General features: G+C 43.2%; 1 protein-coding gene across 4 annotated transcripts; it reads left to right on the top strand.

Moving 5' to 3' along the window:
• The first annotated feature begins 253,485 nt into the window (after positions 1-253,485).
• Positions 253,486-1,048,988, top strand: LOC126281458 (proline-rich protein 36). Of its 4 annotated transcripts, XM_049980443.1 has the most exons (17): positions 253,486-254,326; positions 257,676-257,807; positions 339,829-339,912; positions 414,407-414,487; positions 469,685-469,755; positions 680,699-680,817; positions 853,432-853,611; positions 870,264-870,580; positions 877,373-877,660; positions 887,585-888,126; positions 953,804-954,044; positions 962,190-962,489; positions 969,056-969,247; positions 1,030,834-1,031,153; positions 1,035,810-1,036,071; positions 1,037,867-1,038,232; positions 1,041,777-1,048,988. In XM_049980443.1, exons 6-17 carry the CDS (start codon positions 680,781-680,783, stop codon positions 1,042,017-1,042,019), a joined length of 3,288 nt encoding a protein of 1,095 aa, XP_049836400.1. In that variant the 5' UTR covers positions 253,486-254,326; positions 257,676-257,807; positions 339,829-339,912; positions 414,407-414,487; positions 469,685-469,755; positions 680,699-680,780; the 3' UTR covers positions 1,042,020-1,048,988. The 4 variants fall into 4 exon arrangements, with proteins under 4 accessions (XP_049836400.1, XP_049836403.1, XP_049836401.1 ...); XM_049980446.1 differs by lacking the exon at positions 962,190-962,489; XM_049980444.1 differs by lacking the exon at positions 253,486-254,326 and having other exon boundaries at positions 255,971-257,807.
• The last annotated feature ends 104,445 nt before the right edge of the window (positions 1,048,989-1,153,433 follow it).

The following is a 1,153,433-nucleotide window of genomic DNA, read 5'->3' as shown; positions in this document are numbered from 1 at the left end:
GACCAATCAGGGTCTCAATGTTAACCTTAAGCTCCGACTACAAAAATTCTGTCTATCCAATGAGAAACGTTATACTTTTCGTGGTGGGGCAATGTTTCTAAAGTTTGCAACGTAACAGAGACGCAAAAAAGTCTCACGCTGAAACGTGCTGGTGGTGTGGTCCTTTTAGCGTTATCTTGAGATCTATACTGTTCTTCTGGAGGGCTCTATCTTTTAACATGGGCTGGAGGATTGTCCTAATGTAACAGACACGCGAAAAAGTCTCACGCTAAAACCTGCGGGTGGTAGTGGCCCTTTTTGTGTTATCGTAAGATCTATACTGCTTTTCTGGAGGGCTCTAGCTTTTAACATGGGCTGGGGGTTGTCCTTGACGTATGTGAGACGCGAAACACTCTCACGCTAAAACGTGCGGGTTGTGTAGTCGTACAGGTAGGCTCGCGCCGTGGGTGCCCAGCCCCTCCCTTATCGTAGGGCCTTCTAGCTTAACACGGTTCTGCTCTCTTCTTCCTTCGCTTCTTTCCTCGTTTCTCCCCTCGGAACTGCGTCTGCCTCACGGTGGGAAGGTACGACATGCATTTAGGCATTTTTGTGTTAGTCTGTGGTATTCCATTTGCTCACTCGTTACTCGTATTACTTTCGTTAATTTAATGTCACGATTTATTCGGAGCTATGTGACATACTAGTAGATTAGCTTATTATGGCAGGGTTTTCATGTAAGGTGTTGGATTTACCTGACACCTTACAGTGTTAACTATACTTTTCACGGATAAGGTGCTGTGATTTTTACGCAGCCTTCTTGCGTTCATTTCCACAAATGGAGTGCGATATAATTGCAGCAAAATTGACAGTTTTTCATTAAAAGTTCTTTTTTATATCAGTGGCAATTGGGGACCATAATATTTTGCAAGAAGTAATTACGTTCGGTCTATGAACACTTTCAAGATCTGACTACGAAAAATGTTTCTCTGTTTTGCTTTTGTGCATACATCGATTGACTTATAAGCACAAAAAGTAAACAGTTGTTTCTGAGCAAAGTATATAACACCTTTGAGTGAAGATTTCTGTAATATCAATAAATTGTACAGTACATGCTGGATGATGTCAGATTTATGAAGACAGTCACTATTCATATCTACAAGTGAAAATGATTGATCAGTGACCAACAGACAGTTAAAACAGAAACTGTCAGGTGTATACCAAATACACTGCCCCTCCGTATTCTCGCAAGAAGTAAGAGAATTCTTTTTTCGGCACAGATCGCAATTTAGCTCTCGCTTATGGCAATACAGGACAGTTTCCTCATCTCGCCACACGGCCAGTACCTATCATCACGATACGGAAATAAAGACGTGCCCCATTTGGAGATGAGCCTGAAAAGAATCGAAAGCTAGTTTATGGAAAGATGCAAATATTTCAGAAAGTGACTGATCATAGTTTTCTGTAGTCCTGCCTAACATCAAGGTCTTAAAATACTGAGCAACGTGATGTCAAAGTAGCCAAAGTGGCAAATAAAAAGTCTGAAACTGAAGAAAACCATGAAACTGAGCATCTATTACAGGTAGATTCTCAATTTTACATTACTAGAGGTACATCGGTTTTGTCCTACATTTTGCCGGCCTCGGTGGCTGACCGGTTCTAAGCTTTCAGTCCGGAACCTCGCGACTACTACGGTCGCACGCACGAATCCTGCCTCGGGCATGGATGTATGTGATGTCCTTAGCTTAGATAGGTTTAAGTAGTTCTAGGTTGTAGGGGACTGATGACCACAGATGTTAAGTCCCATAGTGCTCAGAGCCATTTGAACCATTTGTCCTACCTTTTGCACAAATGTTGATAAAATGGTCGTTCCAAGACTGATACTGAAGCAAAGTCTGTCCTGACTCCATAGTTATGTGAACAACACAGTGCTTCCCTACATATGGGCCTAACTGGAAATGGTATGTGTAATTAAAACGTAATTTATGTAACGGAATAAATGCGGGACCAGTTGTAAATGACTAAGCTTACATAACTGTTCATTATTTCTGACTCTGTGAATTCAGTATGAAATTCAGGAATTCAGTATGAAATGCAGCTTTAATGTACCGCAATGACCGTTGCTGAACTATGTGATATGGAATTAAAATATAAGTTAGATGTATTCGTTGTAACTCTGTCCCCATGAGATTTGTGAGCGAGTGCACTGAGGATTCGTACTTGATGAAGGACCTTGACCAACAAATTGTTTGCTTTCCAATCACATCCCACTCACGCATAATGTGTGTATTGTCAATACCCCAGCTGCAGAAGCAATGATAACCTCACTTTTCGTCGAAGGCTCCAACATTCCTCCATAAATGTGGTCGGGCGTTGCCGAGCCGAAATGAAGTTAACTGGAAGAATGGTGGTACCTTGTGCTCTAAAATATCTCTGATGGAACTATTAGAACTCAAAATGCTCTCAGTAGTTGGGAATGCAGGTTTTTTATAGTATCCAGTGCCACAAATTCATCTCGGCTGACAGCAGTGGCATCTACACTGAAGTCATCCCATCAGGAATTTACAAGTACGCAGCCTTCACTGCAGTATGTATCGAAAACATTGCACCTATGTCTTCAACTGTTTTCCAGATCTATATCTACATACATACTCCGCAACCTATCATATGGTGTGCGGTGGAGGGAACCCTGTACCATCATTAGTCATTCCCTTTCCTTCACACTAGCCAATGGAGAAAGGGAAAAACGACTATTTAGATCAGCGGTCGTTAAACTGCGGCTCCTGCGGCCCGCAGTATTTTATAATAACAGGAGTATATGCTTGTGGCAGCTAGCAGCAGAACACAAAAACGTAAGCTAACATTAAGAGCTTCTTATGAGTGTGTTTTTCTTGCTCAGTGAAAGTAAAAATTCTTACAGAGAGTAATATTTCAAAGCGTGCTCAGTTTTAATTGACTTTGGCGAATACCTCCGTGAGCTAAGTAAAGTCTGCCGCCTACGTCATGGGCAGAGTGATATGTAGCGTGGGCACTGCTGCGTTAACAGAAGTGTGAGGGGAAACATTTTATTGTTTGTCCTCCAGTGTGTCAACTTACCAGTGAGCGCAACTAGCACCGATCAGCTGCTGCGGTATAAATGTCAAACGTAAGTAATATGGATTCGTGAGTGGGAGTTCTAGAGACGGTCATTTTCGAATGTGATACATGTTTGTAGCAAGTAACATGAAATCAAATTAATGCTGTCGTAATACAACGCAATGAGTAAAAGTAAAATGACATTCGAAGTATATAATACACATTTGTAATCGCGTCTCATTCAGCGGTTACTGATATTAACTAAATTAACATGCTAATTTAAATGGATTACGAATCTAGTGCACATTTTCTTGCCCTGAACAGCGCTGCCGCCTACCGAGAACAGGTCACACTAATTCTAATATGCGCTGAAGTGCAAAGAGACTGGTATAGGCATGGGTGTTCAAATACATAAATATGTAAACAGGCAGAATAACACTGATGGACCGTGCAAAAATGGTTGTCCGCTAACTTGTTGAGTATTCAACTCAGCATCATCTACAGCTTTATAAACTGTTAGACGAGAATGTCTTCTCCTCCAGTAGTAACGCGCCTATATAAAACAAAAAGTGTTTGCCGCAGTTGTTAGAACGGTTAATGCTGCTACAATGGCATGTCATCGAGATTGAAATGAGTTTGAACGTGATGTGTCGGTCCACGAACGATGGGACACAGCACCTCCGAGTAGCAATTAAGTGGAGATTTTCCCTTACGACCATTTTACGAGTGTACCGTGAATATCAGGAATCGGGTAAAAAATCAAGTCTCCTACATGGCCGCGGCCTTGATAGTGTCTGTTGTGTACCACTAATGTCCACGTGGCGTGTGATTGGGAAAAGTTGCCATACTACTCGCCGGGAAAAAGAGGCCGAGGTGTTCGCCCTAATAAGAGTTAGTTAATTCCAAAAAACAGACATAATATAACACGTAATACTGACTTCTAAATCCTTTTATTCACAAAGCTACCACCGGTCATTCCACCTCTTTGTCACAATTTTGAATTAATTAGGTTACATTATTTATATCTGTTCCATTTCTGTTATTACAAAAGGTCTGCTGCTGTCGCGTGGTATTCTTCCAGACGCTTGATGTGAAGATGCCTACAAAATGTGCCAGGAAATCAGAGAAACAAACAGGCGATCCTGCTGCCATGGCATGGGCCACATGACCTGCTTAGTTACGGAAAATTGCTCCTATGTAAGCCTTTTCTTTTTCACTTAAAATATTTTGGTGTGGTATAACATGTAGATTCAAAATGTGTAAGCCATAAGCTTCTACTAGTAATCATGGTTTAGTGAAAACTGCATGTCTCTTTGAGTGTTCACTTCCCTTTCCCTCTATCGTCCCGCCACCCGTTGTTATGAGACCCGAAGTGTCGCCCTACAAATCGCCTTGCCATTCTTGTCGAACGAGGAAGTGTAACAGGCAGTTACAAACTTCTTCACGTAGTAGGACAAGGTGTTGTACCAAACGGGTATCTTCAACCTGGTGCATCGGTGGGATGACTGCTTAAGTGTTCACGAGTAGTTTGCCTGAGTGGAATACCTATTCGGGGCTGTACGGCATTCGAAGAAACCTTTTGATCTCAATTATAGATTAGGGTGAGATAGGGCACCTGTCACAAAAGCAAGACGAGAAGTGGGAGGAGTTGATTGTTTCCAATTGATTCGAAAGAAAATCTTGCTGAATAGTCGAAGTAAACAAGAAACATAAACAGGTTAATCCTCTTTACAAGCCGGCGGCGTTGTGGTCTCGCGGTTCTAGGCGCGCAGTCCGGAACCGTGAGACTGCTACGGTCGCAGGTTCGAATCCTGCCTCGGGCATGGATGTGTGTGATGTCCTTAGGTTAGTTAGGTTTAAGTAGTTCTAAGTTCTAGGGGACTGATAACCACAGCAGTTGAGTACCATAGTGCTCAGAGCCATTTGAACCATTTTTGAACCTCTTTACAAGAATGTTATTCCTCTTTGCAAAAATATGAAATAAATAGACGTGCATAATTAATGTGTACCTGTTTCATGATAATACAACATACATTGAACTCTGAATTAGTAACATTCTCTATGAACTGTTCGTATCTACGAAGTATCCTACATGCTGATTCGCTGTTCCTGCTTTTCCCGCAAATTACAGTCTCAAAAGCAATACGCATATGGCGTATCCCGAATTTTTTATAGTCGTTTGACGGCGTATGAAATCACAATTGACAAAAAAGCTACGTTCATGCGAATCCATACAGACGGTATAGGAGTCACGGGACACAAAATATAATCGAGACGTCAAGCGTTTATCAGAAACAAATATGACTCCGGAGAAATCGCTACAAAATGTGACAGATCTTCTTGAAGTCGCACTGTATGTACGAATTCAGACAGTGTGTTCGGTATGATCAGTGGCGGCTGGAGTGTGTGAAAGAATTTGCATTAACAATAGCTACACGGAGGTTCAGAATGACTTAAACAAGGACGTGCTGAAAAGTAATGCCTCGGAATTCTTTATGTGAAAACTCTTTAAGCTCGTAAGGAATTCACCACCCTCCTGGAGCAAATGTAATTTCGATGTATTGCTCAGGCGCTGCCTGCGACAGAAAATATTTTTGCTCCAATAGAGTCGCAGGTCAGATCAGTCCCGGCATCAGTTGTAGACGCTCGCTGCTACATTGCACTTGTAGTCTGTCGCTGGTACAGCGCAGTTTGGTATCAACATTGTTCAGCTGAAAGCTAAACGTAACTGCTCTGCCAAATAAGGCTCGCAACTTTATTGTTATACGTCATTTAGCCCCGCCCCTCGGACTCCCAGGAGTAGGGACTGTTAGATCAGCAGTTTTTTGGCGTTTTCTCTCTCTCTTTCTAACGCTTGAGAGCCTAGTGACGTTGCTGTTCTCTGGGATGGTATCAAGCTGGCTTTATATGCTAATACGTGCCTGTTGATTCCAAAGTTCTACGGTGGCGACCTACCACAGCGTCTAGACGACATATGAATTTACATGTTAATTCCTTAAAGAGTAACTAGCGCCCTGGGACCGCGTCTGGGGGCGTCTGCATTTTCGCAAGTCTCTCCCCTTACGGTTGACTTCATGTCACAATATCTCTCCTAGTTTTGTCTGCCCTCAGCATCGTCTCTCCTTCCGCGCTTTGGAGCTCCTGTCCTCCTTTCTCACAGCTTCAAGATAACACTATAGTAGCAAGGAATAATCAATATATTACAGGTTATGCTCGTCTGTTTGGGAACCATCTGCATCCATTCATGGACTTCATGTCCCGAAACAACGTTGGAGTTTTTGTGGATGACAATGCGCCATGTCACCAGATCACAATTGTTTACGATCGGTTTGAAGAATATTCTGCACATTTCTAGCGGGTGATTTGGTCACTCAGATCTCCCGACATGAATCGCATCGAATGCTTATGCCACGTAATCGAGAGATCAGTTCGTGCACAAAATCCAGCACGAGCAACTATTTCGCAGTTATGGACGACTATAGGAGACAGCACGGCTCTATACTTCTGCAGGGGACTTCCGATGACTTTCTAAGTCGAGTTCCTGCACTACGCCGGATAAAAGAATGTGCGTCACAATATTTGGAGGTAGCCCATAACTTTTGTCAACTCGTTGTATAGCGTGTACATTATTTATTATGGAGGTAAACGTATACAGTTGAAAGTACACGACACTAAAAGCAAAAAGTCTCGTAATCATCGGCTTTAGAACGCATACATAAACAGCTGTGAGCTTTTCTTCGTCTTAGATACTGTAAAATAAATCTCTTCTGCTTTCTTTGCTTTCCATATTTTGTGAGGAAGCGCAGTATAGACCGAAAAAAATGCAGTTAATATGGGAACTAAAATACGTACTTTGAAATCTGTGAGCTTTAGTTCAGTAGCAGAAATAAGATTCACAGTAGTGACGATGAATAAGCGCTCATATCTCTCAAGGTACGCTCAAAAATCGTTCAAATGGCTCTGAGCACTATGGGACTTAACATATTAGGTCATCAGTGCCCTAGAACTTAGGGCTACTTAAACCTAACTAACCTAAGGACATCACAGACATCCATGCCCGAGGCAGATTCGAACTAGGTACGCTCATTAGAGCCCATATTTACTGGACTTTGTTTTGTTTTGATCCATTTCGTTTCACAGTATGAAACATCCCCTTAGAAAAATTATACAAGACTGTGCTTAAACTGACACACAATATTTTTTTGCGCAACGCAATCTGACTTTTAATAATCCCTACAAAAGAATGGCCCTGACTGACATTAACCTATACCTTTCACAAATCACTTACCTCACCAAAAATCTTCGTTACTCGAACTACTGCAATACAGCGAGCGCCACTTCTGCCAACTAAATAAAAGATTCAAACTACTGAAGGTACTAACTACTGATAGGCATAGTTACTAAATGAAAGATTTTGGTAGATAACAATGTATTTACCTTAATAGCCATAATATATATAGCAGTTCATGACATCCAGTCTTACAAATTTCAAAACTCCTCCATCTCTCTCCCCACGTCCACCACTACAGGCGGCTCACCTCCAACTGCGCAACGCTACGCGCTGTTAACAGCCAACAGCCCAACACTACAATGGCAGACCACAATGCAAACTAGCCACAGACTGCATACAGCACTGCCAGTGATTTTCAGACAGAGCGCTACGTGGTGTTACCATTAAAAAAACCTAAACAGCCTACTTACAAGTACTGAAGATGAATAAGTGCTAATAGCTCTAAGGGTATGGATTTTAGATCTAGCTTTTACTGTACTTCTGTGTTTCGGATGGTCGTTCCTATCATAACCCTGAACACCGACCATTCTTCCTCGGACGAGTGGGAATAACCATCAGCAGAAGTCTTCTCCTTCATATACTATCCGTGAACACTACTTTTTCTTATAGGACAAGACTGTTTATGTAGAATTTTTCTTATGGACAGGACTTTTGAACCACTGTGTACAGTTTTACACTGTAGCGCTAACGCAGCTGGTATAGGTACACATATTCAAATACAAATATACGGCTTCGCGAAGTGGCCGCGTGGAGGTTCGAGCCCTTGGGTGTGTGTGGTGTTGTTCTTAGCGTAAGTTAGTTAAAGTAGTGTGGAAGTTTTGGGACCGATGACCTCAGCAGTTTGGTCCCTTAGGAATTCACACACACAGACAGACACACACACACACACACACACACACACACACACACACACAGAGAGAGAGAGAGAGAGAGAGAGAGAGAGAGAGAGAGAGAGATATGCAAACAGGCAGAATACGGCGCTGCGGTAGGCAACGCCTATATAAGTTATCATGTGTCTGGCGCAGTTTTTAGATGGGTTATGGTGCTACAATGGCAGTTTCATACTACTGAAGATAAATAAGTGCTCATAGCTCTAAGGGTATGGAGTTTAGATCTCATTTTTACCAGGCTTCTCTGTTTCGAATGGTCGTTACTGTCATCACCCTGAACACTGACCATTCTTCCTCGGACGGGTACAGGAATAACCATTTACTAATAAAAATTTAAATGAGTTTGTACGTGGTACTATAGTCGGCGCACGAGCGATGGTACGCTCCGAGGTAGCGGTGAAGTGGGGATTTTGTCGTACGATCATTTCACGAGAGTAACGTGAATATCAGGAATCCGGTAAAACATCAAATCTCCGACATCGCTGCGGCCTGGAAAAGATCCTGCAAGAACGGGACCAATGGCGACGACTGAAGAGAATCGTTCAGCGTGAGACAGGAGCAACACTTCCGCAAATTGCTGCCGATATCAGTTCTGGGCCATCAACGTGTAGCAGTGCGCGAACAATTCAACGAAACGTCATCGATATAGGCTTTCGGAGCCGAAGACCGTCTCTTGTACCATTGATGACTGCACTACACAGTTTTACGCCTCACCTGGGCTAGTCAACACAGACATTGGAATGTTGATGATTGGAAACATATTGTCGGGTCGGGCGAGTCTCGTTTAAAATTGTATCAAGCAGGTGGACATGTACGGATATGGTGGAAACCTCGTGAATCCATGGACCCTGCATGTCAGCAGGACACTGTTCAAGCTGGCGGAGGTTCTGTAATGGTGTGGGGCATGTGCAGTTGGAGTAATATGGGACCCTTGATACGTCTAAATACAACTTTGACACGTGATGCGTACGTAATCATTCTGTCTGATGACGTGCATCCTCTCATGTCCATTGTACATTCCGACTGACTTGGACAATTCCAGCAGGACAATGCGACGCCCCACACGCCCATAACTGCTACAGAGTGGCTCCAGGGACACTCTTCTGAGTGTAAACAGTTCCACTTGCCACCGGACTCCTGAGAAATGAACTTTATTGAATTTATGTGGGATGCCTTACAACGTGCTGTTCAGAAAATATCGCCATCCCTTCGTGCTCTTACGGATTTATGGTCAGCCCTGGAGGATTCATGTTAGCAGTTCTCTCCAGCACTACTTCAGTTATCAGTCGAGTCAATGCCACATTGTGTTGCGGCAGGTGCACTGCCTTAAGTTCTGTGCCATTTTCTTCGAGAAGCAGTATAAAGTTAATGTACTGCTGTCAACGGAAGGAACGAGAAAGAAGACATCAGAACATTAGGGCTCTTACCAAACCATAAAGACAGCCATTTCACCTAACCTGCAGTTGCGAGTGATGTAGGAAAGAAAGCCATATAACGTTATGAAATGCTCTTTGTCACGGTCTGCGCAATAAAGTGGAATATAATGGGCTGCAATACTATCATTATGTTAGTACTCTAAAGTTATGTTCGTTACTGTAGTTCTTACGTTAAATCGGAATCGCTGCAGGTGTCTTTTATTAGTTTCATCTCACAGAGCAGGTCGTTGTAAAATCTTATTCAGAAAAAGAAAGGGGATTACGCTTTTATTTCGTCCGGGTCAGCGACTGGTTACGCCAGCTGCATGTTTATTTTGTGCAGCTGTGCATATGTTAAGGACACGCAGATGTAGGATCCGCAGCTGATGGCATGCGGAACACAGCTCGAGTTGCAGTGTAATTTGAATGATGTGCTGTTTAACTATGCTCTACATACCTATACCATCCATTTCCATTAATTTTTCACAGCGTACTTTCTCTCTGCAAGAAAACTTGATGCAAAACAACTTCACAACTGGAGGTTGTGCCTTGCAAGTACTGACAGAGATCTTGAATTTAAGTGTACGTTACTCAGGACGTGTTGTGCATCGTTATATCAAGACTTTCTAACTGGTCAGTGAGGGGGACTGATATAGATTGTAACATATTTACTTACCAAGCGATACGAATGTGTTTGTGGATGTGGATGTGGATGTGTGTGTGTATGTGTGTGTGTGTGTGTGTGTGTGTGTGAGTGAGAGAGAGAGAGAGAGAGAGAGAGAGAGAGAGTGCACCATCCGACAGGCTATCTTACAATACTGTGAACCTTCCAATATATTCTAAGCCTTCCAATCACTCCACACTCGCATCGTCATCAACAATGCAATATAAATCTACTAGTACATTTTGCTCAAACTCATCGCTGTGATCTATGCAACTCTCACATTTTACAATGGAAAGATGTTCATTGCATTTATTTTATCTCATTAGTCAACCCTGTACACTGCACGCAATTTGATAAGAAATTCGCATCTTCTTAAGGTAATGAACAACTAATTACGTTAACCAATTTGAGCACACCGATCAAGTTATAGCTCAAAGTTGCCAAAACCCACCGGAGGTAACAGTACTGAGGGCGACATGGCAAACAGCCCCCGGATTCGATGATCCCACACTATCGAAGAAAAGTTTCATCGACTCACCAAGAACATAGAAAGCACCGACTGAATTGTCACAGACTGACCCTCGTGAAAATTATTGGTAAGAGAGAGTGTTAAGTACCTTGGAATGCTGTTCACACACTCTGCTGTAGCCAGACCTGATACAGGAGTATTCTGATTCCATTTTTAAATGAGGGCGTTCGCTTTACGTGTCCGTCAGTCTTTCTCCGAAATTACGAAAATTACTCCAGAAAAGCAAAGTGTTTCCAAATGTGAAATACCGTTCCACATTACAACATTGTAATGTACTTAGGAATAAACAATTTATTCAAATTTAAAAGAACTGCAGTCGATAAAATTTTGTCAGTAATCCTGTATCTGTGACAGTACTAACCTACTACACACCGGTAATCTGTAAATGAAATCAAATTAAGAAGAAGTACACTGTCGCGTGTATGTGATCACCAGTTAAATACCTGAATAACTACGTTTCGCAAAGCGAACGGCTGCAAGACGGGCAGGAAGAGTGTGACTGGGGTCCTGAAATGTACCGACAGGGTTGTGGAGCCATACCGATTCCAGTCCCGTGGCCAGCTGCGGTATGATTCGCGGTTGGAGGATCAATAACGCGAAGAGTCCGACCGATGTCGTCACACAGATTCCCGATTGGGTTTTATTCCGGGGATTTTGATGTCCAGGACAGTACGATAAACTCATTCTGGCGCTCTTCGAACCATACACTTGCACTGTGAGCTGTGTGACAAGTTGCATTGTCCTGTTGGTTGATGGCATTGTGCTAAGGAAAAACACACTGCGTAGGGGGGTGGACGTTATCCCCAAGGACAGAAGCATACTGGTATTTATACATTGTACTTTCAGGAATGACGAGATCGCCCAGGAAATGCTACCAAATCATTCTCCAGACCATTGCGCTCCGTACTTGTTTGTTTTCAGACGTTTCGCGCCGTACCGCCAAAGGCAATTAGTCCGATGGAGCATAAAACGTTATCCACCTGAAAAAGCCACCTGTTGCCATTCAGTAGACGTCCAGATGCGGTACTGGCGTGCAAATTCCAGCCTCAGTCCTCGATGAACAGCAGACGGCATGTTTGTCTGAATCAGACGCCTGTCGATTAGCAGCAACGTTCACTGAACGTTCGTTGAGGAGACACTGTTGGTTGCCCCTTGGTTCAACTGGACGGTGAGTCGCTCAAATATTGCACCTCTATTCGTCTGTACACCCATACCCCCAGCTAGCGCTCACTCCTGCCATCTGTGGTTCTTGGTGCGCAACTATTGCATCGGCTTCGGGTTTGCATAGCGCCATTTTGGCATGCAGGGTATATTTTAATCACAGCAGCACGCGGACATTCTACAAACTTAGCCGTTTCGGGAGTGTTTTCACCCTTGGCACGAAAGCTAAAGATCGTGGTCTTTTGGACGTAAGGTAACCCGCTCCATTTCTGCATTACGATAACAACTGCACAGTTGTCCACACCGCCATCCCCCCCCCCCCCCTCCTTCCCCCTACACGTTTTGCATATCTAGTGCTGCCACCTGACGTTTGTTAGAGGTTTCAAGTTTACGTCGAACATAGACGCTGGTCACATTAATGTCACTGGGCTGCATATTATCAACCAATATATACAATTTAAAAATGTCTTGAAATAATGACTAATGAAAAATTGTAAATGAACTTCAGTTTTCAAGTAAAGGAAAATTGTTAAAACATTAAAGAAACTCAATTCATTTGCAAGTATCACATGTTCCATGGCAGACGACCTTCTTCCAGGTCAGACTACAAATTGGTGCTCGACCGGCGATGTATGCCTTAGCCGTCCACACGTTATGTAACTGTTGTTGTTGTTGTTGTTGTTGTTGTTGTTGTGGGCTTCAGTCCTGAGACTGGTTTGATGCAGCTCTCAATGCTACTCTATCCTGTACAAGCTTCTTCATCTCCCACTACCTACTGCAGCCTACATGCTTCTGTATCAGCTTAGAGTAGTCATCTCTTGGTCTCCCTCTATGATTTTTACCCTCCACGCTGCCCTCCAATACTAAATTGGTGATCCCTCGATGTCTCAGAAGACGTCCTCCCAAACGATCCCTTCTTCTAGTCAAGTTGTGCCACAAACTCCTCCCCAATTCTATTCAACAACTCCTCATTAGTTATGTGATCTACTCATCTACAGCATTCTTCTGTAGCACCACGTTTCTAAAGCATCTATTCTCTTCTTGTCCAAACTATTTATCGTCCATCTTTCACTTCCATACATGGGTACACTCCATACAAATACTTTCAGAAACGACTTCCTGACACTTAAACCTATACTCGAAGTTAACAAATTTCTCTTCTTCAGAAACGCTTTCCTTGCCATTGCCAGACTACATTTGATATCCTCTCTACCTCGACCATCATCAGTTATATTGCTCCCCAAGTAGCAAAACTCCTTTACTACTTTAAGTGTCTCATTGCACCCGATTTAATTCGACTACATTCCGTTATCCTCGTTTTGCTTTTGTTGATGTTCATCACTTACCCTCCTTTCAAGACACTGTCCATTCCGTTCAACAGCTCTTGCTACATGAAGGAGGATTATGTAACTATTTTTCAAAAATACAGAATTATACTGACCGTAAAACTCTGTAACTGAAGTATTAGCAATATCCTCCAAATAGGTTTGACATATTACAAAGCTCTTATGTGTGAAGAACTCGTAATATTTACAACAGCGCATTAAACCCAGTCACATTTCCCACAACGACAAAAACAGCAGAAAATTCTGAAAACTGCTTATGGGAACTTCCAGTGTCGATTCTCTCGTGTGACGCCAGACAGAATATTGGGACGTCGACCAGGAAACATCATGTGCTCATCCATGTGCAACACTCTCCCATACAGTTCGTTCATCTGCTTTCAGTATTCACCGAGTTCTACGCTCGACAGTACTGTCACGTTTGAAGTGACAATGCTGAGGGGAATGTCACCTCCTCTAATTATATGCACTCTGTTGGGTAGTAAATGAATAGTTGAAATTGCTAACATACTCTGATGGGAAAACATTGCTGTACCAAGAAGGATCTGTTGTTGATGTCTGTTCATATTTCGTGCCAGTCGTATAAGAATGGAGCTAATAACGCCACTATGAGTATACAAATCAGATTTGCTTTAAATAGACAATGCAACGGTCGTGATCATTCCTTACCTTTGGAGTTGAACGTGGTGAGTTGATGCTGCTCAAGAAAGCCTTTAAGGCGACAATGACATCATTACCGACACCTGGGATACTGCAAAAAGACTTGTCAGGAATGTAGCCACTGCTGGTACCGTCGGTCACGAGAATGTACGGTCGCAAGAAGACTGGACTCCGGACGGCTACGCGGCACTAATGAGAGGGAAGACCATCGGAATCGGTAGATGGCTCTAGCGCATCGTACTGCATCTGTAGCAGCAATTTGAGCAGCAGCTGGCTCCACAGTGATACAATGAACTGTAGCAAATCAGTTACTTCAAGGACAGCTCCGGGTCGGACGCCCTGTAGCGTGCATTTCACTGACCCCAAACCACCGCCATTTGGGACTTCAGTGGTGTCAGGCAGGAGCTCATTGGAGATAGGGTGGAGGTCTGTTGTGTTTCCTGATGAAATCTATGTCTACCTTGGTGCCAGTGATGGGCGTGTGTTGGTTAGAACGAGGCCAGTTGATGGCCTACAACCAACGTGTCTCCGTGCTAGATACAGTGAACCAACACCTGGAGCTACAACCTGGCGTAAGGCGTCGTACGACAACAGGAGCACTCCCGTGGTTATTCCACGCGCCGTGACTGCCAATCCGTAAGTCAGTATGGTGATTCGACTTGTTGTTCTGCCATTCGTGAACAGTATTCCAGGGAGCGTTTTTTAACAGGATAATGCTCGTCCACATACTGCAGCTGTAATGTAACATGCTCTACAGAGTGATGACATGTTTACCTTGGCCTGTACGATCACCAGATCTGTCTTGAATAGAGCACTTATGGGACATCTTCCGACGACTCCAGCGTTATCCACAAACAGCTTTAACGGTCTCTGTATTGACCGACCAAGTACAACAGGAATGGAATTTCATCCCACAAATTGATATCCGGCACTTGTACAACACAATACGTGCACGGTTGCATGCTTGCATTCAACGTTCTGTTGTTTTTTTTTTTTTCTTTCTTTATTGAATTTCGATTCCCCCACGAAGGGGCCGGGCTGGCCTCAGCTTAGTACGGTGCTCTCCAGCCAACAGAATTTTTAAAACATCAGACGAGAAAGAAACAATAAAAGCAGGCGATGAAAAAGGTGACTTAAATTGTAAAACGGCGGAAAGTTGTGGAAAGTTAAAACATAAAACTAAAGGCTGGCGATGCTAATAAAATGCACATGATGCAGACAGGTAAAATAGTAGACAGACAATTAAAAAACATGGCGACAGTCTGGTTTATGTTCACATCCAATGAAAGTATGATTTCCGTTCGCAACACTTCGGAAAACACGCACAACACTGAACACTCACTGGAAACACTGCACTAAACAGTCGGCACGAAGATGACATACCACAGCCAAGGGCAGATGACGAGGTGGGTGACATGGACAGATGAGGGGAAAAAAGGGGGAAGAGAGGAGAAACGAAGGGGGGGGGGCATCGGAGGGAGAGGACAGGGAAGACGCAAGAGGGAATGGGGAAAAGCAGAGAAGGAAAATGCAAAAGGACTCAGGGGAGAGAAGGGACTCAAAGAGAGGGTAGGTGGAGAAAAAACAGGATGGAAGAGAGGAGAGGGAGCCCAGGAAAAGGACGGAGGAAGGGTGGGGGAGGTGAGGATCATAGTTGATTGGAGTGATAAATGGAGGGAGAGAGGACATCATCTGGGAGGGGCAGTTGGCAGAAAGCACCTTGGGAAAGGAATTGAAGGGTGTAGAGATGGAGGGTAGGGGGGACACAATGGTGAAGGCGCGGCAGAGGGTGGGGTTGGAGAGGAGAGGAGCAACTAGGGGATGAGTGGGATCAATGCGGCGGTAGGTGTAGAGTATGTGGATATGTTCGAGGAATAGGAGCAGATAGGGGAGAGGAATCGGGTCGTAGAGAATCCATATGGGGGACGGGAGGCATATATGGAAGGCGAGATGGAGTGCATGGTGCTCGAGGATCTGGAGGGACTTATAGAATTGGGGGGGGGGGGGGGGCGGCAGATATCCAAGCGGGACAGGCATAACAGAGGATGGGATGGATTAATGATTTGTAGGTGTGGATGATGGCTGAGTGGTTAAACACCCATATCTGGCCACAGAGGAGTTTGAGGATTTGGTGGGGTTGTGGGCTTTGGATTGGAACGTTCTGACGGTTGTACCACTTATTAATGTGCCAGCATTTCACATTTGCAATAGTTTATCTCGCGCTTACATTAACCTGTGATCATAGCCTTCAGCTAACTATTTTCGTAGATGAAGCGACGGTGTTAAGTGATGGGACTATATCCCACATGAATATTACTTCGTAGATAAAAAAATGCTTTCGCATTTTAAAACTGACCATACAAACCACACCTTTTGAAATCACAGTGGGTATGGGTGCACCTCTAACACAATGGTTGAGCAACAGATGGCAGTAGTGTTGTGACTTGCCGATATCAGTGCACAATGTGAGGCCATGGCGCAAACGTGACTGACGTTTGAGCAGCAAAAAAGCGTTCTCAAATGGTATTGGAAGTTTGAAAACCTTAGTGAAGTACAAGAACATTGGAGGCAGGAATATGGATATGAACCTCCGACACGCGTATACATCGCTTCACTTTGCGATGAGTTCGAAACTGCTGTAACAGTTATGGATATATATGAGGGAAGATCGGGATGGCCCCGCCCTGAAACACGCGAAGGGTCTTCTGCTTAGATGTCACATGCAGGGATGGCCCCGCCCAGAAACAGGTGAAGCGTTTCTGCTTAGATGTCAGATGCATTCACACGCTCACCATAGATATCGGCACAACAACGCGCACGTAATACAGGTGGGAGGAGGGCAAGTGTAAGTCGTATTTTGGACAGAATAAGATGGGGAGTTTACATTCTGCAGTTGTTGCAAATGTTGAATGAGGCCGACAAAGACAGAAGAGGCCAGTTTAGTGTATGGATCCCCGCACAGGTTGAACATGATGCTTATTTTGTTTCTCTTACCACTGCAAGAGAAACAAAATAAGCATCATGGCTGATGAGGCACAGAGCAAATTAAATGACGCAGTACACAGGCATAAATGTGCATACTGAGCCCCGTGAAACCCACATACGAGTACTTACGTTGAGCGAGAGACCAGTGCTCTGTATCTTAAAGCCTGTTGCGGATTACCATCAGAGGAACTGTCTGCCCCCCCCCCCCCCCCCCCCGGTCACTGAGTGGTCAGCACGACAGAATGTCAATCCTCAGGGCCCGGGTTCGATTCCCGTCTGGGTCGGAGATTATCTCCGCTCAGGGACTGGGTGCTGTGTTGTCATCATCATCATCATTTCATCCTTATCGACGAGTAAGTCGCCGAAGTGGCGTCAAATCGAAAGACTTGCACCCGGCGAACCATCTCCCCGACGGGAGGCCCTAGTCACACGTCATATCGGAAGAACTGACAAGTCCTTTCTTTTTCGAGGGTACAGTTACTGGCAGGAGATATCTATAGATACCGGACTCATTAATTTTATCATCAATTCAGGATTTGTTTGCTGACGAACAGTTTTTTTGCCAACAATATGGCGCTCCGTCACTCTCTCCTAGGGATGTGAGCGCCTGTGTGAATAACATTAAACCGGGTCCTTGGGTTGGACGAAGGGGTCCCATCGAGAACCCCGCACGTTCTTCTGATCAGACCCAACTTCATTTTTATTTGTTAGGTATTCTCAAGAACGTAGTGCGCTGCAGGAAGCCACGCACACTAGCAGAACTGTGTCATCAAAATGAAACTGCTAATCAAGTAATCTCTGTAATTATCTTGGAAGATGTTACGGCATCGTGCGCAGAAGTGTTCGGAGAATAGAGGTTTTCCTTCTGAACACTTGCAGCAGTTGTTATACTTCGAGTCACAGTAATACTTATGATAACCTTTTATACGAAATGTATGTACAGGGTGGTAAGAAAATGTGTGAAATGCTTGTAGGGATGTTACAGGGCAGGTTGTACTGAGACATAGATGTTAAGAAATAAATTCGATACGTTGCTCCGTTTCCGAGATATTTCCCATTGAAGTTAGCGAATCGGGGTATCGCGCGCTCACATTCAAGCGGCCTGCCAGGGGCGGTGTTGCCCAACGAGTGCTTTGTGTCGTTAGCTGAAACTTGAATTTACGTGCGCGACGCCCCTATTGGTCAACGACAACGCTAAATAACTCGGAAACGGAGCAACTTATCGAATTTCTTTCTCAACATTTATGTCTCAGTACAACCTGCCCTGTAACATCCCTACAAGCATTTCACACATTTTCTGACCACCCTGTATAAATGTTCTCCTTATCGGAAAATCGATTCATATATCTTCTTATAAACAGTAGGATCTTTTAGTCTTCCTAGTCGATATGCGACTGCTTCTAAGACTTCAAGTACATTATCCCCGTAGTCCTGCGCTCGCTTCTTCACATAACAATGACACATCGCGCCTCAGAATTCGATCAGATATTATTTGAATGTGCTGCACCGTAATATTTAAGTATATCGCTTCAAACTGTTTTTTTCGAATTTTAATTAATGCTTTCGTGAGAACTGAGGCTCTGTTATTCTTCAAAGCTAATTTATTTACTTAAACGTGGAACCCATACGGATTCTTAAACCATTATTACCAGATTACAGCAGGTTCTTTGACTTAAGGCAGGGTTTTGACGTTTTGATGTTAACCCTTGAGTTACTACAGTAATCAAATATTGACTCACGAAATTATCTGAAGCTATTCAGTGGATTGTCCAAAATTAATCACGTTTAAGGAATTAACGTTCCCTGTTCCTATTTTTTCAGGATGATAATTAGAACGTTTTTTCCTAGCGTTAGTTAATTTTGATTTATTTTCTGAAGATAAAGCTTCCAGTTCCGTCATGGTTAGTATTTTCCAAAATAGACTCCACCCTGGTAACTTCCAAAAGAGTAATAACTGGTCAACAAAAGTAAAAATTAGAGCCCTTTCTTTAAATATGTATCACTCATAGGGTTTTCACTGTTTCTCAAAAAATCTGTAAAACTGAAAAATATCTTGCTTCCCTGTTGGTAGGATCACTGCGATATTCAGCATTCGACATACATGTAAATTAACACACTTTTTAGGGTTCCATACCGCAAACGGTACAAACGGGACCTTTGCAGAAGCACTTTGTAGTCCTTCCGTCTATGTGTCTGCCTGTCTGTCGGTCTCTCTCCTGTTGAGAACGCTTTTCCTCAGGAATCGTTAGGCGTATCAAGTAGACATGTATGACATATTGTGAAATCTATGACGCCTTGGCGCTGAAAACATTAAAGCTTCTAAGTCCACGAAATGAAAAGATAACCGCTATTTATGTCACATATCATAAATTCGAAAACATACTCATTAAAACCTACGGTATACTTCCCTTTAACCTAGATTTATGAAATTTGGTAAAAAGAAATTTTTCATAATACAAACAATGAAAAAGTCTAGGAAATGTAAGTTTGTAGTTATATCATAAATTTTTTTTCGTCATTTCGTGGCTGTCTGTCTGTTTGTTTGTCTATTAAGACCGCTTTTTCTAAGAAACGGGTTCACGTATCACGTTGACATTTATGTCACAGATTAAGATTTATGATCCCTTGTGATCTAATGCAGTTAAAAGATATGACCTTTCATGTCACATATTTTAATAGTCGTAAATTCACTCATCAAAATCTGTAGGATACATCCAGTTGGCCTAGAATCATGAAATTTGCCAAGAAAGGAAGATTGCACAATAAAACCAAAGGAAAAAAATCTGAAACCTCTAAATCCGTCATTGTATAAGACGAAAACAAGTTTTTTGTCAATTGTTATCAGACTACTTATCTGACTGTCCGTCTCTTAGGACCTCCCCCCCACCGTCGTCACCGTTTTTCTGTGGAACTCGTAGACGCGCCATTTCAAAATTTATGTCACATGTCACATACTAAGCCTTGTGGTCCTTGATGGTACATAGTTAGGACTATTTATGTCACACCTTCTGATACTCGCAAATTCACTTATCAGAACCTATAGGATACTTCCCGGTGCCCTAGAATCATGAAATACGGCAAGAAGCAAAGTTTAACAATGCAAGTAAAGGGAAAAAATCTGGAAAATTGCTAATTTGTAATTATATCAGATGAAAACAATATTTCTTTTGTTATTTGTTATCCGAAGTCAAACTTGAAATCAAAAGAATCAGTTGTTCTGCAGTCAGGCTGTCAGGGTCGGTATGATAAAACCAAACATCAGGCAAGGAATGGCTTTATTGCTCATATGATGCGTTTCGTAATGTGTACATCATTAGATATCCAGGAGCGATTAATGCACGTAGATATAGAGTTGGACGACGTTCTCACTGTCGCAATACGTTAGCGTCCTTTTGTTTAGTGACCGTAGAGCAAACTGCTGTTGCGTTAGAATACCGTTGGATCCCTTTAGCAGCATCTTTCCAGTGCGACGTGAAGCAAACATAAAAAATAACACATGCAAATTACGTAATTAAATCATATACTTCCCTAACCTACCAAGTGTCGCTCATGCAGAAACTAAGGATGCAGCTGGTCACTAAAATCTGCAGTACGGCACTCTGTCCACTTAATTTAGCTCAATAAAAAAAATATCGTTCTTCGTTTTGCGTCCTGGTGATTCTTTTTTAATGGTCAGCTGTGTACATATTCGTATACCTATCGCTCGTCGGTTGCAATTTCTAAAGAAATGTTACAGTTGTATACGACGAAGGACTGTATGTGCACTCTATGTAAAAGCTGCCGAAAGAAACCATATTTTAATAGGCAACAATGATAACAATGAATTTAAGAAGGAAATGTGTCCAAATGTGAGAGCGTCCAAGAGAGAAAACAAAAACGAAATGGATCGAGGGAGTAGGAACAAATTGATCATATAATGGCTCATGTGAAGCGTGAAAAATTCGATACGTAAATTTGACATATCTTTTGTCAGTACTCAGCAAGAGTGTAACTGACGTCCGCCGTGTTATGGAACTGGAGATAGCTTTGCTGTAACAGTGCAGCGATATGCAGCTTTCGCTTCACCCATAGGACATGACGCCGCCATTCTTAACTGACCGTTCGCTATCTCCGGCTGTCGAAGTGATTCATTGTTTCATCATCTTTTATCTGACGGACTCGGCACAACCGCAGTCATAAAACTCTGTGAGTTACCGCCTTTCTTTTTTTTCCGGTTCCGGTATAAATCTCTTTCTGGGCTGACCAACAAACTTTAGCGCGTCGGGTGCAGGGCTTATGCTGCTGGCTGTTTTTTCAGTTCCCATTCAAAGTCGGCGCTGGAGATGCGTTTCTGCTTTCCTGTCTAGGAGGAAATATCAATAATTCAGACGGGAACCAAACGTGCCTCGAGTACATCGCAGGCTGAGCACGTCTGTCCCTCCCTGTCAGACAGAATGTTTTTATTTTTGAGGGAAGAAACAGAGAGGGCATCCATTACTCTGCCACGCAAAATATCTACTTTAAAATCACGATTCTTTATGGCCCTGTCACTGTGACTGGTAAAAGTAAACTTGTTGTTTCATTGAATGGCAATAACCGTCACGGTAAAGCCTAACCTAAAATGTTCGCATTGAAAGCCCTATGAGCTAGTCTCCATGTCTGAAATGATCATTCAAAAGCTTTGTAAAGTTAGTTTCGAGAGTGGGCGGAGAAGACTACTAAATTTATCCGAAATATAATGACAATTTTCACCGAAACCGCTTTTATCAAAACGATTATTGTAATATTTCTGCTTAGTGTTGTGATGTTGTAGCTGAACATGACTTTCAGTTTAGCCCAAACAGCCACAAACATACACTGAAGTAACAAAAGTCATGGGACAGCGATTTGAACGTATAGAGATGGCGGTAGTACGGCGTACACAACTTATAAAAGGGCAGAGCACTGGTGGAGCTGTCATTTGTTCTAAGATTCATGTGAAAAGGTGAGTTCAAAATGGTTCAAATTGCTCTGAGCATTATGGGACTTAACTTCTGAGGTCATCAGTCCCCGAGAACTTAGAACTACTTAAACCTAACTAACCTAAGGACATCACACACATCCATGCCCGAGGCAGGATTCGAACCTACGATCATAGCGGTCGCGCGGTTCCAGACTGTAGCGCCTAGAACCGCTCGGTCACTCCCGCCGGCTGCAAAGGTGGCCATCATGATTATCGCCACAAGATGGGAATTATCGAACATTAAGTCGCAGCTAGGCTCATGGGACATTTCATTTCGGAAATCTTTAGAGAATTCAATATTCCGTGATTCACATGTCAAGAGCGTGCCGAGGCATTATCTCTCACCACGGACGACGGAGTGCCTGCCGGTTTTGACTTAACGACAGAGAACAACGGCGTTTGCGAACAGTTGTCAGTGCTAAAAGACAAGCTACGCGGCGTGAAATAACCGCAGAAATCAATGTGAGACGTACGACCAACATATATGTTAGAACAGAGTAGCGAAATTTGGAGCTAATGGGCTATGACAGCAGATGATCGATGCACGGCGTTTGCTAACAGCACGACATCGCCTGCAACGCCTCTCCTGGGCTCACTGGACCTAAAAGCGCCAGCTGGCCAGCCGCCTCTGCTAGCCAGCGTGGGAACCTACCGTTCGCTCTGTGTTTCTCCATACGTACTGCAGCGCTGATACATTCACTTCACGTATGAGAAATACCAAAAATATCACTAAAGTGAAATGCGCTGTAATCTGCAAATAAGGATACCTCGCAGGCCCCAAAAGCATGCCGTCTCAGATCACATTCGAATTTTGTCGAATGGTTTTGAACTGTAACTAGTTGTTCCACCCAGAGAGAGAGAGCTGCAGTCACAGTACACTCCAAAGGAGTGCGATTACATTCATTAGAATTGCTGGCCCACTGTGTGCTTAGAGAACGGTTGAATAGTCGGGGGAGGAGGGGGGTGTCAACAACGTCAAGGGCTGTTAAGATCGTCATCCTGTTTGCTCACTGCAGTGCTAACTGTCGTTTTCGACAGCGAAACGCGTGGAAATCAACGGCTTAAGGAATGGGTCTTCTTTCCCATATGTCGTTACATCATTTTTTCAAGCGCTGCCAAGCCCGAGGTTGACGCCGCACGGTCCCACGATTACAGAGGAAGGAAAGTTGCAGGCAACTTGAAGAAAAATTTCTAATATCTACGTCGCAACCGGAGACAATCAAAGCGTTTGAAGAAAGTGACCCTTCAATTGTGTCGTATAGTGTACTTTCAACCTGTTGCCCAGCGCTCAGGCACAGACACGTCGCCACCGAAACCTTACATCCTAATCGTCCTTCCTTTCACCGTTTCACGGGCATCTTTAACAGTTCTTTCCAGCTGCTTTGTGTACAGTAAACGAAGTATATAATCGAAGTGCTATTCTATAAATTGAAACTTACTTTCCTCTTTCTACATTTTTTGAAATGATACACGAGGGGCCTTCCGTCGTCATCATGAATTCTTCACCGGCCGCCTCTGGAATGTGTCAAATTCTTTTTCTGCTTTTCCATGTGCCTTATGCTGCATCAGCGCAGTGTCGGCTTGCTTACTGATAGATTTAGCACTGTTAGCTTAAGGAATGGCCTAATGCCATTCCTGTTGCCACCCTGTTACCCCGTGGGAAAGAATATATACACCGGTAAGCCAGAACAATATGACCATTGCCCACCGCGACGTTCGATGACACGGCGTTGCGGTCTTGTGACGCGGTAGCAAAAGTATTTAACCTGAGGAGACACGGACGGGGGATCACCCTAGCAAAGATATGGGCTGCGAATGGGGAAATCCATTAAGATGAGCGACTTTGACAAAGGTCATATCATTATTATGCAGTTACCATGAACGAGTCCGGCCAACCTGATTTAGGTTTTCCGTGATTTCCCTAAATCGCTTCAGGCAAATGGCGGGTGGTTCCTTAGAAAGGGCACGGCCGATTTCCTTCCCCATCCTTCCCCAATCCGAGCTTGTGCTGTCTCTAATGACCTCGTTGTCGACGGGACGTTAAACAGTAATCTCCTCCAATCTCCTCCTCCTCCTCCTCCTCCTCCTCCTCCTCCTCCTCCTCCTCGAAAACGGCGAAGCTGGTCGAATGTTCACGTGCTACTGTCGTGAGCATCTACAGAAAGAGATAGAAAGACAGTGAAACTACCACTAGATGCTAAATGGTTGTACGTCCACGACCCATCACATACATTGGGATTCGGAGGCTTATCTGCTCTGTAAAGTAGGATAAATGGCGATCTGTAGCATTTTTGTCGAACGAGCACAACGCTGGTGTACGCACCAGTGTTTCGGAGCATTCCATTAATCGTACATTGCTGAACATGGAGCTCCGCAGCAGACAAACCCTACGTGTGGACTGAAATGTCCCTGATGGCTTCGTTAGTCGGGTGACATCCAGTGACTCGTCCACGTTCAGAGTCGCTGTGCTGTCTTGACCGACCCATTGTGCTGTTACTGTTTGTCTGCTGACAACACGGAGATCGCCGCCTTGTCTTGTATTGCTGTGTGAGATCTAGTGATCAGTTCCGCGTCACATAAATTTCTTCTGATAACTATATCGGCAGTTACGATTTCAGTGGGCACGGGACTATTGGGATTCGTCCATCAATCAATGGAAACGTGTCGGCTCTTCGGGTGAATCACATTTTTGCTATACTAGGTCGCTGGTCGTCTCCACAAACGCCGTCATCGAGGTGAACGGCGGCTCGAAAGTGCAGCGCGCAGCTGAGGCAGGCTCGTGGGAGTAGTATTATGCCATGGGGGACACTCTCCTGCGCTTGTATGGAACCTATGGTAGTCATCGAAAACATCCTGACAGCTGCGAAACGCTTGCGTCCCTTCTTGCTTGATGTCTTCCCCAATGGCGATGCCTTCTTTCAGGAGTAAATTGTCCGTGTCCCGGCGCCAGAACCGTGATACATTACATTACAGTGAATTCATGTTGAAGTCTCGGCAACGAAATTCGCCTGGTGTAAATCCTAAGGAACCCATAGGCTATTGGATGTCATCACCGCGTACCCAGATCAGCGGCCCGTTATATACGTGAAATACTTGACCTGCGCTAGACATCTAACGCCACATACCTCCACAAACGTACCATCGAACAGTCAGATCACTGATACGCAAGATCAGTGATATATTTCGTTAGAAAGAAGGACAAACAAGCTGTTAGAAAGAAGGACAAACAAGCTGTTAAGCTGCTGGTCATAACGCTTTGGCTCATAAGTGTGTACCTCAACTGCCTGCGTGTAGTGTTACTCACATGAAAGTTAGCGGAAAGTTTCTAAACGTTTGCGTATCGTGTAACGGGAGCGCAGCGAGAGTACCAGTCCGGTATTCACCTATTGGGCTGTGGGAAACCGCCTAAAAACACATCCAGCTAGCTGGCACACCGACCCTCACCTTTAATCGGCCAGCGGCTGGCGCCGGCGTAACTCCTCGTCCCTTCATCGGCGTTAAAAATGCAGGGATATCCGCTGGGGTTGTCTAGAATGTTCCATATTTAAACTGTAGTGATGACACTAGAAAGTGAGAGATGATTGATGTTCTGGTTATTAGCAATGGTTTTACAGATTATTGATTGTTAAATTGTACGGTATCATTTGCATCGGGAGTATGGAGAACAGACTACGTGTACTATTGCCGGATATGCCCTGTCTGTTTGTAAAACATAACTGCCCATTGATTTAACTGAGTCTTTGTCGCGTGTTGTGTTCTGAAATGTAAAATGACGACTCTGAGTACTAGCGTTACTGAATCTGGACAGTGTCAACATTTACGTACATCATCACATTATTGTCGTTTTCTGACCACGTGTTTCTCCTACTTCAGTGTCGGAGCTGCGATGGATTTGATTCTTAAAGCATTCCATGTGTTGTAGGAATAGCCTGAGGCTACCACCGAATAATATTTCTCTTTAGCTAGGTTTCAAATGCCTGTTTGTCATAATGATCAGTGGGCACCTGTTCCTTCTTTCGTGCTGGAAGCCTAAGAACCACCATCTGTGTTTTATTTGGGCTATTCCATAACATATATGTCTTCATCTACTTCTCTGACTTGCTTCCGAGCTGAAATTTATTTTCAGGCAGTTACAATTCGGTTTATCAGCTTGAAAATGCTTTTAGATTTGAAATAGGAGTAAATGAAAACGGAAACACCTGTTGATTTTGTAATAATGTCTTATAGGATGAATTTAGTGTAAAATCAGATGTGCATAATACTTTATGATGCTGACCTTTCTTTGCAGTTGAATAATCGCTTCTGTGGTCTCCATTTGACTCATCATATTCTGGAAATGTAATCTCAAATACGTAGAGATGAACGATACTAACATTCAACGGTAACAGGAAGGTGAACTTTATAAAATAGGATTCATAATTATGCTTGCTTTAAATCTTTACCCCAAACCTAGGTTCCGTAATATAAACTCATCGAAAATTGTTAAGCGTGCCCATTTTTTCGTTGGGAATAATAAGCAAAAAACTGACCTCCATGAGGTAATAAACGCTTACATATTCGTGTATACTTAATTAGAACAACGGGAAAGGAAATAAAATTTTTAACAATAACAGCAAACTGAAGTTCGCCACAGTTTTCTTTTTTATCTCAAAAGTTGGCGAAGTCCGAAATATGTACACGGCTAGCCTGAAGAGTTAAAACTGCAGTCTACTGTTGGTCGGGAACGGTGAGCTGAAAATAAAGTGAAGAAAATACACTAGCTCCTTGGGTATAGCTGTTACTACGTGAAAGTTTTTAAAATCGCTCTTTCTTAGGGACATGAACCTTTCTATGTTATATGTTAACAGCTCTGCGGTTCATAGAAAATTATCAGGCTATGTTCCACTCACTGCCAGAAAACTAAACCGATTGAAGACGTTTAGTCCAGAAAATACTGCGGACGGCCAGCAGAACAGCTTGCTACCAACTGTACTACACGTTCTCACTTTTATTAATCTCGTTCATGTCGGTTCACCATACTCCATTGTTTTCCAATCAACCATTATGAAAAATACCACATTCTCTGATATATCAACCGGGTGCTAATAATTGTACACTCGTTCGACTGTCCATTCGTGATAAAAAGTTATTAGACGTGGGGTTCAAATGGCTCTGAGCACTATGGGACTTAACATCTGTGGTCATCAGTCCCCTAGAACTTAGAACTACTTAAACCTAACTAACCTAAGGACATCACACACATTCATGTCCGAGGCAGACGTGGGGTATGTCGTTGTTGTGGTCTTCAGTCGTAAGGCTGGCACGATGCAGCTCTCCACGCTACTCAACCCTATACAAGACTCTTCGTCTCCGAATAACTAGTGCACCTACATCCTTTGGACCCTTCTTCTTCGTTTTTTGGCCGTGTTCCATAATTTTTACCACACTCATTTTCCTTCAGTGCTTAATTGACTGTTCCTCGATGTCTTAGAATGTATCTCGTCAATCGAGAACTTCTTGTAGTCAAGTTTGAAAACATTTATTTCCTCACCAATCCTAGAAAGTGCCTCCTAATTAGTTACATGGTCCAGCCACCAGATCTTCCAGTTTTCTTCTGCAGTGCCACATTCTGAAATCTATTCATAAGAAGTATAAAACCTACAAATTCGGCTAAATAATTCAGTCTTTTCCAGCATTAACTAAATCATTCTAATATTTTCTGACTTGCTACAAGGTAAGAACAGTATTAACGTTTCCCGCCAATCACTTTGCAATGCATGGTTAAAATAAAGGATGTGGTATCCAATCCAAAACGGCAGCGTCCTTATACCTGACTCACACTTTAGCACTCATGGTATAAAATAAGGTTATCATAAAATTCATACTTTTGAATAAATAGGAAAGGATGCCTTACATTGTGCATACTTGAAGGAAGATTAGAATTTAACGTCCTGTCGACAACGATGCCATTACTGATGAGCACAAGCTCATAATAGTGTGGGATGAGGGAGTAAATCGAACGTACTCTTTCAAAGGAATCATTGCGGCATTTATCTGAAGTCTCCGCCTTCTTCTTAGAGTCTTCCCTTAGAAGTGGGGTTAGCTTTTTGGATCAAATGGGTTCAAATGGTTCTGAGCACTAAGGGACTCAACTGCTGAGGTCATTAGTCCCCTAGAACTTAGAACTGCTTAAACCTAACTAACCTAAGGACACCACACACATCCATGCCCGGGGCAGGATTCGAACCTGCGACCGTAGCGGTCGCACGGTTCCAGACTGTAGCGTTTTGGACCAACGCACGTCATTTCTTAATCTAATGCCTCCTGTGTATTTCGACTTCTTGATCTTAAATCTGCGTTTATAATATCTAGCCATCGCAATTTAGGTCTCTGGCATCCGACACTGGGATGACAGGCTGAGCTGATGAGTGAATTAGATGGTGCCCGTGTGACTTGTCCACACCACTGAAGTCTCCACTCTTGCATCCTCTCATTGGTTGGAGTCACACATGCTGGTTGTCGCATGGTATTGTTGTCGTAGAAGAGCAAGGAATTGCTAAATGACCTCAGTGTCCACATTTTCGCGTTATGTAATGAGTGCTCAGCACTTTTAGGTATGGGCCAACACTCGGCACCGTAGTGCAGTAAGTCCTTTGATTTCAGGTGGACAGGCGTACTGTTATCGCAGACAACAACAGTAACGTCTCTAAATCGCATCAACGCTGTTTTGATCCATGCTTGCACATTGTTATTCACGTAGTCGTCACTCGGTATTCGAGAACTCAGGTGTCAGAATACTACCACCAGGTAAGAGGAACCCCATTAATTAATATTGCTTCAGAAGGTGGAATCGCTTCGAGATACTCAGTCTTGTGGTTATTTAAACGGAGGTCAAATCGTCGTAGACTATCATTCCTCCCTGGTATCCTCCGCAAGCATTACAACTTCAGTGTATAACATTGCACACGCTTCTGCAGGTCGTGCCTTCTGCATCTATTTCTATATGACTACTCTTAGATTCACAATTAAGTGCCTGGCAGAAGGTTCATTGAAGCACTTTCACAATATTTCTCTGCCGATCCACCCTTTAAAAGCGCGCGAAAAAAACGAACACTTATATCATTCCGTGCGAGTTTGATTGTTTATTATTTTGTTACAATGATCGTTTCCTCCTATGTACGTGGTTGTCAATGAAATAGTTTCGCATTCAGGACAGAAAGTTGGAGATCAAAATTTTGTGAAAAGATCACGGCGCAACGAATAAGCCATTTGAAACTTCCTTGCAGATTAATACTGTGTGCCCGACCGAGACTCGTACTCGGGACCTTTGCCTTTTGCGGGCAAGTGCTCTACCATCTTTTTTTATCTCTTTTTTTTCTTTTTACTCTTTGTGAATCCTCCACTACAGTCTACCGTCCGGTGCAGGCGACTTGTTCGGTGCTCCATGTGCCAAGGCCGATGTCAGCTCGTCGGGTGTAATGGGCTACAGCAGACTATCATCGCGTGCCACGTCCCGAGGGGCGCGAAAATCGTGCAACAGCTCGTCATAATCACGTACATTTCGCGGATCTTCCATGTACAAGGTCCCATAGTGTCTGGCGAACGTGTGCGCGATGACCGTTTGTCACTGCGCGGCCGCCCTCCTCCGTGTTTACCGCCATAATGAGCTGACGTTTGCGGTGGCGCCTCTCTCGCACAATGTGATACACTGACGCTGTTTCGTTGGGGATACAGTCTTGCACGGATGCGAACACCTTCTAGCTGCTCTGTCCTGATGCGAAATAGACGAGCTTTGATGCGTTGTACGGACATCTGACGTTCGGGAGACGGTGGTTGCGTCGCCATCTTACGTAACGCTGTATAGTAAAATTCCGATGTTGCCTTTTGCCAGGTCGATCTGTCACGCCCGTAGGCCTTCAAGGTCTTTCGGAGTGCAGGTTTGACAACTCCAGCCACCACAGCAACGTAGAAGCATACATGGGGAGGCGCCTGATACATCGACGCCACGTTTCAGTGACTGCTCGCCGACACGCTTCCTCGCGAAGGAGGGAGACGTTCAGTGTCCATGGGCCCCTGCTGCATCTTGTGAGTTGTCGGGGCGATCTACGCGAGATGGCCCGTGAAGGCCGTCGGCCAGAGTACTGCATCACAGGTTGCTGTGCGGAGGGCACGCGAGATGTATATCAGGTCCAGACGACTGGCAGAATGGCTGGTAAAGTGCGTATATCCACTCTGGGTCCCATGATGTAAGAGCCATGTGTCGTGGAGCGCGAGGTCACGTATCATTGCTTGTAGAGCCGGGCATGGGACGTAATGCGGTATCTGGTCCTCGGGTCGCAGAACACTGTTAAAATCGCCGGCCATTATGTAATGGTCCATATTTTCTTGCAAAAGTGGGGCTACCTCCTCCGAATAGAAGACAAGCCTGTCACCACGGTGCGAATTACCGGAGGGAGCGTTAACGTTAATGAGGCGGAATGCGCCAAGTGTGACTGCGATGCCTCGTCCGTTCGGCAAGTACGTCGCGTCCTTCGCGTCTCTGACATCTCGGAGAAGGATGGCCGTTCCTCCTGCGCCATCGCCTACGGGTAGGCTGTACGTGGTGTAGCCATATAGGTCTAAACGCAGCTCGGAACGGACCTCCTGCAGAAGGGCAATGTCCAAGTCTGCCGCTCTGATCATGTCGTGTAATATGCGGGTCTTGACAGTGGAGTGGACACCATTTACATTGACTGTTCCCACACGGTATGACTGAGACATATCAAGTGGCGGAGGCAGTGCGCCGGTGCAAGCCCACACTGATCTCACACACCACACAGCCACCCATCAGCACGCTGTGCATTACTGTGCCGTATGAGTCCCTTACTGGCAGAGCCCTCCGGGCTCAGTGTCAGCCATGGGCTCTGGTGGAGATATCGATGTGTGCAGTGCATCATCTGTCTCCATATCGTCTGCCCAATCACCAAGAGACGATTGTGATGTCATTGGGGGCTGGTCGCTTTCACAGGAGCCCACATTTTGGGAGTCGACGCAATGCGCCTCGTTTTCTGGGCCACCAGATTTAGGAGTGTGTTCCTTGTCTTCAGGCACCTGCTGGTGAATGATGCCACTGGAGTCCGTTGCAATTTTGGGCGAGTCAACGAAGTCGATGTCTTCCGCCGGCTTCACTTCCCTGTCCTGTTCTTCAGCTGACAATCGCCTCATCTTGTGTCGCTTGGGTGATTTTTGCTTTCGGGTCCCAGATTCGACATCCACTGGAGGACGGGGCTCGACACAGTCTCGGTCGCTAGGAACCCCTGTGTCCGATCCCGACAGTGACGATGGCTGGGCGCCCAGGACGCTGCGGTGGGCAGAGGCTGTAGGAACCTCTGCACCGTTGGGGTGCGTCGTCGTCGACGGCGCTGACTCTCCAACGGAGCTGGCAGCGGCTTTAGGAGGTAGCATGTGTTGATCATCCATCACATCATGTCGTGCCGCCTCCACATATGTTAGCGGTAGAGAGGTCATAGTGGATCGTTGGGGAAGTTCATTGCGGGGCACCTGAACGAGGCGCCGCTGCAGACACTCAATTCGAACATGGCCCTCGTGGCCGCAGCCCGAGCAGCTCCTCGGTTGTCCATCATATATAACAATTGCGCGGCAGCCGCCAACGAAAACATATGAATTGAACGTGCTTCTCAAGTGTTATGCGCACTTGTCGTACCCCGTTAAGGACAGGGTACGTTTCGAATGTGTTCCATTTATCCTCTGTGTGGTTCAGAACTGTGCCGTATGGCCGCAGCGCGTCAACGACTAGGTTGGCAGGAACTTCGAACGGTAGTTCAAAGATGCGCTCGGTACGCACCCCCAGACCAGCATGGTGAACTCCTACCACGCTCACGTTACCGTCTGCGTGACAGAAGCGAAAGCCGTTCGCAGATCGTTGGAGTAAACTGTCGCAGGCCGCTTCGTCAATCAGTCTGAGGTACACTGTGCTGGTTACAATAGACAGATGAATTCCTATCAGTTCTTGTGGTTCTATGTGCATGATGTCTCGTAGAAATCGTTCAATTTAATGGCCCTCCGGTCTCGTGTACGATGCGTTGAACGTTAGCTTGATTGTAGCTTTTCGATATGAGAACGCCATGTCGGGTCGGTACAGGTACTATACTGCAAGACAAGGACGCGACCGTGCGCTAGCGGGTAAACAACAACACCTGCGGAGCACTGCCCGGCGCGCCGAGCCCGTCCGCACGGTACCACGGCAGAAAGCCGACTGTTTGTCAATATGGCCAACTCTACGTTCTGCCATCTGAGCTACCGAAGCACGACTCACGCCCGGTACTCACAGATTTACTTCTGCCATTATCTCGTCTACTACCTTCCAAACTTTACAGAAGCTCTCCTGCGAACTTTGCAGAACTAGCACTCGTGAAAGAAAGGATATTGCAGAGACATGGCTTAGCCAAAGCCTGGGGGACGTTTCCAGAATTAGATTTTCACTCTGCAGCGGGATGTGCGCTGATATGAAACTTCATGGCAGATTAAAACTGTGTGCCCGAACGAGACTCGAACTCGGGACCTTTGCCTTTCGCGGGCAAGTGCTCTACCATATTTTTTTTTAATTTTGTAACAGTGCGGTACAAATTTGGAAAACTTCTCCAGATAAGATAAACATTGTTTCATCAGTCTCACATTTTAGTAAAACCCCCAGGTCAGTCTTACTGGATCACAGTTCCTATCCAGTAGCAGAATCTTTGCAACATGTGAGTTACAAAGTGTATAAGAAAAAGAAGGAAAATACACTCCTGGAAATTGAAATAAGAACACCGTGAATTCATTGTCCCAGGAAGGGGAAACTTTATTGACACATTCCTGGGGTCAGATACATCACATGATCACACTGACAGAACCACAGGCACATAGACACGGGCAACAGAGCATGCACAATGTCGGCACTAGTACAGTGTATATCCACCTTTCGCAGCAATGCAGGCTGCTATTCTCCCATGGAGACGATCGTAGAGATGCTGGATGTAGTCCTGTGGAACGGCTTGCCATGCCATTTCCACCTGGCGCCTCAGTTGGACCAGCGTTCGTGCTGGACGTGCAGACCGCGTGAGACGACGCTTCATCCAGTCCCAAACATGCTCAATGGGGGACAGATCCGGAGATCTTGCTGGCCAGGGTAGTTGACTTACACCTTCTAGAGCACGTTGGGTGGCACGGGATACATGCGGACGTGCATTGTCCTGTTGGAACAGCAAGTTCCCTTGCCGGTCTAGGAATGGTAGAACGATGGGTTCGATGACGGTTTGGATGTACCGTGTACTATTCAGTGTCCCCTCGACGATCACCAGAGGTGTACGGCCAGTGTAGGAGATCGCTCCCCACACCATGATGCCGGGTGTTGGCCCTGTGTGCCTCGGTCGTATGCAGTCCTGATTGTGGCGCTCACCTGCACGGCGCCAGACACGCATACGACCATCATTGGCACCAAGGCAGAAGCGACTCTCATCGCTGAAGACGACACGTCTCCATTCGTCCCTCCATTCACGCCTGTCGCGACACCACTGGAGGCGGGCTGCACGATGTTGGGGCGTGAGCGGAAGACGGCCTAACGGTGTGCGAGACCGTAGCCCAGCTTCATGGAGACGGTTGCGAATGGTCCTCGCCGATACCCCAGGAACAACAGTGTCCCTAATTTGCTGGGAAGTGGCGGTGCGGTCCCCTACGGCACTGCGTAGGATCCTACGGTCTTGGCGTGCATCCGTGCGTCGCTGCGGTCCGGTCCCAGGTCGACGGGCACGTGCACCTTCCGCCGACCACTGGCGACAACATCGATGTACTGTGGAGACCTCACGCCCCACGTGTTGAGCAATTCGGCGGTACGCCCACCCGGCCTCCCGCATGCCCAATATACGCCCTCGCTCAAAGTCCGTCAACTGCACATACGGTTCACGTCCACGCTGTCGCGGCATGCTATCAGTGTTAAAGACTGCGATGGAGCTCCGTATGCCACGGCAAACTGGCTGACACTGACGGCGGCGGTGCACAAATGCTGCGCAGCTAGCGCCATTCGACGGCCAACACCGCGGTTCCTGGTGTGTCCGCTGTGCTGTGCGTGTGATCATTGCTTGTACAGCCCTCTCGCAGTGTCCGGAGCAAGTGTGGTGGGTCTGACACACCGGTGTCAGTGTGTTCTTTTTTCCATTTCCAGGAGTGTATTTTTATACAAGCAGCGCAAGCACCCCTCTAAAAATGGGTGAACTTATATTTACATAACATTAAATATTATAGTATATACTTATATTAAACTAATAATAAAGTAGGAGAACCTAATAAAAACGTGAATGTTAGGAGAAAAATTTTGAAGGGTCAAAATGCGAACCGCCGCCCCAACAAACAACTCTATTGAGGACAGTGACGCTATTATTTTTTAACAGTGTTTAGTTATGAGTAGGTGGAGACAAGACGGGCCGGGGTTGGAACCCGAGGTTTGGCCGCGATGTCTCCCCCCTTCCGTCCCTGAATCACTCCCTCAAAGAAGCTTTTTTATTTATTTTTGTTTTATTTTATTAATTTTTATTATGTTTTTTTACCAGGAACGGGGTAAATGAACAAAAGATCTTTATTGGTACAAACTTAAAAACAACAAAAATGCCATCCTTCCGGCGAAAATAACACAAGACATGATACCCGTACAAGGCGAGCATTTTTTTTTTATGAACAAGGTGTAGGGAAAGAAAGACTAATAATACTGATGGAAGCGAACAGGTGTAAAGCAATATACAGTGGAGTGAGGGAAAAGACAGTGTTTTCTGGTGTAATACATAAAAGAAAGGAGGCGCGTGTCCATGCGCCTACTCCACTGTGGGTTATAATGTAGAAAGCAGCGCGGGGGGTCTCAGATGTCAGCAGGAGGGGCGGGAATGCTGTCGGCGTGTGGCACCTTCCAACTGAGCGGGGGTGACGTAGAGATCGCATGTAGGTAATTGGCGGTTTGTAAGTACTGCCAGAAATCAAGGCGTGATTTGTCGCCATAATTATCCCTTGATCCATACAATCGCATGATTTTTGGTGGTGGGGAAATAAGTATTCTCAGGATGAATAAAAATCCATGGGTCAATCGAGTCCGGCGGAACACGGAGGTAACAGGCAACGAACTGTCAGGCAAGTTTCCAGACGTCACTGGTGGCAGCACAAGTTAGTTGATGGACATCGTCATCCAAATGGAAGAGAGTGGAGAGTCCATTAGCCCGATGGCGTGAAGAAGGTGATTTGTGGCGAATTTTTCATTTGCGACTTGGTACCATGTTGCCCGGACGTTGGAGGGAAGAAAAGGCTGGTGGATGTGACGCCAATCCGTGGGCCACCGTGTGGACGGATGTCTCAGTTCGATATTATTGATGGATATGGAACGAAGGAGTGGGGTGTAAAAATCTTTAGGTCGAGGAGAACGCGTGGTCGGTAAGTGTGTGTGAGCATAACTGAAGTCGACGATGAAATCAGAAATGTGCGTCAGATGGTGCTTGATGTGTCCGACTGGTACCGGTGGTGTTATGGTCGCGGGCACAAGAATTTCCAGCAAGCTGCGCGTAAGGGAGGCGCCCCCGTGCCACTGCTTGTGCCTGGTGGACATGTACAAGGACGCCGCGCGGAGTCGCACATTGCAAGTCCGAGGCCCCACGCTCGCGGGGGAAGGGTGAGCGTGTCATAGCGGACCTTAAAGAGCGTAACGGCCGTAAGGAAGTATCCGAGGGCTGCCTGGAGGCTGCGGGAGGACCTGTGCAATGTGGACCATTCTGGACGCCACATGTTGATTGAGGTATTGGACACGTTATAAGGAATCGAGTCGTCTGAGAAGATTTTTACGCACCGTCGAGCGGATCGTTTGGAGTGCACGCTGAACATTGATGACAGCGGAGCGGCGCACGGTGGAGGTGAAATGATACCAAGGTTTCGTAGTTTTTGTACTCACGGGATAGATGATAAGTCTTCGTGTGAGAGGCCGCGTCCAATGGGCAACGCGACGGATTTAGCCACATTCATGTTACTGCCCGCTGCAGTGCCGTACGTTGATATCAAATTAAGTACCGTGTGTGTTTCACTCCGTGAGCGGATCAAGAGGAGGAGGTCGTCCGCATACGCACGACATCGAAAACTGTGCTGCCGCAAAGTGAGACCAAAAAGGTGGCTCGTCAGACTCCCGATGAGTGGCTCCAGGCTTATGGCATAGAGTAGGGTCGAAAGTGGGCAGCCTTGCCGTACGGAACGTCGGATCGCCACTGGTCCCGCCACACGGCCATTAACGTGAATCAGCGATTCGGCGGTGCCGTACAGGCGCCGGATCACGTCGATAAAGGCTGGGGGAAAACCCATGCGGATCATCACTGAGAACAGAAAAATACGCCGCACTTTGTCGAATGCGCTGTCAAAATCAATGGCAACCACTGCGGCGCGGAGTCTGCACGCCGCTGCCAGTGCAATTAAATCGCGACATTCTCCTGTGGCCGCTTGTATATTAACTGAGCCGCCCGGAGTTGTCTGTTCCGGGGATAGAATGCTAGGCAGGACCTTGCGGCATCGCGTTGCCAGGAGGCGTGTAAAAATTTTACAGTCTGCGTTAAGGGGACGGTAATGTGCTGGCGTCACACCTGGTGTCAGTTTGTGGATGGGTATAATAATTCCCGTGACGAAAGACGGCGGTACGGCGTTCCCCATCGTCAGCAGTTCATTAATCATCGTTGCCACCGTGACGCCATTAGTGTGAAGAAAGCGCGATAAAATTCTATCGGCAATCCGTCGACACCAGGTGACTTATTCAGAGCACCGTTTTTGATGGCATCGTGGATTTCGTCAAGCGTAATGGACTCCATCAGCTCGTCCGCTTCGTCGTTGGTGAGGGTGCGAGTTACGTGTGGTAACACAGGCTCCTCAGCGTAGTTGTTGGTAGTCTCCTCCCGGTACATTGTGCGGTAGTGGTCGACAAAGGCACTGACGATTTCGGCCTGGCAAGTGACGTGCTGGTCGCGACAGGTGGTGATCTCGGTGATGAGTTGTTGTCGTCGATGTTTCCTATCGGAGGCGATATGATGCATGGTCGGATGTTCCTGTTCCGCCGAATCTTGACATCAGGTTCGCACTATAGCCCCCTGCAGACGACGGCGTGTCCAAGTTACAATTTAAGCCTTAATCCCGCAGCGTTCCCTCTGGGTGTCGGGGGTGGGCGGTTGGGCGGTTGGGCGTACAGGTCGCGGAGAACAGCGTAGAAATAGTCGGCAGTGTGCCGGCGCCACATAGCAACTTCCTTTCCATACTGAATCAAAGTACGTCGAATGGCAGGTTTGCCGCATTCCAGCCACCAGGTCAAGGTCGTGCAGTATATAGGTAAGCGACGTTCACAGGTGGCCCATGTCTCGGTAACACGTTGAAGACATACGGGATCATGAAGATGGGAGGTGTTTAGCTTCCACAGTGCACAACTGCGCCAGACCACTTGCTTGGGGAAGAGAATGTTGCAGAGAGGTAGGCACAGTGGTCCGAAAAGGCCAGGGCCCAAAGTTCTGCACCTTGGACTGCAGGTGTGAGTTCCCGAGAGACGTAAATTCTGTCAAGGCGGCTCGCGGAGTGACTCGTCTGGTAAGTATGTCCAGGCGCGTCGCCATGCTGAACTTCCCAAGTGTCGCTGAGCAACAGATCTCGGACGACAAGACGCAGTTCTTGACAGGTGTAGTAGTGGGGCACTTGATCTTTAGGGTGCAAGACACAATTAAAATCACCCCCCAGCAAGTAATGGTCACAGCGTCCAATAAACAAAGGAGCGATTTCTTCTGGATAGAAGAGGGCCCTGTCGTGTCTGCGGGTGGAGCCTGACAGAGCGTAAATGTTGACGATAAGCGTCCCCATGACGGTGACGGCCATGCCTCTGGCAGATGGAAGGTGTATGATATCGGTCACTGGAATGCCTTCTCTGGCGTAGATGGCTACGCCGCGTCCCAGGTGGTCACCAGGAGAAGGATAAGTGTTATATCCCGCCACGCCTGGAAGTGTGGCCAAGTGTACTTCCTGTAGTAGTGCGATATCGACGTCCGACGCCCATATCATCTCTCGCAGCAGTCGAAGTTTCACGGGTGAGCTAATGGTGTTAGTGTTGATCGTAGCTATTCGGTAGGTTTGGAGCCGTACCCCGCCGTGGAGGGGAACTCCAACGGCGGAGGGTGAAGAGGGGCGTGGCAACGGCGAGTCGTGCCGTACGCCACCTGACGGCGTTATCAGCGGCGTAACGATGCTTCCGTCTGGGGTAACTCTGTCCCCAGCATGTGGTCCGAGTCCTCATCGACGTCCTCACTCCACACCATTGAGGGCGGTGTCGTTGTGATGGTCGTACGGTCCACTTCGGTCGTAGGAGCTGAGGACGTCTCGGCGGCACTCGCATCGGTGGAGTCTATTGGTTCAGGAGCACCTGAGCGAGCCAGTAGAGTTGGCATCGACACATCCACAGTCGGCGTCATGTTGTCGTCATTCGTATCGTCGTGTAGGTTCTCGCCGGGTCGGACGGCCTCTGGAGCATCAGGGGGAGATGATCCGTCTCGTTCCGAGACCGTACGGCGCCTCCACTTGCGTCTCTTAGGTAAGCGTTGTTTGCGGGTTCGTCCCTCCGCGTCGGAAGACGGAAGGGAGTCGCGTCGCTCTGAGAGGAACGCCGTCGCGGGAACGTCAAATGAAGGGGCGTCCATATGTTCAGTCGTGTGGGTGTCGGATGTCGTCGCTGTTGGTAGTCGCGCCGTAGTAGTGTCTGGCTTTGAGCGCGACGTGTCGGCCCCGGCGGTATCCGTAGCAGCTGGAAGGGTCACCGGTACGTGGTCCGATGGGCAGCGGCCGTTGGGAGCAGAAGACAGCGCCGATGCCTAGGTGATCGGTAAAACCGTCGTCGGAGCCGGAGGTGCCACGGTAGCGGCTGGCAATTGGGTGATCCGTCACTGAAGACACTCAGATCTGAGGTGGCCCTTTGCCGCACCCGGAACAGGTCTTGGGTTGGCCGTCGTGTATGACAACCGCGCGGCACCCGCTAATTTGCAGGTAAGATGGCACGTGGCGATGGAGGTCGATGGTTATCTGCCGTACACCGTTGAGAACGGGGTACGTTTGGAATTGCGCCCAGCGTTCCGTAGTGTGGCCATATACAATGCCACAGGGGTGGAAAGCCGCGATAACGTCTTCCGCCGGTAGGTCGAACGGGGGTTCGAAAACTCGTATGCTGCACATTCCTAAGCCGGCATGGTCGACAGTGACCGCTCCGACATTGCCGTCGGCGTGGCAAAAGCGTAATCCATGGTTGGTGTCACGAAGTATTCTTTCACATACCGCGTCATTGACGACTTTCACGTACACAGTACTGCTTAATATGGATAAATGGATGCCCAAGATGTCGGAAGCTGGGATCTTAGCAACATCGCGTAGGCATCGTTCCACTTCCAAGGCCTTCGGTCGCGCGTATTCGTTGCAGAAGTTGAATCGTAAAGTTGATTTTCGAAAACGGTTAGCCATGGTTCTAGTGCACGTAAGCGACACGTGAGTGACGGCCGCTGAAATGTAAACAACAGCGAGCATGCGCGCTCCGCAGGCAAACAACAACACGTCCGCACTGCACGGCGGCGAAAGCCGGACTGTCATCTGAGCTACCGAAGCACGACTCACGCCTGGTACTCACAGCTTTACTTCTGCCAGTACCTTGTCTCCTACCTTCCAAACTTTACAGAAGCTCTCCTGCGAACCTTGCAGTACTAGCACCCCTGAAAGGAAGGATATTGCGGAGACATGACTTAGCCACAGCCTGGGGGACGTTTCCAGAATGAGATTTTCACTCTGCAGTGGAGTGTGCTGTGGCTAAGCCATGTAGAGGTAGAAGTTTATCTTCCGTAAAGGAACGGTCAAGGGCAATTGGCTTGTTGGACCTTCGAGTGGAATCGAGAGTCGTTCCCGTTCGATTGTCATGCATAAAGAACGGGTATCCACCTTCGACATCCTATTTGGAACACTGTTAAACGATAAGAACCTCTCTCCCTTTCTTTTTTATTTGTTATGTATTTCACTTATGCATTATAAATGTTCAGTTTTATCAACATTATTAATTATCTCCTATAAAGTCATTGTACAACTGTCTCATGAATCACTACTGAGAATGTTGCGCACCGGCTGTGAAACGCGACATGTTTTGGGGCTACGTTATTTCATTATGAAATGCTATACAACTGAAAAAAATCTATACAGCGCAATACTACACATACTGACAACAATGTAAATATTTACATTGTCCTGTAGTATATCACACCTTGTAAGTAGTCAGGCAAATCCAACACCTTCCATCAAAACCCTGACATGTTAGCAAATCCGGCAGTATGTCACATAGCTCCAAATAAATCCTGACATTAAATTAACCGAAGTAATACGATCAACGAGTAAGCAAATGCAATACCACAGACTAACACAAGACCGCCTAAATGCATGTCATACCGTCCCACCGAGAAACAGACGCAGTTCCGAGGGGAGAAACGAGAACAGAAGCCGAGGGCAGAATCGTGTAGGCTAGGAGGCCCTACGATAAGGGACGGGCACCCACGTCGCCAGCTGACCGCCAAAACCACCCCCAACCCATGTTAAAAGATAGAGCCCTCCAGAAAAACAGCATAGATCTTACGATAACACAAAAAGGGGCACACCAGCTGCAAGTTTTAGCGTGAGACATTTTCGCGTCTCTGTTGCGTTGCAAACGTTAAAAACATTGCCCCACGACGAAAAGTATAACGTTTATGATTGAATAGACAGAATTTTGTAGTCGGAGCTTAAGGGTAACATTCAGACCCTGACTGGTCAGTTAAAAACTCAGCCAGATATCCTTTTTCAAACCAACTTCGGTAAATTGAAGTAAGGTGAAGTTAGAGAGAGTTGCTTCCGAAACAGCGAGGTGCGTGGAGCTGTGCTGCCCGCCGCCCCCTGACGCTGCCTAAACACCGACAAGGTAATGAACGCACGCGATGCCGCATTTTTGAGCACATAAGGCTTCACTCAGAACTACAGAAGTCTCATCTGTTACTCCCCCGTTTTGCATAATACTAGTGTCGATCGTCAATTAAAGCTCATGGTATTCACATTTGCTACGTAAGTTAAAATCTGAAACGCGATGATTTTTCTGTTATATAATTATTGAGAAGCCACATCAGCCACTGTAATTTACGACAAGTTAGATAAGTAATTAAAGATAATTGAGGGTCACTGTGGACCATTTTGATAGTTTTTCTCTTTTGTGAAACATAATTTAAACCTAGATTATAGATGTGATATGGCATAGGTCGTCCTTCGATCCATTATAGAACTTGGAAACCCATTCAGGGAATATTCGTTCACATTTTTGTTGAACTCAGTTGGTTTTTACCATCCTGTATTAAAACTCTTCCTTTTATTAAAAGTGCAATTTATAAACGATGTTTTGTGAGTAGAATAAAATTTCCAATGGTAAACTAAACTGCTTTTTCGACGTTATTTTACTAGCTAACTAAAAATAGGAAAGCCTTGAACCCCTTCCACTAAATTTAGTTAGTATTAAGATTCTTTTACAGGGAGTGCAGTGGAGCTGATGCTGAAATAATTAAGTACTTGATTATATCATCGCTAGTCTCACTGAACTCTTCTGAACTCTACATGTCATCTGTTGTCTGGCGTCTCCCTACCAGAAACAGGTCCCAGGTTCAAACCAGGCAATTCCCTAAAAAACACGGTCAGAGTGTCGTTGCGCGAAAGTGGTAGGGAGACACGACTTAAAACAAACAGACACCACACAGAATGTTAGAACCTCAAAGCATCTAGGCCATCAGTCTCCGTCAAAAGGTAAAAGCCAGTAGCAAACATGTGCTATCGAACATAAAACTCTTCCTTGAAGATCTCATTTTAGCACATCATACTCTCACAAACGTCAGCTGCAAACTAAAGGGATGTTTCTTATTTCTAATGTTCTTCGCCTCTGCCGATGAGCCATGGTCTTTATTATTATTATTCTCTTTGAAACGTCTCTTAAAGTTATCGTTTCTCCTCCGTACTGCATTTCACAATTCTGACACTTTATTTCATACTCTTCGGCGTTCCCCATCCAGCCTAATGCTTCAGCCTCTGTTCCGTGCCTTTGTGTTTTCATTTCTTCGTCCTTGTTCTCAGGACTTAGTGGGATGAAACTACTCTGTGCACAGCTTTCTTGAAGCATGCTACTTTATGTTTATGGGGGTGGCATGAGGGCTTCGAATACAGTACTTATAATAGAACATGAATGGCAAGGAGTTTTTAAATTATCTTCATAACAGCATAGAAGCTGTAAGACACGTTATACTAGAGGACATATAAATATTTACATAGTTGTCAGAATGTTTAGTGTATGTGTACTATTGCCATGCACTGATTTGAGTTATTGTTTTACAGCACTAGGTAATGGGATGACATAGTGCCATATGTGCTGTAATGTCTCTGGGTAGTTCTGATGGACACTCCTCCTAAGCCGGTCTCAAATTTTCTCAATAGGATTCAAATCAGGGCTCCTAGAAGGCCAACCCATAGCATGAATCCCTGTTTCATTCAAGAACTCTTGCACAATTCTCGCAACGTGTGGGCGTGCACTGTTGTGCATTAGTGTAAAGTCATCACCAATAGATGGAGGGAAAGGCACAACATGCTCCAGAAGGATTTTCTCCATATACAGATGTGCAGGAAGGCTCCCATGTTCCACGAAGACCAAATCCGTCCTTGCAACTGTATTGGTTCCTGCACACACCATCACAGAACCACCTTGAAAATGCGTCCTGGATAAGAATGTGGAAGGGGAATACCTTTTTCCTGGCGTTCTCCAGATCCTCTCTCTTCCATCAGGTGATGGGAGGTCAAATCGGGACTCATTGGTGAACAGCACTTGGTACCAGTGTTGTACTGTCCAGCGAAGACGTTCTCTTGTGAAATGTAGTCAAGCTGTACAATGCCCTCTGGTGAGCTCTGGACTGAACGTTGGCTTATTCCAGTCTTCTTTGAACGGTTCTCGCACTAAGATTTGAACAGTTCTCTCACTAACATTGGCCAATGGAACCTGGTGGAGTCAAATTTATGCTTCAATAGCGGTGGGGTGAAGGTTGCAGTTAACTTGAACTTTTAAGAAGCGGTCATCTCTCTGCGATGTTGCTGTTCTGAGGCCTGTTCCTGGCCTCCTTGCAAAGCCTCCAGTTTCTCTGAACCTTGGTATGGTTCTGGAAATCGTGGAAGGTGTAGTCCTCAACACCACTGCAACGTAATGCTTGCATCGGCCACCTTCCACCAAAACCACAGCATTCACAGCTTTTTTACGGTTTACGTGTTTACTCCGGAAAGCAGATAACGATAACGATAATCACAGAAAGATCCTACAAAAACGTTTTTCTACTTACGCCACAACGTACACCAGAGCAAAAATTGCGGTCACTGAAACTTACACAAATGGTTTTTCTTACGGGGTAAATTGAAGCGCCGGTACCCCAGTCGGGAACGATAGAGAAGAGATGGCTGTAAGAAGACGTCAGTCAATCGCACGCTGAACGACACCTCTCCAGGACGACAATGTGACAGCCGCGGCCCCTTTGTGAAGAGGACATAAACGCCGCGACACACTGGCGACACCTCAGTTCAATATCCGCTACAAAACTAGCGACTTGGATAGAAGCGTCAACGCTAGTTACTTCGCTTGTACTCTTTATGTAGCACAGACCTGGAATTGTGTATACTGAAGAAGATTTATTATTTTTTATGTCATTCTTTGCTTGCGACACATCTGTGTAATTGACGAGTTAAGAATTGTATCTTTTCATTTTGTAATAAACTCATTACTACGATTTGTTTGAATTGTTTGTCTAGCGAACCGAACACTTAGGATTCCTAAACTCCACATATTTGACGACGGACATAGAGCTATAGTAGTTTTCATATGGTGACACAGCAGACCAGTCTCAACACAGGAGTGAAACTAGACATTAGTAATCCTCAACGTGTCTTCGTGACGCAGATTTAATATCTTTCCTTTCTGTTCAGAAGCCTTTAGGGAGATTAGTTCCCCAGCATTCCTGGATTTTTTCAACAATTTATGAATGCTCTTTTTACGAGCCATATTCAAAACTCCTTCTTACCTTTCCCAATGGCTAGTATACTTAATGGCGACACGGGTCCTCCCTCCCTCCCTCGGGTGTTAGACCTCACACCTCAGCTGCCTTCTCCTCATTCTCCCCCGCAGGTACTTTTATTTTGTGCAATGTTAGTTGGAACCGAAGTCTTGGCTGTTCCTTTGGGACCGAAGGAAGCTGGATGTTCCCCCTTCCCACAGCCAAGGGCGAGAATGCCGAGTCGCGCATGAAATACGAGCAGCAAATGGTACTGCGGCTACGTGAATTATGCGACGCTAATTTACATACAAGCACCACGGCAAGTTTTTGTCAGAGACCGGGGGGCAGGCGACGGGGGGATAAATTTCAGCTCGTTTGTGAGAAAACATGGTATTTTATGCCGAACTGCACAAGCTCTGTGGCGGAGGGAGGGGGTGAGGGGAGGAGAAGCGTTCGATGTGATGGTTTCCGTCGACCTGTTTGCCAGTCAGTTACATTTAAGCGTCAGAAAACATGTAGAATTTAATATATTACGACATCTACAGCACTCTGTAACTTTTAAATCCATACAATCCTTGAACCTCACAGTTACACCGTGTCAGCTTCAGTCGAAGAAGAGAGAGATATTGTGGGGGACGAGGAATCCCCGAAAGTATAACCACAGGATGCTATCCATTCAAAAAGTGTCGCCAAACACAACAGTCTCACTACAATCTAGCACCTTCGTCAGGCGAAATGGTGAAACTGAACAACTAACGGCAGATTCTCTTAGAATGTGGGGACAGTCAAGTGTAACACCATCTACAACGCTAACAGCCGACTGCACGCAAAGTCATGAACACGAAAACAGCGACTCGAATTACGTGGGGCCGATTTTTTACTGAAATATCTGGTGCATTCCACTTAAGAAATCCTGTTTCAGCATTGGCTCGTATCTTGTTCAACTTTAATATTCCCCGAGAGATCCAAGGCATTGCAGTAACGTTCTCGACAAATAATAGCGTGTATTTGGGTTATTTTCCTGCATGCTATATATTCGCAACTCTTTATTTATCATGCTGTTATACGAATATTAACTAATTTTTAGATAGAATAACTCTCCTCTGCTGAACAGCTATTGAGAGGTCATAATGTTATCGATGTTGAACAAGTTGATGCATTTTATTCTAGTTCGTCCTAAAATGTAGCTAAAATTGTTTTTGTAAAAATACTGGAATCGCACTTCTCTCTAAGCAGTACCGATACTATGAAAGTATTTAATAATCGAAACATTATTTTCTGAGTAATCGTTGTAATTGTAAGTACTGGCTAAAGTAGCCAAAAAATGTCTCTTCGTTTTGAAGTTCTCCCTTGCATACTATCTGCAGGTGCCTTTGATTTGAGACCAAATTCCATTACGTATGAGCGGCGAAAACATATGGTGGATTCGAATTAAGATCAGGAGAGTCTCTAATTTTGTTCAGTTTTAATGTTCTGTATGTGATCCAGGGCACTGAAATATCTCACAACTCTCCTAATTATCAAGTTATTAGGGAAACAGTAACACGTTTTTAAAGTATGTAATGTACGTTTCTTGCACACCACTGTGGGGTAGTGAATCTTCATGTCTGCTAAAATTTTCAGTCCGTTATTATTAATATCGCTGCAGCATTCAATTCATCGCTGCAGATTTTAAACTCGACAGGAGTTAAATGAAGCATTTAAAAAAGCATTTTGAACTTTATAAAGTTGACGTGATTGTAAGGCTACTAGAATCAGTTCATTGTTACAGCCTCATTTAGCATTTTATAAATCTTCTAAAATGTTGGTTAATGAATGTGCATGTCGAGCATTGAGGCAGCCCGACTGAATACCTCTTTTATGTTGAGCGCGTGTGTAGAAATAAGCGCAACAGTCACCACATAAAACTTGAAGTTTTAGCACAACGCGTCACATACACTGTCGTTCTTCATACACTTGGGTCTTCATGAAACCTCAGGAAAAATGTCAGCTTTTATTTCATATAATTTGGTTTGAACAGGGAGATAAAAACAAGAGCGCTCCTCGTTCACTATCAACCTCACTCAACAGGCGTTTATTATATGGTTTAATTCCCTGTATTTCCATTAAAGCCAACTACTACCCTTAAATAGTAGTAAGAGACCCTTTACTATTTCATTATTACACACAATTTCTTCAGGACATGATTACCTGAATATTCTGTGTCTTTTGATCTCCAACTCTTAGCTTTGGAAGATTGAACGTGGTACAGTTTCATCACCCTCACCACACAGCTCACACATATGGCTTCTTTCTCTATACTCATCGAGTATATGTGTTTCTTCGTCATTAGCCCTACGACGAGTTTAGTTTGTCTTCTGTTAAGCCCAGGATTACAAAACTTTTCTGAAGCCATGGCTTTTGCATCATTACCGTACCATCTTTTTGATTTCTGATCATAGTCCAGTATGCAAATAAGGCATCTGATCCAGTTTCGTGTTTTCATTTAACCATCCCTCCAATAAGTGGAGTCGTTGCATCTATTGTGCTCAGCCTGTCAGCTTATCGATTGGCACTGATTTCCTGAGTGACCAGGGAGACACAACAGGTTTATGCTGTTGCTCTTCTCCGCTCTCACAAGGATCTCATGGCATTCTGCAACGAACTCTGATAGCGATTTCAGAGCTGCTTAGTTCTCAGAATAAATGTAGATGCTACGCTCTCTGTAGCGACTACTCCAAGTCTCCTCCGCGCACATCTTGAGAACGATATTTCTGGCTGGAATACCATTGCCAAGTTCCCTAGAGAGATTGCGTCCTCTAATCTAGGCCGGAGCCCAGGCCCAGCTCCTTCCAAATGGTTCAAATGGCTCTGAGCACTATGAGACTTAACTTACGAGGTCATTAGTCCCCTAGAACTTAGAATTACTAAACCCTAACTAACCTAAGGACATCACACACATCCACGCGCGAGGCAGGATTCAAACCTGCGACGTAGCGGTCGTGCGGTTTCAGACTGTAGTGCCTAGAACCGCTCGGCCACTCCGGCCGGCTGAGCTCTTCCAGTTCGGCTGCGCGATGTCTCCTTGGAGCACAATTGTCACGCCTGCTGACGTTGAAAGTTCCCCTTTCTCGAGGCCTTTAACTAATTGTGGTGAAAAGGCAAGCTACGGAGTCGAACGTTATGGACAACGATCTTGACGAAGGCGAAGAGCAGCTCTTTCACTACCGTGTCGGTATATTCTGCCAATTCTGCTCTAACACTCGGGTCGAGGCTCTAACCACGTCAGAGAGGTAGGATAGACATCAAAAGATATCTGCCGATCCGACGTAAGCGTCCACAATTATAACTATCCTGTTCCATACCCACCTAACAAACATGTCGCAAGGAAACGATACTCTTCCGTACATGGGTTCAAATTAAAAATATTACTCACTCACTCCCCTCTACAAGTCCCAAAAAATTTTGTAACTGGAATTTCCGAACAACCTGTACTGGTACGAGATTCAGGGTATCCTACATGCATCTACTTTTTTCCGATTTTTATTCTGTGCTCCTCACCCGGTGCTTCCGTTTTAACTCACAGGTATAGTGGTAGCATGTCCAGCATGTTCACCATACCAATGGATGTGCAGCTAATTCCACCTGTTGTAGTAAATCAGGCCAGTCTCTGCCTCTTGACAAGCTCTTTAGCTATTCTAGTCTGTTTCACCATACTGTAGCTCCATAATTTATCATTCTTGTTATAGCAGTGTATATTCAGTGTATACCCTAGGGTTTCAGAACCCAATTTTATGGACAGGCTCTTATAGTGCACGTAAGAGTACCTTTCGGCTTGGAACATACACTCTTTATGTGAGGTATCCACGATAGTTTCGCATTCACCCCTACCTACTTCGCTACCACCTCTGCAGGTAGAGGTTCATCGAGAGGTTTAAGAGTCCAGCACGTTTGCTCGATATGCTTCCAAGTAAATGGTGTTACAATAATTTTCTTGGGGCTGATCTGTAGATTCTGTGTCCTGCACCAGTTTTGCACAAACTTCAATGGACACTGTGCCATATTTCTAACGATACTAGTAAATTTATTCATTTATTACCATGAGCAAGTTACCTGCATATCCTTGCCCAAAATAGCCTCTAGTATTTAGCTCTTCAGTGAGTTCATTCACCACTAGGTTCCACAGTACTAGGAACAAAATTGTTCCTTTCACATACCTTCCGATGGTATAAGTTGGTAAACTTCCACGGCCAGTGTCACTTTGAATAAACTAATGTTGGGTATTAGGACGCGTCGTTATAAAATACCAAAACAACAAACTGGCAGCGTTTCGACCGATTTGCTGTGGCTCTCTTCAGGGCTGTAACAGCTCGTTTTTAACTGATACCAGAAGAGATATTTCCAGATTAAAGATGTGATTTGTGTCTTGATAGCTCTGTCGGTAGCAGCCTTGAGTGCACCAGGCTAGGTTATGTGTTCGAAATGTCGTCTGGCAAACAGTTACCAACACTTTGGAGAAAAGGATGGGTGATCGCTGTCAGCTTTCTTCATCGTTACCTCAACTTGCCAATATCCTGCTGGAAAACATTCCTTTCACAACTGAACGGGAATTGTATTTGTCCTTTACGAGACGAGTGGAAGCTATTTTGAACGCCCAACGTATCATGCATGATAGTGTGTTGTGTTTTTGGTGTTCCCATATTTTTGTCCACCTTCGGTCTGTCTGTCTGTCTGTCTATCTGTCTGTCTCTCTCTCTCTCTCTCTCTCTTCTCTCTCTCTCTCTCTCTCTCTCTCTCTCTCTCTCTCCCACCTCTGAGCACCAGACTCAGATCGTTTGGAATTACCGCGAAAAATATTAATCAGCCCCTTAGAAGATCACGTGTCATGATCTTTCTTTGACGTGGGCTTTGAAACCCGCACCGTCTACATGATATTTTCGACCATAAATAATTTTCCAACCACCAAAGGAAGCCAAACAGGGGGAAAAGCAACGCTGACCATTTTGCGATAAGAATATCTCTTCAAATTTTATCCAAGCTTAGAACTAGCTATGCATTTAGAAAATAGGCATGTTTAAATTTTTGTTTTTCATTTGTACCCTTTTATAATTCTAATTTTCCCCATCGTTGTTGTTGCAAATGATTTAACTTCCAGTTTTATTTTATGAATTTTAATTTTTCACTGATATTTTCCATGGATGCCGGAAGTTTTCAACACTTTCGTAAAACCCCCATGTCGTTATATTTTCTTATAACGTCTTTTAGCGTTTTGCCGAGATCTCTATATCTTTTACTTCATCTTTGACGAACAGATTTTATTTTTTTAATTTCAAAACTGCGTTTACTGCCTCCTCCTCCTGTTTTTTAATCAGAAAGTACAGTTCGGAACTTTTTGATTTATTAAGGAGTTTAATTTTCTATGCCAAGTTTCGACAGCATTTGTAGTCTTGTGCCGCCGGTTAAAAACTTTCCATATTTCTTTTGGTGTACTAGCATTTTCCGTCCATTGATTGACCACATAATCTGGTAGTTCCTTTGCTTTTTCTCTACTAGTCATTTCCTCCATTATTGCCATCGAGCTTCACCAGCAATTTTCGGTGGAAGATGTGACACCACTCCAGCGCACATGCGGCGAAACTATCGATCTGCTTTTGCATTCACGTGTTTCTCCGTTGGTGTCAGTTCTTGTATTTTCTTCCGCAGACATTACCTGAAGTGGAAAATGCCACCGGAGAGAGATCTATCGAGAGAGAGTGTTTCCATAGCTTTAATTGTAGCCATTCCAAAGTCTAGCACTGCAGTTTTCAGTGCCCACCCAGGCATCTTATTTTTCAACCCCAAAAAAGTCTGTCATATGAATTCAGCCTTTTGTCCAGGAGCGCTGGAAATAAGACAAGAGGTATCTCTAAATTACTGCAACCAGTCGCTTTTTGTTTTGTTCTTAAATTTTTATTAACCCATTATCGGTTTAGAGCCGCCTAGCGATTAGTCATCAGATCGTATACATTAATTGGTTGTTTGCGGCAGTGTGCGAGTAGTATCGCTGAGGCAAAATGTATAAACGAAACATGTAAGCCACATTCTCACCACATTCAGTGGTTACAGGATTCGTTATTACATCTTGCCACAGCTACATGACCCCCCCCCCTCCCACACACACACACACACACACACACACACACACACACACACACTGCTACAAACAATCTGTAAATATGTACGATCTGACGAAGAATCGCATGCAGTTCGAAACCGGTAATGGCGTAATAAAAATTGAAGAATAAAACAAAAGGCGACTGGCTGCAGTAATTAAAAGAAACCTTTATTTATCACAACCGAAGTGATCCTCATCCATAATGGATAATATCTTCGTCTCTTCCTTGTGCTTCCGATAGATTGGTTTGAATTGATTCGAACAACTCTAAACGTCCCGTCCATAGTAACAGATCCATTTTCACACAGGATTTTCTTCGTTTCTTCAAAATAGGACACCATGATTCTTTGATCAAAAGCAGACAGGGCGTCAATTAAAAAGAAGAAATGAAAAACAAAAACAAAAAACAACCTTCAGTTTATTTCAAAGTGTTTTGGCCTGTTGGATCTCCACACTAATGGACCCAATAGCTTCAGTCCCTCCTATCCGCATTTCAGTGATGAAGTTCTTATAATCTGCGTCGAAAACCAAAGCTTTATCTTTCATGTATTAATATTCCACTTTAACTATTGTGGAAAATTCGCTTGGTTCGTGGACACTTTTCCTGCAGTTACTGATACGTTTCTTACTCTGCACATCTGCCTCGCCAGTTGGGTAGGAATGTTGCTGTTCAGCCTTCATTCTGATATTTGTAGTCTCTAAACAGCCTCGGATCTGGCCATATATCACTGCATTTTCCGCGCACGTGGAAGCGATAACCATCCTTGAGAAGCCACGGCTTCCCTTTCGTTGTTCTAATTCTTTTCAATACTCTCAGTGTGTAAAACTCAAGTAGCTTAAGCCTAAGAAACTATGTGGAAACGTAGGCTGTCGGCGAGGGCACTGTCTGACTGACGGTGACAACACATACGTTCTGTTGATCAACTAACGTGAACCAGTGGTGGGGGAGGTTCTGGACGGAAAAACCTACAGTGCAAAACGTTTTTGTCGGAAGTCCCACGGTACTGCGACACCTGAAAAACGTTGGAAACACCACAGTCAGAAAGCCCATTCAGCGTAAGAGCACACCCAACGCTTTGGTGCGCTGCAGATACTGCAGAACAGAGACCAGGCTCTCATGTGGCTCAGGTGACCATCCGTCCACAACTGACACGATTCATTTCTGTGAAGAGCTGTGTGTGTGTGTGTGTGTGTGTGTGTGTGTGTGTGTGTGTGTGGAATAGTGTGTCACTTGGAGGCATCTATAACCCAATGGACACGTACTGCAGATATTTGTCACACTTTCTCAATAAACTGCCGTTTTAAACGGACAGGAATTGTTGCTGACGTTTAATGGAGATCCATCTCAACAAGTTTCCGAGCGAAAATTGCGAAAGGAACTGCATACAGTGGCACCAGGAGTTATGAATATTGCAAAAGGCCCTTGCTGGGAGCGGCACATAAAGCTGCAAGTCTTCATTTGCCCAAAAGATACAGTGCCTGGACAATATCTAACTGGGGGCTTCTTTTCTAATTATGCAAGACTCGAGTGTACTGACAACCACACGAGGCTCTCATTTTGCAACGTGCGAGTGGTGTAGTGAGGCCGGAGGCAGTTCTGTGATGATGTTTTGGTGGTGTTTTTGATACTACGTCTTGGGCGCACTCGTACAGGTTATCGTGAACAGGAACGAGGGTGTTTATCTTAACACAGTCTGTCCTAAGTATGGTTTTTGTTTCTGTATCTTCATGATGAAGGAAACTGCGGATACTCCCGTCTTGAAAGATGACAACAGCTGTAATCAAAGGGCTGTATCTCCTGGTTTGAGGCACACTCACACAACCTATATCAACTTCGTTGTCTCGCTAAATCACTCAGACTTAACGCCAAAATTTCAGGCTGTATTTGAATCAGTGACTGAAATGTGGCAACCAGTATCCTCACATTGTGGAAGCTGTAAAATTTTGAATTTTTTGTTCTCAATTTAGTTTGTAAACAGTTGGATTTTGGGGTGATGAATTTACTAGTAAAATCAGTTCTTCTCTACCACGTCTCGTTTCCTAGGCACAGAGCAGAATCAACAACAATGCTGGCGAACATCAACAGAATTAGAAAAAACAAGTAGTTTGTATTTTGAACTTAAGAACGTAATAATAATTAATATGTATATAACGACATGACGCAAATAGGAGGTACTAATTAGTTCACAACATAACTACAACTTTCATCTTCTTTGGAATTCGAAAAATGTGAGTGGTATATTCTTCCGGTTGCCATTTCTCGCTCTCCCTAATCAGACCCCAGCAATAGGCGGCAAACATGGAAGAGTTCCAGTGACCTAGATAACCATGCTCCATCGTACGGATGCCTTGCTGAAAACAGCCACCCTGTTCGTCACTTGTGTCTTCAAATTTTTCGAAAAGCAATAAAAGTGGGAATGTAAAAACCTAATTTTAAGCAATTTTCTGACCCCGCGTTCTTATAGCTGCCTAGCATAACATTCACAAGAAATATCATCTCTTCTGTTGTCCAAAAATCCGTTAACAACTGTTTCGAAAGATGACCAAGCAGATGTGCATATGCGTGTGAAATATTATGGGACTTAACTGCTAAGGTCATCAGTCCCTAAGCTTACACACTACTTAACCTAAATTATCCTAAGGACAAACACACACACCCATGCCCGAGGGAGGACTCGAACCTCCGCCGGGACCAGCCGCACAGTCCATGACTGCAGCGCCCTAGACCGCTCGGCTAATCCCGCGCGGCACCAAGCAGATAATTTTGGATCTGATGTCATGGGTTTCAAGTTACAAATAGCAACACTTCATCTCGAGGCACAGGCAAATGCACTGAAGGCACATTTGGATAGTTTATTTCATGACTAGTTTTGCTTGAATTCCCTGTAATAATGGAAGGTAGAAACAGCACTTTTAAAAGTGGTCTTTAGCCTCACGCCACGTCATTGAGCAGCCAATGATGTTTTCTTTTCAACCATTCGGCTACAGTAGTAGTACAGATAATGCAGGCAATATAAGGTGCAGAATTTTTATCTTGTTTACCAAAAGGAGAAACCAAATACACTTTATATCTCTTATTGACTAGAATGTGATTATGTGTCTTTCAGACTTTGGGGCGAATTTCCCACACGTGTGGCAAAAGTTGTTGTCGCAATTTGGACAACAACGACGCCTGCCAGATGGCATTTTTACTAAGTGCCAGTTTTAAATACCAAAACGTTGCACTGCCTATCACAAAGAACACTCACTCGCTGAGGTAACTTTCTTGGGCTGATGTCATTATGATTCTTTTGCAATATGGATTATCTTGCCAGAAGATGAGTATTGTTTAGACTCATTATATGTCAAATCAGAGGAGCAGTAAACAGTGAAACACAGGAAATAAGGAATAAAAAGCTTAAAATCCAAAATGTCTTAACGATTTCACACATCTAAATCCATACTAATTGATAGATCACATCAAGACGCAAAATGGCAGTTACATTATCTAATCAGTGAGTAGCTTCAATTGGACCTGGCTGCCTGAAGATACATAAGGACTCTCCTTTTCGTGAAACTTATTTGGAATCAGAGACGGGGTTACACGGTATAAAAATGCTGTTTCCTACGGGTCACTAAATTTCTGCCCAGCTTCCTTGTCTGATACTGGCACTAGAGGTGACATTTACTACTGTCCTAGTATGGCCGAGCGGTTCTAGGCGCTTCAGTCTAAAATCGCGCGACCGCTCCGATCGCAGGTTCGAATCCTGTCTCGGGCATGGATGTGTGTGATTTCGTTAGGTTAGTTAGGTTTAAGTAGTTCTTAGTTCTATGGCACTGATGACCTCAGCAGTTAAGTCCCATAGTGCTCAGAGCCATTATGAACCTACTTTCTTACTGTTTACTACAGAACGTCAGAGAACACACGAGAACAGTCGAAGAACTTTTCATAACTTTGTACGACGTGAAGTTCTGTGTGACTGGAAGACACAACTCGGAGGTGCCGTTGGTGAATAGCTTACGGGGGCGAGATTCTTCATATTAGCGTCTCTGGTGACCTCAATGTAGACGCGGCGTTAAACCATAATCTTCCTTCCTTTCTCCGCATTGGCTGGGCCACAGTGCGGCCAGATGTCGCTTTTACACGTTGATGTCTGCTTTTGTCAATAATTCTGCAATGTTTATGAGAGGCTGCCAGGAGAATAGCTGCTTTGCACACGGATCTCGCTCATGGTCAAGCCGCTGGCAGACGGTGAAGAGGCTTTACGGACGACACATGTCTGACAGAGCTCCAGCCACACGTTGAGCCAATTGTTTAAGAAGCTGCCTAACGCCCACCGGCTGTATAATTCGTGCCAGCTGTTCTACTGTACGACCGACATTCAGTGTTGCGATCATATACTGAAAGATATCTTTCGTGATCCAAGAAACTGCTAGTGCAACTCGGCTACAGTTTTATGCTTTGGTGAACCGTGATATTCTAACGCAGAAGTAGAAATATTATGGAATACTAGCTATACCCGACGAACTTCGTTCCGCCTCTTAAAATGTTTATATGTTATAGCTGACCCGGAAAACGTTGTTTTGCCGTATAAATTATCTCTAGTCTATAAGAATAATGTATATGTGGTACACAATCTATACATGTAAAACAAGAGCCGTTGTTGGTGGGAGTTCGTGACACAAACAATAATAATGGCTGAAAACTGTGTAGTGAGTGAGAAAAGGCTTAGGGGGAAGTCCTGCAGTGTTGATCTTTATTAGTTCTAGCGTTCCTACGGTAGATCGCACGGATTTAACAATTGCAGCCGATACACGGCTCGTCCATGAGCATACAAACCTAGCGGCAATTTCGTGTCGAAACGTGTTTGCCAGCATTATGAATAAGGTCAAGCGCACACGCATTGATTTTTATCGTACGTTAAAATATTGTACGATTAAACTCTTTTAGAGGAACAAAGGAGAGCATAGGAACTTCTTTGTTCCACTAAGAGAATTTAATCGTTCGATATATTTGCGTACGATAAATATCGATGCGTGTGCGCTAGGTCTAAATGTCGGTTTGGCGAATGACGCGTGTTACCTAGTTAAACTTCTCGGTCTAGTTACGTCGATTCAAAGAGGGATATTCAGGACGTTGCTTGTGGTACGTTTTCTTTAATTACCAATCTATAGAATAGTGAAAGACTATCACCGGTAGACACCTGGCGGGAATAGCTTATCAAGTGATAATTGATAAGTCATTGACCGGGGTTGAAAATTATTGAATTAAATAAATCGCTATTAAAAATAGGGGTTACTGCTAGAACGTTCAAAATTTAGGGTTGCGTGTATTTTGTAATGTCACATCATAAAAAAATAAAAATTAAAAGTTCTGTCGAAAAAAGAAGAAACATTTATTGGGGTGGACCACCCTTATCACTTACGGGTATGAAAAATAAATTACGACCGATTCTCAGAGGTACCGAATATACATGTAAAATTTCATAAGAATCGATCGAGCCGTTGATCAAAAGATAATTGATCAGTTATCGACCGGGGGGCTCGAGGACAAATGTAAGGATGTAGAGGCTTATCTCACTAGGGGTAAAGTAGATACTGCCTACAGGAAAATTAAAGAGACCTTCGGAGAGAAGAGAACCACGTGTATGAATATCAAGAGCTCAGATGGCAGCCCAGTTCTAAGCAAAGGAGGGAAGGCAGAAAGGTGGAAGGAGTATATAGAAGGTTTATACAAGGGCGATGTACTTGAGGACAATATTATGGAAATAGAAGAGGATGTAGATGAAGACGAAATGGGAGATACGATACTGCGTGAAGAGTTTGACAGAGCACTGAAAGACCTGAGTCGAAACAAGGCCCCCGGAGTAGACAACATTCCATTAGAACTACTGACGGCCTTGGGAGAGCCAGTCATGACAAAACTCTACCAGCTGGTGAGCAAGATGTATGAGACAGGTGAAATACCCTCAGACTTCAAGAAGAATATAATAATTCCAATCCCAAAGAAAGCAGGTGTTGACAGATGTGAAAATTACCGAACTATCAGTTTAATAAGTCACGGCTGCAAAATACTAACGCGAATTCTTTACAGACGAATGGAAAAACTGGTAGATGCAGACCTCGGGGAAGATCAGTTTGGATTCCGTCGAAATGTTGGAACACGTGAGGCAATACTGACCTTACGACTTATCTTAGAAGAAAGATTAAGAAAAGGCAAACCTACGTTTCTAGCATTTGTAGACTTAGAGAAAGCTTTTGACAATGTTGACTGGAATACTCTTTTTCAAATTCTAAAGGTGGCAGGGGTAAAATACAGGGAGCGAAAGGCTATTTATAATTTGTACAGAAACCAGATGGCAGTAATAAGAGTCGAGGGGCATGAAAGGGAAGCAGTGGTTGGGAAAGGAGTGAGACAGGGTTGTAGCCTCTCCCCGATGTTATTCAATCTGTATATTGAGCAAGCAGTAAAGGAAACAAAAGAAAAATTTGGAGTAGGTATTAAAATTCATGGAGACGAAGTAAAAACTTTGAGGTTCGCCGATGACATTGTAATTCTGTCAGAGACGGCAAAGGACTTGGAAGAGCAGTTGAACGGAATGGACAGTGTCTTGAAAGGAGGATATAAGATGAACATTAACAAAAGCAAAACGAGGATAATGGAATGTAGTCAAATTAAATCGGGTGATGCTGAGGGAATTAGATTAGGAAATGAGGCACTTAAAGTAGTAAAGGAGTTTTGCTATTTAGGAAGTAAAATAACTGATGATGGTCGAAGTAGAGAGGATATAAAATGTAGACTGGCAATGGCAAGGAAGGCGTTTCTGAAGAAGAGAAATTTGTTAACATCGAATATAGATTTATGTATCAGGAAGTCGTTTCTGAAAGTATTTGTTTGGAGTGTAGCCATGTATGGAAGTGAAACATGGACGATAACTAGTTTGGACAAGAAGAGAATAGAAGCTTTCGAAATGTGGTGCTACAGAAGAATACTGAAGATAAGGTGGATAGATCACGTAACTAATGAGGAGGTATTGAATAGGATTGGGGAGAAGAGAAGTTTGTGGCACAACTTGACTAGAAGAAGGGATCGGTTGGTAGGACATGTTTTGAGGCATCAAGGGATCACAAATTTAGCATTGGAGGCCAGCGTGGAGGGTAAAAATCGTAGAGGGAGACCGAGAGATGAGTACACTAAGCAGATTCAGAAGGATGTAGGTTGCAGTAGGTACTGGGAGATGAAGCAGCTTGCACAGGATAGAGTAGCATGGAGAGCTGCATCAAACCAGTCTCAGGACTGAAGACAACAACAACAACAACAACATCGACCGGGGCTGAAAATTATTAAATTACTAAAATCGCTATTAATAAATAGGGGTTGATGGTAGAAGAGTGAAAATTTAGGTTTGTGTGTATTTTTTAATGCCACATAATAAAAAAAACTGTCCAAAAAATAAGAAAATGTTTTTTGGTGTTGGACCACCATTATCGCTTAGGGGTATGAAAAATAGATTACGACCGATTCTCAGACTTATCGAATATAAATGTAAAATTTCACGAGAATCAATCGAGCCGTTTCTGAGGAGTATTGCAACTAACACTGTGACACCAGAATTTTAGATTTAAGGATAGGACACTCTGGGTTACGGGTGTTATGACAGAAGGATAAGAGCGTCAAGGAAGCTAATGCATTATTCGAAAACATCAACAGATGTTGCAAAGGTAAATGGTCTATCATTGATTTATAACCAGACTCATTACAAACAGTTCAGTATGTCTCACAGAACTCAATAAGCTATAAAAATACCTTTCTCAAACAATGGAAATATTACTAAAAACCGAGCGAGGTGGCGCAGTGGCTAGCACACTGGACTCGCATTCGGGAGGACGACGGTTCAATCCCGCGTCCGGCCATCCTGATTTAGGTTTTCCGTGATTTCCCTAAATCGCTCCAGTCAGCTGCCGCGATAGTTCCTTTGAAAGGGCACGGCCGACTTTCCGTCCTTCCTTAATCCTATGAGACCGATGACCTTGTTGTCTGGTCTCCTCTCCCAAACAACCAAACCCAACTACTAAAAGCAGAGGAGTTTATGTGAGTGCAGATAGATCTCAATCGTAACTGGGATTGCCTAGAACTAGTATAGCTATGTTTGCAGCACACGTGATTACAGCAATAGGTGATTTACGAATGAAGAAACTAGAATCAACTTCATTACACCGCTAATGAGCTATGGAACCATTTTATCGGGGAATCTAACGTACATGGACAGAATTTTAAGAATACAGTTGCGCAGTACAATAATTATCACTGGTGTTAAATTTAGAACCTCCAACAGAGATCTCCCACAGAGATCTTGCCAGCAAGTGGGTATTTTGAAAACTACTTCAGAGTATACACTCCTGGAAATTGAAATAAGAACACCGTGAATTCATTGTCCCAGGAAGGGGAAACTTTATTGACACATCACATGATCACACTGACAGAACCATAGGCACATAGACACAGGCAACAGAGCATGCACAATGTCGGCACTAGTACAGTGTATATCCACCTTTCGCAGCAATGCAGGCTGCTATTCTCCCATGGAGACGATCGTAGAGATGCTGGATGTAGTCCTGTGGAACGGCTTGCCATGCCATTTCCACCTGGCGCCTCAGTTGGACCAGCGTTCGTGCTGGACGTGCAGACCGCGTGAGACGACGCTTCATCCAGTCCCAGACATGCTCAATGGGGGACAGATCCGGAGATCTTGCTGGCCAGGGTAGTTGACTTAACCTTCTAGAGCTCGTTGGGTGGCACGGGATACATGCGGACGTGCATTGTCCTGTTGGAACAGCAAGTTCCCTTGCCGGAATGGTAGAACGATGGGTTCGATGACGGTTTGGATGTACCGTGCACTATTCAGTGTCCCCTCGACGATCACCAGAGCTGTACGGCCAGTGTAGGAGATCGCTCCCCACACCATGATGCCGGGTGTTGGCCCTGTGTGCCTCGGTCGTATGCTGTCCTGATTGTGGCGCTCACCTGCACGGCGCCAAACACGCATACGACCATCATTGGCACCAAGGCAGAAGCGACTCTCATCGCTGAAGACGACACGTCTCCATTCGTCCCTCCATTCACGCCTGTCGCGACACCACTGGAGGCGGGCTGCACGATGTTGGGGCGTGAGCGGAAGACGGCCTAACGGTGTGCGGGACCGTAGCCCAGCTTCATGGAGACGGTTGCGAATGGTCCTCGCCGATACCCCAGGAGCAACAGTGTCCCTAATTTGCTGGGAAGTGACGGTGCGGTCCCCTACGGCACTGCGTAGGATCCTACGGTCTTGGCGTCGACGGGCACGTGCACCTTCCGCCAACCACTGGCGACCACATCGATGTACTGTGGAGACCTCACGCCCCACGTGTTGAGCAATTCGGCGGTACGTCCACCCGGCCTCCCGCATGCCCACTATACGCCCTCGCTCAAAGTCCGTCAACTGCACATACGGTTCACGTCCACGCTGTCGCGGCAAGCTACCAGTGTTAAAGACTGCGATGGAGCTCCGTATGCCACGGCAAACTGGCTGACACAGACGGCGGCGGTGCACAAATGCTGCGCAGCTAGCGCCATTCGACGGGCAACACCGCGGTTCCTGGTGTGTCCGCTGTGCCGTGCGTGTGATCATTGCTTGTACAGCCCTCTCGCAGTGTCCGGAGCAAGTATGGTGGTCACACCGGTGTCAATGTGTTCTTTTTTCCATTTCCAGGAGTGTATATCTTCATTATTGTTTTTAGTCACTACCCGTTACCACGATTTCTCTTTCCTAAAAAATGAGAAGTGTGAACAACCTCCGCTAAGACTTTTTCAAGGGACTAACGTTAGTGCAGAGAGGAGAATTTAGTAACCAATCAGATGGTATTAAATTTTATTTAAATAATGAGGTCAAGTGTAAGACTGAATTAAAAGCCTTCCGTTGGGCAATTGTTGCCTCTCCATTGACGAGTGTCTTCACAGAAACTCTTAAATTTAATGTTTTAGTTTTAAGTTTATAATCAGATTTATCATTGTACTGCAATGTCATTTCTGTGTATTGCACTTACATTAAAGTAAACGTATGTCTGCAATTTATTTCTACATCCCACTGATCATTTTCTGTGAAACTCATAAAATACAATTAATACAATGTCGTAATGTCGCTGTCAGTTCCAAAACTAAAGAACATGGAACTTCACACGAACTCATCAGTATGTTATTACACGGAGTAAATTACAAAGATATTAATTCGACCTGTTATAGCTTTGGATTGCCTCCTTGAAAGCTACGCGGGTCATTGTTTTGGTGTGTTCATTGCTTCTTGTCCTGATGGTGCAACAATGCTACTCAAGTGTGTCCATACTATAGTTTGTATGGGGGAAAGCAGTATGGTTTATTTTTAACATTCTGGAAAACGAGTGGCGACTTTTAAGTAGCCATCAAAATATTCAGATCCGACCATGTTTAAAACCTGTGGAATACTGACTTTGAAATCGTTTTCTTGAAAGAATAGCATCTAAATTCACTATATCCTTTTCTTTTCCTTGAGACTTAATGGGGGTTGTGGGCAAGTGAGTTGTGCCCCTTTCCCCCCCCCCCCCCCCCTGCCCACAGGTGTAGGCATCCTTGATGCTACTAGATTTCCGCTGCTGTATCAACAAAGAGTTTCTTCGTCACAAATAGATTTATGACTGGCAACAGAAATTTTCTGACAGAAACGTAATATGCCTTGCCTGCCATTAATATTGCGTCACGAGGAAGACATAAGATAAATGTACTTCCCGTGTGTATACAGCAGTTGTTCCCAGACTGGGAATAAGTACCACCTGCGGGGTAAAATTAAATTTTCTGAGGTGTAAATAAAAATAATTAACTTTTACTTCCTCTCACTTAATTAAATTTAATTTTCAGAGTTGTACTATTACCACTATTTCTAGGTATTGTAATACTGATTACGTAAGTTACAATATTACTCTTCTTTCAGATACTAGCATTACTGTGTGACACAATGTGTGAACAGCACCTTTATCCCATATTGTACCCACTAAACACACAACTTTGTAATTTGTACCTTGCATGTATGGCAGTCAAGTCAAAGTATATATGTCACATATGCTTAAATATCTCGCGAAAATGCTTTTTCCGAATTGTCAGTAGTTCCCGCAGTGGTCCAGAGAATGATTAGTTATTTACTTCAGAAGAGATAAACGAACTCAGCACAAAGCTACAGTAGCTGTATAATGACTGCTGCATTGCTGGAGGGCTTAGACAGTATTATTAGTATTATTATTATTACGTGTCTGACACAAAGGACTAGCACCTGAAGGCTTCCGAATTCTGCCAATTCAGGACCCAGAAATCCAGCAATCGACTGATTTACAAAGAATAAGTATAGTGCGCAAATTATACTTTAGTTCATTTTCAACGGGTGGTGGAGAGTGTGGGAGAAGTAAGTGCTTTTAGGAAGAATGTTCCGTGGAAGTATGGTCTGTAACAAATGTCTCCACTCTGTGTAGACAGTTAGCTTTCCTTTCTGCGTGAGAAGTCGTGTGTAGGTGGCATTCACGATGCACTGAGAATAACTCCATCATCCTAGAAGTTTTTTTAGAGATAAGCTGTACCATGTGTCTAATTGACACATTAGTTCGTGGTTTTATTAAGAAAAACAAAAACTGTAGGTCATTTCTTTTCATCATATTGAAATTAAAAGTCCACAAATAAAATTCTTTTTCATTCTAAATATTAATTTGACACTAATGTTGCGGAAGGGGGTAACTAGCTAATATTTGCTTGCTCTCAGAAGCAGATATCCCGGGAAATTTGGGAACCGATGATTTACAGTACAGCAGGAACAAGACGTGATTAAATTTCCGATTGATAAGGGGTTATACAGCGTGCGAAATTTAGTGCACAGAGCTGCCAACCTCTGTAACAACAACGACCTTAATCCGTTTTATATTTAGCCTAACTGAGTTTGGGTGACAGGTACCGGAACGTCTTTCCATTTTGTTGCATCTTTATGTCATATTTCATCAACCGTACCGGCTGCTAAGTCGCCGCGTGTTAGAATCTCGGCAGTGCTCGTAAGACCTGGAGAACGTGTTGATCTTGCCAACAGTCAAATGCCCTCTCTGTCGAGATAGATCATAATAGCACAGAAACGTTATTTTTGCCTTATCTTGTTGAAAGCTAACATCACAAGGACCTCGACGATAGGGCATAGCCGTCACCTGAAAACCTCATAAGTGTAACAGCTACTGCGTAAGTCTCTGGTCATGTGAAACAGAGGTCACCATGCGGATGTTCCTACCTTGAATTTAAAAAGAAGAACAATTTAAAAATGTTCATTAAGCAATGTAACGAATAACTACACAACTAAGCTCGCAAGACAAATAGCGACTCCAAGAACATTCATTACAGGCGTCTTTTAACACCATGTACCTCCGCCCATTGTCTTGTTGATGGCATCGATTCGATTAGAAAGTGAGTCTACAAGGATGCACAAGTGCATCGCATCTACACAAGACCACTAGCTGAGGATTCGATTGCGCAATTCCACCAAATAGATGGGCTGCTGGTGTTGGGATTTTACCCGATGTTTCAACAGGCTCCGCAGACCTTTTTATGCGGTTCAAGTCAGGTGAATTAGCAGGCCACTGTGTATGTCATAGCGTGGCCGTTACATTTACTCATGTCCACGTACTATATCCGCTTGAAACATAAATGTCTCATTTATCGCTACTACCTTATGCTCACGTAGAGATGGTGCGCCACGCGTCTCGATTGCTGGACCATCTGTAAAGACTAATTTGTGCGTGCGCTCTATAGTCACTAATTTTTCGTCGGATGAGCTTATTTAATTTCTGTGTGTCATATGTGCCAAAGTTGTTTTCTTAAAATAACTATAAATATTAGTAAATAATTACGATACAGTGCTGATTTGTAATTACAGTCGTCAAGACATTTGAGAATTAACGTTCTATCAATACTGTGCTATCCTAAGATATCGTGCAGAATGTGTTAAATCGTAGGGCTAATCAGACTTAACTGAGTTATGAAAGATAAATTCTACCAAGTCCCCACCGAAGACATTGAACCATCGAATAATTATTCTAAGTCTCAACAAGTTTTAGCGTATGAAGCCTTGCATCGCTCCCACTGCTAAATACCCTCAAAAGTTAAAGTATCTCAAGTTGCTCATCTCACACCAGTCACTAAGTTCCTCAAAAAGTTCAGGTCCTGAATTTAGCATTCCGACACTACTACCTTATCAAAGCAGCTAAACTGTCGCCCAAAGCAACACAGATGCGTCGCACAAACCGGTCTCTTATAGTTGTCAGTTGTCCTCCACACATTTGTGTCTCGGAACTATGAGTCTCCATTCGACAGTGTCATGATCCTCCAGACTCAAAAACTTCATCTCTTTTGAATAACATGTGCAAGTTTCAATGTTGTCCTTACGCGAAACGTATGTTGGTGGCAGCAGAATAGTTCAGTAGTCAGCTTCAGATGCCGGTTATCTTAATTTTCTCAGTATTGGTCCTCGGAAAGAGCGTCACCTTCCTTCCTGGGATTCCCATTTGTGTTGACGAAGCATCTTCGCAATTCTCTCATGATATTGGAACCTACTGGTAACAAACCTAGCAGCCCGCCTCTGAATTGCTTCGATGTCTTCCAATAATCTGACCTACTGCGGATCCCAAACACTCGAGCAGTACTCAAAAATAGGTCGCACTAGCGTCGTACACGCGGTCTCCTTCACAAATAAAGCACACTTTCCCAAAATTTTCCCAGTAGTTCATGGTTTTTAGCATTTGACGATAATGATGTTATACTTCGCCTAACGTGAAGCTGTGAATACTTTTATGAAGCTGATGGTGGGCACTCGACCGAAACTGGTTGTGTAAATAAAGAATTTTACCAGTGGCTCAAGGCTTCAAATACATAGGGTAATTATAATTAAAGTAAAACTCTCTAACCATTGGAGGAATAACACCATTGGTCAGAATGACGTCAAATTGCAACGGGACGTTATCAGAGAAGGGGGAAAACTTGTGGGAGAAGAAAAATAAATAGTTACAAAATGTAGCAATAGATGGCGCTGTAAGCATCATAATTTAATAGTGGTTGACTACTAATGACAAATGAATCATACAACAATTCCTAAAGTGTACGTTTGACGCTAAACAAACTGTAGTACTCAGTGTGCATGAGTGTAAAGGTGTGATACTGTTAGTTACGTAAACCCATCCACCACGAAAAAGTCATATCACTTTGAATGGGAAAAATTGGTTTTCAATGGTCCTGGGGCCAAAAAACGCATAAAAAGAATCAGTCACATCGGTTTTTAATTGTCCTGAGGCAGAAAACTACGTAAAAAGCATCAATCAAAATCAAATTGGCTTATTAAAATCCGCGTGACTGACGCAAAACATGTTAAATATGACATCTTGGGTTGTCGGGTGTTCTGCCAGATATCAGCGTCGTTCTTGCACGATATTTCGGCAACGAGCTACGCTACCGAAATAATGTGCAAGTACCAAGCCGATATCTGGCAGAACACCCGACAACCCAAGATGTCATTAGATCGCCTGGAAAGCCTGAAGAATAACATGTTAAATATGCTTTTGATTCTACAGTCCGGAACCGGGCGACCGGTACGGTCGCAGGTTCGAATCCTGCCTCGAGCATGGATGTGTGTGATGTCCATAGGTTAGTTAGGTTTACGTAGTTCTAAGTTCTAGGCGACTGATGACCTCAGAAGTTAAGTCCCATAGTGCTCAGAGACATTTGCACCATTTACGCTGTAGATTGTTTTCTGCAACAAGTTGAAATCGAGAAACAGCACGTTCCACAACTGATCGAAGTGTTCCCGAGGTCACGTTTAGAATGTGTTGCGCAATACCTTCAATGCAGCTAAGTTTGCAGTTGAAACACAGAACACATCTTTCAGCAGGCCCCACAGCCAGAAGTCACTCGGATTAAAATTAGGTGATCGAAAGGTCCAGGCAGTAGGCAAATGCCGGCTGATAATTGTAGCATTTCCGAAATGACGCCTCAGCAGCTGCTTAACGGGATTTGCAATGTGCGTATGTGCGCCATCTTGCTAAAAATGATCCTATCCGCACATCCACGCTGTTGGGGAACTGGAATGACGTGGTTGCCCAAAGGCACTCATAGCGCTTACCAGTGACGGTAAAGGTAACAGGACGGGAAGCATCTGTCTCTTCGAAAAAATATGACACTATGATAAATGATGCCGTAAACCTGCGCCACACAGTGACATTTTCAGGATGAAGTGGTACTGATTGATTTGTATGTGGATTTTCCGTTGCCCAAATTCGACAATTTTGTGTATTGGCCTATCCTGTAAGATGGAAGTGTGCTTTGTCTGTCCACAAAATCTTCCACAGGCAATCATTGTCCACTTCCATGCGAGCAAGAAATTCTAAAGCAGAGGTCTATCTTGCTGGCAGGTCAACAGGACGCAACTCGTGGACATGGGTAATTTTGAACGGATAGCAAAGAAGAATGTTTCGTGGATTTTACGCACCGGGCTCACGTGTATGTCCAATGTTCGGGCAATTCTCCGGGCACTACACGTTTGCACACCACCACTCTTCTCCTCATTGCATTGTTGTGGCCACTGCTTCCACTAATGTCGAATCAATTCGTTTCCTCCCTTTACCAGAGTGCACACCAGAAGAACCCGTCTTTTGAAATTTCCGAATCATTTTCGCCAGAGGCACGGCAGTCATCGGACCAACGCCTTTTTTCAAACCCTCCAGTGTCCGTAACTTCTGAAGAGCGACTTGTGCACAGTCATCATTCTTATTATACAGCTTTACAAGCAGAGCGCGATCCTGCATTAACACAGTCACGGCGAACGCCGTAGACGCGAAAGGAGGAAAAGCCGTTTACACCGCTTGTTTTACCAACTTCAGTGGGTTGTGCGCGTGACAGCTATTTTCGCTTATGTATTCTGATACATTCATCTACTGATCAATTTTCACACTATTTTTCTTTCTTCTGCCATCCGTTTTCCCCCTTCTCCGCTAATATTCCGTAGCAATTTGACGTCATTCTGACCAATGGTGTTATTTCTACAGCGTTTTGAAAGTTTTACTTTAATTATAATCATCTTGTATAAGAGCTGTGGGCACCTCCTCATGAAGGAATTGCGAAATGTTGCTGCTGATGACAGCCAGCTTGCGTAAAGATTCTACTAAGTCAAAATTTATTTAAAAGCTTGTACTCAAAAAATTGTTCAAATGGCTCTGAGTACTATGGGACTTAACTGCTGAGGTCATCAATCGCCTAGAACTTAGAACTACTTAAACCTAACTAACCTAAGGACATCACACAAATCCATACCCGAGGCAGGATTCGAACCTGTGACCGTAGCGGTCGCACGGTTCTAGACTGTAGCGCCTAGAACCGCCCGGCCACTCCGGTCGGCGTTTGTGCTCACATCAACTGCAAATTGAAATATTGATATTAGAGGATTCGAGCAAAACCCATAAAACGTTTTGATATAGTGATATTAGAGCACACGCGCAAAACCCATAAAACGTTTTGAATTCGATAAATTGGTGTGGAATAAAAATGCATCAAGAGAATATTTGAATTACTATGTGTTATTATTCAATAATGCAATAAGATATTGCAGTGTCAAAGTTGAAGTCATCCTTCAACGGACCACGTGGAGCACAATGCCACATTAATATCAGCACCAAAGTAACTCCATACAATCAGAAATTCTAGTTATATTGTTAAGTAAGTGGGAATTTACATACGCCATGGCATGCACTCACGGATGAGTTAATGAAACACCCATATCGATCGTTGAACCTGAAACGAAACTTTCACCTTTGAACAACAAATCTTAATCTTGTATTTAAAAGAAAGTGTATTTGTGGCACTGAAATCTCTACAACGAAATGTTACGCTAAGGTGCACTTGCTATCAGTAGTCACACCATACATTCGAATGTGATGCAGAGTTGGAAACGGCCATAGGGATGGATCATCAGGCATATCATCTCTCAAGTACAGGCAGCGCCCTCGCAGTGCATGCAGCCCTGGACACTATGCACGAGCAGTGAGTGAGGAACATAAAACACTTTGGTCCTGGCATTCAACCTGGGAACTTTTTCGGAAAACTCTCATGCGCTGAGACAAGACTGGGCAATCAGCTATTCCTCTAAGATAAGCGTTTGTATATAGCTTCTCTAGGCAGCCAAAGTCTACAGCATGCTTTAGCAGACGAAAACGTGAACATAGAGTGTCATTAATACATGGCTTTTAGCTTGGGCATGGCGCCTTTGAAAAAGTCCTGACTATCTCTCCAACTTTACTTATATCGGTATCCTTGGTGTTGTCATGTCCATGTCCTGAGAACACGAATGTTTTGTCAGTTGCTATCCACGAACTGGGATTCATGTGACTTTAAATGATTGTTAAAGCCTTGCTTCGATGACAGAAGCTAATAGGCTCTTTGAGTTTCATAAACACTGTGTAAGTCACATGAACTGTTCTGCTCAGCCGCCTGTTGATCATCAGTCCTTAGATACCTCAGATACCTTTGTTCGTGCCGTGTCCCACGAATGCCCACGCATTCCCTGCTTCGTCATTGCTAAGTGCAGGTGGTGACGACTGTTGCAGTCAAACGCGTCTTCCAAGTCAAGGGATAAAAGTAGAGATTCGAGTTTGGTAGAGCTATAGACTCTGACATGTCTTTAAACCTTAGCTATGCTTCGTTACTGACCTTTATTTTTCTATTCTTCTCTTGTCGTCACCTCTTGGAATTATTGTTATCAATACCTCTTTCAGCACAGTAAGCATTGTTTGCAATGCATTATACATTTCGATGAGATACAGCTTCATTACGTCTCAGTACGCTTTATAAAACTTAATACGTATTCCTTCTTCCTCCCATGAACCATGGACCTTGCCGTTGGTGGGGAGGCTTGCGTGCCTCAGCGATTCAGATAGCCGGCCCGTAGGTGCAACCGCAACGGAGGGGTATCTGTTGAGAGGCCAGACAAACGTGTGGTTCCTGAAGAGGGGCAGCAGCCTTTTCAGTAGTTGCAAGGGCAACAGTCTGGATGACTGACTGATCTGGCCTTGTAACAATAACCAAAACGGCCGTGCAGTGTTGGTACTGCGAACGGCTGAAAGCAAGGGGAAACTACGGCCGTAATTTTTCCCGAGGGCATGCATCTTTACTCTATGATTAAATGATGATGGCGTCCTCTTGGGTAAAATATTCCGGAGGTAAAATAGTCCCCCATTCGGATCTCCGGGCGGGGACTACTCAAGAGGATGTCGCTATCAGGAGAAAGAAAACTGGCATTCTACGGATCGGAGCATGGAATGTCAGATCACTTAATCGGGCAGGTAGGTTACAAAATTTAAAAAGGGAAATGGATAAGTTAAAGTTAGATATAGTGGGAATTAGTGAAATTCGGTGGCAGGAGGAACAAGACTTCTGGTCAGGTGACTACAGGGTTATAAACACAAAATCAAATAAGGGTAATCCAGGAGTAGGTTTAATAATGAATAGGAAATTAGGAATGCGGGTAAGCTACTACAAACAGCATAGTGAACGTATTATTGTGGCCAAGATAGATACAAAGCCCACACGTACTACAGTAGTACAAGTTTATATGCCAACTAGCTCTGCAGATGACGAAGAAATTGAAGAAATGTGTGATGAAATAAAAGAAATTAGTCAGATAGTGAAGGGTGACGAAAATTTAATAGTTATGGGTGACTGGAATTCGGTAGTAGGAAAAGAAGAGAAGGAAACGTGGTAGGTGAATATGGATTGGGGCAAAGAAATGAAAGAGGAAGCCGCCTGATAGAATTTTGCACAGAACACAACTTAATCATAGCTAACACTTGGTTTAAGACTTATGAAAGAAGGTTGTATACATGGAAGAACCCTGGAGATACTGAAAGGTATCCGATAGATTATATAATGGTAAGACAGAGATTTAGGAAACAGGTTTTAAATTGTAAGACATTTCCAGGGGCAGATGTGCACTCTGACCACAATCTATTGGTTATGACCTGTAGATTAAAACTGAAGAAACTGCAAAAGGTGGGAATTTGAGATGGGACCTGGATAAACTGAAAGAATCAGAGGTTGTACAGAGTTTCAGGGAGAGCATAAGGGAACAACTGACAGGAATGGGGGAAAGAAATAAAGTAGAAGAAATATGGGTAGCTTTGAGGGATGAAGTAGTGAAGGCAGCAGAGGATCAAGTAGGTAAAAAGACGAGGGCTAGTGGAAATCCTTGGATAACCGAAGAAATATTGATTTTAACTGATGATAGAAGAAAACATAAAAATGCAGTAAATGAAGCAGGCAGAAAGGAATACAAACTTCTCAAAAATGAGATGGACAGGAAGCGCAAAATGGCTAAGCAGGGATGGATACAGGACATATGTTAAGATGTAGAGGCTTATCTCACTAGGGGTAAGATAGATACTACCTACAGGAAAATTAAAGATACCTTTGGAGATAAGAGAACCACTTGTATGAACATCAAGAGCTCAGATGGAAACCCAGTTATAGCCAAAGAATGGAAAGTAGAAAGGTGGAAGGAGTATATAGTGGGTCTATACAAGGGTGATGCACTTGACGACAATAGTATCGAAAAGGAAGAGGATGTAGATGAAGATGAAATGGGAGATACGATACTGCGTGAAGAGTTTGACAGAGCACTGAAAGACCTGAGACGAAACAAGGCCCCCGGAGTAGACAACATTCCATTGGATCTACTGACGCCCTTGGGAGAGCCAGTCCTGACAAAAATTTACCATCTGGTGAGCAAGATGTATGAAACAGGCGAAATACCCTCAGACTTCAAGAAGAATATAATAATTCCAATCCCAAATAAAGCAGGTGTTGACAGATGTGAAAATTACCGAACTATCAGTTTAATAAGCCACAGCTGCAAAATACTAACACGAATTCTTTACAGACGAATGGAAAAACTAGTAAAAGCCGACCTCTGGGAAGATCAGTTTGGATACCGTAGAGATACTGGAACACGTGAGGCAATACTGACCTTACGACTTATCTTACAAGAAAGATTAAGGAAAGGCAAACCTACGTTTCTAGCATTTGTAGACTTAGAGAAAGCTTTTGACAATGTTGGTTGGAATACTCTCTTTCAAATGCTAAAGGTGGCAGGGGTAAAATACAGGGAGCGAAAGGCTATTTACGATTTGTACAGAAACCAGACGGCAGTTATCAGAGTCGAGAGGCATGAAAGGGAAGCAGTGGTTAGGAAGGGAGTGAGACACGGTTGTAGCCTCTCCCCAATGTTATTCAATCTGTATATTGAGCAAGCAGTAAAGGAAACAAAAAGAATTGGAAGTAGGTATTAAAATCCATGGAGAAAAAATAAAAACTTTCAGGTTCGCCGATGACATTGTAATTCTGTCAGAGACAGCAAAGGACTTGGAAGAGCAGTTGAATGGGATGGATAGCGTCTTAAAAGGAGGATATAAGATGAACATCAACAAAAGGAAAACGAGGATAATGGAATGTAGTCGAATTAAGTCGGGTAATGCTGAGGGAATTAGATAAGGAAATGAGACACTTAAAGTAGTAAAGGAGTTTTGCTATTTGGGGAGCAAAATAACTGATGATTATCGAAGTAGAGAGGATATGAAATGTAGACTGGCAATGGGAAGAAAAGAGTTTCTGAGGAAGAGAAATTTGTTAACATCGAGTATAGATTTAAGTGTCAGGAAGTCATTTCTGAAAGTATTTGTATGGGGTGTAGCCATGTATGGAATTGAAACATGGACGATAAATAGTTTGGACAAGAAGAGAATAGAAGCTTTCGAAATGTGGTGCTACAGAAGAATGCTGAGGGTTAGATGGGTAGATCACATAACTAATGAGGAAGTATTGAATAGGATTGGGGAGAAGAGAAGTATGTGACACAACTTTACCAGAAGAAGGGATCGGTTGGTAGGACATGTTCTGAGGCATCAAGGGATCACCAATTTAGTATTGGAGGGCAGCGTGGAGGGTACAAATCGTAGAGGGAGACCAAGAAATGGAAACTCTAATCAGATTCAGAAGGATGTACGTTGCAGTAGGTACTGGGAGATGAAGAAGCTTGCACAGGATAGAGTAGTATGGAGAGCTGCATCAAACCAGTCTCAGGACTGAAGACCACAACAACAACAACAACGTATTCCTTCCGAATCTGGTAATTTTCTAGGGGAAGCTGGTTTTTTTGCTACGTCGGCTATTTCTTCCGTATATAGCGCTTCCACCATTGTAGTTTTTCATCTTCAATTCTGGTGATATTTTTCTAATTTAATAGGTTAGCTGCTCTCTCCTCATCTGTGTGTTCTGTGTACAGAGACCGAAGTGACATTCCAGTTTCAATAACTTTTTAGGATTCCGTACCCAGAATCGATAAAAATGTAATACTTGTAGGATCTCTTTGTTGTCCCTCTATTAGTCTCAGCGTCTTTCTGTCCGATGGTTAAGAACTCTTTTTCTTAGCGACGAGTGGAGGTATAAACTTGAAATTTATGTGGCATATTAAGGTCTACGGTTATGTGGCGGTGTGAAAAATTTAAACTTCAAAGTCAGTGCAATCAAGAGCTGCCATTTACGTAACGTATTTTGATAATCGCAAACTCACTCGTCAGAACCTAAAGACGGACTTTCCATTGAGCTCCAACCATGAAATTTGACAAGAAGCAAGGTTTCACAGTACAAGTAATACAACCCTGGAACAAGTAGAGATATCGACTTGAAATTCATGTCAAATACTAAGGTGCGCGTTTCTTTCGAGGTGTAAATAATTTAAGCTACTAAGTCAGTGCTATCAAAGATACTGCCACATATGTCATATACTTTGATACTAGAAAACTCACTCGTCAAAATCTATAATGATATATCTATACATACGTATAGTGCTGTACTGGTAAGGAACATGCATGAAAATCGACAGGACATGGTAGTGAATCTCGGTCTGACCACGAATTTTTCTGTCTTCGTTTTGATCTGGTTCTCACCTGTTATCAATGTGAGGAGGTTATAACACGTGCTTCAGACTCCACATTAAATTTCACGTCCCGTTTCTCCGGTTGGATAACTGAGGTAGGTTAGGGACAGTCAGGTCATCGAAGTGGCGCCTGATATGAAGACTTGCACCAGTTCATCGAGCCAGACGAAATTACACACAATTCAGAGTGTAGGAACCTCCGGAACGAGAATCCCACTCACACTCGTTCGGTTTCTTATTGCTTATAATTCATCTGTCTCTTTCATTAGTTTCTGTAGTGTTTTGTCGTGTTTTGTACTTCATTCTTTAGATAGTACGTTGATGTCTATTTTTCCTGTATTGCCTTGTATATTTTAACTGTTATTTTGTATCAGAAAGATTCGTAGTGACGTGCTGTTCAATATGTGTTCTTTCGTTTTACCGTACTTTTCTAAAGCGTTTATGTATCATTCTTTCCCTTGTATGTGTATGTAGATGGATAAAATAAGTTATCTTTAGTTACGCTTTTTCAGTTCATAGCCTTTTGGAATGCTTCATCCTGTTTCTCCTCAACTTTTATTTGTCATATGGAGAGGCTTTCAGTGCAGGTTGTATATTTGGACCCCCGTAGTTATTTTTGCACTAATCCCAAACGCATTTTATTTTACATCGTTGCTTCTTTGGTTTGTGTGTCTTTCCCAAGAGCTTCGCCCTGTGCAAAGTAAGTGGGGTCTAAAATAATTTTGCAGTGCTAGGCACTGTGGTCAGAAGAACTCACAGACAATTTCTCAGTTCGGACAAGTCGAAGCGCCGTGATGCTCAGTATGCAAACGTGGCCTAAAATGCTAGCTACTAATTATGCTGCAAACATTTATCCAGGACTGTTATCATTTATAAGCTCTCAAGTGTCTTGCAGCACTAAACGGTTGACAAGTTTCTTCTCATCTGCTGAAGTTAGGCATTTGAATTTACCATGAAATAATCTAAGCGTTTCTTCATGTATGTGTGCGCGTTCTTGTGTGTATGTGCGCATGTATATATATATATATATATATATATATATATATATATATATATATATGTGTGTGTGTGTGTGTGTGTGTGTGTGTGTGTGTGTGTGTGTGTGTGTGCGTGCTTGTGTGTTTGGAGGAAGTGGGATGTTATGGTTATTTACTTCGGCTAGTATTTACAATTTTCACGCTCTTCCTTCGGAATATGTTGAAGCGATGTCCTTTTTTGCCCTTTCCATTCTCATTTGGTCTGACGTGTATCGTGACAATAGAATGAAAAATTAAAGCTACGTGCTTCACGCGTAGCGTGAAAGCACTCGCGGTACCACGGAAAGTGAAATTACCAAGTCCTTGACATTCTTTTTCTATTAATGAACTCCTGTGTAGTTTAGGCAATATATATGGTGAATTCTGAAGTTTTGTAATATTGAAATTATGGAAGTTTCTCGACATACGTAAAATTTTAAGACTATTTTTTACTCATTAAGTACTGCATATAAAGTGAAAACTTACGGTCTTCTTATGTATCAAAGAGAAAATAAGTCTGTGCAATTTGGAGGCGGGTCGATACACTCTGATCTCGTTACGTCATGAGCAACACGTGGTAACCGCATAGCTGTGAACGTAGGCATTTAAAAACTGGGTGCGCTAGAAAACTTGTTACAAAACACAGCCTCATTAGCGCGGGCAGAAAACACCAACACGTGACGCTATGCTTCTGAGCTGCTTTCCCAAATTTCACCGAAACGGTGCTGCAAAAGAATCTACAAGCTGTCTCCGACAGTGTGGTCGAAGAAGACTTGTTTGTGACTTTGAAATATGTGGGAGGTAAGATGATTAACTATTGTCAATAAATCTCTTTTCTGATAATTTCAAGGCATATTGGGAGTAACGGCTTTGCAAAGCGCCCTCACTGGTATGTGGAGCAAATCTTATATCATGTAACGAAGGTTATCTTAATCAATTTGCTGGTTGTAGTGTTGTCTACTACCTGGGTTCTAAAACAAAAATGACATTAAAATATAATGTTAATGTGTTTTATTCAGGTTATCTTAATCAATTTGCTGGTTGTAGTGTTGTCTACTACCTGGGTTCTAAAACAAAAATGACATTAAAATATAATGTTAATGTGTTTTATTCAATACCTCAGAATTTGATACTGTGTGTACAGTCTATTAATTTGTGGCTTTTTTGAAATTTCGTAAATACTTTGTTGCAATATATTTGTATCGTTAATAATTTCTGGAATCGGATGTACATATGGTTACATATTTTTCCTCCACGCTGATGTCTCCATCTTTTTCTTCTCTCGTGATACTGCAGATGTTTGGATAGAGGTATGTTTGGTTTCTACGAAATTCATGAACTTACATTTGACAGTGAACAACTTGTGATACATCATTATTTAATGCTGGAGCATTAAACTACTCCATTCCCTTTCAAAGCGCTGGTTTATTTCTCTTTGTGATAGGACGCACATAGAAAACCTCAAAAATCTCTGATCTGTTTTCTACGAAAGTGTTCTGAAGGTCCCTTTTTAATAACGGTGTTCTAAAAAATTTGGTGAAAACTCTATCCGACTAAGAATTACTGATTCTCTTTCCTTGAATTTGGTAACAGATACAAATTCTAACTCATTCAAAACCTCTGCGCTACTATGTTAAAATGTTTCCTAAATATTGAATGGGTCAGCTGGTAACAGACGCAGCGGAACGCTGATTAGGTAAGTCTTTTTGTCCACTCTGTTGTCAAATTTGATAACTTAATCTAATCTGCTTACCCTTACTCCGTTGCTATGTATGAATTAGCAAGCTAACTGTTATCGCAATTTTTTGGGAGGAGCTATTCTCAATTCATTACTAATAGATTATTAAAATTGTCATAATTTCACAATTTGAGAAGCTTCCTTTCTTTCTTCGTTCCTTCTTCTAGTTACTTCCTCGTTAGCGGTTGGAATCGCAGTTACTCGGAAATAAGTATACGAAAAATAGTGTTTGTCCGAATGAAATTAAGAGATCTTCGAAGTGAATGTGGCAACACTGTCTGCTTGTGCGAACGGAGCAGTGAGTATGGAAAATCCTTTATGTGGGATCCTGAGAATATATAAAGGTTTTGAAAAGAAAGGCATTTAAAAGAAAAACTGAGTGGTTTTGGGCAAAAAATGAAGAGTTACTTGCTGAGAGTAGGTAAGGTGGTAAACGTAGCAACAGATGTACTGCAGTGAAAGTCGTGACTCAGACTGTAAGGTTACAATGAAAGTGAGGTGAACGGCACATATAGCCATGCGAATGAATGGTAGAGACAGTATTTATGTTCTTTGCAGATGTCATAATATTAGTGAGAAATTTAGAGTTAGAGGAGTCAGGCAGGCATGTTGCAAACCACTAAACCTATTTTTCGACATTCCTAGGGTAAGATTCTAGATGATTTACGTAAGAAAACAAGGAGTATTAGTTGTTAATAGAACACAACTTTATCACCATAGTTTAGCTGTGGCGTTTTGCTACTTGCCCATATCGAAAACTTCAACACCAAACGGTAGAACTTGACACAGGAAATCTGAGTGCTTCCTCAAAATGAATTGCGATAAGACTAAAGTAACTTGTAATCAGACGATCGAAGATGGACTGGTATAGAATAACGATGAAGTCATAGGATCACTTGAAGAGGTTTAGTTTTTAGGGTACCTGAGGACAAAAACTGCACGGTATATGGCACAATCAGGTCAAGACATTTAAAGGCTCTCACTTTCAAAACATACGATCCCAGCATAATTTTCGTGTGCATGTATTTGTGAATTTCAATTGGCAATACAGCTGGTAACTGTAGCAAGAACGCAATTTGTTAGGTGGGCAAGGATCTGTTTGCATACCTGTTACTATTTCTCTCTTGGGGAGCAATATAGTACTTGCAGATACAATTTTTGTGAGAAATACGTCCAGAACAACACAGGTCAGATGCATGTACACTACTGGCCATTAAAATTGCCACAGAACGAAGATGACGTGCTATAGACGGGATATTTAATCGACAGGAAGAAGATGCTGTGATATGCAAATGATTAGCTTTTTAGAGCATTCACACAAGGTTAGCGCCGGTAGCGACACCTACAACGTGCTGATATAAGGAAAGTTTCCAACCGATTTCTCTTACACAAACAGCAGTTGACCGGCGTTGCCTGGTGAAACGTTGTTGTGGTGCCTCGTGTAAGAAGGAGAAATACGTACCATCACGTTTCCGACTTTGATAAAGGTCGGATTGTAGCCTATCGCGACTGCGGTTTATCGCATCGCGACATTGCTGGCTCGCGTTGGTCGAGATCCAATGAGTTAGCAAAATATGGAATCGGTGGGTTCAGGAGGGTAATACGGAACGCCGTGCTGGATCCCAACGGCCTCGTATCACTAGTAGTCAAGATGACAGGCATCCTATCCGCATGGCTGTAACGCATCGTGCAGACACGACTCGATCCCTGAGTCAACAGACGGGGGCGTTTGCAAGACAACAACCAGCTGCACGAACAGTTCGACGACGTTTGCAGCAGCATGGACTATCAGCTCGGAAACCATGGCTGCGGTTACCCTTGACGGTGCATCACAGACAGGACCACCTGCGATGGCGTACTCAACGACAAACCTGGGTGCACCAATGGCAAAACGTTGTTTTTTCGGATGAATCCAGGTTATGTTTACAGCATCATGATGGTCGCATCCGTGTTTGGCGACATCGCGGTGAACGCACACTGGAAGCGTGTATTCGACATCGCCATACTGGCGTATCACCCGGTGGGATGGTATGGGGTGCCATTGGTTACACGCCTCGGTCACCTCTTGTTCGCAATGTTGGCATTTTGAACAGTGGACGTTACATTTCAGATGTGTTACGACCCGTGGCTCTACCCTTCATTCGATCCCTACGAAACCCTACATTTGAGCAGGATAACGCACGACCGCATGTTGCAGGTCTTGTACGGGCCTTTCTGGATACAGAAAATGTTCAACTGCAAACGTTGCCAGTACATTTCCTTGATCTCTCACCAATTGAAAACGTCTGGTCAATGGTGGCCGAGCAACTGGCTCGTCACAATACGCCACTCACTACTCTTGATGAACTGTGGTATCGTGTTGAAGCTTCATGGGCAGCTGTACCTGTGCTGTTTGACTCAATGCCCAGGCGTATAAAGGCCGTTATTACGGCCAGAGGTGGTTGTTCTGGGTACTGATTTCTCAGGATGTATCCACCGAAATTCCGTGAAAATGTAATCACATGTCAATTGTAATATAATATATAATTGTGCAATGAATACCCATTTATCATCTGAATTTCTTCTTGGTGTACCAATTTTAATTGCCAGTAGTTTATAATAAAAGGAAACGAAGTATATAAAAGTGCATTAGTTAGGCAGAAACTTCGTTCATCATAACACAGTCGATAGCACTAGACTGTGGCGCTCTGTTAGTCGTTGTTGTGTTTTCTCTGTACAGCAGAGTGCGTTTGTGATGATCGAGGAAAACCATGTGGAAAAATGCCTACAATGTGCCCATTTAGTCCTAGGAAGACGCTGGAAGAATAGGTTGGCAACTATTTCATAATCATCGTAACACTGCAACTGGAGGAATGATGGAGGATATAAAAATTGTTTATCGCACTGAGCCGTGAAGCATACAGCAACAATCCAGCTATGTCTTATTTGTCTGTAAAGTACAGTTTCTCGATATCTTTTTTCGTTCGAGTTCTGTGCGTTAAGTATGAAACACAGTGCAGACAACTTGCTTCTTTTATTGACTGTTTTTTTTTACAATCCATCATCACAAAATAATTTGATTATTAATCAAAGCTTGGCAGTGAGGTAAAAAGTTTCTTCACGAGCTACTGTTCCGCCGTTGCTGTAAATTAATAGATTTATTAACTGCATGGTATTATCTGTATAAATATTTATGTTGATTAATTGAAGAGTAGTAATATATCGTGTAAACTGAATGTGAAGAAGTGAGAAAGAAAAGGATAGGAAGGAATTAATGATGTCAGCTAAATGCGGAATCAGCGGCGATAAGTGAAAATATGTGCCGGCCGGGGACTGAGACCCAGGGTCTCCTGTTTACTAGGCAGTTACGTTAACCACTGGAGGACACAGTGTTTATCGCAAACGCGCTGACTGTCTCTGCACGCTGCCCAGCCGAGACACATTCCCACCTAGCGCTACCTCTGCGCAGTTTCTGTCCATGTCCTCTTTGCTCGCTAATTTTAGATTCCCGCTGGAGGTCGAACGTAAACGCGCATCCTCGCAGAAGGTTGTGGATTCATTGCACATCGAGGCGAATCGCTTATATGAATGCGTCGTGTTTGTTCTTTCGGATTTGGCCGAATGAACAGACACCACACATTCATTTATTAGTACTATAGTTTACATATATGATTTTTTGAATTATTATCGTATTTATTACGATCCTAAGTTATTACGTAACTCAGTGCTACAGTTTATCACATCTTTAACAAATCTTCGTCAACCTTCCAATAATCATCACCGTTTTCTGTCTTCCTAACTTCAAGTTATCATTTCGTGCGCATACAAGTGAAATATTTTCACATCACGTTCTTAAAATTTTGTAAAAATTCAGAGATAGGTAGGCCAATACACACGGTCGCATTTTTAATGAAGCAGATTAATTAAATTGTTAATACGTATTGCAGCGCTATGATGGATGCGCAAAGGAACAAACAGAAGAGTAAATGTGCCCTGAGTGCATTTGGTACTACAGAAATAGACACAATGTGAGACTGATGTTTATCGCGAAGGCATCCTTGTATGAAGCACTCTCGAGCATTTGGCGAGATCTCCCATCTCTATCGCCATAAACAACTGACTGTCGTTGGGGCTGTTGAAATAACCGTTTTTGTTTGATCAATGCGCCCATCGCTGACGCTGACGAAAAAAAAAATCACACTGGAAGAAGGAGTTGTGCGACACAAAAGAAAGCTGGTAGGCGCGTTTCTACGTCTGAAATATAACGTCTATTCAAATTTCGTCCCAGTCACGTAAGAGTAGCGCTAGCATCGGCACTACGAGGATGCAAATCTGGTATGCTTTAAAAGCACGCTGTAACGGTCGGGAGGGTTAGGTACCTTGAGACAGGACGTGGCGAAATGATGTTACTCAAGAATCCCTCTGAGGCTAAGAAGACGCCGTTATCAACACCTCACCGAGTTTGAACGAGGTCGTGTAATATGGCTTCGAGAAGCTGGATGTTCCTTTTCACAACGTTGCAGAAGAATTTGGTATGATGCAGCCACTGAACATGACTCCTGGTAGCGGTGGTCACGAGAATATAATCGCAAGAGGACCAGGCTCCGGGCATCGCTGTGGCACTACCGAGAGGGGAGACCATCGTGGTCGACGTATGGCTCTGGAGCATCTACACCAGCAATCTGAATAGCAGTTGGCACCACACTGACAAACAAACTCTTACAAATCGGTTACTTCAAGGACAGCTCCGGATCAGAAGCGCTGTGGCGTGCATTCCACTGACCCTAAACCATCACCATTTGCGACTTCAGTAGTGTCAGGCGGGGAGCTCATTGGAGGACAGAGTGAAAGTCTGTTGTGTGTCCTGAGAAAAGCTGCTTGTAATTGGTGCCAACGATGGCCATGTGTTGGTTACGAGGAGGCCAACTGGGGGCCGCAACCAACCTGTCTGCGTGCTTGACGTACTGGACCAACACTTGGAGTTCAGCTATGCGGTGCGCTGTACTGCGACAGCAGGTGTACTCCCGTTTTTCCATGCACCTTGACTGCAAATTTGTGCGTCAGTCTGGTGATTCAACCTGTTGTTCTGCATTCATGAACAGTATTCCAGGGCGTGTTTTGTAATAGAATAACGCTCGCCCATATGCTGTTGTTGTAACCCTAGATGCTCCGCAGAATGCCGATATGTTGCCTTGGTCTGCTCGAGCACCAGATTTGTCTCCAATCGAGTACACATCGGACATCGTCGGACAACAACTCAAGCGTCATCCACAAAGAGAGCTAACAGTGCATGTATTAACAGAGCAAGTGTACAGGGATTGTACCCCATCCCACAAACTGACATCCTGCATCTGTACAACACAATACATACACGTTAACATGCATGTATTCAACATTCTTGTGGTTGCATCTGCCATTAATGTACCAGCATTTCCATTTGCAATTGCTTATCTAGCACTTCTGTCTCCGAATTTCTAATGTAAAAACTCCTTGAGCTTTTAAAATAAAATTAAATTTATCAATATTCTGCATACTTATTCTTCAAGTTTTCACATTTAGTTCTCAGCATAGTCACTCTGGGGAAGAACTTATTTCCCCTAACGAGACACCAGTTTTTTCATACCGTCACTGTAGAATGTTTGACTTCGTTGACGAAGCCACTACCTCAACTCTGCTTCCACCATTTCATCACGATCAAAGTGAAATCGTAGAAGCTCTTCTTTAATTTTGGGAAACTGCAGAAAATTTGCCGGGGACAAGTGGGAATTGCATGTAGGATGCTCGAGAACTGTAAACCGAAGCCGATGAATTTTTGAAGATGTCGCCGCGCTAATGTGTCGTCGGGCATCATCACCGTATATAGTTTTAACTGTTCTATGGAGGTACGTTTTCTTCTGTAAAAATTCTATTAAAGTAAGCTGTTTCTCACGCCCCGACATCGTCACGTTACTCACCCCCACATTACACGCTGCAATTCAGGGTCTTGTAGAAGCAGAGGGTTCCATCTTGCGTCAGCAAAGCGGGAAATGTGATCCAGTAATATGGTTGGTTGGTTGGTTTTGAATAGGGGGAAAGAACCAGACTGCTAGGTCAGGGGAACCTCTGAGTAATATGCACCACATTTAATACCTAAACCGACACTGAGAATAGAATAAGAATTCGAAGGCGTCACTTTTCCTCACGACCTTGTACGTAACGTATTGTTTTACCTATAAAATACTGTTTAACTAGTTAACTACAGAGCGTTTAGTTTAATACCTCGTGTGATGTATTAAAAAAAACATATGAACAAATCAATTGGTTACTTGTGACAGGAATTTATAAAACCTACGCTGCAGTTAATAATGGGTATTCCGTAAACTATTCTAAATATGGAATTGAAAATCGTGTGGCAGTTAGCTACCGCAATTCTGAAAGGCTACTTAAGATTTAGCGGCGACTGTTGTAGAAGAATTAACTTTATTCATTCGTAGGTTGGTGTGTGACTTTTACTATCTACAAAGCGTGGGTAGGTGCACATAGATCTTCTACAAGCGAGCATAGAGACGACGGACGGAAACTTCTCGGCTTGGTACCGAGCTACTCAGAGTAACAAGAAGCATTTTACAACTTTATAAGGGTCAATACATCCAGGTAAGATACAATCAGGCTAAGGATTTTTCAGGTCAATGAATTTGATCTGGAGGTAATTTGAAGATCTGAGTCAGCCATTGAAGAGAAGTCTTATGGGTATATTGGTGGAATACTACATTCGAATATCGTCGGTTTAGGTTCAAGTTTCGTACGTGCATTCACACTTGTCACGCATCTACAGCGTAACGTATACTTTGCCAGGTAGCAAATGATTACGTCCAATAATAACTAAATTACCGAAGAGGAAGCCGAAACGAAGTGCCAGAAGGTGGCAAATACCTCCTTGAGACAAATATGTAGCATCTAACGGCGTCGTTACATTGCAGTCACACTTTCCAACTAGCTTTTATTCCGTGTCTGTAATGTCATATGTATAACTGTGTAGTAGATGTTGGTGCCTACAGTGAATGGATGTAAATGTAGTTTTTATGTTATTGATCTTGATGAGATAGAAAGGACCTAATGTGATGGCGAAACGTGATGCAGGTAAGTACCTACATGGGAACATATCTATCACCCCGATGGTCCAGCGGACTGATCGCCACCAACAGTAACACACGCCCTCGTTCCATGACACACAGAAAAGTGGAATGTAATTTAATCAAGCGCATTGGCCCAAATTCTGGTGGTCAGCAACTGTTTTCCATCATCTCCCCTCCCATCCCCAAGGAAGTAGTGGTGCGTACAATTCCGTCCACCACAACAGTTCAAATCAACTACATCTGCCTTGGGACCATCGCATAAGCTGGTGTTAGTGACTTGGTAAGGAAAGTGGATTAACGTTGACAGTGTTCTGCCGTTTTAAATTCCTGTACCCCGTCCGATACCCTACGCGCAATAGCACCTAAGTTGCCTAATCGCTCTACCCTTTTCGAGAGTCCACGATGTCCGTCATGGGCCGTCGGAGTCCATCTGCGGAGTTACGACACTTGGGTGCGGTCTAAAGCAGCGCCATTTACGACTGGTATATTGCGTCCCCTCCCCCCATGAACCATGGACCTTGCCGTTGGTGGGGAGGCTTGCGTGCCTCAGCGATACAGATAGCCGTACCGTAGGTGCAACCACAACGAAGGGGTATCTGTTGAGAGGCCAGACAAACGTGTGGTTCCTGAAGAGGGGCAGCAGCCTTTTCAGTAGTTGCAGGCGCAACAGTCTTGCTGATTGACTGATCTGGCCTTGTAACAATTACCAAAACGGCCTTGCTGTGCTGGTACTGCGAACGGCTGAAAGCAAGGGGAAACTACGGCCGTAATTTCTCCCGAGGGCATACAGCTTTACTGTATGATTAAATGATGATGGCGTCCTCTTGGGTAAAATATTCCGGAGGTAAAATAGTCCCCCATTCGGATCTCCGGGCGGGGACTACTCAAGAGGATGTCGTTATCAGGAGAAAGAAAACTGGCATTCTACGGATCGGAGAGTGGAATGTCAGATCACTTAATCGGGCAGGTAGGTTAGAAAATTTAAAAAGGGAAATGGATAGGTTAAAGTTAGATATAATGGGAATTAGTGAAATTCGGTGGCAGGAGGAATACGACTTCTGGTCAGGTGACTACAGGGCTATAAACACAAAATCAAATAGGGGTAATGCAGGAGTAGGTTTAATAATGAATAGGAAAAAAGGAATACGGTTAAGCTACTACAAACAGCATAGTGAACGCATTATTGTGGCCAAGATAGATACGAAGCCCACACCTACTACAGTAGTACAAGTTTATATGCCAACTAGCTCTGCAGATGACGAAGAAATTGAAGTAATGTATGATCAAATAAAAGAAATTATTCAGATAGTGAAGGGAGATGAAAATTTAATAGCCATCGGTGACTGGAATTCGGTAGTAGGAAAAGGGAGAGAAGGAAACGTAGTAGGTGAATATGGACTGGGACAAAGAAATGAAAGAGGAAGCCGCCTGATAGAATTTTGCACAGAGCACAACTTAAACGTAGGTAACACTTGGTTCAAGAATCATAAAAGAAGGCTGTATACATGGAAGAACCGTGGAGATACTAAATGGTATCAGATCGATTATATAAACGTAAGACAGAGATTTAGGAAATAGGTTTTAAATTGTAAGACATTTCCAGGGGCAGATGTGGACTCTGACCACAATCTATTGGTTATGACCTGTAGATTAAAACTGAAGAAACTGCAAAAAGGTGGGAATTTGAGATGGGACCTGGATAAATTGAAAGAACCAGAGATTGTACAGAGTTTCAGGGAGAGAATAAGGGAACAACTGACAGGAATGGGAGAAAGAAATACAGTAGAAGAAGTATGGGTAGCTTTGAGGGATGGAGTAGTGAAGGCAGCAGAGGATCAAGTAGGTAAAAAGACGAGGGCTAGTAGAAATCCTTGGGTAACAGAAGAAATATTGAATTTAATTGATGAAAGGAGAAAATATAAAAATGCAGTAAATGAAGCAGGCAAAAAGGAATACAGACGTCTCAAAAATGAGGTCGACAGGAAGTTCAAAATGGCTAAGCAGGGATGGCTAGAGGACAAATGTAAGGATGTAGAGGCTTATCTCACTAGGGGTAAGATAGATACTGCCTACAGGAAAATTAAAGAGACCTTTGGAGATAAGAGAACCACTTGTATGAACATCAAGAGCTCAGATGGAAACCCAGTTCTAAGCAAAGAAGAGATAGCAGAAAGGTGGAAGAAGTATATAGAGGGTCTATACAAGGGCGATGTACTTGAGGGCAATATTATGGAATTGGAAGAGGATGTAGATGAAGATGAAATAGGAGATACGAAACTGCGTGTAGAGTTTGACAGAGCACTGAAAGATCTGAGTCGAAACAAGGCCCCCGGAGTCGACAACATTCCATTGGAACTACTGACGGCCTCGGGAGAGCCAGTCCTTACAAAACTCTACCATCTGATGAGCAAGATGTATGAGACAGGCGAAATACCCTCAAACTTCAAGAAGAATATAATAATTCCAATCCCAAAGAAAGCAGGTGTTGACGGATGTGAAAATTACCGAACTATCAGTTTAATAAGTCACAGCTGCAAAATACTAACACGAATTCTTTACAGACGAATGGAAAAACTAGTAGAAGCCGACCTCGAATACTAACACGAATTCTTTACAGACGAATGGAAAAACTAGTAGAAGCCGACCTCGGGGAAGATCAGTTTAGCTTCCGTAGAAATGTTGGAACACGTGAGGCAATACTGACCCTACGACTTATCTTAGAAGAAAGATTAAGGAAAGGCAAACCTACGTTTCTAGCATTTGTAGACTTAAAGAAAGCTTTTGACAATGTTGACAGGAATACTCTCTTTCAAGTTCTGAAGGTAGCAGGGGTAAAATACAGGGAGCGAAAGGCTAGTTACAATTTGTACAGAAACCAGATGGCAGTTATAAGAGTCGAGGGGCATGAAAGGGAAGCAGCGATTGGGAAGAGAGGGAGACAGGGTTGTAGCCTCTCCCCGATGTTATTCAATCTGTATATTGAGCAAGCAGTAAAGGAAACAAAAGAAAAATTCGGAATAGGTATTAAAATTCATGGAGAAGAAGTAAAAACTTTGAGGTTCGCCGATGACATCGTAATTCTGTCAGAGACAGCAAAGGACTTGGAAGAGCAGTTGAACGGAATGGATAGTGTCTTGAAAGGAGGATATAAAATGAATATCAACAAAAGCAAAACGAGGATAATGGAATGTAGTCGAATTAAGTGGGATGATGCTGAAGGAATTAGATTAGGAAATGAGCCACTTAAAGTAATAAAGAGTTTTGCTATTTGGGAAGCAAAATAACTGATGGTCGAAGTAGAGAGGATATAAAATGTAGACTGGCAATGGCAAGGAAAGGGTTTCTGAAGAAGAGAAATTTGTTAACATCGAGTATAGATTTAAGTCTCAGGAAATCATTTCTGAAAGTATTTGTATGGAGTGTAGCCATGTGTGGAAGTTCCACGATAAATAGTTTGGACAAGAAGAGAATAGAAGCTTTCGAAATGTGGTGCTACAGAAGAATGCTGAAGATTAAATGGGTACACAGGATTGGGGAGAAGAGACGTTTGTGGCACAACTTGACCAGAAGAAGGGATCGGTTGGTAGGACATGTTCTGAGGCATCAAGGGATCACGAATTTCGTATTGGAGGGCAGCGTGGAGGGTAAAAATCGTAGAGGGAGAGCAAGAGATGAATACAGTAAGCAGATTCAGAAGGATGTAGTTTGCAGTACGTACTGGGAGATGAGAAGCTTGCACGGGATAGAGTAGCATGGAGAGCTGCATCAAACCAGTCTCAGGACTGAAGACCACAACAACAACATATTGCGTCCAAACGTACGCTTTGAATAGAGCTTGCTCACTACACTAGCGTGGGCTCCTTAGTTCCATTTCAGACCTACTTCTGTCGTGCTTCTCGGTCTAAGAAGAGGTAACGTAAGTTCTGAACCAACCTCATGAAAAAGTCTGAGTGACAGTGGATTCAAGTAAAAGGAGGAGGACGTTAGCCGACACACAATAATTAATGCTCACTGTACCAACTGACAACTGAGAGGAAGACAGCTAGGGGAATATCAAATAGGAATACATTTTCTACTTACATTCAAATTAGGCGTCAGCTTTTACTTCTCACCCTCATCTAGGTGTAAAAGACATGCTCCCGTGTTTAGTGCTTTAAATGCTGGACACGACAACGGTGCGAAAACGTACATCTGCATCTACATACATACTCCGCATGCTATCGTATGGTGCATGGCGAAGGGTACGTTGTACAGTATTGGTTATTTCCTTTCCTGTTACACTTGAAAATAGAGCGAGGGAAAAACGCTTATCTATATGTCTCCGTACAAGCCCTAATTTCTCTTGTGTCATGTTTGTGGCCCTTAGGTGAAATGTACATTGACGGCACTAGAATCATGCTGCAGATTAGCTTACGAAGCCAATTTTCTAAATTTTCTCGGCAAAGTTACTCGAAATGAACGTCACCATCATCCAACGATTCTCACCTGAGTTCCAGAGGCATCTCGGTAGGGGAAACGTGCGCAGCGGGTAAACATGCACATCGCTGTTTCTCTGATTTAAAAGCTTTGTTGAACTTTGTAAACAGTGCTACACCTAGCGGCAGGTTTCGTCTGATCGCTGGGCCGCCATTACAGTCTCGCGTTCGGTGAGTTTGCAAATGATGAAACGTGATGTTGTGATCTAATTTGCAGTCCTCGGGATTTAAGACAGTGAGTCTCTATTTATTACGTTGACTAAATTTACTTGTTATATAGTTAAAGCCTGTATGTTATGGCTGTGTTTTGACGTGAGTTGCCGGCCGGAGTGGCCGAGCAGTTCTAGGCGCTTCAGGTTCCAATCCTGCCTCGGGCAAGGATGTTTGTGATGTCCTTAGGTTAGTTAGGTTTAAGTAGTTCTAAGTGCTAGGGGACTGATGACCTGAGCTGTTAAGTCCCTTAGTGCCCAGAGCCATTTGAGCCATTTGACGCGAGTCCTGTTTGGTTGTAGGTAGTTTTAAGAAAATTGTGGCCAAAATTTATTTCCAAGACAATATGGGTAAAATGTGCGCACCGATGCGCACGTTTCCGCCGCATGTAGTTAAATACCAGCAGGCCACCAACATCTCGATTTTTTTCTTTGTTCTTAGATGCCGAGAAAGTACATCCGGAAAACAGAGCAGTACAGCTATACTGTAGGCACGCTTAAACAAGCAATACATCCAATAAGAACAGATGGGAGGAAAATCAGAGAAGTCGGTAGGAGCTTCAAAATACCAGAATCAACAATACGAAAATACCTCGCAAAGCCCAGTAACGAGATAACACAGCCAAGTTTGGGGCGTAACTCTGTTATTCCAGAAAGTGTTGAGTAAGAAATGGTTGATTTTATCATCCTTCTTTGCAACTTGTTCTACGGCCTAACACCTAAAGGCTTGAGGAAACTGGCATACGATTACATTGGGAAGAATGGTATAACCACAATTTCAACAAAGAGAGTGGCTTAGCCGGAGAAGATTGGATGTACAGTTTTCTTAAGCGCCTCCCGACCATCAGACTGCGGCAGCCGGAAAATAGTAGTGTGAATAGAGTCAATGCTTTAATCAAGGAAGAAGTTACTCGATTTTTTGACAATCTGCTAACTTTAAAAGAAATATTGAACATTGATCCCACAAGAATGTACAACCAAGATGCAACTAGCATAACCGTTGTACAAAAAAAATGTTCTAAGGTGTTTGGTATCAAAGGTTCAAACAGGGTAGGCGCTGCAACTTCCGCTGAAGGTCCTTTCGTACCTCCTATGATGATTTATCCAAGAAAACGAATGAGTGCAAATCTTAAGAAAAATGGACTGGATGGGACCATTTACTGTTGTTTCAACAATGGGTGGATCAACAGAGAACTATTGAATGAGTGGCTTCTTCATTTTAAAAAACATACTCGCCCAACAGCTGATGAACCACACTATTGGACAACCGCATTTGCATTGAGTCTTACAAGTTTTGTAAAGAAAACCACATCCACATGGTCTCTCTGACACTGCACATGTCCCACCACCTACAACTCTTGGACCTAACCTTTTTTCCCACTGAAGAATGCTCTTTCTAGAGAATATGACCTTTTCATGATACGAACAGGGCACCAGAGAATTACTGAGTACGAAGTTGCTGAAGTTGTGATGAATGCTTTTCTTAAAGTCGCTACTTTGTTAAATGCCTTATCTGGCTTCCGTTCAGCTGGTAGTCACCCACACAACCCCGACAAGTTTTCTGAACTTGATTTTGCCCCAGCTGGAAAACTAGACGACCTAAGAGTGGAAGCAGCCACAGATAGTGACACAACATCCGCAGCACATAAGACCCCATCGACTCCTACAAGTCCATCTTTGGGGCTATTGATGACCCTACGTCCTCAACGTCCACGGGAGGTTTTACTGAAAGCCATAAGAAGTTTATGACTTATCAACCAGCTTCTGACCTAAAGAAGAAAAACAAGAAAGCCCAGAGAAAAGCAGCACTCTGAAATACTAACTAGCACACCCATGAAAATAAAGCTTGAGTTGGATATAGGAAAGAAAAAGGAAAAAGAAGAGGTGAAACAGCAAAGAATTGCAAATAAAAATATAAAAGTTGCTAGAAAGCTTGATCTCGGCAAAGGCCTAAGCCTAATGCAAAAGAAAGTATGGATAAGAAAAGGCTTCAAAACAAGAAAAATTATTATCAGACTTTTGGCAAGAAACACTAACAAAAGAAGGTAAACAAAAAGAAGATGATTGAATAAGAATCAGACGATTCAGATGTTGACGAAGTTCCACTGTGAATGGCGATGAGTCCGATGATATCGACATGGAGCTGTTTGACCCTGGCCCACTTCAAGGATCCGACGACGAGATTTGCGGACTTCGTGGAGATCATGGTAAATACAGAGAACTGTGGTACACATGTACCTTATGAGGAAGATAGTACCATGCAGCTTGTACCACAAATAATTCTGCTAAAGATTTTATATGTGATATGTACAGTAAACGTGTTAAATCTGTAGGCCCCTAACATCAAAGAAAACTTTTATTTGGAAACCAATAGTCCTGAACTATGTCCAATTTTGCAAAATTTGATTGAAACTTGTGTTTAACCTAATCTAATATGTGCCTTATCAATATAGTCCTTGAAACATACCTTGTATTTTTTTCTCCTCTCCAGGTATTACTGCGTATCAATTCTTCTAACCAGCACCCAATTACTCCACCCGATGCGCACGTTTCCCTGACGTTCGGGAAACGGTGCGGTTAGTTAGTGTCTTGGAATTTTGTTTTTGGTGTGTGTATTTTTTAATATTTTGTGTTATCTTAATTTTTTATAGATACTAGAATAGTTGCTCTAAGTTTTGATATAAAATAAACTTTATTTAACGAAGTAAATTTTTTTTTAAAAAAAAGTTCCCCTTAGGTGCGCACGTTTCCCCTACTTTCCTCTAATACTTGCATGCTAACGGAACCTGCCGGTAACAAATCTAGCAACCCGCTCCTGAATTTGCTTCGATGTGTTCTCTTACGGGGTGAAGTTCATGACATTTAACAAAAATCTCAATTCCTTTTTTATTTGCTATTAGAATGCATGGACAATAAGGACTCAAATATTTAGTGATGAAATCGCATTCGAAGCGTCTGAAAAATACAGACCAACGTCCAGTTCATCACCTACGCCGCATCAAGTGATGTAAATGTGTACAGGCTAAGAGGGATACCAACCTCTACATTCACAATGAGAGGCTTCCAAATGGTATCCTGGATGTTGTCAAGCAAACTTACAGGTTTTTGACCCCTCCTGCACGTCTAAAAAAAAAGTGTGTTCGTGGTAAAACCCAGAATCCAAATGAGTGCTTGTCGGCACAGAATCATCGGAACTGGACCGTGGATCAAGGAAAACTTGTTTTCTGGTTAGAAGAACCACATTTCTTGTTACCTTTGGTCGCTGCGAGTCCAAATACTCCGTCGTCCAGGCGAATAGCTGCTGAAAACATGCACCGCGACATAGATGAAGGTTAACTGTGCAGTATTATGCTGTGTGGTACATTCAACAGAGCTTCCACGGGACCTCAGGTGTTAATCAAAAACACCATGGTCGCTGTGGATTACGTACAAAGGTTTGGCGAATCCATCCTATTTAGAATCGCTGCAGAATTGCTTACCAAACGTGAACCAACGTGCTACCAAGCAGACGGTCATATTGTATTGGCTGTCACGGAAGATGCGTTTGAGGCTGCCTTTCTTTGGATGTTTGGAAAGCAACGTTCTGAGGGAACTGTTCCTAGTGTACGAGATATCTGAGAAAAGTAGTGAGACACACAACACAGCGAAACATCTGGCAACACTGTGTTCTTCTTCTTCTGTAGACCAGTGTGTTCATTCCTTCTAGATGCTCAGTCTCTGTTTCAGCTCCGTATAGCCATCAGGTGATTTCTGAGAGAGCCATCACTGAATCTGTGTTTTTATTGTGTCTTATGAAAATGGAACAGCGGAATTTGGAGGAGCGTTAAGCCATCTAGTTTTGTGTTAAACTTGAGGAGTCAAACTGCCAAGATGCTTGACGAATTGACTTACGTGGTCTTGTGAGAAACGTTTGTCTGATGTCCACCACTGTCTCTTCTGAAACTCCGTAACGGACAACACCAGAATGTTTCAGAACACTTCCTGCTGCCAGAAACTTCCTATACCATTCCTTAATTGTTTTTACACGAGGTGGATCACATTCATACACATTACGATAATTTCTTTGCACAGTAATTGGCGATTTCGTTTCTGAAAACCACACTACTGCTTGCTCCAGCTGCTGTGGAGTAGCCATTTTCCTTCATGCGACCATTCTGCACTCAGGCAACGATACTTGGCACCTCTGACGCGGGAGTATAAATTCCTTGAGCTGCTCTACAATGTGGTGCATTTTTCATTGCAGTATCTACTGTGGTTTTTCTCTCCTGGGTCCTTGAAATCAGGGAGGTTGGACTGGGACACGATGTATTTGCGATCTTCTTTTCTAACATAATCCAATTTTTATTTATCCTTAGCATGTTTCTCCTCTACTTCGTCTGTGTTGTACCAAGGTCCACTGAGCTCTTTCCTAAAATGTTCCTTCTAGTGAGTCTTCATTGGAATCATTATCATTCGACTGAGTAGTTAACATTTTCCTGGTGCACCACACATCCATTGCCTTCTGGTTCTTCTTCCCTGGTCTCCTTATCGTTGACACAACGCTCTCTCTAGGGGTATACTTATTCATTTATCTCCTCTCTTTCGTTTATGGAGACATTCTTCACATGTGACCGTGATTGTGCCAGTATTACAAACACGCCATCCAAAGATATACTGTATTAAAGAGAATTCTTGAGCACATTATATTATTGAATATTTTAGAAAATAAACGTCAGTGAGGAAACTGGACGATAACTATTTAAACATTTGTTGCCACCTTTGTTGTGAAGAATTTTAACGGTGGTATCTTTTAATCTGTCTGGAAAAATCTCTGCGTGCAAGTGGGGCATTACATATACCATTAAGGACATCAGTTTCTAAATTGGAACAAATCTTCAGACATTCCATGAACTCTATTTCAGCTTTTGTTGTTGAGAAGTTTCACAGGTCTGTTAACTTCAGGGAAGAATGCTGGTGATACTTCTAGTGACTCGAAGTTTTGTGGAATGAAACTTTTAGTATATTCGCTAGCTTCTTCAACTGAACCACAGAAACTTGTTTCTGCTGCTACGGTTAGATTCTGATTGTTAAAAATACTTTCAGTTTTTGACTTACCAGTTACAACATCGTCATTTATTTTAATTGCTATGGTACTTTGTGCCCCGACCGCTCATCCCGTCTGCCTTTGCACAGTATTACACATAGTCTTAATCATACAGTCGTGCTGTTAATGTATGTCATGGTATGCGCATGTTTCGTCATTTAATGACTTTTCTTAAAATATTACAATGTTTTTGTACAATGCAAGTAACATTGAATCTTGACTTATTCCGGCCTTTATTTACTTTTACATTTTCTTCTGACACGATGTTTTAAACCCTTTCGTTATCCCAAGATCACTTTATTACAGATTTTCCACATGGATCTTTAAGAAAGATGCTTTCAAATATTGACACAAATTTGCGATGGTATATGTAGAATTTCAGATTAGCGTCTCTTTCGTTTCATGCCTCATGCCACACCACCTCTTTCATTTTATTCTTAAAACATGGTATCATGGTATTGTCAAAAGTCTCACTTTTTGCTTGAACATTAATTGTGTACCTTGACCCGGTAGACTATTAACACACTGATACACATTAACAGTTTCATTTATAATATAGAACAGTGACCGCTACAAGTATTGTTTAAAAAATTTAATTAAAACGAGCCATTACCAGTTTCGGAATTATTACAAATCCATCTTTGGATGGCTGTTGCAATTACTTTTTATTTTCTATCGGGGCCTTATTTTGTAGTCGAGTGTTTTTCAGAAACTATCCGACATTATTTTATTGTTGATTCCAAAATGTTATTGGAGCGCGCGCGCACCTTGTGTTTGTAGGGATACATAGTGCACAAATGAGATTTTTTTTTTCATTGCTGCGGAAACAGTAAGTCTCTTGCTAGGCGTTGACAGCTGAATATGTGTAAGTGGCAGCCGCCGTATTTTGTGTTGTGGACAAAATGACAGAAAAAGTTATTGAATAAAATTTTGTTTTAGCTTGGTGTCGATTCTGAAGTTGTTAGTATGAACGGGATTCGATTCCGCATCCGTGATTGTGGCTGTTATTCATCACGTAGGGACCTTATTCATGCAGATTGACGAATCACGATCAGATAGCTTGCAGACGAGGCTAAAAATAGTGCTGGATTTATTAATTCCATTTGAATGGAACGTTTGGATTTCAGAAGGGTCTCAGCAGAATTTGTGCCACTGTTGGTAACAGCTGAGCAGGAGCAACTTCGTTCGGAGATCGTACAGGACGTGCTGGATACTATGAACAGTAATTCAAAGGTATTAACACAGTGGTCACTGATAATGAGTCCTAAGTTTATGGGAACGATCCATGAACAACGGTCCACTCATCTTAATAGTAGCGTCTATCATCCCCGGGACCCAGAAAAGCTAGGCAGGTCCGTAACAATGTGCAATTGGTGCTGCCCGTCCTTTTCGAGTTCAGTGGAGTGGTCCATCGTGGTGTATCAAGTTTACGCTCCTGAAAGTAGTAATGTCAGATAGGAATATTGCAAAAAGCTTCTGCGTCGCCTTCGTGGGGCAGTTAGACACAACTGTTCGGACTTGTGAGCTCGGGCAGTGGCCTACTCGCACTGGTAGCGGAGTTGGGAGAGGTGTGTAGAAGATGAAGGGTACTGGTTAGAACGTGACTATTATCAAACAATTGCATCTGAATAGAGACTAGTTTTGTTAATAAAAGTCCGGTACTTCGCGAACGACCCCCTACACAATTGAACTAAGGCTAAAACTACGAGTATTACAAAACGAGGCCCCAACTCGACAGCCAGAATATGTGTAAGAGCCATCCGGAGATGGATTTGTAATAAATCCGAAACTAGTAATTATTCGATTTAAATAAACTTTCTTAAAAAATACTCCTTGCTGGTTTCTGTTTGAAATTGTAGACCTTACAGCTATACTACACCCAAAGGGCTCATAACGTATATTTGCAAGATAGGAGTATGGGACAAGGATCGAATCCACGCGGTGGATCAACGACCGTGGGTAACGCACTGACCAGCATGAACGTGGTTTGTAGGCGGTTCCCCACGCTCGTATATGCAAACGCTGGGTTAGACGCAACTTTCCCTTCCAGAAAATACGATACACTAACAATTAACATACAGTAATAAACAGAACAAATTTTACACAATTCACCAGACAGGGGTCGCCGACGACTTCCCACCCGTAGGTGACTGACGAGTGTGGCTTCAGGAATGCAATCCTTACACTTAGTTAAATACAAATATAACTGTCAAAACTTGATTACAGCGCAGCCAGTAACCAGATGGGGTAAACTGATAAATAAAAATGAAAATAAAGCCTTAATTTCTTAGCCTGAGCACTATGTGTGAAAATGTTATCAAACTGGATCCTGCTATCTTGCTACACAAAAGATGGAAGACCCACTTTAAAAACCAGATTGAAAAATCCAGATCATGATTCCAATTCATTTTTCCTGTCAGAATCTATTAACAAATCTACAGTGAAATATCTATAAAGTACTAAGTGTTTCATCTCATAAGACAGGTAGCTCAATAATGAATCTGCATTTCTCATAAAGAACTGAAACTCTCTACGAATGATATGTACACAGTTAGAAAGTGCAAAAGGAATATTCTGCAGTACCAGTTCACAAGCACATGCTTCTAGGTTATGATGTACGGAGAAACAGGTTGTTTCAATATTATTAACTTGCTATCCACCTTTCGCATATGTATAACTACTTCTGTTTCCATGTTAATTGTACACGATAATGTTGGTAATCCATAATCTCCGACATTTAACATCTCTACCTCTGTGGTTACATGGTGTTCGGTGACGCACACAGAATCACTTTATAATTTCTAAGATGTAGACGTACAAGTAGCTCATCTACCATGTTTTTTAATCCCCTTATGTTCTGATGACAGAAATTAATTTTTTTGTTTGTTTTTGGCTTCAGCACCTGTCAGATTTTAAAATGTATACATGTCATCTTCAAAAATAGGCCTCTTCCCAGTAACATCAAACGAAAGTGTGACACGTGCTAGAGCGAAATCTTTTGGTGTACTGATTCAAAGTGGCCCAAATGCCGAAATTGCAATTGTGAAATAAATAACTTTTGCAGCCAACGCGGAATATCATTACCTTCAAAACATTCTACATGACCGTGAACTCCAACTATGAGAAGTCAATTAAAATAATGTAGTCTTTTGGAACACAAGTACGGGTTGAGAAACTGTTGCATATACCAAGGTCTTGATTTGGTCTGATTTCTTTCAAAGGTTTAGGTAAAAAAGGGATTTTACCTTATTTGCTTGCGGTCCTGATTATACTTTTTACAATATGCTCAACAAGTCTGTCCTTCCCCCTCATATTCAGGTGCAACCGCAGTTGCAGGTACAGCATGGATATGAGGCATCGTGTCAGTCAAAAGCAATACACTGAGCTGTTACACGGTTGAAAGCTGTGTTAACTCAGGGTTTCTCATGGCGCTGCAAAACCTCAACAGACTACTCACGAGTGTTTGCTAATGCTCCTTCTATTTCAACGAGCTCACTTTTAAACTCTGCTTTACATATCAATAGTCGTTATTAATTTGTAAGAGAACTTAACAGATTTAAAACTCTTTGTGAAATACTCCCAGCTGCGTATCTCGTTCGGTCAGTGCTGTTATGATTAAAAACAGCACTCATAAAATGAATAGGCGATACTTGTTGCGTTGTTCCATGACTTTTCTCTACATTCAGTGTGCAAATGAGATAAAGGTCCCGATGGGTATAATCTAGAATAATGTTACTTTGATTGTCACTAATTCAATTTTGATTCACAGTGAAATTAAATTTTTTGTCGGAATACCCTTTCCATCTGTTCTATACGTATCAGGGAAGAAATATGAACAAATAGAGCTTGGCTCTCAACAGGACATGTACCTTGTGCCAAGTGGTACTCACATCGAACACTTATAGCATAACCAGTTTGAATCGTTTTTTAACTTTATAAATATTTATCGAAGTAACCAAAGGTAATAAATATTAGAGAGAATTTCCGTTACTATTTTTTGTTGTTGTGGGAATCAGTATAATAACTACTTGTTGCCTCGTGTATAGTAGTAGTTTAGGATTTAGTTATCCAAAGGTCTGGATAAAGTTCATAATGTACCTATGAGCTTTGCACATACGAATATATTTCCTTGCAGTAGACCACAAACGTCCTGCCACCGTTCATTTTATCTGATGGGTCATTTTCGTGCTGTCGCGTCCCCAGGCACGCAGCGGTTACCGAACCGCAGACCACACGTTTGTCTTCAGTTTCCCTCGCCTCTTCGGCGATATGTGTCCTTGACCTGACGGATCAGCACACGTTCCGGACTTATAACCAGAAACAGGCGGCAGAGAAACAAAGGCGAACGACCGCGGCAGCGTGGGTTGTGGTCTGTTCACCCGCCTTGACGGCAGGTAAAAATTATCCACGAGCCCCATTTGATACGCGACTCTGAACAACCAGTCGAGACCCAAGACGGAAAAAAATTTCCCAACGACAGTGCCGAAATTGCCCTTACGAAACTGCGTTGTTGCCTAATGCAGCGTAATCGCAGCTGCGGTCTTCGAGAAACGGCTTTATACACACGTATTAATGTGGAGAACGTGTGAGACATGACAGCGGTTTTTAACGTCCGTCCCAAGTGCGCAACGGTATTATTTAGGACCGATAAAATAACTTCTGTATTTCTAAAAGTAGGCCTTTCGTAGACGACTTAAGATGCAAACGGTGCAACGCGATCTGGGCCCGCTCACGTTGTGCCTGGGATAATTTAAATGGAGGTTTTCTGATATGTATGGGAGCGCATTGTTCAAGCTAATTGCCCAGCAACCAGCTGGGTCGACGTCGTAAAGCTGACTGCTGTCTGCTCGTAAGCCGCCCTGCTCTCTCGCTTGTCGCTGGAAGTTGAGCACATTGCAGTTTGATTGAGTGCTTTGCGGTAATTGTCCCTGACTCACTAAACGGTACTTTATTTTGTCTCGGATAAGAATAATAAAAGTCTCCTCTGTGATTTACGGCCTCTCTGACAAAGAGCAGTTCAATTTAAACGGCAGCCCTGGATGTTACTACAAGACGCGAGCTAGGTTTCCTCTTTTTTTTTTTTTTTTTTCTCGGAGAACAGAGATAATTTTGCGATGTATACGCGAAGGTGATGTAAACAGAATAACATTCCCTTAACTGATATCTGAAAACCTTTCTGCAGGCTACGTGACAGTCCAGTGCAAACTGTAGCTGGTAAGATAGCTCTATATGGTAATTTATAGTGTGATCTGCCCTCCTTTCTTCCACATCAGCATGCAGAAATTTAATTTTTATTCCGGTGCTATAATTACCTCGCTTCCACACTTTCCTTAAATATTGATGTATGTCTGCTATTTTTCTCACTCTCCTTCTGACAAACATCGAATAAATGGTATAATCTTAATTATAGAAGAAGTCGAACAAATGGAGTAATCTAAGTATAGCAAAAGTGAAGCATTATTCCTGTATTTCAATACCTGACCTTGAAGTAGGGGAATCCGAGCACATCTTACTGTATACATCAAAGCTCCATATTTTGAACTCAAAACTTAGGATATTGATTGATAACATTTTTGCAGACAATGCTCAGCGTGAAACAATAATTGTGTTCTCAATTGCTAATGGACTTTCTGATCGTGATACACAATTAATGGAAATAAACAGTATGGCACCTAACAACTCAGAGGCAGGTTCATACAAAGCAGAGAGGCTTTTTAATGAGAACAGGGTACAGCGTTTTAATTGTAAACTATGAGTGGTGCTATTGGTTGGTGTATATGTACAAAGAGATGCTAATGTCAAATTCAGTTTATTCCATAGTAATTTTGTGTCAATATTTGAAAGTTTCTTCGCAAAAAAATTATCCAAAAGATCCATACAAAAAACAAGCGATTTTCCATCCAACCCTTAGTTATTAAACCCTTGGTACTGGGAAGGTACTGCAGATGACGTCTTAATCGTAGAGTACTGCAACCTCTATGGATATTCACTGTAAAGCGATGTTCAGGGTGGTTTGAAAATTCCGAACAGTCTACAGATGCTTGTTGGACCGGACTTATTTAATTTCGAATAAAAAATTTGTACCACCTGAACAATTACTCGTCAGAGAGACGCATGCCACACTGCAACTACATTTGGGGGAATGTTGTAGAAAGGTCTCGGACAACTACTACATTCCTTTCGCACCCAGGCTAACAATTGCAGTATTATGTACAGAAGAGAAACTAGAAAACAATACTTCCGAAACAAAAGACGAAAGAGATCAAACTAATCCGGGAGGGTGGCACTGCCAGAAGAATTTGATAGAACACTTAAAGATCTAAGTCGAAACAAGACACAACGAGCAGAGTACATTCCGTCAGAATTCTTGAGCATTCTGAGAGAGCCAGCTTTAACAAAACTATTCCATGTGACATCCAAGGCAGGCGATATACTTTATTCTTCAAGACTGACTCCAGTTCCAAAGGGGGCATGTGTTGCGAAGTTTGGATATTACAGTGCCAGATTACTGACATCAATGATTTGCAGCCTCAGAATAATATAGTCCAAACTCTCAAGCAATAAAGGATTGCCGGCCGCTGTGACCTAATGGTTCTAGGCACTTCAGTCTGGAACCGCGTAACCGTTACGGTCGCAGGTTCGAATCCTGCCTCTGGCATGGATGTGTATGGTGTCCTTAGGTTAGTTAGGTTTAAGTAGTTCTAAGTTCTAGGGGACTGATGACCTCAGATGTTAAGTTCCATAGAGCTCAGAGCCATTTGAAACATTTTGATAATGGTTTTTAGAAGAATTTACTATGCTGTGAACAGGAATCCATTACTGATAGTTCGTCTTGCCAGAGGTCTGGACGCTGTAATATTGTAATTAGTGTAGAAAGCTGGAATAAATCACAACTGTTTGTGCCCGCATCCGAAGCTCATTGTAGGAAAGCTTTCAGATAATGACAGATGTTCACCGATTGTGGTAAACTTTATGCTGCGCCAAGTATTAACCTCTTCTCACCGCACATCAAAAGCCAAACAGATTAACGTGAAAGCTGTAACAACATTGAACGAACTAAGCATTGGAAAGATGTCCGCTCGGTATCAGCTAGAAAGGTTGGCGTACTTGGAAAACTGCTCGAGGCGGTGCATCCCACTTTACAAAAGGGTTACGTTTACGCAGGTGGTGGACATATTCCCGCTGGTCTATTTTGTAACACTCGAGAATTGCAGTGCTAATTGCGGTGATTTGCGGCTGTTGGCCATTAAAACTGCAACACCAACGAGGTCAGCAAATACAGAAATTTTACTCATTGTGAGTATACAGTGGGATATAGCAGGAAAAAATATATGATTTATTTGCAGGTGTGATATTTAAAACAGACAGCTACCGTCTCCTGCATCAATAACGGCTGTAGGCCGTTTGGGCATCGAGTCGAACTGGCAAGGGGACCAGACCTACTTGTCACCACCTATTTTGCCCAATATTTATGGTGTATGCAGAACTTGGCCAGATATGGAAGTGATAGAAGTGGAAGCTTCAGATGGCCAAGTGTTCAGAAAAAAATTGCCTTTTTGGTGGAGGTTGGGGAACACATGAGCCATTTATTGTAATATAGATTCCAAGCAGGAGATGGCTCAGCGGGAAGATTAAAGAACGGTAAGCAGAGGGTCATGGAGGCGAGTCATTATTTGGTAACCTTTTTTATTTTCAGTTTTTGCGTTGCTTACACTACAAATAAACGAAAATAATTCTCGGTATATGTATTACATTTATTAATATTTCAACATAAAGCAGGAAAAGAAAGGACAACGAAAATGTAAGATTGAACATAAATTTCGTGGGAGGGTTTTTAAGGCGTCGACGACAGCACCGCACATGAAATTAGATACCTTTATTATTTTACGACTGATGATCTACACGTGCGTGGGCCAAATTTGTCGTAAAAACTGGGGAAGCACTAATTTTCTCGGCATCTTGCACAAGTTACAAACGCTGTATTTTTACAGTTACGTGATAGTTTTGAAGGTTCTGTAGAAAAACAAATTTGGTTTAAATTCATTGAAGTTTCCCTGTTACCTCATAGTTTGGCAGCAAACCAAGAACATTCCATAGTTCCGGGAAATGTTGGCGTGAATAGCTGGTGATGGGCAGTGGAATGTTTTCAGATACAGCCTTCTTGGGGTGCGGTTGCTTCTCTCTCTCTCTCTCTCTCTCTCTCTCTCTCTCTTTCTCTATTTATTTCTCTCTCTTTCTCTCTTTATCTGTCTCTCTCTCTCTCTCTCTCTCTCTCGATGGGATAAGAGCAGTTCCAAGCAGTTTCAAGCTTTTGATCAAATACGATACCTGATGGCTGGGTTGCACTAGCGGTATGCCGCTGGGCGGGATCACTTTAAAACCGCACGATAGCGATCCTTCTTCATCTTGGAAAAGGGAAGTCACGGCTCTTGCCAACTGCGGTGCTGCGCTGTCATCGCGGTCGCAGCCGCAGGTGTTTCTGACGGTGGCATTTGAGTGACGCCACACTCAGCTACGCTCTTTGCGCTATCAGCAATGCCGGACGTCAATTGTTTGCATGAGAGGCACCTGGATACCTCCACCACGCTATTCCTCATCTACTTCGTCCAATGGCTGCAATAAAAAAGTTAACTCAATAAATCCACAGTCGTCCTATTGTCTCACTTCACTTTCCATGGATAACAACCCAAAGGACATCTAACAACGTCATTCGATGCTCTCGGTGTCAACCTATGCCTAGATATTTTCAGTGCATGAGAGATATGCAGAACATGCAACTCAGGGCAACAATTGAAAACTTTCTGCACAGTTCAAGACAGCACGGGAAACACTGGTCCTTTGATATCTTGTTGAAATATAATTTCATGGACACCTTCTAGATAGGGCATAGGCATCGACCTTAAAAAGGCTGCTGCCAAAATTCTGGTCCAGGCGAAACAGAGGTGATCATGCTTTGTACCCAATATCACCCACACCGTGTCTCTAGATGCATGGCCGATATGAGAATACCAAATGCTCTATTTCAGTCTCTTTGGTGGCTCTATACGGGGGTGTGTACATGATGATGCTCTTCGCAGAACCAAGACTCCTCTGAACAGACATCTCGGTGTGACCCCTCTGACTAGTGTTGTAGCTTGGTGCACCGCAGCCGCCATGCTATTCCTAGCTGCCGCGGATGGAAGTTACAACAACGGTCGCCGTGCTCACAGTTAGCGGTAGTCCAGGAAAGGTCGCCCTGTCCGTGTGGACACTTGTCACCCTCAAAAAAAGCTGCACTCGCGCTACATGACGTAGTTGATGACCCTGCACGACCGGCCGTACTCGTGCCTGGCCGCTTGGATGCCAGCGACGCGTAAGGTCTGAACCTATCGATTTCTCGCTACCGTAAGAGTCACAGGATCCTGACCAGCGCGAACAGTAATACCACGGAACAGTAAAACACTCTTGATACGCCATGATTCCGCAGCTGTAAAATTTCGACACGTACGGTAGCAATTTCTACTCCTTACACGAGGCGTAACACAGACAATTACCAATCAGTCATCATCTATAAGTCAGAAATTCTTTGCGTAATCTTTCACTGTATACACGAGGGTTGTAACTTAAATAGTGGCAACTATTTAATCACAACCGATACAAAACAGTTACATGTTTGCACCTGTTAGTGTCCTTCAAATAGTCACCGGCGTTGTGTAGAACCCGTTGCTAGCGACGTGGGAGGCGTACTATACTGTTAGCAGAGCCTTTTCTGTTGATGGTGCGAATGGAGCGGTCTACTGCCTGTCGAATCTCTGGAGTAGTTCTGAAGCGAATACTACGAAGTGGTTCCTTCATCTTCGGAATCAAATCAAAGTCACAAGGATTTAATCCCGGGGATTACGGTGGATGCTACAGTACTTCCTTGTCCAATCGAGTGAACAGAGCAGCCACAGCTTGCGCTGTATGCGCCCGCGCATTGCCGTGCAAAATGATGGGTGGGTTGCGCAGAAAGTGTCACCGCTTCCTTCGCAAAGCTGGTCGCAGGTGTTGCTCCAAAAACGAACGATAATACTGTGCACTGGCGGTCCGCCGTGGAGGAACGTAAAGCGTTAGGATAACACCATTACAGTGGTACACCAGAATCACCATTACTTTAGACCGCTCCATTAGCACCATCAACAGAACAGTCTCTGCTAACGGTATACTACGCCTTCCACATCGCTGGCAACGGGTTCTACACAATGCTGGTGACTACTCTGAAGGACAGTAACAGGTGCAAACATGTAACTCTTTTGTATCGGTTATGAATAAATAGTTGCCACTACTTAAGTTCCAACGCTCGTGTAATGTACATTACATTAGTCCTAACAGATTTTTTCGACTGCTCTGAAATAATTTCCACATCTTAAGCGTGTACGAAGGTCATTCCATAAGAAAGCCAAGATTCTTTTCTCAGCCAGTTTCAGTTGAAAATATGCAGTATTTGTTGTGGGACATGGTGGGATGCTCCCCCTTCGGCCTCTATAGTGTCACGTGATTCTGAAAGATGGCGGCGCTATGCGTAGCTTTCAAAAAGACGTCTGTAACCGATCTAGGTTCCGGTCAGGGACGTGTCACTGAGTTTCCTATGATGGGAGACCAGAGTATCGTAGATATTCACAGGTGTTTGCAGGAATGACTACGGAGACCTGGCAGTGAACAAAATCGCGGTGAGTCCCTGGTCGTGGTGTCTGTCATCATCACAAAAAGATCGCGCAGACGTCTCCTATCGCTGGGCTCCGCCCGTCGGAGGTTCGAGTCCTCGTGCATGAGAGTGTGTGTTGTCCTGAGTGTAAGTCAGTTTAAGTTACATTAAGTAGTGCGTTATCCTAGAGACCGATGACCTCAGCAGTTTGGTCCCAAAGGAAATTACTACTACCACCTCTCCTATCTCCCGGGTGCTCACTGGCCGCACACAACTATGACTCTTGAAATGGTGAAACGTGCTGACACTCTCGTTCGAGGTGATCCATGGATCATAAACACACACGTCGCAATACAACTGGACGTCTCTATTGGTAGTGTTGAACCACTCGTCCGCCAGTTGGGGCACTGAGAGGAGTGTGTCCGCTTGGTTCCTCTCCTGTTAGCAGAAAGGACTACCTGTGCGGAATCGCTTGCGCGTTACAAGGCTGATCGAGACAATTTTTTTTCTAACGTGGCCTCAGGCGATTAATTCTGGTTCATCACTAGGAACAGGAAACAAAATGGCAATTCATGGAGTTGTGCCACACCACCTCTCTTCCAAAGAAAAAGATCAAAGTCGTACTCTCAGCCGCTATAGCCTTGGCGACGCTCTTCTGGGACTTCGAAGGAGTTATTATGTTTGATATTCTCCCCCTCGGAGCAATGATTAACTCTGAAGTGTACTGTGCTAACCTCAGGAAAATGAAGAAACGACTTCAGCGTGTTCGTCACCACAAAAATGCAAACAAACTTCTTCTCCATGAAAATGCAAGTCCCACACAAGTCTGCCCACCCAACAGGAGCTCACAGAACTTCACTGGACTGTTCTTCCTCATCCACCCTACAACCCGGATCCCACCCCATCCGACTTTCATCTGATTCTCCTAATGAAGGATGAACTCTGCGGAAGGCAGTACGTGGATGATAGAGATGTTATTGACGCAGCAAGAAATAGCTCCGACGTCGACCAGTAGTGGGGATAGAGACTCTCCCAAATGGTTCCAATGGCTCTGAGCACTATGGTACTTAACCTCTGAGGTCATCAGTCCCATAGAATTTAAACTACTTAAACCTAACAAACCTAAGGACATCACACACATCCATGCCGGAGGCAGGATCCAAACCTGCGACCGTAGCAGTCGCGTGGTTCTGGGTTGAAGTGCTTAGAACCGCTCGTCCACCGCGGCCCGCAGAGGTCCTCCCAGTCAGGTGGCGTAGGGCCGTTGCACTGCATGGAGATTATGCTGAAAAAGATGATTTGTAGCCAAAATAGTGGGTAATAATATGCTGTAGTAGATTCATGAACACAACCAATCTGCTTTCAGACAAAATATGTATTACATTACTTGCTGATAGCCGCTCGTAGTACACTTCATGCCTATTTGGCCCTTGTTGCGTCCCGCCTTCATGGTGCTGCAACTTCAACAGTCTCCATCATATTTTCGGCAGCTGCAGGCCAGTATGACGCGGTAAACATGTCACTTCCGAAAATGCACTCGTGAGACAAAACATTATATAACTTTTGGGAGATTTTTTTGCGAATTGACATCAGCTGTTTGCAACAGATGAAATTTGTGCCTTAGAAGGAGTCGAACCACGATTTGCGGCATGCGCGCGTGAAAGTCGTTGTACTCTGAAGACACAGACACCATATAAGCCTCGACGGGCTAAACAGACTATAAAATATAGTATCTCCAGTGCAGGAATCACGAAATGTGCGGTTGTAGGGGTTGTGGATTTCATGACATGTGGACGTTGGGGTCAGTCATGTGGGCGTGCTCGTATAGCCGAAGTGGCAGTTTGTGTGTGCGCGTGTGTGTGTGTGTGTGTGTGTGTGTGTGTGTGTGTGTGTGCGTACATGTCGAAGATTAATCTGTGAAACAGTTGAAAACAGTAGGTTCCATGATAATCATAAAAAAAGTGGCAAGTATAGCTATCAAAACTAGACGCCGAAAAAATCATCAAAAAGGCCTGTCAAAAACCAAACTATACTGGTGGATCAACCAGTGCGCCTGACGCATTTTGAAGGGCAGGTGCTGCAGAGAGAATTTTGCTCATCTGCTTCTTGCAGAAAGCGTCTGGCGTTGACTTGAATAGTGCTCTTCCTAATTCGTTTTTGAAAAATAAACCTCAACCAAGCTTTTCAGATGAAGAAGATGAGCTGTTTTCTGATCTTATCAAACTCAAGAGTGTCTGTGCAGCGCGAAAGTCAGAGTATTGTGGATGGTAGTATCGTTGGAAAACACACTCTCCAAGATTGCCGCACAGTTTGAATTGCTAACTACATAGTTGTGCCTAAATGGCTCCAAGCACTACGGGACTTAAACATCTGAGGTCATCACTCCCCTATACTTAGAACTACGTAAACCTAACAAAAGGACATCACACACAGCCATGCCCGAGGCAAGATTCGAATCTGCGACCATAGCAGCAGAGTGGTTCCGGACTGAAGCGCCTAGAACGGCTCGGTCATAAAGTCCGGCGTTGTGGCTAAGGAAGAACTCCTTTTGTCATCAGTCGGTGTAAGGATTCAGGTGCCATCGTTAAGTGACGGCTCGAGAGTTGTTACACTGGCCATGAAGAAACCAGAGTTAAGAAAAGGTATGATAAATTTTCGAAGTGGACTGCCGGTATTATTCGACTATACAAATCGTGTAGCACCTTAGCGGCTAGCAGGCGGACTCTTGGCATGCAACCTAGCTGTGGACCTTATTATGATGCCAGCTGTCTAAATGACACTTAGAGAAAGATAATGTTCCTGCCAGAAGGAAATATCAGAAGACTGCAAAACGAATGACGCCTAATGGATTTGCGGGCACATGCCTTAGTAATGAGGTAAATAGTCGGGCAGAAACGAACACTGATTCTTTCTAGTAGCGACAGCGACCACGTTTGGTAATATCCATTGACGTAAGCGCCTTTGACAGAGGACAGAGTTACGGCCTGGTACCTACCCCCCAAGCAACACGGAAACGGCGAAAGTGGAAGGTGGTTCGCGAGCTACTGTCGTGAGCATCTGTGGAAAGAGGTTGAAGGACGGAGGAACGACGAGCAGGCGACAATATGTTGGACACCCACGCCTCATGACAGACTGCGGAGATCGGAGGCTTGCCCACTCTATGAAGGATGATAGGAGGCTGTCTGTGATAAACCTGCAGACAGAGTACAACGGTGGTGCAATCACGAGTCTTTCGGCTCAAAGCGTTCAGTCCAAATCGTTGAAAATAAGGCGCTGCAGCAGACGACCACTACGTGTTCCCATATTGTCCCAACGACATCGCCAATTACGGCCACATTTGGCATGGTATCATCGACTCTGGATGTGCCGTCTAGTCGGATTAGTTACATGTCTTGTTACACGAGGTTGGTGGTTGTGTCCGGACACGCCCCATCATCCAATCGAAGGGCTGCGCCACGAACGCACCTTTATTTGAGCAGTATTATGTTGTGGGTGATATTCACCTGGGCTTCCATGGGTCCTGTAGTGCCAGGATCACACTGAAAGTCGAGAGCAGTCCAGTCCAATTCCAACAACGTAGCAAAAACGACAGCAGGATCGGGATTCACAGACTTTCCATCACATGTTGCAGCATTGTGACTTCATTAGCGTTAGTCTCTGACCACAGGCAGTATTTCAAAACTGGTGGACATCGATGTTTCGTCCCGGTAGCGTGCTGCCACTGAATTCCTTGTTAAAAAGGGAAATTATTCTGCTTAAAGTCACCTCAGACTTCAACGTGCTTATGGAGATGTCTGCATGGACTCTAGCAGTTCAAGAAGATGCGTGGAACATTTAAATGATGGGTAAAGGAGGGTCCAAAGTGAGCCTCATAGCAGTCGCCCACGAACTGCCTCCACGGAACGCAACAAGGAAAGAGTTGGTAAGCTCATTAGAGAAGACAGGCATGTCACACTGAGTGAAACTGCTGATAAGCTTGCAGGTAACAGTGTAGTCTGAGAAATTACTCAAAGCTTAGTTTATAGAAAAACTATTGTGCCTGTTGGGTCCCAGGTTAATTGATCAGAAACCCTTCACTTCAGAGAAGTACCATAAGCCAAAGCCTTCTTCAGAGATTTAAAAATGAAGGCGGTATTTTTTTATGAGTATTGTGACAAGCGATGAAACCTGTAAAGGAACAGATGCGAGGCCAACGCTACGAGAAGTTGTAGAATATTCAGAAAGCAGGGTATCAGTGTATCTGTGCAACTGGAACCAAGTTCTGTCGAAGGGGTATTTTCAGGGCAGCAAAACGGTGGGAAAAATGTGTACAAAGCAATAGAGATTATGTTTAAAAGTGAAAAAAAATCCTACACTAGTATGTACTAGGTTGCTCTAAAAATGAATTCAAACAGATTTAAAAATTGTTGCGCACTTTGAACCTCGTAGTAATCGAAGACTCCATGACAGATTCTAAGTAAAAAAAGTAAGTGAAGTGAATTGCAATGCATTCGGGTCCGCCGAGAGCCTTCTTATTCTCTGCTAATGGCGTCATTGGATGTGCATACCAATCTGCTGATCGTTTTAGGGTTTCTGAACCTTGGAACCGCTACTCATCGGTCGAGGAGCTCCTCAGCTGGCCCCACGAGGCTGAATGCACCCATAGTAATCCTCCCACGAAGGGAAAACTCCCTGGCTGTACTGGGAATCGAACGCGGCTCCTCTTCATGGAAGTTAGCCACGCTGACCTCTCAGCTGCACAGGCTGATAGTAGTACGTGAATATTATTGCATGCCTTTGTAGCTGATGTCTTCCCAGATGACTATGGCGGTTTCCAATAGGATAACTGCCCATGATACAAAGCCAGAATCGTGTTAAAATACACTCCTGGAAATTGAAATAAGAACACCGTGAATTCATTGTCCCAGGAAGGGGAAACTTTATTGACACATTCCTGGGGTCAGACACATCACATGATCACACTGACAGAACCACAGGCTCATAGACACAGGCAACAGAGCATGCACAATGTCGGCACTAGTACAGTGTATATCCACCTTTCGCAGCAATGCAGGCTGCTATTCTCCCAAGGAGACGATCGTAGAGATGCTGGATGTAGTCCTGTGGAACGGCTTGCCATGCCATTTCCACCTGGCGCCTCAGATGGACCAGCGTTCATGCTGGACGTGCAGACCGCGTGAGACGACGCTTCATCCAGTCCCAAACATGCTCAATGGGGGACAGATCCGGAGATCTTGCTGGCCAGGGTAGTTGACTTACACCTTCTAGAGCACGTTGGGTGGCACGGGATACATGCGGACGTGCATTGTAGTGTTGGAACAGCAAGTTCCCTTGCCGGTCTAGGAATGGTAGAACGATGGGTTCGATGACGGTTTGGATGTACCGTGCACTATTCAGTGTCCCCTCGACGATGACCAGAGGTGTACGGCCAGTGTAGGTGATCGCTCCCCACACCATGATGCCGGGTGTTGGCCCTGTGTGCCTCGGTCGTATGCAGTCCTGATTGTGGCGCTCACCTGCACGGCGCCAAACACGCATACGACCATCATTGGCACCAAGCAGAAGCGACTCTCATCGCTGAAGACGACACGTCTCCATTCGTCCCTCCATTCACACCTGTCGCGACACCACTGGAGGAGGGCTGTACGATGTTGGGGCGTGAGCGGAAGACGGCCTAATGGTGTGCGGGACCGTAGCCCAGCTTCATGGAGACGGTTGCGAATGGTCCTCGCCGATACCCCAGGAGCAACAGTGTCCCTAATTTGCTGGGAAGTGGCGGTGCGGTCCCCTACGGCACTGCGTAGGATCCTACGGTCTTGGCGTGCATCCGTGCGTCGCTGCGGTCCGGTCCCAGGTCGATGGGCACGTGCACCTTCCGCCGACCACTGGCGACAACATCGATGTACTGTGGAGACCTCACGCCCCACGTGTTGAGCAATTCGGCGGTACGTCCACCCGGCCTCCCGCATGCCCACTATACGCCCTCGCTCAAAGTCCGTCAACTGCACATACGGTTCACGTCCACGCTGTCGCGGCATGCTACCAGTGTTAAAGACTGCGATGGAGCTCCGTATGACACGGCAAACTGGCTGACACTGAGGGCGGCGGTGCACAAATGCTGCGCAGCTAGCGCCATTCGACGGCCAACACCGCGGTTCCTGGTGTGTCCGCTGTGCCGTGCGTGTGATCATTGCTTGTACAGCCCTCTCGCAGTGTCCGGAGCAAGTATGGTGGGTCTGACACACCGGTGTCAATGTGTTCTTTTTTCCATTTCCATGAGTGTAGTTTGATGAGCAGCAATACGGTGAACACCCGTTTATGTCTTGGCCAGCAAATTAGCTTGTGCTGAACCAGATGTAACACATCTGGGACGCTGTCGGCACCAGCTCCACGCCCACAAACCTCTGACCCTTAATTCAGGCGAATTGCGTTACCTGTGCGCAGACGTGTTGTGCCACAAATCTGCGCAAACCTCTTAAGAACTTGTTTAATCGGTATCATTCAGAATCGCTGCTGAATTTCGCTGTTCGTTCCAAAGATGGACCAACGCTTTGTCAACCAGACGGTCCTAATTATTTTGGCTCTTGTGTTCGTGTCGGTGTTAGGGCGAAGGCTGAGTTTCTTTGAAGCGAGAGGTTACTTTTTGAATATTTCTTCGTATGCTTAGCTGTTATCATTATAATTACTCCTGCTATAATAGTATGTCAGTTTAGTTTTGGTTCTTACAGGTGACATTAAGAGAAGGTACACATTGTCGCCTCGGACCAGGCTGATTTAGAGGTTTTGAAAAATGTCGTAGAACGTTCCTTTTCTTAGAAATTATGTCATTCTCTTCTAATCTAGAACTCAGTCACGTGCAACCACTTTGCAAACACGGTCAAGAACAGCTTCACATTATCTTAAATGGGACAAAACACACACAGTGTCTTAGATTAGCCAGCATTGTGCGTTACCGTAAACTCAAAAGCGCTGACAGGTTCTTTAGGTTCTACGCCACGGTATTCACTGTAGAAGCTAATTTAGATTCCATATAAATGTGCTATTATCGTACAGACGAGAGATACATTGTCGAGTCAAAGCAATCTGTTGGAATAAGCTAGCCTTTCCGAGAGAATGTATCCTGTTCCGAAAGCTGTTTTCCTACGTCAGTATGTATGCGAAAGTCCCGGAAATAAATCAGCGTCAATAAAATCAGATAACATGTACAGAATGGCGTTAAAATTGGCTTTCACTGTCATTGAATGTATTTAATTTACGACTGATATGAACCTGCTCTGAATAATGCGACTATCGAATTACATACGAGGGCTCGAGAGGCCTTCACTTACATTTCAGTCAGACATACGCTAGTGCGCACAACTCGGCGTAAACTACACCCGCTTTCCGAAACGAATCTGCAAACTGCATCCGTCGTCGAATGTCAGTTACTACATTAGCAGTAAACCTGATTACGCAGATTCACTTCTCATCGTATCAACCGCACACGAGTGAAATTTTATCAGTAGTATTTCCGCAAGAGGCATACGTTGAAATAATCTTGACTACGTTAGGGTCTCGTATTCGAAAGTCCTCTAGGAATTACTTTCATATAATTGTGTGAATTAAAAATTGTTTAATGCAGCTTCACTAACAGAGAAACTGAGTTCATTTCTGCACGGAGAATGCTTATGCATTCGGCATAGCTTCTGCCTTGAGTTACGGTGCTGTATAATTCCATACTAAACTAACGCATTACATGCATTGTTAATTCTTAACGGGGAAACTGAGACATCAAAAGCAAAAGTAAACTCAGTATGTCGGCCTTATTTACACTCTAAGACAATAGTGTACATTACATTGCATTAATAATTGTTTCTGCTGTCGTACATGTAACTTCTTTAACTAAATAGTTACATTAGTGTTGGATAATTGTATATATTTCAGTTCACAAATAAATTTTCATACCATCTGTTACATTACATTAATAGTTGTTCGACAGATTATTAATACATTTCGTAATGACGTGGAACATGTCAGTTTAACATAAGTGTTCTTTACACGACATAATTCATTTTTTTTACCACTTCACACCTAGAAATTCATCTATTGAATAGAAAGAGCTGTCATTCAGAAATTCTTTTCGTTTGTTGTTAAATGCTAATCAGACTTTTAATGCCGTTTGGTAAATGACCAAAGACTTAAGACTTTTTTGGTAGCATAATTCACCCCTTTCTGAGCCAAAGTCAGAGTTAACTAAGTTGACCTAGTGTTGTAGCTATGCACTTTCCTGTTATTTTCTAATTTGGATGAGTTATTAATAACAAATTTTATTAATGAATATATGTATTGTGAAGGTACTGTATCTGCAGTTCCTTAAATAAATTTTTACAGGGTGATCTTGGATGGGCTGCAAGTATTATTCTGAATACACGTTTTTGAGCAATGAATATTTTTTTTCTTAGTAATGAATGACCCCAAAATATAATGCCATGTGAAAGCAGTGAATGAAAACAGCCATAGTAGGCTAATGTGATGATATGTTTATCGCCCAACTTTGCAATAATTATTCAACATCAGTGGCTGAACTCAAATGTTTCAGCACATTATCAATATGTTTCTTCCAATTCAATTGCTCGCCAGTGCACAGGCCCAGAAATGTTGAATATTTTGCATTAGCAACACTCTTTTGTTCAACGTTCCGTATTTATAAATCACGTTATTCCATTTACTGCACAGAACTGTATATATAATCTTATGTCCAAATTTAGTGAATGTCCATTTGCAAGAACCACTTCGTAATTTTCAGGAAGACAATATTTACACTTTCCTCAGCAAGTTCCTGTTTGCTGGTTCTGATTATTATACTTGTATCATCATCAAAAAGAACTAGATTTGTGTCTTCATGAATATAGAGTGGGAAGTCATTAATATATATTAAGAACAATAAGGGACTCTAGACTGAACCCTGTGGGACTGCCATTCTTGGTACCTCACTAGTTAGAGGTCTCTGTTGATTTTTGCAACTATCTGTACTGTTGGTTTCAAACTTCTGCCATCTTCCAGTTAATTATGAATTAAACCATTTGTGCTCTGTTGCACTCATACCAATATACTTAAGCTTATCTGGAAGAATTCCGTGATTCACACAATCAAAAACCTATGAGAGATCACAAAAAGCTCCAGTGGATGGTATTCGGTTATTCACAGCAATTAATATTTGATCAGTGAAAGCATAACTAGCATTTCTGTTACAAGACTTTCTGAAAACCAAATTGACATTTTCAAAGTAATTCATTTTTATATATGTATGAAGGAACTCTTGAATACAATACTTTTTCAAAAATTTTGAATACAGCTGTCGGTAGTGAGTTTAAATGGCAGCTGTTAGTATCAGGCATATCCCCCTTTTTAGCAGTTCTAGTGGCTTCAGTCCGTAACTGTGCCGCTGCTATGGTTGCAGTTTCGAATTCTGCCTTGGCCATGGATGTGTGTGGTGTCCTTAGGTTAGTTAGGTTTAAGTAGTTCTAAGTCTAGGGGACTGATGACCTCAGACGTTATGTCCCATAGTGCTTAGAGCCATTTGAACCATATCCCCCATTTATGCAATGGTTTGAAAACAACAAATTTCAGACAACCTGGAAAAATGAGATACTTCGTATGTGGCTGAGAACCTTACTTATCTGTTGATAACAAGCTTTTGGTAGTCTATTGGAAATTTCATTAATTCCATGCAAACATTTACTTCTGAGTGAACTTCCTATTCCCTAATTTTAGTATGGAGGTGATATGAATTTCAATTTTATCAAATTGCATAGACATTACCTACTCCATGTACAGCCTTGCATTTTAAATGGACAGCTGGATCCTTATTTTCTCTACAACACTGAAAAAATGACTATTAAAAATATTTTCTATTTCTGTCTTTCTGTTAACAATTTTTTATTGAGTTTGATAGAAATACAGTCTTCTTCTGCTCTCAGTTCCTGTGTTTCCCTTTTAACAATATTTCAAATTACTTTAATTAAAGCACCAGATTTGCTATCTCAGACTAGTGCACATAATTCTGGACTTTTTATCTTTTCTTAATACAGCGCAGTAGTTTTTATAATGTTTGACTGTTTTCGATCACTTCTCTTTTAACTATTAGATAAAACACGTTTTCTGTTTACAAGATAATTTTATCGCTTTAGTAAGCCACAGGCCTTTAGGTAGTTCCTTATGGTTATGTTTCACTGTTTCCTTAGTTAAACTATTTTCAATTATTCTCACAAAGTTATCATGATAAAGGTTACATTTTAAATTACTGTAAGGTTCCCTGTGCACCACATCACAGTCCGACTGTTGGAAACTTTCCCTAAATTATGCAAATGGTCAACTGGCAATCGAATGCGCTATTTTGGAGAACTGCATTGAATTACTGTATGGAACTATGTCATATACGTAGCTAGCTGTGCATCATAATCGGAGTGATCATTCTTAATACCAAAAGTTTTTTTTTAATTAAATTTATATCGGTCTATAAAAATATTATCTAACAGTATGCTGCTTTCCATTGCTACCTAACTAGGAAAATCAATAACTGATGTGAAACTGAAAGAGCCAAGTAATACTCCGAGGTACTTCTTTCAATTACATTCTTTCAGAAAATCTACACTGAAATCTCTACAAACAGTAATTAGGGCTTCCTTTCGTCTTACAGACCGCACAATCCAAGTTTCCAGAAATAGCTGAAAATTACTAGTGGACACCTATACATAACTAAAGTTATAAAAGTATCATTGTTAAGTTTAAGCTCCAGACACATGCTTCTATATGTTTCTCTATACTAAATTTTTTAGTTTCTAAATTATTCACACTGTGATTAATTTTAACTTACACTCCTGGAAATTGAAATAAGAACACCGTGAATTCATTGTCCCAGGAAGGGTAAACTTTATTGACACATCCTGGGGTCAGATACATCACATGATCACACTGACAGAACCACAGGCACATAGACATAGGCAACAGAGCATGCACAATGTCAGCACTAGTACAGTGTATATCCACCTTTCGCAGCAATGCATTCTGCTATTCTCCCAAGGAGACGATCGTAGAGATGCTGGATGTAGCCCTGTGGAACGGCTTGCCATGCCATTTCCACCTGGCGCCTCAGTTGGACCAGCGTTCGTGCTGGACGTGCAGACCGCGTGAGACGATTCTTCATCCAGTCCCAAACATGCTCAATGGGGGACAGATCCGGAGATCTTGCTCGCCAGGGTAGTTGACTTACACCTTCTAGAGCACGTTGGGTGGTACGGGATACATGCGGACGTGCATTTTAGTGTTGGAACAGCAAGTTCCCTTGCCGGTCTAGGAATGGTAGAACGATGGGTTCGATGACGGTTTGGATGTACCGTGAACTATTCAGTGTCCCCTCGACGATCACCAGAGGTGTACGGCCACTGTAGGAGATCGCTCCCCACACCATGATGCCGGGTGTTGGCCCTGTGTGCCTCGGTCGTATGCAGTCCTGATTGTGGCGCTCACCTGCACGGCGCCAAACACGCATACGACCATCATTGGCACTAAGGCAGAAGCGACTCTCATCGCTGAAGACGACAAATCTCCATTCGTCCCTCCATTCATGCCTGTCGCGACACCACTGGAGGCGGGCTGCACGATGTTGGGGCGTGAGCGGAAGACGGCCTAACGGTGTGCGGGACCGTAGCCCAGCTTCATGGAGACGGTAGCGAATGGTCCTCGCCGATACCCCAGGAGCAACAGTGTCCCTAATTTGCTGGGAAGTGGCGGTGCGGTCCCCTACGGCACTGCATAGGATCCTACGGTCTTGGCGTGCATCCGTGCGTCGCTGCGGTCCGGTCCCAGGTCGACGGGCACGTGCACCTTCCGCCGACCACTGGCGACAACATCGATGTACTGTGGAGACCACACGCCCCACGTGTTGAGCAATTCGGCGGTACGTCCACCCGGCCTCCCGCATGCCCACTATACGCCCTCGCTCAAAGTCCGTCAACTGCACATACGGTTCACGTCCACGCTGTCGCGGCAAGCTACCAGTGTTAAAGACTGCGATGGAGCTCCGTATGCCACGGCAAACTGGCTGACACTGAGGGCGGCGGTGCACAAATGCTGCGCAGCTAGCGCCATTCGACGGCCAACAGCGCGGTTCCTGGTGTGTCCGCTGTGCCGTGTGTGTGATCATTGCTTGTACAGCCCTCTCGCAGTGTCGGGAGCAAGTATGGTGGGTCTGACACACCGGTGTCAATGTGTTCTTTTTTCCATTTCCAGGAGTGTATATGGCAACTCCTTCTTTCTCTATAGACTCTCTATTTATCCTCTTACATTTACCTTTCCCATACCTGTGACTAAATGATGGCCAGATAGGCACAGTACATCTAATCCACCCCCCCAGTTTCTAAATCTTGTTGATACCAGTAGTACCAACAGGAACCAAATTCAAGCCTGACAAAATAGCTACGTGAAGCAGCTGATCTAACTCCATATTGACCCTTCTGACAGAGCTGTTCAGTTGAGGCTGATCATTCCATATGAAATTAGGAGCACAGTGAATACTTATATGGTTCGTTGCAGATCTATTTTTACCAGGTCGCTCTCAATACGGTATCTTTTATCTCTATCAGTATTGTTTACTGTCCCACTCACTATCACAACATGATCCTGCTTTGTGAAACCCTTGCACAACGCTCCTACATCCTCTATCACTTGGCTATTAGGTGCACAGGGATTGAAAAAACTTGTGACCTGGCACCTCAATTTTCCTGCAAGATCTGTCCCACTCCTCTTCCATGGCTATTACCTAACAACACAGCTTTCCTCCTACTTTCCACTTTTTTTGGAACAGTTGTTTTCCTCGTGGAAGCCTGTTAAATATTAACTATAATTATGTTTACTTGAGCCCCTTCCTTAGTTGGCTGAGGTAGCAAGGTAAATCTGTTGTTTGTGCCAATAACGAAACTGTCAATTACTGTTCTTTTTCTGTAGCTTCTGTTGTTTGCCACCACTTCCCATATCTTTACTCTTCTACCTCCTTAACCTCATCGGTTCTTACCTAGCACTATCCAATTCAGTCTTAAGGGCTCTAATGTTTCCTTCCTGTTCAAATTGTTTGCTATCTCTTGAACATACCCTGCAATACCATAGAAACACCCATGTACCTCCCCAGTTCCCATGCCACTATATTCACCCTGTGCGACCATGTACCACAGCAGCTGTGTAGAAACCCAGAATGATCTCTTCCACGGCAGATCAAACACTTCGCGATCATAGATGCTTACAATCTTTTTATAAAATATATCTAGAGAATATCAGCAATAGTCTATTAACAAAAGATCACAAGACTCATTAAAAGCTTATGTGGAACAATAATATATGTGTATACTATTAATATAGTAACTTAATGCCCTTAAAATAATGTGAAAACTCAAAACTTCTATTTTCTTTTTTTGTCTTCTGGGATACCAGTTTTCTCACTGGTTTGATGCGGATCGCCATGAATTCCTCTCTTGTGCCAACCTCTTCACCTCAGAGTAGCACTTGCATCTTACGTTCTCATTTATTTGCTGGATGCATTCCATTCTCTATCTTCCTCTATAGTTTCTGCCCCAGCAGCTCTCTCTAGTACGATGAACGTCACTCCCTCATGTCTTAAGAGATGTCCTATCGTCCTGTCCCTTCTCCTTATCAGCATTTTCCACATATTTCTTCCTCTCCAATTCTGTGCAGAACTTCTTATCAGTCTACCTAATTTTCAACGTTCTCCTGAAGCACCATATCTCAAATGCTTCGATTCTTGTCTGTTCCGGTTTTCCCACAGTCCATGTTTCACTGCCACACAATGCTGTACTCCAGACGTACATTATCAGAAAGTTCTTCCTCAAATTGAGGCCTACGTTTGATACTGGTAGACATCTCTTGGCTAGGCATTCCCTTTTTGCCAGTGCTAGTCTGCTTTTGATGTCCTCCTTGTTCTGTCCGTCATTGGTTATATTACTGCCTAGGTAGCAGAATTCCTTAACTTCATTTACTTCGTGACAATCACTCCTGATTTTAAGTTTCTCGCTGTTCTCATTTCTGCTACTTCTCATTACTTTCTCATTACGCTCTGTCCATATTCTGTACTCATTAGATTGTTCATTCCGTTTAGCAGATCATGTAATTCTTCTTCACTTTCACTTAGAACAGCAATGTCATCAGGGAACCATATCATTGATATTCTTTCACCTTGACTTTTTGATCCACTCCTGAATCCTTCTTTTAATCCCATCATTGCTTCTTCGATGCACAGAGTGAACAGTAGGGACGAAAGACTACATCCCTGTCTTGCACCCTTTTTAATCCGAGCACTTCGTTCTTGGTGGTCCACTCCTATTATTCCCTCTCGCCTCTAGTACATATTATATATTAATTGTCTCTCCCTACAACTTATCCCTTTTTACTCAGAATTTCGAACGTCTTGCACCATTTTACACTGTCGAAAGGTTTTTCCAAGTCGACAAATCCTATGAACATGTCTATATTTTTCTTTCATCCTGCTTCTAGTATCATCCGAAACGTCAGAATAGCCTCTCTCGTGCCTTTACCTTTTGTAAAGCCAAACGTATCGTCATCTATCATATCCTCAACTTTTTTCCATTCTTCTGTATATTGTTCTTGTCAGCAACTTGGATGCATGAGCTGTTAAGCTGTTTGCGCGATAATTCTAGGACTTGTCAGCTCTTGCAGTTTTCGGAATTGTGTGGATGTTATTTTTGCGAAAGTCAGATGGTATGTCAACTGACTAATACATTCTGCACCCCAACGTGTGTAGTCATTTTGTTGTCACTTGCCCCAAGATTTTAGAAATTCTGATGGAATGTTATCCATCCCTTCTGTCTTATAAACTTGTATACCTGACAAATTAGGCTTAAGATGGCATATCCACGAAATGGACGTTACGAGTTTTGAAAAGAAATTAAAGATAGAGCTTAAAACTTTTAATTCCCGAGCAGATGCGGCAGCACTATACATGTGTGTAACGATAACAGCCTAAATTCGTCACTTAGTATTTAGGCAGACATCTTAAGTTTGTATGAAAACCTACGTCTGAAGTACTCGGAAACCGGCCCTTAGGACTTTTCTTTTGAGAAATATGCTAAAACAAGTGAGACTTTCAATAGATGGTATTAAAAGGCTCTAATTCACTTCCTTACAGTGTAATATTAACTTAATTGAGAGTTGTTACAGAATTAATTACTTATCTTCACGAGCTCAATATTCAAATGTGCGCGGTCTACGCAGGACAATAAAAAAAGGAAGGTGTACCCGGAACGGTATCGTATAATGACAAGACTTGCCATTATTTCATTAATTCTATTATATCTTCAAGTGGGACAACGATCAAAAACAATATCGCGCCATCTTATTTAAGTGAAATCTCCACTCTAAGACATTCAATTAATAGGGTTCCCAGTTCCTCATTGTTTGCCATTTGCAGGAGGCGCAAGTCCAGTTTGATGCGTGCCAACAGCTCTCTATACGTGATCTATACCGTATAGGACTATATTCCAGCATATACAAAATGTTCTAAGGCAAGGAGGTCAAAATTAAACAGATGGTGCCCGATCATAAACTTAGTACTTTGTAATAAGAAACCAACGTCAGGTAATTAACATTTGCGGCAGTTGGAGGTGTTAGTGCATGTGAGGCACTTGGGTATAAACTGTGTATGTTTCAAAACAAATATCTGCGAATTCGAGTTGCTTGAAAGTAGACTTCCTTTAACAACCCAGCAACTAAAGTCACTTACCAAGCTAAGGCCTACGGATCCTAATTTCACAGCGTAGCTGTACATGCTGGCTCAAAAATACACGTAGTCTCACATTCTTTTTCTGCTTCCTCATACGGGGTGGAGCAAATAAAAGTGGCCCAAGAGTAAAATTCCAGGGTGCAATGAAACACAGTAGAGAAAAAGGAATACGGTAATAATGTGACCATAGCAGATGTTGAAAGTGACCACCACTCATCTCTTGGCAGTTATGGGCCGTGATCAGCAAGTAGCTGAAAGCGGATCAAAGCTGGACTGCTGCAACTGGTGAAGTCTCATCTGAGATGTTGTGCTGAAGTTTTAGACGACTAAAGGGCTGTTGCGGTACATCTAGTACTTGGGGGCTCCCCACACAAAGTAATCGCACGCTGATAGATCAGATCACCCGGTTGGCTACTAGGGCGGCAACGAGACAGACCTCTGCTGACAACTCTGTCAGGCGTGAAGATGGTACAAGTGTTTCCCAAGGTTCGGCCGGCTCTATGGGCAGTTGCTCCGTCTTGTTGGAAGTAACTTTATGTCTTTTCCTCCCCAGTCACTATTCCAACAACTCGTATCAACTCGTCTGGGCCCCTTTTGTTTTTCCCAACCCTGTAGTTTGTAATCAATAATAGCGATATGTGCCGTTTTGTGACATCAAGAGACGCTATAGACTGGTCAGTGACGAAGCTGTCGATCGGCAGCTTTGTTCATTTCATAGCTTTGGAACGTATTTTACTTCTTTCTTACTCTGACAAGTTCTTGAGATTAACTTCATATGAATTTAATTTTAAAACACGTATCTCTTAGATGGCAATCAATTTGGTTTTCAGGAAGGTAAAGTCATCAGTGAGGCAGTTTAGGCTGGCGAAGTGCTTGGTAATTGAAGCATACCTCGAGAAAAATCAAGACAACTTCACAATATTCGTCAACCTAGAATATGCGTTCCACGATGTGAAACGGTGAAATATGTAAGTAACGAAGGGGGACAGTAAGTATAGAAAACGAAGAAGTAAACGACCGGATAAGAAACTGTATAAGACAGGTATGTAGTCTTTCGCCCGTACTATTCTATCTATAGGAGCAGGTGGAAGAAATAATGCTGGAAACAAAAGAAAAATGCAGGTGTGTGATTAAAATATACAGGGTGAAAAGATATTAACGCTATGGATATTCACTTATGACATTGCTGCCTCATTGAAAATAACAAAATATTGCAGGACCCGCTGAATGGAATGAGTTAATGAACACGCACCGTTGGTTAGGAGAAAACTGAAGGAAGACGAAATTGATGAGCGGTAGCACAAAACGGGAATGAGATTAGCGTTAAACTTAACATCAAAATAGAGGGACCCTGTAGTAGACGACGCCATAGTTTTTTACTGCTTTTAACGGATACACATGACAGATGAAACAAGGACAACATAGAAAAACAAACTAGCATAGGAAAAGGAGGCGTTCCTGGAGAATAGATACTTTAGCCATAAGATAGTGTTGTCAAACATTGGACTCAATTCGCAGAAGAAATTTCGAATGATGTACTTTCGGAGTGCAGCATTGTGTGGAAGAGAACCATGGACTGTCGAAAATCCGTAAAAGACGAGAACCGAAGAGATTCCATGTGTTGCTATAAAAGGATGCGAAAAATTAACTGCATTGATAAATTATGAGAACATTACACGCAGAATCGGCGAGGCGAAGAACTCGTGGGTATCGAAGGTAAAGAAAAGAGACAGGAAGATAGAACATGCGTTAAGAGGTCAAGGAATGACTTCCGTGGTACTTAAGGGAGATGTAGAAAGTAAGAAATGTATGGTAAGTTAGAAACAAGAGTATATCAAAGAAATAAGTGAGTGCAAATGCTACTCTAAGAAGAAGAGGTTGGCGCAGGAAATGAATTCGTTGAGGACCGTGTTAAACCTCCTGTTAGCATCCAAAGACGCTATGCACCTGTACATGACGTAGCTTTTGATCAGCGTCATATCTTCCTTTTGGTCTCCAGCGAAGCTTTGTTAGTTGACAGTACTGTAAAGAATCTGTTATACTTCTTTTTCAACTGGGTAGCTCACTTCATGACGTACTTATACACTTAAGAGCAAAAGAAACTGGTACACCTGCCTAATATCGTGTAGAGCTCTGCGACCACGCAGAAATGCCGAAATGCACCATGGGATGGACTCGACTAGTTTCTGAAGTAGTACTGCACGAACTAACACCATACATCCTGTAGGGCTGTGCATAAATCCGTAAGAGTACGAGGGGATGGAGATTTCTCCTGAACAGCACGTTGCAAGGCATACCAGATATGCTCAATAATGCCCTTGTCTGCGGAATCTGATGCACAGCGAAAGTGTTTAATCTAAGAAGAGTGGTCCTGGAGCCACTCTGTAAAAATTCTGGACATGTGGAGTACCGCTTTGTCCTGCTGGAATTGTCCAAGTCCGCCGGAATGCACAATGGACATGAATGGATGCACGTGATCAGGCACGATGCTTACGTTCGTGCCACCTGTTACAGTCGTATCTAGAGGTATCAGGAGTCCCAACACACTCCAGCGGCATACGTCCCACACCATTACAGAGCCTCCAGCAGGCTAAACAGTCCCCTGCTGACATGCAGGGTCCATCGATTCATGAGGTTGTCTCCATACACGTACAGGTCCATCTGCTTGATACAATTTAAAACGAGCCTTTTCCGACCAGGCAAGATGTTTCCACTCATCAACAGTCCAATGTCGGTGTTGAAGGGGCCAGGCGAGGCGTGGAGTCATCAAGGTTACACGAGTGGATCTTCGGCTCCGAAGGCCCATATCGATGATGTTTCGTTGAATGGTTCGCACGCTGACACTTGTTGATGGCCCAGTACGATTATCTTCTCTCATTGTTGGTCCCGTCCTTGCAGGATCTTTTTCCGGCCGCAGAAATGTCGGGAATTTGATGTTTTACCGGATACCTGATACCCACAGTACAGTCGGGAAATGGCCGTACTGTAAAATCCCCACTTCATCAATATCTCGGAGATGCTGTGTCCCATCGTTCGTACGCCGACTATTAACACCACTTCCTAACTCACTTAAATCTTGATAACCTGCCATTGTAGTAGCAGTAACCGATCTAAAAACTGCGTCATCACTTGTTTTATGTAGGTGTTGCCGACGGCAGAGTCGTATTCGGTCTGTTTACATATATCTGTATTTGACTATGCCTATACCAGTTTCTTCGACGCTTCAGTGTAAATTTATTAAGCTGATTCTCTCTCCATCTTTCTATCTGTGCTACACAGAACTACATCAATACCAACTGCAGTTGTGAGAATGATTTCTGAGTAACTAGTTTCGTCACTGTGGCAAGATAACATCAGGACTGGTTTGCCTCGAATTTATGCTCACCTCACACAGGACGCGTTTCTCATCGTGAAGCATGCCAGACATGGTGTCCGTCGTGGTTCCTGCTCTGTCTGACACGACCTGCAGCATCTCACAGAACGTGCTGCTCATCGTTATTTGCTATTTCGATGCTCTCCATCGGCATCCGGCGCTTGAAGGACACAGTATCTTTACGGCAATTGACGCGCGTAAAATAGATGCGCTAATTGTCGAAAATCCCTAATAGGATTCTGGACTTGTCCCTGGATTGAACAGCGAATTTCATATGTGGTAGAGCAACACTAAGTAATACTGCACAACGATCTGAGACACACACTAGCGGAAGCTATTCATAAACTCAATTGAACCTTTGTCCTATTTTCAGTTTTAAACTGAATATAACGTATAGTAATGTCAGTTTGCACATGCACAACATCGATATTCCCGGTTTTGCATTGACTACCATCACTCGGAAGTAAATTAGTATACTTCATCACATTTATTTCAAGATCGAGATTCATTTCGTAATTTCATTTGAATGGAAGAGGAGACTTTTTCAAAGCTGTTCACCGTCGTCGAAAGATATATTTACTAGTGAGGAATAAACAAGAGGCAGTCCATAAAATCCAAGAGATGGGTACATTTATTTCATATAAAAGTTTCATAATAACACAAACTTCTAGTATCTAATCTGTGTACTTTCTGACGTAGACTGGCAGTCACTTTAAGATATCTGTTCACTGAGTAAACATTCCAGTCATTGGCGTCTGCAACAAGAACTGCGGAAAATACATCATTCATGATAAATAACATCATTATTGTAGATACTATTACTATTAAATTAATAAGAAATACACTGTATCTTTTAGGAAATAAAAAGTAAAAAATAATCTGGAAGGAGATGGACGTAAACTTGCTACCTGTCTCTTCACAGTTCACTACGCTATCAAGTACGCTACAGCTTTATCATGGCAGCGCGGCCTCCGTATATGATGTACACTCCCCAAAGACTGTATCTAAAGATGTCGTTATTTGATATTTAACTAAAACAAAATGTACGAATGCGGCGCGTTTGATGGATTGTCATTGTGCCGTAGCACTGAAATGGTGTACTTTCATAGTACACAATTTAGAACTCTAAAAACATCGAATACAGCAAGCCTTCAGCTACATATATTTCTGTACTTGTCATTTTACTATAACAAATCGTAGCTAAAGCGACAGGTTTTTGAAGATCTCCAATTTGGTGAAACTTTAAAACAGCTTACGTTAATAACACGTACTCTATGACAAAGAGAAACCCAGCAAATACGAAGTTTAATTCCATAAAGAATGGGGTCTCTTAAGTTCTGCTTGAGACCTAAAAAGATGTCACATCTCACTGACCACGTTCCTCTGTTCGAGGCAAAAATGTCACATGTCAGATCCTTCATTCCACGCTCCGCAGTGTAGTGGAACGTGGAATTCCGCTCTGTGGCTTCACCAGCTCCTCGTCCACGTGCGTTTACATGTCCCGTGAGAGGTTGGCTTACGGGAATGTCACGATGGCGAGTGCGTATCATAGTGTTTCCGCCATCTGTCTGCATCTGGCCTTGAACGAGCTGAAGTAGTATTTTGCGTTGATAGTTCTCTGCAGAATATCTACATAAACTGCCCAATTATCTACGTCTGATGCTTCTTGTTTTCTCGATCACGTACTTATCTTGGAAAATTATAAAAGGTACCGTTCGTGATTGGTAATTTCTCATTATACGACACGGAATCACGCGGAATGTTCTAAAAGGATTGTGGTCGGTTTGTGCTATTCTGGGCAGAAATGTATTTGCCACAGAGAACATGAACAGGACATTACACGATGGTATAACGGCAGGCACTTCCTACGGCCAGTTAAAAAACCTCTTCTTATTGTAAATAATGAAGAGATCACGCATTCGAAAATCCTCATCTGCACTTCAAGGTATTTTTTACGGTTTTTATGGTTCCGTACCTCAGCTGGTAAAAACGGAACCGTTTGCTGTCGTCTGTCTCCCTATCTGTCTGTGTGTTCTACTGTCAGTATCCCTTTCTCTCAGGAACAGGTTGAGGTATCACGCTGAAATTTATGTCAGGTACTATGATCTACGGTCCCTTGGCGGTGTATAAGATTTAAGGTTCTTAGCCAATGCAGTCAAAAGATACAGCGACTTTTGTCATATATTTGACACTTGCAAGCTCATTCTCCAAAACTTACAGGGTACTTCCCATTGAGACAGAGTTGTAAAATTTGGCAAGAAGCAATGTTTCACAGTAAAAGTAAAGGAAGAATTTCGAAAACTGTTAATTTGTAATTACATCACACAACGTTTTGGCCATTTATTGTCTCTCTGTCTTGCTGTCTGTAAAGATCCAATTTTTTTTTCAGGAACGCATGGAGGTATCAACTTGAAGTTCATGTAAACTACTAAAGTTTACTGGACCTTGGCTGTGCAAAAAAATTGGGCTTCTAAGTCAATGAAGAATCAAAAGATGCGGCCATCTGTAAATACCCCTTTTTTGTCAGGTGCAAGTAGAGGTATCAAGCTGAAATTTACGTCAAATACTCAGCTCTATGGCTCATTGAAGGTGTAAGTAATATACGTTTCAATCAATCAAAAGATATGATCAGGTAAGTCGCTTATTTTGATATTCGCAAACTCATTGTCGTTGGACTGCATGCCAGTAATCTGTTTCTCATTATTTCAAATTGTAGACACATCTCCTTTATTGCAAACAAGTCATAGCTGGTGTATATTGGATAATGGCGTAATGAGCTAACAATGCGGCCACCCCCAGGACAATCAGTCAGAGATAATCAACAGTAATCAACTAATGGCGTCGAAGCCGAGACACGATGCTACCGTTGTTACTGGGAAGGGTTGTGACGGCACATGCTGCGGATAGTCTGATTGCACGCTAAGTTATTAATAAGTCATAGTTAGATTCAACTGTCATGATAGAGTAAGATGCAGCACATGTATATACTGTATGTGTATATACTGTATGTGTTCGGTTTGTATAGAGTTTATCCTGGAGGTGGAAGAAAACCCGTGAATGAAACACAGTGTGCATAAATGTCGAACTTTCACGAGAATTCCTAGGTACTTGCGATGAGAGTCGCTGCGAAAGATACGTCAATGGCCGATGAGCCAAAACATTATGACTGCTTGTTTAACAGCATGTTGCTCCACTTGTAAAACACATTACAACAAAGATTCTGCTTGGCATGGATTCTACAAGTCCTTGACAGGGTTCCGGAAGCATGTGGCACCAGGGCACTGATCAAGTATTTCCCGTAAATTAATCGATAGTGGTTTACTGGCACGCAGCTGGCGCCCGATATGTGTTCCAACGGGTACAGATGAGGCATATTTGCTGGCCAAGACATCAATGTGAGATCACTACAATGCCCGTCAAACCACTGTAGCACAGTTTTGATCTTGTAGCACGGGTAGTTATCCCACTGGAAGATGTCATCGTCGTACGGGGAGACTTCAAGTATTAAGCGATGCAGGTGGTCGGCGACAATGTTCACATAGATCACTGTTGTCACGAAGCCTTCAGTTACCACCACAGATTCCATGAAAGCCCAACTCAGTGTACCTCATAGCATAATTCTGCCTACACCGATCTGCATTTGTGGCGTTTTACATATTTCGTGCTGGATGACGACATGTAAGGACCCAACCATCGACCTGGTGTAACATGAAATGCAATTCATTCGACACGCGACACTTTTCTGTCGACCCATGGTGAAAACTCAGCGACGCTGTGCCCAGTGCAATGATAACAGCCGATGTCGTTGGAACAACACAGGAAAACGACACGTAGGGGTCGTGTGATGTGGAGCTACATGTTCAACAAAACGGTGTGCTCTGAAACACGTATGCCTACACCAGCATTTTACTCTGTCGTCAGATCTGCTACAGGTCGCTGCCTTTAATTGATTATACATTGCGGGATCTTCCAACCTCTACCTTTTGGTTGAAATGGCTCTGAGCACTATGGGACTTAACAGTCCCCTGGAACTTAGAACTACTTAGACCTAACTAACCTAAAGACATCACACAACACCCAGTCATCAGGAGGCAGAGAAAATCCCTGATCCCGCCGGGAATCGAATCCGGGAACCCGGGCGCTGGAAGCGAGAACGCTACCGCACTACTCGAGCTGCGGACCTACCTTTTGTGATGAGACCTGGTCGTCCAATACCACCAGACCTACTCGTTATTTCACCATTCTTCAACCACTTTCCTCAAGTGCTCACGAGTGTATTATAGCAAGAAGCGACCAGCTTCATCGTTTCAGAGGTTCTCGATCCCAGTCGCAGAACCACAACAGTGCGCCTTTTGTTAAAACCGCTTACATCAGTGGATTTCAGCATTTGTGACCCGTATCTTCTCTATAATGGCTGACCATTCGTAGTTCATTCGTTTACATTCCTTCCTTACTGCGCCACGTGCCTACAACATCACCAGGAGGTATCCAACCTTGCGGTGGGCAGTATACACCTCTATCGCCTTGAATACACTGCTCAGCGCGCGAGGTAGGATCCGTCGTATCAATAGCAACAAATTGGATTCGTCCTATATCCTAGAACGAGAACAAATTTTTGTCTGTAGCCTTCATAGTCTATCGCCACATTTATATAATACCTACGCTACACATACAACGGAGTCAGTAGAGTTACTACACACACTACTTCTAATAATCGCTCACTGAGTACACTCCTACACATAATTCGTTTGAACGACGTCGCCTTGTCCCCATCGTTTACCATTTAAATTTCTAGAGCATGTCTGTTACACTTAAATCTGGATAACGTCTGGGTTACGATCTTATGAGCGCGTCTCAGAATTTCCTTCAACATCTGCAATCAGTCCAAGTTGATAAGGAACAGAAATATCGTAGTAGACACCATCCGCTGACAGAATTTATATTGGATTTTTCATCGAATTTGCTAGCTAATGTTGGTTGAGAATTTCTTGCACATTTCTATGTGACTGCAAAGGAGAGTGAACTGGTTTACAAAATGGTAAAAAAAAACGGATGCGTATAATTACAAACAACACACGTAACTGATGTACGCTGTAGGGCACCAAAGTATCTTCTAAACTCTTTTCGTGCTCTCGCGGTGCATACATGAGAAACAGAATGAATGAACTGACCAAGAGGGAGGGTGCTAGAAGAGTACGAACCATCAGCTAAGTAAACCACATGCAAAACGGTAATACATCCTATTTAACTGCCCTAGCCTTTTCAGGCTGCGTCAAATACTTATGACTGCAGACTTAGAGTTATTTCGGAGTCGCGCTACTAGCTCCGTGCAAGTCCTGCTTAACCCATTACGAAGTGTATTCGGAAAGTGGACTGTCAGACAGATGTCTAGTAATGCTCTAGGATTCGCTTCGCGGCTCTGTTTGTCCTTATTTCTTGGAACATGTGTGTTGTTTTCCCCATGGTCCCTGGGAAATTAAACTCGCTGCCTCTTACTTGCTTTCTGGGCTACTGAATTTAGATTATCGTTGAGTCTACAACTGACGTATCTGAATCTGGCGAAAAAGGGGTTATTAATATGAGTCCACTTTTGTCCTTTTCTCTTGCTTGTATGAGCTGGATAGTCGGAGTCACTTTGAAAATCTGTTAAAGTTGATGCTGTACTCACTCCTCCACCTGGACAGTATAACACAGGTCTCTCGTTCTGTTGCGTGTTCTACATGTTGAAAAATTCACTGATTATACTTCGTGTATCGACCAAGACTGAGATACAGCTGCTCCGTGACAGTTGCGACTTATTTATACTCCAATTTAAAACTGTTGTTACCTGACACGGAGTGGTCTGAAGTGCTCCCTCCTGTAATACACCAATGGTACGGTGGCATTATCGGCCCTCACTGTGTTGTTACATCCGCGGCGCGAAGCATTGTCCATGTAAGTTCTTCAAGAAAAGCGTTTATCCCACGAGATAATTTCACCTATTGCAAGAATAAATATATCTTTAGCAGTAATTAGTCATAACACTGAAGCGCATAAAAACTGTTATAGACTTGCGTATTCAAATACAAAGGTAAGTAAACAGCTAGAATACGGCGCTGCCGTCGGCAATGCCTATATAAGACAGCAAGTGTCTGGCGCGGTTGTTATATTTGTTACTACTGCTGCTAAAACAGCAGGTTATCAACATTTAAGTGAGTCTGAACGTGGTTTTATAGTCGGCGAATGAGCAATGGGACAAAGCATCTCCGTGGTATCGATGAAATGGGCATTTTCCCGTACGACCATTTCCCGAGTGTTCCAAGAATATCAGGAATCCAGTAAAACATTATCTCCGACATCTCTACGGCCGGAAAAAGATCCTTCAAGAACGGGTCCAACGATGACTGAAGAGGATCGTTCAACGTGACAGAAGTGTAACTCCTTTGCAAATTGCTGCAGACTTCAATGTTGTGCCATCGACAAGTGTCAGCGTGTGAACGATTCAACGGAACATCATCGATATAGGATTCGGAGCGGAAGGCCCACTCGTGAACCCTTGATGACTGCACGACACAAAGCTTTATGTCTCGCCTGGGCTCGTCAACACTGACATTGGACTGTTGATGACTGGACATATATTGTCTGGTCGAAAAAGGCTCGTTTCAAATTGTATCGAGTGGATGGAAGTGTACGAGTATGAAGAGAACCTCATGAATTCAAGGACCCTGCATATCAGCAGGAGACTGTTCAAGCTGGAGGATCTGTAATGGTGTGCTACGTGTGCAGTTGGAGAAATATGGGACCCCTAATACGTCTAGATACGACTCTGACAACTGACATGTACGTATGCATCCTGTCTGGTCACCTGCATCCATTCTTGTCAATTGTACATTCCATCGGACTTGGGCAATTCCAGCAGGACAATGCGACACCGCACAAATCCAGAATTACCACAGAGTGGCTCCAGGAACACTCTTCTGAACTTAAACATTCCGCTGGCCACCAAAAGTCCGCTGGCATGAGCATTATTGTGCATATCTGGCGCGCCTTGCAATGTGCTGTTCAGAAGAGATCTTCACCTCCAAGTACTCTTACGGATTTATGGACAGCCGTCCAGGATTCATTGTGTCAATTCCCTCCAGCAGTACTTCAGACATTTGTCGAATCCATGCCACCTCATGCTGCGGCACTGTTGCGTGCTCTCCGGGGCCCTACAGGATGTTAGGCAGGTGTACCAGTTTCTTTGGCTCTCCAGTGTACTTAAAAGAGCTATACAATGTGTATAACACCACAACCCTGTGGATCATCATACATTTTCTACTTGTTTGGTGAGGTTTCTTTTATTAGTTTCGGGGAATATTATTGTTGTAAATATAATGTCGAGTTACAGATGCTATTTATTATATGAGAAAGAGAATACGCATGGAATGTTAACATTTCTTAAGTAGACACGCTGGTCTGGTCAGGATAAAGATATTGCCGAAGAGTGTAATAAATTGTAAATACATTATCGCTGGCGTGCGAGCGCGCAAAAAAAAAAAAGAAAGAAAGTAGCAGTTTTACGTCGCGAAGAGACAGTTGGTGTCGTTGGTTGTGTGCATTAACTGGTGTGGCTATGAAAAACCGCGAAGATAAAAAGTCTGTTTCTGAAGTGCGGAACAGTGAAAAACTGAAATGGTTGGTTTGGCGGATGTTTAATACAGGCAAGCTATGGCATTTATTGGAAACAGTACAAATGCAGCAAGAGCCCTATTTTACCGCTAAATGAAGCCATTCGACAAACCAACGGCATCATAAAGTGAAGTAAGACCTAGATCTTTTATAACTAGAAGTGTAATAGGCTGACCAGTGTAGCTGGAATTTTATAGCCTAAAATACATTATTGTCGTGCATATTGTCACTTAAATAATTTTCCTAAGTCATCATCCAAGTAGTAGCCATCCTATCCCTTTGTATGAACCAAGATAATCAGAAAATTAACTGAAAACGAAGTGTACATTAATTTATTAGATTATCAAAACATTAAAAGAAATGGTTCAAATGGCTCTGAGCACTATGGGACTCAACTGCTGTGGTCATTAGTCCCCTAGAACTTAGAACTACTTAAACCTAACTAACCTAAGGACATCACACACATCCATGCCCGAGGCAGGATTCGAACCTGCGACCGTAGCAGTCGCACGGTTCCGGACTGTGCGCCTAGAACCGCGAGACCACCGCGGCCGGCAAAACATAATTTGTACAACTTTTGTACAATTACGTAGTAATGAAATCTTCGGCTGTATTATGAATAATGACAGAAATGGAATAATTCTAATTCATTTGCTAAAAATAGAGTAACTTTTATAATAAAAAAATGTAAGTAAAATTTTACTCAACTTGGACACAATTTAATTGTCAAAGCACAGTCCTAATGTGTAGCTTGTGGCATAGTTTATAACTTTTATTGCAAAGAAACATCTGAGTTACTGTTAGGTAAATGACAGTCCTTACCAGTGAGTAAATAAATTCAATCTTTCTGCTTGCTATAATTACGACAGTCAGTATCACGGTGAGTAACGTAACACAAATTTTCTGTCCACAGCCAATAAACAATCTTACTTTTATTGATCTTTGAAAATTAATATAATATAGTGTATGTGTTTGCTATCTGATTATTATTTGACTACTGCGACTTGTGTGGTGCGAGGTACTTGTAAGTGTGCGTTAGCTACTGTTCCTGCGTCATGACGCCAGTTACTATTCTTACGTAAGATTGCTTAAGAGTATACATTTCAGTTTCAATTTAATTATTCTTGTTCTGGTGAGGAACTGTCGACATTTGGATCTTTTCATTAATGAAAACCTTGAAACTGTTGAGATTATTTATTTTTTATTTGTTATTGTGGGGGTAGCAGATTTTGCAGTTTAGCATAACGGATAGTATTAAATACCTTACTGACGTCGTAATAAGGTAAACCATTTTCATTAAAAAAATAGAAAATTTATTACACATTTAAAACAACGGTGTGATGTTAGGACCTCACTCCTGTTTTAGTAAGTTCGGTAGGTTTTTAGTTATGACGTGGTAAGTTTTCTTTCCTGGATGGAAAAATTTCATCCGTTAAATAAATTAACATACTAATCACCAAAATAAATCCTTTCATACTGTTAGCAACACTACAGATATATATGCCACAAGTGGATTTCGGATTTTCTTACCTGTTTGTGTAGGAGATACAGAGTTTTTTTTCTATTGTCGTGGAGCTCTGTAAAGGCTGCTTGAGCACAGTAAATGAAATGTGCAGCTTTCGGCCTTCAACGCCAGATGCCATCTACTTTAAATCAGACTAAAGAGAGAGCAGAGTTCTAAAACTTCGTTGTGAAACATATCGAAGTAATGAATATGCGGTCACACAGTACATCTCGCAGTTACAGAACGACGATGAAGGTCACGTACACACAGCGAACTTACTTAAATCACAAGGCCATATCATTAGCATATTGCCGTCGTAAGGACATTGCTGTACGGAAGTTGAAAACACCGACAGTACGTGTTAGATACGGGCCTAATAAGTAGTTTGAACCCGAAGTTGTAACCTATTTTTTACAGGATTTATAGGGAGGTACTCAAATACTTATCTTATTTCGTCATCGAGATAATATCCGTAATAATTAAAGAGAGTAGCATTCTTCATGGTAGATCGGGGAAATAGAATTTTAATGTAGTAGAATATTAACTCAGAAACTCGGCATTGTCCGGTATGCATTTTGCCAATGGCAGCTGCTTCTAGTATCTATGGCGCAACTTTGTAAACTCCTTTGTGGAAACGCCTCTTTATATCTCTACGGACCGCTATTGTTTCCGCTTACAGCGGTTTGCACTTTTTAGTCAAAAGCTGTCAAAAGCGCTGGCAGGTGAAGGTTCAAGTGGTTCAAATGGCTCTGAGCACTATGCGACTTAAGAGCTGAGGTCATCAGTCCCATAGAACTTGTTGTTGTTGTTGTCTTCAGTCCTGAGACTGGTTTGATGCAGCTCTCCATGCTACTCTATGCTGTGCAAGTTGCTTCATCTCCCAGTACCTACTGCAACCTACATCCTTCTGAATCTGCTTAGTGTATTCATCTCTTGGTCTCCCTCTACGATTTTTACCCTCCACACTGCCCTCCAATGCTAAATTTGTGATCCCTTGATGCCTCAAAACATGTCCTACCAACCGATCCCTTCTTCTAGTCAAGTTGTGCCACAAACTTCTCTTCTCCCCAATCCTATTCAATACCTCCTCATTAGTTACGTGATCTACCCATCTAATCTTCAGCATTCTTCTGTAGCACCACATTTCGAAAGCTTCTATTCTCTTCTTGTCCAAACTAGTTATTGTCCATGTTTCACTTCCATACATGGCTACACTCCAAACAAATACTTTCATAAACGACTTCCTGATACATAACAAATTTCTCTTCTTGAGAAACGCTTTCCTTGCCATTGCCAGTCTACATTTTATATCCTCTCTACTTCGACCATCATCAGTTATTTTACTTCCTAAATAGCAAAACTCCTTTACTACTTTAAGTGTCTCATTTCCTAATCTAGTTCCCCCAGCATCACCCGATTTAATTTGACTACATTCCATTATCCTCGTTTTCCTTTTGTTGATGTTCATCTTATATCCTCTTTTCAAGACACTGTCCATTCCCTTCAACTGCTCTTGTAAGTCCTTTGCCGTCTCTGACAGAATTACAATGTCATCGGCGAATCTCAAAGTTTTTATTTGTTCTCCATGAATTTTAATACCTACTCCAAATTCTTCTATTGTTTCCTTTACTGCTTGCTCAAAATACAGATTGAATAACATCGGGCAGAGGCTACAACCCTGTCTCACTCCTTTCCCAACCACTGCTTCCCTTTCATGCCCCTCGACTCTTATGACTGCCCTCTGGTTTGTGTACAAATTGCAAATAGCCTTTCGCTCCCTGTATTTTACCCCTGCCACCTTCAGAATTTGAAAGAGAGTATACCAGTCAACATTGTCAAAAGCTTTCTCTAAGTCTACAAATGCTAGAAACGTAGGTTTGCCTTTTCTTAATCTTTCTTCTAAGATAAGTCGTAAGGTCAGTATTGCCTCACGTGTTCCAACATTTCGACGGAATCCAAACTGATCCTCCCCGAGGTCCGCATCTACCAGTTTTTCAATTCGTCTGTAAAGAATTCGCGTTAGTATTTTGCAGCTGTGACTTATTAAACTGATAGTTCGGTAATTTTCACATCTGTCAGCACCTGCTTTCTTTGGGATTGGAATTATTATATTCTTCTTGAAGTCTGAGGGTATTTCACCTGTCTCATACATCTTGCTCACCAGGTGGTAGAGTTTTGTCATGACTGGCTCTCCCAAGGCCGTCAGTAGTTCTAATGGAATGTTGTCTACTCCGGGGGCCTTGTTTCGACTCAGGTCTTTCAGTGCTCTGTCAAACTCTTCACGCAGTATCTTACCTCCCATTTCGTCTTCATCTACATCCTCTTCCATTTCCATAATATTGTCCTCAAGTACATCGCTCTTGTATAAACCTTCTATATACTCCTTCCACCTTTCTGCCTTCGCTTCTTTGCTTAGAACTGGATTGCCATCTGAGCTCTTGACATTCATACACGTGGTTTTCTTCTCTCCAAAGGTCTCTTTAATTTTCCTGTAGGCAGTATCTATCTTACCCCTAGTGAGATAAGCTTCTACATCCTTACATTTGTCCTCTAGCCATCCCTGCTTAGCCATTTTGCACTTCCTGTCAATCTCATTTTTGAGATGTTTGTATTCCTTTTTGCCTGCTTCATTTACTGCATGTTTATATTTTCTCCTTTCATCAATTAAATTCAACATATCTTCTGCTACCCAAGGGTTTCTACTAACCCTCGTCTTTTTACCTACTTTATCCTCTGCTGCCTTCACTACTTCATCCCTCAGAGCTACCCATTCTTCTTCAACTGTGTTTCTTTCCCCCATTGCTGCCAGTTGTTCCCTTATGCTCTCCTTGAAACTCTGTACAACCTCTGGTTCTTTCAGCTTATCCAGATCCCATGTCCTTAAATTCCCACCTTTTTGCAGCTTCTTCAGTTTTAACCTACATCTGCCCCTGGAAATGTCCTACAATTTAAAACCTGGTTCCTAAATCTCTGTCTTACCATTATATAATCTATCTGATACCTTTTAGTATCTCCAGGATTATGCCATGTATACAACCTTCTTTTATGATTCTTGACCCAAGTGTTAGCTATGATTAAGTTATGCTCTGTGCAAAATTCTACCAGGCGGCTTCCTCTTTCATTTCTTTGCCCCAGTCCATATTCACCTAATACGTTTCCTTCTCTCCCTTGTCCTACTGACGAATTCCAGTCACCCATGACTATTAAATTTTCGTCTCCCTTCGCTACCTGAATAATTTCTTTTATCTCATCATACATTTCACCAATTTCTTCATCATCTGCAGAGCTAGTTGGCAGATAAACTTGTACTACTGTCGTAGGCACGGGCTTTGTGTCTATCTTGGCCACAATAATGCGTTCACTATGCTGTTTGTAGTAGCTTACCCGCATTCCTATTTTCCTATTCATTATTAAACCTACTCCTGCATTACTGCTATTTGATTTTGTATTTATAACCCCGTATTCACCTGACCAAAAGTCTTGTTCCTCCTGCCACCGAACTTCACTAATTCCCACGATATCTAACTTTAACCTATCCATTTCCCTTTTTAAATTTTCTAACCTACCTGCCCTATTAAGGGATCTGACATTCCACGCTCCGATCCGTAGAACGCTAGTTTTCTTTCTCCTGATAACGACGTCCTCCTGAGTAGTCCCCGCCCGGAGATCCGAATGGAGGACTATTTTACCTCCGGAATATTTTACCCAAGAGGACGTCATCATCATTTAATCATACAGTAAAGCTGCATGTCCTCGGGATAAATTACGGCTGTAGTTTCCCCTTGCTTTCAGCCGTTCGCAGTACCAGCACAGCTAGGCCGTTTTGGTTAATGTTGCAAGGCCAGATCAGTCAATCATCCAGACTGTTGCCCCTGCAACTACTGAAAAGGCTGCTGCCCCTCTTCAGGAACCACATGTTTGTCTGGCCTCTCAACAGATACCCCTCCGTTGTGGTTGCACCTACGGTACGGCCATCTGTATCGCTGAGGCTCGCAAGCCTCCCCACCAACGGCAAGGCCATGGTTCATGGGGGGCCATAGAACTTAGAACTACTTAAACCTAAGGACATCTCACACATCCATGCCCGAAGCATGGTTCGAACCTGCGACCGTAGCGGCCCCGCGTTTCCAGACTGTAGCGCCTAGAACCGCTCGGCGACAACGGTCAGCGCAGGTGAAGGGATTCCTTCAGTTGACTCGACTGTAGAACTTCATTAGTAGCAGAGAATAAGTGTAATGAAAGTTAATGCACGGTGCGGCATTTTTTCACGCACTTCAATGTTTATGATGTAATATCTCTTGAACTATGTGTCGCTTGATGATATAAGCGGGTGGTTTGAAAAGTTCTTGGAATCACCACGAGAGGGTAGCGCTAGCGCATCGAGTTGTTCACGTGATATTCATTGGACTGTTCCCTGTAAACACGTGCCCCATCAATGCTCTTGGAAGCGAGCTGTGGCGGTGACGTGGCTCTGTTTTTGTTCCCTAGTAGTGATTTGCGAATATTGAAAACTCGAGATTCGAGCAGTGATTAAGTACTTCGTAAAGAAAAGTGTGAAACCATAGGACATTCATGCCAATTTCCAGGATACACTGGGAGACTCTGCTCCTTCATACTCAACTGTTGCTAAGTGGACAAATGAATTTAAATTTGGTCTGGAGAGCTTAGATGATGATCGAAGCACTGGTCGGCCAAGATGTGCCACTACTCCGGAAATCACTGCAGAAGCGCACAAAGTAGTCATGGAGGCTCGCCGATTGAAAGTGAGTGAAATTGCTCGCGCTTTCCAGATGTCATCTGAATGGCTCTGAAGATTATCTGCAAATTGCCTCCCGCGACTCTTGACGCTGGATCAAAACCGCAAAGTTAGGCGCGTTTTAGGTGAAACGAACAAGATTTATTGCGCCGGTTCTTGACCACAGATGAAACTTGGGTGCATTACTATACCCCAGAGACAAAACAACAGTCAAAAGTGTAAGAAACATGCTGATTCTCTTCCGCCAAAGAAAGCAAAGACAATTACTTCAGCGTGAAAGGTCTTGTCATCAATGTTCTTGGATGCGAAGGAGATTATGTTCGTAGATCATCTTCTCATTGGGTAAACTACTACTGGAGAATACTCTGCTGACCTCCTGGACAAAATGCCACAAAAGATATGCGAAAAAAGGCCAGGTTTAGCAAGGAAGAAAGTCATATTCCATCAAGACAATGAGCGCCCGCATACATGTGCCGTCGCCATTGCACAATTACAGGATCTAAGACATGAATTGTTGCCACACCCGCCTTATTTACCTGATATGGCTTCGTCAGACTTTCATCTCTTCCGTAAACTGAAAATTTTTCTTGGTGAATGAAGATTCATCATGGCACTGATAGCCGGAGTTGACAACTATTTAGCAGGCCCGGAGGAAACTCATTTTCGGGATGAGATCTAGGCACTGGAATATCGTTGGAACAAGTGCATTAATCAACAAGGAGACTACATTGGAAAATAAAGAAAAGACTTAGTGATATAAGTACTTTTTTTATTCCGTTCCCAGATCTTTTCAAACCATCCAAGTATTTTGGTAGTTAGATTCACCGATGTATGTGGATACCATCTGCGAAATATGTTGCAAATAGCGTTAGTAGCAAAGAAGTAAGACATTAAAGCGTCATGCACGATGCAGTAGTTTTGCACACATCTTACTGTTTATGAAGTCATACCTCATGAACTATGATAGGTAGGTGGTTCTACCCCCATAGCAATTGTTGCTTGATAGTTAGGAATGTGTGTACCAAGTTTGGTTGAAATCGGTCCAGTTGTTTAGGAGGAGATGTGTAACGTACATACATACCAACATCCATTTTTACAATGCTCGTATGAATGGATTAGTTGTCCGCCTCCACAAGTGAGGGGTCAGCGAGGCTGACAATAATGTGGAGCCTCGAGTTCGACCTGACCTTTGGTTAGTATTCAGTCCTTCTGACCCTGCACCTACCGATGTGGACAGGTTGTTTTTCATGACCATTACTTTTCACACTACATACTTAACGATCTGAAGAGACCAAACATCTAAGATAACCAGTCTCTTATTCACCTCCCATGACGGAATTTCTGTATCCTATCTGTCTGCACCTAGAGTACACATATCCCGTGTGGAAGCTTTGGTACATTTTCTTTTGCATAATGGGACGTGTATCTCAAGGGGAACATGGGCACTAATCCACCCACTGCGGTGTGTGAAACCACCATATCCAGAAAAGCAGGATTATCAGCTCTCGACGATAACTCTCGGTCATGCTCATCTGCCTGTATCCCAAAAGCAACGCGTTAACGCTCTCGGCTGTCCAAGTGAGTGACAATATATGTATAACTTGGGAAGTTCCATGAAAGTTTTCGTAGATGATGCTGTAGTCTACATAAAAATCACAACGTTAGAAAATTGTAGCGAAGTAGTGGAAGACCTTAACCCTCAACATAAACTAAAGCAACGTATTGCTCACAAATTGGCTGAAAGACCCATTATTGTATGGTTACACAATTGCAGGACAATCATTGGATGTAGTCACATCCATAAAATGTCTAGGAATGTGCGTATGGAGCAATTTAAAGTGCAACGGCCACGTAATACTAATCGCAAGCACAGCAAATGCCAGACAGATTCACTGGAAGAATCCTTAGGAAGTGCAGTTCACCCACAAGGTGGTAGGTTACAAAACCCTCGTCCGACCAGTACTAGAATATCGCCTGTGAGTCTGGGATCCCTACCAGACAGCAATGACAAAGAGAGAGAAATCCAAAGAAGAGGAGCGCGTCTCATTACAGATTCCTTTACTAAACGCGAAAGCGACACGGAGATGCTCAGCCAACTCCAGTGGCAGACACTGAAAGAGGGGCGTTCTGCGCTACATTGTTGTTTAGTTTTAAAGATCCAAGAGCGTACGTTCCTTGAAGAAACAAACAGTGTATTGCTTCCTGTTACGCGTATCTTTCGAAAAGTCGATGACGACAAAATTAGAGGGATATGAGTTCACTCTGAGACTAAGCAGACATTCACAACTGGAAATGCTCTACAACACACAACATAAGGTGCCTTTCGGCCTATATGGAGATGTATGAAGGACATGTCTGTGTCGTATAGATCACCGATACATCTTTTCAATGTTTTTCTAATACACTACTGACCATTAAAATTACTACACCAAGAAGAAATTTAGATGATTAACGGGTATTCATTGGACAAATATATTATACTAGAACGGACATGTGATTACATTTTCACGCAATTTTGGTACATTGATCCTGAGAAATCAGTACCCAGAACAACCACCTCAGGCCGTAATAACGGTCTTGATACGCCTGGGCATTGAGTCAAACAGAGCTTGGATGGCGTGTACAGATACAGATGCCCATACAGCTTCAACACGATATCACAGTTCATCAAGAGTAGTGACTGGCGTATTGTGACGAGCCAGTTGCTCGGCCACCATTGACCAGATGTTTTCAGTTGGTGAGAGATCTGGAGAATGTGCTGGCCGTGGCAGCCGTCGAACATTTTCAGTATCCAGAAAGGCCCGAACAGGACGTGAAACATGCGGTCGTGCATTATCCTGCTGAAATGTAGGGTTTCGCAGGGATCGAATGAAAGGTAGAGTCGTAACACATCTGAAATGTAACATCCACTGTTCAAAGTGCTGTCAGTGCGAACAAGAGGTGACGGAGACGGGTAACCAATGGCACCCCATATCAAAACGCCCGATGATACGCCAGAAAGGGTCATCTCGACTGCTAGTGGTACGAGGCCGTTGGGATCCAGCACGGCGTTCCGTATTACCCTCTTGAACCCACCGATTCGATATTCTGCTAACAGTCATTGGATCTCAACCAACGACGAGCAATGTCGCGATAAGATAAATGGTACGCATTTCTCCTCCTTATATGAGGCATCACAACAACGTTTCACCAGGCAACACCGGTCAACTGCTATTTGTGTATGAGTAATCGTTTGGAAACTCTCCTAATGTCAGCACGTTGTAAGTGTCGCCACCGGTGCCAACATTGAGTGATTGCTCTGAAAAGCTAATCATTTGCATATCACAGTATCGTCTTCCTGTCGGTTAAATTTCGCGTTTGTAGCACATCATCTCCGTGATGTAGAAATTTTAATGGCTAGTAGTGTATTTAACCAGGATGTCATAAAAATTTAGCGTCAAAGTATAACAAACCGTTTAAAATTCGAAAATAAGTATTTTGAGAAAAAGAATGGATGATCTAAAATCAATATTTTGAGGGTGATAGACGATGAGAGGTTTTGGAATCAGTGGGAGTGAGGCACTTGTTCATGAACTGACAATGTTTATAGTAAACAACTGATTGCCGCATCTCAATTGAGGGTGCTACCTTCAAAGTCAATACATAATCAGCTATGTATTGTCTAAAGACGACATTACTATTTCTTACAGTTCACAAACTGTTGTTGCAGATGGTGCAGTAGCCGTTACAGGATCTGTTATACATGTGACTAACGTTTGGTTCAGAAAATTGTGGTTCTCGGTAAGCCAAGAAAATGTGAAGAAAATAATTCCGCAATAGGCTTCATCTTAACTGGACGAATATTAACACAGTAGATGGAAACACAGGAGTGACTGGATCGTTCACGGAAATCTGAACTAAATTCTCGAGACAGAACTTGACGATGGTCATACTTCGTCACAGATGAACCATTATGATTATCAGTATAGTTACAGATCTTTTTTTAAAACAAAAATGATTCATTGTACCAATATAACTGTTCGATAAATGACGAGATTCGAACACAGCATATGGAGAGTCAAGTGTGATGCCTTAGGCGGTTGCACAGACAGTGCTACTCAAAACCCTACGTGAAGCGCATCGTACTGGAACAGCATTTGTTACACCTAACCACCTACTACAGCCGAGTTAAATATGGGCAAAATCGATACCTGTTGGATGCATGCTTCCGTTATAAGCGTGCTTGTCCAGTAATCTATGTAGAATTGAAGTTGTGGGGAAGGTCGTTCGTGTTTGGATAGTTAAGTCGGTAGGAGGATCGACAATGTAAGGCAAGGTCCGTCTCGAGTCCCGACCAACCACAGACTCATTATCTGTCAAGAAGTTTCAACCACGCACAACAAAACAAAATTTAGTCAACGTAATACCCTCTCGGAAAGAGGTGAGAACTTGTCACCTAGTCCTCAAAGTTTGCCAGACTGTTTGAACGGTTGTTACATTGTTGGAAGTGGCAGTTTTGATTGCCATATTGAGCACACTAAACGCTTTTCTTGAGAACGTGTGTAAAAGAGACTCTCTGGATTGCAAAGTTCGTTTAGTTGTCAAGTCGTTAGTCCGCGTGGACAAGTACTTCGGGATCGGGGGTTGGTAAAGCAAGTGCGTGTGCTGGTGTGTAGTCCCGATTTCGGAAACTGGCTGCAGCTTGGTGTACTGCAGAAACTGTTGTTTTCAGGGTACTTTTACCGTTCTGGTTCGTAAATATTCGTTACTCACATTGTTTGACTATTTGGTACTATTGTTCCAAGTAATCCAGATTATGAATGAATTTAGGAATGTACATCATTCTTAACGCCTTCCCTTTAAAAGTGATCATTGTAAAAGCAGGTTCCCTTCATATATTAATGATAGGGAATTTCTATTCAGTATTCAAAGTGATTGTAATTGTTCACAACCAAGATTAATATTGTCTGCTTGCTTATATTCTCCAGTTGTGGATGTTACAAAACTGAAGTTCGGTTATTTCTCAAATTATTCTCTACTGAGCCTCCACATCCCACTTGCTGTTTAAAAGTTTTTAAAATATAAATATTCGAACTTACGTTGTAGCTTGCGAGATCCGAGTGCTAACTTGTGAACTGTTGTCGCTTAGCACACTTGCTTTGCGCTCAGCAATTTGTAAATCAGTAATTGCAAAAGCAACGTGTTCCAGAGAAATGGAATTGCATTGCAACAACCTAATTCTCCGTCGTTGTACATGTAAACCAAGTGATATTCATGCACGTAATTACTTGAAACACAGACGCTTCAAACCCAGTACAATTAATGATTACGTGCACCTACTGTAAGCTTTCTATAAAAATTTATCTATAAATGAAAATAAGGCATATTGTCTTTTAAATACTTTATTCTCGTGTAATATGTGCTTTAGATATCGTATTCAGCTGTAGAGCAATAAGGACAGTTGGTTGGTCCTCTGTTGCGCATGTGAACATTTCTGTGAAGCAAATCGCTCAACTTAGTGAAATACTGAATTTGAAATAAAGAAAATTAATCCACTTCAATGCCAGAAGTACCTTTATTATGGATGCAGTGAAAACAATTTAACTGGAACTCATTGTTGAAGTACATTATTAACGTTGTGTTCATGATATGAAGTGCAATTTCTGACATGAAATGTACTCAGAAACAAAATACTAAGTTACTCATAAAAATAACTGTTTGAGATTTCCTACTCTGTTCACTGTAAATTAATGTGCTTGCTTAGCACAGCACATGAAAAATCTGACTACGAATTGTTTCCTTATCAGAAGGCAAAGTGAGATCTGCTGTGAGATATACGTAACTTACCTCATGCTCAGCGTGTTGTTTGGTGACTGGTGTATTGACATTCTCGAAAGCAAACAGAAATCAGCAGATGCAGAAGCTAGAGACAAAAATAAATGAACTACTCACCATAGTATTTAATTTTTCATTGTCAGGAACAATCCGTGCTTTCGTGTAGCGTAAGTTGCAATGCACACACGACAAAATATTCAAAACCACTATGAATGATGGTGAAGGGTTTTACTTTAAAGAAAATCGTTCTTGAATAAATTAAACTCTGATTATTCTCAAAAAGACTGTTCAACGTTAGAAGACCCTAACAATTACTAAATTCTTTCAGTAGAAAAGTTACAGACATTCCAAGATGCAGTTGCGTTTTTTGTGGCATAATGAAAACAAAGAGATCAATTTAACACTAATAATAAATGTTTTTAGTTATCTGAGGGATAAAGATTTCCGTCAGTTAATAGTTCCGACAAACAAACATTACGTTCTTGAGCTTCCCTCGGTTACCTTGAAAAATTCTCCAAAAAATCTTCTCCATCGATACATCTACATAGACATGAATACTCTGCAAATCACACTTGTTGTCTGGCACAGAGTTGATCAAACCACCTTCACAATAATTCTCTATTATTCCACTCTCGGACGTCGGGCGGAAAAAACGAGCACCTATATCCTTCAGTGCGAGTTCTGATTTCCATTATTTTATTGCGATGATCGTTTCTCCCTATGTAGGTCAAATTCTAGAAAATATTTTTTACATTCGGAGGAAAAGTGGGTGATTGAAACTTGGTGAGAAGGTCCCGCCGCAACGAGAAACACCTTTGTTTTAATGATGTCCGCCCCAAATACTGATTCAATGACATATGTTTACAAATTTTCGTCTCCATGACAAGATATTACATATAATTTCTCTCAGATTCACAAATACCAATTCTCCTTGTCTAAAAACTCAAATCCTCGCTACTCTGCCTGAAATAAGAATGCCACAGCGCTGCACAACTGACAGGCGAGAAAGTGAACAGCGGATAAACATACAGACACAGTCAAGAATCTTATTCGCTACTCGTGCAGCGCGCTCATTTATCTCTGTCTCAGTACAGAAGGGAAAATTATTTACAATGGCAGAAAACGTATGAGAACCTTACACTATTAATGACCATACCGTTACAGTACGTAGAGAGTCACACAGATAGGAAACATAAAGTATAAAGGTTGCACTACGTTGCACTGCCACAAATCTTAAGATAAGTTTGAGAAACGTAACAGTAACGAGCTCTCTGCCATATCTTAGTATATCGTGGGGCGCTGGAGCACCGAAGGTTACGTAGCGACTCGGAAAATAGCGCAGGACATTCGTGTTTTCACGAAAATGTCCTGATTATAGACCAATTTCACTGACGTTAATGTATTGTAGAATTATAGGACATGTTTTATGCTCTGGTACTGTGGCATTTGTAAACGAAAACTGCTCACAATGAAAAGGGACATAGATTCCACTAACAGTGATTTTGAAAAACTCAGCTCACCGTGATTCGCCCATGACGTCTAAAGCGCTGTAGAGAACGGTGATCAGATTCATGCCGTATTTCAAGGTTTCAGGAAGACATTCGATAGAGTACCGCATTGTCGCATACTAAACAAGATAAGAGTATCGGACCACACTTGTGACTGGATTCAGAACTTTATCGCTGACAGTGCTCAACACATCATTCTTAAGGTCGCAAAATCAAAAGACGTAAAAGTAATGACAGGTGTACTCCAAAGATGTGTGATACAGCCCATTATACTTTTACTATTACTGTGTACGTAAATTATCTAGTGGATAAACTACGAAGGTCTGTGACGCTGTTCGCAGACGATGTAATAGTCTACAAGAAGATAGCAACACTGTAGGACAGGCTGATAACACTGATGTAAATAAATGTAAACTATTGCGCACAAAAGGGCGAGAAGTCAAGTGTTGCTCTATTACACTTATTCTTCTTCTTCTTCTCAATCCACTGCTGGATACAGGCATCTTCCATATGTATCCATTGCCTTCGATTTTGAGTCATCTGGTTTCTCTTGCAGCCACCAGCTTCACATCATCAAAATATCTCGTCTTGGGTTTTCCAGTGCCTCGATTGTGGCCTCACTGTCTCCAGTTAACAATTGTAGGTATCCACCTGCTACGATCTTGTTGAGCTACGTGTTCCACCCATTATCGCTTCATTTCGTAATCGTCTCTTCAACGTCTGTTACTTTTGTTCTACTAATGTCCTCTGATCGAATTTTACCCCTGAGGTTGATTTCTAGCTTAAGTCGCTGTATGGCTCATTGTGTGCGCTTTAGTTTACTAGCACTTGCCTTAGTCAGAGTCATAATTTCCAGGGCGTAGGTAGTAACTGGTAGTTGGTCGTCAGTCTACTGACTGGTTTGATGCGGCCCGCCACGAATTCCATTCCTGTGCTAAACACTTCATCTCAGAGTAGCACTTGCAACCTACGTCCTCTATTACTTGTTTGACGTATTCCAATCTCTGTCTTACTCTACAGTTTTTGCTCTCTACTGCTCCCTCTAGTACCTTGGAAGTCATTCCCTCATGTCTTAGCAGATGTCCTATCATCCTGTCCCTTCTCCTTATCAGTGTTTTCCACATATTCCTTTCCTCTCCGATTCTGCGTAGAACCTCCTCATTCCTTACCTCATCAGTCCACCTAATTTTCAACATTCGTCTATAGCACCACATCTCAAATGCTTCGATTCTCTTCTGTTCCGGTTTTCCCATAGTCCATGTTTCACTACCATAGAATGCTGTACTCCAGACGTACATCCTCAGAAATTTCTTCCTCAAATTAAGGCCGCTATTTGATATTAGTAGACTTCTCTTGGCCAGAAATGCCTTTTTTGCCATAGCGAGTCTGCTTTTGATGTCCTCCTTGCTCCGTCCGTCGTTGGTTATTTTACTGCCTAGGTAGCAGAATTCCTTAACTTCATTGACTTCGACCATCAATCCTGATGTTAAGTTTCTTGCTGTTCTCATTTCTACTACTTCTCATTACCTTCGTCTTTCTCCGATTTACTCTCAAACCATACTGTGTACTCATTAGACTGTTCATTCCGTTCAGCAGATCATTTAATTCTTCTTCACTTCCACTCAGGATAGCAATGTCATCAGCGAATCGTATCATTTCATCCTTTCATCTTGTATTTTAATTCCACTCCTGAACGTTTCTTTTATTTCCATCATTGCTTCCTCGATGTACAGATTGAAGAGTAGGGGCGAAAGGCTACAGCCTTGTCTTGCTCCCTTCGTTCTTGATCGTCCACTCTTATTATTCCCTCTTGGTTGTTGTACATATTGTATATGACCCGTCTCTCCCTATAGCTTACCCCTACTTTTTTCAGAATCTCGAACAGCTTGCACCATTTTATATTGCCCAACGCTTTTTCCAGGTCGACAAATCCTATGAACGTGTCTTGATTTTTCTTTAGCCTTGCTTCCATTATTAGCGGTAACGTCAGAATTGCTTCTCTCGTGCCTTTACTTTTCCTAAAGCCAAACTGATTGTCACCTAGCGCATTATCAATTTTCTTTTCCATTCTTCTGTATATTATTCTTGTAAGCAGCTTCGATGCATGAGCTGTTAAGCTGTTTGTGCGATAATTCTCGCATTTGTCAGCTCTTGCCGTCTTCGGAATTGTGTGGATGATGCTTTTCCGAAAGTCAGATGGTATGTCGCCAGACTCATATATTCTACACACCAACGTGAATAGTCGTTTTATTGCCACTTCCCCTAATGATTTTAGAAATTCTGATGGAATGTTATCTATCCCTTCTGTCTTATTTGACCGTAAGTCCTCCAAAGCTCTTTTAAATTCCGATTCTAATACTGGATCCCCAATCTCTTCTAAATCGACTCCTGTTTCTTCTTCTATCACATCAGATAAATCTTAACCCTCATATAGGCTTTCAATGTATTCTTTCCACCTATCTGCTCTCTTCTCTGCATTTAACAGTGGAATTCCCGTTGCACTCTTAATGTTACCACCGTTGCTTTTAATGTCACCAAAGGTTGTTTTGACTTTCCTGTATGCTGAGTCTGTCCTTCCGACAATCATATCTTTTTCGATGTCTTCACATTTTTCCTGCAGCCATTTCGTCTTAGCTTCCCTGCACTTGCTATTTATTTCATTCCTCAGCGACTTGTATTTCTGTATTCCTGATTTTCCCGGAACATGTTTGTACTTCCTCCTTTCATCAATCAACTGAAGTATTTCTTCTGTTACCCATGGTTTCTTCGCAGCTACCTTCTTTGTACCTATGTTTTCCTTCCCAACTTCTGTGATGGCTCTTTTTAGAGATGTCCATTCCTCTTCAATTCTGCTGCCTACTGCGCTATTCCTTATTGCTGTATCTATAGCGTTAGAGAACTTCAAACGTATCTCGTCATTCCTTCGAACTTCCGTACCACACTTCTTTGCGTATTGATTCTTCCTGACTAATGTCTTGAACTTCAGCCTACTCTTCATCACTACTATGTTGTGATCTGAGTCTATATCTGCTCCTGGGTACGCCTTACAATCCAGTATCTGATTTCGGAATCTCTATCTGACCATGATGTAATCTAATTGAAATCTTCCCGTATGTCCCGGCCTTTTCCAAGTATACCTCCTCCTCTTGTGTTTCTTGAACAGGGTATTCGCTATTACTAGCTGAAACTTGTTACAGAACTCAATTAGTCTTTCTCCTCTTTCATTCCTTGTTCCAAGCCCATATTCTCCTGTAACATTTTCTTCTACTCCTTCCCCTACAACTGCATTCCAGTCGCCCATGACTATTAGATTTTCGTCCCCCTTTACATACTGCATTACTCTTTCAATATCCTCATACACTTTCTCTATCTGTTCATCTTCAGCTTGCGACGTCGTCATGTGTACCTGAACTATCGTTGTCGGTGCTGGTCTGCTGTCGATTCTGAATAGAACAACCCGGTCACTGAACTGTTCACAGTAACACACCCTCTGCCCTACCTTCCTATTCATAACGAAGGTAGGGCAGAGAGTGTGTTACTGTGAACCGTTCCTTATTGGTCATGATAAATATTAGTTTCGGGAGTGATGCCGAGCTCATTTCTATTCTGTAAGGAACTTCTGCATTTCCAATGTTTTCCCCTAGTTTAATTTTGTGGCCAAGATAGACGTATTCATCAAAAGCTCCTATAGACTAGTTTCCGACTGTAAGTTGCTCTTTGCCTGGTATTAGTATTTTTGTTTCATTGATGTTCGTTTCCATGATAATCTTTGTAGAGGCAGATTTTAGTTCTTGGATCATACTCTCCAGTTCTTCCAAATTTCCAGTTACGAGCACAACATCGTCGGCAAAGCGCAGATGGCTCACATCTGAGCCACAGATTTTTATTCCTCTGTTATTCCAGTCCACTATTTAGAATACATCTTCCAATAAAAGGATCAACAGTTTCAGAGAGATGGTGTCATCTTGGTGAACTCCTTTGCTGGTTAGTATCTTACTGATAATTATGCCTTCATCCATTCTGTCATTGTTGCTTGTTCAAAGACGTATTTCAGGAGCTTCAGGTAACTTGAAATTAGCTTGGCATTTTCAATCTTACCAGCAGATTCCTGGCAGTAGCAACTATCATCATATGCCAAGGAGTAACCATCCAAGGGGCTAAAAATGAAATGGCAACAACAAATAATTTTTAGGAAAGTAGATTTCAGGCTGAAACTGAGGAAATGTAATTAATCCACGAAATAAGTGTTCGACGTAATGTTTGTAAGCCCTACTCTTAAATGTTGTTCATCAGTTTGTGTGGCTTGCCAGGCTGAATTACTGCAAGGTATATAAAAGAATCAAATTTCTGCGAGAAAAGAAATGAAAACTTTGAGATTTGATTACGAGATTGTAATTCTTTCAGAGACGGCAAACGTCGACACCTTCGCAGTTGAACGGAGTGGATAGTGTCTTCAAAAGATGTTACAAGAAGAATATCAAGCAAAGGAAAACGCGAGTGCTCGAATATAGTCAAATTCAATCATATGGTGCTAGAGGAGCAAGATTAGGAAATTCGACCCTTAAAGCAGTACATGCGTTTGAAAGAATTCAGGATTTTATGATGAGGTGATTTAACGCAGCAGTCATATTAACAGCCTGCTGTTCCTAGTCTGAGCACTGATTTGTGCTCAAATATTGCGCTGTATTTCAGTCGTGTGTTGCAGTTTCTGTTGTGTAATCGTTATAGTCTAGGGTTTGGCCTATGTTGCTGAAGCGGCTGTTATAGTAAAACTGGAGAGAATCGTAATTTCATCCCCCGTGCAGTTCCTGTTTTCGTTCCGTGGACAAAATACGGAACTGTTATTAATTTTTTTCACTATTTATAAAAAAAAACTACTCTACGTGTTTCATGTTGGAAAACGCAGGTGCAAAGAAAGGAATTCGTTGCACGAAATGCTTCGTTTGTTATCACGAAACATGCTCTTCATCTACATAGGCATACTAGTTCTTATGTGATTCATGTTTATAAGGCTGAAAATAATTTGAAAACAGTGTTCATTGATGGCTTCGAAGTGATTTACAATAGTGAAAGCGTTCGGCAATTTTAGAGTGGAAAACTGGATCCAAATTAATTTACTTTGTACAGTTGTTAGGGGATAGAAATTACGAACACTTTTTTCCTATTACGTTTTTTGCAGTGTTTAAGTTTAGGTGAAATTTTGGCTTATACGTATTATATCACTTTAGTTGTAACTTGCCTATAACTGGATGACAAATTCCGGAATATTATACAAATTTGTAGCCGTATCACAGCACGGACGGGGCGGGGTTTATTCAGGTCTTAACCTAATAAGTTTACATGTTACGACGTCTTTCCTCAAGGTATTTAACAGAAGTATAGTCTTGTACGGAAGTGAAAAGTGTGCGATAAGCAGCTCAGAGAAGAAGAAAATAGAAACGTTTCAAATACGGTGCTAGTGAAGAATGACGAATATTAGATGGATAGATGAAATAACTAACAGGGAGGGTCTGAATTTACAGCACAGCTTGAATAAAAGAAGGTACTGTTTGACGGGATTTATCCTGAGACATCGAGTAATCGTCAGTTTGTTAACGGCGGGGTGTCTGGGTAGTAAAAAATGCAGAGTTCACTAAGCCTAAAATAAAATAATCAGATTGAAATGGAAGGAAGTTGCAGCAGTTATACAGAGATGCAGAGGCTTGCATAGGATAAACTAGCGATGAGAATTCTACCGAACCAATCTTCGAAATGAACACCACCACAACAACAAGAACGGAGGTTCGCCGGCAGTTATTCTTCTCAAGCACCATTCGCCAATGGAACAGGGAAGAGGGGAAAAAGGTACTACTCTCGTAAGATATACCATCCTTTTTATTTCGTGAACGGTTCTAAATACCGTAACAGCTTTTTCCGCAATTGGTAGTGTGCTGAGGACACGAAATTTAGTGTATGGATAATGCTCTTAACTCTGCTATCAACCGAGGTATCGAAACAAGTAAGGTATTTTGTAATGGAACCGTATACTTTTTATAACTGCATTTAACATCTCTTTGAAACACAGTTTAGTGATATGGCGCTTGTTAATATTACTGTTGGAACATTTCCCAAAAGAAGTCAAGATACTGACGAAAATTAGAAAGCAATGTTTATACGTTTCCAAGTTTTGTGGCAACAATTACAGTTTCGCCAAGCAGTTTTCCTTTTAAATTGCCCCCGTTGCTGATTACTTGTCAAAAGTGAGACCGCAGCATCGGCCTTCCTGACTTCATTATGATAAATAGTGCTATTCAAGGAAAAATTGAAACTAATGTGCTAATTTTCTAAAAATTAAACAAAAACCTGAGTTGTCTTCGCCTGAAGACACCTGAATGCTTATTTAACGTAAAACACCTGTAGTCAGATAAATGTTCTATTGATACTACTCGCAAACGAAATAAATAAACGAAACATTTTATTTAGAATGATTGACGATGTGCCAATCACGAAACAAATGCTCTTCTTAACGAAACGTAGTTTTATGCTTCACTTAATCATGTGTCCAATTGTTTAACGTCCATTGCAAGACACATTTGCAATTGTCATTCGAGAAGTAGATGAACAGAGAAAAGTACGTTGGATGATATGCCGCCGCAAGCTGTGGCGATTCGACGACGCATGTCGTCTGGCGTAGTTCTGGCTCCATGGTCGGTAGTATATTTCATTCCCTCCCATAGAAAGAAACCAAGAGGGGTCAAATCAGATAATCTAGTAGGTCATTGTACAGATTTACTCCGACCTATCAAAGAGTCGTGAAACTGGGCATTAAAGAGTATTTGTGTTGCAACAAAGGAAGAGCGAGCTGGGCAGACGTCTTGTTGGAACCACATACACTGTCGCTTATATAGATGTACCTCTTCTGGAAGAAGAGGTAGAACGTACGTAAGAAGGTGTGCATACGTATTTCCATTTAACACACTGGGATGATATAAGGTCCCACAATGGAAGTTCCTATGATACCGCATCATGCGTCTACGCTTCAAGGTCGCTGATGTTGTGCCTGACGAAGCCTCTGTGAATCTTCAGGCGCCAAGCTGTGCATGTTACGTAAATTTACATTGCCGGTAAAGATCTTACGATGGAAGATATGTAGTGCCGTTTCCGAGGCACTAAAGAACAAACACACAAAATTCTATACGAATTTTCGAAATCACGTCCTACTATTGCCTGATTTAGAGACAGATGATATTTATGTCGGTGCAAGATGCAAATGACTCTCGTCTGGCTCGTCCCACACTCCTTAGCAATACGTTTCGTGCCGCTATGCGGACTGATGAACGTCCTAGCCAGAAAAGCTTCTTACTGTGCAATTTCAACTGAAATCTTAGTCCTCGTCCTGCCTGTTCCCGCTAGTGGCCTAATAAGTCGGGCAATTGCCAGGGCCGACCGACAGCGACGATCAGGTAAGACATCCCTGCACCACTGCACCGTTTCGACAGCTTTTCTTTCACACTCGTCATATATTTCTAACTTCTCTTCCTATGTGTACATATCCACATGCATGGAATGTTGAAGCAGAAATAACTTGCCCGATAAACGACACAGTACCAGTCGAAAGTCTTGATGCAATGTTGTAGCTGGCATGGGCGTGTTTACAACGCAATAGCCGATTCCGGACGACTTGCTTTTCCGTTTTATAATATTTCTCGGACTCTTTAGTGAAAAGTTTCAATCTCAAAATTGAAAAGCGGTGTATGACTGTTCTCGTCTTCTTAAGCGCTGTCGGATGCCGTTCGAAACTATGTCATTCTGTTTAGAAAATCATACTGGCTTCAATATCTTTATCGATACAAAATTTAAAACACCGTTTCACGTAACAAAAGCTTGTGCCCCTTAGCGTATTATCATTTATGGAAAACCACGTTTCGATATCTGCAACCGTTCACGAAATGAAAGAGGTGTTTCGCTTACGTGACTCACCCCTTGTACAGGGTGTCTCGAAACTATTCATTCAAATTAATACAGCAGTCAGAAAACATCAAAACAAATATACTTCGATAAGCGATCTTCCGTCTTGGAAGGCAGCTTGTAATGTTAGGAAACATTTTGTTAGTGGAGCTGACGTAAGCTGTTGTGTCGGTGTCGCTGACTGATAATGTGTACTGGCATTGAAGGCTGCTCTGTGTACGAACAGCTTATTGGAAGGTCATCACTCCGGCAGTTTCAGCTCGCGCCTCCTTCGGTCCGTCAGCGAACTTGAGTGGCGCAGGCCTCCAACGTTATTGGCGGAGCGCCCTCTGTGGGAAGCCTAGAGTGTTCGGAGCAAGCAATTAACGGCAGTTGGCTCAGGGTATTACTTACCGTAACATCTCCTGTTAGTGAGCCGCCGACGCTGTGTACGGTAGTACGGCGTCGTAGCATGGAGTGTTAAATGTTTTTCTTCTGGGAACACAGCGTTGGCCGGTAATAGTGAACTGCGGATTTCACCTAATTGTTTCAGCTACTCGTCTAAAGGAATTGTTTTATTATGCCTCTATTACCGATAATGCAAAAGCGGACATTACGTGTTAAGAAGGTTGTTTCCCTTAAAAGTTATAGCTGACTATTGTTTTATATTGTTTGTCGGTGAGAGGTCTTAACGTCGTTTTAACAGTCGGTTGGATTTGTCAATCCACGCCTTCTAAGTTGATATTGGATGATGGATACAAATGCATTTACTGCACTGTGATCCGTTACTGAAGCCTTTAATTTCACTGTGTCTCCGAGTGTTCACTTTTGATGTAGAACCGTGATTGGTAGTGCCAGGTTGTCTGATTGTAGTGTAACGTTCTTTTAAATAATTTACTTTTGAATGATTGGATGTGCATAAAAATTCTCTGGTCCTGTTCGATGCTGATAACTTGGGTCCCTGTGCACATAACAAATATATTGAATTGTCTTACCTCTAAAGCAGCAATGGTGGAAAGCGATTGTTCTGGTCTCTCATAAAAAATATAAATATGCTAGCTACAGGATAATCAGTGTGCAGTGCTATCCGTAATTCAGTGAAGAGAACATGAAATTCTTTTCGCTGATAAAGGAAAACATTTAAGACAAATCCAACTTCTTGAAAAACATATGACCTTGCCAGGGAGGCAGTACTGATTGTGGTGAATTACTGAGTTTTGTAGCAGAATTATATTGCAACTTAAGTTTGTCTTTTCAAAAACGTCTAACAAGTGAAGTTGCGTTTGTCAAAAAAAATACATCATATTTACTTACTGATTCGCGGACAGTGAGATTTATATGGCAACCAGCATAAATGCAAAGCTCTGTAAACAAATTTTGGACACATTACAAAAGGGAAACATCTATCTAGCCTTCCCGTTCCCGTCAATCAGTTTACGTACCTTCTGGGGTTACTCGACGATTGACAGTTATCAGCCGTCTCGTCTATACTAACGCGCTGGCAGAACGAAAACCATAATTATTTAACGTCTTTACCTTGCTTGTTAGAATACTTCTGCTTCCATGTTCTCGTAGATCCTATATTAATCTAACACTTGGTGGTTTCACAGAGCACACCACAAAAACTTCCCACTCTATCTCCTTTCGCTCAAAGACAGCTAAGTACATCTGCTGTGCGCCAAGCGCTCTGTTACTCCAAAACTACCTCTCCGACCAGAAGCAGTATCTTTGGCTCTGCTCCGGTCTGGGTGGCCGAGCGATTCTAGGCCCTACAGTCTGGTACCGCGCGACCGCTACGGTCGCAGGTTCGAATCCTGCCTCAGGCATGGATGTGTGTGATGTCCTTAGGTTAGTTAGGTTTAAGTAGCTCTAAGTTCTAGGGGACTGATGATCTCAGATGTTAAGTCCCATAATGCTCAGAGCCACTTGAAACATTTGGCTCTGCGGTCGTGCGCAGTCAGCGATCCACGTTATAAAGCTATAAGAGACATACATCGGTAAGTATCATAGTTCCATTTTAGTTTACATTAATGATATTGTCATATTCGGGTGCGAAATACAAGTGTGCCCCAATAGACTCCTTTCGGTCACTGCGGAACAGCCCGCACTATGGAACAAATACTGTTGGGTGCTACGGGTTATTTACAGCACCGAGCGGTGCTGAACTAGGGTGTTGTTTTACTCTAATGCGAAGTGCTATCATGAAGTGCTGCCCTTCTAGCTGTTCCGTCGTTGTCGTGTCACTTGCTGCTACTGGTCTGGTTACCCGAAGTTATGGAAAGTTGTGGTTTATTCATTTTCTTTATAAATTGTTCACTGCTGTAAGGGCCGGCAGTTTTGCTTTTACACCCTCACATGGGATTGTGGTTACGCACAACTACACGATTCTTAAAGAGAGTGTTAGCTACGATTAAATTATGCTGTGTGCAAGATTATACCAGGCACCTTCCTCTTTCATTCCTTTCCCCCAGTCGATATTCACCTACGACTTTGCCTTCTCTTCCTTTTCCTACTAGCAAATTCCAGTCCTCCAAGAGTATTAAATTTTCGTCTCCCATAGATATCTGAATAATTTATTTTATCTCATGATACATTTCTTCAGTCTCTTTATAAGCTGCAGAGCTAGTTGTATATAAACTTGTATTATTGTGGTGGGCGTGGGCTTCGTGTCTATCTTGAGTACTATAATAGGTTCACTATGCTGTCCATAGTAACTTACCTACGTTCCTGTTTTTCTGTTCATTATTAAACCTACTCCAGATCATTATTCCTATTTGATTTTGTGTTTATAACCGTGTATTCTCCTGACCAGGAGTCCTCTTCCTCATGCCACCGAACTTCACTAATTCCAACTATATCTAACTTTAACCTTCCCATTTCCCTTTTTAAATTTTCTAGCTTACATGCTCTATTCAGTGATCTGACATTCCATGCTCATATTCGTAAGTGGCCGGTTTTGTTTCTCCTGAGAACGGCTTTCCATTGAGTAGTCCTTGCCCGGAGATCCGAATGGGGGACTATTATACCTCCCGAATATTTTACCTAGGAGGATGATGCCATCATCATTTAACCGTACAGTAGAGCTGCATGCCCTCGGGAAAAATTACGGCTGTTTTCCCTTGCTTTCAGCCGTTCACAGTGCCAGCACAGCAAAGCATTTTGGTTGATGTTTCAAGGCCAATTAAGTCAATCATCTAGACTTTTGCCCCTTCTAACAACCCTACCGCAACAAAGGTCAAAAATTAATTATGACTTTAGTGTTGCTCACGCTGCTAAATATTGCGTTTTCGGGCAACAACAAAGTTTTATTATGTGGCAGGTGCCGTTAGAGCACAGTTAATAAAGTCATTTCTTGAAATAATGGATAAACTAGGCACTCATCTTTTCGTGTTTCCCACGCTGGTCTCGTTGTGAACTCATGGCTCATTCGTCGAAAATCTAGGTAGTGATGATTCCAAGCTCGGATGCAAAGAGGTCTAGGTGTTATTCTGCGATATTCAAAAGTTTTATAGATGTGTTTAGTAAACCATTCTTGAAGATTAAACTTTTGCAAGTTAGGACAATGGTGATGAAAAAAAGTAATCAGCACTCCGAGTTTAAGTTACACTTCTTTTTTATTACTTTCGTTGCAATATCACGTAACTCGTTCCAAAACATCACTTCACAATATAAAACATACTTGAAAATACCTTCCTCACTATTAAAGTTCACATTTCATAAACTGACTACAATTTGCGTCTTTTTAACATGACGACCAAAACTTGACTCCCTAATAACCGCTTACGCGCCCCAAAATCAGAGTTACAACTACGTTAACGATCATGGTGACAAAAGAAGGAATACACATAAGAATGATATCATTGCAGTATATACATATCGACGTATCGAAGTACCTCTACATTAATGAAATCAAATCTGAATGTTGTCACAGAAATATGTTAACTATTTTACAGGAACACAGTAGAATATTGCAGGTATCGAGAGGTTGAGGTGAGGTGCCTTAATGGTTACGTAATTCAAGTACCATTACACCCTGCAGGTACTGAAAAAACTGCTGCCCCTGTTCAGAAACTACACGTTTGTCTGTCCGCTCAACAGATATCCATCCGTTGTCGTTGCGCCTGTGATACGGCTCTGTATCGCTGAAGCCTTCGCTGCAACGGCAAGGTGCATGGTTCATGTACACGTAGAGGTGTGAAGTAGCACATCGGGGCTATGCAGTGACGCCACAGTGTTAACAGACGTCACACACACAAAAAGGGGCTCTTCTGCTAGAAGCAAGTAAGTCGGTCCGCGCACAGCGGCGATACTTCCGCAAAGTACGGCGGCGCCGAGGCCGGGGCGCGCTGCCTCGGAGTCTGCGGAGGACGTGTCATGCGTAAGCGGCACCCTCTGGGGTCACCGGGAAGCTGCGAGCTGCGGCTGTACGCACGTCTCGGCTCGCCCCGAGCCGTCCCTTTCACCGACTCTGCCGCCGGCCTTCACACAGCGCCTGCCGACACGTCCGGTAGCCGCGCGGAATGTTCCAGCATTCCGGTGCAACGCGCCGCGGGTGAAACCCGACCAGCCTCCACGACTCGTCGCCCGGCAGCTGGGACAACTGTGTCGCGACGCGGGGGCCTCGGCGTCAGCGATGCATAATGCAACGCCTGCGGCTGGTACATCTGTATCGCAGGGTACAGGCCTGCGCCGACAGACCGAACCAGTTTCGTCTCAGATTCTGTTCTCAGCAGCGTGGCCACGTATACACAGAGGTGACAAAAGTCACGGTACAGCGATATTCACTTGCACAGGTAGCGGTAGTATAGGGTTGTAACATTATGGGATTTCAGATACTTTGTAAGTGAGATATTTGTCATAAAAGAAAGGAACAACCATCGGGCTGTAGTTCGTAAAGATATTAAGCATCACAGCGCAAGTGCAAAGAAACGAAATACTTTATAATGTGCGCCTACATCAAGACGCGCGTCCAGCGTTAAAATAGCTCAACTAAACACTATGATCCGTTGTGCGCAGATATTTAAATCATTGCCACGGCGCTTGATATCAATCAAGCCCCTACCACGCCCTAGCGGAGAAGCGAGGCAACTATCCCCCCAATGAAAGCATCTGATCGCCGCCATTTGCAGGGATGAATCCTAGTACTGGGGTTGTGATCTGAAGTATATGAGACGCAACAAGAGCAAATTGAAGCACAAATTAAACACATGTTTGTTTAAAGAAATACTGACTATTCGAGTCTATTTTAAAACTATACTTAAATGAATGAAGTTTCCTAATTTCAGAAATCCGTCTGCATTGAGACGCGAAATTTAAGAATGTCAGGCCCTTTCCTGACAAGGTGGAGCGAGTTTACATCGAGTTATTTGCATCAGATAATTACATGAAATTTTTAAAGTAGCGCAGAGTACGATTATATTTTCCCCTAACTCCTTTGCCGTTGTAATATTTGTGGAAAGTCCATCACAAGTAACAGCTAACACACTGACATTTAAATCATATAACATTGTAATGCCCATCTCCAATAACATGTCACTGTGAGTAGCGTTAATAAGCGAGATTACTGTATCGTTTACTAGGCTTTCAGCTTTCAGTTCTTCTAAAATATTTGATAATTTGCAAATCTTCTGCGTCTGTCTTTTGCTCTTTTTGTACACTAAGTTTAACTTAGTCTTACATTGCACAACTTTTGCTTCCTTCCTTTCTTCAATTTTTTCGAACTTTTCCTTCAGCTTACTTGGACTTGATGGAAATGAATAATTGTGGTCTCCAGTGTACCCAGAAATGTGCACATCGACACACACGTTTTCTACTGTCTCAACTTTTCTTGCCTTTGGCTTTGGAGGTTTCCTTGTCATGGTAACCTGGGAAAGGAACGTTCAAATTACACACACTGACAGTATTTCGACACTATTTAACCTAGGCCTATATTGCGCGATTTCCAGGACGCTATGGCTTGCGATGAAGGGCAACAAAACGGGGCGTAGAATATCGTCGACGTACCGCTGTGCTGTACGGATACCGCGGATGACGACAAAACTGGTCCTGCTGTGAAAAGAAATGGCACTCCAGACCATTTACAAATGAATTGGAAATCCAGATACTGTCGGTAGAGCATCGTCCTTCAGTTGACGTCTATTTACATAATTTTCCATGTAACGATTCTCTTCAAAATGAAGAAAGCACAGCAAATGATTTGCTGTCGGTTGGAAGTTCTCTCACCGAGTAGCAACTATCCATTTCCGATTTAGAAAATCATTCGTAAGGGGAAACCTAAACAAAAACAAACGCTCATGATGTATTATTTCTCCATGAAAATGCTATATACAAGTAATAGAAAGTAACAAACAACCAGAAATGAATGTCCTGTGAAATGTAACATTGTTTCCGTCTTCGTCTTTGCTTCCATTCTTATTGTTACAATTAAAAGCAGCACACGAACGAACCATGTTTACGCACTGTTTCCCCTACACGTTCAATGTGGGGACGCGACACTAGCGCTAATGCGCGGTCTAGTTTTTATTTAGTAAGTCCATGATAGCAATAAACTGCGAAACATTTGAAAAAACAATCCACCATTTGTTAAGAAATGTTATAGAGAGTTCATTACCTTTTTACGTTTGGTCGCTGACTTGTTAAGAAGTGTTGTGTAGTATCGCTACAAGTTATATTTTATTTAGTGTCATAACCATGTCATCACCAAGCAAAACGATTCGGTAAACCGTGTGACGCTAAAAAGTACTTACCCTCACGCCAGAACATTTAATTTTTAAGACATCTTGGACAGTCAAAAACAGCGATTGTTCAACTGCTCCATGTATGAGAGAAACATAAAAATGTAAGTTTTGCTGGCCGGAGTGGCCGAGCGGTTCTAGGCGCTACAATCAGGAACCGCGTGACCGCCACGGTCGCAGGTTCGAATCCTGCCTCGGGCATGGATGTGTGTGATGTCCTTAAGTTAGTTAGGTTTAAGTAGTACTAAGTTCTACGGGACTGATGACCTCAGATGTTAAGTCCCATAGTGCTCAGAGCCATTTGAACCATTTTTAAGTTTTGTACTCATTGTATATTTGTTAATGTAGGTTAGTTCAACGCCCTTTTCTTTGAGAATATATTGGTGCTTCACTTTACAGAAAATCTCTACTTATTCTTTTCTTTAAAATCACCATGATTTTTCAATGTATGTTAGCTTTGTTACAGCTTCGCTCTTCATCACGTTATCTCGATTGTATTCGGGAGGACATCTATGTGTTCAATTTCCAGTCTGACAACTTTTTACAAAATTTCACTGTTTTGCATTCATTTCCGTTAATTTTTATTATTCAAATAGGTCCCTTAGGCATTTTCTGATTGCACGAAGGCAGTCCGGGTCGAAGGTCAGTCACGAAACCACCTTCGCGTAATCAAACCTTACGTCTCCTGAACGCAATCGAGAACCGACGATCATTCATTAATTTTTCTCTCTTTCCAAGTCGTACCAAAAACGGCAAAGCAGAACTGCCGTGAGTACGCAGTCTAGTGTTATAGGTTACATTATTTATCTTGTCGGCCAACACTACGAGACATTATCATCATTAGTGTTATATTTGATTAAATATGTGTGAATAGCACAAGGCATTAACTCAGTTGGCCGCAGCTCGTGGTCGTGCGGTAGCGTTCTTCCTTCCGACACCCTGGTTCCCGGGTTCGATTCCCGGGGGGGGGTCAGGGATTTTCTCTGCCTCGTGATGACTGGGTGTTGTGTGCTGTCCTTAGGTTAGTTAAGTTTAAGTAGTTCTAAGATCTAGGGGACTGATGACCATAGATGTTAAGTCCCATAGTGCTCAGAGCCATTTGAACCATTAACTCTCACCACGGACAGCACACTGGCCGACATCCTTCACTTAGCGACCGAGAGCAGGGGCGTTTACGTAGAGTTGTCACTGCTAGCAGACAGCCGACACTGCCTGAAATTACTGCAGAAGTCAATGTGGGATGTCCGGCGAAGGTATCCGTTAGGACAGTGAGGTGAAATCTGGCGTTAATGGGCTATGGCAGCAGACGACCGACTTTAGTGCCTTTGCTAACAGCAAAGTCTCTCTTGGCTTAGTGATCATATCAGTTGTGACTGGAAACCGTGGTCTTGTGATGTCAGACTCGATTTCAGTTAATGAGAGCTGATGACAGGGTTGGAGATTGGCGCAGACCCCACGAAGCCATGGATCCAATTTGTCACCAAGGTACTGAGCATTCTGCTGATGGCTTCATAATGGTGCGGACTATGTTTATGTGGAACGTACTGGGTCCTCTGGACCAACTGAATCTATCATTGACTGGAAATGCTTATATTCGGCTACATGTAGTCCATTTGCAGCCATTCATGGACTTCATGTTCCCATACAACGATGGGTTCCTTATGGATGACAATGCGCCATGTCACCGGGCCAAATTTGTTTGCGATTCGTTTGAAGAACATTCTGGACATTTTATGCGGATGATCTGGCAACCCAGATCAGCCGAAACGAATTCCATCGAATATTTATAAGACATAACCGAGAGGTGAGTTCGCGTAGGCAACACTTCCGCAAGTATGGCGGCTATAGAGGCAGCAAGGTTCAGTAATTCTGCAGGGGATTTCCAACGACTTGTTGAGTCCATGCCATGCTGAGTTGATGTACTACGCTGGGCAAATGAAGCCCGACACCATATGAGGATGTATACCACCAGTTTTGCCACCTCAGTGTACTGCGCCCGTTCCAGTCAGATAAACGTACACGTACAATTTGGAACTTTGTAGTTGCTCTCTATGCGCAGAAGATACTTATTGAGAGAAGATACGCTTCTACTATTGAATGCTGCCAAAACTAAACTTAACACTTAGTTGAACCTACATAAAGCATAATGAACTCTCCATCATTCAATAACAAAATAAGAAACCTTTTCTCTTTGTAACTGAGAAATAAACTGGAATAGTAACGTTCATATGAATATTCTGGCTACAAATGGCTAAAATCGCGACACTAGAGATTTTTGCTTTATTGAATACAAATATAAACTACAGTTATCTGTCACTTACTAAATATAAGTACAGAGCAGTGCTACTAGTCACCTTTTTTAAATACTGGTTTATTCCATAAATCATTTTTAACCTTTCCAGGCTTATCTCCAGATGGTGCACATGGAATCATGGAAGTTACGTGGCTATTTATGTGCACCAGTTGAAGCTGGCCTGAAATGGGTCGAAAGCCGATTTATGGAATAAAAAATTATTAAAATAAGTTACTGAGTGCAGTTCTCTGTGTTTACAGGGCAGAGCACTAGTAGGTATTTTCATTATTGTATATTACAGAAAATAGATTGGAAGTAAAAAAGGTATCATAGAAAATTACAGAGAACAGGTGTATGAAATCACAGTAAGTGCAATTTCTTAAGTGATCAATGTCTTACAAAGCGCTCACATTTCCGGCCTTCAGCATTTACGTATTCCTGTAACGTAGTTTGTAAGCTCAAGCACTCCTACGAAAAGAGTTTTTTATTGTTATGAATGTCAGAGCGTGCTTTGCTTGTGAACTGACACGTATCATCAGCAGACGTTGTTTTCTTGCGAGCATTTTATCATTGGTAATACTCGAAAAGAAAAAAGTCAATGCTCTATGGGAATAAGGTCCGGTGATCGTGGTGGCCATTCAGTTCTGCCTCGTCGGCCTATCCACCTACTGGGTAATTCGTTGTCAATAAACCCACTCACTGTTAAAGTACAGTAGGGAGAAAGTCCATGTTTCTGGGAGTAGACCTCTTCATTACCGTGCTGTAGACATAGTTGCGGAACAACGGTATCCCACAACATTTTATGAAAGTTGTCGCGGGTAACGGTTATGATAAGTGTGGGTAGGACTCACACGCTGAGGGTTCCCTACTAACTTAAAACGTATATAGTCAGTTCACCCATTCCGGGAACCGAAGGTGTCGACGATTTTTGTCTGTTATCGATATTTACCCTGGCAAGATATCGGTCTCAGGGATTGCAATACTTTCGAGAATATTTAAATTCCAAGTTTGACTTCGGATAACAAATAATGAAAGAAATGTTTTTTCTATAATGTTACTCGAAACTGCTGACTTTCTAAATTTTTTCCTGTACTTGTACTGTGAAACCAAGCTTTTTGCCAAATTTTAGGATTCTACGCCAACGATATGTACCCTTTCTGGTTTAATGAGTGAATTTGCGGGTAGCAAAATATGCGACATGAATGGCCGAATTTTTTGACTGCATTGACTTATATACTTTAATTGTTTCAACCTCCAAGGGACCATACACCCTAAAATGTGACATATTTTCTACTTGAGATGTTTAACCGTTAGCAAGTAAAAGGTTTTTTAACAGTCGCACAGACAGACGAACAAGAAAATGAACCTTCAATGGTTCCGTTACCAATCGAGATATGGAACCCGAAAAAAAGTTCAATAATCCTTTGACATGAAATGCACTCCCAAACTCAAATCCCAGGTCAATCCATATGTTTTACAGTATGAGATTGACTGTGATGTAATACACACAGTTATGCCCATTAATAGCGCCTGAGAGCGAAGTACTCGCTTCGTCAGACCAATGTTTTCTTTCGAATCAAGCCATCGCCTTGCATTTCTTAATTCAAAAGCATATCTAAGAATTCTAAACGGCGATTTCTATCGTCCTTTAGTAATCAACGAATTAATATTGGCCGATACGCTTGCAAAACTAGACGTCGCAAAAAAGAGACCCGAAGATTACGGAAAATGTACAATTCAATATAGGCTCTCCCTTTGGATTTCTTCGGGCTATGGATAAACACCTGAGCAGCTACCATTTCGTTTTCATGGGTAATGAGACTGATGGTCGATCGATCTTTGACGCATTACAAATATACCAGTTCGATCAACTTTTTCCTGCGTCCTGTAAATTAAGAGCTTACTTGATGGAAGTGTATTGAATTTCCTGCTCATTTCTATTGAAACTATTCAGCAATCTCTGTCTTCCAGTGTTGTTTGATTATCCCCTTCCGTTCCTCTTTAATTAAATTACCAGCCATGATTATTGCAATATGTGACGAAATAGGAAAACGACCTTATAAGAGATAAAAACATGGTATTCATACTGTGCTGAAGATTAGATGGTTACATCATGTAACTAATGCGGAAGTACTGAACAGAACTGAAGAGGAAAGAAACTTGGGTCACCACCCGTCCAGGAAAAAGAGATCGGGCGATAGGCCACATTCTGAGACATCAAGCGATCATCATTTCTGTTCTGGTGGCGAATACTGTAAGCACATTCAGAAGGATGTAGGTTGCAGTAGTTATTTGGAAACGAAGGGGCTTGTACATAGTAGAGCTGCATAAAAGTAGACTACACACGGGAGACCACAACAACAACGACAACAAACCTACTGTATACTTACTTAAGGAGCCTCCTGCATATTGAATAAAAAGTCACGAGTTCTTGAACATCCGCTCTGGATAAGCTCAATCTATCTTAGGAAATATTTTTCTTTTATTTCCATCAACTTGTTTCCGAGTATTTACAGGCTCTTCTTCAGAATTGGTACTCGTAAGTTACCGATGTCTGGAGCGTGATACTGGGTATTGGACGTCGCGAGTTTGTGAAAAGAAACTAGGAAACACCGTAACATAGCGGCTTGTGCGTTAGTTTCATGATGAGTTCTGTCGTAAAGTGAATACATTTCTTAACTGCGCCAATATAGCTCGTCTTGGAGTTAATCTGCACTTGAAACCTTCCATTTTCATTGGTTATCGTCCACAAAATTAAACATTATTCACACTATAAACATTTTCATCCGGAATTTGCTGTATCCAAGACGTACATATGTATACAATCAGCTTCCGTCACATATTTGTGAGATATTTCGCTTGGAGGGGCTCGCTGGTTTCTCTGGACGTAATATAAGCATCACTTCATCACAACACAGTCTTCAGATTCCAGTAGAACATTCCTTAAATACAGGGTGTTACAAAAAGGTACGGCCAAACTTTCAGGAAACATTCCTCACACACAAATAAAGAAAAGATGTTATGAGGACATGTATCCGGAAACACTTAACTTCCATGTTAGAGTTCATTTTAGTTTCGTCAGTATGTACTGTACTTCCTCGATTCACCACCAGTTGGCCCAATTGAAGGAAGCTAATGTTGACTTCGGTGCTTGTGTTGACATGCGACTCATTGCTCTAGAGTACTAGCATCAAGCACATCAGTACGTAGCATCAACACATTAGTGTTCATCACGAACGTGGTTTTGCAGTCAGTGCAATGTTTACAAATGCGGAGTTGGCAGATGCCCATTTGATGTATGGATTAGCACGGGGCAATAGCCGTGGCGCGGTACGTTTGTAGCGAGACTGATTTCCAGAACGAACTTGTCCCGACAAGAAGACGATCGAAGCAATTGATCGGCGTCTTAGGGAGCACGGAACATTCATGCCTATGACTCGCGACTGGGGAAGACCTAGAACGACGAGGACACCTGCAATGGACGAGGCAATTCTTCGTGAAATTGACGATAACCCTAATGTCAGCGTCAGAGAAGTTGCTACTGTACAAGGTAACGTTGACCACGTCACTGTATGGAGAGTGCTACGGGAGAACCAGTTGTTTCCGTACCATGTACAGCGTCTGCAGGCATTATCAGCAGCTGATTGGCATCCACCGGTAAACTTCTGCGAATGGTTCATCCATCATTGTGTCAATCCTCATTTCAGTGCAAATTTTCACTTTACGGATGAGGCTTCATTCCAACGTGATCAAATTGTAAATTTTCACATTTAACATGTGTGGGCTGACGAGAATCCGCACGCAATTCTGCAATCACGTCATCAACACAGATTTTCTGTGAACGTTTGGGCAGGCATTGTGGGTGATGTCATGATTGGGCCCCATGTTCTTCCACCTACGCTCAATGGAGAATGTTATCATGATTTCATACGGGATACTCTGCCTGTGCTGCTAGAACATGTGCCACACAACATGTGGTTCGTGCACAATGGAGCACCTGCACATTTCAGTCGAAGTGTTCGTACGCTTGTCAACACCAGATTCGGTGACCAATGGATTGGTGGAGGCGGACCAATTCCATGGCCTCCACGCTCTCCTGACCTCAACCCTCTTGACTTTGATTAATGGGGGCATTTGAAATCTCTTGTCTACGCAACCCCGGTACCAAATGTAGAGGCTCTTCGTGCTCGTATTGTAGACGGCTGTGATACAATACGCCATTCTCCAGGGCTGCATCAGCGCATCAAGGACATTTCGAACATTTCCTGTAACAAAGTGTTTGAACTCACGCTGGTACGGTCTGTTGCTGTGTGTTTCCATTCCATGATTAATGTGATTTGAAGAGAAGTAAAAAAATGAGCTCTAACATGGAAAGTAAGCGTTTCCGGACACATGTCCACATAACATATTTTCTTTCTTTATGTGTGAGGAATGTTTCCTGAAAGTTTGGCCGTACCTTTTTGTAACACCCTGTATAATAGCTGAAACCGGTAGTGTTGTAAAATAAAGAAGCTTTTAGCAACTCGAGAGGTTATTCATAAATTCAACGTAATATAACCGTTGTGCAGGCACTAGTGTTAACATGAATGCTGAAAATATCTGGAAAACCAGTTACAGCAAATAGACATACATTGCACAAGTGACTGGCGGCAGTTTTCTCCATTTATGTTCCATTAATATACAGTCAATGTGTTCCGCAACACCCGCAGTGGATATGATCTATGCTCAATATTTTCTTCTTCGACTTGTAAATAGATGCCAGTTCCGCACGCTGAGCTTCCACCATAATAGCAAAACATTTCCTCGACCATTATGTATGTATTAGTTACGCCAGTAGCTACTGAAGCGAAGGAATAAAGCCACGAAAGAAATATTTTCTAAGCATGCCTCGCTTACCTCGTAATTAGGAGTCACATTCCAGTGTGGGACGATGCGGTCGTCTTCAGTCTCGCGTTGCAGAAGAAACTGGTGCGTCTCAGATAAGTGTGATATTGTGGATAAGGCTATCATGAGGAGGCCAATAGATGTCTCATCAAAAACGACAAGGCCTGAAGCAACAGGGGACCAAGATAGAGCCATTCTATACATTAGTCGCGGGAATCCCTTCATTCCAGCTACAGAACTACCTGTAAACTTCAATGTGCCAGTGTATGTGAATACTGCCTTGTACCGTCTTCACGCCCCCGGCCTCTTATCGCCGGAAAACTCATGCGGAGCTTTCTGTCGAGAGAACCTCCATGCTGCCGAAGACTTCTAGAACTTGGTGGCATTACTGGATGAAAAATCTTTTTCGGACGAAAATGACTGCCTGTATAAGCCGCAGTTAACACCAGATACTTCACAAATCAGTTATTTCAGGAGCACAAACTGGAAGGAAAACTATGAACGTTTGGAGAATCGCTGGAAGTTTCAGTTATAAACTCGTGACTTAGGAAAAAGTGTGGTTTGGTATCTAATCAGGTGTCAATGATCCCTATCGTCTTCTTGCTTTAGGGCAACGTCAGCGACCACACACTGAAAATAATAAAAACTTATCTGAAAAGACACCCAGAAGTACCAGCGTTCGAATACTCTTCAGTGATTTCGACCTTAAATCTAGGCGAGCAAATTTTTGCATTCATAGTTCAGGAATGGGACTGTCCTGGAGAGACTCTTCACAGTGATACCTACTGAGATGGTGCAGTGGTTACAACACTGGACTCGCATTCTGGAGGACAGCAGTTCAAACCTGCATTCGACCATTTAGATTTACGTTTCGCATCATTTCCCTGAATCACTCAGGAGAAATTCCGTTGCGGTTTCTTTGAAACGGCGTGGGCAATTTCCTTCCCCATCCTTGAGACAATCAGCACTTGTGCTCAATCTGATCTTCCTTTCTTTTTTCCTTTTCTTCGGAGTCATATGATCGCCGTGTGGGAGATCATTGTGCTTTGTCAGAATGTTAGCTCTTCGATCCCTCCAAGTCTCAATGAGGGATGAGAGACCTCGTATTAAAGAGAAAATAAGTATTCCTTAATTTCGGTATTCATTACTTATACTTTTATTCCATTGTTTTTTATTTTATTTCATTTACGTATTTCTTTGTTTTGGAGCTGACAAACCCAGCTTTTCTCGATATCCATATTGCCAGCTTTCTGCTAGAAACGAAAATAAAAGACCAACTCTGTTTATAATGTAATCTCGATAAAAAAACCATTTTCATGAAAACTCCTTTGATATTATGAAACAGTTGCAGCTGCTTCCCGTGTCTACAATGCGACTTTGTAAACGTCGCTATGGCAACACAGCTTCATACCTATTTAGACGGCTACTGTTTTCGCTCAGAGCCGTTTGCGCTTCTCAGTTGAAAGCTATCAAAAACATTACCAGGTTTCAGGGATTTCTTTAAGTAGACTCGACTGTAGGAGTGTCTCAGTATTAAAGAATAAATGTATTGAAATTTCACGCATCATGCGGTCTTCCACATATCATTGCTTAAGACGTCATATCTCCTCCCACAATAATTGTTGCCTGATAGCAAGGTATATGTGTACCAAGTTGAAATCGTTCCAATGGTCTAGGAGGAGATGTGGAACAAGCACAAACACACACACACACACACACACACACACACACACACACACACACACACACACACACACACACCTATTTTCCATAATATGTATGGATTTTGGCACCAGAATGCTCTGACATGCACTTCGATCGAGCTGCAGCAATTCGGGAAAATAAAGATACATGGTCCTTATTATTATCGTTCGACAATAGCATTTAATATTCATCATTTTGATGTGCAGCTCCTTGTATTGGCCGTGTTTGCAGTTAAAAATATTTTGGATTTGAGGTCCGCCAGTTATGCAAAACACCGTTTTTCTTTAACACCCAAACATGTTTCGGCACCACTGTGCCATCATCAGTGGGTTTCCTTTTTATTTTGCACTGTAATATGAACATTTGTTAGAAGTTTGTAAGGTTATGTTAATATTTAGTAGAAACAATCGATCGCTTTTTTGTATATACCTTTACATTTGATGAATGTGAAATTTACAGATCCCTTTTATGTTGTAGCTTGTCATCTGTAACCAAACAATGTTGTTTAGAACGTTTTTTGGTGGGAATTAACCTATCTTCTGGAATGTAATTTAGTTACTCGCGATGTTTTCGCGCCTATATTCGGTTATTACTTACAGTTTTCCGTGGCCCGCACTCTCATTTCCCGCATTATGTTGACGTGTAGTGATGCACACGCAAGTATAGCCGGTTTTATCACAAATATCTTGATGAAAACACTTTTCCACCTCGCCAAAACACAGTATGATCGCGGTTTGTTGTGTGTCCCAGCCCAGTCGATGTTCATTTGTTCACTAGAGAGTTCGGCGCTAAATTTGAATCTTGTTTGTGTTTTATATTTGTGTGTGCGTGTGTGTGTGTGTGTGTGTGTGTTTTCTGCACGCTTCTTTAGCTTTTTTGCGTTGTCATTTTTATGTGGTATTACTTTTGTGTGTGAATGGTGCGTCTTTGCGAATTTTAGTGTGTCTACTTTTCGTATGAGTGTGTGTGTGTGTGTGTGTGTGTGTGTGTGTGTGTGTGTGTGTGTGTGTGTGGACTTTATGTTTGTGCTGTCTTTATTTGTAAAGTTCCTTTAATGTGTTAAATAGTGTGCACTTGCAGAGTGTAGTGTATTCGTTTAAGACCTGTTTTCCCTCTGCTATTGCCTTTTGTATATGGAAGTTTTCTTCAATGGTCAGTTTGCTGTATAGGCTGTGGCTGGGTTTTAGTATTCTTAAGTCTGTTTCTATTGTGGTTGGGTGGTGATTGTGGGTTACAAGGTGGTCAGCGAATGTACTATGGGAGCTGTTGCTTTTTAAAGCTCTGAGATGTTCTGAATATCTAGTTTTGAAGTTTCTGCATGTTTGTCCTATGTACACTGACTGGCAAGTGTTGCATGTGAGTTCATATATTCCTGATCTGCTGAATTTATCCATGGGTGTTTCTTGTGTTCTGATCTTTTTCTGTGTTGTGTTCTCCGTCCGGTATCCTATTTGGAGCCCCTGTTTCTTTAATATGTTCCCTATTCTGTGAACAATCTTGTTATCGTAAGTGAGTATATGCCATTTTGTTTTGTGTGTTTGTTGTTGCTCTGTTGTGTCTCGTGTGTGGTCATTGTTTGTGTTTAGTGTTGTTCGGTGTTGGGTGAGGATTTGGTTGTGTGTGGTATGTTCCTTCCTGTACTGCTTGTATATTTTTTGATTTAACTTGTCTACCATATGTGTTGTATAACCATTCTGCACTGCTATTTGTTTTATTGTGTTTAGTTCCTGTGTGTAATTCTGTTTGTTCATGGGTGTTCTGTTTAATCTGTGGAGCATGAATCTGAAGTTTGCTTGCTTATGAGTTGATGGGTGGTTTGATAGGTTGTGAATGGTGGTGCTTGTGGTTGTTGGTTTCCTGAATATTGTGAAGTTGTGTGTGTTGTTTGATTTATGTATGGTGAGATCTAGAAAATGTAGTGTGTTGTTAGTTTGTGTTTCTAATGTGAACTTTATTTTTGGGTGTAAATTGTTTATCTCATTGTGTAGCTGTTCTATGTGTGTATGTGGTTCATCGATCAGGCATATAATGTCATCGACATATCGGTACCAGTATATAATTTTGTAGTTTTTTGGTTTTATTATGCATCTGAAGATCATGTTCTCCAGGTTGTTCATGAATATGTTAGCCAGGAGGCCACTGATTGGTGATCCCATTGGCAGTCCTTCTTGTTGAGAATAAAATTCTTTGTTGAATGTGAAATAATTTTGTGATGTTATGGTCTTGAGTATGGTTGTTATTTCATTGATGTGTGTGTCTGGTGTGTTTCCTTGTTGTTTCAGTCTTTGTGTGATGATGTTGATTGTTTCATTTATTGGAATACAAGTGTACATTGATGTGACATCGAATGATATGAGGGTTGCTGTGTCCGGTATGTATATGTTCTTGATTCTGTCGATTAACTCCATTGAGTTTTCCAGATTTCTGTTGTTGTCAAAAGTGTACAGTTTTTTCAGTAGTAAGTGCGTTTGTTGGGCTAGGTGGTAGGATGGAGCACTTCGGAAGTTAATGACAGGCCTTATTGGGATATTATCCTTGTGAACCTTTGGTAGGGAATTTAGGGTGGGTGCTTTTGGATTTTTCTGTATCATTCTCTTTATCTGGCCTTTTGAGAATGTATTATTGATGTTTTTCAGTGTCTGTTGAATGTTTCTCTGGTATCTTGCTGTTGGGTCACTGGTCAGCTTTGTGATGTTGTTGTCTTTGAGAAAGTCTAGTGTTTTCTCTTTGTATTCTTTTTCATCCATAATTACAGTAATATTCCCTTTGTCTGCTCTTGTTACTATGGCATTGTTCTGTTTTAGTTTTTGTTTTAGCTTGCTGGCTGTGGTTTCCTCTGATGTTTTATGATTAGAAATGATTGTGGATTTGTGTGTTCTGATTATCTGTGTTATTTCTGCTGCTACTAATTCTCTTGTCAAGTTTGCATTAAAATTTGGTGTGCTCAGTCTTTCTTGTTCCTTTATAATGTGTTCTGTTTCAGTTATGAGGTTTTCTATCGTTTTGTGTGATATGTTTGTGTTAATGTTGTGTTTTGGTCCTTTTTCTAGTAGGCTCTTTTCATGAGTGGTAAGCTTTATGTCAGTTAGGTTAATAATTCTGTCGTGGAACTTATATTGTTGGCTGAGGTTGTTTTTAGTTGGTGTGTATGTGCTGTTGATTATTCTGTTAAGTTTTCTGTTTTGTTTCTCCCGTTTTTCTTGCATCACTTTCTGTACATATGCCTTTTCTCTATCTGTTATTTCGTCAAAGTAAGCAGGTACTGTGAATTTGTTGGCCAAATCTAAATGTGTTTGGTAAAGTTCAGCGTTGAGCGACTGCTTTTTAGTATATAATTCCCTAATTTTCTGCTTTAGCCACAAAATCTCCACATTCTTTTTAACTTTCTTTGGTGCAGATGACATGCTATTCACAGAGTTTTTGATATAATCTGGAATTATCTTATTAGCTAGGCAATTTTTGTTAAACTGTATATTGAGAGTTGTCTTCTGAAGTTTCATTAAGGTGTTCCTGTATTTGTTGTAGAGCTTGCTGGGGAATGCCTGGCTGGGCGACGAAATATTCATCATTTTTATGTGCAGCTCCTTGTATTGGCCGTGTTTGCAGTTAAAAATATTTTGGATTTGAGGTCCGCCAGTTATGCAAAACACCGTTTTTCTTTAACACCCAAACATGTTTCGGCACCACTGTGCCATCATCAGTGGGTTTCCTTTTTATTTTGCACTGTGATATGAACATTTGTTAGAAGTTTGTAAGGTTATGTTAATATTTAGTAGAAACAATCGATCGCTTTTTTGTATATACCTTTACATTTGATGAATGTGAAATTTACAGATCCCTGCACATCAAAATGATGAATATTTCGTCGCCCAGCCAGGCATTCCCCAGCAAGCTCTACAACAAATACAGGAACACCTTAATGAAACTTCAGAAGACAACTCTCAATATACAGTTTAACAAAAATTGCCTAGCTAATAAGATAATTCCAGATTATATCAAAAACTCTGTGAATAGCATGTCATCTGCACCAAAGAAAGTTAAAAAGAATGTGGAGATTTTGTGGCTAAAGCAGAAAATTAGGGAATTATATACTAAAAAGCAGTCGCTCAACGCTGAACTTTACCAAACACATTTAGATTTGGCCAACAAATTCACAGTACCTGCTTACTTTGACGAAATAACAGATAGAGAAAAGGCATATGTACAGAAAGTGATGCAAGAAAAACGGGAGAAACAAAACAGAAAACTTAACAGAATAATCAACAGCACATACACACCAACTAGAAACAACCTCAGCCAACAATATAAGTTCCACGACAGAATTATTAACCTAACTGACATAAAGCTTACCACTCATGAAAAGAGCCTACTAGAAAAAGGACCAAAACACAACATTAACACAAACATATCACACAAAACGATAGAAAACCTCATAACTGAAACAGAACACATTATAAAGGAACAAGAAAGACTGAGCACACCAAATTTTAATGCAAACTTGACAAGAGAATTAGTAGCAGCAGAAATAACACAGATAATCAGAACACACAAATCCACAATCATTTCTAATCATAAAACATCAGAGGAAACCACAGCCAGCAAGCTAAAACAAAAACTAAAACAGAACAATGCCATAGTAACAAGAGCAGACAAAGGGAATATTACTGTAATTATGGATGAAAAAGAATACACAGAGAAAACACTAGACTTTCTCAAAGACAACAACATCACAAAGCTGACCAGTGACCCAACAGCAAGATACCAGAGAAACATTCAACAGACACTGAAAAACATCAATAATACATTCTCAAAAGGCCAGATAAAGAGAATGATACAGAAAAATCCAAAAGCACCCACCCTAAATTCCCTACCAAAGGTTCACAAGGATAATATCCCAATAAGGCCTGTCATTAACTTCCGAAGTGCTCCATCCTACCACCTAGCCCAACAAACGCACTTACTACTGAAAAAACTGTACACTTTTGACAACAACAGAAATCTGGAAAACTCAATGGAGTTAATCGACAGAATCAAGAACATATACATACCGGACACAGCAACCCTCATATCATTCGATGTCACATCAATGTACACTTGTATTCCAATAAATGAAACAATCAACATCATCACACAAAGACTGAAACAACAAGGAAACACACCAGACACACACATCAATGAAATAACAACCATACTCAAGACCATAACATCACAAAATTATTTCACATTCAACAAAGAATTTTATTCTCAACAAGAAGGACTGCCAATGGGATCACCAATCAGTGGCCTCCTGGCTAACATATTCATGAACAACCTGGAGAACATGATCTTCAGATGCATAATAAAACCAAAAAACTACAAAATTATATACTGGTACCGATATGTCGATGACATTATATGCCTGATCGATGAACCACATACACACATAGAACAGCTACACAATGAGATAAACAATTTACACCCAAAAATAAAGTTCACATTAGAAACACAAACTAACAACACACTACATTTTCTAGATCTCACCATACATAAATCAAACAACACACACAACTTCACAATATTCAGGAAACCAACAACCACAAGCACCACCATTCACAACCTATCAAACCACCCATCAACTCATAAGCAAGCAAACTTCAGATTCATGCTCCACAGATTAAACAGAACACCCATGAACAAACAGAATTACACACAGGAACTAAACACAATAAAACAAATAGCAGTGCAGAATGGTTATACAACACATATGGTAGACAAGTTAAATCAAAAAATATACAAGCAGTACAGGAAGGAACATACCACACACAACCAAATCCTCACCCAACACCGAACAACACTAAACACAAACAATGACCACACACGAGACACAACAGAGCAACAACAAACACACAAAACAAAATGGCATATACTCACTTACGATAACAAGATTGTTCACAGAATAGGGAACATATTAAAGAAACAGGGGCTCCAAATAGGATACCGGACGGAGAACACAACACAGAAAAAGATCAGAACACAAGAAACACCCATGGATAAATTCAGCAGATCAGGAATATATGAACTCACATGCAACACTTGCCAGTCAGTGTACATAGGACAAACATGCAGAAACTTCAAAACTAGATATTCAGAACATCTCAGAGCTTTAAAAAGCAACAGCTCCCATAGTACATTCGCTGACCACCTTGTAACCCACAATCACCACCCAACCACAATAGAAACAGACTTAAGAATACTAAAACCCAGCCACAGCCTATACAGCAAACTGACCATTGAAGAAAACTTCCATATACAAAAGGCAATAGCAGAGGGAAAACAGGTCTTAAACGAATACACTACACTCTGCAAGTGCACACTATTTAACACATTAAAGGAACTTTACAAATAAAGACAGCACAAACATAAAGTCCACACACACACACACACACACACACACACACACACACACACACACACACACACTCATACGAAAAGTAGACACACTAAAATTCGCAAAGACGCACCATTCACACACAAAAGTAATACCACATAAAAATGACAACGCAAAAAAGCTAAAGAAGCGTGCAGAAAACACACACACACACACACACACGCACACACAAATATAAAACACAAACAAGATTCAAATTTAGCGCCGAACTCTCTAGTGAACAAATGAACATCGACTGGGCTGGGACACACAACAAACCGCGATCATACTGTGTTTTGGCGAGGTGGAAAAGTGTTTTCATCAAGATATTTGTGATAAAACCGGCTATACTTGCGTGTGCATCACTACACGTCAACATAATGCGGGAAATGAGAGTGCGGGCCACGGAAAACTGTAAGTAATAACCGAATATAGGCGCGAAAACATCGCGAGTAACTAAATTACATTCCAGAAGATAGGTTAATTCCCACCAAAAAACGTTCTAAACAACATTGTTTGGTTACAGATGACAAGCTACAACATAAAAGGGATCTGTAAATTTCACATTCATCAAATGTAAAGGTATATACAAAAAAGCGATCGATTGTTTCTACTAAATATTAACATAACCTTACAAACTTCTAACAAATGTTCATATTACAGTGCAAAATAAAAAGGAAACCCACTGATGATGGCACAGTGGTGCCGAAACATGTTTGGGTGTTAAAGAAAAACGGTGTTTTGCATAACTGGCGGACTTCAAATCCAAAATATAGCATTTAATATGAGTCATCATCTAACAAACAAATAATTAAGTGCTCATTTGAACAAGACATATTTTCTGAAAAGAAAATCTAGGACCCAAAGAAAGTATGTTAATGGCGTTAACGTTCTTTCCTGTGTATTACATGTGAAGGCAGTGTCACTGGTGGCAATGAAAAGCTTGTAAGGACTGAAACTCAAATCGCGACATTTTCACTTTTGGCAAATTTTCAGGAAACAGAAAATGTATTAGCTGTGAACTGCTCGCTTTCTTCACTTGATCTCAATTCGTTCAGCATCGAAATTTCATATCCGATAGGCAAGAATACTACGCCGTATGCCTAATAAAAGAACTTAAATTTGTGAAATGCATAAGATTGCTGTTGAAACTGATAGACTTATGACAGTGTTGCAGTTATTAGACTTGACGCGTTGCTGAAATGTAATTATTTAGAGGCTTAATCCAAAATTTATAACTGAAGTATGTTTTAAATGCATTGGTTAAAATATATTTGTAAATATTGTGTAGATTACACAATGTTCAGTGGATCACTAAAACTGGATTTCTGACCGTTTTTAGATTTACATGTAAACTAAGTCACATTCCTTCTCAAAAGAATTAGTATTGTTCCTGTAATAAGCAGTTCCCAAATTCGCCACACATCTCATTCATACTGTGGTTCGAAGAAAGGCTCCCTAGCGTTGCGATTTGCAACTGATTCAAAGATTCTCACTAGGTTATTAAGATCTGTGCGCTCGCTACCATAATGTTTTGTTAAACAATGTCTCGAGATAAAAGACATTTGCGTTCTTCAGGGATATATCCAACGTCCGAACGCGCAGTTCGGAACCGTGCGACTGCTACGGTCGCAGGTTCGAATCCTGCCTCGGGCATGGATGTGTGTGATGTCCTTAGGTTAGTTAGGTTTAAGTAGTTCTACGTTCTAGGGGACTGATGACCACAGCAGTTGAGTCCGATAGTGCTCAGAGCTATTTGAACCAACCAACGTCCGAAAACTCGAATCGACAGAAAATCTTATTTCTTTCCCCTAAATAGCGACAAGCCTGAGTCAACTTCAGGTTTTTCTCGAGCGAGTGAAAAGCACTGCGTCGTTTCATGAATGTTCAGGCACTTAGCCTGTCTTTTCCAGTCGTTAACAATGAAATTCTTCCCACAGTTTGGTATTATCCAAAATTACTAGAAAAGCTGTAACTGCACGTTGGGTTGGTAAATGTAGTTTTCGTTACTTGCTGCCTTTTCAGCATTGACGTAAGCACGTCCTAATGTTAAATGGTCTTGTGGAGCAACAGGGGGAAAATCATTAACTCAAGGCTATTGAAACGCTGCGGAGCGTCTCTGAAATATTTAAAGCACGCAGTCACCATGCTGGCGTTTTGATTTCATCTTGCAGAAACGTCTGATCCCAGTGTGACTGTTTCTTTCTCTGGAAAATAATTAGTTGTTTCTCTTTAGATAATTCATAATCTGTGCATGTAAAAATAAAGTCCTTCAGCGATTCTACAGCTGTTACAGTACGGTTGTCATGAGTAATAACAAGTTTGTCGGTATTTTGAGGCACATTCTCATGTTTCTGAAAGCCTTAAGTTAACGAACGTTATGACTCTTACTTCATCGTCTTCAAAAATCTCAAACAAAGTTTTCATACGAACTGCGAGAAAACTTTTGTGGCTAATGAAACCCTTTTCAATTTCAGAGTAAGTCTCTTTCTATATTCTCTTACTTCCTTGAAGGCTGAAATAACAGACAACACTTCCTTAACTTCCCCAATTTTGTAATACGTGTTAGAAATATTCCCGAAAAAATCACCTTTCACTATTAACTGGAGCACTACAAATAACACCATAACTTGCTAATATTCAACTCCGAAGTCCGATAAAAGCATAAATCACTATTGGAACGATCATAATGGGCTTTCGCTGCAGAGCGGTGACTCGATAAGCAGCTTAACCTGCGTACGTTATGCTTCATTAATGTGAGACACCCAGTCTCAGCGTCTGTTCTCGTGAGCGACAGCGACTGCGAGAGTGAACATCGTAACTACTGGCGATTTGTGATCTTGCACTATGCAAACAGTGTCAATAAAAGTAACGCTGCAGACTGTGACAATGTTTCTTTTTTCAGTCGATCCTGTGAGGGTTTTTGAGCAGGTTCACATTTTTACCGTTTAGGAGAAGCAACACTGCAGAATTAAATAACGAAACCATCCCATTCTACTTTAATGATATTGCTGTACAACAAATAGTGAAAAGGGTATCTGTCTTTGATGGTAAAGAGCGATTCCGTATCAGGGTGTCTACATCTGAGGAATTAAGGACCGAATAGGCCCTGGCTGTATGTTACCTGTGTAAATGTGCAAGCAGTGGAAGTAACCAAACCTAGCGGACGTCAATTAACCTCTTCACTTTGACTCAGGTCTTCACATCTTTTTTTCAACTTTTTGGTCTAGCTTCACCTGCTGTTCCGATCCGTTTAAGATATTTTACACAATAACAAACACTAACGCAAACCAACAGATTGTGGAGACATAGTCTGAGAGCGTGACAACTAGTTGACACAGACTTGTCACGTAGCCTACTTGGCTAGATCGTAATGTGTGATTGGAACTTCTGCACAAAAGAAGCCCTGGCCCGTTGCAGGCTGTAATGTAAGCGTTCTTTATTTAAATTATGCGATTTACTAATTTTGAACATAAGTCATTTTCAAGCACCGGGGAAAAACTATCGTGAAAGAGCTTCGCATTGTCTGCATACATAGCCATGTTGTTTATAAATAACTCGTTATACAACACACATTAACGTACATTACAGCACAATAATTCTACATACATGTGTCATGTAATATTGTAATCATCACATTATTTTACTTTATACGTACAAAAACAGAGGTTATATTTCATAATTACATTATGACTGAATTCACATCAAGAAAGTGGCAGTATCACAATCTGTTGTTTCGTCAGTCTTAATATAATTTAAAACACGTATGAAATCTGTACTTTTATGTACTACTCTTCTGTATCAAGTGTCAATAGGCTGGTTCTGTGTGTCTATAAGTAGCTTTCAGGCGCTGGTGATCTATGATATAGTGCATTCGTTAAGTCTCGCACGCCAGCAATTAATAGACAGTTTATCTTTCAGTATTTCATTGCATTTGTACAGACTTGACATTACTTTTAAGGTTCCGTACAAGGTATTTTATTAAGTCTTACCTAATTGTTCTTACTGACATACCCTTCTTCAAGTCTGCATTAACGCTTATATAGTTACTTTTATTATTTTTGTTTCACTAATCGGCCAATTAGGGACAATGATAAGCGTCATTTAGCGTTCTGACATTTCTGCCCTTTGCTCTTAATTCAGTTTCATTAATTCTCTTGTGTCTTTGCGAAGGGCTTGTCTACCCACTTCGGCGCAGTTTTTGTCGATAGTAGTTATAGTTACTATCGTTAATCGAAATATAGCAAGTCAATGCACTGCCAATGTAAATATGATTTTTTCCCTGTTTTAGGTATAATTAAATCGGGGCATCTATTTCCTATTATTACTGTCATTTTTACACCCGGTACCGCTAGGGGTAGCCACCTAGTACTTCATTTTTGAAAGTAATGCCTTAAGTAACACACTGTTTGTTAAATAACATTTGTTCACTGTATTTATATAATGCATTTTTTACTTTGCATGTACCCATCTCTTCATTTTGTTTGAGATAAAGACATAAACGCACAAACAATATTTTATACCTGAACGCCACACATTTGATGCAGTCCTGAACCTTTGTTTAAGCAGCTGGTTTCACTGGACTGCTTAACAAGATTCGTTGCTGAAATTCTATTTAAGCTGAATACCACCATCCGTTCAGTGAACACAAGACAGAGGATTCAAATCAGTGCGGATCGCTCTGTCATATTTATTTGAATAATTTTCAACACGCTTTCAACGCTGATAAACGACAAATTTCTGATTTTCCAACCTACATTAAAGAATTTTTCACGGTACCTCTAAATTCGTCCATTTAGCACCCTTCATCATCATAAAAGTCCGCCCCGAAAGCTGAATGGTCAGCGTGATGGACTGTCGTCCTAAGGGCGATTCCCGGCTGGGTCGGGGATTTTCTCCGCTCAGGAATGGGTGTTGTGTTGTCCTCATCATCATTTCATCTCCATCCGGCGCGCAGGTCGCCCAATGTGGCGTCGAATGTAATAAGACCTGCACCAAGGCCGCCGGACCTACCCCGTAAGGCGCCTCCCGGTCAATGACCCTAAATGCTCATTTCATTTCCATATCATCATAAAAGGTGCAATGTTTGCCTTACAACAGACGATTATTCATTCGTCCATTTTACCTATTTACCTCACACAAATTAGCTAAAATGTAGAAAATACTTAATAAAGTCTTCAAACTTATGGAAAACCATTTGAGAGTGTATAACACGAAGGAACAGAAAAGTTTTCTTCCCTATGGAGTGAGCATTCTCTGCGCCCATCCCTTGTTCAGATTTATTATCTGTTTTTAATTTTTTTTAAACCGAGTTCTAAGACATATATTACGACAGAATAGCTCTAGTAAAACTGCTCAAAGAAGTTCATGCGAACATTTTAAGCAAGATAATCAGCTTTAAAAATATTACAGCTGGAAGGTTAAAAATTCAAAACCTATAATTTTGACACGATTTTTAACTTCAGTTTTCTTTCAGTTAAATCTGCCTTCTGCTTTCCCACAACTAGTTGCGTGTTATACATATAGGAAAATACGAGTAGAACATAAATGTTAGCATTATAATCTAAAGGGAAAACAACAGGACACACATTTATTGATTTAGAAAAATTCAGCTGTACACATTTTTGTTCATTAATAACTTAATATTTATACTTTAATTATAATGATTTGTCATGAGAATTAAGAAATATGTTAGAATTAATCAACAGTTACAATTGACTTTATAACACATTTATACTCATCAAAAGAAAAACAACCTACACAGATAATACACCACAATAACTGTTAAACAAATAAGCTGTTGCGTATAATTATACTATGTGATCAAAAGTATCCGGACACATGGGTGAAAATAACTTACAAGTTCGTGGTGCCCTCCATCGATAATGCTGGAATTCAATATGGTGTTGGCCCACCCTTGGCCTTGATGACACCTTGCACTCTCGCAGGCATACTTTAAATCAGGTGGTGGAAAGTTTCTTGGGGAGTGGCAACCCATTCTTCACGGAATGCTGCACTGAGGAGAGGTATCGATGTCGGTCGGTGAGGCCTAGCACGAAGTCGGCATTCCAAAACATCCCAAAGGTGTTCTGTATTATTCAGGTCAGGACACTGTGCAGACCAGTGACAGGGATGTTATGTCGTGTAACCACTCCGCCACAGGCCGTGCATTATGAACAGGTACTCGATCGTGTTGAAAGATGCACTCGCCATCCCCGAATTGCTCTTCAACAAAGGGAAGCAAGAAGGTGCTTAAAGCATCAATGTAGGCCTGCGCTGTGATAGTGGCGGCAAAACAACAAGGGGTGCAAGCCCCCTCCATGAAAAACACAATCATACCATAACTCCACCACTTCCGAGTTTTACTGTTGGCACTACACACGCTGGCCGATCACGTTCACGGGGTTTTCGCCATACCCACACCCTGACATCGGATCGCCCACATTGTGTACCGTGATTCATCACTCCACACAACATTTTTCCACTGTTCAATAGTCCAATTGAGCAGCCGCTCTACCATGAAATCCAAGTGTTCTCATCTCTCGCCTAACTGTCCTAGTACTTGCAGTGGATCCAGATGCAGTTTGGAATTCCTGTGTGAGGGTCGGGATAGATATCTTCCTAGATATGAAAAACGTATATTTTGGGGGGGGGGGGGGGGTGAGGATACATATAGTGCATTTACAGAAATCCATCATCAAAATTATATCAGATCACTGCGAGTCACGTTAGTGCTACTTTGTCCTCTACAGCTTCTGATCACTGCCACGAAGAGAAGCAAAGGGGAGATATTACGAAATTGTGGCAAACAGGATTCCATCACCGTAGTGTTAGGGCAGTTCGTTTTTCCAAGTTTTAACGGCCATTGTGTCTCCTTCTGGAAAGCATTCATTACATTTCCACAGTAAATCATGCAGAGGAAGGAATCTACCAAATTAGATAGTTCTTGAATGGTAGCAGCAAAGATGGTATAATGAAGGTGGCCTTTTATCGAACAGAGGAGTAGTTCGAAACTAATTTAATGTTTCAGACTTGATGGTAACGGGATTCTACAGCCGTTAAACACGAAACACGTTTGATTGACTCGACAAACCTTCTACCGATATCAACACTTTTCTCTGCTTCCTCAAGCATCGTGTACTTCAGACTTAAAGAACAAGCTTCCAACCTTCCACGACGTTTTTTAAGTGTTATTTTTTCCTTCAGCCCCTAAGTCACATTTCTTGGCAAATATGTAACAGAGTTTCTTTAAATAGAGTGGATAAAAATGAAGAGAATCTTGAACTTCTATGATATACTTGTACTGCTGTCTGGTTAGTTGGTTTCTCCTTATTAGCATTACGTGGATTAATATGTTCACCTTGAGATAACTTATGCACTTCAGTAGAAGAGTAAGACGCTCTTCCGTTCCTTGCTTAAACATGTCAAAGTGTCCAACCCCTTCCTCAGTTTTAGTGTGAAACAGATATATCGAAAATAAAACAGGCGGTAGGCTCTGGCATTATTCTTCTCTTAGGTTACCGAAAAGAAAAGAGAGTAAGAAGAAACGCAAAAAACTGAACTGTCCTACACGGTTTTAATAAGTTCACGACAGAAACTCAACTAAACCGGACTCGGATGGTAGGGAGAGACTGCTGCAATAGAGGGTGACTGGGAAACGGGACTTGCCGTTTTCATTGTCTAGCACATAATCTCGATCTCACCAATACTGAACGCACAAGAGGTCTCATTAAATTGAAAATGTGCAACATATTTCCATATACTTAATTATCCTTTTCATTTATAGAACTGTTTAAGCAACAAAGCTGCAAAAGTTATACATTAACAGAATCCTAGTACAGTTATTACATCTTCGCAACCTATTCGTTTGACATAAAAAATCCGCAGGACATGTTTTGTGCAGAATTTTGTAAAGAATATTGTTTTTATCACAGTTCTCTTCTCGAACCTAATCTTTTAGTGTAAATATTTAGGAAATTGACTTTTGGTGGGGGTGGAGGGGGGCATGCGCTACCTACAGCACCGGGGGAGGGGGTTCTCTAAAGTTGTAGAGTTTCCACACCCTCTGTCTCCACTACTGTCTTGACAACATATAATGTCCCTGGGTTCTCTCCTAGACCTTAACGCTTTTGTCTGAACCATATAATAGTAACAACCCTTCTATCAGAGCAAAAGCATTTCTGTTTCACTCCATCGTTCAACCGCGTTCTCAAAGTCCTTCTCAGTAACAGGTATCCGACTCTGAAATAGCCTACCGCATTTTATTAGAGAACTGAATAACATTTCCAGCTTCAGAAGGCAGTTAATGACATATCTCCTAAAGCAATAATAATGATTACCATACTCGTTATCGCTGGACGTCTTTCTTTCCAGCCAAGTCTTCCTCATTTTCAGTATCCTTAAATATACCTTCTCCAGAACTCGCTGTATCAGAAAACGTCCATTTTGTACACCTTTATGATTTCTTTATATCTGTAATTACCATTATTGCTAATGATATCGTTATTATTATTGTTAGTGGCAGCAGCAGACGCAGTAGAATTTCTGCCAATATTAACTTTATTAGCTCTCAGTATTATTTACTCACATTGTCTCTATAAACAGTGGTTCGATGTAAGAGAGGGTCTTGATGGCCCTAACCAAATTGAGTTAAATAATTATGTTCCCGAAGTTTCAAAATTTTAGAAATTATTTTTCCCATTTGAAATTTTTTAAATAATTTTCGTCGGTTATATACACCTATATTTATCACTCAGTATTCCTGAAATAGACTATCATGGATATGTAAATACCTTTTCACAGCTCTTGGCATCCTTGAAGGGAGGGTTGTTAACACCAAATGCTCAGGATAAATGGCGTTGCTTGGTGGGTGACATGATGTGACCTCACGCAACTACCGACCCGAGCAGAGTGCGGTGACATGCCTGGTGCAAGCCTTTTATGTCACGCCACTTCGATGGCTTTCGCGTCCATGAAGATGAGACGAAATGTTTAACACAGCACCAGAAGCTGTCCGAGTCGGCCGGAAATCAAATCTGGTACCCCGTGATATAGAAGCAACGACGCTAATCAATAGACCACTGCTGCAGACAGCAGAAGTTTGAAAACAACAAGCTCGATAATTTTACTTTGTAGCGAACTTTCATACGGTTTGGTCGCAAGGGCGCAGTACACAGTCAGTTCACGCGGATGCCACCTGGGTGCCGCATCATTAATATGCATTAATGAACTTATTTTATGCAGTTATTATGAGAAGGGTGCGGCTCATTTTGTACTTGAGTGAGAGTGAATATGTCATAATTCCATTATGATTCACTTATTTCAAATTCAAGTCAACACTTCCTTTGTATCAGTTCCTCTAACGCGCTTTAGGAAAAGATAAATTACGCCAGAGGAGTAAGCTCTGGTTTAAAATTGTCACTTGTCATCTGGCATAAGTTTTGTGACTGTTCCAGTTCCAGTACCCGTTGCCATTCCGCCCTTATGAGCTTCGTAAGCATGTTAACATTCTGACAATGTTTGCTCTGTAACGATCTTGCCTGCAACTCAAATGATGCTCGGCGCCTTACCTCTTATTATTATTATTGTCATCGAGAGCCCTAAAACTCAATCTATTTTCATGGCTTTTTTTTCGGTCGGTGCAGTCTGTCGCGTCTTCTGTGGCGATGTTTTGTTTCTTGACGTTCTCCACGACTTGCTTTTCCTAAATGGTTTTCGATCTGTTAGTCATCACTAGCTTAATAATCTTCATGGACCGTCTATATTCTTTAATCCAATGTAGATGTTGGTATAACTTTTCCCTTTTTTTCTTCATGTATTTGTAAGAATCCCTGTCTGTTCGGTACAGTTCTTTTGTCAGTCTCTTTACATGGCTCCTCTCTTTCTCAACTGGCTCGGTAAACCTTTCTCACTATTATTCTCTCTTGTTTTTCTATATCCTTGACTTTCATTCTTACTTCGATTGTAGTTTGTAATTGGGGTTGTTACTGAGTCCTGGTAAGATTACTGAGTTATAATGTGTTAATTCGGCACTGATGGAGATATTTTGTTTGTTCTAGAGGTTCCTTGTAAGTCTGTATTCTTTCTTTATGATCTTTTCTTCATTGACTGTCGATTTCATCCCTTTTTTCTCGTATCTGAAACTTTCTACTTCTGCTATCTTTCCATTCTTAGTTTCCAGTGGATGTCTGTCTGCGGATTTTGGGTTCATGTACTGGGTACTTTGATATGGGATTAGTAGCCCTTCTGGCTGAGATTTCGTATATTGTCTCTAGCACTTCTTTGGTTTCTTTTCTCTTTTTTGTGATGACTGCTATATCATTAAAAAATCCATACATTTTATGTTGACAGTTATTTCCTTGTGTCTCGACACCTTTGTGCTACTGACTCCTTTGTCCCATATCCCGAGGTAAACAGAATGGGTGAAAAGCCATCTCCCTGTCACATTCCTGTCCTGATTTAGAATGGTTCCGACATCTCCCACAAGTACTTCACTTTGGATGCTACGTTTGTTAATTATTGATGGAAAAAGATTCTAGTCTTGTTCTCCACCTCCGTTTCTTCCAGTATGTTGCAGAGTGTCTGCCTATCGATGAAGTCATAGGCCCTCTTAAAATCAGTATGGTGTTCATAGCTTTTCTCATTGTTAATATTCTTCTCAGGCACCAGCTCTGTTCACTGCAAGCTTATCCCTTCCTGAATCCTCATTGGAATTCCCCTACTTGTTGATCTATGTGACGCTCTAGTCCAATTAACAGGACTTTGGATACAATATTGTATGTGAAGGGCAGAAGAGCAGTACCTCTGTAGTTATTAATAACTTCTAGCTGTTTCGAAATGGATAAATGAAGGTCTTTTATGATTTTCATGGGAATCTCACACCATTCTTCCTGCAATAGCGATCACATAGCTTTCTGTCCAAAGTAGACCACAAAGGCTCAATAATATTGAAATCTACTGACTACGGTGGCTATGGGATACGCGGCAATTCATCCCCGTACTCGTAAAACAACTCCAGAACGATGCGAGATATGTGAGCAGGATTCTTGAAACACAGCATCACCACTGCGGAAAAAAATTTACCTTGTGATGGACCTGACCAGCCAAATGGTCACATAATCCTTGACAATAAAGCGACGTAGCAGACTAACCGTGGAGCCCATGGAACATGGAGATTTTTCCTGCCAACTCTTGGGACATAAGCTAGGGCAGAAGCTGGAAATAGTGTGAAACAGAATCATCGAACTAAATGACATTCTTCCATTTCTTTTTAGTCCAGGTTTCATGGCTTCTACTCCAAGTTTCCCTGTTACAGGCCTTTGCATCACTGACGAGTGGTTTTGGAATTCCAGCTTGCCCCGCAGTTCCCTGTTTACAGAGCTCGCTTCGTGGTATTTTGGTGCCGACAGGGTTCGCGAGAGCTACGTTCCGCTCGAATGCACTCAAATCCGATATAATGCACACACAACCCCAGAGAACGATGTTATGACCACGCCAACAGCTTGCAGCGTACTGAAGAGACTGCACAGGTGCCGCATACGACCAAATGCAATCTGCAGCCTTGGCTAACGTATTTATTAGTGTTCAAGCATGTGTTCATCGTTGTGTTTCCGTATTTTCGTTTACACCCTGTATGGACGCGTTAAATCATCGTAGTATTTTTACGGCAATTATTGATGTCTAAAACGGGTAGCCACGAGAATGTAACCTACTATTGGCCTAACAGCTCCTCTATGCTATACGATGAAGAGTCTGATGCCTCAGTCTAAAACAAATAATTAAATTTATAAATTAATGATGGCTGCTGCGATATGGACTGACATTTTTTGTAATAATGCATTTCTGTTACTCTTGGAGGAATGTCTACTGTGCAGTGTTGATCGTTTGAGACTGTAAGAGTGATGTAGTTGGATAGCTCACCTTACGCAAGACACAACTCTCTTGGTTCGAGTCTAGTCTAAACAATCGGTCTCTGGAGTTCTTTTTGTTCTGCTTTTCCTGGCAGAGTCTAAAATAAGCCAGTTTCTGTTTCACAATCTTGTCCTCCATGTGACAACTTTTCTTCCCTCCATTTAAGACTTGCACTGTCATCTGCGACTCTAACATACGCAGAATGTGTTCCTTACATTTCCTTTTCATCTGTGGTTACATATTTCACACCAAATTCTGCCCTTATGTAAATCCTCCAAATTTAGCCTCTTTTTCTACAATAATTTGCTCATTTCAGGAGCTTAGTTTGTTGCTTTTGGTATTCCGTATCTCAGAGGGAAAAAGACGTAACTCGTATGGGGACACTTTTTTGGTCGTCAGTTTGCTTGTCTGTTTGAAAATTCCTGTTAGATTAAAACTGTAGGCCTGAGCAAGACTCGAAATCGGGACTGTCTTTCTGTCTCACTGTTAAGAGGTGCTACAGTGGTTAGCGCACTGATTTCGCATTCGGGTGGGCGACGGTTCAAATCCGCGTCCGGCCATTCTGATTTAGGTTTTCCGTGACTTCCCTAATTGCTTAAGGCAAGTACCAGGATGAATCCCTCGAATGGGCACGGCCGCTTTCCTTCTCCATTCTTCCCTAATCCAAGCTTGTGCTCCGTCTTTAATGACCTCTTTGTCCACGGGACATTAAACACTAATCTCGTCCCCCTCCTCTTCCTGGCCACTACTAAAACCTCATTTGCTCAGGGACAGGTTGAAATTTATGTCAAGTACTAAGATCTAGGGTTCCTTGATGGTAAAAATAACCAAGCTTCAGAGTCAATACAATCACAAGATACGGGCAATATGACACATATTTAGATACAAACTCACTCATCAAAACCCATGGATGAGCTACCTTCATATGTACATGTCGGGCCTGGCGGTCTAGCGGTAAAGCACACACCTGGAAATCCCGGAATCGAATATCGGTCCGAACAAACATTTTTTAGTCTTCGTTTGAGCAAAGCCCTCACCTCTCAACTATGTGAGGATCTCTAGACACATCAGCTGGTTCGAATTACGCGTTAAACTGCATTTCCTTTTTCCCTGTTGGATAAATGGGGCAGATTAGGGATATGCAGGTCGCGGAAGTGGCGTCAAAAAGAAAGACTTGCGCCAGGCCACTGAGCCAGACGAGAATTTTATTATTATCAATTTTCGTTCATAATGAAGTTTGTAGGAAACTCTTAGAGCGAGGGTCCTGCTCGCAGTTGTCTGGTTCTTTTAATTGTCAGAGATACTTCTTCCTTACAACCTAATATTCTGCTGCGAAGAACACGGTGCAGCTGCCATACGATGCAAAACTGACTTTCCTTAATTTCTTCCGAGTGAGTTGACGCAGTGGTTAGACAGTTGACACGAATGCATAACGACGGCGGTTCATATCTCCGATTCGCCATACAAAGTTTGTTATTCCTCCGTTCTTCTAAAGAGCGCAAGGCAAATGCAGCGACGGGTTACTTGAAAGGGACCTGTCTATTGTCATTCTCCAAACTTCACTAAAACGAGCCGCCGTTCCCTCTCTAACGACCTCACCGTCAGCTTTGCGCTAAACCCTTGTCTTCCTTCTTTACTTCTTTCTTCATTTTTAATCTGAAAGTTGAAATGGTTCACAACACTGGTTATTTGAGCTGCTACGTGCTACCTTCATAAAACAGCGCGTCAGAAACCTTTTAGGTAAAAGAAAGGGAAGGAAAGAAAAATGCGGTTTAAAATCTCATCCCCAGTATAGCCAGGCCTGAATTTGAGTAGAGTGTTCAGAAAAACGGACACAAGCTCTTTGCATCATCCGTCCAGGAACCGGGCTGAAATCATTCAGTGAAACACTGAAAATGTGAACCAGCATAGCCTACTTAAACACACGCCACCCAAACAAAAATGGTTTTCCTTATCCACTTGTTGCATACGTCTCACTATCAGATTATAGCCGCTATTCTACTTCGAAATTTCCTCGTCAACACTCAGCCACGTGGATTAAAGTGTTGAGGATTTTCTACTAGCTAACGCACCAGATTTATTGACAGCCTCGATCACAGTAACCAATGTTTGAACGGGTGTTTTGGTCTTCAGTAAAAGCACTCGTTTGACGTAGCTCAGTGACCTGACCAGCCTCTTCACTTGTGAGTAACAACTAAAACATACCGGGTGGTTATGATCAAAATTCAGCTCCTCACGGGATACCAGTGCTGTAATTATCGTTTGGCAGCAAAACTTGGCAGATATGATAATGCGTTAATGCGGAACCGATTTATGCTCAAAAAATTTGTTCCACTTTTGGCCCCGAAATGGAAATTTAGCGCTGTGAATGACAGAAAGACGTATAAAAATCTTTCCATACGTAATGGATTAGGAACTGACTTGAGCAGAAAAGGTCAAATTAGTGAGAAAGGCAGAATATTGATCGTACTATTAACCGCCGCATGCACTGTTTGTTCAATACGAGCACCGGAGACATCGAAGACATGCTGCATCCGTAAAACGATGTGATTAACAGGTGCTTTCAACAGTTCCGGTGGAACCTGTTCCTGTATACTGAACTTCAGATCAGATGGAGAAATGCATTCTATAACGTAATTTCGAAGCTAAAAGTCACATGGTCCTGAAATAAACTTGCAGGCCGTGCATATGGAAAATCTCTAGAGATAACAGGTTCGTGGAACGTTCCATTAAGTCGATTTTTCACTGGGCGACCGACATAAGGTTTTCCGCATCTTGCGTGAAAACATGGTTTCCACACGGTCGCGTTCCTCCGAAGAAGGAATCACATGCTGTACGTGGAGGTCTCGATATAGTATAGACGTAAGGGTACACTTGACAGCCATTCTGTGAGTATTGTCTTCAAAGAAGAACGGACCGAGAATAAAGGTGCTTGTGAATCAACACAACGTAGTCACATACGGTAAGTGTAATGGTTCTTCGTGCACAACACGCGGTTTATCATGTCCCCAAATTAAGCACTTTGGGATGGACAATTCTCGTTAGACTGCACGAGCACTGGAACAACACGTGACACTTGAAGCATGATCAGTTACAGCAACAGAAAACCCGTCAATATCTCCTACCGGGATAGGGCGCCTTCCACTCCACAGTGCCACATTAAGTTCCTGTGTTTTAGAATTTCATTATCATCTTCTTCAAGCCATTTAATGAAATCAGGCGTCCCTTCAGACCTTTCAGTCTACAATACTCTCTCAGTGCAGCACAGTAACTGCTGCTATTCACATAAAACAATTTCACTGAAAGCGCGTGATCTCTCTCCGGGATAGCCATAGTGTTCACTCACGTTAAAGCTTGTCGAATGATAGCGTGGATGTCATACCGTGCAATAGCCAGTGTAGAGCACCAGATTGCACCTGGTAGCTGAAATTGCAACTAATTTTTCTCCAGTGTAAGTCGGTTCCGCATTTATACATTAACATATCTACTAGGTTCCGCTGCCATACGATTATTACAGCCCACTCTAGATCTCCATGAGCAGCTGGACTTCAGTTATAACCACCCAGTACATACTAATGAAAATGTTTGCTGTATTCAGTCCTTTGTCTCCCTCTGTCATTTTTAGCCGCAATACCAGGCTTACCAAAATGACGACTATTTGCTGGCCCAGCATAGCCCCTATGAGTCGACTAATTTTTTAGCCAAGCCGTGCCGTAAATCTCTCTTCTCCCTAATTCCATTCAGTACTTCCTTATTAGTTACTCTAGCCACCCATTTAATATTCAGCATTCTCATATAGCACCACATTCCAGAACCTCCTATTGTCTTCTTGTCTGAACATATTAGCGTCCATGTTTACATTCCGTACAAGGCTATACTGCAGACAAAGTTCTTCAGAAAGAAATTATTAACACTTAATTATATACCCGATTTTAATACATTGTCTCTGTTAGGAATGTTTCTCTTAGTGTTGTGAGTCTGCTCTTTAGATATTATTTACCTCTACCGTAGCCAGTTGTATTGCTGCTCCAAACAGCAAAATTCACTGCTACTTTTAGTGTTGTCTTATTTCCTAATCTAATTTCCGCAGCATAGCCTAATATCATTCGAATACATTGCATTATATTTGTTTTACTTTTGCTGAAGTTCATCTTATGACTTCTTTTTAAAACTGTGTCCATTCCGTTCAAATGCACTGCGAAGTACTTTCCGCCTCTGACAAAATTATAAAGTCGTTGGTAAACCTCACAGTTTTAATTTCTTCCAACTGAACTTTAATCTCTTTCCAAATTTATGTATTCTAAGATAGTCGTAGGGACTGTTTTAACATCTGTGTTCCTACTTTTCTCCAGGACTCAAACTGATCTTCCCCAAGGTAGGTTTCTTCCAGACTGTTCGATAAATAGTTCCTGGATGTATTTTGCAACCATCACCTGTTAAACTGGTGGTTCATTGATATTCGCATACTTCAACACTGGCCTTCTTTGGAATTGGGCTTATTACATTCGTCTTGTAGTCTGATGGTATTGTGTCAATCGCATAACCTTGAAAACCACGTGGAATCCTTTTTTCAGGGCTAGTTTTCTCATCAAGCTCACTAGTTCTGAGAGAAAGACTTCTAGATCGATAAGTGCTCTGAAAAAATTTTCATTTTTCCCATCGCTTCTTTTTCTTCTACTTTTAAATAATATTATATCAAGTTCGTTTTCTCGGTATAGTCCTATAATTTTTTTCCCGTCTATAAGCCTCTTGTTCTTCGTTTAGTTGTGGCTTGACGCCTGAGCTCCTAATATTTATACTGCTGTTTTTCTTTCATAGAAAGGTTATCTTAGCTCTGCCATAGGCGGCATCTATCTTTGCTAACGTCATGTACACTTCTGTCATAGGGTCAGGATTCCCACTAGTGTTCCTACATTTTTCCGGAACACTAACAGATATTCTTCGAGGTCGGCTTGCACCAGTTTCTCTGTTCTTGCTGTAAATTATTCGTTTCACCGTGACTTATTAAAGTGGCTGCTCTGATGATAAAGTAACACAAGCGAAGTTCCGTGCTGGTTACACGTGTAATTTGTCATTTCCGAATCTCTTACGCTTGATTATTGTGGTAAAGCTTGTCAGTACAAAAAGTCATCTTGTATTTACTAGGTAACGTAAAAAAATGGCTATGAGCACTATGGGACCTAACTATTGAGGTCATCGGTCCCCTAGAACTTAGAACTACTGTTGTGTACATAGTTCCGCGTAGTCAGTGCGTACACAACTTTCCCACTAGAGGGCGCCCCGCTTCGAGATGGCGCTGCCATAGGCATGGACCAAATTCTGCTCCCGCCGATCCGCGTATTAATATGTAACGTAGCCAACGAGATTGCTGCTAATGTAGAACATTTTCTTCTCGCAGATCACACTCGCGCAGTGATACATGAACTCGCGATGTATTATAATGAGTGTAGAGACCTCTGATTAGTCAGTCTGCATTTGTCTGTATCAGTCTGCATTCGTCTACATTTGTCTGTACCAGTCTATAGTCAAGTTTCAGTCTGCGCCTAATAAGATTACCATATTCCTGTACATAGCTATGAAGATAAATGTATAGACACTTTTGTCAAATATCAGAGATATATGTGAGAATAAGATTAATGTACCAATACCAAACGAACTTGAGATTGTCAATTGTAAATAGCATCCAGAACCAAGTTAAGTAATTTTTATGTTTGTTATTATTTTAATAAATGTGTGTGAAAATTAATCAAGTTCTATTTAAAGCTGGTCACCGTCAATCTGATACTCTAAGCGTGCAAGTGGCATTTCTATCGTCGGACCTAGCGGCAGAAGATAAACACGTCACGATACGACCACGAGACATGTTGCTGACACTCGCCTACTTCGTTAGAACGACAAGTCAAACAATCTGATGGTGTGTGTACTAAAGGTCTTACAGTACGCACACCACAACTACTTAAACCTAACTACATCACACACATCCATGCCCGAGGCAGGATTTGGACCTGCGACCGTAGCGGTCGCGCGGCTCCAAACTGCAGGGCCTAGAACCGCTCAGCCACCCCGGCCGGCCTATGTAGTGTAGTGATGCTCTCATGCAGCATGATTATTATTATCAAGTGACAAAGCTTCCTCCACCTAATATTAGACACAAAGCAAACACTTGTTTCTCACGAATATTCGCAATATTTAACGTAACTACATCGAGTACTCTAGCGACGTCGAGAACAAAATAACGGACGCGCCTGCTTGCACGTATAATGAGTGCTATGAGTTATTGCCGGCTAACAAATTGGCGCATGAGGATTAATCTAGATGAGAGAATTGTATGTGTTACGTGTGGGAATGAGTACGAGGTGAACAGGGTGCGTTAATGCTAGCCTGCGACACGACGAAGCTGTGGGGCGACGGTGAGCGGGAACGCCGGGGGGCCTTGGCATATAGCGCGTGGTGCGTGGCCAGTGTCTGCGTACTGACGCACTGCGCTGCACTGCCGACGTCCGCATAGCGCGGCGCGGGCCGCCTCCCACTAGGAAGTGTGAGACAAAAGACCCACACGGTCACTGCCCGCTGGCGGCGCGGAATGTTCCAGCTGGACCGGCCCGTTCGGCAGTTTGGGCGGGCACACTGGTTATGCGCGACCATTGTAAACGTGCGCTGCGCCGCTTCCTTGTTCCCTTGAACTATAAGTTACGACAGACGGAAGACTTTGCCGTCAGCGAATGCCAAGTGCAGTACGTACTGTGCTCCACAATGAATGGGGGGAGAGGGTAGGGTTGCCCTTCCACCTGCGTCACTGAATTTCACTGCCCCGTCAGTCCGCTAAATTCCTGCCGAATGAAGTGGCGCGGTATAGCTTCTCAGATATGAGAGTGACGTGAAAGCTTCTTAAATAATAGAACCCAGTATGTTGTCCTGGATGGTACGTATTCATCGGAGACAATGGATCCTCAGTAGTGGCACAGGGAGCAGGGAAGTGCGATAGCCCCATCCCATTTTCACTTCTTCGGGCATTGTCCACTCAGCCAACCTCCAGTACATAACATGTTACAATTTAAAAGGTTCACCCAAACATATACATCACAAAAACACACACAAACGCGCCCACGTGCAAGACTCACACGAAATACTGAAATCACCCTTTAGAAACATTTTTGAATGACTGTCCTGATAAACCTATTACATTATTTGATTTTCAAACAGCTGAGCAGAACTGAACGCACTCGGACCTTTCTCTCTTTACTTATTCTGATCAAACTAAACTGACACACAATATTTTTAGCGCAACGCAGTCTGACTTCCAATACTCTCTACAAAATAATTACCCTGTCTAACAATAAACTATACCTTTCATGAATCACCGAACTCACAAAAATCTTCGTTACTCGAACTACTGCAATGCAGCGAGCACCAATATTGCCAGCTAAATAAAAGATTCTAACTACTGAAGGCACTAACTACTGATAGGCATAGTTAGCAAATGAAAGATTTTGATAGAGAACAAACAATGTATTTACCTTAATAGTGTTCAAAAATACATAGAATGATATTACGTTTATATATATATCAGTTCATGACATCCAGTCTTACAAATTTACTCTATCTGGCGGACACACGTCCAGATTGTCGCTCTTAAAATTCTGCCATCTCTCTCCCCACATCCACCACTGCTGGCAGCTCACCTCCAACTGCGCAACGCTATGCACTGTTCACATCCAACTGCCCAACACTACAATAGAGAATATTTCAACAATGCCAAGCAGCCGCAGACTGCACACAGCACACTCAGTGATTTTCATACAGAGCGCTACGTGGCGTTACCAATATAATAACCTAAACAGCCTGAATTTCATTCAGAGCTCTACGTGGCGTTACCAATATAAAAAACCTAAACAGCCTACTTACAATACTCACAGGATGACAATTATTGAAATATATGAAATAAAATCGTTATTCCTTCTGAACGGTTTGCGTTAAGAAGTTCAAATGGCACGGTTGACCACAGCGCATGACGGGAATTAGTAAGCTCATTATGTTTTGCTTTAGCGACGAAGCCCACTTTCATTTGAATGGGTTCGTCAGTAAGCAAAATTGGCGCATTTGGGGGACTGAGAAACAGCATTTCGCTATCGAAAAGTCTCCTCACCCTCAACGGGTGACTGTTTGGTATACAATATCCAGTCACAGAATAATCGGTGCGATATTCCTTGATGGCACGGTGACTACCTAAGGGTACGTGAAGGCTTTGGAAGATAATTTCATCCCCATTATTCAAAGCGACCCTGAATTCGACAAGACGTTGTTCATGCGAGTCGGAGATCGACCCTATCGAAGCAGGAGAGTTTTTGATATCGTGGAGGAGCACTTTCGGGACCGCATTCTGGCTCTGGGGTACCCAGTGGCCGTTGGAATGGGCCACGATTTGCTGCCATATTTTCCGGACCCGAACACATGCGACTGGTTTTTGTGGGGCTGTATTAAAGACAAGGTGTACAACAATAAATTCAAAACCATTGCTGAGCTGAAAACAGCCAATCAGGAGGTCATCTGTAGCATCGCTGTTCCAAAACTTCAGTGGGTCATGCAGAATTTTGCAATTCGTCTGCGCCGCATCATCGCCAATGATGGTAGGCATATCGATCACGTCACAACAAAAATCCGAATATCTGTAGCGGCGTTTACATGTTGAATAAAGTGCATGCACGCCGTAGTTTGTAACTAATTTACCTTCTTTTCATGTAGTTCAACAGTTGTCACCTGTACATTGGTTTATGCAGAACAGTTCAGCTACCTAAAAGTGATAGATATGTCTATTCAGTGTATAAGCATTTTACAAAACTTATCTGTTAGTGAAAACACTGAATATTCTTTTTTCAGAAACTTGTTCTTTGTGCAACTTGTGCTTTAGATATCGTATTCATCTGCTAAGCAATACAACGGCCGTGTGTTGTGCATGTTAAATGTGTCGTGAAGAAAAAGTTTAAATTCAGTGAAATAATGTATACTAATATAATTAAATGCGAAAAATAACTAACTGTGTACTCAGTGAAAACTATTTAACAGCACTCACTACTGAATTACATTATGAAAGTGGCATTACAATAATGTAAATTCTGATTTGAAATGTCTACCAAAATAAAACACTGCTTTATTCAGAAGAAAAATAACTCTCTGAGATTACCTACAATGTTCAGTGTAAACTGATCGGCTTGCTTACCACAACACCTGAGAATTCTGACTACAAACTGTTTTTTCATAAAAATGTAAAATGAGATCTGCCCTGAAATAAAAGTATCTTACTCATTACCTGATGCTCAGCATGTTGGTTTGTGGCTGGTGTACTGACGTTCTCGAAGGCAAACAGAAATCAGCAGATGCTGCAACTAAAGAAAAAATTAATTTTTTTTGTTTATTAGAAACAATCTTCGTTTCTTGTGGCTTAAGGTGCAATGCCCATGCAACAGAATGTTCAAAAATGTTCTAAGGATGGTGGAGGACAGTTTTACTGTAATGAAAGTCGTTCTTGAAAAATTAAACACCGATTATTGTCAAAAGAGACTAACAATTATAAAATTCTCTCAATATAAAAACTAAAGACATTACAACCATATGTGTTATTTGTGACAAATGAAAACAAAAAAATCAAATTAACACTAATCATGAATGCTATTAGTTATCTGAGGGACAAAGATTGCCTGCAGTTAATAGTTCTGACAAAAAAAATTATTTTGTGCATGCACTTGTTAACTTGAAAAATTTCTGCAAATAATCATCTCCATCAGTTGCTTCATTAACACGTGTTACCCAAAAAGTTTTCATCTCCACAATAAAGTATTCCAGATAATGTCTCTCAGAATCACAAATATTCAAACTCCTTCCCTAAAAAAAATCAACTACCCGCTGCTACGCCTCAGATATGAATGCCATGGCGCAGCACAATTGACAGACGAACAAGCGAACTACAGATTAACTTAAACAGAGTCAGAGATCTTATTCACAATTGGTCCATCGTGCTTGTTGGTCTTTCCCCCAGTACAGTAATGGTGAATTATTTACAAGTGCAGAACACATTTGAAAACATTGCAAAGGATACATTATGCGCTTCGTAATAAGGTCTTCACGCTGACAGGAACACGATGTCGGTCAAGCACTACATTCATTCTGCTGTCGCGAGATATCGCAGTGGGCAGCCGAAAATGACGTGGTCTGTGTCCCCAAAAAATTGGCTCTGAGCACTATGGAAATTAACATCTGAGGTCTTCAGTCCCCTAGACTTAGAACTACTTAAACCTAACTAACCAAAGTATATCGCACACATCCATGCCCGAGGCAGGATTCGAATCTGCGACCATAGCAGCAACGCGGTTCCAGACTGAAGCACCTAGAACCACTCGGTCACACCGGCCGGCACAAAATAAGGCCTTCTTCGTTTTGGTACGAGAGGGATCTCTTGTTGTGCGACGAGGATATAACCTCCTTCCACACGTCCTGCAGTAGGTCTTCGTAAGGAATACGTTCGTACGCATTTTTACCGTGGTGGCTGGCCCTCTTACCGAGAGCGTCGACACTTTCACTTCTCCCGATGCCATGGTGACCGTTTACCCACATCATGGTGAGTATCTTTTATCAATCCAATTTATTGGCTATCTGCGGCAAACAATGCAGCCATTACAATAGCAAGCATTAATGACTACAGTTAAATTTCAAAGAGACAGTCATTTCCTACATACATAGGACCACCAGTTCAGTCTTTGATTTTTTAGATCTTTAAATCTGCTTGTTGTAGTAACGAACTATCTAACAGTTAATTCTGGGCTTGCGTTCATTCATCAATCTTTTAATATTTGTTTGCTGTCATGACGCCGAAGTACTGTAATGCAGTCAATGAACTGGTATACCAAGTAATAGTTTGTATTATTGGTGGTAAGGTTCCGTAAGAGCAGCAGTGCCGATCACGAGTCTGTCAGAATAATGACTATCTTGATCTGAGCTGTCAGCATATTTCAAAAAATGGCTCTGAGCACTATGGGACTTAATTTCTGTGGTCATCAGTCCCCTAGAACTTAGAACTACTTAAACATAACTAACCTAAAGACATCACACACATCCATGCCCGAGGCAGGATTCGAATCTGCGACCGTAGCAGTCCCGCGGTTCCGGACTGAGCGCCTAGAACCGCGAGATCACCGCGGCCGGCTGTCAGCATATTTTAGACCCTCTAGTATTGCCATATAGATTATATAATGGTAAGACAGAGAATTAGGAATCAGGTTTTAAATTGTAGAACATTTCCAGAGGCAGATGTGGACTCTGACCATAATCTATTGGTTATGAACAGTAGAGTAAAACTGAAGAAAATGCAAAAAGGTGGCAATTTAAGGAGATGGGATCTGGATAAATTGACTGAACCAGAGGTTGTACAGTGTTTCAGGGAGAGCATAAGGCAACATTTGACAAGAATGGGAGAAAGAAATACAGTAGAAGACGAATGGGTAGCTCTGAGGGATGAAGTAGTGAAGGCAGCAGAGGATCAAGTAGGTGAAACGACGAGGGCTAGTAGAAATCCTTGGGTAACAGAAGAAATAGAGAATTTAATTGATGAAAGGAGAAAATATAAAAATAGAGTAAATGAAGCAGGCAAAAAGGAATACAAACGTCTCAAAAATGAGATCGACAGGAACTGCAAAATGGCTAAGCAGGGATGGCTAGAGGACAAATGTAAGGATATAGAAGCTTATCTCACTACGGGTAAGATAGATACTGCCTACAGGAAAATTAAAGAGACCTTTGAGACCTTCGGAGAGAAGAGAACCACTTATATGAATATCAAGAGCTCAGATGGCAACCCAGTTCTAAGCAAAGAAGGGAAAGCAGAAAGTTGGAAGAAGTATATAGAGGGTTTATACAAGGGCGATGTACTTGAGGACAATATTATTGAAAGGTAAGAGGTTGTAGATGAAGATGAAATGGGAGATACGATACTGTGTGAAGAGTTTGACAGAGCAATGAAAGACCTGAGTCGAAACAAGGCTCCCGGAGTAGACAACATTCCATTGGAACTACTGACGGCCTTGGGTGAGCCAGTCATGACAAAACTCTACCATCTGGTGAGCAAGATGTATTAGACAGGCGAAATACCCTCAGACTTCAAGAAGAATATAATAATTCCAATCCCAGAGAAAGCAGGTGTTGACAGATGTGAAAATTACCGAACTATCAGTTTAATAAGTCACAGCTGCAAAATACTAACACGAATTATTTACAGACGAATGGAAAAACTGGTAGATGCGGACCTCGGGGAGGATCAGTTTGGATTCCGTAGAAATGTTGGAACACGTGAGGCAATACTGACCTTACGACTTATCTTACAAGAAAGATTAAGAAAAGGGAAACCTACGTTTATAGAATTTGTAGACTTGGAGAAAGCTTTTGACAATGTTGACTGGAATACTCTCTTTCAAATTCTGAAGGTGGCAGGGGTAAAATACAGGGAGCGAAAGGCTATTTACAATTTGTACAGAAACCAGATGGCAGTCATAAGAGTCGAGGGGCATGAAAGGGAAGCAGTGGTTGCGAAAGGAGTGAGACAGGGTTGTAGCCTCTCCCCGATGTTATTCAATCTGTATATTGAGCAAGCAGTAAAGGAAACAAAAGAAAAATTTGAAGTAGGTTTTAAAATCCATGGAGAAGAAATAAAAACTTTGAGGTTCGCCGATGACATTGTAATTCTGTCAGAGACAGCAAAGGACCTGAAAGAGCAGTTGAACGGAATGGACAGTGTCTTGAAAGGAGGATATAAGATGAACATCAACCAAATCAATATGAGGATAATGGAATGTAGTGAAATTAAATCGGGTGATGCTGAGGGAATTAGATTAGGAAATGAGACACTTAAAGTAGTAAAAGAGTTTTGCTATTTAGGAAGTAAAATAACTGATGATGGTCGAAGTAGAGAGGATATAAAATGTAGACTGGCAATGGCAAGGAAAGCGTTTCTGAAGAAGAGAAATTTGTTAACATCGAGTATAGATTTATCTATCAGGAAGTTGTTTCTGAAAGTATTTGTATGGAGTGTAGCCGTGTATGGAAGTGAAACATGGACGATAAATAGTTTGGACAAGAAGAGAATAGAAGCTTTCTAAATGTGGTGTTACAGAAAAATGCTGAAGATAAGGTGGATAGATCACGTAACTTATGAGGAGGTATTGAATAGGGTTGGGGAGAAGAGAAGTTTGTGGCACAGCTTGACTAGAAGAAGGGATCGGGTGGTAGGACATGTTATGAGGCATCAAGGGATCACAAATTTAGCATTGGAGGGCAGCGTGGAGGGTAAAAATCGTAGAGGGAGACCAAGACTTGACTATAGTAAGCAGATTCAGAAGGATGTATGTTGCAGTAGGTACTGGGAGATGAATAAGCTTGCACAGGACAGAGTAGAATGGAGAGCTGCATCAAACCAGTCTCAGGACTGAAGACCACAACAACAACAACAGTATTGCCGTGAGCGGCATTGTAAGTACCGAGGCCTTCAGGAGGGTGCTGAATTTGGGCTCTGCGGTGTCTGTGTTTCTCATAATATGTGCTTCCAATGCTATGTGCAGTACGGGATGAATCTGTGTAGAGACAGTGCGCATATTTCCAACAGCTTGAAAATCTTGTAACAGTTGCGAGCACAAGTTGGGTCTTATGTGTGGTGTATCCGTTCGCATATCAATATGTTTTATGGCATTCCTGTAATCTGTCGCGAAAAATTGATGGCGCCCGCTGTTATTCTGTGCATGCATAAACGATACGACGTATGGGGTGAGCAGCAAACTGCGACTGTTTGCTGACGACGCTGTAGTGTACGGGAAAAGCGTCACCTGTTGGAAAAGAGAAGGTGACTTGAACAGAATTTCTGTTTCGTATGATGAATGGCAGCTTGCTGTAAATGTGGAGTTACTGCAGGAGAATAGGGAAAAAGTCATGTAATATTCGAATATAGTATTAGCGGTGTGCTACTTCACACAATCACGTAAATTAAACAACTAAGCGTAATGTTGCTAAGTGAGGTGAAATGGAGCGAGCAGTAAAGTCGTCTGTAGGGAACGCGACTTGTCGACTTAGGTATACTGCGAAAATTTTGGAAAAGACGTACCTAATCTGTGAAGGTGACAGCGTGCAGAACACTTACTCAACACACTTTTGCCGAGTGGTTAGAGGCGCCATGTCGCGGATTGCGAGGCCTCTCCCGCTGATGGTTCGTGTCCTCCCTCGGGCATGGTTGTGTACGTTGTTCTTATCATAAGTTAGTTTAAGTAGTGTGTACGTCTAGGGACCGATGACCTCAGCAGTTTGGTCCCTTTGGAATTCACACGCATTTGAACAATTCAACAACCCATTCTTGAGTATTGCTTGACTGTTTGAGACCGGATGAATGAAGACGTCGACGCAATTCAAAGGCGTGCTGCTTCTTAAACGGGAGAACTTGTCGGGAAACACTGTTAAGAAACAATGTTAATGAGGCTATTGTACCAATTCGTCGACGTATTGCCTGAGGGCTTCGCTTCTCCGGCCAACTTTTGACGATTTCCCTGATGTTTCGCGAACACCAGGGCCTGACACTCTCAAAAATTTGCATTCCATTGCCGGTGGTGAACCAGAGTGGAGCCCGCAGCAAGAGATCATATGTACCTGCTGGTCCAAAGTCTGAGGGCTTTACGTGGTCATTACAGGATGGGTCTCCTACTTAGTACGGAATCAAGCACCCGTTCACGTCGAGGATTTCTTTCTTCTTGTTAAATTTCCGTCTTTCGACTCATTATTGCCATGGGTTAAAGGGCATCGACTGAAAGATTACATACGTAAAAATATACACTCTGTCTCAAAATATTTGAGGAATTTGACTTTGAAAGTCTGCCGTACTCCGCTGAGCAATAATTGAGGACTGGCATGAAAGCAAATTATAGCTCTCTCTTTCCAAAATTAAGTATACAAGAAACATTCCTGCATGCTCGATCGCTTACATAAAAGGAACTGAAATTTCCGACAGGTGTCGAACAGAAAGAATCATGCACCCTGTCATCTTTGATGCTTTTCGCTGGTTTTTGAGAGTTTCAGTAATGTGTATGCGCTCTGTGAGTCTTTATCCCTCCTTGAGAGCTACGTGGCATGCCCCCTATAAGTGTACAGGTGCCATCCCGTCGTATCTGTTCCAATTATTCATCGAGAGCCCATGACAGTTCTTGGAGTGCCTGTGCTGGAACAGGACGACCACGAAAAGATCTGCCAGAGATATACCACATATGTAAGACGAGTTTTAGGCCGGAACTCATGGCCAGCCATTTCATTACTTTGATGTACAATCTTCAAAAGACACCCCTACTGACGCCCTCCACATAGACCTTGCCGTTAGAAGGAATTCAGAGTCACCACCATATGCAGCAGCCACCACGTGGTCCAATAGGGTCTGTTCGCTGTACTGCCGGACGATAAGGCAACCATAGACAACGAGAAGATCCGTATGGCTGTCCACATTGAAGCTTCCACACGCAGAACCTTGCTGGACAACATCTGGCAAGTACTGCACGTGAACACAGCCATCACCATACATCAGAGGATATCTGAACTCGTCTGTATATAATACGTTTCGCCATTGACGAAGTTGCCAATCGACATGGAAACGGCAGAACTGAACGCGAGTTATGTTCGTGTTAAGCGATAGCGCCGAACAGAACATCTGGGATGTAAGGTCATTTCTCATTACCTGTTCATTACAATCTGATCGGATACAGTGGCCTGGGTTGTCCCTCTGAGATCGTCTTGTAGCTCTCTGGCGGTAACCAACGGTACGACGTCGCAACGCAGAGATTGTCAGATATCGGTCTTCACATGGGGTGGTAATAGTCGGCGACTTTGTCTAGCTCGCCATGTGTACTGACCCGCCTCGCTGCAGCGCGTGCAGACCCTATGGAGCACTCATGGACAGGCATTGGCATCTATGGCAACAATACCTATATTCCGTCCTTTCTGGGTCAATTAGACTGCCCGTGCAACTCGAACTGCATTAAGTTGTCGCACTGCATGTGCTTGGCTGAATACAACGCCCACATATGACAATTGACATTTGTGTACTTCACTATAAAATGCTGGGACACTGGTTCACTTACTTTTGAGGGATCACCTGACACTGTAATGCATAACACAGCCAATAGATAGCAAATGATTTTAGTTGTTGACTACACTGAAAGCAAAGAACTCAAGCCATGGAATAAGACCACAAGTGCGGCCTGTATCAAAATAGATTTAAAATACCTAATTGTTTTGAGAAATGAATTTAGTGATACTGTTACAATATGATGAGCTACATGTTCGTTCTGGTGGATAACCGGGAAGACACATCCTCCGCTAAGTGGTGAGTCTCCTCGGCATTCCCACGGCACTTGATCGGCTCCGTTTGATGTACGCCCCGCTTCAGGCTGAGATGAAAGCCGGCGGTTCTCGAGAGCAGACCTCACGCACAGCAGACGCCGCTACAGATTGCAGGCTCGTTCCGCTCCGCTGGGTGCCGGAATCCTCAGCTCTGCGGCGTCGTGCCTCGCCTGCGCTGTCTCCGGCAAGTAGAAAGTGGCCGACGGACGGTTCGGCCACGCGTAGCACGCAAGGGAAGGCACGACGTCCTTGCTAAAGCGATTGTGCTGCAAAGAAGCCAGACACGCTACTGTTATAATTGCAAGTAACACCTGATGCTGAGGTACAAAACGAGCTAAACCAATGATGATTGCTAACTTGTCAATTCTGGCATATCTATCTGATCAGAAATAGCCGGACACCACTATGTAATGAGGATTTCACCAATAGCAATAAAAGCAGAACGGATCGGTCAGTAGAGCTCAGTGAGTTTGAAAGTGAACTAGTAATTGGAAGAGACCTGAGTACGAAATGCATCATGGAGAGTTCACCACTTTTAAAGCTGTTCAGATTGACTGTTGGCGATGTGACTTTTAAGTGGAAATGCGAAGGAAGAATAAAATTTAAAATGGTTCAAATGGCTCTGAGCACTATGGGACTTAACATCTATGGTCATTAGTCCCCTAGAACTTAGAACTACTTAAACCTAACTAACCTAAGGACAACACACAACAGCCAGCCATCACGAGGCAGAGAAAATCCCTGACACCGCCGGGAATCGAACCCGGGAACCCGTGTGCGGGAAGCGAGAACGCTATCGCACGACCACGAGATGCAAGCAATAAAAGTTAAAACAAGACCAGGCTGACCTCATATACTGAAGTGACGGTCAGCGACCGTCGAGCATTGTTGATGGTAAAAAATTGCATGAAATCAGTAGAAGGAAACACTTGTAGGTTCTATTGTGCTAACAGCAGTTTATCTAGCGCCATGACCGTGCGTAGGGGGTTAAAAAGAATGGGGAACAGTGATCCAGCAGCTCCTCATAGGCCATACATTTCTAGAGCCAATGCTCAGTGACTCTTGAGGTGGTGTGAAGAGAGACGACAATGTACAGTGGATTAGTGGGAATGAGTATTTTGGAGTGATGAATCACGTCATACCTTGTGGGAGTCCAGCCCCAAGGATGGGGTAGGGCTTGGCATATTCCTGGAGAACGTTATTTGCCGTTATGTGTAGTGACTGCAGTGATGTACGGAGGAGGTGGTGTTATGGCATGGTCGTTGTTTTTCGTGCTTAGGGTGTGCTCCTCTTACTGCGCTTACGAAAACGATAAATGCACAACGATGGGAATACGGTTTATAGCATTGTGTACTACATACAGTAGAGGGACAGTTCGGAGGCCATGTCATAAATAAGCATCAGTAAGGCAATGGTTCGTGGAAAATAGTATTCTTGAAATGGGGGTGGCCTCCCCGGATTGCCGACATTATTATTATTCTCGTATCAAAAACATACGTAAAACACAGTTTTTATGACTGTTTATGACAGTTTATATTATCTTTGACCAAAATTTGGCCACTTCCTGTGTATTTACATTTGTGTGGTGAAGGTCTTCTTCTGTGCAGGTAGCTGGAAACTGTCGACACTGAAACATCTACATCTATATCTACATGACTACTCTGTAATTCACATTTAAGTACTTGGCAGAGGGTTCATCAAACCACAATCATACTATCTCTCTACCATTACACTTTCTAACAGCGCGCGGGAAAACGAACACCTAAACCTTTCTGTTCGAGCTCTGATTTCTCTTATTTTATTTTGATGATCATTCCTACCTATGTAGGTTGAGCTCAACAAAATATTTTCACATTCGGAAGAGAAAGTTGGTGACTGAAATTTTGTAAAAAGATCTCGCCGCGACGAAAAACGTCTTTGCTGTAATGACATCCATCCCAATTCGCGTATCATATCTGCCTCACTCTCTCCCCTATTACGTGATTATACAAAACTAGCTGCCTTTTTTGCACCCTTTCGATGTCCTCCGTCAATCCCACCTGGTAAGGATCCCATACTGCGCAGCAATGTTCTCACAGAGGACGAACGAGTGTAGTGTAAGCTGTCTCTTTAGTGGACTTGTTGCATCTTCTAAGTGTCCTGCCAATGAAACACAATCTTTGGCTTGCCTTCCCTACAATATTATCTATGTGGTCTTTTCAACTGAAGTTGTTCGTAATTTAACACCGAGGTACTTAGTTGAATTGACAGCCTTGAGAATTATACTATTTATCGAGTAATCGAATTCCAACGGATTTCGTTTGGAACTCATGTGGATCACCTCGCACTTTTCGTTATTTAGCGTCAACTGCCACCTGCCACATCATACAGCAATCTTTTCTAAATCGCTTTGCAACTGATACTGGTCTTCGGATGACCTTACTAGACGGTAAATTACACCATCATCTGCGAACAACCTAAGAGAACTGCGCAGACTGTCACCCAGGTCATATATATAGATCAGGAACAGCAGAGGTCCCAGGACGCTTACCTGATATCACTTCAGTTTTACTCGATGATTTGCCGTCTATTACTACGAACTGCGACCTTCCTGACAGGAAATCACGAATCCAGTCGCACAACTGAGACGATACCCCATAGGCCCGCAGCTTGATTACAAGTCGCTTGTGAGGAACGGCGTCAAAAGCTTTCCGGAACTCTTGAAATACGCAATCAACTTGAAATCCCCTGTCTATAAGCGGCCATTACTTCGTGCGAATAAAGAGCTAGCTGCATTTCACAAGAGCGATGTTTTCTGAAACCATGCTGATTACGTATCAATAGATCGTTCCCTTCGAGGTGATTCATAATGTTTGAATACAGTATATGCTCCAAAACCCTACTGCAAACCGACGTCAGTGATATAGGTCTGTAGTCAGATGGATTACTCCTACTACCCTTCTTAAACACTGGTGCGACCTGCGCATTTTTCCAATCTGTAGGTACAGATCTATCGGTGAGCGAGCGGTTGTATATGAGTGCTAAGTAGGGAGCTATTGTATCAGCGTAATCTGAAAGGAACCTAATCGGTATACAATCTGGACCTGAAGACTTGCACATATCAAGCGATTTGAGTTGCTTCGCAACCCCTAAGGTATCTACTTCTAAGAAACTCATGCTAGCAGCTGTTCGTGTTTCAAATTCTGGAATATTCCATTCGTCTTCCCTGGTAAAGGAATTTCCAAAAACTGCGTTTAACAACTCCGCTTTAGCGGCACAGTCGTCGGTAACAGAACCATCGGCACGGCGCAGCGAAGGTATTGACTGTGTCTTGCCGCTTGTGTACTTTATATACAACCAGAATTTCTTCGGATTTTCTACCAAATTTCGAGACAATATTTCGTTGTGGAACCTATTAAAGGCATCTGGCATTGAAGTCCGTGCCAAATTTCGCGCTTCTGTAAATTTTAGCCAGTCTTCGGGATTTCGCGTTCTTCTGAACTTCGAATGCTTTTTCCGTTGCCTCTGCAACAGCGTTCGGACCTGTTTTGTGTACCACGGGGGATCCGTTCCATCTCTTACCAATTTATGTGGTATGAATCTCTCTATTGCTGTTGCTACTATATCTTTGAATTTGAGCCACATCTCGTCTACATTTGCATAGTCAGTTCGGAAGGAATAGAGATTGTCTCTTAGGAAGGCTTCTAGTGACACTTTATCCGCTTTTTAAATACAATTATTTTGCGTTTGTTTCTGGTGGATTTGGAAGAAACGGTATTGAGCTTAGCTACAACGACCTTGTGATCACTAATCCCTGTATCAGTCATGATGCTCTCTACCAGCTCTGGATTGTTTGTGGCTAAGAGGTCAAGTGTGTTTTCGCATCCATTTACAATTCGCGTGGGTTCGTGGACTAGCTGGTCGAAATAATTTTCGGAGAAAGCATTTAGGACAATCTCGGAAGATGTTTTCTGCCTACCTCCGGTTTTGTACAAGTATTTTTGCCAAAATATCGAGGGAAGGTTGAAGTCCCGACCAACTATAACCGTATTAGTGGGGTATTTATTTGTTACGAGACTCAAATTTTCTCTGAACTGTTCCGCAACTATATCATCGGAGTCTGGGGGTCGGTAGAAGGAGCCAATTATTAACTTAGTTCGGCTATTAAGTATAACGTCCACCCATTCCAATTCGCACGGAGTATCTACTTCGACTTCACTACAAGATAAACCACTACTGACAGACACAAACACTCCACCACCAATTCTTCCTAATCTATCTTTCCTGAACACCGTCTGAGACTTCGTAAAAATTTCTGCAAAATTTATTTCAGGCTTTAGCCAGCTTTCTGTACCTATAACGATTTCAGCTTCTGTGCTTTCTATTAGCGCTTGAAGCTCGGGGACTTTCCCAGAACAACTACAACAATTTACAACTACACTTCTGACTGTTCCTTGATCCAAGCACGTCCTGTATTTGCCATGCACCATTTGAGATTGTAGCCCACCCCACACTTTCCCGAGGCCTTCTAACCTAAAAAAACCGCCCAGTCCACGCCACACAGCCTCCGCTACCAGTGTAGCCGCCACCTGAGTGTAGTGAACTCCTGACCTATTCAGCGGAACCCGAAACTCCACCACCCTATGGCGCAAGTCAAGGAATCTGCAGCCAACACGGTCGCAAACCCGTCTGAGCCTCTGATTCATATGTTGAACAGTCTGTTCATCCCCGCAGTCACGTTCTGGTTTTGTTTTCGTCAATGTATACTGATTCTGCCAGGTTAACCTGTGATCTGCTCAGCCCTTACCTCAGCCTGTTCGAGGACTTGCAGATTGGTCAATTCTTATCATGACAAGGGGGTACAGATTCTAAAATCCTTATCCAACCAAGAGGCTGGGATGTCTCAGCCCTTCACAGTTGCGCACTGGCTTCTTCGTCGCTGGTTGTTAGTTCCTCCGGTGTTCTGAGGAAACCTTTCCTTGATCTTAGTTGTTGTGGACAGGGTTGTTGCCAATGCATGGGATGCGTTTTTTCCTGCTCCAGTTTCGTTCTGTCCCTGTTTGCTGCTATTTCTCTTCGAACAGGAGGCGGTGCAATTCCTGCAACGTGGTAGAATCATTCGACTGGAGCTGACTTCAAGCAGCCCTTTGTAATTCTGCATCTGTTGTTTAGGGCAATATCCGCCTGTTTGGCTTGTGCTGAGTTATACCAAACCGGACAAGCATACCCTGCAGCTGAGTAGCATAAAGGCATTGCAAAATTCGAACTGTCCCACGTGATCCGGTCAGTTTTCTCAGCAAGTTTTCCCTGGTGGAGGCTTTTGATTTGAAATTCATACAGTGTCTTTTGAACGTTAGAGATCTGTAAAGTATTATTCCTAGGTATTTTGGAGCGTCACAGTGTTACAATTTAACCATTGACCATTATGCATTTAACTTACGGGCGGTTTCCCTATTTCTCAGATGGAAATCACACTTTGGATCTTAGATGGGTTTGGTTTAATCTGGTTTATTCTGTAATGTTCCCGACATGTACCCAGTGGAACATTTTCGGGATGCGTTAGGACGTCGACTTCGGTCCAGGCCAAGCGTCCAAAATCACTACATTCTCTGGTTTCGGTTGTTGAGCAACAGTGGGTTTCCATTCCTTCACAGACATTCAGACATCTCACTGATAGTGTCTCCAGCAGAGCTCAAGCCGTCATACAGGCAAAGAGTGGGCACTTCCCGTATTAATGCCCAGTGATAGGTGTCCGGCTGATGTGCAGAGAGAAAACTTCAGAAGTGAAAGTACCTTCAAGCGTACTTCAAGGGAGTGTTGTACGATCACTAGTATTCATTATACAGGGTGATTAAACTGACTCTACCCATGTTGTATTATGCAATACGCAATGTTCCTTCTAGCTTTCAAAAATTACGCGCCACATTGCCATATTCTCTCGGTCGCTACGGCCAAACTAATAGTCCTACAGAAGAAATTAATGGGGCCTTTGTGAAGTAAATTTAATGCAATTCTTTTTTGTACTGGGATACGTTTTCGTTAGAGGCCATAGTTTTCCAGTTATTCAAGAATAACATAAAAAAGGGCTTTCAGACGCACCCCCACTCACACAATCAGACCCAACAGATCAAGGTTTTTATTATGTTGTTCATGAAACTCTCTCCTACCAAAGTACAAAATTTTGCGACTGCACGTATTGTTTCACACATATAACCTTCTTTGGTCTTCATCGACGGGGCTTCATCCAGAACTTACAAAAGGCAAACCTGATGTTTGTGTGAATTTTATCAAACAATTATTTTTAAATTTGAACAGCATAAACCAAACAATTACATCGTTGAGGTTGTTTTTGTCAAGCCTTCTGATTACGAAATCACTGAGATTGTGACAATGAAGTTTGGATCGAATTGTCAACGTTATTAGTTGTAGCGTAACGTTTACAAAAGCAGTTTACCTTTTATTATTGTCATGCACAACTTTAAATTAACAGTGGTAAAGAAACAGATGACTATGGTGGTGGCTTGGCAGCCTAATCAATAGAGATCAAAACAGGGTGAATATCGTGAATAGTTCGTCTAGTCGGAATTTTTGTACAGTGATAGGAGGGGTGGCTACAAACAACGTACCAGATATACACTCCTGGAAATTGAAATAAGAACACCGTGAATTCATTGTCCCAGGAAGGGGAAACTTTATTGACACATTCCTGGGGTCAGATACATCACATGATCTCACTGACAGAACCACAGGCACATAGACACAGGCAACAGAGCATGCACAATGTCGGCACTAGTACAGTGTATATCCACCTTTCGCAGCAATGCAGGCTGCTATTCTCCCACGGAGACGATCGTAGAGATGCTGGATGTAGTCCTGTGGAACGGCTTGCCATGCCATTTCCACCTGGCGCCTCAGTTGGACCAACGTTCGTGCTGGACGTGCAGACCGCGTGAGACGACGCTTCATCCAGTCCCAAACATGCTCAATGGGGGACAGATCCGGAGATCTTGCTGGCCAGGGTAGTTGACTTACACCTTCTAGAGAACGTTTGGTGCCACAGGATACATGCGGACGTGCATTGTTCTGTTGGAACAGCAAGTTCCCTTGCCGGTCTAGGAATGGTAGAACGATGGGTTCGATGACGGTTGGGATGTACCGTGCACTATTCAGTGTCCCCTCGACGATCACCAGAGGTGTACGGCCAGTGTAGGAGATCGCTCCCCACACCATGATGCCGGGTGTTGACCCTGTGTGCCTCGGTCGTATGCAGTGCTGATTGTGGCGCTCACCTGCACGGCGCCAAACACGCGTACGACCATCATTGGCACCAAGGCAGAAGCGACTCTCATCGCTGAAGACGACACGTCTCCATTCGTCCCTCCATTCACGCCTGTCGCGACACCACTGGAGGCGGGCTGCACGATGTTGGGGCGTGAGCGGAAGACGGCGTAACGGTGTGCGGGACCGTAGCCCAGCTTCATGGAGACGGTTGCGAATGGTCCTCGCCGATACCCCAGGAGCAACAGTGTCCCTAATTTGCTGGGAAGTGGCGGTGCGGTCCCCTACGGCACTGCGTAGGATCCTACGGTCTTGGCGTGCATCCGTGCGTCGCTGCGGTCCGGTCCCAGGTCGACGGGCACGTGCACCTTCCGCCGACCACTGGCGACAACATCGATGTACTGTGGAGACCCCACGCCCCACGTGTTGAGCAATTCGGCTGTACGTCCACCCGGCCTCCAGCATACCCACTGTACACCCTCGCTCAAAGTCCGTCAACTGCACATACGGTTCACGTCCACGCTGTTGCGGTATGCTACCAGTGTTAAAGACTGCGATGGAGCTCCGTATGCCACGGCAAACTGGCTGACACTGACGGCGGCGGTGCACAAATGCTGCGCAGCTAGCGCCATTCGACGGCCAACACCGCGGTTCCTGGTGTGTCCGCTGTGCCGTGCGTGTGATCATTGCTTGTACAGCCCTCTCGCAGTGTCCGGAGCAAGTATGGTGGGTCTGACACACCGGTGTCAATGTGTTATTTTTTCCGTTTTCAGGAGTCTAGTTATAAGAGTAGAAGAAGAAGAACGTGAAGCAGTAGTTGAGAAGGAAGGGAGAGAGGGTTGTAGCCTATTCCATGAGTCGTACAATCTGTACATTAAGCAAGCAGTAGAGTAAACCAAGGCATGATTTGAAAAGGGAATTGTAGTTCATGTAAAAGAAACTGAAACAGATTTGTCGATGACACTGTAAGTCTGTCAGAGACAGCAACAGTTCTGCGAAGCGACTCGAAACAGGGAGATGCAAAGAAGAACAGCCTAATGTTCAGATCGTAGGCGCGGATATCAGAAGAGAGCACACACACTGGATGGGCAGCGAGGAAAGGACGCCTCAAATACTAAAGTTCGACAGCAGTCGGCGCAGGTCTCGGTAACGGTACACTGCGGCAGCAGCATACCACGGGAGGATGTGTGTAAAAATTCACTTGTTCGGCTCGAAGCGTCGGCCTGCAGTATGGTCGGAATGGTCGCTCTGCCTCAGTACTACCGTTATCTTCATTCACTGTCAGTTCCTCACTGTGCAGTCGTTGTTTACCTACGATACAGCTTCGTGTGTCTCTAAATACGGTAAGATCGCAGCATATCCTGCTTGAGATTCCTACCCGTCTCCAAACCTGCAAATATATAATGATAATTCTTAATGTGGACTGTGGTAATTTAACTAAAGTGATATGGTGAACCATATTTATTAATCCTTGCAAACTACAGCGTTAATTATGGAATAAATACTAAACATTGTGACTGATGACTTTAGGTGAATCAGAGTTATTAATTCTTGCAAACTCCAAAGTTATCTATGGAATAAATAAGTGATGACTTTAATTTCATCCATTGTCACAGTAAAGAGTTAGAGGAGATCTGCAGAGACCCCACTTAGATTACATTGCCCACAGCCCTTTACACCAGATCGCGTTACTCAAAATCCTCTGCGTAACTTCATTTATTGGTATTGTACCCTGGGGAGAAGTGAGGTCCGAGTGTTGAAAAAACAACTACAGTCGACGTTTACTAGAAACAGTGGACGTCTCGCAACGGAGACGGTCTTCGAACGGGATGAAGAGGTTGATACAGGATAAAACTTTTGGATGGGCGCGATCAAACCATGTGTCTTTTACTGATTAGGGATCTCTATCATAGAATTGTTTATTGCATCGAGTTCCCCTACACGATTGCTACAGCATCCATGGACAATTCTGTTTACAAGTAGACTAATTAAACTTGTTAGTAAGAATTGTCTCAGAAGCTGGCATACCACCCGCAGACCTCTCTGCACAAGTACGCCAAGGGGATCTGGCGGCCTTATTACTAGTATTCCCACCCATGCATTTCATCTTACGAGGGCACTCACCCTCTCCAACTTCCTCCATACTTACAGTATTTGAAGACATATTCCTGTACACCAATCTCGTAAAGCAGCACCATGCACTTTTCAAAACGGTTGAAAAAAAAAAACTTAAATAGTTTCTGAACGCTTTCGCATATGAAATACGAAATATTTAGAGTTTAACATAACCGCTCGATGATGGGTGAGTACCATTCTACTCCTCAAATGGTAACTTCGAGTATTCGATTCTCACTACATGAAAATTATTTATTATTTTGTCCGCCTCGATAGCTGAGTGGCATAAAAAATGAGGAAATGAATCGACGATAAACTTGAACGGATGTCTTGCGGCGTCCACCCAGAACAAAGGCAACGAACTATATTTTAAAAAAGCCGGCCAGAGTGGCCGAGCGATTCTAGGCGCTACAGTCTGGAACCGCGCAACCGCTACGGTCGCAGGTTTGAATTCTGCCTCGGGCATGGATGTGTGTGATGTCCTTAGGTTAGTTAGATTTAAGTAGTTTTAAGTTCTAGGGGACTGATGACCTCAGCAGTTAAGTCTCATAGTGCTCAGAGCCATTTGAACCATAGTTATTACTTCAAGTTCCTTTCTTCCAGGAGTGCTAGTTTTGCAATGTTTGTAGGGGACCTTATGTGAAGTGTGGAAGTTGGGGAAACAGATTCTGGTGGAAGTAAAGGTATGAGGAGTGGTAGTAAGTCCTGTTTGGGAAGCTCAGTTGGAAGAGCACTTACCCACAAAACGCAAAGGTCTCGAGTCTCGGTCCATTACACAGTTTTAATCTGCCAGGAAGTTTCATATCAGCACACTTCCGCTGCACAGAGAAAATTCATTCTTGTACTACAAATTTTGTTTGACAATCATAATTTTACTTGGTAAGCGACTTCTGATAGGATATGGGTATTCGACTTTCGATTTTGCTTTCTTTGGTTATAAGTAATGTGTTCCGTTTCAGCTTGAAAATTTTACTATTTGAGAATAACCCTCGAAGCTACATACTCGTGTATTTAGAAAACAAAGTCTCTGCCCCACAACAGCCAATTTACTTGTCTCATAATGATTGTAGTATGCAACTGGCTTTGACCCAAGCATGTTGTAAATCATACTTGTGGAATCTACGGAGAAGTTTTAACTAACATTGTTAGTATCTAACTTAATGCGTGAAAAGAAATCTAGGATTGAGACATACCTAGGTTCCAAAATTAAATGCAGAAGAAAGAGCGGATAGGTGAAAGGTGTTGTGTACGATTTCGTACACAATGGTAAGGAAAGGTGGGCTGGAGAGTGGTACGGCAACTGTCATCGTAAGAAAGCTGGACATGAGCTGGAATGATTAGCGAACAAGTTAAAACAGTGAACAGAAGATTTACTTGTATTTCTCCAAGCATACGACGAACCATTACAAGTAATGCCGCAAGAAACAGAGTCCAGATATCACACTGTCAACAAGAATGAGTAGTATAGGATTAAGAACGAACGACAGAGTCGGAGACGCGACTAGGCGGCGACGGCGTAGCATCCTGTAGCGAACTGGCTCCGTGCGCGAACGGGTGAAGTGCGTGCTGTCGGCCGTTCTATATCGCGGCACCAGAGAGCGCTCGTAGTCCAGAGCCGCTAAAGCTCTGTATAGGGAAAGTGCGGCCAATTTGCCAGTGGTCGCCGATTTGGGCCCAGTGCGCCTTTGGTGATACATTGACTTCTGCAGGACATTTAGCCGTGTATATTAAACAAGTGCACCCCGCCGTCTAATGCACTGCCAAAACTGACCAGTGGCTTCAAACGGAACATGTCGGATATTTAGCAACGAAAAATCTCAACAAATTTATGTTAAATGAGTCGAAAAGCATTTGTTGCGGCGAGCATGAAACACAGTTTTTTCTCTGCTATCCTTTATTAATAGTGAAAGCATATTTCACAGTTCTTGCTGCGGTATCGAGTTTGAACACCTGTTTTCGTAATTGGCGTTAAATTGGTCCTATCCAGTAGTCAACAGGGAAAAAGGGAACCAATATTAGTTCGCTAGTACAAGGAAAAAATCCATCTCAAATTTAAAGCCCTATATCGAATTACTTCTTGTTCCTGCTACTCGGTATTACGAAAATTCGCCCAAAGTCTCTTTTGTTATACGAAATAAAGCATTGCATTCAAATATATATGCGTAGTGCCTTAGTAAACAGAGTTGATAAACGTTTCTATATGATTGTGCATGCTTTATATTTTTGTGAGATTTATCCGATAAAATTTTGTCTGCAAATTGTTCTATGACATTTGGAGAATGATTACGAAAGTACAAGAGAATACAATATTTTTAAAATGTAATCGAATAAAAGTAGGCCTACGACCAAAATTAGGCAGTAGGAAACAGTAATAACTGTATTTCTAATAGTATAATGTAGATTAGCGGCCCGGTGGTAGTAGTAATGATAGTCTTCTGGTGACCTTAATGGTTGCTGAACTTCCGTAGTGCATTTTTTTTTTGTGTACATTATATTGTTTGGAATAAAGTAAAATTTATTATTGTGAGCATCGTGAATAAAAGTTTAAACCATACTGTACAGTCAATCAGGTCTAATTTTTTTCCCGTCGTGACGATTTTGTACGGTACCACTCACTGGTTTCCTTTTTATGTGCTAACAGTGCCATTTTTATCTATAACATTTCTATTTTGCAATTAAAATTACCATTAAACCATGCTGTTAGCTCTTCTGACTTTTTTTTTCTTTGCTGTCTTAAGCGATTGGAAACTAAGTAACAGAAATGTAAAAGGAGACAAAGACAGAAGGCTGTAAATGAATAAAATTAACTAAACGGTTAAGTGGAGCTCCTGCAACCTTCCCCATTGCAAGCAATATTCTCCTTCTTGTCACATTTCTCCCTTCGGAAGGAATGCTGTACAGTTCTCCTTCCTTTTCACCTCGAAACGAGGAGCCAAAACCACATCACTGAGGCATTATTCTACTTAAACTTCGAAGATACACAACACTTCCTACGTTTCACACGTAACGCTTGGACCCAGAATGGCTGCTAATGTCAAAACACACTTTTTCAGCCAATCCAGAACTGCGGACGGCGGGAAACACAAGGGAAAAGAATTGCCGACTTTCCTTTGTACAGAGCTTTAAGAGCCGCTGGAGGCGTGGCGCAACGGGGGCACAGCCACTGAATCCGCTAGATCCCGCACATCCGTTACCGGCGTCTATCGTTAACTTGCAATTCCGTTGCCATGACTCCCGTGAGGTGATATCGATATGTGATATCACAGAAGATATACACAGTAGGGTTCCTCCACCGATATTAAGGACTGTCCAATACAATTGAAAGAAAACAGCATTCGGTCACTAATTTTCAACGAATTAACCGGGTTTCATCACTGCTGTGAGTGTCTTCCTAAGAATTTAAATCAAAGAATGGTCTATAACATGGTCTCAGAATTATGATTAAAAACGTATAGTCATAATTCTGTGACCATGTTATAGGCCACTCTTTGATTTAAATTCTGAGGAAGACACTCCTAGCAGTGCTGAAACCCGGTAATTACTTAAAAATTAGTGACCGAGGGCTGTTTTCTTTCAATTGTAACTATTCACGGTCTCTGAACGTGCAGCCATGTACAAAATTTTACTGTCCAATACCATGATACAAGAAGAAATGGAAGTCGATATCGAAGACACAGAGAATCCAGTAACAGATCCAGCGTTCAACAGGACTCTCAAACACCTATGATCATATAAGATCGAATATCTAAGATAACTGGAGGAAGAGGCAACCAAACAGCTACTTTAGTTGTTTTGTTGAATTTATCAGTCTGAAGACATTCCGTCAGCTTTCGGAGAAGTATCATCCACACATTGTAGCGATGGTAGTTAAGTGCGAGAACTATGACCAAATAAAATTAACAGCTCATGTATCCAAACTGCTGACAAAATTAATGCATAGAAGAATGGAAAATGAATTAAAGATGTGATAGATGACGATAAGTTTTGCCTTAGGGTAGGGAAAGGCTCCACAGAAGGAGTTCATCCCTTGCGCTTGATAATGGAAGCAATACTTAACATTTGTCGATCCGGGAAAAGTGTTCGACAACGTAAAATTTAATGTCTGATAGTTTCATATCAGCACACACTCCTCTGATGAGTGAAAATTTCATTCTGGAACGTAAAATTGTGCAAAATTCTAAATTCTCATAAAAATATGTGTAAACTGTGGGGACAGACAGGTGACATAAAGCGGGGCTCTGAGCATTGTGGGACTTAACATCTGAGGTCAACAGTCCCCTAGAACTTAGAACTACATAAACCTAACTAACCTAAGGACGTCACACTCATCCGTGCCCGAGGCAGGATTCGAAAATGCGACCGTAGCGGTCGCGCGGTTCCAGATTGAAGCGCCTAGAATCGCTCGGCCACCACGGCCGGCACAGGTGACATACAATGTGGACAAGAACCGAGAGGGAAAATTAAGACTGGAAGACCAAGATCAAAGTGCTCGGATAACATATGATCTAAAAGAGGCATCTATTATTATGACCATAATATTAAACCTGTATAGAGTGGTCAAAAACTGTAAAAAGCGTATAAGGATATTACAGGGTAGGTTGTTCTGAGAAAGAATTGTTAAGAAAAAATCAATACCTTGCACCGTTTTAAGTTCACTGAAGTAGGCTAATCAGTCTGTCCAAGCGGCCTGCCAGGTACAATTACTGTCAGTTGTTCTCATAGCTTTGATGGCATCGCACGAGGCTGTTAAACCTTTCGGTCAGGTTGGATTCTTCCTACCGTGCCATGTCAAGTTTTTGTATCAGTCTCTTGTTCGGTGTTAGGAAAGCAACCGAAGAACACGTTTGGCGCCGCCGCGGTGGTCTAGCGGTTCTAGGCGCCCAGTCCGGAACCGTGCGACTGCTACGGTCGCAGGTTCGAATCCTGCCTCGGGCATCAATGTGTGTGATGTCCTTAGGTTAGTTAGGTTTAAGTAGTTGGAAGTTCTAGGGGACTGATGACCACAGATGTTAACTCCCATAGTGCTCAGAGCCATTTGAACACGTATGGCGACACCGACTCTAGCGGGCCGCTTGAATTTGGGTGCTTAATTGCCTGATTCTTTAACTTCAAAACTAATGAACTCCTTAACGGCGCAACGTATCGAATTTTTTTTCTTATCAGATATTTATGAACATAGAGTACCCCTCAACACCCTTACAAGTTTTCGTACTGTTTCTGATGACAGTGTATATCGAAGAAGTCATAGCGGAAAAAAGAGAAAGTTTCAGGACTGAGATTAAACTTAAGGGTGAAAAGATATTATGATAAATTTCCCTAATGTTATTGCTATCTTCATCAAACTGAGGAATAACTGAAGGACTTGTTGAATTAAATGAAGAATGTAAAGAGCACACTCTATGGATTAAGAGTAAGTCGAAGAAAGAGGAAACTAAGAACGAGCTGCTTAAATGAAATTAGCGATAAACATATCAAACTAGGGGATTAATAAGAAGACGAAATGAAAGTATTCTGTTACGTTGGATGCAAATTAATACATTACAGATAAAGCAAGAAGGATGTAAACAGCCGACCATGAGAGGAAAAACTGGCAATGCTAGTCAAAAATAGCATAACAGCATCAGAAATCGGTCTTAATTTGAGGCAAACTTTTGAGAATGCACGATGGGAGTACAGAATTGTGTTGTAGAACAAGAGAATTATAGCTCTTGGACTGTGATGATATATATAATGTTACTGAAAATTAAATGGATTGATAACAAATGAAGAGTTTCTCCACAGAATCGTCAAGGAACAGAATTTACGGTGAGCGTTGGAAAGAATAAGAGGCAGTATGACAGGGCACACGTTAAGGCATCTACGAATAACTTACCTGGTACTAGAGGGTTCTGTAGAGGGTAAAAACGGAAGAGGAAGACAGAGATTGAAGTAAGTTAATAAATAATTAAGGACGTTGGGTACAAATAGCTGCTACTCTGAGAGATAAGGAAGTTTCCACAGGAGCAGTCCAGTCAGAAGGCTAAAAGTGAAGCTAGAAAGGTGATGACTTGGAGAAACAATCGATAATATTAGTATCATATCCATAGCTTTCGAAGACGTTGATTGATGTGCTGACACTGCCGATGGCATCTCGCTCCTACTGTCTCGTATGTACGAAGTTAATCCCAAAAGAAAGGTCTCCTATTTTTTATAAGTACGTAGACCTGTTTATTTCTACAATGGTTTACATCAATTTACAGCTTGAACACTTAGCTACTTTTCGAAATAGTCACAATTTCTGTCGAAGCATTTTTGTAGACGCTGTGGCAGTTTTTGTATGCCCATGTCGTACCAGCTCGCCGCCATGCTGTTCAGAAAGTTATGAACCTCTTCATTTACCTCGTCGTCGGAACTGAATCGCTGGAACCACAATTAACGCTGACAGGTACTGTGAGACTCTGAAAAAATTTAAACGGGCAATTCAGAACCGGAGAAGAGGAATTTTGATCAATGGCGTACACATTCTCCATGACAACGTTCGCCCACACATCGCTCGGCGGACCGTTGCTCTCCTGCAACAATTTCAGTCGAACTTAACCACCCACCCGCCCTATAGCACTGACTTGGGCCCAGTGACTCTCACCTGTTCCCTAGGTTAAAAGAGCATTTGACAGGAAAGCGATTCAGCTCCGACGTCGAGGTGAAGAAAATGTTCGTAATTTTCAGAACAGCTGCTATGACTTCGGCACAGCGTCTTCAAAAATGTTTCGACAGAAATAGTGATTGTGACGAAATAGCTAAATGTTTAAGCTGTAAACTGATGTAAACCATTGTAGAAATAAACAGGTGTATGTACTTATAAAAAAATAGGAGACCTTACTTTTGGGATTACCCTCGTATACGGAAGAGCTGATACGTAAAAGAAATACAATTTTATAAGTTATATGCGACTTTGGAAGAGAGGCCTCAAACACAAGCAGATATGTCAGGTACATTTTCTGTGGAATTTCGGCAGATACACGCAAATTCTTTTTTGTAATGTGTAGCTGCAGTCAGTCCACAAAATTAATGATGATCACATCTCAATATGAAATGCCTGGTGTCAACGGGAAAAGTCGGCTTGTTTTTCGTTACAAATAAAAAGATATTTAGAGCGGAATTTTACCCACTTTTCGATATAGCACTCTCCTTTTAATCTAATGCGACGTTCATTCTATCCATACACATTAACAGGGACAGCAATTCACGGAGAATAACCAGGACTACGTCAGCGACTGTGTGGCACTGTTGCAGGCCGGTAGCAGTCATGGACCGGGGGGGGGGGGGGGAGGGAGTACTGATTATTCTTCTTATTTTGCTTTCACTGTTAAAACGTATCCACAAAAATAACATCGCGCTAGACTAACATGGGAGTGGTGTACCAAATGGCCACGTAAAATTCTCCTTTAAAAGTCATTTAGTTTGGAAAGGGAAACGGCCACCCCACTGGGCTTCGGATGAAATTCGCGATGAGCAGCATTTGTTGTTCAGGTTGATACCAGCAACATCTTGCAAAAACAAAAACACGAGAAAAAATGCGTCTGATGACTCTTAGGTGAGATATCCTGTGTAAGTAACTCGGATAATAATTAGCTCTCTGAATTGTTTACTGTGCACAAGTCACTTTCATGTCGGTGTTCTCGATCAAAGTCACCTCACCACTGAACAGCATTCACGCCTGATAGAACAGCCCACCAGAGTATATCGTTCCGCTATGCATCAGCGAGCGATATAACTTGTGCACCAGGAAAAATCTGAGCTCCTCACTGCACATCTTTTACTTGCGACCACAAGGATGAAGATCGTGACAAGGACAAGCTGAAATAGTGTCCGATTAAAGTTTGACTTAGAAACGTCGTGTAAAGTCACATTTGATTTCATGAGTATTACTCTGCTTAAAAATAGCCCTTGAACCCATTCAGAGCTAAAAACCGTATGGGACTTTGATAAGCTCTGAGTACCTAAACGATGGTAGAAATTACTCTGTAAATCGTCTAAGCGAAGTGCAAGAAATGCAAAGCGAGTATGGAACAGTCGAGGATCGTTTATCACCCCTTGAACATGTGGATCCCATCATTGGAGCTGCGGCTATTCCTCTGGTGAGGAATTACTGGTATAATTTGATTCACACAAGTTTCTGATGTATTTTGCATTACCGTAAGAAGCTGCCCAGAGAGATTATTTGAAGAGGTTTTGTTCACTAAGCAGTTCAAAGTGCGGCAACATGCGCATCTCTAGCGCGGCAGAATGTAAATAACCCGTCTCACGGTGGTCGATAGTGCTATGTGCACCCTGGATGTCTCTGTCACGGGCTGAATGGCAGCATACATTTACAGAGATAGGAGCGTGGTGTGCAAGGAGTATCTAGAGGTAAAAATCAGATGCAGTTATAGTAAACATGTCTTAAGAAGAACTCTGGCGGAAAATCGGAAACATCGAGAATTTGTATCACCTGGGACAGAAGCAAGTACATCACTGTACAGAAAATTTCTGGTAAGAGTTTCTGCAGAAAAAGCTAATTGGAGAGTGGATAAGTCAAATTTTCTAAGTGTTGGGACACACATTATTGTCGGAACACTCAAAAAACAGTGTACGTATCGTTGTGCATAGCTTATTTGCATCCAAAAAATTCAGAAGGTTGTCTGATAGCACAGAATTACCCTGTTCACCATATCAGCGAAAAAAAACAAGCGATGAGATAAATTAGAAAATCAATGATTTATTAAGAACATTCGAGGTACTGTGCCAGGGAACTTACTGATCCTATGCGCCAATACCAAAGCTGTTGTTTCAAATGCCATTAATGATAATGTACTACGCTTGATTTGCGACTGTAGAAGTACAAAAATACAGCTATAAAGTTTTAACTAGTAGAACTCTAATCAGCAGGAACCATTTCTCATAGCTTTTAAATTCTTTGTAGGACGCTAACAAAATTAAATTCAAGGAAATTTTTTTTTAGCATTGGCTTCTGTTTTTTGAGCATTCCGATTCTTGGGACCAGATATTACAAGTTAGTACAGAACTCCCTGTACAGTTGACGAAGGAATCGCTATATTGTCAACAGCTCTTTTTAATTTGCCACTGAAAAGTGTGGCTGGTTTTTCAGATGAAGTACGTCTCGGCATACACCACCCCTGGCCTTCCGTCTTCTGAATACACTAACATTTTTCCATCCTTCTGTTTCAGTCTAAGAGTTATTATTGGTTATTTGATGTGGATGAGACGCTTTGATAATATTGCATTGAGGATCTTACACGATTGCAATCCTAACTGTGTTTCGACAGCATTCTTAAAATTAAAGAAGTCAGTTGCACGCATTACAATTACAAAGAATGCGTTCATGGCTTTAGCTGCCTTAACAGGCTCGCTGAATCTTTCGGAACGAAGATTCTGACGAATGGCACTAAATTGGGTGTAGGACTTGGTTTACCGGTAATCAGTCCGAATATGGTTTCGATATCTAAACTCTATATGCTAAGTCCTCTCTACAGCCCCCAGAAGCCTGTAATAGTAGTGGTATTTACATACATATTATGCAAACCACTACGAAAGGTATGGCAGCGGGTATTCAGCACTGCGTCTTGCAAGAGGGTACATCGCGCTACAGCCGCTTAAGAAGCGCGGGAAGAATTACTGCTTAAATGCCTTTATGCTCGCTATAGTTGAGCATTCCACCACATTCCCCACTGAAGCGATATGAAGAGGTGTATGAAATATCTGTGGATTCTTCACTGAAGAAGATAGGGAAGACTGTGGAGCGAGTGTCACGAGGAGGAACCTGTATTATTCTAGGTGACGGTGAAGTAGCAGTTATTGGCAAACTGAGGATTATGTATTTACAAGCGGACAGCGCCTATTCATCATCGCCTATTCCAAGGCCAAGCGTTTAAGAAAAATGGTATATTTTGGGCGAGTTGGGGGTGGCAAGAGCCATTATGCTAGCATTGCTTCAAGACAGCGGTTGGCGCAGCAGAAAGAGCACAGCACGTTAATCCTAGTACCTTGGTGTCGAAACTATCTCAGCAATTTCTTTTTTATTTTCAGATACTTCCACTGATAATAAAACGAAATAACGCCCAGAACATTATATTCAATAATAGTTTCCTAAAAAACGTGAAAAGTAAAGGTCAACGGAAGATTGGGATTGCAAATAAATTTCCAGGAAGAGATTTTAAGGCACAGAAGGGAATTACGTATCTAAAATTAGATACTTTTATTATTTCAGAATTGATGATGCATACGTACTGGGGTGATATTCTCCGTAAAAACAGGAAGAAACAGGAAGTGGAAATATTCTTGGCATCTTGCACATCTTATTAAAACTTTTTTTTACAACTAAATAGTCACTGTAAAGTTTATGTAGAAAAACAAATCTGGTTCTCTCTCATCGCACAACAAACCCCGCGCAACGCATCATTTCATTTCACTAAATAATGACAGTATGTAACAACATAGCTCTAATGCTGTACTGATTTAGTTTACTTTTGTTTCATTTAATATTACATCTCTGAGCTTCTGTAAATGTGTTTGTTTGAATCGATAACACAAGACTGTATACTCCTTTCTTTGTAAGAACTTTGATGTCTTTGTTTGATTCTATCCAATGTAGTGTATCTGTCATTTAAATTCTTTGTCTCATTTGGAGGGAACAAAACTTACTATATATAATTGTAATTTCTGTGTGAATACTTTTTTGTAGAAATGTCAGTATGTGCAAATGTTCTGTGTTATTTAATGCATTTGGTTGCTGTTATGTAAACTGCTGATCCTCACTTAAGGTTCTTAGTTAGATTGTATGTAAAAGGTGTTGTGGTTCCCCTCGGGAACGGAACTGTGTAGCGCACGCAAATTGTGGTTGGCCTAGGTAGAAAAGGTGGAACAAGAGTCAGTCGGGGACGAGCTACGAGTCGGGGACGAGCTACCAAACTGTGCATTGCCATGTAAAAGATGCATATTGTGCTGGTTCCGAGAGAGGCTTTCTCTGCTACTTTCCAATGCCTCGGATGGATGGATAAATAGCTGGAACTACTCTGGAATTTGTTTCTATCATCGCCACCAAGAAATGACAGAGTCCAGCAATTCTACCTGCAAATCCACCTACCAACATGCAGTTGCCACTACATTGCGCAATCACTCTATCGGAATGCTATAGTAATGTACAGTGAAGGATCAGCTCATCGGGTGTTGTAGTGTGCACAAATATAAGGTAATTTATAACTGAATTTATGTACCTACCTTGATTTTTTCCTTATCATAAAACCTCTCACGTTCCTCTCCGTTTGAAATAAATTGATTACCGAGTGTCCTTACTGAAATAACATTAAAGACCAGTGTTTTTGCTAATTAATGCCTCTTGAACATAGTAAAAAGAAAGTTAAAGTTAATGTGGCAAGAGAGTGAGTTAAAGTTAATGATGCTTCCTGAAAATAATTTTCCTAGTAAAACTGCTTATTAATGTGTTGTTGCCAACTTCAAATTAAGACGTCGTAAGACTGAGGCTTATAAAGTTTTGCTTAGCAAATGATCGCATCACTGCCTGTTGTAAATCGCAGAAGGTGAGTCAGTATCTTACATATATGTTAATTTTGTCTCTCAATGTAGTAAAAGTGGAAAACTGCAGTGTGAAACGTTATATACTCGTGTTTGCTAAGTGTTTGTCTCTCTTGTGTATTGGAAGTGCATATTAATAATATAACAGGATGTACAGTTTGCCTATTGTGTTAATGCTAGGTAACAAGTAATGGGAAGACCACTAATTATGAAAAACATTATTTCTTTATTCAAATGATAGTAAGAAGGAACCTGTCAGTGGATTCCAATTAACTTTCATTTTAAATAGTAAAGTATTTAAGTGAGAGAGACTTAACCTATATTCAATTAATGATTCTGCAGTGAATAGTAATAATAACGTTATAAGGACCATTCAGTTTGTGTAAGCCCTGAAAGTAATAGTGTGTTTCGGCATCTGTTATAATTTTGCAAATAGTTTGTGGTGCTCTAACTGTTAGTTTCAATCTCACCGTAAACATATTTATGTGTCAGAGTTCACTGCACTCGCGGGTGAGAAAGTATAGGTTGTGTTTATCCATTAAAGTCATTAATAACTATTTTCTTGAACGAGAATGTTAATCATTCTCTTGCCTAGTTAGGCTGGCGACCGTTTTCTTTATCAGTTAAATAGTGCAGATAGGCAAAATTTTGTTTGTTACTGTTCAAATATTTGCGTAATTCTGACTTCCATTTCCGCAAGCCACCTCCGTTAGGTACAACACGGTCAGCATAACAAAATTCCTCTCAGAGGCTAACACTGCTCTGTTGCTTTATACCATAATTGCTTTAAAAAGATAGTTTTATTTCACGACCTGCCTACAACTTTAAGGTTATGGTATAGCAGTAGCGGACGGTAGTGTTATAAGTAGAACGTATTTTGATACAGTCTTCTCGGAATGCGATTTCTTTCTCTCTCTCTCTCTCTCTCTCTCTCTCTCTCTATGAGATAAAGAGGACTTATGAAACCTTTAGTGAAATTCCTTACACGACGAAAAAAATAGACATTGCAGGGTTGCAGGAGCATTTGTTTTTTGGGGTTTGGGGAGGGGGGGTGGGGCCTCCTTAACACTGGCCCGCATCGCGTGGTCGTGCGGTAGCTTTCTTGCTTCCCACGCTCGGGTTCCCGGGTTCGATTCCCTGCGGGATCGGGGATTTTCTCTGCCTCGTGATGGCTGAGTGTCGTGTGATGTCCTTATGTCAGTTAGGTTTAAGTAGTTCTAAGTTCTAGGGGACTGATGACCTTGAACCTTAACACTGCTTCAAGACACTCTTTCTTCGTCTTGAAAAACGTGAATTTGTACTCCTGCAGGACCGGCTTCATCACATCCGTCAAAACATTTCGTATAAGACTGTTGTACCCCAGATGTTGACGAAGTAATAACGACTTCCTATATTTTGTCTTTACCACGTGCTCTTCCATCAAATTATATATATTTCTGTTTATTTGTGAAGTAAGTTACGTAAAACCTGAAAATAAAATATGGTCCCGTATGGGTACTCGACCTGACTGCCCTCGTATTATCGTTCGGTATTCTTTCCGATAGGCCAACCTCTGGCACAAGGCTATGATAACATAAATGGGTCATACTTCACCCGACCTGCGCTAAAAATGTTATTTCTTCTAAACACTTGGCCGTCTGGAATTTTCACTTTCGCATCTGACCAACTTCCGCATAAGAAAAGATGAAGACGGAAATTGGATGAAATTGGTAATGACTACGTGGCACTGCCGCCTCGTTCGTAGCTGGTCAACGTAAAGGGCTGATTAAATTTGGCATGAATTACACTACGTTTTCGCCAGTGCACGGTTATAATGTACAGTAATTCAACTATTTTTGTGCTCCGAAGTTTTAAAATTTTCCATGGTCTTTTCAAAATGGTTCAAATGGCTCTGAGCACGTTGGGACTTAACATCTGAGGTCATCAGTCCCCTAGAACTTAGAACTACTTAAACCTAACTAACCTAAGGACATCACACACGTCCATGCCCGAGACAGGATTCGAACCTGCGACCGTAGCGGTCGCGCGGTTCCAGACTGAAGCGCCTAGAACCTCTCGGCTACACCGATCGGCCCATTGTCTCTTCGCCCATGATTTTGACTGATTATAGCTGCTGTGGCAACTGAATAAATCCACGAAATCATGTATGATATTGCTAGCGTGGTCGCAGATTTTATCGTACTGAACGTAAACTTGCAACATTTGAAGTGCTAAGCTGAGTTTAGCAGCTTCTACGAGGGGCGTTCAGTAAATAATCCAACACATTTCGTTTTGAAAGCAGGTTGGTTTTATTCCGGATTCCAGTACACAATATTATGCTACACTCTTTCGGCTACAAAATCGCAATTTTCAGCATAATCGCCGTACCGTGCGACAGTCTTACCCCACGTTGCTGGGAGGGCATGTATTCGCGCATGGTACCAATCTGCTGCTCACGTCGGGGTCAGCGTCTTACTGCATCAATCACCTCCCCATCATCCATGTGCTGCTTCCTTCATTGGACAAAACAGATGGAAGACGGAAGGTGCAAGATCCTGGCTGTAGGGTGAATGACAAAGAAGGTCCAATGAAGTTCTGTAAAGTGCTATTGGATATGAAGACGTGAGTGAAGCTTTGCGTCGTCTTGGAAAAGGACGAGTTGGTTCACATCTTTGTGTCGACGAACATGCTGAAGTCATTTCTTCAGTTTCCTAAGACAATATAATTCACAGTTGATCGTTGAACCTTGAGGGAAGGCCTCAAACAGTATACCCCTTCCCAGTCCCAGAATACCGTTGCCAAGGAATTATCTGCCGAGGGTGCGGCTTTGGACTTTTTCTTCGGAGGAGTGATAGTGTGACACCACTCGGAAGGTCGCACAAGTTTGCGCGACCTTATTTCGATGATTACAAAAGCCTTGCACAACGACCCATCGTGCTTTTGTTCACTACCAGGCCTCCGTAGACATTCTGCAAGCGTCTATGAATATCTTTCATGCTCTGTTTTTCCACAAAAAGAAACTCAATGACATTTTTCTGCTTGGTAAACAACTCCGTTACAGAAGCCTTTTTGAAGGCTACGTATGGCGCCGTCACCTATTGGAGCGTCATGAAACTCTAGGGGCTGAAGCGGGAATATTACACTACATAAACCGCATTTTTTGAACCGAAACTGGCCAAGAAAAAAAAATCTTTTGCATTACTTAATGAGCGGCCCTCATAATTATAATCTGTTGTGTCAATTAAGTATTCACCAGTACCACTTAGAAATGTTATTTTGTAAAAATGAACTGTGTTACTGGAGGTAAATGTGCAGTATATTGCCAAAAGTCAGTCTCTTTAATAATCTTAAACGACTTTAATTTTAATTACATTTTAGGGAGTTGCACGTAACTAAAGATTAAGAATATTTTGAGGGAATGTATTGTTCCCGATGGATGGCCGTTGAGCCACGGATAATCATAATGGCCACACCTTGACCCACAGACCTCTTGGCAAGAAGCCGGATAGTTCCTCATTTACAAGGTAACATATATTACCGCAGGTCGGTAAGCCACTAGGGAACCTCGTGCAGTTATTGCTTACTGCACCGAGCTTCAAAGCTGAAACTATACATGCAGCTCTGCCGCGCCTGCGTTATTGTTGGCCAGTTTGCTCTACAGTTACAATAAGAAGGAGCGAATTGTTACCACTTTCCCACTCTTTTATGGCCATAATTTCAGGCTAGGCACATTCTCATCGGTACTTTTACGCTCGTATCTTCTATGTTAGCTTCACTTTTCCGAAGGTATTTGTAAGATTCAGAAGAAAATCTACTGATAAAGTGCACACTTACTTATGATCCGCTTGTCTACAGCCTGTTTACCTTCATTTTTTTTTATTCAGTTTTCTCTGAAATTTAATATATGTCCCAGTACGCTACTTATAAAAAAATACACCTTTGTTGGGATTCCATATTAAACTGTTCCCGCTCACACCTTAGGGAGGAAACACGACCAGAGATTAACCTCACTTTGGTGTCATCGGAGGTAGCGCACACACCCTCAGTTGCAGTAGCATGTGGGTTGTAAACGTCAATTATCGAATATTTCGACTCTCAACTGATTCGTCTTACGACATTTTTGACACAAACTTGTTTTCTGAGCAATGAACTAGGAGGTGGCAATTCCATACACATAAAATAGTTCAAATGGCTCAGAGTGGTCTAAATGAAATTCTTCGATTAACATCAGAAGTAACAGAATAAAATGAAAAGAAAATTGAAACCAGGACTCACTCCTTTTTTTTTTATAAACAAGGTAATGTAAGCAGCTGGAATTTTAAGAGAAACGAAGACATCGGCCGCAACAAGGAACTGAAATATATTCAACTGTGTCATGTGAAAATTTGTGCTTTACCGTGACTCGAGCCGGGATTTCTCGCTTTCCGTAAGCGGACTCCTTTACTGCCTCAGCCACCCATATTCGATACCCATTCTACTCAGATTCTGAACTTGTTGCACTGCAGTTGTGTCCACCACCCAGTTGTGTCCACCGTCCATTAACCCCCTTCCTTGGAACTGTCGGTGAGTTCTGCAAGAGTTTGGACGTAGTGTGCAGATATTTTTACATGTAGTACCCTAACACACACACACATCAGTGTACTGGTTGTTATTTCTCTGTGTCGAACAGTCCACCCACCAACACATCAAAAATTTTCGACCAGATGTTTTCTGCACAGTCGTTCTGCACCAACGAGTATAATACGTTTGTCAGTGTAGACCAATCGTTTTGCGTACAGGCGTCCACAGTTCAACACTTGACGTGCTGCCCGGGGAAAAATAAGCTTCAATAGCTTGTTCTTCTCACATGTACTTCGAGGTACTAACCAAACTGAAGACGTACCACATGTGAAGGCTATAATTATTAATCTGCCGATGACGTAAATACTGATGCCACCAATATAAATATCTACACTTATACCCATTACACGCTGTAGGGTAATGATTGTAGTGTACACAGACGAACAATTACGTGGCCTCTGCTTATATGTACGAAAGTCGTTCGATATGGTACAAGTTTGTCAACCGGTAACGATCCCCTTCCGAATCACGGTTTGTTATCACACTTTTTATAGTAACGCTGTCGGAAAATGAGAGCGAAGTTTTTATGAACAGTTTTAAAGGTACTGAGGAAGGTACAACGAAGTAGCTGGTACCCCACGTTTTAGACAAAGTCTTAAATAAACATGAACATATTCGCATGTTTTGTCCACCGATACGAGCGTTTGACTGTTCGTTCCCTTCTTCCCCCACTGCAGCAGTGCACGTAACTTACATGAAAAGAAATGTATTGGTCAGTAAAATTTAGGTAGTTAACTTATGTGAAACTGAAATAACACAAAACCAATTTGACACCTGAGACCGAAATTTACTGGCAAAAGAAAAAGTTGCATGTTCTCCAGTACTATAACATCGGTTTTCCAGATGATAACGGAGACCCTTTACGATGTATTTATCCCGTGATACGTCACGTTGTAAACTACGTTCTTGTCTCACACCTTATTTTACGTGTACAAGTAGGGTAAATTTCAACCTCTATGAAGATAAGAAGAAGATTTTCAAAACTGCTCGAGATAGCTATATTAAGAACACACCAGAAGAATTACAGCCATTTACTGTGTATAGCCGTCTCGGAACCCTCAGGTGAGTTTTGGTCCGCTGGTAACGGCGAAAATATAGTAAAAACCACATTTTTTGGTTTAGCGAGTGCCTCCGTAAGTCCCACCAAGCCCACAGTAGACTACATCAAATGCAAAAAGAACCAACCGATCTGCTCCATTTGTCTAGACAGGAGAAAGTTTCTAATATCCGTACTTGACGCTGTACTGAAGGATCGTAACACTAGCACAATTCGTCTGTTGGCTATACAAATGGACAAGTGGTCCTTAGCGCAGGGCTATCCAAGACACTTGGTCCAACCTTTTTATCACAAACAGAGCCCGAGGTATGAGCAACGGAAAATCCCGGTTTTATGAGCGGCGTTTTGAAACATATTAGGTACACATCGTGTCGCATGTATAGGAACAGAATATTGTCTTGAATAACTGTTGACAGCATAAGTCACAATGCTTCCCTGGAAAATGAAATGAAGGTAATTTCGGATGTGCCTAAAACAAGCTAAAGAGAATCGCTAATATTGTGGAAGTACGTAAACAATTAACTACAGAGGCCCAGCAGCATTTTTCAGCATCTCACTCATGATTTGTTTTCCACAGGAAACTGACGTTGCTGGATGATTCTAAGATAATGCAGAATGACGTACACAATATATCTGCTTGATGGTGTGAATTGCAGCTCTCTTTGAACGTATATAAAATCAAGATATTGAATAAAAGCAATAAAAATAGCCCGCCGTTGTTAGTTTATAGCAAAAGTGGTAAGACTCAAGCATGTAGCGTCTTACGTTTACGTAGATGCAGCACAACAATGCAGTATGAAATGTATCTATGACAGTACTCTCCGCCAGCACGAGCGCGACCATTGGAAACCCCTGCTGCCGGTCGCAGAGCGGGAAGAGCGCGCCGTTAGAAGCGAACAGTTGGGCCGCCGTAACGACCAAGAACACGTCCGCGCCGGCTGGATTTCGTCTGTATGACAGGCGTTGGAAGTTGGTAGGCTTTTTGTTGGTTAGCGACTGACATGTTAACGTGATCTGGGAGAATGAAGCTCACGCGGGCAGCCTGGTTGTGTGGCGCGACCGCGCTGTTTGGATTTCACCGTGTGATGTGGGCGGCCGTCGAGCGTTTTTGGCTCTGTACCAATCTGAGTGAGTTGGTAGGACAGATGATCCAGAATAATCGGAGCACATCCATATATACTGTGGTCCTACGTCCTGATGTTTCGTGCGTGGTAAAAGTGGGTCAAACTCAAATGTTGATGTGTGGTAATAACAGCTTTTTTCCCTTTTCTTCCTGTCGCCAAATATTGGTGGCTTGACCTGTTGTGAAATTTGTTGTGCTGTGAAGCGTGCTTGTAACAAAGAATTTTGCAGCCGAGGAGCAGTTTGTATGAAAGCGTTCCTGTTGTGGTGGATAGCGAAATGTGGGATACCGAGCGAGGTGGCGCAGTTGTTAGCACACTGGACTCGCATCGGGAGAATGCGTTACTGTCCGTTGGTACTCCGATGGGAACAATTGTCTGTATGTTCCCTTTCTTCCTCACTGCAGCAGGGCATACAACTCATATGAAAATAAATGTATTGATCGGTAAAATTTAGGTCCAACCATCCTGATTAGGTGTTCCATGATTTTCCTAAATTGCTTCAGCCAAATGCCAGGACGGCATTCGGAAGGACGACGGTTCAAGCCTTCTTCCGACTACCTTGATTCAGGTTTTACATGATTTCCCTAGATCGCTTCAGGCAAATGCCGGGATGGTTCTTATGAAACAGCACGGCCGACTTCCTTCCCATCCTTTTCTAATCCAATGCGATTGATAACTTCACTGACTGGTCCTCTCCCTCAAATCAACCAACCAACCGAATACGAAACTTATGCTTTATGCTTGAACGGCCATCCACCAGCGGATATGAGTTCTGCCCTACTGCTTCTTAATGAGAGGGGAGTACATTCTGTGAGTAACTTATTGTCTTATGGAACAACGAGTTTACGTCAGTTACGTATCACTTACCTTGGTGCCCTCTCCTTTGGCAGTAATTTGCGTAATATGTTGTGGGCCGCTGGTATTTCGTATTGACTATTCATACACACGCATCATTCCCGCGAACTTGGCATTGTACTGTTTGTTGCCAAAACTGTGCTATTAAGAGTTAGCCGCGTTAAGCGTAGATTGGTTTTTGATGTGAATCTTGAAGGATACTGAAATCATAATTGAAGCTGGAGCTTTAACAGCACTTGTCTTATGGAATTTTAGCTGTTGTAGGTCGGGAAACTAGTTCGGATTGTTTGCTTAACCATTAATTTGAGAGCGCTTTCACTAAAGATTAACCGTCCTGAATCTGCCAGACCTGTGCTACGAAAGTTGTAAGTCTCTAAGGCTAATTTCATATTTGCGTACTTGGGCTTGTAACCTCGCAAAAGTTTATAATTCCGTCAATAATAACGTGACTAACCTCCCAATAAAAAATGTGACTCATATATAACCTTTCAATTGGTTAACTGACTGTGGATCTCAACTGGTAAAATTTGGACGTCAGCAGTGCTGCGTCATGGCCCTGAAAGATCATTCTGAATAAATTGAAAATTCTTACCTCAATGAAGTCGCCGGATAACGCGTATATATCTGCTCCTATTAGAAATTTTTCTGTCACAGCCCAGTGCAATGCTGGCCGCTAGAGTTCTCATATATTAAAAGAAACAACTGATTTTTCTTTACGATAATCGGGATGACCACGGATAGGAGAAATTAGGAAATTCTGTCAATTCAGATGAATGATTGTCAAAAGTTAATTTTTATAAGAAAGAATATTATTAAAAGATTTTTTGAAAACGTTTACATGGGGCTTGATATAACAATAGTACAAATGTAGTTGTAACAAATTAGACATGCGCGCGGCTGCTTTTACCTTATACTACATCGCTCAGGCGCGACCGGTGCAACCGCCCGACGACGAGCTACTACTACTACTACTACTACTACTACTCACAGTGTTCCTACTGCAGTCGACACTGCTCCTACTGAAGTCCGCACTGCTCTCTGGTCTGCGGTTCTATTGCAGCTTACATATCGCAGGCAGCGGGTGAGTAATCCATCGAAATCACATCTGCTCGAGTGCGCTAGCAATAAATTTCATAGTCATTGACCTCTTACAAGCTTTTACAAATTGTGCTAACGTTAATTTTCTTCAGGCGGTTTAAATATTTTGTAGAGTAATTGTTTGTTCATAACTGCGAACTGAATACACACTCTCTTGAAGTGAGAATTTCAGGTGTTTGAAGAAATAAATGGTTTCGTGTACACGCCTGTCAACCCACGCCACCTTTTCCAGATCCCACTTCTCGCTATAGTAACGAACACTTGAAGTCTGTTGTAGGTAAGGCCAGTGGCAAAGGTTTGTTGGAAGAACTGTAAGGGAGAGTAGTGAATTCTTTAGTACATCATCATAGTAAACAGAGAAAAGCCGTACTAGAATCGTAACAGTGCGGCATAACGCCTACAGGACTGAAGCGAGCTATGATCATCGAACGTTACTGGCATTTGATTCTAGAAGGTCGGCGTATTTATCTTGGTCTAATTTAAAGATTCAGAATTCGTGGAATTCTTCGCGAAGTATCCTGAGCCATGCATCTTAGAGTTGATTGCGGCTGTATGTAGATGTAAAAGTATCCGTTGTGCCCAATGACGATTTATATTTTTCTTTGACTATAATAACTTTGCCTCTAGAATCGCTATCACTGTTCACAGTGCTGGCCGCATTCGTACTGAAACTGCAGTCGGTGAGGCTGGGGTGGCCGCAGTTAGATGTTAACACGTCGTAAGAGATCGCCAACTCCTACAAATCTCACTGACCTCGCGTCTTCATCCCGAGTAGCTGTCACAGCACAGTAGTGAAACGTGAGTCGTCGGACTTTCATCAAGTATTATTGGCTGAAATGTATTGCTGCAGTACGAGACTCAGATTTTGAGGCTAAAGCTATTAAGTGCTGTAGTCGAAATTTCAAAATAAATGGCAGTTATTTTACTCACGACATGAGCTTTCGATAAAATTACAAGATCACATTCGTCAAAAAGTCGTGTGCTTACATCAAAAGGCGATCCACAATTCCCCACACGAAATGATCCACAAATGTAACTGCAAGGTAATCTCACCTCTGGTCACATCATATGACCCCTTGCACTTTCATTAATGTACATATAAGTAAGGTCTTTGTATGTAAATGAACATACAAATATGCTCCTAGAGTTTGTAACGCCTTTTGATGTGGATGTTAAATTATAAAAGTATCGTAAAGGAAAATAGTCCAAAAGAGTATTACGCTCATCTGACTATCATATTAAAGGCGATTGTTTTGTTGCTTTATTGCTGTCAACCCTTGTGGGTTGTCCATGCGACTACGTCGTGTGGCGCACCCAAATCAATCGACACCATCTCAGTGTAATTCGGTCGGTATCAGAAAACGGATCGCCGACGGATGATGTGGATGTATGTTATAGAATATCAATAAATTAACATTTGCGATAGGATCTCAAAGGTGATGCCCATAAACAAAGTGAAAATAATAATCTACAACTTAAAACGAAGTGGGCCTTTTCTTTCACTTAAATATTTTCGCACAAATCATCAATAAGAAAGGAGCTACAGGCTCAACGAGAGACCACTATATTGGAGGTAAAACAAAGCACATTATTCGCAAGCTCTGGAGGATACTTCTTCAAATGTTGAAGATAGATCACAACATTTTTTCAATATTAAAACTGCCGAATTCAAACTCAAAAATAAATATTGCATAGCACAGATCTTTTAAATAACTTTTCCTTTTGCAGTCAGATTGCACCACATGAATTAGAACCCTAGCACAAATTAAAAGTAAAGTTCACTGTAAAAAGACATGAATATGGAACATGAGTAGCGACTTTTACATTGTATGATTAATATACTGCTCATAGACAAAATCACACACACACACACACACACACACACATGTATGTATATATGTACGTTTTGTGTGTGTGTGTGTGTGTGTCCAGAGACTTCACCTAAACCACAAGATCAGTTGAACTATGTCTATGCACATGCTGATTGTTATGTAAGGAGTCAATCCTGTATAGGTTTCAACTCCTAGCTCCTACAGCTACAGCTCCATATATGAGCAAAAAAGTGTTTCTTCCTCTGCCCTTAATGATAAGCATGTTGCACAGGTGGTATTAGCATTCCTTGCAGGGGCTGCAAGTGTGGATGGGTGTGGCTGAGAAGAGAGAGGAGAGGGAAAGAGGGGAAGGGGAGATTTGGCGGATAAGTTGGACATAGAAAAGGGGGAGAGGGCGATAGATAAAAAGCGGATGGGAAGGATATGATAGACAGAGAGAGGGGTAAGGATGGAATGGTCAGAAATGAGGAGGATGAGATCGACAGAGAGAGAGGGAAGAAGGAGATGGACTGAGATTGTAGGTGAATGAGATGTACAGAAAGAGGGGAAGGAGAAGATATTCAGAGAGAGGGAGATGAGGAGTTAGTCAGAGGGACGGGGGAGGAGAGTGAGATTCAGGAAGCAGACGGATGGCGTAGAGGTTTGGTGGGCATGTGGAAAAGGAAGAGAGGGGTGCAGGAGATGGCCAGAGGGAGGGGGAGGAGGAGACGAAGAAACAGAGAGAGTGGGGAGGAGGAGAGGGATTGGGATAGTTGGGAGGAATGAGATGGACAGGGAAATGGGGGGAGGAACAGGTGGACACGGAGAGGAAGCTGGAGGAGATAAGTGACACATCTATGTCAGCACGTGCACTAGCGAAGCCACAGGAAAATGCCCAGTATACAAATAAACAGCGACTAAAACTTTCCTAATACTTAATGGGTCTGCGGTGCTTGGTGATTGATGGACGAACTACATCCTTACGCACTGTCAGAACACTTGAATTCTCATTGCTTAGCACTACAATACGCCCGTTCACCGGACACCAGCAAGAATAAAACACGAATGACGGCTAGCATGGAGCACTCTCGAGAGGAACCGTTCGTGACAAAACGACAGCACACGAAATCATTTGGGCGGTACATAACTTTTTTTATATTCAAATGTTATTTTCAGGTGGTTAAAGTGTAATGATTACACCAATGAAATACACTTTATACTTACGCTAATTCCTAATTCATATCTTAACTAAAATTTGATAGGTAATAGAATTTATATTTTTTGACATGCATGCAGCAAAGCAGTAACCAATAAAAGTGGAGGATAGCTTTGCAAGTTCGATGTCAATTAAAGGGGGCCCCACCAAACTATGCTGCCGTGTACAGAAAGGCTCACGTAGCGTTCCCTGGTCGCATGCAGCTATCAATACTTTATTATGATATCTACTGCCTGCTGTCATAAATAGGACGTTTTCATAGACAATACTGCTCTTGAGTTAGCAGACGTCTGCAATGCCGAGGCGACGTTATGGAAGGTCTCAACGACACTTTCCACTGTACAGGAGAGTAAAGACAACTACAACTGAAGTTTCTGGGGCTCCAAACAAACAACAGATTATTGGAGGTTGTAATCTTCTTAGAGGATACCAGTTTGAATCTTCCGTTCTCGTTAGTGCCGTTTCCGGAGATAGTAAGTGCGTGACTATAACTATAGTTGGCGGCAGTAATACAGATTTTGTTGTTCTTGGAACATTTACAGAATGAGATATTTTAGTATGGTAAACGTTTGGGATGTATGAAACTACAGGATTATTTCAGATGGATCAGCATAAACCAATATCAACAAACAAATCACTAACCATACACACAGTGATAAAAGTAAGATTAGTGGTGATGCGTACATTTGCATTTGATGTAAAATAGAAAATATTACCTGTAAAATAATGTGTCAGGTTGACTGCAAGAGCCATAAATGTTACAGTTTGCACATAAGTCGTTGAAATCATTCCCTATTTGATATCAAAGAATGAAAATACGTTGTTTAACCAACTTAGGATATCAGTTTTAATAGAATTCTTTTCGTAAAGGCAGCTGCATTCAAGTTCCGCCAGAGACGACATATACATTATGAGCCTGAATATTTCCTTGAGACAGAAAATGTTCGGTCCATAAATCAGCATAGATTCAGAAAGCATAGCTCCTGTGAAACTTAACTTGCTCTTCTCTCACTTATTATCTTTCAAACCATGAATGGAGCGCAACAGCCAGATTTCATGTTCCTAGATTTCCAAAGAGCATTTGACACGGTCCCCACACCGCACTGTTGACGAAGATTGGAAATATTGTTCACGTTGCCACAGATGTCAGTGGTTCGAAGACTTCTAAGTAACAAAATCCAGTACGCTACCTTCGACCGCGAGTGTGCGTAAAAGACAAGGGTATCGTCAGGAATACCCCGAAAAACGTGTGATGGGACCGCTCTTATTCTTTGTATACATAAATGATCTGACGGATAGGGTGAGCAATAATGTACGGCTGTTTACTGATACTGCCATGGTGTATGGGAAGGTGTCCTCGACGATTGACTGTGGAAGTATACAAGATGACTTATACAAAATTTCTAGTTGGTATGACGACTGGCAGTTCACTACATGTAGAGCAATGTATATTATTGAGTTGAGTAGGAAAAACAATACTATGGTGTTCATTAGTAGGGTGTTGTTTGACGCAGTCCCATCGGTTAGATATCTAGGCCTAAAGTCTTAAAGCGATATGATAAGGAACGAGTATGTCATGTTGGTGGTAGGGAAGGCGAATTCTCGACTTCGTTTTATTGGGAAAATTCTGGGATATAGCGTTTAGAAGGCTAATGTGACCCACTGAGGTCTGTTCGAGCGTTTGGGATCGCCACCAAGTTGGATTAGACAAGACATCTAAGCAGTTTCGAGGCGGGCTGATAGATTTGTTATCAATAGGTTTGATCAGAGCCGGCCGCTGTGGTCGAACCATTCTAGGCGGTACAGTTTCGAACCGCGTGACCGCTACGGTCGCAGGTTCGAATCCTGCCTCGGGCACGGATGTGTGTGATGTCCTAAGGTTAGTTAGGTTAAAGTAGTTCTAAGTCTAGGGGACTGATGACCTCAGAAGTTAAGTCCCATAGTGCTCAGAGCCATTTGAACCAATAAAAGACGCGAGGAATTACGGCCCGTGCATAGGGTTTTAGACACTCGTTTTTCCCTTGCCCTGTTTGTGAGTGAAACAGAACAGGAAGTAACTAGTGGTAGAACGTGGTACCGGTACCCTCAGTCTCACAACGTACGATGGCTTACAGGGCGTATAGATATACACTGGTGGAAAAAAACACCAAGAAGGAGTTGTGCGACATAAACGAAACTTGACACGCGTGTTTCTACATGTGGAAGATGATGTCTGCTCAGATTTCGTGTCAGTTGCGTAAGAATGGCGGTAATAGCTCCAATACGAGGATAAAGATCAAGTTTCCTTTAAATACACTCTGTAACGGTCGTGAGCGTTACTTATATTTGAGACTGGACGTGGTGAGCTGATGTTAGTGAAAAGTGCCATTAAGGCGACAAAGACACCATAATGAATACCTCACTGAATTTCAACCATGTCGTGTAATAGAGCTACGAGAAGCTGGACGTTCCTTCGGCCAAACTGCAGAAAGACTTGGCAGGAATGTAGTCGCTGTACGTGAATGCTGGCAGCGGTGGCCACGAGAATGTACGGTCGCAAGGAAACCGTACTCCGGCCTGCCACATCGCACTACCTAGTGGTAAGATATCGTTTTCGGCGTAGGGCTCTCGTGCACCGTACTGCATGTGCCACGCCTATTTGAACAGTAATAGGCACCACTGTGACACAACGAACTGTTGCAGATCGGTTATTAGTCAGATGCCATGTAGTGTTCAGTCCACTGACGCCAAACCACCGCCACTTTCGACTTCAGTTGTGTCAAGTGGAGGGCAGGGTGCTGATCTGTTGTGTTTTCTGACGAAAGCTGGTTCTGCCTCGGTGCCAGTGACGCCCGTGTCTTGCTTCGAAGGCGTCCAATCGAGGGCCTGCAACCAGCCTCTCTATATGCTAGACACACTGAACATACGCCTGGAGTTATGGTATGGGATGCGAATTAGCATGACAGGAGGAGATCTATCGTGGTTATCCCACGCACCCTGACTACAAAATCCTAAGTCAGTATGACTGTCCAATCTGTGGGGCTCCCATTCATCAACAGCATCCTGGGTGTGTTTTCCAACAGAATAACACTCGCTCTTATACTTCCGTTGTAACCTACCATGCTCTGCAAGTATCGACATGTTTCCTTGGCCTGCTCGATCACCAGATCCGTCTCCAGTCGAACACATATGGGCATGCATCATCGGATGACAACTCCAGCGCCATCCACAAACAGTAGTAACCGTCCCTGTACTGACAGGCATGGAACTCAGTCACACAAACTAACATCCGGCTCCTCTTCAACACAATGCATGCACGTCTGCGTGTTTGCATTCAACACACACATTATTAATCTACCAGCATTTGACATTTGCCGTTGCTTAGGAAATTCTAAATTTGTGGTAGGGTCTTGTGGGACCAAACAGCTGAGGTCATCGGTCCCTAAGCTTACGCACTGCATAATCTAAAACTAACTTTTGATAAGGACAACACACGTACAAACGCATGCCCGAAGGATGACTCGAACTTCCGACTGGGGAAGCCGCGCGGACCGTGACAAGACGTCTCAGAGCGCGCGGCTACCCTGCGCGGCGGGCAATTCATTATCTCGCGTTTATATTAACCTGTAATACTGCAATGTTGCTGACTTAAACATACACTCCTGGAAATTGAAATAAGAACACCGTGAATTCATTGTCCCAGGAAGGGGAAACTTTATTGACACATTCCTTGGGTCAGATACATCACATGATCACACTGACAGAACCACAGGCACATAGACACAGGCAACAGAGCATGCACAATGTCGGCACTAGTACAGTGTATATTCACATTTCGCAGCAATGCAGGCTGCTATTCTCCCATGGAGACGATCGTAGAGATGCTGGATGTAGTCCTGTGGAACGGCTTGACATGCCATTTCCACCTGGCGCCTCAGTTGGACCAGCGTTCGTGCTGGACGTGCAGACCGCGTGAGACGACTCTTCATCCAGTCCCAAACATGCTCAATGGGGGACAGATCCGGAGATCTTGCTGGCCAGGGTAGTTGACTTACACCTTCTAGAGCACGTTGGGTGGCACGTGATACATGCGGACGTGCATTGTCCTGTTGGAACAGCAAATTCCCTTGCCGGTCTAGGAATGGTAGAACGATGGGTTCGATGACGGTTTGGATGTACCGTGCACTATTCAGTGTCCCCTCGACGATCACCAGAGGTGTACGGCCAGCGTTGGAGATCGCTCCCCACACCATGATGGCGGGTGTTGGCCCTGTGTGCCTCGGTCGTATGCAGTCCTGATTGTGGTGCTCACCTGCACGACGCCAAATACGCATACGACCATCATTGGCACCAAGGCAGAAGCGACTCTCATCGCTGAAGACGACACGTCTCCATATGTCCCTCCATTCACGCCTGTCGCGACACAACTGGAGGCGGGCTGCACGATGTTGGGGCGTGAGCGGAAGACGGCCTAACGGTGTGCGGGACCGTAGCCCAGCTTCATGGAGACGGTTGCGAATGGTCCTCGCCAATACCCCAGGAGCAACAGTGTCCCTAATTTGCTGGAAAGTGGCGGTGCGGTCCCCTACGGCACTGCGTAGGATCCTACGGTCTTGGCGTGCATCCGTGCGTCGCTGCGGTCCGGTCCCAAGTCGACGGGCACGTGCACCTTCCGCCGACCACTGGCGACAACATCGATGTACTGTGGAGACCTCACGCCCCACGTGTTGAGCAATTCAGCGGTACGTCCACCCGGCCTCCCGCATGCCCACTATACGCCCTCGCTCAAAGTCCGTCAACTGCACATACGGTTCACGTCCACGCTGTCGCAGCATGCTACCAGTGTTAAAGACTGCGGTGGAGCTCCGTATGCCACGGCAAACTGGCTGACACTGACGGCGGCGGTGCACAAATGCTGCGCAGCTAGCGCCATTCGACGGTAACACCGCAGTTCCTGGTGTGTCCGCTGTGCCGTGCGTGTGATCATTGCTTGTACAGCCCTCTCGCCGCGTCCGGAGCAAGTATGGTGGGTCTGACACACCGGTGTCAATGTGTTCTTTTTTCCATTTCCAGGAGTGTATTATCTAGAAAACCGTATTCTCGAAATTCCATTGCTCTACATTAATTACTTTATGCTGTTGCGATTTTTTTCCGTCAGTGTAGAGGCAGATGCATAATCGCTCAGCATATATCCTCAGTCACAAAAATTGCTTTATTTGCGGTATCTCTACTTGAGAAGAACCAATCGCTGCGTTTGGCAGATGAAGACAGAGTTTCAAGGAGGTGAGGTTATTGCATGGGTACGGGATATGGAGGACAGGCCGGAATTAACATCCGAGTGTGTTGCGCAACGAGAGAGGAACGCGCAGGTCAGTCGGTCCTAGATCCACCCCGCCGGCAGCGTTCTGTCCCGGCCGCGTTTCTCAACAACGTCGGACGGGCCGGGCTGGACCGGGATTGGTTGAGCGCGCCACTGCGTTCCGAAAAGGTTGCAGCTCCGTTTTGTGCGGTGCCCGCCTGTATCGCAATAAGGGCATCGGCGAGCGGAGCCCAGGGGTCACAACCACGCGCCACCGCGCCGCCCCACCCCGCGCTGCAACGCGGCCAGCCATTGGCGGACGCGGGCCGTCGCTGGCCTTGAGCCGCCAATAGCTGGCCGCGTTTGCCGGCGCTGTCGTCACGTGCGCCCGCGCGCGCTCGCCCGCAGGGTTACCGTTTCCTGCAGTGCGCCGGCAAATGTCACGGCACGAGCACGCGACCGCTCCGCAGGTACACGTGCTCTGCCGGTGCTCGCTGTCCAAAGAAACCAAAGCTACAAGTCTTGTTTAAATTATCTTTGATCGGGTCGACACAATGCCTGTAGCTGCTGTCGGGTAGCGGCAATAAAAGTTTCTACCAAGGTCATATTCAAATACCAGAAAACGTCAAATACTACTGGACAATCCTAACTGCGCTCGCACAATTCTAGGTTTCCCTCTTACGATATGAATTCGGTAATACTCGTTACTAATAGCAGCTACACAATTTTTTTCAGTTTCACACTTTGCGTGACTTGTAATTGTCTGTTCCATAACGATAGTGGGTGATTACTGTGTTCCAGACATGCAAGTATACAGTTTTATTATACAGACCTCCACACAACAATAGCTGACTGAATGTCCAAAAATCCTCGAAACTTTTAGATATATGTACTGAGGTGATAAAAGTCATGGTATAGCGATATGCACGTATACATCTGGTGGTAGTACAGCGTACACAACCTATAAAACGACAGTGCATTGATGGAGTTACACTATGTAATCAAAAGTATCCGTAGTTCTGGCTGAAAATGACCTACAAGTTCGAGGCACCCTCCATCGGTGATGCTGGAATTCAATATGGTGTTGGCCCATCCTTAACCTTCATAAAGCTTCCACTCTCGCAGTCAGGTGCTGGAAGGTTCTTGGGGAATGGCAGCCCATTCTTCACGGAGTGCTGCACTGAGGAGGGGTATCGACGTCGGTCAGTGAGGCTTGGCATCAACCATCCCATAGGTGTTCTGTAGGATTCAGGTCAGGACTGTGTGCAGGACAGTCCATTACAAGAATGTTATGGTCGTGTAGCCACTCCGCCACAGGCTGTGGATTATGAACAGCTGCTCGATCGTGTTGAAAGATGCAATCGCCTTTCCCGAATTGTTCTTCAACAGTGGGAAGAAGGAAGGTGCTTAAGACATCAATGTAGGACTGTGCTGTGATAGTACCATTCATAAGAACAGGGAGTGGAAGCCACATCCATTAAAACACGACTACACCATAAAACCACCATTACCGAATTTTACTGTTGGCACTACGCACGCTGGCAGATGATGTTCGCCGGGCATTCACCTTACCCACACCCTGCCATCGGATCGCCGCATTTTGTACCGTGATTCGTCACTCCACACAACTTTTTCACACTGTTCAATTGTCCAATGTTTATGCTCCCTACACCAAGTGAGGCGTCTTTTGGGTTTTACCGGCGTAATTTGTGGCTTATGAGCAGCTACTCGATCACGAAATTCTAGTTTTCTTACCTCCTGTCTATCTGTAATAGTAATTGCAGTGAATTCTGATGCAGTTTGGAATCCCTGTGTGATGGTCTGGATAGATGTCGGCCTATTACACATTACGACCCTCTTCAACTGCCGGCGGTCTCTTTCATTCAACAGACGAGGGCGTCCTATACGCTTTTGTGCTGTACGTATCCCTTCAAGTTTCCAATTCATTATCACATCTGAAGCAGTGGATCCAGGGATGTTTAGGAGTGTGGAAATTTCGCTCACAGACGTATGACACAAGTGACACCCAATCACCTGACCACGTTCGAAGTCCGTGAGTTCCGCGGAGCGCCTAATTCTGACCTCTCACGATGTCTAATGACTACTGAGGTCACTGATATGGAGGTAGGTGGCAGCAAAATGCATCTAATATTAAAAAAAAACGTATGTTTTTGGGGGTGTCCGGATACTTTTGATCACATAGTGTATTGCTTGTGCTCAGGTGGTTCATGTGCATTTCCGTCGTGATTATGACTTTGTTGCGTGAATTATCAGACTTTTAACGCGGAATAGTTCTTGGAGGTAGATACATGGGATATTCCATTTCGTCAGTCGTTGGGAAATTCAATATTCCAAGATCCACATTTCAGGACTGTCCCGAGAACACTATATCTCAGGCATTACCTCTAACCGCGGACAACGCAGTGGCTGATGGCCTTCACTCAACGAGCGAGAGCAGTGACTTCTGCTTATAGTTGTCAGTGCTAACAGACAGGCAACACTGCGTGAAACACTCGCAGAAATCAATGTGGGACGTAAGGTGAACGTATCCGTTAGTGACGTTTGGTGTTAATGGGCTATGGCAGTAGACGGGTGACGATAGAGCCTCTGCTAACAGCACGATATCGCCTGCAGCTCGTCTCCTGATGTCGGGGCCACTTCGGTTGAACCCCAAACTACTGGAAAGCCATGGCCTGGTCAGATTAGTCCCGATTTCAGTTGTTAAGAGCTGATGGTACGGTTCAGGTGTGGCACAGACTCCACGAAGCCATGGACCCAAGTTATCAACAAGCCAGTGTTCCACTATGCAAGCTGGTGGTGGCTCCAGGATGGTGTGGCTGAGTTTGCGTAGGATGGACTCGGTCTTCTGGCCCAACTGAACCGATAATTGATTGGAAATTATTATGCTTGGCCATCTGAAGACCATTTGAAGCCGTTAATGCACTTGATGATCCCAAGTAACGATATGCCACTTCACCGGGCAACAACTGTTCACGACTGGTTTGAAGAACATTCTGTGCATTTCCAGTGAATGACTGATCGACCCAGATCATCCGACATGAATCCCATCGAACACTCATAGGACATATCTGAGATATCAGTTCGTGCACAATATCCTGCACCGGCAACGCTTTCGGAGTTACGGACGGCCGTAGAGGCAGCGTGGCTCACTGTTTCTGCAGGGGACTTCCAACGACTAGTGGAGTCTATGAGACGTCGAGTTGCTGCACTGCGCCAGATGGAAGGAGATTCGAAACGATGTTAGGAGGTATCCGATGACTTTTGTCACCTCAGTGTACTGTTGCTATGAAAATCGTAACATATTTCATTCTGTTGCATTATGAGGGGATGTTACTGTTACGTTTATGCAAAATGTTTATAGTTTTTTGGGCACGGACATGTACCACATTATTTCTTAGATGATGTGAAAGCGGAAATGTTTGTGATGAAATTGTTATAGAGCCTCCTTATTAACTGCCACGTCCCGACACGATTAGTGTGCCAATTTGAGGACATAATTGTCTCTGACTTTCCACTGCTCCATTTTTTCTGTTGGTATTACTAATTAAGATTCCGAACAAGAGTTCGATTTATTTCCTAGGCGTCATCTTCTAATACACTGCCATCTGCTAGTAAAGAGTTCGACCAAGCTAGTCCACGGATTTCATTATCGGGTTTTATGACCAGAATTTTCACGCAGAAAATATTTCAAGCGAATCGAACTCTTTAAGCATGACACGCACAGAGGTATTGGTTAATTATCGTTGACGTTTCACGTGGGGAAGAAATTCGGCAGTTACCAAAAATGTATTTGATTGAAACTTATGGCCTTTAACAATGGTAATCCTTACTCCTAATTATCTAAGAATTTTCATTTATAGCAGTAATTGTGTTAACGCTATAACAATTGGACCGTTCATAACTCTTCGTGTCACGTGTGTTAACTTTGATTCTTCAGTTACTAAGTGCTATGACAATAGTTCCACTTCTTTCAAAAACAAATTGAAAATGTTGACCAAGTTAGTTACAGTAATATCCGGAGTTCTTCAAATAAGAATAGGAATAACTATTGTTGAATAGATACGTTGAAGCGAAACGTCTCTCGAAAGGTATCTGTACTCGGAAATATAGGGCAAATCTAATGTTAATTTATAATGACACAGAATTCTAGGGTACAACATAAAAATATATATGCCACACGAAGATCAAATAATGAACAGACAATATTTCAGCATGCTTGTACAAACAATATACTGTGCGTGTATCTGACGCCTGGATTCCTAATTTTAAGTGCGTCATTATTCATAGAGGCTGCAAGAAGTATTACCTCAACACAGTACAACCGTATCCACTTTCGTTTCTAGCTGTCAACCAGTGCCGTACAGTGAACTTCTGAACTACAAGACTAGTACTTAAGACACTTACCAACTTTAGTTCGGTAAGATATCGAATTTTCTTGTATTCATGCAGTTCAGGAGAATTAACGTTTGAGAACCTGGAATCCAAAATAATCTTTGATCGCGGCTTTTTACTGTAGGTCTATTTAATGACTGGTTTCGTTGAGTTATATTGTCATCAGATTCGTCTCTCTCCTTAAACTTAGTAAACAAAACAAATAAAATTTGTAACCAAGACTGACACCGCCACAACATTTAAAAACGTGATAACACTTTGATAAACACATTACTGATAATGCGTGCTTATCACAGAATTATCATGTTTGTATGTCTTGTGATGGGACAAATCTTGGCTACATTATGAAAAAGCGTGGTTTTCCACACAGCGCTAAATCAAAGGACATTACACCAAATACATAAATGCGCCCTGGTTCTGTTCAGGGAATCCCTTCAAAGGACTGAAACCGGAGCAACGATAAATCTAAACTGACGCTTATATTTATGATCTGAGAAAGGTTGCCAGCTTAAGGTTTCTCGCTGCTGAATGACAAACGCATTGTAAACATGAGACCTTTAGCAGTGAGCACATTACACAACTACCAAATGGAGCAGAGAATTACGAAGCGTTTCAGGCGTAATCGGGAACGAGAAGAAGTTTCTACTGGGTCCTTGAGTCTCGCCAATAAACTGCGCAGTTAATTCTGATCCTCGGAAAATTTAATGTGCTCTGTTTCATCTTCAGGATCATAGTATCGACAACACATAAAGTCTGGTGCTAAATGTGTTGGATATGGTTGTACTAAAGTTAGTGATTTTGTAATACATATGATTCGATATTTCAAGAAATTAAACAGTGTTAGATAAGAAAGTACTTCCGGTCCTCAAAGTAGTTAGATGCAAATCTGAATAAGTATTCGGAAATAAAAAAATAAAGTCAACGAATCTTAGTGTGAATTAAAGTGCACCTCTAGACAGAAGCGATAACCAAAGCCTTCAGATGAGGCAAGTAGATAGAGATAGCTGTGCCGCTGCACTTCGTAATATAGTTTTAATATGGAGATGGTGAGGGATACATTGTCGACGATTATAATATTTTTGCGTTTAAAGAAAAAATCCCAAGGTGGAAATTTGCAGGATGGGTGTAATGTCACGAAAACAGGTGTGGTTATGCTGACAGCTACTTCTAGCTCCCCCTAAATCTTCCTTGGACCGAAGGGTGTTCGGTGGCAAAGAGGAAAGGTCTCTGCTGCAAAATCAAGTCCCGAATTTGAATCGTATGTCGATACTGGTATTTTTATCTTTCACTTGTTCATTATTTCATCTTTACTGTTATCTATTGACTCCCCTAAAAACACAAGTGACTCAATAACTCAGTGGGTCAACCATTTCAAAGGTCAGAGGATAAAAGGGTCATATCTTTTGCAGGAGGGTTATGTCTGTGGAGTACTGCTGTGTTCAAACCGACATTTGGGTTGACAACCTCACCTCTATCTTAAATATTCATTTATTACTACTTGCTTTATGTGTGTGTGTGTGTGTGTGTGTGTGTGTGTGTGTGTGTGAGTGAGAGAGAGAGAGAGAGAGAGAGAGAGAGAGAGAGAGAGAGAGAGTATACGCTTCTACGTGTACTACAGGTATGTCATTATGCTCGTTGCTGTCACAAGCTGATATCTGTACTCACGGTAATAGTTTTCCATTTCTATAACAAATATGTAAGCATCCTTGTACAAAAAGTGAAATCATTCTCACTGTCTTCGTTGTTACTCCACCCATCTGTCATACAATGTATGCAAACTTCAACTGCATTCACTTTAGGTGAGGTGAAATTTTCTCCTCTAGTCCCCGAGATTTGGGTTTTCCGTGATGAATGTCAGTGTGGTTTAAGTAGTAAGGATGCACACCTCTCAGCCCTCATCCTTGCCTTTTCCGAGTTGATGCGCCGCCCCTGATGACATCGACATCGACAGGATCCTATGCCCCAATTTTCCTTTCTCCTTACTTTCTTAGATCTTGATATCCTTCTTTCCAGAGGATGGGGTTGTTCAAGATACTGACTTTATACCCAAAATTTTGTTTTTTTACCTCTTTTTTTATTGTAGCTTAACGAGCACGCATTGCAACTGTTAGCACTGAACAGAAGTTTGGATCAGGACCAGTGCCGTACTTACGTATTTCGTGCAGTAGTCTTGGCAGAGCTTGATGTGAACGAAAGAAACATTGTCTCGATCTCACGTGAATACAGACACGGAATCCGCTATGTATACGGAAAGAAACAGCAATCGTGTTGGCAAGAATTAACAAAATATTTGTCATAGTAGACAAAGTAAGTGTAGCCTGTAATCGATGTGAAACACGCATAATTTGTGGTGACTGACTCTCGTGTGAATACTTACATGAACTCTTCGATAAGCGTACCTGAAATTCGTGTTGTAATATCACATTCGTTAGTGTCGCCAACTAGCAAAACTAAATTATCACCTTCCTTCCGAGCCTAGACCGCGTGCTAAGCAACAGATCAGTCTCTCACCATAAATTTCTTTCCGAGAAAATGTTTCTTTTTGCTTGACACATTGGTTGGCTCCTCCAACTCACTATCAAATCATTACCGTCCAGTGTAACCTAGACCTTGGGCTGATCAGCCTGTCTCCACAACTTTCAATCGAGTCGGCACTAGAAGTATTAGGTTGGTGTGCCACTTCCTAGTGTTTTGCATATTGGTATTCCGGTTGCTATAGATTTATTTATCGACTGTCATTTTTTATTTGTAGGTCACTGTTGCTATCTGAGTTTGCATATTGTCATTTGCAGACAGTGAGTGGAGCTGTGGACGCTAGAAAATGGAGTGCCAAGTGGTGAAATTGGAGCATTCCCAACGTATTCTTCTGTTTGAGTTCAGTACAGGGATAACAGCAGCAGAGGCAGAAACATTTGCGCCGTCTATTGAAGATACTGCCGTTGGACAGTGCAAAAAAAAAAAAAAAAAAAAAAAAAACTTTATCTCATTGTAAGGAGGATGTTTTCGACATTATTGACATTCCACTTTTAGGAAAACCTTCGAGGTTTGATGAAGACAGTTTAAACGCATTAATCCACTGTGATCCACGTCAGATTTCCCGAGAACTGGAACATGTAATGAACTGTGATCATTAGACCATCGTGTCACATTCGCATACAGTGAGAAAGCTTCAAAAAATCTGGTGTACGGATACCGCACGCTGTATGCCAAAATCACAAAAATCAGCGCATGGCCGTATGTGCATCTATGCTTGCTCCTCATCAATTGGCTCGTAATAACATCAACAATTCCTATCCTGCATCGTCACTGGTGACGAGAAATGGTGTTTTTACGCTAACATAAGGAAACGGAAGAGATAGCTGAGACCAAACAAAGCAGTAATTTCTCGTTCAATGACCCGTGCTTATCCACAAAGATAATGTTATGCATTTGATAGAACAGCGACAGTTTGTTTTACTACGCCTTCCAACTCCGAGGAGTAAACATCGCTGCTGACGGCTATTGCCAACAAGTGAGACATCCTGCAGACGCAATTAAAGAAGAACGATCAGGAACACTTCATCCCGCTCTCACTTTTTTCACCTCAGATTTGCACCTTTCCCGCTCCCTATCGAACAACCTACAAAGAACTTCCTTTCCGGATGAAAATGCACTCCGAACATGGCTCGACCAGTTCATTGGCTCATAATCAAATGATTTCTATAGTGGCGCAATCGAAAAGTTACCCGAGCGTTGCCAGACTCTTACAAATCGTGAAAGAGATTACTGATGACTAAAGACTCTTTAATATGTATCTGTTCTGTTTCTTAAACTCATGGAAAAACGCTACGAAGTTATACACCAACCAGCCACATTGTCTGTTTTCTCGCATTTCATTGGACAAGTGAAACTGACGTGTTGTTAATCACTGAACAGTAGCAGAACACCTTTGTGACTGGCGCTACCATCGACCTGGACTTGAAGGCTTACCGAAGACGAAAAATAAGCACATGTAGATCATTGGAATTATATTTCAGCGGCCATCTTTGCAAAACTGTTTAGCTAGGACCTCTTTTCCTTCGTACCACTATGAGAGTCATTAACTACAAACGTCCACCGCTACTCTTTGAGGGCTGAAACGTCTGTCGTAGTGGAAACGGCGGCCGGTGGCGCCCTCCCGCGGCTACTGCGCTGTTATGGCGGCAGATAGCGGTCTCAGCTCTCGCCAGCTTGCAGTGTGCGCTCGGACGCCGAGCTGAGCGGTACGGTCGATGCCGTGCTGTGCGTTCGTGCTGCTGACCGCAACAAAGCAAGTTACTTTGCCTTCTTAGGCAAGCTACTGTATTTCTCAGAGGTGAAAAGAAATAAAATCCGCCCTCGCCACTGGGAACTAAAGTGAAAAACGCACATTTATTGAAAGAGTGGATGGTCAAGGCTTAGCACCACAACTACCGAGTGGCTATAATTAAACTGCAGCTATTCACGGATGTCCATAGCGGCCTGTAATTATCGTAGGGCACCAAAACTTGGTAGGTATGCTAATGCATCAATGCGTAACCGATTGACGTTGGAAAACAAATTAGTTCCAATTTTCACCACCAGGTGCAAATCTGGGCCTCTACAACATTTCTTTGATGTGCCCAATGCTGGTACCGAACGAATCGTGAAAGCGGAGGTTAATAATATAACCACTGTTATGCGTTTCTCACTTGTCTGACCTTTTCTGCCCACATCCCTTTCCTAAAGCATTTCGTATGGCGACATTTCTTTACTTCTTTCTTGCAGTCACACCCGGTGCAAAGAGGTCACTAAACTCGAAGCGAAAACTCAAACTGTCCAACAAAGGGGAAGAAAATCAGCTCTGTTTCATTAAAAGAACCCGTTGCGGTATTCACTTGAAATTATTTCGAGAAACCATGGGATAATCAAATATTGATGGGTAGAGAAGAAATTGCACGCTGGCCCTGTCGAATTAAAATCCTGAGCCTTAACCAATGCGCCATCTTGATTGCCAATGAAATCATATAGTATCTACATTTGACTTCTAAAACTGCCATGACGTTAGCGTTTAGCGGTGTTGCTTATCACATGTTACCGAATAAGTATCATAACATATTATCACCATATCAAGTAATTGCCTACATAAAGTGATGTAAAACTGTGACGTCTCGTACAGATTCTGCGGGTCCACGCTGATGCAGAATACTCCCCTTGACTTAATCAGTCTAATCGAGCTGGTAACAGATCTCACTTTAGACTTTTGTACTCCTAAGCATCCATCCACTTTTCTTTTTGAAGGTAACTGAGGTTTCTCAATGGATTTCACTCTTCTAACAGTCTTTCAGCAATGATTGGAACTTCGGATATTTGTATTTCCCATCTGTCACCATTTTTGTCTTTGTACGAAAGAACAAACAGACAGTGAATACGATCTCATATTTTCATATTATTTTTTAGTCGTCTGCATGTCATCCTCTCTGTCTTTGTCTCTGTTTCTCTCTCTCTTCCTCTCTCTTCCTCTCTCTCTCTCTCTCTCTCTCTCTCCCTCTCTCTCTCTCTCTCTCTCTCTCTCACACACACACACACACACACACACACACACACACACATTATCTCTCACATACAGATACGGGGAGAGGGGTTCAATTAACACAGATGATAAATGCTGTGCCTGGTCAGAATCAGGTTAAAATTCATTAGTAACAGCATGTAAACAAAATCTGAGTCTTCCCCGAAGTTGAACGAGGTAAAGACGAGAATTGCCGCCTCCTTCTGACTTTCACTGTAGCCACTTTTTATGTCTGTCCACGTCTTTGTGGAGTTTCGCTGGAATATGCTTAAAATTCTTAGCACGCGTTCAAGACTAAGGCAAAACTGTGCGTTTTATGAAATTTTCTTTGCACCTCTCTCCGTTCCTTCAGATCTATGACTTTTCTGTATTGTTTATGGCACAGTGACTGAAAATTTGTAGTTTTAGGGTTTAATGCAGTGTACAAAATAATTCACCTCACTTATTTCTGTAATGTTGCAACTATACTAGAATTCATTAGTAAATTTAATATGGATGACTATAAATAAGAGAGTGCTTCATTTGATCTCGGAATTCTGTTGTATAATCTCAATGAGCTTGCCAGTTAATTTTCCATTGTATATTGGAGAAACCATGTTCAGTATTCAATTACAATTGGGTTAAAGTAAAACCAAATATAGAAAACGATAAAAAATAAAATATCACTCAACATACTCTAAAAGGTATGAAACTGGGAAATAGTGTACAACTCATGAACAGTGATTGTTTTATTCTCAGTGATCTACGTACTTAAATGAGTACCCACACTCAAACTTTAAAAGGTGGTCCAAGTTCGGTATCACAACTATTTTCTCTATTCCATATGCCGTAAATTATCTAAAATAACCACTCGCGTTGCCTCCTTTGATGAAAATCTGTGGTTTCAAACCATTCCTCCAGTTAAGAGCTGCACTCAGGCGACTGTTCTAATAATATCTGATAATATATGAAGTTATTTAAGTATTCTTTAAGGTAAACTAGCGATTGAAATCAAGTATACTTTTTATGTCAAACTAAATGTTCTTTATGCATGAAATTGAGTTATAATCTAACAATGAAATTGTGTATTTCCGCCGGCTGGATTGGCCGAGCGGTTCTAGGCGCTACAGTCTGGAACCGGGCGACCGCTACGGTCGCAGGTTCGAATCCTGCCTCGGGCATGGATGTGTGTGGTGTCGTTAGGTTAGTTAGGTTTAAGTAGTTCTAAGTTCTAGAAGTTAAATCCCATAGTGCTCAGAGCCATTTGAACCATTTTTTGTGTAGTTCCAAAGGCAGTTCAATATACCGACTGCGTATTAATGTCTCTCTCAGAGGATACTAACTATGAAATAAGAAAATCTGGCTTGTTAAGTGAGAGGACATGGGAGCAGCATGGTTTCCGGGATGAAAGATGAAAGTCAGAGGAGGGATAAATGGCACAGCGTAGAAGAATCTGTATCAAATTTTCATTGAGTAGCACTGATGACAACTGATTTTCTTATTTTCTGCTGATATGATGTGTTTAAAAACGTAACATTTTCGTAGGCAGGCTCACATTTTCGCAGTGATTTTCAGTAACTGCCTCTACGTGTCCTTCGGGAACAGCAACAAATTGGTATTAAAATCTAGGACGTTGATAAGACTGTGAATATGTTACAGTAATAGCTTCAAAATATTTGACGTTTAACGTTTCTGGAGTTTTATTAGCGTCTTGCTACGCGTGTACTCAAACCAGAGATCCCAGTCGTAAGTTGCACGATAAACAGTATGATACATTGGAATATTCTTGGAAGCCAGAGGTATCTCTGCTACGTGTGTGACCTTCAGTCTTCGAAGGCTAAGGCCGTACTTCAGACGTTTGAGAACGATCGACAAGAATCGTTGAGAACGAATGCTCTACAGCGTATGCGAAAGGCATGGAAATACAACGACTTGACCTTGGAGGGGAAATTCGTCTGGCATCCGTTGGTCAAAAAGCATACGACGCGAGCCGATGAGACCTACCAAAGTGGCATTTCCACCCTGTTTCCTAGTACTTCAGACCTCCAGCAACACACTAATTTTCCCTCCCTTAAATCCACCATAATTTCTCGCCTTGTAGATTGTCGGAGTGACATACTACGGACAGTGGTATTCATTTTCTGATGATGGCCAGTAGCCTGCACGCTGCACATGATACTCTTTCTTGTGCACAATAATTATGTATGTCTACCCATTAAAAAATTTCAAGTCATTTTAAGACGAAATTTGCAACTTTCAAATTACTCAGGTACTTGACATGAAATTATTTGTTGATTCGAAGTGGTGAAAGGTAATGGTAAATTGTTAACTGAACGCTCTTCGTTCACCTTGTGTATTATTAACCACACCACCACCCACTCAAAGTACGAAACATTGTGCTCTTATGTCCACCAGGTGATCTTCCTTGGCAGTGCTAACTAAATGAGTCTCAATATAATCGGATTTTTTACACACATTTTTAAAGAATACGAGTACCTTATCGCTGCAAATATAGTTTAAGAATGGTAAAAACTGTATTCAGAGTCTATGGATAATACGTTTTCCGTAATACTCAACTCCTCCTCATTTATATTAAGGTCTCGAGGAAGGTCTCTCTTAAACTGTAGCGCACTTTTTTGTTTTCCTCTCCTTTTTTATCTCAGCACTTTCATATACGTGTTTTTGGTAAGTGTCTTCATATGTAGATAAAGCTCCAAACGTAGGTGATTAGGTGAGGTACGTTACGTATAAGAGCTGTGGAATGTTGCACTGCCTTTTATTTCAAAATGCTTTTGTTGCTAATAACATTGCGGTCTGTATCAAACTCCACATGCAGAATTGTCATTAAAGTTAAGTCTTTCAGCTCAGTATGATGTGCGTAAATTAACTGGAATGTTTGAAAATTCCGATACTCGCTTTTGGGGTATGATCTCCTAGCTGGTGGTGGTGGTAGGAGCTCTGATTAGCTGACACAGAGTGATTGATGGAAGATACGGGTCTCACATCAGATCAGCTTAAAGTACATTATATTCTAAATCCTCAGGTTAAGACTTACACTAACGGTAGATGATAATGAACTGATTGGTCTGAGATGCGTGATTAGTGGGTGTAAGCAATTTTTTTTAAAATAGAGATAAAATGTACTTCTTAGTAACAAATTAAGGTCAAGGTTCCTGTTCTAAGTGACAATAAGTCTTCATTTATGAATTATGTATTAACTAATCGAAGCACTTTTTTAACGTGTTTCATAAAAATTTACCATTTTTACGCATTCTAGACTGAAATTGTAAACATTCATTTATGCATTACAAAGTCGCATCAAATTTTGCCACACAATAAACTATAAGCGTTGTCTGCTATACAGTGACACAGGCAGCTGGAACTATGCCAACCAATTCCTCTCCAGTATTTACTGTAATTTCAAAAGGGAAAAGTCTACAGGGGTGATGTATAGTGATCACGCTGGTCGTGACATAAAACCTTCAAATCCGGCGATAAAGGTATCCACTGCTCTGGTACTAATATCGAAGTGGGAAGGTGCACCTTCGAGTTCGCACCCCGTCAAGGACAAAACGAAAGCACAACCAACAACTACTACGCGAACACACCACCACTAAACCTCAAGTACCATGCACCATTCTAAGGGAGTGGCAGCAAGTAAAGCACTTTTAGCTGATCTTGCACAATTTCAGTCCACAAGTTGATTGAGAATCGAGGCTCGTGATCTGAGACACGCTTGGCGTACGGGTTTCATTATTCCGACCGAAGTTGACTGCTCAAGTTTCATAACAGGGAACTGTGTGCCTCATCCACGTAGATACCTCACACACATTGCTTATTCAGATTCAGGTTCAGTATTGGTTTATGATTTCAAAATACTCAGTGTGGAAGAATGTCCAGATAGCGTGATGCAGTAATCGTTTCGGATCTGAAAAATGGGCCAATGATTCCTTTGGAAGAAATGGCGGCCCAGAGAAACGTTCTAAACGCCAGATTAAAACACAATAGAAGCTACACTACGCTGTCAGAAGTGCATACATTCCTGCATTCAAATGGGGAGACCGAATTCTTGCTTTACCATCCACCGTCAAAGAGTTCACTCACTTATTTGACCAGAGGAAACATTGTCACTTTACATTCCAATTTACAGTTGTATCGACTTGAAAGAATCTGATACGTACACTAGCTGCAAAGTTACAAGCTTTGGTAAATCCTAGTGATCATTGTGCATCAATATCTTTGATATCGAAAGTGCTAACTGAATTGGTCTTTCACTACCAAACTCTTCAGCTCCTTTTAAATACCATCCTATTAAGTCATTTACGAGCTTTGTTTGTTTCCAGAGAGAGATCAAAGAATGAAGTACAAGAAAAAAACATTTCTTTAAAACGTTTCATATTCATCAAGTTAATAACAAACATAAGCATAACAGTTATCAGCCATTAAGGCAGATATTGGCTTTTACATTGGTGTGTAGAGATGTTACTGCACGTGAAAAAATAACATTAGATGGAGATGAGAGTACTTTTTGACCTTGGACGAAAGTCACTGTGTTTTGTTTGCCTTCGTTCCTCCTATACTCATTGTTCCGACACCCACAGTCGCCTCAGCATCCTACAACCTCGTTGTGTGCACATCACGTAAACAGAGCTGCAGTCTCGCATCCTGAACACAACAGTGGCAAGACGTCCAAGCGTTCCCTTTCACTCAAACGCAACACAAGCTGTCAGTACTCGCCGCGTCGATAACGCGATTGAGTAACACCCAACTCGCACTCCCCGGCGGCAAAAACGTGACAGGGATTGCAGCACACGAGGGCAGTGAGGCGGGTGCCAGCACACGAAAATACAGGTATCGTAGACAGCGGTGCCAGGCGAACTGATTCTTGCCCCCTCGGCACTCTTTGGGAGCAGCGGAGAACAAAGCCGGTACCTGTTCGTACGCGTGCGTGTCCGGCTGATTGTGTATTCAGTAAGCAGCGGTCTAAAAACTGCCTCTCGCCACCGACAATTAGGAACGGTTGCGCCGGCGGTAAGAGGAATGCGACCGGCGGGCAGTCGCAGTGAGCTACGCTATGACCTAGAGAGAGGCGGGCCGCAGCGGTAGAGAGTCAGCCGCGCGCCAGCCCAGCCGCTCAGTCGCTCGCAGCACGCCGCACCGAGCAGTCGCTGCCTCACTACCTGACCTGCCGCACCGCACGCACAGTGAGTAGCCACTGGAGACTTCGATGCAGGGCCCAGACACCAGCACCAATCGCATTTCCAATGCCTCGTATGGTATTCTGAAAGCGTAAGAATTATTTAGGCAGTCGAAAATTCCAATGCGACAATCGTTCACCTATTTCAATACATCACTACTCTTCAGATAAAGCTTAGTCTAAATACGTACACAGTTATGCACTATCATAATCTTTTTCAACGCATCTGTGGAGACTTCAATGCTGGGTCACGACACAAACACCAACCACATTCCGAAAGCATGTGAACTACTTAGACTTTCGGGAATTTCCGCGTGACAACGGACCATCTTTTTAATAGAATACTAATCCTTGGGTTAAAGTCTAAATTTCTTCACAGATAGTGCACCACTATAATCTTTTTACCACATTAAATGATCGTATGGTATTTTTGGTAGGGAGATCACATCTCATTCGTGTACATGGAAGTTTGGATGCTGGGGTCAGATGCGAACACAAGCGACATTATTGCCTTTGTAAAGTAACGGAAGTGCAACAATTATTGAGACACTCGCATGTTCCACTGTGATAACTTCCCATCACTTTCACATAAGATTTCAGCATAACTGATACGTGCCATTGCGCGAAAGTTAGTTCAACTGTTGAATAATAAAATTACTCGACGATGTTTTGCATGATTAAAAATAAATAAACTAAAATACATGAACTTTTTTATAACTTAGTGCTATTGCTTAATCGAATGCAACAATGTTCCTTTGAAGTGACACGCGTCAACAGGGAGTTAATTTTATGATCACCCCAGCAATGCTAAAAATTTTTGACAGTGAAATGCAAATTATAATGTGACAGCGACGTCTAATAACGAATTGTGACGTTTTTGTAATTAACTGGGAATATGGTAACCCAAGATTCATCAGGGGACGAAATGTAGGCAAAAACATAGCACTGATAAATACCTAGTGAAATGTATGCGTACTTTGTGTGTCTACATTCGAAGACTGTTTACGCTATGATGACCGTACTTTTCGAATGCTACCACAGAATCGATTTCACATTTAACGGCCTATAGCTGGCGCAATACAATAGTATTTTATTTTACTGAGACACTGAGTCGTGTGAGATTACATGTTTTACGTTGCACCAGTTACGAATCCAGTGCTTTGTTGGAAGCTGCATTTTGACCGTTTGGTGGATTCCTGTTCGGAATGTCGAAATTATCGTTGTCTCTTGTTCTCACCCCTTGGTTCCTTGACACTAATAATATCTACACAAGACCAATAACAATACTTAAACGTGTAGAAGAATTCTGACAGCTGAGATTAATCGTACCAACTGGAATAAAGCATATCCTCAGCATTTGGAGATACACATCGTCGTCCTTCTATTCTGTGGCGCTGTAGTGCATATGTGGAAGTAATAGTAACATTTTGCAAACACCACCTGCTGGATTTAGTGCTTTACGCATCCAAAATTACACACAAACACACACACACACACATATATATATATATATATATATATATATATATATATATATATATATATATATATATATATATATATATATATATAGGAGGAGGGACAGCTGCTTACGTACAAAGTGAAAACCTGAAACGCACATGCACATTAACAAATACCTGGAGTTTTTTTTATTTATTTACTTTTTAGAGCCCGCTAAAAGGCTAACATGGAAGCACTGCACACAATGAAATACCAAAGCCCCACCTGCTCACAACATCGAATGTGACCGCACAGCTTACCAGTGACAATCAAATTCGCTGATTGCAACACGAAGTGATAACGGTGGCGACCCAGTGAGACCGGCCCGAGCTGCGCGCTCGCCAGCTGGTGCCGGAGGCTACCGCCACAGCGCCGTAGCCTTCCCCTTGAGCCGGGCGGCCGGCGTCAGCCCGCTACACGCCGCTCGCTGCAGGTCGGCGACCCAGACCCTGGCCGTGGTGGCCGCAGCCGCATTCCGAGCGGAGCGCAGCGCCGTCTCAGCCACGCCGCACGCCCTGCACAGCCGCTGCAGCGGTGCCGCCGCACTACTCCACCAGCTCACGTCACACCTGTCAAATTCTCGTCCTGACCGCGCAGTAAATGTCCCCGACGAAAAGCTCAGAGCGAGGGAACCACTGGGAAACGCAAGTGGGGAATCTTCTAAAATCTAGAGGCAGCGAAAGAATGAGGTCCATCCCGTTTTGATTCTCCTTTACGGATATCCCCACATAAGCTTCTCTTCATCACCTGAGGCGAATGCTGGGTTGGTTCCCTCAGAAATGATTCACTTCTTCGCTCCCTAAAAAGAATAGGTGCACCCTGTAACTGGGCTACACCGACGTTGTAATGAACTCAGTTTCGTCAGTACATCCAAGACCCATAACAACAAGCTACCACACAAACTACATTTCATCAAAGCAAAAAGCTTAACTATGATTACATATACACACTTTTTTGTTGGTAAGCATTTTAAATAATTTTGCTATCAAGTAAGAGGAATTAGCCTTGCGTACGCTTTCAGTAAAATGTACGCTCTCGAGCATTCGCTCAAACCCTTATTGCAAACGTAAGAAGAAAATGCTCACAACTTTCATTAGTTGGTTCTATATTGCAACAGCACTAAAATCTCTCTTTATAACAACAGAATGAACTAACGACAATTGTTGGTACGTCTCCAAAATAATGTTATCGTCACGTTTAACGCGCTATGTATCTAAAGATGCTTATACTCTTGGGTTGAATGAAATTTTTTTTCACCTTATTGGCTTTTATGAGTTGCCCATTGAGCCAGTTCAATGGCGGATGTCATTTATGACAATACTATCGTAAGGACAATACAATACCCAGTCCCAGAACGGAGAAAATTTCCCGACCAGTAGGGAACAGAACCTAGGCCTCATCGCCTGGCAATCTGCCCCTCTGACCGTGCAGCTGCGGAGGTGGGTGAAATAACCACTAATACAATTATATCATAGTAAACAGCTCACATCTTCATGGGGTGGACACGTAATTCCAGACTTCATGGTTCAGACGACATAGCTTTACTTCGCTTCCTCGGAGTAACATATTCCAACTCACAGTTTGTTCAACGACACAAGTGGCTCACCGCCTTTGTGTGGGGATAAGCTGCTTCCGCTTCTTTCGTAATTGCCTTACCGCCCCTCTCTAAACGAAATATGTGTCAAATTCCTGCAGAAAAAGTCCTCGCTGTCTGAGGGTTGAACTATCACTGAAACTAAAATTATGAATAAAAGTGTTCTAGATCTACTCTGTAAGTAATAAATTTATATTTACCAGTCTTAACATAAGTATATGGAAATGTAGAAAAAAAATCAGAAACGTGACTTTTGTTACAGGTCAGATATTCACTACGTAGTCCAGAGCCTAAACAACACCAGCCAACGCAGAGGTCCCTCTAGCTGCCAATTTTTGCCGAAATACGCAGAGTACACCTCTGAGAAACGCGTACTTCGTGGCCAGTACTACTGGTAAGCCACTATTCTTCTCAGCTGCCTCAACAAATTCCAAATAGATAGCTTTAAAAATATGTCTATAAGCATAGAAGTAGTATCTCCTACGAAAGAGACACTTCTTTGGAAGTAACAACTATTTTTACCTTTCTCAGCAAAACAAATGCAATACTATAGCTATCACTGCAAATAACTCTCCTACAGAAGGCCAACGGACCCTAAAAGTTATAGCAAATTTCTGTTAACATAGATCTATAGGAAGTAACCATTATTTTTACCTTTCTTAGCAAAAAAGTTTGCAATTACTCTAGCTATCACTGCAGATAATTCTCTCTCACAAATCAAACAGACCCTAAAAATTATAGCAAATATGTAGTCCCACGCAAAACAGTATGTTATATCTCTTGAAAATGGCGGCTAACACGGAATTCACCAGTATGGTACTACACAGATGTCTTCCGGGCTGTACTCTAAAAGCAACTGGAACCTCTTCCATTCGCTTCCACCCTATTTAAAGGCTCGGGGGGTCACTAGGTTCCACTTTCCGATACGAAAAAAATTGCTTCCCACTTCTCGTGACATTCTTTTGTTCCTGCGTTGAATCGCCACCCCAGTATCACCCCTCCCCTCTACTTTCCCTACCCTATTTCTCCCCTTCCCCCTCCACTTTTCCCGGTACCAACCAATGGCACCGGTGATGATGATGACGAGATAGCGCGAACAATGGAGCGAAGGATTCCCCTCCCCAGTCGCGAAGAGACCGTGGTAGCGAGAGCTTCTGCGTGGACCTACTTACTGGGAACCAGCTGCTCCTCGTCCTCGATACCGAAAGTGCTGGCTCTTCTTCGTGCTTCCGCCTACACTAAACGGTAGGTACTCGCCTGTTGTGCACCAGCGACGGCTTCTGATTTTTACTCGCGGATCTTCATCGATGTTTTCCTCTTCTTTCACTTTCACGCATGGGCGCTCCAGTTCCAGCGAAGCGCACCCAACTGTGACCCTGCGATGCAGCTGATCAGTGTCTACTAGTCATTCAACAGAAGGACTTCGACTTCTGGTGATTAGTAGTGTCCATTTTTTTCATTCTTCGGAATTGATTCTCCAGTCTTTTTCCTCAGTATCGAATTGTGAACCATCCTCCGTTAACATCCCATTCGTGGCTCTCCTTAGGCAGCTGTCTTCGCGTTTCAGCTCGGGATCGCCCGCAGATATTTCCAGGCTCTGTAACGTGCACGCAAGAATGATTTTTCCGCGGTAACTTCGTGACTCCATAGTGCGAATATAACTCGAAATGAATTTTGTTATAGGCTTTTGGAGTTTTCTCTCAGCCTGATAATCGATTAAGGGTATGCGCATCCAACTATGTGCCATCTAATAGTGATTGTAGTAGATTTTGAAGATTCTAAAGTCAGTGATAACTTTTTTTCCGCCATACTAGCACCATTCTGATTCGTAGCTCTTCTTGGGCAGGCGTCGTGAGCTTTCAGCTCAGGTCAATTCATCCGCAAGAGGTATTTCTAGGCTCTGTAAAGGTGACGCAAAATGTGGGAAACCCATTAGAAACTTTCTTGTGACATGAACCTGGTATCGCTTGTCATCTACCCGGTACGTGAAACTTCCTGGCAGATGAAAACTATACGCCGGATAGAGACCCGAACTCAGGACCATCGCCTTTCGCGGCAAGTGTTCTACCGACTGAGCTAACCAAGAATAACTAAGGACCTGGCCTCATAACTTTACCTCCGTCAGTAGCTCATCTCCTACCTGCGGAACTTCACTTGGTAGAGCACTTGATGGAGTTCGCGTCTCGTTGCGGCCAACAGTTTAAATCTGCCAGGAAGTTTCATATCAGCGCACACTCCACAGCGGAGTGAAAATTTCATTCGGGTGCCAGGGAATTCTTTCTCCTTTCTGATGCCTCAATAACAGCGCTTTTCTTCATCGAGGCCTTCATCCATCTTTCCAGACCCGTATAAAGCTCGTTCATTGACAAGAACGCAGAGCTACCTAGCAGACACTAAGCCGTGTTAATTAACAGGCATTATTACCAAATGCTGAGGATAAGTTCTTAAAGGAACTGTTGCGGCAGTTATTTAATATATGATTCGTTAAGGACAAACATTCGAACATTATTTGCTTAGAAGGACAGTTCTTTAAAATCGGTTTGCCAAGCATCAAAGGAGAACCTTTTTTTTTACTAATTTCGTGCGTCAGAATGGTAGGCAGTCAGTCTATCTGCTGTACCTCGTAAAGTAAAGTTCAGAAAATTATTTTCTTCAGTGCTAAACTATCTTGCGTAGTAATGCGAGAAAAATGAACACTGAAAGACCACTCGTGTATGTTTAATACTCTCACTCTTCGAGAATAGCATATTTACAACAAAGTGGAACATGATGTTCTGTCTGCAGAAACTGCTGGCACAGACAAATACATTTTATCGCTTAATAGTTTTTCCATCATTGTATTTCACCTGTGCACAAGCCATTGAGCCTTGGATAAGTTAATGAACACATCACGTACGCCACTGTTTTTCCAACATACTCTCGAAAACATCCTGCATAGGAACGTAGTTAAGTATTTAATTAGTGCCTAAGCGAACCACCACCGCAGTCAGTTGGAGTTTGAAATCTACACCGAATATGTTGCATAAAAATTCGTTCCCCATAATTATGCTGCGAGGAAACCACCAATCTCATGCTACTAGTGTGTAACGTGCGTTAGAACAATAAAAGCCCTGACAAGGCTGTGCAGTTATTCGGCGGCACGCACAGTGCCGCATTCTCGTACCCGTTCTGCGAGGAAAAAACCAGGAAGGCGTCTCGATCTTGCAATGCCCTTCAAAGTGTTGCCTTCTGCTCAAAACCACCTCATAAGAATGGACAACGAAACAGAACATTTAGTCCGTGACGCACACAAGTAAAAACCTGTGCGTCTGACATTTGTAAGCTGGAGAAAACAAATTTTCGTTCAGTTTCCTCGTTACTCGTCGCTAAGGTATCCCCCCCCCCCTCCCCCACGGAATTCTTCAGACCAGAAAACAATTAGTATTCATTGCTTGTTTATCATCCTTGTTGCAATTGTTTCCGAATGAGACGTGTGGCCTTTCGTTTTACTAAACCGTAATATAACTATTTATTGGCGTCAATGAACACGGACGAACTCGAAATTTTCATGCTGAAAAACTTTTCATTACGTAGCTGAGACGTGAAAGCACCCAAAAAATATGCGAATTAAACACTTTCAAATAAGGACAGAACTATGTATCAGCTTATCGCTTAAAAACACAGCCAAATGTATTAATAAAATCAAGGAAAGCAAATGTTTCAGATATATTATGGCTTTCTAATGGCTCTTCACAAACGATCTCTGAACATTATGGAAATCAGGGTGCCTTAATTTGCAAAGTATATACGTTAGGTAATCCTGCGGCATAGTGACGTTTTCGGGGTAGTAAAACATGATCTTGGTGTTGCCCATTTGGTCTGCGTTTCAGGTTAGTAAAATAGAGGTGAAGTGACAGCTTCATCGTTATCTTCTGTTGAACAATGGTGTAATCAGAGCTCTGTTACCTTAACCAGTGAAGAGTACCTTAAAAATAGCTGTTTCTAACGTGAATAAACCAGTACACACGTACAGTAAAACGTCACGCAGCGTTTAACTGACCCACAGTTTCCTTAGATGCTTATAAAATGAACTGTGAAGTTTCCCGCTGTTTCACATTGAAAAGCAACTCCATTTAGTTTCCGTTGTCGTGATCTTCAGTACGAATACTGGTTTAAAGCGCTCTCCATGCTATACTACCCTGTGTGAGCCTCTTCATCTCCGAATAAGTATTGCAGCCTACATCCTTCTAATCTAACTGCATTCATCCCTTACTCTTCCTCTACGATTTTTACTCCTCACACTTCCTACCAGTACTAAATCGGTGATCTCTTGATGTCTCAGAATGTGTCCTATCAACCGATCCCTTCTTTTAGTCAACTTGTGCTACAAATTTCTTGTCTCCCGAATTCTATTCAGTATCTCTTCATTAGTTACCTGATCCTCCACATCCTTCTGTAGCGCCACATTTCGAAAGCTTCTATTCTCTTTTTGTCCAAACAGTTTATCGTCCAAGTTTCACTTCCACACATGACTACACTCCAGAGAAATACATTCCTAAAAGACTTCCTAGCACTTAAATCAATATTCGATGCCAACAAATTTCTCTTCTGCAGATATGCTTTCCTTGCCATTGCCAGTCTACATTTTACATTCTCTCTACTGGCCACAGTTAGTTATTTTGCTGCCCAAATGGCAAAACTCATTTACTACTTTTAGTGTCTCGTTTCCTAATAGGATTCCCTTAGCACCACAGAATTTAATTCGACTGCATTCCATTATACTTGTTTTGCATTTGTTGATGTTCATCTTATATCCTCCTTTCAAGACAGTGTCCATTCCGCTCTTCCAACATCTTTACTGTCTCTGACAGAATTACAATGTCATCGCCAAACCTTAATGTTTTCATTTCTTCTCCCTGAATTTTAATTCCTATTCCAAATTTTTCTTTGGTTTTCTTTACTGCTGGGTCAACCTACAGACTGAATAACATGGAGGGTAGGCTACAACTCTGCTTCACTCTCTTCTCAATAAGTGCTTTCCATTCGTGCCCTTCGACTTTTATCACTGCCATCTGCTTTTTGTACAGGTTGTGAATAGCCCTTCGTTCCCTGTGTTTTACATCTGCTTCCTTCAGAATTTCTAACAGAGTATTCCAGTCACCATTGTCAAAAGCTTTCTCAAAATCTAGAAATGTTATAAACGTAGGTTTGCCTTTCCTTGCCCAGTCTTCTAGCATAAGTCGCAGGGTCAGTAGGGACTCGGGGGTTCCTACATTTCTCCGAAATCCAAACTGATCTTCCCCGAGGTCGCCTTCTACCAGTTTTTCCATTCTTCTTAGTCTTAACATTTTGCAATCATGACTTATTAATTCGATAGTTCGGTAATTTTCGCACCTGTCTGCAATTGCTTTCTTTGGAATTGGAACTGCTACATTCTTCCTGAAGTCTGGAGGTATTTCGCCTGTCTCATACATCTTACATACCAGATGGAAGAGTTTTGGAGTTTTGTCATGGCTGGCTCTCCCAAGGCTATCAATAGCTCTGATGGCATATCGTCTATCCCTGTGGCCTTGTTTCGACTTAGTTACAGGACATAATTCGGTTCTTCTGTCGATAAAAAGGTATTGTTGTGATGAGCAGCCATTTCTACATCTACATCTACATTTAAGTAAGTTTTAGCGATTTAACTGTTTTCTTGCATCGCAGTCTGTCGTGGACGCGAAATATGCATAGGCGTGTATTTGCGACTCACGTCCGAGATTATATGGCTGGGTGATGGTACTTTTGCAGGCCTGTTTCTTTGCCACTGTGTTAACTTCTTGATTAACTGTTACCCGTCAAATCTACCACTGAATTTCCATCAGAGGGATTCTTTAATCTAGAAGGCGCTCGGGAGCGACAGCGGCAAACCTTCATTTCGTCCCGTCCCTCGTCCCTCTCCGAATCAGACACAGTCGCGGAACAATCACCGTGGAATGATTTCCGAAGCTTGGGAAAACTCCTGATGCGAAAGATGTTCCAGCTTTCTTCTTTGGCGTTAAACAAGAAATTTCCCCCCCTCATCGATTCGTGTAACGCTTTTTCGCGAGCAAATCGGGTACTTTCTTTCTGTCACAAACAGCTGGAAACGTACATTGGAAAAAAGAAATCGGCGTAAACGTTTCAGGGCTAAAGGCTGAGAACAGTTATTGTCGGGGAGAAATCTTTTGGAGATGGGAACAAAGCAAAATGGTCCTCCTTTACCAAACATTTTTAAGTATCGTACAATATCCAATGCCGTTTTTACAGCTTTCCTTTTTAATATATTAAGTGTTCTTCTATATCAGTTAATTCTGAAGAGACTGGCACAGTGAAAATCCCGATATATGATGTATAACTTATCTGAAATCTGAAAGTGAAAATTATTTCTTAGAGGAGTTATATTGAAGCAGTGTATATTAATTCTCAAAAGTGAAATCAAAACGAGAAGGATAAAGCGTCGGTTACATTTCATATCTCTATATTTCATATCTCTCATATTGTACCGTTTTCATTCTCATTTGGTGTTTTTGTGTAATTGACATATTCCACTCCGGTTGCTCTTGGTTCGTGTTTTTGTAGAGAGTGAGAGGATTGTTGTGGTAACGCCCAAATTTTGACTCCATGATCCTAGCAACTTCCACGTTTAATCTGTTATGATATCTCCGTAAATGGGATTGAAGAAATCAGCAGGAAAAAAGAAAAAAAAGAAAACAGTGGTGTAATACGAAATAGTTACATCTTTTAATTTGCATTTTACAGAATTACGTTCTGTGCACCTACATTAAACGTCGATCATTTTTATAGAATAGTGTACTGGTAGATCTGTGTTGACCGCGACATGATGTTAGTTCAAAATTTGTTTCTGTGGAGTTCACTGTCTACTGCGCACAAAGCAGATAATGCTAAGAACTGGTTCTTTTTAGTCGTGGGGTGACTGACCTCTGCTGAAGCAAACTGTTGCTGGTTTGCATCAGCGTAATGAGGGAAAAAGGAAATAATGAAATGGTTTTATAGAAAAACTTGAATGTCCTAGGACTGTCAGTTGCGCCCGGCAGTTTTGAGCAATTATTGTTTGTACAGCACTGCATTTATTGTTTACAAGCACTGTGGTGGTTCTACGGTCATTAGGTACTGAAGCTGAAAGTAGTAGAAAGAAGATTGCGTATTGAAACGAGACTATTTTACTCTTCAGCGGAGTATAGACTGCCATGAGCGCTCTTAAAAAGCTAGAACTGACGAAGAGTAAATCAACTATTCTGCCATGTAGTGATAATTACTTAGCTAAGTTCTTGAAAACAGCCACAAGCTTTTGAATTTTTAATTTTTTGTTTATTTGCCGGTTTCGCTCATCAGATATATAGTTGAAAGTTGGCTGATAGCGTTAAAGATTGTGTTTAAAGTTGGTTGACAGTGCTAAAGATTAAACTGGCTGTACTATAGTACTTAAACTTACGTTTAAAGTGCGGTAGTAAATGATAACATGAAAGGCCAGTTTAATCCTTAGACCCATTTGCCAACTATAAACGCAAACTTTAATGCTGTCAGCCAACTTTCAGCTGTATATTCTGATGATGCTCTTGTCCATTATAAGAGAAAAACAGGTATTTAAAAAATAAAAAAGTGAGACTTGTGGTTGTTTTCAAGAACATAGTTGTAACAGTTGCTCCCCCTGCATTCAATGCTTGCTCTTGCTAAATTACTTAACTTTCATATGTGCAATGTCATTCATAGTATTAAAACTGTTTAATACCAGTCACGCTCATAGTTTGTTACCTGTCACCGGTTTCATCCATGCTGGTCGCGCTCAGATAATCCTTCACGTCTTTTCTGTCGTTTGATCATTCTCGTCTGGTGCCGGCCGCGGTGGTCTCGCGCTTCTAGGCGCGCAGTCCGGAACCGTGAAACTGCTACGGTCGCAGGTTCGAATCCTGCCTCGGGCATGGATGTGTGTGATGTCCTTAGGTTAGTTAGGTTTAAGTAGTTCTAAGTTCTAGGGGACTAATGACTACAGCAGTTGAGTCCCATAGTGCTCAGAGCCATTTGAACCATTGTCGTCTGGTATCCTTCAAAGATGTCGATACTTTAAGGTGCAATTGTCAAATCACCCAAGTAACTCCAGTATCACTGGAGACAGTGATAATGGTTTGGATCGACGATGCATGGAGGTGAGTCAGCAAGAAAGATGTGGCAGATGGATCTAAAGAAGGGTAGAATTAGTCGAAGTCGGTCTGCATGAGCTTGAAAGTATACCGATTACACCTGTAGTAAAAGTAATTTTTTCAACACTGGTACTTCACTGTATTCTGTGCCAATTATCGCTACATAACCTGCATAGTCATTTCCACAAAATAAGTACTGATAATGTAAAGTCGGCCGTTTAAAAGGCAGGTACAAAAATATTTCAATAAATAAACAGCTCCAAAATTGTGAGGAACAGAAAGCAAGAACTTGCCTGGATCGTTTCAGACCGATTTCTCATCTTCAGGGCATTTACTTTACTGTAGTTGTACACCCATATCTTCCCATCGTAGGCCGAGACGCAGCGTAACGGTAGCGAAGCGGCTGGGAGCGCCCGGAGAGATGCGGGTGGGTACTATGTCGGTCAGCAGGAAAACCGGTTGCTCAGTATACGGGTCGCGTCGTCGGAGGCTGCGCGCCGCATTTGGAATGTTCCTGCTATGGTTTCACTCTCAGTGCGTCATCCGCCAGCTGGTCGCAGCTCTGGGTTTTTGCAAGTGCATTGAAGTCCACCGCATCAACTTGCGCGTTTGCAGGTGTTCGAAGCTATTTCGCAAGTCGATCCAGTTCACGGGTTGTGATCTAATTCCCTGGGAAATGTCTTTTCCTTTTTGTTCCATAAAACCTATCTTTACCGAGTGACACTGCCAAAACGTGCGAATACGGTTAGAAGTGGGTATGAGCAACGTCGTTAGAACTGTTGAGTGTGAGTACAGTTAGTGGTCCAAAGAATGAAAGCAACATAGGAAGTGAAACAGTGTCCAGTATGTGCCAGTAAGTTTTCTCTCTCACTATCCCGGCCCCACATCCTTGCGTCCTTTCGAATTTTTTTTCATAGGCCCAGGATCATGCTGACTGAGCTGAACTCGAAATAATTCAGCCGATAAAATAAGAAGTACTGAGTAGAAGCTTCCAACTTGTTCTTCTAATATCAAGAATATTCCCAGAATGAGATTTTCACTCTGCAGTGGAGTGTGCGCTAATATGAAACTTCCTGGCAGATTAAAACTGTGTGCCGGACCGAGACTCGAACTCGGGACCTTTGTCTTTCGCGGGCAAGTGCTCTACCAACTGTGCTACCCAAGCACGACTCACGCCCCGTCCTCACAGCTTTACTTCTGCCAGTATCCGTCTCCTACCTTCCAAACTTTACAGAAGCCCTCCTATGAACCTTGCAGAACCAGCACTCCTGAAAGAAAGGATATTGCGGAGACATGGCTTGGCCACGGCCTGAAGGATGTGTCCAGAATGAGATTTTCACTCTGTAGCGGAGTGGCTCAGATGGTAGACCACCTGCCCGCTACAGGCAAAGATCTCGAGTTCGAGTCTCGGTCGGGCACACAGTTTTAATCTGCCAGGAAGTTTCATCAAGAATATTAATGGTGAAAGCTCAATTAACTTTTATAACGACTTACTGACATGAGATCTTTAGTGCGATATTTCACCGTGGGGAACATAACTCCTGCGTAAAGTAGGAGAAAGCAACTGTCACTTTGTAATGATAATTTAAAATGAACTCTACGAGTATTATTTGTGTTGTAAAAGTTTGATGAACCCTCACTTTCTTGAAAGTAAAACTTCCGTTACAATAGTTACGGCAGAGCTAAAATTCCAAGTGTGGTAGTTGTGATTACCTACGGACATGAGATCTTTCGCGCGATATCTTGGCACGAGGTACGTGACTGCTGCGTAAAGTGAGGGAAAGCAAACTCAGCTCAGTCATGACAATTTAATGCGGATTCTAGGAGTATAATTCACGTTGTTAAGGTTTACTGAACCCACACTTTCACGAAACTAAGACGTTCCCTTACCCTAGTTATGGCAGTGATAAACTTTTAAGTATGGTAACTGTGCTTATTGTGCCCAGGCGAATACTGGATATTAAACGAACCACTACTGGCCTTTTGTTATTCCTTTATACACTATGTTGCGTAGAACCCACCATGAGGAAAGGCCGTTAGAAATTTAATATTAGACAAAATTGATACAAGTGATGTGTTGAAGCTGTGATTACCTACCTCCACAATATATTGTAATTATCGTTAAAGACAGGCAGCACTTTTGTTGTTGACAAAGGCCGTATCCAAACTGCACACCGAGCGAGGTGGCGCAGTGGTTAAACACTGGGCTCGTATTCGGGAGGACGACGGTTCAATCCCGCGTCCGGCCATCCTGATTAGGTTTTCCATGATTTCCCTAAATCGCTCCAGGAAAATGCCGGGGTGGTTCCTTTCAAAAGGGCACTGCCGACTTCCTTCCCCGTCCTTCCCTAATCCGATGAGACCGATGACCTCGCTGTCTGGTCTCCTTCCCCAAACCAACCAACCAACCAAACTGCTCATTTTACTTAATAAATAGGCAAAAAAGTGTCTTGCACAAGGAGCGGAAGTACCTCTACTACACAAAAAGCTATGCTATTCTTCTTATACTATTCACCTATTTTTAAAATGGTTTTACATAATTGACATTTATGTGATCGTATTCCTTAATATTTAAGAGTAACACAATGTACTCTTTGAGAGGCTTGTATATGATGAATATAGTGCTGTTATGTAATATAAATATGAAGATAGTTTCTAGGACTTGAAGATTTGCTAACTATTTATTTTTTAATTTCTTGAATCGTCTCATTTTTACCGCGTGGAAAATTTACTGCCGGCTTTTCACCAGATACAGAACACAGCTTTGTACGAAAGATTACTTTTTGTCTTACAGTGTGAACGTAACCAAAAACAGGTATTTATAAGATAAGATCTGTCGCTTGTCGCTATTCGTTCTCGCTTCCCGCGCCCGGGTTCCCGTTTTCGATTCCCAGCGGGGACTGGGATTTTCTCTGCTTCGTGATGACTGCCTGTTGTGTGATGTCCTTAAGTTAGTTAGGTTTAAGTAGATCTAAGTTCTAGGGGACTGATGACCATAGATGTTGGGTCCCATAGTGCTCAGAGCCATTTGAACCATTTGAACTTGTCGCTGGTAATTTACCGCCTCTTGCTTGATAAACCAACATTTTTTAAATGGACTGAATTATTTTTATTTATCAATATTGCAGTGAACCATAGTTCATATTACTCCTATCCCTCAACGTCTTACTCTAATTTTTGTACTGAAACTGGAATAATAAAGGATTAAAGAGAGCCGGCCGCGGTGGTCTCGCGGTTCTAGGCGATCAGTCCGGAACCGTGCGACTGCTACGGTCGCAGGTTCGAATCCTGCCTCGGGCATGGATGTGTGTGATGTCCTTAGGTTAGTTAGGTTTAAGTAGTTCTAAGTTCTAGGGGACTGATGACCACAGCAGTTGAGTCCCATAGTGCTCCGAGCCATTTTTTGATTTAAGAGAAGGTTTGAAAACTGGGAGAGGTTGATAAAACCTGCCAGCCACTTGCCAGCAAAGGTTTCTTCCTCGACACTAGGTTTTAACAGTTGTAAAGCAGCCTACTTGAGAATGTATACTGGATCTTGTTACATCACAAGCTAATGAAGTACATCGAATAACACAAGACCGCTCATTAGTTACAACTGGTTGGTGGATTTTTCAAACTCTCCAAGTTTATCGTATTACTACTGCTGAATTTACAACTTTGTTTAAGGTTCTTTGGAGAACGTTTGTATCCTAATGAGAATGCTTCAATTGGCTCTGAGCACTAAGGGACTTAACTTCTAAGGTCATCAGCCCTCTAGAGCTTAGAACTACTTAAACTTAACTAACCTAAGGACATCACACACACATCCATGCCCTAGGCAGGATTCGAACCTACGACCGTAGCGGTCGCGCAGTTCCAGACTGTAGCGCCTAGAACCGTTCGGCCACCCCAGCCGGCTGTATCCTAATCGATACGCGAATGTTCCATGATGTGAAATGTCCAATGTTTTGGCAACTACTGCAAGCTGACACGGCGAATGTGAAAATGTACAGTCAGTATGCATCGTTATAAGAACTATGTTCATTAAAAACAGTGACCAAGGCGTTGCAACGTTTTACTTCGGAGTAGTCTCACATATCTACTCTGGATTCAGTCCGGTGCGGTTGTGAAATAATTAGCTTTCGCTCGTCTCTGTCTCTACAATAGCCAGCAAAGTGGTCACTCGAGTAATACCCATTAGCTGCTTGAAGTTGTCAAGTCTGACAACGTGAAGTCAATGTCCTATTACTACTAGGTCACTATCTGTTCGTAATAAAAGTCCTTTATCTCCTCACAGAAGCTCCAGAAATGTCGCTGAATGGCTCTCAAACGAAAGCTACCCGCTTTTATGATTCTGTCGGTGATCTGATACGCAGAGCATGTCATTCTTTTGTCTACGTGATCGGAGACCACTACGGCTGCGCACCGGACCACTAGCACTGCGTTTTATCGATTCTTTTCACCACTGTTTGCATTGTTCAGCGAGGGGAATGTTTGCTTTCACATTTCGCAATGGATGACAAAATCTACGTGCAGTATCGCGGAGAAACTGACACCACACGCGCCGCCGGTTGAGAGACAGCTTACTTGTTTATTCGATTTTTCTTGCAACAGCTGCAGAAGAAAACTTGAAAAAGAACTCCGGCTACAGCTTTTGCTGTCTTACATTATCAGCTTACAGAAACGGTGACGCCATATTGTATGTAGTACGACAAAAGTATCGTCTGCAACCGACGGTGGTTGATATTACAGAATTAAGTACCCACACAGCCACAGTTATATTTTCAGATAAACGATTTCCACTGTCTTAAACGGCCATCCTGAGGCCCACAGACCCATGTGCTACGCAACGCTCCTCCAGTGCAACACACGGATCTGAGGTTAGCTATTTGCGACGCTCGTTAACCATTCAAGTGAAAACATAATTCTGACTGAGTCGGAAAATAAATCACTTTAAAGCTTTGGTCTAATTATTGTTTTGGAGGTGTCTGTACATCTTCCACTCTTAGCTTTTCTAAACCCTCTTTACACTCACGTGCTCGGCTGGATCTTACTGATCTTACCGTGTTCCCCTTGAAGGTGATAGTTTACCTGATTGTACAGTTATTGTGGCATAAAATAATCTTTTCGTTAAAATCACATTTCACATACCTTAAGATGTTAGTCAATACCGGACTTATGCACCGCAGAAAGGAACATTAAATTCCTTATCTTTTCGTTGTATATATGCGAGCCTCTGGGAGGCATCGGGTTACTGTTAGCTTGATTTACGGATAATATCAGTTTGTGTGTTCACTCCAAAAATGCATAGCAGAGTTAACGAAAATCCAGATATAGTTATATGGCAACACTCAAGAATTAATAAATGTCCCGCACTTTCTGTTACTGCATAAATACCACGAAACAGGAACTATTCGCAAGCGTTATACAACATTTAACTATAATGTAGTCCGCCTCCGTAGCTGAGACATCAGTGTGGCTGACTGCCATTAAGAAGCGCAAGTTCGACTCCCGACACTGCCGGGGATTTTTCTTTGCTGAGAGGACTGGAACGCGTTGCATTTAGCATCGTGGAGGCTACTGAGGAGCTAGTCGACCGATTAGTGATGATTGCGAGGTCAAGAAACTTGACAACGACCAGAAGAGCGGTTTGTTGACCCCTCCGTAACGCACTGACGCCATTGTCAGAGGATGACACGGAGATCGGTCGGTCAGGCTCGATTTGGCGAGAACATGGGACTTCTTAAACTTCGACTTGGGAGACTGTTAAGGGACGAAAACAAAAATAACCATGTTTCCTTTCTACATATTTGATTTGTTTTTTGGAGTTTGCTTAGATAACTTTATACGAAGTCATAAGGGAGGAAAAACACTTTTGTTTCGTAATGATCAAGCGAGGTGACACAATGGTTAAGACTTTGGTCTCACATTCGAGAATACATTCAAATCCTGATTTAGCAACCTGACTGAGTCTTCAATCAACAAGGAGTGTATGCTGTTGTGAAACTTTGTGACGCATTAAATTTATAAGTAGCAAGTTTCAAAACACTACACAGTCCGCTACTTAATGAAAGATAAGTTCAGGAAACTATCTCATGGTCTGTGGTTAAGCAATTTCCCAAAATATTCCTTTCTTCCAATAGTGCTACACCCGTAAGGTACATGGGAGAAATTATGTGAAGATTGGAAAGTAGGAGAGAGAGATACTGGCAGAAGTAAAGCTGCGAGAACGGGTCACAATTGACGCCTTGATAGTTCAGTCCTCCAAAAGACGTTTTACATAAAAAAACTAGTAGCTAGTATTCGAGGGGATATCCGAACTGCAAGTCCGTGCGGGGTAGCCGCACTGTCTTGGGCGCCTTGTCACGGTCCACGCGGCACCCCCCCCCCTCCCCCCGTTTCTTTAAATTAGATTACATTCTGTGTAAGCTTAGGGAGCGATGACCTCAAAAGTTTGGTCCCATAAGACCTTACTACAAATCTCCAAATAATTACCGAAGTGCAAGAGATGTGTTAGCTCTCAAGAAAATTCCAAAGGCTTCATCGAGAAGCAATTCATTTCGTTTTTAATTCCTTCATATGTGTGAACATATTCTCAGTAGTTGCTAAATAATTACAGAAGGTATTTTTAAATCCGACTATGCAACTACAAGAATTTGTGCATTATCACCAAGTCTTTTTAATTTTGTTGGTGTAATGTGTTATCAGTGGCGATATTTTATGTTCGATTGTCGGCCACATCAGAAGCGTCGTCCGGTTGAAGATTTTTCAGATATTCCCTCGTTTGGCACTGATATCTTGTGCCTAATTCCTCGTTCCTTTGCAACACTACACATTTCTTGATGTGGAACAAGACACAATGTAGCTCCACTACTGTTTGTACGCAAGAAGCGTGTTACCCTGTTAAGCAAGGTGTGATTTGGCACCAAACATCAGTACTAAATGGCGGAATATTACAAAACTACAAAAATTTCTGATGTGAACGTAATTCGGGCTATGATACCGCTATTGATTTTGTTTCACAAAAATAAAACGAAGGTGTTTGGTGATAAATGTACGCACTTTCTCATAGTTGCAAAGACGGATATAAAGTATCTTCAATTAATTTAAATTTTTTTAATGTTTTCCTTGCAGATAATAAAAAATCTTTTATTTAGTACAGTCTGTTGGCTCGCCTTGGGATTTTTCGCCACAGTTTGTTTAATGATTTTTCTGACTTTTCGCCGTCAGCAGTGAAGGGTGAATCTTTCACAGTGCTGACTATAGCTGGTGATACGTCGGAAAAATTGTTAAAGAAACTTCGGCCGCAGATTTCGAGAGGACGTCAACATCAAATTCATCAGTCGTTCACATAAGCCTCAAAAACTTTGTAGCTTTAATTTCATTACAGAAAAACAGAAGCCGGCAAAAGAGCAAGATTCCAGCTTCGAGTCCCGGGCCGCGACAAAGACTTATTTTCTTCGTGGTTTTCCTAAATCTAATAAGGCAAACGCTGGAAGTATCGAATGATCAAAAAGTCGGTATATATTTGAAAACTGAGTAAATCACGGATTAATGTAGATAGAGAGGTACAAATTGACACACGTGATTGGAATGACATGGGGTTTTACAAGAACAAAAAAAAAGTTCCACATATGTGCGACAGATGGCGCTTCATCTGATCAAAATAGCAATAATAAGCATAACAAATTAAGACAAAGCAAAGATGATGTTCTTTAGAGGAAATGCTCAATATGTCCACTATCATTCCTCAACAATAGCTGTAGTCGAGGAATAATGGTGTAAATGTTGCAAAGCAAGTCTGGAGTTATTGTAAGGTATTGGCGTCGGATGTTGTCTATCAGCATCCCTAGAGATGTCGGTCGATCACGATACACTTGCGACTTCAGGTAACCCCAAAGCCAATAATCGCACAGATTGAGGTCTGGGGACCTGGGAGGCCAAGCATGACGAAGGCGGCGGGTGAGCACACGATTATCACCAAACGACGCGCGCAAGAGATCTTTCACGCATCTAGCAATATGGGGTGGTTCTAATAAAACCCCATGCCATTCCAAGCGTTTGCGTCAATTTTACCTCTCTATCTACATTATCCCGTTGTTTATTACGTTTTCAAATTTAATGACTTTTTGATCACCCGGTATTACATATATCAATAGTCCTAATGGCAATACAATACAATAATGCCTAATTACTATTGGTCTGTATTGCGATCAAGACTGTTAAAATCAGTAATAAAAAATACATATCGCAATTTCTCTGTTATCTGACGATGTCAGCTTTCTTCAGTACCAAAATAGTGGCTTTGGGAAAGGCCACGAAGTTATTCCTTTCCTATCCTCCCATAAATCGAGCGTATGTTCCGTCTCCATTGCCTTAGTAGGCACAGGGATGTTAATCCCTTAGCTAACTGGTTCTGGTCTTCCTTTTTTTTTTCTTTTTTCTTTTTTTTTTAGAGGGTGGAATTTCGTAAACAAGTGTCCATATTTTCTTACGCGACAAAACATTCAGGCGGTGGCATCTGCCGTTTATTCTAATGCCAATGCAGTTTGCGGACGATAGCTTGTGGTCAGTCGGCTCTCTCAAGGTCAGCGAGTGGCGGGGCAGCGAGTAGAGTGCTCACACGCAGCCGGCGACGCGTCACCCAAGGTGAGTTGGTTCATCCGCGGCCGGATGCAGCAGCAGCAGCAGCACCGCAGGACTGCGACTGGTGACGCCACGCGCTGCGGCCTTGGCTGGTGACCAACCGCTGGCGACCGTTGCCAGACAACAACACCACGTCTTCCTCTCTGGCGCAGCATCGCAAAAGTAGCTGTATGTGGTATTCACTACAGTAATCCTCAACAAACGTCCAATGGTGGCGCACAATTGGATGTACTATTACCGGTCTCGTTTGTCAGTCGCGAGCATCGTCAAACACAGAGTCGCTGCCCTGGTGGAAGGGGTTAGGCAGTTAAAAGCATTGATCGGCACCACAGTCAGACAAGAAGTCTTCGCCTTCTTCGCTTTTAACTATTTTATCGACCAAAGTTTTTCACTGTCTTAACCGTTGCGACCAGTTCAACGATTATACAAAGGTGCTCGCGTCTAACAAGAGAAAACTGTAACAGTGCATAAAACCGCGTGCGATCTTGTGGCTGTTTTATCTAAACAGTTAACAAAAGTCAGACTAGGGTAAAGGAATGCAGTCGATTTAAATCAGGCGATGCTGGGGAATTAGATAATGAAATGAGGCAGTAATAGTAGTAGATGACCTTCGCTGTGTGAGGCAGCTTATGATGGCCGAAAGAGAGAGGATTCAAAATGCAGACTGGCTATAGTAAGAAAACCGATTCTAAAAAAGAGCAATTTCTTAACGACAACTCTAAGCGTTGGGAAGTCTTTTGTGAAGATTTTGTCCGATGTGTAGGCCTGCAAGGGAGAGAATTACGGACGATAAGAGGAGACAAGAAGAAGCTTTAGAAATTTTGTGGTAAAGAGGAGTGCCGAATATTAACTAGATGGATATAGTAACTATTTGATGTACACCGATTGAGGTGGCGAACGAACATTTGTACCAAAACCAGGAGTGGAACCCGGGTCTCCTGCTTACTAGGCAGGTGCGACAGGCAGTAAGCCACCCCGGCACGGCGGTTCACACATCTCCATGGATTACCCCGGCACACCTCCCTCCTCGATCCAAATTCTCACTGGAGGAAGGCATGCCACGATAATCCATGCAGTTTTGGTAACTACTTGCGGAAGATGGCTTAATGGCTAACGCACCTGCCTGCTAAAGAGGATATCTGGGTTCGGTTCCCGCCCTCGGTACAATTTTTCACTCGCTATTTCGGTCTATATATATAATCATATTTGCATGTGATCAGTAAAGTCTCTGAAATTGAGTCATTTCACATGTATAAATACGTGCGGCTGGGTTTCTGTTTGGATCCCCCATTTAAGAGAGATGCTGAGGTGATATTCCAAAACACAGAGCGGCTCAGCATTTTTGTTCGTGTTAAGGGGGAATGTGGATAGAAGAGGGAGGTATGCCAGGGTAATTCATGTAGTTATCTGAACTACTGTGCCAAAGTCGCTTAGGGCCTAACACACCTGCCTAGTAAGTAGGAGACCTGAGTTCGATTCCCGGCCTTGATACAAATTTTGACTCTCCACTTCAGGCTATATAATTATACATAAAATCATTGCTGTATGAGACCAGTAAAGTCTCTCAAATTCTCCCATTTCATTTGTACGAGTAACTGTTGACAAGATAGTCAGTCTAAACGGGGAAGAAAGAAAATTATGGGACGAGTTGACTAAAAAAACGAACTGGTGGATAGGACACATCCTGAAGCATCAAGAGATCTTCACTTCGGAGGCAAGTGTGTCGGTAAAAGCTGTAAATGGCAACCAAGAAATGAATACAGTAAGCATGTTTAACAAGATATAGCGTACACGGTCCAGTCAATAAGCATTAACATACGGCAGGTGGCAGCACTAACCGTGGAGGGTATATAAAGTCCGTCAGGGGAGGAGGGAGGGCGCATATAACAATGCAGCCATTGTCGTAATGCAGAAACGGAGCAATTTATCTGATTTCCAAAAGGGTATAGCCGTTGGCTTTCGGGTCGCAGGTGAAAACATTTCTGAAAGTACTGAACTTGTGAACTGTTTGCTTCCCGCAGTGGTTAAAATATACATGTAGCACTTGCGCAACTGTCCAGATGAACCAAGGTGCTACCAACCGTATCTCCTCAACCACCAATTGCTGCATATGGTCCTCTGCACGCCTTGTTCATGCATCTATGCTGAACGCTGTTCATCGTCGACGAAGGCTGGGAATTTGGACGCCATTACCGCCACTGGATGTGCACTGATTGGCGACAGGTGGCCTTTTCACACGAATCACGTTTTATGCTCCATCGGATAGATGGCTGTCGGCGCGTACTGCATGCAATGTCTAAAAGCAAACGCCCTCCACCAATCGTCGAAAGAGTCCAGACCGGAGAAGAGAGCGTTAATGGTCTGGGAAATTTTTTCCTGGCGTTCCCTAGGTGATCTCGTCGTTGTGGAAGGCACAGTGGATCAGCAAAAGAATGCAACTATCCTTGGTGACCATGTCCACCCATGTATGCAGTTACTTTTCCTGGGCACGATGGTATCTACTAGTATGAAATGCAACGTGTCACACGGCTCGAAGTGTACGTGCGTGGTTCCGAAAGGCACCAAGATGAGTTTACCGTAGCCCCCTGGCCACCCAACTCCCAAATTTAAACCCAATATAGAATCTCTACGACCACCTAAATCAGGCTATACGCGCTGTCTTCACATAGAAACCTAGCGAAGATTGCTATGGTAATTGAGTCGGCATGACTTCATATTGCTGTCGGTATCTTCCAGAACCTCATTGACACTCTTCCTGTACATCTCCCAACGCTTCGTGCTACAAAAGTGTTTATTCAGACTTTTGACAGGTGATCATGTTATTGTGACAGGACAGTGTATGTTGCTGTAGTTTACTCGAAGATGTAGAGACTTATACAATATAGATTACGCAAAGAACTGGATCAGTCCAGTCTTCCGACTAAAGATCACAACATGAATTTTGGCGGCCACTGTGTCCCCTGCAGGCGATTCCTGCGTATCTGCAAAACGTATCCACTCTGGTCTCCTTCATTAGTGCTTTTATCCGGTTTCTACTTCTGCACCTTTTACATAAAAGGCGAGTGAATTACTCTTGTGACTTCCTCGGCCGGCTTCACCACTCTAATTGCCACTCACTCACATAAATAGCTGAAGCCAATACATCGGTACACGCCAGTGCAATTAACAAAATCTGAATTGTTAACGCTCTCAACATCGCTAAGTCGTGAATTACCTACACTCTCAGCACCTAGAATTAATGAATTATTTGTCCTTAGGTCGGAGTTTATGGTGTTCCAGAGAAGCGAACAGCAGAAGCAACCGAGTAGAAAACACTCCTGTAACATTTACAGGTGAGTAGGTCAAAGTCTCAAGCTTCTCATAGTTCCATTAGTGCAGAGGAAAGGAAGGTTACAGACTATCACATGAACAGCGCGCTCTTGAGTAGCTGAACACTGGATCAATGCTGCAGAACGATTCAAAAAGAGACTGACACTGAATTAACGATTTCGGCATTGGCTCTAAGAAATTGTAGGACGCTCGATGACTTAGTAGGTAACGTGCAAACTGGACATCCAAGGGCCCACAGCACAATATTCAGTACCTTCAATGATTTTTTTTTTCACCCATGAATTTGTAATGTGAAAAAGGCGAAATTTCACCGTTATTCGGAGTCGAATGTAAGTGCATTTAAAACTGGCTGGTTAAATCCACTCAAAGGGGAGGACATGTTGTTTCCAGAGGGACTGTACGTAGGAAAGCAATGAAGTGTTCAATTCTGGCTTGGCGGTGAGAGCAGTTTATATTTTTGCTGTAATTTTCGCTTTCAGAAGCTCAGAATGCCTTTTATCCGCCGATCCGTCTAGTTGTCTGTCCTCAGAAAGGGCGTTGATTGTTGAAAAAAAGTTTGAATGTTACGAATACGTACACATATTATAATTTTATTGTAGATTTCATTCATACTTAGTTGAAGGTAGTCACGCCTAGTCAACAAAACTTCCATTTTGAATCGATAACCATGTTGTTGTTGTTGTTGTTGTTGTCGTCTTCAGTCCTGAGACTGGTTTGATGCAGCTCTCCATGCTACTCTATCCTGTGCAAGCTTCTTCATCTCCTAGTACCTACTGCAACCTACATCCTTCTGAATCTGCTTAGTGTATTCATCTCTTGGTTTCCCTCTACGATTTTTACCCTCCACGCTGCCCTCCAATGCCTTAGAACATGTCCTACCAACCGATCCCTTCTTCTAGTCAAGTTGTGCCACAAACTTCTCTGCTCCCCAATCCTATTCAATACCTCCTCATTAGTTATGTGATCTACCCATCTAATCTTCAGCATTCTTCTGTAGCACCACATGTCGAAAGCTTCTATTCTCTTCTTGTCCAAACTAGTAATCGTCCTTGTTTCACTTCCATACATGGCTACACTCCAAACAAATACTTTCAGAAACGACTTCCTGATACATAAATCTATATTCGATGTTAACAAATTTCTCTTCTTCAGAAAAGCTTTCCTTGCCATTGCCAGTCTACATTTTATATCCTCTCTACTTCGACCATCATCAGTTATTTTACTTCCTAAATAGGAAAACTCCTTTACTACTTTAAGTGTCTCACTTCCTAATCTAATTCCCTCAGCATCATCCGACTTAATTCTACTACATTCCATTATCCTCGTTTTGCTTTTGTTGATGTTCATCTTATACCCTCCTTTCCAGACACTGTCCATTCCGTTCAACTGCTCTTCCAAGTCCTTTGCCGTCTCTGACAGAATTACAATGTCATCGGCGAACCTCAAAGTTTTTACTTCTTCTCCATGAATTTTAATACCTACTTCGAATTTTGCTTTTGTTTCCTTTACTGCTTGTTCAATGTACAGATTGAATAACATCGGGGAGAGGCTACAACACTGTCTCACTTCTTTCCCATCCATTGCTTCCCTTTCATGCCCTTCGACTCTTATGACTGCCATCTGGTTTCTGTACAAATTGTAAACTGCCTTTCGCTCCCTGTATTTTACCCCTGCCACCTTTAGAATTTGAAAGAGAGTATTCCAGTCAACATTGTCAAAAGCTTTCTCTAAGTCTACAAATGGTAGAAACGTAGGTTTGCCTTTTCTTAATCTTTCTTCTAAGATAAGTCGTAAGGTCAGTATTGCCTCACATGTTCCAACATTTCTACGGAATCCAAACTGATCCTCCCCGAGGTCCGCATCTACCAGTTTTTCCATTCGTCTGTAAAGAATTCGCATTAGTATTTTGCGTACTTTTAATAATCTCCCTACAAATTCATGTATCACAAAGGCAAGTGCTGAAATTTTAATTGCTGTTTGAGCTTTTCTAATTTCCTCAACACTACCACTGAAGAATAATGCGATACTTTTAGGAAACATTAATGGCATGTGCGTACACAATTTAGAAACTTGAATCAGGAACGCTGTGCGGACATTTTATCGTCGCTACTACTTAGCGAGAGTCCGGTATCCAGCCGCTGCGGTATGTAGCCTGCTGAAAATTAATAAATCATTTCAAACAGCTGATACGTATGTCGATCAAACTACCTAACCAGGAGACTATTTTAAAATGCACTGTGGCCAGAAAGGTGTATCATAGGACATGAACCTTCTTAAACACTTCCATGGGTTGCTACGTCATTCGCCTGAAAATTTTGATGAAAACGGAGAAACTGAGGAATGTGTCCTGCACAGTTGTTAGCATCTTTGGGATAGAGGTTCTTTCGTGGGGGACAGAGACTCCACTTCACTAGAAGACACCAGGCAATGACTTCAGACTGTTGTTAAAAAGAACAAGGCGCATAGACAACGTAATCTCCAGAGACAACCAGCAATACGGGACATGGTGACGTTAGATTTACTGCTGAGCCGTCCTTCCGCGTCATCTCTATAATTGTACTTCACCGTTAAATGCAAATTCTCATGTGCACCTTCAGTGGTCAAGAATATGTCCTTGTAAACTTCGCGAAACTTGCATGAAGTCATTTTCACTGCCATTGTTTCGCTAAATTAGTGCTTTTCTTCTTCTTATTCTTTTTTTTCACCATTTGAGTATGGAGCGGACAGTCACCTGTGCTGCTATTAAACTAGTGTGAATATTTCAGTTCCTAATTTGAGTTGTGTTACTTTCTCCATAATTTCTTCAGTTTTTGGGGTGCCGTAATCAGGTCCGACTTTTTTTCCGATAAATGCATCCTTTCAGCAGGGTCATTCGTCAGTCTGAAAATTTTGATATTCTCCCGTACTGTTGACGCAAGGTGCTTGAGACGAAACAGTCTGAATGGTTGAAATGTAACACTGCCTCTTGTCAAGCATAAATTAATTACGTATTATAAAAAGAGTAACATATTTGGCAACTTCTTCGTAGTTTAAACGGGATTCAACAAATTTTACGTATTTACCGTCATTAGTAACAATAGTTGAGACGGATCTATATACTTTTCGGCATAACTTTAAATTTTTTTACCAACCTCATCCCACCAGTATCGACCTACAACGTTTTTTCTGTAGTACATGGACACACAAGAACAGATGCGCCAAAATGATTTGTGTGTAATGGCATATATATGAGATGATAAGTGATTTCTCCTCTTCTGACGGCTATGGTAGCCGATGTATTTGGCAACTTCTTGGGAACATACTCGTTCCTCGTAGTATGCATCTGACAAATTTAGAAATTTAATTCAAATTACCACACGATACTCTTGGACGAAAATTAGCTATACATTTACTAATGTATGTAATTTACCAAAATCTCGAAAATTTCTTGCCCAGTTTATTTAACACTTCTACACGATATTCTAATAAACATTCAGAAGGGCTTGGGCTGTATACCTTTTTAAACAACAGAGTATATATTTCTTTTAAAAGGGACTGCGAGGAAGAATGCTGTGTTGTGCTCTACTGCGAAAATCTCTGGTATTGTTGTCTTTCTCGCAATCTTAACTACGATAGCAGACCATTTCAATCATTACGCATATTGTTTTTCTCATGTGTGTGGATTCTAATAATAAATGCGTGTAACCGACGTTGACAACACAGCAATACGACATTTTACCTTTCGTGCCGGTATGGCAAAGTTGAATATATTGTCAGCAATTGGATACATTACTTTCGTGCTGGTACGGGGAAGTTGAATGTTTTGTCAATTATTCCCATACATATTTAGCAATTGCGAAGCATTGTTGGGTTCGTTAGTAGGATAATATAAATGATGTATCATTACTGAGAGTATTGGCTATGGTTGTTACATTTACAAAAGATTTGCGTACATCTACAGCAGCTTAATTGCACTGAAATCACTTGACCCTGAGGCTAGCGATTTGAAGTTAGATATAGATAAAACGGGATTCACACTCCACTGGGGCAATATGGGTGTGAGATTTCCGAGGTTTTTATACATTAAGAGGATCGTTCGAAGAGGATACGTCCGATGATCATCCCAATCCTTCCCAGTACAAATTTCTGTTCCATCTGCAACCGCCGTTGCGCAGATGTTAAATTCTAACATTTTTCTGTCTGTTCCCGCCGAATAAGCATTACACTTTAATATGCTTTATGTAATACATTTGGTAGATATCGTTTAACAAAGACAGGCGCTCGATAATGTAAAACGAAAATTTTAGTACGTAAGTAAAGTTAGAAGCAAATAAATTTAGATAAACGGAAAGTTAACATAAGGTCAGAACATTGATATACGTCACCAAGAGGCCACGGTGACATAACAATGTCATGGACGCTCTCCAACGGGTACAACGCAGTGGACACATTTCTGACATAGTTATGACATGGCTGGCATTCCTACAAAGCACAGCAATTCCAAGCTGCGCCTCTAGCAATTCAGTGCACGACTGGAATGATCTCATCTCTTTTTCCTTGCGTTTCACATCCCTCATATTTGTTATTAGAGAATGTATGGAATACGTAGAATACTCGATATTAAGTGATGAAGTATATCTAAATTATTGAATTAAATACTGAAATAACTAAATCCCATAACAATTTACCATCGCGAGAGCCTTTTTTGACTCATTAGCAATATCATAACTTACGTGTTAAGATTGTTGTATCAAAACAGACTGTTAACCGTCGATGGAGCTTTAACTGAAAAACCTCAGAGGATAATATTGTTTGTTAGGTTTCAGCATTCGTGAACAGCAGGGATAGAAACCTATGGAGCGTGACAGGTTGGGAAGATGTTTAGTATGTCTTAGAGGGGTAGTTAACTCTTTCGAGACGCTTGAGAATATCACTCGGACGATGGTCCATAGCTATAGTTATCATATCTCATGAAACGTGTATCGTATAATAATATTATTTTGCAGGTTTATTGGGTAGAGTGTGTGGATAGTCTGCAAAATTTACTGAGAACAGAGTTAGTTGTGAAGAAGTGACAAATTAAAATGCCATGCCTGTAAGGCTCGGCTGCTTCTCGAAAGAGTTTACTTGCTTGGGTAACGAACAATAGAAGAGTTAAGTACGAATACTGAAAACTGACGCATTTTTGAGGTTGTCAGCTTAATCGACTACTTGAAAGAATGATAGAAGCCTTCTACAAATGCCCGCGACCTTCTATTGTGAAATAATGAAAATGATTTCAGAAGTAAGAGTCGTATCAGGTGCGCTATAGAAGGCGAGTGAAACAGTCTGTTCATTGATTCAGCATGAACTGACATTTGAGTTGAGACTTGAAAGTACCGAACATAGTGAACATTGCAGACTTGCGCAAACTCTTCGGAGTTCTTCCAGGTTATTCAGTCGTTTTGTCTCTAAGATAATCAACACTGTAGCAGATTACTGGTCTAGAAATGCGAAGCACTACACTGGTTGCAGAGAGAAAACGCCCGCCCGAGTTATGGTTTCGCTAGCTCACGTTTCACAAACTTCCGCCGTGGGTTCATTAGCGTCTGATTACGTGTGGGTGTCTGCACACCACCTGCCACACTTGATCCATGGGGTGTTGCGTAAAGGCAGCAACGCTTGGTGTATTTCGGCATGCAGCCTGCAAGCACTGTGGCTTCCCGACAAAGTCATTCCTGCGCAGTGCGGTGATACAAGCAAGAAGGAAATATCTGCCAAAAGTACTGTTTTCGGTAGTCGTAGTACTCTACAAACGAGATCATTTTCTGTGATGAACACCATTGAGTTTGTTCTCTCATTGTTATATTTTTAGGACAGTTCTCTTGGTGCGTGTGCTACTGCGATATTTATTACAGAGACCATGAATACGATTTGTTACATTTGACCTTCCACTGAACTTACTTCTAGTATACATTAACGAATGATGATTGGTTCTAAGGATAAGACAGACAATTCAGTATCCTCCACAACAACATTCTAAATTAGAAATTAATGTATGTGCTCCTTTCTTGTTTTACTCTGTAAAAGCCACGAGAATTTACCTCTTAACAACTAGAACAATTCTGTGAAATGTTTGCATTTTACTCACTGTGGCCTAAAGTCCTATATGAGAATAAGAACCTTCAAATATCATATATACTATCATATATACTATCGAGGGTGACACACAAAGTTATGCAGTTTGCCATTATTTCACCCCACTCACGACGCAAAATCACAAGTACCCTGAAATGAGGCAGGCAGTTTGTCTATAATAGTTGTTCCGTACTACTAATGTTACACATGTTATCCAACCGCCTGGATGATACGCAAGGCCTAAAAATTTTCTCCGGTAGATCTTACTATCTTATTTACTCTATCAATTGTCATCCATGAAATAATATTTCTGCGAAATGAGGCACTGCTTCTCTCTGGCGTGTATGTTAGTATGCGGTAGGTTACTCCGTACATGTCTCCGGCCGAGGTGGCCAGCCGGTTCTAGGCGCTACAGTCTGGAACCGCGCGATCGCTACCGTCGCAGGTTCAAATCCTCCCTCGGACATGGGTGTATGTGATGTCCGTAGGTTAGTTAAGGTTAAGTAGTTCTGAGTTCTAGGGGATTGACGACCTCAGACGTTAAGTCCCATAGTGCTCGGAGCCATCTGAACCTTACATGTCACAGTAAAAACAATAACTGCATGTTCCAGTACTGGATTACAGTGAAAGAATTACGACTCGGTGCTAGATATTACGTTGATGCACAAGAATAATTTGTTCTCTCTCTGTTGTTGTAGACTGAAGAACACTAAAATGTGTGTTTTAAACTGAGTGGAAGTAATGGAGCATTGTGGCGGATTAAAATTGTATGCCGGTCCGGAAATTTACATCGGACCTTTGTTTTTCGCTGAAACAACACTACAAAATTGTTTGCCCTGTGCCCGAACTAGACATGAACAATAGTAGCTTAAAATCGGCAAAAGAATGGAGAGAGAATGAAAAGAGACCTCGTCAAATGTTTTCTTTTTAAGAGATGCTCTTTTCTGATTTCAGTAGCAACACTTACAGCTACTCGCAATCTCAGAATCAAGAAAGATTCTCTTTTCATTCGTTTTTCTGTTTATATTCTTTGGAAGATTACGGATTCATATTCATAGAGAGAGGTTGCGTCTTTCTTACCGAATGCTTCAGTGTTGACGGATCCATCAGAATAATGGTATAGCTACACAAAAAATAAAACCGTGAAGTCGCGTAAGGACTATTTTTTTTATAATTTTCTTTATAAAGGCCACACTACCCCTTGCCCACAATTCAACACCACCAAAAGAGCGAGACATAAATATTGTGCTAAAATGGGATCATCTTGGTTACATCGCCTCCGTCACGGATGTTTTAGACTGGGGGACAAAATGAAAGTACCACTGCAGATTAGGTAATAACGCGTGAAGACAAAATATAATTTTCAAAACGATGGTAGCAAATATAATTATTATGAAATAATAGTGTCTAGACAGAGCTGTATGTACATTGATACTATCGACTGAAAGAAACTGAATCAAACATAGTTGCTATTTAATAACGGAACTTAACTTTGAGTAAACTTAAGAAAATTATCACATCAGTACTTACTTCGAACAAGATTTTTTTTTACTTTACCAGCATGATGGTGTACTGTGTATCTGTGTTTATAGAGATTGCTCAGCGGCAAGGCACTGCGCTTATATTCGAGAGGAAGGCGATTCAAATCGCTCTGTGTCCTTCCAGATGTTAGTCTTTGTAAATCACTTAAGTGAAACTCCGAGATGATTCCTTCGAGAATTACTCCTACGCCTTTCCTACGTGTTTTCCCAATCCTAGCTTGTGCTTAGTCTCTAATGACCTCCTAGTCGGCGAAACGCTAAACCTTAATTTTCCTTAGTAAAAGTTCATGAAGCGGAGGAAAGCTACATAGTCCCGCTACTGAAATAGGACCTACCAGATTTTCACGGTATCTACTAACGTACGATATTCTGTCATATAGTTAAGTACTGAATACCAATTCAAGGTGATAGACATATTGCTTCTATATCTCCTTTTTCTTAATTTCTTCGTCACTCAAGCGGCCGAGATTTGATTGAATGACTCATTACACTAAAGACAAATGAATAATACAAAGAGCTCCATTTTTTTTTACTTACATTAACGGAATACATGAAGTAAAATCGTGTGATCATCGTTGTCTGGATGTGTAAATTGTTCACTGAAAGTCTCTCATTTAGGTAGTTAAGTTTTGACGTTAATAACTTCCTATTGGAAAGAACCCATAGAAAGCTGCTGCATCATCCGTGGTGGTGGTGGTGGTGGTGGTGGTTGAGGTACTTCTCGCGTGCAGTTCCTGTACGCAGCCGAGATGGGAGACGGGTAATTCATAACAGGACCCGGCGGTTCCAGTGGGGCGGAACACGGCGCCGTATTGAATGAATTCACTTTCACTTGGACGGAGTACGGTGTGTCAGCCGAAGCCGCCGTGCCGTTGATCATCAATTTCTAGCTCCAGCCACGGGAGCTCGTGTCGCCGTTCCCCTACTGCTTCTCACATTCAATTCAAAATCCCACAGATTTGTTAAATCCTAACACTTGCTGAAAGTCGTAACTCGACATCAGTGTAAATACTGCCCCATCCTGTCATGCACTAACCGTACAGAATACAACATAACTCCTACAATAGTTCCAATTGAACTTTCGCCCCCCTCGCACCCCGTTTCCCTCTCCATCCTCACTCTCAAGCAATTGCTGCGAGACTAGGTGCTTAGATTCAATCAGCAGTAATTAAACATTTCCCATTTCCATAGAGATCTACAGGAGTTGGACAAAAATATCGAAATACCGCGAGAAATTCTTGCTTGAACACAAATATAGATGCTAGCGAATCCTGCAGGTTGCACTGTTGTATTTGAAATCCGCGCAGTTTGTGAGTGCGTCTCGTCGGTGCTAAGTAATTTCGAACGTGGGTAGTATGTTGGTGCTTTTGGAGGCTGCTGCCGTAATGAAATTAGTCGAAGTGTTCGATGCTTCAAGAGGCACCATATCCAATTAAATAACCAATACAGGAAAAGCGGAAATACGTCATCTGCTAAGTCACAAAGCGTACGAAAGTTTGTGTTCAGTGTTCGTGATAAGGACACTGAATAAGGTTCTGACGGAAAATTAGAGGACGACAGCTGCAAAAGTCACTGCAGAACCGAATGTCGCACTCGCGAATCCTGTCAGCACCAAAACAACTGAAAGAACGCTCCGGAAACAAACAACTGTAGGGCGAAATGAAATTACGAAACCACTCATCGGTAATGCAAATGCCTACAACAGAAAAATGTGGTTCTGAAGCAATAAAACTTGGGCTGTGGAGCAATGGGAGGAAGTCGTTTGGTCGAATGAGCCTTGTTTAGCAATATTTGCAACTAATGGCGAAGTTCATGTCCGAACAGTGACTCGTGACCGGTGTTCGGTAGTCATTTTTGGCAGCCATATCGTGGTACTCCATGGGCCTCATGGATACTCTGCAAGGCTGTATTAATGCCAAAGATTATGTGACAATTTTGGCTCATGTCGTCCTTCCCTAGTATAATGCTTCTTTCCCCAATGGTGAAGCTGCTTTCCAAACGACAGGACCCATGTCCATACAGCTCGCATCGTCCAAGATCGGTTTTGTTCGCACAAGGATGAATTGTCAGTCTCGCCTGCCATCACAGTCATCAGACTTCAATACTATGGAGCCTTAGATTTGGGTGCGAGATTAGTATCCACCTGTATCGTTGTTACCTGAACTTGCCTCTGTTTTGCAGGAAGAATGCTGTAAGATTCCCCTGAAAACCATACAGAACCCATATTTACCAATTCCGAGACGCCTGGAAGCTGTTTTGAATATCAACGGTTTTCCTGCACCGTACCGAGCTTGATAATGTTTTGTGTTTTTGGTGTTGGCATGTTTTTGTCTACTCCCTATATTGATGCTGTCCTTCCTCATATTACTCAAACTGACGCTCGTATCACAAGAGGTTTGCCCATTTTCTGCATACTACACAGTAATGTGAGGGGAAAATCTTGCATAACGGAACTATTAGTAAAATACCAGGGTCTTCTGTTCCACAAATCATTGGAATGAGTAGAAATAAATACGTTTCTCGAAATTATTGTGTGTTACATTCCAGCATTTTCTTCTTCATAACGATGACTGTAGCTCTCCACACAATCCTATCACGTGCAAGTCTCCTCTTCACCGCTTAACTACTGCAGCCTACCTCACTGGTACCTGCTTTGGTCTCTGTCCGCAAATTTTACTCTGCACACTTTCCTGTTCTACTTTAATCAGGTCGAAAAGTTTCTTATTGACCTTACCTTCTCTTAATCAACTTACGTCATGAAGATTTTACCTCCCCGGTGAAATACTGTTCCTCTTCATTGGCTACCCGATCTACCCTTCTTTAGCAGTGATCTACAACTCGACATTCTTAAACTTCCTATTCGCTTAGGTTCTGTGCATTTTTATCTTCCACTTTTTGTTCTTGTATTCGCTTAAGTTCTGTACTTTTTTATCTTCCACTTTTTATTCTTGACGATGTTCAGGTACCAAATTTGCTGTTGCCAGCAGCGGCTTGGGCTAAACTCCTAATTCTAGATGAAGAAGCAATAAATAGGCAAACTGGTAAATATTCCGATGAAGATCCTGGTCTTCTGCCAGTAATGTCATTGGAGTAAATTTTTTTTTCTCTACGCTTCCCTGCCACATTAACACCCTCCAAGTTCTGCATACTTCGCTATTAGCCAACAGTATACTTCAGCACAAAATTCAGTAGCCAAGCCCTAGCGGCTGGAACGAACATCCGTCCTTCTCTAATGACGTCGATGTCTAAGGGACGTTGCCCCCCCCCCCCCCCCCCCCTAATCGTCCTTCCATCGTTCGAACCTCCGCTCCTGTCAGTTCGCAACGTTACTCTTTTCATATGTTTACAGCTCCAAGACGGGAGCTAGCACCCATTTGGTACAGCTGACGTCATCCTGGAGCATATTGCACAATATCGAACGGGTTTCTCACGTGGGTGGGGAGGAAGAAGGAAGCAAGCTGTAAATGTCTCTAATTAAACTGTGGTCGCCACCGGAGTGAGCGCGTAGCTGCGCCCCGTAATTACGTTCCCGGTCCGCGAGATACCTCTCGATTGTTATCGTAACCATTATTTACTTTCACCAGCCGCGAGCCTGCGCCAGTAGCTTCGGTGTCTGGTTTCGGAGGAAGCCGGCCTTACGCGTGGGCGCAGTTCGTGGTTGCTTGCAACATCCGCCACTAACACAATACCCGCAACTCTTCTACGTGTGCAGAATACAGCAGTCGGTCATGCTGGCCTCATCTGAAGGGCTGGACGGAGTTCTGTACATCCCACGAACTACTACGAGGGCGTGCTGAAAACTCATACCACCGAATTTTGTATGTGAAAACTTTGAAATTATATTGATTGTGATTTTAATGCAAAATTGTTGTTCAGATTTTCAACTTTAGATGTACTGTGTTGATTGCTGCATGTATTACACCTTACAGCTTAAACGAGTACTGATGAAGAAGAAATTCAAATGTGGGAATGAATAGAGCAATCTAGCTGCGAGAATTCTAAGAAAATGATGCCCAGTGTATCACTAAACCTGGTTATGAACTTACACGAAAAACTAATTATTTTGAAACTAAAGCTGTCCCTGTGACATTTAACTGAACTTTTCTTTACTCTATTAGGTTTACCTAGGAACCCCTGGATAACGCCGTGAAAGTCATTCTCATAGTTACAGTGCACCTCGTTAACAGAGCTGCAAAATCGGACTGCTTAAACAGGCAAAGGTGCAGTGCGTTCTCTATAAACATAGCTATCATTCTTGATTCTTAATTTTCGATAAGAGTTTTAAATAAATCGAAAATTATCTGACTCTTGGGATGTGGACAGTGACTCTGGATTAAATGAGCTCAATAACAATCTCACATAATTTGACTTAATAACATTTGATGTAAATTCAGTAATAGCTAAGGTTTCACTGAAATCACGAAACCATAATTCAAGAATTACAAAAATTAAACTTCACATGTATAATCTTTCCTTGACCAAAATTCGAAAATGTAATTCTTAAATCCTTTTCACTCACAATGATCGATAAATCCTAATTTTGAAAAGCAAAAATATTCCTTCTTGATCTGGATATCTGACGAGCCAAAAATGCTGCGTTATCAAATTGCTACCGGAAATAAAACAAACTTAATCATTACCTGCAATCCATTCTTCATAAAGAGAATAATCGTACCAATGTAAAAACCAATTCCTTCTCGCTCCAACCTAAGTTTTCCATTAATCCATAATATAATTTCCAAATATCTCCAATGTTTGCTGCCTACTATTACTAAGGAAAACTCGGCTGTTCACATCGGACATCAAAGATCAACCATCTGTCTCCTCTTCTGTTCTCGCGATCAACAGATAAATCTGGCGAGCATCTTCAGAGAGCAGAGATAACCACCAACTCATCTCTGTGTTTCGCACCTTCTCTGCCGAGGCTGCGCGCGCATGTCTAGGCAATTCAAACCTTACCACTGCGATTCCAGACATACAAAATACGAAAAATTCCTACGAAAATTTACACACACCTTTCAGCTCTGATAGCTTTTTCAGATAATAAATGTTATTAACATTCTACGTCTTCATTCTTCTTGTCCATATACATATTTCTCAACATAGCGGCCCAAACGATTAACGATTTCTCGCACCGAGACCAGTTTCTGATACCGCCACTGTAGATTGTTTCATTTTGTTGACGTTTCCATAACTTCACCTCAGCTTGCATCGCATCATCATTATCAAAGTGAAGTCCGCAAAGGTGCTCCTTAAGTTTTGGAAAAAGATGAAAATCGGATGGAGCCAAGTTGGCACTGTATGGTGAATGATCGACGACAATGAGCCCAGGTCCTCGTATTGTTGCAGACGTCTCAGAGCTCGTGGGAGGTCTGTCATGCTAAAGGAGAGGGTGCTCCATGCATGGACGTTTCCTACGGTTGTAAATTCCATTGCAACATATTGTTTCTCCCGCACCGACATAGTCACGTTTTACACCGCACTCTTACGCACTTCAGTTCCAAACAATCTAGCCCAAGAGGGCTGCAAGTATGTAGACTTGGAGAATAAAGATGTGGAATGAGAATAACATTTATTTTACTTAAAAAGCTTCAAGACTTTACACATAAAAAATTCAGAGGCATTACTTTACAGTCTGTCCTCGTAGAGTTTTAATTTTTCCACTACCTTTTTTTTAAATCGTCTGGGCCTTTAAGGAGCACATAGAGCTATTAGTTAGCATTAGGACTCTTTTTCTTCTAGGGTTACTGCAATTTCTTCACCCTGTCGTTATCAGTCTGTCGTCGTTCTAGTGTCAATGCATTTTTCAGTATCAGACTTTGATCAGTCAGTTTGTGTGGACGTGAACTTACGAGAGTCGATCTTCTGTCAAAAAAATGGTTCAAATGGCTCTGAGCACTATGGGACTTAACAGCTATGATCATCAGTCCCCTAGAACTTAGAACTACTTAAACGTAACTAACCTAAGAACATCACACAACACCCAGTCATTACGAGGCAGAGAAAGATCTTCTGTCAAAATGTCATCCTTTTACATGCGAGAGGATGAATGTGAATAGCTTGCTGAATAGCTAGATGTTCTTTAGTGCTGTATATCCATTATATTATATGCAACTTTTCCGTGCAATGAAACTAAATCGTTCCGTCACGAAATACCAGGTGATCAAAAAGTCAGTATAAATTTGAAAACTTAATAAATCAAGGAATAATGTAGACAGAAAGATAAAAATTGACACACATGCTTGGAATGACATGGGGTTTTATTAGAACCCAAAAATAAAAGTATTGCTAGACACGTGAAAGATCTCTTGCGCGCGTCGTTTGGTGATGATCGTGTGCTCAGCCGCCAGTTTCGACATGCTTGGCCCCCCAGGCCCCCAGACCTCAGCCCGTGCGATTGTTGTCTTTTGCGTTACCTGAAGTCACAAGTGTATCGTGATCGACCGACATCTCTAGGGATGCTGAAAGACAACATCCGACGCCAATGCCTCACCATGAATCCGAACATGATTTACAGTGCAGTTCACAACATTATTCCTCCACTACAGCTATTGTTGAGGAATGATGGTGAACATATTGAGCATTTCCTGTAAAGAACGTCATCTTTGCTTTGTCTTAATTTGCTATGTTAATTATTGCTATTCTGATCAGATGAAGCACCATCTGCAGGACATTTTTTGAACTTTTGTATTTTTTTGGTTCTAATAAAATCCCATGTCATTCCAAGCATGTGCGTCAATTTGTACCACTCTATCTACATTATTCCGTGATTTATTCTGTTTTCAAATTTATACTGACTTTTTGATCACCCTGTACATTCCTACTGAACTTTTGTGCATCCAGATACTTCCTATGTTAGGTCCAAATAGTTTCCGCAGTAACTGTCGTTAAGTTTTTTCATGATGCAGAAATCCATAATTAATTTTGTTGTCTCAGCTCCTAGAGTGTTTCTGTGAGAAGGACTGTTTGGTAGTGCGCAGTTTGTCTTTGGTGGGAAAGTAATCTTGTAAATATTCCATATTGTGTAGGTACTAACGAGGCAGATTACTTGGTGCTATTCGGGAGGGATAGCACGTGTTCCACCAAGTCGCGTGGGATTAGCCGAGCGGCCTAGGGCGCTGCAGTCATGGACTGTGCGGCTGGTCCCGGCGGAGGTTCGAGTCCTCCCTCGGGCATGGGTGTGTGTGTTTGTTCTTAGGATAATTTAGGTTAAGTAGTGTAGAAGCTTAGGGACTGATGACCTTAGCAGTTAAGTCCCACAAGATCTCACACACATCTGAGCATCTGTGCCACCAAAGGGTTACGCCGCTTCTTTTCATTTCCACGGTGGTCCAAAATAGCACGAAAGTAATGGTGTTGTAAAAGCATTAAACACTTCCACACGTCACAGAGTTTAATTGATACAGAACATTCATGGAATGAGAGATATTCTACAACGGTATTTTGGTTTGTCCTGCACAAAACCATAAAAATGCTGAAAACGTTAGTTAGTTAACTGAAATGATAAAGCATATTTAAAATTACTTATATGTTGAGCCGAATGAACCATCGCCTGCAAGTGAATGTCTCATTCATATATGTAGTCTAAAGTCAGATGGAAGGAAGGTTCGTCTCTAGTGAAAGGCAATGGGATCGGAAGTCACGAAAGCCGTGCTTGACGACAACAGCTCGCATTTACATACAGCGGTATTCATTCTTTATGATCATCAACGTCGTGGATTCAGTATCATCTCGGATGAAGACTCGTAATATTTCATTCCATAAGAATATGAAACGTGACATCTACGAGGCTGGTACATGCTCATAGCGTATTTCATGTGATGAAGGAACTATCACAGCTAATCATGGATGTTTCCTCTAGGTTGAGAGACAACTGCTATAGCATTACGAAAAGCCTTTACCGTGAGTAAAACTGCAAAATACATTTGTGACAAAACGTCTAACTTGAAAGATCGATGTAGACACTGCTACTTTGTACTAAGTGATATCAAAATGAAAATTTATTTTACTGACGCTAGTTGTCAATGTACAAATATTTGCTACCTTCGCTGATAAAGCATTCTTACAAGAAGATTACAGCGTAATTATAGATCACCTCTTACAGAACTCATAATGTCAGGTAATTGCACTATGTGTTAAATAATATAAAAGCTTTCTGCTACTCCCAGGGCATAGGGAATTCATAAATTATGCGAAAAGACCTGGTGAGATAGGAAATTTATTTCGTAAAAAGAAGAAAGAAGTAAAATCTTTTCGTCGATCTTTCACGTGCTTAAGACACAGCTAAGAGATCCGAGAATATACTGCTCATTTTGTGCTGGCGCGCAGATCGAACGAGAAAAGCTGCTTAAGACCATTAGCCGATTCTTTCCAAAGAATCTGTTCACTCATCAGAGCAAGCTGCATTTTCGTCGAATGTAAAAGGGAACCGAAGTGGATGTGGAACAATACGTTACTAGTCACCTGAACTGTATGGTCTCGTTAAAGAATTGCCAGAAGCAAATTAAAATCTGCCCTTTCATAATATTATTACGTGACGGAAAGAGCAACTTTTCGTAAAACATGGTTAGTTCCATTGTTTGGGTCAGACAACAAGACGATAAAATTCCTTATGTTAGGAAGTTGGAAGAAAGATAGGCAATAAGATCGCTGGCGAAGGACGAAAGCTGTGCCTGTGAAAGGTTGCGTAAGAAAAGTGGGCCTTCACGTAATAAATGTTCGGGAATCCAGATATCATCATTTGCATGTAGGAATTTCGCTTGCTAACGTAGGTTAGTTTGATATGGTTCTCGAAGTGCAGGTAATAAATCAAGCTTGCTGCATTTACCATTTGTTACAAAGAAACTGTCGAGGTTTTAAGAGACACAAAATGAGAATAACTAGCCTTTTACTGTGTCTCTAATGAATAGAACACCTCGATAATATTTAAATTAAAATACACGAGGGAACATTTTGTACTTTACGCCGAACCAAATTAAAACCATCTTCATAATTTCTAGCATTCTGTAATGGGCATTACCAAAAGGTGAATATCCAGACCATTACAGAACTTTCACTTTACACTTTGAGCAGTGCCTGCTGGGTTCAACGCTTGTTTAGCTTTTTCCATGCATAAGTCACTTTATGCTAGTGACTTGTAAAAGAAACTGCGTGGTTGGGACTCATTACACGTTCTCTTCTGTTGTTCATAAAGATTTTACCTTAGGTCTAGCATTAATGCTTCTGCGAGATCTCTCGTGTAATGTTTTGGCAGGAGCAATCTACCAAGAACGGTTAACCATACACAACTACTTCACACTGTTCTCGTAAGCACTCTGTTACTTATTGCAGTAGTACGATCAGCAAATAACTTTCGTGGCAGCGGCTGACATTTCAGCCATAAAACTTCTGCCATTTTTAAAAACATTAGTTTCCCTTCCTTGCTGTGACGCAACTCCGCTGACCACCACAATAACCAAATCTCAATGTTGTAGAGGCTTTGTGGACTATTGTGGAAAGAAGGGAGCGTGATCGCTGTCCACCGCCATCATCGTTGCCCTGAATTGCCACTATTTTGCCGGAAGAATGGTACAAAATACAGTATAACATACACTTGAAGACCATAAAGGACTCGTATTTACTCATTCCGAGACGACCATAAGCTGTTTCGAATGTTAACGCTTTTCTTACACCGTGTTAGACATCGTTTTTCCATATGTTTGTCCGCCCTCTGTATTTTCAGGGCTATAAAAATACTAAGATAAGAAATCAAACGAAATGTAATTTCTCTGTAGTGAACCACCAGACACCTTGGATCCCTCACGCCAAAATGCACACTTCTGTAACATGTATGAGGTGTTAGATACCAACACAACAATCTCATAAGTACTGGCTACTTCAAAACATTTTCTGGGATACACTGACGGATTAAAAAATCGCAACACTAAGACAGAGTTCTACGACATTTCTGTTCTTGAAAGATGACGTCTGTTCAGATTTCACGGCAGTCACAAAATGTGGTGCGAGTTAGTTGATGTTAGTCAAGAATACCTAAGGCTATAAAGGCGTCATTACCAACACCTCACTGAGTTTCAACGAGGTCATGTAACAGGGCTGCGAGAAGCTGGGTATTCCTTCAGCGATACTGTAGAAAGACTTGGCGGGGATGTAGCCGCAGTCCATGATTACTGACACCGATGGTCATGAGATTGCACAGTCGGAAGAAGACCGCGCTCCGGGTGGCCTCTGGCATTTTGTGCAGCAGTTGGCACCACACTGACAAAACTAACTACTACAAATCGGTTTCTTCTACAAAAACTCCGAACCAGACACCCCGTTGAGTGCATACCATTGACGCCAAACCACCACCATTTTCGACATCAGTGGACATTGAGAGCTCATTGTAGGGCTGGGTGGAGGTCTGTTGTTTTTTCTGATGAAAGCCGATTCCGCTCGATGCCTGTGATGGCCATGTGCTGGATAGGAGGAAGACAGTTGAGAGCCAGCAACCAAACTGTCTGCACTTGAAGTTGTGGTTTGGGGTGCGATTTCGTATGGCAGCAAGAGCACTCTCGTTGGCATTCTAGATCTCCTGAGCGAAAAAAATGTATGTCAGTCTGGTGAATCGACGTGTTGCGCTGCCATTCACGAACATCGTTCCAGGGGGTGTTTTGCAACAGGATAACGCTCGTCCACAAACTGCTGTTACAACCCAACATGCTCTGCAGAGTGTCAACATGTTTGTTTCGCCCCCTTGATCTCCAGATCTTTCTCCAGTGGAGCACTTAATGGACATCATCGGACGACAAACCCAGCGTCGTCCACAAACAGCATTTACCGTAAGTGTACTGACTAACATAGTGCAACAGGCGTGGAACTCCATGCCACATACTGACTACCAGTACCTGTACAAGGCAAATCATAAGTGTTTGCATACCTGCATTCAACATTCTGGTAGTTACACCGGTTATTAATGTACCAGCATTTCACATTTTCTTTTCTAGCACTTCCGTTAACTTATGATTTTACAGTGTTAATCACTTTTGCCTAGACAAATGTATTCACAGGCACACACACACACACACACACACACACACACACACACACACACACACACACTCACTGGTCATACCGGAATCGAGAGTCCATAACTGCAGCAACGTATTTTCGCCATCTGTCCCTGTCTTGGGATATTTCCTTCCATTCACCTTCAATACCTGGGCTCCTCAAATCAGCCTTCACATTGGCCTCCCATCTACGCCTCAGTCTCCCCACAGGACGTTTTCCATCTAAGTGCACTACCAGTACTCTGCGCGCTGACCTGCCCTCATCCATTCGAGCTACGTGACCCGCCCATCGCAACCCACGTGATTTAATAATACTGTTTACGTGCGGGTTTGAATAGAGTTTGTGAACCTCTTCATTATGCCGTTTTCGCCACTCTCCGCTAATGTCATCCCTTTCTACTCCGAAAATTTATCTCAAAATTTTGTTTTCAAATACTCGAAACGGCTTTTCATTTTGCACAGTGAGAGGCCAAGTCTCACACCCATACGGCATAACTGGTAGAATAATAGTTTTGTATATTCTAATCTTTAAATTCCTAGACAATATCCGTGATGAAAGTAATCTATTCAGTGAGAAGTAGCAGGTATTTCCCGACCGTAATCTCTTCTTCAGTTCTGATTCAATGTATTCACGAAATTTTATTACCCTACATTTATTATTTTTCGTGTTTTTTTTTTATTAGTGTATTGCAGTCCTGGGAAATGTGAGAAATAAGAAAGATGGCGTCAGTGAAAGACAAGTCGATTAGAAAACAGAGTGCACGAAAATAATCGTTGTTTTCCAGCAATAAAGCGTCGACTGTTTCGACCACCCTCTTAACTGCGTTTTCACTACGTAATTATTGGGTAATGAGGCTGCGTTCAATTATGAGGCCTGTACTTAACTTTCAGTGCGACTACAATAACCGATGTCGAACGGCGTTTGTCCCGTGAGGCCTTAATGGCGGATGATCGCTCTCGTGACAACACAACCGGAGCTCCAGGGTTCAAAGTCGACGCAACAACAATTGGCAATTAGCGCTCTGCGTTGATCGGCGTCTGGTGCAATTATCGGAATAATTGGGCTTACCGCGGGGTGCCGCGGATTGCCTCAGCCATCATCTGGCCCGCGTCTGCAGCCGCCCGCGTGCTCGTCGTGAATTCTCGAGCCTTGTCGACCCGACACGACCCGCGTGAGGAAACAGCGCAGCGCCAATCGGCGCCGGCAATTTCGGCATCGCGGCGTCTCTCTAGAGAATAAGGTCGTTGTGAAATATCGAGAGAGGAGATGGGTTTTCTGCTAATGTTAACTCTCTATTCGGTCCGCGGCGCACGTTTCTGGAGCATTGCGAATGTGGCGTTTTCCACTTCCTCGGCAGTGCACGCAGTGGAAGACCAGAATATTCCGCTCTCTAAACTGGATTTCTCAAGTTAACGGCATCTGATTGCGGGCTACAGATCGTTCTAGATTGATTGGCCCAATCTGAATCATAAATTAAATGAAAATCAATTTTCAAAGAATCGTCCGTGTAGAAACGACTGGCGCTTATTTTGCTGTGCATTCAATTTCTTCTGGCACGTCGCACAAAACGAATTTGGACGCTTCTCGGAATCCCCCAGCCCCAAGGGTATAACACCACATGAAGACATTTGGATATTTTCTTTGTTTTACCATCCATTTCTAGGTATATGGTGCTATTCGGAGAAAGGACATTTAATATCGAACCGAAGTTGTCCACAGCATCTGTTTATGCAACAAGGGATTTTAAGACCAACGAACGAAACTGTCTTGATTGTATTTCATACAGCAACTTGTTTTGTTCTTGTGGTATTCAGTCCGAAGACTAATTTGATGCAGCTCTCCATATTAATCCTGTGCAAGCCACTTCATCTCCGAATAACAGCTGCAACCTACATCCACTTGAAACTGCTTGCTGTTTTCTAGCTTTGGTCTCCGTCTACACCTTTCAACCTTCAGACTTTCTTCCACTACTAAATAAATGTAAATGTCGTGTGACTAGGGCCTCTATTCGGGTAGACCGTTCGCTGGATGCAAGTCTTTCGATCTGATGCCACGTTGGTGACTTTCGCGTCGATGGGGATGAAATGATGATGATTAGGACAACACAACACCCAGTCCCTGAGCGGAGAAAATCTCCGACCCGACAGGGAATCGAACCCGGGCCGTTAGGATCGACATTCTGTCGCGCTGTCCACTCAGCTACCGGGTCGGACACTGCTAAATTGATACTGTCCTGACGCTTGAGGATCTGTTCTTTCTGCCGATCCCTTCTTTTAGTTTCTTTGTGCCATAAATTTCTCTTCTCCCTAGTCGAATCATTTGTTGTTCAGTCTACGCTTCTAATCTTCAGCATCATTCTATGGAATCACATTTTAAAATCTTTTCTTCATGTCTGAAGTGCCCACCGTAGACGTTTAAATTTCAAATAACGCTGTACTTCAGACAAATACCTTCAAAAGATTCTTGCTACCACTTAAATATATTTTCAGCGTTAACAAGTACATTCCTTGAAAATACTTTGCCAGTGTGCATTTTATACACGGGAGGGTCAAAAAGTATCCGTTTGAGTGCGTTGCTGCAGAGTATGCGCAACGCAGAGCGACTCCAATGCGGGTATATCATCACTGACGGGTAAGTGATGGGTTAGTGTGGCATTCGTGTTTTTCAGTCGTGTGCGTAACAAACGTGGATACGTGAACAATGGCGACGACTTTACCAAATGCATCCAAGCAGGACCAACGTGCAGTTACTCTTTTCCTGAGTGACGAAGGCCAAACACTGCTACACCTCCACTGGAGTATGAAGAATGAGTAGGAGCAGCGTGTCCGTCAAAAGCAACCGTCGTGGAATGGTGCGCCAATTTCCATGCCGGTCGCGATTCAGCAAAAGACGCCATTCGATTTGGGAGGCCAACCTCCCAACTCAATTGGGAGACTCTCGAACTCCCACCATGTAGTCCTGATCTCTCCCCACCTGATTGACAAGCCTTCGGCCAAAAAGAAAAAAAAAGAAGAAAAAAAAACCTTGAAGAGTCGATGATTCCTATCGTAGAAAGATATGCAGCAGGCAGTTAAGGACTTCTTCACCCAACAGGACACAGTGTTTTACCGAACTGGTAAACTCAGCGTGGTGTGTCCTGGAATGATTACCTCAACGCTAATGGTGATTTTGTCCAATTGTCATTCCGATTCAGGACTGTGCGGCCTTCGAACGGAAACATTTTTATAACCTCTTACACATTCCCTCCTTTTGCCACCATCAGTAATTTTTCTATCCTAATAACAAAACTCATCTACTACTTGTAGTGTCTCATTTCCTAATCTAATTCGCTCTGCATCACCTGCTTCACTCCGACTACATTTCATTACTCTTCCTTTACGTTCATCTTGTAATACCTTTTCAAGGCACTATCCGTTCTGTTCTACTGCTCTTTAATGTCCTTAGCCGTCTTTGACACAATTACAATGTCATCAAGAAACCGCAATATACGAAATCGTTGTAGTCATAAAGAACCCCGTATCTGGACTGACATACGGGCTGGAAGCTGTGCCGTTTGCTGGGTTAAACAATGGGAATCTGCAGAAAACGGATGTTGGATTCCACCACGATTATAAAATAGAGAGAGACAGAAATAAACGGATAGAATATATATATCGGACAGCAGCTTAGATTGAGAAGATGCATGTGGAAATGACTGTGAAGCAGTCAGGGTTTTAGAGTATACTTTAAGAGAAACCCCGTCTCAAACGAATTAATGTAGACACTTAAAGAGCTACTAACCTGTAATATTTTGATCAGTTCCGGAATCGCATGATTTTATTCAAATGGTTCAAATGGCTCTGAGCACTATGGGACTCAACTGCTGTGGTCATCAGTCCCCTAGTACTTAGAACTACTTAAACCTAACTAACCTAAGGACATCACACATATCCGTACCCGAGGCAGGATTCGAACCTGTGACCGTAGCGGTGACGCGGTTTCAGATTGTAGCGCCTAGAACCGCTTGGCCACTCCGGCCAGCCATGATTTTGTGGATATTTATTATGCAATGTAAGGATCATAACAGATGATAACATATCTTAAAACATAATTTATTTAGTTTGTCTTATTTCTTCGTCATCGATAAGTTTCTGTATCGCTATAACGTCCTGCGTTTACAAAATAAAATGTAATATATTACGTGTTTCCTTAACTATTTTTTTCATTTAACGTCAGTATTTCGCGTTATTACTTCTTCCAAGAAACTGAAAGTCTATAGTCTACTACTAGAAAATTACAAACGAAAATTTGTGGAAGCTACAAATACTCGAGTTAAACTAATTTGTATAACCTAGTCTTTCCTTCGGCTGATCTTTATATTCGTTCTGATTACAGGAAAATTCTTACTTTTCCGAAAACTACTGCTTTTTTTTTCTCCCGGACGTAACTGCGAAGAGTGGTTTCAAATTACTTGACATCAAAAGACGCTGGGCGCGACAAATGTGTGTGCAGCGGCGTCTACTGCGTGCCCAGTCACTTCGCGGTCACGCAGTTTTATGCCTCCAGATTCAGGTCACGGTGTAGCGGATTCTTTTCACCCAGCCGTAAAATGAGCAGGTGGCGGCAGTGTCCGTGTTACGTGGAGAAAGCAGAATCTTAATGTCCTCTTCGCCATAAGCTGCGCTTTACTCCAGAATAAGACTCTGTTATGATCACAACGATTTCCCCTTGTCTGATGAGACCTACTGACTGAACACCAGTGCCTCACGTTACCGGACTGTGAGAGTTACTGAGGTAAGTCTCCTGCCATTGGACGAGCTGTGCTAACACCCCCAGGACGTGTCAACGCAATGACTCGCTGAAAGCTGACCTTTAAGGAAGTTCAGTGTCCTTGAGACCCACTTTCGTGGAACGCCTCACACATCAAAGTCACAAGTAAACATACCTGCCACAGCACATTTGTACACGTGTGAACGTACTTTTGGTACCTTTTGTGCCTTTGGTAGTTTCCCACAATTCATACGAAAGAGAGTCACATTTTATTAGAAATCTCGACTCAGAATATAACAGTCAGATTATGGTACCTAGCGTCTTTAAAATTCCCATACAATTAAGTTCAGTGTTTCATGCTAACCCAGTATACAAATCGGAAAAACAAAATATTTAAAGTGCAAGTAAGGCTTCTCTTTACTGTAAGTGAGAGTCGAAGCACCTGTTTCCAGTACCAGGACCTTTTCGTATTTTCTTCTTCATTTTACACTTACCTCCTATTTCCACATTTTTGTTTTTCCTGTAATCTTAATACGAGACGAAGCAGTCGAACTTTATACGTTACAAGTTTCAGTTCATAATTATTGCTTTAAATTTAGAAGGAAGTCGGTCCTCATAATATAGTTTGGCTTTCTAATGGCACCAAATGGAAACAGTATTTTCCCTGTAACACTCTTCGTGCCATTGTAGGTCTGAAATCGTATGAAGCAAATGCTATCCAAGGTCCAATGTTTGTTATACAGAGAATGCTATTAATTTGGTCTGCATTGTCAGTAGCTTATCGTAAAATTATAAATGTGTATTTACCAGTAGATTTATTGTGCTTCTGTATTACTACTAGTGAAACCATACAGACGTAACATATTTAATTACTTATGTAAAGATCACTCTTTTAAAAGTATAAAAAGTAATTGTGTTGGTCTCCGTTAGATATAGCATCCGTGTCTAACGAATATTTCTATACCGTTTTCTACGAATTTGCGTTCCTTGATACCGGAGTTCAGCAGTAGAAAGTTACTCTCTTGCAAGTTCATGTATCTCATACAGAAATGTTTGTTTAAGCTAATAAGGTTTCTTCAAAGAAAATTTAAATTTGACCGAATACGGCGAAAATATGCTTGAAAATCTGGGTACCGCGATTGTGGCAGATAAACGAATCTCTGAGATATTGCGATCACGCGCATTCTATTTATCAATAAAAGCGCAATTTCTTGAACGGTCTCTTCCTCGCGCTCCCGTAAAGAGTAATGGATCAATTCTGATGAAAAATCTTTCCAGAAAACTTCCCAGCCATTTGTCCGTCCGCCAACAATTCTCGAATATCGCAAGACATAAGAAGCAATATGAGTAGTAATTTTTCTCACGTCACCCGCAGAATTCGGGGAAAGAGACCAATCTCAAACATGACCCTCAGCTTAAGAGACATTGTTACTGCAGCCCATTTCTCAATACTTCGAACCAAGAGATTACGACGTCTCTTCACTCGACATGCTCCTGACAGGAAAGGATCGCCTTATTTGTCACAGGAGGGGATATCTGACAATAGCATCTTTCACAGATTTTCCTTAATCCAGGATAGATAAGAAAATTTTTCATGGTTGCTCTACAACGAAATTAAGTCAAATATCTGCTCAGAACTAGTATAACTGAGCTACTAATATGCTACGGAGAGGTCTTCCTATTTAGGAAAACTTCCCTAACCCTGAAAATCTATTTTAAAATAAGAGATACATTACTGCTGAAAGTTGAAAACGAAATTAGTACATTTCTTTCACTTACAGTATCAGTCGTATCTTATTACCTCAGACACGAAGTACTCCATAATTTTATTCTCTCCTTTTTATCTTCATTCAAAACCTGAAGTATGACAGAGAAGATAAACTACTTCCGTTATAAATCATCATTCCTGTGGATGTCCTGCCGATTTTTCTATAATGTCTGTGATTTCAGGAAGACAGAGTTTCGGCAGGTTCTCTGTAATAAATTACCCGTTTCAGGGAATAGACGCTACGTTAGTTACGACAGAGCTTTTTGACTTATTCCTTGCCTCAGTTCTCATCTGGATATCTAGATGGTAGAAATTCCAACCTGATGCACAGTTGTCCCTATTATTTTATTACCAACTCGTTGCTACATATCAGATTACTGTCTTAATTCTTCCTTGGTTCCAGTATATTGCTACGGCGACTTTTTGACTATGAATTTTTTCTTCTGTATAATTTACTAGCAGCAGATACGTATTAGACCTAATATTAGGATCAGGATATTTCAATGTAACTGATAAATTTTCGCTGTGTAATATGGTTGACTTCTAAACTATGAATCGAAGCTAATTTTGAATCTTATTTTCTGTAAAAAATAGAACTGTTTGTCACGCTGCTGTAAATTTATTATCTGCATCTTCCGATACACGGTATTCTAGTTAAAGTACCGTATAGTAATGTACTTTTAATGCGATTTTATTTTTCCTCATCTGTGCTTCACATATGATCGAATACCTAAAATTGTCTCTAATCTGTATACTTACTCTGTGTGGTTAAATTTTGTGATAAAGCTGCTTTACCGTCCGCTTTTATATAGTAACAGGACAGTCCATTTATTCTATTCTCCCTGCTTTCCAGTAAAATACTATCAAACGTAAGATGCAACTCTACAATTACGATATTCACATTGTAACTTATGCGGATTCCTTTGCAGAAGTATGTAGTAATATTCTGCCGATTTTCTAAACCTAGATATAACCTGACAATGGGAGACACAGAATTTTGTTTGAAGTAAGCAATGTAACTGAACTTGATGTGATGAACAACCAGTAAATGTAAAATAATGTGCCTCCTTTGAGCACACTATAAAGATCAGATACTTGTACAGAGATATGAAACAGAGGAATAAAAATAATTAAATAAAATAATACACGCATTCTTAATTGATGTGCTGCAACACGAGTTTGTTTGCTCAGCACCCGTAAGATAATCCTAGAACTCGTTCGATCCATCCAACCCACCAACTAATGATTTTGTGGCTCAAATCTAGCGAAAACTTCAGATGACCGTAAGCGATAGATACTCAGCTGAAAAAGCCCTATACTTTCCACTGGAGTAGATTTCGCGAAGCGTGCGTAACAAGCTGGTGATGGGTGTGGGCCAAATGTAGCGGTCCGTGCGAGCGTCCGTCGGGAATACCAGAACAGGTCCTCAACGTCCGCAAACTCCGAAAGTGCCTTATGTGACGAGAGGCACCACTAAGGGTCTGACACCAAGTGTTTCCACGCAACATTGGCCAGCATTTACTGTGGAAAGCCCCCCCCCCCCCCCCCCCCCCACACACACACACACACAAGCGTGCGCCCGCGAGCACGTAATGAAAGCACCAGCCTTTCGTGATGTAAGATGTCAAAGGAAAAGAAAGAATAAGCAAGTTCCAATGTTTGGAGTACTGCTACAATTGCAAACTCATTCATCTATTCTTGACCCTTATTGTAACTCTAAACCCAGCATTCACCGTACAGTACATTCATAATACGAAATACCATTCATTCTTAGTTTCTGCAACAGTACCATAATATTCTTACTTACTGTATCAAATACTTTCCAGCAATACTGACTTTTTTTTCCTTTTCATTTATCAGATTAGAAAAATGGGTACCTGATTGTGGTCACTAACTTCTAAATAAAAACTTCCAAACAAAAAGAGAAAAGTAGGAAAGTTTAATTCGGCGTGAAGCTCCGTATAATATCCCTGCTTATATAGCAGATGAGCAGAGCAGTCAAAATATGGAGAAGGCTTTCGGCAGTTTTCATTACATTGGTCATTTAAACTGTGCCGCTGCCACTGAATTGTTTGTTAATGTATGAATTGTAGCTGATTTGAAAGACAACTTTAATTAGTAAAATCAGATACTACTAGACTTTTTTGTACTACAAAGAGGAGAATCCTTACAAAAAGGGAAAAAATTAATTCAGCGCTCCCATTTTTAGGCCTACAAGTAACAGCTGAACGAAGATTACGAAAAATACCGTATTCTCCTGTAGCTACAGCCGAGTCGTGCGATCGTGCACTGAGACCAGCATAAATGTATCGGTTGTAATTGTGAGACGTGGTGTACTATTCCACATTTCCCTGTTGTTATAGTTGAGGAAAGGGGGCTGCAAGGTTGTGATGCTAACGGGCCAATACAGTGTCTCATGAGATCCCACATCTCCTTACTAAGGAAAAGATAGACTAATTGAGCTGAACAAAAGATGTGACCAAAGTTCTGAGAGAGAGAGTTGAACAAATCGAAAACTGTGCGCCGGATTTCTGCTGACAGAAGATCTTGATGTCTAGACTTTACAGAAATGGCAAAAGAAAAAGAATTACATCGCTCTAGAACTATACTCCACCGTTTAATATATCCACATTGAACAGCTTTGGCGTTTAAAGCACCAGGGTAGACGCCATATGTCACCACCTGATGTACTCTGATAGTTAAAGTGGTATTGGTCAGCACCTCAGCTGCAAAAGACCATTACTGTCGCCAAGGCGGAATTTAGTTCTACCACTAAATACCATCTTGTATCATCCACTCATCCGGTTCGGTCCACACTAAACTATCATGTAGGAGGAGCCTCCTAAGAGGTATGGGAGAAATTTTTTCAGTTTCCACCTTTCTCGTAATCTGAGTTTCAAGAAACAGTTCCTTGTGGTCCTAATTGACACTCTGGTCGGAAATCTGGTTTTAGTTCTGATTAGTGTGACTGCTTGTCCGTTGCGAGGCGATTCATCCATGGCATTCTATGTCGCTAATGTTAAGGACCAGGATGATTAGAAAGAATCATCCTACTTCCAAAAGGAGCGCAATACTACACATGTTACATCGCATTTCGAACGTGGGAGCCATCCAGCGCCAACTGCTTCCCGTGTCATCTTTTTCGAATGGCGTCATTTGCGTGTGTTATTGAGGGACGTGAGATTATGAAAGATCCCTAAAGGCCATTGTCAGCATTTGAGACGTTGGTGGCGCTACTTCTCATTCAAGTAGCTCCTCAACTGGGACCTCAAGGTTGAGCACACACCGTAGCGGCCGTCCCACTGAGGAAAAACCCTCGGCAGCTTTGGGAGATGATCCTGCGTCCTCCGGGTTGCAATCAAATGGCCTGGCGGTTCAGCTACAGAAGCAAAATTCTCCCAATTGCATCTCCCTAAAATACAAGCCGTCTACGCCTGCAGGCTAGTCCCGAGGGTGTGTGTGTTTGTCTTAGGATAATTTAGGTTAAGTAATGTGTAAGCTTAGAAACTGATGACCTTAGCGGTTAAGTACCATAAGAGTTCACACACATTTGAACATTTTTGTAGTCAAACATCAATGATACTCTTAACAGCACACCACTCTTTCTACAAGTAAAGTTCCGTCGTGATGGGCTTAGGATAGTTTGAATGTAAATAAGTTACATAGAACTGTAACAAGTCACTTTGTTTTCGAACCTTTTCAGGTTAATCTTGAGATGGTTTATGGAAGTTACATGTTTGTTTCTCGCATAATGCTAGTAGCTGGCTCTGTGACAAGAAGACGGAACACGCTTCAATGTATCAGCATGACTATTGTTTATCTGTCCATATGGAGGAGATCTAAATTTAATTTTTTACTTACTGCGACAGTGTGGGCTGCTTTTTTCCGTTAGAATCCATCTGTCTGCTTCCATTTTGATGGAAGTTCGTCTCTGTTCGCGGTTCCTACCCCGCCCGTGTCATGCTCTCTTTTCTTCTTTCCCTAGTGTCTTGTGCAAATTTTATGTTTCAACGTCATTTCGTAAGATTTGCTCATTTTTCATTATCAGCAAGTGCGATTACACTATCGGCAGAAGGATTTAAAAGGTTAGTTCCAACTTCCTGTAACTGAAAAGGAATTTCGCATTCTGAAGTGCAAGTGCACGAACTTGGTATGCAGATTCTCTTACGCTTCACTGATCGTTCAAGGATAGTGTTTGTTAATGGGGGCAGGCTGTTCCCACAGCGGTTCTGAGAGGTTTCACCGCAAAACGGACAGCTGCGATGAACTTTAGAGGAAACTGTAGGAAGGCTGGGGGTAGGGAAAAAGAATCGCCGGCCTTCCTGTCGGCGTCGTGACGCTGGCGTCGTGACGGCGGCGGCCGCGGGCGCACAGCCGTGACGTCGTGCATCCACGGTACCGGCGGCGCCGCGCCGTGATCCAGATCCCCGTCACGGCCTCCGGACGAGACGTCTTCCTCCGCCAGTCCACCGAGGAACAAGGCTGGTACCGAAGAGCTCGCTACTCTGAGGTCTAAGGTGCACCTTCAGTTTCACTGGCAAAAAGGAAGTGTTAGCTGCGCGAAGACAGCGTCTTTTATTCCTTAGAGTACCGTAGAGGTCAATTGGTACCCAGTAATTCCATTTTGGTGCGAATTATCCGTCTTTCTACAGATCTGATACCACCAACCACTCCCTATATTACGCACCAATTCTGCATTTACTTTTCTTTTCCCAGAAATATCTTGATTGTGTTCATTGGATTTATGACATCGTGTTTCAACCCTGACGATTTACCATCAGAAACACTACATTTTTACGAAAGTAAAACGTCAGATCGTCATATAGAGTTCATTGTAGCCCCTTAAGTTTATTTTTATGGGTCCTCGATAACATTTTGATGGCAACTTGGCTGATGGTTCAAATGGCTCTGAGCACCATGGGACTTAACTTCTGAGGTCATCAGTCCCCTAGAACTTAGAACTACTTAAGCCTAACTAACCTAAGGACATCACACACATCCATGCTCGAGGGATGGCAACTTGATGTGCTTGTTTCCTAACAAGATACTGATCCTGATGACGACTCATTAGAATCGAATCTGTTGACTAACTCAGTCTACATCAACATCTGCATACGTACACCGCAAGCCACCATACGGTGCATGGCTGAGGGTACCACATATAGCTTCTAGTCATTCCCTTTCCTATTTCACTTTCAAACTGAGAGAGGTAGAACCGACTGCATAAATGCTTCCGTACAAGTCTAATTTCTACTGCCTTATCATCAAGTTTCTTAAGCGAAATATACGTTGGCAAGATTAGAATCGTTTTGCAGACGGCCTCAAATGCAGGTTCTCTAAATTTTCACATTGGTGTCTCACGAAATGAGCGCGGTCTCCCTTCATGGATTTGTGTTCACGAAGCATCTCCATAATACTCGGGCGTTGATCGAAGCTACCGGTGACAAATCTAGCAGCATGCCTCTGAATGGCTTCCATGTCTTCGTTTAATACGACCGGGAGTACTCAAGAATGAGTCGCACTAGCGTTCTGAAAGCAACCTCCTTTGGGTCAGTGCTACAGTTTCCCAAAAGTCTCCCCATAAACAAAAGCTGAGCATTCGCCTTTTCTGCAAAGTACCAGCAAGGCAAGTGTGAGTAGAAAAGAATTCAATAAATAAATAGCGTTCTCCAATACGACAATGCAAAATTTCATCAGTTTAGCCTTTTTAATATATTCTGCACAAACTGTCCATCATCTGCCCTCAAAATTCCAATCGTCTTTCACATTTTATCATCGGTGGTTTTTACCACATGGTAGTGCAATTCTTCGTAACATCATGCCTTTCAATAGCGGAGGATATGAGAATATAAAACAGATTGTCCAAAAATTTTATCGTATTTGTATCCGTTTGCCGGATGTATTAATATTTCGAATAACGATGATGGATAGTAAAGATCACGATGTTCTCTCAATTTTCTTCGAGGCATCACTTCCTCAGTACCATCCAAGAAACGAAATATTTCTTGGTAAGCTGTCGTAGCTGTCAGATCTAATAACATCATTTGCTAAGTTACTCTGTAGAGCAGATTTTGTTTCGGCGTATACCTCGAGATCCCTGGATACTCTGATAGTATGTTGTGGATTCACATAAATCGTGTACTGTGGAAACATGTTTTATAGAGACAAGCGTGTGACCACCTTAAGAGAAAATTTGTGGATTCACTTAAATCATGTTCTGTGGAAAGATGTTTTATAGAGACAAGCGTGTGACCACCTTAAGAGAAAACCTCATGACTAAAATGGTCATCATAATGAATTTTTCACTTTGCAGAGCGTTTTGTGCTGTTTTGAAGCTTAAAGTTGTGTGTAAGAGCCAAATTCTAACCAGAAACTCTGCCTTTCGCACTAAATCCTCTAACCAACTGGTTTATGCAGACATAATCCACGAAATCATCATGTTTATTCTACTGCTGTTATAAAACTTTCAGAGAATTCTACAGCTTCCGTACTGCAGTTACTTTTCCTAACTGTGGAACGTATTCTTTCATACTATCGCTCGCTTGCCTTATAGGATATTATAGCTGCCGACCCTAACTCGCAGAGCTCGATGGCAGTTTTGTGACGCATAAATCTTCTACTATTGTTTTAGTTACATAAGCTGGCTTTCCTCAGCAGCTGTGTTGTGGGCAGTCGCCGTCACGTTTCACAGCGATTAAGCACAATGCACACAGTAGCCTGACCTCATTTGGACGCGGTGTCGCCTGACATATGTCGCACGCTCAATCACCTGCAACAGGTTCTCTTACTGAGCCTTAGTGGCCACCTTGCACAACAGGGGCGTACATTTACTTAAAGAGCAGGTGTAATGTGTGCTCAGTGGCACAAAAGGGCAGCAAACTAGCTTTCAAACCCGTGAATAAGGACTCATTAAAGACGCCAGGAGCTACTGTCTCATGGAGCTACCTTAAAGTAAACGCTTTACTAGTGCGTAATTTTCAGCGATTCCCTAAGTTAACTATTACTGTACAAGCAACCCTCATCGTACTCATAGTCACTGGGTTTATGTTAAGGGGAAATGAATGGGAAGTCCGCTGTTTCAGTAAGTCGAAAAATATATCCAATGCAATGTCGGCACTCTTGCTACACTGCTCAAAAGAATTAGGAGAACACGTGTATCAACGTCCGGTATGTTAAATCTATTGGCCGGCCGGTGTGGCCGTGCGGTTATAGGCCCTTCAGTCTGGAATCGCGTGACCGCTACGGTCGCAGGTTCTAATCCTGCCTCGGGCATGGATGTGTGTGATGTCCTTAGGTTAGTTAGGTTTAAGTAGTTCTAAGTTCTAGGGGACTGATGACCACAGATGTTAAGTCCAATAGTGCTCAGAGCCATTTGTTAAATCTGTTTTGATATCGCCTGTGGTCTTATACCGTTGATTGAGATCTTCGCTTGCAATGTACCCAAAAATTAAAATCTGTCGGCATCTGTTGGCTGTGTGGTGTATGGCAGAGTCGGATGACACTTCAGAATGGGTTGAGTACCGGTGTCGCAGTGTTTTCTGTTGGGGACTGTGTATTCAACCAAGCACATACAATGCGTCGTCTTAATGCAGTGCAAGTTGCAAGGGCAGTCCGTTTGTTCAAAAAATGATGGAATTGTGTCTTGTTACTGCAGCTGCAAATTCCTTTCCAAGTTTCACCCATAGATAGAACCGCTACAGGGAGACAACAGAGTACACAAGACGTGTTGGGCAAGGTCGTCGACGCTTTGCAACCCTAGATAGAAACCAAAATCTGGTAATCGCTGCGTTGCGGCGTCCTACGGATACCGGCAAAGGCCCGTATAACGACCTTAGAAGGGCCACTGGAGGCGCTGTGTTCAGTCAGACTGTGTGAAGAGGTTACGAGATAGCATCTCAAGCTCCTAGACGTCATGTTCGAGTACACAGCTTGACACGACAACTTCTTGCAGCTCGCCTACAGTTCTGCTGTTCCCATACCAATTGGCAACTTCGTCTATGACGAAATATGTTATTTACAGAGAAGTCCAGATGTCCTCTGACACAATATGACGGCCGTGTTCCTGCGCGGAGACCTGTGGTGAGTGGTACCTCCCAAAGGTTATCCAGGAAATCACACATTTCCAAGGTTCTGTCATATTGTGGGGCGGCTTCAGTGTGCATAACCGTACGGACAATCTTGTCCATGGTCGCCTTACCGCAGATCCTGTTGGACCATGTGCTGGTTGCTGCATTGGTGGTGGCGCCAGGGAGTATGTGGCGGGCGTCAGCAGGAGTATCTAGCGGAGCATGGACATAGGAGTATTGTAATGGTCAGCGGTGAGTCCCGACCTAAACCTATCATGCATATGCGGCATATGCTTGACAGAAGTCTTCGTTGTCGCCCTCTTCCAAGACAGACTTTCCAAGGAATCTCGTATGTTTTCATTGAAGAATGGGAATGGATATAAGAGGGTGACCTCTGTAGACTTATGTGGAGCATGCCACGCAATTTTCAGGCAGTGATAAACGGTCACTGATGGCATACATGTTACTGAATTCTCAAAGTCCATTGTCAAATACCCAAGTTGACGCGGTGAACCATGGTTTCCGCTTTGTTTTCGACACCTGTCGGAAACTTCAGTTCTTCTTATGTAAAAGATCGAGAATGTACTGCACTGAACTTAATTTATTACATACAAGATATAATTTGGCAACTAACGTACCCAGTCCTCATTTATTGCTCAATGGAGTACGGCAGACGCCTAAAGTCATATTTCCCTAATTCTTTTAAGAAAAAATGGTTCAAATGGCTCTGAGCACTATGGGACTTAACATCTGAGGTCATCAGTCCCCTAGAACTTAGAACTGCTTAACCCTAAGTAACCTAAGGACAACACACACATCCATGCCCGAGGCAGGATTTAAATCTGCGACCGTAGCGGTCGCGCGATTCCGGACTGAAGCGCCTAGAACCGCTCGGCCACGCTGGCCGGCATTCTTTTAAGATTAAGATATTGGAACGACATTGTGGCACCATTAATAACCGAATCTGTGCACGAATCCAAGCTAGAGGCGGTGCAACGTCATACTGGTAAGTGGGCTCTTACTGCAAATTTTAACTGAAGTAACGTCGCGCATCCACTCAACCCCCTGAATTTTTGCTTTTTTTCCCATCTCCCCTTCATCTTCCTTTGTTAGGAGAATTTACACAATACTTTTAAATTTGAATGGCGGTGTAGCTATTATTGTGACTACCTGCAGGTAAATTGGAAAATACCTGCTATAGCGCAGACATCTGTGAAACCGAAAAATCTTTCAGTATTCCGCTTCCGAGTAGACATCTATAAAAGCGAAAAAACTTTTAGTATTAATGGTCGTCAAGCTAATTAGCTTCTTCAGATTTGCAGCACCAACAGAGCAACAAATTGGCTTTCTACTATAAAGCTACAACATAATGAATGTATATCGAGAAAGAATGACGGCGATTGGAATAGGATGTAAAATCTCTAATGCTGATAATTCGTACCCTTCTCCTTATACAAAACAGTAGCTAACGATGTACACATGCAGATACAGATGTAATGCAACTGACTCTATTGTTTCCCCAATTCTAAGGCTTGGATATGATAGCTGAAACATGCTAAGAATAATACATCAAGAGATCTACACGGCGTAGTTAAAAAGCCTCAAATTCTTGCCCGACATTTGGCTCGAATCTTAAAATGGTCGCTCTATAAGATAACGATCCAAGCCAAGTGTGCCTGAGGCCAGGAGGGATATCCTCTTAGATTATCCGCGGCTATGGCCTGTTACATTGACGAGACATTATACGTCATACATTTCCTCTTCCCGTGTTTTAATATTACGTGGTGTGCCATTCGCTTTCCACGTGCTTCTTATACAAGCAGTACCGTCTGCAGCCAGCAGGTGGAGAGGGATCTACGGTCATTATTGTAATTATCTATTGAGCATTAAGGGTGCACGAGGAGAATTATTATCCGGCTTAATAAAGGGGCCAGTGACCTGCGTAGCGCGCTTGCTTGGAGGGTACGGTGCGATATGGTTGTTCCGCCACTTTCATGCGTGTTGGCTGCGAGCCTAATGAACCGCCCTGATCCCGATTGGCCAATCAGACGCCGGAGCGAAATAGTTTCTCCAGGAGCCGAGATAATCCTCCGCTGATACCGCGCTAAGTACTCGGGCACAAACACACACACACACACACACACACACACACACACACACACACACACAATCCAGGTCACCATTACAGCCAGTACATGATTATACACGAACATGCGTCACAATGATTTCACACTGATATCAAAGAATAAAGAATTGCCGCTCATGGCTCTAAGAGAAAGTGAATGGATAATAAGAAAAATTCCTTCATGTAGCGTATAATTACGCTAGCCAAAAAATACACACACTACAGTTGTCTGTCATCTTTTACAAATTTCGTAAAACATGCGCACGCATACAATAGTTCTTAGGTGTCATCAGATGATACAAGCGCGCTTTTTGTGTGTCTGTGTTTTCTGTGGACAAATGCTGATGCAGAGCCGGCTCGTCAAGTTCAATTTAAAATTGCGCAATCTTCCGCGCCTGGAGTCAGTTAACATAAAAGTGGTAAAACAGCTGCTACTAGATGGATGAAACCGACATTACGGTCACGGCTGCAGTGGCCACTGTCTGGATTTCTAGTCTGTCAGTTGAAGAAAACTGATGGTTAGTGTGTAAATTGATCCAGCTCTTCATCCAGCAGAGTGTAGAACAATTCTTTGAAAAGACCAGCTTCCCATAGTTCACGAAGTGACGCCTTCCCACAAATTATGGTCTTGCTGCCATATCAACGACGTTTGCTAACCCATCTCGATGCTTGTAACAACAGATATTCTTCCATTTCGGTAAATATAGTTTTTACGTTCTGGTGTGATCCATGTTCACTTATGGAACCTTAGGGGCTTTCAGCTGTGTTTCACTAATCTGCTTTTACCGGATAACCTGCTCAATGTTTTATTGACGTTATTTAATTCACATACTGTATTTAGTAATTATATAACTACTTCCTCTGAAGCACTTGGAGGCAGTCCGACACAACAGTAACAATTAAGTGCGTAAGGTTATTCAAAGTGCAACAGAATCGAAAACCAGAGGTGCTACTCTAATCATAATTTATGCCATCTCGTGTGCCTGCCTGCCCAACAATAACTAAGTCAGGGAAATAGTTCTCGTTTTTCCGGCTTTAAATTTTGGTTACTGTATCTTTACCCTTCATACTAGAGAGATGGAATGTTTTATGCTTACAGTATCACTTCTGATCTTCGATGTGCCTACGTTTTTGTATCACTGTAGGTACTTCAATATTGCTGCTAAGAAGGACTGACAAACGCGTTTTATAGTTTAGAAATCGTTCTTGTACGAGAAAACTCATCATCAGGATTCTGCTATTTTAGCAGGTCCGCACATCTCAGTTTCCTGCAATCCATTGCTTCCTTCACAATGTTCCTCTGTGTGCTGCCATCCATCACATCACTCAAGATCTGAAATCTCTTCCTCTCTCACCACCTCTTATGTTCCACATACTTCTCTACATACCCCTCTAAGACTGTTTTAAAAATCCCTCCTTATTTCTTAGTATATGCCCAATGCAATATCTTTTCTTCTTTTTATTACTTTCAGTAACTGTCTCTTATCTCCCACTCTTCAGTACCTCCTCACGTTGCGCTCTTACCTTCAGAATATTCTTTCCATCTTCCACCACGTCTATATTTCAAAAGCCTCCAGCCTTGCAGTATCTTTCTTCCTCTGTGTCCACAATCCATCACCATGCAACGCTTTTATTAATATTTTCCTCAAATTTTTGTCCGTGTTTCTGTAAAAAACTGTCCCTTTCTTTGAAATGTCTCTTTCGTCACTGTGATCTAATTTCAATATCTGTGCTGCTCTTCCAGTGAATTTCTATCCTGCTTCCTAGGTATTTAAAGTTTTGCACATACTCTATTACCTCTCAATTCGGTATTATCATTACCCTAGCAGTATTACTTTTGTTTTCTTTGTAGTGATTTTTATTTCATAAATCATTCATTTATCTTGAATAGTGCCCGTTATATGCTATAATTCTTCATTTGTTAAATATCTTCAACGTTTCGCGGCCGTGTCAGCAACCGTATAAATTTTAATTTTAATAACCAACAGCCTCAGTTGCACCATTTACCTACAATTTACCTAAGTTTCTGTCGCGATAACCCAACCTTCTCCAGAATAGCAGTAATTACCGTTTGTCCATAGTGGACATCGTCAAGCTAAAATTACAAATCAATAAATTATCGTCAGACTGTAACACTTATGTGGAACTGAGTTGCAGTACAGCACTCGTGGCTGCCGCATCGCGGTCGCGAAGTGGGGCCGAGGCAGTTCCAGATAAGTCGTTTTCTCTAATTGCAGTTTGAAAGTAGTCTTGTTACTTTTTCTGGTTCTATTCAGTTGGTAATTTTTCGTCTTTCACTGGCGATTTATGATTCATAATATAATGAGTTTCTACTTCGTCTGATTTTCCAGGGCAGCCTTTTCTCCCCTCATCATAATTGCAAGCTTATCTCAAAGCTACATTATCGAACGCCTTTCCTATGCCAACAATACACAAATATATACTAATGTGCAAACGTTGAGGACGAAAGTAACTTTTGCATGAAGTGACACTGCCAACTGACATTGCTGGATGAAACTTACACCATGCATGGAAGGAACAGTTACGGTATAGAGCAGAAGGTAACGGGCAGAAATACAGAATGAGGCGAACAGAAGCGACAATTTTATCCAAAGATAGTTATTACACTAAAGTCATTGCGATTTATGGTGGTTCCCTGATCACTACAGAAGGCGGGGGATCGTTTTTATAAGGCTGTGTGATCACCAGGGACTGGATTGTATACTTTGCAATGTGCTACCATGCTGCCCTCAAGGTAGGTAAAGAGTTCCTGGGGTAGGGCATTCCTCTGGTCCACCAGGGATGTTAGAAACTTGCAGATGGTAGTTGGTGCATTTGGGTGTGCTGCTGTACGTCTCCCCAACGCGTCCCATTCGTGCTCGACGCGATTTAAATCGGGGCTCGAGCAAGACAGTCCATTCGGCGAATATCGTCTGGTTCAAAGAGCTCCTCCACTTGGCGCAGTGTGATACAGTTGCACATTGTCATCCACAAAAAAGTGAGGGCTAAGTGCACCCCTGAAAAGGTGCACGTGGGTAAGCAGTACAGGGTCACAGTGACGATGACTGTAGGGTCTACCGAGTTCAGTGATTTGGAGATGTGCATTCCCATGCAACATTACGGCTCTTTACACTATAACACCTGAACCAGCGAAATCATCATGCTCGACTATGTTCCTGTGTGTTATCGTCATATAAGGGCACATCCGTGATAGTCCAACATGAACTTTGGTGGCCACCGTATTGCGGTGTGCGGAGGCCCAAAGTTGTATGGGCGGGCTGCCTCCAGACCTTTGTGCCGGCCGCTGTGGCCGTGCGGTTCTAGGCGCTCCAGTCCGGAGCCGCGCTGCTGCTACGGTCGCAGGTTCGAATCCTGCCTCGGGCATGGGTGTGTGTGATGTCCTTAGGTTAGTTAGGTTTAAGTAGTTCTAAGTTCTAGGGGACTGATGACCACAGCAGTTGAGTCCCATAGTGCTCAGAGCCATTTGAACCATTTGAACCTTTGTACACAGAGCACCCGCCGGTCATCGTGATTTTGACACTGTACTCCTTTCAAATTTACCTCTTCCCAGGAGTGCATTCGGCCTGACGTCATTTCTATCGATGACAGTGCACGACTACATAGAATTGAGCAGATAGAGGAGCTCTTGCAACGAGAGGATACCCGGCAAATGGACTGTTCCACCCGTTCCCCAACGTAAAGTCGTGTCGAGCACTTGAGGAATGCGTTGGGAAGACAGACTGCAGCACGTCCTCATGCAAAGACTGTCCAGCAGGTATCAGCCGCGCTGGTAGACTCTGGAACCTTCTACTGAAATAACTCCTCACCAACCTTGTGGCTAGCATGGGTGAAGAGCGCAAGGTATTCCTTGGTGATCACACACCCGAATAAGAATCATGTCACGCCTTCTATAATGCCCAGGGGACCACCATTAATCGCGGTGGCTATAGTGTAATTCTTGTCTTAGACTAAAAGTATCTCGATGAGTATATCTTTCAGTTACTGGCTGTAGTACACTGTAGCAGTTCTTTCCATGCACGGTCCAAGTTTCATTGATCTACGGTAGTTCCAGTGACACGTCATGCAAAAGTTACTTTCCTCCTCAAATTTTGTCCAGCAGAGTACGTACGTGAATAAAAACCATCAACAACGAAGCCGAATTTATTATCTGTTGCATTATAAAATTATGTGACAGAAGTCATGGGATGCCTAGTAATACCGTGTCGGACCTTCTGTTTGCCGACGTAGTGCAGCAGCTCGACAAGGAATGGAATCAACAAGTCGTTGGAAGTCCCCTGCCTCTAAAACTATCCATGTTTGCGAGAGGGCCGGCAGCTGTGGTGGAGCGGTTCTAGGAGCTTCAGTCTGGAGCCTCGCGACCGCCGCGGTCGCAGGTTCGAATCCTGCCTCGGGCATGGATGTGTGTGATGTCCTTAGATAAAGTTAGATTTAAGTAGTTCTAAGTTCTAGGGGACTGATGACCTCAGATGTTAAGTCCTATAGTGCTGAGAAACATTTGATCCATTTTGAATCCGTGTAGGGTTTTATGCACCAACTGACGTCTGGATTATGTCCCAAAAATATTGGATGGGATTCATATCAGGCTATCTCTATGGCAAATTCATTGGCTCGAATTGCCCAGAACGTTCCAAGAATGATATTTTCACTCTGCAGCGGAGTGTGCGCTGATATAAAACTTCCTGGCAGATTAAAACTGTGTGCTGGACCGAGACTCGAACTCGGGACCTTTGCCTTTCGCGGGCAAGTGCTCTACCAACTGAGCTACCCTAAGCACGTCCAAAATGTTCTTCAAACCATTGCAAAAAATTGTGGCCCGATGGCATAGCGCATTATCATCCATAAAAATTCTATAATTGTCTGGGAACATGAAGTTCATTAATGCCTGTAAATGCTCTCCAAGTAGTCGAACATAATCATTTCAATGATCACTTCAGTTGGACCACAGGACCCAATCCATTTCGTGTAAACACAGCCCACACCATTACGGAGCCACCATCATCTCCTATAATGCCTTGTCGAAAATTTGGTTCGATGGCTTATGGGGTCTGCGCCACGCTCGAACCCTACTATCAGTTTTTACCCAATGATGTCGGGACTCATCTGACCAGCACACGGTTATCCAGTCGTCTAATGTCCAACCGATATGGTCACGAGCCCAGGAGAGGAGCTGCAGACGATGTCGTGCTGTTAGCAAAGGCTCTTGCGTCGGAGTCTGCTGCCATAGCCCACTAACCACAAATTTCTCCGCGCTGTCCCAATGGATATGTCTGTCGTAAGTCCCACATTGATTTATGCGGTTATTTCACACAGTGTTGCTTGTCTGTGAGCTCTGACAACTCTACGCAGACGCCTTTGTTCCTGGTCGTAAAATGAAGGCCATCAGCCACTGCGTTGTCCGTGGTGACAGGTAATGCCTGAAATTTGATATTGTCAGCACATTCCTCATGCTGTGGATCTCGGAATATTGAAATCCCTAACGATTTCCGAAAATGAATACCCCTTTGGATGTTCCGTCATGCGGCGATTATCGTGTCGGAATCCTTTTTACATGAAACCACTTAACGGCCTTGCCGCAGTGGATGCACCGGTTCCCGTCAGATCAAGCGCTGTCGGGCGTGGCCGGCACTCGGATGGGTGACCATCTGGGCCATGCGCTTTTGCCATTTTTCGGGGTGCAGTCAGCCTCATGATGCCAATTGAGGAGCTACTCGACCGAACAGTAACGGGTCCGGTCAAAGAAAACCATCGTAACCACCGGGAGAGCGGTGTGTTGACCACACGCCCCTCCTATCCGCATCCTTATCTCAGGATGACACGGAGTTCGGATGGTCCCGATGGGCCACTTGTGGCCTGAAGATGGAGTGCTTTACCTGAGAATGTTACTGCACTCCCCTTTTATACCTTGTGTACGCAATACTACTTCAATCTCTATATACCCTTGTATCCCATGACTTATGTCAGCTCATTGTATTAATCACTGGGTTTGTGTGTTCAACGTTTGCCTGCACGGTACGTGGCTTGTATTCTGTCTACAGAGAACTACAGTTTTCATCACTGCCTTTCTATGTCGGTAGCTTATACAAATATAACATTGCCTCGTGCACTCTTCCTTATTTTTCAAGTTTTTCACTAGCGTTGATTCTGACGGTAAGGACGAAAACATAAAGTGCTGCCCAGCTGGCCAGCTTCGCTGCTGTTACGCGCATAAAGCGACGCAGCATACCTCGCCGACAGCGGTTATCGCCTTCACGGGCGACCGCGCCGCTCCGCACTGCCACCACAGTGCACCCCACGCGAGATGAGGCACGGCCGCACCCAAGGCGCGTGATTTGTCTGTTTCTTGCACCGGGCCACCCCCGCACCAGGGGTTGCACCGCAGTATGTAAACCGGCCGGGGCCGCCGTCTTAAATCCCATAAATATTTATTATCAGTTGTGGCCAGCCGCAGCGCGCCCCCGTTACCATGGAGACGGCCGCGGGTGAATTATTCAATACGCGGAGCCACAAGAGAGCGGGGGCGGCAGGGCTCCAGGGTGTGAGGCGGCCGCTGCGGCGGCGCCGGCGGAGGCGGCGGTTGTCGGGGGCGGGATTTCAATAACGGCGCCTCGCCGCTCCCTGCCACGCTACACTGTGTCCGCTGGAGACGCGACCGGCTTCCAGCTTCTAGATTCCAGCTTCCTGCTGAGAGCATTCCGAGGGTACTGGCAGACGGCACCCAGACAGCGAGCTGGCATGGTAAACTCGTGCTCTGGCCGGGTAACACTTTGATGTGGTCCCCGTTATTAGACAAACTTCTGCAACATATCTGTATACTAAACGGTTAACCAGAAGCACAGTGCACAGTCCCAGTAGCATGTCACTGGTCTGACGGCTTCCACTAGCAACAAAACTTCGTCTCTGTATTTCACACCGGGTGGCTATAATTAAAGTGTGACTACTCACAGTGGTCCTGTGGGGGCTGTAACTATTGTATGGCAGTGATACTTGGTAGATATGGCAATGCGTTAATGCAGAACCGGTCTGCGCCACAAAAAAGTTAATTCCAATTTTGGCCACCAGGTGCAAACCTGTCAACGTGAATGCAAGAGCCGGCCGATGTGCCCGAGCGGTTCTAAGCGCTTCAGTGTGGAACCACGCGACCGCTACGGTCGCAGGTTCGAATCCTGCCTCGGGCATGGATGTGTGTCTTGTTCTTAGGTTAGTTAAGTTTAAGTAGTTCCAAGTTCCAGGGGACTGATGACCTCAGAAGTTAAGTCCCATAGTGCTCAGAGCCATTTGACCCCTTTTTTTGAAGGCAAGAAATACGTATAGAAATGTCACCACATGTAAAGCATCAGGAATGGAATGTGGGCAGAAAATTTCAAACAAGTGAGAAAGGCATAATGTTGATATTATTAACCGACACTTGCACAATGAGTAACGGAGATGCGGACAAGTTGCTACACTCTCCACATTTGCACCTGGTGGCTAAAATTGGAAGCATTTTTTTAAAATAAATTGAAATTGGTTCCGCATTAACGCATTAGCCTGTATACCAAGTTTCGCTGCTATACAGTAATTACATCCTATATGAGGCCTTTTGAACAACCCCTTTAATTATAACCACCTGGCATGATTATCAAATAAACTTAAAAATCTATAATGCTGTCATAATCTACCCATTAAGAGACCTAATCTTGTGATAAAGGTTTAAAATGTAAGACAATTACTACAGTTAGAAGTTGCTTATACGTCTTGAGCAAGCATAATTAACAGCGCGCAAATTACTCACAGTATAGTCATCCAGTATTTGAAAATGAGACCATTTAGCGAGTTCATATGAGATCCACACATAATTTCAAACCTTTACGAAAAATTTTCTCGCTGATACCTCCCACAAAATGTTAAAAGGAGAGCAGTTCATCGCACAGTACTTTGTCAAAGTTCATGCAGTAAAACTTCAGGTTCAAGCAAGACAATTTAATTTATTATTTCTTTAGGGTGTCCTAAACATCGAGATGGGCGAATAAGAAACTTATGCTTAAAATGGAGCAAAATTAACCAGAAAATGCTCATTACGCAACCTATTTTATGATGTAATGCGCACATCACAATAGTCAGTATAGTCGATTCTTTGGCGCTGCATGAGAACTGCACACAGCATTCACTACGGCCAATGTTTGCACTACTTAATACTTCTTCTTCTCTTTTCCTTTTATTACCGTTGCTTTCTGCAACATCGGGAGCTTTCTTTACCTGACTCGCAATGAGAAAGTTAACTCAACAGCACTGGAGTGTCATCATTTTTTTTAAACGAAATTCGAAAATTGCGATGAGCCTTGACGTCATCTGTATTTCTTATTAGTGATACGTGAAAATTTGTGCCTTGTTGGGACGCGAACCCAGATTTGTGAATTTATTTCGTAATACTTACAACAGCTGTGAATCGTCAAACAGTGTGTGTTCCTTCCGATATGCATGTATTCATGTCTGAAGGACCTTGTAATGTAATATATAGACACTGTACAAACACATACATTGTGTAAATTAGTGTCATAAACTTGTTCGGGACTGAAAGCAATCCCCCCGAGGAGGTGTAGAATGGGAAATCGCAGTGTCCCCTGTTCGTGCATACATTTTCACCCTCATCACCGCCTCTTTGAGAGGTAGATAATTGTTATCCCCACGGCGCTTGTCTCCACATAGCAAATGACATGAACACAACATCTGACTGAACTCGATCCAGTGGTTTAGGAGGAAATGTGGAACACACATACATTTTTATAATATGAATGGATGGCGCATTCGAACCGTTTCACATCTTCTGTCAAACACAACAATGTATTGTTGTCATAAAGACTTGGTTGTAGACGGAACGATCAAACACAAAATATGTAAGAGCAAACTAGAGGACAGTGTTCTCCGACTAATGGCATTACATCAGACAAAGAAGCGTTCAGTAGAAAACTCTCTAAGAGGGACGAAGCGAGGATGAGGTGGGGATTAATATCTTCCGGTTTTCTACGAAAGCCGTTGCCGTATTGCAATACCAGTCACGTTCCCGCCGGGTCGTGCTAATTAGATCAGCTGGATACCGTCAGCGTGGCGCCTGTCGGTAGAGTTAGGTGATCTCCATTCGTCACGCAAACGTCTCGCTTTTGCAGAGATGCACTTCCACCGGACTGCAGAAACGATTAGTATTTGGTGACCCGACGCTTTCTCCGTTTTCACAGAACCCCAGTGAAAGCGAGCTATGACGGACATTTTCCGTTGCCGTATTCGATGCCTCTTCCTCATAATGCTAGGACAGACAGTTTTCATTCGTACCGTCGGAAAGGTTGGAACTACACCGCTGACTATTTTCTAGGTCTGCTTCAGCTCTCTCCTGTAATAGTTACTTCGGAATGCAGCTGAGTACGTATAATGACATGAATGGGCCGCATGACCCTCGGATGCAGAGAACAATGCGTCGTAGACGCTCAACGCATAAGTCACACGTCTGTAGAGCACCATTCGCTTTCACAACACTGCATCACAAGTGCACAAGACATGTCTCAACAACACAAATGAGCTAAGCGATAGAGAGGTACTTCATTATCTTCGTAAACACAGGGTTATCTGTAATTGCTTTAGTGGATTATTACTCGTATTTTGTGACACCACGAGAAAGTGCTGCTGACATTCTTGTCTCTATTTGGCTGTTTACCATTATTTTTCGCATGGATGTGGTACAGCTGAGTTTGATAGTTTCCTTCTAATGCGAAGAGAATCCTGAAAACCTCCATCGATTTGTACGTAATAAAACTGCCTCGTAATAAAGCGGAAGGGGTGAATTTCAAAAATGGTTACATAACAATCTACAGCCTTAGATTAAGAAAATAGTTTAAAAATAACCTTTAAATATGTTACCTATTTATTAAGATACACCTAGGTGTTCATTATGAGGAGCAATTTGGGAAGCAGATTAAGGATTCGTGTAAGAGTTGGTAAACTCATATAGAAACGTGAATGGAACACGTTAGACTCGGGTAATTTGAGGAAGTGATAAAAGTTTTCTGGAGAAAAAAGTAACATTATGCTGGTAAAGGAAAAGCGCAGAGGTAACGGGAGCTTGCAGTATTAGAATCGAGTATGCTTTTTGTTTATAACTTAGATATTTCTCAACAGTGTATGTCGAGATGAGAAAAAGGGATTGTTTTCTAATTAAAAGCTGTTATTTCTTGTCAATTTCGAGGCCCAGCTGACTGCGTGAGTATATGGTAACTTTTGCATTAGTCTGCAGAATATTTGTTTGAGTAATTCGCGTGCTAACTTTAGTACTGAGAGATGTGGCCTCGTCTGGTAGCGAAACAGGCACCCAACACAGGAAATCAGACCAGACCGCAGACTAGATGACGTACTGGAGAATTATTGGACTCTAATGTCCTGAAGACACTTGATCCAGTTTCCTGCATGGTGCTCCAGCTTCCATGCTTTCTCGATTCCATTTTGTATCTATGCCTAACAGCATCTACGAGACGAGAAATTAAGTTCCATCGTGTAATTCCTGACCTTTGAAGAGTTTACAAAATTCTTGAGATGAATGACTGTTGTATTCTATTTCACAACAATTGTGTCAAAAGTATAGGAATCACCATTTGACCACGAAGATATTTCCGCGATATGTAGAGGATGCATAAGATACGATCTCATAGGGCACCAGAACACAGTTTGGTTCAAACTTTTCTCGCGCTTCACCGTAAAATACTGCATAGTAAGTAACCACTGCGCCCTCAATGTGCTTACGATGCTGCTTCCTGTTTCGTGGAACACGGCTTACAGTTGCATATTTCACCTGACGGAATCTCCCAGCTATTTATGAAACATTCTTAGTGAATGGCCTTTGCAAGGGTGCATGACTTGCATACATAGTTGGAAACCGAATCCTGGCAGGAGCACCATCCTCATAGGAGGTCCCATCACTGGACAGACTTGCTGATGTGATAGTCGCAGGTGTATACGTTGCTGAAACCGGCGCTCCTCTGGTGATAAGCTATAGCAGAAATTGAAAACCTAACCTCCCTTCTTTGTTTCCTTCAGTGTTTTGTCGAGAACTAGCACGATATTGTTTCTTCTTTGTCTGCAAAGAAGATGGATGTATCCCATACCCAGAGTAAGGCGGACTGGGCTCGCTGTATCAGCTCCACTGACTTGCATCCTCCAATGAAATGGACAGCCCTTCTAGCGCGGCCCAAGCCGCCCGCTTTGTCTCAACGTATCTCTCCACACCAGGAGTCTCCTGGAAGAGAGGTAGAGATCCCGAGCGATAAAAAGTATGAGCGACGGGCCCTCGTAGCTCACTCAACATGTGCGCCGCCCGCTTTGTAGTGCCGGACCCGCCCCTCTTCCTCATCCTATTCAGCTCGCGTGGCCCGCTCTCAGCCGCCTCTAGTGCACTCATTGCGCCAGATCACAGCAGAGATTCCGCTCCACGCTTGACGGCTGCCCCTCCTGTTTGAGGATTACCGGGCTTTGCGCGAGCGCGGAGGGTCGTAAGCCCTGCGACTGCGACCCTCTTTGTGGAATTAATTTTTGTTCTGCTCTTCCTCGTCTCGGGGAGAGCCCCCGAGCTCTGTCGAGAATAATTGAGTGGGCTTCATAGAGACGAAGCACGAATTCCCGGATTATTTTTACAGCACACTATACTACCTCTGTTCATATAAAAACTACAGATCACAGTAATTTTACTAATAATGCGAAAAACTCTTTGAGAGTCGAGAGTTATGGCATGCTTGTGTCCGCGTACAGTACGTTAGTTTCTTTTACTGGGGTTCCGTATCTCAGTCGGTAAAATCGGAGCCTTTGTATAACCACCTTCTTATCCGTATCTCTACCGGTCTCTGCGCAGGTCTGTAAAGACCCATTTTCCTCGTGAACGGACGAAGGTATCAAGCTGAAAATCATGTCAAATACTGAACTCCACGGTCGCTTGGCGGAGTAAAGTATTTTTTAAGTTTCTAAATCAATACAGCCAAAAGATACAGCCATATATGACACATATTTTGATACTCTCAAATTCAGTCATCAAAACTTCTAGATGAGTTGTTAGTAAATATGTCGATCCTGGTTGTCTAGTGGTAAAGCGCGGGGGTGGAAACCAAGAGGTCACGGGAGCGAAAAAAAAGAAAAAAATGGGTGAAATGTTGAACTGCAGGGGTTTTATGTTATGTCTACCAAGACCTAACGACGAAAACAATGACGAAAGATTAGGAAAAAAATCGATAGAGTGCGGGCTTGGAGAAAAGAGCTTATTCAGTCTTCGTTTTAACCTAATCTCTACCTTTCAACGAGTTGAGACACCAGAAACAAAACATGGCTCGGATTTCACGTTAAACCGTAGATTCACTTACCAAGGTTGGATAACTGGGTTAGATTAGGGACATACAAGTCGCCTAACTGACGCCCACTAGAAATTTTTGCGCCATGCAATTAACCAACCAAAAAGTTATTATTATTAATAAATTTTTGTTGTTATTGTCATCAAATAAGTTTGTACCAAAACACCAGAGCGCGAGTTCAATTCGAACTTGTCCTGTTTTTTTACTTCTGACTTTGCTCAACTCTGAACGATATGCTAAGGTCTTATCGCCGCTGTTCTCGGAAAATATATTGGCCCAGCAACGAACTTGTGACGTCATACTGATTCCCTTGCCCGACAAACAACACGAACACTCCGTTACTTCCGGAACCAAGCTGGGAATCAACTTCTCAACGAACAGGCAACCTATAAAATCCGCAACTCTTTATCACATCGCGAATGTGAGTCTATTTAGTCGCCCAGCTACGGTGTATAAAAGTGGCCGCTCCCCGCTGTAGACGTTATTCGTAAGGCTTGTAGTGTCACGTGCTGTGACGTGCGAAACATGGCCCGTGTATCTCGCTGAGTGCGTATTGCGTGTTGTTAACGCAGAAAACAGCAAAGACAAAGAATAATATACAGCAAATTAAAAATGGTTCAAATGGCTCTGAGCACTAAGGGACTTAACTTCTGAGCTCATCAGTCCACTAGAACTTAGAACTACTTGAACCTAACTAATCTAAGGACATCACACACAGCCACGCCCGAGGCAGGATTCGAACCTGCAACCGTAGTGATCGCGCGGTTCCAGACTGTAGCGCCTAGAACCGCTCGGCCACTTTGCCCGGCAGCAAATTAAAATTGTCGTGGTCTGGTGCCCTGTCAGATAGAGATGTGAAGACCTGAACGCAGTCAGTCGTAGCTGTGAGGCGATCGTAGGTCATAACGCAGTGTTAACCAAAATTCAAGTAAGACTTATGTGGGCAAAGCGATGTAACGGACGTCCAGAATATAATAGAACTGTATTATTTGTCATTTCTGAATGGTTGAAATGGCTCTAAGCACTATAACATCTGAGGTCATCAGTCCCCTAGACTTAGAACTACTTAAACGTAACTAACATAAGGACATCACACACACCCATACCCGAGGCAGGATTCGAACCTACGAGCGTAGCAGCAGCGCGGTTCCGGACTGAAGCGCCTAGAACCACTCGGTTACAGCGGCCGGCTTGTCACTTATGACTACAATTTTACTCGAAAATCACACAGAAATGTTGTGAATCTCGCAACATTTCCACGTTCGGCAGATAACCAGCACCAATTTCTTCCTACAGTTTGTGGTGATGTGGCGGTCAGCCTGTCCGGAGCTGAATATTAACAAGACAACGAGTTTACGATTGTTGTAAATGTGCCTGGTCCCCCTAGAACATCGATTACTAACGGCAATGTAGAATAACTAAAGGAAATGTTTTAGTAAAATCACCGAATCACCATCATCGAGGTTGCTGATGGCGTCGGCATAGCGTTTGGCTCATCTCAAGCGATTTTTTCGGATGTTTTGGGCATGAAACGTGTAGCAGCAAAGTTTGTTCCGAAATTATTGAATTTCAACCAGAAAAGACATTACGTAGACATCGTTCGATCACATGTGAAACGTCTTTTCAATGTTTTACTCGGTTACAATGGAACAGTGCATAGTGAGTTCGTGCTTTACGGTCGTACAGTCAGTGAGAATTAATACGTGTACGTCATGCGCCGTTTTCGTGAAGTAATCCGAAGAAAACGATCAGAATTGTGGCAAAATCACTCATGTAAATTTCATCACGATAATCCTCCCGTTCAGACCTCAATGCTTGTTCGTGACTTTTTGGCATAAAACAGAACCGTAATGTTGTCTCAGCCACCGTATAAGCCGGATATAGTTCCCTGCGACTTCTGTGTCTTTACGAGGCTGAAGAGAACTATCAAAGGATATCGTTTTGCCGCCACTGATGAGACAGAAAGAGAATCGGTGAAGGAGCTGAAAATTACAAGGAAAAGTGAGTTCCAGGCTCCGAGCACTATGGGACTTAACGCATGAGGTCATCAGTCTCCTACAACGTAAAAGTATTTAAACCTAACTAACCTAAGGAAATCACACACGTCCATGCCGGAGGCAGGATTCGAACCTGCGACCGTAGCGGTCGCGAGGTTCCAGACTGAAGCACCTAGAACTGCTTGGCCTCAGCGGCCGGCGTGAGTTCCAGCGGTGCTTCCTAGATTGGAAGAAACACCAACGCATGTGTATGATATCTGTGAGGAACTACTTTGAAAGTGCGCCGAAATTTGGATGTTTCTATTCGCTTCTCACATACGGGCCTAAACATGACTCTAATGAAACGTCGAAGATGATTGCTTAAATAACAGAATTTTTAGGAAGAATTACAGCGGTTGGTAAGCTTTTTCTACGAGTTACTGGTAAGTCACCTGTCCAGCATCACCTGTATGATGGATCTACAAGAAACCTCGGATTTCGTCCCACATATAGGCAGTTACTCCCGAAAACGTTCTCAGGTGCTCTTCGAACACCTGCAGCGCTGCTCGCAATGATGTCAGCGTAACGTGGGAGCCTTGAGCCTGGGAACAGGTGGCCAGTGCGACGACAGCTGTTCTCCGCCCACTGGGCAGACGAGCGCAGTGGGCAGACGGGTCCCGACCCGCCGGACCCTGCGAGGCCGGCCTGTTCAGAAGGGAGCGTCTCCGCCGCGCGTTCCAGACTGCCTGGTACGGTCTGGTCTGGCTCCACTGGGCCGGTCCCCATCAGATAAGGCGCGGGCGGGTCGCAGACCGCCCTGACCTTAACGCCGTCCCATTGTTGTGGGCGCACGCCCCTTGCGTCAGCGCATTCCGCGGAGGCAAACCCTCTGACGACACACGACTCCCCCACCCCATCTTTCGACAGCGCAGTCCCAGTTTTGGATCGTCTTGTCGAAGTGTACTGGGTCACCATCTAACATCAGAGACAGGCAAACCACAGAGCACTCAGGGCCGAACGTTTCGTGTCACTGCGCAATTACGAATACACGACTATTCAATCTCCAGCTACGCAGCATACGAGGCGCGTTCAGCAAGTAAAGCAATACATTTGTTTTTCTCGGCTATTTTTCTTTGAAATAATGCGATTATTGTGGGAATCGTAGAGTTTTCCCGCTTCAGTCACTATAGTTTCATGAACTTCCGATACGTGTCCGCGCTACACACAGCCTTTGAAACGGCGTCTGTAATGGAGCTGCAATTCAAGCAGAGAGCTGTTGTTGAGTATCTTTTGAGGGATAATCAAAACATCGCAGATCTTCATAGGTGCTTGCAGAATGTGTGCTGAGACCTGGCAGTGAACAAAAGCACGGCGAGTCGTTGGGTGAAGCGCCTGTCAGCATCGCAATCATAGTGCAGCGATGAACCCTGAAGTGTGTTGTGCTACCCTCAAAAAATTGAAGAAGCAAGTTGAGCATGCTCATCGCCACGCAAATGCAAACGAACTTCTCCTTGACAACACAAGGCCTCACACAAGTCTGCGCGCCCAAGAGGAGCTAATAGAATTCCGTTACACCGTTCATCCCCATCCACTCTACAGCCCGGATCTCGCACCTTCCTGCTTCCATCTGTGTGTCTCAATGGAGACTGCACTGGACGGTTGGCAGTACGTGGATGATGAGGAGGTTATTGGTACAGCAGTACGTCGGCTCCGGCGTCGACCAGTAGAGTGGTACCATGCGGGCATACAGACATTCCTACTAAGGTGGTCTAAGGCCGTCTGAATGAACGGAGATTACGTTGAAAAAAAAAACTGTTTTTTAGCCAAATGGGAGGAGAATAATTTTGTGCATTGCAATCCTGGATTAAACCTACCTGCCTTTAGAAAAAAAGTACCTCGTACATGGCGTGCAAATTGAACACTATGCAGCAGACCATTTTAAAATTTTCCATTTTACTGTCCAGGTGTAAAACAGAACTGCAGTCCAGTCATGAGTTCCTATAACTTGTTCAGTGAGTAATTTTGGCCAATTGGACAGTGCAAGATCGGAGCGATGGGAGGAGCAAAAACGGCAAAATGGAAATTTCGTCTATCTCAAGGTCACACAGTTGGAAAATTTCCTTAGCTGGAGAAGTTCAAGCAGAGGAATAACGTAGCTTACTAACCCTTCGTTTGACAGACGCATCTGTACCAGCACAAGAAGGACCGATAAGAGGACATACAGAATATCCGTGGAAGACAAGCACGTTTCTTTAAACGATTGGTTAGGAATTGCGAAAGCCTCACAGAGATGTTAGTCGAACTCCAGTTCTAAACATTCATGGTGGTGTCTGTTTGTACTATATCGTGTCTCCCTACCACTTTCGCGCAACGACGCTCTGAGCGTGTTTCTTAGGAAATTGACTAGTTTGAACCTGGGCCTGTTGCTGGTAAGGAGACGTCAGACCACGCATGACATGTAGAATTCAGAAGAGTTCAGTGAGACTAGCAATGATATAACCAAATACTAAATGATCTCAGCATCAGCTCCACTGCACTCCCTGTAAAAGAATCTTAATACTAACTAAATTTAGTGGAAGGAGTTCAAGGCTTTCCTATTTTTAGTTAGCTGGTAAAATAACGTCGAAAAAGCTGTTAAGTTTACCATTGGATATTTTATTCTACTCACAAAACATTGTTTATAAATTGCACTATTGAAAAAGGAAGTGTTTTAATACAGGATGGTAAAAACCAACTGCGTTCAACAAAAATGTGAACGGATATTCCCTGAATGGGCTTCCAAGTTCTACAATGGATCGAAGGATGACCTATGCCATATCACATCTATAATCTAGGTTTAAATTAAGTTTCACAAAAGAGAAAACCATCAAAATGGTCTACAGTGACCCTCAATTATCTTTAATTACTTATCTAACTTGTCGTAAATTACAGTGGCTGATGTGGCTTCTCAATAACTATATAACAGAAAAATTATCGCGTTTCAGATTTTTACTTCAAGTGGCAAATGTTAACACCATGAGTTTTAATTAACGATCGACACTAGTGTTACGCAAAAAGGGGGTGTAACAGATGAGACTTCTGCAGTTCGGAGTGAAGCCTTATGCGCTCAAAAATGCGGCATCGCGTGCGTTCATTACCTTGTCGGTGTTTAGGCAGCGTCAGGGCAGCGGCGGGCAGCACAGCTCCGCTCACCTCGCCATCTCGGAAGCAACTCCTTCTAACATCTCCTTACTACAATTTACCGAAGTTGGTTTAAAAAAACTATCTGGCTGTGTTTTCATCTGACCAATCAGGGTCTCAATGTTAACCTTAAACTCCGCCTACAAAAATTCTGTCTATCCAATGAGAAACGTTATACTTTTCGTGGTGGGGCAATGTTTTTAAAGTTTGCAACGTAACAGAGACGCGAAAAACTCTCACGCTAAAACCTGCAGCTGGTGTGGTCCTTTTAGCGTTATCGTAAGATCTATACTGTTCTTCTGGACGGCTCTATCTTTTAACATGGGCTGGGGAGTGGTCCTAATGTAACAGAGAAGCGAAAAAGTCTCACGCTAAAACTTGCGGGTGGTAGTGGCTATTTTTGTGTTATCGTAAGATCTGTACTGTTTTTCTGGAGGGCTCTAGCTTTTAACATGGACTGGGGGGGGGGGGGGGGGGGTGGTCCTTGACGTAACAGAGACGCGAGACAGTCTCACGCTAAAACGTGCGGGTGGTACTCTTACGGTAGGCTGCCGACGTGGGTGTCCAGTCCGTCCCTTATCGTAGGGCCTTCTAGCTTAACACGGTTCTGCTCTCGGCTTCTGTTCTCGTTTCTCCCCTCGGAACTGCGTCGGTCTCACGGTGGGAAGGTACGCCATGCATTTAGGCATTCTTGTGTTAGTCTGTGTTATTCCATTTGCTCACTCGTTACTCGTATTACTTTGGTTAATTTAATGTCACGATTTATTCGGAGCTATATGACATACTACTGGATTTGCTTATCATGTCAGGGTTTTCATGGAAGGTGTTGGATTTGCCTGACGCCTTACACAGTGTCTGGCACTACAAAAGATGAGTTATGCGTCACGGTGTGGCACAAAAGTGTAACAGGGAAATTTGGAGGGATAGTGACACAAATCGTGATGCTTCGCTGCACACTATTAGCTGGCATGTGGAGTTTTCTTTTTCTTCTGCCTTTGTCCCCCGCATCGACAAGTTCGTTAACGGATTTGGCACCGTTATTTAGTGGGGTGGCGGGATGCCCTTCCTGTTGTCGCCACCCAGTACACCCCTTCCCCCTCTTTTTCGATAATTTTTCGTAAATTACGACATTCTCCTACGTATTGTATTGACGATCTAATGTTTATCCCAAAGTTTGTGTGTGAACAGTGAGTTTTATTTTGGTGTACGTCAATCGATAACGGCAATGTTAGCCGAAATGGGAGTGTAGTGGAAGCGATAAATAAATATTACTATGACGCAGCAGCGAGTCTGGACACTCCTTCTGAATATGTCACTTACCGAATTTCGAACAACTTAGGTTGGTACCATCACATAGATAATGTTGTGGGGGAAGGCGAACCAATGCTCGGGTTTTATTGGAGTAGAGGATTTAACAAATCTACTACAGAGACTGTATGCACTACACTTGTCCGTCTTGTGTTCCAATGTTTCAGTGCGGTATGGGATCTGTAGCTCATAGGATTGACAGAGCACATCGAAAAACTTCAAAGAAGGGCAGCTCTTTTTGTACTATCGTGTGGTAGGGAAGAGAGTATCAAGGGTCCGAAAAGCGTAATGGGATGGCAATCATTAAAACAAAGGTGTTTTTTTTTTATGAGAGATCGTTTAAGAATTCGAAAATATTTTCTTGATGCCCTCCGACATAGGGAGAAATGACCATAGTAATAAAATGAGAAACCGGATTTCGCACAAAAAGAAAATTTTTGTGTTTGTTTTTCCAGCGTGCTGTTCGACAGTGGAACGGTACAGAAATAGTGTGGAAGTGTAGATGTGGAATATGCAGAGAAGATCGTTTTGTCCCGTCGAAAAACTGTTAAGCCGGTAATGTAACAGACAATCGTTCGAGACTCTGATACGCAGTTCGAAATGGGTATTTTTCATGTCCCCCGCTCGGAAGCTAACAAGTTGCACTCTGAGGCATATGAGAAGGTATGACTCGTTTCTGCAACATCTACAATAATCTGTATCGCTTGGTCAGATGCAAGACAAACGTGAAATATAAATATTTTTCCCTTATACATTCGTTCTGCTATTTGGATTGCTTATCGGTGCCAGTAGAACAAGAACGATTTGTAAGCGGAGCAGCTCCATCCATCCATGAAAATAATGGATCGGCAGCTTTGCATTGTGTATCAGCTAGTATTTTCATGGTCAGTAACCATAAACGGCACACTAACAAGCAAAATTTCAGCATCTCGTCTCTTTACGTTTCGTGCCAGTAGTAGCGCCATGTATTTTCATATGTCTAGTGCTACTCCGGTTGCCGGTTAGCTAAATAACAACCACGTACTAATGGAACGACAAATCTCTTTAGCTCCAGGTGACACTTGAGTGAGATTAGTGAGATGGAGCACTACCATCCGTCCACCTTTCATGCTCTTTTTCATTCATACTTACATTATTCATTGATCACGACACGTCTTACGAAGTCGGAAATTAATATCTGAAACAGAAACTTTATAAGGAGTATGAAAACTGCAAGCTGTAACCCGTGTGTTCTACTGTCATCTGTCAGTTTCAATGAAATCTTGATAGCAGATTTACAATTTTTTCATATACTATTCCATAGCTTGTGACTACTATGGCACATTACGTCACAGTAGTGTTCCTTGGAAGTCGTACCCTTTCCTTTGACGTGTTACTGACTTCCATCCGCCACCAAGAACGATTATATTTTGAGTCACACATGTTTCTGTGTGCGACAGCGGCGTCCTTGTAAGTCTCACGACATTTCCTCCCCATAAGGTAACTTCCTCTGACAAGCGACTAGCTGCTGCTGAGGGAAATCGAGATTGTCCTTGGCAGATAGTCACGTGTGACGCAGTAAAGGAAGTGATATTTCCTGCATTGTCTCCGGGAAAAATTCCTGTAATATTACTTCTACTGTACACACACGGACACTGTCAGATGTTGATGTACTTTTACTTGAAGGCAGTTGTCAATTATGGTACATACTCAGTTTAACTGAAGATCAAATCGTATCAGATAGTCTCTAAGTTCTTTTGTTAGTATATCAGCGAAATTCTCAGTGAGTCGTTTGTGTGCAAGAACAAATGAAAAGTTCTAATTTTTTTATTTATGTTTATCACACGCTCAGGTTTAATGCCATAGAAGTTCAAGAACTGAGAAATATTACATTTAAACCTTGCTTCCGTATATCGGAATCATTACCGTTCTCCTATTACAAATATAAACACTGTGCACGCCCAAGCTTCAGGCTGACACTTTAAGGTAGAATCTCCGCATAAGGGAAACCTGAAAACGATAAAGGTATTATGTTTAGTTTAAGTGGAACATACAGAACACAATATAAGCTGATGTGCGAGGAATTGTATAAGTTCGATGTGAGAGCAGGGAAAGAAGTTTCAAGTTGTAGCAAAAGATATAATCCTAGATGAATCGAGGAGAAATTTTATGTATTTGATGTAGTTAACATAAACTTGGAGAATAAGAATTAAATAAGATATCTCATTAAGCAAGTGGAAAAACAGTAGCCGACAAGTAGTTAAAAATAAGTGGTGCTGCTTTTGAGTGTCCCTACAAGCTATTGAAAAGGTCCTGGTTAATTACTTTCTCTTTTTTAACGAGCGAATAATCTTGCTTGGCAAACTCATTACACGTAAAGCATTCATGTGATGGACAAGTTTCAGGAAAGTTAACAGCTGTGCCTCTGTTGACTGAAACTTGTGTCTCGTAATAGAAAGCTACTGACGTGATCTCTTTCCACATTAGGGCCTCGTTACCTCACAGTAAAGCGTCGTTTAACGGCTTAGTGAAAAGCTCTAGTCTACAACGCAAAAGCTTTATGGTTCCAGTCCTCATTCGTATAAAGTTTTTTCTCTAATTTAATGCGACTTTCAGCACTGGCGGAACTTTTAATATTTCAGAAAGGCCAAGGTGCAATGTAGTTACGATTCTACGTTAACTTGTACATCAGTACATAGCTAACTGTGTTTATCGTTTCATCGGTCGGAGGAAGACCGTAGCAACAGGTTAAGCACTGATGGGTCCACTCCTCGTGTCGTGCTGATAACAGTTTTATTTAATCTGGCAACATACAGAGTGTATAGAGAAGTCAACATAATTACCTGCTAGTGTTTAGGCATATCCGTAAGTAGTGTACACAACAGCTATACCAGCTGAAGCAATCTAGGACAAGTACTCATAGTCCTCTACGGGTGTTCGGAGTTAGTTGTCTTCCCTGCTGATTTACACACCCGTTTAGTGGAGGGTGACAGGGGAAGCGAGCGGCGTGTAAGATCCTTGAGTTGATTTTCTACCTAGGCATTTGGGAAGGGACAGGGGGGGGGGGAGGGAGGGGATTAGTCTCTATCGTGCTCAGGCCACCATTTGCTGACACTTCTATTTATTAGTAATTTATTCTGGGTTTTGGTTTCATGACATGCAAGCAGTCACAGTTTAAGCACATCAGTTTCGATTATTATCTATGAAAAAATTTCAATGCAGTTATAGCAAAAGAAGCATAGATTTTATGAAATTGGTATGTTTGTACTACGCTTAGCTATGTGCAAAATTTAATTTAAAGTCATTTACAACAAAAGGTGTAATATTATGACTCAATAACTCTCTACAAATGCATTTCACTTAGTGTGTCCTGTTAATCTTGCGATGTACTGGGAAACTGGGGTACGACCTCTAGGCCATGCAATTCTTCGTTTCTGCTCTCCCCCATCGGAGTGGCCATCCTCGCCTATTGTCTTGTGTTATTGGTCTCTTCCTCTTCCCTACTGTGCACGTAGAATCTACACTTAGACTTACACCTTAACGTCTGCTGGTGCCAGAAGAGTAGTAACGTACAGCACTCAGCTGATATAGTGTCACGTCTGCCTTCCTATCGTTTCATGACGTCCTAATATTATAGGATTCACGTCTTCTAACTCTCCACAACTACGCTTCTAGTAGTCTGGCGGTACACGTTGTCATTCTGAAGTACACCACTTTCTCCAGCAGTGTCAGTCATGGTGAGCTTTTGAAAGGGTGCTTGAGCAGTATGAGCGGAGCCTAAAATCTCTCTAGTGCCTTCCATGAGTACTAATGGTCTTAGCAATGTCGCATTAAAATCACCCAAACCGTAAGTTGGCCCTTCCGTCTCGCATTCTTGAAGAGATGGTTGTACACTGTTTATTCTCTGAAGTTTCCCATCGGACACGTCGGTGGAGACACGTCTGTTTCGTCAGATGTGAATTCAAATGTTTTCACTGCTTTCTCTGCCAGCACTAACCCGTGGTCGTCAGCTGGCTGAAGAGGTCATCTGGACTGGCCTGACACGGTAGCAACATTTACGCTGATGTGGCGGTTTTATCGGATGGGAGTAATCGGTGACGAAACCCAACGATCGAGGACCATTGCCATGTTCAAACTGTCGTGAAGGCTGTTGAAAAATGATCCAAAGCTGATTTTTCACTTTTTTTCAGTATTCCACGATTTTGATACACCAGTATTCGTACAGCAAGGCCTCCAATTCTCCTGCGACTCCTCATATTTCACAGAGATGTTGTCTGAAACATCTTGCGTTATTTAGACTTGGTTGACAACGAAGGAAAAGTCTGCACCGCCTAACCACTGTCTCATATGTTGGTGTGTTGTTACCATACACTTCCGCCGACTTAACATTGGTTGTTGTAGCACTGTTCCCATTTAAATCAGCAGGCTGTGCTATTTTCTTTATGCCGCTCTGGTGGTGTGCTACGGTACTGTGGCGCTCTGACTTCGGTGTATATTATGACGGAGGGCATGCTCCTGTCAACAACAACAAAAAATAAATAAATAAATAAATAAAATAAAATAAAATAAAATAAAATAAAATAAAAAATAAAAAAAATTAGAAGTCGAAATAGTTCGTGGGTGAACTTCTCAATCTAAGATGTCCAACGGGGACAATAATTCACCAAACGACCACGCTGACATCATCAAGTCTGCTGATGAACGCTGCGCTTTTATCTCCTTCTCATCACCCACTCCATCGACCATCCGCGCACAGTATGCCTACCCACACTCCTCCCACCTAAACGGTGTTCCGCTCTAGGTTCGCGGCCAGGTATGCGTGCTGGTGGCACCTGCGTTGTTCCTCCACCTGCCACATAAGTCAGTTCGGTGTGTCGGACCTCTTTTCTCTTCTTGATCATTCTAATATTGGGGTCCCATGCCTTACTATGGATGTGCCCACTTATCAGCGGCCGGCTGGTGTGGTCGAGCGGTTCTAGGCGCTTCAGTCTGGAACCGCGCGATTGCTACGGTCGCAGGTTCGAATCGTGTCTCGGGCATGGATGTGTGTGATGTCCTTAGGTTAGTTAGGTATAAGTAGTTCTAAGTTCTAAGGAACTGATGACCTCAGAAGTTAAGTCCCATAGTGCTCAGAGTCATTTGAACCATTTTGAACTTATCAGCGGTTCCCATATTCGAAAGTCAACAGAGTCCTTAATGACGCAGTCCCAGAAGTTGGACATCTACCTCAGAATCTGGGTGTGGTCATATTCCATTCCATGTAATTCCGTCAGGCAACGTTCTTCGACTGCCGACTTGTTAGGCTGCTGCTCTCTGGTGTGCCGTTGGTGTTATCGGCAACAATCTTCGACAGAACCCAGCGTGTGACCTGTGTGTGTCGTACCACACTGGCACGAGGTCTGGTAGACCCTTGATTGCCGTAGTTCAAGGTCGTCTTTCATACTACCAGGCAGTGCCCGTGTTTTGGCTGATGGGAGGAAGACCATCTTCACTTGGTGTTTCTGGAGAATCCGTCCTGTCTTTTCGGATAAAGCGGCACAAAAAGGAATAAAAACAATGGCTGCTTCCTCCTGATAATCCTTCCTTTATTCCGCCGGTTGTACGGAGAGTATACGACGTACGGTTCTCTGAGTTTGCCTCCCCTTCCGGAAAATCACTCTCAGAGATTCAAGTTCTTGCTTGACTCTGTCGTTGTCAGAGCCCTATGTACCAAAGTTTTGTGGCGCCATTGCTTTGACCTAGGCGGTGGCTGCCGCATGTAACTATAGGTAGGTGTGCGTGTTCTTACGGTACACGCTGTGGCCCAAAATGTCGTCTGTTCTTGTTTTACCCAGGACATCCAGAAAGGAGAGCACTCCATCCAATTCGACTTCCATGGTGAAACTGATGTTCTGGTGTATGGAAGTGAGGCGTACGAGGAAGTCATTCAGCTTGTTCTTTTGCATGTGGTCATGTGACGAATCTTTCATCTACGTGACGGAAGAAATAAGTAGGTTTCCATGGGGCTGATTGCGAACTGATATCTGGCAATTCATCCATGAATTATTTCGAAGTGAGTTACGCCTGGGGAAGCTGAAGAGTCAAAGAAAAAAATTATTTCGTGGCCCCATTTTTTGAGGTGATAAGTGAAATCTATCGTAGCCAGGGTTTATCATGTAGTAACGCCATTATCGCTTTAGAGATGTTGCGGTAAGAATTTGAATCTTCAGGAGAATAGGAGCAGGGTTGTAAGGTGACTCACTGTAGACCGAACCGTAATGGTCCCGACAATTGTAGCAGCCCAGTGGTCGGTGGAGTTCTTGCCTAGGTGGTGTCACGCGCAGCTCCGCAAAACTTAAAGCCGAGAGAGAGGAGACGGCAGAACCGGCCCGCTAATTGCCACAACAGAGCGGCCAGTTGCGCGCGCCGCAAATTTCGCAGGCCAGATGCGCGGCCCGCGACTGCGCGCCTGATGGAGCCACAGTGTGTTTTGTTGCTCGGCCAGCGGCTGCAATTAGCGCTGCCCGGGCAGTCACTTGCGTGGAAGGGGTAGCCAGCCAGCCAGCCCGTCTCCACAAACTGCCGCCAGCTGCCCGCGATGCGATTTACTGGCCCGTCTCTCCGCGCCTACTGCCGCGTTCGCCCAGCGTGGGCACAAACGCAAGTATTTCGAGTGTGCCGAAAAATTAGCATAATGCTATAACGCAATGAATGGACCCACTGTCTGAAATAAACGACGCGCTCACTTCGTTACAGCAAAGAGGTGTTCCCTAACGTTCAACAGCCTTGTGACAAAGATTTCGCAGCAAAATTCATTGCCTCTTGGGCTTGTTTCCCATTGCTGAATGCAATTCCAAGAAGCCCTTCGCCTCCATCTTCTTTTTGACAAAAACTTTGGTGAAGCGATAAAACTGCATTGCTTTGCAAACAATCTGTGTGTTGATGTATCGAACTGACGTCATTTCTTTCTCCCTCCACTATACACAATCCACGTCGTTGTGCTCAGTGTTAAATAATAACTGTTGAAGTACCTGGCTCCAAACATGGTAACCTCAGAAACAAAGACATGTGAGGAAAGCTATGCAGAGCAGGTCTTGTGATGTACCCACTCATCCCAAATTTTGTTACATTTTTGTGACGCTAAATTTGCTATTGTTTTGGTCATCAATCATAATGTCGGTGTGACGTCACATCAGTGCTATCCTCATGTTGTTTTTACTGCACTGTACGTCACCAGTGATCTTCGCAATACCACCCCTCAAGTTATCACTAACGACTGATCTGATGATGTGATAAGTGCCCAGCCAAGCTGATTTTACAAATCATTCTAGTCTTTATTGTGTATTTTTCGTGGGTGACTGGATGCCTTCATTCCGTACTCGGACAGTTAATAAGAGCTTCAACTTAGTCTTATGTGAAAGGACGAATCACTAGCCATTTACTTCCTTGTCTGTCCTTTCTAGGTACAAATTAAATGTCGCTAGCTACTGTGAGCAGCGCAGTATTAAACAATTTCTGATACTGTCCTCGGGCTCCATTCCGTCATAGCTGACTACTATAGTCTCCTCAGCAGAAAGAGAAAGTGTTATCCTGCTCACGGTGCATTTGAAACCACGCTGTGCTGAGAAGTGAAAAACCTTTTATTCTACAGCATCAAAACCCTCGTCCACATCTACGAATGTAATGTTCGTGCCAGCTTCGGACTGTGAGAAACCTGTTATGATTCCGTGCCATAACGGTTTGCATGTCGAATTTATGAAGTTCAAACAGAGAACCAACCACGCATTCATCTAAAAGATTTCAGGAGGGCGCATACAAACAAGTTCCACTGTAGTTTTTTTACGAGAATACAGTGCTCTTAACCATTCAACTGAAGAAGTGAAGATGCTTTCAGAAGCACTAATCAAGTGTCCAACGAAGTTTTTTACTTAAGTTATTTCTATATCTTTGCTGATAATGACATTCATAGTGTTGATACACCATACATGTCTTGCAGACTCAAAACCAGCAGTCTTTGCACCAACTCACATTGTGAGTCATTTTATAGTAGCCCTTAGTTAGAATTAAAACTTAATCATTTGCATTAAAAAGGCTGTTGTCTCTTGTTGCAGGTTCTGAGAGGAACGATTACGACGCAGGTGTTACAGTGTGCGTGGATAAAGAGCGGTTCCTGTCAAGCCGTCACCCACTGAGTGGTGAGTACTCGCTTTCATGATCTGTTTCCGGTATTTCTAAGAGCTGCTTAATTACGCTTCTTGCTGTAAACACCCATTCATAGTCATTTTCCCGATTTTGTTAGTAAGATGAAGAGGCGAAAGGAAACCACCCAGTTTTGCTCTAAAGTTTGTATCTTCCCAACCGTTCTGCCACAGTAAATATTGTTAAGATTGTTCTACAAATCACTCATAAGAGATCTCGCTGGTAACATGTTCAGTGGAGTGAGATACATATAAGGCTGCACCAACATGGGACATCGAATGTTTGCAACGGAATAGGCAGATGCGTTTTGACCAAGGAAGAGTAGGTAATACAAAAGCTGAGACATCTGAAATAACAGAGAATGATAAAAGTGGTCTTGCGACGAACTGTTTAGAAACTTCCAAGAACACAGCAGTGAATTTACAAGTTTACTTCACAACAGGTACACGCTAAAGATAAAATACAGCAAAAACTGCTTATAAAATGGCAGTATTTCTATGCTCAACCCACGAATGCTACGGGAAGAAACCTTCATTTAATATGTAGAGAAACGTTACCTCCAAAACTCACTCCCTACCGATGTGTGGAATGTGTAGGTGTAGAAGTAACTTTACTACTATCTGGTTACATTCGCTTATTTTTAACACGTTATGATGTCCCAATAGCTTTACAACCAAACTTGTGTTCCATGTTTTCTATATTAGGCATTAGTCATACAACTTACAAACAAAAAATGGAGACTGAGTTCGTAAACTAAGCTCGTCAGCGACCTTACACCCGACCTTGACAGCACAGCACATATAACAATTGAGACCATCATCAGTCGCTTTATTATGAATCTTGGAAAATATCTAGAATGTTTTGTAATATTATTTCTAGGAACGATAAAGGAAATGAAGTACCCGAGAAATCTATCTAAGGACGACGTACAGATTTGTACCGTTACACTACCATGCATATACTCGGAAACAGCCTCTTGAAATACTATTTTTAACGTCGAATTTCTTGCGAATTTGATTTGCAAAGTGTCAATAGACTGGCCGAAAGGAGACTTGTATGCACCTTTCAAGAACCCTCTGCGCAAATGTTTTCCATCGGGACGGTACTAGATTACATAAAAGAGAACAATGTTATACCATTTTTACAAAGCGAGCAACTCGTAGATAGTAGTAGATATCGTTGTACTTGTATTACCAGAAAGCAATTGCATGGCAACATTGCATCCTTTCCTTTTGTCTGGTACTTACGTACATTTCGATGCATATCGGATTGTGAAACGACAACTACGACGTGATCCACAGTTCTCCTGAAGTAAACTGTAGCTAGATCAGATTGGTTGCAAGACAAATGGGGTAGAAACTGAAGTGCAATTCTGCAAGAATATTCTGATGTCGATGGAACTCAACGTGAGAAGGCATGGGTAGTTTTACAATAGTAGAAGGTATACTTCAATAGCTAACAATGAAACCAAGAGGACGAAGAAAACATTCTGTTCATCGGACTGTGCAAGTAGCAGAATCACAAGATAGAGACTGCAAAAATTTTATCAAGAGAACAATTCCTAGGAATGTAACTTCCGTTGTTAGAAACATCTTGAGGGAAAGCGTCAATACCAGTTACACGATAAACTTACACGATTAGTTTATCGTGACTGGTTATAGTTTAGTGTTATTTCTGCTACGCATTTTGGAGGCTTAATTATTCACCACCAGGTCGATTCATGTCATTTAATAAAACTTGCATGTGTAGCGCTTTCGACTTTTGGGTAGCATGTGGCACTATCTGGAAGAAGACACTGCCACAGGTCACCCAAAAGTCATGCACCGAACAGATATACGTGTCATAAATTGACATGAATATGCCTGATGATGGAGGTTTAAACTCTCGAAACACGCAGTGGAAATAAAAATAAAAAGACATGATGATTGGTGACATTGAATCATTAATTTAATTAATATTAATAACAGTCACGATAAAACTTAATGTAAAATGCACACATCGGCATCAGCAGAATAAATTATGAAATCTAATCATTGACAAATATAATATGTGAGTACGAAGTCTTTCGCGACGGCACTGTTGAATAAAATATTCTCGGACTTCTTGCCGCGTCAAATCTTGGTAAAACCTCGAGCTTTCGACGATATTCACCACCATCGTCATCGTCAGGAAACTGAATGGCTAAACAGCAGCTGTGGTGGACCTTATGCAGCCCCAGGACGGCTTGTGATTGGACGGCTCCTGATTGGACGGCGAATACGTCACGGTGTCGCAGATGTTGTCGACGCCTGCACTGGTGGCGCCATCGCTCCCGGAGTATCGAAGAACCGAGGCGAATCTCTCTGACGCTTCTCCATATCGAGCGCTCGCTTCCATGCACCACTAAGATTGTAACCATTGTCACGAAATTAGAATGTGCGATAACAATTTTAATCGTGACAATGGTTATAATCTTAGTGGTGCATGGAAGCGAGTGCTCGATATGGAGAAGCGTCAGGGAGATTCGCCGCGGGTTTTCGATACTCCGGGAACGATGACGCCACCAGTGCAGGCGTCGACAACATCTGCGACACCGTGACGTATTCGCCGTCCAATCAGGAGCCGTCCAATCACAAGCTGTCCTGGGGCTACATAAGGTCCACCACAGCTGCTGTTTAGCCAGTCAGTTTCCTGACGATGACGATGGTGGTGAATATCGTCGAAAGCTCGAGGTTTTACCAATATTTGACGCGGCAAGAAGTCCGAGAATATTTTATTCAAATATACTATGTGTTGAAAAGCATCCTGACCTCTGTTAGCGGACGTTTTATATGGGGTTTGCCCAGGCTTTATCTTTGTAACAGCTTGAAATGTACCCGTGGTGTCCGAATGTCTGTGAAGAACTCTCAGCCCATTTCTCCTCAAGAACCGAGAACAGAGCAGGTAGTGATATGGGAGCGTGGGGTGTGGAAGCCAGCGATGTGAGCCGCTGGGGTCTGGACAGATGTCGACGTTCTATCTCATCCCAAAGGTGTTCCACTGCGTTCAGGTGGGGAACCTGGACACATTACTCAATTTCAGGAATTTATTGTTGGCAAACCATTGCCTCACAAACACAGCTTGATGACAGAGTGAATTGTCATGATCATACAGTCATCGTCTCCGAACCGTTCCTGTGCTATAAGCAGTACATACACAACGCTGTAAAGTGTGTTCTTGCGCAGTTGGTGTTTTCTTAAGCGAAATGAGAAGGGCACACAAATTCAAATGGCTCTAAGCACTGTGGGACTCAACATCTGAGGCCATCAGTCACCTAGACTACTTAAACCTAACTAACCTAAGGACAGCACACACATCCATGCCCGAGGCAGGATCAGAACCTGCGACCCGCGTGGTTCCGGACTGAAGCGCCTAGAACCGCTAGGCCACAGCGGCCGGCTAGGGCACACACTAAGCACGAAAAACGCCCCCGCACTGCAACACTTCCTCGTCCATGCTTTACTGTTAGCAATATACACGATGGCAGGTAAAGCTTTCCAGGTATTCGGCAAACCAGAACACTCCTGTCCGACTGCCACAGAGTAGGGCGTGATTCATCACTCCAAATCGCTCGTTTCCTGTTATCTACTGTTCAGTCGCATCACAATTTGCACCAAATCATGCGTCGCTACACATATAATTATGTAGCTTATGAGGGGCTTCTCGACCATTATACCCCATTCTATTTTACTCCCCATGCACAGTAATACTGCTAGTTGGACTGATGGTAGCACTTTGGAACTCACGTGTGATTCTTTCCGCCTATTCTATGCAGTTTCTTACATCCATCTGCGCAATTCACGGCGTTCCCTACGAGTCACTACATGAGATCTACTTGGTCTCGGTTTAGCTGCGGATGTGACTTCGCGCTTGCACTTCACAGCCGATTGGGAAGTGTTAAAATAACTCTGATGGGTTTGCTATTGACGTGGCACACAATGACTAATTCATGTTCAAAGTCACTGAGCTCTTCCGACAGACCCATTCTACTGTTAATGCTTCTCTACGGACAGTACTCCCCTCCTTTTATGCTGTGAGGTCCGTCTCACGCAACATCTTGTTGTCAATTCCACTATACATACTGACGTCTGAATAGCTTTGATCAGATAGTGTGGACAACTAAAAATTTAGCAGCAGACATTTATAAAACTATTTTGTCAGATTCATCAGTATCATTCAGTGGTGGATATAGGTATCTTCGTAACTGGTTCATGAGTTACCGTCTTCATCTTTTCGCAACCAACTTTATTCCTGTTTACTTATATCGTCAATTTATGTTCCAAAAGCTTCTCCTCAATTTCTTTTCCTGTAGTGAGCAAACCAACACAGGAACTACTCCGTCTAACTTTCAACATTTTGTTTCTCTGTATGGCCAGACCAGTTCTTTTCCATCTTCGTAACATTGTTCTGATTAGTTTCATGGAGTGTGGGCATGATCCTTTTGGGGTTGGTTTACCTATGTCTTCCCCGGACTGAGAATCTACCAGAAATAAATCCAAGGTACAGTCCGGCTAGAACACTGTATCTTGAGAGTAACATTCCGACAGTTACCCGTATCGACAGCTACTCACCTACAGTGTTATAGACAGCTCCCTTCGTGAGTTACAGAGTGCTCTACACAGTGTATACTTTCAGACAGAAGTCTTTGGAGCAATAGCTGTCCATTCACGGCATCATCACGGCCCAATAAACCGACAGTCGTCCTCAGCAGCTCGTGAATGCTTGGCCGCAAGCTGATCGTCTATGGACTGGGCCCGTAGGCACACGTTGCCCGTGGTCGGGCAGCTGCCTGCTGACAGCCAGTGGTAGGTACACGTTGTCCGTGGTGAGGTAGCAGCTCGAGTCGCCGCAGGAGGCTCCGTGCAGACAGGGGAACTGGGTCGATCAGATTCACCGCGGGCTCACGCTTAACGCCGTTACACTGAACGGATGCTGATGTCAACAGCGTGCAACAAGACACGTTACGTCACGGCGGCGCGTCTGTTCCGCAACCCACGCGGAGCCTGGACGCGGTCAGAACTACCGATGGCCGCTCCAGATAGCCGCTCCCTGCCCGTGACACAAATGCCGCTCTTCGGGCGTGTTCGGCGAGAAAGCTTTTTCTGCTTTCCTCGAGCGCAGTACGGGGGCTAGTGACGGACAAATTTACTGTCAGCGCCTCCCTAAGCCACAGACAACTCGTCCACACCTTCTACAAAAACTAAAAAAAGTCACTTGTTTGTTTTCGACTTTGGACGATTCTGGTTGTCGAACATTTTTTTAGTTGCCTTACATAATTAATAGTATTCTTATACGCCATCTAAGGTGGATGTTCAGTGAGTAGAACAGGTCCATGTAACGTTACCAGATGTGCTGCTGTGCATTTTGTTGTATGCTCTGTTTTTTTATGACGTAACAATCATGTGTGAGCGCTACATATACGGACATGCCCATCTTCTCAAGGTGCTTTTTGATTTGAAATGTTTCATTAATGGCAAACCTTTTTACTATGTGCTACATTCTACCTTCATGGCAAATTGGCGTGAGATGAAACTCAAACACGTTTTAAAATATAAATTTTTGACGGCCTGAAAATCACTGCAAAGTCTGTAGAAAGCGGTAGCTTGTAAATAAAGATATATTTATGCGGTCTTGGCTTTAGAAAGTTTTTCTCAGGTAAAATAATCGCTCCTTATCATTTCTCAGCATGAGGGTCTTAGTTAAATAGAGCTATCATGGACTCTACATTTGAAAGTTACATGTCGGCTTTCAGTTATCATTCTGCTTATCTGTTCAACCTGGCAAGATTAAGCCTATCAGGCACTCTCTTGCATTTAAGCAGGCATTTAATATATTTTAGACTGCATTTGTTATTTATTTATAAGTTAGATGTTTGACTAATGTTGTATCTAATTGGGCGGTCCTTCCGCATCTTAGGAATTCTTTGCAATATCACAATACCCCATGCAAAAATTTGCCTTACAAGTTAGAGCTTTGTCAGTTTACAGATTATGTGACAGACTAGATATGCGTAACGAATTGGACGCTGAACTTTAGCGGAAAGTACTCATCATCTAACAACGATATAGGTGGTCGGTGAAGTCTACAGGTTGCCAGTGTCAAGCTCGCAACCCTGATAGCATTTCTTCGTTGTCTGATCCTACGTCCTTCCTTCTGTCTGTCTGTCTCTCTGTCCGTACGGCTGTGAAGGTTCGTTTTTCTCTGCAACAGGGACGGTATCAAGTTGAAACTTTCGCTAAGCAATAAGGTCTACAGTCCCTTGGCGGTGTGAAAAATTTAATCCTGTAAGTAAATGCAGTCAAAGGATACGGCCATTTATGTCACATTTGCCGGGATGGGTCCTTTGAAAGGCCAAGGCCCACTTCCTTCCCTAATCCGATGGGACCGATGACCTCGCTGTTTGGTCCCATACCCCAACCAACCAACAAACCGTCTGTCTGTCTATCAAACTATTACGACACCTTTTTCTCAGGAATGGGTAGAGGTAGTAAGTAGAAATTTAAGTCAAATACTAAGGTATACGGTCCGTTAGCAGTGCAAATATTTTAACTTCCTGAATGAATAGAATTTTATGTGGTTTGACACTGGAAAAGTCATTCATCAAACCCTACGGATGATGTATGAATATATATGTCAGGCCTCCTGGTCTGGAAACCGGGAGACAGCGGGATCGAATCTCTGGCGGATCAGAGATTTTTCAGTCTTCGTTTTAACCAAGTCTTCACCTCTGTACAAAGTGAAGAATCGCCAGAAACCACAATTGGTTCGTATTCCACATTGCTCTGTAGAACCGCTTCTCCTTACTGGTTAACTAGGGTAGGTTAGAGACATACAAGTCACCGAATTGGCATTCAGCAGAAAGACTTGCTCAATGACATTCAGCCAAACGAAATTATTTTTATCCGTATACATAATTACGTTTGTACGGAACTCTTAGAACATGAGTAGTACCCACACATGTCTGGTTATTTAATATAGATCTTACAACAGCTGCTTCTCACATGATAGAGTGCCAATGTAATAGTGTTAAATTTCGAAAAATCTGATAACGACAATTTGTATGTCAGGAGAATTTGGAGACTGAAACGGGGAATGTTATCACTTATCCAGAGAATGGTGGGTTCTTCCGTTGTTCTTAGTTAACCTCTGTTAGTTTTCTTTCTACAGCTATGGAATTTCCATAAGAATACATTCCATGACATCTTTCGTTGCCACTTATAATGAAACAAGTATCAAAAGAGGTGGCACGGTGTCTATGGGGTGCGGGTTTCTAGCCCAGGCATCGAGACTTACATTTTCGCATTTTCCCGGAGACACTTGAAGCAAATATCAAGGTAAAAATCTTGAATGTGTGGAATTTCAAAGCCTGTATGTTTTAAGAGACTCTTATTGTACACTATGAGCTGCATGTAAAGTATTTTAATGCCACAACGGTATTCGGGCTCATTTGTTACAGAGGTACATAATAATGCTACTGACTATGTGTGCTGTAACCTAACACCAACAATAAAATATTTTACATGCGCTCATGGTGTTAACAAGATGTCGTTTAGCAAATACCGAAGTGATTCCCTTGAAAAGGACATGCGTATTTACGAGGCGTATTCGTAAAGTAAGGTCCGATTAGACACGAAGTGGAAACCACTGTAAAATTCCGATGAAACTTCGCACAGATGTGTTGGGTAGTGTCTTTAGTGTGCCTGCCGATGGCTTCACGTCAATCTTTTCAGTTCAGAGCGCAAAGTGATCATGTAGAAATACCTAAAACAACAGTGTCTCCCGGCAAGTGGATTTGGTGACGGATTTCGCCTAAAGCTGTGCAGCCCACACAACATAAATGTTATGCGTTTCTTTCTTCAATATAACTTTCAGCCGCATTCTGCAGGGCAATGAAGACTCTCCTGCAGCGTTTCCGATGGGAAGTGTTTGATCACCAACAATACAGTACTCAACGGGCTCCCACCCATGTTCATCTCTGCTCACGTGAGCCACTGCCTACGAAGGCAATTTTTCGGCGCAAACAACGAAAGGCAGATCAGCGTAGAGAATTGGCGGAAAGCACAGGTCGTTTCAAAAATGGTTCACATGGCTCTGAGCACTATGGGACTTAACATCTATGGTCATCAATCCCCTAGAACTACTTGAACCTAACTAACCTAAGGACATCACACAACACTCAGCCATCACGAGGCAGAGAAAATCCCTGACCTCGCCGGGAATCGAACCCGGGAACCCGTGCGTGGGAAGCGAGAACGCTACCGCACGACCACGAGATGCGGGCACAGGTGGCTCCTTTCTGTGGCTAGGGTACTGGCAAGTTTGTGCAACAAATGTCTAAGTAGGAGCGGCGGCTATTTAGAACCGTAACTGGAAGGTGTGGAATTTTTAATTTTCACCTTGGTTTTCATTTCTCGACCGATCGGACCTTACTTTCCCAACAGCCTTCGTATATTCCCTCCCTCGTCCAGTTAGATATTCTGCTTCACCTCTCCTTGTGGCGAACGAGGTGCTTAACTTCAACCTTCCTTTCGGTGGACAGGACCTCTCTAGGTAAATCACTAAGACAATCAGAAGCCCAAATGTATCCTGAAGACAGCAGTGAGACATTATTAAATTCGTAAGTAGAGAGGAACCAAAATCTTTCCTAGTCCCACCCAGCATCCAACATTCAAGTCCCAAGCTATTAGATCTTTCCCGTACACAAATTCACAATCCTTTTTCTACGACATTTTTTGCAATATTATTAACACGCTAAAACAATAGTAAGTAGCATTAACCACAATCATTCCCTACGTTATAGAATAATAATTATCTTTTGGACCATGACAGTTGTTTCATCTGCACCGTTTCATCATACACCTTTGTATTTTAAATTGCCTGATCAGCAGTAGCCAGATCGCTAAAAGCGTGTATCCACAAGAGTAATGTAACTGTTAGACAACGTAAAACAAGAGTCAACAGGAAGACGTTGATCGTACCGTGACGGGGTGGTAAATGCTTCGAGAACAGGTGTGTGACGAAGAGGACTGGGAAGCTGTGGGTTGCGGCTCTGAAGACCATCAGAGCGTGCGAGAGAGTTGGCTCAGCCTGCGGCAGCTGCCGCCTCCTGGAAAGGGCAAGGGAGTCCAGCAATTAGCACGGCCGTAAGCGGAATTCCGCTACATATGTCGCGCTGAAAGGACACCAACTGATGTTCTGCCACTGGCAGCGGGAACCTTTCTGTTGTCGTAACTGTCCGCAATTATTCACCCGCCTTTGCAGCACTACTGGGTCATTTGCAGCAATTACTGCGAGAGAGGTTTTTTTGGACCTAATATCTCCTTACAGAAGGCTTGCAGCTGTAGAAACTTGTGTTTTTGTACGAGACTTATTCTAAAAATAGGGGCCTATCGCTTGTAAGCGCACCGGAAAGAAAATTAGTCACGACGGAAAACAACAGGCTGTTACCGCACAACACCGTCTGCAGCCTTGATAATAGTTCCGACTCGGTGACGAACAGAGTTCACGCGTTCCCTCACGTAGCCATACACAGACCAAGCCACCCGTTGGTGACTAGATGCTGACTCCTATTTTTGACCCGCTGCTCACGTTTCAGCCGTTGCAGCCTAGTTAGCTACTGCTAATCACTCAATGTAAAGACAATTCGCAGACGTATATATGATGAAAAAGTTCGGCATTTGTGTCATAAGCCTCATTCTATAGCTAACGAAATAATAAGCAACCTGTTGCATTAATGAAATTTAATTTCTTTACCGGTTTCGGGAAATTAAGGCCCTTCTTCAGAAGTTTATACCTATCGCATTATTTACGAGTGTCAACAATATATTACCTACAATAAAATTTCGTGGTCATGTGTTTCAGAGCCTCTGTACAAAAATAGTGTACTAGAATACTTGGTACAGACAGTATGAACCATATGACCGGGGAATTTGGTGTATGCATCTCTTTATTGACACTCGCAAATAATGCTGTAGGTATAACCAACTGAAGAAGGGAACTAAGTGCCGAAACCGCTAAAGAAATTGGATTGCTTTTATGCAACTGGTTGTTTATTATTACGTTGTATGCAGCAACAGCTGCCTAGGATGAATAAAATACCTCATTCTGTAGCCTCTGTCGATTTTCTCGCACTGACAGCAGCATTCCTGTTTGTTTGGAGACCGACTGCTATTGACAAAGCGTATCGCTTGTGTCCGGTCTCTGTCGGTTAAGATCATTTTATGAGCTGTGCGTTTTACATGGCTGGGAGTGGTTCAGCGTTCCTTGTCGACACTTTGGAGAGTCCGCGTTGATACGCCAGCAAATCGGGCAACTTCATTCACTTTGTGTTCATAGGCATGACAAATAACTAAAGCTAATTCCGAGGATTCTATTGTTAGAGGGGTAAAAGAAACTAGAGTAAAGGTGCGAGAAATACTTAGAAGGCTAAATAGATTAATTACAGTGCTTTCGTCCGAAAGTTTGAAGACTAGTAAAATTTTTTTATGACGAACATACTTCTTAAAGAGCGATAGACCCATAACTTTCGAATATGCCTTGACATGTCACTTACGGGAACGTGTGTGTCTTTTGAACCGGGGACCTAGAAACGACGGAGAGGCTCCGTCCCGTCGTAGCCCTCAGTCGTTCACAACCCCAGAAAAGGCCACAGCAGTCCACCCACCCCAACGCCGCCTCCGGGAACGTGTTGATATCCACCGGAGTTCTTAGAGACGCAGAGTACGATCTGCAAAGCCTTACAGCAACATTGAATTGGAGCGAATAGAGCGATAGTGTATAACTAACAGGTCTCTCTATCCCATGATACAGTGTACATATACGAATGCAGCTTATAAAAATGGATGTACGTATGTATGTATGATACGCATCTGTGTATGTATAAACACTTATGTTGAAACGTCCCCTTTGAAGAATTTGTACATGACTCTGCTTAAACTGACACACAATATTTTTTTAGCGCAACACAATCTGACTTTTAATAATCCCTACAAAAATATGGCCCTGACTAACATTAACCTATACGTTTCACAAATCACTTACCTCACCAAAAATCTTCGTTACTCGAACTAGTGCAATACAGCAAGCGCCACTACTGCCAGCTAAATAAAAGATTCAAACTACGGAAGGCACTAACTACTGATAGGCATAGTTAGCAAATGAAAGATTTTAATAGAGAACAAACAATGTATTTACCTTAATAGTCATCAAAAGTTGTAATATGTCTCGGGCATGGATGTGTGTGATGTCCTTAGGTTACTTAGGTTTAAATAGTTCTAAGTTCCAGGGGACTGATGACCACAGCAGTTAAGTCCCATATATATATATATATATATATATATATATATATATATATATATATATATATATATATATATATATATATATATATATAGCAGATCATGACATCTAGTCTTACAAATTTCAAAACTCCGTCATCTCTCTTCCCACATCCACCACTGCTGGCGGCTCACCTCCAGCTGCGCAACACTACGTGCTGTTAACATCCATCTGTCCAACACTATAATGGCAGACAACAATGCAAACTAGCCACAGACTGCGCACAGCACAGCCAGTGATTTTTCATACAGAGCGCTCTGTGGCTTTACCAATGAGAAAACTTAAACAGCCTACTTACAATGTATTTCTGCGTATACGTATGTATGTATGTTCTACGTTTGCTAAACCATGGGCCGATTTCAACCAGACTTTGTAAAGTATCACTTACTTGTCTGGGGGAGTAAGAGCCACTCACCTATCAAAAGGTGGGGGTGAAAAAGCAGTGAACCGACGACGAGAGAATAGCTGTACTTCGTCATCCAGTATTTGAGAATGAGAGCACTTTGGAACTTGCAACCAACTTCACATATAATTTCGATTCTTTACGAAACGTTTTCTCCCTGATGACCCTAGAAAAGAGATGAAAGGAAAAAGTTTATCACTTTTTACGTGTTCGTTGTTCATGCTCTAAAGCTGCTACATGAAGCATGGCGTTTAATTTATTACTTCTTTACTACAGACTGTATTCGTGACACAGTTTGCTGACAGTATTCACATATTCCATGAATGTTCTTCAAAAATTACATCATTTTACGAAACTCAGTTCAGGAGATATAACGACAAAAACTCTGAGATGCGTAAAAAACTACCACATCAAGCTAGACGTTTAAATTTATTACTTTGTTGTTACTGAATGTATTCGCAAAACTTTGAGCAGGCAGAATCCACTTATGCTGCTGAACGTACCTATGATGATGCAACCTTGTACGAGACATAGTTCAGGAGATATGACGTCATAAGGAATGACCCGCTTGAAAATGAACCTGCTGGCGAAAATTGGCTAGACATATAGGTGAAATATGCAAACAAATACGCGTGAAATATGTTAAATATCCGTGAAATACAGCTTACACGTGCGTACGCGAGCAAAGACATCATAAACCCCTGGAATTATTTCAGCCAAATTTGCCACACATGTTAGTTAATATCTGTAAAGAAATGCTGCACGAGTAAGAACCACTAGCCTCATATTGGGATGAGTGTCGTAACGTGGGGAGAGAAGCGAGGACGAGAAGATGGACACACAACTAGAGGGAATGAGGACTAAGGCACAGTTAGGAGTAGGAGTAGGAGTAGGAGGAGAAGTAGGGCATGGGGAGAGATAGGGGAGGAGGAAATGGATTAGAGTGGGGGGAGAGGAGGAGATGGACAAAGAATTTAAAGAGGAAGTGGACAGAGACAGGGGGAGGAAGATATAGGCAGATAGATGTGGAAGTAGTAGATGAAGAGGCAGAAATGGAGAAGGAAATGGACAGAGAAAGGGAAGAGAAGGAGATGGACAGAGAGAGGTGAGAGGAGAAGATGGACACAAAAAGGAAGGGGAAGCAGATGAACATGGAGAGGGGAAACAGGACATGGACAGAGAGAGAGGAGGAAAACGAGATTGACAAAGAGAAGAAGGAGCAGATGGACAGGGGGGGGAGGGAGAAGTGGATTGACAGAGCGATGGGGGGAGGGGGGATGAGACTGGGGGGGCAGGATCATTTGGACACAGACTAGGTGTGTGGAAGAGTGGACAGATACAAGGGGAAGGCGGAGATGGGCTAATAGAAGAGTGGAATAAATACGAATACATAACGTGGAAACGCTGGGTACTCAACTAACATTTAATATAAACATGTTTCGCAGTTAGTTTAAAATGGTGTTCAGCAAGCGTTCTGAAATTCTAAGCGATGTTTGGTTCTACGAAACATTTGTTTCACGTTCAGAAAAGTTCACGTCTCGTTCTGTGAAGTATCGTTACTATTCAGATTACAGCTCGTCTGTTGACGTTTCTGTATCTTCTCATAAGAGCACAGTTTGAGAATGGCATTTAATTTGCCCTTTGGAACTTTTCCCGCATGCCATTTAGTTTTGTTTATATAAGACAGTATTTTGTGTAGACTTTTCACTTTGAAACTTTTATCAGCCGTCCAAGCTTCAGTTCACGCCCTGGCAGGCATTGTTAAGGTGACACATTTGATCAGAATATAGATTCATCGCATCAGTATTGACAAAAACTCTTTGGAATTTCACAGGTGGCATGGTTCGAATAAAAGGTTTTTTTTATTATTCTTTGTTAACTTGTTCTTCGGCCTTGCTGCTCAGCAGAGTCAGCTTCCCTTTTACGTCGTTTGAGTAGCTGGTGGGAAGCGCAGTAGCCTTGGCTTGAGCAAGGAGTTTCTCGGCACAGCAGTATTACCCGTCATCAGCGAAAGTTTATTTGCCGGAGTTTATTACATACTCGGAAAATCTAGTGGGACACTAATCATAAGCATGGCTCTAAAACGGCAGTAATTGTCCCCCACGTGTCTGCGGCTTCGGCGACAGCAGAGTCGCCGTGTACCCGTCAACGGGAAGCTTTTTAATGACGCCACATCTGACGCGCTTTCGAGCGCGGTTTCACTCCGACGTAACAGGTCGGGAAGAGCAAGACGGTGCGGACCCACAGTTTGTCGCACGTGGGAATACTTCGTTTTCCCCGTGACGAGGAAGGCAGTGTCGCCTGTCCCGAGAGGCACGTAGCCGGTAATAAATACGGCGCGTCTCGGAGAAGCGCCGGTAAAAGCAGCGGCGGGTCCGGCGAGGTGCACCGTGGGGCAGGGAAAGTGGCCGGACGCGCCGCTTGGCCAGTGACCAGCCGGCTGGAGTCCACCCACCTTCCCAGGGTAGCCATCGGGCACGCTGTCCACGTACGAGGTTTCCCCTGAGGCGCGAGTGGTGATGCCGATGAAAGGGAAACGGTTGGCACATGTCGCGGGCTGCGCGAGTGACGACACACCGGTGTGTAACTGGACTCGCCTCAGTCCTCGAGTCGATTTCACATATCGTTTGATTAGACGGTTATGTGCGTCAAGGACACGAGGGCCAGTTCATGCGAAAGGTATAGTTATGCTGTTTGGCATGATATGAATATCAGGTGCTTGGTTTTGGCCCTGTCATTAAATTTGTGACTATAGGTACAATTGGGGGTTTTAATGTGGGGTGAAGCCACAGCAAATTTACACTACTGACCATTAAAATTGAGACACCACGAAGATGACGCGAAACTTAACCGATAGGAGGAAGATGCTGTGATATGCAGTTGATTAGGTTTTCAGAGCATTCACCCAAGTTTGGCGACACCTACAACGTGCTGACAAGAGGAAAGTTTCCAACGATTTCTCGTACATAAACAGCAGTTGACCGGCGTTGCCTGGTGGAACGTTGTTGTGATGCCTCGTGTGAGGAGGAGAAATGCGTACCATCACGTTTCCGACTTTTATAAAGGTCCGATTGTAGCCTATCGCCACTGCGGTTTATCGTATCGCGAAATTGCTGCTCGCGTTGATCGAGATCGGATGACTGTTAGCATAATATGGAATGGTGGATTCAGGAGGGTAATACGGAACGCCATGCTGAATCCCAGCGGCCTCGTATCACTAGCAGCCGAGATGACAGGCATCTTATCCGCATGGCTGTAACGCATCGTGCGGCCACGTCTCGATCCCTGAGTCAGCAGATGCGGACGTTTGCAAGACAACAACCACCTGCACGAACAGTTCGACGACGTTGCAGCAGCGTGGACTATCAGCTCGAAGACCGTTGCTGCGGTTACCCTTGACGCTGCATCACAGACAGGAGCGCCTGCGATGGTGTACTCAACGACGAACCCGGGTGCACGAATAGCTTAAACGTCATTTTTTCGGATGAATTCAGGTTCTGTTTACAGCATGATGATGGACGTATCCTTGTTTGGCGACATCGCAGTGAACGCACTTAGGAAGCGTTTCTTCGTCATCGCCATACTGGCGTATCACCCGGCGTGATGGTATGGGGTGCCATTGGTTACGCGTCTCGGTCACCTCTTGTTCGCACTGACGGCACTTTGAACAGTTTCAGATGTGTTACGACCCGTGGCTCTACCCTTCACTCGATACCTGCGAAACCCTACATTTCAGCAGGATAATGGACGACCGCGTGTTGCAGGTCCTGTACGGGCCTTTCTGGATATAGAAAATGTTCGACTGCTGCCCTGTCCAGCATATTCTCCAGATCTCTTACCAATAGTCCGATAACTTTCACAGTTACCCAAGCGTGCCTTCTTTTGCAATATTATGGTAATGATGTTTCTCCAGTCTGATGGTCATTTATCTGTTGCTTACATTTGTAACCCCAACTTCCTACACTTTCTTCTCTGAACTGACATCATTCACTGCTCTTTCAAATTATTACAGCAATGCTGTCTCATCTAGGCCTTATACAATTAATCTACTAATGTTGAGACAGTTCTGTTGCATCGTACAGACCTTCGATTGTACAACTGAATTTGTCAGCCCATCTTCTAAGTTTATTATCGGTTTTCCATCTGTACGTTTACGTATTACTTCTCCGAAACTATTTTTGACTTTACTGTTGGTTGTAGCAATCTGAAAATTACATCCTTCTCAGTATCTTCAAAGGATTCTCTCATTCATTTACTCTGCTATCTGTGTTAATTTCGTTCGTAAACAGCCTATACTGCTGCATTGCTGCTTTTACTCTAAATGTTTTTATATTTTCCTTTTTCCATCCGTAAGTTAGTGAATTTCATGAATCATCTGTGGCTTCATAGCTTCTAGTGTCATTAGATCTCCAGTCTCCGGTCCTAATTGTCTTACTTTTCATTGTGTTCTACTCCTCTTCCATTCATTTACTCACAACGCTTTACTTAAACCCGTGGTCACTGCCTCAGTTAACTTACACTTGGTAATATTCTGTCACAAATTTTAATCGCATTTTCTTTTATCGTCTTGAGTATCAGCATGCTGTTTCTCGCTACTAGATTATTGCCGGAGTCTACGTGATCACTTGTGTATGTTACGTAGTCCAGTACATGATTTCTAAATCTTCGTGCAAATATGATGCATACCAGTTGATATATCCTTATCTTTTTCCAGGTTTATCTTCTTTTCTTGTGATTTTGAAAGAGAGAGTTGGCGATAATCAGGTGCGTGGAGCCGTAGCCGAGTTCAGCGTCGGGTTACCGCACCGCAGGCTAATGCCACAGGGAACGAGATCCAGACACGCAGTTAACGCAATTTGAGAAGGAGTGCAGTTCTGTGCTGGCCGCAACAAGGATTAGCACTCTGTAGATACGCACGTGTGGTCGGAGGAAGCGTGGACAGTGACGCGTCCCAGCTGTCGACGAACCCAATCCTGTACCTCCAGCTAGTCAGTCCAGCGACTTACCGAAAGATCAAGAATCACCCAATGAAAATGAATATACTGTCATCACTACCATCATCATGAACCTTAAGTAAATTCTGCATTCCTCCCTCGTAAACATATTTTTCACCGTTTAGCCAGGTATTTCGTCAGTGTCTTTCGTATTGTAGCTCAACCCTTTATTGATTACCAAGTGCTGCATCTATTTCTTTCTGTGTTTCACTGTTTCCTCATTAACACTAGATGTCTCCAGGAATCTCATAATCCAAAACGTGCCTTCTGCCAATTGTTTGTTATGGCCTACCATTAATACCCACACGGCAATGCTGTATCAGCTATCACTTTGAAGAAACTGTTCTCTTCCTACTTATTTCTAATTTCATCTGGACTGTCACGCAGATACTGAAATTCTTGTAGAGTGTTGGTGTAACTGTTGGCCACTTGCTACCTAGTCATAATGATTTGTGGACTTGGATGTTCTATTTGATGTTTAAGAACAATAGTAACCAATTTTGACTCCCTTGCTGTATTAGAACGAAACGTAGAAGAACGGAATGTTCCACGGTCGACCACAGTCTGATCACCATCGAATGCCATCAGGCCACAGTAATCAAAATTTTCTAGTTTCTGTAATGGCTGAGAGGCTAAGTGAATGGTTGGAATAGCACCTTCAGCCTTCTCTGGTTTTCATAAGACCACGCTGTTAATGTTCTTGTTCGTTTGCTCTGGGAGACATTAAAATAAGTTTTGCGCGAGCATTTTCTTTAGCTGTTCGTCACACTCTTGATCACTCGGATTTCTGAAATACAGTTCTCGATTACGAGTAATCATACATCTAATTTTAAGAATAGCCTCACGTATTTTTCATAAAGAATGAAAAACTGATTTTAATTTACATCTGAGTAAATGTATTTCTCAGATGGCTTTCGTAAGAAAAGAGCCTTGTATCTTCCGCTCTGTGAGCACCACTCCCTGAGCACAATGATTTAGATTTTAGACTACTGACCAAAGAGGTGATCTTGATCTCTTTATACATCTGTTCTCCTAATCTCAGAAGTGGTTGTTTTGATTAGTGACCAAAGAGCAGTAGAGTAGGTAATCTTTGTCTAGGTTTCAGCCTGTTTCCTGTGTGAGACGGAGTGAATAGCCGTTTCTTAATGTATAGACAGAGGGCATAACACTATCGCTCCATTGAAAGTTTTAATGATCAGAATTACGATTTTAGTTGACACTGAATTTGCTGCTAGGAGCAGGCATGTAATAACTAGCGAGAGCGAAGAGATAGTTACAACTTCTGTCACAACCAGGAAGTTAGCCGTTACTGAGAAACTGGAAAAACGCAAAAAACCATGGTGTGTGTTGGCCTCCTTAGAGCCTGCGCGCTAGTGGCTTCCGAAAGTACAGCAGCTATTCTTAGATCCGTTGGATCTTATCTTGCTTTCGGGAGGAAACGGAAAGAAGGAAGCGGATACGCGAGCAGGCCTCGCTAGAGTCACAGAGAAAGTAGTTTGATTTGTAAATGGGGTACGATGTTCTCATGCTTGATGGTATCCAGTACAACACGTTTTCAGATCTTCACGTTGAAATGCTCGGCAGCTGACCCCTCCGTTATAAGTCAAGGCCACGACTGTCGAATGCGTATCTTGGTCCGGGTGGCCGGCCGGAATGCTGCTCCAGATTGCATCGGCGTCACGGAGTGTCGGCTTCACGAAAAGGAACGAGCAGCTACCGTGGCGCTGGTGCGTTGTTCCACAGTGCCTCACCGTTGTTGGTTTCTGGAGCAGAATGCGAAGGCACCAGAGACAAGAGCGTCAAACATACAACAAGACACTTCTGTCCACAATGATTCTGCTGTAATTGATCACTGAAGAGACGAATATGCGACGAGTACAACGTTAAATGCACCTAAAAAAGGAAATAGTCGCATTTTGACTGAGACAGTCTCCAGCTGTCAAAGGAAACTCCCCAGAAATTATCAAACACTCAGGTTGAAAGGAGTAAGAAAAAAAATCATAGTCATAGACGTGACATAACAGCTAGCAGCAATTCTTAGAAAGTACGTGCATCTAAATCAGTACTGAATGTAAGGAAAGTTTCCATTTAACTTTCTATCCTCAGAGAGCATTTTGGACACGTATTTCTCTTTGGAATAATTGTGCAAGGTATTTTGCAATGCACTGTTTTGTTATCAGAGTGAAGGAAATTAAGTAAGTTACAGGAAACGAAAGTTAGGGTGATCAGGCGGGAAATTTCACCAGGCTTTTCCGGAATTCGATTCCAATATGCGCCTCACTTATTTAATCTAAGTGGAATGAAGACGGCCGCGCGGAATTAGCCGAGCGGTCTCAGGCGCTGCAGTCATGGACAGTCCGGCTGGTCCCGGCGGAGGTTCGAGTCCTCCCTCGGACAAGAGTGTGTGTGTTTGTCCTTAGGATAATTTAGGTTAAGTAGCGTGTAATCTTGGGCACTGATGACCTTAGCAGTTAAGTCCCATAAGATCTCATACACATTTGAACATTTTTTTTTTGAATGAAGACGAATCTTTTGTATAATAATCTCGGGTACTTTGTCTCTCTCTCTCTCTCTCTCTCTCTCTCTCTCTCTCTCTCTCTCTCTCTCTTCTTATATGCTAGAAAACCTACGTTATGTTTAATGCAGAAACGTTGTTGTAATAAACTGGATTGGGGCTTCCGAGTACTTGTTCATTACCACCAAAGTGTACGTACTTCCAAAGTAAAAATTGTATAGTCTCTCAGACTATGACATACAGTCAAAACTAGTTGCAGAACGATAAAGGTTTCTGCATGTTTGTGCTCGTTATGCATAGATAAGTTTCGAGTAAAAGTTGTGGTGCAAAAATTTAAATAAATTTTATCAGGGCAGCACATTAAGTGTAAGGACAAACTACGTAAAAAGTGAGAATTAAAGAGAAAGTGGAAGAAAATAAGTGACTTATTGTAGCCATTTAAGTTACTACGGAACCACCGTGGCCTACATGTGTAACACAGTCAGTCGTGAAATAAATGAAATGCAAAGGAACAAAGGGCATCAGAGTCTGTCACTAGGGTTCTGCTAATCTACAACAAATTTTAACAAGTTATTCATCTCATTAAGATAACTATTACATCTTCACTTTCTTACGATGTGCATTAAATTCTTTTTTAGGAAAAAAAGAAATATTCCGTGAAAATTGTTACAATTCTGCTGATTAGTTTCTCTAGTGTATATTCAAAAGTAGTTCTATTATGTTCTTGTTGGTAGAAGTAGATATTAACACTGACTCTTTCTTTCGTTGATTTTAATACAAAGTTTTAAAATTTAATTCCTTGTGAAATGTAATAATTTGAAGGATGTGTTGGTAGTGCTTAAGTTTGGCTTAACATTGACAGAACCTGGTAAGTTATTGGATTTCAGATCAGTAAAGGAATTACGAAAAAAATCTTAGGGATAAGGTACCACACTATGGATTCTGTCCGTGGTACCCCTAAGATTTGTAACTTCCCCTTTACACCTCTTGTTTTGTTAATGTGAGAAATACCGATCTGCATCGTGTTGCGAAATCCAAATTGAACTTTGTACCCCATATAAGACGCTGGGACAGCCAGTACGAAGGTCAGAGGAAGACAACGGCGTACCATCTTTAATAGGGTCACCATGCCTCACAATGCACTGAAACGTCGAATTAATCCAACGGGCTTGACAATAGGTTTGACTGAATAGTTCATAGAAAAACTTTCCACTGTACCTGTCAAGCCTACAGTAAGTTGCCTACATTCACCATTCTCCGTCTAGTCCTTCTATGGGAGGAAAGGATGCGCGCACGCACGCACACACACACACATACACACACACACACACACACACACACACACACACACACACACACACACACACACACACACACGGAGGAGGGATGGAGGGAGGGGAGGGAGAGAGAGAGAGAGAGAGAGAGAGAGAGAGAGAGAGTTAGGGAGACAAAGTTAAAACTTGTGAAGTTTACCGTTAGTTTGTACACAAATGAACATCTGTGGATTCTACACTTCTGGCCATTGAAATTGCTACACCAAGAAGAAATGCAGATGATAAACGGGTATTCATTGCACAAATATATTGTACTAGAACTGACATGTTATTACATTTTCATGCAATTTGGGTGCATAGATCCTGAGAAATCAGTACCGGTACCAAGAACATCCACCTCTGGCCGTAATAACGGCCTTGATACGCCTGGGCATTGAGTCAAACAGAGCTTGGATGGCGTGTACAGGTACAGCTGCCCATGCAGCTTCAACACGATACCAGTTCATCAAGAGTTATGACTGGCGTATTGTGACGAGCCAGTTGCTCAGCCACCACTGACCAGACGTTTTCAGTTGGTGAGAGATCAGAAGAATGTGCTGGCCAGGGCAGCAGACGAACATTTTCTGTATCCAGAAAGACCCGTACAAGACCTGCAACATGCGGTCGTGCATTATCCTGCTGATATGTAGGATTTCGCAGGGATCGAATGAGGGGTAGAACCACGGGTCGTAACACATCTGAAATGTAACGTTCACTGTTCAAAGCGCCGTCAAAGCGAACAAGAGGTTACCGAGACGTGTAACCAGTAGCATCCTATACCATCACGCCGGGTGATACGCCAGTATGGCGATGATGAATACGCGCTTCCAATGTGCGTTCACCGCGATGTCGCCAAACACGGACGCGACCATCATGATGCTGTACACAGAACCCTGATCCATCCGAAAAAATGACGTTTTGCTATTCGTGCACCCAGGTTCGTCGTTGAGTACACCATCGCAGGCGCTCCTGTCTGTGACGCAGCGTCAAGCGTAACTGCAGCCATGGTCGCCGGGTGATAGTCTATGCTGCTGCAAACGTCGTCGAACTGTTCGTGCAGACGTCCCCGTTTGTTGAGTCAGGGATCGAGACGTGGCTGCACGATCCGTTACAGTCATGCGGATAAGATGGCTGTCATCTCGACTGCTTGTGATACGAGGCAATTGGGATCCAGCACGGCGTTCCGTATTACCCCCCTGAACTAACCGGCTCCATACTATGCTAACAGTCATTGGATCTCGACCAACGCGAGTGGTAATTTCGCGATACGATAAACCGCAATCGCGATAGACTACAATCCGACCTTTATCAAATCGGAAACGTGATGGTACGCATTTCTCCTCCTTACACGAGGCATCACAACAACGTTTCAGCAGCAACGCCGGCCAACTGCTGTTTGTGTATGGGATATCGGTTGGATACTTTGCTCATGTCAGCAAGTTGTAGGTGTCGCCACCGGCGCAGCCTTGTGTGAATGCTCCGAAAACCTAATCATTTGCATATCACAGCATCTTCTTCCTGTCATTTAAATTTCGCGTCTTTAGCACGCCATCATCGCGGTGTAGCAATTTTAATGGCCAGTAGTGTAGCTGTCGAGTCACTAGCGTGTAAGGAATACGATCAGAACTTAGATACACAAGACGACTTCGATGTTCCGTGGGTCAACCTTGGTGGGAAGTAACTCGTGCCGCGACAATACCGGACGCCTGGAGCGGCGCGTGGGTTGTGTCTGGTCTGGCGCCTGTGTGCAAGGCCGGGCGGCGCCGGCTGCGTGCCGACACACGTGAGTGCCGCCCCCACCCCACCCCACGCGACGCCGCGCCGGCACGTGTGGGAGGCAGCCAGGGTGTGGCGCGCCACGCGAGTCTGCGGACAGCCGCGGCACGCGACCGCCGGCCGCCCGCGTGACCTCAGGAGCGCACCGCACCTCGCACTGCCGGTCGCTCCGGCGTTTCGTTTCCTCGCCGTCGCGGGCACTGTTTATGCGCACTGGAGCAGAAGAAGACGAGGTGCTGTATACACCTCGCCAAGTATTGAGTCGGTGCATACATTCTTAGCGTTTATCCACGAATTTAATAAACACAACTGACACACTTAACAGGGAATTAGGTCATCAGTAACGCAATCCCAAAGAAAGCAGGTGCTGACAGATGTGAAAATTACCGAACAATCAGTATAATAAGTGATGGCCGCAGAGGATCAAAAAGGTAAAAAGACGAGGGTTAGTAGAAACCCTTGGGTAGCAGAAGATACACTCCTGGAAATTGAAATAAGAACACCGTGAATTCATTGTCCCAGGAAGGGGAAACTTTATTGACACATTCCTGGGGTCAGATACATCACATGATCACACTGACAGAACCACAGGCACATAGACCCAGGCAACAGAGCATGCACAATGTCGGCATTAGTACAGTGTATATCCACCTTTCGCAGCAATGCAGGCTGCTATTCTCCTATGGAGACGATCATAGAGATGCTGGATGTAGTCCTGTGGAACGGCTTGCCATGCCATTTCCACCTGGCGCCTCAGTTGGACCAGCGTTCGTGCTGGACGTGCAGACCGCGTGAGACGACACTTCATCCAGTCCCAAACATGCTCAATGGGGGACAGATCCGGAGATCTTGGTGGCCAGGGTAGTTGACTTACACCTTCTAGAGCACGTTGGGTGGCACGGGATACATGCGGACGTGCGTTGTCCTGTTGGAACAGCAAGTTCCCTTGCCCGTCTAGGAATGGTAGAACGATGAGTTCGAAGACGGTTTGGATGTACCGTGCACTATTCAGTGTCCCCTCGACGATCACCAGAGGTGTACGGCCAGTGTAGGAGATCGCTCCCCACACCATGATGCCGGGTGTTGGCCCTGTGTGCCTCGGTCATATGCAGTCCTGATTGTGGCGCTCACCTGCACGGCGCCAAACACGCATACGACCATCATTGGCACCAAGGCAGAAGCGACTCTCATCGCTGAAGACAACACATCTCCATTCGTCCCTCCATTCACGCCTGTCGCGACACCACTGGAGGCGGGCTGCACGATGTTGGGGCGTGAGCGGAAGACGGCCTAACGGTGTGTGGGACCATAGCCCAGCTTCATGGAGACGGTTGCGAATGGTCCTCGCCGATGCCCCAGGAGCAACAGTGTCCCTAATTTGCTGGGAAGTGGCGGTGTGGTCCCCAACGGCACTGCGTAGGATCCTACGGTCTTGGCGTGCATCCGTCCGTCGCTGCGGTCAGGTCCCAGGTCGACGGGCACGTGCACCTTCCGCCGACCACTGGCGACAACATCGATGTACTGTGGAGACCTCACGCCCCACGTGTTGAGCAATTCGGCGGTACATCCACCCGGCATCCCGCATGCCCACTATACGACCTCGCTCAAAGTCCGTCATCTGCACATACGGTTCACGTCCACGCTGTCGCGGCATGCTACCAGTGTTAAGGACTGCGATGGAGCTCCGTATGCCACGGCAAACTGACTGACACTGACGGCGGCGGTGCACAAATGCTGCGCAGCTAGCGCCATTCGACGGCCAACACCGCGGTTCCTGGTGTGTCCGCTGTGCCCTGCGTGTGATCATTGGTTGTACAGCCCTCTTGCAGTGTCCGGAGCAAGTATGGTGGGTCTGACACACCGGTGTCAATGTGTTCTTTTTTCCATTTCCAGGAGTGTATATGGAATTTAATTGATGAAAGGAGAAAATATAAAAATGCAGTAAACGAAGCAGACAAAAAGTAATACAAACGTCTCAAAAATTAGATCGACAGGAAGTGCAAAATGGCTAAGCAGGCATGACTAGAGGACAAATCTATGGATGTAGAGGCTTATCTCACTAGAGGTAAAATAGATACTGCCTACAGGAAAAATAACGAGACTCTTGGAGAAAGGAGAACCACTTGCATGAATGTCAAGAGCTCAGATCGAAACCCTGTTCTAAGCATAAAAGGGAAAGCAGAAAGGTGGAAGGAGGATATAGACTGTCTATACAAGGGCGATGTACTTGAGGACAGTATTATGGAAATGAAGAGAATGTAGATGAAGATGAAATGGGAGATATGATACTGCGTGAAGAGTTTGACAGAGCACTGAAAGACCTGAGTCGAAACAAGGCCCCCAAAGTAGACAACATTCCATTGGAACTACTGACGGCCTTGGGAGAGCCAGTCCTGACAAAACTCTACCATCTGGTGAGCAAGATATATGAGACAGGTGAAATACCCTCAGACTTCAAGAAGAATATAATAATTCCAATCCCAAAGAAAGAAGGTGTTGACAGATGTGAAAATTACCGAACTGTCAGTTTAATAAGCCACAGCTGCAAAATACTAACGCGAATTCTTTACAGACAAATGGAAAAACTGGTAGAAGCCGACCTCGGGGAAGATCAGTATGGATTCCGTAGAAATGTTGGAACACGTGAGGCAATACTGACCTTACGATTTATCTTAGAAGCTAGATTAAGGAAGGGCAAACCTACGTTTCTAGCATTTGTAGACTTAGAGAAAGCTTTTGACAATGTTGACTGGAATACTCTCTTTCAAATTCTGAAGGTGGCAGGGGTAAAATACAGGGAGCGAAAGGCTATTTACAATTTGTACAGAAACCAGATGGTAGTTATAAGAGTCGAGGGACATGAAAGGGAATCAGTGGTTGGGAAGGGAGTGAGACAGGGTTTTAGCCTCTCTCCGATGTTGTTCAATCTGTATATTGAGCAAGCAGTGAAGCAAAGAAAAGAAAAATTCGGAGTAGGTATTAAAATTCATGGAGAAGAAATAAAAACTTTGAGGTTCGCCGATGACATTGTAATTCTGTCACAGACAGCAAAGGACTTACAAGAGCATTTGAACGGGATGGTTAGTGTCATGAAAGGAGGATATAAGATGAACATCAACAAAAGCAAAACGAGGATAATGGAATGTAGTCGAATTAAGTCGGGTGATGCTGAGGGAATTAGATAAGGAAATGAGACACTTAAAGTAGTAAAGGAGTTTTGCTATTTGGGGAAAAAAATAACTGATGATGGTCGAAATAGAGAGGATATAAAATGTAGACTGGCAATGGCAAGGAAAGCGTTTCTGAAGAAGAGAAATTTGTTAATATCGAGTATTGATTTAAGTGTCAGGAAGTCGTTTCTGAAAGTATTTGTATGGAGTGTAGCCATGTATGGAAGTGAAACATGGACGATAAATAGTTTGGACAAGAAGAGAATAGAAGCTTTTGAAATGTGGTGCTACAGGAGAATGCTGAAGATTAGATGGGTAGATCACATAACTAATGAGGAGGTATTGAATAGAATTTTGGGAGAAGAGGAGTTTGTGGCACAACTTGACAAGAAGAAGGGACCGGTTGGTAGGACATTTGAGGCATCAAGGGATCACAAATTTAGCATTGGGCAGCGTGAAGGGTAAAAGTCGTAGAGGGAGACCAAGAGATGAATACACTAAGCAGATTCAGAAGGATGTAGGTTGCAGTAAGTACTGGGAGATGAAGAAGCTTGTAGCAGAAGCAGAGTAGCATGGAGAGCTCCATCAAACCAGTCTCAGGACTGAAGACAACAACAACAATAACGCTGGGGATACTTTCAGACTCCGCCGCTGTAGAAATCGCGTGGTTTTATGGCGAAGAACTCGTCGAATCACGTTCGGAGAGCATTTTCATTCGGAAAGGAAGTTCCTTGAAGGTTGAAACTTCCTGGCAGATTAAAACTGTGTGCCGGACCGAGACTCGAACTCGGGGCATTTGCCTTTCGCGGGCAAGTGCTCGGACAGGCACACAGTTATAATCTGCCAGGAAGTTTCATATCAGCGTACAGTCCGCTGCAGAGTGAAAATCTCATTTTGGAAACATTCCCCAGAAGAAAACAGCATCATCCCCCAGAATGTGGCTAAGCCATGTCTCCGCAATAACCTTTCTTTCAGGAGTGCTAGTTCTGCAAGGTTCGCAGGAAAGCTTCTGTGAAATTTGGAAGATAGGAGACGAGGTACTGGCAGAAGTAAAGCTGGGAGGACGGGGCGTGAATCGTGCTTGGGTAGCTCAGTTTGTAGAGCACTTGCCCACTAAAGGAAAAGGTCCCGAGTTCGAGTCTCGGTCCGGCACACAGTTTTAATCTGCCAGGAAGTTTCATATCAGCGCACACTCCGCTGCAGAGTGAAAATCTCATTCCGTGAAGGTTGTTCGATAGAGAGCGGAAAAGGTGAAAATCTGAGGGTGTAAGATCAGGTGAATAAGATGGGTGCTGAATTACTCCCCAAACGATAGCGGTTTTTGTCAGTCAATGAGAATGCTGGGGAGCGCTATCATGGAGTAGCATCATTCAAATGGCTCTGAGCACTATGGGACTTAACATCTGAGGTCATCAGTCCCCTAGAATTTAGAACTACTTAAACCTTACTAGCCGAAGGACATCACACAACACCCAGTCATCACGAGGCAGAGAAAATCCCTGACCCCGCCGGGAATCGAACTCGGGAACCCGGGCGCGTGAAGCGAGAACGCTACCGCACGACCACGAGCTGCGGACGTAGTATCATTACACGAATTCTTATTGATCGTTGTTCTTAGAATGCGTCTACAACACGTCTCATTTGTTGACAATAAACGTCAGCAGTGTTGATTACACCTCGGCAAGCAATTCGTAGTACACACCGTCGCTGTCCTACCAGATGCATAACATAATCTTTTGTGGGTGCGAGCAGGTCTTTCTTTGTCTGTGCCAAACCATTAACTGATTATCCTTACGTTAGCATAAAGGCTCCATTTCTCGTCACTGGCAGCAATATAGGATAGAAATGGTTGGTGATGTTCAAGAGCTAGTCGATGACGAGCAAGCAAGCATGTATGAACACCTGCTGATATTTTTGATTTTGGCCTAGAGCATGCGGTAACCATACGCCTGACTTTTGAACCTTCCCCATTGAATACCGATGTCGCACAATGATGGAATGATTGCAGTTCCTATTGGTCAGTTCTCAAGTAAATTGACGTGGATCATACTGGAATAATGCGTTTAAAAGGTCTTCATCAAAACAGGAAGGCGTTCCTGACCGTGCAGAGTAACTAATGTCAAAACGATCCTCCTTAAAACGAGAAAAACATTTTCTTGCTGTGCTCTGCACAATGTCATTATTCGCACACACGACAGAAATGTTTCTGGTTGCCTCCACTGCTGTCGCCCCACTATTGAACAGAAACAGAAGAATATGTCCCAAAGTTCAGATTTCTCCACTTGGCATTCCATTTTCTAGCGTCCACAGCTCCACTTTGTATCTCCAGATGACAAAACGGGCAATCAATAAATAAATCCATACCAACATGCAAAATAGAAGCAGTACGAACTTATGCACCAACGTAATAGATTCCGAAAAGGTGTGCCATACGGCACCACAACGTCCACTACTAAGAAGAGGACCGTACGAACATCCGCTCACCGATTTGATTCATATGGACACAATGTGTAAGGCACGACTAGCACTTCAACATATGAAACCAAGAACTGTCTCTGCCCGAACAGGCCATGAAGGCTCAACGCTACCGACCAGCCGTCGTGTCGTCCTCAGCACACAAGCGTCACTTGGTGCGCTTACGGAGGGTCACGTATTCAGCCGTATGTCAGTATACGAGACCGGAGCCGCTACTTCTCACTCAAGTAGCTCCTCAGTTTGCCTCGCAAGGGCTAAGTGCATCCCACTTGCCAACAACGCTCGGCAGACCGGATGGTCATCCATCCAAGTGCTAGCCCAGCTTGAAAGCGCTTAACTTCGGTGATCTGACAGGGACCGGTGTTACCATTGCGACAAGGCCGTTGACCTGTAAACGAGTAGTTTAGAGATAACTGGCGAGGTGTGAGAATGACCTGCGCTCTGAGGGTTCTGTACAGACATAATTACGTATATGGACAGTTCACCCATCCCAGGAATCGAGAATATCGGCGATTTTTGCCTGTTATCGACTTTGATGCTAACAAGATATCGGTTCAGGAAATTCCAGAACTTTCGAGAATGTTTTAGTTTTAATTCTGAAGTCGGGTAACAAATGACAATTTTTTTCATGTGCTATAATTACAAATTAATGACTTTCCGACATTTTAATTTGCTTGTACTGTGAAATATTGCGTCTTGCCAAATTTCATGATTTTATGCAAACAAGGAATACCCTACAGGTTTTGATGAGTGAGCTTGCATTAAAATAGGTGACATAAATGGCAGTATCTTTTGACTGCGTTGACTTGGAATCTTCAGTTTCTTACACTGTCAGTGGACTGTAGCCCTAAGCATGTGGCAGCAGTTTCAAATTGGAACATATACCAGCTGCGAAGAAAATCGGTTTCTAGGATTCGGACAAACACACAGACAGACAAACGGAGATCTAAGTAATCCTTTAAGGGTTCCGTCTTCACCGAATGAGGTACATGTACGGATCCCTAATAAAGAAAGGTATGCAAAAGGAATTCCAATCAAATAAGTACTGTCATTTCATGTATTAATTGTGTCTACTGTTTTGATAAGTACAACGTGCTAGCTGTGAAGCACAGTGCAGAGGAGGATGATTCCGATCATAGAAACATGCAAACTATAATAATTGCGACACACAGCATTTACAATGAACGCCGAATTTTTGCATGTTCATAGTCTTTTCAACGTGACTATTGCAAAAGAAAGATGGTATACGTTCATACACCGTTCTCGATCCTCTCACAATTACGTGACGTACGTTGGAATAAGATAAAAGTACAGCCAGCAACATTCGATCTGCAGCCCTCACCCTTATGAAACTAAGCGCTTACTTGCTCGGCTGCGGAATCCCTGACTATTAGCGACCATACAGAGTATATAAAAAGGCCTAAAATTTTCAAACTCGATTTTCTCGGGAACGGTTGAGAGTTGCGCGTCTCAGTTTAGATATATTGAAGTCATGGTCGTATCCTACACACTTGATGAGCATGAATCATAGCGTTGGGGAAGTTATTACGGTCCCCTTGTAAACGAGATACGATCGTTCCAAACATCTTCGCAAATATAATACTGGTTCGAAGGATATTTGACCGGTAGATCCCAGTACGTTATAGTGAACGGCGGATGTTCTACCGAAATCAAAGAAAAGACATCGGCAGTGCTCTGAAGAACCACTAAGGTTTTTCTCTCATGAGGCTATCTTCCTTAAACGATCGTAATGAATTGCAGAGAGACTAGGGTAAGATTACCTCTTCGTACAATCAATAGGAGCTCTCTTAGTAAGCAGATGATGAAAGCAAATGCCGTATGGCTTGATTACCCCACGGGTCACGTTCAGTTGTCTGTAGGGAAACCTGTACGTGTAAACAAACAAACAAAATTTATTATGTCTCTTTTTTCTCGCCAGGTGCTACTTAAAACTTCGTGACTGTCTCGTGTACTCATTGTACGTCATTGCTTAACTGCACCATTTCCATTCTTTTCATATTAACATTAGGAAGGACATCTACCTTGAAGGGCAATTTTACACCGATTCGTTTGCGCGTGGACCAATTAATCATGACTTTTTCCCCAGTTTAATAAGTTAGCGAACAACTGTCATTATCTGTAATGGAAGGATTTGCGCCGTCTGAGCAAACTTGGAAATTGCGCCTACGGAGCGGCCAGCAACTCTGTGAGCACAGTAACTCATTTCCTCCGGACTCGGAGACGGTTTTATGAAAATGTTTGCGAAGAGGTGCAGCAGAAAGTTTGTGACGCGATTCCTTCCGCCGCTCCACCGCGGGCACTTGGCTGCCTCGCCTGGCTCGCTTCGGCTAGCGGCGGACCCCAGCTGCCGACGCACGGCGCGCCGGCACGGGACGGGACGGAACATCGACAAGTCCCGCTTTTAGGTAAGCCGATTACGGCCGGGGATTAAATCTTCCCCCCCCCCCCCCTAATTCCGCGCGAGACGTCGCCCGGCAACTTGGGGGAGATAATAGCCCCGCGACCTGTCCCCTGTTTCACACGGCCGTCGATGGAATCGGCCTCGCGTGCCTCCAGTTGAAATGTTCCAGCGACAATTAGAGTAATGACGCTTTCCTGGAATTAACTACACGCCTGAACTAAAACGCTTATGGATGTTTCGGGCTGCCTTCTAGGTACTGTACGCAGTTCGCAGCCCTAATTAGTACGCTTCTGGCTCAGCGGTTCACAATAAGTACGCTACTGAGAAATTACTAATGGACTTCTAATGATGTGACATGTTGTTGTTGTTGTGGGCTTCAGTCCGAAGCCTGATTTGATGCTGTTCTCCATGCTACTTTATTCTGTGCAAGCATCTTCATCTCCGAATAACTACTGCAACCTACATTCTACTAAGTCTGCTTACTGCATTCACCTCTCGGTCTTCCACTGCGATCCGTCCACAAATAATTCCCTCCAATGCTCGACTGGTGACCCTTTGATGATACATAATGTGTCCTATCAACAGATCCATTCTTCTTCCCTATCTGTATTCCGTACTCTTCACTGGTAATGCTACCTAAAACACCTAATTTTCAGAGTTCTTCTGTAAACCATATATCAAGAGACTCTCATCTCTTCTTGTCCGAACTGTTGATCCTCCATGCTTCACTTTCGCACATGGCTGCACTCCAGAGCCGGCCGGGTTGGCCGAGTGGTTCTAGGCGATAGAATCTGGAAGCATACGGCCGCTACGGTTGCTGGTTCGAATCCTACCTCGGGCGTGGATGTGTGTGATGTCTTTAGGTTAGTTAGGTTTAAGTAGTTTTGAGTTCTAGGGGACTGATGATCTGAGAAATCTCATAGTGCTCAGAGCCATTTGAACCCTTTTTTTTGTACTCCAGACAAATGCATTCAGAAAAGACTTCCTAAAATTAAGTCTATATTCGATATTAATAAATTTCTCTTCTTCAGAAACGCTTTTCTTGCCATTGCCACCCTACATTTTATATCCTCTCTACGTCAGCGATCATCATTCTGCTGCCCAAGTGGGGAAACACATCTACTACTTTAAGCGTCTCGTTTAACAATCTCAAATTTCCTCAGCATCATCTGATTTAGTTCGACTATATTCCATTATTCTTGTTTTGCCTCTGTTGTTCATATCATATCCTCCTTTCAAGACGCTGCCCATTCCGTTCAACTGCTCTTCCTAGTCCTTTTCTGTCTGACAGAATTGCAATATCATCGGCCATCCTAAAAATTATTATTTCTTCCTCCTGAACTTTATTATCTACTGCAAATTTTTCTTTGGTTTCTTCCCCTACATGCCAAATGTACAGATTGAATAACATCAGGGATAGGCTACTATCCTGCTTCCCACCCTTCTCAACAAGTGCTTCCCTCTCATGTCCTTAGACTCATATCACGACCGTCTGGTATCTGACCAAGTTCTGGAAAGCCTTTTTCTCCTTGCGTTATACCCCCTACTAACTTCACTATATCAAGGACTGTATTCCATGCAATAACGTCAGATGCTTTCTCTAAATCTAAAAATGCTATAGACGTAGCAATCTAGCTTCTAGAGAGAAGTTTATGGTCAGTGCTGCCTCGTGTGTTCCTACATATTTCCAGAATCAAAAGTTTTCCTTTCTTCCGTAGAGAATTCGTGATGTAAGATCAGCACATTTGCGTCGGATCGTGAATGATAGCAATAAAGGGAATTGGTGATGGGATCCAGTTTTGAACAAGCAATCTGAGCCTATAAAACTGACACCAGAACCTTTCAGTCTATGTGCCACCTCTGTTTTTCGATTCATGTGGCTCGCCAAGATACCCTAACATGTGCCAAATTCTTCGTCATTGATCAGCACCTACACCCAACGGCCGGCATTCTCTATTAGTCGTTGGATTTGATCCAATCTCAGCTATCACTTACCGCTTTTGCCCTCCGGGAATCTCTCTAGTACCGCAGAAATTATTGCCTGTCCTCCTGTTATCGTAACCCTTTTATCTTTCGTCGTTTCCTTAACTAGGGGCCGCGTCAATTCAACTGACTCATTTTTCGAAGCTTTGGCTGGCTCTGAGCACTATGGGACTTAACTTAACTTCTGAGGTCATCAGTCCCGTAGAACTTAGAACTACTTAAACTTAACTAACCTAAGGACATCATACACATCCATGCCCGAATGAGGATTCGAACCTGCGACCGCAGCAGTCGCGCGGCTCCAGACTGTAGCGCCTAGAACCGCTCGGCCACTCCGACCGACTTTCCAAGCTTTGGCTGCCGCTATATACCCATGTATTTGTTTCTGGTTTTGTCCCTTTCTTTATTGGGTCCACACCTTGCCGGTCTTCGGCTTCCATTTTGCCTCCGTATGCTAGTAGTTTTTTCTTAAGTGGGCCACACTCATGAATATCTTAAAGAGAAATTTCTGATTCTAATATATCTTTCTCAAATTCTATGATTTCCGCCCCTCTGGCTAGTATCCTTTTAGGTATTTTTCCTAGGCCCATTGGCGTCACGTGACCATAAAAGCCTGTCATACTTTTCCTAATATTGCCATTTAACTTCTCCACGTGCTTCCGTTCTCGCTGCTTGCCATGATGGGACCCAGGATTTTTCTCAAACTCTTTCACACTTTGGCCTTAAACTTCCCCATTAGCCTTTTGTTTTTCATAGTAGGAGTCTCTGCCGCCTATAGAGCCTGAAATCGGGTAGGTGTGAGGTAGCGTTTACGATATCGATCACTACATAACAGAGACTTTCAAAGTCAAAGTTACTTATGAGTAGAAGGCCGAAAATAACTTATAAAAGTTATTCATTCGTTATGTTCACGTAATTTTTGGTAGTGAAAGTGTTAGGTATGGAAAAAAGACAATCTTAAATTAGCTGCACTTTCGAGAATTTTTGTGGAGGACGGAATTACAAACACCTTGTTTGTATTTCTGTTTTCGCAATGGTATCGTTTATGTCAAATACTGACTGCAGCATGTTACAAAAATTTAACTGTAACTTGCCTGTAAATGGGGAATAAATTCAGTAATATGTACTAAGCTCACAAAAGTCATGGGATACCTACCAAGATCGTCTCGGAACTCCTATTGCCTGGCGTAGTGCAGCAGATTCTCCAAGTTCCTGGAAGTTCAAATGGTTCAAATGGCTCTAAGCACTATGGGACTTAAAATTTAAGGTCATCTGTCCCCTAGACATAAAACTACTTAAACCTAACTAACCTACAGACATCACACACATCCATGCCCGAATGAGGATTCGAACCTGCGACCGCAGGAGCAGCGCGGTTCCGGACTGCAGCGCCTAGGAACGCTCAGCCATCCCGGCCGGCTATGATCGGTTCGATTGAACCAGAAGACCTATTGCGTTCCATGTAAACACGGCCACCAACAGTTCGCTCACAGCCTTGTTGTCAGTCTGGGTCCATGGTTTCGTGGCGTCTGCTCCACATTCATCCTACCATCAACTCTAACAACCGAAATCGCGACTCATCTGATCAGGCCAAGGTTTTCCAGTCACCTAGGGTCCAGCAGATATGGTGACGAGCCCAGGAGGGGCGCTGCAGGCGATGACGTGCTGTTAGCATACGAGAGAGCACTCGCGTCCGTCGTTACTGCCACACCCATTAACACGAAATTGTGCCCCACTGTGCTAGCGGCTACGTTCGTCCCACATTGATTTCTGCGGTTATATCACGCAGTGTTCCTTGCCTGTTAGCACTGACCACTCTACACAAACGCCGCTACGCTCGGTCATTAAGTGAGAGCCGTCGGCCACTGCGTTGTATGTGGTCAGAGCTAATGCCTGAGATTTGATATTCTCAACACAATATTAACACTGTGGATATCGGAATATTGAATTCCCTGGTGATTGTCGACAGGGAATGCCCCATGCTTCTAGTTCCAACTACCATTTCGCGTTCAAAGTCTGTTAATTCCCGTCGTGCGGCCATAATGACGCCTGGAAGCTTTTCACATGAATCACCTTAGTACAAACGACAGCTCAGACAATGCACTGCCCTTTTACACTTCGCGTATGCGATACTACCGCTATTCGTATATGTACATATCGCTATCCCATAACTTTCGTTACCTCAGTGTATTTTATATATGTACTTATAAATTATGTAAATTAAAAGGAAATACAGAACGAGTCAAAAATCCTTGGACATCTTCATAAAGTTTGAAGATTATAGGGAAAATTTAAATGTGATGATGGGAACATAGGTTTGACGTGGGGCCGCAACTTGTGGAATGAAAGTCATTCATGGCCGCCACCTTGAAATCCGCCATTTTGAATTCAAGTTAAATTTTTAAATGGGAATGTGTATGACACATCAAATATCACTCGCTTCAGCTCTGGAATTTAGTGGTGTAATTTGTTTTTGTCTATGTTCTACAGTTTGGAAGTTATTAATGCTCAAAGTTAACTTGATTCCGACTCATGTCTTGGGATGGACATCACGTAGAACATGTGTTGTAGCAGTTGGTTTGAAAGTAATTTCTCAACTTTGAACATTAATAACCTCTAAACTGTACAAGATAGACAAAAACAAATTACACCACTAAGTTCCAGAGCTCAAGCGAGCTTATTTGATGTATCATACAGCCCCCCCCTTCCCATGTTTAAAAAAATTACTTGAAGCCAAAATGGCGGATTTAAAGATACCGGCCACGAATGACATTCACTCCAAAAGTTGCGGCCGCACATCAAACCAATGTTCCCATCATCACATTTCAATTTTCCCTTTAATCTTCAAACTTATGAAGGTTTCCAAGGACTTTTGACTTGCTCTGTATATAACCTATGTCTGCCCAAATGTTCATTATGCGATCCTTTAGGAATTTGAAGTAAATGGACCGAGTACTTTGAGAGGTTTTTCGCAGTTAGCTTACCTCTTTATATATTATATACACGTATGTTTCTGATCATGTTACGAAATTTTATGTAGACAGTGATCCGCTTCTTGTCTCGAAGGTAAAATATGGAGAGTTTCTACAAGAGCGGGATGAAACTGAGGACTTGAATAAATTATAAACTGACACTTACGTAGAGTATAAGCATTTACTCCGGAATATATGTTCATAAGAATTTATTCCGCAATATATATACCAATTCAGGACTTACAGTGGCCCTAAACTACTAAGGTAATGAAATTTGGGCCCCCTTTCATACGTCGGATTGTGGCTGGTGCCTGCTCACTAACCTGATGGCAAGTTTCTTAGAGCCCTGTAATATATTCATTTTTACATGTGCGACAGTGAGGATGGAACGACGAGACAGTAACTGGAGCTTACGACGGCAACAGTGAAAGGCCGACGGGACAGTGCTGGGAGGTAACACATTTCATCCAGTTATAGCAAGTAGGATGCTGTAGCAGATGCCCGTCCCTCCGCTAGAGATAAGGCGAGTCCCCCCTGCAGGTGGCGAGCAAAGAACGGATCGCAGGTGAGGTCTGAGCTGCGCGCGCTGGGCTCAGCTGGGCTTACGCGGCAGCCGCCCGCAGAAGTAATCCGCTCCGGCCACGCGCCACGCTCCGGCTGGCCTACCAAAGTGGACGCTGCCGGTTAGCGCCCGCGACTCGGGCAACGCGAGCACGGTTGGCCGGCCAAAGCGAAGCAGGTGGACGCGGACGTCCCAGTGCCCTTCGTGGCAATGAAAGGGCGAAGGGCGGCCGTACGGGCGCAAGCGGGAAGGGGCAGGGAGGCTACGTTGTAAATCTGCTCCCGCAACTGTCATTCGTGCTCCAGAGGTGGATTTGGCCCTCTTGTTGCTTGTAAATTTTTATTTTATTGACTGCTTCATTTTGTTGACGGACAGTGACGACAGCATTGTAATTGACATTTTTCCTTCCGTTGAATTCCTTAAAAAGTGGCTAACACCTGAAAGTGAATCATTACTTAGATTTACAAATTCAGACCAAGAGTGACGACAGGAAGGACATCAGGCCACTTCTAAAAATTAACCATGTGAAAACCGCCCATAACCATGCCGACCCTACGAAAATGCTGGACAAAGGCACTAGAAAAAAGACAGATTAAGACAAAGAAAAAAGGTCTACACTCTTCATAAATAGTCAATAGCTATGCCCCGGCGGATACTATCGTTCCCGTAATATGACCAAAGTTAAGCACCGTCGGGCGTGGCTAGCACTAGGATAGGTGACCACCCTGGCCGCCATGCGCTGTTGACCTACTGGGACGTACCCGGCCTCTTGATGCCAATTGAAGGGCTACTTGGCAGAGTAGCAGCGACTCCAGGTCGCGAAAATTGACAACGACCGGGACAGCGGTGAGCTGACTCTACACCCCTTCAAATCCTCCAGACGCCAGTGGCCTGAGGATGACATGGTGGTCGGTTACACTCTGAGACCTGTTCGGACGGTGAGTTCACAAAGAAGATGTGAAAGCAGCCTGTTTCATATCCTTCCATCATGTTTCACTTCTCTTCATCAATCACAGATAACATTCGATTTGGTTGTTTTCCGCTCTCTTGAATATGTCAAATGTCGACGGTAGTTGTGATAAGTTATTTGGTGCGACAAGATACCACGCTCTACCAAAGTAATCCTTCCCCAGGTTCACGCGCGAGTGATGATTTCTTTGATTCTACAAGATAATGCTTGACACAGTTTACCGTCTGTGTGGCATGTGGGTGGACATAAAAGATGGAACACCAAAAACACAACAATTGCCAAGCCTAAAACGGTGTAAATCCGTAGCTCGTGGTCTTTCGGTAGCGTTCTCGCTTCCCGCGCATGGGGTCCCGGGTTCGATTCCCGGCGGGGAAGACGACAGAACAACACCCAGTCATCTCTGCCTCGAGATGACTGGGTGTTGTTCTGTCGTATTCATCATCATCATTCATCCCCATTACTGTCGGAGGAAGACAAAGGCAAACCACCTCCGCTGGGACCTTGCCTAGTACAGTGTCCTAGTTTCCATCCTTCGCGTCAATATGGTTAATTTGAAACCTGTCTTTCTAACTTCACGTGAACTCCAAGATCACTTGTACCGTTCATAAATATTGCCGATTCAATCTATGATACATTTCGTCTCTTGCTATCTTTTCTCTCAGAAGATTTCGTGGGCACCGTTATTTGCAGACTCTGTTTTTCTCATCACCCTTTAATTTGCAGTTTCAAGGGCTACATAATGTGTGAAATTGTTTGTCGTATGGGCTCATTAAAAGGCCTCGGATGAACATTACACCATTACTAACGAGAATTGAACACTTAGAGCGCGAAAACTCGCCTTGTCCACTTCGCCCACTCCTTTTATTTGGGAGTCTGCCTATACGAATGTTTAACTTCGCTTGACATCGTTTCCATTTCGCCGTGCATTTAAGCGAACAGATTTGTGTTGCTCGGCTTTAATTACACTAATGCTGCACCAACTATGCGGGCGCAGTAGTCTGCACATTTTTGTTTTCGCAACAGTGCTGTTTAGCATTGGAATTACTAGCAAGTAATTTGCATCGAAAGATTATGCTTAATAAGAATGAATTAAGCTCCACAATGAGCCACTTTTGTTATCTGTTTATTGTCGGTGTGCTGTCCGTTGAACGTTTCATTGTTTCTAAAAGTGCCGCAGTGTTATGCGAGGTTAATTTGCTCCATATTAACTCCCAGAAACTAATGCCATACAAAATTTGTAGGAACTTTGATCATATTGTTATCATCAGCGATGTACAACGAAGGGCATTATCACCATTTTGTTTCAGCTTTTATTTGTGTCCATATTGCATTCATTCTATCAGAAGGGGCTCTTTTCCGCTGTCCTGACCATGGGGTTTTGTCTTCTTCTGCTTTTTCTGCATGCTCAATTGTCCATTCGCGAATTTTGTGCCTAAATTTTTTTTCTATCTGGAATATCTGAGTGTGTTTTTACTGGTTCCTTCATTTCTTCTGTTACTGCAGCGAACCATTTCAGCTTTATGCTAATTGCATATAAGGGGCTATAAAATGAAAACAACACACAAGGGGAAAAAAGTAATTTTTTTTATTCCAGAAGTAATCGCCATAATTGTTCATAAGTTTAGCGCACTGTAAGACAAGACAGTTACTGCCTCGACAGAAAAACGTTAGCGTCTGCCTACGGAATCATTATTGTACCCAGGCGTGCACCTTTTGGCCCGAAACAAATCGACGTCTACGAATGCTTTTCTTCAGGGCTAAAAAGTACGTAAATCGTATGGGCAGAGGTCGTGACAGCATGGAGGATGTGTAAGGGCTTCCCAGCGAAACTTCTGCAACGCACTCGAAACAACCCTGGTAACTGCAGGGTAAGGCGTCATTGCCCATTCGCTGTTAAACGCAGCTGGAAATAGGAAGGGGATGGAAAGAGAAATAGCAGCCGTGGTGGGGATGTGCACCCGCCGGAAACCGAGCGAAAGATTAGCTTGTTGCATCAGAGAACTTAGAGGGGTTGGATAAAAATGTGTAAACACTGCGAGAAATGCACGCTTGAACATAAATGCAGGTGGTAGCCAAGGCTGTAGGTTTCGCTGTTTATTTGGCCATGAACCGACCTTTGCAATGTCAGTCGTGGTCAGAACATTGTTCTGTTAGTTGTGAGAGCATTATGTTGCAGCTGAGTGATTCCCACGTGGGCAAACAGTTGGTGCTCATATTGTAGTTGCTTCCATAATCAAGATGAAGAATTTGGAGTTCAAGAGCCACCGTGATGAAGAGTGACACCGCATACAGGACAATCCGAAAAACATACCCGCTAAGTCAGAACGCAGACGAAAATGTGTGTTGAGCGATGTTAACAGAATGTCACTAAAGAGGATTGGGGAGAATAATAAGGAGACGGCAGCTGTAAATGTCACTGCAGATCTAAATGTCACATTCGGAAAGCCTTTCAGCACCAAAACAACACTACTGAACTCCATAATCAGAGAGTTTTAGGATTGCTGGGATTCCAAAATCACTCGTCAGTGATGCAAATACCGATAAACGTTGTGCCAAAGCCATGAAACCTTGACTATGCAGCAAGGAAAGAACGTCATTTGGTTCAAATGGCTCTGAGCACTATGGGACTTAACATTTGAGGTCATCAGTACCATAGACTTAGAACTACTTAAACCTAACTAACCTAAGGACATCATACACATTCATGCCCGAAGCAGGGTTCGAACCTGCGACCGTAGCAGCAGCGCGGTTTCGGACTGGAGCGCCTAATACCGCTCGGCGACAGCGCCCGGCCGTCATTCGGTCGGATGACTCTTCTTGCTCACTGTTTCCAACTTCTGGCCGAATTTTGCGTGCCAAGACTGAAACATGGCAGGAATTCGGTGATCATTTGGGCAAGGATTGTATGACTACTTAAGCTGATCAGGTCCATTCTATGATAAAATGCTTCTTCCCCAATGGCAATTCTGTTCTCTGAGACGACATGGCTCCTTTTCACCCACAGCTCGCATCGTCCTGGACTAGTTTTGTGACCACGATTATAAATTATTGCATCTCCATTGGCCAACAGAGTCACCAGATATCAATATTATTAAGCCTTTGTCGTCTTTTTTGGAGAGAAGGATGGTCGATCGCCACACACCTAAACTTGCCAGTATTTTGGAGGAAGAGTGGTATAAGGATCGCTCGAAAACTATACACGATCTGTATCTATCCATCTCGAGACGACTGGAAACTGTTTTTAAAAGCCAACAGTTTTCCTACACCGTTTTGATGATGTCCCATACTACGAGGAACGTAGGGGACTGTGATATAAGAGTGTTTTTTACATGGTTGTTAAATCTCATTAAATACGGGACTATTCGGAAAATATGTTCCGATGGGTCGCGAAATGGAAACCAATGAGAAAATCTGATGGAGTTTCACACTGATGTGTTGGGTAATGATCCTAGTATGCCCGCTGATCGCGACACGGTGCTACTTTTAATTCTGAGCGCACAGCGAACACGTAAAGTTGCCTAGAAAATAGCGCCTTCTGCCCCCAGGAGAGGCGCTGCAAGAGATGTGGCCCTGTTAGCAAAGGTACTCACGTCGGTCGTTTTCTGCCATTGTCCATTAATGCCAAATTATGCCGCACTGTCTTAACGAATATGTTCATCGAACGTTCCATACTGATTTCTTCGGTTATTTCACACAGTGTTGCTTGGCTGTTAGCACTCATGATTCTAATCAACGCCACTGCACTCGGTCGTTAAGTAAAGACCGCAGGTCACTGCGTTGCTGGTAGTGAGAGGTACAGCTTGAAATGTGGTATTCTCGGCAGACTCTTCCAACCGTGGATGTCAGAATATTGAATTCCCTAGCGATTTCCGAAACAGGATGTCCCATGCATCTTGCTTGAACTACCATACGGGGTTCAAAGTCTGTTAATTCCCATTGTACGGCCGTAATCAAGTCAGATACCTCTTCACATGGATCACCGGAGGGCAAACAACAGCAAAAATGGATTAGTTCCACGAAATGCTTAGTTTGTCACGAAACATCCTTTTCGTATAGACAGACATGCAAATTCATATGTGACGCATATTCAGAAGGCTGAAAATAATTTGAAAACGTTGTTCTTTCTTGGCAATGATATATATATATATATATATATATATATATATATATATATATATATATATATATATATATTACTTTCTCGAATTTTCATGTGATACGAAATTACGAGCACTTTTATTGTATTTATGCTGTTCCATTGTTAACGTTTATGACAAATACTGGCCTTAGTATGCTGCTACGATTTAATTGTAACTTCCCTACAAGTGAATGATAAATCCAGGAATATATAAGTGAATTATGATTTCAGGAATAGAGATAAAAATTCGCTAAAGTGAAATCAATTTCAATGTATTTTTCCATTCTAACATTGCCAAACGTTTTCGCTATTACAAATCACGAGAAAGCCATGAATGAACAATATTTACAAATTATTTTCAGCCTTCTGGATATGTGTCACATATGAATTTGCATGTCTGTCTACACGAAAAGAATGTTTCGTGAGAAACTTAGCATTTCGTAGAACTAATCTGTTTTTCTCCGCTTGCGTTTCCTCATACGAAGAAAATAAAGAAGTCTTTATACACGGCAAATAAAATCAGTTTCCAGTAACAGTTTCAAATTTCGACGGAATGGAAATAGAAGCGGTGCATGGGAAGAAATTACGAACATGCTCAAATTTATTATAATGGCTGCTACACCAGCATAGGCCAAACCCTCGACTCTAGCGATTACACACCAGGAACTGCAACACACGACTGAAATACAGTGGAATATTCGAACGCAAAACAATGCTCACATTACGAGTTACAGGCTGTTAATTTGACTTCTGTGCTAACTCACCTCGGCACCAAAAAGTGAATTCACTCGTACACGGAAGCCAAACGTGCTGAACACAACTGACTCTCTTAACAAAACAATGGTCTGAGGTCACGCATGCACGCGTAGTTAAAGTTTTGTTACGTACAGTGGAAACCGGAAATTCCTAGGGGAACGAATTAGGAGCAGTTCTACCACCAGGATATGAAGTGGTTACATTTGCGTCGAGAACCCAGTGGTTTGTTGTCACCTCGGCTACGGGTCCGGCATCTCTGAAGTTTACTAGCTGTTAAACAGGGCTTCCACAGCTATACTATATGGCCGACGAAACAGAGCAGTCGTACATTCCGCAAGAGACCAGTCACCCAAGAATTAATGTTCGGCATCATAGCAGACTCAAACGCGGCAGTGGTTCCCCTGGGTCGTTCATTCTGGAGGCAGTCTGGCCAGATACGATCGGTCCGTGTATCGACGAGCGATTGTCCGCGTGAAGAGAACACCGTGCAGTTAATGAATGTCGCGTGGGCTGGTGCGGTGCAGGGGAAAGCTCCGGAGAAAGCCAGGCAGTGGCGAGTAAATTTGAGAGCCACGGAACGCAGCGACTAAATTAGGCCCGCCTGCTGGGCACCCGGAGAGGGAGCGGGGGGGCACGTTGGGACCGATACTTTATGGTAATGGCATGGCCGCCACCTGGAAAAAGCGCCTGTATAAAAGTAAAGTTCCGATATACAAATGAAAGCGGGCGGCCCAGTATTGGGCAGAGCGCCTCGCCGGGACCACAGAACGCGCCATGGGCTCATATTTCTTGCATGCTGCAGCATGCCATGGTGAGAGGCGACGGAGGGGGGAAGAAGGTGGGGGGTGGGGGTGCAGGGTGGCGCGCTGTGTGTATCACAGGATCCCGCGAGAAACAGCCCCCCGAAACCCGAGCAACAGGGGGTGGGGGAATACTGGAAAATCTTATCGCCGAACCAGTAGATGTTCATATGCGTACAGTAGTCGTTACCAACCTTCATTTACTCGGATAACACGTTTCATTGTTACCTCGTTTTTCCCCGAAAGTACACACATACACAGCCCCTTTGACTTACAGAGACGTCACTAAACGCGCCCAAAGAGGTAAACAACCATGCGCGAACAGCGCCTGTTAGACGGAGGGGGTCCGACAGCCGATCAGTTCCAGTCATTCCACCAGGAAGGAGGTACACGGCTCATGTTGTCTGTAGTTCAATCATGCGTAGACGGTCACTACCGCGGTTTGATCGCATCCCAATTGTTACTTTGTGCCAGGAAGGGCTCTCAACAAGGGAAGTGTCCAGGCGTCTCGGAATAAACCAAAGCGATGTTGTTCGGACGTGGAGGAGGCAGGAACTGTCGATGACATGCCTCGCTCAGGCTGCCATAGGGCTACTACTGCAGTGGATGACCGCTGCCTACGGATTATGGCTCGTAGGTACCCTGACAGCAACTCCAACATTTTCAATAATGCTTTTCGTGCACCCACAAGGCGTCGTGTTACGGCTCAAACCGTGCGCAATAGGCTACATGATGTGCAACTTTACTCCCAACGTCCATGGCGAGATCCGTCTTTGCAACCACGTCACCATGCAGCGTGGTACAGATGGGTCCAAAAACATGCCAAATGGACCGCTCAGGACTGGCATCCCGTTCTCTTCATCGATGAGGCTCGCATCTGCCTTCAACCAGACCATCGTTGGAGACGAGTTTGGAGGCAACGCGGTCAGGATGAACGCCTTAGACACACTGTCCAGCGAGTGGCGCAAGAAGGAGGTCCTCTGCTGTTTTGGGGTGGACTTATGTGGGGCCGCAGTACCCCGCTGGTTGTCATGCAAGGCGCCGTAACGGCTGTACGTTATGTGAATGCCATCCTCCAACCGATAGTGCAACCATATCGGCAGCATATTGGCGAGATATTCGTCTTAATAGACGACAATTCGCGCCCCCAGTGTGAACATTTTGTGAATGACTTCTTTCAGGAAAACGACATTGTTAAACTAGAGGGTCTAGCATATTCTCCAGACCTGAACCGTGTCGAACATGACTGGGATAGATTGTAAAGGGCTGTTAATGGACGACGTGACCCACCAACCACTCTGAGGGATCTACCCCGAATCGCCGTTGAGGAGTGGGACATTCTGGACCAATAGTGCCTTGAACTTGTGGATAGTATACCACGACGAATAGAGGCATACATCAATGCAAGAGGACGTGCTACTGGGTATAAGAGGTATCGGCGTGTACAGCAGTCTGGACGACCACCTCTGAAGGTCTCGCTGTATGGTGATACAACATGTAGTGTGTGGTTTTCAAGAGCAATAAAAAGGGCCGACATGATGTTTATATTGATCTCTATTCCAGTTTTCTGTACAGGTTCCGGAACTCTCGGAACCGAAGTGATACAAAACATATTTTGATGTGTGTATAAAGACAACTTTTGCTCAATTTTGCCCATTGCTGTTAGTGTTGCTGCCGTGACAGCCGTAAAATGAAAGAACCTTCAGTCACAAATCGTGATTTTTATTTATATATACGAGGCATTCAGACTCTTGGGGCTAGTATTATAAGAAAAACCTTAAAATTTTCCTAGGTTTCTTCTTACGTTGACAGTTGCTATTGGTGGTCATTGACTTGTCTAAGAACGTTTTAGATACAACCAGCGACCTGCCCCGATTCCACACCGGTAATACCACTGTGACGTAGCAGTTAATACAGTAAATTGTGTGCACTGATCATCCCCGAGAATCCCAGCAGAAGTTACTGAGAATAATCTTCGCACACATCAGAATAAGATGGTGGGGGAGTTCAACTTAGTAATATATATAGATGCGCTACAGTCATGTGGCAAATGGAGCTGTAATTCGCTTGCGTGATTCAGTGATACACGTAGTTCTACACGGCATATCTCTCGTTTTTCTTTCAACTTACGGTTGTTCTTAAGTTTATATAATGAGGATTGCTGACGAGGAAACGTGTAACATCATTCCGAAGGCATAAGCCACAAGTACAGCAAGTCCGAGTTACACTGATTCGTGAATATTGACCATTAGACGGTAGTCAAGCAACATTAGCTGAGATGCAGTAATGGGTTTATGTGGTCTGCTCAGGCCTCTACTGGGTTGTTGTATCACATACAGTCGGTGACCACCACTGGCCTTCACAGATCTGCCAGATTAGAAAATCATAGAACATAGAGAATATCCTCGAGACCTTTCCCGTGCCACACACACTCTTCAGCTGCTGTATTTTACCGGAAAGCTTCATTAAGAGAAAGTGGTTATGAGACGCGCGCTCCGAGCGGGCCGGAAGGTCGCACTATGGTGATAAAGATACGAGCTCTCGCTTGTACCAGCTGTTCGCTTTCCCCTGCAGGCAGCACACAGGGCAGAGGTCGTTCCCCATTCCGCTCGTTTGGAGCCTCCTGACGATTATTCGTAGTACTCGGCTGGTCCCGTTCAGTTGTTTCCATTTCCCAGTCTCTCCACAACCAAATCTATACCCCGCAGCAAGTCAGCATAGGTGTGTGGTGGTGGATACCTCTAGTACCACTATCTGAGAGCCTGATTAACAGTGAATGTCACTACTTTATATTAACTCTAATTTCTCTGATTTTCTCCTTGTGGTCACTTCATGAGATTTATGTGGGAGGGACCAGTATGTTGTTTCATTCCTCCCAGAACGTATAGCCTCGGAAATTCAGAAGTAAACCTCTTTGTGATTTTTAGGAGGGCATGAGGTCACACATACACTAACAGCTAGGCTTGGGCTGTAAGAAACGCACTGGAATAAGAAAGGCGCCCGAGAGAACTTTCTCAGTCAGCCACCACATAAAATAACACTTTGTATTCGAGGTCTTGAGGTCATCATGTATTTGATGCTGGTAGTGATAGCATGTGTCCAATGACAGTCCGATAATATAAAAATATGTGGTACTTTAATATCTGAGTGCATCAGTTGCTTTTTCTATGTATTGAACAGTCTGCCCACAAACATATCAGAAAATTCATGACCTGATGGTTTCTCCATGGTTGTAACTGCGCCACTAAGTGGACTATGTCTGTCGGTACAGACTAACTGTTTGGCGTCAACGCTTTCACATGTCAACAACTGACCTGCTGCCCAGGGGAATATAATGGCTTCCTATTCCCACATGTGTTTGGAGGTAGTAACCAGCCTAAAATCTTATGACGTTATTAATCTGCAAATGACGTAATTACTGATGTAATGTTTTTCAGTACACAGTCCTCAGTCACCATCAGAAATATCTGCATTTATACCCAGTATACCCTGTATACGCAAATAAAAATGTCTTTCATGATTGGTTGGTTGGTTGATTTGGGGGATAGGACCAAACAGCGATGTCGTCGGTCCTAGCGGATTAGGGAAGGATGAGGAACGAAGTCGGCCATTTGCCTGAAGCCATTTAGGGAAATCACGGAAAACCTAAATCAGGATTCCGGACGAGGGTTCGAACCGTCGTCCTCCCGAATGCTAGTCCGGTGAGCCAACCACTGCGCCACCTTGCTCGGTGTATCTCTTGTGGACATGGAATAATGTGGCAATGTACTACGCCTAACCCTCACGACTGATAATGTCACAACTCACTCCAGCACACGACTGATCCGGCGAGATCGACTGATCCGCGTAAGTTACCACTGCGCCGGCTGCCTCGTGTGGGCGCGGGAGGAAAACCTATTCTCCCCAGTTAAGAAAAGATGTAATTATCGATTCCGTGCTTTCGGACGAGTCAGTCATGATATCTAGACCCGTAAACTGTCTACTTTCATCATCGGTATTTGGCCTAAATATAAAGGTGTGGATCTAGATAAACAATTGGTGGAGGTTGAATTGCCAAACAAAAAATATCTTTCACTTGTGAGCACTTCTGTTTTCAATAATCTGTTCGTATATGTTCGTACCTGAAATGTGTTTTAAGCTTTCTGAAATTTCTCAGCATTTCCATACGCCGTAATACTCTGAAATAGAATCTAGTCTCCGGGAAACGTGGTTTATCACTTTCGACCCAGGTAAGAGCGTGCCCCGAAAGCGACGCTGTTAATCGAATTGAGACCACAGTAGAAATTTCGCATGAGGGCGCCCAGATTTATCCGCTGGAGTCAACCGCTGTGTCCGCCGGCTGGCTCTTACCTTTGCGTCAAAATAAATTTAAAACAGTTTGCCTCGTTATAGCGATTCGGTAATGCGATTACCGGGCAATTATAAAATAAATTGGCGCCGGCACGGCAGGTGCGGAAGCGGTGTTGGGCTTGCGCGGAGCGGACCGGGCCGCAGTTAACGAGGTTGGAAGTCGCCGCCGGGTGTTTCTGCGGAAGGGGGGTTGCCCGGGGGCAGTGGCGGCGGCGGGGGTGGAGGCTCAGGCAATTACGGGCGGGCCGGGGCGAGCAGAAATGGCCGGAAGCCGGCGGCTTGCTGCTTCCTTCCGCCACGAGGGCGCTCGCCGATTGGTCGGCGCACAGGTGACGTCACCGCCGGAGCTCGCTCTGCCCTTCTCCAATTGCTATCCCATTTTCTCAAGACCGGGAGATACATTACCGCCTTCTGAGTCACGGGTCAGTGAAATACGAGGTGCGGTCAAGTTCCAAGGTCTCCAATTATATTTTTCACGGAATAGTCACACAAGAAACTTGCAACTTCCGGCGTTTCTCAACGTAATTTCCCTGCAAGGGTACATAATTTTCCCAAATTCATCCACATGTTTTCAGGGCCGCTGCTTTAGGAGCGCCATTAATAACTCTACATCATCTAAGTGAATTGTTAGAGTCACATAAAGGTGACCACCACCTATGTTCGGCATGAATGTGCGGTTGCCATTCTCGAGACAGCAGGTGTCAGCAGTAGTCTGAAACGGAGCGATTTATCTGACGTCCAAAAGGGCATGACCATTTTCTTTCGGGCCAAGTGTAGAAGCATTCAGGAAACGGCTAAGTTCGTGAACTATTTGCATGCTGCCGTTTTTTAAAGTATACCGTGGTTGGCAAAATGGCGCTATCCAAAACCCGCCGCTGAGACAAATGAGGTGCACCACGGACCATAGATAACAGCGGTGAACGATGGCTGCAGAAATGTGTACGGTCGAAAAGACGTGCAACTGTTTTACAATTGACCGCCCAGATGAGAACAGTCCTCAACGACTGTTCAGCGAACGTCGCTAAATACGGGTCCCCACAGCAGGTGTTTGGTTGATGCACCAATTCTGACTGCAGCGCATCAGCGACGAGGACTGGTATTTGCATGCCAGTACCACGACTGGACTTCCGATGAGTGGCAACAGGTGGTCTTTCCCTACGAATCATTTTTATGCCCCATCGGACAGATAGCACGGTACTTCAACAATTGATGGAAACGTATAGCCGGAGGAGGGAGCATTATGTTATGGGAAATGTTCCCTGGGCGATTTCGTCATTCTGGAAGGTAGAGTGAACCAACGTACGAAAGCATCTACCTTTTGAGACCATGTCCACCCACACATGGGTAGCTCACAGCGTAAGTGGTGGTTCAAATAGCACCAGCACGAGTTAACCGTACTCTCATGGTCACCAGGGTGCTCGGAGCTTAACCTAATCGAGAATCTGTGGGACCACTTCGACAGGGTTGTTCGCACCATGGATCCTCAGCCGGGCAACTTAGCTGGCTCTGTGCACTATGGGACTCAACTGCTGTGGTTATCAGTCCCCTAGAACTTAGAACTACTTAAACCTAACTAACCTAAGGACATCACACACATCCATGCCCGAGGCAGGATTCGAACCTGCGACCGTAATAGTCGCACGGTTCCGGACTGCGCGCCTAGAACCGCGAGACCACCGCGGCCGGCGGCAACTTAGCGCAGCTGGCCATGGTGTTGGACTCAACACGGCTCGACGTCGCCGTTGGTACCTTCCAGAAAGGCACTGACTGTCTTCCTGCACGTCCGCGCTGCAAAAGACGGGCGTCTACCAGGTAGTCATGTTGATGTGACTGGACCGTGTATAAGTTCAGTCCTTAATTCACGGTATTATCAACAGTGCTAGTTACAGTCTAGCTTCCCAGCCGCCTCACATGATTTTGCATGAATTGTTAATCAGTAATAACCATGCAAGGTTATGCCCTCAGGCTGATGATCATGACTAACCGTTGGAAAGTATAGTGAACGAAATGAAACTTCAGTACAATCGCAGAAATACGGAGGAGTTGTTGCTAAGCGCAATGGTGTTTTGCAAAACTAATGTGCGTAAACTACTAGACATGTAGATAAAGAGAAATAACCAGTGATTTCGAATTTATCCTAATTTAGATTCGTAATGCGTTCCATGGCGTGGTTCAACGAAGGGCAGGTGTTGCAGAACATGGAGGCAAGTCGTCTGCTCCGTTTCGTCGTGTAGAATTGGTTCGCGCCTGCAGAGAGGCAACCCAAAGATAATGTTACCGAAGCAGGCTGCGGTCGTGGTGTTTGCAACCTCACAAATGGTGCCCATATTGAGCGCTAGTAATGTCAGTCAAACACTGGGGTCTAGGAACACTGTGCATTCTAGAAACTCTTTCATCACAAACGTGACCCTACTGTTAATTGACAGACAAAGCATTCGAATATCTGCGATTTGATTCCCCGTCGATCCTAGTATTATTCTCCCTCACTTACCACATCTTTCACCCCTGGAAATTTACCTAACTGACTTAGTAATTGTAGTCCACGTTAGAGGGTAGGTCCCCCCGTAACTGAATAAGTAACTCAGTATAAAGCTCGGAATGAGGCATCGGGGAGCCACGTCAAGTAGTACCATGACCTCTGTGATATTCATCCCAGCCTTCGAGCGGAAGAAAGCTTTACTTTTGCTTTAAAGTAATGTACGAAATACCTTTCAGAGGCGATAGTGTCTGCCTCTATGGAATGGTTTCGTACTGCACCAAACGTTTCGAAAGCAACAGCAGTTGAAACGTTCTATACAAAGAATGAAAAGTGATAAACGTAAACTGAGAAAATTGTTGAGCGAAGTCTCGGACCTCATTTCATACCTCTGATATGTTCTTTATTATCTGCAACCACATCCACAGTCGTCAATGACTCATGGAAAACGGTACTTGGTACAGTATCACACATTAGGAATTCCTCTCTCCACAGTCACCTAAGTAGCAGGGCAAGTATGAATGATGAAATTCTGTTGCGTCAATGACCGTGATATGAAGTCATGAAACTTTGATTGATGAACATTTGCATTTAATCCAGTAAGTACTATTGGGTCCTCTTATTTCCTGTTACGACTCATTTGATTCTGAAAAAATTATGGTACGGTCTTATGCGACCTAACCGCTGAAGTCATCGGTCCCTAAGCTTACGCACCACTTAAGCTAACTTAAACTAACTTACGCTAATGACAACACACAACCTATCGGACTTCCGGTTGCCCGTGTAGCCCAGCAGTTCGACGTGACATGTACTCAACAAGTCGATGGAAGTCCCTTGCAGAAATACTGACCTACGGTGCCTCCAAAGCCGTCCTTAACTGCGAAAGTGTTACCGGTGCAAGATTTAAGGTACGAACTGATCTCTCGATTATGTCCCATAGATGTTCGATGGGAATCATTTTGGGCGATCTGGGTAGCCAAATCATTCGCTGGAAATGTTCCGGTGACACGCCACATTGTAATTCATAAAAACTGCATCGTTGTTTGGGAACATGAAGTCCATGAACGGCTGCAAGGGTTCACCTAGTAGCCGATTATCCAGAAGATCCAGTACATTTCATGTAAACGTAACCCACACCATATGGAGCCACCACGAACTTTCGAAGTGCCTTGTTCACAACTTGGCCCCTAGTTTTCATGGGGTCTGTACCACACCCTAACCCTACTGTCAGCTCTTACGCACTGAAATAACGACCAGGTCGCGGTTCTCCAGTCGTCTAGGGTCGAACAGATATGGTCAAGAGCCCATGAAAGTCGCTGCAAGTGACGTCGCGCTGTTAGCTAAGGCACTCGCGTCGTTCGTCTGCCGCTGTAGCCCGTTAAGCCAAATTTTGCCGCACTGTCTCAACGGATACATTCGTCGAACGTCCCAAATTGATTTCTGCGGTTATTTCGCGCAGTATTGCTTGGCTGTTAGCACTGCCAACACTTCGCAACCGCTGCTGCTCTCTCTCGTTAAGTATGGAGGCCGTCGGCCACTGTGATGTCAATGGTGAAAAGTAATGCTGAAATTCGGTATTATCGCCACACTCTTGACGTTGTGGATCTCGGAATATTGATTTCCCTAACGCTTTCTGATATGGAGTGTCCCATGCGTCTAGATTCAACTACCAGTCGGCGTTCAAAGTCTGTTAATTAACGTCGAGCGACCATGATCTCGTCGAAAACCTCTTCGCATGAACCGGCTGAGCACAAATGACAGTTCCGCCAATGCGCTATCCGTTTATATCTTGTGTAAGCGACGCTACTGCCATCTGTATATGTGCATAGTCCATGACTTCTGTCAGCCCAGTGTCTGTAATTTTCGATGTTCGCGAGGTATTACATATTTTGTTATTTTATTGTTTCCTTCACACAAATATGTGTTTCTTAGTACATTACTTACCAAAAAATGACAGTAAAGATACAGGGGGGGGGGGGGGGTAAACGGAGAAGTTCATCACCTGAACGAGAACCAGCGATTGCTGCGATACAGGTAGCAGACGACGGAGCAATAATAAAGGCACCGTAAACTTGTGCCGGAGAGACGACAATGGCCAGAAGATGGGCGTTTACGACTGAAGTCGAGCAGTAAATCGCCGGCAACATCGGCACACCGGCGCTGTGTGCACGGTGACGCAGGCAGCCGACAACGAGTCATCCGCGTGCGATGCAGGCGTCCCTGAACTTCGGCTGATGTCACGGGGCGAAAGGGCGCGACGGCGAGCGCATCGCGTCCAAGGTCTCCAGCTGACATCAGGCAACACGTGCCGACTATCGTCGCATGCTCTTTAGTTGCACACTCGTGAGCACACATCGAGCAGAGACATCCACTGTGTCGCAGGGAGACTGCTTTCTCACCACGGCGACCGGAATCTCGCCAGACTGTATGCTAGCCGTGGGCGTGGCAGTCGAGCACAGTGTAAGAGTAAAAGATCTTCCACATTAAACTCCTTAAAAACAAATTGTCTGGCAATTGTTAACAAGTAAGGATATAGCTAGAGGTCTGCGCGGATGCGGAAAACCGCGGATATCCGCGGTATTTGTTACTTGGCGGATAAAATCGCGACCGGCGCGGATATCCGCGGGTCATCTTGCGGATAATGAGCAAGGCATCTGCCCAGTACGTATGTTGCAATGTTACTTGAAAACTTCAAGTCTGTTGACATCTTGCAGGGCCCGGGTAGAGCGGATGTCTGTTGTCCTCAGCCCCTGGCTACGACCGACGTAGCTGTACCCAAAAGACATGCGCCTAATCCGTTTCCGCGACCGTGTCTTTTGTGTGGTCTGTGAAGTGCTCTCTGGGTGCCAAACCTGCCCACTGCCTGCCATCAGATGGATAGAGCGTCTGCCATGTAAGCAGGAGATCCCGGGTTCGAGTCCCGGTCGGGGCTCAATTTTCATCTGTCCCCGTTGGCGTATGTCAACGCCAGTAAGCAACTAAGGGTGTTCATTTCATTGTAATTTCATTCTAACGAGCTGCATGGTAACCGATGGTATCTGTTCTTTCGGACATGTCCGAATGAACAGATAACATCTTAGTATATATAAAAAGTAGTTAAGTTGTCGCAGAAATGGCACCCTAACAATAACTGTATCATTCCATACGATAATTCTAAGTACTGCTGTCTATTACTATTAATTACTCATTCAAAACTTAAATATATGCGGCTGCGGTGAGGATGCGGATCGCACTTTTCTTATCCGCGCGGACCTCTAGACATAGCTGTTCGTAGATGCGCCATGTACGACATTCTCTGTGTTCGTAAATGATCTGACGGATGGGGTGAGCAGTAGTATGAGACTGTTTCCTGGTGACGCTCTAGTGTATGGGAAAATGTCGTCGTTGATGTTGTGTACTACTTCGTACGTAACTATAAGGAGAGTTGGGCGACAGAGTGGTGCAGCAGCTGTCGTCTCAGGAAAGCTGGACAGGAGCAGAAATGACCAGCAAACAAATAAATACAGTACACTGACGCTTTACCTAACTTGTGGCTTTCTCCAGGCATATGTAGCCACGTTAGAAATGAACATGCAGAAATGAATTTCAGCTAACACAACAGCTACAAGAGCACTGTAGGGTGAACTTTCTGAACTAATGCATGAGCGATGGAGAGCGCCAAGACTGGGCTGCGTCTCGGAAACGACTCCATTACGACTGGGGTGAACCTCGTTGCGAATGAGCCAAGTGGCAGCCGCCGACTCTCCTATACTGCCGTGGCAGAGGGCGCTGGTGGTACAGAGCTGCTGGCGGCATGACTCAGCAGGCGTGCTCCATTGGGTCCGCCGAATCCTGCACGACAGCTGTCGGCCTCTGACGGAAACTCGCGTTGCTGTTACCAACTGTGGGATGCCCGTGAGGTGGTATCGCTCTATGATGCCACACTTGAGAGATTACAGGACGATACAGGATAACTCAGCATAAATTTCTATTTATTATGATGAATGGAAACTTCCTCTAAATGTACTTTAACGCAGGTGAATAGGAAAGACAGTCCTGTAATATTCTAATAGAGTATTAGTTTTGTGTTCCTTGATAAGTCACAAGGATTAAATGTCAACATGGAAAGATGAAAGGCCGAGATTAAACGATCAGGTACAGTCGGTGGTAGGGAAGGCGAGTGATCGGCTTTGGTTTATTCGGAACAACTCTAGTAAAACGTAGCTCGTCTGTAAAAGAGACCGCGTATAGAAAAGTAGTGCGACGCATTCTTGAGGATTGGTAGAGTGTTTGGGACCCCAACATGTCGGATTGAAGGACGGTATCGAAGAAATTTAAAAGCGTGTTTCTATATTTTTTTAGCAGTAGGTTCCATCAACACGTGAGTGTCACAGAGATATTTCGTGTACCGAAATGGGAGTCCCTGGAGGGAAAAGACGGTCTTCTCGCAAAAAAAATATTGAGAAAATTTAGAGAACTGACTTTTACAGCTGACTGTAGAACGATTCTACTGCCACCTACGTACATTTCGCGTAAGGACCGACCGCATGAACAAGATAAGAGGAATTAATGCTCGTGCGGGCGTGGACAGACAGTGGTTTTTCTCTCACCCATTTGAGAGTGAAACAAGGAGAGGAATTGTAACACAGAAACGTGTGTGTGTGTGTGTGTGTGTGTGTGTGTGTGTGTGTGTGTGTGTGTGTGTGTGTTCCACATCTCCTCATAAACCACTGTGCCGATTTCAACCAAACTTGGTACACACATCGCTTACTACCAATCGATAATTGCTGTGGGGGTAGGAACCACCTACCTGTCAGAGGTGTGGGGATGGGGCTGAAAAAGGAGCGTAACCCTCAGCGTATGAATCCCTACAATCTTTCCATTCAGTATTTACTAATGAGAGTACTTAACGACTTTCAAAAAACCTTACACATGATTTCAAACCATTACAATCTTTTTTCTCCCCGAAAAGTCCTATAAAACGATGAAGAGAAAAATATTAGACAGTATTAACATAGTCCACTAAATGTAAATCATCGTACGAGACATAGTTCAGGAGCTATGACGTCCTACACATTTAGATGTGTGAAAAATGCCCCATCATGCTTGACGTTCAAATTTATTTCTTCTTTGCTAGTAATTCCAATCGCAATAAATTTCGCAGACAGTATCCATATGAGCCGTAGAATATACCTACAATATTATATTACTGTATGCCACATAATTCAGTAGATATGACGTCGTAAACAGTGAGATGTATATAAAGCTGCGGCATCGTGCGTGAATTTTCAACTTATTACTTCGTTGCTGTTAACTCCATTCGCAATACATTTTACAAACAGTGTCCAAATATGCCGCTTAATGTAACTTCAGAATTACATAACGCCAGGCGGTGCGTGTTACTGGCATGGACACACGGCTATCAACCAAATCCTGGGTAATACCGGCTTTCTCCGCTATTTTACAATAAATGCTGAAACTGATGATCTAATGTTTCGATACATTTATTAATTCGTGAGTGGAGTGTATGTGCACGACTTAAGGGGGGTAGGCCGTCAAACGGGCCGACTTGGAGCAGGAGAGGCACCACACGACATTTTTATTTCCACTGTCTACACCTTTACAAATAAATTCATAAAACTTTGTCAACACGACCAGGAGGGATTCAGAATAGACACTCATAGCAATGTAAGTTTCAAAATATAACAAAATAAATTTTTTTACGTGTGAAATTTCGTCATTCTTTCACTTACTATTGGCTGCATTTGTTACTATAGGTACACTTTTCCTCATACGTAAGAGAGATTCTTCGATGAATTTTGCACAACATACAAACCATACATACAGGTGAATGAAACTCTAGAATTTATTTAATTAATGAAAAAATGAATGAGCTGCTACATTTTAAACTTCATGTTTAGAAAAAACTCAAATTTTATGGTTAATTTTCTCAATTTTTACCACAGTTTTTAATAGATTTGGAAAATTATAGAGTTTCACACACCTGTAGGTATGGTTTGTATGCTGTGCAAAATTCATCGAAGTATCTCTCTGACTTATAAAGAAAAGTGTACCTATAGCAACAAATGCAGCCAATAGTAAGTGAAAAAATGATGAAATATCACATCTAAAAAAATTATTTTGTTATGTTTTTGAACTTACATCGCTAAGAGTGTGAATTCTGAATCCCTCCTGGTCATGTTGACGAAGTTTTATGAATTTATTTGTAAAAGTATAGACAGTGGAAATTAAAATGTCGTGTGGTGCCTCTCCTGCTCCAAGTCGGCCCGTTTGACGTCCTACCCCCCTTAAAAGCATTGTGAATTACAATTATGATGAGAAGCGATGGGACGCATCGAAACCAAGAACTAAAATGGTGAGTGGCATGTCGTTGGGAACAGATAACTACTACATCCACGTCGTTGCTACTGGATCACAATGGAGATTGTTTCTAACCAGAAATTAAAACGGCTGACGATATTATACTGGACTATCAAATCTGCAACACTAAAAGAAATTTTCGAACAAAAATAACCGTTAGAACACAAATCTTAACATTTACATCGTGAACGAAATTTATAATAAAATTTTTGGTCCTTAAATGCAAAAAGAGGCACACTTGATATTTGTCTATTAGAGTGCCATGAGAAACAATGGTTTGAGTAAATTGCACTTTTTTTTTGGCGTAGAATTAGAAGATAAAGTATAAATGGGTGGTTGCCATTTGAAAATACGCAGCTAACCCTGCCCACGCACGAGGGATGGTTAGGAGGTGCCCAGTTGTAGCGCAGACAGGTGCCACCGCCCCCTCTCCCTCCACATTTACTAATATTAATTTTTCAGCTAGAACCTTTTTTCATGCGATGCGTTACTTTCGAGATATTTAGTTGTGTCATGTTAAGACACCCCATGCCAACCAGAATGTAACAGATTTATTCTGACATCGGTTAAATATGGCAAATCTGATGTGACTGGAATGTAGTTCTCCTGGTATAATCGGAATCCGATAGGAGTCATTAGTTGTTTATACATCAAAATTTGACAGGCACCCTCACTTATTTATTACGTGATAATGTGTTCAGATGATCTACTCCTCCAGAAATTATAGTGTTAAAGCGTAATACATGGATGTTGTATTGATAAGGGTCTCAGATGTCACTGAATACAAAACACTTTAGAATGGAGGGCAAAATACTACACGCAACACAATATGCTGGAGCTATGTTCGGTCTGTATAATCACCCATCACAGAAGCCCGCTGAGGTATCTCCGAAGTTCGCAGCCAGGTGGCTGTATCGGGGTCCATTACCTGTTATGCCGTTACGGGGCTGGCTCGCCTTGCCCCTGGGAGTGTTTATTGGCTTCTCAGTTGGCTGTCACAGCTGATACTGTGGTCGGGGCGCTAGCGGGCGAAGCTAACTCCGTTAACTGGCCAATCTCCCCAGTCCTGTACTCTCCGCGCTACCGATACAAGTTCCCGACAGTCCGGCAACCCTGCACTAGGGAGACCACCTACTGGTCCCATGAAATGCAGTGTATCCTAAGCAGTCCAGAGACGCACGCTGCAACAAGATCCTTCCGTAGGTGCTGAGTTCTAAAAGGTATTCTGTCACGCAGTTTTATTTTCAGAGGTTATTTCGTATGAACTTCTTCGCGCCGTAAAGAGGTGAACATTGTACGCTGTAGCTGTAGCAAGTAAGATCTTGAGAGTAAAGGGAAGCATGCGTCTTTCGGTGTCGGATAAAGAAACAATTTTACTGTTAGTATCACTGCCAGCCAACCTTGAACTTTACCTGAAGAAAAGAACATCATATGCTCAAATGCCTCCCCATCAGCAACGCACCTTGCCGAGGTCTTTCGAGAGAATAGAAGAAGATGTACGAATAACAAGTGGTCAGATGCAAATCCAGTACATCTACATCTGCAACTATACACTGCAAACCTCCTTACGGTGTGTGACAGAGCGTACTTTGTGTAGCAGTCTCAGTTCTCCCTTTCGCAGTTGCAGTCGCGTATGGTTCGCATGGAGAAAGATTGCTGGCAATCCTTGTGGCCTGGAATCTCTATAATCTTATCTTCAGGGTCTTTTCGCGAGATATGCGAACAAAACAGCAACGTATTGGTTGACTGTTCTATTAATGTTCACTTTCAGACCTTTAACAATAGACCACACCTTGATGCAGAACGCCTCTCCTGCAGGGACTGCCATTGGAAATGGCTGACAATTCTCCGCTTTCTAAAGTAACCTGTAAAGGAACGTGCTGCTCTTCTTTGAATGTTCCCTATTTCCTTTGCCAGCCTAATCTCGTACGGTCCGATACCGACGGTCCTCAGTCTGGCCTCTGCCCTAATCCCGATTACTTTTATTTTAGCAAAGAAGGAAAGCCGAGATATGGAAATTAAATTAAAGAGATATTGTAAAAGTTAAGAGGAAGCAGATGAAGATGAGATCGGAAATATGACATCGCGAGAAGAATTTGAGAGTGCACTGAAAGACCTAGGTCGAAACAAGGCCCCTGTATCAGACGACATTCCGTCAGGACTACCGATATCCTTGGGAGGTGTAGCCACGACAAAACTATTCCACTTGGTGTGCAAGTTGTGTGAGTTATGGGAAGTATCCATAGATGTCAATAGGAATGTAATCCAAGTTCCAAAGAAAGCAGATGGTGACAGGTATATTACTGAAGTATCTGTTTAATAAGTCATGATTGTAAAATATTGACACGAATTATTTATTAAGTGCTTAGACAGAAAATGAGCGAGGAAGGACACTTGAGGGAAACACGAAATATAAGATAGTATGGGATGGTAGGTCCTGCTTTAAGACATCATGGAATGAATCCCGTGGCAGTACCGGTAACCGTTAAGAGCAAAACTAGTAGTAGACAGAGATTATAATGTATAGACCTACAGAAAATAACTAAAAATTTTGGCTGTAGGTGCTGTTCTGCGACGAACAGGATACCACAGCACAGCAAATCGTGTGTGCCGCATCAGATTATTCATGAGGCTGTGAAGAAAACTTTCTACGGGATATTGATCACTGTGTGTCATTCTTAGAACTTCAGAATATGCTGTCTTTCTATAACAAAAATCAAATAACTATAAATTATTTTCAGGTTACGAACGATATAAGAATTTTCTATCTTGCCAACAATTTAAACACTTAAATGTAACAAATTTGAGTTTTAAGTGTTTAGTGATTTTAACCTTTTTCTCTAGGTATAAACGAGATTATTAAAATACATGCTAATTTTCTGTGTTATATTTGTTGCTATCAATATGAATGACATTTACCTATGATTTAACCGGGTCTGTCCTGCTTTGATGCACGTATTTTAGGTTAGAGCTGTCTCATCGAAGCATAAAGGCGCCAAGAAGTACTTCGTTTGAAACACAGCCCAGATCGCAAGTGTTACCACTTTCCACATTTGTTAACCAAGCGTTCTCGAGTTGTTTTTCTTATAACTATTGATACACGTTATGTACAACATCTGCCGTGCATTTGCCTATCATATGCGCAGTACTTCTTATTAGCCTGAAGTATTTGATAAGATACTGGAACCTGGAAAGTGTCAAAGCGAGTATTAGTATTTAGCTTCAGATAAAATGAATCCAGGAAATTACAGATGTAACGACTTTCACTTAATATAGCGCATCATTCCCCAGGCAGTAATATCAAAATTCTAGAATGAAATTTTCACTCTACAACAGAGCGTGCGCTGATATGAAACTTTCTGGCAGATTAAAACTGTGTGCCGAACCGAGACTCGAAGTCGGGACCTTTGTCTTTCGCGGGCAAGTGCTCTACCAATTGAGCTATCCAAGCATGACTCACGCCCCGTCCTCACAGGTTTTAGTCTACACTCTGCTGTGAAAATTTCATTCTATAAACATCCGCCAGGCTGTGGCTAAGTCATGTCTCCGCAAGATCCTTTCTTCCAGAAGTGCTAGTTCTGCAAGGTTCGCAGGAGAGCTTCTGTAAAGTTTGGAAGGTAGGAGACGAGGTACTGACGGAATTAAAGCTGTGAGGACGGGGCGTGAGTCGTGCTTGGGTAGCTCAGTTGATAGAGCACTTGCCCGCGAAAGGAAAATGTCCCAAGTTCGAGTCTCGGTCAGGCACACAGTTTTAATCTGCCAGGAGATTTCAATATAAAAATTGTCAGTAAACTCTGTCACACTTCCGAAATTTGTAGTGGACATCTCTTGAGTACAAAAATATCATTTTCTCGAGAAAACACCTCGAGGTTAATCTTCGCCACTTTCATGAACTTGGTTTCTACACTCAGCGTCTTATGCCTAACCGGGTTACGGAAATTCTTAAAAACGTAATTCAGGTAGCTATCAGGTGATTGGATCGCTATCACTCAAACCCATTTCGTGAATCTGTGCACCTCTCTCTGAGGAGAGGACCCACAAATGAGAGTGTCGACTTCGCGAATCGAAGATTCCCTAGCTTTAGGTAAGTGCTTCAGCTACAGCTAAATTCCAAAAATTCTCAAGAGGTAGATCGGAGACTGCAGTACGGGAGACAAACGCGCGGTCCATTATGAACAGAAGAGATTTGCAGCTGAGTATGTACACGGTATGAGTGGCAAAGAGGATCGCCTGAATAGGACGTGGAGTGGTGTCGAGATGAGTACACTCGCAGCGGTCAAAGCCCGGAAGAATGTTTGTTGAATGGGGATCGCGTAGGCGTCATCTGAATATTCATGGCGTCCGCGGCAGCAGCTGCAGCTCTAAACAGCCGACAGGGAGTGAGCCCGTGATCCGGTTAGCGAGCCGTGTCGCTGCCAACACGCCGTCCGAAAAGCCACAGCCCGCTGGCGGTGCTGGTTGCTGACAAACCTCTGCCGTTCCCGTCAGTCCAAACGACGGATTCGCATTTACATATTAAACTGAAGCTCTTTATTTGCTGCTAACTGGGTACCTGGCGTTGCCTGGGTATCTATTTATTCCAATCTATTACTTCATTTCCCCCTTCCCTCTCTTTCTATCCACCTCGACCACCACCACTCTCTGCTCATCTCCTCCTACTACTCTTTCTGTGTATCTCCTTCTGTTTCCTTTTTCTGTCCATTTCCTCCTCCCCCTCCCACCACCCATCACCTCTTCCATCGTCTCTCTATGTCTTTCTCACCCTCTTCGTCCATTTTGTCCTCTTTACACTCTCAGTCGTTCTCCTCCTCTCTGTTTATCTCCTCCTTTTCCCTCTGCCTATCTCCTCCTCATCTCTCTCTCTCTCTCTCTCTCTCTCTCTCTCTCTCTCTCTCTCTCTCTCTCTCTCTCTGCTCTTCTCCTCCCCCGATTTCTTACCGCTTTGTTATTCCCAGCCCAATAGGAAATTCTCGATTCTTGCCCCCTCCCCCCATAAGTATTTCTTTCCAGATAGTAAGTATCATTTGCGCCAAGTTTGTCCGAAATCGATCCAGAGCTGTAGAAGGAGCTTCTTACCCGTGACTTTGCCTGCATACGTCCATGGCACATATGTTTAACATGTATTTAACACATTCCACACATATTCCGATCTGTATTTTGTGAATTTCGCATTGCAGTTTCGTTTTCACGCCCCTCAGTGTTATGACGTATCTCATGTACTGAATGCCACATAATGATATAATTTTGCAGGTATATTCGTTCATAAAAGTGAATATTGTATGCAAAATGTGCTGAGAATAGAGTTAGTATTAAAGAAGTAATAAATTAAAATTTCATGCCTGATGTGGGAACTTTACTACATGAACAGCAAAACTATTTTAAGCTGTAAAGTTTTTCCCCTTCAGCGCTTGTGTGTCAGAGAAAGTTTAGTAAGAATTTGAAATTATGTTAATAACTCGTGGCCCTTTCCATATACTGGATGGATATAGTCTGGTTATTTGCATGCTGTGCGTTTCGCTCATTTTGCATCCCGTCATCGTCCCTTTGAGAGTTAGATAATTGTTACCCTCACAGAGCTTCTTTCCAGACAACAAATTTGGTTGAAATCGATCCGGTGTTTTAGGAGCAGATGTGGTATAATTTGTGTGGATGGATTTGAAACGTTGGGAATTGACAAAGATTTCATCAGCCGACCACGGCATAACAGCCCGGATAATTATAATGGACATGATATTTCCGGCCGTGAAAGTATACTTCTTATCATGTAGATCACAGCATGCCACAATATGACATAAGGCAGAAGAATAAATGAAAAACGATCAAGTTTCGTGTTAAAATTTAAACGTGATAGATTTAAGCTTGAGTTTTCGGTAACAAGCTTCAACATTAGAAAAAAGAACAGATAATTGTTTACAATGATATTAGATCCGTCTGCATACGCAAATAACTACGTTGTCCTAACATGTAGGGTACTGCATCGCAGCCTAGTTGTGCATTACTGATGTGGGGACAGTGCCAACTTTTATCGTTCACAATTGTGCTGAACACGTGTGTCATATGTGGATAATTTACGAGTTTTTGTGTTGACCGTGAAAGAAAGTTTTCCGTAAAAGCCTTCAAATAATAAGTACATTTCTTCTGAAACAGTTTTAATTTTTAAATCATTGTAAACTATAAAGTTTCAGCGACGACCCATGAAGCATTTCATATTACTCATAAATCTTTAATTTGAACAACCTTAGGTTTGTTGACATGTGTAGCTGCAGCATTTCGTCATTCGGGGCAAAGCACACAACATTATCGATCCAACAATAACGTCCACAGTACTTCTCGCCCTCCATCTTGCATTCAGTGCTGGTCTGCACTGCCAAAGTTTTTTTTCTGCAGTGTAGTCGTATGTTAAAAGTGATACACAGAAGTATGGAAAGATCTACTGATGAAGAGGTGCAAAACTTGTAGTTGAAAAAGTACTGTGATGTGGTTCCTGCCAACGCAGTCTCGTTGTACTGTTCCGCTCTTCCACTGCATTCAGTGAACCGATAGACGAGGTGCGTATCGGCCAACTGCTCAGCAGTAAAGTTAGTTCCGAGTCACAATGTCGGTGACCAGGTACGGTATTTCTGTGAAATACTGAATGCAACAAGGGGAGAATGTAATAAGGAATTTTTCCGTATTGCGTCTCTCAACCGACTTCATTTGCTAGAGACAAAAGACACGCTCGCCGTTGGACAGAGACAAAGCTAGAAACTGCCACGACATTTTTCAAGTAAGCTGTATAACAATAATCTGAAGTAAATTAAGAAAACTACAGAAAATTCAAGTAAGGTACTCGGGATAAGGATTTGAAACCAGGTAATTGATGATAACAGTTTTCGGATTTAAAGGTCATTATTTGGTTTTAGAATTTTTTGAGAGACCAAACGACTAGTTTATTGAGTAAATAAATAGTGAAACTGAAATAAATAGTAAAATGATGATGCGGTGAATCATTAGATGATTTTCTTTATGAAAGCTCACCATTAGTGTTCATATTTGCTTCAAAAATAAACAATGTCTGAAAATGTTGTGTTAAGCAAAATAAAATTTCTACTTTTTTCGCTCATTATCCATAAATGTTTCGGCCATGCTGTACCGTCGTCACTGGTTGTGGTGTGCGTACTGTAAGACCTTCGGTACACACACCATCAGATTATTTGACTTGTCGCTCTAACGAAGTAGGCGAGTGTCAGCAAAATGTCTCGTGGCCTTATCGTGGCGTGTTTATCTTCTGCCGTTAGGTCAAACGATAGAAATGCCACTTGAACGCTTAGAGTAGAAGATTGACGGTGACCAACTTTAAATAGAACTTAATTAATTTTCACACACATTTATTAAAACAATAAAAATCCTAGACATTACGTAACTTGATTCTAGATGCTGTTTACAATTGACAGTCTGAAGTTCCTTTGGTCTTGGTACGTTAATCTTATTCTCACATATCTCTGATACTTTACAAAGTGTCTATACATTTCTCTTCATGGCTATGTACAGGATTATGATAATCTTATTAGGCGCAGACTGAAACTTGACTATAGACTGGTACAGGTTAATGCAGACTGACTAATCGGAGGTCTGTACACTCGTTATAATATCTCGCGCGTTCAGGTATCACTGCGCGACTGTGATCCGCGAGAAGAAAAGGTTCTACGTTAGCAGCAATCTCATTGGCTGCGTTACATATTAATACGCTGATCGGCGGAAGCATAATTTGGTCCGTCTTTATGGCAGCGCAATTTCGTAGTGCGGAGACGGTCGAGCGCTGCGCCTGCGCTGTTGGGCTTGGCGGGGCGCGCTCTGGTGGGAAAGTTGTGTACGCGCTGACTACGCGGAACTATGTACACAACGCTGGTATTCAATTTACTTAAGAGCATATGTAATTCCGGCCGTTATCTTTCACTTTTTGAAATACCAGATGTACAGCTGGTCACAGACAGCGACATGGAGAAAAATATGTTCTGTTAGGTAAAATAAAGTGAAACCCACTGGTGATGGTACAACATTACCGAAACCTTCTCATCAGTGACATGAACCAAAACGGGTCCCAACAGAAGGCTTTCGCAAGGCTGCGGACCTCAAAATCGTCTTTTTCTAAATAGTCACAGTTACACATTTTCGAGGAAACGAGTGATGTCTAACACAGTGGTTACTTAGGTGATCAGTTTTCTTCGATACGAGAGAAGCAATAGGACGAGAGGACAGTGTGCAGTTATTTGGGGCACACAATTACTAGAATATAAGGAACAGTTTTTAGAGGGTCAGTAAGTAAAAGGAGAAGGTGGAGGACAGAGTATAATCAAGGAAACAGTAGATAGTTGAAATGAAACGAAAACAGAGGGAAAAAAGAATTAGGCAAGTACGAATTCTTAAAACTTAACACTCTTCCGGAACAGGACTTGAAGGCCAAATGGTACCGACCCGCCACCGTGTCATCCTCAGCCCACAGGCGTCACAGTATGCAGATATGTAAGGGAATGTGGTCAGCGCACGGCTCTACCCGCCGTATGCCAGTTTACGAAACCGAAGCCGCTACTTCTCAATGAAGTAGCTCCTCAGTTTGTCTCTCAAGGGCTGAGAACTACTAATTCTATCCAGAAGAACTTTGAGTAGCCTGTTACCTGAGAAAGATGAGGTGCTCGTGCTAGAGAAAAATTGACTCATTCCTTCAATGTCTCTGAGGTGTCTCAAAGGGCACAAGCCAGTGGCTTCTGTAATCCATCATTCCTTATTTTCACGGTGTTGGGATGCGCCTCGCAGTTTCCTTGCATAGAAATTACCGGGTTTCTTTGGAATAGTGTATCAGGCATATACGTGGGAGGGGGGGTGGAGCACCGCGCAGCGTGAAATTACCTGCCAAGAAGCGTGAGCGCCAACAGCTGCATGGCTGCCACCTTATCTCGCCCTGGCCAACTCCTCGTGACTCCACCTGGCGCTCAGACCCCCGCACGCGCGCTGCAAAACGAGACGGGAGTATCCGATAACCCGGCACCTGCAAACAAACGCTACCGATCGCTTGAGCATTCGACTGTGGCGGTATTGCTGCGTAGCACATCTGCGTTTGTTACCCAGCTCCTTAACTGCATATCTAAATTTACACCCCAGAAATCGCTATTATACACAATACATATTGTTGCGTACATTACATTATATACACTGTATATTGTATGTATAATATTATACGTATTTTCATATACACTATTAACTGAGTACCTGGCGTTGCCCGGGTAGGTATCTACTCCAACCTTGTATTAGTCCGTCTCTTCCTTTCCATTGTCTCTGCGCATCTCCTCCTACCCCTCTCTCTGTCCAACGCCTCATCCCCCTCGCTCTCTGTCCCCCTCTGCCCCCTTCTCTCTGTCCACCTACTCATTCACCCTCTCTCGTAAGGTACCACCCCCAATTCCAATAGGAGACTAGCAGTTCTTACCCCACTGCATCTCTTCCCTGATAGCAACTATCACGTGTGCCAGATTGGGCTCAAATCTTCCCAGGGGTTTAGGATGAGCTTCACCCACTTGGCTTTTCCCTGGTGGGCACGTTGTCACACATATTTCACTTACATTTAATGTATTTGTAACGTATTGGGATATATATTTCACCTGTATCTCTAGCGCATTTCGCCTTGAGATTTAATTTTCGGGCACTTCAGTGTTAATGGGATCGAGTCTCGGACCGGCACACAGTTTTAATCTGCCAGTAAGTTTCAGGACCAACGCGCTTAATTCTTTTCTTGGCTGCCGAAGGACAAACACAGGTAGACCTCCACCGGAGAATGAGGAATGTGTATGGAGCAGCATGAATGTAGAAAACCACCGTTCCGTGCTCGTCACGATTCTACGCAAGATGTCGCTCAGTCTCGAAGGCCAGCCTCATCCATTACGAACAACTACAATTGGGCGGTAGACGATGCAATTAGGACGGACAGCAAACCGGATGACTGTTTGCCTGAAGCACCTGCTGCGTGTTGAAAGCATCGTATTATTAGATGTGACGTGAGCCGGTGCCACCACCGGGAACTGGAGTCGAAAGCTTCGTCGGTGTAATGGCGTCATCCATCATTCCCTCGTCGCAAGAACTTGAAGAGCCAGTAATCTATTGGAAAGGTGATGCTCATCCTGTTCTATGATTCCTTGGGCCCACTGCCTATTGATTTAAAGGAATCTGGTATTTCAGTCACTATGGAATCGTACTGCGCAGCACTGGGGACATTTACGAGGCGCAATTAAGGCGAAACAACCGGAGACGCTGCGGCAGGGATACTGCTGCTTCGCTCCCATATCGCAAATGTCGTAACGTAGAAGTTACGCCGAGTCAAGTGAGAGACTTTCGTGTATCCATCCCTTAGTCCTTATTTCATCCGATGCGATTATCACGCCTTCGGTCCCTTGAAACAGCCCTTGAAGGATCAGTGATTTCAGTCGGACGATTCATGGACTTCTTCTCGCAGCAGGACACGGGGATTTAGTAAACGGGTACTTTGAAACTGGTGCGTCGGAGAGATGATTGCTCAATGGTCACAGCGATTTTGCCGTATTGGCATCTGCACTGTATGGCCTCCACACGGAAAATTTTTGGTTGCTCCTTTTATAAAGACTACTGAAAGAAGTCTTATTGAAATACTATACTATTATTTTAATGGTATTAAAACTAAAGAAAGCTATGGGTGGGAGTCTGGGATCATCTGGCTGAGGAGCAGCAATATGGCGGTGGGGGATGGGGGAGGGAGATAGTGTACGAAAGACAAATAAAGCAAAAAATGTAATCACATCCAGAGATTTGTGTTAAGAAGTATAATCTCAAAGTTCACTGAGAAAAATAGTTAACTTATGTAATTATTTTTTTGTTACTTTGTAGGTACGTGTCTTCGACTCAGAAATTCCCGTGCCGCAGTATGGTACTGCGTCGCTAGGAGAGCCAAAACAAAGTGTAGCAGCCCGCTGACAATGTGTGGATAGGGTGCACCCTCACTCCCCACCCCCACTCTCTCTCTGTCTCTCTCTCTGTCTCTCTCTCTCTCTCTCTCTCTCTCTCTCTCTCTCTCTCTCTCTCTCTATCATCATCAAACAGAGTGCTACGGTGCTATAACACGGCGATTTCAATTTACCTCCCTATGCCCGCGAACAACCAAAAAAACAATTAATTACGTAAACTGCTATTTACGAGGTAATAATAGAAACTTTATCACTACGCGTCGTGCTGGTAGTTCCGACTCCAGCGAACATAGTACGACCGCGCTACAGAATGTGGTTGCACGTGGCACCGGTTACTGCTGCGAGGCGACGTCATCAGGAGCAGTGCAGCTTTCGCCAGCGGGTCTGCGAACCGCAGACTGCCGCAGACGCGGCCGCCATCGACCGCAGCGGTGCAGGCGCGGGCGGCGGCTGTGCGCCGTGCGTCAGATGGAATTAGCCGCGGCGGGGCGCACTTTCTCCGACAGAGATTTCCCCCGCCGCTTATTCCGGCATCTGAATCCCGGCTAGCTGTTTCATCTCGCCGAGATCTGCCAGTGCGGCTGTTTTGCTCGCGAAACACGCGCCTGTGATTACACCCTTCCCTGTACGTGCAATGTCGGCGCAGCGAGGTGATCAGAATTTTATGCTCGCGCTTCTTTGTGAGTGAGGTATGTTGGTGTTCGAAATGTGCGTTAACTGCTTTTCCTTTCAATATATATGGGATGAAACGGATAGAAGTGCAGGTATTTCTATTTTTGACTGAGGACGGTATACTGAATAACATTACATCAGTATTTGCTGCATCTGCACACTAGTAATTGAAGCAATTGGAAGCCCAAGTACATCAGGCAAGAGCAAGGTAGTAATACCAGTTTCCCCTTGGAACCAGGTCAGGTGTCAAAAATTTGGACACAAAGACGCAAAACGGTTAGTCTATACTGCCAGGCCTCATTCACTTCGTGGCCCATGTACAGCCACGCAGAAAACATCAGGTCGTAAGGTTTGTTACGTGGTTGTGGAAAGACTCTTTGACGCAGATGAAAAACAGCTAACACGTTAAAAATGTGTATTCGTATTAAAATATCGCATAATAAATATCTGCACTTATACGGATTACACCCTGTGTAGCGAACTCTGCGGTAGGAGTTACATGCAGCCAAAGGAATTCTTCTTTTTCTTGTGCCTCTGTCTTCAGTCAGCGCATTGTGGGCATGGTTATTACTTAATAGGGCATGGTTAATTTAAGAGCTGGCCGGTAGTCCTTTTTCTCTGTCACCCAATGGGATGGAATGTATTTCCCCAGCCATCTGTATGTAGTCCTATACATGTGAAAGTAGGCAAAGGTTTTCCATATGTATGTGTATTGTGTAACTGAGGCGGCATTTCGGTACCAGCCCGGTATTCAACTAGTGGGATGTGGGAAACCCCCTAATAACCCACATACAGGCTGGCCGGCAAATCGACCTCTCCTCGTTAATGTGCCAGGAGGATTCGATCCGGGACGGGCGCACCTTCAGGTCCCGGAAGTGGCACTTTAACATGCACTAGTCGGGCTATTAATAGAATGAATTCTGTGAGATCATAAAGTGATTTAGCTTTTTCACAAAGTCGAAATCGTATGCGTGATGAACGATCTACTGATCCAGTCAAGTGTTAGTCCTCAGAATAACGCTTCTGTCATCTCAGGTTTGAATAATAACCTTGAGTCAATGTCAACATGAGTACAAAACCCCAGTTATCTTCACGGTGCTATTTTGGACCTCGCTCGTATGACTGTTTTTTTTTTTTGGTCCTCACAGATTATGGTGAAGTATGGGTATACCATCCCTTTCCCTTACTCAGTGTTCACAGTCGAGTCTGTGCTTTCGTGGATGACTGTAGGAAGAAACAGAGTAAAACAATACTCAGAAGAGAAAGAGGACACACAGAAGAATATTATTGACAAGATGATATCAGTTTGTGTGATATAAAGTAGCCATTTGCATGATACTAGAGCGATTGTCGAATTTAATGGTACCGTGTGGTAAACGGATTATCACCTGTCTTCACATTACGTAACATTTGCAGAGATGTTCAGTATTTAACCAGCGACTTTAGCGCAAAATATGCTAATCATAACTGCACATAATCATACCTTGAATGTCATATGTCGATGATGAAATTGTCCTCTCACTTCTGAATTCAGACCAGCTATCCTGCTGTCATCGGAAAGAATTCGGTTTTTCAAGAAGGTCTCCATTGTAATGGCAGTAGATGTACGATGTGGACAAGAAAGGCGGAACAGTTTTTTAATACTTTAGAAAGGATCTGACACGACGTTAAATACCAAGATAGGTAAGAGGTTGCTACAGGCAACATGATAACATTTTCTGTTACACTCTTGCTTACCAACCTTGCGACTGGCTCAGTGAGAATTAGAAAGCTTTTGTGAACAGGACTAAGGTACATCGTGTACCTAAAAGTAAAGGAAAAAAGGAAGAAGGTAGTGCCAAATGCAACAATTCTCAGGAGCTGCTGCTATTTTATGGTACTGTTTCCGAAAGAACCTAGATAATCGTGTAGCGAGATCGAAGCACGAACTGTTCCCCTTTACGACCCACATAACACCTATTGTCTGACGACACCTTGTCTACAGATTGCTGGAATGAGCCAAAAGCTTAAAAACTATGGGTATCTACCTAGTGATCATCTTATAACACAGTAGTAATGGAGGCAAATTCCAGACTGAGAGTGATTGTAAGAATCAAAAAGAAATGTAATTGAATATTTGTTTCGTAAATAAAACTGCGTTTTCTTGCTGCTAGTTACTTTAGTTATCCCATACGCGTTTCGAATTCTCCTGTTCTAAGGCATCATCAGTGGGATCTATAACGATACAGTTCTGTTAGTTATAGATTATCAAACAGTTCACTTCGCGATTTTTTGTAAAAAAATTATTGTAAATTATTGTATTTATTTGTAAAAATAATTATTTGTAAAAAAAATTATTTGTAAAAAAAAAAGTAATTACATACGATTTGCTGATCTGCGCTTCCTCACATCTGGTCTGGAGGTTAATTGAACTAACAATGCCTTCCATCAAGCGATCCTTTAATATTGTATTTTATTTTTAGGGCTAGCAAGAAGTATCAAGTGGGAATAAAGCAGAGGTCTGTGAGGAGAACTGTGCGATAAATTATTGCTTTGCTGCGGGCGATTTCAAAGGCATACGCGATAAAACAAACTTCGCGAGAAATGTGGCTGACGTCACTGTAAGGTATCCACACAGATTCTTTAATTTTTTAGTTGTCATTAAAATTCCCCATTTTGAGGGGCAGTCAGTCCCCACGATATTGTTCTTCAGCTTATGATTAATCAAAAATATAAATAAATAAAAATAAAAAAATAAAAAATATCAAAGGAATGAATTATATCGAAAGAAAGTAAGAAAATTCTGATGGGTGACTTCATTTTGTTAAAAAGGCTGGCTCTGAGCACTATGGGAATTAACATCTGTGGTCATTAGTTCCCTAGAACTTAGAACTATTTAAACTTAACTAACCTAAGGACATCCCACACATCCATGCCCGAGACAGGATTCGAACCTGCGACCGTAGCAGTCGCACGGTTCCGGACTGAGCGCCTAGAACCGCTTGACCACCGCGGCCGGCTTCATTTTGTTGATGTGACCTATTCCCTGCAGCAATGAATATGACGGTGGTGTGAGTTCCTACTAATAATTAACAGCGAAGGCATTTTGTTGCGGATTGGTGAGAATTCCTGGTGAAACATGACGTGAAGTGTGTGGATGGGGAAGCACCTGTGGTTGGGAACCATGTGACATTTAAAAATATAATGTTGGCTAAAGTTGCTAGCATCCAGAAAACTCGGGGATAACGTTAAGGCCTTGGAGCTGGCGGCGACTAAAATTTGCGCAGGAAACGGTGCGGAGACTATGGAGAAGTAAGGAAGGGAGACCAGTTGTCACTGGGGCAGCAGTAGTACATGATAGTCAAAAATGCGGAATGTAATGGACCAGTGTCGGTTCTTCTGCAATAGAGATGCAGAGCAGGACGAGGTGTGCCGCTATTAGGAGACGGGGAATGACTTAATGAACTAGTAGACAGTAACGATTGGAGACTGTAGGGAAAGCGAAGTGGAGAGCTTACTGTACGAGGATTTGAACGAATTGCTGCAATTTTAAGAGCCACTAAGGTATGAGAAACCTGGATCAGAGACGCAGTGGCTAAAGGAGTAGGCCCAGAAATGTGTTGCTGATTATTTCGGATATATATACCGATGTGGACCGCTACAGGAGAAAGTAGGCCATAATCGCCTCGTTTTCTACTTTCAACGTTTCACATTCCGGTCTTAGACGGACACACGAATGAGAATTCGCTGCTGGTCACTTGAGCCGACGTTGAACCGACAGCTCGGTAGGACTAGCGACTGAGACGTTTCCGCAAACACCTCCGCCTCAGCCCCGGCGAGATGTCAGTGGCCGCGCGGACCAGCCAGCAGCCTCCGAGCAGCCGTCGAGAACTGGTCCAGCAACCTTGACCGTGAGGCCTGGCTGCAGCCTCCAGCAGTTCCACCGCTTTCTCCAGCAGCTGGCCGCTTTCTCCGCTCCAGTCGACGACCCGGCCCGTCGCGCGCATGCAAGCTGCGAAACGCACAATCTTCTGCAAACGATGAGACACGGTTTTTGCAGCTGAATGTGCTCGCATGTTACAGACGCACGTTAAACTGAACACAATCTGTAAATAGGGTATTGTCTTTACGTAGCCGTGGTCTTTTGATTGGATGTTTACCAAGCAGTGGCGGTTAATGACGGCCAGTCCTCCGCATATGACACCTTAATTATTTCATTTTAATTCTGCTACCAAAGCTACTTTCTGTCGTCGCAATCGCCATATACCATAAGGAATTTTAAATCATGAACCGCCGGCCGCGGTGGTCTCGCGGTTCTAGGCGCGCAGACCGGAACCGTGCGACAGCTACGGTCGCAGGTTCGAATCCTGCCTCGGGCATGGATGTGTGTGATGTCCTTAGGTTTAAATAGTTCTAAGTTCTAGTGGACTGATGACCACAGCAGTTGAGTCCCATAGTGCTCAGAGCCATTTGAACCATTTTTTGAAATCATGAACCGTAATTCCGCTGGTCTCCTTTTTTTTTGGTTTTCAACTCTGGACATATTTTTCACTAAGGAGTTATTTGCGACTCTTATTGTCGACGTGTCGATCGCTGTTTTATTATCTTCTGATTAAGGGTGTCAGGCACTGCCTCCCATCAACATACAAGTTAAAAATACAAAAGTGAATCACAAATGGATCCTAGTCCTGTGAAATAAGGATTAGGAACCAACTGTCGCTTGCGTTTGTAATTTTAACAGATCTGAAGGTCTGTCACAATGCTCGAAACCGATGCTCAAGATATAACAAAACAGCAAAAGTTAGACTGAAAGTAAGTGTACTTTAATCTGTTTATTCATATTTTAATTGTTTGCGAATTGTGTTCCTGAGGTGGAGGTAGACGATTAGTTCAGCATTGGCAGTTCAAGGCAGCAAAACGAAAGCCAAAGTTTTCATTTTATGTTCAAGAAATCGCTCACGAAGCAGAACCGTACCGTCATTTGACCACCGGGCATACTCCCGCACGGACGACACAAAAATGAGCATATCTGGCGTAGAGAAACAACTGAAAGATTTCAAAAGAAATAAATCATCACGAAGATAAGAGACTACAAATTAGCGCTCATACGGAGGCGTACAGATAATCGTTCTTCCCTCGCTGAATTTGTAAGTGGAACAGTAGGGGAAATGACAGGTATGATACAGGATACACTCCGCCACGCACCGTACCGTAGCTTTCGAAGTATCTATGTAGAAGTGGATGTAGATGTAGAACCTAAGGAAGTGCTAAAAAAGCCTAAAAATTAATATGCGGTCTATTCAGCTTAGTCGGCACAGATTCCGAATCAGCTTGGTTCACTTCCCTGTGTCACGGCTATTAAGAGCCGCGTTGACTGCTTCACTCTCTGTTTAGGTTAAACTCAAGACAAAGTTCTTGAAATTTCTACTGCAATGAAAACTCTAGTTGTGCTCAGGACTGCGGACTGCGGATATAGATTACATTAGAAGTTAGAAACAAAACTGGTAGAACACAAGCTGGTACAACCGTTTTTTAACAGACACGCAGTTATTTACTATTAAAAACAGTCTTGATCACGATTTATTTGTCAAGGTGACCGGTTTCGACCACTACTGTGGTCATCTTCAGACCATTGAGTAGGAACCTCTTTCTGTTGGAGAGTAGTGATTCTCCAACAGAAAGAGATTCCTACTCAATGGTCTGAAGATGACCACAGTAGTGGTCGAAACCGGTCACCTTGACAAATAAATCGTGATCAAGACTGTTTTTAATAGTAAATATTTGTAAGATATTGATCACTGCCTCTCCCGTAATGTATTCAAAAGATACTCAGTTCTCTGAAAACTATCGAATGCGACGCGTAGTGTTCAGATATCCAATTTCTTTGCAAATTAAGGAGCTTTCAACCGATGAATGTATTTTTCTTGTTGAACATGTATTTCGACAAGGCGATAAATACACAGGTTAGTGCAGGAGGCATCTACTGAAAAAGTTACCGGAAACAGACGTAGCTCATCGTTATAAGGTTTGTCGACTTATGGAGAAATTTCTAGAGACAGGCTCAATATTAGATTCCCAACTAACTGGAAGACCAATTAAACTAAACGAAGAGAAGTTGTAGGAAATTTCTCACTCTATGCTACAGAGCCTGGTAAAATCATTGCCCTAATTGGCACAAGAAAAGGATATCGAGCTTCTCACCGCACACAAGGCGGTTAGAAAAATACTGAAACTGCTCCCATATAGAGAGACAGCAGTGCACGAATTGAAAGACACATATCGTGGAAAGTGAAACCGTTACTTCTAATGGTTTACATCTCTTTTAAAACGCAATGCTGCTTTTCTACTTGACGTTACCTTGTGTACGGACGAGGACTAGATCGAGCTCTCTCATCATGTCAACACACACAAAAAACAGAGAATCCTCGTACTGCTCTTGAAACGCGATAGAATGACTAGAAAATATGAGTACGGGTAGCCGTATCCAGTGCATTACTGAGACATTATCTTTGATGAAACTGTGAACAGTAAACGTTATTGTTTATTTGTTTGATAATTCACGATTTCATTGACCAGGTAGAAAAAGACTCACAGTTTCAACAAAATGTCGCTACTGTGGACACAGCTAACACAGCTTTTTGGGGGAACGTATATTCTCAGTAAATCTGTGGTCCCGCTCGTCCTCCGGTACTCACTCAACCAGACTTACTTCTTTGCGGTGCAGCAAAATCTATAGTACATCACAATCTCCCACGGCCGCTGTGTGACTTAAAACCTGAAATAGCTGCGTACCTGCGAAGATTATCGTCATCTGTTCTGCAGAACTTGTTTCCCAACAAAATTAAGCGGGGTCAGGCATGTATAGCCGTCCGCGAACGTCATTTCCAACATGTGTTTCCGGACACCCTGTATAACCAATCACATCGGGGAAGAGACTTCACACCTTCACAGCATAGTCATTTCGTATGGCACAGAATACTGAATTGGAGACGTTGCCTATGAAATAAATGTAATATTCGCGGAAGTTGTTTTCCTTCACCTCAGATAATAGCGTTTTACATCTGCTTTCTTTCTTGTTACAGGTTATCACTCAAGAAGAGGCAGCCGGGTATAGGGGATTCACTCACTCAACGAGCTGCAGAGGTGGAGAAACCTGGTTACTGGTAAGTGTTATTGTCTTTTGCATATGTAATAGAAACATCCTTTTTACTTGTAGCGATATGTGGACTTGTAAGTCAACAGGGTGAAAAGTATTTAAACCGACAAACTCTGGGAGGTTGTAGGAGACATCAATACAAATATATTTCCATAATGTCATTTTTTCCTAAGAGTAGTATTTAAACCGGTAGAGGAAGATTTCTCTGGCGACAAATTAATTAAACCAACAAACACTTTTCCATTTTCTTATGGCCAAGAGACAACACATTAAGACAACCCAATTTCAATTACAGTAAATTTTCAAAACTTCATACACTGACACGTAAATAAAGGTTACACCGTCGGATCATGTTCTGTCTGACACGGGTATCCTGAATTGCGGTTCTAGGCGCTACAGTCTGGAACCGGGCGACCGCTACTGTCGCAGGTTCCACTCCTGCCTCGGGCATGGATGTGTGTGATGTCCTTAGGTTAGTTAGGTTTAATTAGTTCTAAGTTATAGGCGGCTCATGACCTCAGACGTTGAGTCGCATAGTGCTCAGATCCATTTGAACCATATCCTGAATTGTTCCTGCTGCTGCTACTATCCGGACAACCAGATCCTCTTCTGATGCAACAGGAGCTGCGTAAACAAGGTTGCGCATATCTCCCCATACAAAAAAGTCCAGATCGGATATATATGGGGATCGAGCAGGCCATGGTACAGGATCACCTCTGCCAATCCAATGTTCTGGGAACCGTCGGTCCAGGAATCGAAGCACACGACGACTGAAATGTGCGGACGTCCTGCCATGTTGGAACCACATGCGTTGTCTTGTAGGGAGCGGGACGTCTTACAGCAATTCTGGCGAGAAAATTGTAATAGTGCCGGCCATTTAATGGCCTAGGTAGCAGATACGGCCCAATTAAAGAGTCCTCAACAACACCGACCCACACATTAACGAAGAACCGCACTTGATGAGCGCTAGTAAATGTGGCATGTGGGTTATCCTCACTCCAAACATGCGAATTGTGCATGATGAAGGCTCCATCACGCCCGAACGTTGCTTCAACGGTAAACAACACAGAGGATGGAAATGTAGGATGCATTTCACACTGTTCCAGGTACCACTGCGAAAATTGTGCTCTGGGTGGATAATCAACTGGTTCCAGGTTGTGGACACGCTGTATGTGAAATGGACGTAACAACTGCTCTCGAAGGACTGTTCTTACATTTGTCTGTTTCGTCCCCATGTTACGTGGAATTCTACGAGTGCTGATTGAAGAATCCCGCTCCACATGCTGCACGACAGCTTCCTCAAATTGCAGCATTCTTACCGTGCGCCGGCGTCCCTGTCCAGGTAATCTGCTAAATGCCAGGTCTCTGGCAGACGTTGGTACACAGCAGCAAATGTCGTATGATGCGGGATACGGTGATTAGGATATTGTTGATAAACCCGCTGTGAAGCTCGTCCGTTGTGATGCGCTATGTAGTAAGCACCAACCATATCAGTGTACTCACTTCAGGTGAATGGCTCCATTAGTAAACAGAGACAATGCACTAGTACACTGGTGGTCAGCAGTTGCCTACAACTGAAAAGCGTAATACGGCCTCCTCCGTTTTAAATAATCCTCATAGGAAAAATGACATTAGGGGAAAATATTTGTTGTGATGTCCCATACAACCTCCCAGAGTTTGTTGGTTTAAATACTTTGCACCCTATATATATTCAGTCGAGAGCAGCTTGATACGTCCCCACAGAAAAATTATAAATGAGTGTGCTTAAACTGACACACAATATTTTTAGCGCAACGCAATCTGAAAATCTGAAAATCTGAAAATCTGAAAATCTGAAAAATCCCTACAACAGAATGGCCCTGACTAACAATAACCTATACCTTTCATGAATCACTTACCTCACAAAAATCTTCGTTACTCGAACTAGTGCAATACAGCCAGCGCCACTACTGCCAGCTAAATGAAAGATTCTAACTACTGAAGGGACTAACTACTGATAGGTGTAGTTAGTAAAGTGAAAGATTTTGATAGAGAACAAACAATGTATTTACCTTAGTAGTGTTCAAAAGTCATAATATATATAGCAGTTCATGACATCCAGTCTTACAAATGTACTGTCTCTGATGGACACAAGTCCAGATCATCCGCTCTCAAAACTCCGCCATCTCTCTCCCCACATCCACCACTGCCGGCGGCTCTCCTCCAACTGCGCAACGCTACGCGCTGTTAACAGCCAACTGCCCAACACTACAATAGCAAATTCCAACAATGCCACCCAGCCACACACGGCACACAGCACAGCCAGTGATTTTCATATAGAGGGCTACGTGGCGGTGGCGTTACCAATATAAGAACCTAAACAGCCTACTTACAAGCTTTATGGTACCATCACAGATCTATTAATATTTTGATGGCGGTGTGTTTACAAATATCTAAGTTTTTTCGTGATATGACTTACACCTGGACCCCGACTTGCCGCTACTGCCATCTGTTGGAAAACGGCGGAGCAAAGTTATAGATTTAGTAAATACCATTCTTCTTGCATCCTTTGAAAAAGAAATGTGTGCCAAAAAATAGTTTTTCGTTCTGTAGTTACTTAGGCCAAATGTTGGTGCTGGAAACGGAGAAAGGGGGTGGGTGCAGGGTACCAGATAATATTGGCACTCAGGGGTAGCCGTCTCAGAAAAGTTGGGAGTCACTGGTCTAGAGGCCAGCGGATGCTCTCTGTTCTGCGGGTGTGTCCTCGCGCTGATTCTCTTTGGCGCGGGCGTTTAGCGGCGCCGCCTCAGAGTCGCGCACGAGCGGGATTTGCGCGCGTGGGCGCCCACGTGGCAGGTGGACGCGCTGTGCAAAGCGGCCGTGCTGTGGGCGCGCCACGGCCAGTGGACACGGCCGCTAATTACGAGTATTTCGCTGAGGAGGGCGCTGTCCGCCCCTCACACACACACAGCGCGGGACATCAAACGGCTTGCCGCCCGTCGCAGTGCGCTGCAACGCGAACCAGCAACGCGCCCTGTGTTTGGCCGTCGACAGACCCCGTCTCCGCTACCAGACCACTGATAGCGATGCGCAGCAGTTCTGTCTGGCGCAGCAAAGTTCGCCAACAGGTGTGACAAGCAATATTAGTACAGGAGAATGGAATAGGAAAGAAGTCGAGTGTAGTGTTACCAGACATACCCTCCACCACATACCTGATGTAACTTGTAGAGTGTAGATATACACAGTCAGGCCAGCTCCACAGGCAACATACATCTTGGATTTCCTGACAAAATATTATAGTCCCACTGTCATTCCTAATATGACAGGATGATTTTGCTGAATGTGTAAAAATTCTAAGAAACGTTACTTGAGATGATGTTGTTATTGTTGTTGTGGTCTTCAGTCCCGAGTCTGGTTTTATACAGCTCTCAATGCTAGTCTATCCTGTGCAAGCTTCTTCATATCACAGTACCTACTGCAACCTACATCCTTTTGAATCTGCTTGGTGTATTCATCTCTACGATTTTTACCCTCCACACTGCCCTCCAATACTAAATTGGTGATCCCTTGATACCTTAGAACATGTTCTACCAACCGATCCCTTCTTCTAGTCAAGTTGTGCCACAGACTTCTCTTCTCCCCAATCCTATTCAATACCTCCTCATTAGTTATATGATCTACGCATCTATCTTCAGTATTCTTCTGTAGCACCACATTTCGAAAGCTTCTATTCTCTTCTTGTCCAAACTATTTATCGTCCATGTTTCACTTGCATACATGGCTACACTCCATACAAATACTTTCAGAAACGACTTCCTGACAAGTAAACCTATACTCGATATTAAAAAATTTCTCTTCTCCAGAAACGCTTTCCTTGCCATTACCAGTCTACATTTTATATCCCCTCTACTTCGACCATCATCAATTATTTTGTTCCCCAAATAGCAAAACTCCTTTACTACTTTAAGTGTTTCATTTCCTAATCTAATTCCCTCAGCACCACCCGACTTAATTCAACTACATTCCATTATCCTCGTTTTGATTTTGTTGATGTTCATCTTATATCCTCCTTTCAAGACACTATCCATTCCATTCAACTGCTCTTCCAAGTCCTTTGCTGTCTCTGAAAAGGAGCCCAAAAGAATGCGTCTTTTGGCAGCGATGTTGACCTGTTTGCCCAGGTGATGATAACTACACTTAGATTTATGTCGCTTTAGTTAATAAAAATAATATAACTGTTCCTGATGTAAATGAGATTCAAATGTTGCTTGACTGAATGTAGGTGCCGCTATTTAAATAACATTTCCCAAGTACAATCCGTCAAAGCTTAATGTAACGTTTGTTATTCTTCATCACACATACTGAATAAAAACTGGTGATTAAACCGGATGACATCGTTAAGCGAAATGAATTTAGCACGGGCCGCCAAAATACAGGTTGGAAAACAAGTTATATAACAAAAAAGGAAGAAAAACAGCAAATTTTCTCCGCTTAAATTGTTCCAAGTCACTTCAATACTATTACAAAAAATTAAAGAGTAATAAAAAAGCGATGCAATGTACTTAATTGTTGATCGGCGCTCAAATCAATAGAGTCCCACTAGCTTACTGAGTTAAAGTTAGACTAACTGCAAATAATGCCATGTCCACTCCAGCTTAACCTACAATAAATACAAGTTCCGCTAAACTGCTGGGGGAATAAAATGAGAGTACTGACTATTAAAGATTTTTCTAACTCCCACTGAACTATCTCAGAATATCTACAAATATTGAGACCGTTGTCTCCAGGCGCGGCCAGTTATCATGTGCCAATGTGCTACAGCACACGGTAAAAATAGCTCTAAAATTATGCTAATTCTCTTCGAATGCCAGCCCAAATCACAGTAATATTATGGCATTTCCGTTAGAAATCGATCCAGAAAACTCACTTAAACGTCGCCATTTCTCTTCGAATGCCTGCTAGTATGCAAATAAAATGGCCGAAAACATGTTTTTTTGTAGCGCTCTCTCCGAGATAACTCGAAACCAGTGTAGGGTGCAGAAATCATTGTCAGCCCCACAACAATAAACTCGGAGAAGGGACGCAGATGTCTATATCAATTTCGCATGCTCCAATGCGATGTCATCTCTTCCGGCACTACGTGTGCTACGTTACTCACAGTACTAGCTCGGCCTTTTTCTTTGAAACTCCGTGCAACGTACTGTGCAAGCGCGTTAAGGAACAGCTGCCATAATCTCCTAAGTGGGTCAGTGTGGTCAGGCCCAAACCTACCATCTCGCGTTGGATTTCCATTGGTTCCATAAGTTTGTTCATTTAATTTAATTCCTTGTGATTTTAAATAATCGATTATAAAATTCAAGTATACTTCAGCAGTTCAATTTATTCAAACAAAAATTCAGACATTCAATTTACTTACAACCCTTATAGGTCTTAACTACATTGTAACACACACGTCAAATTTTGCACATACCCAGCTGTTCGTCTCGGAAGAACTTCAAAGTTCCAAAAGCGAACGGGTCTACCATACCTCAAACCGACGTAGTCTTACTTCTGCAACTTCATCCATAATGTTTCCAGAATGAAATTTTCACTGTGCAGCTGAGTGTGCGCTGTTATGAAACTTCCTGGCAGGTTAAAACTGTGTTCTGGACCGAGACTCGAACTCGGAACCTCCATAACATTGAGAAAGAGGCAATGTGCCGGCTGGCTTACGTAAGTTTGGCACCTCCTTACCTGAAAATTCGTAGCACCTGTGTGAGTTAACGATTTTGACCGGTCACCAGCGTTATTTTACAATTATTTATATCATAATGCAATTTTAAATTTCGATGCGCCATTCACCTCTTGGTGCCTGTGGCCGGGTGGACATAGCTCCACATCCTGGAAGCTGGGGTGCACGTTACACTAGTCATCTTGTCCACCACTCTTCGTGAACTTTCAGCTCTGTGCAGGACCCACGAGATATTAATGTTGTTGTTGTTGTGGTCTTCAGTCCTGAGACTGGTTTGATGCAGCTCTCCATGCTACTCTATCCTGTGCAAGCTTCTTCATATCACAGTACCTACTGCAACCTACATCCTTTTGAATCTGCTTGGTGTATTCATCTCTACGATTTTTACCCTCCACACTGCCCTCCAATACTAAATTGGTGATCCCTTGATACCTTAGAACATGTTCTACCAACCGATCCCTTCTTCTAGTCAAGTTGTGCCACAGACTTCTCTTCTCCCCAATCCTATTCAATACCTCCTCATTAGTTATATGATCTACGCATCTATCTTCAGTATTCTTCTGTAGCACCACATTTCGAAAGCTTCTATTCTCTTCTTGTCCAAACTATTTATCTTCCATGTTTCACTTCCATACATGGCTACACTCCATACAAATACTTTCAGAAATGACTTCCTGTCACTTAAATCTAGACTCGATGTTAACAAATTTCTCTTCTTCAGAAACGCTTTCCTTGCCATTGCCAGTCTACATTTTATATCCTCTCTACTTCGACCATCATCAGTTATTTTGCTCGCCAAATAGCAAAACTCCTTTACTACTTTAAGTGTCTCATTTCCTAATCTAATTCCCTCAGCATCACCAGACTTAATTCGACTACATTCCATTATCCTCGTTTTGCTTCTGTTGATGTTCGTCTTATATCCTCATTTCAAGACACTGTCCATTCCGTTCAACTGCTCCTCCAAGTCCTTTGCTGTCTCTGACAGAATTACGATGTCATCGGCGAACGTCAAAGTTTTTATTTCTTCTCCATGGATTTTAATACCTACTCCGAATTTCTCTTTTGTTTCCTTCACTGCTTGCTCAATATACAGATTGAATAACATCGGGGAGAGACTCACTCCCTTCCCAATCACTGCTTCCCTTTCATGTCCCTCGACTACTATAACTGCCACCTGGTTTCTGTACAAATTGTAAATAGCCTTTCACTCCCTATATTTTACCCCTGCCACCTTCAGAATTTGAAAGAGAGTATTCCAGTCAACATTGTCAAAAGCTCTCTCTAAGTCTACAAATGCTAGAAACGTAGGTTTGCCCTTCGTTAATCTAGCTTCTAAGATAAATCGTAAGGTCAGTATTGCCTCACGTGTTCCAACATTTCTACGGAATCCATACTGATCTTCCCCGATGTCGGCTTCTACTAGTTTTTCCATTCGTCTGTAAAGAATTCGCGTTAGCATTTTGCAGCTGTGGCTTATTAAACTGACAGTTCGGTAATTTTCACATCTGTCAACACCTGCTTTCTATGGGATTGGAATTATTATATTCTTCTTGAAGTCTGAGGGTATTTCGCCTGTCTCATACATCTCGCTCACCAGATGGTAGAGTTTTGTCAGGACTGGCTCTCCCAAGGCCGTCAGTAGTTCCAAATTAATATGTCAATGAAAAGCTACTCACTAAAGGTCTTAACTTCGTCGTGTGCTATCGAGAGCTTGCATCCTTTTAAACGAGCAGTTAAGAAACATTACGAACGCGCCGCGGCCTGTATTTCTAGTGGGTTTCTTTGGCACTACACAAATTTAGCAGTTCCACACGGTCCCAGCCATGCAGATCCACGACCATCAATCCCTCCAGCCACCTGCCAGCGCGTACAAGTGAGAAGCGACTCTCGACCAAAACAGTCACAGACTTCAACTCAGTTTACAGTGTCTCGTGATACAGCATATGGCCTGAAAAGCGTTCCAAGGGAGGTACACCTACGTCAATGGTGTCGCACTAACGCATGTTACACCAGCCAACAATGCAAATGTATACTGAACCATCTGTGGTGTCACTTATATATCGTTTCACCTTCGTTTACCTGCAAGTTTCACTATCATTCTGACATTAGAATGAGAAAATGTGTAAACGCTCGACCATCCGTGCAAATGAACAGATGGATTTCTTAAATTACTTCCAGTAACTACCACGGTAGTGCTCCTACTGTACACTCTTTATTTCTGCCTTCTGCAAGTGAGTTCTCCGTCTGCAATGACTTCGATATCGACGTTAAGTTTAATTTTCACACACAGGGTGGTCTCACGCGTCCTTTCCGCATTATGGATGGATTGAGACAGTTCGTGCCTATCAGCGTGTAATATATTTACTGCTCTTAATTGTAGCATGTCTCCGTAAATATAGCTCGTAGAGTCCTGCACGTGTCGTATACCGCTTACTTTGCGCTGAATGCTAACGTTGAATTATTGACGTATTTTATAGCGTATTTCAGCATTCATTCATACATTGGGAAAGCGAGTATGAGGATAATTTCTTGAGGTTTTCGTCAGTGTCAGAAAAATTGGCTCCAACGATCCTAACGTTAAGCTAAACAAGGAATACTGTGATACTACGCTATGAGATTTGGATTTTAATGACGCTATCGCATTTTACAGACCATTAGTTCACACGCTTGGTTACGTTTGCCTGTACTTCACAAAGAAATAAGGAATGATTCAACACATTTCTGCTTTGCATTTGCAGTTCAGCATTGTCTTCTGTATCAAGACACTAGAAACTAAAATACGTACTTTAGGTAAAATATCGACTTCTTGCTATGGCAAGGTTATTAACGTAAGTAGAAGAAAGAGTTCTTATGCTCACCTCATGTGTTATCTGTAGCTGCGACATAATTCTGTCGCGTCTATTTCCCATCTATTTAACGAAACTTGATCTGAATATAGACTCGATAAATGTCCCAAGAAACTACTGGTTCTAACAATGGAGACGCAAGTATAAGACTACAGGATTCACTGGGGGACGTTTCAGTCACCATGAGCTCATCTTCGCGGAAATTACCTTACGTAAGGCAGCATGTCTGCGTGGAGGATGGTCATCGCTGATGAAGTCATTCGTTCCGTTCTTCTATTGAATACGGCGAGTAGGAAAAGCGTTAACACGATTCGACGTGGTCGTTGTGGTGTCTGACCGTTCTTTACGGTTCACCGCAAGTTTAGATTTGCATGTCATACGCGATCTCTGCGAATGTGTGTGGGAGTTGCAAGTACGTTTTTTTTTCTTTTTTTGTGTCGCTAGTAATCAAGAGTGAAGCGGATCGTTCTTGTCCTGCTGATCTGAGATTATTTTCTTCTGCCGACAGTTTTGCGAACAATATCTATAATTTTTGTCGTCTTACATCAACGTCCACACTTTGCAAACCACTATGAAATGCATGACAGAGGGTGCTTCAGGCAATAACTGTTATTAGGTCTTCTTCCCATTCCACTGAGAAGCATGGCTATCATCAACACAAAGGCTGGTTTGAATACCACGGTGTTTTGCTAGGCATGGTATCTGAGGTATTATGCTGATGCTTTCCTCCGACCTTCGAACTGACTCATCCATCCACCTATAGGAGGACATACAGGTTAAGATTTGATTCCAAATCACGGTGATGATCGGCATTTCTCACATTCACGAAAATTACTAGTGGCGAAGCAAGTGATAGATGGAAATCCTAGCACTTACGAGGAATCGATGTCAGACCCTTCGATCCGCAGTCTTGCACTTTACTGCAGTGTAACCAGGAAACATACAGAATTAGATACCCTGTACCATACAAATAATAGTATTAACGCCGCACTATGTATTTACTTGCTTTATTTGGGAAATACGCATGTTTTAATCCTTCTATTCAGCGATAGTGGAAAATTTTGTCTCTGGAAACGCATTATGCTTAACTCAAGGCCAAGTTGCTTGAATAAATAATCTGCTATCATCCACCCTATGACTAATTTCAGTTAACTCTATCTAAAATGGTACTGGATTTAGCTTCAGGGGAGATCTTATCGCTGAATCTGTAGCATGGAGACAAATTGTGTACCGCGCGGAGTGGCTGCGCGGTTTAAGGCACCATGTCACGGATTGCGAGGCCCCTCCATCCGGAGGTTCGAGTCCTCCTCCGGGCATGATTGTGTGTGTTGTTCTTAGTATAACTTAGCTTCAGTTATTCAAGTAGTGTGTAAATCTAGGGACCGATAACATCCGCAGTTTGGTACGCCGGTCGGGGTGGCCGAGCGGTTCTAGGAGCTACAGTCTGGAATCGCGCGACCGCTGCGGTCGGAAGTTCGGATCCTGCCTCGGGCATGGATGTGTGTGATGTCCTTAGGTTAGTGAGGTTTAAGTCGTTCTCAGTTGTAGGGCACTGATGACCTCAGAAGTTATGTCCCATAGTGCTCAGAGCCATTTTTTCAGCAGTTTGGTTCCTTCGGAATTCACACACATTTCAACGTATTGACAAACTGTGGCAGGAATGAAACAACAAAGATTGTATTCCTATATTCTACTGTTATACTGAGGTATTAAATATATGAGAAACTCCAAAACCTACTAATTTAGAGATATCACTATTTTGACGTTCATCAGTTAATTCATGAACCTCTACCACTCTGCGTTAGAAATGGTATAAAAAGTATTATTGAATAAACTCTTCTCAGTTTGGGTGCCTCGTCATTTCGAATACAACTGTCGAGCTTTCGACAACTGAAAACGATTTTGTTCATGTATGGCACCGCGGATGACTCAGACCATAAATGTAATTTTGTTTTTCCCCATTCTACTCAGTTTCTTCCTCCTCTTTTAGTAGATGTTTGCTCACGACATTGTGTGTGTGTGTGTGTGTGTGTGTGTGTGTGTGAGAGAGAGAGAGAGAGAGAGAGAGAGAGAGAGACAGACAGACAGACAGACAGAGAGAGTGAGTGTGTGTGTGCGTGTGTGTGTGTGAGAGAGAGACAGAGAGAGAGAGAGAGAGAGAGAGAGAGAGAGAGAGAGAGAGACAGCACAGAAAGAGAGGGAGAGAGAGAGAGAAGGATAAAAGGATGAAGGATCGGTCATGGAGAAGTGCGAGCGAGGACAAGGAAAGCAATATGTATAATCATGGGTGGAAGTAAACTTTCAGAGACAGAAATAACGCTTGGAGACCTTATGAATTGTGAAGATACAGCTGAGTACCTGCATTAAGAGTGTAATGTAGCTTTTGCAACGGTGCGTGAGGTCCGTCCAAGTGTTTACGTGAGTGAGGCTTGCGAATGCGTCCCTATAGCTGGAGGCGCGAGAGAACTTTTGTCCCTGCAGTTTGCGTCGGTAGCTGCAGACACAAGGTCGGAGTGGGACGATTGCGGCTGCCTCTAAGAGATTCGCGTATTGCGCAAGCAGGGGTGCGCCTCGTGAGGGGACACACATGAGGATCGTGGCGTGACGAGAAACGAGGACGCGACATTCAGTACGATGCTGTGCGTCTACCCAATCGCACAAACACAAAACACACGAACACACGCAATCAGTATAGGATGTAAGTGCAGCATTTTTGCCTAATATTCCATGCGTCATTCGATTTTGACTCTAAACAGCATTGTGTCAGAATGTTAACTTATCCATCTTAAGCAGAAAAGAAGATGGTAGTTAAGTCTGTGATGCGACATAATTGCAGGGCAGGTGGTGAAGTACATCGAAAATAAATTATATAATAATATCAGATGTAGTAGAGTGTGTGCCTTATTTTGTAGCATGAGCATCACCATCGAAATAGCTGTCGAGGCTACCGCAAAAATCGAACATATTTCGTATTTCAATTGACAACGGTATTCCAAAGAGCCAAAGCTACAACTAAACATAACTCGCAGGATATATTCGCAATCATGTGATGCAGCGTTCAGAAGAATACATTGCCGTCCAAGGAAAAAATTTTAAAAGAATTGCAATTGTGATTTCAAATAAAATTTCTTTTTTCGAATTCTGGAACTGTTCGAGTTCGAACACGAAAGATATGGTAGTTTGAACTATAACGATACCGCTGAGGTACGACAGCAGGTATGCATTCCACTTGTATAAAATAATGTGAAACCACAATCTCCGTCATGTTTTGTTATCACACGGGTTTCTCGCAAACGATGCACCATAGTGAGCTAGAAATTTTTCGCCCTTCTTACGGACATTTCTAAAAGTTGCGTAAGACATCATAGCCCTGGGATGTCATACGTTATAGGATTTATGCGAGTTTTATAGCCTAAAGCTCCAATATTGCTATTTTGGATGTTTTCCGTTGGCTCGCACGGAAGCTGGACTTGCTTAAGCAGATAATCGGGTAATGTTTCTGATGGCAAGATCTCAGTAGAACCATGAAAAGGGTGCAACAAAAAAGGAAAATCTTGACTGGACTTCTTAGAATACTTAGGAATGGAACTGACAATCAAAACATGTTAAATTTCTTTGTCGTTGCAAGCCAGTTGTGTTGTCTTTTGTGTGGTGGAAAATCTTGTGGATTTCTAAAATGGTGTAATGGGCTACGGAACTCACACAGAAAGAGCCGCTCCCTAATTAATGTTTAGAAAAATCGGTTCTGACTCGCCGGTCAGAGTGGCCGAGCGGTTCTAGGCGCTACAGTCTGGAACCGCGCGACCGCTACGGTCGCAGGTTCGAATTCTGCCTCGGGCATGGATGTGTGTGATGTCCTTAGGTTAGTTAGGTTTAAGTGGTTCTAAGTTCTAGGGGAGTGATTACCTCAGAAGTTAGTCCCATAGTGCTCAGAGCGATTTGAACCATTTCATTCTGATTCACCAAGGTTTGATAGAAAATTTTTAGGTCTTTCTCCCGGTAAAGCTTGTTTCACTAATTGCGAAATACTTTCGCTCTTCAGAAACAATGGCTGGGAAACGTACATTTTGATGAAATATCAAAGAAGTATCGCTTGTTATGAAAAGTCCACAAAACTGAAAAGGAAGAGTGCCTTGTATTCCACAATATTCTTTGAGGTTTGTCTAAAGGGCTCAGTTCCCTTCTTTCCACTTATATTCGTTCACGTAACACCACATAAAGATTGAATGAACTATTGTTACGTGAATGATAACACGAACAACAAAGTTTTCTTATCCGACCACTCAACATGTATATGTCCCAATAAACATATACGTATTCCACCAAGTAATGAATTGATATTGATTCCGAGAGAACAGACCGTGCGATATTACGAAAGTGAATTCACATGTTACTACCTCGTTAAACACTGAAAACTAAGACTGGACTGTTGAGCAAACAGGTTTGGCTAATAAACATGATTCGTTAAGGATCCGCTCTTTACCTGAATAAATGGGCGCCCAAACTAAGCGTGGAAGACTCAATTACAGGTGTGGGGCACAATAATTTGCATCCCAGGTTAATCATCATTCGGATAAAAGTTCAAGATCATGCGTGCGAGACGGAAGCTGACACACCACCTGAAGAAGTACACGAAAATAGTTTTCAACGGAATTCTAATTTGATCGTTGCAACGACTGCTAATGCGTATATTGTAAATTACAAGGGAAAAAATGCAGGTGAACTTAAGGAGTACCGAAGTTGTAATCTGTCATCTAGTAAAAGCATGCCTGATACACTGAGTTGAGTACTGAAAACAATTCAGAATCATTTATTGTAATGCACAACTTCAGAATAACGATGGCAAGTATTTGACTGGAATTAAATGGAAGATCAGTCTAGTTTCGTAGTGAAATGAGCAAAGGACAGTTGCTCTCGTAGGAGAGTAATAAACATTTTTCTTTTTTCCTGAGGACAGTTAGAATAATTTCGCAATTCTTTTTGCCGTCTGGATCGGAACGCGTGCATCTTCTGTCTTTCATGATCTTGCCGCAGACCTGACTGTAAATACTAACCATTCTTCTCACCATTTCTTGAACTGATCCCAACGATGGGCAGTTGTTACATGGAAAACGAAAGGGTATTACTAGCTGTCCTTGGAGGCGTTACCGGTAACCTTCAGACTGCTGTTTACAGTGGAATCCAGGAAAATCTACTGCGCTTAGCATCACTAGAGTTAATAGATAAATGCTACAGCTACCTGTCTCTTTCATGCTGAAGGCCTGAGAAACCGTCAACGTGAAATAGAAGTTTCATTAACAGGACGTTATACATCAACGAGAGAAACACGTCGGGAAGAAACCGAAAGCTAAATCATTGGTCAGGAGAAAAACGTCTTCAGTGTACTTGTGATTTCGGAAAGCATATCTCGTGCGAAACTCAGCTTGCTCCTTTCTCACATGATATCGTACAAACTACGGATGGAAGGCAACAACATATTGCATGTTCCTAGATTTCCAGAAAGCGTTTGACACGGTGGCCCACTGCAGACTGTTGGCGGAGGCACGAACATACGGTTTTCGTTCCCAGATATGTGAGTGGCTCGAAGACTTTTTGAGTAACAAAAACCAATACGTTGCCGTCGAAGTCGAGTGTTCGTTACAGACAAGCGTATCGCAAGGAGTGCTCGAGAAAAGTCTGATAGGACCGCTCATGTTTTATACATACATGAAAGATGTGACGGACAAAATGAGCAGCAATTTACGGCTGTTTATTGATGACGCTGTGATTTACGGGGAGGAGCGACTGTAAGAGCATACAAGATGGCTGAGATGAAATATTCTAGCTTGTGTGATTAATAGCAACTTGGTATAATGTAGACAAATCTTAAGTTAATGCGGAGGAGTTGAAAGAAGAATCCTGCAACCTTCGAATACAGAATTATCAGGGTGCAGCTTGACACAAGTCACATCGATTAAATATCTAGGCTTAACGCTGCAAAGCGATATGAGGTGGACTGACGAGTTTGTTTGCGTGGCCATCCTCCGGAGCAAGCACAGAAATACGAGTACCTCAAGTTGGTAGAAGGGAAGGCGAATGTTGGTCTTCGTTTTGTTGGAAGATTTTTGGGAAAGAGTAGCTCGTCCATAAGGGAGACGACCTATAGAACGCTAATGCGACCCAGTCTTGTGTATTGTTTGAGAGTGTGGGATCCACGCCAGGTCATTTATAGCAAGACACCGACGCAGTTCAGGGGTGTGGAGCTACATTTGTTACCGGCAGGTTCGATCAGCATGCAAGTATTACGGAGATGTTTCGGGAACTCAAAACGGGAATCTGTAGAGAGAATCCGCCTGCTTAGCTGAGTGGTGACGTGTTTGCCTAGCATGCAGCGCTCCCGGATTCAATTCCCGGCCGCTTTGGAGTTCTTCTCTTGTGTAAAGGGTGTTGTGTCCTCGTCATCACTACGTCATCACCGACTTGCAAAGTCGCGTAATGTGGCGTCACCTGCAGTAAGAATTGCACACGGCGGTCGAACTTCCCGGATGGGACCTCCCGGCCAACAAAGCCACACGATCATTTCATTTGTTTTTCCCTAGAAGGAACACGACGCTATTTTGCAAGGCACTGTTGCATTTGAGGCCAAATGTAGATCAGTTCTACTGCCGCCAACATATATTTCGGGTAAGGATCACAAAGATAAGATGAGAGAGAAATTAGGGTTCGAAAGGAAACTTTTAGACGCCCGTTTCTCCCTCGCTCTGTTTGACAATGGATCAGGAAAGGACATGGCTAGTAGTGATACAAGTTACCCTCCACCATCCACCGTACGGTGATTTGCGGGGTACGTGTGTAAATGTAGATCATAATAAATCCATTAAAACATTGCTCTGCATTGCAACGCCTTTGTGGCAAGGATGCTGTGCCATCCTTAAAACACATGCCAAACGACACCGTCGTGTCAAAAACATTTTTTTAAAATATTGTAAAAGAATTTGTTGGTTTCGGCGCTAGTTTCTGTAAAGCAAAGAAAAAGCACGCATAGTTACCAATGTTATGTGTCAAATGTATTGAATATTAAGAAAATGTTTGAAATTATGACACAGCGTAAGTAAAACATGAAAACACCCTTCCGGGCTATGATTTTCTACTGAATATCACATTTTTATAAAGTTCTAAAATGTAATCCTCCTTTTTAACGCCAATGTAGGGCATAGTTCGCACGAGCAAGAATGCAGAACACGCCGCGCCGTACGGTGCAAGCTGTGAAAAGAATAAAGTCCACTCTCCTTGCATAGTTGCCCTCAGCGTAGCTAGGCTGTGGGGAGGGAGCTAGCGAAATTCCTGGACGTCTTCTTCAGGTCCAAGTTCAGAGATTAAGTTGCTCACATAACGTAAGGAATCTTTTTGTGTTAAATATGATCGCCCGAGAGATGAGCCGCTTGTAGCCGACCCAGGCTCCCCATTGTTGGACGAATAACCAGGTATTGCACTAATTGAAGGCCATCTTCATAGGTCTGTGCAGTGACGATGCGGCGTGGAGAGCTAAGAAGGTTGTTCAGTTTATCCGCTCACGCAGACACTGTCTCTTCTTAAGAGAATATCTTTCTTGAAAGTCCACTTTGAAAGACCTACAATGAAGTGCCCGCACTAAAAAGTGTGTGAGACATTGATGTAGCCTTGCTTGCCTACTGTTTAATCTATACATTGAAGGACATATGACAGATATAAAAGTAGTGATCTGGAGTGGACTTACAGTGAAAGAATATAAAATTCGTTGGTGACAATTCAATCCTCAGTGAGGGTAACGAAGAAGTGCAGCACTTGAATGAACAGTGTAATGGTGTTATGAGTAAGAATATGGACTGAAAATGAACCGAAGAAAGACGAAGGTGAATATTTTTAGCATGGTGCAGCATAGTCAGCAACTGTAAAATGTAATTCTATTAAATTTCAGCCTCCAGTTGCATAAGCAAAGAAACTTTACCTACCTATAGCCGAAGCCTAGGTAGGGTTTCTTTCCTTACGCAACTGGAGGTTGAAATTTTATACAAAGACGAAGCTAGCGAGGAATAGCAGAAACTGAATTTGCGATAAACATAACCTTACAATTGGGGGTCACGAAGTAGAGGGAGTGAAGGAACTCTGCTACCGTAGTAGTAAAATGCAAATGATGGACGTAACAAGGAGGACATCAAAAGCAGACCAGCACACAGTAAAAAGAGGGCATTCCTGGCTAAAACAGGACTGCTAATATCAAACGTCGACCTTAATTTGAGGAAGAAATTTCTGAGATTATGCGTTTAGAGCAAAGCATTCTAAGGAAGTCTGGTATCTTCGTAGTCTTGGAAAGCCTAGCCGTTTTTATCCATCGAATTGTATGGAAGTAGGTCGTGGAATATGGAAAAACTGGAAAATATCAGAGTCGAGGTATCTGAGACGTAGTATTATAGAAGGATGTTGAAAATTAGTTGGACCGATTATAAAAAAAGGTGAGGACAATCTTGGCAGAGCCGTTTGTGATGGAAATATGTGGAGAACATTGACAAAAAGACGGGACAGGATGACAGGACGTGTTAAGACATCAAGGAATAACTTCCATGGTACTAGAGGGAGCTGTAGAGGTTAAAAACTGCAGGGGAAGACAGAGATAAGATATATTCAAGATATAATTGGCTTATTGGGTGTAAGTGGTACCGTGAGACCTACAGGTTGGCACCCCAAGTGAAGGCTTCATTTCAAAGAAGTGTTCTAGCACGATGCTAGCTAACAATCTAGGAAGACCGGTCCTCCAGTGATAACCAGAATGTCGGTACATGCCGCCATGGCTACTGTCACTATCTCTGCTGTCGCAAACAGTGATCGATATACAGATACAAAAAATTACTGACCTTGTCCGTAGCAGCAACGGCAGTAATACGAGCGCTGCAGCATATAAGTCGATGTGCACCTCTTGATAGCTTGTCATTTATCCATAAGGAATATAGAGTACCGAGAGATGACACCGTGACACTAATCTCGGCCGGTCACTGACGCGAACCACGTAGCAAGATCAACGCTATACTGGTAGCCAAAAATGTGGCAGAGAGCGAACATGACGGCTATAAGTAACGTCAGACGGAACCAGTACCTTTGAACGAAATCCAGAAATGTCTTACGCTTCAGACACACATTCCAATTGAAATCCAAAGTCGCTGTCCATTTACAGATATGTGAAGATATGTACTTCGCGGTATTACAGCTTTTTCTTTTTTCTTCGATTTTTCTTCTTTTTCTTTTAAAAAAAAAGTACGAAATCCGACGTGGTGTATCTGCCCGCCGTGCAGGGTATTTTTTGCACTATTTATTAGCCGCGGAAGGCGGAATGAGAAGACTTACAAATATACCATTAGATCAAAATTACCCGGACACCCGGCTGAAAATTACTTGAAAGTCCGTGTGGCACCCTCCATTGGTAATGCTGAAATTCAGTATGGTGTTGGCCCACCCTTGGCCTAGATGACACCTTCCACTCTCGCAGGCATACTTTAAATCAGGTGGTGGAAGGTTTCTGGGGGAATTGCAGCCCATTCTTCACAGAGTGCTGCACTGAGGAGAGGTATCGATGTTGGTCGGTGAGTCCTGGCACGACATCGACGTTCCACAACATCCCAAACGAGTTTTATAGTATTCAGGTCAGGACTCGGTGCAGGCCAATCTGTTACAGGGATAATGCCGTGCATTATGAACACGTGCTCGATTGTGTTGATAGAAGCAATAGCCATCCCGGAACTGCTCTTCAACAGTGGGAAGCAAGAAGGTGCTTAAAACATCAATGTAGGTCTGTGTAGTGATAGTGCCACCCAAAACAAGAAGGGGTGCAAGCCTCCTTCATGAAAAACACAACCACACCATAACAGCACCGCCTGTTGGCACTACACACGCTGGAAGATGACGTTGATCGGGCATTCGCCATACTCACACCCTGCCACCGGATCGCCACATTATGTACTGTGATTCATCAGTCCACACAACGTTTTTCCACTATTCAATAGTCCAATGTTTACGCTCCTTACACAAAACGAGGCGTCGTTTGCCATTTATTGGCATGGTGTGTGGTTTATGAGGACCGCCCTACCGTAAAATCCAAGTTTTCTCACCTCCCGCCTAACTGTCATAGTACTTACCGTGGATGCTGATGCAGTTAGGAATTCCTGTGTGATAGTCTGGATAGATGTCTTTCTATTACACATTACGACCCTCTTCAAGTGCCGGCGGTCTCTGTCAGTCAACAGACGAGGTCGGCCTGTACGCTTTTATGCTGTACGTGTACCTTCACTTTTCCACTTCGTTATCACATCGGAAACAGTGAACCCAGGGATCTTTAGGATTGTGGAAATCTCGCGTACAGACGTATGACACAAGTGACACCCAATCACCTGATCGCGTTCGAATCCACGAGTTCCGCAGTACGCCCAATTCAGCTCTCTCAGGATGTCTAATGACTACTGAGGTCGCTGATACGGAGTACGTGGCCGTAGGTGGCAGCACAATGACCTAATATGAAAAACGTATGTTTTTGCGGGTGTCCGGATACTTTTGATGACACAGTGTAATACCGCCGCTGTTCTCGGATTCCGTCTCCATATCGCTGGATTGGTGGGACATTAGACCTCGCATTAGTCGACGGTATAACGCAACATAGACTGTAGTTTTGCAGAAAGTAATATGCACCATGATTGATTTTGGAACGGGACTCACGAAATTATGTAAGTACTCCTTACAGCCCTGCACTCGATAACGTAGACCGCCAACAGCCTCACATACTTAAATACATTAGCAGTCCACAATTTGATACTTCATACGCACACACACACACACACACACACACACACACACACACACACACACACAAACACACACTCATTGTGGACAATAGTGGTCCCATTACCGTGGCCCTACTACGCAGGACGCTACTTTTGCATTTCTAACCATTAACAAAAAAATTCCGAGTCATGTTTACTAAGAAGTGTATTCGGATATCCCATACTTAGATTTTTTTCTATGAGACGACAGCACAAAACCGTAATGAGGGAGTGCTGAAACAAAAGAAGAATTTTCCCCGCATCATGCAGACGTCACATAACTGGTTGCACCAGACGGGAGCTGTGAGAACAGCTTTGGTGGTGACGCAGAGTTTGCTCACATCGTTGGCATTGGACGGCTGCTCCAAGGTCCTGCTTTTTCCCGCTACAACTATTACACCACACAGCAACGCCACGTCTGCGTGTATCACGGATCCCTGAGAACGCACGCCGTACGGGTGAATCACGAGCTTCACGTATCTGATGTCCGCCACTTGTGAAGCTACCACAGGTCGTGAGCAGCTGTTCTCTGTTGTTGCTGTTTATACGACGCCCACGCTACTAATGCTGTCAGGACAAAATGAATGCTCTGCACACATTCATTTACATCTAATGCCACTTTCCGAGCGTCTATACGTGTTTTCTCTGTCACCTTCATAAAGATATCTACAGTTCGTTGAGACGGTTCGAGTGCCTGCTTCCTGGCGAAGTGACTAAGGAAAGTCAATTGCCTCATCTGAGCGATGCCGAGAGCGGGCAGTGATCGTATCCTTGCTAGGGAACCACACCTGCCTTCCGAAGAGGTTTCACGAAAGAAATCAAATCGTTTAAACAGGGTATGAGAGGCTGCAGTTATGGGTCCCATGTCTATTACTTTGTTGCCTCGTTAGCTTAGAGTAGCTGATGTTCAAATACTACAGCCGCATCCTTAAAATGTACACCCTAAGCTTGGCCAGGTTGATGTTAACTACGTCATTCCTAATGAAAAAGCATACAGGCATTGGAAACACACAATATAAGTCTTCAAGTGCCAGAAACAAGAAGTAAAAATGAAATTCCACTCTGTCATACACAAGAGATAGTGCATAAATCCAGAAATATGCACAAATCACTCCCCTCTCCTCCCCATGTATGTCAGCCGCACACAAGTAGGAAAGAAAAATCCCACGAAGCTACATCACACACCTCTACGGATATCTGTATCTATGCTGGGGCATAAGACAAGCTGTGATCTTCTGTGCGAATGCACAGTGCCCGAACTCTTACGGGAATCGGCGGTAAAGTCGCGAGTGATGAGTATGAGCCGGCAAAAGTGGCCGCGCGGTTATAGGCGCTACAGTTTGGAACCGTGCGACTGCTACGGTCGCAGGTTCGAATCCTGCCTCGAGCATGGATGTGTGTGATGTCCTTAGGTTAGTTAGGTTCAAGTAGTTGTAAGTTCTAGGGGACTGATGACCACAGCAGTTAAGTCCCATAGTGCTCAGAGCCATTTGATGAGTATGATGGGCAGGGCACTATGAATGTAGTCTCGCAGGAGGCATGCCAGAGATAAGTCCCTGCAGTCGCACTATCGTCTGTGGGTCAGATGGACTGCTGACACGGTAACTGAGGGTGTTCGCTCATAGGGCTGCTCGACCTCTGTAAAAAAATGAAAAAAAAACGGTGTAAAGAAATCAACGATCAACTTGAACGGATGTCTTGTGACGTCCGCACAGACCGAACGCAACGAACAAAATGAAAAAAAAGATGGATAGAGCGTCCGCCAAGCAGGAGATCCCGGATTCGAGTCCCGGTCGGGGCACACATTTTCAACGGTCCCTGTTGACTTACATCAACGCCTGTATGCAGCTAAGGGTATTCATTTCACTGTAAAGATAAGTTGTTGTTTAAATTCACTACCAAAAATCTCAAAGAGTACTACATTGATTAACTTATCCACACGGACACAAGCTACGCGTTTTTGAAGCATTGTAATTTCTTCATGCTAGTACAATGAACATTGCGATGGTCACTGATTATGAATAATTGTACTACACTTGCATTGTAATTTCTTGCTGGTACAATGAACATAGTGATGGTCATTGATTGTGGATAATTGTACTACACCTTCAACTTACATACTTTTGTACTGCAAGTTTGTAACCAACTAATCCAAAAATTTGCAAAATAATAGGCTTCAAACGTAGTGCTTCAATATCCATTACACAGAGATAAGAACAATAATGTACTGGTTTATCCTTAAAACCGACTGCGAGAAAGGAAATTCTGTGGGGTTCCCTGCTGCGAAATAGTGCTGATTTGTTTTCTTTATCGCAGTCTGCTTTTATTAAGGCAGCTGTTAAACCATTACACAAGCTGTTTTATTTTTAAACAGAAGTCATAAGAAAAATGGTACACGTAACAAAATCCACTTTTACTTACTACCTCACAGCCGAATGTCCACAGAAACAACGCAGTTGTATATATGGCTTGTAATTACAATGCTACTCTGAAATCCGAATTTGCAATAAAAATAAATAAGGCTGAAGGTCACAGAGGGCTGGAAGAGAAGGTGGACAAACGGGGTAGGGGGGAGGGGTAGTGGTAATGAATACAGAGGGAGCAGGTGGAGATGAACAGGAGGGGTGAGCAAGAGATTAGGACGTATATCTAGTGCTCATATCCTGATACATATTTGGCAATTTCGAAGCACCGACAGATTTGTTAGTGCAGTACACTAACACAGCTGATGCCATTACACCTCACTTATCACAAGCTACGTGTAAATGAAATATTTAAATTTCTTCATGCTAGTGTAATGAGCGTTACAATGGTCACTGATTATACATAATTATACCGCACCTGTGAATTTCGTATAACTGTATTGTAGACAGGGTTGTAGCCTCTCCCCGATGTTATTCAATCTGTTTATTGAGCAAGCAGTAAAGGAAACAAAAGAAAAATTCGGAGTAGGTATTAAAATCCACGGAGAAGAAATAAAAACTTTTAGGTTCGCCGATGACATTGTAATTCCGTCAGAGACAGCATAGGACTTGGAAGAGCAGCTGAATGGAATGGACAGTGCCTTGAAAGGAGTTTTAAGATGAACATCAACAAAAGGAAAACGAGGATAATGGAATGTAGTCGAATTAAGTCTGGTGATGCAGAGGGAATTAGATTAGGAAATGAGACATTTAAAGTAGTAAAGGAGTTTTGCTATTTGGGGAGCAAAATAACTGATGATGGCCGAAGTAGAGAGGATATAAAATGTAGACTGGCAATGGAAAGGAAAGCGTTTCTGAAGAAGAGAAATTTGTTAACATCGAGTATAGATTTAAGTGTCAGGAAGTCATTTCTGAAAGTATTTGTATGGAGTGTAGCCATGTATCGAAGTGAAACGTGGACGATAAATAGTTTGGACAAGAAGAGAAGCTTTCGAAATGTGGTGCTACAGAAAATGCTGAAGATTAGATGGGTAGTTCACATAACTAATGAGGAAGTATTGAACCGGATTGGGGAGAAGAGAAGTTTGTGGCACAACTTGACCAGAAGAAGGGATCGGTTGGTAGGACATGTTCTGAGGCATCAAGGGATCACCAATTTCGTATTGGAGGGCAGCGTGAAGGGTAAAAATCGTAGAGGGAGACCAAGAGATGAATACACTAAGCAGATTCTGAAGAATGTAGGTTGCAGTAGCTACTGGGAGATGAAGAAGCTTGCACAGGATAGAGTAGCATGGAGAGCTGCATCAAACCAGTCTCAAGACTGAATACCGCAACATAAACAAGCTTGTAATTCACATACCACAAGAATACACAATTTATCGATTTTGAATTTAGTACTTATATATCAACTACACAGAGATATGAACAATAATGTACTGGTTTATTCTTAAAACATGTAAGTCATAAGAAAAATGGTACACGTAACAAAATCCACTTTTACTTACTACCTCACAGTCGAATGTTCACAGAATCAACGAAGTTATAATTGTAGCTTGTAATTACAATGCTACTCTGATATCCGAATTTGCAATAAAAATAAACAATACACTAACACAGCTGATGTCATTACACCTCACCGATCGGAGTGACGCAATGGTTAACACTGTGCACTCGGATTCGGGAGGACAACGGTTCAACTCTCCGTTCTGATATCCAGATTTATGTTTTCCGTGATCTCCCGAAACCGCTCTGCGCAAATGTCGGGATGGTTCCTTTGAAAAAAGAAACATATTTAATTTCCTTCCTCGTCCTTTCGTAAGCAGAGCTCCGATTCTAGTGATCACGCTTTCGACAGGCGGGTTAAACTTCAGTCTTGCTCTTTTCCTTTCATTATGCCCCTCTTGAGCTCACAACACAAGCCATGTTCCTTCGGATGGTTTAACTCAAGCATCCTCCTAATCAAACTTCACAGACAGGCAATCTGTTACACAAGGTTCACATAAAACTAAGATTAAATAAGTACATGCAAACCATATAGACATATACATAACATTTCATAAGAGGGCAAGGAAGGCACCAGCGAACCCACTACTATTATCCCAATTACAGTAATGCAAGATTCCTGCATTGTTTTTGACGCTCATTGTCAGAGCAATTGGCTTACATTAAGTGTAATTGAGGATCCGCGTGAAGCACTATAACGAAGTGGTGGGACCCTGCCGAAAGTGGACGGAAGATTTATATTACAAGGTATACCTAACAGCATTTAACGCTCCTCTGCCGTGGGACTTGCCGGTGCTACTTAACACGCTGACGTAATTCCTGAATAAAGAAATCTCTGTGACTTGCGAGTTGCTTACAAGGTCACAAAACAAGAAGACCAAGGGCTCTGCAACGGGGGTCAGTGTTAAGTCAAGGCCGTCATGGAGAAGGTGTCAGCTTCCCTTCAGCACTACATGCCTGCTAGCAAACGCAGTGACGTTACCTGGCGCTTACAAAGCTAAAAACTGCTGCAGCACGCCAAAACTGAAAATTCATTGTGGTGTCAATGTCGTAGATGAAAAGTCTGTTTGGATAAGAAATGGAAATACATAAATATAAACTAAAAGGTGGAAAGGTTCACTATTGCTTTATTAAATCTGTTGTGATCAGTCACTGGAAACGGTTACAACTAAAAGTTGGCTGTTGGGTGTTATTAGAAGAACAATGCCCAGATAAAAATATTGTACGCATGGCAGAAGCTAGAAGGAAGTCTAAATCCTCTATCCTCATTATCACGTCGTCTCAGATGGACTTTGACTCAGATAGCAGCGAGTTGCCCGAAATCTCGTAATATTGGCATATTCTTGACACGGTAACACGTGGATAGAAAAACAGGTTCAAATGGCCCTGAGCACTGTGGGACTTAACATCTGTGGTCATCAGTCCCCTAGAACTTAGAACTACTTAAACCTAACTAACCTAAGGACATCACACACATCCATGCTCGAGGCAGGATTCGAACCTGCGACCGTAGCAGTCGCGTGGTTCCGGACTGAGCGTCTAGAACCGCAAGACCACCGCGGCCGGCCAACACGTGGATAGGTTAGTGTCTAATCGCTATCTGGGTAGCGATGGCGACTATCAGCGTTTTCTGTTATATCCCTTTTTTCCACGCCAGTTTAACCTGACTGTTACAACGGCTCACATGAAACGGATTCTGAAGCAGCCGATTATCCGTATTTATTGATATTTTCTGGAATAAACACAGAAATTGAACAAAAATTGAGTAACTTTTGTTCTTTCAGTTTCGAGATAAGTAAAATGAAAATATTAAATGAAATAACGGAATAATAGAAAACGTGCCGTGTGGGATTACCCGAGCGGTCTAGGGCGCTGCAGTCATGGACTGTACGGCTGGTCCCGGCTGAGGTTCGAGTCCTCCCTCGGGCATGGGTGTGTGTGTGTGTTTGTCCTTAGAGTAATTTAGGTGTTTGTCCTTAGAGTAATTTAGGTTAAGTAGAGTGTAAGCTTAGGGACTGATGACCTTAGCAGTTAAGTCCCATAAGATTTCACACACATTTGAACAACAGAAAACGTAGTTTGTCCACCGTTCGCTGCTTTTCTCGAAAAGTGGTAAGTTGAATACTACACAAAATCACTACTATTCACCTGTTGCCTCTAATTTTTTTCCAACTCTACTCACAAATGATGTTGTAATCGGAGATCATACAACTATTTGAGTATTACGAATAGTTAGTGTTGAAGGATGAAAACGGAGGATGAAGCACTGTGTTTTTCATGTTTGTTCATTTTCAAAGGGCTACAAGCAGATAAAGGAATATTATGTAGACACAGGGAGTAGCTTAGCCCCTTTCTGTTTTTGTTGTGTATTATGAATGAATTGTGAAGTTTTTAATGTATTACTCTTACCATAATTGCCTTCGTCTTTTAGTATTTCATGGAAATGTCAGATACATCGTTAATCCTATAGAGCTAATGAAGCATTGTACTTCATTCTTAGGTCACGTTGTCAAAATATTTCCAACTATGGTTGGTGCCGTTTAGCAATGAAATGGATGTCCGACGACTAAAGCGGGAAAATTCCGTATGGAGCAGGTAGAAAATAAATGTCGTGTGACTAGGGCCTCCCGTCGGGTAGACCATTCGCTGGGTGCAAGTCTTTCGATTTGACGCCACTTCGGCGAAATGATGATGATTAGGACAACACATCATCAAGTCCCTGAGCAGAGAAAATCTCCGACCCAGACGGGAATCGAACCCGGGCAGGTGGGGACAAGTGTGGCGCCCTGCACGCACACGCGCACCGCAAGTCAACGGCAACAGGGACGACATTGTCTCAGCAGTTCTGTGCCAATTTTTGTGACATTTGTTTGTTGGTCGTTTCCGTCGACATTGTTATTAAAGTGGCTCTGATCGCTTTATCCACTTTCTATAATAACCTAGTGTTTCAAACCGATACTGATTTTACGAAAAAGATACTCCTTTTTTTAAGAAAGGTTTACTTAAAATCGAAAAATTGTAGCGCTCCTACTATAGGTAATCGACATTTCGGTTTTTTTACTGGGTTATTGATAAAAATTAAGAAAAACACCTTTTATGACCGCTACGGAAAATATCGGTTATTCAGAAGTGATATGCCGGTATCGGTTTTAACCAGTCCATTTTTCCTATCCTTACGTCGATGAAGCGTCTGGCACCCACGATCTGGCCACGATCAAACTGTGCATCTTGCCCATACACCGACTGACTGTCGGCAGTACCATCTCTGCTTATATCCCAGTTTGGTATATGCCAGTTGCCATCGTGACATGAGCGTTCTCTCTCCAGAAGTGCACTTCAGTAGTTCACGAGTGTATTAGTTGCGACAGGAGAGACTCCGTTACGTCTGTAAAGAATGAGACCCACTGCCAGTTAATACTCTTTGGAACTAATCCTTCATTTCACTTAATTTACTCAAGCGATAAATGCCTCTTCCTAACTTGTACTAAAACACCGCAAAACACTTGAAGCTATTCCTCAGCATGTTTCATAGCAGTAAGTATTACCCTAACCCAGACATTGCTGTTAGTTAAAGACTCTGGGGAGGACTGTCAACGGTTTTGGAACTGTTGACACAGACAGATGTTTTTCGAAATGGTAGTAGCTGGCTATGTCTTTAAACGCAGGTTAACTTCCCGTAACAGAGGTCTGGACTTCTACGGAGTACAAATCCAGATAATTTCAATGGAACGATGTACATTAGCACGTTTAGCCACCGACAACACATTTCCCGACAATTTAGCACAATAAAACATACTACAAATGGAGGGATTTTTAAAGTGTTGCACCACTTAAACTGCATATTCGCAGGTACACATATGAAAACGAAGAAGTACCGCTGCATATACTTAAATCAACATGGGAATTGAGGGAGTTTCTTATATCAGCCAGTCACAGCACAGACCCGTGAAACTGAGCATCATGGTTTCGTCTGGCGAACTCATAAACGCCGCGAATTCAATACACACCAAAAACAATAAACAGCTCGAGTTCTGAAATGAAAACGCAAGAAACGTTGAACATTCTGGGAAGCTAAAATACGCGGCAATACGTATGTGTCCTAAACGCGTTATTATTAGTACTTCTGTTGTGATAAAGTGTCAGAAAATGAGATGTCCTTGGCTAAATATGACGCGTGCATTTCTTATATAGATATTAACTTTAATTTGATTTTGGTGTTACATATCAGCTAATTAAGAAAAGCAAACGAGAGACAACGTGTACACTTTTTGCAGAGCCCTGGGTCCGCGATTAAGATCTATAAATGTTGTACTGCTCCCCATAATGGAAATCATGAGCCGTACCATCTCTAACAATGGGACTTAACATCTGAGGTCATCAGTCCCCTCGACTTACAACTACTTAAGCCTAACAAACCTAAGAACATTTCACACATCCATGCCCGAGGCAGCATTCGAACCTGCGACCGTAGCAGCAGCTCGGTTCCGGACTGAAGCGCCTAGAACCGCTCGGCCACAGCGGTCGGCATTAATACCTTAAATTCCATTGTGAAGAGATCGTGAAGGATGTAGAGCACATCACAAACAGGACTATATAAGAGATAACTACAACAAAATAAGAGATGACTAATATCTATCCCACAGATCCTAAAAGATGGCTCTGAGCACTATAGGACTTAACTGCTGAGGTCACCAGTCTCCTAGAACTCAGAAATACTTAAACCTAATTAACCTAAGGACATCACACATATCCATGCCCGAGGCAGGATTCGAACCTGCGGCCATAGCGGTCGCGCGGTTCCAGAGTGTAGCGCCTATAAGCGCTCGGCCACTTCGGCCGGCTAAGTCAAAATATCTTAAATATATTTTCATTCAAAAGTTAATAACAAACTGGTCACAAAGCATATAATGTGCAGTACACTGAAGTGCGTATGATAGTTTTCAGGCTAAGGTAGCCACGTCTCGTCAAACAAAAACCAACATCAAACAGTTACTTACATTGATCACGTTGCAGCACTGAATATGTACAGAATTCTTATTTTATATAACACTCGAATTTTTTGTTGGTATTAATAATGCATAACATCAGTCGGTTCTACTAAGAAAAGCCGGCCGCGGTGGTCTCGCGGTTCTAGGCGCGCAGTCCGGAACCGTGCGACTGCTACGGTCGCAGGTTCGAATCCTGCCTCGAGCATGGATGTGTGTGATGTCCTTAGGTTAGTTAGGTTTAAGTAGTTCTAAATTCTAGGGGACTGATAACCACAGCAGTTGAGTCCCATAGTGCTCAGAGCCATTTGAACCATCTACTAAGAAATCTGTCGCTCGCGATGGTCTCCAAGAAAGCCTTTAGGCTCTGCTTAAACAGAACTTAATTAGTAGTTAAACTTTTTAGGCCTATAACATGTGACTGAAAATGTGAGATCCTGTACAATGGACACGTTTTTGTTTCAGAGTAAGTGACATTGTATTTCCATGTAGATGATTCAAGCAACTGAGCTGTTGCTATGAAAAAAAAAAAACTGTGTGTTATATTATTTATGATAAATTTCCTTAACAAATCTATACAAAGTGTTTGACAACTGCTATTAAGAGCTTTAATAGGTATGATGAAGCACCCCAAATACTGCGAAACAGAGGGGATCCCGAAAGATGTTCTCTAGTTCACACTACGTATAACTCGCATCACATAGATTTTCACTCGGAAAAAGCTTGGCCTGAAGAGTTACCTAAAAAAAAAAAAAAAAAAACATCCTGTTCGACAACTGAAGGTGTGAGGACGGATCCTGAGCACTATTTAAATGGTTCAAATGGTTCTGAGCACTATGTGACTTAACAGCGGAGGTCATTAGTCCCCTAGAACTTACAACTACTTAAACCTAACCTAAGGACATCACACACATCCATGCCCGAGGCAGGATTCGAACCTGTGACCATAGCGGTCGCACGGTTCCAGACTGAAGCGCCTACAGCCGCTCGGCCACTCCGGCCGGCTCTGAGCACTATTCAGGTAGCTAATTCCATAAGAACATTTTCCGTGAAAGCATAGCTACCGGGTCCGCATCTCGGTCTGACACAAAGTTTGACCTCCTTAGACGTTCCAGAAACTTCGATGCAGAGTGATTCATTCCGTAAACTCACGTCGTCTGCAGCTAAAAGAGGCAGTTTGTGGCAGCATCCGATGGACCACTATTTCATGCATGGAGTGCAGTCGCGGATTGAGGAAACAATGGGGTGATATTGCTCTGTCGTTACAAAGGAACCATCCCGGCATTTGTCGTAAACGATTTAGGAAAATCAAGAAAACCCTGAATCTGAACGAGTCGATGCCATCCTCCTGAATGTGAGTCCAGTGTTTTCCTACCTCTCGGTGTCTGCAACAAAGCGACTACTTCGTAGCCACAATATACTGGTGCTTCCGTAAACAAATACTGTATAAACCAGAAAGCATAAAAGCCCACCACTTTTTATGTACGGACGTGACAGCTCCCAACAGGCAATAAAAAGTTCGCAGCAAGCAGAGACGTTAGGAAATGTAAGTCTGGGAACACTTGTGAAGGCATTATGCTGTTACAGCACAGTTAACACTTTACTTCGAGTACCTACCGCTCTCTTAACAGAAATCTACAGACATCTCTCCAGGGGCTGTGTCGGACCAAACTTCTTCGCAACGAGTATAACATGTTTACAGTGAAAGAGACGCGCATTAAATTAGCAGGGGCAGAGGAGTAAAGTTAAGCAACTTAGGGAGTCGGGCCGCCGGCAGAGCAGCGGAAGAGCTCCTCGCGGGGTCGCGCTCTCCACGGCGCCCCGGGGAGAATGCGGGGACTCGGAAAATGAAGCAAAAAGAAAGTCAGGCGGGGGCAGAGGCGGAAACCGCCGAGGCCCGACAGGGGCGGGCGGCCCTAGCTCGTCTTCCAGCTCCGGGACGCTTAAAACAGCGCAGGCATTTGCGGCGCGGCGTCAGCAGTTCCCAGGCAGGGCCCGCAATCTGCGAGTCACGATTTTTTCGCTCCCTTGCACGCGGTAGCTGAGTTGCTGCGTTGCTTTCCCTTACTTTGTTTCCCATCTGAGCGGAATGCAGGATTCTACCCCCCCCCCCCCCTCATACCCCACTATTGGGGCTAAGACAATAGCGATACCTGCAACGAACGCAAAACAAAAGGCTTCACAACGAGTTAGTGGCCTCCTTTCAGCCGGGTTTCGCTTTCTGGGTCTTTTTTTATTAACACGTCGTTTTCAATACATCATTATCATCAGTGTTCTGCCTAAAGGCAGGTTTTCACATGGTAGTTCTCCAGGCTGTCCGGTCTTCTGCCACCCTCTTCAGGTCTGCATAATTTCCTCTTCCCTTTATGTCGTCTATCACCTGTATCTCCTTCTTCCTCTCAGTCCTCTCCCACAAACCTATCCTTCCAAAGCATCTACTAGCAAGCACTCGCTTCTCAATGAATGCCCCAACCAGCTCTTTTTCCTTTCTCTTACAACCTTCAGCAGACATCTTCTCTCACCAACCCTTTCCAATACTCTTTCATTACTCACTCTTTCCATCGAGCTTCTTCTCTCCATACTCCTCCACATCCACATCTCAAATGCTTCTAACCCTTTTTCATCCTCTCGTCTCAGTGACCATGTTTCTGCCCCATATAGTGCCACACTCGAGACAAAACATTTGCCAAGCCCTTTCCTTAGTCCTTTATCTAATTTGCCACATAAGAGTCTCCTCTTTCTGTTGAATGCCTCCTTCGCTATGGCAATTTGAGTTTTCACCTCCTGGTGACATCTCAAGTCTTCAGTTATTGTCCTTTCAATACAAAAAAATATTTTGTCACTTAAGTGCATCAAGTTTCAGAGCTGTAACACCAATCTCAAGGACGTCTTTAAGTTTTTTAGTTCTTACATTTGTTACATCTGTCGAACACCAGTAAATGAACGACATGCACTGACAGCAAAAACACCGGAGCACCAAGAAGCAGTTGTGTGGCTTAAACGGAAGCTGGTAGGAGTTTTTCTCTACGTCTGACAGATGACGCCCATTCAGATTTCGCACCAGTCGCATAAGAGCGGCGCTAGTCGCAACACAATAAGGATGCTAATCAGGTTTGTTTTAAATACTCGATGTAACATTCGTGTGCGTTAGTTACCTTTCATTGGACCTGGTGGGTTCGTGTTAGTGAACAATGCCTTTAAGGTGACAAAGACGCCATTATCAAAACATCACAGCTTCCGGACGCGGTCGTCTAATACGCTATGAGAAGCTGGATCTTCCTAGAGAGCCTGTATACAGAGAGAGTGGCCATAGGTGAAGCTGCCCGTGATTGGTTGATTAGCTTTGGCACCATTTTTCTGCCAAACGTCTCTCGCGCTTCCTATGTTCGCCGTGCTTTTGAGTTGAATTGAAGTTCAGAGGACTTTTGGAAACGATAAAAAGGTATTTGAATTATTGAGAGACTTGTTATGCGTTGTGCATGGATGTTCGATTTAGTTGTATATCGTTTTAGTACGTAATTAGCGTTTGCGTGCATACTGGTAGCACCACAAGCTTTTCTGAAGCCAATATCTGACAGCTCTTGCTGGAAACGGAAAGTTCCTATAATTGTTGTGGCGTGCTCACTCGAATTTATAGCGTCAAACGTTATTTCCTTCCGAATCAGAGCATTAGGCATTATTTTTGTTTGAGTACTATTGCCTGACTGTTGACGCAGGTAAGTTGTAAGCACGTTTTCCTCAGTTGTCGTGGTTGCTCAAACATTATTAGTAGTAAATAATTCTAGGTACTCTTGAAGACCGTTTTTGTTACGCCTACTTACCGTGGGGTAGAAGGGGTACGGTAGTTTTCTTGTTATGTTTGGTCGTTATTACAGTAGCCTACATTTAATATAACCTGATTTTTGTAATCTTTATCGTTTGTTATCTACGAGAGGTATTATATGTATATCAAAGAAAGTCGTAGGCAGTTGTTTACTTAAGACATGCAAAAAGTTTGAAGACGTGACAAGAAGTACTAATACGTGTCACACTTCTTGCATGTCACAAGTAAACAACTGCTTACGTCTTTCATTCACCTGACGTAATACAGGTACATTAAATCTTTAGCGTTATACTATACAAAAACAAATGCTATACACTATATTTTTTATTTACGTTGCTTTGAGTGCTAGATGTCTAGTAAACGAACTTCAAAGGAGATAAATGCAAGTAACCGAATAATTATTACAGCCACTGTATCAAATTTTCCTGCGCTGTACATAGTAGGCTACTATGAGTATATTATAGCTGTAAAGAAAGGATTGTAACGAATGATTTCGCCATATCGTCTTGTGCTTTTGATTCGGTGAGTGTGTACTTCACTACTCCACTACTGGCCATTCAAAAGTCGCGCCCGCAGTATGGCAGAAAAATGGCCGCCGTATCGTCCGGTTGGCCACTCTCGACCTATACAGGCTCTCTAGATTTTCCTAACGCGATTTTGCAGAAGGACTTGGCAAGAATGTAGAAACTGTACGTAACTGTTACCCCGGTGATCACAGTCGCAAGATACGGCCACGTGGACGTAGAGTGAAAGCCGTCATCTTCGACATATGGCTCTGACGCAACCTACTGCATGTGCAGCAGCGATGTGAGCAGAACTGCCACCACAGTGACACAACGAAATGCTACAAATCCGTTACTTCAAAGACAGCTCCAAGTCATTCCACTGACTCCAAACCACCGTCACTTACGAAATCACCCGTCTCAAGTCAGAGCTCATTGAAGGGGCAGGATGGAGGTCTCTTGTCTTTTCTCATGAAATCTGATTCTGCCTCGGTGCCATTTATGGCCATGTGATGCTTAGAAGTAGTCCAGTTTAGGGCCTACAATCAAACTGTCTATATTCTAGACTTTCAAACGTGATAGTTGTAATTCTTATTCTGATTACAAAGCACTGCTGACAATTTTCTATGTGCTTTCGATGCACTCTTCCATTTCATAGTGCCAGAACTATCACTAAACTGACGTCCAAGACTTTCGTGTTTGTAGTCCTTGGTGCGTTACTTGTGCCACCATTTCTTGACGAACTGCACATTAAGACGTCAGTTAGGTTGGCACGAAAAGACAGATTATGTGTGGGACTTTTCTGTCCGCCTGTTGGAGTTACACCATTTGCACAGAGAAAGTCACACGCTCTCAGCTTCATATTTATTCTATGACTGTCGTTAATTAGCATACCTTATGTATTCGAAGCAACATTACGCCAGCGATTTACATCAGCTGCACAAGATAACGAGCTAAAGTGATACATTGTACACGCCGACGTACTACTGAAGTACAACTGAACAACACTTTCTCATCGTGTCTATAAAGGAAACGGGGTATCAACTGACCGAATGTTAGTTTAAGGTGTCAGTTGTGTAATGTATACAGAAGTTTACATCAAAATGCAAGAAATAACTCACAGAGTATATGTCTGTTGTGGTGAAACACTTGCATGTGCAGAACCAACCACACCACCTTACAGGTACATCTCACAAACTGAACAACAGGCGATAAGAACGATAAAGTTCAATCTCGCATGATCAGCCAGTGCTGTTAGTTCACGTGTAGCACAGAAGGAGAAGTTGTCATAGGAACTGACCGGTATCCATCTGCAACGCTCTAGTGAAATCATGGAAAACATTTATTATCAACATGTCGCGGATATCAACCCGGTCTTTGTTATTACTGTTTAAATTTCTTTATTATTAGGACACCTCTCACATTTTCGAATCCAATAATAGTCCATTTCCGAAGTAAAAGATACGCCTCTTGCCAGAGTTTTCGTATTTTTTAAAATTTTTATCTGCTGTTTAACAAAATTATCCATTTGGCGATTAGTAAGTATTTGCAGGCACAGTATTGCTATCTCTGAGTTTGAATGATGTTGTAACATATGGGTACTTATTTCAACAGTAATTTAAATACGTGTGAGTATATTTGAGTAGGAAGTGTGCACAAAACAGTGAAAGGTACACACACAGTAGGTAAAAGAATGTTCTGCAGTACTTTAAGTGTCTAAGCATAGTTTATTTCTCACCGTTGTCCAGTTCGAATAAGATATTCAGATTTATAAAACAAAGTAAATCCCTTGAATAGCATCAATATTGTGGATTTGTCTTGGTTTGATTAGGTGAAATATCCTGTAGAGCCGGCCGAAGTAGCCGAGCGGTTCTCGACGCTACAGTCTGGAACCGCTCGACCGCTACGGTCGCAGGTTCAAATCGTGCCTCGAGCTTGGATGTGCCTGATGTCCTTAGGTTAGTTAGGTTCAAGTCGTTCTAAGTTCTAGGGGACTGATGACCTCAGAAGTTAAGTCCCATAGTGCTCAGAGCCATTTGAACAATTTTTTTTAAATCTTGTAGACACGCGAATGTCATTCGAGACAAAATGATATAAAGTAATTTTTTTAATTTATCGGAATGGGTTTAATTCGTGATATTCGTTAAGCTAAACTAGCTTAGTTCATTCAGAAAACCGAGAACCCAAGCTAAGAACTTAAGTGGGACTATTAGACCGAGGCACAACTTGAGGCCTTCATTACGTCACCTGTCAGTCATTCCAACACTCAAGAAAGACAAGTTTGAGCTTTACTAAGAGGCTTTTTTCCAACATGCGGAAGTAAATTACACGCAAGAATTTTCTCTTTTGTTCAAGTACATTTATATATTTTGTTTGCATTCCTTATTCTCATACAGTTATTGTAGAGTGGTAATTTTCAAATTATGATCTTACAATCAATTTCTGCAACTACTTTCGTGAAGCTAGAGTTTGCCATCGTTATAACCTCTATTTAGTGTGTAAGGTATGCTAGTGTTTTCAGAAGACAGTGTCCATCTGAAACACCTATTGGTAGGAGCAGGTAGCGTGCTTAGTATATTTTGTGGCCCCAGGTTAAAAAAAGAAGCAAAGAAGAATATGGTGAATGTTTGTAGAAAGGAGTAAAACAGTTAGTTTAACAAAGGAACTGGGCACTGAACGGAAAGGAAGAAGACAAAGAAATTTCCCTATCTAGGAATCGCGGCACAGTGCAGTGGTATGAAAGAATTTTGAAAAATATTAAGTGTACAGTTAAAGTACGAAAGGAAGAAAGAATAAGCAGAATAAGTGAGGAAATAAATTGATGCGAGACCATTACCAGAAGAAGGGGCAAGTTATCAGATCTACGGCAAACTGCTGCTTTCGCATAAGCTACGTATAGTCGTAGAGGTATCTCCACAGATCAAGAAGTCTTTTGATCTGTAATGTGACATCTTGCTTTAGATGGGCAGTTGGGAGAACTTACCAAACCGCTTTTAAAGGTCGAATTATTTTTTGACAAAGTGTATTCTTCTGTAAAGGTAACTTTGTCGAAAATAAGTGCATATCTATAAAGATGACTTTGTCAAAAATAAGTGCATACTTAACCTAATAAATGAAGTTTGTCATTGCCAAGCCGGCGACTGTTTCCTTTGCAGCCCGTTGTGTGCCAGAAGCCAGCCTCGATTATCAACGCTCTATCCTGTCTGCTGAAAGCGGCGCTGCTGCATTGCCTTGCGGTTAACCACACGCAAACCCTCGTTTGCTTAAACAGTTTCTGGGGAATTCTGCTTACTATTCAGGGCGCCTGCCGTCTGTGGCGCACTTCAGAACCGGAGCACAGGCCTCTGTCTCCCCAGTAGGTCTGCTAGCTCACAGGAAAATCCATAGGCCGCTGACGCATACGGGATAAAGTGTGCAGGCTGGAGTCCTGCCACGGTAGCCAGTTTAGTGTATGTCATGAAAAAAAGTGGAATGAATATTTAATAAATTGGTTGAATTTAACATCTTCCGAAAGCCTAATCATCCAGAAGTGGGATGCATCGAAGTGACCACAGCAGGAGCGCATTAAAGAATGTGAATAATTAGAATTTTGCCATTAAATACCATTACAGCTCCTACCTGGCCAATGACGCTTCCTTTACCGCAGGTTTTCTTTTTGGGTGGCCGAGGAGAGTTCTTTTAGTGCCAGGCACAGAGTCGTCATTGGGAAGCAGAAAAGTTTGTTGACAGCGGGTACTGTTATAATATGGAATACAATGCACCCGAATGACATGCATGAAAACAACAATTGGACTTCGTAATAAGAAAATTAGATTGCAAAGCTCGACATTTAGGAAACACAAATGCACATATGAGAGATAATGAGCACAATTTGATGTCTGACATATCGAGATAATTTAATTTATTACAGCGACCTGTCTGGGAGTAGCCTTTCGGAATACTGAGCCCACACGAAATTTTGTAGTTATTGTAGCGGAAAACGAATGAAATGCTGTGGTTCTCAGTTCCTAATTACCAGACTGTGCACTGTAACTTCAAAGACCTGCTCATTGCTTTCTACCGATGGTGACCTGTCCGTTGTATCAAGATATGAACCTCTGCGAGGCCTCCGATACTGTTCTTGAGTAGTAAGTTCTCGGTTGTTTCCATAACAGACACTCAACAGCAACGATCTTAGTAGTCAGCGAAAAATAGGTAACACAGCAGGCACATGGCACAGTACACTGAGAATTTAAGAAGGCGCACGTCAAGCTTTTGATAGCCCCCACAGTCATTCAACGGATTGTGTCACAGCTTTATGGTTCTGACCAGTGACCACTGGTTACTTCGCAGTCTATATGCCTATGGTAAGTGACTTTTCTGTCAGTAAGGAATTGTGCCGTCGGTTCACTCCTATGTTTTTATTTCGTGTTGAGCTCATTTCAAGTCGGTTTTGTCTCTCGCCATCGTTCTCTTAGAATATTGTGTGTTCTATGTATAAGTCCACAGTTCAAGGCCGGTCAGTTGATCATTGAACATGATGGCAGCGAATCGGAGGATGAAGCAGCGTGGGTTTGCCACATACAGGAACCTCAGACGTAGATATTCCGAGTCAGGTGGAATAATAATAGTTAAGGAAGGAGGATTCTGGTTAAACGTATCGTTGTTTATTGTAAGAGAGCGTGCTGAATTTTTTTTTATCTTTGTTGATTGAGGTATTACGAGAACGTGCTGAAAGGTAATGCCTCCCAAGTTTTTATTGTTTTCTTTATCGGTTGAGGTATTACACAACATGCATATTACTCGGTCGATTTTCCCGCTGCGCTGGCGCTAGATGTACTTCTCTATCCCCAGAGGTCTCCTAATTGTAGCCTGTATTAGGGAACTTCTATACAGAGAGAGTGGCCATAGGTGAAGTTGCCCATGATTGGTTGATTAGCTTTGGCGCCATCTTTATGCCAAACGTCTCTCGCGCTTCCTATGTTCTCCGTGGTTTTGAGTTGAATTGAAGTTCAGAGGACTTTTGGAAACAATTACAAGGTATTTGAATTATTCAAAAAATGGTTCAAATGGCTCTGTGCACTATGGGACTCAACTGCTGTGGTCATAAGTCCCCTAGAACTTAGAACTACTTAAACCTAACTAACCTAAGGACATCACACACATCCATGCCCGAGGCAGGATTCGAACCTGCGACCGTAGCAGTCGCACGGTTCCAGACTGCGCGCCTAGAAACTCGAGACCACCGCGGCCGGCATTTGAATTATTGAGAGACTTGTTATGCGTTGCGCATACATGTTCGATTAAGTTGTACATCGCTTTTAGTACGTAATTAGCGTTTGCGATCTTAAATACGGGTTGAAATAGTGAAGCGTTTTGTGATGAAGTCGGTAGGCCTACATGTTTGAAGTAAACACGTTAGTAATTGTTCAGTATTGTTTTTGACATCTGTAATTCGTTCTGCAGACACTAGGCATTACTTTGGTTTCAGTATTATTGTCTGATTGTTGACGCAGGCAAGTTGTAAGCACTTCTTCCGCAGTTGTCGTGGTTGCTGAAACATTATTCGTAGTAAATAATTGTAGGTACTCTTGAAGACAGCTTTTAATACTCCTACTTACTGTGGGGTAGAATTGATACAGTAGTTTTCTTGTTATATTTGGTCGTTATTACAGTAGCCTACATTTAACAATACCTGATTTTTGTTATTCTTTTCGTTTCCGCCTAATCGTCCGGTTGGCCACTCTCTCCCTTTACAGGCTCTCTAGACTGTATCATGGGGGTGTGCGTCGGAAACAGCGTGCTGTAGATGACTTTAGCATTAGAAGAGTTCGTCCACACAAGGAGCACCCTCTGCTTCACCATGACAACACCTTGAGGTCACAGACATCAGTCACCCTCTATACAGTTCCGGCTTGGCTCCATCCGGTTTTCATCTATTCCGAAATATTAAAGAACACTTTCGAAGACTTCACTTTGATAGTGATGAAGCGATGCAAGCAAAAGTGAGGTTCTGGTTCCGTCAACGAAGTCAAACATTCTACGGTGACGATATCAACAAACTGGCCTCACATTGGGGGAAATGTGCTGGTCGCCACGGTGACTATTTTGAGAGATCGATATTTAGACGTGAAGAATAAAGACGTAGAATGTTAATAAAGTTTGTTGTATTTAAAAAGCGTTACGATTTCAACATAAAAAACCTCATAAGATGTGTTGACTTAACACTGAAGGGGGAAGGAAACTAGCACCGATTTTTTTTTTAAAGAAAAATACCGGCTTCCGTCCAAAGAGATTTAGGGGCAACAAAATCATACTTAAATCGCCACTCGTTCTTAGTTCGAGGTCCATTGTGCTAATCATTAAACCATTCCTCTCGGTCTCATTATACACTACCGTGCCAAGGAGGTATTGCGTCTATTAAATGCCGTACAATACACAAGTCTTTGATTAACTGGATCTCATTTTAAATGTCGACATTAGACAACTCTTCCGCACTGTGCTAAGCAAGCGAGAAATGTCAAAGAATCGTTTACAGTTGTCAGTGCAGTTACTGAATGCAGAAGATAATACACTTTCAGACTAGTTACACAGTGGATATCGAAATGAAAGAGGTCCAGAAGCCTATCGAGACAGCGTTGATAAGGTACAACAGTACGCAGTACTTGACGTCTTCTGAACCAGAGCACAATAAGCCGTTTTTGTAAAACGTAATAATGTTAGAGGGCACATTCTGTTAGAGCTCTTACTAGTGTTGCAACCCCTCCAGTAACATATTATGATGTAATCCTAGCTGCAGAGATCTGGTGAGAAGCGACTGTAGTAAGTGGAACAAATTAGATGGCTGTTAATCGAGTGATCTGTTTTATGCTTTGAATTTCTAGTGATCAAGGCAAGATTAGTGATACAGTCACCGGCAAAATATGTGGTATGTACGGTGGGTGCACGGTAACAGGAGTAGCGGTAAGAGGGGCTATCGCTGCAGTTGTGTTAATTCCGCAGCACACACAGAATCCGATTAGGAGCTCTCCAAAACGGGGGTAAACGTCGAATTCGGGAGTTCCGCAACGGAATACGGAATGTGGTACTAATTAATGATGGCAGGTAATTCCGCTCTGCGTCTGTTTGAGTAGTTCGACAGCATTCCGACACGCTCAGAGAAATACGACTGGCACTTCACGAAGACGTGGTTGGTTATCACTAGTTACGCATGGATACATTAGAGTTCCCTCCAATATTTCCATACATTTCAAAAGTGGGCTGGACGAAATACTAGCATGCAGCTTATTTGGAATAACTTTAACCCTTCTGGAAGGTACTTTACTGAAAGAATTTTAAAAGACGAGAACGGTAGAGTCTGAGATAAATATCTGTATTTAATTAAAAGTAGAAAGGCTCACAAAAATTTATTTAGTTGATTGTCTTCTATAAATATTTGACGATTGTAAGTTCTTTTGTAAATCTTTATTTATCTACATATCTCGCGTTACAAGCAGTTCATATCAGTTCATATAATAATAATGGTAATTACTATATGAAATACGACCGTCTTTGTTTCTTAGCTTAAGAGACTACCCTCTGGTCAGATTCCAAAAGTTGAAATGGGATCATTGGAACTTCAGTACTTCTCGTATCGTGTCCACATATGCCAGGTTCAGGATAGTCATCTTCCCTCTCTCTCTCTCTCTGTCTCTCTCTCTCTCTCTCTCTCTCTCTCTCTCTCTCTCTCTCTCTCTCTCTCTCTCTATCTCTCTCTCGCACACACACACACACACACACACACACGCACACGCACAATAAGTTGCCGTCCGTTGGCTACACCAACACCTTCCCTACACGTCGGTACTTGCACATATCCGCATCGGAATCGCACCGGGTTGCATACACGCTGCAGCAATGCATTCATACTTAAACCGTTTGTTCGCCCCATAACGTATCGGAACAAAATTTGTAAATAATCTGACGGAGATGTGCCCATTAAATAAGTGTGCACTAAAATGTTTAACTCAGTTTGTGAAATTTAACGACAAAGTTTTTCATCCGACGAAATAAAAATGTTGAGTAGAAAATATCGATGTTTGTAAAGATCATAATTTGAAACTGCTAACAGCAACAAGTATGGTTGAAAATTTGTTTGCGTCCTGAGATGGCTCTTACAGATTATCTTGCGTCTCTGTTGAGACCTTCTTTTGTAGCTGTCATTTGTTTTGTCCACTAAGGGAGAAAATTTTTCTAGTTCACAAATCGGTGAATTTAGATTGCAAGAAATCCATACCGACAGTCTTTAAAAAAGACGGAAGTATCCAGGAGCGACTTGTTGAGTTCTGTCTGCAAGAAAGTCTTCAATCGTGTCGAATGTCTGCTCTGATACTCCGTAAGCTCGTATTTTTTTCATTAAACGTCAGTGTGGGACGGTGTCAAGTGCCTTACTGAAATCAAGTGACGCGGCACCAACCTGAGCGCCGTTGTCCACTGCGCTGTGGATCTCATGGAGCAACAGAGCGAGCTGAGTTTCGCAGGATCACTGTTTGCGGAACCCGTGTTGATTTTTATAGACGAGAAGTTCATTTACCAAAAAAGTCATAATTCTCATGTATAAAACATGTTCCATAATTCATTTTATACATCGATAGTATGGAGAGAATGTGATACAAATCCTATCTGCTAGGAGATCTATAATTGAGGAACTGGGATACTCATCAGGCTAGAATTTCACTGACTAGAAGACGGAAGGGTCGTGTTGCTCGATCTGCTTGTGCTACGCAATGGATGTTGCAGGGAAGAACACCCTGCTCCCCCCTTCCCCTTCTTCAACCTCCTCGGTCAGGTGGAGCAGATTGACCGCGCGCCGGCCGCGTGCCTGGGGCTATGCTTGCTGGCGCCAGCTATGCGGCCAGAGTTAGTTAATTACGGGGTGGGCGCTCCTGTCCGGTGCTGGCGCCAGCTCACACGCAAGTTTCGGCGCTCGCCACTCGCCAGTGCCTGCGAGCCCTATGAGCCTCGTCTACGGCCACAGCAAACGCCCTCCGCTTCAAAATATGCACAGCCTGTGTGGGCACTTTTAAACAACAAGAATTTTCACTACCAGCCGTTCTAATTCATTTAACTGGTTGGCAAACACCTCTCATTTGATGCATGAACAAAAAGGGGGAGCAAGCAGGAAGAAATTAGAAGTGAAGAAAATCACAAATGGACCAAGGCAGCTCCTAAAGAGAAAATGTTAGTTTGTCGCAAATAGCAATAGGATCATGATACAATGCTCTGATTTACAAAAAAAAAAAAAAAAAAAAAAAATGGACGTTAGATCGGCACCAGGCAGTGCAGTAACAAATAAATAGCACAGTAACTAACACCAGAGGGAAGACATTATCTATTGTATGACACGATCATATTAATTTCGAACGAAATGACTGATTTCGGCCGTCATCAGTCACCCTCGAATCGTAAAATACACGCTGCTGTTTGATGTCATCAATATGGAAACTACGTTCGCAATCTTGATGGAGAAACTGATTTCAGGAGCGGTGAAATAAAATTGCAGTATGTATGTTATTATCTGAAGACTGTGTCGGACAATACATTATTTGAAAAGCAATACTCACAGTAGTCTCCAGCTCGACTAAAGTGTCATTCTTTCCTAAAACAGAGATAGCCACACAAGTAAAAAACGATTTATAGAACTTATGTATCCTTTAGCAGTTAAATGAGAAAGAAAGATATTTAATAATGAAAGCAATGGAATACAGTAAGTGATATTATGTGTGTAAACCGATTTGAGTAATGAATAAAAGTCTTAGGAAGTGATGCTACTTTTTCATATTAATGAGCTAAGGAAAAACATGTAATTGAGCCACGGTCATTTAAGTCAACAACACACATCATGAATAAGATAAAAATGACTAAATTAGGGAGTAAAGCAATACACTAGGGCTCTTCGAAATTTTTAATAGAAAGTCCGCAGAGGAAGATAAATCCATGTAACTGGAACTATGCACTTTCTAGTTAATAAGAAGAGACAGGCAAACTATTTTGAGAAAAAAGCTAAAGAAGCTATAGATCTCTCACCTTGCTCTTCAGAAGATACAAGGTATTTACTAAAACAAATTTTAGTCGTAGAATAAAATTGTATTTTATTCAATAAAAAGTCCTATTCAGGATATTTATATCACAGTGAACCACTTTGTGGGGTCATCAATGCTCCATCCTGATCTTTACATGAAAAATAGAACCTCTGCTAGATGTGACAACGCGTAGCTTATCGTCTCTGGATTCGAAATGAGTTTTACGGTCGCTTGATTTCAAGCACGGCAGACATTAAACTGGCGTCTTCAGTTGTGGTCGGTCATGAGCGCTCAGTCAGAGGTATTCGCAAGGAGGGAACGTCGTCCAAGATTGAGGGATTCATGAAAAGTGAAGTTGTGCTCGAATCTCGTGGCATGACTTTTTTACTATAATTCAGTAATACCTTTCGACGAAGGATTTAATTAACTAATAGTAGTATCTCAATCCGTTGTGCTTAATCAACTCATCCTCATCAAATAACACGATGATGGAACAACTTATAATTTTCGAGGACAGGAATAGTCATCAACGAACTGAGCAAGCGGAGGGGAACTTCACAACTTGCAAATTTGCTCCATTTACCTTCGTATGAGCCGGGAGACGTTAGTACGTCCAGTCTAAATGAGAAAGTGGATATCCATCTGAAGGAGACAACACGGATAACCTTTGGAACACTCATATCCATCCATATGTCTGGCCCCTGTCCGTAGCAGACATAGAACAGCCTGAAATCAGGCGTTCACAGTTAACCACCAGAGCATTCAGAAAAATGTGAGACCTATAAACAGACTTATATCTAGATCTCCTTTATCGGAAATCGGTGGAGAACTGCGAAATATAAACTGAAAGACGGCTTGGAATGAATTATGCTGAAATGGAAAACGTACAAAGATTTTTCCTGCGAGCCATACACGATTGGAACAGGGAAAGGGCAAGTGAGACTGATACAGAAAGTACCCTCGCCGCACACCATAAGATTGCTTGCGCAGCACAGATGTAGATGTAGATTAACCACGAATTGCGGAAGCACAGTTTTAAATAATTTTGACTATTGACAGCTCGTGAAGAAGACGTTTTGAATGTGATCAATAAATGTAATAGAAATTGGTTATTAAGTGTGCCCGTTCGCAGCTGAGACTATTGCAACAAATAGTTAAAAACGAAAATAACATAAATAACAATTAATTCAATGAACCAGTTAATGACTTTTTGTATTTTGGGCAAATGAAGACAACAAAAATAACAAATATGGCCTGAAGAAGAAGAAACAAGTGTGGCCAGTAACGTTACCTGGCAGCAGACTTTCTGTCTTTCCTGGCACAGCGGAGAGTCAGTAAAAAGTAGGGGTCGAGCCGTCCGAAACTTTTCTCTTACAGCATCGCGTATGTCACAGGGACTGGTGGGGACAGGTGTTCGCTTTGTGCAATTAGTTGGTACCACGGCCCAATGCAGCCCGGACAGCGGGAGGAACTCTTCCGTGGCTCTGTTCGCCTGGTACCGAATGTGTGCCTGCTGCTGCCACTGTATGTACAGCATGTGGAGTTCACTGCACACCACACGCGACCCAGTGTATCGTGCTTTTCCCAGCTATGATTTCCTGATAGATGGGAGCACAACTTTTGTGTTCAGGGTGCAGTTGGTTTCTACCTGACTGTAAAATTTGAGCTGCAGCATAATTTTTCTTGCTTGGGAGACAGCTCTAGACAGCAAGTTTCCTTCATATCTCAACCTGTGACGATGAAATTTGGTCATAAAATGCCTAACAATTGAATAATCTGAAGGCTTCGCAGTAAAATTACGCACTGTGTCTCTGTACCCCCGTACTGCTGGCATATTCATGGAAACCATTAAAGAAATGGACAAAAGTAATACACGGGTATTAATGGCACGTATGGCAAGGTAATATCGATCGTGGGAGCTACTTCGTAACGAATACCAGATTAACCGCAACAGGAACGCACTTTTTTTCTGATGAGTAAGTTCCTCTTGAGTATCCCAACGTCAAGATTAAAATATTAAGTTAGGGATCGGAAACAGAGAAGCTTTGAGATTAGAAACGAATGGTCGTAAATTAGTATTTAGTTTCTTATTGATGTATGGCACTTACATCTCACACTAACAATATATGCTGACAGCAACCATCCATAGTAGCCACCGCTATTCTCACTGCATACTTCCGAATAAATCGTAAAGTTTGATCACACAGTTGTACAATGAGACTAGGACCAAGTATCACACCAGTCACATCCACTTCACTTTCTACTGTGGTTTCCAGCACCAACAGCGAAAGCCTCTATAGGTATGTGATTTAGAGAACGTATTGGCAAAGGGACAGGACGTTTCCTACATCTCCCACCATGACATCCATCTGTTGTTCAAGTACTCACGGCCAGTTATGTGAAGGTAAGATGCTGTTACGTCGTTTTGAAACCACATCCACCTGCGGACAAGAAGAGGTAAAAAAAAAAAAAAAAAACCTATCGCGACGCATCCAAAATTAACAACGAGCTGACAGGAAATAATATCACTGTTTGTCGATATTGCACAATACCAGTGCACATGTTTACAGAGAATCCTATGGATGGTCTAAAACAAGATTTTAGTCACTCTACACTTGGGTTTAAATGAGAAGCAAGCTTGAACAATAGAAGCTGCAGAACAGCGCTGGCTAATTCATTAACAGAACTGAAATGTAGATTCAAAATCTTTTGGTTGCACTGCTTGTACTCCTCCTTTACGACGGAGCTGTAATTTTTGCACCACCACAACTCACCACACTACCTTATTCTTAGTGTTCTTTCGTCTGCTACATTACCGGTGAATCGTCACCCCACACGATCCAACACCATTTTCTTAAATAATACTGTTGCAACAACTCTCTCTCTAGCACCTTCGCTCCTAAATGAACAAACATCTGTCACTCTCAATCGAAGCTTCGTATTAGCAAAGATATTCGTTTCGGACCAGGAACCTCTACAGTCTAATTTGGAGCCTAAAGGTTCGGAGACACTGTGCAAGCTTCAGACATATTTCTCCTGTTTTTTAAGAAAAAATGACCAGGAACAATAAAAAACGATTGGTGCTTTCTGAAAGATTTTGCTGATACGACTAGGTGCAAAAAGTTTTCATGGTCGGTGCTTACTTGGAATGACTGCACCGTAAAGCGTGTTGCAGTCTGTAGAAGCTTTTAGATGATGGTGCAGAATTTAGTTTCTTTTGTGTATGATCGTTAGTCAGCGGTGAGTCACTGAAATTAAAACTCTCCACACCTGAAAGTAACTTTGCTGATCAGTATGGATCACAACTTCATTTTAAGAAAATATGGAAGTTCAGGTTTGATCTCCACATTCCTTACGCCGAAGGACACCAAGACCCCCCAAGAAACCCCGACACAGAATCTTTCGTTGCTCCAGTTCGCAGCAACCCTACAAAGCTGTTAAACATTTAGGTATTTCGCGCCGTCAGCAGTATAGCTACACACTGACTGACTTTTAGGTAACTCAGGAACATTACTCTCGGTTGTGCACCTCTCCCACTAATTGCAGCCTTCTGTCGTAGTATCTGCACTATGTTATGCCGCGTAGTGTACATAGAAATTAATCGAAGTTACCAGGAAAACATCCAACACTCTCGCCTTCTAAGTAGACCCATCGAAGGTACTTAGAGTTACGAGAACATACCGATAGCCAATTACGTTCAGTTTAAGGAAATACGGCACACCAGCTAAGTATTGGCAATAAAGGGAGTATCGCTATAGGGCACCGTTTAGCCGAATCCATCGGCGCACCGCGCTCGTCATAGAATACAGTACATAAAACTATCTGTTTCTCCATACCCAGAATCTTCCGCAGGTTATTGTAGTTCTTAGACCCACTTCCCGAAACAAAAGTATGGTTGGATAGTTTATTGAAATCCTACTGTTGAACACTTAAATACGGTAAAATGTTTCCATTTGGGCAATAGTTGTATATTATGTTCTATACCTTAGGCAAGCGTTATTGATCCGTAATTATATGACGACACCTCAACATTTTAGAACTAAATGTACCATAGTTTTGGACGTATCCGATGAGTTGAAAGGAAAGAAGGAATGTTAAACGTTAACGTCGCATCCTAATGAAATGACTCTATACGAACTTTTCGCCGGGTGTGAATAAGTATTGTTTAATCAGCTGGCGCAGACGTTGTAGAAGGGACCGTTTTAGAAAAAGTGTACTACTGTCTTGGAGATTAGATGACTGACTTATGTCCCCTATTTTCTTTCTTTAGTATTTTTTAAGATACAGTCAAATGCTCATCTCAAAATATGGTAACCGTTTTCGACCACTCGGTGGTTCTTCAGACTCTCAGTAGATAGAAAAGAAAAAAGAGTAAACAATATACACTCTAAAACAAAGAATATCGTACCACGACGGAATTATGCAAACTGGACGAAATTGGTAAATGTGATGTACATCTAAAAACGAACGAATTATTACCGTTTCTCATAAAATTGGGTAATTTCTTGATTCGCAGATTGAGAAAGTCAGTAACGTGTTGGTCCACCTCGAGCCCCTATGCCAACAGTCTTTGGCTACACGTTAATAGATAGAGTTGTTGGATGTTCTCCTAGCCGACATCACGACAAATTATGTCCTACTGACGCGTTAGATCGTCAAAATATCGAACTAATTGGAATGGCTTTGCCCCTAGTACTCCAAACCATCTCAGTTGGAGAGAGTTCCGGAGACCATGATGGCTAAGGTTTAGTTTGGAAAGCATGAAAAGAAGGAGTAGGGCCGGCAATGGTGGCCGAGCGGTTCTAGGCGCTTCAGTCTGGAACCGCGCGACCGCTACGGTCGCAGATTCGAATCCTGCTTCGGGCATGGATGTGTGTGATTTCCTTAGGTTAGTCAGCTTTAAGTACTTCTAAGACTAGCGGACTGATGACCTCACATGTTAAATGCCATAGTGCTTAGAGCCATTTGAACCATGGAGGGCAACAAAACAAGGTACAGGATACCATCAACGTATAGCTGTAACTTAAGGATGCCGCGGATGACATCCATTGGGCTTCTGCTATGAAAAGAAGTGGGACCCTAGACCATCACTCCTGGTTGTCATGCCGTGTGGCGGGCGACAGTCATGTTGGGGTGCCATTTCACTTCATAGCAGGACGCCTTTGCTAGTCATCCGTGGCACCTTTACAGAACAACGAAATGTCGAAGATATTCTACTACCCGTTTCGTTACCTTCATGGCAAGCCGTTCTCGATTTACATTTCAGCACACGGCGCACACGGCGTCCCACACGGCGACAGTTTCTACCGTTTGTCTTCATATTTTCCAAACCATACCTTGGCCAGCAAGGTCGCTGGATCTCTCCTACACTGAGAAAGTTTAGAGGATTGTGCTCTCCAACCAGTTTAGGATTTTGAGGATCTAACGTGCCAGTTGGGCAGAATTTGCCACGACATCCAACAACCCTACCAATCAATGCCAAGCCGAAAAGCTGCTTGCATAAGCGCAAAATGTAGACCAATGAATTGTTGACCTGCTCAGTGTGTGAAGCTCTTTCTGCTTCTGAATTTGTAATCATTTCTTAGTCTGTACATGTACATCACAGCTACTAATTTCCGCCCCATTCGAATAATTCTTTGATGGTGCTTCTTCTTCTTTTTTATGTTTCTTTAGAGTGTATATGAAATTTGTCGTGGTTATATAATGATCCTCTGTTTCCTTTTTTACCTAATGGAAGTCTAAAGCTAACTGCTGGTTACTTGTATCCGGTTACATAATTGTGAAGTGCAAATGTGACTGTGTTGTAAATATTATAGAAAAATAAAAGAAGAAAGAACCAATCCGCCATTCATATTACGTAATTTAGGGCAACAATGGGGAATGTGTTGCATAGTTATTGGTTAATAATTTTAATTCTTCTCTGAACTATGTTACAACGCTGCAAAATGCACACACAGTATATAGCCACAGTTCAACATTGCCAGTCCTACGGCTTCCAGGGGCAACAAAAATTTCATTTTCATTATTTCATATAATTACTGACTGAATTAAAGACTTTAAAATGCTTTCATAAACTACTTATTAATACATTTTATCTTGCATTAAAGGTTTACCGCTCAAGTCAAGTATTGATGTTACAAAACCGTGCGAATGTCTTAAGACAGCACAGCTCACGGCGCGCAGATTATTCACATTAGATTCGCCTAGTATTTGACAATGACAGCACTTAGCGACTTTGCCGGCCGGAGTGGCCGAGCGGTTCTAGGCGATAATGTCTGGAGCCGCGCGACCGCTACGGTCGCAGTTCGAATCCTGCCTCGGGCGTGGATGCGTGTGATGTCCTTAGTTTAGTTAGGTTTAAGTTGTTCTAAGTTCTAGGGGATTGATGAACTCAGAAGTTAAGTCCCATAGTGTTCAGAGCCATTTTTGAACTTAGCGACTTTCAATCGATTTTACCCATAATGATAAACTATTTCAAAACTTTTCTCCCTGAGCTTCATATAAAGTAGTGAAAGGAGGCAAGTTTATGACTTACTACTTACTTGCTGTTCTTACAATCAAACTTATCAGGAATGACGTTTTAATTTATTACTTCTTTAGTAATAACTACGTTCGCAAAATTCACATATACTACTGACTTTACCTACGAAATTGTATCTGTACGACATATAGTTGTGCAGATATGATGTCATCAACATTGAGGAGCCTGAAACAGATGTTGTATACATGAGAGTCCGATTCTTCACAGAATCGAAGGTGGGAGGTTATTGGTAAGACTACTGTATCAGCGTCAACTCGTAATCGGCTAGAGGTGCGAAATTCCGTTCTTGCCATTCTAATCGAGGAGCTTTGAGACGGAAGAAAAATGTTTACGAATGCAGGAGGTACCCTTTCTCTTTCCAGTCAAAGCAGTTCACTGGGACGGTATCTGAATACAGTGCTGTTCGTGCAAGCGTGCGGTAATTTTTGTTTAAGACGTGTTTGCTCACGTGTGAAATGAAAGCGGCGGTTGGGTGGCGCGCCGCCGAATTTCTAAGCGATGGTCGGCCGCTGGCGCATTCAGACCACGAGCAGAGCAGCCACCCGCCGTCTCGCCCCATAAGAATAGCAAAGCAACAGAGCGCCCTCTCTAGCCGGGTGCGGCGACGCGGCCTGCCTCCGGCTACAAGCACGTAGGCCGATGAGGATCTGCCGGAAAACCGACCTGCAACGAGGGGTGGTGCGAATTTGTTCCGCGCTCCCTCGAAGTTCCTCTGCGACTTAAACTGGTCGGGAACTCTAAACCGTTACTGATAAAATAGTAAAGAATAAAATTGTATCGAATAACTGTAGCCTGTGCCAGCACCCACTTGTTTACTGTTTTGTCTCGTATATTCTTACAATTTTAATCTCTGTATATCTGCCTCCACACATATAAACTGCACGTCATTAGTGTCTGTACATAGGAAATATTAAAGAATGATTCATATGAGTTATGTTTATAACAGATATTAAAACTAAAATAATTATTTCTGGGTTTCTTCTTTTCCTGTGTGTCTGTCCATATGTTTTTACGATCATCACGCAAAAACTACTGCTTGATATTGGATGTGGGTTTCACGGTTGTATTGTTGGAGGTCTAACTTAAAATCTAGTGCAAGTTTCATCTAGATATGCCACCTGGAAGCCGAGTTATCTCTGCATGTGTAGTGTTTTCTTTAGCTGGATCAGTACGAGTAAATCGGAATCCATTGGAGATACAAGAGAAAGTGTCTTCGGAATTTCTTGTGAAAACAGTTTTGTCATAATAAAATTTTTGGTCGAGCGTGAATTGTCTATGAAAATGAGTGAAATTAGCAATAATTTTTGATGTGCATTGTTTTAGTTTCGTGTTAGGATAATTTCTTTATATTGGAAGAAGAACATTTGGACAGCAGACGTTTCACGAAATTAAACTAAATAAACCAGGATAACAATAATAAAATCTGTAAAATGCAGTTTTTTAAAAACATTTCACATAATAATAATAAAGTTAACATTTTAATCCCGTTATCCATAGACATTCTTGAATTCATTCTTGAATCTGTGTAAAAATTATCGTTGATAAGTTTGTCGAGTTGACGCTACTATTATCGTTGATAAGTGTTGCCGAGTTGACACTAAAATCACTTAATTACATATCTTCAGAGCTTTTAATTGTGTGTCATCGATATAAGTGAAGTGATACAATTGTTGTGATTTCGTATTATTGTCTTCGTTCGTTTAAATTATCTCATTCCAGGATTCTTTCTGCTAATGGTGTAACTATTATCGTTCACGGAGATGTTTTCAAAATAACATATCACGAGAATACGTGGCTTTTGAAAGGGAAATACTGACACCCAAAAATGATAAAGCGTCTGCTATAAACCAGAGCCTTCTGGGAAAAATAATGATTGGAACGAGATGATGGTGGTGATAAGTTCCTATGGGACCAAACTGCTGAGGTCATCGGTCCATAGGCTTACACACTACTTAATCTAACTTACGCAAAGAACAACGGACACATCTATGTCGGAGAGAGGACTCGAAGTGCCGATGGGAGCAGCCGCGCGAACCGCGGCAATGCGCCCCTGACCGCGCAGCAACCCCGCGCGGCTGCAAGGCGGTGTATCGGTCCATAAACACAGTTCTGGACCTGGTCGATGCTACCAACTACCAGGACTCCCCGTGAACAACATCGCTCTGAAAGTGGCCATTCCGATTTTGCTGCTTTGGAACTGAACCCCTCTGAAGCTGTGTAATGGAACTCGCCTTAAATTGGAGTTGCTTCGTAACAATATTATAGAGGCTGAAATTCTCACGGGCTGTGGAGCGGGTGATATAGTTTTTATATCACGCACACTCCTCGTTCCCAAGAATTTCCCTTTCCAATTCAAACATGTGCAGTTTCCCGTGAGCATATGCTTCGCCATGACCATCAACGTGTCGCAAGCAGAGGTGCTTCAAGACACCGGCGTCGACCTCAGGACCTACTGTTTCTCGCATAGACGAGTCTACATAGCTTGTTTGCGGGTCAATAGCTCAACTAACTGGTTTATAATGGCTCCAATGGCTGAAAATCAAATGTTTTATACGAAGAAATTCTTTAATTTTCATTATTTCTTTTAATGCCGCAATAAGCTGTTCCTCTAACCAGGTCTATTGGTACCTCAGGCTTCAAATATCTGTATCACAATACATACACATTTATTGCTTACAGTTGTGCCTTTTTGGCAGCCTGTTTTCTCACCGCTCATCTACATCTACATCTACATCACTACTCTGCAATTCACATTTAAGTGCTTGGCAGAGGGTTCATCGAACCACAATCATACTATTTCTCTACTATTCCACTCCCGAACAGCGATCGGGAAAAACGAACACCTAAACCTTTCTGTTCGAGCTCTGATTTCTCTTATTTTATTTTGATGATCATTCCTACCTATGTAGGTTGGGCTCAACAAAATATTTTCGCATTCGGAAGAGAAAGTTGGTGACTGAAATTTCGTAAAAAGGTCTCGCCGCGACGAAAAACGTCTATGCTGTAATGACTTCCATCCCAACTCGTGTATCATATCTGCCACACTCTCTCCCCTATAACGCGATAATACAAAACGAGCTGCCCTTTTTTGCACCCTTTCGATGTCCTCCGTCAATCCCACCTGGTAAGGATCCCACACCGCGCAGCAATATTCTAACAGAGGACGAACGAGTGTAGTGTAAGCTGTCTCTTTAGTGGACTTGTTGCATCTTCTAAGTGTCCTGCCAATGAAACGCAACCTTTGGCTCGCCTTCCCGACAATATTATCTATGTGGTCCTTCCAACTGAAGTTGTTCGTAATTTTAACACCCAAGTACCTAGTTGAATTGACAGCCTTGAGAATTGTACTATTTATCGAGTAATCGAATTCCAACGGATTTCTTTTGGAACTCATGTGGATCATCTCACACTTTTCGTTATTTAGCGTCAACTGCCACCTGACACACCATGCAGCAATCTTTTCTAAATCGCTTTGCAGCTGATACTGGTCTTCGGATGACCTTACTAGACGGTAAATTACAGCATCATCTGCGAACAGTCTAAGAGAACTGCTCAGATTGTCACCCAGGTCATTTATATAGATCAGGAACAGTAGAGGTCCCAGGACGCTTCCCTGGGGAACACCTGATATCACTTCAGTTTTACTCGATGATTTTCCGTCTATTACTACGAACTGCGACCTTCCTGACAGGAAATCACGAATCCAGTCGCACAACTGAGACGATACCCCATAGCTCCGCAGCTTGATTAGAAGTCGCTTGTGAGGAACGGTGTCAAAAGCTTTCCGGAAATCTAGAAATACGGAATCAACTTGAGATCCCCTGTCGATAGCGGCCATTACTTCGTGCGAATAAAGAGCTAGCTGCGTTGCACAAGAGCGATGTTTTCTGAAGCCATGCTGATTACGTGTCAATAGATCGTTCCCTTCGAGGTGATTCATAATGTTTGAATACAGTATATGCTCCAAAACCCTACTGCAAACCGACGTCAATGATATAGGTCTGTAGTTAAATGGATTACTCCTACTACCCTTCTTCAACACTGGTGCGACCTGCGCAATTTTCCAATCTGTAGGTACAGATCTATCGGTGAGCGAGCGGTTGTATATGAGTGCTAAGTAGGGAGCCATAGAATCAGCGTAATCTGAAAGGAACCTAATCGGTATACAATCTGGACCTGAAGACTTGCCCGTATCAAGCGATTTGAGTTGCTTCGCAACCCCTAAGGTATCTACTTCTAAGAAACTCATGGTGGCAGATGTTCGTGTTTCAAATTCTGGAATATTCCATTCGTCTTCCCTGGTGAAGGAATTTCGGAAAACTGCGTTCAATAACTCCGCTTTAGCGGCACAGTCGTCGATAACAGTACCATCGGCACTGCGCAGCGAAGGTATTGACTGCGTCTTGCCGCTTGTGTACTTTACATACGACCAGAATTTCTTCGGATTTTCTACCAAATTTCGAGACAATGTTTCGTTGTGGAACCTATTAAAGGCATCTCGCATCGAAGTACGTGCCAAATTTCGCGCGTCTGTAAATTTTAGCCCATCTTCGGGATTTCGCGTTCTTCTGAACTTCGCATCCTTTTTCCGTTGCCTCTGCAACAGCGTTCGGACCTTTTTTGTGTACCACGGGGGATCCGTTCCATCTCTTACCAATTTATGAGGTATGAATATCTCAATTGCTGTTGCTACTATATCTTTGAATTTGAGCCACATGTCGTCTACATTCGCATAGTCAGTTCGGAAGGAATGGAAATTGTCTTTTAGGAAGGCTTCTAGTGGCACTTTATCCGCTTTTTTAAATAAAATTATTTTGCGTTTGTTTCTGATGGATTTGGAAGAAATGGTATTGAGCCTAGCTGCAATGACCTTGTGATCACTAATCCCTGTATCAGTCATGATGCTTTCTATCAGCTCTGGATTGTTTGTGGCCAAGAGGTCAAGTGTGTTTTCGCAACCATTTACAATTCGCGTGGGTTCATGGACTAACTGCTCGAAATAATTTTCGGAGAATGCATTTAGGACAATCTCTGAAGACGTTTTCTGCCTACCACCGGTTTTGAACAAGTATTTTTGCCAACATACCGAGGGTAGATTGAAGTCCCCACCAACTATAACCGTATGAGTGGGGTATTTATTTGTTACGAGACTCAAACTTTCTCTGAACTGTTCCGCAACTGTATCATCGGAGTCTGGGGGTCGGTAGAAGGAGCCAATTATTAACTTAATTCGGCTGTTAAGTATAACCTCCACCCACACCAATTCGCACGGAGTATCTACTTCGACTTCACTACAAGATAAACCACTACTGACAGACACAAACACTCCACCACCAATTCTGCCTGATCTGTCTAACGAGCTTCAGAATTTTACAAATTTCATGTGGGCTCGAGATCCACGAGGACAAAGTCACTAGCAATAGCTAGCAACGTAATATAAAGTTTATTTTTTCATAGCTACTTTATTCCAGTACGCTCTTGTTTCTCGTATACATTTATAGCAACGGGAAGGTTAAGATCGGTAGATATGAAGAATCTGCAGGGAACCTACGTTGCACGCTGAATTGAAGAGGCATCATCACAAAGTGATCGAATTGGCTAATGACAAGGTGATGATGACGATGGTGATGATGATCATGATGATATAGGTGTAAAAGATCACACACATGTGGTAGACTGAAACATGAAATCACCAAAATACGACACATTGCCAGCTGAACGGTTCTAGGTGCTTCAGTCCGGAACCGTGCTGCTGCTGCGGTCGCAGGTTCGAATCCTGCCTCGGGCATGGATGTGTGTGATGTCCTTAGGTTAGTTAGGTTTAAGTAGGGGGACTTATGACGACAAATGTTAAGTCCCATAGTGCTCAGAGCCATTTGAACCATTTAAAAACTATTCGTATCAACGAGTGAACGAAATTTTTAAGATTTTAAAAATGCTTTCTGTTTTATGTCATCTCTTGATACAAACCTCATGTTTGAGATATATTTTTTTTCATTTTCAGGTAGACTGCGCAACCCGTGACATCTGTTGACCGCAAGAAAGATACCGGTCTACCTTGAAGGCAACTTACAGGTATGTAACTCTCTGTTCTTTTGTAGCTGCCAAATCCAAATCATTTACTGCTCTGAATCTAGCTGAAAGTTTCTACGTCAGATCTGCAAAGTACCTCGAAACAAACCTTTGCTTTCAGTGGTCACTTGAAAGGGAAGAAACATGAAAGAAATTCTACAGACAATAAAAAGTCCTACTGTTTATAGTACTTTGTCGTGGTGTCTTCGAATGATAGCGGTGCTCATACCGTTAAATACACCTGTAGCTGGTGTCCGTATTACGTAACGGTTCTCTAGCGGTATGTTTACTATAAGTGTGCAAATGTAAGGAAAAAAAAATACAAAACGGCCTTGCGTAGACTGTTTTATTGTCAAGGAGGAGTAACTCAGCACTTTTATTCCTTGATTTTTCTATTTGCTTCTTTTACTTTTGCATCTGTGTAGAGTTAACGGTTGTCAAACATAACCGTTCTCGATGAGATCGAAGTTCGTTGGTGTGTCTGCGATTTTCTGCTGCTTTGCCCTTTCTATAGGTGCAGTGCTACTCTGTAGTGTACACTACAATTTATAGGCTATTATTTGTCGCAAGTAAATTACACCTCACTATAAAAATTCTGACTACCATGCACTTGGAGTAGAAATGTTCCCACAGTAGCCTAAGAGCCGCGCGGATTTAACCGAGCGGGGTAAGGCGCTGCAGTCATGAACTGTGCGGCTGATCCCGGAGGAGGTTCGAGTTCTCCCTCGGGTGTGGGTGTGTGTGTTTGTCCTTAGGATAATTTAGGTTTGGTAGTGTGCAAGCTTAGGGACTGATGACCTTAGCAGTTAAGTCCCATAAGATTTCACACACATTTGAGTAGCCTACGATATTGATACGACCTGGCGGATTAAACCAGCTTTCAGCATCACGCCACTACCCATGGTTAAATCTGTCAGTGTGTGTGGTTACTTCTGTACCTCACGCCTCCACCCAGACTTCTTTCTCCAGTTTTTCGAGGCTACTGGTGCTTTCAACAGTAACAAGGTACCATATGAGAGTGAACATTGTATCTGTGTGAGTATGTCAGAGAGAAATGATGAGGGACAGTAAGAGCGAATGAAAGCGAGCGAGCGAACAAAAATTTGCCGTCCCGTTCGCCGTAAATGGAACGCAGTTTTCGATCTCTTGCACTGTCAGTGACATAGAGGCTGGGGACATACGGGTAGTTCCCATGACCGATGACGGCTGAGTTCACCAAGTGGTCGACTTGGCAAAACCGAAGTTTGTAGAGTAGTGAAAGTCTCCATAAGTGTGCGCGGACAGTCCAGAAAGCGATCCGATTCGTAAGACGCGGACACAGGTAAGATCGATTACTCTGCTGTCAGTGGTGTGTACCGATGGCTTCACGTAATGGCGAGAACTACCGGATAAGCGGTATTTGTGGACACTATCGAGTCAGCGGAAGCGCCCAAGTCAAGTGACATGCCCGAAACAGCGGCATGGCACTTCTCGGAAGCAAGCGGTAGCCCGGGTTTCTCTGACCTTTCCTTCATATCGATATTCGGGCTGGATGGGTAATCCAAAACACTGTCGGATACTGAAGAGAGAAAGAGAGAGAGAGAGAGAGTGTGTGTGTGTGTGTGTGTGTGTGAGAGAGAGAGAGAGAGAGAGAGAGAGAGAGAGAATGTTTCGTCCTGTCCTTAGGTGAGTAATGTCAAATTACCCAGTGTCACAACCGTATATTCTGTGTGTGAGTTGAAAGGGTCTCTGTTTCTTACGTCTGGTTTTATACACACTAGTGTCTCTGGTGGACGCGGGTCTGATGTTTCCTTACAATGGTTCAATAAATCGTAAACTCTTTCAAAATAAACAAGACGTAGTGGGACAAAAAATAGTTAGTTTCTCAACCGTAAATATGAAATTATTGTACCAAGACCTGACGGGAGAATGAGTAATTACTGAAGGAATGCTACATTTTTAACAGTTCTTAGAAACATGGAAGGAGGGGAATTTTAAACAAGAGAATTGCCATGTCCGTATTCGGATAGTGTCAAAGTTTTGGACTTATCGGCACGATTCACTTTCAAACATTATCCTTTGTCAACTACCGGAAACGAGCTAAGCATACAGTATCTGACCAAAGGTACCCTGGTACCCCTATATAATGTGAAATTGACCATCAGATGCCACGGCAGTTTGACATGACAGTATCAAAGCAGGCAAGGAGTGTTGTCAGGAGAAAAGCAATAAAAGCAGATTGGTTCTGTCAGGACTGTTCAGTGACTTGGAACGTGGAATAATCATTCGATGTCAGTAACGAATCCATCACAGACATTCAAACCCTTCTCAGGTTGCCCAAGTCGACTGTTGTTGATGTGACGAAAAGTGGAAATGCAAACGAACAACCGCAGGTAAACCGAAGACCTGGCAGGGATCATTTAAGAATTGCAGAGGACGAAACCAACGGAAGGAATCACTCGAGAGTTCCAGAGCGCTACCAGTAGTCTAAGTGGCACGATTGCTGTGCGTAGAGAATTTAAAGGAATGGGGTTCAGTGGTCGAGCAAGTCCTCATAAGCCGCACGTATCTCCTCTTTTCAATGCGAAGTGATGCTTGAGGTGGTCTATAAATGGAGGGCACAGAATGACGAACGACTAGATATGAGTGACTTCGGTGAATCACGCTACATCTGGTGGTAGTCCAATGGAAGGGATTGGGTTTTTGTCGAATGCCTGCCATCATGTGTAGTGCTAAAAGTGAAGTATGGAGGAGCTGCTGTTTTTCGTGGTTAGGATGTCGTCCGCTTACTGTAGATAAAGAAATGCTTAATGTGGGTTTGTGAACAGATTTAATAGCCCCGTGTACTGCGTATAGCTGAGGGACAGTGCAGAGATGGTGATAGTATCATCACCATAGTGCAGCCTATCATAAGGCAACATCTGTGAGGCTATGATATGCGGACAATAAAGTTTCTTAAACGGACTGGCCTACCCAGAGTGTCGGCCTCAACCTAATGTAACATCCTTGTCATAAACAAGAGCTTAGACCTCGCTACAGACTCCGGAGTCCAGGATCACTACCTTCGGCTGTTGAGCAAGAATGGGCTGTCATTCCTCTACAGACATTAAGATACTGTGCTGAAATTGTCGCCAGCAGAGATCAAACCTTCCTAAAGGTGAAGGGTGGACACAATCCATATTAATGTCCACTACGAGGTAACCGACTTTTGCTCAGATAGCGTATGTACTGCTGTCACACCGACCTCCTTGTATTTATTGCGCTAATTATGAACGACAAAATGTGTAGAGAACTGGAGAGTCTCCCGGCGGTCTCGTTTGTAACTCGGCTTCACACAGGCCAGCAAACAGGCACGGGCTACTGTCCCGACAAAAGCGACTGAAGCTGTCCCCAACGGCGACAAAGCGCGTATGCAAGCCAGGGGCGTAAAACTTTAAGCCCCACCCGTGCGGCTTGTAAATCTCCGCCACGCGCCCTGTCCGTAGTGTGGGGGGGGTTGGCTGCACTGGTACCTCAGAGACGTGCTACCTGCCAGGGGAATCCCCGACCGCACTCGCCCCGCCCTGAATACTGATGCAGCCGTTGCTCCTGCCCCCGCGGGAAGCGGCTCGCAACTCTGATAAAGCTGCCACGCCCCCACAGCCCCGGCTGGCCGGAACGCTGCGCGCCCGTGGGACCGCCTCCGGCTACAGCGTTGTAAACAACAGCGCTGCTACAGTTAGCAGACCTCCGATTAACGTTGGGCGGGTGGACCTAAATCGAGTAGCTGACTTACCTTACACACAGCACGGTAGTCTCCAGCACCGAAAGATGAGTAACCTCGGACGTTAACGTCTCGTGTTGTGATACACTGTCCACCTTGAATACGGTTTTGGGTTTTAGGCGTCTCTCCACACTACCTTAGGCAAATTACAGGCTGGGTCTACATTTCCATCTGAGATCCAACGCACGAAAATAATAAAATTAACTGAGGATATCGATTCATTGGTAGGTTACTGGGACATTCCAGTCAATCTGCAAAGGAAATTCATTGTGGAAGAAAAATCTCACAGGCTCTGGCTAAGCCATGTCTCCGCAATATCCATTCTTTCAGGGGTAAGTCGTGCTTGGATAGGTCAGTCGGTAGGGAAACCTCACGTGAAAGGCTGAGTTCCCAGGTTCGAGTCCCGGTCTAGCAAACAATTTAAATCTTCCACGAAGTTTCAAATCAATGCACACTCCGCTGCAACGTGAAAAATCATTCAGGTCTCTACGAAGGATTCCTTACGAAACACTTGCTACAGTATTTGGTATGCAAGTTGTTGAGGAGTTGGCGCATGAAGTACGGAATGGTTAAGAATCAGCTTCCCTCCTAGCGGTGCAGTGCAGCTTGCGATGATTGACGTATGTTCTGTTGTTGAGTGATTAATACGTTACTTACATTTTAGTTACTAACTTCTGTATTGGTAACATACTTAGTTGAAATAAACGCTCACAGGCATGTCTGATGGTTGTGATGCCGTTCATTTTAAAGGTGCCTTGTGGAAGGGCTGGTATATCAATGGCAAGCATCCAGTAGGTACTCCCGGTGACGTAGTTTGGTAGACACAGGAGGAAACGTCTGCTAGCTCTTCAGTTGACAGGTATGTGAAAACTGTTCCTAGTGAAATTTGCGCCCAAATAAAAAATGTGAAACTTCCTGGCAGATTAAAACTGTGTGCCCGACCGAGACTCGAAATCGGGACCTTTGCCTTTTGCGGGCAAGTTTTAATCTGCCAGGAAGTTTAATATCAGCGCACACTCCGCTGCGGAGTGAAAATCTCATTCTGGAAACCTCCCCAAGGCTGTGACTAAGCCATGTCTCCGCAATATCCTTTCTTTCAGGCGTGCTAGTTGTGCAAGGTTCGCAGGAGAGCTTCAGTAAAGTTTCGAAGGTAGGAGACGAGATACTGGCAGAAGTAAAGCTGTGAATAACGGGCGTGAGTCGTGCTTCGGTAGCTCAGATGGTAGAGCACTTGCTCGCGAAAGGCAAAGGTCGCGAGTTCGAGTCTCGGTCGGGCGCACAGTTTTAATCTGCCAGGAAGTTTCATATCAGCGCACACTAAGCTGCAGAGTGAAAATCTCATTCTAAAAAATGTGAAATTTGCTTCCGGTAGTCCCGGAGTCTACCTGCTCACTAAGTCACGGACTACCTGCACACCGAGAGTCCTCGGCCGTCCCCAGTGGATCGACGCTCGTTTAATCACCCATAAGACACCTCTAATTTTCGTTGAGTTGAGGGTTTCGTCACATGTTATAAGGGCCGAAGTATACAGGACTATGATGAGGCACTGTTCAGAACAGAAATCAATGTCTTGCCGATGTATGCTTAATAACAAACATTTTAAAGTCCATAGCTGAAACGAACGTTCCACTTCTGATACCAGTTTGAACAAGGGTAAAAAGTAGAGACTGGTCAGGCAGGATAGGACAGGACGGGCATCAGAAGGGAGTTTTGAAATGAAAGAGAGAAATACACCGAACTTCACGGTATATTGTAAAATTACAGATTAGCTCGCCTAGCACATTAACAGAGGGCGACTGCCAATACAAGTGGTGGAATAAAATAAAGGAAGTAGGAACTGTGAGAGGAAGCAGCTCGAATTTGAGTTAGATGGTGGCCAGTCCTGAAGAACAGAGACAAAGGTGGGTGATCTAAGCAATATGATCTGTATAAAAGTATGACTCAGGAGAGGCAGAGGTAGACAGCTTATAGCTGTCTGCTCTGTAGAAAGGCTTTAACACAAGAGAGTGTGTAGGCAGTGCTCCGTCCTCCAATATGCAGCCAGCAACCACTCAAGTGACTCATTTCCCACGTTTGCAACTGGCTACCCGGGTAGAGCGTTCAGAGGTGGTTTCCTCAGCAGTACACTGGAAACGGTGACGTCTGCTGCTCCCACCGTTGTGCCAAGCACGTAGGCCACAGTGAAGTTATTCTGGGAGAAAGCTCGAAACAAGCGACGTATAAACATCGGAAAGAAACTTCGTATAAGAATCCTAACCTATCCGCAGGCTGGTTACTCGTTGTAGAAAATTTGGAGCCCCATATGCCGTTCGCTTAGAGTAATGTATAAAACATGAATAATGTGTAATAGAACGCACGAGTGGGAGAGATTTCGGTTTCTAAAATATATAAATTATAGCTACTTCTAGTTGAAAAAAATGGCTTTACAGTTGTTATTGCTTTCCAGACCTGTCATCAGGACTTATTACAAAAGAAAATAGCGTAAAAGAGCCCCCGCCTCTTCTGCTAGCCATGCAAGTTGTGGAGTTTGGACAGGACCTTTTCTCTACCCTATCTTGCCCTAAGTTTCACACGTAGCAGTCAGCTTGAGACCTCAGTTTACATACAAGACTTGCAATAATATATTCTTGTCTTGGCTGCTAAATTCTTTATTTATTACTAACTATAACACGTTTCGTCTTACAGCATCTTCAGAACTTACGAGGTGTCTGAAGTTCAGTAAGCTGATTAAATTTAAACAGATACTACACTGCCGGCAAATAAATTCAGCACCCTCAAGGACTGTGATCACTGGCACGTGAGTATGATATGTGCATAATGAGGCCTAACTGTAACCCCTCTGTTTTGTGTCTGGAGGCAGCAGCTGTGCTAATTTTAGAGGTGAACATTGTTTGCAACATTCAACGTAGGGTACAAACATGTCCCACCGACGAGTACTTGCTCTTGGTGAAGAGCTTCGCCAGCCGTGGTGGTCGAGCTCTTCTGGGCACTACAGTCTGGAACCGCGCGACCGCTACGGACGCAGGTTCGAATCCTGCCTCGGGCATGGATGTGTGTGATGTCCTTAGGTTAGTTTGGTTTAAGTAGCTCTAAGTTCTGGAGGACTGATGAACTCAGAAGTTATGTCCCATAGTGGTTAGAGCCATTTGAACCATTTGAAGAGCTTCAGTTGTTTGAACGGGGTCGCTTTGCAGGCCTGAGCAAAGCTTGATACACGCATTTACGGACTGCTGCAGATGTGGGACACAGTGGAGAGGTGGTGTGTCGCTGCTTTCGACAGCAGTCTGTCACACATTCCCACACGTGTAGCTCATGTTCTGCACGCTTGCGTAACGGAGACGCACGCCAAGTTCGATACATTGTGCGAGCAGCGATGACCGATCGAACATCACCCAGGGACGCAATCCGGGTAAATGTTGCACCCTCTGTTTCACCAGGGACAGCTGCGAACCGTCTGCTTGCCGCACGACTAAAATCACATGTTACCACTGAAACTACGACATGTCCCAAGCATAGGTACTCTAAATGGTTCAAATGGCTCTAAGCACTGTGGGACTTAACATCTGAGGTCATCAGTCCCCTAGACTTAGAACTACGTAAACCTAATTAACCTAAGGACATGACACACATCCATGCCGGTGGCAGGATTCGAACCTGAGACCGAAGCAGCAGCGCGGTTCCGGACTGAAGCGCCTACAACGGCCACAACGGCCGGCCATAGCTACTCTGGTGTCCTGAATGAGTTGACTGGAAAGTGCAATGGCGCTCTTTCGTTTTTAGTCGTGGGGAATAGGTTCTGCCTGCATGCGACTAATGGACGTAAGCGTGTATGGCGTAGATTTGGTGAGCTGCTTTCTCCTACGGCAACAGGTCCCACACTAGGCTTCATTGTGTGAGTGACATGCTGTTGCATTAGGTGTTTCTGCGAGGTAGAGTAATGAGTGGCCGCTTAATTTATCAGATGATCCACTTTTTCAGCAGGACAAAGCTCAAACATATAGGTTGCTGCACTGCAAAGCGACCCCCGTGGTGGACAACAACTGCCCTCTGGCCAGCAAGATCACTGGGTCTCTCGGCAGGTGAAAACTTAGGGGATGTGATGACGCATTAACTTACACGCTCTCCAGGGCCAACGAGAACCTTCGCCGAAAGGCAACAAAAGGCGCATGTACTTGAAATAGGGTATCGCAGGATACTATTCTACACCTTTACGATCGTTTGCATGCGAGAATTAGCGCCCGTATTGCCATCAGTGGAGGGGGGGGGGGGGGCGGGAGAGGGAGTACACTGAGCACTGAGGGGACTGTTTGGGCATCCTTTACTGTGACATGGGTGAGCCATTTGGTCTGAAGTTCTTATCACATACTCCCACAATGATGGCACCTTACTTGTCAATAAAAATAGCCTTGCCTTTGAATGACCGAGCGAGGTGGCGCAGTGGCTAGCACACTCGACTCGCATTCGGGAGGACGACGGTTCAATCCCATGTCTGGCCATCCTGATTTAGGTTTACCGTGATTTCCCTAAATCGCTCCAGGCAAATGCCGGGATGGTTCCTTCGAAAGGGCAGGGTGGACCACCTTTCCTAATCCGATGAGACCGATGACCTCGCTGTCTGGTCTCCTCCCCCAAAACAACCCAACGAACCTGGATAGTGTATGTAGTATATACATAAGTTCGTATGATGCTGTGAAGCTAAACGCGTTATAAAGAATTCAATACAAAGAATTTAGCGACCAAAATAGAAGTATATTATTGAGCCAAACATGGTCGCAGATCAAACGCAGAACTCGGCTGAAAGGGGGAGAGGTAGACGGCGCACGGGTTAGCACTTTTTCTCCTTTTCAAGTGTATTTTTCCACATTACTGTACACCACTGTTAACATGAATGGGAGAAAGAGATGGCGCTGACATAATACACGGACGAATTGGCGTGCAACCTCGAGATAAATAATTGAGGACTGCCAGCGAGGGGTCAGGGTGATTGGCGTGGAGCAGATGGGCGGGGCTATTTCGGGCGCGGCTGTCAGAGCTGGCTTGGCCCGGCGTCCATTTAGCGGCACAGTGAGGAGGGCGGAGGAGAGGTTGCCGGGGTAACGCGCGCTGAAAGGCCGCCGTCCATCAGCCGCCAGCGGCCGGCGGAGGGTGCGCAGCGCCGCGTCACCGGGTTTTTCTCGGCCGCTGGCGGGCGACGCCAATAAACGTCGGCACTCATCAGAGACCGCGCCGGGCAAGGGCTAAACCATTCCAGGCCGGTCATGGCCTCGCAGGCGAAGTGCTGCTCTCACAGAAGAGTTAGGGCACGGCCCGAGATTCCTTCCTCTGCTCGCACTCGCTCGCTCACATACACACACACACACCCACACACGGGGACACGGACACGCTGCATCTTTGCTAGGCCGTACAGTAGTGTGAGTCAGATATCTCGAACCCAGTGCAGCGTGATTTACCACCTCTTCTTGTTGTTGTTCTTCCTGGCCTTATCCTGTATCCCAACGGCATCGGAATGTCATTTCGGATTTGACATTACACTGAGATGACAAAAGACATAGGACAGCGATATGTACATACAAAGATGGCTGTAGTACCGCGTAAACTTGGTATAAAAGTGCAGTGCATTAGCGAAGCTCTCATATTCAGGTCATTGATGTAAAATGATTTCCGACTTGATTATGGTCACACAAGACTTGAACTGACAGATTTTGAACGCGGAATGGTAGTTGGAGGTAGAAGAAATCGTAAGGGAATTCAGTATTCCGACATCTCCAGCGTCAAGAGTGGGCCGAGACTACTACATTTAAGGAGTTACGTCTCACTACGAACAACGCAGTGGCCGAGGGCCTTCACTTAACGACCGAGATCAGCGGCGTTTGCGTAGAGTTGTCAGTGCTAACAGAGTGTCAACACTACGTGAAATGGCCGCAGAAATGAATGTGGGACGTACGACGAACATATGTGTTAGGACAGTGAGGAGAAATTTAGCTTTAATGGGCTACGGCAGCAGACGACCGACGCGAGTGGTTTTGCTGACAGCGCGACATCGCCTTCACCGCCTTTCCTGGACTCGTGACCACATCGGTTGGACCCTAGACGACTCTAAAACCGTAGCCTGGTCAACTGAGTTCAGATTTCAGTTGTTAAAAGCTGATAGGAGGTTTCGAGTGTGGCGCGGACTACACCAAGTCATGGAACCAAGTTTTCGACAAGGCATTGTACGAGCTGGTGGTGGCTCAGTAATGGAATTGACTGGGTCCTCTAGTCCAGCTGTAGTGATCATTGACTGCAAATGGTTATGGTCGGCTACTTGGAGACAGTTTGCTGCCATTCGTTGGCTTCATGTTCCCAAACGACGATGTCGTGACACCGGGCTGCAATTGTTCGCGATTGGTTTGAACAGCATTCGGGACATTTGAAGCGAATGATCTGGCCACCCAGATTGCCCGAATGAATCATGTCGAACATTTATGAGACATATTCGAGAGATCAGTTCGTGCCCAAAATCTTGCACCGGCAACACTTCTGAGCAATGAAGGGCTATAGAGGCAGCATGTCTCATTATTTCTGCAGGGTACTTCCAGAGACTTGTTGAGTCGATTCCAAATCAAGTTGCTGCACTGCACTAGGCATAAGGCGATCCGACACTATATTAGGGGGTATCCCATGACTTTTGCTACCTCAGTGTAAAGCAAACACGGCAAATATTATTTTAAGAAGCGACACCGATAGTTTTCCGAGAATATAAACTCTGCTAGGTTTGGTCATAAGTAGAAACAGTGACGCTCACACTGGTGACGCCGCAAAGTATTCTCCGTTTTACTCTGTATAGAACACACTGCGCTGCCGCTTTCTTACGTGCACCCCATTGTAGTAACATTGGGTCGCCGCATGGGCTTCATGAATAATCCACATCCCCGCCTGGACGGAACTTCTGTACGACAACTAACTGCGTTTAGTGTCATCTCATGTGCCAGTGTGAAAAGACCTTCTGGCAAGAGGACCATTAGATCTATTGATCACTGATTTTTATAGTGCTTAGATATCTTGCAGAGGGATCTGTTCTAAGTGCCTGGGTAATGGCTTTTCATGAGACTGCCCCTAGTTCCCGAGAAAAGCGATGTTGAAGTTTTACGCGTACATTCTACACCTCTAATGTTACGCAAATTTCGGCCGACGAGTGAAGTACAGCAACTGAAGTTCACTGCCACAGCACTGGCGGTCCCGGCTTTGAACTTTTTTTTCAAAAATGCTTTCGACATAGTAATTTCATTAATAATCAGTCATTACAGCAAAATTTCTTCAGTTGTATAGTCCGTTGTAGGTAGTAATTAAAATTCCAAATATTTGGACAATATTCACTCCCTGCATTTCCTAGGTGTGACCTCGCCTGTTGTCCCCTCTCCCTCACGGACTCTACGGAATTCCCAGGCCCTGTGAACCGGAAGCATCGGCTATTTGCAACGTGTCGTCATTAAAGTCTGTGCCAAAAGAGTGCAGTGAAGTGGAATAAGAAAGTATATCTACAGAAGAACAGCCGAAACAAGTTCCTTTAGGAGTAGAGGAGTGTGATGAGCATCGGAGGGCGAAATGAGTAACGTCATTCCTACAATAGCACCTCCGAGCACGATTTCCGCCAGTTCTATTGCAACTGAAGATGCGATATACAGCGCAGTACAAGATCTGTTCGCCGAAAGACGAATCATCATTATGGATGCCCTCGTTGTCAATCCGCTCGAGCGAATTCGCTGCAGGGCTGGCGCGGCTCCCACTGTTTCGGAAGCAAACGCTTTAATGGTCTCGGCCATTCGGACGGGACAGCCATCTTTCAGGAACGCAGTGTTTGATTTTACTCAAGCGTCTCGCGCCGAGGATACTTCAGTTTGTTACTCATTTCTATATTTCTACCAAAAACAAACCCTTAAAGACGTCTGAATCTGAAATATGTTGCCACCAAATTTAGCGTTGATGGTTACATTATATTTCTGTCATTTGCATCTCACCGTACATTACCATTTCAATTACCTTTGGCTGTATGTTCATTTCAGCCACAGATGGCGTCTGAAGCACAAGCAGTTTTCTGCAGTTTTGTATCGGAGGTTTAGACTTACAACAAGACTCATAAAGAATGTCGCAGCTATAGAAGAAACAGCAAATAAAGTAATTAGCAAGAATATTGATGGTTCACACTAACAGTGCCTGGCATTCCAATACATGGTATTCGATTTAACATTAACCACGTTACTCGTAAGCACTGTGGATTTGTTAACTCGGCACTTGCTATGTTTCATTCCTTGATGTAGAAAGTTTTACAGGTGACTTACGTTCTTGTGCTAACTCTCTCATCTCTGATGCACGCCATGGGCGCCCGCAGAAATGCACCCAGACAGAACGAGACTCTAAAATTGCCATTTGTTATATAAATGAGTTGGTTACGAAATGTCTCACGTCACAGCTAAGTTGTATAGGTGACACGAAAATTGTGATGGTTTTCCACTCACTTCTAGAACTGCATGAGAATTCTGTAACGAATAACTGTGCTCTCCAGACTCCAGGATAGGGAGGGGGCGAGGAGGATGGCATGTGACCAAGAAGAAAATTTTCTGTCGATTTTCGTACCTTTACCTTAGATTATCTGTTCCTCATTACGAGAACACACTTCTCTTCCGCTGTGTACAAAGGCCTAAATTTTTAAAGTAAAGCACGCTATGCCGTATTATAACTGTGCAGACGATGTTCGGTATTGATTCTGTTTGTGGTCGTCTTCCCTAATACTGGTTGGGCGCTGTTCTCTTTGCCAGTTCATCCTATGCAAGCTTCTTCATCTTCGCATAACTCCTTTTGCTCATCTAATCTTCAGAATTCTTCTGTACTACCACATTTGAAACTGCATGTTTAATACCCACATATGTATTTTCTTTCTCACCCCCTCCCCCTCTAGCACCTCTAGCAGACCCCCCCCCCCCCCCCTCCCTCCCGGAGCAGTCTCTTTATTCACCCCAACCTCCGTCAATTCTGACATCACCACATCCTCTGCTGACACAACGATATATACTAGAAACCTCTACCCGACAAGAGTGCACCTTCGTGCAGCTGAAAGAGCATACCAGCACCAGAGAATATGAAGGTCATAAATTCCGTCATCAGCCAGTACTATCTGCTTGGAAGCTGGCGGCGTTCGCGTAGAAGAGCCGGCAAGCACTTCCCCGGCGCGTTCCATCTTCCTCCCCCGCTGATATTCGCCCCGTATCCTTCATCTCTTCCCTGCTCTTCATACTTGGGCCGATGCCCCTGTTGTCAGAGTGATGAATACGTTTTAATATCCAGCGTCTTCTCCAATCGATAGCCCTTCTCTGCCCGTTCCGGGTAAATAAATCCAGAGCGGCGGACGACGGGGAGAGCTAGGGAGCTCGCGATAAGGCTCGGATAATAAATATTTTAAAGTTACCGTCAACAAAATACTACGAGCAAACTTCGCCGTAGCAGGCGCTCTTGAGGCAGTCGAATTCGGGGATAGCGATCTGGAAATGCGATATGAATGCTTTCTGGTATAGCGAACGTGAACTGCAGATAACCCCGACTTTAAGCCCCTCTCGTGCTCTTCCAGAAAATAATCCAGATCATGGCTATCTCTGTTACACGCTTCTGTTATTTCTCTTGATACCACACTCTCCCAGTTCGATTCAGAGGTTATCATTACCAGTTCTGTAAAAGACTGCAACCATCGGGAGAGGCTGACCATAAACCGGCGTCCATACTATTTTGGTTTAATTTATTAGGCTATTTATTCTGTTTTTACCCTGAAGAAACGTCGAACTTCCGACCCTAATTTCATTTACGCAATTTAATACTTTTGAGCATCATTTAATGGCAATACAAGAGAGGACATCATACATTCGTAGTACATTAAATGTATTGTAAAATAATATTTCACGATAAAACAGGAAGTAAAAGGCAAGGGAAAGACGGGAAGAAAATATAACCAGAAGATTAAAAGAAATATGAGAAATCAATGCATAAAAGCTGCAGACTGTCATTTAAGTCTATGAGTTACTTTCGGATTCTGTCGTAATTATTACGTGACAATAATATTCAGATAGTTCTATATTTTTATATTTTATTGTAATGGCAATACCTGGGAGAAAATCGCTACCTTTATAATGTAATAAATACATTACAAAATAATGTTTCACGTCAAGAAGGGAAAAAAGACAATCTGAAAGAGAGGAGGGACATAGGAGTAGGAAGTTCAAACAAATATGAGACTTTAGGTAAAAACGTGTAAAGGCTGCAAACTATGGTGTATAGTGATTTGTTGAAAAGGAACAAGCAAATGTGTTGGCTTCCGAGACGTGGAAATACGCAGCTTCTCTTACCGTTTCTCTCGGTTTTAATTCCAAAGATGGACTCTACGATACACAGGATTTCCCATGGACCCTTGACATGTGAATGGGAACTGAAAGTAATTTGTAATGTAATCATGCGGTGTCTGGTAACTGTACTTCCGTTGGTGTATTACATTTGTGAAACTTAGATAAATGAGAGGAGGTAGCGGTCATTGTAAGAGTGTGGTAGCCGCGCATTTAGATAGAGACTCATAATGTCATGAGGCACTTATGCGTCAGTTATGTCTCGTAGAAGAAACTAGAATGAGTTCAGGTGATGACGTCTTTCCGTGAGTGAAGAAAAAAAAAGGGAGAGGGAAATGGTAGCAAACTTTCTGAAGCAGCCATCCAAGTATATGCCTTAATTGCTTTTTGGGAACTGTGGAAAACTTAAACCAGGATGACAGGTTGGGAAATTCGATCCCGCTTCACTTAGATAAGTCTTAATTGTCTTAACAAACATGCCGCGTTGTTACGCTTAACTTCCAAGTCCGTTCGTGAAGCGTGGTTGACAAGTTAAATTGAGAGGGTATTTCCCGCTGTAGACAAATATGCGCATTCGATCTCGCACCACACATACAGTTACAACTTTTCACGAATATTTCGTGCGTCTTTATTGGTGGGGCCGTATGAGAACAGAAAGGAAAAGGTTTACAACAGGAGGCAGCAGAAGCCGCTTCTGTCTTAATTTGGAAACGTGAAGTTGCACTCAGGCGAGGTAGATGCTACGTTCTAGTGTAAATACACACAAGCGTTGACGATGGTGAAGAAATGTATGAAAGTACCAGTAAACTCCTGATTCCTTAAAGAATCCATCTCCCATGTATAAAATATATTCAAACTTCCGATCACTTCACAAATACGTTAATGAGTTAACTAACTGACGTTAAGAACATAAGAAAGAAATAGTTTAGAAAAAAAATTGAAATTATGGTTGAAGGTTTCTGGAAGTCGTTAAGTCGTCTCATTATCAGACAAAAAATGTTCAAATATGTGTGAAATCGTATGGGACTTAACTGCTAAGGTCATAATTCCCTAAGCTTGCACACTACTTTACTTAAAGTATCCTAAAGACAAAGACACACACTCATGCCCGAGGGAGGACTCGAACCTCCCTCGGGACCAGCCGCACAGTCCATGACCGCTCGGCTTATCCCGCGCGGCATTATCAGACACTAGACGGGTTTATTATGGGGAATTTGAGTTCTGTTTGAAGCAAGCCGGCCGGTGTGGCCGAGCGGTTCTAGGCGCTTTGGTCCGGAACCGCGCGACTGCTACGGTCGCAGGTTCGAATCCTTCCTAGGGCATGGATTTCTGTGATGTCCTTAGGTTAGTAAGGCTTAAGTAGTTCTAAGTTCTAGGGGACTGGTGACCTCAGATGTTAAGTCCCATAGAGCTGAGAGCCATTTTTGTTTGAAGCAAAACCTAGTTTTTCATGTATCTCAATGTTTATCGCATTATATTACCTGATCCACGTGTTACATGTTTTTGTAGGTACGGTCAGTGCTATATTGTGGATATTGTCTTCAAAATGTGTTGCTAATACTGTTAGTAGTAAAGACGAAATAAATTAAAACGTCATGCCTGTTGCGGCAGTTCTACTGCGTAAACTGCGAAATGTAGTAAGTTGTATACTTTTCTTCCTTCTTCAATTTTTGTGAGTGGTGTCAACAAGGAAAATTTCATAAAGGTTTGAAAGTATGTGTAAAGTTTTATGCAAGTCAATAAGCGCTCTCGTTCTAAAATTATGTAGTGGTGTGTATTTTCCTCATGACATACGCACAGTTTTTAACTGGGAAAGCTAGTTTTTGGGCATCTCAGTATTTAGGACATTATATCTCCTAAAATTAGTGTCGGAGATTGGTATAATTGGACAGATACCCTCTCTGGTATATGTGATTACTGTCTTTAAAATAATTTACTAATACAGTAAGTAATAAAGAATTAAACCCACATTTGCGATTAGTCATTTCTACTGCATGAACATCGAAAATGTAGTGAGCGATAAACATTTTTCCTTTCGACATACTGTCAGGAATGTCAGCGAGAAGTTCCGCAAAAGCTTCTAATTATGTTTCAGATTTATTGTAAGTCACTAAGTGCTAGCATTCTCAAATACTTGGCGAATAAAGTCTGGGCGTTTGCATGCAGTGGGTAAAGCTGCCTCATCACATGTACAAAGTTTAGAACTTTAATATTTGCCACATTGTGTTGAATTTTTCATGTAAAATTACATCTCTTAATGAGTATATTTTGTCACTGTTTATATGAAATGCATAAAACCAAATTTTTGTTTTCTCTGAAAGCCTTCTATTGAGTTTGAATAGTCGCGTGGTACTGTATATTGTGAACTGTCTTAATTTCGTAGCGAATAGTAAGTACTTAAACCTGTGATTTAGGGAAATGCATAAAACACGCATTTCGTTCATTCGAAAAAAAATGTGTCAGTGTCATTTTGAGAGTTCTTTTTCCTGTATGAGAAAGGTCTTACCTTGAATAAAGAGGGTAACTTCTCATTAAAACTGAACCTTCCTTTTTTCTGTGTAATCCACAACTACTTGATGTTCAAGTGGAACGTGTGTTTAACCTACATGATTGGCATCATGGCAGGTGACACAGCGGTGACTTCAGTCTCAGCACGAAATGTCCACTCGCGAGGCTATTCGTGTACGCTTTCTGCGGATCTGGCAGTGCTGCGCCTTGGTCATCCTAACGGTGTAGCGGGTCAACGGCCCAAGCGGCGTCGGTGCAGCGTCTGTCGTAACCGCCACGAGGCGTGACCGGGCGTTCCCTGGAGCATTTTGTTTGCGAGCAACAGCCCGAAGAACAACAAAGCGCTGCCGGCTGCTGCACCAGCTTCAGTGCGGCATCCGCAGCGTTTCATTACAGGATGAATGAGGGAATTAATGTGTGGCAATATATTTTGCTACCCGCGTACTACGCCTTTTTACAGGGTGCTCTGGCTTCAAAGTCGGGAAAAAATTCAGTCCATTTGGGAACTTAATTTCACACCTACTGAGTCCCCGGGCAAAGCGACCGCTCAACAGGAATCCCAAAACGTCCTTTCGGGTGCTTCTAATTAGGTTTTATCTTCTGCTCGTAAGAGAAATTTCGAGAATTTTCTGCAGATGGCAGACGTTCGTGAAGCTTCATAATGACGTCTACGCAAGACACTCATTTCAAGCAACATGCCGTAATTGATTTCTTGTTGTACCGTGATGAACATTCATAAATATTTCTGTGCCGTGTATAGTAATGATGCAGTTGATAGGAACATTGTTACGGGGCCGGTGAAGAGATTTAAAACTTCAGGAACTGCAGAAACTGAGTTCCATCATCGACGACGTTCAGGACTTCCAATCACAGGCACTGCTGCCGACTTGGTGAACCGTGCAGATACCATTATTCGCGCAGCCTGGAACATTGAGACTCGTCAACTGGCTCTAAAGCTATGCCTAAGCATTGGAAGTACGTGGGCAATGACTGAGACACTAATATTCAAAAGAGAGCTCAAGATGGGTTTCACCAATGCTCACAGCACACCATAAGACTCGACGGAAAGGTGTTCATCTGAATTGTTGAACGCCAAAGAGGAAGATGAAGGTGTAAAGCATGAAGTGAAAACGTGAACTCCGTGCACAGTACAGGAGCTTTAGTCAACAGGGAATATGGGGTTTCGCAGGAGTAATGCTTATTATTTAGGGATATGTCAGGAACGATCATTCAAAGCAAAGAAGTCCAATAAACTTGTGCTCTAAGAGCACCTGTTCAGCAGAACAGATGTGTTTCGGAGTTGAAAAACTGAGCAAATGCTCACAGCTATGAAGGTACGCATATTAGAGCGTGTGTTTACCATGCTTCGAATGATTATTCCTGTCTGATCTCTACGTAGTGACCACTTTTCCTGGGACACCTGGTATGTGCTCATACACAAGGTTTAAGGCCATGTAAAGCTATAAGACTTAAAGGAAAATAGTACATGTTGAGTGATATTGTCACACAATTCCAACTCTTAAGAATGAATATGTTCAGATAAAAAAAGGGGAAATTACACTGATGAGCCAAAAGAATTATACCACCTGCTTAATAGCTTATTTGTTCGTCTTTGGAAAGAAATACTCGTACATCACTGATTCTGCACATCAGGGATCCGACAGTTTGTTGGTACATTTGTGGAGGTATATGGAATCAGATGTCTATGCACGGGTCATGTAATCACCTGATTTGCGTTCGAGGTGATGGTGCCCTGTGGCGCCCCAGATGGGTTACGTCGGATTTACGTCAGGTCAGTACGGCCGCCGAGACATCAACGTGGGTTTCAGTATAATGCTTCTCATATCGCTGTAGCACTGTTATGGCTGCGAGACGCGGACAATTATATTGCTGAAAGATGACGTCGTCGTCGGGGAAGACATCAAGCATGAAGGGATGCAGGTGGTCCGCAGCTGTCAGCGTCTCTTCGGTTACTACCACAAGTCTTGAAAACGGCGAAGCTGGCGGAATGTTCACGTGCTACTGTGTTAGCATCTACGGAAAGTGGCAGAAGGACAATGAAACTGTTACTAGACGCTAAAGGGTCTGACGTCCACAGATGGTTCAAATGGCTCTGAGCACAATGGGACTTAACATCTGAGGTCATCAGTCCCCTAGAACTTAGAACTACTTAAACCTAACTAACCTAAGGACATCACACACATCCATGCCCGAGACAGGATTCGAACCTGCGACCTTAGCGGTCTCGCGCTTCCAGAATGTAGTGCATAGAACCGCTCGGCCACTCCGGCCTGCCGCTTTTGGTGCAGTTTCAACAAAATATGTACCAATACCCATTTCAAAGCGTGACATTAATTCAGTCATCGTTAGTATACTGTCAAATGTATAGGTTACTTTTATTGGATAGCTTCAGGAAAGCTTTATTAGAATAGTAATAGCTGAAAAAGACCAGGAAAGTGATTACATAACATCGACACTATTTTACGCAGATCGTTAGATGGGAAGGTGAAGGAGTATGAGCTAATGTAGCGTTGTAGGTACGTAGACATGGGTGTAGATTCGATGGGTGGGACCGAGCTCCGTAGCACAATTTTTAGTACTTTGCACTGGAATTTGGAGGGCTGGCTTTTCAGATCCAAGTCGGGTGACCCAGATTTATGTTTTATTAAGTTTTTCCACATCACTTGTGACAAATTCTGGGATGGTTCATGCTTATAGGTCGCGGCCAATTTCTTCCGTATCCTTACAAAATCCGAGCCGGCTCACCATTTTTAATGATCGTCTTTGAGGCGTTTACCTACATCTACATGTACAAGCCTTCTCTTTGATTCACGCTTAAGGGCCTGGTAGAGTTCAGTGGAATCACCTTCACACTGTTTCTGTACCGTCTTGCTCCAGAGCGACGCATGGGAAAAACGAACATTTAAATTTTTCCGTGCGAGCTCTGATTTATCTCAGTTTATTACGATGATAATTTCTGTGTGTTTAGGTTGGCGTCAACAAAACGTTTCCTTATTTTGAGGAAAAAGCTGGTGATAGAAGTTTCGTAAAAAGATTACGAAATATGACTTTAATTTAATGATTGCCACACTAACTCGCGTACCATATCCATGACATACTCTCCTCTATTTCACTGTAATAAAATACAAGCTGTCCTTCTTTTAATTTTTTCAGGGTACTCCCTAAATCCTATGTGGTTCGGGACCCAAGCCATGCAGTATTACTCTCGAAAAGAACGGACGAGTTTAGTGTAGGCAGTCTCTTTAACAGATCTGTTGCATCTCTTAAGAGTTCTGCCAAAAACCATAGTCTTTGGTTCCCATTCCGCAGCACGTTATCTATGTGGTTGTTCCAATATAAGCTTTTCGTAGATGCAATCCCTAAGTATTCAGTTGATTTGTAAGGCTTTGGATTTGTCTGATTTATCCTGTACCCGAAATTTAACGATTTCTTTGTGGGACAGCATCTGAGGGGTCTTGTCAATGTCCGGGCAGCTCCCTCCATCGGAGTTCCGAGTCCTCCCTCAGACTGCGTAAGTTTAGAGATTGATGACCTCAGAAGTTTGGTCCCATAAGACCTTACCACAAATTTCAAAATTGCAAACAATCTAAGAACGCTGCTCAGATAGTCTGCTAAATCGTTTTTATATCAGCAGGGGGCCAAGAATACTTCCTTAGGGATATAACTTTGTCTAGATGGCGAGTTTTTAAAATGTTATAGCTGGTTTCGACTGTGCTAGCTATCGTCCCAAGATCATAAAATATCGTTAGACACATGTTTTACGCTGAAGTAGTGAGCCATTTAAATAGTAGCTTTAATGACTCAGTCCATAAAGGTGATTGCTAGTACAATCGAAGTGGTCATTATCATTTTATAAACTCCCGATCTAGACAAATAACTGTTGTACTGAAAATTAAAATCGCTTTTCCCTGTTCTTGAGTATGGCAAACATTATAAAAAGATATCACCTTTGTTTTACTCGATGACTTTCCGTCATTTACAACGAACTTTTACCTTGCTGACAGTAAATCATGAGTCCAGTGGCACATCTGAAACGATATTCCATAGGTAAGCAGTTTGGTTAGAAGCCACTTGTGAGGAACGGTGTTAAAGCCTTCTGGAAATCTAGAAAAATGGAATCAATTTTAGTTCCCCTGTAGATAGCACTGATTACTGAGACAATAACCTTCCTACGTCTCTTGTCCCCTGCGGATCTTGTGTTTCTGCGGCCGTCCGTTGGACTCTGTTGGCTAATAACGGGTCCGCCATATTGGGATAGGCTGGCTAGCTTATGACCGCCGAGCACGAGGAGCATGGCAGCGCCTCAAAGTATTCCCTGCGCGCCGGCGCAGAACTTTGTCAGTTTCAATCACGGCTCGGATATTGGAATTCCTAACTACTCCGAAACATCTCTGTTATTTTACGCTTATGAGTTTGCAAGCACTTTCCTCGCGATGGGCGTAATTGTGCCTTTTGTAGAAAGCGCGCAAAATCGGCCAGACGGAGCACAATTACGTTCCGACAAATAAGAAACGCGCCCGCCAGCTGCTTCTGGAGCTATTTTGCGATTAGTCTTCTTTCCGTGGAAAGTGAAACTACTCGAAAGCGATTTAGAAACACGGCTTCCCGAAGAAGACGCTGACTTCATTAGACAGAGAGGACCAGAAGTAGTTCACATTGTGCCTGTAAATTATTCCCTAGATCTCTAACTTCAGACGCAATCAACTGTTCAGAATGTCTTCAAATGTGCAGTTATATGACAAAAAACACTCTCATTTCGTTTTTTTAAACTCTTGAAACATCTACAAACAAGCGATTTTCGTTTATTGATCACAGTTCTCTTTTCGGAAGTAAAACGATTCTGTGTTCTAAGACTAGGCGTCATAAATGTTTGCAGCCCTCCTTAGCGGATTTAAAAAGTACGTACGAATACGGTCACCTGATTTTACAGGTAGTTTCCCCTTAGAAGTGCCGATTTACATTGGGGTGGGGGTCTTGTCACCTCTGTCTTTTAATCCAACGCTCAACACTGCTGTACACTAGATAAGCGGAAATCCACAATCTGTTTGCTGCTTCATATGAAATGAACCAATTATTAATATCCTGTAATCTATCATACCACATAGTCGTTAATTGCTATCTTGATACACCACATCCGTAATAAAGCATGATCACGTTTTCAGCTATTAACGCTTTATTTAATGTTGTTTAACTAGTGTTATCCCCGCTTAAACACTTTGTTGTTCCGTAGATTACAAACTGCATGTAGTAAATATAAAAAAAGTTCGAAGATGTTATATGCATAATTTTTTTTAGAAATATCCTTCCGTCACGTTGAAGAATGTTTTCCTTTTATATACCTCTGACGTACATGGACTTAAATGTCGGACAGGCACATCTAAGGGGGATAATGAGTAGCTCCCAGAAGACGAAACTTTCTATTGAAGAGTTATTATACACCGTGTATAAAAAACACTTCTATGAACTTCTGGGCGGATTCCTTGTATGAGAATAAACAGAAAAAAAACTGACGGTAACACATCTGACTATCGTTTTTAATTTATTAATGGTATAACAGTCTACAAAGTTTTCAAGTAAAGTCATGTGCTCATAGCACATGTACAAGATGTTCTCAGCACTCTTATGGGCGCGCGTACTTCTCGAAAACTGTTGACAGACAGGGGGGGAGGCTCTAGAGAGGGTCGTGTCTCCCACTCAGCAACAGTAGCGCCCTTACAATGACGTCAGTATTTTCTTGGCTTGCAAGAGTGCAGCTAGTTCGAGACTTCAATTGCCGCAGTCAACATTAGCGTCTATGAACGACGAGTAGTTAAAGTTGCAGATGAACTTGGTGTATTGTTAACGTCGAATCACTGTACCTCAAGACAACAGTTTGTTACTTAGCGCAGCAAGCGATGCCTTGCTAGTCCACGACCGTTGTAAAATGTCCAGTACCCTTTGGCAAAGAAGTGTGTCCAACTTGCGTAAGTATTTTATTCATTTATGTAATATAGTGAACTAATATGTCGTATGTTCTAGTTTGATGAGCCATTTCCGAGAGCAATATTCAAAGGACCCACAGTTGTAGAGGGGGAAATTAGTTTCGCTTGGTCTCAAGATAAATGATATCGGTCAGCAGAGCGCATTAGTGCTGTTCGCATTTAGTGTTGTTACCAGGCCTAGAAGGGTATATAAAGGGCATGGACAGCGCAAGATGTTGAGTGATCACTGTTAAGGAGACGTAGGTACCAAGTACTCGTTTGAGACATCATTATCAGCACCTGACAGTTTGGGTCTCACGTTAGTCAGCTGCTCGAAGCGCGCTATATCCAAATTAGTGGTGCATCCGGATGTCATAGTGGTTCCCTGTTGGTCTGCCTGCGAATCTGTGAGCAGGCAAACTAGTTGTCAAGATTACGGATCAAACCGGCTGACGTCCCAAGGGATGATCGTCGTAATGTGTACGAAGCACATAGTAACAGCTTTATGTCTGCACCTGCTACGCTAAAACAAGTAGTGGCGCCCCTGCAACATTGGTCGGACATTAGCAGCAGCAGAAAATTACCGTCACATGCGTAGACTGCCGTTAACTCCACAACTCAAACGGCTGCTTTTGGACTTACGGCGTGAGCGAGAAGTTTGAACTGCTGTTGAACGTCGTGGCAGTGTGTTCAGCGGTGAATTGCATTTCTGCACAACCCTGAATGACTACGGCAACAACCTGGGTTAAGAGGACCCTATCTTCAAATATAATGGAGAGGGACAATGATGTGGGGAGTCATCGGATGTGACTTCACGTCACGGGTGATACTGACTGATCGAAATCGGATGACACAACGGACGTCACGGACATCGTGTGTTCTCGTGTGTTACTTCCCATGCGACATTATCGTAGTGCCATCTTTCAGCAGGACAATGCTCATCCACATATGGATCGTATCTGTCTGAACTGTGTGGGTGACGATGAGGTTTTCCCGTGGCTAGCAGTATTCCTGTATCTGTCCCTGATTTAACGTATGTGGGACCACATCTGTCCCAGTGCCAAGATATCGAGGTCTAGTTACAACAGTTGTGTACTATCTTACTTCAGGAGAGGATACAACGTTTTTGTGACACGCTTCGCAAAGCGATGGCGATTATTGCTGAAATAGCCGGTATTCGGTTACACTGATTCTTTTCGTCTCCAGTTTAACCTGCGTGTTAAAACCGCTCAGAATAATCGGTTTCTGAAATAACCGGTTTTTATTACTATTACTTCCTGTAATAAACTTAGGCTTCGAACAAAGATTGAAAAACTCTGATGCATGTTAAGGAGTAGGAAATCAGTTTCGATATGTGAATGAGGTTTTGGCAGAAATCTGTCTCATTGTCTCCAGCGAAGGTGAAGAAGATGATGCCAACTACAGCGAGAGCGAAAGATCAGAATTTGATGATCGGCATCGTCACTTTTGGTTCAAAAGGCTCTGAGCACTATGGGACTTAACTTTTGAGGTCATCAGTCCCCTAGAACTTAGAACTACTTAAACCTAACTAACCTAAGGATATCACACACATCCATGCCTGAGGCAGTATTTCAACCTGCGACCATCGTCACTTTTGGATGGTATCAACTTTTCACCTGAAGCGATCACAAAAGGATTCAGTTATTATACCCACTTCATAGCATCTCAGCAAAATTGTAAGTATATCAATCAAATTTATCTTCTTTTCCAAGGGACATTGATGTTTTTTTCTCCTTACAAGATGGCTCTTTTAAACCAAATGGAGCACTGTACTTCATTGCTACCCCACTCTGTAAAAACCTTGCAAATTAGGGATGTCTGGCGACGAAAATGAGAAATTACCGTATAGACCACGTGGGGGCATCTCCTCCACACTGCACGTAGGTGCGTACCGTCTATATACCATGTCACACGCCGAGAGGTACATTACTGTCTGTTAAATGCTGTACCGATTCTCAGGTCATGAGTCTAGTAGGCGTTGTTATTAAACTAGCACTGATCCCTTTCCCCAGTTTGCCGGCCGGAGTGGCCAAGCGGTTCTAGGACCTACAGTCTGGATCCGCATGACCGCTACGGTCGCAGGTTCGAATCATGCCTCGGCCATGGATGTGTGTGATGTCCTTAGGTTAGTTAGGTTTAAGTAGCTCAAAGTTCTAGGGGGGTGATGACCTCAGAAGTTAAGTCCCATAGTGCTCAGAGCCATTTCAACCATTTTTGCTCCCAGTTTCTACCGAAGGGCCAAAATCAGTAGTTCAAAGAAATGAAAAGCGTACGAATAATATTACTCGTTTTTTAAAAAAAAAAAAATCCGTCACACCAATTTGGCATAGCAGCAGTGTTCAAATTATTGCTTTGGAAATAAACGCAGAAAATTTAACACTGTTGCTATAACAAATTGATATGCAGTTTTTTACGCGGTTATTGGTAAAAAAATAAAAAAAGAGGACCTTATATACGAAGCAGTAACTTGTTCTCGAAAGAACAGTTACTGTTGGTGATCGTGCAGCTTTTCCCTAGAATAAATGATAACTAACTGACAACCTGAGCTGCCGACAGGTGTTGTTGATATTCCTCGGTGTGGACAGCTGAAAACGAGTGCCCCAACCGGGACTCGAAGCCGGGATCTCCTGCTTACATGGCAGACGCTCTATCCATCTGAGCCACCGAGGACACAGATGAATAGCGCGACTGCAGGGACTTATCCCTTGCACGCTTCCCGTGGGACTCACATTCCCAACTGTCCACAATTCTACATATGTATTGTGCCTTATAGACATTTGCCCAAACTGTTACGGGAATCGCCAAAGCGTGCGCGAGCATTGAGTGGGTGAGCAGATGTCCATAAGGTACAATACATGTGTAGAATTGTGGACAGTTGGGAACGTGAGTGTCACGGGAAGCGTGCAAGGGATAAGTCCCTGCAGTCGCGCTATTCATCTGTGTCCTCGGTGGCTCAGAAGGATAGAGCGTCTGCCATGTAAGCAGGAGATCCCGGCTTCGAGTTCCGGTCGGGGCACACATTTTCAGCCATCCACATCGAGGTATATCAACTACATCTGTCAGCAGCTGAGGTTGTCAGTTAGTCATCATTTATAATAGAGGACCTGTTACAACAAAGACCAAACACACTGAAAAATACCGTTTATTCAGAACTAAAATACTGCTACCAGTTCTAACCAATCGGTTTTTTCGATACCTGCTTCCCAATCGAATCAGTACATTCAGGCCATGGGGGATGTGACATCGTATTGATAACTAGTCTCATACTTTCAAGTTCTTTATAAATTTGATTCACTTTTGTAAATATTGAAATAACATCACATACCCTCTCAAATCGCCACGTTATATTTTATTTCGTCCTCACCTTCTAAGAGCTTCAGTTATTTTGTCAGGCTGTGTACGTAAGCCTTGTCTACAAGGCTTACGTACACAGCCTGACAAAATAACTGAAGCTCTTAGAAAATAGCTGAAGCTCTTAGAGCCCCAACACCCTGTAACGTATGATTATTTCAACTAGATTTAGTTTTTTCGTTGCGCTTCTGCGGGCAATGGCACGCATATCGTGTGCCGCTTTCTCTACCTGACTAGTAGAGTTCTGTCAGCGACCAAAAGTGCGCAGCACAGGGGCAGCGTTCGGGGGGATTGATGCTCGCGGCTGACGTACTGACGAACCTGATGGCTCGCCTGAATTATTCATAAGGGCGCGTTGCTGGCTCTGAGCACGCCGCAGCGTCAGGTCTGCATTGGCGCATTATGCCCTGCAATTGCTGGCATTCAGGATCTCTAATAAGCGATTGTAACTCACGCTGGCGGATCCTCTGGCGCGCACCTGTGCTGCAGGGCAGCAGTCCTGCACACTCGATGTGGGACGGGACTCTCTGTACAGTAGCGTCCAGTAGGCTGAAATGCGGTGAAGACAGACGTTTTGTGCTCATAAGATCCAGGTGTATAATTTCTTACGACCTCATCGGTACGTTATTCAGGAGTAACGGAACAATTCGGAGCAAGGCGTGAAGTAAGAAGCAGTAGTACTTTGTGTCTCAGAAGCGACTCTTTCTTTTATATATCTCGTGGTAACGGGCGTTCACTGAACGAAAATTGCGTACGCAGTCAAACATGTAGCACTTCACCGCACTACAGAGATGAATTAAGACTTGTCAGAGTAAAGCAAAGATAGTAAAGGGAACAATGATAATGCTTTAAGGTGCTATCGATAACAGATGTCCGAAAGAACAGACCCCATATCCATATAAATATGTAATGACTTCTTATGTGATTTTCTTTTATCGGTTCCTTCTCTATGATGACGATGGCATACACTTTATAGCATCAGGCGAGCTTTTAGCTAATTCAAGTTGAAAGTTAATCTCCCTTGCCACTGGCTTCCGTTCTGCCTGCTTTTCCGATGTGGCCACACTCGGTTGAAGCTTCCATTTGCGTATCAGTCTTACAATCCAAAAGTCCAGGAATCATTCCTTAGTTATTTCCAGGATTGCCCTCCTGTAATATGGTATTCGCACCGAATATTTCTGTGCATATGCGAAAATACCAATCTGCGCCATGGTACGTATAGAATATTAAAGTCCTTTCTACGTATAGAGTATTAAAGTAATAGCCTCCCTGTAAGTGCCGGCCGCGGTGGCCGTGCGGTTCTCGGCACTTCAGTCCGGAACGGCGAGGCTGCTACTGTCGCAGGTTCGAATCCTGCATGGGGCATGGTTGTGTGTGATGTCCTTAGGTTAGTTAGGTTTAAGTAGTTCTAAGTTCTAGGGGACTGATGACCTCAGATGTTGAGTCCCATAGTGCTCAGAGCCATTTGAACCCTATAAGTGACTGGTTGACAGACATCGACATATTACTTCCAGAGGGGCCATATCAGAACAGACGCTGTGGTGTTCAACCAAAGCTAGTGTATATGACAGTTCTTTCGTATAGCAAGGAAGATACCAAGCTTTGCAGTAGCGATGCAGCATGTTGCTATAATGTTTTCAGCCCTTTCCCGAGGGTATACTCTAAAGTACGAGAAAAAAATGATGTTTGTTTTTGCGGCGAGATAACGTCTTTTCAAACGTTGATTTAAGTGCAAAAGACAGCGTGAAACAAGTTGTACGCGATAATGACGAACCACCCGCAGAAGGAATCAAACAGAGTTTTACCGCCCGCTTTTCGCGACAAGCGAGTTTTCTCTCCTGGAATGTTCCGCGCATTGCGTCAGTAGAAGAGAAATTTGCCTGAAGCTCAGCTAATTATGCACGGGCGAAGCTGTGCAGAGGCACCCACAAGAAACAAAAGAAGAGCGACTGCTCCCGCACCGCTTTTACCTGCCTGTGGTTGGTCAAACGTCAGTCTGCCACAATTGCGAAGCCGGGTTCGCAGCACCGCCTTATCCGCAGTGCTTCCGGACACAGAGGATTCCAAGAGAGCAAAAGAGCGATAGGAGCAAAGCGTAGCTTTTAAATACTTGCTTTACATTCCGTACCGATAATCGCTTTTCAGTCAGACACTATCTGGACGAAATTCTTTTACGTGTAAGTGCCCAGTGTTCGTGAGTGTGATAAGCGTGTGTGGAGTGTAGTGTCTGTTTCTGTTAATGGTTTCACAACAGGGGTCAGCCGCTTAATTTACTACCACTGACAAACATCATGGAAGCCGACGATAGTGTCACATGGCCTAAAAGCGTAGAACTCTGGGGATGGGGTTAAAATTTATCCGGGGGAATTAGTGACTAGGAAGTATGTGATTCCATATTCCTCTGATATCTCCAGGTTCCACAATGAAAACGTATATTATCGACCTGAGGTGAGCAATTGGCAGTTATCACTACTGATTCCATGTTGTTGTTGTTGTGGTCTTCAGTCCTGAGACTGGTTTGATGCAGCTCTCCATGCTACTCTATCCTGTGCAAGCTTCTTCATCTCCCAGTACCTACTGCAACCTACATCCTTCTGAATCTGCTTAGTGTACTCATCTCTCGGTCTCCCTCTACGATTTTTACCCTCCACACTGCCCTCCAATGCTAAATTTGTGATCCCTTGATGCCTCAAAACATGTCCTACCAACCGATCCCTTCTTCTAGTCAAGTTGTGCCACAAACTTCTCTTCTCCCCAATCCTATTCAATACCTCCTCATTAGTTACGTGATCTATCCACCTTATCTGATTCCATATTCCTCTGATATCTCCAGGTTCCACAATGAAAACGTATATTATCGACCTGAGGTGAGCAATTGGCAGTTATCATTACTGACTGGCTTGAAACAAAGTAAACGTGTAAACAATGTGGTGAGGATGTGTTGGAACAGGCGAGGTATGCGGAAAACATTTACGAGAATGGGGTAAGGGGTGTCAAGGTATGTCCTGTGGAGTCAAATTTGCGAAATGGAAATGAAGATATGAGTAGAAGAAAAGCCGAAGCTTCTGATTATCGATGTGATGTACAGGATGTTTGCGTGACCTCGGCTGTTCAGTATAAAATCAAAACCACTTTCAGCTGTCCGTATTTACAATTTTATTTTATTTTTGGTTTCAGTTTCGGCATCACATTACTCCATCTTCAGGCCCACTGAACGATATGTAGAAACAATCCCACCTCTTGTACAATGGAAATAGGGGTTAGTAGTATACAGTCACTGGTATCTGTACACTTCTTAACAACGCGATAACATAATCACTTCACTTGACGAACGTAGAGATGGCGTTGTTAAAAAGAAGTCTACGGATATCAGTGTCAGTGGGTGATTCCTATTTCGATTTTACAAGGCGCTGAATTCTTCCCACACGTCGGTCAAGAGACCTGAAGACGGCGTAACGCCGACATTGCTAGCAAAAATAAAGTAAAATTGGAAGTATAGACTGCTGAAGGCATATTTCATTTGATATTTTATTGAAACAAAGATTTATCCGCTCCTCTGCTTCAGTATTTTCTTACAAAAATGCTGGCATTAACTCGTTACGTCCTGGCAGATTAAAACTGTGTGCCCGACCGAGACTCAGTCTCGAGTCCCGAGTTCGAGTCTCGGTCGGGCACACAGTTTTATTCTGCCAGGAAGTTTCATATCAGCGCAGACTCCGCTGCAGAGTGAAAATCTAATTCTGGATACATCATTAATGTTCGTTGTACTCGACACATTATCCCATCATGCAACTGGTTTCTGAGAGTAAAAACGACGCTATCATGCCATTTTCTCGTAACTATCAAGTTTGATTAATTTCCATCCCACAAACCTAAAGTATTTGCGGCCTATATGTTTGTCACTGAACTGACGTACGAACTGCTCGCATTGGAATCCGACACATGACCTTCACTTTCTTTACACTCTTCATATTCAAATTCGTAGATTTGCAAAGTGATTCTCCAGTTGCATTTTAATTTATGATTAATATCTAGTGACCTATGCGACGGCGTTCCGGAAGCCAGTATTCCTCGGAGCTACCGTGGTCGCTGCTACCGCCAGCCGCTATTACATCAGACCCCCTCCTGGGGTGCTAACACGTAGTCGGTTCTGGCACGACGCCATGCGTCATCGTTTTTGCGCCTGTGCCTCTGGAAGTCGGCTCGTAGCCAATGTAACCGGAACGGCAGGCAAAGTACCATCTGTGCTTCCGAGTGTTCGTCACTTGTGTTTCTATACCAGCAGTCCCTGACCTTCCCAGTTTCCCTGCTCCACACTTGATTAGGTGAGGGACTAGCGGATCGGAACTATACATGTGCTTTCGTCAGATCTTTATGCGAAAAGCTATGTAGGTGGCAGACGTTCCTCCACTGAACACTTTGAGATAAAGACATTGTGGTTGAGTATCAACATTTAGGTTTTTGCAGAAAATTCTCGTGTGCTCTGTTGTCTATTGTACAACGAAGCACCAGGCAGCGTTCCTACTGTCGTCTTATAGTACGAGGACATGCAGAGAAGTAGTGTCTCCGAAATGTTTATTTGAAAACTCTTAAAACAAATGTTATTAATATTCTACAGCTGTATTCTTCATGTCTACACATTTGTAGCCCTATGCCGCGAGAGGGCTCCGAAATGTTGCCGTAACATGGCGGTGTGTAACGTAACTAGGTCGGTGCCTGAGAGACAGGTTACTGTAATCAGGTTTCGAATTCGAAGAGTTCGTCCACGCACGAACGCTACGACACCTGCAACAATGCGACGCGTGCGGTTCACGGTCATCGATCATCCTCCATACAGTCGCGACTCGCTCTAATCCGATTTTCTCCTGTTTCCGAGCCGGCCGCTGTGGCCGAGCGGTTCTAGGCGCTTCAGTCTGGAACCGCGCGACCGCTACGGTCGTAGGTTCGAATTCTGCCTCGGGCATGGATGTGTGTGATGTCCTTAGGTTAGATAGGTTTAAGTAGTTTTAAGTTGTAGGGGACTGATGACCTGAGATGTTAAGTCCCATAGTGCTCAGAGCCATTTGAACCAATCACCTTGTAAGAGGTCCATGATTAAGGAATTTGTTGTTAGCGCACTCGAGCAGATGTAATTTCGATGGATTGTTCACGCGCTGCCTGCGATATGTAAGTTATAAGAGAATCTCAAGCCAAAGAGCAGTGTTGTATGCACTAGGAACTGTGTGGTAGTTGGAGTAAGTAGTTGCTAGCGAGCAGTCGTGTGTATTGAGTTGGCTGGGCCGGTCGTGGGAGCGATGGCGGTGCCTGAGCGGTATAATATAAGGTAAAAGCACCCTCGCGCATATGCAGTATTGTTATATCAAGTCCCATGTAAATGTTTTAAAAAATCTCTTAATAATCTTTCTCATAAAAAGTAACTTTTGACATTCATCTCAATTTAAAGAATTCACTAATTTCTCCAATCCATGGTCATCTCGATTATTGTAAAGAAAAATCAGTTGTTACTTTTTGTACATGACAAATCTATCAGCCAGCATTGCACTGGGCTGTGCAGAAAAGTTTAGTTTCAGATAGGAGCAGATATATACGCGTTATCCGGCGACCTAACTGAGGTAAGATTTTTCAGTTTATTCAGAATGAATTTTCAGGGCCATGACGCAGCACTGCAGACGTCCAAAATTTACCAGTTTACATTCACAGTCAATTATTGAAGGTTTTAAGTGAGCCACATTTTTTATTATTGAGAGATTAGTCACATTTTATTTTTGATAGGTTACGCAATTTTCCTGTTGGTACGTTATACTGAATGTGAACGACATAATTGTATTTTTTACTGTTGAGAGGTTTAGGAATTTTTTTTGGGAGGTTACACTAAATGTGAATAATATTTATGTTATTTTATTGTGGGGAGGTTACAACCTGATTCCGAAACATGAAGAAAGCCTTCGCGGACTTTACTTTAGTAGTGACGAAGCAGTCCAAACAGAGGTGAGGTTTTGGCTTCGTCAACAAAGTCATACGCTCTAGAGTGACGGTATCAACCAAGTAGTCTCTCGTTGGGTGAAATGTGTTCGTCACCAGTTCATAGCCTCGAAGAATAAAAATGTAGAATGTTAGCTTTCAGATTTTTCGCATGAAATATTTGGAGGCATTACTTTTCAGCACGCCATCACACAACGACTTCATTTACACCCGTAGGAAAAAATCCACACGAGTGATACTCGGCTAACACGCTGAAATTCCAACCTAACAATGAGGCTGGCAGCGCTTGGACGCTAATATCAAAGTGAAATGCTGCGCTTTTCACACCAAATTATGTCTCCGAAAACAATACCTCGAGACTACATCAATGTAGCCGCAGATCTATAATTATCACCAGATAAGCTGCATCATTCAATAGGTTTTGTACCAAATAATGACCTATCAGTCTACCGAAACATTTCGATGCAACACGTTGGTAGGGAGTCGTTGCGAACTGACATAAATCATTCAAGACATGGATATGGCCGTAGTATAAAATCCCAGCACGGTTGAGGGAGGCAACATGAACGGGCTCCTCATCAGGCCGTGAAGTACCAGTGGACGTCTACCGGCCGCCACGTCATTCTCTGCCTTGTGAAATCATGCGAATGCGGTCATCAGCGTTCCGCTCTCCCCACCATTTTGCAGATTTTCCAGACCGTGGAGCCGTTACTATTCGGTTCAACAGCTCCTCAGTCGAAATCACAAGGCTTTATACATCCCGTACAAGCCCTTCCGCCAGGAAAGGGCTCTTGGCATTACCGTAAATCAAATCTGACTTCTTGGCATGGCAGCCATCTTCGTTGACCGCTCAGCTACGGAGAAAGATGTAAAATCTCGTGAACTGTTTTAGCTGCAACAACGTTTTAACAGCCATTCAGCGATGAATAATCCATTTGAAAAATTGAAACATGGTCTGAGAACCATTGACGTCAGGGAGATAAACGGCTATTCCACTAGTAATGCGCACACTGCACTTTTCCGAGCCTACATCCCACGGAAGGTGGATTGGTCATTGTTGATCATGATAAGTGTTCACCCATACAGTTCAGCACCACTTTTTCAAAATCTGCTGTGCTAATTCTCAGTTACGAACGTTAATCACATTTCTGTGGCATGAATGACACAGTTACTTCTAATTATCCATTTACTGCTACAAATTTTTTTCCATTTAGCTTCACGATTGTTCAGACACTGTATTCTGTACATCATTCGGCTTTGTCAGGACTGTACACTGCTCCTATTACCGTGGAAGTTTTTTCTTGGTTCTTAACACACTTAATACCATCATGCCCGTCCTTCTTGTCAATGTTTTGCTGATGTTCCTTTCCTCGCCGATTCTGCTGAGAACCTCATGATCACCATTCACACCGCCTATCAACATACTTCTGTAGCACCACTTTCTGATTTTTTGCGGTTTTCCTGCAGTCGCTGATATACATCCATACAGTACTTTGCAGCAAATGTGTAGTCTAGGAAATTTCTCTCACAAATGAAGTACGATGTTTGATACTAGCAGATTTCTTTTGGCCAGGAATGCGAACTTTTTCTGCGCTTTTTTAAAATTCCGTCCTTGTTTCGCTCGTTATCTTCTATTTTTTTCCAAGCTAGCGGAACTCCTTTACTTTGTCCGTCGGACCCAGTTGTGAAAATGGTTCAAATGGTTCTGAGCACTATGTGACTTAACATCTGAGATCATCAGTCCCCTACAACTTAGAACTACTTAAACTAACCAAAGGACATCTCACACATCCATGCCTGAGGCAGGATTCGAACCTGCGACCGGACCCAGTTGTGATTGTGAGATTAACGTCTTCTAATTTCTGCTTTCCCTCTTTACTTTGTTCTTTCTTAGGTTTATTTTCAATCTACAGAACGAGCTTATTATATTATTGACTCCATTCAAAAAGTCTTACAGTTCTTCTTCATTTTTACTGAAGAAAATAATGTCTTCGGCGGATCTTATGATTGCTATCCTTACAAAACAGATAACTCTCGTACTGGGGCCATTTTAACCGTCACTAGTGGTCTTGAAAAGATTGTTGTCGTCCGTGCAGTGAGGTCACAGGCTACAGATCACAGGATACCTCAATACGGCACCGCGAGTTGAAGAGATTCACTACCCGACGTGCCCCAAGAGGTTCCACACGCCACCACTACTGGATAGCATCATCAGTCAGATCGCAACAGCAGTTGCCCAGTTGGAGATTGAGACAGCAGCATCAGTACCGTTCGGATCCGCTAGTCAGAAGTGTGCACGAAAGTTTAACGTTAAACGTCCATTGAAATAATACTGTCCTTCAGTACTATTCAAGTAAAAAAATGTTGTTGCTCTCAGCGACGTAAGTATACACAACTTGGTCATTCAAGTCAACATGGAGTGCATTTAAATTAAGTATTCACATAAAAGGGCAACGGCCTTGCCGCAGTGGATACACTGGTTCCCGTGAGATCACCGAAGTTAAGCGCTGTTGGGCGTGGCCGGCACTTGGATGGGTGACCAACCAGCCGCCATGCCCTGTAGCCATTTTTCGGGGTGCACTCAGCCTCGCGATACCAATTGAGGAGCTACTAGACCGAATAGTAGCGGCTTCGTTCAAGAATACCAACATAACGACCGGGAGAGCGGTGAGCTGACCCCACGCCCCTCCTATCCGGATCCTCCGCTGAGGATGACACGGCTGTCGGATGGTTCCGGTAGGCCACTCGTGGCCTGAGGACAGAGTGCTTATTATTGCACATTAAGGAGTCATAGTAAAATGAAGTATGATTTTACGTAAGTTGTTGTACCCGCTCGACGTCCTCCTGAAATAAAATTGGCCCTGCTGCGACACACGGAAGAAAGTGTAATACGCACGATGACGCTCAGCGTACACGTTGCATTAAATGCCAGGTATCGTCCCTTTTGAGCTTTCACTTCAGGCTACTTACTGTCTTTGGTGGTGACCGTTCCAAGCCAGTGGATGCACTATTTATGGTACGCAATTTGTTTTCCATCAGTGCTGCAATTTGTGTGGAAACTGTTCACTTCCCAGTTGGGATCGACATAACTCATTTTCAACCATCCCTTGTGCAATGGGAAAGCGTCGTGCCGGCGATGACTCACAGCGTAGATGTTAACACTAAGATTTGTCAGGTATCGTCCCTGCCTAGCTCTTTCTGGAGGCAAGTGGTTTACTATACTATAGGGGCCGTGAGGAGCGGCGTTTCTTCTCCGGCCGTGCGGCGAATCGATCCGCGTAGAAAGCAGGCAGAGCGCTGCGTTTTTCGCGCCTTCCGGTCATATTGGCTGGTGGCGCCACCCCGTCTGGCAGACGATTTCTCCGGCCCTGCCGGCCTGCGGTCGCGTTTTTGAGCTCGGCGACAGCTGGCCAGCCCGAGGCGAGCCGTCTCGGCGCTGAAGAAACCGCCTGACTGATGCCGGACTTTCTACGCCGGGTCGATGCCTCCCGCTAGGTAACCGTTCGGGACGCACCGCCGTCCCCGGTTGGCGAGTCACACCGGGTCTTGCTAGCAGATACGAGAACAGGAAACTCGTAGGAAGAAGAGGAGGCATTGATAGTGGTGAATGCCTTCCATGGGCGCCCACAGACACCAAGGCGCGAGGTATGGGTGGGAGGGGAAGGGGTGAGTGAGGGTGCTAGTGGAAGATGTGAAGAGGGAGGCGGGGGGAACACGTGACATCTTCCAGCTGTTCGCTCGTACTGCTGCGACGTACGGGAAGGTGACCTCATCTATTGGCTGTAGCAAAAATGAATGTCAATGCAGATGAGTAGGAAAAAGAGTACCGCTAAGTTCAAACACAGCATCAGTAGTGCGTTGATGGACACAGTCAGGTCAATTACATATGTAGGAGTAACACTGCATAGTGATATGAATTGATTCGAGTTTGTAGTGATTCTGGTGGGAAGGGCGAATGGTGGACTTCGTTTTATTGGAGGAGTTATAGGAATGTATGGGTCGTCTGTAAAGGAGGACGCCAGCACAACCATTTCTTGAGTACGGTTCGAGAGTTTGGGATCCCCATCAGGTTGGATTAAGGGGGGTAGGACGTCAAAGAGGCCGACCTGGAGCAGGAGAGGCACCACAGGGCATTTTATTTTCTACTGTCTATACTTTTACGAATAAATTCATAAAACTTTGTCAGCATGACCAGGAAGGATTCAGGATTCACACTCATAGCAGCGGAAGTTTCACTGTACTGAAAGTCATTGTTGAGTTTGCGATACAGAGGCATAAAATTTTATGACAGTCCACGGTTACTCTCGACACAGATGAAACAAATTGATATAGTGACCATCACGCACCGTTCTGATGACGGGCTCGTGTCCCAACACTGTGATGCAACCAGCACTGCATTCCAGTAGTGGCCGGCGCGATTGACACGGACACTGCTGTAACTTCTATTCACATTCTATTCTTACAAATCTGCTTTACATTAACTTTTAATAGAAAATACACTGTTTCACCAATTAGTGTAATAACGGCTCTTTGCTTGCGGTCTCCCCATGGGGAAGCGACGTGCTCAACCGCTACTTCGACCACTACCACGGCTTCACGAATCCCAACTGAACAACATTGCTGAGCAGCGCTCTCGGGCCATTGAACTTGATACTTATCGCTATTGGCGCTGTTAAACTGTGAGAGTGCACAATTAAAACTGTGTAAGGGACAGTGGATTTCTTACAAACTCAACACATCAAGACTTATCTGAACAATTTCGGTTTAACAATCTTGTGCGTTACTGCCTTCCCACCGACGTATTTGCATAAATGCACTTCCTGCACATTTTGACATGTTTTACGCTGAGACAGTGTGTAGGGCTTCAAGCTAACGTGAAAGTAGGGTGAAAACAGCAGTGCTGCAAGAATATCCAAAACATTTTGTACTTTCAGATGTAAGTGCAAAACCACAACGAAATGCTCGACGTAATGATAACGTTCCTATATCTTTTGCAACTAACTGATTTTACATCTAGAAGTTAGTCAAAATTGTAAATATGTTCCGTATCAGACCCCTGACAATGTTTCAAGTGTATAAAACGCAACTACTCTGGGAATGTAAATACGCATTTTTAGTAGCTGCAAAGACGCATTTGACATATCTAATAAATTTATCATACATGTGTATTAAAATTACCACGTCAGTCACATTTATCTTAGCGTACAATTTCGTTTCATCTGTTGCCTTTAAGCAACTGTTTTATTCTATATTACTTTGATAAATGATTTAATACACACAAAAAATTATTTCTAGGGAACTATGCTAGATACGCTGTGCGGTTTATTGAAAATGGTGGCTTAGCTCGTCAAATTTTGATGTGTACTCTTCCAGTTGTGCTCCTATTGTAGCCCGTAAAATTACTACTAAATTTCTGTCCACTTTTTTGCCAACATCAGTTCCGTCACCACCTCTACAGCTTCTCGTATTCATGTCTTGGGGTGAACTGAAGACCACCAAAAGTGTAAAGTGGGGTTGTGTCTTGTGAACGTGATGGCCGTGATTCCGAATCGTCACTACAGTGCTATCTGCCTAGAAAAGTTTCATCCAAGAATTAATACTCATCTGAGAGGCGGTGCCCCATCTTGTTGACAAGCACAAGTGGAAAAAGAAATCAGTTACGGCCGTAGAAGTTGTGAAGTCCCTTAGAAATACTTTTTTGTTATGATTGGAAGACTTTAATGTCACCCTGTAATACGAGTTCATCCTGTCAGACATCAGAAAAAGTCTGCTTGATTGACTGCTCCGTCAGATCTTGTTAGAATACGTTGTATATTATGAACGAGAAAACATATGATAACTGTGCAGTGTCCTAGAATATTTATTATTTTAGCAAATCCGCCTTAGGCTGTTACGCCATCTTGAGATACTAAGTTAAATATCTGTGGCTCTCAAATGTTTTTGGGATCCGAGATTGTAGTTGCATTATTTTAAAATACTAGATATCACCAAAATTTCACATCCACAGATATTTATCTTCGTAAATGACGATGGCATAACAGCCAAAAATGGATTTGTAAAAGTAATAGACATTGTAGAATATTGCATCAGTGTCTTGTGTTTTTCATTCATAATTACTACTGATATGATTCACATCAAACAGTCATAATCAACATAATACTATATATTAGAAGAAGCAGTCTACAACAAGAGTAATACATGACAGTGACACAGAAGGTGCTAAATATAAATAAGAATGGGTAACTGATGACTTAATTTTTGACAATAACATCTAACAAAGAAAGAGGAAGATAAGCTTCCCAGCAGATGGTGAAAAACCAGAAGGAACTAGAGTTAAACAGTCCAGAAGGTCAAGTCCGTAATAATTGAGCTGTAACTGACTAAAAGATATATGAATTTCACGACAGCTGCTGAATGAATATAAATATCCAGACTAGGAATGTTAATAAACAAGTCTGAAACCAGCTTTCCTTTTCGGCGCCATTACACAGTAAAAGCCGAATATTTATTAGTTGACAAGCACGTTCTCCTGTTGAATTCAGCTTGATGCATCGCTCTCCTTAAACGGAAACTAGGCCGTACGAACTGGTCCGAATTCAGGTCAGTAAACCATACTTCCATTTCTGCCGACTCATGTATACGGAAGTTTTATTCACTTATTAGAAAGAGAAATTCTCACCGATTTGGTTCATCACCTATACTATCATTATACTGTATTTCTTTGTAGAAAATTAATTTAAAACACCGGAAATATTAAAGATAGCTTTAAGAAGTTAAGTTCTTCTCAAAGAGGACCCATAAAATGAAAAATTATATTAGTAATTATTTTTTTAGAAATGCACCTCCATTCTTAGATTCTGTCTTCTGGAACAGTTAAAATAAATTTTAACTGCTTTTAAGATAGAACAATGATGTTTGAAGCCGTCTTAGCATCAGAAATATTCTAGTTTTTTTCTTAGGCTATTTTCCGTCGGATTTTTCATCGATTAATAGACAGTTGTTACACAATCGCCCACTTCATCTCGAGCAAGATAACACTTTTTTCTGCAATACAAATATGTCACCTACCGCTGGAACGTACAGATGCGTCCATCTACTTCTACAACCAGAAAGTCAGAGCTTCCAGCAATGATGTCCATGATAATCTGGCGACCATGATACACAATAATTTCTGCAGAGGTATACAAAGACTGATGGAAGCGTACAGAAATTTATGTCAGACACACTCGTAATTTCGGACGTTATCAAATGTTCAAATGTGTGTGAAATCTTATGGGACCTAACTGCTATGGTCATCAGCCCCTAAGCTTACACACTACTTAACCTAAATTATCCTAAGGACAAACATACACACCCATGCCCGATGGAGGACTCGAACCTCTGCCGGGACCAGCCGCACAGCCCAGGAGTGCAGCGCCCTAGACTGCTCGGCTAATCCCGCGCGGCTCGGACGTTACCGGCCACCTTCAGAGCTTACCGGTTTAAGTTACAGTGCATCGCTGTATATGGCAGCTTCATCGGCCGAAACCAGTAGTCACTTATATAAAATATCAGTTGTAACTGAAACATTGGGTTGTTCAAGAAGTAGCGCACTCATCGAAGATGCTGTCAAAGGAGTCAAAATACGACGACTTTGGAACTTCTTTGTCTTGGAAGTAATCCTAAGCCACTGATCGGATCATACCTCTTGTCAACACGTTTGAGTCGAGTGAAATGTCTCCGTCGAACAATTTCTATAAGAACGGCAAAGGGCGATCAAAATGTTCCGTTTGAGGGCGTCGCTACAGCGTATAAGCGACGTAGCGCGACTGCAGTGCGGGTATATACGCACCGAGATGTAAGCCTGGAGTTAGTTTGGCATTCGTGTCTTTCCGACGCGTGTGTGGTAAATGCGAAAACATGAAATAGACGACCTCGTTACCAGATGCTACCAAACAGGAGCAAGGTACTGTTTTCTTTTCCTGGCTGCAGAAGGAGAAACGCCGGTAGAGATCCATTGGAGAATGAAGAATGCTTTTGGGACAGGTTGTCTATCGAAACACATAGTTGTGAAATGGTGCGCGAAGTTTCGTGCTGGTCACATTTCGGCAAAAGACGCTGGTCAGACCAGCCTCAACTGGGAATCTCAAGTGACAGACTCTTTAGTACATGTCCTACAGTCCTGATCACTCCCCAAGCGATCGTCACACTTTGTGGTCTCTGAAAACGACGTTGAAGGACCGACGACTCCTGACGCAAGGAGATGTGCAGCAGGCAATTACTTACTTCTTCACGCAGCAGGAAAGGTGTTTTATCAAACGGGAATCTTGAACTTGGCGCGTCGGTTGGATGATGCTCACGGCGATTTTGCCTGACTGGCATGCCGATTCTGGACTGTATGGATTTGAACGGAAAGTCTTTGAGCACTCCTGATACTCTAGGTTGTACCACTTAACATGGTTCGTCAAATAAGGATTAGGCTACACTGATGACCTGTACATTCTGCTGTGCAAGTACGTAACGTACTCACTGATGCGTACTCGAGACAGTGGATTGACGGGGAGCTCCAGTTGGATGATCGCCTCACTCCCTGATCTGACACCTGCAGATTTTTTTATCTCATTTTCATTTTTTAATTTTTTTTTGTGGGGTTGTATCAAATGTTTCGTGTGCGTGACACCAGGCACGGACGAAGCGACACTTCCCGCCATGGTACTTCCAACGTCTGATGAGGTTCGTGCGATGTCTTGTGTATTTGTTAGAGAGCACCAGGATTTTCTACGAAGATTTTGCACTGTGCTGAATGTGATGTTCGCCATTTTCACATCTTCTGTAACGTACCGTACTGCTGAATAAATAATACATTATCGTTGTTTAACTTCAGGCTCTCTTACACCATTCAAAAGCTACCAAGGCTCATGATTAGTTCCTATTCCAGAATTGCTGGATTTGACTGCTCTATCATATCTCAAAGTTCGTGCATAATGTTTCGAATCACCCTGTAGACATTCAGTATATGCAATTTTAGTACCCAACACTTTCCCTAAATAATTTCAAGCAAATTTTGAGGTACATACACTCCTGGAAATGGAAAAAAGAACACATTGACACCGGCGTGTCAGACCCACCATACTTGCTCCGAACACTGCGAGAGGGCTGTAAAAGCAATGATCACACGCACGGCACAGCGGACACACCAGGAACCGCGGTGTTGGCCGTCGAATGGCGCTAGCTGCGCAGCATTTGTGCACCGCCGCCGTCAGTGTCAGCCAGTTTGCCGTGGCATACGGAGCTCCATCGCACTCTTTAACACTGGTAGCATGCCGCGACAGCGTGGACGTGAACCGTATGTGCAGTTGACGGACTTTGAGCGAGGGCATATAGTGGGCATGCGGAAGGCCGGGTGGACGTACCGCCGGATTGCTCAACACGTGGGGCGTGAGGTCTCCACAGTACATCGATGTTGTCGCCAGTGGTCGGCGGAAGGTGCACGTGCCCGTCGACCTGGGACCGGACCGCAGCGACGCACGGATGCACGCCAAGACCGTAGGATCCTACGCAGTGCCGTAGGGGACCGCACCGCAACTTACCAACAAATTAGGGACACTGTTGCTCCTGGGGTATCGGCGAGGACCATTCGCAACCGTCTCCATGAAGCTGGGCTACGGTCCCGCACACCGTTAGGCCGTCTTCCGCTCACGCCCCAAAATCGTGCAGCCCGCCTCCAGTGGTGTCGCGACAGGCGTGAATGGAGGGACGAATGGAGACGTGTCGTCTTCAGCGATGAGAGTCGCTTCTGCCTTGGTGCCAATGATGGTCGTATGCGTGTTTGCTGCCGTGCAGGTGAGCGCCACAATCAGGACTGCATACGACCGAGGCACACAGGGCCAACACCCGGCATCATGGTGTGGGGAGCGATCTCCTACACTGGCCGTACACCTCTGGTGACACTGAATAGTGCACGGTACATCCAAACCGTCATTGAACCCATCGTTCTACCATTCCTAGACCGGCAAGGGAACCTGCTGTTCCAACAGGACAATGCACGTCCGCATGTATCCCGTGCCACCCAACGTGCTCTAGAAGGTGTAAGTCAACTACCCTGGCCAGCAAGATCTCCGGATCTGTCCCCCATTGAGCATGTTTGGGACTGGATGAAGCGTCGTCTCACGCGGTCTGCACGTCCAGCACGAACGCTGGTCCAACTGAGATGCCAGGTGGAAATGGCATGGCAAGCCGTTCCACAGGACTACATCCAGCATCTCTACGATCGTCTCCATGGAAGAACAGCAGCCTGCATTGCTGCGAAAGGTGGATATACACTGCACTAGTGGCGACATTGTGCATGCTCTGTTGCCTGTGTCTATGTGCCTGTGGTTCTGTTAGTGTGATCATGTGATGTATCTGACCGCAGGAATGTGTCAATAAAGTTTCCCCTTCCTGGGACAATGAATTCACGGTGTTCTTATTTCAATTTCCAGTAGTGTATATCATTGTAAAACGTCTGTTTTTTCATACATGCACGCATGTCTGAATAAACAATCATTGCGAAATAAACTATGTGATACGTTTGCAAACGAACCAAATGACGATAATAATAACACCGAACACGTTGTTGTCTCTTTTTCCCTACTGTGGGAATCCGAGTAATGTTCTGAGCATTAGGGGATGTAGACAATGAAGCATATAAAGGTTTGGATCTGTCCGGTAAGTGTGCACGGATAGTCGGCATTTGTAAGACGACCGCTCTCGATAAGCGGAAAATTACAGTTCGAGTCCCGGTCCGGCAAAAACTTCCCTGTGTCACTAATAGGTAGTATCTCAATACCTGACACAAGTGATTTCAAAGAATTAGCGATCAGAGCATAAATTTCCTATAATTTCCAGGTGGTTCCTTGACAGAGTACGTAGATTAATACCTTTTCCATCTATTTCCGATCCCAGCTAGTGCTCCACATTTAAGCCTTCGTCTCTAAGCCGACAGATCTTCCCTTTTCTTCTTCACCGATGTCTTCAGAATGTTACACCTTAATCTCCATTCGTTTATGCTACTGTAACACATAGTTGTAACTCTCTTAAGGCAGACAATTGCCCACTTGTGATCAACGCTTGAAATGTAAACGTTTGGCAGAGTGATTTTCCTATAACAGGTGCTTATTACTACTGCCCGACTATTTCCCACAGTTCCATGCACAGGACACTAACAACCTCTCGCATCCGTTGCACTGGGGAGTGCGTGAGCAGATGCTAACATTCACCGCCCGCCTCCCGCCCCCATCTCCTACACATTCCGTCCGACCCCTTTCCACTGCCCCTAGCGTCCGGAGCCGTCGGTGCGTGACGTGCAGTCGTGATTGATCGGGCGCGGAAGGCCCTGTCGGCAGCCGGCCGGGAGTCGAACACATGCGCCCCCATTAGCATAACAAAACCGTCGGCGGGCGCGTGGCACGCAGATACAACCCCGCCCCCCGTGCCCGCCCCCGCCGCCGCCACCGACGCCGCCCCCGCTGACGACTGACAGCACGCGCCAGCCTCGCTCCCGGCGCCGTCGATCACGCCGTCGACACCGCACGGTCCGCTGCATGGCTATCGCTCCTGCCATTCACAGTTCACTGCCACGTGTGAGATAGCGCCGCCATTGTGCGTCTGACTCCGCGATGCCAACATGGCGTGGCGCTCAATATTGCTCTGAAAAGAGGAGAAAGAATCGAAGGCGTGTGTGGGACAGAGGCCTATCGATTCAGTGGCCTCATTGGTAACTAAAGTTTTTTGTGGTCATTAGGCGTGACTGGATATGGATCAGTTAATGAATGTGGGATGTCCTCTTCAATTAGATAACATAGTCTTACAGCACAGTTATTTTACAAGCCCATGCAGACCGCTTCAGCAGTCTAGCAGTGAGTTCGAGAGGCTGCTAAGGCAGAGGATCAGAGCTTGATTTCCAGTGGGCACCTCAGACTCACCTGTAACAGGGTTCAAGTAGTATCCTGATAACAAATAGTGATCTCCTGAGGAAGTGAACAGCAATTTTAACACCGAAAGCGACGATATAATATCAAATCGGGAAGGTTGGCAGTATGCTGCAATCCACACCACCCTTACTTCAATTATTACCGAATGTATTAGTCTTATCAGCAGTCTGTTTTACTGAGCAGACAGCTGATTGCATTATCTGTAAAAAAAAACACCCTCTTTTATGACACGGATCATCTTTCTTTTATTTAAAATACTAGGATAAAGTCTTGTATCTAGGAAAACTTCTCAGGCTTTCGTTAAGAGGCCTTTATTGGAACTATAAAAATTACTCCGTAGAAGTGAGGTTTTTTCCAAATTTCAAGAACATGCTCCTTGTTGAACAATGGTCATGTACCCAGGAACAAGTATTCTTCCGAAATTTAAGTAAGTAGCAATCGGGAAAAATCTTGTAAGTACTGAATTTAAGATTTGACCTGTTACGTTATTGTTCTACTACATACCAATAGCCAGTAATTAAGATCAAATTAAGTAGATCTGTTATCAGACACAAGTTGCAAGTTAGGATGGGCGGTCAATAAATTATGCAACACATTTTTTTTCTCTGAAAGCAAATTGGTTTTATACAGGATTGCAGTACACCATATAATCCCCACTCATTTGGCTATCAAACCGCATTTTTAAACATAATTTGCGTTAAACGCGACGACCTTACGACACCTTACTGGCAAGGTGTGTGTGCCCACACAGTACCACTCTACTTATCGACGTTAGAGCCAATGTCGTGCTGCATCAATAACTTCCCCATCATCCACATACTGCTTCCCGCAGAGTGTATCCTTCATTGGAACAAACAGATGGAAGTCGGAAGGTGCGACACACAGGCAGTAGAATGGATGAGGAACCTATTAGGTATTCACTGTTGAGTAAAAAAAAAAAAAAAAATATGGTTCAAATGGCTCTGAGCACTATGGGACTTAACATCTATGGTCATCAGTCCCCTAGAACTTGGAACTACTTAAACCTAACTAACCTAAGGACATCACACAACACCCAGCCATCACGAGACAGAGAAAATCCCTGACTCCGCCGGGAATCGAACCCGGGAACCCGGGCGTGGGAAGCGAGAACGCTACCGCACGACCACGAGATGCGGGCTCACTGTTGAGTACCTCAACTAGTGGACGACTGTGTGAGCACTACCAACAGAGACTTCCAGTTATACAGCGGTACGATTGATTGTGATCCGTCGATCAAATCGAATGAGAGTGTCACTACGTTTCAACATTGCGGGAGTCACAGATATGTGCGGACGGCCGGCACGCGGGAAATCGGACAGCTTCGTGCGTTCTTGTTGTGATAGTGACAGACGCCTCACCCAACGACTCACTGTGCTTTTGTTCACTGCAAAGTATCCGTTGATCTTCTTCAAGCGTCAATAAATATCTGAAATATTCTGGTTCTCCGCCAAAAGAAACTGACCGATACTTCTCTGCTTGGAAAGCACCTCCGTTACTGACGCCATTTTGAAGGCCATGTACAGCTCCACCACCTATCGGAAGTTTTTGAAACTACAGGTACTGAAGTAGGAATTTTCCTCGATGCTACATTACAAATTCCGTAGTTTTGTTTTCCTTAACCGAAATTGACTTGCGTATTGAATGTCCCTCGTAAATGCATTTTGAAATAGAAGCTATTGAAAATCAACACAGATTTTCATTTTCAAGGTCCGTGAAGTTTCTAAAACATTAAATAGGCTCAGTTAGTTAGCAAATATCACGTGTCCGTTCCGTTTCAAGGTGCAGCTCGGTGCACGTCTCATCCTCCAATCGTTGTACAACTAGTTTCAAAATGAGTAGAACGTGACGCACCCCAAAATTCTGCAAGTGGCGAATTAACGATATCTTCCAAGTAGCTTTAATACAGTACACAGTACTTAAATTAGTTGAACTCAAAGTATACCGAGCGAGTTGGCGCAGTGGATAACACACATGACTCGCATTCTGCAGGACGACTGCTCAAATCCGCGTCCGGCCATTCGGATTTAGGTTTTCCGCGATTTTCCTAAATCACTTCAGGCAATTGTCGGGTTGGTTCCTTTGAAACGGCACAGCCGACTTCCTTCCCCATCCTTGCCTAATCCGATGGGATTGCTGTTTGGTCTCTTCCCCCAAATCAGCCAACCAACTCAAAGTAGCTACAAATGCTACACGAAACACTACCTCATGGCTCACATCAATGACAGTAGAAAATACGGCAACGGCTCGTCTCGATATCTAGTCCGCTTTCCTTTGTATGGTTCTAAGATGTGCGAAATTTCAGTGCCCTACTATTAGTACTTCCTGAAAAAAGGTACATTAAAGAACGGCCAATTTAACGTGGCGAAGGTAGAAGGTAGCTTCTTGCGTATGAGGGATTACTGGTATTGCCTAATGCATAAATTAGGGACTTTCTGCACTCAATAATTCTCATGAGCTTAATGCTTAACATAGCAGTAGAAATAAATTATCACGATTGGACCAATGTCCCGTAGATCATGATGCATGAAGATGGCCAGCTTTTGAACGAAAGAGGTATTTTTAGCGAAATGACGTATAGTTACCGAGCTAAACCATGATTTATCGAATGTATTTAAAAAATATATATCATTGCGTTCCTTTTTCCATTGAAACCAGCACTCCGTTGAACTATGACGTGGCAGTACCTCGTAGCAGTACCTGGTAGACCGTGGCCCAGTGCTGGCTTCGGCCGCCCCGCGCACCCTACCTAGGTCGCGGGTTGTTCGCGTGCCCGAGGCCGCTGCGGTTCGCCCCGGCCGCAGGCAGTGTCGCGTTGTCGAGCGCCATCTGCGCTATAAACCGGCGCCCCGCCTTCCAAGTTACCAGTGGGAGGGCTCTTTAAGGCTATCTTTATTTCATCGCGCCCCTCGTTGCACACTACATAAAAGGCGGCGCAGCCCGAATAAATTCTTACGACACTCAGACATGCAAATTGGGTATTCTCTCCCTAAAGAGGGTGATGGGTTCGCTCCACTCAAGTACCCTGTTTAGCCGAAGATCGTGGAAGGAATGACTTAACGTGTTGCTCACGAACAATGCTGCAATGGAAAGTGTTTGTGACGGCAATTACCCCCACGTGGCAGGTTATCGCATCTGGGAAGCTTCCCTCTATAGAATCTTCGCCTTCGTTACCCACTAGCCACTAAACATCGTATTGCTTGAGTAATGAAGACACTCTATACCGTGTGTGTGTGTGTGTGTGTGTGAGTGTGAGTGTGAGTGTGGTTCAAATGGCTCTGAGCATTATGGGACTTACCATCGATGGTCATCAGTCCCCTAGAACTTAGAACTAGTTAAACCTAACTAACCTAAGGACATCACACAACACCCAGCCATCACGAGGCAGAGAAAATCTCTGACCCCGCCCGGAATCGAACCCGGGAACCCGGGCGCGGGAAGCGAGAACACTACCGCACGACCACGAGATGCGGGCTATACCTGTTGATTCAGTTCCTGCTAGCGATGGGTTTCACGCAACCAACGTCGTCTTCAAATATTATGTGCAAGGTTTTGATATCCTTTCGCTAGACACACGCAAATATTCGTCCTAAAGAAAAAATGAAAGTTTCTTTTTGTAGAAAATATAATATAGTTAAATTTTGTTCTAGGATACGTTTTCGCAAAGGTTGTAGTTTTCAAATTATGCAAGGAAAAAGGTACAAAAGTGACCTTCAAATGCGATTTTCTTGAATAATTCGAAAACCGTGGCCTCCAGCTTAAACGTATACCAGTATATGTGTGTGTGTGGGAGTGTGAGTGCTCGCATTTTACAAGTATGTAGAGAATTTCAAAGGTGTGAAAGAATTTTATTCCGTAGAAAATAATAGGCCTATTGCAGTCACTGAATAAAAAGATGGTTCAAATGGCTCTGAGCATTATGGGACTTAACATCGATTGTCATCAGTCCCCTAGAACTTAGAACTACTTAAACCTAACTAACCTAAGGACATCACACAATACCCAGCCATCACGAGGCAGAGAAAATCCCTGACCCCGTCGGGAATCGAACCCGGGAACCCGGAATAAAAAGAACTAATGCTTGTAGACAAAAATCCTTTCTTTACACGCAGTCGCACACAAACATCAAATATTGGCATGCCAATCAAAGATTATACTAGAATGAGATTTTCACTCTGCAGCGGAGTGTGCACTTCCTGGCAAATTAAAACTGTGTGCCGGACTGGACGACTCTTTCCACCTGTCGTCCACCGGCTGGAAACTGAACGGACACCAAATGGTAAAGCATCTTTGGCAACCTGTAGGAACGCAATGCCGGAGGAATAATTATTCGATCCTAATTTTTGTCAGGAGATTAATGTCATGAGAATTACGTCACCGAGACCTGGGAAAGCATACCACAAGTTTGTCTAAAGATGTTTGTACCATTCGGGATCTTGGATGGTGTCTCTATCGGCTACCCCGTGGGGCTAGAGGTTTCTTTCCGACTCCGAACATGGCATGACAGCAGAACGCTGATAAGGTTTTCTCTGACATCACGAAAACTTTGCCACACAGATTCGGGAGTTGTTATTCGTTGTGGTGATAATGTTGGTGGCGTGTTCGGTCCATTTGGAAGGTCCATCAAGGTCATCATTCTCCAGTACTTCTCGGTTTTTCGCCGTCCTTTTGATATCTGCAGATGATGAATTTGTCTTGACATTGTCAATTAACTGTACCTTTTTCCACCTGTGGTCGTCTTCCCTGTCCCATTCCTTCCTGTGCATCCTTTGTTATCCAGTCTCTTCTCACTCAGTGTTCTAGATAATTTATTTCCCTATTCTTCATTGTCTCTAGTATTTGTTTCGTATCGTTCACCCTTTACAATGCATCTCACTCCTTATTTTATCTGTTGTTTCGCATTTAACGTTCTTCTCTCTATCCATATCTCACTGGAAATTTCTCCTCTCTCGATCACAATGTCAATATTTTGTCACCATAATGGATAACTCTCCACGAAAAACACTTCACTAAGTATTTTGCTTAATTTGAATGACTGTAGAAAGCTCCTCCTTCTGTAAAATACATGTTTTTCAATAGCTATCCTTGTTTTTATTGCTTGACTACACGTCATTTTACTGGTAATTCTGCATCCTACGTGTCTGAAGTTACAAAGCTGTTCCACTAACTCATTACAAACTTCCACTTTTATCTTCCTTGACTGCCTTGTAAAACTCATTATCGTTGTCTTATTCACATTTCTCTTTGTTCCACATTCTTCACTGCTGATGTTCACTTCTTTCACCAGGTTTTTAACTGTATTTTCATTCATTGCTATCAGCAAATCTTATAAACAAGTGGTTAGGGAAGCCGTGGAATCCATTTATCTGGGTGGAACGGTAGTCATCCTGAATGTTGGTCCAGCATCTCAATCGTGCCAATTTCGGCACATTTGCTACAGGCAATGCTTGTAAAACAATAAACTGGTAGCCAAGATCGCACGAATTCTTTTTATTCCATGATTACCGGTTTAGGCGAAACTAAAGTCGCCATCATCGGATCTACGGAGGACAGAAAACAATATAAAAGTGGGTTTGGATTCCACCTATATAATATGTATACACATAAATTTAGTTACATACCTTAGGACACATACAGGTTACAACATCAAGATAAACAATGATGATTTTACTAGTTGCCTAAGAAAAACAGGCCTTACAAAATTGTCGTAAGTAGCACGTAGGTGTCCAAGAGAGATGACATTATAAATGTTAATGCTTTCATTTAGAACATTTATACCATAGTGAACGGTAACAGTCCTATTAGACTTATCTTTTAATTAGTGTGTTAGTAGTTCCCCGTTTACTTTCTGTTCAGTTGCACCATTCCTTATAATACAACCACAGAAGCATGAGACTAATTGCGCAACTTTATCTCCGAACTTTTTGTTCTTTGCGTAACTTTACACTGACCGCATTCTCCGTTTTGTTGTAATCTCACTTAACTAAAAGAGGATCTAGCATTTAAAGGCATATTTTAAATTTTCTCCGGCGTCGCATCCGAAGATCACTGGCCGAATTAAAATAATTCATCAACGTTTAATGTGCAAGTAAGAGTCTAACATTGTGCAGAGGCCAGTAATAACAAAATGAAGTAAAAGTTTCTTTGTGGAATGGAATCATAATAATTACATCTCGTAGCAGATATGATGGCTTTGGTACGACGACGATATTAAATTGCTTTTACTTGTGCAACGAACTAATTTCTTCCATAAAGTAACTCGTTTTATTTGCGGGATAAATTAGAAACCTATTCTGAGACTACAGTGCTTTACTGACCAGAGAATACGTTGCTATGGAATTAAACTAAAATTAACAGTTCCTTTTTCACTGTAATCACATCACAAAAGACAAGATCTCCCCCATTTATCCTAATAGTCAGCATTAATATTCATAGGGAAAACTGCTCGGCCATTCTGTACACCAGGTCAAGAAGCACATTCTGATAATGTGGCTGAGACTGCAAGCAGATTCAGTACGACAGACGTTTGCGCGCACTTTGTTTGCCTTTGCAATCACATCTACTTTCGGAATTAAGAGCCGGTACGACATGCAAAGCAACAGGGTCGCTCTTGCCGCTGGCGGTGGCGGTGGCGATGGTGGGGGGAGCGGAGGCGGGGGAGGGGGTTGGCGAAAGACAGTAGCAGCACGGTGACCCGGAGAGATGGACACAGAGGCAGACCCGCAGTGCAAACAGCGGCAGAGGCGTCCAAACATCCGCGGCAAACAACGGCCGTCCGCTGCAGCTCACAGCAGTTCCACTGGACCAAGAGCTGCGAGCGTGATTCACTGTTGCGGAAACAGCGGTGTATCTGTGATGCAGCAGGTTTCCAGCGCTCCGTGAGCGCTGATGCTGTACCTCTGGCTGCAGGGGCGAGCCTAATAGCTCACTATTGGCTAGCTAGAGCAGTTATTGCTGAAACAATCGCTTTTCGTTTACATCGGCTTTTGTCCACGCCAGCTGAACCCGACTGTTGAAACCGCTCAAAATAAACTGTTTCTAAACCCCCACCCTTCAGTATTTCTAGCATGTTTTCGTAACACTCCCTACTACCACTGTACAAACTTTACAACTGCTCGTATTATTTTCCGAATTCGGCTTTTTTGGTCTTAATTGACTGGTTTTATTATGTGTGAGGCAGTCAGATGAAATGAAACCCGAACACCGCCACTCATGGGATTGTATTGTATGGAACTGGGGACCTAGAAACGACGGAGAGCCTTCGTCCTCGCCGTAGCTGTCAGTGGTTCACAACCCCACCATAAACTAAAACAGTTCACTCACCCCACCGCCGCCCCACACCGAACCCAGGGTTATTGTGCGGCGGTTCGGCCCTCACTGGACACCCTCCCCCCTTCCCCCACCCAAAATGTGTGTTGGTTGCAGAGGTTGTCAGAGATAATGACGTACCCCACTGAAGACTTTTAACGAAGCTGCGAGCATATGGAATAGATTCCCAGATATGTAAGTGGCTCGAGGAACCTAGTACGCTGTCCTCGACGGTGAGTGCCTATCTGAGAGAAGAGCATCGTCAGGAGTAACCCAGGGTGATAGGACCCCTATTATTTGCAATATATAAAGGGTGTTATAAAAAGGTACGGCCAAACTTTCAGGAAACATTCCTCACACACAAATAAAGAAAAGACGACATGTGGAAAGAGTCGTTCAGTCACATGACATCGACCTACGCAGCCGCTGATACCGTCACAGGTCTTTTGTGAGGCCGGTTTAGCTCTCTAAGCTTCCAGAGGTTGCGAAAGGCACGGCTCGTTAATTAGCGCGCGTAAGCGGTCTCAGCTGACTTTAATTGGGAACGTCGACGAGGGTGTGGGAATCTCTCCAGTTAACGCTTATGTTTTGCGGACGCACTGTTTGCCACACGCAGGCGTAAGCGCTGACGAGATGCTGCTGGCAAACTCAAAGGCTAGAAGCATATTCGCCTACAAAGCAAGCCGCAAGATGAGAAGCTGTCTACCACATCCACCCGCTGCTCTATGCCAGGAATGTGTTAGAGATGAAGAAGAACAGCCTCCATCTTCGGAAAATCGCTGTTGAAACTTTTCAAAGTCGCGTAACAGAGCCTAGTTACAAATCGGCATTTCATAATCCATCCTTCTAACAACCGGGAGTGTTTATGCGTTTAGAAGTGTTTCCCCTAAGTGGGCTAAGACTCCGTAATAGTCGTGTGTTTTTGAAGTCAGTATTCACTTCCATAGCCTGTATCTACTTTTGTCGCTCAGTTTCAACTACAGGGTGGCGCACGATATGTGTTACCAATTGTTTCTTTCACAATTTACGACTCACACTAGATATCCCACTGGGATCTCTACAGCAGTACCAGCAGAGCTTGAAAAAACAAATGAGATACGAAATGACGTGTAATTCACAGTACTGCCACTAGGAGACTAGTAAGCAGCAATGGCTGACAATGGAAGACTGACGACACAGCAACGATCGGCAATTCTGTTACTTTTTCCTGAAACGAAAACCCTTGTTGTAACTCAGAGGCGTTTTCGACAGTAGTTTAACACACGCTGGGTCCCTTGCAAGAAGACCATCCACAGGTTGTACGTTAAATTTGTACAGGAAGGAACGCTATAGGAAGCAAAGCGACTTCGGCCTAAGCCTGTTTGCTCGCCTGAGAATATTGAAGCGGTACGAGTTGCTGTACGGAGAAATCCCGGGAAATCGTGTAGAAAGGCAGCAGTGCAACTGGGAATATCCAGGCGCTCCGTTCAACGCATTCTTAAAAGTGACCTCCATATGAACCCATACATGATGACCTGTGCACAGAAGCTCACTGAAGAACACAAACAGCAGAGATTACTGTTTGCTCAGTGGGCTGAGGATAGGGAAGAAACTCCCAACAACGTTTGGTTTTCAGGCGAGGCGCATTTTAATTTAGACGGCGTGGTTAACAAACAAAAGGTACGCTTTTGGGGCACTGAAAACCCACAAGTGCTTCATGAACGACAACATTATGCTCCGAGGATTACAGCGTGGGCAGCAATTTCCAGTCACACACTTATTGGACCATTTTTCTTTGAAGAAACTTTGAACAGCGAGAGTTATTTGAGAATGCTTCGCAGTAACTTCATTCCACAGCTTCTTGCTACTGCCTTGTCCTTCAACAGGCAGTGGTTCATGCAAGATGGAGCAAGGCCACATACTACAAACACTGTGTTGGTGTTTTTACACGAGCATTTCGACATGCGGATCATTTCACTCAGGTTTCCAGGTCGCTTCAATGACGGACAAAATCCCCCCCCCCCCCCCCCCCCCAATAGTGCAGACCTCAATCCACGTGACTTTTTTCTTTGGGGGTATCTAAAGGAAAAAGTTTTCCCGAAAGGGCCACGTGATTTAATGGAGTTCAGAAGACTTATTCTTCAAGCTTGCAGTGAAATTACGGAAGACGTGTGCCGTAGGGTAACCACTAACTTCGGTGTTCGTTTGAAGGAAGTTGGGAAACAAAATTGTGGACATATTGAGCATGTGCTGAGTTAGAACAAATCTCCATGGACGGCTCTTCATTGTAGTATATGTTCCTTTCAGATTGTACTGACAATAAAGTTTATATTCAAAAACAAAGTGGTAACACATTTCGTGCGCCACCCTGTAGTTGCCTTTGAGCTATAGCAAATAAGCCGGCCGAAGTGGCCGTGCGGTTCTAGGCACTGCAGTCTGGAACCGCGAGACCGCTACGGTCGCAGGTTCGAATCCTGCCTCGGGCATGGATGTGTGATGTCCTTAGGTTAGTTAGGTTTAAGTAGTTCTAAGTTCTAGGGGATTGATGACCACAGCTATTAAGTCCCATAGTGCTCAGAGCCATTTCAGCCATTTGAACTAATGGCCTCAGAAGTTGAGTCCCATAGTGCTCAGAGCCATTTAAACCATTTCTAGCAAATAAACACACAGTTGTGCAAAACTTAATGATTAAAGTCACTATTGCGTGATATGTCAGTGCCAAATAACATCATTTGTTGAAACTTGGATCATACATGCAAAGAGCTGGTACAGATTACTAAAATAGGTAACTGAAAAAATACACAGTGAGACGAAAAGAAATGACATTTACATTCCAAGAGAACAGTTACACTGAAGTCACCGCGTTTCAAGGTAATATCTTGGACATTACAAAAGACGGAATATGATGCTTAGCAAGGTACGTGCGCAGTCTATAATCTGTAAGGGGCCTAGAGTATCGTCGACGTATCACTGTGCTGTAAGGGTGGTGTAGATGGCAACCAAAAGGTTCCTGCTAACAAGAAAAAAAATCCTGGTTGCCGGACCCTATTGCGGGCGACATTCAGGATGGTATCCGACCGTTGTCCAGTGCGTTTCCAGATGCGTCTTCGGCATGGAATCTCATTGACTGGAGTAGAATTGTCCTTTGTGATGAGTCCCTCTTCGAACTGGGAACTGATGATCAGTGAAGACTTGCCTGAGGACGGCCTGCACAGCGGTGCGATACCAAGCTGACGTCGCCCACCATAAGGACGGACAACCAGGAGTGATGATGGTCTGGGGTACTATTTGTCTACGTAGCAGGACCCCTTTGGTTGTCCTCCGCAGCAGCACTACAGCACAGAGTACGCCGACGATATTCTACGCCCCGTTTTGTTGCTCTTCATGCCAGGCTATTCTGGGCTTACATTTCAGCAAGGTAATACCCGCCCACGCATGGCGGTAGTTTCTAGTTCTAGTCTTCGTGTTTGCAAACTCTACCTGGGCCAACAAGGTCGCCGAATCTCTCCCCAATTGAGAAAGTATGGAGAATAATGGGCAGGGCCCTCCGATCAACTCGAGATTTTAACGATTCAAAGCGCCAACTGACCAGAATCTGGCATGATATCCCTCAGGACGACATCCAACAACTCAGTCAAGGCCACGCTGAGTAACTGCTTGCGTAAGTGGTAGTTCAGAAATGGACGAAAACGTTATTGCCATTTTAAGTCTTTGAAGCTCATTCTCTTGAGTAAATCATCCATTTGTTCTAAAATCTTGTTCATCTGCTTGTTTGTACATGTAAATCCCATCTCGCTTTTTGTCCCTTTCGGAGAATTCCTTCGTGGTGCCTTCTTTTACCCTTTTTTTCTCTCCGAGAGTGTATTTCATGTACCTTAAAAGGGGTAACCCAACGTCTTCCCCTCGGAGTCCAGAGGGTGTAAGTTTCGTTGCCCATCTTACAGCACACGAAATATTTTGCCGTTTATTTTTATTTTGTATGAATGTGCGGTGTCTGTTCTTTTGGACATGTCCGAAAGAACAGACACCACGCAGAATCCGCAGCTGTGAAACATTAAATAATAATTGAAAGGGATTACTGCTGTCAGCTGCCACGGAGTATTGCGCAGGGATCAGCGGCGACGAGTGAAAATGTGCACTGGTCCTGGATTCGAACACCGGATCTCCTGCATACTAGGCAGGTGCGTTAACCACTATACCATCCGCGACACAGTGTTATCACAACTGCGCGGACTATCTCGGCACCTCTCATGCCGACCCACAATCCCACCGAGCGCCACTTATCCGCCGTCCCTGTCCGTTGCACTCCCATTCACTACTCTGAGAGTCCCACAGGAGATCGGGCGTATTTGTGCATTCCCACAGACAAAGGTGGATCCATTGTTGAACTAGGTGCTTCAGTTACACGAATGTGTGGTATCTTTTCTACCTGGGCAATGGATCCACTTTCTTCAGTGCGGATGAACAAATACGTTCGACCTTCTGTGGGGATCTCAGAGTGGCGAACGGGAATGTAATAGACATGGGCTGCGGATAAGTGGCGTTCTGTGGAATTGTGGATTGGCCATGAGGCGTGCCGAGATAGTCTATGCAGTTGCGATAACGCTGTGCCCGGATGGCGCAGTGGTTAACGCACCAGCGAAATAAGCTGGACCGAGCGAGGTAGCGCAGTGGCCGGCACAATGGACTCGCATTCGGGAGGACGACGGTTCAATCCCGCGTCCGGCCATCCTGATTCAAGTTTTCCGCGATTTCCCTAAACCGCTCCTGGCAAATGCCGGGATGGATCCTTTGAAAGGGCACGGCCGACTTCCTTCCCCGTCCTTCCATAATCCGATGAGACCGATGACCTTGGTGTCTGGTCTCCTTCCCCAAAACAACCCAACCCAGTAAGCTGGAGTTTCTGGGTTCGAATCCCGGCACATTTTCACTCTTCTCCTCTGATTCCTCGTAATGTCCCACTGGAGCTGACAGCAGTAATCCCCTTCAGCTTAAATTCGGGTTTATTTTTGCCGCCCTGTAGAATGGAGGCATTCGTGTACATTATTTGAGTCTTTGGTGAATTTAGTTTTAAGAGGATGAGGTATTGGTCATATACAGGTGTTGTGAAGTCTCAGACACAGTTTCAAACCTAAGTAAGACAACAACTCTAGCTGTTTATAAGCAGCTCGGCTTGCTTAACTTGTTTAATTTTGAAGCTGCTGTCTCAGTTCTTATAGCCTCTGATGATATCTCCAGCATTAGGGCACGAAACATCAGACATATAAATATGGCTTGGACCATGTAATAATGCCCTTAAAGCAAAATTGTCCAATAAATTAATGAAACAACAATAAATTTAGAGATGATAGTTAAGAGTTTTGCATATTACTGATGGTGTTGCAATATGAATCTCAGAGTACCTGAATTTTACTTATCACTGTAGTTGTTGATGGAAGGGCAGAGGTCAGGACCACTCGTTGCACACAATTCATGTGGCAGTTTTTGTTCCGGTAGCTGCATATACATCTCGGTCGTCCTGGCGAGATTGCCTTTACCGGGGGGCTGTGAGCGTCGAGGCGTCTTCAGAGGAGACAAAGGATTCGGCTTGTGACCTGGTTGCTCTGCCGGGGAAACTCTGGTATTGGAAGGCCGGCAACAGGTGCCGCTACCCACAGGGCCGCGTCGCAATATCTATTCAAATGAGAGTCGGTGCGAACGCGGGCCTAAGCGTTAAGTTAGCGCGACCTGTCGCGACTAGACACCAGAGACACAGTGAGTGTGTGTGTGTGTGGGGGGGGGGGGGGGGGGGCGGTAAGGCGGCGTTGCATCAGGCGGGCCGGGCTGACAGCCAATCTGCGCGGGCGTTTGTTATACAGCTCATTACCACTGTGATTAACTTTGATGTTGGCCGCGGAAGGCCGCCGGTCGATATACCCTGAGGCGGTTGTCGCAGGGCGGAATCCCGTAACAGTACAGACTCCAGCAGAGTCGACTACACACCCCCCATTACTTACATATTTGTGGATCGGATCAACGAGTTACGTTGTCAAAGAGTCGTGGGGTGGTTATGAAATACCGTACCACGCCGCTGGACTAGCCTCAGGAAAATGTCACTGCCCTCTGATGTAAAGTGTAGTATCGTGCTCCAATTCATTTTTCACTTCTAAGAGGGAACAAAAAAGTTCAAATGTGTGTGATATTTTATGGGACTTAACTGCTAAGGTCATCAGTCCCTAAGCTTACACACTGCAGAACCTAAATTATCCTATGGACAAACACACACACGCATGCCCGATGGAGGACTCGAACCTCCGCCGGGACCAGGCGCACAGTCCATGACTGCAGTGCCCAGACCACTCGGCTAAGAGGGAACAATGCTGCATCAATTCATGCAACTAGGTAGGTGGAAGTACACAACAATGTATCATCGTATGTGCATCGTGTCAGAATATCACTGAGATAAAGAAACGTAAGGTGATTCTTTTGACTTTTGTCTGGCCATAGCTGCTGTTAGTTTGACTACTCATCAAAGTCTAACACACAAAATATTTGTTCATCTAATTACATAAATGAATAAAAGACTTACCTAACTTTGATACAGACCTTCGTCACAGGATTGCTTGACGATTTACAACTGTAATTGACTTTGAAAGCATCACTCGATGTACAATTTAACAGGCTGTTCACTTGTAGTGCAAAACTATTCCTCTGTCTTCTTCGGTTTACAGTGTCGCTTGTAGACGTATCTACATGGGACTTCATTTAAATGCACAGCTTCCCTTAAATATTAAATGATAGTGTGCTATAATCATCAGTGATACGTGTATGTCTTATGAGTTTATTTTATCATGCCAGTCCAGACAGGGAATAAAAAATTGAGAAATGTTAAAATGGTCGTTTTAATACTTCGTGTGTCCTATACCTGTTGGTTCAAATGGATCTGAGCACTATTGGACTTTAAATCTATGGTGATCAGTCCCCTAGAACTTAGAACTACTTAAACCTAACTAACCTAAGGACAACACACAACACCCAGCCATCACGAGGCAGAGAAAATCCCTGACCCCGCCCGGAATCGAAACCGGGAACCCGGGCGCGGGAAGCGAGAACGCTACCGCACGACCACGAGATGCGGGCTATACCTGTTGATTCAGTTCCTGCTAGCGATGGGTTTCACGCAACCAACATCGTCTTCTAGACACACGCAAATATTCGTCCTAAAGAAAAAATGAACGTTTCTTTTTGTAGAAAATATAATATAGTTAAATTTTGTTCTGGGATACGTTTTCGCAAAGGTTGTAGTTTTCAAATTATGTAAGGAAAAAGGTACAAAAGTGACCTTCAAATTCGTTTTTCTTGAATAATTCGAAAACCGAGGCCTTCAGCTTAAACGTATACCAGTATAAAATTTAACTAAATTAAATTTCCTACAAAAACGACTCGTTCACTTTTTCTGTAGGACTAATAGTCTGCTCATAGCGAATGAGAGAATATGAAAATCTTGTATGTGGTTTTTGAAGGCTTTGCTAGTTTAATGCAGCCGATCGGTAGAGGCACCTCATTAATCTTTTATATACCCCCCCCCCCCCCCCTCCTCCGCCCTTACTTGATTACAACCTACAGAACTTTCACAAAACCATTTTAAACTGTCAGAAAAATCTTTCTTTCGAATGTTGTTAAACTTGTGCACCACTTTACCTTGAATGTCAGCTATGGCGTCAAAGCGTTGACCCTTAATGTGAATTTCTGTATTTCGTCATTTTGTGGTAGGTTCGCATTGATAACAAAGTCTCCTCTCCCATGACGATTTCTTTTTCGGAAACAAAGTTGCACTTCAGTCAAGTTGCGGCAGGGGTCCATGCGTCGCTTTTGTTCGGGAGTCAAAGTGTGCTGGACAAACTTCGCACTCACTTTTCTCTTTCTCAAAACATTTTGGATATTCTCTATGAACAATGATTAAGAGCTGTTACTCCAGTGCGACGTATGACACGAGAAAGCTAATACACTATGGCGGCACGCCCATTTCTTAACACCGCCTGCTAACAACTGACTGGTCGAACGCACATCTGTTGTTCGCAGTTGTTAGTCCAAGCTGCCGCCTCAGTTATTGCGCTGACCTTGCTTGTACGCCAGTATTGGAATGAGACTCGGTACTTTTTGGACGGAAGGTGCAGAAATTAAGACTGGTCGTAGATCTCTCTTTAAAAAAGAGGATGATTCCTGTGGATTTACAAACACAGTCTTGGGTGGGATAACGACGTTATGCTATTGCTTGGTTCTGTTCTTCTAATATAGGAGAAACGAAATATGTTCAATCTGTGACTTTCTGTCGGCGTCACGGCCCGTGGTGAGAGGATACTAACTGCACAATACCGACGCCAGGAGAGGATTCGAACGCATCCTCATGAAGAACCACGCCTGCTTTTACCTAAGGCTAAATGGGCGTATTTTGAGAAACCTAAATCAAGATGGTTAAAAGTAGCTTTGTAACCAGCTCCTCCGTAATACGATTAGTCTCGCGCTGAATGTGGATACAGTTGCATCGATCGTTTTTCTGCCGATTAAGAATCACTCTCTGCACTAGTAATGCGACTTCTTTAGAAAATTGTAGCCACTCTTTCGACAGGGAGTTGTGTTCCTTCGATTGAAACGTATTATCACGTTATTACGTAAGGAATTAATGAATTCCTTCGTCATATTGGCCATTTTGGCGAAACTAATTGTAGGATGCTTCGAATAGTGTGGATAAAACACTACATCCTTTAGAAGTACGTTAAGAGGCACTAACAGCTTTACTTTAACGTATGACGCCTCACAAATTTCATTTGTAGGACCTTCATAATTATATCACTAATAACCTTATTCAGGCGTCCTTCATTTCATTACCGTTATGATTAAAAGGTTTTGAACAGCAGTAATGCAATGAAGGGGCGTTTTCGGTTCAAGTATGCCAAAGAGAGGAAATGCTTTGTGTGAAATGATCAATCTGCATATTTTTCCTCGACGGTCCTTTAGTCCATTTACGAAACGGGAATGTCTAAAGCTTCTCCCGTTATTCACTTACTGTGATGACATCCTTCATCATTTCAGGTAACCTCAAGTTTGAAGTGATGAGCCAGCCCCTGTGATCAGTTTAAGCTATTCCCTTCTCGAGAAATCCAGCAATCTTCGCGTAGCGGAGAGACTGTGAGAGTTAATGGAGAGGAAGGGCGGACGACGAGCTCACTCCAGTTCACCTTCCCTTATTAAAATTAGTCGGAAGCACATTTTTACTTAATATTCTATTGCAGAAGCGCCCCCCCCCTCCCCCCCACACACACACCAATTCATATTCTAAAGAACAAATTTTGTATTGACTTTCAATGCAAATGCACTCCCTAGCGAGTTGGAATTGAAAATTTTGAAATAACGCACGATTAACTCAATAAAATCAATTAGCCGCCGTCTACGACCATTTGTAATCAATCTCGTAAGTTACCTCTTGCAATGGACATCTGAAGATGTTATTTTCTGTTAGAACTATAAAGAAAAGAAAATGCAATATGTGGTGATTTACTTGTACAATGATTTGAACTTTTGCGTAACCTAAGTCAAATACTCATTAAAGGAAAGATGAAAGAGCGCTGACAAACGATGATCAGTTTGGTAAGTGAACGAGCTTGTGGTTCCTATTTAATATATGTTTCACAGTGGATATAGTACAATGTATTGTCTCGTGGCAAGCCATGGTACAATTTGTTGGTAAGGTTTTTTGTTAAATAACTGGGTGACTGTTTTTTTCACGTGACCGACGTTACGCTAATAGTGTCACGTAACAACCAGCACTTTGCACGGTATTGAACTCAAAAGTTTAAACTACTTAATACTATCGGCACACTGGGTTGTAGATATGCTGCAGCAACGCCTTCAAACGGAAAATTTTGGTCGTCCCTTATATTTTCAGTTATTTGGAACCAAACAAATAAATTGTCTTCCCTTTTGTCGATAAAAATTAGAGAGTTACTTAAATGAAAAGAAGCAATAACTTGTTAGAGAGAATACTTCAAAGTAGCAGGGAGATTCGAGGATGAAAAATCGGGAATAACCGAAGACTTTGCGTGACTTAATACCTGATGCGAGCAAGACGTAACAAAGATTGTCATGAATTTCAACAGCTGTATCAGGGATAGTAGTAATATTTTAACTATCACCTAGAACATTTCAGGCTGCGACCATGAGTTTTGGTTCTTCTCCTAGCCCTCGACTGTAAATTTAATGCTGAATTTTCAATTTTGGGCCTGCAGGAAATGAATGAATTCAACAACTCCGTTGGTTTCTTTCAATGTAAAAGGATGCAAGTACGACGTTCCACAATGCAAATGTGGCTACTAATGCAATAGTTGGTTAGTATTGTGTTAGATATCAAGCGCACATGTTCCTTTCCCAAGAATCCGATATTAAATTATGTAAAGATAATCCCCATAGCGGATAGTTCGTTCCACCCACGTATAAGGGGCGAACAGAAGTTTCCATTCAGTCCACAATTGGTACGCCTGTCAGGAAAAATCACTATCGCCGCTGAGAAAGTAGTGCTACCAACATACGAGGTTGAAGACACTGGTTTAATAAAACACCGTGTCGTAATGCACGAAGACGTTTGCAATTCCCATTCCTCGTCTAACAGGAATCTTCGATTTTTGAAGGCCCTTTTTATAAGTGACGAACGGAGTGATAATCCCTTGGCGAGAGATCAGGACTATAGGGTGCATGCTCCAGTGTCTCCCACTTGAGTTGGATGCGGCTGGCCTTCCAGAACGATTGGCGTCATTGCGTCGAATCGCGACCAGCACCGAATTTGGCGCAATATTCCAAAACGGTGGTTTCTAACAGACATGCCGGTCAACATACATTCCTTAAAAAAATTCAAATGTGTGTGAAATCTTATGGGACTTAACTGCTAAGGCCATCAGTCCCTAAGCGTACAGACCACTTAACCTAAATTATCCTAAGGACAAACACACACATCCATGCCCAAGGGACAACTCTAACCTCCGCCGGTACCATCCACACAGTCCACGACTGCAGCGCCTTAGACAGCTTTTTTTTTATAACCTCATTTTGATCGTTATATTTCGATGCAATTTTTCGTGGCGGACGTCCCCTGTCGTATGTTGTTGATCCATTCACTCAGGTTTTTTTTTTTTTTTTTTTTTTTTTTTTTTTTTTTTTTTTTTTTTTTTTTTTACATTGGGCAACTAACCCTCTGACTGAACACGCTGAGCTACCGTGCCGGCAACCGCTCGGCAATCCCGAGTGGCATACATTTCTCATTCCCCGTTGGATGTCTCCTGGTTTTTGTCCATTGGAAGTCAAGAGAGGAATAGCAGAACGTTCGTCTTGTTTGGACGCATCGGGTAATAACGTCACTATAGTTCACGTGTCGGCATTTACCGCAGGCACGTCGGAATGACACGAATGCCACATTGAAGCCTTGCCGACTTGTAGGTGTTTATATACCCGCACTGCATTAGCGCTAAGCTGCATTCTCGCTGCAGCAACGCCCTTAAACGGAAACTTTTTGATCGCCCCTTATACTTACACTGTATAGTGATACAAGCAGCTCAAAGCCATATTTAGTTCGTGAGTGGTAAGTCGATCCCGACTTCCGATCCAAACCTTCCTTCTCAAATGGATAACCAAAGTTCAAGCGGGAAGGTGATCGGGTAATCAAGGTAGATGTATTCGTGCTTCCGAGCAAGTTCACCCAAGAAGGGTGCGTATACGGTGTGGTTGGACAACGCGTTGGAACGACCTGCCACGGTCGCTCGTGGTGTTGCACACCAGCTTACAGTCCGGTGATTGGATCCGGCTGGCAGCTTTGCGGCGCCTCAAAGAGAGGGTGGCGAGCAGGCGTTAGGCCCATCGGCGGAGCTTTCGTCGTTGGTCGGCGGACCGGGCCAGAGGCCAGTGCCCGCGAGGGGCCAGAGGCCGGACGGCCGCCGACCGCTGTCCCATCAGCAGCGCTTTCATCTTTCACCCTCGCTGAAAGCGGCGCCGCGGTGGGGCGCTGCGCACAGCCTTATCGGACAGCTGCGTAGCGGAAGCGGTTACCGGGAGCCGGGAAAACGGGAGAAAGTGCTGAGTCGCGGTGACACTCTTGCATTACGTACGGTTATTCTGAACAGTTATGTCATTCTGAAATTCTATGCAACCTTTACTAGGGATTTAAAGGAACACATGAGGCAGACACTGAGAGTATTAGTTTTACGAGGGATAGGCGAAATAAAGAGAACTCCTGTGCCTACTTGGGAATGGTATATTAATAAGGGGTTGGACGCCCATTTGCACTTAAAACAGCTGCGATTCTTCTTAGAATATTGACATATAATGATCGTATAGTCTCCACTGACATGTTATGCCACTCTTGTATCACAACCTCTTCTAACTCCTTTAGTGACGAGGGAGGCGGCAATCTGTTTCGTAGTCTGCACTCCAATACCGCCCACAGGTGTTCGATAATGTTCAAGTCCAGGGACTGTGCTGGCCAAGGAGACCCTGCAGTTCAGTTGCATGTTCCTCGTACCTTGGTTGTACTGTCCTAGTTCTGTGAAAGGGTGCATTATCGTCTTGAAATACATCATAGTTGGGGAACAACATTTGAATCATGGAGTTCACTTGACCACCTAAAATATTCACACAATCGTTGGCTGTAACACGGCTTTTGAGATAATGATGGGACCAGCAGAATACCATGATTTGGCTGTTGATCGTCAAGCGCAACCATCTCGCCGGCCGGAGTGACAGAGCGGTTCTAGGCGCTTCAGCCTGAAACCGCGCGACCGCTACGGTTGCAGGTTCGAATCGTGCTTCGGACATGGATGTGTGTGATGTCCTTAGGTTAGTTACGTTTAAGTAGTTCTAAGTTCTAGGGGACTGATGGCCTCAGCTGTTAAGTCCCATAGTGCTCCGAGCCATTTGAACCATTTGTACAACCATCCCATTACTACCACTGTTCACATTATTTTGCCTATCCCTAGTATGTTCCACAGATCATTTTTACAGTTAATCATAATAATAACAGGGCGGGTCATTTTACATTCATATGCAGATATGCCTACATGATGACAATTTACAACAGATGTTTTGTATACAGCGCGAATTCCTACTGACATCTAGTATACACTGCTGTGAGTTCTTAAGGAAAAATGGCTGAATATGTTGTGTCCTTTTTAAATCGAGACAGGGTTCATTTGCGGAATACCACTGAATATAATTTTTAAGAACGTCATTTCCCATTACTTCTGTTGCTATGTCTGTCTGTATTGACTACAGTACCAATGCCATCTGCAAATAGAGCTTGAACTACTTCTGCTTGTATATTAGGCAGAAGGTCTTTTACGTGTATGAGAAACAACTGTAGACCTGAGACTGAGTTTTGTGGAACCCCATAAATGATCACTCCTCAGGCAGAAAGTCCCCCTTGATCCTGGATTATTAAGTACAACTATTTGCATTCTTTACATTATAAATGTCATTATCCATTATTGCCATCCCCGTCACTCTAGCAGGAAAACCACGGTAGCCCCCACATTTCCCCGATTATGCAGCATCAGTTATGAGGCGATGCGTCTGAGTTCTATTATACCTGAGCGCATTACACCCTTTCCCTTGCAAATTCATGGTTACAGAAGACAGTTCAAGATCAGATGGGACCGGTACGGAATGAAGACATCACACAACGAGAAATATTAGCAGCGTTGACGGTGCAACGTTAAGATCAGCAACGAACTCGAATAGATTCATGCTACACAGATGAACAATGATGAGAAACGTCGATTGGATTATATTATTTGCAATTCTAATGGTAACAGAAATAAAATTCGCGCTATCAAATATAGTGATACTCTGACTTCGGAGAAAATCGTGCTGAAGAACAATAAGAAGCTTAGAACAAATGTTAGAGCTGATGGAGAAGAAATATAAAAACTTTGTTTCCGTCCTCACTGTGATACATACTTTCAGGGACGGGAAAGACTCGGAAGGTCACTTGAACAGAATAGATAGTGCCTGTGAAAGAGATTATGACATCGAAATGAAGGAAATGTGACAAGGGTAATGAAGTGAGGTTGAATTGAATCAAATGGTGCTGAGGGAATTAGATGGTCACTTCTACAAATCGAGAAGTGTATGAATGATTATGTGCCTAAATATTAGAATGAGAATCAGTGTTCCCTAACTGATCCAGATGTTGAAAATTCGTTCAGATTTGTACAAATTTTGTTCGCTACTGTGACTAAACCATTTTCCGAACGTCCTCGCACTTAAACCTCAAGTCATAATGCATGTTTGATAATTTCAATTTGGTCATAGATAATGGAATAGTGAAGTAACCTTTATTTCTACACTCTAAAGAAATGCATGAAATATTAACTGATGAACAATGAGAAGCTCTTCTTAAAAACAATAAAGTGAAAATATATGGTTGGCAAAATGATGATTTCTCTTTTGTCAGTGAAGGTTGTCCTGCTAAGATTGCTGAAACTGACTGGTAAACAATAAGAACCTCAAGATTTCATACTAGTAGCAAGGAGAAGAAGAAATCCTCGTACAGTAGATTCCAAATAGAGTGAAGATGCAGATAAAGTATAGTGAAAAATAATTGTTTTCAACCTTATAATAAAACGTACTATTAAAGTTTGTTTACTTGCACAAGCAAATTATTATTCTTGCATTTTTGAAGTTGCGCAAGAGGATCAACAAAAACCTATATCAGAAATCAGATGATTCAAAAATAGTAACATTAAGAATCATATTTTCTGTATGCGTTAGCAAATACATTTCTCTGTTTCGAATGAAATGTATACTTAGCTGGATAAAATGTTCTCATCAAAGAAACGGCAATGACTAGTAAGTTTTCTCGATGACTGCGACCTGAGGTGCACATATGTGGACCTCCATTTTTGCCTTAGCTAGTCACCAAAAAATATTTCATTTGCGTTTGTTTCACGCCTGTTTATTAGTTTGCTAGGAAATATGAAAGGATAAATTTCCTGCAATTTGTTTTGTCTTCGGAGTGAAGAGGATAAAGACAACCCAAATGATGGGGTAAAATCAGCAATGTGGATTAAACCAGATCGGCTCACCGTCGCATTATAGGTAACGCAGAGGTAGCTTTATTAAACTGCGGTTTCAGATGCCATTCAGCTATTATTCTGAACGGCTACCTGCTAACCACGCTGACAGCTGGGACATCACACAGTGTGAGCCATGCCTGGATGATTTCATGCATGCAGATGAAATGACAACAGAGATTATGAGCCATAGATGAATATAAACTCGTTTCTTGACCAGTTAAATTTAAAAGACAAATATTTAAAAACGAAGGATCAAAACGATATCTAAGTCGTTCCCCAATGGCTGACTTCGATGCCCTAGGCTCTGGACGACCCTCTCTCTATCCCAATATAACCCGTGGCTGCTTAGCGATTAGCATCAGTTACAGTGACTGAGGCCTCTACAGCTGCTCAGGCGCCATCGCCGCCGTCCAGATGGGTAATGATGCATCGTTTTAGAGTACACGTTTACATCATTGACTTCTCTACGTAATATGGCTCTTTTACTTTTTTTTATTACAGTGCAAACTCTGATGATGGCCAGTAATTAAAAGGCCGAAACCGGCCGGAAGCTAACATCGGCTGCGATCGAGACTGTTTTTAAATAATTTTGTGACAGTAAAGATCGCCGTTCTCCAATAATGTTACATAAAATCACGACAAGGAAATGGTATTTACCAATCCATATTAGGAAAAGCAACCCCCCCCCACGCGACCCCCCCCCCCCCCCCCCCTGATTAAATCGCACGACCTCAGGAGCGTGCGCATTTCACACTACATACCCGCGCGGAAGCGAGCTTGTTAGCTCGAGGAGCAACAGCGATTGCTGCAGTCGGGACACGAAGCGTGTCGTACATGGTGTCCCAGCTGTTGCCGGCTCTCGTATATCTTGCAGGGGACGCCGCACGGAGGGCCGGGTAACAGTAGCAGCCTGTGCTGCGATACAGCGGCACTGCGCTGCTCAATCCGAGCCGCACCGTGGACTCGCCGTCCCGCACTGATGACGTAGCTCGATGCTCGCATCCACTTGCTGGCAGCACACACAGTGCGGTAGACACACCCGTCATTTGTCACAGCGGCGGGCGACAGCTGCGTTGTGCGGCTGCTCCGGGAGCAGATATCCACACTGTAATAGTGGGGGCTGTGTGGTTCTCCCCGTGACCTAACTCCGTTAATGGCTGATAAAGCAGCGGCAGAGGGGCAGCGATACAGCACACTGTAGGAATGCTTTTCTACTGTTCAAAATCTGCGTCTATGAGGATATGATAGAATTTGCCGTGCTTGCAGACTAATAATAATAAATTCATGAGGTCTACGTTCTTACAGTTTTGCTCTTTGCTCCAGACACGTTTCTCCATAGTTCACATCTTCAGTTTTCCCTTTTATTTATTCTCGCTCTTGTACACCTCCATAGTCAGAGGTTAGTGCCGCTGACTCCCATGCCGAGGACCCGGGTTCGATTACTCGTACTGCCACGGACTATTCCATGGTGAGAGGACTGGAACAGTGTGCACTCAGCCTCTTGATGCAAGCTGAGGAGCTACAGCGATGTGCTGCCCTCGCGCCTCTCCATGCCGCATCCAATGACCCCATATGCAGAGGATGACATGGCGGTCTGTCGTTCTCGATGCGCCCTCCAGGGCCTGTGGACGGAGTTTACATGTTCCCTCTTTCATATATCATTTTGTAAGATAATGAAAGCAAGACTACAGAAAAATCAAGAGACGTTCATACAATATGTCGACCTGGAGGAAGCATTCAACACTGGAAAATGGCGCAAGATGTTTGAAATTCAGAGAAATGCGAAGTACTGATAATAGTCAATATTCAAAAGAACCAAGAGGGAACAATAACAACGAGAGACTAAGAACGAAGTAGTCATGTTAAACAGGATGTGTTAAACAGGATGTAAAACACGGACGTAGTCTTCCGTCAATACTGTTAATCTGTAAACTGAAGAAGGAATTATGGAAATAAAAGAATGCTTCAGAAGTGGCATAAAAATTCAGGTGAAAAGACATCAGTGATGAAGTTCGCTCTTGGTCGTGCTGTCCTCATTAAAAGGGAGGAAGAATTTCAGGACGTGTTGAATAGAACGAAGGGTCTAATGAGTACAGAATATGGACTCAGAGTAAACGGAAGAATGACGAAAGTAATGAAGTGTAGAAGAGAAACTTAACATCGGAATTCGGGATTACGAAGCAGGCGAAATCAAGGCACTCCGCTACCTTGGAAAGAGGCCAAATAAAACATGATGGACAAAGGAAGACGAACGTAAAAGGCAGACCAGCTCAGATAAAGATGTCACTCTTGGCCAAGAGTAGTTTTCTAGTATCAAATATAGGCCTTAAATTGAGATAGAAATTTCTAAGGTGCATTTAGAAGTACGGCATTATATGGGAAAAGCGAAAAAGAAGAGATTCGATGCGTTTGAGACGTGGTTGTGTAGAAAGGTGTAGGTAGACTTATAAAGAATGACAAGGTTCGCCGCCGAATCGGCGAAGACATCAAAATATGGAACGCACTGATAAGAAGAAGTGACAAGATGGTAGGAAATCTATGGAGACATTAAGGAATAATTTCCATGGTACTAGGAGCTGTAGGGGTAAAAGCTGTAAGGGAAGACAAAAACAGGAATACGTCAACAAATAATTGAGTCAGATTAAGAGGTTAGCAGAAAAGAGAAACTCGTGACGGGCCGCATCAAATGACTTACGTGACAAAAAGAATTGTGTGTCCTGTCACAAGTCTGTATGAATGAAGCATGTCAACATTTCCGCAGAATTTTTCTGAGCCGTACATGACTAGAGGTTTGCTGTCATATAAGATGTTTCTAATTTTGTATTTCAAGCTACGTTTTCTCGCTCATACTCATTGTCGTATTCTTGTTGGTATTTCAATGCTGTCGCTTTCATGCACTATTCACTGTACATTCACGTTACAGATACGACTAACTTTTATAACTCTCGCGCTAATGCTACTCTTTCTTAAATACCTATTAAAAGAACTGTTCCGCAATTTACCTGTACGGTAATTACTGATACACATGGTTATTCTGTATAGGCCATCAGTAAGAACGAAGTTCAAGAGGCAACCCAGATATAGATGTTAAGCTATTCCGTTATTTCCTTACATCGTTTGAAACGAATGGCAGAATGACTTTTTTTATTACGACGCAGCCGAGATTTCCATAGACATCATCTCTGAGCTTGTGCTCTACTGATTTCATCGTCGTGAGGAAGTAAGTGCTGAATCTTCCTTTCTATTAGGACGGTAACTCATTCACGAACTGTACACCGCTACTGCTCCTGCCCTTGAATATCAAATACAAATGACGAAAATTTCTTCTCCCCCCCCCCTCAAAAAACCTTGGCAACCTCGTCTATGGAGAAGGATGCGAACACATGGGTTTCTGAAACAAAACATTAAAATATACACACATCAAAAAAAGTTTTGCATCAACTCGATTCCAAGAGTTCCGGAACCTGTGCAGAAAATTGGAATAGAGATCAACATAAATATAATTTCGGATCTTTTTATTGCTCATGAAAACCAATCATTGCATGTTGTACCACCATACAGCGAGACCTTCAGAGGGGGTGGTCTAATTGCTGTACACTCCAATACCTCTGATACCCAGTAGCACAACCTCTTGCACTGATGCATGCCTGTATTCATCGTGGCATACTATCCACAAGTTCATCAAGGCACTGTTGGTCTCGACTGTCTCGCGGCTCCACGGCGATTTGGCGTAGATCCCTCAGAGTTGTTGACGCGTCACGTCGTCCATAAAAAGCCCTTTTCAATCCATCCAAGTCATTTTCGATTGGGTTCATGTCTGGAGAACATGCTGGACACTCTAGTCGAGCGACGTCGTTATCCTGAAGGAAGTCATTCACAAGATGTGCACGAGGGGGGCACGAATTGTCGTCCATGAGGAAGAATGCCTCGCCAATATGCTGCCGATATGGTTGCACTATCGTTCGGAGGATGGCATTCACGTATCGTATAGCCGTTATGGTACCTTCCATGACCGCCAGCTGCGTACGTCGGCCCGACATAATGCCACCCCAAAACAGCAGGGAACCTCCACGTTGCTGCACTCGCTGGAAAATGTGTCTAAGGTGTTCAGCCTGACCGGGTTGCCTCCAAACACGTCTCCTACGATTGTCTGGTTGAAGGCGTATGCGACACTCATCGGTGAAGAGCACGTGATGCCAATCCTGAGTGGTCTATTCGGCATGTTGCTGGGCCCATCTCTACCGTGTTGCATGGTGTCGTGGTTGCAAAGATTGACCTCGCCATGGACGTGGAGTGAAGTTGCGCATAATGCTGCCTATTTCTCACAGTTTGAGTGGCAACATGACGTCCTGTGGCTGCACGAAAAGCATTATTCAACACGGTGGCGTTGCTGTCAGGGTTCCTCCAAGGCATAATCCATAGGTAGCGGTCATCCACTGCAGTAGTAGCCCTTGAGCGGCCTGAGTGAGGCATATCATCGACAGTTCCTGTCTCTCTGTATCTTCTCAATGTCCGAACAACGTCGCATTGGTTCACTCCTAGACAGAAATGTGCCTTTAAGAGTAATGTTTTCCAATTGAGGCGCAAGGAGCTGCGTCATTCTGTTATGATAACGTTCACCCTTTGTCTTTACTTCCTTACATATCCAGTTTTCGAAGAAAATTTGTCCAGTGATTCCTTCAGAAAATAGTGCGCACCAAACAGTGGCACGATGGGGCTGAAATTTTTTTCTCATTAATCTTTCAAAGATTTCCTGAACCCCAAATGCGCCAATTGTGACTGTCAGTGATGCCATAGAGGTGAAAATGTGGATCGTCGCTGAAGATGATTTTATCCACACTACTGGACTTACTTCTTATTGTTCACTGATCCAATTGTTTAAATCCCTTCACTGTGCACGGTCTGCTGGCAGACGTTTTTGAACCAACTGGATTTTGCAAATATGAAGATGCAAATATACACTGAGAATACAGTAGATAGTGGCAGTGAAATGTCCAGTTCCTGTGCACGGTGATGCGTAGACGTCCCTGGACTCTCGACAACACTCTTGCGTACTGCCCCAACTATTGTTTCTGAACGACCACTATGAGCTGTTGTCTTGTGTCTTACATCAACAAGTGAATCACTATGCTCGAAATTTTCATAATTCTTTTCGTAGTGGATGGCCTAGGAAAACTGTACATACTTTACGATTCGTAGCAACCAACATTTCAACGTTTTGACGGTAATATTTAACAACATCGGCTCTTTGTTTTATCGTGTAGCAAGCCATTTTACCAACTTCTGTCTGTCTATCTCTACTTGTCACAAATATCGACCTATCGAATCTTGACAGCCAAAATGGTACACTGTTCAAATCTTGCCCTCTGACGGCGTGACAGCACGTAACGCGACAGGTCCCTATTTCCTACCTCTGAGCACAGTTTAGCGGTGCGAACAGCTAGAGTCTGGGCGACGCGCAGCCGCGCGGCACAGGGAGCCGGGAGCAATTTCTCACCGCGCCAGGCCGCCGGCAGCGTCTCGCAGTACGAAGACAAATGAAGCGCGAGAGGCAGCGCGCCTCGCCAGCCGTCCAATCCCAGCAATCTGCCGCCAGTCCGCGGGGGTGTCCCGCGCGGGAATACGGCCGCTCTTTCAAGATTATTCCGCCGCGGGCGCTGTCGGCGCCCAGATTCCAAGTGCTAAATGGTTGCCTGGCTAGCGCTCTCCCTGCCGGGAACCTGTTCATCTCGGCAGGGGAAGACGAAGTTACTGTGCCACTCGGCAGGGGAAGACGAAGTTACCGTGCCGAAATCTACCTGTTATATGCCACTGAAACTGCCAAGAAAGCTAGCACCATCTATTGTTGCCAGCGGCATTCTGTTCAATGCACATACCGGGTGATCAAAAACTCAGTATACATTTGAAAACTTAATAAAAACTGACACACATGCATGGAATAACATGGGGTTTTATTAGAACAAAAAAAAAATCACAAAATGTCCGCGTGGAAGATCTCGTGCGCGCGTCGTTTGGTGATGATCGTGTACTCAGCCGCCACTTTCGTCATGCTTGGCCTCCCAGGTCCCCAGACCTCAGTCCGTGCGATTATTGGCTTTAGGGTTACCTGAAGTCGCCAGTGTATCGTGATCGACCGACATCTCTAGGGATGCTGAAAGACAACATCCGACGCCAACGCCTCACCATAACTCCGGTCATGCTTCACAGTGCTGTTCACAATATTATTCCTCGACTACTGCTATTGTTGAGGAATTATGTTGAACATATTGAGAATTTCCTGTAAAGAACATCATCTTTACTTTGTCTTACTTTGTTATGCTAATTATTGCTATTCTTATAAGATGAAGCGCCATCTGTCTGACATTTTTTGAACCTTAGTATTTTTTTTCTTTTGGTTCTATGAAAACTCCATGTCATTCTAAGCATGTGTGTCAATTTGTACCTCTCTATCTACATTATTCCGTAATTTATTCAGTTTTCAAATTTTTACTGACTTTTTGGTCACCCAGTACTCACTTAAGGTTTCGCTTAAAATCATACAACGTAGTAAGTAGTATGAAAGTTTTTCATAGTTTCCACCCTTAAGTTAAGCAAATATCCCCTCAAAATAATAGTAGAAGCGTTTATACTTTCAAGAAAATCAGTTTCCAAATTTAGCATTTTTCGGTAAATAAAGTAGCATGAAAACGGTCTCGGAAATGGAAAGAAATTTCATAAATTAATAGACACAGGATACTTTACAGTTGCATACATGTGGGCTGCCTATGTGGACTTGTTTGTGGTCCAACTGGTAACATTCCATACAGGTAGTAATCCACGTTCGTAAATTATTTGTAATTGCTGTCAACAACAAATTCGAAATGGTTCCTCAGTCCACAAGTACTAGGACAAATCACAGAAAGCTCTGAGTAAGGAAAGATGTAAGGGGGAAAACCTTCCCAAAACAGAAAAGTTCCTCATTTACACGTTCAAATAACAGTGTTCGGCAGACCTATATTTACTTTTTAGCTCCAAACGAAATACTGATAACAGTAATTGCAAACTTTGATTTTACATTGTATGAATTGTGATGTTGTCAAAGTTGTGCAAAGGCTCTGGCTGTGTCCTTTACAGTTGCAGGATGATGAGGCATGGACATAGTGGTCACGGTTGCCAATTGGCACTCTGAGTGACAATGAAATAGCATTACCAAAACATACAATCATTGCTTTACGCGTTACAAATGAGTCATCTTCTCTATGGCAGCATCGAGGAGGCCTGCAGACAGTACGCAGAATGGAACATGCTGACACGCTTGCTCAGCAATCTCTGGAGACCATTGTCTCCACTAAGGTCATTCACGTAATACCGCGGTGCAAAGCATTTTATTTATCATTTATTTATTTATTCATGCATTTATTTTACCTGGCAAGATTAGGGGCTTCAGGCCCTCTCTTACACCTAACCAGGCATACTCAGATTGAACGAGTTACAGTTTCTACAGAACATTAAGGACATATAATGTATTATGCAGTATTGATGTTAAAGAAGAAAAATAGAGATTATAACAGTAGTACAATGATAACTATAACAATAAAAAATAACTATAACAATCAAGAGTAATAATGATAATAAAAATTATAGTAATGACTATGTATATGAAAGTAAACATACTTTTCTTTTGTGAATGTCAGTCCTATTGTTAGTTGGGAATTTTCTCGTTATGTTCTTGCAGCTTGTGAGTTATTCTCATCGAGCAGAGACATAAGACGATAGAATGAGGTAAAAGAGATATGTAAGAGGTAGATAGGTTAGAGGAAGAGAAATAGAATGGGAAAATTCGAAGCTGTGATGGAGAGGAGAAAGAAAGAGATGAGAGGGGCACAACAATGGTGGCTATACCGTCCCTAATATATAAGTTTTGAGTTCCTTCTTGGATGTTGAGTAGTTCTGGATAAGACGCAGATCACAGGGGAGCGCGTTCCTAGTCGTATGGCTGAGATGGAGAATGACACGGAGAAAGATTTTGTGTTATGTAAAGGTACAGCCAAGACGCTAGACGTATCCGATTTGGTATTGCGATTGTGGAATGATGATAGGTGTTTAATGTGAGAAGATAAGTATTGTGAGCACCAGTGGTTAAGAAATCGATGAAGTAAGCACATCGCGTGGAGATCGCGTGCCTTATGTGGGCGTATCCAACCTAGCTGGGAGTATGAAGGACTGATATGATCATACAACCGAATATTGTACACATATCTAACGCAAGCATTCATCTCTAGCTCGAGGCATCTAGAATTTTTACTATTTGTGCCGTGTTGAACTACATCACAGTAGTAAAGATAGGCAAGACTAATGTCTTACTATGGCATTCTTGTGGACATCGAAGGGGTATGACCGAGTAAACTCTATCACTTTTGCATGGGATGTAGATGTTAGTGCAGATTTATGGCATACGTCTGAACTAGAGGTTGTCCGCGGATACCAGTGTCTGCCCACTGATGCAGATCTGGGGCGCCAGCCATTAGTGCACCTCTTTGATTCGGTGATAGGTTGACAGCCTATCAAAGATCATTAGTTACACCCCCAGCAACCCACAAGTAGAAGTCTCAAAGACCTCATATCAGTGGGTCAGATGTTGGCAGTTCACAGCGACCAGGTTTAGACCACATAGGCAGCAATTTCGAAGTTAGCGGTCATCGGGCGAATGGTATGAAGCACGTGGTAGGATCTGAATTTAGCTGACTCACTGGGTTGCTGAATAAAGTGTGTACACCAAAGCATGAATAATTATTACTGTCCACATGAGTTTATGCCTTGCTTACAATGACTGCAGATGCCCTCTGTTTGGCTCATCAGCATTCTTCGCTGCACCCTGGCGTCAAAACAGTGCTGGTGCTTTTCCGCCATCTCAGTGGGCTGTCGGTAAAAATGATCTAATCTATGTAACATAATGAACGAAAAACTTGAACGACTTACTGGTTTGACGCCTCTGGTTAGCGGTAAATGTAATTACAGCGAGATGAGCTTAAGAAAGAATATTTATCACAAATAGTGTATTGAAACTTCACATTTCTAGGTGACGTATAAAGATTCCATGAACTACTACGTAAAGGAAAGACGCCATGTTATCTCTATCGTATCTCTTGTCCTTTAGATTTTGTTGCTTAATTCTTGCTTGTCTTGCTCTCGTGGCTCTATGCCAGTCGATACATAGAGGCTTCCTTCCTGTTCGCCTATGCCAATCGGTATATAGATTCGTCTAAGTTGAAATATCATTAAATAATAATTATCAACTTTGAATTTTAAAATTTGTTCTTTGAAAAGGAAACCTTTTCCTCCCCTCACCACCTACGTAAATTTGGCTAATGCTCTATAGGGACGGAAGCTAATGTGGTATTTTAATTTAGATACAAAAACAGTTAAAACTAATTTTCTTTCATTTCTCGCGCTGTACATTCTGATACAACTCGCATTGTACAGTTATTTACGAAGTAGAGTTTTCATTTAACACAGCACGGAGGTAAGATCTTGTGGGAGTTACTCACTACTTAATTATAACTTTAACGAACTTACGCTGTGGACAACACACACACCCATGCCCGAGGGAGGACTTGAACTTCCGATAGGGAGAAAACAGCACGATTATCTTTAATTGTTGACAATTTATCGTTATCTAATACCACACTAGCAGAAGCTTTCATTAATTTTGCCTTCAGACTGACGAAGTAATATTTCAGAATCAAAAGAATTTTAAATTTATGTCGAGTCAGAAAGAAAAATATTTAATATCCATTCCAGAGATACATTTTCGTAGCAGTAAAATGTATCTATATCAGAATAGTAATTCCTAACATCATGATATTTTTGCTTTGTGTAAAGGATATATTCGAAGAGCAATTTACATTATTAAATGTAAGAGGAGAAGTTAATAATAAAAGAGTTATTTATTCGTGCTTTTCCAGTAGTTTATTAGACAGATATTTTCTCAGTGTCCCGTAATAAAATCACTCAGGTCATAGGAAATTACAGGTAGGCTCTAGTTACTGGAGAACAAGGACTCATTACCCCAAATCACAATTCGTAAGACACGTCAGAAAGGCTGTCAGTAGAAATGAAAATGGTTCAAATGGCTCTGAGCACTGTGGGACTTAACTGCTGAGGTCATCAGTCCCCTAGAACTTAGAACTACTTAAACCTAACTAACCTGAGGATATTACACACATCCATAACCGAGGCAGGAATCGAACCTGCCACCGTAGCGGTCGCGTGGCTCCAGACTTGAGCACCTAGAACCGCTCGGCCACTCCGGCCGGCTGTCAGTAGAAATAACACTGAAATTGAGTTCGTCAGGAGCAAGAACTGCATCTGCTTGACAGACCTAAGAAAAGGACCGCGTGCTGTATTTGATATGTACAGTGTGAGGCATCAGCACTAGGTAGAATCAGAATGAATCAGTCGTGGTGTTCAGTTACTGGAAGAGACGTTGTCAGTCTAGCCTGAATACAATAACAGCAAAGGTCGACAGGCAAATGGGCTCCAATTTAATGGTATTATGCTTCTCTATGCTGTGCCATTGCGAACAGGGAGTGCTGGTTCCTAATTCCCTCTGCGGCCCGACTGTCAATGAACGGACATTCCATTTACGCGGTACCATCACGGCGACTGTGGTCGCACATCAGCCTGTGCAGGCGGAGGCTGGTACACTGCTTCGCGGGACGATGGCCTGCAATTAGACAGAGAGCCACCGCAGACCGCCATACATTTCTGCTGCCTGAGGGTGGTCGCCGGCTGTTGCCTCCGGAACGTCACAGCTGTTCCAATGCGACCTCCACCTGAGAAGCATCTTCGTCATACAATTTCATTCACAGCGTGGTCAGTAGCTTGCACGTATGGAAATACGGTTGTGCCGTTATAAGGCAAACGTCAGCCGTAGCGAATGAGTTTGGAGGGTGAATGTGGGCAGGGACGAGTGAGCTTGCTCACTCACTGGAGGCACCAGAATTCTACACATAATTCAATGGAATACGTCGAAGTAGGTAGACTAGAAAATAGAATGAAATATTTCAGCAGAGAAAAAAAAACAGCGTGTGACGGCTTGTGGAAATACCTGTATGAGTCTACGGTGCGATCGAAAGTCTCAAACACGAAAATAAGAGTACCAAAAGCTTGTTCCCAACAAATATGTAGGTTTCTCTGCCACATGTGACTGAGACAGGGAATTTTTCCAGATACACCGAAATATGCTATTGTTAAACCATTTCATAAGAAAGGGGATAGATCTGATGCTAACAACTACCACCAAATCTCACTTCTGACAGCTTTACCCAAAATTCTTGAAAAGTTATGTATTCAAGAGTAGCATCACATATTTGTGAAACTGAAATACTAACAAAATGTCTGTTTGGTTTTCAGAAAGGCTTTTCAACAGATAATGCTTCTATATTTGTTTTCACTGATCAGATATTAAATGTAGTGAATAACCGAACATCAGCCATGGGGATATTTTGTGATCTCTCAAAGGCTTTTGACTGTGTGAATCATGAAATTCTTCTAGATAAGCTTAAGTATTGTGGTATGATTGGGACAGTGCACAAATGTTTTATTCATATTTACCTGGAAGAATGCAGAAGGTTGAAATTAACAGTACAGATAGTCTACAAAAACCAGCAGAGTCCTTTAACTGGGTAGGTATCAAGAATGGTGTCCCACAGGGTTCAGTATTGGCTGCCTTATTGTTCTTAATATGTATTAACGACTTTGCCACTCTATATTCATGAAGATGCAGAGTCCTTTTTGCTGGTGATACAAGTATAGTAATCACACCCAAGAAGCAAGAATCAGGTGAAGAAATTGCAAATAACGTCTTTCAGAAAATTATCAAGTGGTTCTCTGCAAATGGATTCTCACTAAATTTTGAGAAAACACAGTTTACACAATTCTGTACAGTAAATGGGATAACACCTTTGATAAATATAGACTATAAATCGCAAGTCTGTTGCTAAGATAGAATACTTAAAATGTCGGGGTGTGTGTATTGATTAGAAATTGAATTGGAAGAAATACATCGATGATCTGCTGAAACGGTTAGGTTCAGCTACTTGTGCTATTAGGGTTATCGCAAATTTTGGTGATAAACATATCAGTAAATTAGACTACTATGCCTGTTTTCATTCACTGGTTTCATATGGCATCATATTTTGGTGAATTTCGTCATTAATAGAGAAAGTATTCATTGCACAGCACAGAAGCGTGTAATCAGAATAAGAGCTGGAGCCAACCAAAGATCACCTTGCAGACATCCATTTAAGGAACTCGGAATATTCACAGTACCTTCGCAATACATACATAGACTTATGACATTTGTCATTGATAACCCATCCCAATTCAAAAATAACAGCGAAGTGCATAGCTACAACAATAGAAGAAAGGATGATATTCACTATTCTGGATTAAATCTCACTTTGGCACAGAAAGGGGCGAATTATGCTGCCACAAAAATCTTTGGTCATTTGCCAAATAGTATTAAAATTCTGACACATAGCCAACCATCATTTAAAAGCAAATTAAAAAAATTTCTGAATGATTACTACTCCTGCAAAGAAAACTTATGTTAAAGTGACACGTTCCACATAATTACGAAATATCGTATTCATGATCTATGGAACAAGGATTAATGTATGTATGTATGTAAATAAACAAGTATGTAAACAGGAGTTTCAATACGTTCATTCGATCAACCACTGTAAGATAGCACCACAGGTATTACACACAACAAACTCAGACGCCATTGTAATGGCGTAGTGGGTAAAATAGTGCAAACTACGTCCGTATCATGGCGGGCCACCGACTGACCACCGTGTCATCCTCTGCCAATGGCGTCATCGGATGTGGTATGGAGAGTCATTGAATCAGCAAGGGAAAATACTTGGCAGTACCGGAAATTGAAGCAGACTTCATCGCGTGGGAGTCAACCGTGTTGACCACTCACGACGAGGCCGCGGCAGGTTCCGTAATCTGATTTCCAGAAACCGCTCAGTGGAAGAGGAGCCAAAATGGGCTTATGCGTAGACTGGGCTTATTCGTAGATACTCGACCGTTTCAGAGGAAATGATGATCACGGTTTTCTACGTAATTTAGATGCCTTTTTAACGGGTGATATCTTCAGCCCAAGTAGCGGCGTATTGGGTAGCGTAGCGGCGTCTCACTTTCTTGTGCCGTGTTCGAAATCTGATTATTGTATTTGCTTATTTTGTTTAGTTCCATTTTTTCGTTTATCTATCCATGTCCGCTAGGGTTTCTCATCAAGTTAGGGAACACAAGGGCGTTATATTAATTGTAATGTTACATTAGGTTCCACAACAAATGTCATACATTTATCTTATGTTATACGTGTGTATGGTATTTTCGGGGGTTACAATCTCCTTAAATTCTCTTCATCTTATATTTCATTCTTATATCAGTTCTTAATTCTTATATTTTATGCTTATGTTTATTCTTAAGGAAGACTTGGTGCATTCGCTTGCATGATACCGATCGTACCATTCGATACACAGATATTCCGAACAGGAGGAGCATTGTGCGAAGACAAGTCCATCACAGTGACAGTTCACTCGGGAAAGAAACGTCATTAACGTTGCTGAAAATTTCACGCTGTGACAATAATTTCGTGACAAACCACGCATAACCGATGACTTTTCCGGAAACTGTTGCTTGAAACTGATTATAAATCAAGATGCACTACAGGAATTTCACCGAAAACAATCTCAAATAATTTTTCCACTCATTTATTTCTGTCTGATTCATTCACCAGACATACAATTAGTACTCGATTAACGACAACGTTATTGCAGTGTACACTGGGAAACATTCGTATAGTAATCTTCCACAGACATGGTTAGATAAATGAAAAACAAAAATGAAAGGAAATGAAAATTGTAATAGGGTATCCAACACTCGGCGCAAAATTGTGAAGCCACGCCGATAGTTACTATGTTACTACCTCGGCTTTGACTGTGTACCCACTAAAATGTCTATAAACTACCTAGAAAACTTTGACCATTGTTTTATCAGAAACGGGCGGATATCAAAGGTTAAGCTGAGACACTTGTATGCTTATTTTGATCCCTGTTACACTCAGCGAAGTCTGTTAAAAATCAGTTTATGTTTCTTGCTATAATCTCTTAGTCAGTTACGGAGAAGGAGAACGGATAACGTCTGAAGTTCCGAGCGTTTCATTGCTCGATTAATACGTAGATTTTACAAGAGCATCGAGGTTTCATTGCTAAACAGTTTTTACGAGTCGTTCGCATGTTCGTGAGTATTGTAGACGTATTTCGTGGAAAATACCCTATTGCCTCAGTGCCGAAAAATTCCGTAACGACCTTAATCTCGCGTTCCCGGGAATGCGGATTAGTTGCAGACAAGAAGAAAAACGGGAGACTCAACTCGTTGACGTGAGGTATGTATTGCTATGTTCACTATCAAAATGTTTGAGAAGACGATCTGTTCTCTCTCATATTTCGTATGGTGGCGCTCAGAAAAATATCCAGAACTTAAAATTTAAAGCCTATCATGCTCGTCCCGTCAGTAATAGAAGACACCGAATAGAGAAAAGTGTCTCACGTACAATAAACCGTTTCTGTCGTTTATTGACAGTTGCGGAATCGCATAAATGGATTGCGTTCTCTTGAATGATGAGGCGCAGTTTCACTTTAGTGGATAAACCAATAATCAAAAGACAAAGATTTCGTTGGCCGAAAACCCTCGTGTCTCTCATAAAAGCACGTTGCACTGTCTAAAACGTGGAGTGTGGTGTGCCATATCGGGTCGTCGAATAGTGGTCTTTTTTTTGTAGACTACATGGAACAGTGTTTTGTACCAAGACATCGTAGTACAGTTTCATTCCCTAGTGAGGCAAGTGAAAATTATTTTGGGCTGCAGTAGGAGAGTGACTCTTGTCACGTTTATAAGGTAACAGCTCATTTATAAAGCGATTTGTTTTGTGACTTAATCATTTCTAAGGGAATGTGGACTCGAATGGTATCCCTATGTCATGTCTCCAGACTCCTTCCTATCGGGCCGGCTTAAATGAAGTTTCTACAGTGTTTCCCACTCGAAAGAGACCCGACAAACAAACAATCACTTCAATTACTATTAAAGGTTTCGTATAAAAATGAAGCAATGAAATGAAATGAACATGTCGTACCTTGTTCATGGGGAAATGAAGGTTAATCACAAAAGGTGCTGGAAGTAACCGCCCTCGAGTTAATAACAGTTGAACACGACGATGCAGATTCTCGAATGTTGCTGCTAGAACGACTGGTGTCACGGCCTTGAGCAAAAGATAGAGGAGACAATGGAAAACCTAAGTAGAGATGTCTAAAGACGATACATAGAGGGCACTGATAACCTCGGCGTTGAGCGCCAGTAAGCCCCAAGGCACACACACACACACTCACACTTGGTGGTCTGGACGCGCCAAAATCGGGAACCTTTGCACGTACGTATAGGGTAGGGCGCATTTAGCTTCGAAACTTTAAACAAGCGGGTGTAGGGGTAAAAGTAAGCAGGACCCATCAGATTTTTTTAGCTGTCTAGGTACGGTGGACATAGTGTTAAAAGGAGACAGTGTACGTGAGAGAGTTGACAACTGAAGCAGGATATAATAGAGTACAACTCAGTCTGAGAGAAAGGGGACAGTTGGAGAGAGACATTATTATATAGGCAGTAGCTGAGAGAGGAAGATACTGACTGAAGTCTGAAATCCAATAAGAGGGTGTGTGAAATTATTTAGAAAGTCCTGCGTTAAAACGGCGCGAATATCTTCGCATGCCAAAATTATTGCTCTCCACCTTTTCTCTCAGAGTCTTTTAAAGACATAGTCATCTTCTACGTGAGCCGACAGGAGCATTTTTCCTCTGGCTGTATTTATTTTACTGCTTTTATATGTGCGCGATTTCTCGGTCACCCTGTTTATAGACCTTGTGAAAGAACTTGCTCCCCATCCAGTACCTGTTTATCGTTAGTCGAGGGAGCAAGGAAACGTTCGAAGTGATTCCAGAAAGGCAGGGGTCATTCTCGTTTCCACGAAGACCGTCGGGCTGTAGAACGAATCAGAAAAAAGCCAATATCGCTCAAGTCATTCCCTTGTAGCTGTTCTCTGCGCTGGAGCAGTCAATATCCATTCCAAGAAACGACGTTCAGAAAGTCCGACCAATATCGAAGGGCCAAAACTTTTGCAAACAGCCTTTCCCAGAATTTTCTTCTCCTGTTGATCGTGAATTAAGAATCTAAAGTCAGTACATATCTCTTTCAAGATGCACACTTTTACGTTCCTGATTTAGTATACATTTGCTTCTTCAAATTATGTTTTCTAAAATAAACAAAGAGATCATATTTGAAATAAACTGTACTGACGGAAAAGGAAATAATATGATGTAATTATACTTGCTACACTTTTAATAACATTTTTTATCGTACAGTGTAGACAATAGCTTTCATAGTGACGCTATATGACTCAAAAATGCCTTTATTTTAATTTTTCGCAAACGTGAGTAGCGGTCTAGCACAGTCTAATAATTTATGGGCTCTCTCTGTTTGGATATTGTACGGATTATCTGACTTATAACTGAGGTGTTTTCCAATGACAACACACTTCTCCATTATCTTCATGTTAGTTAGTAAACCGTCTGCAATCGTCATGACAAGTAATTTCGATGAACTTCATTCAACATTCCTTCGTGTCAAAGAAAGTGCTTGCAAACACCAACTGACACGTTTTTCCCAGTTGTTTGTAAGAGTAATCTCATGCGTGTCCTGATCAGTGAAGTACCTTATTCCTTCAGAATGCAGATCGTTGACTTTGCTTAAACTTTCGCCGTTTCTGAGCAGAGGTCCGAGAGCCATTGTTGTCCGTGAAGAGCTGTAATCGATTTTACTATTTACACCTATTTACTGATAATCAATACTGGTTCTCTGGTGTAGCTGCATCTTATATGTATATAAATTACTTGTATTTTTGTTACCATTTGCCAACTGTTCCTCAGTTAAAGTTGCTTGTACCAGTTTCTTAGGACAAGGATTAATAGTCGATCGCGCTCTTATTTCCAATTTCCGAATTGCGAATATCGAGTGAAGACAAGTAAGAGAAAGGGAAGGTGGAAGGTTAAAGAGTTCAAAAGTCCCGCCGACTACGAGGTTACTGAAGACGGATGGCCGGCCGTTGTGCCCGAGTGGTTCTGGGCGCTTCAGTCCGGAACCGCTCTGCTGCTACGGTCGCAGGTTCGAATCCTGCCTCGGGCATGGATGTGTGTGCTGTCCTTAGGTTAGTTCGGTTTACTTAGTTCTAAGTCTAGGGAACTGATGACCTCAGATGTTAAGTTCCATAGTGCTCAGAGCCATTTGAACCATTTTGAAGACGGATGTAAAGCTCTTTTTGGGGAATGGTAGGGGAAGAAATCGACTGAGTCATCAGAAAAGGAAACATTACGAGTCCCTTGTCAATTGTTTTAAACAGGTGAACGAATGCAGTTTCAAACGGAATTTATGTTTCTAGTTTTCTTACGTAATTTTTTGTAACATGAATTTCCTGTCGATAATTTAGGTCATGAGCTACATTAAATGATAAACATTTATTCTACAAGGAGGAAAATAAATAGAACATATTTATAAGGGTGTTTAAAAATCGTTACCAAGAAATCCTAATAATGCTAGAGAATCATCGCTTGACTTTGCAAACGTCGAGGCGTTTCATGATGAAACTACGTTTAGCACTATTTTTTACTTCCTTATTATAGTAATCAGTACAGGAAACGTGATTTCAAACAAAATCACAGATAGTCATATAAGAACATTACCGCGAACAATATAAACGCGCTCTCGCAAACTTCCTTCTCCACATTTGCTTCCATTAATTACCGCTGGCGCTTCCTATATGCAATTAAAATTTCTTGTGAGCAGCGGGACGTGAATACACGAAGCTGATTACATGGTTCCACTCCAATTTTCTCTACTTTTCTTCAGCATCGTAACAGTGCACAGGGGCGGTTTCTGTTCACAAAGTCCTCCTTTATTACATAATTAGTCTCTTATTTAATCTCTGCACAATTCATTTCCCACTACCAGGTATATTATGAGCGCAGAAATTATTCCTGTGAACCAATCCAAGACCTGAAGCGAGTTAGGGAGGAGAACGAATACCTTTCTTGCAAGAATTAAGTATGAAAGACGGCCACAGTCTTATAAGAGATACAATGTCCAGAAAAAAGCATATTACAGAAAAGTGAGAGGTTTCATCACAAGACAATAGACAATAGTGTAGCTTTTCTTGGTAACGCTTGAAAGAGACGGGCTTAAGTACGGCGCTGTACTATGTTGAAACTATTAAGGTCTTTTTTTCTTTTTTTTTACTGAACGCAGCTAAGTCTGTCCAACGAAACCGTGCTTGAAGGACTGTTGTAAGAAATCTCATCCGGACACGGTATTTGCATTATAATGCGTCCGTGAGAGGCTTGCTTTGGAAATGAAATTCTCTTGACATTATACGTTCACACATACTCTAAGGCCTCCAGGCTATCACTTTCAGAAAGTCACATTTGTTTTTGGCAGCACACGAGATTTGTTTCGCTTGCCCACAAAATCTGCATTTTTACTGCTTATTGCACGACAACGGCTGGTACGGAAATTTATTCATGCGATTTACACAAACGTTATTCTGCGTTAGTTACGCCCGTGGAGCTACGCAATGCACGTCTGTGGGAAACGTTCAGATCACACACGCACACACACACACACACACACACACACACACACACACACACACACACACACACACGCGCGCGCGCGCGCACGCGCGCGCGCGCGCGCACCCTTTCACGAACTTACACACACTCCTATTCATTCACTCCCATACATACACAAAAGTTTTAAGTGCAGCAGTTTTGTCATTACTCCTTCCTTCATACACCAGAAAAATACACACTCTTTGCTACAATTCCGAAGCTCAACATTCGCTTCATCTTCATTAGCACTTCGGTTGCTGTCTGAAATTCGCAGCTTACGTACGCGCAAGACAATTGTCTACATCTACATTTACAGGATTACTTGGTAATCCAAAATTGTTTCTCAGAGCTATAGAACCACTTTCAGATTAATTATCAATCGTTCCACTCTCGAATGGCACATGGGAATAAATCAACAATAAAATTTTTCCGTTAAAGCTCTGATTTCTCTTATTTTATTACGGTGGTCCTTTCTTTCCCATTCATGTTGGAGTCAAAATATTTTAACAGTAAAAGGAGAAAGCTGGCGATTAAAATTTTGCGAAAACATCTCGGTACATCAAAAATGACTTTGTTGTAATTACTGTCACCCTGACTCACTTATATACTGACACTCTCTTCCCTGTTTCTTGAATGTCACTAAAATCTTGTCGCCTTCAAGCAGTATTGTTGACTAATTCTCACCTCCACTTTTTCATAGGACTGTATAGCTTCTGGAAGACTTTCGGCAGTAATAGGCTATTATTTCTGCGGCTCAGATTTATCTAGCATATGCAGCACATCAGAAGTGTTGCTGTGAAAATGGTACATCACCAGTGCCGTTCGTATTTTTGTTTCAACTGTACTCCCGTAGTTTGTCGGGTTCATACTTCATCTTTCCTCTACATTAAATTAGCACCAGCGAACCCGCAAACGCTTCGCAATCGCTAAATGTGAATGGGAATTGGATATACGTCCTGCTCTCCTTCTCCCTTCCTCTCTCTGACCATTTCTTCCTGCACCTTCTATCCGTCCACACCATCCTCCCTCCCCTCTCTCACCACCTCCTCCTTCCCCCTCTCTATGTCCATTCCCTCTGCCCCTTCCCCACACCCATCCCGCCCTCTGTACAATTCCTCTTCCGCCTTTCGCTGACCTCGAACCTTGTTTATTGCTATTGCCGACGAAATCTTGGTTGGGAACTTAAGTTGATTAACGTAAGTGGGTAAAACGGTTAGGATCATTGGTATACCGGTGTGAAAGAAATCTGCTGCTGCTGAATCTGTGAGGAAGAATGGCAGTATTTCACAAAGATTTAATTTGCAAACGAGTAGGATTATAAAGTTTCGGACTATTCAGATCCCGTGGTCGTTCAAACGGCTCTAAGCACTATGGGACTCAACATCTGAGGTCATCAGTCCCCTAGACTTAGAATTACTTAAACTTGACTAACCCAAGGACATCACACACATCCGTGCCCTAGGCAGGATTCGAACCTGCGACCGTAGCAGCGGGCTTTTCCGGACTGAAGAGCGTAGAACCGCTCGGTCACAGCGGCCGGCCCGTGGTAGTATTCTAATCATAGGCCCATAATGCACAGATACAACTTCTCTGTTTTCTGTTCAATCTGAGTGCGAAGAAGAATACAGAACAGCACATAGTTGCATATACAATTCTTGTTTAAAATCTATTTATATTCATCGTCACCCAGCCCGAACTGATGAGGATAGAAACTTGAAATTTGCAGAAGATGTGGTTCTTATACGGCAGGCGTAGTTTAAGAAGAGATTTTACGAAATTCCAACCCTTAAACTGGTGAAATAGGGGTTAAGAATTTTTTTTTTTAAATTGTCGCTATTAAGGCCATTTTGAAGATAGATCCATTAAAATTGGTGTCTGGTTTTCGGTCAGAAATAAATAAATACATGATTCACCACTTTTGGTATTGAACCCTATGGTGGTGAAAGCTTTTTTTTGTTGGAAATATGTCATTGTTAAAGAACTACTAAGGCATCTTTAAAGCTATATCTATGAACATTGGTATTTGACTTCCCGGTTACAAACACATCAATGAAAGTTCCAGGATTTTTGGAAATTCAACCATTAAGAGGGTAACATAGTGGATGAATGATTTTTTTTAAGTAAACAGTTGCTAGGGAACTACTAAAGAATTTTGAAGCCTACATTTATGACAAGTGGTTTTCGACTTCCCGGTCAGAAATTGCGAAAAAATACGTATTTCAATCGTTTTGGAAAGTCAACCCCTGAGGTAGTGCAATAGAATTCGATACGTTGTACAGCTTCTGCATAACTTAGCATTGAAATTAGCCATCTAGGCCGTTGCCTGCACAAATCCAAGCTGCCCGCCAGAGACGGGATTCTTCGTTTGGTTACCTCAAACTAAACAAGAGAGCGATACAAAAATTGGACGTGGTACAGCAGTAATGATCGACCCCACGCCAAAGTCTTAGCAGTCTCGTGCGCTATCTTCTATGCTAGCGAAACAACCGACTCTAACTGAATCTGAGGGGCCACTGGAATTTGCAAGCGGAACAGCCCGATTGGTTATCTTCAGTGTTAATCAATTAGCAAAAGATGCATAATGTCGATTTTCTTTTTTCAAGTATTATTTCTCAGCACAGTCTGCCCTGCAACACACTTAACAAGCTTTTGAGATTCTTTGTTATCACCCTGAATACGGGAGAAACAACTTGTCTAACAATGTCACTGCCCCGCCATCGTAGTTGAAACTTCACGAAAGGAGCCTTTTGACATCATATATTTCTTTTCTTGATTGTTCGAAACTTGTAACATAAAGGAAATTACAATGAAGACTGCAAATGAGCCGACTTACGGGATCAAATGTCCACTGAAGACCAAAAAACGAGTGAGAATGCGTTCCTGACGTTGTCGTATACACGAAAGCGTTGTAATATTTACTATTTGAAACAACTCTTACGTGCACAGGACGGAAATTAAGAACACGAATCAACAGTGAAAAGCGGTCTGTTAATGTTTTGGGGATCCAGTATGGCGGCAACAGATTCAGAGCAACGTACAGCGATAAATCTGTTGTGCCATCTCACCTTAATATACACTCCTGGAAATGGACAAAAACACATTGACACCGGTGTGTCAGACCCACCATACTTGCTCCGGACACTGCGAGAGGGCTGTACAAGCAATGATCACACGCACGGCACAGCGGACACACCAGGAACCGTGGTGTTGGCCGTCGAATGGCGCTAGCTGCGCAGCATTTGTGCACCGCCGCCGTCAGTGTAAGCCAGTTTGCCGTGGCATACGGAGCTCCATCGCAGTCTTTAACACTGGTAGCATGCCGCGACAGCGTGGACGTGAACCGTATGTGCAGTTGACGGACTTTGAGCGAGGGCGTATAGTGGGCATGCGGGAGGCCGGGTAGACGTACCGCCGAATTGCTCAACTCGTGGGGCGTGAGGACTCCACAGTACATCGATGTTGTCGCCAGTGGTCGGCGGAAGGTGCACGTGCCCGTCGACCTGGGACCGGACCGCAGTGACGTACGGATGCACGCCAAGACCGTAGGATCCTACGCAGTGCCGTAGGGGACCGCACCGCCACTTCCCAGCAAATTAGGGACACTGTTGCTCCTGGGGTATCGGCGAGGACCATTCGCAACCGTCTCCATGAAGCTGGGCTACGGTCCCGCACACCGTTAGGCCGTCTTCCGTTCACGCCCCAACATCGTGCAGCCCGCCTCCAGTGGTGTCGCGACAGGCGTGAATGGAGGGACGAATGGAGACGTGTCGTCTTCAGCGATGAGAGTCGCTTCTGCCTTGGTGCCAATGATGGTCGTATGCGTGTTTGGCACCGAGCAGGTGAGCGCCACAATCAGGACTGCATACGACCGAGGCACACAGGGCCAACACCCGGCATCATGGTGTGGGGAGCGATCTCCTACACTGGCCGTACACCTTTGGTGATCGTCGAGGGGACACTGAATAGTGCACGGTACATCCAAACCGTCATCGAACCCATCGTTCTACCATTCCTAGACCGGAAAGGGAACTTGCTGTTCCAACAGGACAATGCACGTCCGCATGTATCCCGTGCCACCCAACGTGCTCTAGAAGGTGTAAGTCAACTAACCTGGCCAGCAAGATCTCCGGATCTGTCCCCTATTGAGCATGTTTGGGACTGGATGAAGCGTCGTCTCACGCGATCTGCACGTCCAGCACGAACGCTGGTCCAATTGAGGCGCTAGGTGGAAATGGCATGGCAAGCCGTTTCACAGGACTACATCCAGCATCTCTACGATCGTCTCCGTGGGAGAATAGCAGCCTACACTGCTGCGAAAAGTGGATATACACTGTACTAGTGCCGACATTGTGCATGCTCTGTTGCCTGTGTCTATGTGCCTGTGGTTCTGTCAGTGTGATCATATGATGTATCTGACCCCAGGAATGTGTCAATAAAGTTTCCCCTTCCTGGGACAATGAATTCACGGTGTTCTTATTTCAATTTCCAGAAGTGTATGTCCACCCACACGATGATTTGTAACAAGTGGCTCGCGTGGGATGAAACAGAGCAACCCGTTAATATGGGTATTACTGTACCTTTTGGCGTTAAATCTCTCTTAGTACCATGATGCACCGTGCTTTTTTACATTTTAGTAAACATAGTTGTTAGAGCAGCGATTAACGGAGAGGAATCTGGTTAATTCGACTAGTGTCGCACATTAGGTGCCAGGAGCCACAGACATTCATTTGCTTGGTATCATTGTTTTAGCGGTTTAGAACACCACCGTTGTCAACACATGACGTACTCTATATTTGTCAGAAACTTGAACACCGCTTCTCCATCTCTGCATGCTGGTTGAATTTCAGTTTTATCGTAGCGTATCTTGGACAAAACATTTCGCCTCTCTACGGTTTATTTGGAAGTACCTGACATAAAATTTGAGTGGATCTTCTTAGCTTGTGTACGGCCCTTTTAACGCTTTTCAGCAAACTGCGCTGGAACCCTATGCAGGGTGGCGTGCGTATCGCAGTTGGGTCCCGCCGTTCCAACGCCGCTCCATGGAGTTTTGAAACCCCCGAGCAGTGTGGTCAGTAACACGTAGCCTCCCAAACGCACGCACGTTCCTCTCCACACACCGAGACTGTCTTGTTATCCTTTTGTGATTCATTTGCAAGGGTGCTTGTGCCAGTCAGAAACTGAACGATGCCCGCATTAAAAAAAAAAAAAAAAGAATGTGAAAGAGAGAAGCTTCCCAAAAACCCTACAGAAAACAGAGCGTTAACCAAGCACACTGCTTGCGCCAGTGAGATAAAATTAAATTCAGCGTCAGTGGAAGGCTTTCTGAATTCCTGTCCTCTTTTTACATGAACCTGGTTATCACACACTGTACTCTGAGAATTTCATAAACTGGCGTCTGTTGTGCTTTTTGCTTTCCACTCGCTCCAAATATCTCAATCAAGCAGCGTTATTACTCTTTTTATAATGAGAAGTAAGAGCTATGAAATTTCGTAATTTATTCGTCAGCAAATACAGAAAAAGAGGTAAATCATATGAACTCCTAAATTATTTCTTATTAGAAAAATGAGGTGATACATAAAATTACATATCTCTCATTTTTCGACGTAGACCGCACGACGTGTGATATAGGCGTTTCAACGCTTCAGAAGTACGTGGATACCTCGCGAGAAGAATTCTCTTGGTAGTGAATGCAGTCATCGAGCACTGCAGTTCTGACATCTTCGTTCCTTTTGGAATACCTTGGCTCCCGGTGCATCTCTGAATCACCCTAATACACGAAAGTGACTTGGAGCAAGGACCGTGGAGGGTTCGAGACATTCACATTTTGTGTCCTGTGTTGTTGCCACAGTTAGGCGGACAACACAGGGACAAGCAGCGTTGTGCTGCAACAAAACATCTGAATTCAGAAGTAGTTTTTGTCGTTTATACGTGATTGTAGAGGGAAGGTGATTTTGCAGCAGATTTGAGTATTAATTTCTGGTAATTGCTAATCTTCTTTCCACGTAATGCTCCAGAAGTATTTCATCTCAAAAGAGAACAAGCATGTATGTCATGTCGATGGCTGAGTGCGAATATTTTTTGTGTTTTGATTTGGCAAAATGGTATAGCACGACTCCTTGCTCGACGTTTATGTTTCAGGTTGGTAATAGTGCACCCAGCTTTAATCTCCTGTAACAGTTCTGCCCAGAAATACATTGCATTCGATCTGAAAATGATGCAAAAGTTCGTCGTAGGCATCGACACCTGGGTATTTCTGTTCAGCACTGAGCTGACATGGCATCCATCTTGTGGACGTTGTAGTGGATCGCAGAACGTCTTGGATAATCTTTTATACTGAACAAACAGTAATGTCGAAAATATTGGTTATTTTGTTTACAGTAATACACCTGTTTTTCTTTACAAGCTCTTCCACAGCGACAATGTTTCGGTTAGTAACGACGATGCACTGGAACAGTTGAATTACCGTAGGTGCTTCCACAATGGGATGCATTTCAAAAGATTTAACAGCTTCACTACTCGAAGAAACGAATGACAAAACCATCTCTTCGAACGTCGACCATGGAATAGCCATCTTTGCACTGACGCAGCTTTCTTTTCTGTGATACAATAGCAGGGTATCAACTGCTGTTCATTTTTCGAAACACAAACTCCTGCCATTTGCCAAGCCAGTAGTACAACTTTTGGGAAGTGAATTACACTTTCAAAGTTTTCGTTTGAATCAGACTCGCATATCGCAATAGCTCCTCATAAATTTCCCGTACATAGTACTAAAGGCAGTATACGATTAACAAAAACGGAATGTTATTAAAATGAGATTTAGTTTATGTTTTGTCATTGTGGAGCTGATATGTATAGTCATGGGAAATCTGAGAACACAAACAAGGATTTTACTATATAAGCACACCAATACCTGCATCAGGCATTCTTATTGGCAAAGGCTTGGTAGCAGATACTGAAAGATTTTGGCTTATGAAGTGTAATTTTTTTGTACAGTCACGGAGCTTAATGGAGTTGTTGTAAACCAGTTTTCTTATTTCCTGGTACCAGTCTTAAAAAAAAAAAAACTTCTGTGATCCGCTTACTATCCATCTGGGTGGCCACCAAGTTCCATCAACAATTATTTCATTTTCATTACAGTCGTAATTGCGTTTCAATTATAGAGAGTCAGTTAATTAATTAGTTAACATTTTTCAGAGATTAATTACATTAAAATGGATCTGTGTTACACCCTGAGAATTTATGGAGTGAAGACTACCCATCGTAGCCATTTGACTCGTGTTATTCACGTAAGGAAGAAGCTTTTCTGTTCGGCCACACAGAGTTCGTTATTTAATATTTACCAGGACATACTAATTTTGATTGTAGGACGTCATAGGTGTCGCGCAAAACCAACTCATTATCTTCTATGAAATCAATATTAATTTCAGTGCTGTAGTAGTTTCATGGCTCCACTAGAATCTCTTACTTTTATTTCTAGGGTATAGGCAGAAGTGTAAGACTCCTCACCAGCAATGATCGGGACAATTCTTTCACACAATTTTGACCTGCAAAAAATTTACAATCACGTTCCTGCTCGTATCAATTTAGCTGACAGGAGATGTTTTCGTTGAGCCGAGATTTCTTATTTGTAAGCCCCTCCAGTCACTGTCATTACTCTCTTTTCCCGTTCCGGTCGCGTATTAATTGCGGGCAGAACGATTGTTCGGAAATTTCCACTAGACTTGCCTGAACATCTGCGTGATGGTTTCATGCTTAGTAAATGAACTTGTAACGAAAAGCGCAGCTACACCAAAAAACACAACGGGTTACCATACGATGTAGGAAAACCGTTGGCAATCGTCTAGGAATGGATAATTACAAGACCTGTATGGTTTTCAACAACTATACCTATATCATACTCCACAAACCACCTAACATTGGGTGGCGAAAGGCAGTCCTGGTACCACTAAATGAGCTCTCTTATCCTGTCCTCCACCCCTCCTTATATCACCCTTAGTTAGTGTTTTCTTCAAGGCCCCTGTTGATTCAGTTGCTCAGCCAACGAAATTGTACAACACTGATCTGGCATTCTGGAGGACCAGGGTTGAAATGCCCATCCAATGATTAATATTCTGATGATTATAGCGTGTTCGGAAATTCCCGTCACAAATTATTAGTTCTTGTAGAGGGGAATGAGTAGGCAATGTCTTGAATCAGAACCCTTGCCCAAAAACGAATCGTTTCCGTGTTACAGCCGTCTGAATTCATGTTGCTGGGAGGTACGTAACATGTGTTGGTGTGCTTATGTCGGATTGGCTAATGTGCTCTACCAAGTGAGCTAGCCAAGGACAACACACCGCAACTTCACTTCCGCGAGTAACTCGTCTTCTACCTTCCAAACTTCGCACCATCTCCCCTGTGAAACTTACGAGACTAGCACTCGAGGTAGAGAGCATATTGCGAAGACATGGCTCAGGCACAGCCTGGGGGGCCGGCCGCGGTGGTCTCGCGGTTCTAGGCGCGCAGTCCGGAACCGTGTGACCGTAGGGTCGCAGGTTCGAATCCTGCCTCGGGCATGGATGCGTGTGATGTCCTTAGGTTAGTTAGGTTTAAGAAGTTCTAAGTCCTAGGGGACTAATGACCACAGCTGTTAAGTCCCATAGTGCTCAGAGCCATTTCAACCATTTTTGAACAGCCTGGGGGACGTTTTCAGAATGAAATTTTCACTCTGCAGCGGAGTGTGATTCCTTTTTTTAAACATGGTTTCTAATGGTTGTAGCACGGACACGGTACGTTTCAGTACACTGGATCCTATTCAACATATCATGTACTCTTTCCCGTGTATAAGTCCTAGAAGTTTGTTACGGGAATTTCCTGTACGGTTTCACTAAGCTGATTACTTCATGTATCTTGGAGAGTTCCAGAGAAAGGATCTCAGTGGTTTTTTTTTTCAGAGGGACGGCTGGGAGGTTGGGGGGTGGGGGTGGGGGGAGGGAATCAGTCTTTCCTCCACCTCATTTCTTCCTAACAACCTGTACCTGGACGATAATTTCAACTCTTTCTTTCCTATCCCCGTCCCTCTTCTTTGCTTTCCACGGAACTCTAAATTTCCGAGAGAAAAGTAATAGTGGCGGATGGAGCATTAGCGCCAACAGGCGGTAGTTTGCCAGTCGTTTGAAACCTAGCCGGCGTCTACAAACGCAGTCGGCCGCAGGGCAAACTGTTGCCACGCAAGACCGGCTAGGAGCGCAGCGAGGAGACGGCTCTGGCATGCAGATGAGAGGCCGCCGCCAAACAGTGCGCCCGCACTGTCAACACTCTCCGGCCTTTTTGCGAACCACTCATTATGCAGATGGCGCGGCTTCCCACCGGCAAACGGTGCGGTCGTTAGCGCACAAGCCACGACAGCTGCGGGAAGCTCACCTGTCACCAGGCGTGGAAACAAGGCGGTGGCGAAAGGGGAGGGGGAGGGGTCATGGGGCTCGTAATCCTCTAGCCCCTCCCCCCAAAACACAACATTGCAGTAGAAGGGCTTTATTTTTAACTTACCGGGCCATACTTGACACAGGAGACTTTTCAGTTACATACTCACTTGGAAGAGCTTCGGTCTTAGCCGCCTATGCTGGGTAATCCATCCAGGTGAAGACGCCGATATGTAGGGTGATTCAGCAGCCCCTACCTACGGGTCTTGTGCAACCCGCAAGGCGTTCAAATACCACGTGAAAGACTTCTTTTTCCTCTCTACACACAAACTATGAACCCTACAAAAAAAATGAAATGGGGCTTTTAGTAGGAAAATTAACGTAGTTAAATTTTGTACTAGGATTCGTTTTCTCAAGAGGCCTTAGTTCTCGATTTATTCAAGAAATACATACAGAACTGACTCTCAAATTCGTTTTTGTTGAATACCTGTTAAACTGTGTACTCCAACGAAAACGTATCCCTCCACAGAATTCAGCTACATTACATATTTTTACAAAAATGTCCTCTCTAGTTTTTTTTCTGTGGGGCTAATAATTTGCATGTGGCGAGCAAGAGGTTATCAAAATCTATCGCTTGGTATTTGAAGACGTCACAGGTTGCTTGAATTTCATCTGTAGGGGCAGCTGAATCTCTCTGTATAGGGAGACTGTGCCACTGCCAACAACAGATCTAAAATGGTTCGAGTGTGTGCAGGTAGGATCGATAGGCCACAAGAAGTTAGGTAAAGCAGCACGGGAAAGACTCTTCACTACAAAAAGAGTAATGGAAAGGCCAACTCTCGCACCTTAGATGGAAATGCTTGTCCCTAACTGTCACCAGTTATTCATGTGGAGAAATGGGTCCCTACAGTTTAACATGGAACCTGAACCATGTTCATTTCTGAAGAATCTCCAAATCATTCAGAGGTGAATTATAGATGAACATGCAGACTCAATGATTCATGGTCTGACCAGAATTTTATCACGCGACCTCTTGGTTTCCAGGCTGTCAGGCCTCATGAAGATTATGGTTAAGTGTGGTTGCTCTCTGTACCTGCAGTAGCTGTTTAGATACCAAGCACTATGGGGCTTAACTTCTGAGGTCACCAGTCCTCTCAAACTTAGAACTACTTAAACCTAACTAACCCAACGCCGACATCACACACATCCATGCCCGAGGCAGCATTCGAACCTGCGACTGTAGCGGTCGTGGGGTTCCAGACTGGAGCGCCTAGAACCTCTCGGCCACTCCGTTGGCTATGAGGGGATGCAGTGAGAGAGGTGGAGGAAGATGTGATGGGTGGGAGGAATAGAGGAAAGGGACAAAAAGATATGGAAGGGTGGATGAAGAGCCAGAGAGAGTGGGGAGGAGGTTGACAGATAGAGGTGGGAGGATGAACTGGACAGACAGAAGTACAAGGAGGCGGACACAGAGAGGGGTAGGATGTGTTTTCAGTACGTGTGTCGAATACAATCATGCCCGAAACATATCAGTAAATAAATTTGAACCAATAAGTGGACTGTAGTTATTACCGGCGAAAAAGTAGTGGTAAAAATGTGCTCTGTATTCATATAAGGTCGCATGCCTCATGCATGGGATCATGTCGTCACTTCAGATAATGAGTAGAAAAGCGATTCTAAAAACCGTGTGCCAAACACTTGAGTGTGGCTTACAGAGTATATGCAGCTGAAAGTACTTTAGAAAAAAATATCGTCCTATAGACGGAAAGTTGCTCTTGAACTGTGTCGTTACTTGGCGTTGTAGGTAACAGTTGTAACGAACATGTGACAACACGGAAAGAAAATATGGCTGTTCGCGGATAAGGAGTGAACTGTCTTATACGAGGCGCCTAGGATGCGGAGCTCTGGGGTCGCAACGCTGCAGCGAGCGTTTTCAGCTGCGCCGTAGAGAGGCTCTCTTTTGCGGAGGCGGAAAATAATGGCCGCCCGTTAGGATCGTCGCTAGGGCCCAAGTGCTTTGTTAGCGGGCAGACGCTCCGCCCGGCCGCGCGCGCTCGGGTTACGTGGCAGTGGCAGTGGCAGTGGCGGTGGCTGGGCGCGGTGTCATCCAATTTGCGACACGACTAAGCGGGCGGCCGGGCGGCCGGATGCTCCTGAGCTGGCGCCAATTTGTCCGAGTGCGCGTACCGGCGCATGAATAATGCATAGGCTTATGAAGAAGGGCCGCGGCGGGTTTGCCGGGCGGCGCCTACGGTCCGGAAAGTGTTGTGGCGCCACGCAATTAGGGTGGACAGCGGTCGCAGTCGGCTCCGCTGTCTTGTCAGCCGTCCCCGACCCGTCCCGAACCGTTTGGGACCGCTGCCGCTGTCTCTTGGACGTGTCGGCCGGGCAGGGGCCTCAGGCACGTACAGCGCCTAACGACCGCGGTCGCACCCTGGCACCAGTAACGACGTCCACCGGTCTACTGGCGCCTAACGTGGGATAATTAGGACGCAGTTGTCTTGGTTCCTGCGGTTCATGACTTCGCGCCAGGAAGAGGTCGCTAAGGTACTTCGAAAGTGCAGATACGTCAGTGTCGTTACAATTACCCCCGTAAGACTAAGAAAACGGTGGGGGGACGTGCTGTAAAGTAGTACCTCCGAATTGAAAAGTAAAAAATCTGTAAAGCTTTTACATAAAACAAGCTTTATTAACAATCTCAATCTTTATTTTTCTTGTTTATGTATTTATTTCCTCAAATAATCACACTCGTGACTAACACAATTCTCCCAGAGACCAGTTTGTTTACACTTTCATTATAGTAGTTTGATTTGGTTAATGTAGCCACAAACTCATTGATTGCACTGCTTCATCCATATCAAAGCATATTCGTCAAAGATGTCCTCCTAGTTTTGGAAACAGATGAAAATCGAATGGGGCATCCGCCCCTTAACTGAGTGATCAGTGCGTCGAAGTGCCATGCACCGGATCCGGGTTCGATTCCCGCCCGGGTCGGAGAGTTTCTCCGCTCTTGTATTGGCTGTCGTGTTGTCCTCACCATCATTTCATAATCATCGGGAAGAAGTCGCCCAATGTGGGGTCACCTGAAAAGACTTGCAACTCGGCAGCCGTACTTTCCCAAGTGGGGACACCCGGCCATCCAGCCATCAATGCCATACGATCATTTCATTTCATTTCTTCGGATTGGACCCAGTCGAGGATGATCGAAAACAGTGAACCCAATGCACCGGATACTTGCAGATGTCGCAGTGCTCAGGTGTGGTCTGACATTGTCATGCTGAAGTTGAGGATGCTCCATGTATGGACGAACTCGTCGTATTCGTGCTCTCAATTTTCTGGTGTGTCTCAAGCATCGACATAGCTACGTTACACACTGTCGCGCTACACTCTGCAGTTTGGAGCTGTCTCCCGGCAGAGGGTTGCAACTTGCGTCAGCAATGCGGTGCATGCGTAACATGTAATACCTCTACCGATATTCGCACCAGAATCAAAAATTCGGAGGAGTTTGTTTCCAGTACGACCTCGTAGGTGTTTTGACGTTCATCTGAGGATTCCTTATTTACTGTGAGGCATTTAAGACGTAACACCTTTCATTTCGTGATCAACATACTTAAAGAACGACATCACGGAACCACCAACGGTCGCTGTAACGTGTTTTTACTTACAGACAACAGTGTCCAAATAACCTACATATTAAGAAAATGTACAGGAAATAATAAATGTTTAAATAATTAAGGCGAACCGTTGTGTATAGCCGATACGAATATCTTTATATCTGGTTAAAGCAAGACTTCTTGGCGTCTATTGTACAACGGTTCTCAGTTGTAACAATTAAATGAAAAAGTTGTCATTACAATGTGCATAAAGACTTTAAAGCAGTATCTAACACGATTACCTATCACTTACACATATAGTCATTAAATAATACACTTTTCTATTAGTCGGTAAGTGCGCAAATTGACAGTCCATTGCATTTTTAGCACACTATCTTACCTACGCCATATCATAAACTAAACAATGAATTTAGCTGCTGTTAGTTGTTATGCGAGTGCAGCGATATTGCTCACAAGTTAGGACAACCCATGGTAATTTCATCAGAGCTGCGTATTACAATATCTACGACCTAGGTTGTGGACGATGAATAAAACTAGTTTAGCACAGGAGTTTCAGGGACAGACTTACCTTAATATAAATATAGATAATAAGGCTTAAATTAGACTAGTGTAGTCTGTCGTCAGTTTGAAGAAACAACTTTGGAGAGACAGTATGTTAAAAAGTTCAATGAACTGGTTTATGTGAACATATTGATTAATATAAAAATGCATATGTTAGTAGCTGTACATGTAGGTGACAGATACTAATGTTAGATTTATGTATGTATATAATTTGTTTATTTAAGTATCGCCTAATATTTTTTAATTTCTGCACGCATATTGTAATTTTAACTATGTAGATTATGCTACTGGTAATTATTATATACTTGACGCCGAGAAACCTTCCTTTGTATCTATCGAGGAAGATTTCTTCTCAATATATATTTTTGTAAAACACTTATTTTCAGTTTTCAGTTATTTATTGTAAGGTATAATTTGCGAAACAGATAATTCACTACATTTGTTTCTCTTTACAGGTATGTGACTCTCAGTGCCATCGTAGCACGTTATAATTCAACTATTCGTAAGTAATAAGAAGTATATATATTTTGAATAACAGCTTTCTTAACCAGTTTCGGTGGTGTATGATATACTAAGGTTATTCATTTCCAGTAATACTTCACCATTGTAAGATACTGATATGAGAAACTTTGCTGTTCTTCCCTGAACGGGAATAAAGATTTAACTTCTTATAAACAGAATGATTCATGATCTAAATGATTCGTGTTGGAATAAAATCTCCGTGCCCACAAATTAGTCATCGTAACGACGTCAGTGAATAACTAATAGGGTATTTAAAATTATTCATCTACCCAGTGATTTATACATACCCCACAAATACATGCTATGGTACTGCATAACCTTCGGACTGACTCACCAAATCAGTTGAGGTGTAGCTTGACGTTGTTTACACAAACAAATAATTCTAAACTTGAAGTAGGTGATATATAAAAGGCAAAACCCTAGAATAAACCGAGTACTGAAGCCCAAACGTTTATGTAGCGTGACACTTGTTCACTTAGCTAGCGAACCGCAGCTGAACTTTGGATTTCATATCAGGCCTACTACAACATTTATCAATAAACATAAAGCTCAGCTGCATTCCTCTACACTGCTGATGTAATAATGATTATTCTTCCATTAAACGGACAAATAACATCGTGCGGATTCTTCAAATGGTGAACGCTAGATAGAGTTGATCGAACATCAGCTACAGTCGCAGCGCACAAGAATTCCCCAAACTACTGACACGTCGTACTGATACATGCTGTTTGCAAGACATCAGCTATATCAGCACTCGTTAATAAAGAAGAAAGACGATGGAATATAATTCATCCCTAAACAGTTCTCTTAGTCCAAAACAGGAGAAAGTTTTATACTAATACGTATAACATCGTGTGCAGTGTGAGCGACTAGTTGCTACCTGTTTGCGGACCTTTGTAACCTCCAGTCAAGTAGTCATATGATTGAACTCAGTGGGCCTCTGCAGTCAGATGATTAATCATTGAACTCAGTGGACTTCTGCAGTGAGTGGATTAATATAGTATCTTTACTTCAGATATTGTTAAGTCTGCGCATTGCCGTTAACTTCAACAGGTGTGACTAGAGTCATGGTTTTCCTGGTTTTTCGGAATATGACGTTACTACCACTGAACCGTGACGTTCTCGACTTAGAAGAAATCTCTTCACGGGAATTTTCATGTTAATGGTTTCCCGTACAAGTGCTCTTATACGCCCGTGTTTACGTTGACTCACTACGACAGCAAACCAAGTAAAATTCCGCAGATGCTTCTTCACGAAGTCACGTAGCCAACCAAACACGGCACACAACAACTTTGGCAGCCAGTTAGTGCCCTGTGAGATGTAGTTCTACGGAAAACACTAACGCTGGCACCGTCTGGGGAACTCCCCAAAATCTTGTGCACAGTACAGTCACTTGTCCGCCTCAAGCTTGTCTCATTCTCTCGCAGTGGATTTCGCAACATGATAATGCCAAGGCTAGTCCTATTCTCACGAGATTACCCCAAGTTCTTAACGTCTCAGATACAAAAGCTCCTTCATAGTGCAGGGCACAACTAGCGTAAACGATAAGCGACGCTTATTACGAGTATAGTGGTAAGGTTTCTGTAGTTCAGTTTACAATAAATATGATTCGGAAAGGAAAGAACACCACTAACCTTGTGGAGTATTGTATGATCTTATAGACAGGGTTTTAGGGGTATAAGCGCAGGTATTTTTATTGGTAACTGAGAACAATGTACTGAACAGCATTGCATCAATACATACTTAATTTTCAGACCAACAATTATTGCTATTATGAATAGTTAGTTTTTAGATTGGTTAGTTTTTAGATGGGCAGCAGGTCAGATACTGAAGTGTGGACACGTGGACTCAAAACGGATGGTCTGTTCTGAGGACTTAGTCCACACTGCAGCTCAGTTACGATAGTGCAGAAAACATCAGGTAGTAAATTATGTAATGTGTTCGTGGGAAGACTGATAGACACAGAGAAAAAACAACAAACACACAGAAATGGGTATATATTAATCTACCAATGATTGCAATATCTTTATCCATACAGACAACACCCTGTATTTCGAATATGAATATGTGTTGTCCATGTTTTCTCTCCTCGCACACTCTCGTAATTCAAGAGCTGGACGGTTTTAATCTCATGCTTTCCATACGGCTGACTGTTTTATATTATATTTTATGTTCTTGTCCTGCAGCTAGAATCAGTAGGACCTCGCGTTGATTAGTTTACCGTCATGCTCGTGTACCAAGCTACCTCGACAATTTTTTATGTGTTATTGGAGGAAAAACATAGTATATTTTACGATATCAGACACATTTTCTCTTTTCCGTAGTTTCTGCCTGTTGTCCTATTCATTATACCAATTAACCATCAACTGAACACCTGTTAGGAGGGTATTAGTTCAGTGCCAGCCACGGTCGGGGCAGCAGACGACAGACATGTGGAAGACAAACCTCACCACTTGCAGGGAAAGAGATAAACCGTCAGTACAAGCAATTATTGTGCGACATCTCCGCAAATTAACATTTATCATTTTTGACGCCATCAATAGGAGAATTTTGCTTTTTCCTATCGTTGCGTGTCATTAATCACTCCAATGTCTTACGAGAAAGTACCACTAAGAGGAAGTCCACTAACACGTATACTCTGCTCAATTAGAGAGGGTTCTGTAACATGAAGTAGTACGACCTGACAAAACTCACCGGTTGCGGCCTTTGAAGACGTAGCGTGTCTAGCAGAGAATTTCGGGTAGTTTCTTGCTGTTGTGCAAAGGGCTCTTCCTCGAGTTTTCCTGCTCGCTGTGGTCTTGGTCCAAAGGCGTCAGTTACTTGTCTGGGTGCGGCGTTTCCGGCAGGCAAAAGTGGCGCATCGCGTGACGGTTGCATGGTCTTGCTATGGTAATTACAGACAGCTTCCTCCTGGCGTCCCAAAACGCTCCAGTCATCTTGTATCGTACGTCAGTTTACTCCGCCACATCGGAAATTTCGCCCTTAGCGTGTTTTCTCGGAAGACGTGACTGAAGTATAATTTCTCGTGGAAAGCTTCTTTTGCTGTTCCAAAATTAATTTCTCTCTACATAGACTGGAATAAAATTAGCAGCCGGCAGCGGTGGTCTAGCGGCTCTAGGCGCTCAGTCCAGAGCCGCGCGACTGCTACGGTCACAGGTTCGAATCCTGCCTCGGGCATGGATGTGTGTGATTTCTTTAAGTTAGTTAGGTTTAAGTAGTTCTAAGTTCTAGGGGACTGATGACCACAGATGTTAAGTCCCATAGTGCTCAGAGCCATTTTAAAAAAATTAACATGTGGAATTCAGCACAGAAAAGAGTGTCCGGAATATAATTAATAATTGACAGGTATGAATGTTGCAAGTACATTTAACCGCCAAAGTTTCCTATTTACGGATTATGATAAGCTCTTCTCTCTCAGCTACCAAGATGATCAGTCAATTTAGTATTTCATACGCAATCTCAAACATTGCTCTAAACATTCTCTCGTCGTCTCATTTTTCCAAAATTTCGTGCATTTCTAAGGATTTTCAGAAAAAAATCATACCCCATTACATGCGCAGAAGAGTATAATAAATCATTTTCCACCTTGATGGCGGTTCACTTCGAGGATTAACCTCACGGTCTACATCAGTGATCTACAGTAAGAAAGCAGTTCTGGAGTAACAGCTAATCAGAAAGGACGTTTCTCTTTGGTTTTCCGTACCAAGCATTAGTATATGAGAGAGGGCTAAATTGACAGTAACAGGGAAAAATATCAGATCTACAGCAGCTGCAAGAACTCTACGTCACTCAGTTGAAGTTAATTAATGTAGTTGCGGAAAAAAAGATGGACAGCAGCATTACTTCTATCATTTTTCTTACGCCAGCCAATAGGCCGCGGAAATGATAACATTTTACTATTTTTTCAACAGCATGTAGGCGTTCCGAGAAACAGATCTTACTTATTAGCACTGCGACCCGTTTACCCAGATGTGTTCCGTCAGAGTGTAAAGAAGTATGTACAAGAAACATAGTGCATAATTATTTCGTCCTCTAGCGTTCAGGAGTTACGCTTCCTCCTCAGAAATGGGTGTTCCTCAGTTTATCGTTGCAAAGAAATATTAAATTTTTGCTAGCAGTAAAGGCGGTCTTTTAAGAGCGATATACTGAAAATCTAAGAACGTTAAGCTATAAAAAGTCCAGGTTTCAAAGAAAATCAAGTACAAGTAGATGAAATATATATGTGTTTTGCATTAATTTGAAGTGGTAACAAACAAGCCTGCTTCATCCATTAAGTACATGTACAACGCCTCTGCCGGCCGGAGTGGCTGAGCGGTTCTAGGCGCTACAGTCTGGAACCGCGCGACCACTGCGGTCGCAGGTTCGAATCCTGCCTCGGGCATGGATGTGTGTGATGTCCTTAGGTTAGTTAGGTTTAAGTAGTTCTAAGTTCTAGGGAATTGATGACCATAGCAGTTAAGTCCCATAGTGCACAGAACCATTTGAACCATTTTTTACAACGTCTCTCTTGTGCAATTTTAAGTATACCCATACACCATAGTAAAGAAAGAAACTGGTAAACAGTAGACGTGGTTCCAGCGCTGGAGGTAGCTTGATCGAAATGTACAGGCGAAGGAAAAACTAATCATTACTCTTTGACAGGCTAAGAGATGTGCCGTGATTACGTACTGTTCGTGATCACCTGCTCTAAGCCTGTGGGATAAATCCCTAACCTCAAGTGTTACGCAACACTGTTGATGCTAACCTCGAAGTCGTACGAGGACGTTGATTTCGCAAATCACGTTTGTTTTATTCACGATGAGAAGTCTATTTTTAGGCTCTAAGTTTCACCCTCTTTCCTCTCTCTTAGCATTATCCGCAAAACGAATGCGACCCTGTGCAGCATCCGCACTCATCTCAGTCAGCATCATTCAAACAGTTACGGTTGGAGAGCCCTGCCATGCTAGCCACAGAAGTGACAAGTCCAACGCCTGACACGTTGTCTTGCGACTCATGATGTCAATAATAATAACAAAATAATGATAATAATAATGTGAGTCAATTGGTGCTCTTAATCTTGGAATTTTAGAGCGTTTCACCTACAGTGCGAGCCGTAACTACAGTACTGCACGAGAACTATCATTCTAAGGTACCCGCATACGCTTCAGCCCGTTCCTCGAACTTTCGAAAGTGGTGCATTAGCGTTATCCAAAATAGAAGAACTAAAAGCAGCCTCGGTAAAGAAGTCCAGGAAATTCGTCACTTCATTAGCACTCAACGTTTGTGTATCCATAGCATCAACGCGAACAGAAACGTAAAAGTAAGCGGCAGTGAAAAAACTACCTATTCTGGCGATGCTACTGAACATCAGTACAGCAACTGTCTATTGAAGTCTATCTGTTATGGAGTGCTCTATCCTCATACGCTCTTTTTTGCTAATGACACATGGCTGCATTTATCAGGGTATGTTAACTAGCACATTAATCAGCGTTATAGTTTTGAAAATAGTCATCCGTTACGCCAATAACCTATTCATGATATGAAGAGAGGAGGATGGTGTACAATTAGTGGAACTCGTCCGCTCTTTTTCCACCAAATCACAGCTTCTGATAGGAATATGAGAGGAAAATAATGAGGTTTTTTTTCAGAGAATTAACAACTAACGAAAAGACTTATAGGGATTTCGAGCAGCACAATGCAGTAGGACACCATCAATGCTTCTGTGACAGTATGGGAAAGTATTTTTGGTAATAAGATGGTTCTTCTTACTAAGGTGGCTCTGAAGTCGATCAGTTAAGACATTTTTATTATGTCGATTTCTTGTCTGTCTGTCTGTTCGATAGAAAATTTAAAATTAATTTTAAACTAACTTCCCGATGAACTAGACACTTGAAACTTAAAACATACCTGCGAAGCTGATGGCCATACGATATTAACTCGCTTTCTTATCGGTCTGACAGCTAATAATGGAAAGTAGATTTTTAGTATAACAAGTTTTTAAACTGGGCTAAATAGTATAAAATAAAATCACTTAGCGCCATACAGAGTCCTAATACCAAACAGATAGTTCTGAAAATTTGTGCTTATGAATTTTTAATAGTGACGGCAATAGTTGTAAGATTTAAACGGAAAAGTGGAGCACGTGCAGTAAAAGAGGAGCTGCAGTATTCATGTATCTATTAGGGAGTCAAAATCGTAATGTCATTTTCACTCATGTCGTTATTTATTTGTGATTTATAAGCTCATCGTGTACTTCATAGCTGTACAACAGCAATTTTAAGGTTAGACTGACCTGTTTACTCGTAAATAACTAAATCTATAATTTTCTATTCTCTCGATTTATGGTGAAATGGACAGCCAAGTAATAGAAGAGGTACAGCCAAATAATAGAAGAGGAACCAGCATCGTATGGTTTATGGGATAGCAACAGTTAACGCAACAATTCCTATCAAAAACATTTCATATGTTTGTCCAAGTGCATTAAACGTTCGTAAACGCCAAAGGTGATTTGCTAAGTTCAAAACCGGCAACTTTAAAGTGGATGCAAACCCTTGTAAAACAATCGAAGAACTGTTAAACACTGTTAACCAACCTTGATCGACCATCCGAAAGATACTGGCAAAGACAAACAAAGCTAATAGATCCACCACACGCCACTTACTGCTTCATCGGCACAGCACAGAAGCGTTTTCTGATGGCTTGATCACCGGAGATGACACATGGGTCATCTATGATAACTCAAAACGCAAAAGGCAGTGGCTCTCACCGAATGAGCGCCAGGACTTAGCGCTAAGCCAAATTTGCACCCAAAAAAGGCACTTTTATATGTTTGGTGGAGTACTTGCGGGGTCGTCCGCTTTGAAGTTTTGAAACCTGGATAAGCTGTGAATAAAGTGCTTAACTGTGAACACTTGGATCGAGTAAATCAGTCTTCAATTCAATTTATTCCAACCGCTACATCATTTTCTAAGTGGCAAAAACTTTGAACAAAATTTCATCTCCAGATATTTTTTTCAAAAACCAATTGATTTTTATTAATACGGCATTGAAAATTTGCACACTAGGTGGCCAAAGGGTAGTTGATAAGGAGGGTGATTAGATCAGTGATTAAAATTAGAAACTTAATAACAAATTGTATGTTTGAATTTAATGCAATGAAACGGCATTATTTTCCGATCAACCTATTATTATGTTTTGCGTGTGCCCGACGTTTTTCGTTGTAAACCTTATGAATGCTGTCATAGCTATTAAAAATTTGCAAGCAGACGTTTTCAATATAACACGTTTTTAAATCGGACTAAAGAGTACAAAATAATTTGTCCTAATCTCGGACAGATTTCTAACCCCACTAGGAGGAATTATTCGATACTCCTTAGTCCGATTTGAAAACATGTTCTATTGAAAAGGTATTTTTATTTAAACAGTTACTTCCAGTTAAAGCTAGTACCTCAACTGTTACAATCGGAGCAACATATCAAAGCATCACTGGCTGTTGAGGCCTGCCTGTGGGGATAATGACGCCGCGTAATCTTGAGCACAGCAGTTCTGCTGTGTATGAGAAGTTCCACACATTGTTAGGTGGCTTTAGAAACTCTCTAGGCCTCAAGGAGAGACAGAACTGAAGAATAACATTACATTAACACAACTGTTTCTGCACTCTGCGCCTAATCTGTATCACGTAAATGAGTTGAAGAGCCAAATAACCTTGCACACCTGCCTAATACAGTGTAGCGTCCCCGTAAGCACGCAGAAGTGCTGCAGCACGACGTTGCATGGACTCGGCTAATGTCTGAAGTAGTGCTGGAGGGAACAGATACCATGAATTCTGCAGAGCTGTCCATAAATCCGCAAGAGTACGAGAGGGTGGAGAGCACGTTGCAAGGCACCCCTGATATGCTCAATAATGTTCACGTCTGGGGAGTTTGGTGTCCCGCGGAAGTGTTTAAATTCATAGGAATGTTCCTGGAGCCACTCTATAGCAATTTTGCACTCGTGGGATCTCGCATTGTCCTGCTGGAATTGCCCAAGTCCGGTGCAATGCGCAATGGACATGAATGGATGCAGGTGATCAGACACGATGCTTACGTACGTGTCACCTACTAGAGTCGTGTCTACACGGATCAGGGGTCCCACATCACAAGTCCCACATCATTATAGAGCCTCCACCAGCTTGAACAGCCCCTGCTGACATACAGAGTCCATTGATTCATGAGGTTGTCTCGATACCAGTACACGTCCATCCGCTCGATACAATTTAAAATGAGACTCATCCGACCAGGCAACATGTTTCCAATAATCAACAGTCCAATGTCGGTGTTAACCGGCCCAGGTGAGGCGTAAAGCTTTGTGTTTGTGCAGTCATCAAGGGTACACGAGTGGCCTTCGACTCGGGATGGTTCGCACGCTGACACTTGTTGATGGCCCAGCATTGAAATCTTCAGCAGTTTGCGAAAGGGTTGCGCTTCCGTCATGATGAACGATTCTCTTCAACCGTCGTTGTTCCTGTTCTTGCAGGATCTTTTCTCGGCCGCGGTGACGTCGGAGATTTGATGTTTTACCGGATTCGTGATACTCACGGTACACTAGTGAAATGGTCGTACTGGAAAATTCCCCATTTATTGCTACCTCTGAGCTGCTGTGTACCACCGCTCATACGCCGACTATAACACCACCCCCAGACTCACTTAAATCTTGATAACTTGCCTTTGTAGCAGCAGTAACCGATCTGTCTGCGCCAGACACTTGTCTTATAAGGGCTGTGCCGACCGTAGCGCCGTATTTTGCTTGTTTTCGTATCTCTGTATTTGAATATGCATGCCCATACCAGTTTCTTTGGCGCTTCAGTGTACCTAGAGAATGACACAATTTCTTATGCACAGGCGTTCTTGGCAAAGGATGTGTTCTCAATGCTCGTCGATGTCGCCACAGATTTAAATCGCTGTTCTGCCGTGCCTCGTCATCGGAGTGTAAGAACCTGCGGGAGGTCCCCCACTAATGTTCACTCCCTGGCACTCGCACGACTCCTCCCTCGTCTGTCTGCACCACTGACTCGTAAAATTGGGATCTGCCGACGCTAACGTGCGTCAAATTGCAGGCCATCTGCTGAGTGCTTTCTTGCAGCCGTGGCCTAAGAGCTCGCCACGGCGCGTCAGCCGAGGCGCTGCCGATTACGGCTCTCTTCACTACGAGGAAGTGCAGTTTCATCTCAGAATGAGGAGGTAGTCATTCGGACGCGAAGCCCACCCGAGAACTGTAGTAAACGAAGTTCGCTACGACCGTCCAATCCAACTCCGACTGCTAGGTTACTCTTATATCGTATATCTTGACTGTGGAATCTTAAATGTACAGCAGTGCTGTGGAACCCACAGTGTGTAGCAGTGGGTAGTTTCTATACACCTAGCATTTGCCCTCCCCCAAATTCAGTTTCCGTTCGTGAGTGGTGCGTAGAATGAATGTTTTGTAAACCCTCGTCGCTACTGCTGTGAAGGCCGATTTACCCTGTTACAGTAGGCCGAGTTTGTGAGTTCGTGATAGGGCTTCTGGAGTAGAACACCGCTAAGGCCATTTCTCCCTGCCACTAATACACAGATATGCCCTAGTGTCAGGTAACAGGACAGGAGAAGGGAGGTTCTACAACACTCCAACAAATTAGTAACAAAGTCACACAAATGAGTTAGAAAGGTTTACTTATGTTAGTGACTAATTGAATAATAAAGTCTCTAAATCTGCTTGTAATATTATACAAAAAGGTCCTCAGTGACTAAGTGCAAATAATCGTAGGTAAACTTCACAGTACATAGCAAATCCAATTTACAACTGCTTGTTCACTTCCAAGAGTTCACTAAACACCGTTCCCTGTCTAAGGCAGCCCTGGATGATGATCTATAACGGAGTGGGCGAGAGCTGCTCTTTTATCTTCTGTTCGTTGTTGTCCGGTCATTGGTGGATTGTATTCGGTTTGCAATCGGCTGAGACGAAGTCGATATCTTCATCCTCAGCGCCGTCTGTGGCGCTGGTGGAACTCGCGTAAGAGGCAAGTCTCTATGGCACCGGCACCACCTCGCATCTTTGCGCCTGAGGTGTTTTTTCCCTCGCTGTGCCTTGGTCGGACGACACAGCAGAATCACTGTCGCTAGGCCACCGAATGAATATAAACTCATCTGATTTTCCCAAAAGAGGTCATTCCGGGACATGCGCGTAGGAGGAAGTCGTCCGATCTTGTAAATTTTAACAATAACTCCCTCCCTTAAGAACTTCACCGGCCTTGTAAGGTCCGTCATAGGAGACTGATGAGGAAATGCTTAACGCTCTGGCGCTTGCTGAGCCAACACTCTCTTCTTCAAGTCTTCTTCGTTTTCTCTATTACTTCCACCTGTATGGTTCCGTCTGGCGACCAATACAAAAAGTTTGGTCGAACCAGTATTTCTTAAGCAACTACTTTCAGAGGTGAATCACATATCCAGCAATATGTATCGAACATGATCGTTTTGGTAATTTAGGTGCTATAGTGTGGGACGACATAATGTTGCATGCGTCTACTAACCTCTTTGAATAGGGTACACTCATCAGTCAGTCTTATCGTGACACTGTGCTCCATCCCTATGTGCGTCTTTTCAGCGGTTCATTCGGACCTGACTTCATTTCTTGACAATGAGTGACAGTATCGAACTGCGCAGGTAAAATGAATAAGTAAGTCATCTACTTTCCCAACAATTGGCGGGACGTAGTTCTTTAGGTCGTCCTGCATAGATGCTCAAAGATATATATTTCTCTTGGTATACCAAATTCACTCTTGTTATTTACTTCCATCAGTTCTTCTAGTTTCACAAAATAACTCTCTCTAGGTACCGGACGATGTGTCGTTATCTTACAATGTTTCTAAGTTATTAACTTTTGCCACAGAAGAACATCTTAGAAACAAGTCATTCAGAATCGTGGGCTGATTTCATTTCATAGATTGAAAAGGATGCCTGTAATTAAATATTATTTTGACTATCAATATACTTGCTTCCTTTAAATCCTTGTCTGTTTCTTGTTTGTAGCCTACAGTCTCTCCCTTTTTAACTTTTATTGCGGCAACCTGTAGTACGAAAAGCTGTCAGATGTCTTCACAGTCAGTGCTCAGGAGATCGGCAGGTAGGAATTGGTTTATCTGCTAACAAGGGAATGGTGCCACTCACAACGGCTTATCAGCCATCGTGGTAACATCTCTTCAGAATAATCACAGCGCGACATTGTACACTGCTTTCATTTGTTCTTCCATCCGAACCTCAAAACTCTTCCCCTTGCACTTTTCCTCCTCCTCCGGGATGTTCTTTTACTTCCTTCACTCCACCTTCGACGTACAAGTTGAACAACATTGATGGATAAGGCTCAATCCGAGCATTCAACGTTGCTAGCACAATCTTGCTTCATTTCCTACTTTCACTCCATCTTCGAAGTAAAATTGGAGTAACACTGATGGTGAGGCTCAGTCCCAGCTTTCATCGTTGGTAGCACAATCTTGCCTCATTTCCTACTTTGATTACCTTCATTGGGAGGTAGCCCTTGTCCCATTCATACTGACAGCCGTATACTTGATACTGACTTTTATCCCCAGGGAGTAACACGGAACATACGAAAGAGCCCTGAGAAACTGTTTCACCCCTCAGCGAAAGCCGGCTTTCGTCAGGTTGACCGATCACGTCATGGTGTGCTCGAAGTGATGGACTGGGCGCGCCTTCCCCTGCAACACTTGGTCCACTTTCTACTAGCGGTGCAGGTCGCGACTTGGGCCGTCTGCGGACGTGCCACGCCCAGTACATGTTTCTTGGTCATTAAACCGTCTTTGCTCATGGATCGATCTTTGTATAACAACAGGAAACAGTAAGAGTAAAATGAGACGTCTAAATAACGGGGCGCCCTGAGGTTCAGTACTCGCTCCGGCCCCGTTTAAGCTGTAAATTTCGGATATATCAAATACAATATCTAAAAATTTATATATGTCGACGACCTTCCCTTTGCTAGCCGTACTAGCTAGTACAGAAATGCCAGTTGTTGATGTTGTGGTCTTCAGTCCAGAGACTGGTTTGATGCACCTCTCCATGCTACTCTATCCTGTGCAACTTTCTTCATCTCCCAGTACTTACTGCAACCTACGTCCTTCTGAATCTGCTTTGTGTATTCATCTCTTGGTCTCCCTCTACGATTTTTACCTTCCACGCTGCCCTCCAATGCTAAATTTGTGATCCCTTGATGCCTCAGGACATGTCCTAGCAACCAATCCCTTCTTCTAGTCAAGTTGTGCCACAAACTTCTCTTCTCCCCAATCCTATTCAATACCTCCTCATTAGTTACGTGATCTATCCACCTAATCTTCAACATTCTTCTGTAGCACCACATTTCGAAAGCTTCTATTCTCTTCTTGTCCAGACTATTTGTTGTCTATGTTTCACTTCAATACGTGGCTACACTCCATACAAATACTTTCAGAAACGACTTCCTGACACTTAAATCTATACTCGATGTTAGCAAATTTCTCTTCTTCAGAAAAGCTTTTCTTGACATAGCCAGTCTACATTTTAAATCCTCTCAACTTCGACCATCATCAGTTATTTTGCTCCCCAAATAGCAAAACTCCTTTACTACTATAAGTGTCTCATTTCCTAATCTAATTCCCTCAGCATCACCCGATTTAATTCGACTACATTCCATTATCCTCGTTTTACTTTTCTTGATGTTCATCTTATATCCTCCTTTCAAGACACTGTCCATTCCGTTCAACTGCTCTTCCAGTCTCTGACAGAATTACAATGTCATCGGCGACCCTCGAAGTTTTTATTCCTTCTCCCTGGATTTTAATACCTACTCCAAATTTTACTTTTGTTTCCTTTACTGCTTGCTCAATATACAGATTGAATAACATCTGGGAGAGGCTACAACCCTGTCTCACTCCCTTCCCAACCAATGATTCCCTTTCATGTCCCTCGACTCTTATAACTGCCATCTGATTTCTGTACAAATTGTAAATAGCTTTTCGCTCCCTGTATTTTACCCCTGCCACCTTTAAAATTTGAAAGAGAGAATTCCAGTCAACATTGTCAAAAGCTTTCTCCAAGTCTACAAATGCTAGAAACGTGCGTTTGCCTTTCCTTAATCTTTCTTGTAAGATAAGTCGTAAGGTCAGTATTGCCTCACGTGTTCCAACATTTCTACTGAATCGAAACTGATCTTCCCCGAGGTCGGCTTCTACCAGTTTTTCCATTCGTCTGTAAATAATTCGCGTTAGTATTTTGCAGCTGTGGCTTATTAAATGCCAGAGCCAAGTGAAATATATTTATACCAAATAATTCAAGCGGCGTCCGCCACTTTCATCCAACATCAACTCCTGCTGCTTAATGGCTCTATGCTTTCCTCTGCGGCCTCTTTCTACCGAACAAGTCCATGCTTACTTATCCGCAAAATTCACAAGAAAAGTGGGAATGTACCTAAGCAGAATTCTACGCCTTCGCATGGGAACGCACTTTTGAAGACTCTGTAGCCTTTCGTACCGAAAAAGTAATGTGTTATCATGTTTGAAGACGAATGATCACCACGATTGATTACATCTATAAAACACGAACTCAGCGCCGTAGGGCCCTCGATGTGCCACCTCAACTATACGGTGACTGCAGGCCGACTTTCCGGCTTCGTGAGCTCCAAACCGCTCCACGAAATTATTTAACACTAATGCCTGCCAGCCAGTCAGCATCAGGAGCAGAATACAGGCTTCTTAATTGTTCATTTCTTGCTCTGGTTTCTATCGCTTTCGTAAGGCCCAGCATACAGTCAAGACTTTCAAAAAATTTTATGCACTGGGAGTTGGATAAACATTGGCCGTCATGGGAAAATTACTCGCCCACTAAGTAAGCATAGTCGGCTTCGCCGACTACCCATTGAGAGCACTTAGAAAAGACCCGACCATATCTTAGAAGCCGAACGAATACCTGCAACGGATCCCGAATACTGCAGCAGAAAAACGAGCTAGTTCATTCTTGGATCAGAAAAAGAATTTGTTACAAATGGTGTAGCAGGAACCATTGTTGGCCACACATTTTATGCTTAGTCTTTGAGTGGTGACATATATACAATGGAGTGCAACGTTTGCGTAATATAACTCGATGGAACTTGGACCGTAAGTAGAAAGGACTGCCACATTATAGTACAGTGTAGTGTAGTGTAATGTAGAAGGTAATTGAATCAAGTACGTAGTCAAACGAACAGAAACGACACTTTTAGTGAAAGACAATTATTACACTGAAGTGACGGCGACTTATGATGGTCCCCTGGACGTTGCAAAAGGTGGGACATGGTCTTCATAAATGTGTGTAAATGTTTACTAGTTATGTAGATCAATACGCTCATGAAATATAACGCCATCCCATACAGATCACACGTGGAGCACCAATGCGATCATGTTAGACAATTAGCTTCATATGGAGAGAGGTGGAAATAGGTAATGCACCCAGGACCATTATCAAACGTGATCGTGTTGGTGGTCGAGGTGTTATAGTGTGGGAAGACAATCTCGCATGGGTGTAATGACCTCCAAATCTTTGAATAGGTTGCACTCATCGGTCTTTTCCGCAGAACATTCGACCATGACTTCAGTTTTTGACAATGTGCGATAGTATCGAACTGCACAGATGGAAGAGCTCTAGGGCTGAATGGATATTCTGCAAAATGACCGCCCAGCCCATTCACCCGACTTAAATCCGTTCAAGCATTAGTGGGAAGACGTGTCGTAGCATGTCCGCATGAGCCAACAGCTATCCCTCAGGGACCATCCGCACTGATGGAGAAATGAAAAGTCCTATCACAAGCACACCTTACTAACCTTGTGGTTTGAATGGGAGGAGATAACACAGCCAATTAAGAACCATGTCCCGTCTTTTCTAATGTCCAGGGAACCATCATAAACCGCGTTGATTGAGTGTAATAATTGTCTTTGACGAAATGTGCCATTTCTGTTCGTCTCATTGCATATCTGTCCCGCTACGTTCTGTAACATACTATACTATACTGTAGCACTTATTTTGTGTGCAGAACAAGATCCGATGAGCTATATTATTTGCCAGTGATACATCATGCGAAAGATACCTTCGTTCTTAAGTTTTGCACATACAACATAGCCCATTTCGAATACGAGCCCTGTTAGTTAAACACGCTGTCAAATCGATTAGCAGCGAAATCCATAAAGAAGTGGAATCCTGGACTCAGTGAAAATTATATGGTGCGAAAACGTACTTCGGAAAGTTGTTGAACAGAAAACTTTATGGACTACATCTATAGTGCGTTTGCAGCTTAAAGAATAACTTTTAGTCTCAGTGCGAAATGAACATGTTTAAGTTCTGAAACATTCAGCCACATAGAGTTCATGTGATTTTGTTTTGTCACCATTAAATTGGCATAAATCCCCTTCGGGATATCAAGAAAGCTTGACGAGATCCATGCTTTCATTACATCGTCACAAATGACTGTTTTGCGTTTACACGTGATTAAAGTTCGGACTTAAATACGTGCAGATATATTTAGTTGGAGATACGTTTCAAAATTAGTACGCTGCCAATTACCACATAACATTTTGTGCGTAACGTAATACTTTGATCTCAACAGTTTTCATTCGTAGTTTCCGAAATTAGAGACAGGTGTTTCATTTTTTTTCTTACAGTTTATTTCTCAGTTAGTCTGAATCAGGTATGTGTATTCATGCGTTCTCTCTAACGATGCATATAATCACCCATAAAAAATTTCTGTATTGCGTTGTTGAATAAAATTTTGTGACTTTTTGCCGGATTTATGAAATAAATTACCGTCAAATAGCGCTAAACTCCTCCTTTTAAGTCTTTCAGCAAGCAAATTATTTTTTGCATATCTCTAAGCGATGTGGAATAATAACAAGCAAACACTTATGCATTATTCTACCTGTGGGGAAAAGCATACAGTTGTTTATTATTTTTTCTTCCTGATGTTTAGATTGTCTGAAACTCTAATTTTCGGCACTGTCACGTGCCCTAATTAGGTAGACGGTATGTAGAAGTGAAAGTGTGTGCAGAGGACTTAACTTCAAGTTGCTCTTTCATTTCATTGCAATTCTCTAAAAATGTCTGACGTAATACTCTTTCTCCCCGCTCCCCTCCCCTTCACCCTCGCTTTCGAATTATCAGGAGAACCGAAACGGCGAGCATAACGCGCTTCGCCATAAAATGACCACAATTACGTTTTACAACCTCGTGTTTAGTGCCTATGAAAGTTCACTGCTACTCTGTCCTATTCGTATAAAAACAAACAAGTGAGAACGGAAGCACGGTCTCACTTGGGCTATGAACCAACATTCAGCAGATGTCCTCATTGGAAGGATACAGCAGGAACTGAGGACATTTTGATTTCAACTTTGCCGTAATAACAGTTTCGGAAGCGTTACCAATCTTTCATTTGCAGGGTGCAGTTGGCCCTGCTCAGTCAGGAAACTTATCACTATTTACGTGCAACAATTATCACAACTATACGTGCGACTACCTTTGACGAGAAGTACTTTCAATATGGAACACATAGAAGGTATAGTATGTTACAGAACGTAGCGGGACAGATATGCAATGAGACGAACAGAAATGGCACATTTCGTCAAAGACAATTATTACACTCAATCAAGGCGGCCACCTTGTTATAAGGAAGCATAAAAAGAAGCTTACAGTTAACCATTACAGTAATATGCATTCTCTACAGTCTTCTCATTTTAGTTGCAGCGAAGCACGTGATTATACTTCACATCCTTTCACCACGGAAGACTTGAGCCGTTGAATGGATCGCGAAATTAGTCTCGTTCTGTCGAGCAGTACTTTCAATATGGAACACATAGAACGCCCAGGTCTACTTTTTATCGCTTTTTATCAGTAGACTGCCCGACATGCAAGACTGTCTGAGTAGTTATTTGGAAACAGTTCTTCACGCTCTCACTGTTTTTGAACTTTCATTTATCGTTCCGCAACGTATCTGCTGTCGCTGTTTCGGTCAATAACCTTTGGTTTGATTAAGTTCTCCTTTCTTGTTCCTACTCCTCGACTCAATGCGGGATGTCTTTCCTTCCCTGATCAATGTCCCTACTCTTCAGCTTTCGCTGGAAACATCACATTTCAAACTGCTTTTTATCTTTTCATTCCTGTCTTCCCCGACGCTCATTGCTCACACTCGGTTGATATTTTTTATTAATATCAGCTGTTTCTTTTTTAAAAATGCCCCTCATATTGCAACTATGACTATCTTAAATTTTCCTTTCTACTTATTCTATAGGTTGAGAAAAATAAGACTGACCCGGAAAATCTTTACGATTCTCCCGCGGAACCGGAGTCAGAGAACAAATTAATCAATTTACGTGTTTATGATAACTCAGAACAACGACTAGACGTACCTAAAAAAAAATAAACAGAAATCCTAAATGCTTTTTAGTAAACGACATAGAGAATGTTGAGTATATGTGCTACTTGGAGGTAAATGGGAGAAGAAATTGTGGTGGGATGCATAAAATTTTTCAAAAGACTCATGAAAGAAATAAGCCCAAACTGCTTCCATATTGTGTCAGAATCGTAGTAATTAACAGTTGTTAGTTGTTCTTAATTGAAATTTTTATTTGTATATCTGTTCAAAACCAAGAATTTTTCAACAGGTAACGGACAGATGCGAATTACTAAATGCACTGCAAATCTACACAGATAAGCCATAACATTATGACCATTGCCCACCGCGACGTTGGATACCGTCTGAAGTACGTAAGCGGGGCCGACACGGACGGGGGATCACCCTATTGGCTACAGATCCATTGAGATAAGCGACTTCGACATAGGGCAGATTATTATTTTGCATAATCTGTGAACGAGCATCTAAAATACGGCGAAGCTAGTAGAATGTTCACGTGCTACTGTTGTGATCATCTACGGAAAGAGGTAGAAGGCCAGTGAAACTACCACTCGGCGCTAAATGGTTAGACATCCACGACTGTTCACAGAGCGTGAGGTTAAGTGGCTGCTCTGCTCTGTAAAGTAGGATAGATGGCGATCTGAGGCATCTCTGCTAAAGGGCACAATGCAGGTGCACGCATAAGTTTTTCGGAGCGCACAGTTCATCGTACATTGTCGAACACGGAGCTTCGCAGCTGATCACTCCTACGTGTTCACTTGCTGACCCAACGACATCGTCTGTTACGATTGTAGTGGGCACGGGTCCGTAGGGATTCGACTATCGATCAATGGAAGCGTGTCGGGTGAATCACATTTTTGCTACACTACGTTGGTGGTCCTCTCCACAAACGCCGTCAACGAGGTGAACGGCGGCTCGAAACGTGCAGATCGCAGTGGACACAGACTGTGTTGGGAGCAGTATTATGCTACGGCAGAGATTCTCCTGCGCTTGCATGGGCCTGCGGTAGTAATAGAAGACACGCTGACAGCTGCGAACCGCCAGCATCCCTTCGTGCTTGATTTCTTCCCTGACGGAGATGTCATCTTTCGTCACTATAATGGTCCGTCTATCGGAGCCAGAGCCGTGCTACTGTAGTTTGAGGAGCATTATAGTGAACTCACGCTAATTTCTAGGTGACCAGATGCGCCTGAAGTAAATCCCATATGGAACCCATCTGTAGCGCTATCGAGCGCCATAACCGCATACGCATATCAGCCGGCCGTTGTTTACGCGTATAGTATGACCTGTGCTAAGGCATCTAATGCCTTATATCTCCACAAAACTACTAAGAAACTGTCGGATCCCTGATACGCAGAAACAGTTATGTATTTCGTTCCAAAGACGGGCAAACAAGCTATTAAGCAGGTGGTCATGACGTTTCAAATGGTTCAAATGGCTCTGAGCACTATGGGACTTAGGTCATCAGTCCCCTAGAACTTAGAACTGCTTAAAACTAACTAACCGAAGGACATCGGACACATCCAGGCCCGAGGCAGGATTCGAACGTGCGACCGTAGCGGTCGAGCGGTTCCAGACTGATGAGCCTGGAGCCGCTCAGCTACTCCGGCCGGTTTCATGACGTTTGGCCCCATCAGTGTACAGATACAGGAACCGCCTGGAGTGGAAAGTATGATAATGATTGTGATCAAAAATTAATTTAATATAACATGTAGCTATGTAAATGAACTGTACATGACGGAAAGAAGTTCTTATCTCCATTCCAATATGTGACAAGAATAGAGAGGATAGCTTGTTGAACAGCAGATAGATAACTGTAAAAGAAATATGTATACGATTTGCTAAAGATCGTGGAGAAATGTGATGGCAGCATTCGTCCAGCAGCGGTTGTCGGGTGGCCGATAATAACAAATATGCTAATGTTTCAGCTCTCCGTCACACTATTGTATATCTAAAACGAAACAAAGTAGGAAAGTCCACAAATATATGCAGATACGAAAATATCTGTGAAGGATAACTACAGTTTATTGACAAACATCACTGGCTTCTGTTGTGTATTCTGTATGAGAAGGAGATGTGAGAAGTTACGATGTGCATGGAGGCATACACACTTTGTTTCTTCGCGACAGGAAAGGAAGGTTAAGTATCAGTACAACCATGTGCCTGCTACCAAGCGATCTACAGCAGTAGCCTGCTGAAGATTTACATAGATGTAGATATGACATAAAAGAAAAGAAACTATTATGAAACGGCCTGACATACTTCCAGTCTTAGCTATTGATCGGATTCGGGACTCCTTGGGTTGGGTATGGTCGTGTTTCTGGTTAGGCTGGGCTACCGGATGTTGACGGGCCTTGCTGCCCATAAATCACGCGCTAGCGATTTCTCTTCCGTTTTAATTACAGCCTGTCATCGCAGATCGACTTTTAACTTGCGGCCGGTGATTACCACCCGTATCTACACCATCGGAGAGCCGGCAGTCGGTCATCGCTGCCGGGTTGCGTCGTGGTTAGACGGATTTCCGAGAATTGCCTGTGTGTGTGTGTGTGTGTGTGTGTGTGTGTGTGTGTGTGTGTGTGTGTGTGTGTGTGTGTGTGTTAGAGAGAGAGAGAGAGAGAGAGAGAGAGAGAGAGAGAGAGCACAGCAGCATGTGTTCCAACCTAACTGCAGGAAGGGCGTAAACGTGTGAGTTGCGTCATATTACAGGAAGCAAATGGAAATCACTCTTTGTCCCGGAGATCGTTCCCCTTAAAGACTGCGGAAACCGCACAGGAGGCGCAAGACCACATAATTTTATTCCCACTACCAGCCTACGTGCTATTTTTCCGCTGGACAATTTGTCTTGGTGTACCGGTAGTATAACTTATAGCATTGCGATTCCCCTTGGCAGTACGTTCGCTTTCTTCCCGCTTCCTTACCGCTCTGTCAGCAGACTCCCAAGTACAGCTTTCATTTTGCAGCAGACGATAATACCGTGGGACTACATACGCCACATAAATCACCATTGACACAGCGGACTCGCACTGTGCGATACAAGAAATATATTTCCGCTTGCTTTATGATTGAGATTCTAGACGCATTATATTTTTGTCGCCAGTTTTACAGTCTATCAGATATTTTCCAGTCCTCGCAGAAGACCACTGTGTATGGACTTACTTTCTGATTATCATCACTACCATCACCAGCATTTACTTAGATTTATACAGTTCATTGCCCAGTTTACTTTCACAGAACAGTATTTGTTGGGTAATCGGGCAGTTATTGTTTAGAAACGGATTTGTTTATGACGCGCGTATTCAGATCGTCCCAGGAACTGTGGAATGTATTATTTCCGATGAGAGAAACAAAAACCTTCTCATAGTTTATCGATATGAAATTCAATTATGGACTCAATCTCATACAAACGGAATCGAAATATCAACACATGTGGAGCTTTAGCCGTGGGATCGTTCGATGTATAGTTTTATTTTGGAATAGTGACTAACATTGTCCATTGTTGTCCCAGTATTCTTTGTTTTTACAAATATAATAACCACCGGAGCCTCACAGAGATAGTATCGCTCTCTTACCCTGCAAAAGCCGAATGCCAGACAATATTTCCTGTACGTCGAAAACTGTTTCCGGTCATAATTGTGGTTCAAGCTGATACTTAACTCAGTGGCAGCTGTAAATCCACGCTATTGAGCAGGGACCCAATCTTCGTTTGAGTACCCACATTTTTCTTCCCTGTAGTATTCTTAAAGGAATTATATCGAATACTGAGATTCTTTCTTTGAGAAGAACGTGACAATTTGCTTCCCTTTTCTAGTTCAATCTGAGCCTGTAACCTGTGACCATATCCTTGACGAGGCATTAAAACCTAATTTTCCACGCTTTAGAAGCCCACGGTGCGAATTTATAAGCATTAATCAAATAAAAACTTTAGAGAGGGACATAATAAGTAAACTGTCTGTTGAACCTTCCAAGCAGATTAAAACTGTGTGCCGGACCGAGACTCGAACTCGGGACCTTTGGTTTTATCGGACATGTGCTCTACCATCTGAGCTACCCAAGCACGACTCACGCCCCCTCCTCACAGCCTTACTTCTGCCTGTACCTCGCCTCCTACCTTCCAAACCTTACAGAAGCTCTCCTGTAAACCTTGCAGAACTAGCACTCCTGAAAGAAAGGATATTGCGGAGACATGGCTTAGCCACAGCCTGGGAGATGTTTCCAGAATGAGATTTTCACTCTGCAGTGGAGTAGCTCAGTTGGTAGAGCACTTGCCCGCGACAGGCAAAAGTCTCGAGTTCGAGTTTCGGTCCAGCACACAGTTTTAGTCTGCCAGGAAGTTTCATATCAGTGCACACTCCCCTGCAGAGTGAAAATCTCATTCAAGAAACTGTCAATTATTTCAAAGATAATCACCATAGTTGTTATTACTTGTTTCGTGCTCTGACACAATACAGTAATTGACTTCATGGAGAAAAGTTGCATACGAAACCATGATTATATATATGAAGACAGTAACTGTTCTCGAAAGAACAGATTACTGTTGTTGACCGTGCAGCTTTTCCCTGGAATAAATGATGACTAACTGAAACCCTCAGCTACCGACAGGCGTTGTTGATATACCTCGATGTAGACAGCTGAAAATGTGTGCCCCGACCGGGAAAAATGGTTCAAATGGCTCCGAGCTCTATGGGGCTCAACTGCTGTGCTCATTAGTCCCCTAGAACTTAGAACTACTTAAACCTAACTAGCCTAAGGACATCACACACATCCATGCCCGAGGCAGGATTCGAACCTGCGACCGTAGCAGTCGCACGGTTCCGGACTGCGCGCCTAGACCACCAAGGCCGGCGCCCCGACCGGGACTCGAACCCGGGATCTCCTCCTTAGATGGCAGACGCTCTATTCATCTGAGCCACCGAGGACACAGACGAAAGCGCGACTGCAGGGACTTATCCATAGCACGCTTCCCGTGAGACTCACATTCCCAGCTGTCCACAATTCTACATATGTGATTTACCTTATAGACATTTGCCCAGCTGGGAATGTGAGTCTCACGGGAAGCGTGAAAGGGATAAGTCCCTCAGTCGCGCTATTCATCTGTGTCCTCGGTGGCTCAGATGGATAGAGCATCTGCCATGTAAGCAGGAGATCCCGGGTTCGAGTCCCGATCGGGGCACACATTTTCAGCCGTTTACATCGAGGTATATCAACAACACCTGTCGGCAGCTGAGGGTTTCGGTTAGAAACTATGATTGTACCCAGGCCCGTCCATATATTGCCAAGGCTGTTTCGAGTACAGTGCAGAAATGTCGCTGGGAAGCCCTAACACATCCTCCACCCTGAAGTCCTTACATGCGCACAATGACTAGCCCTCGCTCTCTCTCTCTAAAGTCAGTATTGATAGCCTAATTTGAAGGGGCAGATCTGAGACTGGTGAATTGAGCCAGCCCACTTCGTTGCGGTCGAATTCTTCCAATGAAAGTGAACGAACAATCAAGCCGTAAAACGGCAGTAAAGATGTAGCGTTTATGACGTAGCCGGGTCATCGGGTGATGAGTTGTGCGCCGGTTCGCTTTCTCGGCGCGGCTGGTTTCACTGCTCGTCCGCGCCGCCCCGCTGGGTAACGAGATTACCGGGAAGAGCCGGCCGGGCGCCAGGTGCACGTGGTAGCCGCAGCTAGGAAGTCCGCGAGCTACCCGCCGTTTCTTCCGCGCTGGTACTCCCTTCACCCGCTTCGCCGCGAGCGGTGATGGTCTCAACCGATCCGGAGCGCTCAGACGCTACAGGTGGAGCCGCACAAGACTCTCTCTCCTCGCGATGATTTCCACAGAGCCGTGCTTAGAGTCCGTACTTAGCTGGTGCGATCGGAATGTCAGCAATGTAAAGCGACTCAGCTCCTGTTCCTAGAATCACTTGCCAATCGTTGAGTTTCGGCGCGTTAAGGCGATGCAATATGCTAACGATACCCAAATGCTTCACTGGTCAGGATTTGCTTGGCATGTACGGGAGGCAAGTTAGAGGCCACGAAGCGGCTGGCCTTGCTCACGGTTTGGACTGCTGGCCGTAACATCAAAGCGTTGGCTGTCGATTAGCGTTGGGACCCTCTCCTAGTGTGGACGCCGGATCGAATGTTCGTTGGTTTAGCACCGATTTGTTGTGTCTATAGAACGGATGCGTATTTGTGCTTTGAAGGCCAGCCACAAGTTGCACTTAGCGTGTTTTGCTGTTAGGTTTCGCTCTTTCATTTAACAAGAGCTTCATCGCAAACTATAGAATTTAGAGATTAATGTACAGCACTTGGCTGTTAAAGAGTGAAGCCAATCAATAAAACATATTGAATGCGACTTGTGGCTGTGCTGAGAAACTTAATTTCAACAGCCGCTCTTTCTCCTGCACGCACTGCCTGCTCTCGCTAAGGCTGTATGTATTTATTGTGCTTAAAAATAATAGAGCCTAGAGTGGGATATGGACAGAACACTAATGCTGAAAGTTTTATCGTGAATGGGAAAGTTTATAAGCCCCTTTGAAATGCGCTTTTAAAAACAAACTGAAAAGTCTGGACGCTTGGAGGGAAATAACTCGGCTATTAGAAAGTGGTACTCACGGTATGAAAAATAAAATGTCTTTATTGATGTCTTTTCGCTGTGAACGGCAAGGAGAAACGAACAAAACTGGGAATGAGTATTAAGTTTCTGCCGCTGGTACAGCTCTCCCAAAATAGGTCTTACATTCGAAAATTTAAGAGAATATTCAATTCAATAACAATTCGAAATTTGTCGCTTTTACTGGCGAAAAACTTATGAAATAGCCCGTATTGGCGAGATATCAGAGACAACTGCGATTCCACAAGGCCGAATCCCTTGGCTCCAAACCGTTAATTTGGTGTGGAAGAGAAACAGAACACCAGTGCACTGACCTAGAAGATAGTGTCTGAAGTTCCATGCGGCTTTTCGCGGATGAAGCTGTAGTATACAGAGAAGTTGCAGCGTTAGAAAATTGCAGCGAAATGCAGGAAGATCTGCGGCGTATAGGCACTTGGTGCAGGGAGTGGCAACTGACCCTTAACATAGACAGATGTAATGTACTGCGAATACATAGAAAGAAGGATCCTTTATTGTATGATTGTATGACAGCGGAACAAACACTGATAGCAGTTACTTCTGTAAAATATCTGGGAGTATGCGTGCGGAACGATTTGAAGTGTAACGATCATATTAAATTAATTGTTGGTAAGGCGGGTGCTAGGTTGAGATTCATTGGGAGAGTCGTTAGAAAATTTAGTACATCAACAAAGGAGGTGGCTTACAAAACACTCGTTCGACATATACTTGAGTATTGCTCATCAGTGTGGGATCCGTACCAGGTCGGGTTACCGGAGGAGATAGAGAAGATCCAGAGAAGCGCTGTGCATCGCCGTGTAGCTTGCTGTCCAGGTTTCGAGAGGGTGCGTTTCTGGATGAGATATCGAATATATTGCTTCCCCCTACTTATACCTCCCTAGGAGATCACGAATGTAAAATTAGAGAGATTCGAGCGCGCACGGATGCTTTCCGGCAGTCGTTCTTCCCGCGAACCACACGCATCTGAAACAGGAAACGGAGGTAATGACGGTGGTACGTAAAATGCCCTCCACCGAACGCCGTTGGGTGGCTTGCAGGGTATAAATGTAGATGTAGATGAAGATGTAGATGCACTAGTGGGCAACGTTCTGCCGAATCCAATCTCTGTCGTTCGTTGCACAGTGTGTACGCGCCTTTATCACAATAATCGAACTAACAGCCTCCACTCATTCCAGTGACGCTTTTTGTTAACAGATGCTAGGGAATGTGAATGGAAGACTTCCAAATAAAAATAAAAAAATTGCGAAAGAAATTGGTGTAGCTGTGAACTGGCCCCCCTACTACACTGAGATTAAGAGTTTGTCCCACGAGATGAAATCGAGTCGGCCCACGTAGATCCAGACATAAAACTGAATACCAAAAGGTTAAAAAAAAGTGTCGAAGATTTGTTTAAGCGATGGGGTAGTCGAGTGAGTAGCGGTCATAAGGGAGCAGCAGAGTCAGTAGCGGTCATAAGGGTCACCGCAACTGGCGGCGCCACTGTCGCGAAGGCTCGCCCCGTTCAGTAAGCCTGGCGCCAGCGAGGCCGGCCCGGTGCGGCTTTTTAATCAGAGCTATGGGCGGCGGCTCCCTGCGGCCTGAAAAATTGACCACTCTTGACCGCAGAGCGGCCCGTCACGCTGACAAGGGCGCTGCCCCTCTGCGGCCGGCCGGCCGGCTCATAGCCCGGCCGACGGCACTGACGTGTCATTCACAGAGAGCGGCTCAGCTCGTTCGCTAAACTTCCGTTCAATTATGGAGAGTGGTTCTCCACACATATCTGAGGGAGAAAGGGAGAGAGAGAGAGAGAAAGGATGCAGCAGAGCAGAACCGTGACGAAGATAGCGGCACAATGCACCTGTCATTATACGACATTTATTCTGTTGCGGAAATAAATTTACATTTACGTAACACGAGTACTTATTTAATTTAAAACGGTTCCAAAAAAAGTAAATGTATTTAATAGTGCTTAAAAAGGAGAAAAGAATTGATATCTACCGACACCTCCAAGATAGCATGGTGCATCTCTCTTTTTTCCTAACGATTTCTGTCGGCGCAGTCGTCAGTTAGCTTAATATAAGGGAGCGGGGGAAGTGATGTATGCCAACTCTCTATAAAAGACTTATCTTAACGCCGCCCGGAGAGGCCGTGAGGGCTCAACGGTACCGACCGGACACCGTGTCATCCTCAGCCTACAGGTGTCATTAGATACGGATTTGGAGGGGCATGCGGTCATCAGAACGCCTTCCCAGCTGTATGTCAGTTTACGAGACCAGAGCCGCTGCTTCTAAATGGTTCCAATGGCTCTGAGCACTATGGGAGTAAACTTCTGAGGTCATCAGTCCCCTAGAACTTAGAACTACTTAAACCTACCTAACCTAAGGACATCACACACAGCCATGCCCGAGGCAGGAGTCGAATCTGCGACCGCAGCTGTCGCGCGGTTCCAGACTGTAGCGCCTACAACCGCTGGGCCACTTCGGCCGGCGCCGCTGCTTCTCAGTCACGTAGCTGCTCAGTTTGCCACACAAGGGCTGATACGATTTGTTCGCCTCACGGACGAAGTCCGCTACATGCGGCCATTTTGTGCACTTGAAATTTCACGACACGTGTAAACACTGACGCTTTTGTTCTTACATTTTAACTGTTTGTGTATCGTATTTCATGAGGTAGATATTGGGAACCACTCGAGCTTTTCAATAAACAAGCGTGAGAAACCGCCTGAAAACCTCACTCAGGCTGGTCCATAAACCACCGCGATGATTTGCGCCGAGTCCGGCTCACATCGCTCTCTCGCAGGCTGGCATCATTAACAACTTTCATTTTATTTAAGAAGCTTTAAGAGTTTTCATATTAAACAGATAGCGGGCATTACTTTTCAGCACGCCCTGCATATTTTCCAAAACTTGGCAATGATTAGACAAGAAACTAAATTACACCAAGAATTCTGATGGAATTAGAGGAACGACTCTACCATCAGGCATAGAAGAGTGTATAAAATACCAAGAACGCTACGCTCGTAATACAGTATTCTAAGCATTCATTTCTATGTAGAATTGTGCTTACGACTCAGCGGTGTCGGGATATCTTTTGCGCGCAGAACAAGTATTTATTATATCATTACTGTATTACGCAAACAATTTTCTCGTGTGGGGGCTGTGTTTTCCAACTGAGTACTCGCAAGAGTTTATCACAAGTATCCATCGACAGATTGTGACTGGCGGGTCGTAGCTGCACGCCGACAATTACTCAGAGTATCAGCTGACGTGACGTGATGCTGTGCTGTGCAAATCAAATAGTGACATCGCGGCTACTTGCTAGACTGTCGCGTGTGGTCTTGCTCGTTCACTCGCCGCACAGCATGTTGTAGAGCTTCCCCTCCGCCACCCTCCCACACCCTCCCGCACCTCCCCGGGGAGCGAGTATCGAGCGCACCGGTTATTAACAGATCACGATAAGGGCCATCCATCAGGGCGCGAGGGCCCATCACCTGTTCTGCATCTTTATTAGCGCCCGCGGCGGGCAATTCGGCCACGCTAAGGGCTGTCACTGGATGTGCGGCTCTAGTATTGAAGAATACTAGTTTACCTTTACAATAAAGGAGCTTCACTGAACTTCAGAGATTCTACGTGTCGAGATGCTTAGTTTCTCGGAAGCAAAATTTCCGAATACTACGAAAAGTACTGTGTCAGTTGTCAAAGGTGGAGAGCACAATACTATAGACGAAATACTCGGCACAAGAAAATTCAGCAACTATGTTAATATTTAGAGGGTGATTTAGCAGCTTCTACCGATAGGTTTTACGCAACCCGCAACGCCTTCACAAACCGTACGTGGTATTTTCACAGTCTCTCGTTCTCTACTGAAGAGCCAAAGAAACTGTTACACCTGCTAATATCATGTGAGGCTCCTGCGAGTACATAGAAGTTCCCCAACACGACATCGCACTGACTCGACTAAGAAGGAAAACGACAGCATGAATCCTGCAGGGCTGTCCAAAATTCCGTAAGGGTACGACGAGGTGAAGATCTCTTCTGAACAGCACATTGCAAGGCATCCCTGATATCCTCAATATGATATGCTCAATAATGTTCATGTCTGGAGAGTTTGGTGGCCAGTGGAACTTTTTCAAAGTCAGAAGAATGTTCTTTGAGCCACACTGTAGTAATTCTGGACGTGAGGTCGCACTGTCCTGCTGGAATTTCCCTACTCCGCCGGTACAAACATGGACGCGGGTGATCAGACAGGGTGCTTACGTAAGTCTCACCTGTCATAATCGTATCTAGACGTATCAGGGGTCCCATATAACTCCAACTGCACGCGCCCCACACCATTACAGAGCCTCCACCAGCTTTAACAGTCCCCTAATCACATGCAGGGTCCATGGATTCATAAGGTTGTCTCCACACCCGTAGTCGTCCATCGACTTGATACAGTTTGGAACGAGATTCGTCCGACCAGGCAACATGTTTCCAGTCATCAACAGTCCAATGTCGGTGTTGAAGAGCCCACGCAAGGCGTAAAGCTTCGTGTCGTGCAGTCACCAAGGGTACACGAGTGGGCTTTCGGCTCCGAAAGCCCATATTGATGATGTTTCGTTGAGTGGTTCGCACGCTGACACTTGTTGAATGCCGAGCATTGAAATCTGCAGCAATTTGCGGAAGGGTTGCACTTCTCTCACGTTGAACGATTCTCTTCAGTCGTCGTTGGTCCCTTTCTTTCAGGATCTTTTTCCGGCCGCAGCGATATCGGAGATTTGATGTTTTACCGGATTACTGATATTCATGGTACACTCGTGGAGTGGAGGTACGGGAAAACGCCTTCTTCATCACTACCTTGGAGATGCTGTGTCCCATCGCTCGTGCTCGGACTACAGCACAAAGTTCAAACTCATGTAAATCCTGATAATCTGCTATTGTATCAGCAATAACCGGTCAGACAACTGTGCCACACACTTGGTGTCTTACACAGGCGTTGCCGATCGCAGCGCCGTGTTCTGCCTGTTTACATATCTCTGTATTTGAATAATCATGCCTATACTAGTTTCTTTGATGCTTCAGTGTAGTTTGCGCATAGCGAATGACAGAACATGAAATTAATGCGCGTAGTATTGCGATAAAACCCATATGTAGGGGCAGCCCGGACCCTGACTTGTGTGAGCGATTCCTTTTCGTTAGGTTCAAAAGTGAGAAAAGCATTACAATAGAAACTGCAGTTCGTCTAAGTACCATGTTACAAAAAGCTTGAAGTGAGAAAAGCATTACAATAGAAACGCACCATCTGGATGCTAAGAAACTGAGGAACGTCTCAGACTCTAGGGGAAAGTTGCAGCGCACTTAATGTGGCAGAAACGAACTGCCCGAAGATGCCTTTCCTCCCCTCGGCATCGAAATAATGAAGGATAAAAAATTTTCGCCACCAGGTTTCGAAGCCGCTACTTCCGGAAAGAACAGCTCCAGAATAACGTTTTTTGACAGTAAGGTTCCTCTCCACGAAGTGCCTCTGTCTATTAGTAGTCCACGCTGGCGGAGACAACTCACAAGTGCTGAAGAAATTTCGTAACACAGTGTCTAAGCTGAAAGCTAAGAATCAGTGCGTAACTGGGTCACACATTAAGCGGCCGAGTACTGGATAGGTTTTACGGCTAACAGGAGCGGTTGGCGTGGCGGTGACAGCTGGAACCAGGCGACGTGTGGTGGGGGTCGCGACACTAGACGCTGTGGGCGTCGCTCAGGTGAGGCGGCGCCGGCCTGGCTCATTAGGGGTGGGAGCTTCATTAGGGCCGCAGCCTGGCGCCACCCCCACCCCCGCCCATTCCCATGCTAATGCCCCCCCACCCCCTCCCCTTCTAGACACGTCTACCCCTCTGCCCGCACCGCCGCCCTCCTCGCACCGACAAACTTTTCCGCTTACGCCTCAAGTGATCGCCTCGGGCCCTCGGATCCTCGCGTTTGGTTACGAGGCGCCGGGTGGGTTGGCTCAAAAGACTCATTCAGTCCCGCGGCTTGAGACGGCTTCTCGTATAGAGGTATTTTGTAGCAGAAATGAAACCTGCGATGCATCACACTAATATCCCTCGTGCCATTTTCTTCACATACTTTTTTCTACACGAATTTGCTTAAATAATAATTACGAAAGATTTCGTCTTGAGCTAAACACAATTAATATTATTTTTTGTTCATGTTTCGATGGTGCTATACCATCGTCAATGGGATGGATAAAATTACATGCACGTTAGGATTAAGTAATGAGGTTCAGAACACTTTTTCTACAAAACATTTATCTTACAGCGCTTTGGGTAGTTCTCTGAACAGCCAAAACATTATGACCACTGTTAATGGCGAACTTGGAAGCCGCCTATGACGCGGTAAGGAAAGAATGTAAGCGGAGCTAGGACGGATGGGGGTTCACCTTAGCGAAGACTTGGTTAGCAAGTGGGGAGATCCGTTGACATTTGCGACTCTTTCAGATGGTAGATTAATATCACCTAGAGCCTGTGAACGAATATCTCTAAAACGGCAAAGGCGGTCGAATGTTCGTTTGCTACTTTCGCAAGCCTCTACGGAAAGTGGTAGAAGAACAGTGAAACTACCGCTAGACGCTAAGTGATTAGACGTCCAGGATGCTTCAGAGAACGTGGGATTTGGCAGCATGTCAGCTCTGTAAAGTAGGATAGATGGTGGTCTGCAGTATCTCTGCCGAAAGAGCAAAGTGCTGGGGCACCCACGAGCGTTTCGGAGCACGCTGTTAGTGGTTCATTGTTGAACACGGAACTCTGCAGCTCACAACCTCTACGTGTTCCCGTCATGACTCAACGACATCGACAATTACGACTGCAATGGTCACGGGGCCATCGTGATTCGACCGTTGATCATTGGAAACATGTCGGCTCTTCGGATGAATGAGGTTTTTTGGTACACCATGTCGACGGTCGTCTCCATGAACGCCGTCATGGAGACGAACGGCGGCTCGAAACATGCTCCTCGCCACGGGCGCTAGCTGGCGGGGGAATTATTGTGCTATGGAAAACATTCTCCTGCGCTTTGCATTGGACCTGTGGTAAAAATGGAAATGTCGTGTGACTAGGGCCTCACGTCGGGTACACCATTTGCCGGGTACAAGTCTTTCGATTTGACGCCGCTTCGGCGACATGCGCGTCGATGCGGATGAAATGACGATAATTAGGCAAACACAACATCGAGTCCCTGAGCGGTGAAAATCTCCGATGCAGCTGGGAATCGGAGCCGCGCCCTTAGGACTGACATTCTGTCGCGCTGACCACTCAGCTACCAGGGACGGACGGGCTTGTGGTAATCGATGACATCACTTCAGCTACGGACCATCTGTATTCCTTCATGCTTGATGTCTTCCCTAACGGCGATGTCATCTTTCAGCTGTCAATGTCTCCGAGCTACAATCGTGCTACAGTGGTTTGCTCAGCGTGATAGTGAAATCACGTTGACATCTTAGCCACCATATTCGCTCGATGTGAATCCGATGGACCATTTCCGGATCGCTGTCAGACGCTATCACCAAGTACACAAATCAGCGGCCCCCTGATTTACGGGAGTGATGTGACTTGTGTGCACACATCTGATGCCACATAGGTCCATAAACCTATAGACAAACTGTAGAATAGATGGTTCGCAGAATCGGGACTGTATTGTGTTCCAAAGATGAACCAACAAACTATTAAGCAGGCGGTCATAATATTTTGGCTCGGGGTTGTAGCTGTCTCTCTCTTGCACTGCAAGCGTTATTTTTGTTTGATTTGTCTCCTATAGTTAATAGGAATTCTTAACATTTCTATACTTTCTAAAAATAAATAAAAAAGAAAGCTCTAAAATGAAACCACTCTTATTTGAGCTAAATCTCACTTTGTTATAGTTATTTGCTTACTACTAAAATTTAAATTATACTACTTATGCCAACGAACATTATTATTGTTACTATAGCTTTCTTGCTCGTTCTAGAATGCATGAGACACTTTCCGAAAGATTTGGCCACTTATCACTTAAAAACACGTGATACTTGGGTTGAAATACGTAAAAATATGTGTCGGAAAACATTTTTGATTGTTGCTTTTATCGTTGTTTGCTGTACGTAGCACCTTAAATATTATCACACTCAATTCTTTCTAATCTAAAGACGTATTGTCCTGATGTACACTGTACAACCCTCCGTTACCCCCTCTTTTCTTTACTTCATTTCATAGCATGAGATATAGAATCATGGTGATTTTAATTGTGTTTTCTCCTATCTCCTGAAGGTTAATTCATATCGGGGACGACTGTCTCTTTTCGGTGAGCAGTGTAATCGTTTCGTCTTTCTTCTCTTCCTAATGTGCAGCCCAGAAGCTAAGTCAATGTCGGCCTACAATACGAAGTTATAAGGTTCATCCTTCGGTCGGTAAGAGGATTTTTATCAGTTATCACATTTTTACCTATGGTAACATTTTTTATGGCAAATATTTACAGTTGCACTTTTTTTGGTGTCCACTTTAAAGTGTGTGTGTCCTCACATAACTGATAGGACAAGGCTGTTCAGTGTTCCGATAAACGCAGCTGATTATCACACCCAATAGTGTTAAGCCTATTAGACTACTGCAGTTTTCAAATGAATGTTACAGTTGGTGATGCCTGCATCCTCCATCCTTCCTTGAATTATTGCTTTTGATAAATGACAATAACCATTTGCTTTTCCATTGATGCCTCCGGCCATATAAGAATACTGTACGTGTAATTCTAATTTCTACTTAAATAACCTTGCAAACTGTAGGGTGTCTGGCTCAAAGCAAGACAAAGTCCGAATAAACCAAAAAGTAATGAGATTAATCAGTGAAATACTAAGAGTACAAAAGGAAAATATGTACTTGTAAAGTTTTTGACAACGAGATATACAAATAGAGAGAGAGTGAGAGAGAGAGAGAGAGAGAGAGAGAGAGAGAGAGAGAAATACGTATGAAATTGATTCATCCATCTACCTTGCAATTTACATTATGGATTCCCATGGTGAAAACGAAAGTGATTAAGAGCGGTAGAAAGAAACCTTCTAAATATGAAATTGTTGAATATCCCACAGAAACAGAGACAGAAGTCGACCACTTCAATATCAGTACTACACAAGAAGGACGAAGATAGGCATATGTAGTAAGTAGAATAGTGCTGACCAGTGCAAGTATTTTTAAACAGAAGGTAACTCCCCTGGTTCGGTGGTATAGGGTACCCGTCGATATATACACTTATCATTCGTCGACGTGCCGGCCGGTATGGTGGAGCGGTTCCAGGCGCTTCAGTCTGGAACCGCGCGACCACTGCGGTCGCAGGTTCGAATCCTGCGTCGGGCACGGATGTGCGTGATGTTCTTAGGTTAGTTAGGTTTACGTAGTTCTAAGTTCTAGGGGATTAATGACCTCAGATGTTAAGTCCTATAGTGCTCAGAACCATTTGATGTAATAGTTTGAGAGGGCCACTTAGTAAATAAAAAACGGTCATTTTGCATAGTCTCTATAGGATAAAGCAGTTAGTGAGTTATTGATGTGTCATAGTCATGACTTGGCGTGGTGGTAAGTATACATGCAAACCGTTGCCACAAGCTGATATTAATCAGATAATTTTGTTTTCCTACACTTGCTATCCAGTATAACTGTCAATATTTTAACAGATTCCACCTGTGTGGTCACACGAAACATATTTACGAGTACTTATGTCCGGAAATAAAAGGTCATTCGGGTATAAACTAGCAAAACAAAGACGAAAAAGAACACACACACACACACACACACACACACACACACACACACACACACACACACACACACACACACACAGCCTGCCCTGTCTTCATAGATAGGTAATAAAAAAATAAAATATGTGACAATTGACACATCCATCTAGTGCAATAAATTACAACGGTGTGTTACGTCAACAAAGGAAATAACTTTTGATAACAAAACTGAATCTGGACATCATATTTTGTCGTTATTATGCCACATATGTTTGACCTGAAGATGGCTTAAGTAAATAATATCAGTAGAATACATGTTCTATAGCTCTGTACTGTGCTTTGTTTAGAAAATCGAAATATGACATCACCGTTTCGCCTTACGTCACAGTGCTGTAAAGGAAAGGTCGTTCCAGAGTTGTACATCATACAGACCTTGTCATTTTTCTGTTCATAATTAGTTCGTTACCTCCAGAATTCTGTTTTCTTGGTGTCTTAACATTTTGTAACATAAAATTCATCTAAAATATTTGGCGAATACATCTATGCACTAACAGTTTTGACAATTCATGCGCCACGCACGTTAATCTATAGTACACTTGTCTGTGTTGGTCATAGTGTATAAAACAGATACTGTGAGTCAGCTACAATTTTTTCAAAGTAAAAGAGAAGTGATGTGCTATGTTCGGTCGATCGTCAAATGTAAGATGAGACAGCAACACAGAATTGCGAAAGCGGCGGCATAGAAACTGCGACTGTCTCTGAAACTGACATCAGAGGAATTGACGATTACATTTAAGAAAGCTATCATAGTGAGTGACAAATATTTATGTAAAAGGAATGTTTTCTGCAAACCATCGTTATGAGGAGTGGAATAAGCAACCATCCCGATTGTAGTTCACTGCTGTGTGCATCATATTTCTATGTAAATAACGGAAGCAGCTTCGTTTCTTGAGAACAGTTCGAAAAGAAACCTTCGGTAACAGTTTTACATTTCACAGAACGTATGATGCTCAGTGAAGAGTACATTGAAGTCAAATTGAAATCATTTCTCCGGTTTCCACTGTTGTATCGTTCGATTCATATTCCTTTTTAACGACCTTGTAGTGTAGTTCAAATGAATGTAAGTTACTTCTTTCCTGCTCTCGAAAGGAAGATCCTAGGTAGCGTAGAGATATCAGATCAGTCTCATAGCTCAGGTAACTGGTCTGCTGCTGTTGTATCGTTCGATTCATATTCCTTTTTAACGACCTTGTAGTGTAGTTCAAATGAATGTAAGTTACTTCTTTCCTGCCCTCGAAAGGAAGATCCTAGGTAGCGTAGAGATATCAGATCAGTCTCATAGCTCAGGTAACTGGTCTGCTGCTCTGCAAAATATATTTATCTAGATGGGATGTCCACGACAACGTTGGGTTAAAATTCAGATCATTAAACCAAACTGCGTATCCTCATCTTTGCGTTTAGAACTTGTTTAGCGGCAACCTTTTTGAGACGCAGTTGTGTCACAGACTTTATTCAATAATATGTTTTGATACATTATTTGAGATTACACTCGTATGACAGATAAGATTTGTTGACATTAGGAAGTACGGTTTATATAACGGGAAAGTGTGAATTCCCTACCTGAAGCGAACATCTTTACCGACAGGTGCATACAGGACGTAGCACGAGATACCGGATACAGATCGACGTATAAGAATCTTTCAACTTTTTGCTAGCGCTCTCTCATTAGAACGCATGACTTCGCGAACATGTCAGACTAGTTGCACGCCGTAGAAAATAAGGCGCGCAAGAACGGAGAAACCGTCCGTCATTTTTTTTCTCACAAGTACTCGCAGCATTGCGAGCAACGAAAGAACCAACTATTCTCACAGCGCACATATAAAATATAGTAGATGTTTCCTTCCTTGAGAAACAGCTTGGCTGCATTCTGCCATTCACCGATTTCCTTCTACTTTCTCACAGCAGTACAAATGATTCACTGTGGGCGCAAGTCGAAGACACATTCTAAGAGTTTCTATAATCCGCAGCACAGTTCTCGTTGCTCGAGACACATCTGAACTCTAATGTTCCAATGATTTGCTGTCTAAATATTTAGGAACAACAAATACCGCATCTTGTGTTTATAAATCCTACAGTTGGTAGAAACGTAGCAAATCACCTCATCCCTATACATAGTCTGTAGGCCTATATATAAAAATTGTGTTGGCGTATCGGCCTGAGATTAATAGTCTTAAACTCCGTTTGACTGATCGCCATGGAAGTTGACGTATGTACCTATTTTTTCATGGAGAAAGTTTTTATTCTATTCAATTTGCTATAATTCACCACTAGATGCATATGCAGCACATGAACTTCTACACTCTCCAACATATAGCAACGAAATCCAATATACATAAGTATTTGAACACAAAAAATATTTTCGCGATATCCGCTTTGTTGTAGTTCGCCACTAGATGGAGCTGCAGGATACCAACTTCTGTACCGTTCAACTGATCGCAAAAATGATTTCGGCGCCTTAGCCGTCCGTAGTATCAAAAAGTGATTGTTTATTCACTAACGTTACGCGAAATGTTTGCATTATTTTAAATTGATTCAGTTATATAGCGAATGAAATAGTCAAACATATTTTTCATTCGCGTTATTTATTATTAAAAATGTATTCAAAAATGGTTCTGAGCACTATGGGACTTAACATCTATGGTCATCAGTCCCCTAGAACTTAGAACTACTTAAACCTAACTAACCTAAGGACATCACACAACACCCAGCTATCACGAGGCAGAGAAAATCCCTAACCCCGCCGGGAATCGAACCCGGGAACCCGGGCGTGGGAAGCGAGAAAGCTACCGCACGACCACGAGATGTGGGCTAAAAAGTATTCCGTTAATCAGTTTGCGCCATTAAAAGTAATGTAATTTTATCGCTATGAACTACCTTTAATTTTTCCACATTTTTCTGCAACTACACATAGATCATCCATTTTTCTGTGTGCGGAGGTAAATGATATTCGCTGGCAGGACAAAGTCTACCAGTCGGTGGGCGAATTCAGTTGCATTTTTTGCCTCGGACAATCAGACAAGAATGGTTAAGTGACTATAGGTTGGTGTTTTCATGCAATTTATGCACGATGATTAAAAATTTCATTCCATAGACAGAGATTTTGTCGAAAGAGTCTTACGACATGTAACAGTAATGTCGGAGATAATATAAAGAAATGATACACCAGATGATAGACCGCTTGAATGGTTGATATGAAGCGACAGATGGTGATCAAACTTCTGCTGTGGTGTCATTTCAGAAATATTGTTGGACAAATATTAGGAAGTAGCATGAACAAGTGTCGGCAAGATCTGTTAGATTTCGGGCGTGCCACCGCAGAAACCCTATTCCTTCACTTGACATCTGCTCCCCACTGAGTTGATAAACTGAAGCTACAGTACTGATCAGGTCATTGTAAAGAATGCTTTTTGTGCGCTAGCGAGTTATGTAGCTTCAGTCTGTTGGCTAACTAGGAAGGTGGCTGTTGGTTGAAATATATACGGCCTGAAATATAAGGAGAAGAAATAGGTTCCTTTGGTGGAACCTCAAAAATCGTTCACTGCGCCGAGAAAAGTCGAAGATGCACAGGAGACAATATGTTCCTTTCGCATTATTTTTAAGTTTTTAGCATCCCAAAATCTGCCTAATGAGAAATTAATGTTAGGTTCGTATTGAAAATGGCGCATTAGTTTTTGTTGCATGGTATCGTATAGTTATATTTACAAGTATTATGTCTGTGTGGTAAAGTGGAGCTTAACTCTTGATTAGAGATGCAGTTAAGTTCCTATTTAAGTTTGTAAGCAGTCTCATGATTCTTGAAAAGTTAGTCGTAAATGTAACAGTAAACTGTGTACTGCAGTGCTTGTTAAATTTAAGAAAACTGTCCCATTAGCAGTAATACAAGCAGTCGGAATGGGAGAAAAATATGATACATAAATAATAACCAAAAATGCCCTGCCTGAAAAGTATATCAGTGTTGAAATGTTAACTGAATCACACATAAATTATAAATGGCCTACCCATCTGCCCAATGAATAAACGCTGTGCTGCTGCTGTCTCCGAACTACTGCAGCTGCTATGCTTGTTAAAAAATAAAAATTCAAACTACTAGCAACGCGATCTGCAATCTGTGCTTTAGACTATAGAGACATCCACAAAATTTCTGTGTTAGTAAATCTCAGTACTGTAATGTTCATTGTCAATTAAAGTTCTGTTACTGACAAACTCGGATAAGCAAAATTATATACGTGAAACATGAAATAAAGAGACAGATGCTAATTGATGGAAAAACAATAAATTATGTGTATTAACAAACCCAAACATCACTAAGAGAAAACATTTTAATACTTGAAATATTAAAAATTCGTTTTACTTTAATGGTGGAGAAATCTACATAAATTCTCTTTATTTTCTTACAAACACGTATGTTATTCAGCTTTGAAGAACAATCAATAAATCATACATTGTTACGTTATCATCAAAATCTCCAATCTAAGCCCCTGACCAAATTAATTACTATGCTCGGATGTCTCGGCAAATCCTCTATTACAGTACCTATTTGAATCTTCTGGATGGATTTACGAAATATCTCTCCATAAATGAAAAATTGTATACGAAAGTTATTGCCTGAACACATCTTACTCCATCACACTATACAACTCGACTCCTGCTCTCTCTCTCTCTCTCTCTCTCTCTCTCTCTCTCTCTCTTTCTCTCTGCAAGCCTGCATTTCACTCACAAGCTAAGGTTGTACTAACAATGTCTAGCAGGGCAGCCTCTTTGGCAGAGATGTTGTCCGCTATTTCTCAAGTGCTATTGAAGCTTCATCTTTCCGTTCTACATCAACAAATATTACCAAAATTACAATTTTCTGTGAAAACGAAATCTTCACAATACGATGGTGATGTACCTATTGCTGGTACTGGAGGTGGCGATAAAGCGCCGTTGAGGACGGTGTTCAAGCCAGCGCCTTGTTTTCAGAGTAGAATGTTGCCATCAACGATCGATGTCTCCCCGTGGCTACGGAGTGCGGGAATTCTTTCACGGACTTGTCTAGGACTCTCGGTGATTTAAGTTATCTCGTTGCCGTACCGCTTCCCCGGAGCGTCAGACTTGAGCGCAAAGCGGATTCATAATTATGGAAATTAACTACGACAGCGAAGTGCTGACGGTAACACTTCTCTCGAGGCGCCGTAAAACCTTAGTTGTTGAAAGATGGAGGGAGGAGAGTGGGGGTGGCAACGGGAGCGACACGGTAGCAGGCCGAGTACCGGCAAGGACCGTTTAAGAACAGGCTTCCTTAATCTCCTCCCGGGGTAGTGAATGCCGGCAGGCGACTAATGAGCTGCCGCGGATTTCTTTTATCTCGCCGGCACTTTGTTAGCCTTAGCCTGGGAGAGCCGCGACTCGCTTTGAGCTGTAGGCGCGGACTGGCGCGTCGGCCGTGGCGTGACTGGGCCTGCTCGCGTGTCGCACAGCCGTCCTTCCACCTGCTGCTGTTTGACAGCGCGGTTTGTCAGACCTGTAGCCTCTATCAGCGATCAGCGCCGTTCGTCTCTGCGCTGACGCCCTTCCGATGTCCAGAGACCTGCCTTCCTCTGCAGCGTAAACGCTGCTCGTTTATTTTGCAAGTAGCGGAACGTGCTCCACGTCTACCACATTGATGTATTGGTTGATGCGTAAGTTGGTATGCTCTTTGTTCATTGAAACTGCAACAGCAGCATGTGTCTGCTTTATAAACGACATCTCATTGTACATCGTGAGCTGCAATCAAAAAATATTTGACATGCCGGTATTCTGGCGTACAGCCCTTCGTCAGTAGCATATGATATAAGGATTACATAGCAAATATATGCATGCCTACGTTGACAACACAAGAACGCGTCCTATACACCAAAACAGAAAAAGTTTACTTACATACTGTGATCGTCTACGTCAAAAGACTTGCCTTCAAGGTGTTACATCCTTATTGCGATTCTAAACGATGTCGATCTAGAACAGTGGTTCGGAAACGGCGGGGTAATTGCCCTCTGAGGGATAAAATGAAATTTTCTGAGGGGTAGAAACTAAACGATTGAATCCTGTTTCAGTCATGAAACTAAATTGTTCTCAGAAGATCATTACTATTACCATAATTTCGTAACACTCTAATGTTGATTATATAACTTGTCAATAATTACTTTTTCTCAGTTAGCAGCATTGATGCGGTGGACGTTACAGCTTCCTCACGTAGTCCACCCACTACGCACGTATGTTGTGCATTGTCCCGTACATCGTTGATGATAAAAATGAAACATACGCGTAACAAATACTAAATATTTCAATAAAATATCTTCTCCAAGTTGTAGATAGACCGGCAGTAGTCCAGAAATTGCTTCTTTACTCGTTCGAAATGGATAAATGAATTAATTGCCATTACGGAACAACGTAAGGGCTACTATAGTATTGTACACAGTATTATTGCTGCTATTACTATTATTACTGTTATTGGCTGTGATCAGACACAGAGCATTAACAGCCTGAAGTCTTCCGATTTCCGCCAGTTCAGACGTAGGGAGTGGTGCAATGAAGTTATTTGCGAATACAAAGTATAGTGCACACATCTGAACTTGTTTGTTTAAAACGGGATTGCAATGTGCATGTCAAGCAAGTGACGCAATGTAGAGGGTTAATGCAGGGGAAACATGTTTTGCAACAAGTGGCTACCCGCACTGTGGATATTTAGCTTTCTTATCTGAGAAGGAGTTGTGGGTAGCACTTCTGATGCACCACGAATTGCTTGATCATTCATTCTATTACACACACAAACAATATCATTTCTCTTTCATCAGTTTAAAAATAAAAATGCTCTAAGGAAAGTCTTTCATCCTACTGTTAAGTCAACTGCTGAAGCTGGTGGTAATGTGGAACGTGGGGGGGGGGGGGGGGGGGGGGGGGGTATGAGACGGCCGGGGGGAGAAGGGAGAGCGCATTGGTACTAGCTAATGTCTGATTGCACTTAGGGGTAATGTTCTAAGAAAGGTTGAGAACCACTGATCAAGAACATCAGAAAACGAGTGCCTACTTTTTTTTTTAAAAAAGGGAAAACCATTGTTATAACAATGTACGTAATCATACGTACATGACCAAGGTAGGATTACCTCGTAGTAAAAAATAAAGTGTCCACAATCTGCCGGACCCAGAACATTGCATGTATAACTGAAAAAACTATAAAAAAACATTGTTATAACAATGTACGAAATCATACGTACATGACCAAGGTAGGATTACCTCGTAGTAAAAAATAAAGTGTCCTCAATCTGCCGGACCCAGAACATTGCATGTATAACTTAAAAAACTGTAAATCGCTAACTTTAATGAGAGTGACCATCTCTTTCAAATACATGTAAACACGATCACCATATCGTCAAGTGCCATGTCTCGTATCTCAGTCACAATCGTGGACCGTATCGGACGTTAATGTCACAGTCAGAAATTATGGAACCGCTGGTCAGGGCAAAGAGCCTCACAGTATACATCTGTTGCTTCTCCTGAGACCACAACTAGAGAGATTTGTGGCGTGCTCAACGTACATTGAAGAATGAGCACCATTTCCATGCTTTTTAACTGCGATAATAGTGACCGATTCGAGGAATAATAGTGACTGGGACAAATGGCGTCGCACATCGCTCATAACTGACACAAAAATTGTTTATTCCGTTAAGTGGTTTACACTTTTACTACGTGTACACTTTACAATCTGTGTGCCACGCGGCAGTAGACCGTAACGTGGTCACGTGTGCATGATAACGTGAAGGACTATAATTATATTTTCAAACATTCAGCGTGGTTCTGTGATTCTGGATTGAAATAATTTGTAATTGTCACAACGATTTTACACCTCAAATGCGCGTCTTTTGATCTAGCTGTTCACAGTAAGTAAGTAAGCCTTTTTCTACTTCAGTGAATGCAAAGGGTCCTTGTCTTATCGGCACACGTATCAACATATTAGTTTCTTTATCCTCAGTATCTGATACCACGGATGATGCCACGAAGTACTACAACAAGATGTTTTTTATCAACTCCATTACTTGTAGGAAAAATTATCGACTACACATTTCGTCACAATCAAACCGATACAGACCCCGTATATGCATGGTACCATCTACGTTTAGGGACTCCGGATAACTGTAAGACATAAACCAACAGGAAGGGTCTGATGTCAAAGTTCTAAGGAACATCGTCAGTGAGGAACACTAATTACTGACCTCCGAACCCACAGTTAGCAACAACATGTTTAATAGACAGTAAGGCACTTTACTTCCTCGTAGTGGAAGCCAAAAGAGGTGAACGACCCCTCAGACGTAGACCAAGTATTTTGTAATGCTGATATGTTATTTTAGTCGCTCTTAATTTTTGAATTTTATATCATCACATGCCTGTTTTACCACATCGATGGCAGTCACATAACTTACAATGTAAAGCCATAAAATGAGGACAGTTTTACGTCATCATGGCTGTATTTCGTTTCCATACAAAACGCCCTACATAGATATTCTAGAGAGGAAAACAGAAGACAAGTGACCTAACACATCTAGTAAGAGTGAAAATAATGGGGTGTGGTGAATTTGCTGATTTCTATATTAGCTCTTCACATTTATAGCAGCCTAAACGTGAAATCGACTTTCTTTTTAATGGAACTTTTTGCGATATAATAAAGTCTTTAATGATGGCTTTATAAGCCGAATACCGATTAATTAAATAAATTTATTACGTATAAAGTACACAATATTGTTATTTCTGTTTTTAGCTACCAACAGACAGCGGAAGAATCAATTAAAATGATTAGTGATATAGCATACATTGAACGTGATATGATACTAAAGAGATAACATTGCCGTAAAAGCCACTGAACTGCTGTCATGACAAGAAATTCCACAAGCGCCTGCCCCATAATACCGAAAGAAAGCAAACACATGATTCAGGTGCCGTTCTTTGCGTACGTTATTATAATAATTGCTCAAAATGTTGATCTTGAGAACTGAAACATCTATTAAAGCGATTCCGAAGAGACAACACGATACACCGAATTTCGTATGGATTTGTCTCCTTGTCTTCGGGAGTCACTGGAATTTTCTTGTAGATCTCTTGTTTTGCTTTTCTCGACTGGTAAGGGTCCAGAGTTTTATGTCTAATAGGCATACATGATATTTTAGGTTTACGAATGAGTGATGCAACGACTTCCAAATTTTCTATGAAGAAGGCCTATAATAATAAATAATAAATATCTGTAAGCACAATGCATAAATTTGGTTGCTACATTTGAAGTATGTTCCTACCAGATTTTTGTCAACGTGCTCAGCGCTCGAGTTCTGTTTTGACTCATCACTAAATGGTATTTGGAGCATAGTTTGTTGCACAGTTTGGACGTGCTGTCTTCCTTGGGACCGTAATAAGGGACCTTCTGGAATATCTTCCCGGGGAAATCAAGGGTGGCCAAACGTGTGTACAGGTGGCGAAGTTAGACGTTCTTCCCTTTCCAGGTAGCAAAACTCATTGTTGCTGTTTCCATGGTTTTCCTTCGATACCTGCCTGGTTTTGTTCTGTCACTTCTCGATTATGGTTTTGTTTATTTGCAACTCTAGAAGATCGAGGAATTGTCTAATATCTTTTATGAATTAGGAGTACTTCGCTATTATGTTAGTGTAGCTAATTCATAAAAATTTTGAGGCTGAAATAGGTCTTCAACTTTCTATAACTAACTCTGTGGAATGGCTGAGACATACATTGTTTTGATACTACATACATCACTGCCTTATGACTTTTGAGATATTACCATATTTATTACGGACTGTGGTGGTTTATTGCTATTTAGAGTCCCATCAACCAAAACTGTCCCAGAGTGGTAACGTAATCCTTTCCGTTAACTTTCACTGTCTTTTTTTATAAGTCATACATCCGAAGTTCATAGTACTCAGCTACGTACGAACATACTAACCTTTACTTATTTCCTAAAGTTACTTTTCACATCAGTTAGAGTCTTTGATTTTCTTTGAAATCTGTAACTTTTATAAAGGGGTAATGGGCGTTTGGTACGCATCTGCAGCAAATCGGCAACTATTTTTCCGTCAGTAAAACAGCAAGAAAATTTGTAAGTATTGTTAGATGTACAGGCATGTCACAATGGAAATGATGAGTGTGTGTGTGTGTGTGTGTGTGTGTGTGTGTGTGTGTGTGTGTGTGTGTGTGTGGGAGGGTAGGGAGGGCGCAGGGGAAAGAGAGAGAGAGAGAAAGAGAGAGAGAGAGAGAGAGAGAGAGAGAGAGAGAGAGATATGAAGGAGTGTGGGATGATGATGGAGATAGGAGATAAAAGAAAAAATGGGAGGATTTAGAGAAAATAGAGCTTAGGGACGAAGGAAGAGAAATAGTATTGGAAAAGAGAGCGGATTATCAAGGAGTTAGTAGAGGGCACAAGCTGTTGCCAGTCTAGCGCTTTAGAGAAGCGGAAAAAAGAAATCAGCTCCCTTCAAATAGTGTATTCGATTAGGAGACAAATACGTGGCGAGCAGGTCGCCCTCCTGAATTACTCTGTAATAAGAAACGAAAGAGCGGGCCAGGCACACACGTGTACAGTTACAGGGGATGGGCGTTGTCCAAAGTTGAAACTAATTTCCGAAAGTCGCAACGTTGGAATTAGTCTGCTCTGTCAGCTTGTTTATGAGTATAGCGAGACTGTTACGAAAGTCGCTTTCCTATATACTCAACGTTTATCTTCCAGAGAACGCATTTCACTTGCTCGTATGATAATTTACTGTACTCACGTAATTTTTTGCCCTTTGGTCTGTTTTGTTTTGTTCACAGACAAATGTGTTCTCTCATTACTAAGTTTCCATTCTGGGTGGCATTCTGTTATTAGTGAAAGATCATTACACATGTAGCAATCATGCTAATAGTTTGCTAACTTTCTATGAATGTTTTTTCTAAGGTAGCTTCCTCATACACCTTACCCCCTCTCCCCCACCTTCCTCCAACCTCTCTCGCTCTCACATATTGTCTGTCTTACAATACAAGTCTTCACGCATTTATAAGTTTATTTGATTGGTACTGCCATACAAGAATCTCATTTGTAACAACGTTTGCAAATGTTACTGTGTACCTAACTGACATTTTTTTCTGTTTTCAGGTAGACTCATTTCCTTCTGGTGTAAGGGTAAGGGATAATAATACTTCAAATAATAAACGAATAGTATTAACTATAAAATAAGATAAAATGGTTGGTTGTAACAAAGACTACGATAACACGATAACTAACGAAACCACGAAGATAACGGTTAGGAGTACTGCCGTTTTTAACCTAACGGCAATTAAATTCATCTGTCATACTAATAACGTTTTCTACAGAATTAATGACCTAACTTACATATCTTTCCCGAACAATGCATATATATAAAAAAGCTAGTATGCATTCCAGTACTATTGTTGCTTATTGCTCTCCCAGTCTTAAACACGGAAATACCTAGGCATTTTCAATACAACGCACTAAAAGGAAAGGGGCGAGGGTATTTATGCTCAACATACAAAAATAATTAAAAAATTTGTCTTGCGTTAACAATATACATTTTGAAGAAGTACTGATGTGTTGTAATGGTCCAGAAAATGAAAATACCTTTCAGCACATTCTTACCAACATCAACGAACTTTCACCAACATGTACTGCCGAGTGGGTACCTCGTGCAAACGCAAAAAAAAAAAAAAAAAAATAAAAAATAAAATGTGCATTTCATTAATTGTTGTTGGCTTTTACTCACAGCATAATTTTTAAATAGATATTGACGTGTAAGTAAGCTTCTTAACCTGAATATATTAAATATGACATTGATTGGGGGAAGTGACACCTGCTACTGTATTAACACTTAAATTTTTAGGTTAAGTTTAACTCAATAATTTAAAACATTTATGTGGTCAGGTAGAAGAATTTATTTTCATAATTTTAAAATATATAGTAATTTACTAGAGTACAATATTTTTTAAAGGTGGACATAAAGTGTTCCCAGCCCCCTTCCCTTCCTTGATATTACTAGGGATCATTTTTAAAACGACACATCACAGTATGTACATTTCTATCAGTCGTATACAAATTCTGTTTTTTAACTTCCGTTTATTTCTTTACCGATTCACATGTATGTATCAAGATCGAGAAGATAACATTGAAATGACTAAAATTAATGGCATCATGAAACAAAACAGCATGACCAAGAACTGTTGTTTATTTTAAAAAGAAAACATCTGCTCTTCTGCTGTTTTTGGAGTGCTACTTCAGTTTCCAACAAACATTCAGCAGTAAATAATTATTGCATACATTATGTAAATATAGCTCGTTGGTTACGTAAATAATACGGAATTCTCTTCGTCACCAGAATTAACTTGTAATTTCTTACTTATACAACTTTTCCAGGATCGTATGAAAGTGATAATTTCATTTTCAAAGTACTCTATTTCTTGCTTGAAGAACCGCGTGGCAGACGCAATAACGGAAAGAGTTGAAATCAAAAGACTCTCGCGCCACATCACGCCTTCACGTGGCCACACCCGAACCAATTCACCTCAGTTCTGGAAAATTTCTGATCGTAATAAAGCGCTGATGCCGGCCCTTTGTCGCCCGACGGCAGCCCATATAATACGGGATCGGCCAGGACAAAGGCGTAAAGCAAATCGCGCTTCAAAGGACGACCGCCAACCAGCCCAGACAGCCTCTGCCGACTCCTCCTCGGCGTTACAAAGACTTCCAGAATTGCTACCCTTCTTTGACGACTGTCTTAACGAAGTTCATAAATTGTTACTACCGGTGAAATGTGCATCAAAAGAAAAGGCACGCTCTCACGCCTTCATTTGCGAAAGGATTGGTAAGAAAGTGGGAGAAGAGCCATTTCCTGGGATATATACTTCAACATTAATCGTAAAATTTATATGTTTCGTATTAGAAGTGTTAGAAGTTTCTACATCGTGATGCATATCTAATCTGACTGAGCGAAACAAACCTCCAGCAATGTCTTAGATCAAGGAATTACGAATTTTAAAATAGCTCATGTTTAGCACTTAAAAATGTGTACAACTAATGCTAGAAATAGCGAAATTATTGCAAGTGTCCGCTTGATTGAGCGTCATATTTTGCAGTAGCAGAACGAATATGATAATATGTGCAAAATAAAAAAAATGGTAGCCTACCAATGAATAACAACGGAATACCATTGATAGCGAAGGCAATTGTAATGAATTGTATGGACTGTAGAGTTTTGGAAAAGTGAGCACCCTTTGTAAAATAAATCACATACATGACGCTAGTGACCAATACTAGAATTATTAAAAAGATGGAACTGTGATCGTTGTATTTTGTGGTTATAACACTTTCTATGAATGAAGTAGCCCAGATCTCTTAACTTATAATGATGTTTCGGATACTCCCATCAGCAGATTGAAACATATAGCTTGTGAATCAAACTCGAATGTCAGTTTCAATAAAACATGCACATAACTGTAACGTATACTCCTGATGCGCCGCTTAGTCACAGGTTTTGTTGCAACTGAATCTGAACGTTTATTTATTATCTCTACATTTTCACCTGATGCGCTTTGTGGCTTACCATCACCATCAGCCGTGACATAAAAATTCCCAAAATAACTCGCTACGATCACGTTTAATGCTCGCGTTGGGTACAACATTCATAGCAGAGCCCACAGAACAATAGTGAAGGCTCCTTGGCTTCCGGAGAATGAGTGACGTAGTTGCGGAGAATAAGCCTAAACTCGACCGCCACCGTTTGTGACTCCAACTACAATGCCTCATAAGACGGTCGAATCGGCATCAACAGATTTACATATGCTCATATTGTTAGAAAGTGAAAAGAGATTTGTAACTTAAACCAGCATATTGGTGACAAATCTGTCGATCAGAGACATTACGCCACCACATCTCGTCCGCTTGCTGCCCAAAAATTGATGGTGAAAATCTATTCCACAACTAGGACCAACTCCCAATCGAGCGTTACCGTGAAGACGTGCGTTATGAACATCGGCTACGTAGACTGCTGCTCCATTTGCAAATGGAATAAATCAGAAAATCCCAAATGTTAGGATACCCACAGCCATGCATTGTACAGTGTGTTGAGGAATAGATGAGAACGTACAGAATTGTTAGGTCCTGTAATGCTATTATGTAGTCCAACTGTGTCTTTTTATACAGGGTGATTCCATGATTAAGTAGAAAACTCTCTGGGATGATGGAGAAAGGTAAATGCATCAATTTGAAGGAAGAGACCTTGGTCCAGAAAGGATCGAGTCGAAAGTAATAAGCGAAAATCGTACTGATACCTCTGATAGTGGACCTACTTTACTGCACACTCTTCGCTTTCCATATTTTCAGAAGAAGTCGGATGGAGTTTAAAAAAATTACCTGGTAAAGATTGCTCTAAAATTCATAGCTTCAGAGCTTTGAGCAGTCGTTCACTAGAAGAGATATGTTTCACTGTATCACAGACGAACAACTGGTCGTAGATCTTAAGGTATGCACTTGAGAGCCCATGTTTTCTCGATATTTTACTCTTGTTTTGGTCCATACTGCCTTCTTCAAAAATATGGAAATCAAAGAGCTTGCAGTAGAAGAAGTTTGCTGTGTGAGGTATCAGAGCAATTGTCGCTTATAACTTAAGTTTTGTAACATCATCACAGAATTGTGTGTGTGTTCCAAAGGAGTGGGTAATTGGCCATCCTAGCTGAGTATTCCGCACATATGAATCATCTCAACGACACAGGATTTATTATGCGAACTTTGCCCAAAAATATTTCCGGCGCAACTGGAAACCACCAACAACCTGTGACCGGCTTCGTGTAAATTTTTATAAAAATCTGTAACGGACGGATCACCTCGAAACTGTTAACACCTCTGGTATTTATAATTAAAATAATTAACATTGGCTTTCTCTTCGTTTTACTTTAATTTAGAATGCACCTACCAATAAAACGTTACGGAAGGGTTGGTGCTGAAAGCTTTTAATGGTAGTAAAGATCCCGTACGTTTCTATGGAGCCAAAACACCTGATCAGAGCCGTAAAGAGGACTGTCAGACGGCAGATACATTTTGAAAATTCAGCCGCGAAGACACACTGCCAAATAAAATTTAATTGTCGAAGGTAGTGGTCGCTTTAGAGTGACAGAGTTTTCATAGTTGAAAGGTCGTGATGTCCTGCGAAACGCTTCATTTTAAGAGCTCAAAATATATTGGTATCCGACTAAAGTAACTGAAGGGAGGGAACTGTCTGTCAGCACGAACACCAATTTGAGGACACAGTCGAGCGTAAACGTTATTAAAATCGAGCACAACAGCATTTCTCTTCGCTGTGGCAGCTGGGGTTGCAAAAGCGTAATTAATGGCGGCGATAACAAAACGCGGGCAAAGTTTCCAGTACGGGCTGACTGGCTGGTAGCGTTCAAGGACGCGCGGCTCGACATTCAAATCGTTTCGAGATCGCTCTCGTGGCATTTAGCGCCGGAATAATAATACCATTCTGGCGCCATTAGCCCTGCTTGCCGTATTCCACACACGTCGGCTTTTCGGTTATTAACAAGGGGAGCGGAATTTCAGGACTGGGGGGAATTGGGGGGAGGGGGGGGGGGAGGGAGGAGAAGCAGGGCCAATACGGCGCATGAAATGTCAGCGCCCGGTGCGTTGCGTTTCCCAATGGGCTGGGACACGCAGCGGACGAGTGCGTTCGCAATGGGGTCAGCCGGTATTGAATTCGCCCGGCCGGAGTCGGTGGAGGCAGTAAACGGGGGGAGAGAGAGAGAGAGGGATCGGTCGTCTCCACGCTGTGTGCCGAAATGAGTCACTGTTCTAGAATTTCGGAGCAGTGAACCGGTGACCCGGATATTGATTCACAGCCTTAGCAATATGCGAGGGCAGTATTTCATCAACACCCAAGTGTCTGGCTGCTGCTACCTAATTTCTACCCTCGCAATGTTGTTAGCAATTCAGTACTTTCATCCCGCAGTAATACCGGGACAATAACCTGTCCTATACAAGCTCTTCGACAAGTACAAGCAATAAAGGAGTAGGTCGATTCATATAACTAGATGTTCAGCTATGGGTAGAAAGGAGCTAATGTCGCAGAATGAGTGAGCTAGCAGGTAATGGATGGAGTGATTGCTGGCTATGCTACCGTGTTCTGCGCGACAATGCAACTGTACTGCCTAGCTAAAGGTTTCTGGACACTCACTGATGTGTCAGCAAACACAAATATGATAAGGACTGCGACGTTCTTTTGTTACCACATAGTGTTTGATCATCTGCGTCACTTGATTGCGCTGTCGGTGATCAGTCGCTGAAATTAGTCCAAATCTTCAAGTATCTTACAGCATCCGTCCGATGTTATTTGTGGTGGAACGGCCACACTAACCTAGCCCCGGGGAAGTAAGGTGTCAGTCTCAAATTATTGGAAGATAGCATACGAAAGGTAATTAACGCACGAAATAGGTGGGATCCAACGCCTCATTCGACCAAACCTTGCTCATTCTGAGATACTGGTGGAGGAAGGATTGATTCAAAGGTGAACTACACGAATCTTCAAGAAATTGTGTTGACAGCGTGTTGCCTGCCGTAGTGGCCGAGCGTTTCTAGGCGCTTCAGTCTGGAACCGCACGACCGCTATGGTCGCAGGTTCGAATCCTGTCTCGGGCATGGATGTGTGTGGTGTCTTTAGGTTAGTTAGGTTTAAGTAGTTCTAAGTTCTAGGGGACTGATGACCTCCGCTGCTAAGTCCCATAGTGCTCACAGGCATTTGAACCATTTGAACAGCGTATTACTGAGATACTCAATAAACTGCAAGACGTTACGAGAAAGACACTATGCGTGGAACCATGAAAACTGCGGACAAGCTCATACTGGTGCGCTCAGTGTAGGTTTATCTACCGCCACATATCGTACAAATATAGATGCTGAATGTAGTGCTGCTCGTAGCTTTGAGTAGGATGATCCTGGAAACCGGCTGTACTTCATGATTTACGTGGCACACGCAATAGCGCGTCCATATTATTTCACCCTGTTCCTAATCCAATTGCGAATGTGACATCACGGTTATACGTCACCGTGTACGCCAGAACTTCACTTTGAAATCCGTTTAAAATACAGCGGGGTGCGGGGCGTTAATCTCGTCTACACGAGCTACTAAGCCTAAGTTTACTTCAACAACCAGTAACTCGATTAAAAAATTGGTAGAGCAGCCATCGAGATCTCTTAATTTCATCCATCATTGTCGATGCTTTCAGGGAGCCTGCAGGTGTGTCGTTAAAGATTTAAATAATAAAACTCTGCAGCAGGTTAGTTTTCCCAGTTTGGAGCAACGAAACGGGTGCAATGTTTTATTATTTAAATGAATTTGATCACGTTTTGAAAAGGAAAGATAAAATATGAAGGTTTGAAAGTCTGTAACAATCCCAAAATTCTGAAGCGCATGTTGGCGTGCACCAGAAAGTTGCAGATTTTAGGCGTTACATACGTGTTCGTATAAGATATGATTTCTTAGAGGCTCGTTGTAGTGATCCAGCTGTTGCTTTGAGGAGTTCGAGAATTGTTCTCAACAACGAAATAATGATACGAGATTGTGAATTTAAAATGTTCAATAATGTTCTGTGGTTCTTGAAGTACGGCGATACATGAGAGGAAAGTGTAACGTGAACTACGAAATTCGCGTTCGTTGAGCAGGCCATGGAAATCTTAGAGAGTAGCGAACACGCAGTACTGCTGAGAATATAAATCGAAACAAGCGCGCTCGCCGGATTCTGGTGGTATCTGACGACATCGGTCAGCTATTAATTAGCACGAGACGTGCTATACATGAACGAAGTTCAAAACCAATATCGCTTAAGTTCAAAATCAAGTTCATCTCAGATGGAAAGACTCATTCTCGAAAAAACCTCAAGGGTGTGGCTTAGCCGTTTCAGTGCTTTATCCTTCATACTAGCAGCGGTTTCAAGCAAATTGTGCATTAGAAAAACTTACAAGCGTGAAAATATTATCGAGAGTTATGAACAGAAATACAACTGTGACGGCTGACCGATCGTGAGCTGTACCTGTATAGCTTAGTTAGTGATACACTGACCGATGGTGAGCTGTACCTGGATAGCTCAGTTAGTGGTACACTGACTTGAGGAAATAGCACTGGTATGTGCTGTTTACTAGTTATCCGATGTTTTGTTTCTTGCGAAATTGTTATTGTCCAAGCAACGTTGTATTTTGAGGTCCCTCCTTCTTACGTAACGTCTTTCTCAGAGTGGCTCCCCCAGGACTTTAGTAAGGGTTTGTAGCTGAGTGTAAATGTTGAGAACTTGGTAAAGGGTCACGCTGTTCATATTTATCTTTCCTGTTAAGCTAACTTGACAAACGATTGTCTTATATCCGATGGAGTGGGAACGACGCCCTCGCAGGTCTGTGCCGATTAGTGTTTCTCGTTGTCGATAATATGGTTCCTTCAGAGCAACTACAATGGATTTTCTAAACCATTTTTATCCACTTCGATCTTGTACTTCACCTCTAATGTCCTCGTCGTCGATGTTACGCCAAATTTTAATATCTAAAAACAAAGTCGGCCGTAAATTCTTTGCAGCTTTTTCTGGTGAATTACATCTTCGAAGCAATCTTCCGATGTATCTCAGTCTTGGCAGCTACCATCCATACGAATATATTTATTTAATCTTAAATTATCTCGTGACCTTTCAAGTATTCTACAGATGTGATTGACTCCAGTGAATCATCGGCGGTTGTGTATCGCACTGCACAGACTAGGAACAAATGTTTCACTACGGAACTTTCTGGCCGATTAACTCTCCGAGCCGCTCCGGGAATCGAAACCGGAGGTTTTGCTTTCGCAGTCGCTGTTGTCACTAACTGACCTATCCGGGCGCGACTCACGACCGATCAGGCCTCTCATAGTTCTATTTTTGTCGATGCCTCTCGATACCGTTTCCCACGCTTTTCTACTGCATAACTTCGCTGCTGGTACGAAGAATAATCGTAGAGGTTTTCTCGAGGGTAGTCTTACACTATAAGGCGGACTTTCTTTAGAATTTCTCGACACATGAAAACTGTGTTTCACATCAGGATTCTAGATGGAAGTATTCCCTTTCGCAGGCAATAATCTGAACTACCTAGGTGTTGTACACGCAGAGTGTCTTTCTTTATACTTGAGAAACAGGAAAACATACTGTCTTGTAGTATTTACATGGGTTCTGGCACTGAGTAATGCTGTGTACCACCGACACGACGTGTACGATTCTCGGCAAAGTCGGTGCGTTGGTGAGTAGTAAGAGGGTAAAAGTCGAGGCAGTTTAACTCTACACGAAACCGCAGCGAAGCTCGTCAAAGGGTTCACCAATAATGAGCCATCCCGACAGGCAAACTAGCAGCCTTCATCTCGACTCGCATCAGGGCTTTCTCGGGGCCTGGCGGCAAACAGCACCCGGTTGTGAACACAAAGATAGAAAATCGACGACCGTGTCACAGCGATTCATTAATTATTACACTACCTGCGTTCCCGGCTGTGACATTCAAAAACTGCAAGCTTCTAACGCCCCCCTCCCTCAGCTTTAGTAACTGTGGCTTCGCTTAGAGCCCAGTCAAGCGCTTTCCATCCGCTCTCAGTTGCCTATGTAAATGTCTAATTTCATCTGTACATCAAAGGATACAGTCTTGTTTACGATACAGCCGCTGGGACCAGAAAACTTACCGTTCTAACCCTGTAGTGTCACTAAACAATCCAGTTGTGCGTTTAGTTACTGTGGAGAAGTAATTACTACGAATACTGTCTATGAGCTATAGGTTAAGTAACGTCATTTCCTCCTGTTTCTACCGTCAAAAGAAAAACGACGTTCTATACTACACTAAGGTAATCCTTTAATTTCGAGGCCTACGCAGCACTTCTTCTGTACAGAGCGAGCGCTTTTTAAATTTTATCCATCAGTAAGTACACCAACCTGCCATTTCAGATTAATTGTGTGAACGACAGCCTGTGACGTTGGTAAGCCTCAGCGCTGTTCAGATGAACTTTCTCCAGGTAAATATGAAGAGTATTGTGGGGGCAGCCAGCATTCATATGTAGGCGTTCATCTTTGCAGAGATTTTTAAATAATCTATACTTCCAGTCCGTACAGTTTATCTTTTCCCCGAACCGTTAGTGTTGTTTCAAGTTATTTCGTGGGCAGGCGAATGCAACATTTACAGAAGTATACTCTCATTCATCTCTTACGGTTAACGTCGCCTCGCCCACCAAGGGCGTTGCGCATTGTTATTTAAATAAGTTGCGGTCTTTTCATATTAGGCTGCAGAAAAACTTCATGTTATGCAAGTTACAGCTATAAAGGGAGATAGTCGTTCTGACTCCTAACTGCATTCTTTGTAATACCAGTATTTAGCCGAAACAACATTATTTTTTGCCAAAATGCACTCCACAATGCCTTTATTTGATATTGCAAGTAAGCTGTTTAGGTTTTTGTGTTGGTAACGCCACGTAACGCTCTATATGAAATGCAGTGACAGTGCTGTGTGAAATCTGCGGCTGGGTTGCATTGTTGGAATATTTCCTATTGTAGTGTTGGGCAGTTGGATGTGAACAGAGCGTAGCGTTGCATAGTTGGAGGTGAGCCGCCAGCAGTGGTGGATTTGGGGAGAGAGGGAGAGAGATGGTAGAATTTTGAGAGCTGACAATCTGGACGTGTTTCAATCAGAAAGAGTAAATTTGTAATGCTGTATATCATGAACTGATATATATATATATATATATATATATATATATATATATATATATATATATATATATATATATATATATATGATGATTTTGAATATTGTTAAGATAAATACATTGTTTGTTCTCTATCAAAATACTTCATTTGCCAACTATGCCTATCAGTAGTTAATGCCTTCACTAGTTAGAATCTTTTATTTAGCTGGCAGTATTGGCGCTCGCTGTATTGTAGTAGTTCGAGTAACGAAGATTTTTGTGAGGTAAATGATTCATGAAAGGTATAGGTTATTGTTAGTTCAAATGGTTCAAATGGCTCTGAGCACTATTGGACTTAACTTCTGAGGTCATCAGTTCCCTAGAACGTAGAACTACTTAAAGCTAACTAACCTAAGGACAACACACATATCCATGCCCGAGGCACGATTCGAGCCTGCGACCGTAGCCGTCGCGCGGTTCCGGACTGTAGCGCCTAGAACCGCTCGGATACCCCGCCCGGCCCCTTGAGTATTAGTTTCACCTGTGAAACTTCTCTGTCTTCTGCTACGAATCTTTTGTCAAGAGAGCGTTTGTATTTGATTACTAAATACAGGGCTGCTGTATCAGCGTACTCTGAAAGGAACATGACTGGTGTTCTGTCTGCACTGGACGACTTGCCTTTATGAAGTGTTTTAAGCTGTTTCGCCACACAGAGGATACCTACATGCAAGTTACTCATGTTGGCGGTTGTTCTTACTTCGATTTCTGAAATACTTTCTTCCTCTTCCGTGATGAAATAATTTCGAAACAATGTGTAGTAACTTGGCTTTAGTTGCAGTGTTATCGGTAATATTACTACTGGTATCGCAGAGTGAATTATTGATTACGTGTTGCCGCTGGTGAACTTCACACACCCAGAATTACTTTGGATTTTGTGTCAGATTTCTTGCCAGATTTACAAATAAATGCATGTAACAAGAGATAAATATCTTCAGTTTCCGTGCGCCAAACGCGTTTGTGACGAACTCCCGTCAGTGTGTCTCATGCTCTGCAGTATGAGGGAACTGTGTCGACGACAACACCATCTGACTTGGCGATTTGACGCATTATCGAGACATTAGATCCGTTTTCTCGTTCAGTTGGATTCAATCCATTGTCCTGTCTCCTCAGTGCAGATATCCATTAGCCCTCTAAAAAATGAGGCGAAAAAAATTAGCGTAAGAATATTTGTTCACCAATATCTTATCAACTACATGAAGAATTTTCAGTTGTTTGTCAAAAATTTACCACGTGTTGAATCACACAATGTGATGAAGAGCGTAAACCTCTTGGGACGGAAGATAGCTTTTTAATGCCCCGTCGATGGTCGGGTCATTGGAGACGCAGGACCGACTAAGACTGCGAGGTATATCGGGCATATCCCATTCAGAGCGACCACCCCGGCATTTCTTGCAAACGATTTAGTGGAGCCAGGAAAAACTAAAATCTGGATTGCTGTATGAGGACTGTATGAGGACTAGAGTCTTCCCCAGTGCGAGTCCATTGTCTTAACCACTAAGCCACTTCTCTCGGTTAATCTTCTGGACTCCTACATTAAGCTAACAACCCAATTTCTGCCACTGCAGATAACGACTAGTTGTATCATACTTCACTCCTTCAAAACTATTTTTCCTTCAGCGAAGAAACTTTCAGAAACAATGCTCATCATTAGCAAACCCCTACAATGTGACTGGCCTGCCCGGCGTCGGATAAGGAAGTTGTCGTCGCAACGTTTGTATCTCGAAGCACTTAAGTTGTGCCTCTGGGGATCAGCGGTAAGCATTAATTCTGTGCTGCCCTCGTTGTCTAATGGCTTCGCACGAGACTCTACAGAGCCTGCAGCATCAGTTGACCTGAAAATGCAGCTCGCTTGCAGCCGGAACTTCTTGGACGTGCGCCACATGCAGGCAATATATCACCTCGCAGCGTTGGAATTTACGTCCATTCCTGGTCCCTGAAGAAAAATAATCCTTTTCTACGATGTCAGCGGAGAACAGTGGCTGCACAAAACGAAGGAGATGAATAGAGCGCGTTGCACGGAAAGAAAACCCTGACGAATGCGGAGATAAGGCCATTATAAATGTTGACAGAGCTTTCCGCTAAAATATGAACGCGCTGGCTGCGAATATTTGTGGCGGGTATAAAGAGATGATGAAACGAAATAAGATGCTCGAAATCTAGGCTTTGAGAGACGGGACACTAAGTCTATTGGCGAGGGGAAACGAAGTAAACATATTGTGGCTTAGCGGAAGCGGCTGCGCATGGTGTGTATTTTAGTTCAAGGACGCATCATAGCTGTCAATGTTGTTCTGGAGAACATTTACCACTTGTGTTGATTGCTGTAAAGAAACGCTAGGCTGATTTCACTGAGATGCATCACCAGTCGGAAGCGTAATGAAGCGGAATGGAAAGAAGGTTTCCCAGAACTTGAACAGTTATACATGAAGTGCTGCACATTTAAGCACCTATTCAATAAAAACAAGTTATGTAGCATTCCATGAACATTTGGTCACTGCACACAGCAGTACCGCCTTCACACTCAAATAACAGCTTAGGGTATGTCTCATTATATTTGTAAAAGAATGGTCGCCCAATTATGAGAGAAGTTGTAGGAAGAAGAATCATAAATAGAAGTCAACGTCAGAGTATTAAACATTTATTCAAAATCGAAACAATGAAACTCCGAACGACGGCGAAACTACGTATTTTTCACATTCACAAACGTTACTAAAAGTGAATGAGGTGATAAGTGACGAATTAAAATTCTAAGACTGAACCGGGATTGAAGGGAGACCTATAGATTTGTAATGTGGCACTGTACAAGGGAGCCACCGCTTTGCGGAACTTCATTGTTTCGAGGGGATAATTGTAAATTCACGACCGTTCGTTGTAAATACAGGAGGCGTGCCTTTTAATCCTCGCCCGACAATCAAGAATTCACAGTTCATCGGTTATTCTAAAGCAGTTCTGGGAAACGTCAGGATTGTTCATTTCACTGTATCATAGTCTATTATTCCACGGTTCTTGGCATTTTCAAACTAGTGCTGAGTATGTAATGATTCCGATATCTATGGGTCACGAAACTCTAACAAGCCTCTTCCTTTTCAAATGCCCGCTTGCTTAGATGGGCGGTAACGTGCTTGCCTCCCAATCGATTCCTGGCCGGGTTGGAGATTTTCTCCGCTCGGGGGCTGGGTGTTGTGTTGTCATCATCATCATCTCATCCTCATCATTGGCCGCAAGTCGCCCAACGTGGCGGCGGCTGAAATAAGACTTGCGCTTGGTGGCCGAACCCGAATGCGTCCTCCCTGCCAACAATGCCACATATCATTTCATTTTTTCCTTTTTAAATCTGTACGTACGGCTATAGCAGAAATTCGTTTCTGATAGAGTAACTCGTCTTTCTAGTGGCTTGCTTTTAAATTAACAATTTATTGCAGACTGAACGGTTCACTGGATCTTAAGCGGGTTACATGTACGCCATAGAGTTTAAAGAAATGTTGAAAAATGTTCGTTTCTCTTTGCTTTATTTGTTTGTATGACTCTTAATACTGCTCTTATTTAGTAAAAGAATAAACATATCTTGACAAAAATTTTCTACTTATGGGTTTGCGTCATGGTGTAGAATACTAGACTGGAGAAATAACTGTTTCGGTCGTGATTAAAGTAGCCTCCTTCTGGATTTTCTGAAATGTCCTTGGAGAAGGCTACTGCAATCGTGGCCGGAACGTTGGTTTCTGCTGTATAGTATTTTACATTAAGACGTGGTACCATGCTTAGAAAACTTTAATGTCAACTGATTGTAGCCGCGAAAGCCTACCCAGGTATAAGTAAAGATCTCGTTTCCTATCCGTAAACGTGTGACGATTAGGAAAGTTTATAAAATATCTGCTGTTACTATTGAAAACCAATCTACCATAGACGCACTTCATTTATGAGGTCATTGTAGAATTATGTTTTTCCTTTGTCTAAAGCTGTTGACACCAACATGATGTTTTCACTTTCTACTCTAAAATTTACACTGTAACAGACAATAACATGACAATCTCTGCAGGATAAAATAAAGAATATGGCATTGCTAATGGAAAACTACTAATTTAAAAAGCACAGTAATGTTGTGGGATCTATTATAAAAGAACCTGGTACTAGTTTTCACTGTGTAAATCGTAAAACTTTAATAATGTACTAATGATGAAGTGTATTTGTTAACTGCAGAACAGTTTGACAATTACACAAAAATTAATGAGCAACCATTATTGCCATTCAACAGCTTTAATTGTACTCAATACAACTCAACAACGTGTTAATATCAGATTGTTGACGTAGACTGAAGCGACGAATGAAAATTTGTACCAAAGTCTTGACTGGAACCTGGGCCTCCTGTTCGCTAGGCAGATGTGATAAACGCTACGACACGCTGGCACAGTGGATTTGCCCAAATGCATGAACTACCATAGCGTGCCTCCCTTCTCAGTCCAAGTTCCAGTTCACGTCTCAGCTAGCTTGGTATCCCTCTAACTCGAACAGCATTGCATCGATCTCTGGAACATACACACTGACGGAAAAAAATTGCAGCACCAAGGAGTTGTGCGACGTTAACTCAAGTTGGTAGACATGTTTATAGGTCTGAAACATTACGTATAATCATGTTTCGCGCATGTCACGTAAAAGTGAAGCTACCAGCGCCACTATGGCGATACACATCGTATTCGCTTTAAGTACACGCCTTAACTGTCGACAGCGTTAATTACCTTTGAGAAGAGACGTGGTGAATTGATTTATGTCAAGAATGCTTTTAAGGCGGAAATGACGCCATCGACACGTCACTGACTTTCAACTAGGTCGCGTAAAAGTGCCACGAGGAGCTGGATGTTCCATCAGCGTTATTGAGAACTTTTTGGCGGGAAAGTAGCCACTGTGCATGATTGCTGCCAGTGGTGGTCACGAGAATGTACGCTCGCAAGACGACCAGACTCTGGATGGCAATGGCAAGAAGGAAGACGATCATGTTCGGCGTTTGGTCGCGGCGCATCCTACTGCATCTGCGTATACAATTTCAGAAGCACTTGACAGCACAGCGACACAACGAACTCTTACAAATCGATTTCCAGCGCCTTTAGTGTGGATTACGATGACCACAAACCACCGAAATTTGCGACTTTAGTGGTGTCAAGCAAGAGGTCATTGATTAAAAGGATGCCAGTGGAGGGCTTGCCACCAAACTGTCTCTGCTGTAGACACACTGAACATGCACCTGGAGCTATGGTCTGTGGTGCGATTTCGTGTGACAGCACCCTTGTAGTTATTCACGTATCCTGAATGCAAGTTGGTACGTCAGTTTGGTGATTAGACCTGTTGCGATGTTATGCATGTATAACATTGCAGGGGGTGTTTTCCAACAGGGAAATGGTCGCCCGCATGCTCTAAAGGGTTTCGATGTTTTGCCTTGGCCTGCTCGATCACCAGATCTGTCGCCAGTCGAGTGTTACCTGTGGGCAATCGTTGTCCTGCTAGAAAACTCCCCCTTGAATGCTATTCATGAATGATGTCAAAACAGCTCGAATTACCAGGTCGACGTACAAATTTGCAGTCAAAATGCTTCGCATAACCCAGAGAGTTTCCCTGCTGTCATATGAAATCATACTTCAGACTATAACTCCAAATGTAGTTCCAGTGTGTCTAGCATGCAGACACTTGATTGCTGGCCCTCAACTGGCTTCCTCCTAATCCACTTACGGTCATCACTGGCTCTGAACCAGAACCAGTTTTCATCAGAAAATACAACCCTCTAGCGAGCGCACGCTTGACACCACTGTAGCTGACTGCGTGGCCGAGCGGTTCTAGGTGCTTCAGTCCGGAGCCGCGCTACGTCTACGGTCGCAGGTTTGAATCCTACCTCGGGCATGGATATGTGTGATGTCCTTAGGCTAGTTAGGTTTAAGTAGTTCTAAGTTCTAGGGGACTGATGATTCAAATGGCTCTGAGCAATATGGGACTGAACATCTTTGGTCATCAGTCCCCTAGAAATTAGAACTACTTAAACCTAAAAAACCTAAGGACATCACAAAACACCCAGTCATCACGAGGCACAGAAAATCCCTGACCCAGTCGGGAATCGAACCCGGGAACCCGGGCGCGGGACTAATGACCTCAGATGTTAAGTCCCATAGTGCTCAGAGCCATTTGAACCATTTGAACACCACTGTAGTCGCAAATGGGCGTGGCTTTGGGTCATGGAATGCACGCTAAAAGACGTCTGACTCGGAGCTGTCCTTGAAGTAATTGATTCGTATCAGTTCTTTGTGTCACTGAAATGTCAACTGCTTCTCAAATTCCTGCTGCAGATACAGCACGATGAGCAATAGCCATACGCTGAACACGATGGTCTTCTCTCGCAGTAGTGTCACGTCGCCGTCTCGAGCCCAGTCCGCCGGCCGCTGTGACCGAGGGGTTCCAAGTGCTTCAATCCGGAACCACGCGGCTGCTACGGTCCCAGTTTCGAATCCTGCCTCGGGCATGGATATGTGTCATGTCCTTAGGTTAGTTAGGTTTAAGTAGTTCTAACTCTAGGTTTAGGAACCAGGTTTTAAATTGTAAGACATTTCCAGGGGCTGATGTGGACTCTGATCACAATCTATTGGTTATGAACTGTAGATTAAAACTGAAGAGACTGCAAAAAGGTGGCAATTTAAGAAGATGGGACCTGGATAACTGATTAAACCAGAGGTTGTACAAAGTTTCAGGGAGAGCGTAAGGGAACAATTGACAGGAATGGGGGAAAGAAATACAGTAGAAGAAGAATGGGTAGCTTTGAAATAGTGAAGGCAGCAGAGGATCAAATTGGTAAAAAGACGAGGGCTAGTAGAAACCCTTGGGTGACAGAAGAAATATTGAATTTAATTGATGAAAGGAGAAAATAAAAAAATGCAGTAAATGAAGAAGGCAAAAAGGAATACCAACGTCTCAAAAATGAGATCGACAGGAAGTGCAAAATGGCTAAGCAGAGATGGCTAGAGGACAAATGTAAGGATGTCGAGACTTATCTCACTAGGGGTAAGATAGATACTGCCTACAGGAAAATTAAAGAGACCTTTGGAGAAAAGAGAACCACTACTATGAATATCAAGAGCTCAGATGGAAACCCAGTTCTAAGCAAAGAAGGGAGAGCAGAAACGTGGAACGAGTATATAGAGGGTCTATACAAGGGCGATGTACTTGACAATATTATGGAAATGGAAGACGATGTAGATGAAGATGAAATGGGAGATAGGATACTGCGTGAAGAGTTTGACGGAGCACTGAAAGACCTGAGTCGAAACAAGGCCCCGGGAGTAGACAACATTCCATTAGAACTACTGATGGCCTTGGGAGAGCCAGTCGTGACAAAAATCTACCATCTGGTGAGCAAGATGTATGCGACAGGCGAAATACCCTCAGACTTCAAGAAGAATATATTAATTCCAATTCCAAAGAAAGCAGGTGTTGACAGATGTGAAAATTACCGAACAATCAGTTTAATAAGAGACATCTGCAAAATACTAGCACGAATTCTTTACAGACGAATGGAAAAACTAGTAGAAGCCGACCTTGGGGAAGATCAGTTTGGATTCCGTAGAAATGTTGGAACACGTGAGACAATACTGACCCTACGGCTTATCTTAAAAGCTAGATTAAGGAAAGGCAAACCTACGTTTCTAGCATTTGTAGACTTAGAGAAAGCTTTTGACAATGTTGACTGGAATACTCTCTTTCAAATTCTGAAGGTGGCAGGGGTAAAATACAGGGAGCGAAAGGCTATTTACAATTTGTACAGAAACCAGATGGCAGTTATAAGAGTCGAGGGACATGAAACGGAAGCAGTGGTTGGGAAGGGAGTGAGGCACCGTTGTAGCCTCTCCCCAACGTTATTCAATCCGTGTATTGAGCAAGCAGTAAAGGAAACAAAACAAAATTCGGAGTAGGTATTAAAATCCATGGAGAAGAAAAAAAAAACTTTGAGGTTCGCCGATGACATTGTAATTCTGTCAGAGACAGCAAAGGACTTGGAAGAGCAGTTGAAAGGAATGGACAGTGTCTTGAAAGGAGGGTATAAGATGAACATCAACAAAAGCAAAACGAGGATAATGGAATGTAGTCGAATTAAGTCGGGTGATGCTGAGGGAATTAGATTAGGAAATGAGACACTTAAAGTAGTAAAGGAGTTTTGCTATTTGGGGAGCAAAATAACTGATGATTGTCGAAGTAGAGAGGATATAAAATGTAGACTGGCAATGTCAAGGAAAGCTTTTCTGAAGAAGAGAAATTTGTTAACATCGAGTATAGATTTATGTGTCAGGAAGTCTTTTCTGAATGTATTTTCTATGGAGTGTAGCCATGTATGGAAGTGAAACATGGACGATAAATAGTTTGGACAAGAAGAGAATAGAAGCTTTAGATATGTGGTGCTACAGAAGAATGCTGAAGATTAGATGAGTAGATCACATAACTAATGAGGAGGTATTGAATAGAATTGGGGAGAAGAGGAGCTTGTGGCACAACTTGACTAGAAGAAGGGATCGGTTGGTAGAACATGTTCTGAGGCATCGAGGGATCACCAATTTAGTATTGGAGGGCAGCGTGGAGGGTAAAAATCGTAGAGGGAAACCAAGAGATGAATACACTAAGCAGATTCAGAAGGTTGTAGGTTGCAGTATGTACTGGGAGACGAAGAAGCTTGCACAGAATAGAGTAGCATGCGGAGCTGCATCAAACCAGTCTCAGGACTGAAGATCACAACAACAACAACAACAACTCTAGGGGACTGATGACCTCAGATGCTAAGTCCAACAGTGCTTAGAGCCATTTTTGAGCCCAGCCCTCTCACGATCATGCATTCTCGTGGACACCGATGTCAGCAATCACGTGCACTGGCTCCAACCCCGCCAAGACTTCCTTTAGTATCGCCAAGGGAACATCCAGCTTTTCGTAGCCCTATAGCACGATCTCGTTAAAATTCAGTAAGGCGTGATAGTGGAGTCTTTGTCGGCTTAAAGGGATTATTGACTAATATCGACTCAATACGTCCAATCTCAATGCTCACGATCGCTAGAGCGTGTATTTAGAGAAAACCTGATTTGTATCCTCATAATGGCGTTTGGCTTGAGATTTGAAGAGACGTCATCTTTCAGATGTAGAAACACGCCTACCAACTTTCGTTTGTGTCGGACAACTCTTTCTTGGTGCTGCGATATTTTTCTGTCCAGTGTCTAAGGACCAGTATCTCACGTCCGAAAAATGGGTAACATTAAAGTAAATAAGTCGATGTTGAGTAGTTTGTCCAGAAAGTAATAAAATAACGAATGGCGAAAGCACTATTTTTTAGACAATCTGCTGAGGCGCTTGAAATGCTTTAGAGTTGCAGCGGTCGGTAAGACAAGGGGGAGACAGTGGTAGGAATTAACGGCGACAGGTGGGGCCCGCACGCCCCCTTCCAGCGAGTCGCTCGCCGTTCCGCGCGACGTCTTTTTCTGCTGCTGTGGCGGTAGCGGCCAGGGAGGCTCTCTGCGGATGGCCTCTTCCGCCGCAAGGTGCGCCCCGCGGCCGTAACTCAGGCTTATCTCGTTACCGCGAAAACTGCTCGCCACCAAACACGGGGATAAATCAGCGCACCGCCGCCGACAAACAACGCCCCCGCCGCCACCGCCGTCGCACCTGCCGCTGGGCTGGCGCCGTCTTAACGGCTGCTCTGAGAAGTGGGGGCGCTCACTGCCAGTATGCGGCCGTTTCGTCCTCCATATCGCAGAAAATCCGCCTCAGGTCTGCGTGGGGAACTGCAGTCAAACCGCGCCCAAAATGCCACGCCGAAGGCGTCTCCACGACGAAGAATTCCAGCCTGAGCCCTTTAGCCCCTTATTTGGCTATCAGAATTGCACACTGCTTCCTACCACTCGCTGCAAGTTAAGTCCTTGAATGGATAGTGGTGCCTGCATGCAGTATTTGATCTTTCATATACAGCAACACCAACCGTCTCTCGTGGAAGGTTTCTGAATAGTGTGCGTCTTCAGCAGACGTCTTGCGATGTTATGTGAGCATCAGTTGCCGGTGTAGTAGTTTCATTTGGTTTTGTGGTGTTGTTTTTCATTGTGCCACGAAAAATGCTCACAAACGGAAAGAAGTAGTCTTGGAGGTGAACTGTTATGCAAATTTGTTAATGAATCGTAAAAGGGGCATCGCAACCTGGGCTATAGCAAGTGTATTATCCTTTTCTGGAAAGAGAAAGCCTACGTTTGAATACTGGATGGACAACAACGCGAGAAGTAGAACTAAACAGCAGCTCCTGTGCCAGTGAATCGTGTACGATGGAAGAGTTTTGGTCACTGATCAGAGTATGGGTCAAAAGCGAAGATCCTGACGTTTCCCTCACAGACAGTCGTATTTCTACATCTACATCTACATCTACATCCATACTCCGCAAACCACCTGACGGTGTGTGGCGGAGGGTACCCTGAGTACCTCTATCGGTTCTCCCTTCTATTCCAGTCTCGTATTGTACGTGGAAAGAAGGATTGTCGGTATGCCTCTGTGTGGGCTCTAATCTCTCTGATTTTATCCTGGTCTCTTCGCGAGATATACGTAGGAGGGAGCAATATACTGCTTGACTCTTCAGTGAAGGTATGTTCTCGAAACTTTAACAAAAGCCCGTACCGAGCTACTGAGCGTCTCTCCTGCAGAGTCTTCCACTGGAGTTTATCTATCATCTCCGTAACGCTTTCGCAATTACTAAATGATCCTGTAACGAAGCGCGCTGCTCTCCGTTGGATCTTCTCTATCTCTTCTATCAACCCTACCTGGTGCGGATCCCACACTGCTGAGCAGTATTCAAGCATTGGGCGAACAAGCGTACTGTAACCTACTTCCTTTGTTGTCGGATTGCATTTCCTTAGGATTCTTCCAATGAATCTCAGTCTGGCATCTGCTTTCCCGACGATCATCTTTATATGATCATTCCATTTTAAATCACTCCTAATGAGTACTCCCAGATAATTTATGGAATTAACTGCTTCCAGTTGCTGACCTGCTATTTTGTAGCTAAATGATAAGGGACCTATCTTTCTATGTATTCGCATCACATTACACTTGTCTACATTGAGATTCAATTGCCATTCCGTGCACCATGCGTCAATTCGCTGCAGATCCTCCTGCATTTCAGTACAATTTTGCATTGTTGCAACCTCTCGATACACCACAGCATCATCTGCAAAAAGCCTCAATGAACTTCCGATGTCATCCACCAGGTCATTTATGTATATTGTGAATAGCAACGGTCCTATGACACTCCCCTGCGGCACACCTGAAATCACTCTTACTTCGGAAGACTTCTCTCCATTGAGAATGACATGCTGCGTTCTGTTATCTAGGAAGTTCTTAATCCAATCACACAATTGATCTGATAGTCCGTATGCTCTTACTTTGTTCATTAAACGACTGTGGGGAACTGTGTCAAACGCCTTGCGGAAGTCAAGAAACACGGCATCTACCTGTGAACCCGTGTCTAAGGCCCTCTGAGTCTCGTGGACGAATAGCGCGAGCTGGGTTTCACACGACCGTCTTTTTCGAAACCCATGCTGATTCCTACAGAGTAGATTTCTAGTCTCCAGAAAAGACATTATACTCGAACATAATACGTGTTCCAAAATTCTACAACTGATCGACGTTAGAGATATAGGTCTATAGTTCTGCACATCTGTTCGACGTCCCTTCTTGAAAACGGGGATGACCTGTGCCCTTTTCCAATCCTTTGGAACGCTTCGCTCTTCTAGAGACCTACGGTACACCGCTGCAAGAAGGGGGGCAAGTTCCTTCGCGTACTCTGTGTAAAATCGAACTGGTTTTCCATCAGGACCAGCGGCCTTTCCTCTTTTGAGCGATTTTAATTGTTTCTCTATCCCTCTGTCGTCTACTTCGATATCTACCATTTTGTCAACTGTGCGACAATCTAGAGAAGGAAGCACAGTGCAGTCTTCCTCTGTGAAACAGCTTTGGAAGAAGACATTTAGTAATTCGGCCTTTAGTCTGTCATCCTCTGTTTCAGTACCATTTTGGTCACAGAGTGTCTGGACATTTTGTTTTGATCCACCTACCGCTTTGACATAGGACCAAAATTTCTTAGGATTTTCTGCCAAGTCAGTACATAGAACTTTACTTTCGAATTCATTGAAAGCCTCTCGCATAGCCCACCTCACACTGCATTTCGCTTCGCTTAATTTTTGTTTGTCTGCATATCTATTTAATACATATGAAGACAGTAACTGTTATCGAAAGAACAGATACCATTGATGACCGTGCAGCTTCTCTTGATCAAATCTTTCAAATGGCTCTGAGCACTATGGCACTTAATATCTTAGGTCATCAGTCCCCTAGAACTTAGACCTACTTAAACCTAACTAACCTAAGGACGTCACACACATCCATGCCCAAGGCAGGATTCGAACCTGCGACCGTAGCAGTCCCGCGGTTCCGGACTGCAGCGCCTAGAACAGCACGGCCACCGCGACCGGCTCAGCTTCTCTAGAATAAATGATAATTAATTGAAACTCTCAGCTGCCGACAGGTATTGTTGATACACCTCGATAGGGACAGCTGAAAATGTGTAACCCGAGCGGGACTCGAACCCGGGATCTCTTGCTTACATGGCAGACGTTCTATCCATCAGAGCCACCGACTTTTCCCGTGCACACTTCCCGTGAGACCCACATTCCCAACTGTCCACAATCTACATACATGTAATGTACCTAATAGATCTTTGCCCATCCACGCATTACTCGCGTACACTGAGGTGACGATTCTCGTAAGAGTTAGGGCAACCTGTGTGCATTCGCACAGACGAAGGTCAATGGCCGGGTTCGAGTCCCTCTCGGAACACACATTTTCAGCTATCCCCATCGAGGTATATCAACTAACGGCAACTGAGGTTATCGTTTATTCTAGAGAAGCTGCACGGTCTTCAATGGTATGTGTTCTTGCGAGAACAGTTACTATCTTCATATATATAGTTAAAGGCTACCCAGCCATTGACCTTCGTCTGTGTGAATGCGCACAGTTTGACCTACATACAGGTTTACAAACTATAATAGAAAAACCCGACGGTTACTACGGAGCTGGTACATCCAGCTCGGAAGTCAAGATTGCAAATAGTTGTACGATTATCTAGGGGCGATAGACAGAAATCTCAAAACTAGGTACAAAAAACCACACAAGAACCAGGAAGTATAAAAGTAGCCATTCTACCTTCACTGATCACCTAGTGAATCATGTATATTGACCACCTAAAATGGAACTGGATATGAGAATTATTGTAATGAATAATTACAACAAAAACTCCTAACCTTACATTAAATCTGTCACACACAATGTGCCGTTGCAATGAACAAGACAATAATAAATTGACAAATCAATATAAGTAGAAACTCATTTCTCATGTTAGCCACTAAAACTATAAGAAAGAAGGATGTAGAACAGATTTACTTGATGTCGCCATTACAAATACACAAAAACTTTCATTTGCGGTTCCCACCACTCCAGATTTCCCTTTTTCCCAGAGCAGTCCTTACCACATACAACAACTTTATGTGTTAGGAAACGCCGAAAATAGGACATCTTGGTGTGCGGAGGCCAGTGAACTTAAACTCTACGACGGCAGTACTGAATAATAAGATTACAAAATCGTAAGTAGAAACAATAGTAAGCTAATCTTTCTGATCTTATGATCCAAAAGTTATTTCTCACTTAATATCAAGAGAATAAAAATAAAAAACTTTGACATAGTAATAAATCTGGAATCATTGTCTAACTTATTTATGAAACAGGCAAAACAAACACGTATTACAGGCCACTGATGATTCCTTACAAATGAAAAGAAGCAAAACGCGTTGAACATAAAAGAAACGGATTTTCATTTACTTCAAGAACTTGTATTTTGTAGGACTCGATTTTCATTTGTTCCAAGCACCCTTCACTTTTTCGCTGGTGTGCTTTCTCTCTCCTTATTTCCAGACCCATCCGTTTCTTTATAAAAATATGTTTGTTAGATTTTAGACCCTCCAAATTCCTAAATGTACTTCTACACACATCAAAAAAAAAGTTTTGCATCACCTCGGTTCCCAGAGTTCCAGAACCTATACAGAAAATTAGAATAGAGCTCAACATAAACATAATTTCCGAACTTTTTATTGCACACGAAAACTACACATTCATATTGCACCTCCATACAGCGAGACGTTCAGAGGTGGTGGTCCAGATTGCTTTACACACCAGTACCTCTAATACCCTTAGCACGTCCTCTTGCATTGATGCATGCCTGTATCCTCAAGTCATAAAGTCACTGTTGGTCCTGATTGTTCCACTCCTCAACGGCGATTCGGTGTAGGTTTCTCAGAGTGGCTAGTGGGTCACGTTGTCCATAAAAAGCCCTTTCCAAACCATCGCAGGCATATTCGATAGTTTTCAAGTCTCGTGCTGGCCACTCTAGTCGAGCGATGTCGTTATCCTGAAGAAAGTCATTCACAAGATGTGCACGATGGGGGCGGCAATTGTCGTCCATGAAGATGAATGCCTGGCGAATATGCTGCCGATATGTTTGCACTATCGTTCGGAGGATGGCATTCGTGCAGCGGCTATGGCGCCTTTCAAGACTACCAGCGGCGTACGTCGGCCCCCACATAATGCCACCCCAAAACAGTAGGGAACTTCCTCTTTGCTGCACTCGCTGGATAGTGTGTCTAAGGCGTTCAACCTGTTCGGGTTGGCTCCAAACACGTCTCCGACGATTGTATGGTTGAAGGCATATGCGACACTCATGGGTGAAGAGAACGTGACGCCAATCCTGAACGGTCCATTGGACATGTTTTTGGGACCATCTGTATCGTTTTGCACGGTGTCGTGGTTGCAAGGTTGGACGTCGCCATGAACGTCGAGTTTGAGGTTACGCATCATGCAGCCTATTGCGCGCAGTTAGTCGTAACACGACGTCCTGTGCCTGCACGAGAGACATTACTCAACATGGTGGCATTGCTGTCAAGATTCCTCCGGGCCATAATCTGTAGGTAGCAGTCATCAACTGCAGTAGTAGCCTTTGAAAGGCTTGAGCGAAACATGTCATCGACAGTTACTTTCTCTCTGTATCTCCTCGACGGCCGAACAACATCGCTTTGGTTCACTCCGAAACGCCGGGACACTTCCCTTGTTGAGAGCCCTTCCTGGCACAGAGTAACAATGCGGTCGCGATCGAACCTCTGTATTGACCGTCTAGGCCTGTTTCAACTACTGATAATGTACCTGGTGGAATGACTGGAACTGATCGGCTGACGGACCTCTTCCGTCTAATAGGCGAAGCTCATGCATGGTTATTTTCATCTTAGGGCGGTTTTAGTGGCATCTCTGGTCAAAGGGACTGTGTCTGTGATACAATATCCATAATCAACGTGTGTCTTCACGAGCTCTGGGAACCGGGGTGATGCAAAACTTTTTTTGATGTGTGTGTGTGACATTAGGACTATGAGAGTTTTAAACCTTTATAGCTCACTTCAAACTTCCTTTTTTTCTTGCGTTGGTGGCCTTCTCCTTGCGAAGGCAGTTCAGTATTTTTCTGATAAGACTAGTTTCATAAAGTCTATAGAGTTTTACCAAAAACTTAATTGTCCACCTTCTCCCCATGCGGTACGGTCACAAGTTCGAATCCTGCCTCGGTCATGGATGTGTGTGATGGCCTTAGGATAGTTAGGTTTAAATAGTTCGAAGTTCAAGGGGACTGATGACCACAGATGTTAAGACCCATAGTGCTCAGAGCCACTTGAACCATTCCGCACGGCTCCAAAAATTCGCTCTTTGTTCTGGTAAACTTTGCTGTTGCTCCGGAGGTCGGCACTTTCAGTATTCCTGGGTCCTCACAATGCGAAAAATACAGTATATCAACCAGCATTATTCTGGCACAGAATATTTACTTTCTTTATAATGTTTTTAAGTGAGTTATAAGGAAGATGGAAAATTCGAATTTCACTTCGTACGTCTAGTAGCAAAGTGCTCAAGTTTATAATCATTTTATGTACTTGTCACTGATTCAGTTAAGCGCTCATCGTTGTTCTGTAGTGTCTTCTCTCGTGTTGACACTGCAGACACAAAATCGCAACTGCGGTTATAAATGATCGGTGTCTGCCTATACGCCACTTGTATGTGAACAGTTTCAGTAGAATTGTGTTGCAGATGGGATTGTGTCTTCCAAGCCTTTACCCATTAACAACAGACGGAATGAAGCAACTTGGAAGACACCGGATCGCTCAGAAAATGGAACTAAATCACGTCTTATAGGAGGTGACTATGGGAACCTACAAATTTCTCCATACTTCAATTACTGCCGTTCTTTCCTGACCAATGTGCGGTGCAAGACTTGATTCAAGTCGATGAAGGTGGATCTGATGTCAGTAGTTTCTGGGTAGCCATTTGCTGAGGAATATTTTTGGGACGAAATGTTGATTTCACATTTCTATTCCTTCATATTTTCGAAAAAAAATTTCAGAACTAATTATATTATTAAACGTAATCAGGATAGTAACTGGAACCGTTTTGGGGGAAAGTCAGCATGGCTGTGGGAATATTAAGAAGCCCAGAGTAAGCAATCATACAAATATATCCCCTGGACAAGATAGTTACACAAACAATATCCTTGCAGAGAAAACCACACTCATGACAAACTACCAATGTACACTATAGTTCCATGAAAGCAGATAAGTTAATGTGTCTTGTTGGAACTATGCGGAAGACCATATTAGGAGAAGCCACTTTTGTAGATTCAATACTAAAAACGGAAAGTGCATACGGACTGTGAAAAAATAAATATTTGTAATAAAAATGACAAAATAAGGTACTGTAACACTTAGAAAAGGAGAAAATACCTTTCATCCAGTGATTGCCTCAGTTAAAAATGCATTCTTGAGGAGACAGAGGTCTCGAAACTTAAAGTCAAATAACTACTCTCGGTACGATGAGCTTACAGAATAATTGCAAAGGTGTTTGTCCGACTCGCTTTCACTTAACTTAAAAGACAGAACAAGAGATACAGTACAAAACCTGATTCCACATAAGGTCCAAGTATTCCAGGAATACCGCTTTTATGACGTCAACAAGTACTGCGAAAGTCCAGTGAGCTCACGCGGGCAGAGATCGCTCGCTTTCGGCTCAAAGCAAATGGACTGAGGCAGCTTTTGCAGCAGCATCGTTGCGTAAACAGGGGATGGATGAATAAAACAAAGCGGATATTGCTCGTAGTTAATTGCTCCTTTTCCAGATGTCGAGAGTAATGTGCATATGAAGGGGACTGATTCAGCTATTTGTAGCTTTTTTTCTTCTCGTATTTTACGGTTTACCTAACTCCTGGGAAAGCGAAAGCGAACTGAAAATTTTTAAACTATTTTCACTGCAATTTTAATTTTCGTATCACACTTTAATTATAATGCAAATCAATAAGAAGTACTGGCTGTAGAAGAAATACCTCTTGCCGGTATTACGGACATTACAAGCTCATTTAAGAGATCCGTCATTCTTTCTTTGAGGGAAACAAATGCGAACTAGTTTAGCCTCTGCACACATGAACTGTCACCTAGACTCTAAAATAGGTATAGTGACAAAGAACCTTAAAAAGGCAAGCTCTTACAAGACTGTTGAGATACTGCGAGAATGTTATGGAGATATTCAGGAACTTCCCATGAAATTCAGTAGTAAATGGACGACATTGAGATAAAACTCGTAAATAAATTCTACTTCGTCAGTCGCACACCGGGCGTAATGGCGATAGAAACAAGATGCGAGTGGCTAGAAATGTTACGGGCTGGCCGGAGTGGCCGTGCGGTTCTAGGCGCTACTGTCTGGAACCGAGCGACCGCTACTGGCGACTGATGACCTCAGAAGTTATGTCGCATAGTGCTCAGAGCCATTTGAACCAAACCTTACGGAAGTATGCAGACAAAACTTTCATCTGTGCAGTGTTTCCTAGTAGAACAGAGAAATAAGTGGAAAATGTTCGTAGACGGTATCCTGAAATAGAGGTACGTGGATTGAAAAGTGTTTATGTAGAAATAATGCTTTACTTCCATAGAGGTGCATCTACTGTATTGCTTTGAAGGAACGAATAACAATAGGTATAGTGTTTTACTGTTTGATGTGTGGTTAACTTTAGAGATGTTTCGTTCAACGTACATGTCAAGAGACAGGCAACATCAAAGTAGCGTGAAAAGTACAGCATCTTTAATCAAAAATTTAGTCTAAACACAGTAGTGCTTCACTAAGCACGGTCGTACTGAGGGTCGTGTGCCCTTGCCTTCCTCCGACCTGAGCAACTATTCGTTGAGCACCTACAGTTTAACATGGACTCCCAGCTACGGTGAAACTTGGCATTCTCACGTAACCAAACAGTCATGGACTGTTTGAGGCATCGTACCAGCACACGCAAACGAATAAATCAGAATCAGTTCACACCATGCGGGTTGCCTGGAGTATTAACTTGAAAGAGAAGGATGGTGTAAGGAAAAGGAGCACATAAAAGACAACATGACTTACTTTCTTAACAGGGCGATCTTCAGACAAATCGCCAGTTTGTTGGCTCGTCTATCAGAGTAAGTGTAAGGTGACAGTGATGAGTAATAGCAAAGTGGAGAGATGAGTTTTGTGTTACTGAAGACGATGAACTAGGAATTTGTTGATGACGGCCGATGCAGGCACACAGCGCCGGCCGTGGTGGCCGAACAGTTCTAGGCGCTTAAGTCCGGACCCGCGCGACTGCTACGGTCGCAGGTTCGAATCCTGCCTCGGGCATGGATGTGTGTGATGTGCTTAGGATAGGTTTAAGTAGTTCTAAGTCTAGGGGACTGATGACCTTAGATGTTAAGTCTCATAGCGCTCAGAGCCATTTGAACCATTTGAAGAAACTAATAAGACGTCTATGCTCTTTTACCATCGTTCTGGAAGCTTCCTCATTTGCGTGGCTTTGAGAGTATCTCGCCGCCACTGATGGATGGTTTGATACTAGTTGTAAACTTATTACCCCGCATGACCTATTTCATTGTGTCAAAAGGTGCATAATCGTTGGGAGCCTGATCCTCAAAACATGGAGGACGTGACAGCAGAGCAAACGCCATTTCACGCACGGTGACCATAGCCTGGCGACCAGCATGTGGCCACAAATTGACGCTTTGGAACAGAACACAGTTGGCCCATTGAATGATTCGGAGGAATTGGAACAGCGAAATGCATTACCGATTACTGTTCAGGGTCGTACTGAGCGGGACCAAATTCACCAGCAATATCCCTTCCTGATTCCAGGACAAGGTCGCCGTTAGCTGCTGCACGAATTATCCCTACGGTGATTTCTTTGGACGAGGGCTCCCAGTATGCTTCCACTAAGTAGCGTTTCTTTTCTGCAGTCTCGCTAAAGAATCTTGACCCTTCGACGGTGAGACGCTCAAAAATCTCCGCTGGACTGTCAATGTACTGTTGCAAATGGCTCTGAGCACTATTGGACTTAACAGCTGAGGTCATCAGTGCTCCAGAACGTAGAACTACTTAAACCTAACGACATCACACACATCCATGCCCGAGGCAGGATTAGAACCTGCGACAGCAGCGGTCGCGCGGTTCCAGACTGAAGCACCTAGAACCGCTCGGTCACACCGGCCGGCGTACTGTTGCACCAACTGTTGGAATATCTCTACACGCTTCTGTTACTGGTAGGGGTGAGGGGATGCGGATCCCATTGTGCACACACCTTCTTCATCTTCAAATCCTCGTGGATGTTCATCCAGACGGTTCCCTGTGATAGACCTGTTTCCATCTGAAGTTCATCAAACGTGACTCGCCTGTGCCCCTTTATCAATTCATTGACACGCTAGGAGTTTTCTGGTTTGGTTGGAATTGTTGGCCGCCCAGTCGTTTTGCGTTTTTCAGCACAATTCCTGCCGTCCTTAAACTCTGATACCCAACGAAATACGGATCAGCGAATAGGTGCTGTTTCCCCACATATGGCTACTATCCTATCAAGGATGTCTGAGGAAGTCACTCCTTCCGTCCCCCTCCCCTCCCTTTTCCCCGAAGAAACCACACTGTCCACCGCTGCCCATGCTTGTCTGCTTCCTCCTTGTCTTATCGATGTCCACCAACGTACTCGCAGGCCATAGCAAGTGCTGCTGCAGTGCTCCACCTCTGGGAAACAGCAACACCATCTGGTGGAGGTAGACAGTACTGTAGTCTCTTTTCAGACATACATCGACACACGCTTTGAAACGTCCCCTTTGAAACATTAATGAATTACTGTGCTTAAACTAACACACAATATTTTTAGCACAACGCAATCTGACTTTCAATAATCCCTACAAAAGAATGGCCCTGACTAACATTAACCTGTACCTTTCATGAATCACTTACCTCACAAAAATCTTCATTAGTTGAACTACTGGAATACAGCGAGCGCCAATAGTGCCAGCTAAATAAAAGATTCTAACTACTGAAGTCACTATCTACTGATAAACATAGTTAGCAAATGAAAGATTTTGATAGAGAACAAACAATGTATTTACCTTAATAGTGTTCAAAATTCATAATATATGTAGCAGTTCATGGCATCCAGTCTTACAAATTTACTGTCTCTGATGGACACACGTCCAGATCATCCATTCTCAAAACTCCGCCATCTCTCTCCCCACATGCACCACTGCTGGAGGCTCACCTCCAACTGCGCAACGCTACGCGCTGTTAACAGCCAACTGCCCAACGCTACAATAGCGACTATTACAACAATGCCCACCAGCGACAGACTGCACACAGCACAGCCAGTGATTTTCATACAGAGCGCTAGGTGACGTTGCAACATAAAAACTTAAACAGCCTACTTACAACTTCAAACTGCTACTATGTGAGAGATATTGGGGAGTTGGAGAGTGCCTATGAATACTGAACGTACTAAGAATTTTCGAACGAGTTCTGGATTACTTGCGGCATCACTACGTAGGTTCACGTGAGTGGAGGCTCCAAGAAGAACGAACGTTGCTAAAATACATTCGTCATCGTTATACGGACCAACACCTGACGTGATGGTATGGAGCGCCATACCGTGTACTATGCTATAATCTACCGAGCGAGGTGGCGCAGTGGTTAGCACACTGGACTCGCATTCGGGAGGACGATGGTCCAATCCCGTCTCCAGCCATCCTGATTTAGGTTTTCCGTGATTTCCCTAAATCGTTTCAGGCAAATGCCGGGATGGTTCCTTTGAAAGGGCACGGCCGATTTCCTTCCCAATCCTTCCCTACCATCAGCTTGCGCTCCGTCTCTAATGACCTCGTTGTCGACGGGACGTTAAACACCAACCACCACCACCACATATGCTATAATCTCTGATTTATGTAGCCGGTAATTTTGACGACAGCCGGTACATTTCTGACGAGTTAGAGTCGTTGGGTGTGCGCTTTCACCGTGGTCACTATGACTTTATATATCAAAATGATTAGAACAGACTTCCTACCACGCGTCTGCGACAGCGGCTATGGTTTCTGAAAAAAAATTTCCAGACAGTTTTGGTTGTGATATGCGCAACATACGTGAAATATTGGAAATGCCGTAAGCAAAGGACAGTGAGATTACGACGTCCGATCCTCGGTGCAGCAGCTGTTACTGTCTCGCCCGGGGCTGCCGCTGGTGGCGGGTCGCTTTCTACGGGCCTCCCCGCGGCAGGCCTGACACGCCCACCGCGCCCGCGGCGGCGCGACGACCCACATGCGGTCAGAGTCAACGGCCCAGCACTCGCCGCCCATTGCCCGCCACACTATCTGTGACACCGACCTTCACCAGTCGGCCGCCTTCGACCACCCGCAGCGGAGGCATTCCATTTCGTTCCTTTCACTGGCTGCTCTTGTAGGCACTATACGAACCAGTCACTGGAGTGGGTTCCTAAAGTAAGTTTTGTCATTGTCGTTGAAAGAGAGGGTGGTACACCAGGGGACACATACAAACGGTGTATGAATCCACACACGTTGCTTATTCAAAGACAAAAGTGGCATTAGCGGTGGAGGAATGACGTCCACACAGAGCGCCGAAGAAGAGAGAGTAGCAGCAAGGCGGCGTGCCGGAGATTGCATGACTGCACATCGCGATGGCAGACGGACATGGTCGCCAATAAAAATGGGTGCTGTTATTCGGCATCAATCGGCACTTAGGCCTAATGTATCCGTCAACCACGAATGCATACAGACCGTGCACGGTGAAGAGATCAAGCCTGGTCATATGGTTGGTCACTGGTACTGCATGTTCAGAAAAGGACTCTCACCTGTTCACTGCACTGAAAGGTACACTTTTGGGACGTCATCTCTGAGCCAAAGATGAGATGGAGCAGGCTGTGCAACAACTGCTTGCATGCAAGGGCACTCACCAGGTGGTTTCTCCAAACTGACTGAAATCTACGACAAATGTTTCAACGTTCGTGGCAACTACGTCGAAAAGCACTGAAATGGGGCCCTGGTGTATTTGTTCTGGGAATAAAATTTCCGTGATGAAAAACGCTGACGAAACTCGTTTTTGGAATGTACCTCGTATTTACACTGATGAGTCGAAACATTATGACAACATGAATAAATGCTTCACGGAGTTCTTGCAACGCTAGGTTTGTCAGTTTCGAGCTTTGGATGAGTGCATTTGTCATCCTCGTCAGGCGTTTAGATGACAGTGGGCCGTTAGGTACTTTAGTTGGCCGAATTATGTTTTGGAGACGCCACAAAGTCACCGAATTTCCATGTGGTATCGGAGACTATAATGATGTCTGTGGCTGGAGAACGCTGGTAGCGTTGCGGATTTCGTTCATTTCTCTTTTGCATTTGAGAATTAAGTACTCGTTTCAGTGCAATACAAAGAATTACCCACTGTCCCAGTTATTGTTACACATTCTGAGTTCAAGAACTCCTTTAACGACTTAATCGCAATAGATACATGCATGGGATAATATTTTCGTTTTGATGATAATGGTTATGTTAATGATTAGGATGATTTGTGGCTGAGGGTGCTGAACAGCAAGTTATCAGCGTCCTGGGATGAGATGTATATAGACGAGTGTGGTGAAAATCCATTAAAAATAACAAAAAATGGGAAAACAAAGTTGCGTTCACACACAAAAAAGCCTCTGATAAGGTGAGCAACACAAAAGCCATCAATAAAAGACAGATGAAACATACCAGAAACTAGATAAAATCAAGGATAAAATACCTTTACAGAACTCTTCCAATTCGAAATTCGATTACATCACGCTGTTCCTCATGCACCGATATAGTTACGTTACACATCGCCATGATACACGGTGCAGTTCGGAGCCTTCTAGAAACAGAGGTTGTGAGTATGAAGAACAAAAATGGAAGATGTTAAAATGTTTACTTTATGTAAAGAGGTTTAATACTTTTCACATAAAAAATCGGAAGCATTACTTTTCGGCACACGTATTTTATACTCTAATTTTTATGTAAAATCCGGTAGTCAATAAAAACACTAGCTTTAAGTCTAATTGTTTGGTAGGACTGCAAAAGCTATATTTTCATTAATATTAAATTAGGGCATTGGAAATTTCAAGTCGGAATCATGTAACCTTTCCCTGAAACTAATGATATATACATACCATGTAAACTGACTCTTCACAAATCATTTCTATAAAAGGAACCGTTCAGATGATCTATGTAAAATGTAACTAACGAATTATGCCAGAGATTGAAATCTACAGCAAAATGTTTCAATTTGGGGACTCTCAGGTTGCTGGGCTCTAGTACAAGAGCTCTGAGCGCTATAATGAGTCGATTTATCTGTTTTGCCTTAACTCATTTCTGCATTGTACAAAGTGACAAGACAGATGTGTAAGTATTGACGTCTAAATTGCTGTGGACACCAACTTAAATAGACTGGGGCATGGAAATGAGCGTACGGCGTTGTGGGCCGGGAGTTCCCCATTCAGGGAAGTTTGACCGCCGAGAGCAAGTACTTTTTGCATTCGACGCCCCATTGGGCGACTTTCGTGTCGGAAATGAGGATGAAATGATGATGAGGACAACACAACACCCAGTCCCTGAACGGAGAAAGTCTCCTATCGTAGCCGGGAATCGAACCCGGGCCTCTTGGCTTGGCATTCCATCGCCCTGACAACGCAGCTAACGGAGCGGACGGACTGGTGTACACTCTGCTGTACAAAATTTCCAGAAATACGCTATAGCTTGGACCAGATAAGTCTCGCCTGCGCAGAAAGGCCTCCTCGTTATGTGCTGGGCAAGTTCACCCCGTTGTTCCAAAGGGGCAGCCGTCCCTGTTTACCTTCGCAGATCAACCTGCGTACTTCGAATACTCTCACTGCAGTCTCTTTACTATATGAACAAGCACCACAAACTGCACACGCCGTAGCTACGAGGAGAGTTCTCCATAATTAGTAATATGTGACTTAATCCGATGCCAAACTTTTGTCGTTTGAGACAGCTGAGGAAGCAGAAGATCTCATTAACGACTGTGCTTGAGAGGATTACTGGAATCAGTAGCTATTCCAAGCGCTCAGTAAAGAGAACAAAGGAGGAGACGTGAAACAAAGATAAGATCATTTTATTTTTTCGTAATATTGCGAAACTGGTTATAAGTGGACCAAAAGAAAATTCCACACCTACATCATACTTCGCTGGCCACCTATCGGTGTGTGGCTGGGGGGTAATTCTGGTGCCACTAACCGGTGGCCAGTAACCAGGACTGACGATCTGGGGTGCCATTTCTTTTCATAGGCGGGCCCATTTGGTTGTCATCCGCGACACTCTTTCAACACAGCGGTATGTCGACGATATTGTACGCCCCGTTTTGTTGAAGCCATCCTGGACTTAAATTTCAGCAAGATAATGTCGATCTACAAACGACGAGAGTTTCTACAATGTCTTCGTGCTTGTCAAATTCCACCTTGGCCAGCAAAATCGACGGATCTTCCCCCAACTGAGAACGCTCGGAGCATTATGGGCAGGGCCCTGCAGCTAATTCGGAGTTTTGACCATCCAACGAACCAAATGAACAGAATACGACACGATATTCCTCTGAAAGATATCCAACAACTCTATCAATCACTACCAAGTCGAGTGTCGCTGTGTTGCAGGGCTGACAGTGGCCAACCTTCTGATGGACTGCCCCCTTTTAGCCCCCTTGCGGCAGTCCTTTAATTTACCAGCTGCACTTCCTTTAATTCTTGGTGACGATTTCTCTATAGCTGACTCAGTTTTACGTTTTATCCGTGCAGCTGAGTTTTATCACTCGCTTTAGTGTGGGCGCTCTGGCATGATTTCTCAGGCTACATCCACTCCAGCGACTTTTAATTGTGACGTGGATACCTAAATAGTGTCTCTTATGGTAACAAGTTGTGTTGGTACCTCTATCAACGCTTACCAGCTGGAGGTTCTTGGTTTGTAGGTGAGTGGTTGACCTTTTACCTGATCCATCAATCAATGCTGTCTGTTTTACTCTAGTCAACTATTTTCTCTGCTCCTTTTCAGTGTCCTCTATTGTGTGTTACTGCGATGTTCGTTTTAGCTCTGTACCCCATGGTGTTCCCTCCCTCTGGGTGCAGAGGCTACGCATTTACTGTCTGGGCCTTTTACAAGTATGTCTGTTTGGAACAGGGGACTAATGACCTCGATGTTTAGCCCCCATCAAACCCCAAATCAACCAACTACTAAGGAGAATAGCTACTTGCATAAGGGTCAGCGGTGGGACAACGCGTTATTAATTTCCTCAGTTTGTCAAACCCTTCGTTTTGAATAAATCTTCCATTTCTTCTGAATTTTTAATCATATGTTTCCTTCCGATAATTCCTTCGTGGTGCTTCGTTTTCTTCTTGTGTTAGAGGGTGATTATGTTGGTGGTCTGATTAAGTTCGCCAGCTTTGGCCTTTTCTCTTACTGGTGTGGAGCTTTGAGGAGGTTACGCAGCGGCAGCAGGAGCCGCTAGATACGTCACGCTCTGTGCCGCAGTCTGCGCCGCCGCCTCTGGTATAATCCCCCGGTGTCTACGGAGCGGCAGCTGCGACTTTAATCAAGAGACCCGCCCGAGACACGGAGCCCGCTGTCTCCGCGCGGAACGCTCTTTATTTTCTTCCTTCTGCGCTCCAGCCCCTTTTTTTTATTTTTATCGCGTCTTCCTTCATCGGCCTCGAGATCCGCACAGGCTGCTTGCTGAGCCTCGCGCCGCGTCAGCTGTGTTCTTCTCGTGTGGGGGCGGATTTGTTTGTTCCTCAGCTTCTGTGAGGGGAGACGCTGTCCGCCAAGAATTTACGACACTTACAGAGAGCTAAAGAACTTGAAGTGGGAACAATAGCTTCCGTTTCTCTTTGTCAGATTTTCGAAATGACAGCCTTATACAAGCTCCGGGATTCGTTTTCCTCGTGTTTCGCTTCGAACCTGTGCTTGGAAAGTAATGTTTTCCGTCGGTTAACTCAGAAGTCTCTGTGGATGAGAGTACACCTGAAGCAGGCCTCCGTAGAGAAGTCACAGATCACTTGTGCCAACCGTGAAAGCACTCTTGTTGAAAAAGTAGATGACAATATGAGCTACCGACTCCTACTGAAATGTAATAAGAAGTGAGATACAAGGTTATTAGATAGGACTGAAGCGATTTCTTATATTATCTGTTTGCAATATTATTTGATATTCTGTCACGGAGCTTTGCACACGCATAGAGAAACTCAAAGAGATTTTTTTTGCATATTATTGGGTTTGTTCACAAGTATAGAACCGATACACAGAACAAAGATTTTCGTCATCAATAATACAGGGTGTACATAAAGTCCACGAACACTTTCTATTATTTACTGCTCAAGAACTAAACATCGTACAGATGTCATACATATTTCATTTCGAAGAGAAACTGAGAAAGTTTTTTTACATACATTTGATATGCGAACCATGAGTGACCCGACATCCTTCAGTACGGTAATCGAGTTCTTGCCATACCAAGTCGACTGTGGCAGTCACTTCCCGTATTCTCTCCCGGAGCTCTGCTACATCACGTGGCAGAGGCGGTACATACACCAGATCTTTAATGTGTCCCCACAGAAAAAAGCCACACGGTGTGAGGTCTGGTGATGGGGAAGACCATTTCTTGAAACAGCTGTCGCCTTCTGTAGCACGATCGATCCATCGATGCGGCAGCTCCGTCCAGGTACCCACAAAGTTCACGATTGAAATTGGGTGGAGCCCCATCCTGCTGAAAGATGAACGGAGAGTCTGATTGCAATTGAGGCGCCAGATATTGCTACAACATCCGTTGAACAGCTGTAGCAGACTTGTTTTTTACGATCTCCAACACACAGAAAGCTCGCTCCGTATCTCAACTCGCCGTGTTTACGACTAGCTCTGACTATCGGCAAATTACCACACTACGCTGTGGCGGTATACATGACAAAATCTTTCAGGGTTTCTCTTCAAAATGACGCATGCATGTACATCCTGTACATTCATGTTCATTATTTACAATAATCTGCCAACACTGGGTTCTTTCGATTCCCCGTCTGTAGAAACCACGTGGTTTTGTGGCGAAGAACTCGTCGAGCAATATTCGAACAGCATTTTCATCAGTAAAAATGTTCCTTGAACGTTGTTCGATAGAGAGCGAGGAAGGTGAAAATGTGAGGGAGCAAGGTCAGGTGAATAAGTTGGGCACGGAATGACTTCATAACCCAGCTCCTGTATAGTGTTTTTTGTTACTAATTGCCGGCGGCCGTTATCCTGTGGCACCACTGTACACATTCTTCCTGGTCTCAATTGTTGACAACAGACGTCGGCAGTGGTGACTACATCTCGGCGAAGCAGTTCGTAGTACACCACACCGTCGCGGTTCCACCGGATACATAACAATATTTTTGTGAGTGTGCGCACGTTTTTGTGAGGGGAGTTGCCGCTTTCTCTGAGCTAAATCATTTGTTTCCTTATTCCTTATGTTATCATAAAGACATCACTTATGTCAACAGAATCGATACACGCTAGGAATTGTCGGTGTTGTGGTCGAGTGTGATGATGAGCAAGCAGAGATGAATGTGTGGCTCCCCGCTGAATTTTGTGATTTTGGCTTATACCATGCGACGCCCATACACGTGATATTTTAACGGTCTCTATCGGACGGAAATGTCGCACGATGGTGGAATGAACACAGTTCATCACAGTTGTCAGTTCTCGAGTATACTGACGTGGATCATTGTGGATCAATGCTTTTAAACGATCTTCATCACACCCCGGGAGTTTTCCTGAACGTGAAGAGTCACTAATGTTCAAAACGATCCTCCTTAAAGTGAGGAAACCATTTACTTGCCGTGCCCTATCCAGCGGTATTACCCCCATACACGTCCGGCCCGGGTAGGTGAGTGATAGGCGCGACAGAATGTCAATCCTATGGGACTGGGTTCGATTCCCGTCTGGTTCGGATATTTTCTTCGCTCAGGGACTGGGTATTGTGTTGTCCTAATTATCATCATTTCATCCCCACAGACGCGCAAGTCGCCGAAGTGGCGTCAAATCGAAAGACTTGCACCCGGCGAACTGGCTTCCCGACGGGAGGCCCTACCCACACGACATTTCATTTACCCTATACACGACGCAAAAGTTTGTGGTATTCTCCGCTGTTGCCGCCCTCTGCCAAACACAAGAATATGCCAGAAATGTTCCGATTTTGTGATGAGTTTCGCCACATGGGCAATCGAATGACTATGGACGAAAGAGAAAGGATATAAAATGTAGAGTGCCAATGGTAAGGAAAGTCTTCCTGAAAAAGAGAAATTTCTTAACATTGACTGTAGATTTATGTGTTGGGAATTCTCTTGTGAAGGCTTTGTCTGGAGTGTAGCCTTTTGATGAAGTGAAACTGGGGCGATGAGCACTTCACACAGGAAGGCAATAGAATCTTTCGAAATGTGGTGTTAGAGAAGTATGCTGAAGAATAGATTGGTTAGATCGCGCAGCTAGTGAAGAGGTACTGAATGTAGTTGGGGAGAAAAAAAAGAAGTGATAAACCTGACAAAATAAAGGGATTGGTCTACAGGACACTTTTGAGACGTCAAGGAATTGTGAGGGTAGCATTGGAGGGAAGTTTTGGAGGTAAAAATTCCATAGGAAGACCAAGAGATGAGCACGGTAAGCAGATTCAGAAGTATGTAAGCTGCAGTAGTTATTTGGAGATGAAGAGGCTTGCGCAGGATAGAGTAGCGTGCAGAGCTGCGTCAAACCACTCGTAAGACTGAAGATCAAGACAACAACGTATGTAAAAACACGAAAGATTATAACAGACCGCTCATTGGTGAGAGTCGAGGTGTCACATGGGTACATGTAAGCTATTGTAACGTATACTGTTTGAGAGGTAACTGAACTAAATTTTGCACATGTTGTCATTATTTTATTGCCTATAATCTGTTTTTTTTTCAATTTTCTTTCTCAATTAATATAATTAGGACGTTGCAGGATACTTTTAGAACACATACTATCACATGAGGAACATTTTCTCAAGAGTAACTGATCACTTTCAAACTATCGTAGTTTATTCTTGAACACAAATCTGGCTAACAATTTTTTGATATCAGTCTTAGAACTTTTTCAACATTTTTTTTTAAATTTGTGTGTATGACACACGACAGTTTTTAGTTCACATAAATTTAAATAAAGTTGACAATAAAGCGGTTTGAAACGTTTTGTACGGCACGAAGCTGTGTTACAGTATTTACAACATCGGTCACCTTTTTGTCAACAACGGTTCAACAGAAAATATTCCTTATACTCTGGAAAGTAGAAATTGCGAGATATGCCGAAAGAAGGTTTTATTAGCATTTACGCCAGAAAATGTATCTTAATTTGGCTATAATCATACATTCGGTGTTTTTGCTCTTCGTGTAACTATTTTCTTCTAGGCTCATTCTTCTGGAGCGTACTTCCCGCAATTTCCCTACTGACACTTAAGAACTGTCAATGCCAACATCGCCAGTCTTATTCAGTAGCGAAGCAACCTGCATCATATACTTTGTCCCATAAGAACCATGGTTATTGCCGTGATACCATAACTGAATCCTAGGCAAGTATCACAGGAAGAAATTTTAACAATAGTAGATGCGTAAAATGTTGTCTTTGAGCGTCTTTTCTCGATGAGGTTATTGAAACTTTCGTTGGTATTTGTGTTCCACCATGTATGCAGTTCCTTAATAAAGCGAAATTAGTCGCACCTTAATGAGATCACAGCCTCATATACTCTACAGATGTCTTCTCTGATGGCAGGAGGTAATATATCGAGAACATGGACAGAGTCTTGTAGGAAAGGGGGCGTGGCAATGAGCGTAGTTTGGAACAAAACAGCTTTCACATCATTTATAGTTCGAATTAAGTCCTGAGGGCTGAAGACGATATTTCTGACATGCTGTAGAACCACAGGATGGTAAAAAATTCAACGTATTTGATCAGTTTTACACACATCTTCCTTAAACGAGGGGAGAAGATGAGATTTAACATACCCCGATGCACAGCGTCTTAAAAGTGTAGCTCGGCCGAAAATGGCGTTCTCCGTGTTTTGTGAAATAAGACGAGTACTGGTAGGAGCGGACAAGGGTTCCGCGGCTGAGCAATCCTCTTACGAGTTATCGCTCTCACGCAGAGGACTACAAGGGGTATAAGAGGTGGGTTCGTAGATGTTGGGTTGGGGGGGGGGGGGGGGGGAAGGGGGCGGCAGCAGCCAGAAGGTGCAGACAGCGGCACTCGCGAGATTAAGTCAGCTGCAGCCAGGGCGGCGGGTCGAATAAACCAGGTGGCATTAATACAATTTATGACGGGCGCGCCGCTCGCTGGCTTGCATCTCTGCAAGCGGGCAGCGCGGCCACCCCTGCTCTCCATTTCCGGGGAATTTCTGGATTGCCGCAGGCTGCGGGGCAATGGATTGAGGATAATTTTTATAAAAAAGTTGCAGCGAGACTTCATTCGTCGAGACCATTCCAGCGCCTTTGAGCGCCCGCCGTCCATCTCCCGGCTGTACCCTCTTACGAAAAAGAGCGTGACCGGAGGTGGTTCGAAAAAACTTTGGGGCCGTGGTGAAACTTTGTGGCGCCGCAATTTCTTTTGTAACAAATTGTCAGCCGCGGCGGCGGCGGGGCGCACAGACTCGTGATTAGGGCGGCGACAAAAGCAGACCGAGTGGCTTTAAGGTCCATTACGGAATCTCTTTCTTTCTGGAGGGTAGAGAAGAAAGTGAGTTTCTCTGAGAATGCATTCGGTTCACGCGGTGAACGATGTCAACTGCAGAGAGCCGAAGACACGTGGAAAAACTGACGGGAGCGCTCTGGCAAAGACGGATGGGTGTCCAGTTTCCTATATAAAATATCAAATATCATAGCCTGAAATTACCACAGCGGCATTTGTTTCGACATGAAACTTCAGTAGTGATAATGGCATTCCGTAGCTGGTTGGATAAAAGGGTGAGACTTCTCTGTGCTGCTCCTCTTACATCGGTCACAAACTGGTAGTGCATTTCTGCGACAACAAATTGATCTGTTACCAAGGAAACGGACCTGACGGCAGGTGACAGGTAGATGAAGACTACAGTCTGTACCATACTACTCTTGCAGAGCGCACGAAAATCAATGCAGAGAACCTGTCAGTACGATGTTACCACCACCATCTCCATGAACTAGACCCTACATATGGGATATCACCGGATCCTGAGCTAAATTACAGCACTAATGATCACGCTGAAGACGTAGTCGGAGTATTTGGTGGCCGAAACCGGACGAGGTTTGAATCTGCTGCACTCAACTCGGTATTCTTAATGGGACGAATATACCTTCGGGATTGTCCCAACGGAGTGCATAGGCTCGTTACCGTATGCACTATATACTGGGTGAGTCTGTAATGATGTCAAAAACTTTCTGGGGCGAAGGAGAAGGGTAAATGTGTCAATTTGAGGTAAGCGATCTTGGTGCTGAAACACCGAGCAGAAAGTTATAAGCGAAAATCGCTCTGATACCTGTGGACCTCTTCGCCTGCAGGCTCTTTGCTTTCCTCGCCTTTCGAGGAGGTAGTGTGGACCAAAAGAAGACAATGGTCCAGTAAACATGTATGCTGAAGTGCAGACCTTAAGAACTATGAGCACTTGTTCATCATCGCTACTGTGAAACACATCTCTTCTACCGAACCATTGATATTCATGATGCAGAGCTGTGAAGATTGTATACAGATGTTTAATAGTAGGGCGCAGACTCAGCTGTATCTATGTTATTTCAGGTAATTAATGTTTCAAACTGATTCTTGCATTTTCAGTTCGCTTTCGAAACAAAAATTAAATTAAATGAAGCAACTGTTCGCAATTTTCGTGCAGTATCACAAAGTTATTGTGGTCTTGATTACAAAGAATGGTCTGAAGCAGCTCTTCAGGGTTGTCTGTCTCTTCGAAGACTCTTCATCTCTGCATAACTACTCCAATCTACTTACAGCAGTGAAGCCCTGGTCGTCTCCAACAATTCCTACTCAACCGAATTGATGATTTATTGATGCCTCATGATGTGTCCTTTGAACCGATTGCTTCTCTTAGTCATGTTGAATAATAATGCGGTACGGAACCGGAAAAATAAATTTATCAGTTACCAGAACAACCCATCGAATAATCATCATTGTGTAACACCACATTTCTAAATCTTCTATTGTCTTCTAGTCTGACCCGTTCAACGCCCATGATTCATTTCTGTACTAGGCTACATTACAGGCAAATACCTTTGTAAAAGATTGCCTAACACTTAAATATATATGTTACAAAATTTTTTGTTTCGTACATGCTTTTCTTGCTATTGGCAGTTTCCATTTTACACCCTGCCAACTTCAGCCATCGTCAATTACTCTGGTACCCAAATAACAAAGCTGATCTACTACTTTTGGTGTCCCATTTTTCAATCTAATTGGCCGCGCGGAGTGGCCACTCGGTTAGAGGCGCCATGTTATGGATTGTGCTGTCCCTTCTGCCTGAGGTCCGAGACGTCCCTCGGGCATGGGTGGGTATTGTTCTTAGCGTAAGTTAGTTTAAGTTAGTTTGCGTAGAGTGTAAGTTTAGGGACCGGCGACCTCAGCAGTTAGGTCTCTTTGGAATTCACACACACACACACACACACACACACACACACACACCAATCTAATTCTCTCAGCATCTCCTAGTTTAGTTCGTTTACACTCCATTACCTTCGTTTTGTTTAGCTGATATCTTTTTGTAATCTATCAATTGTATTTTTATTTCAAAATTTCCTTGTTGTGAGAATATGATTCATGTATTATATCTGCTCACTGAAACCAAATCAAAAAGATACTGCTACACGATCTTACGAAAAATTATCGCGACTAAAACAAAGTTCTTATAAGGTCACAGCTTCACACTCGATTATTTTAATTGAAAATGTAGTTCTTCGATAAACGAAAACGGTGTTCCGGAAAAAAAGTCTGCGAACACCACTTACTTTTCGCCTCTGCAGAGACAAATATTACTTTAGAGAGTGACACAGATGCTCGCGGAAGTCTTAACCACATTAGAATACGAGCCTCTCCTTTCTCGCTGCAGCGGATTTTCTGCCTAACGTAGTAACGCCTCATCGTGTGTCTAGGGATCAGCAGTTCACTCCTTATTACAGTTCTTTACGCACACTGTCCTCAGCAGTTCTTCGGTCACAGCACTGTAATTTACTTTGGATCCATTAACAGTAAAATTACGAGTAATGAGAGACGATTAGCTCGACTGCTGACAGTCCACCTGCACACGCGCACGCTGGAGCGAATTCTGTGCATTCCCCCGACAGCCCTTCTTGCGCAAGCTCCGTCATTGGGAGCGGCTTGAGCGACGGCTGCCACGTCAGAACGCTATCTCCGCTTTCGCCCTGGGGCCACACAACGGCCATTACAGCCGATTCGACGCGCCTTATCGCGTGAAAGAGGACATGGAGTCGTTCAAACACGAAAGCTTAGTTTCCTTTCACGTTTACCCTCGCTCCTATTTTCTGAAGAGCTTGTCAAAAGTAATTCCGGCTTCGGGGTCGGTATGAAGTCGTATATGGTCTTGTGAACTGTTAGGATAAAAATCCTCCCGTCCTACAATTGAAATACATTAAATAAATTAGTCACTTGGACTCTGTTGACTTTAGAGCACCGGGCTAGGAGGGTACAGCGAGCGGAGGCTAATGGCACCACTTGCAGATCAAAGAACAATCGACGGTCGAAAGTGACCATCCAGAAGGCGAGAACGTAGGAAAAGGAGGCTTTTCTCGAGCAACAATGGCACCCATCGGGGTCTCAGGGCGGTGGGTCGTCAAATCTCTCAAAAAATCACAGAACTGACATAATCCACAGTGGATTTTCTTGCAGAAACAAAAGTAGAGGGTTTTTACAGATTTAGATGCGCTGTACACGAATAACACGAACAAAATTGTCTCCTAGGTCAGGCTTACGTGTAAGCGGAACTTAACGTTGTACCTACCATAATGAATACGATATATACCTCAACTGGACTTACCTAGTTTAGTCAGGCCCTTACTTTGCCTTTCTCTTGTGAGCGGTATTTGAAGCACCTCTATGTAACATCCAGCAAAAATCAGCCAACGTGGTAGGAGTCCACTGTCTTGGGTAACGCTGTGCCGTGAGAGAAATGTCCCGGTGGAATCGCTCGCCGTGCTCATCACGGAATTCGCCAGTATTCTCTGGCAACGCACCGAAGTGGGAGTAGAGTAAGTGAAACTTCGAGGTCATGTGACAGTCAGTGACCTTATAAGCATTAAAGAATTCGTCCACAAGGTCCCCGATATTTTGGGCTGTCTTATTTTCCCAAGAACAATGTCGCCATGTTACAAAAACAGTCGCATACTTGCACCTGCTCATGAGTTAGAGTAGATTCAGATTGCATGTCCCCAGCAGCTGGCATACAGTAGACCAATGAATATATCCTTTATATCTTTTCTGCGCTGACTCGTGGAAACTCGTAACCCAACTACTGAAATTAAGCTTCATTCAGCCTGAACAAATGCTGTCATGATTTCCAACTCAATGTGCAGCGATGGGAGAACAATTTTTTTCGTATTCACTAGGGATTCTTCGGCAATGTTTTTTGACCCAGGCATCAGAACTGCTCGTGGAGGCCATTCCCTCTGTATGTGGCGTTCTTCCCTTGCACGACTGTCTCACTCGCAGAGATAGCAGCAATACTTAGTGTCTCACTCTTGCAAATCCAATAGCGTCGCAGTGACATTGAAATCTCCACATACCAGTCACTCAGTTAGAGCACTTCACCTCACATACATTCATAGTCAACCGGCGCGACACTCGATCCAGTAACAAGTGAACTAACGCTGCGCAAGAGTACGCATTCATGCTAAACAACAATTAGGATCACGTATTGTGTCTACATTCGACGGTGCTCACATGACGGGATGAAGATCAAAAGAGTCGTGGTGTAAAGCAGTGTGGCCAAAAATTATTGATAGCGTCCACTTCACTCATTCACGGCAGAGGATTTATTAAGCTTAAAATACCATTGCATGTAGCTCTTATAAAGTTCAACATCAGAGGCTGAAAGGTAAACAGCTTATATACTTGGTGCCCTGGCCAGGAGAAAATTTCATATTTGATATTCGCGTTCGGCGCGTTTAAATGCATAAAGCACCGCAACTTGCGTGTCTGTAAAAAATAGAAGCAGAAAATTTGTTGACCAGTGGTTACAGTAATATTATAATAAATGAACGCTCAGAAGATGGAGACACGTCAAATGTGTGTGTGAATTCCTAAGGGACCGAACTGCTGAGATCTTCGGGCCTTAGACTTACTTATGCTAATAACACACACACACACACACACACACACGCACACACACACACACACGCACACACACACGCACACACACACACACACACACTTATACACACCCACACACTCACACACCCATGCCCGAGGAAGGACTGGAAACTCCGGCGGGAGGGGCCGCACAATCCATGACATGGTGTCTCTAACCGCGCTGCCAGTCCGCGCGGCTGGAAACAAGTCGGAGACAAGGAAACCAGAATTTAATATAAGAAAATCTTAAATAGCAACAGGAAAAGTAGGGTGGTATAGATGCCGAGTGATCGCCTCGCCCTCCTTGAAATGTGCTGTCCTAGCAGGACGCGCCGTTCTCCGTCAGTTCCCAGGAAGACCTAGTGGAGTCTCGGTTGTTTTGATTTTTCTGTCAACTTTGTCGACTGAAAGAGGAGTGGAATGCCGTTTGGTGGTTGATTGCACAGCTCAAACTTATTTCCGTCCACAGAACTTAAGACACATTTATTTTCGCTTTACAGTTGTTAGATTTTTGCAGATAGATTTATCTTTAGTCATATGTCACCACACCTGCAGGTCATATGCTTCTCCCTGGCAGCATTTTGCAGAACCAGACGTCCATCCTTCACGCCATTGTGCCATGATATTTACTAAGGCGGCCTGGAAGTACGTGGCTGCTACATCTTAACGTGTAGCTTTTCTTCATATGACTCTGCATGAGCACGCGCAACTTTTTCTTTTTCTTGTTCTTTTTCACGTTACGCCATTTACACGTCGGTCGGCATATTAGAGGAGTATTAAGTCCCAGCTTGTACTGCATATCCCAGTGGCTAACCTACTTTGTTGAAAACTTACTTCATCGTCTGTTCTAAGCAGATCCTGCGGTAGTTAGGCTTTGCTTTTCCACACTCATCTTGGATGGTAAAAATGCAGCTCTCGCGTCGGGGTGGGGGGGGGGAGAGGAAATTTTTTAATAAAGTTCGGGGTGACTGCAGGTAGGTAGGTAGCCGTGTATAACGGTCGCACCGTCCGGAACTGGCGGAAGATTAATTAAAACCATCCTAGCGCAACCCCGCTGCGCTATAAAGCGCCCACCGGCTGGCTGCCACAAAGGGCGCGGCCACTAAAAACGCTATTACGGCTGCGGCAGCCGCTCTGCAGCGCGTTCCACGCGTTCCAGTAATGATTGTGTTCTCCCGGCCGGAGACGCCAGGCTCGGCCCCTGCTGAGCCGCTTCCCGCACAGCGCACAAGCCAGACTGGCTGCATACGGTGCGAGCTGCCGAGTTCCGCGACCGCTTCAGCGCCAGTCTACGGACACACGGGATGGTCCCGAACTCCAGCTGCAAACTGTCTGTGAAAGTAGCCTATAACCTAAGATTTGAATGAGCTCGTTTCTTTTCTCCTCTCGTCACTTGCGAATCTCACGCGGTTTCTACTGCCGTTGTAAGTCTTTCACTTTCGGATGTCACTTCATTTGAAGTATCGTTTGCTTCGATGTTGCTTGCACTTTCACTGTATTTGTAGCTTTCTCCTATTTATTAAGGTTAATTTTGGCTCTGCACACATGCATCTGAATTATTATCTGTGGTAATTAGTTCACCATTTGTACAGTACCTGATATCGAATCAATTGGATAACGTAGTCATTAGTCGCGGCATATCTTTGTGAACTGTTCGTGTAACTTCTATATGGTTGTAGATAACACCATCTTCAAAAATAATGAATCAACGTTGCGCCACTCTTGCAAAGAGCCGACACGTTCGAACAGTATTTTAAAACATACTAGGGCAACAATTCTGAATCATTACATGGATGCTGACTCTAGCCGAGAAAACTTTGAAATCTGAACGTCTATTCTTGAGCCAACTGCATCAGACTCACCGCCCTGTCGAGCAAATGTTGTGAGACAAAACAGTACGACCTCCTCATTAATAGCTTGTTGGCCCACCTGTGGAGTGGAATACAACAGCGATTCCCCCTAGCATTGATTAGAAAGTTCATGTGTAGGTTCCCACTGATACAAGATACCAGATGTCTACGCTCAGATCAACAAATTCCAGTAAATCTCGGGACGGCTGTTGGTGGACGCGCAGATGGCGCCTGGTAACGTCACATGTGTGTTCCCTCGGATGTAGGCGAGACGAATTTGGTGGCTAGGAGAGACTGTGAATTCACTTTCATGCTCCTGAAACGACTGTAGTACGATTCTGGCCCTGTGACGCGTACAGTTATCCTGCTGGGAGTTGACATCTCCATTGGGAAAGACACCTATCGTGAACAATAGAACAAAACGGATCGCATCGTTCTCATCCCTGGCCTGGTGCATGTATCAGGCAGCCGTTCTCTTGGCTGACGGCGTATGTGGACGCGTTCATCGGTACGGTATAACTAGAAATGTGATTCATTGCACGAGGCACTCTTTTCAATTGATCCACGGTGCATTGTCTAAGAAAGAATCCTCACTGCAGTCATTATTTACGATGTTATTAGGCTGATAGATGCAGATGCAGATGTCGTCCGCAGTGGAGTCCCGTGTTCATCAATGTGCATTGAATTGTGTGCTCTGTAATACTACTACCAGCACCAGCGTTGTATGCAGTCGTCAGATGATGATGATGACGACGATGATGTTTGGTATGTGGGGCGCTCAACTGCGCGGTTATCAGCACCCGTACAAATTCCCAACCTTTGCTCAATCCAAACTCGCCACTTTCATTAATGATGAGGAAATGATGAGGACAACACAAATACCCAGTCATCTCGAGGCAGGTGAAAATCCCTGACCCCGCCGGGAATCGAACCCGGGACCCCGTGCTCGGGAAGCGAGAACGCGACCGCGAGACCACGAGCTGTGGACGCTGTCTTCAGATCTGGCACATGATGTACCTACTCTGCTTCGCAGATAGGACAAGTCCTCTATGGATGTCCTACGCCTTATCGTCCTTCTGTCACATTCCATATACTCACACGACAGTACCACGCGACCAATCTACCGGCTTTGCCTTTTCCGAGATGCTCCCTCCCACGGCCGAGCCGTACTAATCAGTCCTTTGTCATAGTCGCTTATGCCAATGGATTTAATCATTTGTGTTGTCATTAGAATGATTCCACATTCGCTTCTACTCCACTTACACTGGAGGGTCAGGAGGAGTCTCAAAAGGTGGCAAGGAAGTTGCTTGGTAGTTTGAGTGGCGAAATAATTGTTAAGAAAAAAGTCGATATGTTTCGCCGTTTCCGAGTTCCTAGTAATTAGCATTGAAGTTAACCAGAAAGGACGTCGCGAGCGCTAATTCAAGGTGCCTGCCAGAGATGGTGTCACCAAACGTATTCTTAATTTGAAATTGCAGTTGAATAAATACCATTGGCTGCCGACGGGCGTTGATATACATCAACGGGGACAGTTGAAAATATGTGCCCCGACGGGGACTCGAACATGAAGTCTCCTGCGTACATGGCAGACGCTGTATTGATCTGAGCCATCGAGGGCACAGAAGATAGTGCGACTGCAGGGATTTATCGTCAGCATGCTCCCCGTGAAGCCCACATTCTCAGCTTATAGTCCACACACTACATTAGTAGTGCTTCTGTCATTATACCCATTACTCACGGCGGAAAATCCACCGAGTCCCGTAAGAGTTCAGGCCAATCGTGTGCATCCGCACTGAAGAAGTTCTTCAGCCGGTTAGCCTTAAACGATATGAAGATGGCATCTTTTCTTTCGGACATGTCAGTTATAACAGATGCCATTTTGATATTGCTCTTCATTTTGTTTTCTAAATCCCTAAATGCGAACGAGAGATGAGACCCTAGTTAGGACGGAATGCGAACCAAAGGCTGTCATCCACTCCATGAGACCAACTGACTCTAATCGTATCTGGGGACGTGGCTCTTAAATTTGCTCGCACAACAGCCTGCTAATTAACTAGAAAACTGCACAACACATCGATCTTTCTTCCTTAACAGTTATTGCTCAGCACAAACTACCCTCTAACACTCTTACAACCTTTTCAGACTGTTTCTGACCACCCTCAATACTCTCCTTACTACTTCACATGCATGCAACGCCACTAGATCCTGCAGTTTGCGGTAGTCATAATGTATTGCCTCATCGGCTTATATTAACCAAATTCTCTTAAACTGTACCAGAATTTCACACTTGTCACTTACAGTTCGCCATGAACAGCCGAGCACAAGCAAAATAATTTTCGTGGTGAAGACTTTAAGAGGTCGAGCCCTTCAAAAATGGTTGAAATGGCTCTGAGCACTATGGGACGTAACACTTGTGGTCATCAGTCCCCTAGAATTTAGAACTACTTAAACCTAACTAACCTAAGGACATCACACACATCCATGCCCGAGGCAGGATTCGAACCCGCGACCGTAGGTGTCACGCGGTTCCAGACTGAAGTGCCTAGAACCGCACGGCCACACCGGCCGGCGGTCGAGCCCTTGAAGGGATATGTTTTGAATAAATGAATAAAATTATAGTGCTAACAGCACCGAAGTAATACCTCACAATATTATTCAGACAATAACCTTCGTTGTTTTCCAGTGAAACACTGTCGATTTCGTTTCTTAACCTCACACGACTGTAATAGTTTGTCGTTGTCGCGAACCTGAAGCTAAGGCCTCTTGGCAACGTTTCCAACTAGCGGGCACGAGCAGCCCGCATCCTCACGTGCGAGCGTGTGCCACGGCAACCTCTGCGATCACGTCGTGCCCCGCACTTTGAGATCCTCAGAGGAAAATTGTTCACTGTCCTTGGCATTCTACCGTCACGAGTGTCTGAACCTTGCATATCTACTGAGGATCACTCTCACGACGAAGCACTCTGCCGGGAATACCGTCCGTCGTCGCTCCCACGTGAAGGACCTAGCGAAATTCACAGTAACAGCCAATTAATTCAAATATTCGACATCTCATAGTGAACTTAACTAAACTGTCACCTGTTAGCATAACGTAGACTTCGGGCTACTCTTCAGATCGTTGTGCCATTACATCTAAGATTTCATACTTTCATTTGTTGGCTTTGCAACTCATAATGGAACTGTCACCTTTCATACTGATTTAGACCTCGTGCTAGCAACAGAGGAGCATGTGACTACAACCTGTATTCGAAAAACTAGTATAAAGGATAAAGAATTACTGCCAGTTATCTGTTCTCTTTTTCTTTGAGCACGCATGTCGTCACTCTCCATTTCATCCGTAAGGTTCAGGTGACACGGAACAGCTACACTGTAAAGTGCCCAATCACCACATAAACAACGATGAAAAGTACGGAATACATGTGAAAGATCGAGAGATATTTTCCCAGGGAACGTTGGGGAAGACGGCACAGAAATAATAGAAGGAAGGCGGGTACTTAGAAAATTGCGTAGGGTATCAGCTCGGCAACCCAGCGTCCACAGATATATTTTTAGGTTATTTGAGGTGAAAGATAGTTAGAATGGTTTACGCATTGGTTGGATAATGATACAGGCTAAATGCTAGATGGGTTCCCAAAGCATTTAAACGGCGATTCTTCATCAAATAGAAACATACTGCTGTATGTAATTGTTACACCCGCCCCCTTGCCCTTCCATACAAACACACACACACACGCACACAATAGTATACATACCTGACAAATCTATAATCCGTTTTTATAGTCCATTGTCGTTCCCACAACACAACGTAGCCTTGCATGTGAAGAAATATTGTGTCTGCTGCCTGTTTAGTTTCTGTATCAGCTCCGATCTTTATTGTGTTTCTGTGGCGGAAACTAGGAACTAACCTCAAATTATCCTAAACGAAAGTGAAAAATCACAGAGAAATGGCAACCTGCCGGCGTGCTGTACGACACAAATAATGGTTAACACTACTCACAGTTAAAATGAGGGTGTACCTCACCTCTCTGTATCGCTAACCGTTGCATTGTGCGTTAATTTACGCTAACATGTACTACGTTAAGCTGTAACACTGATTCCAACAACAGGCGGCTGTTTTGGACGTACGACAGGAAGCAAATAGGAAATACCTAGCCTGAAAAAAAATTCTCACTCTCCAAGAGATACGGAATGTCTACATACGACATGTTCTAAGTAAAGGATGAATGACATGTGAAGAAGATGAGGGACTAGAACCTTTACGATGACTCCATACTGACACAATCCAAGTAGGAAACTTGCCATGAGTTGAAAAGTGAAGCGATACTAGTTATAAACATGGGAATATTAGAGTTGCAGTTTGTTTAACAACTGTAACTGCGAATATTCCATTTTCGGTATTATAGATATTTGAAGACGCACACTAATACTTCGCATATCTAACGGTCTTTGAGAGAGACACGGGAGCGGAAGGTGCAGAGGAGCTTCCAAAAGATCTGAACGCCTTACGCCTGTGGTAAGGACTTATAATGCAAATGGAATTGGAGCGGCACAGCAGTGAAAGGATTTGTCTATAACAAAGGACTTAAATTATGAGTATATAGTAGTTCAAAGTGAACGTAAACTAGTCGGCAGCAGCTGTTTCGACGATAACTCTACTCTTATAAGCATTGAAAATTTTGTGAATGTTATAGAATACTAACGGAGAAACACGAAGTTGCCCAGGTATTTATTTATAGCTGTGCGCCCACACCCATTCCGTGCAGCGTCTTGCGTTACTCTTAATTTTTATGATGTCATGTCTCACGAACTGGGTGTAGTACAATGATACAATATTGTAGGTACTTTCAGCGTCATATGTTGACACTGTCAGCGAAATGTGTTGCGAACGGAGCTGATAAAAAGGAAGTAATCAATTTAAACTTAATCGTCGTTGCGGCAGCGTTTCACGCATTTCATTGTTCATGAAGTCACATCATCAGAACTGTGTGTTGTACAGTGATGCAATTTCACATTTACATCTAGTGGTATATTTACATTCTGTTTACAACGTGTCTCACCAATGCAGTTAACAGTAAATAAGTAATAAACAATAGTGTGGTGCCGCATGCGGTACGTTTACTGCATAAACAGCGGGAAAGAAGTAAACAATAAACATTTTCCCTTTCATCATTTACAGATATTATCAGCCAGAAAAAAATTCTTAATGATTTGTTATTATGTGCGAAGTTTGTTGCAAGTCAGTCTCAAATACTGGATGAATAAAGACTGAGAGTTCAAGCATGGAAGGGCGCGCTTACCCGTTCGATGGGTGGGTGAGTCCTACTACCGTAGCGATCGTCGCTTGACAGTAACGTACGTGTGTACCAAGTTTGGTTGAAATCAGTCCAGTGAGTTAGGAGGACGTATGGAACCTCGTACAACATACACACACGCACACACACACACACACACACACACACACACACACACACACACACACACACATACACATACACACACACACACACACACACACACACACACACACACACACATTTTTTGTAACATGTATAGATAAAACTGTAATTCAGCCCACCATGCAACAATTCGAGTTTTAAAAGATGGTGGTCATATTCAGCAAATTTCACCAAAATTACTTTTGACTCTTTATGTCCGCGACGGAGTTTTTGATCAAATTCTCTTGATTGAAATTATTCAATATCAAAGAAGTTGTAAGGAGAAATTTTCAGAAGTTCCAAGGTGGATTTATGGAATTCAAACATGGATGTTATATAACAGCTGGAATTCAGAAGTATGAAATATTTTGCGAGATATAATACTGAGAATTAATTAAATATTATCTGGTACTTTACTGTTCCTACAACATTTTCATTGCAAATAAAGGTCTCACTATTCCATTAGTTACTCTACCTGTGGTGAGTTTTGTCTCGTTGCAGGTGCGCAGTTGAAAGTAACTAGTTTTTCGAGGCGGGTGCCTGCGAGCTTTGTATAACGGTAGATTTTGTTTCTCTCTGTGGTGAATCTCTTTTCGTATCAATCGCCTGTCAGGAATTCAGCAAACAATCGAGCTATTGGCATTTTCGCAATACTTTCGAGTTCTTTTCAATCAGAGCAAAATCGTGGACAACGGTAAAATACGCGTATTTCGAGTGCACCAATATCGCAAATGTCAACATTCTACGGAGCCGCAAAAACTCATTGTTTAGAGTACACCGAGTTATTCGATAAATACCGCAATGAGGACAGAACTTGATATTCCCCTGCATTCACCGTGCTTTATTTCACAACGCGCTACATTGCGTAATTTGTTTGTTAACTTAGTTAACAGCTACGTATTGAATAATGCGATGATGAGCCAAAACAGTGTGACTACTGCCCACCGCGAGATGAAATGCGCCTGACTGCGTTCCGAGCACGCGGCGAGGTAAGGAAAGTGTAGACTGAAGTGACAGAAGTCGTTGCATAGCGATATGTACATTTACAGGTGTCGGTAGTACCGCTTAGAAAAGTTATAAACGTGCAAGGCACTGGCTGTGCGGTTATTTGTACTCAGGTGATTTATGTGAAAAAAGTTTCGAACGTTATTGTGACTGCTCTACGAACGCGAATGGCAATTGGAGCTGGACGCTTGGGATGTTCCCTTCCAGAAATCGTAAGGGAATTCAATATTCCGAGGCGCACGGTGTCAACAATATGCCGAGAATGCCAAATTCAGGCATTTCCTCTCACCGCGAACAACTCAGTCATATGGCCCTCGCTTAAAGACTGAGAGGGGCGGCCCTTTCGGAGAGTCGTCAGTGCTAACAGACAAGCAACACTGCGTGAAAGAACCGCTGACTTTAATGTCGGACGAACGACGAACGTATCCGTTAGAAAAATACCTCGACATCTGACGTAGTAGGCTGTGGCAGCACGCGACCAACACGAGTGGCTATGGTAACTGTACGACATTGTATGCAGCGCCTCTACTGGGCTCGTGATCATACCAGTTGAATCGTAGACCGATGGAAAACCGTGACTTGGTCAGATGAGGACATTGTATGCAGCGCCTCTACTGGGCTCGTGAACATACCAGTTGAATCGTAGACCGATGGAAAACCGTGACTTGGTCAGATGAGTCCCAGTTTCAGTTGGTAGGAGCTGATAGATAGGTTCGATTGGGGTGCAGACCCACGAAGCCACGAACCCAAGTGGTCAACAGGGTACTGTGCAAGTAGTGGTGGTTCCATAATGGTGTGGGCTGTTTTTACATGGAATGGGCTAGGTCGTCTGGTCCAACTGAACATATCATTGACTAAAATGATTATGTTCGGCTACTTTGATAGCATTTGCAGCCATTCATTGACTTTATGATCTCAAACGCCTCTTTGGACCACAATGGTTCGCGTTTGGTTTGAAGAATATTCTAAACAATTCGAGCGAATGATTTGGCCACCCAGATCACCCGACATCAGTCCCATCCAACAGTTATGGAACGCAATCGAGAGGTCTGTTTGTGCACAAAATTCTTCAGTGATAGCATTTTCGCAATTATGTACGGCTGTAGAAGCAGCTTCGCTCAGTATTACTATAGGGAACTTCCACCGACTTGTTGGGTCCATGCCACGTCCAGTTGCCGCACTACACCGGGCAAAGGGAGGACCGCCACGATATTAGGAGGTATTTCATGGCTTTTGTCACCTCAGTGTATAAGCGGAATAGCGACTAATGGCGCATCATTCTAGTGACGATACGAGGCGCAGCCGGGAAATTCAACTGGCAAAGCGAATTTGTCAGAGGGCAGTTTCTTACTGGTCGGCTCCTGGGAACGTGCGTTTCGGAGACGACAGAGACGGTCGATTGATCACGTGCTACTGTCGTGAGCGTTGATAAGAAGTGGTTGAAGGACATTGAAACCACAAGGGGGCGAGAAATTGTTACATGTGTGCATCCATCATTACGGAACAGATATGACGACAGAGTACAGTGCTGGTGTAGGCATAAGTGTTTAGGAGCACACCGTTCAGCTCATATGGCTGAAAACGTGTTTCTGGAGCAGATGACCCTTAGTGTTCTCATGTTCACCCAATGACGTTGTTACTTGTTATTAGACAGGGAAATGAGATTTGGCCGTCGATCAGTGGAAACATGTCGTCTAGTCGGACGTATCTCGGTTCTTGTTACACTGAACCGATTATTGGGTCCGAGTATGTGGTCATCTTGGCGAACAGCTACTCGAAACCGCTACAGTCGCGTGGCAGTGTGCGCAATATTACGCTACAGGGAACAGTCACCTAGGCTTTCATGCGATCTGTGTAAGTAATCGAAGGCGCCTTTGGACGACGCGAACATCGTTGGAGGCCATTTGCATCCCTTATAGCTTAATATCTTTCCGGACGGTGACGACGTCATCCAGGAGGCCGCCTGTCCAAGTAACAAGGTCAGAAACGTGCTAATGCGGTTTTAGGGGCATGCTAGTGAAGCCACGACTATGTCTTGACCTGTTCAGAGCATGATCCGACACATCTTAATCAGATGCCAGCTCCTCGACGTCCGCAGTTTACGGGAACAAGATGACCTGTTCACATCAGGTGTATCCATCAGGTACTGTGGGCCTCCGGGTACCTACCAAGGACTTTCAAGGTCCATGCCACGCACAGTGACTGCTGTGTTGCTTCCCAAGACTGGTCCAAAACGCTATTATGCAGGTGGTTGCTGATATTTTGTGTCATCGGTGTATTTCAAATGATCGTCGTTTCTTATTCCCAAATCTCACCACGGTCCACATTTCACGCTGTTGTGCTATACTTACATCCATCACGACTCATATGACTATTTTGATACGATCCAAAAATTACTTCCGGTGAAAACTACGTTGTTCGCTCATAACAGACACTCTCACTTCATTCCTAGACGTGGTCGGATTATCATGGGTCCATATCATTCATACACACAAGTCATTACCGGAGACGATAAATGCCATCAGTAACAGAAAGACTCGAGGTCTTATTCGGTGAACAGTTTTAATCTGCCACGGAGTTTCATACCAGCGCAGACTCCGCTACAGAGTGGAAATATCATTCTGGAAACATCCCACAGGCTGTGTGCCTAACCCAGGTATCAGGAATAACCTGTCTTCCAGGAGGCCGGCCGAAGTGGCCGAGCGGTCCTAGGCGCTACAGCCTGGAACCGCGCGGCCTCTACGGTCGCAGGTTTGAATCCTGCCTCGGGCTTGGATGTGTGTGATGTCCTTAGGTTAGTTAGGTTTAAGTAGTTCTAAGTTATAGGGGACTGATGACCTTAGAAGTTAAGTCCCATAGTGCTCAAAGCCAACTTCCAGGAGTGTTGCTCTTGCAAGTGACGCAGGAGAACTTCTGTGAAATTTGGAAGGTATGAGATGAGGCACTGACGGAAGTAAAACTGTGAGGATCGTGCTTGCGTAGTTGAGTCGGTGGAGTAATTGTCCGCAAAAGGCAAAGATCTTAGGTTCGAACTCTGATCCGGCACATAGTTTTAATCTGCTAGGAAGTTTCAACAGGAAGTACCGCGTACTGCTCTACGACCTTCGAAATTGTAGTCTGACTCTATCCCACTTAGTTATGGGGCAACAATCCTTAGCCCATAACCTAAATAAATAAAAGGAAAAAGTTATCTTTGTGCAGAATGGAGGTTTGGTCTCTAGAGTTCTGCTTTGGTTCGCTCAGTAAGAACGTTGAGGTCGAACACAGTACCAGCAGAAGAAGTCGATGAGCTATCTGATGCCGTCCCGGAGATGTGAGTTCTCCGTTGCCGTGCAGAATAGCAACAGCTGCTTGCCGACGTACGACTGCTGCTCTGGTGTTGGCGGCCGTTGGGGCGTCAATGGATTCCGCCGGGGGACCAATCTCGCTGCCGATCGCTGGGTGGGAAGCTCGCTTCGTGCCAACACCCAGCATTCCTGCCCGCCTGCGGGCTTCGTCTCAACAACACCCGTTCCTCTGTTCGCTGCTTCACCGTGATCCGATGGGTACCCAACGACAGCGACTCCTATCACGACGTGAAAGGGAATTTCTGCATCCATCACTCATTTCGGCAAGGCTTTTGTACACAGAAAAGTGTTATGAAAGAACTGCTAATCAATTTAGGCGTTTCGAAAACAAATTCCCATCTTCATGTCTAAATCCTTTAAATATTAACCTGCCACAACAATTTTTTATACATGCGGTTATCTTTATTGATCATTTTTCAACCAGCTTTCTAAATTGTCCATTTCTTTACATATTACTTTTTGAAACAAGTGCAACAAAAGAAAAACACAATATTTATATTGCCATATCTTAGAACACCTGGTGTATACTCGTATAATGACCATGTTAGTTGCTGGCAGACGACCGCAATTCCTGTGAGTCTTCTTTTGCAACTGTATCTTTGTCACCTATTACTGTTTCACTTAACGTAAGAAAAAAGTGAAGTACTGGTAATAATAAGAGAGATCAAATGTAAGTCTCGTCTTCATACGATATCCTGCGAATCATGGATGAATAGTAACAGTCTGGTTTCACATTCCTTGATTTCCGTACAGCTTTTGACACACAGTGTCCAACTGAAGACTGTTAACAAGGGTGTAAGCATATGCAATCTTTTCTCAGGAAATTGAATAGCTTGAAAACTTTTTAAGCAAGACGGCAAGTGCCCACCAAAGATCAGGGTACCGTCAGAAGTGCCCTGGGCAAAGCAGATAGGACTGCTCTTTTTCTTTACATACGTAAGTGGTCTGGAACAGTTTGCTAATTACGCTGTAGTACACTGGAATGCATCATCGTTGAGTGATTGTAGGAGGATGCAAAATGATTTGGACAGTGCAAATGAGTAGGAAAAACAGTCCTGTAATGTTCGATAGAGTATTAGTGATCTGCAGCTTAACACAGTCACTTCAACTAAATGTCTAAGCGTTACGGTGCTAAGCAATATGAACTGGAAATAGCACATAAGATTAGTAGTGGCGACAGGTCGAGTTCGGTTTACTAGGAGAATAAAAGGAATGTGTAGTCTATTTATGAAGGAGACCGTGAATATAACACTTGTGCGAAAAGTTCTCAAGTCCTGTTAGAGTATTTGAGGTTCACGCCAGGTCAGGTTAAAGGAAGATATCGAAGAACTTCACAGGCATGGTGCCAGATATGATACCGGTAGGTTGGTTCACCACGCGCGAATCGCGAAAATGCTCCGTGAACTCAAATGGGAATCTATCGAAAGAAGACGACGTTTCTTTCGCGTAACACTGTTGGAAGAGCTAAGAGAACCAACATTTGTCACTGAATACAGAACGATTTCATGACTCCCAACTTAAATCTCGCTTAAGGATCACGAAGACAAAATAAGAGAAATTACTGCTCGTGCGAAAGCATACAGATAGTCCTTTTTCCCTCGTTACATCTGCAAGGAGAACAGGAAAGAGAATGACGAGTCGTGTTAAAGGGTACATTTACCATGCCCCAAATAGTGGTTTATGGAGTGTATCTAGACATAGACGAAGATATAAAAATTGAGAGAGAGGACGAATGGGAAGAGCAATAGAAGGAAGAAGAAGAGAAGATTGGTCATTATTAAATAGTTGTAACGGATGTGACTTGTTTTATGTTAAATCGTAGTGAATTTCTGCATACTCTCCGGTGGAAGTAGGGAGGGGGGAAGCGAGGGAGAAATATAACTCGGATTCCTTCACGTTTTTCGATAGGTAATTCACTTGTAGACATCATCAGGATCTTTTCTAATGAACCATTTATAGCTGAGTGATAGCACTTCATATTTCCAATCCATCTTTCAGCGAATATCGTACTATAATTTTAAAATGAATATAATATTGTTTGTAAGTCTGGTACTGACGGTGCAAGTAAAAGCTATGCACTGTTTGGATTGTTGATATGAACAGCAGCACAGTTTCACGCAGACTAGATTGACTATGTTATTGTGAGTCCTCTGGCGGTACACGGGAACTCACTACTATGTTGCATTTTTCATGACATAATTAAAATGCAACATTCAGGCTGGACTAACAGCTGATGTGTGTGTTGCAAGTGACAGATTAAATTATTTTCACGAACGTGTGAAGTGACGTTAATGTGGTGGTGCTAAAGCCAACATGTAGTCAGATTGCATCATCCAAGCGAGTGGAGCGAGTCATAAAATCTGCAAACAAAACACGGGGAGCTTCATCCTGTACTACTGTAAGCATTAAACCTGCTTGTGATCTGTCAAACTTAAGGCCTCGTATCCCCACACAACGCCAACCCCTACCGGGCGTAGTACGTGGTACTTATTTCATGTGTTACCAGGTAATATTTATAATGACCTGGGGTATTAAACTGCGTAGTTCTTTAACTATATTTTTCTTTGCGTATTTGTGTAAGAGAAGTTTAAAAAAATATTTCGCAGTTTACAAAAAGCTTTAAGGGTATCAAACATTATTCCTATACACATTTAGCTACATATATGTTTATAACACACAAATATTCTTTTTTTAACTCATTTAATAGATTTGACGCTACCGGCACCATTCTTTCACCATTCATCTGGGTTAGGTACACATTCCAAGTTACGAAGGAATACGTGTCTCTCGTTAAGGTTAGGAAGCAAAGGAAATGCTCCGTAAGACGCTCAGCACTAACAGAAGTAATTAAATGTTGTGAAGAGGCACCTAATGATTACCAGACGCACAACTTGTGTTGTTGATATGTCATAATGTAAAATCCGTGATGAAATGAAATGTGTTGTTTTCTTCTGGTTCTTCCCTTTCAAGGTATTATCGACAATGTGACCCACGCCAGCTCCCCTCATACCCATGTTTTTCTAAATCCTCCGTTACTTGACTGATCAACAAAAAGACAACGGAAAATATCGTCCAATCCACGGCCAGGACAGGAATGAGAAATTGTTCCTTTGTTACAAAGCGCGTGGCTCAGCTATTGCGATAACATTGAAATGCCATTCTACAACGTGTCAAATGGCCACAATCGCTGTGATACGATTAATTTATGTATGATTGTTCTAGCGATATTTGTATTTTATACATTGTGTTTTAAACAACCGTTACTGAGATAACTCCCGCCGAATATGTAAATAAAACAATCCATAAAAAATTAATTTTTAATCATGTATGATGACCTTGGGAATCCCACTTGGTTTGTGCTACTTTTTCCAGTGACTACACGAGTAATTTTTAATGATTTCTTGCGTCAAAGATAGGTAATTCTGTCTGGGAGGACTATACATGCAAACGCTATATCTGGACGAAGGGAAGGTTTCCCAGATACCTAATGACGAAGTTTTTAGTCACTTCACTTAATTTAATTGAACCATACACACATAGCGTCTGGAACAGGGGGAAAGGTTTTAGTACAAAACGAGTGAGTTTTAAATGCTGGTACATATTTTAAAGACGCTGGACGAAATTAATGTTGTATTGAAACTACATAATCAATGTACGGTACAGCACAATATTATTTCAGATCACGCTACTTAACATATGAAATCCACACGGTGTAAACACCACACTCGATATAAAGATGGTTTTAAATGAAGCTATATTAGGTAGCCTCTTGCAATAATGTTCACGATAGTAGTACGTGAACATTCGATCAGATTCGTTCACAGGCTCGGTATAATAATAATAATCTGCACTTCGTCAAAGTCGTTATCTCAATGGCTTTCCCAATTTTCTTCCCATATCTCCGCCAGGATAAACCGTGTCTGCTCCGCTTACATACTTTTGTTACCGTGTCACGTGCTCGCAACGCCACCAGATAGCATCCGACGTCTTGGTGGTCTCTGGTCATAATGTTTAGGCTGTTCAGTGGATATTCACATTAAGGTCGCACTACGTTGCATATATGCTGCAGCAATGTCCTCAAAAGGAAACTTTCTGATCGCATCTTATAGTAGTGAAGTACTTTGCAATGGTATCCCTGATGCTGACATCAGGTTGTTACACAACTGGCCATTAAAATTGCTACACGAAGAAGAAATGCAGATAATAAACGGGTATACATTGGATAAGTATATTATTCTAGAACTGACATGTGATTACATTTTCACACAATTTGGGTGCATAGATACCGAGAAATCAGTACCCAGAACAACCACATCTGGCCGTAATAACGGCCTTGATACGCCTGGGCATTGAGTCAAATAGAGCTTGGATGGCGTGTATAGGTACAGCTACCCATGCAGCTTCAAGCCGATACAACAGTTCATCAAGGGTAGTGACTGGCGTATTGTGACGAGCCTGTTGCTCGGCCACCATTGACCAGACGGTTTCAATTGGGGAGAGATCTGGAGAATGTGCTGGCCAGGGCAGCAGTCGAACATTTTCTGTACCCAGAAAGGCCCGTACAGGACCTGCAACATGCGGTCGTGTATTATCCTGCTGAAATGTAGGGTTTCGCAGGGTTCGAATGAAGGGGAGAGCCACGTGAAGTAACACATCTGAAATGTAACGTACACTCTTCGAAGTGCCATCAATGTGAACAAGAGCCGACCGAGACGAGCAACCAATGGCACCCCCTACCATCACGCCGGGTGATACGCCAGTATGGCGACGACGAATACACGCTTCCAATGTGCGTTCACCGCGATGTCGCCAAACACGGATGGGACCATCATAATGCTGTAAACAGAACCTTTATTCATCCTAAAAAATGACGTTTTGCCATTCGTGCGCCCACGTTCGTCGTTGAGTACACCATCGCAGGCGCTCCTGTTTGCGATGCAGCGTCAAGGGTAACCGCAGCCACGGTCTCCGAGGTGACAGTCCATGCTGCTGCAAACGTCGTCGAACTGTTCGTGCAGATGGTTGTCTTGCAAACGTCCCCATCTGTTGACTCAGGGATCGAGACGTGGCTGCACGATCCGTTACAGCCATGCGGATAAGATGCCTGTCATCTCGACTGCTAGTGGTACGAGGCCTTTGGGATTACCCTCCTGAATTCACCGATTCCATGTTCTGGTAACAGTCATTGGATCTCTACAAACGCGTGCAGCAATGTCGCGATACGATAAACCGCAATCGCGATAGGCTACAATCCGAACTTTGTTAAAGTTGGAAACGTGATGGTACGCATTTCTCCTCCTTACACGAGGCATCACAACAATGTTTCACCAGGCAACGCCGGTCAACTGCTGTTTGTGTGTGAGAAATCGGTTGGAAACTTTCCTCATGTCAGCTCGTTGTAGGTGTCGCCACCGGCGCCAACCTTGTGTGAATGCTCTGAAAAGGTAATCATTTGTATATCACAGCATCTTCTACCTGTCGGTTAAATTTCGCGTCTGCAGCACGTCATCTTCGTGGTTTAGCCATTCTAATGGCCAGTACTGTATATGCTGCAGCAATGTCCTCAAAATGAACCTTTCTGATCGCGTCTTATAGTAGTGAAGTACGTCGTAATGTTGTCCCTGATGTGAACAACAGGTTGGTACATGTATGCACCTGATGCCGTAAGGATTCCCAGTTTCTGAAATGTTTCTTTACAGTGATCCCCACTACTACTTTTAGTTATTATTATTACGCCTGTAGACAGTCCGAAAAAAGAGGCAATGTTTTGAAGCTTTGATTCGTAGAGAAGAATCTCCACTTTATGTTTTCGTAGTGATAAAACTTTGTGACGACCCGTCGTACTTTCCAGTAGTAAGCACCATTCTCGGAGCTAGCGATCTGATAGTGCAGAGGCTGCGAGTTGCCCTAACTGGGCGCCGTGCGCCGGTAATTGCTTGCGTTGTGCGACAACGCATCTGCTGCCGCCACCGCCATTGTCTGCCTCGACACAGTGGCCCTCCGGATGTCGCTCAAGGCTTCTGCGGCGTATCTCGCTGCCGCACAAGGCCCAACGCGTAGCGCGTAGTGTGTAGCTGTGGAAGCCCGGCTGGCTGCTCCCTGCGCCTTAGGCGGGGCCACGATGCTATCCGCGGCGCCCTCTGAGGCTGACGTTGCGACAGGCGCGGCCCGGAACACTGCGCCCTGGTGGGACCGCTCTCACGCAGCGCAGCGCAGGTAGTCGGAACGCTCTGCCCCTCCGCCGCTGTCGCCTCAGTGCCGCGGTCTCCTCCACTCGACGTGTGTTCCAGCGACGTCTCGCTGCCCGTAAGTAGCGCACTGCACGTACCCTGCACCTCACCTTCGCTCAGTGGGCCGTCGCCTTTATTTGCGCTATCCGCATTTCCTCGTCTGCATCAATCCCGCCAATCCAAAATGTTTCGACAATCAGTTAATAAAAAATCAGAGTTACGGTTTTGGTTCTAATGCTTCAGGTGTTCTACATATTCTCCCTCCATTTCGGTGTAATGCACTGAGTCATGTGTAAATATCTGAAAGTGCATCTTTGGGATGTTCGTCCACAGGTCACGTGGGCATGAATGTCGGTTATGTTTTCAAAACACTGAACTTTCATCTGAATTTCTGCACTTTCTCGTTTTGTGGTGGGGTCGTATTGGTAACATAAAGCCTCGTCACCCGTGTTTTGTTCTCAGAAAAGCATTTTCCGCAATTTCCGTTCTAGCCCAGTTTCAGCAGTAGTCCATACGTCATTGTTTTCGTTCAGAGTCAGGGTATGGGACAATCTTGGTGCACACTCTTATCTTCCTCAAGAAATGCTGGATAATGTTTGAAAACTTGATTTAGAGATAACGCCTCATTCCCATTTCTGGCATAGCTACTTTGGCACACTGTCACGGCGCCTCTACCAATTGACATTATCACTCTATCTATTAAAATTATAAATTAATTAATTGTTAAATTAAATATTAAACATTAACTATATTCGAAATTAACTAAAGTCACACGAATGAATTTCTTAATTAAATACATTCCAGACAAAAAAATGGCTCAGAGCAGTATGGGACTTAACTGCTGTGGTCATCAGCCCCTAGAACTTAGAGCTACTTAAACCTAACTAACCTAAGAACATCACACATATCCATGCCCGAGGCAGGATTCGAACCTGCGACCGTAGTGGTCACGCGGTTCCAGACTGTAGTGCCTAGAACCACTCGGTCACCCCGGCCGGCGATTCAAGTCACTGTCCTCACTGTTTATAGCCTCTACAGCTACCTCAGGTACTATACAAGTTCCTCCCTGATGCCCTACCATTCTGTCCCTTGCTCATGTCTGTGTTTTCCATAGGTAATTCATCAGTCCACCTAATTTTTGACATTCTTCTGCAGCCCTACCTCTCAAACACTTAATTCTCTGCTGCTCTGGTCCTCCCACTGTCCATGACTCAATTCTATGTACTACCGTGCTCCAGACGTAAATTCTCAGAAATTTCTTCCTCAGCTTAAGGCCTATGTTTGACACTAGTAGACTTATCTTGTCCAAGAATGGGCCCTTGGCCCGTGATGGTCTTCGGCTTATATTCTCCTTCTTTTGTCCGTTATGCGTAATTTTGCTACCACTGTACAGAATTCCTTTACTGTATCTATTTCGTGGTTCCCAGTTCTCTTACTCTTTTCGCCTTTCTTCGGTTGACTCTCAGTTGGTAGTAAGTCTTAATTAGACTGGGCAATTTAGGTGACCTGTTTTCGACGACGTCTGGTGATCATTATACTGAGAACTTCGCATGCCCCGTGTAGCAATCATATTAATTAGGTAAGAGAGATTAAGGCACACTCAGAGGAGTCATTTTTTGCGTGACATAGACAAATGGAATGAGATAAGAATTCTTTAATATTGGTGGGATTTACCCTGTACCATGAGCTGTACTGGCGGAGTATGTATGTAGATGTAGTTTAAATGCTTCAAATGCCTCTAAGCACTATGGGACTTAACATCTAAGGTCATCAGTCCCCTAGAGTGGGAACTACTTGAAGCTAACTAACATAAGGACATCACACTCATCCATGCTCGAGACAGGACTCGAATCTGCGACCGTAGCAGCAGCGAGGTTCCGTAGTGTATCGGCTACAACCGCTCGGTCACAAAGACGGCTAGATGTAGTATTCAACTTTACCGTTTTGTCCTTGAAAATGGAATGATTTTTCAGTTATAAAACCTTGCCAATTGTTTAAAAAACTCAAAGTACTATGAATTTGCACGTGAGTTGTGAGCTGTGCCGAAACACCACGATCACTCAAGTGGTGCCGAATGCTTATGATCTTGACGAGCGACACATTTTCGGTAACAAGTAATCGATCATTAGATTTCGCCTTCTAGAGAATATTTGGCATTCATATTTTACTTCATGTTCTTCTAAGGATGAGTAATATCTACTACTGATCAGGTATAACATAGTAAAATTGTCCTTCATTAGTCCTTGAAGAAATGTGGAGTTTCCATAAATTAATGAGTCATCAGTGATGCATTTCGCTGAGTAGTTCTTACGAGCTCGAAGTGATAAATATTTTATTTTCTCCACTCTCATAGTACTAGCAAGTCCGCTACTGTGGGATGATGGTTTTGGTAAAAACACCAGCAGTGGGGTTTTGAACAGGCTCGATGATCGTGTTATATGAGGGTATGGTTAAAGGTAATGCCTCCGAATATTTTGTACTCAAACTCTTAAACTTTTTAAATAAAACGACTATTGTTAACATTCTATACCTCTGTTCTTCATGTCCATACATTTCTCAACATAATCATCCCGGTGATGAGCACATTTCTCCCAACGAGAAACCAGTTTGTTTATACCGTCACTGTAGAGTGTTTGGCTTTTGTTCACGGAACCGTAACTTTACTTCTGCTTACACCGCTTGATCACTATCAAAGTGAAATTCTCGAATGAATTGTTCTGGAAACAGATGAAAATTGGACTGGGCATAGTCCGGACTGAATGGGGAATGATGGATGACAGTGAACTCAAGGCGGTAGATTGTTGCAGATGTCGCAGCGTTGATGTGTGGTTTGGAATTGTCATGCTGAAGGAGAGGGTGCTCCATGTGTGTATCAACACTCCGAACTACTGCACCCAGTTTTTCACCCACTGTCACAGTTACATTACAACCCATCGTGTTACACGAGACAATTCGGAGCCCTCTAGTAGCAGAGGGCTACAAATATGCAGGCATAGAGAATAAAGATATAGAATGGTAAAAACGTTTGTTTTATATGGAAAACCTCAGCAGTGGAGTACATAAAAAATTCGGAGGCATTGCTTTTCAACACGCCATTGTAAGTGTATCCTCCGCAAATTGGCTGCCTTCAACTGATGTCACTCATAATGGCCATGCGGAGTGTTAACACTGGCTGTGCAAGGAAAAAAAAAAAAAAACAGCTTGTGCAGAACTTCTGCTATCACCCCCAAACTGTTGCGAGCTGCGTGCTCCATCCTGTTTCTTGGCGTGTAGAGTTAATAGTGGAGACACCCGTTTAAAAATCTTCGAAAGCGATGGAAAGATTTTAAAAATTTTCTGTAGCTTAGGACACAGTAATAGAGAAAAATTCTAGAGTTGATGAATTCTACAAAAAAGACAAGTTTGCTGTATTTCGGACACTAGCACTTTGATTTCTGCAAGTGTTTCACTAAGAGAAGGGGATTAATTAGTATGTCCTTCTTCCAACAGGTTACCGGAGCCGTCGACCACACGCGGCTGCGTGCAGATAATGTGCTAAGTGTCTCATCCTTCAAGTGGAAAAGAATTAACAATGGATCCCCTCGTCTTCATCATCTGTCTTCTTCAAGGTAAGAACAGCAATACGACACTCTTCTCACAAGTATAATTAGTGGAACATCCTTCATATGTAATTTGAAAAAGATTCTGCTGATGGAATACTTTTCAAAATTATTATACAGTGGACATGCTACGTCGCACAGAGGCACAACAAAAAGACTGTCACACAACAATAGACCACACACACACACACACACACACACACACACACACACACACACACACACACACAAACGCGAGCGCGCGCGCAAACGCAGCTCGCATACACGTGACCACACTATCTGCTAGCTGAAGGCCCCTTGGATTTTCTATTGTTTGAATAATACTTCACAAGCAGGCTACACCGCGAATTTAATTAAGACAGTATGATTTCTTATGATTCCTTATATGTGGATGGCGACCGTAAACTGTCAGTACAATAAGAAATTTAAATGTAAAATTAGGTATTAAGGTACTGATGATATTGCATTGTATTCTAAATCGCTTTACTGCATATTCCTAGACAGTAAATTTCACTTTCTTGAAGTTTCTACTAGCTAGATGTGGCGCAGACACAGGTTACTGGATGCAGTGGAAATAGTGGGTAAAAATTTCGTTGCCCACATCAACGTATTTTCAAGAATCGTTCTTAGCACGCATAACGAAGTCCGTAGCAAGACTAATGGTGCACGACGTCCTGTCGACATTACGTGCACCAATTAGTGATGCAGTCCCCTGATCTGCACGGGAAAGAAGATTCTCTATTTGTTCCTGTAAATACCACAATTTCTGAAGTTTTATCATTTCTGCTTATGTCCCATCAGGAAGGAAAGTAAAAGTACCACATTCTTGGAAGCTTAAGAGACTCTTTTTCCCTTGAATACAGTTTTTCTCATAACGATAAGTGTTTGCTCGGTGAAAATAAAATCCCAACAACGAACGAAGGAATTTAATGGTTTTCTTGGAACAACATATCTAGGACCGGACAGACGTCTTCGTAATTTCGAAACATCATCATTTTTTTTCAATTCCTCCCTAGTAAATCGCATTAAATATGGACCCTGACATAGGGGAAGTAATCAAGTACACGTCATATCTTCTGAGAGAAGCCCCACTACTTGAAATCCTCCTTCACAGTAAACTACAGATGATCGTGCCTCAAGCCTGCTTTTTCTACATGTTTCTTCCTATCATTAGATTCGCTATTCCGCAAGACATTGCTCTTAACCTGCATGAGATAGTAGTTTAAAGGATATGCCTCTGTATACACAGGGTGTCTACTTTCGAATTGTTAACTGATAATTGTACTGCGTTATGCACAAATCTGTTTCTCAAGCAGAAGTGGTTGAGTTAATCATCCAGATGGAAACCATCGGACACGGGTTCCACTTCAAAATATTATCTACTAACTCCCCTCCACAGGCCCTATAAGTTTGTGAAAGAAATTTACGAACGCCTTGTATACAACATATCGCAACTGCTCTTATCGAATTAATTATGTATTAAAATGAAATATAGTATATTAAAATTATCTTTTTGCTCTCTCCGAGCACAATACTCTCTGGGATATTTCTATCGTTTACTCTTTCCTTTTGAAGGACTTCGAGCTTGACAGAGACCACTGTTTCCACAACCTAAAAGCAAGATATGTACACTCCTGGAAATGGAAAAAAGAACACATTGACACCGGTGTGTCAGACCCACCATACTTTCTCAGGACACTGCGAGAGGGCTGTACAGGCAATGATCACACGCACGGCACAGCGGACACACCAGGAACCGCGGTGTTGGCCGTCGAATGGCGCTAGCTGCGCAGCATTTGTGCACCGCCGCCGTCAGTGTCAGCCAGTTTGCCATGGCATAAGGAGCTCCATCGCAGTCCTTAACACTGGTAGCATGCCGCGACAGCGTGGACGTGAACCGTATGTGCAGTTGACGGACGTAGAGCGAGGGCGTATAGTGGGCATGTGGGAGGCCGGGTGGACGTACCGCCGAATTGCTCAACACGTGGGGCGTGAGGTCTCCACAGTACATCGATGTTGTCGCCAGTGGTCGGCGGAAGGTGCACGTGCCAGTCGACCTGGGACCGGACCGCAGCGACGCACGGATAAACGCCAAGACCGTAGGATCCTACGCAGTGCCGTAGGGGACCGCACCGCCACTTCCCAGCAAATTAGGGACACTGTTGCTCCTGGGGTATCGGCGAGGACCATTCGCAACCGTCTCCATGAAGCTGGGCTACGGTCCCGCACACCGTAAGGCCGTCTTCCGCTCACGCCCCAACACCGTGCAGCCCGCCTCCAGGGGTGTCGCGACAGGCGTGACTGGAGGGACGAATGGAAACGTGTCGTCTTCAGCGATTAGAGTCGCTTCTGCCTTGGTGCCAATGATGGTCGTATGCGTGTTTGGCGCCGTGCAGGTGAGCGCCACAATCAGGACTGCATATGACCGAGGCACACAGGGCCAACACCCGGCATCATGGTGTGGGGAGCGATCTCCTACACTGGCCGTACACCTCTGGTGATCGTCGAGGGGACACTGAATAGTGCACGGTACATCCAAACCGTCATCGAACCCATCGTTCTACCATTCCTAGACCGGCAAGGGAACTTGCTGTTCCAACAGGACAATGCACGTCCGCATGTATCCCGTGCCACCCAACGTCCTCTAGAAGGTGTAAGTCAACTACCCTGACCAGCAAGATCTCCGGATCTGTTCCCCATTGAGCATGTTTGGGACTGGATGAAGCGTCGTCTCACGCGGTCTGCACGTCCAGCACGAACGCTGGTCCAACTGAGGCGCCAGGTGTAAATGGCATGGCAAGCCATTCCACAGGACGACATCCAGCATCTCTACGATCGTCTCCATGGGAGAATAGCAGCCTGCATTGCTGCGAAAGGTGGATATACACTGTACTAGTGCCGACATTGTGCATGCTCTGTTGCCTGTGTCTATGTGCCTGTGGTTCTGTCAGTGTGATCATGTGATGTATCTGATTCCAGGAATGTGTCAATAAAGTTTCCCCTTCCTGGGACAATGAATTCACGGTGTTCTTATTTCAATTTCCAGGAGTGTATGTCGCTCAAAAGGCTGATGCTTTTGGCAGAAAGTTAAAAATCAGAGAGTCCAAAGACTTTCAAGATTCGGTTCGTGCAAAAAGAGTTAGGATTCAAAAACATTTCTTTTGTGTCAGGATACAAAGATCGGAAATTAAAGTGCGGTACAACGTCTATAATGATGATCACGTGGGAGTTACGTGTTTGCAATATTCTTATGATTTATGACAGACAGTTACCTGACACATCGATGTTGGTGGTGTAGACTACACTATTTATAGTTCAAAACTGGTTGTTGAAAGTGGAACACAACCTCTAACAGGTACGTGGACACATGCAATTAATGTATGATGCAATAGGAAATAGAGCCCAGCCATCAGATAAAACTTTCGCATCAGGAGTTATTCTAATTAGATAATTATGCGAACCTTATCGGCAAACGTTTCTGGCATGTGTTAAAAATCCAGGATACATGAGATGCAGGATGACGCTGATGGTAGGCGTGTGCAGCCAATACTATAATAACGGCAATAAATAAATTAAGAGTGTTCTTGTCTATATTTAGTAAATCGAATAAATTTAATGCCCTCGATAGTCTATACAAAATCGGATTGTTCGAAACATAGACCGTTGGCCTAGATTTTCGACAAAGAATTGTTAGCAAAATATAATTTGAGCCTACGGAATACTCACCAATCAGCGGCCATAAATTTGCCTCTGAGATGCATTAGAAGACTACAAGGTAGTGGAGGTGCAATAACAAAGCCGGTATCATAAAAAAAGTGTGCAAACAATGGCTTCAGATGTATTAGAACTCCTATTTCAGTTCTGTTGATGGGCTGTTCAACGCCATTGCAGAACATTAATTAAGACTGCATTCTTCTCTTTGAACAGCTGCTATAGGCATTAATTAATGTTGTGTTAGTAAAAATGTAAATATTTGCGATCATTAGTTCCACATGCCACATCACTCATTTTTAAACCTTGTGTCATAACAATAATTTGAACATTAAAATTCTGGGACACGCTGTATACGACACCATAGAAGAAATACTGCACGAAAAATGGCGAAATCCGTGAAGAGGCATTGCTAATTGCTTTAGTGAAAATTAAGTATCGAAAAAGAAATAAAAATTAAGAAATGAAGATAATTATTGAGAGCAATAAGATTTGGTGTATCGATGTGTGAAATATAAATTATAGCAACTCGAAATTACTTAACTGTTTAATCTCTTGCTGGTGTGACAGAGATTTAACAAATGGAATTATACCTGCTGGGACGGGTGCTGTCAGTTACTACTCGTTTCTCGTCTACCTCCGCTCTTTCTTCGCCACTCGGGCCGGCAACATTTTATCACCGGGAAGTTTTGTTTGTTAAGAAAGCGCGGAAGACAGCGGCGGGTATTAAAAGGACTAAAAATGCAATTACAACAGACCACAATTTAGAAAGTCGAGTTATGAACCCGTAATAAAAGATATGGAGCGCCATTAATTTCTTTTGCCAGGGGTAAGGAGATTATGAGGCTGCGAAGCAAAAACGTCCTTGGCTGCGGAACTACAGAGTGCGCGCTCTGAGGATAATAAATAGCAGTAAGGTGGCCAGGATAAATTAACCTGCTGAGAAATATCCGCGATGATTAATTTATATTAGAAGTGTTCGCTAAAGCGGGTACATGTTAATTCTGGGAAGGCGATTAAGCTTTTCTTAAGCTAGGAGACAGAGGCGTAAAAGTTTCGTCTTTCATTGTATTTACAGGCACACACCTGCATGAGGGTAATTCTTCTACCAGTTGAGTTGCTCTGGTTATTACGCTTGACTTTATAAGCAAGAGAAAATTAGTTATAATTTAGTCACTAACATCGTGTGAGGCGAAAGCTTTTTGTTAATCTAAACTTACGCACTACCGAAAAAGCTAATACAACCGGAAAGACGGCATATGTCACATGGGAGACAGTAGATGCAGTGATAATGGTTTCAACGTCATCCTCCAACAGCGGGCGTATTGGCGTGGGTACCAGAGCGCCATATGTGTCTACTCTTTAATAGGGAATGCTCACAACTAGAAGACGCAGTGTGTTACAACCTAGACAACCATTTCTTTAGAGTCAGTACCGCCATTAGACTGTCGTTTATTTACAGTGTTACATTTACACATACACAATCATGGTTTCGGATTCAAAATAGTATTATCAAGTGTTTTTTGAAGCACGTTAGATAATAACAGTTAAATACATAAGAAGTGAAATAACCGTGTGACAATCTATATTTGTAATGCTTACTTCCAAATGTTATAAATTGCCTAAGATGGTATACTGTCGTATTAAAGTATACTATTATACACATTGTCTAAGAGTCGTAATTTCTGGCAGAGCCTACTGCTTTGTTCCATTACTGAGTACACCATCTTGCCTGAATGACAGTTAGGTAAGTGTCAAATTGTCTTGGTCAAAGAAATTCCTGTTAGAAGCAGGTGACCTTTCTTGTTTTTTGTCTTTGGGCTTAGTATCCGGTAGGACAATTTATTTTCTTTGGTGGTTGTTACATCTTTGGAGTACCTGTTTACCTTAGTATACAATGAAGTTGCGTAAGATAAACAAGTACTGCAAAAATGTAACAACCACCAATGAAAATAAATTGTTCCTAACCTTTCCTATCCTACCGGACACTGAGTCGAAAGACTATAAAAAAAGCCGGCTGGTGTGGCCGAGCAGTTCCAGGCGCTTCATTCTGGAACCGTGCGGCCGCTACGCTCGCAGGTTGGAATCCTGCCTCGGTCATGAATGTGTGTAATGCCCTTAGGTTAGTTAGGTTTAAGTACTTCTAAGTTCTATGGCACTGATGACCTCAGATGTTAAGTTCCATATAGCTCAGAGCCATTTCAACCATTTTTGAACTAGAAAGAAAGGTCACCTGCTTGTAACATGAATTTCTTTGACTACGACAATTTGACTCTTCGGCAACTGTCACTCAATCAAGATGGTGTACTCAGTAATGAAGCAAAGCAGTAGGATCTGCAAGAAATATTGACTCTTAGACAATGTGTCTAATGGTGTATTTTAGTACGACAGTACTCCATCTTAGGCAATTTACAATATCTGGAAGTAAGCATTACAGATATGGATTATTATAGGGTTATGTCGCTGTTATGTATTTCACTGTTATTGTCTAACCTGCTTTCAGAAAACACTTTATAATGGTATTTTGAAGCCGAAATCATGACTGTGCAAGTGTAAATGTGACATTGTAAATAAACAACAGTCTAATGGCGGTACTGACTTTAAAGAAATATATTATGACTGTGGCGCCGCATTATGAAAAATTTACCAGACAACCAGGCCACGAAGACACACTCGTGTCTCCTACAGCGGGCTGAGCGAGTTAGAAAGATGTCAGAGTTTAGCCTCCAACAGGCAGAATGATCTTTTAGGAGAATGCCATCCAAGTTGGACGGGCTGCGTCAGTTGTGTAACGATGTTGGTGTTGGTGGTCAATAGGATATTCTCACACTCGGAGACAATGGTCTCGACGTCCACGTAGCACAGACGCCCGATACGATGGTCGTATTGTAAGGGCAGCAGTGGCAGACCGCAGTGCTCACTCAGAATAGGAAAGAGGACTTATGAGAGCACATGAACCGTTGATAACCGGTTGTTAGCAGTGTGACTAGGGACACGCTTACCTCTATCTATCTCCCACTGACGTCGCAGCGTCGAAGTGCACGAATCGACTGGTTCCGTCAGAGGATCAGTTGGAAGATGAAATGGCGCGCCGTGGTCTCCAGCGATGAAAGTGGATTCTGCGTGTGCGAAGTGATGGTCGTTTGCGCTTACGATGTAGACATGATGAGCGTCTAGAGTGAATTTCTCCATGGTACACTGTAGTCACCCCAGGCGTTGTTGTTGGGGTGCGATAAACTACTCTCCTTCACTTTTGGTGTTTCTGGAGAAGACTCTAACCAGAGGTCGGTACGTGCAGAATGTTTTTAGACTCGTTATTTTGCAGCAGGAGAATTATGTGTTGTTCCAACCGGATAAAGGTCGTCAACACACTGCCCATGAAATGCAACGTGTTCTACAAGACGTGCTACGACTTCCCTGGCCATCACCAACTTCTGACTTTTCTGCAGCCAACCACGCGTGGGATGTGATGGGACGAGAAGTGAGTCGTATGACTTGACAACCAACAATTCTTACAGAACTATGTGAACAGGTCGAGTAGGCTTGCAGTAACGAATCCCAAGAGAGTATTCGCCATCTGTAGGATCAACCGGGTGCCGGAGTGAGCACCTGCTTTGGGGCCCTTGGAGGCTACACCACATACTAATATGAGTGTTTCAGAGTGGGTCGATACCCAGTGCCTCTGAAACGCTTGCGCTATAAATCTGTAAATGTAACCATACTCAATAGGCAATGTCGCAACAATAAATCTTGAATGAACTGGAAACGTCATAAAGGATGTACTATTTTTTTCCGGCAGTGCAGTCTATGAACTTACGTAGGACATACAACACAAGTCAACAGATTACAATGATTCTTAGCGTTAAATTTTTTAATAATTCAGAAGTGACTTTGAGGAACATTAAGAGGGAAGAGAGGCGTGTTTCAAACAAAAGCTGTCATTACCTCCCGAATATCGTCTGTTACTGAAGAACAATGTTTTTAATAGTTTACTCTAGTAAGGAGAAACATCTACATTACGTGCGCTTCATAATTATTTTATGGATTAAATAATGATGAATCTTAAATGTACTGTTGTTTAACTACTGAAAAACAATAACCACAACATAGCTCTTTCTACAACTTTTCTCCTTGCGGACGGGAATCTATTTTCAGCGTCACTCGGCTAGATTCCTTGTATCACATATGACTCAAAGTGTTATACCCACACACACACAAACTTATTGGCTTAGAGCTTCAGCTCGTTAATTCTTTATATATGCTGTTCTAACAAATCAAACGCTATGTATCAAGAATTACTCGACAATAAACAAATTTTTTGCGCATAGACGATCATCTGCAAGCAAAGGGATTGAGTTACACAGTAGTTTAAGTATCTTATATAAGGTCTAATTACGAATTCATAAGAGAAAATATGACAAATGGCTCGAGTAAAATAAAGCAAGTGCTAAGCCATGCTACCTACAGTCGATCCGTATTAATGGTGGCAGGTACACAACGGCGACTACGTGGAGGATCTCTTTTGCTACATGAACGTATATAGACAGGAAAGATATTTTAATTACCATTTCTCTGCCAATAAGGATGTGAAGATAATTACCAAGCCAGATGGTCTATTATTTCTATACGACTTCGAATGTTGAAACCGCTCACCGTAGACGAAAATGCACCGTAAGTGCTGATACAGTATATGACGACCAGGCTTAGTTAGACATAAAGGAAGATCAAGAGACTAATATTACAAGAAGGAAACATGAAGAGCAAATATTCTTAATCCTGTTAAAGAGTGTCCTTAAAATCGTTCTCAACCGTAATTTTATTGGAGAAGGAAAGTCAAGAAGGTTATTAAGAAGCATTCTTACTGTGAAGGACTCGAAAGAGAAAATATCAGTACTATAGTTTTCTTTCGACAACAACCGTTGTATTTACCACGATCGCCTCCTCAGCAGGTTCATATCAAGAATCACAACTATGAAGAACGAATAAGAGAAAATTGCAAAAAATAGAGCGGCTGCCAAGAGAAATGACTGTTGACAACGACAAGGCATAGGTTTTTTTTCTTTTTTGTAAATGATGAATACGGTGATTCTGAACTGCTCGAGTTGTAACAATGGTCCCCTTAGCATGCCCGAACTTGTCTTCTTTCGCGAAATTCAGCTTGGGTCAATATAGCATAGCACGAAATTAAGTGCCCGGTAACGAAAGTTCTCACATCCTGAGTAGCTGGCCCATTTTGCTTCATGATTCCGAATCTTCATTGAAATGATGACATTCATTACGCTGTTATTCCACGGAAAAATTTCAATAGAGTAAAAATATGTGCGATTTCCTATCTCATCATAGGATCTTGATTGCCTTTTAATTCGAAGGCAACGCCGGATTCTCAGCTGAACCAGCTCCTCCTTGTGAAATCCTCAGACCTGCTTATCTCAGCTAGCTTTCGTGCCTCCTGGGATGGGGACCAGCGTTGCAGTGCGTAACTCATCCCAGGCGGCCGAATTTCAGCTCATTACGTATTCATGGGGACGTTAAAAAATAATTTGTGAGTGCAAGGGAGGACTCCGCAAATGAGAAAGATACGAGCGTGCACAGTTTAGAAATTCAAATATTCTGCATCTTTCGGAGCAAAGGGGCTCGGAGAAGCGGAAGATAATTTTCTCTCTCCGCGAGTCCTGAGTTATTGTTCGCAGTCGAGGACTAATACACTTAATTTTTCCCCCGGTGCAAGACTTGTTTTGTCAGGTGGAAAATCTTAAAGGACAGGAATGAAATAGCCAGCCGAATCTGAAAAGTTAAAAGCAGACCTCTTTTCCTCATTACCTGTATTATACGGAAGATAAAATCTCTTGTAACCGCCAACATAAATGCGTTGTAAGCAGGAAGTGCTAAATTCACTAGTGGAATTTCGAGAAGCCAGTAACAGGTACGGGAGTACCAGAAAATTTACTTTGGTTCCATATTATAAATGATACTCCAAGCATCATTTTTTAAGTTCTTTAAGCGAAAACATATTGTAAAAGTGTTAAGAAAGTCATAAATACCTCACTGAATTTATCAGAGCACTTATTATAGAACACAGAAATTCCTGTTGATTACTTGGAGATCTACAATGAGGTAACAGTAGTCAGGGGATACCTTCTAATATCGTATCGGATCTCCTATTGCCCGACGTAGTCCAGCAACGCGACATAGCACGGACTCAACAAGTCCTTGGACGCCGCTTCCAGAAATATAGTGCGATGCTGCCTGTATAGCCGCCCATACTTGGCGGAAGTGTTGCTCGTGCAGGATCCTCTTCACGAACTGACCTCTCTGTTATTTGGGTAAGTGTATTTTCTATCCAGTTCTATCCGAGCTCGGGCGCCGTCTCTAGTGACCTCATAAATACGTTAAAATTTTATATTCCTTCTTTCTGATGATCACAAATTCATCCTCATAAGAGGAGGAGGGGGACAAAGATGATCTTGTAGCAACGCGAAGCAAATGAACGTTCCGATGAACCTCTTATGCTACCAGCACTGCAGTGTCCGTTGTGATGCTGTTTCTTTTCGATCTTCTGATCTACTCTTCGTAACAAATGCTCTCATCCGGGACTCTCTGAGATCGACTGCCGAATCTCTGAAGTGACCCTTCTTTCCTTCATAGTTCCATGTTTTTCATAGCTTCTGGAAAAGTATGAAATAATGGGTTTAATATCCTCTCGACGATGTTTTCATTACGGACGGAGCACAATCGTGGATTGGGGAAGGAAATCGGCCTTACGTTTTCGAAGAAATCATCCCAGTCATCGCCTCAAATCACAGTGGGCAACCCAAGACTGAGGAATCAGCGGAGATTCGAATCACTGTATTCAAGGATACGAGTCTCAATCTCATTACTGTACCACCACGCTCGGTTATTGTTATTTCCAAAGACTTGATATTTTTCCAAGGCTGAAAGATTACAGACACTGAGAATCTACTTACATAGGTAAATGAAATTCATTACATTTGATCGCTCGTACAGCGGTATACTTCTCAGCCGTTGGTAATTCTGTGTTTATGTCTCTCTTATTGGCCTCGTCAACTTAACTGTCTTCAGACTTGTGGCTATCCAACAATTATCAGGATGAATTTCCGTTCTGTCTTGTGACAATCAGTTTTTCTACTCTGACTATATTGACGCGATTCTTTGTTTTAGGACACACCAGTTTCATTTGTGTCGTAATAACTTTATTCTGCTCTTCGTGAAAAAAATTGCACCCGTTTCATTCTAAAATAAATAAAATGGGACATACGTTGATGTAGAATGTTATTTTCTACAGACGGTTAATCCTAGAGGTGTTACATCCTCATAATTCAGCCACTGAACTGCACGCTTTCTGTGTTGGGAAATGATAAATGAGAGTTTTCGCCAGCTGTTGAATAGTTTGTTTGGGTTAAAAATTAGACAACCAACGAGAGAAACAAGTGGGAAAAAAACTGAATTATGCACTGGCATACAGTAGTAGCTATAGTTTCTACTAGCCACAAATGGATCGAAGTTACCCCATTGGAATTTTGAAAAAAAAAATGAAACTGGCAGAGGCAGGCATGAGAAAAATGTGCAAGGCTTTTCGTATCCCCGATAAGAAAATCACTGGCACGGAAATTAAAGCTGAGGTTAATAAACGTCTAGACAACGAAGTGTCTAAGAGAGCAGTGCGGAGGTAACTACTTGAAACAATAATCACTGTGAAACATCATGTAACACAACTAGCTGCAACGTAAAGGCTTCAGTGGCGCAACGAAATAAAAACATACACCACCAAAAGGTGGAGGACTGGGTTTGGTGTGTCGTATCGACGACGACGTCATTGGAGATTACTTGACAAATAAGAGGCTGAAAATCGGCCGTGTCCTTCTCAAAAGAAACGTCGCAGCATTTGCCTCAATCGATTCACTGAAACCACGGAAAACCTGAATGTGGATCATGAGTGTAAATTTTCACTCTGTTTCTTCTCAATGTGTGTCCTAAGAACCTACAGAAAAGAAAGACGATGCGTACACTGCAGTTACATTTAGTGGTCCAAACATCGGTTCCGGCAGTGGACTGTTTACATCACCCACGATGCTGATGCCCCCAAATCCTAACTACTGTAAATGACTTATGAAGGTTTTATGAGAATGGAGATGTAATAATACGTTGTCTCTGGTTTCCTTATTCACCGGGTTCGAATATTATAGTGTCAATGTAGCCGACGTTACATACCCAGAGATGGGTATTGTTTCTCTCACAGAATTGTCTCTTTACGAAGAATGCTCTAATGTAATGCAGATTACTGTTCGGAAACTGTATTTATACTTAGAAGAATCTACGCTGTTTTGGGATCAAGCGGCGCTCTTAAACAGTATTGGGTGACTTTTCAATTAATTTGTCTTATGTCATGTATAGATTCATAGGAAGAGTTGTCTCATAGGGTGAGATTGTGTAGAATGTTAGACCGCTTAATATCCCTATTGTTCAAAATCCTTAGCTGGTACTCTCTCTAACAACCTTAACTTCGACGAGCCGAGAAACTCTCAAACTGGAATCTTTAGATCTTCATCAAGTTTCAGGGTCACCTGTCGTGATGTGATCCTGTACAGTGCGGCGTCTGAGTATAAACGATGGATATTACGACCCTCCCAAATTGGAAAGCAAGTTTACCGAAATTGAAGTTGGGCCCCTACGAAGCCTGCTATTATCAAACGAGATTGCAACTGCTAATATCACATTGCGTAGCTGCTCAATCTCTGTAACTAGGCTTATTAGTCTATTAACCACGTTTGTTTTTCGTTTACTCATTTCTTCATTCTGTACGCAACCTAAATGGTGAACACGGTTGGTAAGACAGAGAGAAAGGGGAAAGTTCTTTATCATATACAGAACCTCGCTCCCCTTTTACAACACACACACACACACACACACACACACACACACACACACACACACGAGTGTCCGAGAGTGCAAGACAAATACGATTACGGTGACAGTTGGTTTTCCAAGAAAATGTCGGAAACGCTGTGGAAGTTGGATAATAAATTAAATAAACTTTGCTTCTGTCTCCGGAATCTTGTAACTATGGAAAGGTGGAATACTCTTTTTAAATTTAAGGAAGTTAAGGTGGCATCAAACACTAAAGTAATTGCAGGAGTTAATTAATAATGCATTTTTCTTTTTAATTAATAATCTCGTTAGACATGTAACAGGCATCGACACGCAGAAACACTTAAACGGATGTTTATTACGGTTTATTACTTTGTAAATTTCTCTTACGCATCTCCTGCCTGTTTAATTGTGTATGTGGCCCCTTAAAGTCAGTTCGTATGCTTATTGGTCATTACTTCAGTTTCCTTCTTTCTCTTCCTCTCGCCATCTGAAGCACTTCTACGAGCAGCCACACGTGTATAAATAATTCTATAAAAAATAGAAACTGGCACTGCGTAATAAAACATTCTGTGGAAGAATGAGTGTCGCTTTTGTCTGTGTGTTACGAGCGTTATGTGACAAGTCCTATTCAAGTATCGACAGTAAAAACCCTAGGTTCAATTCTATACGGATCACGTAGATATTATAACACAAATTTATGATTGTGGTTCCTCATTGATACGTGTATGTACCTCCTCGTCCTTATCTCCATACAATGTACTATTACGTCGTGGACCGCAATATCAATTGAATGTCAGACGTTTAATGTCAGATTAACGGATCGTTCCAAGCCACCAGCAACGTGAAATATGAGCTTTGTGTGCCATGTGTGCCTGTTGGCAGTATGAACGGATGATTTATTTATGATCACATAAGGCATGAAACTGGCATCGACAGACAAACCTAAGTAGGTATTTATTACGATGTATTATGAACTATTTCCCAACGCATCAAGTATTTTTACTGATTCATATCGGCCAATAGAACATGAAACAACGATTGTAGAGCCTAGGAGAGAAAATGGGGTTTGAATATTTGCATATTGTTTCATACTTTTGGTAAGGAGCTTTAAGGGAGCTGAGAGGACTTGAAGTAAACTGTCGACTTATACGAAGCTACCAATCTGAATCTCTGTAGTACTCGAATGTTCCGCTTTTACTTTCAAAAAGCCGTGAAGACAAGTACCGAATTGAGGGCACTGTGACTGCCTGTCACTTTGTCACAAAGATTGTCCGCCACTAACTGAAAGGAGAAATAACAGTAAAGAACGCTATAAGAAGGGCGTCTCATAAATACTTTGAACCAGAACACCAACGTCAAAAAATATAGAATAATTTTGAGATTCGTTTAATTTCAAGGGGTGTTCTATAAGCAGTGCAACAAATTTTTCTTTTTTTCTGAAAGGAAGTTGGTTTTATTCAGGATTAAAGTGCACCATATTATTCCCTACTCTTTTTACTACAAAACCCTACTGTTCAACATGATCTCCGATCAATCTGAAGGCCTTACACCACCCTACCGTGGGCCCTGTATGTCCTGCTGGTTGGTTAGTTGGTTTTGGGGAGAGGATTAAATTGCGAGTTCATCGGTCCCATCGGTTTAGGGAAGGATAGGGAAGGAAGTCGGCCGTGCCCTTTGAAAGAAATCATCCCGGCATTCGCCTGAAGCGTTTTAGGGAAATCATCGAAAACTGAAATCAGGAAAGCCGGAAGCGGGTTAGAACCGTCGTCCTCCCGAATGCGAGTCCAGTGTGCCAGCCACTGCGCCACCTCGCTCGGTTGTATACCATGGTGGTGTACTGCTCGAGACCGAATCCAGCGTCTTGTTGCGTTAATAATCTCCTCACATCCACGTACTACTTAGCACCGACTGCAGCCTTCATTTATCCAAGCACATGTAAATCAGGAGGTGCGAGATTCGGGCTGTAGGGTGGATGAGGATAAACAGTTCAATGAAGTTTTGAGTGTTCGTCTCGGCTGCGCAGACGTTTTTTTTTTTTTTTTTTTTTTGTCGCACATGATGAAGGTGATCGTCGCACCGTCGCACCATGAGGGAGCACTCAAACAGAAGAAACCCTTCAGATTCCCAGAAGACGGTCGCCGTGACTTTATCGGCTAAGGTTACAGCTTTCAAAATTTTCTGCGAGGGAGAGTTGGTGTGGCACAGTTCCATGGATTGCCGTTTGTTTCCGGTTCGATGTGATGAACCTAGGTTTCATCACCTGTGACGACATTCGACAAAAAATTCTCTCGATCAGCTTCGTAACGTGCAAGCAATTACGCACAGATGGTCCTTCGATGCTCTTTAAGGTCTTCTGTTAAGCGGCAGGGAACCCAATGGGCACACGCCTACACGCCTTTGAGCATCCCAACTAGTGAACGAGCGTGTCAGCACTACAAACACAGACTGGCAGTAGAGTATCGGGGTGCGTCATTGTGATCCGTCGTTCACATGGAATGTGAATGTCCGCACATTCCAACACTGCAAGGCACGCAGATGTGTGCGGCAGGCCGGCACGCATAAAATTGGACAGGTTTGCGCTACCTTGGTGTGATGATGAGACTGCCTCGCCTAACGATTCTCCGTAAATTTGTTCACTGCCAGGTCTCCCTATACCCACCGTGGTTCAACAACAAAGTTAGGAAACTACTGCGAAAGCAAAGACAGCTTCACTGCAAGTTTAAACGCAGCAAAAACCTCTCGGACAAACAGAAGCTAGACGACGTCAAAGTTAGCGTAAGGAGGGCTATGCGTGTAGCGTTCAGTGAATTCGAAAGTAAAATTCTGTGTACCGACTTGGCAGAAAATTCTAGGAAGTTCTGGTCTTACGTTAAATCAGTAAGTGGCTCGAAACAGCATATCCAGACACTCCGGGATAATGATGGCATTGAAACAGAGGATGTCACGTGTAAAGCTGAAATACTAAACACATTTTTCCAAAGCTGTTTCACAGAGGAAGACCGCACTGCAGTTCCTTCTCTAAATCCTCGCACAAACGAAAAAATGGCTGACATTGAAATAAGTCCCCAAGGAACAGAAAAGCAACTGGAATCACTCAACAGGGGATAGTGCACTGGACCTGACGGGATACCAATTCGATTCTACACAGAGTACGCGAAAGAACTTGCCCCCTTCTAACAGCCGTGTACCGCAAGTCTCTAGAGGAACGGAAGGTTCCAAACTGCAACTGGAAGCAGTTAATGCCATAAATTATCTGGGAGTAGGCATTAGGAGTGATTTAAAATGGAATGATCATATAAAGTTGATCGTCGGTAAAGTAGATGCCAGACTGAGATTCATTGGAAGAATCCTAAGGAAAGGCAATCCGAAAACAAAGGAAGTAGGTTACAGTATGCTTGTTCGCCCGCTGCTTCAATACTGCTCAGCAGTGTGGGATCCGTACCCGATAGGGTTGATACAAGAGATAGAGAAGACCCAACGGAGAGCAGCGCGCTTCGTAACAGGATCATTTAGTAATCGCGAGAGTGTTACGGAGATGATAGATAAACTTCCGTGGAAGACTCTGCAGGAGAGACGTTCAATAGCTCGGTACGGGCTTTTGTTGAAGTTTCGAGAACATACCTTCACCGAAGAGTCAAGCAGTATATTGCTCCCTCCTACGTATATCTCGCGAAGAGACCATGAGGATAAAATCAGAGAGATTAGAACCCACACAGAGGCATACCGACAATCCTTCTTTCCACGAACGATACGAGACTGGAATAGAAGGGAGAACCGATAGAGGTACTCAAGGTACCCTCCGCCACACACCGTCAGGTGGCTTGCGGAGTATGGATGCAGATGTAAATGCCAGTTCAGTGGCGATCGCTCAAGGATATAAGTGCATTTCCCTTATTGTGAGTGCTCGTGGTTTATCTCAGTTTTCGTTCTAAACGATACAGAGATCTCCACTAGCGCAGCCGTCCCTTCGCGATATCGTTGGCTGTATTTGCATTTTAATTTCGGCCGCCTCCCTTAATGAAGCCACGCCGCCCCTGAGTAACAGGCCCCGTCTTGGCTGCCGTCTCCCCCTCGGCGACAGCTGCGCGAAATAAAATGTTTACAAGAGGAGAAGGGGACCGGAGGTCTGAAGACGGCGCTGTGGGCGAAGGCAAGACGAACCGCCGTGGCTCAATTAGAGGACGCAGCAGACGCCACCCGCGCGGCGAGTACCGCTGCAGTGACCGACGGCGAGGAGGGGTGGAGATTTTGCAGATACGGGTAGCGGTCCCTCCCGATGGCTCCTGAAGTTTCATTACGTTGTAGCGATTTAATAAAGACGGATTGGTCGGCGCTGGCGGAACTCGCCTAATGAAGGCGACGTGGTGGGGCACAACCCGCTGCCAATAGGACGTCCGCCTGCGTCATTCAGGCGCCGTTTAATAACTCCCTCCCTCCCTCACTCCTGCCCACCCTCCCGGCACTCCACTTGAAAACTGCCGGCCACACTAATCCCAGCTTTATCGCTAATGCGCTTTCGGGCAACGCCCAGTGTGGCCCGTCCACAGTATGAACGGAGGATTCCGGTCCGCGGAATATAGAGATCGACCGGCAACGAAGTAGCTCACCATCCGCGAAGAGGTCATCAAAGAGATATTCGCTAATTAGATGCCGGGAAAAAGAGCAGAGCACCATACTGTACTAAAAAGGCGCAGGGCATACAGCAAACTGAATTTCTGCTGGCTTTGCTACTGAGCGCAGAACTCTCCCTATATTTGAATGTTTCGGAGAGACGGAATACAGAAATAAAATGCGCGGCTTCACGGTGTAAGTACGATCAGATATTGACATTACCAAATAATCCAAGTATGACAGATTAAAACTGTCACGAGCTAAATTACATTGAGAGACAAACCGCAGGGCAATCAATGAAAAACAAGACTCAGTATAAAAAAAAGGTTGAAAACAAAGCTAAACCCTGTCCATCAGCAGATTAACAGCTGGTGTAACCTAAATCAAACCACATGTGTCGTTCAAGAGAAAACCATTATAATTTACTGTTATACGAATGAAGTAATAAAGTATCATTTTTCAACACATGCATTCCACCGCTTCGAAAGCATATGGACAACTCGTGAGAACATTTCTTTTGCTTGTAATACAACCAGATGTGCACCGCTGTTTTCACATATTCATCGCTTCTGAAGCTACATGCTAGCCATCGTTTGAACCGTCCGAAAGCATGCAAGTCACTCTAGGCGAGGTCTGATGACTGAACTGGGTGTTCCAAACATTCAGATTTCACGCCCAGCGTTGCTAGTACTCAAAGGACAGTATCAGAATTCAGCACCCATGTACACACACACACACACACACACACACACACACACACACACACACACACACACACACGCACGCGCGCGCACGCACGCACAGCGTAGGGAGAAATATTGTACTACAACAAAACACCTCTAGTCAGAAGTCTTCGTAGCTGTCTCATGCTTGCAGGAGTAAAGTTAATACATATCTGATTTGAGTATGACTTACTTGACATTATTAAGCCAGTTTCCATGTCATGCTCCAAAATTACCCATTTTACAGCCCAAAAAAGGGTGAAAATGACTTTCACTACAGATAATTGAGAGCAGAATTTTTTTGGCCCTGTTGAAGAGCTATAGCGGCATTCCTTTCTCTACCTTTCTATTTCACGCTGGTTGGAGTAAATCCAGATTTCATCTCCTTTAACAATTTTGTCCATAAATCCAATACCTTCGACCTGCATCACAGGCATCGCTGCGACGACATCTCAATTCAGCAGCCAGCCATTTTACGTTCATGTTGGAGAATATGGTTTTCTGAACCAACACTAGTATCCACAAGTACTGACTATTTCGTTTACGATAACTAGAGAGTTTCCCTGTTCTAGCTCTTCCACAGCGGCAATGTTTTCGTTCGCCAGTATGTGATATGCTTGGCTCGGGCCCATCGCGTCTTCCACGGAATTTGCGTCCTTTTAAAACTTACCACTCGATCACCTGCTGCAGAGCCACGCACAGATCACTGTGCTTTGATTCTAGGATTCATTTCCATAAGGTTTAATTGCTTCACTGCTCAAAAAAACATTCCTTAGATTACTGTTCGAACACGATGCAAGTCAACAGTGGGGCGGCCATCTTCACATTGAAAGGGCTTCCTTTTCTGTGTTGGAACAACAGGCTGCCAACTGTTCGTCACTTGTCGAAACACAAACATAACTCTTGTAAACTGTCAAATTGATGCTACAGCTTCTAGGAATTATACTGCACTTTCAAAGCTTTCATTTCATTCAGCATTGCGTGTCAAAGAGGCTCCTGACTAGTTATCCACACGCTATATTAAAGGGTAGTGTACGAAGAATAACGAAGTAGTTATATTACTTCCGGGATTTTTGGCCAATTATTGTTGTTAATATGCTATGTATTTTATTTTTAATCAGTGTGGAGCTATTAACAGTGTTCGTGTGCAATGTGAAAACACTAACGAGTGTTACACTCCATCAACAAACCAGTTTTACTGAAAAATGTTTGGTAGTCAATCGCAGCTAAGACAAAAATATTTTTAACTCGTACAGCACAATTTTAAGTACAGTTACAGAGCAAAATGGGGTCATTATATTTGTTTTTCTTTTTCCTGGAATCCACCGTAACATTCCCTTGAACTCTCAACCACCCACATGTGTGGCTACAAATCCCACTCACCATCATTTCATTTGCATTACATGTCAATTTATCAGACAATTAATTAGCTACTTTTTTAGAAAGTAATTATGTTGAAATACATTTGCGTTCATGCGCAGGGAATCCGTAGACAATGCAAAATTGCACAAATTTTTTCCGTATGATGCGTAGTATTCGAACAAGCAGGCAAACTCATGCACCCTTCCTGACAGAATTCATTTTTTGATGAATGTAGGGCGCCAGTAGTGTCAAGTAACACGACTACTTTATCTTTTATGAATGCAATACTTTTTTCAGCGCTAGAGATGACCGTAGAAACCTTGAACAAGTAGCTTCTTTAGCACACAATTACTGGCATGTTTGGATGAACTTAATGGTATCTGCAGGTATAAATGAATTAATGAGCATGTGCGCATTGATAATTTACGTCCTTTGGCAGTTATGTCTGTAGACCAGGGGAAGAAACTTGTTCAGATGGCTACTCCCTTCTACTGTTTGTTCAACTTCCGAAGAGTCATAAGGATGTTCTTTCCTACAGTTACTTCCCACCTTCCTCTACAATACCTAAAGAGTAGGAATTCTGCAGTCACAATGTTCCTCGCTGTTTCCTTTGCATTTCATTTCACCGCCGTGAAGTTCGCAGCCTTCGTATCTTCCCTAATGAATGGAGGCCCATCTACACAATATTTCATCGGTTTTCAGGCTATGCATGGCAAACAGTATTTCAGTAGGCAACCTACCATCGCTGCACGGCGCTTTGGCCCGTTGCTTGGATAGAGTGACGTATTGGTTTTAGGCATGAAAAAGGCTTACGACTTTGGAGCAGCTTTGAAAATAAATGCGAGAGAATCATTGCGTCATTATTCGTTTCTGACTGTTATGTTTGTAGTATCTGTAAACAGATCTGCCTTCAAACTCATTCTGAAACCTTGTAAAGTAACATTAACGTATAAACTGAGCAATTCAGGGATGGTTACAGTCAGTAGTATTACATCTGACTATTGCATTCTGTACATGATGGTTAGGTTAATCCGGAAATGCTCTTTCTTCATTAAGCACGACTGCGTTTTAATGCCACCAGAAATCAGAAAACAATCGACATTGAAGTTCTGTAACTACTCATCAGTTGCAGCCTCTGCATGGTGTCGAAAAGAGAGGGCAATTAGTGCAACAAGAACAGGTGGAACATTTTTTCCAACAGTTTATGCCTTCTGTAGGAACGTTCTTGTAGAATTCAAATACTTTTGTCTTAAAGGAGACCACTCACCGAAAAGCAGAAGCGTTGAGTTGTCGATACGCAATCACAAAAGAGAGAAAACTTGCTGGCTTTCGCAGGTACCCTTTGATGAGCTAGAATAAAATACACACACACACACACGCACCCGCTTCACCTGGTACCATGTAGGGGCATAGGCGTGCGTATGCATGTGACTGTGTGTGTGTGAGTGTGTGACTGTGTGTGTGTGTGTTTTCCCGTAACTCGTTAAGGGATGGAAATGATAACTTCGAAAGCTGAAACACTTTCTTTCATTTGTGTATGTCTATAGACAACTCAGCGCTTCTGATTTTCGTTGAGTGTCCTCCTTTAAGCCAAAAGTACTTATAGCTTAACGTACTACAACCTTTATTCAGAGAAATAACAACTAGAAACAGTACCCACAGTCATTTAATGCAGGGAAATTCAAGAGTAAAAGCTGCCGACGATGAACTGGAAGCGTCGTACGTGACACAACATTCATCTACCACCGTAGAACCCTCTCGCGTATAGGTTGACTCTTACACAGAAGATTACAGCAATCAGCCAATTTTTACAATGCTATTTATGTATTTAAACAGCGCCGTTACCGGTTTGTAATCGACAGGTTGATCTTCAGACGGCTAGTTCACGCTTGATATTAGATTTCACGTTGTGTTTTCCCATCTGATGAAATTTCCTTGTGGTGTTACCGACGAATAATCCGCTCCATTGTGCTCCAGTACAGGCTGCTATCATCTTGCAGCAGCGAAAACTGTATAATGCACTTTTTTGTGTATAAATAAGCACGTGATGTAAAAGCACCACTCATACACTAAGACGTTTCATCACATGGAGGTATTATACAAAGACGGCAAAATAACATTATCTCACTCAGTTACAGAGGCCCTCCTATTGACGGCGCCCTTCTGGATGTACAGACGACTTGTTTCCATTTTTGGAAAACATTTCGACCAAATTCTGTTCTACTTCTGCGTCAAGTACGGAGAGTTTTCTATCATATGTATTCCCTTCCTTGATCCTAACCAGACTGAACTAATGTGGGTCCAACGCCGCTATTTGTAGATGAGTTCGGCTCACGACACCCACTGGGCGCTTTGAGCTTTTTTATGTTTCAGAGCCTGCCGGCCGCGGTGGTCTCGCGGTTCTAGGCGCGCAGTCCGGAAGCGTGCGACTGCTACGGTCGCAGGTTCGAATCCTGCCTCGGGCATGGATGTGTGTGATGTCCTTAGGTTAGTTATGTTTAAGTAGTTCTAAGTTCTAGGGGACTAATGACCACAGCAGTTGAGTCCCATAGTGCTCAGAACCATTTGAACCATCTTCAGAGCCTGCACTAATGTTCTCTGAAATGCACATGTTATAGCGTGTCCCATCTCTGGTGGAGTTGATGGTGAGCGAGATCTTAATAAATCAAGTGCCGGTCCCCACGGTGTCTGAGTAACAAAAGAGGGCGTAGGGGGTGTTTGGAGTCCAACTTTTCTACAAGTAGCGGCAGGGCACCTAGAATAATTTACAGCCCGGATGGTGTCCAGGCCGCAAGTACACATAACAGCAAGACACTGATCACTTAAAGTAATACTAGGTCGCCCAGTGTTGTGCAGAAATGGATGTGAAAGTTGGCTGTATACTAAGAAGCACACTATTAATCAATAACACCGAAAAAATCTGAAAGATTATAGGATCACCTGTACTTTAACGTAGGCTGGTTTGCAGTTTGGCATTTTCCACTCAAACAAATCTTTGCCAAGGATGAAAGAAACGTTAGCTCAAAGAAAGAAACGTACTTCTGCCACATTTCTGACACCATCTATGCTTTCCTTTTTCCGCTATATACTTACGTTTTCGCCCTTCCATCAAATCTGCCTCACGTTATTATATACCGTTCTTCTCCGTACAAAAAATGGTTCAAAAGGCTCTGAGCACTATGGGACTTAGCTGCTGTGGTCATCAGCTCCTAGAACTTAGAACTACTTAAACCTAACTAACCTAAGGACTTCACACACATCCATACCCGAAGCTGGATTCGAACCTGCGACCGTAGCGGTCGCGCAGGTCCAGACTGTAGCGCCTAGAACCGCTCGACCACTCAACGTACAAGTGAAGTAGTTCTTCCGAGTGCATTCCTGCTGTACTATTGCCACTTACACCGAGGTGAAAAAATTTGTGGGATACCTCCTAATATCGTGTCATACCTCTTTTTGCCGGTACAGTGCAGATATTCAACCTGGCGTGTACTCAAAAAGTCGTCGGAAGTCCCTTGCGGAAATATTGAGCCATGCTACATCAGTAGCCGTCCATAATTGCGAAGATGTTGCCGGTGCCGGACTTTGTGTACGAACTGACTTCTTGATTATGTTTCATTAATGTTTGATCGGATGCATGGCTGGCGATCTGGATGGACAAACCTTTGTCCAGAATGTTCTTCATACAAATCGCGAACAACTGTGAACCGGTGATGGCGCATTGTCATCCGTAAGGATTCCATCGTTTTTTGGTAACTGACATCCATGAATGGCTGAAAATGGTCTCCAAGTAGCCGAAAATCCAGAGGATCCAGTCAATTCCATGTAAACACATCTCACACCATAATACAGCCACTACCAGCTTGCACCGTGCTTTGTTGACAGTTAGTTTAAGTCGTTTTGTGGGGTTTGCGCCAGCCTCGAACCCTGACATCAGCTCTTACAAACTGAAATCTGTTCTGATCTCAATAGGCCACGGTTTTTCAGTCGTCTAGTGTCCAACCAATAAGGTCCATCTAAAACATTGGTATTTCTTTACGTACTACAAAGTACTACACGAATATGTATTAAAATTGGAGTTCCTATTAAAAAAACGCAGTTGATTCCGTTTGACCTGTGGCAGCGCCATCTGGTTTCCCCCTTCAAGCTAGACAAGGTTCGTTCAGTGTAGTTTTTTCGTTTGACGCTTATTTCGTGAAATAATTGGCCCGGTCACGATTAATGTACCACCCTGTATATCACCTTTTATCACCTCGGTATACTATACTGATTACAACACCTATTATCATTATTTTTGTCGGTGTTATTGACTACTCACTTTCTATGCCTATTGCAACGTTATTCATTAAGGCTGTCTGGGTATACATAAGAATGTGCTAGCCGGTCTACAACTTACTATGTGAAATAAATGCATAAATATACAATCCTAAGATCTCACACCAAACATGATCTTATTGTACTGAGACACAAGCATCTCCAATCCTCTTTAGTGCCAGGAGGTATGAAAACTGGTATTACTAATAAAGATAACACTATCTTGTCAGCTAAGCAGATACAAATTTGTTTGTTTGCTAGATGGAAGTACATCGAGACTCCAGTTGTATCAGACCGCTTTCGAGACGATCGACTTAATCCGCTAAGCTTGTGCATGGACTGAGCCGCGCCAGCTTAGCGCCGGCGTCCTTATTGTTCAGCGCCATCGCTGAGATCTGGGCGGGACAGAGAGGATGGAGTTCATTAGCGTACGGCGGGAAGAGGGGAGCCGACCGGCTACACAGCTTTTCTCGGCGATTCAATACAATCGCTGAGAGTAGCCGCTAATTAACTACGGAGAAAAGACTCGATAAGCGCCTGCTAATGGTTCCTTGAATCTGGGTTCAGTTATCTCAAAATATTGTGTACTTTTACGCCTGACTTTCCTTATTCAGTGAGAAAGTGAGACGGACGATGAGGACAGCTCTTTTTGGAGGTAATACAGTGTGATTCACAGCCTCGCAAAATACTTTAAATAACTATACGTTACACTCAACAGTTTCCACTGAGGAAAATACTCTCTTTAAGACCTACTTGTATAGCGCAACGCATCGCGCGGTCGGATCCGAGTCAGGAAGGCAAGCCACATTAGTGCCGAATTCGCGAAGTGGAATAACGACCGTGGTTTTCTACTGATTTCACACACTTGTTTAGGCAAATGAATCAGTACACCCGAAATACCTACTTGTATTCTTATACATGTGACAGCGTGCGAACATCTTTTAGATGTTTGCGAGTCATGTTACTGATATGGATCTTTGGTATCAACCTGAAATTTGTCTTCTCATATGTGAGAAACCGCCTAAAATCCATGTCCTCGCCGTTAAGCCGGCAGCAGGATTATTTCCGAGATCGACAGATCTTCCCGAAACTCGGATATGGCTTGGTAATACGTACGACCGTCCGGGCAGGGTTTACAAGAGAAACGAATAATGATCTGTAGTTCCTCGAAAATATTAAGATGGTTAATCTGATTCATAGGCAAATTTTATTTATAACTAAACAAAACTGACAATCGTTTTCTAAAAATCCTGTATGGGTGTTTGTATTAACAAGAAAGACCATAATTCTGAAGACAATGTGAGTGAAACTCGTAGACGCCAGTATGCTGTAGTATTTACAGAAATGAGCTGAGGAAAAGAAAGGAGGATAACCATAGAGTCAATTAGAAACACGTTTCAGTCATCGACGCATAGCCAGATCTATAATAGAAGCTTAATGCATTTTCGCATTCCACTTTTTAATTATAACGTTCTGTTTTTATGTACTGTAGTCATTTTCTGAAATCACAAAAACTGTTCAGGAACGTTAAGGTTTCTGCAAATGTAAAAACATATTCCAAGGTACAACATGGTCAAATACCTAGCAACAAATATTCTCCTGAAATTGAAGAGTGTTGCAGTGGAGATAATCTTGTCAGTATTGTATGCAGTCGTCTTTCTGTTACATTATTACCGTACTACACACCAACAATCACTAAATTAAATCAAAATACGCGGAAGCGTCATCAAAAGTCAGTTACAAGTTAAATAAGTTTTGAAATTGAAGCTATTGGAATCGAATCCCAATATCTATCTTCAAAACACGTAAAACTATTAAGATTTTAACGAAACACGGTTAATTTGCAAACATCCCATGTTCCAGGGTAAAAAGACTTCCTTCTATTTCCACCATACAAGTTGGTGGACTACCCACGAAGTATGTCGTATGCGTACACAATTTATGTAACTAGTTTTAAAAATTTATAGAATTCTACTTGCCATAAAATTCTGTAACAGAAGAATTAACAAAATACTCCAAATACCTTTAACGCATTATACAGCACCTAAATGTGAAGAATTCTAAATATTTCCAGATGATGCAGAAAACGAAACCTCATGTTCAGGAACAACAGAAGCAGATGAAAATGTGAGAAATTGCTGTTGATAGTCTCATGTCATTCTGACATCAGTCACTAGACTGAAGAACCTACTTAGAAACATCATGTGTCGATAGGCACATTATCCTCTAAATACAGTACTCTCCCCTATATTTTAACAAGAGTGCTGGTCAAGGTTTGCAGTTTATTATATCATTTGCTAAATTTGCGTGTCAAAGAAGTAATGAAAGAAACGGATCGATACCCCACTACACTAGTACATTGTGTGGCGAATGAATATAAATCGCTGGTCCACAGACGATGCAGGCCTTTCGTCGTACAGGGAGGAAGGCTTACAAGAACTTGAAATCGAAATGGCACTCAACGTTGTACAGTGTGCGAGAAACAAAACAGAGAGGAATCTGATGTAGCTTAGTGGAATGAAAACAATCAGCCGTTCAGATCTGCAGGAGACACACTAGAGAACTGAAGGATTTTCCTTGCTTAGAGCAACATTACGTAAGACGCTAGAAGCGAGGAAGGCGTCAGAAGGATACCTCCTGTGTCGAGTTGAGACCCAAACATTTAAACTGTGGAACAATATCTTGAAACTGACGTCTTGTGACCTGTAGACTGACCCTAGCCTCATTTTTCAACAGCAATCAAGATGGGAAATGAAGGAGGAAAGTAGCTAATCTAAAGTTACTCGCGGATAATGTTTGATTTTAATTATTCTGTACAAGTTACCGCCGAAAGATTATCTTTTGTAACGAACTCTAGATAAAGTCTTAAAATTGTTTCTAACGGTGGAGTAGTCTTCATCATCGGACGTCGTGTTTTATTACATCCATATATCTTACTTCTACTAACATTTATTCGGCATAATTGGCACTGAATTTTTACATAAATGTTCATTGCAAGTGATGCCTGCAAACGAGATGGTAATTATGTAGGAGAGGATCGCTCTTATTAAGCATCTGTAAGATTTACCTCACACGCAAAGAAAATCTGCTTTGCCCGAAAGTCATTTCCTGCCACGGAAGCTCTTTGCATGTTGGATAATTACAGAAGATTCCTAACATAAAACGCGAATGTGGGTTACAGTAGAGGGAGGCAATATGATGAAAAGAGCAGAAAATTTCAAAAGACTAATTATGCTTCCTTGTTGCTTAGGTACGACATGTCAAAGTTTTACACACGGTTAACTTATCTGTTGTTTAGTATTCCGGTCAGAAATATGAGACAAATGCACCCAGACTGGAGAAACAGAGTTGTAGCTCTGTTGGAAGTGTAGAATCCCGAATGTACTGGGCTGATATTCTTAGGGCAAGTTCATCGTTAGTTGCAGCAGTTCGTGTGATGTCAGTGTACCATTTCAATATCACATCGAAAGATCTAAACTTGGAATAATGGTATCCCACAGCATCAAAAAGTGTAAAACAACTGTGTGCAAATAAATTTATTACGATAAATACACAACTTTTTCATAGAGTCATTTTTATCAACCCTAGAGGTCAAAGAGACACAAAGCTATACCTCACTAGCTTTTATTTTATACATTTTTTTTTTCGAGTTGCGTTATATGCTTAGAGTGCAGACTCTGACCTCCAGGCGTCTTTACATTAAATCATATTTACACGACCGCTGTTTCTATTACTATGTGCCCTTTCGGTCGAGAAGGTTCTAACTGACGACAGAATCGTTCAGAGACTTACTGCACTCACAACTGCTTCCTGGCATAAATGCAATAGGAAAATTATTGTTCTTTTTGCCTGTAAACTGAAATGCGGCAATTGTCGCTTCGTTTCTTTCTCCATGTAGCTTCATCATCGGTGCGAGCTTCTCCATCGAAAAGTATCCGATAGCTACAGCATCAGAGCGAAAACACAAGTCAATTTAATGGCACCTGGGGAAGAGAGAGAGCATTCGAAGCGCATGATTGCGACCGGGGAAGTTGCAAAATAAAAGCAACGCTTGACAGAGACAAACGCTTTCCACTGTGGGATTTTACGGTCGTGGGCCTCAGAGTCACATGGTCATCAGGGTTAATTTCTTAGGAGCAAACATAAGAAATTGGTTTGTTACAACAACCATCAGTATTCAGTAATTATACATCGAAATTATGTAATGATACGTTCTGAATTATCCGTTTCCTTTTCTTTTTTCTTTTATTTTATTTTTCAATCTCGGAAGTAGTTCACTGGCATTAAATATTGAGAATGTTAACAATAAAATTTGTCAGTTTCGCTGATTTTCAAGGAATCATATATTAGTCGTCTCTTCACTGCGGAATCAATCACGAAACCATGCTTGCGCCATTTATTATTTAAGATGAAATGTTTTTTGCATTTAATTTTCGACCTGTTTTCCTTTGAAAACAGATCAGCTTCCTTTGTTAAGAGCCGTTGTAAAGCAGGCGATCTGTGAAGTGCACTACTCTCGTTTGTGAACACACATTCCGCAGTCCACTCGAGAGCTATCGCACGCGGGGCTTGAAAGGTTGAGCAGCCATAACAACGAACTTCGAACACAATTGCTGTGTAGCTGAATGCTGCGGCTGGCCATACGTAGAATGAAATGTCAAGTGATACATATGGATACCGGGCGTCAACCGGTATCATAGGCCACGATATTCACAGCAAAGCGGTGTGTCGTGACACGCAGATACGAGGCTGAATAAGCGCGTTTCATCTGTCATTGGTGTGACAGACTGTTCACTTGGATTTGTTCGACTCTTTCTGAATACGTTGGCTGCATTAAAATTGGTTGAGATAAGCCACAGAGATGCCGTCTTGTAGTGGTAAACGTGAATCACTGTGTTAACTTCCTTGTGGGTCATCAAACATTGTCCTCTTACATTCGGCTCATAAGTAGTCTTCCACATAGACCACAATTATTCTACGAACGCTGCCATTAACTTACAATAATTATGTAGTCTACTCTTTTTGCCGGCCGGAGTGGCCTTGCGGTTCTAGGCGCTACAGTCTGGAACCGAGAGACCGCTACGGTCGCAGGTTCGAATCCTGCCTCGGGCATGGATGTGTGTGATGTCCTTAGGTTAGTTAGGTTTAAGTAGTTCTAAGCTCTAGGCAACTGATTCCCTCAGAAGTTAAGTCGCATAGTGCTCAGAGCCATTTGAACCCTACTCTTTCTAGGAAAACTTCATATGGTATCACTTTATTTTAAACTCCCAACTTGAGAAAATTGACTGCAATAGACAGCAAGTGTGCTACAGTGAGTACATGCAGCAACTAAACGTATTTATACATGTGTGATACGAATGTATGGACGATCTTCTGAGTCTCCTCAGTATCTGTGCACAGCAGGCGCATGTTCTGTTAGTGTTCTTCAAAAAATTGCTCTGAGCACTATGGGACTTAACATCTGAGGTCATTAGTCCCCTAGAACTTAGAACTACTTAAACCTAGCTAAGCTAAGAACATCACGCGCGGTTCCGGATTAGAGCGCCTAGAACAGTTCGGCCACCGCGGCCGACTTTGTGTTTTTCGCCATAAACTTTAATCAGTAGATTACTACGGTAAACTGGTAAACTGAGAAGTTTTCAGCACGAATTTTAATTCTGCAGTGGGGTGTACGTTGATAGAAAATTTGATGGCAAATTAAAACGGTGTACCGAAACGGGAACCCGAACCTGTGGCCTTCGACTTTCGCGTGCGATTGCTCTACCGACAGAGCTACACAAGCACGACCCACGACCACCTCCCACACCTTTACTTAAGCCAGCACCTCATCTCCCAAGTACCAAATTTCGTAGAAGTACTGCTGCACATCTTGCGGGATTAACACTTCTGGAAGAAAGGATATTACAAAGACATAGCTCAGTCACAGACTGCGAAAATGTTTTCAGAGCGAAATTTCGCTGCCGTCCGTTGTGGGTGAGCGGTTCTAGGCGCTTCAGTCTGGTAATCTTCGTGCTGTTGGTCACCAGTTCCCAAGCAGCCTTCAGCACTTGTTAGCATCCAACGATGTAGCTACGTATAGGCTTCTGTTCGTCGACAATGCAAACATCAAGACATAGTCCCCTGCGCTGCTAATGTAATGTTCTTGGTACTTAGATCGTCAGGGGAGGACCAAAGCTCAATTAATTGACTATATCCCCTTGTGCTACTCTGCAGAATGTGAAACGCTCAGCCTTTAGCTGTACATCCCTATGCATCTCCTGTGTGGACGTGTCTGAATACTGATGTATCTGTAAGTGTGGTTGTAATTCACCACTGTCGTTCTTGTTAACTGTTATCTAGTTCTGCCTAGATGGTACTTATAGACCAGGACAAACATTCAGTTCTCTTCCCGCTGCTTTTGGAACAGTTCTCAATGGACAAATAACATTTTATTGTTAATTTAGATACAAAGCCATTAATGTGAACCGAATTGAGAATATCCAATAAGTGTACCAATGGCGATTTAAATATCTTCTTGTGTTACCAGTGGGATTATTACAGTATATTACCACTGTGTATTCTGTGCTCCACTTTCGTCTTGCTTTCACGTTTTAGTACATTCTGACTGTAAAGCGTTTTATGTCGAATCAGTGCTTTGTTAATCCTGTGCTATATTGTCCCTGAGTACGACTTAAAATCAATTTTAATATAACATTTCCTGCGTTTTAATGGTTGAAACGCACATTCCGAAAGACAATAAATAAATAAATAAAAGTAAAGCAGCAAGAGTGGGTCAGGGGTTTTGCGGGGACATCTCTGTCTATAGAACAATTGCCCATGAAAGGCAGATAATCCGGGTTTGAATCGTAGTCGAACACACAGTTTTAATCTGCCAGGCAGTTTCTGTTAAAGCTCAGCGCTTAAACTCCCTAATTTCCCGCCCGTACTGCCAATGGGTACACATTAAACTGCACCGCTTTCGATATCTGCGCCCATGACAGGTGAAGAGCGAGTCGTATCATACTTCGCCGTGCCGTCTCGCTTAACAAGTGGCTACAGTTCGACACAGTAGAGCCCTGTCGGCTAGCTATGCGATCCGCCGCAGTTATTCTGTCGAAGAAAAGCGGTCGGCAGTGAGCGGCCGCAGCGGGTGGTGTGATAGCCGGCAATAAAGCAGCGAAGCCCGGCGCGCGCGTGCTAAAGCGAGGTTATGGCGGCCTGGGCCCGCCGATAAGCGCCAGCCACCCTCCGCCACACACCGCCTCGCCTGACCGCCGCTCGTCCATCGTGCGCTGCCCCGCTGGCCCGCCGCAGACCGGCATTTAGTTTTAACAATGGAATTACTGCCACCCTCCCCCTCCCCCCTCTCCCCTTCACTCCATCCCCGCAACCACCACAGTCCCACCCCACGCCAAACAGACTTCCCACCCCACAACCTCATCGCAGCTTACCAATTACCGCTAAGTATAACTTTAACTGACTTAACGAGCCACCAAGTTGGCTGTGATTACGAACGATCCCCACCAACAAACGACTCTACATTCTACCAAGCACTCAAATGAGCTCCGTCATCTGTACGTCTTAAGACGATCTCCATCCCGTTAAGGAAACCTGTTTATATTTTTCATTCAGACTGAGCTGCGCCATATTTAACATCGGAAGGGAATGTGAAAAGAAAATGTTCGGCGTCATATTATAATGTTATATATCCCTTACAATCAAAAATTTGTAGATGTACAAGAAGTAAATATCCTACTTCGAACTAACTATTCTAGTGTTGTCAACGTTTATATAATTGCACGCAGTCAGACACATTTCTTTAGCAGATAAATTTCACTTGACTTGCTATGGCTGTCTCGTTCTATAGGGTGTTAGTTCCTGTTTATGCTACCCAATTGCTAGATCCAACGCTTTTGTTTCAGTAAAAGTCGCTGGAATATTGTTGCTTTTTGACATTATCAGTATTTATTCGTAAATTCTTGACATTCTCCACAAAACCACTTGTTACGTAAACACACTGATCAGCATTTCAATACAACACGAAAGCTTGATAGTTACATTGAGCAATCTCGACAACTGAAACTGTTACGACGCGTTTGGCGCCAAAAATTTCAATAAGTGTTTCGTACATAGCTTACAGACGTTCTAGAACAGGATGTAGTTCAAATTAATCTTGATACCACTGTCTTTATTGAAACTATTTTGCAAGTATAATTTACAAAATGTTTTCTGGAAAACATTATTTATATAAAGGTATGTGGGCCCAAGGTTTAGTAATGAAGGCTACGAATATTGACAATGTAAAATCTACTGGTTTCCTGTCTTTGTACTTTTGTTGACTGAATTATCGATACTAAAATTAGAAAAATTAAAAATGAAAGCTGAGATTTTGTTTGATTGTAAACTAAAGGATAACAATATTAGCTTCACTACAAAATGGCTTTTGACTAATTTAAATTAACAGTCGAGATTACTAGTTTTCATGGTTCAAGGTCGATGTTGCTAAATGCATCGATAAGCAAAATAAAATTATATTGTCATAAAAACAGTGTTTTGTTGATCAGTTATATACAAAAATTATCTTTAGATACGGAAATACAAAAAGTAACCCAAATCAGGCCGAAATCTATACGTAATCGAATATTTCAGTTAAAGTACCAAAGTTTTGAGGAGGTAAGATTCATTAAACTATCCATACCAAAGTCTAATAATATACATACACCCGATACTCTCTCTTGTAAAAGTTGTTACCGTCTGACAGATGGAGAGAAACTAACCCTCCAAGCTATGAGAAAGCAGACAGTCAAATGAGTCGTAACGGTAATGTTTGTTTTTAATTGTTTTCTACTTAATTAACGAAATATTTCTTATGTTTCTGATATTCATAAGTTAGTATATCACCAAGTGACATGATTTACCGTGAAATACTTTTAAGAACCACCGCATCACACTGATTCAGTGACATTAGCTACAAATTGTTCATGAAAAAATATTTTCGAAATGTGTATATCTGCAGCTTTTACAGCTGCAAGCAAGAGAATATGCACTTATACGTCGTGCATGAGAAGCATATATATCTGTTCTTGTCTGTTGTTATTATCATAGGCACTTTCTTTGACGCTTAAAAAAATGACTCCCCCATTCTTGCACTTTACTCGACTTTCTTATACACCAATATTTTTGGAAATGCAATTACTTTTGCTTCAGAAGTGAATGTTTTGAAGATTTTTACTGCTTGTGGATCAGATTTAGCGGAAATTGTGCAATTGCTTTCTTCTGTGATGGGAAACAACTTCATTGCTTAAATAATGTAGTTATTACAGTGCATATAGGTTTCCTGTGTTCCACATTCACTGATTTGGCTGAAAGTGTAGCGAACAAAGCTCTGCTGTGTTCGGTAGATGTACGACGTCTTTCCTCAAAATGTCAAGTCTTCTGGCGTTTACTAGAAATTTTTTGTTATTAAAAGACAACGACATTATTTAGTAAATGTCTGCCCGTTACAAAAGAATTGTAAATAAACTGGCCTCTAGTGAACCGTTTAGTACCTTCCAGGGTCCTTAGGAAACGGAATAATGACAAATATGGTGTCCCTTTTAGTTATTTCGATTTTTATGTCACTAGATAAACCCCTTATTGTAAAAAACTATGTTACAAATCAATATAAAAATTAGTATCCCCACTCATTTGTTATCGTATTTATAAGTGTTACTTGCTGACCACTTGGGGCGCTACTATCGCTGTGGATAACAAAAAGGAGACGGAATGTCACAACTGTTATGTTAGACGCGTGACGAAGGAAAAAAAAAAACCAATCACCCATGGACTTGAAGTGATCATATCCTTCCTAAAGTTGTTTAGCGACGCAATGAGATCGACATTGCTGAATTTTAATACTGACATCACTCCGAGGCTTCACGTCTTAGTCAAAAATTAAAATTTGTTTGTACATCATAACCAGCCCGTTTTGACTGTAGAGACCATAGGTCGAAAGTACCAGCCCCAGTTCTGCCTTTCTACAAAACTGTACAACCATGGATCTACCTTCGTGGATTTCATAAAGGCATTAAAATTTATTCTAGAAAAGTGGAAGTGGTACGTCAGTGTGAGGGGACAGGGTTACGAAAAAACTCTTTCCGTATACGACACCACAGCGCCACTTACCACGTTTTTTCATTACGCCTATTGTTCGTCTCGGATTCTACAAATTGCAATAGCAACTTTTTTATCTACAGCATGTCATAGAGTAATGACATATGACACTGTTGATGGTAATATATCTAATTGGGGACGTCAACTAATTACTTAAATTGAAAATCACTTTTATTAATGTGAAGTATTTGGACAATTGTATTATCTGCTCCCGTGGTTTATCAAGTCATCTATTACTTTCATTTAGAACATGAGCGTATTTTTGTATCATTGTAATGCTTTAAATGTTTCGTAATTGTTACAGTTTTTACATTTCACCTCTCTACATTTATTACGAGTTAAGACGTTTTGTGTCATCCTACTTCTGTTCGGGTATCGAAGGTGATTTACCAGCAGATTGTTTAACTCTCTCTCATTTATCAGCAGTAATAAGAGAGATGCATACCTCTTCCTGAACCCATTTCATGAGGCACCTACGTTGCATTTGAGACATATCATTCGTAATTTGCAACGATAGAGTCATTCGACAAAAACTAATGAAACCCTTTCGGAGGAAGCGCCTCAACAGGCCTTTTTGATGCCGTGGTCATAGAACATTGTTTGATCAGTATTTAATACATGTTTTTGGTGCACAACACAATGTTACCGCGAGGCAGGTACACTGCAGAACAAGGTGACTCAGTCATCCAGTTTGATCTCTTACACGCATAAACAGATAACCATGTTGTGTCTAGGTCAGAGTATTTTTGCCGGAGAAATATTGTTCAGGAATCTAAAAAAGAGTCCAGTCATCCAGTTTGGACTATGGTTTTCGAGAAGCTTCTGTTGGCTGGAAGGAAAAAGCCAGGGGTGGAAATCCCCACCCAATTTTTTACAGTTTGGAAGGCCTCTTCCAGGCTTTTGGTAAAAAAAAAAAAAAAAAAAAAAAACTCTACACTGAATTTGATTTCGAACAACCCGTCACACACTTCAGGTCAGGGAATGAAATATAATTTATTTCCGTATCCAATTCAACGGAATGGATAATATGAGCTGAATAGTATGAATCTTCTAGATTATTATGGATGTATACAGTAAAAAAAACTCTTCTCCAAATACAAATGTTCATCATTATAACATTACTGTATAGCTAGTTCTACTCTAGGTATCTCAATGCCTCGGTTTACCAGAAAATTGTTTATTTGCAGCGTTAGAACGAAAACAAGGGACATTAATGCAGTCTTCAAAAACTTGGTCTGCATAAGACAGTGTAAACAGAACACGTACTCAGGAATACAAAAAGTCATACACACAATGCAAATGAAATTATAGTCCTGCGGGCAGTGCCCCGTGGTTTAAAGAATCTTTTACATCTTTTACGTAAACTGAGAAACAACACAGCTAGCTAGTGCTTGGAAGTGAAGAAAGGTCTTAAACAAATGGCCATACGAGAAAAGTCTGCACACGGTCGAGATTTCTTGAGCAAGACTGTCGGGAATTTCTGTGATGGCCAACAGCGAACTCATGCGAAGTTGACTGACCAACTCCGTACTAATCAGAGTTCTTTTATGAGAGGAAACGAGATCAAGAGAAAAATGGGCGAGGTCAAAATTCTGATCATAATCCAGAGCTGGCCGGTGCACGAATATACAGGGTGTTTTAAAAATGACCGGTATATTTGAAACGGCAATACAAACTAAACGAGCAGCGATAGAAATACACCGTTTGATGCAATATGCTTGGGACATCAGTACATTTTCAGGCAGACAAACTTTCGAAATTACAGTAGTTACAATTGTCAACAACAGATGGCGCTGCGGTCTGGGAAACTCTATAGTACGATATTTTCCACATATCCACGATGCGTAGCAATAATATGGCGTAGTTTCTGAATGAAATTACCCGAAACCTTTGACAACGTGTCTGGCGAAATGGCTTCACATGTAGATGAGATGTACTGCTTCAGCTGTTCAATTGTTTCTGGATTCTGGCGGTACACCTGGTCTTTCAAGTGTCCCCACAGAAAGAAGTCACAGGGGTTCATGTCTGGCGAATAGGGAGGCCAATCCACGCCGCCTCCTGTATGTTTCGGATAGCCCAAAGCAATCACACGATCATCGAAATATTCATTCAGGAAATTAAAGACGTCGGCCGTGCGATGTGGCCGGACACCATCTTGCATAAACCACGAGGTGTTCGCAGTGTCGTCTAAGGCAGTTTGTACCGCCACAAATTCACGAAGAATGTCCAGATAGCGTGATGCAGTAATCGTTTCGGATCTGAAAAATGGGCCAATGGCGGCCCAGACCAGTACTTTTTGAGGATGCAGGGACGATGGGACTGCAACATGGGGCTTTTCGGTTCCCCATATGCGCCAGTTCTGTTTATTGACGAAGCCGTCCAGGTAAAAATAAGCTTCGTCAGTAAACCAAATGCTGCCCACGTGCATATCGCCGTCATCAATCCTGTGCACTATACAGTTAGCGAATGTCTCTCGTGCAGAAATTGTAGTGGCGTTGAGGGGTTGCCGCGTTTGAATTTTGTATGGATAGAGGTGTAAACTCTGGCGCATGAGACGATACGTGGACGTTGGCGTCATTTGGTCCGCAGCTGCAAAACGGCGAACGGAAACCCGAGGCCGCTGTTGGATCACCTGCTGCACTAGCTGCGCGTTGCCCTCTGTGCTTGCCGTACGCGGTCGCCCTACCTTTCCAGCACGTTCATCCGTCACTTTCCCAGTCCGTTGAAATTTTTCAAACAGATCCTTTATTGTATCGCTTTTCGGTCCTTTGGTTACATTAAACATCCGTTGAAAACTTCGTCTTGTTGCAACAACACTGTGTTCTAGGCGGTGGAATTCCAACACCAGAAAAATCCTCTGTTCTAAGGAATAAACCATGTTGTCCACAGCACACTTGCACGTTGTGAACAGCACACGCTTACAGCAGAAAGACGACGTACAGAATGGCGCACCCACAGACTGCGTTGTCTTCTATATCTTTCACATCACTTGCAGCGCCATCTGTTGTTGAAAATTGTAACTACTGTAATTTCGAAAGTTTGTCCGCCTGAAAATGTACTGTTGTCCCAAGCATATTGCAACAAACGGTGTATTTCTATCGCTGCTCGTTTAGTTTTTATTGCCGTTTCTAATATACCGGTCATTTTTGAAACACCCTGTATATATAACGCGGCCATGACAGATACTAGGTAGCTACTTAGTGTACAGTGACTAACGTACTACAGTTGCTGAACTACCTATTGCTGTCACAATAAAACTGATTCATTTAGCTCGTTCCAAATATCACAACGTGCAGTGGTTCTTTGCACACTTGCTATTAAATTGATCGCAATAAATAGCCTGATGTATTTTACTGTCCCTTAATGCCACATTAGTTGATAAATACTGTGTAAGTCTTTTCATTCGAGACGTTGGGTATAATAGTAGAACTATGAGCGACAGCAATATGGCGGAAACAGGATGTATGGCTAATTACAACAGATAGAATTTAATGATAAACTCTCTCAGTCTAATGTTATTGTGTTATTTAGCTAGCGTAGAGATTCGATTAACTGAACAGGAATCCTATTTTGGTAAAAGTCGAAGTTTTGGTTTACAATTGAAGTCGTTTGTTGAGAATTTTGATGTACGGTGAATACATAATACTGAGAATGCAATATACAAGTTTCTCACACACACGCATTATATATACGCAGGAAAATGCGAACATTCCGAAAAAGTTGGTTATATTATATAGAACTCATTCGCAGGTCCAGAAAAATGGTTTGGTACATTGGTACATCTTCTTCTTTCTCTTACTCTGACAATTTCACATTCAATATAGACATATCAGAGGATATTTCCGTTCCAATAAAGCGGAATGTCAGCAAGAAAACGAGTATGTAAAAGAATTCACTGGGGGTCATAAGAGACGCTCTTCACTAATGCGTTTATTATTTTCGTTGGAGTGGAGATTTGTATACACAATAATCATAATTCTGAAAAGTACGAAAGCAGTTGTTACCATTAAGTCTGTTGTAATATTGTTGTTTGTGGGATATCTGTCTTTAGTTATATCTGGACATACTTGCGTGTAAAGAAACATAGTTGGTATCTTCACCTCATAATTAGTTTTCTGTAAACACTAAAATATATCACCAAACGTTGGATTAATATTTCGATGACTAACTACCAATACAGTGCTTGCCGTTTTCCAATAGTTTTTTCTTTACTTTTACAGGTGAGTTGAGCAGACATTTCCGTAATAAATGGGCTGATTCACTGGTAAGTACCCGGCTACGTCGATTTTCACTATACTAAACGATAGACACGGACTACTATGATGCGTCTTTATTAACAGTTCTCAACTATGAAAAAATGAACTTCATCGATCAGTGACAACGGTTTATTAATGCAGTACTATGCATTTTAAGATTTTTAACTCCTGTCATTAGGTGTTGCATATTATTTTTGATCAACTGGTCGACGATGTCATTACAGTTATGACAGGGCGCTCAGTTTTGGAGCGTCCCGGGTTCCTAGACACATAGTAACACTACTTCACTCTTAAACTGTTTCCTTTGAACTGTTGTGTATCATACCACTCAAACTGATTTCAATGCAGATGCTGTAAATTAGAGCTTCGGAAAGGCGAGAGTAAAAAAACTCGAAAACGAATAGTGAGCTATTAATAAATCATAGTGACCGATACAAGATTGTATTCAACGATGTAGTTTTACTCATGCGCGGTATGTCTAAAAATCAAAACAGAAAGGAAAAAACGGTGCAAATGTAACAATATCGTTTTTGGCCTGTTTCGTATCTAGTAAACACCTCTGTTAATAAATAACTAACTTTGAAGTAACGCTAATAAAAAAGACAAATAAAATCGCTCTTGAAATGAACTATTAGTTATAACACTGTATTTTGGTAAATGAAGCCTTTTTTTCGGAATACTGGCTAAATGCGTCAGCGGGTGGGCGAAACGGCTCGCGGCTTATGGAGTTGTGTAGCAGCGCGGGGACCGAGCTAATACAAGGTTCGACAGTTAATGATGTATTATTTGCAAGCCGATGCGCTGTAATTATCTATGAAACAGGATTCATTCCAGAGCTACTCGAATTCCAAATGACCGTAATGAGACCCGACTCTACGCGTTTCTGGTCCGTCCGCCGTTGAATTGGGAAACACGTACGAAAACGAACATACGTAGCTCTTGATTACTTATAATTACAATTCATTTGCTCCGGCAGCCATGACTTCAATAATTTCGCGCAGAAATAATTGCCCTAGTGTACAGCATACGCGCGTAGGAGTGGGAAAAAGAGTCTACTGTTTTACAGTACAGAACTGCAATCAACAAGGCAAGTTATGGTGTACCATTTATTTTTTTTCGTATCCGTTTGATTGTATCTGTTGGCCGACACGTTCTGTCTGCTTGCTGTTTTGCGCCATTTAATTTTAATAAATTTAATTTTAGTATGAAATGCTCTTCGCTCAACCATTTATCAGACAGATGAAATACGTTCAGAGGTATCCAATACCGAAACAAGTTCTCAATGAAACATTGGCGCAGATGTATTTAATTTTAATCTCATTTAGCATTTGCCTGCAGCAGTAAGTGATTCTAGTGAGCTGTAGTTTGGTCTATGCTTTACGATTTTTGAAGGAAAAGACAGCGCTCGAGAAAATTTATGCTCTCGCGTGTTTGGCCTGTGCTAGATTCTTCGTAATCAGTATTGCTTATCAGCAGATATTTTTGAATACAGTAGCCTGTAATGTATTTTAAAATATACTGAGGTGACAACAATCATGGGATAGCGATATGCACATATAGAGATGACGGCAGTATCACGTAATTGACCGAGCTGTCATCTGTTCTCCGGTGATTCATGTGAAAAGGTTACCGCACACTCGGAATTAACAGATTTTAAAACCGGAATGATAGTTCGAGTTAGACGCATGTGACACTCCATTTCGGAAATCGTTAGGGTATGCAATACTCCGAGACCCATAGTATCAGGGGAATAACAGATTTCAGGCATTATCTCTCACCACGGACAACGCAGTGGCCGTCGGCCTTCAATTAATGAGCAAGAGCAGCGGCGTTTGCGTAGAGTTGTCACTGCTGACAGACTAGCAATATTGCGTGATACAACCGCAGATATCAGTGTGGATCGTACGACGAACGTGTCCGTTTGAACAGTGCGGCGAAATATGGCGTTAATGGGCCATGCCAGCAGACGACTGATGCGAGAGCCTTTGCCAACAGTACGATATCACCTACAGCGCCTCCCCTGGTCTGGTGACTGACGACTGGAAAACCGTGGCCTGGTGAGATGAGTCCAGACTTGAGTTGGTACGAGCTGATAGGATTCAAGTGAGGCGCAGACCGCACAAAGCCATGGACCCAAAGTTGTCAACAAGACACTGTGCTAGCTCGTGGTGGCTCCATAATGGCGGTGGCTTTGTTTGCTTCAAACGACTTGTTGAGTCCGTGCTACGTCTAGTTGTCCACTACGCCGTCAGTAGGAGGTCCAGTTCGATATTAGGATGTATCCCGTGACTTTTGTCACATCAGTGTGTTTTTCATTGTGTGGTGATTCACAGAAGCAACTAAAATATATGAAAATTGCGTGCACTTTTAATTTACTTATAACAATTTCTTACAGTACTCATATTGAACCGCAGCAGCTCTCGGATTATTACTTTTCATACAAACAAATTAAAGTGGAAATTTCATACTATTAAATGTGCACTTCCTAAGCCACTTATATCGTCTAATGTAATTTGAGGTCACTCTGGTTACGTTAAATATGGCCGTAGTAGAGTACATCCGACTTAAGAGGAAGGCAAGTAAGCATGTGCTCAAAGTAAACTGCTTTTATTATTTTCAAAACGTTTAGGAGGATAGAGCACACCGTAGCACCAGAAGTAGTTCGGGATGACTTCCTTTCATACAAATAATTGAAACTGGCCAAAGGCGGAGACCTGGATTCACTTTCTACCCTGAATTAGCATTAATCTCTTTTAGGTGCTTCAGTCCGTGCGGCTCTCAAACTATGGTGCTTCGTTGGTTACAACGTACTGTGGAAAGCGAGCCATTATCGAAAACACTGTTCTTGCTTTCCCAAGATGGTAGAAAGTTCCTACGGGCATTCTGATGTAGCTTTTCCATTGTGAGCTAAAATTGTTTCATGAAAATGCTGCAATGGCTTCTTTAACGAGGCAGTGCTAAATATCTTCCGAATTTATAGTTCTATGTGAGCTGTTGTTCTGTTTCTAATGACATCGACAGGTACTAGACGTTGAACTCCAAGGATATATCATTATTTTGCGTGAATAGCGTAGATTGCTGAAGTAGGATTATGTCCTCTCGGAAATACTCAGCTTGAATTGTTCTCTATTTTTTTTTCACGGGAATGGAAACGGAAGTTCCTAACTGCCCGATCTTTTTCATCCTCCAGGTTAAATCCAAACCTCTCCACGAGGTCCTTTTGAGTAAGTGGGCATAGCGTTGTTAAGTGTGATACATCCGACGGCGTTCGGTGTTAAGGCCACCTTTATAGTATTCGAGTGGAGTAGACCATATGCTAGCAACTGCGGTTCACCGTTTATTCTGACTATTGTCAGAAAACCCAACACTGCATCTCACACCATACTTATCAACAGTGTAAAGTTATACATTACACTGGTAGCTACTAAAAGGGCCTCGGTTTATCGGCCAGTGAGTCACATTGATTTCTGTCATAGTGTCGAACTAGGGAGTGGTAGAATTTCTCTTAAAAGTAATTTGTCGCCTAGTTTCATAAACAAACTGAACTCAGCTAGTAGTTTGCAGCGTTAATTAGGATTGATTTCTAAGTACATAGAAATCCTATGGCACTGTGAAGCCTCAGATACATGTTTAATCGTTGTCGGTACCATTAGGTACGAAATACCGACATGGAAACACAAGGGGAAAGCAATCGTCCTTAGGATAGTTAAATGGAGAGTTATCTAAAATCTCCCGAAATGTGTGAACAACGAGTGTGTTGTTTTTCACCTTCAAAGTTGCCTACTTCTGTTTCGATTGTAACTTTTTATTTTCAGGACTGTAGCTAAGACCCAACATACGGCACGAACAACGTCTTCCTGAAAAACAGCGAGGAAGATACTGAAGGGTGGTATTTCTTGTTCATGTGACGGAGCTGCGTGATAATGTAGTACCTTCCCTGGTGTGTTGTTAAGGAATTCGGGGGATAAGTGAAAGAATGACAGTACGAATTTAGGGTGTTTGGCATGAGGATGGAACGCTACCACTGGCATATGTAAGAAACGAAATGCCCTTAATTTTCCAAACTATAGAACCATGGCTGCAGTAAGCTATACTTCAAAAATTCTAGTGGTGTTACGGAAGATTAAAGTCTAAGATTGACCAAAATAAACAATTAACTGTTTTTTTTAAAAAAATAGTTATTAGAGCCTTCAAGTGCTGTTGTTACAGGGTAATGTTGTGAGCGAATTCCATAAAACTGCAATCAGCGGATAGTAATCAACCTTTTACTGCCCAAGCGCAACACACGCTACCCTAGATCTTCATTTCTGTGCGCTATCGCTCAACGGATACACTCGACATGCACTCCGCATACAGCCTTTGCAATATCAGCAGCAGGTAATAAAAATACCAAAATCGTACAGAGCTCCCAGTACGGACGGAACGAAGCTTAGTCAACAAGTTATGTATTTTCCTTTAGGAGGCGTTAGCTATATGTTACGCTAATTATTGACACTGACGGAAAAAACTAACGCCAGTAGAGCAAGGTCATCAACCCACAACACCTTAGCACTGTTTGCACTACTCTACTCAAATCATTTCATGTGCTCACGATTTTCGATGACGAAGGCTTCCGTTTTCGCTGCTCGGAATTGACCAGGAACAAGTATTCTTTTTCAATCGCTATTATCTCCAGACTGACTACCAGAACATACAGTGAGCTAGGGATATAAGTGTAGATACTTTTAATGTTTGACTGAGAATAGTGTGCTAGAAAAATATTACACCAGATTAAAGTCCATTTGCAGACTAATAATTATATCTAATAGATGTAGTATATTTTACGTTGTTTGGTACTTCAAAGTACATATGGCAGGAGTAATCCATTAATGCTTATTTTCCCCTGGGCAGCAGATCAAGTGTTGAAATGTGGGTGCGTGAATCTAAAGTGGTGGTGCAGTTACGACTATGCAGGAAACATCAGATAATAAATCAAGTTACGCGTTTGCGGTAACACTGTTAGGCGCAGAGGAACAACAACAAACACACTGCTGTTGGTACGTCTAAGGTACCAACCATCACAGTATCTGCAGTTAATACCCCTGATATCCTGTATTTTTGTGCCACGTAATTAGATGACTTCAATGTGAAAACTTATGGGGTGCTGACGGATCCAGTTTTCCTCTGTGCGCTGCTCTTACGTGTCGCAAGTGAACGTTTTACCTTTCAAAGGTTGTCTTAAGAGGCTGAAGATGTGCGAGTCACATTGGAGCTATCATGGCTGTAAGGTGAATGTTTCAGTACATCCAGTCGAAATTTTTGAGGGAGTTCGAAGGTCTTTTTTTAGCCACACATCCCAGCCCTAACGCTGAGTCCACCGGAATACTGTGCATCGAGCGAGACATTACTCTTTCGTGTTGGAGTAAATCTATGAAGCATGCTCCCTTTATACGCGAAGAAATTGCATAACCTCTCTTTGTGTTGATCGGAAGGAATCCATCATGCAAGGAACTGTGAGAACATCTTTCCAAAAATGATGAAATAGTTGCGAACCGTTAATTCCGCTTGTGCAATTGGGTGAATCTTCACACCATATCCCGGCAAACATATTCACACACGGGGATTGCATACGAGGACGGTGCAGCTGAGGTGTCCTTTGTAATTGGGCATACCTTATGGTAACAGCTGGTCCATTATGACTTGGTCGGAGATACGCATTCTTTGACTAAGCTTTGAAATATCAATTGTTCAAATTTATGTGAAGTCTTATGGAACTTAACTGCTAAGGTCATCAGTCCCTAAGCTTACACACTACTTAACCTAAAATATCCTAAGGACAAACACACACACACCGATGTCCGAGGGAGGACTCGAACCTTCGCTGGTACCAGCCACACAGTCCATGACTGCAGCACCAGACCGCTCGGCTAAACCCCGCGGCAAATATCAATTACTTGTTGTAGTAAATAGGACATACACGATTTATATGCAGGGCTGTGATTCGTGAAATCCATTTATTGGGGGATTCCATTACTTCTTAAATAGGCAAAACTGGATGAACCGTTTTCTTAGGGCCAAAGACGGTTAGTGGTTTTAACTTGGCGCCATTCAGTGGCCGGAATTTGACATGTCTCTTTGCTCCTATGCCTTTAAAAAGGCCAGTTGTGTGTCTCCAAGCGCCCGGCAGTCGTGGCTGGCCGCTTTCCACCCCGGCAACCACCTCACGCCAATTTTCAACGCATCCGCGGAACGTGACGCAAAACAGACTGCCTCCTTGTGTATTTGCTGCGTCAAAACACTGTTCCTACTCCGGAAGTAGCGTCTGTCGTAAAACTTTCTGCTGGCGCATAAGCAATCCACGCGCAAGTGAGTCCTGCACCACGTGCGTTTTCTGGCGACACGGACGCTTCGTCCTGTCTCATCCCAAACACAATTTGCTTCCAATACCAGCAATATTCCCGAGCACGTGACGAATACCAACCTTGTGCTGAATTGTAAGCAGCACTCTCTGGACACTTCTGACGATTCTGCTAGGGGTTCTGAAATCTGTGTCAGTGCGCCGCTCTGGACGAACGAGAGTTTCTCCCAAGACGGACGGCGGCCGGTCGGCCCGGAGCCACCCCTTACGCGGCCGCTGGTGATTTCCCTGGGGGCGTGGCGCGGCGCGGCGCACCCACATATTGTGTGCCGCTTCGGCCCCGAGTCTGCAAGCGGCCGGAGTTGGGCGCTGCCCGCCAGCGCGCTGCCGCTGAATACCAATGACGGCCAGGCCCGGCTGGTGGGGCGGCGTCGCTCACCACGGAAACACACCGGCCTCCCGGCGGATTTCTGCCAAGTATTTCCTGCAAGGCGTGAGCGGGCTGTCAATGGCGGGCCTCCCCCGAGGCGGCCTCTTCATTTTCACTTCCCGGAATCCCCAGGACGCCCGGTTTGTTTCAAAGAATTTACACCGCCTCGGAGCCGGCAAAGGAAGATTCTCCAAGGTGGAGATACAGGCTTTCCCTGGGGAACTGACAACTGTTGTCCACACACAATCAGACAAAGAGCCTTATATGAATCCAGACAACTGGGATCACAGTTTGTGACAGCTGACGAAAGTACTCATCAAATGGCCACTATCACGTATTATTTACGTGTACACTACTAGCTCATAGCTATCCAGACCCCTATTAGTAGACATTAGTATGGGATGTCCCCACCCCATCGCCTTTATGACGGCTTGATCTCTACTGGCGACACTTTTAATTAGATGTCAGGAAGTCTGTGGAGGAATTGCAGTGCACTCTTCCTCAACAGCCAAAACCAGAGAGGTTACTGACTTTGGATGCCGAGGTATGGAGCCAAATACACATTCTAACACATCCCAAAGACGTTCCTTCAGGTTCAGTTTGGGACTGTAGGCAGGTCAGTCCATATCACGAGAGTCCACAAACCACTGCTTCACAGGCACTGCTTTAAGAGGTGCATTGTCATGCTAATTGTGCTGGCATGCAGCACAGTGGTTGCGAGAGTATCGATAGAGGCCAACGGCAGCCTCGTTGGAAGCGCACCGCCAACGCCATCTAGGCCACCAGTATTTAGATAGCCGCCGCTGACCATAGGTTCCATTATTTCGAGTCTGTACGCCATGTGAGTACGAGCATGTCACTGAGACGGAGCCGCCGTCACAGTCTCTAGCTTAGAAGCAGGCAGTACATAATAGTGTTCATAGCGGACTTTGTACTTCAACAGCAGTGGATTATACAGTAGACCTTGTACCACAGCACATGGAAGCTTAAGTTAACTAGCTCTTTATTTATGAATAAATAACCCAGTTAATAACTGCGTGCAGTTTGTGGTATAGAACGAAGACAGAGGATTCAACACTAATACCATCACTCTTCGTCTTCAAATTGTTCTTCTACTGTACACAGTACACAATGCTGTAGAATGTGTTCGTATTTAGTGTTTTGTTGACAGCAATCAGGGACCACAACCCAAGCACGAAAAACACACCCACAGCGTAACACCACCTCCACTGTACATCCCTTTTGGCACTACACATGATGGCATGTAGTGTCCTCCAGGCGTTCGCCAAACTCAAATCCTGCCATCGGACTGGCACAGAATAAAGAGTGGTTTATCACTCCAAATCTTTCGTCTCTACTGATGCACTTCCCAGTGGCGCAGCTCTTTACGCCACCTCAAGCGTCGCTTAGCACCAACTACAGAAAGGAGTGGCGTAAGGTGATTACTCGACCATTGTACCACATTGTTTTTAACTCCCTACGCACAGCCACTGTACTGATTGGACTGCTGGTAACACTTTGTAGCTCACGATTGATTTCTTCCGCTGATACCATGCGATCTTGTTACAACCACCCTCTGCCGTGCTCGACGTTATGTGGTCTTGGTTTAGGTGTGGTTGTTCCTTTGCGTTCCCGCTGCGTAATCAGTTGAGCAGATTTAGAAGGATTGAAAGGCCCAGGATGGATTGTTTACTCAGATGGCGCCCAATGACTAGGCGACCTTCGAACTCGTTGAACTCTTCTCACCGACTCACTCTGCAGTCACTGCTTCTCTGCTTACAACACAATACTCCCTACCTACTCTTCTACTGACTGGCCCGCTTCTCATGAGATCTAATCGTTAATTCCACGTTACATAGGAGTATCCGGATACTTTGGTCATATATTTATAATTATGAAGTACGTCAACTTGATGTTGAAGTAGAAAAAGATACTCTCGTGGATAGAAAGTAGGGTTCTTTTGTTTCCCATGTTCGGAGACGGAGTGGATACTATAACAAATAAATTACTGGTTCGTTTTATTACAAAATAGGGAAGAAGGAGTAATTAAATTTGTACAATTCATTTCCACAAGAATGTCCTGAGCCATTACAGCTGTCTCTGAACATTAATGTATCACTCGACACGTACAAATTACACATTTCTCGCTCAGGGTATGTATGACAATAACTTTCACTTTGAGTTGTGGCCAATGCATTGATTAACAGTTGACCTACCTGAACACGATGCTGTCACCTTAGTCGATAATCGCAGACTGGTGTGTTTTGTCGCAAGTAACCCTATGTTCTCATTGCAATCTTAAAAAGAGGAAAAGAAAAAAAAAGACTAATTTTACGCGCGATGTGTGTATCTTCCGTACTGTTAACGAACTGATGCACATGATAAGACAATAACATCATTTCTGTCCAGAAGTGGCTTCTAGTAGCTTACATCATTGTCTGAATTTTTTTCATGCTTTGTATAAACGTTTCTGTCGCCTCTGGTATTGTTAATCTTTCCTCCACGTACCGAATGTGTCGCGACTTCTTGTTCTTGATAAGGTCTCCGGGACACCGGAAAGCCAAAATCGCTCACAGAAGAAACTGAGGACTGGAGCAAGTTAGTGAACAGTAGAATCGATTACTGTTTGGCAAGATCGAGATCATACCTTCATTGGGATTCCCCATATGGGTTTCTCTTCAATTTATGTAAATCAGTAATGGCTTCCTTTAACAAAGCCATGGTCACTTTCTTGCAACGTCCTAATCCCAGTTGAATTCTGTCCGTAATCGTTTCGATTTCATTGTAGAATTTTTATCTAACTTTTGGTATTTTTCTGCGTGAGCGATTATCTACCGACTATGAGCAGAAAAACACCTTTTCTGCGGAAGAATAGCTACGTAATTACACAAATTACACATTAGCAGAGAGTGAGACTTTTGAGCGCCGTGAATACTCCACATTTCTTTGTACGGCCACATGCACATGTATCGCGCGCAAGAAATGAACAGTAGACAGTGTTTTCTGGAACTGGAATCGGTTATGTCTACACGGTAGTGTTCTATTAAGCTTTAATATGTGCTCTGTATCTTGAGAACTTAACGTGCCCGGGCCGTGCTCGTTTACGGGTGTATGGTGCGCGTCTGTGTAGGAGATGAGAGAGCGGGCCAACAGTGAGAAAGAAATGGAGAGAGAGAGAGACAGAAAGAGAGAGATGAAAGGGCGAAAGAGAGGGATATGGGAAGGTAGAGTAAAGGTCAGAAAAAGCGGATGCAGCGAAAACCGAGCAACGTAGCGACCGTGGGAGCCTTAAAGATGCGTTTTATGCAGAGCAAACGGAAGAGGGGAGGGCCCCCTCACCAGACGGCCACCCCCTGAAATCTATATCCCTGGCTCGCCGCCAGCCCCTGGCGCCAGCTCACACGCTCCTTTGCCCGGCCGGATCAGCGTCGTCGTTCACCCGTCCACCCTACCCCCGCCGCCATCCAGGAAAGAAAAAAAGACCGCCCATTGATATGTATTCATAAATAGGACCTACAAGAAAGGAACTGTGTTCTCTCTGGCACACTAATAAAATACGAGGAAATTGCTTTTCGGGAGCTAAGAGAAAGGATTGTGTTTTCTTTTTTTTCCCCGCAGCTTTGAAGTCGTAAGCTTGCGATCGTACATAATGGCATAAATATTAAACCCCTGACATGCGGTAATAAGTTGTTCCGGCAGGAAACACCTTCTGTATGTTAATTTTAGTATGTTGTATTTACCGTTTCGTTGGAACAACAGTATTGATTCTATCGCTGATACCATACGAGGTGCATTCTAGTTCTAAGGCCTCCGATTTTTTTTCTAATTCACTACTCACCCGAAATCGATGATACTGCCGTTACTTCTCGACGTAATCGCCCTGCAGACGTACACATTTTTCACAACGCTGACGCCATGATTCCATAGCAGCGGCGAAGGCTTCTTTAGGAGTCTGTTTTGACCACTGGAAAATCGCTGAGGCAATAGCAGCATGGCTGGTGAATGCGTGGCCACGGAGAGTGTATTTCATTGTTGGAAAAAGCCAAAAGTCACTAGGACCCAGGTCAGGTGAGTAGGGAGCATGAGAAATCACTTCAAAGTTGTTATCACGAAGAAACTGTTGCTTAACGTTAGCTTGGTGTGCGGGTGCGTTGTCTTGGTGAAACAGCACACGCGCAGCCCTTCCCGGACGTTTCTGTAGCAGTGCAGGAAGGAATTTGTTCTTCAAAACATTTTCGTAGGATGCAGCTGTTACCGTAGTGACCTTTGGAACGCAATGGGTAAGGATTACGCCCTCGCGGTCCCAGAACATGGACACCATCATTTTTTCAGCACTGGCGGTTACCCGAAATTGTTTTGGTGGCGGTGAATCTGTGTGCTTCCATAGAACTGACTGGCGCTTTGTTTCTGGATTGAAAAATGGCATCCACGTCTCATCCATTGTCACAACCGACGAAAAGAAAGTTCCATTCATGCTGTCGTTGTGCGTCAACATTGCTTGGCAACATGCCACACGGGCAGCCAATGGTGGTTCGTCAGCATTCGTGGCACCCACCTGGATGACACTTTTCGCATTTTCAGGTCGTCATGCAGGATTGTGTGCACAGAACCAACAGAAATGCCAACTCTGGGGGCGATCTGTTCAACAGTCATTCGGCGATGCCCCAAAACAATTCTCTCCACTTTCTAGATCATGTCGTCAGACCGGCTTATGCGAGCCCGAGGTTTGTATCGGTCTGTTGTCACACGATGTTCTGCCTTCATTAAACTGTCGCACCCACGAACGCACTTTCGACACATCCATAACTTCATCACCACATGTCTCCTTCAACTGTCGATGAATTTCAGTTGGTTTCACACCACGCAAATTCAGAAAACGAATGATTGCACGCTTTTCAAGTAAGGAAAACGTCGCCATTTTAAGTATTTAAAACAGTTCTCATTCCCGCCGCTGGCGGTAAAATTCCATCTGCCGTACGGTGCTGCCATCTCTGGGACGTATTGACAATGAACGCGGCCTCATTTTAAAACAATGCACATGTTTCTATCTCTTTCCAGTCCGGAAAAAAAAATCGGAGGCCTTAGAATTTGAATGCACTTCGTACTGCGTAAGATCACGCGGAGTCTGTCTAACAGTATAACTTCCTTTCCTCAGAGCTGTGGTTTAGACACATCTTTTTCCGCACTGGGTTTTGTTCAGTAGAAATCAGTATACAGGGTATATCGTAATTAATAGCGGAAACTGACTCGGATGAAAGAATACGACATTCAAGAAAAACTTTTCACAGACACGTGTCCTGAAACGAGCCATCTGCAAAATCATTGTTTTAAGGTATTGTTATATTTAGTAAAAAATGTAAACTTCTTCATAATTCCTCATAAAATTTCACCCATTGCCTACATCAATAAGGAGTACAGTACTTCTTCAGCAAGTTACATGTCACAATTTCCTGTACGTTCAGAACTGTTAAAGAACGCGTTCAACATGGTGTCGTCGCACTTGGATGCAATATTGCGATAAGTTACGCATGCTTCCTGATACCAGCGGCTCTTATCTTAAATCTTGAGAATACTGTACAATTCGATGCAACAGTTCATCAGCCTCATCAGCGGGTGTGCTGTACACTCAACATTTAAGGTGACGCCATGCAGTGATTAAGGTCAGGTGATGTTGGAAGCCAAGTCACAAGACTTGTTCGACCTATGCATCAGTCTGTTGTATTAGTATGTTAGGTGTGATTATACATTACCAGCAAAATATGTGGTGCCCTGTCATGCATTTAACACACTCCGCAGCCATAGGTGGAATATGAGTCCAGTTAGATGAGTAGTTAATCGAAAACTTTACATTTCAGATACGGAGCGCTATGGGTATAAGTGCATGTATAGCTGTTGGTGGCTGATGACGGCGTACTCAACAATTTATTTACGTCTGTTGCACACTAATAATTATAGCCATTCCAAGTCATATGTTTTCAGGTTGGTTAAAATCTCCAAGTATTTGCGGCAAGAGCAAGTCATTAATGTTAATTTTTTCCTGGTAAGAACGTCAGGTGTTGAAGTGTGGACGCGGGGAAGCAAGAGGGTTGGTCTATACTGGCAGACGTAGTCCAGTTAGTGGAGCAGTACGTGTGTGCAGAAAACATTAGGTCGTAATGTTTGTGACCTGTTTGGGGCAGATTGTTCGACATAGAGAAAAGCGGCTAACACTGTTGTGTGCATATATTGATACCATATATAAAGATACCTGGACTTACACCCGTTGCATTCTGATGATGCTGTGCTTATAAGTGAAGATCTTGTAGAACTGAAGAATATGATAGAAGGACTGAAACTTGATTTCTACTAAGAAAAACAAAAGCGCACACACCGAGCCGAAGTACGACTTCTGCTAGCAGTCGGCCTCTGGGGTAGATTTCGATCAGAGGACTTTAGAAGGAGAAGAAAGGTAACAGACGTCCCTGATAGAACAGGTAAATCGGCAATATTACAGCAAGTAGAGCTCCAGAATTGATCACTAGAGACATATGGAAGAGGCCCATATCCAGCAGTGGACTGAGATAGGATGAAGAAAAAGAATGACAATAATGCAGATTGAAGCCAATGGTGACTTGTAACCACACATTCGCAATTATTCGCAACCGGATTGTCGGCCGAATAACTTCGCTAGTTCATTTTTGCTTTTGTTGTTGTAATACTCTCTCAGCCACTTCAGTTTTCGCTGTTAATTGTGATACAAGCGGTATTTAATTTTGCAGGAGCTTCTTAAAAAAGCACGGTCAGAAGTATGTTGCGTGGTGTGGCAAATGGTCACATTGCAAGTACCAGCCCCTATCTATAAATTCATAGTGTGGACAGTGTGGGGGTCAAAGTTTGAGAACATTACGACAAAACCCATTCGAACTGTATTTTGTTTCCAAATGAGCTATGGAAATTAGCCATGGGTGAAATGGGTGCACGAACTACCCCTTAATAAATAGCATTCGTGCATCTTTCCAGGCATGGTGTCCGTCTTGATAAATTATAAGATTACCGTCCTGTTCAACGTAAACCCATTCCTGCTGTCCTAGTCTGTGCGTCTAGTTAACAATAATGGCTGGCGAGCTGATTAAGTATGTACAACACGAAACAGAACTCGCTGGAGGTTAGACGACAATATTCTGAAACTGCGACAGTGTCAAATCTATGCGTTTCTGGACAAAAGTTAGCTCTAGAAATGTTATCAGTTTCTCATCCTGTACAGAATATTCATTGTCGTCGGTGTATTTCTGACAAGTAAATTATGTAAACCCTAATGAAAGTTCAATTTTTTGTATTTGTCATATCGGGTTAACTCCTTTAAGTTCGATGACCAATTTGTCACGTTCTCATCTATTAATGAAGCTAGATGATAGTACAGATACTCCAATAATTCTTAAATTTTGTAAAACTCAAGCTCTGCCCACCCAAAGGTTAGTCTGAACCGTACAGTGTTTTACGAGGGATCGCCTTATTGGATGTTACGTGCCCTTGTGTTTCTCAGAACGTTTTCAACAGACTTACGCGTTTACGTAGCCAGTTCCAAGGACATGAACAGTTTAAGGTGAACGCCGAAGCGAGATGAAACTGGGAATTTTTCACATTAAGAGAATAGATACATTGACGTACAGATAAGTTTCATAAACGACAAACGACATAAAGGGTAGAAATAATATTTCACTTGACTATCGGTGATTCAGGCCTTCGCTGTAATATCAGTGATTGAGACTACTGTAAACACACGCACTCACAATTTTATGTATACTATTGTCTTTTCCAATATCCTATTATTTTAGTATGTTCAGAAATATTGTGCGTCCATTTCGAGTGACGTCAGTGCAGATGGATTCCAAGTCGACATTCGACTAAAACAGTTACTCAGCGTCCCATGAGGCGACTAACATTGTCTTAATGGAGGACAATTTACTGTGGCGAATGACAAACTACGACCGCCAACAGTTAAGTATGGCCGATGTTCAAGGCTACAGCCCTGGCAGCGTCGGTGCGTGGTGTACGCCCCAATAAAGTGCAGGCCTCCGCTTGGTCTTTACCAATTCCAGGATTAGAAAGCGGAGAGCTCTCGGCCATGGCCGGTGGCTCTGGAACGCGCAGATGACCATTTCGGAGAGTTCCGTGAAAACTGTAAGAGGAACTGCAGCGTTCGTGAAGTACGTGAATATGCATGAGAACCAGTGCCCTCTGTCACCCAACAACTGACAACACCCTAACAAATGTTCCACCATACGTGTGGATGGCAACTAAGCAACTGAAATACGAGTAACAACTTGGATGTTTGCTAGAAGCTGATGCAGGGCCGTAATATATATATATATATATATATATATATATATATATATATATATATATATATATATATATATATATATATATATACTTTACAGCTTCTAGCAAATATCCAAACATCCAATATATATGGGACAGGTTCCATATACATAAATAAGTAAAAATGAAAAATGTCTGGTAAACATAGGCTTTGAAATATAATCTTTAGGAGTCACTAACATTTCTTTGCAGTCAGATAACATAACATGGACAGATGTCAATTACGTAGTGCAAATAAACAGCAAAATTTACATTTAACATGCAGAAAAAGTTTATTAATGCCTGATATTTTAAGGGAAGGAGAAAGAGATTTTATGTAATTTGTGAAAATATAATTTTTTTCCAGAAAACTGCCTATATCGCTATATATAAAAATTAAAATATGATTCGACTAATTTTAGTTGTCAATGCAACAATACTGACATCATGATCGTATTAGACTCAGGTTGAAGAAAAACTGTATAGATAAGTAGTAACCATATCATGCAATAACTTGCACGTGTCTTTGGGCAAGTTCAGTGAAACAAAAAAAATTTTTTTTCACTGAACTGGTCGCTTGTACAAGTGCAAGTAATTGCATATGTGGTTTTTACTAGTACGTCTAGCTTTATTCACCCTACGTCTTATACGATCATTGTGTAGAACCAGTCTCCTTTTTGTTTTTGCTGCAGCCACTAAATTTCTTATTTAATATAACTCTTATACAATTGCAAGTTATTGCATGACATGCTTAATTTTGCCCAACCTGCTACTAAGAGGAGCATGAATTGATGGTGATGTCATTGACACCTGAAATTTAATTTTTATGCATGTATGCGAACTAGGTGATTAGGAGGTTTCCGAAAATAAAAGATGTTTTACATTTTGATAGAAATGGCGAAACTATAATCGTATTCCAGTCTTCCTGTCATCTTAAAACTCCGTGTTTAACTGGAATTCTAACTCAAAACTTTGCTTTTCGCGGGCAGTTGTGTTAGCGACTCACGAACCACGTTCACAACTTTGTTTCCGCCATTATCTCTCTCTCTCCTACCTTCCATATTCCATAGAGGTTCTCCCGCGTACCTTGAGAGACCAGCATAATGACACAGGAAACCGTGTTTGCCACATTATATTTTCATTTAGTGACATCAGCTTTGGACATACAACTTGACAGCCATTTTCATTCACCATGATGGTTACAAACAAATACCGAAATATTTTTCTGAAGTTTTAATTTAATGTGTGTGAAATCTTATGGGACTTAACTGCTAAGGTCGTCAGTCCCTAAGCTTACACACTACTTAACCTTAATTATCCTAAGGACAAACACACACACCCATGTCCGAGGGAGGACTCGAACCTCCACCGGGACCAGCCGCACAGTCCATAACTGCAACGCCCCAGACTGGTCGGCTAATCCCGCGCGGCTTTCTGAAGTTTACTGAGGTTCCTAATAAGGCAACAGAACCTAATGTGGACTCTGAGAGGCATAAAATAGGGGTATTTCAGGTATATGAAACTGCCGTCTACAATACAGGTGGTTAAATATTTTCAATAAATTTTGGTGCATGTCATAGCGGGAATCCTCGGACCTCCGCAGCTCGTGGTCTCGTGGTCGCGTTCTTGCTTCCCGAGCATGTGGTCCCGGGTTCGATTCCCGGTGGGGTCAGGGATTTCCACCTGCCTCGAGATGACTGGGTGTTTGTGTTGTCCCCATCATCATTCATGAAAGTGGCGAGATTGTACTGAACAAAGGTTGGGGATATGTATGGACGCTGATAACGGTGCAGTTGAGCGCCCCACAAACCAAACATCATCATCGGTGAAACCTAGGACTGTGTGTTGGTATGTGGAGCATAGAACTACCGGCGCTAGGCGCGTCAACAGGTATCAATCGGTTCCGATACCAGTGCAGAGCGACCAGGCCATTAACTTAGTTTCGAGGCAGCGGTAGGCGAGAGAAGTTTCTCCAACAATACGACCCACGCTAGCAGGTGGGGATAGCTGACTACACGACAATGGGCGCCGGTCGTCCGGCAGTTCACTCATCCGGAATGCAGCCGCGTGCGGCCAAGTGCTGGAGTTGTTTTAATGGATTCTGGGGACAGCAGGTGCCAGGAATGCGCGATGCTGGCGAGCATTCCGCCGCAAGGCCGTTGCGCCATCGGCAGGCATTCCTCCGCCACTGCTTGCTCGCCGCGTACCGCCGCTCCTCGGTACACTGAATCTGCACGCTCGGAGTTCACGAAGGAGAGGAGATTTTTCCCGTTGCGTCGGAAAGGAAGAAACGAGGTAGGAAGTGGACAGTCTTTCACCGGAGAACTCATCTTTCACATTCTGTAGCGCCGGGCATCCCAACGTGTGGCCCGCGCACCCCTTAGGGGTCCGTCGGCTCTTTCTAGGAGGTCCGCGGCCACCCTTCACCAAATCGTGTAAAATAATGAGTAAAATTATTGAATAAAAATGTGAAAATCAAATTCATCACTTTTCGTGTGAAAAACATGTGTACATTTACATCAGGTCGTATTCCCAAGCAGCCTCTTCGGTTCCTAAGTGAGAACGCATACACTGTTTAGTGCCGGAGAATGCGGCCTCTCTGATTGTTTCGCAACAATACGGGGGTCGTTTGTGCGCCGACTCACTGCGCTAGATGCGCTGATTCCTTTTACGCATGCGCGGAGCGAGCTTTGTCGACCAACCACAGCGCTCGCTGGTACGTATGCGGCCCCAGGCATCATTAAATGTTAAACTTGCTTTGTCAGTGCGCTACCTATTTCATAAGTCGATTTTTGGCCTTCAAGTTGTTCTCATTCATCTCTAAACCAAAGGCTATTGATACTTCGGGGGGGGGGGGGGGGGGGGGGGGAATCGTTGGAAACATGGAACTTGCATTAAGAAGCTTTCAGTTCCCATGGGTTTCGCTCTGAAATTTAAAGTTACTGTGCTCTTGACTGACTAGGGTCCGCCATGGATTTTCAACTGAAGATGGGGCCTACCCGCTGAAAAGTTTGGGAAGCCCTGTTGTAGCGGATCGTGTGCTGTTAATACAAGCTTCCAGAAACGCTGGCCCAGTAGAGAATGCATGGTAGCTTGTGTGAAGTTTAGAAGGTCGAATAGAGCTTCTGGCAGAATGAAGTGTACCAGGGTGCGTCGGATTCGTAGCTCTGTCGCTAAGAACTTTTCCTGTGGAAGGAAAGATTCTGAGTTCCTATAAAAATATAAATAAAAACGAAACAAAAAGTAGCTCTTCCTGTATGAATACTTATCGCAAAAACCAATTTCGGCTTAAGAGTCCCGACTCGGCACCCAGTTTTAAACTGAAAGCGAAGTTTAGTCTTCTTTCTCATGTTCTGAAACAGTAGACTGATGGACAGCGGTTCTCGTTCTTCATGTTTTTCTTCTACGTCACTTCAGTTTATAGCGTGTTGTGTTTCTAACACCCCTACCACAACAAAGGTCAAAATTTAATAATGTATTGTGCTGTTGCTTACTCTGCTAAATACTGCATTTTCGGGCAACAACAATGTTATTATGTGGCAGATGTCATTAGAGCACAGTTAATAAAATCAATTTATGTAATAATGAATAAACTAGGCACTTTTTTGTGTTTCCCACGCTGGTCTCGTTGTAAAATCATGGCTCAATCGTTGTAAATCTAGGTGCTGATGGTTCCAAGCTCGGATGCAAAGAGGCCTAGGTTTCATTCTGCTATATTCAGAATTTTTGTACATGCTCTTCACAAACCATTCTTGAAGATTAAACCTTCCAAAGTTAGCACAATGGTGATGTAAAAGAATAATCAGCACTCCGAATTTAAGTGACACTTCCTCTTTATTGCTTTTGTGTCAATATCATATAACACACAAAACATCACTTCACAATACAAAACATACTTGAAAACATCTTCCTCACTGTTAAAGTTCACATTTTATAAGCTGACTACAATATGCGTCTTTCTAACATGACGTCCAAGACTTGATTTTTTCAAGGTCCGACTCTCTAACTAACTAATAACCGCTTACGCCCCCAAAAATCAGAGTTACAAGTATGTCAAAGATCATAGTGACAAAAGAAAGAAGACACATAAGAATAATATCATTGCAGTATAAACATATCGATGTATCAAAAAATGAAATCAAATCTGAATGTTGTCTCAGAAATGTGTTACGTAGTTCACAGAAACACAGTAGAATTTTGCTGGTATCGTGAGGTTGAGTTGAGGTGCCGTAATGGTTACGTAATTCAAGTACCATTACAAGTCTCAGATCTCGTTTCATCTGCTTAATCTACTGAAGTTTTGGTTTTGCTGTTGCACTGTCAGTCATTTTTCCCTCTATTAATTGGACAATGAATGCGCCAATCGATATATGCGTCCAAGCCAAACGGTTCCTCCGTTCTTCGATAATCCTCTGTCAAAAATTTGTAGTCTTCTCCGTTTTCTAGGCTCCTCTAGATGTCTCCGATCGATATAGGGCCTTCCACCAAACAAAAATTTTTACATACTCGTTTCTAGTATTTAACGTAAGATTTTTCGATGTCAGTTCCTTTTACTGCTTGTTGAATGCTGCTTCAGCTTGAGCAACTCTACTTTTAATCTCATGTAATAATTCTCTGTTATTCGACTACCCATGTGCTTAAAGCTGGTGACTACCTTCAGATTCTCTCTATCCAGACGGAAGACCATATAAGTTACATACAAAGCCTTTGGTTTTCTCAAGAGAGAAATAACCCAGCCAACCAGTTGCAAATAATTGTTTAATACATTTACCTATGTTTCGGCATCTCGAAGAATGTCTTAATCAGAATGAAAATTTAAAATTCGTGAAGTTACATTGCGAAAAGACAATAGTGAAAGTGAGGAGCAGACATGCTCAGGTCAGAAATAAAAACGTTCCAGCCTTTGGTTTGTAAACTTCGCAATTGTTTTCAGATTACGTGTTTCTGAAAACGCTTGTTCATGCCTTCTGTATCCTTTTGGAGGTCCGGCAAACAATACATTATCGTTTGCAAATCTAAGAATTTTTATATTCACTCCATTTTCCGTAAACAAATATGTACAAGGTCTTCAGAAACAGTCTAATAAGCTTGTAACGATGTTGCGTGGTAGATTCTGCTGAGAAAAAAATCGCTTAGAACGTGATTCGATATGTTCCTCCGTTTCCGAGTAATTTAGCAATGAAGTTAGCCAATCAGATCACAGCGAGCGGCAATTCAAACGGCCTGCCGGATATAATTTGTGTCAGTTTTTATAGCGTAGATGATAGCGCACGAGACTACTCAGCCTTTGGGTCTGGTTCGATCCTAACTTTCGTCCCATGTCAATTTTTTGTATCGTTTTCTTATTCGGTTTTAGGGGGCCACACGTAGAACACGTTTGGCGACACCATCTGTGCCAGCCTGCATGAATTTATTCTCGGAAAGACCTGCTAATAATGCTAAATAATTGCGCAACGTATCGAATTTTTTTCGTGACAATTATTTTCTGCATATTCTACCCAGCAACACTCTTAAAATCTATTCAGACTGTTTCTGACCATAATATGTTTTATTGCATCCTCACTGTATATGTTGAATGGGGTGAAAGCTGTCATTCACTTTATTTCACACGCCTTCTTATCTTCCTTTTTCCATTTTTGTCTTCTGGCTAGTACCTTAAATAGGACCAGCTCCGCTCCTTCTTGTATGAGCTTTCCCTAATGTCTTTCACTCTTTCACCTTGCAAGCTTCTTCGCTCTTCTGCCCATTATGTTTTTGTCCTGGCTTAAACTTTTATTCAGATTTAGTTCGCACTACAGTGTCAAACTTGTACATCTTGTGACAGAACAGCGAAGTGAGCTCTCAGGCGTCTGCCGTAGGCAGAAATCCCACATCTTTATTCGTAGTTCGCACGGTTCTGCGAAGTGCAAGTGCTTTGTGAAGCCGTCAGTAGCGCGACGAGGCAAACTTCTTCTAACGAGCAGGAAGTGACGTTATGTAAATAGAGGGTTCCTCCTCAGGGAATTACGTAAGAATACTGCACTCAAACAAGTAGTAGCGCCTCTCTCCATTTTGCCATTTGAGGAAACTGTGCTTCTAGCTAAGCAATTAATGTAATCATCGTGGATGAAGTTACATAATGTTTTGAGTCTCTTGATAGCATCGCATTTATGACAGAGAAAGTGGTATTCTCCTTGGGTTTTGATACGCACAATACATTTCACTGAGAGCCAACACATTCACGAAGTCGGTATTCTTCTTACGAGCTTTCTTCGCACGTTTCTTCTGACGATCATGTATGGTAAGATGAAAAGAAACCAATTGCAATATGAATCTTTGCTTCGTCTTTTGTTATTGGTTTAAAATTTCATGAAGAACAGCACAGCCAAATTAAGAAACAATTATTATTCCCTAGTAATATATAGTTTCAAATAAAGAGAAGCTAAACGGAATCTCTACGTATTGTTCTTCACTTTCGAGGAAGTGTTACGCTGTTTTTCCCTTCTTTACAAGTATCTTAGACCTGTCACTTATTTCGTAATTCTTTATTTAAATTGCTGTCTTATTGATTTTGATTTATACTAGTGACGAGTGTCGAACGTACCCGCCCATTTTCCAACCAGACCCGCACTGAAAGTGCTTATCGAACCAAAATTCCACTGACGTTCTTGGGTAACATCCATATGGATCGATCTTATTACACACGCGATACATTCAACAGGTAACACTACACTACATCTGTTGGATTTACCACGCATGTAACGAGATCACTTCATGTATGTTATATGATGACGTTACGCGAGGCTGTCACAGGAATTTTGCTTTGTTAAGTATATATAGCGTAGATTTTGTGTTAAAACGAACGGCTACGTTCGAAACCATTCACCAGTGTAAATTACGCTGAACTGTGGCGGAGATTTAAACGAAGAATTTTCAGATCCAAGATGCTAGTCCTTTCGCAACAAGATGTAGGAACTGCATAAATTTACAGCATCTATTTTGTAATCGAAGATCTGTAAATATGAAGCACATGTTCATGATGCGTTACCCGTTTTCATTGCATTATTCGTGTTTGTTTTGCTCTCCTGTTTCCAAAACCATAAAATAGAAAATTCAAGCTGTTTCTTTTTATTATTATTATCTTTCGTTAAGTATCCGGGCGTCAAGCCAACATATCGTCGTCAGGATCTTCGACACTAGCCGGCCTTTGTGGCCGAGCGGTTCTAGGCGCTTCAGACTGGAACTGCCTGACTGCTACGGTCGCAGGTTCGAATCCTGCCTCGGGCGTGGATGTGTGTGATGTCCTTAGGCTCGTTAGGTTTAAGTAGTTGTTACTTCTAGGGGACTGATGGCCTCAGTTCTTAAGTCCCATAGTGCTCAGAGCGATTTGAACCATTTTCTTCAACGCTTTTTGGATAAAATCGTCAGGCATTGCTTGCATATAATTTGCATCTTAAATCCACAACAGATTGATATATACTTCTCTGTCGCTGAATCACGTCTTTCTATAGGAAACAGTTAGCAACAGCACTTTCAGAATTCACTTCAGTTCCGGAGGAAGACACTGAAGGTTTTACCATTGCTTTACATGAAATCGATGTTACCCCGAGTGTAAAGGAGAAGATGGTGGGTAAAAATCACCGTCTGGGCGTCACGTTTAAGTTTTCGTTGCGTTCCTAAATCGTTTAAGACAAATTCCAGGGTGGTCTTTTCGAGTAAGGTCACCAAAGGTTTTTACCACGATCCAGGTTTCTGCTTAATTTCTAATGACCTACCGAGCGAAGTGGCTAAGTGGTTAGCACAATGGGCTCATATTCGCGACGACGACGGTTCAAACCCGCATCCGGCCATCCTGATTTAAGTTTTCCGTGACTTCTCTAAATCGCTTCAGGCGAATTCTGGGATGGTTCCTTTTAAAGGGCACGCCCGACTTCCTTCACCATCATTCCCTAATGCAATGGGACCGATGACCTCACTTTTTGGTCTCCTCTCCCAAATCAACCAATCAAATCCAATGACTTTGTCACCGAGGTGGCTAAGTTGTTAGCACACTGGACTCATATTCGCGAGGACGACGCTTCATGCCCGCATCCAGCCATCCTGATTTAGGTATCCCGTGGTTTCTCTAAATCGCTTCAGGTGAATGCCGGGATGGTTCCTCTGAAAGGGCACGACCGACTTCCTTCCCCATCATTCCCTAATGCAATGGGACCGATTACTTCACTGTTTGGTCTCCTCCCCCAAATCTACCAATCATCTAATGACCTAGTCACCGACAGGAACTAGACATCTTTTTTTCTCTTTTTTCCTTTCTCGGAATACGGAGGGCGGTACAGAGAGAACAACACTGAGCGAACCTTAGGTTAGTGAATATCCAATGATATGATGAATCACTGCCTGCCCTCTCGAGAGCTACTGCGGTACTCAGTAATGATGTGTGCACATGAAAGGTGAAGCTGTTTCAGTCTGACAGCACTTTATGAAACTCCGTGAGATGAAGGCGCATTACACAGAAAGCCTGCAGTACAAACTCGTTTCGAGAAAACATCACGAACGCGGGACCAATGACGGTGAATTATATAACCGCAGAACAAGGTGCTGTCAGAGAGCGGTGATGTATTGTTTCTTGCCATGCAGGGAATTCACTTGTAAGACTCTCGACGAGCGAGCGCGTAATGCCGGTAATTACGCCGGCTTTAGGGAAGCTGCGGTATACTTTGCGCCCGCGCCCAGCGACTCCGTGCGAGCGAGTCCCGTGATCAGCACCTGCGTGTTGCGTTGCGCCTTGACCCGAGGCGGCGCCGCGCGCTCACGCACGGACGGGCACGGCGTGCAGGTACGCAGGAGGCAATGGCCGTCTTCCATTGTCCATCCAAAGCAGGAGGTTCTCGCGCTCACCGGTCACCTCCCTGGAGTGACAGTTCAGTGACACAGGCGCTGCTGCCTCGTCTAATCACGACTCTGGTAGCTCTGCAACACTTGGAACACACATTGTGAGCAATGTTCAGCCCATCTCAGACACACGATGTCACAGAAAATGTTCACTTTTGCAGGCAATGCTATCAGCGCCTACGTTTCAGTTGCCCGATATTCACTGAAATTCCTCTTAGTCTACTCTTTCTATTCACTAGAACAATTTCTATCAGCAGCGGAAAAAAAGGCAAATGTGCTCTTAGAATGAGATTTTCACTCTGCAGCGGAGTTTTTGCTGATGTGAAACTTCCTGGCAGAATAAAACTGTGTTCCGGGCCGATACTCGAACTCGGGACCTTTGCCTTTCGCGGGCAAGTGGTCTACCAACTGAGCTACCCAACCACGACTCACGAGATTTTCACTCCGCATTCTGGAAATATCCCCCAGGCTGTGGTTAAGCCATGTCTCCGCAATATCCTTTCTTTCAGGAGTGCTAGTTCTGCAGGTTCGCAGGAGAGCTTCTGTAAAGTTTGGAAGGTAGGAGACGAAATACTGGCAGAAGTAAAGCTGTGAGGACGGGGCGTGAGTCGTGCTTGGGCAGATCAGTTGGTAGAGCACTTGTCCGCGAAAGGCAAAAGTCCCGAGTTCGAGTCTCCATCTGGCACACAGTTTTAATCTGCCAGGAAGTTTCATATGTGCTCTTGTTTATTATAACACTCTGACTAAAATGTAGGAAAAAAGGCAAAAGTCCCGAGTTCGAGTCTCCATCTGGCACACAGTTTTAATCTGCCAGGAAGTTTCATATGTGCTCTTGTTTACTATAACACTCTGACTAAAATGTAGGATACTAGCGACCTACGTTACTCAGCGGCGCGGGGTTAGCATAGCGGTCTAAGGCGCTGCAGTCATGCATTGTGCGGCTGGTCCCGCCGGAGGTTCGAGTATTCCCTCGGACATGGATGTGTGTGTTTGTCCTTAGGATAATTTAGGTTAAGTATTGTGTAAGCTTAGGGACTGATGACCTTAGCAGTTAAGTCCCATAAGATTTCACACACATTTCAACGTTTTTTTTTTCTACCTTCTCCACACCTTCAAAAATTTCTCAAAAAATTTGGCGTAGGGCGTCTGTTGTCACCCAGTGGCTGGGAACGTGTAACTCGGAAATGGCGAAGCTAACTAACTGTTCGCATGCTATTGTCGTAAGCATCTACAGAAACTGGTAGAAGGACCATGTGGTCATAGGAGGGAGATAAGGCGTTGGACGTGTCCATGGTTCAATTGGTTCAAATGGCTCTGAGCACTATGCGACTTAACTTCTGAGGTCATCAGTCGCCTAGAACTTAGAACTAATTAAACCTAACTAACATAAGGACATCACACACATCCATGCCCTAAGCAGGATTCGAACCTGCGACCGTAGCGGTCGCTTGGCTCCAGACGGTAGCGCCTAGAACCGCACGGCCACTCCGGCCGTCGGACGTGTCCATGCATCATCGCCAGAACATGGGCGATGGAAGCTTGTGCGCTAGATGAAGGAAGCTAGGTCTGGATCTGTGGCAGATCTGACGGCACAGTGTAGTGCTGGTACAGACACAAGTGTTCCGGAGCACATCATTCAGCGCCTACTGCCGAATACTGGGTTCCGCACCAGACGACCCTTGCGTATTCCCGTGTATACTTAAGGGCAGAGTTAATCAGACTACAGTGGGCAGAGGATCATCGAGCTAGGACCGTGGTTCAATAGAAATCAATAGAAACTGTCGCTTGGTCCTACTCGAACGGCTTCTCGAAACATGTATTTCGAATACATCTTTGTTCTCAGGCGTGGAAGATCTTTGTACTGTGGTGCTGGTAGGACACTGCCCCTTTGACGGTTCAGACGGATTGTGTGTGTGCGTGCGTGCGTGCGTGTGTGCGCTTTGACGTTGAGGGCATTTAACGATGAGGTTAGCAGCGCCCAGACGGATTGTAACCAGCCACGTACGAAGTGAAGCCAGCGATCGTTTCATTATTTATTTTCATTCCCTCAAAGCCGTGTTCCTTACCGGAAAGCGTCATACGGAAGGGATTCGACTATCCAATGGCAACGTATGATTATGCTGTGCAGTAATTCCTTCTACACAACGACACAAGCTCAGCACAATAGGCTGTGAGGTGGTAGGCCTGGACAAAGTGACACATCAGGCAATCACCATCGACAGTTTCACTGAACACTTATTTGGCACATTTAAACAAGACAAATAACATTAAAACTATCAACACATTTTTAAAGTTACCGCATTTCTTTGAAATTACCATTTAGATGAGAGCAAGTTACTTCAAAATTTAAACATTCATTAACCATGGCACTTACGGCCTAGTATACATTTAGTGAAATTAGTTAAAATTATTTACTCAAAAACTATCATCAACATGAAGAACGGGTTACTAAAATTTAACGATAAAATGTAGTCTTTCGTTATTGCAGTACGACTGGTATTACCAAAGTAATTCGTAGTACAGGCAACAACAAATCAGATAGCATGGCACACAACCACGTTACTTAAATGGCAGGCACCCTACAATGTAGGATATAAAATATAAAATTTTATGTGGCCAAGCAACCTCGTGGGATTCAACAAACTACGCTTACACCCGCTCACTCAGCTGTTTCCAATACAGGCTCGGCATGGTCCCCCAAACTGGAGCACCAACGGTCACGAATAGGCACGAAAAATCCCATAACTAGTGGGTATCTACAACAGACTGACATCTGCCTTAAGTAACTAGAAACACAATAATTCATTACAGCACATGATATATAGAAGTAGTCAACCTATTAATGAACATCAGCTAAGCAGTACAAATCTATTATCTAATGTGCGTATGGCCAATTATTCATTAAGCCGCGAGAGAACTAGATACACGGCCAGCCAGCACGCGCTGGCAAAGGGGGCGGAAAAACACAACAGTACAAGCAGAACGCAACCCAGCACCCCGCACCCGCTACCAAGACAAACAGCAGAAGTCCCGCTAAAACTAAATCAAATGCAAGTAACTAGAGTGCAGGCTAACGGTATATCGAGTTCACCCCCCCCCCCTCCCCCGCGCACACACTGAAACACACACACACACACACACACACACACACACACACACACACACACACACACACACCGACTCAAAATAGAAAGCATCTTACAGCAAATAACCTCACTCATAATTGCGATTAAATCTGAATTAATTACAATATCCACATACTGTCAGTAAAGGAGTTGTTGTACTTTCATTAATAGAACCAGTTTCAAACTATTTAAACACACAATAACAACTGGCCTTTCAGTAACTCGTAAGAATTTATGAGACTACTCATTTAGAATTAGACACGAGTCCCTCCAACACACTATTACCACAGATAGAAACGTAAGAGTAATGTTATTGCAGTTAACGACAAAATATATCCAGGGAAAATTTTCTCCAAGTATATCTATAGCAACTGGCCAGCTTAACTCCGTCGTGTGATATAAATACAGTAACCAGGCGGCACTTAGACAAGGTCCAGCCGAACTGTTTTGTGTGACGGTTAAACACTGACAGTAGCAATGTACAGAGACAATGTATCACCACTCCAGACCCTAGTAAAATGTTAATCATCACATTACATACAGCTCTCACTAGAACATTGCGTAATAAGCAAGCTGAAATTAAACACATTCGAGGACAGACTCAGTAGGAGTAGCAACGGCAGGCCAAGAAAATGAAGTCAACAGCACAGAACCCTCGATTCCGGCCACAATTTACAGCATAAGCAAGGCCCTTAACCTCTTGCTTTTTCGACGAAGCCAGCCGGTGTCCATAAATCCCTAAGAGTACGTGGAGCTGGAGAACTCTTCTGAACAGCACGTTGCAAGGAAGTTGCAAGGCTTCCCAGATAAGCTCAATGATGTTCATCTATGGGAGTGTTTAAACTCAGAAGACTATTCCTGGAGCCATCTGTAGCAATTACTGACGTGTGGGGTGTCGCAGTGTCCTGCTGTAATTGCCCAAGTCCGTTGGAATGCGCCATGGACATGAATGGATGCTGATCAGACTGGATGCTTATGCACGTGTCACCTGTCAGAGTCGTATCTACACGTATCAGAGGTCCCATCTCAATCCAATTGCACACAAACCACACTATTGCAGAGCCTCAGCGAGCTTGAACAGTCCCCTGCTGACATGCAGAGTCCGTTGATTCACGAGGTTGTCTCCATATCCGTACACGTCTATCCGAACGATACAATTTGAAACGTGACTTGTCCGAACAGGCACCATGTTTCCAGTCATCAAGAGTCTATAGTCGGAGTTGACGGGACCAGGCGACGCGTACAGCTTTGTGTCGTGCGCCGGCCGTTCTGGCCGTGCGGCTCTAGGCGCTTCAGTCTGGAACCGTGTGACCGCTACGGTCGCAGGTTCGAATCGTGCCTCGGGCATGGATGTGTGTGCTGTCCTTAGGTTAGTTAGGTTTAATACGTTCTAAGTTCTACGCGACTGATGACCTCAGAAGATAAGTCGCATAGTGCTCCGAGCCATTTGAGCCATTTTTTGTGTCGTGCAGTCATCAAGGGAACACAAGTGTGCCTTCGGCTCCGAAAGCCCATATCGATGATGTTTCGTTGAACGGTTCACACGCTGACACCTGCTGATGGCTCAGCACTGAAATCTGCAGCAATTTGCGGAAGGCTTGCTCTTCTGTCACGTTGAACGATTCTCTTCAGTCGTCGTTGTCCCATTCCTGCAGAATCTCTTTCCGGCCGCAGCGATGTCTGAAATTTGATATTTTATCGGATTTCTGATATTCATTATATACTCGTGAAGTGGTCGTACGAGAAAATCCCTACTTCATCGGTACATCGGAGATGCTGTGTCCCATCGCCCGTGCACTGACACCACATTCAAACTCATTTAAATTTTGATAATATTCTATTGTAGCAGCAGTAAGTGATCTAATAACTGCGCCAGACACTTGTCTTATGTAGGCGTTGCCAACCGCAGCGCCGTATTCTGCCTGTTTACATATCTCTGTATTTGAGAACGTAGACCTATATCAGTCCCTTTGGCGCTTCTTTGCAAATACGGTCTAAAAATTACGGGGCATTACTTTTCAGCACGCATTCGTATCTAGTGATCCTGGGGGGGGCTCTATATAAGACACAGGAGGACAAGTCTAGCAGTTACTTGTGCACAGTAGAAGTACGCCAGCGCGTCGCTGCTTGACGAAAGAAGTCTCGTGGCACGCCCTCGAGGCGGTGCGGTGTCGCAAAAGTCGGTGTGCGCTGCGCTCGGTCGAGTGCAGGGCCCCGGGGACGGCGCGCCTATCTCGCGGGTCATCTGCGGCCGCCATGTTAATGCAGCCTCCCGATGTCGCCCGCTGATAGCGGCTCTGCTTATTACACCCACAGAGACGTCCGCCGCCAAAAGTATTCTCCCCACTCTTCTCACAGTTTCCTTCTGAAGGAGAGCAAGGAGGAGGCCGCCGGCTTGAATACGAGCTCCCTGCCTGCTCCTGGGAAGGTTCATTCTGTGAAGAAATTTCCACCACCGGTCTCTGAGGGGATGATACAACGAAACAAAACCGGCTGACTGAGCAGAGACTCTTCGCGTCGGTCATCTCAGTGGTATGTTACACCGAGATGAGGGGAATCGCCGGCCGAAGTGGCCGAGCGGTTCTAGGCGCTACAGTCTGAAACCGCGAGACCGCTACGGTCGCAGGTTCGAATCCTGCCTCGGGCATGGATGTGTGTGATGTCCTTAGGTTAGTTAGGTTTAAGTAGTTCTAAGTTCTAGGGGACTGATGAACTCAGAAGTTAAACCCCATAGTGCTCAGAGCCATTTGAATCATTTTAAAAAGGAGCCCAAATTACACAGACTGCACTCGTGCAATGTTTGATAATGAGAGCAGTAAGCTATTTCCACAACTATTGGTTTTGACTTGTTCGTTTGTTTGTTAGTGAATAACATGAATCCCATTAAACCAACAAGATTAAAGTTTTGCCTCGTAAATCATAAAATTTTTGCGTAACGTCAAATATCCAAAACATCCACTGATTCGTAAAGTAATCAAACGAGTGAAGCTGTTTTGTGCATGGAAGTTCGATTCCTTAAGGAATCTGAGGTTGGAGCGAGGGGGTGGGGAGAGGACTAGGTTCTGACGATGGAAGAAATGGCAGAAACAAAATTGTCCAAATGGCCCTGAGCACTACGGGACTTAACTTCTGAGATCAGCAGTCCCCTAGAACTTAGATCTACTTAAACGTATCTAACCTAAGGACATGACACACATCCATGCTCGAGGCAGGATTCGAACCTGCGGCCGTAGCGGTCGTGCAGTTCCAGACTGTAGCGCCTATAACCGCTCGGCCACTCTGGCCGGCTGGCAGAAAAAGCGAAGTCTGCTAGCATCTAATAGTGGCTTTAGCTTGAGAAATAAATTTTTCAGAATAGGATTATTACGTCCGTAAAGGACGGCATTATGAGGGCTGCGACTCTTGATACATAAAAATAAAACGGTTCTCTACGTCAATCACTTGTTCATTTGGCCTCTACGCTTTTCAATGTTCACACCATCATCTTCAAGTGGAAAACTGTTTACGTAGCTGGGTTTGGTAAGGGTGCAAACGTGATTTCACAATAGCAGACTAAAGGCATATTGTGCAATGAAGAGAACAGACAACAGGCAGCCCCTACAGACGCAACAGCAGCTATGTAAATAAACATTTCTCTACCTGAATATGATGAATATGTGAACCATCGAAACGCGTTTTGGGATAAGAAAAGTGTCTATCGCATAAAACTGTTTTATTTGTATTTTGAGAAAGTACTTTTGGTGAAAAGCTCTAGACAGAAGTGAATCACGGACTTCTGCAAAACCGGAAAGGAGGAGAATCGAAGTGTACGACATGTGATGGTACAGAAGTATCCTGAAAATTGAGTTGCATGATGTAATGAATAAATGAGGAAGTTCTCCGCGGAAGGAGCGAGAAGAGACATGTGAGAGTGTAAGGCATCGGGAAATGTAGATAAGATGTGTATTAAGACTTCCTCATGTCAACGATATACAAGATCGCACAATATTGTCAAACAACACGAGAAAACGGTGTTCAGAGTACGGTGTCAGGAGTAGAAATTGCACAACAACGTGCAATGCAAGTTATGACCTGTATACTGTACTCTTTCATTCGCAGATTATGTTTTTTTTTTTCAATTCTTATGAATGTGCATTCGAAATATGATAATGGGACTACAAGTCGAGTCAATTAATATTACCCCAGAGCTTCCCTAGGTTAAGATGAATTTTCAGATTCCTTAATTTTACAAGTAGAGGTTGAGTAAAACTTCACATACAGGATAGCAATGGTCTGTCAATGTTATCACGACAGCTTAATTTGACAATAAAATCGGATCAAAGGCGTATACAACATACGGTTTATAAGACAGTGTCATACGAGCCACAAAAGAACCGGCTGCTGTATCGTTACGAAAAGAGTGCTGCTGCACGAAAAGTGACAGACGAGTCTAGTACGGAAGCGGTGCCTCGGGAAGGCTGGCGCGATAGCGGGAGAGGAGAGGAAAGGAGACTGTTGTCGAACAACTTGCCCCGCGCCTGACAGGGGGACGCTCGATAAAACGCCGTCGCACTCTGCTGCTTGTTCAGAACTTGCCCTCGTTACAGCAACTTGGTACGCGCTGACCATCTTTCATGTTCGCCGAACCAAAAGTTCATAGCTACAGGACGCCGCTAACACCCGAGTGGCAATGCGCTTGCGTAGGTACAGAAAGTTGCTCTTATAGTTCGTAACGAGACGACGTTTCTAGCGTGGAAGTTAGCCTTCCATGTACTGGGAATATATTCGAAATTTCGTAACTGATATACGTTCTGCAAGGATTGTAAAATCTCTGCACGGTGTTATATTAACAGCAAAATAAAAATGAATTTAGAATAAAGATAAGTAACTAGTGGCTGAAAGTGACTGTTTCAAGTCTGGAAAGAGCGGTGCGCTTTGGTAAAGAATTTTTTTTAACATCTACGTTTCTAAACGAAGGACTACTTTCTTCCAGGTCGCGATATGCTCGCGAATAAAGACAGTGATCCAGGAAGTACACATCTTCTTCTGTAATTCCAGTTAATTACCCTCAGCAAAACTTTTTCAGACTGTGGAGTTCGGTCCATCCTCAGATTTGTCAAGAAAGGGAAACCAAACACAACTGCTGGACAATTTAAGTCATGTAAGCAATAATTTAAATAATAAAAAAGGTACTAATTTTACTAGGTGTGTGTGTGTGTGTGTTTTAAAAATACCAACTTAATAGCGTGATGGCACGTACCTAACACCAATAAGGAAGAACATATGACCACCTACATAATAGCCGGTACGTCCACCTTTTGCACTGATAATAGCGGTGACGCGTCCTGGAATGGAAGGAATGAGGCCTTCGTAGGTCACTTGAGGGAGTTGCCACCGTATCTGCACACACAAGCCGTCTAATTCATGCAAATTAAGGGCAGGAAGGTGATTATCTCTGATGCGATGTTCAATCACATCCCAGATGTGTTCGATGGGGTTCAGATCTGGTTAGCTGGGGGTCCAGCACATCGATTGGAAGTCACCAATGTGTTCCTCTGACCACTGAACTACACTCTTGGCCTTGTGACATGGCGAATTATTTTGTTGAAAAACGTCACTGCCATCGGGGAACATGATCGTCATGAAGGGTTATACGTGGTCTGCAAACAGCGTACGGTACTCCTTGGCTGTCATGCTCCCCAGAGCATAATGGAGCCACGTCGACCTCTGTGGCAGAGCGGTTCTAGTTGCTGCAGTCCGGAACCGCGCTGCTGCTACGGTCGCAGGTGCGAATACTGCCTCGGGAATGGGTGTGTATGATCCCCTTAGGTTAGTTAGGTTTAAGTAGTTCTATGTACAGGGAACTGATGACCTCGTTGTTAAGTCCCATAGTGCTTAGAGCCATTTGAACCATAATGGAGCCGCCGTCAGCAAGTCTCCCTCCCGCAGTACAAGTGTCAAGGAACCGATTCCCTAGAAGACGATAAATTGGCGCCCGCCCATCGGCATGATGAAGAAGATATCGAGATTCATCAGACCATGCAAAGCCTTGCCGTTGTACCGATGTCCAATGCCGATGGCCACGTGCCCATATCAGTCGTAGTTTCCAATGTAGTGGTGATAACATTGGCACATGTATGAGTCATCTTCTGCGGAAACCCATTGTCTGGGGTGTTCGGTGCACTGTGTTCAGACACACTACAACTCTGCGCAGTGTTATAGTCTGATGTAGGCTCCTGCACAGTTCGCCTCCTGTCCTGTTTTACCAGTCTGCCCAGCCTACGACTTCCGACATCTGTCGTAATGAGTGGCCGTCCAACCCTACGACGTCTGGACATGGTTTCACCTTGGTTTCGCCACTTGTTGAAGACGTTCACCACAGCACTCTTCGAGCACCCGACAAGTCAGGTAACTTCCGAAATGCCCGTTCCGAGCCTCAGGGCTATCACAGTGTGCCCTCGGTCAAACTCAGATAGATCGCGCGTCTTCCCCACTCTAAATACGGACAGCACGCTCTGTGATACTACACGCACCCTGCGCATGTCTGACTGGCAGTCATTCCTCGCGGGGCGTCGCTGCTATTGCCTAGACGGGTTTATATCGGTAGTATGTCAGTGGTGTCAATGATCTGGCTGATCAGTGTATAACATCTTAATATGATGTGACAAAGTGGTACCATCATAAGATATGAACGGAGTTAGCTTGGCAACGTCAGTCAAACAGGTATAACAGTAGAATGTAGGCCAGGCAACAATGTTGAGAGAATTACTGTGTAACGTGAACGGTTTTATTGTTCACAGCAAACTGAGTGAAGTTGCGACGTGAATGGCATGTCTCTTGTGCAGGTATCGCTGCAACACACATAAAATATGTACATACAACTGAACGAAAATCGTAACTCCTGCAGTGTTTTAGTGTTTAAATCACAAAATTTCGGTACCTAAGCAGTGACTGACCTCTGTAAGCCCTACTAGAAAAGTAAGGAAAACCTGAAGTTTCACGGAAGTTCGGGGGTCTCTTCTATATTCTGAAGATATTACTGTGTACTGTCCATAATCCGCAATGCATTCAGAATTCCATAAAGTGGAAGTATGGCCATTTGTAATACGGTAGTCTATGAACGGCACGTTTACGCTGGATGGTAAATTTCAGTAAGAATGTAATTGTAAGGAAAGAATAGAAAGAAAAATTGTGATACGTTTCCGCGCTCCTCTTGGGTTTAAGCCGAAACGTGGGGTATCGTGCCACGTGTACCAAGTGTGCCAATGCCTGAGTGGGCAGCAGTGAATCATCGCTCTGGCGGCAGCTTCCGGCGAATCGTTCAGACCCTTGCGTCGGTCCGCATTTCGCGTTGTTCCCGTGACAGGCCGCAGCTGAGCGTTAATTCAGACCGGCCGGCAGTACAACCCATCCATCACGCAGCTCCACAAATTCTCGCTCACGTACAAATCACTTCGTTTGCGGTGGCACGGCCGAATGTGACGCTCTACTTTTTCCCGCAGCTGTTTCACAAGATTTTGCTTCAACGTTTTTGGCTGTACACGTGGCCCGTACCAAAAATTAAAGGCTCAGTACTGCGGCATAATTGTTAGTGTTTTGTGTGTAAAGTGGTAGCTAATTTCTAGGAGGAGGTAAGTTTCTTCATTTAATATTATACAATAAAATCTTTCACGAATTGCTGTCTTGGGTGCTGGTCAATCTTCCGGGTTGTAAGGTCGTGGTTCATGAAGGTTCTTAGTTCTGAACTGCGCTGGGCATCTTCAGTGGTGCATATGGTTCCACTGAGTCTTGCCAACTGACAGGTCGGGCGTGAAAGAGTGATATAAATACTTTCAAAATGGGGCGTGATAAAAGCTTATATGTGATCACCAGAGAAATCCTCTGTCATAGATAAAACTTAACTACCGATCACTCCTTGTCAATACATGGATAAAAACTCTACGGAATACATAAATAAATTTTATCTTTGACAAATCACAGATTCGGATTGATTGACAAAAATTGTCTGTGCTGAATAAGTATAAACTTCTATATCACCTCTTTTTACAGCATTTATATCGCTCCGCGACGCCCTAACCATCAGTCCGCAGAAATTAAGGGACCCAAAAGAAGCTCTGATGATGTCCAGCAGAGCTCTGGATGAAACGTCAGAAACGAAAAAGTTTCGTGTACCATGGCCATTCAACCCGTTAAATTCACCATCAGCAACCGAATTTCATAATTTAGCCATTAACTAAATTCATCCCCTTTGGCATTACCTAGCTACACACAGTAAAAATTGTTATTTATGCAGCATGATATACTCTCCACGTCCGTTTCGAGGAAGAAACTCTTGTTGGCGTCCGTACTAAGAGCCTTGCACAACCGCAGTAGCTACGGGGAAAACAAACTAAGTGCGAAGTCACGTAAACTCCAAACAAGCGAAACACTTATGAAAGTCTTGTCACTGTGTCAGAGTACGAGTACAAAACATTAAAATACGTTAAAGTGACTATTACATTGACATCATGCACGATTTATAGCACTGACCACCCTGTGTCTCGTTGCTAAATTAGAAAGTAAACAGTTTATTTCAAATTAAAACGACATCTTAACCATTGATATGAATTCCTTCAAGAAGTTGTGAACATTCACATGTTCCTATAATTCCCTTAACCACTGAATAACAGCCTACTTTTCTTGAGGAGAAAACTATTTGACCGCTATGTTTATAACTCTGGCGGTCGTGTGGTTTCAATCAGTATCTTCGAAGCAGTGGTAATGAAGGCTACAATATCTTTCATCGGAAATACCCCGAAATCAGCTTTCACCGTGCATGTGCAAAGGCATTAATCATGCTGTCGTCGTCAAATACAAAATCTTTATAATTGGCATTCAGTATATTGTCTTTGCGGTTGTAGCTTCCCTTGACTATGTAAGTACAGCAAGCAGCATATATTTTATAACGCAACTATGCAAAGCATGTTTTTTGCAATAGTTGCAGCACTGTGGCCTGTTCTTCAAGGATTCGCATGTTCATTTACTGATTACCTCTCAAGAGAGAAGCAGTAATGGCAAACTTTTAAGTAGTATTCTCCTCTCCTTCAAAGTTACAGAAAAGAATAAGGTCATAGGCGAGACAGCAATATAACACTTCAAGTATGGTAGCTGCAAAATACAGCCGGCCGCTGTGGCCGAGCGGTTCTAGGCGCTTTAGTCTGGAATGTGTGATGTCCTTAGGTTAGTGAAGTTTAAGTAGTTCTATGTCTAGGGGACTGATGACCTCAGATGTTAAGTCCAATAGTACTTCAAGCCATTTGAACCATTTGCAAAATACACCCATAACTTCCCAGCCATTTACACTTTGCTTGGTCGGCCTACACAGCAGGAAACTAACACTTCAGCTAGTATCGTATTACGTGATGTTGACTGAGGTCCTGTTAATATCCTCAGTACACAACTCTTTCAGTGCCAGGATTATAATGCGTTCTTTATAATGAAAACAAGACGACGTATAGAATGCTGAATGTTGCTCATGAGAAAGCAAATACTGCTTTCCTAATCCTGATATGCAGGGTGCAAAATGGCTCTGAGCAGTATGTGACTTAACAGCTGAGGTCATCAGTCCCCTAGAACTTAGAGCCATTTACACCTACCTAACCTAAGGACATCACACACATCCATGCCCGAGGCAGGATTCGAACCTGCGATCGTAGCAGTCAGGCGGTTCCAGACTGAAGCGCATAGAACAGCTTTGCCACCCCGGCCGGCGATATGCAGGGTGTCTCAAACCTTTTGGGTCAAACCGAAACAGTTGTCAGTGGGTCCACTACCGATTTTTATATTTATTACTGCATTACTATAACCGATTACATTGAGGTACGGAACCAATGGTCGGAAATGCGTCTTTATTGTGTTATGGACATACTCAGAGTACACCGCATAACAACAACATAGCTCATGGTAATGGTTCAAAATGACGACCGCCACTTTAAAAAAAAATGGTTCAAATGGCTCTGAGCACTATGGGACTTAACTTCTAACGTCATCAGTCTCCTAGAACTTAGAACTACTTAAACCTATCTAACCTAGGGACATCACACACATCCATGCCCGAGGCATGTTTCAGACTGTAGAGCCTAGAACCGCTCGGCCACACCGACCGGCCGCCACTTTCAGAGTACGTATTACAGGGGCTCATGCGGTTCCGCCGCACTCTCGCAAAGACTCTGGGTATCTTTTGCGCACTTGGACACGCAGCAATTAATAAACAGACTACACCCCTGCCCAGTTAGTATTGTTTACGGATCAGGCCATTCACATGGGATGTTGTTTTCAACGGCCACAGCAGCCATGCCTGAAGTGAAGACAATTCGTATGCCAAGCACAACGGTGGCCACCAACAACTATTCTCTGTCAAATTGTGTCCAAAATCACATAATATGGCCTTATTTGCTGCCTCCCCGTCTGATTGGTGCACGCTACTTCGTGTTCTGCGATACGTGTTGCTGAAGTTCTTCGAAACAGTACGCCTTGTTGTCCGAGAAAGGATGTTATTTCAACACGACGGTGCATCAGCCGACATCGATATTGATGTCCGCGAACGCCTGAACAACACATACCCTTATCGTTGGATACGAAGGGGATGTACGGCACCATGGCCAGCGCAGATTTCACACTCTGGACCTTTTCCTCTGGGGTTAAATCGAAATGATGGGGTTTGAAACCTTCGTAGAAAAGAATGAAGACATGCCGAGCTGTCCCTTGGTTCAATAGACACCAGGGATCTTTGAGAAAGTGCGGCAGAACTTTGTGCGCCGTTGCCATGTATGCATTGAGAATGGCGGTTGTTGCTTTGAACAATTACCACGAGCTACGTTGTTGTTACGAAGTATGTGTTGTATAGGTCCGTAACAAAATAAGTAAGAAATGCGCAACGAAGAAAGTAACAAGGTTAAACACTTCCTGGACATTTCTCAAAAGTAGAATACAAATTTTTTCCTCCTGTACTCAGTCAATACTTGATAAGATCCGAGCTCATGTTAATAGTGCAACGCGTTCTGCGCAGAGAAGTACAGCCGTTGCAGGAAACCTACCTTGTAGCATTGTGATGCCTACACATTGCATAAGGCGAAATGACCCCGCTTTGCAGAAGAAACGTCGTGAGTAATAATTCTTTACTTCCAAGACGGTGGAAAGAGGTGTAGAGGTCGCCGGCAAAGCAGAATGCAGGTTTGCTCTGAGTCTCGCTGTCGAGGCCGGCGCATTGGCGTCGACAGATTCCATTCTCCAGCACGAATCACAAGCTTACCTCTATGACTGCTGCGGAATCCTCAGAGGAAATTGAATGATCCTTGATCTCAATGTTTAAAAAAAGGTAGAAAACTTTTTGTCTCCTTAGATTATCGTATTTCATCTTCCTTTGGTATTTGTATGTGATAATTGTAATCAGTGAAGAATCTAGAGTCACGATGTACGAATAGTACCTGACAAGCAATGAAATAAGATACAGTCAGACGCTGATGTGTTCTATCGCCTAGAATAACGAGACGCTAACCGCCTGTCGAAATAAATCGCATAGATAAGTAAAAAATAGTACTGCTTACTGTATAATGAACTCCGTCCGAACGGGCCTCGGAAGGCCCACTGGTACCGACCGACCACCGTGTCATCCTCTGTCGACAGGCATCACCGGATGCTGCTGTAGAGGGATCATATGGTCAGCACACTGCTCTCCCAGTCGTTGCCAGCTTTCGGGACCAGAGCCGCCACTTCTCAATCCAGTATCTTCTCTATTCTATTGGCCTCACAAGAGCTGAGTGCAGTCCACTTGCCAACAGCGTTTGGCAGACCTGAACAATCGAAGTGCTAGCCCAGCTCGACAGCGCTTAACTTCGGTGGTTTGACAGGAACCGGTGTGTGGTACCACTGCGGCAAGGGAGTTGGCGCTCTTTTATGAGGGGCCTTCAAAAAATAGGGTACGCGTCATTATGGCAAACCAAGTAAATTTTATTGAATGCTGCAGTGGCACGGATACATGGCACTCTTTTTTGCTGCAAACTTCTGTCGGAACGTTCTGCCAATCGTTCGATTTCTCGGCAATACAACCGCTACTTGGTCACGGGGCCAATTAAGAACCGCTGTATTGAAGTCCTCATCTTTGGAATATCTTTTTCTCCCCAGATTCCCTTCCTCGATTGCCACGTAAGCCTCCGTTGTCGATGTCGACGGCCTTCCTTCGAAATTAGCATCACCCACGTATGTGCGGCCTTGGTCAAATTGTTGGCGCCGTTTCTCTAAGGCTGGACGAGAAAGTGCGTTTGGTCGACACACCGTCAGAATTTCAGTGCTATTCTGAGCGAAATTTAGACATTTTGCACACAAGAATCGTACTGTCCCACCCTTTAGAATAAGTTTCCAGGTGCTGCGATCTTCTCGTCACACACTGTGATGCACCCGTTATCCGTAACGCAATAGAACTGTGTCTGCAATAATTCCGGAACATGTGCTCTCTTTTGATGCAGTGCTTTTCTTGATACTACCTGGCAAATTAAAACTGTGTGCCTCACCGAGACTCGAACAGTCTTAATGAGCCAGGAAGTTTCATATCAGTGCACACTCCGCTGCAGAGTGAAAATTATTTCTGGCCAGTGCTTTCTTGTTGCGCAATAGCCTTAGTGTGGGAAGACATCTATAACTTATTTTCTGAAATCCCTACGTATAGCAGCATACTTCATTACTATCCATGACTGTGTGTTCCTCTGAAAATTATTTTTGTAGTTACCGTTTGTGAACATTTCAAGGATCTAACCATCTTCGAAATGTTAATCGTCAGTTGAAGTATTAGCCGCAACCGCAGCTGGACTTTTCCTTGCACAAAGTTGAAACGAATTCTCTTATATTGGGTGTTTCAACGTCCGCGCGGGGTGAACTCGTCGGTTCACGTTGACAGGACGCACAAACCTTAAAGAGTCACGAGCACAATTACAATGCAAAGAAGCTTGCGTACTGGTTCGTGAGCATAACGAAAGTGAACGCTGCTGGCAGCAGGAGAAACTGTAGCCGTGGTGAGCGGTGAATACACAAACAGCACCGTTGCATCGGCCACTGCTCGCGAAACGCACGTTCGGCCGTGGGACGCTGCCCCCTTCCCAATGTGAAGTGAGAATACTTCGCAGGAGAGGCCACTGGTGCCGACAAGGCATGCCCAAAAGCTGTCGTGATTTGTATCACTTCCCTCTTGCAAATGAAATGATGTATTCAGCGTGTTTCCATATCTACACAGTGTCATCCTGTTCCATAGAATGTGTGTGTGTGTGTGCGCGTGCGTGCGTGCGGTCGCGATTGTGAAGGGAGTGGGGAAATTTTTTCCCTATTTTATGATTCGATAAGGGATTTTATTATCCTCGTCAGACTTCGTCTCCTCGTGCCATCAATAGGTACCCGTAGTACAAGTGTTGTGTGTAAACTAAGTATACAGTTTCAATGTAAGTAGTACCCTGCTGTGCTTTCTACATCTGCATGGTTACTCTGCAATTCACACTTAAGTGCCTGGCAGAGGGTTCATCGAACCATTGTCATACTACTTCTCTACCATTCCACTCTCGAATGGCACGTGAGAAAAAGGAACACCTACTTAAATCTTTCCGTTCGAGCTCTGATTTCTCTTATTTTATTATGATGATCATTTCTCATTACGTGGGTGGGTATCAACTAACTATTTTCGCATTCGGAAGAGAAAGTTGGTGATTGAAATTTCGTAAATAGATCGCGCCGCAAAGAAAACTGCCTTTGTTTCAGTGACTGCCACCCCCACTTGTGTATCATATCAGTGATATTATCAGCCCTATTTCGCGATAACACGAAACCAGCTGCCCTTCTTTGCACTTTTTCGATGTCCTCCGTCAAACCTAACTGTTAAGGATCCCATACCGCGCAGCAGTATTCCAGACAAGTGTAATGTAGGCTGTCTTTGTTGTGAATTTGTCGCATCTTCTAAGTGTTCTGCCAACAAAGCGCAGTCTTTGTTTCGCCTTCTTCACAATATTATCTATGTGGTCTTTCCAATTTAAGTTGCTCGTAATTGTAATTCCTAGCCGGCCAGAGTAGCCGTGCGGTTCTAGGCGCTACAATCTGGAACCGCGAGGCCGCTACCGCCGCAGGTTCGAATCCTGTATCGGGCATGGATGTGTGTGATGTCCTTAGGTTAGTTAGGTTTTAGTGGTTCTAAGTTCTGGGGGACTGATGACCTCAGAAGTTAAGTCCCGTAGTGCTCAGGGCCATTTTTTTGTAATTCCTAGGTATTTGGTCGAATTGACAGATCTCAGATTTGCTCCATTTATCGTATACTCAAAATTTATCGGATTTCTTTTAATATCCATGAGGATGACCTCGCAGTTTTCTTTGTTTGGTGCCAGTTGCCACTTTTTGCACCATACAGAGATTCTCTCTTGATCATTTTGTATTTGGAATTGATGGTCTAATGATTTTACTAGACGGTAAATTACAGCGTTATCTGAAAAAATCTAAGGAGGCTGCTCAGATTATGACCTAGATCATTCACGTAAATCAGGAACAGCAGAATGACACTACCTTGAGGAACGCCAGATATCACTTTTGTTCTACGCGATGATTTACCGTTTATCACTACGAACTGTTGCATCTCTGAGAGGAAACCACGAATCCAGTCACACAAATGAGACGATACTCCATATACAAGCAATTTGATTAATAGTTGCTTGTGAGGAACGGTATAATAAGCCTTCTGGAAATCTACGAATATGGAATCGATCTGAGATGCCTTGTCGACAGCACTCATTACTTCATGGGAATGAAGAAAATGATTCAAATGGCTATGAACACTATGGGACTTAACATCGATGGTCATCAGTCCTCTAGAACTTAGAACTACTTAAACCTAACTAACATAAGGACATCACACAACACCCAGCCATCACGAGGCAGAGAAAATCCCTGAGCCCGCCGGGAATCGAACCCGGGAACCCGGGGGAATGAAAAGCTAGCTGTGTTGCACAAGAACGATATTTTCTGAATCCGTGTTGGTTCTGTATCAATAAGTCATTTTCTTTGTGACGTTCGAAGAAGTTTCGACAGTTCATCTCATACGTGAAGGAGAAGACTGTCACCCAACCGAACGTTGACTACGAAACCACTGTGGCTCTGCTGCAGCAGTTAGCTTCTTCCGACTTCTGACCTAGCTTGCCACGCAACTCATATGGAGATGTAGTTTAACGTGGAGTCCGAACCAGAGAATGTTTTTCTTAACCTTTCTCTTACAGCATCTGAAATTCTTTTTTAACTCACAATTATAGTCTTCCATGAATGGAAAAGAGTGTAAAATGGAAAATGGGTGGAAGCACATAATTACATTAGGTAATCCAGGCTAATGTTTGTTGCAAGGTAGTAGACAGTTTTCAGGCTCGGACTTAACGATATTCCCCAACGAAAAAACTCTTCTTTCAACAGTCAGAACCTATTGAGAAAAAAGCAGTGCTATGCAAAACCTTCTTTTTTTCTCGCGAATGATCGGCGGAAGTGAAGCGATTCCATCCTATTCCGCAGTGCCCACTGGTAACAGAGATACTGTAATAGAGACGAATCATACATGGAAAAAAAAATTACTGCTAGAGTCTAATATCAGAAATTGTAATGCGATCGTCGATATTCTCACTACCGGTACGTACTCGTATAAACTGTTAATAATATAGGTTCAGCAAAGTTATCAGAGAGTTTTCTGTCGATGCTTTTCTCTGCATAGCATAACCATCTCCAGGAGATTAAGCAAACTCAGGACGAGGCCGACATTGTTTCCAGTCGGTGTACTTATTGATAGCTATCATTAAATTTGATAAATTTTAAATAAAGTCTTCAAATAATAGAAATAACAAGAATTATGGGCAAACTGTATGGCGTCTAGCATATCGTATAACTATTAAAAGTCGTGCAGGGTTTAAAGAAAGGAAACGGAGTCGTGATATAATTAGTGGGGGAGGTAGGAATGGTCTCATTCACCTTCCTGTCTCGCAAACTAACGCGCTGCCTTACGGTATACGAGCAAGTAGAGAAATGTATCCACTGATGTGTCTATTTTATGTACGTCTTGCAATTTTCGCGCAGTCGTCTTCTGAAACCCTGGAGGTACTTGTGAATAACCGACTGTTGCGAAGTGAGAGATTTGGCGAAAATACAGCAGAAATTGGATGTAGGCGGCGAAAGCTTGGGAGGAAGGGATAGAGCCAGTGTAGAGAGCCGCGACTGGGTCTGATTTGTAACACCGCGGTGACATAATTACCGCTCGCCTAGCGGAGTCGTCCCGGCGGAAGGACTGGTGGCGGCGCGTCGCGGCGCTGCGTGGGAGGAACGCCCACAGCCTGCCGACTCGCTCGGATTTCGTGCGCGAGCGCCGGCGCGCCAAGACGCCCGCAATTTCACCGCCGGTTGTACGGACGGCCGTGAGTAATTCCCGCAGACAGTGGCAAGGCAAGCAGAAGGCGGCCGGGCCTCATTAGCGGGAGCCGAGGTGCAGCGGTTTCCTTAACGAACGCTCACACGGGCGCCTGGCTGCGACACTTTCTTCTGGGCGTTACGTCATTAGCGCCGGCACGCTGTGCGCTTCTGGGAAGCCTGCGGGGGGCGGCAAGGCGGCCTCACAACGGCGCCGTGTGTCCTCGCTCCAGCCGGCGCCTGCCTCTGCGCTGGTGGCTGTCTGAGTGCGAAGTGGTGCTTCCGTTGCCATACCCTTTGTTCCCTTACCTTACGCCCGTCCTGTCTAGAGCGGAGTCAGCTTTTCCAGGATTTGACAAATTTTATTTTGTAATCTAATTTTTTCCTGGATACCATTCCTGACGCGGAAGTCCTCAAGGGAACACAAGGAGGGAAGTCGTGTGAGCCATCTATCTTTGAAACGTGTGAACCTCTTTCTGTGCAATTCTGCTTTAACTGTTTGTATACCGTATTCTAAGAGCTGTAATTTGGGGGCCATGCCAGTATTGACGTAAAAGAGCGTGGGAAACAACCTAAAAAACCACACTCAGGCTGGCCGGTGTATCTGTCCACAGTCGATAATGCGCTTCGCGGATTCGATTCATGTCTCGTTAAGCTCCCAATCTCTGAAGGTAGAGCGCTGGGCATTACACTATACGAACAGTTCACGGATCTGCTTCACTAAAGAATTCATTGAGCTTATTGTAACACGTTTTTTATGTTGCTCTCCTGTTCGTCTAAAGCAGGGGTACCCAAACTGCGGCCCGCGGGCCGAAACCGGCCCGCGACGGCCGGCAAACCGGCCCGCGTTAGCTGGCCGTACATCCGCGGTATCCGGCCCGCCAAATATTTGAGGTGGTACCTATACTGCCAACAATTGAGTTTCGCGGCCTATCGCGACCAATACACCGCGACATTGGCTCTGTTGCTCGCTACAACACTACATAGCAAAACTTATTGTTGCACCGCTTGAAATAACAATGTGTTGACATACTCAACCCTTGTTACGTGTTGCAGTAATAGTGTTGCTAACAATGATTTTGAGATGTGCAGTGACATACTTTTTTGTCTGTGAAATTCGCCAGAATAAAAAACGCTAGAATTTCGGTCAACTACATCCACCAATCAAAATGATGTAATTAAATAAAAATCGTAGTTCGTTTCAGTGCTAGCTATTCCAATTTTTGCGATTTCATGTTTCCTTTAGCCGTCATGGAGTGCCAGGGTGCTTTAATCCCACTAAGTAGATCTTGGCCTTTATGACTTGGTGGAGGAGTCAATATGGCCCCTGGACCAAAAAGTTTGGAGACGCCTGGTTTAAAGTAAAGTACGTGAAGTTCTGCATGCAGGTCAGTTTCATGGCTGTACTATACTAAAAAGTTCCTTATGTTATTTGGACACGATTTTATTATGTCGATTTCCAGTCCGTCTACAGTATACACAGGTCCACGCTCTGGCCCTAGATGGGCCAGTCAGGTTCGACCGACCATCGTGTCATCCTCTGCGAACGGCGTCACTGGATAGGATGTGGAGGGGGATGTGGTCAGCACACCACTCTCCTAGTTGTTGTCGGGTTTCTTGACGGTGGAAGCAGTTCCTCAACTAGCCTCACCAGACTGAGTTCACCCTGTACCAGTCCTCTCGCCATGGAAAAAAGCTATCAGAACCGGGAATCGAGCTCGAGTCTTCTGTATAGCAATCAAACGTGGTGACCACGCGCTAAGGAGGTATAATTACTGTTTAACTGTTCAACAAAAATTTTGCAGCTAATTTTTAATTAATTTCCTGATGAGCCAGAGACTTGAAATTGTAAGTATAGTTCACAACTGGATGATACTGCAACACTGATTTGCTTTCTTGTAGGTCCCTTCGCTAAGGGCGGGAGTGGGGGGTGAAGAACTTTGGTAACGTCAGACATCTAGACTGCCCTGCATTACTGGAAATTCGTGTGGGTAGTGTCAGAATTCATTTTAGGAGGTATAATTGATGAACCAACGCGGTTCCGGACTGAAGCGCCTAGAACCGCACGGTCACAGAGGCCGGCCATTAGCAGCATTCTGCGCGATGTTTCGCAACAGGATAACGCTCGTCCACATACGTTGTAACCCAACATGCTCTACTGAGTGTCGACTTGTTGCCTTGGCCTACTCGAGCACCAGATCCGTCTCCAATGGAGCACATATGGGACATAATGGGATGACAGCTCCAATGCCGTCCACAAACAGTATTAACCGTCCTTTATTCACCGACCAAGTTCAACAGACATGGAACTGCATGGCACAAACTGACATACGGCACCTGTACAACACCATGTATTCACGTTTAAATGTTTTCATTCAATACTCTAGCGTTTACACTGGTTATGAATGTACGAGCATTCCACATTTGCAATGGCGTACCTCATGATTACATTAACCTGTGATCTTGCAAAGTTAATAACTGAAATATGTTGGCTACACAAACATGTTCCCAAAATTTCAGTTGTTGTGGTGGTCTTCAGTCCTGAGACTGGTTTGATGCAGCTCTCCATGTTACTCTTCATCTTCCAGTACTTACTGCAACCTACATCCTTCTGAATCTGCTTAGTGTATTCATCTCTTGGTCTGCCTCTACGATTTTTACCCTCTCGCTGCCCTCCAATGCCAAATTTGTGATCCCCTGATGCCTCAGAACATGTCCTACCAACCGATCCCTTCTTCTAGTCAAGTTGTGCCACAAACTTCTCTTCTCCCCAATCCTATTCAATACCTCCTCATTAGTTACGTGATCTATCCACCTTATCTTCAGTATTCTTCTGTAGCACCACATTTCGAAAGCTTCTATTCTCTTCTTGTTCAAACCATTTATCGTCCATGTTTCACTTCCATACATGGCCACATTCCATACAAATACTTTCAGAAACGACTTCCTGACACTTAAATCTATACCCGATGATAACAAATTTTTCGTCTTCAGAAATGCTTTCCTTGCCATTGCCAGTATACATTTTATATCCTCTCTACTTCGACCATCATCAGTTATTTTGCTCCCCAAAATAGCAAAACTCCTTTACCACTTTAAGTGTCTCATTTCCTAATCTAATTCCCTCAGCATCACCCGACTTAATTCGACTACATTCCATTATCCTCGTTTTGCTTTTTTTGGTGTTCATCTTATATCCTTCTCTCAAGACACTGCCCATTTCGATCAACTGCCCTTCCAAGTCCTTTGCTGTCTCTGACAGACTTACAATGTCATCGGCGAACCTCAAAGTTTTTAGTTCTTCTCCATGGATTTTAATACCTACTTCAGTACTCTACATTAATTATTTTTTTGGTGTTGTGACTTTTTCTCCGCTTGTGTAGAATATGAATGAATGGTTACATCAGTCTTCGGGGTTTCACTAATGATGCCGTGTCGTGCTCTGAATGAGTCTCTCTCTCTCTCTCTCTCTCTCTCTCTCACACACACACACACACACACACACACGCGCGCGCGCGCGCGCTGGTATCCACATCTTGTACATACGGGTAGCATAAAGTGGACCCTCAGCTGACGAGATAAATATTGGTAAGGGAGAGAGAGAGAGAGAGAGAGAGAGCAGCGCCTCTGAATCCCTCGCGCGGGCGAGATGCGAGCCGGACTCTGACCAGCCGGCGTATGCCTCTTTCAGCGGCTGCATAATTAATGCGGAGTGGTGGCTGCGAGAGCCCAGCGGCATCGAAAAGGCACACCTCGCGCCGGCTGGCCGACCGCGTGTGGCTTTCCGTATCCTAGGCCGCCTCTACCTGTAGGTCTTCCCAGGCAACAGCCAGCTGCCTCACTCTGTATATAACCCGTCCAGAATCACGGGCGAGTTATCTCCTGTCCATCAAGATAAGAGAAAGGGCAATATCGGTAGTATTTCTTTTACGTTTTCATTGCAGATCGATTTCAGCTACTGCGTAGCTATCGTCAGTGCTACAAGAATAAAAGAACATAACGAGAATTAGACACTAAAATATAATTTGAAAACAGATCGGAAATACACCTGGAAACTGTTGATTTTCAACCTGTCGGACACAATAGTGAACACTTATTAACATTTAGCGATAAATACACCGTCAGCATAGGTCGAATTTTACATGTTACCGTCTAATGTTTGCTATGAAAAGCTATCTCTAGTTTCACATCTCACTGGTTACATACGTAACTCTCTAGGTTTACGTCCCACGTATCTCGATGCAAGTTCTATTCAAGTGATATAGCATTCATAAACGCTACGCTAGTATATGGGTACTTCTTCCTTCCCTGCCTGCCTTCACACGGATTACACCCACGGAAGGAATGATGAGGAACTCCCGGTTCGAGAACTGGGTCGTGGGTCGCAGACGGTTAACATTGTCTTGTGACATCGTTGGCGCAGGCTTGTACGTTTCCAGCAGCTGCGAACGATCTTCGACACGAACATCTAGTCCACTACCACAGTGCCATCTGGATTAATGTGGTGCCCGCCAGAACCGTGATCTAATTATCGCGCTGCAGATGTGCTCGTCCGCAGGCCGTGCCGAATATACCGAGACAGGAGCAATTAATCAGGATGATTTAGAAGGCTGCGCTAGAGGCGCCGACAGCTGAATGTCGCTGCTGGGGTATGGTCGGTTCTTCTGCTCACAGCCGGGAGGAACACCTGTCCTAGTGCTCAGCGCCAAGACACTGTCGCCGCCTTTCCTGACTGATAGATGCACTTGCAAAAACCGTTTATATAGTTCTTTTCAAGATACTTCTGGTTGATTAATAACACAACAGTAGCTTTGGAGTGAGGTAACTTGAGTTCAGCTGATGTTTCCGAGAGCTAATCTCTTAACTGCAGGCGATGAAACTACCCGAGTGTGTTTACCCTTGAAATTCACAATCATATAGTCTCAAAACTGACAATATGGTAAATAAATGTAAGATCCTACATCTAGCATGGTTAACATAGAGAAAATGTGGTGATGAATTATGGGTCCTGTCATTTCACAAATCACTGTCTTCGTCACGCATATATCCACCTCTTCGATTCAAATGATTCTGTCGAGCTGGAAAACTAACGTATTGCACTCTCCTTCGACTTTTTTCATGTGAAAGGATGACTTACTCGAAATAATTGATTGATACATTTAAACGGTTTATGCTTGAACTAGAATCGTGAATTTAATTCATTGCCTGCACGTTTCATCGTAATCTGACTATTGGAGAAAACTTAACTTTAACATCAGCTTAGTAACTGAATTATGTCGTGTAACTGAGCCACACATACGCTTGTGCTGTAGTTACGCGCAGCGGATATTTTCTGTCCATCTGTCCCGCATCTAGTGAACTCGTATAGCGACAAAATTGAATTATGTGCAATGTACACAGCTGACTAAGTTACAAGAAGCGAAGATTTTGGCCAGGGTAACGACAGGGCGGGAATTACAAAAGAAATGCTCTAGCTGTAAAAAAGCATTACCCTTTAGTTCAGCTAAATCTCTATATTCCGCTGAAAAGGATAGTAAATCAACTGGGTTTCCTATTACAGACTTTAATTGAAGTAGATATGGTCAGCGGCTGAAGGCATACGACGTTTGAACACATTTTCCTAAGGCACAAACAACACAAAGCTATGCATTAACCGTTGTTACAATAAGCACCGAGATATCGCTTGGAAAGAATGTGTAAGCCATCCCAAAGAAAGATTGTGTAAGCCATCCGAAAGAAGGAAAGCGAGAAATGAGGACGTACAAATTGGAATGAAAATTTGTTGAATTAGCAATCGGCAGTTACACTAGTTATGATGCAACTGAAGGTCCCGCGATCACCAACTAAGTTCAAACCCGCAACTATAGCTTGGCTAAGTTGCTGGGTTTAGGGTCACTCGATCATAACCACACCACCCGTGAGGAACATAAAGTATTTCTGCACTATCGCTCCATTGTATGTTGTGAAACAGCTACAGTACAGATTGCACATTTGATCACAAGGTAAGGCAACATTTACACTCTCTTGTTGAACAATAGATAGGGTAAAGTAAGTCCTTTCACAGCACGCATAATAATGAAACTTTTCGTTATGAACTCCACTGTTCGTAGCCCAACTCTTCCACTGCGCTCGAGCTTTACTCGTGAAATTGTCAGCAGAACTGATGTCACATTCTTTGCTTACAAACAATGTGAAAAACTCGACGTTTCTCGTTTCAGTGCTCGATTGTAAAAGAAGCAAAGATGTTTTTCATCTGAAGAGATCCATAAGTTGGAGAGTGAGGCTATGCTTTGTTGACATACTGATAAATTCCTGTTGTATACAGTATTATTCTCTGCACATACCCATGTCTCTTCATGGTACACCGTAATTCTTTACAGTGATTTGCTGATTCGTAGATTCCAGCTATCTTTTCTAATTGTTTTCGGTCGCAGATTTTGTAAGGATTCTTCTCTCCTGTTTTCTTAATTTGCCCTATTTCTTCAACTTTGGGGGACGCAATGCATTCAGCTGCAAAGTACCTGATGTTTTACACCTTACAGACCTAACGTTTTGCAACTGATGACAGTTAAGCTTCATTATATGTGACTTTGATGTGTAAGAACAGAGTGTCAGAAACCGCAGTTGCACCAAGTTCAGTCCAACAATTTATATCATTCATATTACTGATGTATTTAATTTTTCAAATATCCTTGATTTTTCGAAAATCAAATTCTTACAACGAATGCATCCAAAATATTGGTTATTTGCTGCGTTTTTGTGTTTTGATATCTGAGGGGTGTTTTGTTCGGGATTTTTCGCAAAGTACTTACGAGTATGTATCTAATGGCTGAAGTTGCGTCTTTTGTAACAAAAAAAGGAAAAAAGAAAGAAAGAAATAGCTAGGTTATCTTCAAATGCGGTACTAAATATGGATTTAAGTTTTCCCCACTTCGATGATGTTATTTATACAAGCGCGTTATTGTGCCTTTTCCACTCTCGGCCGGCCGGAGTGGCCGAGCGGTTCCAGGCCCTTCAGTCTGGAACCGCGCTACCGCTACGGTCGCTGGTTCGAATTCTGCCTAGGGCATGGATGTGTGTGATGTCCTTAGGTAAGTTAGCTTTAAGTTGTTCTAAGTTCTAGGGGACTCATGACCTCAGAAGTTTAGTCAGATAGTGCTAAGAGCCATTGAAACCAACCCACTCTCGAATGATTTTTACCGGAAAAAATTTATGAAGTACGTCTCATTGTCAAACGTTTCTTTAAATTACTAAAAGCTGTGATACTTTGCCGAGAAATATGACTTCTGATTTAGTATTTGTTAAGGGCTGATTAAGATTGTCAGTTTATTAGGTGTTTTAAAACCAGGGAGTATCGAGAACATTTATCTGTCTGTTGAATCGTATCCAATTTAGGAAGGAAATACACGGTTAAACGTCCTGTCTTCTTATATAAGAAGTTTGTAATTGACAACATGGTCTTCTTAGTATTCGTGTAACGTATGATTAATGAGTTCTCGTTGAATTCATGAGAAATTTGTTGTATTATGTGGATTCGTTTACTTTCTCAGTCTCCTCTGTCAATACGTTCATCATAGGGAATGAAAACCGTGACTCTTTGCCCAAGAGTATTCATGTAATGTGTACTGATTTACGGACAATAAGAGCTCATTTTTTTGTTGAAGGAACTGAAGCATATGGGCTCTCCTACCGGACATATAGCCTTGACATCGCACGTGTCAGGTTCTGAAGTGCTACCCGGAACCGGAGGCGAACCTGGGACGTATGAGGCTACTCACCTATGCCCGAACTGAGTGACGACTTGCGACCGGTGATGACCTCCCAAGCGCTCACGTCGGGCATGACTGGCAGGTTTCGTCACGAGCGTGAACACGCAGCCCTGGCCCCCTCTTGCATCTGTCGACCCCCGTCGAACGCTGCCGAAATGTGACTGACGACATACACACACGACCGAATCTTCCGCGGCGTTCTGTTAACCACGATAATGGCGATAGCGCAGCACCGTGCCCGACATGTAAGTGCGACCGCTGGGGCGGCATTTTATGGTAGCACTATTTTTAGCAAAAATATTTGGGCTACATGAAAAGGCTGTACAGACTATGAATGAAATTCATTCGATCACTATTCGCCCTTTCGCTATCATTGGGCAGTACAGGGGTGGATAAAAATGTGGAAACATCACAAAAACACACACACACACACATTTCCATGCTTAATAAGATGAAGAAAACTAGCTGAAATTCAAAACAGCTTTCAGTCGTCTCGAAATGGATGAATATTGATCCTGTATACCATTTTTCTTGCAAAATGTGGCCAGTTCACGTAACATTATCGGTCTTGCACCCTTCTCTCCAAAGTAGACGCAAAATGCTCAGTAATATAAAGATCTGGTTACTCTGGTCATCAGGGGAGATGCAACAAAATCAGTCATGGATGATGTGATCTGTATGAACAGGAACTCTGTTGCCTTGGAACACAACTTAACTGCTGGGAAAATAACACCTTATCTGGATGGTCCTGATCAGCCAAAATGCTCACATAATCCAATGCGACCTTGCAAAGGAATTACGGTACCACGATACGGCTATCCAAATCATCGTCGAACCACCGCCACATTCACTCTTCAGATGTGAAACAAGACACAACCGACCAAAAGACTTCCTTTCATTGGTCCATAGTCCAGGTTTTATGGCGTCAGAACTACGTTATCAGCTTTGCGGTGTTTGCGTAACTGATGAGTGGTTTTGGAATTCCAGCTCCCAGTGAAATTCCCAGCTTACGGAGCTCCCCTCGTCACTGTCGGAATCGGCCAACTCATACAAAAACCTGGGCGTAAAACTTTGTAGAGATATGAAATGGAATGATCACATAGGTTCAGTTTGGATAAAGCAGGTGGTAGACTTTGGTTTATTGGTAGAATGCTGGGGAAGTGCTATCTGTCTACAAAGTAGACTGCTTACAAATCGCTCGTGTGAGAGCGAATGGTGCTGCAGTTTGTCAGACCCGTACCAAATAGGATTAACAGGGGATATTGAAGTATACAGCGAGGACAGCACGAATAGTCCCACGTTTGTTTAATTCATGGGAGAGCGTCACAGATATACTGAAGGAACTGAAATGGCAGATTCTTTAAAATCCGTTAACAAAGTTTCAAGAAGTGGCTTTAAATGATTCCTCTAGGGGTATACTACAACCGTCTATATATTGATCACACCGGGATCTCGAGGATGAGATTAGAATAATTACTGAACGTACAGAGGCATTCAAACAATCATTCTGCCCACGCTCCATACGCATGAAACAGCAAGAAACCCTTATAACTGACACAATGGGACGTACCCTATGCCATGCACCTCACGGTGGTTTGTATAGATGTAGGTAGATTTAGATGTCTTGTAGCTTCTGCGCAGTTGTCTTCTGAATCCCCTGAGGTACCTACGAATAAGTCCTGGACCCTACATCTCGCCACGTTGGAGAGCGAAATGGTGGCAAATATAAAGTCCACAATTTCACAGTGCCTCCTCACAACTGACTGGTCGAAAGCACATCTGTTGTGTAGAACTGGAGAGCGATCCGTGTCATAATTTCTCTCCGGAACCTCTTAGAAACGGCAAAGCTGTTTCAGTGGTCTCAGTAGCTATGGAAGAATCAGAAGAACCGCCACTTCTTGACAAGTTGATTATTGTTTATGCTTATGAGGTCCTTTGTCCGGTAAAATGCTGCGATTGCTCGTTTTAGCTCTTTCATAGCCTCATCGGTCGAGGTTTGTGAAGCCTGTGAGCGTGATGTTCGAGCCGCGTGAGAGTAAAGAACAAATTAGTGATTCTTTCGCAGTCTTTAGCTGGCAGAAACATGAGGAGCGCACTTAAAGAGTGAGTTTATATTGTGAAAACGTATTGGAACACAGACTCATTGGTTGCAACACAGCGGGCATTCCGGAGCGAATTTAATGTCCTCGAAGTTCAGATAAAGGCAACGGTTTTATCGATTGTAACTTATCTAGAGACAACTTATGTACTAAATAAGAACAGTGGTGAACATAGACCATTACTGAGTGCAGAGGTTATCGAAAATGTTCGAGGACGCTTGGAGAACTCTCCAAGGGAACCGTTGCTTCTGTTGTGCTGGCAGACGGGCATTTCGTATGGCTCACGTCAGAGAGCTGCGAAGAAATTCGCATTGTGACTATACAAGTGCATATGATGCAATCATTACTAGAAACAGACCATGAAAAAAGAATGCTTTACTGTCGATGGGTTCAGATGTTTCTTATTCAACTTCCAGGCATTCTCGCATTAACTTGATTTACTGTCACTTTTCATCAAAAAACACAAAACAGCAGATACTAGGCTAGTATAAACCCCATATCATCCGCGAAACAGAATTACATGATGAAAATATTTAAGACTTCTGCGCGGTGTCTGCTTCCATGATTGTTAGACCAACTGTCTTTCATACGGCCGTAGAAACTACAGCTTATACGGGCATCTTCAGTACATTTATGAATGACTTTGAACTTACAGAATGCTATTTCCAACAAGATGGAGCAGAGAGTCACACTTCTAACGCTTGCATGCGGCTTATCAGCAGTTTTTATCGTAACCGAGTAATCTAAAAAAAATTGTGGTCCCTCATATCAACTGAGCTAATCCCCCCCCCCCCCCCCTCCAGGAATTTTTTTCTTGAGGGGATCTCAAGAGCCGACTGTACAGGAACAGACCACGTGCAACACCATAATTAGCCGCGCGGGATTAGCCGATGGGTCTCAGGCGCTACAGTCATGGACTGTGAGGCTGGTCCCGGCGGAGGTTCGAGTACTGCCTCGGGCATGGGTGTATGTATTTGTCTCTAGGATAATTTAGGTTAAGTAGTGTCTAAGCTTAGGGACTGATGACCTTAGCCGTAAAGTCCCATAAGATTTCACCCTCATTTTTTTGGACAACAACATAATTCCGAGAGGCCACTGCACACGAAACAAGAAACATTGGCGAGGATGCAATTAACAGAACGTCGCACAATATGGCGGTTCGATAACAGTCGTGGATCGGTGCTGGTATTTTTCCAAAATTTCAAACGTGTCCCATTACGGGTTCAGTTGTTATGACATTTGTGTGGATCGCACTGTATTAGTTCAGGTGGCCACCCTAGTTACTGCGGAGAAAGGCCACTTACAAAAAATTAAATATTTGGACGAGTAGAGTACGCGTGTGCGCTCTCTCTCTCTCTCACTCTCTCTCTTACACACACACACACACACACACACACACACACACACACACACACACACACACACAATACACGAACTCGCACACACACACACACACACACACATACACACACACACAATACACGAACTCGCACACAGGATTTCAGGAACCACCAGGTGATTAATTCTTGCCGGTTGCAGTGGCCGAGCGGTTCTAGACGCTTCAGTCTGGAACCGCGCTGCTGCTACGGTCGCGGGTTCGAATCCTGCTCGGTATGGGTGTGTGTGACGTCCTTAGGTCAGTTAGGTTTAAGTAGTTTTCAGTTCTGGGGGACTGATGACCTCAGATGTTAAGTCCCATAGTGCTCAGAGCCATTTGATTAATTCTTTCTGTTAATTAATATCAGTAAAATCTATGTATTAACTAAACAGCACTCAATACTAAGATCCAGTGCACTTCAGTATGTTCCATTGTTCTGCAGACGTGCCAGAGTATTATCGACAGCAGGCAGCCCTGTGAACCTAGCGACGGGAGCCATTACCAATTCGCTGAGGCGCCGTACTGTTAGCGCAGACGGCTCGCTAATGCTCCCTGCGTCCTGTTATTTTCGTGTTTCCCTGCTGCGGCCGACAAAGGAGGGCCCCTTGGGCTTGCGGAGCGCGAGGCACGCGCGTGACGAATCGTAATGGGCGCGCGACTGATGGAGACGTCCGTAAACATGTGGGCGCTATCCTGCGGCCCCCACTCCGCCAGGACCCGGCCTATCACCTGCCCCCCCCCCCTATCCCGCTCCCCCTCTCCCCCCACCCGCCCCTACCGCTTGATCGATGCCCCGGCGTGCGTGCCGCTTGATTTACGCCCCTCGCCGGGCATGTGTCACCCTTGTCTCGCGGCACGCGGACAGCAAAGCCGGCGCGGCGCGGGACGGGGATGAACGTAAATTGAAAGGCCGAAGGAAGCAGGCCGTCGCTACTGGCGCGCGTTCCGTCACGAATAAATCAGACGCGTCGCGCCAGCCCAGTGAAAGAAATGGCTCGTTCGATCGCGGACGACGTCCGATAGGTTGAGAAGCGAATACCGTGGGTATGCACGGCGTACGTCGATTATCGCACGGCTCTAATGGGTTTACTTTTCAAACAACGCCCATAGCGTGGAGGCGTTTCCTCCCGCATGAAATTGGGCCATTACTTCGGTTCTTAAAGACAGAGTTGAACTTCCAGGCCGGCCGGAGTGGCCGTGCGGTTGTAGGCGTACAGTCTGGAACCGAGCGACCGCTACGGTCGCAGGTTCGAATCCTGCCTCGGGCATGAATGTGTGTGATGTACTTAGGTTAGCTAGGTTTAATTAGTTCTAAGTTCTAGGCGACTGATGACCTCAGAAGTTAAGTCGCATAGTGCTCAGAGCCATTTGAACCATTTTTGAGCTTCCAGAATTGTTATAAATCGTTTCTTGACTTGGCATAACATGACACGTCGTTTTTTTTGTTTTTTTGTTGTTTTTTTTGGAAATGTGTGTTGTAATATTATTTACATTGTGACATTTTGTTTCTACTATTTCTACTACAATCGAGGAAAATAATCCATCTGAAGCTTCGATCAGCACAGAAGAAACTTCGGGAAGAAGCATTTACTCTGTCTTGTAGTACTCAAAAGACGCCTATGCTCGGATTAGGAACAAAAATCTAATTTCTAAAATATAATTTCTGCTTGTGGCTTTCTGAGTATACGGGGGCGTGCTGAACACTAATGCATCCAAATATTATATGAAAATTGTTAAAGATTTTCAATTAAAAAGATGTTGCTAGCTGTCTACATCTTTATTCTTCACGTTTACTTACTTATGTCTCGACATAGTCACCGTGGCGAGGAACACATCTCACCCATGAGAGATCCATTTGTTGATACCGTCACTGTGGAAATGGTTCAAATGGTTCTGAGCACTATGGGACTTAACTTCTGAGGTCATCTGTCCCCTAGAACTTCGAACTACTTAAACCTAACTAACCTAAGGACATCACACACATCCATGCCCGAGGCAGGATTCTAACCTGCGACCGTAGCGGTCGCCCGTTTCCAGACCGTAGCGCCTAGAACAGCTCGGCCACTGTGGAAAGCTTTACTTTGCTTACGCAAACATCTCAAAACTGCTCGTACTGCATCATCAGTGTCAAAGTGAAGTCCTCGAAGGTGTTCTTTCAGTTTTTGAAACAGATGAAAATGGCCAATCTGGGAGTGTTTAGAGGATGATCATTAAGAGTGTACCCAAGGCGTCGGATAGCTGTAGATATCGCAGCCCTCGCGTATGGTTTGGCATTGTCAGGCTGAAGCAGAGGCTGCCCCATGTGCGAACGAAATTTTCGGGTTCTAAACTGGATTACAGCACGCTGTTTCTCTCGTGCCAGCATAGTTACGTTACACACCACCATTTTACGCGCTACATTTCAGAGACTTCTAGTGGCAGAGAGCCGCAAATATGTAGACATGAAGAATAATGTAATAGAATGTTAATGTTTGTTTTATTTAAACAGGTTTAACGTTTTTCACACATAAAAATTCAGAGGCATTGCTTTTCAGCTACTCTGTTCTTTGTAATATGTCTACTTCTGGCAGATATGATGACGCATCGCTCTGAAAAACATTCTTGGGTGAAGAATGACCGTGGATCTTAAATACTGATTAAGACATGTAGATGATGTAAACACGTATTAAAACACAGCTCGCTATATTTTTTCCGTAACTGGAACAGTCAGTATCAGACCATTCAAACCAGAATAGAGATTGGCAACAAATCCATTAATACCCTAAATTCAAACACTGATACAAAAAGTATTTCATTAACATTAATTTGCTGTTATTGTCTACAGTCTGAAGAGTTGTTCGATATCGCTATCCAACAAGTCTGAAGACTTGTTGGATATAGCTATCCAAGTTAGCCTGTACAAGTTTCATCTCCCTTGACTACCGCACCTAAAATCTATTTGATACGCTTGCTCTATTCGAGCTTTGTCTCCCACTACTATTTCTGTCGCTCGCCTTCACACTTCCTTCCAGTACCAAACTGGTAATTCCTTGATGCCTCAGGATAGGTCTGTCAATCTAGCTATTCTTTGGGTCAGATCGTGCCATAAATTTATTTTTTCCTCGATTCGGTTCAGAATTAGCTACGTTCTTTCGTAGCACCACAATTCAAAATCTTCTACAGTCTCAACTTTTAATGGACCACATTTCATTTCCGTACAACGCTACACCCCAGACAAACATCTGCAGATGAGACTTCCTAACATTTGAACTTTGCCTTTTTCTGAAACACCCTTAAGCCATTGACATATTGCGCACTATATCCTTTGTACTTTGCCCATCGTTAACTACTTTGCTCACCAAATACGATAAATTTACTACGTTTACTACGTCTGTTTGTGTTCATCCTATATCCTATTTTTAAGACCGTGTCCATTCAACGCATCCGCCAAGTTCTATGCCGTCACTCAGAGAGTTACAAACGAAGTCAATGATATACGTCAAACTTTTAATTTTTCTCCCTGACTTTCAAGGTTCACTACCAATTCTTCTTTGCTTCCGTTTAATGCATCCTGTATGTACGGTTTGAATAACATCAGGTACAAGCAGCAAATCAGTTTCCCTCTCTTTTCATCTATTTCTTCCCTTTCATCTCCTTCGGCCCTTATAACTCCAGTCTTGGCTCTTAATCTACCGTTTAGCTTAAATTATTTTAGTTATGTTACGACTGCACAGTAAAGGAGAACAGTTGTTGGTTTTACATATCGTGCTCCATGTGTAAAATCTTTTGCAATGATGTTCATTCTGTTGTTTACTGTATCCTCTTCGATTATGGTACTTATAGTCTGATGCTATCCTTTAAAGTCAAAAACCTGTTAATCGAAGGTATTAAACTGTAGTTCATCCAAAAGATCATGCCTTTCGTTTATAAGGCCTTGAAGAAACATTACGAGAATGTCTATAGCCTGCCGGCTATGCTACACGAGTAACAGCCGCTGCAGCTTGACAGCGGAGACGGGTCGCCTTTGCCGAGTGAAGTTGGGTGCAGCGCCACGCCGCCCTCGCAGCCGCTAATGCCAGTTTGATGCCGCGGGCGCCTCCAGCGCCACCTGCCCCCGCCGCCGCCGCCGCCGCCCCCACCGGCATGGCGAGTGCCTGGCCGGCTCGTTAGGCCAGCGCCACAGCGCCACTTGCTCACACCCCGCCGCCCCCATCTACCCTCTCAGCGAAAACTGCGTCCTTTACGCGTAACCCCTGGCTCCATTGCAAGGCGCGTGCACCAGCAGAGTCCTCTGAAACCGACACTCAAGGAAATGCATGTATCCATACCAAAACGAGATGTCTAGGAAGGTCAGTTATGCGACATCAGTGATTCCCTGTAATCATCGTGAGTCTACTATCTTCCGAATTCAGTTTCTGGATGTGGAAACTGACCATGGGAGAATGGGCAGAAGCTTTTCATCTTTCGGTCTACTAAAGGTCAAAAGCACGCCACGTAAATAAAGCTCCCGCTGGTTTTGAAAATTTCAAGTGAACACGAAACTGATAACTACCGTGATACGAATGCGTATCAACATTGGTTCAGCTCCTTCTGATTCTCATCAGGTAGGCGACAGGTATGACCCTTTCTGCAACTGTTAGAAGAAAAGGACATATAATCCATTTGCCATTTTCCTGCAGTTTCTTCGAATTACAGCAAAATCGCTTACTGTGTAAACTTGCAAAATTTAAGTTTGTGTTGTTTTGGGGAAGGAGACCGGACAGCGAGGTCCTCGATCTCATAGGATTAGGGAAGGACCGAGAAGGAAGTCGGCCGTGCCCTTTCAAAGGATTCATCCCGGCATTTGCCTGGAGCGATTTGGGGAAATTACGGAAAACTTAAATTAGGATGGCCGAGCGCGGGACTGAACCGTCGTCCTCCCGAAAATTTAAGGTGTCTCTTTCAGTACGTGCTGTTGTTTTACTGTGTCGTGAATAAACTCAAATGTAAATGGCTTTTTCTTATTTTATACCAGGCAGTAACCTGTGTTTATCAATGTGTGGTTGCACATACACTCTAATGACCAGGTCCGTACTGTCGGAGTTCTGCTGAGTTCTTTTTCATGTTCCATTCTGTGTAGAGTCAATATGCGAAGCTGTAAGTATTGAGCCAATATGGACACTGTAAAATAATCTGAAGTCACTGTTCAGACTCTTTATATTGTGAGTTACCTGTATGATATGATACTAGTAACTTTTATGTTAACTGTCTCTGACGGCAGGAACATAGGAACTTACGAATATTCTGATGCTGTCAGATTATTTACTATCTTGGAGAACGGTACTGCGGTAAAACTCCACGCTTCGGTAAATAAACACTGGATAACAGGTGCAGCCATTGATATTCCTGCGGTGCCCCTCCCATAGGGAAAAATATACGTTGAGAATGATAGACGTGATCGAGACGTGGCTGCACGATCCGTTACAGCCATGCGGAAAGATGCCTGTCATCTTGACTGCTAGTGATACGAGGCCGTTGGGATCCAGCTCGGCGTTCCGTAATACTCTCCTGAGCCCACCGATTCCATATTCTGCTAACAGTCATTGGATCTCGACCAACGCGAGCAACAATGTTCCGATACGATACACCGCAATCCCGATAGCCTACAATCCGACCTTTATCAAAGTCGGAAACGTGATGGTACGCATTTCTCCTCTGTACACGAGGTATCACAACAACGTTTCACCAGGCAACGCCGGTCAACTGCTGTTTGTGTATGAGAAATCGGTTGGGACCTTTCCTCATGTCAGCTCGTTGTAGGTGTCGCCACCGGCGCCTACCTTGTGTGAATGCTCTGAAAAGCAAATCATTTGCATATCACAGGTCTGCTTCCTGGCGGTTAAATTTCGCGTCTGTAGCACGTCATCTTCGTGATGTAGCAATTTTCATGGCCAGTAGTGTAATAATCAAATGAAAATGTACTGCTAGCCTTCAGCCACCTTGACGTTGTCGGGTACGGACACGTGTTTTAAGTGGTTGTCTGATATCGACCTTAACGTCTGCAGCACTACGGTGGAATTAATAACGTATTGTAAGGTATTAGCTGCTGCGAGTGTTCATGGAAACTGGAAAGGTATTTCAAGCTTGCGTTGTTGTATGAGTAGGCAGCGCGGTGGCGGTACCTGGAAGCGGTAAACCGCCGGCTGAGGCTCGTGCGTGTCGTTAGCCACAGCCGCTTCGTGTGCTGCCTGAACTAAGCTGCGCAAATACCTTCTGCGTGGCGAGTGTCGGCCGCGTTAAAGTTTGTTCCATTTAGAAGCGCCGGCGGCCCGGGGAGCGCTTCTGGGGATTCGGCCCCTGCCGGACATTTCGCCCGATCTCTCTTATCTCGCCCCGAGTCTAGAAGTTAGCTCCGGCTTCACAATACTGCGACTAAACCGTTGTCCAGTCCGAAAGCTCTCTGCCGGTGTGTCCCAGCAATTCTTCCCGCACGTTCCTGCAAACTGCTGGCGAGAACTGCTTTGATGGTTCAAATGGCTCTGAGCACTATGGAAGTAAACACCTGTGGTCATCGGTCGCCTAGAACGTAGAAATACTTGAACTTACCTAGCCTAAGGACATCACACACATCCACGCCCGAGGCAGGATTCGAACCTGCGACCGTAGCAGTAGCGCGGTTCCGGACTGAAGCGCCTAGAACCGCGAGACCACTGCGGCTGGCAACTGATTTGACTGTGATTGTAAAACTAACCAGTAAACAATCTGTTTCCTACAGCTATTCGCATTTCACTAATTTTTGTAAGCCTTCCAGGCGTTATCGCAGCGTTTAACTCCAGAAAACTGTTCTCGCAACGTCCAGCTAATGCACGCTACTTCTGGAATTTCTGTAACACTCGTGCGGGAGGAAGTACGTTTTTTTCGTGAAGTTGTAAGTTTCTTCCAAGATACTTTTTCTCCATTTCATCACTTTCTCCTCTTCTGATCGGTATGTTAGAGATGCTATGCATCTCAATTATTGTTCTAGATTCCATTTACTGGTCTGTTTCGCTGTAATCTGTCAATATTAGCCGCGCGGGATTAGCCGACCCGATTTCACACACATTTTTTGAAAATTCAGTTTATTGCCAGAATGATAGGCAAAAACAGACAATCTACAAAGGATATTGCTTACAAGATACGCGTGCCATCCATCCTAGAATATAGGTCAACCGACTACCATACTAGACAGGACCAACAGAAGTTACTGAACGTATACAGAAAAGGACAGCAGAAACGACCACACGTTTACTTAGTTGCATATGTTGTAGATCACAGTCTCATAACATTTTTTAAATGACTCGCTTTTCCACATTGACTGTATTGCTTATTACAATACCCACATCAACCGATTTTAAAGTGGTTACAGGTGCTGAAAATACAGCAGTAGCCAACATTTTTCTTCCATTTAACGTTAGATACTTCTGTGTTTTTAATAGCTGTACCCACTTCAAAAAGACCTAACGTCGAAATTTAAGTAGTGGATATAGTAATAACCAGTACCGTCAATGGCGAAACTCGCTTATTTTAAAGTATATTTGACGCATGGGAAGAAGTCGTGAAGATACTAAAGGAAATGAATTGGCAGCGCTTGAAGATAGATGCAAGTACCCGGAGAACGCTTGATTAAAAAGTGTAATGAACCAGCTTTCAATGACCTTTTTGGAATATGCTACAGATACATCTCCCTACATATTACTCCAGTATGAATCGCGACGACAAGATTAGGCTAACTATAGTAAGCACAGAGACGGGTTTAACCTGTCACCCTTCCCAAGCGACACACGTGAATAGAAAGGGATGAAGCCCTAATAACTGGTAAAAAGGCTGGTTCCTTCTGCCATGCATTTCACATTGGTTTGTAGAGTATGGCTGTAGAAATTTCGTCGTAGTTATAATATGCTACAATGAGGTGTCAAAAATCATGAGAAATCTCCTAATATCGTGTCAGACCTCCATTTGCTCGGCACTGTGGAGCAGATCTACGTGGCATGGATCAAAAAGTCGCTGGCTGTCCCCAGCAAAAATATTGAGGCATGCTGCCTCTACAGTCGTCCGTATTTGCGAAAGTGTTGACGCGTAGGATTTTGTGCCTGAACTGACTTCTCGATTATGACCCATAATTGTTCGATGGGGTTCATGTCAGGCAAACTGGCTGGCCAGATCATTCGCTCGAATTGTCTAGAACGTTCTCCAAACTAATTGCGAGCAATCGTGGCACGGTGACTTGAAGCACTGATATCCATAAAAATTAGTTCGTTGCTCGGGAACAAGAAGTCCATGAATGGCTGCAAATGGTGTCCAGGTAGCCGAACACAACAATTTCCGATCAATAATATGTTTAGATCGATCAGAGAACCCAGTCCATTCCATGTAAATACAGCCCACACCATTCTGGAGCCACCACCTGCACACGGATTCGTGGAGTCTGCGCCGCACTCGAACCGTACCATCAGCTCACACCAATGAAATCGGCATTCATCTGAGTAGGCCACGATTTTCCAGTCGCGCAGGGTACAACCGATATGGTCACGATCGCAGAAGAGACGCTGCAGGCGATGTCATGAAGTTGGCAAAGTAGCTTGACTCGTTCGTCTGCGGTCATAGCCCATTTACTCCAGATTTCGCCACCTTCTCTTAGCGGATACGATTTCGTACGTCCTAAATTGGTTTCTGCGGCTTTTCATACAGTGTCGCTTGTCCATTGGCACTGATAACTGTAATACTGGCAACTCTAAGCAAACGCCGCTGGTCTCGCCTGTTAAGTAAAGGCCGTTGGTCACTGAGTCCTCCATCGTGATAGGTAATGCCAGATACATATTCTCCGCACAGTCTTAACGCTGTGCATCTCAAAATACTGAACTTCATTTCCGAAATGAAATGTCCCGTGAACCTAGCTGCAACTAACATGCCGCGTTCGAAATTAATAATCACATAGGAAACTTGTTCGCGTGAATTACATGAATACAAATGACAGCTCCGCCAATGAACTGTCCGTTTATACCTTGTGGCCGCGATATTACCTTCATCTGTGTATGTGCATATTGCTACCCCACGATCTTCGTCACGTCAGCAAAATATTAATTATCTTGTAAGGAGCGAAAGAAAACGATGCTTTCATGTGTAGCCATTAAAATTGCTACAACACAAAGATGACGTGCTACAGACGCGAAATTCAACCGACAGGAAGAAGATGCTGTGATATGCAAATGATTAGCTCCTCAAAGCATTCACACAAGGTTGGCGCCGGTGGCGACACCTACAACGTGCTGGCATGATTTCTCGCACACAAACAGCACTTGACCGGCGTTGCGTGGTGAAACGTTGGTGTGACGCCTCGTGTAAGGAGGAGAAGTGCTTACCATGACGTTTCCGACTTTGATAAAGGTCGGATTGTAGCCTAAGGGGATTGCGGTTTATCGTATCGAGACATTGCTGCTCGCGTTGGTCGAGATCCAATGACTGTTAGCAGAATATGGAATCAGTGGGTTCGGGAGGGTAATACGGAACGCCGTGCTGGATCCCAACGGCTCCGTATCACTAGCAGTCGAGATGACAGACATCTTATCCACATGGCTGTAATGGATCGTGCAGCCACATTTCGATCCCTCAGTCAGCAGGTGGGGACGTTTGTAGGACAACAACCATCTGCACGAACAGTTCGACGACGTTTGCAGCAGCATGGACTATCAGCTCGGAGACCGTGGCTGCGGTTACCATTGACGCTACATCACAGACAGGAGCGCCTGCGATGGTGTACTCAACGACGAACCTGGCTGCACGAATGGCAAAACCTCATTTTTTTTCTTATGAATCCAGGTTCGGTTTACAGCATCATGATGGTTGCAACCGTGTTTGGCGACGTCACGGTGTACTCACATTGGAAGCGTGTATTCGTCATCGTCATACTGGCGTATCACCCGGCGTGATGGTATGGGGTGCCATTGGTTACACGTCTCGTTCACCTCTTGTCCGCATTGACGGCGTTTTGGACAGTGGACGTTACATTTGAGATGTGTTTCGACCCGTGGCTCTACCCTTAATTCGATCCCTGAGAACCCCTACATTTCAGCAGAATAATGCACGACCGCATGTTGCAGGTCCTGTACGGGCCTTTCTGGATACAGAAAAAGTTCGACTGCTGCCCTGGCCAGCACTTTCTCCAGATCTCTCACCAACTGAAAACGTCTGGTCAATGGTGACCGATCATCACAATACGCCAGTCACCACTCTTGATGAACTGTGGTATCGTGTTGAAGCTGCATAGGCAGCTGTACCGGTACACGCCATCGAAGCTCTTCTTTGGCTCAATACTCAGGCGTATCAAGGCCGTTATTACGGCCTGAGGTGGTTGTTCTGGGTACTGATTTCTCAGGATCAGTGCATCCAAATTACGTGAAAATAATACCACATGTGAGTTCTAGTATAATATATTTGTCGAAAGAATACCCGTTTATCATCTGCATTTCTTCTTGGTGTAGCAATTTTAATGGTCTGTAGTGTACTTGGATTATTTGCTGTAGAGGAGGAAAGTTGCATTGGAGCTTTTTCCTGGGAAGTCAGAATGTGGACATGACTCAGTTTTCGTTTTACTCGGGCATACATTTGGCCTGACGGCAGAGTAGTTCGGAATGTAGCCACGCTGGTGCAGTTTTCGACGCTGGTGAGTTGCGTGTTGACTGAAGTGGCTGGCGGCGCAGATCGCGGGCACACAGGTACCGTGCGAGACGCGATGTTAATCTCGGGTTTTACAGCAGCGCTCCGTCTGAACGAAGCCAGCCCTGGCAGCAAGTGCGCGCGCCGTCGTAAAACAAGTGTTTATCGCCCTCTCTAATATTCTCCATTATGGCTCTTTCCCTTGTCTCTCCTCTCTCCACGTCTCCTTCTCCTTTAGCGCGTATTAGCTCCGCTTCTAAGATTGTTCTCGTCAGCTTTGACGCAGCACCATGGTCTCCATTTAGGCAGCGCATTCTTAAATGACAACATATTTCACCAACGCATAAAGAAGAGAAATGAGCTCAAACGTTACAACAGTCACGCTTTTTTTAAAATAAACCATTGTATTGAGTGAACAGTGCATTCCTTTTTACATTGGTACGGACCGCGTGACTCCACCCCTCTCCTCTAAAAACGCCATCGAAGTGGCCGCTGTAACCAATTAATGCGATAAACCAGTCATGGAATTTCGATACTCGAAGGCATCTGGACTGTATATATTTCTATTCTGATACGTTGAATTTTTAGCATTTGTCTACAGTTTTCTGAAATTTGCTCGTCGTTTGTGTTGGTTTGTGACCCACAAACTTTGATACCTGTTTATTGTAAACAAGCAGATAAACAACTGTATTTGAATCATAGACAGTTAATCGCCCCCCACCCCTAAAAAAAGGTAGAGGTTACTGATTTATTTGCATGCCGCGAAACTCGCCTGTTTTGAGATTCACGAATGATACGAGAAGTTATATCCGCCGTGAAGCATCTTTCGAATGAACTTTTGATGTTTACAGCGAGTAGGAGCACCAGTATTAAGCTGGTTTCCTGGCTTGTTTCTGTACTGCACCGGATCACTTGTTGATCTAGGTAGCTTTAGTGCGCCGTTCGTGATATCAAATTTTCCGTAACAACGCTAAAATTATCCCGAGTTAACGCAGAGATTCTAGGTCCCCGCTTCTGTGCGGCGAAGTACGCTGTATAACAATAATGGGTCGCCGCGTAATTCCCTAACTTTAGCTGAAGATATTGGCAGTTAGCAAAAAAGGTTGCATACTTCATCTCATATTCCTTTTGATAATATACATAGACATATTTGATGTTTCTATTTAAGTAATTTTTCTCGAAATAAACAAACTGAACTTCTTCAATTTCAAACAAATGGTTCAATTGGCTCTGAGCACTATGGGACTTAACATCTATGGTCATCAGTCCCCTAGAACTTAGAACTACTTAAACCTAACCAACCTAAGGACATCACAGACATCCATGCCCGAGGCAGGATTCGAACCTGCGACCGTAGCGGCCTCGCGGTTCCAGACTGTAGCGCGTAGAAACGCTCGGCCACTCTGGCCGGTTCATTTATGTTTTTGCTCTATTCCGAGCAGTTAATATCGTCTTATTCCTTTAAGATTTAACGCTAAGGAAGTACTGTGGCATTGATATGCTTGTAATTATATCCCTTAAAATCATCATCATCGTTATCATTCAGTGAACAGCCAGTAGGATAGTTGGAAGATTGACAAGCGTCTTACATAATCGGTATTAGACGACGTAACTGTATAATACATAGTTCACGATTCATTCTCCACTATAAAATTAACAGGATCGACTAATTACTATAATTGTAGACACAGCGACTCTAACTGCAGTTGCCTTTAATCTACTGATTAGAAAACACTAATTTGCATTCTGTACCAGAACATAGTCCGAAATCTCCCAGAATTTTCCACACTGCGTTCAGCGTCTATATTGTTTATGAGGTACTAACCGATTACCTTCCTCAACACTAGTTGCGCTGTGTAGAGTCTTGACGTCAAATGAGTAGCCGAGGAGAAAGTGGGCTGTGATGTATGTCGCAGTGGCTACCTTCAAGGAGCCACGTTTATTTGCTTCAAACTTGCCGCTGAGAATGCTACGGAATAACGAAATGTACAGCCTGCAGAAAAAGTCGAAAATGTATCATTTATGGGTTAATCGTCTCGGCAACAAGTTGATGGTACCCTACAGGTAATGAAATAGACAGAAAAAACTTGGTAGTGGCTTATCAGAAGTCGACATAAACTGTAGCACAGCGCAGTTCGTCATCTCAAGTGTTGGAGTGATACTGTATAAGAGAAAATGAACATAGCAAAACCTCTGAGTTATTTGTGCTACAGCAGTAGAGACGAAACTGTACCACTGTGTCGCATGTTCCGGTGAGCGTGGGAGAACTGCCATATCTGCATTGTATTCGGGTGCGAAATGTAGCGCCAGCGCTAAGCTAATTAACAAGCAGTTTTCTGAACCGCCTGCGTCTAACTGGATGGTTCTTGCATAACAGTCGTACAAGCACCTCGTCCTATTCTCCATGACGCACTAGTAAACAGTAAACGGTATCTGTAGTAACCTGTAATATAATGGTCTAACGATGATGTATTAGTTTGTTTAACGAGTCCCTAATACGCCTCTGTGGAATAACCTGGAAAAGAAAAAAAGTGCTCTCTTACGATCGTAATAAGTGTCTGAACAAGGACGTGTTTCAGCGCAGTAAAAAAGAAAAAGAAAAGAAAATGAAATAAATGTCTAGTCGTCGCCCTTGGGCTGTACGTTTGCAGCTGACATGCGTGTAGGAGAACTCCGCATAGCCACAGCATTGAAGAGTTGCAGGGGAGGGGATAGGCAAGGAAGTTCTTTCTCAGGAAGCGCAGATGTATTGTGACATGTATTCCAACAGTTCATAAGATCACATGATCTCAGTCTTATTAACAAATCACTTTTGTCTACTACTTTTCGTAAGGATTTTCCCCGCCTAGTTCGAGGTCAAATGTACTCGCGTTTTGGCAAATTTATATTTTATGACACTGAGGGTGGAGGGGGAAAAAAGGAAAGTAAAGAAAAGGGAAGGAGATATTGATGTCAACTGTATCGGTACTTAATGCGGAATCAGCTGTCACGAGTGAAAATATGTGGCGGCCCTGGATTCGAAGCCGGGATCCCCTGTGTGCTAGGGAGTTGCTTTAACATGTCGGAAAGAACAGACAAACGCACTCATAAAAATTCATTGTTATTAAGCTTGGCGGCCGCATGTGCTTCCTGTCTCAGTAGGTGTCATTTACATAAATTGTGGGGGAGTCAATAGTGGCGTTGTGTCTGAACTGCACATACAGTGTTCTGTTAGTGTATCTTAGGTTCTGAGATGAAAAGTGAAGATCAACGCAGCATTTTCCTAATCTAGAGCGAGAAACTGCGTAAAATATTCAGGCTGGCCGGCCACCAGTCGCAGTCAATAACACGCCGCGGTGATTTCATCCAGGTCTCTCTCACCTCCCTGCCTCTTAAGCAAGCGCGCTACGCTATACGACCAGGTGGAGAACCGTTTCTCTGTAACAGATTTAAATTTAAAAATAGTATGTCTGAATGAAAGAGGGGTTTCGTTATTTGAGACGGTATGCATCACAGGGCGGTGAATACCGATTGAAGTCAGAGGATTGTTGAGAGCAGTCTCTTTCGATCTACACAGTTAATTACGTTCGTGAATTACGCAACAGCGTAAAGCTATGTGGCCTCATGGTTCATTATTAACACTGTTTGTCATAGCAGTAGTTCCAGTTTTACGCTGTCTAGGCAGTTGAACAACTGCCTAAAATAAATATTACTTTCTCTGCAATGAACATGGTCTTACAATGGGATCAAACGTCAACCGGATTTATGTAATTTTTTATGTTTATGATACGTGAAGTTCAGAACTCAAATATCAGTCAGTAAAAGTAGTTCGATGGAGCCTTCAAAAATTTTCAAGAAAATACCCTTTAACTTTTTGGATCATCTTTAATATGCTAAAGTAAGGTCGATATCTCTCGACAGATCGCGTGGCTGTGTGGCAGAATTCTTGGTGGCGCATCTTCGATTCCTAGAACTGGCAAAATTTTGAACACAGTTGTGGCTTTCAAAAGAAGCCTAAAATACATATTGAAGAAGAAGAATTTAATATCAATTTTTAAAAATTTAAATAATGTTTTGAATAAGACCAGTAATTCAGAACTTATGTTTGCAATGAAAACCGGATTTTGTGTGCCATATGTAATTGTAAATAAGAAGACGAGCTTATTTCATGAAACAACAATTAAATGCTTATTAAAATAGCATATGCTTGATGACTTTTATATTTAAATGACACGGGTATCCGAAATGGTCGTAAAAAACGAAATAAAAATGCCCGAAACGAGACTCGAACAAGCGACCACCCCTCTCGAACGCTACTGATTTTTCCCATCTTCTTGTCTTTCGAACTTCACGAAATAGTTAGTAAAATATATAAATTTGTTTAAAAATTTGTATCATCCGGAATCAAACTTTAAACATCTACGTGGCAGGCAACCATTCTACCATACAGCCACACGACATGTCGAAAAACTGGACTTCGCTTTAGCGTATTAAAGACGGTCGGGAAACATCAAAACCGATTTTCTCGAGAAATTTTGTGGGTAGCATCGAATTGTTTTGGCACATTAATACTTGGATTCTGAAGTTAACGTATCACAAATATAAAAATTGGCAAAAATGCGATTGACTTGCGGCACCCTTTTGAGTCAGCGTCGCTCGAATTGTGCTCCTGAAGCGGCATGACAAACGAAATTCCAATAATATCAGCATTAGCTAAATAACGATGGACATCTGGTAAACCCGTATAGACAAGTCTGTAATTACTGAAAGTGGTGTTTATTTATGAGGGGCTTCCGTTTGAGACCGTTGCTGCGGCTTATATTCAATGTAGTGAGATTACGATGCGGGTATATGAGCACGGTCTTGTAGGAAAGGGATTAGAGCTGCATTCGTGTCCTTCCGACGTGCGTGCGGTAAATGTGAAAACACTAAATATAGCGACATCATTAACAAATGCGTTCAAACAGGAGCAACATGCTCTTTTCTTTTCTTGGCTGCCAGAGGACAAGTTCCGGGGGATACCCATCGGAGAATGAAGAACGTGTATGGGGCAGTATGTACGTCAAAATTCATGTTTGTGGTATAGTGCGCCAAGTTCCGTGTTGGTTGCAATTCGACCTAAGATGCCCCTATATCACAGAAGTTACTTCAAGTCAAGAGGGAGACACTCGACCACGGTCTTATAGTCTTAATCTCTCCCCATGCCATTATCACTCCTTCGATCAAAAGAAAAGGCCTTGAAGGGTCGACAGTTTCTGTCAGACGGGGATTTGCAAAAGGCAGTTACGGACTTCTGTTCGCAGAAGGACGCCGTGTTTTACCAGCGGGAATTTCCAACCTAGTGCGCCGATGGCATGAATGCCTCAGTGCTCACGGCCATTTTACATGATTGGCACACGGAATTTGGAGTGTACTGTCTTTCAACAGAAACTTTTTGATCGCTCCTTACATCTCACACTATTGGTCAGTTTCACCTGAAGTGCCATTCTAGGTGTTAACTTGCTTAAACATCTTTAAATGTGCGTCTTACGGTATTTAGGACATCAGGAATCATTCTAAACAAGTTTCAGTATCGATTCTATGGATTCGATACATAAACGATCTGCTCTTGGATATCACTTCACTAATTATTTTACAAAAAGGTCTGTACTAATTTTCAAGCTATATTTTCAGTAAGTTTCAAGCAGAACGAAGAAATCCCAACAATTATAGTGCAAGTACAATTGTTATTCCTGGTAGTTAAGGATTTGTGTTGTATCGTGTAGCAAATTTCATCTATAAGTGTTCTACACATTTTGGAAATTGTGTGTACTGTACTCGTCTGCTTAAGTGTTACCTTCGCCACAGATAAGTAGGAAAAACTTGAGAAAGGAAGTAAGGATTTAAATGTTAATTATGTAGTCATATTGTGCTTGTCAGTGTCATGAAAATCTCAGGACTAGAGAATAACAGTCTCCGTAGCGGCAGTGCGAACCATCCGCCCGGGTCGCAGAGAAGGGAGCAGGCGGGTGACCTCGCCATTTCCGAGTCACAGGAAGCAAATCCTAAACCGTGAGACCGAGAGACGGCTCGCCGCTCGCTTTGTTCCGGCGACCCTTGGTCCGCGTCAGGCAGCGTGCTGGCGCATGCGCCGCCGCGGTCGCGATGCCATCTCGCACTCGCAGACCTTTCCGCCTCCTCCTCCCCCGCCGCACCAGTGGCCTTGCTCTACGACACCTAAATGTCGGGGCAATCGCCCGCCGATCGTGCTGTTCAAATTCCCAGCCAGCAACGCCGTCCTTTCGAAACCATAATTTGCATGATTATTACGCCCCGAGTGTTTCGTCGGAACTCAGGCTTTTCTCATGTCGACCCAGTTTCCTCTTCTTCGGCACTGGTGCTAGTCTACATCGTGATGTTCTCTCGTGCTGCTAGTCCGCTGGTCTCTAGTTGAACACTGAAAAGTGCTCTTTATCCACTGTTCCATCTGCCAGTTCTTTCTGCATTTCCCCTAATACCACCCTCCTCCGCCCCCCCCCCCCCCCATCCCTCCCCGGTCGCAGACCTATTGCCAGTTGTATTGAATTCCTTCCAGTGTGTTGTGGTGGCTAATCCATAGTCAATATTTTTCAAAGAAGATCAGTCTCTTCGTATATGTCTACTGAGGGTGGGACATTGTTTCACTGCCGACAGGGGGGGGGGGGGCGAACAGTTCTAGGCGCTACAGTCTGGAACTGCGCAATCGCTAAGGTCGCAGGTTCGAATCCTGCCTCGGGCATGGATGTGTGTGATGCCCTTAGGTTAGTTAGGTTTAAGTAGTTGTAAGTTCTAGGGGACTGATGACCTCAGAAGTTAAGTCCCATAGTGCTCATAGCCATTTGAACCATTGCTTCACTCTTGTGAACTACTTTTTCCTTATGCTTGAGCCCATAGCGGCATTAAATTTCTTGAAAGAAGCCTTCCTGTATCAGGCTATTTTCTGTTTCATAAGAGGACCATATTTCAGTGATCATTCTTTACTTTAGCGTTATTGCTCATTATCAAGCAATGTCACTCAAAAAATTCGTAATCTGTTCCATTTATGATTTCTTTATATTTTTTATTTTTATTTATGTTTATTTCTTTGTTTGCACTTGAACGAGAGCACAGATTTCGAATGGTTTGTGTTTCTCATGTTGTTAACAGTATGGTGATTATAGACGGAAGACAAGCTCACTTATATCTTGTAAGTTGTTGATGTGCCAATCCTCAGTCGTTATTTGCCATCATGCTAATGATTTTCAATGTAGGAGCGTCTGTGCTCAGTTTGTTAAAGGCGCCATTCTTGTATACATGTTGACCAAAAGGTGCGTTTGTCAAAACTTTTGTAATGTACATGTACATTAGCATAAATTTATGCTGAAAGTGCTGAACATAAATTAAAATGAACACAAGGCCACTGAAGATTCAGTAAGTTGTGGCTACAAAAATTCAGTTGTATACAGACGGTCATAAACTAAAAATCATTAATGTAAGAGGCCCAGTTTTACAATACTGGAAAGAAACATCTATAAAGACTGTTTCCTTTCTTTTTTTAATGAACCAGACACGTATTAACCTGTTGTGTGACCCAAATACAGTTTTTAGATTAATACCACGTTCTGATGCATGTCATTGTGCCTGATGTTCCGCCTCGTAGGATAGTACAGTACAGGAAGGTGATGTGATTATCAGAATCAGAGTACGGAACATGTCTTCATGTACACCAGTAAAAATATGTTAACATTCGCTATTGATAACCGCATTTTTTCATTCCTTTACAGGAAACTGTGTACATTCAAACCAATATCGAAAATGTTGTAAAATCCGACATACGCTTTCAGTCGGAGGCGTCCATCTTCACATCAAAATGGTTCAAATGGCTCTGAGCACTATGGGACTTAACATCTGTGGTCACCAGTCCTCTAGACTTAGAACTACTTAAACCTAAGGACATCACACACATCCATGTCCTAGGTAGGATTCGAACCTGCGACCGTTGTGCATCTTCACATCTCTGCACTTAAGTGTCCAAACGGTAAAGTACCAAAAATGTTACGTGAGCGATCTTGTAAAGAAGGTACACCCTAGTACTTCAGCGTTTAGGATTTCTACATTAATGTCACCGTTTTGTGAAGTTAAACCTAGTTAAAATGGCTAATAGTTTCAACCACAATAAGCTGAGTCCTCAGACGAAACAATAGTTAATAGTAGCAACTCGCTATAGTTGTCTAATAACTGAGTACGGAAAGTGATGTTTAGACAAGTGCAAATAGCTGTGCAAATAACTCAAGCTATAGTCTCACCCACCACATTTGATATACATGATTTCTTCAAATTCAGTGACTGGAAACGATGTCGTAACTTTTTTACTTTGAGAAAATTTACTCCATGTAATGTGAAAATAAAAGTTACGTTTGAATCATGATCGCTGGGTTGAAACTCGGTGCAGGCCCAAGAATATTAACGTTTCTCCAACTTTACACTTTGACACCACAAGAAAACTTATTGTTCTAGACAGCCTGATGATGCTAACAATTCACGCTGCCGAAGTATTGTGTGATGTAAAATATCCCCGTTGAATCCTCAGACATACGTTACTAAGTGTCATTAATACCGTTTCTATTGTAATACTAGTAGTTGTGATGGATTTCAGTGCGTTTGCCGAGGTGTGCTTCGCTGTATTTTGCCGGAGTTCTGATGATCTATCATCCTTACCTTCTAACAAATCCGGTAAGCAGTAAAAGTACATTGGTTTTGTCTCATATACACATTATAAAATTTGTTCCCATTGGTTCATTGTTACCTGTTCAGCTTCCTGTGGTGGTGCATGAGTTTCGCAGTCCGTGAAACTCGTAAAGTGAGTGAGAACAACATAAAAAACATAGCGTTTTAGCTAGCTATTCATTCAGGCTGCGCTGTCGCTTTCTACCTTTGACTTAGATTCTTGTCCATAGATCTCTCATGTAAGTCACTTGTCCACTGCGACAAAATGCTGAAAATACGACATACTACTCTCTGTCCTGAAAGTGGCACGTAAAGTTCATGTCAACCAAGGAGGCTTCAGACAGTCCACCCCTTGTTTTCGGCAATTCTAGGATAGTTAGAGAGAGAAATGGACCGTTGCTGCCCTAAGGGCTTTGAGGTTGGCGAAACTTACTGCGCTTGACTAACTCCGCTGGCGGACGCTCTCCGACCAGCAAATATCACAGGATGGCTGAGAGCATTCTAGAGACGCATCACTCAGTCTGGCGTTTGGCTCGTGTGATTACGGTTCGCCATCGTTCCGCACCCTATACAATCTCCGAAAAGTGGACACACACACACACACACACACACACAAACGAAATACAAAGGGGGAAAAGCACTAGCGAAACGATATTAGCACAATTTTCTCATCAGAGCTCCTCTAAGCTACGAAATCTTTGATAGAGATAAGTACATTTTTTGACAGTTGCTTGTTACAGGCAACGGACCAGCCTTGAGCAATTAAATTAAAAACTTGTAGCCAGTGGAGCACTGATATGTTGTCTTGCTGAAATACATCCTGATCGTGCTATTCCTGCTTTCTCCGTCTCTGCACACATAAAGCAGATGCTATAAGGAAAAGGAAACTCGAGTAATACAAAAAAAGCAATGAGATAGTTATAAAACGCTATTGTCATATCGGTAAGAGAAAGCTTGATATCAGTTATAAACTGCAGCTCATCAGGCAACAGAAAGAGAAAAGAACAAACTAAAGTCGAGATCTTTCAACGTGTGGTGCAGTCTTATACATAATAAACTTTTATGAGCTCATTGAGACTTACTGATGCGAACTTATACATAATAACAATGTTTAGAGCTAATTTGAAAGGTAGGTGTCCTAAATAGGACCTGGCGATTTCAAAGCACCTAAACAACCGTTCGGTAGATCGTTGCTTCGGTCTGTCCGGAAATAAATACTGACCACCACGACTTCTAAACCTAATTATAAAGATTATTGTTTGTGAAGAACATTAAAACATTTTGTGGACAATGATGTGCACTAATCGTAATCCAACTTGAAATTACGTTGCGATTAGTTCCTATGAAGTTCCACGTGGAATACCGTTGGTTGACAGCAGGTATCGCGTTCACAGATACTATTAGGAAAATATGGCGTAGATACAGTATGAGAAGTACGGAAATCTGATATCGAAGGCATTTTGAAACGCTTTATTAAAAACTACTTAATGAACTATACTAATTAATTCGAAACAATAAGTAGTCTATCGCATTTCGTTATTACTTTCATAAATTGTCAACACACCCATCAATCAGAACGAATTTTTCACTCTACAGTGGAGTGTGTTCTGCGGAGTCAAAAGTTCTCTCTAGAAACTATCGTCTAGGCGTTACGTAAACCATTTCTCCGCAATATCGTCTGTCCCAACCATTCCGCAAGGTAATCAATAACATTTCTGAGAAATTTGCAAGATAGGAGGGATGTACTGACGGTCGAAAAACTGTGAGCGTAACTCATCAGTCGTGCCTGTATGTCTCAACCGGTTATAATATTTCCGCCAAAAGATGAGGTTCTAGGTTCGAATCCTGGACCGGAACATAATTTTATTTCGCTAGAAAGTACATCGACGAACCTCTGTCTGCAGCTTGGTTTCACCACCACGACTTACTTACGTAACCTACATAACCTGTCTCATCAAATATAAGTATAAAAGTGCTTGATCTACCGAACTGGAGCTCGAGGTCTTTGTTTCAGAAACACAGTTGAAATTTCTGTGCAATTCATAACTTTATAGACACCATCTTTATTTAGAAAATGAGACAGTTTGTAAGTGATTTATTACGACACAGGATGCAGCCCATGACCACTGAAGGTATTTTATTTTAGTTGTTTATTTGCACATTCACTTTTTGTTCAGTTTCCAGTGAATGGACTCCATAGAGCAAAGTTCTGAAATAAAATTTTGTTTCTACAAGAACATGCTACAAGTAACCTGAAAGTTATCATACGACACACACACAAGTCATACTAATACAGGCAAGTCCATGTGATGATGCAGGTTTCAACCTTTGAAACACGTTGTGGAAATAAATGAGACACTGACTGGTAACAGCAAACTTGTTTCTCCATAAATATTGTTCTCATTGTACTTTTGCTGCCCAGACAACTGGAAGCGGGCGGAAAGTTTGAAACATAACTTGTACATTGGAACAAAGATGTTAAGATAGGTGATCTTGTCACATGTTATTTCAAAAGAAACTATATTTCGAATGACGTATAAACTTCACTAACTTTCAGTTTTTGTAACTCTGAAAGTAGTCATGCCCACTGTGATAAATATAAATCTGTTACTTATCTGGTACTGTGTTGGCTTCGTTGTCTTTCTCGGGGTAGACTGTTTTCTGAGTTTTTCCTGTAGAAAGAAACCTCGACCTTTCTAAAATCGTAATAGCTCGATGGATGGCTTTAACTACTAATTAATAAAAGTTCATTCATTTCAGTTTCAGTATATTTTAAACACACAAACAGTTATTATTCAACTTCCACCACCATTCAATTCCAGTTTGCTCACTTGAGCTACAAACTTCCAACTACACTCCTGGAAATTGAAATAAGAACACCGTGAATTCATTGTCCCAGGAAGGGGAAACTTTATTGACATATTCCTGGGGTCAGATACATCACATGATCACACTGACAGAACCACAGGCACATAGACACAGGCAACAGAGCATGCACAATGTCGGCACTAGTACAGTGTATATCCACCTTTCGCAGCAATGCAGGCTGCTATTCTGCCATGGAGACGATCGTAGAGATGCTGAATGTAGTCCTGTGGATACATACGGACGTGCATTGTCCTGTTGGAACAGCAAGTTCCCTTGCCGGTCTAGGAATGGTAGAACGATGGGTTCGATGACGGTTTGGATGTACCGTGCACTATTCAGTGTCCCCTCGACGATCACCAGAGGTGTACGGCCAGTGTAGGAGATCGCTCCCCACACCATGATGCCGGCTGTTGGCCCTGTGTGCCCCGGTCGTATGCAGTCCTGATTTTGGCGCTCACCTGCACGGCGCCAAACACGCATACGACCATCATTGGCACCAAGGCAGAAGCGACTCTCATCGCTGAAGACGACACGTCTCCATTCGTCCCTCCATTCACGCCTGTCGCGACACCACTGGAGGCGGGCTGCACGATGTTGGGGCGTGAGCGGAAGACGGCCTAACGGTATGCGAGACCGTAGCCCAGCTTCATGGAGACAGTTGCGAATGGTCCTCGCCTATACCCCAGGAGCAACAATGTCCCTAATTTGCTGGGAAGTGGCGGTGCGGTCCCCTACGGCACTGCGTAGGATCCTACGGTCTTGGCGTGCATCCGTGCGTCGCTGCGGTCCGGTCCCAGGTCGACGGGCACGTGCACCTTCCGCCGACCACTGGCGACAACATCGATGTACTGTGGAGACCTCACGCCCCACGTGTTGAGCAATTCGGCGTTACGTCCACCCGGCCTCCCGCATGCCCACTACACGCCCTCGCTCAAAGTCCGTCAACTGCACATACGGTTCACGTCCACGCTGTCGCGGCATGCTACCAGTGTTAAAGACTGCGATGGAGCTCCGTATGCCACGGCAAAGTGGCTGACACTGACGGCGGCGGTGCACAAATGCTGCGCAGCTAGCGCCATTCGACGGCCAACACTGCGGTTCCTGGTGTGTTCGCTGTGCCGTGCGTGTGATCATTGTTTGTACAGCCCTCTCGCAGTGTCCGGAGCAAGTATGGTGGTTCTGACACACCGGTGTCAATGTCTTCTTTTTTCCATTTCCAGGAGTGTATATGGTACGACTGCGCAAAACATGTTTGCATACTTCATCGTTTCTTTCCGCCATGCCAGAGTGGTCAGAGAGATTATAATTACAGTGAAAGAAACTAATCATTTGAATTGTTGGCAACGGACGTATTTAGACTGACTTTACGCTCATTAAAAAAAAGTTTGTAAAATCTCGTATTACCTACGCCTTGAGCTGCTGGCAAAATACTTTACTTATGTAACCAGTTTCAGTCGTCTTACCATCATCTGGCTCCTATATAGCAAATAAAATAATACATAAGTAACATTCCACGATTAAACAGTCACAAATCTGTTAACTGGCGTAAATGTTAACAACAACACACACATAACGGAATATATGTACTCATATAAACGTGTTCAAAGCACCTTTTGAGGTGAAATATAAAACCGTTATCGTTAGATAATAAAATAATTAATAACACACTGAAAATAAAAGTGTACCGTAACACAGTGATGTGACTCATTTCAAAAACCACGTATCATAAAGAAGTAGATGGGTCACATTTATATAGATTTACCTTTTGTTATGGAATGTATTTATCATGTTAAAACTGTAATCGACATTAACGCAGTGAACAAATTCATACCACACAAAAGCGACTTACCAGATGATCACTCTTTACTGGTACAATCAAAGGAGGTCATAGAGTTCAACATACGTCGATAGTGATTGGAATCTTGGTTTACTAAGCAGAGTGTCGTCTGCTACGATAAGTACATGTGACAGTCATAAAAGGGGCTCTACATATTGCATCTAAAAGCAGTACGTGTGTGTTACAATGACATTAGCCGTGACAGAAAACAAAATGCGTAGAAGTTGTGGCTTAAATGTACTCGTAGACACTAATTTCGAGGGAGTTATAATCACTTAAACACTTATATAAGTATAACAAAATTTAGTATTTTTTTTTTAAAAACTTCGTAAAACTTACATAGTCATGTATGTTATTAATTAACTTCAAAATTATTCTATTCACGTCGAATGGAAGCGGTAGTTCACAGAGTATGTCGTTTACATACATTTTGTGAATGGAGTATTCAATACTCACCGGTATCGAATATGCATTATGCTTGATTACATAATAATGTGCAATAAATATTTATCCACTGAAGGTATGAATCATACGAGACATTCGCAGTTAAAACGCATCTCCTTTGTCGCCTGCGTGCCACTCCGGAGGCATGTAAGGCACAGAGCACGACTAATTGGATGTTCAGTGGTGGGTGGGCTGCTGCGGTATGTCGCGCGGGCTAAAGGTCGCGACTCAGCAAACGGAATCCCCGTTGGGTAGGGAATCCCTGCCGGCTCGGCGACCACCACTTTGCTACCTGGGGCTCGGTTCCTTCACCTGGCCACGCAGACGGGACCGGGTTAAGCTCCTTACGGCGGGCGCCGCACGAGCGCCCAACAAATTATACTTAAGACCGCAACAAACCAAATTACACGGCGGGCGGGGTCTAAATCTTAATGCCAGCCCTCAGCGCTGTCACAGCGGGCTCGTCCTACGTAGCCCCTAAAAGCTAGGCCAGCCGGTGCGCAACTGGCTGCCTGAGGCAACTGCAGCTGGTGCAGGAGGGCAGCGCAGCTCAGGCGCCAAGGCGCGATGAGATGAGCCATTAGCGTTTTACGGCAGCCTCCCACGCCGGGGTCACCGAGTCGAGAGCCACGACGGGTCACGGATTTTATGGAGCAATAGCTGACGCTCAGCCCTTAGCGTACTGCTCGGTATCTGAACCTTCTTCAGCAGACGAGCCAGAATTTTTTCTTTTTTTTCGTCACCTGACTATTCATAGCAGAGAACTTAACCAAACATCGTCAGCTATTTGTTGTATGTATTTCAGTCTCTATCTTCACCTATAATTATTTCCTCTACTGCTCCATCTACTGCCACATCTGTTATTCCCTGAAGTCTCAACATGTGTCCCCCCACGCCTCCCTAGCGTTCCTTCTTCTTTCCAGTGCTTTCATGTATTTCTGTCGTTTACAGTTCTCTGGGGAACATCATTTCTGGTGTTCCCGGCTTCATTTGGTAAAAATGAAACTCTTTTGTGATCATATTGTTGTCTGTCTGTCTGTTCGACTGATCATAACTCTTTTTCCCAGTAACGTGTAGACGTATAAAGTTGTAATTTATGCCACATATAAAGTCTCCAGTCCCTTGACGCTGTAAAAAGATGAAGCTTTTAGGTCAAGTCAACGCAGTTTTTGTCACATATTTTGATACTTGTAAACGCACTCATGAAGTCTACAAGGTACTTCCCTTTGACGTAGAATCATGAAACTTCCCAAGAAGCAAGGTTTCACACTACAACCAAATGAAAAACTCCGAAAATTGTTTTGTAACTATATCAGACGAAAAAAAATTATTTGTCATTTGTTATCAATGTCTGTCGGTCGTCCACTTGTTTAGACCGCTCTTTCTCAGGAGCAGCTAGACGTTCAAGTTGAAGTGTGTCTCACATACTAAGACCTACGTTCCCGTGGCAGGATAATAAACGTTAGGTTTTAAGTTGATGCAGTCAAAAGAGAGGGCGATTTATGTCATATATTTTGATGCTCGGAAACCCACTCACCAGAGCGTTGTCCTAGAATCATGAAATTTCGCAAGGAGCAAAGTTTCACACTAAAACTTAAGAGAGAAAAGAAACGACAATTTTTTAAACTTATGATATCACACCAAAAGAGTCATTTGTTGTCAGACCGTCTGGCTGTTCATCCGTCTGTTAAGAACCTTTTTTTCTCACGAACGGTTAGATGTATGGAGTTGAAATTTATGTCATCTGCAAAGTTCGTAGTCCTTTGTTCACGTAAAAATATTAAGTTTCTAAGTCAATGCAATCAAAACATACGGCCATTTATGTTACATACTTTGATACTCGCAAAGTCACTCATTGAAACCTATAGAGAACTTCACCTTTACGTAAAAATATGAAATTGGCAAGAAGAAAGGTTACACAATACAAGAAAGGGGAAAAAAGTCATAAAATTGTTACTCTGTAATTTTATGAAAGCAAAAAAATTCTTTATTATTTTGTTACTTGACTTCAGATGTGAAATTAAGACATTCTAGAAAGTATAGGATCTCTTGGAGCCATATCTTGCCAGTATCAATGACGATAAGAGGCAACTCGATTCCAGAAACGTATGAATTGCTTGTACGAATCCCCCAGTGCGTGAATCCTGCTGGTACCACACTAATTTTTTTCCATATCACTCCACCTAATTTTTCAGCAGCCTTCTATAGCACCACATCTCAAAGGTTTTTATTCTTTTCTGTTCAGCTTCCTCCACAGTTGGTGATTCGCTTACAGAGAATGCTATTCTCCAGACGTAGATTCTCACAAGTTTGAACTAAGCATTGTTACTATTACTTGAGTTAATCTGGTATGTTGAGAAGTGTGATTTTTGCACAATTTTAAAAGCTACACTATAAATACACTAATTTTTGAAAATGTTATTTGTAAGACGCAGCTATTTAACCAGTCAGTTGACTCAAGGACAACGGCGGCCTTAATAGTAAACACTGCGTAGATTGATTGCGTCTGAATGCTAAGCCGACTTAAACGATTGCGTGTATAACGTAGTGTTTTCGTTTTTTATTGTTCACCATAGAAGTGACAGGGTGTAACAAACATTTGCATGTACCCTCCTTCGCTCCAGTAAGACTTTATTTTTTAATCAAGACGACAAATGTTTACAGGGCTTACATTTATCGGTTTATTTCATTACTTTCAGAACATTTTGTATGAAAGACTTTGAAAACAAAAGTTCCTCTTTGTTAATACTAAGATGTCTCACCACAAAATAAACTTTTCTACTTTCCAATCCAAAATTTCGCATAACCAGATAATTACATTCTTGTAACGCTGAGATTGGTGATCCAAGATAGATACGCTGAATGTGTTTACCAATGACACAATCTACTTTCCAAAAAGCTACTGAACTTCCCTATCCGAAGAGCCGATTGTCGGTTGTATTGACAAGCCCCTAACCTCTCCGTGAGAAGCTAGTGGATTGTACGAAGTTACTGGTTAACAGTCTCCTGTTCAACAATTTAATGCTTATCGTCTTTTCCTCTTATCGGTAAAATTCTGTCGATGAGATTTCTTTTCAGTACCAGAATCCGAGTCGGCTAAGGTGGAGTCGAATGCCCTTAAGGGAAAAAAAATGCATCAGTGACCTACGATAAGGCGACGACTAAAGTGCCTTGAAAGGCGACTGAGTTTTTTGGAAGGAAACAGCTTCGAGTTGAGTGGATGAAGATGTTTCGGCCTCCCGAAAATACTAAACAGCAGAGGACGAGCTGTTGAACAGAGGTGAACTGAAGTAGTTCAAAGAAACTTTGATTTCGGTACACCACCCTTTTCATAACTAATTGTGTCTAGAATGGCTCTTTCAGCATGGTGACGGCCGATTTCGTTCTCCATCCTAGTCCAAACTAGCTGACGCACCATGACCAGTAATCCATACGTCTACGGGACACAGAATTCTTCTAACAATCTTACTTGCATAAATCGCTTGAAACAGTGGTCCGAATACATCCTTGGAAACATTAATATAGGTAGTTCTTTTGCTTGTCGCTCATGTTTTGAAGTGCTGCCAGATTTCTGTGCCTATAGAACGTAGTACCATAACAGTATCAAGGGAGACGTGGTGGGAGAGATAAGGGGAAGGAATGTCATTGCAGTAGGGGGAATACGTAATAACGTATGTTTGAGACTTGACACAAGGAATATAAATTATCTAAGCACTACGAGTAATTGTGAAATTTTTAGTGAAAGGGAAGTAATATTAATACGGAGTAAATTTGGAAATGAATGTTTCTTGCAGCAGTTGGGAGTACTGGTTGCAATAGCACTAATCGTGGCGTAACATGTTTGTGAGAACTTAGTGCTAGGGTGAACGTCGAACCGTTTAACAAGTCTTTTTTTCCGTGAGGAGAACAGACTGAAAAAGAAATGACGTGGGGAAAGGGTAGAGCGCACAGTGTGACGCAGAAGTTCCGCCTGCAGCCGTGCTGTTCTTCCGGTGGCGAGGACGTGAGCGCTCAGCGGCCAGTCGTCCGTCAAAATGTCGAGGCCGTTCCCCCCTCCCTGCTCCTCACCCCTGCGTTCCTATTGTGTATTCAGATTTGACCTTCCATGCAAATAGCTCGCCGTTCCGTACCGCGACGCTGAGGTTTATACTCTTTCCCTTCGGCACCAGCCAAGCTGTTAGCTCTTCGCGGACCCGGCAAACGACAACGATGTCTGCACCTATTTCAGAAGAATGCTTGCCTTAATTTATGTACGCGCCGTGGTGTGTCGTAAAAGCTGTACTTACGTTACCATCCAAGCTTGATTCTGAGTGTGCAGTAAACAGTCACACCGAGAGAGAGTGGATTTTAAATATCCTCATCACGTTATCGTTCTTACATTAAGTCCTACATGCAAGCAATCAGAAAAATGGAAATCGAATTGCTCAGTGTCAATAGCATTTAGCTCAAATGTCTTCCATGGACTGTAGCTGTATTTGCCTTGCGTGAAGTTCCATTTCCTTTATGTTAAAAGACACTTGTAAATTCTAACGTAAACCTTTTATTTCAAATAGACTATGCGCTATTGACTGTATCACTGAAGAAGCGCGAGCTAGTTTTAACTGAAATTGTCATGACAAAGGTTTCGCATTATAACAGCTACAATCTTTCGTAATCTCCACTTTTGTATTTTAATTATTTATTTATTCGTTATTCCACCTACGATTTAAACGTTAGACATACCGCAAGTGTTAAATGAAACACTACACTAACCAGACGTGCCTTAGGAGAAGACAGTGGCATTCATGTAAACTAAAAGTACTTATGAACTAGGATTATTCGGAAAGAAAGGTGTCATCGGTCACCAAATGGAAAGCACTGAAAATGCAATGAAGTCGGCCCGTCGATTGTGTCACATCTCTCTTCCTAGTTCCGACCGCACAATGAGAATGTAAAGACGTTTAGAAAGTAAGAGTATCGACTGAGAGATTTCAACTGATTTCATAAAACCAGCAGGCCGGGTGTGGCCGAGCGGTTCTAGGCGCTTCAGCCTGGAACCGCGTGACCGCTTCGGTCGCAGGTTCGAATCCTGCCTCGGGCATGGATGTGTGTGATGTCCTTAGGTTAGTTAGTTTTAAGTAGTTCTAAGTTCTAGGGGACTGAAGACCTCAGATGTTAAGTCCTATAGTGCTCAGAGCCATTTGAACCATAAAACCACACTTAACTACCACGACCATTTTCAGCCGTACGCTACAGGAGCAAAGAAGACGCTCCTGCAGCGTTTTCGGTGTGAAGTATTTGATCACCCAACATAGACTTCTCTGCTACTGGTGTTAATCCCTGCTCACATGAACCACAGGCTATGAAGACAAAGTTTTCGGCACAGACAACGGCTTGCAGACTAGCGCAGAGAATTGGCGGAAAGCGCAGGCTGTTGCCTTCTATGACAAAGTTACTGGGACGTTGTTAAGACGCTACGAGAAATGTTGAAGTCGCAGACGTGGTTGTGTAAAGAAGTAGCTAGAAGGTCTAGCTAACTGATGAAAATAAAACGCTTTTGATTTTCACTGTGGTTTTCATTTTGTGACCCGTCGCACCTTGCTTTCCGAAAAACCTTCGTACTCTAGCCTCAGGCTTCGTTCAAAGGAAACAATCAAAGACGACAATATCTTTCATTGTAAATACAACGAAGTGGAAGCTTAGAAAGTTGAAAAGGTGAGAACTAAAGAAGAAGAAAATGCAGATAGTGTGTTTGGAAATTCCTGATATGATGGGTGTCGATATAGAGGCTGCAGATTGTGCTACACATTGATCTAGCTAGAAAGAAAGAGAGAAGCCGGTGAAACGAATATCTTCTGTGACGGTACTGAGCTACTAGTTCCGGAACTGACAACGTATGGCCGGCCGCGGTGGTCTAGCTGTTCTAGGCGCTCAGTCCGGAACCGCGCGACTGCTACGGTCGCACGTTCGAATCCTGCCTCTGGCATGGATGTGTGTGATGTCCTAAGGTTAGCTAGGTTTAAGTAGTTCTAAGTTCTAGGGGACTTATGACCACAGCAGTTGAGTCCCATAGTGCTCAGAGCCATTTGAACCATTTTGACACCGTATGATTTAGAAAAATTTGGCCTAGGCGGCTCTGATATTAGGAATGGTTTGTTGAGGACAGATACGGGGGGAGGCCATTAGGGAGAATTAATGGAAAGAAGTGAGTGGTAATCTTTCCTTGTGACTGTTCACAACAGTAATAGTAAGAAGTAATGTGATCATATGAGGTCGGAGAAAGAAGAAATTAGATAATCGCACAAAGGAGCATATTAGCACGCGATTTTTGGCGACCTTGAGCTCTTTGTCTGTAGTGCCAAGCGTCATCAATCTCTGCTTATTCTGTGGCAATAGATGAAAAATTTATTTCATACATCGTAAGGTGACCATATCTTCGGAATCCTTCGATGTAACCTCCATTTTATTTACTTGCAAACAATTAAAACTTTTCTATAGGTATATGACTTTTTGAATTCACCCTAAACTAAACCCCTGTAAGGCACCTCCCTCCTCTCCCCCCGCCCCACGTCCTGCACAAAATATGTTGTGTTATTACAGGATATGTCCTCTCTGTACGTTCTTCATAACATGTTTCACCTCGTCTCGTACAGTCTAGCAGCTTGTAGGGTTTCTGGTTCTTTCGTTTGTCTGTCTTGTTTTCATATGTCATCCCAAGAGACTAGCGCTTCCGACCACGATTTATGGGAGGTCCCCCTCTGTTGTACACAAATCCATGACGGACAGTCTGTTGTATTGAGTGAAACCAAAAACCAGAGATGCGTGTCCAGTTGCGTACAAATGGAGCGAAGGGGGTGTTCGCGTATCCGTAATCAGCCGACAAATGCGCAGAACACTTAAGTTCGTTCACTCTCGGCGAATTTATACCGATCAAATGGAGTGTACGGTATGAGCCAAGCCGCCAGAGGGACGAGGCAACACATTATCATCAGTCGTGGGGAGCGCGCTCCTCTGTAGCCCGCAGATGTTGATGTACCATAACGAGGGCCTGGTAGTGTTTGCGGTGGTGATTGCTGCAGGTGCGGGCCGCCTAGGGGCTCTTAAGCACAGGGGACTTGAGGAGGGGACGGCAGGGAGAGAGGGAAGCGTTGTCGTGACGAGCCGGCAGTAACGACGCCCGCGACCTGTGAACCGACCCGGGGAAGAGGGGCCCGCGGCAACTCGGGCCGTGCGAAAGCTCGCACTGTAACTGGCCGACGCTCGCACCGCGCAGACACTTGCTGCAACCTGTGCTCCACCTCCCTCCCCTCTCTGATGGCAACTGCTACGGTATGCTACAGAGACGGTACAGCTGCCGCAAAAGAAAATAAACCAGAACACACCGAGTTACATACGTATATAAAATTTTAATTTTTGGCTGGGACAGCAGCCAGCGTAGTCCTAAAAATACACTGTCCAGTCACATTAATGTGACCACCACTAAAAAGCATTTCTCTTGCAGTGGGGACCGCTATGGGAGATGTAGGAAGCGAGTGAGTGAAGTTTTGGAAGCTCCTGATAGTTATGTTGAGCCATGCCGACTCCACTGCCGTGGCCAGCTGCTCTAGATTTCCCGCTTGAAAAACCATGGCGTGTACAGCACGATAGAAGTGGTCTCCCATATTTTCTAAAAAAATGGTTCAACTGGCTCTGAGCACTATGGGACTTAACATCTGAGGTTATCAGTCCCCTAGAACTACTTAAACCTAACTACCCTAAGGACATCACGCACATCCATGCCCCAGGCAGGATTCGAATCTGCAACAGTAGCAGTCGCGCGGTTCCAGGCTGAAGCGCCTAGAATCGCTAGGCCACCGCGTCCGGCCCATATTTTCGATTTGGTTTAAATCCAGGATGTTTGGTGGCCAGGGTAGTAGGGTAAACTTACCCCGGTACACTTCAAACCACGCACTTACACTGTGAGGTGTGTGACATGTTGCGCTATCCTGGAAGATGCCACGGTGCCGAGGAAAATCAAACTGCATGTAGGAGTGGACATGATCCACCAGGATACTTGTATGCTTCTTTTTATCCATTGTGCCTTACAGAATGACGAGCTCACCCGGGGAATGCTACGAAAACATTGCCCAAACCATAACGCTCCCTCTTTCGGCCCGGATCCTCTCGACAATTGTTGAAGTGTGTTTGTCTTAAGATGTTTCATGCCATACTTGCCAACAGTCGTCTGTAATCTGAAAAAAGCCACTTGTCGCTCCTCAGTGGACGTCCGGTTGCGGAATTGGCATGCAAATTCCAGCCTTCGTGGCCGATGAACATCAGTTAGCGTGGTTGCATGCGTAAGGCACGTGCTGTAGAGGTACACAAGCAGGGACATTCGCTGAACGCTTGTTTAGGAGGCACTGTTGGTTGTGTGCACATTCGTGTGACCGGACTGTTCATATTAATATAGCTCCAGTTCACTGGTTTCGACCACGAGTTTTCGGTAGTTCTCTTTATAAAACGTACGATAAAACTGAAAATGTCCCTCTGTATGTTGCCAGTGTGGAGCCCTCTGCCCCACCCCAGCCACCTGAGGTATTTGACTGATAAAAAACCTGGCTTTAAAATGGGCCAGATCTCAAACAGCTCACTGTATTCATCGCAGTACAGAATGCAACGTACAACGTATATTATTTGTCAGTGAGACGCGCTTCATGTTCAGCACCCCCTGCGGTCGTAATTTTGTCTAGTTCGAATCATACCACATTCTGCATAAAACTCACTCCATTTCCGCATTTCCGACCAGTGAGTTTTCGAAGTTTCCCTTCTTTGTAACCCAAATGCCGGATTGGTAATCCTTTCCCTTGGGTTCCCAGCTGGAACTTTACTGCCCTGTTCACATTCCGCTAAGATTTAGCCCAAGAGAACTGAGCTCTGACGTGATTCGAATCTCATGCGGCCCACCCTGAAATTATATACGACTAAAATAAAACTTTTGTCATGAACGTATCTCTCGTTGAATCTGTCCAGAAATAAGCAATACCAATTCTCTCTTCAGTGGCTTGAATCAACACGTGTGTCTTTAACAGCTCAAACCTGAATCTCATCAGATTTCGGGTAGTTTGTACTCATAGATTCTCACTGTGACAGTTGACTGGACGTCATTACAAGTAACCCATTTTACAGAAGTTTCCATTTGTTTTACAAACATCTCCAGTACTGTTCATTATCTCCTAAAGGGCCTTTCTATTGATGAATTGGAGGGACCTATTTGGGAGGCATTATTCATTCTGCATGATGTTCTGTCTGGTGTACTCAGGGCACTAGCTTCGTGGAAGAGCCTTTTCCTTGAGTCCTGCAGGGTAAGGTTGTTGTCGGACGTTACTTGGGTCCTGCGTTATCTGCCTTAATATTTATGGATGAGATGCAAACAGAGCAGATATGGTTTTCACTGTGGAAAGTATCCATTGTAAATGACAGGAGAAGTATCGGTCAGCTGTTTGATGTCTAAGGCAATTTCAGACATCCTTTATAAAACAGGCTTTATATCAATCATTCCTGTTTACAAGAAAGCAAATACAATTGTATTCGGAGTTCGTCTTATTACACTGAGTGAACCCAGAAAGTCTAGTTCTTTTCAAGTGTACATGTTGCTTGGATGCAGTATATCTCCAGATATTTCATACATTGTACATCCTCTCATGTCTTTCTTGGAACAGGTATAGACGATTGCTACAGTTTGAGCCGTATCATAGCAATTCATGCGGTGCCAAACGAATGTGGCGTGTATTGTTAACGGTAGCTCCAGGACGATATTTTATTTTTGAAGATAAATGTTTATAATTGAGGGATTGGTTCACAGGTGTACTGGCAGATCTCGTTGCTAATGAACACAAAGTTTCGATGAATTGCCATTTTGTTAGTATTAAGCATTATCTGGTGAATCGTTAGCGTGCCTGAAGATGGAAATGTTGCCGTTTATCGAAATATTGTGCCCTTTGGTCACTAAGATACACCGATGGAGCTCTCATCATCGAGAAACTTTACCTCACTCGTAGCTATTTTGAGAGCCTGTTTCTGTGAGTGCCACACAGAAAGTATTGCTCCACATTTTCTCTTAAGCAAGTTATTTAATCCACACAGTAAAAGATACACGGATGAAACAATAATGTTTGATCTCTATACCCTACCTTACAAGTAATCTCCACCTATTTCTAAGGCCTTTCTCCAACGAGACACAAGGGCGCGTACGTCATGTCGATACTACTCCTTATTCTGTTCAGGAAACCATTTTCTCACTTGCGCGAAACATCTTCTCACCGTCCTCAAAGTGACGTCCACGAATGCTATCCTTTAATTGCCCAGACTAGTGGAAGTCCGAGGGAGCTAGGTCAGGGCTGTGTAGGATAGGCCAACTCTGTTTCGTGATGTGTTCAGAAGTCCACAAACTTGGGTGAGGCTGAACGTGTTTCCGTGTTGAATCAAAATATCCTTTGCCGATTTAATGTATCAACTGCAACTGCTGAGTAATAATGCTCTAATTTTCGCGAATCTCACATCAGTAAGTTGCACGTTTCAGCTATTATAACCGTGGAGGTCTCCTCGCTCGCTCGCCTTCTGATGGCATCACGCTCTGTACCCAGCGACCAGTTACACTCCAGTCGACTGCAGATGCTCTGTAGACTTCACACAAGCGCTTGTGAATATTACCCACAGTTTCCTTGTCTACAGTTAACAATTCTCTGATGACACGCTGCTTGTAAAGCACATCACTTACAGACGCCAGCCGGCAACTGTGGTCTAGCGGTTCAGGCGCACAGTCCGCAACCGCGCGACTTCTATGGTCGCAGGTTCGAATCCTGCCTCGGGCGTGGATGTGTGTGATGTCCTTAGATTAGTTAGGTTTAAGTAGTTCTAAGTCTAGGGGACTGATGACCACAGATGTTAAGTCCCACAGTGCTCAGAGCCATTTGCACAGACGCCATTCTGAAACACTGCCGTAGCTACGCCGTCCGTCGAAATGGAAATTTTGGGCATGTCCTCAGGAAACTTCAAGGAATTCGTACTTATTGTATTGAATTTGTAACATTATAGTTAGATGAGAGAAAAGAATGTGGGCTATTACTTTTTGGGCGAACCCTGTAAAATACAGGATCTAATGGGTGTGAGCGCAGATCTGGTTATATGTGGTACCTTCAATAGTTACAAACACCAGTGCGTTGGCTTTTCGTTCCTCTGCATCGCACAGTTTTTCCATAAACACTTCACAGACTTATCGAGCTCTTGTTTTTTGCATGGTCGTAAGTGCACCACTAATCCCGCTAGACCTGTCAGTTGGACTATCCACTGTGCGTCCATGCGTGCTCACTTCAGCACCTGACCAGCTGGCAAAGGGGAAAATAAGCGTTAATGGTTTGCTCTTGTCACACGTACTTGGAGGCACTCTCCAATTTAAAAACATAAGATCTGTAATAGTTATTAGCCTGCAGATGACATAAATACTAAAGTAATATTCACCTGTTACATCCTGTCTAGCTTTAAGTTGTTCATGGTGTTTAACATCTGAAAAGTTCAATATCGTATCCAGATCGCCTTCGTGCACCATAGGCCTATTTAAATGTTCAGTGCTCTCCGTTCAGTCCGTTGCCCAGCTAACGTACGAACAGTGGAAGTTTCCGAGATTGCTTGGCTGGTTGGGAGAGCGCCGCAGGTCTCCTGACTCCGAAGGCCGTTCGCTAATTGCCCCGGCGGCCAGCAGGAGCGTCCTTCGGCTCTTGGAGGAACGCGCTCACTCGCTGTCCCGGAGGGCCCACCTCCGGTACGCTCGAAGCCCAGCGTCGCGCGTCACGCGCCGGAAGCCTCTAATGGCCGGCGAGGCCTTGGCAGAAGGCGGTCCGGATCCCACACGCGAGCGCCACCGCCTATCTGGGCCACTGTGTCTGCCTCCAGAGGAAGGAACCGAGGAGCGTAATCTCTGTGCGAAAGTCATCAGTCCGGAACGGAGACCTCTGTCTCAGACGCGCGGGAGTTTGTGTGAGAGGCACTGGAGATGTGTGGCTGATACGAAGGGGGGGGGGGGGGGGGGGGAGGGGGTAGGCAGGGAAACCGTGACACTTGTCCGCGACGAATCCTCTGTCCTTGCGCCCTAATTACGAGAGAAATTCTGCAGCGTTAATTAAGCGCTAGCGTGAAAACGTCCCATTACATTCGCAATTATTCTCTTGCAGAATCCCATCTCTTCTCGCGTCAGAAGGGCTGCTATTCAAAGCCAAAATATTTTTATGCGAAATTATTGACAATTACCGTATATCACTTGCAAAAAATGGTTCAAATGGCTCTGATCACTATGGAACTTAACGTGTGAGGTCATCAGCCCCCCCTCCCCCTTAAACTAAGAACTACTTAAACGCCGGCCTCGGTGGCCGAGCGGTTCTAGGCGCTTCAGTCCGGAACCGCGCCACTGCTACGGTTTCAGGTTCGAATCCTGCCTCGGGATATGGGTGTGTATGATGTCCTTAGGTTAGTTAGATTTAAGTAGTTCGAAGTTCTAGGGGCCTGCTGACCTCCGATGTTAAGTTCCATAGTCCTCAGAGCTACGTAAACCTAACTAAGCTAAGGACATCACACATATCCATGCCCGAGGCAGGATTCGAACCGGCGAACGTAGCGGTCGCGCAGTTCCAGACTGAAGCGCCTACAACCGCTCGGCCACAACGGCCGGCTATCATTTGCAAATCTCTAGCCTCTGCGTCTAGGATCGCCAGTGGTGGCTCTAGATTCAGTGTGAAACCGAGTGCTACATCTTAATATCTTCGTCGTCCTGTGATCAGAATGGTACGATGTGTCAGGTGTATTACACCATCTCCAGACAGTGATGTTGCTGATGGTGATTCATTCGACATTACTTTCGGCATATAGGAAAGAGAAGGATATGGTTCGAACAGAGAATCAGGTCCTGTAGCGTCGATAACCATCAGGAACACTTTTAACATTTCTCAACATTGTGCAAGCATTTGCCAGTATAATCCGTGTCACACTTCATAGCGAGTTAATCCAAACTTGGACCGAATTTTCTGTGTTACATATTTAATTTCTCCTTGTTTGCAAGTACGTGTCTGGAGTTGTGGTACACATTGAAATCTTCGGACTCAACACAAGATCATGCAGCCAAGTTCCAGTTTATCGACCTGCCGAGACATCTTTTTCGCTCCCGTGACGGCTCCCTGCTATTCTCTGACGCGCGTGTTACTGTAAATACAAGGATGGCACGCATGAACCGGCAAAGGAAGAAACAGTTGCGTAGCTTTATACTTTTTCGAGATTAAAGTTAAAACTTCATGACTACCAACAATAGCTTGCCGGCATGAATGTAGCTTTTAGCCTGTTTATTAACTGCCTACGAAAATATCATAATAGTTCACCATCCACACATTGGAAAAGCAACTAGAAAAGCTACAGTTCGAAGTAAAAAAAGTAATTTAATGGCACTGCTAAAAGGTACTGCATACAGGCATAGACGATAAAAACTTATAATATTTTATCACTTTGTGTGGACCTGCAAGCAGTACAGAAATGGTGTTTGTGAGTGGCTCGAAGACTTCTTACGTAATAGACCCCAGTATTTTGTCCTCGACGGCGAGTCTTCATCAGAGACAAAGGTATCGTCAAGAGTGCCCTACTGAAGTGTGGTAGGACCGCTGTTTTTCTCTATACACACAAAAGATTTTGCGTACAGGGTGGGCAGCAATCTGCGGTTGTTTGCTGATGATGCTGTGGTGTACGGTAAGGTGTCGCAGTTTAGTGCCTGTAGGAAGATACAAAACGGCTTAGACAAAATTTCTGATTAGTGTGATGAATGTCAGCTAGCTCTAAATGCGGAAACATGCAAGTTAATGCGGATGAGTAGGAAGAACAAACCTGTATTATTCGGATACGTTATTAGCAGTATCCTGTTTGACGCAATCAAGTCTTTGGAATATGTGGGCGTAACGTTGTAAAGCGATATAAAATCGAACGAGCATGTGAGAACTGTGGTAGGGAATGATGGACTTCGGTTTATTAAAAGAATTTTAGAAAAGAGTGGTCCATCTCTAAAGGAGACCTCATATTTTACGCTGGTACGACCTCTTCTTGAATACTGCTTGACTGTTTGGGATCCGTACCTGGTCGGATTGAAAGGAGGACATAGAAGCAATTTAGAGGCGGGCTGCTACATTTGTTGCCGGTGAGTTCTAACAACATGAAAGTGTTACGGAGATGCCTCGGGAGATCAAATGGGAATCCCTGAAGGGAAAGTGACGTTCTTTCCGAGAAACACCATTGATAACATTTAGGATTTGGCATTTAAAGCTGACTACCGAAGGATTCTATTGTTACCAACATACATTGCCCGTAAGGACCAATAACGTAACATACGAGAAATTAGGGCTGAAGCGGAGGCATATAGGTATCTCTGTTTCCCAGCGCTGCTTGCTAGTGGAACAGGAACAATGTACCCTCCACCATGCACGGTACGGTGACTTGCGGAGCATCTATGTAGATGTAGATGAATGAGACAAACCTGTTCAACGCTAATGTTATCGCCGTTTTGCCACTGTAGGATATAGTACTTATTATTATAATGTCTGTTACTTCAGAGATGCATGCATGTAAATTAGTACACTAAAGTTACACAGTTACTAGTCGTTAGTCTGTGGTTGGTGACTTCGCACCCCCCGCATCACAATACTGTCCCCAGCGACCTGCGTCCTCTCTGTGGTGCATGTTTCAAGCAGCATTTCGCTTGGATGGTAGTGTAGCCGGACACGACCATCGAGATGGAGTTGCAAGAAATGTGACTGATTCCACCAGGCGACACGTTTTCGTTGATTCACGGCGCAGCCTCGACGATCCCGTACCCACTGCTGTCGTAGCAGACGATGTCGTAGGGATACCCTTGGGACACTTGGAGGTCGTCTGATCCGGAGCACCACGTTCAACACCGTACACTGAACGGTGTGCTGCGGAACCCTTGCACGTGCATGAGGTACGCCACAGATCACCATATACCCTGTGTATCATCCGATCACCTCTTTGTGTGCGGTGGGGACGTGCAACACTTTCTTACTTACTCGTGGTTTCTACGCCCTTCGATCAATTTTGGTTGCTCGTCACAGAAATGGCAGCTTCACCGTTTCCGAGATAACTCGTTCGTAGGAGCCGGCCATAACAATCTGCCCTTTTTCGAAGTCGCTTATGTCAGTGAATTTCCCCATTTGCGGCCCGCATCATCACTAGAATTATTTACCGCTGGTCGCAATGTTTTGTCCGATCAGTGTACTTTTGTGCCGTGCTTGTGGATGCGGCAAGTTCGTGTCCATTTGCTTCCGATGCTAACCGCGTCCACCAGAAACAATAAGACTTCAGCGTGTCTGAACCTCACGTGTACCTCTCGGAGTGGATATTGGTGAAAGGCCGTGACGCAACAAGCACGGATGAGTCAGTGGTGGGGGCTATTAGCAAGTGCCGAGAAGCCATCACGTGCGGGTGTCAGGAGGCTGTATCCGCTTCTGCCGACCACAATCGCTCGCTCGTGACGTGTTACAAGTGCAGTCTCCCCTCCAGGCAGAGAGCCGTGACTCAGCTATTACATCGGCTTTCGTTTCTGTATTTTTGTATGACGTGAAGACTAAAGCAAATTCTTCAAGATACAGAAACAGTTCCATGTTAGATGTACATACTAAAGTGTTCTGATCCGTCCTGAGTGGCCGTGAGGTTCTAGGCGCTACAGTCTGGAACCGCGAGACCACTACGGTCGCAGGTTCGAATCCTGCCTCGGGCATGGATGTGTGTGATGTCCTTAGGTTAGTCAGGTTTAAGTAGTTCTAAGTTCTAGGGGACTGATGACCTCAGATGTTGAGTCCCATAGTGTTCAGAGCCGAAGTGCTCTGAATTGTGAAACATTGCTTCCGGTACGGTGAACCAATTTTTGAGGTCCTTCGTTGTACGAATTTCACCCCCAACAAGTAGTACGTGTGATTAAGAAGTCAATATTTTTGCATTAAGATATGCATTTTACGGTCGCAGCACGCGCTTGTGAGAGGCTCTTTGGAACGCCAAGTAAAATCTAGAGCACTCCCTCTCCTAGTGTCTAAGCTATCGTATGTTGTCCACTGTTTTTTATATTCTATCAAATTTGTTGGGGCATTTGAAAGTCCTTGTGTACGGAACCCCTGTACAAGACGTGACGAATCTTCGACTGCGTATTGTGGAAGGCTGCGAAACAATACGAAATCCCCTTGGGAAACATCAGAGATTCAGTGCGACTGCGGGTTGATGTTTCTGTTTCCCGCAGTTAATGCGGTTATGAAGAAAACAGAAAATGAGCATTTACATGGATATGAAGCGTGTCTGGACCCACATCCATATAGCATACTTTCTTCTTCAGTATGTGAGGAATGTTCCTTAACAGTTTGGCCATTCGTTTTGTTACGCCCTGTGTATCTTGAAGCAGTGGAACTTAGGCTCGTAAAATACCAAGATTATATTCACCCAGTCTTGGAGAATTAAGGCACTTAGTGACTTCCAACAACATAGACAGTCGACAATGTGAACCAAAACATAGTATCAAAACAGTGTTCATTTCCTAGTGCTGTGAATTTTGGAAAACAAAAACTGGGGAAAAGAATAAACATGTAGAACATCATCCACGAAACCTGACACTGACGAGACCTTGCAAAACATAAATGCGAAACAAGTATGGCAACAAAATTGTGTTTCATTTACCTGTAATTAGAAGGTCTAAAAATAAAAATTATCAACAGACCGTAATAAACTTCTAGCAAACTTTACACATAGTTGCAGCCCTTTCCGAACCTTTTCTTGCTGAAACCCCATACAAAATCATGACAGGAAAAAAGTTTTTGGCTCACTACATTTTCGCAGTTATTGTACTGAAACTTCAGCATCAGTCGTGACTCTAGTAACAACAAATTTTGCACACTGTATATGTAGGTACCACTGAATCAATCTGCAAAATTACTATCGTTGTAAGAACTATAGTTCAGGAGATATGACGGCTAACACATTGACATGAGTGAAAAGCTGGTTTTTCTTTAAACGGAACTTAAGTTACCAAATTATCATCATTCGGTGCTCGATATTGGTGAATTTATATTATGTAAAATACCTATCATTTAAATTAAAAATAATTCATACCGCAATATTTGCTCAAAATTATATCGTTAAATTGCAGTTTAATGACACTGCTATCAAAACTCACGTTTTCTCCGATGAAACATGAATTTTGCAGTTGAAAACTCTGTACTATTTGCAAAAAAGCTCTTGCATGAACGTATAGAGGTGTTCTGTCACTTATTATTCTATAGGTGATCAGTCCGACATAATTACTGTTTCGCGTCTTCAGTCATAAGACTTATATGCTTGATGTTAAATGTTTGATACATCAACTTATTTGTAAAGTAATCCAACTTTTGGATGTGTATTTTATCCGAGAGTTCCATACTTTATAAGGAATCTGCAAGTGGTGCTTATCTACGAACGACTATCCTAGCAAGGTACCATCTCTCTTTTGCTGCCTGCCTAACTAACTCGCGGAGCCAACAAAAATTTGATTTTCAATATCTCGCGTAGTTATTGATCGAATTTAAAAATTTAGAGTGCATATATAATATAATCATTAGCGGGAATAATCTGATACTAAGAGTTTTACAGTTAGAAAATCTGTTTTTTCTCGGGCAGTGTAGTTGACAGCTCACAAATGCCCGGACTTTATTCATGCAGTATTTCAGAATGAGAACACTTTAGTACTTCCATCAAATTTCACACACAATTTCGAACTTATTGAAACTTTTACTCGCTGACACCCCCAACAAAATGATGAAAGAAAACATGTGTCTCGCTTGCTACCTTTCCGCTGTTCATACAGTAAAGCTGCCACATCGTGCATGACGTTTTAATTTATTACTTACTTACTACTAACTCCATTTGCAACACATTTCGCTGCAGTCATGAACTGTGCGGCTGGTCCCGGCGGAGGTTCCAGTCCTCCCTCGGGCATGGGTGTGTGTGTTTGTCCTTAGGATAATTTAGGTTAAGTAGGGTGTAAGCTTAGGGACTGATGACCTTAGCAGTTAAGTCCCATAAGATTTCACTCACATTTGAACATTTGCAACACATTTCTCCTACAGTATCTACATTATGTCACTGAATGTACCTGCAAATTATATGATACATAACTCAGGAGATATGACATCACTCATACTGAGGTGCGTGAAAAGCCAGTTTTTCTTAAAATGCGGCACAAATTTTCCAGTTCACATTCATGAAGTGTTTCGTAATGAGAGCACTTAGCGGCCTTTAACAAATTTCAAGCATAATTCCAAATTTTTCCTAATTTTTTGTCGCTTACTTGCTTCGAGTAAATATTTAATACATTAACTGATTTGCAATCAAACGTTCCAAGCCATTTTATGCATGGGAGATAGACTTTGTAAAGAACCTGCAGTTCACTGGTAACTCTACTACAGCCACGGTTCTGTTATAACAAAATACTCAGCATCTCTGAGTAAGAGAAATTATCATTATTTGAGCTCTGGTCCAAACGGTATAATGGTTAAACCAGATCGAGAAATACGCCAACTTCTTACTCTGTATTGCAACTCGTCGTGCTGACGGACGATGGGAGGTGAATTTTGGCGGGAGACGAACAGCCGGGGCGTCGTTATCTGTCGCCCGCCGTTACTTGGAGAGAGGTGCCTCCAGCGCGCGCTAGGCGTCGCCACGTGCAAGGCAAGGCAAGGCGTGCCGGCGCCAGCTGAGCGGGACAATAATACGGATTCCGTCCCCCCCGGCGCTCAGCCCTCAGCCCTCGCCCTTTCTGCATCCCTTTTCGATATTCCGCCGAGTGACTGCTCGCCGTGTTGTGTATATTGGAAAAGCTGCCGGGAGCCGCTGCATACTTCACACTCTATTGGAGCCGATCCGGCGGTGGCGTCGGCGGCGGCGCGGGCTTTTGTGAGGCGGCTCAGAGGATTTCCTTGCACCGCCGTCGCTGCCCGAGCGCTCGTGTGCATTCCGGCAGCGACGCCAGCCTGAGGAGACCTGCCACAGCCACAACACACCGTTTGCTACCCTTTCCAGCTCCGGTATTGTGAGGTCACGCAATCACGCGATATGAAAGTGTGTAAATGCTGTAAAATGTGTTCATGTTCTCTTTCGCTAAACATATTCCCATGTCGAGACACCACCTCCTCCGTACGTCACCGTTCGCAGTACACTTAATGTCAAGCAGCATTTTCTATGAATTGGCCGGATCCACTACTCTCATTGGATCTTCACACAGTATTACATGGTATATTTTCCCAAATCACTAGTTTCCTGTCACCCACTGTTCAGTGGAGACGAGGAAAAATGACCGGTTAAAACCGATACCGGTATTTTAGTTTTGAATAACTTTTATTTGTTGGTGTTTGTATGGTTTCGGTTACAATAGGTGTACTTTCATTTTTTACTAAGAATGAGTTAAAAATTGAAATATGAATTAGCCATAGCAACAGTGCTAATTTTCTTCGTTTTTGAATAAACCTTTTTTTAAAAAGGAATAATTTTTATTCGTAAAATTTGCGTGGTTTGATATACTGCATTATTATCGAAAATGGGAGAAGCAATCACTGCTATTTTAATACATATGCTGATAAACCAGCAAGAAAAACGTGTTATAAGAATTGGTACAGTATAGCTGAAAAAGTAATAAGCAAGTTGTCATGTGCCATGTCTTATTGTATACATTTACATGTAATGTGCAACACTAGCTCCCACCTGCTCCGTACAGTAGTTTCTCACTGTCGTCTCGTCACATCCGATGTATTTAGAGAACAGTATCAACTCTAAGCTGGAAATATTTTTACGAAGCGACGTAGCAATTAAATACTATCCTTTATTTGCTTTAAAAGATTAAAACGCTTGGCTGCCATTTCTATGAAATAAGAAAAAAGGAACGAAATTACGATAACAGTAACAAATTGAAAACTTAACAAAATCGATTCACAGTATACAATAAAAATAGAAACTAGCTATTGCGCTGGTGTGTCTACTTAACATGCCTTTAGCTGCTTGTACTCCTTGAAAAAGGACGAATTAACACGAAAGATTGACATATTCTTTCGCAGTCTTCACCATTTAGCGCTGACTACTCGTAATGTGGAAATAGACACGTGTTCTTCGATTACAACAAGAATTTTTAGAAGAGAATTAGAATCAATAGTGAATACTGCTGATTGTTTGTAGTATTCAGATACTTATCCGTTTTTTTCAACCAATTATCAGTTCTCGAAAAAAGAAGATCGCAATTTGAGGACAACTAAGTTTCCTTTTACTTGCCTGTCTAATCTATTATTTTGACTCTGTTTATCTCGAAAATGAGTGAGTCAATGTTTTTCAGTATTTGTTCGATTTCTACTTTTATTACAGGATATAATAGCAACAAAATCCGAAAATCAGTTGTTTCAGAAAGCGGTTATTTTGCTTGGGTTAAACTGGCGTGGGAAACAGCCGCTATAACGAACATCGGATTTTTCCAGATGTCTATGGGCGTCGCTCTTTGCATTACTTCAAGCGTCGCCTAGCATTGAAATGTAGAGCTTATGAGGAGCTGATTTACCATTCTACTCCGTTCATTGTCACTCCCGACGCACAGCCATTGTGCTGGCTGGTATCACTTTGGATCTTACGAGCGTTTATTTCCGCTGATTTCATGCGATTTTTGCAACCACACTAGGCGATTCTTGACACTCCCTGTCCATTAGTGCCGGACGCCTGACGGTTCTTAGGTTAGCTGTGGTTATTCTTTCGCGTTTCAACTTCAGTTATATCACCTACAGTCAAATTGGACTTCTTAATGAAAATTTAAATACCCTTGATGAACCTGCTACACAGGTGACATCCAATGACTCTTCCACGCTGAAGGTCGCTGGGTCCTCCTGATCGACCCATTGTGCTTTTACTGCCTCTCTGCTGACAACACGACGCTCCGCTTTTACTTCTTTACTGGGGGTCCACCTCTGGTGACATCTAGTGGTCAGTTTCGTGTTACATAGTGTAAGTAGGCTGTTTAGGTTTTTTTTTTTTTATTGGTAACGCAGCCGCCACGTAGCGCTCTGTATAAAAATCACTGGCTGTGCCGTGTGCAGTCTGTGGCTGGTTTGCATTGTTGTCTGCCATTGTAGTGTTGGGCAGCGGCAGTTGGATGCTAACAGCGCGTAGCGTTGTGCAGTTGGAGGTGAGCCGCCAGCAGTGGTGGACGTGGGGAGAGAGATGGCGGAGTTTTGAAATTTGTAAGAATTGGTGTCATGAAGTGATATATATATATATTATGACTACTAAGGTAAATACATTGTTTGTTCTCTATTTAAATCTTTCATTTGCTAACTACACCTATCAGTAGTTAGTGCCTTCCGTAGTTTGAATCTTTTATTTAGCTGGCAGTAGTGGCGCTCGCTGTATTGCAGTAGCTTGAGTAACGAAGATTTTTGTGAGGTAAGTGATTTGTGAAACGTATAGGTTAACGTTAGTCAGGGCCATTCTTTCGTAGGTATTTTTGGAAGTCAGATTGCGTTGCGCTAAAAATATTGTGTGTCAGTTTAAGCACAGTCTTGTATAATTTTTCTAAGGGGACGTTTCAATAGGAATGCTCGAATACTTTTGATCAGATGGTGTGTGTTTTAGTCAGAACATGCCCAAGTCCATCATATACCAGTCAGTGCACAATAGCCGCAAAAAAAAAAAAAAAAAAAAAAAAATTAAAAAAAGCTAGTCTCCATGGTGATTCTCATCACTAATTTCGTCACGTCGCTGTTCTTCAATCTTCATACATCTGAATGGTAATATCGATCAGTGATACTGCACGGGTAATGCATGCGCTCCGACGACTGTTTCGTCTGGAACTTCTCTGCGTAGTTCGGTCCGCCAACGATCTGCGTTGCGAAGTATCGGGAGCGCCACGGACCGACACCGCCGGGTCAGCTCTCAAAAAGACGCGATGGCTATCTATGCAAAGGCAAACGCCGTCATCTGCAGCCAGCGTACCGCACCCGCAACTTCGCTTCCCGCAGACACACCTGTCGCCGGCTGCAGCAGCGCCGCTCCCTGTTGCCCGGCGCCTGGCCGCAGCCGTCCTCCCCCGCATCTGCATGCAAATTGTTGGCCGCTCCGACAGCTGCCTGCCGCGTCTGCCCTCCGGCTGTGTCCGTCTCCCGGGGGAGCTCTCATGTTTGGTCTGCGTCACGGGGTTAACAGTCGCGAGGTCAGGCGACCGCTCGTCTGCTTCGCGCCCGTGGCGAATTCTTGCCAGAGACCTCCATTACGGGACCTTGTCTGCCTCTTCGCACAGCGGTTTGCAAAGTTCCTGACAACATTCGCAAACGAAGTATATTTTTGTGTATTCACTGCGTTCCTTCTCATTTCAGCACGTCGACAGTCCACAGTACGGCAGGAAGTAATTGTACAACACGTATATAGTTCACTAATGCATATATCGCGCAGCGCAGTCCCAAGCGACTGAAAGAAACCGCGTGTAACACAGTTATGTAAGAAGAGCAAAATAACGGACATGGAAAATTAAGTACAGGTACCCTTAACGTCGGCTTCTTGCAGAACCCTTGAACATTTTCAGAAGTAACACTACAAGAAGCATAGTGTAGGCGGGGGCAGAGGCGCGCAAGGAACAACGATCCGAATCCAATTTATCTCTACATGTCAGTGTACTGCGGAAGCCTTGCATCTTCAGTTGAGAGCTTTTGTAGTGGAAGAGTCGTGTGTGTTGTGTTGCTGATTGGGGCTTTGAAGTTTTTGAGATATGAGGTTAGTTATTTCTTGGAACTTTCTATCGCGCGGGATCAGTCGAGCGGTCTTGGACGCTGCAGTCATGGACTGTGCGGCTGGTCTCGGCGAAGGTTCTAGTCCTCGCTCGGGCATGGGTGTGTGTGTTTGTTCTTAGGATAATTTAGGTTAAGTAGTGTGTAAGTTTATGGACTGATGACCGTAGCGGTAAAGTTCCATAAGATTTCACACACATTTGAACATTTTTGAACTTTCGATCGAAGTATTTCCGATGTAATTGACAGCTATGTGTCTGCTATAACAAAATCCATAACAGTTAGTAACACTTAAGTAACACTTTAAGCTTAGTTGTTAGTCTTCCAAGCCGGCCGGAGTGGCCGAGTGGTTCTAGGCGCTACAGGCTGGAACCGCGCGACCGCTACGGTCTCAGGTTCGAATCCTGCCTCGGGCGTGGACGTGTGTGATGTCCTTAGGTTAGTAAGGTTTAAGTAGTTCTAAGTTCTAGGGGATTGATGACCTCAAAAGTTAAGTCCCATAGTGCTCAGAGCGATTTGAACCATTTTAGTCTTCCAAGTTACCATATATGGCAGCTGATACCAGAAGATCGGAAGTCAGTGCTACGGAACAAAGATGCTACGAACTAGAGGGGCCTAATGTCCGTATGCGTACCTTTGCCTCGAAATGTTTTTCTTCTCTTTCTTCTGTCTTAACACAGAATGCATTGGTTTATTTAACATATTTAATGGACCTCAATTTATAGTCCACTATTTAGAACCGTTCTGTCAGTATCAATAACACTAGTTGAACTTCATGTTGCTGAAACTAAAAGAGATAAACGTCCTCCATGCCATTGTCTTCTAAACCGATAGAGGAGGCTAAGAAGCTAACAGAGAATCAATCTTCCATTAGAAATGTTGCTAAGAGGCTTGGATGTAATGAATCAGCATTACATAAAAGAAAGAGCACTTTTTGAGACATGGAAACAGTTCGTGGAGCACTGTATAAATATGGATTGTGTCTTCTATGGCCTTCCCTTTAAACACATCCGACGTATTTTAGCATATCAGTTCGTTGAAATTAATGGCGTAAACCACCCATTTAATAAAGAAACCAAAGTGACAGAGGCAAGACTGGGATCGCTCATTCATCGCTCGCCATAATTTAAGTTTAGGCAGCTGGAGAAAATCGTTATCGGGAGGATAACGAAGTTCAGTGAAGCACAAATGGAACTTGTTCCGGCAACTTGGAAGCTTTCCAATCTAAATATGATTTTACGCCACATCGAGTCTATAATGAAGACGTACCATGAATATAGACTGTTGCAGAAAAACTGCAGAAAAGTGCAGCAAATAATAATAATAATGCAATGTATTTCCTTGTGTTAAAATGTCCTGTAATTAAGTTAGTGACATGTTAGTGTCATGTTTCGATGTTTAATACGATCACGATGATAGACACGATGATGATGATGATGATGTTGTTGTTGGTGGTGATGATGATGATGATGATAATGATTTTGATACAGTAAAATATTATCCAATTAGTAATTGCAGTACCTGACAAATACTGTCATTCTTCTTCAGTCTATTATATTTATAACAATTTCTTTTTACGTGGAATTTTACGCCATAAAAATAGAATTTTTACCACAGAACTGGGACAAAGATCCAGTTTCTTCATTTAAATATAACTTTAATACATCACACTAGCAATCTTAAACTTATAGTACCACGTAAGAAATCCTAGGTGTATTACGTAAAAATTTGATTGTCACGTTACCACAAAAACACAAGGGAAAAATAGAAAAGGTGTTAAGTGCGCACCTTTGCTCCAATTTACCCTAAAGACTTGCATGGAAGGTTCACATTAAATAAAGCATCTCGATCAATGACTAATTAAGACACTATAAAGCAGCAGTTTTTCAAAGAACCTATAAGTCACAGAAACAAAAGCAATGAAGGGATGAGCGAAAATTGATTGTGATATAGAATATCTGGCGGACAGAAAAGTAGAATTTGAATGGAAATTGAAAAACTTTCTCCTTGACAATTCCTTCTATTCAGTAGAAAAATTAATATTATTGTCGTATGTAAAAGTTGTTGGCTAAGAATTACTAACACTCATCTATATGTTAAAAAAATGCCAGCATAAAACCATGTTTACAAATAAAATTGCAGTGTGAATGTGATATGACTCGTTCAATATCATTGCCACTTATCGTGCAAAATGATCCACAGAGCATTAAACTAATTAACTCAATAACTTACACAGTTCAGTGTAAACCTAGAGGACTTCAGTGGCTGCCTGCCTGGACACACGGAATGTTATAGGTACTTCCACGGATACCCTTCTATTCCGAGCTCATGGTTCTGCTTAGGTGGAGTGCACAAACCGACAACTGACTACAGGTCTTCCTAGAACGCGTTGTGCAGATACTAAAGATCTATAATGTTCATTCTAAATCTTCAAGATTCTGCATCGGCCTTCACTGCTTGCATCTGTACTGGTGACGTTGTTAGCATCTGAAAGCGCATTGCACAGTAGACATTTCTTGGAATAACCGTCTGCTCCAAACCATTGTTCAGCTGATGTTCAAAACACCAGTGGGCTATAGGTCTTCAAAACAGACGTCGAAGAAATCCTTAAGATTGGTACCGGTCAGTCTAAACAATGAGTACTGTGTAGCGGCCTTCAGTGTCTGCACATTCACCGGTGGCGCAGTTACCGTCTGGACGCAGGGAGCACTCCGGGCATTTCCCGGGATACCCCTCCATTCCGAGCCACTTTGCAGCTGATGGCTCGGTCCGCCCTGGGCGTGGCCGGTCAGCTGCAGCCCCTGGGATGGCCTTGGCGGCTTTTCCTGCAGCCGCTGAGGTGAATAATACAGCAGATTGGCTCACAGCGCTAACGTGGCCCCGGGGAGATTTCAGCCCGAGATCACCCTTCACCTCACCTCAGCCTCGCCTCTCCACTGTGCACGCGGCAATCCTCAGGCCTGCGCCCTGGCGACGGGACAATTCCCAGAGCCGTCCGCCATCGCCTGCTTTTGTTTTTCGCCGTTTTCGGCTGTTAGATTCAGGGTCGGTGCCCGTGTCGACGGGGGCCACACTAAAAGTTAAGGTCGCTGCAAAAATTTTCCGGCCCATTGTTCGATTTCCTTTAGAGGCAACCTTCGTCATAACCGTTTGGATAGAAGCAAGCTCTTTTAATGCTTTTCGGCAGGAGCAAACAGATTTTCTTTCTCAAAACTGCACGTGATTTCTGCTTCAGACCCTGGTATTACAGATAATAGTACAGCACGACACGATTAAGACAATATACTTCCCTATATAGATCTCTATATTAGGTAATGCATTTCATCGTGTGGTGCGGGACATGCAGCCATGAAACGCGTTGTTTTTATTCGTTGTTGCAGTGTTGCTTATGTGGCTAAATATTTCCACCTGTCTTAGAAAAGTTGAACGTAACTTACCTTTCGCCATTTCAATGTTTGTGTGATTTATAAGAGGCCGTGCTGAAAATTTGAGAACTTTTAAGGGTTTTTAAATAAAACAAACCTTATTAACTTTCTATATCTTTACTCATCATGACTACATATTTATTCCACCAAACATATTCACCCTGGCGACGAACACATTTTTCCCATCGAGAGTCCAGTTTGTCGATAAGTTATTTTAGAATGTCTGACTCTGTTGTCGGAGCCACAAGTTCACCTCTCCTTGCAGCGCTTCATCACTAACAAAGGTGTTATTTAAGTTTTGGTCCGAATCCTGCCTCGGGCATGGACGTGTGTGTTGTCCTTAGGTTAGTTAGGTTTAAGTAGGGGACTGATGACCTTAGAAGTTAAGTCCCATAGTGCTCAGAGCCATTTGAACCATTTAATTTTTGGGAACAGGTAAAAATCGGAGTGTCCGAGTTGGGGCTGTATGTTAGATACTCGATGACAATGAATCCAAGGTTTCGGACTGTTGCTTAGGTCGTGTCACCCGTGTGTGGTTGGCATTGCCACGCTCAAGCAGAGGGTACTCAATGTGTGGACAAAGTATTCGAATGCGAAACTCGATTACAAGGCACGCTGTCTGTACTGCGCTGACATTGTTACGTTACACACCACCACTTTAAATATTGCAGTTCGGAGCCCACTAGCTGCCAAATGCTGCAAATATGTAGAAATGAAGAATAAAGATGTAGTATGTTAGTAACGTTTGTTTTATTTAAAAAGCTGTAAGGGTTTTCACATAAAGGATTCGGAGGCATTGCCTTTTATCAGACCCTTGTATATATTAAGAGAGACATTTTAATGTACGTGCATTGGGACTATCAACATATTTTGAACGTAAATAGCACACAAACGATGACAAGAGGAAAATATTAAAAAACATGTTTGTTTAGCGGCATAGGTATTACTGGAAAAATAATTCAGCTGAATAGAAACGTGTGAAGAGATTCGAAATATTACTTTTGCAATGCAGTGGCTTTTTCTCATGGTAAAATATCAAATTCTAAGTAATTGGCCAGCCATTCACTATTAAAACAGTATGCATCAGCAGAATACGAGCAAACGTCTCGTTCTACACAAGAGTGCACGAACACGGAAAATAAATTAAATGTGCTCAAAATAATGGAAAAATCTTACCAGAAGGAAAGATAGTTGAGAATTGATGATATGGAAGCACTTTGTATCTCTCTATTTAAATAAATAAATGTAGTCATTCATAACAGAAATAACGGAAATCACCGTTTAGTAGCCATTGTCCATGTGATACAGGGACAGCCACATAAAAGTAAAAAGAACATAGAGACGCGAGTATAAGAAACAAACTCCAAAAATATCAATTTACATATTGTTACCGACGAGTCTCTCGTAATAAAGGAAACCCTGAAGTGTAGTGTAAGTAATCCGTTAGCGATTGTGGGAACAAGTCGATTGAACACCTTGCAATGGACTCCTTGATTCTAACCTAACTTAATATTACATAAATTCTACTTCTTTTTTTTTTTACACAAAACATGTTTCTAACATGAATGCAACGTTGCTAACTGCTGATTCCGTTCATAGCAAACAAACTTCTGAAATTCACTTTTCTCAAATCTCTCTAAGAAATTCATATTTCGAATGTTGTAAGAAGATAAATTCTTTAAACCGTATTTTACTACCATAAATTGAAAATCTATAACAACTAAAGAATATGGAATAAGGAATCAATTTGGAGTATCAAAATCCAATTAATAGATGTTTTCAGTTATATAGCTCATTCAGCTAATGTTAAAGAACAAAACGTAATGTTTTACACCTACAAATGGATAGCAGATACATCAGGGAATTAATATTAACATAATATTTAGACATATTAATCTTAATATTTGGTTAACCAGAACTTTGGAAGTATGGCTCTCCCGTGAAATTTAAGAACACTTTCTGAATCAGTAAAAAATGCTTTAAGATGAGACACTTTACACAACACTATACAGGCATTTCAAATTTCATGAAAAATGTATTTATTTTATTTTGCTAAGATGGAATATTAATTAGTGGATGGAATAACTGACTCAGGTATTGTTGCTACAGCGTTCGTATACGTTTCAATGGATTTAATTTGGAAGTGATAATCTCCCCTGCGTTACAAGTACTATAAATAAAAGTACTTCTTGCCACCAAACATCTTATCTCTACTATTACGTACTTGGTTTTCGTGACGTCACATCCCTTAACCTTATGGGGAGAGGTATGGCTATATACATATTTCTGAGAGACGCCAGCAGCAGTTCAGAGTTCAAAAATGGTTCTAAAGGCTCTGAGCACTATGGGACTTAAAATCTATGGTCATCAGTCCCCTAGAACTTAGAACTACTTAAACCTAACTAACCTAAGGACATCACACACATCCATGCCCGAGGCAGGATTCGAACCTGCGACCGTAGCAGTCGCGCGGTTCCGGACTGAGCGCCTAGACCACCGCGGCCGGCCAGTTCAGTGTGAGATGTCACTGGGGTAGATCTATGACTTCCAATTCGCGTATTTCGTGATCAACTGCGAAAATTAATCTGGCAACTCTCAAACAGCATGGCCGACACTTTGCTGTTGTGCATCTTATGGTATTCGTGAACGGTGTTTACCAATAAACCAATTTGGAACGTAGCACCTTCAACATAAATGAACCCATGGGGCTATCTCGTGGAATCGACTACAGCCGTTTCAATACATCATTGTGATCTATTCGTTAGATGGTTTTGGGTCGTCGATTAAATAGTGGGGATCGGATTTTAAATTGTTTCAGACATCCACTTATAGTAAGCACCACAAACACTAGAGAAAAATTAAGCAGATAGTTTGTTTAAGTACAAAGTGACAGCAGAGTGTGTCTTCCCACAGCGGGAATCTTGCCCATTCTGCGAAAAATTGCAGAGACGATCAAACTTGCCTTTCGGATGAACGCGAGGAAGACGGAGGATTAACGTCAACCGACGACGAGCTATCATGCATACTGTATATCAACAACTGCGCCACTTTTGTCTTTTTTCTATCTGCTAACGACGTTAAGCGTTGCCGGCATCCATACCAGGAGCATCTGTGTTCTGCAGTAAACTGACAGGGTGTACATGAAGTACTACGCGAAATCCGTAACAATCTTATGACCTTCGCTGACTCCTGTAAACGGCGGCAGAATCGTTACTGGCGGTCTGCCTTCATTTGGAGGAAGGCGAGTCCGTACCGAGCGTCAGTTGACGATCACTAGCTTTTTATTTCTTTGGAAAGTCTTCTGTGATAGCTGCTTCCGAAGGAAACCACACGCCTTGTAATAAATTGGCATTGCGGTGCCAGTTGAAACGTTTTTTCTGCACATGGAGATCTGGCAGCTCCTCGGTGTTCTTCACCCGCTTGCTGACACTTTGATTGGTAGTGCTGGGCGATAAACGCCACTGCTTGTCTGTAATTTCGTATCACACTTTTTGTTCTGAGAGATGCCTGCCGTAACTACCATCACACAGATCAAAGAGGGGCAAGTAGAAAACTTTTTAAGAGATTATCCCTCATTATCTGCAACGGAACTAGTTAGAGCAACAAATTTCATTCGTGTCAAACGATTATACGCCCCGAGTTTAATTTCTCGTTCACGGGGTAGTAGTTTTGCAGTACTTAATGCAGCATAAATTAAGTTTTCCCTTAGCTAATACCTGCTATTGTATAAGTTGCGTTCATTTATCTTTATCATGCTATATTTTTAGTTATATCCTTACCCACACACGTTTTCACACTTTAGTGATTTAACGCAAAAGAAACCACAAATTTATGTCAAAATTGATGTTCTGCTGTAAAATACATTCAATACTATAGATAATTCGGAAGGAGAACGAAAACATCAATGGGTAAACATGCAAGCAGACACTAAAGTTAGGAGATCAGGTCGTTCCCTCTGCAGTCTTTATTTCTCAAAAAACATGATTTCAAGATGATAATTGAAATGATAGAACAATGCCTCTATTTTCTAATGTACGCATTTACAACGTTAGTAGCACTTCGTTACCTGATAATCGCTGAGAACACATTTCTTTTCCTTTGGAGTCTGAGAAACAGCAAATGATGCTTAAACGACCATCCCCGATTGGGCCATTATGTTAATTCTATTTTCGCCACTGGTCCTCTTTCTCTCACGAGAAATAACGGCTACTCGTTAGGGAAGGAATACGGATGTGTCAAATGGGTGCATGTTGCGTAATTATTGTTCGATGTGTTTGCGTGGTAACTATAAAGTTGTTCACAACTTACACTCTCTTATCTCTGTGTCTTTATTTATCTCGTTTGTTTTGACATTTATATCTCCCTAATGAGTGTACAATAGTGACCAGGAGTGAATAGGGAAGATGTAAGACGACAAGTTGGGGAAGAGAGAGATCAGTTTCATCAAAATGTGACTAGAGCGTTTTGTGGACAATGTTTCTATCAAATAAGTACTAATGGTACCGGAAAACAAAGAATGTCTGTCCATTATAACCACTAGCTAGAATGAAGTTTCCTTTAAAACCAAGATTTGTTGTCCAGAGGGACTAACTGATCTGGTGCACAACTGCGCAGGCAGTAATAAGTCACGGGTGTGACTCCTTTCAGAAAGTTAGTAAGGAAGAAAACTTGAGGTATCACGTTCCAACCAACATAGGGAAATCATTAGAATCGAAGCATAAGCTCGGATTCAATGAGATAACAGAAAAAATCTACGAATTTCTTAGATATGGAACGGTAATCGATTTATGGGAACTACAGACAAACTAAATCAAGAAGACTGGAGTGAGATTCCAGTCCTTCCTATCGCGAGTCCACTGTTGAACCACTGAACCACCAATCGCGATCACAAATCAGTGTGTCCTATTAATACAACGGGAAGAGCTATTAGGTTCTCTCCGTAAGACGGCTGAGAGAGATTTATTTTGGTACTGTTATTTGCTACTGACATTTCCCCTGGCGGTAGTACACTGTGATGTGTCTCTGCCACTGCTGTTCGGCATCTGATGTTTAATCGTAAACATAATTTTAGAAAAGACGAAGTAATTATGATGAAATATTTGTGCTTTCTAGTTCTATGCATACTGTTGTGCTAATACCAAATAGGAGGGCTTGGAAATAGTTTAAAATCAAAGAATATATTGTTGAGTTGGTTGGTTTGGAGAGAGAGGCACCGAACTACAGGAGCGTCAGTCCCTATATTGTTGGGAAAACATTGTATTTATGTATAGTACAGAACTAATGGTTGGGATGTAGTTACTTGAAGGTGGGAAGGGTAGTATATAGCAGGGAGAGGATGGGTTATTAGAATATTCATTTCAGGTGGAAGATGTGGGGAAGGTTGTGGACAGAATTTTGGAAATGGCGTGGGATATTCGGAGAATGTAGTAGCCGATTACGGAAAGGGAGCAGAACTATGAGTCTCTCTAGGATATGGAAGGAGCGGAAAAGCCTGGGTAAGACCGAAGGTTGTATATTTTCCTGTGTGGAAAAACATATTTCTCTTCTCCTAGTAACGAGAGCTTAAGATTATTCATAATATGAAGGACACAAATAACCTTAATACTATGTATGCTTAGGCTCTTTAGGTAACTAAATATTTCACAGCATTGCTCCCCTCACCCCCCCCTTGCCCCCCTCGCCCCCCCTTGCCCCCACTCGCCCCCCCCCCCCCCCCCGCCACACCCCTCATACACAAACGAAGTACAGAAGTACAAGAATTCGTGATCAGTGTAGCAGGACCAAGCTACGTATTTCTCTCGGAGTAGTGTTGAAACCGATGCAACTGTGTTTGGTCGGAGCGGAATTTATATCCTTGGAGTGGTATGATATCATTTCACTAAATTATTTCAGGTGGAACCCGGGATGGTTTCCCTCTCCCACCCATGCCAATTCGAACTCATGTTTCATCTGTAATGAACTCGCTGTCGACGGGACTTTCAGCGCTAATCTTGGTTTCTTCAGTATAATGTTGAACGGAATTCTAAATTTGCGAAAGGACACAAACGTCGACCTTGCTGGTGTGTCGGATTTGTGAACAGTTTGTCTTATAGAGAAACCATAGACATTTCGCTTTATCCAGAGTTGCGTCTTCATACGAGAACTAATTGATCACGAGACTTTCCAGGTTAGGGCTTTCCATACTTTCGAAAGTCACAAAACACCATTAAGTGCGGAGTTGTCTTTTTACTTTTACGTCAAAATACTAATAGACTTCTGCAAAGTGTTTTTTCGAGTGCATCCAAAATTGACCAATACTTGTGCTCCAGAGGCTAAAGAGATTTTGTTGAACAATGAGATAATTTGTGTTTTTTTCCGAATCGTCTGCGATCTACACTTCCCTGGCAGTTTGCCTGATACCGATACTATAAACGTTTCACTTTATCCGGCGTTGTCTCTCACTTTTTTTTTTTAGTAGTTTTGAGCTTTCCATAACTCCGAAAGTTGAAACTTTTTATGTCTTTTCACTTTCACGCCGAAATATAACAGAGTTTTGAAAAATATTTCTTCGACATTATTGAAAAGTAAGACTCTTTCTAGCCGCCTTGGCTAAATTACTTTGGCCTTACTCATATTTAGTACCAACCGGGAGCTTCATGGCCACCTCCTTCGTAAAAGGAGCTCTCCCCTGTGTGACGGCGAGGGCATATTGTGCGGCTGACAACACACCTCCACACGAAGCCCTCGCCGACATTTGAAAAGTCCCATTGTTATGGTGCTATAATACTGCGTGCTGCTCTGATTCACTGCCGTGACATACTAGCGACGTTAACTTCTGACATTAGCCGCTCATGAATTCTTTTACCACTGACGGAACGGTACAATATCCGGCTGCTATTCCGAGCGGAGCACAGTTACCAACATTATTCCACGCGGAATCAATGTCGAAAGGGGGAGTGGTGTTAATTGTGGCACAGCGCCGGTGACTTTGCTGTAATCGAGTGATACGGGGAGCGTAGGTGTACTTTCGGACTGCCTGCTGACGTGACGTGACCTTATCCTCTGGTCATGTCAGAACAGCAGCTCCGTCGCAGGGAGGCCGTTCGGCCGAAGGTGCTCCTTAGGTCGACTCGTATTTTTCTTTCCCCGTCAGACACTGCACAGAGTTAGACAGCGGTATCGTGCTGTCAACTTCAGTTCCTCGAAAGATCAAATCATATGTCTGACGAGGATTTAATTTCAGCATTAATAATAAGCAGCAACTTCGCTTCGTCTCGCACAAAAGGTAATCCATCATATTCTTGGTGACATACGACAATCATTCTTTTTCTTTGACTTACGTGTTGCCTTCCCTGTCTTATTTGTAGGAGTAGCATTCAGCAAGTAAACACTCTGCTAGATGCACGGTGCTCTGGTGCTGTAGCCATGACATACACACACACACGCACGCACACACACACACACACACACACACACACACACACACACACACACACACACGCACACACGCATGATCGTTCCCGTTTTCTTCGCAATGTAATTCCCCGACTGCACTTCAGATAATTTTGTCTTCTTAAATCCAGGGCGTACTTTTCAGTCGTTCCAAATACGATAAAGTTTTGTGGGCAAGTCTTGTTGCTGGGTGCCTATAGATAAGTCCCTTAAATTTTCATTCTGTTTTTCTGCTATCTGCCCAGAAATAGTACAGTTTTCCTGTCGTTCTTCGGGTTTTTAGCCTGCAGCCATCCTCCGTTGTAATTTTACTTTCTAAGGGGGATAAAACTCCGTCAAAAAAGGAAGGTGACTATTAATTCAGTTGAGATAAGGAAGGGAACTCGCCCTCTACCTTCCAGAGTCCTTAAGGATTTACGGTCATCAGACAAACGCTGAATTAAAGTGGCTCGATTGAGATTATCAACCGGTGAATATTGCATCTACAGCCCCAGGTTGATTAACAATTGTAAATTGATATACGATAGTGAAGGTGACAAAATCTTCTCGGGTGATCAGCTGCGTGGTGGCATCATCTTGTCGCGACGTTCCAGTGAGTTTCGTACCCATTATCTTCAGCGGAAGGAATGAATAATACAAGACAGGTAAGATAACGCTAATATATTAGTATCAAAGCATGAGGAAGAATATAAGAAGTATAGATTAGGATATCAGGCAGGAAGAAGAACGAACTAACACCCAGGTTTAGGTTTTCAACCCAAATTCGAATTGCAGAATTGAAAAACACCACAGCATATTTCATTCTTATATTTTCGGCGCGACCGAACGTGTTTCTCCAACTCCAATGACCTCAACGACGACAACTATAAAGTAATGAAATCACTCCTTTACCGCTGCCCTTGCTGCTCTCCTTACTTGTCTAACGTAATGTGGATGAGAGTTCAAGGATTAGTCCTGTACTCAGGGCACACAAAGGTTTTCATATCGACGGAAAACGGAAAAGCGTTGCTACTTTTGGAAGATACGTTCCTTTCAAATATCAACTCTTCTTACGACAGCTGCAGATAAAATACATTACGGTTCAGGCAGACTGAGGATGGCTGATGTGTTTCCTCTAATCACTGGAGCTATCGAAGTGAGGCAGTTACAAGACGCCAATACACCTCCTTTGGCTTTGGCCACCGTATCGGTACTTTATGTAGATTGCGGCAGACAACATAATAATTGTAGGCAATAATTTATGTCCACATGCAACATTCCACAATTTCTCGCAGTATGAAATACTAACCACGATGAAGTAACAAGCAACTTACCGGAAAATGGTGATAATTGGCTTAAGTAGCGTTGGCAGTAACAAGGAATAATTGTGTGAACGGTTCACGATTTCGCACCACTATAGACCAAGGTCAAGAAAGTGCAGCGGCAAAAGCCAAAAGTCAGCTTTAGATGAACGATAGGTATCGCAAAACACCCGGTCACTCATTATGCCAGAAAGTGAATGTCAAGGCTGCAGCAATTCGCACAAACTTCGATCCGCATCGATGATTTGCATCGATGATTTGCACCGATGATTTGCATCGATGATTAAATATGAAAAGTTAACCGCTCCTGGCGATGGGTTCCCTTCTGCTCGCTTCTCCAAGACCAAATAATCCCTGTATCGAATATATTAGTTGCTAGGGAACATACGCCATTGAGTTACGACATTCAGTCACGTGCATTTCGTGTATAGCAATCATCTAAAATAAACGAAAGCAGCTTTGTAAACCGTACACTTACAGAGCGTTACATCACGTAAACAAAGTGTCAAGCTCTAATCAAACACATTCCACACTCGCCGTTCGTAAATTCAGTTGAAAATAATTGCATTTACAATCATAAAAATATCTCAGACCTGTTTACGCAACAGTTTTAATCTACGTGGTTACCTTGATATACCGTCATTTATACATAGAACATGTGTAAGCGACGTTTAACACTACATCCAGAATGTTCTGTGGAATTTGTTACTTAAGAGGTTAGCTCTCTTTGAATATAAGAAAAATATGTGATTTTTCGTGATTTTTTCAAGATAATTAGCATATGGTTAATCTGATGATATAGTTTTATTCCTTGCACCTTTCTCTGTAAGAAACCCTTTTTGTGTCCACATCGCACGCTCCATGTAACCGTTGCGCAAAGTGAAAAGACACCCTTTGCAGCCGAAACCTTAGTCCTCGATGGGAATAACCGAAACCCTTTTACTGGATCTGTAACAAAATAATTTTCTGTCAGACATTATCAATATAATTTCCTGCGGCATTTAGAGGATAATTGAAAAATATTAGGTCGTAACGAAATGCTGAAGTTTTGAAACAAATGATATTTTCTTCGCACACAAAATCAGACCAAAAGCGAGTACGGAAAACTGGCTTCCGAAGAAATCACTAAACGACTGAAAAACTTTAAAGTTTTCATTTACATTTTTTTGTAGTTAAGCGTAGGAGCGATCCTTAGATCATACAAATATCCTTCCATATTCAAAAGAATATCCTCCTCCACTTTCTTCGTTACCATGGTGGTTATATGGGTCTCTTTGGTAGCTTCTGACCTCCCCTGCACTGCTCCCTTGATTCGGTTTTCGTGCAGAAGTGGCAACGGTGTGGTCCGATCTCAAGTTCGAGTAATGTCATAATTTCCATAATTCCTGTTAGGTTGACGTTGAAATCACATGCTGCCATAATAGCCACGATGCTGACTATGTTTTTCTCCTCTGTGAATGGTTTTGGGAGACACAGTTTCACGAATCGCCTTGTAACTCGATGACTTTGGATGAACACAACAATAATGAAGAGATCCCAAAGAACATTTTATGCAAAAAAATATAATTTTTTTTTAAATATCCAAGGCCGATTACCACGTTAAGATGTGTACTAGAAGCTAAGTGACTTTACATTTCATGAATGATCAATTGCTTTTTTGACAATGGAATACAGTGCAAGATGCAATGTCTCTTACTATATCTGAAATTTAAGAACAGAACTCATTCTACTAAGTGATCATCCATGTTTTATAATATACACAGTGCGTCTCATGTAACTTTTTATGGGTGGATGTAACAGATTAATAGATATCAGAATTACCTATTAAACCTTACAGAGAAATACACGAAGAATGCGCTAGATGTGAAACAGAGATCTCCCGGTGCTACATTGTTTGGTGTTCGCCACCATTAAAACGACAGTAAAGTGGCAAGAATAATGAAACTACACTCACGATTTCACGTTGCATAAGACGTGCAAGAAAGGCATTGTAGCATGTATTAGGCAAAGCAAAACTGCTTCTACAGAAAGTAACAGCCTCTAATGTCCAAAAATATAAACTTCGTTGTGGATGCGAAACAAAGGCAATAGGGAACAAAAAAATGAATTGATTGAATTTTGTGCTACAACATCATGCCGATTGATAAAGTAAAGAGGAAAATGTACTACAACTAGTAAGGGGAAAAATGCCTAGCAAAGAACAAAATGTAGAGATGTTGGGAATACAATAAGAGATAAGTAGTAGGCGGAAACTCTGATTGGTGGGATGGTAGAAGGAAATAATAGCAGAGAACAAATAAACATGAGTATATAAGTGAGACCTACAGGAATCCAAGATCAGCATGTATGCTGAAATGAAAAGGATAGCTGATGAACGTTAGGAACAGCAAACTCCTCAAGCAGTTTAACCGAAGCAATAATATACACATGAAATGTGATATTAAGGTCGTATTAAAACACCTGGTGAAAGACAGACACTCCTTCGTATGTTACTTCCGTATTCAAATGTCGTAGGTGTCGAGTATCTTGTCTATACGACCTCTATATCTAGTTTTGTAGGTAGCACCCACGCGTGCCACTTTCCTGTGGGAATAATACAGAGGTTTTCTTGTTTGTCACGTCGAACTGCTGAACCTTTTAAGGAGCTTCAGTTGACAATAGCAGTACAGCAGCCGTCTCCGTCACAATACCTCGTGTTCGCCTATCCTAGTTTCCTTTGTTAGACCTGTTCCCAGCTGACTTTTCTAGCAACCCGTTTTACCCGTTCCCTGTATTGTTATGATTGTGTATGACTTGTACGTGGCGGTTTTATTTGAAACGTAGAAGCGGGGTTCATTACAGTAACTATTACTACGTAGAAACTTGAGACCATTACTGGCGTATATGTTAGGACATGCGTCAGTCTGCAACCTTTCAGCCATGTAATGAAGCTGTCAGAAAGGAAATGTCACCTTCAAGGAAATAGAATATTCTTTTCAAAGTAGAATCATTTGTATACATATAACTGTGTAACATTATGCCCAGTTATACCTTCGATGTCTGCACAGTTCTGGTTAGTGTACAAAAAATTTATCTCACAATACCTGGTTGCAGAGAAACTACAACAGGTAGTGCAAATGTAATTAAGCAGTTATCACATTTTAATTTGGAAAAAAATGAAGCCTTACCGTTTTCAAAGGAACCATCCCGGAATATGCCTTGAGGGATTTAGGGAAATCAGTAGAATCCTGTGACCCGAAGGGCGGACGAGGATTTGGATCGCCGTCCTCTGGAATGCTAATCCAGTGACCTAACCGTTGCAGAACGGCTCGGGTTTGCCGTTCAGGTACTTGATAATATCGCCATGATGAAGTCCCATTGGGTACAGTGTCTGATGTTTCTTCGCAAACGATGGATCTCTTTTAGAATCCTACGCACATCACTTGGCGAATAGCTCTAACGTGAACTTCGGAACATATATTACAGTACGATTACACGTCGCGCTGGGGGTTGGCTGAGGCAGCTATTTCCATTTACGTTTCAGATATACGTCGATTTCCAATCGCTACCTTTTTTACAGTTTATCGCCTAGATGCTCGCATCTGTCTGTCATGACAGGGTGACAGGTTGTCTATAGACCATGGGGATAACCGCAGCTATAATTACTTTGCGGATAAGAGCTTTGGGGGATTGACAGTTACAATTACATCTACACCTTGTTACTGACATATCAAGTCCACCATGTGTTTTTACATAGGACATGGCATTTTTGCAAATCACTGTAAATCTAATGGCAGAGGGTACGTCTCACTGTACCAGTTATTATGGCTTTTCCCCGTTACAATCACGTGTGGAGCGCGGGAAGAATTATTGTCTAAATGTCTTTGTGTGCGCTGTAATCAGCATACTCTTCTCTTTGCGATCCTCATGGCCCATGGCAGCGATGTGTACCACATTGCAATATGTTTCTACATTCGTCAAGTATAGCTGGTTCTAGAAACTTTCTAAGTAGGTTTTTACGGTTTCGGTCTACCGTCAAGCGCCTGCCTGTTCAGTTCTTTCAGCATCTTAATGACGCTCTCCCACGTGTGGAACAAAACTGTGACCATTTGTGCTGCCCTTCCGTTTAACCGTTCAATACCTTCTATAAGTCCCATTTAGTACTGGTCACACTCACCTGAGCAATATTATAGGATGGGTCACACGAGCTTTTAAGCCATCTTGTTTCTGAACAGGTTGCATTTTCCTAGTACTCTACGAATGAACCGCAGACTGCTACCGTCTTTATCTACGACTGAGACTATCTGATCGTTCATTATCATATCCCTACTTGTTATACCCAGGTATGTGTGTGAGCTGACCGATATGGATGTTGATATTCATAATTGTAATTACTTTGGGGTTAAAAGTTAAATGGCGGTGTCAATATCATGTAGTTTTCCTGAAACAGTTTTACTTGCGATCGGTGAACAGGGTTGGATGTAGTAATGGTTGTTATTGTGAGAAGTGAATTAATGTAACTGAGCAACAATTAACAATATCCAATAAGTGACAACTTCTGCCACAACTACATTTGTCTTCCTAATGAAGCGCAACTGTTCCATAAAAAATTCTTAAAATCCTTTTCCAGTAATTATGACAGAGTTTTGAAACTTGAGGAAGGTGTAGAGAATATGGTACTGTTCTGTAAAAATGATCGGCCTCTTATTGCTTGAAAAGTAAATTATGGATTCTGCTGGAACAAAAATGTTTTGTGTCGTTTTTAGATGTTTAAAGAAATGAGTTAGTATCTCACGTCATGACACTGTAATATGTCGAACCGTTAAGTCGCAACAAAGAGCTTCAGAGTGAGTTCGGACTTCAATAAAAAAATATTAAAAACAGGGTCAAATGAAAGCTTACCGTCACGGCCGCGGCGTCCAGCATGGGTTAAACTGCTCTATAAAACTTTAATATCTGCAGATTCGGTAGCCGATTGAAGACTTGCGGATACGGTTATGGGTGAGGGACTCGCGGATGTAATTCAGATGCACGCAGCAGTTCTCGTAAGCGCGCAGGCCTGTATGTATCTGCCTCGCACAGCACAGGTGACACTGAGCAACGAGTTTACCGTCAGCTAATCGCCAAACAATAAAGACTTCACTGGACAATAATGGATCGCGCAGGCGGTGATGTCCGCCCGACGGCAGCGTACGTTTCCGCGTCACCAAATTACCCGCAAAGCTACTCCTCCGAATGGACGCTCACCGTCAGGCGATATTGATGAAATGTTCTTCGCCGGCAGGTTGCGTGCGTGAGACGATGCGAGCGCGTACACGTCGTTACCTCAGGCCGACCGCCATAAATCTTGCCTACGGACAAGCACCTAATTTGTTGGTTGCGCCGATCGTAAGGGCCCCACTGGCACTCTCCTAATTTCAAGGAGCCACTGCTCGCATCGTCGACAGCATCTACAGTTGGCCTTGATTCGCGATTTGACTCGCTCTGGAGAACGAGCGATTACAGAATGGTCGATGACGTGAGTCGTTGGGGCGATACTCACATTTCACGAAAAACGCCTTAGAGATACCAAACAACCCAGTTGATTACTCTAAGATACTGTGAACATCTTACAAGTTAATCTTGGGCAATGCAACATAAAAGTTACGTGATTTCGTAAACAACTCGTTAGGTATCTTTGACTGTTAATACTTCTCACTCTGACGTGAAGTCGTCTTTTGTGACCACATGTCTGTTTTTAAGTAGGCTAGCTGAGTGGATGGCGTGTCTAAAAACTGTGTAACACGGGAACTGCAGGTGATCTGTGTGAGAATACGGGATTGCGGAGAAAGCTGTCACACCCATTAAATATCTTAGATTACATGTAGGGGATGGTTTAAAGTGGAAGGATTGCATGAACCTAAGCTTAGGGAAGGCAAATGCCAGTATTTCATTTGAATAATCCGTGGGAAGATTGGACCAGCCACGAAAAAGATAGTTTACAAAATGCATCTTCGATCTACACTTGAATACTTCGAAATTACTTCGTTGACGGCTAATTACTTTACATCAGCTGGATTAGGTTGCTACCCAACTAGCACACATGAAAATTAGTGCCGCACCAAGATTCGAACCCGGCTTTCCCGCTCGCAGCTAGAGGTCGCCTTAGACCACTGCGTCTATCGGTTCACACTCCCCGAAATGACCCAACCTCCTCATGTCACTTTGATTACATATTTGTAACGAAATATACGAAATTCATCATCTAATGTGCGCAACAAAAAATTGTTTAAATGACTCTGAGCACTATGGGACTTAACTACTGAAGCCATCAGTCCCCTAGAACTTAGAACTACTTAAACCTAACTAACCTAAGGACATCACATACGTCCATGCCCGAGACAGGATTCGAACCTGCGACCGTATCGGTCGTGCGGTTCCACACTGTAGCGCCTAGAACCGCTCGGCCAACCCGGCCGGCTGTTCGCAACATTACCTTGGTTTTCGCAGCAGGTTTACCACCATCTCGGCTGGTCCCGACGGAGGTTCAAGTCCTCCCTCGTGCATGGGTGTGTGTGTTTGTCCTTAGGATAATTTAGGTTAAGTAGTGTGTAAGCTTAGGGACTGTGACCTTAGCAGTTGTCCCATAAGATTTCACACACATATATTACCACCATCAAATTGTCCAGAAATTTTCCGCCACAGCTAAAGGACTGGCAGCTGGCCTGTTTACCCTGTATCAGGTTTCTTTAAATATACTTTTAAATTTAAAGAAAATCTTTCAATTGATACGACAGCATAAGGCAAACTACCACATTGTACTGGTCCAATTATAGTTTTCAACATAGATTCGCATACGTTTTTCGATTCGCATGCTTCCTTCTCACAACCTTCAGTTTTGCGATGTATAGGGTGTATTACTTAAAGCTATTTTAAATACTTGTTCCTGCATCACTCTGACAAAATTCATATTTGATAAAGCAGGTATGCAATGAATCTCTTAATCTTTAATTACGTATTATGTTGTGAGGCCCATGTTGTTATCATTAGTAGCCTCCATAGTCTTTTGAAACTTCCTGGCAGATTAAAACTTTGTGCCGGACCGAGACTCGAACTCGGGACCTTTGCCTTTTGCCTGCGAAAGGCAAAGGTTCCGAGTTCGAGTCTCGGCTCGGCACACAGTTTTAATCTGCCAGGAAGTTTCATATCAGCGCACACTCCGATGCAGACTGAAAAGCTCATTCTGGAAAAAAGTCTTCTCTTCGCAATCCTTTCAGCTCACAAAACGAAACGAGCTTCATAAGGTGGGAATTTTAGGGCGAGCTGGAATTCCAAAACCACATCAATGTTGATGAAAACGACTGTAACACGATAACGTAGCGTCTAAGCCATAAAACCTGGACTGTAGAAAAGTGGAAGAAAGTCATTTGGTCGGATGAGTCTTGTTTATCACTCCTTCCTACTTCTGGCCGATTTTATGTCTCAAGGCATAGGTTCGACGATTCATATCGAATGGTAAACTTTGAATAATTATAGCTGCAAAACGTGTAAAACAACTGCGTGTAAGTATTAGGTTAGTGCATACGAGGGCTGTTCGGGAAACAAGTTCCGACCGGTTTTGAAATGGAAATAACTGTGAAAATCCGTTTAGGTTTTACACAGATGTATTGGGTAGTATCTCTACAATGCCCGTCGGTCGCTGCACATCGATTATTTCTGTTCTGGGCATACAGTGAGCACTAGAAGATTCCTAGAAAATAGTGTCTTCCGCCAAGAATGAAGGCATGGTGAGAGAATTCGCCTGCGGTCGTGCAGCCCACATAACTGTCACGCATTACGTTCTTCATGACAATTCTTGTCCAAACTCTGCAGGGACAATGAAGGTGCTCCTGCGATGGGAAGTGTTTGATGCCCACAACATAATTTTCTCGTCTTGAGTTTCGTCTCTGCTAGCATGAATCGCTGGCTATGAAGACAACATTTTGGCACAGACAACGACATGTAGACGAACGTAGAGAATTGGTGAAAAGCTCAGGTGGCTGCCTGCTATGACTAAGCTATTGTGAAGTTGGTACAGTGCTACGATAGGTGTTTAAGTCGAAGCGGCGACTAGTAGAGAAGTAGCTGTAAGGTGTAGCTAAACGTTTGCAAATACGACATTTTTGATTTTCAGTGTGGTTTCCATTTCGTGACCGATCGGAACTTTCTTTCCGAGTAGCACCTGTTAGCTCGTAGCGTTTCTTCACGAGTTCAATAAACACGACAGTCCACTCAACAGAGACTTTAGTCATCAATAATGTATTCTCCGTCACTACTTACAACAGTCTGCCAACGCTGGCATAATTTTCCGATCTCGTGGCTGTAGAAATTACTTCGTTTTGAGGCGAGCACGTCAAGCCGTGTTCGTAGCGCATTTTTATCCGGGAAGGAAGCTATTTTTTACCGTCTCTAAAATGACAGTTTTCTTATGACTGGTGCAGTTGATAAAGAAGTCTGTATTGCGGGTGTCAGAAAAGTAAGAAATTACGGCAAAATTGTTGATAGCACCATGGAAGATAATTAGCCAGAGTGGCAGGTAAATTACAAGAGTTCGTGTTAGGTTGTGGATAATGTTAAAGTATTCGTGACACGTTATTACTACAGTGCATGACTTGTCGATGTACAGTCAGACAGACATATCGTGAAAAGTAGTGAAGACGTAGATTAGCGTTTGTTTATACGGATCAGCAAATTACAGATCTTCGTGACGTCACAGAACGTGAACATACCTACCAACAGAATATTAGAAAATTGTATGCCTCATTTCCTACGCTGCCGGCACATAGTAAGAATAAGAAACCTGATAATTCGTATGCTACTTACAAGACTTTGGGCTTGCTGTTGCTGTGTACATATTTTGACGGTCGCGTTGTAACGCTGGGGATTCACTGTAATCTTAGAAAGTGTCCTGGGATTTCTATGCATGTTATATCGCATGATACACGAGGAATACTGACAACAATGTCAAAAGGTTTTCTTTTAGAAAATGTCACATCCGATTCGCGGTATAATACGCATGAAAATGGGGGGTATCTTTATTCCTTTTGTGTTATCTGTACGATGCAAATGAATTTTGGGAAAAGTTTTTCCATCGCTTGTCTATGCAAAATAAATAAAGCGTGATATTAAATTGTATTCGTCCCGCAGCTATAGACGAAATTTCTATTGAAATATTCCATTTCCTCGCCTCGGTGAGCCAGGTATAAGAAGTAAATTGGACACATTCGAAGTATGTGGCCGTTTTTAGCGTTTTGTGCCTCAGGAAGTACGAACAGTGATGACCTGAACGCAAGCGGTTTTTAATTCGCGTCCCAGGGTGGCAGAAATTTCCGGTACATCCTGGAGTGCTCGCCGCTTGCCCACCCACGGAGCCTTGCGCAGAATCTGCATGCGAAATTTCCAGCGATGTTTTAATTAAAACTTTTTCAGGCCGTTCTCATCGCGTTGCGTTAATTCCCAATAAAAATATTTGCACAGTTGCTCAGCCATCTGGGCCGGCGGTTCTATCCTTTAGCTAAGTGGATGCATGAGCTTTATTCTCAGTTGTTTTAATCGCTTTCGCCCTGTATATAGTTAACGTTGCAACAAGTTAAGGTAATGTTTTTGAATGTCGCGTACGGACGTTAGTGGATAAAAGCCACGGACGAATAGATGTAGCATGACGGGAGAAAAATTTGGGAAACCAGGCATTAGCCGCCCGCTGCAGTGACCGAGCGGTTCTCGGCGCTTCAGTCCGGAACCGCACTGCTGCTACGATTGCATGTTCGAATCCTGCCTGGGGCATGGATGTGTGTGCTGTCCTTAGGTTACTTAGGTTTGAGTCGTTCTAAGTCTAGGGGACTGATGACCTCCGATGTTAAGTCCCATAGTGCTTAGAGCCGTTCCAACCAGGCATTAGCAAGAGGTGGTATATGAAAGGCGTTCAGTAAGTAGTGTATCACAAATCAGTTTCTTAGAACGTGTTTGTTCTTAAGAGTTAGACTTTAGAGGCAGGGCCAGTCAACATTTATTTTTCCATTTAGGCTCCATCACGGACTATGGCCTTAAGCCAGCGTTATAGAAGAGCACGTGTTCCTTGTTTATGAAAGCTGTAAGCTATTGTTCTGTGTTCGTAGCCGTGTTTTCACTGAAAGAGTTACGCTCTTTTCTAAGTGTGTCAAAGAAGAATCCTTGTCACATGAACAGTAGGAAATCCGAAGTCGGCAGACCTGGGCTATAGCGTGGATGTGGCAGTGATGTTCAGTCCAGTTTGGTGATGTATTCTAGAGTATTGTGACTTGCTTGTGGGCATGCATTGTCGTGTTGGAGTAAGATTTTTTTATGGATTCATCTCAGACCGAACACATCGAAAATATTTCTTGGGTTTATTCAGTGTTCATATACACCCTTTGAAAACACATTCACGAGATTGACACCATGGCCACCCCAAAAAACTGTCATAATGACTATCAGCAAAAGGAACTGCCTCAAAATTTGTTCTTTTCTGGTGATTGCTCGAGGTACATATCCAGTCATTACCTTTTTATTTCCAGCTCAAAGGATTCGTCACGTGTAACGATCAAGGCCGGAAACGCTACTCTGTTGACCTCAAACTGCTTCAACAGTTCGTATGAAATGAATGTTCACTGAATACTGGAGCATTCATGGAAACCATCTTTAGCATAGCTTTGAATATCCTGGACTCTTCTTATCGCACCCGCACTTCCAGTGCTCGCGGACATTTGTAGATCAAATTTCGAGTTGTGATGCACCGGTCTGCACAAATAATGGCATGTATCCCGTTATTCGTGTCAGACAACACAGGCAGAGAGAAGATGACCCGAATACGGCCGCTCATAGATCTCAATTTCTGCCCTCGCTGATGCTTTAACTCTCTTTACCTAATGCCCAACAGTACTACCAACTGCGTTATCATTCACCGCACACAAAAGTATATAGCTGTTTACCACAATTTCTTTTTCTGCTACCTAGAACATACAGCATGTTGCTCGTAACAGCTGTTTTACTTGGAAGCCCTTATAATGGTCCACTACGGCTCTTTCATCATTCGGAATTGTTCGAAACTTCGCTCACGTGGAAAAGAAACATCAAATTTTAAGCTCTGAAATCGGCGTTTTCTTGTATTACTTACGTATAATCAGCTGTAAAAGAACTGACCACTCACTGAATGACTCTTACAAAATTATGAGATACTATTCCCTTCGCGACTGTGACAGCGAGAATCATAAAATTGGTTTTAAATAATGTGGTATCCACGCGTTCCTGAAAAAATTTCTGGAGAATCTTTTTGCACTATCATATAAAATCTTGGAAGAGACTCACCTGTGCAGTGCAACTGTAGCCTCATGGAGTTAATTATTTCATATTATGATGACAAATTTTGCAAAAAAATCGCGGCTCCATTTATTGAAGTACTCGTACATATCTGTGATGAAATAGGTGTTCAGGTTCAGTAACCGCTCTTCCGTGATCTTCAGTTAATAATTTACGTTCTAGACGAACAAAATTACACTATCTACATCGTGCGCGATCGACTTTGTTGCCTTGTGATAATCGTTGGTTGGATATGTCAGACGCTGAAACTTCTGTAGTTAGTATGGTCTTTTGTTTCATGCAGGTGGATGGCTATTGGTGATGTATGGCATTATTTTGGTTTTTAATGCTCTATGTGTTCTTGGAATCGAATTTCAAATAATCTATCTCTCTGGTCTATGTATAAACGGTCACATGTTGGCCTTTAAAATGACTTTAATGATCAAGAAAATGTGCTTCAGTAGTACGTTTCCAAGTAGCATGGTAAAACGTACCACACGACATTGAAAGCAGTACAAGGAGGGCCATCACTAAGATTACGTAACCACATCTACTGTTGCTGGCACGAATTGACCTTCAAAGAAGAGAATGGATTGCTGCAATCAGACGAGACTCAATAAGGATAGTTCAGTTCTCCAGGTACACTTAAACGGAAGTTATCTGGTCGGAGTTACAACTCGCAGCTCAGTTAATCATGGGACATTTTGGCTTGGATTTTGACCTTCGGCCGATCAAATGGAGTCGCTTTATCCTCTCTCCTACAGTTGAATGTTCCAGTCATGCGAGATCGTTACGGTATTACACCGATTATGTCATCAGCGGTACACTGCCAGTTAAAGGAATAGGAACTAACACTCCTAGAATGATCCGAAACTTCAAATGAGCCAGCATGCAACTGGTTGAAATTCCTGTTATTAAATTCAACCTTTTCCGTCGCTAAAAACGAGAGGCGTTCAACCGTGTTCTCTGTTGTATCTGGAAAACGTTCGTCAAGCAAATCAAAATTTCTAGAATATATTTTCAAAAAGAGTTATTTCAAACTCTGAGAACACTCGGACAGGAACTTGTTTACATTAATATATACAATTCTTCAGTCTTGTAATACAGTGAGCTTTCTGCAACCACACACATACTTTACGACTTCTGCAGATGTATGGTAATAACATTACCCTGTCACTCTATTACAAAAACATGCCATTAGAATGAACAATGGAGGTACTTTATAAAGATCTTTTACTTTTTCATTACGCTGAGGAAATCCCGCTGCGGTGACAGTGTGTTACGGATATTTATTAACAATGAATTTCTTCGTATGTTTCTTCTCATTACCTCTAATCTGCATAGTAAGTAAGAAGAATCAATGGATATAACAATATGTGTACAAAGTGACAAAACGTTTTTGTATTTTCTCCGTGATCATGTTTATTGGGATATTAAACTAACTAGTTAAAAATATGATGATCGTTTCGCACTCTGTGTAGTTTTAGAATATCGTCATGTTCTTGTGACTAAGATTATGGTATCTTATAAATGAAGTGTTTCGCGATTACAGGTTCAGCGATTTATTAGGAACTGCCTATATGGCCTTGAAATAGCTACGGTAAGCTTTACGAATGTACTTTCTTAGGATGGATATTTACTTACTCTTTACTTTACTCTTGTTTTTATCTACACCTTTTCCTTATGAAAGACATTGTGGTACAAAACGGTAATCTGCAGCTGGCGAAAAATTAAATCGAAGCAATTGACTGTGCAGTACCACACGTTTATCCCAAAATGTATGAGAAATCGAAACATTTATAGCTGAAAAGAAGGTGTCGATCAATTTCCTCATTACTGTGCTACACTGGCCAATATTACTCTTGAAAATTAGCATTCAAACAATTTTTGCCATGAAAGTGTTTGCTTCAGAGCTTAAATTGCACCACGCACTCTAGTAAGGACAGACGTTGTCAAATTATTTGGTACCTATCCTTGGTACAATAACAGCAAAAAAAGTCCCTTTCACAGTAAGCTGTTGAAAATCATCAGAAAATATTTTATATACAATTTTTGTTGTTTGTTAAAGCGAATAGTTTCTATTAAATTACAATAGACCATTATTGGCTACGTGTTCTGCTCCAGAATATACTTAAAACAAATAGTTTTTCTTTACGCAAAGGAATGTTTAAAAGCATTATACAACAAAATATTACTCGCACTGCTTCATAAAAATGATCCTGAAAATATTTTACCGAAGTATTTCATCGCTCTTTTCATTCTTCCAATTTCTTCTTAATCTAATCATAGTGCAACATTCTCCGTCTTTTGTCTTTTAATCCATATAGCACTTCATGTTACTGGCAAAATCAAATATTACACATTTGTTATTTGATGCTTAAGGAATACGTGCTTTGTCTTACCACTGTTCTGGGACGAGTAACTATTACCTGCAATTTTTCTACAACCGATGCAGTGTCACATGCCCGACGTGATACGTACGAGAACCGCTTTAGACATAAATGATTTTTCCGGTGGCGACATTGTCAGCTATAGCTGAAGTCTCCATAGCTGTATGTAGGCACCATAACCTTGACGCAGAGCGCTTTGCCGTATCATATTATGACGTGTAGCAACTGCTGTTTTGAATGTTCATTTTGTGAAACCTGAGGTATATCAAACGAACAACGTAGTTAAGCGGACAGGATGGCCGTAAAACTTGTTTGAAGCGACCGCACTAATTTAGATTGGTGAGTGTCGTCCATACGCCAAGGTCCTCTGCATCATTTAGTCTTTGAATTACAAGGTTCGCAGCTTTGACGACGTTAACGACGCACCTGGCAAATCTTCGCGTTAATTGCTTCACTATTTGCTCTGCGTCCTTAGTCGTCACAATTTAATGACGTTCTTGTCATGGCGAACGAAAATTATGTTTCCGCAGTAGGTGGTCTTTATGCACGGTCATTTTGAATAATGTAATCGGTAGCCCCAGTTAATTGGTAGTATATATCCTATTTTCATCAAGCTGTTTTCGCACTACGTTTAGTTTCAGTGCAACTGATTTTCGGCGATTTATGAAACAAATGAGTATAAGTATGACTTGTGGAGGCATCAAACGTACAAGATATGCAGTTCTCTAAGTACATTATACATGAGAGTGATTTGTTGATAATCTTAATGAGAAAAGATGCCCGAACTGATTTACTGTAGAGTCTCACTTGTGAAAAAAAAAAGTGTCAGCACTTCTGCACTTGTGACTACTGACACACACTTCCCGTACACAAAGATAACTTTAGTCTAGAGTAATCTGCAAGCTCTGCGACTGGTAACAGTACCCTTCTCCAGCGCAAGTGAGGAATAGTGCATTTCTGTCCAATGACGATGGGCCTCCAATGGTATCCACAGGAGATTAGCTAACAATGCCCCTTCTTCTGCATCAGAGCGGGAATATTAGCCTATGACTATGGCCCACCAGAAGTTTAACCAAAACTATGACTTCTCCAGCACGAACGCGTGAAAAGTCCCCCTTAACAAGAGGACGCTACACTCGTCTCTGACAGTGGCCTAGCCGTAGTGGATACCAGAAGACGCTGAGGAAGATTCCAGCAGAGGGGTCGAAACGTCGATCATTTTAGAAGTAACATGACGCGTTCTAATAAGCCAGAAGATTTTAACTTCAGTGACAACGGCCACAAAAGCCTACAGACTTAACAGGACATCGTCCTCGCATATTCGCTACAAATGGCTTTATTTCAGCGTGACTTTTCTTTAGGGTGTTGAGAGAAAGAAACTTATGCTTCAAACATAAAAATTTTATACTTGGCGATACAGTTCGTCTAACGTAACTAAAGGCTGTTCATTTTGTATTACTTTTGAATACGTTACGGGAAAGGCAGTGATCAATGTCTCACAAATATTTACTATTAAAAACAGTATTGATCACGATTTATTTATCAAGGTGCTCAGTTTCGACAACTACTGTGGTCATCTTCAGACCGTTGAGTAGGAACTTCTTTCTGTTGGAGAGTCACCAACAGAAAGAGGTTCCTAATCAATGGTCTGAAGATGACCACAGTAGTGGTCGAAACCGGTCACCTTGATAAATAAATCGTGATCAAGACTGTTTTTAATAGTAAATGTTCATTTTGTGCCCTACACGTTCCGTTTCTTATTATATCTGATCGTATTAGTGCATATGTGGAATACTGGAAGTGTTCTTAGTTGGTCTGAGTACCAAAGATGTAAACTTTTCGGCGTTTTCTAAACATACATTGATTTAACACCCTATTTTCACTGCCCATTGTTCTCTGGATTGGTGTTTTGGTCTATGTCATACACTATGTGCAGTGAGTTGACAGAAATACGGAAATACCAGAAACACAGCGCATTACCACACGGTTTAGGGAAACCGCTGGCATTCTAAACAGCTTCCATTCGTCTTGAAATGGATGAATTCTTTTGCTGTCTGATTTAAAGGAAATCTTATACTACTCTTATTACAAAACGGTTTCTATTTCAGTTTACGATAATGGTAGTGGGTAGCGATCACACACCCTCCTCTCGAAAGGAGTCCACAAAGGCTCAATGATATTGTGATAAGGTGATCGGAGGCTAGAGAGACGCGACATTTCATCCTCGTGCTATAAAACCAGGCCTCGGTGTGGATAGGGGCCCTTTTGTCTTGGAACACAGCTTCACCATTGGACAAGTAAAATAGTACCATGGGATGGAGATGATGAATGAAAACTGCCACATAGTCCTTCGCAGCAATATAACTCTACAGAGTAATCGTGATACCTATGGATTACCACGACATAGCTGCCTAAACCAACAGCATACCCCCGGCATGTTTCACCCTTCTACGTAAACCAAACCAGAAATTGGAAACAGTTTGAAACAAGACTCATCCATCCACACGGCTTTCTTCGATTGCGCCATAGTTCAGATTTTATGACCTCTGCACCACATTTTCCGGTTATGACAATTTTTATCACTGAAACTGGTTCCCCCGGCAATTCCCGGCTTATGGTGGTCCATTCGTGTTGCTGACAAGGTTCGCCAGTGTTACATTCAGTTGTGGAGTGACTTTTGCAGCCGGCCGCGGTGGTCTCGCGGTTAAGGCGCTCAGTCCGGAACCGCGACCCTGCTACGGTCGCAGGTTCGAATCCTGCCTCGGGCATGGATGTGTGTGATGTCCTTAGGTTAGTTAGGTTTAAGTAGTTCTAAGTTCTAGGGGACTGATGACCACAGATGTTAAGTCCCATAGTGCTCAGAGCCATTTGAAACATTTTTTGATTTTTGCAGCTGCTGTCCTCTTATGTTTCATCTCTGTCCTCTTCAGTAAACGTCAGCCACGGTTACTCAACACACACTTGCGTCAAAATTGTGGCTGAGTGTATGTTGTTTTTCAGCTTTCCATGAATGAGTTCTGTTGGGTCACGCCCACTCGTCTCGTATAGATGATGCATAAGAGGTGCTGCGTTCTCGGAATGCCACACAACAACTCAAGCACGTAACATTAGTAGTTTTATTTCCATAAAGCAAATTGACAATACTTAACTTGTATTTAGAACAAGTATCGCCAACGAAGGCTGACATACAACGTAAGTTAGAGTTCTTGCTACACACAATGTCCCTGCATGTTGACACACGTCACTGTTAATTGATCTGCGAGTTCTGGTCTACAACTGTGGTTATACTGTCCACTGATGTCAGTATACGGAGCCGATCTGAGCGGCCGATGGTCGCAGGGGCGGCGCTTATATTCACTTCTTGCAAGGGGCGTTCCTGTAGTGGTGCGGTCCTAATCAGAACACCATTGGCCGACGTTGTTTCACCGCCTTCTATGGTCTTCCGTTTTTCGTCTTCGTTCCGCCGGAACACGTTCGATACGGTGGCTCTTGAAATACCAAACCCTTCGACGACCCCAAGGTCATTAGAGGCTTTGAATAACCTCATCATGATAAAGCATAGGAGATTTCACCTGCCTGCAGAACTGATTAGACTATACAACACCATTCTCGCCTCCATCGTAGGTTACGGGTCTGGAGTCTGGGCACACAGGCTCACGAGGGTCATGCCTGCCATGGCAGTGAGGAGGGTGCAGCACAATTGTTTTTACCCTAGATCGGAGCTTACAGGACATCTCCTGGGGGACACTATTAATTCTCATGGGGTTATGTCCCTTAGATATTAAAATGAGGGAACAAACAACCTGGTACTTCGTTAAAAGAGGGGAAATTGAAAAAAGCTCATTCTGGGGGTGCGGGGGGGGGGGGGGGATGGGGAGACAAATTTGCAATTAGAAGAAGAGGGGATGAACTGTGGCAGGAACTGTGGGACACAGAAGAGACAGGAAGGAGGACATACCAGCTGTAGCCAAATATCAAGGAACGTCTCCAACTTTCGCACTTTAAACCAAGCAAGGGATTGCTGCACTTCCTTACAGGTTCGGGAAGAGGGCTACCCCCCTGTGTGACTGTGGTGCTGAAATTGGCACTCCGGAGCACGTGATCTACGAGTGTCCCAGTTTCGACGACGTAGCCACCGATCTAAGACGCCAGTTACCCAACAAAGACACATACCACCTGATTAGGAATCCAACCACATTCAACATCATCGATAGTCTTGCCAGTGAGGTGTCAGCAGAAGTCCTGCAAGAATATCGTAGGGACAATTTATAAATCGTGATCATAATATGACACACCCGCACCTATCCCATTCCTCCGGGGCGTGGACTGGCCGATCGCCGGGACGGTCGGAATACGCTACGTCTTGGAGTAGTGGGAAGGTGGAAAAATATCCCGGATTTGACATAATGCACACCCTTAATAACTTATAGTAGGAGCTGGTTCTTAAGTAGACTGTACATTTTTGCATATCCTCTAACAATACCTGTAGCGATTTCCAGGTTAAGGCCAGCCCAGTGCCAGGGGCACGCCCAATGGGGTAAGCTCGGTGGGCACGGCCAAAAAAGTTGTAGGTTTGTAGATCAACTGGCACATCTGTGAAGCTGCAGAAGTAGCTTGCTAGGACAGTAGGATAAAGTAAAGAAGACTGTAGTACTTACCGATTACATAATAAACAAATGGTTCAAATGGCTCTGAGCACTATGGGACTGAACTTCTGAGGTCATCAGTCTCCTGGAACTTGGAACTACTTAAACCTAACTAAGCTAAGGACATCACACACATCCATGCCCGAGGCAGGATTCGAACCTGCATCCGTAGCTGTTCCAGCGCCTAGAACCGTTCGGCCACAACTTCACATACTGTAGCAAGTAAGAAGATAGGAAATTTGTAATAGTAACACTGCTGGTAAAGTAAATAACTGTAATATAGACATTAAGAACCACTAATGTATAAGGTGGTGGGTTATTATGTATTAATATCATTGGTTTGAATAAAATATCTTTTTTTTTAAATCCCTTCGACCAGTGTGATTGCGAAAACTACACGGAACACTGTTCTGACCACAACTGACACTTGCAACGTACTGAGTACATTGCGCAGGTGCCGTTCGTGATGAAATACCACATCGATCTCTGCAGGCTTGGCTAGCACCTGCATATATGTTCAATCATGCAATTCTCTACGTGTTCCCATGTTGTTGTCCAACCCCTGTATGTCATACTGTGTGTATGTCGTCTAGCAAAAACACCAAAAAGCACAGTGAACAGTGAAAGTAAGGTACTCAGCCGAAATGCGTTAGAAAAACGTCGAAAAGCGGATATCCAGGGGACACAGCGAACTAAGTACACTTATAGGACGGCGCATACGCACAAGCAAATTCACAAGTTGCCACTGAAGATGCTTCACAGATGAGACTTAATGAGGCGCTTATTGCCCATTACACGAAACCTTTCATTTAGCTGCATTAGATTAATCGCGTCTCCAAAAATATGCTAGTAACGATAGAAAACATAAAATATATCGACAAATATTTTAATTAAATTAAGCTGCCGCTCTTACTAAAGGGATGATTCTAACGAATATTACTTCTATGTTTCTCTGAAGCACGCAGCACGCATTGTCTGTTCTGTTCTGTGGACCCTGTAACCTCTCGGCGTATATTAAGCTCAGCAATTACTTATCTACATCTACATCTACATTTATACTCCGAAAGCCACCCAACGGTGTGTGGCGGAGGGCACTTTACGTGCCGCTGTCATTACCTCCCTTTCCTGTTCCAGTCGCGTATGGTTCGCGGGAAGAACGACTGTCGGAAAGCCTCCGTGCGCACTCGAATCTCTCTAATTTTACATTTGTGATCTCCTAGGGAGGCATAAGTAGGGGAAAATAATATATTTGATACCTCATCCGGAAACACACCCTCTCGGAACCTGGACAGCAAGCTACTCCGCGATGCAGAGCGCCTCTCTTGCAGAGTCTGCCACTTGACTTTGCAAAACATCTTCGTAACTCTATCACGCTTACCATATAACCCTGTGACGAAACACGTCGTCCTCTTTGGATCTTCTCTATCTCCTCCGTCAACCCGACCTGGTACGGGTCCCACACTGATGAGCAATACTCAAGTATAGGTCGAACGAGTGTTTTGTAAGCCAACTCCTTGGTTGATGGACTACATTTTCTGTTGACTCCCCCAATGAATCTCAACCTGGTACCCGCCTTACCAACAATTAATTTTATATGATCATTCCACTTCAAATCGTTCCGCACGCATACTCCCAGATATTTTACAGAAGTAACAGCTATCAGTGTTTTTTTCCGCTATCGTATAATCATACAATAAAGAATCCTTCTTTCTATGTATTCGCAGTACATTACATATGTCTATGTTAAGGGTCAGTTGCAATTCCCTGCACCAAGTGCCTATCCGCTGCATTTCGCTGAAATTTTCTAATGCTGCAAATTCTCTCTATACTACAGCATCCTCCGCAAAAGCCGCATGGAACTTCCGACACTATCTAATAGGTCATTATGGGGCGGTGGCCACGTTATAGAGAAAGCAAACTGCTTTCACGGTTTTCTACTTATGGTCTTCAGTTTAGTCTTCGCAGCAATGCCACGTCTGTCTGCAGCGACAAGTGCCTGAGCGACCGCCTCCTGTTGTGTTGCAGCGTGCGCGGCGCAGGGCCCGGTCTACGTGAACCCCGGCTCCGGGGGCGGCCAGCCAGCTGCCGTGCAGAGCACGGGTTCGGCGCCACTGGTCACCCAGACGGTGTACGGCTTCCTCGACTTCACGACCACGATCGGCAACACCGTCATGATCTTCTCGCCGCAGAGCGCCCCGCCGGCAGGTACGTGCCAATTTGGACTGTTCTGCTGCCCCGACCGTCTGCCCCGCCCCTAGCCGCGGTCAGCACGACCCCAGCGAAGGTCCAGTTTATCGGTTATGCAAACTCCGCTTTCTCTCGGTCACCTTCGCGGATCGTTATTTTCCTGCCCTTTCGTTGCCGCACTATTACCCAATTTGCCGTGATCTTCGTGTCCCTTCTTTGTTTCTTCACAGGCCACGGCGGTAATTGCAAAATGTCTTATGTGGTAGATTCTTGAGCAGTAGTGAAAGACAATCGGTGCTGAGCTCTTACGCGCACGATTGTGCGAAACTTTTCAGTTCTTTCCATTTTGGCTCGCGCTATTGCCATATGGACACAAGCCGACTTGTTCTGGATGTGTTGGAGTCGTATGGGGACGCTCTTAGAATAGCTATCGTCTCTACTAACCCATGTGAATTGAAGTCACGCTCCATTCAATCACGTTCTACATGCCTGAAAGTTTCTCCTGTCCAATGCATAGCATATAGCCAAAATATCTTAAAAAGAAATGAAAAACGTATGACCCCTTCTATGAAAATGGACTGTAGAAGGATACCATTAGTCATCATTTTGTCAGAAGGCGCACTGGATGGGCCGTAGGCGGTGGGGAGCTCTTTAAAGGTTTGAAGCGCGTACGCAGTATTCTAATTTGTGTGATGCAGTCCGTCTCTTCATTTCAGTCTAGCCTATATACCCAACGCTTGCCCCAGTGGATACACCGGTTCCCGTGAGATCACCGAAGTTAAGCGCTATCGGGAGTGGTCGGCACTTGGATGGGTGACCATCCAGGCCGCCGTGCGCTGTTGCCATTTTTCGCGGTGCACTCAGCCTCGTGATGACAATTGAGGAGCTAATCGACCGAATAGTAGCGGCTTCGGTAAAGAATACCATCATAACGACCGGGAGAGTGGTGTGCTGACCCCAAGCCCCTCCTATCCGAATCCTCCTCTGAGGATGACACGGCGGTCGGATGGTACCGGTAGGCCACTCGTGCCCTGAAGACGGAGTACTATATACCCAACTTCCTCAGTTAACTGTTTTACATGTTGCGATCTCTGTCTTCCCCTACAACTTTTCCTCTATACAAACCCCTCTAGTACCACCTTTTCACTAATGCCTTACAAAATGTGACGGTCATTTTTAAAGTAAAAACCGATAGCGCATCGCGTCCACGTAGCCTGTCATGTGACGTCTGTTCACGAACGGCCACTCTTCGACAGTCTCTCACTGCGCCACCATTACGTGTCACGTCTCTGCTCTCTGCTGTCGGCAAGTAAATCAGTAATCCCGCCGACTGTGAAGTGCGCTTGGTTATTCGGTTCTTAAATACAAAACAAGTTCGTCCCACGGAAATTTACCGGCGGCTTGTTGAAGTTTATGGTGGAGGTGTAGTGAATGATGTAACTGTGCGTAACTGATGTAGATTGTCTAATGAAGGAAGGACAAATGTTCATGGTGAAGAACGATTTGGACGGCCAACCTTCATGAATGAAGACTTGACACATAAAGTTGATGAGGCATTTTATTAAAACAGGCACTTCATTATTGACGTGCTTGATCAGCGATTTCATCACGTTCCAATATCAATATTTTATCACACCATTACTGACAAACTTCACATATGAGGGCGAGATGAGTAACGAAAATGTTGACAGAACACAATGCAAACCGAATGACACATTCTTTGTCCGTTTTTGAGCGCTATCACAAAGATGGTAAGGGGTTACTGAGTCACTTTGTGTCTGGAGGTGAAAAGTGGATTGCACACTACACTCCAGAGGATAAAAGTCATCCAGTGAGTGGCATAATTCAAAGTCCTCGACAAAACCATTAACATTCGAACAAGAACCTTCGACACGGAAATTCGTGGCCACGGTTTTTTGCGAGCGGAAGAATATTCTTCTGTTATACTTTTTGTCAAGGGGAATGGCAATAAATGCTGAGAGGTATTGTGAAACATCGTTAAAGTTTAGGCACGCTACTCAAAATCGCCGGCGGGGACAGCTTCGTTTTGCTTCACGACATTGCTCTGCCTCGCGTTGCAGCAAGAACAAAGACGGAACTGGACAAATTTCATAGGTGGACAGCGCTTTGAAAATTATGACATGTTGAAAGAAACTGTAACTAACTGGTTTAACGGTCAGGTGGCAGTGTTTTTTGACGCTGGGATCCAAAAGCTGGTGACACAACTTAACAAATGCTTAAATAATCATGGTGACTGTGTCAAGAAGTGAAGAAATGTGCATACTAGTAGTTTGAGATACAATTTACGTTTATAAACAGTTTATCTTATTTTAAAAATGACCCTCCTGTGTCCTATCATCCTGCCCCTCTACTTCATTTTTAACATATACCTTTCCTCCCATATTCCACGGAAGAGTCCTCATTTCGTATCATATCGATCGACTGAAGTTCTGAAATTCTATAACACCTCGTATCAAAAAGAATCGACTCTTTTAGTTTCCATCTTTCCCATAATTCATCACTCACTTGCATGTGATATAATTAGCCCCGATGTTCTTCCATAGAAATTGCTTTCCCAAATAAAGCGTAATACTAATAAACTTATTTTAATGAGATATGCACTCTTTGCCTCCGATAGTCTCCTTCTGAATCCCTGTCCATGAATCAAGCATTATTATGCTACGAGTTCTCATCTTCTTATTATGACTAGTTTCTCTCAGAAAAAAATTCCCTAAATGCCTGCAACCACGATGCCTTCATATAGGTTGGAATACTGGATGTACAAACTTCAGCAGGTAGGATGGGGTAAGTTTCACTGACTGCCCAAGATGGTGCAGTTGAAGTAAAGTAAAGGCACAAATAGCTAAAGTTCCACAGAACAAATCAATCCTTTCTTGAACACGGTTCTGGAGAAGATTATTTTGACTTTGGCTCTCAATTTTCAATCACAATGATAGAAATTTCGTTCTCAGGCTCATTTTCTAGTGAACTATTACCTGCGTAAGCATGTGTAACAATAAATTATCGTTTTCTGACTTATATGAGAATTTTATCTTATGGTGAGTTTTCGAATTTGGGCGAAGTTTGGGACTCGTATTCCTACCCGGCAAGAGATTTTAATCTGTTAGGAAGTTGCAGGACAGGGCACATACTGCTGCACAGTGAAATGTTCAATCTACAACAAACAGTTGTCAGGTACATATAATCGGTACATCCCTGGGTAATGAAACTATTAGAGCTTCCTGTAGCCGAGACTTCTTAAGAAATTTATACCCTTAAAGATGTGATGATACCGGTACTGTCACAATATGAATGATTTGTAGGACTCGCCAACACACGTTCGGTGCACAATGCGCAAAAACCTTAAAAGACGCGAAAATTCATATCTAATGACATATATACTGAACAGGGAAGGAATACTTGACATATTAATTCTAATAACTTCTGTCCTTACACATAACCGTTTCGCCTGCGTTACTGATATCACTTACGCGTTACATTGGAGTGATAGTTACCCCACAAGGAACAGTACTAATCCTGAAGAAGATTTTCTTTTGTTATGGGGGCGGGGTGTTGAGTATCATCAACCATCAGTCTTCTGACTGGTTTGATGCAGCCTCCAGCGAATTCCTCTCCTGTGCCAACGTCTTCATCTCAGTCTAGGACTTGCACTCATCGTCAGCTATTATTGTTTGCTAGGTATATTACCCTTGAATTTGTACCCTCTACAATTCTGTCTAGTACCATGGAAGTTACTCCGTGATATCTTAAAACATGTCCTACATGCTGTCTCTTTTCCCTGTCAAAGTTTTCCAAACGTGATTTTCTTAGATGATTCTGTTTTAGAATCTAGCGATAAGGGTAGCAATTGGAATATCGGGTTATGTGTCAACGCTTCCCGCCAGATTTCAAGGTACTGTCAACTAAAAGAAAAGCGCTACCAATTCGATTGTGTATGTGCGTCCACAATTTAGCTACAGAATGATGTGGTAGAAACTAATTCTCTACAAACAGATGGCGAAAGTGTTGATACATATTGTTAGAACGAACGTGCCAACTTGTATGTGGAAGTTTCTTGTTTCAAAGAACTATGTAAGGCATCTCTGGCACTGTTAACTAAGGAATAACGAAATATAAAAGTCTCAACTAGATGAGATGCCAGTACTTCAGACTTTTCGGAATACTCTTAGAAAATAACTCTAAAATTTTTCAGCTGAAGAAGTAGAGACCCCTCATAAACCAAAAGAAGCTCGAGAACTTTTCAAAACGTCCTTTAGGAAACGCTTTTTCTCAACGGTTACTGCTACGCCAGCGATGATAGTTAAAACTGGTCTTTGTACATACTGAGCTTCTACGTTGATGTAATAGTTTGTTCGTTAAATGCGCAGTTAATAATAATTTTAGGCACACGTGTATAACAAAGGCATGTAATAGAGTAGGGGCACACGTACCGTTTCTGCATGCTGAATGGAACGTAAACACTAAGTAAAACACCCGGAAACTGCAGACGCTTTGCGAATGGTTTGCAGACCGTAATGAGCCTTTCTGTGGTATACGAAACAAGTGAATAGTACTTGAAGGACGCTACGAACATTCCTTCGCAGAGAATGTTGTCGAAACAATTACTGCCTGACAAGCAAGCAAAGAGAAGTGTGCTCATTAGCACACAGTTAGCTGGCAGATGAAGCGGCGCGTTCGTCTGGGAGCAAGTAGGGCGTAATGAGTGTGACGATTGCGCAAGGGTTTTAAGACACTCACGAGGCAGTGTGTCTCCAGCACGCCAACTAAAACATGCAGTAGCTGCTGCTCACTCGTCAAGATCCTATCTACATGAGGATACGTCCACTGCTTTTACTGCAGCTGTTTAATTTCCGACTTGTCAACGTTGTGTTCGTTCACTGACATGTGGGATTGGTAAATGGTGTGAATAGTATCACATATTTCAATCTATTTGGCTTACTTCTTTACGAAGCATCACAACAGGGGTTTATATCGCAGGGCTTTGTGTCCATTACAACTATAGCGGGCTCATTCACCCTATTTCCTCTAATGGTTTTCTTACCCTCGATATTTTTTCTCCAAAAATCCGTCTTTTGATTGCTGTGAAATAAAAATCGATGCGTGGATTACTACAACGCGATAAATATGGCGGAGCGGAATACGTAACGTAATGCACGATCCAGTCTCACTAATGTGACCGCTAGCAACGTTCGACGTGAACGTGCGGTAACCTCCCACAGAACGATACGTCTCAGCACTAGCTGTGAAGGATGTGGAAAAGAATGAAGTCGTTGTTTTAATGCAGAAACGGAGCGATTTACGTGACGTCCGAAGGGGCAGGCTCACTGTCTTTCGGGCCAAGGCGGATGAGTTTCAGAAATGGCAAATGTTTGATACTGTTGGCGTGCCGCCATCGTGCATGGTAAAATGGCGCTACCCAAAAAGGGCGCCAAGGCAACTCTGGTGTATCTCGAACCATAGAAAAAAGCGAAACGACGCCTATGTAGATGTGTACGGGCGAAAAGCAGTGCAACAATTGAGCAACTGACCTTCTAGATGAACCAAGGGGCTACGAACACCGTCTCCTCGACGATCGTTTAGCGAATGTTATTGAGTATGGACGTCTGCAGCTGGTGCCTGGTTCGTGCACCCATGTTGACAGCTGTTCATCGGCGACGAAGGCTGGAATTTGCACGCCAGTACGTTCAGTGCAGTGAGCGGCGACATCTACCTTTACAGATGAATCACGATTTATGCTCCGTCGGATAGATAGCCGTCGACGGCGTGAAACGTCTGAAAGCAAACACTCTGCACAGACAACGGATGGATCCAGGCTGCAGGCATTCCTAGGGTGATCTCGTCATTCCGGAATGCTTCTATCCTTGGGAACCCAATCCACCCCTACATTCAGTTTGTTTTTCCTCTGCAGGATGATATCTACCAGCAGGACAATGCAACACTGCTAGCAGTGTACGTACGTGGTTCGAAAAGCACCGGCAAGTGTTTACGGTTTTGCCCTAGTCACCGATATCCTCTGATGTACACCCAGTCCAGAATCTATGGGACCACATCGATCGGGCCGTACGCTCCACTGATCCTCAACCGAGAAAGCTATTGCAGCTGGTCGCGGTATGGCTCTATATCCCACTTGGTCCTTCCAGAACCTAAGGTGGCTATTCGGGCTTTTGACAGGTGGTCACATTAATGTCGCAGGACTGTGTGCAGATAGGTCTGTTTAGATTAGATTAGATTAATACTTGTTCCATAGATCATGAATACGACACTTCGTAATGATGTGAAACGTGTCATGTTCATAAAAGATGTCTGTGCAAGATATTACATTACACAAAATATTGCATGACTAATGTTTAGGTTGTTGTTTTTTCCCTTAATTTATATCTAAAAATTCAGCCAATGAGTAGAAGGAGTTGTCATCTAGAATTTCTTTTAATTTATTTTAAAATGTTAGTTGGCTATCTTTTAGGCTTTTGATGCTGATTGGTAGGTGACCAAAGACTTTTGTGGCAGCGTAATTTACCCCTTTCTGTGCCAAAGTCTGGTTTAACCCTGCATAGTGAAGATCAAGATCATCCTTTCTCCTGGTGTTATAGCTATGCACACTGCTATTACTTTTGAACTGGCTAGGATCATTAACAACAAATTTCATAAGTGAATATACACTCCTGGAAATTGAAATAAGAACACCGTGAATTCATTGTCCCAGGAAGGGGAAACTTTATTGACACATTCCTGGGGTCAGATACATCACATGATCACACTGACAGAACCACAGGCACATAGACACAGGCAACAGAGCATGCACAATGTCGGCACTAGTACAGTGTATATCCACCTTTCGCAGCAATGCAGGCTGCTATTCTCCCATGGAGACGATCGTAGAGATGCTGGATGTAGTCCTGTGGAACGGCTTGCCATGCCATTTCCACCTGGCGCCTCAGTTGGACCAGCGTTCGTGCTGAACGTGCAGACCTCGTGATACGACGCTTCATCCAGTCCCAAACATGCTCAATGGAGGACAGATCTGGAGATCTTGCTGGCCAGGGTAGTTGACTTACACCTTCTAGAGCACGTTGGGTGGCACGGGATACATGCGGACGTGCATTGTCCTGTTGGAACAGCAAGTTCCCTTGCCGGTCTAGGAATGGTAGAACGATGGGTTCGATGACGGTTTGGATGTACCGTGCACTATTCAGTGTCCCCTCGACGATCACCAGAGGTGTACGGCCAGTGTAGGAGATCGCTCCCTACACCATGATGCCGGGTGTTGGCCCTGTGTGCCTCGGTCGTATGCAGTCCTGATTGTGGCGCTCACCTGCACGGCGCCAAACACGCATACGACCATCATTGGCACCAAGGCAGAAGCGACTCTCATCGCTGAAGACGACACGTCTCCATTCGTCCCTCCATTCACGCCTGTCGCGACACCACTGGAGGCGGGCTGCACGATGTTGGGGCGTGAGCGGAAGACGGCCTAACGGTGTGCGGGACCGTAGTCCAGCTTCATGGAGACGGTTGCGAATGGTCCTCGCTGATACCCCTGGAGCAACAGTGTTCCTAATTTGCTGGGAAGTGGCGGTGCGGTCCCCTACGGCACTGCGTAGGATCCTACGGTCTTGGCGTGCATCCGTGCGTCGCTGCGGTCCGCTCCCAGGTCGACGGGCACGTGCACCTTCCGCCGACCACTGTCGACAACATCGATGTACCGTGGAGACCTCACGCCCCACGTGTTGAGCAATTCGGCGGTACGTCCACCACCCGGCCTCCCGCATGCCCACTATACGACCTCGCTCAAAGTCCGTCAACTGCACATACGGTTCCCGTCCACGCTGTCGCGGCATGCTACCAGTGTTAAAGACTGCGATGGAGCTCCGTATGCCACGGCAAACTGGCTGACACTGACGGCGGCGGTGCACAAATGCTGCGCAGCTAGCGCCATTCGACGGCCAACACCGCGGTTCCTGGTGTGTCCGCTGTGCCGTGCGCGTGATCATTGCTTGTACAGCCCTCTCGCAGTGTCCGGAGCAAGTATGGTGGGTCTGACACACCGGTGTCAATGTGTTCTTTTTTCCATTTCCAGGAGTGTATATACTGTAAGGTTACTGTGAGGATCCCTAGATCCTTAAATAGATGTCAGCAGGATGACCGTGGGTGCACTCCAGCAATTATTCTGATTACACATTTTTGAGCAATGAATACTTTTCTACTAAACGATGAATTACCCCAGAATATGATGCCATACGAAAGCAGTGAATGAAAGTAGGCATAGTAAGTTAATTTACTGGGATTCTTATCACCAAAATTTGCAATAACCCTAATAGCATACGTAGCTTAACTCAGACGTTTCAGCAGACCATCAATGTGTTGCTTCCACTTTAACCTCTCATCAATGGACACACCTAAAAATTATGAAACCTAAAAATTCTGTTAAGCCAGAAATTCAAAATTTCTCAGTGGTATCTTGTTAAGGCAGTCTTTGGAAATTTTTTCATTAAAAGTGGATCGTAGTTGTAACGTCGACTGACAGCTACAGTTACGTGGCTATTGGGTAGTCAGCGAGAATGTAGTATTGAGTGCTACAAGATAAGCATATTTGTTCGCTGTAGTAGTATCTGAGATACTAGTGCCGTCAGAGTAGTCATGGCTCCACAAACGCACTCATTTTTCTAAGCGCTGAGGACAATTTCGATGTGTTTGTATGTCAAAAGATGACTATTTGAATACATAGAGACACACGCAACAAATACTACTATAGTACATAACATGATCTTTGTCGTCTGTCTGAGAAGTTAGTACCTTTCTAACAGGTCGTTGTAATGTGAGGGTGCCTAACTAGCGAACTGATGTTGAGGCACTTCTCGTTCCTGCTTGGAAAACTGAAATACCAGGTCACAACAGGATAATGAGCTTAGTCTGTGCAGTGTTTCATTTATAGTAATAAGACAGGTACAGAATACTGCAGCGCTGTTTTTGGAAGGCTGCAGACCCCCCCCCCCCTCCACCACTCTTAAATTGATTATAACAGCCATCTGTCTTGCGGCCAGTCACGGAGACAGCGCAAAGGCTTAACAGCAGTTTCGGTAGTAGGACTGTCGTGTGTAAGCGTTGCGGGAAGAGAGATTAATCACCGCGTTCGGTGTGCTTGTCGGTGTCTCCTTCATCATTACGAAGCGGAAAGAGGCAGCGGCTCAAAGGCAAACGATCTCTTGTAACAAAGAAGGACATCATTGATACATAATGACGATTTGTCGCGGTGGTCAGAGCACACATGTCGCAGGATTTTGACTCAGGCTGAGTCATGAATGCACAGTGAATCTGATGACCTTGCCGGAAACACTCGTGATTGTTTCTGTAAGATTATAACAACCGTGTACGTTGAATGATGTGGGGTACTGAAACGGAAAATATGATTTACTCCTTACAATTTGTGTATAAATATTAAGTGAAATGAGAAACGGTTACAAAGTCAAAACCATAGAGGAAAGTGCACTAAAATGGTCTCCCTCTCCTAAAACGCCCCCCCCCCCTTATCTGGCTGTGCGTTATCCTGAACCACAGTGGGACAAGTAGTTCCGGCCTCCTCCACCATTCTCTAACGGAGCGCATGCTTCGCTCGCTTCACTTGCTGCGTATCAGCTCGCCATTTGATTTCTTGACAATGAAAATAGTTATTAAATTGCGATACAGTTTTCGTTCTTTCATCTACGTGGTGGCAGGTAACCCTTTCTACCTGTATGTGCTCTTCAATAGTAAGGTCCAAAGTTATTGTTTAAATGACAAATTCACATCATTTAAATGTTCCGTAAACAAATTATTGGGTTAACAAAATGTAGGCTACAACCACGTAAACTGGACCCAGTTACATTGCTTGAATCTGAATCCTCACTTTATCATGTTAAAAGTCTGTCTGTATTAGTGTACACTCTCATTTCCTTGGAATTCTATTGTAGATTCCAGTGATCGAAGAAAATGGAATGCACCTAAAACAACAGAAGCTACTGGTGCAGTTAGGGAAAGATGTGTTGTAAAAAGGCAAGTAAACAGTTAAACGTTCCAATAGAAACACCGAGTTTGTCAGACATGAAGAATGGTACACCTAAGGAAACAGCAGAACGAAAAGAGGCAAACACACACTTTTGGATATAGTTGTTGAAGAATGCCTGGTTTACTGTTGTTCTGCTATGTAAACATATTTATGCGGGCTTACTCGTAATGGAGTGTGAAGAGTACCCGTACACCTGAAAGAGATAAATGAAACTGAACACCGTTTCAAAGACGAAATTGCTGAGAAAAAAAAGGGAGTTAGTCTTTTTCAGTACCACAAAACCAAACTGCCAAAAAGAAAGTCGACCGGAACATCTTATAGCAGGACACTTCGGTTCAGAAAGATGTTACGTTAGACTTATACTTTGAAATTTGATTTAATTTTCTCTTGCTTAATACCTTTTTTTATTTTCGTTCTGCGTTATTTTGATCATTTTTAGAAGGGTCGCAAGTCGTGTGTGTATGTGTGTGTATGTGTGTGTGTGTGTGTGTGTGTGTGTGTGTGTGTGTGTGTGTGCGTGCGCGTCTTTTACTGACGAAGACTGTGGGCGAAAGCTATGTGTGAGTGTCTTTTAATTTTGCCTGTCTGCAACTTGACGTGTTTCCTTTACCGTAAGTAGCAATCTTTCTTTTCCTATATTGCTGACATTATGTAAGTAAATATTATATGTTTTTAAAACGGAAAACTTTGTTATTTCCTATGTTTTAAAACAAAAATGCAATGGGATCCGGGTTTGGATACTTCCCTCTCTGCATGGTGAGGAGGAAACCTTGTAGGTTGTTAGACCATGTCATGTCATCTTCCTCTTCCTACAGAGTCGACGTTTCGACCTCTATACTGAGACGTTTTTTAGTATTTTCAAGTGCCCCGGTTAGCTGGAGGTTCATGGTTGTTACTGTAACTTATTTTCTGTCGTTTACGACGGATCACGTGTTCTGCGGAAACGGAAAAATGGTTACTTCGCCCTTCGTTCAATTAACGAACTGCATTGGGACATCTTGAAGAAGATCCCAGCAGAAGGGACGAAACGTCGATTCCCTAAGACGAAATCAGAGACGAAAATGAAGTGGCTTAACAGTCTAGGAGATTTTACCTTCAATTACAACAGCCACGAAGATCTTGAGACTTACACAGTACACATGGTACCTATGATCAATGAAGACGTACGCTCTATGTACGGATTCTGACTAGTGGAATGGAAATAAATGTCTTAGCATAGAGTGCAACACGTCAACTAACAGTAACTTCTTTGAGTCATACCAAAAGAGATGTCGGCTGTAGAGTCTCGTTGTCACCTAGTGAGAAGGTACTTAAGACAAGTTCCGACTTCCGAAAGCGTAATTATTTCGTTCAGAGATATCGACACTTCGTGTAAAAGATCATGTTTTTGAAGAGATTTGCCCACTGACCCGATGCGAAGGTTTATAACTTCTAATGAAGGCGGTGAGGGAGAGGATATTCGAGGTCACCCTAATGGTTTTATTAGGGTGTGGACAATCCTTGGGTGGGTTCTTCGTGCTGGCTTCCTTTCTCGCGCCGAGGTCACGTCAACCGTCACACCTGCTGTTCAGCCACCGGCGTCTTAAGATCCGATTCGAAAGGATGCAAAGTTTTGTGTTACGTCTCTCATTTCTTAGCTGCTGTTTGCATCTCGGTTGTAAGTTACATGGACGAGGAAAAAATAAATATGCCTGTATTCTGTGAAGCGGTATATTACCCGAGATACTTTCCTCGAGACGTTTCCAGTAAGTCTGGACCATTCAGACAATCACAGTGCGGCAAGTTCTTCCGTTCTCCTAAATAGTTACGCTACACGTTGCACACATGATTGCATGTGCTCGTAAGCGATTTCTTTTTCTAAGGATATTCGGGCACTTTTTAAACGCTGGAAAACTTGCATTGGACGTAAGGTAGAGGAAATATGTCAAAAAATGGCATAGCTTTGTGTATTGTGGTTAAAATGTTTTTAAAATGTTTCCTACGTGCCTGTGACTCATTCTCATATCACGCAAACAAAAACAGCAAAACGAAAGAGGAAAATTTGCGTTACTTCTGACAAACGTAAGCAAGTATTTCCAAATAGAATCGTTTCTCGCAGCACCAAAGTAGATTAGACGCTTCTTATGTTCATAATCTTATCTGTTTTATAAACTTATACTTCATACAGAGTTTTTGTTGGTTTCCGGGTGAAGTATTACGTGTTCAGATGTGTGGAAACTCGTGGACCGGGTCTGGGGATGAGGGGAGGATTTTTTTTTTTTTTTGGGAGGGGGGCGGCGTGGGTTATCGTGGCACACTGGGGAAAACGACACAACGTTCTCTCGACAATAAATAAATCTATATACATACAATCTAGCGATTGTACTGGTCGTTACTTTCACTGATTAATAAGTAACTGATGGTAGTTTCATCGCTATGCTCGGTGGTAATGCAGTCACAGTGGGTAAAACAAAATAAAGCGTACAACAGGCTATATTTGTTATTACTCAGTCTCCTAACCACGGAGAAGCTGTGCGACCACTAGAGAACCTTGATATTTAAATTCAGTCTGCTTATAAGAGATTGTTATTTCTTTTAATTGAAGGGGCAGTTAAAAATAAGTTGAAAGAGGCCAAAATTCTTTAATTCTTAATTGAATTCACACAAAATGACGCTAATACTGTGGGGAGGTGCCAAGTCATAGGGAAGATTGCGTGAAGGAAACGCAGCAAGGAACCTCATCTGAACAGCTGACGAATGCAAAGTGAGTGAGACAGAATCACAAATTAAAAGTAAATTCGGCAACCTCAGTTGCGTACCAGAACAAGTAAGCTGCATGCCGCTCAGAATATGGATCATGGTACCGCAGACTGCGGCAGTTTCATTACCCCAAAAACAGCCAAGTGTGCAAAAATCAGCACCAGGTTGCAGCAGGGAGACATATAGCTACGAATCTTCATTGTCTATCCTCAACTCTCTAATTTCCTAAGAACTTTACATGGAGAGGACAACATAATGCTGCTGCCAATACGACTGAGGAGAATATCAGTCATTTGAGAAAAAGAAAAAACAAGGGAAACACCATAAACTTCCTACTCTTGGTGTGCAATATGCACATTAACAAACATGAGGTTGGTACCGGCCTGGACCAGTGTGTCCTTAATTGGTTGGCTTCGTTACGCCAAGCACAGTGGTGGGAAGGAGGGGGTGGGGGGGAGGCAACACATTCAATTGACCACACCGAAATTTTTGGATTGAAACCAATCGATTATCTTACACTAGGCGGGCAGAGCTACGCCTTATTGTCCTTTGCTGTTAATGCTAAAAACGCATAAGTGTATTCAGTTATTCTCTGCGACAGCGATGGTGGCACAGTATACTCTGTCCTCAGTGAAGACAGGCGTCAGCCAGCTCTGTCCACAAAGGTAGGGAGTAAGCTACTGCTCCACTTCCGCGAAAAATGCCCATCTCCATGCGGAAGCTCGCCTTTCCTAAACAGCTTCGCTGACGGGCTTCCGCTGACAAATTAGGAACGGGGGACTACACGGGAAGTGCACCATCCCAGGAAGAAAAATGCAAAGCTTTCCCTGCTTACAATCACTATAGAATAGCCACGAAACAGCTTCAGAAAAATTAAACAATATTGCTCTGCAATATGCCATAGCAAAGTCACAACCCGTTCCTCACTCCTGAAGATCTGTGTTAAAGTGATGTCAAGTTTCATCATTGCTGAAACAGGTTCGCTGATCATTTGTATTTATAAATCTTCCTGTCTTTTTTTTAGAATGTATCGCTGTACATTTCAGAATACATGCCTCTTCCGTACAGCCCATTCTGTCTCTATTCTTTAGTATAATTCTGCATGCGTCTGCTCGCAGTAGCATGCCATGAACCTAAGGAATGTTTCCACCAAAAGAAAATTCAGTTAGTTCAAGAACACAAGACCACATCAGTCAAAAGCATTATTAGACTGTAACAATACTTCATAGAATGCAAATTCTATACTTTTGGCAGATGATACAAGTAAAGGGATAAAAAAATAGTATCAGTCTACGAGTAGTTACTGAAGAGACAACTAATGAAATATTCGAAAAAAAAATTAAGAAAAGATAAAAAGTATAAATTTTTCCGTTTCTGGGACAACAAATACACTGCAACCTCAATTGGATTTAACGAAGTGCCTTGGTTCAGCTAAGTTATGCGTGATTACTGTTATAGGCGATGTAGAAATTCAGATAAACCTATTTTATTCTGCCTATTCCATACACTAATCAGTTATGGAAATATTTTTTCGGAAAATTCAATTTATAGAGAATGTATCTTCAGAATATAAAACCGTGTTGTTGCAGTTATACCTGATGTTAACCACAAAACATCCCGCAGAAATCTATTCAAAACAACGGAATATTTTGACAAATATTTCATAATACATAGATCTGTGAGTGATCTCTGTCATTAGCAATATATTTCTGTTTATAAAAAATTTTGAACAGCTTGAATACAACACCAGGACCAAAAACCCTCTACATTGACTTCATTTGTACAGAAAAGTGTCCAACCCTGGGACATGCATGCATTCAATAATCTCCCAGATCACATTTTCATGTGGGTAATATGGAAAGGCTCTGAATGAAAGAACTATATGTTGCGCAATATAATTAGAATTAGCACACAGTAATGCAAAGTCGTTTCACTACATCACATGTAAATAAATTTAATGTTCAACGTTGGCTTCTTTCCACATCTCAGAGACCAGTCTCTGTGGGATCCATGGAATGCGACTAATGTAATGCAACTTCATTTCTCGTACCCGGTAAGGAAAAGTGAACTAGGAATGCGTCCTTAGTTGTTTGCTCTTCATCGTGTTCTGCCCTAACATTAATTGCATCTCAAATATGCCTAAGATGCTCTCATAGAAAACTCAGACAGAAACACACACACACACACACACACACACACACACACACACACACACACACACACACACACACAACACTATACTATACTATTTAGCCAGTATGAGCAGCCGTGCCTTATGCTCGACGCTATTCATTCCACTCTACCACCACTTCCCGCCCAGATATTCCGTTTTACGAGATAATTTGCGCAATTAGATGAGATATGAATGGAAACGCCCTGACTCTTGTGCCGTTTCTCCGAACTCGGCTTGAATGATTTACGGTTGCGCGAGTTACATTAACCCAGACTCACCTCGGCTTTAAATTTATCCGGCAACCTCGGCGTCGCGCGGGAAAGTAGAATTTAATTGCCGTATAAAAGAAAGACTCGAGGGCCAATTTGTTATTCTGTACTGCGGCACAGAGATTGGGAAACTTTGGTAACCACACCAGTTGGAGCGCTTGCTACCCAGGTTAATAGTCGTCATCGTGTTCGAGAGAAATGACGGCGGGGCCGGAAAGGATGGTTTACGATGTCGGAAAATCGCCTCCTACGACCGATGTAGAATTACCTCGCAGTAAATTGCTGGTTCGGGCTTTATGATCCATGAAATTTTGAACGAGTTACGTGGAATCCCGCCGCGGAAAAATCAACCATTGTCGTATCCAGCTGTGATGTATGATATGTTGCGTGTTGGCTTTACAAACGTTACGTGCTGAAGTACTGAGACGGGTTTCTAGAAGTTTATATCGTTCACAACAAATGAAGTCAGCTGTCAGATCTGTGGCAGCAATACTACAAATTGTTCGGCATTACGTACCTTTGTAGGATTGGGTCGTAGTTTACCGCAGAGAAGGAAACAACTATTTTCATTGACAGATGTAACATAGTTCAAACATTTATGCTACTCGCATCCTTATTCAAATACGACTGTCGCTGTACACACTATTTTAACGTCAATTCCATAAAGTGAGACAGAAGCCTGCAGGGGTATTTACTTGCTGCTCATTATAGGTACGTGTCAGTGTCCTGCAGGTTAACGGAAGCTTGCTAATAGTTTTCACATATCTTATAATTCTAGGCTGCTCATGTAGGTTGCGCTGTCTCCGAGATTCATTGTTATCCATCTATCCTGCGCCTTCATATAGGCAACGCAATGAACAGATCCGTAAAATGGGCTGCTGTAGCACCGTGCTGAACAGTTCGCAAGAATGAACTTCACGCACGTGTCGACGTTTGCTGTGTCATAAACGTCGCCCCTACTCAAGACCTGTAAAGTAAGTTAAAGGTTGGAGAGATGTGCTATCGACGGACGTGTTTCTGTTTTCAGCAAGTGTGATAATACTGGCGCAGTCATCTTCTGAAACACCAGGGGTCCTTATAAATAAACCCGTATGTCTCACCATTACCCACATTGGAAAACTAAATGGATGTATATACTTGTTTCATACTGTTACTTATGACTGCGAACTGTACATTAATGTCTGTGATTCAGTAAGAAAACTGGTACTGAAAAGAAACTCGTTCATACAGATTTTCGTGCGCATATTACAAGCAGTTAATGAATATGATTTATAATGAAATGCTCTTGTCTTACTCATGAGGTACAGTTACAACGTGCTTGTAATTAAAAAGGACGTTATGTGTACTCTTAGTCTCGTCTAACGCTGAACACACTTTATAGTAGTCTCGTGCAGTGATTTATGTGGGTTTCACGTTTCACCCGCAGGAGCTGCGCCGAGCCCGAAATCGACCACGAAGACGACTGTGATCGAGACTCGACCGCCGACCACCAGCAGCGCAGCACCGCCAGCGGCTATCAAGCCCAGCAAGACTGTCTCCAGCGACCCCACGTCTGACAAGAAGGCCCGGCCCGCATCCAACGTGGAGGTGCGCGTCGGCGCTCCGGCCACTGTCGTCTTCTCCAGCGTGGTAGAAGTGCGCAAGCCGGCCGCCTCCAGCAAGGTGCAGGTGCTGACCGGGCCGGCCTCCAGCGAGGTCCACGTCCAGAACAGGCCGCCCTCCAGCGTCGTCCACATCGTCAAGGTTCGTCTGCCCTCCATGTTCACATTCTCAGATGGCACAGCGGCAGGCAAACGATTCGCCTCTGGTTAACTAGAAGCATAAAATCATTATCAGCCCTGTCCTATTTAAAGGCAACGGCCTTGCCGCAGTGGGTACACCGGTTCCCGTCAAATCACCGAAGTTAAGCGCTGTCGGGCGTGGCCAGCACGTGGATGGGTAACCATCCGGGCCGCCATGCGGGGTGCACTCAGCCTCGTGATGCCAATTGAGGGGCTACTCGACCGAATAGTAGCGGCTCCGGTCAAAGAAACCCATCATAACGACCGGGAGAGCGGTGTGCTGACCACACGCCCCTCCTATACGCATCCTGCGCTGAGGACGATACGGCGGTCGGATGGTCCTGGTGTGCCACGTGTGGCCTGATGACGGTGTGCTACTGTTTTATTAACGGATTGATTCCTTTTGTAACATAACTGTACTTGGGAAGCTATTTACATTACGTTTCAGAATTATTGTTATTATTTGCGTTTTCACATCAGATACACTAGCTACTACCTGCAGCTCTGCTCGCACACCAGCAGTTTTGCTGTGATGAGTGATGGTCACTAAATTAGCTACTGTACGTGCAGCGACATCAGCTACCCTCACATGTCTGCTGGTTGGGGTAAACGCAGCTTGTTATGAGAGCCTCACTGCCCCAGCGCACGATGCGTCGGCATGTTCAGAAGCACACACCTTTTCATCGTGCTATTGAAGCAGTCGTACAGTATGCAACAAATGGTGTGGAGGTATGGATCAAACACTCTGAAGTAAAACCGTTGTATTCATTACTTTGAATCATTTCAAATAGCACATATTAAACAGAAAAAATTCTTTTCACAAATATGGTAAATATTGAAATCGGAAATAGCTTTTTTGAAGAATAAGTATTTTTCCCTGATTCACGTAATATTCTTCAAATCAATTAGTAACCTATACTATACGGTTTCTAAAGCAGCTCATGTTCTTCCTCAGGGTTCAATATACCTTCATACCAAATTTCATCGGAATCAGTTCAGTGGGTTACTCGGGAAAACATACTTACAATGTTAATTTAGCATTTATTATATTAGCAAACATAAAACTGTCAATTACTGTACCTTGCTTTGTGGTCCGACTTTGATGGAATAAAGCCTGTTACAGGCCTCCATGCTATGCTCAATTTACCTGTGAATACTGCATTAAAGAGATTAGCATGGTCCAACAGACAAGAAAGTATTGTAGATTTATTGCTAATATGTATTAATGAAGGTAAAAAACTTATGGTTAATTTGAATCGCTCGTACAGAGCGAACTGAAGTGAGACGATCACTTACAGCTAATCCCAGACAAGACACTTCTCACACTCAGATTTATTAGAAGAATTCTTAGGAAGTGTGGTCCACCCGTAAAGGAGGGAGGTAACTTAACAGCTCTCTTTCGACTAATAACTGAATACTTCTTGTCAGTCTGGGGTCCATATTATATAGGGCTGATACAAAGTATACAGAAGATCCAAGGAAGAGTAGCGTGCTTCTTCTGACTTCCATTTAGTGATCGCGAAAGCTTCTTGTAGATACACAGCCACCTTCAGAGGCAGACGCTGAAACAGAGGTTTCCTGCATCACCTTATAATTTATTATTGAAATTCCGAGATCGTAGGTTCATAGAAGAGCCAGTTAATACATTCCCTCCTTTTACGTCCGTCTCGAGAAAAGACTACGAACGTAAAATTCGGTCTGAGCTCATATTGCGCGTCATCAACAGTCGTTCCTCCCCCAAACCATTCACGATTGGAGAAGGGAATGATGAATTGACAGTGACACACCATATTCCCGCCGCCACTCACCGTAAGGTAGCTTTCAGAGTACGGATTTCCATTCGGATGTACACGTAACTTCCACATCGAAACTGCAAACTGCCGTTTCGTGTGGTAGGGAGGGGTCCGTCTGATGCAACTACCTCGCTTGTTAATTAACCAGCTTCCGTCCAATCCAGTTGGCGTTTTGTATTCCCTTTTCAATTGGTACATTTCAATTACATCTAAACCTCTAAAATGTTTATGACGTCATCGCTGTATGAGGTGGAATGTCATATTCTCGACGAAAATCTTGCTGCGCAGCTGTAATTTAATTCACCTGCTGCAATCAAGAACCAAAAACGCCTTTTTTATGTGTTATCGCCACACCTAGTGAACGTCATCAGGCAGAACCCTAGCTGCACATAAGGCATCAACTTACAACTGATGCGACAGTAAACTTTCTCCCTCTAAGTTTATTATTTTCATTTACGGAGAAGAAGCAGTCTCGTGAAGCAGAGTGAACATGTTGTAACCCTTTGGTTGGCACGGTTGCTGTGAAACAACTTCAAAATGCATACTGATTCCTGCGACATGTTTCAAGTTTCGTGCTTTGGTAGGTAATGGTGCTTGCAAGCAACATTTAAGATCTCATATACTGCGATGTTCTGTACTCTGTAGTGAAAAGTTTCTGAATAGTGTGCACCTTTAACAGACATGTTGCACCGTTATGTGAGCATCAGTCACAAGTAAAGCAATTTCATACATGTTTTATGTCCGCCGTTTTTCATTGTGCAACGAAATTTGCTTATAAATGGCAAGAGAAAGTCTTGAAGGTGCGTTGTTATGGAGATGTGTTAGCGAGTTCTTACCTATGACACTGCAAATGGACTATTATTTTCTGGGAAGACGAAGCGTGGCTTTGAGTACACGACAGACAAAAAGGCCAAGAGAACAAGTAAACATGTGAACGTGAGCCGGTGAACGATATACGATATGACAGTTTTGGTCACTGGCCAGAATATAGAGCAAAAGTGAGGATGTAAACATTGACCTCAGGAACGGGCTAATGTAAAACGCTGAGAATGTGAAATTGTTCTGTGATTTGTGGAAAGACTTTTCACTTACAATAGTGCAAAATGCAACCGTTTTTCAGCTACTCGGACAACTATGTAGTACATTCATTGTAGCACCCATGGGCAATGATACTTACAGGTAACACACTTTATTTGGAAGTAATGTATGGAAAATGGTTCACATGACCGTATACTTCTAATTTAAGTTACTTAACGCTCCTTCATCGCAACAATTCTGTGTGTGACAAATAAAGGGTTAAGCACTTCGTACATTATTTTTCAGGTTAAGTTATATAGGGATTTGAATCAGTCCGATAATAGATTAATTTCAATAAATTCACATTTAATGACATTATTGTCAAAGCGCTGTTAAACTCTGACCACCTTCACCTCCTTTTCCAAACCCAATGCAGTCTTAGTACAAGGTTATCCAGATCTAGTTCTAGTCTTCTGTTCCCGAGAAGCTGTAGACTATTTATCCTGCGACAAAGCTGAGAGGTTGCGCTGCCAGATGGCACACTTCCTTTAATGCCGCCCCCACACCCTTGACTCGAGAGAATAACTCATACGTGAAATTCGGCAGTCCTCTTCTGGTGGCCTTGACGCTCTTAAATGTCAAGCCGCAAACTCGAACCTGGTGACCCGACTGACCATCTGCTCAACCACATGCCATCCGCAAGAGATGCTTCCGTCGATAGAGGTGTTGCTTCATCTCGTAAAATGCAAAGTACACGCCAATTTGTTCCGCCATCCTAAGGTCCGCTTACCACCTGGTGCTCTGTTAGGTGAGCAGGTGTAATATATAGATCAATAGCGTCTGGACGGAGGTGTCACGAATCCTGCTTGCATTCATCATTCCCTCTTTAACCCTTTCTCTTCTCCTAGCACAATTTTTTTGTAACAATTATTTACACCAAGGAAAAATAATACTGCGCGACACCATGTCTGTGTCTCTAAATTATAGTGCCACTGTGGTTGCTAATTTCGTTGTGGATGGTTGAATTGTGAACTGCGATAATGTTCGGTGGTTAGTCCTATATTGTGAAACGTTACTTAAATTTTGTTATCCTATCAAAAGAACAAGACTAGCACTCCATTTTTATAGCAGGCGTTGCTTTATTACAAAGTCCTCTAAAACCTCTAAATGACAGAGACACTTGGTGACAGGATTTGGGCCTCGGCGGTAATGGGTGTTTTTCACGCACAAAACGTGCCAGCGTAAGATGCCGATAAATAAGTGAACAGAGTGGTTACGTGGTTAAGACATTGGTGGAACAAACACCAAATTCCCTTCTAGTAACCCTGTATCAGATTCAGCTTGGTCTACCTAGTTGACGTTAGACTAATTCCTGTATGATTTATTAAAATGCAGTACTTTGTTCATGTTCTTTTAATTGTGCTAGTAATCCTCTTGTTCCTTTTTTTGTTGTCTAGGAAAGGGCCATTTTTGTGCATGTTTGGCAGTTTCTTAACAGAATACATTCCGTGCCATGATGAACTCAAGATTCTGCCACTTGAAAACAACTCACAGTACATAATAACAAAAGATGGCATTGTAGATGGCTTCGAAAATATTTATTTATCTTTGTCTCTGCTGCAGAACACGAAATACAGAATTTGTCCATTTCCACTTTGCACTCCAGCATGCTAAGAGAAATTCGGATTCCATGACAGTTGATAACAATAGCGTGGTATAGTACTTTCGAACACAAGAACAAGAGTAATTTTTCTCCCTATTTGCAAGTAGATATAACTTACATATTATTGAGTATTTATTGGATGTTTCACGGCACACCGCATACAGTTAAGTGCCTCTTTTGATCCTTATTGAATTCACATTTTCATTAGTTAATCGTGTCTATTTGTAACATATATCACGGATGGAAGCGAACTGAAGATGAACGGAAAGGTCAAAACTTGATCATTAAGATATTCGAAAATTGAAGTATTATGCACTCACGTATCTATAGAAGGTTATTGAACATTAGGTCGACTTTTATAACGAGTGACTAGGTTCTCCGCGGAATTGGAAAGTAAAAGTGCTTGAGGCGTATAATAACGGAATTGTAGAATTATTTGCGTTTTCCGAAAGCAGATCTTACCCGACGTATTTTCCTTTCAGATGTGATTGTGACACACAGTAAGACTTTTATTCACCACTTTCTTCATCGCATTTGATAAATTCACAATACTTGATTTGTTTCCACTGTAGTGATTCGTGATCAGAACCAGCATGTTGTTACGAAACTAACACATCAAGTCGTCATCTAGAGCCCATCGTTGTTCTTCAAGCCGACTTACTTTAAATAACCACTATGAACGACAGACGTCAACTTCTGTTACTTTCGCAAAATGATACTGGTTATGACGATGCGTTATTAAATCCGAAACAGATTAACTGTCTTTAAACCATCAGACGCGACCTAGAAATCGGTGAAAAAAACTGTTAGTATGAAATACGCTACACGATAAAAAAAAGTGAAGCACCCAGAAAGGGACACGGAAACGAACTGAAATATAATGGACCGGGGAATTAAGCTCTGTATTTCTGTAATTACAAAACAGAGTCACTTAATTGTGGTAACTGGTCCCAGATATCCCTGATACTGATACTAGGATGGGGTTGATGCCCGAGCTAGTTTGTCACTTGTCCTGTCGGGGACCGATAGGGATCTTGTTGACTACGGGAGTACCTCACCATCACACATATAGTTTATAGAGACACGTGCCATGTGTGGAGGAACGGTCGCGTGAGTCGTAACAAATGGCTCTGAGCAGTATGGGACTTAACTTCTGAGGTCATCCGTCCCCTAGAACTTAGAACTACTTAAACCTACCTAACCTAAGGACATCACACACATCCATGCCCTAGGCAGGTATCGAAGCTGCGACCATAGCGGTCGCGCGGTTCCAGACTGTAGCGTCTAGAACCGCTCGGCCACTGCGGCCGGCTGAGACGTAACACATGGACGTCGGATGTCTGCAGCATACTGTTCTGCCATCATAGTTCCCTGAATCCTACCAGTCCTGACCTGAAGTGAGGCCCGAAGAACCTCATATCATAACCCCAAAGAACTCTTCTGTAAATCTCCATAACACTGGCAAAGTGGGACACGGCACCTCTTTCTAGTTCACCGTCATACTCGACGGCATTGGTCAACCGGAGTCGACCAGAACCACGATTCGTCGCTCAACATAACGGGATGCCTTTCATCGACAATCCGTGCTTCCCGGTCAGACATCACCCAAAATAAAGCCGTTTGTTTTGTGGTGTTAACGGCAGCATTCACGTGGGACGATAATTCCCTAGAGGGAATGCTAGTCGCAGACCAATGGTGCGGCATAACTCAGAATGTTTCTCGATTGCTGGCACCGATGTGTAAGGGTTGCGGTATACTTGATGCATAATATGGCGATATTCCCTCGTAGTAGTTGAACGGAACCTTGGCGGCTAGTATTTCTGCCCACACATTTCCATACAGCCCAATACTCGAACGCTGTCACTTCTGAATGAAGAACAAAGCTGGATGTTGGAAAATTTCATAAGCCAGCCCTACGAGACCCACAATGAGGCTTCCACACTGTGTTACGTGCTGATAATGCTGCCTCAAACGATTACGTGACATCTCCATGTCCTTCACTGCGCTCGCCCAACATGTGACGCTCTTCACGCCCCTTCACCCTACCAGGCCTGATGAAGGCTCGAAATATAAACAACACGAAAGGACTCTGGTGGCCATCATACTTGTAACAGACAATTGCGACTCTAATAGTTTACACACCCGCCGATAGTGTGTACACGTACGAAGTGATACTAATAGGCGGTGTAGATGGCATACTCCAGTTTGTAAATGCCACATTTCGTTGACTGCAGGAAGCTCTCGGAATGAGCGGGCACGTGTGCTTGTGTGTGTGTGGCAGGCGCCGGTGAGCAAGGTGGAGGTCCGCGGCCCCGCGCCGAGCGCCAGCCCTGTGCCGAGGCCCAAATCGGCGCCCTCGAGCGTGGTAGAGGTGCGCGGCGGCGCCTCCAGCGTCGTCTTCTCGCCCGCGTCGCGGCCGCCCCCGCAGCTGCTGTCCTCCGTGGTCGAGGTGTTCTCCAGCTCCTCCAGCGACGACGAGCCGGCGCTGCTGCTCGGCGACAACGCCCTAGAGCCCGAGTACGACTTCCTTTCCAGGCAGCCCTCGGAGGTCGTCGACGAGACCTATAAGGTAAGAGCGTGCAGGCTCGTCATTTACGACAACGGGAAGTACCAGAGCGTGCTGGAAAGTCAACCCCCGAATTTTTATGCGAAAACTCTTAAATAATCGCAAATGAAATCTGCATCTTTTTTCACCTTGCCTGCATATCTGCAGCCCTCTGCAGTACTCAAGGTACTCTCCGCCACACACCGTCAGGTGGCTTGCAAAGTAAGGATGTAGATGTAGATGTATAGGGCTCCGAATTGTAGCGTGTAACGATGCGGTATGTAACGTAACTACACTGCCCAGTCCATTAATGTGGCAACTTGCCAAAAGCCTGAATAACAACCGTTTGCAGCGCGGATACGTACGAGACTTGGAGGAATGGAGTTCAAAAATGGCTCTGAGCACTATGCGACTTAACTGATGAGGTCATCAGTCCCCTAGAACGTAGGACTACCTAAACCTAACTAATCTAAGGACATCACACACATCCATGCCCGAGGCACGATTCCAACCTGCGACCGTAGCGGTCGCGCGGTTACTGACTGTAGCGCCTAGAACCGCTCGGCCACCCCGGCCTGCGTACTTAAAGCAAACCTGATTCGCATTCTCATAGTCGTACTACTAGCTCCTGTCTTATGCGTGCGAGTGGAGCGAAATATGAAGAGACTAATTTCTGAAACTTAGAAACACTCCTACCAACTTCCGTTTATGTCGCACAACTCCTTATTAGTTTATGATTTTTTTTCCTCGTCAGCGTATTAACAATCGGTTACGAACGACTTTCACTGTATCCTTCGTACATCGAGTACAGTTTTGGTTTTCATCCGTAAGTGGCAGATCTAGAGCTGTCTTAAAGGCGAGCTATCGTAAAGGCAAACTATCCGCATGACAAACATCTGGCGAGAAACATGGAGAAGAAGAGGACATATTTGCCGCTGCATCGTGATGAAGGCACTTGAGGAAGCCGAGCTCACAAACAAAGAGGCAGAGGATGGGAGGGAACGAGAAAGATACTGCCAGAAGGACCGTGAGGTGGCAACAGCCGAGGAGGAATGGGGTCGAGGCTTGCGCATTACAGATGGGTAGTTCGCGAACGAACGGGTGCAAAGGAATGGTTCACCAAGATGAACGACAGGACCGAGGAACGAATTCGATGGAACGATCGGCGAGGCATGGAGTCAACGAGGTTTTGGAACGCACCGACGGGGCTGTGTACGCATGCTCACTCCATAGCTACACTAGAGTTCTCGGTTGGGGATATGTGGTGTCACACCCCGCTCGAGGTGGTCGATTCGGATTACATTCAGGGAGCTTCGTGACCACACATCATAGATGCAATTGTCCAGGCCATGACGCTCACTTCTCCGGCCTGGACTATTCCGATGATTGTTGCAGGTGTTTGCTTCCTGATTGTTTGGTTCAAATGTCTCTGAGCATTATGGGACTTAACAGCTACGGTCATCAGTCCCCTAGAACTTAGAACTACTTAAACCTAACTAACCTAAGGACATCACACACATCCAAGCCCGAGGCAGGATTCGAACCTGCGACCGTAGCGGTAGCGCGGCTCCAGACTGAAGCGCCTAGAACCGCTCGGCCACAGCGGCCGGCGTGGCTCCATCAATAAAGTCAAAATTTCTACTGTGATGATGCCGCCGAATTGGTCTCTCGTTGGCATAAATATGTTCGTCGCCAGGGTGACTACTTTGAGAAGTAAATATCTAGACAGGAAGAATAAAGACGTAGTATATTAATAACGTTTGTTTTATTTTAAAATCTTTAGGAGCTTTCACGTAAAAAATTTTGAGGCATTCCTTTCCAGTACGCCGTCGTAGTAGGAAAACACGATTACACGGTTACGGAACAATCACTGGAAGTAATCACATCAATTAAATATCTAAAAATAGACATACACGGCGACGTAATGCAAAACTATCAAATAAAACTAATCCCAAGTTAGGCATATGCCAAACTGAGATTCACTGTAAAAATTCTCATAAAATGTAGTCCATCTACAAAGGAGGTCGCTTACAAGACCCTCGTTCGAGGAATACTTGACTGTTGCTCGTCAATATGGAATCCATACGAGACGGGATTGATAAAGAAAGTAGAGAAGATCCAAACAGGAGCGGCGCATTTTGTAACATGTTCATACGATAAGCGAGAAGGCTCAACCGATACTAGTGGGGTCGTGCGGTTCTAGGCGCTGCAGTCCGGAACCGCGGGACTGCTACTGTCGCAGGTTCGAATCCTGCCTGGGGCATGGATGTGTGTGATGTCCTTAGGTTAATTAGGTTTAAGTAGTTCCAAATTCTAGGGGACTGGTGACCTAAGATGTTAAGTCCCATAGTGTTCAGAGCCATTTGATACCAGTGGCAGAAGCTGCAAAAATGTCTTTTGCATGACGGTGTGGATTGCTTTTAAAGCACAGAGACGGTAAGCTCATGGGAGATTCAGTGACTGTCTTACTTCCTCCAGCGTATATCTCACGAAAAGTACTGTAACGTAAAATTCGAGATGAGACGCAGGCGTAACAGCAGTCATTCTTCCTTACGAACCATTCGGGGTTGGGACAGAAAAAGAGGGATGTAACAGTGGTACACAAAATGCTATGGTGGATCGAGGTGTATAGATTTAGGTTATTAAAATTTGGTTGAACCACTCAAGATTCGTGTTAAGGTGACAAGTCACAGCACACTTTTGGAAAGCGTGCTCTGGTCTTTATGTAACGTACACAAGAATCTTTGAAAAAGATTAATACGTTTGCGACGTAAAACACAGTAAAACTGTATGACTAAACGGCTTCCATCTTATTTTACATTCGGGTATCTTCATATTCTGCTACACCTGCTTCTTCGTGCACATAGTCTTCTTCCAGAGGTTGACACTATCACCACCTATCGCGTGGTTTTTTTTTTTCTGAGACAGGTTGATTCGCGCCGCAGCCCACCTGTGGCGCAGTATGAAACGTTGAATAGACAGGTAAGCAACATGCTGCCTCGGAATAAAGCTAAAAATCAGAAGGAGTACCTAGCTTTTTCACGTCTTAAGGAATATTTTTAGTCTCCACTGGGAGAAGCATTTTTGAAATTGCTGCTGACATGTGGACAGCGTGTACAACAGACCTAATGATACAAAAAGGCCAGCATTTCGTGGTCGTGCGGTAGCGTTCTCGCTTGCCACACCCGGGTTCCCGGATTCGATTCCCGGCGGGGTCACGGATGTTCTCTGCCTCGTGATCGCTGGGTGTTGTGTGATGTCCTTAGGTTAGTTAGGTTTAAGTATTTCTATGTTCTAGGGGACTGATGACCATAGATGTTAAGTCCCATAGTGCTCAGAGCCATTTGAACGATCTTACCTCACAGTCGGGTGAAAGTGTTTACAGTTATGGTGATTACTTTTGAAATAAACTGTTTTCCTAATGTTTTCCGTCTGTCTCGTTTTCGTCTGACTGCTACTTATATTTATGTAGCAAGGTCAGTAGGGACACTGTGCTTGCTCGCGAATGACACATTTAAGTTGATGTTTTACACTAAGTACAATAGCTGTAACAGAATAAATTATGAAACTGAAGGTGTATCGCTCACTATTAGTATTTTAGATGTTGTAATTAAGACGTTACCTACATGATGTACAAGGAAGATACACGAAAATTTGGGAAATTTGTGGTAAGTTTCTTTAGGATGAAACTGCTGAGGTCATCTATCCGTAGACTTACACACTACTTAATCTAACTTCAACTAACGTACGATGACGACAACACAACACCCATGCCAGACAGATGACTCGTACCTCCGACGCAAGGAGCTGCGCATTCCGTGACAAGACGCCTTGGACCGCGCAGCTAACACCCGCGCGGCGGAGGTACACAAAAAGAAAGTAATGTGGCCATCTATTAATTTTATTCGAACTAGTTTCTGATAGGTAGTGCTTCGAGAAGCGGTTATCACTCTGTTTCTTTCATTACGTCTACGTCATCAAGCACTTTCTACACCATTACTGATCGCCCACTACCATGTTGCGCACTATGGCGATGTTTACGTATGTGGTCGCATTTTTGCACCGTCCTTCAAGGGGGGAACATTTTAAAAAGAAGTATGGCAACGTTTACATTCTGTTAACTGAAGAATACTGTAGGATTACAGTACACTCCTTCAATATTATTTGAGACTAAAGGCAGAACGCTTCTGGATTATCGAAAATCCACCACACTAGTGCCTGAAAAAGCAGCAAAAATCTGTAATGGATTATATGACACCGCCAGTCACTTGCATTAATTTACGAAAAAAATGCCCGCAAAGTGTAGGGTATCGAGGTCGGATGCCCCAGAATCTGGGCTTGCACGAATACTCCTCCACCCTCGTCATCACTCTTTTTTTTTTTTTTTTCGCCTTTTATAAATGGCTGGCGGTGCAGGGAATACTCGCCTCTCGGCGCGCTCCGCCAACTCGGGGCCGCCCATGTTCCGCAGAGTGTTGTCAGTTTTTATGAAGGTAGCGAACAATGCACATATTAGCATAGACAATGGCTTGCGGCCTAGCTAACACAAACCCATCACCATAACGCCGACGCCACTGCCCTTCGCGCTCTAGCGCAACAGCTGCAAGTTTCGGGTGCAAACCACGCCGCGTCACAAAGGTCGGTGGCGCGGCTCGCACGGCGTAATTTCGCTGGCATTCACGAAATTAATAACACAGAGCTCCGCAGTGTGCGGCGTACATAAAGGGAATGGGAGCGCAGCAAGCGATGTGACACTAATTCCCGCATGTCGGTCTATTTATAAACTCCCTGACACTTCCTGCTCAACTTTCAGAGCACTTTTAGTTACACTTCCTGCATTTCATTACTAATGTTATTTCGCTGCATTTCAGCGCGAGAGTCGTATGCTACCTGGTACTTTATTGTGGACTTTCGTTTTGGTACACCAGACAATCGAACCTCTAGTGTACAAATCTTTTGTATGGTTGTAAACTCCTTGTTAATTTGACGATTTAAAACTGTTTTCAGCTCTGCGGTATAATGTCATTTTAAAAATATACGTGTTTATAAGTTCACTGCAGGTTAAACCGGTAAACACGTTTCACAGTAAAATTACACACCTCTTATATCCGAGGACACGGGAGGAAATTTCTCGGTCTGGAGCTGGACAGCCATGCTTGCTATTTTTCAGCGAGTAGATTCATCCTCAAGACTGATTTTGGGAATATCTGTGAAGCACCTATTTTTGCTTCGCCTGGAAAATTTTAAAGCGTCTATTTTTTTTAAGGTTTTGGAATAGATGAAACAGGGTGTCAAATCTGTGAAATAGGATGTATACTCCAATAATTCGTGCTACATGTTGTGAAGGACCGTGAGTGGTCAGGTGAAATTTTCTAAAAAAGATTTTAATTTTTTTTCCTTTGGAAATCCAGTTCAGTTCTCGAATGCTTTTAACGCAGTTGCTCTTGAAAACTAGGGTACTGTTCGTCATTTTTTGTTTTACACAGTGTGGAGTACTTCACAAGAAAAGCGGTTTTGGCATCCCTATAAACACTGGCCACGAAATGCGCGAAAATAAAATCACTTTACATGCTTCTCAGGAATTTTCACATAGTGTTGAGGAATTAGTATTCGCAGTTTATTTTGGTCAGTGGTCAACAAATGCGACACTCGCTTTAGGTAAATTTTACTCGCTCTTAATTCTTCTCGCTCTAAATTAATCATTTTATTACGTTACCGTGTGACGTCAAATATTTTATAGTCTTTTACGGCTCATATGATGTTGTGCAGTATTTACATATTTACACTGGTGGCTTCAGTTTTGAGAATTACTTCATACTGGTCATTTTGAAGGCAGTGGCCTCATTTGACTTCAGGCAGCCAATTAATAGTTGTTGGAAAGCACTGCCGCACCTTTTTCGTATCAAATGGTTCAAATGGCTCTGAGCACTATGGGACTTAACATCTATATTTATGGTCATCAGTCCCCTAGAACTTAGAACTACTTAAACCTAACTAACCTAAGGACATCATACAATACCCAGCCATCACGAGGCAGAGAAAATCCCTGACCCCGCCCGGAATCGAACCCGGGAACCCGGGCGTGGGAAACGAGAACGCTACCGCACGACCACGAGATGTGGGCTGAGGTAAGACTTTCAGTATCTTTACGTATAAAAGTTTTCGACTGGTTAAAAAATGGTTCAAATGGCTCTTAGCAGTATGGCACTTAACATCTGTGGTCACCAGTCCCCTAGAACTTAGAACTACTTAAACCTAACTAACCTAAGGACATCACACATATCCATGCCGGAGGCAGGATTCGAACCTGCGACCGTAGTGGTCACGCGCTTGCAGACTGAAGCGCCTAGAACCGCACGGCCACAACGGCCGGCGGAATCTGGTTACGGAACGAAGATCATGACCATCAGTGTTCAACTAGTCCGAAAGTCTTTCTCCAGGGCTCCAATGATACGGAAATCGTATAGGGAGAGATCGGGACTGTGTGGGGGAATGTATAGCGCAACCCAACGAAACTTCAACGTGTGAGCCCTCCTATATGAAGTATACGCCTGGGTGCAGTCATGGTTCCATAGATAACGGCATATATTTTATCATTAAGCCACTGACCGGCTTGTCTAAGTGTGGGATAAATGTATTAACAGTTATGGCTATTGCTTTTGATATAATGAACAGTTTACTCATCTTTTTCCCACATGTTTCGTTTTCATTTGATTGTTCCTACATTTGCGTGAAAGTGCGTGAAAAACCACCTTAATCTCATGATGTGGCTGGCTGGTGAATCAGATCAGCGGTGTTTTACTCTATGCGTTTATTCGATCCCGGACTCGTCCATCTCCCTAGTCGAAAGCCATCTCGCAGCACTTGGAAAATACAAATTTCATACAATTTTGGCACACGTCGTTAGACGCGTATTTACATCACTGTGTCTTCGGCCACGAATAGGTACTAGTGCCTGCCAGACACACGTCTGTTATTAAAATCATTTAGGTTTGGATTACTGGAGGAGAGGGATTTACGAAACATGGCGTCAGAATAGTATGCAGAAAATGTCGATCCGCACTTCTATGAACACGGTCTACGTCATTGTGTAACAGTCGGTCGATTAATTCTAGTCCTGACATGTCCACGATGAGCCGGCGAAGCCTGACCTATCACGCTACCAGCCGCGGCAACCAAGAAAGCACTGACGACACTTATATGCGATTTGTCGTTATCATACGACGTCATCAGCTGCTCATGTATAATGACGTGGTTCGTCAAGGCTGACTTCTGGCATAGAGTTCTTGACAGTAGGTCATCTTTCAAAGGTTGTAGTCATGCTGCGCATTTACACAGTTGCAAAATGCATTCGGCGCATCTCGGCCATCACCGATATGTCGTACAAGTTCGGCTGTGATGTAGCCAAAGTGTTAGTAACAGTTAAGGATAGACTCCACTCGATGTGAGTTGAGTACTGGATAAAATAACAAACATTTATTGTCAAGAAGTTGGCAAATGTAAGTAGTTGCTGTCATTACCACGATGAAACTGGAACAGATATGACCGAAATTAATTTTTACTTAATTCTGCCACTTAAAAAACTTAAATGAATGTCCTCTGACGACGGCTGAGATGTAATTTGAGCATTGTTCTAAATGGGGCAACGTAATGACTAAATAATTACTTCAGAAGTGTGTGGAGTTCATATTATATCTGTTTCACGTATCTGCTGATCACAGCGGGTAAGTTTTCTAAAATAGAATACTACAGCAGTTTGTATAAGCTAAAATTATTTCATCGCGAAAAATGAAAACGTTGTGGCAGTAACTCTCCTGAAAAAGTGGTCTCGTGAATCCTTTACAGAATAATAAATGGACAGAGCACGAATGTTTGGCTTTGCGCTTCTTTTACTGAACGAGCACAAGAGGGAACGCGCTTTGGTCTCGCCAGATTCAATTACATTGTATTTTTCGCCACAGTTTTTGTGCAAGAATGCATTATTATTCTTTTTCCGTGAAACGATATCGCTGTTCAGCATTTTGTTTAATCTTTCCATTACTCGTTCCACTGACTTGTCTGTCCATTACGGTATTTAACCAAAATGCTAAGGACACTAATATAGTGTACGATTAGAAAAATTACCGTGATTTCTCTGTATATCAAGGCAGGCAGAAATTAATTGTGCAAAACGACATTTAAAAAATTCAAATGCATGAGGGTCCTGTTTCCCCTTCTATTTTCCAGGGTCTACTGAAACGGAAATCTTTAGAACGGTTTAACGCACAGCAATAGACGGAGATTATGTACATGTCCTGCTAAACAGCTCAATAAATAGGCGTTCAACTATTAACGTTATCAGAATGATTGCTGGCGTTACCAAATCAACACCTAAAAGTGGCTGCCAGCACTAAGCCACATTCCATCCCCTCAACTACGTCGCATAAATTCTCTCACGAACGAGTACGAGGGTCATGGACAGTAAAAACCCACTAGTCCATCAAGATGTCCATGATGCTCACAGTAACTGATTCTACTCTATGGCCAACGACAGTAACAGTAAGGGTCGCTGTGGAAGATGAGTTCGACATTACTAATGCATGGATTCAAGACTGGACCGGATGAAAAAGAAATAATTATATGCCGCGTGTCACCCAAAGACCACCGGAATTTGACTTGCCACGCACAACATGGTCAGTGCTAAACAGAATTGGAACGCAACAGGGTAGGCATGTATATCCTTTACACAAAAGAGGTAAGCAACCATCTCCATTTTATGACTGCGGAGAACCGCAGACAGTCCGACCTTTATCAAAGTCGGAAACGTGGTGGTACGCATTTCTCCTCCTTACACGAGGCATCACAACAATGTTTCACCAGGCAACGGCGGTCAACTGCTGTTTGTGTATAAGAAATCAGTTGGAAACTTTCCTCGTGTCAGCACGTTGTAGGTGTTGTGTGAATGCTCTGAATAGCTAATCATTTGCATACCACAGCTTCTTCTTCCTGTCGATTAAATTTCACGTCTGTAGCACGTCATCTTCGTGGTGTAGCAATTTTAATGGCCAGTAGTGTATTAAGATGAGCGAAAACCAGAATGCAGGGCGTAATTCGCTAGACACGCAGGTGAAATATATATATATATATATGGAATGGGTAAAAATTTCATCCTAAATCCCAAGAACGATTTTAAAGAAATTTAGTACAGATATTGCTTACAGACTGGAAAAAAATACTGTGGGGTTAGATCCACCAGAGTACAGTTGGGGTGAGCGTCATATCATAGAGGACGGGAGAGGAAGATGATATGCAGAGACATAGAGGGAGAAGGAGGAGATGAATACAGATGGGGAGGAAGCAGTGATGAACAGAGAGGATAGGAAGAAATGGGCAAAGAAAGAAAAGAGGAGATAGACAGACGCAGTGAGGAAGAAGAGATGGGTAGAGAGATGGAGGAAATGGACCTAGAGGGAGGGAGGAGGGGATGGACAAAGAACGAGGAAGAGAAGATGGACAGTGAGTGCGCGAGGGTGGGGGCGGGGGAGAGAGAGTAGAAAGATGACCAGAGAGAGGGCGTGGGGGAGATGGAATGAGAGGGTGAAGGAGGAGATGGACAGAGAGGGGGATGGACTAATAGAAGATTGGGGGAGGAGGGGATGGACAAAGAACAATGAAGAGGAGATGGACAGTGAGTACAGTGAGGGTGGGGGCGGGAGTGGGAGAGTGTAGAGATGTACAGAGAGAGGGCATGGGGGAGATGGAATGAGAGAGGTTGATGGAGGAGGTGGACAGAGAGGGGGAAGGAGTGGATGGACTAATAGAAGATTGGAATAAATACATACACAGGCAACGCCAGGTACTCGGCTAGTTGACACGGTATTACTGTGCAGTACATATTGAGAGTGTGAAGGCGCGTTGATCTATTCACGGAGATCAGAAAGTAAGGCTTGTCTTCACTGTGTCCCGCAGGTGATCAACTTGAAGCCGAGCAGCAAGTTCCACCTGAAGGGACGCCAGTCGTCGAGCGTGCACCCGAACCACAAGTCGTCGAGCAAGCACGTGCTCGTCAGCTCGACGCGGCCTGGCTCGTCGCCCAAGGTGCGGCCGACGCCCGCTTCGTCCTCTGCGCGCATCCTCAAGACGGCGGCGCCGCGTCCGCGCCCTCAGGCGCAGCAGCTGGAGCCGACGCCTGTGGCCGGCACGCTGGCCGACGAGACGGCCGCCCTGCCCCTGGAGGCGCTCTTCAGCTCGGCGCCGGGCCTCACCCGCAACCAGCGCCGGCCGGCGGTGAGCGGCGGCAGCGGCAGCCGCAACGGCAACAGCAACAACCGCCAGCACCACCGGCCGGGCAAGCACGACGAGGCCGCCGACGAGGCGCACGTCGCCCCCAGCGCCGCCCACGGCAGCCACGGCAAGCACGCCAAGAAGCACTCCTCCGCGCGCCAGCAGGCCGCCAGCGCGGTCAGGCCCACATCCACCCAGAGGTCCGGCTTCCGCTCCACCAAGACAGGGTGAGCACTCCATTCCGCCTCTTTACATTCTTAGAACAGCTCCAGGGAATTGTTAGGTTGGTGCACAAGTTCGTAGAGCTTTTGTTTTATATGTAGGTATTCCAGTTGCTATTGATTCATTTCTCGATTTTCATTTTTTATTTGTACTGTGCTGTTGCTGTTTGAGTTCACATACAGTCTTTTCGTCATTTGGGGATTCTGAGTGAAGCCATAGACGCTACTGTATGTAGTGCCAGGTGGAGAAATCGGAACATTTACGATATATTCTTCTGTTAGAGTTTACTAGAGGGGTGACATTTGCGACCTACATTGGTGCAAAGCCACTGGATAGAGCACGACTAGCTGCGCTAGCTGCTAAGTGCTGCTTCCAGTTTGCGCTTCCAGAAATATGTTAGAAAGCATCGACATTCCTCCATAAATCTCTCCCATTTGAAAACAGTGTTGTCGACCCAGAACATCACCCACTTAGTTGGTTTAAAGGAAGACCTACCTACTATTCCAGCATGCAGATGAGCTTTCGTCTAAAGAAACCCGATAAGAGGAGGTGTCGTTTACAACAGCCAACAGTACTAGCTAGTAGCAGCGGCCCGGAAATGGTATGTTACAAAACGCTCCTCGATTGGTTGGTTGGTTGTTTTGTGGGAAGAGACCAGACAGCGAGGTCATGGGTCTCATCGGATTAGGGAAGGATGGGGAAGGAAGTCGGCCGTGCCCTTCCAAACGAACCATCCCGTCATTTGCCTGGAGCGATTTAGGGAAATCACGGAAATAGGATGGCCGGACGCGGGATTGACCCGTCGTCCTCCCGAATGCGAGTCCAGTGTCTGACCACTGCGCCACCTCGCTCGGTACGCTCTTCGATCTCGGAGGTTGTCGTGTTGCATGAAGTCTCACCTTCAGCATAATTTTCAAGACTGTAGTCTGTTCTGCACGCCACATACGTCCATGCCAATGAAGACGGAGGTGATAATTTTCTGCGGTTTACCAAATTATTAGTCACTATGAAAATAAAGGAGCCCACGTGCCTTTGTAGACGACTTAACCAATTCCATTGGGTAAAACACACACATATGCTTTAGTACCTCCCAGTACGTGCGGCGAAACCAATCCATTAATGTTCATTTTGTCCTGGGCAATAGTCCAAGTATTGACGGATGGACCCGTTGACGCAAAACTGTAGTCTATAATGACAGGTGTAATTCGGTTCACGGTACAGCTACGACCGTGCAGGAAACATCGGATAGTACATTATGCGATGCGTTTCTGAGAAGTATATATATATATATATATATCCCAATACCAATGGTCAGTATTCAGAGATATGAAAAGATCGATCATTCGAAGCAAAAAATGTACTAAAAATCTCGTCTGAAGTGCATACATTAGGAGCTATGAGCACATGTTCGATAGAAGACACGTATTTAACAGTAGCGAGTATTAATTATTCTCAAGATATGCACCTTACAGCTCATGTTTACTGGTGTTTTTTCTTGTTTTGGTCCATATTACCATCTCTAAAAATATGGAAAGCAAAGAGCTTGTAGTAGAAGAGATTTGTTTCACAGTATCGAAGATGAAAAAATGCTCATTGTTGTTGAGATATGCATTTTCGGGCAGTGTGTAATGAACATTTTTTGCTTGGAATTACCGTTCCTGTCAGATCCGTGAATAATGACCATTCCTCCTCAGTAACCCTGTAGACCGAGTTTGTTGCATCTGTCTGACACAAAATATTTGGTTAATAACATGTTGACTTTTGCGACAGTGTGACCAGTAGACAGCTCACACAACGATTCCCTTGGCACTAAAATCATGTGTGGCACATGAGTGATGGTTCAGATTTTCAGTTCTTATATCGTTGCAACGTTACGAATCTGTAACGGGTCGTATATTAACATGTATTCTACTGTGTGATACCATAATTTTTGTCTGTTACGGAAAAGTCGAAGATTCACGAGCTTTAAAGATCAGGCACACTAGGTATGCACCTTACTGTTTACTTCCCTAATGACTCGAGTGCGCAGAAATTTTAGGTGCGGACGCATATCTTTCACAAGAAGAAAGAACCAAAGACTGCATAACGAGAAAAAGAAAGTTGAAAAATGGACTAATTTAAATGGATGCGTTCAGCAGACCGGAAGGGAAAGGAGAATCTTGCAGGCTCGTTTCCAGTGCTGAATGTGTTAAGCCTTTAGCGTATAGCTTTCTTATCTTTAGAAAGCAGTCGTCCCGCCGAATGAACACTGCCGCCAGCGTTCTCTGTTTGCATTTCTTTCTTTCAACTCTTCTGACGCTAAAAGTAAGAGTGTCCGCTGAAAAATAGTGGGAGGCTGGGAATGTAAAGTGAAAGCAATATTTGTATGAAGTTCTCGCGAAACTGGGAAACGGCAAAAGCCACGATAATTTGTAGCAGAGAAAAAGAAAAGAAAACTTCTCACAATCTTTACAGCTGGTCGGTAAATGGAACTGCACTACAAATGTAGGAAACAACTTTCTTTCGACTGATATATCCTGTGCAGTTGATAATTTTTAGATTAGTGTGATCGTGACTGCAAAAGAAAGGTCCACCTACACTTCAAGATCCTGTTCGCAATCGAATGAAAACGACACTCACATATGGAAATTCGGCTCGATCTTAGGTGCGTGCACGGAGAGTCGAAGTTGATGAGGCGACCGCTCGCTGCAAGAGGGAAATCAGGGTCCGAGACCTAGTCCAGCACAAAATGATCATATGTCACGAATGGATGGTAGCTCTACAGCTGGTACAGCTGATGCAAAAAATCACAGCCAATGAATAAATTTCGAAGTACGAGTATTCCGTACAAATGCGGATCAGTGTCTGTCCAGCCACATTAATGTGAACATCCCTATATTTCCGAAACGGCTAATTCTGTAACTTTGCATGCTGCCCAAGTTAAAGCATACCAGTGCACGGCAAAATATCGAAAACTGTCTCCGAGGCTACTTTGTGCACCACAGACCATAGATGACAGTGATGATCGATGCCTGCGGAGATGTGTAGGATGAATAGACGGGCAACTTTTGAGCAGCTCACCACCCAGATGAACCAAGGGGCTAGCAAAAGTGTTTCCTGAACGACCGTTCAGCAAATGTTGCTGTGCACGGGTATCCGCAGCAAGCACCTACTTCATGCACGCTTTCTGACTGCTGTTCACGGGCGACTATTGATGGGATTGGCACAGCAGTACTGCTACTGAACGTCCAACGAATGGCGATAGGTGGCCTTTCGAGGTGAATCAGTTTTATGCTCCATTTGACAAATGGTCATTGGCGTTAACGGCGTGAAACGTCTGAAAGCAAACACCGTGTTGCAGTCGTCGGAGTCGTCCAGACCGGAGGGCACTCCCTGGACAATCTCGTCCTTCTGCAAGACACACTGGATCACCATAAGTATGCATCTATCCTTGGGGACCGTGTCCACCCCAAATGCAGTCTGTTTTTCCTTGGCACAATGGAATCTACACGCAGTACAGTGTAACGTGTCACACAGCTCGACGTGTCTTTGAATGGTTCGAAATGTAACAGGGCGAGTTTACCTACTCACTTGCCTTGCAGTCTCCTTGTGTTTAAACCCAGTGGATCCTCGGCAACTGAGTGGAATTGTCCACGGCACTGCAGTCGACCTGCCTCAACATCCCTGTCGGTGCAGTGTAGAACTTCACTGACTTTCATCCTACAAGTCTCGCAGCGGTCTGCAACGCAAAAGGTGGCTACTCGAGCATTTAATAGGTGAAACTTCCTGGCAGGTTAAAACTGTGTGCTGCACCGAGACCCGAACTCGGGACCTTTGCCTATCGCAGGCAAGTGCTCTACCATCTGAGCTACCGAAGCACGACTCAAGCCCCGTCCTCACAGCTTTACTTCTGCCAGTACCTCGTCTCCTACTTTCCAAACTTCACAGAAGCTCTCCTACGAACCTTGCAGGCTGTGCATAAGCCATGTCTCCGCAATATCCTTTCTTCCAGGACTGCTAGTTCTGCAAGGTTCGCTGAAGAGATTCTGTGAAGTTTGGAAAGTAGGAGACGAGGTGCTGGCGGAAGTAAAGCTGTGAGGAAGGGCCTTGAGGCGTGTTTGGGTAGCTCAGATGGTCTTAGAACTACTTAAACCTAAGTAAGTGCCGGCACGGTAGCTCAGCGTGTTCGGTCAGAGGGTTAGCTGCCCTTTGTAACAAAAAACTTAGTTATTCGAACAACAAAGAACTTAAACGGATGTCTTACGACGTCCGCCCCGAGCAGATTTAACGAATAATAGCGAACAAAATGAGATTACAAAAAAAAAAAAAAGATGGTTGAGCACTTGCCGTGAAAGGCATAGGTCTCGAGTTCGAGTCTCGGTCCGGCACACAATTTTAATCTGCCAGGAAGTTTCATATCAGCGCACCCTCTGCTGCAGAGTGAAAATCTCACTCTATTTAATAGGTGATCGCAATAATGTGACTGGATAGTGTAAGCAGAGAAAAGAATGTATTTTAAAAATGGTTCAAACGGCTCTGAGCACTGAGGTTGGTTTTGGGAAGGGGACCAAATGGCTAGTTCATCGTTCCCATCGGATTAGGAAGAATGGGGAAGGATATCGGCTGTGCCCTTTCAAAGGAACCATTCCGGCATTTGGCTGAAGTGATTTCAAATGGTTCAAATAGCTCTGAGCACTATCACACTTAACATCTGAGGTCATCAGTCCCCTAGACTTAGAACTACTTAAACCTAAGTAACCTAAAGACATCACACACATCCATGCCCGAGGCAGGATTCGAACCTGCGACCGTAACAGCCGCGCGGTTCCGGACTGAAGCGCCTAGAACCGCTCGGCCACATCGACCGGCTGAAAGTATTATAAATGAATGTAAACTGGAGTCCATTAATAACTGGCTCCATAAGAGAAAGTACGAACAGAACGGAAGATTGTGGAAGTTGTCGTCCAAGGGAAAGATGGAGTGACAACCTCGAGGTAGAGCGAGGTGCAGTGAAGGAAACAGGCTTTAGCCTAGAAAGAAGTAAGTGAAGAAGAAGAAGAAAAGTTTAAGCATGTTAAAAGTTTCTGATTAAATCCGTGGAGCAGTACGTGGCGTAATTTGTCTCGCGAAGAGTGCGTAGATTCTCCGCACTGCTGCGAGACACGGACGAAAGGAACCTTTCAAGATAAAGAATGACACCATCAACTATCTGTCACGTAATTCCGGCGTCCGACCTGTCTGTGCTATTAGTCGCTGAAATACGTGGCGAGGTGACTTGCAGAAAGTGCGCCAGCCATCGTCGTGAACGTATGGGGCCGCTCGCTGCCCGTCTTAATTAAATGCAGCTCCGGCGGCTGGCGCGACGTGACGCGGCTCTCTGCTGGGAGCCGCAGATGTTTATCTGGTCCTGCGGGGACCGCTCTCCCAGCCGCGGGTCCGCTAATGGGAGAATAAAGCGCGGCCGGGTGCTGTGCGTGAACCTGTGACCTCCCCGCCAAGGGCACGCGTTTGCGAGCGGTGAAGGCGGGACGAGGTTGCGATCGGAGTGCCCGCGTTAGTCCGCGCCTCATTTTGCTCAAGGTGCGATTGGAACGCCCCGAGTGGTCGCTGAATACAAAGTGGCTTTTCTGAGGCCCCTGGATGCTGAAGCCGCCTGAAACACCTCCTCGAAGAGGTGTAAATGCTTGGGGCGCCAGTAGTGGAGCACTGATAAGTGGTTCCTAAATCACTACTGCGAGCATCAAATCAGCACTTCCCGGTGTAGCCATTAGCTTAGCCATTAGCTCCAGTTGCCGATTAGATGTGTTGAAAAGCTGATTCTGGAGTGGAATCTAAATTGTTTCTCATTAGTTCTGCTGTTCGCCCGAGCAAAGGTAACACAGTCCTGAAAGCACTGGTTTCATTTTGGAAAGGACTGCAGTTCGAATTCCTATCAAGCGACGCTGTTACTTTCATATCCCTAATCATTTAAGGAGAAAACAGGTAACCATTTCAGGGAAAAAAACAGAATAATTCCTTGACCACTGACAAGGCGGTTTCGTTGTCCTTTCCTTATCTGATCATAGCTGGTGCTCAGTGTCATGCTATCTATGTTAATGGGTTGTTCTTCTTCTATGAAAGATTATTTTGCTGCGTGAGCTACTGTGTCTTTTCCTTTCATTGGAAACGTTATTTTATATTTAGCAGCTAGCCAGTTTCGTATCCTTGGTCATTATCTAGGTCTCTGTCAGAAAAACTAGATGTGTTGCGTGTTACCGAGATATTTTTGTATGTGGCACCTTAGTATGCACACACACCAGAGCGTTGATTGTTTTTTTTTTTTCTCACTGTTTCCAACAGTTTTCCCGCTAACGCTTTGCAAACTTTACTACCTGATGCTTTATACACGGTCGTATTGCACCACTAAGTGGACTAAACCTGTCAGTCTAGACTAATCGCTTTGCATCCACACGTCCACAATTCAACACTTGATCTGCTGCCCAGGGTACAGTAAGCGTTAATCGCTTGCTCTTGTCACACTTACTTGGATGTACTAGCCACCTAAAAAAAGCCGTACGACAGTATTAGTCTGCAAACACTGTTCTCAGACACCAGTAGAAATATCTGTACTTAGATGATTGGATGTAGCGCAGATATTGTGATCATTTGTACCTTAAGATGCACCACCTTCACTGTGCCACTTGCTTTTCCTCTGCATTTTACATTTACTAGCAGAATTTCACCATAAGAAAGGAAAAAATGTTTCTATTTAACTGATTGTCGAAGCTTGCTCCATTATGAAAGCCACCAACGGAAACGAAAATCTCAGGAAGAGAGTAAAATTTATGTGGATCAAGTATAATGAAATAATCGATGACAACGAAGACTCGCTCAAAATGGTACATTAGTAACATCGTAGTACCGCAGTCACACCGCAAGATTAAATCACATGGAAGAGCAGTTATCAATTTGCAGTGAAGGCAAGTATTACAGACAAATGCAGCCAAACATTCACTCGAATCCCTAGTTCCATACAACCAAGGCGAATAAAAAGTTAAGAAGTTCCATAATTCGCACGAGAACTATTTACGGGTCATTCCCCAGCCGGTTTCATCGATTACACGTTCAAGGTAATCCTTTCAGTGAATGTGACAGAGTAACAGATGGAAGTATCAGTCACGTTCTTTCCGAATGCAAACCTTAGGCAATCCGGTAAAATGAACTCATATAACAGTTAAACAACTCTAATCAACAACTGCTAACTAAAATAGCAGCGCTCTTTCGCCAAAAGAATGCATTACTTTTAAAACTAATCACGAAATTTTTGAACAAATGTAACCCAACTGCGTGAAATTCTAGAAAATTCCTACAACATGAAGAGATGGCTGTGTGGCCTTCAGGCAATGTTACGTGTAACAAATCAGGACAAGGCCAAGAAGAGGCCTAATGAGCAATTAAAAAAAGAAAATCAAACGTTTCAGAATGGGAGCTGGCAGTTGGAAGTTCTTTTTACTGCTTCACACTGTAAAAAGTGTTCACATACAGGTAATAATGCGGGAAAACTACGGTTAGACCTTCTTCGAAAAATGAAACAATGTTAGGGCTTTCCTAAAAAATATCTTGAGGATTTCGATAGTCAAGTTGTTTGCTTCATGGGATCTTACGCATTTCTTATGAACGGAAAGCGAATTAATAGTTGTATATACATGCGTAGTCCTAAAAAAAAACCGGCCACAATGCATTCATATAATTGATTCGACTCAATGGGCGCTGAATGCACGATCTTTAGTGCGGATGCCCATTTACGTTCGACCTCCGATGGGATTCTAAAATTGGCGAGCACAAAGAACAAGGATGGGGACTGTGTGATCGGAGTGTGAGTCGGCAGGGGAGCGCACCGTGATGGTTAGCGTATTTGCGAGGAACGCTGTGTCCGGATGGAGCAATCGTTAAAGAAACTACCTGAGAAGCAGGAGATCTGAGTCGCTGTCCGGCAGAAATTTTCACTCGTCTCCGCCGATTCCGCATTAAGTTCTGATGCAGCTGGTATCATTAGTTCCTCTCCTTTCCTTTCCTTTCTCGCCCTCCACCTTCAGGTGTTGCTGTTGTTGCCTTCAGTCCAAAGACTGGTTTGATGCAGTTTCCCATATTACTCTACTCTGTACAAGCCTTTTCATCTCCGAGTAACTACTACAATATACATCCTTCTGAGTCTGCTTTGTCTATTCATTTCTTGCTGGTCTTGGCGGAGGTTATAGTCCTCCTTCGGGCATGGATGTGTGTCTTTGTCCTTAGGATAGTTTAGGTTAAGTAGTGTGTAGGCGTAGGGACTGATAACCTTAGCAGTTGAGTCTCATAAGATTTCACACATATTTGAACATTTTTGTACAAATTTCTCTTCTTCAGAAACACTTTCCTTGCCATCTACAGTGAACATCTTATATCCTCTCTACTTCCACCATCATAAGTTATTTTGCTGCCCCAATAGCAAAACTCATCTACTAATTTAATTGTCTCATATCCTAATCTAATTCCCTCGGCATCACCTGATTTCATTCGACTACATTCCATTATACTCGTTTTGCTTTTGTTGATGTTTATCTCATATCTTCCTTTCAAGTCACTGTCCATTCCAACTTCAGAATAGACAGCCAACTAATCAAGTTTCTAGAACCAGTCATTTCTGCCCCTCCACCTTCAGTACACATGACCAGTTAATAATGTTTCTAGAACCAGTCTTAAAATGTGAAAACGCCCTCACGCACAGGCCTGAGAATGTCGAAGACTGGATTCATGTACATCACAATGAAATAAAAGGATTTCCACAGGCTCCACGAAAGCTTAAATTGACAACTGTCGACGTAGCGGGTACCAGTCTTGCTTCGACCATGGTTTCAGAAGTGCAGTAATTGCACCTACATTATATAGGTGTGGAATATGATGAAAGAAATGTGAACTTGTTTGATGAAATGAATCAGCTGTAAAACGTAAATATACTGTCGATTCCAGATGCATAAGTACAAGATGGCTGAAGATTCACATCTTATGGCGATGTGACCGTACAATCTATTTGGCAAATGCTAATTGTATTTTATGTTTCGACAAAAGTGTGTTGATATGTCCACTATGAGGAGCTCCGCTTCAACATAGCAGCAGTGCCGCCATATACACGTATCAAACACGGTCTGTAAGTGTAAGTGTGAAGCGACACTGTCAGCAGCTAACTGTCGGCTAAAGCAAGATAAGGGCTAACGGCCGCCCGCTGTGAATGCGTGGCTACTGCGCTCTTCCCTCCGGCGCTGCGCCGCGCAGACCGGGCCTCGAACCCGGCGCCGGCGCTGCGGACGCTGTAACTGCCGCGATAAAGCGGGCTGCGGTAGACACCTGCTCCTAACTCACGCCGACTCCGGCCGACTGTAACGCGCCGGCGCCGACCGCGATAAACGCGGCGCTTGCCACCTACAGCCGGCCGTCAGCTACCGGGGACGCGCCACCTGCCGGCCGTTTACCTCCGACACGCGAAATGACCGTTCGCGCCAGGCCTCGCGTACGCCCTCAGTCATTAAATTTGCAGCCAATCCCCAGAGCCCTTTCCACCATCACCACCTCCATTATCTTCTGAGAGTGAGCCAGTTCCTCTCCTTTCGTGCAGGCGTTATATGACCCATTTCATCACACGGTTCATTTCTGCCTATCTCCCTGCCGTCCCCCTCCGAACCTACTCTCTCTCTCTCTCTCTCTCTCTCTCTCTCTCTCTATCTACGTGTCTCTCTGTAGATTACCAGTCTGCATATTCTTAGCTAAATTTTGCACTTAGTTTCCTTCAACGACTTACAATTTTTATTTCTAATGGAATAGAGTCTACTTTCCTTTTATTTACAGAAAATGTGTTAAAGTTTCAACTTAGGTACACTAAATTTCTCTGCACGTCATACGGATGGGGTAACTGCACGTAACAAAAGCACTGGACTGTAAAAGTTTAGCAAAATCTGAGACTGCCGTGGCTGGCATTAACAAGATGTTGCATGGGCCATTTGTAGACCACTAAAACACATTGGTTCCATTATTACATATCGGAATTTCTGTAGCCAAGACTGGGGAGCATCTGACCATTTGTCCCAACGAGCGCGGAAAAAGTGTAAAACCACACACAGTGTTCCCAGTGTACCAGATAATCCGCCACGCGCTCATATCCCTGTCTTGCAAGCTAGCGTGCTGCGTGTCCACCTATACGAGAGGGTTAGTAGAGTGTTACGCAGTGAGGTGACACAAGTCGTGGGATACCTCTTAATACGGTGTCGGACTGCCACTATCCCGGTGTAGTGCAGCAAATCGACCTGGTTCAAATGGCTCTGAGCACTATGCGACTTAAATTCTGAGGTCATCAGTCGCCTAGAACTTAGAACTAATTAAACCTAACTGACCTAAGGGCATCACACACATCCATGCCCGAGGCAGGATTCGAACCTAGGGCCGTAGCGGTCGCTCGGCTCCAGACTGTAGCGCCTAGAACCGCACCGCCACTCCGGCCGGCTGAACTCGACGTGGCATGGACTCAGCAAGCCGTTGGAAGTCCACTGCAGAAACATTGAGCAATGGTGCCTCTGTAGCCATTCACAATTGACAAAGTGTTGCCGGTGCAGGAATTTGTGCAGGAACTGACCTCTCGATTATGACCCAAAAATGTTCGATGGGATTCATGACGAGGGATCTGTGTGGCCAAATCAATCGCTCAAATTGTATAGATTGTTCTTCACACTAACCGCGAACAATTGTGGGAGGGTGACATGGCGCATTGTTATCCAAATGAATTCCCTCCTTCAGTGGCTGCAAATGGTCTCCTAGTAGCATAATATAACCATTCAGAGTCCATGATCTGTTCAGTTGGACCAGAGGACCCCAGTCCATTTCATGTTTCACACAACACCATTACGAACCCACCACTAGCTGCCATAGTACCTTATTGACCAGTTGGGTCCATGGCTTTGTTTATCCAGCACACTCGAACCCTACCATCAGCTCTTATCAATAAAACTTGGGCGTCCAGGCAGCACGGTGGATTACTAAGTGAAGGGGCCCGTGTTCGTTTCTCGGCCGGGTCGGAGATTTTCTCCTCTCAGAGACTTGTTGTTTTGTAATACCTAATTGACATTACAATGTAGAGATGACTGGATTGGTACAGCCTGGAAACCAATACACTGATAAAATTAAGATTGGTACTTGTCTGAGCTGATTCTCCAGTTGTCTAGGTCCCAACTGATATAGACACGTGCTCAGGAGGCAGTGCAAGCGATTCGTGCTCTTAACAGAGGCATTCGCGTCTCTCGTTTGCTGATATGCCCCATTAACGCCCAGTTTCGCGCACTGCCCTAACGGTTGCGTTCATCACACGTCCCCCATTGATTTCTGTGCTTGCTTCACGCAGTCTTACTTGTCTGTTGGCACTGGCAGCTCTAGGGAAACGCCACTGCTCTCGGTTGTTAAGTGAAGGATATCGGCCACTGCGTCGTCTAGGGTGAGAGGTAATGCCTGGAATTTGGTATTCTCGGCACTCTTGACACTGTTTGTCTAAAAATATTGCATTCCCTAACGATTTCCGAAATAGAAAGTCCCCTGTGTCTAGTTATAATTATCATTCCTAGTTGAAAGTCTGTTAATCCATGTCGTGCTGATGTAATCACATAGGAATCCTACTCGTATGACTCTATCTGAGTACAAATGGCAACCCCACCAATGCACTACCCTTTTATACGTTGTCTAGGTGATACAATCGCCATCTGTATATGTGCGTGTCTCTATCCCATGACTTTAAGTGATCTCAGAGTATAGTGCTACAATTAATCCGTGCTGCTCTGATGATAAGAAGCCAGCTGGCTATAGTAATGATACATTTTGTAAGATCTCAGAAAACTTATGTAATTTTAAGGGAAGCTGACCTGAAGACCAATCTTTGAGCAAATACCCGTTCTGTAACACGATACTCCCTCTCAACAGGAATTATAACATCATGTACATAACCATTCATTCGTTTCTTTGCATCTGCGACTCTTTGCATGTGGGGTAACAAAGTGTACTCTCTATTACATTAGGGGAAAAATATATATATACTCCTCCAAGGCTTGGCCGGTCGGAGTGGCCGTGCGGTTCTAGGCGCTACAGTCTGGAGCCGAGCCACCGCTATGGTCGCAGGTTCGAATCCTGTCTCGGGCATGGATATGTGTGATGTCCTTAGGTTAGTTTGGTTTAATTTGTTCTAAGTTCTAGGCGACTGATGACCTCAGCACTTACGTCGCTTAGTGCTCAGAGCCATTTTCCAAGGCTTGGGTTTCTTTCGACTAATTGATGGTCAAGGAATTCGCTATGCTGGAGCTCGAAACTTCCACAAAATCGGAGCCCAATTTAGACAGAATATTAGACGGCTGTGTAGAATGACTCTCGTTTTTCCCCTTTTCCTCTCAATTAAATGTGCCACCCGTTCCTACTTTTGGTTCAATGTTTTCCCGTCACACATATGATGAATGATGTTGCATTTGTTGTCACAGATGTGACTAAACTTCGTTCAGAACAGAGGCATCGAAGAGCTATGTTTCCAGCGCCATCAGTACATACCTACACATACTTGTGCAAAGCACTTTTTATCGGGAGCAGACATCGATATTTCTCTTCCTTAATACGTACGCTGATGGAAGTACTTCAGATATAATCCCGGAGGGGCTATATTGACGCTTCAAAGTATTTTTTTTTAATTTCTCGTTCATGATACAGACCGAAGTAAATACACTTTAAGGAGTTTTGATTTCAGCGCATGTTTGAAAAGATGATAATCTGCGTAATGAAAGTCCTCCGCGATTAGTTACTGACCGGATAGTGAAAGTGAGATCCGAAAATTTCAGTTTACATCACCTGAAATGTGAAAACAGATAACATGAAGAAAATTAAGTGTCGTAGATGTGCTTCACAGAGCACTCAGAAATATTCAAGGGGTTTCAATAACGCCAAGGCTTGACTTCATTCTAAAGACGTATGTGTTTTAACGTTTTGTTAATAACTTCGCTCTCACATGGGCAAATACCAAGAAAGAGTCATCTGTTCATTATTTAACTGGAAACATAAGCCATTTTTGCCTCTCAGCGGTGTATTCAATATTGTTTGGTGGATGGCGTAAGAAACTGAAAAGTAAACATTCAAATCAGGATATTCTAGCGACAAATGGTACTTCGCTATAATATTGTCGAAACTTATGCCGTTACTGTACCATGTGGCTAATTTTAAGAGAGATTTACTGCTCCATTGGTATATTACGACTAGGCACTGTGACATACATTACACATTACACGAAGAATAAAATGATGCACTAATACTGTTACTATCACAGTTAGTGTGCTTATGGCATTATTCCTCCCATCTTTAGTATTTCAGCAAATCAAACGCACTTCGTTTTGTTCTGGTAATGAAATGAGAACAAGACCCGAGAGAGGGCCTCTCTAGTTCGAGTCAAGCCCGTTAGCTTTCGGCCATGCTATTATGCAAATCGTGACAACTGTAACATAGCAGGAAATGCTCGCGCCAACACCTGACGTCAGAAATGACTGTAATAAACAAAAGTAGCGTTGATTGTGGCCTCAAAGGTGGCCATTACAGTCCGAGCTTGTAACAGCCTCGGGAGGCTACTTAGAATCTTGGAGCCGAGAAGTAAACAAGGAAAGAAACCATCTCGTGACTTTCATGGGACAGTAATCCGCTTCGATATTGCCAAGTACTTACCTAGCAAAAAGTTGCTGTTAGCTAAATCACTGATTAACTCTCTCACCGTCATAAAATCAGTCGTTAAATGATTCTGTCGTTGTGCAGAATATGGATTGAGATTAAATCGGAAAAAAGGCGAAGGTAACGAGATGAGGCAAAATGAGAATAGTGAGTAACTTAATATCGTAGCTGGTGATTAGCAGAAGGAAGTTACGGAAGCAGAGTGACCCAAGACGGACGGAGCAAGGAGGACGCAAAAAGCAGATAAGCAGTGGCAAAAAAAGCGCATTCCTGCCCAAGAAGTCTATCGTATCAAACATAGGCCTTAATTTGAAGAAGAAGTTTCCGAGAATGTACGTTTGGAACACAGATTTTGCTTGTCAATGATTCATCGAAAGTGGGAAAACCGGAACAGAAGAGAAACGCAGCGTTTGAAATGCGGTGCCACAGAAGAATCTTAAAACTTGGGTGGACTGATAAAGCAAGGAATGAGGAGGTTCTCTGCAGAATCGGCTATGAAAGGACTACTTGTAAAACACTGACAAAAAGAAGGGAAAGGCTGCCAGGGCATGTGTTAAGACATCAGCGAGTAACTTCTGTGGTGTTACAGGGAGCTGTGGAGGGTAAAATCTCTAAGGGAAGACAGAGAATGGAATGCATCCTACATATAACTGAGGACTTAGTGTGTAAGTGGTACTATGAGATGAAGTGGTTGGCGCTAGAGACGAATACGTTGTGGACGAATGAAACACGACAATGACGACTCAAAACAAAAGCACTCTATGTGGCAATAAAAGTAGCTAAAAAACATACGCGAGAAGTGGAGGGGGAGTGGGTAGGGAGTCGTGAGAAGTGGGGGAGAGCGGTGTTCAAATGGCACCAACGATTTCATTTAAAGTAAAAATTATATAAAAAATATAGATATTCATCAGTACACATTCAAAAAAGTAATGTGGGTTTATGCTCTTTCACACTGGATGTGTTGTTTACAGCAGCTGTGCTACATGCATTTTCAGGGTGTTACAAAAAGATACGGCCTAACTTTCAGGAAACATTCCTCACACACAGGGAAATAAAATATGTTATGTGGACATGTGACCGGAAACGCTTACTTTCCAGGTTAGACTTCATTTTATTACTTCTCTTCAAATCACATTAATCATGGAATGGAAACACACAGCAACAGAACGTACCAGCGTGACTTCAAACACTTTGTTACAGGAAATGTTCAAAATGTCCTCTGTTAGCGAGGATAGATGCGTCCACCCTCCGTCGCATGGAACCCCGGATGCGCTGATGCAGCTCTGGAGAATGGCGTATTGTATCACAGCCGTCCACAATACGAGCACGAAGAGCCTCTACATTTGGTACCGGGGTTGCGCAGACAAGAGCTTTCAAATGCCCCCATAAATGAAAGTCAAGAACGTTGAGGTCAGGAGAGCGTGGAGGCCATGGAATTGGTCCGCCTCTACCAATCCATTGGTCACCGAATCTGTTGTTGAGAAGCGTACGAACACTTCGACTGAAATGTGCAGGAGCTCCATCGTGCATGAACCACATGTTGTGTCGTACTTGTAAAGGCACATATTCTAGCTAGCAGCACAGGTAGAGTATCCCGTATGAAATCATGATAACGTGCTCCATTGAGCGTATGTAGAACATACTGGAGAAACGAAAATGAGCTCTAACATGGAAATTAAGCATTTCCGGACACATGTCCACATAACATCTTTTCTTTATTTGTGTGTAAGGAATATTTCCTCAAAGTTTGGCCGTACCTTTTTGTAACACCCTGTATATTCTTTGTAACCGTATTTGCCTCTTTCCTGTGCAAACCGATCACGTATGTTTACACCGTCGTCAATCGTAGTCCTTACACAGCCAGAAATAAAAAGAACATGCTCCACATTGCTACATAAAATACACTGAGTTTCGCAATACGTGGACGGAGCAGTGGCGCAGAAATGCCGTGTTTGCATCTGCTGTGTACAGCTCTCGTAACTGACAGCTAAATCGCGCGGCGAGTTGCGAAACGACGGCGATCAGGGATTGCATCGCGGGCGTACGGTTAGTAACCATTCGTTGCTGTCATGTCGTACAGAAAGCGGGACGAGCCACGAGCTCTAGAATCGCCGCTACGACGGCGTCCTCGTAAAACAAGGGGCAGGCGTTTCCTGGCCCACAATTTGCCTACACTTTATGCGCGGCAGCCACGCCGTTGTGTTCAGTGCAACTACAACACGCTTACTGACTCGCTTATAGTGTCGAGCTACTTTTAGCGAGCGCGCCGTTCTGTTATTCATAAACAGAACGCAACCCCACCGTGTCTCATATTGTCAACATTTATCAAACTGACAAAAGATTGCTAGTCTTTCGGGAACACATTTGTGGGCCAGATCATCGACCCCCAACACACACACACACACACACACATACACACACACACACACACACACACACACACACACACATAAACACACTCTCCCGCCTCCACATTCCTCCCCTCCCTCTCTTTGTCTCTCTCTGCCGCACTCTTCCCTCCTCCCTTCCTCTACTTCCCTGTCACCTACACACACACACACACACACACACACACACACACATCACACACACACACACACACACGCATACACACATACAGAGAAACATAACACCAACGCAATCGATTCCGATCACTCATTCGACACTCTTGCTTCCTTCATTGTGATATGCCTGAAAGGTATACGATGTTAAAAGCATGATTTTTCCATGCAACAATGAAATGAAGAAGAAGAGAAAAAAAATTAGTGGCGGAGTGCGGCTGCAGCACTATATCAAATCATTTCGAACGTACATCTTGTACATATTCTTCCAACTGACGTACAACAGTGGTTCGTTTCGTCTACTTTTCACACATGTACAGTTTTCAATATGAACTTTCTCTTTCTCCTCGTCATGAGTTTGAAAATTCTCTTACGCAGATGCCCATTCCACTTTCCCGAAGAAACTGTTGCACTACCGCACTGCGTGCCAAACGTCCTCCATTATCTCGTAGCGTTGGCCTCCTACCTGTTCTGGAACAGAAGCGAAGAGATCGTAGACGAACGGTGCCGAATGGGGACCGTAGGAGCCGCCCGGAGTGGCCGAGCGGTTTGAGGTGCCATGTCACGGACTGAGCGGCCCCTCCCACCGGAGGTTCGAGTCCTCACTTGGGCATGGGTGTGTTGTTCTTATCATAAGTTAGTTTAAGTAGTGTGGAAGTCTAGGGACCGATGACCTTAACAGTTATGGCCCTTAGGAATTCACACACATTTGAACACTTGGAGACCGTAGGGAAGGCGTGGAAAGAGTTTCCCCACTTAAACGCCCTGATCTTCTCGGCAATGACACGAGCAGTATGAGGTTGCAGGAATATCTCATTTTCAGGGCGTTTGTCGCACAATGAATGACACAGCTACAAAGGTCAGTAGGCAGCTTTAATAGTTCACCTAGGTCGAAAAAATCTGTCTTTCCCTGTTGTCTACCGTGGAGGCTGCTCGAGGGCAACACCTACAAGTATCATCTTGCATAATCTTATCCCCGTCTTTTAAATGTTTTATTTGTCACCTACTATTGCTGGCGCCCATGCAGACATTTCCATGGGCACGGTGAAGTCTGAGGTGAATTTTAGCAGCATATTTTCCCGCTTTAACAAGGAATTCAGTGCCAACACTCTGTCGAAACGAAACATTGATATTGGCCAGTTTGGAAATACTGCCTCTCGTCATGTGAGACAGGCTAATGACGTCAGAATAAGGCTGCTTGTGGTATAAAGTATGTAGATTACCATCCAGCCATCCAGTAGCCATTTTTGTTACAATATGGGAGCTTAAATACACCAACGGAAAAAAATTGGAACACCAAAAATAATTAATGTAGAGCAATGAAATTTCGGGAATACACTTGTCTACAATAACACATGTAAGTGATTAACATCTCAATGTCTCAGGTTAATGTAAGCGCAAGATGTGCCATTGCAAATGTGAATTACTGGTACGTTAATAACCGATGTTGTCGTCAGAATATTGGATGCAAGCATACAGACGTGCATAAATTGTGTTGCACAGATACTAATGCCAGTTTGTGGGACGGAGTTCCATGCCTATTGCGATTGGTCGGCCTGTACATGACAGTTACCGCTGTTTGTGGATGACGCTGGAGTTGTCATGTTATGATGTCCTACATGTGCTCGATTTCGGACAGATCTGGTAATTGAATAGGCCAAAGCAACGTACCGACACTTTGTAGAGTATGTTGGGTTACAACAGCGGTACCTGGGCGAGCGTTATCCTGTTGGAAAACACCGATGGAATGCTGTTCACGAATGGCAGCATTACAGATCAAATCACCACATTGACGTACAAATTCGCAGTCATGGTCCGTGTGATAAGCATACGCTGTCCTACGGAAACGCATCCCAGACTATAATTCAAGGCCTAAGTCCTGTGTGTCTAGCACGCAGATAGGTTACTTGCAGGCCGTCAACAGGCCTCTTTCTAACCAACACACATCCAACACTGGCACCGACGCAGGACCAACTTTCATCAGAAAACACAATAGGCTTCCACTTTTCCCTCCAATGAGCTCTCGTTCACACCAGTGAAGTCGCAAATGGGGGTGCTTTGGGGTCAGTGGAATGCATGTTACATGGCGTCCGGCTCGGAGATGTCCTTCAAGTGACCGATTTGTAACAGTTCGTTGTGTTACTGTGGTGCCAGCTGCTGCTGAGATGGCTGCTGCAGATGCAGTACGATGCGCTACAGCCATCCGCCGAACACGAAGGGCTACGTAGCGCCACTTGGCAATCCGGAGCCTGGTCGTTGGTCGTCTTACGACGGTACATTCTCGTGGCCACCGATAGCAGCTCTCATATACAGTGGCTACATTCCTACCAAGTCTTTCTGCACTATCGCAGGAATAACAAACAGTTTCTCGTAGCTCTGTTACACGACCTCTTTCAAACTCAGTGAGGTGCTGGCAGTGACATCTTTGTCGCCTTCAAAGTATTCTAGATTAATATCAACTCACCACTTCCAATTTCAAATGTGACTTACGCTGACGATCGTTGCAGGGTGTACTTAAAGCAAAACCTGATTCGCATTCTCTTAGTGGTACTACTAGCTCCAGTCTTATGCATGCGACTTGAGCGAAATGTGAAGGGACTAATTTCTGAGATTTACAAACACGTCTACCAACTTTCGTTTATGTCGTACAACTCCTTATTAGTTAATGGTTTTTTTTCCCGTCAGTGTATTAACAATGGGTTCGTAAAGACTTTCAGTGTATGCTCCGTACATCGAGTACTCCTCGTACTTCAGAATATTTACAGTTTTGGTTTTCATCCGTAAGTGACAGATCAAGAGCTGTCTTAAAGGCGAGCTATCGTAAAGGCAAACTATCGGTAAGACAAACATCAGGCGAGAAACATGGAGAAGAAGAGGGCCTACTTTGTCGCTGCATCGTGATGAAGGCACTTGGGGAGGCCGCGACGTAGCTCATAAACAAAGTGACAGAGGAAGGGAGGGAACGAGAAAGATACGGCGAGAAGGACCGTGCGATGGCAACAACAGCCGAGCAGGCATAGGGACGAGGCTGGCGCATACTGGGACGGTCGGCTCTCCGAAACGGCCCCGCTCGTGCCACGGCGCCTTATCTCGCAGTCCCCCTGCCCGGGACGGAGGGGCGAGGCCTCCGGTAATTGGACGTCGTGACGCCGACAGGGCTGGCCGTAAATCCGACGCTTGAGGCAGACGCCCGCCGGACGTATCGATGACCTGTCGCGAGGGGCTTTCCTCTGGCGGCTGTGCTGAGAAACGTGCCACGGAGAGAGACGACTCACGTCAAATAGGCTGCCGCATCGTGCAGACACTAGCGCTGTGTCGCTGTATGTCGCAAGTTGTAGCGGAATACGCGGCGTTCGGTCCGTGGTGATTAGAGAATTCAATTGATTTATACCGTACCCCAACCCTAAATCCAACTTCTGAAAGTCCAAAAGTAACAAATATGCTTCCAGCCCATTCGTCATGGACACACAGGGGGAAAAACAAGAAAATACACAATCACTTTCGTTTAAAGTTTTACGTAAATCTCTATCGTTCTTGCAAACTCGTTATTCACAAAATACAGCAAATAAAAATGGAGAACAAAACAAAAGCTCTAAAATCCATCCTTCGATATGTCTTAAAAAACTATTTTCTGAACACGGTCTTAAAAATTTAAAAACTAAACTACGCCCCAACAGGCCTTGAAGACCCGACGGTACCGCCCGGCCGCCGTGTCATCCTCAGCCCACAGCCATCCCTGGATGAGGATATGAGGGGCATGTGGTCAGCACACCGGTCTCCCGGCCGTATGTTAGTTTACGAGACCGGAGCCGCTACTTCTCAATCAAGTGGCTGCTCAGTTTGCCTTACAAGTGCATCCCACTTGCCAACAGCGGTCGACAGACCGGATGGTCACCCATCCAAGTGCTAGCCCAGCACGACAGCGCTTAACTTGGGTCATCTGACGGGAACCGGTGTTACCACTGCTGCACGGCCGTTGGCGAGCACGCTCTTAAGGATTGGGAAACACACGCTGTGGTTTAATAGCCGTGCTAGAAAATTTCTACGTAAACCAAGAAAGCTCCATCACAGATTCATGAGAAGTCAAAACCTAGATGACCAATAAAATCTGAAGGAAACGAAAATGAGTGCAAGGGGAGCAGTGAGAGAAGCGTCCAATGACTTTGAAAATAAAATTTTGTCAAAGTATCTGACTAAAAACGCAGAGAGGTTTTGGTCTTACCTGAAATCGGTAAGCAGTTCGAAATCATCAAGGCAGTCACTCATTGACAACAATGGCACCAAAACGGAGAATAAGAGAGAAAAGGCCACAGTATTGAATTCTATCTCGCAGCAGAATATCGTAATGGGATCCCACCTTCCAATTTCCGTATGAACTTCGAAATGGTAGATACTGAGATAACTGATTGTGCAGCAGAAAATCAACTGCACTGGCTTTGTAGTGGAAAGGCATCAGGACCGAATGAGATACCTGTAAGATTCTACAGAGATTATGCCAAAGCACAGGCTCCCCTTCTAACAGCAGTTTAGAGTAGATCTCTGGAGCAACGAAGGGTACCTAGCGACTGGAAAACAGTCGCAGGTCAACTCCGGTTTCGAGAAAAGTCGTAGGACAGAAGCACATAATTATAAGCCTATACGATTGACATCAGTCTGTTTTGGAATTAAGGGACATATTTTGTACTCAAGTCTTATGATGTTTCCTGGGAAATAAATACTCTTCTGTAAAAATCAACATTGGTTCTGCAAGCAGAGTTCTCACGAAACTAAACTCGTTATTTTCTGCATGAGCTCCACAGCACATCTGCAACCAGGTTGATGCTGTGTTCCTTGACTTCATAAAGGCATTTAATAATTTCCCACAGCTGCAGATTAGTGAAAAACAATAAGAGTTTACCGCGTATCGGATCAGATTTTGCAAATGAATTCAAAACTTCCTTGCAGATAGAACTCAACACGTCGCTTTTAACGGAACAAAATCGACAGAGGTAAATGTAATTTCTGGAGTACCTCAAGATAGCGTTTTAGGACCGTTATTGCTTACATTCGATTTTCCATTACAAGTTCTAGCAGAATGCGTCGAAAGCTCTTTGAGATTGTTCGAAGATGATGCGGTACGATTTGTCCTTCATATGTATTCTGACTTTTGGCAGGGAGTAAAGGCAGTAATGGGTATCTAAGGAAGTGAGCCAATACTAAGCAAAGATTGTTACTAACGTACAACCATCGGGACACTTCAATAAATTATTAAAACAGGGCTTAGCAAAAGTTGCAGTGTTCGTGTGGCACCATCAATCATCCTTTTGAAATAGCTAATAGAGGACAACACTTAAATACTATAAAGTTATGACATTGAAGACAGCACTTTATGGATGTGAATGTGTGACAATAAAAAATCGGTGACATAGAAGACATTCAAATTTGTGGTAATTTCTTATGGTACCAAACTGCTGAGGTCATCGGTCCCTAGGTTTACACACTACTTAATCAGACTTAAACTAACTTACCCATGCCCAAGAGAGGACTCGAACCTTCGACGAGGGGAGCCGCGCGAACCGTGGAAAGGCGTCCTAGACAACGCGGCGGTGACTTAGAAGAACAGAGAAAGGTAAAAGTGAGGTAGATTTCATTCGCGATGGATGTGAGGTCGTGTTTGTATTTCACTTGAAAATTAAATTGTGGGTTCAACGACCTACCATATAAAACAAGTTAAAACAAAAACCTGCTTCCTATAGAAAGCGTTGACAAAAGTTCGCCCAAACCACACAAGAAAGCCCGCATTGCCATAATTTTCATAATTATTTAAAAGTACAACACATCCATATAGTGTAAAAGTCAATATAAATTTCATGATCCAGTAATAGATATAGCCAAAAAGAACAGTATGCTATAGCTGCAGAGTTCTCCAAAGAGCGGAAGATTTATGAACTTTTACTTACCAGCAAAGTATCTGTCGCCGGTTAGATGGACGTAATTGCCCGTTTCCTGTACAAAGGCAGTTTCTAGATTGTTCCGGCCGCAAGTGCTTCCATCAAACTGTTGGCTTCACACAGGGTTATGAAGTAGTTTAGACATACATCCTATACTTGAAAAAAAATCGCCGCTAACAAGGAAATGGCATTTAAATACTACCGACTCAATATGTCACGTTAAATGTTACCAGATTAGTTATTCATTTCACCGCAGAAGGGAAAGGGTGTGTCACAGACGCTTTTAAATCAAAGCGAGATCCGCAGTGACTAGTGACAGAAAAGTGATGAAAGGTGTCCATCTCAGTAAGTATTGCCTTACGAGACTATTACTCCCTCCGGACGGCTATTAACCCATCAGTCGTTATGAAACCCACTTAACCGACGATCTGGGAACTGTTTTGCGAGTGAGTGGACTTACATGTCTGTCTCCTTGAGTAAGACACGGAGTGGCCGAATGTTTCTAGGCGCTACAGACTGGAACCGCGCGACCGCAATGGTCGCAGGTTCGAATGATGCCTCGGGCATGGATGTGTGTGATCTCCTTAGGTTCGTTAGGTTTAAGTAGTTCTAAGTTCAAGGGGACTGATGACCTCAGCAGTTAAGTCCCTTAGTGCTCAGAGTCAACCAACAAACAATTACAAATATGCCTCCACAAAATGAAGAAACTTGATTCTATGTTGAATGAACCGACAGATTTCGTCGCTAGCCATAGTCACTTTAGTAGTTTTCAAGATATTTTTAAAATTTGCTGCTTGCAAATGTCAGCCTTATAAAACACACATCTCTGACACACTGTCACGTTAAACTATATCCGTGAAGTATCTTTACAATGTACAAACAAATGAGCGCCCTGAGAGAAGTGATGTGCGGTGACAGAATCAATGAACCATTGTATACTGATCTCAAAAGGTTAAAATATTCGTCCATGTCTGTTCGACAATTTTTTCACTATTTTTCTTGTTTCTCCTTATCTTTTTTCACTGTTTCTCGCAGATTTTCCGTTCTCCATTTACAGAGTACAGAACTCAACATCTAACTTTCCCATTACATGAAAACTCATTTCATCTCACTCAGAAACGGATGTAAATTACGTATTCAACACTTGGCACTTGAAAATGGTCCCAGAGAGTCCGAAATATACCCATAAAAACTTTTGCATCACCTCCGTTCCGAGTGTTCCGGAACCTGTACAGAAAATTGGAAGAGAGATCAACACAAACATCATTTCCGCCCTGTTTATTGCTCATGGAAACCACATATTGCATAATCTACCACAATGTGGTGGTCCACATTGCTATACACACCGGTACCTCTAATACCTAGTAGCGCGTCTTCTTGCATTGATGAAAAACTGTAATCATCGTGGCATACTACCCAGAAGTTCATCAACACACTGTTGGTCCAGATTGTCCCACTCCTCACTGGCGAGTCGGCGTAGATCCCTCAGAGTGGTTGGTGGGTCAGGTCGTCCATAAACACATATTTTTATTCCATCCCAGGCGTATTCAATAGCGTTTATGTCTGGAGAACATGCTGGACACTCTAGTCGAGCGATGCCGTTATCCTGAAGCAAGTCATTCACAAAATGTTCACGATGGGGGCGCGAATTGTCGTCTATTAAGACGAATTTCTCGTCAATATGCTGCCGATATGATTGCACTATCGGTCGGAGAATGGCATTCACGTATCGTACAGCCGTTACAATGCCTTCCATGACCACCAGCCGAGTACGTCTGCCCCATATAAAGCCATACCAAAACATAAGGAAACCTCCACCTTGCTGCACTCGCTGGACGGTGTGTCTAAGGCGTTCAGCCTGATCGAGTTGCCTCCAAACACGTCTGCGACGATTGTCTGGTTGAAGGCCTATGCGACTTTCATCGGTGAAGAGATCGTGATGCCAGTCGTGCATGGTCCATTCGGCATGTTGTTGGACCCATCTGTAGTGGTTGCAAAGATGGACCTCGCCATGCACGTCGGGAGTGAAGTTGCGCATCATCCAGCCTACTGCACACAATTGGAGTCGTAAAACGACGTCGTGTGGCTGCACGAAAAGCATTATTCAACATGGTGGCGTTGCTGTCAGGGTTCCCCTGAGCTATAATCCGAATGTAGCGGTCATCCACTGCAGTAGTGGCCCTTGGGCGGCCTGTGCCAGGCATGTCACCGACAGTTCCTGTCTCTCTGTATCTGCTCCATGTCCGAACAACATCGCGTTGGCTCCCTCCGAGACGCCTGGACACTTGCCTTGTTGAGAGCCCTTCGTGGCACAAAGTAAAGATGGGGACGTGATCGAACCGGTATTGACCGTCTAGGCATGTCAGAACTACAGACAAAACGAGCCTCTACCTCCTTGCTGGTGGAATGACTGGAACTGATCAGCTGTCGGACTCCCTCCGTCTAATTGTCGCTGCTCATGCACGGTTGTTTACATCTTTGGGCGGATTTAGTGACATCTCTGAAGAGTCAAAGGGACTGTGTCTGTGTTACAATACCACAGTCAACGTAAATTCTCAGGAATTGTGGGAACCGAGGGGATGCAGAACTATTTTGATGAGTGTATATAGTGCAACTTAATAATAAAAAATTGTGACTGAAGGCGTTTTTTAACCATTCTTCCTACATATGATATTCTATTTGGGAAATATTATTGAGAAAATTCAGAGAATCGGCGTTTGTAAGTGACTGCAGAACGATTGTACTGTCACCAAGACACATGTAGCGTAACGTCCGCAGAAACAAGATAAGAGAAATCAGGGCACGCGTCAAGGTAAACGTTAAACAGTGGTTCAATGTGCAGAATGCGGGGTATGTATTAGATGTAGATATGAAGACGTAGAGACGTTATTTCGTTGTACAGCGGCGGCTGAGATTCGAGTTACGGTAGCCAGTGGCTGTATCGTCACCGCAGTTTAGAATCATAGCAGGTATCTAATGCGTTATGCGTTAGAAGGCAACACGAAGCGGTTTCTGTTGCGGGAGTCTGCAGGCGGTAGTGTCACGTGTGGGAGTGGCGTTATAAATCTTTCCGGTACCCGAGCCTCAGCTCGAGTGGCTTGCTTCCGAATTTTTCATCACGTCAACCGCTGCCTCTTGTCCGTCACCGTGGCTGTAGGTCCCTCAGCGTCGACCACACGTGGCTGATCTCGGCACGCTACAAGGCCTAGCGCCCTGTCGCCACGTGACCATCGTGTCGGAAGAGAGATCGCTGGTGCTGACGTACAGCCGGCCGACCTGCAGTATTGAACATACTCGATAGAGACTCCGGGCTCATCCGCCATTCTGAACCGGCCTACAGCGGTACAAGTCAACAGTCTGTGGCGAGGTACCTGTAACGTGTCACGTGGTTGTCGATACCGAACGGGGAACCCCTAAATTCAAGTACTGTGTTGATTCTACTAACGAAAATAAGTGTTCTATTTTTTTATCGTTCCAGTTCACATATTTATCACTGCAATTCACAGCAGACTGCAGTATCTCTTTTAGTTAAAGTTGCACACCAAAAGCGGGATATGAAATCTATAACCTGCCAACGAGTATATTATTCTGGAGAACTTCTTAATAGTTTCACTCTTTGCACGCCATTAAAATAAAACCACTGTGTGCAGATCCGTTTCATATATGTTTCAGTGATTAAGGTGGTGTCTGACTTATATATAGAAATGTTTCGAATACTTCCTTAATAATCCAGGCAATTTTCTCAAAAATGTTCAAATGTGTGTGAATTTGCTAAAACACCAAACTGCTGAGGTCATCGGTCCCTAGACTTACACACTACTTAAACTAGCTTAAACTAACTTATGCTAAGAACAACACAGACACACACACACACACACACACACACACACACACACACACACACAAGTACCCGAGGGAGGACTCGAACCTCCGGCGGGAGGGACCGTCCGCGCGGCCAATTTTCTTCGTGTAAGACATTGTTTATCACTCACACACACACACACACACACACACACACACACACTCAAATAGGACTCTGAATGAAATCACGATGCTGTAAAATATATAAAACCCTGTGTATTTCGCGAAATTCCTTAAGCAATTAATCATTACCTTATCAATATGCATTGATGATCACAGTTGACCTTTCTAGAACTGACATTAGAGTTATATTTCGTGTCGTAAAAGAAAAATAATAATAATTTCGATACGTAAGTATTAAGATGTAATTATTTAGAAATTAAACCGTAGAAGAATGGCATTATTAAAAATAGGTATATTTTTTTGCAGTGCCAAAGCATAACATGGGTTTCAAGAAGTATGTGAAACATTTGTGTTACTTCGTTGCTTTCCATACGCACGTTCCGAGTCATGCAACTTCAGAGAGCAAATTGAATAGTCGTTGCATAAACGTTTGATTTATTACAATATCCGAAAAACTTTCAGATTCAAAACACTGGCGTCACGTCTCTGCCGCCAGGCTCGACAGTATCATTACGGTTATATGCTGCTCACGTACAGAATTAATTGTTAATGGTTAATCACAGAAGATGTCTGATTATTTGTTAGAGGGGGCATGAAGAGCCTTACCTTGGCAGGTGAAATAAATACGTAACTAACTCATGATTTTTTAATCTGGATAACGCCTGTTGCGAAAGGCATTTTTCCGTCGCTCAGTACGTGAATGGAATAGGAAAAGACACGGACAGCATCGGACTGTTTGCCATGCCGTGCGCAGTGGCTTGCGCAATGTGTATGAAGAAGATAATCTGTTTGTATGTGTGTAGCGGGAGAGGGGCGTAGCAGTACCGTTAAAGATCTTGCGGCAGTCATTTTCCTGTGTTGAAATAACAACTTTATTTCATGATTTTACACATCTGGTGGAATCCTTAATAACAGTTTCCAAGGACCACAATAGTCTAATTCGTCCACGGAAGAGAAGGAATTGTGCAGAAAAAAAAATTGGTATTACATTTAAAGTTTGCTTCACAACATATCAGACGTTTTATGTCACTAGGCAAATAATGAAAAACTTTTGTTGTCGCGTACTGAACTCATTTCCGATCCACTGACAGCTTCAATAATGGGGTAACAAAGATCTTTTTTGCTCTGGTGTTGTAGCTACGGAGATCACTGTTTTCTTCAAATTGTGATGAATTATTTATGACGAATTTCGTTAATGAAGGTATGTACTGTGAGGCTGCTGTTAAAATGCCTAACTCCTTCAAGAGAAGACTACACGACGACCAAGGGTGAACGTCGTATATTCTTACTGCTCACTTTTGTCAACTCAGTACTTTCCTTTTACATTCTGAGTTACCGCAAAAAATATTTTCCGTATTACATTATTGCACACTGGACATGCATCTGAGAGTCCGACGGTTCAAACAGGAATCCGGTAGACCTTATTTACTTTTTCTTTGATTTCCCTAAATCGCTTCATCCAAATGCCGGAATGGTTCCTTTCCTTCCACATTCTTCCCTAATCTGATGGGAGCGATGGCCTAGCTATTTGGTCCCCTCCCCAAAACCAATCAACCAACCAAGATATTACTGAGTGAAAATACGCACAGTATGCCTGCAGGTTGAATCGTGTATTTGGAGACAGGAAACCATACGAAGAGCAAAAGTACAAGCTAGGTAATATGCCCTTTCTTCTTCAAGTTTTCATCGGAGTGAACACCCAAAACTCTGGAACATTCTCCACTACTTACTCACCACCGTTCATATGGTACATCAATTGTTAGTATGACTACATTCGTTTTAGAGACTTGACCTCAAAATTTACTTAGACTCCATTCTAATGAGATTTGTCAGAGCGCCAGTGTCGTCTGCAAAAGTACAAGTTCTGGTGAATGTTGAGTGGAAAATCAGTTACATATATTAGAGATAGGAATGGTCCCAAAATTTAACCTTGTGGGACTCCTTTTGTGATTTCTCCCCGGTCACTAAAATTTTCTACCCTTCCAACATTGTTTGAATTGTTCAGCAAAAATTTGTACCTTATATTTGTTATTATTCAGAGCAATTGTATGTAAAATCTTCATTCCATTCTATTTTTCTAAGAGAGTAACAGAGAGGGGAATGTATTTGTTACTTCAGAATAAAAACTGTTTACACAAGAATATGAAAAAAATGGTTCAAATGGCTCTGAGCACTATGGGACTTAACTACTCTGGTCATCAGTCCCCTAGAACTGAGAACTACTTAACCCTTATTAACCTAAGGACATCACACACATCCATGCCCGAGGCACGATTCGAACCTGCGCGGTTCCGAACTACGCGCCTAGAACAGCTAGACCACCGCGGCCGGCCAAGTATATGAGTTCCCTGAAGAAATTCATAATGGCACCATGTATACAAAAGATCATCTTCTAAGCGCCGCGAGAGCCGTCTTTGTACTGTGTGGTGCGGCCAACCCTTCCTCGCCCGAAAGGCGAAGCTTCCGGCCGCCAGTCGCCGGCGACAGGTGTTCGACGAGCGGCCCGGCGATTGAGATAACCTGCGCTCGCTGCCGGCTGACGGGGGCTCTGGCGCAGAGATTAATGGCCAGTGTCCGCGGCCACAAAAGAAAAGGGCCGCCGCAGAGATCAAGAGGCGGCCAGGCCTGGCCCTTGCAGCCATTGTGCCCGCGGAAACAAAAGCGGCGTCCCAGAGGACGTCGCCGGCCCATCTGGCCGCCCGCACGGCCGGCTGCGCAAAGCCCGCGCCACGTCAAAGCGGGGACGTGTGTGCTCGAGCCGGCACGCTCAAACAGTGTCCGCGCCGCAGGTGCAGGAGCGCTGCCGGAGCCTGTTTTGTCTTAACAGGCCCTGCTGTCGCCGCGGCACAAAACCCTTCCGCTTCTCTTCCCTCGCGTTTAAAAACTCAGCGCCCCGGAAAGTAGTATTATTACTCCAGCCAAAGAGATCTCAAAATGAATCTGTAAGGCACTGAGACGATACGATATGCGGCACACACGTTGCTATAAAGGTGGCGCGCTGAGACGCTTTTCGGTGCGACACTCGTGGTCCCACTGGGATAATAAGCAATGCGACTCGTCCAACGACAAGCCCCAAGGCAGCACGAATAACGTTTCTGTTCCAGTTCCAGTTGTAATCACGAGCTCTACTGAATAGGACGCTATTGCGATTTATCATTATTTCTAGCTAAAAAAAGGAAAAAAAATCCTGGTTGCATCCTTACAAAGCTCTGACAAAGGAAACTCCGCATCGCTCCTCCTCAGATTTTGTGGTCAGCCCAGTGCACTGTCCGTCAAAAACTGATCACAGGTCAAGCATGATAAGAGGATGCAAGGTGTACTGAACTGTGAAAAAGAAAGCAAAGCAGAAGCAGTGAACGGTCCAAGGATAAGGAGTGCAATACATAGCAGCTTGCAAAGTAAAGACGTAGTGGTTAAGGGGCCACGGTATTGGACAACGACGCAAGGTGTTCAAACCTCTTTGGTGCAGTCTTTTTTTTTTTTTTGTCGCTGTTCGCTGTATTCAAATTTGTGTCTGTGGCGTGGTGTAACAGTGTAGGGCAGGGACCTATAATGGCAATTGACTCTGCACAACTACTCTATTAGCTGCCGAAAGGAAGTGGCTTTCGAATGGTAACTGCAAACGTTTGAGGACAAGGCGACAAGTCAGCTTAATCCTCCACCAGAAAACACGTCTGGTGTGTCATACACGGCATTAGAGTACGTGTGTCATGGGAAAGGAATTTCTTACTGACGCACCTAATTTTTACGCCTGGTAAATGAGTGAGATATGCCTCCCTGCCCGATTTAGGTGTTGGTGTGAATGTGATCACTCCCAAGGAAATGATGAAAACATAATAGTTTGCCAGATGAGACGCAAAAAAAAAGCAACAATTACATAGTCACGCAGTCTTTCGTTGCTCTGTCGGAACATATACTTTTAACGTTCTTGAAGCTGCGTTCCGTTTTGGAAGTTTAGGCTCTTTAAGTCGTTTGTTGTAACATAGTTCACACCCGTTTATTTGTTGTTTTCATTTCTGTGAGATCTCCATGCGGTATTAAGCCTGCTCTCACTATTCATCATATTTACTTGCGACGATAACGTATTCTTACCACATGACTTATATTCTACAACCAACGTTTAGTGCAACTGCCAAGATTACAGAAAGAGAACAAACATTTCAAAGACCGGATGGACAGCTCACAATGTCGCCAAAAATTATATATAAAAAGAATGGCGGGAGGGAGTTTTGAACACGCTTCTTCACGTTTACGGTTGAACAAATTGTTCAAATGGCTCTAAGCACTATGAGACTTAACATCTGAGTTCATCAATCCCCTAGACTTAGAACTAACTAAACCAATCTAACCTAAGGCCATCACACATAGCCACGCCCGGGGCAGGATTGAACCTGCGACCGTAGCAAAAAAATGGTTCAAATGGCTATGAGCACTATGGGACTTAACATCTTAGGTCATCAGTCCCCTAAAACTTAGAACTACTTAAACCTAACTAACCTAAAGACATCACACAACACCCAGCCATCACGAGGCAGAGAAAATCCCTGACCCCGCCGGGAATCGAACCCGTGAATCCGGGCGTGGAAATCGAGAACGCTACCGCACGACCACGAGATGCGGGCTCCTGCGACCGTAGCGGTCGCGCTCTTCTGGACTGAGGCGCCTACAACCGCTCGACCACAGCGGCCGGCACAGTTCAACACCGTGACCACTTAATCCCTACACCATGGTTGTTCTATTTCTGTCGATGTTGCACTTGTTAAGCCATATAATGTACCAAATAAAAATCTGACTAGATACAAAATTTTACATGCAAAATTTTCAAAATATGTATAATTTTTTATTTTGCTTCGGAGAATAACGGACAATAGCGAAAATAAACGTAATGTATTATCATGCTGTGATGCTGTGCTATAGGATGTGAAAAACAAATAGTTTTTACTAAATAGTTTCCTCAAAATCAGTTTAGAAAGACAAGGTAGCTGAGAACATGTGCGGATGCCAAAAGAGCTGTTTTTAATTTTTTTATGTGATAACGAAGTGTTTTACTGTGAAACTAAGTACAGTGACGGATGCAGTGTTGTTTCATCTAAATAAAACAACTTTTTAAGCAAATCGGACAACTTGAAATTTTCGTCCCCATGTTTTGTCTATTTATGACAAACTTGTCATTTGCAGTTGCTAAACAAATTGCGAAGATGTCTCAAAGTGGCGAAAGACGCCAATACAGCTTCTACTGTCATTAAAAACTAGACTTCTTTTCTCATTGAAAATTACACACATTTGATCTCTTTTTGTTACTCTTTTATTTCAGTTTCTCGTTCTGTGGAGCTCCTTGTCTGAAACGTATGAAAAGAATGAAATAATAAATATTTAATCTTTGGCTGTACTTAGGTTGCGAAGATCTGCCGTCAAACATAAACAGCAGGCGTTCGACAACGAACTTGGCATGTTTCGTGGGTGTAGCACTGTTTCTATTAACCTTTTTTTTCTACAGCTTTTCAGTGAAGATACCATAAAAGCTTACTACAAATGATTTTAAATAAAATACCAAAAATATGTTATAATTTTTATACCATTTGAAATTGTGTATTTCAGAAAAAAATATTAAACTTCATGAAAATTACATTTAAATAAGTTATAATACTACCACGTGAATACCACCTCTAGGTATACAATATTACTTTCATCTTAAATTTAATTGAGAGTTTATGGAAAAATGAGTTCAAAGTTCTAAGGTAAGCGTTTTAGAGTTCATGTTTACTTGATTTTTTTCTTGATTTGGTCCATACTACTTCATCCCAAAACACAGAGAGACAAAAGCTTGCAGTAAAACAGATTTGTTTCACAGTATCGAAGACTAATTAGTTCTCACATCTTTTAAGGTAGTATGTATTTTAAAGCCCATGTTAACTGGACTTTTTTTCTTCTTGTTATGTGGAAAATACATTACTGACATTTTTCTGTTGAATTTGGGACAGTGTCAGTAATCTTTCAGTAAGTACGATTCATAAAATGTCCTGGCAGCTAAACTACCTGTGTCCTCACGTGAGGAACCCATCCACACTTTTTTCTTTTAAATCTTGTGGTACTTAACTGCTAAGGTCATCAGTCCCTAAGCTTACACACTGCTTAACCTAAATTATCCTAAGGATAAACGCACACACCCATGCCCGAGGGAGGACTCGAACCTCCGCCGGGACCAGCCGCACAGTCCATGACATCCACACTTTCATTTACATTATTTTAAACAGTGCGATCGAAGTGTTCTAAACATATGTTACAGTGATCGGAAAATAGAAATACCAAACATCAGATCAAGATCACTCTTGTAAAACATTAGAGGTTTGTATTCGGTGAACTGAGCGTGCGAAAGATGAAAGAGAATACTACGCTTTTCCATGAAAATCACGTAGTTAATACACTGCATTACGCATATCTAGAGTCATGGTGGCGTAAGGGTACGTCACGTGACGCGAGGGCAATTCGCTGCTGTCATCAATCAACCCACCAGAACGTTTTAAAGCGGTAAAGCTCCCGCCGATCGGCTGGGAAGATAGCCGACACACGGCACGAATGTCGCCTCTTATCTCGACACGCGACCTCAAGTCGGCCAAGAGGAGTGCGGTAAAGTCTCGCAAAAATCGATACACATGTTTCTAGGCAAAGCTTAACATTTCTAACTGTTTTTGGGATGTAGAGTAGAATTATTCATTCCCGGAAACACAATACGAGATTTGTGAGGTGATGCTGTTACGACAAGACGTAGTGGTAGATAACTAATACACTAGTTATCGTGCTGTTGCTTATGAATAAATTGGTAAAGTGCAACAGTCTTTTATTTTTAGGTCTTCTGACTTATTTGATGCAGCCAGCCATCATTTCCGGCCCCTTACCAGCGTTTAAATCCAATGTCACCACCAGTTAGTTGAGTATGATCCTTTCTCTATCTTTCTCTACAGTTTCTACCCTCTACGCTTCCCTCTAGTAACTTGGGAGATATTTTCTAACGTGTTAACATATGTACCACCCTGTCCTTCCCCTCAGTGTAGAAGGCATATAGCTCTGTTAAGGATTTAACAAAATACGACGAATATCAACTTAGGAGTTCTTGAGGCGGCGTAACGCACAGTGTACAAATTATCCATATTATTTTCATCAAGTGTTTGAGAATGAGAGTACTTAGCGACCTCCAACGAAGTTTACATTTAATTTCAAACCTTTTATAAATTTTTTCTCGGCAATGGCCCCAAAAAATTACGAAACGAAAAAAGTTTACCATTTAGTGCATTTCAGCTGTTCATGCACTACAGCTTCAGCATCAGGTACTACGTTTTAATTTACCACTTATTACCATTAATTCTATTTGCTACAAATTTTTAGGCAATAGACATATATAACACTGAAAGTATCTGAAAAATTATATCATTGCAAGACACATAGTTCTGGAGGTGTGACCTTCTATACATGGGAGTTTGGTTCCTTGAAGAACCATAGTTTAGTGGGTGGGCGTGATTTACTGGTAAATTTAAACATTGATCATGTATGTTTTCCACTTTAACTGAATAGGAAAGTCCCTTAGACTTTTCGATGCAGTCTGGTGTCACACATATATGGACAATTTGAACGCTGGTTTGCCAATGATATAGCCTGTTTTCTGATATCTTCTAGTGTCGCTACAAATTCCAGTCCCATCAGACCCTTATTTGGTCACTTAATTCATTATTAGGCGGCTAACAAAATGAAAGCATTAAACCTATGTACACAGGGCTCAACAGGTATAGCTGCAGATGTTTCTTGCCGCAGTGGTAACACCGGTTCCCGTCAGATGACCCAAGTTAAGCGCTGTTGAGCTGGGCTAGCACTTGGATGGGTGACCATCCGGTCTGCCGACCTGTGTTGGCAAGCGGGGTGCCCTCAGCCCTTGTGAGCCGAAACTGAGGAGCTACTTGATTGAGAAGTAGTGGCGTCGGTCTCGGATATTGACATAAGGCCGGGAGAGCGGTGTGCTGACCACATGTCCCTCCATATCGGCATCCAATGGACTGAGGATGACACGGTGGCCGGTCGGTACCGTTCGGCCTTCACGGCCTGTTCGGGAGGAGTTCAGTTTAGTTTTTAGATAGTGGACGGTGTACTGAACAGTATTACCTCAGTATTTAAGTCATTTGCACACAAATAATTTTAGCCATTACAAGTCGTATGTTTTTCAGTTGATTAGTTCGTCCAAGTACATGTTGCAAGAGCAAGCCATTAAAGCTTATCTTTCCCTGCACAGTTGATCAGATGTTGAAGTGTGGACGTTTGGACGCAAAATGGTTAGTCTAAATGATCGGTTAAGTCCACTTAGTGGGGCAGTTAATACCGTACAGAGAACATCAGGTCATGAAGTTCGTGACGTGCTTGTTGGAACATTGCTCTACACAGAAGAAAAACGAGCAACGCACTGATATGTGCATATATTAAGGTACAACATATAAAACTATGTACATTTATATTCGTTACACATTGTGTATCAGAGATCATCGAGTAAATTAAGACACATGTATAGGATCTGATGACCCAAAACCATCGTTCGACAACGTGAAACTGTTTGGGACCTTTTAAATGCTCAGAAACATACGTATTTCCTTCAGGAATGATGGCTAACATAAGTCTGCACAGGCACCTACAGGCAACAGTAAACATGGAAGACCATGTGCGAAGTACTCGGATTAAATAGGTTTAATAAGGTAATCATACCTTCCCCCTACTGTTCAATCTGTGCATCTATGAAGCAATGACGGAAGTAAACGAAAGGTTGGGAGTAAGGCTAAAACTCAGGGCGAAGGGATTTCAATGATAAGATTCACAGATAGCGTTGCTATCCTCCGTCAAAAGGAGAAAGAACTATAGAAACTGTTGCGCACGATGAACCGTCTGCTGAGCACAGAATATGTACTGAGAGTAAAGCAAAGTAAAACAAAAGTGATGAGGAGTAGCTGAAACGAAATCAGCGATAACTTAACTTAAAAACTGAGCATCACAAACGAAGCGAAGGAATTCAGCTGGCTTGAGAGGAAAACTTCGCATGATTGATGAAGCAAGGAGAAAGTAAGAAATAGTCTAGCTCTGGCCAGGACGGCATTCCTCGTTAAAAGGACTCTACTAGCATCAGATATCGGCATTAATTTGAAGATGAAATTTCTGGGAATATACATTTCATGCACAGTATTGTGGGAAAGTGACTGATGCACAGTGTGAAAACTGGAGTAGAACAGAACTGAAGCATTTGAAATGTGGCTCTGTAAGTCCGGAACCACGCAGCTGCTACGGTCGCAGGTTCGAATCCTGCCTCGGGCATGGATGTGTGTGATGTTCTTAGACTAGTTAAGTTTAATTAGTTCTAAGTCTAGAGGACTGATGACCACAGATGTTAAGTCCCATAGTGCTTAGAACCATTTGGACCATTTTTGTGGCTCTATAGAAGAATGTTGAAAATTGGATGATCAGATAAGAAATAAAGCCGTTCTCCACAGAATTGACGAGGAAAGATATACAGTGTGTCTAAGAAATGTTGCGAGAAACTCTAAGGGGTTGCAGATGGTGTCTTGAGGAACAAATTAATGATAGGAACGCATATCCGGGAACGTCATCCAACGACGCTACAGAACGTCGAAATTTCAAGCTCTGGCGCCTGCCACTAAGCCACCCTTTCGTCAGCAAATGTGACTTTGTGCGCTGACAGACCGCAGGCGTAGCGTCTCGCTATGTTGTCTGTTATTCATTGATGGCGACTGATAGCCATGATGGCCAGTGGGCAAGATGGAGCTAACTGCAGCCTAGAAAGGCCATGTGATGCTCTGTTGCGTCGGTCGATAACTGTTTCGGATACGGGTTTCCATCTTCAGCTAATTTCTCTCCTGGAAACCCCTAAAACCTGCAGATATTTTCGATACACAGAATAAAAATAAAATGTAGATGAAAATTCCTGTCTGAAATAGTTATCAAGTGTGGCAGAAAACGTCAGAAGGCCATTCTACAGAGGAGTTAGCTCCATTCCCTCCATTGGCAATAATGGGAATCAGTCACGATCACTGAATCTCAAACAATACTACGAGACATTCCGACTATGGTCCGTTAGCTTACGAAATCCCGGTTAGTCATGCAATACTGGGTCTTTCTGTCTATGTATGCGCTATACGCTATATTTGTTTATGTCGACGGACAACTGCTATTCCCTGCACCAGGCTTCGACCCTCTGCAACTATTCCCGCATTTCGCTGTAATTTTCTAACGTTGCGACTTCTCTTCCGCGGATAGCCTCTTGGAGCTTCCGCGTTGTCTACAAAGACACGGTGAAAAAACCGTGATGTACACCCGAAGGTAAGAAAGAAATGCTGTGTTCTATTTGCCAGAAACCCTTCAGTACAATCAGAGAGCGGGTCAGATATTCCGTGCAATCGTACTTTGTCATTAGGCGGCAATGCGGAAAGCAGGGATAATCTAAATGAGTTTGGCCACATAGAACATTTAACCACTTTCCTCTCGATCCTTCAACTCCACGACAGTCGATCAGTTTTTGATCGAAAATTTCGCAAAGATTGCAGTTTCGCGGAGTACCAGGTGTCCCATGAGCTTTCTAGGTGATTTTAGATACCACGACAGTGACGTAATTATAGGCAACAATATGGAAACCACCTAACTTTCGCAGTATGTTGGATAGCACCTACAAAAATAAATATCTCTGGTTGGTGATGAGATTACGCAGAGAATGCAGCTCCACTCAGAAGCTGGGACGGGGCCGTCGGCTGTCAAAGCGTTTTCAGTCGGTGAGCCAATGACGGAAATCGATCCCCAGCATCCGGCCATGAAATGTGGACGACGTCCGCCGGCTCTGACATTTACGAGCACGCCTCGCCCTCTCCTCGCTATCCTGATCGACGCATGCGCAGCTGCGTGACTCCGCCAAGGCGGCCTTCTCGCCACTCGCCATTACTTCGCAGCGGGTCCACGCTGCTGACGTCACCGACGGCCTACACAAGCAAAATATCTCCCCCTGGAAGGAAGGAATTCAGATGCTCAGTTCCGCCTTCGACTGTCCTCATCTTTCGTGCCTTTCGTAATCTTGATCGTATTCAATCCTCGTCACTACTGCGTCTTCTTTGCGTATCCTTCACATTCTTCCTTCCTCGTTCTCCTCCACAGCAATCGGTACTTGTCATTCCTACTTCTGAGTAAGTGGAATTTGCAACGTACGCTACGTTTCCAACAGCATCCTAACTAACTTTTGTTTTCACTACACAGGATAAAATACTTACGAAGACGTCAGTGAGCACACATTTCATTTTATTACAGTTTTCCTAGACTGCATACATTCATTAATTACTCCATATGTATACAGGTTGTCCCACCTAACTTTACCATCTAATATATTCCTGAAATGAAACAAAATCTGAAAAATGCAATTGGCCACAGAGGCTCCTATATAAGGGGCTCACGCAATGCGCAGGAATGCACAGTCCCACAAGTAAAAAAACTTCGCTTTCAACAAAAAGATACTTTTTCCCAAATGACACATGTATGTTTTTATACCGAAATGGAAACTAGAGGTAGAATTAGTGATGACAGACTCTGTTTCACTGCTGTAAACCTTATATCTTCTGGAATACTCGGACTTTAAATAACGAAAATGGTGCCACAATTTCTGCCGTAACACTGGCTGCAGTGTCTAGAAGCTTGCTGTAGGCAACCAATTTTCTGTGGATTACGGCAGAAGCAGTAGTGCCGTTGCCATCCTTTAAAGTATGGGTATTTGAGAAGGTTTGAGATATAGAACGGTGAAAACAAGTCTTCCGTCAAAAAAATAGTGATGCGCCATTTAGAAAAACTTAACTTTGTGTTGAAAGTGATCTTTGTTGATATTTATGCATCGTTAATTCCTGTCTATTGTGTGAGCCCTGTCATAGGTGCATCCCTGGTCAATTCATTTTTTTACATTTTGTTTCGTTTCGGAAATCAATGAGGTGGGAAACCATGTATATGTGATCTAAAGTGTTCTGTGTATAATTTCTGGTTGCTACAAAAACAACAGCATTGACACTTGTAGCACGGAGGACCATCTTTCATCTACAGACATCATTCGCAAGCCACTAGAAGGAGCATAACGATGCGTGCCACGTGCCGCTGTTTTTTACTACCTTTCCTGGTCCAGTCAAAATTGAGCGAGGGAAATGACTGTCTGTATCCTTCCATACAGCAGTAGCATCGTTCTCCAATTTTTCGCCAGTTGTATGAACTTTATAGATGGTATTTCGCAAAAAGTACGTCATCATTCCACCGCCGATCGCATTTGACTTTGTGAACCATTTCCGTAATACTCGCTTGCTGATTGAAGCTAATAGTAATAAACCGAGCAACACATCTCTAAACTGTTTCGATGTCTCCCTTTAATCCGACCTCTTGGGGATCCTTAACATCCAAGCAGTACTCAGGAATGGATCGCATAAGCTTTCTGTACGCATTCTCTCTACGCAGTATCTTCTATAAATGAGCTACACTCTCCCAGATTTCTCCCAATAAACCGAATTCGGCCACTCGACTTCCCTACAACCAACCTTTGCGTCTTCTTTCGATATACTTTACGTCTAGATATTTAATCTATGTGACTGTGTCGTGCAGAACACCACTAATAATGCATTCAAGTATAACAGCATTGGTCTTCCTTCACAAACACATTAACTTACGTTTCCTACATTCAGGGTAAGCTAATATTCATCACACCAAATAAATTTCTATCCAAGTCATCTTATATCATCCTATAGTCACTCAACGGCGACACTTTCCCTTAAACTACAACGTCTTCATCAAACAGTCAGCCGTCCGCTGTGCCGAGCGGTTCTAGGCGCTTCAGTCCGGTACAGTACTGTTACCACGGCCGCAGATTCAAATCCTGCCTCGGGCATGGATGTGTGTTGTCCTTAGATTAGTTAGGTTTAAGTAGTTCTAAGTCTAGGGGACTGATGACGTCAGATGGTAAGTCCCATAGTGCTTAGAGACATTTGAGCCATCAAACAGTCGCAGACTGCTGCTCATCCAGTCAGTCAGATTGCTTTTGTATACAGAGAAACACAGGAGTCTTGTAAGACTTCACTGTGGCACTCTTGACGATATATATGTCTCTGGTACACTATTACCATCGTTAATCTTTCGAAATGATTTGTGCTAAGCCGGCATGTGTTTCCCTTGTTCCTGGATCGGAGTGATAAACTCCTGCCGCTGTTTTTCCTATTGTTGTGGAATGCTGCTAACGCTGGAACTCGTCACAAAGATGTTGTTTGAGAGCGCAAGGTTACCGCTTTGAGCAGAAGGATCTGGCATTTCCATCAGTTTTGGTGCAACTGACTTTGTCAGCTAAACAGAAACTTTATGATGCTGACACAGAAAATAGCTCTTTCAGAATTATTCTTAGTATAAGTCATGATCAAAAAGTTTCCGTTCGAAGGCCACAGAACCCCTTTGGCTCCATTTCGGTGCTACCCAGCAAAAACATTCCCAGTAACAACCTTTGCTCGACACCGATCTAAACCAGTAATTTTCAAACACAATAAACGGAGCTGGAGCGTCATTAAATTGAGAGGAGTTACAGCAAAAGTGTATTATCCAAAAACACTTCCATACTAATACATAACCTTAATTAATACCCGTTTCTCTGTGGCTTCAGGACACTCATACATCGTTATGCAAATTTTTGAACTACTTAGTTAATAAATGGTGAGCTACAGAGTTCCATCAATCTAAGTTTCACTTTACTGTGGCGCTGCAACTACACAACAATAGGAACTCCTCTAGAAGTCACACTACGTAGCCTGGTTTTCGATGGTCGAGGGATGTTCTCGTTCAAAATTGGAAGATACTGGAAAAAGAAATTAAATGTACGTGTTCAGTACACGTGGCAGTCAACACTCCTGTACTTCAGTCGCTCTATGGAGTCTAATCCTCAACCAGGGCTTCTTCGACTGAATACCTCATACCTGGAGAACCTTGTGTACTCTCTCCCTCATCAGACTGAGTCGGTGCTACACAAAATTTGTGTCATGTGTCTAGAGAGTGACTCATTTTATGCCGGGTGTTTTTTGGCAGATATTGTGAGCGAACTGTACAGTTAGAGGGGTGGGTGCGGACTGGCGCTGCCTCTGAAAAACGCCAACGTCGAATCATCCGGTGACCGTCTTTCACACTTTACGCGTGAGTTCGAAATAGACGGGTGAAGGATGATTCTTGATATTAGCAAGTCCAGTTGTGAACATCCAGCAATTCTGTCCATAAAACGACAAGAGTACAACAGCCAGCGCCGGTGTTCATGCAAATTTCCCTTTTATACTCTCCGAATGCTGTTGTCCAACCGAGCGACAAGCGTTTGCAACTGCAGTTGCAGATCTTCAGAAGTATTAATCTAAGTGCTTATTTCAGTTTTACGACGAGGGACATAAAAAACTGAGCGCAGCCCCAGAAAACTTTCCTGCACGTTTCCCGCTCTGCAATTTGTTGGTTCCACCGTAAATCCCGGGCGTCTCGATCTGAATACGCTCTGGTCGAGATTTAATGACCGCCGCCGTAAACGAGTTCCGTCGACGACGAAGGGGTGAGGGGGGGGGGGGGGGAGGCAAGAGAGCAGGGTCCCGCTACAGTTTGCACCGTGGGGAGTTCCTGGAACACTCTTCTCAGAGCTCTGAAATATGGAGGCCATTGCTGTCACGATATTTGCTGTGGAACACTTCAGCATGTGCCCCCTTCAACTCCACTAGGTTAGTGTTTCATGACAAGCACCGAGCTCTCATTTCCTGCTGTCCGTATTAGGCATTGAGTCGAACGTAATCCTATCTGGAAAGGTAATAATAGACGAGGTGCTTCAGTGAACAAAGAGTGGCGCATTTCCCGTCGTAACGGCAAAGTAAATTACTGTCAGTGCTTTGTATTACCGTTCATAGAGGACAGTCAACCCCAAATATGTCGTACTTCTGTTAGGGGAGGTTTATTATAACTACTACGGAACCATAACATCCACGGAAAACAGAGCGTTCTCATAAAGTGTCTAAGAGGCACGTCTCTCGGGAAGGGCCAGCTAGCGATGCAGTTATTAACTAGCGCCAGGAGCAGCCCTGACTCGTGTGCCAATGTAGCACAGCGATTTTTCAGACAAATATCCCGTTTTCCGACTTGCATAATACTTCGAGAATAGAGACTTTAATTGGGGACGTATGAGAAAATACGTGAGTACATATAAGCTAATGTGACTTTTTGAGAGATGTTGTTGTTGTTGTTGTTGTCTTCAGTCCTGAGACTGGTTTGATGCAGCTCTCCATGCTACTCTATCCTGTGCAAGCTGCTTCATCTCCCAGTACCTACTGCAACCTACATCCTTCTGAATCTGCTTAGTGTACTCATCTCTCGGTCTCCCTCTACGATTTTTACCCTCCACGCTGCCCTCCAATGCTAAATTTGTGATCCCTTGATGCCTCAAAACATGTCCTACCAACCGATCCCTTCTTCTAGTCAAGTTGTGCCACAAACTTCTCTTCTCCCCAATCCTATTCAATACCTCCTCATTAGTTACGTGATCTATCCACCTTATCTTCAGTATTCTTCTGTAGCACCACATTTCGAAAGCTTCTATTCTCTTCTTGTCCAAACTAGTTATCGTCCATGTTTCACTTCCATACATGGCTACACTCCAAACAAATACTTTCAGAAACGACTTCCTGATACATAGATCTATATTCGATGTTAACAAATTTCTCTTCTTCAGAAACGCTTTCCTTGCCATTGCCAGTCTACATTTTATATCCTCTCTACTTCGACCATCATCAGTTATTTTACTTCCTAAATAGCAAAACTCCTTTACTACTTTAAGTGTCTCATTTCCTAATCTAATTCCCTCAGCATCACCCGATTTAATTTGACTACATTCCATTATCCTCGTTTTGCTTTTGTTAATGTTCATCTTATATCCTCCTTTCAAGACACTGTCCATTCCGTTCAACTGCTCTTCCAAGTCCTTTGCCGTCTCTGACAGAATTACAATGTCATCGGCGAACCTCAAAGTTTTTACTTCGTCTCCATGAATTTTAATACCTACTCCAAATTTTTCTTTTGTTTCCTTTACTGCTTGCTCAATATACAGATTGAATAACATCGGGGAGAGGCTACAACCCTGTCTCACTCCTTTCCCAACCACTGCTTCCCTTTCATGCCCCTCGACTCTTATTACTGCCATCTGGTTTCTGTACAAATTATAAATAGCCTTTCGCTCCCTGTATTTTACCCCTGCCACCTTTAGAATTTGAAAAAGAGTATTCCAGTCAACATTGTCAAAAGCTTTCTCTAAGTCTACAAATGCTAGAAACGTAGGTTTGCCTTTTCTTAATCTTTCTTCTAAAATAAGTCGTAAGGTCAGTATTGCCTCACGTGTTCCAACATTTCGACGGAATCCAAACTGATCCTCCCCGAGGTCTGCATCTACCAGTTTTTCCATTCGTCTGTAAAGAATTCGCGTTAGTATTTTGCAGACGTGGCTTATTAAACTGATAGTTCGGTAATTTTCACATCTGTCAGCACCTGCTTTCTTTGGGATTGGAATTATTATATTCTTCTTGAAGTCTGAGGGTATTTCGCCTGTCTCATACATCTTGCTCACCAGCTGGTAGAGTTTTGTCATGACTGGCTCTCCCAAGGCCGTCAGTAGTTCTAATGGAATGTTGTCTACTCCGGGGGCCTTGTTTCGACTCAGGTCTTTCAGTGCTCTGTCAAACTCTTCACGCAGTATCGTATCTCCCATTTCGTCTTCATCTACATCCTCTTCTATTTCCATAATATTGTCCTCAAGTACATCGCCCTTGTATAAACCTTCTATATACTCCTTCCACCTTTCTACCTTCCCTTCTTTGCTTAGAACTGGGCTGCCATCTGAGCTCTTGATATTCATACACGTGGTTCTCTTCTCTCCAAAGGTCTCTTTAATTTTCCTGTAGGCAGTATCTATCTTACCCCTAGTGAGATAAGCTTCTACATCCTTACATTTGTCCTCTAGCCATCCCTGTTTAGCCATTTTGCACTTCCTGTCGATCTCATTTTTGAGACGTCTGTATTCCTTTTTTCCTGCTTCATTTACTGCATTTTTATATTTTCTCCTTTCATCAATTAAATTCAATATTTCTTCTGTTACCCAAGGATTTCTAGCAGCCCTCGTCTTTGTACCTACTTTATCCTCTGCTGCCTTCACTACTACATCCCTCAGAGCTACCCATTCTTCTTCTACTGTATTTCTTTCCCCTATTCCTGTCAATTGTTCCCTTATGCTCTCTCTGAAACTCTGTACAACCTCTGGTTCTTTCAGTTTATCCAGGTCCCATCTCCTTAATTTCCCACATTTTTGCAGTTTCTTCAGTTTTAATCTACAGGTCATAACCAATAGATTGTGGTCAGAGTCCACATCTGCCCCTGGAAATGTCTTACAGCTTAAAACCTGGTTCCTAAATCTCTGTCTTACCATTATATAATCTATCTGATACCTTTTAGTATCTCCAGGGTTCTTCCACGTATACAACCTTCTTTCATGATTCTTAAACCAAGTGTTAGCTATGATTAAGTTGTGCTCTGTGCAAAATTCTACTAGGCGGCTTCCTCTTTCATTTCTTAGCCCCAATCCATATTCACCTACTATATTTCCTTCTCTCCCTTTTCCTACACTCGAATTCCAGTCACCCATTACTATTAAATTTTCGTCTCCCTTCACTATCTGAATAATTTCTTTTATTTCATCGTACATTTCTTCAATTTCTTCATCATCTGCAGAGCTAGTTGGCATATAAACTTGTACTACTGTAGTAGGTGTGGGCTTCGTATCTATCTTGGCCACAATAATGCGTTCACTATGCTGTCTGTAGTAGCTTACCCGCATTCCTATTTTCCTATTCATTATTAAACCTACTCCTGCATTACCCCTATTTGATTTTGTGTTTATAACCCTGTAGTCACCTGACCAGAAGTCTTGTTCCTCCTGCCACCGAACTTCACTAATTCCCACTATATCTAACTTTAACCTATCCATTTCCCTTTTTAAATTTTCTAACCTACCTGCCCGATTAAGGGATCTGACATTCCACGCTCCGATCCGTAGAACGCCAGTTTTCTTTCTCCTGATAACGACGTCCTCCTGAGTAGTCCCCGCCCGGAGATCCGAATGGGGGACTATTTTACCTCCGGAATATTTTACCCAAGAGGATGCCATCATCATTTAATCATACAGTAAAGCTGCATGTCCTCGGGAAAAATTACGGCTGTAGTTTCCCCTTGCTTTCAGCCGTTCGCAGTACCAGCACAGCAAGGCCGTTTTGGTTAATGTTGCAAGGCCAGATCAGTCAATCATCCAGACTGTTGCCCCTGCAACTACTGAAAAGGCTGCTGCCCCTCTTCAGGAACCACACGTTTGTCTGGCCTCTCAACAGATACCCCTCCGTTATGGTTGCACCTACGGTACGGCCATCTGTATCGCTGAGGCACGCAAGCCTCCCCACCAACGGCAAGGTCCATGGTTCATGGGGGGAGGTTTTGAGAGATACCTGGACCAAATGTTGTACATGTTATCGTTATATCACTGGCTACAATCTGGATTTTTTCAATTTTTATAGTCAAATAATTTGATCAGCATATTGCAGGATACTTTTAGAATACATACAATCACATGAGGAATGTTTTCTCAAAAGTTACTTTATTCATCGCTTTCAGAATGTGGTAGGTTATTCTCAGTAATTAGAGTAACAACTCTGTATACCAGCTTTTTAATATGAGACGTAGGACTATCGCAACAAGTTTTTCAATTGATGTGTAGATACATAGCAATTTTATTACACAAAAATTTAAATAAATTTGACAGTAATGCACTCTAACGAATTTTTGGAATCACAGGAAGTTATTCTATAGGATGTAGAAACTCTGTAGAAAATTTCACTTTTCTATCTGCAGTGGTTCAGCAGAAAATGTTTCTTGTACACCGACAAATGAAAGTTACAGGAAATGCAGAAAAATTTATTCGCACTTTCGCTGTGAAAAGTACCTTTATTAAGGCCATAACCATGCATTTGGTCATTTTCGTCTTCATGTAGCTCCTTCCTTCTAGTCTAGTGTTTCTGACGCGCCCTGTTGGAAATACCCTTCATTGTCAGTTCAGACCTAGCAATAGGCACATCATCAGCCTTCTTCAAAACTTTTCAATGAAGCAGCTTGCATCAAATCCTAGTCTCGTAAGGATCCTGATTCTTAGCGTGTTACCGTCATTGACCTGCAGAAAATCATCATATTTGGAAGTTTAAAAATCGTAGATGAGCAAATGTTGTCTTCGTGTGTCTCTTCTAAATGAGGCTATTAAAGCTTTTATTCTTGTTTTGTGTACCACCACGAGTGTATTTCTTTAATAAATCATAATGAATCGCATATTAAAAGGGCTTACAGCTTTCTACAGGGTGATTCACTAACTGTTGCCACCTAGAATAACTACCGTGCCATTGACTTGTAAGCACCATTCGGCGGTTTCGCAATACAACACTAATAGGAACGGTAAGACTAATACCATCGAATCAAGCGAATGTGAATGATGTATTCCTTCGAAGAATAATTCGATATGCTTCTCATTTACGGAGAATGCCAACGAAATTCCGTAAGAGGTAGAGACTTATAGGCCGAAAGCTATCCTCAAAGTACTCACCCTGCATGTCTTACATTTAAATATGTGTATGATAAAATGAGAACATGTGGATTTTTAAAGCATGGGAAACATATCCAGCAAAGGAAAGTTACTAACGAGGAAACGGAAATTGGTATTCTTGCCACTGTAGTTCGAGGTCGTTGTGTTAGTTGGCGTCAAATCGCAAGGAAATCTGGGATAAGGCAGAGTAGTGTTGTTCGTGTTCTGCATCGCCACATATATCATCCTTACCATATCAGTCTCCACCACGAATTAACTGGTGCGGGTTGTAAGCGTTGCATTGAAATCTGCCGACGGGCTCATCTTCAGCGGGAAGACACATTTAAGAATTTGATTTTATTTACTAACGAGGCTACATTCACGAATGTTATTGGGCAACTGAAAATCCATGTTGGCTGCCGCAAGTCGCATACCAATAACCGTATCTCGTGAATGTATGGTGTGGGATTCTGGGAGACAGAATTATAGGCTCCTATTTCATCGAAAGATCTTAATGGTAGGAAGTACACCACATTCCTGCAAGAACCGTTATGTCTGTTATTGGAAGAAATACCTTTAGGAACAAGGAACAGAATGTGGTATCAACACGATGGGTGCCCGGCACATTTTTTGCTGATGGCTAGAAAGGAGTTGCAGAGACAATTCCCAAAGCGTTCGATTGGATGCGGAGGAGATGTGTCGTGGCCGGCTCGTTCTCCAGACTTGACGCCTCTACACCTCAAGATACGCGAGAGAGAATTGTCAGAGCATGTGCTTCAATAAGTGCCTATGTGACAAGGTTGCAGCACTGCATTGATACCAGTGGTCAGAAAGGTGGCATGGACGTCCATTTACAGAAGGTGTTCGAAGTGATGACCATTGGTATCAATGCAGTGCTGCAATCATCATGTAACCTAGAGATTCAAAGATCTTACTGCTATATATCATCGGTTTTTTCTCGATTGCCGCTATCAGAAAATAAGTACCCAACTATAGCATTCCATTAAAAAAAAAGAGGTTGGCCTTCATATCTCTGAAGCGACACCCCTAGCAATAAAAAACCGTCGCATTATGGCCACCGTTGTCCCATGCAACATTTGTCCCATAAACTTTTCAGTTCCTATCGTACTTTCATAGTTATTATTGGTGGAATTAGCTAGTGACTCATCCTGTGTGTTTTAGAGATGTCTCTCCTGACGACAGGAAACAATAAAATATCGCAAACATGGAGCAAAAAAGAAAAGAGGTTCAAATGGCTCTGAGCACTATGGGACCTAACAGCTGTGGGCATCACGCCCTAGAACTCAGAACTACTTAAACCTAACTAACCTAAGGAGAACACACGCATCCATGCCCGAGGCAGTCATGCGGTTCCAACTGAAGCGCCTAGAACCGCTCGGCCACCCCGGCCGGCAAACATGGAACAAACCGTGTAGAAATTGCTTAAAACAAGGTGGTTTTTATATCATTTTAGCACTGTTAAGCTCTCAGGACTGAAGACAATATTTCGAACGTGCTACAGAACCGTCCAGTGGCAAAAATTGATTTTTTTTAGTAATTTTAGCTACATCCTCCCCTTAGACCAATAGAAACATTAGCTTACGAAGAGAGTTGTTTACTGCCCGTAAATATGGTTAAAATTAGCTAGGAGATGATTGTATCATCAAATTATATTTTATTGAGGAGTGGGGGTGCGCACGGGGCCGGCCGTCAGTCTTCTGGCTGGTGTGGTGGGGCTCACCGCAATATCCTGTCTTCTGACCGTGTCTTCACCTTATAGTAGCCATAGTCGGCGTTGTACGATATACAGGGTTTGACGAAACATTATTATCACTGCCTAATGCGATACTGGACGCCAACGAGCACGTGATGCAGTACGGAAAATATATAAGCAGACTAGAGACGAATGGGAAGTCATTCTTGCGACGATAGGACCTCCATCGGGGAAATCCGCGACTTTGACAGGCGACAAGTGGTTACGCTTTGCGCATGCGAACGAGCATCTCTATAACGGCGAGGTTGGTTGCCTGTCTGGGTGCTACTGTCGTCAGAACCTACGTAAAATGGTTGAAGGGCAGCGAAACCGCGACTAGGTAACAAGGTGTCGAACGTCCACACCTTATCACGGAACAGGGAGGTTGAAGGGCTACCAGCGCTTGAAGAAGGGTAGACATTGTCGACTACGACTTCAGTGGCAACGGGATCATCGACATTGGGCAGTAGATGAACGGAGACGCATTTCCTGGTCGGATGACTCACGTTTCTTGGTACAGCGGATCGATGGTCGTGTCAAGATGCGCCGTCCTGAATTCGGACATCTGCTCGAAAATAAAGGGCTCCACGGAGTCTCTGAAGGGTAGTATGGTGCTATGGGGGCCGGGGGGGGGGGGGGGGAGGATCGAGGAGGACATAAACCTGGGCTAACATGGAATCTATGCTAGTAATCGAAGATATAACGGCTGATGACTATATCGACATTTCTACGGACTAGCTAAAACGCTTCATGTCTGAGGTGTTCTCTTACGGTTATGACATCTTCCAGTGGGATATCTGTCGGTGTCACAAAATCAGAGTGGTGCTACAGTGGTTTGAGGAACGTGATAGTGATTTCACGCTGGCGTGTTGGTCAACAAATCATCTGATCCAAACCCGATGGAACACATCTGGAGCGCTATCGAGCGCCAGCTCCGCGCCCGAAAAAGCATCGACCTGTAATTTATGGGAACGTCATCACCTGTACGTAGCTATTTTGTGCCACATACGTGTGGAAATCTGCCAGAAATGGTTTCAAACAATGCCACGCAGAACTGTTATGTTAAGTTGCAACTCTTTATTGAGCAAGTGATCACAGCGTTACGGGCATGTCTAAAAATCTCCAGTGGCAGACGTTACTAGCGAGGGGTTATGCACCACGGAGAGATATACTACTCAAATTCCAAGAGAGCACTTTCCGGGAAGAGTGGAACAACAAATTATTGCCCTCATCTCGTGGTCGTGCGGTAGCGTTCTCGCTTCCCACGCCCGGGTTCCCAGGTTCGATTCCCGGCGGGGTCAGGGATTTTCTCTGGCTCGTAATGGCTGGGTGTTGTGTGATGTCCTTAGGTTAGTTAGGTTTAAGTAGTTCTAAGTTCTAGGGGACTGATGATCATAGATGTTAAGTCCCATAGTGCTCAGAGCCATTTGAACCATGTTTTGAAAAAATTATTTGTTACTTCTTCCCACAAACACGTCGTGAAATGACCACGACGAGAGAACTAGAGGAATTAGAGCTGATACAGAGGCTCACCGAAAATCATTCTTCCCAGGTGCCATTCGCAAGTGAAAGAGGAAAGGGAGAACGAGTTACTTGTACCATAAATACCGTCAGCTACACACCGTAGGTGGCTTGTGAAGTATGATATAGATGTAGATGTTTTTACTCATCAATGGTCCAGGTAGAAAAATAATCGTGCACTGTCGTCGATGTTAAATTTGGCAGCCCTCATAGATGTTTTGTGCTTCTGAGGCAATGAGGGCCCAAAGAAGGGGACAGTTCGGACACTACAGAAGCAAGAAGTACCCACCGATTCTTTAAACAATCGAACTTGAATGCATAAAAAGCTTCACAGTTTCGATTACTTTACAAATGTGTTTACGTGTTAAATGATTGACGCCAAACATGTATGTGAGAGATACTTCACAGTAGATTTGAAATTATGTTCAAAGTTTGTTGGAAGTCGCTAAGTACTTTTCGTTATCGAACACTAGTGAGTATGTTCTTTGCTATTTCCTCGCCGTTTTAAGCACTAGCTACTTTTTCACTGTTTGACAAACTGCCTGTTGGCTTCTGTCTCGGTTTCTTCGGCCGCCGTTCGTCTGATAATTTTAATGACGTTTCACCAGCACGAGTAGCTTGCATTGTCAAAGCTTCACCATCCATTGCTGGTGGTTAAGGTACGAGGTGCGACAATCCCAGCCACTCATGCTGGCGAAATGTCAGTAAAATTATCAGGCAAACGGCGGCCGAAGAAACCGAGACAGAAGCCAATAGGCAGTTTGTCAACAAGTGGTCACGTAAGCCTTAACAATTCTGTAATTTCACTGTTTGTGACGTCATATCTCCTGAACCATGTGTCGAATAATGGTAACACTTCGTAGGTACGTTCAATGCTATAGGTGGACACTACCAGAAGCATGTGTTAGTATGTGTTGCCTGGTGCGGCAATTTTACTGCATGATTGGCGAAAATATAGTAAGCGATAAACTTTTTCATTTCATAAATTTACGCGAGAAAGGATTCGAGGAGATCTTCACCGACAAAAAGTTTCGCAAATATTTGAAATTACATATAAGGTTCTTATTAAGTCGTTAAGAACTTTCATTCTCAATTAAAGGATGAATATAATGTTGGTATTTGCGCGCGGAGAGTGACTCGACAGCTATTCGCAATTTTGTTTTTGCTGCGCGTAGCTTCAGTCAACCTGTTCATGACGTTTCTCACACGACGTCCAGCGTTGACAGAAAGTGTGGGTTTGTTTCCCATTACAAAGAAAACGATGTGTACGTCAGAGTTTTATGTGTCCTTTCGATAGAGCGCTGCCAGATTAGTGCTTTATTCCTTTTATAGGTATGTATTCACAGGAGCAGTAAAACAAGAAAAATAATCAGTACCGCAGCAGCGACTGAGAAGCGCTTCTGCAGGGCGTTAGCAGTTAGGGCGGGATAGGTGGTGCTGTAACTGCTAGAGTACTGGTTATTCTTCGTGTTTCACTGTTGCTGTTAATACACATCGATGAAACGAATATCACACAAGACTAATACCTGGGACCGCTCTGTCGTATGGGCAGATATAATTCCGACTTAAAATTCATTTTGATTGTAATGGGAAAGAAACCAGCGCTTCCCATCGAAAACAGGCGTCTGATGAAAACTGCGGTGAGCAGTATTTGTTTGGACTGACTTCGGCTACATGTTGCGAAAACTAAATCGCAAATATCTGCTGGAACATCAGAGAAAATTCGGCTAGCGAGTCTTCAGAAACACGCCCTGTATATACAGTTTATAGCTGTAATACCTCTAAAAATTGTTAAAATGGCACAAAGCACAATGGGACTTAACATCTGAGGTCATCAGTGCCCTTTAACTTAGCAACTAATTAAACCTAACTAACCTAAGGACATCACATACCTCCATGCTCGAGGCAGGATTGGAACCGACGACCGTAGCGGCCGAGCGGTTCCAGACTGAAGCGCCTAGAAACGCTCGGCCACCGCAGCCGGCCTAAAAATTCTGTTTAATCTTTCACGTTAGATTACACCTCTTAGTAAGTACGAGGGCTACTCAGAAAGAAGGAATGATCGGCGGTGAAATGGAAACCACTGTGAAAATCCGAGGAATTTTTGCATTGATGTGCTGGACAGTGTCTCCAGTGTGGCCGTAGATAGCGTCACATTGCTCTTTTCAGTTCTGAGCGCACATAGGGCGTATAAAGATGCCTAGAAATTTTGTCTAATGCCAAGTATGTGTGCCTCATTTCGTGCAACCCAATTTCATGTAAGTGTTATGCATTTTCTATTTCGTGACAGTTTTCGACCGCACACTGCAGGGTCAATGAGGATGCCCCTGCAGCATTTTCGATCGGAAGTGTTTGATTACCCACCGTACAGACCGGACTTGGTTCGTTCTGATTTTCATATCTGCTTAAGTGGACTGCTGGCTATGAAGACCCAGAGATTAGCTGCAGTTTAGCGTAGAAAATCGTCGGAGGATACGGAATGTTACCATTTATGACAAGAGTATTGGAGAGTTGTTACAACACTACGACAGATGTCTATGTGAAGTGGCGACTATACAGAGAAGTTACAATGAAATGAATACCCTTAGCTGCTTACAAGCGTTGGCAGACGTCAACGGGGACAGATGAAAATGTGTGCCCCTACCGGTACTCGAACGCGTGATCTCCTGCTTACATGGCAGACGCTCTATCCAACTGAGCCACCGAGGACACAGAGGATAGCGCTATCCTCTGTGTCCTCGGTGGCTCAGATGGGTAGAGCGTCTGACATGTAAGCAGGTGCTCCTGGTTTCGAGTACCGGTTGGCGGCACACATTTTCCTCTGTCCCCGTTGACGTATGTCAACCCCTGTAAGCAGCTAATGGTGTTCATTTCATTGCAATTTCATTCTAACGAGCTGAATGGTCACCGATGGTAACTGTTCTTACGGACATGTCCGAAAGAACAAATACCATATATACAGAGAAGTACCTGGAAGGTGTACTAACTATGGCAAATAAAACAGCTTTGATTTTCACGACCGATCGTTGCTTACTTTCAGAGTAGTTCTCGTAGATTATGTCAGCAATCTAAATTTTAAATCTGGTCACTGTTTATAATGAAGTCTTGAAAAGCGAACTGAAGTTGCCTCTGGAAGCCGTTAGATAGGCTACCTGCAATTGTGTTGTGGTTTCGGAATAGTTGTTTAGTAATATAGGTTACATCGTTGCAGGTCACATAGTGCGCCATGCAGAAGATGTCAACATGTTGCCTCTTACTGGCAGATATTGCATTTGGTGTAACTTGTCGGGCGAGCTGTGAGGGCCGCTAGGTGCTGGGCGTTGACGGTGCTGCGGGTCGCGCGTCGAGGCACGTGAAGACAAAAGCGTGCGCAACATTACTGTGAGGTCGGCAGACAAGCCCAAGGCCAGCGGCCGTTGTCGGAACGCCGCTTGGCAGCCACCCAGAGCCCGCACTCTCACGCTCCCCGTTACATTTTTCACTTTTTCGTCACGCATAACGGCGGGCAGTGAGGAAGGGGAGGACAGTGCGGCCGCAGCGAGAAAGAAGGTAAAAAAAGGGGGAAGGGGGAGGGAGAAGGAAACGGAAAGGGCAGGAGCGGCATTAGGAGCCTGGCAATTGCGAGCCGGACTGGTTTTCCGCTGTCCTGTCCAGGGGGCTGGCCTGCTGGCGCTGACCTTTCGCCGCCGCTCGGGAAGTCCGCGCCGCTCGTGCGTGCCCGGCGCTCCACCTGGAAGACTCGCGCGTGCCACAGGGCGGGATGCCTGGAGGGGTTTAAGGTATCCCCTCCGGAGCATCGGTTCCGGGCCAGATCTACGTACAGCTGGCCTCCGAACTGTATGACTGAAGGTACCGGGTGGTTGTAATTAAGGTGGAGCTACTCACGGAGATCCAGTGTGGGCTGTAATTATCGTATGGCAGCGAAACTTGTTGGGTATGCGGAACCGATTTACGCTGGAAATAAATTGGTTCCAATGTTCGCCACCAGGTGCAGATATGGCGCTGTAGAGCATCTTCTCTGGAGAGCTTGTATAGGGCGAGAGTGGCCAACCGGACGACACGGCGGCCAATCTTCTGCCAAACTGCGGGCGCGACTTTTGAATGGCCAGTAGTGGAGTACACGCTCACCGAATCAAAAGCACAAGACAATATGGCGAAATCCCATTTTAATTCTATGTTTATAAGAATAAAGTGTTATAATAATTTTCACACACAGCCAATTTACAGGTCTGTTTCCAAATTTAACTATTTATATTGCAGGTTGTTTTATATGTGGTAAAAAGCAAAAACGACTTACTTCGCGTAGATAAGAGTACTTGGTTGGTTTCCACAAGGCTCCTGTTTCATATATGTCAGCCATGTTGAGTGCGACTGCCCACTGCTTTCGTCTTTCTTCATTACGTGGAAATGCTAACATGATGATTGATTTCTGGGGAAGAGACCAAAGTGCGATGTCATCAGTCTCATCAGATTAGGGAAGGAGGGGGAAGGAAGTCGGCCGTGCTCTTTCAAAAGAACCATCCCGGCATTTGCATGAAGCGATTTAGGGAAATCACGGAAAACCTAAATCAGGATGGCCGGACGCGGGATGGAACCGTCGTCCTCCCGAATGCGAGTCCAGTGTGCTAACCACTGCGCCACCTCCCTCGGTAATGCTAACATGCGAAATCCACCTTCGCCTCTATTGGAACAACCAAATGCAGCACAACTTGGCATCGTTTACGAACGTCTGCAGAACGAATTACAGATGTCAAAAACAACACTGTACGATTACTAACGTGTTTACTTCAAACATGTAAGCCTACCGACTTCATCACAAAACGCTTTATTATTTCAACCAGTATGTAAGATCGCAAACGCTAATTACGTACTAAAAACGACATATAACTAAATCGAACATGCATGCACAGCGCTTAACAAATCTCACAATAATTCAAATACCTTTTAATCGTTTCCAAAAGTCATCTGAACTTCATTTCAAACGCACGACGAACATAGGAAGCGCAAGAGACGTTTGGCAGAAAAATGGCGCCAAAGCTAATCAACCAATCACGGGCCACTTCACCTATGGCCACTCTCTCTGTATACAGGCTCTCTATCTTCTCGACGTCTCCGGTACTCGTACTGAACAAATTGTGTAAGCGGCGATTGATAGTAAAATATTATGGCTTTTCCACTTTTTTTGAACTTTTCTGCCCACGTCCTGTTCGTCTAAATCTTCAGCGCTGTTCCGTAGCGTTACACTCCAAATCGTTTATTTCCAAGATTAACTTCTGTAGAAGGTTTTACTTCAGGTAAACAACCGCTGAAAAGATATTCGTACACTTAAACTTATATTGCATATTGATATTTACCTTTACTTCATTTCCATATTCCTCCTTTTTTTCGTTTACTGTTAGGTCAATGTACACATTGAATGACATGCGGGAAAGGCTACAACACTGTATCACATCGCTCACAACCACTGCTTTCTTCTTACGTCCATATAACTGCAAGCTTGTATCTGCTGAAGTTGTAAATAACCTTTAATTCCCCGTATTTTTGCATGGTATTTTCAAAACTTCCAGCCAACGGTGTTAAAACGTTTCTCAGAATCTACCAATGTTGTAAACTTAAGTTTCCAGATCTTTAACCTATCGTCTAGGGCAAGTCTTTGCGTCAGCATCGCTTCGCGTGTTCCTTTTCTCTCCAGAACCCAAATTCCTCTTCCCTGAGGGCGGCTTCTACAATTTTTCCATTCTTTCGTAAGGGAGCAACAGACATCGAGTTCATTAAAGACGGAGCACAAGCTCGGAATCGTTCAATGATTTGGAAGGAAATCGAAAGTACCCGCCAAAGAAACCATCCCAACATTTGCCTGGATCAATTTAAGGAAAGAACGGAAACTTAATTCTCCATAGTCGGTTGCGGATTTGAACCTTGTCCTCTCGCAAGCACGTCTAGTGCGGCAACCCGCCTCTCCAGCCCCACTCGCTTAAATGATTCGTGTTAATACTATGCAACCACGATTTATTAATCATCTCTCTTGAGGATGAAGCTCTTTTGTCAGCGTCTGCCTTTCAAATGATTTTGTTTTTTGGGAATTATCCACCTTTAGCAAAGCACAATTTTATCTTTTTTCTATTTCCCAGACATGTTTAGGTGGAGTTTCAGCATCATTAGTGAGCTTTTATTTTCATTCTACTAAGCAGGAAAAATGCTGCTTAGTACCTGTATGAACATCAGTTTGAGTTTTCAAGACAGAATTTAAATATTAGAAGAACAGACAAGGTTTTGTACATGTACCCTGTTACCAGATGTTTTCCTGTTCATCTTTTATATTTGTTTTCATTCTCTATTTGCCTTCTACAGCCAAATAGAACTTAATGAATAAAAATTACTTACTTCGAAATTTTACGACGGGGAAATTTTATGGTTAGGCCTAACGTTAAATAATTCTGTGTCGAAGTGTGTGTGTGTGTGTGTGTGTGTGTGTGTGAGAGAGAGAGAGAGAGAGAGAGAGAGAGAGAGAGAGAGAGAGAGAGAGTAGGCAGGTGGATGGTAGTTTTGTTTATTTAAATATTCGTTTTTTAATCTGTTTCATCTACTCCTTCACACACTCTCAGACACGCGCGCGCGCGCACAAACACACACACACACACACACACACACTTGCACACTTTCTCTCTCTCTCTCTCTCTCTCTCTCTCTCTCTCTCTCTCTCTCTCTCTCCCTTTCTTTCTCCTTCTTTGTCTCATTCACTCACACTAAATGGCAGTTAATCTCACAAAGATTGTAAACTGCCTCCCAGAACACAGTCAACTGCTCAACTATTATGTGCTCATAGTTTGTCAATAGCGATAGTGGAAGTTTTATGCGGACAGTACATCCTGGTAGTAAGACCGCGACAGTAAACAAAAGCTCCTCCTCCCAATCGATGGTCTGCCATCCTAAGTCGACGCCCTAAGCTTCCACGAAAAAGAACTGACATAACGGCAATACGGATCATTGATTGCTTTTATTGTGTTCACGGTCGCATTCAAATCCCTTTATGCACCAGGATTAGTCTCTTCATTCATTTCTATAAAAGAAAAATCCACAACGCGAAGCATTTATAGTGGCTACAGCGCGATTATTTGCTGTGGTAGGCAATGATAGTTGTGGTCCGATCTCCAGCGGTATGTTTACAACCACAGTTCAAAATACTCGGCATCTAACACTACCACGATATATTGCCCGCTTATTACCTAGTGCTTAGAATTGGAAGGAAAATCAGCCCTGGCCGTATATTATTGTTTTATTGTCAGCAAAATCGATTTTCGGTCACTTTGTGACCATGCTCAATGCTGTAATATACAATTAAAATTGGTAGGCCCTGGTATCAAGCTAAAACCATAAGCTTAGAGCGACCACATAAACTTCAGATATTTGAACGCTTTAAGCTTATGATTGTAGCTTGATACCAGTGCCTACCAATTTTAATTGTATATTACAGAACTGAGGATGGTCATTAAGTGACCTAAAATCGATTTTGCTGACAATAAAACAATAAAATATGGCCAGGGCTGATTTTACTTCAAATTCCGTCCACATTTGGTCGTGGTGCACATAACACTCCATGGAGTCGTCAATCAATTACCTAGTGCTGTTTTCCCAGAGACGATAATAGGGAAATAAGAAAAAGGAAATGAAGCAGTTGTGAAACACACATATACACATACAAAAAATCTTCGACACAGAATGATTAACGTTAGGCGTTCAGTTATCATTCGCAGTTGTAAATAACTTTTCTGCATTAAATTCTATATGCTTGCAGATGACAAACTGCGAAAGAAAACACGTCTAAAAACAGACATAGAAAACCAGGAAATCCACAGCGTTTGGTAACAAGATAAATGCCCAAAACTTTATTTGATCCTCAGATTTGAAAATACTGTCTTAAAAACTCAAATTTATATGTTTACATGTAGTAAACAGCATTTCTCCTGTAACTCTTCAGGCTTTCCCGGCAAGATCTTGAATGGAATGATAATTGGCTCTACTGCCGGATGTTTGTGTCGCTCTGGCACAGTCTCAGGTAGCACCTGAAGAAGGAAACGAGTTACGTGGCCGAAATATATATATTGCCAGAGCGACACAAACATCCGGCAGTAGACCCGATTATCAGCATTTCTCCTGTTTAATATAAAGAAAGTAAAATCTCACTGATGATGCTGAAACACGTCGGGAAGAGAAAAGCTAAAATTGTGTTTTGATGAAGGTGGATACCTGTAAGATAACATCTATGATCTTTTAACCGATGGATTTCGACGCCCAAGTCGCCGAAGTGGCGTCAAATCGAAAGACTTGCACCAGGCGAACGGTCTACCCGACGGAAGGCCCTCGTCACACGACATTTCATTTCATTATACCGATGATTTGACAATATTCGCGTCTGTCAGCACCAGCTGTCCTTGGAATTGGAATTGTAGCAAAAGAGCATGTGCTGACGGGTGTGCATGTTACCGAAACGGTGTCAGACGGAAATACTTGCATTAGCGAGCCAGGCGAATAACGCTACAGTTTTTGGTGATACACTGATATTCCGCACGTCCAGTCATTACACAGATGCAGATTAATGACTACGTGAGCCTACCAACGGTTAGAGGCAGCCAGGCAAATTACTCGCCACCCGACACTGAACGGACACCAAATACGTAGGGGGAACTGCGCGGCGTTTGAGACTCGGCTCCGGTATTTGAGGCGGCTTCGCACAATTACACGCGTGCGCGGTCCGTTTTGCGCGCCGGCAGCGTAACGTAATCCGATCGCTCACCGGAGCTGCCGCCCGGTGGCAAGTAGGCGCGCATATCCCCGCCCGCGCCCTTCGCGGAAGCTAAATAAACAAACTGGAGCCTCGCGTAGTAATTGATGACGGGGGCGGCAGGCACGCGCTGGACATTAATCAATCGGTGGGCGGCCGGCCGGGACCGGCGCCAGCTAGCGCCGGCCCAGCGTGGGTCGCGCCCGCGTGACGTCAGCGCACGAGCGCGCGCCGGCCGGGGCGCCACCTATTATTTCGTACCCGTCAGCGCCTCGGACGAGGTGGGCTTCCAGGCTTGTTCCGCCACTCGCAACAGCGATGAGGAGGCGTCACAGCTACTGTACAGTAAATCGTAGATTAATGTCTTTTCGCATGTAGGCGTTGCATAAAACATTGTGAACACACGGAAAGCCGGAAAGGTGTGACCGAGCGGTTCTAGGCGCTTCAGTCTGTAACCGCCCGACCGCTACGGTGGCAGGTTCGAATCCGGCCTCGGGCATGGATGTGTGTGATGTTCTTAGGTTAGTTAGGTTTTAGTAGTTCTAAGTTCTAGAAGACTGATGACCTCAGATGTTAAGTCCCATGGTGCTCAGAGCCATTTGAACAACCTGAAGGAGAAAGCCTACTTTTCGGAGCATGTTTGGTTCAAATGGCTCTGAGCACTATGGGACTTAACTTCTAAGGTAATCAGTCCCCTAGAGCTTAGAACTACTTAAACGTAACTAACCTAAGGAGATGACACACATCCACACCCGATGCAGGATTCGAACCTGCGACCGTAGCGGTCGCACGGTTCCAGACTGTAGCGTCTAGAACATCTGGGCCACCTCGGCCGGCTCGGAGCTTGTGTCTTGAAGACCTGAGACTGCTGACACTGTACGAGGAGATTGTCATAACATCTAAAAAATAAATTTACCTACTAATTACTATGGTTTTGTTCGTCTGCAAGTAAATACTGGAGTTCTGGCACACACTGACACTCCTGTAGCCTTAATACCGTAGCTCGCCGCTAGGAGAGCAAAAACGAAACGGTGTCCCGTCCCCATTTACCAACTGACAGTGCCATTTACGGGGAGCGTTCAGTAAGTAATGCAACACGTTTTTATTTCCTTGGTCAGTTACGGTTGAAAAATAAGCGGAAGATGCCTTTGAACATTGCAGAATTGTATCCCGTGAGGGAGGGCTACCACGTCTAAATAAATTTCATAACTATAATAATTCTACAGTTTTCTTCTTTTTATTTACTTATTTTCGTCTCAGCTGAGTGACACTCTGTGTCACTCCTTAAAATTGTAGTCCACTGTTCCGAAATTTCTACTCATTGTAATTTCTCGTTGCCTGCGTTCTGTTAAGTGAAGTATCACGTATAATACACTAACTGTGGTGTACGTACTTTAAGACCAGCGGTACACACACCATCAGATTATTTGACTTGTCACTCTAACGAAGTAGGCGAGTGTCAGCAGTATGTCTCGTGGTCTTATCGTGGCGTGTTTATCTTCTGCCGTTAGGTCAGACGATAGCAATGCCACTTTGCACGCTTAGAGTAGCAGATTGACGGTGTCCAACTTTAAACAGAATTTGATTAATTTTCACGTACTTTTATCAAAATAATAAAAAAACATAGACATTACGTAACTATATTCTGGATGCTGTTTACAATGGACAATCTGAAGTTCCTTTGCTCTTGGTACGTTAATCTTATTCTCACATATCTCTGATACGTAACAAAGTGTCTATACATTAATCTTCATAGTTATGTACAGGAATATGATAATCTTATTAGGTACAGATTGAAACTTGACTACAGACTAATGCAGACAAATGCAAACTAATGCAGAGTGCCTAATCGGAGGTCTGTACACTCGTTATAATACCTCGAGCGTTCAGGTATCACTACGCGAGTGTGATCCGCGAGAAGAAAAGGTTCTACGTTAGCAGCAATCTCATTGGCTGCGTTACATATTAATACGCGGATCGGCGGAAGGAGAATTTCTTCCGTCTTTAAGACAGTGCCATCTCGTAGTGCGGAGACGGACGAGCGCTGCGCCTGCGCTGACGCGCTTAGCGGGGCGAGCTCTAGTGGGAAAGTTGTGTACGTGTTGACTACTCGGAACTATGTACACAACAGTAACACAGATAAACTCAACGATTTCGTTGTGGTTAATATCATTTCTAAAGCCGATTTCATGCAGTTCATCTTCAAAGTGTACGGTGTACAAGTCTTTTTCAAATCTGCGTAATCAGTGTACTCAATGTCCATTTGAATTTGATTGCAACCTCCTCATCTCCATTTTTACCATCCCTAGTTGCCAGTTTAACTATCCCTTGATGCCTCAGAATCTACAATTCTATCCTTGCTTATGGTCATGTTGCCCCTTGAACATCTTACCCCCAATTCGATGTAACAGCTTGTAACAGCTCTTCATTCGTTACTATATCTACTCATCTAACATTAAACTTTCATCTGTAGCACCACATCGCAAAACCGCTATCCCTGTCTTGGCTGCACAGTTTACCTTGTATGACACTGCACCACATTCCCGCATTCCAAACACTTAATTTCTTTTTGGAGGTTAATGTAGGCCAACATCTCATTTTAAAATAAGCATTTATTAATATCGCCCGTCTCTATCTTGTATTTATTTTGCTTTAACGATTGTCAGTTATTTTTCTTTGTAGCAGCAAAGTCGCCTACTACTTTTGCATCACGTGATTTTAATCGACTGCACCTCATCTGTCTTGCTTTGTTTTCATTTACTTTCATTTTGTAATCCCTTCTATATGCATTCTCCCTTCTGTCAGGTGATCTTCGAAGCAAGTGCAGTCACTAAGAGGATTACAATGCCATCGTAAATGTAGAACGCTGATGGTTAGGGACAAACAGAAAGAAAAATGCACCAGTGCGCCAAAATGGCTTTGGCCTTGTACAGCACAAAAATATGACGACGCCTGTAACACAAGAACGTGGAACTAAATACGCTGAAAAATCAAAATAACGTGCAATGTTTCCGGTTGACATCAAGTAGCAAATGTGTTTCCAGATTTGGTTCACTCAAAAGCAGACGACCATGAAATTGGTGCGCGGTATCATTTCATGCGCTACTGCGCAAAATTAATGATCGTTAGCCATATTTCCTGGCACTTCGCTTGTGAAATATGTCATTATCCGTCAATAACCCTTTCTTTTTTTGCAGCTTGATATAAACGATGTTTTCGTTTACCCATTACGTGGTACAAGAATCGAAAAAGGATTGAAAAAGTGAAATGCTAAATGTTCCTTTCCCGGGTCTTTATGTAGCGCAACAGCAATGAGAATGAAATAGCTGACGTTCTGTAACAAAACCGGACAATAATGTTTAGAAAAAAGTCATGGAATTAAAATAACTCGCTCATACAGCTAATGAATCGTATTCTTGTATATTCAAACGAAGATCGGGGGAGAATCGAGATCTTCATTCTTTAGGGACTGATTGGCAGGACGAGATGCACTGAATGGTAATGGAACGTCAGGGCCATTTAAAATTAACACAGATGGAGAAGAATTGAGAAAGGAAGTCCCTATAACTAGAGAATAAATCGTGGCAGCATTCCAGAGTAGTGATTCAGGGAAACCATGGTATCCCAACATCAGAGTTGCCGTACGTGGATTTATATCCTCCATAATATTTAAGAAACTTCCATATTCAGCTAGGTGACTACCTGGCGTTGCCTTGGGTATGTATTTATTCCACTCGTCTCTTAGTCCAAGTCTTTCTTCCCAACTATATGTCGAGCTCCCCCTCACTCCCTTCTGGTCCATATACTCGACCCTCTCCCTCTGTAAATTTGCTCCTCCCCCTTTCTCTGTCGATCTCCTCTTCCTCCTCTATCCAGTTCCTCCTACCATCTACATGTATCTCCTCACTCTCTCTAAGTCCATCTCCTCCTCATCCCCTCAATGTCCGTCTCAAAGTCTCCCTCCCCCATCCCATCTGCTCTTCTCCCCTACCTTTATGAATCTCCATCTGTCTCTATCTATCTCCTCCTCTTTCTCGGTCCATCTCCTCCTCATTTTCTGTCAATCACCTCCTCTCCCCTCTCCCCTCTCCTCTCTCTCTGCCCTTGTCTTCGTCTTCCCTTTCTGTTTGTTTACCACTCCCCTTTTCACTGTCCGTCTCCTGCTCCTATCTACCTCTGTTCATCTTCTCCAGTCCCCCCTCTCTTTCGACCTTGTTACCTCCACACCAATAGGAGGTTGCTGGTTTTTATCCTCATAGTATTTCTTTCCAGATGTTAAATAACATGTGCACCAAGTTTTGTTGAAAAAGATCCTCGGGTACAAGAAGAGTTTTTTTACCTGTGGCTTTGCTCGAGGATGCAAATTTCACATATATTTAACATATTCACACTTATTTTTACACATATTTCACCAGCATCTCTAGCGAATTTCGCCCTGCAGTAGCGTTCGCAGCTAGTTATTTATGACATCATATCGCCTACAATGTGTGTCGTACAATGATAAGTTTTTGCAGATGGATTCAGTGGTATACGAGAACACTGTTTGCAAAATGTGTTGCACATAGATTCAATAACAGAGAAGTAATAAATTAAAATGTCATGTTTGATGCTTCAGTTTTACTGAACTAATAGCGAAAGTGTAGTAAGCGATAAACGTTTTTCCTTTCGTCATTTTGTGAGTGGTGTCGGAGAGAAAAAGTTTCGTAAAGGTTTTAAAATTATGTGTTAAGCTGGTTGCAGGTCACTGTGGGCTCTCATTCTCAGATACTGAACAGAGTGAACAAACAGTGTAGTCCTAGGTATAGCTTAGTTTGGAAAGTGAGAGTTTGATGTAGATGTTACTAGAATAAGAAAATTTTTCGTTACAGCTCGTATTTTATGCATTATGTATTCCCGCGAGTGGTTTGTGTCCGCCATTTTGATGCTTTCGTGGGACAAATCAGAGGTAGGGTTTCGAAAAACCTACCATTTAAGAGCAATACCGATATTTTGGTTCTGAATAAACAGTATTTTTCAGTATTTGTTTGGCCTCGGTTATTAAAGGCGTGTTTTTTATTTTTATTTTTTACTAATAAACGGGTAAAAAAACCGAAATATCAATTAACAATAGCAGCAGTGCTAAAATTTTAGATTTTCGTATAAACCTTTATTTTCAAAAAACAGGTTATTTTTATTCTTTTGATTTCCATGGCTTTGAAATAATGCGTTATTACAAAAAGTGAGCTATTTTAATAGAGATTCCAGCAGAAAGGATTGATAAACACATGGCATAAAAACTAGCGCAGAATTGCAAAGTGAAGAACATACCTGATAGCAATTGTCGTGAACCTGTAGGATGGTACGCGTATACATGCAGTGTGCGAGATTGCCTCAGTTTGTTCATATGCTGGTTTCTCGCTGTTGTCGTCGGACATGAGCTGCATAACAAAAGGGCACCATCCCTTGTCTGGAAGTATTTTACAAAGTGCGGTGTCAATGAAGTACACATCCGGCCATCCCTAACACTAAAACTGCCAAATCCGTTATAACTACGCCGACCCTGCGATCTCTGCGGGACTATGGCGTAAGCGAAAGAAAGGAAGAAAAAAAGAAAGGTGTCAGTGAAGTAAAATGTTCCATTTGCCTTAAAAGATTAGGAACGGAGAACCCAAACGAACTTTGGACATCGTAAAGGACAAAATTTAAAACTCAACAATTATTTCTGAGCCGGCCAAAGTTTACGGTAAAAACAGAAAGTACTTAATCTGTTGCTTTTGTCTAGATAATACGCAGTTATATGCTGGTAGCTTTTCAAAACGGGCAAATTAGTGAGGGAAATAGAGTTCTTCAGTCTCAGTTTTCACCATTTACCACTGTTTTTGTTGTTGTTGTGGTCTTCAGTCCTGAGAGTGGTTTGATGCAGCTCTCCATGCTACTCTATCCTGTGCAAGCTTCTTCATCTCCCAGTACCTACTCCAGCCTACATTATTCTAAATCTGCTTAGTGTATTCATCTCTTGGTCTTTCTCTACGATTTTTACCCTCCACGCTGCCCTACAATGCTAAACTTGTGATCCCTTGATGCCTCAGAACATATCCAACCATCCGGTCCCTTCTTCTCGTCAAGTTGTGCCACAAACTCCTCTTCTCCCCCATTCTATTCAATACCTCATCATTAGTTATGTGATCTACCCATCTAATCTTCAGCATTCTTCTGTAGTACCACATTTCGAAAGCTTCTATTGCCGGCCGCGGTTGCCGTGCGGTTCTGGCGCTGCAGTCCGGAACCGCGGGGCTGCTACGGTCGCAGGTTCGAATCCTGCCTCGGGCATGGGTGTGTGTGATGTCCTTAGGTTAGTTAGGTTTAAGTAGTTCTAAGTTCTAGGGGACTTATGACCTAAGATGTTGAGTCCCATAGTGCTCAGAGCTATTTTTTTTTTTTGAAAACTTCTATTCTCTTCTTGTCTAAACTATCTATCGTCCATGTTCCACTTATTTACCACTAACTGTTCGTAATGCCGAAATAGTGGTATTATCCTGAATTACAACATGATTTTTGAGCAGAAAAAAAGCTAGAATCAGTAGGAGAATGCTGGTGACTTTTTTTCTTTTTATATATATATTTTTGGTAGCATTCACGACTTAACATTCTTCGGGAGAAGCAGCGAAGGTGAACGGACTAAGATTTTTTTTTTTCATTTTTTTCCTATGCAGGGTGTCCCAGCTATCTTGTCCACCCAAAATATCTCTGGAACTATAACAGCTATTGGAAAACGACTTTCACCGGTATCAATGTAGGGCTGGGCCCGTGAATGTACATAGTTGGAAACATTCTAAAACGAAAGCATATGTGTTTTTAACACAAACTTATGTTTTTTTTAAATGGGCCTCCTATATTTTTTCTTCAGCAATCCATAGCATGACAAAGCACATACACAATGGCGTTGATTGCATCGCAATATTCCCATTACATCCCGAGATATTGAGACGCGAAGTTGACGCTTGAAACACCCGACATGCGCTGCTAGCGCACGTCCTGAGGCTCAGGCGTGAACCCCATGCTGCAGGATGGCAGCAGACCATATTATTCGTTTCGGACCTCTTGATAAGTATGGAAGTGTGATTACGCATGTCAATCACTTCGCAATTACGGGCAGCATGGGGTTCACGCCTCAGCCCCAGGGCGTGCGCCAGCAGCGCATGTCGGGTGTTTCAAGCGTCAACTTCGCGTCTCAATATCTCGGGATGTAATGGGAATATTGCGATGCAATCAACGCCATTGTGTATGTGCTTTGTCATGTTATGGATTGCTGAAGAAAAATATAGGAAGTCCATTTAAAAAAAAACTTAAGTTTGTGTTAAAAAACACATATGCTTTCGTTTTTAAATGTTTCCAAATATGTACGTTTTCCAATAGCTGTTATTGTTCCAGAGATATTTTGGGTGGACAAGATAGCTGGGATACCCTGTATAAATGAACATTTGATATATATAATACAAAACCGAAAACAGTTTTTTTCTGGAATAGGTTATTTTTAGTGGTTTTGACGCTCAGTTTGAACTGGCGTTGCAAAAACCGTATAGCCGAAAGCTGGTGTTTCAGTGATAACCGCCATCTCTAAGCAGAGGAGTGGTGCCGTCCTCACAAATTTTTGCTGTCCTGACGCTGGTGCACTGTGCCGCTAGTTGTGCCTCACTGAGCGTGCCGTGTCTGCTGCTGCTCCCCAGGTCGGGCAACAGCCGCTACTCCAGGCCCGAGGTGTCGACCGTGTCGGTGGTGCACGAGACCAGCACAGTGGCGGCGGGGCGCCGCGGGCAGAACCGCGACGCGGGGGCGGCAGCCGCCCCCAACACACGCCGCTTCCGGCCGTCGAGCGCCGCCGCGCAGCCGCAGCCCGCCCCCACCACCGCCCCCGAGCCGCCCACGCGCAGGACCTCCGGCGGCTCCGGCTACAAGGCCAGGATTCAGGTACGTTGCCAGCGTTCCCGTTGTTACGCATTCCGTCAGGTCACGCGACTGGTTTGCGACCAGGAGTCAACAGCCACACCTAACTCACCGTCGTGCAGAGACTATGACAGCCTCATGAAACATGCGGTAGTCAGCAGGTAATATCTGCTTGTAGGGCCAAATGACTTTTGGCAGCTCTGAGCATTGTAGCAAAAGGCCAGATATGACAATGTCGAATTAAACCTATCATTCCACTGACGACATTTAATACTTCGTTTCCTGTTAATAGTTATTGCTCCATAGACGTAATGTTTTCAGCCAGGCGCAGAGGGATGGACAAAAATATGGAAAAGCCGTCTGAAGTGTATTCCTGAACGTGTAGACACCAGGGCAGGTCTGCAGGGTGCACTGCCGTTACTCTGATCGAAAAAGCAACAACACCATAAAATAATTAGTGTATATTAATGAAATTTAGGGAATACATTTGTCTAGGTAACGTATCTAGGTGATTTACACTGTAAGATCACGGGTTAATGCAGGAGCGAGATAAACCGTTGCAAATAACCCGTGTAACCGCCAGGACGTTGAATGCAAATGTGGATGTATCTGTTGTGATGTACCGAATGTCAAGACCAAAGTAAGAATTCGTTTATATTCCATATTTCCTGTGAATTATATGTTTGTTTAAAATTACACTACTGGCCATTAAAATTGCTACACCACGAAGATGACATACTACAGGTGCGAAATTTAACTGACAGGAAGAAGATCCTATGATATGCAAATGATCAGCTTTTCAGAGCATTCACGCAAGGTTGACGCCGGTGGCGACATCTACAACGTGCCGGCATGATTTCTCGTACACAAACAGCACTTGACCGGCGTTGCCTGGTGAAACGTTGTTGTGACGCCTCGTGTAAGGAGGAGAAATGCGTACCATGACGTTTCCGACTTTGATAAAGGTCGGATTGTAGCCTATCGCGATTGCGGTTTATCGTATCGCGACATTGCTGCTCGCGATGGTCGACATCCAATGACTTTTGCACAGAATATGGAGTCGGTGGGTTCAGTAGGGTAATACGGAACGCCGTGCTGGATCCCAACGGCTTCGTATCACTAGCAGCCGAGATGATAGGCATCTTATCCGCATGGCTGTAACGGATCGTGCAGCTACGTCTCGATCCCTGAGTCAACAGATGGGGACGTTTGCAAGACAACAACCAGTTGCACGAACAGTTCGACGACGTTTGCAGCAGCACGGACTATCAGCTCGCAGACCATGCCTGCGGTTACCCTTGACGCTGCACCACAGACAGGAGCGCCTGTGATGGTGTACTCAACGACGAACCTGGGTGCACGAATCGCAAAACATCATTTTTCCGGATGAATCCAGGTTCTGTTTACAGCATCATGATGGTCGCATCCATGTTTGGCGACATCGCTGTGAACGCACATTGGAAAAGTGTATTCGTCATCGCCATACTGGCGTATCACCCGGCGTGATGCTAGGGGGTGCCATTGGTTGCTCGTCTCGGTCACCTCTTTTTCACATTGATGGCACTTCGAAGAGTGGACATTACATTTCAGATGTGTTACGACCCGTGGCTCTACCCTTCATTCGAACCCTGAGAAACCATACATTTCAGCAGGATAACGCACGACGGCATGTTGCAGGTCCTGTAAGGACCTTTCTGGATACAGAAAATGTTCGACTGCTGCCCTGGCCAGCACATTCTCCAGATCTCTCACCAATTGAAAACGTCTGGTAAAGGTGGCCGAGCAACAGGCTCGTCACAATACGCCAGTCACTACTCTCGATGAACTGTGGCATCGTTTTGAAGCTGCATGGGCAGCTGTAACTTTACACGCTATCCAAGCTCTGTTTGACTCAATGCCCAAGCGTATCAAGGCCGTTATTACGGCCAGAGGTGGTTGTTCTGGGTACTGATTTCTCAGGATCTATGCACTCAAATTGCGTGAAACTGTAATCACGTGTCAGTTCTAGTATAATATATTTGTCCACCGAATACCCGTTGGTCATCTGCATTTCTTCTTTGTGCAGCAATTTTAATGGCCAATAGTGTACAAGAGCGAGATAAACTATTGTAAATGTGAAATGCTGATACGTTAATAACCCGTGTAACCGCCAGAATGTTGAATGCAAATGTGGATGTATGTGTTGTAAAGGTACTGAATGCCAAGAGCAAAGTAAAAATTCGTTTTTATTCCGTATTTCCCGTGTATTATATGTTTGTTTAAATATTACTTAGCTGCACTTACTTTTGTTACGCAGCTATTATCTCCTTTTTCCGCCTTTATTAGGGTAGCACAAACCCTTTTAGGATCACAGAAGCAATGACGCAAATCAGTATTCATCATGTGGCTGAATTACTTGTATGTCTGTGTGTTTACATGTAATTTCCGGTAGGAACAGATTCGGCCACGTCGCCACTACAGCTCTGCATCATTGCTTCAGGGAATAAAAGTGTTTGCGCTGTGCGTATATAAAAGGGAGCTACAAGTTACAGAACAAAAGTAATTGAGCCGAACTATTAATTGAACGTAATTACATTACTCGGGAAATATTGGAGCTAAAAGAATTGTTATTTTTCACAGGGCAGTTGCAGTTAAAGCATATAAAAAGGGGCTGGTGGCTGTGTTACTTCCAGTAAGCAAATCTGTCGAGCTTCAGGCATACGAACGTTCTGTCACTGGTCTGCCTATATCGTGTATAATACGAGTTTCGAAACGTTTTGCCACACGACATAGAATACACATTGACAATATATCCAAAACGTTGGTAATTGTCATTTTATCTCTTAATATTTACAGAGCGATAAAATATACACAGTGTCTTAAAAACGGCATCTAGCGTTCAGGTTTAAGACGTGATGTTGTAGCCTATTCAGAAATGAAAGCATAAAAATATTCTTCGTTCGTCATGATTTCGCTCGCAGAGTCAGGCATTGAAACAATACAGATATCAGTAAATTCACAAAGCATTGAGAGTTCGGTTCCCTTTCCAGTTTCGTAGTAGAGCTAACGTTCAAAAATTTTTGTTCCTCGCGTAGAAAGATAATGTATGACTAAATGTATATGGTTCCTGTACCATTCATAAACATGCACAAGTTCATTTAATCAGTGAGAAATTCGTCCGTTGTCTCATATATTTGAGTGTAGACGTCTTGCTAGAAATGACCTCACAGACGAGATCCTAGTACAAGATCACTGGCCCCACAGATTCAAAGTCTAGTACGTGTTTCAAATGGGGTATTGTGTTACTGATTGTAAGGTACGTAGAGTGCCTCCGTCCTGGTACAAATGTATTCTCTGAATAACCTGGTAATGCATTCTGTGACGTGACCATTGAAAATCCATTATGTAAATTTCAAATAACTTTGTCTTGGAAACCGTTGCGAATAGACCAGACATTTGTAGGATTTTTAACTTCTTAACTGTGTATGCATATCCTCTTGAAACACTCCACGTACACGACACTAATAACATGCCCGATGAAATGTTTGTATTTCTTGTAGTAAACGTACAAAAACATTATTTCAGGGATGCATAAAATGTCTGATTTGATAGAGGAGAGTTGCAATATATATAATTTCAAAAAAAAAAGGTTTACTAAATTATCGATCTTATATTATGATGATGCATTACGATACGGCTGTAAACTAAGCGTTTTGTTAATTAACACATTTCGGTAAGACTGTTATCTGGTAAAATTAGTACTAAGTAACAAATTGCGAGTAATGGCTGCTGGTACATTAGCCAGTCTGATAATGGCACACACTAAAATTGTACTTTGGTTTAAATTAAGATGGATGATTATGCAATGCTGCAGCTACTGCCTTAGCATATATTAAGAAGTTATTTTAAAGTTTTAACGCTGATGAAACTTTAGCTGTTGACCTCAACGTAATTTAAAAAGTTTGGTGCTTCGACGCTGGACGTAAGCAGGTTTTAGAAGTAAACTATCTAGATATGCATGCCTGTGCTTGAATCATCGTTCAGCTCCCACCATCATGGTTTTTGTGAAGTAACAGCATGAGCAACAGTATGTAAATCGCCTTCCAGCGGACGGGACACCGCAGCTTGCAGACCGTAAGTAAGTGGCTGCCAGTAAATTGTGCAGAATGCGCAGCGCTTGGGAGAGGGCTATCGCATGTCATCACCATCGCGCCATCCAAGTAACAGTCACGAGAAATTTCCTGCATGCATTCAAAGACAAAGAAAAAATCCAGAAAACCGTGACTAAATGACGCCCTGAAGGTGAAACCCGAGTTTCAAACGCGAGAACGACTTGTGACTTTCTGCGAAAGCCGAGGTCCAACAAGAAGCGACAGCGAACGTCACGCAGCGCCGTACAATTACATTATCATTTTCATAGCTCTATTATTCTTAAAGCCCGTTACGCATTGTTCTGAAGTACTGTTGTGTAGTAACCAAAGCGTAAGCGCCTTGAATTTGGGATTTAATTCGCCTTAAGAGAGGAAAAGCGTAATATGTATTCCCAGAACTTACGTATACATAATGACTCTCCTTGAGAATGTAAATCGTTTCCCCATACATAATAAAATTCAGCAATGCGAAGAAAAGTATTATACAAGATGAATGCTTATCCTTAAATGTCGCTTAATTTGTATAGTTAAAAATGTTTCAGAATATGAAATATTTGCAAAGAAAAAAGTAACTAGAGGATAATATAATGAAGAAATGCAATTTATAAAGTACTATAAGGTGCTTGATATTTTTTCTTGCCATTTATCAATGGTCCTGAACAACATGGGAATAATTAATAAGTGCATGTGCAATGTAACATTAATCCTGCTCCTGTTACCATTGGAATTTTTAGTGCTGAAATGATCCTGAACATTTATATGTGGGCAATAAACTTGCAGACAGAGCAACTGACGGCAAGAATAGAAGATTATTTGTGAGAATGCTTAATCGATGCTGGGGTGATTATGTTCACTGTACAATGGAAATGAGGCTGCGAGAACGATCGTCAGTTCAAGGGTATACACGTAACAGATAAAAATTTGCAGGTAACTGCGAGCAAGAGTTCCCCGAAATCTTTGCTACAGCTGGATAAATGCGCGATACGTGTAGCAGGCCGCCAAAACACTGACGACCTCTGCAGTTCAGTAATGTAAAAATATGCCACAGAAATGAGAAAAAAATAAAATTTATGGAAAATGCTACTGCATAAATGATCATTTGCGCGTAACGATGCAACGAATGTATGAAGTAATCGAAATATGATAAGACGCATGTTGGACATCCTCAATGGGGCAAGTTGTGTGACGTGTAGCAAATATGTCGATGACGACACGGAAATGTAGTGCCCGAAAACGCTAACTAACTGTATCAAATATGTGGCTGAAACAACACTGTGAACGTATTGATGAAAGAAAATTAGGGAAAATGTTAAACATGTAATAACTGATAAACTGACAGTAAACAGGTGCAAAAGAAATTTAGTCAATTTGACTCTTTTAAAAGAAAGAAAAGTAGCAAACAGAAAAATATTGCTGAGCTCTGGCTATATTCGTAGCATTTTATAACGCAGAAGAGATAAACAAAATTAAGTCTTCGTTATTGTGAGCACGAAATTTCTTTGGCTACAATTGCTTTGAGGCACGATAAGACTGACAAAAATGATACATTGTTTGAGTACTCCCTCACTGCTAAGTTACGACTAGCTGAAACTCCAACAATAATATAGTTTACTATTGTGATAAATCATAATAATCCTGAAGTCTAAAATGGAAGAAGACACAATGAATAAGCTACAGTATATTCTGACGTTACGGCTAATAATGGAAGCAAGGCTAAAGAAAAATCAAGACACGTTCATGGGATTTGTCGACCTGGAAAAAGCGTTGGACAATATAAAATGGTGCAAGCTGTTCGAGATACTGAAAAAAGTAGGGGTAAGCTATAGGGAGAGACGGGTGATAGACAATATGTACAACAACCAAGAGGGAATAATAAGAGTGGACGATCAAGAACCAAGTGCTCGTATTAAGAAGGGTGTAAGACAAGGCTCTAGCCTTTCGCCCCTACTCTTCAATCTGTACATCGAGGAAGCAATGATGGAAATAAAAGAAAGGTTCAGGAGTGGAATTAAAATACAAGGTGAAAGGATATCAATGATACGATTCGCTGATGACATTGCTATCCTGAGTGAAAGTGAAGAAGAATTAAATGATCTGCTGAACGGAATGAACAGTCTAATGAGCACACAGTATGGTTTGAGAGTAAATCGGAGAAAGGCGAAGGTAATGAGAAGTAGTAGAACTGAGAAAAGAGAGAAACTTAACATGAGGATTGATGGTCACGAAGTCAATGAAGTTAAGAAATTCTGCTACCTAGGCAGTAAAATAACCAATGACGGACGGAGCACGGAGGACATCAAAAGCAGACTCGCTATGGCAAAAAAGGCATTTCTGGCCAAGAGAAGTCTACTAATATCAAATACCGGCCTTAATTTGAGGAAGAAATTTCTGAGGATGTACGTCTGGAATACAGCATTGTATGGTAGTGAAACATGGACTGTGGGAAAACCGGAACAGAAGAGAATAGAAGCATTTGAGATGTGGTGCTATAGACGAATGTTGAAAATTAGGTGGACTTATAAGGTAAGGAATGAGGAGGTTCTACGCAGAATCGGAGAGGAAAGGAATATGTGGAAAACACTGATAAGGAGAAGAGACAGGATGATAGGACATCCGCTAAGACATGAGGGAATGACTGCCATGGTACTAGAGGGAGCTGTAGAGGGCAAAAACTGTAGAGGAAGACAGAGATTGGAATACGTCAAGCAAATAATTGAGGACGTAGGTTGCAAGTGTTACTCTGAGATGAAGAGGTTGGCACAGGAAAGGAATTCGTGGCGGGCTGCATCAAACCAGTCAGTAGACTGATGACCAAAAAAAAAAAAAAATAAATAAATATGAAAAGCGAATACAAGTTCCAGCAGACATAGGCAGGGACATGAGAAATAATAAAGGAAAGTGTAAGAAATTAAATAGGGAATTGGTATGAAGGCCAATTGATGACTGATAAAAGAAAATTACATACACACTAGACACATTAGTAGTATGCACTGACAGGACAAATTTCATATGACAGGTAGCGCCTACTGTCTATTGAGGGTTAAGGTAATTTAAACGGTTATCAGTACGAGTGAAATAAATTTCCAGAAATGTTGACAAGCGAAAGTTAAATGCCCGCCCTGTCCTCAGTAATTCTGTAGACTGGTTGGTATCCCACCACTGACCGGGGAATTTTCAGATTCGGCTTCGATGGCCATCGGGGATCAGTTCGAAGCAGGACTCATCACTGTACTCCAGCCAATGAGATTACAGACAGAAAATGTGTCTGGAGACGCCTCGGACAGCAGCGGCATACCTACCTCAGTGTCACCAGCTATACGGCTTATCAGCTATGCGCGGTGGTCAGGGGTGCCGCTTCTTTTCATAGTAGGACCCCTTTGGTTGTAATCCGCGGCAGCTTTACACCACATCGATGAATCGACAGTATTCCACGCCTCCCTTTGTTGCCCTTCATGGAAAGCCATTCTGAGTTTACATTTTAGCAAGGTAATGCCCCCCCCCCCCCCCCCCCCCCCTGCACGCCGTAGAGTTTCTTCGTGCTTGACAAACCCTACCTGGGCCAGCAAGGTTGCTGGATCTCTTCCCAACTGAGAAAGTTTGGACCATCATGGCAAGTCTCTAAAATAAGCTCGGGATTCTGACGATCTAATGCACCAATTGGACAGAATTTGGCACGATATCGCTCAGGACGACATCCCACAACTCTGTGAATTAATGCCAAGCTGTATAAGTGCTTGCGCGAGGGTCAGTGGTAGACCAACCCGTTACTGACTTACTCTGTTTGTGAGGTCTTTCTCTTGAGTAAATCATCCCATTTTTCTGAAGTTGTAATCATGTGCCTGTCCTGCAGTCGTTTCGCCTACCTCGGCGTGCCAGTTACCATCAGCCGAGCCCATCCTGGTGTCGCCGTAGGTAACGACTTAGTAGCTGATGCACCTGTCGTACGGCACTTGTCCTGTCAGTGCACGTGGGGAAGGTCAGACAGGCAGGCAGGGAGGGATGGTTGGCGGAATTAGCGCACCGTCGGTTTCCCCCCCAGGCGTCCTCCGCGGCAGAGCACGCCTCCGCCGGCACCAGCGTGTACAAGTTCAAGCTGAACCGGCCGAGCGGCCGCTGGCAGTACAAGACGACGCCCAAGCCTCGCGTCACCATCCGGCGCGGCCAGCAGGAGGACGAGGAGAACGGCGTGGCCGCCACCACGCCACAGCCGCCCAGCGCCGCCTCCGCAGCGCAGCAGCAGCAACCACAGTTCGCCCCCGCCGCCACCCCGCAGCTGCCGCAGCTGCAGCCCGAGCCGCAGGCACTCTCGAGGGCCGACACCGACGCCGACCACGACCTGGTAATCCTCCGCGACCTCCGCATTCCACCCACCCTCGCAACTGCCCCAGCCACTCACTCAAACACAGCCTCGAAGGGATTTACACACCTAACCCCCACAAACGCAACACCCACCCTCCGGCTTCCACCAGCCGCGAATCCACACACCAACGGAAACCTCACACGGCTAGGTAACTGCTCAACTAAAGACCTCTGAAGGCCGCCAGTTTCTGTAGACGGCTTAGCGCGTGGACGCTTCATAACGTGAAGTATCCCCTGCGTCTCGGCTATAGCTGCAGGCGGCCCTTATCAGTGTCCCAGTGCCAGAATATCTCTCACGAATTTAGAATTTACACAGTCGATTGTAATACTTAAGTACGAAACTGACTTTAGCATGATGAGTCACTGCCTAGTAATACAGCTCGATGAAATTTGTACCGTACATGGAAAAAACTGCTACTGTATAGTACAGAAGATAGCGAAGAAGTATGCAATGACACGAATAGATATGACACGTTTATTCAAAGACAATGATTACACTACAATCATCACGACTTGTGATGCTCCCCTAGATATTACAAAATTCGGGGCATGGTTTTCAGTAGGGTGTGTGACCACCACAGACAGTAGTGCAATTCCCGTAACGACTTCCCATACTGGCGACAAGGCTGCTAAGGAGTTGTTGTTGCACGGCGTTCCATTCCTCCACCAGCGTGGTTGACAAATGCTGTATGGTCGTTGCTTGCATCTGAACGTGTTTTATTCACCCCCAACCCCCCAAACCCTCTCGTACAGTACGTGGTCCATGGAAACGGGCAGGGCTGTCCAAGCGCCGAATATCCTCTCATTTCGAGAGCTCCTCCACTTGCGCTATTTGATGGAGTCGTGCACTGTCATCCATAAAAATGAGCTCAATGTCGGATACGCACGTGGGGAACAGAGTATAGCTTTTCAGTACCGGTAATAATGATAATGAGCCTATGGCACTGGCGGCCGGAAGACCCCTCGCGGGGCGATTCGGCCACTACGGCGACTTTCGAGTCATCTCGAGGCAGAGAAAATCCCTGACCCCGCCGGGAATCGAATCCGGGGCCCCATGCGCGGGAAGCGAGAACGCTACCGCAAGACCACGAGCCGCGGACAGAATACCGGTCAGTTCGCCCATGCAACGGTATCCTTCCCTCGCTGTAGTACCTGGACCACCAAAATGATCATGTTCGACAATGTTCCAGAGGGCGTTATATACCCTCATATGGCCAGAGAGGGGAACACGTAATGTACGTGGAAAATTGTCGAACTTGCTCGTTCTGGTGGTCCAGGGACGCATAATGTTGCATGCATATATATTGAACCCCAGATTTCTGAACATCGCCCCAAACTTTTGAACGTGGTAGACTCACCATTCTGCATTATTTGGACACTGTACTTATTCTCCATATGCGTTTTTTAGCGCTCTGTTTTGCCCTAACTTGACAGTGCGCGACCGCATCCAACTGTAAGTAAGTGTGTACAAGGATATCCACCGAATGGACTAGCCTACCCGTCCCCCCCCCCCCTCCCCACAATTCTCATTCCCAACGAGTACGTGTGTAATGTGTTAAGAGACGTACTACAGTTGTCAATCGCGGTGTTGAAAGAATGGAACGCCCTACTACAAGAATTCCTTACCAACCGTTGCAGAGTGTACTGTGCCGTCCGTTGTGATACAAGGCGCTTTAAAGAACCATATCCGTGTTTTGTCAAGTCCATGGTAGCATCATAAATCGCTATCACTCTGCCGTAGTAATTGTCGTCGAATAAAAGTGTCATTTCTGTTCGTCGCATTGAGTATTTCTTGGACTAACCTTCTGTACTATACTGTATCATTTTCTTATATGTATGGTATAGGCTTCATCGACCTATGATACTTGACGGTGTCACATTACGCGAAACTTACTTTCTTCCTTAAGTTTTGCACAATAGTGTACATTCATCGCCAGACAGGTTGTACGCTTTTATTAAAATGTGTGACAGTGATCCTATTCGTAAGAAATTATTAAGACCTTAGGTCCCGCCCCCCGACCTCAGACTCGCTGTCAATTCTCCTGGTCACTCTCTCGAGATGTAAAATGGCTTCTATGATATGTTATTAAATAATTAAGGAGAAAAGTCTCAGATTTTTTGACAGAGCTGTAGCAGCAGTAATTCAGCAGCATTCATCGGCACTCTGATGAAGACCATTTCCAGTAATAGTCAAAATGTTCGAAAACTTAACACAGTGACGCCATTACACACCTAAAGACAAATATTGATACGTTTCTCATGACTGTTTCGTTCGAATGCGTTCAGAGAGGCTATAATATTTCCCTGGTATTTCCATCTTTCCACGTAAGTGCATCTTCATTCTTCATGGAATCGTGCCACGCAATCATACGATCCACCCATACAGCACTGAGCAGCAACACAATCCACTACTTGGCTTATGGCTCAGCTCAAAAGCATCACGCCTGCCGCGCTCAAAAGCTGCATGTCTAATCATTGTATGCTCTGCTGCAAACCAACTGAGAAACGTTGGCTTTATGCTATTTTGGATGGGAATGCATCTTCTAAGGCAAACCAGTGCAACATGTACCATTTAGAGACAATTTGGCTGACAACCACACTATGATTGGAATAAAGCAGTGCGCCAATATATTCTCCATTAGCAGCTTCAAGGTTTCGCTTGCTGTTGAAGTTAGTGTGAGTTCAAGTCTTCAAACCATGAAATCCACTGAAAGCACGTAGTATGTTTCGACGGAAAAATTTTCTGCTAAATTTCATTATGTTGTTGCGAGGAAGCTACTGCAAACAACACTTCCACATTAATAAAGACAAGATGCACAAGTGCGTTGAAACATAGATGGAGCTATAGGAATCAAATTTTGAAAAGAATAAATATTAGTTCTAATTTTGATGCCTTTACTTGGTCGTAAGTTGTAATTCTGTGCAAGGGGTAGGCAGAATTTGTTCTGCTGTCCATCATCAAGGGACTGCTAGGAGTGCATTTGTAGCAAGTCCGAATATTTCGACAGTTATGGGTATGGCAGTACGAATGTCAGTCATTTATTTGAATAAATTACTGTCGAATGCTGGCTGTGCTGTAGTTCAGCTGTCGGCCGAGTGTTTGTGTGGTGCTCATGTTCCGGAATGTGCCATTAGTGCTATGTAAGACGATTGTTCTTGAAACCGGTACAATTCTGTGATAATTCGTTACGAAGACTGTTGGCAAATTTTCTGTCTCACCGGATTGGTGTTCATTAGAACGAAAACCATTTTTGTGTAACAAAACGTACATTAAATCAGATGTGGCTGATATTCTTAGCAATAAAATAGAAATTTATCTGTTACCGTTCCTGAACGCGTCCTCAGGTGAAAGATGAATTTAAGAAAGGTTCGCTGAATGTATCAATATCGAAACAGAATGTGCTAATAAAAAGGCGCGCATGCGCGCTAAGAGACACGTCAAATAGTCTACCCACAGCCAAATTAGATTGGTGCGGACAAGGGAGCTTAGAAAGTGCTCAGAATTGTGTCTTAATAGAATGGAAAGACGGGCAACCTTAGATTTTTCTTACGAACTATCAACATAGCGATGGAAGCGAATACGACGCAGGTTCACGTTTCTCGAACTTCTGATCAAGGACTTTGTTTACAAATACTTAAAAAGCTTTCGTGACGCTTCAGGCACTAATTAGTGGTCAACAGGCAAAGCGACACCCTCTGTAATTCATTTCACAGTGGTTTGCAGTTGTTGGCCGATAACAACGGGAAATATGACGTATATTAGCACTGTTTCGCCAGCTATCCATGAGACTGATAGTCGAATAATCAAGTAATAGAAAGAATAATTCTAGCGCAATAATTTGCACCAATTCGGATGAGCATAATATCTTGTTCCTACTTGTGAGCAAATATTGAATCATGAACATAAGGCACCGACGGCGAAAGTCCAGATCGGTGACCGAGATGAAACTGTTCTGTAAACCATCATCAAAAGGCAAACGCTTTGTTACTACTCATTCATTGTGGAAGAGGGTACCCTACCAATACGTCTGCAGTGCACAAAAATATGCATCGTAATGTGGTGTTTGTCGAGAGACGTGTAGCAACTGATTACCAAAGAAATGGTCTTTGACAGTTTCCAGCAACTGTACAACTCTATAAGCGTTGATCATGAGTATTGTAACAAATGAACGCTACTCTTAGGGCAAATAAAGTTATTTACTTTTAATTTTCTCTTTTAGATTGTTTTATGATTCCATTTAGGCGGATACTCAGTTACAGATTTTATAATGTAGTTTCATGAATGCTACAACCTTCAGTAGCGTCTTTGATACTACCGGTTAGATACACATAACAACTTTCTTGTCACGTAAGAACAGAGCAAATAAAAATAGCTGGTTCGTGTCTTCGTAAAATTATACGAATTATTTTTAAAAATTTTCTCTTTCCCCGAAAGAGCGGCCATGATCTCGATGCATTGTGATGAAATTTAGCAGAATATTTCTTTCGCATGACGATAAATATCGCTTTTAAGGCCTGTGGTATTCCTCAAAAACATGATTGTGAACAGGAACGGTGACTATACACAGAACAAAGCACTAAATGTATTACATATGTCGCAGGTCGAGGAAAGGGCCATTTCCCTGCGTTGCTTCCAGGTTGCATATCATATTAGTCCTCGCTGCATGCTGCTCATCGGCTTTTGCTGGATCATCTGCTTTCAGTTTGAAAGGTATTGGTATGAATACAGATCATCTACTAAACTCCGAGTAAACTACTGCACACACACTAGCTCCAAGTGCTAGCAGTCGGCGACAAGTTCTGCCCGTAACTGCGACAAGTTCTATATCTTCGTGCAGTTTCTTGGACTGTGGCGTGACGTCGCCGAAACTGCTTTACTGTAAGTGTTTGATACAGGTGTATTATTAGCGACAAATTCTGTCAATGTTTGTAGACTGTTACATACAAAAATCAAATTCTAGATCGTCATGCAGTTTCTTGGACCGTGACGCGACGTCGCCGAAACTGCTTTACTGTAAGTGTTTAGTTCATGTGTAGTATAATATAGCTTTTCTGTTACAGAAGGACAACGTTGTCAATATAGGAGCAGAATGTTTTACTCCATTCCTTATTCTCATCGTTCTTCAGACTGTTAATATTTAATTTAGCTTCAACAAAACATTAGCATCACAGTCATGCTACTAAAGGCATCAGTTTCTTTTCATAATGTGTGCAAGTCTTTGCTGGTCATTTTATTTGTCACTGAATTTGAAAATAGGACGTATAGCCTTAGCCTAACATTTATAAAAAATTCATTACGTGTTGAACAAATCCGAACTCTCAGGGTATTGTTCATCTGGTTACACAACACTACAGACACATGCATAGTAGGTACAGCCTGTTGGGTATTTTAATTGAATAAACGATATTACCTTGAATTGAAAGTACCCTCAGGTGTTGCTGTCTGAGATACAGCGTGCTGAAAGCAGTATTTACTGCTATCAATAAATTTACTTTGACCTCATCATCGGGTATTTTGGAAAATTTCGGCTGTGCTCCAAGTGGCATCACTGTATTCGGTCATATGATTACATAAAGCATTTCCAAAAGAGGTAGAAAATTTGGTTTTTGTTGCAGCATTACACAGCCGCAAATCGAGAAGAGTTGCACTGAAATTTCCCTAAACGATTAAGCCAAGGCTTCAATAGTATTAACTAATTTCAGAGAAAACATCCCCATAAGTTCACCATAGTGTTGGCGGAACGTACAGCCGTTAAACTCTTCCTGACGCATTTACTGGTGAAAAATATTGTTTCGTCCACTGTAGCAACTATGTTGCTACACCCAATGCACATTTCTAAAACCTTTTTGCCTCTGGGGCCTCAGATTTGTCGCAGTACGTAGAGCATATGCATTATAGCTTGCCACCACACACAAGCGCATTCTCCTGTTTGGCAATGGGCGAATCCACCCGTTTCTTCCGACGGAGAGGCCGCTTTAGTGTGCTGTCGCCTGCTGCGCTGTACATTCGTTTGTTGGAAGTGGCCGTGTCAGTTGTATATGCGCTGATTTTGTTATTCAGTTCTCTAGTAAAAAAGTACTGACTTGCTGAGTTAATTGTCGAACTGGATTATCTTAAAAGTTCTTCTTGTGAGTAAAATTCAGCAGTCATTCTGCACCTCCTCTACCTTGCAGGGCCGCGTGTGTCGGAGCCTCCACCACCTCCAACCCTGTCGTTAATTTTCCTACGTGAATGGAAGTTGATTGACGCAAGCTTAAAAGAGGTGATAATTAAAGTTCAGATCACCACTCCAAGGGGCAGTCCTCACATTCCTCCACCCAACCAGAATCCTGTATAAAATACTTCAGTAAATAAAAGTAAATACAGATTTGGTAACTAGTATAACGTTCTTTGATTTCAAACTCATAAGACTACAATTACAACTGGGATATAAAACTTAAGTCACAGATCACCACGTAACTATCCAGAGATGCTAGTCTTTGGTGGGGCTGGCGGCTTGAGAGATTGCGTGTGTCTGAACGGTTTTCTGGTGTGTGCGTCATCAGGAAGGACCGTTGCCCCAGGGCGAGACGGAGCAGCAGCTGGCGTCTGAGGACAGGGCGACACTGGTCTCCAACCCAGACGGAGAGGCCTCCCCACCGGTCGCCGAGACCATCAAAGTCGAGATTTCCACTCCCGCCGACTTCAAGGACGTCTACTACGAGATAGCCACCATCAAATCGCCGTACACATTCCAGGTAAGTCTCACATTTCTTGAATGAATCTCGAGAGTCGCCTCACATGGTGTCGTGGAAACTGCCCAATGTTTCTGCGAGGCAGGTACTTATTATCTTCAGGTATGACCGGAGATGACGAGATGCAGTCTCGCAGAAATAGTGGAAATACATTGCATGAACGTCAAATGAGATGCAGCGGCGTAGCTATTCTTATATAGAGTGTTTCAAAATTACTTTCAGATACTTCGGGGACAGTTTTCTTGCACCAAAAGAAGAAAAGAAGTCCAGTAAACACGGGCCCAAAAATGCGTACCTTGTTCATTTTCGATAGTGTGAAACACGTATCTTCTACTGCAACCTCTGTACTTTTCATAATTTGGGATGGAGTATTAGGGACCAAAACAAGAAGACAAGTCCATCAACGTACGCTCTAAAATGAGTATCCTAAGAGCTAAGAGCATTTATACACAACAGGGAAGATGAACAGATGCTACTAGCTCGTAATATATGCCTTTTAGAGCCCATGTTTACTGAACGATTTTTTCTTGTTTTGCTGTACGAAACCTGTCTCCAAAGTCTGTAAAATTATTTTGTAAACACACTACATAATTTCATTATATGTTTGTCTAGAACAAATATTTTATTAATTTCCTTACATTTTAGGTTAAATACCGCTTCAAAAGTGCATACTTTGGATTAATATATTTCGTGTGCTTTTAAGATGGCTAGTGGCTTAAATGCGTCAGGAAATTTATATGCTTGTGTTCCATATAAACGTATGATTAAATTATAACGCAGAAATATTGTGAAGTTTCCATTATGCCATCAGATATAACACCCGGAAACCTTTCACACAGTTATTACGTCGGTGAAGCCTCAGACAACACATTTGGTCTGATACTGACTTATACCATCACCTCATACTACGTCAGTTAAGTGACTGGATTCAAGACATGCTACCAGACAGGCCATAGTCATAGTTACCAATTACAAGACATTGTCAGAATTGGACACATTGCAGAGTGTACTTCGAGGTGATACGGTAAGATTAGTAAATGCCTATAATCCATACAAACATCCTGATGGACAGCATTGGTAATTCACTAAGCCTCCTCGTGGACGACACACTCGTACGTAACAACGTAGTATCACTAGGTGCCGGTGCAATAGTTTGTAACTAATAGATTCTTGGTGCAAAGATTGGATGCTGAATCTCATGGAAGTAAGTAACACGAAAAGAATGAAAAGGAGGAAAAATACAGTGGGATGTGTGACTAGGTGGAACTCAGAACTTCAGAACTTTCAGAAGTCTCACGGTATCCATTCGGAGCCCGCAGAATCCTTAGTCGTTACAATCTTGATCATAGCCATAGTGAGACATCAATTTCTATGTTTATAAGGCGTTTGTTTAGTCAATGCGATAGTGTCACGAGAATGTTATCGCATATCTAATGATAAACTAAGTGAAAGCGGAGCAGTTGTTAAGGGCTTGAACTTTCGGAGGAATTGAGAACAGACATCAGCCCCATACTCATAATTTATATTCGATTAGTTTTCTAAACCGCTAAGGAAAAGGTACGGACGATTATATTTGAAATCCACGATCGATTTTCTAGCCTGTCTTTCAACAAACACGAGTGTGTATTCTGTCTCTAATCACCTGGACGTGGACCGTGCGTTAAATGCCATTATATCTTACTCCCTTTGCCGTGATCGCACCTTAGATGCAACATTAAATGTAGAGCATACTTCATTCTGTTGGGACGCGCATTTAGAAACACTCTCAGTATCATAGGAAAATTATTTTTAAAATTGTCTATGTAAATTTCTAAGACGAATATACCAACTGATTACTTCGTCACAGTGACGGTAATATCAAAGAAATAATGGTTCGTATGGAGATGGATTTACCGTTCGCTAAAGGAAAGAATCGGCAGAAAGGAAACTAATACTCTAAATTCATCGTGAATAAAATTTGAGGACGGGTATGTCTTTCTTCTTTATGGCGTCCGCTTACTAGCAAAATTTAATTTATGGCTCTGAGCACTTTGGGACTTTACATCTGAGGTCATCTGTCCCTTAGAACTTAGAACTACTTAAGCCAAACTAAGCTAAGGACATCACACACATCCATGCCCGAGGCAGGATTCGAACCTGCGACCGTAGCGGTCGCGCTTTAATTGATTCTCACTGTACATTGTCCATCGCCATTTTGTTGTTGATAAGGGTTATTTCCGTATCGTCGTTAACTATCGTATTTCCAATGATTTGTATATAACAAGCTGCTGTCAATCATAATTCTATCCCTACAAAATTTATGCAAATTTAGCGTGACATGTTTATGTATGCTTGCCATTCAGTATGCTTACATCGATATCGTAGTTCATATACTTTAAATAAGTGGTACATGCATATGTATGTATGAGAGCCTGGGAAATTCCATTATCATCATTTGCACACGTGTGAGTAACTAACATTTATGAATAGCTATTTTGCTCCTAATTTTACAGAACATAACGAATGTAGTAATAATCCATAAAATTGTTTATCTTCCACGTTGCTAGTGCGCATTTCGCTATTAATGCAGCCGTTCAAAAAATTTCGAGACTGGTCTATAATAAAATAGAGAAAGGCTAAGATGGTGGTTTTAATGCCTCAGATATTCTACATAGTCTCCATCCACCTGAGTACAAAGTGCAGTACGTTCTCCGACATTTTTATTTCGATAGACACCTTAATAACACTGTCGCAGAAGTTTGAAATTGCTCCAGCATACTAGCTATATTTCATTTCCCGATTATATTTCAGACAGTGCAAGGGGACATCAGATTTTCTTTGTGGCTTAAGCCGGGCAAGTCGCTTATGTTTTTTGCACCTCTCCTCGATTGTTCGAATACTCTGACCCACATAGGATTTGTGACATTTGCGTGGTACCCACTGACCCTTCGGAGACTTGGTTTGTATTTAATACTACAAAGAAGACTTATTATCCTTCTTGACGAGAGTGTAATATACTTGGTGTCATGTCTGCATAAAACTCTACCAGTCTGGCCGGATGTTGAGCCAGTGAAAGACAAATTGGCAATTCTTGGCTTCTTGTTTCTTTGTGTCTCAGTCTCTTCCTTAGACGTCGTTGATTTTGACTGTGGCATCCGATCATTTTGTTTTCACGATTTAAGAATGGAGCATTGTGGTCACTTCGGCACGGTAGGGTCTGCTTTTTCGATCAGTGGATTCGCAACCCCCCTATATATAACTTGAATGAAGTTTCTCATTGATGATATTTGGAAGCTTTCATGGAACTTCCACACAGAACCAATGACAAAAAAAGACAAAGGAAATAAATAGAAAAATGAGGCAATAGCGTGTGACGGGAAACGGAAAGTTCGTGGGATCGAAGCCCTGCAGGACGATGTAAGGAGTCACCAGGTACCTCTTGAGGTTCGGATTCCACGTTAAACTGTATTTATCCTTTTCTCAGATTCAATAATTGGGTTAGATAAGGGACACGCAAGTCACCGAAGTGGAGTCCTTTCGAAGGATTCGTGCTCAGCCACGGAGTCACAAGCAACGCGGTGACTTGGGAGGGGGGGGGGGGGTGTATCCGCAACTGTAATGGTCTTTTTTTTTTTTTTTACACCGGGTGGTTACAATTAAAGTGAAACTTGGTACATATTCTAATGCGCTGATGCTGAACCTCTTTACTCTTGAAAAAAACTTAGTTCCATTTTTGTGCACCAAGTGCAAATCTGGCGCTGTGAATGCAAGAAAGACGTATAGAAATGTTTCCATGTGTAATGGATTAGTAACGGGATGTGGACAGAATAAATTAAACAAATGAGGTGTTCAAAATGAGCAACGGATACGTCGACGTGAAGCTGCATCCGTAAAACGACGTGATCAACAGTTCTGGTGGAATCTGAGCAGCATGTTACTGTATACTGGCCTTCCAATCAGTCAGAGACTGAATGTGTCCGTCGTAAAGGTGATCTTTCAGATGACCTCACAGCAAAAAGGCACTTAGATTCAGATCAGGCGACCTCGCGGGTCTTTCAGATATCAACAGGGCCAAAAGTCGTATGGATTCAGATCAGGTGATCTTGCAGGACACGCTTTTCGAAAAACTCTGGAGATAACACGTTCGTGGAAGGTTGCATTAAGGTCTTTCACTGCGTGAGTGACACGAGGTGTTGCCCCACCTCGCATGAAAACAGTGGTTTCCACGCAATTGCCCTCTTCCAAAACAGGAATCGCATGGTGTACAATGAGGTTTCGATAACATGCGGACGTCATGGTACACCTGGCAGCCCCTCTAGAAATATTCTCATCAAAGAAGAACAGACCAAGCGTAAAAGTGCTTAGAAACTCACACCACACAGTCACATACAGCGCGGGCAATGGTTCTTCGTGCACAACATGCGGTTTAACAGATCACCAAATCCGCCAGTTAAGTGTATTCACTGCACCGTGTAGTAAAAAATGTGCCTCGCACTCCATAGAATCTTGTCCGGCCACATCTCGGCAACTTCGATCCGTGCCAGGGACCGAAGAGCAGATTCAGAACGTTGCTACACGTCGTACGGTTTCAGTTGCTCACTGTCTGGATCTTGTAGGAGTACCAACATAAAGCAGACCGCAAAACTTTCCGTACTGTTGGCCATGAGATGGACAATTCTCTTGACACAACACGAGCGCTGGCACTACCAGCGGCGAGGGTAGCTACAGCAGCAGCAACGTCGTCAATAACTTTTACTGGAACAGGACGCTTTCCTCTTCCTGGTATCACACCAGCTCACCAGTGTTTTAGAATTTCAGTAACATCTTCTTTAAACTATTTAATAACATGGGGCATCTTCTCAGACCTTCCAGTCGGTGATACTCTCTTAGTGCACCACTGTATTTACCGGCCGGCCGGCGTGACCGAGCGGTTCTAGGCGCTACAGTCTGGAACCGAGCGACCGCTACGGTCGCAGGTTCGAATCCTACCTCGGCCATGGATGTGTGTGATGTCCTTAGGTTAGTTAGGTTTAAGTAGTTCTAAGTTCTAGGGGACTGATGACCACAGATGTTAAGTCCCATAGTGCTCAGAGCCATTTTTGCAATTACCCGTATCAATATAAAATTTCATTAACAGCACACAGACACTCTTCTCGGTAGTCATACTGTTCACTCATATCATGGCTTGGGTGTCATGCAGTCATACTCCACCGGGCCGGAGTGGCCGTGCGGTTCTAGGCGCTACAGTCTGGAACCGAGCGACCGCTACGGTCGCAAGTTCGAATCCTGCCTCGGGCATGGATGTGTGTGATGTCCTTAGGTTAGTTAGGTTTAATTAGTTCTAAGTTGTAGGCGGCTGTTGACCTCAGAAGTTAAGTTGCTTAGTGCTCAGAGACATTTTTGTAATGTGACAGATTTGCACTTGGAGAAAAAAGTGGGAACTAACCTTTTTTCCAACGTAAATCGGTTGTGTGTTAAAGCATTAGCAAATCTGCCAAGTTTCGCTGCCAAAATGATAGTTACAGAACACACCGGATCCTGCGAGTGGCTGCACTTCAATTTTAATCGCCCAGTACTTTACTCACAATTGTCTGCAGCTTAGTGCTGTATACAGCGTACAGAAAAAGTCGCAGCACAGCTTCCTTACCTTTTGCGGTTTGTCAATGGCTGAATGCATGGTCAGAAGTAGTTGATTCCACGCAGTAAAAGAGAAAACTTCCCGCCCACCGTACCGGTCCACAGCGCAGTATTTACACTTCAGCAAAGCAGTCTGGACGTTAAATCTGCCGGTAAAGACGCTAATCCTGAGCTAGGAGTAGAGCAAACAATTTTGGCGACAGAAGAAAGAGGACAGTGGCGCGGACACACTCTGCAGCATCGCTTCCCAACCAGCCTGTCCGCCGGCGCCTGCGCCTGCGCCCCCATTTAACTTCGAGTTACCGCGAGTTTTCTATCCGATGGAAGCCTGGCCACCAGAAACTTGGCCGGCCCGGAGCGCAGAACAAATAAAACGCGCTCTCTGGTTTCCTCATCCCTCTCTCTCCCACTGCGCCCCCTCCCTCCCCAACCCCATAGCTCTGCATCCGGCGCGGCCGCTACTTCTTCCCCGGTGTTGGACGTCGTAAATCCTGCGTTTCGGCCCGCGCTGGTGGCGGCGTGACTTCAGATTAGTAGCGAGGTGGCCGCCAGAAGGGGTGTGACGCCTCAGCAGCTCCCGGCACAAAACTCTTCACGTGTGTAGCCTCCGAGGCGCGCGCGTTTCGACACGAGCACCCGGCGCCGACTTCGGGCACGCCGCTCACAGCGTTTCACAAGGGGGGCTTCACGCCTTTTCTCGCGGCTGAATTTCGAAAAACGCCCGATAGCATCCGCCGCTCGCTCGTCCGAGGTCACTCCACACTAGCGCGGTTACACTACTCAGCCAGAAGGCTGCTGGAAGCTGGGCCATTCGACGAGAAGTACGCATGAGCCAGAAGCAGCACGAGAAGTTTCAAACACCAATACCGTGAATTTCCTCTCAAATGAAATGAAATTATCCTGTAGCTTTGATGCCTAAGGGTCCTCACCTAGGAAATTCGGCAGCAGAGACGTGTCTTCAGTTGACGCCGCTTCGGGCGACTTGCGCGACGATGAAATGATGATGAACACAATAGAACATCCAATCCCCAAGCGGAGAAAATCCCCCACACGGCCGGAGATCGAAGCTGGGTCCGCTGTATGGTAGTCAAACGTTCTGAACACCCAGCCAATGGATCGGACTGAATTTCCTCTTATTTTTAATTCTTACATGATATATTTTGTTATGAGTTTTGTCTAAACTGATTTTAGAGTAATCCAATCTGATGTATTCAGTGATTCGGTGCCACGTGTAACCCTTGATTTTTAATGGGAAACAATCCCTGGATGCTAAATTGAAATCGTTGATGAAAGGAATACATCTATACAAACGTATCCGACCCCCCCCCCCCCCTTATACAGTTTTAGGGGTGTAAGTGCATGTATTGTGATCATTTGTAACTTAATATGTATCCACTTCGGTGTGTTACTTCTTTTGTGTCTGTGTCTAAAATCTTCCCGCCAAGACGTCATATAATTTATTACTCGATTTTTTTTTCTGCGCGGACGTTACTGCAGCACTAACGAGGAGAACACAAAACTGTCACAACCCGATTTTCCAGCAATTTAGCTCTGTTGAAGAGAGGTCAAAATAAGGGAACATTTGTCTCAGCTTATCCGTAGATATTCGACCGTTTCTGAGGAAGCTACGAACAAAGTTCTCGAGGTACTGTATGTGCCTTATAGCGAGAAAACCGTGCATCCGAAGCGGTGGCACGGAGGCTAGTGTCGCGGCTTTACACTTCAGTGCCCCGTGCTCGAATCCCGATTATTACTTTTATTTTTGTTCTTCATTAATTTACCCGTGACGATAGAAGGTTATTAAACATGTTTCCACTTTATATTTAAATAAAATTTATCTTAATAGCCTGCTAATTGCATATCTCGCCACTGAAATAACAAATGAAAGGAAAAAAGAAAATAAACGAAAAAATTATTTGATATTGTTTTCGATGAAGTTCCTACAATGTAGCTTGATTTACAATCAACTGCAAACGCCAATTTCCGAAAAAGAGATCCGTTAGGCGTGGTTTTCCCCTACATTACTGCCAACCCGTGTGATCCTCAGCAGTTTTAACGACATTTCGTTGTCGGCTGAGATTCATACAGTGAAACGTCGCTGTGACAAAGCTACCGTCCGACGATGCTTGTGGTGATTGGAATTTCTATGTTTAAAATGTTTCTGTGATCGGTATCATCGAAGGGAACTCACCAAATCTTCCTGAAGAATATACATAAGAACAAAATATAAGGATTGACATAAGAATGAAATATAAAAAGATAAGTGTTTCAGAAGGTTATAACCACTGAAAATACTATACAGACACACATTTTATAATAAATGTGACACCTGCTGCGAAATATAATATTGAAATTAATATAATGCCCTTTTATCCCCAGACTTGATAAGGAACATTTGTGTAGTAACCTGCTACGGACGTGGATAGATACATGAAAAGGGACGCAGATGTCACAGTCATTGGTTAGGCTGGGCCTATCATTCGCCAAAAGATATCTTAAGTATGTTGAAAATTTTCTCAAAAACGGTCCAGTATCTGCGGATAGATCAGCACACTTGTTCGTTTGTTTTGGTTCCTCTTCCAGTGAGCGAAGTTCCTTGGAAATCTGGCAATGGCACTTTCCGTATTCTCCTCGTAAATAATGTCTGTCAGTGTAGGCTAACCTCCACGCGTCCTCACTTCAAACAGCTGACCGGCTGTCCAGGGGTAAATAAGCATTAATGGCTTGCTTTTCCCACATGTGCTTGAAGGTACCAATCAACTTAAAAACATACTATTCCTAACAGCCACAATTATTAGTCTGCAAAATGGTTGAAATGGCTCTGAGCACTACGGAACTTAACATCTGAGGTCATCAGTCCCCTAGAACTTAGAACTACTTAAACCTAACTAACCTAAGGACATCACACACATCATACCCGAGGCAGGATTCGAACCTGCGACCGTAGCGGTCACGCTTTTCCAGACTGACGCGCCTAGAACCGCACGGCCACACCGGCCGGCATTAGTCTGCAAATGAATTAAGTACTGATATAATGCTCTTCAGTACACTGTCCTGAGTGGCAAATAAAAATATATACGTTTAAACTCCTAACTTCGTGCATAGTACGGAATCTACCATTTCGAGGGCTGTTCGGGAAGTAGAGTCCGATCGGTCGTGAAATGAAAGCAATTGTGAAAGTCAAAGATTTTTTATTTGCACCAGTTAGCTACACCTTCCTGCTACTTCATACACAGTCGACGCTCCAACTTGGACATTTGTCGTAGCATTACACCAACTCTCCAATACCCTTGTCATAGAAGGCAGCCGCCTGTGCTCCCCACCAATTATCTACGCCGGTCTTCAGCTCGTTGTCTTGATAGCTAATCGTTCATGTGAGCAGAGATGAAACTCAGGGGAACCAGTTATGGGCTGCATTGTAAGTGATCAAACACTTTCTGACGAAAACGCTGCAGGAGTGTCTTCATTGCCCCTGAAGAGTCGGACCGTGAACTGTCATGAAGAAGGAGACGCATTACAGTTATGTTATGTGGGCTGCATGGAGTCAGGAGAAATCTCTGAGGGGCCCTTGTACCTGGTGGGAGACTCTGTTGTTCTAGACGCCTTTACGCTCAGAACTGAAAAGAGGGACCTGACGCCGTCGACGGTCATACTACAGACACTGCCCAACACATATGTGCAAAGCCTCATTGCATATTCACTGTGGTTTCCATTTAGCGCCCTGACGGACCACACTTCCCGAATAGTGCTCGTAGATGTTAAAAGAGGTGAACTCGCCAGCATAACAAGAAGTGATAGCAGTATTCCACTGTCAGTGAAGAAAAAGCAACAGCAGAATTTGTTGATCAGGGGAACTCAGTGACTTCGATTGCGAACTAACCATAGAATGTCATCCGAATAACAAATCCATCAGACATTTTAAACCTTCAAAAGTTGACCATGTCAACTGTTGGTATGTGATTGACAACTGGAAATGTGAGGAAACAGCCACAGGGAAACCAAGACCAGGTAGACTTCACATACTGACGGGGCAGGACCGTCGAACATTGCAGAGGGTGGTAGTAAGAAATCGCATGACATTAGTGGAAGCTGTCACCAGTGCGTTCTAAAGTGCTACCAGCAGTCCAGTTAGCACAGTCACTGTGGCTGTGGAGATAAAAGAAGCCGGGTACAGTAGTGTTGAAAACAGTATCTTACGTAAAATACCCGGGAGTAGTTACCCAGAGTGACAATAAGTAGAATAGCCACGTAAAATAGAGTAGGAAAATTTGATGTTAGACTGAGACTCGTAGGAAGAATCTAAAGGAAATGTAACTCATCCCAGAAGAAAGTGGCTTTCAAGGCGGTTTTTCCAGCTGTTCTTCAGTGTCTTTCATCAATATGGAAGCCTTACCAGGTTGGACTGATAGAAGGGATAGCGAAGATCCAACGAAGAGCGGAGCGTTCCGTGACTGGATCTTTTAGGCGGCGCGTCAGCGTTACAGAAATTCTCAATAAACTACCGTGCCATACGTTACAAGGTAGGTGTTGTGCATCACGGTGAGCATAACTATTGAAATTTCGAGGGAACACTTTCTGGGAAGGGTTGTAAACCATATTTCTTTCTCCCTCACGTATCTCGCGAATGGCCACGTCGAAAAAATTCGAGAAATTAGAGCTAATACAGACGCATGAGCCTTAATTTGAGAAAGAAAGCTGGCCGTCGTGGCCGGTGGGTTCTAGGCGCTAGAGTCTGGAACCGCGCGACCGCTACGGTCGCAGGTTCGAATCCTGCCTCGGGCATTTATGTGCGTGATGTCCTTAGATTAGTTAGGTTTAAGTAGTTCTAGGAGACTGAAGACCACAGATGTTAAGTCCCACAGTGCTCAGAGCCATTGCAACCATTTTTTAAGAAAGAAATTTCTGTAAAAGTACGTCTGCAGTACAGCATTGTATGGCAGTGAAACATGAGTTGTGGGGAAACCGGGACAGCAGAGAATGGAAACATTTGAGATGTGGCGCTACAGACGAATGTTGAAAGTAAAAAAAAAAATGGTTCAAATGGCTCTGAGAACTATGTGACTCAACATCTGTGTTCATCAGTCCCCTAGCACTGATAACTACTTAAACCTAACTAACGCAAGGACATCACACACATCCATGCCCGAGGCAGAATTCGAACCTGCGTCCGTAGCGATCACGCCCGTCCAGACTGCCGCGCCTAGAACCGCATGGCCACACTGTTGAAGGTCAGATTGACTGGTAAGGTAAGGTAAGGGATGAGGAGCTTCTGCACAGAATCGGAGAGGAAAGGAATGTGTGGAAAACACTGATAAGGAGAACGGACAGGATGGTAGGACATCTTTCAAGGGCCGGCCGGTGTGGCCGTGCAGTTCTAGGCGCTTCAGTCTGGAACCCCATGATCGCTACGGTCGCAGGTTCGAATCCTGCCTCGGGTATGGATGTGTGTGATGTCCTTAGGTTAGTTAGGTTTAAGTAGTTCTAAGTTCTAGGGGACTGATGGCCACAGATGTTAAGTCCCATAGTGCTCAGAGCCATTTGAACTATTTGAACCATCTTTCAAGACATGAGGAAATGACTTCCGTGGTACTAGAGGGAGCTGAAGAGAAGACAGAGATTGGAATACATACAGCAAATAATTGAGGACATAGGCTGCCAGCGATAATCTAAGATGAAGTGGTTGGCACAGGAGAGTAATTCGAGGCGGATCGCATCGTACCAGTCGGAAGATTGATGACCCCCCTCCCAACAAAAAAAGCAGACGCTTACTGACAGTCATTCTTCTAAATCACCATTCGCGAATGTGGCAGGTTAGAGGACGTCAGTTTGTGGTACCAGAAACACCCTCCACCACACATCGTTAGGTGTCTTGTGGAATAATGTTTAGATGTAGACTGTCGAGATACGAGTCATATGCCACCCATTTGAAGTCTTGCTACGTCTCTAATGATCTCATTCTCCTTCTAACACTAAACCTACCATTCTTTCCTCCATTCTTGAATACTAATTGGCATCTCATAATGGAACTTTTGCCATTGGAGTGAGAATAACCGCTTCAGTATATTGTCAGTTACTGGATTCGTCTGGTAATCACCGTTTACGGACATGCAATTTAGAATAGGAGGCAAGACACTGCAATAAGTGGAGACAAATGTAGCTTCTTCTCAGTCACACATATCGACTAAGCTGCTGAAGGTAGAAGAGAAACAACAGCCAGACCCAGTCTGAGGTGCTGCGTGAAATGCTGTGGCGTGTAGCTGAACGGACGTGGCATCCCCTGCGACCACCGCGTGCTGGCGATAGTAATTCCGGGAAGAGCTGTTGCGTCAAGCGCTATTCCCCCGGCGCCAAGGCACACGTGTGTGCTAGTGTGTGTGTGTGTGTGTGTGTGTGTGTGTGTGTGCTCTGCGGGGCGTCGGGGCGCGGTCTGCCCTCAAAACGCAGAGGCTGGCATGCGGTACGGCACGGCCCAACCCACCGGACAGGTGAAGGACGCCTGGGAGCTGGCCGAGTACCGACTGTGTTAGATCGGTCTGTTGCCACGCACCGTGCACGGACATACGAGCTGCAAAGACTGAATCAACAATCATTCTCCATGCCCTTGTGTATAACGGCTTCGTCTATACTTCTCCACGTGTTACGAATCTCTGTTTTTCTCAACCAAGTAGGCTATTAGGGATCACCAAAAAGTTTCCGTTCGAGAGCCACACAGTCTAGAATCGGTATACCAGTCAGGCAATCACCGTACACTGAGGTACTTATCCCACCGACGCACCAGCTTGAAGATTCCCGTTTGGAAAAGCAGAGGAGGGAGCGAATAGGTAGAAACAATACAATGAAGGCCTGTAGCAGAGGGAAATATTGTCTGATGAGCTGATAGAAGATCAGACGTGATAAAAGAGAGAATCAGAATTTAAAAGAGCTGTAGAAGATCGTTCAAGGCAGAAAAGATAGACAACGTTCCATCAGAATGTCTAAAATCATTGGGGGAAGTGGTAACGAAATGCCGTTTCACGTTGGTGTGTAGAACGTGTGAATCTGGCGAGCTACCATCTGACTTTTAGGAAAACATCATCCACACAATTCCGAAGACAGCAAGAGTCGACTAGTGGGAGAGTAACCGCACAATCAGCTTAACAGCTCATGCATTCAAGTTGATACCAAGAATAATATACAGAAGACAGAAAAGTGAGGATGTGTTCGATGACGATCTCTTTGGTTTTAGGACAGTAAAAGACACCAGAGAGATAATTCTGATGTTACGGTTGATAACATAAGCAAAACTAAAGAAAAATCAAGGTACGCCCATAGGATGTATCGACCTGGAAATAGCGTTCGACAGTGTCAAATGGTGCAAGACGTTTGCAATTCTGAAAAAAAAGTCTGGTGGTATACAATATGTACGAGAGCCAAGAGGGAAAAATAGCATAGGAAGGCCAAGAAAGAAGTGCTCGGATTAAAAAGGGTGTAAGACATGGGTGTAGTTTTTGGCCCGCACTGTTCAATATATACATCACAGCAGCAATGACGAAAATAGAAGAAAGGTTTAAGAGTGGAATTAAAATCCAAGGTGAAAGAATATCACTGATGACATTCGATGATGAGATTGCTATCCTCAGTGAAAGTGAAGAAGAATCTCAGGATCTAGTGAATGAGATGCATAGCCTGACGAGTACAGAATATGGACTGAGAGTAAATCGAAGATAGAAGAAAGTAATGAGAAGCAGCAGAAATGAGCACAGCGAGAATCTCAACATCAGGTTTGATGATGACGAAGCAGATGAACTTAAGGAATTTTCCTGCCTGGGCAGCGAAATAGCCCACGATACACGGAACAAGGAAGGGATAAGTCTGTTAGTATCAAATATAGAATGTAATCTGAGGAAGAAATTTCTGAGAATATACATTTGGAGTACAGCATTGTATGATAGCGAAACATGGATGCTGGGAAAACCGAAAAAAAGAGAATCTATGCATTTGAGACATGGTGCGACAGAGAACTTTGAAAATTAGTTCCACTGGTAAACTAAGAAATGAGGAGGTCCTCCGGAGAATTGTTGGAGAAAGGAATATAGGGAAAACACTGACAAGAAGAAGGGACAGGGTATTAGGACATTGGTAAAGACGTCAGGGAATATCCTCGGTGCTACTAAAGGGAACTGAAGAGGGTAAAAACTGTAGCGGCAGACCGACGGAAATCGTCGTCGAACACTCATACCTCTTTTTTTTTCAGGACTAAATGCGTGATAATCATTAGGGAGAGATCAGGACTGTAGGAGAGCGGGTGCTGGAGTGTCTCCCACTTGTCTTCCAGTTGAGGCTTGCCTGTCAGATCTTGCGTCGAATCGCAACCAGCACGGAAAATGAAACATCATTCCACGACGGTGGTTTTCGAAAGATGTGCTGTTCCATACACAGGCTTCATTCTGTGATGAATGTCTTCTGGTGTTTGTCCTTCAGCAGCCAAGAAAAGAATAAAAATACGTTTATCCTATATGGATGCATTTGGTAATAACGTCTCCATAGTTCACGTTTCCGCATTTATCGCAAGCAAGTCGGGAAGGCACGAATGCCACACTAAACCCTTGCCTATACGTACTGGGTGCTCAAACACCGTAATCGCTACTTTAGAGCGCCGCCATGAAAAACTAGTGGTCGCAGGACAATGAAACTGTGTGGTAACATATGTAAGGATATGCGGAAGTGAAATAACAAATAAACCATAGAAAGACATAAATTTTAATTACCACATGAAAGAGTAATATTTGTTAATTTCATACCATGTTCACGCTCCAGTGTTGCTCAGAGTGACGAGCATCTGCGTCGACGACAGGCTGGAACTGCACTGGAGATACCATTTTACCAATTGATCACAGCACATTTGGAATGGTGTATAGTGGAATGTTCATCTTGTCGCGACATAGCTCGTGCACATTACGTCCAGCATCCTGGTTCGGCAACAGTAATTTCTTGAAAAATTTGTGGCGCAATTGGTGATCGACCTCTCCCAGGAGCAGTTCCCAAATTCGAACTTCCGAATCATATTCTTCAACTCCGATGCAGAAAGAGGACCTCTCCATATTTTTTTAATGGATTGATACTCGCAAAGACCAACAGCTCTATTGCTGTTGTTTTGGTAAGAGCTTGTCGAGTAAAACCTTGCACACTTTGTCCACGTCCTTGTCCATTTTGACTGTCTGCAAGTGTAATTCACAATGCTTGTGTTTCAACTGTACGTCACCACACCAATATCGACGCCAAACGGCAAGTCATAACACTAACTCTTCTAACAACACAAATCCTGCTGTGCTCAGGCTGAACATCTTTTCTATGAAGTTGGGGACATAAACGGTAAATAATTTTCCTTCTGCGCAAGTAGCGAAATTTTTACTATAGTGATCCCGTATATCCTGTAACTATGAAACAATTTTTATTTAAATCCTTCTTTAGCAACAGAAAAGTGAGCTGAAGTGAAAGTTTTCGAAAAGGCCACATGCAAACTAGGTTGGGAAAAGTGGCCACATACGGAGGAAAGGGAAAGTAGTGAAGTCAAATGGCGGATGAACCATGGAACCACTCACCGTTCTCTGCGAAACAGTTTAACCACAAACGTGACTGAATTAGTTCTAAAATTATCATGTCGGCTGCCCACCCTCATTCTGATGCCTTTTACGCTGACAGACAGAACATCGTACACAGGCCGAACTGTCTCGTTCACTATGGGAGTCACGGATTGCTCTATTGAACTGCTGTGTGAATGCGCGTTTGTTTTTATACCCATTAAAAAAATGGCTCTGAGCACTGTGGGACTCAACTGCTGTGGTCATCAGTCCCCTAGAACTTAGAACTACTTAAACCTAACTAACCTAAGGACATCAAGCACATCCATGCCCGAGGCAGGATTCGAACCTGCGACCGTAGCAGTCGCACGGTTCCGGATTGTGCGCCTAGAACCGCGAGACCACCGCGGCCGCCTACAGGTATATCCATTAGGCAGATGATTTACATAGCGATCTCCTGTGGCCAAAGCGGTAATGAGAAAGAGGTTTCCGATCAAAAACAAACACAGTCTATTCGGGCTCTTCAAACTGCTTCTGAACAATTCAGCAACGGCTGTACTGCAGTATAAAGAAGTGCCGAAAGCGTAATCTTGACTTGCGTAGAGGAAGATGCGTCACAAGCACATCACACCGCATGAAAGCCTCATTTGCTTCGACAGTTTGCTCTGTTTTCATTGACTTACATTCTGTATCTCTGGTAAAAGAGTATTTTAGAAACTGACACCAATTCCATCAAGCTGCCATGGGCCTTTAAACAGCTTTTTAAAGAAAATAAACCGGTATTCTTCTACGAGCCTCAGATTAAATCAAATAATTCCGCTTTTTTATTTTCAGATTTGGCTGATTTGTGAGAAGAAAATCTTTTGGATGAATATTTGCTATTGTCGATCTGTTCATCGTATTTCCTGAAAAACGATGTTCACGTTACGTTTAACTACATCTTACCTGTCTATTACTTTACAGTCTTCTGTGACTGTTTACATATTGTAGCAACATTTGAATAAATGGAGCATACCATTGGCAGTTCAAATATGCCCAGACGACGGCAGTGTCGGAAAGTAGGACAGAAATTGTGAAATCAGGAAACACATATTGCAGCAAGGAACATTAACTGTGCCAATACATATTGCTGATGTACTACTGGGCCTGTTCTGAGACTTGTGAAAACAGATTTTTTGGCTTTATTTGTCACGCTACACCTTTTCTTCAAATGGAAGTGAGCCCTATGGGAATTAAAATCTGAGGTCATCAGTACCCTAGAACGTAGAACTACTTAAACCTAACTAACCTAAAGACATCACAGACATCCATGCCCGAGGCAGGATTCGAACCTGCGACAGCAGCGGTCGCGTGGTTTCAGACGGCAGCGCTCGGCCACAGCGGCCACCTTTCCTTCATCTTCTATGTTCTTTTTCTGGTAAGGCGAAGATATTAGGACTTAAGACTGTAATTTTTTGTTTAAATTAGAATAGAATTTTGACTTGACTACCTCTTTTGCACCAGTAATTATTCAATTTTGTACAAAATATATCTTTCTGTTTTCCTCGGCAGAACCTAACTTCTATTTTCTCCTTATGACACTGACGTTCAACAACGTGTTGCATCAATCCATTTTATTTTATCTCGATTGAGAGCAGGTGATCAGGCATTTTATTTACGTGCAACCATACGTTTCTGTTGTGCGTCGCGCAAACAGATTTTCATTGTGCATTCCACCATCACAAAAACGGTACTGAAGCAATTCCGACGCGCGCATCCAGGTCGACAAATGCATGCATAAATACAGCTATGATGAAGCTACTGCGGCGGAAGCGACATGCATCACCGCCCAGTATTAGTGGTAACTCTATTTTTATAATGCATGGATGAATGGAGTCCGGCTGTGACAACGCCCGCAGATACGGGAAACTTGCATCCCGCACTGTTGCGGGTGCTACAGCAGAGCCCCACATTGCTTCTGAAAATCATTACTACCCTGACCGCAAAACGGTAGTTTACTTAATTTACAGTAGAAATTACCAATTCATAAAACAAACAATCTACGTCTACATCACTGCTCTGCATGTCACCTTATTGTGTGTAGCGCAACAGCCTAAATCACTTAATAAAGGCAAGATCTACGATCCAGATCGTATACCAGTTAGCTTCCTTTCATACTACGCTGATACAATAATCCCATACTTAGCAATCATAAGCAACCGCAATACGCACCTAAATACTAAAAAATTGCACAGCTCACAACAGTACTGAGGAAAGTCAATAGGGGTAATCTGCTGAAATACAGACCCACATCATTAACATCGATTTGCGCTAGTATTTTGGTACATACAATCCTAGTGTATTTAAATATAATGAATCGCCTCGAACAAAACTCTCTACTGACAAATTTTCAGCACGAAATCGGCCTTGGGAATCATAGCTCTTTATTCACACGAAGTGTCGAAGGATATCCACAGGGGATGTAAAACTGGAATCCATTTTTACAGACATCCAGAACGATTTCGACACCATTCCTCACAAGCGATTTTTAATCAAATTGCGTACCTATGTCGTATCGTTCCAATTGTGACACTGCAATCATGATTTCGCGTCAGTAAGTCTACAGTTCTCAGTAACTGACGAAAAGTCATCGAGTGAAACAGAAATACTTAACAACAGTCTAGATACTTATAACATCCTAGATCACAGGACACAGTTATTGAAAGGTGACTGCTGAATGATGATAATGAACAGCTTTCTGCTCCATACACAGCGATTGTCCATAAAAATGGTGTAGGTACGAAGACGACAATTTGATGATCGAAATTGGTCGCCTTTCAAAAATGTGCCGTGTGATCTAGCCTGTTCTAAATATTTTCAAATATTATATTTGGATCGCTGATATTTTCAGTAATGTTTTTAAAAATAATGAATATTACACACGTCAAAAAAGTTTTGCATCACCCCGGTTCCCAGAACTCCTGAAGATGACGTTGACTGTTGATACTGTATCACAGACACAGTCCCTTTGGCTGTTCAGAGATGTCACTAAACCCAAGCAAAGATGTAAACAACCTTGCACGAGCAGCTCCTATTAGACGTAGGTGCCCGACAGCCGATCAGTTCCAGTCATTCCACCAGGAAGGAGGTACACGGCTCGTGTTGTCTGTAGTTCAACCATGCCTAGGCGATCGATACCGCGGTTCGCTCACGTCCGCATTGTTACTTTGTACCAGGAAGGGCCCTCAACAAGGGACGTGTCAAGAAGTCTCGGAGTTTACAAACCCGCTATTGTTCGGACATGGAGGAGATACAGAAAAATAGCAACTGTCGATGACATGCCTCGCTCAGGCCGCCCAAAGACTACTACTGCAGTGGATGACCGCTACCAACGAATTATGGCTCGGAGGAACCCTGACAGCAGGCCAACATGTTGAATAATGTTTTTCATGCAGTCACGTCGTGATACGACTCAAGCTGTGCCCAAAAGGCTACATGATGCGCAACTTCACTCACGACGTTCATGGAGAGGTCCACCTTTGCTACCACTACACGATGCACCGCAGTACAGATGAGCCTAACAACATGCCGAATGGACTGCTCAGGATTGGCATCAGTTTATCTTCACCGATGATTGTCACATATGCCTTCAACCAGACGACCGTCGGACACGTCTTTGGAGGCAACCCTGTCAGGCTGAACGCCTTAGACACACTGTCCAGCGAGTGTAGCAAGGTGGATGTTCCCTGCCGTTTTGGTGTGGCATTATGTGCGGCCGACTTACGCCGCTGCTGGTTATGGAAGCCGCCGTAACGGCTGTACGATACGTGAATGCCATCCTCCGACCTATAATGCAACCATATCAGCAGCATATTGGCAAGGTATTCTTCTTCATGGACGACAATTCGCGCCACCATCGTGCACATATTGTGAATGACTTCCTTCACGATAACGACATTGCTCGACTAGAGTGGCCAGCATGTTCTCCAGACATGAAAGCTACCGAACTTGCCTGGGATAGATTGGAAAGGACTGTTTATGGACGGCGTGATCCACCCAACACTCTGAGGAATCTACGCCGAATCGCCGTTAAGGAGTAGGACAATCTGGACCAACAGTGTCTTGATGGGCTTTTGGATAGTATGCCACGACGAATACAGGCATGCATCAATGCAAGAAAATGGTTCAAAATGCTCTCAGCGCTAGGGGACTTAACATCTGAGGTCATCAGTCCCCTAGAACTTAATTAACCTAAGGACATCACACACTTCCATGCCCGAGGCAGGATTCGAACCTGGGGCCGTAGCGGTATCGCGGTTCCAATGCAAGATTGGTTCAAGTGGCTCTGAGCACTATGGGACTTAACATCTAAGGTCATCAGTCCCCTATGACTTAGAACTACTTAAACCTAACTAACCTAAGGACATCACACAACACCCAGTCATCACGAGGCAGAGAAAATTCCTGACCCCGCCGGGAATCGAACCCGGGAACCCAGGCGTGGGAAGCGAGAACGCTACCGCACGACCACCAATGCAAGAGGATGTTCTGTTGGGTATTATAGGTACCGGTGTAAACAACAGTCTGGACCACCAACTCTGAAGATCTCGCTGTATGGTGGTACAACATGCAATGTGTGGTTCTCATGAGCAATAAAAAAGGCGAAAATGATGTTTATGTTGATCTCTATTCTAAGTTTCTGTACAGGTTACGGAACTCTTGGAACCGAGTTGATGCAAAACTGTTTTTTATATGTGTATTTAGTGTATTGAATGAGCCCCTAGGTTTTTGTTCGTAATATTTCTCGTTCCGAGGTAGTCTCATACCTCAAATAACACCCAAGAAGCCTTTATTTGGATCATTATTAGGCGGTTTCACTCCTGATTGACTTTTTCTGAACATCTTTTTTCCTCCAGCTGATTCTCCTAGTCTTCAACCAAATCACATTTACATTGCATGCAAGAGCTTTCTCATTGTGTTCAGGAGTGTGGTGTCCCCTGGGCCTAATTTTTGTATAGTTAGTTTACACACAGACTGATTACAGTGCACTGCAGAGTAGGCGCGTCATTTTGGAGACTGCTCAATCCCCTGGGAGCATATCGCACTGAATCTGTGTGTCGTAAATACCGATACAATGCTGTACTGCATCCGTTCGTCCATTTCAGCTATTAAACATATTGTTGGTGGCTGTACGGCATACAGATTGTCAGCTCCCTATTACACACACACACACACACACACACACACACACACACACATAGATCGTCGCCCCTTTGACCGCCAGATGGCCGGTAACTTCGTCCGGGCTTTGGCAGGCTGCTATGAGGCATCTGGCAGCCGTATCAAGAACGTCGTTTTCCGTGTCCGCGGCGGGGCAGGTCTGGGAATCGCCAGCCTCAAGCGGCCACTGAGCTCTCTCCCTCGCTCCCTCTCTCTCTCCCTCTCTCTCTCTCTCTCTCTCTTTCTCTCTCTCTCTGTCTTCCATCCGGCCTGTGACCACTTTCCACTGCCCTACGGCGTCGCGAGCGTGTTGGTAATCTCTCCGCCCGACGGCGTGCAACAAACTGCCGACTGGCGAAGACGACGACGCCTATTTGACTTGCTTACGACGTGCTAACAAGGCAACACCACACACTCCGGGTGGTAATGACTCGTCGAGGTTAAGCTCAGATATGCTGCTTTTCAACAGCATGTCTGACCTTACTTACAAATGAGCCATTATACGAAGTAATTACAAGATACTGCACACTTTCCTAGGGATGCACTTTCATTAGCAGTAAACAAAAGTACATTAATTTCTCACCATCCACAATCGACGTTACATTCAGTAGTCTGATGTCACCAAGTCAGGTTCAAGTCACAGCTGGCCCAAATGTCAGTCCTGAAATCTCCTCAAGTGCAATGTATTGATGGAACCGAAAAACGTTATCGTCGTATGATAGTTAATGAAATTGTTTTTATTAAAAAGGAAAAAAAACAAGAAGGTTATTTAAGGCTTTATACCTGTTGGCGATGAGGTCATTTGAAGTGGGACTACCGAGCGAGGTGGCGTAGTGGTTAGCGCGCTGGACTTGCATTCGGGAGGACGGCAGTTCAAATCCACCTCCCGCCATCCTTATTTAGGTTTTCCGGCATTCCCTAAATCTTTTCAGGCAAACGCAGGGATGGTTTCTTTGAAAGGGCACGGCCGACTTCCTTCCCCATCCTTCGCTAATCCGATGTGACTGATTACCTCACTGTTAGGTCCTCTTCCCCAAATCAAACAACCAACCAAAGTGGGGCTGAGAAGACCTCTGTCTGAACGGCAGGACGGATATCTGAATGTTGTTCCACCTGATATCGAGTGAGCTGAATTACGATGAAATGGAGAACTTCTTTCTTTTGCACCCTAACAGACACGATCATTGGTAGCATGCTCACCATAAGCTCCCTGAGCAAAAAATTAATTACTCCTAGAGAAATCATTACAAGCATCATTGATATTGTAGCTTTTCCCCCGAAGTATAGGGTACCGTGCAAAGCAGCTTGATGCTGTTCACACAGAAGTCAGCCTACATGCCAGAGGCTGAAGAAACCTGCTTTTCCGCTTGCTGAGATTTTGATCGCGCAGTTCCATCGAATTGCGGATATGCTGATGTGAGCATTTTACCCACTGTTCCAACATGCTCCACGGATTATCTGCGCTTTCAAGTCAGGTGGTTTTGCAAGCCAATCGAGATTCAATAGTGGGTGGCAGTGTTCAGCAACTAGTGCCATATTCTTCCATCCCATTGAACTCTTGCGAGGTGATAGACTCCAAATTTTCAATGTATGCAATTTTCGTCGCCACGTTCCCTCGCTGACAGGTTGATATAGATTTACATTTACTGCATGTGGCAATACCTGTCGGGTGTGGATGTGACTTTGATTCACAAGCCGTGGAACGCATCTCCGGTCCCTCTCAGTCACGATTTTTTTCCGACCATAGTTCTGATGTTTCGGTTAGTGACCACGTGTGTTACACCACTGCCTGTACGCACGTTGAACATCATCAAATCCAGTGACTTCACACACCCGGTACGGCCATGGATAGGGACAAACACTAATGCTCCTTTCTACCACATTGTCACGTCCTTACATACACCCCTGTTCACGTACAAGGTCCGTTTGATGCTTGAATGTCTCACTGCCAACTACTGCCTAATACTAACACAGAGGTAATGTGTGCGGTTGAGCACGTGACTCGATCGTTGCGCCATCTTAAAAAAACTTAAGGACTCATTTGCTCATTCGTACTACAGTGACAAACGTTTTGTCGAGTGAGCTTATTCCTGAAATTTTTGTGTAAGTGGTGCTGGACAGCTTTGAGGAAGATCAAAAATTGCATTGCATAATACACAGCAGTCCTAATTCAATTTTGTTCAAGACAATAGATTTCGACCATAAATCACACCAATTTCGGGACACAGAAAGGTATTCAGCTACCGTTGACCAGTTGCAATTTGACGGTACCGTAGCTGAACACTTTTTATGGCCCCGAAGGTTGTCTAATTCAGGGCTGAAATAGATTGCCTTTAATAAAAATAAACTAGTATAGCTCTGTGTAATGCAATGAAATTTTAAACAGTCTTTAAATTACACGAAGGTATTTTCAGAACTGAAAGCAACGCACTGACCAAACTTCTACTTAAAAATCGAAATCAACAATAAAATAAAGGAAGATTAACAAGACATGAAAAACACATCTTAGGAATACTAGTAACGAGAAAGTCAAGAACAAAGGTGTAAAGGAACCTGTCATAACTTGTTAGAAGAGCGGATGGAAAAGCACAGTGAATTCTTGTAGAGATATTGGGAGCAGGAGCATGAAAGTTACTCCCTTTAAACTCGTTCTTTGAGTTGGAAGACCGAAGATGGAAGAATAAAGCAACAGAAAAATTTTATTTGCAGTCTGTCATTAGCAGTAACTCCAGCATTCACCTTTAATGATTTGAGAAAAGCCTATAAGACTGAAACTAGGACCGCTGAATCAGGTAAACAAAATGAATCTCCTTCATGGTAAATATTTTATTGCAATATGTACTTGCTGTATTAACATTTCGTTAAGAGAATACTATAAAATAGACCTCACTTATCCTTGTACGACAATTATTTTGTAATTGTACATTGCTTTTAATCATCTACATCCCCATTCTGTAATTGAGGAGACCGGGTATTACTGCGAGGAGTAGAAGAAGTAGATCGCCGTCTCATCTGATTTGAAAATCTGCTTCTTATCTTCGCTGCTCTCAGATATCAGGGAAGGTGTTTGTTACAAAAATGGTTCAAATGTCTCTGAGCACTATGCGACTTAACTGCTGAGGTCATCAGTCGCCTAGAACTTAGAACTACTTAAACCTAACTAACCTAGGGACATCACACACATCCATGCCCGAGGCAGGCCTGCGACCGTAGCGGTCGCTCGGTTCCAGACTGTAGTGCCTAGAACCGCTCGGCCACTCCGGCCGGCCGGTGTTTGTAACGTATGCAGTGGAGTAATGCGTACTTTCTTGGACAGAACTGACGGACATGCTGTTAATATCAGGATCGGTCCCTTGTCTTGCATTCCCCACAGAGTTCGTTGGCAGCAACCGACGCGCTGTCTGTTCACGGATGAAGTGTCAGTTTAGTTACAACCAGCCGCTCATACGATAATGTGTTAGGGAGTGATTTTGTTCAAAAATTAACCTCAGCTTCTTGTAATTCTCCGCATTCTGTGGCGTATATTAATATTTCGTAGTGTTAAAGAACATATCCCATGCGTAGTTCTGCCGAAGAAAAAATCTGGACCAAACTCATGTCTGCAGTGAAGCGTACAAGCACGTGTTGGTCCGTTCTAAAATGGAAGGACGTATCGATACGGTTGTTATTGGGGGGTTGGGGAGGGGGGGTGGAGGACAAGCTGGGTTTATTTCCCGAGATGACGATGCAGATTTAATTTCTGTGTGCACTCCGTAAGCCTTTCAAGCCAAACGCTGACATTTATTTGCCAAAGAAAAATCACCATATAGCCGTGTGTTTTCAGAATTTGTTTAAGGACTTCATCATCTAGGTGACCTTAAACCCCAAATCTCTTTTCCTTTCATCAATAAATAAAGCTACTTTTATGAATATCGCAGAAAAGTAGATTCTCTAGTAGACATACCTATGCTGATTTCGCAATATATCCTTGAACATTTGGAATATGTGGTACTTTTCTAAGGACCTCCTCATCCAGGGGACCTTACACCCCAAATCTCTCTCCTTTCGTCAATAAATAAAGCTACCTTCATGTATATAACAGATAAGTAGGTTCTCTAATACATACTTAAGATGAGCTCAAAAATTCTTTACAGTTGTTTAAGAATAAAGTCACTCTTCTTCTTTGGCGCTTAAGTACGCAGAACAAAATCGAAATGTTCCCTTTCGGACTCCATCAATTAAGTTTCAGTTCTTTAATACTGAGGTCAGACGCGCTGCTTTCAGCTGCAGTTTACATATACAGTATTCCGGTCAACAGACGTAAAGTTTGTAGAGAGGCGCTCAGAGAACTGTTCACGGACACCCTTGTTATTAGCACTACGGGCTATGTGCTTAACTGCTCGCTGTACTTCCGAGACATACACAAGTGAAAGGAGAATTATTACGTTCAAGACTGAATCGCGATACGATCTTCTGATCCCACGAGGCCTTCCTTAATATTACCTTGCTGTCATTTTACGGCGTATAATATATGTCCTGTTAGTAAAATTAATACGTTAGGCGGGTATATGAGCTGCCTGTCCTTGGACACGAGCATTATGCACAGCACTGGTGCCTGTAATTAGATGTCTAACGCCTTTCGAAGCTAGCTGTTCTAGCTCTAAAGGCCTTTTAATTCGACCGTTGCCCTAGTTTCTCTTCCTGCTAAGGATATTTCCACGTGAAACGATGAGTTTGTTTAAAAAAGATAGCTAACTCCAAACGGGAAGTGAAACCGTTTCTAGTTCGTTTTAATTATATGAGTATAAGTAAGCGTCGCTCCACGACATGTTGCTCCTCCATTGATGCCACTTCTTTCAAATGTATATATTAAACCGATGTGCATCCCCATTTATTGTGTTCCAAAAGTTGTTACTTCTGGTTTTGTGAGTAAAGTGAGTCATTTGCAGTTCGATTTGTGTTACAGATGTTGCTTCTGTCTTGTTGATCGTCCTCCCCCTTTAGGACGAATGTCTCTTCTACACATTCGAAAAATGTTTAGTTTGTTCAACAGTGTTACGTTTCTCAAGGTGTGAGAGTTCCTAGATAACAGAACGCAGCATGTCATTCTCAATGGAGAGAAGTCTTCCGAAGTGAGCGTGATTTCAGGTGTGCCGTAGGGGAGTGTCGTAGGACCGTTGCTATTCACAATATACATAAATGACCTTGTGTATGACATCGGAAGTTCACTGAGGCTTTTTGCGGATGATGCTGTGGTATATCGAGAGGTTGTAACAATGGAAAATTGTACTGAAATGCAGGAGGATCTGCAACGAATTGACGCTTGATGCTGTGGTATATCGAGAGATTGTAACATTGGAAAATTGTACTGAAATGCAGGAGGATCTGCAACGAATTAACGCATGGTGCAGGGAATGGCAATTGAATCTCAATGTAGACAAGTGGAATACATAGAAATATAGATCCCTGATCATTAGCTACAAAATAGCAGGTCAACAACTTGAAGCACTTAATTCCATAAATTAACTGGGAGCACGCATTAGGAGTAATTTAAAATGGAATGATCATATAAAGTTGATCGTTGGTAAAGCAGATGCCACTCTGAGATTCATTGGAAGAATCCTATGGAAATTCAATCCGAAAACAAAGGCCGGCCGCGGTGGTCTCGCCGTTCTAGGCGCGCAGTCCGGAACCGTGCGACTGCTACGATCGCAGGTTCGAATCCAGCCTATGGCATGGATGTGTGTGATGTCCTTAGGTTAGTTAGCGTTAAGTAGTTCTAAGTTCTAGGGGACTGATGACCACAGCAGTTGAGTCCCATAGTGCTCAGAGCCATTTGAACCGAAAACAAAGGAAGTAGGTTACAGTACGTTTGTTCGCCCACTGCTTGACTACTGCTCAGCAGTGTGGGATCCGGACCAGATAGGGTTGATAGAAGATAGAGAAGATCCAACGGAGAGCAGCGCGCTTCGCTACAGGATCATTTAGTAATCGCGAAAGAGTTACGGAGTTGATAGATAAACTCCAGTGGAAGACTCTGCAGGAGAGACGCTCAGTAGCTCGGTAAGGGCTTTTGTTGAAGTTTCGAGAAAGTACCTTCACCGAAGAGTCAAGCAGTATATTGCTCCCTCTTACGTATATCTCGATAAGAGACCATGAGGATAAAATCAGAGAGATTAGAGCCCACACAGAAGCATACCGACAATCCTTCTTTCGACGAACAATACGAGACTGGAATAGAACGGATAACCGATAGAGGTACTCAAGGTACCCTCCGCCACACACCGTCAGGTGGCTTGCGGAGTATGGATGTAGATGTAGATCACGGTATGCGAGGACTTACGGCGTTCTTAGCTATTTCCACAGAGGTCCATTTTTTTGTTTGTTGATATACCTGTAATCATTTTCACCAAGAGTGGAAGCGTAGTGGACGCTAACGCAGGAGCAGCGATCACGAATTAGTATTTACCACGTAGGCGCTGTTTTTAGAACGTGGTGTGATCGTCACGTTTCGAGTGACTCATCTGCAGGGTCAGCCGTGGTAGAAGACAAAGGCGCGAGCAAGCGTAGGTGCTCGCTCACTCCACAGTCGAGAACAAGCTAGTGGATTGTATCGAGTCAAAGGTCGCGGGTCGCAGTCGACCGCAGTCGCGAAGGCCTCGATACGCGCAGCGCTATCGACATCGATCTACGCCGACATTCCTGTCGTTCCCGCCACCCGCCGTCTCTTCCCGACCACCTTGGCAGGCTCCGCCGGCCGCAGGCGGCACCGTGTCCGCCGCGGAGTCGTAATTGGCTGCGCCTCGACAAAGGACACGCTCTTTCTGCACTGACGTCATTGGAGACGGCGCCCTCGAAGCCATAGCCGATCAGCTGGCAACAACGTCGCTTGTTACGCCATAAGGCGCGGGACCTTGGCTCCTGGCGGCAACTAAACCACGCATTTTCATGCTCTTATTCCTACTATCCTCTCCCTCTTATTTGTGGACAACTTTATGGGGTAAGGCGAGGAGTGGCGAGTCGTGTGGAGGGGGGTACTTGTGCTCCGTATGTTTCACATTTTGACTGGGAGTCCAGGACGATTCATTCACTGTTAGAATGCCTTGGCAGCCACTGCGCGTGAACCGGGGATGCAGTCTCCGGTTTCCGTATACGCGTCAGTCCGTTCCTCGGACTTTGCCAGGTAGCCTAACGTAATGGCCTCGGAAAGAACTACGAGCAAGCAGTTGATATCGTAAAACATAAACATAGATAGCATGTGGCACGAACTATACAACTAGCCGACAGACCTACATAATTCGACGAATATATATCATCTGCCAGTTCAACCATTAAATGATGTGGCTTCTTCGAGTCGTGGATTCAGGTAGGCTTTCAGCAGTCCTCTCCAAGTGGATCGGTCTTCGACAGACCTCTGTCACGTGCTACCAGCGATCATCGTGATATCTTTGTCCTATCTATTAGGTGGTCTTCCTCTAGGCCTCCGATGCTCTCTCTGACTCCACTCCAGTACTAGCTTCGTCCATCTGCCGTCTTTTCGACTAGTGACGTGGCCAGTCCACTGCCATTTCAAGGAGCCTACTGTGTGTAAGCCGGCCGGGGTGGCCGAGCGGTTCTAGGCGCTACAGTCTGAAACCGCGCGACCGTTACGGTCGCAGGTTCGAATTCTGCCTCACGCGTGGATGTGTGTGACGTCCTTAGGTTAGTTAGGTTCTAGTAGTTTTAAGATCTAGGGGACTGACGACCTTAGAAATTAATTCCCATGCTCAGAGCCATTTGAACCATTTTTTTTTTCTGTCTCTAAGGTGTTCTTAACCTTCGTTGTTGGGTTGTTTGCGTGGAGGAGACCAAACAGCGAGGTCATCGGTATCATCGGATTAGGGAAGGAGGTCGGTAGTGCCCTTCCAAAGGAGCCATCCTGGCATTTGCCCGTAGTGATTTAGGGAAATCACAGAAAACCTAAATCAGGATGGCCGGACGTGGGATTGAACCGTCGTCCTCCCGAACGCGAGTCCAGTGTGCTAATCATTGCGCAACCTATCTCGGTCCTTAACCTTCGTTATAGACAGGATGTCATCTGCCCTTTTTCTATCCTTTCTTTTATAGCCCAGCATTGATCTTTCCATTGATCTCTGTGCTGTCCTAAGCTTCCCTTTTTGTAAATGAGTTAAGTGTCCATGTCTCGCAAGCATACGTCAGCACAGGAAGAATGCACTGATCAAATACCGATTTCTTGATATTTACTGGCATTTTTGATCTGTATACTATTGAATTCCGGCCAAATGCTTGCCAGCCAAGCTTGATGCACCTGTAGGTTTCTGGCCTTACATCTCTCTTCATATTTATAACCTGGCCAAAGTGGGTATATTCACTGAACTCGTCTAATGGACTGTTCTTGACTTCCACATCTCCACCTGGGACTCATTTGTTAATTACTTTTCTTTTGGAAAGGTTCATGTTCAAGGTAATCAACTGACATTCCTATGCAAGATCTGTAATTAAGTTTTGGAGCTCTGCGAAGTCGTTGGCCAGTAAGTAAATATAAGCAAATCTTAAATTGGTAAGCCTTTTTCCATCAATTCTAATTCCCCTATCTTCCCAGCTCAGCTTTGAGATAGCCATTTCCAGTACAGCCGAGAGCAGTTTTGCGGAGATGGGTTCGCGTTGCTTGACACCCCTCATGATGCGGAATTCTTCAGTTGATTCGCCGATATTAACGTAAGTTGAAGGCAGTTAAATGTACGCAGCTCTCACTCCTTGCTCACTCAAAGCTTGGAGGACAGCTATATGGTTAATGGAGTGAAACGCCTTTTCAAAATCAACAAAGGCAGTGCAGAGAGGCAGTTGGTATTCATTTCCTCTGTTTATCGCTTCACTAACGGTCATAATTTCGTCAATAGTGCTAAAATTGCTTCGGAATCCTGCTTGTTCCATAGGGTGGGCTGCGTCTTTTACAATCTGTGGAGTATTTGACAGAATAAAGTGTATCACATTTGTAACACTGAAATTTGAGCTATTCCAAGTCCATTTTCGGTCAGGGTGCTTCTTAAAGAACATAAATGATGGACATATTGCTGTACTCAGCAAACTGGACTAATCTCTCACAACTGTAGTTTCGGTCATCAATCACATAGTTGCCCACCACTGTGTCAGCTTGTTTCTTGGTGCCAACTTTTGCATTAAAATCACCAATAACCAACTGGAAGTAAGAATCGCCACATTCTTACAGGTGCTATCCAGGCTTTCATAAAAAAGATTCTATATCTTCGTTAGGGTGGCTTGAGGTGGGAGAGTACACCTGAACGATTATTTTATACCTATTGAACACCTTAAGGACCATTCGAGCTATCCTGCTGGATGTTCCTTTTAAGACAGATTCTGTATCAGCGCTATTCTTGTTAATTAAGAGCCCAACTCCACTGAGTTTTCCTTCCGGGTCGCCACAAAACTAGGACAAGTTGCCAGAGTCCAAACGGAGACAGTCTTCCCCTTTTCGGTGCCCTTCGCTTAAACCAACAATACTCCATTTTTGTAAACTGTTTCTCGATCTCTTCTACTCTGTCGTTGCCTATTAGGGAGCGACAGTGATATGTACAGACTTGAAAAATCTGCATCTTCTTCTCACCACATCTCGGTGTTTGGGACATCAAAGTTGCTCCCACCCAGAGATCTGCGGGGCTATTACTCCTATAAATTTAACATCAGTGTCACACATCATGACTCAATGGTGAGAAGCATAATCGCTACGCCTGCTTCAGGACGGATTGGCGATATAATTTCCAGGCCGCCCCTGGAACTGGGTACAGACGCCTTTGGTAGGCCGCTACACTAGACTACAGACGCCACCACGTTGCTAGTATTGTTCCACCACGGGTATTTCATTTGGTTCAAATGGCTCTGAGCACTATGGGACTTAACTTCTAAGGTCATCAGTCCCGTAGAATTTAGAACTAATTAAACCTACATATAAGGACATCATACACATCCATGCCCGTAGCGGTCGCGCGGTTCCAAACTGTAGCGCCTAGAACCGCTCGGCCACTCCAGCCGGCGGTATTTCATTTCTGCGGTGCAATTTTTACTAGTGGAGACGTAAATGACGAAACCATCGAGAGTGATTAAGTAGCGATGCCTGTGACACAGTATTTGAGCAGCTAAGTGGCGTGAATATAGCGAATAAAGTGTGGTCAACACAGGAAGGAAGCGAAGATGAGACAACAGAGATACCAGCCGCAGCGCACACTGGGGCCGTGAAGTTCGTTCATCTGTTGTAAGATTATGTAAGGCCAAAATTCGATTGACTGTACCAATGTTTTGGCTGAGGAAATTTAAAATCGTTGTTTGAATAAAAGCGAATGAAAAAAAGATTCATAACAAATGGACGATTATATCCCAAAAGTCACCGATGAGTAAGTGACGTGAAATACAGCTTTTAGTAAGTGTAATTATGCAAATAAGTCGTCCGTTTCCGACGGAAGGCATTTAACTAATGCCCGAATTTTCGAACTTGACATGTAGCATAGTTTGTAAATGCAACAAATAACAGTTCCTGGTAGAAAACGTGTATTTTCCATTATACATGCTTTTGATTATCAGTGCAGACATGGGTCCGCATTAACCAGGATAAGCGTGAGACTACCGCTACACAGGGTGATTCGGCAGCACCTACGATCGATTTTATGCAACCAACAGCTCCTTGAAATAATACGTGCAAGATTTTCCTACTCTCGAGCTCGCTACAACCAAACTGTTACCATAACGTGTAGACTTTCACGGCCGGCGTCTTCATTAGTTAAAACTTCCGAGCTGAGAGGCCGTGGCCGTTAAAGGCTTAAAGTTAGACAAGATATGGCGGTCGACTTTGCACCAACGATTTGACAATAGATTACCTTCAATCGAGAATAATGCCGTTAGTCATAGACTTACAGTGGGCTCCACATGACGTACGGTGGTGCCCTCTATGCGCTCTACATAGTCGGGATCTCCACGGCCTGTCAGCCAGTCGTTGATTCACCTCGAAAGATGGTGCCAGCAGTTGGCAACGAAACATCATGAAGAAGAAGTTTTACAGATCGACCACAACCTCTCAGCCCGCAAGTTTTAATTAATGAACCAAACTGTTAGTTCTACAGAAAAAATGAACAGGACTTCCTTGTACGACATTCAGTGTAATTAAATTTTGTATTGGGATATGTTTTCATTAGAGCCAATACTTTCCCAGTTATGAAAGAAAAACAAAGAAAAGTGATCTCCAATCGCATTTTTCTTGATTAACTGGAAAACTGTGTCCTACAGCGAAAACGTATCCAAATATAAAATTGAAATCTACTAATTTTCCTACAATGGGGTCCCGTTCATGTTTTCTGTAGATCTAATTGTTCGCACATAGCGAGCGAGAGAATATGGAAATATCGCTGCTGGTTTTTGGAGGTGTTGAAGGTTGCATGAAAGCTGTAGGTAGATGCAGCAGACTCACTTTGTATATGTCATCGTATTTCACTAAAGAAGTAGTTTTATCAATGTTTTATGTTGTAATGAATCGATGTGAAACCACAGTATCAGCTCCATAAATATTATGAGAATTGGAGCGCGTCCACATTTCCGACAAAATATCACAATCAAAGTGAGAGAACGAGTAGTGTCGTTACTAGAGACCGATCATTATTTACCAGTGGCAATGCATTCATGAGGCTGACAACGCCTCGGATCTGAGCGTCTGTAGCAATTCCGTTGACAAAACCGTAGCTTAAGTAATGAATTCACTGTCTGATAGTCACTCGTGCCACATGAAAATGCAAGAGACAACCCCCACGTACAGTGGTACGTAAGCGAAACTAGAAGCTGCTTAACAGACTGAGCAGAGACACTGCAGAGCGATTTATGACAAACCCCACAGCCGTGACGTCAATGTTACGCCAGTCTTGTTAGAGTAATTGCAACGGCGTTGGTGGAAATTCCTGGGCTAGCAGACAGGACAAAGGCACGCGCCCGTCGCAGGAGAGTCCCGTTGCTAATTGGATGGCTGCGGATGTTCGTCCAGACTGCTGCCGGCCGACAGATGTGCTCGATTAGGCAACTGATCTGCCTGTTTGCACATAGTCCAACACAAGCTACAGGCTCCTAATGTGGACATCTCTGAGAATCGATCTCCGTGGGGCAGCCAAGTATGGCTGAAAGTGAAGCAGCTAACGAGCTATACAACCTGCTTGCTAACTGCTCTAGGCTAAAGCAATTACACACGGAAGAAAGGGAATCTGCTTCCGAAATAAACAGGTTGACTACGAGGCGCTGTGTTTAAATTCAAGTGCGCCATGCGTTGTACATCACGAAATGGCAAATAACACAACTTTCAATGTCGTAGTTATAGTATAAACTGAAGATAATACTGGAAGGAACACCAATAAGTTACTTACGTGACTTAAATATGAGGAGGATGCACTGAATTTTTTATTACTTGTAAATTAATTTATTTCGGCTATAGACAGTTTTTATAAAAGACGAACTTCCCCTGAAATTCCACTAACTAAAAAATTCAGATAGCTACGCCGCTTGTTGTACACACCATCTTGCAGTATTGATGTGTTAAAGAACAAGAATATGAAACTACATTGTTGGCATTTGGTAGTGTTGGTCTGATTTAAAATGGATTGTAAGAAGGTGCCACAAAATAGATATTTCTTTAATTAAACAACTATGAAAACTTATGATTATATTAGAAAAATCAGTTTATCCCAAGATGTGTAGGATATTTCCATGTCTTTACACGTCCGCCTTAGTAGCTGGAGGGTTGGAGCGCCGCTTATTACTAACCGAAGGGGTCCGGTTTCGATTACTAGCCGGGTCGGAGATTTTTCCCCCTGAGGGACTGGGTTTTGTGTAGTTCTTATCTTCGTACTGTCATGCCTGACACTACAATCGCCTGCCTGGCGTCACATAACAAGCTTAAAGTTGTTCGGAAATTCGCGTAAAAAACTTGTGGGACTCGTAGAGGGAAGTGAGTACATAATATTCTGAATAGGAACCAATGTCCGGAACCCTACCACTTCCGTTCTACGACGTCTTCAGTTAAGATGTTTAACGCATTCACTTCCACTCGAGGAATTGGATTAAGCGTGGCGCAGTACAATTATTAGGTCACTATTCAAAAGGAAACATAACGAAACATCAGTTAAGCACATTTATTTGCATTAATACTTAAACATTACATGTTTACAGTTCTACAAAACAAAAAAGAATCCTGCGTACTGTACTTGCAGGAAGTAATGTTTGAGTATTAATGCAAACAAATTTGCTTAAGTCATAAATGGATGTACCGTTACGTTTCCTTTCGAATTGTTACCTAATAATTATTGTACTGCGTCATGCCTAATTAAACTGCTAACGCAGAGGTGGAGGAGTTAAATTTCTATATTGAAACCTTAGAATGGAAACTATATGTTTCCGGACATGGATTCCCAATCAAAATGTTACGTTAATGACTCCCAACCACAAATTATAGAAGTTTGTGCCGGAAATTTCCAAACACACTGTAACTAAGTGCCAGGATACGGATTGCCCCTAATGAATGAGAGGAAATATCGTAATACACTGTTGAGTGGTTCGTCGAATGTTGAGATGGCTTCAAGGGCACGTCCCGAAAACCAATAAACTAAAAAAAAGGTTCATTGCACCAGTTATTATTATGTCCCTGAGAGTGTACGTAATTATCGGCCTGTGTTTGTCTTGTGTGATGCTGACCATCCAGTCGTCTACACTCTATGAAACAGAGTAGACTCACCAAAAGTAAAGTTGCTGATTCGTTTCTAAAATGTCCTACTTCGCTCAGAGAAACTCACTCTTAAAGTTTTCTTGCTGTAAATCGCTTTATCAGTTTCGTGGGATAGGAAGCATGGAGCAACTCGTTCAGCAGACCCTGCTGGATAGGTGAAATCTCGTCGTTCACGTGCCAACGAATATTAAAGAATGCCTAATGTTGCCAGGAAGCATCAGCAAAAATTTTGTTCAATTATTCCTCAAGACGTCATCCATCACTCTTAGTCGTTTGATGCAAAGGCCTTGAAACACTCTGTACTCTGTACTCAGGGTACTAAATTATGTACATCGAAAAGAAACTGATAAAGCTAGAGCAACAAGGCTACAACGGAAATGTGTCTAAATGTAGGATCTGTAGTAGAAGGGGAGTTACCACTTGATGTATGGGTCTTCTGAAAGACAAAGGAGAACATTATCGAATGATAAAAAAGATAACAGCAATGAAATTGCAGAAAAGCAAGAAGAGCTATTTAGAAGATATATATGTCGTAAAGGTGCTTTGATATGGAGAATGAAAAACAGTTATTTGAAGAGGACAAAGGATTTCCAATCATAAGGGAAGAAGTTGAGACGTCACTTACGGAAATGAAATGTGGAGTACCGACTGGTGGAGATGGGATTTCCAGTGAACTCGTTAAAGCTTTAAGCCAAGGAAAGACTAAAATACTGCATTTGTGGAATAACATTTATGAGAAAGGTGAGTGGGCAGATGTTTTCACAGGAACGCTGAGGGTGCCAGTACTGGGTAAAACTATTGCTACGACATATATGAAACTTAGGACAATACGTCCCATATTTCCTTCAGCAAAAATGTAGTAAGAATAATAAACAGACGAATCGTAAATATCTCCAAAAGAGTGGGCAACATCACAGTTTTTTTCTTGCTCCCTCCGGTCATACTACACTCCTGGAAATGGAAAAAAAGAACACATTGATACCGGTGTGTCAGACCCACCATACTTGCTCCGGACACTGCGAGAGGGCTGTACAAGCAATGATCACACGCACGACACAGCGGACACACCAGGAACCGCGGTGTTGGCCGTCGAATGGCGCTAGCTGCGCAGCATTTGTGCACCGCCGCCGTCAGTGTCAGCCAGTTTGCCGTGGCATACGGAGCTCCATCGCAGTCTTTAACACTGGTAGCATGCCGCGACAACGTGGACGTGAACCGTATGTGCAGTTGACGGACTTTGAGCGAGGGCGTATAGTGGGCATGCAGGAGGCCGGGTGGACGTACCGCCGAATTGCTCAACACGTGGGGCGTGAGGTCTCCACAGTACATCGATGCTGTCGCCAGTGGTCGGCGGAAGGTGCACGTGCCCGTCGACCTGGGACCGGACCGCAGCAACGCACGGATGTACGCCAAGACCGTAGGATCCTACGCAGTGCCGTAGGGGACCGCACCACCACTTCCCAGCAAATTAGGGACACTGTTGCTCCTGGGGTATCGGCGAGGACCATACGCAACCGTCTCCATGAAGCTGGGCTACGGTCCCGCACACCGTTAGGCCGTCTTCCGCTCACACCCCAACATCGTGCAGCCCGCCTCCAGTGGTGTCGCGGCAGGCGTGAATGGAGGGACGAATGGAGACGTGTCGTCTTCAGCGATGAGAGTCGCTTCTGCCTTGGTGCCAATGATTGTCGTATGCGTCGTGCAGGTGAGCGCCACCATCAGGACTGCATACGACCGAGGCACACAGGGCCAACACCCTGCATCATTGTGTGGGGAGCGATCTTCTACACTTGCCGTACACCTCTGGTATTCGTCGAGGGGACACTGAATAGTGCACGGTACATTCAAACCGTCATCGAACCCATCGTTCTACCATTCCTAGACCGGCAAGGGAACTTGCTGTTCCAACAGGACAATGCATGTCCGCATGTATCCCGTGCCACCCAACGTGCTCTAGAAGGTGTAAGTCAACTACCCTGGCCAGCAAGATCTCCGGATCTGCCCCCATTGAGCATGTTTGGGACTGGATGAAGCGTCGTCTCACGCGGTCTGCACGTCCAGCACGAACGCTGGTTCAACTGAGGCGCCAGGTGGAAATGGCATGGCACGCCGTTCCACAGGACTACATCCAGCATCTCTACGATCGTCTCCATGGGAGAATAGCAGCCTGCACTGCTGCGAAAGGTGGATATACACTGTACTAGTGCCGACATTGTGTCATGTGATGTATCTGACCCCAGGAATGTGTCAATAAAGTTTCCCCTTCTTGGGACAATGAATTCACGGTGTTCCTATTTCAATTACCAGGAGTGTACATTGGTGTTTGCGGTCTTCCGTCTCGCCGAGAATATTCAGAATGACAGCAGTGGATTCTCTGTCGACATTCCAATCGTTTTGATTTCTAATAAAGACGCTGTTGCATCCGCTAAAGACAAGTGTCAATTTTGTGGACTCGTTTTGAACATTATGCTGCGCCTTGGTACGGTGAGATATGGCCATGCACTTTACGTCACGAAGAAGCCCTCTAAATTCCCTGCGGATAGTTAAGATAATAGTACATGCAAATGCATCTACTGTTATCTGTTTGTTTCTTTAAACATTCCCATTCACCGTTCTTCTTATTTCGTAAATCAACTGTTACGTTATTCCTAATATTGTAGTGAGAAGGCACAAGTATTAACTTTCTCATTACTTTTTATTTGTAATATATTTTCCGTATACTTATCAACGTACCAGCCCACTCTTTTGGAGATATTTACGATTCGTCTGATCATTATTCTTACTGCATTTCTGTTGAAGGAAATATGGGACATATTGTCCTAAGTTCCATATATGTCGTAGCAACTTGTCAAACGTTGAAATGTCGTGTTATAATGTTTAGTTTTGATACGTGTTTGTCAGACAGACTCATTAAATATATCAGAAGGAAAATTGTACATACGTCGGTAGGTAGAACTTGCTTCCATCCTATTCATTATTTCGATCAGTTATTGCCTTGAATTTTAAATATGAAATACAAGTGGTGGCCAAATTCAAGTGATACAGGCTATAAAACGAGCAGCGTGTGGACGCTGATATAGCAGGTAAGTGTGTGCTCGTGTAAAGAAGTGCCCACTACTGGGAAAGCGTGAAAGTTCGCCGATGTGTCAACGTTCTGTTATACGTGCTCAGTGTGAGATCAGTGAGTCATTGTGCGTCCGACTTCACTTTGGAGGCCGGCAAAAAGGGACTGCGAGCGGTAGTTGCAGTTTTTGACTTTGGTATGGGGGTCAGGAAGTGAAATTCATGCCCGAAAGTCTCCAGTGTACGGCGAACACAGGACAGCATATGCACGTGTGTTTGCATGGAATAAACAAATTCAAGAAGATCGGGAGTCACTGAAAGACACCAGTGGATGCTGCCATCAGAAATGACCGTCGGCGGATGATGGAAAACATTCGGCTCATATTGGGCATCTGTCACGGAACCGCTCATGCCATCATGACCGAGCAACTGAAGTTCTGGAAAATCTGTGAGCAGTGAGTTTCCAACAGCCAGACGGAGTGGCAAAAGTTGAAAACGATTTCAGTATCACTGGAGCATCTGGGGCTTTATCACGATGAAGAATGCAGTTTCCTTTGCCGTAATGTCGCGGGAGTTGAAGCGTAGTGTCACCTTTTTGAGCCAGAAACAAGCGTCAGTACCAATAATGAAAACACATGGTTTAACACCCACCTAAGGCATTCATAGCCGTCCACGCTAGCTCTGGGAAAGACAAGATCACTTCTCTCTTTGACTGCGACGGCTGCCCATTGACTTTCTGGACCAAGGCGCCATAATTAACGCACAGCGCAGCGTGGACACTTTGCTAACATGGAAGCGCATCATCAGATCCAAACGCCCAGTAATGTTTACTGTTGGAACCATTCTGTTGCACCATGATGTCTGTCCACATTTTACCTAGGGTGCTTCCATATGCTGCAGAAGTTTCGCTGAGAAGCCCTTACACATCCCGATCTCTCCTCATGTGAATGTCATATCTTTGTAACCCTGACAAATGACAATCTTGACCGTCGATTTGCATCGGACGAAGAGGTGAACGCGTGAGTACAACCATGGTTCCGGAGGCTACCGCAATCGTTTCCCAATGAAGGCAGTGACCACCTAGTCTCACAGTGAGATACATGTATTAACAGTTATGGAGATTAGTTTTGAAATAACTAACAGTTTACTTACTTTTTTCCTATCTGTCTCATTTTCATTTGACTGCCCCCTTACGCTATTCGTCCTTAATGCTTAAGTTGTGTGCAGTATTAGTTAAAGCTGTTCTATTTACACCAGTAGGGAAAAGACCCATGGACTTTAGAGCAACGGGGATCGATAGCACGCATCGCTCACTGAATTAGGCAAAAACAGCGGAAGTACGGGAAAACTACTAAAACCGTAAATCATGATTGCTCAAGAGGGTATCCAAACCAGAACCATCCCGGATATGAGTTAAGGTACCATGGCACATGGCTTGTTTCCCTCGGTAGAAGGGAGGGCCGATTATATTGACAAGTAACCAAGCTAGATCGTTGTTATCTGGAGGGATTAAACGATAACTACATAATTTACTCACAATGGTCAGCGTCCTTCGTGAAAATAAGCTTTCCACACAATGTACTTTGCTATTTATCATTATCACAGTGAAGATCATGCCACATAATACTAAAGGACTTGTGAACTTCATTGGAACATGGAATGTGTGTGCCAGAGGTCAGTAATATAAGTGTTCAACTCAAACACACTATTAACTCTTGGCCTTTCCTTGAAGCACGTCGTCAATTGCTTACTCGAAACACCAGTCTCCTATTGGATATTGTGCGGAACAGTGTAATGGCTGCTTTGCTTCCGAAGTTTCGCTTTATGATGCAGTGTATTTATGTCTTCGTTTTGAGAAGCCATTAAGATACCGTCAGTGAGCGTAATCCATGTTTATGTCTAGAAGCAGCGCTTCAGTGATTGCTCTTGGTCTTTACAATGCTGAGAGCAGGTAGCAGTTACGAAACTGACATCATCCTGCAGTTAAAGCTTTCTAGCTGGCAGCAAACTATATAGAAACCATTAAAAAGTAATGCCGCCGAGCTTACTTCTTGTCTTAAAAAAGAAAGAAAAACAGCCTTGAAACCTAAAAGCAATTAAAGCGCTCTGGAATGTTACACACGTGGAAGAACTTCACCCGTCTCGTATAATTGTACGTCTGTGCAGTATAGCAGAAGTTGTCGAACAGAAAACCATTACCATTTCCCTTTCTGCTCTCCTTAACCGAAGCACTGATCTTTCTCTGTAGCAGGCTGGAGGCTTGTAGTCCTCCATTAAAAATTTATTTGCCTATTTGCTTTGCAATTCAATGTTTGTGATAAGACGTCTGGTAACGTGGTGGTTGATGAATTTTGTTGTTAGAGAGCGTTACAAAATACCTTCATATAACGAGACCCAGCTTTAGTAGTAGTCGGTGGTGAAATTCCTAAACATTGTTCAATTTTCATTGGACCTACATCGACAACACAGTGAAGTATGAAGACATTGAAAAAGAGATCCTATGACCAATGAATTCACTCAATAAAGTTCTGCTCTCTAGCAGACTAGTTTGGAGAAACAATATAGCTGTCGAACATTATAATTTTCTTAGAGGTATGAGTAATTGCAGAAATAAAAATTAAGTTGAGTAGAGAGTGTTTTTAGCGCTTTTTTCACGAGCTTATTTTAGAACATGGCTTTCGCGGTGAAATACGTATAGGAAATTAAAAACCCGAAATACAAGGAATTGACGAGCTTTCATGTCATAAATATCTATCTTTCACGGTCTGTGTATGTCACGTGAAACCATGACGACTTCTATGTAGCATTTAATTTTTCTGTTCCAACGCCATTATGTATTTCAAGTGTTGCCGTTCAGGCTTTCCACTTGTATTAAAATTTTACCCAACGCTTGCCTCTTGTTCTTAGAACTGAACGTTTTCTTGTGCCGTAATTATTGAGAACACAGACATACATTTTCGCATAGCACAGAACAAAATATTTTTGTTAGTACAGTCTCCAGGCGAATTTAATGTACGGACCTCTTTTACGACCTGCTGTACTTTAAATGTGCTGCATATTTGCAGAACCTTTTCCCACTCTGGTGAGCCGAGTACACTTGTGTACGAGTACCGTCTGAACTGTCGGCGGTGTTACCGAGAGCGGGCTAGACTAGAGGCTCCAGGAAGTGTGGAGACGTAGCCTGCCTGCAGACGAGTCACCAGGAGCTGTCGCGCCGGCAGTAATACTCGCGACCTCCGGCTGCTGTCGGCGCTGTGGGAGGGGAAGGAATTGGTATCAGCCAGTAAGTCTGCCAATCAATATGGCGGCGACGGCAATAATGTGGCATCCACCCCTAAGCTCCGCAGCCAAGCTCTGGGACTTATATTGGACCCGAGAGGCACGTGATTGCGCCTGCTGCTACGGGTACCCTTCCCGTTACCGATTTTTACCGCGTGCCAAGGCTAGAGGACAGGTTGCAGACTGTGTAAATATAATGTTCTGAGCCTTCCAACTTTCCTCATGACGAACGTTCGCAGCTACAAGCAACTTAGATAATCGACCTGCCCTCCACCTACCCCACCCCAGCCTTAGCAGATATGCATCTTATGATGGACCAGGCATTATCAGAACGAATGTTAATAAAATAAAAAAGAGATTAAAATAGCTAACGTAGCGGACGATGTCGCTTACTACCACTCTTCTTCTAGTGACTCTGTTCCGTATCGGCGAGGGGTTGATGTGGCTATTAACGGATTTGGCGTGGTTATTTTAAGGGGTGGCTGTTTTAAGGGGTGGCCGGGTGCTCTTTCTGTTGCTACCCCGCTACCTCCATGTAACGCAATAGTTACTGATGCAAAAAAAATTAGCAACACCAAAAATTATTTAAGATAAGGTATTGAAATTTCGGGAATACATTTGTCTAGATAACATCTTTAAGTGATTAACATTGCAAGACCACAAGTTACTGTAAACGCGAGGTGAGACATTGCAAATATGAAATGCTGTTACATTAACAAACCGTGCAAACTCCAAAACATTGGATGTAAGCATCCTAAATTGCAATCCCTGTGTTGTATAGGTGCTGGATATCAGTTTGTGGATGGAGTTCCATTCCTGTTGCACCTGGTCGATCAGCACAGGGAAGGTTAATGCTGTTTGTAGATGGCGCTGGACTTGTCCTCTGATGATATCCCATACGTGCTGGATTGGACACAGATGTGATAACAGAGCAGGCCGAAGTAACTTGTCGACACTCGGCAGACCATGTTCGCTTACAACTGCGATATGCGCGCGAGCGTTATCCTGTTGGAAAACACCCTCTGCAATGCTGTTCATGAATGGCAGCACAACAGGCCGAATCACCAGACTGATGAACAATTTGCAGTCACGGCGCATGCGGTAACCACAAGTGTGCTCCTGCTGTCATACGAAATCGTATCCCAAACCATAACTCCAGGTGTAGGTCTAGCGTGTCTAACATGCAGACAGGATGGGTACAGCCCTTCAATTGGTTTCCTCCTAACAAACGTACGGCCGTCACCGGCAACGAGGCAGAAAGCGCTTTCATCAGGAAATACAACAGACCCCCATTCTACCGTCCAATGAATTACCACTTGACACAACTGTAATCGCAAATGGCGGTGATGGTCAGTAGATTGCACGCTACAGGGCGTATGACCCGGAGCTGTCCTTAATGTACCCGATTTGCAACAGTTCATGGTGCCATTGTAGTGTCAACTGCTGCTCAAATTGATGCAGCAGATGCAATACAATGCGCTAAAGCCTTACTCCGAAGACGATGGACTTCCGTCTTGGAAGTGCCCATGTGGCACTCCGGAGCCTGGTCTTCTTGCTACCATACATCCTCGTGACCACCGTCATCAGAAGTCATGCACAGTGGCCACATTCCTGCCAACTATTTCTGCTCTAGTACACAACCTCGTTTGGACTCAGTGAGGTCTTGATAATGGCTTCTTTGTAAACTTAAAAGCATTCTTGACTAATATCATCTCAGCACGTCCAGTCTCAAAGGCAACTAATGCTCACGGCCGTTACTGCGTGTATTTAAAGCAAACATGATATGCGTTCTCATAATAGTGTTACTAGCGCCACTCTTATAGGACTAGCGAGAAATTTGACAAGACATCAACTTTCAGAGAAATGGCCTTGCTGCAGTGGTAACACCGGTTCCCATCAAATCAGCGAAGTTAAACGCTGTCGGTCTGGGCTAGCACTTGGATGGTTGACCATCCGGTCTGCCGGGCGCTGTTGGCAAGCGGGGTGCACTCAACCCTTGCGAGGCAAACTGAGGAGCTACTTGCTTGAGAAGTAGCGGCTCCGCTCTCGAAAACTGACATACGGCCGGGAGAGCCGTGTGCTGACCGTGTGCCCCTACATATCCGCATCCAGTGACGCCTATGGGCTGATGGTGACACGGCGGCCGGTCGGTACCGATGAACCTTCGTGCCCAGTTCGGGAGTTAGTTTCAATTTCTACACGAAACATTGAAAATCACGTTTTTGTTCCTTCTGGAAGCCGTTTGATAGGCTACCTAAAACTTGCATCGGGTTCCGGAACAGTCGCTTGTATTAGTAATACAGATGATCCCACTTGGGAGACATGCGACATCTTATTAAAGTTATATAACGTAAGGCACAAAACTCATTCTGTGGAGAAGGATACCAGCAGGAAGTAATATATCCCTGTCGCATTACGAGTGATTAAGTGGCAGACATTTTGTCAATAAGAGTCAATCTTGCAGCAGTATCTGCTCTTTTCTCAGAGCTCTTCCAGAAATAAGTAAGATCATAGCTGATACTGTCAGTTTCGCCGTCCGGTTGTCAAGAGTCTGACGTTTCCTATTAACCCACTTCCCGGCCAGCAAACGGCCTGAAGAACGGCAGGGGTGGGTAGCGGGCGAACATAGTTTCTCGTTACGTATCGCTGGCCGTGTCTGCTCGCGGAAGCATCACAAAGCGGTCATGGGGCTTGCAGTTCGCCGGCTCCCGTCCAAATTATGCTGTCAAGAGGAGCGCAGCTCTCCCGCCTGCAGTAAACGTTTTACGACGCTGGCGAACATCCAGCAGAGTCGCGGGGCAGCATGTTTCTCTTTAGTCCCGTGGTCGCTTCTTATAAGCGCATGCGCACCCTAGAAAATTCAGACACATTGGCGGAACGCAGCGGCTGCCCTCGGTGTTGTTAGGCCGCAAAACCCCGCGACCACGTAACAGTTTTGGGGGCGGAAGTATAAATTTGTTCCGTGGCAGTAAAAGCTGGAAGTATTTTCATTACGTGCCACCTACTTTTCCATTTGCATATAAGGCCACGGTATCATAATTGAAATTATTCCGAGCTTGACATCTTATGCGATGAAATAAGTAGAGTGGAGCCTCGTTTATCCAGCCCTCGGTAATTCGGACTTCCGATTTATCCGGATGGATTTTTTAAAAAAATTATTTTCATTTTGGTACAGTTATTATATGGTATTTGATACTCTGTACGTAATAGTAACAATCTACGCCGATGACTTTACGACGCCTTCCATGACCACCAGCGGCGTACGTCGGCCGCACATAATTACACCCGAAAACAGCAGGAAGCCTCAACCTGGCTGAACTCGCTGGACAGTGTGTCTACCGCGTTCAGCCTGACCAAATTGCCTCCAAACACGTCTCCGACGATTGTCTGGTTAAACGTGTATGAGACACTCACCAGTGACGAGAATGTGATGCCAATCCTGAGCGGTCCATTCGGCATGTTGTTTGGCCCATCTGTACTGCGTTTCATGGTGTAGTGGTTGCAAAGATGGACCTCGCCATGGACGTCGGGAGTGAAGTTGCGCATCATGCTGTCTATTTGCGCATAGTTTCAGTCGTAGCACGACGTCCTGTGGCTGCAGGAAAAGCATTACTGAACATGTTGGCATTGCTGTCAGGGTTCCTCCGAGCCATAAACCGTAGGTAGCGGTCATCCATTGCAGTAGTAGCGCTTGCGCGGCCTGAGCGAGGCATGTCATGGACGGTTCTTCTCTCTCTGTATCTCCCCCATGTCCGAACAACATCGCGTTCGTTCACTCCGAGATGCCTAGACACTTCCCTTGCTCAAACACCTTCCTGGCACAAAGTAACAATGCGGACGCGATCGAACTGTGGTATTGACCGTCTAGGCATGGTTGAACTACAAACAACACGAGGCTTCTACGTCCTTGATGGTGCAGTGACTAGAACTGACCTGTTGTTGGACCCCCTCCGTCTAATAGGCGCTGCTCATGCATGGTTGTTTACATCTTTGGGCGGGCTTAGTGACATCTCTGAACAGTGAAAGGGACTGTGTCTGTGATATAATATCCAAAGTCAACGTCTATCTTCAGGAGTTCTGGGAACCGGGGTGATGCAAAACTTTTATTGATGTGTGTGTGTCCGCAGCTCGGGGTCGTGCGGTAGCGTTCTCGCTTCCCGCGCCCGCCTTCCCGGGTTCGATTCCCGGCGGGGTCATAGATTTTCTCTGCTTCGTGATGGCTGGGTGTTGCGTCATGTCCTTAGGTTAGTTCGGTTTAAGTAGTTCTAAGTTCAAGGGGACTGATGAACATAGTGCTTAGAGCCATTTGAAAGATTGTTTTGATGTGTGTGTAAACAACACTTAAAGAAAAATGTGCAAATAGGATGTTACTTCCCATTCATTTATCTAAATTTCGGGTAGGACAAATATTTACTGCCTGAATCTACATCACGGCCCCGTTTGTTCAAAAGAAACACTAAATGATTAATACTGATTGGCATCGAATTTTAAGTTTCCACGCTGACTGTCCCTAATAGTAAAGAGCTCTGTGATCAAATAAGTGGAACTTAACACATTTATTGTTTAAGATTCTCTGTCTGTCGATCCGAGGTGCGCATATCACCGATTTCAGTGTTGGGAAGGGCAATTCTGCAGCACCGAACTGCTAATGGGCCCTTAGCACTATGGGACTTAATATCTAAGGTCATCAGTCACCTAGAACTTAGAACTACTTAAACCTAACTAACCTAAGGACATCACACACATCCATGCCCGAGGCAGGATTCGAACCTGCGACCCTAGCGGTCGCGCGGTTCCAGACTGAAGCGTCTAGAACCGCTCGGCCACACCGGCTGGCGAGCTGCTCATTGCTGCCGATAGCCGTCTAGACGAAGTGCGTTCCATAGCTGTAATTTATGATCACTCAGAGAACACCGAATGGCTTCAACAAACACCTTGTTTAGAAACTACTTCGGTAAAATGCCGGACACGAATCTAGAGCTTTGCTTGCTCGTAAGACAGGAGCAGAAACTTGACTCAAATGTGTGGTCGTAAAGAAGCACTTCGATAATGTCTTCGTCTTCACAAAGCACTGCAGATCCGTTTCCATCATTAAAGAGAAACGAAAAGCATTCTATAAAATCTAATAGTGAGACTGGTCACTGGGATCTTACCAATAACGTCTGGCAATGTTAGCCATTGATGTGTGTCCTCTCGACACCCGTCAGAGACTGAGTCCTTCGCCCTGGAGTGTCAAGTTTGAATCAAACCTCGCCTCGTTGGCATGCATTCTTTATGCAGCCACTCACCGCACCTGTTACGAAGAGAACACCCCCACTCTAAGATTTAGGAAGCTGTCACGCAGCTACCTTCAGCTCATACTCAGCCCGGTAGAAATTTCTAGAACAAATTGTAGCTCCATCTACAAATACAACCAAACCAGATTCATATGGCAGCCTTGTGGTGGGAATTCGCCTTCTCGTCTGGCGTGAGAACCTCTGCGACCATTAGCGCTCATCTGTCTCAGAGATTCCTCGCACTTACCTCCGTGCTAAAAAGGCTGCTGGCTCCGCTTGAAAGCTGCTGTGTCTACGATTTTACGCTTTTTTAAGCATCGCCTCGACCTCAACTCTTTCATAGGCGTTGTACGCTCACCACGAGGAGCCCGTTGCACCGGCTTCTAGGACCTCTTTCTTCTTGCTGTCAGAGTCAGCGTGAAATTATCCACTAGGCATGTAACTCCACAGACATGTTAGGATAAGGCCACCCCGTATCAACCGGAAAATAATTAAAAATTCGATAACCCCATTTAAAAATACACTAAATATGAAATATAAAACATCAAAATTATTCATATTTGGCGGAAAAATCATGCCACCCTACACATCCAAGAACGGAACCTGGCTATCTCTCTACAGCTCTACAGTAAATTTGATGTTTTGGTGACGCTTTTCACGTGGCCGTAGAATATCTGCAGTGCATTTTCATCATGAGGGCGTATCAGGGAGGTATCGTCATCTTACCGTAGGAAGCGAGATGGACGCAACCCAGCAGAATTCCTTGCTTCTCAAAGTGCTCCACGATGTAGTTTGCAACAGCAGGAGACACTGGGGATCCCAAGGCTGTGCCATCCGCCATCTCATAATATCGGTTGTGACACAGGAAATAGCTTGTCGTTAACACTGTATTTTAGCATCTGAAGAGCGTGTTCGGGGAAACTTGTGACAGCGAGGGATAAATTGCTAAAGTTTTAAGGCGCCACTGATGAAAGACGCCTCGTGAGTTGGCGGAAGAGGCTAAGCCGCCTGCGTTTCTACCATACAGTGGAGCAAAGACTAGCAAGACATGGTGCGCGCTGCAGAGACATAGACTGGCATCAGCGTTCTGGCTGACATCCAGAATAATAGCTATGTTATGCCCCATTAAAGACAATATAGGGCTTCGAGTTCCTGACGTGTGCAGTGTCTCCTGTGAAAGTGACAGTATTCTCTTAGGACAAACGGTTCGCGCTGTTGCTGCTCATTATGCAAAGCATTCACGAGTTAAAAGAAAAAGTGAAAAAAAGCGAACTTGACAAGTAGGCCATGGCTGAAAATTGCCTGACAAAAGTGGGTGAAATACTATTAGAAAAGATAAAAGTTTGGCTTAAATATCTTCGTATTGAAATTCTGTTCAAAGGCAGCGCCAGAAATTAGAATAAGTGGCAACAGTTTTAACAGAAACTTATCATGGAGTGGAGACGGTCTTTGGACATCGACCGCAAACAAAGACGGAGTCCTGACACTTGTAGGGAGGTGGGAGAGGCCATTTTGATCGTTGTGCCCCTCGACCCACGTGAAGTCATTCAGTCCCGCGCTGGCTCAAGAGGAATAAGGGCCCAGCAACGAACTTGTGACGTCACAGTAGTCTGCTTGTTCGCCCGACTTGGCAAACGTTAGCTTCTGTGCGGGGCCCACGGGGAATCAACATGTAACAGAAAAGGTACCCCACTAGAAATCTGAACTTTGTCGTGTGCGATCGAGAGCTTGCACTCATTTAAACGCGCAATTATTAAACTTGCCTGAAATATTTATTCACTCCCTGTGGAGTTACTGACACTCCTAAGACCAAGAAGTGGCACGTGATGTGATGTACCCGCCACGGCCTGTCTTTCTTGTGCACCTTGGTCCCGCGGCGGGACATACCAGCCAGGAGATCCCAACTTGACTTCCGCGCACGCGTCACTTCGACCCTCTCTAGAAGGTTCCAGGCGCTGCTTTCGTTTCTGTATAAGCAGAACACTTTGCCAGCCCTTGCAGTCAGTGACTTTAATTTCTGATGACGATGACGACGATAGAAACACCTTTCGAAAAGTGAAAGTATTTTACTCGAAGTGACGCGACTCGTAAGCCGAGATTATTTTGAAACATGCTAGCACGAAAGACGGTCAATACTGCGGTTCGATCACGTCCGCATTGTTACTTTGTTCAGGACTAACCCATATATGTCGGAGAAAAATGCTATTATTTATCGGTCCCGATAATTCTGAGGTTATTGCGTGCCGTGAACATTATTTACTTTACGTACTTATTTAATGTGATTCGATTGGAATCATCAGGCCCTCTGTGACATCGGACAAGACCTAAGAAATAGCAATTTTCATATGACAAATAATATTCAAATCATATGGATGTCTATTGTGACAATTTGAGTAAATAATACTGACTATGAACTAATAAAATTAATACTGGCAGTAGTTGTACTACTGCCGCTACTGCCACCAAGAGTGATAGTAATAATAATAATAATAATAATAATAATAATAATAATAATAATTAATAATATTCCAGAGGATTGGAAGTGTGCACTAATTCATCCACTGTACAAAAAGGGAGACAGAGCAGACGTAAACAACTACAGAGGCATTTCACTTTTACCTGTGACTTATAAAATTTTATCCGCGTGTCTACTAAAGAGGGCACAAGAACAACTAGAACATACAATTTCAGACTACCAAGCAGGCTTTCGACCTAACAGATCATGCCCTGAACAGATCCTTAACCTTAAAGCTATTTTAAAAATGAAAGCAATCCGGTCTAAACCAATAGTGTGCACATTCGTTGATTTTAAAAAAGCATATGACTCTATAGACAGACAGCCTCTATTTAATATTCTCGAAGAACGTGGACTAGACACCAAAAGCCGAAAACTAATCGAACAAACACTGACAGAAACCAAATAAAAATTAAATTCATAGACGAAATCTCGGAACCATTCGTAATTAAAACAGGAGTAAGACAAGGAGATGGGATCTCGCCACTATTATTCAACATAGTTTTAGACAAAGTAATGGAAGAATGGGAAATCGAACAAAGGAAACAAAACTTCTGGAAACCAATTGAACTAGGAAGAGGTAAAGGAAAATTGAACATCCCATATTTAGCGTTTGCAGATGATCTAGCAATTATAACTGACAGTGAAGAAACTGCAATAAAACAAATTGAGATCCTTAAAGAATGTGCAGAGAAGGTTGGTCTGCAAATCTCCTTTGAGAAGACTGAGTTTATGTGCTCCAAATTAGATATTCCGAAACTGGAAACCAATTTTGGTGAAATCAACAGAGTCAAACACTTTAAGTATCTCGGCGAAGTTATTGAACCAACAGGACTCGAGAAAGTAGCACAAAACAACCGAGTACAGAAATTCAAGAAAGCATTCGGACTTGTTCAATGCATATATAACAAAAAATGTCTGTCAAAATGAACTAAAATCAGACACTACAACATACGAGTAGTTATCAAACCTACAGTCACATATGCAAGTGAAACGCTCTCACTGAATAGAAAACTAGATTTACAAGATATTAAGAAAATAGAGAGAAAAATTATTAGGAAAATTCTGGGACCACGATACACACAAGATGGATACAGACTGCAGACCATCGAAACAACTGAAAAACTATCAAATATCGAAAGTGACATCAGAAAGAGACGAATGAAATTTTATGGACACCTACACAGATTACCTGGAAACAGGTTAACTAAACGTCTATTGGACTATGTGACATCACTTAAAGCAACAATACCCTGGGTAACTGATGTTAAGAAGGATTTGACAAAAGCAAAAATTGACATAACAGACGCATCAGACAGGGATACATTCAGAAGAAAAATTGACAAGTGGAAGTTTACTTCAGAGACGGCACCAAAACCATACCGACCAAAGTGGACTGAAGAAAGAAAGAAGGCCTTTGGGGAGAAAATGAAGAAATATTGGCAAAACAAGAAGAACCTAAAGAAATATTGATAAATCACCTGCTTATCGTTCTCCTATGGGGACTTTCGCTAATAATAATAATAATAATAATAATAATAATAATAATAATAGTGACTGTAATTTTTAGATGTAACTTCCTTAAAAACGGGAGGGTGTTGAGCCAAAATATCTTAGAGTATTTGACTTTTTGTTGTACACAGTCGACTTGCCAAATATGAGTCAATCGGTTGGCCGTGTCTATGGCTCCTCCCTCATGAGCGATCGTATCGTCGCCGTGGAAATGAAGACTCTCCTAATCTTTACGAGGAAATTGATTCTGACAGAATACCTCGTAATTCATCAACATTTTAAATTCCACGTAATTGCAAAAGAATAAAGTACCATGTAATGCGTAAATGGAGCGTCGGAAGTACGTTGAGGCTGTCGGCAGACGATGCTGCTGTCTCTAGGGAGGTTGCAACGCAGAAGCTGTAGCGAATATTTCCGTATTTGGCACCGGGTTCTTAATTTCGGTCAGTAATGAGCAAAATTAGACCTGAGAACACCAATTAATGTAATCACAACTCGGAGTAACAAGCCAAACAAGCTTCGTCGTATTTATGAAAAAGTACCTGAGTATCCATTGTTGCATGGGTACGTACTTCTTCTAGTTTATCCTCTCCTTCCCTCTCTATTTGTCCATCTCCACCACCATCGCTTTCTATCCCCCTGCTCCATCCTCACCTCTCTGTCCGTCTCTTCTTGCTCCTATATCTGCCAACCTCCTCCTTCCCCCAATGATACTTTTTGTAGATATATTCAGTGGCACATATGAATACTATGTGGGAAATGCGTTGCGAATTGAGTGAGTAGCAATGAAGCAATAAATTTGAAAGTCTTGCATAATGCGGTAATATTTAATTCAGTGTTCAGGACGTCATATTTCCTGAACTAAGAGTGGTACACTGATGTAATTTTTCTGGTACATTCAGTAGTATTCGTGAACGCTATCTGGAGAATGTGTCGCTAATACTGTTAATAGTAAAGAAATAATAAATTAAAGCGAAAATGTAGTAAGCGATAATTGTTTTTCCATCCATCATGTTGTAGGACTAGTCGGAGTGAAAAAGTTTTGTAAATCTTTGAAATTATGTGTTACGTCCGTTCGAAGTCTGTAAGTGCTCTCATTCTTAAATAATGGATGACTACAGTATGGGTGTTCTCACATCATGGGCTGCACTGTTTTCCCAGCGTCATCACTGTGATAGGTGGACAGTTCTTATCACAACCATGATTCTTTCCAGACAGTAAATGATATGTGTATCAAGTTTAGTTGAAGTAGGTTCCGTTGTTTAGGAAGGTATCTGGAACATAAAGACATACGTATATCCATTTCTATTTTTGTACAGATGTACGTTTGTCTTTGTACTTTAACTATTCAATTTCTACATAAATTAACTCTTTGTCGCCAGCCGTTGTGGACGAGCGGTTCTAGGCGCTTCAGTTTGGAACCGCGCGACCGCTACGGTCGCAGGTTCGAATCCTGGTTCGGGCATGGATGTGTGTGATGTACTTAGGTTCGTTAGGTTTAAGTAGTTCTAAGTTCTAGGGGACTGACGACCTCAGGTGTTAAGTCCTATAGTGCTCAGAGCCATTTGAACCATTTTGACCCGTTGTCATTAGAAAATGGAGTACTGTCAGGTCTGAAGATGATCATTACCCTCAGAAATTAAAATCCTGCTATAAAATAAAATAAATGTAGAAATCTCATCCTGGATGACAGTGTATTTTTGCTACGGCTATGTCGCAACTCTAGAAACCGTAGCGATAGTCTAAAAGGCCAGACAATGGGTGCAGTGGATCGCAGCAGGCAGTTACTCTGAAAATCAAGTCCCTGCTTTCAAACGCTACATTCAAGTCAGCAACGATTTGGTTCTGATCGAAAGTATCGCCTTGTGAAATGCCGTTGGTTTCCATAGCTGAACCTTTGCCTCAAGAACTGATTTGAGCTGAAGGAAATTCTGCTTGGTACTTACTACGTTTGGATAAAAGTACTGAGTCCGGTTTATTATTATTTCTCCAGATAAACTGCGGAACTCGCGTTGTTTGTTGAATTTCACTTTCTTTGAACAGACAACCTATTCCAGGTTTACAACCATCGTAATGTCTTATAAAAACAGCGATGCGGAGGTCTGATGGCCGTTTACGACCAGGTCTCTTCTGAGCAGCTGCGTTTTTGAGCTCTAATGATCGCTGTAGAACCTAAGTAAGTTATCTGTTCACACAGACTAAAGTTCGACTAATACTGGTAATTACGCCGTTTCTTCTTTAACTATCCATGCCAGATCTTCAAGGCAAACTCGTTTTATTTCTCTGGACATCTTAGTACTTTTTCGTTACTTCGTTTTTATTGCTCGAACTGGATGACACTGTGGAACTGAGTTTCATCCATGTAATGGGGCGGTTTATTTCTGGCAAGAAGAATGAAAGTCAGCCCACTCACATTCGTGGCGTCAGTCCACATGTTATTTGATGGTGACGTTTCACGTCTGCTATGAAAAAAATGAGATAAAGTAGAACAATAAACATGCTCACCGTACATACGTCAGCAATTCCGTGCTAAAATACCTTGGAAAGACGACGGAACAGCAGCCAGTCTCCTGACTAACATTGTGTAGGGTGACAGTATCACATAGTTCTGTTTCGTCGTAGAGGCGTTTCGCCTCTTCACAAAGTTACATCCATGAGTTTCCGAATATACGTTTTATTTGTGTTGAGTCCTTCAGTGGAAAGACTGGTTTCATGCAGATCCTCACGTTAAATTATTCTGTGCAAGTCTCTTCTTGTCTGAGTACCTACAGCAACATAAATCCATTTGAATCTGCTTCTTCTATTTATGCCTTGGTCGCCCACTGCAACTCTTACCCTCCACCCTTCATTACTTAATTGACTACTTGAAGCGCAAGTATGTGTCCTATCAAAACGACGTCTTCCTTTGCTCAAAATGCGCCAAAAATATATTCCTTGCCATTTCGATGAAGTATCTCCCCATCGGTTATAAGTCTATACATTTAATCTTCAGCATTTTTGGATAGCACTGCATTTCAGAGTCTTTATGTTTCACCTGTTTATCCTCCGCGTCCCATTTCAGTATAATGCTACACTCCAGAAAAATATCTTCAGGGAAGACTTTCTAGGACTAAAATTTATATTAGACGTTAATTAAATCCTTTTTACAAGAAACGCTTTTCCAGATGTGCTCGGTGTGCACTTTATATTCTCTCTGTTTCGGCCATAATCAGTCACTTTCCAGCCCAAATAACAAAACTCTTCCAAGTGTCTGTGTCTCATACTAATCTAATTCATTCAGCGTTGCCTCATTTAATTCGTCTACGGTGCATTACCCTTGCTTTACCGTTATTAACATTCAACTAACAGCCTCACATAAAGACTCTCTTTATTGTGTTCCACTGTTCTTCCAAGTCGTTTGCTGCCTGCCACAGAATTACACTGGCATCAGGAAACCCGAAACTTCCTATTTTTTTCTATATGGAGTTTGTCTTTCCAAATATATCCTAGAATGAGGACGTACAAGAAATCTTAACTTTCGCTTAATTTTCAGGTATTTCAATTTCGATAATTTCGTTTTCAAAATTCTGTTCAGTTCAGAAAAAGAGCTCAAAGACACTTCTAATCTTGCATTTATATCTTTTGCACTCCAATCAAATGTTGTAAAAACAATAATCCGACTTATTCATTCTATGTCTTTATTGTCTGCTTATACAGTTTTCTTTGAGGACTGTACGTGGTATCAGTCACTTATTACTGAGATTAATTTTCAAATTTTTCTGTTAATTTTCATGTACACCAGAGGCAATCACTAAAACGAACCGTATTTGTTTCATCCCCACATATTCCTTCTTAGTTTTCTCCGTTTAAGGGCCTGGAAACATCCTCTACTCCTAAAATTATTTTTATGTCATAAAATCTCTTTAACTGATTCATCTTTCACTTCTGAATTTCCAACTATCCTGTTGACATCTAATGGATCTCTGGGATTCATGTACATATTCTTCAATACAATACCACAGGTTGAATCAATAACATGTTTTTTAATGTCATATGAAAGAAGGAATTATTTTCGGTGAAATCCTTTCCTGCCTTGGCGGAGGTGACTCTACTAACAGTGGTATCGTGGCGTACTAGCCTTGAATTTGCGTTCGGCATTGGTTCGAATTTCTCGGCCGAACATATTCGGCAGTAAAGTTCAAGGTCAGTCACGAATGCAGAGAACACATGACTACTGAATATCGCTGGTGTTTTGTCGTGGGTGGTTCTTGCCGATACGAACGTATTCATTCCATGTACCTCATATATCACGACGGCTTCGTGACATGATATTAATTCGTATGGGCGTGTCGTTTAATAGCGGGCTACCGATTCAGTTCGGTTTGTTGGACGTCATGTTTTGTCATTAATTACAGTGTTAACAGAGAGTCGGTGCTACATTAATCGTTTCTCTGGGTGTCCTGGGCACATCCTTAGACGGTATAATTATGTACGTAAGTTCTGTTCCCTCGTATGTATACGTCATTTCTTGTGAAATTAGCACCAGTTTGCCTTGTTCCTTTGCTCATTTAGTGACGTTCGGTTCCGTATTAGGTTTTGCCTGCACTCAGCACTATAATATTTTTATTACGTATTATATTCTAACAATCAGCAATAGATGATTTGTTATATTTTGATGTACAACACGGTGACATGTTTCGAGCTCATTTAGCGCGTCTTTCGGCATCGTGCCTACACGAAATGCGAGTAATAATATACATAAATTGTTTTAGTTATAAGAGGTTGCTGTCATGGTCGAAGCAAAGCTGATAGCGGGGAGATTCCTAAGGGGTTGTTGAATCGTCTGATTGGAAAGGATCTGTTGAAACACGCAAAATATCATCATGATTCACGATATATGAATAGTGCGACTAAAGTGTATCTTTCAAGCATAAGCGACAGTGATGCGTGAGAAGTGTTTACTCTCATGTCTGAGTTACTGATCCAGTGAAGGAGATAAGGGGTGAAATGAAACAGCACATAACTCTTTTAAAATGTACATATTTATTTTTCATGTTTACATATTTATTTTTGAACATAGTCACCGAGGCGACGAATACATTTATCCAAACGAGAGACCAGTTGTACGTACGATAACTTTAGAATGTTTGACTTCGTTGACGGAGCCAAAACCTCACATTTGCTTGCAACGCTTCATCACTTTCAGAGTGAAGTCCTTGAAGGTGTTCATTAACTTATGCATTATTGCGGTCAAGAGTCTGTACTACAAACAAATGCTTACGTCACTACCATACGCAAAAGTGAAACACCTTCACACTGCCATTAACATGAAAATTCCCAAATAATGACTGTCAGCTCTGATCGCAGTCGTTCTCTTAACCTTGCTTCGGGCAAAGTGGAGAAACCTGCTGTTGGAGGCCGTAGTGAGATTCTTCGGGCTCCTTTCACAGCCTGGTCAAACTGTCTCGTCTCTGAAGGTACTAGCGCTAACTATATGACAAAACGCAGTCTCGGGAACCTCTCAGTTTATTGTTGTATTTCGTTTTTCTTTCTGTTTTTTACCTCTTTTGTTACGTTCTTCTTAGGCCTACGTGTCAGTTTTAGTTGTTTTTCGTCGACTGTTCTCTTTAGCGTAGACATCCTCTGCTTCTTTATGTTCTATAGGACAACTTCATTGCTATTCTCGTTCTTTTAGTACCACGGATTCCTTCCAATATCAGCAAAACATATATCTGAAATAATTTGTTTCTCCTTATTCTTCACGTATTCCTTTATAACATCTGTTACCCCCGCAGTTCCCACTTTCTTTTTAAAAGGCTGCCTAAAGCTCTGTTTTGCTATGCTGTTATCATTTGTTCTACACAAATGACCCAAAACTATTAGCCTGCTTTTTCTTACTCTATGTTGTTACGTATTTCGTCATCGGTTTTCTTATTCGAACTTGAAACTGATCTCATAATTCATATCACCAATAGCCCCACTTATTCACAATAATAATTTATTGCTAATAATGTGTTCGTGTATGTAGATTCTGGTTTCATTAGGGTGTTTATTTAAGTTTCCTTCGGACGGAAATTCCCGTTGTTTTTGTTTGTAGGTCTCCTACAGAGATTATCACAAATATTTTGGTGTAGTACGCAATGCAAATGTATCACGTGGCAGTAAATTTCATAAAATGTATACATTTACTGCCCGGCTGGGATACTGAGCTGAGCGTTCAGTGTGCGACTGCCACAGAGAGGACTCATGTTCGACATTATGAAGTGCCGAAGAATTTACGGGGAACTGGTTCAAAATGGTTCAAATGGCTCTGAGCACTACGGGACTTAACAGTTGTGGTCATCAGTCCCCTAGAACTTAGAACTACTTAAACCTAACTAACCTAAGGACATCACACACATCCATGCCCGAGGCAGGATTCGAACCTGCGACCGTAGCAGTCACGCGGTTCCGGACTGAGTGCCTAGAACCGCGAGACCACCGCGGCCGGCGGGGAACTGGTATCAGCATGTAACGCGACCAAGATTGAGGAACTACTGGTAGGGTACTCAAGATCCCACCTACCGAGACTGTAGGTAACGCCGCTGGTGTCCAATTCGACGAGATTCAACTGGGAAGGAGCTTTAGGGTTTAACGCCCCGTCGACGCCGTAATCGTTGCAGACGGATCACAAACAAAATGGTGGAGAATGAAGAAAACAATTGGCTCTGTCCTTCCAAAGGTACACTAAGTGATCAAAAGTATCCGGACACCCCCCAAGAACATACGTTTTTCATATTAGGTGCATTGTGCTGCCACCTACTACCAGGTATTCCCTATCAAAGACCTCAGTGATCATTAGAAATCGTGAGAGAGCAGAATGGGGTGCTCCGCGAAAATCACGGACTTCGAAAGTGGTTCTGTGATTGGGTGTCACTTATGTCTTACGTCTGTACGTGAGATTTATACACTCATAAACTTCCCTAGGTACACTGTTTCCGATGTGGTAGTGAAGTAGAAACATGAAGGGATACGTACAGCACAACATACGTACAGGCCGACCTCGTCTGTTGATTAACAGAGACTGCCAACTGTTGAAGACGGTCGTAATGTGTAATAGACAGAATCGATCCGGACCATCAAACAGGAATTCCAAATTGCATCAGAATCCACTGCAAGTACTATGATAGTTAGGCAGGAGGTGAGAAAATTTGAATTTCATGGTCGAGCGGCTGCTCATATGCCACACATGGCGCCGGTAGACGCCAAATGACGCCTCACTTTGTGTAAGGAGCGTAAACATTGTACGACTGAACAGTGGAAAAACGTTGTGTGGAGTGATGAATCACGGTACACAATGCGGCAATCCGATGTCATGCCAGGTGAACGTCATCTGCCGGCGTGTGCAGTGCCAACAGCAAAATTCAGAGGCTGTGGTGTTGTTGTGTGATCGTGTTTTACGTGGAGAGGGCTTGCACCCCTTGTTGTTTTGCGAGGCACTATCACAGCAGAGGCCTACATTGATGTTTTAAGCACTTTCTTGCTTCCCACTGTCGAAGAACAATTCGGGGACGGCGATTGCATCTGTCAACACGATCGAGCACCTGTTCATAATGCACGGCCTGTGGCGTATTGGTTACACGGCAGTAACATCCCTGTAACGGACTGGCCTGCACAGAGTCTTGATGTGAATCCTATAGAACACCATTGGGATGTAATGGAAAGCCGACTTTGTGCCAGGCCTCACCGACCGACATCGAAACCGCTCCTCAGTGCCACACTCCTGCGAGAGTGGTTCAAATGGCTCTGAGCACTATGGGACTCAACTGCTGTGGTCATTAGTCCCCTAGAACTTAGAACTACTTAAACCTAACTAACCTAAGGACATCACACACATCCATGCCCGAGGCAAGATTCGAACCTGCGATCGTAGCAGTCGCACGGTTCCGGACTGCGCGCCTAGAACCGCGAGACCACCGCCGCCGGCTGCGAGAGTGGAAGCTGTCATCAAGGGTAACCGTGGGTCAACACCATACTGAATTCCAGCATTACCGGTGGAGGGCGCCACGAACTTGTAAGTCATTTTCAGCCATGTTTCCTGATACTTTTGATCATATAGTGTACCATCCTGACTTTTGGCTTAAGTGACTTATGGGAATCACGGAAAGCTTAAATCTGGAGTGTTGGAGAGGGATTCGAACCACCGAACCTCCAAATGCGAGTCCAATGTTTTACTGCTGCGTCACCTCACTTTTTGGACGGGTTAGAAAGAGATGGGAGGAAGGAAAGGAGATACTGCTAAACCATGTACTTATTTTCCAATGCGACTGAACGATGATTTCATGTCGACGTATTACGCCAACAAGACAAAGTGAAGATTTGGTGGTGGTGGCACATTGGTCGTTTCTACGCCAGAGAAACACGGAGGGGTGGTAGTTATAGTACACACTCCAGTATTATTGCAAGTGCAGCACTGTCACACACTACACAGTGACCTGCGTAGTCTAACAATCACTGACTGAACTTTTTTTTTTCTACAGTAGCCCAACACCAAAAATTCAGCAGGTATGAATTGCACGTTTCGCCTGCAAAAACCACTAGCCTTAATTCTGATATTTCATTTTCCGTAAAAATCTAATCTGGAGTAAGAGGTAGAGTCTATGGCGCAGGCCTGCGATCAGAGTATCGGGATGGCTGGAGATATGAATGCAGCCATTCTATATGTGCGCGGAATTACGAGGGAACGGGCGATGGGTGCCCTGCTGCGGTCTTCTCACTGGCAGTAAAGCTAATTTCGTAATTCAAAGCAAGTGAAATGAGTGCAAAACAACTTATAGAACACTGTTTTTTATTGAATATTGCCTGTTCCAAACTGAATTGTAGATCATAGGCAGATATATGCTGGGCAAAGTAAAAACGAGACCCGGAAAACCATATTGACATAAGTGTTACACTATAAATAATTACGACAGGGGAACTGCAAATAACATTAAAATATCATGACCTCTTTCATCCTGAGTGTTGGAAAGGGCAGCTGCTCAGTAATGCTTGGAATGTAACATAAAACCGTACAGAGGATGAGATGGGGGAAGATGAAGTAAGATATGCACAAGTCGGGAGTATTGATAAAGTATTAATAAGATCGTTCCGTCATAAAATTTTGACTATCTAACGTTTCCCATTGCATCCACTGTACTTTTAAGTTTTTTATGTTACATTCTTGCCACTGCTGATGCAATACACTTTCTAGCATTAGGTATTAAAGTTTCTCGCCGTTTTAACGTTCTTTGTAGTACGAGTGACAGTTTTTTTTCTAGAGCTATTTTCACCATTTCACATAGACCTGAGTAATGCTTTGTACTGAAAATTAATAAAGTGTAAAAGTTATACAGCACAGGGCATAATGGGAAAGCAAATGCTCTACACTGTTTTCTGTGTGCTTTATTAATGTTCACTTCAATTCATATTTAAGAAGCACTGTAGAACATGATTTCACGAAATTAACGAATAGCAATTTTAGTCAAACACCACAAATTTCCTTAAAAAGTGCTCTACGTAACTGTGGTCCCCGTGAAGAAAGAACAATTATTTACCGATATCGCTGTAGTGTTACCCTAAAGTAATTTTTGTTTTGATCCTTTGCGAACTTAGATTTGAAGATGATTCGCTGATCATATCTAAACCGGCCATCACTAGCTCCAAGTAGTGATCCATTCAGTGTTTTGCATCCTTTAATAAACTTAATAACGTTGCCAACAATCCGACACGACAACACACGAGGTTTCTTCAGTCACCACTTTTTGTGTCTGCCTCCGTAAGAACGCGCAATGCTTTGAACTGCAGGATAGTTGTACTATTATTATCCCACTCCTTTCTTATTAGTGACAGTAAAATCGGCAAAAATTTTGTTGTGGAGTTTCGCTGATTCACAACAGTCTTACGACATAAAAATAGTCCAATCAGTGGTAGTTATACAAAAACTGAACTTCTACTTATCTTTCTGACGACTACATCAGTCCACTGGCTGAAATCATGTATTCGTTACTGTCCAATAGGGAGGTGTGGGTTTGCTTCATGAAATGACTTAAAGCTAGTGGTTTCCTGTTGCATGTTTATTAGGACGTTTTGTTGAATAGTAACATTATTATGGCAGGGTTTATATCACACTTATATAGTTTCATTCTCATTGCTTTTTCATTCAGATTCGTACACACGCCATGACTTCACAGAACCGTCACATCACCACTACTACTCGCCTCGCGTGCCGCCATCAACCTTCAAAAACAATCTCAGGCCGAAGATACAATTTTCACTGTGTAGGCGGAAACAAACTGTTATCTCTGATTTTACGGTTTTATCAAGAAAATGTATATTCATAATATCATTCGTTGCATTCGATTATTTTCACTTTACAAGTTATATTACTTTATACACTTTTATTTAAATTGCTCGTAATGAAAACGGAAGTAAGACAAGTGGCTGTGTCATTCTGAATTGCGATACAAATTTGCTTCAGATATGAATGTAGTATCTTATTTATCCGCCGACAATGGGCAAGCGATATTCAAGTAAAATGTTCCCCCTGTACGGGAATATACATATTTGGATATACGAGTACAGTATGTAGACAGATGCTTGGCGACATACGGAAGTTTCGATCTGGCCGTGAGCCGTGCTCGGATAGCCAAATGGTAAGACGACGGTGGGAAATCCGGCTTCGAGTCTCGGTGCGTCACAAATTTTCATTGTCGTCATGGCATTATGCAGCTGCTGGTTGTCCGTATTCGTAATTGCGAATACATTTAAGGTGTTTTAAAACGGCTGTAGTTGCGGCAATTCCTGTTGCTTCTTTCCATCGTAATTTAGAATAACATAGGCATTGCTTTATCGTCTCGAAGTAGGCCTAGTGAAAGAATTTAAATATCTGGGGAAATGGTTAAGGTGGACTACAATAGGGCGCAAGGCAATAGAATTCAGGAATAGCTAACTAGAATTGCCCATCCAATTGACAAAAGAGATATGGAAGAAGAAATCTGTTTCATGGGGGTCCAAAATTAAGCATTGTATTGCTGCAGAAAGTCTAACCATGAATCGCAAAAGCTGGATGGAACAATTAGAACTAACAGAAATAATTCTTTTTTTATAAACCATCGGAACAAAATTTCAGGATGATAAGATCGTATACAGGAAGGAAATTCTCTACAAAAAATGCAAAAAACTCTCAGATACTATGAGTCAAAGGAGACAACATTTTTACGTACATCCCAAAGTAGACTCTAACAGACACTCTAAAATAATTTTTTATTTCTACCATAAACGCATAATGAAACCTAATACCTTTACAAAAGCTGAAAAGGACCTAAGAGAATTAAAAATTACAGTTAAGTTATTATTCCATAGAACAGCTCAGGTGAGTACTTAGAGACGAAAAAATAAAGTGCGAAACCCACAATTTCAGAATAGAAGAGAAGGAGGCCAGAGAGAATGAAGAAATACTTGGGATAAAAGAAGGAACAATACGCAAAGAAATGACTGACTCATTGTAACCCAAAGAGGCTGAAACGAAAGAAGAAGAAAATACCCGGATCACTCACTTTCTGGGGTGGACGTACATTTCAATAAAAGCATACCGAATGATCTCATAAACATGAAATAAGGTAAACAAACGGAGGTTACGGGTAAATACAGTAAAAGACCAAGCTGCCCTGCAAAATCCCGTACCGCATAAATATGACCCAAGTGGTATCGGGCGAGTGGCCGTAATCGATCGGCTCACCCTGGAAGAAGGATATCAGCCTAGGTAGGATCGTTACAAGAGCGGAAGTTCTGGCGCAGCAGTGAGGTCTGATTGTCTCGTTGCACAGGTGGGCACGGTGCGCAACACGCGCTTCATCACGGTGACGTCGACTTTCGAGCGCCTGCTGGAGCCCAGCAAGACGGAGGCGCCCGGCTCTGCGCCTGGAGGCGTGCCGACGGCGGCGCCCGCCCCCGCGCCGGAGAACATCCTCTCGCTGGAGGGCAGCCTGCCGCTGGAGGCGGGCATGGCCACGCTGCCCGTGCTGACGCTGTCGCCAGGCACCGAGACGCCACCGCTGCACACCACCACCGAGACCTTCAGCACGACCACGCTGCTGCTCAAGACGCACGTCCTGCCCATCGTCGCCCCTGCCGGCAACACCACCAGGTAAGCACACCTCGCGGCACCTCTTGTCGCTTGTGTGCAGCCATACTTCATGTCGTCTCAGTCCAGTCATCCGTCTATCATTCTCTACACGTTTGTCACGGCAACGCCTACGAAGTTTTGTTCTAGATTACTGTTCCATTCTTCTTTGCCATCAAATCTATTGCTTCGCGGAAATCGATACATGTAATGTACATGTACAAGAAAAAGGTATCATTGCAATTTCAGAAAAAAATGCATGATTTATTGAACAGAATGAGCTCCACATATTGAGCGTTGGTCCACCTCTGGCCCTTATGCAAGCAGTCATTCTGCTCGGCATTGATAGAGCTGTTACATGTCCTCCTGAGGAAAACGTGCCAAAGTCTGTCCAACTAGCGAGTCAAATCGTCAGAATCACGCTCCATAACGTTCTAAATTCGGGAGAGATGCAGTGAGCCACGTGGTCAAGATGGCGTTTAGTAAGCATGAGGACAGGCTGTACACATTCTCTCCGTTGCGGCCGGGAATTATCTAGCTGAAATGTAAGCCCAGAATGCCTTTCCATGAAAGGCAGCATAAAGCGACCAGAATATCGTTGACGTACAGCTGTGCTGCGAGGATACTGCGGGTGACAACCATAGGGCACCTTAGACCATGAGTCTTTGATTGTCGGGCCATTTGGCGAGCGACTGTCCGGATGGCATCCCACAGCTGTCTGTTGAGTAATCGGGGCTCATTTCCAAGCGGTACTCATCAATGAAGACAATTCTACTCCAGTGAGATCCCAGACCGAAGATGTGCCTGGAGACGCCTCAGAAAGTTGTGCTATACCTGCCTGACTGTCGTCTGCCATACGGCCTGACCAACAAGAGTGATTTCATAACAGGTGCCGTTTGGCTGTCATCCCCGCCACTCTTACAGTACAGTGGTATGCTATCATTGCTCTAAACTTTTTCCTCTGCCCATTTAGGCGAAGAAACACCTGACAAGTGAAGAAGTCCTCACAGTCCAGAAGATTGGAGAAATTACTGGTGTAACTGGAAAACGGTGCTAGTGATTGCCCCCAGTTATCCATTTCACTCAACTAGACGCTAGTCCCTGGAAACTCCTTCTCAATCACGTATTCTTGCTCCCTCTACGTGAGCAGCGTCATAGTCTGTGTGACATGTTGATCATTGCGATAGCAGCTGCAGTTCACAGCTACTTTACTCAACTGAATCAGTCCTACTTCGCAAAGCGGTGGACATTTCTCCACGGCGTACGGTAGCCCTGAGAACGTATGAGGAATGAAACATGAGAAAAAGCCACGGCTGAGAGAAGAGCCTGTGGGAGCAAGCGGAGGCGGCGCTGTGGCTTCAGAGGCTTCCCTGTCTCCATAGTGCGGCCTCATTCCCAAGATTAATCGTCTGTTTCTTGAGAAACCTTAATGGTGCCCGCGCATGGTCCTTTCCCACATGAAATGGCCATCTTAGGAGACATGACGACGTCGGCGCGCGCACGTGCGCTCTCACATACATACACATACACACACACACACACACACACACACACACACACACACACACAAACACACACACACACACAACACGAGATAGTTTCATTGTGGTAGCCAACTGTTGTAGAAGGACAGAGTACCGTAATATTTTTCGGGCACCAGTGAGAAGCATGTAAGACTGTAGCCTACGTTTACTCGCGACGACAGTGTGACGTTAAGTGCTGCCCCTTGACAACGTATGCGGCTCGTACATGTATGTGATGTAGAACTCCACTTAAGTTGCCTTATTGGGGTAGTTCATGCTGGACACGAAAGTATCATTTTGCGAAAAAGCCGCAAGGGAATTCTAGAATTCCAGAAGTGACTCACTTCGAGTCACCGAGCCATGTCCCGACAATTCCCAGGCAAATAATCGTGGAGTTTACACGGTCTAGAAGGGAGGACATTAGAACATAATTCAAATAATAGTTCAGAACAACGTGGAAAATTATTACTTTATCAGAAACTGTTGCTTATAGTGCAAAACGTAGTTCCGGTCCCAGTGATCAAGTTCATCTTTTTCCGAAGTGTTCAGTGATAGATTATTTAAATTTTATTAATTTCCAGAACACAATAAACTGATACTTTTCTATAACTACGTCTACCATTCGCTTGTAAAGGCCGCTAATTTACTGTAAAACAGTATTCATGTGGAAACAGCGGGAGAGAGAATGTGAGTGAAAAATCAGTCCTCACATTTGTACAGCTTCTCCTTTGTAAGTCACAATACGAGTTAATCAACTCAACCAGCCGCAGACAACCTACCTAAAGCTAGATACGGCTTCATATTTCTGTATCCCTTCTGATTCACAGGAAGAGTCTATCTCAACCCATAGACCCCGTTATGAAGTAAATTTTTCTTTTTCAGATGTAGGGTACATTATACTTTCACTTCACTAACAGATGTATGTGGTCAGGGAGGAAAACACAAAATTCCAGGCCATAGTATTCCCCCACGTTTTGATAGCTTCTGCAACTGAGTAGTCAGTGCGGCTGACTCCCATGCGGAGGACCTGGGTTCGATTCGTGGTACTGTCAGGGTTTTTTTTTCCTTGCTGGGACGGCGGGAACAGCGTGCACTCAGCCTCTTGATGCCAACTGAGGGGCTACTTGACTCTGTGGTAGCGGCTCCAGGTCAAGAAGACTGACGATAGCCGAAAGACCAGTGTGCTGAACCTACGATCCTCCACACCGCATCCAATGAAACTGCAAGAGGAGGATGAGGAGACAGCAGGTCGGTTCCGACGAGGCTGCCAGGTCCTGTGGACGTGATGCACAGGCTCGTTCAAAACTTCTGAAACATGTACTTTTCCCTGCAACATTTTTATGGTTCTATTGTTCTAAGTGTAAACAGAATATAACGACAGCAAAGTGGTTTGCGGGAAAACACATTTCTCAAACAGAATATTTCTTCCAGCCACCTATCCTGGAAGTAGGAGGAAACTTACAAGCACTTGATTTCTTTCCATCATTCATTTTTTTCACCCATGGTCCACGTCTTCTATGGTTTAATGCGGTCAGTACTTTCCTTACCTAGCTATACGTCTCAAGTCGTTATAGTTCTTCAATAAGAAAAATTCTTGTGAACTTCTGCAGACTTACATTCTCCCCAACCCTTCTGAAATAGCTTTCCTCGTGATACTCCGTTTGAGTTTCATCAAGTTCGCAGAGCACATCGTAATAAGTATCCCTTCCCATCCGGCTGACTCAGTTGTCACAGCGATACAAAACAATATCTCATGCATCATTTTCCTTTAGCGTTTGTCCCGTCTGGTGGCAGGATTCACTGAGTTGTTCGATCGTACGCCATGCCTGGATGAAGAGTTACAGCCGTCAGGTCGTCGTTCAGAGTGTCGGCCCATCACTGTCTTTTTCGTCCCTTGGTCTCTTTCTCGTGGGTTACAGTGCATAGGCTGCCTTTGGTACAGTAGTCAAGCACACGTCCAATCTAACGCAGAGTGCTTTCTCGCATTTTCTTCTGGATCGGTGCTACCCCAAAATGTTTACCGGTAGTATCGCTCGAAATGTTACCCTGTCAAGTGATACCACCTGTCCATCTAAGCATCTTCGTCTTCATAACTTCGGTCGTTGTTCTACCTCCTTTGTAACTGGACGTAGACAGTGACGAAGTGAGTAACACTTCGGTAGATTTTTGATTTTAGATGGTGGGTATAGGGTTCTTTATACTTTCACTATACTAACAAATGTATATGGTCAGAGAGGAAAATACAAAATTTCAGGCCACAGTTTTCCGCCACGCTTTGATAACTTCAGCAATTGAATAGTCAGTGCGGCTGACTACCATGCGGAGGAAAAAAAATGGCTCTGAGCACTATGGGACTTAACATCTGTGGTCATCAGTCTCCTAGAACGTAGAACTTCTTAAACCTAACTAACCTAAGGACATCACACAACACCCAGCCATTACGAGGCAGAGAAAATCCCTCACCCCGCCGGGAATCGAACCCGGGAACCCGGGCGTGGGAAGCGAGAACGCTACCGCACGACCACGAGATGCGGACATGAGGAGGACCTGGGTTCGACTGCTACCTACAGGCCTTAAAATCATTTCATCCATTCACTTTCAGAAACTTTTTCGCAGTAAAGAGGGTGCTAGAATTCTTTTTTCTCCTCGGTGAAGGCGTTTTTTGTCTGAGAAATTCGGCTTCCAACCCTTCATTTACTCTGCGTTTTTCAGATGACCTTACATCCTGGGTAAGTTATTGAACCATTTTCTTGAAACAGTTTCTTGCCAATACGCACTGGAGTATTGATTTGTTCTTCTTTATCGCGGTCTGATATTTTCATTTACATGTGTTGTTTTCTTGTCATATTCCTTCCTCGTGACGTCATCCACTGTGGTTAACACGCCCGGTAGGTGTCTGGTATATCACTCTGTACCAATTAGTTTTCTATAAAAGTTTACACCTTTCAGAGCGTCCTGTAGGTATAAAGAGGAATTGATAGATGACGTTGCACTGCACTGCCATACGACACTTCCAAATGCACTCGTTTCCCTCGTCCTACTGTAATGTTAAGGCAAGCCGAGATAGAGATAAGTAGTGGATAGCAACATTAATGGTGCGAGTAGAGCCCTGAATGAGAGAGAGCTGCTGGGTGAACGTACGCACTTGGCCTGCCAGCAGGTACACGCTGGTGCAGTCGTACCAGGTGACGCGCCACGTGACTGCGACTCGCACGCTGCCGCCGACGCACCTCTTCCAGTTCGAGGCGAGCCGCGCGCTCACCGACCTGAGCTCGCACCTGGAGGAGGCGGGCTCCGAGCTGCACCTCGAGCTGGACTTGTCCGACAGCCACCAGCAGGAGGGACAGCCGGGCCGCGAGGACCACGCGCGGCCCAAGAAGGCGCCCGCGCCTGCGCTGCTGCTCGACGCCGCCAACAACGTGAGCACGCCACTCTCACCTTAACTGCTACCGCGACCCATAAACACCAAACAAACAACACTGTGTCACACTGTAAGCTAATGTTGGAAGTCTTCTAAGAATTCTTTAATGTTCAGTCGGCTGTCCAGCTTCTGTTATGCAAACGTCATGAATAAAGAAAAATTTCAGGTGAAATGGACGTTCCAAAACTGTAGTAAAACTACAAGCAATACATACAGCCTGGTTTAACAGCCAGAGTCACATATACAGGGCGAGTCAGTTGCGCCTACCGCTGGGTTTTATGCAACCCGCAACGCCTTCAAATACCTCGCCCAAGATTTTCATACTCTTTCACTCGCTACACCCAAACAAATAGTTCTACAGAAAGAATGAACGCAGCCTTTTTGTAGGGAATTTAACATAGTTAAATTTTGTCCTGGAGTACTCTTTCACCAGAGGTTGTAGTTTTCGAATTATTAAGAAAATTGTTCAAAAGTTACCTTCAAATACGTTTCTTTTGTATAACTTGAAAAACCGTGGCCTCCATCGAAAACGTAGGATTAAAGGTTTCGCAAAGCGAGCGGGAGAATGTGAAAATCGCGTGCCCGGTATATGAAGGCGTTGCGTATTACATAAAACCGATAAGTAGGTGTCTCAGTCACCGCATATGGGTCAAAAAACAAGAAAATATCAGCAATATAAGATTTATTAATTTTGGTTAACCATGCAGTGACGCCTGGAGTGATAGTTAAAGCAACCATCATCAGATCAAAAAATAGCAGAAACTCTTGAACAACCATTGTCATAAATAATTATTAACCTGTTAATGCCGTTGATCTAGTCCCGAGCAAATGGCCTTGATGACTAGCATTATCTTTCTAAAAAGATACTCTGAAATTTGACAAGATTGTTTTTGTTGTGTACATAGTTCCGCGTAGTCAGCGCGTACACAAATTTTCCACTAGAGGGCGTCCCACTAAGCACAACAGCACAGGCGCAGAGCTCGTCCGTCTCCGCACTACGAGATGGCGCTGCCATAGAGACGGACCAAATTCTGCTTCCGCCGATCCGCCTATTAATATGTAAAGCAGCCAATGAGATTGCTGCTTACATAGAACCTTTTCTCCTCGCGGATCACATTCGCGCAGAGATACATGAACGCGCGAGGTATTATAACAAGTGTACAGACCTGCGATTAGTCAGTCTGCAGTCGTCTGTACAGGTCTGTACGAGTTCTACATTTGTCTGTACCAGTCTATAGTCAAGTTTCAGTCTGCGCCTAATAAGATTACCATATTCCTCTACATAGCCGTGAAGATAAATGTACAGACACTTTTGTCAAGTTTCAGAGATATATGTGAGAATAAGATCAATGTACCAATACCAAAGGAACTTCAGATTGTCAATTGTAAATATCATCCAGAACCAAGTTAAGTAGTTTTTATGCTTGTTACTATTTTAATAAATGTGTGTGAAAATTAATCAAGTCCTGTTTAAAGTTAGTCACCGTCAATCTGCTACTCTAATCGTGCAAGTGGCATTTCTATCGTCTGACCTAATGGCAGAAGATAAACACGCCTACTTCGTTAGAGCGACAAGTCAAATAATCTGATGGTGTGTGTACTGAAGGTCTTACAGTACGCACACCACAGTTTTTCAGAAATATTTGTTCATTACAAGTGAAGTTTATTCTTCAGCAAAAAGTAAAACGTTTCCAGCTGTTCTATGACGTCCACGTATCTGTCTTCCTCCGACTAACGCAAAACAGCAACGCTGTGGGCACGAGAGTTTCCAATGGGGCCTTCCGTGTTAACAGCAACAGCTGCAGCCGCTGCCGACGCCGCCCCCGCAGCCGCAGCTGACCCCGGAGCAGCTGCAGCAGCTGGCTCTGCTGCGATACCTCAACCCCGGTGCGGCGGCGGCGCTGCCGCAGGTGGTGACCACGTCGCGGCCCGTCCTGCGCATCGAAACGATCTTCGACTCGCACGTGGTGCCCGTGTACGACGGCCAGAGCACCGTCTTCAGCACGATCCGCCGGCCCGTGGCCACCGTCAGCAAGACCGAGTTCGAGTACGGCACCGCCACGGTGGCGCCCCAAGCGCCGGCGCCGCAGCCGCCGCTCAACCCGCTCAACCCTCTGGCGCCTTTCAACCCGCTTAACCCGCTGCAGCCACAACAACAGGTACAGACGCTTGCAGTGTCTACAGTTCTGTACTCAACATGCTGCCATACTGCATTTGGAGGAGGGAGTTTGAGGTATCACTATCATTCCCCCTTCCCTATTCTACACTACTGGCCATTAAAATTGCTACACCAAGAAGAAATGCAGATGATAAACGGGTATTCATTGGACAAATACATTATATTAAAACGTGCATGTATTACATTTTCGAGCAATTTGGGTGCATAGATCCTGAGAAAGCAGTACCCAGAACAATCACCTCTGTCCCTATTAACGGCCTTGATACGCCTAGGCATTGAGTCCATAAGAGCTTGGATGGCGTGTACAGGTACAACCGCCCATGCACCTTCAACACGATCCCACACTTCATCAAGAGTAGTGACTAGCATATTGTGACGAGGCAGTTGTTCGAACACCATTGACCAGACGTTTTCAGCTGGTGACAGATCTGGAGAATGTGCTGGCCAGGACAGCAGTCGAACTTTTTCTGTATCCAGAAACGCCCGTATAGGACCTGCAACATGCGGTCGTTCATTATCCTGCTGAAATGTAGGGTTTCACAGGGATCGAATGAAGGGTAAAGCCACGGGTCGTAACACATCTGAAATGTAACGTCCACTGTTCAAAGTGCCGAGACGTGTAACCAATGGCACCCCATACCATCACGCTGGGTGATACGCCATTGTGGCGATGACGAATACACGCTTCCAATGTGCGTTCACCGCGATGTCGCCAAACACGGATGCCACCATCATGATGCTGTAAATAGAACCTGGATTCATCCAAAAAAATGAAGTTTTGCCATTCGTGCATCCAGGTGCGTCGTTGAGTACACCATCACAGGCGCTCCTGTCTGTGATGCAGCGTCAAGGGTAACCGCAGCCTTGATCTCCGAGCTGATAGTCCATGCTGTTGCAAACGTCGTTGAACTGTTCGTACAGATGGTTGTTGTCTTGTAAACGTCCCCACCTGTTGACTCAGGGATCGATACGTGGCTGCACGATCCGTTACAGCCATGCGGATAAGATGGCTGTCATCTCGACTGCTAGTGATAAGAGGCCGTTGGGATCCAGCGTTACCCTCGTGAACCCACTGATTCCATATTCTGCTAACAGTCATTGGATCTCGACTAACGCGTGCAGCAAAGTCGCTATACGATAAATCGCAATCGCGTTAGGCTACAATCCGACCTTAATCAAAGTCGGAAACGTGATGGTACGAATTTCTCCTCCTTACACGAGGCATCACAACAACGTTTCACCAGGCAACGCCGGTCAACTGCTGCTTGTGTTTGAGAAATCGGTTGGAAACTTTCCTCGTGTCAGCACGTTCTAGGTGTCACCACCAGCGCGAACCTTGTGTGAATGCTCTGAAAAGCTAATCATTTGCATATCATAGCATCTTCTTCCTGTCGGTTAAATTTCACGTCCGTAGTACGACATCTTCGTGGTGTAGCAATTTTAATGGCCAGTAGTGTATTAGCTCACTCATTAAATCCACCTTGCCTGGCTCTAAGTCTTGGATGGAGTCAATGGTCTACTAACCACATCCTGGCACGTGATAATTTGGACGTGTATGGTAAAATCTTTGAAAGGGTAAAAGACCTCAGATATTTTGAGGCAGTACCGAAAATAAGAGATACCAGAAAATAATGGAAAAAATTGAAGCTCAAAACAAACTGCACTCTGAAACTTCTCAAGTCCAGGCTAATGGAGACCTACGAAGCCGAGTATCAACATAACTGTAATACAACCTGTGGCCCGAGGCGGAGCAGAGACGTGGTCTCTGACCCAATAGATTCAAAACAAGACTCCTGAAAATTAAGAATACTGACAGATTTTTTTACCAGTTAAACATGAGCTCTTAAAGGACATTGAGCCAGTGATTAAAGAGTGGGCGACTTGAGTGGGACTGGCACTTAATATGTCGAGAAAGCCATATTATCAAACACATGGTTGAAGAAGATAACACAGGTAAGACCAAGAGAAAGACCACGGCTGAAACAGAGAGAATAGTGCCCTTTGAGAGAACAATAGCTAAAAAGTGGAAGTGGAGGAAAAGTAAATATCCTTACGATGCTATAACATGATCTAGTAATATTATTACGCATTTATCTGGACCCAAACATGTTGCTCCTATTACAAAGAGAGAAACAGACGTTATGAAGATATACTTGGATGAAAATATAATATGCATTACTACACATTTACTAATATTTATGACAATGAAGTCCGTAGCCACTTTTCTAGCGAGCTCTCACTGGCCTATAGTACCTGTGTGAACCTCGGAGACGTTCTAGAAAAAAAGTTATCGAAGTTGTGGCATAAAGCAAATGACAACCGACTTGAATCATGTTACTTATGCATGAAAGAATATCGAGTCAGGTTGCTCTTGAGATGTCTGATGTTTGATAGTATCATTGATAGACTGTTCGTGGAGATTGATAGGTTAGCTACTGTTAGAAAGATATTGGAGCTATTTACGAATAATTGCCAAAAATATTTATCACGTAGTCTACACCTTACTAAGGTACACATGTATTAAATGTATTTCATTTAGATTTAAATAAAGCACTCCTAAAATAATTCATACACACCATTCAAAGGGTACAAATACACTGCTTATGTTGTCGATGACTTCTGTCATCCCGGCGAGTAACCGTGTTAGAAATTATCGCACGAATAACAAATGGTTATAAATCCTTGTAAAAAATAAACTTTTAAGTTCTGGACAATTTTTCTGGATAAACAAAGGAACAGATTTTCTGCTAATAAAGCTTGTTCGTTTATATTAAAACTTGGTACAAAATTTCACCCTCAAACAATGAAATGATTGATTTCGAAAAGTTTTCGTTACAAAAGTCTGGAAAACCTCGTACCCTTACATAAGTGTAGTGGCTTATTTTCGCGTAAAATTTGATTTGTATACAACAGAACATAATGATGACATCTGGATTGCACCCACCAGGGTAGCCGAGAGCGCTGACGCGCTGCTTCCTGGACTCGGGTAGGCGCGTCGGCCGCGGATCGAATCCGCCCGGCGGATTAACGACGAGAGCCGGTGTGCCGGCCCGCCTGTATGTGGTTTTTAGGTGGTTTTCCACATCCCGCTAGGTGAATACTGGGCTGGTCCCCACGTTCCGCCTCAGTTACAAGCGTCGCAGACATCTGAACCCCGCTCGCACTATTTCATGATTTACACTAGATGCAGACAGTTGGGGTACACTGATTCCATCCCTGGGACTAGGGGGTGGCAGCAGGAACGGCATCCGGCCACCCCTAAAACTAACATTGCCAAATCCGTTGTAACCACGCCGACCTTGAGATCGCTGCGGGACTATGGCGTAAGCGAAAGAAAGAAAGATGTCATCTGGATTACAGCAGCGTGTAAATGACAAATAGCAAAAGATGCCTTTCACACACTGAAATTTGTCTCCTACTGTATCCTTCTAACCCATGCCCATACGAGTGTATTTGTATCTTTTTGTGTTCTGTTATTATCGATTCAACTTGCTCATAACAAAGCACACCATTTTCTTCGGCAGTTCGCAGTCACCTCGACGCCAGTTGTCACGCAAACGGTGGTCACCGAGACGGAGAGCAAGATCCTGAAACTGACGTTCGGCGCAAAGACGGCGTACACGACCCTGACGTCGACGCGCGTCGTGCCGACGCTGCTGACGACGTACGTGACGACGTCCGTTCCCGTGCAGGCAACGGCGCCGCCGGCCGCCGCTTTCCCGGGATTCTTCCCGTCGCCGTACGCGCAGTTCCCGTTCGTCGGCTGAGCGCGTCGCCCGAGCGGGGGCGAAATCGGCGCCCGATGCCTGAAGCGGCTCTTCGAGTCGCCGCTACACTCGTCGCATCGCAGGACACATCACGCAGACGGCCACCGCGACACACAGCGCTTGCTCAAAAGACGTGCCGTCACATCGCTGCATCCCTCTCACTGTGTCGCGGTCGACTGATGTGTCTGCGAAGACGGACATTCAACAGTGTACGCTTTCTGTCAACCCGAAATACGTCCGCAGTTACCTGTTCAACCTCACTCTACCGTGCTCAGCCAGTGCTCTCGCTCCGCACAACCATACGTTCGAACGATAAACGTTATCGCTGCGTACCAAACCAAATGTGAGTTAGGTTGTGAAGCAATGAATCTTCACCATCGAATCATAAGTACTTTCTTCACTTGAGTGTCATCGGTGGACACAGATGCTCTTCAGTTTCTGTGCTCCGAAACTTACACGGTGAACGTGTTTATGAGTGTATATACAAGTGATATGAACTTCCTTCTTGTGGATCTTAGGTAACATTTAAGATCACGCTACAAGTCACGTGGTTTTATAACCTCCAGTCTTAGTGACAATTTGGGGTGAAGTCCGTAAATTGTCAAAGTAGTTGTAAATCCACAAATACTTTATAAATCTACAGTATTGTGCTGATAACGCTATGAACCAACTAATTTAGGCTGGAAACGCCTGTGTGGGATTAAAAGTGGTATTATACTTGGTAGTCGTAGTCATAAACCGCAACAACAGTGAACTTAGTAGCAAAGAGGCAGTTATTTGCCACAGTTGCTGCAGACGAATGTTATCGTCAGCTGTGGGAAATATGACAGTGCCTACGTGAAAAGTTTGTGCTCTAAATATTGTCACTTTGTCGTACCACATGACGTTGTGAGTAAAGGACATCAAAATCGGTCTTAAACCATTACCACCTCTGTGCTGTCGTTAGTGATGGATCTGAAATTCCCAAATAATCTGTCTCCCACAGCTGTAGTGCACCATGTGTCTCGTTCATGCTTTCTAAGACAGATATATTGAAAAGTATGGTCACAATTATAGAAATATTGAGTGCTAGCACGTAATATGTACTCCCATGCTGAGTAGGTTCATTGGGAAATGTCAATAATAGAGGTCCAGTGTAGAAAAAGGCTAATCAATTTGTTACAGAAGGCTGATATTTACAAATTGAAGTAAGGTTACACCTGTGGCCTTGATACTACGAATATTTTGGGAAAAGGCTAAAATATTGTATTGTGGGGCTGCAATCGTTTGAGTCTGCACTCTACCATTGATTGGTTTCAGTGGGAAATACCAGAGTGCCAGATGCCAGCAACTTGGTATGTAAGTACTTCCGTTGCTTTCATGTAACGGAGAGGCCTACAAGGTGAACGTGCTGCGGGATAATGCCAGGTTAACGGGCCGGTCGACAGTTCACGTCAGAACTCCGCCGCTCGCGAGGGTGGGGCAGCGCGCGGCGAATAGGCACGTCCTCACCTTGAACGGGCGGAACAAGTGAAAGACTGCTAGTTATGTCGCGAATTTTCATCAGAAGAAAGTGGGACAATGGCTCATTTTCCTGGAGGTCATTGCGATGCAGTGTCCTTACTTGTGCTCGGTATCCGTTATCGGTCGCGAGACTCCTTCCACTTTCACGCGTCGAAAAATTTTGGTGACCCCCGCCTATTGTTTGGTTGACCGCGCGGCCGGATGGAAGCGATACCATCTGCAGACAGGTCGCGGGACAATCGGGGCGTGTGGACTGCGGCCGGCGGGAACCACTGGAGCAAGAAATGGCACGCCGACCCGAGGCACGGCCCGGCCGGACCGCATAACGGATTTCCTTAATCCGTGTTAGCGCTTTTTCGTGTTTGGGGGGGAGTGGAGACACAATGCGAGCGCCGGAGAGCCGGTCGTCAGGCGGGGTGCTAAAGAGGCTGCCTCTCGGCGCCCGCAAAAAAGAGAGCGGCCACAATGGTGCGACCCCAGACCTCAGGCGTGCTAACTACCGGCCATTGTCGCGCTGCGGCCACTTCGTGCGCTGCGGGCAGCCGCAGAAGGGGCGAACATGCGCCTTCCGCACCACCGCACAGTGGCACTGCGCGCCATTCCGCCAGATGGCTCTGCTGCTCCTAACGTTCCAAGACTCCATACACCTGGTGACGTTTTTGTTCTTCTACTGTCAAGCGTTAGAACCTATATCCCGGTATGGCTTTATTACTGCTCCCCTTAGAGTGTCCTGTTTCCACCTCTTCTTATTCTTCGTCTACTTTGTTTTATTATTACCACAACACTAGATTAATTAATACAAAGCTCAATTTAAATAATTTGGCTCAATTTCTGTTACTTTCACCATGCCTCTCTATTTTGAGCGTTCATCTTGGATACGCTGCGGTGCTCTATGGTATTTCCAAAACGTCGAGATCTGCTCCATTTCCATCTGGCAGATGGTTTCCATTCAAAAAATCGAGACCGCTGGTCAAGCGTTCTCAACAAATAAGTTTCACGATTTTAGTTCAACTCCATCTACCATTCGTCCTGATTCTAGTTCTTATTCCGTCATTAATATTTTTCTTCACATTCTCGTGTTCCTTCGTAGATAATCAGTTTCCACAGCTATTCACAACCCATAGTTTTGATCCACACTATACGACGGACTCAACCATTAGCCTAACAACTCTTTTTATGTTGTTGTTGTAAATATTCTCTTTCCAGCAAAAAAGAGCTCACACACCTTATTATTTTTCTGGTTTGATATATTCTCTATTTTTACTTCTATATTACCCAATCCTCTTTTGTCAATGTATGCTCCTAGATATTTAATTTTTTCTAGTCGTCTCACAACTTCCCGTCATTGATGTGCACTTTAAATCTATTGTCACTAATGACTACCAGATACTTGGTCTTTGTTAGAGCGATGTGTAGTTCCCATTTGCCATATTCATTATATGAACAGCGTATCACATTTAAAAGATTGTATTCAACGCGAGCTAGACTACTGAGGACACCCTGTACATGATCAACATTGATTCCCTTCCTCCTTAGCTATTCTCTTGCTTCAGGAGAGTCATTTCTACATATAAATTGAACAAGACTGGTGACATACAGTGACGCTGTCTCAAACCTTTTTCTCATTAATAAGTTTCTATAACCTGCTGTGTTTTCAGAACTTGATCATCTAAAAATGTAAAGGCCTAAGTAAAAATTATTCCTGTACTAAAATTTTAACCAACACCTCGTCAAGATGAAGACGAAAAAGAGTAGACGAAAAGCTACATAATTGCCTTATTTTATAGTTTTATTTATTTATGTAAATCGTCTTTTTGTGTAGCTATATGTATACAGATCTCTAAGTATTGCTTCAACTTTGTTACAAAAACTTTCCGTGGCGGCTGGGCTGCTAAAGATGTGGATGGATATGCGTTTTGAACAATAATCTTCCTGTATTACTTCCAGAATCTAACAAAAACTACATTACAGGAAATTTTAGAATATCTTTGCTGGATCCTGTATGAACTAATTTAATAAGTCCAGATTTTACCAGGGTATAAATGGTTGAACTTGTATCAATCTTCAAGTCGTGCTCTGGAGCATTACTTAATTTAGCTGCCCTCCATACACTATAGGCCCCTGTATCTGACAGTAGTGAAGCTGAATCTCCTCTTCTGTTCGCTGCTCTGTGAAAAAGCGTATCAGGTGCTCTTAACATACCATACTCTGCTTTGTTACGGGATCATCACAAGTACTGCCATCTAATAGACCCGACCAACCCAATCTGAGGGATATCATCTGTGAACTTGAGAAATGTAATTTCGCACTGAACCACTTTTTTCCCAATTGTTCAAGTGTCATTTCCCTTTGAATGCTGCACCTCTTTCGGAATACCGACGGTCGCTGGAAAGCGAGCAGCGCCTCGGTGAGGTGTAGACCAGCCGTCTCCCCCGTCTAATGAGCCAGACGTGACGCAAACAGCCGTCTGGGGCGCGGACAGCCGACCCGAATTAATGGTGCCTTCGCCGACAGGCTGTAAATCGAGTCTCGGCATCCAAATTGTCTGGCGCAGGTGAGACCCCGCCAGTGCGAAATGGCGCATTCCCCTCCTCCGGCGAAGGGTGGGAGCTGATTTCCTTAGCAAGCGAACAGGGTGTCTGCTTAACTGTTACTGTTCTTGCATCGATTTTTCCGTTGTTTCTCTTTCTTAGACGTTTGTTAAGGAACTTTTATCACAGGATTTCTGGCCACATACTTCCAGGTTTCCCGAAATGTCTGAGATTATTGTAATATCTATTTCATAATGCATCAGTTTAGAACACAGAAAGAATATATATGAGTCATTTGGAGCGCTAATTCATTGTCCACTCATTTTCGTGATAATAATTGCAGAAGAATTGATTCATCCCTCACGTCTTTTCACAATTTTCTGTTAGAAGTTTCTGTCTTGTGCTAATATTTTCAGTCCTACAGACCTATTAAACCTAGTATTATTTCTTTCCAGCACCTACTCATTGTGTCAATTAGTAATTTCCTATCCTTACCTAATTTCTAACATAAATCCGTCACATTACATTTCTAATGCTACCATTTTCTTCTTGTCGCGTCTTCCAGTGGCTCACGTTTGAGCTATGCGGAGAAATGTAGATGTAAAAGCCCACATATAAAACATGTACACTGTTGTGTCAAACGAAACTTTCTTCAGCTTTGCCTGTCTGAGTTTAAAGTCTCTCTCTCTTCGACCTCGCTGCTTGAATAGACAAGAGAAACTTCTCTCTCTCATTTTATTATTTTACTTTTTAACTGCTTAGCCCTCAGTTGTAATATCATTATCTGCCAGTGTCCTTCTGACTACTCTTCACCGCACTGATATATTTTAAACAATTGACTCATATTCTACACTCAGTTTCTTATTAGAATGTTCCGCTATGTGAACTGTATTAGTATATTAATTTTCATATTTAGAAGAATACTTATTTATTTATCTCGGCACAAAGTCGAGTTCCCTATCATGATCAGTACTGTGGTAACTACATAATGAATGTAAGTAGACAAAACCATTTTATCTGGGTATTTACACTACCACGTACAGTAGCAAAGAACGGTTGAGTATCCAGTCACTTATTTTAGCAAGGGAACTTTATCTTCTAAAGGTCTGGAAAAATAGGTTTGAATTCAATTACTATCATCATCGTCATCTTCTGCACATATTAGACTTTGCTTACCCACAGAAATTAGTCAACGTCCCTCCGTCTGGCTTCATATCGCCTTTTATTGCTTTGTCCTGTTGATTTTTATTTGTATAGTATTTGTTGTAGTCCTCCATCTTGCCAATGTGATCTTTCCATTTACTTCTGTATTCTGAACCTTTTTTCATTGCAAGGCATTAATCGTAATACTACTTTTATTTCTGTATTTCCCTTTCGATATTGGCATGACTATTCTTCTATACAATGTGAAATCTCATTTACAAAATCCAAATGATAAGTGAATGTTTTTGTCTTGTTTCTAGATTTCGTTTCTCTGCATAGCAGCTGGGTATAGCAGCATTTTGTAAAACCTTAGAAGTTTCTCTTTGCTTACTTTCTTTTTAACCTTTATTTAATAATTTTCAAGAAAAATTTCTCTGCCTTCCGTCGTAAATTAATTTCATTCCATGTGATACATTGGTCCTTAGTATTTAGACTTTTGTTACTTGTTTGTTGCCGCTCCATTTATTACAATTTTGGACCCGATCTTGTTTCTCACGAAAGCCATTACTATTATTTTCTTGTCAGATTCCTGCGAGTTGCCTGATACACAGCTTCGTTTGTAGTTCTATGCTGGTATTTATAAATTACTTTCACTGTTAAGATTCTAGATTAAGTAAATTAAATATGTTAGCACGGGATGTCTTATTGGAGCTCAATGTTATTTCGTCATTTTTCTACTGCTGTCCCTCAAATTTACTTCAGTAGGTTAATCAGAAAAGGACTGTTAGAAAGATGATATTGAATGGAAAGAAGAAACTTTGCTTATCCTACTGACAACGATATTCGTTGTAGGAAACAAAACATTAAGGCTGAAGATACTAATGTAAGTTACGTCCCTACCGCTCAAGGAATCTCTTCCTAGCCGTATTTAAGTAGGCAGAGCGATAACTCCGCCCCTGTCCTGCAAATTGCATGAACAAGTAACGGGAAGAGGGGGAGGAACTCTTTGCAGCAGTCTTTCGATTTGTCTCCGCTAGAGCGCCACAGTAGCTGCATGGTTCCGAGCGGTGTCTGCCGCTGCCCCACCACACGTGGGGGCTGCCGCTTATCCTTCCTGCGGAGCCAATTTCGGGGCGGGGTGTGGCCTGGCGGAGTGTTGGGAGGTGGGGGTGCTACAGATGAAATAGCTCGGCGTTAAAGCCGTAACGCGGCCCCAGGGATCGCTCCACGCTACGGCGGCACAGAGGCCTCAGGGCCGCTCAAAGGCAGAGCGTCAAGTCTCACGCCTTGCCTTGTTCACTCTCCTATTCCATTTATTCACCTGCGTCAACAGATGGATAAAAAAGAAAGGTGCCGTTACTTTCATCGGCCCCTGTACTCGTAACCAAATCAAATCGTAGCTTAGGGTATTTCATGATATTCTCTGTTACCAGTATTCTGCCAATGAGACTCTCGTACCATCACCATATTTATTTCTAAACCATCATGTACATAGTATTACTGTGTAACGTATAATGTGGACCACCCTCACTAGTATAATAAACGTAATAAATTAAAAAAAAAAGAAACGACTTGTATGTGATCGAACGTTAAAAGAAATCATTAGCTCATATTTCGAATCATTCGTGTGAAGTCTCTTGTGTTGAGAAAACGTATATAAATGCACAACACTGCGAATTACGTATGGAATGCTGTGTTGCAACCTGAACCATAGTTGTGGAATGTTCATCTCATTATTCAACTGTAAATAATGTATTTTTGTAATATACGTAATAAATCAGTATTAGCAATATGATTTTGTTGTTAATTTTTAAATTCCTGTCCCACTCCACAAATGAATTCATTAAATGTGAGTAGTTCAACAAACAAAATACGTAGCTTATGTATTCCATCTCTGAATAATATACAGTTATGTCAGATATGATATTAATTTCAATATACTGTCAGGCTTACATTCTCTGCTATATTTTTAGTACTGCGGAAAGAGACTTAACTCTTCTCTTGTAGTATGGAAAGTATGTTTTTAAAATAAATCCTGTACTTTTAGTCTAAGAATGAATTATAAAACTGCATGTCGTTATTGGATGAATATGAGGAAGTCAATACAACTCGCACTTCTCAGTAGATCAGCGCTACCTGTTTCAACACAGAACATGTAAACACAGAAGAAAGGCCTACCAGTTGAAAAATAAAATTGAAGAGAATGTCGGCCTCCTAGTTTCATATAATTCGACATCGTTGCAATCCAATAACTACCTCTTTTGAATCACAGAATGTAAAATGAAAAATTTAATCAATTTAAGTATTTAGGTGACACTGTAAATTCAGTGAATCAGACAATACAACAATTAAGGCTGAAAGTGAAATATAAATTCCTCTAACAAAGGTGTAATTATCAGAATATCTCTGTCAGTCGAAATTCAGTCACTTCTATACAGGCAAACGACTACAAACTCTTAATGCTGAACAACACATGTCTCTGTAAGATAAGTAGAAACGGGGAAAATGGAAAATGTAAGTAATTTAAGATAAACCTTGTCTCAATAAAAACAAAAATAAAGGCGAGTTACGTTATAAATGACATGACGAAGAACAAAGTGTGGAGAAAACTGTGCTCGAGAAAAATGAAGAGTCAGGGTCCAAACTGTGAGGACCTACAAGAGTAAATCACCTGCAGAGATAGTGCCAAGTCTGCTTCACTGTATGGTTTCAAGTGAGGTCAGCGCTCGGCAGTCATATCTCAAACCAAGAACACTTTTAATTACGTGTAAATGTATTTCTTGTTATAGAAAAGATACATACAATGCAGAAGCATCCGTCCATTGTAAGTGGTAAAAAGTTGAAAACAGCAACACTTTTAAAGCGTTTGTTTTTACAAAAAAAAAAATACTTGTGCAATCCAGATGTGTCTGTCCATAGTATGATCTAGCAGTCTCGTGTTGTAAACAATTACTTCACTGGGCTGATGTGGAAAGATAAAAGTGTGACTAGAGGTTAAGGAATTAGGTTTACTTGCTCTTTTTTTTTTCAAAATGTTTTTCAGACACTTTGCCTTTCAGCTAATAAGACGATTTTCAAAATGTATGTTTCACGAGCTCATACGTGTTTAACAGCTCATTTAATAATTACCTGTTTTTACAGAAGACAATGTCTAAAGAATGCAAACAAAATTTAACAGTATACCAAAATATATGCGTAATAAGTCCCACAGGTTAATACGCTCTTTCACAACTGAAACACTTTTATGTTTTCCAAGTTTGGCTTAGTCATAGCAAAGTTTTCAATGTTTTAGCACAATTTTTGCAGTGTCAAATCTCTGATGTTGATGGACTTAATTTTCACAGCTTTCAATGGCTCAATATTTTTAATGTGTCAGGTAGTTGACACCACTGAATGTGTAAGTAGGCTGTTTAGGTTTTTATGTTGGTAACGCCACGTAGCGCTCTGTATGAAAATCACTGACTGTGCTGTGTGCAGTCTGTAGCTGGTTGGACTCATTGGAATATTTGCTTGTGTAGTGTTGGGTTGTTGGATGGGAACAGCGTGTAGCGTTGCTCAGTTGGAAGTGAGCAGCCAGCAGTGGTGGATGGGGAGAGAGAGGTGCCAGAGGTCTGAGAGGTTGCTATAAGCAGTCGATGTGGGCGTGTGTCCGCTAGGAAAAGGAAATTTGTAAAGACGGATGTCATGAATTGATAGATATATATGTGATGACTTTTGAACACTATTAAGGTAAATACATTCTTTGTTTTCTATCACAATCTTTCATTGGCTAACTATGCCTATCAGTAGTTAGTGCCGTCAGTGGTTAAAATCTTCTATTTAGCTGGCAGTATTGGCGCTCGCTGTATTGCAGTAGTTCGAGTAACGAAGATTTTTGTGAGGTATGTGATTCATGAAAGGTATAGGTTATTGTTAGTCAGGGCCATTATTTTGTTGGGATTATTGAAAGTCAGATTGCGTTACGCTAAAGAAAATATTGTGTGTCAGTTTAGTGATGATCAGAATAAGTAAAGAGAGAAGTGTCTGAGTACGTTGAGTTTTGCTCTGCTGTTTGAAAATCAAATAACGTAAGAGGTTTTCTAGCACAGTCATTCAAATCTTTCCAAAGGGCACGTTTCAAATGCTTACAGTCTACCTGGGAGAAATAACTTAAAAACAAATAAAATACTGATTTTCATGGCCAGCACAGGAAAAGAGCTTCACTAGCTCACACAGAATGTGCAAAAAACATGCACTGTGTGCTCTCAAACAACATACTGTGCACCCGAACCAGCATAGACAGTACTTATGTGCTCCCACACACTTAGTGTTCAGATTCTACCTCCCCCCCCCCCCCCTCTCTCTCTCTGACACACACACATACACACACACACACACACACACACACACACACACACATTTTACTGTGTATACGTGACATACATCCATTCTATCACTCAAATGATGAGTTAAATGCATTGGGATGGCACCTCATTAAGCAGTTTTTCGAAACGAATAGTGAAAACAATGGATTTATAGTTCAGATACGACTAACATACATACATACATATAAACAGGTTTCATGAACTCTGCTGGAAGTTTCATTGCTTCCAGAATGACGAATTCTTTATTGAAGCTCTTGATATGGTTAACCCTGCAGTATTCATGAGCAGACTGACAACCTGCACCGATGAATTTTTTTCTTTCCTTTTAATCTCGTTGAACTACGACTCACATTGCCCGTACACCTTTCTACAATCAGCAGTACTATGTTACTTCTTTGGTTTATCTGGACTGGTGTAGTCGTGGTAGAACAGTCTACAAACAGACTCAAGAGTTCCACGTGAGCAATGGCGTTCCATGTGATATGTGATGTAGGCTATAGCAGTAATAGTAAAAGGTAACCCATTATTGCTGTAATATTGTTAATTTATTACAGTGTTACCTTATATTGATAACATTGTTTTGCTGGGTTCAGTTTAGTTTTTTTTCTATTTTGTGGTATGGTTGTAAATGAAAGAGAGTTTCAAAGAATTTGAAAGTTCCTTTCTGAGGTTAAGGCAAAGAGTGATCATGAAGGTGACTCTGATGAACATGAAAAATGTATAGATGAGGTAAAGGAGCAACCTGAAAACACTGATACAGGAGAAGAGGGGTATGATGGTGTAGATGCTGTTGACAATGTCGCAGACGCTCTAGTGTATACTGGAAAAGATCAGGTTGCAAAACTGAATAAATATGTGACTCCAGACAAATGCTATAACCAGGTTCGAAAATATAATAAGCCACCTCTCGGGTATGCAGCCTACTCTAAAATAACTGAAGACGCCAAATGAAAGTTTGAAGCACTTTTTTATGATGTTATTACCAGACAATTACAAAAAACAGGAACCTGTTTATCAAACCACAGACAAGTAAATTATCCAGAGACAGGTATTGCAACGCTATGAGTGCAACGGAATTTCAAGTTTAAATATATTTACTGTATTTTACTCGAATGATAGAGGCTAACAACCTAAATGCAGACGATCAATGTAACACTGACTGCGTATTGATAGAAACTTTGAGGTTCACCATGTCACTGTCTAGACTTCACTTCCTTCTCAGATATCTGCTATTTGACAACAAATTAACAAGAGAAGAAAGACTGAAATATGACGAGTTAGCGCCTATAAGAAATATTTTTGACAATTTTATCCAGAATTGGAAACAGCATACGCTCTCACCAAATACCTCAAAATATGTGAGAAGTAGTAGGCATTTCGAGGAATTGTCGGTTTAGACGGAAGTGTATGTTGGAACACAACCAGAGGTGCATTGTTATTTAAGTAATAATCCAGCTGCTGCAGTTCTGAGACTGTACTCCTCCATCAAAGGAGCTGGCCGGAATGTCACAGCTGATAACTGATTTACGATTCTTCAGTTGGATGAAACAATGAAAAATGATTTTAGGCTAACTTAGGAACCATACGAAGACACTAAACGGAACTGCCACTAGAATTCGCGAAGACAAGTAAGTGTCAAGTGGTTTCTAATACGTTTACCTTCATAAAATCTTCTACTCTTGTGTCATATATTCCGAAGAAAGGCAAAAATACTGTACTGATATCTGGTCTTCGCCATGATGATAGCGTTGACTAAGAGACCGGCAAAGCAGAAGTGACTATCATGTATAACAAGACGAAAGGAGGTGCAGACACGTATCACAGTTTGTGTACCGTCTACAACTGCACATCACAAACTCGTCGATGGCCTAGGGTAATATTCTATTCATTACTCAATATTGAAGGCATCAGTTTTTTAGTGATTCATGGTGCTAACAACCCAGATAGCAGCACTCCACGAAGAGACTTTTTGCGCCGGTAATCTTACGAGTTTTTACAGAACAAGTGCGAGTCCGAGATCCCATGAGTAGCATTCCGTCTATTATTCCTTCATGAATTTGAGAAATTTTCTAATTTGAAGCAATAATAAGGTCCACCGAACATCCTAACAAACAGATAGGATGTTGTGCATACTGTGATAGCAGAAAGAACAGACCTACCACGTACAGCTCCTGTAAATGTAGTAAATATCTAGATTTGGAACATATATGAGTTATTTGTTCAGAATGTTTGAAAACAGGAGATTGTGACTGATCTGTGTGAGCTGAAGTACAGTTGTAACCATTGAATGCCTTTCATCCTGTATACGATATTATTATTCACGTTTTTCATACCCACAAGTAAATGTACCATATTTGGAAACTTGCAATTTCAGAGGAACTTTAGAGAATACATAGCTTTATAAGATCACATGAAAATTAAGTACAGCAAACTGTATATTGACTATTACTTCATTGACTTCACTTATAAATCTATACTTATCACCATGCAGAATGACACTCTGCAGTGACTACTAGAGACACTAAACAAGGCCTGACTACTGCAGAATTAAAATTTGACGTGGCAATATGTTCTCTCACGTCATAAAATCGGTCCCAGTGGGTGAAAGAACGAATTCTGTGTGGCCTGTAACATTCTCCATAATTTTGGCCAAAACTACATTGCTTATTAATTTATACAGGCCTCCTGAAAATCAAACATAAGTCCGCTTATTAGTATTTACATCAATCTATTGCTTCGACCAACAGCACAGCTTGAAGGAATTTGCGTGGTTGACACTATCGAATTGCAACTTCAACTTAATACATGGTGGCGGTTTCCATAAGGTATAATTCCATGTTTATTTTTTTTTTCTTAGGGCATTGTTAACAGCTTGTGTGGGACCCGATTTGTGGATCTCCATACTGTGCACATAGTGGCAAATTACACACAGAATATTAGATATGTTAATTTTACCTCCAAGACACGTCCTGTATCACAACTGCTCTCATAGATGAGATTACCCTCAATCTTAGTATTTCTTCATTAGATTACCATAGAAACCTTCTTCCAAATAGAGATTGTTGCACAAAAGTCAATTATAAATTGTATACATCCATATACATGACGAGAATGCATTGCCAAATGTCTTATTAAACTGTTCACTCATTCATGGATTATTTGCCTTGATGGCCTATGCACACATTGGCAAAATCGCTTATGAATTTCCTGTTCCAGAAACAGAAGCATGTCGACATCGTTTAAGAGCTCAACGTCCACACGTGTGTCTGAACGAAGTATACCTCAAAAGACCTGGCATTGCCTTCCAAAATGCAGGATCCAATCACTGCTTCCATTCACACATTTCAAAATCATTTAATAAGCATACATCAGCATCCATATAAAGGCTTCCATACTCTGCTAAATTACAGATGTTAAATTCATGCCAGATACTCACCTGATGCCCATACACCACACCAGTTATGACATTGCCTTTATGTTTAATGGAAAATGCAGTTATATGTGTTAAGATGGTCTTGTTCTTCATTGAAACCTGTAGTAGGACCCCTTCCTTCCTTATGAGGTGAAATTTAGTATCGTTGAGATCTGCAGCTTGAGTTAGATGCATACTGTTCTGCCATGGCAAGGTTCTGAAGTAACGCCTGTGTTGATCTTAGTGGTTGGTTGGTTGGTTAGTTTGGGGAAGGAGACCAGACAGCGTGGTCATCGGTCTCATCGGATTAGGGACGGATGGGGAAGGAAGTCGGCCGTGCCCTTTCAGAGGAACCATCCCGGCATTTGCCAGGAGTGATTTAGGGAAATCACGGAAAACCTAAAACAGGATGGCCGGACGCGGGATTGAACCGTCGTCCTCCCGAATGCTAGTCCAATGTCTAACCACCGCGCCACCTCGCTCGGTGAATCCAAAACGTACAGCGTAATGTTCTTGGTGATTCTTTGGAAACGAAATATATGTCTTTATGCTAATATATGTATTTTTCTGATCTGATCACTGTACATGCAGAAATCGGCCAGTAGCTCAACAAGAAAATGAGAGTGATACTCACGCAAATGGTGCATGATAATGCGTATGTGTCATGGTAGCTAGCAATTCATATTGGATAAAATGTTTGCAGCACTACGGAATTTGCCAGTTAGATGGCAATGATCCCTTCAAGGTGTTTCAAATTTATTAGTTAATGGCATATAGTTGTTGTTAATCTCTCCATACGTTGGTCATAGCAACGTTGGTGTGGAAAATCATATCAACTTGTCTTGAAAATTCTTCAAGCTCAGAGAGCAACCATCTCACATGTTCTTCCCCAGTTAATTATCCAAAATAATCCCGTCTCCAGAGTGTGTAGACAACCCAATATGCTGCCACAAATGAGACATGTCGTTCTCTGAGAGTGGTATGTGAATCAGTAATTCAGCCTAATAGCACACCACATTAGCAAGAAAACACTCAAAGTCAGCACATACAGTAACATGTACATGTTGAGAAAAAAACATTAAGAACTTATTCACCACAAACTGGGTCCTGTGTGGAGCAGTCCACTAGGTACTTTATCAATCACTTGTTATTAGTAAATAGGTTCAGGCATCTAGGGCAAATATTGTACATATATTTGTGTTTTGACAGTTGGGAGGATATTTGGTGGGACATGATTTTTGATGCAGCAGTACTAATGCTTTTTCATTGAAAGATTGAGAACAGTTCTACATATTTCTGCCATCAGCCAGTAAAGTGGGAGAAGTGATTGGTCCAATTCCCTGACTTGCATATATCCAGGCCACACATATATCACACTTCATTTTACCCACACCATGGAGACCAATAGGGAAGTCAATAACATGAAGTTTATAAAACCCAGGAATAGTGTCAATGCTTATGACGGATATATGATATGATTTCTTTTATAATCCAGAAGTGACCATGCAATCATTCTTATTTTGGAAATTAATAATACCTCATTTTCACGTACATCCCTTAAAAGAGGGTTATTGGAAGTCTTGACATATAATGGATGAAGTACATGCAAATGAACATCCAAATGTAGGATTCTACCAGAGCTTTCCTGGAATCTCTTTCTTGAAATTCAGAGAATTGGGCCTGTATTGTCCTCAAGGGTGATTTCTCAAAACACTTACCGACTGAGATGCCTATAATATCATGCCACATTGACACTATGTATGTACAATGGAGTTCTTGGAGCCAGTCCTTTTGTGGGAGAGTGAACTTTCCGCGCAGTGTAGCACTACATTTAATGGTGGGACACTGTGGGTGTTTACAATCTTGGGAAATTCCCTTTCCAATCCAAACAGGTGTGTGTTTAGAGAAAACATCGGAACATGCTACATGACAGCAATCAAACGTAATTGTATCCTATCTCCTAGTGCACTTCAAATTACTGAATACTATAATATTTGTGCAACATACCTGACCAACCACATCACTAACAGAGTAGTTAGAGAGGCTGCTCCTAGCTGATAGATGATTATCACTAAAACTCCCATGATTCTATCCAGATATTGAGGCCAAAGTGTTGGCGTAGCACATAATGTTCTGGATGTGGGTGGTGCTGATGTGGAAATTGATGATACAGCTTCTCATGAGGATGCAGTGGCTGTAAGTGGTGACGGCATCATTAAGGAGGGCAGGGCGAAATCATCCTTCATTTTTAAGACAGCACAAGAGTCTATATGTATGTGTGAAATTTCGAGAGAGAGAGAGAGAGAGAGAGAGAGAGAGAGAGAGAGTTATGGAAGAACTCAGTCTCAGCTGAATCATTCAATGGTGTACATCTCCCTCGAGTTTATTCTCTAGCATGTGTACACAACTGGTGTCAGGTCTTAAGTAAATATATAACACAGAGTCCTGTGATGGTAGGAGCAGGTTCAACAGGCTGTAGCAGCCCATAATGTGTTGTCTGCCCTGTGTTGAGGGTGTTTACCACACTAGAAAAAAAAACATCAGCACTTGTTAAGCATATATGCACATTTGTAAGAACAACAGCACTTGGCAAGGATACAAGCACATGCGTAAGGAGATATAGATATACACTCCTGGAAATTGAAGTAAGAGCACCGTGAATTCATTGTCCCAGGAAGGGGAAACTTTATTGACACATTACTGGGGTCAGATACATCACATGATCACACTGACAGAACCACAGGCACACAGACACAGGCAACAGAGCATGTACAATGTCGGCACTAGTACAGTGTATAACCACCTTTCGCAGCAATGCAGGCTGCTATTCTCCCATGGAGACGATCGTAGAGATGCTGGATGTAGTCCTGTGGAACGGCTTGCCATGCCATTTCCACCTGGCGCCTCAGTTGGACCAGCGTTTGTGCTGGACGTGCAGACCGCAGTGAGACGACGCTTCATCCAGTCCCAAACATGCTCAATTGGGGACATATCCGGCGATTTTGCTGGCCAAGATAGTTGACTTACACCTACTAGAGCACGTTGGGTGGCACGGGATACATGCGGAAGTGCATTGTCCTGTTGGAACAGCAATTTCCCTTGCTGGTCTAGGAATGGTAGAACGATGGGTTCGATGACGGTTTGGATGTACCGTGGACTATTCAGTGTCCCCTCGACGATCACCAGAGGTGCACGGCCAGTGTAGGAGATCGCTCCCCACACCATGATGCCGGGTTTTGACCCTGTGTGCCTCGGTGGTATGCAGTCCTGATTGTGGCGCTCACCTGCACGGTGCCAAACACGAATACGACCATAATTGGCACCAAGGGAGAAGCGACTCTCATCGCTGAAGACGACACGTCTCCATTCGTCCCTCCATTCACGCCTGTCGCGACACCACTGGAGTCGGGCTGCACGATGTTGGGGCGTGAGCGGAAGACGGCCTAACGGTGTGCGGGACCGTAGCCCAGCTTCATGGAGACGGTTGCGACTGGTCCTCGCCGATACCCCAGGAGCAAGTGTCCCTAATTTGCTGGGAAGTGGCGGTGCGGTCCCCTACGGCACTGCGTAGGATCCTACGGTCTTGGCGTGCTTCCGTGCGTCGCTGCTCCCCGGTCCCAGGTCGACGGGCACGTGCACCTTCCGCCGAGCACTGGCGAAAACATCGATGTACTGTGGAGACCTCACGCCCCACGTGTTGAGCAATTCGGCGGTACGTGCCCACTATACGCCCTCGCTCAAAGTCCGTCACCTGCACATACGGTTCACGTCCACGCTGTGGCGGCATGCTACCAGTGTTAAAGAGTGCGATGGAGCTCCGTATGCCACGGCAAACTGGCTGACACTGACGGCGGCGGTGCACAAATACTGCGCAGCTGGCGCCATTCGACGCCCAACACCGCGGTTCCTGGTGTGTCCGCTGTGCCGTGCGTGTGATCATTGGTGGGTCTGACACACCGGTGTCAATGTGTTCTTTTTTCCATTTCCAGGAGTGTATTACTTATCAGCATCATTTTCAGGATTTTCGAATGGTGTGATCAATATATCTATGTAATTTTTTACAATGGGCCCTGTGGCACTGTAGCAGTGAACTGGGTAACTGGTAAATCATCATTAAACCATCGTAGGAAATAAAGCAGTCTGTCAGCACATGTACACACAGACACACACACACACACACACACACACACACACACACACACACACACACACACACACATACACATACACACATGATATCGTGAGATGTTGCAGTTATATCATTGCCAATAATGTTACTACAGTAATGTACATCAGAGTACCAGTGAACTGTGTGTGTGGTAAAACATTATTATTCGATAATCCTAGATACAGATAACTTGGCAATTATTCATAGATATATTCACATCGGGGCATCACTCTATGACACTGTTGATGAAATGATGGGTAGCTGGTAGCTTGTTATTTGACACTCTGAGAAAAGAATTTGTAGTGATGCATGCAGATGTGGTCCCTAAGGTGAGAGTGTGAGTTTGCAGGGTGCATGCCTATAATAATAATGAAACATTATAAATTTTTCAAATAAAAATGATTTCTCACTAAACTTAATAGTAATTGTACTTAATACAATGCTCTCACAACACAATTTTACTTCTCGAGATTCCTAAGTGCAACATTCTTCTAAATATTACATATCCACATTGATTTATCACTACCTTTAAATGTTAACAATTGAGTCAATATGATCAAAACTTGGAAGTCACCATATCTTCAATAGTCATTCCATCATCTTCCCAATGCAGTTCATGATAACTTTGGCATGTTTGGATGAATTTTATATCTCTGAAATATTTCATCTAAGTGACATTTTTACAGTCTGTAATATCAGCTTGTCAGTCATTTGAAAGATAATGAAGGTGATGTCTTCAAATATAAACTGCCCATTTTTATTGATGCAGCATTGAACATAAGTTAAAATGTTCACAGTTTCAGGATCATGGTGGAAGAATATGAATGTGATAATCAACATACTGATTTTTACAGACCTCAATTTTTGTAAATTCGTGAGTAGTTAATTATGTAGTCATTTAATGCTAATGAAAATGTTGCTGTGTTTGCTGGGAAGTTGCCAGAGGCATAAAATTCGACAAGGACATTAGTTCATCCACGTCTCACATTCTCATTATTTTGAGCAAACTATCATGACAGCTGGAGCTGACTTCTTACACTCCATTATACTGAGCTAACAGCCCTCTTTCTCTTCACTGCCATAGTATGCTGGATGAAACATATGAAACAGCTGGCAATAGGCATTGTTAGTCCAATCTTATTGTGCATTGTGATAAAGGTAGGACTTGGAATTTAGATAAACTTCAGTATTTTTTAAATTACAACTGCCACAGTGACTTATATCACATCTAAGAATCACTTTCCCATAGGTTTCAAATGCTGGTATAATAATGAGAGGTGTTTGTAATTTGAACTGACATTTTGATGATCTGTCATCGACAAGATGCACTAAGAAGTATAGGGTATTCAAACAACTCCCGTGATTTGAATGTAAGGGCAATTAAATGCCAATGTCAAGTATTTTTAGGTATTTTAAGCATTCTTTGGGGATAACTTGTGGTGTAGCTGTGGTCTATTTGACCAGTAATCAAAATGTATTTTATTGCATATCCAAACCCAATACATCACTTTGTTGTGGTTAATATCACTTTACTGTCACAAGAAGATTTTTTACAAAAAAAATTCATTTGTGTTGAACTCATGAGATCAGACATCATTCCAACACTGACATGTTTACTCTAGCTTGAATTGAAAATGAATGATGTTGTAAGAGGTCCATGATTAAGGAATTTGTTGCTAGCGCACTCGAGCAGATGTAATTTCAATGGATTGCTCACGTGCTGCCTGCGATATGTAAGCTATAAGAGAATCTGAGACCAAAGAGCAGTGTTGTATGCAGTACGAACTGTGTAGAAGTTGGAGTAAATAGTTGCTAGCGAGAAGTCTGTTTATCGTGTTGGCTGGGCCGGTCGTGGTGGAGCGATGGCAGAGTCACAGCATTGTAGTATAAGGTAAAAGCAGCCTCGCGCATTTGTAGTATTGTTATATCAAGTCCCATGTAAATGTTTTAAAAAAATCTCTTAATAATAATCTTACTCATAAAAAGTAATTTTTGACAACCATTCATTTCAATTTAAAGAATTAACTAATTTCTCCAATCCTCTGTCATCCCGATTATTGAAAGGAAAAATCAGTTGTTTCTTTTTATACATGACGAATCTATCGGGCAGCATTGCACAGAGCTGCGCCAGAATAGTTTCTTATAGGAGCAGATATATACGCGTTATCCAGCGACTTAATTGAGGTAAGATTTTTCAATTTATTCATAATGAATTTTCAGGGCCATGACGCAGCACTGCTGACGTCCAAAATTAATCAGTTTAAATTCACAGTCAATTATTAAAAGGTTATTTAAGTGAGTCGCAATTTAATTGAGAGGTTAGTCACATTGTATTATTGGTAGTTTACTGAATTTATCTGTTGGGCAGTTACACTGAATGAAATAAATGATTGTATTGTTTTCACTGTTGGCAGGTTATGGAAACTATTTTGTGGGGAGCTTACACTAAATGTGAATATTATTCATATTATTTTATTGTGGAGAGGTTACAATGTTAACTGGTGATATCCCATTGGCAACTGAAATCATTACTTGTTGACAGTAAATATTTCATTTTCTCATTGCCATGTGTGTATCATTATATGTCAACAGCATATACTCTTAGTTCTCATTACAATGTGTATAACTTTGTAAGATATTTCTGTGGTGAATGTTCTACAGTCACTTAGGGGAACAACTGATTGAATCTTTGGTGGTATCTAAACATTCATGGTGGTGTCTGTTTGTACTATATCGTGTCTCCCTACCACTTTCGGGCAACGACGCTCTGAATTATAATTATTTTGTCCTCTATTTCAGCTTTCTCTCTGTTTGCTAGAATCTCGCATTTGTATTTGATCTCATACAATATACGCAAAGGTTAATTTTGATTTAACGTAAGATACAATGGAGTATCGACTTCTTGAAGCTGAGGGCAGGGTCATTAAAAACTACGCTATTTTATGAGGTCTCGCTCTCATTACGACTTGTGAGTTCTAAACATTCATGGTGGTGTCTGTTTGTTCTATATTGTGTCTCCCTACCACTTTCGCGCAACGACGCTCTGAGCTTGTTTTTTAGGGAATTAACTGGTTTGAACCAGGGACCTGTTGCTGGTAATTAGACGCCAGGCCACACATGACATGTAGAATTCAGAGGAGTTCAGTGAGACTAGCGATGATATAACCAAATACGTAATAATCTCAGCGTCAGCTCCACAGCACTCCCTGTGAAAGAATCTTAATACTAACTAAATTTAGTGGAAAGGGTTCAAGGCTTTCCTATTTTTTGTTAGCTGGTAAAATAACGTCGGAAAAGCAGTTACGTTTACCATTGGAAATTTTATTCTACTCACAAAACATCGTTTATAAATTGCACTCTTGATAAAAGGAAATGTTTTAATACAGGATGGTAAAAACCGACTGCGTTCAACAAAAATGTGAACGAATATTCCCTGAATGGATTTCCAAGTTCTACAATGGATCGAAGGATGACCTATGCCATATCACATCTATAACCTAGGTTTAAGTTTCACAAAAGAGAAAACTTTCAAAATGGTCTACAGTGACCCTCAATTATCTTTAATTACTTATCTAACTTGTCGTAAATTACCGTGGCTGATGTGGCTTCTCAGTAACTATATAAAAGAAAAGTCATCGTGTTTCACATCTTTTCTTCAAGTGGCAAATGTGAGCACCATGAGTTTTAATTAACGATTGACACTAGTATTACGCAGAAAAAGGGGTGTAACAGATGAGTCTTCTGCAATTCTGAGTGAAGCCTTGTGCGCTCAAAAATGCAGCATCACGTGCGTTCATTACCTTGTCGGTGATTAGGCAGCGTCAGGGCGACAGCGGCCGGCGCACCAGCAATCCAGCTCGCCGTCTCGGAACTAACTCTCTTCTAACTTCTCCTTTGTACAATTTACCGAAGTTGGTTTAAAAAAACCTATCTGGCTGTGTTTTCATCTGACCAATCAGGGTCTCAATGTTAACCTTAAGCTCCGCCTTCAAAAATTCTGTCTATCCAATGAAAAACTTTATACTTTTCGTGGTGGGGCAATGTTTTTAAAGTTTGCAACGTAACAGAGACGCTAAAAAGTCTCACGCTAAAACCTACAGCTGGTGTGGTGTTTTTAGCGTTATCGTCAGATCTATACTGTTCTTCTGGAGGGCTCTATCTTTTAACATGGGCTGGGGGGTGGTCTTTGACGTACCTGAGACGCGAAAAAGTCTCATGCTAAAACTTGCTGGTGGTAGTGGTCCTTTTTGTGTTATCGTAAGATCTAAAATGTTTTTGTGGAGGGCTCTAGCTTTTAACATGGGCTCGGGGGTGGTCCTTGACGTACCTGAGACCCGAAAAAGTATCACGCTAAAACGTGCGGGTGGTGAGCCCTAGCGGTTAGCTGGCGACGTGGGTGTCCAGTCCGTCCCTTATTGTAGGGCCTTCTAGCTTAACACGGTTCTGCTCTCGGCTTCTGTTCTCGTTTCTCCCCTCGGAACTGCGTCGGTCTCTCGGTGGGAGGGTACGACATGCATTTAGGCATTCTTGTGTTAGTCTATGGTATTCCATTTGCTCACTCGTTACTCGTATTACTTTGGTTAATTTAATGTCACGATTTATTCGGAGCTATGTGACATAATACTGTATTTACTTATCATGTCAGGGTTTTCATGGAAGGTGTTGGATTTGCCTGACACCTTACAGGTACACAAGGTTGTGAGACCCATTGTTTGAAACTATGGACTGAACTTCATACTACTATGGTTACTAAAATGTCGACTATATCAACTGTGTCACACTGACCACACATCTTTTAGAACTTTAAGTGGTGACAGTTTAAGAGGAAGTCTATTAATGTACAGTTATCATTTTGAAGTTTATTTACTTGTGTGATCAGTTCCATGATCTTTGGATCAATGTATTCTTTTGTTGTTAGTGAACTTCAGAGCATATAAATTCATTTATCATTTTGTGAATTATCTTGTGTTGAGTGCAAACAAATTTGTCTGTTGAGTAAAATGAGGCTCTATGTATATCCATTGAAAAAAAACTGTATTCGTGGAAGTAGATTTTCAAAACTTTAGCGTGCGAATTATCCCATTGAAATAGTATCAGGGAATGTGGGGTCACTATAAATGGCTGATGGAATATGTTACAGGTTTCGATATATCACAACTGATTACTATCTGGATTTGTAAATTGTAACAGGAATAGCATGTTTAAGTGGTGTCATGTGTCAAATTCCTGGTTAACGATTAATGTGTTAGGACTTGTCTGCATAGGTTGCTTAGCCTTCCACGAGAAACGTTTGTTTGTGTACTCCTAAGTTCCCTCCTATGTTAATTGTAAATAGAATAGGAAAAATCTGCAAATTTGCTGTGTATCCAGATTCATCAGAGTTTGGAATCTTGTTTGTTCTGTCTCAGTCCATTGCCTGGTGAATGCAAATGTTGAAGTAGTGTGCGATGTGCTGGTGCTGTGATGGCTGGTGACACAGAGCTGAGATTCCATAGTTCGGCGGCCATTACGTTGAATCACATGGAGCGTGTGTAGGGAGGGGGTGGGGTTGGGGGGAGGAAGGTACATAGTGACAATGGTGCGTCATTAGCTCATAAATGCATTTGAACCACAGCTTAAAGCATTCACACAGATAGTAGAGGGACGACAGAGAGGGTTTAATACCATAATGGTGTTATAGTGCTTGTGACCAGTGATGGGAGCTGTTGGCAGGTGCAGCTGCAGGGTGCATGCAGACTGATTGTGAAGCATGGATGGGTGCAATGGCATGGGGACAGTGGAAGCCCTCTCTGGCTTAAATAAAGATGCAATGGTTACTCTACTATACTACTACAGATACTCATGGCAGAGGTGAGTCACATAGTTTTCAGCTTGGGCTAATGTGGAAGGGGAAATTATTTAAATATGGAAGATGTGGCAGTGAACTGTGTCCTTAGAGAGGTAGGGCAAATTCTTGTGAGCTTAAACTTACTACAAGTAGATTTTTTAAATTTATTGCCACTTTATACCCATAACAACTGAGCTCTTAGGACAAGGACTTGGCAACCATGCAGGCAGTTCTAAAATTCACCATTCTTGATTCTGACATCATGGGAATTTTTTTGCTTTTTTTTTAAAGGAAAGCACAACCCAATTTTAGGAATTGAGTTCCATCTTTTGGTGCGTCAGCAAAGTTATAAATAAATAATGGCATATAGCCAAACCGTTAGCATTACAAAAGCTAAACGGTCCTTATATTAAAATTCTTAATAAAGTACGCATACATGCACATAAAATTTGAGTCCATAAAGTCAAATTACAGAGGTTAAATTAGGCTAAATTCCTGAATCCCTGGTACATGGTATAAAGCAGGAAACCTTCTCGGTTACTAGGCCCGACGGAAATCGTCTAGCACCGCGGGACCTACATGAAAATATACCTGTCCTCAAATTAAAAGAGTGGAACCGGTGTAGATTAAATCAAAATATAAACTATTATACAACCAAAACTACTATAATACCCCTTCCATAACTTACAAAGGTCCGAGGTCAAGCGCATTCCTAGCATGGATCTGCATAAAGATAGAAAGGTGTTCTTTCAGACAATGAATTGATCAAAAAGTGGGTATATAATCAGTGCACCTGCTGATTTGTGTGCATACATAGTGTAGCCCATGAATAAAGCTTGTGGGTTAACAGTACTTCATACACACCCTGAAAATTCTTAAGACTTTTTAAATAAAGCGAACGCTATTAAATTCTACATCGTTATTCTATATGTCAATATATTTATTTTTCAACGTAGACCAACTGGTGACGAACGCATTTTTCAGAACGAAAGATCAGTTTGTTGATACTGTCACTGTAAAACTGACTGACTTCGTTGACGGAACCACTAACTCTGTCTCCTCCGCTTCATCACTATCGAAGTGAAGTCCTCGAAGGTGCTCATTAAATTCTGGAAACAGATGAAAATCGGACGGGTCCAAGACTGGAATGTGTGTTGGATGATCGACGACAGTGAACCCAAGGAGTCGGATTGTTGCAGATGTCGCAGCGCTCGTGTGTGGTCTGGCAAGGCCTTGTTGAAGGAGAGGGTGCTCCATTGGGGACGAACTCTTCGAATTCGAAACTAGATTACAGAGCCCTGTTTCCCACACCCTAACATAGTTGCGTTATACTCCATCATGTTACTCGATAGAATTCGGAGCCCTCTAATGCCACACCAGACTTACGTAGTACATATTAAAGTTACTGCTAGCAAATATGCAGTCGTGAAGGATATAGAGACAGCATCTTAAAAACTTTCATTTAATTTTAAAGGCTTTCCGTGTTTCTGCATAAAAAATTCGCAGGCATTACTTTCCAGCACGCTCTCGTAAATTCATTAACCCGATTTGTAATGGATTTCTCTATACCAGGTGTACTGGTATGAAATGAGCGTTAAGATACAAATATGTCGTTAGGGAACATTTGTTGTGTAAGAGCCTTAATTTCGTTTTTTGGTTGGTATGACATGTGTCAAAGATATTTAGTAAACATCAAGTTATGCAACAATCAACATCATATATTTTCATCGTGTTAAAAATGCCGAATTTTATACCAGAAAGTGATAATTTTCGGAAAGCATTAATTTTCTATTTTCATTTGAAAAAAAGTGCTGTAGAGTCGCGTCGAACGCTTGTTGAGACATATGGTGATCATGCTCTATCAGAAGCAACATGCAAAAGATGGTTTCAACGGTTTAGAAATAATGATTTTGATGTAAGAAATGAAGAACGTGGAAGACCACCACAAAAGTTCGAAGACGTCGAATTGCAAGCGATATTGGATGAAGATGATACTTTGCGTCAGAAGCAAATGGCAGCAGTGCTAAATGTTGTACAACACACAATTTCTGAGCGTTTGAAAGCTATGGGGAACATCCAAAAGTGTGGGAAATGGGTGCCACATGAATTGAATGAAAGACAGATGGAAAACCTAAAAACTATTTGTCGAATTTTGCTTCAAAGACATGAAAGAAAATCAATTTTGCATCGAATTGTTACTGGTTATGAAAAATGGATTTATTTTAAGAATCCTAAACGGGAAAAATCATGGGTTAATCCGGGACAACAATCAACATCGACTGCAAAACCAGATGGATACACTGCTCTGTGTTTGGTGGGATCAGAAAGGTGTGGTGTATCATGAGCTTCTAAAACCAGGTGAAACTGTGAATACTAATCGCTACAGACAACAGATGATCAATCTGAACTATGCATTGATCGAAAAAGACCAGAATGAGCCAGAAGACATGGCAAAGTAATTTTTTTACACGACAATGCACCTGCACACAAAGCAAAACTGGTTCAGGATACAATCAAAACACTTGGCTGGGAGCTGCTACCGCACCCGCTGTATTCACCAGACTTGACCCCTTGCGACTACTATTTGTTTTCATCAATGGGACACGCATTGGCTGAGAAACACTTCGATTCCTATGAAGAAGTCGAAAATTGGGTTTCTGATTGCTTCAAAAGACGAAAATTTCTATTGGCGTGGTGTCCACAAATTGCCTGAAAGTTGGTCAAAATGTATAGAATGCAATGGTCAGTACTTTGAGTACAATGTTTTTACTTTTCAATTCCAAATTAGTGTTTCATTTTCACAAAAAAACGCTCATTTTATACCGGTACACCTGGTACTTTTACCAGAGCAGATGGTTCCTTGAAGCTATATTTCCTACACGAAAGTCAAAGTTAGCTAATTTTGGGCCAGTAACGTTATTGTAAGAGGTAGCAGTCACCATCATTCCTCTCTTGTGTCTACCAGACAGTAATTTTCTTTCCAATACTTTGTTCATCCACAGAGTTCTGAACGAAGTTCTTCAGTATACTCAATAAGCCCCTTCCGAACACGGATCGTCAACTGTTGTCAGTGACAACATGCAGCATCAGCTTGCCCTACTTGTTGGTCCATACGATAAAATACTGGTGGCATATCAAGCCAACACCCCAAAATAGAAGGTATATCGGCATCTTAAAACAACACCAGACTTACGTAATACATATTAAACATACTGCTAGCAAACAAGAGGAAATAAGTGCCGGAGATGAGTTGTTGACACTATTTTGGCGGTTCTATCAGTAACCCTGTCTTTGTAAGACAAAATTTTTCATTTAAGATGTGGCAGTTGTCTAGCCGGCGACCCTGTATCGGAGACGAGTAGATGAGTTCGTATCGCGACTGCGACGGAGAACCGCCCCGGCGAGTGCCGCTTCGATAATTGATCGCGGTCTGCTCTCCCAGCCAGCCTTTCCGATTAACCCCATCGGTAGGCATTACACCGCCTCCTGTCGCAACGTGCCTTCGCTTCTTAAAGAAGAGGGGATTTCCGTTGGCGCCCTTCTTGGCTTAGCTGTAAGCTGCCACTGTGTTGGATGGCTTCCTCTCCCCCCCCCCCCCACCCCCCACCCCTTCCCTCTTCTCACAGACAATTTCCCGAGAAAGGCGCAAGGGTCGTGTGTTATTAAAGTTGTTAATTTCAACTTTAAATTAAAAAGCGGAAAAACAGCTTACAGCTGTGATTTAACGTGACACTGTATGAATCTATAGTTCTTTAATAGATTAAATTACGCGTTGGGTAGAATGTCTTGGGAAATGTGGAGGTATAAACGAACGGAAGACGTTCATAGAATTAGTTCGAAATGGGTACTGATAAATAAGTGTAATATGACTAAAATGATGAATAATGACTCCGCACTGAAATGAGGAATAAGAGGACAAATCGCACACTTGATGTATGCAAACTTTTAATGAAATTCTTTTTGAAACCCACTATTTTAAACTTTAACCCTGAGTTCGTAAGAGTCTATGACTCTGATTATCAATGCCCTGAAAATTTACCTCTTTATGTGGAATTTGACTCGTAAGTGAAAAAATGCAACGTGACTAAATTCCGTACTGACAAGGGACTTCATGATACTGAAACGGAATAATTACAGTGGGCTTAACACAAAGCAAACTAAGAGAAGAAAACTATAATCCCGACAACGGATCTGTGCCGCTACTCACTACATGTGTATGTGTACTACATCTTATACGTGCAGTTTGTGCAATGCAAATGTGTTTGCTCTCTGAACGCTTGGACACCTAAGAAACTGAAAATTTTTAGCTAGTGTAATAGCAAAATATCGAAGTCTCCGCCGCTACAACGACGTCGCTTGATGTTCCACTGCAACGCGAACTTATCTGGCTAGCTGAAAATTTCATTTAAAAATAACTAAGTGCCATAACTGTTGATTTGAGTTTAGGTTTTTCTCTACTTGAAATGTTGTGAAAGCGGACCGTAGTTCTTTCGAAAACGTATTACTTAGATGAATACCAGTAAAGATTTAAATAAAGATCAGAGGAATGAGTAATAAGTTCGAAAGAATCCCAGATATATGATGTTATATTACTCGGAAAACGAATAAAAATCTCATAATTCACAATTAATTTCCTTTCAATGGGCCACGTGGATTTTCATGACCATACATTCAGAAAAGACAAGAAAAATCAGGTTATGTACACATTAACGCTAAGCTAATCCGAGGGTGAGGCGATAAATAAGTTGCAAACGCCTAAATAGGGCATAACGTTTTAAGTTTCACGCCCATACTTATCTACAAGATGCAACAAATGCCACGTGGAAGGTAGCCGACACGCAGTATTCCGCGGCCAGTGGTTAGTGATCTGCGGTCAGACCAAGAGCCGATGTGTACTATGAGTGTGTACCCGACTAGAAGAACGCGATTTTTGCTGGCCGAGGGTCTATCCGCAAAGCACGTTCGTAGCAAAATACGTCCCGTGTATGATTAGAACCGTATTTAATGGAAATTATTGACCAATTGGACACAGGAATTCAGCAAAGCACAAAAAAAGAATTCCAAACAAGGAGTATCCTGGCCGTCCTTGTTATTCAGTGATGGTATATCGTTTCTCCGCGTAGGCGTATTTCGCTACCCCGAGAACACATCGGCCTTGTGGATTGCAGCAATTCAAACTTGTTATATCCAAAGAGGTCACTTCTTAGATGCTAACACTGCAACGAGAATTCTGTGCTGCAGGTTTTTAACGCTTTCTCGAGCAGTGGGATAACTTTGAGTTTACAAGGTGAGTATATTGACAAGAAAAAATAAATTTCAGGCCGATATACGGGACTCTGGCGTCTCTGTCCCAGTTTGTGACTTATTTATTTACTGACCATCCTACTACTATTTAACGAGCGGAAGAGCAGTGGAATAAGCAACTTGCAACCGCAGATGACTGAACAGAAATTGGATATTGGTTTTGACGTGTTCTAACGTAGCTATGAACTCGAACAAAGAACAAATATTGCCCACGACGAGTACGAATGCAGACTGTATGAAGTACCACAAAATATAAATACTCAAAACCAGTGAAAGCAACCAATTGTGTTACCATAATTCAGAACGATATCTGAAGAGTGCACATTTATTTAACACAATACAAAAAGTCTATACTAAACAGATCAGCACAACTTCACGACACCAGGTGAAGAAAAGTGGGTGTTCTGCATCTACACCTACGTTTATACTCCGCAAGCCACCCAATGGTGTGTGGCCGAGGGCGCTATACGTACCACTGTCATTACCTCCTTTTCCTTTTCCAGTCGCGTATGGTTCGCGGTAAGAACGACTGCCGGAAAGCCTCCATGCGCGCTCGAATCTCTCTAATTTTACATTCGTGATCTCCTCGGGATGTATAAGTAGGAGAAGCAATATATTCGATAGCTCATCCAGAAATGCACCCTCTTGAAACCTGGACAGCAAGCTACACCGCGATGCAGAGCGCCTCTCTTGCAGAGTCTGCCACTTGAGTTTGCTAAACATCTCCGTAACGCTATCAAGCTTTCCAAATAACCCTGTGACGATACGCGACGCTCTTCTTTGGATCTTCTCTGTCTCCTCCGTCAACCCGACCTGGTACGGATCCCACACTAATGAGCAACACTCAAGTATAGTCGAACGAGTGTTTTGTAAGCCACCTCCTTTGTTGATGGACATATTTTCTGAGGACTCTCCCAATGAATCTCAATCTGGCACCCGCCTTACCAACAATTAATTTTATATGATCATTCCACTTCAAATCGTTCCGCTCGCATACTCCCAGATATTTTACAGAAGCAACTGCTACCAGTGTTTGTCCCGCTATCATATAACCATACAATAAAGGATCCTTTTTTCTATGTATTCGCAATACATTACATTTGTCTTTGTTAAGGGTCAGTTGTCACTCCCTGCCCCAAGAGCCTATCCGCTGCAGATCTTCCTGCATTTCGCTGCAATTTTCTAATGCTGCAACTTCTCTGTATACTACAGCATCATCCGGTAAAAGCCGCATGGAACTTCCGACGCCGGCTGCGGTGGCCGTGCTGTTCTAGGCACTTCAGTCCGGAACCACGTGACTGCTACGGTCGCAGGTGCGAATCCTACCTTGGATGTGGATGTATGTGACGACCTTAGGTTGGTTAGGTTTAAGTAGTTCTATGTTCTAGGGGACTTTTGACCTAAGATGTTGAGTCCCATAGTGCTCAGAGCCTTTTTTTGAACTTCCGACACTATCTACTAGGTCATTTGTATATATTGTGAAAAGCAATGGTCCCATAACACTCCCCTGTGGCACGCCTGAAGTTACTTAAACGTCTATAGACGTCTCACCATTGAGAACAACATGTTATGTTCTATTTGCTAAAAACTCTTCAATCCAGCCACACAGCTGGTCTGATATTCCGTATGCTCTTACTTTGTTTATCAGGCGACAGTGCGGAACTGTATCGAACGCCTTCCTGAAGTCAAGCAAAATGGCATCTACCTGGGAGATGCCTGTATCTAATATTTTCTGGGTCTCGTGAACAAATAAAACGAGTTGGGTCTCACATGATCGCTGTTTCCGGAATCCATGTTGATTCCTACAGAGTAGATTCTGGGTTTCGAGAAATGACATGTTCTAAAATTCTACAATAGATCGATGTCAGAGATATAGGTCTATAGTTTTTCGCTTCTGCTCGACGATCCTTCTTGAAGACTGGGACTACCTGCGCTCTTTTCCAATCATTAGGAACCTTCCGTTCCTCTAGAGACTTGCGGTACACGGCTGTTAGAAGGGGGGGGGGGGGCAAGTTCTTTCGCGTACTCTGTGTTGAATCGAATTGGTATCCCGTCAGGACCAATGGTCTTTCCTCTGTTGAGCGATTTCAGTCTCTTTTCTATTCCTTGGGCACTTATCTCGATGTCAGCCATTTTTTCGTATGTGCGATGATTCAGAGAAAGAACTGCAGCGCAGTCATCCTCTGTCTCACGGTAGTAAGCTGAAGAAGAGAGTGCATCCCTTCGGTCACTGGCCATGCAGCCTTCGCTGACCGATGCTGTTCACTAAGCAGTTATACTGGACGGCTCACGTCAGAGTTTAGGTGACACGTTTAAGACATGCATAGGTTTCCAACCAAAGATAATCTAGCAGACAGATAAATGACTATAGCTTGATTGAAACAAACATGTGCTGGTCGATGCACGCATGAATGCATATCATGAAAAGTGTCAACAACAGATGAATTTCAGTATAAGGTCACTAACAGACTGAGTTAAGAAACACATACAACATTTTAGAAAATGAGGAATCGGGTCTGGACGAATGAGACGATCGTTTCAGGTAGGTACTTTCGCAAATAAAAGATGTCGCGGGATAAAGAGAATAAATAGAAAGAAAATCTCAATTGACACTAGGCAGTGGCAAATCGTAATGAGAACATAAAAGACTCAGGTGAATTAAGCAAAACTACTCGGAAAATTCTTCTACAGGGTGTGGTGAGGCAGATTTCCTATTTTATAACATAAACAGTTGGAATCAATAGGTGTAAGTAGAAGATCAACAGAATCTCTTATTTAGTGCACGTCGCATTTCACTAGGACGATAAGGTCACACAGTAAAGTATGAACCTGGTGAAAATTGTTTAAGCAATATAAGATACATTTAAATGTTAAGGTCCTGCAGTACACATATAAGAAGCACAGACAATAACGAGAATAATGTTGTTCGTGATAAAGTTACAAAATAATTGTATGGGTCTATCCAAGGTTTGAAGCAACACTCCAGGTGGCAGTGGTACTGTAATATAAATGTTTAAAGTGGGAAAGAACATAATGAGAAAGGGTTTGCCTTCTTGTTTAAAACTACCAAGTTAGTCTACTTTACGTGAAAGGAGAGACATAAGACATTAAAAATACAGACCGATCAGCCCCCTCTCTGCAGTTCTTAAGATGTGTACTAATTTTATCATTGCGTGTAGAGAAAAAACAGTTTGAGTTCAACTGGGTAAAAGAACAAAATAGTGTTAGAAGTTAGTACAGAAAGATTGTCCCCTTGGAAGTCGTGAAGTAGTACTGCAACGAAAATTCATATGAATTATTCTTTAATTGGGGTTCCTAGATTTTACGGAGTCTTTTGACTAAGTTTCAATAATACCTACAGTGACAGATCGTGAGAAACCCAGGTTGGATTTAAACTTATATACTTGATGCTACAGCTTTCATAATCTTCACCTAGACAGTGAGAAATTTAAAACTGAGTAAAGAATTTGACATGATAAATACGTATCGCCAAAACTATGCTCAGCAGTCCTGTAGGGAAGGAGAAAATCGCAAGAAGAATATCAGGGAACTATTATCCAAAATCCTGGTCGAAGTTTTATGACCATTAAATTGGGACAATTAAGAAATAATATTTGTTAGCGGAACATTTTTCAGTCACCTATCACTTTCATTATGCTGATGACGTTTTACTGAACAGATCAACGAGTAATGAACGATTCTAGTGGAGTAAGTTTGAAATACAACTAAAATAATTTGCAAAAAATACGTCGAAAAGAAAAAGAGTTCACCACGTACTGCAGGAACATCGCCAGACTGGAAAAGTATAAACGGGCTGGAGTGCTTTTTGCTATCGTAATACTGAAATGATGGCGATGTGTGGAGCTGGGAGCGTTAAGGTACTAGGCCACAAAATATAGAATTACCCCAACTTGTTTTATTTTCTTCCCAGAGGCATAACCTTTAAAAACGTCAGTTAATGCTGAACAAATGATTGAAATGAGAATTAAGTAGGAGGCTAAAGAAACAGCAAAATCAATATTTAACATCGAAAAAATTTCAGGACAGTAATTTCAAATTAAACCTTTATAACTGCTACAGTTAAAATAAAAGGAATATTTCTGTCATCAAAAATTAACTTATGTTCTCTAGCAAACACGTCGATCCAACGGCGTAGTACATAATTCCAAAACTACTTCTCATACATAATAACGTAATTTATTAATTCAGTTACGAAAGCAGCCCACACTAAGAGTCCAAATCACTACAACATAGAAGAGCAGAGCTAAAAACGTACAACATAAATCGAAAATGAAATCCGCACCGAAAACAGTTATGGCCTGGAAGCTACACTCACGCAGTGAACACTTACTGGCATGAATAAACAACACTCGGCACACGATTGGACATGTAAACTACTTTATATATTAAAATAACACATGCCAGATAAAACTTGAATTATCAGTAAAGTGTTTGTCTCACAGCCATTAAACGAAACCTCATGAGCTTCTAAGAAGCACAGCTTAAAGCACCTTACATAAAATCACAAGATTACTTTCAGCACATTAGACATCCCAGTGAAAATATGTCAATGGTTTCTAGCGCTGGTACTCACAGAATTTGAACTTAACTGGCCAAGTGTCACAGGGGGTTCAGGATATACTTCCTCAATGTAACAACAACAGTAACTCAATTTTATTTATAACTTCCCCGAAGCCCAAAGAGGAACATTACAAGAAATTGGGGCTTTGCGAGTCACTCGCAACTATTCAACTGTAATACGATTCAGGTTCACCCGATTGATTCGGCTACCAATGTCTTACTGAATCTCTTATAATGTCTTTATTGAAAACAGATTTACTTCACCAATACCTACAGGGCATTCCAAACAACAATATGCAGGTCTCTATAGCTCGAGGCAAGGGTTGAGACTACTTTGGCACTAAACTTCCTTCAGTTCGCCACGCAGCACCCACAGGGACGATTATGGCTAAACACAACACTGGATCACTGTGGCCATCGCCTCTGCTCACGCGAACTCCAAACGAAGAAATCATTTCATCTCACGCCAGGCATAAACACTTGCAATCCATCCGATGCACAACGTACAGCTTAACGGTAACGAAATAATAACTAATAGGCTTAGACCATTGACGTCCCCTTCCTTGATAAGTGTCGTATTTTATGTTCTGACGTTGAATGTACGGGTGATCCCAAAAATCCGTTACTAAATTAAACAAGAAAGAAAGCAGCAACTGCAAAGAGTATGGACAACGTGATAGCTATCACAGACGCACTCGGCCTTCGGTTCACTTCTCCATCTCTTTGCAGGCCCCCGTTGGGACGCTGCAGAACCTGTCACCCAGTGATGGAGTGGCAATATCACTGGGGCAATCTGGAGATATCGATACAAGCTGGTACAAGGATCCAATACTCTATTCGAAATTAGCTTCCCGATTCATCTGACAAGTAGAGGTGAAACACTGTTTTGAATCTTGACCAGGCCAGTTTGCAATATATAATACATATTTTGGGATTGTTTCAAAGAAAATACAGTTTACAATAACTGTCATATCCAGAATGGGGACACAGATGTGTAAACTTGAATGTTGTAGATTTTAGTAAATCATTCTTTTATCCAAGATGGTAATGAGAAACATGTGATTACTTAAAAGGCGATCTTAAGTTATGAAAATTGTCATAAAAGATCACAAATTAAACATCTCTGAGTAGAATAGCATTATCAAAATCAATTGTGTAAACTGGTGTTTCGAATACATACCAAGAAACAAACATGTGGTTTCTCTGTAAAGAGAATAGGTAAGACACATTGTCATTATATTGTTAACATCCTTAAAGAAATTTCAGTTATAAAACAACATAGAATAAAATTACTTGAATGTAATCTAAAGCCAATGGTAGAAGCTGCGTGCAACAAAAATACAGTGAATACAAGCCTTACAGCTATATTCACAATAAATGGATGTGTAGTATATTGTACAATCATTGTTGTAGTAATTTGAATATAAGACAGAATGACAAAGTTTCAACGTCAGTCAATGTCAACTAGTCCCAGGTAGCAACCAGACTGACTGGAAATGTGTGCATGGGCTCACAGGTTAGCGAAGACGCTGCCACATGGCAGTAGAGTATAACGAAGTGAAACATAATGTAACACAATAATTAAATGGTGGATACTAAAACGGTAAATTAAAAAAATAAACAACAGATTAATGAAAAGTTGTAGTTATAAATTATATAAATTACCAGGGACAGAATTAACAGTAATAATATTTTATTCTTTACGTTCCTCATTACAAGAGTAGTAACCATTATACACCAGAGACTAAATGAAATTACATTTGACCTCACTGTACATTAAGAAAGACAGGAGGAAACAGCCTCCACGTACGATAGTGGCTGCATAACTAAATGGTAATGAAATTCAACAAACTACGTTATAAGGGAGGTGAAATACAATACAATACTTGTGATATTAAACTACAACTTATAGTAAGAAATAAAATAATTTGATTAATTGGCTGCAAGTGAAAGTCACACATATACCAGTGTATATGTGTAGCATTGACTGATACTCGGGATACACACTGACAGTTCTTACTATTAATTACATGTTGAATTAGTCTTTGTTATGATACATAGAGAGCCAACGACAGACCAGTAAAAAAGGCATACACAAATGCTAACATTAAAGTTATAAAATGTAACATGAGTGTCCAGAAACAAACACTTGCCAAATACAATATAAAATTAGAGAAGCAACAACCATGTTCCAGGTGTAAATAGTGACTTCGTAAATACAAGTCAATATCACAATGAACAAATGTTGTCAAAGGGAATATGATTTTATATGTACAACAGTTATACAACTTGTACTAAGGATGTAAAAGATTATGAGTAGAAATAATAATTAATGCAGACCTTGGTTACTGGAATGTATGATATGCAGTTTTATTTACAAATGAACAGTCGGGATCACAATATATTTCTTTATTAACCATTTTCAGCTTATCTACAGGCAATCTTCTCAATTTTTTAGCTAGCCATGTCTGATGCTGGCTGCTCCTCGGATTTATCGTGATACCACGATCGTTCGATCGCGTAGATAAGCCGAAACCAGTTAATAAAGAAATATTATTGGGATCTAGACTTTTCATTTTTAAATAAAGAACTAGGTCGCTGCTCTCCATCAACTGTTAGGAGGCATGCCGTTTAGTGACGAAACATAAGTGAGAATTTCTGCTTAATTTCCATTTAATACGAGGGGTATTCGACAAGTAAGGTCCGATCGATCACAAAATGGAAACCACAGTGAAATCCCGATGAATCTTTGTACATTTGTGTTGGGTAGTGTCACCAGTACGCCTGTCATTCTTCTCAGTTATGTGTGCAGAGTAAGCAAGTAAAGATGTCTAGAACAATAGTTTCTATTGCCAGGTGAAAATGCATGTGAGAGATGTCGCCTGATATCATGCAGCCCACACAACAAGACTGTTATGCATTTCCTTCTTCATGACAGTTCTCGGCCGCACACTGCAGGAGCAATGAGGGAGCTCCTGCAAAGTTTTCGATGGTTAGTGCTTGATCACCCACCATACAGCCAGGGTTTGGCTCCCTCTGATTGTCGTCTCAAGTAGACCGCTGGCTATGAAGACAACGTTTTGGCACAGACAACAAGCTGCAGACCAGTGTACAGAAGTGGCAGGGAGCACAGGCGTTTGTTTCTACGACGAGGGTACTGGAAAGTTGGTACTATGCCACGACAAACGTCTCAGCCGGAGCGACAACTATATAAGGAAGTAGCAGGGAAGTATAGTTAACTGCTGCAAATAAAACAGTTTTCATTTTCACTGTGGTTTCCATTTCGAGACCGATCGGACCTTGCTTTCCAAAAAGGCCCCGTAATATTAGTACATCATCAACATATCGTTCATTGTTTTCTCCTTCAGGTCTTTGTTTGTAAGAAAACATGTACTCTCTAGATCAATAAAGAGACCGATCGGACCTTACTTTCGAAAAAGGCCTCGTAATATTAGTACATCATCAACATATCGTTCATTGTTTTCTCCTTCAGGTCTTTGTGTGTAAGAAAACATGTACTCTCTAGACCAATAAAGAAATTGACTACCAACTTTCCAGGCAGGTAAATTTCTATCCATAGATAGATAATCTACTTGGAAGTAAATATCATTATTAAATTCAAAGTAATTATATGCCAACGACAGTTTACAAGTAGCTTTACCATTTCAATGATTTCCCCTTGGTTGAGTTTTCTTTACATTAACAAGTTTCCTTTTGATACCTTTATACATTTAAAAATGGGTACATTTGTAGTGGGATGTATTATGTTATAATATCACTGTTATTTGAAGTGCGATCTTTGCCAAATTAAGATTTCACTAATATATACAACATTCATAAATATTAAGTGAACAGTTTACTTATTTCTGATGTCAGAAGCATTCATACATGAAAGAGCTATACAGCATCTTAGTTAGTTTTTTCCCAGGTAATTGTTCTTCTGGTGGATTGCACAATGGAACGCACACACCTTCATCTTACAAGAGTTTTCCTTCAGCTGGTTCGTTTAGTAATAGTTGGGCAATTAGGCTAGATGTTTTGTTAGGTTTCGCTCTGTGCTTTCAAAATATATTTCCTGAGCAGAGATGGTTTGATCATGTGCATAAATGTAGCTCTGACTTTATTCCAATAATTTAGAGTCAGCAAATAATCCCAGTTTTGACGATATTGACTGGCGAAGCGATACCATCCCAAAACAGTTGGTTTGGCATCGAACAATAGAGAAGCTCATACTGAGAAGTAGTAGAAAGCAAACAATACAAGGAAATTAGAGAAAAGAGTGGACTGAAATACGTATTCATGGATGTAATGAAAAGCAAAGGTCTGTCGCTGTGGCATGTGGACAGGGGAACGGATGTTAGATGGATGGGGGAATTACTTAACGGATTGGATGAGACATGAAAAGATGAAGATTGTTACCTTTCCAATTTGTCTTGTGTATGCTACAACCGACCGTGATGAAGTCTACGTCATTAATAAACATAATTTGTGGGAAAGGCATTCTTTCAAAGTAATTTCAGAGAAACGATGTGTAAAAATGTAGAAGTAATTACCAAAATAACAATCAAATACACTATCTTAATTAATACCAAGTCCAAAGAAATATAACTGAAATTTAGATTGTTTTGTCAAATTATCAATTGAAACTGGTATTCTAGTCAAAATTCGATCAGGCAATCAAGTAATTCTGTCGCCAATCCTAGACCAGCTGGTTATAATTAGATCTACGTTTACCTAATCTGTTACACATATGCTGATGATATCAATCATTGATTGTGCAGGAGTATATTGACATATTCAGGTGACTGAAAAAGTGGTTTAGTCAAAGTTTATTCACAGCACTTTACACTTTAGATGTGCTTAGAGAAATGGTAAACAAAATGAAAACTGAGTGGATCATAGCCGTAAGCGGCGTGATAATAATGGCGCAACGCAACATCGTTATAATGTCTACCATTACGAATTTTGATAGGAAAACTTTTCCAAATTTTATTTCACTCAAACACCCTTCACTTTAAAGCGACGACAAAACACGACAGCAATATTGGAATATGACTGCAAAGATACTGATACATAAAATTACTAAAATCTCAGAAAATCAATTAACATACTTAAATAAGAGATAAAATTATGGGTAATTTACAAGATTCAATAGTTTCAACAGTTCTATTAAATGTTGACTTCAAAAGATAGTTTGTAGTTCAAACTTAAATTAATGTCTTTAGTTGATTAGCTATGAAGTGAACTTTCTCACTAAGAAACAATTAACTGTCAAAGTTATTGTCGTCAATGTAAATCAAATTTAGCATTCATAACGTGACACCCAAAATATGGGAAAATAGGTGATAAAACCCGTTACAGGTAATAATTACTTGGAATAAAGGTGATTGCGAAATTATAATTAAAGTTTACAGAAAATCATATTGTCCAAATTACTCGAAACACAGGCAAGACTTTTAGACAGCGAAAACACTGGCCCCATTTATGCTTCTGCCTGCTGCAGGCGAGACACAATGTTTTATCAGTGTCTCTCACAAGCCCAAGAAGATGCTGCTCACAGATTCGCGGATCCAGAGACACTCACACGTGCGTTCTTACTTACTCGTAGCTTTCCAGCTTTCGTTTTGCGGCCTTTTGTTGTCAAATACCATCTATGTTGCAAAGATTAAGGTTTCACTACTTATACGGTTTTCGTGACTCATCATAGTAGAAAGACCCTAACACAGCTATTGTGTGTACTGTACAGATTTCACAAAATTATTTGTAATCGCTTCAGGTAATATTTCGTTTACAAGTACTTCATTTCTCCTGTTTCCAACACTTGCACAACAGTGAAATTTACTACACATAAGAAACAAATCAACTTCGTCAAAAAGAATATAATTTAATGTGTCAATAGTAATGCTGTGTTATAGTCAGATTTACTGTGTGATAGCGTCCAAAAATGATTACGATGTATTAGAAGATAGGTGACATTCGATAAGTGCCTTTATGCAGCTGTAGATGTCAAATAGCTAATGTTGTCGATGTTGTTACTCATAATGACGAACCTATATAAAAGGACATTTTGCATAATTGAATTCTTTCCTTGTAAAATAAATGAGACCCAAATCTTCGCTTAAGGGAAAAGATTTTATACGAAGGATTTCATTTCGTGTAAGGGAGGAAATAAGCACTTTTCGTGCACAATGTGATCATTAAGTATGGACCATTACCTAATTTTTTTGAAAAACAGGTGAAAGTCTCGTCCTTGATTTTATCGAAGAAACTATACCGGTGTTAGTCAAAATGATAAACGCAAACTAGCCATGATGGCACGATGATATGAATACAGATCTTTCAGAGCTTACGAAAATTATGTGAAAGAAAGGTAAGATGCCTTATGGGTCAACTGCATACAACAACGAAAGACAGGCGAGTAACTGACATCGTGCGCTATAGTCAAGCTAAAGTTACGTAATAAAAAAGGAAGCCATGAAACACACGTTAAGGAACGTGTAAGGTATAGTTATCTATTTTGTTACTCAATAAGTACATGGAAGAAGCTATTAAGTGGAACGGAATTGTGTAAGGGAACAAAAATACAAGAATACGTACAGTACTACTAAGTTTCGCAGACGACATAGTCTTTGTAGGCGTACAGACGAAACGCTTAGAGCATTGGTTGAGAGGAGTATACAATATATATGATACAGATCATGGCTTAAAGATGATCTGAGCAATGACGAAGGTGATGAAAGCAACTACTTCATTAACATCGAAATTGGGAACGATGCAGTAAGGGTAGAGGTGAATTAATTCTTAAGTCTAGAAAGTAAGATAACACAAATGGTCAAAGCAAGGAAAATATCACAAGTGCAATGGCATAGGGTATGAAAGATTTCCCAAATAAAGAAATTCTACTCGTATGAATTACTGACAAGGATTTTAGAAAGAAGTTTCTGGGGAAAGCATTGTGTGGAAGTGAAAGGTAGACTATTGGAAATCCAGGGAAGAAGCCACTGGAAGAACTTAAAATGTAGTGTAATCGAAGAATATTAATAACTTAGTGGACAGACGAAATGAAGTGTTACCAAAATGAGTACGCAGGGAAAGATGCTAGAAGAAGGGACAGATTAGTGGGATATACTCTATGACGTCAGGGATTAGTTAAAGAGCACTGAAACGAAATATGGAGGGACAGTGCAGTAGGATAAACAAAGAGGATAATATAAAAAGGCATTAAAGCCGACATGGATGTAAAAGTTACATAGAGATACAACGAATAGAACAATATAGGAAAATTTGTTTAGTAACAGAAAAGTTGAAAGAGACATCAATTTAAAAAAACGGACATGTGCGAGTAGGACCAGCGCTCTCGTGAATCCGTGAAAACATAATTATTGGTATAGATAATGACAATTTAGTTGCCACTTTGTACCACAACTCAGCGGAAAAGCGAGCAGTTCTCTACACAGTCGTCACGTGTCTTCCATGTCATGACGACAACAGTTTTCTTTTTTAAAGAAGACAGTGGAGACTAACGGCTACAACAGTTTGTGCAGAGGCAGGTGTTTTAAGCGAAATGTTAATAATGCTAATAGGAAGTTATCGTTTGCTTCTGGGTCATCGCCGGCATAATCGGAATTCTAAAGAAAAACTGTATTCGGATCACTTTCTTCAGTCGAAATAAAGTAAAAGACTTATGACGACGGAAAACGGACACGCCTGAGTGCCTCCACACTGCGAGCGTCTATGGAATGAAGTGTGGTAGAGGGTATGTATGCGAAACGGGAGGGGCTGTTAACGATCGTTAAAGAACACGAACGCCACACGCGGCGGAAACAAAGTATGAAATCGGTGGTATGCGGAACATGAAGAGAACTGTGACTTTGACGTAGATTTCAATAATGTACGTGTGCTGGCTGAGAGCAATACAAACAAGGCCGTGAAAGCATCGTGTGCCCGTTTCGCTTCTTGTCAGAGGTAGGCCCATCAATAGCAGCAGGAACAATGTTATCCAGCAAAAGTGGGGAAAACACGTATCTAACCAATGACGTTGGTCTATCAATGGTAGCCACAGGAGATTCAGATAATAACCGCCTAATTCGGAATTAGCGAGGAAAACCTTCTATTACCATCCATTGACAGTGGTCCAGCAAAAGACTTTTACCCAATAACAGATTTTTACCCAATAATCTCACTTCTCCAGCAGAAGCACTGGAAAACTCCCCTGTATAAAAGAAACTGGCATTGATCTCTGACAGTGCTCAATCTACAGTGGACACGCCAAGATTCTGTTGAAGGCCCCAGCGGAGGGGTTGAAACTTTGATTGTTTCACTAAATATTACGCTGCCTAACAAACCATAAGATTTCAGCTACATTTATAGTAATAATTTCGTATGGGTCAGTGGCCTGGTGCAAGACTCTCGGTTGGACGTCACATCGCCTACTTCCATGTCCCTAACCCACCCTAGTCCTCCATCCTGGGAAAGTGGATCTACGTTTCTGGTGACTGCTCACATCACTGCGAGATGAACAGTGGGTTAAAACGAAAACTGGGAAATCCATGGTCCGACAGAAAGTCGACGTCTCGCTATCTTGATTTCTAGGAAAGCGCTTCCCACTAGACTACCATGACAGAGCGTCCCTTCCCAACTTCCCACATTTCAAAGGCTCAGGGGAAAGAAACTGCATTAGATGTTGTAATGGATTCTTTGAGTCATCTGTCTTCTGACTGGCTTGATGACTCCATTCTCTGTCTTCCTCTGTAGTTTTTACCGTCTACGAAGTTATTTTCAGATGCCGTAACAGATGTTCTAGCGTCCTGTCTCTTCCTTTTGTCAGTGTTTTCCGTATGTTCCTCTCCTCGCCAGTTCTGCGGAGTACCTCCTTACTCCCAAACTTATCAGTCGTCCACTCTTATTATTCCAGCATGGCTATTGTTCATACTATAAACTATCCGTCTCTCCCTACAGCTTACCCCATACTGCGCACTATGCGACTCAAGCTCGCGTTTCAATTAAGCGTGTGTTGGCACGATGTTATCAGAGCACTGCAGGACATAGGCCCTGAGAGAAAGATTTCTGCATGAACTCAGTACGGACGAAAATGTGTAAATATATGATATAAAATAGGGGTAAGTCCGTACGAAATTATGTAAATATATGATATAAAAAAGGGGCAAGTCTATGCCTTAACAATGGTTGGCTAATTAAAGACGCACTGGTTTTCATATTTAAAAAAGTAAATAATTATAGCTGCACTAGATATTTCGAATCACGGACGCGGTACGCGTTGGACTGAAAGAAATGATGCCAAACAGAAGAGGCTTATACCCAGCAGTAATGAAAGTATACTGTTTTAGAAAATGTAACTGCCTTTAACTTCTTATTTGGTTTTATTTACTTAAAGGTCCCCCGACGCATCGACGCTTAGACCGAGATATTTCTACTTATATTAAACTTTTCTAGAACTTTTTGTGTTGAAGTCTTTTCAACTATTAATTTAAGTTTATTCCCATTCAATGCGAGAGCCTTAAGCCACTTTACTACGAGGCTCTGTATGTCCACACGATACCAGTCTACTGGTCGACATCGTAGCCAACAGCTTGCTGCATCAATAACCTCGCCACCGTCCACGTACCGCTTCCCGCGGAGTGCATCCTTCATTGGGCCAAGCAGATAGAAGGTATGCGATCCGGGTTGCAGGGTGGATGAGAAACGGCAGTCCACTGAAGTTTTGTGAGTTTCCCTTTTCTGCGCAGGCTTGCGTGAGGCCTTCTGCTGTCGACGAGAAGCAGGATTTCGTTTGCATTTTTGTGGCAACTGAGGACAGCACAGGTGTGTGTCACCAGCTGAGGCGTAAGATCGGACGGTTTACGTGATCTTGGTGCGATGATGAAAGACACGTCGCCCAACAACTCTCCGTGCTTTTGCTCACTGCCAGGTGTCTGTAGACATTCAGCAAGCTCCTGTGAATATTTCCTATGTTCTTATTTTCCACCGAAAGAAATTCAACGACAACATAACTGTATCTATGTCTCTTCAAATAATGGCTTGCTGGATTTTAGTTACACAAGGAAACCACATTTCAAAAACGCTAGATATACTGCATAGTAATGAACACACAATGCAACCCTGTAAGCTGACCTGCCCGCATTCCAGAGAACTCAAGTATACAGCGGATCTGACTCCACAACGTACCTTATGGAAGCGCAGAATTTTAAGTTGCAACATAAATAATGACAATAGAGCAGTTTTTGCGTGTTAGTCGTTTTGTTAATAGCTAAAATATATACCTTTAAATTGTAAACACTTCTGGAAACGTTCGAACCACATCTGGTAACAGTTTTGCAATCCAGTTTTGGTAACTCACAAACTTGGTTTGGTAACTATTCAGCAGGTTCTTGGGGAGCAGAAAATGTCTGAAGACATGTTCAGCGTCTGATAAAATGGTATAAAACGCCAGGTGAATAACCTCAAAGAGACGTTTCGGTAGTTTCCTCCACCAATAGTGTCACTAGCTGTACGACGTTTGCCGGCCGTGGTGGCCGAGCGGTTCTAGGAGCTTCAGTCCGGAACCACGCGACTCATACTGTCGCAGGTTCGAATCCTGCCTTGGGCATGGATGTATGTGATGTCCTTAGGTTAGTTAGATTTAAGTAGTTCTAAGTTCTAGGGGACTGATGATCTCAGTTGTTAAGTCCCATAGTGCTCACAGCCATTTGAACCATTTGTATGACGTTTGCCATTGTGTTCAGTTGAAGACATACGGCAAATACATTGCTGCATATTGAGCCTTAACTGTTCTTGAACACTCCAAAGAAATAGCAGTGAAGTGGTCAGCTTAATCGAAGGAGGACTCATTTTGTATGAAGCCTTTTCCCTATGTGTGTATTTGACACGAAATCTTGTCTTCCACCTCTATCTCCTCTTCCACTTTCTCTCTCCATCAACCTTCTTCTCCTCTCTGCATCCGCCTCCTTCATCCTGTCTGACTGTCTCATGTTTCAAAAAAAAATGTTCAAATGTGGGTGAAATCTTATGGGACTTAAATGCTACGGTCATCAGTCCCTAAGCTTACACACTACTTAACCTAAATTATCCTAAGGAGAAACACACACACATACCCATGCCCGAGGGAGGACTCGAACCTCCGCGGGGACCAGCCGCACAGTCCATGACTGCAGCGTCTCAGACCGCTCGGCTGAGTCTCATTTTTCCCCCATTTCTCTGCTCATCTCCTCACCCCCTCTCTCCCTGCCCATTTCCTCTTCAAACTTCTCTCTGTCCGTTCCTCCTGTCCATTTCCACTTTACTCCGGCTGTGTCCGTCATCACAAGCAACCACAGCAAACAAGCTGATAAAGCAGCCCATACTACTACAACGCAACAAACTTGTCACATACACCCCAACACAACACATCTGTCATGCCAGGCAGCATGCACATGAGAGGTTGAAAACATGTTTTGCTCGCTTCTCTTGTCCTATGGGAGCTATGAAGTTCTAACGCCCACAGAGACGATAGTCATGCAGTTTTACGTCAGTGTGACAAATTTGGTTTAAATTGGCCTAGGCGTTCGGGAAGAGATACTGGACATACGAACAAACACTTTCTTCTTTTTATATAAAGGTTGTTTCATAGCCTCCGCAATCAAATGCCTGGAAGTAATGGATCAAGTCACAGCGAGCAACTTCTGTGAGAGGCTAAATGTTTACTCCAATTTTCAGGTGACGCTAAGTGTATTTTATTATTGGTTATGCCTCTTAGTGAAGGCAATATATGTATAAAATCAATGTTGCCTATAGTCCAGTCATCCGCTCTGTGTGGAAAGGCCTAGGATGAGCAAAATCAATGTTCGCGTTTCACTTCTGAAATACCTTTCTGCACTTAGAAACATGCATTGTTAAGATTTTTTGTTGAACGTTACTCTGTCAATTTACAGGGGTAGGGAGCATGCAGCTACTTGAGTCCCATGACTATGGAATTCTATAAAAAGATACCTACCGATGCTAGAAAGCGTCATCAAATATTTTGTCTTTGACAAAAGCTATTCCTTGTGACATTAAGACTTCGAAATACCCTGTGTACGATCTCCAGAACATTCCTTGCCGCTTGATCTAGTGTCTGAAATAGCTGTCCTTGGATAATTCAGAAAAAAGTTGGCTCGAAGTTTGGATGCGTTATATAAAACTGTGCTGAAACTATCAGGGACGTATATTTCATATATATAATTGTTCATGCGGAATCGATTGCACAGGAGTCTTTCATATACAGTATGAATCTCATTGTAACTAGTTGCACGTCTTCTTCAATTACGTTACACACAACACCGATGGTTTTTGGAACAACCAAAAAATTCTATTGATATCCGTTGCTGACCCAAGCGTGATGAAGACGAAATTCTGCGAACCAGTCATTTCGGAAGATGTTTGACAAAAATGGGAACAAGCGATGTGTGACATCTTTATTGAATTACGCCACTGCGGAAATAGGGAAAAATGCATCAAATCAAAATCTTTAAGTAGATTTTCCATGTTTTTAAAGTCTGTCCCTTTTAATGCTCTCTGTTAACAAACTTCTTTGTTTCTTGGCCATTGTTTTAAGAATATCGGAAGACAAATTTTATAACAGTAGTTATATCATATTTCAGTAGCGCCACTCAACGATCGTTTTTGAAAATCTAAATATCATACCTCCAAACCAAGTTTTAATTTACAATAGTGTTAGTTTACATATTTTCCCGTACTGATAGGAAATCTAAATTTTGCTTTACATCTTGTCTCATGAGTGACTAAAGGATGACAAACGGTCAACTTCGTTCGAAGACACACAGTAGGATTCTGTAGCGGATGTGTGTATTATTATCCACAAGTGGAATATAGTGACACTTACTGTGTACTTGTATAAAACGTTTTCCTATAAATATGTTGTTCGACAAGTGCATCCGTGAAAACACCACTTGGCAAATGGTGCGCTGCACACAAAATTTGTCTGGCATCGAAACAATGGCCTTCTCGCGGTAGACAATAGCACATTACGGCCACGTAACACAGCGTCGTTAGCCTTAATGAGGGAGTCACGCCTCTTCCGTTATGTAAACGGTAAGCTTGTCTTTGGTTTGCACAACCTACAGGTGCCACATTAATTAGAGGGAGGAGCCGGAAATAATAATGGGTACCCCACGTAAGCAGGTTGTTCGTAGTACTTCATAAACTTTTTGTGAAGTATTAGAGGAGATCTAGCTGGACGAATATTATCGCGGTAGGTTTCAACATTTTCTGTTATGAATTACTGCTCTCAGATTTTGAGAAAAGTGTTATCATCGCTTTACCATTGGAAACTGGTCTATCGGTTCACGCGTGTAAACTTCTGACCAGAATAATACACAGAAGACTACATGGGCAAATTGGTATAGAAGATCAGTTTACTTTGAAGAAGGCAAATTGCGTCATAGAGAAAGTTTTGAAATTTCGTGCGTAATGGAAGTTCAACTTGGAAGTAATCTGCCTTTAGACACCTTTCATGTCATGCATTCATGTGTACACTGATAAGCACTTGGATGTTTTGAAGAGTTTTAGCCATTTAGCCACTTTACAATTTCATTAGACCACATGATAACAACATCCAACATCTGTTCAGTCATCTGGGCTTGCAGCTTGATTATTTCAATGCTTTTACACTCATTAGATTATATAACATTGGCGTTATAACGAATATGTGGTTATTTTTGTTTCGTACATGTACTCTGGCCAAGAGAAGTTTACTAGTATTAAACATAGCACTTAATTTGAGGAAGATATTTCGGAGAGTGTGCACCTGGTTCACAGCAATCTATCGTAGTGAAACGTAGACTGTGTGAAAACCGAAACAGAAGAGAATCTAAGCATTTGAGATGTGATGCTACAGGAGAGTATTGAATATTAGGTGTACTGATAAAATAAGGAATGAGGAGGTTCCGCAAAGAATCGACGAGAAAAGGAAAATAATGACAAGACAAGGGGACAGGATAAGATAAGCGTTAAGACATCAGAGAATAAGACATCAGAGAATAACTTCAGTGGTATAAGGGGAACCTGTAGACTGAAAAAAATTGCAGGAGAAAACAGGGATTGGAATATATCAAGTAAATAATTGAGTATGTAAGTTGCAAGTGCTACTGTGAGATGAAAAGCTTGGCATTGGCGGGGGTTTAGAGGAGGGCCGCATCGAAAAAAAAAAGAGTGGATAAAGTGTTGGAAAGTTATGGCGATGTTTTTAATGTTTCAAGTGTTCCACATGGTCTCCACCCACAAAGTTCATACAAACATGTGTAACTGTGAGAAAAGTCTTTCTTTCTGATGTAGTTCAATTCACCCGTCTAATAGGTTTGAATAAATTTCTGTACTTTGTAGTTTTATGGTAGTTCTCACTACCTGTGATGATTGTTTGCAGGATAGAATTGAGTTGCTGGATAACCTCAAATCCCGAGCGTTACAGTTGAGCCGAAAGTTTTGCTTTTTTTATGATTCTGTTCGGCTCAGCCATTGCTTTAACAGATCTAATTAGAGACGCACTCTACCAAAACTACGGATCGGTAATTTTGGTACAGTACATAAGTGACGTAGTAGATGATACGATTACCAGTAGTACAAGTAACACTGGTAGAGAAAGAAACAGATAAATGGATGTGCAAGAGAGAAACTGGGAGCCAATCACTTCTCTTTGTCTTTGTTTGTTTGCCACGTAATTAGAACCACACATTGTTGCGTGGTAGTCTATTGCGTTTTTTATGTCCTTACAAAATATGACTTGTTGATGGAGTGGCTTCTGCACTTTTATGTACTTAAAGCAGTTACTTTCGATGCAAGTACAGATCACAACCGCTAACATAAAAAAATCTTATTATGTTATTTAGCATTCATTGAAACGTTCTTCATCTTGATAAACGACGAGTGTTTCCTGTTATGATTGACAAGCGCGAAAGTTGTTTATGAATAACAGAAATATTTTTTATATATGCTCGAAGAAGTACTGAAGCGACGGATGATATATTTTTTTTACGTTTTTTTCTGTTTTTTTCTTCTAATTTTACCTTTTCTTCGAGGAAGTTGCGTTTTACAGAGCGTTGTGATATATCTGTACTGTGTTTCTTTTTCTTTAATTTTTACTAGAATATTTATGTGCTTTACGTCACTAATAAACGATTTAGTAATAAAACGTGAATTGAACATTGTCAATTTTCTGATATAAATACACTTTTTTTTAGGTACCAGAAAGTAGGATAACTATACAGAACATTAATTTTCTGTAGATTACGCAGCATTTTATGTACCCTCATTTAGTTTGTAGACGGCTCACCGCTTCTAGTTTCTAGGGGCATCTAATAAGACAGTGATCGCATACGTGAACAAAACGATGGAAATGATGTGACGTCTGATAGGTATGTACAGCAGCTAATGAATAGGTAACGCGACTACGAACTTAAGTGATCATCTCTCCTGGGCACACTACCGTATTCTAAGCTTACTTATGATAGTCTACGGAAGGCTACGTTAGTCTACACTTACTCGTAATGGTCTATGAAATGCTCTGGTAGTTTTGCAGCTGTAGGCCTAATTTTAATTCTCTGGGAAAATTAATTTATGACTAATAAATTCATAACTGGGGCCATAAATTAGCATCTGCTGCAATAAAAATATATGCCGTTCCGGTGACGCTAAGTAAAGAAAAGGAACTATAAATTTGAGTCGAAGGAGTAAGTGACTGTCGTAGTTTCAGTCAGCGGTTTCAAAACATCAAGCACGATGACTGAAAATAAGACATTGGTCACTGAATTATAAATTTATATATTCTTTCATCAACATACAGGTGCCTAGAAGAACGTTCCTTTTTTAACCTCTTGAATGGTTGAGAACTGCGTTGACTCTAGCTTTGCACAGGTTTCAGGGACATCAGTTTAATATGCATACAAAATGATCCATAAATTAGGGCACGTTCAAATTCATGTCACTTTTCTGGGATGTCGAATAGTTTGCGGTACTGCTAGAGAGTCCCATGGAGAGTGCATCTAGAGCACGGCAGACAGCTGACAGCGCTACTCGGGGGAAGCAGGTAGCCACCCAGGATGGCTGGTCGAGCCTTGTTTGCCCGATCACTGTACGAGCCAGACGGGACTTGGTTTGTCTAGGACGTGAGCCAGGCGAGTCTTGGATTGACCAACAGTCAAGCCATATGAAGCGGTCGGACCTCACACAGCGAGCGTTAGGGCGCGGTGGACTTCATTTTGGTGGTGGCAAGAAACAGCCACCCTGAAACATCACGTGGACAGCAGAGGCTGTCCCTGGAGCAGTGTAGGCTATAAGTATGGCTTTCCGTGCACTCTGTCTATAGGGCAGCTTCGGTCAGGAGCCTGTCGGTGGGGACCAGCGAGGAAGGAAGGGAGCGAGGAAAGCAGTTATGACAGTGAACTGCGCAGACGGAGCTGGGTTGTTAGCAGTGGTGTGAAGGGAGGGGCCTGAGCAAGCGTCAACGTTATCAACACCCCAACATTGCTTTCTGGGTCGAGCAGGCAGAAGCTGCCTGGTGGTGTGGTGCGGGTAAGAAAAAGACACTGGCTCATTTAACATTATACACAGCGAACAATGGGTAAATCATCATACAGATTTACAGTGCACACAGATGGCCGAAAACGACACTGGTGAAAATATATCCAATGAAGCTGTAGATCAAGTTCCTCCATAGAGGAACTGAAAGACGCTTTGAAATGCATTAAGAACAGAAAAGCTACTGGAATAAGTGGAATACATGCAGAACTAATGAAGTGTAGGAGGTTATCACTAGAAAGAAGACTTTTAAAATGAGTAAATAAGTATTACTTTTCAGGCTTTCGCACGGATCTGTTGCAAATACACATCTCGGGTTTGCCATCGGCAAGCACGGGAAGTGTATTTGTAATAAAAGAATGTTGGACGACCTGGTATACAGCAGAAGTAACCTACAATTTAAAGAAATAGAAATGCAATGACGCAAAAACTATCGTGACTTCGGTCTTCTTAACACTGGCTACAAACTATATTCGAATATAATCAAGAAATCCATGAATAGTATCGTAGAAGCCACTGTTTCCGAAGAACAAAACGGATTTACATCACGTCGTTCGTAAACAGACAATGCATTCATAATTTGAAACACTATAGAAAAACATAGAAAATTTCTTATAGGAACCCATACGTCCTTTATCGACCTTGAGAAGGTGTTTGACGGTGTGAGCCATGATAATCCATGGAAGAGTAGGTGTGGGGAGGTGGTGTAAAAGCTTTGCAAAAATACATGCATTGTAATAAACAAGTAATTATTGACCAAGGTGTTAGACAAACGTGTGAACTGTCACGCATAATTTTTAATATTTACGTTTTTTAATATTTATAATATTTACGTCTTCAGTCTTCGGAAATCGAGGTATAAGGCAAACTAATGGATTAAGATAATTAGCCCCGGGGTACCTGAATGCACTTTTCGTTGCAGATGATATCGTTTTTATTCAAAAGAATGAAGATAACCCCCAAAGATCAGTACAACAGCTAAACGAAATATGCAAAATAGGCAACTAAAACGAAAATAATGGAATTCCGAGGAGAATATCCTGTCAGATTAAAATTGTTTCGGATAACTTAGTTTACGAACAAGTCTCTGAAATCTGTTATTTAGGCCAGGGCTTCGCAACCTTTTCAGCTGGTGGACCCCTTCTTCAGGCGAAAATCGAAAATCCATGGCAGACCCCTAGTCTGTTCCCAATGACCCCCCCCCCCCCCCCCCCCGTGAAGTATCAATAGTCTTTGGTTTAGAGATGAATGAAAACAACTTGATGGTCAAAAATCGACTTATGGAATAGATAGTGCACTGACAAAGCAAGTTTAACATTTAATGATGCCTGGGGCCGCAATGTGAAAAGAAAATAGTGATGAATTTGATTTTCACATTTTTATTCAATAATTTCACCAATTATTTTAGACGATTTGGTGAAGGGTGGCCACGGACCCCCTAGAAAGAGCCGGTTGACCCCTAAGGGTTCCGCAGACCACACGTTGGGAAGCCCTGATTTAGGCTGTGCTCTAACTTTACTTTACCACTCTGATATTGAAAATAAAATACACGAATTACAAGCTCTCTGTGGTGTCATTAACAGAATACTGGGCCATAAAGTACAAAAACAGACAATAATGAAAGTGTACAAAGTGATGGCGGTTCTTGTATCACTCTATGGAAGGAAAAGCTGGTTTACTAAAACAAAAACCATGAATATAAAATACAAACAGCAGAGATGAGGTATCTCAGAAAGACGAAGGGCAGAATAAGAAGATAAATTATTGGAAATGAGGACATTAGACCAGAATTAAATATTTTCAACATAATTTAAAAAATAAAAAAGTACCATGAAAATTGGAGAGCACACCTCATGGGAATAACAGATCACAAAGTTCTCCAGAAGAATGGGAAGAGAGATATTTTAAGACCTCGATAAAAATGGAAATTATTTTGTGAGTTCAGGACAAGTAGCAGCCTAATCCTTGAAAGGAAGATAATGTTGGTGATGATGATCGTGTGGGTAAACAGAGAAGACAGGGAGACAGACAGAGAGGAGAGAGAGTGACAGAAAGAGAGAGTGAGAGTGAGAGAGAGTATGTGAGAGAGTGTGTGAGACTGAGAGTGAGAGTGAGTGAGTGAGTGAGAGAGTGAGAGACTGAGAGAGTGAAAGAGTGAGAGAATGTGCGAGAGAGAGAGAGAGAGAGAGAGAGAGAGAGAAAGAGAGAGAGAGAGAGAGTAAGAGAGAGAGAGAGAGTGAGAAAGAGAGAGGGAGAGTGAGAGTAGGAGATGATGGTGATGGTCTCAGTAAAGAGAGAAGGACAGAGAGAGACAGACAGACGGTAGAGAGATAGTTCCCATTGGTGCTCAACAGGAATATTGGTTGTGTACTCGTCGGACTGTGGTCTTCTCCATGTTGTCCAAACAAGTGTATTATTCAGTGTTTTTCTATGTTTGATTAGCTTACCGCCACGCCAGTCCAATTTTAAGTTGTGGTATTTTGAAATATGCCTCTGTCCTGAAGTGTTCTATGTCAAACTAACCTCTTAGAAGTATATTACAGTACTGCAAAACTTCGTTTGATTTCTTATATTCAGTTCCTCACTAAGTGTTTTTGCAGCTATTGAACCATTCTCGGGTCCCCAAACTGCAGTAATGTGCAGATCTTGTTTGCACTACTTGAAATTACTATTGTGGTTACGTTACATCGAGACTTCAGAATTAATTTGTGCTTTTGAGGGGTTTCTGTATACTTCTTGCTATAGTTTAAAAATAGTATTCCTGAGCTTCGACACAGCAGCCATTTTACTATTATTGTTCTTTACAGTTGTTTATTAATCCGTTACAGGTCTTCTGACCTGATCTGTTCACTCATTACATGGTGTTGCATCTTTTACAGTGTTTATCAAGATCTAGCCAAATGGCATTTAGTGAAAGATATCTTATCGACTTTTTTGAGAACCAGTATCTGGTTCATGCTTTGTCAGCTGAGCTTGAGGGTAAGTAATTATCAGTGTTTTTGATTATGACCTACTCCGATTTATCGTTGTAAAATTTATAAATAGGTGTATAATTACTTACATCCAAACAGTCCTCAGCCACTGAACATTCCATCCTTTCCTGCAATACAGTCGGTAGTAGAGTATTGTGAATTGTGAGGGCGTGTTGTTAGTGTACTAAAGGAAATGTGTAGAGTTTCTGTGTGCTTTAGTTCTTTTGCTCTATCTGTTGCAGGAATGGTTGTCAGAGATATGATGAGGATGCAATGGCTTTGGAACTATGAGTTAATCTATGAAATCACCATTCGAAGACGGAGCTCCCACACCTATGGTGTCTGAGTTGACACAGCATCTTCACCAGGAACCATTGTGGTTATCATTAGTGGAGTGATGCAAGTGCAACAGTGAAACTAGCATTAACTGAAATCGATTTCTTCATGAAATTCCTGGTAGCGCCCTCTCACTCATATCTGAAGAGATTCCTGACCAGAGTGCTGCATTACTTACATCGAGTGCATGACTTAACGTCCCTAAGTAAGGTAGGGGTAGACATCGTTATGCTGGAGGGGCTCAGGCAAAGGCGGTGGAAATAGTTGTCAGCATCCTCAATACAAGGTAGTCAGCTCCAATTTCGTGGGTCAGATAGGTGACAATTGGCAATATCTAGAGTTAGGAGCACCTGCTGCAGAGGCTGCACAGTCGAATAAGCATTTTGCAAGGTTATCTCGCCATCTTGTAAGCATGACAAATGAGCAAATGTTGGCAATAATTCATACTCCAAGTTCTAGCTACCTCGCGCTCTTTGAGGTACGATGAAGGAGAAAATGTTCCTGATGAATTCCATTCAAGATTCTAGATTACCTCACCCTCTTTTCAGATATGATTAAGGAGAAAATGTTCCCGATGAATTCTGAAAGACAGCGAAGCTGACGATTTCGTCGACTTTCACATTATCGATAAGTGATACGAAAATTATATAGAGTGATCTACATCTACGTCTACATTTATACTCCACAAGCCACCCAACGGTGTGTGGCGGAGGGCACTTTACGTGCCACTGTCATTACGTCTCTTTCCTGTTCCAGTCTCATATGGTTCGCAGGAAGAACGACTGTCTGAAAGACTCCGTGCGCGCTCTAATCTCTCTAATTTTACATTTGTGATCTCCTAGGGATGTATAAGTAGGGGAAAGTAATAAATTTGATACCTCATCCAGAAACGCACCCTCTCGAAACCTGGCGAGCAAGCTACATCGCGATGCAGAGCGCCTCTCAAGCAGAGTTTGCCACTTGAGTTTGTTAAACATCTCCATAACGCTATCACGGTTACCAAATAACCCTGTGACGAAACGCGCCGCTCTTCTTTCGATCTTCTCTATCTCCTTCGTCAACCCGATCTGGTACGGATCCCACACTCATGAGCAATACTCAAGTATAGGTCGAACGAGTGTTTTGTAAGCCACCTCCTTTGTTGATGGACTACATTTTCTAAGGACTCTCCCAATGAATCTCAACCTGGTACCCACCTTACCAACAATTAATTTTATATGATGATTCCACTTCAAATCGTTCCGCACGCATACTCCCAGATATTTTACAGAAGTAACTGCTACCAGTGTTTGTTCCGCTATCATATAATCATACAATAAAGGATCCTTCTTTCTATGTATTCGCGAAACATTACATTTGTTTATGTTAAGGGTCAGTTGCCACTCCCTGCACCAAGTGCCTATCCGCTGCAGATCTTCCTGCATTTCGCTACACTTTTCCAATGCTGCAACTTCTCTGTATACTACAGCACCATCCGCGAAAAGCCGCATGGAACTTCCGACACTATTTACTAGGTCGTTTATGTATATTGTGAAAAGCAACGGTCCCATAACCCTCCCCTGTGGCACACCAGAGGTTACTTTAACGTCTGTAGACGTCTCTCCATTGATAACAACATGCTGTGTTTTGTTGGCTAAAAACTCTTCAATCCAGCCACACAGCTGCTCTGATATTCCGTAGGCTCTTTCTTTGTTTATCATGCGACATTGCGGAACTGTATCGAACGCCTTCCGGAAGTCAAGAGAAATAGCATCTACCTGGGAGCCTGTATCTAATATTTTCTGGGTCTCATACACATATAAAGCGAGTTGGGTCTCACACGATCGCTGTTTCCGGAATCCATGTTGATTCCTACAGAGTAGATTCTGGGTTTCCAAAAACGACTTGATACTCGAGCAAAAAACATGTTCTAAAATTCTATAACAGATCGACGTCAGAGATATAGGTCTATAGGTTTGCGCATCTGCTCGACGACCCTTCTTGAAGACTGGGACTACCTGTAGTCTTTTCCAATCATTTGGAACCTTCCGTTCCTCTAGAGACTTGCGGTACACGGCTGTTAGAAGAGGGGCAAGTTCTTTCGCGTACTCTGTGTAGAATCGAATTGGTGACACGTGGATCGAGTTAATTTGATTTTAAAATAGCGTAATCCTTCATTTTTATTAAAGATTATCTGATAGTAAATGCGAATAGGTGAAGTACTTCTAGGCATTTCATTTCTTGAGAATAACATTTGGCTGGGCTGGCAATTTCACAGACAGACAGCAGATCAAAGTAAACCGAAGGCACCATTAAGTTAACGCCGATTGAAAAAGGTGACGCCGGCCATCAGGTAGGACAGCGTTTGTTGTGTGTGCTTTGTAGGACGGGGGACCCCCACCGCGAGCTGACATTACGCGGCCGGCAGGTAATGACGTCCTGATGGCTGCAGAGGAGTCGTTACAATTCTGCATGAGATGACCGCCGTCCTCACGTCCCTGAAACGGTTTTCTGCGGTCAGGGTATTGCAAAGTATAGTAGAGGTCCCGGAAGGCGTTCAAAAATGAGCACTGGGCGGAGAATGCAGAGAGGACGTTGCCAGTCTGCCATTAGGAGAGAAATATACCGACGGACACCATGCAGGCTCTGTGAAAGCTATAGGTGTTCAGGCGGGATGCCAGAATTCTGCAAGTGTGAGACCGCAACTTCCTTTTCCCAAAAATACCTGTATACTGCTCATACATATAAATCAATAGGAATCTTAGGAGAGTCGTTGGAAACAACATACTGTAACACAATACTGCACTTTTTGAGGCACCGTCAGCACAGAGTTAAGACAAATTCATTTCTTTAGTTGTAGGCTTCAGGGCGAGAATTTCATTGGTCAGTCTTGTCTGATAGTGGTTTTGGAAAATTATTGGGAAGTGGGTGGTCCAGGAGAACGGACACTTCTCATTCGATGACTGACTGCTTGTGATAGGATAGAATGGCTCTCGAAGAAGGGGCAAATGTTAGAAGGGAAGACAGGTGGAATTAATGTGACACTTGTCTGCTGTTACTCAGAGGAACACTTTCAGCTCTGCACGCAGAATTCGGTGTGAGAGGTAGTGATTTAACTTTGCAAGTCCAACTGGAGCAAAATGTAGAATTGGTTTAGGTTGCTGCACGGGATTCACAGAGATCGTATTCGATATACTGGTTGCTGATAGCAGCAGTGGCGGACAACACAACGATGCTGTTAAAAAAAAATTGGCAAGATCTGCAGTCTGTTTCGGCGTGTGTAAGTCGCAATGTATTTAATAAATGTTAGACTGTTTATGAGTAGGAGGAAGATGACCTTGTGGGTCACATGATTTTACGAACTCAAATTTTGGCAATCGATGTCGTCAGATCACGGAAACAGATCAGCGTGCCAATAACGTAGCAACCTACGTATCTCCACCAACCGTAGTTGTTTCATGTTCTTGTGATAATTTGTCAGCGAATATGATGGTATTAAATAAGTTTGTGATATACTTCAGTGCATCTATTGCTCTCAATTTCTGTCAAGATTTATGATAAAGAATAGAACTTATGGTAACTTTGACTTTCATCATATACGTATTTCACCTGGTCACAAAATTAAATAACAGTGTCACTATTCCACCACCCTTTTGAAGAATTAGGGCCATCATTTAGAATTAATTAAAAAATTCTTCTGTAACAAATGATGATTTACTGTATTACAAAATTGTTCAAGCTTTCGTGGCCACTTGTTGACAAACTGCCTATTGGCTTCTGTCTCGGGTTTTTCGGCCGACGTTCATCTAATGATTTTTCTGACATAGAAATACGAAAACACGCGAACAGTTTGAACAAAAAAGAGGAAAGCCTTAAGGTAAACGGATCCTGGCTTCCCGTACTGCAGCGAACGACCGTCGCAGGTAGCAAGAGGAGAACCGCACCGGAAATGACCGCGGAGAAGCCCTCGGACGTTGGCGTGCCAGGTACATATAGTCTGCTCCCGCGAGCTCGGCTCCAGTTCACCACCGGCAATGGAGGGTGAAGCTTTGACAGTGCCAGCCACTCGTGCTGGCGAAACGTCAGAAAAATCATTAGATGAACGTCGGCCGAAGAACCCGAGACAGAAGCCAATAGGCAGATTATTTACTGTATTGTTGGGCATGTACAGATTGATACAGGTTAACCACCTACAGGTGTAGGCGGTGGGGTAGAACCGTTCTACTCCGTATTCTGAGTTACCTCGGCCTGTTACAGGTATGATGAAAGAGCAAATGCTCCTAATGAACTCTATTCCACATTCTAGTTATCGTCTTTTCCGTATCATGAAGGAGCATATGTTTCCGATGAATTGTATTGCAGACACTTTTCATCTGTTGCATTATCTGGGCTTGCTGAGTGTGCAGAAGAGGGTGTTTGAGTTATGATAAGCTGAAATATCACGAATGTACTATCCACACTAGAGGAAGCTCATTTCAAAGCGTTCCTAGGTCAATGATGCGTTTGGTAGATATTCATTATGGGCGCAAACAATGTTTAGGGGAGCCCTTTTCGGAATATGTGACTAGAATTAAACGGCAGCCAGTGTGTTGTGTTTTTCATACACCGAGATCGCTGGTTGGTTCAAATGGCTCTGAGCACTATGGGACTCAACTGCTGTCGTCATCAGTCCCCTAGAACTTAGAACTACTTAAACCTAACTAACCTAAGGACATCACACACATCCATCGCCGAGGCAGGATTCGAACCTGCCGCCGTAGCAGTCGCACGGTTCCGGACTGCGCGCCTAGAACAGCGAGACCACCGCGGCCGGCGAGATCGCTGGTATGGACATTGTGGAGAAGCATTGTGGATGGAATCTCGGTGTCTTTAGTTTAATAGTCGAGAAGCTGTTAACAGTTCTTGTTGTGTTCTGCCCACTCGTGTAATATAGGGTGCGTAGGAAACCTGCTTTCTCGGATCGCTAGATATTAATTCAAGCAAATCGTATTAATGAAAATTATTATAGTAAAATAAATGAAATACCTAACTTTGCTTATTCACAAAGGTATATCCCTCAGTATATACAATTCCAATATAAGCAAAACAATACAGTTCATAAGACACTGCTGTAGCGTTCCTAGGACGGCAGGTCTTCAACCCGACCCGCGGCCAGGCGGAGCGACATTAGTATTCTCTTCGTGTAGAGGCAGCTCCTGTCTCGATGTCGCCCTAGAGAGGAGTCCGTCAGCGTACTGTTGGCTGACGTCGTCTCACAGCCCTCTGCACTGCAGCGTCCCTGTCCGACGCACCGACTCTTGTCGTTACCGGGACAGTTGGTAAGGTGGTTTCATGGCCATTCCAGATCCTGTCATGGTGCTGCTCATTGTATCGCAACAGCAAGACATTGTCTTATCGACATGTTCTAGATCGTGCCAGCAGATGACATAGCGATATGAATGTTGTATTGTGTACCCTTCTTCTGAGGCATTTTGCTACTATATATGGCACTTGCAATGGTTCTTGCTTCCCTCATGTTTCGAGAATCTCATTGGAGGATGTTGTGCTGTGAATTACGGCGTTTTCAAACTTGTTGGCCATATTGAATGATTTATGTCGCCACAATCTCCAGTCTCTCAGAGGGGTGTGGCTCGGCATTGCAGCCTGTAGACTGTGTGTCGCAGCAGGCCTAGCTGGAGGTAGATTGGTATAGCGGGAATAATCTTGAGCCGACCAGCACGTGAGCAATATAAACCTTGGCCTGACCAGCATATGAGCTGGACACGTCTGGGATTGAAGGTTGTATGAATCAAGTGAAAGTCACAGTTTGTGTGGTGACTACTTTCTTCAATTACTCGTTTAGACTTGTGTATAATCATCAAATTAATTGGGGCTTAGGTGAACACGTCGTATATATGTATGATGTCATCTGCCTTGTCCATAAGCTATCGTTTCGTCTTATGGAAAAGACGGATGACTCCACACATACCTATGACCTGTTCACCCAAGCCCTGATTGAGAACTGTACTCTGCATTGCGAAGAAGTGAGTGGCTGTAGGCCTACACAGGCGAATCCTAGCCTCGCGTGGAGCACTGCATGGCGGCACACAGGCAGAGACAGGGGGAGACGTCCTAGCGGTGTTCGGTGGGAACATGAATTGTGCCCTTGGACTGTGTTTCTCATTAATGTCGTCCGAGCAAATGTATCATTCATTGTTATTTGAGAATGTTGCCTTAAGAACAATGTAACTGCAAATTCAAGTAGTGCTATCTCGAAATAAATTTATGTCCTGGAATGTACTATGTTAAACCGGTCAACTTGATTTCGTTATTATGTCACTGCTGATTTGGTCTCTTATATTTGTGACCTAGTGTCTATGCAGCTACTGTACCCTTCAGCTGCCCCATATTCCAGCAACATGTGGGGTTATAAGTACTATTTGAAATTTTTGCCACGGCTATGTGAAAAATGGTGCTGCAGAATGGTAAGGTTTTCAGGGATTCCTGTGTATTTGTTGCTTTAGTTTAGAAAGAGGTTTTTTCAATGTGGAAATAGCAGCTATTTCATTATTTGTTTTTTTCAGTTGCATACGAATTACTTATACTATCAGCCATTCTGTGGGGCAACATACATTGTTTTTACCGACTTCTCCCCAAGAGGGCGTTTATTGTAAGGTACCTTGTCCATTTTTGTAAAGTTGTGTTTGGTTAATGATTGTGGATAACTGTGGAATGTGACAGTCGGTAATTTTCCACTTTAATCATTCTGATGCGTTCTGATTCATCGTTTTGTCATCCATAAATTATAGTAGTATCAATAAGTACTAACGCCCCCACAACTCCCAGACTTCATCCTGTCATGCACCACATTTTAATTTACAGTCTTCTTTTCTTCATAAAATAAAAAAATCTCGTGGTGGGTTGTGTAACGTCTCTTCTTACGCATCTCTACCACATTCTTTCCAGGAAACATCCAACAGATATTTACAGAACTACTACACTACTGACCATGAGGAAATGCACACGGTAAACTGATATTCATTGCACAAATATATTATACTAGAACTGACATGTGATTACATTTTCACGCAATGTGGGTGCATAGATCCTGAGAAATCAGTACTCAGAACAACCGCCCCTGGCCGTAATAACGGTCTTGATACGCCTAGGCATTCAGTCAAACACAGCTTGGATGGCGTGTACAGGTACAGCTGCCCATACCGCTTCAACACGATACCACAGTTTGTCAAGAGTAGTGACTGGCGTATTGTGACGAGCCAGTTGCTCGGCCACCATTGACCAGACGTTTTCAGTTGGTGCTTGGCAGGGCAGCAGTCGATCATTTTCTGTATTCAGAAAGACCCGTACAGGACCTGCAACATGCGATTGTGCATTATCCTGCTGAAATGTAGGGTTTCGACGGGATCGAATGAAGGGTAGAGCCACTGGTCGTAAAACATCTGAAATGTAGCGTCCACTGTTCGAAGTGCCGTCAATGCGAACCAGAGGTGACCGAGACGTGTAACCAATGGCACCCCAAACCATCACGCCGGGTGGTACGCCAGTATGGCGATGACGAATACACGCTTCCAATGTGCGTTCACAGCGATGTCGACAAACACGGATGCCACCATCATGATGCTGTAAACAGAACCTGGATTCATCCGGAAAAATGATGTTTTGCGATTCGTGCACCCAGGTTCGTCGTTGACTACACCATCACAGGCGCTCCTGTCTGTGATGCAGCATCAAGGGTAACCGCAGCCATGGTCTCCGAGCTGATAGTCCATGCTGCTACAAACGTCGTCGAACTGTTCGTGCAACTGGTTGTTGTCTTGCAAATGTCCTCATCTGTTGACTCAGGGGTCGAGCTGCACGATCCGTTACAGCCATGCGGATAAGATGACTGTCATCTTGACTGCTAGTGATACGAGGCCGTTGGGATTCAGCACGGTGTTCCGCATTACCCTCCTGACCCACCGATTCCATATTCTTCTAAAAGTCACTGGATCTCAACCAACGCGAGCAGCAATGTCGTGATACGATAAACCGCAATCGCGATAGGCTACAATCCAACCTCGATCTCCTCCTTCTGCGAGGCATCACAACAACGTTTCACCAGGCAACGCCTGTCAGCTGCTGCTTGTGTACGATAAATCCGTTGGAAACTTTCCTCTTATCATCACGTTTAATGTGTCGCCACCGTCGCCAATTTTGTGTGAATGCTCTGAAAAGCTAATCATTTGCATATCACAGCATCTTCTTCCTGTCCGTTAAATTTCGCGTCTGTAGCATCTTCGTGGTGTAGCAATTTTAATGGCCAGTACTGTAATAACAGGATTTTTTTCTCGTTTGTTGCTATTCCCTCATCATTTAGCAACTGTTTAATGTTCGTTAAATTCCCTTTACCGTACTGATTTAGTACTGGATATGAAGAAAGGCATTTATCCGGAACGATACAATTATTATACCCTTAGAATGAAACGTCCAAGAGAAATGTGATGAAAATGCAGAATGACAGTATTCCCCGTTAGCAATCAAAATTCGAATAAAATGGAAAGAAGGGTAATTTTAATGCATATATGAGACAAGAGTGGGGTGTAGCTTATCTTCTCATAGCTTTGTGAGTGTAATGCATGTTCAAGGTCTATGGAGTGTACACGTCACACACGCGTCTCCATAAAGCGACAAGTGATTTACGAAGGTGCCACGCTTGCGCCGTGTTTGCCGCCTCTTTGCACTGTATTGGTGATTAGTTACAAATTCGCTCCGCTGGCGGCGCTAGCGTGCCTTTACAGCAAACGACGGCCCGCCGCCTTAGCTGATGGTCCGTTCTCCCTCTGAGACCCGTTTCATTAATGCGCGTACATGCGAGTGGCGCGAAAATTCCAGCACAGGGACACGGAATCCCGTAATAGCGCCGAGGCATGGTTGTGCATAAAAGCCGCGTTGCTCAGTTGCGAGAATTGAGTCACTGCTTGCTATTCTGTTTCGTCTGCAGAAAGTTGTTACCGGCAGTTTCAAACAAACACAAAATATGTGTATGTCCTTCATAAGGAATTTCAATAAACGTCACTGCAGAGGTTTATTGCGTTATCGTGAGCTCTGCACGAAATTAGAACCGTTTTTATCATCTCCCCGTCAGTTCATATCATACGATACCGTCTTTTTAAAAAAACGGATGCCAAAATATGGCACTACAAAATTAAGATCTTCGAGCAACTGTTACTGTGAAGCATATATCTTCTACTACAAGCTCTTTCCTTTCCATGTTTTGAAAGAAGGATCAAATAAGAACAAAATGCCCAGTAAAAATGGAGACTAATTTGTGTACTTTAAGACTTATGAGCACTTTTTTCAGTAGAACAGACGTACTTCACAGTAGCGAATATGAAACAGTGCTGATAGCTTTAATGGTATGCAATTTAGTGCCCATATTTACTGGACATTTTTCTGTTGAATATATGCGTTTCACAGCAGCAGGGATACAGAAATACTAATAGCTCTTAAGACAGACTTCTAGAGCCCATGTTTGCTAGACGTGTTTTTCCTCTTTTGGTCCATACCACTACCGCAGAAAGTTCGTCAATCGAGTTCAGATTTGCCCTGTATATTCATTTGTATGCTGGTGACTCTTCATGTCAAAAGCCTGACAGAAAACAGGCTACCTTTCAAGAAAGGGAAATGAAAATACTTTTTATTCATGTCTAGTTGTTTTCTTTAATTTTTTTCTTTATTGTAATTTTAAAACCTGTACAACAGGCAGGCTGTCAGCAGCGTTCTATGCTTCTCTTCAGCCATAGGATACACAATGACAAAAAACAGAAAGATTACACATAGGTTACAGAACGGTGGGCAAGAAAACAGTTGACACAGAAAGACAAACACGGAGCCGTTCACACTCGATGATAATCCACACTTGAAACTGTTGACACGACGCACAAACACCGAAGATGGCGATGGCACAGGTGAACGATGGAGTGCGACGGTGAACACTGAACACTAAACACGACGGCACACACGAGACACTGATTGCGAAGATCTCCGGCGCGCGAAAGTCCACGTAGCGTGTGCGAGTCCGGGGACCTGCCAAGAGGGGAAGAAGGGCGGGGGGTGGGGGGCGGGTGGAGTGGGGGGAACAAAGACGCCAATGGGTGAGGAGATGGGAGGAGGAGTGGAGGGACAGGGGAGGGGAAGCCCAGGGGAGGAGTGGGGAGAAAGGGATGAGGGAGGGAGGGTGCCCAAAGGAACAGACACAGGAAGAGGGAAGGAGGATCAAAGTTGGTAGGAGGGGTATATGGAGGGAAGGCGGACATCATCAGGGAGGGGGAGCTGGTGGAAGCCACCTTTGGAGAAGGTAAGGAGGGTACAGAGATGGAGACCGGGTGGGACGTGGAAATAAAGGCACAGCAGCGGGTGGGGGCGTGAGAGGATGGGCGAGACAAGTGGGTGAGGAGGATCGAGTTTGCGGGAGGTGTACAGGATCCGTATCCTCTCAAGGAAAAGGAGGAGGTAGGGGAATGGAATGAGGTCGTACAGGATTCCTGTGGGGGAGGGGAGTCGAATGCGATAGGCGAGGCGGAGAGAATGACATTCAAGGATTTGGAGGGATTTTTAAAAGGTAGCGGGGGTGGAGATCCAGGCCGGATGGGCGTAACAAAGGATAGTGCGGATGAGGGATTTATAGGTGTGGAGTATGGTGGAGGGGTCCAGACCCACGTACGACCGGAAAGGAGCTTGAGGAGATGGAGAAGGGAACGTGCCATGGCTTGGATTGTCCGGAGATGTGGGTTCCAGGAGAGTCGACGGTCGAGGGTGACGCCAAGGTACTTGAGGGTGGGGGTGAGGGCGATAGGACGGCCATAGACGGTGAGATAGAAATCAAGGAGGCGGAAGGAAGGGGTTGTTTTGCCTACAATGATCGTCTGGGTTTTGAAGGGATTGACCTCGAGCAACCACTGGTTGCACCAAGTGGTGAACCGTTCAAGATGGGATTGGAGAAAGTGTTGGGAGCGCTGCAGGGTGGGGGCAAGGGCACGGAAGGTGGTGTCATCGAGGAGCCGATCAGACGGACGTAATTAATGGGAAGGGCGGAGGTTTGGAGCTTGAAGAAGAGACCGGAATGCCATACGCGGTAATAAGCACGTTTGAGGTCCAGGGAAAGGAAGATTGCAGATCGACAGGAATTAAGCTGTTAAGAAAGGAGATGAGTGAGGTGAAGGAGAAGGTCGTCGGAAGAGAAGGACGGCCGAAAGCCACACTGGGTGAAGGGAAGGAGGCGGTGCTGGCGGAGACGCTGGTGGATGCAGCGGGTGGGGATAGATTCCAGGACCTTGCTGAAGACTGAGGTGAGGCTGATGGGACGGTAGGAGGAGACGGCGGATGGCGGTTTACCCGGTTTAAGGAACATCAGGATACGTGAGGTTTTCCACAGGTCGGGGTAGTAACCGGTGGACAGGACTACATTGTAGAGCCTGGCCAGGGTGGAGAGGAAAGAGACATGAGCTTCACGAAGGTGACGGTAGGTGACACGATCGTGACCAGGAGCGGTGTTGCGTTTGGTGCGGAGTGTAGCAATGAGATCCTGTGTAGTGATATGGGCATTGAGTTCTGTGTGTGCAATGTTGTCCAAGTACTGGAAACCAGGCGCTAGGGGAGGTGTCAGTTCGATCGCGGATATCCGGGAAGAGAGAGTAATCGAACTGGGGATCGTCGGGGATGGAGAATACATTGGAGAGGTAGGAGACAAAGTGATTGGCCTTACTAAGTGTGTCAGGGAATGGGTGATCATTATGGAGGAGAGGATAGTAGGGGGAGGGTTTAGTTCCGGTAAGGCGACAGAAGGCTGACCAGAACTTTTACGAGTTGATAGGTAGGGTAGCATTTAAACGGGTGCATGTCTGTCGCCAGTCCTGGCGTTTCTTGGCCGCGAGCAAATTACGAATGTGTCGCAGGAGTTTCCAGTGGCGTCGTAGTGTGTCCGGGTCACGTGTGTGGAGGAAGGCACGGTAGAGACGACGGGATTCACGGAGGAGGAGGACGGCCTGTGGGGGTAAGGTAGGACGGTGGGGATGGATGGCGACAGTAGGGACGTGGGCCTCCACGGCCTCAGACAAGGTCTGCTGGAGAAAGGAGGCGGCATGGGTTACATCGTCAGGGTGGCAGTAGGTGAAAGGGTGGCTATCGACCTGGGTGGAGAGGGTGTCCCGGTAGGCATTCCAGTTGGCAAGGGAATAGTCATGGATGTACTTTGGGGGAGGGTCATTACGAGGGTCGGGGCGGTGCGACGACCGTCGGAAATGGTGAGGAGGACAGGGAGACTGTCACTACCAATAGGCTTCAGAACATCCACCATTATGCGGCCAAGTAGGTTAGGGGAGGAAAGGATAACATCGGGAGTGGAGTTGGATTCGGGATGGGTGTGCTGGGGGATGGGGATGAGGACCCCTTGAAGGGAGGAGAGGAACCGATGCCACCGCCGTAACTGGGCGGCGGAATGACAATGGATGTTGAGGTCGGCGGCGATCACATAGGAGGAGAAGGTAAGGTCAATGTGGGAGAGTCGAAGGGAATAGGGACGTTAGGGCGGACATAGATGGTGGCGCAGCTGACGGTAAGGCCAGGGAAGAAGAGACTAAGGATCAGGTGTTCGGTGGGGTCGGGAAGAAGAGGTTGGAGCCGTACTGGGATCTGGCGGTGGTGACCAATGGCAACTCCGCCACGCGCAATCGGGAGGGGATTATCGGAGCGGTGAAGGAGGTAGGGCGACGTGTGAACGGTGTGGTGGGGTTGGAGGGAAGTTTCATTGAGGAGGAAGGCATCCACACAGTGTGCAGGAACAGGTTCTTGTTGGCGGGAAGGGTGCGGATGTTGTTTAAAAGGATACGGTGCTGTTGCGCCATGACAGGGATTTAGACAAGGGTGTCAATACGGGAAAAGGTGAAATGGGCCTGGTTGTTGGAGTAGGTGGCGTACATTTTCAAGTGGAAAATGGAATGGGCGGCGAGGGAGACCTGTTGAAGGGTGTGAGGGCGCTGGAAAGGGTGGACGTTTTGTAGGACAATGGTGAGGGACCTGATGATGTCCTCAGCGGTGGGGGGGGGGGGGGCGAAGGGAATTGCCAGGAGGGGTGGGAGCGTCCAGAGGACGGAGTTTTCTTTTCTTGTCCACTATGTTTTAGTTATTGTTTTACAGATGCATACTGTCGGTTACAAAATCAAATATTGCCACCACCTGGCACACAGATGCTGGAACAGCTGTGCTTCTGCACAGTACAGGGTGGTCAATTGATAGTGACCGGGCCAAATATCTCTCGAAATATGCACCAAACGAAAAAACTACAAAGAACGAAACTCGTCTTGCTTGAAGGGGGAAACCAGATAGCGCCATGGTTGGCCCGCTAGATGGCACTGCCCTAGGTCAAACGGATATCAACTGCTTTTTTTTCTTAAGTAGGAACCCCTATTTTTTATTACATATTCGTGTAGTACGAAAAGAAATATGATGGTTTTAGTTGGACAACTTTTTTCACTTTGTGATAGATGGTGCTGAAATAGTCACAAACGTAGAAGTATGCAGTGTCATGTAACATTCCGCCAGTGGGGACGGTATTTGCTTCGTGATACATTACCTGTGTTAAAATGGACCGTTTACCAACTGCGGAAAAGGTCTATATCAGATTGATGTATGGCTATTGTGATCAAAATGCCCAACGAGCGTTTGCTATGTATGCTGCTCGGTATCCTGAACGACATCATCCAAGTGTTCGGACCGTTCGCCGGATAGTTAAGTTATTTAAGGAAACAGGAAATGTTCAGCCATATGTGAAAAGTCAACCACGACCAACAAATTGTGATGCCCAAGTAGGTGTTTTAGCTGCTGTCGGCTGATCCGCACATCACTAGCAGACAAATAGCGCGAGAATAGGGAATCTTAAAAACGTCAGTGCTGAGAATGCTACATCAACATAGATTGCACCCGTACCATTGCATGGCGACGACTTTGAACGTCTTGTACAGTTCTGCCACTGATCACAAGAGAAATTATGGGACGATGGCAGATTTTTTGCACGCGTTTTATTTGGCGACGAAGCGTCATTCACTAACAGCAGTAACGTAAACCGGCATAATAAACACTATTGGGCAACGGAAAATCCACGATGTCTGCGACAAGTGGAACATCAGTGACCTTGGCGGGTTAATGTGTGGTGCGGCATTAATGGAGGAAGGATAATTGGCCCCCAATTTTATCGATGAAAATTTAAATGGTGCAATGTATGCTGGTTTCCTATGTAATGTTCTACCAATGTTACTTCAAGATGTTTCATTGCATGACAGAATGGCGATGTACTTCCATTATGATGGATGTCCAGCACAGAGCTCGCGTGCAGTTGAAGTGGTATTGAATAGCATATTTCATGACAGGTTGATTGGTCGTCGAAGCACCATACCATGGACCGCACGTTCACCGGATCTGACGTCCCCGGATTTCATTCTGTGGGGAATGTTGAAGGATATTTGCTGTCGTGATCCTCCGACAACGTCTGACAACATGCGTCAGTCCATTGTCAGTGCATGTGCGAACATTACGGAAGGCGAACTGCTCACTGTTGAGAGGAATGTCGTTACACGTATTGCCAAATGCATTGAGGTTGACGGACATCACTTTGTTCATTAATTGCATTAATGTGGTATTTACAGGTAATGACGCTGTAACAGCATTCATTCACAGAAATGATAAGTTCACGAAGGTACATGTATCACACTGGAACAACCGAAATAAAATGTCAAACGTACCTATGTTCTGTATTTTAATCTAAAAAAATCTACCTGTTACCAACTGTTTGTCTAAAATTGTGAGCCATATGTTTGTTTCTATTACAACGCCATCTATGACAAAGCGAAAAAAATGGTCCAATTAAAACATTCATATTTCTTTACGTACTACACGAATATGTAATAAAAATGGGGGTTCCTATTTTTGAAAAAAACGCAGTTGATATCCGTCTGACCTATGGCAGTGCCATCTAGCGGCCCAACCATAGCGCCATCTGGTTTCGCCCATCAAGCTAGACAAATTTCGTTCTTTGTAGTTTTTTCGTTTGACGCTTGTTTCGTGAGATATTTGTCCCGGTCACAGTCAAAAATGGTTAAAATGGCTCTGAGCACTATGGGACTTAACATCTGGGGTCATCAGTCTCCTAGAACTACTTAAACCTAACTAACCTAAGAACATCACACACATCCATGCCTGAGGCAGGATTCGAACCTGCGACCTGAGCGGTCGCGCGGTTCCACACTGAATCGCCTTGAACCGCTCAGTTTTCTTGTTTCGATAATGTAAAGCAAATTAAATTATTAGTTCATTGGATCATTATTTCCAGACATGTAATTGTTTAATTTGAGAACTGCATCAGATGCGAATTGTAAAGCATGTGAAATGTAAAATATTGTACATAAAAATACATATGCATTATAATCCGACTAAAGTAAATAAACATTGTACATAAAAATACATGTGGATTATAATACGACTCAACTAAGTAAACATGAACGCACAGCATAGATACGAAGTGCCATTTCTTGGGCCAGACAAGGCTCGAGGTCACTCCTCCGTGGCTCCTCTCCTGCTTATGATGAGGGCAAATAGAGGGGAGTAATTGTAGTAACAAATAGTACTATTAAATCTCATATACAAACCAGTAAGTGTTAATTTAACGACATACGTACGTATATGTGTAATCGTAGTAGAACATAATATACAAAGTGAGGTGAGACAGGCTCGAAGTGTTTAGCGGGGCCTTCCCACTTGAAATAGTAAGGTAAGGGGGACTCTTCTGTTACTTAAATCTTTCCTTTCGCCTATTACATTCTTCTTAAGAATAGAGCTTTTTTCATTTTCCAGAATGCACTAAGTGTATCAGATGTTTCTTTTGTTAACAAAAAATAACAGCACTAATAGACGCTGTGAATAAATGAATAAAATAAATAAACAGGTCTTTTTCTATTAATGATCCGTGGTCTCTGGGAGCCGGTTGCGGAGTAATAAAGTAATTATGATCTATTTGGTATCTTGCCCCAGTTATTTTCATTTCTATGGAAATACTAGTCACAACAGTAAAGAAGGCTGTAATGTACAATGACCAAAATGTACAACAAAAAACGCTAAATAATGGTACAGTCATGATCGAAACACATACAGTTTTATCATAGTGTGTTCAAATTATTCTGTCAATGTAAAGTACAGTACATAGATACAGAAGTATTCCATTGCAAGTAAAGTTAAGAACGTGGACCAGAGAGATCAGGACAGAGTTTACAGCGACGCACCATCGACTGTCTTAGTCCCAGAGGTTTGGCTCACTACGTCTGCGGCTCCGACCATCTTGGCAATCAGGGCCATGTGAATAACCGACCGCAGTCTCGCGAACTGGGCTCTTCGTAAGTCCGCAAATCGCAAGTCCTTTTGTGTCATGTCTGGTGACGAGCTGGCGATGGAACAGAATCACCGCTACAAATCACGCGAACCTGTAACAAGCTACCGAAGACCAACAGTTCGTGATGCCACTGTAGTCAAAAAAAGTGTCCGAGAAGAACCTCTGAAATCTTTTCTTTCGATTTTGTGTTCAACCTTAAGAAATAGTTTACACCTGCTGTATTGTTTCTACGTAACTCTATTCTTACTTATTATAGCCATGTAGCTTACAATAGAGAAATAGGACCTTTTCTGAAGATGTTGTTCCAAAAGAGCAGCATCTAAACCGTAGAGCTAGAAGGCTAACATACAGCTACTATTTACCAGCGGAAGTTATTATAAAACCGCTGGAATAACGCTGTGAAACTACACTTGAAGGAGCCGCCACGCTTTCATGCAACGAACCGCAAGAGATTAGATGAAAATTGTGTCTCGTCGGTTGCTGCTAACGGTGCTGTAATAGCCTAGGAAGAGCTTTCGCCTCTGAACATCCACGGTTTTCCTTAAGAAAGGAAGGATGAAAGTAACATTAGAATGTCTTCCGGTCGGCGATGAAATCGTTAGAAACGGAGCATAGCCAGTGCAGGAGATCCAAGAGGGCGGGAATTAACCAAAAATGAACCATCCTCACACTTGCTCTAAGCGATCTACGTAAATTACGGATGTCTGGACGTAAATTCAAAATCATTCTATCTGAATGTGACTCAAGTGCCTTCTAATCACTATGACATTGAGACTGTCAAATACACAACAGCGATTTGTGCTGATTTAGTCGGAATACGCTAAGTAATTTCATTTTTCTGCTATATTCTAGTTGTCATCTAACTGGTTCACTATTTGAACTGAAGAAAACACATGTTACACTATACGGAGTGTCCCTCCTAAGAGTGGCCAGGCTCCTTTTCTCTGATTTATCAGCAATATTTGCAATTTAATCTTTGCATCATGTTGGTGGGGTCAGCCTAAGCAGATACTGCTTGTCGCGTGATTCATGTAAGTCTATTGGCGACAGAAAGCGCCGGTTTGTATTCCGTTACAAACAAAAAAAATTTTACAGCGGAATTTCACGTGTACATCCGATAGAGCCGGCACACATTGGTCTAGTGCGGTATTAGTTTTACGATACTTATTAACAAGGGTAGTGAAACATGAAAAATAGCCAGAGCCCCAGCAGCTAGAGTACCACGTTCTCACGTTGTGACTGCCATCGTCATGCTGTCTCGCGCATTATCACCTTTATAACTATATGTTTTTGGAGTGTTTGGTTTTAGTGATACCGGTATTTGAGCACAAAGTGTTTGAGTGTTAGAAGTAATTTTTGAACTGTGCGATTTTCTGCAGCAATAATGCAACGTACAATTTTGCATCGAACAGAGGAGACTTTTACAGAAACGTTTCAACTTTTGAAACTAGCTTACGGAGAGTTCTAACAAATGTTTCTCACGATTCAAATGTGGTCGCCAGTCAATTGAACGTGAACATCGACCAGGAAGACTTCAACTTTAGCTGATGACTCACACTTTCGGAAAATCAAACATATGGTACGTAAAAATCGCCAACCGACTTTCAGAAAGGATAGCATCTCAACTGGGTTAGGCCACGAAATTCTGACGGGAAAGTTTAACATGGGTCGAGTTGCACAAAATTTGTTCTTGGTTTGATGAAGGGGCAACGGAAAATAAATCGAGTGGACTTTTGTCGGGTACTCACTGAACAATCCAAGGAGACGAGGACAAAGAATCTCTAAAATTAATAACAAAAGTTAATAAAAAATGAAGTTCGGTTATTGTCTGAACAAACGTTGTAAACAAGAAGAGATTTTTTTTTTGGTCTTGACAAGATGTGTTTACGGCTGCGACATTGAGAAGAAAGTTCCGTCGTCAGAGAAAAGAGAGGTAAAAATCCACGTTCTGACCATGGAGGGGACATCGGGCCTGCCCGGTCGCCGTGCTCTCCTCTGCCACTGGCATCACTGAATGCGAAGTGGAGGGTCATGTGGTCAGCACACCACTCTCCCGGTCGTTATTGGGTTCCTGGACCTCGGAACCATTACTAATAGGTAGAGTAACCGCTCAGTTGGCCTTAAGAGGCTGGGTAGAACCCATACAAGTCCGACCACGAAGAAAAATTCACTGGCAATACCAGGGACCGAACGTGTTTCCTCACATGACAGTCAGCCGAGCTGAAGACTCAGCTGCGGAGGTAGACTCATTTATCGCAATGACTGGCGAAGGATCCCCCCGCACCTGGGGTCCGCTGGCTGGATACAATGTCAATATGATGCTCACTGCTTGTTTCGATTTTAACTGAGTTCTTGCCTCAAGGTGAAGCTGTGAACCGTGTGTACCATGAAAGCGTTTTGCAACGGTTGCATGACAACATTCATAAAAAGATACCTGAGTTGTGCCAAAACAGTTCATGGTTCTTGCACCATGACAATGCGCCTGAGCATTCTGCTTTGTTCAGTTCTTCAGTTTTGTACCAAATAGCAGATGACTGTCCTCCCGCATCCTCCTTGCTGGTCAGATCTGAATCCTTGCATTTATTCTTACTCCCGCAATTAAAGTTACTGCTCAAAGGACGCCTTTTTCAGTGTGTTAATGACATCTGTGCAAATTTATCACAGTCTTTAAAGGACATCCCAAATGAAGCTATCCATGACAGCTTTGCACAATGGAAACATCGCTGGGAAAACTGTGTCAGTAGGGGAAGGGCATACTTTGAAGGGGACGAGGACATAGAATCTGTAAAATTAATAACAAAAGTTAAAAAATGAATTTCGGTAATTTTCGGAACAGATGAGGTTTTTTTTATATTGAGAAGACGAAATATCTCAAACGCTACTCATCAATTAAAAACGGAAAAACACGTGCTCAATATTTTTACAAATGATATCCGGCGATACAAATGTTGACTTTCCTTCGGATGGCAACTTTGACATATTAAATAGGAACATCCCACTTTAATTGTGGGTTACGATTTTACGGATCCCGGGAAAGATCCACTGTATACAAGAAAGAAGCCGAAGACGAGATGTGTTCAGGAATTGTGAAATTAGTTTGTTTGAAGTGTGTCCTCTCACATCTCTGCAACTGGCTGCTCGTTTTAAGTGTGACCTCTCATGTCTTACGAATAGGGTGTTCATTTGTAAGAATTACACGTGCTCAATAACGTCGCCGCCCACTTCGATTCACTTATTTATTCACTCTTTCGACCAACTGGGAAGTGTTTTCAAATTAACCTGCTGACAAACATTGGTGATACCCTGTATTTATGTCACAGAGCGTTGTTGGCACTTCATTACAACATTAACTCTTCAAGTAACTCAGGCGAAGTACGATCTGGCGATCATGGAGGCCAATACACTGGTCACCTCTTACGATCCATCAACGAACGCTCACTCGGTTTAATACTTCTATTGTTGCTACAGAATAATGAGCTGGACAACTATCGCGTTGAAATCACACTGTTTGTCGCAAGTCGAAAGGGAAGTCTGCAAGAAATACTAAAAGATGATCCTCCAAAAACACTGGATATTAACCACCATTGAAAGAGCTATCCATAAATAATCGATCAATGAGTCTGTCATCAAATAATTAACACCAGACATTCACATTACATGGATTCTTATGTAAACGTCAACTCGGCATAAGTTATGTTGCTTTTCCTCATTCCAATAATGCATGTTGTGTCGTTTAATCGTGGCGTGGTTCGAGCAGGTCACCTCATCAGAGAACGGCACTCGATAAAAGGAACTGTGGTCCGTCTCTGTATTTGCTGAAGCAATTAGAAAAATCTTACTCGTTTCTGGTACTCATTACCACTATGTTCCTCATGGAGAGAAATGTGTACCGGATGATATTTACTACTTTTCTAAGTTCATCAAACAGTAGTCTCATTAATTCCCCTTTCGTGACTTAATAGTCGAGTGCTAATGTGATGATTATGATTCGCTGCAGCTTACAATGTAGTACCATTATTCTCTCCAGCAACCGTTCTTCGACGGTTCCTTTTTCATAGTTCTCTCAACGGAGAACCGTCGAATAATGCGACAAAAAGAAGTGCGTGATCGCATTCCGTTTGGAAAACGTTGACCATAGAAGGTTACGTACATCTACATCTGCATCTTCATGGTTACTGAGCAATTCGCACTTAAGTGTCTGGCAGAGGGTTCATCGAAACATTTTCATAGTACTTCTCTACCATTACCTCTTGGGAAGAAGGAACACCCAAATCTTTCCTTTCGAGCTCCGATTTCTATTATTTTATTGGTTCAAATGGCTCTGAGCACTATGGGACTTAACATCTGTGGTCATCAGTCCCCTAGAACGTAGAACTACCTAAACCTAACAAACCTAAGGACATCACACACATCCATTCCCGAGGCAGGATTCGAACCTGCGACTGTAGCGGTCACGCGGTTCCAGACTGTAGCGCCTAAACCCGCACGGCCACACCGGAAGGCTATTATTTTATTATGGTGATAATTTCTCCCTACTTAGGCGGGTATCAACAAAATATTTACGCATTTGGAAGAGAAAGTTGGTGATTGAAATTTCGTATCTAGGTCTCGCAGCAAAGAAAACCGCCTAGGTTTCTGTGACTGCCACCCCAACTCGCGTATAATATCAGTGACACTCTCACCCATATTGCGCGATAACACGAAACGAGCCGTCCTTCTTGGCACTTGTTCGATGTTCTACGTCTATCCTACCTGGTAAGGGTCCCATAGGCGCAGCGATATTTCAACAGAGGGCGGACAAGTGTAATGTAAGCTGTCCCTTTAGTGGGTTTGTCGCATCTTCTAAGTGTTCTGCCAACAAAGCGATGTCTTTGTTTCGCCTTTCCACATTATTATCTATGTGGTCTTTCCAATTTAAGTTGCTCGTAATAGTAATTCCTAGGTATTTAGTCGAATGGACAGCCCTTAGATTTGTGCGTTTTATCGTATACCTAAAATTTATCTGGTTTCTTTTAGTGCCCATGTGGATGACCTCGCACTATTCATTGTTTAGTGCAAATTGCCAGTTTCGAACCATACAGATATTCTCTATAGATCATTTTGTAATAGGAATTGATCGTCTGATCATTTTACTAGTCGGTAAATTACAGTGTCATCTACAAACAATCTAAGGTGTCTGCTCAGATTATCACCTTGATCATTTATATAAATCAGAGAAAGCAGAGGGCCTATGACACTACCATTAAGAACGCCAGATTATAATAACACCATGGCAACCCCAGCCTATTCCACTCTACAGCCTGTTGTTGTTGTTGTCTTCAGTCCTGAGTCTGGTTTGATGCAGCTCTCCATGCAACTCTATTCTGTGCAAGCTTCTTCATCTCCCAGTACTTACTGCAACCGACATCCTTCTGAATCTGCTTAGTGTATTCATCTCTTGGTCTCCCTCTACGATTTTTACCCTCCACGCTGCCCTCCAATGCTAAATTTGCGATCCCTTGATGCCTCAGAACATGTCCTACCAACCGGTCCCTTCTTCTTGTCAAGTTGTGCCACAAACACCTCTTCTCGCCAAGTCTATTCAATACCTCCTCATTAGTTATGTAATCTACCCATCTAATCTTCAGCACTCTTCTGTACACCACATTTCGATAGCTTCTATTCTCTTACTGTCCAAACTATTTATCGTCCATGTTTCACTTCCATACATGGCTACTCTCCATACAAATACTTTCAGAAACGACTTCCTGATACTTAAATCTATACTCGATGTTAATAAATTTCTCTTCTTCAGAAACGCTTTCCTTCCCATTGCCAGTCTACATTTTATATCCTCTCTACTTCGACCATCATCAGTTATTTTGCTGCCCAAATAGCAAAACTCCTTTACTACTTTAAGTGTCTCATTTCCTAATCTAATTCCCATAGCATCACCTGACTTAATTCGACTACATTCCATTATTCTCGTTTTGCTTTTGTTGATGTTCAACTTATATCCTCCTTTCAAGACACTGTCCATTCCGTTCAACTGCTCTTCCAAGTCCTTTGCTGTCTCTGACAGAATTACAATGTCATTGGCGAACCTCAAATTTTTTATTTCTTCTCCATGTATTTTAATACCTACTCCGAATTTTTCTTTTGTTTCCTTTACTGCATGCTCAATATACAGATTGAATAACATCGGGGACAGGCTGCAACCCTGTCTCACTCCCTTCCCAACCGCTGCTTCCTTTTCATATCCCTCGACTTTTTTAACTGCCATCTGCTTTCTGTACAGATTGTAAATGGCCTTTCGCTCCCTGTATTTCACCCCTGCCACCTTTAGAATTTGAAAGAGAGCATTCCAGTCAACATCGTCAAAAGCTTTCTCTAAGTCTACAAATGATAGAAATATAGGTTTGCCTTTTCTTAACCTATTTTCTAAAGTAAATCGTTTGGTCAGTATTGCCTCACGTGTTCCAACATTTCTGCAGAATCCAAACTGATCTTCCCCGAGGTCGGCTTCTACCAGTTTTTCCATTCGCCTGTAAAGAATTCGTGTTAGTATTTTGCAGCTGTGACTTATTAAACTGATAGTTCGGCAATTTTCACATCTGTCAACACTTGCTTTCTTTGGGATTTGAATTATTATATTCTTCTTGAAGTCTGAGAGTATTTCGCCTGTCTCATACATCTTGCTCACTAGATGGTAGAGTTTCGTCAGGACTGGCTCTCCCAAGATGGTCAGTAGTTCTAATGGAATGTTGTCAACTCCCAGGGACCTTGTTTCGACTCAGGTCTTTCAGTGCTCTGTCAAACTCTTCACGCAGTATAGTATCTCCCATTTCATCTTCATCTACATCCTCCTCCATTTCCATAATGTCCTCAACAACATCGCCCTTGTATAGGTCCTCTATATGCTCCTTCCACCTTTCTATTTTCCCTTCTTTGCTTAGAACTGGGTTTCCATCTGAGCTCTTCATATTGATACAAATGGCTCTCTTTTCTCCAAAGGTCTCTTTAATTTTCCTGTGTGCAGTATCTACCTTACCCCTAGTGAGATAAGCCTCTACATCCTTACATTTGTCCTCTAGCCATCCCTGCTTAGCCATGTTGCACTTCCTGTCGGTCTCATATTTGAGACGTTTGTATTCCTTTTTGCCTGCTTCATTTACTGCGTTTTTATATTTTCTCCTTTCATTAAATAAATTCATTATTTCTTCTGTTACCCAAGGATTTCTACTAGCCCTCGTCTTTTTACCTACTTGATCCTCTGCTGCCTTCACTACTTCATACCCCAGAGCTACCTATTCTTCTTCTACTGTATTTCTTTCCCCAATTCCTGTCAATTGTTCCCTTATGCTCTCCCTGAAACTCTGTACAACCTCTGGTTTAGTCAGTTTATCCAGGTCCCATCTCTTTAAATTCCCACCTTTTTGCAGTTTCTTCAGTTTTAATCTACAGCTCACAGCCAATAGATTGTGGTCAGACTCCGCATCTGCCCCTGGAAATGCCTTACAATTTAAAACCTGGTTCCTAAGTCTGTCTTACCATAATATAATCTGTCCGATACAGTCTAGTATCTCCGGGATTCTTCCATGTATACAACCTTCTATTATGATTCTTGAACCACGTGTTAGCTATGATTAAGTTATGCTCTGTGCAAAATTCTACCAGACGGCTTCCTCCTTCATTTCTCTCCCCCAATCCATATTTACCCACTATGTTTCCTTCTCTCCCTTTTCCTACTCTCGAATTCCAGTCACCCATGACTACAGCCTACGTTGCTGCTAATGCCATATCCTCCTAGAGTAGCTATATTGCAACCGAAGTGCTTCGGACACCTTCGGGTCACTTTGGCGCGCCTGGGAGACGAAGTACTTCATCTGCGCTAGTCTCTCTGTTTCGGGCGTTCTGGAGAGTCGGACATGTATCTCAGTATCGTGCGTTACATAGATGTGAATATGTAATAGTCACTCCGTTTCGGATGTTCTTCAGAGCCAGATACGATGTACTCTATTTAGGGCGTAACTTAGTTGTGAATATGTAATACTCACTCTGTCTAGTGCGTACTGGAGATCCGGACATGTGTATCATATTTCGGAAGTCAGATGGAAAAGTTGTCATGCAATTAAGAAAGCTATATCGAGTGTTGTAAAAGACAATGAAAATGTGTGAATATTTGAATAATAACCAAACAGGATAAAATAATGAGAACTGTCGCCTACCGTCATTGTCAGTACTACAGATCTTGCCCTCTGCAGATACAGAGACTAACTTGGGGAAATGGCATTGCGGAGAAGATCTCATGATCTAAGAGCTGTGTTCTGTGCTTCGGGGGGGGGGGGGGGGGGACTTGAGGAGACGACAGGTTTGTAGAAATAGCGGTCAGACTCTTCTTCAATCTCTCCAGAACTCTCCAGCTACCAGATCTGACGTCCAAATGGACACATAACCTATAGTATAATCGTCGCCGGCCTCCTGCGCAAGCTTGTGCCGCAGTAGGCCCTCTGGTCCTCTATCTACGTGCATACCATCGGACTGAGATGGTAATATCTGTAACATCGGTAAGGCCGTTTCAGCGCTCAATGAACATTAAACTGCTAAGATATTGAAACTGTATAATAATGTTAATTAATAATGGCCTGTTTCTATCTGACTGGCAGATCATCTTCAGATATAACTTGCAAAAAAGAAGAGTATGCTGTGGCAAAGTAAAAATTAGATGAGTGTAATACTGTAAATAAGGCCTGCAATGTACTACAAACAGCACTGAAACATTATGAACGTACTCACATCTTGTGCAGCACGGTGCAGAAGTTGAAGCCCATTTGACAGACACATTGAAAGTCTAGTACTCTGACAACAGCCTCCAAACCCAGCTAAGACTCAACTGTGTTCGTTTCACCTTAAGCACAGTGAGGCACGTTTTGCAAACTTAGCAGCAAGGAATACGATTGCCAAATACACTCCAACCAAAATATCTGAGAGTCATTCTGGATCGCTAAGCCGTATAGGCACCATTGTGAGGAGGATGGAGGTGGAAACTAGAAATAATATCCTTCGCATTATCGCTGGAGGCATTTGGGGCTCTCAGCCACAAACCCTGTGCCCGAAAGCGCTTGAAACAGTGCTGCAGAGTGCGGGTGCCCAGTCGGGTAAAAACCCACCCATGCGAACAGAGTTGACAAGGTGCTAAACGAAACGTATAGGATTACTACGAGGTGTTTGAAACTTACGTCACTTGTAAAACTCTACCACATTCCGGAATAGCACCACCATGGACTCTGTCCTGAAGTAATTGCCAGCGCAGAGAGAACTAATTAGCACCACCAGGAAAAACATCCATAACTCGCACACTTTCCCACAACCTCAAGTCTGAGGTCGGGAGGAAGCTTCCGCTAGACAACTTAAGTTGTGCAAACAACAGGTGTTGTTTTTTTTCCAGCACGGAAACAACTGTCGATTTCTCGACTTCAAGGTAACTCTAACTGCCCTTTCCCTTCGGAAACTCTTCAACCTCGACACTAACTCAACTGGATCGTGTGGAAGTCACTCAGCCGCCTTGGAAGGTCCAGGAACACGCTCCACAGACGATACTTGCCTGTGGATACCACCAACTGCGAATATGGAGAAGCACAGACCACGAAAAATATACTGGATTGTCAATTATGCCACGTTTCTCGCTCAGAACAAGTTATTTTGCTTCTAGCCCCGGGTGCAATTGAAGTTGTAGAATTTTTGTCAACATCAATGTAGCTTGATAATTCTTTCTTTCATTTGCTCTTAGTGCTTGTTGCTATATGTCGCAATTGTTTCTGAACCCGAATAAATAGTAATAATAATAATAGCGATAAGAATGTAACTCAAAAGTACATAATGCACTGGGGTTGGTTACATAGTTAATCAAGAAGCAGACAAGCCAATGTCCTCATGTCATTGGCCAGTACGTTGATACAGTATACAAGAGAGACTTCCATCGTTAGACAAAAAGAAAATTATTCAAATAAAAAATACGTTACAAACGTATGAGTACGTATGATGCGTTACAAGATAAAAGTTAAAATACTATTTATTACACAGTTGGCTTTAAATAGACGGTGGTCGGCGTAGCCTGCGATGTGTGGTATGTATAAGGAAACTGGCACCTCACTCACAGCATTACCTGCTGTGGCGAGTGGTGTACCCCAGTGGCCACACTATATTTCCCCTCACTATTATCTTGTGTTGTTGTTCTTTCTTAATACGTAGTAGTACTATTTGCTAAAAGCTGTATGTCCTTCCGTAACGATGACATTTTATGCACTCAACTTGTACCTGCATCATTTTGTACATCTACAACTACACGAATACTTTGCAAGCAAGCCACTCTTAGCTGCCTGACAGAGGATTCATCGTAAAACTTTCACAATGTTTCTCTACAATTTCACTCTCTATCAGTGCGCAGGCAAAAACAGGACACACAAATCTTTCTTTGTGAGCACTGTTTCCCCTATTTTATTACAATAATCATCTCTCCCTATATAAATGGGTGTCAATGATATGTTTTCGCATTCGGAGGAGAACGCTGGAGATTGAAATTTCGTGGAAAGATTTCGCTGCAACGAAATTAGCTTTTGTTTTAATAATTGCGACCCCAACTCACATACCATATCCGTGACACTCTGTCCCCTATCACGATAATACAGAACGAGCTGCTCTTCTACGAACTTTTTCGACATCTCCCCTCACTAAACTATATGGTTCCGGTACTGCACACCGTTACACGAGTAGAGGACGAACAAGCGTAGTGTAGGCAGTTTCTGTAGTAGACCTGTGCATCTTCTACGTGTTTACTACGACTTAAAGTTCCTGGTCACCACATTTTGCACCAGCGTCTTGGATTAAATAGTCTGGTGATGTAAAGATACGTGACAGTGTTGATGTTGGGACATCCGCCGGATCGGGACTCTCACCCTGTGACGCAGTTGCTCACTGTAGTGGACAGACGTTAATGTCCCTTCTTTGGCGTTTTTAATCAGTTCTGAGGCTGCAAATGCGCGCATGGCGCAGCACCAATAGGAGGTATCCATTGGAGCGGACAGCATGCGTTTTCTCAGGACAGATTACAAAGGCCAAAGAAATGACATACAGCTCACTACTTCAGTGGACAGGTTCACCACGGGTTTAAGCTCGGCGGCCATTTTGGTACTATTTGAGGGGTGCGGGTTAGGTGCAGGCACCGGGTTTCATCGTCTTCTTTCTCTCGCCTTCATCCACCACAAACACGACACCACACATCGCATACCCATAGGAGTTACCTAAACATCAGATACACACAGCTCAGGTGCCACTGTGCGCGAAGGAGAGAGAAATATTTTCCGTCAGGGGCCTGAACCTGTCCTTCAGGATCTGATGTCAACTTTACCATACTACTTACCTTTTTACAATTTTGGTGTTAATTCAATTTTTTTTAAATTCACACAATTTCTCGAAGCTGTGTTTTAACAGGTGAAAGACTGAAACAATGCGAGTTGGATGTGGTTTTTAATTTCGCACTTTCGGGCCTACAAAATGTATAAACTCACACGAAAATGTACAGATACCAAGTGCTGTCAGTTTATTTCGTACATCTATCTTTCTTCCTCTAAACTATAACAAATTAAAAGAGTTTTTATTTTCATAAATTTCTTTGTTTTATGGTGAAGGAGTCTACGTTACGTTTTATGAATGAACGAGTCACTAACGTGAATGTGTTTATTTGTAAATTCGCCATGTGATTGTCGATGTAATCTTTCCAGTTACACCCTGTATTTTTTATGTATATGTGTGTTATATTTTGCCACTTGTGGTTTTTGCAAGACTAAGAATTTCTAATGTATTTTTGTCACTTTGACTTCCGAAAATCTTTCGAGTCATTACGACACCAATCCTTGTTAATAAAACTCCTTTCATATGGGATTACAACCAAATTTGGTGTCCGAAGTGGTGATATCGCAGTGAGTACTCAGAATGTTATCTTGGATGAAGAGCCATCGTCAGAAGTAAAAGAAACTATAGACTATGAGCCACGGAATTTTATAAGGAGCTTTACTGTTCTAGCTGTATGTTATGACCTCACAGACAATATTAATAATAACGCAAGAGCATTTCTGTAATCTATAATCAAGGACAATCTGAATGAAGCTTTAAAAATGCCCATGCCCGGGTTTGGAGTAAAGGCTGACAATCCACTTTAAAATTTTAGATACTCAAAATTGTGCACTTCACATATCGCAAAAACCTAATGCTCTATGAAACTGGGAGTCAGTCAACTCACAGAAACCACAAGAAGTAAAAATTCATGGTGATACGAAATGGGATGTTCATAGATACTAAACAGTAGAGCAGCTGGCAAACATCGTTCCGTTGATAGGATACTGTCAAATTGCTGTCAGTCGACTTTATCGTTAATTATTATCCAGGGCGATAAATTTCATGGCTCTTGATATACTTTCCGGGATGTGAGGTCGTGGTCCAAGAACTTTTCTGCTCCTTACGTTTCGTCCAGGACTGCGCTGGACTTCCTCAGAGGCGCTGCTCCGCTGAGTCTTGCCGACTGACTGGTCGGGTGTCTGAGAGCGACATATATATTTTGAGAAAGGGGGCGTGGTTCAGGTGACACGTGATGAACAGTGATAATCCACAGCAAAGATAAGGTTGACTATCGATTACCACCTGGTCAAAGATAAAAATTGTTAGCAATTTTGTAGAGGCACTGTCCATGTATCGCTAAGTTTCATAGCCTCCTCTTTCCTATTAAAATTATCGTGATGTTTATAAATTTCAATAGCTTCTCTATGTAGCCGTGGATAGTAATTTAACGTTGTAGATAAAACTTCGGTATCCGAAAACTTCACTTAGTGGTTGCCTGGTTGAAGAGCATGTTCCGCTACAGCTGATTTTTCTATTTTTTCAAGTCGACAAAGACTTTTATGGTTTTTCAGTCGCGTATTTACGCTTCTTTTGGTAGTACCAATATAAACTTTACCACAGGTACATGGAATTTTATACACACCGCATGTCGACAGGGGAGGGCGTTTATCCTTCACAGATCGTACTACTTGACTTAGTTTCTTTGTTGGTTTGAAGACCGGTTTTATGTCATGTTTTCGTAAAATCTTACCGATCCGATCTGTTACTTTTTTTAATAAAAGGGAGAACTACTGTATTTTTCTCTCGTTGTGGTTCATTCTTATCTTTTGGTCTTCTGTTCCTCGGACGCAAAATTCTATTTATCTCTTTTCTTGAGTAGCCGTTTTTCTCAAAAGCCTGCTTCAGATGTTTCACTTCAGCATCCAAATGTTCAGGTGTACATATCCGTTCCGCTGGAACGACAAGACTTTTTATGACACCCCTTTTTTGTTTTGGATGATTATTAGAGTTTTTATGTAAATATCTGTCCGTATGTGTTGTCTTCCGAAATACTTTATATTCCAAGCTTCTATCGGACTGTCTCATAACTAAGACATCCAAGAAAGATATTCTGTTAACCTTTTCTATTTCCATGGTAAACTGTATTTCTGGGTGAATTTTGTTTAGATAATCAAAGAAATCTTCCAAGGCCTTTCTGCCATGGGACCAAACCACAAATGTGTCATCTACATATCGATACCAACGAGACTGCTATGTCTAGTGCTGATTTTTCAAATTTTTCCATGTAAAGATTGGCAATCGCAGGGCCTAATGGATAACCCATTGCTACTCCATCAAGTTGTTCATAAAATTAATTATCCCACTGGAACTGACTTGATGTAAGACAATCCCTGAAAAGAACAGTCAAATCTTCTGGAAAAATAATGAATAATTGTGAATAAGGACACAATGTCAAAACTTACAAGAATATCTTCAGGGACCAGAGTTAGTCCCTCTAGTTTTTCAATAAAATGACGGTAGTGTTTTATATATGAGTCAGTTTTTCCAATAAATGGTTGTAAACAAGTTGTTACATGGTTCAAATGGCTCTGAGCACTATGGGACTTAACTGCTGTGGTCATCAGTCCCCTAGAACTTAGAACTACTTAAACCTAACCAACCTAAGGACATCACACACATCCATGCCCGAGGCAGGATTCGAACCTGCGACCGTAGTAGTCGCGCGGTTCCGGACTGAGCGCCTTAACCGCTAGACCACCGCGGCCGGCTGTTAAATATCTTGCTACTTTTTTTAAGTGGGAGAATTGATGGCACTGACTAGGGGTCTTAAAGGAAAATCTATTTTATGAATTTTAGATACACCATATAATAGAGGACACATAGCTTCACTTTTCAACAAAGTTCTTTTATCTTCTTTTCGGGTAGAGGTAGATGACTTAATCAAATTATTTGTTTTCGTAAGAACACTGGCTGTAGGATCCCTCGCAAGTTTTTTATACTGTTCCGACGTTAAAAGGTTCAAAATTTTCCTTCGGTAATCTTCTGTATTCATAACAACAGTAGCGTTCCCTTTATCTGCAGGAAGAACCACTATTTCGTCATCTGCATTCAAATCCATAAGAGCCTTCCTCTCACCTTTTGTTAAAATACTTTCTAGAGGTCTGCTGTGGCTTAAAACTCTAGTGGTTTCAATTCGAATTGCATTCGCGGTTGCCTTAGGGATATTTCGTATACCTGCTTCTATATTCGCGATAATATCTTCAAGTGGTACTTTCACAGGTGTTATAGTATAATTTCCCCCTTTTGCAATGACGGAAATCTCGTCTAGAGATAACACTTTCTTTGACTTGTTTATAACAGTATCAGTCATCATCGTATTACTTGTAGTTGTTACATTAGCTTGTAACTTTCCGAACTTTTTCTTATATCTACTAGTAGTCATTTCTATCGTAGCTTCCATAGTTGTAAACGTAAGATAATCAATTTTATTCCACAGGTCTATCTGTATCTTACAAGCTAAGAATAAATGAAGCTTCAGTAACTCACAGTCAACAGAATCCATTTCTCGTCTTGTGTAATGTATCCTTTCTCGAAGTAATAATCTTTCTGTATAATCATAAATCCGATGTACACGAGCTGTCCGGAACATCCTCTTCAGCTTTAAAAAGTTCGGTATAGAAGACGAGTCTCTACAACGTAACAAAAAAGTTAAAGTACAAATTAAATGTGCTCTCTTCTTACGTAAAAATTCCAGGCGTCTAACTGATTTTGAGAAAGCCTCCCCGTAGACTCTTCTGATTGTAGACCACGACCTCACATCCCAGAAAGTATATCAACAGCCATGTCACCCGGTCGTGAAAGCCTTCATTCTACAATCGAAACCAGTCTTCACTGATAAGCAAACTGTTATCGAGACGGTGAGTTTCATTCCTTACACCAACGGAGGCCAGTGTTCCCTGAGTCATGCGGTCAGTTATGAGAAAACGTAAAGAATAAGACGTAAGGTTAAGGACCCTAGTTAAGTCCCAGCTCTTAACTTCTTCCCCTTAGGAATTACCGTTTGCACAGTTGGTGACTAACGCTTAGTTAAGTGTGCACGTGTCACCTCACTCCATTGTCTTGTTGAGTCTGTTGTGTTCCGCGTATTTAGCTTTCGTGTACGAGAGAATTCATTTTTTTTTATATCAGCACAGCAGTCAAATAAACAGGCTGTTTTTCCTACTAGGAGCACTGACTAGTGTTCGAATACTTGGCTGTATTTCAAACGCATGTTGTAGTTTCTAGTGTGTAGTCGCTATAGTTAAGGGTTTGGCTTGTGTAACTGTAGCGGCCATTGCAATAAATCTGAGGAGTTTCGTAATTTCGTTCCTCTAGCAGTTCCTGTTTCCGTCCCGCGGATGATATACCGAACAGTTATGAAATTTTTTTTCCTTTTGATGTTTATCAAGATTAGTTATTTAACCTTTCTCAGATGGAAGAAAGCGAATGGAGAGAAATCGATGTCTTGCACGAAATGCTTGTTTTTATGGTGCAAGATGCGTGTCGTTTTGACAGACATATAAATTCATATGTGACACAAGTGCAAAAGGCTGAAGGTAACTAGAACACATCGTTCTTTCATGATGGTGACTTTTCTCGCAGTCCTGCTCATGCAATGTTAATATTTGTGACTATGAGATACGGCTATAAAATAGCAGCAATATTGCTAGGCAATATTTTATTTCAAAAACATACATATTTAGTTACTGTCGCCCTCAGTATACGCTCTTCCTTTATCTATACACCTTCCATGCTATTTTCTGTTGTTTGAAACGTGCTGGAACTTTTCCCGTGTGAGTTTCATGATGAAACGTGCCGCTTTTTCTTTCACTGCATCAACGGACTGAAGCAATGTTCTTTTTAAAGCAGATTTTTTCTTGGGGAAAAGATAAATGTCACATGGTGCTAGGCCCAGCGAATAAGGTGGTTCGTCCAACACAGGGATGTTGCTCTTCGCTAGAAAGATCTTAGCAGACAATGCGGTATCAGTTGGTTCGTTGTCTTTACCCAGAACGGTTGACCTGCTCTTCCACAACACGGATTTTATTTATTTATTTATTTAATTTCACTTTTCACGGAGTTGAGCAAGGAGTTAAAAGTAGTAATGCTGATTTATAGTCGGACTTTCAGGTACCAAGTGAAGGTACACAATTACGTGAAAATCGAAAACAGCAATTATCATCGCTTTGAGTCTTTATTTTGAAGCTTTATTAGCTCTCGGTGAAGTTGGGTCCTTCCAGTGTTTGGATTGACAGTTTATAGATCATAAGTGAGAAACCAAGGTACATTACGTTTTATCACTATTTCCAAGAAATTGGGATGGTTTTCAGTGATACTCAAAGGGAAAGTACAACATTTTGATGAGCTTATTTTTGTTCGAAATTGTGAATTTTCGGTACTAGTTTCGACACACGTTTCTCATGTTAAATTGATTATGTAAAATTTTCTTTATCAATTCTTTGTCAATACCTACACTTTCAGCAGTTGATCGAATAAACCAATGGTCAGATCGAATAAGATTACCAACTTTTTTGAATTTTCACCAGCTTTTATGTTGAAGGGCATCCCGCTCTTCAACATAAAAACTGATGATCCTTGCCGTCTTCTCGGCCGTCTTAGAAACGTTTGAAACACTGCAAAAAAGTTCGGACTCGTGGTAAACAGTCTTCGCTATACACTTTATTTTGTAAAAGATAGGTTTCACTAGCAGTTGTCCAATTTCATGTGAAAGACGGCAACAATTTGTTGCACTATTATTGCACTTACGAGTTTTTCAGCAGAACAAAATAAGAACTCTTACACAAACGAAGTCCACGGCACACTAATTTTCCTAAACACCATAGATGTCGCACAGGACTGACTCCTCATGTTACGCAACTATTGGCCGTTCCTTTTTGCCGCTTACGTACTTTCTTTGGGACAGCATCAGTCCGGTTATTTTATTGCCAGAGCTCGTATAGTATGTTACAGCAAATTTAAATGTAACATGCTTACAAGTGGAGAATAAATTCAGTAATATTGAAACGTCCCCTTAGAAAAATTATACATGAATGTGCTTAAACTGACACACAATATTTTTAGCGCAACGCAGTCTGACTTTCAATAATCCCTACAAAAGAATGGCCCTGACTAACATTAACCTATATCTTTCACAAATCACTTACTTCGCAAAAATCTTCGTTACTCGAACTACTGAAATACAGCGAGCGCCAATACTGCCAACTAAATAAAAGATTCCAACTACTGGTAAGATTAATTAGCAAATGAAAGATTTTGATAGAGAACAAACAATATACACTCCTGGAAATTGAAATAAGAACACCGTGAAATCATTGTCCCAGGAAGGGGAAACTTTATTGACACATTCCTGGGGTCAGATACATAACATGATCACACTGACAGAACCACAGGCACATAGACACAGGCAACAGAGCATGCACAACGTCGGCACTAGTACAGTGTATATCCACCTTTCGCAGCAATGCAGGCTGCTATTCTCCCATGGAGACGATCGTAGAGATGCTGGATGTAGTACTGTGGAACGGCTTGCCATGCCATTTCCACCTGGCGCCTCAGTTGGACCAGCGTTCGTGCTGGACGTGCAGACCGCGTGAGACGACGCTTCATCCAGTCCCAAACATGCTCAATGGGGGACAGATCCGGAGATCTTGCTGGCCAGGGTAGTTGACTTACACCTTCTAGAGCACGTTGGGTGGCACGGGATACATGCGGACGTGCATTGTCCTGTTGGAACAGCAAGTTCCCTTGCCCGTCTAGGAATGGTAGAACGATGGGTTCGATGACGGTTTGGATGTACCGTGCACTATTCAGTGTCCCCTCGACGATCACCAGAGGTGTACGGCCAGTGTAGGAGATCGCTCCCCACACCATGATGCCGGGTGTTGGCCCTGTGTGCCTAGGTCGTATGCAGTCCTGATTGTGGCGCTCACCTGCACGGCGCCAAACACGCATACGACCATCATTGGCACCAAGGCAGAAGCGACTCTCATCGCTGAAGACGACACGTCTCCATTCGTCCGTCCATTCACGCCTGTCGCGACACCACTGGACGCGGGCTGCACGATGTTGGGGCGTGAGCGGAAGACGGCCTAACGGTGTGCGGGACCGTAGCCCAGTTTCATGGAGACGGTTGCGAATGGTCCTCGCCGATACCCCAGGAGCAACAGTGTCCCTAAGTTTCTGGGAAGTGGCGGTGCGGTCCCCTACGGCACTGCGTAGGATCCTACGGTCTTGGCGTGCATCCGTGCGTCGCTGCGGTCCGGTCCCAGGTCGACGGGCACGTGCACCTTCCGCCGACAACTGGCGACAACATCGATGTACTGTGGAGACCTCACGCCCCACGTGTTGAGCAATTCGTCGATACGTCCACCCGGCCTCCCGCATGCCCACTATACGCCCTCGCTCACGGTCCGTCAACTGCACATACGGTTCACGTCCACGCTGTCGCGGCATGCTACCAGTGTTAAAGACTGCGATGGAGCTCCGTATGCCACGGCAAACTGGCTGACACTGACGGCGGCGGTGCACAAATGCTGCGCAGCTAGCGCCATTCGACGGCCAACACCGCGGTTCCTGGTGTGTCCGCTGTGCCGTGCGTGTGATCATTGCTTGTACAGCCCTCTCGCAGTGTCCGGAGCAAGTATGGTGGGTCTGACACACTGGTGTCAATGTGTTCTTTTTTCCATTTCCAGGAGTGTATTTACGTTAATAGTGTTCAAAAGTAATTATATATATATATATATATATATATATATATATATATATATATATATATATATAGTTCATGACATCCAGTCTTACAAATTAACTGTCTCTGTGCAGATCATCAGCTCTCAAATCTCCTCCATCGCTCTCCCCACACCCACCACGGCGGGCGGCTCACCTCCAACTGCGCAACGCTATGCGCTGTTCACATCCAGCTGCCCAACACTACAATGGCAGACAACAATGCAAACTAGCCACAGACTGCACACAGCACAGCCAGTGATTTTCATACAGAGCGCTACGTGGCGTTACCAATAAGAAAACCTAAACAGCCTACTTACAATATATACACGAATTTTTAGCCTTTTCCCTAAACTTCTAGAGCTAACGCACAACCTAACCCACTAACGTAACGAAAGTTTGGCCCTCTACCTTATCGTGAAGCAGAAATGAGATCGGATGTTTCAGATGCTTTCGTCACAAGTTTTCTGTATGAACTGAATCTTTACGGGACAATAATAGAGGACGGTTGTGACGTGGGTCTGTCTGGTACGCGCGGTGCGTCAGAGGCTTGCATTTGCGGGGGACGCCCCGGCACCTGCTGGAGGGGCGGTGCCCGGAGAAAGGAGCAGAGGCGGAGCAAACACGGGCCGCGCCGTGGCGCCAAGGCCGGGCCAGCAGACCTGCCCCCACCACCACCCCCTGCTGCGGCGCGGCACGCTTGCGACACGTGGCCACCTGCAGCCGCCCCACGCCCGCCGCTGGCGAAACTCGCCGCCGAAAGGTCATCGCTTCCTCCCGCCTCGCCGCGTCGGGTCCCGGATATTCGCCAATTCCGCCCGCTGGTGCCTCCGGCCGCATGACCCGCTGTCGAACTCCTGACTCGCCCTCATCTCCGGCAAGGAAGGGGTGGAGCTCGGCCTCTAACACCTTTCGAATTACTGCCGTGTATGCGTACAGTGCAGTTAGCACCTTACTACACTGCTTGTACTCCTGATTATTAATTTATTTTATTTAATCGTGTTGTTGATGTTGCTGTGGTCTTCAGTCCTGAGACTGGTTTGATGGAGCTCACCACGCTACTCTATCCTGTGCAAGCTTCTTCATCACCCAGTACCTACTGCAGCCTACATCCTTCGGAATCTGCTTAGTGCATTTATCTCTTGGGCTCCCTCTAAGATTTTTACCCTCCACGCTTCCCTCCAGTACCAAATTGGTGATCCCTTGATGCCTCAGAACATGTCCTACAAACCGATCCCTTCATCTAGTCAAGTTGTGCCACAAACTCCTCTTCTCCCCAATTCTGTTCAATACCTCCTCATTAGGTATGTGTTCTACCCATCTAATCGTCAGCAGTCTTCTGCAGCACCAAATTTCGAAAGCTTTTATTCTGATCTTGTCTAAACTATTTATCTTCCACAATTCACTTCCATACATGGCTACACTCCATACAAATACTTTCAGAAACGACTTCCTGACACTTAAATCAATACTAGATATTCTGCCAAAGAAAAAAACTTCAGCGTAAAGGATACACATACACTGAAGCGCCAACGAAACTGGTATAGGCACGCCTATTCAAATATAGAGATATGTAAAGAGGCACAACACGGTGCTGCGGTCGACACAACCCATGACAAGCCTCTGGCGCAATTACACTACTGGCTATTAAAATTGCTACACCACAAAGATGACGTGCTACAGACGCGAAATTTAACCGACAAGAAGAAGAAGCTATGAAATGCAAATGATTAGCTTTTCAGAGCATTCACACGAGGTTAGCACGGGTGGCGACTTGAGGAAAGTTTCCAACCGATTTCTCATACACAAACAGCAGTTGACTGGCGTTACCTGGTGAAACGTTGTTGTGATGCCTCGTGTAAGGAGGAGAAATGGTTACCATCACGTTTCCGACTTTGATAAAGGTCGTATTGTAGCCTATCCCGATTGTGGTTTATCGTATCACGACATTGCGGCACGCGTTGGTCGAAATCCAATGACTGTTAGCAGCAGAAAATGAAGTCGGTGGGTTCAGGAGGGTAATATGGAACGCCGTGCTGCATCCCAACGGCCTCGTATCACTAGCAGTCGAGATGACAGGCATCTGATCCGCATGGCTGTAACAGATGGTTTAGCCACGTCTCGATTCCTGAGTCAACAGATGGCCGTTTGCAAGACAACAACCATCTGCACAAACAGTTCGACGACGTTTGCAGCAGCTTGGACTATCAGCTCGGAGACCATGGCTACGGTTACCCTTGACGCTGCATCACAGACAGGAGCGCCTGCGTGGTGTACTCAACGACGAACCTGGGTGCACGAATGGCAAAACGTTATTTTTTCGGATGAATCCGGGTTCGGTTTACAGTATCATGATGGTCGCATCAGTGTTTGGCGACATCGCTGTGAACGTACATTGGAAACGTGTATTCGTCATCGCCATACTGGTGTATCACCCGGCGTGATGGTATGGACTGCCATTGGTTACACGCCTCGGTCACTTCTTGTTCGCATTGACAGCACTTTGAACAGTGGACGTTACATTTCAGGTGTGTTACGACCCGTGGCTCTATCCTTCAATCGATCCTTGCGAAACCCTACATTTCAGCAGGATAATGCACGACCGCATGTTGCAGGTCGTGTACGGGCCTTTCAGGATACAGAAAATGTTCGTCTGCTGCCCTGGCCAGCACGTTCTGCAGATCTCTCAGCAATTGGAAACGTCTGGTCGATGGTGGCAGAGCAACTGACTCATCACAATATGCTTGATGAACTGTGGTATCGTATTGAAGCTGCATCGGCAGCTGTACCTGTACACGCCATCTAATCTGTGTTTGACTCAATGCCAGGACGTATCAAGGCCGTTATTACGGCCGTAGGTGGTTGTTCTGGGTACTGCTTTCTCATGATCTATGCACCCAAATTGCATGAAAATGCAATCAAATGTCAGTTCTAGTATAATATATTTGTCCAACGATTACCCGCGTATCATGTGCATTTCTTCTTGGTGTAGCAATTTTAATGGCCAGTAGTGTATTAGGTCGGTTACAGCTGCCACAATGGCAGGTTAACAAGATTTAAGTGAGTTTTAACGTGGTATTATAGTCGACACATGAGCGATGGGTCACAGCATGTCCAAGTTAGCGATTAAGTGCGGATTTTACCGTAAGACAGTTTCACGAGTGTACCGTGAAAAACGGGAATCCGGAAATACATCAGATCTCCGACATCGGTGCGCCGGAAAAAGATCCTGCAAGAACGGGGCCAACGACGACTGAAGAGAATCGTTGAAAGTGACAGAAGTACAACCCTTCCACAAATTGTTCCAAATTTCAATGCTGAACCATCCACAAGTGGCCACGTACAAACAGTTCAACAAAACATAATCGATATGGGCTTTCGGAGCCAGCCCAATCGTGTACCCTTGATGACTGCACGAAGCAAAGCTTTACGCCTCACCTGGGCCCGTCAACACCGACATTGGGCTGTTGATGACTGGTAACATGTTGTGTGGTCGGACGAGTCTCGTTTCAAATTTTATCGAGCGGATCGCCATGTATAAAGACAATCTGATGAATCCATGGACCAAACATGTCAGCAGGAGACTGTTCAAGCTGGTGGAGGCTCTTCAATGGTGGGGGCATGTGCGGTTGGAGTGATATGGGACCCCTGATACGTCTAGATACCACTCTGACAGGTGGCACGTACGTAAGCATCCTGTCTTATCACGTGCCTCCATTCATGTCCATTGTGCATTCCGGCGAACGTGGACAATTCCAGCAGGACAGTACGACACCCCACACGTCCAGAATTGCTACAGAGTCTCTCCAGGAATACTCTTCTGAGTTTAAACGATTCCGCTGGCCACAAAACTCCCCAGACATGAGTATTGATCACATGCTGCAACGTGCTGTTCAGAAGAGATCGCCACCCATCGTTATCTTATGGGTCTATGGACAGCCGTGCAGGATACATGGTGTCATTTCCCTCTTGCACTACTTCAGACATTAGTCGAGTCCATGCCACCTTGTGTTGGGACACTTCTACATGCTAGCGGGAGCGCTACATGATGATAGGCAGGTGCACCAGTTTCTTTGGCTCTTCAGTGTATATGCGCCCATTATCACAGTTATAAACTAATTGCTAATTTAAAAAAGTACTGAAGGGAGTGTTAAGCCTTAAAGATAGTAATCTACATTTATATACCTGGAAATAATGTTAAACAAAAGAAACTCAGAGATCTCAATCTAAGCAAGATTAACTCAGGATTTGTCAATCACAATAGCTTAAGAGCTTGCGGGCAGCAGGTCACTAAAGTCTTGCAGAACATGCTCTACATTGATACACAGCGTCCAGTCACATTAACGTGACCAACTCATATGTTAGGCATCAATGGGCTATAAATAACGTCTCAAGACCGCAGATGGCGGTACTAACAGTGGCGGGTATACAAAGAATGATGCGAGGGACGCAGACAGCAATACAATCGTTGTAATGCTGAAACTGAGTAATTTAGCTGACATTCAAAAATTCATAACCATTCGCTTTCGGGCAAAGGAGCAACCATTCCCAAAACGACTAAATTTGTAAAATTTTAACGTGCTACCATGGTTAACCTATAACGTGCATGGCAAAACGGCGCTGTCCAAAACCGACACAGAGGTAACTGTGGCGCTCCCTGGGCGTTCGGTTACACGGATGAACGACGGTTGTGAAGATGTGGGCGAACAGAGGTGCAACTGTTGAGGAGCTGTTGAGCAACTGACCGCCAAGTTGAACCAAAGGGCAACCAACAGTCTCTTCTCGTCGACAGCTCAGTGAACGTTGCTGCATATGGGTCTCCACAGCGAATGCCTGGTTCAGCCATCTGTGCTCAACGGCGGCCGTATTTTGCACGCCAGTACGGTGAGTGGAAATCCACTGATTAGCGACAGGTGCCCTTACCAAATGAATCACGTTTTATGACCCTTCAGACAGATGGCCGTTGGCGCGTATGGCGTCAAACGCCGGAAAGAAAACATCCTGCAAAATCGTCGGAGAGTGTTTTCGTGGCATTCCCTGGGTGATCTCGCCATTGAATGGAAGGCATAATGGATAAAGACAGGTATGCGTCTACCGTTGGGGACCATGTTCACCTCTACATGCAATGTGTTTCTCCTAATGAGTATGGCGTCACCTGTCCCGACAGCAGCATTTGTTGCGCATGAAGGCAAAACTGTAGCGTCAGTGACTTTCATATTTATGGAGTAACACATTGATACGAAAGAAATTATGTGTCAAAACACGTCTTTTTGAGAGTACCAACATGTCATGTTCACCCCATCTTCAGATCTTTATATTTATTCACGCATCGTGAACATTGTTTTTCTTACTTACGACGTTTTACAAAAGGTATCTTAAAACTTTCGTTGCAAAATTCTTGAATTTCATTAGGAAAAAAAATGTTCGTGACACTAAATAAATGTAAACATCTGAAGATGAGATGCCACGCATCCTGAAATATCATCAGGGAAAAATAGCACCCTCTAAAACCAACAGATTGCAACTAACTCATTAGAAATTAACTCAATTTTAGCATAGAACGGACAAGAACTATTTACTAGTGTTAATATGAGACTTAATAGAGAAACAGAATATGAATGTGAGATAGGCAATCCCAGGCAATCCCTGTCAACGAGGGATTATGAATAACTTTCCGATATTTGGCAACAGCCACGTCATTCAAATCTTGTTCAAATCCAGCGGAGGTGGAATGGCATTGTGCTTGCACCGAGTCACTAGTCTCCGTCGTGAGGTGCAAATCCGAAGGGAATGCAGTTCGTGCGTCTTGTTCTTCCACTATGTCCCATGAATTTCTTCCGCGATCTAGCCTGAAGCCGATCGCGGCCCGTCAGTGGTGTAAGCACTCCCTAGTTTTTTGAACTCCACTATCACAAGGGATTGATGGCGTGAGGGAACCCTGTTTCTGCAAGTTATCTTTTGACCTTGCTACCCAACTTCTGAGCCTGTTCGGTGTTTTCCACATGCACCGTTCTTCAGTGAAACCAGCAGTTAGATTTTCCGATAGTGTCATTCATTGGTGTTCAGACCTCTTCTTCTACGTAGACACTCCGAGACTACACATATAGAACAACGTTATCTGTTGTCTTCATGAAACTTTTCTTGGACAGCAGTTGTGAAGAAGGAGTACGGTGTTTTTAAAATTTTATTTGTTCAAAATGGTTCAAATGGCTCTGAGCACTATGGGACTCAACTGCTGTGGTCATTAGTCCCCTAGAACTTAGAACTACTTAAACCTAACTAACCTAAGGACATCACACACATCCATGCCCGAGGCAGGATTCGAACCTGCGACCGTAGCAGTCGCACGGTTCCGGACTGCGCGCCTAGAACCGCGAGACCACCGCGGCCGGCAAGTTTATTTGTGCCTCACTGTGTTTTAAGAACGAAAACATGGTCCATGTACGTCGTAACCTGTTTACTATCTGTGCAATTACCCAGTTTCAACCGTGGGTCATTTCCACATTTTGCTACATCGTTGGTACATGTGGACAGGAATACAAGGTGTTTCTGTGCGTACGTGCTATTACAACAGCAACGGGGAAGTATCCAACGAAAGAAAATGTATTAGATGTCATGCGATTGAAATTAAACCCCAGTTCACGAAATTTACACGGTAATTTAGGTCTCTCATAAACTCTGATGGTAATTACGACCATCTGATTACGAAAACCTATTAATCCTTAGCCCTAATTTATTGGGAAACTCGATAAAGGAAATCGCTTGAGCAACTCAGCACAGTTTGTCACTTCAACAAACTAACAGACTCCCCTTCTACATTAAAGCGGAGTAGCCACGCAGATTTCTGCACCATAGGTACTAAGTTCAGCACAAAGAAAGTCTTACGGAATCTTTACAGAGCAAAAATGCATTCCGTCACTAACGTAATACAACAGAAACATAAAAGATAGCTCAGATATCGCTGACGACATTATTTCTGCAGCCTACAGGGACGTAAAATGAAGGAATGATAATAGGACTCAGTGATTGCCGTAGAGATTATTATCAATTAAATATAAGCTACGTGTAGGCATGGATGGGGACGGCAACCAGCTCATTTCATTTCGAAAGAAACATTCCTGACTTTTCTTTGATCGCCTCAGGGAATTTATGGAAAACCTGAGAATGTTATTTACTGTGAGTGGTATCTGTTCAACAGCATGGTCATGAAGGCGAAGACCTATCGCATTTCGTCGGACCGTTTTGATGTGGGCCTAAGTTTCTTAGTACTGGTGATGTTCTATTCAATAGTGAACGGGAACGTCTGACAATTGCTTCCTGTAGAACTTTGGAGGCCAATGTCAATAAATTGCTTTGGTAGTGCTAAACAATGGCCGGGTTTTGTGCTTCCGTAACGCTCTAACTTCAGAGTATTTTCTCTAACCCTGCCCTCGATGTATTGAATCCTTATTATCCTTCTCTGTGTAATATATAATATGTAGAAAACTACTGCCCATTTCAAACATACTGTCTCATTCTGAGAGGAAACAAATCAAAGATGTTGAAGAATGTGGCTGGGTATTTAGGTCGATGTGTGTTTAGACTTGCTGCTATCTAAATGTATTCCGTGTAAATGATTTCAAACAAGGAAACGCAATGTGCCACTCTATGTAGTTCATCACTTAATACAGATTATTTTACTAACTTCACATTAAAAACAAATAAGGAAAGAAGAGTTTTCCACCCAGCCCAAAGAGCTAACCATCTTCTAACAACTGTCTGAATCTTGAGTCAGAGTTTTTAGTTCTCTCTCTTTCCTTTAGTTCCTCCTTCCCAAACGTACTAACGTCGTGGCTTGTTGGCAACGTACTTAGCACTTAGGAATACGTTACGCTTACAACACGCATAAGTGTAAAGGACACTAACAGTCCCTTGTATTAAAGAGAAAATGACGTTTTTCCCACCATTGTACTGACTGGTTTGGTGCGACCGACCAGAAACACCTCTCCTCTGCCAAGTTCTTTCTATCTGTGACTTGCTCCGCACATTTTACGCCTTAAGGCTCCCTCTCTTACCATTAACACATCTGCCAGCAACCTGCCACTTTTTCACAGCAAACTTTTCGATACGTTCGCCTTATCTCAGGCCTTATAATTTTCCATTTCTTATCAGTCGACTTAAATCTCGACATCCTTCTATAGTTCCACATCTAAAACGCTTCGATTCACTTACTTTCTGATTTTTCTACAATGCATGATTGTCTTTGATACAAAGCTGTTCTTTAAACTTACATTCATAGAAACTTTTTCTTGAAATTAGGGCCGACGTCTTATAGATTACATTTAGCCGGGAAAGTCCTCTTTGTCTGTCATAGTGTACTTTTCGTGTCCTTATTGGATTGCTGTGTGTTAATTTGCTTTTAAGATGGCACAGTTCTTTTTGTGTGTGTAAGTTCCTATGGGACCAAACTACTGAGATCATCGGTCCCTTGGCTTAGACACTGCTTAATCTAACTTAAAGTAACGTACGCAGAGGAAAACAAACACACAGACACACACGCATGTGCCTAAGGGTGGACTCGAACCTCCGACGGTGTAGCCGCGCGAACCGTGGCAAGAAACCTCAAACCGCACGGCTACAACATGCGGCTAACCCTTCGTTCTCTTAGTCTATATTGTAATATGGTTAGATTTTATGTTATTTGTCTATGGGTCTCACATGTCTACTAGTCCGTCTGGCAATCTTCTGTTCACTCTCAGTGAACTGTGTGTGCCATTAGACTGTTTGTTCAATTTAACAGGCCCTACAGTTATTCCTCACTACGATTGATGATAACAACACCATATGTGTCTTGATAATGGATAGTAGTCCCAGCAGCGACTCCTTACATCTTAAGGTCTGGCACGGAATAAAGTACCTGCAGTAAAGTTCAGCACTTGATCAATAGACAATGTTGCCACGAGGCTGCGCTCACGAAGCACGACGGCGGCGGCCCGTGACTCAGGGCGCGGCATTTAGCTGCACGGTCCTCAGGAGCAGCCTTGGGCTTTTGCCCGCTGAATGGTCAGTTTGTTCATAACAGCCCGTAATAGCTGCAGCCGCGAGGTGGGGGCCAGACAGCACGCCGGCGTCTGCCGACTGCTCCAGCGGCGCCTCCCACTTCCCGCAGGATTCCTACACGACGCGGGTACGAGGTCGCTCCTCCGGAAAGGTCTGTCGACTCGTGTGATGACGTCACTGGTGCCCGCTGCGTGAAAGGTCGCAGCTTCCTTCCTCTCCCGGATGCGGCGATACGTCACACACCAAGGCTCCGGAGCCCACGTCCGGATCTTCCACCTCTCTGCGCGTGCGACTATTGTCTCGCAGGTGCGCACGTGATGTTCTCCGCACGTGCTTCGCTCACACTCATCCTGCGTTGGGTTCTTACGGCGTGATTCGCGCTCTTTCCTAGGCGACTGCGCCCGTGCAATGGCAGTAGCAAGAGACGCGGTGTGGATTTTTTTTTAACTGCCTCACAATTAAGTCCAGTAGTAGAACCATACGCAGTGGCTGCTGCTGTTACAGACAGGGTTCTTTTCATGCGGGCAGGAGCTGAAACTGTGTAATACACTACTCGCCATTAAAATTGCTACACCAAGAAGAAATGCAGATGATAAACGGGTATTCATTGGGCAAATATATTATACTAGAACTGACATGTGACTAAATTTTGACGCAGTTTGGGTGCATAGATCCTGAGAAATCAGTACCCAGAACAACCAACTCGCGCCATAGTAACGCCCTCGATACGCCTGGGCATTGAGTCAAACAGTGCTTGGATGGCGTGTAGAGGTACAGCCAACAATGCAACTTAATCACGATACCACAGTTCATCAACAGTAGTGACTGGCGTATAGCAACGAGCCAGTTGCTCGGCCAGCATTGACCAGACGTTTTCAATTGGTGAGAGATCTGGAGAATGTGCTGCCCAGAGCTGCAGTCGAACATTTTTTGTATCCAGAAAGGCCCGTACAGGACCTGCAAATGCGGTCGTGCATATTCTTGCTGAAATGTAGGGTTTCGCAGAGACCGAATGAAGGGTAGAGCCACGGTTCGTAACACATCTGAAATGTAACATCCACTGTTCAAAGCGCCGTCAAAGCGAACAAGAGGTGACCGAGACGAGTAACCAATGGCGCCCATACCATCACGCCGGGTGATACGCCAGTATGGCGATGACGAATACACGTTTCCAATGTACGTTCACAGCGATGTCGCCAAACACGGATGCGACCATCATGATGCTGTAAACAGAACCCGGATTCATCCGAAAAATGACATTTTGCCATTCGTGCACCCAGGTTCGTCGTTGAGTACACCATCGCAGGCGCTCCTGTCTGTGATGCAGCGTCAAGGGTAACGGCAGCCGTGGTCTCCGAGCTGATAGTCCATGCTGCAGCAAATGTCGTCAAACTATTTGTGCAGATGGCTGTTGTCTTGCAAACGTCCCCATCTGTTGACTCAGGGACCTAAACGTGGCTGCACGATACGTTACAGTCATGCGGATAAAATTCCTGTCATCTCCACTGCTAGTGGTACGAGGCCGTTGGAATCCAGTACGGCGTTCCGCGTTACCCTCCTGAACCCATCGATTCCACATTCTGCTAACAGTCTTTGGATCTCGACCAACGCGAGCAGCAATGTCGCGATACGATAAACCGCAATCGCAATGGGCTACAATCCTACCTTTATCAAAGTCGGAAACCTGGTGGTACGCATTTCTCGTCCTTACACGAGACATAACAACAACGTTTCACCGGGCAAAGGCGGTCAACTGCTGTTTGGGTATGAGAAATCGGTTGGAAACTTGCCTCATGTCATCACGTTGTAGGTGTCGCTACCGGCGCCAGCCTTGTCTGAATGCTCTGAAAACGTAATCATTTGCATATCACAGCATCTTGTTCCTGTCGGTTAAATTTCGCATCTGTAGCACGTCATCTTCGTGGTGCAGCAATTTTAATGGCCAGTAGTATAGATGTGGGAATGCACTGAAGACAAAAACTTTATGACCAACTGTTTAATAACGCAATGGTTCATGTGCAATACCGCAGCGAATCTGCGTGGCATGGAATCAACAAGACAGTTTCGTAGATTTTCTGAAGTATAGTGAGGACAAAAACAAGGAGACACCAAAAGCACAGCACATTACCATTCATAATCCGGTGTAGGAAATCTGTTGGCATTCTAAACTGTTGCCTGTCGTTTACAAATGGATAAATACGTAATATTCACTGTTTTCGAGGGAATCTTATACCATCCTTCCCGTAAAATAGTACAGTTTCAGGTAAACGTAACGGTAGTAGATTCAGATCGTAGAAACTTCTCACCAAAGGATGAAAATATAGAGATATGGTGCTGTGGTAGTCAACGGAATTTCGATCATTTATTCTCGTGCTAACTTTGTGAACAGGTGCCATGTCGGCGTGCAACTCGTGATTACCACTGGAGGAGCAAACGTTATATCATAGGAGGGACCTGATTAACTAAAATATTCATATAATCTTTGGCAGTAGTTCGACCTTGCAAAGTACCAATGACCTCTGTGAAAAACTGCGATACGGCTGCCCAAATATTCAGAGAACCCCCCTCCTTATTTCACTTTTAAGACGTAAATTCGGGCAGAAATTGGAAGTAGTTTGAAGTAGGACTAATCGGATCAAAAGACTTTCATCCATTGCTCTACAGTCCAAGTTTTATGGCTACTGCCTCCCGTTTCCTGCTTATGGAGCTTCCTTCGTGTTGTTTTGGTGCCAACAGAATTCACGAATGTACCATTGAGCTCTGCAGTCCTAGTTTTTGTAACAGTCATACCATCTGTCACGCTCACTGAACACACACTTCCGTCTGTGATTTGGCCTAGAGGTCGTTTCTCCACATTGCTTGTATGCGCCATAAATCTTCTATATGGTACGTCTTGAAACACCAAACACTTCGCTGTCTTGCTTACAGAAGCACTTACCTTACGAGCACCAACAATTTTTACGCGTTCGAATTCACTTATCTCCGACACAATGCTGTTAAGTACTACGAACAACACAGTTCTAGCCACAATTGACACATGTGACGTTTAGAGGACACTGCACAGGTGCCGTTCCTCCGTTCGTGGTCAAATACGACAGCACAAGCTCAGGCATGACAACATGTGCATTTATGTTCAAGCATGCATTTATTGCTGTTTTTCCTCATTTTTGCCCAAGCCCTGTATGTTCGCCAGGACAGCGGCGTCATCGGACATGGTCAGCGATCTGGTGTAACAACAAACATAATTGATCCGACACGTTTGAATTGATCCACGGTACAATGTAGAAGATCGCGTGCCCATTGCGATCACAATTGAAGAGACCTTAGGTCATCATGTAGGGTCGTCCGCTGAGGAACAATGTGCACCGAGATATGTGCTCTGCATCAGCATTCTACTCTGTCGTTACGTCTACTACACATACTCTATACCGCTGTACCGAGGGGCAGACCTCCGCCCTTCGTACAACACCTTGTGTAATCGTGGTTTCACCCTCGTTCCCCCACTTTCCACACAAGCTCACGACCGCAGCACGCGAACAGCCGACCAGTTTCACCTCTTTCTACATGCTCGTGTGCAGGTGGCTGGCTGTAACAAACTGCCCTTTCTTTTCAGTCGCTTAAGTCAGTGAATCTCCTCATTTATCTCCCATCTTGTCACTACGTCTCAGCTCTGCTTATACGCTTCCCTTACCGCGGCATGTGCCTGAAACGCCAGCAGCCAGCACTGGTCTCACTCCGAGCACTGGCAACAATACGAGAACTATTCGGACAGTAAGGAACTACCGGTCACGAAGTGGAAATCATAGTAAAAATCTGATGAAACTTTGCCCGTAGGTAGCGTCATATCGCCCTTCTCAGTTCTGACCGTAAGGAGAGCGCGTAAGGATGCCTAGAAAATACTCCTCCAACCAAGTATGGCCGCATGCCGGGAGACTTCTCCTGATTTCATGCAATCCCGCATAATGTGTCATGCGTTCCTTTCTTCATGACAGCTGTCGACCGCACAATGCAGGGGCAATCAGGACGCTTCTGCAGCATTTTCGATGGAAAGTGTAGGATCGATCACTATACCGCCCGGACTTGGCTTGTTCTGAGTTACATCTCTGTTCACGTGAAACGCTGGCTGTGAAAAAATTTCGGCAAAGGCAACGAGCTACAATCCATCGTAGTAAATTGTCGGAAAGCACAGGTAGCACACGACGAGGGTATTAGGAAGTTGATACAATGCTACAACAGACGTTAAGTCGCAGATGCGACTATGTAGAGTAGTAGTTGGAATGTATAGCTAATTGTTGCAAGTTAAAACAGTTTAGGTTTTCACTCATATTTCTATTTCGCGGCCGATCGTTCTGCGATGATGATGATGATGTTTGGTCTGTGGGGCGCTCAACTGTGCTGTCATCAGCGCCCGAGCAAAGCCTTATTTTTTTCGCAGGACAATTTTTTACACAGTCCAATCTATTCACTGTCACGAATGATGATGATGATGATGACATGATGAGAACAACACATACACCCAATCCCCAGGCGGAGAAAATCCCCAACCCAAACGGGAATCGATCCCGGAACCCCATGATCCAGAGGCAGCAACGCTAGCCACTAGACCACGAGCTGTTGACGATCGTTCCGTGGTTTGCGAATAGAACTGGTACTTCGTTGATCAGTATATCTGCATACTAATTCATGCGCCTCGTCTAACTTTATATAATAATGCTGGAGAGTAAATGTTATTCATATCGATACTTAATATTACGGGGCGTAGTCCATTCACTTATACGTGCGTTATAGCTAAATTGTATTTCATGTAGTATACGAACACGCTAATTAATATACCGTCCAGTCACATTACCGAGCGAGTTGGTGCAGTGGTTAGCAAATTGGATTCGCACTCGGGATGACGCCGGTTCAAACCTGCGTCCGGCCATCCTGATTTAGATTTTCCGTAATTCCCTAAATCGCTTCAGGCAAATTCTGGGATGGTTCCTTTGAAAGGGCACGGCCGACTTCCTTCATCATCATTTCCTAATGCGGTGGGACCGGTGACCTCGCTGTTGGGTCCTCTCTCCCAATTCAAATAAACAAAAAATTCCGGTGATATTAATGGTGGTGGTGGTGGTTAGTGTTTAACGTCCCGTCGACAACGAGGTCATTAGAGACGGAGCGCAAGCTCGGGTTAGGGAAGGATTGGGAAGGAAAACGGCCGTGCCCTTTCAAAGGAACCATCCCGACATTTGCCTGAAGCGATTTAGGGAAATCAAGGAAAACCTAAATCAGGATGGCCGGAGACGGGATTGAACCGTCGTCCTCCCGAATGCGAGTCCAGTGTGCTAACTACTGCGTCACCTCGCTCGGTGATATCAATGTCACCACTGCCTATGTTAGACGTCAATGCGCAATAACAACTCACAGAATACAGGTGGTAGGACTAGCAGTGGAGGGTATATGAGGCATGTCCGTGGGAAGCGGTATACAATGTAATCAATGTCGAACACGGACAGCCACTGATGTACCTGACCGCACGATCGCAGGCTTTCGGACCGAGGGTGGAAGTTTTTAAACAGTTCGTGTGCATCTATAGTTCAAGTACACCGTGTATGACAAAATGACCCTAACGAAAACCGTTGGCGAATCCTGTGGTGCAGCAAGGGCCTTAGATGGCAGGGGTAAACGACGGCTCAGGGGCGTACATGGGCGAACAGACATGCAACTGTTGAGTAACTGACCGCCCAGGTGAACCAATGGGCTACCACCATTGTCTCCTTAATGACCTCTCAACGAAAGTTGCCTCGGCAGTAGGCACCTGATTCGGCGGCAAAGGCTGGAATTTTCACGCCAATACTGCAAATAGACGTCCACTGATTTACGATAATGACCTTTCCAGACAAATTAGGTCTTCTTTGCATAAGACAGATGGTACTGGTCATGTGCAACGTGAAACGTCTGAAAGCAAACACACTGCAGCAATCGTCGGAAAGGCCCAGGTATTCCCTAGGTGATGTTTTCATTCTGGAAGGTCACTGGATCAACACAAGCATGCATCTATTCTTGGACACCTTGTCCATTCCTAGATGTAGTTCGTTTCTCCTCGGCACGATGGATTCTTCCAGCTTCTACCAACAAGGCAATGCAAAATGTCATACAACTCGCAGTGTATGTTCGTGGTTCTCAGTGCACCAGATTGAGTTTACCGTACTCCTCTGTCTGCCAAACACCCCGGATTGAAACCCAATGAAGAATCTTTGGAACCACCTCGACTGGGTCAACCGTGAAATCTGGAGCAGCTGGTCAGTACTGCAGTCGGCACGGGTCGGTACCTTCGAATATCTGTTTGACTCTCTTCGTGCACATTCATGCTGTAAAAGGTAATGTTTCAGGTATTTAATAGTTGGTCACATGAATGTGACTAGACAGTGTATAACGTAGTTAGTGAATAACGCAACGAGTCACATTTATTTCTAAGGTGCATTACTTCAGTGTCTTATCCAGCGTCAGGCGCAGAAGCAATGAGTTCTTGGTAGGTCGCTGGAGGGAGTTGCCACCACATCTGCACACACATCTCGCCTATTTCCCGTAAATTCCGAGGAGAACGACGATGAGCTCGGACGCCACGTTCATCCACATGCCAGATATGTTCGATCGCGTTCAGATCAGGTGATTTGGGGACTAGCACATCAATTGGGACTCCCCTCTGTGTTTCTCCAAGCATTCCATCACACTCTTGTGATATGGCGCATTATCTTGCTGAAAAACGCCACTGCCATCAGCAAACATAATCGTGATCTATAATCAATTTACTGCACCCTTGTCCGCCGTGGTGCCTTGCACAAGCTCCAGTGGACTCATGGATGCCCATGTGAATGTTCGCCAGAGCGTAATGGAGTAGCCGTCAGCTTGTCTCCGTCCGAAATACAGGTGTCAATGAGCTTCTGCCCTGTAAGACGACGGATTGGCGGCCTCTCATCGGCAGAAGGTATCGGGGTTCTTCAGACCATGCAGCCCTCCGTCAACGTCTAGTGTCGATGGTCACATAGCCATTTCTGTCGTAGTTGACGATGTCGTGGTGTTAACATTTTCACAAGCTAAGGTGGTCGACTGTGGAGACACATCGTGTGTTCTGTCACTGTGTGTTCAGTCACACTTGTACTCTGCCTGGCATTAATGTCTGACGTTAGTGCCGCCACACTTCGATGCCCGTCTTGTTTTACTAGTCCGCCCAGCCTGCGATGTCGGACATCTTTAATGAGGGACATCCGCCCAACCCCACGACACCAGGATATGGTTTTCCCAAAGTTTCGACACGTTTTAAACGCACTCATCATAGCAGTAATCTAACACCCGACAAGTCCTGCAGTTTCAGGTATGCTCATGGCGAACCTCCAGGGCATCCAACACTGCCTTCGGTCAAACTCAGATAGATTGCCTGCTTTCCTCGTTCTACACATGGACAGCACACTCGCCGATACTTCGAGTATATGCACCAAGCGTGTTTCTGAGTACCAGTAATGCCTCGATACGTGACGCTGCTATCCCTGAACGGGTTTACGTTGACAGTAGGTCCGTGGTCACAAGGTCCTGGCTTAGGAAAAGCATATATTTTGAAAATATAAAACCCTTCTATTAACTTTTCCCAAAAAGTTTCACTAAATAAATGAAATCAATAAAATCTTTAAACCAATAAAAAAATTTAAAAAAATTCAAAGACAATGGTAAAAAATTCTTTCAAGCTAAATATATTAATTCATCATAACGAAATTGGGTTAATGTACCTTGAACTCTAATAACACCAAAAGATATAATAGCAAGCTTAATAAAAAATATAAAAGAACAAAAATCATCACCCAAAAAATTAAAGCGAACAACATTCTCATGGAAACAATTCTAGCATATTAAGCCAAAGCTACCTAGCACTTGCAGTTGCATAGGTCACCCCATAAGGGTCTACCGATTACTGTTAGCAATGGTGGTGCAATCGGCCCTTGTGAGTCAAATTGCGGAGCTACTTGACTGGAAAGTAGTAACACCACTCACGAAAAGTAACTAAACCTGAGGAGCAGTGTGCTGACCAGATGCCCCTTCCTATCCGCAACCGGTGACGCCTAGGGGCTGAAGCCACATATTAAATTCAGCCGAAATTTTTACAAAGGCACAGACGGTGTTTAGAAAGGATAGATTGCATGCAACCCGTGGTGGCGTGTTTGTCGCTGTTAGTAGTAGTTTATCCTGTAGTGAAGTAGAAGTGGATAGTTCCTGTGAATTATTATGGGTGGAGGTTACACTCAACAACCAAGCTAGGTTAATAACTGGCTCCTTTTACCGACCTCCCGATTCAGCAGCATTAGTGGCAGAAAAACTGAGAGAAAATTTTGAATGCATTTCACATAAATTTTCGCAGCGTGTTATGGTCTTAGGTGGAGATTTTAATTTACCAGATATTGACTGATGCACTCAGATGTTTAGGATGGGTGGTAGGGACAGAGCATCGAGTGACATTATACTGGGTGCACTATCCGAAAATTACCTCGAGCAATGAAACAGAGAACAGACTCGTGAAGATAACATCTTGGACCTACTGATAACAAACAGACCCGAACTTTTCGACTTTGTAAGTGCAGAACAGGGAATCAGTGATCATAAGGCCGTTTCAGCATCCCTGAATATGGAAGTTAATAGGAATATAAAAAAAAGGGAGGGAGGTTTATCTGTTTAGCAAGAGTAATAGTAGGCAGATTTCAGACTACCTAACAGATCAAAACGAGAATTTCTGTTCCGACACTGACAATGTTTATGGAAAAAGTTCAAGGCAATTGTAAAATGACTTTTAGACAGGTACGTGCCGAGTAAAACTGTGAGGAACGGGAAAAAATCCACCGTGGTTCAACAACAAAGTTAGGAAACTACTGCGAAAGCAAAGACAGCTTCACTCCAAGTTTAAACGCAGCCAAAACCTCTCAGACAAACAGAAACTAAACTGTGTCAAAGTTAGCATAAGGAGGGCTATGCGTGAAGCGTTCAGTGAATTCGAAAGTAAAATTCTATGTACCCACTTGACAGAAAATCCTAGGAAGTTCTGGTCTTACGTTAAATCAGTAAGTGGCTCTGTAACGTTCCCTGGCAGCACACACACACACTATTAATAAAATTAAATAACATTTAATTGTACTATGTACGCCGCTATGAAGCAATTCGTATGTACTGTAATTGTTTACCAAAAATTGTTATTTAATTTTGTGTAAAGGACGTTGGTTATTATTGTAATATTTTCTGTAATAATATTCTCGATGTATTTACGATTGTAATATTTCTATACTCATAATGTAATTACGAAATATGTTAATATCTGCGATGAAAAAATGTAAAATATAGCCACAGATGAAAATAATGTTGTAAGATTACAAAGAGATATTCAAAATCAGCAGTAGTATAAAAAGCGCTACATAATGTGTATTCTTTGTCTTCTTCCTCTAGAGCTGAGAAAGAGAGGAACCTCTGACGTAGCATTATATGAATGAGTAGATTTCGTTTTGTCTGTATCTATCTTTAGCCGCCATTAGAGGTGAAATTATCAAGGTGTGTAATTTTGATTATTGTTATGGTCTAAATACATTATGATTTATCAAAATTGTGTATTACTAATGTAAATTAGCTTGCCCATGTCATCCATAATATTTCTTTAAAGAATTTTCAGAACTTTTAGCGATTATCGTTGGTGTTGCTGGGCTGCGCAGCGACCGAACGATTTGCAGCGGCGGCACATTTAAAAAATTGTTCCGCTATAAAATTAACCATACCCGTAAATCGGGAGCAGGTAAAATTAGCAGTGAATTACGAAATATTTTTCTTTTTCAGCGATCCTGAGGCTGACTGAATTTATTACTGGTTTTACATTTGTGCATTCATAGGCGGATAATTAACGTTGAAGTTGTTAATCTGTTGATTCTTTCCATTTCCAAAGCAAATAGCTTAAACGTATAGTGAAGTGTGTTTTGTCAATGATTATTAAACGTTCAGGTCGGCTTGGCAATATTTAACCATTTTATGCTAACAGAGACAGTCTTGTGTTCCATAGCTAACGCCCGGAAGAATTCAGTAAATATTTAAAAACCCACTGCATCTAGAAAATGTGTGCCAAGGCCGAAATACGTAAAAAACTTTAGTTTAAACAAGTTTCAAATAAATTTTATTAATCAGTTAGTTTGAATTTATCAGCATGAGAGGGTTGCTAAGGTTCACATAATTTTAAATGTGCTTAATTCGGTCTAAATCAATTTTTATTACCACACGTAAATAATGGGTTCTACAACAAAGTTCGTACTGAAATAGTAAATAACATTAATATTTAAAGCCATTTCATTTTCATTTTTTCATCCATTTTCATTTTTTACATAATAAAAATATTTTTTTTTTTTCATCAAAGCTCGAAACAGCATATACAGACACTCCGAGACTATGATGGCATTGAAACAGAGGAAGACACGCGTAAAGCTGAAATACTACACACCTTTCTCCAAAGCTGTTTCACAGAGGAAGACCGCGCTGCAGTTCATTCTCTAAATCCTCGCACAAAAAAAAAATAAAAATAAAAAAAATGGCTGACATCGAAATAAGTGGCCAAGGAATAAAAAAGCAACTGGAATCACTTAATAGAGCTACGTCCACTGGACCTGACGGGATACCAATTCGATTCTACACAGAGTACGCGAAAGAACTTGCCCCCCCCCCCCTTCTAACAGCCGTGTACCGCAAGTCTCTAGAGAAACGGAAGGTTCCAAATGATTGGATAAGAGCAAAGATAGTCCCAGTCTTCAACAAGGGTCGTCGAGCAGATGCGCAAACCTATAGACCTATATCTCTGACGTCGATCTGTTGTAGAATTTTAGAACATGTTGTTTGCTCGAGTATCATTTCGTTTTTGGAAACCCAGAATCTACTCTGTAGGAATCAACATGGATCCCGGAAACAGCGATCGTGTGAGACCCAACTCGCTTTATTTGTTCATGAGACCCAGAAAATATTACAGGCTCCCAGGTAGATGCTATTTTCCTTGACTTCCGGAATGCGTTCGATACAGTTCCGCACTGTCGCCTGACAAACAGAGTAAGAGCCTACGGAATATCAGACCAGCTGTGTGGCTGGATTGAAGACTTTTTAGCAAATAGAAAACAGCATGTTGGTCTCAATGGAGACGTCTACAGACGTTAAAGTAAGCTCTGGCGTGCCACAGGGGAGTATTATGGGACCATTGCTTTTCTCAAAATATATAAATGACCTAGTAGATAGTGTCGGAAGTTCCATGCAGCTTTTCGCGGAAGATGCTGTAGTATACAGAGAAGGTGCAGCATTAGAAAATTGTAGCGAAATGCAGGAAGATCTGCAGCGGATAGGCACTTGGTGCAGGGAGTGGCAACTGACCCTTAACATAGACAAATGTAATGTATTGAGAATACATACAAAGAATGATCCTTTATTGTATGATTATATGATAGCGGAACAAACACTGGTAACAGTTACTTCTGTAAAATATCTGGGAGTATGTAAAATTAATTGTGGGTAAGGCGGCTACCAGGTTGAGATTCATTGGGAAAGTCCTTAGAAAATGTAGTCTATCAACAAAGGAGGTGGCTTACAAAACACTCGTTCGACCAGTACTTGAGTATTGCTCATCAGTGTGGGATCCGTACCAGATCGGGTTGACGGAGGAGATAGAGAAGATCCAAAGAAGAGCGGCGCGTTTCTCCACAGGGTTATTTGGCAACCGTGATAGCGTTAGGGAGATGTTTAGCAAACTCAAGTGGCAAACTCTGCAAGAGAGGCGCTCTGCATCGCGGTGAAGCTTGCTCGCCAGGTTTCGAGAGGGTGCGTTTCTGGATGAGGTATCGAATATATTGCTTCCCCCTAATTAAACCTCCCGAGGAGATCACGAATGTAAAATTAGAGAGATTCGAGCGCGCACGGAGGCTTTCAGACAGTCGTTCTTCCCGCGAACCATAAGTGACTTGAACAGAAAAGGGAGGTAACGACAGTGGCACGTAAAGTGCCCTCCGCCACACACCGTCGGGTGGCTTACGGAGTAGAAATGTAGATGTAGATGTAGGATGACACGGCAGCCGGTCTGCGCCATTGGGCTTACAAGTCCTGTTCGGATGGTCCATAGTACTAAATACTTAGCTGTAAGAAGTAAATACTTTTGTGTTTCCTAGTACATCTGAAAATGAATGAAATCAGAGTTTGGTATCTGAAGAAAATATTTCCATATGCAATAGAACTTGTTACTACGGTATATGGCGTAATCTAAACTAACAGCATTCAGTGTCGTATGGATGATGATATGTATCTATTGTTTGAACGATTAAATTTGACTTCTCAAGTTGTGAATTATAATTATTTTTTCCTCTATTTCAGCTTTCTCTCTGTTTGCTAGAATCTCGCATTTGTATTTGATCTCATACAATATACGCAAAGGTTAATTTTGATTTAACGTAAGATACAATGGAGTATCGACTTCTTGAAGCTGAGGGCAGGGTCATTAAAGACTACGCTATTTTATGAGGTCTCGCTCTTATTACGACTTGTGAGTTCTAAACATTCATGATGGTGTCTGTTTGTTCTATATTGTGTCTCCCTACCACTTTCGCGCAACGACGCTCTGAGCTTGTTTCTTAGGAAATTGACTAGTTTGAACCTTGGACCTGTTGCTGGTAAGGAGACGCCAGACCACACATGACATGTAGAATTCAGAAGGGTTCAGTGAGACTAGCGATGACATAACCAAATACTTAATGATCTCAGCGTCAGCTCCACTGCACTCCCTGTAAAAGAATCTTAATACTAAATAAATTTAGTGGTAGGGGTTCAAGGTTTTCCTGTTTTTAGTGAGCTAGTAAAATAACGTCGAAAAAACAGTTAAGTTTACCATTGGAAATTTTATTCTACTCACAAATCATTGTTTATAAAATGCACTATTGATAAAAGGAAATGTTTCAATACAGGATGGTAAAAACCAACTGCGTTCAACAAAAAAGTGAACGAATATTCCCTGAGTGGGTTTCCAAGTTCTACAATGGATCGAAGGATGATCTATGCCATATCACGTCTATAATCTAGGTTTAAATTAAGTTTCACAAAAGAGAAAACTGTCAAAATGGTCTACAGTGACCCTCAATTATCTTTAATTACTTATCTAACTTGTCGTAAATTACAGTGACTGATGTGGCTTCTCAATAACTATATAACAGAAAGATCATCGGGTTTCAGATCTTTACTCCAAGTGGCAAATGTGAACACCATGAGTTTTAATTAACGATCGACACTAGTATTACGCAAAAAAGGAGGTGTAACAGATGAGACTTCTGCAGTTCTGAGTGAAGCTTTATGCGCTGTTATGCGGCATCACGTGCGTTCATTACCTTGTCGGTGTTCGTCAGGGGGCGGCGGCCGGCGCAGCTCCGTCCAGCTCGCCGTCTCGGAAACAACTCTCTTTAACTTCTCCTCACTACAATTTACCGAAGTTGGTTTAAAAAAAAACTATCTGGCTGTGTTTGCATCTGACCAATCTGGGTCTCAATGTTAACCTTAAGCTCCGCCTACAAAAATTCTGTCTATTCAATGAGAAACGTTATACTTTTCGTGGTGGGGCAATGTTTTTAAAGTTTGCAACGTAACAGAGACGCGAAAAGTCTCTCGCTAAAACCTGCAGCTGGTGTGGTCCTTTAAGTGTTATCGTAAGATCTATACTGTTCTTCTGGAGGGCTCTATCTTTTAACATGGGCTGGGGGTGGTCCTAATGTAACAGAGACGCGAAAAAGTCTCACGCTAAATCTTGCGGGTGGTAGTGGCCCTTTTTGTGTTATCTTAAGATCTATACTGTTTTTCTGGAGGGCTGTAGCTTTTAACATGGGCTGGGGGGGGTGGTCCTTTATGTAACAGAGACGTGAAAAAGTCTCACGCTATAACGTGAGGGTGGTGTGGTCCTAGTGGTTAGCTGGCGACGTGGGTGTCCAGTCCATCCCTTATCGTAGGGCCTTCTAGCTTAACACGATTCCTCTCTCGGCTTATGTTCTCGTTTCTGCCCTCGGAACTGCGTCTGTCTCACGGTGGGAAGGTATGACATGCATTTAGGC

Source organism: Schistocerca gregaria, chromosome 7 (assembly GCF_023897955.1).
Source record: "Schistocerca gregaria isolate iqSchGreg1 chromosome 7, iqSchGreg1.2, whole genome shotgun sequence".
In the NCBI taxonomy this organism is placed as follows: domain Eukaryota; kingdom Metazoa; phylum Arthropoda; class Insecta; order Orthoptera; family Acrididae; genus Schistocerca; species Schistocerca gregaria.
This window is presented reverse-complemented; position numbering and strand designations above follow the sequence as displayed.

Excerpts from the sequence above, each read along its gene's own strand:
- LOC126281458 (XM_049980443.1), top strand. The coding sequence starts at position 680,781 with ATGGATCCCCTCGTCTTCATCATCTGTCTTCTTCAAG. Across the intron at positions 888,127-953,803 it reads TTCCGCTCCACCAAGACAGG|GTCGGGCAACAGCCGCTACT; the intron begins GTGAGCACTCCA and ends GCTGCTCCCCAG. Across the intron at positions 1,031,154-1,035,809 it reads CCTGCCGGCAACACCACCAG|CAGGTACACGCTGGTGCAGT; the intron begins GTAAGCACACCT and ends TTGGCCTGCCAG.